Below are 861653 nucleotides of genomic sequence, written 5' to 3' on the forward strand. Positions count from 1 at the left end.
GAGGTGGGCAGATCACCTGAGGTCAGGAGTTTGAGACCTGCCTGGCCAACATGGTGAAACCTTATCTCTACTAAAAATAAAAAAATTAACCAGGTTTGGTGGCACATACCTGTAATCCCAGCTACTTGGGAGGCTGAGGCACAAGAATTGTTTGAACTCGGGAGGCAGAGGTTGCAGTGAGCTGAGATCACACCATTGCACTCCAGCCTGGACAACAGAGCAAGACTCTGTCTCAAAAAAAAAAAAAAAAGGTAAAAAAAGGAAGGAGGTTCTCACACACCATGCTACAACATCCTTAAACCTTGAGGACAGTATGCTAACTGAAATAAGCCATCATAAGAAGACAAGTATTGCATGATTCTACTTACATGAGGTGTCCAAAACAGGCAGGTTCATAGGTGCACAAATAGAAGGCTGGTGACCAGGGGCTGAGAGAGAGGGAATTGTTTAATGGGTAGAAGAGTTTCAGTTTTGCAAGATAAAAACTTCTAGGGATCTGTTGCACAACAATGTAAATATATTTATTAACAAACTATTAAAAATGGTTAAGATGGTAAATTTTATGTTTTTTTAACCACAATTAAATGACTTATGTACCATATAATTTCATTTATATGACAGTCTGAAAAAGATAAAGATATAGGGACAGGAATCCAATCCCAGGTTCCCATAGTGTATAGGGTGAAACATTTATTTCAAAGAATCAGGAGAGAATCTTTGGAGTAATGGAAAATCTCTATACTCACGTTGTGGTGGTATATATTTGTCAAAACTTAAAGAGTGGAACATCTAAAAAGCGTGAATGTTAATTTATGTATACTATACATCAATAAAACATACTTGGTGGTGAAAGGGAGGCCGCAGGGGAGATGAAGGAGGAGAGAGGAACTAGATGGAGGCTGGTGTGATGGAAGGCACTGGGGAAGATTGGAGGTCACTAATTCATTCTCCATTCATCATCTCTCTCATTTACAGTGGACTCACTGAGTCATGGATAGACTCTAGTTTCAGTTCATGAAGAGCAGATTATGATTCTGTAAAACACCCCCGAGAACACTTAAAAGTTAACATGCCATAGAGTGCCACAGGGAATATCTGGGATGTGCAACATGCCACAGCATTTTCTCTTCCCCTTTGGGACACCGGGTACAGAATGTGACTGCAGTGGGTCCGGCAAGAGAGGCTGTTTCCTGGCACCTGGTGCTCGGTGATAGAAAGAGTTGTCAGAAGGCCCCTTCCTGGCTCTGTGGATGTCTTGAGTTTATTTTGTGTCAAAATAAAAAGTTCAAAAGGATGAGCTCCTTTTATTTATTGTGGTATTCCCAAAATATAGCACACGCATATTAATAGCATATTATTCATATGCCATTAAAATGTAGCATATTAAGAAAATAAAATACAGAATTCAACATTTGAGCACTCTTTCCTTTTGCTTTTCTTTCACTGGAAACCATCGCAAGAGGTAAAGAGTGGTAATCATTTTGTTGCTACATTGATAATATTTTTTCAATAATATTTTATCATCAAGAAAATGCACTGGTTGGTTCTCCAATCCCTGATGTTATCGTGTGATTAAGTTCCACGTAGGCAAAAGAGACTTTGTGGGTGTAATTAACAATCAGCTGAAATGAATTCGGGAGATTATCCTGGATGATCCAGGCGAGTCTAACGTAATCAGGTGAGCTCTTAAAGCAGACAAAGAAGTTAGAGACACCGGGGAAGAGGAAGTCATGGCTTGGAGGGAAGAGGGGGATTTCACAGGCTGCTGCTGGCGCTGAAGAGGATAGGCAGGTGGAAATCATGAGAAGAAAAGGGGATTTGTCAGCCACCTAAATGATCGTGGAAGCAGATTCTCTCCCAAGCTTGCAGAGAAAAGCCCAGGCAGCTGATCCCGAGATTCGCACCTTGTGAGACCGTGAGCGGAGGACACAGCCAAGCACTGTGGGCTTCTGACCTATGGGGAGAAAATAAACAGGTGCTGTTGTAAGGCACTGAGTTCATGTAATGGTGGAGTCATGGGAAACTGATAAGTACAGGATCAAACTTAATGACAAATTGTTTAAACAGTTAAATAAAATAAGCTATAAATAACCCCAGCGAAGACACAAGGCTGATCCCAGGCATAACAATTGTTATCAGTTTGAGATGTATCCTCCTTTATACATTGATATCTCTATAAATACATGTCTATATATCTCTATATATAGATACATGTATGAAGATCTTATATATAGACAGATATAGATCTGTATCTTCATATCTATATCTAAATGTAGAGTTATAGAGACATAGATCTATATAGGTAGACATAGATACAAATACAGATAAATATGTAGACACACATATGTTTGTATAGATGGACATATACGTAGGTCTATTTGTATACATACATACACATATACATTATTATTATTATTATTTTGAGACAGAGTCTTGCTCTGTTGCCCGGGCTGGAGTGCAGTGTGGAGATCTCAGCTCACTGCAAGCTCCGCCTCCCGCGTTCACGCCATTCTCCTGCCTCAGCCTCCCGAGTAGCTGGGACTACAGGCGCCCGCCACCACGCCTGGCTTATTTTTTGTGTTTTTAGTAGAGGCGGGGTTTCACCGTGTTAGCCAGGATGGTCTGAATCTCCTGACCTCGTGATCCACCCGTCTCGACCTCCCAAAGTGTTGGGATTACAGGCATGAGCCACCGCGCCCGGCACACGTATACATTATTAAGGCATTTTGTCTTCCTTCAAAACTCATATAAATCTGTTCATGTTGGACTTGTTGGTATTGCTTCCCCCAGTCAGTGATGAGTGTGGAAGATGTTTTTATACCTCCTTCTCGGAAACACTGCATCCTATTTCCTGGTGCGTATGAATGAAGCATGTTACTGAATCGCTCCTGTTTACCCGGTACAGAGTCGCATGTGCTTGTCTGTCTCCTGCTGTGAAACGCACCAGGGAGTGTAGGTGGCTGAACACGCTGATGTGCGAACTTGCCGATTACTGGGTGGCTCTGACACATGTATTCCTGCTCCACCGTGATTGCACATTATTTCTATAGTTGGATAATTGCTAAATTGCCTTCGCCAACGACTGTAAAACCTAGTATCCCAACTAATGTGCGGCGCGGTTCTCCCGCCTTTCATTTTTTGATCTCTTTGCTCTTTCAGCGCATCAACTCGGGCATTGCGGGACCTGAGGAATCTGGGAAGCTCAGATTGGGGGGATGAGAGAGACGAGTTAACAACATGAGTTCTGTCTTTAACGGCGCTTCTCGCGCACACCCGCACATGAGTGGAAGACACAGGCCCAGACCTGCAGCCCTTAGGCCAACACTTCCCACAGCGCATGCGCTGCACGAGGTCCCGCCCAAAATCGCCCTGTCTGTAACCTACATGCATATACAAAAAAATGCTGTTCTAGAAATGCAGATAGCGCTGAAAGCACACTCATTCATTTTCCAATGTGCTTCTCCAGCCCGAGGAACTGAAGTGCTGACGAAATAGTCAATGCATGACTTTGGAGTCAAGAAATTTTTTAAAATAAGGGTTTCGAATTGGAGTGAAAAAGACAAAGTTTTTTAACATTTACTGCACACTGGATTATCACTCTAAATGCGTTTCACACATGAATGCATAAAATCACAAAACATTATCGACATCTATCTTTGCTTTTGCAGTAAGCCCACCACTTGGAATAAATGTTTTTTAAAACAGTAGTTTTTAAAAACTCAGGAATGAACATCAGAGGTAAAGAAAGGGGGTTCCGGCCGGGCGCGGTGGCTCAAGCCTGTAATCCCAGCACTTTGGGAGGCCGAGACGGGCGGATCACGAGGTCAGGAGATCGAGACCATCCTGGCTAACCCGGTGAAACCCCGTCTCTACCAAAAAATACAAAAAACTAGCCGGGCGAGGTGGCGGGCACCTGTAGTCCCAGTTACTCGGGAGGCTGAGGCAGGAGAATGGCCTGAACCCGGGAGACGGAGCTTGCAGTGAGCCGAGATCTCCACACTGCCCTCCAGCCTGGGCGACAGAGCGAGACTCTGTCTCAAAAAAAAAAAAAAAAAAAAGAAAAAAGAAAGGGGGTTCCAGTTCTAAAAACGTGCTGGTGTTGAGTTCGCAGCCGTGGCTGCACTGCCTCCAGCTCTGGGAATTCCAGCCCAAGGAGAAGACGGGTAAACAAGGATTCCAACCATGGTCGTGCACCCCCCACCCGCAGGAAATCGACAGGGTGCAAATCCACGCTGGGAAGCAGCCAGGAAGCCGCAGCTACCAACGCCCGGCAGGAGCGCTCTCTCCCGGAGCGGGAAGGAACCTCCTGGTCCCCGCAGGACTGCGCTCTCCGTGAAATGGGACTTGGTTAGAAATCCACTGAACTCGCCGGGCGCGGTGGCTCACGCCTGTAATCCCAGCACTTTAGGAGGCCGAGGCGGGCGGATCACGAGGTCAGGAGATCCGAGACCATCCTGGCTAACACAGTGAAACCCCGTCTCTACTAAATATACAAAAAAATTAGCCGGGCGTGGTGGCGGGTGCCTGTAGTCCCAGCTATTTGGGAGGCTGAGGCAGGAGAATGGCGTGAACCCGGGAGGAGGAGCTTGCAGTGAGCCGAGATCGCGCCACTGCTCTCCAGCCTGGGCGACAGAGCGAGACTCCGTCTCAAAAGAAGAAAGAGAGAGAGAGAGAGAGAGAGAGAGAGAGAGAGAGAGAGGAAAGAAAGAAAGAAAAAAAGAAAGAAGGAAGAAAGAGAGAGAGAAAAGAAAGAAGGAAAGAGAAAGAAAGAAAGAAAAAGAAAGAAAGAAAGAAAGAAAGAAAGAAAGAAAGAAAGAAAGAAAGAAAGAAAGAAAGAAAGAAAGAAAAGAAAGAAATCCACTGAACTCCTCATTTGCAAACTTCCCTTCCAGCGCCTGTGCAAGAAATTGCTGGGGACATCTAAGCAGACACGCCCTTCCAGAGCAGAGCTGACGGTGCTTTGCAGGCGGTAAGCGCAGAGGATCTGGGTGAGGCTTTTGAAGTCACTGACCCCGTGCAGTCCACGCCCACGTGGCTCAGTCCTGCCACGAGACGCCCCCAGCGCGCCCAGGCTGGAGAGCGCACCTAGGAACCCACTGTGTTGTGCTCCATGGCACTGCAGGATGGCTATCGCTAACAATAACGTAAGGTTTCCAGTAGCTAGAGGGAGGAGAGTGAATGTCCCCAACACACAGACATGAAGCAGGCTTGAGATGATGGACATGCTAATCGCCCTAATCTGATCATTACGCTAAACCTATTCTAAGGTCGCCACCTACCCTGTGAGTATGCACAAGAACTATTTGTCAATTAAAAATAAATTAAATATACACATAAGTAGTAGACACCTTGGAAACCTATTTGAATCTATTAAATATTTGCAATAAAAAACAATCCACTATAATTGGAAACATCTTTGCCTGCAAAAACACTTTTATCCGGTAATTGATAATGCTGAACATGAGATTTTATTTTTGCATGGGGTCCGACAATATGTAGTATATGATTGTGGGAGGAAGAACTGGGTAAAGAAATCAATAATATTTTATCGTTGAAAAGAATGCATGAGTATGCACTATTACTATTTGTCAATTTAAAAATAAATTAACTAAATATAAATAGTAGGCACCCCAAAACTTTTTGAATCTATTACACATTTGCAATAAAAAGAATGCATTATGATTGGAAACATCGCTTTCTAAGAAAAAACCTCTTTTTTCCATCATTGAAAGTACTTAACCTAAGATTTTATTTTTGCATGGGGTCAAAAAGAACATAGTATACACTTGAGGGTGGAGGAATTGGGTAGAGAAATAAGCTACAGGTAGTTTTTTCTTTTAAAAGGGTATGTGACTTTTTAAAACGTAAACTTAATTGACAAATAACAATTGTACATATTTACGGAGTACATTGTGATGCTTTGATAGATGTATATGTTGTGGAATTGTGAGGTCAATCAGTTTCACATATCCATTATTGACATAATTGTCACTTTTTTGTCAAGAACATTTGAAATTCACTCTCTTATTAATTGTGTAGGTTTATAGTATGCCTTATTACGAACTACGGTCATCATCTGGTGCCACAGATCTTAAAAAATTATTCCTCTTTTCTCACTGTGCATGAATTTTTAAGATAAACACAGGGGAGGTAAAAGGATTAATGCAAGAAAAGACGTTTCAGGGAAGAAGTTTTAGCAGTTCTGCTTCATAAAAGTGGTAATTTAACCTGTTTCAGTTTTCTGGATGATATGAGCCTTTGGATTTTTTGAAAGCAAGTGAATTTCTTATTGATGGCAAAAAAACAAACAAACAAAACCATGATGTTTTCAGAGAGAGAGAGAACACAGCAATTAACCCAGGACAGGACATTTACTGGAGAACATGCCATTCCTATCTCCTCATCCTTCTCTTGCTCTTCCTCATTCCCAGAGCATCTTCCTCAGATGAGATTATCTTGGAAAATCCCATGTGAATTTTGAGAATACGCCTTTTAACTTCATATTCCTTTCCCCACACCACCACTGCACCCACGGGCAGAAGGACCTTGAAATGTAGAAAGGGCGACCTCTTCTTCTGTCCTTTGTCACAGGAGAGGTTCAGGAAGCCTGTGGGTGAGAAACCCACCCGAATAGGACAGAGAGACCCACACGCTGATACCTCTGTGAGAATTCTTGGGAACACTCCTTTATTAGGCCCTTCCTTGCATTGCTATAGAGAAACACCTGAGGCTGGGTCATATATAAAGAAAAGAGAATAAGCTCATGGTTCTGGAGGCTGTATGGGAAGGTTCTGCAGGCTGCATGGGAAATATTGCAGCATCTTAGTCTAGGGAGGCCTCAGGGAGCTTTTACTCAAGGCAGAAGGCAAAGAGGGATTAGGCATTTCACATGGCAAAAGCAGGGACAAGAGAGTGGGGAGGCAGGTGCTGGACACTGTTAAATGCCCAGATCTCATGAGAACTCACTCACTCTGGCAAGGACACAACCACAGGGGAGGAGCCTAAACCATTCATGAGAAAAGCGTCCCCATGATCCAATCATCTCCCACCAGGCCCCAGGTCAAACACTGGGGATGACAGTTCCACAGGAGATTCGGGCGGGGACACACATCCAAACTATATCAACTCCCATCTCATCTCTGCAGAGAGGCGAGTCTACACTCCATCCCCAAACCCCAAGTATTGCCTAGACCTCAGGATCTTTAAATCCTGGTGAATTTCTGAGCTCCCGTCCACACCCTGGAGCCGTGCTTGCCTTCCTGCTCCCATCAGAGATTAAAAGCAAGAGCCACTGACTCTTTCCAGGAGCTGTCCCTGGCACTGACACTTGGCTTCTTGCAGTTCTCCCCGTCTGAGGTGGGCTTTTAAAAATTCCACGGATACATGGAGAGTTTGGGTGACCCATCCCCCACAGCCACATTGCATACTCTAGTCCATTCCCGGACTCACAGTGAGCCAGGCTGTTCTTAGACCTCACTTATCCTTGGCCCCACAGAGGCCAGAATCTCCAGTCCTGGTTTCCACTGAGCTCCCTGCCATGGGAGACTGAGCTGCCCATCCCCTTTAGAGACACAGAATGAGATAGCCTGGGCTTATGTATGAACATTTTAAACATGCAGAAAATAGTGTATGTTGTTCAAAATATATGGTTCTAGGTTAAAATTTAAAATGATGGGAAGGGCAAACAGCAAATTATGTTATTTGTTTTGGATGTACACGTGTGATAAAATGAAAGTGCTAGGAACAGAATAAGAAATGGAGAAAGAGGGAGAGGTAATTAGATGAGATGTGATTACGTCATGATTAGGTTAGCCAGGGGGAGTGACTGCGGGGCTCTGGGGCAGTATAAATGCCAGCAGGAGAATGGATCTTCCCCTCAGTGGTATTTGCTCCCTTCATCGTGGAAGCCCCACTGTGAGGAGTAGAGTTCGCCGAGGGTCCACTTACCCGAGTGGCTCCTGGAGGGAAGGAAGACAACAGGTTGTCCATTACTACTTTGGGCCTTGGTTTATTCCAACAGGAGAAATAGAAGAGTGAGAAACCTCTGTGGTGGGTGGTTTTAGATGTTGAGGTAAAGATTACTTAATTGCTTAATAGTATTTCTTAAGATGGAGCCTGATTCAAAAAACGTTTCAGAAATTGTAATGATCGAAAAAATATGTATTAAAAAAACAAAAAGAAGAGAAACAAAAAACAAAATAAAAAAATTAAAAACAAAATTTTAGTGATCATACGAAGGTCAACGATTGCAAGGAATGCTCACCCAGCACCCTGAATTGTGTGGGTGCCGGATGAGCAGTTATGGAGACTTGGTGCCTCGGACAGAGGGTTTTTAAATAAGAGATTTCTTCACTTGTCTTTTATATCAGTACACTCATTGGCCTTTGCTAGGAGCTGGTAAAAATTCAGGGCCCTGAGCCTCTGCCCATAGAGTAAGCCAAGCAAGACTTAGGCTGCGAGCACCCAATCTATAATGGTGGAATAAAGAATGGTTCTACTTAAATATGTAGTTAAAAATGTTTCTTTACCTCTCAATTTTGGTGATTTGGATTTTGAAGAGGAAAGCACATTTTATTCTAGATTTTCTAATGTGTTTGCCCCCAATGTAGCATTCCCTGATCACTTTTTTTGTTTTTTTGGTATTTTCATGGCAGTGTTGTCTTCTTTTTTTCCTAATATGATCTATGAAGATGAATTTTATTATCTTTCTGTGGTAACCCGTGGTAATGTATCCTACTACTGCTTTCAAATAAAGAGCACGTTTTCCTGTCGTATTCCATTTATTTTTTCATCTGCTCCAACTTATTGTTTGATTGACCATTTCCATCTTTTCACTTTTGTAATCTCAAGTTGTTCCGTCTCTATAGACCTGAGCACTTCCCCCAAATTTTATCTTTTTTCAATCATGTTGTGACCAAAAAAAAAAAAAAAAAGGCCCGATTGAGACCCCAGGAGAGGGCTCTTTGTATTCACACAGGAAGAAATTCCGTGCGAGTTGCAGAGAACAGTGAGAAGAGGGAGTTTACTGAAAGCTACTACATTACAGAGTAGGGCGACCTCAGAATGTGACCGGAAAATGCACCGTCTTTTTTTTTAAGTTGTTCTGATATAGAGGTCTTTTCCATGTGAAGATTTCACTAAGCCGTGTCTACATGCGGTGGGCTGACAGCATGACATCGTTTAGTATTCTGTTGATTTAAAGAAAACCCTCCTTGACATTGTAGCGTGTGAGTCAGGAAAGCATAGCTATCATTATCTTGAAGGCATCTAACTTTGAATATGGGGCATCTGGACATTTTGCTTTCATAGGAGTCTGTCTTGCAAGCATTGCTATGCTGCTTCCTCAGCCGCAAACGTCTTAGGACCTGGGTGGTGACTGGCCAGGACTGTGCCTTGCTAGTTTTCAGATGGAGTTGATTTATAAATGGTGTCGCCCTCACTCTCCTCTGCTTCTGTTGCCCTAGCACTGTGGTCATTTAGACAAAGACATTTCCCCTGAACCCAGGTTTTCCACTGCTCATCAGTTTGGACATGAAAGGGCTTTACCTGTATTTTCTTTACACTTTCTGATTTCCACTTGAATATCTTATTTGGTCTTAAGGACTTTGATTGCAGAAATTTCAGACAATGTGCTTCATAGTTTAAAACATCCTTATATAATATAAAATGTAGGTATATCTAATTTTGGCAAACGGACTACAGATTGATAAGATATCCAGTTTTCTAATATATTAAATTTTCTTTGAGGCCAATTCCATGATCAGTTTTTTCCAGATGTTTGATGGTATACCATGAGGGTCCCTAGAGGAGGGACCTGCCTTGCATGCATATCAAACATGCTAAGTCCAGCGAACAATTCTTTTAATAGATCACCTGCTTTTCTCATTCATATTGGTGTCACGTCACTGACAGAGGAAGGCTGCATCCGCGTAGTTTGAATGACAGAAGGTGTGAGTTTACTCCTAGGGACACGGTGGGCACAGCAGAGAGATGAGGCTGACTGCATCCTGCCCCTGGGAGATTCCAGGGGTAGGAAAGAATCAGCGTCTTGTTTTCTTCCCTCCACAGGGAAACAGAATCCCTCGGGCAGGACCAGCAGTGATGGACCCCAACACTCTCTCCATGGAACGGGGGAAGCAGTTCTTAAAGCAGTGTGGGATCCCACAAAGAGATGTGAGTGCGGGAGCTGCGGGGTCACTTGGGAGGCAGGTGGAATGCGGGGAGTCCAAGCCTAGGGGGACGGCTGAAGCAGGCTCCCCGCCCAGGATCGGGTCATAGTCAGGGTTTCACAACCTCCATACGCGGGCACTAACCCGTTAAAATCGATTTGCAATTCCTCTCAGGGACACGGGAAAATGCCAATGCCACCGCCCCTTAGTTCCCACCTGGGAACAGCAGCTCTTCCCGATACCCTGGGCTGTCACTCTCGGTGCCACTTGAAGGTCACCAGCAAACTCCTCACCGGCTCTGGAGTAAAGAACTGTGAGATGGCCTTGCATCCTCATAGCTTAGCTCCCGTGCATGTGTGAGAACATAAGGAGTTTGGTTTTGCATTCCTGACTTATTCACAGAGAATATAGTCTCCAATCCCATCCAGGTGGCTGCGAAAGCCTTTAATTTCTTCCTTTTATGGCTGAGTAGTATTCCATCGTGTGTGTATACACATCACAGTTCCTTTATCCACCAGTTGATTGATGGGTATTTGGGCTGGTTCCGTATTTTTGCAATTGCGAATTCTGCTGCTGTAAACACGCACGTACAAGTATCTTTTTCATATAATGACTTCTTAAAAAAAAGAAACCAAGAAATATGAGACTGTCTAGCATTCCCTTTAAAATCTGAGGAAGTTGGGAGTTCCTCCTCTCCTCTGCCAAGCCTTCCTCCTGTCTGCAGAGCTCAGGTTGCCTCTCCATTCTCCTTTCTCGGCATTAGATTGACTTGATGACAGAGAAATGGGTTGTTCTTGCCTCTGTGGAGGTTCTTCTGCGATTTCCTCTGAAGCCAGGAGAGGATCCGACCGTCCGCTGTGTCTCAAATGAAAAATGCCAGGCTTTAGTGGGCCGGCCCCCCACAATTTCACAAAGATGTGGATACCAAGAGGAGAGGTAAGACAAGTATTAGGGAGTAAGGATGGGACGGCCTGGGGGACTCCCCAAGCACAGTGTGGGCTCAAGGTTTCTGCTGAACATACCTAGAGGCTTCCATCTTGCATGTCCCCCCATGACATGGGCTGTGATGTGTGCGATGCCTGGCGTGAATATGCACATACGTGTCAGCGTCGCAGGATCCTCAGAGGGCTGGTCCTGGCTTGGCTTTGTGCCTGCCTCTGTGTGAAGAGTGGCGTGTGGTCACAGGGGTCTCATGTGAACGCCACGAGTGTCCATAGGTTGAATATGAAAGCTTTGCAAAGCTTTGAGCTTCTGGTTGGTTTTCTGAGTGAGAAGCTATTCTATGAAAATAGCGGGTTTTCTGGAACTAGCTGGAATAAAAATCACTAGTTGTTAGCTATTCATCTCTTGGCTTTGATTAATATTGTCAGAGGGTTTCAGCTTTGAGGCACTGACTGCACACAAATTCAGAGCCCAGAAAACTTTTATGCAAGGCTGCAAATCTCACTTCTCCCTCTAGAAATCAAGCAGCCTTTGGTTTATAAAATCTGTGTCCTGTTCTGGGAGTAGGCCAGGCTGGGAGAGAGTCACAAAATAGCACAACTGGCACCTGGGTTCAGAGAGGACCAAGTTACAGTGGGTGTGACTCAGTGGCCAGTGCGTCCCTCCATCCCCACTTGGGTAAATAAGGGTAGGAGGGACTTTTGTCTGGTGTCTGTGTAATGTTCACTCTCTTTCTTATGATTAGGAAATCCAACAATCAATTAATAAAGAGGACTGATCAGAAGCTCAAGGACCTGCCACAGATGGCAGGTCATCCTGTCCGTCACCAGGCTCAGAGGCCCCCCACAGCCAAGAACCCACAGAAGCAGCAGAGGAGACCCGTGGGGCAGAGGACACCAGCAGAGGAGGAGGAGTCCAGGGTCAGTGGGGGCTTGAAAATGTTGGTAACCAGTGGACACCAGAGTGTGGGCTTGAACACGGGAACCGTGTTTATGACTTGGGGGTTCCCATGGACTCGGGCCGACAGGTCAGTGCTCTCCTCCCTGGCAGACTGGCCCATTCGGAGTCTCTGAGGCGCAGCCTCATTCTCTGTCCAGTGTCACGTCCAGCCCGGTGTTTGCCGAGTCCTCAACACTGGTTCATTATCTTCACTCTCAGACACGCGCGTCCTTCCTCCTGGGATCCCTGTTAAATGGGCTCTGGGGAGGACGATAATATCTTGAGTTTCCTGGCAACCAACAGCCCGTGGGCCTATGTCCCCCTCCTAAAATAATCCATCTCCAACCCCCAGGTCATGCGTGAACCTTCGCAGGTGCCTGTGATTGCTGTTGACTGGCTGCTCTCTGTCCTCCTCCACCTGCAGGTGAAATGCAAGAACTGCGGGGCCTTTGGGCACTCAGCCAGGAGCAAGACGTGCCCCATTAAGACGTGGAGTGGGGCCCTTCCTCTGCAGCCCCTGGGCTCACACAAGGAGAAGGAGAACCTGCAACCAGCAAAGCCCCAGCTACCCCAGGCTCCAGGGCCCTTTATGAGGAATGACAGAAAAAAGGAGCAAGGTCCAAGGTAAGGATTTTGCAGGGTCAAGGACTAGCCATGAGGTCAGTGCCTCAGGAGCTGGTGTCTCCCCTACTCTTTCTGTGCAGCCTTCTCTAGGCACACACAGGAAAACTCCAAATGCAGGTGGGCAGGGGCCGCTGCCTCCCAGGGTCCACACTCCGAGCTTATTCCAGCGCTGAGAGTCTGCAGAGTGCAGGGGCTGTGGGAGACCTGGGGATGTTGCCCGTGGTAGGCAGAGCAGCACCAGGGTCTGAATGAACTTAGGGACCTGGGGCCATGGCCAGGCAAGTAGGGGGAGCTTCCTGTAAGCGGGGCTACCTCTGAGATGAGAGAAGGGGCTGTCCTGGCAAAGTTCATAGAGGCCTGAATGTCTCCTTCACCCAAAGCAAGGGCTGGGCTGGGTTCCGGGAGGGCGCTTGGTTCCCAGTCACTGGTGTGGGCAGGAGGATCAGGCGGGTCCGGACAGTGAACGTGATTTCTTCCACAGGCCCCAGCAGCAGCAGAGCAAAGCTCTGACGCAGACATTTCCCAGGAGTCCCCAAGAGAAAACAGAGGGAGCCTGGAAGGAGCCAGTGGAAGCCGGTTTCTTCCGGGTGAGCATTCCCCGGCCCCTCCTCTGTTTCTCCTCTGGCTCCCCTGATTCCTTCACTTCTGTGCCCCTCACGGGTGGGGATCATGTTTAAACCTGGGCTGCCCTGCAGGAGAACTGCGCTACCCAAGGACTTCGCATACTCCAGTTTCCAGCTTCTTCTTCTTCTTTTTTTTTTTTTTTTTTTTTTTTTGAGACGGAGTCTCACTCGGTCGCCCAGGCTGGAGTGCAGTGGCACCATCTCGGCTCACTGCAAGACTGCAAGTTCCACCTCCCGGGTTCACGCCATTCTGCTGCCTCAGTCTTCAAAGTAGCTGGGACTACAGGCATGAGCCACCACCCCCGGCTAATTTTTTGTATTTTTAGTAGAGACAGGGTTTCACCATGTTAGCCAGTATGGTCTCCATCTCCTGACCTTGTGATCCGCCCACCTCGGCCTCCCAAAGTGCTGGGATTACAGGCGTGAGCCACCGCACCCGGCCTCAGCTTCTTTGTTTGAAAGTTGGTTTCTGTGCCTTTATTTACAAGTTGGCCAGCAGATGCTGCTGGGCGCATTTCAGTGCCCGTGGGGAGTGACTGATCAGATGTTTTCGGGGTACGGGCTGCAGATAAGGTGTCTCCTTCATTTTTATACATGTTCTTACATCTGCTTTCAAAAGGAGCTGTGCCATTTCCAGTCTCCACGTTGTGTGGGGGAATTGATATTCCCTTGATATTAACAACAGACAACATAAAGATAGTTTTAATTTTCATATGTGATAGTCCCAGCAAACAGAATGGTAGGCCATCTTTCCCCAACACTATTCCTGAAGTGACAATTCTGCATATATTCAGTGACCATGTGTACATCCTTTTCTGTGACATTTAATTTCCTATGTCCTATCTCTTTTGTAGGGTCTTCCCTATATTTGATCCTGATTTAGATGCAATCCCAGTGCATGTTATTCTCCTCTGTTTCTCATGTCAGTCTGTCCTAGCTTGCTTCTCGTATTCACACAGCTTCTGTTGTGATGTGGTTGCACATGTGAGTTCCCTGCTTCAGAGAGTTTGGAAATTCTACTGCTGAGCTGTCTCATGTGGGGTGTTTTGTCCTGCAGCATCCTACAGTGCCTCTGCCTGTCCACGGCACCAAGAAGAGATCTGCCCTGGGCCCTGTGTCCACAGGTCCACCGCCTGTCTACATACCTGGGATGAGATTACTCTGCCCTTCGGGTCACAATGATCGAGCTGAACTGAGCACCTATGGACCCACCAAGGGACATGGCGGGGACATTACTGCCTCCCTGCTCCCTGTTCTGAAGAGCTCCCACCAGAACCGCACTCTCAGTGCCAGGCCGCCAGCCAACAGGGCTGACGTGTCCTCCCACGGTGCCCCCCAGCCTGCCATGAAGGCGTCCGCGCTGGGTCCCGGCCTTAAATCCCAGGCAGAAATCAAACGTCCCGATGCAGATGCAAAGCCCGGACCACAGCAAGTCAGACGTAAGTGTGGCCAGGACTCCAGAACCCAGACGCCAGGAAAGCAGCCTGCCGCCGTCCCCACCCAGACCGTCCAGAACCCCACAAAGAAAGCAAGACTCAGTTCCTTCCCAAGCCCCGCACTGAGAACTCAGTTCCCGGATGTGGGCACTGTGCGGACACTCCAGCCTCCCTTCACGGCAACTGGACTTGGATCCAGACAGGCACCCAAGCCGACCACAGAGACAGCAGCCACCAAGACAGCAACCCTGCAGCCCAGAGTCAACCTCCAGCCGCTACCCAGCTCACCTTTCCTGGGCCCAGCCCAGGGCTGCCCCGTCCTCCAGCCTGGACCACCCATTCACGTTCCAGGGAGGCCCGGCAGTGTCACCTTCATGAGAGGGCACGAGGGACAGGAGAGCCCCAGCTTCAGAACGCCTCCCACATCCCACCCTCCTGAGAACTCTGCTTCTGCTCAGAGCCCTAACGTCTCAAGGGAGCCTGAGGGGCGGTGTCCCCAGGTCTCAAGGAGTGTCCTCTATGAGGACCTTCGGGTCACTTCCTCCTCAGAGGACAGTGACAGTGACTGAGGCCCCCAAGACAAGAGACCCGGCTTCAAGCGCATGTGACTTGGAAGTGGCTGAAAGGCTGAGAAGCGGAGAGGCAGGAAGCAGCCCTGTGCGGGCTCAGCACTTCCCTGGCGGCAGTGCCTGTTCAAACATGGACCCCAGATACCATCGGGGATCAAGAAACCCTGCCTATTTACATTATGTAAATTTAACCTGTATTAAAATGGGGCTTATGAAAGTGTCCTATACTTTTCTTTTTCAATTATATATAATTATATGAGAAACTGAGTCAACATAAGCAAACAATGTTCCACTAGTGTCAATAGAAAGCTTTGAAACTCATCTGAGGGAGGGAGCCAACGACTGAAATTTGAGTAATTCTGGGCAAAGGGCCCTTCGACGGTAGTGGAAAACCTCAGTATCTACTGACTTAAGAATATTTGACTGTGAAGGAGAGTTGTAGTGAGAAACACTTAGCCTTGGAAAAATGGGGAATTTGTTTTTCTTGGAAGAATGTGGGTTTTTTTAACCAGTGAATTCAAACATTTAAGAAACTGTTCTTTTTTATACCATATACATTTTTCCAGGATATCAGACAAGAGAAATACTCCATTTGTTTTATGAAGCTACCTAGACTCTGATTTCCACTGTGATAGGGAGGGCATCTCAGCTAGCGCACGTGTGAAGTTGAGGTACCAATATTCTCAATGTTGGAGTGATTCAGTGGATTCAATAACTTATGCAAAGCATATCACGAGTGGCACATGATAAAATGTATCTTACTATTATTATTATTATGCCACAAGTAGTCAATAGAGTAACTTCAAGTTTTTAAATGAATTTCACTTCTAAGGATGTATTCTACTAGCCTTGGAACTTTTGTTATTAAAAGTCATTGTAAAATTCTGTTTGGTTAATTTCTTTCCATATGAATAAAATTCGTTGAACCATGACATGTCTTACAGGTGTTTTGAGTTTTCCTTTTCACCTCAGGCCAATTTCCTTGCATTTCAATCATCACGTTTCATTTACTTGAACAAAGAGGACTGGGTGCCCACAGACCTGTAGCTTCTGAGAAACACAGACCCTCAGGCACAGGCCGCCCCTGCTGAATCAGTATCTGCAGCTGAATAACAACCCCAGGTGTTTCACAGGTGGGTTAAAGTGGGATAAGCACGAAAATAAACTGACTCTCAATTTGGTTGCACATTGGAATCTCCTGGTGAGTTTCAACCACTGCTCCTGGCTGGGTCCCACCCTTGGAGAGAGTCATGCTCTAAGTCCCCTGTGAGGCTGGATATAGGGGTGGGCAGACCCTGTGTGGTTAAGTCAAACATGGTGTGGAGGTTAGGAAACACTGGAGGGAGAGGTGAAGGAGAGGGTGAAGACAATGCTTCCCTAACCCGCCTCCTCCCCTTTTCACCTTGGGAAGAAACCCTCCTGAATCCAGAAAGATCAGAAGGCTCTGAGGGTGGGATTTCAGTCTCAGGAGAGCGTCCCTGTCTCCCCAGGACCTGGTCCCTAAAACGCAGTGGGTGGAAGCCTCCAGGCTGCCTCGTGGATGGTGGCTGGAAGTCACGAAGATATAAAGAGTGATCTGGAAACTCAGGTTGAACTCCTCCAGCGTGCTTTAGTCTGGTGATTTTTAAATATACTTTACGTGAGAGCCACCTCTTCAAGTCCGGCCACCCAATTTGCTGTACAAACAGTTTCCCTGATACAGAAGTTACGCTCTAGCCGGCTGTACCGCATGATCCCAGGCAGCCTGAGGGAAATGCAGGGGTGTAGACGAGGCGAGCATGGGGGCTGCCAGGGGAGAGGAGGTTTTCTCTTTTGTTTCTTCACACTAAGTTCTGTGAAGCTTCCTTCTTCCGCTTGTACTTTCAGCATCCACATTGCTAATGGTCTCCTCCGTGAAGTCAAGCCTCAGACTATTTGTGCCCCGCCCACCTCCTCGCGTCCCTTCGCTGCCTCGCCCAGGCCCCGCCCACCTCTTCGCGGGACTAGCCCAAGTTTGGCTTCGGTCCTGCGCTGATTGGCACAGACCCGGAAGCGGATGGCGTGGTCTGAAGGTTGAACCATCGCGTCTGCGCTTCCCAGTTCTCTTGGCGCTGCTATACCCGCGACGTGGGGTCCCCACAGACCGACTCCTGTTTCTCAACCCAGAGCAAATTGAGACGTCCGGGTGAGAGTCGGTGAGTCGCCTCCTTTTGAGTTTAAAGTCGCCCTGAGGCTGGTCCCGTCCCCGGTCTTTCTGCAGTGGGGCTGTGCAGACACCTCCTGTCGCCAAACTTTCCTTTGCAAAACCGTTCCTGACTCGTCCTCCCGCCTCGCGCTGTTTCAAGTCCTCACCCGCGAGCTGGATTCTCGCCCTGCTCCAGAGCGCCCCGCAGTCTCGCTCTCCTCGGCCCCTGGAGCGCGGCGCTGCAGCCCCAGTGCCGGGGGTCAGGAAAGCACTCCACATGGTGGGAGTGGGCCCGAGCGAGCGTTTACAACGTTTTGGGGGATTAAAATATTTATTTTGAGGTCCCTATGGGCTACCCCTTATCTGGATGAAGGATCTGGCCCTTGGCCAATGAAATGCTGAGGTGAATTGGCCTGAGGCCAGAGCAGATGGGTGCCCTATGCAGATGGAGGGGTGGCCGTGCTTGGCCGTGGCCACTCCTGGGCTCTCTCGCTTTCCATCTGAGACGTGGTGGAAATGGGAGGGCTACAGGAGAGTAGCCTTTGTTCCTTTGTTACTCCGGGTGGGGAGACGGGTTTTTACCTTTGGTCTAGTTTTGCAAAGTTTACGGTAATTGGCCTTAGATTGCCAGAGCCAGGACCCAAGTGTTTCCTTTTCTTCTTTGTTATTGGAGATGGTCTCTGTGCCTACGTATCCAGTATGGTCCAGCGCGGGCCGTCCAGTCTCAGTGAAATTCTGGATGAGCCCAGGCAGTCTGTAATTTAGAAAATGTACTTAATGGGCCCTTTTCAGTACGGTTTAGGCCTCACCAAGTGACTGTCCTTGTTGTGCTGTTGTACAACTTCTGTCCTAGACAATTGAGCTTTCTTACAGGGGTGGTGAAGTTTTTTCTTTCCTTAGCTACATAGTACTGTCTAATAATTGAGGTTTATAGGACCTTGAAGTTGCTAGTTTGGGCTTTCTGAACTGGAATTGTGTCAGGAACTGGATCAGTGGGCACCAACTCTCCGGCTTCCTAAGGCCATCTGTCTCTGACAGTGGCTCCTCCACATACATAACAAGAAGTAACAGTGAGGGAATGAGCTACATTTTCTGCTAAGTACAGAAACAAGTTCCTTGCCTTTTTTTTTTGGAATCTCTGGTGCTGGCAGATTTGGCTCATTATAAAAGGCTTGAAACACTGGTTTGGGAGAGCGCATGTGGACCTCCCCTCGGACTAAAATGGCAGCTTGGGGGTTTAGCCTTGTCCTGTTGATCCTTAGGGTTACACGTTCTCTTGTTTTCTAATGGGAGTGTAGGAGGTTAGTGCTTATTAGTTCTAGTGGGTTACAGTGACCGGTAGCACAGGAGGGGTTGGCTTCTTTTTGAAGGTGAACCGGGTCTTTTTTGTCCTTTTCTAAGTACCCTAAATAACACATGGCCAATAGGCACAATTTTCACACACCTCTGCATCATGACAAACGTATTTATTTTCTACTGTGTAGCTCCTTTCTTAGTTAAGAGATCCACATCTTAATCTTAGCTTGTTACTATTAATGGCTGCACAAGCATCAAATTTAAAGTTTCTTGTTTGGGGATTCTTTTTTCTTCTGTTCTAGTTATTATTTTACTTGTATCACCTAGGAAAGGACCAGTTCTTAATCTTATTTGAAAAATGGTGGTTGCAGCGGGCTTGATGGGTTATAACACATATCAGGTTGGTCATTTCCTGGGCTACATACCTTGTACTGAGTGGCATTGTACAAATAAGTTCCTTTTAACATTCCTGTACATTCATAATAACTATAGAACAGAAAGATTGTTTTAATTTGCTGTCCTATCTGAGTGACTTGATGAATACACTGGGAACAGTCCTTAGTTTGAGGAAGGTCAGTTGAAGCCTTTACTGTACAAGTCTAAAATTTAAGAAAAATGAGTCCCGTGATGAGCCTCCTCATGCTCCGGCCGTGTGTAGACCGGTCAGCTTCCGGGTGTGACTGGAGCAGGGCTTGTCGTCGTCTTCAGAGTCACTTTCAGGGGTTATGTGGGCTTGGTCTTGCCTCCCAGGTTTCAGCTGTGGGTTTTACACAGCAGTGGTGGATCCAGGCTGGGATCCTTCTACCTTCATGGCAGTGGGTGTGGTCAGGATGACGGTCTGGGGTCTTTTCCACTGTGGGTGCAAAGGGGCTACATTGCAGTCCTTGATCCACACTCGATCACCTGGGGAAAAAGAGTGAACTGAGGAGAATAAGCTAACGGGGCATCTGTCATTTACCTAGGCTGAAATCATTTGTGTAATTTTTCCTAAGGCCTGTAACCATCTCTGTAACTCAATTTCACCTAACTCGGGGAGTGCCCGGGAGTCCCTGTAGTATGGGAGGGGGTCTATGATATAATATTTCATAAGGGGAATATCCTGTTCTCTTGGAGTACACCTAATCTTAATACCATAGGGAGAGCCTGTATCATTTTAATCCTGTTTCCTGACACACTTTCCTTAAGTTATCTTTGATAGTCCGATTTATCCGCTCCACCTTTCCAGAACTCTGAGGTTGGTAGGCGGCATGCAGTTTTCATGTGATCTTTAATACCTTTGCTGTCTTCTGTACTAAGTCAGCCACAAATGCCGGCCTGTTGTCTGAGCCAATTCATAAGGGCAGTCCAAATCTAGGAATAAAGTCTCGAAGAAGCACACGGGTTACTTCACAAGCTTTCTCAGTTTGTGTGGGAAAAGCCTCCACCTACCTAGAGTAGATACACACGAGAACTAGTAAATACTTGTTACTTCTACACTTTGGCATTTCTGGGAATTCCACCTGGAGATCTTCAAAGGGGGCTGCTTCATGAGCTTGTATGCCGGCAGAACGGCTGAACCCTGCCTCGCATTGTGCTGTCGGCAGGTAACACACTGCTGCGCCATGGTTTTGGCAAGGGCTGACAAATGCTAGATGTAGAAGTATCAGCCTAACAACTTTTCAAGTGACTCCTGACCTAGATGGGTGGTTTCATGCACCCCCAGTACAACTGCGGCTCCTAGCAGCTGTGGCACAGCTACTCTCCTATTTGGTAGCAGAATCCTTCCTTCTTCCACCTCGGTTACCTTAGTCATGCACTGCAGAGGACACCAGCAAGATGCCACCTCGGTTGCCTTAGGGAACTCCAGAGCTGACTCAGAAGCTCTAAAAGCAACAGCCACCCCCTACTGCGCACCAGTCACAGCCCCCCTGCTCCCTCAAGCACCTGACCTCGTACCTAGTTATTCTAAAGAAGAAAAAGACTTTCTCCAGGCAGAGGGAGGACAAGTCATGGAAGAAGGACTTCTTTTAAGGGCTTGCAACTCTAAGGGGTCCACGTGAAAGGGTCATGATAGATCAAGCAAGTGGGGTACATGACTAGGGACTACATGCATCAGCTAACAGAACAGAGCAGAACAGAAAGTTTTGCAGTGCTTCTTGATACAATGTCTGGAATTTACATATAACATAAGTAGTTTAGGTCAGGGGTTGATATTATTATTTTTATTTTTAACCACCAGGGCCGGGTGGTGGCGCCAAGGCCATCTGGCTATCTTCTGTTTCTAACTTTTTGCTTTCTCCCTTTTCTCCTGTCTTGTGAACTAGGCAAGGGGGAGGGAGGAGGGCAGCAGGAGAAGTAGTGGTCTTCCTACCTCAGCCTCCAGAGTAGCTGGGACCACAGCCACGCACCACCACACCATGCTGATTTTTGTGTTCTTGATAGAGATGGGCTTTCACCATGTTGCTCAGGCTGGTCTCCAACCCCAGGGCTCAAAGGATCCAGTCTTATCGGCCTCCCAAAGTGCTGGGATTTCAGGTATGCTGTTTTATCAAAGATTGCTGTTGTCATAGGATGGGACCCACACTCAATAATACTTACAGTGGCGCTGGTGGTCCTTGTCTGTGTCCAGCATTAAACATCAAGGCAGTTTCCTCCATGTTGAGAGCTGAGATCAGCCTGTGATCCATAGGGAGGTGAGGGGGCTGTGCTCTGTGTGGGGTTTGGTTAGGGCCAGATCTGTGCCCTGGAGATCTGTGCCCTGCTGCAGCGTGTGTGTATGTGTGGACTATTCCAGGAGGGGAGCAAGATCTGAAAACAGGTCAAAATTACCCTTGTAGGTCTTGCTGTGGGACGTTCTTATCTCTGCATGATCTCTGGTGCAGTGGGTAGCAGAAGACCATCTTTCTCCCGGGTGAGGTCTCCCCCGTGTGTGTGTTTTGTCACAGGAAAGGAGTGAATGGTTTCTAAACATTAAATCTCTGATGTTTTTTCACGCACAGGATTTCCAAAGACTCATGTTACATGAGGAAGCCACCAAGAAGAGCAAAGAAAAGGATCCAGGGATGGCTCTTCCTCAGGTGAGTGATATTCCTCGGTGGATTGTGCTGCCTCTTTCCTTTCTGAAATGCCAGGTATTGTGGTAGCCAGTCTGCTGTGAGTCTGAAGCGTCCTGCCTCACACGTTTGCTGGCACTCACCCATGCCTTTTCTCAGTCCTTGTCATCTTCACTTAAATTCCATCTCCTATAACCTAGTGAATGAGCTTGGGAAGAGGCTCCCCTGGGCATGGTCCTGGGAAGGGCTCACACCAGACATGGATGGAGATGGGCTGTGGACCCCGTGCTGTCAGTGATGTTGGGCGGCAGGGATTGTTCAGCGGCCACATCTGGGTGCACATTTAGCTCTTTCTGGACCAGATAAGAGAAGCTGTATATGAAAGTCATACATTAATGTGCGCTGGTATCTGGTAAATTCTGGAAAAGGAGACAAACTAGGGGAGATATTTTGTGTCTGATTTTGTAATGCATTTGAAGCTACACTAGTGAGTCAATATGTCTCTGACTCCAAACCTTTTGTTTTAGGAGACAGGGTGTCACTCTCGGGCCTAGTTTGGAGTGCAATGGCACAATTCTAGTTCACAGCAGCTTCGAATTCCTGGGCTCAAGTGATCCCCACATTAGACTCCCAAGGAGCTAGGATGACAGGCGTGCGCCACCATGCATGGCTAATTCTTTTATTTTCTATTATTTAGAGTTGGGGACTTGCTATGTTGTCCAGGCTGGAGTGCAGTGGCACAGTCATAGCTCACTGTAGCCTTGAACTCCTGGCCTCAAGTGATCCTCCCACCTGAGCCTCCCAAATTGCTGGGATTATAGGTGTGAGAAAGCCCAGCAGGACTCTGCACTTTCAATGGCTTGGAATAGAATCGAAAGTGGAGATAAATGTCAGTGACAGAGTTCGCTTTATTCCGTCATTGACTTCAAATTATAAAATCAATGTAAATATCTAAATGCAGGGGATTCTTTAAATCATTCTCAGCACTTTGACCCCACAGAGACTGTTTTTTTTGTTGTTGTTTTTTGTTTTTTGTGGGTTTTTTTGCACGGACTCTGATGAAGCAAGCATTTGAGGTAAAAATGATTATAAGTTTGCTGTGACATAAGAGCACAACTTATGTCGTTAGAGAGGATGGAGCCATTCTTTTTCTACCCATTATTATTAAATGATTCTTTTGTTTTAAACACCACACACTGTATATATGTGTTGTGTAGTAAAAGTCCAAAGAAAAGTGCACTTACGCATCCCCTATCCTGTCCAACCTTCCACCCGTCCCCATGGCTCAATGGGGAATCACTGTTGAAGGTTCTGTGACAAGTCAGTGCAATCCTTTATTGTATTCATACATCGTTATGAGACTTTAGAAAAAATTATTTGATGATTTTTTTTTTTTTTTTGCATGTTTTTTGAGACAAGGTCTCACTCTGTCATCCGCCTGGAGTACAGTGGCACATTGCAACCTCTGGCTCTCAGGTTCAAATGAGTCTTAGGCTTCAACCAACTGAGTAGCTGCAGTTACAGACACGTGCTACACTCCTGGCTAATTGCTGTATTATTAGTACAGGTGGGGTTTCCCCATGTTGGCCAGGCTGGTCTCGTACTCTTGGCCTCAATTAATCCTCCCGCCACGGCCTCCCAAAGTGCTGGGATTTCAGGTGTGAGTCCCGCTTCCAGCCTGATGAATGTTTTGTCATGGTATTTTGTCCTGCAAGTTCTGAAAATTTTCATGTTTCCAAGGTAGAAAACAAGATAGCTTGCCTTTTAAATCTTCCTTGGAACTTTCTCTGAATGAAGACACGTGAGTCCTTCACAGTTTTGTTTCGTTTCTTTTTGTTGTTGTTGTTGTTGTTTTTTTTTAGATGGAGTTTCATTCTTGTTGCCCAGGCTGGAGTGCAATGGCACGATTTCAGCTCACTGCAACTTCCACCTCCCAGGTTCAAGTGATCTTCCTGCCTCAGTCTCCCAAGTAGCTGGGATTATAGGCATGCGCCACCATTCCCAGCTAATTTTGTATTTTTACTAGAGACAGGATTTGTCCCTGTTGATCAGGCTGGTCTGGAACTCCCAACCTCAGGTTATCCACCCATTTCAGCCTTTCAAAATGCTGAGATTACAGCCATGAGCCACCGCACTCGGCCTTTTTAAAAAAAAAAAAATTATTATTTTTGAGTTGGTCTTGCTCTCATTTTTTTGAGATGGTCCAGCCCAGGCTGGAGTGCAGTGGCATGATCTCGGCTCACTGCAACCTCTGCCTTTCATGTTCAAGCGCTTCTCCTGCCTCAGCCTCCCGAATAGCTGGGACTACAGGCACGCGACCACGCCCAGCTAATTTTTGTATTTTTAGTAGAGACGAGATTTCACCATGTTGGCCAGAATGGTCTCTATTTCTTGACCTTATGATCCACCTGCCTCAGCCTTCCAAAGTGCTGGGATTACAGGCGTGACCTACCACGTGCGGCCAAGCCCAGGGCTTATGTAGAAAACATCATTTGCAATATATGTACTTTTTTTTTTTTGTTTAGAAAGAATCTCACACTGTTGCCCAGGCGGGATTGCAGTGGTGTGATCTTGGCTTAGGGTAACCTCCGCTTCCAGAGTTCAAGCAATTTTCTTTACTCAGCTTCCTGAATCGCTGGGATTACAGGCACCCCACCACCATTCCCAGCCAGTTTTTGAATTTTTAGTAGATACGGAGTTTCGTCGTGTTGGAGAGGTTGGTCTCGAACTCCTGACCTTGAGTGATCCATCCACCTTAGTCTCCCAAAGTGATGGGATTACAGGTGTGAGCCAACATGCCTGGATTTATTATATATATAGAGAGATACACATACACACATATCTATATGTGTATATATAGATGTGTGTGTGTGTATATATATATATATATATATATTTTTTTTTTTTTTTTTTTTTTTTGAGATGGAGTCTTACTCTGCAGCCCAAGCTGAAGTGCAGTGGCATGATCTTGGCTCACTGCAAACTTTGCCTCTGGTTATCAAGTTATTCTCCTGCCTCAGCCTCCCAAGTAACTGGGACTAGAGGTGTGCACCACCACACCTAGGTTTTGTTTTTTTTTTTTTTTGTTTTTTTTTTTTTTTTTTGTATTTTTAGTAGATACGGAGTTTCACCATGTTGCCCTGGGTGGTCTCAAACTCCTGAGCTCAGATGATCCACCTGCCTTGGCCTCCCAAAGTGCGGGGATTTTAGGTGTGAGCCACTGTGCCAGGCCATATATTTTTTATATTGTCCATAAAACTGAGACTTCCGCAGTGACTTAGGGGATTTTAAAATCTATCATGAAAAAGTACAATAAAACGCAACTATACAGAAAAATTTTTCAAAAATACCTTAATGTGGATTTGTCAGAACACAGTCTTGGATCAAATCAATACTCATTTTCTCTTTTCTCATTTCATGTGAAGGTGATAACTCAGTCCTCCATGTTTTGTGGAAATGTGTTTTTCATTTTAGGGACGCTTGACTTTCAGGGATGTGGCTATAGAATTCTCATTGGCAGAGTGGAAATGCCTGGACCCTGTGCAGAGGGCTTTATACACGGCCGTGATGTTGGAGAACTACAGGAATCTGGAGTTTGTGGGTGAGGAAAATGTCCCTCTAGACATGAGGAATCTGTCCTTGTCTCTCTTGGCTCTTCCTGGTTTTGTAGTCTCTTGTGATGTTGCCCCGTGCATGCTTTTGATGTACATGTCATTGTTTTCTGCAGTGATGACCCTCCTATCTGTCATGGGTAGCTTCTTAGAGCTGTCTGTTTTTACATAAAAACAGAAAATTCATGAACACTTTGACTAATACAATTGAACATCATCCTGCTGTAGGCAGAGATGTCCTTGGAAGCCCTGAGCAGAATTGTCAACGTGGTCCAGGATACGAGATAGAAAGCATGACACTGACTGACAAGTGTTTCCAGCTGTGGTTCTGGTTTTGTTTTCTTTTTCTTTGTTTGTTTTTAGATAGAGTCTCCCTCTGTTGAACAGGCTGGAGTGCAGTGTCATGATCTCAGCTTATTGCAACCTCTGCCTCCTGGGTTCAAGCAATTCTTGTACCTCAGTCTCTCAACCTAACTAGAGTTACAGGCACATGCCTTCATACCTGGCCGATTTTTGTATTTTTAGTAGACGTAGGGTATCACCATGTTGGCCAGTCTGGTCTTGAACTCCTGGCCTCAAGCAATTTGCCCGCCTCAGCCTCCAAGTGTTGGGATTACAGGCATGAGTCACCACATTTGGCCTTTCTTTCTGGTTTTTGAGAACCATCACAGAAGCGTCTCTCACTGGCACTGTGACAGTGATCATCACATAAACTAATGATCATTTTCTCTAAGCAGCAGTGACTGCTATAGAAAATTTCTCCTAGGTAGGACATCATTCAGGCTTACTGCCTCATACATATGAGGCTCTTGACTGAACTCTTTTTTTTTTTTTTTTTTTTTTGGACACAGAATTTTCTCTTGTTGCCCAGGCTGGAGTGCAATGTCATGATCTCCACTCACTGCCACCTCTGCCTCCTGGGTTCAAGCAATTCTGCTGCCTCAGCCTCCCGAGTAGATGGGATTACAGGCACCCACCACCACACCTGACTAATTTTTGTATTTTTAGTAGAGACAGGGTGTTTCTAAACTTTGAAGATCACATTTGGGAAGTTTAAGTATTGCTTTTTGTGTAATATTTACACACTTCAATATTAACTATTATTTACCCTCTGTACTTAATTGGAAACCTATTGGTCTTTATGTTTTTTAGATAGCTTTTTAAAATTCATGATGGAGTTCTCATCAACTGGGCACAGTAATACCAGAGAAGGGTTCCACACAGGGACATTGGAAAGACATAAAAGTCATCCCATTGGAGATTTTTGCTTCCCAGAAATCAAAAAAGATATTCATCACTCTGAGTTTCAGTGGCAAGAAGTTGAAAGAAATGGCCATGAAGCACCTATGACAGAAACCAGAGAGATGACGCGTAGTACAGACCGATATGATCATAGTCATGCTGGAAACAAGCCTATTAAAGATCAGCTTGGATCAAGCTTTCATTCACATCTACCTGAACTGCACATATTTCCGACCGAAGGGAAAATTAGTAACCAAGTGGACAAGTCTGTCAGTGGTGCTTCCTCAGCTTCAACATCCCAAAGAATTTCTTGTAGACTCAAAACCCATATTTCTAATAAGTATGGGAAGAATTTCCTCCATTCCTCATTATCCACACAAATACAGGAAGTACGCATGAGAGAAAAACCTTGCCGATATAATGAGTGTGGCAAAGCGTTTAATTATAGCTCACTCTTAAGGAGCCATCACATAACCCATTCAAGAGAGAAACAATATAAATGTGATGTATGTGGCAAGATCTTTAATCAGAAGCGATATCTTGCATGTCATCGTAGATGTCACACTGGTAAGAAAACTTACAAGTGTAATGAGTGTGGGAAGGTCTTCAGTCAAACATCATCTTTTACATGCCATTGTAGACTTCATAGTGGACAGAAACCTTACAAGTGTAATGAATGTGGCAAGACATTCAGTTGGAAGTCATCCCTTAGATGCCATCGTAGACTTCATACTGGAGAGAAACCTTACAAGTGTAATGAGTGTGGCAAGACCTTCCATCAGAAGACATCCCTTCAATGCCATCATACAGTTCACACTGGAGAGAAAGCTTACAAGTGTTATGAATGTGGCAAGACTTTCAGTCAGATGTCATCCCTTACATGCCATCGTAGGCTTCATACTGGAGAGAAACCTTACAAGTGTAATGAGTGCGGCAAGACCTTCAGTCGGAAGTCATCCCTTATATGCCATTGTAGACTTCATACTGGAGAGAAACCTTACAAGTGTAATGAGTGTGGCAAGACCTTCATTCGGAAGTCATCCCTTATATGCCATTGTAGACTCCATACTGGAGAGAAACCTTACAAGTGTAATGAGTGTGGCAAGACCTTCAGTCAGAAGACAACCCTTACATGCCATCGTAGACTTCATACTGGAGAGAAACCTTACAAGTGTAATGAGTGTGGCAAGACGTTCAGTGAGAAGTCATCCCTTAGATGCCATTGTAGACTTCATACTGGAGAGAAACCTTACAAGTGTAATGAATGTGGCAAGACCTTCCGTCGAAATTCAGGCCTTGTAATTCATAAGGCAGTTCATAGTGAAGAGAAACCTTACAAGTGTAATGAGTGTGGCAAGACCTTCCGTCAGAAGTCATACCTTCAGTGTCATCATAGACTTCATACTGGAGAGAAACTTTACACATGTAATGAATGTGGCAAGGTTTTTAGTAGAAGACAAAACTTTGCACATCATCATAGACTTCATACTGGAGAGAAACCTTACAAATGTGAGGAATGTGACAAAGTTTACATTCGCAGATCACAGCTTGAAACACATAGGATAATTCATACTGGAGAGAGATCATACAAATGTAAGGTTTGTGACAAGGCTTTCTGGAAAAAGTCATGCCTTGTACACCATAAGAGAGTTCATACTGGAGAGAAACCGTACAAGTGTAATAAATGTGGCAAGACCTTCAGTCAGAAGTCAAATCTTCAGTGTCATCATACACTTCATACTGGAGAGAAACCTTACACATGTAATGAATGTGGCAAGGTTTTTGGTAGAAAAGCACACCTTGCGCGTCATCATAGAATTCATACTGGAGAGAAACCTTACAAATGTGAAGAATGTGACAAAGTTTTCAGTCGCAAATCACACCTTGAAAGACATAAGAGAATTCATACTGGAGAAAAACCATACAAATGTAAGGTTTGTGACAAGGCTTTCCGGAGTGATTCATGCCTCGCACAACATCAGAGAGTTCATACTGGAGAGAAACCTTACAAGTGTAATGAATGTGGCAAGGTTTTTAATCAAAAAGCACACCTTGCACAACATCAGAGAGTTCATACTGGAGAGAAACCTTACAAGTGTAATGAGTGTGACAGAGCCTTTAGTGGGAAGTCAACACTTATTCACCATCAAGCCATCCATGGTGTAGGGAAACTTTACAAATGTAATGATTCTCACAAAGTCTTCAATAATGCTACAGTCATTGCAAATCATTAGAGAATCCATAAAGAAGAGAGATCTTGTGAAGGGGGCCACCTGTTCCACACCTGTGGGTGTTTCTTGTCAGGTGGGACGAGAGACTGAGAAAAATAAGACACAGAGACAAAGTATAGAGGAAGAAAAGTGGGCCAGGGGACTGGCGCTCAGTATACGGAGGACCCGTGCTGGCACCAGTCTCTGAGTTCCCTCAGTATTTATTGATCACTATCCTCTACCATCTCGGTGAGGGGGATGTGGCAGGACTATAGGGTAATGGTGGGGAGAGGGTCAGCAGGAAAACGTGAGCAAGGGACTCTGCGTCAGAAATAAGTTTAAGGAAAGGTGCTGTGCCTTGATGTGCACGTAGGCCAGATTTATGTTTGACTTTACACAAACATCTCAGTGCAGTAAAGAGCAGTACTGCCGCCAGCATGTCTCATCTCCAGCCATAAGGAGGTTTTATCCTATCTCAGTAAATAGAATGTACGATCGGGTTTTACACTGAGACATTCCATTCCCAGGAAGGAGCAGGAGACAGATGCATTTCTCTTATCTCCACTGCAAAGAGGCCTTCCTCTTTCACTAATCATCCTCAGCACAGACTGTTTATGGGTGTCGGGCTGGGGGACGGTCAGGTTTTTCCCTTCCCACGAGGCCGTATCTTAGGCTGTCTCAGTGTGGAGAAACCTTGGACAATACCCAGACTTTTTTGGGCAGAGGTCCCTGCAGCCTTCTGTAGTGCATTGTGTCCCTGGGTACTTGAGACTGGAGAATGGCGATTACTTTTACCAAGCATACTGCCTGCAAACACATTTTTAACAAAGCATATCCTGCACAGCCCTAAATCCATTAAACCTTGAGTCAATACAGCACATGTTTCTGTGAGCACAGGGTTGGGGCTAGGGTTACAGATTAACAGCATCTCAAGGCAGAAGAGTTTTTCTTAGTACAGATCAGAATGGAGTTTCTTATGTCTTCCTTCTTCTACATAGACACAGTAACAGTCTGATATATCTTTCACCCACAATCTGAAAAGTGGAATGTGGCAAATTTTTCAGACATCGTTCATAACTTATAGTTCATCAGCGAACTCATACTGGAGAGAAACCTTACAAATGTCATGACTGGCAAGGTCTTCAGTCAAGTTTCATCCTATGCATAACATAGAAGTCATTCAGGAGAGAAATCTCACAAGTGTGATGATTATGACAAAGCCTTTACTTCACATTCACAAATCATTAGGCATCAGAGAATCCATACTGGACAGAAATCTTACAAATGTCATAAGGGTGGCAAGGTCTTCAGTCTGGGTACTCCATGCAGAACATCAGAAAATTCATTTTTTGAGATAATTGTTTCAAATAAAATGAATATAGAAAATCATAAAGCTTTAATTGACATTAGAGTCAACTCCGCATTGACTTGAGTTTGAGTTGACTTAACATTGAGTTCAAGTATTAATTGACATGAAAAGTGTTAATGTTAAGAAGAATGGGCCAGGTGCAGTGGCTCATGCCTGTAATCCCAGCACTTTGGGAGGCCAAGGCAGGTAAATCACTCTAGGTCAGCAGCCTGGCCAGCAGCCTTGAGCCACTTTACCCAGCCTGGTTTCAATTTTTATTTTTTGAGATAGAGTCTTGCTCTTGTTGCCCAGGCTGTAGTGCAATGACATGATCTCAGCTCACTGAAACCTCTGCCTCCTGCATTCAAGCAATTATCCTGCCTCAGCCTCCTGAGTAACTGGGATTAGTGGTGTGCGCCAACAGCATGCTAATTTTTTTTTTTTTTTTTTTTTTTTGAGACGGAGTCTCGCTCTGTCACCCAGGCTGGAATGCAGTGGCCAGATCTCAGCTCACTGCAAGCTCCGCCTCCCGGGTTTACGCCATTCTCCTGCCTCAGCCTCCCAAGTAGCTGGGACTACATGAGCCCGCCACCTCGCCCGGCTAGTTTTTTTGTATTTTTTAGTAGAGACGGAGTTTCACCCTGTTAGCCAGGATGGTCTTGATCTCCTGACCTCATGATCCGCCCGTCTCGGCCTCCCAAAGTGCTGAGATTACAGGCTTGAGCCACGGCGCCAGGCCAATTTTTGTATTTTTATTTATTTTTATTTTATATTTTATTTTATCTTTGTTTTGAGATGGAGTCTCGCTCTTGTCACCCAGGCTGGAGTGGTGTGATCTCACTGCAACCTTTGCCTCCTGGGTTCAAGCAATTGTCCTGCCTCAGCCTCCTGAGTAGCTGGGATTATAGGTGCCTGCCACCACGCCTGGCTAATTTTTGTATTTTTAGTAGGGGGGTTTCTCTATATTGGTCAGGCTGGTCTCGAACCCCTGACCCCAGCTGATCCACCCACCTCGGCCTCCCAAAGTGGAAGGATTACAGGCATGAGCCACTGTGACTGACTTTTTTTTTTTTTTTTTTTTTGAGCCTGTTTTGCAGCCTTTACAAAAATCAGGGTTTTCCCACGAGATCACGAAGATTTTCACATAAGGGACTTCTGACCATTTGTGTTGGTGTTGCTGTTGGCAGTAAAGGTCAAGCGGGAATATGGTAATAGCATTCAAACTTCCCACCTTTGGCCACATTCCTGCCTTTCTAGTTGATAGAAAGGCCAAACTCAGTTACTTGGGAGGCTGAGGCAGGAGAATCACTTGAACCCAAGAGGCAGAGGTTGCAGTGAGCCGAGATTGCACCATTGTACTCCAGCCTGGGCAAAAAAAAGTCTTAAAAAAAAAAGTCATGCCTCTTCACCTCTTGTGGTGTGTGCTTGACTCGTCTTCTCGCCAGGTCTTCTCACAAGACTTTCAGGATTAAGCGAGTCCTGACCAAGAAACAAAAGCAAAATTGTCCCATTTCCTAGTGGATTCGCATGAAAACTGGTACTAAGGTCACAATTATGTTACCATATCAAGCTGAAAATGTCACCACTATCTGGAGAGTTGGATATGTTTTATTGGGAATATATTTTTTATCTCTGAATCTGTTATGAATGCATTTGTTGGCTGGGTTCAGTAATATGTGAAACATTTCATTTCAAAAAAATGTCAAGTGAAGTAATTCAATAGAGTACCTTACTCTTTGTTTTGTTTTTTTGAGATGGAGACTCCACTATGTTCAGTGGATCACACCTGTGGTCCATGCATCTTGGGAGACTGAGGTGGGAGGATTGCTTGAGACCGAGTCTCCTGGAAATCTTCTAGTCTCTTCTAACCCATTTCATGACAGACCCTTGGACTCTACTTTGTCATCTACCTGTGACCCCAATTCCAGTTATTCCACCTTTCCACACCGAACCAATATATGTCTTACATGTTTTGATTGATGTATTTTTTTTTTTTTTTTTTTTGAGACGGAGTCTCGCTGTGTCACCCAGGCTGGAGTGCAGTGGCCCGATCTCGGCTCACTGCAAGCTCCGCCTCCCGGGTTTACGCCATTCTCCTGCCTCAGCCTCTGAGTAGCTGGGACTACAGGCGCCCGCCACCACGCCCGGCTAGTTTTTTGTATTTTTAGTAGAGACGGGGTTTCACCATGTTAGCCAGGATGGTCTCGATCTCCTGACTTCGTGATCCACCCGCCTCGGCCTCCCAAAGTACTGGGATTACAGGCTTGAGCCACCGCGCCCGGCCTTGATTGATGTATTATGTCTCCCTAAAATGTGTAAAACCAAACTACAGGCTGAACACCTTGGGCACACGTCGTCAGGACCTCCTGAGGCTGTGCCCACGGGGGCATTTTTAACGGTGGCAAAATATATTTCTAAATTGATTGAGACCCAGTAGATACTTCACAAGTTCATGAACACAGAAAAAATCAAGAGAGAACAGAAAAAAAACTAGATGTAATGGAAAGCACAAAATCGGGTCCAAAATGTGAACATATTTATTCAACATAAGGAAATGCTCTTCAACTTTGTGTGGAAGATAGATTACTAATATTTGATTAAAATAAAAACCCATTCTATGTAATGTTAGCCAATTTAAAACTGCAAATAGTGATCAATTATATGTATGTTTGAAACTTCCTAATATTTCACTTGGTATTGCTATTACTACATTCTTGGAGTAGGAGCTCAGTCTGTCAGATACATTACAGGAGAGTGGTGTCTCTCCATAGTTGGGCTTAGGTCTCTGTTGCATGAGTGGATAAACTGTTAAGCAGGAACCTAGGAGAGCTAGAATGACAAAGTTCATGTCCATTAAAGCTAGCAAGACATATCCCTACTGCTCATGCATGAGTCACGGTTATAAGATGTTTACGGTTAAGGGAAGCATCTTAATGATACCTGTAAGGACAAACTCCTACAGAAACACGATGTCCAGACGACCCAATAGCCCATGACAATGTTTGCTTTTAAGATAGCAGGCTGGTCTCAGACTCCTGACCTCCGGTGATCCGCCTGCCTCGACCTTCCAAAGTGCTGGGATTACAGGCGTGAGCCACCACACCCGGCCAAAGATAGCTTCAAACCAACAAAGTAATAAGTTTTGTCACACTGTCAGCCCACCGGCAGGGAGACATACCTTAGCTTTTACTTAGGCCCCTATGTAAGAAAAACTTCATGAGGAGGCGTTCCCCCTGCTTTCTAAGGACGCCCTGCTGTGTAACTGGTAGCTTTCAATCAACTCTCCTCACTGCACTGGGACACTCGCCTTGAATTCTTTACTGCGCAAGATGCAAGAACTCTAACATGAGGTGTGGACTGTGACCCCGTTTTAGGCAACAAAATGACTGAACGTTATACAAAAACAGACAGTTGATCTAATTCTCATAAAAATAGGAATTTCGTAGTCCTCATCCACCATGCCAAGAAAAGATCGACACTGGAGTCACCGTTCATGATAACAAAGGGGCTGACAGCTGGGAAACATGGGTGGATAAGGATGAGGCGCTCAGCAGCCGCCAGCTGGTATTAATGAAAAGGGCAATAGGATCCTGAAAGGGGGAAGACATCTTGTAAAACGATGTAAAAGCTGCAGAGCCACTGGGCCTGCGAGTTTCCCATGGTGAACCTGGGACTCCCTGATAACTGCACAAACTCGCGTGGGGATTTCAACATTCCGAAGCACCCAGATTCCTGGTGTGGCTGGACTCGGGGCTAGGGTGCTGCGAAAGGCAGGTCTGAAGCAGAAAGACAAAAACAAAAACAAAAACCGTCACGTGAGTCAGCCCCGGGCGCTGCGTGCAGAAAAACCCTGGATGGGTCCTGAACCCTGTCTGGGCGGGGCCTGGACACTGGGCGGGGACAGGCGGGCGGGGGTAAGATCAAAGAGGGGGCGGGGCCTGAACAGGTGCTGGGTCAGGGCTAGAGGGTGGAGGCCGCTGTGGGTGCAGGGCCTGGAACGGGACTGGGGCGGGGCAAGAGGGAGGAGGCTGCCTGGGGCCGGGTCGGACAGCCTGCAGGAGCCGCGCCAGAGGGTTATCGTCGTCTAGGGGGCGGGCTCCCGAAGGTGTGTGATTCTAAAGAGCCAGGCCTGGAGGGGGCGGGTCCGGGCTCTCTCCTCAGCTGGGCCATGGATGTCGCCGGCTGTCATCCTCTCCCTCTAGGACTGGATCCTCCGGGTTCCGATTGGTGGATTGATTTTAATGTGCCGTGATGTTACCCCTAATATCACGTGGATGCTTCCTGCCCGTTTTAAGTTAATATTTCAAGCAATGGAAGGTAAAACAACTTACTGTAGTGGACCACCTGTGCTGAACGCTGAATAGTTTTTCCTCTTAAATTGAAAATGGCTTTAATGCAAAGCGCCTTTTTTGAGCAGGTGGAGTCGCGCGTCCTGCAGGCGGGGCGAGCTCCCCTCCGTCTGGGGCAGGGCCGGGGAGAGGGGCAGGGACCTCGGTAAAGGGGTGGAGTGGGGCGCTGGTTGCAGCGGGGACTGACAGTTAGAAAGTCTTATTAAACTAAGCAAGGTCCTGGGTTGTTTGAGTGGATAATGGAAACTGAAAGGTGACATGCAAAACTGCCTATGACACACAGGAGGTGGAGGATAATTTCATATTTCACGGAAGTAAAGTCAGGTCATGGAGCGGTGGCTCACACCTGTAATTTCAGCACTTTGAGAGGCTGAGGCGGGAGGATCGCTTGAGCCCAGGATTTTGAGATCAGCCTGGACAACATAGTGAGACGTCGTCTCTACTAAAAATCAAAAAATGAGTCAGGTGTGGTGGTGCACGCCTGTGGTCCCACCTGCTCGGGGCACTGAGGTCGGATCACTTGAGCCAGGGATTTTATGGTTGCAGTGAGCTCTAATCTCGCCACCACACTCCAGCCTCGGTGACAGAGCGAGACCCTGTCTCAAACAAACAAGCAAATAAATGAGAGGTATAATTCCTCCTTTGAAAATAAAAAAAGATTTTTTTTTCGTCTCTTTTCCTAGGACATTTATTTAGAAAATTTGTAAATGCATTTTCTCTGTCTCCTGAGGCTTTTCTTTGGACAGAGTTTTGCTCTTGTTGCCCACGCTGGAGTGCAATGGCGCGATCTCCGCTCACCGCAACTTCTGTCTCCCGGGTTCAAGCGATTCTCCTGCCTCAGCCACTTGAGTAGCTGGGATTACAGGCATGCACCAGCATGCCCGGCTAACCTTGTATTTATACTAGATATGGGGTTTCTCCATTTTGGTCAGACTGGTCTCGAACTCCCGACCTCAGGCGATCCGCCCGCCTCCGCCTCTTAAACCACTGGGATTACAGGTGTGAGCCACCGCGCCTGGCTTGAAGTGGTATTTTTTAGAAACAACGTAATCCTTTTTTCAGCTTAATAACCCAGGGATGTATTTCTGAAGGACTTGGGGTCTCTCTTTGAAAGGCAAGCAACAAGGGAGACAGTACCTGTATCTCGGTAGGAAGTTAAATATTTCAAACATCAAATAATTCCAATGTAAAAGTATGGACCTTTAAATACTGAGCTTTGAAAGGAATGTGGTCATGCAACCTGAGTCCAGTGGTATGCAGATGCAACTTCTAAGAGTTTTCCTGACCAGACGCGGTGGCTAACACTTGTAATCCCAACAGTTTGGGAGGAGGAGGCGGCTGGATCACTTGACGTCAGGAGTTCGAATCCAGCCTGGCCAACGTGATGAAACCCCGTCTCTACTAAAAATACAAAACAATTAGCCAGGCTTGGTGGCGCCCGTCTGTAATCCCAGCTAGTTGGGAGGCGGAGGCAAGAGAACTACTTTAACCCACGGGGTGAAGGTTGCAGTGAGCCGAGATCTCGCCACTGCACTCCAGCCTGGGTGACAGATAAATACTCTGTCTCAAAAAAGAAAAGAAAAGAAAAATGTAAATATAAGAATGAAAGTAATAGATCTCTTCCACAAATGTGCTAGGACAACTCACTGGATATTCACATGAAAAAGAATAATATTGGATCCCTATCTCACACAATCAAAAATTTTATTTAAAGAAATTTAAAAGAGAGAGAGAGAGAGACGAGGAAGGGAGCGCTGCAGGAGGAGGTGTTACTTTGTCGCCCAGGCTAACTTGGAGCCCCAGGTTCAGCGATCCTCCCGCCGCTCCTCTCTGAGTAGCTGGAACCTCAGGCTTTCGGCCCTGTGCCCGCATCTCTGCTGGGTTTAAGCAGCAGGTGGTGACCTCACTCCTTCCTGGCCTGAGCACTCGGTCCCGCATCCTAGGCGGTGGCCCTAGGAAAGTCTCTGAAGCTGAGCATAGGGTGGACTCTCCCTTCCCAGTGAACGGAGAATAGAAAGGGAGAGGATTTCTATTCTATTATTTGGGCCGTCAGCCTGAAATCGTTACGCTGCACCCAGGCAGGGCTTTGCATTTCACGTTCTAGTTTGCATCCCCGTTTCAGACAATTACAGGGCTTTTGAATCACGCCTCAGCCTTCCTGGCAGGTCCCGCCTCCAAAGCTCGAAAACCAGAGGCGCTGGGAGCTAGGATGAGAGGCGCACAGGTCCCGCCCGGGTCCCGCCCTCTGCTAATTCTGAAGGGCAAGGTCTCTCCGCCTCGCGCCCCGCCCCTACCTCGCCCAGGCCCGCCCACCTCCTCGTGGGTCCCGCCCAGGCCTGGCTTCTGTCCTGCCTGCGCAGATTTACGCAAACCCGGAAGCGGATCGCGTGGAGTGACGGTCCCACCGCAGCGGTGAGTTTTGCTCTGTGTTAAGTCTGCGTGTCGTAGGTCCCCGGCGCTTCTGTACCTGGGCCCTGGGGTCCCCATAGACCTGGAAATTGTCACCCGTCTTCATTCACCCACAGCAAATTTAGACGTCCCCGTGAGAGTCCAGGCGTTGCTTCCTTTTGGGTTTAAAGTCGCCCTGAGGATGGTCCCTTCGCGGGTCTTTCTCTTACAGGGCAGTGTATACACTTCCCATCGCGTAGTTTTCCTGCTCAAAACCTTTTTCTGACTCCTCCCGACCCGCACTTTTTCAAGTCCTGACGGCAAGGCGGATTCCCGCTCTTGGCGCCTCCCAGCCTTGTCTTAAGGCGCCGTCGCCCCCCACCTCCCTCCTCGTTCCGGGCCCTTATGCTCCCCAGGTCTCCCCACCGCAGTCACCGCTTACCCTGAGCCCGTAGGGGAGGTGCCCGGGGCTGTCCTATGACACCGGGTGTTCTTGCCTGCCCAGCCACTGGAAAATGCGCTTCTCCGGGATGCAGGCGTCTTACTGCAGAGCCCCCTGTGATTGTGTGGGCCAAAGGGATCAGGAGACTGAGAGAGAGCAGTAGAAAACCTGAGACAGAGAGAACAAGAATGAGAAAGACCATAACAGATGGCAAAGTAGAGGATGGCTGAGGGATTTGTGAAGAGAGCAAAAATGAAAAAAAAGAAAAGAAAAAAGAAAGCAGGAGGAGCAGATCCCAGGGAAAAAGAAAAGAAAACAAGAGCTAGAGCGAGAAGGGGAGAATGAGAGATATGTACAGAGTTAGGGAGGGAAGCACAGTAATGAAGACAGAGGACCTGGGCGCAGTGGCTCATGCCTGTAATCCCAGCAGTTTAGGAGACTGAGGCAAGGGGATTGCTTGAGTACAGGAGTTCGAGGCCAGCCTGGCCAACATAGTGAGAACCCCATCTCTGCCAAAAGAAAAAAAAAATTAACCGGGCGTGATGGTGCACACCTGTAATCCCAGCTACTCTGGAGGCTGAGGCAGGAGGATTACTTGAGCCCAGGAGGTCCAGGCTTCAGTGAACTGAGATCATGCCACTGCACTGCAGCCTGGTCAACAGAGCGGGACCCTGTCTCAAAAGATTAAAAGGGGTGGGGGACTTTGGGTTCAGATGAATGGGTGAGTTCATTGGATATGATTAGTTGTGACAGGTTGACTTCTCTGTATATAATCTAATAACTTAAAACTTGTTTAAATTATACAGATGATATTGAGAATTTTAAAATTCCTATCTCTAAGGCATGTACATTCTATAAATCTTGGCATCAGAGGTCAGCTTCCACTTGGAATCCCTATTCAGCCAGAGTGTAGTAACTTAATTCAATTGTGAGACACTCTCTTCCCTTTTCCCATGGTGGGGTACGGGCAGTGAAATGGGAGAATCACTTTCTGTTATTATGTAATAGTTTTAATTTAATTAATATATATTTTGAGACAGAGTCTGGCTCTGTCCCCCAGGCTGGAGTGCAGTGGTGTGATCTCTTCTAACTGCAGCCTCGACCTCCTAGACTCAAGCAATCCTCCTGCCTCAGCCTCCTGAGTAGCTGGGACCACAGGCATGAGCCACCAAACCCGGCTAGGTTTTGTTTTTTTTGTTTTTGTTTTTTTTGTTTTTGGCAGAAACGGGATTTCACTATGTTTCCCAGGCTGGTCTCAATTCTGGCCTCAAAGGATCATCTGGCCTTGGCCTCCCAAATTACTGGGATTACAGGTGGGATTACAGAGAGGAGCCACCGTGCCTGGCCTACGGAGTCGTTGTTTGTTTGTTTGAGACGGAATCTCACTCTTGTCCAGGATGGAGTGCAATGGCACAATCTGAGCTCACCGCAATTTCCACTTCCCAGGTTCAGACGATTCTCCTGCCTCAGCCTCCCGAGTAGCTGGGATTACAGGTATGAGCCACCACGTCCAGCAAATTTTGTGTTTTTAGTAGAGACAGGATTTCTTCATATTGGTCATGCTGGTCTCAAACTCCCAACCTCAGATGATCCACCCACCTTGGCCCCTCAAATGCTGGGATTGCAGGCATGAGCCACCACGCCTAGCCCATAGTACTTTTTAAAAGAGCAGTGGCTCATGCCTGTAATCCCAGCACTTTGGGAGGCCGAGGCGGGTGGATCACAAGGATCACAAGGTCAGGAGTTTGAGACCAGCCTGACCAACACGGTGAAATCCCTTTGCTCCTAAAAATTTAAAAATTAGTTGGGTGTGGTGGCACGTGCCTGTAATTCCAGCTACTTAGGAGGCTGAGGCAGGAGAATCACTTGAACCTGGGAGGCGGAGGTTGCAGTGAGCCAAGATTGTGCCACTGTACTCCATCCTGGGTGAGAGTGAGACTCCATCTCAAAAAAAAAAAAAAAAAAAGGGCCATCAAAGCTGGGCGTGGTGGCTCATGCTTATAATCACAGCACTGTGGGAGCCAATCACCGAAGGTCAGTAGTTCACGACCATTCTGGCCAACATGGTGAAACCCCGTCTCTAGTAAAAATACTAAAAAAGTAAGCCAGACGTGGTGGTGTGCACCTGTAGTTCCAGCTGCTCAGGAGGCTGAGGCATGAGAATCAGACTTGGGAGGTAGAGGTTACAGTGAATTGAAACGATACCACTGCCCTGCAGTCTGGGGGGCAGAGCGAGTCTTCATCTCAGAAAAACAAAGAAACAACAACAACAAAAAATGAAAGCAAAAGGGACATCGAAAGTGCTTTTGTTCTCATTGTGTAACATATTTTCTTTCTGGTTCCTCTTCATTTCTTTCTTTCCTTCTTTTTTTTTTTCTTTTTTTGCAGTTTTACTTTGAGATAAATCTTGATTTTAAATATTTCTTTTTTAATCCATAATCATTTCTGAAAGATGCCTTTGTGGCATCCTGTAACCAGCTCACATTATTCCTTTCTGTACCTGTATATGGTCTAGTTATTTTCCCATTGACATCTGAATTTGTTCGATTTTTTAAAAAACAATTTCAAAATAATTTCTGTTTGAAATTAGTTGTGTCTGTTTCAGATCGAGGTCTGCATGCTTTCTAGTCTTTATTATTTATTGGAAACCTTTAACATCAAAATGGAATTTAACCAGTTAGTCTATTTTTCAGTTTTCTTTCCTTATGTCATCTGTCAAAATCTTGAGCTGTGAGCTATTAAGTGCATGTTTCCCTCAAGGCACCTCTGGTCTATGTGGACAAACGTTGAAAGCCCAGCTCCTCACTGTGGCTCCACAGCCCTGTGTCCAGGGCCTCTGCCAGTGTCCAGCCTCCTCCTCGGAGCTTGCCTCCATCTCCTGACTCCCTCTGCCCCAGGCATATTGCTTGTCTCTTTTCCCAAACACTAAAACCCTTCCTGTCTCAGGTCGCTGTCCCTGCTCTTACCCTGTGTCCCTAAATGATCATGGCCCTGTCCCTATCTCCTCCTTCAGGTCTAGGCTGAGAGCTGTCTCCCATGCCCTCCCACCACCATCTGAAGTTCCCTCTGCCTGTCAGTCTCTATCATGTTACTCAGATTTTATTATCTCTGCATCAGTCACATCAGAAACACTCTTCTTATTTTATTTTTTTTGAGACAGTCTCACTCCATCGTGCAGGCTATGAGTGCAGTCTCGTGACCTTCTCTCCCTGCAACCTCTATCTCCTGGGGTCAAGCAATTCTTGTGCCTCACCCTTGCAAGCAGCTGAAATTAAATGTGTGTGCCACCACACCCGGCTCATTTTTGTATTTTAATTTTAATTTAATTTAATTTAATTTTACTTTTGAGTCTTAACCTATCTCCCAGGCTGGAGTGCAGTGGCGTAACCATGGTTCACTGCAAACTCCACCTCCCAAGTTAAAGCAGTTCTCCTGCCTCAGCCTCCTGAGTAGCCCGGATTTACAGACTCCCACCAAGCCCAGCTACTTTGTGTATTTTTAGTAGAGATGGAGTTTCACCATGTTGGTCAGGCTGGTCTCAAACTCCTGACCTCAAGTGATCCACCTGCCTTGGCCTCCCAGAGTGCTAGGGTTACAGGCATGAGCCACCACGCCCGCCCCAACTTTTGTGTTTTTAGTAGAGACAGGGTTTCACCATGTTGGCCAGGCTGGTCTCAAACTCATGACCTCAGGTGATCCATCTGCCTAGGCCTCCCAGAGTGCTGGGATTACAGGCAGAGCCGCCATGCCCGCCCGGAGATACCGTTCTGCTTGGATTATTTTGAGTGTTTTGTGTCTCCCTTTGTTGGAGGATGCACATTTCCCATCTTGGCCACAGGACAACTGCAGCACCTACTAAAAAAAAAAAAAGAAAAGAAAAGAAATGAGCCAGGCATGGCAGTGTGCATCAGTAATCCCAGCTACTTGGGAGACTGAGGCAGGAGAATGGCTTGAACCCGGGAGGCAGAGGTTGCAGTGAGCGGAGATCGCGCCATTGCACTTCAGTGCAGTGACAGAGCAAGACTCCATCTCTATAGAAATAAATAAATTTGCTATAATGAAAATGTGGAGCACAAATATGTTTTCCACAAAGAGGGGTCACTGGTTCCTGGGAAGGAAGTTTGAGGGTTACAGCCCTGGTCATGGCTGGAAGACTCAGGAACTGGAGGAAGGAAAAGCTGTATTTATCCTCACAGGATGCCTGTGTGCTCAGCAGTGGGTAAGACGGATGGGCTGAGCTATTGCAGTGACATTTAGAAAAGTTTTTCCCTCCACCCAGCACACACCGTCACCCACCCTATGCATACTCCCCCCTTTCCCATTGTCTTCTCAAGGATGGCAAAGTTGGTGCTTCCCCAGGTGGGTGTCTGAGGGAGGGGAGTGGTTTCTCTGCCTGTCCTTGACCCCCTCCCTCAAGTCTTCCACCTTCCTGTCCACTGGTCTATTCTGGCGCTCATTGCCTGCAATTCTATCAGTTTGCACCATCCCAAGACCCAACTAAGACCCGAGGATTTGTGTCTGGGAATATTTAAGCCAATGTCATTGCCAAGTGAGAAGTCTTAGACCCCAGGAATTTTTCTTCATTGAGAGTCTGGGCAGTAAGGAAGCTGCTCCTCTTTCTGCAGAGTTTAGGTCAACCAGGACCCTGACACAGAGACCCCAGAGAGGACATACTAGCATTGCTCAGTCATTCTCATTCACTCACTCACTCCGTAGCTATGGAGCTCTAGTGTACGCCAGGGGACACAAATAGAGGTGCTGTCTGTGCCAGAGATCAACATGGCAAACCAGCAGACTGTAATTTCCTGCTTTCTCCAGGTTATTTTTCGTTTTTATTTATTTGAGGCGGAGTCTCACTCTGTCACCCAGGCTGAAGTGCAGTGGCACGATCTCGGCTCACGGCAACCTCCGTCCTCTGGGTTCAAGCGATTCTCATGTGTCAGTCTCCCAGGTAGCTGGGACTACAGGCATGCACCACCATGCCTGGCTAATTTTTTATTCATTTATTTTGAGACAGAGTTTTGATATTGTATCCCAGGCTGGAGTGCAGTGCCATGATCTCGGCTCACCGCAACCTCCGCCTCCCGAGTTTAAGCGGTTCTCATGCCTCAGTCTCCTGAGCAGCAGGGATTACAGGCATGTGCCACCACGCCCAGCTAATTTTTGTATTTTTGGTAGAGACAGGATATCACCATGTTGGTCAGGCTGGTGTTGAACTCCTGACCTCGTGATACACCTGCCTCAGCTTCCCAAAGTGTTGGGATTACAGGCATGAGTCACTGCACCTGGCCTCATTTTTGTATTTTTAGTAGAGATAGGGTTTCACCGTGTTGGCCAGGCTGGTTTTGAACTTCTGACCTCAAGTGATCTGTCCACTTTGGCCTCCCAATGTGCTGGGATTACAGGTGTGAGTCACCGTGCCTGGCCTCATCTCATGGCTTTAAACTTTACCCCCATGGCCCCATGGCCCCTGCAGACCTCTCCCCTGAACGCTACAGTCCTGTGTCCAGTTGACTCCTTACCTCTCTGCTCGGAGGATGAACAGGCATCTCCACCTTCACGTGTCCAAAGGTGACCTCCCAAACTTCCGTAAACGCATTCCCCCGTGCTCCTGCCCTTCTCAGATGAGGTGACCATGTGCTTCCTAGGATATCACTAAAATCTCAGCATGCTTTTAAAACGTAAAGGATAATTACATTATTTGTAAGGGTTTTAATTTGTGATATAAGGAAAAAATTACATGTTTACTCAAAATGGGTGAAGAAATTCATCATTTTAAAAATTCTTTGGAGTTGGGGGAGGAAAATGTTAGAAGACCTTGTCCCTGCCGGATCTATGCCCCCAGGACCTCTCTGACCTCATCGCTTTCCTGTGTCCTCCTCCCTCCCTCTGCTTCAGCCACACAGCCGTCTTTCCTCTTCCTGGGCCGAGGTTGCTCCTGCCTCAAGGCCTTCATGGGGGCTGTCCCTCTGCTGGAACTCGCTGGCCCCTCAGCTGCAGGGTGCAAACACCCTTCCTTCCCCAGGTTTCTGTTCTGATATCACCCTCTCAGTGGGGACTTCTGTGACCCACCTCCCATTTAACACTCCAGCCGCACCCTCACCCCCTCCTCTGCTCCATATTGGCTGCTCTGCATGCTGCTTTTCGTTTTTGCACCTTCCACTGCCTGTAGCAGTTTATCGTCCCTGGTGCGGTGGGCAACAGAGGGGACCGTATGTTCTCAGGGTGAGGTGTCCTTTGTATGTGTTGTTGTGTTACAGGAAGGGGGATGTGTTGATTCTGAACAATAAACAACATATTTTTAACTTTCAGGATTGGCTTCTAAAGACTCTTGGTACATGAGGAAGAAACCCGGAAGAGGAAGAGGAAAGCAGAGGAGTCAGGGATGGCTCTTCCTCAGGTGAGATGATATTCTCGGTGGATTGTTCTGTCTCCTTCCTTTCAGAAACGCTGGGCCTTGGAGTTGGGAATCTTCTCTGAGTCTGAAGCGTCCTGCCTGACAGGTTTGCTCACCCTCACCCATGCCTTCCCTCAGTCCCTCCCATCTCACTTAGATTCCATCCCTCATGACCCAGTGACATGAACTTGGGAAGAGGCGGCCCTGGGCATGGGCCTGGGAAGGGCTCACACCAGACATGGACGGAGACGGGGTGAGGGTTCCGTGGTGTCAGTGCTGTTGGGCAGCAGGGATTGTTCAGGGGCCACATCTGGATGCACTGTCAGCTCTCTGTGGACCAGCATTAGAGCAGCTGCCAATGGAGGTCACCTATTAATGTGCACAACATACATGGTAAATTCTAGAAAAGGAGACCAATAATGGGAAATCTTTTCTCCCTGATTTTATACTACATTTTTAGGTAATCAAGTGAGTTACTGTGTTTCTGACTCCAAAAATCTTACTAATTAGAATGGAAAGTTCATATACAGAAATAAAAGATACAAGGTGTTTTATTCCAACGTTATTTTAAGAAAATGAAATCAACATAAATAATAGGAGATTCATTAATCCATTCGTAGCACATTAAGCTCATGGAGACTATGGTGTTACTGTGGAGAGGCTTGTGAAACAGGTGTTTTCAGTAAAAACGATTATAATTTTTCTCAAATATGGGAGCAGTACTTTTTTATCCTAGAGGATGGAGCCATATTCTCATTCCACCTATTATTATTATTATATTATTATAATATTTTAAATATACAAAGTCTTGCTCTGTTGCCCACGCTGAAGTGCAGTGGCATGATCGTGGCCCACAGCAACCTCCACTTCCCGGGTTCAAGAGATTCTCCTGCCTCAGCCTCCCGAGTTGCTGGAATTACAGGCACGCGCCACCACACCCGGCTAATTTTGTTGCATTTTTTATTAGTGACGGGGTATCACCATGTTGGCCAGGCTAGTCTCAAACTCCTGACTTCAGGTGATCTGCCCACCTCAGCCTCCCAGAGTGCTGGGATTACAGGCACGAGCCGTGCCCAGCCCCACCAATTATTATTAAATATATATTTTTATATTTAAACATCAAATGATGTATATATTTTTCTGGTAACACTCCAAGCAAAGCTGCAGCTCAGACCCTTTGCCATAAAGCATCTCCTCTCCCTGTCACGTCCTCCACCTTCCTTCCAGCCTCACTGTGGAGCCGCTACTGCCAGTTCTGTGCCATGTGTCAGAGCAAATCTCGTACACGTGTATTTCTGCATCGTTATTAGACTTTAGAAAAAATTCCGCGGTAAATTTAAAAAAAATTATTTTTATATTTATGGTTTTACTTTAGGTTTGGGGCTACGTGTGAAAGTTTGTTACATAGGTAATCTTGTGTCATTGGGGTTTGTTGTACAGATTATTTCGTCACTCTGGTGTTAAGCCCCGTATCCAGTAGGTTTTTTTTTTTTTTTTTTTTTTTTTTTTTTGAGACGGAGTCTCGCTCTGCCGCCCAGGCTGGAGTGCAGTGGCCGGATCTCAGCTCACTGCAAGCTCCGCCTCCCGGGTTCACGCCATTCTCCTGCCTCAGACTCCCCAGTAGCTGGGACTACAGGCGCCCGCCACCTCGCCCGGCTAGTTTTTTGTATTTTTTAGTAGAGACGGGGTTTCACCGTGTCAGCCAGGATGGTCTCGATCTCCTGACCTCGTGATCCGCCCGTCTCGGCCTCCCAAAGTGCTGGGATTACAGGCTTGAGCCACCGCGCCCGGCCCCAGTAGTTATTTTTTATTTATTTTTTTGAGACTGAGTTTTGCTCTTGTTTCCCAGGCTGGAGTATAATAGCATGATCTCGGCTCACTGCAACCTCTGCCTCCCAGGTTCAGGCAATTCTCCTGCCTTAGCCTCCTAAGTAGGTGAAATTACAGGTGTCTGCCACCACTCCTGGCTAGCTTTTGTATTTTTACTAGAGACAGGGTTTCACCATGTTGGCCAGGCTGGTCTTGAACTCCTGACCTCAGGTTTTCCACCCGCCTCGGCCTCCCAAAGTGCTGGGATTACAAGCATAATCCACTGCGCCCAGCCCCCAAGAGTTATTTTTTTCTGCTCCTCTTCTTCTTCCCGCCCTCCACCCTCAAGTAGACCTCAGTGTCTGTTGTTTTCTTCTTTATGTTCCAGGAAATATTTTAGTTTCATATTTGATTCTGCTGGTTGTGAAAATTTACATGTTGTCATGTTAGTAAACATGGCTAGCTTGCTCTTTGGCATCTGCATTGGAAACTGGCTCCTTTGCGATTTTTCTCTGTATAAAGAGTGCCATAGTGGCTGCCTCTGCGCACGCCTGCATTCCTACACATATCTGAACATTCCTCCAGGTCAGGCAGGTGAAAGGTGATTGCTTCCTCTAGGATGGGGCATTTCCTGTTTTCTTAGATCCCACAAGATTCCCCCTGCCCGCAACTGCCAGTGTATCCTCTTCTACCAAGATGTGATTCCTCTTAAGTTAAACAAAACTTGCTACTTTTTATATTTCTAAAATCTTTCTCTATATGCACATCCACCTACACAAGTATACACACACACACACATATATACATACATATATACACACAAAAATATATATTTTTTGAACATCTTTTATTTTTTGAAAATCTGGGGGAAATGGCAGATCCTTTGTATTAACATCTAGTTTCTTGTGAGTCTGTGTAGGTTTTAATATTTTGTGGACATATATATATAAAATGTATTTTCATACTTTGAGTAATTGAGTTTTCATGTGTTTTCTTCTATTTTGAGACTGGGTCTCACTGTGTTGCCCAGGCTGGAGCACAGTGGCACGATCTTAGCTCACTGCAACTTCCACTATCAGGCTCGAGCCATCCTTCTACCTCAGGCTCCCAAGTAGCTGGAACCACAGGTGCCTGCCACCATGCCCAGCTAATTTTTTTTTTTTTTTTTTAGATGAAGTCTCTGTTGCCCAGGCTGGAGTGCAGTGGCGTGTTTTCGGATCATTGCAACCTCTGCCTCCCAGGATCAAGCAATTCTCCTGCCTCAGCCTCCCTGGTAGCTGGGATAACAGGCATGTGCCACTGTGCCAGGCCGGATTTTAGCTTCTGATTCTGATCTTCCACTGTGGACGTTGTCATCTCTGAAGACATCACTCATACCCTGTCTCATCTAGATCCTGAATGTCACTTGCATTGTCAATAAACGTTTCTGGGCTGGGCACGGTGGATCACACCTGTAATCCTAGCACTTTGAGAGGCTGAGGCAGGCAGATCATGAAGTCAGGAGTTTGAGACCAAACTGGCCAATATGGTGAAACCCCATTTCTACTAAAAATACAAAAATTAGCTAAGAGTAGTGGTGCGCACCAGGAATCCCAGCTACTCAGGAGACTGAGGCAGGAGAATCACTTGATCCTGGGAGGTGGAGGTTGTGGTGAACTGAGATGGCACGTTTGCATTGCAGCCTGGGTAACAGAGCAAGACTCTGTCTCAAAAAGAAAAAAAAGTTTCTAACATTTCTATAAGGAGAAACCTGCATTGATTTTTATTTTATTATATATATATTTTTTCTTTTGAGATGGAGTTTCACTCTTGTTGCCCAGGCTGGAGTGCAGTGGCGCAATCTCGGCTCACCATAACCTCCACCTCCCTGCTTCAAGTGATTCTCCCTCCTCAGCCTCCCAAGTAGCTGGGATTACAGGCATGCACCACAACGCCTGGATACTTTTTGTATTTTTTCTTTTTTAGTAGTGACAGGGTTTCTCCATGTTGGTCAGGCAGGTCTTAAACTCCTGACCTCAAATGATCTGCCTGCCTCAGCCTCCGAAAATGCTGAAATTACAAGCATGAGCCACTGTGCCTGGCTCCTGTATTGATTTCTTTTGTATTATCCACAAACATCAGAAATTCATACTGAGAGGGTATTGTGACCTCTTTAAAAGGTATAATAAGGCCAGGTGTGGTGGCTCATGCCTCTAATCCCAGCACTTTGCAAGGCCGAGGCAGGTGGATCACGAGATCAGGAGTTCGAGATCAGCCTGATCAACATGATGAAACTACGTCTCTACTAAAAATACAAAAATTAGCCAGGTGTGGTGGCGCCTGCCTGTAATTCCAGCTACTCATGAGGCTGAGGCAAGAAAATTGCTTGAATCTGGGAGGCAGAGGTGGCTGTGAGCTGAGATTGTGCCACTGCACTCTGGCCTGGGCAACAGAGCAAGACTCCATCTCAGAAAAAAAAAAAGAAGTATAATAAAACACAACTCAGAAGACATCATGTGGTGAAACATCCCTTACTTGGATGTCAGAACTTTCTTTACAATTAAATCCATGCTTTCCCCTCTCTCCTCTTCTCATTTTCTGTAAAGGTAAGAACTCCTCCCATAACCATTTCCTTAAAATGTGTTTTCATTCCAGGGTCTACTGACATTCAGGGATGTGGCCATAGAATTCTCCCAGGAGGAGTGGAAATGCCTGGACCCTGCTCAGAGGACTCTATACAGGGACGTGATGCTGGAGAATTATAGGAACCTGGTCTCCCTGGGTGAGGATAACTTCCCTCCAGAAGTGGGGGTGTGCCCTTGTGTATCTTTGTATTTGCTCTTTTTTTTCGATACAGCGTCTTGCTCTGTTCCCCAGGGTGGAGTGTAATGGTGTGATCAGGGCTCGCTGCAGTCTTGAATTCCTGGGCTCAAGTGATTGTCCCACCCCAGCCTCCCCCAGTAGCTGGTACAAGTGCATGCCACCATGCTGGTCTACTTTTTTAGTTTTTTTTTTGTTTTGTAGTTGTTGTTTTTGTTTTTGTTTACAGACATGGTCTTGCTGTGTTGTTGAAGTTGGTCTTGATATCCTGGGCTCAACACATCCTCCTTGGCCTCCTGAGTCGCTGGGGTTACAGGCGCCAACCCCCATACCTAATTATTGGTTTTTATTTTTTAAATTTTAGCGTATGTGTGTCCTTAGGGCCAATATGAGTCTTCTGTGGACAACACGTAGTTGGTTCCTGTTGATTGAGCCAGTCTTTGCCTTCTGAGTGCAGAGTTAAATATTTACATTTGAAGTATTCCTGATGGAGAAGACCTTACCATTGCGTTTCTGTTACATATTATCTGTATTTCTTGTAGGTTTGTTTTTATTCTTCATTTCTCGTTTATTACTTTTTGTGTTTAATTGCTTTTTTATGTAGACATGTTTGACTCCCTTCTTATTGAACTTTGTTTGTTTGTTTATGATGGAGTCTCACTCTGTCGCCAAAGCGTCACTGCTGTGTGCGATGTTGGCTCACTGCAGCTGGCTTCACTTCTCGGGCTCAAAAAATTCTTGTGCCCCAGTGGCACAAGAGTGCCACTGTAATCCCAGCACTCTGGGAGGCCGAGGCGGGCAAATCACCTGAGGTCAGGAGTTCAAAACCAGTCTGGCTAGCATGGCGAAATTCCATCTCTACTAAAAATACAAAAATTACTCAGACACGATGGTGGGTGCCTGTAATCCCAGTTACTCAGGAGGCTGATGCAGGAGAGTCACTTGAACCCAGGAGGCGGAGGTTGCAGTGACCCAAGATCATGCTACTGCACTTCTGCCTGAGCGACAGAGTGAGACTCTGTCTCAAAAAAAAATTTTCATAACCTGTGAAAACTACTCTTTCTCCTCTAGAACTCTTTGTTATTTATGTTAGAATTTTGTGTATGTTGCATTTTCATTTTTTTTTTTTTTTTTTTTTTTTGGAGACGGAGTCTCACGCTGTTGCCCAGGCTGGAGTGCAGTGGCGCCATCTCGGCTCACTGCAAGCTCCGCCTCCTGGGTTCACGCCATTCTCCTGCCTCAGCCTCCTGAGTAGCTGGGACTACAGGCGCCCGCCACCGCGCCCGGCTAATTTTTTGTATTTTTAGTAGAGACGGGGTTTCACTGTGGTCTCGATCTCCTGACCTTGTGATCCGCCCGCCTCGGCCTCCCAAAGTGCTGGGATTACAGGCGTGAGCCACCGCGCCCGGCGTATGTTGCATTTTCAGTATCACATAGGTACAGTGTTTTCTCATGCTGTTTTCTTCTAAATAATAGAAAGTTGAATTATGAAGAGAAGGTACACTTATACAAGTTTCTGTATCTGTCCTTTTATTTGGTTATTTACTTATTTATTTATTTATGAGACGAAGTTTTGTTCTGTTGCCCAGGCTGGAGTGCAATGGCACAATCTCGGGTCACTGCAACCTCTGACTTCCGGGTTAAAGTGATTCTCCTGCCTCAGTTTTCTGAGTAGCTGGGATTACAGGCATGTGCCACCACGCCCGGCTAATTTTGTATTTTTAGTAGAGACAAGGTTTCTCCTTGTTGGTCAGACTGGTCTCGAACTTCCGCCCTCAGGTGGTGATCCACCTGCCTTGGCCTCCTAAAGTGCTGGGATTACAGATGTGAACCCCTGCATCCAGCCTATCTGTCTTTTTATTTACCTTTACTGGAGAACTTTATGTATATTTGTGGGTGGGAGTTACTCTTTAGACTTCTTTCATTTCTTTCTTTTTTCTTTTTTTTTTTTTTTTTTTTTGAGACTGAGTCTCTGTCTGTTGCCCAGGCTGGAGTGCAGTGGCTCGATCTTGGCTAACTCCACCCTCTGCCTCCCAGGTTCAAGTGATTCTGCTGCCTCAGTCTCCCAAGCAGCTGGGACTACGGGCACGTGCCACCACATCCGGCGAATTTTTTTTTTTTTTTTTCTGTAGAGATGGGGTTTCACCGTGTTAGCCAGGAAGGTGCCGAAAGGATGCTGCTGATCTCCTGACCTCGTGATCCTCCTGCCTCAGCCTCCCAAAGTGCTGGGATTACAGGCATGAGCCACCGTGCCTAGCCAGCCTCAAAGTTTTTAAAACATGTTATTGTTTTCAGATTGGCTTCATGTATTGCAAGATTTACAGTACAGACGCTAAAATTCCTTTGTTTAATCAGATTTGCCAGTCTTCGGTGATGTTGATGATGAGATGCTCCTTTTCTTGTCTCAGTCATTTCAGTGTCCTCTCAGAAATAGCTTAGACTGGCCAGCCGAGGTGGCTCATGCCTCTACTCCCAGCAGTTTGGGAGGCCTAGGTGAGTGGATCGCTAGAAGTCAGGAGTTTGAGACCAGTCTGACCAACATGGTGAAACATCAACTCTACTAAATACACAGTGGGGTGACTCACACCTGTAATCCCAGCTCTTTGGGATGCTGAGATGGGTGGATCACCTGAGTTCAGGAGTTTGAGACCAGCCTGGCCAACATGGTGAAACCCCGTCTTCACTAAAAATACAAACATTTTCTGGGCATGGTGGTGGGCACCTGTTATCCCAAGTACTTGGGAGGCTGAGGCAGGAGAATCACTTGAACCCGGGAGGTGGAGGTTGCAGTGAGCTGACATTGTGCCACTGCACGCCAGCCCGGGTGACATAGTGAGACTCCGGGCTGAGGCGGGAGAATCTCTTCAGGCAGGAGAATCCTGCCACTACACTCCAGCCTGGGTGATAGAGCGTGACTTGGTCTCAAAAGCAAACAAAAAAGGAAATAGCTTAAACTGGGAGGTTTACAGCATAGACATTTATTTCTCATGAGTTTGGAAAGTGGGAAATCCAGGAGCAAGGTGCCAGCCAGATTGGTTCCTGGTGACGGCCTTCTTCGTGGTTTAGTCCAGCCACCTTCCTGCTGTGTCCTGACATAGTGGAAAGAGGAACAGGGAATGAGCTCTTTAATATCTCTTTTTATTAAATCACTAGTCCTATTCATGAGTAGTCAACACCCAAGACCAAATTCTCTCAAAGGCCCCATCTGCAGGAACATCCTATTAGAGAATAAGAACTCTGAATGTGGCTTTTGTTCAATAAGAACATTCAAACCAGGGAGCCTGCATCATATTGTTTATGGTTTTATTGTGCAATTTGTTTTATACAATGTTTTCTCTGATCCCAGTTTATAAATTTTCCCAGTACACATTCTATGTTTTATATTTTGTGCATAGTGAACTAGATAACTAAGGTCAATGCATATATATAGAATTGCTGTATTGCTTGGCTGTTTCATAAATGTAGTTGTGGTATCATTGTTGCACCTTCTGACATTGTTAGTCAATTCTTTTTTTTTTTTTTTTTTGAGATGAAGTCTCACCCTCTCACCCAGGCTGGAGTGCAGTGGTGCAATCTCATCTCACTGCAACCTCTGCCTCCTGGGTTCAAACGATTCTCCTGCCTCAGCCTCCTGAGTAGCTGGGATTACAGGCTCCTGCCACCATGCCCAGCTAATTTTTTTGAATTTTTAGTAGAGTTAGGGTTTCACCATGTTGGCCAGGCTGCTGTTGAACTCCTGACCTCGTGATCCACCTGCCTTGGCCTCCCAAAGTGCTGGGATTACAGGCAAGAGCCACAGCGCCCAGCCAGTAGTCCCTTCTTATTCCTTATAATGCCGTGTATTTTTTTGATCTCATACATCAAAAGGTAGTGATCTTAACATGTATTTCAGTTCTTATGTTGTATGCTGCTGGTAAGTAGAAATTGTGGCTTTTGTTTTTTTTTGTTTGTTTGTTTTGTTTTGTTTTGTTTTTGTTTTGGGACAGAGTGGTGCGATCTCGGCTAACTGCAAGTTCCACCTCCTGGGTTGACGCCATTCTCCTGCCTCAGCCTCCCGAGTAGCTGGGACTACTGGCACCCGCCACCACACCTGGCTAATTTTTTTTTTTTTTTTTGTATTTTTAGTAGAGATGGGGTTTGACATTGTTAGCTAGGATGGTCTCGATTTCTTGACCTCATGATCTGCCTGCCTCAGCCTCCCAAAGTGTTGGGATTACAGGTGTGAACCCAGCCGTGGTTTTTTTCTTAACAGAGAATTGTTTAGAATTCTGCAGGCTGTATAAATGTACTTATTATTTGCTTGCGGATTTTATGTGTTACGTTACTTTACTAATTAATTTTTATGACTGTACATAAGGCTTTTTGGTACGTGTTATGCAATATAACTGACACACTCCACTCGTTAGTGTCACAAAGTGCCACCTGGCGCTGTGGCTCACGCCTGTAAAGGAGTTTGGGAGGCTCAGGTGGTGAATTGCTTGAGTCAAAAGTTCGAGGCCAGCCTGTCCAACATGGTGAAACCCCATCTCTACTAAAAATACAATAATTGGCCAAGCATGGTGGCGCATGCCTTTAATCCCAGGTACTCAGGAGGCTGAGGCAGGAGAATGGCTTGAGCCCAGTAGGCAGAGGTTGCAATGAGACGAGATTAGGCCATTGCACTCCAGCCTGTTGTGACAGAGTGAGACTTCATCTCCAAAATATAAAAATACAAACAATTTTTTTAAATGTCACAACATGCCTTTTCTGCATGAATAAAAGTAATTTTATAACAGTTGTTCAGAAAAATATTGTATTAGCTTTTTTTTTTTTTTTTTTTTTTGAGGTAGACTCTCACTTTGTCACCCAGGCTGAAGCACATTGGTGCGATCTCAGCTCACTGCAACCTCTGCCTCTTGGACTCAAGCAATTCTTGTGCCTCAGCCTCCTGAGTAGCTGGGACTACAGGCATGGGCCACCACACCTGGCTTAATTTTGTAATGTTTTCTTATCTTCTCAGTGCTATGACTATTTGACAATACAGAATTTTCATTGATTTTGGTTATCCTTATATGAGCTTGTTGTGGATTATTTTCCGATATAGTATATTGTGTGGTCCTTTAGCATTTATTTGTATATAGTAAATATGCTGTAAATATGAAGAATATATGCTTTTCTCTTCATTGATGTGACAGTGATATGTTTTTTGCAAACTCTTACACAGTTTAGGGTCACAGTGGAAAAATACTCCTTACTTTAGGCTTATACACGTTTGTGCCCTGTCAGCGTTTTGACATGATATTGGAAATAGACTTCCGTAGAAATGATTTCAAGCACATGTAATCGCCCTTTATTTATTTAAGAATCTTACCCTTTTGTGTTCCTAAACTTTCAAGATAATGTTTGGGAAGTTTAAAATAAGTATTGCTTTTTGTGTCCTATTTATACATTTCAGTATTATATACCATCTGTACTTAAGTGGAAACCTATTGGTGTTTATATTTTGTAGATATCTCTTCCAAATGCATGATGAAGGAGTTCTCATCAACAGCACAAGGCAATACAGAGGTGATCCACAGAGGGACAATACAAAGACATGAACGTCATCACATTGGAGATTTTTGCTTCCAGGAAATGGAGAAAGATATTCATGATTTTGAGTTTCAGTGGAAAGAAGATGAAAGAAATAGCCATGAAGCACCCATGACAAAAATCAAAGAGTTAACGAGTAGTACAAACCGACAGGATCAAACGCATGCTGGAAACAAACCTATTAAAGATCAGCTTGGATTAAGCTTTCATTCGCATCTGCCTGAACTGCATATATTTCAGCCTGAAGGGAAGATTGGTAATCAAGTTGAGAAGTCTATCAACGATGATTCCTCGGTTTCAACATCCCAAAGAATTGAGAAGTCTATCAACGATGCTTCCTCATTTTCGACAGCCCAAAGAATTTCTTGTAGGCCCAAAACCCATATATCTAATAACTGTGGGAATAACTTCCTGAATTCTTCATTACTCACACAAAAGCAGGAAGTACACATGAGAGAAAAATCTTTCCCATGTAATGAGAGTGGCAAAGCCTTTAATTATAGCTCACTCTTAAGGAAGCATCAGATAATCCCTTTAGGAGCGAAACAGTATAAATGTGATGTGTGTGGCAAGGTCTTTAATCAAAAGCGATACCTTGCATGTCATCGTAGATGTCACACTGGCGAGAAACCTTACAAGTGTAATGATTGTGGCAAGACCTTCAGTCAGGAATTAACCCTTACATGCCATCGTAGACTTCACACTGGAGAGAAACATTACAAGTGCAGTGAGTGTGGCAAGACCTTCAGTCGAAATTCAGCCCTTGTAATTCATAAGGCAGTTCATACTGGAGAGAAATCTTACAGGTGTAATGAATGTGGCAAGACCTTCAGTCAAACGTCATACCTTGTATACCATCGTAGACTTCATACTGGAGAGAAACCTTACAAATGTGAAGAATGTGACAAAGCTTTCAGTTTCAAATCAAACCTTGAAAGACATAGGAAAATTCATACTGGAGAGAAGCCGTACAAGTGTAATGAATGCAGCAGGACCTTTAGTCGGAAGTCATCCCTTACACGCCATCGTAGGCTTCATACTGGAGAGAAACCTTACAAGTGTAATGAGTGTGGCAAGACCTTCAGTCAGATGTCATCCCTTGTATACCACCGTAGACTTCATACTGGAGAGAAACCTTACAAATGTGAAGAATGTGATGAAGCTTTCAGTTTCAAATCAAACCTTGAAAGACATAAGAGAATTCATACTGGAGAGAAACCTTACAAGTGTAATGATTGTGGCAAGACCTTCAGTCAGACGTCATCCCTTGTATACCATCGTAGACTTCATACTGGACAGAAACCTTACAAATGTGAAGAATGTGATGAAGCTTTCAGTTTCAAATCAAACCTTGAAAGACATAGGATAATTCATACTGGAGAGAAACTTTACAAGTGTAATGAATGTGGCAAGACCTTTAGTCGGAAGTCATCCCTTACACGCCATCGTAGACTTCATACTGGAGAAAAACCTTACAAGTGTAATGAGTGTGGCAAAGCCTTTCGTGGGCAGTCAGCACTTATTTACCATCAAGCAATCCATGGTATAGGGAAACTTTACAAATGTAATGATTGTCACCAGGTCTTTAGTAATGCTAGAACTATTGCAAATCATTGGAGAATCCATAATGAAGAGAGATCTTACAAGTGTAATAGATGTGGCAAATTTTTCAGACATCGTTCATACCTTGCAGTTCATTGGCGAACTCATAGTGGAGAGAAACCTTACAAATGTGAAGAATGTGACGAAGCTTTTAGTTTCAAATCAAACCTTCAAAGACATAGGAGAATTCATACTGGAGAGAAACCTTACAGGTGTAATGAATGTGGCAAGACCTTTAGTCGGAAGTCATACCTTACATGCCATCGTAGACTTCATACTGGAGAGAAACCTTACAAGTGTAATGAGTGTGGCAAGACCTTCGGTCGAACTTCAGCCCTTGTAATTCATAAGGCAATTCATACTGGAGAGAAACCTTACAAGTGTAATGAGTGTGGCAAGTCCTTCAGTCAGAAGTCATCCCTTACCTGCCATCGTAGACTTCATACTGGAGAGAAACCTTACAAATGTGAAGAATGTGACAAAGTTTTCAGTCGCAAATCAAGCCTTGAAAAACACAGGAGAATTCATACTGGAGAGAAACCATACAAATGTAAGGTTTGTGACAAAGCTTTTGGGCGTGATTCACACCTGGCACAACATACTAGAATTCACACTGGAGAGAAACCTTACAAGTGTAATGAATGTGGCAAGACCTTCCGTCACAATTCAGCCCTTGTAATTCATAAGGCAATTCATAGTGGAGAGAAACCTTACAAGTGTAATGAATGTGGTAAGACCTTCCGTCACAATTCAGCCCTTGAAATTCATAAGGCAATTCACACTGGAGAGAAACCTTACAAGTGTAGTGAATGTGGCAAGGTTTTTAATCGAAAAGCAAACCTTGCACGTCATCATAGACTTCATACTGGAGAGAAACCTTACAAGTGTAATAAATGTGGTAAGGTTTTTAATCAACAAGCACACCTTGCATGTCATCATAGAATTCATACTGGAGAGAAACCTTACAAGTGTAATGAGTGTGGTAAAACCTTCCGTCACAATTCAGTCCTCGTAATTCATAAGACAATTCATACTGGAGAGAAACCTTACAAGTGTAATGAATGTGGCAAGGTTTTTAATCGAAAAGCAAAGCTTGCACGTCATCATAGAATTCATACTGGAGAGAAGCATTAGAAATGTGAAGCATGTGACAAAGTTTACAGTTGCAAATCAAGTCTCAAAAGACAGGAGAATTCATACTGGAGAGAAAGCTTACAAATGTAAGAGTTTGTGACAAGGATTTTGGGCATGATTCACAGCTGACACAACATACTAGAATTCACACTGGAGAGAAACCGTACAAGTGTAATGAGTGTGGCAAAGCTTTTGGTGGGTAGTCAACACTTACCATCAGGAAATCCATGGTGTAGGGAAACTTTACTAATGTAATGATTGTCACAAAGTCTTCAGTAACACTACAACCATTGCAAATCATTGGAGAATCCGTAATGAAGAGAGATTTTAAAAGTGTGATAAATGTGGCAGATTTTTCAGACATTGTTCATACCTTGCAGTTCATCGGCAAACTCATACAGTAGAGAAACCTTACAAATGTCATGATTGTGGCAAGGTCTTCAGTCAAGCTTCATCTTATGCAAAACAAGAATTCATACAGGAGAGAAACCTCACAAGTGTGATGATTGTGGCAAAGCCTTTCCTTCACGTTCACACCTCATTAGACATCAGAGAATCCATACGGGAGAGAGATCTTTACAAATGTCATAAGTGTGGCAAGGTCTTCAGTTCAAGGTCACTCCTTGAGGAACATCAGAAAATTCATTTTTGAGATGATTGTTCCAAATGCAGTGAGTATAGCAAACCATCATGCATTAATTGGCATTAGAGTCAATTCAGCATTGACTGGAGTTTGGGTTGACTTAACATTGAGTTCAAGCATTAATTGACATTGAAGTGTTTATGTTTAGAAGATTGGGCCAGGCAGGGTGGCTCACGCCTGTAATCCCAGCACTTTGGGAGGCCAAGGCAGATAGATCACTTGAGGTCAGCAGTTTGAGACCAGATTGGCCAACAGATGTGAGTCACTTTTCCCAGCCTGTTTTTTTGTTTCTTTAAGAAAAACTGATAGGGATTTTTGTCGGTATGTGTTGAAAATCACATTTGTTTGAATAATCATTTAACAATATTAATACTTCCAATCCATCAATATGGGTTATATGTCTATTTAGTTTTTTTGATCAATGTAGATTTCAAGGTACAAGCTTCTCACCTTAATTCAATTTATTTGTAAATATTTCTTGCTTTAAGTTTCATAGCAAATTGAAGTGTGTTCATAAGTTTCTTTTAACATTATTTATTGTTAATGTAAGGAAATTCAACTAATTTTGGGTGATGATTTTTTGTATTCTGCAAATACACTGAATGGGTTTATTAGTATCAGTAAAATCTTGGTTGAGTCTTTGTGATTTTCTTTCTTTCTTTTTTTTTTTTTTGAGACAGTCTTGCTCTGTTACCCAGGCTGGAGTGCGTTGGCATGATCTCGGCTCACTGCAATTGCTGCCTCCCTGAGTCAAGTGAATCTCCTACCTCAACCTCCTGAGTAGCTGGGACTACAGGCCCATGCCACCATGCCTGGCTAATTTTTGTATTTTTAGTAGAGATGCGGTTTCCCCATGTTGGCAAGGATGGTCTCAGTCTCCTGACCTCATGATCCACCCTCCTTGGCCTCCCAAATTGCTGAGATTACAGTCATGAGCCACCGTGCCCAGCATTTTTGTTTTGTTTTGTTTTTTTTTTTTGAGAGGAAGTGTCGCTTTTGTCACCCGGACTGGAGTGCAGATCTTGGCTCACTGCAACCTCCACCTTTCAGGTTTAAGTGATTCTCCTGCCTCAGCCTACCGACTAACTGAGATTACAGGTGCCTGCCACCATGCCCGCATAATTTTTTTGTATTTTTAGTAGAGACGGGGTTTCACCATGTTGACCTGGTTTGTCTTGAACTACTGAGACCTCAGGTGATCTACCCCCCTCAGCTTCCCAAAGTGCTGGTATTACAGGTGTGAGCCACTGCACCCAGCCAGTGATTTTCCATATAGAATATCATATCACCTACAAAGAAATAATTTTTTTTTTTTTTTTTTGAGACAGTGTCTCACTCTGTCACCAGGCTAGAGTGCTGTGGCATGATCTTTACTCACTGCAACCTCTGCCTCCCGCATCCAAGCAATTCTGTCTCAGCCTCCTGAGTAGCTGGGACTGCAGGCAAATGTCGCCACACCTGGCTAATTTATTTACTTTTTTATTTTAGTAGAGACAGGGTTTCACCATGTTGGCCCAAATGGTGGGCCAATATGGTGAGAACCTTGAAGAGAACTTGAAGAGAATCTCCTATGTTAGATCTCCTAACTTCATTATCCGCCTGCCTTGAACTCCCAAATTGCAGAGATTACAGGTGTGAGCCATGAGCCCGGCGCCAACAAATATAATTTTACTTTTTCTAATTTGGATGAGTTTTACTTCATTTGCTCTGTCTAGGACAGCCAGTATTTATTGAATATAAGGGATGAGAGCATTCTTGCATCATGTGAGATCCTACAGGAAAAGCATTCCATTTTCCTTTATTGGTTATTTCAGCTGTGGTCATTTCATGGATGGTCTTTACATTTTTGAGGTAAAACTCTACCTATATTGTTTAGGATTTTTACGAAGAATGAATATTGAATTTTGTGAAATGCTTTTTATCTGTCATTCTGTGCAAGTGTGTATCCCATTGATTTGAGTATGTTGAACCATCCTTGCATCCCATGAATAAGTAGCACTTGAATATTTACAATCCCTTTTTATATCCTCTTGAATACAGTTTGCTAATATAAGGGTCTTCAAGAAGTTCATGGAAAAATACATATGAAAAATTTGTGTGTGAATTTCACACTTTTTGCACCAAAATGAACTGATATAAACTTGTTACAACATGTCTGAACAGGCTCTAGTTTGAGGTACTCAGAAGGATAAGATGTGAGTTTGAAAAGAACCTCTATCAGAGCAATACAAATTCTATTAAAATTAAGAAGAAACATCAAATTTACAATAAGACCAGACGCAGTGGCTCAGGCCTATAATCCCAGCGGTTTTAGAGGCCAAGGCAGGTGGTTCAAGACCAGCCTGGGCAACATAGGGGGACCTCCTCTCTGCTAAAAGTAAAAAAAGTCAGCCAGGTGTGGTGGTGCACCCCTGTGGTCCCAGCTACTCTGGGCGCTGAAGTGGGAGGATCACTTGAACGAGGGATTTTGAGGCTGAAGTGAGCCTGATTTCCCCACTGCACTCCAGCCTGGGTGACAGAGCTAGACCCTGTCTCAAACAAGCAAATGAGAGGCATAATTCCTCCTTTGAGAATAAAGGAAAAGATTTTCCTTCCTTTTGTGTCTTTTCTCAGGACATTTATTTAGAAAATTTGTAAATGTACTTTCTCTGTCTTCAGAAGTGGTATTTTTAAGAAACAATAAAACTTGTTTTCATCTTAGTGGTGATCCAGGGGTATCTTTCTAAAGGACTTGGGAGTTCTGTCTTTGAAATGCAAACAACAAAAAAGATAGTACCTCTATCTCAGTAGTAAATTAAGTCATTCAAAATCAGGCTGGGTGTGGTGCCTCACTCACTCTGGGAGGGTGAGGCAGGTGGATCACCTGAAGTCAGGAGTTCGAGAGGAGTGTGACCAACATGGTAAAACCCCATCTCTGAGAGATACAATGGAGGTTGCAGTGAGCGGAGATTGTGCCACTGCACTCCAGCCTGGGCAATAAGAGTGAAACTCCGTCTCAAAAAAGAAAAAAGAAATCAAGTAATTCCAATTAAAAAAAATTTTTCTTTTTTGAGGTGGAGTCTCCCTCTGTATCCCAGGCTGGAGTGTGGTGGCCTAATGTCAGCTCACTGCAACCTCCACCTCCCGGGTTCAAGTGAATCTCCTGCCTCAGCCTCCTGAGTAGCTTGGTACTACTCCAGGCGCCACCACGCCCAACTAATTTCTGTATTTCTAGAAGAGACGGCATTTGCCATGTTGGTCAGGTTGGTCTCCAACTCCAGACCTCAAGAAAGTGATCCGCCCACCTCGGCCTCCCAAAGTGCTGGGATTACAGGCATGAGCCACTGCCTCCAGCCTCTTTTTTTTTTTTTTTTTTTTGAGATGAAGTTTCTCTGGTCGCCCAGGCTGAAGTGAAATGGCGCTATCTCACCTCACTGCAACTTTTGCTTCCCGGGTTCAAGCAATTACACTACCTCAGCCTAAACCTACCAAAATCAAAATGGCTAGGAGAGTGACCTCTGGTCGTCCTCACTGCTACACTCCCACCAGCTCCATTACAGTTTACAAATGCCATGGCAACATCAGGAAGCTACCCTACAAGGTCTAAAAAGGGGAAGCATGAATAATCCACCCCTTGTTTAGCAGACTTGAAGAAATAACCATAAAAATGCGCAGCTAGCAGCCCTCGGGGCCCCTCTGTCTATGGAGTAGCCATTCTTTAATTTTTTTTACTTTCTTAATAAACTTGCTTTCACTTTGCACTGTGTACTCGCCCTGAATTCTTTCTTGTGCAAGATCAAAGAACCTTCTCTTGCGATCTGGATCCAGACCCTTTCCTGTAACATATTTCTCTGTCCTGGAACATTAACATATTATGTTGTCAACAAAGTTTATCTTAGAAGTATTTGATTATATAGCAGGAAAGGCTAAAAAAAGTATTTGAGGCCGGGCGTGGTGGCTCACGCCTGTAATCCCAGCACTTTGGGAGGCCGAGGTGGGCGGATCACAAGGTCAGGAGATCGAGACCATGGTGAAACCCCGTCTCTACTAAAAATAGAAAAAAAATTAGCCGGGCGCAGGGGCGGGCGCCTGTAGTCCCAGCTACTCGGGAGGCTGAGGCAGGAGAATGGCGTGAACCCAGGAGGCGGAGCTTGCAGTGAGCCGAGATTGCGCCACTGCACTCCAGCCTGGGCGACAGAGCGAGACTCCGTCTCAAAAAAAAAAAAAAAAAAAAAAAAAAGTATTTGAGAATAACTCATTTATAGTGTGGCATAAAATTACACATGTAAGGGACACCTGGTTTATTTATATCCACTGTTTTAAAGTTAGTGCTTTTCTTAATCCGCCCCCCTCCGCTTTTTTTTTCAATTGAGACCAGGAAGGGAGCCCTGTGGGAGGGGGTCTTATTTTGCTGCCCATGCTGGCCTGGACCCCAGGTTCAGCGATCCTTACACCGCTGTTTCCTGAGTGACTGGGACCCCAGGCTCCCGCCCCCACGCCCGCATCCCTGTTGTGTTTAAGCAGCAGATGGTGACCTCACTCATCCCTGGCCTGCGCACTCCATCCCGCATCCCAGGCAGTGGCCCTAGGGAAGTCTGGAGCTGAGCACAGGGTGGACTGTCCCTCCCGAGTGAATGAGGAATAGAAAGGGAGTGCATTTCTACTCTGTTCTGTGGGCCGTCAGCGTAAAATTGCTCTTTCCACTGAAGCAGAGCTTTGCATTTTACATTCTAGTTTGCATCCCCGTTTCACACAATTCCAAGGCTTTTGAATTATGCTTCAGCATCCAAGGCGGGTCTCACCTCCAAAACCTGGAAAACACAGGCTGCGGAGGGAGGCGGAGCGAATTGTAGGCCCCGCCCCGCCCCCGGGATCCCTGCCCCGCAGGCCACTTATCCACTTCCGTGCCACGCCCCTTGCCCTTCGCGCCCCGCCCTGCCTCGCCCGGGCCCCGCCCACCTTATCGGGGTTCCTCCCAGGCCTGGCTTCTGTCCTGCGCAGATTCGCACAGACATGGAAGCGGGTCGCCTCAGTGAAGATCACACTGCAGCGCCTGAGTTTCGCTCTGTCTCTAGTTAAGTCGGTCCTTCGCAGGCCCCCGGCTCTGCTATACTTGGGAGGTGGGGTCCCCAGAGACCTGGAAATTCCCGCCCCCCTTCCTCCACAGAGAGCATATAGAGACTTCCCTGTGAGAGTCCGCGGGTCGCTTCCTTTTGGGTTTTCTTGTTTGTTGAGAAGGGGTCTCACTCTGCCGCCCAGGCTAGAGTGCAGTGGCCCGATCTCGGCTCACTATGACCTCTGCCAGCGTGATCTCGGCTCCCTATGACCTCTGCTGCCCGGGTTCAAGCGATTCTCCTGCCTCAGCCTCCTGAGTAGCCAGGATTACAGGCACCTGCCACCGTGCCCGGATAATTTTTGTAGCTGTTGGTATAGACAGGGTTTCACCATCTTGGCCAGGCAGGTCTTGAACTCCTTGTCAGACCTCTGAGCCCAAGCTAAGCCATCATATCACCTGTGACCTGCACGTATACATCCAGATGGCCTGAAGCAACTGAAGAGCCACAAAAGACGTGAAAACAGCCAGTTCCTGCCTTAAGTGATGACATTACCTTGTGACATTCCTTCTCCTGGACAATGAGTCTCAGAAGCTCCCCACTGAGCACCTTGTAACCCCAGCTCTTACCTGCAAGAGAACAACCGCCTTTAACAGTAATTTTCCGCTACCTACCCAAATCCTGTAAGACTGCCCTACCCCTACCTAGCTCCCTTTGCTGACTCCTTTTTCACACTCAGTCAGCCTGAACCCAGGTGATTAAAAAGCTTTATGGCTCACACAAAGCCTGTTTGGTGGTTTCTTCACGCGGACTCGCGTGACACTCCTGGCCTCCTGATCTGTCCGCCTAGGCCTCCCAAAGTGCTGGGATTGAGGCTAAGCCACCGCACCTGGCCTCCTTTTGGGTTTAAGGTCGGTCTGAGGCTGGTCCCGTCCCGGGTCTTTCTGCCATAGGGCCGTGTAGATGCCTTCTATCACGTAGTTCCTGCTCAAAACCGTTTCCTGACCCCTCCTCCCGCGTGCACTTTTTAAAGTCCTCACCCCAGAGGTAGATTCCCGCCCTTAGTGCCTCCCAGCCTCTCCCTCGCTGGTCCCTGGAGTGCAGCCCCACAGCCCCAGTCCCCCGGAGGCCACGTGCCTTGCCTGATCCTGGGAACCTGCAGACTCCACCCCTGCCCTAGGGCGCCTTGCCTCCCACCTCCCTCCTCCTCATGCCGTGCCCTGCTGCTCCCCAGTTCAACCCCTGGAATACATGCTCTCCGGTGAGGCAGCCATCTTACTCCATCCCCTTCCAGTGAGTATGTGGGCCAAGGAGATCAGGAGAAAGAGCGAGCGAGCGACTGAGAAAGGAGCAGAAAAACTGAGACAGTTCTGCTTGGTGCGGTGGCTCACGTCTGGAATCCTAGGACTTTGGGAGACAGGCGGTAGGGTTGTTTGAGCCCAGGAGTTTGAGACCAGCCTGGGCAACATGGCGAAACCTCATCTGTTGGTAGCAAGCCCTAAGCCTATCATAAACAGGCCTTAAAGAAACTGGCCATAAACAGGATTTCTGCAGCAATGTGACATGCTCATGATGGCTGTCACGCATACTGCTAAAAGTTGTGAGTTTGCTACAGCAGGGCAAGGAATACCTGGCCCCGTCTGGAGCAAAAAACTGCTCAAACCACAGACGATAGCAGGAGCGGCCTGGGCCTTGACAGCATGTTTTTGCTGCAGATAATCAGCCAGAGCCTGTTTCTCTGTTCCTGGCTGAGAATGCTTTGTTTCCCACAAGGAATGCTTTTAGCTAATGTATAATCTATAGAAGCAATGCTTATCACCGGCTTTCTGTCAATAAATGTGTGGGTCAAACTCTATTAGAGGCTCTCAGCTCTGAAGACTGTGAGACCCCTGATTTCCCACTCCACACGCTATATTTCTGTGTGTGTGTGTCTTTAATTCCTCTAGTGTCGCTGGGTTAGGGTCTCCACAACCGAGCTAGTCTTGGCACTCATCCTTACAAAAAGTTTTTTTTTTAGAAGTTACCCAGGTGTGGTGGCACACATCTATGGTCCCAGCTACTTGGGAGGCTGAGGTGGGAGGATTGCCTGAGCCCAGGAGGTTGAGGGTGAAGTGAGCTGTGCTCCCATCACTGCACTGGCACCTGGATGAGGGAGCAAGACCCTGTCTCCAAAGAAAAAGAAGAAAAAAAAAAAGGAAAAGGAAAAATGAAAAAGAAAAGAAAAACCCAATCTGAGACAGAAAAGAAGAATGAGGGCCTGGCGTGGTGACTGAAGCCTCCAATCTCAGCACTTTGAGAGGCCAAGGCAGGCGGATTTCCAAGCTTTGCATTTAAGTAAATTCTGTATTTAATCATATATTTGAAACTTTATTATTTACTGCTGACATCAATTTCTGTCGCATTGTAGGAGCCTCACTAGAGAGGGCACCTGTCGCCATGTTGTAAAACTCACACTTGTCAAAAAGACATGGGTTGTGGTTTCTCTCCCTCCCTCGCTCAGGATGAAGCTAGTTAGCTGACACAGATGGTCACCTCCATTACCAAGTAGAGCCGGGATGAACTATGTGTGACCAAAGGTGTTGTCAAGTCCTCTTCCCTGAGGACTGATTAGTGTTTATCTTGAAAACATGTACTTAATGGGTTTTATAGAACAGTGAAGTTTCTTTCTCTCTTTTAAACCTCTCAGCTGTTTGCCTCTATTGCCCATCACATTCTGGTCTAAAGCTTATGCATTAATAAAACGGTTTTATTTCTTTTATTTCTTTATCTATTATCTCTATACATCTATAGGTGTTTCGTCATTTGGGGGAAGACTTTTTTGTTTTGTTTTCAATTATATTTTCTCAACAATTAGAAAGTGAAGTAAAAAGTATTTGTTGGGCCAGGCACAGTGGCTCCCGCCTGTAATCCCAGCACTTTGGGAGGCCGAGGCAGGCGGATCACTTGAAGTCAAGAGTTTGAGACCAGGCTGGCCAACATGGTGAAACTCGTCTACAAAAACACAAAAATTAACAGGGCATGGTGGCACAGGCCTGTAATGGCAGGTACTCCGATAGCTGAGGCAGGGGAATAGCTGAAACCCAGGAGGCAGAGGCTGCAGTGAGCCGAGATCCCGTCACTGCCCTCTAGCCTGGGCAACAGAAATACTCTGCCTCAAAACAAAAGAAATAAGTAAATAAAGGAATAAATCTCTTCTACAAATGTGCTGAGACAACTAACTGGATATCCACATGGAAAAGAATAATGTTGGATCCCTATCTCACACAATCAAAATTTTATTTTAAAACGTTAAAAAAAAAAAAAAAAAAAGGAAAAAAAGGTGAGAGAGAGAGGAGGAAGGGAGCCCTGCGGGAGCGGGTGTTACTTTGTCTCCCAGGCTGGCCTGGACCCCAGGCTCAGCGATCCTCCCGCTGCTACTTCCTGAGTAGCTGGGTCCTCAGGCTCCCGCCCCCGCGCCAGCATCCCTGCTGTGTTTATCTAGCAGGTGGTGAGGTGACTCCGTCCCGCATCCCAGGTGGTGGCTTTAGGGAAGTCTCTGAAGCTGAGCACAGGATGGACCCTCCTTCCCAAGTGAATGGCAATAGAAAGGGAGAGGATTTCTATTCTGTTTTGTGGGCCGTCAGCATGAAATCGTACCTTCCGCCAGGCAGGGCCGTGCATTTCACATTCTAGTTTGCATCCACGTTCCAGACAATTCCAGGGCTTTTGAATCATGCCTCAGTCTTCTTAGCTGGTCTCGCCTCCAAGAGCCGAAAACAGAGGCCCTGGGAGCCAGGCTGAGACGCACAGGTCCCGCCGTGGCTCCTCCCTCCGTCTATTCTAAAGGGTAAAGTCTCTCTGCCTCGCGCCCGGCCGTACCTCGCCCAGGCCCCGCCCACCTCCTCGCGGGTCCCGCCCAGCCCTGGCTTCTTTCCTGCGCGCGCAGTTTCGCGCAAACCCGGAAGCGGACCTCGTGGAGTGACGGTCCCATCGTGGCGCGTGAGTTTCCCTCTGTGTTGTGTTAAGTCTGCGCTTCCCAGGTCCCTGGCGCTTCTGTACCTGGGTCGTGGGGTCCCCACAAACCTGGAAATTCTCAGCCGTCTTCCTTCACCCAGAGCAAATTGAAACGACCAGGTGAGAGTCCGGGGTTCGCTTCCTTTTGGGTTTAAGGTCGCCCTGAGGTTCCTCCCGTCCTGGGTCTTTCTGCTGTAGGGCAATGTATACATTTTCTATTATGTAGCTTTCCTGTTCTGAAACTTTTTCTGACTCCTCCCGCCCCGCGCTTTTTAAAGTCCTCCTATGAGAGGTGAATTCCCGCCCTGGGCGCCTCCCAGTCTCGACCTGGTCCGCCCCTGGAGCGCAGCGCCGCCGTCCCAGTCCCGAGGAGGCCGCGTCTTATGCCTGGTCCTGGGATCCTGCAGACCCTACCCTTGTCTTAAGGCGCCATTGCCCCGTCACCTCCCTCCTCCTGCGGGCCCTGCTACTTCCCAGGTTCCTCTCCGCAATCACCACTTTCCCTGAACTCGCGTTGGGGAGATGCCCGGGGCCTGCCCTGTGACATGGGTTGTTCTTGCCTGCCCATCTCCAGCCCCTGGAAAATGCGCTCCCCCGGGATGCAGGTGTTTTACTCCAAACCTTCCTGTGTCTTAGTCCAAAGCCTCCGGTGATTGTGTGGGCCAAAGGGATCAGGAGACAGACATAGAGCAGTAGAAAACCTGAGACAGAAAAAAGAATAAGAAAGGCTCATAACAGATGGCAAAGTAGAGGATGAGTGAGGGATTTGTCAAGAGACAGCAGATGTAGGAGGAAAAAAAAAAGCAGGAGGAGAAAAGCAACTGGAGAAATGTAGAGCAAAGCTAGATGTACAGAGAGATGAAGGACAGCAAGGTAGGGAGAGGAACAGCAAAGAGGGAGGCTCATCAGAGTGAGGGAGAGGAGAAGGGATTTGGAGCCAGGACAAACAGAGCAGAGTGGTGCTGGTGGCAAGGAGAACAGAGGGAGAACCACAGCAGGGAGGACACCTGGGGATCTGGGGTTCCACAGAGCGGGTAAAGGGGGGTATAACAGGGAAGAGAGAATTTAAGAGGGAGAGCAAAGGAGGCACAGAGATGGTATTGCGGGAAACTGAGGACTAGAGAGGCGGATATGCGGGAGACAGAGGATGTTTATTCAAGGTAGGCACTGGCTTAGTGGATTTGCATCTAAAAAGCTGAGCATTTCAACAAAGACAGAGTGGGCTTTTTATAAGCAGACTTACAGAAGCAAAATAAAAGCAGTTAATCATGTAATGATTGGTCACCTAATCTATACCATAGCATAACTTGTGACCTTGCATAGCTGGTGGTCTTGTAGCTGCAATGAAAGAAAAACAAGAACAGCTAAATACAGACTTTTTTTTTTCTCTTCACTCTTGTTCTAAAGTGGGGGTGTTCGACTTCACAAACTGTGTTATCTTTTTTATTTATTTATTTATTTATTTTTGAGGCAGAGTCTCGCCCTGTCACCCAGGCTGGAGTGCAGTGGCGCGATCTCAGCTCACTGCAAGCTCCACCTCCCGGGTTCATGCCATTTTCCTGCCTCAGCCTCCTGAGTACCTGGGACTACAGGTGCCCACCACTGCACCCGGCTAATTTTTTGTATTTTTAGTAGAGTCCGGTTTCACCGTGTTAGGCAGGATGGTTTCGATCTCCTGACCTCGTAATCCACCCGCCTCAGGCTCCCAAAGTGCTGGGATTACAGGCGTGAGCCACCACGCCTAGCCGGAAAACTACTACTCTTAAGATTTCTAACCACATTTACTTCCTTGATTAGTCCTCAAGCTTCAGCTGTGGGTAGATTTGTCAGCTTCCAGTGTGTGTCTAGAGCAGGGCTTGTCGTCCCCTCGAGCTTCAGCCATGCATAGACTGGTCAGCCTCTGGAGTGACCAGAACAGGGCTGTCGTCCTCAGCAGCAGCTTGGTCTCATCTCACGATCAGCCGAGTTGGATGATCTGGGTCTTGCTGGCTGGTCCACTTGTCCTGAGCTGCTGGTTTCAGCTGACTGTGGTGGATCTAAGGCATGATTCCTGCAAGTTTAACAGCAGTGGGTGTGGATGAGATTACAGTATAGGGCCCATCCTATATGGGTCCTAGAGAAGTTGGATTCTACTTTTTAACTTAAACAGAGTCTCCAGGTTTAAAGGGGTGTACTGGATCTGTCAGACTTAGAGGCATTCTTTCTCGTATTCAGTGATGGACTTCTTGCATGGCTATTCTTAAAGCCTGCATTTGCTTTCTTAAAGTTAATCCTCTAGTTCTTGGAGTTCACTTTTAATTTGACTTATGATTGGAGGAAGCTGACTGAACAAAGTCTCATAAGGTGAATACCTAGTTTGTTTGGTGCGGGTGCAACCATCTCCGAGGAGCACCGTAGGAAACACCTGATCTTATCTCAGATGAGTTTCTTGGCAAGATTTCTTCAGTAGCTGCTTGAGTGTCCAGTTCATGCATTTTATTTTCCTTGAACTTTGCGGCTGACAGTCTATGTGTAACTTCTATTTTATTTTTAGCAGTCTTGTAAAATCTTACACTATTTCAGCTACAGATGCCGGCCTATTGTCTGACTTTAAAGTCCAAAAGTCCAAACCTGGGGATAAGGTCTTTTATCAGTACTTTAGTCACGTCTTGTGCTTTTTCTGTTGTGGTGGAGAAAGCCTTAACTTATCCTGAAAAGGTACAACTAAGCACTAGCATATACCAGTAGCCTCTGGCATGGGGCAGTTCAGTAAAGTTTATAAGCAAGTTTTCACAAGGCCTGGCTCCTACTTCTTGAATTCTTGGGACTGAGTGGGCCCCTGTCGTGGGTTATTCTGAGCACAGGTTAAGTATTGTTCACAAACGGCTGGAGTGACAGCAGAGAGCCACAGCACATAAAAATGGCTCTTTCGTGGCCTGGTGCAGTGGCTCATGCCTGTAATCCCAGCACTTTGGGAGGCTAAGGCAGGCAGATTATGAGGTCCAGATTTCAAGACCAGTCTGACCAACATGGTGACAACCCATCTCTACTAAAAATACAAAAAAAAAATCCGATCGTGTTGATGGGCACCTGTAATCCCAGCTAGTAGGGAGGCTGAGGCAGAAGCATCTCTTGAACTCGGGAAGCAGAGGTTGCAGTGAGCCGAGATCGTGCCACTGTACTCCAGCCTGGGTGAGAGAGCAAGACTCCGTCTCAAAAACAAAAAAAAGGAAAGAAAGAAATGGCACTACATAACATTTCTAATGCTGTTTTTCTTATATGAGTTTCTTGATGAATTTGCTTCACAAACGTAGGAGCTAACATCTTTGGAATGCCTGGTCTGCTATAGAAGAACGTCTACCACTTTCTTTTAATATATTTTTCATCTTCTTGGGCACCCCAGGTTCTTTGATTTGGAGTATAACTTGGGTCCTCTTGGAGAGGAGGTTCTGGGAGGAGAGGCATAGCTAAGGCTTCCTCTTTAAAATGTGGCATAATCATTGCTGCCCGCGTTGCAACCTGAACAGGGGTTGCTCCTGGTTTTAATTCTACTACTGGTGCATGATTTACAGCTAACCCAGGTGGGTTGTCCTCAGCCTGTACTCCAGGAATTTCTTTAACTAAGTGAAATAATAATTTTTGTTCTTCTTGCATATGAGGCTGCATTGGTACCTGAAAAGGGGGCTGGGTGCTGTGGCTCACTCCTTAATCCTACCATTTTCAGAGACTGGGGCAGGGGATTGCTTGAGTACAGGAGTTCGAGACCAGCCTGGCAACATAGTGAAACTTTGTCTCGGCCAAAAATAAATAAATAAAATTAACCAGGCATGATGGTGCACACCTGTACTCCCTACTATTCTGGAGGCTGAGGCAGGAGGATCACTTGAGCCCAGGAAGTCCAGGCTACTGTCAGCCGAGATCATGCCACTGCACTCCAGCCTGGTCAACAGAGCGAGACCCTGTCTTAAAAGAATAAAAGGGGTAGGTGAGTTTGGGTTCAGATGAGTGGGTGAATTCATTGGATATGATTACCTGTGACATGTTGACTTCTGTGTATATACTCTAATAACTTAAAACTTGTTTAAATTACACAGCTGAGATTGAGAATTTTAAAATTCCTATCTATAAGACATGTACATCCTGCCAGGCGCGGTGGCTCACGCCTGTAATCCCAGCACTTTGGGAGGCCGAGGCGGGCGGATCACAAGGTCAGGAGATCGAGACCACAGTGAAACCCCGTCTCTATTAAAAATACAAAAAATTAGCCGGGCACGGTGGCGGGTGCCTGTAGTCCCAGCTGCTCAGGAGGCTGAGGCAGGAGAATGGCGTGAACCCGAGAAGCGGAGCTTGCAGCGAGCCGAGATCGTGCCACTGCACTCCAGCCTGGGCGACAGAGCGAGACTCTGTCTCAAAAAAAAAAAAAAAAAAAAAAAAAAAAAAGAAGACATGTACATCCTATAAATCTTGGCATAGAAGTCAGCTTCTACTTGGAATCCCTATTCAGCCAGAAGGCAGTGACTTATTCAGTTGTGAATTACTCTGTTCCCTTCCCAGAGGGTGGGGTAGGAAGTGGTGCAGTGAAGTGGGAAAAAAAAAATCAGTTTCTGTTATAACATAATACTTTTAATTAAGTTAATTAATAATTAATATTTTGTGACTGGGCCTGGCTCTGTCACCCAGGATGGAGTGCAGCATGATCTCTTCTAACTGCAGCCTCGACCTCCTGGACTCAAGCAATCCTCCTACCTCAGCTTCTTGAGTAGCTGGGATCACAGGCATGAGCCACCAAGTCAGGCAAGTTTTGTATTTTTTTTTAATAGAAACGGGTTTCACTATGTTTCCCAGGCTGGTCTCAAAATCCTGAGCTCAGAGGATCTTTCTGCCTTGGCCTTCCAAAATAGTGGGATTACAGAGATAAGCCACTACACCTTGCCTACATAGTACTTTTTACAAGGGACATCAAAATGTGGTGGCTCCAGCCAGTAACCCCAGCACTTTGGGAGACGGAGGTGAGTGGGTCACCTAAGGTGAGGAGTTCAAGACCAGCCTGGCCAACATGGTGAAACCTGGTCTCTACTAAAAGTACAAAGGTTAGCCAGGCGTGGTAGTATACACCTGTAGTCATAGCTAATGGGGAGGCTGAGGCATGAAAATCACTTAAACCTGGGATGTAGTGGTTGCAGTGAGCAAAAATCATGCCACTGCACTGTAGCCTGGGTGGGAGAGTGAGTCTCCATCTCACAAAAACAAGCAACAAAAAATAAAATGAAAAACAAAAGGGACATCAAAAGTGCTTTTGTGCTCATGTGTAATAGATTTACTTTATTTTCTTTCTGTTTCCTCTTCATTTCTTTCTTTATTCTTTTTTTTGGGGGGTGGGGGGCAGAATCTTACGCAGTCACCCAGGCTGGAGGGTAGTGGCGTGATCTCAGTTCACTGCAACCTCTGCCTCCTGATTTCAAGCGATTCTTTTGCCTCAAACTCTCAAATATGTGGGACTACAGGCCCGCACCCCCATGCCCAGCTAATTTTTGTACTCTTAGCAGAGATGGGTTTCACCCTGTTGGCCAGGCTGGCCTTGAACTCCTGACCTCAGGTGATCCACCCGCCTTGGCCTCCCAAAAGTGCTGGGATTATAGGCGAAAGCGACCATGCCCAGCGGAGATAAATCTTAGTTTTCAAAATTTCTTTTTTAATACCTAATCACAGAGAGGAGGCTGCAGTGCTAAGTGGAGGAAGCAGGAACTGGACCGTGAGTAGTAGCTGGGTGGGCACCATGGCTGGGGTCACCACCATCGACACAGTGAAGTGTGAGATCCAGGTTCTGCAGCAGCAGGCAGATGATGCAGAGGAGCGAGCTGAGCACCTCCAGCAAGGAGTTGAGGGAGAAAGGCGGGCCTGGGAACAGGCCGAGGCTGAGGCGGCCTCCTTGAACCATAGGACCCAGCTGGTTGAAGAGGAGCTGTACTGTGCTCAGGAGCGCCTGGCCACTGCCCTGCAAAAGCTGGGAGAAGTGGAAAAAGCTGCTGATGAGAGTGAGAGAGGTATAAAGGTTATTGAAAACCAGGCCTTCAAAGATGAAGAAAAGATGGAACTCCAGGAAATCCAACTCAAAGAAGCTAAGCACATTGCAGAAGAGGCAGAAAGTATGAAGAGGTGACTTGTAAGTCGGTGATCATTGAAGGAGACACGGAAGGCACAGAAGAACAAGCTGAGCTGGCAGAGTCGTGTTGGCGAGAGATGGAGGAGCAGATCAGACTGATGGACCAGAACCTGAAGTGTCTTGAGTGTAGCTGAAGAAAAGTACTCTCAAAAAGAAGACAAATGTGAGGAAGAGGTGATGATTCTTACTGATAATCTCAAGGAGGCAGAGACCCGTGCTGAGTTTGCTGAGAGATTGGTAGTCAAACTGGAAAAGACAATTGATGACTTGGAAGATAAAGTGAAATGCAGCAAAGAGGAACACCTCTGTACACCAAGGATGCGGGACCAGACTCTGCTTGACCTGAGTGAGATGTAGAATGCCCCAGTCCCCCCCTGCTGCTGCTCCTCCCTCTGACTCTGACTCCACCTGCGGCCAGCCTGCCCGAAGCTGACTCTTTTTTTTTTTTTGAGACAGAATCTCGCTCTGTTGCCCAGGCTGGAGTGCAATGGCGCGATTTCGGCTCGCTGCAAGCTCTGCCTCCCGAGTTCACGCCATTCTCCTGCCTCAGCTTCCCGAGTAGCTGGGGCTACAGGTGTCCGCCACCACACACGGCTAATTTTTTTGTCTTTTTTAGTAGAGACGGGATTTCACTGTGTTAGCCAAGATAGTCTCGATCTCCTGACCTCGTGATCCGCCCGCCTTGGCCTCCCGAAGTGCTGGGATTACAGGCATGAGCCACTACACCCAGTGTGAAGCTGACTCTTAACTGAGGGCTGGTCTTTAACTGGAAGGCTGCTTTCTCTTTTTGCCACCCCCTCCTCCCCTGCCTCTTTTTCACCAAACTGTCTCTGCCTCTCCCTGGAGATTCCAGCTGGGCTAGAGACTTGAGAACTTTTAAAACAACATTTAAGGGAATGTGAGCATAATGCATAATGTCTTCAATGCATGTTGTGATGTAAAAATAATAATCACTTCTGAAAGATGCCTTTGTCACATACTATAATCAGCTCACATCATTTTTTTTCTGTACAAGTATATTTTCCAGTTATTTTCCTGTTGACCCGAGAATTTGTTAGATTTTTTAGAAAACAATTTCAAAATAGTTTCTGTTTGAAACTAGTTGCGTCTGGTTCATGTCAAGGTCTGCATGCTTTCTAGTCTTTATTATTTGTTGGAAAACTTTGGTACCTAATACAGAAGATTGATTGTGTTAGTGTGTACCTGGTAAAGATATCAGTGACCTTTTACCTTTTTTTTTTTTTTTTTTTTTTTTTTTGAGATGGAGTCTGGCTCTGTCGCCCGGGCTAGAGTGCAGTGGCTGGATCTCAGCTCACTGCAAGCTCCGCCCCCCGGGTTTACGCCATTCTTCTGCCTCAGCCTCCCGAGTAGCTAGGACTACAGGCGCCCGCCGCCTCGCCCGGCTAGTTTTTTGTATTTTTTAGTAGAGACGGGGTTTCACCGTGTTCGCCAGGATGGTCTCGATCTCCTGACCTCGTGATCCGCCCGTCTCGGCCTCCCAAAGTGCTGGGATTACAGGCTTGAGCCACCGCGCCCGGCCGACCTTTTACCTTAACATCAAAATGTAGTTTAACCAGTTAGGCTAATTTTTAGTTTTCTTTTTTTCTGTCATCTGTGAAAATATGGAGCTGTGAGCTATTAAGTGCATGCTTCCCTCAAGGCCCTCTGGTCCCTTCTGGACTAATGTTGAAATATGGGATGGATTGGCATGAAACTGTTGCGGTGGCCACACCCAACACCAGGCTGTCGGGGCTATGAAGTCCGGTGGAGTCAAAGGAATGAGAAAAGACAAGTTAAGGATGCATAAGGTGGGTCCAGGGGGCCAATGCTAGTATGGAGGCTACAAAAGACCCGAACTCTGGAAGCCCACACTATTTATTGGTGGTCAAAGAAGCAGGTGGTGAGGCCATGGGGGTTGAAAGGAAGTGGTGCATCCAGCACATGATCTATAGGTGTGTGGTTTAGCATTTATATGGAACATGTTCTGCTACTTGAGATCATGGGGAACATGTTATTCTAGTTTAAGATACAACCGTTTTATGAGCCTGGAAGTGCTAGAAGCAAGGAACCAGCAAGTCTAGGCACATTCCAGAGGCCATGAGAGATTTTATTTCCTGAGCCCTGGATTCCATCCAAGCCATGAGGTGTTTGTGGGGGAAAGAATGAGAGATCAGACTGTGGCTGTGTCTATATAGAAAGAAGAAGACATAAGAAACTCCATTTTATTCTGTACTAAGAAAAATTCTTCTGCCTTGAGATGCTGTTAATCTGTAACCCTAGCCCCAACCCTGTGCTTGCAGAAACATATGCTGTGTTGACTAAAGGTTTAACAGATTTAGGGCTGTGCGGGATGTGCTTTGTTAAAAATGTGTTTGCAGGCAGTATGCCTGGTAAAAATCATCACCATTCTCCAGTCTCAAATACCCAGGGACACAATGCACTGCAGAAGGCCACATGGACATCTGCCCAAGAAAGCCTGGATATTGTCCAAGGTTTCTCCCTACTGAGGTAGCCTGAGATATGGCTTCATGGGAAGGGAAAGACCTGACCATCCCCCAGCCCAACACCCGTAAAGGGTCTTTGCTGAGGAGGATTAGTGAAAGAGGAAGGCCTCTTTGCAGTTGAGATACCCCAAAAATAAAATCAAATAAATTTTTTAAAAATGCAAAAGAATGGAAGAAACAGAGGTGTAGACTCAGACAGAGACAATCTTTGGGGCCTTTCTCTGTATTAGGATATCACAGCTAAATCTAAACCAGGTCATGTCCGTCCCTGGCAGGGAACCCTCCACCAGCTTCCTGTGTTCCCCAGGACAAAAGCCCAACTCCTCACTGTGGCTCCACAGCCCTGTGTCCAGGGCCCCTGCCAGTGTCCAGCCTCCTCCTGGGAGCTTGCCCTCCTCTCCTGATTCCCTCTGCTGCAGTCACATTTGCTTTTCTGTTTTCCCAGATATCAAAACCCTTCCTGTCTCAGGTCATTGTCCCTGCTCTTACCCTATGTCCCTAAATGATCACAGCACTGTCCCTTTTCTCCTCCTTCAGGTCTAGGCTCAGAGCTGTCTCTCATGCCCTCCCACCACTATCTGAAGTTCCCTCTGCCCTTCATTCTCTATCATGTTACTTAACGTTTTATTACCTCTGCATCAATCACATCAGAAATGCTTGCTTTTTTTTTTTTAAGATAGTCTCTATTACCCAGGCTGTGAGTGCAGTCTCATGATCTTGGCTCACTGCAACCTCCATTTCCTGGGTTCGAGTGATTCTTGTGCCTCAGCATCCCAAGTAGCTGAGATTACAAGTGTGTGCCAGCACACCCAGCTAATTATTGTATTTGTATTTTATTTTATTTTTGAGTCTCACACTGTCACTCAGGCTGAAGTGCAGTGGCATGATCTTAGCTCGGTGCAACTGCCACCTCCTGGGTTCAAGCAATTCTCTTACCTCTGCCTCTTGAGTAGCTGGGATTACAGACACCCACAAAGCCCAGTTACTTTTTAAATTTTTTGTAGAGAAGGGGTTTCACCGTGTTGACCAGGCTGGTCTCGAACTTCTGACCTCGAGTAATCCACCCTTCTCGGCCTTCCAGACTGCTAGTACTACAGACATGAGCCACTGTGCCTGGCTCAGTTTTTCTATTTTTAGTAGAGACAGGGTATCATCGTGTTGGCCAGGCTGGTCTCAAACTCCTGAGCTGAAGAGATTCTCACACCTCAGCCTTCTAAGTAGCTGGGACCACAGACACACAGACGTGCACAACCATGCCTGGCTAAGTTTTTGTGTGTTTGGTAGAAATGGGGTTTCACCATGTTGCCCAGGCTGCTCTCAAACTCCTGAGCTCAAGAGATCTACGTGCCTTGGCCTCCTAGAGTGCTGGGATGACAGGCATGAGCCACCACACCCAGCCTCTGCATGGGGTTTGGTCAGGGCTGGGTCTGTACCCTGAAGAGGAGCTCATTCCAGCCCAGGTTCCCACTGCTGCAGTGTGTATGTGGGCTCCTCCACGAGAGAAGTGGGAGTTTTCCTGTTAGAGTTTATCGTCCCTGGTGAAGTGGGCGGTAGAGGGGACCATATTTCCTAGGGTGAGGTCTCCTTTGTATGTTTCATTGTGTTACAGGGAGGGGGTGTGTGGATTTGAGCAATAAACAACATATTTCTAACTTTCAGGATTGACTGCTAAAGAATCTTCGTATGTGAGGAAGAAACCCAGAAGAGGAAGAGGAAAGCTCAGGAGTCAGGGATGGCTCTTCCTCAGGTGAGATGACATTTTCAGTGGATTTTTGTGTCTCCTTCCTATCAGAAATGCTGGGACCACCTCTGGATGCACTGTCAGCTCTCTGTAGACCAGGATTAGAGCAACTGCCAATGGAAGTCTATCGGGAACCTGGCACCCGATATTTCAGTGTGGGTTCTTTTCTATTTTCCTTAAGTGTTGGCCGGTCTGAGAAATAAAGAGAAAGAGTACAAAGAGAGAAATTTGAAAGCTGTGCATCTGGGGGAGACATCACATGTCGGCAGGTTCCGTGATGCCCCCCAAGCTGCAAAACCAAGTTTTTATTAGTGATTTTCAAAGGGGAGGGAGTATACGAATAGGATGTGGGTCACAGAGATCACGTGCTTCACAAGGTAGTAAAATGTTACAAGGCAACTGAGGCAGAACAAGATCACAGGACCAGGGTGAAATTAAAATTGCTATTGAAGTTTCAGGCCCGCATTGTCATTGATAACATCTTATCAGGAGACAGGGTTTGAGAGCAGACAACCAGTTTCACTAAAAATTTACTAGGCGGGAATTTCCTCGTCCTAATAGGCCTGGGAACGCTACAGGAGACTGGGGCTTATTTCATCCCTTATGTGCAACCGTAAAAGACAGACATTCCTGCAGCGGCCCTTTTAGAGGTCTACCCCTAGGAACGCATTCTCCTTCTCAGAGCTGTTCCTCGCTAAGAAAAAGAATTCAGCGATATTTCTCCTATTTGCTTTTGAAAGAAGAGAAATATGGCTTTGTTCTGCCCAGCTCTCAGGCAGTCAGACCTAATGGTTATCTCCCTTGCTCCCTGAACATCCTTGTTATCCTGTTTTCTTTTCAAGGTGCCCAGATTTCATGTTGTTTAAACACACAGGTTTTACGAACAATTTGTGTAGTTAACACAATCATCACAGGGTCCTAAGGTGACATACATCCTCAGTTTATGAAGACGATGGGATTAAGAGATTAAAGACAGGCATAGGAAATCTCAAGAGTATTGATTGGAGAAGTCTATCAATAAATGTCCATGAAATCTTCACAGTTTATGTTCAGAGATTGCAGTAAAGACAGGCGTAAGAAATTACAAAAGCATTAATTTGGGGAACTAATAAATGTTCATGAAATCTTCACAATTTATGTTCTTCTGCCATGGCTTCAGCCAGTCCCTCTGTTCAGGGTCCCTGACTTCCCGCAACAGAAGTCATGTATTAATATGCACACAGTACGTGGTAAATTCTAGAAAAGGCAACCAATATAGAGAAATGTTTCTGCCTGATTTTATACTACGTTTTTAGGTAATTCAGTGAGTTACTGTGTTTCTGACTCCAAAAATCTTGCTAATTAGAATGGAAAGTTATTACACAGACATGAACGATAGAAGATGTTTTATTCCATCATTATTTTAAGAATATGAAATCAACCTCAATAATAGCAGGAGATTCATTAAGCCATTTTTAGCACATTAGGCTCATGGAGACTGTGGTGTTTGTTACTGGGGAGAGACTTGTGAAACAGGTGTTTTCATTAAAAATGATTATAATTATTATAATATTATTTTACTTTAAATAAAGTATTGTTCTGTCACCCAGGCTGAAGTGCAGTGACATGATCTTGGCTCATGGCAACCTCCACCTTCTGGGTTGAAGGATTCTCCTGCCTCAGCCTCCCGAGTAGCTGGGATTATAGGCACGCATCACCATGCCCAGCTAATTTTGTTGTATTTTTATTAGTGACAGGTATCACTATGTTGGCCAGGCTGGTCTCAAACTACTGACCTCAGGTGATCTGCCCACCTCACCCTCCTCGAGGGCTGGGTTTACAGGTGCAAGCCACTGTGCCCAGCCCCAATGATTATTATTAAATGTATATTTTTATATTTAAACATCACATAATGAATATATTTGTTTTGTGATAAAACTCCAAGCAAAGCTGCAGCTTAGACCCTTGGCCATAAGGTATCTCCTTTCCCTGTCACATCCTCCACCCTCTTTCCAAACTCACTGGGGAGCTAGTTGTCAGAGCAAGTCTCATACACGTGTATTTCAGCATCATTATGAGACTTTAGAGAAAAGTCTGAGGTAAATTTAAAAACAAATAACTTTTTTACAAAAATTAGCTGGGTAGGCCGGGCACGGTGGCTCGAGCCTGTAATCCCAGCACTTTGGGAGGCCGAGACGGGCGGATCACAAGGTCAGGAGATCGAGACCATCCTGGCTAACATGGTGAAACCCCGTCTCTACTAAAAAATACAAAAAACTAGCCGGGCGAGGTGGCGGGCGCCTGTAGTCCCAGCTACTCGGGAGGCTGAGGCAGGAGAATGGTGTAAACCCGGGAGGCGGAGCTTGCAGTGAGCTGAGATCCGGCCATTGCACTCCAGCCTGGGCGACAGAGCGAGACTCTGTCTCAAAAACAAACAAACAAACAAACAAACAAAAAAAATTAGCTGGGTGTGGTGGCACATGCCTATAATCCCAGCTACTCAGGAAGCTGAGGCAGGAGAATCGCTTGAACCTTGGAGGCGGACATTGTCATGAGCTGAGATTGTGCCACTGCACTCCAACCTAGGCACAGAGCAAGACTCCGTCTCAAAAAAAAAAAATTATATTTGTGTTTTCACTTTAGGTTTGGGGCTACATGTGAAGGTTTTTTACACAGGTAAACTAGTGTCATCGGGATTTGTTGTACAGATTATTTCATCACTCTGGTGTTAAGCCCCATACTCAATAGCTATTTTAAATTTATTTACTTTTTTGAGACTGAGTTTTGCTCTTGTTGCCCAGGCTGGAGTATAATGGCATGATCTCAGCTCACTGCAACCTCCTCCTGCTGGGTTCAAGTGATTCCTCTGCCTCAGCCTCCTGAGTAGCTGAAATTACAGGGGCCTGCTATCATGCCTGGCTAATTTTTATATTTTTAGTAGAGACAGGGTTTCACCATGTTGGCCAGGCTGATCTTGAACTCCTGACTCATGATCCACCTGCCTCGGCCTCCCAAAGTGGTGGGATTACAGGCATGAGCCACCTTGTCGGGCCCCCAGTAGTTATTTTTTCTGCTCCTCTCCTTCCACCCTCCATCCTCAAGTAGACCACAGTGTCTGTTTTCTTCTTTATGTTCCAGTAAATATTTTACTTTGATATTTGATGCTGCTAATTGTGAAAATTTACATGTTCTCACGTTAGTAAATGTGGCTAGCTTGCTGTTTGCCATCTGCATTGGAAATTAGCTGAATGACAAGTGGGTGGGTCCTTTGCAATTTTTCTCTGTATAAGGAGTGCCATAGGGGCTGCCTCTATGCACGCCTGCATTCCTACAGATATCTGAACATTCCTCCAGGTCAGGCAGGTGAAAGCGTGATTGCTTCCTCTAAGATGGGGCATTTCCTGTTTTCTTAGATCTGACAAGATTTTCCCTCCCCCAACTGCCAATGTATCCTTTTCCAGCAAGATGGCATTCTTCTTCAGTTCAACATAACTTGCTACTTTTTATATTTTTAAAGTCTTTATATATATATACACCCACACACACAATATACACACACACATATACATATACATACATACACACACACAAATGTATATATTTTGAACAACTTTTCCATTTTGAAAATCTGGGGAAAATGACCACCCTTTATATTAACATGTAGTTTTATGTGAGTCCGTGTAGGTTTCATTATTTTGTTGACGTATATATGTATAATGGATTTTCATACTTTGAGTAATCTAGTTTTCATGTATTTTCTTTTATTTTGAGACTGGGTCTAACTGTGTTGCCCAGGCTGGAGCACAGTGGGACGATCTCAGCTCACTGCAAGCTCCACCCTCAGGCTCAAGCCATCCTCCTACCTCAGGCTCCCAAGTAGCAGGAACCACAGGTGGCTGCCACCATGCCTGGCTAATTTTTTTTTTTTTTGAGATGGAGTCTCCGTTGTCCAGGCTGGAGTGCAGTTGCATGATTTCAAATCATTGCAACCTCTGGCTCATGGGATCAAGCAGTTCTCCTGTGTCAGCCTCCCGGCTGACTGGGATTAACAGGCATGTGCCACCGTGCCCAGCCAGATTTTAGTTTCTGATGTTTCACTCTGGACGTTGTCATCGCTGAAGACATCACTCATACTCTGTCTCATCTAGATACTGAATGTCACTTGGTGTGTCAATAAAAGTTTCTGGGCCAGGCACGGTGGATCAGGCCTGTAATTCCAGCACTTTGAGAGGCTGAGTCAGAGAGATAACAAGGTTGGGAGTTTGAGACCAACCTAGCCAATATGGTGAAAGCCCGTTTCTGCTAAAAATACAAAAATTAACTGGTCATGGTGGTGCATGCCTGTAATTTCAACTACTCAGGAGGCTAAGGCAGGAGAATCGCTTGATCCTGGAAGGTGGAGGTTGCAGTGAGCAGAAACTGCACCTTTGCACTCCAGCCTGGGCAACAGAGCTAGACGCCATCTCAAAAAAAAAAAAAAAAAGTTTAGTAAAACACAACTGGCAAGACAAAATGTGGTGAGAAATCCCTCACTCAGATTTGCTAGAACATTCACTGCATTTCAATCCACACTTTCCCTTCTCTCCTCTTCTCATTTTCTGTAAAGATAAGAACTCCTCCCATAACCATTTCCTTAAAATGTGTTTTCATTTCAGGTTTTACTGACGTTCAGGGATGTGGCCATAGAATTCTCTCAGGAGGAGTGGAAATGCCTGGACCCTGCTCAGAGGACTCTATACAGAGACGTGATGTTGGAGAATTATAGGAACCTGGTTTCCCTGGGTGAGGATAACTTCCCTGCTGGGGATGTGCCCTTTGCGTATCTTTGTATTTTCTTTCTTTCTTTTTTTTTTTTTTTTTTTTTTTTGAGACGGAGTCTTGCTCTGTTGCCCAGGTTAGAGTGCCATGGCACAATCCTGGCTCGCTGCAAGCTCTGCCTTTCGGGTTCATGTGGTTCTCCTGCCTCAGCCTCCCAAGTAGCTGGGACTACAGGTGCCCACCAACATGCCCGGCTAATTTTTTGTATTATTTTTTAGTAGAGACAGGGTTTCACCGTGTTAACCAGGATGGTCTCAAATTTGAATTCCTGATGTCGTGATCACACACCTCGGCCTCCCAAAGTGCTGGGATTACAGGTGTGAGCCACTGTGCCTGGCCCATATTTTCTCTTTTTCTTAGATACAGTGTCTCTCTCTGTCACCCAGTGTGGAGTGCGATGGTGTGATCATGGCTCACTGCAATCTTGAATTCCTTGGCTCTAGTGATTGCCCCACCTCAGCCTCCCCCAGTAGCTGGTACAGGTGCATGCCACCATGTCAGGCAACTTTTTTAGTTTGTTTTTTTTCCAGACAGGGTCCTGCTGTGTTGTTGAAATTCGTCCTGATCTCTTGGGCTCAAGAGATCCTCCTCAGTCTCCCGAGTAGCTGGGATTACAGGCGCCAACCCCCATACCTAATCATTGGCTTTTATTTTTGAAATGTTTGCATATGTGCAGCCGGGCCTGGTGGCTCACGCCTGTAATCCCAGCACTTTGGGAAGCCAAACTGGGTGGATCACAATGTCAGGAGATCAAGACCAGCCTGGGCAACATGGTGAAACCCTGTCTCTTCTAAAAACACAAAAATCAGCTGGATGTGGTGGCACGTGCCTGTAATCCCAGCTACTTGAGAGGCTGAGGCAACAAAATCACACGAACCCGGGAGTCAGAGGTTGCGTTGAGCCAAGATCACCACTGTACTCCAGCCGGGCGACGGAGCGAGACTCCGTCTCAAAAAAAAAAAAAAAAAAAAAATTGCATGTGTGTGTTCTTAAGGCTGAGTCTATAAGTCTCTTGTAGACAACATGTAGTTGGTTCCTGTTGATTCAGCCAGTTTTTGCCTTCTGAATGCAGAGTTAAATACTTACAGTTCAAGTATTACTGATGGAGAAGAGCTTTCCTATGTGAATTTGTTACATATTGTCTGTATTTCTTGTAGTTTTTTTTTTGTTCTTCATTTCTCATTTCCTAATTTTTGGGTTTAATTCCATTTTTGTGTAGACATGCTTTGACTCCCTTCCTATTTACTTTTTTTCTTTCTTTGTTTATGCTGGAATCTCACTCTGTTGCCAAGGCTACAGTGCAGTGGTACGATCTTGGCTCACCACAGTGAGCTCCGCCTCTCAGGCTCAAATGATTCTTGTGCCCCAGTGGCTCATGCCTCTAATCCCAGCACTTTGGGAGGCCAAGGCAGGCAAATCACCTGAGGTCAGGAGTTCAAAACCAGCCTGGCTAACATGGCGAAACTCTGTCTCTACTAAAAATACAAAAATTAGCTGGACACCATGGTGGGCACGTGTAATCCTGCTGCTCAAGAGTCTAACCCAGGAGAGTTGCTTGAACCCAGGAGGTGGAAGTTGCAGTGAGCCAACATTACGCCACTGCACTCCAGCCTGGGTGACAGCATGAGACTCTGTCTCAAAAAAAAAAAAAGAAAAAAAAATCATAACCTGCAAAAGCTATTATTTATCCACTAGAACTCTTTATCTATGTCAGAATTATTTCTGTGTGTGTTGCATTTTCATTAACATATATGTACAGTGTTTTTTCATGCTTTTTTCTTCTAAATCACAGAAAAAAGTTGAATTATGGAGAAAAGGTACACTTATACCAGTTTCTGTATCTGTCCTTTTATTTGCCTATTCATGTATTTATTCATTTGTTGATGAGATGAAGTTTTGTTCTTGTCGCCCGTGCTGGAGTACAATGGCACAGTCTCGGGACACTCCAACCTCCAACTTGTGGGTTCAAGCGATTCTCCTGCCTCAGTGTCCCAAGTAGCTGGGATTACAGGCATGTGCCACCACGCCTGGCTAATTTTGTATTTTAATAGACACAGGGTTTCTCCTTTTTGGTCATGCTGGTCTTGAACCCCCATCCTCAAGTGATCCCTCAACCTTGGCCTCCTAAACTGCTGGGATTACAGATGTGAACCACCACGTCCAGCCTGTCTGTCATTTTATTTACCTTTACTGGAGAACTTTATATATGTTTGTGGGTTGGAATTACTCTTTAGAGTTTTTTCATTTCTTTCTTTTTTTTATTCTTAAGACAGAGTCTCAGTCTGTCACCCAGGCTGCAGTGTGGTGGTGCGATCTTGGCTAACTGCAACATCTGCCTCCCAGGTTCAAGTGATTCTTCTCCTTCAGTCTCCCAAGTAGCTGGGACTACAGGCACATGCCACCACACCTGGCTAATTTTTTCTTTTTTCTTTTTTTTCGGTAGAAACAGGGATTCACCCTGTTAGCCACGATGGTCTTGATCTCCATACCTCATGATCCTCCTGCCTCAGCCTCCCATAGTGCTGGAATTACAGGCATGAACCACCATGCCTGGCCAGCCTCGAAATTTTTAAAACACGTTATTGCTATAGATGGCTTCAAGTATTGCAAGATTTATAGAACAGGCTCTAAACTTCCTTTGTTTAATCAGATTTGTCAGCCTTTGGTGATGTTGATGATGAGATGCTCCTGTTCCTGACTCAATCATTTCACTGACAGAAGTAGCTTAGACTGGCCGGCCAGGGTGGCTCACACCTCTAATCCCAGTAGTTTGGGATGCCAAGGTGGGTGGATCACTTGAAGTCAGGAGTTTGAGACCAGTCTGGCCAACATGGTGAAACCTCAAATCTACTAAATACAAGAAATTGGCCAGGCGTGGTGGCTCAAGCCTGTAATTCCAGCACTTTGGGAGGCTGAGAGGGGCAGATCACCTGAGTTCAGGAGTTCAAGGCCAGCCTGGCCAACATGGTGAAACCCCGTCTCTACTAAAAATACAAAAATTAGCCAGGCGTGGTGGCACATGGCTGTTATCCCAAGTACTTGAGAGGCTGAGGCAGGAGAATCACTTGAACCGGGGAGGTGGAGGTTGTAGTGAGCCAAGATTGCCCCACTGCACTCCAGTCCAGGCGACAACGTAAGACTCTGCTAAGGCAAGAGAATCTCTTGAGGCAAGAGAATCGTGCCACTACACTCCAGCCTGGGTGACAGAGTGTGACTCGGTCCCAAAAACAAACAGCAAAAGAGATAGCTTGAACTGGGGAGGCTTCAGACATAGAAAATTATTTCTCATGAATTTGGAAAGGGGGAAATCCAAGAGCAAGGTGCCAGTCAAATTGTTCCTGGTGAGAGCCTTCTTCGTGGTTTAGCCCAGCCATCTTCCTGCCGTGTCCTGACATGGGGGAAAGACGAACAGGAAATGGGCTCCTTAATATCTCTTTTTATGAAAGCGCAAGACCTGTTCACCAGTATTCAACACCCATGACCAAATTCTCTCAAAGGCCCCATCTGCAGAACATCCTATTGGAGAATAAGAACTCTGAACACGGCTTTTTGACAATAGGAACATTCAGACCAGGGAGCCTGCATCATATTTTTTATGTTTTTATTGTGCAATTTGATTTATACAACGTTTTCTCTGATCTCAGTTTAAAAATTTTCCCAGTACACATTCTACGTTTTATAATTTGTGCATAGTGAACTAGATAATTAAGGCCAACAATGCATACATATATAGAATTGCTGTATTGCCTGGCTGTTTTATAAATGTAGTTGTGACATCATAATTGCACCCTCTGACACTATTAGTCAATTATTTATTTATTTATTTATTTTGAGATGAAGTCTCACCCTCTCACTCAGGCTGGAGTGCCATGGTGCAATCTCGGCTCACTGCAACCTCCACCTCCTGGGTTAAAACGATTCTCCTGCCTCAGCCTTCCAAGTAGCTGAGATTACAGGCACCTGCCACCATACCCAGCAAATTTTTTTGTATTTTTAGTAGAGTTGGGATTTCACCATGTTGGCCAAGCTACTCTTGAACTCCTGACCTCATAATCCTCTCGCCTCAGCCTCCCAAAGTGCTGGGATTATAGACCTGAGCCACCATGCCCGGCCGTTAGTCAATTCTTATTCCTTATAATGTTGTGTACTTTTTGACATCATAAATCAGAAGGTAGTGATCTTAACATGTATTTCCATTCTTATGTTGTGTGCTGGTGGTAAGTAGAAGTTTGGCGTTTTTTTAAACAGCGAATTGTTTAGAATTTTTCAGGTTGTATAAATGTACTTATTATTTGCTTGCTGGTTTTATGGGTTACAATGTTTTACTAATTAATTTTTATATCTGTACATAAGGCTTTTCAGCATGTGGTATGCACAGTCCACTAGTTAATGTCACAAAGTGCCACCAGATGCTGTGGCTCACACATGCCATCCCAGGACTTTGGGAGGCTAAGGCGAGTGGATCACTTGAGGTGAAAAGTTTGAGACCAGCCTGGCCAGATGTTGAAACCCTATCTCTACTGAAAATACAAAAATTAGCCAAGCATGGTGGTGTGTGCCTGTAATCCCAAGTACATAGGAGGCTGAGGCAGGAGAATGGCTTGAACTCAAAAGGCGGAGGTTGCAGTGAGCCGAGATTGGGCCATTGAATTCCAACTGGTTATGACAGAGTGAAACTTCATCTCAAAAATATAAAAATAAAGAATTTTTAAAAAAATATAACGTGCCTTTTCTGCAAGGACATAGGTAATTTCATGACAGTTATTCAGAAAAACATTGTATTAACTTTTGTTTTGTTTTGTTTTTTGAGATGGAGTCTCGCTTTGTCGCCCAGGCTGAAGTGCAGTGGTGCAATCTCGGCTCACTGCTACCTCTGCGTCTTGGGTTCAAATAATTCTTGTGCCTCAGCCTCCCGAGTAGGTGGGACTGCAGATGTGGGCCACCACGCCTGGCTAAATTTTGTAATCTTTTCTTATCTTCTCAGTGCTATGATTGTTTGACAATACAGAATTTCCATTGATTTTGGTTATCCTCACATGAGCTCGTTGTGGATTATTTACCAATATAGTATATCATGTGGTCCTGTAGCATTTATTTGTATACAGTAAATATGCTGTAAATATGAATAATATATACTTTACATTGATGTGACAGTGATATGTTTTTTACAAACTGTGAGACATTTTAGGGTCACAATGGAAAAATATTCCTTACTTTAGGCTACACGTTTGTGCCCTGTCATTGTTTTGTCACGATATTGGAAACCGGCTTCCGTAAAAGTAATTTGAAGCACATGTAACAGCTCTTTATTTGTTTTTTTTTTTTTTTTTTTTTTTTTTTTTTTGAGACGGAGTCATGCTCTGTCGCCCAGGCTGGAGTGCAGTGGCCGGATCTCAGCTCACTGCAAGCTCCGCCTCCCAGGTTCACGCCATTCTCCTGCCTCAGCCTCCCAAGTAGCTGGGACTACAGGCGCCCGCCACTTCGCCCGGCTAGTTTTTTGTAGTTTTTAGTAGAGACGGGGTTTCACCGTGTTAGCCAGGATGGTCTCGATCTCCTGACCTCGTGATCCACCCGTCTCGGCCTCCCAAAGTGCTGGGATTACAGGCTTGAGCCACCGCGCCCGGCCAACAGCTCTTTATTTGTTAAAGAATCTTATGCTTTTCTGTTCCTAAGCTTTGAGGGTCATGTTTGGAAAGTTTAAAATAAGTATTTTTGTGTGTGTCATATTTACACATTTCAGCATTATTTACCATCTGTACTTAATTTGAAACCATTTGGTGTTTATACTTTATAGATATCTCTTCCAAATGCACAATGAAGGAGGTCTTGTCAACAGCGCAAGGCAATAGAGAAGTGTTCCACACAGGGACATTGCAAAGACATGAAAGTCATCACATTGGAGATTTTTGTTTCCAGGATATTCATAAACATATTCATGATGTTGACTTTCAGTGGCAAGAAGATAAAAGAAATGACCATGAAGCACCCATGACAAAAATAAAAATGTTGACATGTAGTACAGACCGATATGATCAAAGTCATGCTGGAAACAAACCTATTAAAGATCAGTTTGGATTAAACTTTCATTCGCATCTGCCTGAACTGCACATATTCCACACCGAACAGAAAATTGATAATCAAGTTGAAAAGTCTATCAACGATGCTTCCTCAGTTTCATCTGCCCAAAGAATTTCTTGTAATCCCAAAACCCATATTTCTAATAACTATGGGAATAATTTCCTGAATTCTTCATTACTCACACAAAAACAGGAAGTACAAGTGAGAGAAAGATCTTTCCAATGCAGTAAGAGTGGGAAAGTCTATAATTATAGCTCACTCCTAAGGAAACATCAGATAATCCATTTAGGAGAGAAACAATTTAAATGTGATGTATGTGGCAAGGTCTTTAATCGGAAGCGAGACCTTGCATGCCATCATAGATGTCACACTGGTGAGAAACCTTACAAATGTGAAGAATGTGACAAAACTTTCCGTTTCAAATCAAGCCTTGAAAGACATAGGAGAATTCATGCTGGAGACAAACTGTACAAGTGTAATGAGTGTGGCAAGACCTTTAGTCTGAAGTCATACTTTATGTGCCATCGTAGACTTCATACTGGAGAGAAACTTTACAAATGTGAAGAATGTGACAAAGCTTACAGTTTCAAATCAAACCTTGGAATACATAAGAAAATTCATACTGAAGAGAATCCTTACAAGCATAATGAGTGTGGCAAGACTTTCAGCTGGATGTCATCCCTTACATGCCATCATAGACTTCCTACTGGAGAGAAACCTTACAAATGTGAAGAATGTGACAAAGCTTTCTGTTTGAAATTAGACCTTGAAGGACATAGCAGAATTCATACTGGAGGGAAACCATACAAGTGTAATGAGTGTGGCAAGACCTTTACTCAGAAGTCATCCCTTACATGCCATCGTAGACATCATACTGGAGAGAAACCTTACAAGTGTAATGACTGTGGCAAGACCTTTAGTCAGAAGTCATACCTTACATGCCATCGTAGACTTCATACTGGAGAGAAACCTTACAAGTGTAATGAGTGTGGCAAGACCTTTAGTCAGAAGTCATCCCTTACATACCATCGTAAACTCCATACTGGAGAGAAACCTTACAAGTGTAATGACTGTGGCAAGACCTTTAGTCAGAAGTCATACCTTACAGACCATCGTAGACTTCATACTGGAGAGAAACCTTACAAATGTGAAGAATGTGACAAAGCTTTCCGTTTCAAATCAAGCCGTGACAGACATAGGAGAATTCATGCTGGAGAGAAACTGTACAAGTGTAATGAGTGTGGCAAGACCTTTAGTCTGAAGTCATACCTTACATGCCATCATAGACTTCATACTGGAGAGAAACCTTGCAAATGTGAGGAATGTGACGAAGCTTACAGTTTCAAATCGAACCTTGGAATACATAAGAAAATTCATACTGAAGAGAATCCTTACAAGTGTAATGAGTGCAGCAAGATCTTCAGCTGGATGTCATCCCTTACGTGCCATAGTAGACTTCCTACTGGAGAGAAACCTTACAAGTGTAATGAGTGTGGCAAGACCTTTACTCGGAAGTCATCCCTTACGTGCCATCGTAGACTTCATACCGGAGAGAAACCTTACAAGTGTAACGAGTGTGGCAAGACCTTTAGTCATAAGTCATCGCTTACATGCCATCGTAGACTTCATACGGGAGAGAAACCTTACAAGTGTAATTACTGTGGCAAGACCTTTAGTCAGAAGTCACGCCTTACATACCATCATAGACTTCATACTGGAGAGAAACCTTACAAGTGTAATGACTGTGGCAAGACCTTTACTCAGAAGTCACACCTTACGTGCCATCATAGAATTCATACTGGAGAGAAACCTTACAAGTGTAATGACTGTGGCAAGACCTTTAGTCAGAAGTCACGCCTTACATGCCATCGTAGACTTCATACTGGAGAGAAACCTTACAAATGTGAGGAATGTGACAAAGCTTACAGTTTCAAATCAAACCTTGGAATACATCAGAAAATTCACACTGAAGAGAATCCTTACAAGTGTACTGAGTGTGGCAAGACCTTCAGCTGGATGTCATCCTTTACGTGCCATCATAGACTTCCTACTGGAGAGAAACCTTACAAATGTGAAGAATGTGACAAAGCTTTCCATTTGAAATTAGACCTTGAAGGACATAGGAGACATACTGGAGAGAAACCATACAAGTGTAATGAGTGTGGCAAGACCTTTACTCGGAAGTCATCCCTTACATGCCATCATAGACTTCATACCGGAGAGAAACCTTACAAGTGTAATGAGTGTGGCAAGACCTTTACTCATAAGTCAGCGCTTACATGCCATCGTAGACGTCATACGGGAGAGAAACCTTACAAGTGTAATGAGTGTGGCAAGACCTTTAGTCAGAAGACACCCCTTACATGCCATCGTAGACTTCATACTGGAGAGAAACCTTACAAGTGTAATGAGTGTGGCAAGACCTTTAGTCAGAAGTCATACCTTACATGCCATCATAGACTTCATAGTGGAGAGAAACCTTACAAGTGTAATGAATGTGGTAAGGTTTTTAATCACCAAGGACACCTTGCACGTCATCATAGAATTCATACTGGAGTGAAACCTTTGGAATGCAAACCATGTGACAAAGTTTACAGTCGCAAATCAAGCCTGGAATGACAGGAGAATTCATACTGGAGAGAAAGCTTACAAATATGAAGAATGTCAGAAAGTTTTCAGTCGCACATCAAACCTGGAAAGACACAGGAGAATTCATACTGGAGAGAAACCATAAAAATGTAAGTTTGTGACAAGGCTTTCAGGCATGATTCACACCTGGCACAATATCCTAGAATTAACACTGGAGATAAACCTTACAAGTGTAATCAGCGTGACAGTCTTTAGTGGGCAGTCAACACTTGTTTACCATCAGGCAATCCATGGTGTAAGAAAACTTTACTAATGCAATGATTGTCACAGAGTTTTCAGTAACCCTACCGACATTGTGAATCATTGGAGAATCCATAATGAAGATAGATCATACTAGTGTAATAAATTTGGCAAACTTTTCAGACATCGTTCATACCTTACGGTTCATCAGCAAACTCATGCTGGAGAGAAACTTACAAATGTCATGACTGTGGCAAGGTCTTCAGTCAAGCTTCATCTTATGCAAAACATAGGAGAATTCATACAAGAGAAAAACTTCACAAGTGTGATGTTTGTGGCAAAGCCTTCACTTCACACCTCATTAGACGTCAGAGAATGCATACTGGACAGAAATCTTAGAAATGTCATCAATATGCCAAGGTCTTCAGTCTGAGTTCTCTCCTTGCAGAATATCAGAAAATTCATGTTGGAGGTAGTTGTTCCAAATGCAATGAGTAGAGTAAACGATCAAGCATTAATTGACATTAGAGTCAATTCAGCATTGACTTGAGTTTGAGTTGACTTAACGTTGAGTTCAAGCATTAATTGACCTTAAAGTGTTTATCTTAAGAGGATTGGGCCAGGCACAGTGGCTCACATCTGTAATCCAAGTGCTTTGGGAGGCCAAGTTGGGTAGACCACTTGAGGTCAGGAGTTTGAGATCAGCCTGGCCAACAGATGTGAACCATCTTCCCAGCCTCTTTTTTGTGTCTTTAACAAAAACTGATAGGGATTTTTATGGGTATCGTGTTGAATCTAAATAACATTGGGTTATATAATCATTTAACAATATTAATTTTTCCAATCAATATGGGTTGTAGCTCTTACATTTTTAATCATTTCAATCAATGTTTATAGATTTCAAGGTACAAACTTCTGACTTTTTACGTTTATTTCTAAGTATTTCTTTTTTTTTTTTTTTTGAGGTGGAGTCTCACTCTGTTGCCTAGGCTGGAGTGCAGTGGCGCGATCTCGGCTCACTACAAGCTCCGCCTCCTGGGTTCACGCCATTCTCCTGCCTCAGCCTCCCAATTAGCTGGGACTACAGGTGCCCGCCACCATGCCCAGCTAATTTTTTGTATTTTTTAGTAGAGATGGGGTTTCACTGTGTTAGCCAGGATGGTCTCGATCTCCTGACCTCTTGATCCGCCTGCCTCGGCCTCCCAGAGTGCTGGGATTACAGGCGTCAGCCACTGCGCCCACCAGTATTTCTTTCCTTAAGTTCTCCAGCAAATGGAAGTGTCTTAAAATTTTCTTTTTTTTTTTTTTGAGACGGAGTCTCGCTCTGCCGCCCAGGCTGGAGTGCAGTGGCCGGATCTCAGCTCACTGCAAGCTCCGCCTCCCGGGTTTACGCCATTCTCCTGCCTCAGCCTCCCGAGTAGCTGGGACCACAGGCGCCTGCCACCTCGCCCGGCTAGTTTTTTGTATTTTTAGTAGAGACGGGGTTTCACCGTGTTAGCCAGGATGGTCTCGATCTCCTGACCTCGTGATCCGCCTGTCTCGGCCTCCCAAAGTGCTGGGATTACAGGCTTGAGCCACCGCGCCCGGCCAAAATTTTCTTTTAAAATTGTTTATTGTTAGAGTATGGAAATTCAACTAATTTTTGGTGCTGATAATGTATTGTGCAAATCTACTGAATATGTTACCTAGTTCCAGTAGTATTTTGGTTGACTCTTTGTGATTTTCTGCATAGAAGATCATGTCATCTACAAACAAATATTTTTACTTCTTTTGTTCCGATTTGGATGAGTTTTATTTCCTCTGCTATTTCACTGCTCTGGCTAGGACAGCCAGTATTGATTGAATAGAAGGGGTGAGAGAATTCTTGCATCATGTGAGATCCTACAGGAAAAGCATTCCATTTTCCCTGCTTGACTGTTTACTTATTGGTCATTTCACAGATGATCTTTCTATTGTTGAGTTAAATTTCCTTCTCTATCTATTTTGTTTAGGATTTCTATGATGACTGGATTTTGAATTATGTGAAATGCTTTTTATCCATCTATTGAGATGATGTGGTTTTCATCTTTCATTCTGTTCGAGTGATATATCACATTGATTTGCTTGAATATGTTGAACCATCCTTGCATCCCAGAAATAAGTGGCACTTGAATATCTACAGTTTTTAAATGTCCTCTTAAATACAGTTTTCTAGTACAAGGGATCTTGAAGATGTTCATGGAAAAATATGTATTATGAGAAAATTGTGCATGAATTTCAGTTTTTGCAACAAAATAACCTGGTACAAGTCTGTTATAACAAGTCTGAACACACTCTAGTTTATGGCACTCAGAAGGATAAGACATGAGTTTGAAAAGAGACTTTATCAAAGCAATATAAATTCTGCTAAAATTGAAACAAGAAGAAATATCAAATTTATGATGAGATCAGATGCAGTGTCTCAGGCCTGTAATCCCAGCACTTTCAGAGGCCAAGACAGGTGGGTCACGTGAGCCCACGTGTTCAAAACTAGCCTGGGCAACATGGTGAAACCACTTTGTCTAGAAAAAATACAAAAATTAGCTGGGCATGGTGGAATATGACTGCAGGGCCAGCTACTGTGGAGTCTGTGGTGGGAGGATGGCTTCAGCCTGGGAGGTTGAGGCTGCGGTGAGCTGTGGTCATGACACTGCACTCCAGCATGGGAGTTATTAAGGACATTTCCCTTTTGCCTGGAGAGCCACCAATCGCTGTTCCCACGGGTGTTTTTGGACCCTTGCTGCCTGACTCTGTTGGTTTATTGCTCAGTCCCTCAAGCTTAAATTTAAAAGGTGCTCAGGTACATACTGGTGTGATTGATTCTGATTACTCTGGGGAAATACACATTATTGTTAGTTCTACAGTTCCTTGGCAAGCTTCTGCAGGAGATCGAATTGCTCAACTTCTTCTTCTGCCATACATTCTACTCAGATCCAGTTCTCATAGAAGAATTGGAGGTTTTGTGAGTACAGATAATCAGGGTAAAGCGGTTTACTGGGCTAACAAAATTTCTGACACCCAACCTGTTTGTTCCATGCATATACAGGGAAAGAAATTCGAGAGCATGATTGACACGAGTGCTGTTGTTTCCATTATTGCTTTACATCAATGGCCTCATGACTGGCCCAAAGGATGCACATCCACCGGGTTCGTGGGAGTTGGTCAGGCCTCCGAGGCTTATGAAAGTTCCACTATTTTATGTTGTCATGGCCTGGAGGGACAGACTGGTACTATTCTGTAGGGAGACCCCCTGAAACTATTTCTATGGAATAAAAGATGAAATGCTCCTGATTATTGTAAATACAAAATTGCCTGCAGGATTGCATAAAGGCAATGCCAGGTTGGACTTCCAGAATGAGCCAAGGGCTTGTGATGTGCCTCCCCCTGCAGAGAGCCTATGAATGGACGTGCAGTCAGGGAGGTTTTACATCACCAAGATTCCTATCCCAGAAAAGCAGATGTTCATAGCTCTGGGAATGGAATGCGACCCTTGTGGAGAGCCTATAAACGGACACATGAGGGGTGCCTATGTGTCCATATGGATAAGATAGGGCTATAAATGCCCTCATCTTGCCACGGCCCTTCTAGACCTCTTTAGGGTTAAGGCATACTCCCTTATGAGAATTTGTGGTCTAACTGGTTGTCTAGCTTTATGTCCTGTTTCTATGGATTGTTTGTAACCAGCTTTTGCTGCAACTGTTATTGCTGATTAATATCTTGCTAGTCATAGGTTATGGAAAGACAGTGCTTCTGTTTTTAGGCTCTGTTAGAAATTACTGATGCACACATATTGTAAATTCTTACCTCTGTATACTGTACTTCTGCATACAGATGTTATGTTAAAGAATTACTTCATCCCCACATGACCATCTCACCTCATAATCAAATGACCCTAAATCCCTCACTAACCTACCCCCACCCTTACTAATCTTAATAATAAATGCTGGCATATCCAGTGCATTGGCAGCACCGCTGGACCAGAAGGCGGTGAGCCCCCTGGACCCAGCTTTCACTATCTTGTGTGTGTCTGTTATTTCTTTGATCTGCCTGGGAACAAAGAGGGAGCCCCGTTGCATTGCAGGCTACTGGCCAGATCCCGCAATACTATTCGACCTCTAATTACACCTATTCCAGTTAATCTCTGGGGAAGAGATCTTTTACAACAGTGGATGCACAAATTTCATTTCCACATGCTACTTACAGTGAGCAAAGTAAAAACATTATGAAAAAAATGGGATTTGTTCAAGGTACTGGTCTGGGGAAATCAGCCCGGGGTATTACTGAACCTATTCAACCTTCCTATAAATTTGACCCCAAAGGGCTTGGTTATTTTTAGAAGCAGTCACTATCAAGCCTCCAGATCTAGCCAGGCATGGTGGCTCACACCTGTAATCCCAGCACTTTGGGAGGCCGAGGCAGGTGGATCACCTGAGGTCGGGAGTTCAAGACCAGCCTGACCAACATGGAGAAACCCCTGTCTCTACTAAAAATACAAAATTAGCCAGGGTGGTGGCGCATGCCTGTAATCCCAGCTACTCGGGAGGCTGAGGCAGGAGGATCGCTTGAACCTGGGAGGCGGAGGTTGCGGTGAGCCGAGATCGCGCCATTGCACTCCAGCCTTGGCAAAAAGAGCGAAACTGTCTTGAAAAAAAAAAAAAGCCTCCAGATCCCATCCCTTTAACTTGGAAAACTCAGAAACTGGTTTGGGTGGATCAGTGGCCACTCCCAAAAAATAAGCCGGAGGTGCTCCATAATTTAGTCCTGGAACAGTTAGAATTGGGACACATTGAGGAATGTTTTTCTCCATGGAATTCACCTGTCTTTGCTATCCAAAAGAAACCTGGAAAATGGAGGACGCTCACTGATCTCAGGGCAGTTAATGCAGTACTTCAACTATGGGGATGTTGCAACCTGGTTTCCTCTCCCCCTCCATGCTCCCTGAGTATTGGCCTCTAATCATCATAGATCTTAAAGATTGCCTTTTTAACATTCCACTAGCCTCTCAGGACTTTGACAAATTTGCTTTTACGGTCCTTTCCCTCAACGATATCACTCCAGCTGCATGCCTCCATTGGAAAATCTTGCTACAGGGCATGCATAACAGTCCCACGATTTGTCAGTACTTTGTGGGGCACGTGCTTCACCCAGTTAGGGATCAGTTTTCCCAATGTTACTTCATTCGCTATATGAATGATATTCTCTGCGTGGCCCCCACGTACGCCATTTTGATTTCCTACTTTTCTGTGATTCTATAGGCCATTTCAGATGCAGGTTTGACTATTGCACAGAGAAAATTCGAACTTCTCCTTTTCAATATTGGGGCATGCAATTAGAAGACAAGGTGATTAAACCACAAAAGGTCCAGCTTAGGAGAGACTCCTTAAAAACTTTAAATGACTTTCAAAAATTACTTGGGCGGGGCGCAGTGGTTCACGCCTGTAGTCCCAGCACTTTGGGAGGCCGCGGTGGGTGGATCACGAGGTCAGGAGATTGAGACCATCCTGGCTAACACGGTGAAACCCTGTCTCTACTGAAAATACAAAAATTCGCTGGGGGTGGTGGCGGGCACCTGTAGTCCCAGCTACTTGGGAGGCTGAGGCAGGAGAATGGCATGAACCTGGACGCAGAGCTTGCAGTGAGCGGAGATCGTGCCACTGCACTCCAGCCTGGGCGACAGAGCGAGACTCCGTCTCAAAAAAAAAAAAAAAAAAAAAAATTACTTGGAGATATTAATTGGATTTGCCCTTCTTTGGGCATCCCTACATATGCTATGTCTAACCTGTTAACCACATTACAAGGGGATCCAGATTTGCACAGTAAAAGGTTCCTCACACGTGAAACTGAGTCTGAGTTATGATTGGTTGGACAAACAGTGCAATGGTCTCAGTTCACTAGATTCAATCCCAAATTACCTTTTACTATTTTAATTTTTCCCACTGAACATTCTCCAACAGGAATTATTACTCAAGAACAGGATTTAATTGAATGGTGTTTTCTTCCCCATAACTCTCTAAGGACACTTACTATTTACCTTGACCAAATTTCTAACCTTATTGGACAAGCCTGCTCCCATCTTTTTATTACTTTCGGGACAGAAATCTCGAAAAAATTATTGTTCCATTAAACCGTCAACAAGTTTGACAAGCTTTTACAAACTGTTGCTTGGCAAGTAAATCTGGCCAGGTTCCCTGGTATAATTGACAATCATTACCCTAATGTAATATTGTTCCAGTTCCTAAAACTCGCTTCCTGGATTTTACCTAACATTACTAAAAGTACTCCACTAACTGGAGCTGTTACTCTTTTTACTGACGCTTCCTCTCATGGCTGTGCTGCATACACAGGGCCACAAGAATGCGTTCTTAACACAGGATCTATTTCTCTACAGCGAGCTGAAATTATCGCTGTTATGGCTGTCCTTGAGGATTTTCTCAACCTGTCAACATTGTTTCCAATTCTGCATACGTCGTGCATGTTATGCACAACATAGAAACGGCGCTAATTACGTTTTCCCTGATGAAAGTTTACTTTCACTTTTTCAAAGGTTTCAGGCAATTCTCAGAGCGCACTCTGCTCCCTTTTACATTACTTATATTCGAGCTCATACATCTCTTCCAGGACCTCTTTTGGCAGCCAATGCCAGAATTGACGCTTTAGTTGCACCCATTTTTACCGCCGTGCAAAATTTTTATGCCCTAACTCATGCCAATGCTGCAGGACTCTGAAGCAAGTTCCTCCTCTCATGGAAACAGGCAAAAACTATTGTTTTTGCCTGTTAACAAGTGTTAATTTTACAGCCGCTTCCCTCGGGAGTTAATCCTCGAGAACTTTCCCCCAACGCCGTCTGGCAAATGGACATAACCCACTTTCCAGCTTTTGGGAGATTTTCTTTCCTGCATGTTAACAGTGGACACATTTTCCCTCTTCCTCGGGGCTATGTGCCAAACAGGAGAAAGTACTACTCATGTTAAACGACATGTGCTTTCCTGTTTCTCAGTTTTTTTTTTTTTTTTTTTTTTTTTTTTTTTTGAGACGGAGTCTCCCTCTGTCGCCCAGGCTGGAGTGCAGTGGCGCGATCTCGGCTCACTGCAAGCTCCGCCTCCCGGGTTCACGCCATTCTCCTGCCTCAGCCTCCTGAGTAGCTGGGACTACAGGCGCCCACAACCGCGCCCGGCTAATTTTTTGTATTTTTAGTAGAGACGGGGTTTCACCGTGGTCTCGATCTCCTGACCTTGTGATCCGCCCGCCTCGGCCTCCCAAAGTGCTGGGATTACAGGCGTGAGCCACCGCGCCCGGCTCCTGTTTCTCAGTTATGGGCTGCCCCACCAAGCTTAAAGCTGATAATGGTCCCAGCTATACCAGCATTGCCTTTAAGAAGTTCACTCAAGCATGGGACATTAATCACACTACTGGAATTCCCTATAATTCTCAAGGACAGGTGCTGGTGGAATGAGCTAATAAATCTCTCAAAGACCAGCTTTGCAAGCAAGATAACAAAAAGAAAGGGGATGCCAGTGCTCCCCATGCTCAGATAAATTTAGCTCTGTTCACATTAAATTTTTAAAATTTGGCTAAGAACCAACCTTTCACAGCAGCAGAACGACACTTTACTGGTAACAAATTTGACCCACAAAAAGGCAAGAGAGTATGGTGGAAGGACACAAAAACTAATAAATGGGAATTAAGCACTGTAATAACATGGCATAGGGGTTTTGCTTGTGTCTCCCCAGGAAAGGACCAACAAACTGTTTGGGTTCCCTCCCGTCAGCTGAAATTGTACCATGACTCCAGTCTTGAAGAACCATCAGAAACAAAAGGCGAACAGCCTCCGGAAATCGAAACTCAAGGCTCATCACCTGACTAATAAAATTTGTAATCTTAACTTCACTTCACAGCCTTGCCCTACAACTCCCAATACAAAAAATTCCACCTCGCTGACATGGGGTCAGATAAAAGTAATGTTCGAAGAGGCTGAGAGACACCTACAGGACAAAGGGATTCCAAAAACTACAGGTAATATTATCTTGGCTGCCTTTCTGGTAGTTACTGTAGTGTTAAGTATACCTGGGGCTACAGCAACTCACAATTACACCTACTGGGCATATGTCCTGTTTCTCCCTCTTATTCGATCTGTTTCATGGATGGATTCCTCAGTGGAGGTTTGTACTAATGACAGTGCATTCATGCTGGTCCCTAATGATGACAGATTTCAGGTTCAACCAGATGAAGCACGAATGCCTTTTAATGTGTCCATGGGATATAGATTTCCACCATTGTGCATAGGAATTGCACCTGGCTGTTTGGCATTCTCTAATCAAAATTGAATGTGGACTGTACCGGCCTCCAGTAATGATTCTTATCAGGTGCATAATGTTTTGAGTAGTAATTCTTTTCAGGATCTGACCGTTAAAATAAATTCATTTGAGGAACCGAGAATTCCTGTCACAGTAAAACACAATAAAACACAAGGATTGTCAGACTCTTTAAAAGACACTATAAAGGCAGCTTTAGTAATTGGAAACATCCTATGGAGTGACTGCAACGCCCCAACACCGGCAGTGCCACGGAGTCCTGTCACAGGGACTGTCATTGACTGGGCCCCAAAAGGGTATATTGGCGAGATTGCTCTGAGCAAAATACCCAAAGTTCAGAGTTTAACTACTTAATCGATTATGAAGAAGAAGGCTGGCAGTCCTAAAAAAAGAAGAAATGGGTGTCTCCTTACCCGTTCAAATGGTTGGACAAGGGCATTGTTCCTCCTAGGCCAAAAATGATTCATCCTATACTTACCCCAGAACATCCTGAATTGTGGAAGTTGGCTGAAGCCTTATCCGGAATCAGATTATGGAATGTAGCTTATCAAAAAATTCTTACAAATACCAAAACAAACATGTATAAGGTCACTTTTTTCTGATGCGGTGGTACCCATGAGGAGCTGTGTTAAACCACTATATATGTTATTGGTTGGAAACATAATTATCATCCCTGATACCCAAACTGTTGAATGCAATAATTGCAAATTGTTTATGTGTATTGATGCTACATTTGACCCAAAAACAAGTGTTCTCCTGGTCAGAGCCAGGGAATGGGTATGGATACCAGTTTCTTTACACCGCCCCTGGGAATCTTCTCCTTCTATTCATATAGTCAATGAAGTCCTTAAAGGGATCCTTAAAAGAACTAGGAGATTCATTTTTACACTCATTGCTGTGATTGCAGGTTTAATTGCTGTTACAACAGTGGCTACTGCTGGAGTAGCCATTCCTAACTCGGTCCAGACTGCCCATTATGTGGAAACATGGCAAAAGAAGTCCACCGACTTTGGAATTCTCAGGCTGAGACTGATCAAAAACTGGCCAATCAAATTAATGACCTCCACCAGAGTGTAATCTGGTTGGGAGACAGAATGATGAATTTAGCACACTGAATGCAACTACAATGTGATTGGAATACACTGATTTTTGCATAACACCTTATGCTTACAGAGAAGATCAACATAGTTGGGAAAAGGTCCAAAGGCATCTAAAAGCCTGGGATGATCATTTAACCTTAGATATTTCAACACTTAAGGAACAAATTTTTGAGGCTTCCCAGGCTCACTTAACTACCATTCCTGGTTCTGACATATTTGAAACAATTACAAAAGGACTACCTGATATAAATCTTTTCAAGTGGATCAAGCCCATTGGAGGTTCACTTTTGTTATTGGCATTACTAATACTGGTGTGTTTATGTCGTTTGCTTTTAGTCTGCAAGTGTCTCCACGGAGTCTGATGAAAAGCTCGAAGCCAGCGACAAGCAATGATGGCAATGACAATCCTAATCAATAAAAAGGGGAGAGATGTGGGTGAAAGATTACCTAGGTGCCAAGGCAAGAGACTGAAGGCACGAACTGTGTCAGAATTTAATAAAGAAAATAGTTAGAATAAGAATAGTCATAATACAAATTAGATATAGAGATGATCATGGACAATTATCAATCACTATTATAAACATTATTAATCACTAGCTTTTAATATTACTCTATATTGCATTGCTAAGATAACATAGGAATAACCAGTGGGTAGAGGGTCAGGAGCTGAAAGGACATTGTGAGAAGTGACCTAGAAAGCAAGAGGTGAGCCTTCTGTCATGCCCGCATAAGGGCCACTTGAGGGCTCCTTGGTGAAGCAGTAACGCCAGTGTCTGGGAAGGCCCCCGTTACTGAGCAGACCCCGAAAGGGAGTCTCCTTTCCTTGGAGGAGTCAGGGAACGCTCTGCTCCACCAGCTTCTTGTGGAAGGCTGGATATTATCCAGGCCTGCCCGCAGTCGTCCGGAGGCCTAAACCCCGCCGTGTGGTGCTGTGCTTCAGTGGTCACGCTCCTTGTCCGCTTTCATGTTCCTCCCGTACTCCTGGTTCCTCTTTGAAGTTCGTAGTAAACAGCGGTAGCAGAAATAGTGAGAGTCTTAAAATCTTTGATCTTTCTTGTAAGTGCATAGAAGAAAACGCTGATGTATGCTGCCTGCTCTCTCTGCTTTGGCTACCTAAAAGTGTAGGGCCCCCTGTCCTATGATCACGTGACTTGCTTCACCTTATCAATCATTTAGATTCACCCTCCTTACCCTGCCCCCTTGTCTTGTATGCAATAAATATCAGTGCGCCCAGCCGTTAGGGGCCACTACCGGTCTCTACATCTTTTTTTTTTTTCTGAGATGGAGTTTCACTCTTGTTGCCCAGGCTGGAGTGCAATGGCACGATCTCGGCTCACCGCAACCTCCACCTCCCAGGTTCAAGTGATTCTCCTGCCTCAACCTCCCTAGTAGCTGGGATTATAGGCATGTGCCACCACACCCTGCTAATTTTGTATTTTCAGTAGAGACTAGTTTCTCCATGTTGGTCAGGCTGGTCTTGAACTCCCAACCTCAGGTGATCTGCCCGCCTAGACCTCCCAAAGTGCTGGGATTACAGGCGTGAGCCATCGCGCCCAGCCCAGTCTCCGCGTCTTGATGGAAGTGGTCCTGTGGGCCCAGCTGTTTTCTCTTTATCTGTTTGTCTTGTGTCTTTATTTATTACAGTCTCTCGTCTCTGCACACGGGGAGAACACCAGCTAAGCCCCGTAGGGCTGGACCCTACACAGACTAAACAAAAGGTATTTAAATATTCAAAGTGAAAAAATTGCAACATGGAAACCAGGTACTTACAAAGATGTGGCAGGCTACTTTTACATTTAAAATGCTCATAAAAATATGTATTTGTCAGGCAGGGTGCGATGGCTCATGCCTGTAATCCCAGCACTTTCGGAGGCTGAAGCGGTTGGATCACAAGGTCAGGAGTTCAAGACCAGCTGGGCCAACATGGTGAAACCCCGTCTCTACAAAAAATAAAAAAATTAGCTGGGCATGGTCGTGCACTCCTGTAATCCCAGCTACTCGGGAGGGTGAGGCAGGAGAATCACTTGAACCTGGGAGACAGAGGTTGCAGCGAGCAGCTGAGATCATGTCACTGCACTCCAGCCTAGGCAACACCACGAGACTCTGTCTCAAAGAACAAAATGAAAACAAAATTAGCTAGGCGTGGTGGTGTCTGCCTGTAATCCCAGCTACTTGGGAAGGTGAGGCAGGAGAACTGCTTGAATCCGAGAGGTGTAGTTTGCAGTGAGCCGAGATCGCACCACTGCACTCCAGTCTGGGTGAGAGAGCAAGACTTCATCTTAAAAAAAAAAAAAAAAAAAAGAATTTTTCTGTAAATAGAAAGACTAAGCAGCCCCAGAGCTAAGACCTCCTTGGATCATTGCCCCTTTATATCAAGTGATAAAGTAACCTTCCTTGAAGTATATCAATCCATCACCAATCAACCTGCTGCACCCTATCCTACCCACTGGTCTTGAATGGAAAATGTGGTGATTCTGCTAAAGCTTCTCTGTCTTTCTCTGTGTGTGAAAACTTAACATCTCTACTTAGGAACGCTCATCCCATTCATTTGGAGTTGATGTTTCCAGGTGGCTATCCTCACGCTTTGTGTTCAAATAAACTCTATATTTAATCATATATTCTAAATTTTATTTTATTTTATTTTTTTTTGAGACGGAGTCTCGCTCTGTCGCCCAGGCTGGAGTGCAGTGGCCGGATCTCAGCTCACTGCAAGCTCCGCCTCCCGGGTTTACGCCATTCTCCCGCCTCAGCCTCCCGAGTAGCTGGGACTACAGGCGCCCGCCACCTCGCCCGGCTAGTTTTTTGTATTTTTTAGTAGAGACGGAGTTTCACCATGTTAGCCAGGATGGTCTCGATCTTCTGACCTTGCGATCCGCCCGTCTCGGCCTCCCAAAGTGCTGAGATTACAGGCTTGAGCCACCGTGCCCGGCCTCTAAATTTTATTATTTACTACTGACATCAGTTTCTGTCAGACTGTAGGAGCCTCACCAGAGAGGGCAACTGTCACCATGGTGCAAAATTCACACTTGTCAAAAAGACCTGGGTTAGGGTTTCTCCCCCTCCCTCAGAATGAAGCTAATTAGCTGAGACAGATGGTCACCTCCTATGGGCAAAAGATTGCCTAGATGCTGAGGCAAGAGACTGAAGGCACAAACTGTCTCAGTATAATATAATAAAGAAAATAGTTAATAGTCAAATATAAGTTAGATATAGAGATGATCACGGACAATTATCAATCATTATTGTAAACATTATTAATCATTAGCTTTTAATATTACTCTTTGTTGCATTACCAATACAACCTAGGAATAACCAGCAGGTGTAGGGTGAGGTCATGAAGGGACATTGTGAGAAGTGACCTAGAAGGCAAGAGGTGAACCTTTTGTCAGGCCCGCATAAGGCCGCTTGAGGGCTCCTTGGTCAAGCAGTAATGCCAGTGTCTGGGAAGACACCCATTACTTAGCAGACCGCAAAAGGGAGTCTCCTTTCCTTGGAGGAGTCAGGGAACAGTCTGCTCCACCAGCTTCTTGTGGAAGGCTGGATATTATCCAGGCCTGCCCGCAGTCACCCGGAGGCCTAAATCCCTCCCTGTGGTGCTGTGTTTCAATGGTCACGCTTCTCATCCAGTTTTATGTTCCTCCCATACTGCTGGTTCCTCTTTGAAGTCTGTAGTGGACAGCAGTAGAAAAAATAGTGAAAGTCTTAAAGTCTTTGGTCTTTCTCATAAATGCATAGAAGAAACACTGATGTATGCTGCCTTCTCTCTCTCTGCTTCAGTTACCTAAAATGGAAGGATCCCCTGTCCTGTGATCACGTGAGTTGCTTCACTTTGTCAATCACTTAGAAGATTCACCCTCCTTACCCTGCCCCCTTGTCTGGTATGCAATAAATATCAGTGGCCCCAGTCCTTACGGGCCACTACCGGTCTCCACGTGTAGATGGCAGTGGTCCCCTGGGCCCAGCTGTTTCCTCTTTATCTCTTTGTCTTTTGTCTTTATTTATTACAATCTCTCGTCTCTGCACACGGGGAGAACACCCGCTAAGCTCGGTAGGGCTGGACCCTACAACCTTCATTACCAAGTAGAGGCAGGATGAACTATGTATGACCAACCGTGTTGTCAACTCCTCTTCCCTGAGACCTGATTAGTGTTTAACTTGAAAACATAAACTTGGCCGGGCGCGGTGGCTCAAGCCTGTAATCCCAGCACTTTGGGAGGCTGAGACGGGCGGATCACGAGGTCAGGAGATCGAGACCAGCCTGGCTAACACGGTGAAACCCCGTCTCTACTAAAAATACAAAAAACTAGCCGGGCGAGGTGGCGGGCGCCTGTAGTCCCAGCTATTTGGGAGGCTGAGGCAGGAGAATGGCGTAAACCTGGGAGGCAGAGCTTGTAGTGAGCTGAGATCCGGCCACTGCACTCCAGCCTGGGTGACAGAGCGAGACTCTGTCTCAAAAAAAAAAAAAAAAAAAAAAAAAACATAAACTTAATTGTTGTATAGAAAAGTGAAATTTCTTTCTCTTTTTTCAGCCTCTTGGCTGTTTGCCTCTATTTCCCATCACAATCGGGTCTAAGGCTTATTTATTAATGAAATGATTTTTATTTTTCTCTATTATTGTCATGCAGATGATTTGTCATTTGGGGGAAGACTTTTTTGTTTTGTTTTCTGAAGGGGTGGCCTGCCCCTCCACACCTGTGGGTTTCCCGACAGGTGGGACGAGAGACTTGAGAAAAGAAAGACACACAGAGGCACAGTATAGAGAAAGAAAAAGTGGGCCCAGGGGACCAGCGCTCAGCATACGGAGGACCCACGCTGGCACCCATCTCTGAGTTCCCTCAATATTTATTGATCATTATCTTTACCATCTCAGAGAGGGGGAAGTGGCAGGACAATACGGTAATAGTAGGGAGGGGGTCAGCAGGAAGCCTTTTGAATAAAGATCTCTGTGTCATGAGTAAGTTTAAGGAAAAGTGCTGTGCTTTGATGTGCATATATGCAAACATCTCCATAAACATCTTCCATGCATAAAGATCAGCATTACCCCTAGCACGTCTCACCTCCAGCCCTAAGGCGGTTTTCTCCTATCTCAGTAAATAGAACATACAATCAGGTTTCACACCCAGACATTCCATTGCCCAGGGACGGGCAGAAGACAGATGGCTTTCTCTTTCTCAACTGCCAAGAGGCCTTCTTTCCTCTTTTACTAATCCTCCTCAGCACAAACCATTTACGGGTGTTGGGCTGGGGAACGATCAGGTCTTTCCCTTCCCACAAGGCCATATTTCAGACTATCATATGGGGAGAAACCTTGGACAATACCTGGCTTTCCTAGGCAGAGGTCCCCGCGGCCTTCCGCAGTGTTTGTGTCCCTGGGTACTTGAGATTAGAGAATGGCGATGACTTTTACCAAGCATACTGCCTTCAGGCACTTGTTTAACAAAGCACATCCTGCATAGCCCTAAATCCATTAAACCTTGAGTCAACACAGCACAAGTCTCTGCAAGCACAGGGTTGGGGCTAGGGTTACAGATTAACAGCATCTCAAGGCAGAAGAATTTTTCTTATTACAGAACAAAATGGAGTCTCTTATGTCTACTTCTTTCTACATAGACACAGTAACAGTCTGATCTCTCTTTCTTTTACCCATAGCTTTCGATTAAATTTTCTCAACAATTAGAAAGTCAAGTAAACAGCATTTGTTGGGCCAGGCGCGGTGGCTCACGCCTGTACCCTCAGCACTTTCCGAGGCAGAGGCAAGTGGATCACTTGAAGTCAGGAGTTTGAGACCAGCCTGGCCAATATGGTGAACCCACGTACAAATATATAAAAATTAGACGGGCATGGTGGCACGCACATGTAATAGCAGCTACTCCGGAGGCTCAGGCAGGGGAATTGCTTGAACCCAGGAGGCAGAGGCTGCAGTGACCCCAGATCCCGCCACTGCACTCCAGCCTGGGTGACAGACAAATATTCTGTCTCAAAACAAAAGAAAAGAAATAAGTACATAAATAAGTAAAAGAAAGTAATAGATCTCTTCCACAAATGTGCTGGGACAACTAACTGGATATCCACATGGAATACTGTTGGATCTGTATGTCACACCACCAACATTGTATTTTAAAACGTTAAAAGAAAACGAAGGAAAAAAAAAAGAGAGACGAGGAAGGGGGCCCTGCCGGAGGGAGTGTTACTTTGTCGCCCAGGCTGGCCTGGATGCCCAGACTCAGTGATCCTCCCACCGCTGCTTCCTGAGTAGCTGGGACCTCAGGCTCCCGCCCCCGCCCCAGCATCCTTGCTGTGTTTATCCAGCAAGCTGTAACCTCTCACCTCTCTGGCCTGAGCACTCCGTCCTGCATCCCAAGCGGTGGCTTTAGGGAAATCTCTGAAGCTGAGCACAGGATGGACTCTCCCTCCCGAGTGAATGGAGAATAGAAAGGGAGAGGATTTCTATTCTGTTCTATGGGCCCTCAGCATGAAATCCTACCTTCCGCCCAGGCCGGGCCTTGCATTTTACATTGTAGTTTGTATCCCCGTTCCAGACAATTCCAGGGCTTTTGAATCATGCCTCAGCCTTCCCGGCCGGTCTCGCCTCCAAAACCCGGAAACAGAGGTGCTGGGAACAAGGCTGAGAGGCGCACAGGTCCCGCCCCGGCCCTGCCCCGCCCGCTGCGGGTTCTAAAGCACAAAGTCTCTCCGCCTCGCGCCCCGCCCCTACTTCGCCCAGGCCCCGCCCACCTCCTCGCGGGTCCCGCCCAGGCCTGGCTTCTGTCCTGCGCGCGCAGATTCGCGCAGACCAGGAAGCGGATCTCGTGGAGTGACGGTTCCAACGCGGCGCGTGAGTTTCGTCCTGACTTCTATTGTCTGCGTTTCCCAGGTCCCCGGCGCTTCCGCAGCTGGGACCTGGGATCCCCACAAACCTGGAAATTCTCAGCCGTCGTCCTTCACCCAGAGCAAATTGAGACATCCCCGTGAGAGGCCGGGGGTCGCTTCCTTTTGGGTTTTAGGTCGCCCTGAGGCTGGTCCCGTCCCGCGTCTTTCTGCTATAGGGCAACGTATACACTTTCTACGCTTAGTTTTCCTGCTCTAAACCTTTTTCTGACTCCTCCCGCCCCGCGCTTTTTAAAGTCCTCACCGGAGTGGTGGATTCTCGCCCTCGTAGGCCCCTGGAGCGCAGCGCCGCTGCCCCAGTCCCGGGAAGGCCGCGTCCTCTGCCTTGTCCTGGGATCCTGCAGACCCCACCCCACAACTGTCTTAAGGCGCCATCGCCGCTTCACCCCCGTCCTCGTGCGGGGCCCTGCTGCTCCACAGGTCTCCGCTCCACAGTCACCGCTTCCCCGAGCCCGCGTTGGGGAGGTGCCCGGGGCCTGTCCTGTGACACGGGGTGTTCTTGCCTGTCCACCTCCAGCCCCTGGAAAATGCGCTCCACCGGGATGCAGGCGTCTTACTCCAAACCCTCCTGTGATTGTGTGGGCCAAAGGGATCAGGAGACGGAGAGAGAGCAGTAGAAAACCTGAGACAGAAAAGAAGAATGAGAAAGACCCACAACAGATGGCAAAGTAGAGGATGGGTGAGGGATTTGCCGAGAGGCAGCAAAAGTGAAAAGAAAACGGTAAGAAAGCAGGAGGAGAAAAGCAACTGGAGAAATGTAGAGAAAAGCTAGATGTACAGAGAGATGAAGGACAGCAAGGTAGGGAGAGGGGCAGCAAAGAGGGAGGCTCATCAGAGTGAGGGAGAGGAGGAAGCACTTGGAGCCGGGGCAGACAGAGTGGTGCTGGTGGCAAAGAGAACAGAAGGAGAACCACAGCAGGGAGGACACCTGGGGATCTAGGCTGCTAGAACCTAGGGTCAGGGCGGTATAACAGGGAAGAGAGAATGTAATGGAGAGATCAGAGAAGGCGCAGAGATGGTGTTGTGGGAAACTGAGAAGAGACTGATATGGGGGAGACAGGATGATGTTTATTTAAGGTACGCACAGGCTCCGTGGGTTTACATCAAAAAAGCTGAGCATTTCAACAAACACAGAGTGGGGTTTTTTGCTTTCAGAAGCTGAATAAAAAGAGTTAATCATATATTGATAGGTCAGGTAATCTATAGCATAGCGTAACTTGTGTCCTTCCATCGCTGGTGGCCTTGTAGCTGCGTTGAAAGAAAAACAAGAACAGCTAAATACACAAATTTGTCCTTTTTTTTTTTTTATTTCACCCTTGTTCTGAGAAGGTGGGGGGCTGTCTGGAGCCTGTTCCTTTGCCTTCGACTTCGCAAACAGTGTTATAACTGTTCTTGAAGTGAGCTTGCTAGGCAGAGGAAAACTGGTTCTTCTTTTCTTTTTAACCTTTGCCTTGCCCGTTACTTTTCTTGGAGTGAATGAATGCATATTGATTTTTAAAATTTCTACCTCAGTTTCCTCCCTTAGATGCTTGTTATAAACAAGATTTTAATAGAAAGCATCACTGTTACTGGGTTCTTCATGAAAGAGCAGGTTTTCTTCTTTAGGCACAGGCTGATATTTATATAGAGCTATTAGCTGAGTGGTAGTCTGCCTGGTTACAAGTGCTTCTATCGTTGATTGAATGTTCTTAACAAGGAGAGGTAAGAGGCAAGGGAGTATTAAACAAATTCTTAGTATGGCTGGAACTACTCCTATTAAGGTTTTGAATATACTGAAGGAGGAAAACCAGCCTCTAAAGAGGGACTCAGGAGCCTACTTTTTCTAAGTGTGGACTGGAACTTGGGCTAATTTTTTCATTCTGGCAGTTCTTTCTCTTTTTTTTTTTTTGTGAGACGGAGTCTCACTCTGTGGTCCAGGCTGGAGTGCAGTGGCCGGATCTCAGCTCACTGCAAGCTCCGCCTCCCGGCTTTACACCATTCTCCTGCCTCAGCCTCCAGAGTAGCTGGGACTATAGGTGCCCGCCACCTCGCCCGGCTAGTTTTTTTTGTATTTTTTAGTAGAGACGGGGTTTCACCGTGTTAGCTAGGATGGTCTCGATCTCCTGACCTCGTGATCCACCCGACTCGGCCTCCCAAAGTGCTGGGATTACAGGCTTGAGCCACCGCGCCCGGCCTCTGGCAGTTATTTCTATAATAGCCTTCCTATTGTCATGGATTTCTAGGCAGCAATTAGTTAGATTAAACTTTCTACATACTAGTCTAAAGTTAATCTATTTTGGTAGATGGCATTGCTCATTTTCGTGGCTTGCTGGGCCGGTAAGTCGAATGCATTTTCTGTTTCATTAGTGATGATTTCAGGTGCTGCTTGCAACTTTAGGATACGGTGAAGCGTGTAAATTGGGGTGTGGAAGGCTGCTTTCTCTTTTCACCACCCTGTCCTCCCCTGCGTCTTTTTTCTCAAACTCTCTCTGCCTCTTCCTGGAGATTCCAGCTGGGCTAGAGGCTGAGCAGCTTTGGAAACAATATTTAAGGGAATGTGAGCTTAGTGCATAATGCCTTTAAAAAGCATGTTGTGCTTTTTAAAAGGCACTGTCCGTTTTCTCCTCGTTCAGGTCTAGGCTCAGAGCTGTCTCCCATGCCCTCCCACCACTATCTGAAGTTCTCTCTGCCCATCAGTCTCTATCACGTTACTCAGGTTTTATTATCCCTGCATCAATCACATCAGAAACTTTTTTTTTTTTTTTTTTGAGACAGAGTCTCTGTTGTCCAGGCTGTGAGTGCAGTCTGATGATCTTGGCTCACTGCAACCTCTGTTTCCTGGGTTCAAATGATTCTTGTGCCTCAGCAACCCATATAGCTGAGATTGCAGGTGTGTGCCACCACACCCAGCTAATTATTGTAGTTTTATTTTTATTTTATTTTATTTTATTTTTGAGTCTCACACTGTCACCTAGGCTGAAGTTCAGTGGCATGATCTTGGTTCAGTGCAACTGCCACCTCCTGGGTTCAAGCAATTCTCCTGCCTCTGCCTTCTGAGTAGCTGGGATTACAGACACCCACCAAGCCCACTAGTAGAGTAGAGAGACACCCACCAAGCCCATTTACTTTTTTTATATTTCACCATGTTGGCCAGGCTGGTCTTGAACTTCTGACCTCAAGTAATCCACCCTCCTCGGCCTTCCAGAGTGCTAGTACTACAGACATGAGCCACCATGCCTGCTCAGTTTTTCTATTTTTAGTAGAGACAGTATATCACCGTGTTGGCCAGACTGGTCTTGGACTCCTGAGCCCAAGTGATCCTCAGGGTCTGGGCTGAGGATTGGTCAGGGCTGGGTCTGTACCCTGAAGGGGAGCTCATTCCAGCCCAGCTCCCCACTGCAGGAGCGTGTGTGTGGGCTCCTCCAGGAGAGAAGTGGGAGTTTTCCTATAGGAGTTTATTGTCCCTTCTGCAGTGGGCAGTAGAGGGGACCATATTTCCTCAGGGTGAGGTCTCCTTTGTATGTTTCATTGTGTTACAGGGAGGGGATGTGTTGATTCTGAGCAATAAACAACGTATTTTTAACTTTCAGGATTGACTTCTAAACACTCTTGATACATGAGGAAGAAACCCGGAAGAGGAAGAGGAAAGCAAAGGAGTCAGGGATGGCTCTTCCTCAGGTGAGATGATATTCTCGGTGGATTGTTCTGTCTCCTTCCCTTCAGAAATGCTGCTGGGCCTTGGAGTTGGGAATCTTCTCTGAGTCTGAAGCGTCCTGTCTGACAGGTTTGCTGACACTCACCCATGCCTTCCCTCAGTCACTCTCATCGCGCTTAGATTTTATCTCTTGTGACCCAGTGACATGAACTTGGGAAGAGGCGGCACTGGGCATGGGCCTGGGAAGGGCTCACACCAGACATGGATGGAGACGGGGTGAGGGTCCCGTGGTGTCAGTGCTGTTGGGCAGCAGGGATTGTTCAGGGGCCACATCTGGATGCTCTGTCACCTCTCTGTGGACCAGGATTAGAGCAACTGCTGATGGAAGTCTATCAGGGGAACCTGGCCCCCGATATTTCAACATGGGTTCTTTTCTCTTTTCCTTAAGTGTCGGCCAGTCTGAGAAATAAAGGGAAAGAGTACAAAGAGAGAAATTTTAAAGCTGTGTGTCTGGGAGACACATCACATGTCGGCAGGTTCTGTGATGCCCCCCAAGCTGCAAAACCAGCAAGTTTTTATTAGTGATTTTCAAAGGGGAGGGAGTGTACGAATAGGATATGCGTCACAGAGATCAAATGCTTCACAAGGTAATCAAATATTACAAGGCAAATGGAGGCAGGGTGAGATCACAGGACCAGGGTGAAATTAAAATTGCTATTGAAGTTTCAGGCATGCATTGTCATTGATAACATCTTATCAGGAGACAGGGTTTGAGAGCAGACAACCACTTTCACTAAAAATTTACTAGGTGAGAATTTCCTCATCCTGATAGACCTGGGAGCACGATGGGTGACCGGGGTTTACTTCATCCCTTATCTGCAACCGTAAAAGACAGACATTCCTACAGCGGCCATTTTAGAGGCCTACCCCTCGGAACGCATTCTCTTTCTCAGAGCTGTTCCTTGCTGAGCAAAAGAATTCAGCGATAGTTCTCCTATTTGCTTTTGAAAGAAGAGAAATATGGCTGTGTTCCACCCGGCTCTCAGGCATTCAGACCTAATGGTTATCTCCCTTGTTCCCTGAACATCGCTATTATCCTGTTTTCAAGGTGCCCAGATTTTATATTGTTTAAACACACATGGTTTAGGAACAATTAGTGTAGTTAACTCAATCATCACAGGGTCCTGAAGCAACATACATCCTCAGATTATGAAGATGACGAGATTAAAGAGATTAAAGTAAAGACAGGCATAGGAAATCACAAGAGTATTGACTGGGGAAGTGACAAATGTCCATGAAATCTTCACAGTTTATGTTCAGAGATTGCAGTAAAGACAGGTGTAAGAAATTATAAAAGTATTAATTTGGGGAACTAATAAATGTCCATGAAATCTTCACAATTCATGTTCTTCTGCCGCAGCTTCAGCCGGTCCCTCCATTCGGGATCCCTAACTTCTCGCAACAGAATTCATGTATTAATATGCACAAAGTATGTGGTAAATTCTAGAAAAGGCGACCAATATGGAGAAATGTTTCTGCCTGATTTTATACTACATTTTTAGGTAATTGAGTGAGTTGCTGTGTTTCTGACTCCAAAAATCTTACTAATTAGAATGGAAAGTTCATACATAGACATGAATGATAGATGATGTTTTATTTCATCATTATTTTAAGAATATGAAATCAACCTAAAAGCAGGAGATTCATTAAACCATTCTTAGCACATTAAGCTCATGGAGACTGTGGTGTTACTGTGGAGAGGCTTGTAAAACAGGTGTTTTCAGTAAAAATGGTAATAATTTTTATTATCATTATTATTATATTATGATAATATTATATTTCAAATATATGAAGTCTTGCTCTGTTGCCCAGGCTGAAGTGCAGTGGCATGATCTTGGCTCAAGGCAACCTCCATCTTCCGGGTCCAAGTAATTCTCATGCCTCAGCCTCCCATGTAGCTGGGATTACAGGCACGTGTCACCATGCCCAGCTAATTTTGTTATATTTTTATTAGTGACGGCTATCACCATGTTGGCCAGGCTGGTCTCCAACTACTCACCTCAGGTGATCTGCCCACCTCAGCCTCCTGGAGTGCTGGGTTTACAGGTGCAAGCCACTGTGCCCAGCCCCAATAATATTATTAAATATATATTTTTATATTTAAACATCACATGGTGAATGTATTTATTTTGTGGTAAAACACCAAGCAAAGCTGAAGCTTAGACCCTTGGCCATAAGGCATCTCCGTTCCCTGTCACATCCTCCACCCTCCTTCCAGCCTCACTGGGGAGTCGCTACTGTCAGTTCCGTGTCAGCTGTCAGAGCAAGTCTCGTACTTGTGTATTTCTGCATCGTTATGAGACTTTAGAAAAAGGTCTGCAGTAAATTAAAAAAAGAAAAATCTTTTTACAAAAATTAGCTGGGTGTGATGGCATATGCCTGTAATCCAAGCTACTCAGGAAGCTGAGGCAAGAGAATCCCTTGAACCTGGGAGGCGGAGGTTGCAGTGATCTGAGATTGTGTAACTGCACTGCATCCTGGGCACAGAGCAAGACTCATCTCAAAAAAATAAAAAAGTTTTTATATTTCTGTTTTCACTTTAGATTTGGGGCTACATGTGAAGGTTTGTTACACAGGTAAACGAGTGTCATCAGGGTTTGTTGTACAGATTATTTCATCACTCTGGTGTTAAGCCCCTTACCCAATAGTTATTTTTTTTTGTTTTTTTTTTTGTTTTTTTTTTTGAGGCGGAGTCTCACTATGTCGCCCAGGCTGGAGTGCAGTGGCGCGATCTCGGCTCACTGCAAGCTCCGCCTCCTGGGTTCCCGCCATTCTCCTGCCTCAGCCTCCCGAGTAGCTGGGACTACAGGTGCCGCCACCACGCCCGGCTAATTTTTTTTTTTTTGTATTTTTAGTGGAGACAGGGTTTCATTGTGTTAGCCAGGATGGTCTCGATCTCCTGACCTCGTGATCCGCCCGTCTTGGCCTCCCAAAGTGCTGGGATTACAGGCTTGAGCCACCGCGCCCGGCCCCAATAGTTATTTTTTATCTATTTATTTGTTTGAGACTGAGTTTTGCTCTTGTTGCCCAGGCTGGAGTATAATGGCATGATGTGAACTCGCTGCAACCTCTGCCTCCCAGGTCCAAGCAATTCTTCTGCCTCAGCTTCCCGAGTAGCTGAAATTACAGAGGCCTGCTACCATGCCTTGCTAATTTTTGTAGTTTCAGTAGAGACAGGGTTTCACCATGTTGGCCAGGCTGATCTTGAACCCCTGACAGGTGATCCACCTGCCTCGGCCTCCCAAAGTGGTGGGATTACAGGCGTGAGCCACCGCGTCTGGCCCCCTATAATTATTATTTCTGCTCATCTCCTTCCTCCCACCCTCCACCCTCAAGTAGACCCCAGTGTCTTGTTTTCTTCTTTGTGTTCCAGGAAATATTTTACTTTGAGACTTGATCCTGCTGGTTGTGAACATTTACATGTTGTCTTGTTAGTAAACGTGGAGAGCTTACTCTTTGCCATCTGCATTGGAAATTGGCTGAATGATAAGTGGGTTCTTTGCAATTTTTCTCTGTATAAAGAGTGCCATAGTGGCTGCCTCTGCGCACGCCTGCATTCCTACAGATGTCTGAGGATTCCTCCAGGTCAGGCAGTTGAAAGGGTGATTGCTTCCTCTAGGATGAGGCATTTCCTGTTTTCTTAGATCCCACAAGATTCCCCCCTGCCCCCAACTGCCAAAGTGTCCTTTTCCAGCAAGATGAGATTCCTCTTCAGGTCAACAAAACTTGCTACTTTTTATATTTTTAAAGCCTTTATATATATAAACACCCACACACACAATATACACACACACATATACATATACATACATATGTACACACACAAATGTATATATTTTGAACAGCTTTTCCATTTTGAAAATCTGGGGAAAATGACAAATCTTTGTATTAACATCTGGTTTTTTGTGTGTGTAGGTTTCATTATTTTGTTGACATACATATATATATGTATATATATGATTTTCATACTTTGAGTAATCTAGTTTTCATGCATTTTATTTTATTTTGAGACTAGGTCTCACTGTTTTGCCCAGGCTGGAGCACAGTGGCGCAATGTTAGCTCACTGCAACTTCTACTCTCAGTCTCAAGCCATCCTCCTACCTCAGGCTGCCTGCCACCGTGCCCGGCTAATATATAAAAAAAAAGATTATTTATAAAAAAAATATAAATAATATGTTATATATTTATATATATGTGTGTGTGTATATATATGTAATTTTTTTTTTTTTTTTTTTTTTTTTTTTTTTTGAGATGGGGTCTCTGTTGCCCAGGCTGGATTGGTGTGATTTCAGATCATTGCAACCTCTACCTCCCAGGATCAAGCAATTCTCCTTTGTCAGCCTCCCAGGTCGCTGGGATAACAGGCATGTGCCACTGCACCCAGCCACATATTAGTTTCTGATCTTTCACTCTGAACGTTGTCATCTCTGAAGACATCACTCATACTCTGTCATATCTAGATACTGAATGTCACTTGGTGTGTCAATAAAAGTTTCTGGGCTGGGCACAGTGGATCATGCATGTAATTCCAGAACTTGGAGAGGCTGAGGCAGGCGAATCAGGAGGTCAGGGGTTTGAGACCAACCTGGTGAATACGGTGAAAACCCATTTCTGCTAAAAATACAAAATTAACCGGTCCTGGTGGCACATGCCTGTAATTTCAGCTGCTCAGGAAGCTAAGGCAGGAGAATCGCTTGATCCTGGGAGGTGGAGATCCAGAGAGTGGAGACTGTGCCTTTGCACTCCACCCTGGGCAACAGAGTGAGACTCCACCTCAGGAAAAAAAAAAAAAAAGTTTGGTAAAACACAACTGGGAAGACAAAATGTGGTGAGAAATCCCTTACTCAGATTTGCTAGAATATTCACTGCATTTAAATCCATGCTTTCACCTCTCTTTCTTCTCATTTTCTGTAAAGATAAGAATTCCGCCCATAACCATTTGGTTAAAATGTGTTTTCATTTCAGGGTCTGTTGACATTCAGGGATGTGGCCATAGAATTCTCTCAGGAGGAGTGGAAATGCCTGGACCCTGCTCAGAGGACTCTATACAGGGCTGTGATGTTGGAGAATTATAGGAACCTGGTCTCCCTGGGTGAGGATAACTTCCCTCCTGGGGATGTGCCCTTGCATATCTTTTTATTTGCTCTTCTTTTTTAGATACAGTGTCTCTCTCTGTCACCCAGGGTGGAGTGAAGTGGTGGGATCATGGTTCACTGCAGTCTTGAATTCCTGGGCTGATGTGATTGTCCCACCTCAGCCTCCCCTGGTAGCTGGTACAGGCGCATGCCAGCATGTCGGGCAACTTTTTTAGTTTGGTTTTTTTTCCAGACAGGGTCTTGCTGTGTTGTTGAAATTCATCTTGATCTCCTGTGCTCAAAAGATCTTCCACAGTCTCCTGAGCAACTGGGATTACAGGCGCCAACCCCATACCTAATTATTGGCTTTTATTTTTAAAATTTTTGCGTATGTGTGGCTGGGCATGGTGGCTTACGCCTGTAATCCCAGCACTTTGGGAGGCTGAGGTGGGTGGATCACAAGGTCAGGAGATCGAGACCAGTTTGGCCTACATGGTGAAACCCCGTCTCTACAAAAAATACAAAAATTAGCAGGGTTTGATGGCACATGCCTATAATCCCAGCTACTCCAGAGGCTGAGGCAGGAAAATCACATAAACCCAGGAATCAGAGGTTGCAGTGAGCCAAGATCACCACTGCACTCCAGCCTGGCAACACAGCAAGACTCCGTCTCAAAAACAAACAAACAAAAAACAAAAAACAAACAAACAAAAAACTTTGCATATGTGTGTCCTTTAGGCTAATATGAGTCTATGAGTCTCTTGTAGATAACATATAGTTGGTTTTTGTTGATTCAGCCAGTCTTTGCCTTCTGAGTGCAGAGTTAAATACTTACAGCTGAAGTATTACTGATGGACAAGACCTTACCTTTGTGATTTTTTTACATATTATCTGTATTTCTTGTAGGTTTTTTTGGTTCTTCATTTCTCATTTCCTACTTTTTGTGTTTAATTGCTTTTTTGTGTAGACATGCTTTGACCCCCTTATTTCCTTTTTTGTTTGTTTGTTTGTTTATGATGGAGTCTCACTCTGCCACCAAGGCTACAGTGCAGTGGGGATATTTGGCTCACCACAGCCAACTCCGCCTCTTGGGCTCAAATGATTCTTGTGACCCATGCCTGTAATTCCAGAACTATGAGAGCCAAGGCAGGCAAATCACCTGAGGTCAGGAGTTCAAAACCAGCCTGGCTAACATGGCGAAACTCCATCTCTACTAAAAATACAAAAATTAGCTGGACACCATGGTGGGCGCTTGTAGTCCTGCTACTCAAGAGGCTAATGCAGGAGAGTCGCTTGAACCTGGGAGGTGGAGGTTGCAGTGAGCTGAGATTGCACCACTGCACTCCAGCCTGGGTGGCACATGAGACTGCCTGAAAAAAAAAAAATTCATAACCTGCAGAAACTACTCTTTCTCCACTGGAATTCTTTATTTATGTCAGAATTATTTCTGTGTATGTTGCATTTTCATAAACATTTATGTACAATGTTTTTTCATGCTTTTTTCTTCTAAATAACAGAAAAAAAGTTGATTTATGGAGAAAATGTACACTAAACCAGTTTCTGTATCAGTCCTCTTATTTACCTATTCATGTATGTATTTATTTATTTGTTGATGAGATGAAGTTTTGTTCTTGTCACCCATGCTGGAGTGCAATGGCACAATCTCGGGATACTCCAACCTCCAACGCCCGGGTTTAAGCGATTCTCCTGCCTCAGTGTCCCGAGTAGCTGGGATTATAGGCATGTGCCACCACGCCTGGCTAATTTCGTATTTTAATAGACACAGGGTTTCTCCTTTTTGGTCAGGCTGGTCTTGAACCCCTGCGCTCTAGTGATCCACCAACCTCGGCCTTCTAAACTTCTGTGATTACAGGTGTGAACCACCAGACAGACCCAGCCTGTCTGTCTTTTTAGATACCTTTACTGGAGAACTTTATATATATTTGTGGGTTGGAATTACTCTTTAGACTTCTTTCTTTTTTCTTTCTTTTCTTTCTTTTTTTTTTTTTAATACAGAGTCTCCTTTCTCTCACCCAGGCTGGAGTGCGGTGGTGCGATCCTGGCTCACTGCAACCTCTACCTCCCAGGTTCAAGTGATTTTCCTGCTTCAGTTTCCCAAGCAGCTGGGACTACAGGCACATGCCACTGCACCCAGCTAATTTTTTTTTTTTTTTTTTTTTTTGGTAGAAACAGGTTTCACCCTGTTAGCCAGGATGGTCTCGATCTCCTGACCTTGTGTTCCTCCTGCCTCAGCCTCCCAAAGTGCTGGGATTACAGGCGTGAACCACCATGCCTGGCCACCTTTAAAATTTTTAAAACATGTTATTGCTCTAGATGGCTTCAAGTATTGTGAGATTTATAGTACAGTCTCTAAACTTCCTTTGTTTAATCAGATCTGTCAGCCTTTGGTGATGTTGATAATGAGGTGCTCCTTTTCCTGTCTCAGTCATTTCACTGACAGAAGTAGCTTAGACTGGCCGGCCGAGGTGGCTCACGCCTCTAATCTCAGCAGTTTGGGATGCCAAGGTGGGCGGATCACTTGAAGTCAGGAGTTTGAGACCAGTCTGGCCAACATGGTGAAACCTCAAATCTACTAAATACAAGAAATTGACCAGGCGTGGTGGCTCAAGCCTATAATCCCAGCACTTTGGGAGGCCAAGAGGGGCAGATCACCTGAGTTCAGGAGTTCAAGGCCAGCCAGGCCAACATGGTGAAACCCTGTCTCTACTAACAATACAAAAATTAGCTGGACGTGGTGGCACACGGTTGTTATCCCAAGTACTTGAGAGGCTGAGGCAGGAGAATCACTTGAACATGGGAGGTGAAGGTTGCAGTGAGCCAAGATTGCCCCACTGCACTCCAGTCCAGGTGACAAAGTGAGACTCCGGGCTGAGGTAGGAGAATCTCTTGAGGCAGGAGAATCCTGCCACTACACTCCAGCCTGGGTGATAGAGCTTGAATTGGTCTCAAAAACAAACAAAAAAAGAAATAGCTTAAAGTGGGAGGCTTCAGACACAGACATTTATTTCTCATGAATTTGGAAAGTGGGAAACCCAAGAGCAAGATGCCAGCCAAATTGGTTCCTAGTGAGAGCCTTCTTTAGGGTTTAGCCCAGCCATCTTACTGCTGTGTCCTGACATGGGAGAAAAAGGAACAGGAAATGAGTCTTTTGTATCTCTTTTTATGAAAGCACAAGCCCTATTCATGAGTAGTCAACACCCATGACCAAATTCTCTCAAAGGCCCCATCCGCAGGAACATCCCGTTGGAGAATAAAAACTCTGAACGTGGCTTTTGGCCAATAAGAACATTCACACCAGGGAGGCTGCATCATATTGTTTATGTTTTTATTGTGCAATTTGAATGATAAAATGTTTTCTCTGATCTCAGTTTAAACATTTTCCCAGTACACATTCTGTGTTTTGTATTTTGTGCATAGTGAACTAGATATTTAAGGCCAACAATGCATATGTATCTATAGAATTGCTGTATTGCCTGGCTGTTTCATAAATGTAGTTGTGACATCATAATTGCACCCTCTGGCACTGTTAGTCAATTCTTTTTTTTTTTTTTTTTTTTTCGAGATGAAGTCTCACCCTCTCAATCAGGTTGGAGTGCAGTGGTGCGATCTCAGCTCACTACAACCTCCACCTCCCAGGTTGAAATGATTCTCCTGCCTCAGCCTTCCAAGTAGCTGAGATTACAGGCACCCACCACCATACCCAGTTGATTTTTTTTTATTTTTAGTAGAGTTGGGATTTCACCATGTTGGCCAGGCTACTCTCGAACTCCTGACCTCATGATCCACCCGCCTCAGCCTCCCAAAGTGCTGGGATTACACACCTGAGCCACCGTGCCTGGCCTTTAGTCAATTCTTATTCCTTATAATGCTGTGTACATTTTTGACTTCATAAATCAGAAGGTAGTGATCTTAACATGTATTTCCTTTCTTACATTGTGCGCTGGTGGTAAGTAAAAGTTGTGGAGTTTTTCTTAGCAGCGAATTGTTTAGAATTTTGCAGGTTGTATAAAGGTACTTATTTGCGTCCTGGTTTTATGCGTTACAATATTTTACTAATTAATTTTTATGATTGTACATAAGGCTTTTCGGTATGTATGCAGTATGCAGTATAACTGACACAGTCCACTAGTTAATGTCACAAAGTGCCACCGGATGCTGTGGCTCATGCATGCCATCCCAGGACTTTGGGAGGCTGAAGCAGGTAGAACACTTGAAGTCAACAGTTTAAGGCCAGCCTGGCCAACATGTTGAAACCCTGTCTCTACTAAAAATACAAAAATTAGCCAAGCATGGTGACGTGTGCCGTGCCTGTAATCCCAGGTACTCAGGAGGCTGAGGCAGGAGAATCAGTTGAACCCAAAAGGCGGAGGTTGCAGTGAGCCGAGATCAGGCCATTTAATTCCAGCTGGTTGCGAGAGAGTGAAACTTAGCCTCAAAAATGTAAAAATAAAAAAATTATTTAAAATGTCACGAAGTGCCTTTTCTGCATGGATATAGGTAATTTTATGACAGTTATTTAGAAAAGCATTGTATTAACTTTTTTTGTTTTTTGAGATGGAGTCTCACTTTGTCGCCCAGGCTAAAGTATAGTGCAATCTTGGCTCACTGCTACCTCTGCCTCTCGGGTTCAAATGATTCTTGTGACTCACCCTCCCAAGTAGCTGGGACTACAGATGTGGGCCACCACGCCTGGCTAAATTTTGTAGTCTTTTCTTATCTTCTCAGTGCTGTGATTGACAATACAGAATTTCCATTGATTTTGGTTATCTTTACATAAGCTTGTTGTGGATTATTTACCAATATAGTATTTCCTGTGATCCTTTAGCATTTATTTCTATACAGCAAATATGAAGAATATATACTTTTCATTGATGTGACAGTGATATTTTTGGGAAACTGTTAGACACTTTAGGGTCCCAGTGGAAAACTATTCCTTACTTTAGGTGACACACGTTTGTGCCCTGTCATTGTTTTGTCACAGTATTGGAAATAGGCTTCTGTAAAAGTAATTTGAAGCACATGTAATAGCCCATTATTTGTTAAAGAATCTTACGCTTTTCTGTTCCTAAGCTTTGAGGGTCATGTTTGGAAAGTTTAAAATAAGTATTGTTTTTTGTGTCATAGTTACACATTTCAGCATTGTTTACCATCTGTACTTAACTTGAAAATTTTGGTGTTTATATTTTGTAGCTATTTCTTCCAAATGCATGATGAAGGAGTTCTCATCAACAGCGCAAGGCAATAGAGAAGTGCTCCACACAGGGACTTTGCAAAGACATGAAAGTCATCACATTGGAGATTTTTGCTTCCACGATATTGATAAAGATATTCATAACTTTGAGTTTCAGTGGCAAGAAGATGAAAGAAATGGCCATGAAGCACCCATTACAAAAATCAACAACTTGACAGGTAGTACAGACCGATATGATCATAGTCATGCTGGAAACAAGCCTATTAAAGATCAGCTTGGATTAAGCTTTCATTCACATCTGCCTGAACTGCACCTATTTCACACCAAAGGGAAAATTGATAATCAAGTTGAGAAGTCTATCAACGATGCTTCCTCATTTTCAACAGCCCAAAGAATTTCTTGTAGGCCCAAAACCCATATATCTAATAACTATGGGAATGATTTCCGGAATTCTTCATTACTCACAGAAAAACAGGAAGTACACATGAGAGAAAAATCTTTCCCATGTAATGAGAGTGGCAAAGCCTTTAATTATAGCTCACTCTTAAGGAAACGTCAGATAATCTATTTGGGACAGAAACAATATAAATGTGATGTGTGTGGCAAGGTCTTTAATCAGAAGCAATACCTTGCAGGCCATCATAGATGTCACACTGGTGAGAAACCTTACAGGTGTAATGAGTGCGGCAAGACTTTCAGTCAGATGTCATCCCTTACATGCCATCGTAGATTTCATACTGTTGAGAAACCTTACAAATGTGAGGAATGTGACAAAGCTTTCAGTTTCAAATCAATCCTTGAAAGACATACGAGAATTCATAGTGCAGAGAAACCATACAAGTGTAATGAGTGTGGCAAGACCTTCAGTCAGGAGTTAACCCTTACATACCATCGTAGACTTCATACTGGAGAGAAACTTTACAAATGTGAAGAATGTCACAAAGCTTTCTGTTTCAAATCAAACTTTGAAACACATAGGAGAATTCATACTGGAGAGAAACCGTACAAGTGTAATGAGTGTGACAAGACCTTCAGTTCGAAGTCATACCTTACATGCCATCGTAGACTTCATACTGGAGAGAAACCTTACAAGTGTAATGAGTGTGGCAAGACCTTTAGTCAGAAGTCATCCCTTACATGGCATCGTAGACGTCATACTGGAGAGAAACTTTACAAGTGCAATGAGTGTGGCAAGACCTTCAGTCAGCAGTTAACCCTTAAATGCCATCGTAGACTTCATAGTAGAGAGAAACCTTACAAATGTGAAGAATGTGACAAAGCTTACAGTTTCAAATCAAACCTTGAAATACATCGGAAAATTCACACTGAAGAGAATCTTTACAAGTGTACTGAGTGTGGCAAGACCTTCAGCCGGATATCATCCCTTACGTGGCATCGTAGACTTCATACTGGAGAGAAACCTTACAAATGTGAAGAATGTGACAAAGCTTTCAGTTTGAAATCAAACCTTGAAAGACATAGGAGAATTCATACTGGAGAGAAACTGTACAAGTGTAAGGAGTGTGGCAAGATCTTTAGTCAGAAGTCATCGCTTACATGCCATCGTAGACTTCATCCTGAAAAGAAACCTTACAAATGTGAAGGATGTGACAAAGCTTTCAGTTTCAAATCAAAGCTTGAAAGACACAGGAGAATTCACACTGGAGAGAAACCGTACAAGTGTAATGAGTGTGGCAAGACGTTTAGTCGGAAGTCATCCCTTACATACCATCGTAGACTTCACACTGGAGAGAAACCTTACAAATGTGAAGAATGTGACAAAGCTTTCGGTAGGAAATCAAACCTTGAAAGACATAGGAGAATTCATACTGGACAGAAACCATACAACTGTAATGAATGTGGCAAGACCTTTATTCAGAAGTCATCCCTTATATGCCATCGTACACTTCATACTGGAGAGAAACCTTACAAGTGTAATGAGTGTGACAAGACCTTCCGTCACAAGTCATCCCTCACATGCCATCGTAGACTTCATACTGGAGAGAAACCTTGCAAGTGTAATGAGGGTGGCAAGAACTTCAATCAACAGTTAACCCTTAAATGCCATTGTAGACTTCATACTGGAGAGAAACCTTACAAATGTGAAGAATGTGACAAAGCTTACAGTTTCAAATCAAACCTTGAAATACATCGGAAAAGTCATACTGGAGAGAATCTTTGCAAGTGTAATGAGTGTGGCAAGACCTTTAGCCGGACATCATCCCTTACATACCATCGTAGAGTTCATACTGGAGAGAAACCTTACAAATGTGAAGAATGTGACAAAGCTTTCCGTTTCAAGTCAAGCCTTGTAATACATAGGGGAATTCATACTGGAGAGAAACTGTACAAGTGTAATGAGTGTGGCAAGACCTTTAGTCAGAAGTCGTACCTTAGACGCCATCATAGTCTTCATACTGGAGAGAAACCTTACAAGTGTAATGAGTGTGGCAAAACGTTTAATCAGAAGTCATACCTTGCATACCATCGTAGACTTCATACTGGAGAGAAACCTTACAAGTGTAATGACTGTGGCAAGACCTTTGGTCAGAAGTCACACCTTACATGCCATCGTAGACTTCATACTGGAGAGAAACCTTACAAGTGTAATGAGTGTGGTAAGATGTTTAGTCGGAAGTCATACCTTACACGCCATCGTAGACTTCATACTGGAGAGAAACCTTACAAATGTAATGAGTGTGGCAAAGCCTTTCATGGGCAGTCAGCACTTCACAAATGTAGTGATTGTCACCATGTCTTCAGTAATGCTACAACTATTGCAAATCATTGGAGAATCCATAATGAAGAGAGATCTTAGAAGTGTGATAAAACCGGCAAATTTTTCAGACATCATTCATACCTTGAACTCATACTAGAGAGAAACCTTATAAATGTGAAGAATGTGATGAAGCTTTCAGATTCAAATCAAACCTTGGTAGTCCTAGAAATCATATTAGAAAGAAACCTTACAAGTGTAGTGATTGTGAAAGGGTTTTGAATCGAAAAGCAAAGCTTGCACGTCATCATACAATTTATCCTGGAGATAAACCTTAGAAATGTAAATCATGAAAAAAGTTTAGTCACAAATCAAGCCTTGAAAGACAAGAAAATTCATATTGGAGAGAAACCTTACAAGTGTAATGAATATGGTGTGGTTTTTAATCAACAGGCACACCATGCACGTCATCACAGAATTCATACTGGAGAGAAACCTTAGAAATGTGAAGCACGTGACAAAGTTTACAGTTGCCAATCAAGCCTCGAGAGACAGGAGAATTCATACTGGAGAGAAAGCTTACAAATGTGAAGAATGTCACAAAGTTTTCAGTTGCACATCAAACCTTGAAAGACCTAGGTGAATTCATACTAGAGATAAACCATAAAAATGTAAGTTTGTGACAAGGCTTTCAGGTATGATTCGCACCTGGCACAACATCCTAGAATTCACACTGGAGAGAAACCTTACGAGTGTAACGAGTGTGACAGAGTCTTTAGTGGGCAGTCAACACTTGTTTACCATCAGGCAATTCATGTTGTAGGGAAACTTTACTGATGTAATGTTTGTCACAAAGTCTTCAGTAATGCTACAACCATTGCAAATCATTGGAGAATCCATAATGAAGAGAGATCATACTAGTGTAATAAATTTGGGAGAGTTTTCAGACATCATTCATACCTTGCAGTTCATTGGTGAACTCATGCTGGAGAGAAACCTTACAAATGTCATGATTGTGGCAAGGTCTTCAGTCAAGTTTCATTCTATGCGAAACATAGGAGAGAAACCTCACAAGTGTGATGATCGTGGCAAAGCCTTTACTTCACGTTCACACGTCATTAGGCGTCAGAGAATGCATACTGGACAGAAATCTTACAAATGTCATCAATGTGCCAAGGTCTTCAGTCTGAGTTCACTCCTTGAAGAACATCAGAACATTCATTTTGGAGGTAGTTGTTCCAAATGCAATGAGTAGAGCAAACCGTTAAGCATTAATTAACATTAGAGTCAATTCAGCATTTAGTTGAGTTGATTTAACATTGAGTTCAAGCATTAATTGAAATTAAAGTGTTTATGTTAAAAGGATTGGGCTGGGCACTGGCTCCTGCCTGTAATCTCAGCATTTTGTGAGGCCAAGGGAGGTATATCACTTGAGGTCAGGAATTTGAGATCAACCTGGCCAACAGACGTGAGCCATTTTCCCAGCCTGTTTTCTCTTTCTTTAAAAAAAAAAACTGATAGGGATTTTTATGGGTATTGTGTTGAATCTAAATCACATTGGGTTATATAATCATTTAACAATATTTTTCCAAAACATCAATATGGGTTGTAGCTCTGTTTTTAATCATTTTGAGCAATGTTTGTAGATTTCAAGGTACGAACTTCTGAGCTTTTTAAGTTTATTTCTAAGTATTTCTTACTTTACATTCTCCAGCAAATGGAAGTGTTTAAAATTTTTAAAAATTTTTATTGTTAAAGTATGGAAATTCAACTAATTTTTGGTGCTGATACTGTATTGTGCAAATCCACTGAATATGTTACTTAGTTCCAGTAGTATTTTGGTTGACTCTTTGTGATCTTCTACACAGAAGATCATGTCATCTATAAACAAATATAATTTTACTTCTTTCTTTCTGATTTGGGTGAGTTTTATTTCTTCTGCTATTTCACTGCTCTGGCTAGGACAGCCAGTATTGATTGAATAGAAGGGGTGAGAGCATTCTTGCATCATGTGAGATCCTACAGGAAAAGCATTCCATTTTCCCTGCTTGACTATTTACTCATTGGTCATTTCACAGATGGTCTTTCTATTGTTGAGGTACATTTCCTTTTCTATCTATTTTGTTTAGGATTTCTATGATGACTGGATTTTGAATTTTCTGAAATGCTTTTTCTCCATCTATTAAGATGATGTGGTTTTCATCTTTCTTTCTGTTCAAGTGGCATATCACATTGATTTGCTTGAATATGTTGAACCTTCCTTGCATCCCAGAAATAAGTGTCACGTGAACATCTACATTTTTTTTAATGTCCTCTTGAATAGTGTTCTAGTGCAAGCAGTCTTGGAGAAATTCATGGAAAAATAAGTATTTTGAGAAAATTGTGCATGAATTTCACAGTTTTTGCACCAAAATAAACTGGTACAAATCTGTTATAACATGTCTGAACAGGTTCTAGTTTAAGGCACTCAGAAGGATAAGACATGAGTTTGAAAAGAGATTCTATCAAAGTAATATAAATTCTGCTAAAATTGAAACAAGAAGAAACATCAAATTTATGATGAGATCAGATGCAGTGTCTCAGGCGGTTAATCCCAGCACTTTCAGAGGCCAAGACAGGTGGGTCACGTGAGCCCAGGTATTTAAGACCAGCCTGGGCAACATGGTGAAACCACCTTGTCTACAAAAAATACAAAAATTTGCTGGGCATGGTGGCATATGACTGCAGGGCCAGCTACTGTGGAGTCTGTGGTGGGAGGATGGCTTCAGCCTGGGAGGTTGAGGCTGCAGGGAGCTGTGGTCATGCCACTGCACTCCAGCATGGGTGACGGAGCAAGATACTGTCTCAATAAAAGAATAATTATGGGAAAGTTTGGGAAGAGGAATAATATAATCATTGATGCTTTATGAAAAGGTTATGGAGATGATGCCCAAAAGAAATAAACAGTTTGTAAATGGATAACTCATTTGAATCGGGACAAGACAGTGTTGAAGGTGATGCAAGGAGCAGCAGGCACACCATCCACATCAGTTTTTTGTTTTCTTTTGTTTCCTTGTTTTGAGACAGTGTCTTGATCTGTTGACCAGGCTGGGGTGCAGTGGTGTGATCTCGGCTCACTGCAACCTCTGCTTCCTGGATTGAAGTGATTCTCCTGTCTCTACCTCCCTGGTGGGTTCACACCACCACACACGGCTAATTTTTGTGTTTTTAGTAGAGATGGGGTTTCACCATATTGGCCAGATTGATCTTGAACTCCTGACCTTGTGATCCACCCACCTTGGCCTCCCAAAGTGCTGGGATTACAGGCATGAGCCACCACATCTGGCCCACATCAGTTTAAAAAAAAAAAAATTAAGCTTGTGTGTGCCACAATGAAGAGGACTGACAGGTAACGGCAGAAATAGTATTCAGGAGTTCAAGAACAGGCTGGTTAAAATGGTGAAACCCCGTCTCTACTAAAAATACAAAAATTAGCTGGGTATGGTGGCAGGTGCCAGTAATCCCAGTTACTCAGCAGGCTGAGGCTGGAGAATCGCTGGAACCCGGGTGGCGGAGGTTGCAGTGAGCTGAGATGGCACCATTGCACTCCAGCCTGGGCAACAAGAGCGAAATTTTGTCTCAAAAAGAAAAAAAAAAAAGATATCAAGCCCCTTCTCTTCCTCTCTCCTCTCGTGGTGTGTGTACTTGACTCTGCTTCTCACCAGATCTTCTTGTAAGACTTTCAGGATTAAGCGATTCCTGACCAAGAAACAAAAGCAAAATCGTTCCATGCCCCAGTGGATTCAGATCAAAACTGGTAAGAAAACAGGTACAACTTTAAAAGGAGACATTGGAGAAGAACCAAGCTAGGTCTATAAGGAATTGCATATGAGATGGCACACATATTTATGCTGTCTGAGTGTCTCAATCACGTTACCATATGAAGCTGAAAATGTCACCACCATCTGGAGAGTTGGACATGTTTTATTGGGAATATATTTTTTCTCTCTGAATCTGTTATGAACCCATTGTTTGGCTGGGGTCAGTAATGAATATATGAGACTTCATTTCAAAAAAAAGTCAAATGATGTAATTCCATAGAGTACCTTAATTTGTGTGTTGCTTTTTTTTTTTTTTTTTTTTTTTTTAAAAACTCCACTGGGTTCAGTGGATCACACCTGTGGTCCTCGCACTTTGGGAGGCTGAGGTGGGAGGATTGGTTGAGACCAGGAGTCTCCTGGGAATCTTCTCGTCTCCCATAACCCAGTTCATGACAGACCCTTGGACTTTACTAGTTTGGAAAAATCTACATAAAACAATATCTGTGTCAGAGCATTATGTCAGTCACAAGCACGTGAAAGCAAAATAAAAATTACTAAGCCAAAGAGAAAAGTCAAGCTGGGCACTGTGTCAGAAATACCTGCCTTCCATTTTATTCCTAAATGAGATAGCTACAAGGATTTTTACAAAGCTACATAGAGGCCGGGCGCTGCGGCTCACGCCTCTAATCCCAGCGCTTTGGGAGGCTGAGGTGGGCGAATCACCTGAGGTTGGGACTTTGAGACCAGGCTGACTAACGCAGAGATGTCCCATCTTTACTAAAAATACAAAACTTAACAAGGCACGGTGGCGCACGCCTGCAATCCCAGCTGCTCCTGAGGCCGAGGCAGGAGAATCGCTTGAGCCCGAGAGGTGGAAGTTGCAGTGAGCCGAGATCGCGCTACTGCACTCCATCCTGGGGGACAGAGTGAGACTCCGTCTCAAAAAAAAAAAACCAAAAAACTTCCAGCAAACATCATATTTTATAATAATCCTTTGCCACAGGAGAGAATCAGGTATGAGAAGTTCCTACATGGAGAACAAAATGTGAGTTTCTACTCTGTCTTCAGGTGCCTTCCCAGAGATGCCCCCAGATTTTCCTACAGCAGTGGGGATATAGGGTGTACTGACCCTCCCCAACACACACCCCCCTAACCACCCCATACCACCCCAACCCCGCAAAAAACCCAAATAAATCCGTTCCCATTTCCTGCCACAAACTGTGGGCTCCCAGTGAAAACTACCATAGATTTTCTTGTAAATCCCGTTCTTTTCGGGCCTTCTACGGGATGACAGGGGCCTAGAGGAGGCAGTACTGGGTGGAGTTACCTGGGTGCGCATTTGTTGGAATGTGACATTTTATGGCTACTCGCAAGGTCTGTTATCAGTTGTCTGTCTTGGGGAGAATGTGCAGTCACCATGGTGCAATAATAATCTATCCAAGGACCACACAGGTCACCACAGGTGCTCAGTCAGCGTGATCAACATGCTGTGATGTGTGCTCTGGCAGGACACAGACGGACACACTCAGCTCTGTCGATGTGTGAACAAGGAGTGTTGCAATGCCATGGTTTATTCACAATCACCATGGAATCTGATGTGGCATTTTAAAAAATGCACAGATCTATTGCAACTGGTATGAAAACATCACTGATTGGCCAGACATGGTGGCTCACACCTGTAATCCCAGCACTTTGGGAGGTCGAGGCAGGCAGATCACCTGAGGTCGGGAGTTGGAGACCAGCCTGACCAACATTGTGAAACTCCATCTCTACTAAAACTACAAAAGTAGCCGGGTGTGGTGGCGCATGCCTGTAATCCCACCTTCTCCAGAGGCTGAGGCGGGAGAATCGCTTGAAGCCAGTTGGCAGAAGTTGAGGTGAGTTGAAATCACGCCACTGGACTCCAGCCTGGACAAGAAGAATGAAACTCCATCTCAAAAAGAAAAAGAAAAGAAAAAACATCACTGGTTGGTGAAAACTATTGAATTAGACAGAAATGTAAATCTGCAAATATATATTTAAATATTGAATAATGAACAGAATATCTGAATGGTGTGTATATTCATACATATTTTGTATATGATTTCAGAAGCAATTTTAGATATTCTATGAAATTGTATAGGAAGGCTACACCTCAAACTGGTGAATTTATGTTTAGATATAAATGACTACTTTTTATTTTAGTGTTTAAATATTTTATTACATTGTTCAGGTGTGCATTAATTTTGTGTTTATGAATTGCCATGGTATAGCCAGATGTTTACTACAGCACCCATTTATTTTCTCACAGTTCATAGATGAGAAATGTGTCAGGTTTTTGTGGGTACTCTGTCTGGTCTCACAAGGCCAAAATCAAGGTCAAAGCCATGGGATCGAGTCTTGAGGCTGTGGGGGCAGAATGTCCTTCTGAGCTCATTCAGAATGTTGTCAGAATTCATTATTTTCTCCTGGTTCCCATATATTCAAAATCCAGTACATGAAATCACCCTCGTGCTCCTGGGTCCTAACTTCCTCCGCTGTTGCATCTCTCTGACATACACTTCTGCTTCAAGGACACTTAGGACCCACCCAGATAATCCAGGATAACTTTCTTTTCTTTTCTTTACTTTTTTGAGACTGAGTCTTGCTCTGTCGACCAGTCTGGAGTGCAGTGGTGCAATCTCTGCTCACTGCAACCTCCACTTCTAGGGTTAAAGTGGTTCTCCTGCCTCAGCCTTCCAAGTAGCTGGGATTACAGGCACGGACCACCACGCTGGCTGATTTTTGTATTTTTAGTAGAGATGGGGTTTCACCATGTTAGCCAGGTTGGTCTTGAACTCCTGACCACAAGTCATCCACCCACCTTGGCCTTTCAAAATGCTGGGATTACACACAGTTTTCTCTTTCAAAGCTGAATGAGGCTAGGCATGGTGGCGGGTGCCTATAATCCCAGCTACTCAGGAGACTGAGGTAGGAGGATCACTTGAACCAGAGAGGCGGAGGATGCAGTGAGCCGAGATCGCGCCACTGCACTGCAGCCTGGTCAACAGAGCGAAACTCGGTCTCAAAAAAAAAAAAAAAATCAAATGACTAGTAACCTTCATTCATTAGGAAATTACCAGCCAAATTCCTTTTGGTAACATAACATAAACACAGGAGTAGCACCAGGAGTTGGAGACCTGCCTACAACATCATAGGACCAGTAAACTTTTTTGCACTGAGAAAAAAATTTGTCAGTCTAGCTAGAAAATTATTACCATTTGGGATATTTCTGTTAATTGAAATTGGTATGCTATATATTGATAAACTATATTTGTAATACTATATTTTATATAGTTATATAACTATACATCAATATAATTAAGTATACATCAGTATAATTATATAGTAATATATATGTAAATATTGGTAAACTATACGTTTCTATGACATTTCTATATTATTTGGTATTCAGTTATGCTCACAAGTCCATTGCTTTCTTTCCTTTTTTTTTTTTTTCTGAGACCAAATCTTGTTCTGTAGCCCAGATCTGGGGAGCAGTCTTGCGATTTCCGCTCACTGCAACCTCTGCCTCCCAGGTTCAAGCAATTCTCCTCTCTCAGCCTTCCAAGTAGCTGAGATTACAGGCGCGCACAACCATGCCCAGCTAATTTTTGTATTTTTAGTAGAGACGAGGTTTCACCATGTTGGCCAGGCCGGCCTCGAACTCCTGACCTCAGGTGATCTGCCTGCCTAGGCCTCTCAAAGTGCTAGGATTACAGGCGTGAGCCACCGCGCCGGGCCATGATAATTTAATTTCTACCCTACTTTATTTGATCATCCTCTAGTGTTTTACGTCAGGTAGAACATGATATCAGAGTGTCCATTAATGCCTGTGGTAGGTGCCATTGTACTTTCTTTCCTGGCATAAAAAGAAGTGAGTCTCTGTGTAGCTGTCCTGATAGGGGGTCAATTGTTTAAATCTAATTTAGTCATGAGGCAGATTCCTGTAATTTTATACTCCAATCAGGGTATCTACATTTAATCAAGGTCTTTAAAGATTTATTCATAACTGGTATCAGCCTCTGGGGTAATATTTGACACATCAGTGGAAACCGGTCAAAAACAAAATTATGGGCCGGGCGCGGTGGCTCAAGCCTGTAATCCCAGCACTTTGGGAGGCCGAGACGGGCGGATCACGAGGTCAGGAGATCGAGACCATCCTGGCTGACACTGTGAAACCCCGTCTCTACTAAAAACTACAAAAAACTAGCCGGGCGAGGTGGCGGGCGCCTGTAGTCCCAGCTACTCGGGAGGCTGAGGCAGGAGAATGGCGTGAACCCGGGAGGCGGAGCTTGCAGTGAGCTGAGATCCGGCCACTGCACTCCAGCCTGGGTGGCAGAGCGAGACTCCGTCTAAAAAAAAAAAAAAAAAAAAAAAAAAATTATGAAATTAAATGGGCCGGGCACGGTGGCTCAAGCCTGTAATCCCAGCACTTTGGGAGGCCGAGACGGGCGGATCACGAGGTCAGGAGATCCAGACCATCCTGGCTAACAGTGAAACCCCGTCTCTACTAAAAAATACAAAAAACTAGCCAGGCGAGGTGGTGGGCGCCTGTAGTCCCAGCTACTTGGGAGGCTGAGGCAGGAGAATGGCATAAACCCGGGACGCGGAGCTTGCAGTGAGCTGAGATCCGGCCACCGCACTCCAGCCTGGGTGACAGAGCAAGACTCTGTCTCAAAAAAAAAAAAAAAAAGAAAAAGAAATTAAATGTACCTGTGTAAAATATAGAGACAAGGTATAAAATAAAAATTAAATATGTATCTTCATTATTGGAAGAACTCTGCTAACTAGCTTTGGCAACAGAGCATGGTGGTTAATGTACTCTGAAATCAGCCCAGACAAGATCAGTCCCCATTCCACCCCAAACACGGTGTGAATTTACACAAATCATGTCATCTCTCTGTGCTTGAGTCCTCTTGGTCTTTATAATGGTGGTGCCTGGCTCAAGGGAACCTCCCATCTCAGCCCCCCACCCACTACCAGCTGCCTTTTAAATCTCGCTCATGCATCACGTTCCCTGCAGGATCTTGTGTGTCTGAAGACAAGTAGCAGCCTTTGGGAACTGACAGAACGGCTGCTGGGATGGGGCAATGGGAATGATGTTCTTATCGCAGACTACACTTAGAATCCTGGAGAATTTCTCTCTTATTTACCATTATCTGTTATTTTACATCACTGGGTGCAGGTTAAGGTCCACAGATTTGATTATCAGACACCTAATTGTAGCCAACACCTTATTCCTCCTCCCTAGAGGAGTCCCACAGACAATGGCAGCTTTTGGGTTTAGACATTTCCTGAATGATTCTGGAGGTAAATTTCTTTTTTGTGTCCACATAGTGGGCAGGGGAGTGTCCATTGGCTGCAGTGAGCCCAGATGGGATCTATCGGGCCACTGCCCTCTAGCCTGGGCGACAGAGAAATACTCTTTCAAACCAAAGAAAAGAAATAGTAAATAAATAAAGTAACAGATCTCTTCCACAAATGTGCTGGGACAACTAACTGGATAACCACAAGGAAAAGAATAATGTTGGATCCCTATCTCACACCATCAAAATTTTATTTTAAAATGTTAAAAGAAAATGAAGAAAAAAAGAGAGAGAGAGAGACGAAAGGAGCCCTGCGGGAGGGGGTGTTACTTTGTCGCCCAGGCTGGCCTGGATCCCCAGGCTCAGCAATCCTCCCGCCGCTGCTTCCTGAGTAGCTGGGACCTCAGGCTCCCGCCCCCGCGCCCGCATCTTTGCTGTGTTTATCCAGCAGGTCCTCCCTAGCTGACCTGAGCAGTCCGTCCTGCATCCCAGGCGATGGTCCTAGGGAAGTCTCTGAAGCTGAGCACAGGGTGGACTCTCCCTCCCGAGTGAATGGAGAATAGAAAGGGAGAGAATTTCTGTTCCGTTTTGTGGGCGGTCAGCATGAAATCGTACTTTCCGCCCAGGCCGGGCCTTGAATTTTACATTCTAGTTTGCATCCCCGTTTCAGACAATTCCAGGGCTTTTTAATCATGCCTCAGCCTTCCTGGCGGGTCTCGCCTCCAAAACCCGGAAACAGAGGTGCTGGGAACAAGGCTGAGAGGCGCACAGGTCCCGCCCCGGCCCCGCCCGCTGCGGGTTCTAAAGCGCAAGGTCTCTCCGCCTCGCGCCCCGCCCCTACCTCGCCCAGGCCCCGCCCACCTCCTCGCGGGTCCCGCCCAGGCCTGGCTTCTGTCCTGCGCGCGCAGATTAGCGCAGACCAGGAAGCGGATCTCGTGGAGTGACTCTCCCGCCGCGGCGCGTGAGTTTCGCCCTGTCTTGTATTAAGTCTGCATTTCCCAGGTTTCCGGCTCTTCTGTACCTGGGACTTGGGATCCCCACAAACCTGGAAATTCTCGCCCATCCTCCTTCACCCAGAGCAAATTGAGACATCCCCGTGTGAGGCCGGGGGTCGCTTCCTTTGGGTTTTAGGTCTCCCTGAGGCTGGTGCCGTCCCGGGTCTTTCTGCTATAGGGCAATGTATACACTTTCTAACGCGTAGTTTTCCTGCTTTAAACCTTTTTCTGACTCCTCCCGCCCCGCGCTTTTTAAAGTCCTCACCCGATAGGTGGATTCTCGCCCTCGTAGGCCCCTGGAGCGCAGCGCCGCTGCCCCAGTCCCGGGAAGGCCGCGTCCTCTGCCTTGTCCTGGGATCCTGTAGAACCCACCCTTGTCTTAAGGCGCCATCGCCGCTTCACCCCCGTCCTCGTGCGGGGCCCTGCTGCTCCACAGGTCTCCCCACCACAGTCACCGCTTCTCCTGAGCCCGCGTTGAGGAGGTGCCCGGGGCCTGTCCTGTGACACGGGGTGTTCTTGCCTGCCCAGCTCCAGCCCCTGGAAAATGTGCTCCACCGGGATGCAGGAGTCTTACTCCAAACCCTTCTGTGATTGTGTGGGCCAAAGGGATCAGGAGACAGAGAGAGCAATAGAAAACCTGAGACAGAAAAATGAGAAAGACCCACAACAGATGGCAAAGTAGAGGATGCTGAGGGATTTGCCAAGAGACAGCAAAAGTGAAAAGAAAACGATAGGAAAGCAGGAGGAGAAAAGCAACTGGAGAAATGTAGAGAAAAGCTAGATGTACAGAGAGATGAAGGACAGTAAGGTAGGGAGAGGGGCAGCAAAGAGGGAGGCTCATCAGGGTGAGGGAGAGGAGGAGGCATTTGGAGCCAGGGCAGACAGAGCAGAGTGGTGCTGGTGGCAAGGAGAACAGAAGGAGAACCACAGCAGGGAGGACACCTGGGGATCGAGGCTGCCAGAGAGTGGGGTCAGGGCGGTATAACAGGGAAGAGGGAATTTAATGGAGAGAGCAGAGGAGGCGCAGAGATTGTGTTCTGGGAAACTCAGGACTAGAGGGACTGATATGGGGGAGACAGAAGGGTGTTTATTTAAGGTAGGCACTGGCTCAGTGGATTTACATCTAAAAAGCTGAGCATTTCAACAAACACAGAGTGGGGTTTTTTGGTTTCAAAACTGCAGAATAAAAGCAGTTAATCATACATTGATAGGTCACGTAATCTATAGCATAGCGTAACTTGTGTCCTTCCATCGCTGGTGGCCTTGTAGCTGCATTGAAAGAAAAACAAAAACAGCTAAATACATATATTTGTCCTTTTTTTTTCTTCACTCTTGTTCTGGGAAGGTGGGGGGCTGTCTGGAGCTCGTTCCTTTGGCTTCGACTTTGCAAACAGCGTTATCTTATAACTGTCCTTGAAGTGAGCTTGCTAGGCAGAGGAGAACTGGTTCTTCTTTTCTTTTTAACCCTTGCCTTGCCCATTACTTTTCTTGGAGTGAATGAATGCATATTTATTTTTTAATTGTCTGCCTCAGTTTCCTCCCTTAGATGCTTGTTATAAATAAGATTTTAATAGAAAGCATCACTGTTACTGGGTTCTTCATGAAAGAGCAGGTTTTCTTCTTTAGGCACAGGCTGATATTCACATAGAGCTATTAGTTGAGTTGTAGTCTGCCTGGTTGCAATTGCTTCTATCGTTGATTGAATGTTCTTAACAAGGAGAGGTAAGAGGCAAGGGAGTATTAAACAAATTCTTAGTATGGCTAGAACCATTTCTATTAAGGTTTTGAATCTACTGAAGGAGGAAAACCAGCCTCTAAAGAGGGACTCAGAAGTCTACTTTGTCTAAGTGTGGACTGAAACATGGGCTAATTTTTAAATTCTGTCAGTTATTTCTATAAAAGCTTTCCTATTGTCATGGATTTCTAGGCAGCAATTAGTTAGATTAAACTTTCTACATACTCCTTCCTGGGCTAGGAGGTAGTCTAAAGCTAATCTATGTTGGTAGATGGCATTTCTCATTTTTGTGGCTTGCTGGGCCAGTAAGTCGATGCATTTGCTGTTTCATTAGTGATGATTTCACGTACTGCTTGCAACTTTGTGATGCAATTAGAATGTAAATTGGGATGCGGTAGCTTTATGACTTACCTTGTGCCCAGGTAGCTGGCCTAGAGTACTGAATTAGTCTTTCGGGGGCCAATTTGTGTCTTTCTAATCTTCTATTTTTATGTCTTCTCTTATGTCTATACCTCTTTTGTTTTTTTCTTTAATGTTATTGTAGACAGGATACCTTCAAGGTTCTCCCTGTTGCAGTGGGAGTGAGAAGAAACATGGTCTAATGGTTTCCAGTACACAAGCCCTTGTACACTTTCCTGGCAACTGTCCATAGTCGCGAGGCCCACAGATCTAATAGAGACTGGAGGGTGCTTGCCAGGTATTTGGAGCTTCAAGCTGATACTAGATGCGGTTTAGAGAAGAGAAACAGGAGAATGGATTTGGATGAGGTGATCTGGAGTCATCCTTGCCTTGCCACAAAGTTTTCTTTAGTGTTTTATTATAATACTGCTGTCTTAAACAAGTTAATTCTTCTACTGAGTCTTAAAAGCTTTTCTTTAGCGAACAGCACAGTATCTCCTGATAATGGAAGTTTTTAAGAGTGAGGCGCTTGAACATGTCAGCATTGGTTCGGGGGAAGAGTCAGAGTTAAATTATCTTGTGACATTAACTCTTTTGCTTCTTAAGGCCACTGGTCTCCTATGTTAGTCCTTCTACAAACAACGTGAGGAAATGCTTAAGCTGCTAGCAATGTTTTCAGCTACCCGAGCAAACAGGTTTTTAGCTAAAAGAGGAGACTGTGGTAACTTCTGGTCTACGTGCTTATGGAATGATTTGAAGACTCGGAATCATTGGTGTGTAGAGATATGTATGGGGTAACCTGCAGTCCACATCGGTAAGTCTGGCTTTAGAATGGTGCAGTTTACAGGACGACAGGTTTTTGTTTCACAATCTGGTTTTGCCGGCATTTCGGTAAGCATAATTGGCTTTTGTTGTGTGCTGGGGTGCCACGATATGCAATACTCACCATCTTTTTCTGGTGTCCCAGGGGAACAAGGTGGCATGCATATGTATTTATAGTCATTTCTCTAGTATCTCTGTACAGGTGGGTTACCACAGATGGGTGAGTCTAGGTCTGCTGCTGGACAAGCATCAAAATACAGAGAAATAGGCCCTCGGTAAAAGGGAGGGACCTTGGTTTGGTTTAAGAGGGGACTTTCTTTTGACCTTGCATGAATTTTAAACTATTCACCAGGTGAAAACTTGAGGTTGTAACATACATCAGGTTGGTTATTTCCTGGTCACAAATTGAGTAATTGAGTGGGTGGTCTGGTTATAAGTAAAAGTCTTTTTTTTTTTTTTTTTTTAAAGATGGAGTTTTGCTCTTGCCTGACTTGGTGGCTCATCCCTGTGATCCCAGCTACTCAGGAAGCTGAGGTAGGAGGATCGCTTGAGCCCAGGAGCTATAAGGTATTAAGTGCATGCTTCCCTCAAGGCCCTCTGGTCCCTTCTGGACTAATGTTGAAAGATGGGATGGATTGGCATGGAACTGTTGGGGTGGCCAGACCCAACACCAGGCCGCAGGGGCTACGAAGTCCGGTGGAGTCAAAGGAATGAGAAAAGACAAGTTAAGGATGCATAAGGTGGGTCCAGGGGGCCAACGCTAGTATGGAGGCTACAAAAGACCCGAACTCTGGAAGCCCACACTATTTATTCGTGGTCAAACAAAGAAGCAGGTGGTACGACTGTGGGGGTTGAAAGGAAGTGGTGCATCCAGCACATGATCTACAGGTGTGTGGTTTAGCATTTATATGGAACATGTTCTGCTACTTGAGATCATGGGGAACATGTTATTCTAGTTTAAGATACAACCGTTTTCTGAGCCTGGAAGTGCTAAAAGCAAGGAACCAGCAAGTCTAGGCACATTCCAGAGGCCATGAGGCATTTTATTTCCTGAGCCCTGGATTCCATCCAAGCCATGAGGGGTTTGTGGGGAAAAGAATGAGAGATCAGACTGTGGCTGTGTCTATGTAGAAAGAAGAAGACATAAGAAACTCCATTTTTTTCTGTGCTAAGAAAAATTCTTCTGCCTTGAGATGCCATTAATCTGTAACCGTAGCCCCAACCCTGTGCTCACAGAAACATGTGCTGTGTTGACTCAAGGTTTAATGGATTTAGGGCTGTGCAGGATGTGCTTTGTTAAAAATGTGTTTGCAAGTAGTATGCTTGGTAAAAGTCATCGCCATTCTCCAGTCTCAAATACCCAGGGACGCAATGCACTGCAGAAGGCTGCAGGCACCTCTGCCCAAGAAAGCCTGTGTATTGTCCAAGGTTTCCCCCCACTGAGACAGCCTGAGATATGGCCTCATGGGAAGGGAAAGACCTGACCGTCCCCCAGCCCGACACCCATAAAGGTTCTTTGCTGAGGAGGATTAGTGAAAGAGGGAGGTCTCTTTGCAGTTGAGATAAGAGGAAGGCATCTATCTCCTGGTCGTCCTGGAATGGAATGTCTCAGTGTAAAACCCAATGGTACATTCCATTTTCTGAGATGGGAGAAAACCACCTTATGGCTGGAGGTGAGACATGCTGGCGGCAATACTGCTCTTTACTGCATGGAGATGTTTGTGTAAAGTCAAACACAAATCTAGCCCACGTGCACATTAAGGCACAGCACTTTCCTTAAATTTATTTATGACACATAGACCTTTGTTCACGTTTTCCTGCTGACCCTCTCCCCACCATTACCCTGTAGTCCTGCCACATCCCCCTCCCTGAGATAGTAGAGATAGTGATGAGTAAATACTGAGGGAACTCAGAGACCAGTGCTGGCGCAGCTCCTCCGAACGCTGAGTGCCGGTCCCCTGGGCCCCCTGTTCTTTCTTTTTACTTTGTCTCTGTGTCTTATTTCTTTTCTCAGTCTCTCATCCCACCAGATGAGAAATACCCACAGGTGTGGAGGGGCCGGCCCCCTTCAGGGTTTTCTGCCTTGGGCTTAGATTGTAATGCGGAGGGCAGCCTTCCACCCTTTGGCACAGAGCTTGGAGTTCCAAAGGCCACAGGGGGTTTTAGACCCTGGACTCCTTCATGTTCCAAGACTCTTTTTATATTATGTCAGACTAGCAAGCCCTGCCTCAGCTTTTCTCCAACACTCAGCTTTTCCCCAACATGGAACGCTATTGTAAAAGCACCCATGTATTCTTTTTTCTTTTCTTTTCTTTTTCTTTTTTTTTCAGCTGGAGTTTCCTTCTTCTTGCACAGGGTGGAGTGCAATGGTGTGATCTCGGCTCACATGGAACCTGGCCACCCATGTATTCTTGGTTGAAAAAATTTGCTTATGCCGGGCGCGGTGGCTCAAGCCTGTAATCCCAGCACTTTGGGAGGCCGAGACGGGCGGATCACGAGGTCGGGAGATCGAGACCATCCTGGTTAACACGGTGAAACCCCGTCTCTACTAAAAAATACAAAAAACTAGCCGGGCGAGGTGGTGGGCGCCTGTAGTCCCAGCTACTCGGGAGGCTGAGGCAGGAGAATGGCGTGAACCCGGGAGGCGGAGCTTGCAGTGAGCTGAGATCCGGCCACTGCACTCCAGCCTGGACCACAGAGCGAGACTCCGTCTCAAAAAAAAAAAAAAAAAAGAAAAAATTTGCTTATGTCTTAGTTCCACAGATGACCCTCTTTCCCTGTTTTCAAGGTCAATAGCTGTGTATTCGCACTTCTGCATTTTATAAACGTTACTGTGCTTTTCTTGTAAGGCAAAATTAAATGTTGGGAATCAGTGGCATCAGAACCTTGTAAAGAAGTTTCTTTGGCCCAGGCATGTGAAAGATGCTTCTCTAATTTTCAAAGATGGGGTGATAAAGACCAACCCTTCCCATTCGCCCTTCCAGGCCCCATGTAAGAATTCAGGCACACCTCACTCATCTATCACATGAGAAACGTGTTTTTTTTTTTTTTTTTTTTTTTTGAGACAGAGTCTCTGTTATCTAGGCTGTGAGTGCAGTCTGATGATCTAGGCTCACTGCAACCTCTGTTTCCTGGGTTCAAGTGATTTTTGTGCCTCAGCATCCCAAGTAGCTGAGATTACAGGAGTGTGCCACCACACCCGGCTAATTATTATATTTTTGTTTTATTTTGTTTTTGAGTCTTACATTGTCACCCTAGACTGAAGTGCAGTGGCATGATCTCGGCTCAGTGCAACTGCCACCTCCTGGGTTCAAGCGATTCTCCTGCCCCTGCCTCCTGAGTAGCTGGGATTACAGACACCCACCAAGCCCACTTACTTTTTTTAGTTTTAGTAGAGATGGGGTTTCACCATGTTGGCCAGACTGGTCTCAAACTTCTTTTTTTTGAGACAGAGTCTCGCTCTGTTGCCCAGGCTGGAGTGCAGTGGCCGGATCTCAGCTCACTGCAAGCTCCGCCTCCCAGGCTTACGCCATTCTTCTGCCTCAGCCTCCCGAGTAGCTGTGACTACAGGCGCCTGCCACCTCGCCTGGCTAGTTTTTTGTATTTTTTTTTAGTAGAGACGGGGTTTCAACATGTTACCAGGATGGTCTCGATCTCCTGACCTCGTGATCCGCCCATCACGGCCTCCCAAAGTGCTGGGATTACAGGCTTGAGCCACCGCGCCCGGCCTGGTCTCAAACTTCTGACCTCAAGTAATCCACCCTCCTTGACCTTCCAGAGTGCTAGTATTACAGACATGAGCCACCGTGCCTGGCTCAGTTTTTATTTTTAGTAGAGACAGGGTGTCACTGTGTTGGCCAGGCTGGTCTTGAACTCCTGAGCCCAAGTGATCCTCACACCTCTGCCTCCTAAGTAGCTGGGACCACGGACACACATGTGCACAACCATGCCTGGCTAAGTTTTTGTATTTTTGATAGCGATGGGGTTTCACCATGTTACCCAGGTTGGTCTCAAACTCCTGAGTTCAAAAGATCTATCTGCCTCAGCCTCCCAGAGTACTGGGATGACAGGCATGAGTTACCACACCTAGCATCTGCATGGGGTTTGGTCAGGGCTGGGTCTGGGGACCCAGGGCTGGGTCAGGCAGCAGAGCTCATTCCAGCCCAGCTCCCCACTGCTGCAGCATATGTGGGGGCTCCTTCAGGAGAGAAGCGGGAGTTTTCCTGTAGGAGTTTATCATCCCTGGTGCGGTGGGCAGCACAGGGGACCATATTTCCCAGGGTGAGGTCTCCTTTGTATGTTTCATTGCGTTACAGGGAGGGGGTTTCTTGATTCTGAGCAATAAACAACATGTTTCTAACATTCAGGATTGACTTCTAAACACTCTTGGTATGTGAGGAAGAAACCTGGAAGAGGAAGAGGAAAGCAAAGGAGTCAGGGATGGCTCTTCCTCAGGTGAGATGATATTTCGGTGGATTGTTCTGTCTCCTTTCAGAAACGCTGGGCCTTGGAGTTGGGAATCTTCTCTGAGTCTGAAGCGTCCTGCCTGACAGGTTTGCTCACCCTCACCCATGCCTTCCCTCAGTCTCTCTCATCTCACTTAGATTCCGTCTCTTGTGACCCAGTGACATGAACTTGGGAAGAGGCGGCACTGGGCATGGGCCTGGGAAGGGCTCACACCAGACATGGATGGAGACGGGGTGAGGGTCCCGTGGTGTTAGTGCTGTTGGGCAGCAGGGATTGTTCAGGGGCCACATCTGGATGCACTGTCAGGTCTCTGTGGACCAGGATTAGAGCAGCTGCCACTGGAAGTCACGTATTCATGTGCACAACATACATGGTAAATTCTAGAAAAGGAGATCAATACAGAGAAATGTTTTCTGCCTGATTTTTTACTACACTTTTAGGTAATTGAGTGAGTTACTGTGTTTCTGACTCCAAAAATCTTACTAATTAGAATGAAAAGTTTGTACACAGACACGAATGATACAAGGTGTTTTATTCCATCATTATTTTAAGAATATGAAGTCAACCTAAATAATAGGAGATTCATTAAACCATTCTTAGCACATTAAGCTCATGGAGACTGTGATGTTACTATGGAGAGGCTTGTGAAACAGGTGTTTTCAGTAAAAATGGTTACAATTTTTATTATCATTATTATTATTATATTATGATAATGTTATTATATTATGATAATGTTATTATATTTCAAATATACGTCGTCTTGCTCTATCGCCCAGGCTGAAGTGCAGTGACATGATTTTGGCTCACGGCCACCTCCACCTTCGAGGTTCGAGCAGTTCTCCTGCCTCAACCTCCCGAGTAGCTGGGATTATAAGCACACGTCACCATGCCCAGCTAATTTTGTTGTATTTTTATTAGTGATGGGTATCACTATGTTGGCCAGGCTGGTCTCAAACTGCTGACCTCAGGTGATCTGCCCACCTCAGCCTCCTGGAGTGCTGGGATTACAGGTGCAAGCCACAGTGCCCAGCCCCAACAATTATTATTAAATATATATTTTTTCTATTTAAACATCACATGATGAGTATATTTTTTTTGTGGTAAAACTCCAAGCAAAGCTGCAGCTTAGACCCTTGGCCATAAGGCATCTCTGTTCCCAGTCACGTCCTCCACCCTCCTTCCAGCCTCACTGGGGAGCCACTACTGTCAGTTTTGTGCCAGGCATCAGAGCAAGTCTTGTACACGTGTATTTCTGCATCATTATGAGACTTTAGAAAAAATTCTACAATAAATTTTTTAAAAAAAGTTTTTTACAAAGATTAGCTGGGCATGGCGGCACGTGCCTATAATCCAAGCTACTCAGGAAGCTGAGGCAGGAGAATCGCTTGAACCTGGGAGGTGCACGTTGCAGTAGACATTGCAGTAGGACATTGCAGAGATTGTGCTACTGCACTCCAGCCTGGGCACAGAGCAAGACTCCGTCTCAAAAAAAAAAAGAAAAAAAGTTTTTATATTTCTGTTTTCACTTTCGATTTGGGGCTACATGTGAAGGTCTGTTACACAGGTAAACTAGTGTCATCGGGGTTTGTTGTACAGATTATTTCTTCACTCTGGTGTTAAGCCCCATACCCAAAAGTTATTTTTAATTAATTTATTTTTTTGAGACTGAGTTTTGCTCTTGTTGCCCAGGCTGGAGTATAATGGCATGATCTCAACTCGCTGCAACCTCTGCCTCCCAGGTTCAAGCAATTCATCTGCCTCAGCTTCCCCAGTAGCTGAGATTACAGAGGCCTTCTACCATGCCTTGCTAATTTTTGTATTTTTAGTAGAGACAGGTTTCACCATGTTGGGCCAGGCTGATCTTGAACTCCTGACAGGTGATCCACCTGCCTCGGCCTCCCAAAGTGGTGGGATTACAGGCATGAGCCGCCGCGTCTGGCCCCCAATAGTTATTTTTTCTGCCGCCTCCTTCCTCTCCACCCTCCACCCTCAAGTAGACCCCAGAGTCTGTTGTTTTCTTCTTTGTGTTTTAGTAAATATTGTACTTTGATATTTGATTCTGCTGGTTGTGAATTCACATGTTGTCCTGTTAGTAAACATGGCTAGCTTGCTCTTTGCCATCTGCATTGGAAACTGGCTGAACGAAAACATGTGGGTCCTTTGCGATTTTTCCCTGTATAAAGAGTGCCATAGTGGCTGCCTCTGCACACGCCTGCATTCCTACAGATATCTGAACATTCCTCCAGGTCAGGCAGGTGAAAGGATGATTGCTTCCTCTAGGATGGGGCATTTTCTGTTTTCTTAGATCCCACAAGATTCCCCCCCCCGCCGCCCCCAATTGCCGAAGTGTCCTTTTCCAGCAAGATGAGATTCCTCTTCAGTTAAACAAAACTTGCTACTTTTTATATTTTTAAAGCCTTTATATATATAAACACACACACACGTACACATATACATATACACACGCAAATGTATATATTTTGAACAACTTTTACAGTTTGAAAATCTGGGGAAAGTGACAACCCTTAGTATTAACATCTAGTTTTTTGTGAGTCTGTGTAGGCTTCATTATTTTGTTTTATATATATATAACCTATATTATACATATATAACATATTATATATAATGGATATTTATATATTTGTTATATATGACAAATATTTATATTTGTTATGTATATATAATATACATTATATCTAACAAATATATTATTTATATATTTGTTATATATACATATATATTATATATATTATATACATATATAAAATGAATTTTCATACTTTGAGTAATCTAGTTTTCATGTATTTTATTTTGAGACTGGGTCTCACTGTGTTGCCCAGGCTGGAGCACAGTGGCATGATCTTAGCTCACTGCAACTTCCACCCTCAGGCTCAAACCACCTTCCTACCTCAGGCTCCCCAGTAGCTGGAACTACAGGTGCCTGCCACCATGCCTGGCTGATTTTTTTTTTTTTTTTTTTTGAGATGGAGTCTCTGTTCCCCAAGCTGGAGTGCAGTGGTGTGATTTTGGATCATTGCAACATCTACCTCCCAGGATCAAGCAATTCTGCTGTGTCAGCCTCCCAGGGAGCTGGGATAACAGGCATGTGCCACTGTGCCCAGCCAGATACTAGTTTCTGATCTTTCATTGTGAATGTTGTCATCTCTGAAGACATCACCCATACTCTGTCTCATCTAGATACTGAATGTCACTTGGTGTGTCAATAAAAGTTTCTTGGCCGGGCACGGTGGATCACGCCTGTAATTCCAGCACTTTGAGAGGCGGAGTCAGGTGGATCACGAGGTCAGGGATTTGAGACCAACCTGGCCAATGTGGTGAAACCCCATTTCTGCTAAAAATACAAAAGTTAACTGGTCCTGGTGGCGTGTGCCTGTAATTTCAGCTACTCAGGAGGCTAAGGCAGGAGAATCGTTTGATCCTGGGAGGTGGAGGTTGCAGTGAGAGGAGACTGCACCATTGCACTCCAGCCTGAGTGACAGACCGAGACTCCACCTCAAAAAAAAAATAAAAGTTTAGTAAAACACAACTGGGAGGACAAAGTGTGGTGAGAAATCCCTTACGCAGATTTGTTAGAATATTCACTGCATTTAAATCCATGCTTTCACCTTTCTTTCTTCTCATTTTCTGTAAAGATAAGAATTCCGCCCATAACCATTTGGTTAAAATTTGTTTTCCTTTCAGGGTCTATTGACATTCAGGGACGTGGCCATAGAATTCTCTCAAGAGGAGTGGAAATGCCTGGACCCTGCTCAGAGGACTCTGTACAGGGACGTGATGGTGGAGAATTATAGGAACCTGGTCTCCCTGGGTGAGGATAATTTCCTTCCAGAAGTGGGGATGTCCCCTTGCGTATCTTTGTATTTTGTCTTTTTTTTAGATACAAAGTCTTGCTCTGTCCCCCCAGGGTGGAGTGAAGTGGTGGGATCATAGCTCACTGCAGTCTTGAATTCCTGGGCTCAGGTGATTGTCCCACCTCAGCCTTCACCAGTAGCTGGTACAGGTGTATGCCACCATGTTGGGCAAACTTTTAGTTGTTTTTTTTCCAGACGGGGTCTTCCTGTGTTGTTGAAATCCGTCTTGATCTCCTGAGCTCAAGAAATCCTCAGTCTCCCGAGTAGCTGGGATTACAGGCGCCAAACCCCATACCTAATTATGGGCTTTTATTTTTAAGATTTTTGCATACGTGCAGCCGGGTGTGGTGGCTCATGCCTGTAATCTCAGCATTTTGGGAGGCCGAGGTGGGCGGATCACGAGGTCAGGAGATCAAGACCAGCTTGGCCAACATGGTAAAACCTGGTCTCTACTAAAAATACAAAAATTAGCCGTGTGTGGTGGCACTGGCCTGTAAAGCCAGCTACTTAGGAGGCTGAGGCAGGAGAATTGCATGAACCTAGGAATCAGTTTGCAGTGAGCCAAGATCTCCAGTGCACTGCAGCCTGGCGACAAGTGAGACTCCGTCTCAAAAAAATAAATAAAATAAAATAAAATATTTGCATATGTGTGTCCTTAAGGCTAATATGAGTCTATGAGTTTCTTGTAGACAACACATAGTTGGTTCCTGTTCATTGAGCCAGACTTTGCCTCCTGAGTGCAGAGTTAAATACTTACAGCTGAAGTATTACTGATGGAGAAGACCTTACCTTTGTGATTTTGTTACATATTATCTGTATTTCTTGTAGGTTTTTTTGGTTCTTCATTTCTCATTTCCTACTTTTTGTGTTTAATTGCTTTTTTGTGTAGACTTGCTTTGACTCCCTTCTTATTTCCTTTTTGTTTGTTTATTTATGATGGAGTCTCACTCTGTCACCAAGGCTACAGTTCAGCGGTACGGTCTTGGCTCACCACAGTGAGCTCCGCCTCTCGGGCTCAAACGATCCTTGTGCCCCAGTGACTCACCCCTATAATCCCAGCACTTTGGGAGGCCGAGACGGGCGGATCACAAGGTCAGGAGATCGAGACCATCCTGGCTAACACGGTGAAACTCCGTCTCTACTAAAAAATACAAAAAACTAGCCGGACGAGGTGGCGGGCGCCTGTAGTCCCAGCTACTTGGGAGGCTGAGGCAGGAGAATGGCGTAAACCCGGGAGGCGGAGCTTGCAGTGAGCTGAGATCCGGCCACTGCACTCCAGCCTGGGCGACAAAGCGAGACTCTGTCTCAAAAAAAAAACCAGCCTGGCTAACATGGCGAAACTCCGTCTCTACTAAAATACAAAAATTGGCTGGACACTGTGGTGGGCGCCTATAATCCTGCTACTCAAGAGTCTAACCCAGGAGAGTAACTTGAACCCGGGAGGTAGAGGTTGCAGTGAGCCGAGATTGCGCCACTGCACTCCAGCCTGGATGACAGCACGAGCCTCTGTCTCAAAGAAGAAAAAAAAAAAAATCCATAACCTGCAAAAACTACTTTTTCTCTACTAGACCTATGTTTATGTCAGAATTATTTCTGTGTATGTTGCATTTTCATTAACATATATGTACCGTGTTTTTTCATGCTTTTTTCTTCTAAACAACAGAAAAAAAGTTGAATTATGAAGAAAAGGTATACTTACACCAGTTTGTGTATCTGTCCTTTTATTTTCCTATTCATTTATTTATTTGTTGATGAGATGAAGTTTTGTTCTTATCGCCCAGGCTGGGGTGTAATGGCACAATCTCGGGTCACTCCAACCTCCAACTCCTGGGTTCAGGTGATTCTCCTGCCTCAGTATCCCATGTAGCTGGCATTACAGGCGTGTGCCACCATGCCTGGCTAATTTTGTTTTTTTTTTTTGAGACGGAGTCTTGCTCTGTCGACCAGGCTGGATCGCAGTGGCGCGATCTCAGCTCCACGCCATTCTCCTGCCTTAGCCTCCCAAGTAGCTGGGACTACAGGCACCCGCCACTACACCCGGCTAATTTTTTGTATTTTTAGTGGAGACGAGGTTTTGCCGTGTTAACCAGAATGGTCTCGATCTCCTGACCACATGATCCACCCGCCTTGGCCTCCCAAAGTGCTGGGATTACAGGCATGAACCACCGCGCCCAGCCATAATTTTGTATTTTAATAGACACAGGGTTTCTCCTTTTTGGTCAGGCTGGTCTGGAGCCCCCGCCCTCGAGTGATCCACCAACCTCGGCCTCCTAAACTGCTGGGATTACAGGTGTGAACCACCGTGCCTGGCCTCTCTGTCTTTTTATTTACCTTTACTGGAAAACTTTATATATGTTTGTGGGTTGGAGTTGCTCTTTGGACTTCTTTCATTTCTTTCTTTCTTTTTTTTTTTTTTTAAGACAGAGTCTTGGTCTGTCACCCAGGCCGGAGTGTGGTGGTACGATCTTGGCCAACTGCAACCTCTGCCTCTCGGGTTCAAGTGATTCTGCTGCTTCAGTCTCCCAAGTAGCTGGGACTACAGGCACATGACACCACACCCGGCTAATTTTTTCTTTTTTACTTTTTTGTAGAAATGGGGTTTCACTGTGTGAGCCAGGATGGTCTCAATCTCCTGACCTCCTGATCCTCCTGTGTCAGCCTCCCAAAATGCTGGGATTACAGGTGTGAACCACCATGCCTGGCCAGCCTCAAAGTTTTTTTTTTTTTTTTTTTTTTTTTTTTTTTTTTTTTTTTTTTTGAGACGGAGTCTCGCTCTGCCGCCCAGGCTGGAGTGCAGTGGCCGGATCTCAGCTCACTGCAAGCTCCGCCTCCCGGGTTTACGCCATTCTCCTGCCTCAGCCTCCCCAGTAGCTAGGACTACAGGCGCCCGCCACCTCGCCCGGCTAGTTTTTTTTTTTGTATTTTTTAGTAGAGACGGGGTTTCACCATGTTAGCCAGGATGGTCTCGATCTCCCGACCTCGTGATCCGCCCGTCTCGGCCTCCCAAAGTGCTGGGATTACAGGCTTGAGCCACCGCGCCCGGCCGCCTCAAAGTTTTTAAAACATGTTATTGCTATAGATGCCTTCAAGCATTGGAAGATTTATAGTACAGGCTCTAAACTTCCTTTGTTTAATCAGATTTGTCAGTCTTCGGTGATATTGATGATGAGATGCTCCTGTTCCTGTCTCAGTCATTTCACTGTCCTGTCACAAGTAGCTTAGACTGGCCAGCCGAGGTGACTCATGCCTCTAATCCCAGCAGTTCGGGGTGTCAAGGTGGGCGGATCACTGGAAATCACGAGTTTGAGACCAGTCTGGCCAACATGATCAAACCTCGAATCTACTAAATACAAGAAATTGGCCGGGTGCGGTGGCTCAAACCTGTAATCCCAGCACTTTGGGAGGCTGAGAGGGGCAGATCACCTGAGTTTAGGGGTTCGAGGCCAGCCTGGCCAACATGGTGAAACCCCGTTGCTACCAAAAATACAAAAATTAGCTGGGCATGGTGGCGCATGGCTGTTATCCCAAGTACTTGAGAGGCTGAGGCAGGAGAATCACTTGAACCCGGGAGGTGGAGGTTGCAGTGAGCCAAGATTGCCCCACTGCACTCCAGTCCAGGTGACAAAGTGAGACTCCGGGCTGAGGTGGGAGAATCTCTTGAGGCAGGAGAATCCTGCCACTACACTCCAGGCTGGGTGACAGAGCATGACTCGGTCTCAAAAACAAACAGGAAAAGAAACAGCTTAAACTAGGAGGCTTCAGACATAGAAATTTATTTCTCATGAATTTGGAAAGTGAAAAATCCAAGAGCAAGGTGCCAGCCAAATTGGTTGCTGGTGAGAGCCTTCTTCATGGTTTAGTCCAGCCATCTTCCTGCCGTGTCCTGACACGGGGGAAAGAGGAACAGAAAACGAGCTCTTTAATATCTCTTCTTATAAAAGCACAAGTCCTATTCATGAGTAGTCAACACCCATGACGAAATTCTCTCAAAGGCCCCATCTGCTGGAAAATCCTATTGGAGAATAAGAACTCTGAAAATGGCTTTTGGCCAAGAAGAACATTAATACCAGGGAGCCTGCATCATATTTTTTATGTTTTTATTGTGCAATTTGATTTATAAAATGTTTTCTCTGATCTCAGTTTAAACATTTTCCCAGCACACATTCTATGTTTTATATTTTGTGCATAGTGAACTAGATAATTAAGGCCAACAATGCATATATATATAGAATTGCTGTATTGCCTGGCTGTTTCATAAATATAGTTGTGACATGGTAATTGCACCCTCTGACAGTGTTAGTCATTCTTTTTTTTTTTTTTTTTTTTTGAGATGAAGTCTCACCCTGTCACTCAGGCTGGAGTGCAATGGTGCGATCTCGGCTCACTACAACCTCCACTTCCCGTGTTCAAATGATTCTCCTGCCTCAGCCTCCCAAGTAGCTGAGATTACAGGCACCCACCACCACGACCAGCTAATTTTTTTGTATTTTTAGTAGAGTTGGGATTTCACCATGTTAGCCAGGCTACTCTCGAACTCCTGACTTCATGATCTGCCCGCCTCAGCCTCCCAAAGTGCTGGCATTACAGACCTGAGCCACCGTGCCCGACCGTTAGTCAATTGTTATTCCTTATAATGCTGTGTAGTTTTTTGACCTCATAAATCAGAAGGTAGTGATCTTAACATGTATTTCAGTTCTTATATTGTGTGCTCATTGTAAGTAGAAGTTTGGCATTTTTCTTAACAGGGAATTGTTTAGAATTTTGCAGTTTGTATAAATCTACTTATTATTTGCTTGCTGGTTTTATGGATTACAATATTTTACTAATTAAATTTTATGACCGTACATAAGGCTTTTCAGTATCGGTATACAATATAACTGATACAGTCCACTAGTTAATGTCACAAAGTGCCACTGGACACTGTGGCTCACGCATACCATCCCAGGACTTTGGGAGGCTGAGGCAGGTGGATCACTTGAGGTCAAAAGTTCGAGGCCAGCCTGGCCAAATGTTGAAACCTTATGTCCACTAAAAATACAAAAATTAGCCAAGCATGGTGGTGTGTGCCTTGAACCTAAAAGGTGGAGGTTGCAGTGAGCCAAGATCAGGCAGCATTGAACTCCAGCCCATTGTGACACAGCAAACATTTGTCTCAAAAATATAAAAACTAAAAAAAAATTTCAAATGTCACGACATGCATTTTCTGCATGGATTTAGGTAATTTTATGACAGTTATTCAGAAAAACATTGTATTTTTTTTTTTTTTTTTTTTTTGAGACGGAGTCTTGCTCTGTCGCCCAGGCTGGAGTGCAGTGGCCGGATCTCAGCTCACTGCAAGCTCCATCTCCCGGGTTTACGCCATTCTCCTGCCTCAGCCTCCCGAGTAGCCGGGACTACAGAAAAACATTGTATTAACTTTTTTTTTGAGACGGAGTCTCACTTTGTCTCCCAGACTGAAGTACAGTGGTGCAATCTCAGCTCACTGCAACCTCTACCTCTTGGGTTCAAACGATTCTTGTGCCTCAGCCTCCCAAGTAGCTGGGACTACAGACGTGGGCCATCACACCTGGCGAAATTTTGTAATCTTTTCTTATCTTCTCAGTGCTATGATTGTTTGACAACATAGAATTGCCATTGATTTTGGTTATCCTTATATGAGGTTGTTGTGGATTATTTACCAATATAGTATATCATGTGGTCCTTTAGCATTTTTTTGTATACAGTAAATATGCCGTAAATATGAAGAATATATACTTTTCATTGATGTGACAGTGATGTGTTTTGCAAACTGTTAGACACTTTAGGGTCACAATGGAAAAATATTTCTTACTTTAGGCTACACATGTTTGTGCCCTGTCAGTGTTTTGTCATGATATTGGAAATAGGCTTCCGTAAAAATAATCTGAAGCACATGTAATTGCCCTTTATTTGTTAAAAAATCATACGCTTTTCTGTTCCTAAACTTTGAGGGTCATGTTTGGAAAGTTTAAAATAAGTATTGTTTTTTGTGTCGTATTTACACATTTCAGCATTATTTGCCATCTGTACTTAATTTGAAACCTTTTGGTGTTTGTGTTTTGTAGATATCTCTTCCAAATGCAAGATGAAGGAGTTCTTGTCAACAGCGCAAAGCAATAGAGAAGTGTTCCACACAGGGACATTGCAAAGACATGAAAGTCATCAAATTGGAGATTATTGCTTCCAGGATGTTGATAAAGATATTCATGACTTAGAGTTTCAGTGGCAAGAAGATGAAAGAAATGGCCATGAAGCACCCATGACAAAAATAAAAAAGTTGACAGGTAGTACAGACCGATATGATCAAAGACATGCTGGAAACAAGCCTATTAAAGATCAGCTTGGATTAAGCTTTCATTCACATTTGCCTGAACTACATATATTTCACACCGAAGAGAAAATTGATAATCAACTTGAGAGGTCTGTCAATGATGCTTCCTCAGTTTCAACAACCCAAAGAAATTGTTGTAGGCCCAAAACCCATATATCTAATAACTATGGGAATAATTTCCAGAATTCTTCATTATTTACACAGAAACAGGAAGTACATATGAGAGAAAAATCTTTCCAATGTGATGAGAGTGGCAAAGCCTTTAGTAATAGATCACTCTTAAGGAAACATCAGATAATCCATTTAGGAGAGAAACAATATAAATGTGATATATGTGGCAAGCTCTTTAATCAGAAACAATACCTTGTAGACCATCGTAGATGTCACACTGGTGAGAAACGTTACAGTTGTAATGAGTGTGACAAGACCTTCAGTCAGACGTCATCCCTTACATACCATCGTAGACTTCATACTGGAGAGAAACCTTACAATTGTGAAGAATGTGACAAAGCTTTCCATTTCAAATCAAACCTTGAAAGACATAGGAGAATTCATACTGAAGAGAAACCATATGAGTGTAATGAGTGTGGCAAGACATTTAGGCAGAAGTCAATCCTTACATGCCATCGTAGACTTCATACTAAAGAGAAACCATACAAGTGTAATGAGTGTGGCAAGACATTTAGGCAGAAGTCATCCCTTACATGCCATCATAGACTTCATACTGGAGAGAAACCTTATAAGTGTAATGAGTGTGGCAAGAACTTTAGGCACAAGTCATCTCTTACATGCCATCGTAGACTTCATACTGGAGAGAAACCTTACAAATGTGAAGAATGTGACAGAGCTTACAGTTTCAAATCAAACCTTGAAATACATCAGAAACTTCATACTGAAGACAATCCTTACAAGTGTAATGAGTGTGGCAAGACCTTTAGCCGAACGTCATCCCTTACATGCCATCGTAGACGTCATACTGGAGAGAAACCTTACAAATGTGAAGAATGTGACAAAGCATTCCGTTTCAAATCAAATCTTGAAAGACATAGGAGAATTCATACTGGAGAGAAACCATACAAGTGTAATGAGTGTGGCAAGACCTTTAGTCGGAAGTCATACCTTACATGCCATCGTAGACTTCATACTGGAGAGAAACCCTACAAGTGTAATGAGTGTGGCAAGACATTTAGTCACAAGTCATCCCTCACATGCCATCGTAGACTTCATTCTGCAGAGAAACCTTACAAGTGTAATGAGTGCGGCAAGACCTTCAATCAGCAGTTAACCCTTAGACACCATCGTAGACTTCATACTGGAGAGAAACCTTACAAATGTGAAGAATGTGACAAAGCTTACAGTTTCAAATCAAACCTTGAAATCCAACAGAAAATTCATACTGAAGAGAATCCTTACAAGTGTAATGAATGTGGCAAGACCTTCAGCCGGACGTCATCCCTTACATGCCATCGTAGACTTCATACTGGAGAGAAACCTTACAAATGTGAAGAATGTGACAAAGCTTTCCGTGTGAAATCAAACCTTGAAGGACATAGGAGAATTCATACTGGAGAGAAACCATACAAGTGTAATGAGTGTGGCAAGACTTTTAGTCGGAAGTCATATTTTACATGCCATCATAGACTTCATACTGGAGAGAAACCTTACAAGTGTAACGAATGTGACAAGAGCTTTAGTCAGAAGTCATCCCTTATATGCCATCGTAGACTTCATACTGGAGAGAAACCTTACAAGTGTAATGAATGTGACAAGACCTTTAGTCAGAAGTCAAACCTTACTTGCCATCGTAGACTTCATACTGGAGAGAAACCTTACAAATGTAATGAGTGTGGCAAGAACTTTAGTCAGAAATCATACCTTACATGCCATCGTAGACTTCATACTGGAGAAAAACCTTACAAGTGTAATGAATGTGGTGAGGTTTTTAATCAACAAGCACACCTTGCAGGTCATCATAGAATTCACACTGGAGAGAAGACTTAGAAATGTGAAGCATGTGACAAAGTTTACAGTCGCAAATCAAGCCTTGAAAGACAGGAGAATTCATACTGTAGAGAAAGCTTACAAATGTGAAGAATGTCACAAAGTTTTCAGTCGCACATCAAACCTTGAAAGACGTAGGAGAGGCCGGGCGCGGTGGCTCAAGCCTGTAATCCCAGCACTTTGGGAGGCCGAGGCGGGCGGATCACAAGGTCAGGAGATCGAGACCACAGTGAAACCCCGTCTCTACTAAAAATACAAAAAATGTGGCGGGCGCCTGTAGTCCCAGCTACTCAGGAGGCTGAGGCAGGAGAATGGCGGGAACCCGGGAGGCGGAGCTTGCAGTGAGCCGAGATCGCGCCACTGCACTCCAGCCTGGGCAACAGCGTGAGACTCCGTCTCAAAAAAAAAAAAAAAAAAAAAAAAGAAAGACGTAGGATAATTCCTACTGGAGAAAAACCATAAATATGTAAGAGTTTGTGGCAAGGCTTTCAGGCATGATTCGCACCTGGCACAGCATCCTAGAATTCACACTGGAGAGAAGCCTTACAAGTGTAATGAGTGTGACAGAGTCTTTAGTGGGCAGTCAACACTTGTTTACCATCAGGCACTTCATGGTGTAGGTAAACTTTACTGATGTAATGATTGTCACAAAGTCTTCAGTAATGCTACAACCATTGTGAATCATTGGAGAATCCATAATGAAGAGAGATCATACTAGTGTAATAAATTTGGCAGATTTTTCAGATGTTGTTCATACCTTGCAGTTCATCGGTGAACTCATGCTGGAGAGAAACCTTACAAATGTCATGATTGTGGCAACGTCTTCAGTCAAGCTTCATCCTATGCAAAACATAGGATAATTCATACAGGAGAGAAACCTCACAAGTGTGATGATTGTGGCAAAGCCTTTACTTCACACCTCATTAGACATCAGAGAATGCATACTGGACAGAAATCTTACAAATGTCATCACGGTGCCAAGGTCTTCAGTCTGAGTTCACTTCTTGCAGAATATCAGAAAATTCATTTTGGAGGTAGTTGTTCCAAATGCAATGAATAGAGCAAACAATCAAGCATTAATTGACATTAGAGTCAATTCAGCGTTGACTTGAGTTTGAGTTGACTTAACGTTGAGGTCAAGCATTAATTGACATTGAAGTGTTTATGTTAAGAGGATTGGGCCAGGCACAGTGGCTCACACCTGTAATCCGAGCGCTTTGGGAGGCCAAGGTGGGTACATCACTTGAGGTCAGGAGTTTGAGATCAGCCTGGCCAACAGATGTGAGCCATTTTCCCTGCGTGTTTTTCATTTCTTTAACAAAAACTGATAGGGATTTTTATGGGTATTGTGTTGAATCTAAATCACATTGGGTTATATAATCATTTAACAATATTAATTTTTCCAAACCATCAATATGGATTGTAGCTCTATGTTTTTAATCATTTCAATCAATGTTTGTAGATGTCAAGGTACAAATTTCTGACCTTTTTATGTTTGTTTCTTTTTTTTTTTTTTTTTTTTTTTTGAGATGGAGTCTTGCTCTGTCACCCGGGCTGGAGTGCAGTGGCCGGATCTCAGCTCACTGCAAGCTCCACCTCCTGGGTTCATGCCGTTGTCCTGCCTCAGCCTCCCGAGTAGCTAGGACTATAGGCGCCGGCCACCTTGCCCGGCTAGTTTTTTGTATTTTTTTTTTTTAGTGGAGTCGGGGTTTCACCATGTTAGCCAGGATGGTCTTGATCTCCTGACCTCGTGATCCACCCGTCTCGGCCTCCCAAAGTGCTGGGATTACAGGCTTGAGCCACCGCGCCCGGCCGTTTATTTCTAAGTATTTCTTAATTTAAGTTCTCCAGCAAATGGAAGTGTTTTAAAATTTCCTTTTAAAATTGTTTATTGTTAGACTGTGGAAATTCAACTAATTTTTTGGTGCTAATACAGTATTGTGCAAATCCACTGAATATGTTACTTAGTTCCAGTAGTATTTTGGTTGACTCTGTGATTTTCTACACAGAAGATCATGTCATCTACAAACAAATATAATTTTACTTCTTTCTTTCTGACTTGGATGAGTTTTATTTCCTCTGCTATTTAATTGCTCTGTCTAGGACAGCCAGTATTGATTGAATAGAAGGGGTGAGCGCATTCTAGCATCATGTGAGGTCCTACAGGAAGAGCATTCCATTTTCCCTGCTTGGTTATTTATTCATTTGTCATTTCATGGATGGTCTTTCTATTGTTGAGGCAAATTTCCTTTTCTATCTATTTTGTTTAGGATTTCTATGATGACTGGATTTTGAATTTTGTGAAATACTTTTTTCCATCTATTAAGATGATGTGGTTTTCATCTTTCATTCTGTTCAAGTGGTATATCACATTGATTTGCTTGAATATGTTGAACCATCCTTGCATTCCAGAAATAAGTGGCACTCGAATATCTACATTTTTTAAATGTCCTCTTGAATACAGTTTTCTAGTACAAGGGATCTTGAAGAAGTTCATGGAAAAATACATATTATGAGAAAATTGTGCATGAATTTCACAGTTTTTGCACCAAAATAACCTGGTGCATGCCTGTAATCTCAGCTTCTCTGGAGGCTGAGGCAGGAGAATCACTTGAAGCCATTTGGCAGAGATTGAGGTGAGTTGAAATCACGCCATTGGACTCCAGCCTGGGCAACAAGAGTGAAACTCCATCTCAAAAAAAAAAAAATAGAAAAAGAAATAGAAAACATCACTGATTGGTGAAAGCTATTGAATTAGACAGAAATGTAACTCTGAAAATATATATTTAGGCCGGGCGCGGTGGCTCAAGCCTGTAATCCCAGCACTTTGGGAGGCCGAGACGGGCGGATCACGAGGTCAGGAGATCGAGACCATCCTGGCTAACACGGTGAAACCCCGTCTCTACTAAAAAATACAAAAAACTAGCCGGGCGAGGTGGCGGGCACCTGTAGTCCCAGCTACTTGGGAGGCTGAGGCAGGAGAATGGCATAAACCCGGGAGGCGGGGCTTGCAGTGAGCTGAGATCCGGCCACTGTACTCCAGCCTGGGCGACAGAGCGAGACTCCGTCTCAAAAAAAAAAGAAAAAGAAAATATATATTTAAATATTGAATAATGAGCATTTCTGAATGGTGTGTATATACATATATATTTTGTATGTGATTTCAGATGCAATTTTAGATATTGTATGAAATTGTATAGGCAGAAGGATACAGCACAAACTGGTAAAAATTATGTCTAGATATAAATGACTACTTTTTATTTTAGTGTTTAAATATTTTATTACATTTGTTCAGGTGAGTGTTAATTTTCTATTTATGCATTGCCACAGTATAGCCAGCAGTTTACTACAACACTCATTTATTTTCTCACAGTTCATAGATGAAAAATGTGTCAGGTTTTTGTGGGTACTCTGGTTTCACAAGGCCAAAATCAAGGTCAAAGCCATGGGATCGAGTCTGAGATTGTGGGGGCAGAATTTCCTTCTAAGCCCATTCAGATTGTTGTCAGAATTCATTTCTTTCTCCTGGTCCCCATATATTCAAAATCCAGCACGTGAAATCACCCTCACGCTCCTGGGTCCTAACTTCCTCTGCTTTTGCATCTCTCTGACATACATTTCTGCTTCAAGGACACATAGGACCTACCCAGATAATCCAGGATAACTATTTATTTTTTTTCTTTTTTTGTTTTTCTTTTTTTTTTTTTTTGTGAGACTGAGTCTTGCTCTGTTGACCAGTCTGAAGTGCAGTGGTGCAATCTCTGCTCACTGCAACCAGTGCCTCCCGGGTTAAAGCGATTCTCCTGCCTCAGCCTCCCGAGTAGCTGGGATTACAGGCACACACCGCCGTGCTGGCTAATTTTTGTATTTTTAGTAGAGATGGGGTTTCACCATGTTAGCCAGGCTGGTCTTGAACTCTTGACCTCAAGTGATCCACCCACCTCGGCCTTTCAAAATGCTGGGATTACACACAGTTTTCTCTTTCAAAGTCAGATGAGGTCAGGCATGGTGGGGGGTGCCTATAATCCCAGCTACTCAGGAGACTGAGGAAGGAGGATCGCTTGAACCAGAGCGGCGAGGATGCGGTGAGCCAAGATCGCGCCACTGCACTCCAGCCTGGTTGACAGAGCAAAACTGAGTCTCAAAAAAAAAAAAAAATTCAAATGACTAGTAACCTTCATTAATTAGGAAATTACCAGCCAAATTCCTTTTGGTAGGTAGCATAACATAAACACAGGAGTAGCACCAGGAGTTGGAGACCTGCCTGCAACATCATAGGACCAGTAAACTTTTTTGCACTAAGAAAAAAATTAGTCTAGCTAGAAAATTATTAACATTTGGAATATTTCTGTAAAGAGAAATTGGTATACTATGTATTGATAAACTACATTTGTAATACTATAGTTTACATAGTAAAATATTACATAGTAAAATATATTTTATTTATTTCATATATTTATATTAATTATATTTATATAAAATATAGTATTTTATAGTAAAGTATGGTATTTTACAATACTGTATTTTACATGATCTCGTACCATTTTATGGCTGCATAGGCCATGATGTATGGGTACCACAATAACTATACATCAATATAATTAACTATACATCAATATAATTGTATAGTAATATATATTTAAATATTGGTAAACTATATGTTTCTACGAAATTTCTATATTATTTGGTATTCAGTTGTGCTCATGAGTCGATTTATTTCTTTTTTTTTTTTCTGAGACCAGATCTTGTTCTGTAGCCCAGATCTGGGGAGCAGTATTGCAATCTCGGCTCACTGCAACCTCTGCCTCCCAGGTTCAAGCAATTCTCCTCTCTCAGCCTTCCAAGTAGTTGGGATTACAGGCGTGCACAACCATGCCCAGCTAATTTTTGTATTTTTAGTAGAGACGAGGTTTCACCATGTTGGCCAGGCCGGTCTCGAACTCCTAACCTCAGGTGATCTGCCTGCCTAGGCCTCTCAAAGTGCTAGGATTACAGGCATGAGCCACCGTGCCGGACCAGGTTTCTTTCATTTTTAAAAGACTTTTAAGTTCAAACAGGTGCAGGTTTGTTACATAGGTAAACATGTGTCATGGAGTTTGTTGTACAGATCACTTCGTCATCAGGGTATAAATTCTAGAGCCCACTAATCATATTTCCTGATCCTCTTCCTTCTCCCACCCTTCGCCCTCCAATAGGCCCCAGTGTGTGTTGTTCCCCTCTATGTATCTGTCTTCTCATCATTTACCTCTGTCTTATAAGTGGGAACATGTGGCATTTGGGTTTGTGTTCCTGTGTGAGTTTGCTAAGGAAAATGGCCTCCAGCTCCATCCATGTCCCTGCAAAGGACATGGTCTCGTTCTTTTTTATGGCTGCATAGTCCGTGAGGTATAGGTACCACATTTTCTTTATCCAGTCCACCAGTGATGGGCATTTAAATTTCTTCATGTTTGCTGTCGTGAATACGGCTGCAGAGAACATATATGCACATGCGTCTTTATGATAGAACAATTTATATTCCTTTAGGCATGTATCCAGTAATGAGATTGCTCGGTCAAATGATATATCTGTCTTTAGGTCTATTTTGTGGAAGGCAGAGTGACAAGTTCAAAAATTTTTAATTTAAACTAATGGCTTTATGTTCTTCCTTTCACTTCCTTTCATGTCTTTCAAAATCCATCTTAAGCACTTTGCCTGATTCCAATCATCTGCATATAGCTTAAACTATCAAAGATCTAAATATTATAAGAAAATCTACTTTGGGTGGAAAGACTTCTCTGGGAGGCAGAGAATCCACTGAGACATACGTAGCGTGTGTTAGGTGCCTGACATACCAGACCTCAGTATTTCCTGCTTCCTTCTTGTGAGACCCTCTCTGCCTCCAGGGATCAAAGAGAAGAATCTCCCCAGACACTCTAAAATCCCTTTGGAGATGCTACCTAGGAATTAGTAAATGTTTTGTTCGTAATTACAACAGGGAAATAAAGTTTTAAAAATATAATAGCGTCCTAGGACTGCACTGTTACCCGTGACAGGTAAAATGATCATTGCAGTTGTGAGAGCAGGTCAGTACACAGAACCACAAGCCCATATCTAGCAGCCTGGCTGCTGCCCTCTAATATAATACTGACTGGCATGACCAGGTCACTGAGCTCACCATCCAGACAGAAGGATGGGTCAGGTGAGTGTTTTATGCTTCAGTTTGACAGGTAGAGTCTGGAATAGAAGGAGGTATATAAGAAGTCCAGATATGGCCGGGCGTGGTGGCTCACGCCTGTAATCCTAGCACTTTGGGAGGCCAAGGGGGGAGTGGATTGCCTGAGGTCAGGAGTTCGAGACCAGCCTGGCCAACATGGCTAAACCCATCTCTACTAAAAATACAAAAATTACCGGGCTTGGTGGCGAGCACCTATAATCCCAACTACTCTGGAGGCTGAGGCAGGAGAATCGCTTCAACCTGGGGAGCGGAGGTTATCATGAGCCGAGATCATGCTGCTTCACTCCATCCTGGGTGTAGGAGCGAAACTCCATCTTGGGAGAAAAAAAAAAGGTCCAGATAAGTGATCACATCAAGAAAAGGGAATCTTAGGGGTTTGAAACTAGTCTAATGTCAAAGCCACACAGGAAGGAGGAATAATTCCTGGAGCATGAGCTGAGCGAGGAAGGAGAGTTGGGGACTGTAGACCCTATCCCAGTCCTTGATGGCTCCTAATGTAGTTTAGTTTAATCCTTCCATAATAATGATTTTTTGGTATTTAATCCACATGATGATGAAACCTGGGTTTTAAGGTCCTTGAAGACTGGAACTCTAAAATCTATCTGTGGTTCAGCCACTTTACACAAATCATAGAAAGACTATTAAGGATAATTAGAAGTATGCCCTTATGACCCTAATGCTGGAAATCATTGGGATAAATCTACAAGAATTATCTAATACTGTGCGGAATCCGCGCCCTCAAGTGGCAGTTGCTGGCATAGAAATGTTATCTCAAAGTTCTCTGAAGGGCTAAATGGAGAGTCATTGTTTCTCTGTTGAAAACATAAGGAGTCTGTTGATTATGGTGAGACTGTTTTCAGTCTTGAAGTTAGGAAGGCAACGTTTAGGGAACAGAAAAGTTTCTAATAATCAGTTTTAGATAGCAGTTGTCAGTCTTGGAATATCTTGTAATGCTGTTGTCTGGCTTAGAAGAAACTCTAATATCCAGTTCTCATCACAATACAGTAAGTTGGTGAGGTGATGCATATGTTAATTAGCTTGATTGAATCTTTCTACAATGTATACATAGATCTAAACATCCCATTATATCCCCTAAATAGACACAATTATTGGCCAGTTAAAAATAAATAAATGTGACGGGGCGCAGTGGCTCACACCTGTAATCCCAGCATTTTGGGAGGCCGAGGCAGGTGGATCACTTGAGGTCAAGAATTCAAGACCAGCCTGGCCAACATGGCGAAACCCCATCTCTACTAAAAATACAAAAGATTACCTGGGCGTGGTGGCAGGCACCTGTAATCCCAGCTACTTGGAAGGATGAGGCAGGGAGAATTTCTTGAATCCAGGAGGTGGAGGTTGTGGTGAGCCAAGACCGCGCCACTGCACTCCAGCCTGGGCAACAGAGTGAGGCTCGGTCTCAAAAATAATAAATAAATAAATAAATAAATAGGGCCATGTGCAGTGGCTCACACCTGTAATCCCAGCACTTTGGGAGACCGAGGTGGGCGGATCACGAAGTCAGGAGATCGAGACCATCCTGGCCAACATGGTGAATCCCCATCTCTACTAAAAATACAAAAATTAGCTGGGCGTGGTGGCGCATGCCTGTAATCCCAGCTACTCAGGAGGCTGAGGCAGGAGAAATGCTTAAACCAGGGAGTCAGAGGTTGCAGTGAGCCAAGATCGCACCACTGCACTCCAGCCTGGCGACAGAGTGAGTATCCATCTCAAAAAATAAAATAAAAAAATAAATCCAAATCTACCACTTCAATTTATCAAATGCACAAGATTCCATGCCTTACAGATTTAATTTTTGTATATGTTCTATATTCACAGCTTTTACAAATCTCACCTCAACACTTACTGTTTTACTCATTGTATGTATTCATTAATTCATGAGTATATAGAGAGATCAGACTGTTACTGTGTCTATGTAGAAAGAAGTAGACATAAGAGACTCCATTTTGTTCTGTACTAAGAGAAATTCCTCTGCCTTGAGATGCTGTTAATCTGTAACCCTAGCCCCAACCCTGTGCTTGCAGAGACATGTGCTGTGTTGACTCAAGGTTTAATGGATTTAGGGCTGTGCAGGATGTGCTTTGTTAAACAAGTGCTTGAAGGCAGTATGCTTGGTAAAAGTCATCGCCATTCTCTATCTCGAGTACCCAGGGACACAATACACTGTTGAAGGCCACAGGGACCTCTGCCCAGGAAAGCCAGGTATTGTCCAAGCTTTCTTCCCATGTGATAGCCTGAGATATGGCCTCATGGGAAGGGAAAGACCTGACCATCCCCCAGCCCGACATCCAGAAAGGGTCTGTGCTGAGGAGGATGAGTGAAAGAGGAAGGCCTCTTTGCAGCTGAGATAAGAGGAAGGCATCTGTCTCTTGCTCATCCCTGGGAATAGAATGTCTCCGTGTAAAACCTGATAGTATGTTCTATTTACTGAGATAGGCGAAAATCACCTTAGGGCTGGAGGTGAGACATGCTGGCGGCAATACTGCCTTTTAATGCACCGAGATGTCTGTGTACGTGCACATCAAAGCACAGCACCTTTCCTTAAACTTATTTATGACACAGAGTCCTTTACTCACATGTTTTCCTGCTGACCCTCTCCCCACCATTACCCTATAGTCCTGCCACATCCCCCTTTCCAAGAAGGTAGAGATAGTGTTCCATAAATGCTGAGGGAACTCAGCGACCAGTGCCGATGTGGGTCCTCCGTATACTGAGTGCGGGTCCCCTGGGTCCACTGTTCTTTCTCTACGCTTTGTCTCTGTCTCTCATTTCTTTTCTCAGTCCCTCATCCCAACTGACAAGAAACACCCACAGATGTGGGGGGGCTGGCCCCCTTCGGAAAATAGAGACAGTTTTTTTTTTTTTGAAATGATTTTGCTCTTATTACCCAGGCTGGAGTGCAGTGGCACTATCTCAGTTCACTGCTACATCTGCCTTCCAGTTTCAAGCAATTCTCCTGCCTCAGCCTCCCTAGTAGCTGTGATTACAGGCGCCCACCACTATTCCCGGCTAAGTTTTGTATTTTAGTAGAGATGGGGTGTCTCCATGTTGGTCAGGCTGCTCTCAAACTCCCAACCTCAAGTGATCCGCCCACCTCGGCCTCCCAACGTGCTAGAATTACAGGCATCAGCCACCGCATTGGGCCATTATAATTTAATTTCTACCCTACTTTATTTTATGATCCTCTAGTGTTTCATGTCATGTAGGACATGATATCAGAATGTCCATGTAGTTAGGACATGATATCAGAATGTCCATTAATGCCTGTGGTAGGTGCCACCGTACTTTCTTTCCTGGTATAAAAGGAAGTGAGTCTCTCTGTAGCTATCCTGATATGGGGCCAATCTTTTAAATCTAATTTAGTCATGAGGCAGATTCTGTAATTTTATACTCCAATCAGTGGATCTACATTTTATCAAAGTCTTTAAAGATTTATTCAAAATTGGTATCAGCTTCTGGGGTAATATTTTACACATCAATGGAAACCGGTCGAAAACAAAATTATGAAATTAAACGTCACCTGTGTAAAATATACAGACAAGATATAAAATAAAAATTAAATATGTATCTTCATTATTGGAAGAACTCTGCTAACTGGCTTTGACAGTAGAGCATGGTGGTTAACGCACTCTGAAATCAGCCCAGACAAGATCAGTCCCCATTCCACCCCAAACACGGTGTGAATTTACACAAATCATGTCATCTCTCTGTGCTTGAGTCCTCTTGGTCTTTATAATGGTGGTGCCTGGCTCATAGATTATGAAGACTATGGAGGTGAATACACGTCTGTTCTTCATAGCAAAGAGCAATTCATTGCAAATACACTTAAAATGAGACACATCCAAAGATGGCAAACTCTTCATAATAGAAAGTAACTTTATGAAGTATTTCTATTTATTTTTTGAGACAGGGTGTCACTTTGTCACCTAGGCTGGTGAAAATAACCAATCAACTTGCTGCACTCTATGCACTGGTCTTGAATGGAAAATGTGGTGATTCTGCTAAAGCTTCTTTGTCTTTCCCCGTGTGTGAAACCTAACCATCTCTACTTGGGTACGCTCATCCCATTCATTTAGAGTTGATGTTTCCAGGTGGCTATCCTCACGCTTTGTGTTCACATAAACTCTATACTTAATCATATATTCTAAATTTTATTATTTACTATTGACATCAGTTTCTATCGGATTCTAGGAGCCTCACCAGAGAGGGCACCTGTCGCCATGTTGTAAAACTCACACTTGTCAAGAAGACATGGGTTAGGGTTTCTCCGCCTCCCTCAGGATGAAGCTAATTAGCTGACACAGATGGTCACCTCCACTACCATGTAGAGCCAGGATGAACTACGTGTGACCAAGAGTGTTAAGTCCTCTTCCCTGAGGACTGATTAGTGTTTATCTTGAAAACATGTACTTAATGGGTTGTATAGAAGAGTGAAGTTTCTTTCTCTCTTTTCAACCTCTCAGCTGTTTGCCTGTATTTCGCATCACAATCTGGTCTAAGGTTTATCTATCAGTGAAATGGTTTTTATTTCTTTCTCTATTATCGTCGTGGAGATGATTTGTCATTTGGGGGAAGACTTTTTGTTTTCAATTATATTTTCTCAACAATTAGTAAAGTAAAAAGTAAAGTAAAAAGTATTTTTGGGGGGCCAGGCGCGGTGGCTCATGCCTGTAATCCCAGCACTTTGGGAGGCCGAGGCAGGTGGATCACTTGAAGTCAGGAGTTTGAGAGCAGCCTGGCCAACATGGTGAACCCGCCTACAAAAATACAAAAATAAGCCGGGCATGGCGGCACGCGCATGTAATGGCAGGTACTCTGGAGGCTGAGGCAGGGAAATCGCTTGAACCCAGGAGGCAGAGGCTGCAGTGAGCCCAGATCCCGCCACTGCACTCCAGCCTGGGCGACAGAGAAATACTCTGTCTCAAACCAAAGAAAAGAAATAAAAGAAAGCAACAGATCTCTTCCACAAATGTGCTGGGACAACTAACTGGTTATCTACATGGAAAAGAATAATGTTGTATCCCTATCTCGCACCATCAAAATTTTATTTTAAAGCGTTAAAACAAAATGAAGAAAAAAAAAAAGAGAGAGAGAGACAAGGAAGGGAGCCCTGCAGGACGGGGTGTTACTTTGTCGCCCAGGCTGGCCTGGACCCCCGGGCCCAGCAATCCTCCCGCTGCTGCTTTTCAGTAGCTGGGACTTCAGGCTCCCGCCCCCGCGCCCGCATCTTTGCTGTGTTTATCCAGCAGATCGTCCCTAGCTGGCCCGAGCAGTCTGTCCTGCATCCCAAGTGGTGGCTTTAGGGAAATCTCTGAAGCTGAACACAGGGTGCACTCTCCCTCCCGAGTGAATGGAAAATAGAAAGGGAGAGAATTTCTTTTCTGTTTTGTGGGCGGTCAGCATGAAATCGTACGTTCCGCCCAGGCCGGGCCTTGCGTTTTACATTCTAGTTTGCATCCCCGTTCCAGACAATTTCAGGGCTTTTGAATCATGCCTCAGCCTTCCTGGCTGGTCTCGCCGCCAAAACCTGAAAACAGGTGCTGGGAACAAGGCTGAGAGGCGCACAGGTCCTGCCCCGGCCCCGCCCGCTGCGGGTTCTAAAGCGCAAGGTCTCTCCGCCTCGCGCCCCGCCCCTACCTCGCCCAGGCCCCGCCCACCTCCTCGCGGGTCCCGCCCAGGCCTGGCTTCTGTCCTGCGCGCGCAGATTCGCGTAGACCAGGAAACGGATCTCGTGGAGTGACGGTCCCACCACGGCGCGTGAGTTTCGCCCTGTCTTGTATTAACTCTGCGCTTCCCAGATGCCCAGCGCTTCTGAAACTGGGACTTGGGATCCCCCAAAACCTGGATATTCGCAGCCGTCGTCCTTCACCCAGAGCAAATTGAGACATCCCCGTGAGAGGCCGGGGGTCGCTTCCTTTTGGGTTTTAGGTCGCCCTGAGGCTGGTCCCGTCCCGCGTCTTTCTGCTGTAGGGCAATGTATACACTTTCTATCGCGTAGTTTTCCTGCTCTAAACCTTTTTCTGACTCCTCCAGCCCCGCGCTTTTTAAAGTCTTCACCCGATAGGTGGATTCTCGCCCTCGTAGGCCCCTGGAGCGCAGCGCCGCTGCCCCAGTCCCGGGAAGGCCGCGTCCTCTGCCTTGTCCTGGGATCCTGCAGACCCCACCCTTGTCTTAACGCGCCCACGCCCCTTCACCTCCCTCCTTGTGCCGGGCCCTGCAGTTCCCCAGGTGTCCCCTGCACAGTCACCGCTTCCCCGAGCCCTCGTTGGGGAGGTGCCCGGGGTCTGTCCTGTGACACGGGGTGTTCTTGCCTGCCCAGCTCCAGCCCCTGGAAAACGTGCTCCGCCGGGATGCAGGCGTCTTACTGCAAACCCTCCTGTGATTGTGTGGGCCAAAGGGATCAGGAGACAGAGAGCAGTAGAAAACCAGAGAGAGAGAAAAGAAGAATGAGAAAGACCCACAACAGATGGCAAAGTAGAGGATGCTGAGGGATTTGCCGAGAGGCAGCAAAAGTGAAAAGAAAACGATAAGAAAGCAGGAGGAGAAAAGCAACTGGAGAAATGCAGAGAAAATCTAGATGTACAGAGAGATGAAGGACAGCAATGTAGGGAGAGGGGCAGCAAAGAGGGAGGCTCATCAGGGTGAGGGAGAGGAGGAGGGATTTGGAGCCGGAGCAGACAGAGCACAGTGGTGCTAGTGGCAAAGAGAACAGAAGGAGAACCACAGCAGGGAGGACACCTGAAGATCTAGGCTGCCAGAGGGTGGGGGGACAAGGAGGTGTAACAGGGAAGAGAGAATTTAATGGGGAGAGCAGAGGAGGCGTAGAGAGATGGTGTTGCACCGGCTCAGTGGATTTACATCTAAAAAGCTGAGCATTTCAACTAAGACAGAGTGGGGTTTTTTGCTTTCAGAAGCAGAATAAAAGCAGTTAATCATATAATGATAGGTCACGTAATCTATAGCATAGCGTAACTTGTTTCCTTCCATAGCTGGTGGCCTTGTAGCTGCATTGAAAGGAAAACAAAAACAGCTAAATACACACATTTGTCCTTTTTTTTTTTTTTTTTCTTCACTCTTGTTCTGGAAAGGGTGGGAGGGTGGGGGGAGCTGTCTGGAGCCCGTTCCTTTGGCTTCGACTTCGCAAACAGCGTTATCTTATAACTGTCCTTGAAGTGAGCTTGCTAGGCAGAGGAGAACTGGTTCTTCTTTTCTTTTTAACCCTTGCCTTGCCCATTACTTTTCTTGGAGTGAAAGAATGCATATTTATTTTTTTAATTTCTGCCTCAGTTTCCTCCCTTAGATGCTTGTTATAAACAAGATTTTAATAGAAAGCATCACTGTTACTGGATTCTTCATGAAAGAGCAGGTTTTCTTCTTTAGGCACAGGCTGATATTCACATAGAGCTATTAGCTGAGTTGTAGTCTGCCTGGTTGCAATTGCTTCTGTAGTTGATTGAATGTTCTTAACAAGAAGAGGTCAGAGGCAAGGGAGTATTAAACAAATTCTTAGTATGGCTGGAACTACTCCTATTAAGGTTTTGAACCTACTGAAGGAGGAAAACCAGCCTCTAAAGAGGGACTCAGGAGCCTACTTTTTCTAAGTGTGGACTGGAACTTGGGCTAATTTTTTCATTCTGGCAGTTATTTCTGTAATAGCCTTCCTATTGTCATGGATTTCTAGGCAGCAATTGGTTAGATTAAATTTTCTACGTACTCTTCCTTCCTGGGCTAGGAGGTAGTCTAAAGTTAATCTATTTTGGTAGATGGCATTTCTCATTTTCGTGGCTTGCTGGGCCAGTAAGTTGAATGCATTTGCTGTTTCATTAGTGATGATTTTACGTACTGCTTGCAACTTTAGGATGTGGTTAAGTGTGTAAATTGGGGTGCAGTAGCTTTATGACTTACCTTGTGCCCAGGTAGCCGGCCTAGAGTACTGAATTAGTCTTTCGGGGGCCAATCTGTGTCTTTCTAATCTTCTATTTTTATGTCTTATGTCTATATCCCTTTTGTTTTTTTCTTTAATGTTATTGTAGACAGGATACCTTCAAGGCTCTCCCTGTTGCAGTGGGAGTAAGAAGAAAGATGGTCTAATTGTTTCAAGTACACAAACCCTTGTCCACTTTCCTGGCGACTGTCGGTAGGCCCGTGGCCCACAAATCTGATAGAGATCGGAGGGTGCTTGCCAGGTATTTGGAGCTTCAAGCTGATACTAGATGTGGTTTAGAGAAATGGAAGAATGGATTTGGATGAGGTGATCTGGAGTCATCTTTGCCTTGCCACAAAGTTTTCTTTAGTGTTTTATTATAATATTGCTGTCTTAAACAAGTTAATTCTTCTAGTGAGTCTGTAAAAGCTTTTCCTTAGTGAACAGCACAGTATCTCCTGATAATGGAAGTTTTTAAGAGCTAGACGCTTGAACTTGTGGGCATCGGTTTGGGGGAAGAGTCAGTTAGGGTTAAATTATCTTGTGACATTAACTCTTTTGCTTCTTAAGGCCATTGGTCTCGTATGATGAGGAAACGCTTAAGCTGCTAGCAATGTTTTCAGCTACCCGAGTGAACAGGTTTTTAGCTAAAGGAGGAGGCTCTGGTAACTTCTGGTCTACGCGCTTATGGAATGATTTAAAGACTCGGAATTGTTGCTGGTCCGGGTTCCTTTCTGATAACGTATAGGTAGGTTGCTGGGTAGGTGTGTGGAGACATGTATGGGGTAACCCACAGTCCGCATGGGTAGGTCTGGCTTTAGAATGGTGAAATTTACAGGATGACAGGTTTTTGTTTCACAATCTGGTTTTGCCGGCATTTCGGTAAGCATGATTGGCCTTTGTTGTGTGCTGGGGTGCCACGATATGCAATACTCACCATCTTTTTCTGGGTCCCAGGGGGACAAGGTGGCATGCATAGGTATTTGTAGTCATTTCTATAGTATCTCTGTACAGGTAGGTTACCACAGACGGATGAGTCTAGGTCTGCTGCTGGACGAGCATCAAAATACAGAGAAATAGGCCATCGATAAAAGGGAGGGACCTTGGTTTTGTTTAAGAGGGGACTTTCTTTTGACCTTGCACGAATTTTAAACTCTTCACCAGGTGAAAACTTCGGGTTATAACATACATAAGGTTGGTTATTTCCAGGGTCACAAATGGAGTAGGTGGTCTGATTATAAGTACAAGTTCTTCAGCAAGTCCTTATACACTCATAACAAGTATGGTTCAATAGAGTCTTAGTTATCCTCTTCCCTGACCAGGTAGTATGTGTACAGTGGGGACACGTTTCTATAGGGGCTTCTTCTAACATGGTTAAGGTGGGTAACAACAGCAAAACAATGGACAGCATATTCATATCCAGCAAGGTCAGAAGAGGGCCTTGCCTGGGGGAGGAGGTTGGTCAGAACGACAGAACAGTAGAGAAACAGTTAGTATTACAAGGAAAACTACTAGTCTTAAGATTACTAACTACATTTACTTGCTTGACGTGTCCTCAAGCTTCGGCTGTGCATAGTCTAGTCGGCTTCCGGTATGTGACTAGAGCAGGGCTTGCTGTTTCTTTTTTTTTTTTTTTTTTGAGACGGAGTCTCACGCTGTTGCCCAGGCTGGAGTGCAGTGGCGCGATCTCGGCTCACTGCAAGCTCCGCCTCCCGGGTTCCCGCCATTCTCCTGCCTCAGCCTCCTGAGTAGCTGGGACTACAGGCGCCCGCCACCGCGCCCGGCTAATTTTTGTATTTTTTTTTTAGTAGAGACGGGGTTTCACTGTGGTCTCCATCTCCTGACCTTGTGATCCGCCCGCCTCGGCCTCCCAAAGTGCTGGGATTACAGGCTTGAGCCACCGCGCCCGGCCACTTGCTGTTTCTTCAAGCTTCAGCCATGTGTAGACTGGTCAGCCTCAGAAAGTGACCAGAGCAGGGCTGTCATCCTCAGCAGCAGCTTGGTCTCGTCACAGGACCAGCCGAGTTGGATCATCTGGGTCTTGCTGGCCGGTCCACTTGTCCTGAGCTGCCGGTTTCGGCTGGCTGTGGTGGATCTAAGGCACAATTTGTCCACTCCCACTGCTGTTTAACTCACAGGAATTGTGCATGCTGGGTATGCAGTGGTAACATTAGACTCAGTAGTAGAGGCTCAGCCTCTGCCTACTGGAACATCAATCAATTAATTAATATTTTGGGACAGGGCCTGGCTGTATTGCCAAGGATGGAGTGCAGTGGCGTGATCTCCTCTAACTGCAGCCTCGACCTGCTGGGCTCCAGCAATCCTCCTACCTTGGCCTCCCGAGTAGCTGGGACCACAGCCGTGAGCCACCAATCCCAGCTACTTTTTCTTTTTGTTTTGTTTTTTGTGGAAATGGGGTTTCACTATGTTTCCCAGGCCAGTCTCAAAATCCTGGGCTCAAAGGATCTTTCTGCGTAGGCCCCTCAAAGTACTAGGATTACAGGGATGAGCCACCGCACCTGGCCTACATAGTACTTTTTAAAAGGGACATCAAAGCGTGGTGGCTCACACCAGTAATCCCAGCACTTTGGGAGACTGAGGTGAGTGAGTCACCTAACGTCAGGAGTTCAAGACCAGCCTGGCCAACGTGGTGAAACCCGGTCTCTACTAAAAATATGAAAGTTAGCCAGGTATGGTGGTGTGCACCTGTAGTCACAGCTACTCAGGAGGCCGAGGCACGAGAATCACATGAACCTGGGAGGCAGAGGTTGCAGTGAGCCAAAATTGTGCCCCTGCACTGCAGCCTGGGTGGCAGAGTGAGTGTCCATCTCACAAAAACAAACAAAAAATAAAATAAAAAACAAAAAGAGACATCAAAAGTACTTGTGTTCTCATGTGTAATACGTTTACTTTATTTTCTTTCTGTTTCCTCTTCATTTCTTTCTTTTTTTTTTTTTTCCAATTTGAGTTTGAGATAAATCTTAGTTTTGTTTTTGTTTTTGTTTTTTGTTTTTTTTTGGCAGAATCTCACTCAGTCACCCAGGCTGGAGTGCAGTGGCATGATCTCAGCTCACTGCAACCTCCGCCTCCTGGGTTCAAGCGATTCTTTTGCCTCAACCTCCCGAGTAGGCGGGACTACAGGCGTGCACCAACATGCCCAGCTAATTTTTGTACTTTTAGTAGACATGGGGTTTCACCATGTTGGCCATTGTCAGGCTGGCCTTGAACTCCTGACCTCAGGTGATCCGCCCACCTCGGCTTCCCAAAATGCTGGGATTACAGGCATGAGCAACCACGCCTAGCGGAGATAAATCTTAGTTTTCAGAATTTCTTTGTTAATACATAAGCAGTTCTGAAAGATGCCTTTGTTACATCCGATAATCAGCTGACATCATTTTTTTCTGTACGTGTATGTTTTCCGGTTATTTTCCCCTTGACCCCAGAATTTGTTAGAGTTTTTTTAAAAACAATTTCAAAATAGTTTCTTTTTGAAATCAGTTGCGTCCAGTTCAGATCGAGGTCTGCATGCTTTCTAGTCTTTATTATTTGTTGAAAACCTTTGGAACCTAATACAGAAGTTTGATTGTTTCCGTGTGTACCTGGTAATGATGTCAGTGACCTTTTATCTTAACATCAAAGTGTAGTTCAACCAGTTAGTCTGTTTTTCAGTTTTCTTTCCTTCTATTATTTGTTAAAATCTTGAGCTGTGAGCTATTAAGTGTATGTTTCCCTCAAGGCACCTCTGGTCCATTCTGGACTGATGTTGAAAGATGGGCTGGATTGGCATGAAACTCTGTTCCGAAAGCTCCCGTGTATTCTTTTTTTTTTTTTTTTTTTTTTTCTGAGATGGAGTTTCGCTCTTGTCGCCCAGACTGGAGTGCAATGGTGCAATCTCAGCTCACTGCAACCTCTGCCTCCCGGGTTCAAGCTATTATCCTGCCTTAGCCTCCCAGGTCGATGGGATTACAGGTGCCTGCCTCCACGGCTGGCTAATTTTTTGTATTTTTAGTAGAGATGGGTTTCACCATGTTGGGGAGGCTGGTTTCAAACTCCAGACCTCAGGTGATCCACCCACCTTGACCTCCCAAAGTGCTGGGATTGTGGGTGTGATCCATTGTGCCTGGCCACCCATGTATTCTTGTTTGAAAAAATTTGCTTATGTCTTACTTCTACAGCTGACCTTCTTTTCACCGTTTTCAAGGTCAATAGCTGTGTGTTCACACTTCTGCATTTTATAACTGTAAGTGTGATTTTCTTGTAAGGAAGAATTAAATGTCGGGAATCAATGGCATCAGGACCTTACAAAAGAAGTTTCTTTAGCCCAGGTGTGTGAAAGATGCTTCTCTAAGTTTCAAGGATAGGGTGATAAAGACCAACCCTCCCATTAGCCCTTCCAGGCCCCCATGTAAGAATTCAGACACACGTTTTCACTCATCTCAGACCTTCTCAGGGTAACATGGTGAAAATGTTCCCGCTCTGAGCCCAGTGAGCCTCCCTGCAACTTGGAAATGAGGGGCTAGACCAGAAAAGCTCAACCTGAGTGACCCTGGCCCCTGAAATGATTGGCAAAATAGAGTGTGTATCTGGGTGTGGCTTTTCTTCTGGGAGAGGGGAGTGTCCAGTTGTAATTAGAATTTTAAATGGGATGCAGTACCCCAAAAATGAAAAAAAAAAAAAAAGCAGAAGAATGGAAGAAACTGGTGTAGACTCAGACACAGAGACCATCTTCGGGGCCTTTCTCTGTATGAGGATATCACAGTGAAATCTAAAGCAGTCATGTCAGTCCGTGGCAGGGAACCCTCCACCAGCTTCCCGTGTTCCCCAGGACAAAAGCCCAGCTCCTCACTGTGGCTCCACAGCCCTGTGTCCAGGGCCCCTGCCAGTGTCCAGCCTCCTCCTGGGAGCTTGCCCTCATCTCCCGACTCCCTCTGCCCCGGTCACATTTGCTTTTCTCTTTTCCCAAACATCAAAACCCTTCCTGTCTCAGGTCGCTGTCCCTGCTCTTACCCTATGTCCCTAAATGATCACAGCACTGTCCCTTTTCTCCTCGTTCAGGTCTAGGCTCAGAGCTGTCTCCCACGCCTTCCCACCCCCATCTGAAGTTCCCTCTGCCCATCAGTATCACTTTACTCAGGTTTTATTATTTCTGCATCAATCATATCAGAAATGCTTTTTTTTCTTTTTTCTGTATAGTCTCGCTCCATCGCCCAGGCTGTGAGTGCAGTCTCATGATCTTGGCTCACCGTGACCTCTGTCTCTGGGGTTCAAGTGATTCTTATGCCTCACCCTCCCAAGTAGCTGAGATTGCAGGTGTGTGCCACCACACCCAGCTAATTATTGTATTTTTATTTTTATTTTATTTTATTTTTGAGTCTCACACTGTCACCCAGGCTGGAGTGCAGTGGCATAATCTCGGCTCACTGCAACCACCACCTCCCGGGTTCAAGCGATTCTCCTGACTCAGCCTCCTGAGTAGCTGGGACAGACACCCACCAAGCCCAGTTACTTTTTATATTTTTAATAGAGACAGGGTTTCACCATGTTGGCCAGGCTGGTCTGGAACTCCTGACGTCAAGTAGTTAACCCACCTTGGCTTTCCAGAGTGCTAGTATTAGAAGCACGAGCCACCGCGCCTGGCCCAATTTTTTTATTTTTAGTAAAGACAGAGCTTCACCATGTTGGCCAGGCTGATCTCAAACTCCTGAGCTCAAGCGATCCTCCCACCTCAGCCTCTTAAGTAGCTGGGACCACAGACACACAGATGTGCGCTATCATGCCTCGCTAAGTTTTTGTATTTGTGGTACAGATGGGGTTTCACCACATTGCCCAGGCCGGTCTCAAACTCCTGAGCTCAAGGGATCTACCCACCTTAGCCTCCTACAGTGCTGAGATGACAGGCATGAGTCACCTCACCCAGCCTCTGCATGGGATTTGGTCAGGTCTGGGTCTCTTCCCTGAAGGGGAGCTCATCCCAGCCCAGCTCCCCACTGCTGCAGCGTGTGTGGGGGCTTCTCAGGAGGGGAGCGGGAGTTTTCCTGTAGGAGTTTATCGTCCCTGGTGCGGTGGTCAGCAGAGGGGACCGTATTTCCTCAGGGTGAGGTGTCCTTCGTATGTGTTGTTGTGTTACAGGGATGGGGTGTGTTGATTCTGAGCAATAAACATCATATTTTTAACATTCAGGATTGACTTCTGAAGACTCTTGGTCCATGAGGAAGAAACCCGGAAGAGGAAGAGGAAAGCAGAGGAGTCAGGGATGGCTCCTCCTCAGGTGAGATGATATTCTCGGTGGATTGTTCTGTCTCCTTCCTTTCAGAAACGCTGGGCCTTGGAGTTGGGAATCTTCTCTGAGTCTGAAGCGTCCTGCCTGACAGGTTTGCTCGCCCTCACCCATGCCTTCCCTCAGTCCCTCTCATCTCGCTTAGATTCCATCTCTCGTGACCCAGTGACATGAACTTGGGAAGAGGCGGCACTGGGCATGGGCCTGGGAAGGGCTCACACCAGACATGGATGGAGACGGGGTGAGGGTCCCGTGGTGTCAGTGCTGTTGGGCAGCAGGGATTGTTCAGGGGCCACATCTGGATGCACTGTCAGGTCTCTGTGGACCAGGATCAGAGCAACTGCCAGTGGAAGTCACCTTCCAACTGCCAATGGAAGTGCACAAAGTACATGGTAAATTCTAGAAAAGGAGCCCAGTATGAGGAAATGTTTTCTGCCTGATTTTATACATTTTATGTAATTGAGTGAGTTACTGTGTTTCTGACTCCAAAAATTTTACTAATTAGCATAGAAAGTTTATACGCAGGCATGAATGATAGAAGACGTTTTATTCCATCATTATTTTAAGAATATGAAATTGGCCAGGCGTGGTGGCTCACGCAGGTAATCCCAGTACTTTGGGAGGCCGAGGTGGGTGGATCACGAGGTCAAGAGTTCAAGACCAGCCTGGCCAAGACGGTGAAACCCTATCTCTCCTAAAACTACAAAAATTAGCCAGGCACAGTAGCATGTGCCTGTAATCCCAACTACTTGGGAGGCTAAGGGAGAAGAAGCACTTAAACCCGGGAGATGCAGGTTGCAGTAAGCTGAGATCATGCCACTGCGCTCCAGCCTGGGTAACAGAGCGAGACTCTGTCTCAAAAAAAAAAAAAAATTAGCCAGGCGTGGTGGCGTGCCATCTGTAACCCCAGCTACGCAGGAGGCTGAGGCAGGAGAATCACTTGAGCCTGGGAGGCGGAAGTTGCAGTGAGCTGAGATTGCACCACTGCACTCCACCCTGGGTGTCAGAGCAAGACTCCGTCTTAAAAAAAATAAATTTATATTTATGTTTTTACTTTAGGTTTGGGGCACATGTGAAGGTTTGTTACACAGGTAAACTAGTGCCATCGGGGTCTGTTGTACAGATTATTTCATCGCTCTGGTATTAAGCCCTGTACCCAATAGTTATGTTTTATTTATTTATTTTTTCGAGACTAAGTTTTGCTCTTGTTGCCCAGGCTAGAGTATATTGGCATGATCTCAGCTCACTGCAATAATACTGCCAAAGTATCATTTTCCAGCAAGATGAGATTCCTCTTCAGGTCAACAAAACTTGCCACTTTTGATATTTTTAGAAACTTCATATATGTAAACACCCACACACACAATATACACACACACATATACATATACATACATATGCACACACACAAATGTATATATTTTGAACAACTTTTACAGTTTGAAAATCTGGGGAAAATGACAACCCTTTGTATTAACATCTAGTTTTTTGTGAGTCTGTGTAGGCTTCATTATTTTGTTTTATATATATATATTTATATATATATATAAAATGAATTTTCATACTCTGAGTAATCTACTTTTCATGTATTTTCTTTTATTTTGAGACTGGGTCTCACTGTGTTGCCCAGGCTGGAGCACAGTGGCACGATCTTAGCTCACTGCAACTTCCACCCTCAGGCTTAAGCCATCCTCCTGCCTCAGGCTCCCAGGTAGCTGGAACCACAGGTGCCTGCCACCATGCCCGGCTAATTTTTTTTTTTTTTTGAGATGGAGTTTCTGTTGTCCAGGCTGGAGTGCAGTGGCACGATTTCGGATCACTGCCACCTCTGCCTCCCAGGATCAAGCAATTCTGCTGCGTCAGCCTCCCGGGTAGCTGGGATAACAGGCATGTGCCACCGTGCCCAGCCGGATTTTAGTTTCGGATCTTTCACTGTGGACGTTGTCATCTCTGAAGACATCACTCATACTCTGTCTCATCTAGATACTGAGTGTCACTTGATGTGTCAATAAAAGTTTCTGGGCCGGGCATGGTGGATCACGCCTGTAATTCCAGCACTTTGAGAGGCTGCGGCAGGTGGATCACAAGGTCCAGAGTTTGAGGCCAATATGGTGAAACCCTGTTTCTACTAAAAATACAAAAATTAACTGGTCATGGGGGCACACACCTGTAATTTCAGCTATTCAGGAGGCTAAGGCAAGAGAATTGCTTGATCCTGTGAGGTGGAGGTTGCAGGGCACCGAGAACACGCCACTGCACTCCAGCCTGGGCACTCAGTGAGACTCCACCTCAAAAAAAAAGTATAATAAAACACAACTGGGAAGACAAAACGTGGTGGAAAATCCCTCACTCAGATTTGTCAGAACATTCACTGCAATTAAATCCACGCTTTCCCCTCTCTCCTCTTCTCATTTTCTGTAAAGATAAGAACTTCTCCCATAACCATTTGGTTAAAATGTGTTTTCATTTCAGGGTCTGTTGACATTCAGGGATGTGGCCATAGAATTCTCTCAGGAGGAGTGGAAATGTCTGGACCCTGCTCAGAGGACTCTATACAGAGACGTGATGTTGGAGAATTATAGGAACCTGGTCTCCCTGGGTGAGGATACCTTCCCTCCAGAAGTGGGGATGTGCCCTTGTGTATCTTTGTATTTTCTTTTTTTTTTTTTTTTTTCAGATACAGTGTCTCTCTCTGTCCCCCAGGGTGGAGTGCAATGGTGGGATCAGGGCTCGCTGCAATCTTGAATTCCTGGGCTCAAGTGATTGTCCCACCTCAGCCTCCCCCAGTAGCTGGTACAGGTGCATGCCGCCATGCCGGGCTACTTTTTTAGTTTTATTTTTTTTTAGAGACAGATTCTTCCCATGTTGTTGAAGTTGGTCTTGATCTCCTGGGCTCAAGACATCCTCCATGGTCTCCCAAGGAGCTGGGCTTACAGGCCCCAATCCCCATACCTAACTATTGGCTTTTATTTTTTTAATTTTTGCATATGTGTGTCTTTACAGCTAATATGAGTTTTCTGTGGACAACACGTAATTGATTCCTGTTGATTCAGCCAGTCTTTACCTTCTGAGTGCAGAGTTAAATATTTACATTAGAAGCATTACTGATGGAAAAGACCTTACCGTTGCGTTTTTGTTACATATTATCTGTATTTCTTGTAGGTTTTTTTTTCTTCTTCATTTCTCATTTCCTACTTTTTGTGTTTAATAGGTTTTTTGTGTAGACATACTTTGACTCCCTTCTTAATTACTTTTGTTTTGTTTTGTTTTTTATGATGGAGTCTCACTCTGTTGTCCAGGCTACAGTGCAGTGGTGCGATCTTGGCTCACCGCAGCCAGCTACGCCTCTCGGGCTCAAACGATTCTTGTGCCCCAGGGGCTCAAGTCTGTAATCCTAGCACTTTGGGAGGCCGAGGCAGGCAAATCACCTGAGGTCAGGAGTTCAAAACCAGCCTGGCTAACATAGCGAAACTCTGTCTCTACTGAAAGTACAAAAATTAGTTGGGCATGGTGGTACACAGCTGTTATCCCAAGTAATCAAGAGGCTGAGGCAGGACAATCACTTGAACCCAGGAGGTGGAGGCTGTAGTGAGCCAAAATGTCCCACTGCACTCCAGTCTGGGTGACAAAGTGAGACTCTGGGCTGAGGCGGGAGAATCTCTTGAGGCAGGAGAATCGTGCCACTACACTCCAGGCTGAGTGATAGGCGTGACTCAGTCTCAAAAACAAACAAAAAATGAAATAGCTTAAACTGGGGGGCTTCAGACACAGAAATTTATTTCTCATGAATTTGGAAAGTGGGAAATCCAAGAGCAAGATGCCAGCCAAATTGGTTCCTCATGAGAGCCTTCTTCATGGTTTAGCCCAGCCATCTTCCTGCCGTATTCTGACACGGTGGAAAGAGGAACAGGCAGTGAGCTCTTTACTGTCTCTTTTTATAAAAGCACGAATCCTATTCACGAGTAGTCAACATCCATGACCAAATTCTCTCAAAGGCCCCATCTGCAAGAACATCCTATTGGAGAATAAGAAATCCGAACATGGCTTTTGGTCAATATGAACATTCAGACCAGGGAGCCTGCATCATATATTTTTTTTTATTGTGCAATTTGTTTTATACAATGTTTTCTCTGATCTCAGTTTATATATTTTCCCAGTACACATTCTATGTTTTATATTTTATGCATCGTGAACTAGGTAACTAAGGGAAATGCATATATATAGAATTGCTGTATTGCCTGTTCCATAAATGTAGTTGTGACATCATAATTGCACCCTCCGATACTGTTAGTCAATTTTTTTTTTTTTTTTTTTGAGACGAAGTCGCCCAGGCTGGAGTGCAATGGCTCGATCTCGGCTCACTACAACCTCCGCCTCCCGGGTTCAAACAATTCTCCTGCCTCAGCCTTTTGAGTAGACGGGATTACAGGTGCCCGCCACCACGGCCAGCTAATTTTTTTGTATTTTTAGTAGAGTTGGGGTTTCACCATGTTGGCCAGGCTACTCTTAAACTCTGGCCTCATGATCCACCCGCCTCTAAAAGTGCTGGGATTACAGGCCGTTAGTCACTTCTTATTCCTTATAATGCTGTGTATTTTTTTGACCTCATAAATCAGAAGGTAGTGATCTTAACAGGTATTTCAGTTCATATATTGTGTGCTGGTGGTAAGTAGAAGCTGTGGCTTTTTTCTTAACAGGGAATTGTTTAGAATTCTGCAGGTTGTATAAATGTACCTGTTATTTGCTTGCTAGTTTTATGGGTTACAATATTTTACTAATTTTTATGATTGTACATTAGGCTTTTTGGTATGTGGTATGCAATATAACTGACATGAGTCTACTAGTTAATGTCACAAAGTGCCACCAGGCACTGTGGCTTACGCCTGCAATCCCAGGACTTTTGGGAGGCTGAGGCAGGTGGAGCACTTAAGGTCAAAAGTTCAAGGCCAGCCTGGCCAACATGTTGAAACTTTATCTCTACTAAAAATTCAAAAATTAGCCAAGCATGGTGGTGTGTGCCTGTAATCCCAGGTACTCAGGAGGCTGAGGCAGGAGAATGGCTTGAACCCAAAAGGCGGAGGTTGCCGTGAGCCAAGATCGGGCCATTGCACTCCAGCCTGTTGCGACAGAGCGAGACTTCACCTCAAAAATATAAAAATACTAAAAATACTAAATTTTTTTTCTTAATGTCACAACTTGCTTTTTCTGCATGGATATAGGTAATTTTATGACAGTTATTCAGAAAAACATTGTATTAACTTTTTTTTTTTTTTTTTTTGAGATGGAGCCTCACTTTGTCGCCCAGGCTGAAGTACAGTGGTGCAATCTTGGCTCACTGCAACCTCTACCTCTTGGGTTCAAACGGTTCTTGTGCCTCAGCCTCCCGAGCAGCTGAGACTACAGCTGTGGGCCACCACGCCTGGCTAAATTTTGTAATCTTTTCTTATCTTCTCAGTGCTATGATTGTTTGACAATACAGAATTTCCATTGATTTTGATTATTCTTACATGAGCTTGTTGTGGATTATTTATGAATATAGTATATTGTGTGGTCCTTTAGCATTTATTTGTATACAGTAAATATGCTGTAAATATGAAGAATATGTACTTTTCATTGATGTGACAGTGATATGTTTATTGCAAACTGTTGGACACTTTAGGGTCACAGTGGAAAAATACTCCTTACTTTAGGCTTACACATGTTTGTGCCCTGTCAGTGTTTTGTTATGATATTGGAAATACACTTCCGTAAAAATAATTTGAAGCACATATAATCACCCTTTATTTATTAAAGAATCTTACGCTTTTGTGTTCCTAACTTTGAAGATCTTGTTTGGGAAGTTTAAAATAAGTATTTTTGTGTGTGTCATATTTACACATTTCAGTATGATTTACCGTCTGTACTTAATTGGAAACCTATTGGTGTTTATATTTTGTAGATATCTCTTCCAAATGCACGATGAAGGATTTCTCGTCAACAGTGCAAGGCAATACAGAAGTGATCCACACAAGGACATTGGAAAGACATCACATTGGAGATTTTTGCTTCCAGGAAATTAGTAAAGATATTCATAACTTTGAGTTTCAGTGGCAAGAAGATGAAAGAACTGTCCATGAAGCACCCATGACAAAAATAAAAAAGTTGACGGTTAGTACAGACCGATATGATCAAAGGCATGCTGGAAACAAGCCTATTAAAGATCAGCTTGGATCAAGCTTTCATTCGCATCTGCCTGAACTGCACATATTTCAGACGGAAGAGAAAATTGATAATCAAGTTGAGAAGTCTATCAATGATGCTTCCTCAGTTTCAACAGCCCAACGAATTTCTTGTAGACCCCAAACTCATATCTCTAATAACTATAGGAATAATTTCCGGAATTCTTCATTACTCACACAGAAACAGGAAGTACACATGAGGGAAAAATCTTTCCAATGTAATGAGAGTAGCAAAGCCTTTAATTATAGCTCACTCTTAAAGAAACATCAGATAATCCATTTAGGAGAGAAACAATATAAATGTGATGTATGTGGCAAAGTCTTTAATAGGAAACAATATCTTGCATGCCATCGTAGATGTCACACTGGTGAGAAACCTTACAAGTGTAATGAGTGTGGCAAGACTTTCAGTCAGACATCATACCTTACATGCCATCGTAGACTTCATACTGGAGAGAAACCTTACAAATGTGAAGAATGTGATGAAGCTTTCCGTTTCAAATCAAACCTTGAAAGACATAGGAGAATACATACTGGAGAGAAACCGTACAAGTGTAATGAATGTGAGAAGACTTTTAGTCGGACGTCATCCCTCACATGCCATCATAGACTTCATTCTGGAGAGAAACCTTACAAATGTAAAGAGTGTGGCAAGACCTTTAGTCAGGAGTTAACCCTTACATGCCATCGTAGACTTCATAGTGGAGAGAAACCTTACAAATGTGAAGAATGTGACAAAACTTACAGTTTCAAATCAAACCTTGAAAGACATCGGAAAATTCATACTGGAGAGAAACCTTACAAGTGTAATGATTGTGGCAAGACCTTTAGTCAGGAGTTAACCCTTACATGCCATCGTAGACTTCATAGTGGAGAAAAACCTTACAAATGTGAAGATTGTGATGAAACTTTCACTTTCAAATCAAACCTTGAAAGACATAGGAGAATTCACACCGGAGAGAAACCATACAACTGTAATGAATGTGGCAAGACCTTTAGTCGGAAGTCATACCTTACACGCCATCATAGACTTCATACTGGAGAGAAACCTTACAAGTGTAATGAGTGTGGCAAGACCTTCAGTCAGCAGTTATCCCTTACGCGCCATCGTAGACTCCATACTGGAGAGAAACCTTACAAGTGTAATGAATGTGGCAAGACCTTCAGTAAGGAGTTAACCCTTACATGCCATCGTAGACGTCATACTGGAGAGAAACCTTACAAGTGTAATGACTGTGGCAAGACCTTCAGTCAGGAGTTATCCCTTACATGCCATCGTAGACTTCATACTGGAGAGAAACCTTACAAGTGTAAAGAGTGTGGCAAAGCCTTTTGTGGGCAGTCAGCACTTATTTACCATCAAGCAATCCATGGTCTAGGGAAACTTTACAAATGTAACAATTGTCACCAAGTCTTCAGTAAGGCTACAACCATTGCAAATCATTGGAGAATCCATAATGAAGAGAGATCTTACAAGTGTAATAAATGTGGCAAATTTTTCAGACATCATTCATACCTTGCAGTTCATGGGCGAACTCATACTAGAGAGAAACCTTACAAATGTGAAGAATGTGATGAAGCTTTCAGATTCAAATCAAACCTTGAAAGTCATAGGAGAATTCATACTGGAGAGAAATTGTACAAATGTAATGAATGTGGCAAGGTTTTTAATAAAAAAGGAAACCTTACACGTCATCATAGACTTCATACTGGAGAGAAACCTTACAAGTGTAATGAATGTGGCAAGAAGTTTAGTCGAAATTCAGCTCTTGTAATTCATAAGGCAGTTCATACTGGAGAGAAACATTACAAGTGTAATGAGTGTGGCAAGACGTTTGGTCGAAATTCAGTCCTTGTAATTCATAAGGCAATTCATACTGGAGAGAAACCTTACAAGTGTAATGAGTGTGGCAAGACCTTCTGTCAAAATGCAGCCCTTGTAATTCATAAGGCAATTCATACTGGAGAGAAACCTTACAAGTGTAATGAATGTGGCAAGGCTTTTAATCGAAAAGCAAACCTTGCACGTCATCATAGGCTTCATACTGGAGAGAAACCTTACAAGTGTAATAAATGTGGCAAGGTTTTTAATCAACAAGCACACCTTGCACGTCATCATAGAATTCATACTGGAGAGAAACCTTACAAGTGTAATGAGTGTGGCAAGGTTTTTAATCGAAAAGCAAAGCTTGCACGTCATCATAGAATTCATACTGGAAAGATACCTTAGAAATGTGAAGCATGTGACAAAGTTTACAGTCGCAAATCAAGCCTCAAAAGACAGGAGAATTCATACTGGAGAGAAACCATACAAATGTAAGAGTTTGTGACAAGGCTTTCAGGCATGACTCACACTGGCACAACATACTAGAATTCACACTGGAGAGAAACAAGTGTAATGAGTGTAGCAAAGCCTTTAGTGGGCAGTCAACATTATTCCTCATCAGGCAATCCATGGTATAGAGAAACTTTACTAATGTAATGATTGTCACAGAGTCTTCAGTAATGCTACAACCATTGCAAATCACTGGAGAATCCATAATGGAGATCTTACATGTGTAATAATTGCGGGAAATTTTTCAGACATCATTCATACTTTGCAGTTCATTGGCAAACTCATGTTGGAGAGAAACCTTACAAATGTGATTGTGCCAAGGTCTTCAGTCAAGCTTCATCCTATGCAAAACAGGAGAATTCGTACAGGAGAGAAACCTCACAAGTGTGATGATTGTGGCAGAGCCTTTACTTCATGTTCACACCTCATTAGACATCAGAGAATGCATACTGGACAGAAATCTTACAGATGTCATGAGTGTGGCAAGGTCTTCAGTCTGATTTCACTCCTTGTAGAATATCAGAAAATTCATTTTTGAGGTGATTGTTCCAAGTGCAATGAGTATAGCAAACCATCAAGCATTAATTGACATTAAAGTGTTTATGTTAAGAGGATTGGGCCGGGCGTGGTGGCTCACGCCTGTAATCCCAGCAGGTTGGTAGGCCAAGGTGGGTACATCACTTGAGGCCAGGAGTTTGAGATCAGCCTGACCAACAGACAGGAGCCATTTTCCCAGCCTGTTTTTTGCTTCTTTAATGAAAACTGATAGGGATTTTTCTGGGTATTGTGTTGAATCTAAATCACATTGGGTTATATAATTATTTAACAATCTTACTTTTTCCAAACCAGCAATATGGGTTTTATATATATATGTTTTTAATCATTTTGATGTATGTTTTTAGATTGCAAGGTACAGATTTCTCACCTTTTTACAGTTATTCCTATTTCTTTAAGTTCTCTAGCAAATGGAAGTGTTTTAAATTTTCTTTTAAAATTGTTCATCGTTAATGTATGGAAATTCATCTAATTTTTGGTGCTGATATTGTATTGTGTGGATACATTGAATGTGTTTGTTAGCTCCAGTAGTATTTTGATTGACTCTTTGTGATTTTCTACACAGAAGATCGTGTCATCTACAAACAAATATAATTTTACTTATTTCTGATTTGGATGAGTTTTATTTCTTTTACTACTTAATTGCTCTGGCTAGGACAACCAGTATCTATTGAATAGAAGGGGTGAGTGCATTCTTGCATCATGTGAGATCCAACAGGAAAGCATTCCATTTTCCCAGCTTGGTTATTTACTCGTTGGTCATTTCATGGATGGTCTTTCTATTGTTGAGGTAAATTTCCTTCTCTACCTATTTTGTTTAGGATTTCTGTGATTATTAGATTTTGAATTTTCTGAAATGCTTTTTTTCCATCTATTGAGATGATGTGGTTTTCATCTTTCGTTCTGTTCAAGTCGTATTTCACATTGATTTGCTTGAATATGTTGAACCATCCTTGCATCCCAGAAATAAGTGGCACTTGAATATCTACAATCCTTTTTATAGCCTCTTGAATACAGTTTTCTAGTACAAGAAGTCTTCAAGAAGTTCATGGAAAAATATGTAGTATGTGTCTTATGAGAAAATTTTACATAAATTTCACAGTTTTTGCAACAAAATAAACTGGTACAAATCTGTTATGTCAGAATAGGCTCTAGTTTAAGGCACTCAGAAGGATAAGACGTGAGTTTGAAAACAGACTCTGTCAAGCAATATAAATTCTGCTAAAATTGAAACAAGAAGAAACATCAAATTTACAATGAGACCAGATGCAGTGGCCCAGTCCTGTAATCTCAGCACTTTCAGAGGCCAAGACAGGTGGGTCACGTGAGCCCAGGTATTCAAGACCAGCGTGGGCAACATGGTGAAACATCCTTCTCTACAAAAAATGCAAAAATTAGCTGGGAGTGGTGGGACATGTCTGCAGTATTTTTAGGAGAGACGGGGTTTCACCACATTGGCCAGGCTGGTCTTGAACTCCTGACCTCGTGATCTGCCTGCCTCAGCCTCCCAAAGTGCGGGGATTACAGGAGTGTGCCACTGCGCCCACCCCATATCAGTTTTACAGAAAAAAAAAAAAAAAAAAATCTTGTTTGTGCCGCAATGAAGAGGACTGACACCTAACAGCAGAAACAGTATTCAGGAGTTCAAGAACAGGCTGGTTAACATGGTGAAACCACGTCTTTACTAAAAATACAAAAATTAGCTGGGTATGGTGGTGGACGCCTGTAATCCCAGTTACTCAGGAGGCTGAGGCTGGACAATCGCTTGAACCCCAGAGGCGGACATTGCAGTGAGCTGAGGTGGCGCCATTGTACTCCAGATCACGTGAGGTCAGGAGTTTACCAGCCTGGCCAACATGGTGAAACCCCCTCTCTACTAAAAATACAAAACAAAAGGCCGGGCATGGTGGCTCACACCTGTAATCCCAGCACTTTGGAAGGCTGAAGCAGATGGATCACAAGGTCAGGAGTTTGACACCACCCTGCCCAACATGGTGAAACCCCATCTCTACTAAAAACACAAAAGTTAGCTAGGCTCCCAGCTACTTGAGAGACTAAGCCAGGAGAATCGCTTGAACCCGGGAGGCGGAGGTTGCAGTAAGCAGTTGAGATCGTGTCACTGCACTCCAGCCTAGGCAACAGAGCGAGACTGTCTCAAACAAACAAACAATGGTAGCATGCACCTGTAATCCCAGCTACTTGGGAGGCTGAGGCAGGAGAACTGCTTGAATCTGAGAGGTAGAGGTTGCAGTGAGCCGAGATCGCCCCACAGCACCCCAACCTGGGTGAGTCTTGCTCTTATTTACAGGAAAAGAATTTTCCTGTAAATAATTAGGAAGACTAAGCAGCCCCAAAGATAAGACCTCCTGGGATCATTGTCCCTTCTTATGGAGTGATAAAATAACCTTCCTTGAAGTGTATCAATCCGTCACCAATCAACTTGCTGTAACCTATGCACTGGTCTTGAATGGAAAATATGGTGCTTCTGCTAAAGCTTCTGTCTTTCCCTGTGTGTGAAACGTTAATGTCTCCACTTTGGAACGCTGATCCCATTCATTAGGAGTTGATGTTTCCAGGTGGCTATCCTCATGCTTTGTGTTCAGATAAGTTGTATACTTAATCATAAATTCTGAATTTTATTATTTACTGCTGACATCAGTTTCTGTCGAATTTTAGGAGCCTCACTAGAGATGGCACCTGTCTCCATGTTGTAAAACTCACACTCGTCAAAGAAACATGGGTTAGGGTTTCTTCCCCTCCTCAGCATGAAGCTAATTAGCTGACAGAAATGGTCACCTCCATTACCCAGTAGAGCCAGGATGAACTATGTGTGACCAAGGGTGTTGTCAAGTCCTCTTCCCTGAGGACTGATTAGTGTTTATCTTGAAAACATGTACTTAATGGGTTGTATAGAACAGGGAAGTTTCTTTCTCTTTTTTCAACCTCTCAGCTGTTTGCTTCTATTTCCCATCACATTCTGGTCTAAGGCTTATTTATTAATAACTTTTTAAATTTCTTTCTCTATTATCGTCGTGCAGATGTTTTGTCATTTGGGGGAAGATTTTGTTTTGCTTTGTTTTCAATTATATTTTCTCAACAATTAGAAAGTGAAGTAAAAGGTATTTGTTGGATCAGGCGCAGTGGCTCACGCCTGTAATCCCAGCACTTTGGGAGGCCGAGGCAGGCGGATCACTTGAAGTCAAGAGTTTGAGACCAGCCTGGCCAACATGGTGAAACTCGTCTACGAAAATTAGCCGGGCATGGTGGCACGCGCCTGTAATGGCAGGTACACCGCAGCTGAGGCAGGGGAATCGCCTGAAACTAGGAGGCAGAGGCTGCAGTGAGCCGAGATCCCCTCACTGCCCTCTAGCCTGGGCTACAGAGAAATACTCTCATTCAAAACAAAAGAAATAAGTAAATAAAGTAATAAATCTCTTCCACAAATGTGCTGAGAAAACTAACTGGATATCCACATGGAAAAGAATAATGTTGGATCCCTATCTCATGCAATCAAAATTGTATTTTTGTTATTAAAAAAAAAAAAGGAAAAAAGAGAGAGAGAGGAGGAAGGGAGCCCTGCGGGAGCGGGTGTTACTTTGTCGCCCAGGCTGGCCTGGACCCCAGGCTCAGCGATCCTCCCGCCGCTGCTTCCTGAGTAGCTGGGTCCTCAGTCTCCCTCCCCTGCGCCTCTGCTGTATTTATCCAGCAGGTGGTCACCTCACTCCTCGCTTTCCTGAGCATTGCGTCCCGCATCCCAGGCGGTGGCTTTAGGGAAGTCTCTGAAGCTGAGCACAGGGTGGATTTTCCCCCCACCCGGTGAATGGAGAATAGAAACGGAGAGAATTTCTATTCTGTTCTGTGGGCCGTCAGCATGAAATTGTACCTTCGGCCCAGGCAGGGCTTTGCATTTCACATTCTAGTTTACATGCCCATTCCAGACAATTCCAGAGCTTTTGAATCAGGCCTCAGCCTTTCTGGCGGGTCTGGACTCCAAAACCCTAAAACAGGCGCCGGAGGGAGGGTGAGGAACTCACAGGTCCCGCCCCGGCCCCGCCCCTGCCCCGCCCCTGCCCCGCCCTCTGCCGGTTCTAAAGAGCAAAATCTCTCCGCCTCGCGCCCCGCCCCTACCTCGCCTAGGCCCCGCCCACCTCCTCGCGGGTCCCACCCAGGCCTGGCTTTTGTCCTGCGCGCAGATTCGCGAAAACCCGGAAGCGGATCGCGTGGAGTGACGGTCCCATCGCGGCGCGTGAGTTTCGTTCTGTGTTGTATTAAGTCTGCGCTTCCCAGGTCCCTGGCGCTTCTGTTCCTGGGGTGTGGGGTCCCCACAAACCTGGAAATTTTCAGCCATCTTCCTTCACCTAGAGCAAATTGAGACGACCCTGTGAGAGTCCGGGGGTCGCTTCCTTAGGGGTTTAAGGTCGCCCTGAGGCTAGCCCCGTCCCGGGTCTTTCTGCTGTAGGGCAGTGTGTACACTTTCTATCGCGTAGTTTTCCTGCTCTAAACCTTTTTCTGACTCCTCCCGCCCCGCGCTTTTTAAAGTCCTCATCGGAGAGGTGGATTCTCGCCCTCTTCCGCCCATGGAACGTAGAACCGCGGCCCCAGTCCCAGGAAGGCCGCCTCCTCTGTCTGGTCCTGGGATCCTGCAGACCCCACCCTTGTCTTAAGGCGCCCTCGCCCCCGGACCTCCCTCCTCCTGCTGGGCCCTGCTGCTCCCTAGGTCTCCCCTCCGCAGTCACGGCTTCCCCTGAGCCTACGTTGGGGAGGTGGCTGGGGCCTGTCCTGTTAAAGGGGGCCAGCCCTTCCACACCTGTGGGTATTTCTCGTCAGGTGGGACTAGAGCCTGAGAAAAGAAGGAAGACACAGAGACAAAGTATAGAGAAAGAACAGTGGGCCCAGGGGGTGCTCAGTATAGGGAGGACCCGCACCGGTCCCAGCCTCTGAGTTCCCTGAGTATTTAGTGATCATTATTTTTACTATCTTAGCTAGGGGCGTGTATCAGGGCAACAGGTGGGGAGAAGGTCAGCAGGGAAACGTGTGAGCAAAGGAATCTGTATCATGAATAAGTTCAAGGAAAATAAGTACTGTGCCCGGATGTGCACGCAGGCTAGCTTTATGTTTCTCTTTACCCAAACATCTCAGTGTAGCAAAGAGTAACAGAGCAGTATTGCTGCCAGCATATCTCACCCCCAGCCACAGGGCGGTTTTCTGCTATCTGAAAATAGAAAGAATGGGAATGGTCGGCTTTGCACCAAGACATTCCAATCCCAAGGATGAGCAAGAGACAGCCTTCCTCTTATCTCAGTTGCAAAGAGGCTCCCTCTTTTACTAATCCTCCTCAGCAAAGACCCTTTATGGGTGTCAGGCTGGGGGATGGTAAGGTCTTTCCTTTCCCATGAGGCCATATCTCAGGCTGTCTCAGTGGGGGCAAACCTTGGACAATACCAGGCTTTCTTGGGCAGAGGCTTTCCGCAGTGCATTGTGTTCCTGGTTAATCGAGAATGGAGAATGGCGATGACTTTTACCAAGCATACTGCATGTAAACATATTGTTAACAAGGCAAGTCCTGCACAGCCCTAAATCCCTTAAACTTTGATTCCTTACAGCACATGTTTCTGTGAGCACAGGGTTGGGTCTAAAGTTACAGGTTAACAGCATCTGAAAGCAGAAACAATTTTTCTTAGTACAGATCAAAATGGAGTTTCTTATGTCTTCCTTTTCTACATGGACACAGTAACAATCTGACCTCTATTTCTTTTCCCCACATCCTGTGACACAGGCTGTTCTTCCCTGCCCAGCTCCAGCCCCTTTAAAATGCGCTCCCCTGGTATGCAGGCATCTTACTCCAAACTCTCCTGTGATTGTGTGGGCCAAAGGGATCAGGAGACAGACAGAGACCAGTAGAAAACCTGAGACAGAAAAGAATGACAAAGACTCATAACAGATGGCAAAGTAGAGAATGGGGTAGGGATTTGCCAAGAGATAGCAAAAGTGAAAAAAATAATAATAATAAAGCAGGAGGAGAAAAGCAACTGAAGAAATGCAGAGAAAAGCTAGAAGGACCGACAGATGGCCAGGCGTAGTGGCTCACGCCTGTAATCCCAGCACTTTGGAGGGCTGAGGCAGGCGGATCACTTGAGGTCAGGAGTTCGAGACCAACCTGGGCAACATGGTGAAACCCTGTCTCTACTAAAAATACAAAAATTAGCCAGATGTGGTGGCAGGCGCCTGTAATCCCAGCTACTTGGGGAGGCTGAGGCAGGAGAATTGCTTGAACCCAGGAGGCAGAGGTTGCAGTGAACCTAGAGCATGCCACTGCACTCCAGCCTGGGTGACAGAGCGAGACTCTGTCTCAAAAAAAAAAAAAAAAAAAAAAAGAAGAAGGACAGACAGATGAAGGACAGCAAGGTAGGGAGAGGGACAGCAAAGAGGGAGGCTCATCAGAGTGAGGGAGAGGGGGAGGGATTTGGAGCCGGGGCAGACAGAGCAGAGTGGTGCTGGTGGCAAGGAAAACAGAGGGAGAACCACAGCAGGGAGGACACCTGGGGATCTAGGCTGCCAGAGAGTGGGGACAAGGGGTATAAAGGGAAGAGATAATTTAACAGGGAGAGCAGAGGAGGCACAGAGATGGTGGTGTGGCAAACTGAGGACTAGAGAGACTGATATGGGGGAGAAAGGAGGATGTTTATTTAAGGTACTCACCGGCTCAGTGGATTTACATCTAAAAAGCTGAGCATTTCAACAAAGACAGAGTGGAGTTTTATAAGCAGACTCACAGACGCAAAATAAAAGCAGTTAGTCATATAGTGATAGGTCATGTAATCTATACCATAGCATAACTTGTAACCTTGCATAGCTGGTGGCCTTGTAGCTGCATTGAAAGAAAAACAAGAACAGCTAAATACACACATTTCCTCCCTCCCTCCCTCCCTCCCTCCCTCCCTCCCTCTCCTTCCTTCCTTCCTTCCTTCCTTCCTTCCTTCCTTCCTTCCTTCCTTCCTTCCTTCCTTCCTTCCTTCCTTCCTTCCTTCCTTCCTTCTTTCTTTCTTCATTCTTCTTCTAAAGGGGAGGTGTCTGGAGCCCGTTCCTTTGGCTTAGACTTCTCAAACAGGGTTATGATATAACTGTCCTTGAAGTGAGCTTGCTAGGCAGAGGAAAACTGGTTCTTTTCTTTTTAACCCTTGCCTTGCCTGTTACTTTTCCTAGAGTGAATGAATGCATATTTATTTTTTAAATTTCTGCCTCAGTTTTCTCCCTTTGGTGCTAGTTATAAACAAGATTTTAATAGAAAGCATCATTGTTACTGGATTCTTCATGAAAGAGCAGGTTTTCTTCTTTAGGCACAGGCTGATACTCACATAGAGCTATTAGCTGAGTGGTAGTCTGCCTGGTTACAATTGTTTCTATCATTGATTGAATGTTCTTAACAAGGAGAGGTAAGAGGCAAGGGAGTATTAAACAAATTCTTAGTGTGGCTGGAACTACTCCTATTGAGGTTTTGAACCTACTGAAGGAGGAAAACCAGCCTCTAAAGAGGGACTCAGGAGCCTACTTCTTCTAAGTCTGGACTGGAAAATGGGCTAATTTTTTCATTCTGGCAGTTATTTCTGTAATAGCCTTCCTATTGCCATTGATTTCCAGGCAGCAATTGGTTAGATTAAATTTTCTACGTACTCCTCCTTCCTGGGCTAGGAGGTAGTCTAAAGTTAATCTATTTTGGTAGATGGCATTTCTCATTTTTGTGGCTTGCTGGGCCAGTAAGTCGAATGCATTTGCTGTTTCATTAGTGATGATTTCAAGTGCTGCTTGCAACTTTAGGATGCGGTTAAGCGTGTAAATTGGGGTGCGGTAGCTTTATGACTTATCTTGTGCCCAGGTAGCTGGCCTAAAGTACTGAATTAGTCTTTCAGGGGCCGATCTGTGTCTTTCTAATCTTCTATTTTATGTATTTTCTTATGTCCATATCTCTTTTGTTTTTTTCTTTGATTTTTTTGTAGACAGGATACCATCAAGGTTCTCCCTGTTGCAGTGGGAGTAAGGAGAAAGATGGTCTAATTGTTTCAAGTACACAAGCCCTTGTCCACTTTCCTGGCAACTGTCCGTAGTCGCGAGGCCCACAGATCTAATAGAGACGGGAGGGTGCTTGCCAGGTATATGGAGCTTCAAGCTGTTACTAGATGCGGTAACGGGAGAAGAGAAACGGGAGAATGGATTTGGATGAGGTGATCTGGAGTCATCCTTGCCTTGCCTTTCCACGAAGTTTTCTTTAGTGGTTTATGATAATACTGCTGTCTTAAACAAGTTAATTCTTCTACTGAGTCCGTAAAAGCTTTTCCTTAGCGAGCAACACAGTATCTCCTGATAATGGAAGTTTTTAAGAGCGAGGCGCTTGAACTTGTGGGCATCGGTTCGGGAGAAGAGTCAGTTAGAGTTAAATTATCTTGTGACATTAACGCTTTTGCTTCTTAAGGCCATTGGTCTCCTATATTAGTCCTTCTACAAACGTAACATGAGAAAATGCTTAAGCTGCTAGCAATGTTTTCAGCAACCCGAGTGAACAGGTTTTTAGCTAAAGGAGGAGGCTCTGGTAACTTCTGGTCTACGTGCGTATGGAATGATTTAAAGACTCAGAATTGTTGCTGGTCCAGGTTCCTTTTTGATAACGTATAGGTAGGTTGCTGGGTAGGTGTGTGGAGACATGTATGGGGTAACCCACAGTCCGCATGGGTAGGTCTGGCTTTAGAATGGTGAAATTTACAGGATGACAGGTTTTTGTTTCACAATCTGGTTTTGCCGGCATTTCGGTAAGCATGATTGGCCTTTGTTGTGTGCTGGGGTGCCGCAATGTGCAATACTCACCATCTTTTTCTGGGTCCCAGGGGAACAAGGTGGCATGCATAGGTATTTGTAGTCGTTTCCATAGTATCTCTGTACAGGTGGGTTACCACAGACGGATGAGTCTAGGTCTGCTGCTGGACCAGCATCAAAATACAGAGAAATAGGCCCTCGGTAAAAGGGAGGGACCTTGGTTTGGTTTAAGAGGGGACTTTCTTTTGACCTTGCATGAATTTTAAAGTATTCGCCAAGTGAAAATTTGGGGTTATAACATACATAAGGTTGGTTATTTCCTGGGTCACAAATTGAGTAGATGGTCTGATTATATGTACAAGTCTTTTTTTTTTTTTTTTGAGATGAAGTTTCACTCTTGTTGCCCAGGCTGGAGTGCAATGGCATGATCATGGCTCACCACAACCTCCACCTCCTGCGTTCAAGCGATTCTCCTGCCTCATCCTCCTGAATAGCTGTGATTACAGGCATGCACCACCATGCCTGGTTAATTTTGTCTTTTTATTCGAGATGGGGTTTCTCCATGTTACTGAGGCTGGTCTCAAACTCCCAACCTCAGGTGATCCACCCGCCTCAGCCTCCCAAAGTGCTGGAATTACAGGCATGATCCCCCGTGCCTGGCCTTTATAATATTTTTTATACACTTTATACACTCCTAATAACTATGGAACAATAGCGTCTTAGTTATGCTGTTCCCTGACCAGGTAGTATGTGTACAGTGGGGACACAGTTCTATAGGGGCTTCTTCTAACATGGTTAGGGGGAGTAACAACAGCAAAACAATGGACAGCATATTCATATCCAGCAAGGTCAGAAGAGGGCCTTGCCTGGGGGAGGAGGTTGAGTACAATGACAGAACAATAATAAAACAGTTAGTATTACAAGGAAAACTACTAGTCTTAAGATTTCTAACCACATTTACTTGCATGATGAGTCCTCAAGCTTTGGCTGTGTGTAGAAGACTAGTCAGCTTCCCATGTGTGACTAGAGCAGGGCTTGTCGTCCCCTCCAGCTTCAGCTGTGCATAGACTGGTCAGCCTCCGGAGTGACCAGAACAGGGCTGTCGTCCTCAGCAGCAGCTTGGTCTCATCTCAGGATCAGCCGAGTTGGATGATCTGGGTCTTGCTGGCTGGTCCACTTGTCCTGAGCTGCCGGTTTCAGTTGACTGTGGTGGATCTAAGGCATGATTCCTGCAAGTTTAACAGCAGTGGGTGTGGACAAGATTATAGTATAGGGCCCATCCTATATGGGTCCTAGAGAAGCTGGATTCTACTTTTTAACATAAACAGAGTCTCCAGGTTTAAAGGGGTGTACTGGATCTGTCAGACTTATGGGCATTCTTTTTTGTATTCAGTTATGGATTTTTTGCATGGCTATTCTTAAAGCCTGCGTTTGCTTTCTTAAAGTTAATTCCTCTAGTTCTTGAAGATCACTTTTAATTTGACTTATAATTTGACTTATGGTTGGACTGAACAGACTTTCATAGGGTGAATACCTAGTTTGTTTGGTGAGGATGCACTTGACTCAGAGGACGACCGTAGGAAACACCTGACGAGTTTCTTGGCAGTATTTCTTCAGTATTTCTTCAGCTTAGTGTCCAATTCATGCATCTTACTTTTCTTGAACTTTCCGGCCAATAGGCTAGGCATAACTACTATTTTATTTTTAGCAGTCTTGTTAAATCTTGCACTATTTCAGCTACAAATGCCAGCCCATTGTCTGACTTTAAAGTTAGAGGCAGTCCAAGCCTGGGGATAATGTCTTTTATCAGTACTTTAGTCACTTCTGCTTTTTCTGTCCTGGTGGGGAAAGCCTTAACCTATCTTGAAAAGGTGCAAATAAACACTAGCCTATGCCCCTAGCCTCTGGCATGGTGCAGTTCGGTAAAGTTTATAACCAAGTTTTCACAAGGCATGGCTCCTGCTTCTTGAATTCTTGGGGGCCGAGTGGGCCCCTGTCACAGGTTATTCTGAGCACGGGTTAAGCATTGTTTACAAACGGCTCAAATGACAGCACAGAGCCACGGCACATAGAAATGGCACTTTCGTGGCCAGGCGCGGTGGCTTACGCCTGTAATCCTACCACTTTGGGAGGCCAGGGTGGGCAGATCACGAGGTCTGGAGTTCAAGGCCAGTGTGACCAACATGTTAACACCCGGTCTCTACTGAAAAAAACAAAAAAAATTGCCGGTTGTGGTGGCAGGCGCCTGTAATACCAGCTACTACGGAGGCTGAGGCAGAAGAAATGCTTGAACCCGGGAAGCAGAGGTTGCAGTGAGTCAAGATCGCGCCACTGCACTCCAGCCTGGGTGACGGAGTGAGACTCCGTCTCAAAAAACAAAAAAAGAAAAGAAATGGCACTTTCATAACGTTACAAATGCTGTTTTTCTTATATGAGTTTCTGATGAATTGGCTTCACAAACTTAGGCGCTAACGTCTTTGAAATGGCTGGTCTCCTATCAAAGATAATTTACTACCTTCTTTTAACATATTTTTTGTCTTCTTGGGCACACCAGGCTCTTTGATTTGCAGTATAACTTGGGCCCTCTTGCAGAGGAGGTCTGGGAGGAGAGGCATAGCTAAGGCTTCCTCTTTAAAATGTGGCGTGAGCAGGCCGGGCGCGGTGGCTCAAGCCTGTAATCCCAGCACTTTGGGAGGCCGAGACGGGTGGATCACGAGGTCAGAAGATCGAGACTATCCTGGCTAACACGGTGAAACCCCGTCTCTACTAAAAAAATACAAAAAACTAGCAGGGCGAGGTGGCGGGCGCCTGTAGTCCCACCTACTCGGGAGGCTGAGGCAGGAGAATGGCGTGAACCCGGGAGGCGGAGCTTGCAGTGAGCTGAGATCCGGCCACTGCACTCCAGCCTGGGCGATAGAGCGAGACTCCGTCTCAAAAAAAAAAAAAAAAAAAAAATGTGGCGTGAGCATTGCTGCGTGCTTTGCCTCTCTGTCTGCCTTTCTGTTTCCTTTGGCTTCTGGCATTCCTTGCCTTTTGGTGCCCTCTGCAGTGCATTGTAGCTACTTTTTCTGCAGCCTATACAGCCTCTAAGAACCGTAGAATCTCTTCTTTGTACTTTATTTCTTTTCTCTAGCTGTTAGTTAATCCTCTAGCTGTTTGCTCTCTCTCTTAATATATAGTTCCATGTCCATGCAATGTAGTAAAAGCATACTGAGAATTAGTATAAACTTGACTTTCTTGTCTTTTCTAGCAACAGTGCTCTTGTCAGGGCTATTAATTCTGCTTTTTGAGCTGATGTTCCAGTGGACAGAGGCTGAGCCTCTACTACTGAGTCTAACGTTACCACTGCATACCTGGCACGTCGAACCTCTTCTAGCACCGAACTGCTTCCACCTGTGAAGTACTTGACATCTGGGTCTCCAAGAGGTCTGTCTGTAAGATCTTTCTCACTGGGGAATATCCCATCTACTGTTTCGACACAGTCATAGGGGGAGCTCCCGGTTTGACTGGGAGCAGAGTAGCTGGGTTTAGGGTGTTTACTGTTCTAAAGTTGTGTAAGGGTTTTCACATAGAAGCCCTTGGTACCGAGTCATCCTTGGGTTTGATAACTAATGATGCCTTCTTTGATCCATCACAGTTATGACTGAATGTGGCACCCGGATGGTTAGTTGCCGTCCTAAAGTTAATTTGCTATCTTCTTGTGTTAACAAGATGGTGGCAGCTAATGCCTTAAGGCAAAGAGGCCATCTTAACACCACAGAGTCTAGTTGTTTGGATAAATATGCCACTGGGTGATGCCCTGATCCTATAAGTTGAGTCAGAGCCCCTATAGCCATTCTTTTTCATTCATGAACATATAGAAAGAAAAGCTTACTTATGTCTGGTAGTGTTAAGGCTGGGGCCTTAGTTAAAGCTTCCTTGATCTGTTTGAAGGCTATTTCTTGATTAGTTTTTCAAAGGAAGGGCTCCTTTTCTCCTCCTTTTGTGGCTTCATATTAACGATCATATTAGCCATCAGTGGGAACTTTGGAATCCAGATGCGGCAGAATCTTGCTGTCTCTACAAATTCCTATTTGATGTAGGGTGGTCAGGGCCGGAAGCGCACAAACGGCTTGCTTCCACTCATAGCCAAGCCAGTGTTCCTCGTGGCTCACTATGACACCTAGATATGTAACCTCTTCATGGCAAATTTGGGCTTTACTTTTTGACATTTTGTAACTTACTTTCTATAGGAGATGGAGGAGATCCTGGGTTCCCCGATAACAGCCCTCTGAGGTTGGGGCCGGCAAAAGAAGCTCATCTACAGACTGTAGCAAGGTGCAGTTGTTATTCAGTGGGGTATAGGCCATGAGGTCTGAGGCCAATATTTCTCTAAAGATTGTGGGAGAGAACCGGGCGTGGTGGCTCGCACCGGTCATCCCAACACTTTGGGCGGCCGAGGCGGGTGGATCACGAGGTCAGGAGTCCAAGACCAGACTGGCCAAGATGGAGAAACCCCGTCTCTACTAAAAATACAATAACTGGCCTGGTGCGGTGGCTGGCACCTGCAATCCTAGCTACTCGAGAGGCTGAGGCAGGAGAATTGCTTGAACCTGGGGGCAGAGGTTGCAGTGAGCTGAGATTGCACCACTGCACTCCAGCCTGGGTGACACAGCAAGACTCCATCTCAAAAAAAAAAAAAAAAAAAGATTGTGGGAAAGTGTTTAAACCTTCGTGGGAGTCTAGTCCAGGTGAACTGTGATGCTTCTTTGTATTATGAAATGCAAACATCAGCTGACTAACTGCTGCCAGACAGATACAAAAGAAAGCATCTTTTAAGTCTAAGACTGTAAACTAGCTCTTGCTGGAATAAGTCCAGTCAAAGTGTACGGATTAGGTACCACTGGATGGATAGTTACCGTGGCCTGGTTTACAACATGCAAATCTTGCACCGGCCTATATTCATTAGACCCTGGCCCTGGCAATGGCTTCTGAACTGGCAAAAGTGGGGTGTTCTAAGGCGACTGGCATTGGACTAGAATCTTATGTTTATAGAGCCGTTCTAAATGTTTGCAGGTGCCCTGTATGGACTTTTGAGGAACTGGGTACTGATGAACCCGAACAGGAGTTGCTCCTGGCTTTAATTCTACTACTGGTGCATGATTTACAGCTAACCCAGGTGGGTTGTCCTCAGCCTATACTCCAGGAATTTCTTTAACTAACTGAAATAATAACTTTTCTTCTTCTTGAGTGTGAGGTTGCATTGGTGCCTGAAAAAGGGGCTGGGTGCAGTGGCTCATTCCTGTAATCCCACCATTTTCAAAGACTGGGGCAAGGGGATTGCTTGAGTCCAGGAGTTCGAGACCAGCCTGGGCGACATAGTGAGACCCCCGTCTCGGCCAAAAATAAATAAACAAATAAATTTAACCAGGCATGATGGTGCACCCTATACTCCCAACTACTCTGGAGGCCGAGGCAGGAGGATCACTTGAGCCTAGGAAGTCCAGGCTGCTGTCAGCCGAGATCATGCCACTGCACTCCAGCCTGGTCAACAGAGCGAGACCCTGTCTCAAAAGAATAAAGGGGTAGGTGACTTTGGGTTCAGATGAGTGGGTGAGTTCATTGGATATGATTACCTGTGACATGTTGACTTCTGTGTATATACTCTAATAACTTAAAATTTGTTTAAATTATACAGATGAGATTGAGAATTTTAAAATTCCTATCTATAAGGCATGTACATCCTATAAATCTTGGCATAGAGGTCAGCTTCCACTTGGAATCCCTATTCAGCCAGAGGACAGTGACTTATTCAGTTGTGAATTACTCTATTCCCTTTTTGCAGGGTGGGGTAGGAAGTGGTGCAGTGATGTGAGGGAAAAAAATCCGTTTCTGTTATTACATAATACAATTATGATGTAATAATTACATAATACAATTATGATGTGATAATTACATAATACAATTATGATGTGATAATTACATAATACAATTATGATGTGATAATTACATAATACAATTATGTGATAATTACATAATACAATTATGATGTAATAATTACATAATACAATTATGTGATAATTACATAATACAATTATGATGTGATTACATAATACAATTATGATGTGATAATGACATAATACAGTTATGATGTGATAATTACATAATACAATTATGATGTAATAATTACGCAATTAATTAATATTAAATTAATTAATAATTAATATTTTGGGACAGGGCCTGGCTCTAACGCCCAGGATGGAGTGCAGCGTGATCTCTTCTAACTGCAGCCTCGACCTCCTGGGCTCAAGCGATCCTCCTACCTCAGCTTCCTGAGTAGCTGGGACCACAGACATGAGCCACCAAGTCGGGCAAGTTTTCAATGTTTTTTTTTTTGTAGAAATGGGTTTCACTGTGTTTCCCAGGCTGGTCTCAAAATCCTGAGCTCAAAGGATCTTCCTGCCTTCACCTCCCAAAGCACTGGGATTACAGACCTGAGCCACCGCACCTGGCCTACATAGAACTTTTTACAAGGGACATCAAAACGTGGTGGCTACTGCCAGTAACCCCAGCACTTTGGGAGACAGAGGCGAGTGGATCACCTAAGGTCAGGGGTTCAAGACAAGCCTGGCCAACATGGTGAAACCCGGTCTCTACTAAAAATACAAAAGTTAGCCAGGCGTGGTGGTGTGCACCTGTAGTCACAGTTACTGGGGAGGCTGAGGCACAAGAATTGCTTAAACCTGGGAGGTAGAGGCTGCAATGAGCCGAAATTGTGCTAGTGCACGGCAGCCTGGGTGGCAGAGCAAGTCTCCATCTCACAAAAGCAAACAAGCAAACAAAAAATAAAAAACAAAAGGGACATCAAAAGTGCGTTTGTTCTCATGTAATAGATTTACTTTATTTTCTTGTTTCCTCTTCATTTCTTTCTTTACTCTTTTTTTTTGGCAGAATCTCGCGCAGTCACCCAGGCTGGAGTGTAGTGGCATGATCTCAGTTCACTGCAAACTCCGCCTCCTGGCTTCAAGCGATTCTTTTGCCTCAACCTCCCGAGTGTGTGGGTCTACAGGCCCGTGCCACCATGACCAGCTAATTTTTGTACTTTTAGCAGAGATGAGGTTTCACCATGTTGGCCAGGCTGGCCTCGAACTCCTGACCTCAGGTGATCCACTCACCTCGGCTCCCCCAAAGTGCTGGGATTACAGACATGAGCGACCACACACAGCTAAGATAAATCTTAGTTTTCAAAATTTCTCTTTTAATACATAATCATGGGAGAGGAGGCTGCAATGCCAAATGGAGGAGGCAGCAACCGGAGCACACGCGTAGCTGGGTGGGCACCATGACTGGGATCTCCACCATTGAGGCAGTGAAGCGCAAGATCCAGGTTCTGCAGCAGCAGGCAGATGTTGCAGAGGAGCGAGCCGAGCACCTCCAGCGAGAAGCTAAGGGAGAAATGTGGGCCCAGGAACAGGCTGAGGCTGAGGTGGCCTCCTTGAATGGTAGGATCCAGCTTGTTGAAGAGGAGCTGGACTGTGCTGAGGAGCGCCTGGCCTCAGCACTGCAAGAGCTGGAAGAAGCGGAAAAAACTGCTGAGGAGAGTGAGAGAGGTATAAAGGTTATTGAAAACTGGACTTTACAAATTGAAGAAAAGATGGAACTCCAGGAAATCCAACTCAAAGAAGCTAAGCACATTGCAGAAGAGGCAGATAGGAAGTATGGAGGTGACTCATAAGTTGGTGATCATTGAAGGAGACATGGAAGGCACAGAAGAACGAGCTGAGCTGGCAGAGTCGCGTTGCCTGGAGATGGATGAGCAGATCAGACTGACACACCAGAACCTGAAGTGTCTTGAGTGCAGCTGAAGAAAAGTACTCTCAAAAAGAAGACAAATGTGAGGAAGAGGTGAAGATTCTTACTGATAATCTCAAGGAGGCAGAGACCCGTGCCGAGTTTGCTAAGAGATCAGTAGCCAAACTCAAAAAGACAATTGATGACTTGGAAGATAAAGTGAAATGCACCAAAGAGGAACACAAAGGATGCGGGACCAGACTCTGCTTGACCTGAATGAGATGTAGAATGCCCCAGTCCCCCCTGCTGCTGCTCCATCCTCTGACCCTGACTCTGCCTGAGGCCAGCCTGCCCGAAGCTGACCTTTACCTGAGGGCTGATCTTTGACTGGAAGGCTGCTTTCTCTTTGCACTGCCCCCTCCTCTCCTGCCTCTTTTTCACCAAACTTTCTCTGCCTTTTCCCGGAGATTCTAGCTAGGCTAGAGGCTGAGCACCTTTGGAAACAACATTTAAGGGAATGTAAGCATAATGCATAATGTCTGTAAAAAGCATGTTGTGATTAAAAAAAAATACATAATCACTTCTGAAAGATGCCTTTGTCACATCCTATAATCAGCTGACATCATTTTTTTTCTGTACATTCTCTAGTTATTTTCCTGTTGACCTCAGAATTTGTTAGATTTTTTAAAAAACAATTTCAAAATAGTTTCTGTTTGAAACTAGTTGCGTCCGGTTGAGATCGAGGTCTGTATGCTTTCCAGTCTTTATTATTTATTGGAAACCTTTGGTACCTAATATAGAAGGTTGATTGTGTCAGTGTGTACCTTTTACCTTAACATCAAAATGTAGTTTAACCAGTTAGTCTGTTTTTCAGTTTTCTTTCCTTATGTCATCTGTGAACATCTTGAGCTGTGATCTATTAAGTGCATGCTTCCCTCTGGGCCCTCTGGTCCCTTCTGGACTAATGTTGAAAGATGGGATGGATTGGCATGGAACTGTGGCCACACCCAACACCAGGCTGTCAGGGCTACGAAGTCCGGCGGAGTCAAAGGAATGAGAAAAGACAAGTTAAGGATTCATAAGGTGGGTCCAGGGGGCCAACGCTAGTATGGAGGCTGCAAAAGACCTGAGCTCTGGAAGCCCACACTATTTATTGGTGGTCAAACAAAGAAGCAGGTGGTGTGACTGTGGGGGTTGAAAGGAAGTGGTGCATCCAGCACATGATCTACAGGTGTGTGGTTTAGCATTTATATGGAACACGTTCTGTACTTGAGATCACGGGGAACATGTTCTTCTAGTTTAAGATATAATCATTTAATGAGCCTGGGAGTGGTAGAAGCAAGGAACCAGCAAGTGTGGGCACATTCCAGAAGCCACAAGGGGTTTTATGCCCTGAGCCCTGGATTCCATCCAAGCCATGAGGCATTTTATGCCCTGGGCTTAGATTATGGTGCAGCAGGGCAACCTTCCACCCTTTGGCACAGAGCTTGGTGTTCCAAAGGCCACAAGGGGTTTTAACCCTGGACCCCAGCATGTTCCAAGACTCTTTTTATATTATATCAGACTAGCAAGCCCTGTCTCAGGTTTTCCCCAACACGGAATGCTATTCTAAAAGTGCCCATGTATTTTTTTTTTTTTTGACATGGTGTTTCACTCTTGTTGTTCAGGCTAGAGTGCAATGATGCGATCTAGGCTCACTACAACCTCTGCCGCCTGGGTTCAAGTGATTCTCCTGCCTCAGCCTCCTGAGTACCTGGAATTACAGGCACCCGCCACCACACCTGGCTAAATTTTTGGATTTTTAGTAGAGACGGGGTTTCACCATGTTGGCCAGGCTCGTCTCAAACTCCTGACCTTGGGTGATCTACCTGCCTCTACCTCCCACAGTGCTGAGATTACAGGCATGATCCATTGCACCTGGTCACCCATGTATTCTTGATTGAAAAAATTTGCTTATGTCTTAGTTCTACAGCTGACCTTCTTTTCACCGTTTTCAAGGTCAATAGCTGTGTGTTCACACTTCTGCATTTTATAACTGTAAGTGTGATTTTCTTGTAAGGAAGAATTAAATGTCGGGAATCAGTGGCATCAGAACCTTGCAAAAGAAGTTTCTTTAGCCCAGGCATGTGAAAGATGCTTCTCTAACTTTCAAGGATAGGGGTGTTAAAGACCAACCCTCCCATTAGCCCTTCCAGGCCCCCATGTAAGAATTCAGGCACACCTTCTCACTCATCTCAGACCTTCTCAGGGTAACTTAGTGAAAATTTCTCTTTCTCTGAGCCCCAATGAGCCTCCCTGCAACTTGGAGATGAAGGGCTAGACCAGAAACGCTCAATTCGAGTGACCCTGGCCCCTGAAATGATTGGCAAAATAGAGTGTGTGCCTGGGCGTGGCTTTTCTTCTGGGAGAGGGGAGTGACCAGTTGTAATTAGAATTTTAAATGGGATGCAGTACCCTAAAAATGACAAATAAATAAAACACAAAAGAATGGAAGAAACAGAGGTATAGACTCAGACACAGAGATCATCTTCAGGGCCTTTCTCTGTATGAGGATATCACAGCGAAATCTAAAGCAGTCATGTCAGTCCCTGGCAGGGAACCCTCCACCGGCTTCCCGTGTTCCCCAGGACAAAAGCCCAATTCCTCACTGTGGCTCCACAGCCCTGTGTCCAGGGCCCCTGCCAGTGTCCAGCCTCCTCCTGGGAGCTTGCCCCTGTCTCCTGAATCCCTCTGCCCCAGTCACATTTGCTTTCTTTTTTCCCAAACATCAAAACCCTTCCTGTCTCAGGTCATTGTCCCTGCTCTTACCCTACGTCCCTAAATGATCACGACACTGTCCCTTTCCTCCTCGTTCAGGTCTAGGTTCAGAGCTGTCTCTCATGCCCTCCCACCCCCATCTGGAGTTCCCTTTGCCCATCAGTCTCTCTTTTTTTTTTTCTTTTGAGACGGAGTCTGGCTCTGTCACCCAGGCTGAAGTGCAGTGGCCAGATCTCAGCTCACTGCAAGCTCTGCCTCCCGGGTTTACGCCATTCTCCTGCCTCAGCCTCCCGAGTAGCTGGGACTACAGGCGCCCGCCACCTCACCCGGCTAGTTTTTTGTATTTTTTTTTTTCAGTAGAGACAGGGTTTCACCGTGTTAGCCAGGATGGTCTTGATCTCCTGACCTTGTGATCTGCCCGTCTCGGCCTCCCAAAGTGCTGGGATTACAGGCTTGAGCCACCACGCCCGGCCTGCCCTTCAGTCTCTATCACGTTACTCAGGTTTTTTTTATCTCTGCATCAGTCACATCAGAAACGCTTTTTTTTTTTCTTTCTTTCTTTTTTTTTTTTTGAGACAGAGTCTCACTCTATTGCCCAGGCTGTGAGTGCAGTCTGATGATCTTGGCTCACTGTGACCTCTGTTTCCTGGGTTCAAGTGATTCTTGTGCCTCAGCAACCCATGTAGCTGAGATTGCAGGTGTGCGCCACCACACCCAGCTAATTATTGTATTTTTATTTTTATTTTATTTTTGAGTCTCACACTGTCACCCAGGCTGAAGTGCAGTGGCATGATCTTGGCTCACTGCAACCACCACCTCCTGAGTTGAAGCAATTCCCCTGCCTCAGCCTCCTGAGTAGCTGGGAGTACAGACACCCACCAAGCCCAGTTACTTTTTGTATTTTTAGTACAGATGGGGTTTCACCACGTTGACCAGGCTGATCTCTGACTTCTGATCTCAAGTAATCCACCTTCCTTGGCCTTCCAGAGTGCTAGTATTACAGGCATAAGCCACCGTGCCTGGCTCAATTTTTGTGTTTTTAGTAGAGACAGGGTTTCATCGTGTTGGCCAGAGTGGTCTCGAACTCCTGAGCTCAAGCGATCCTCACACCTCAGCCTCCTAAATAGCTGGGACCACAGACACAGACGAGCACAACCATGCCTGGCTAAATTTTAGTATTTTTGGTAGAGATGGGGTTTCACCACGTTGCCCAGGTTGGTCTCAAACTCCTGAGCTCAAGAGATCTACGCACTTTGGCCTCCCAGAGTGCTGGGATGACAGGCGTGAGCCACCGCACCCAGCACCTGCATGGGGTTTGGTCAGGTCTGGTCTGTGCCCTGAAGGGGAGCTCATTCCAGCCCAGGTTCCCACTGCTGCAGCGTGTGTGGGGGCTTCTCCAGGAGGGGAGCGGGAGTTTTCCTGTAGGAGTTTATCGTCCCTGGTGCGGTGGGCAGCAGAGGGGACCGTATTTCCTCAGGGTGAGGTGTCCTTCGTATGTGTTGTTGTGTTACAGGGAGGGGGTATGTTGATTCTGAGCAATAAACAACATATTTTTAACATTCAGGATTGATTTCTAAAGACTCTTGGTCCATGAGGAAGAAACCCGGAAGAGGAAGAGGAAAGCAGAGGAGTCAGGGATGGCTCCTCCTCAGGTGAGATGATATTTCGGTGGATTGTTCTGTCTCCTTCCTTTCAGAAACGCTGGGCCTTGGAGTTGGGAATCTTCTCTGAGTCTGAAGCGTCCTGCCTGACAGGTTTGCTCACACTCACCCGTGCCTTCCCTCAGTCCCTCTCATCTCGCTTAGATTCCATCTCTCGTGACCCAGTGACATGAACTTGGGAAGAGGCGGCACTGGGCATGGGCCTGGGAAGGGCTCACACCAGACATGGATGGAGACGGGGTGAGGGTCCCGTGGTGTCAGTGCTGCTGAGCAGCCTGGATTGTTCAGGGGCCACATCTGGATGCACTGTCAGCTCTCTGTGGACCAGGATTAGAGCAGCTGCCAATGGAAGTCATGTATTCACGTGCACAAAGTACCTGGTACATTCTAGAAAAGGTGCCCATTATGGGGAAATCTTTTCTCCCTGATTTTATACTACATTTTTAGGTAATTGAGTGAGTTACTGCGTTTCTGATTCCAAAAAAATCTTAATAATTAGAATGGAAAGTTCATACACAGACATGAATGATACAAGGTGTTTTACTCCATCATTAAGAATAGGAAATCTACCTAAATAATAGCAGGCGATTCATTAAACCATTCTTAGTGCATTAAGCTCATGGAGTCTGTGGTTTCATTAAACATGGTTATAACTTGTATTATCATTATTATTATATTGTGATAATATTATATTTTAAATATATGTAGTCTTGCTCTGTCACCCAGGCTGAAGTGCAGCGGCATGATCTTGGCTCACGGCAACCTCCACCTTCCAGGTTCAAGTGATTCTCTTGCCTCAGCCTCCCAATTAGCTGGGATTATAAGCACGCATCACCATGCCCAGCTAGTTTTCTGGTATTTTTATTAGTGACGAATATCACCATGTTGGCCAGGCTGGTCTCAAACTCCTAACCTCAGGTGATCTGCCCGCCTCAGCCTCCCAGAGTGCTGAGATTACAGGCACGAGCCACTGTTCCCAGCCCCACCAATTATTATTAAATACATATTTTTATATTTAAACATCACATGATGAATATATTTGTTTTGTGGTAAAACTCCAAGCAAAGCTGCAGCTTAGACCTTTGGCCATAAAGCATCTCCGTTCCCAGTCACGTCCTCCATCCTCCTTCCAGCTTCACTGGGGAGCCGCTACTGTCAGTTCTGTGCCAGGTGTCAGAGCTAGTCTCGTACTCGTGTATTTCTGCATCGTTACGAGACTTAGAAAAAAATTCTGCAGTAAATTAAAAAAAAAACAATACTTTTTTACAAAAATTAGCCGGGCGTGGTGGCACATGCCTGTAATCCTAGCTACTCAGGAAGCTGAGGCAGAAGAATCACTTGAACCTGGGAGGCAGAAGTTGCAGTGAGCTGAGACTGTGGCACTGCACTCCAGCCTGGGCACAGAGCAAGACTCTGTCTCAAAAAAAAAAAAAAAAAGTTTTTATGTTTATGTTTTCACTTTAGGTTTGGGGCACGCGTGAAGGTTTGTTACACAGGTAAACTAGTGTCATCGGGGTTTGTTGTACAGATTATTTCATCACTCTGGTGTTAAGCCCCGTACCCAATAGTTATTTTTTATTTATTTATTTTTTTGAGACTGAGTTTTGCTCTTGTTGCCCAGGCTGGAGTATAATGACATGATCTCAGCTCACTGTGACCTCCGCCTCCCAGGTTCAAGCAATTCTCCTGCCTCAGCCTCCCAAGTAGCTGAAATTACAGGAGCCTGCTACCACGCCTTGCTAGTTTTTGTATTTTTAGTAGAGACAGGGCTTCACCATGTTGGCCAGGCTGATCTTAAACTCCTGACCTCAAGTGATCCACCCGCCTTGGCCTCCCAAAGTGCTGGGATTACAGGCATGAGCCTCTGCATCCAACCCTAGTATTTATTTTTTCTGCTTCCCACCCTCCACTCTCAAGTAGACCCCAGTGTCTTGTTTTCTTCTTTGTGTTCCAGTAAATATTTTACTTTGATATTTGTTCCTGCTGGTTGTGAATTTACATGTTGTCATGTTAGTAAACATGGCTAGCTTGCTGTTTGGCATCTGCAGTGGAAATGGACTGAATGACAACATGTGGGTCCTTTGCGATTTTTCCCTGTATAAAGAGTGCCATAGTGGTTCCTTCTGTGCACGCCTGCATTCCTACAGATATCTGAACATTCCTCCAGGTTGGGCAGTTGAAAGGTTGATTGCTTCCTCTAGGATGGGGCATTTCCTGTTTTCTTACATCCAACAAGATCCCCCCTGCCCGCAGCTGCCAAAGTGTCCTTTTCCAGCAAGATGAGATTCCTCTTCAGTTAAACACAACTTGCTACTTTTTATATTTTTAAACACTTTATATATATACACACACCCACACACATAACACACACACACATATACATACATACACACACACAAATGTATATATTTTGAACAACTTTTACAATTTGAAAATCTGGGAAAAATGACAACCCTTTGTATTAACATCTAGTTTTTTGTGTGTGTAGGTTTCATTATTTTGTTGATATATATATGTATATATATAATGGATTTTCATCCTTTGAGTAATCTAGTTTTCATGTATTTTCTTTTATTTTGAGACTGGGTCTCACTGTGTTGCCCAGGCTGGAGCACAGTGGCACGATCTTAGCTCACTGCAACTTCCACCCTCAGGCTCAAGCCATCCTCCTGCCTCAGGCTCCCAGGTAGCTGGAACCACAGGTGCCTGCCACCATGCCCGGCTAATTTTTTTTTTTTTTTTTGAGATGGAGTCTCTGTTCCCCAGGCTGGAGTGCAGTGGCACTATTTCGGATCACTGCCACCTCTGCCTCCCAGGATCAAGCAATTCTGCTGCGTCAGCCTCCCGGGTAGCTGGGATAACAGGCATGTGCCACCGTGCCCAGACAGATTTTAGTTTCTGATCTTTCACTATGGACGTTGTCATCTCTGAAGACATCACTCATACTCTGTCTCATCTAGATACTGAATGTCACTTGATGTGTCAATAAAAGTTTCTGGGCCGGGCATGGTGGATCGCGCCTGTAATTCCAGCACTTTGAGAGTCTGCGGCAGGCGGATCACAAGGCCAGGAGTTTGAGGCCAATATGGTGAAACCCCGTTTCTACTAAAAATAGAAAAATTAACTGGTCATAGTGGTGCACACCTGTAATTTCAGCTACTCAGGAGGCTAAGGCAAGAGAATCGCTTGATCCTGGGAGGTGGAGGTGGCAGTGCACCGAGAACATGCCACTGCACTCCAGCCTGGGCACTCAGTGAGACTCCACCTGAAAAAAAAAAAAGTATAATAAAACACAACTGAGAAGACAAAACGTGGTGGAAAATCCCTCACTCAGATTTGTCAGAACATTCACTGCAATTAATCCCTGCTTTCCCCATCTCTCCTCTTCTCATTTTCTGTAAAGATAAGAACTCCTCCCATAACCATTTGCTTAAAATGTGTTTTCATTCCAGGGTCTATTGACATTCAGGGATGTGGCCATAGAATTCTCTCAGGAGGAGTGGAAATGTCTGGACCCTGCTCAGAGGACTCTGTACAGAGAGGTGATGGTGGAGAATTATAGGAACCTGGTCTCCCTGGGTGAGGATAACTTCCCTGCTGGGGGTGTGCCCTTGTGTATCTTTGTATTTTCTCTTTTTTTTAGATACAGCGTCTTGCTCTGTCCCCCAGGGTGGAGTGCAATGGTGGGATCAGGGCTTGCTGCAGTCTTGAATTCCTGGGCTCAAGTGATTGTCCCACCTCAGCCTCCCCCAGTAGCTGGTATAGGTGCATGCCACCATGCCGGGCTACTTTTTTAGTTTAGTTTTTTGTGTTTTTTTGTTTTTTGTTTTTGTTTTTGTTTTTGTTTTTACAGACAGGTGCTTGCTGTATTGTTGAAGTTGGTCTTGATCTCCTGGGCTCAAGAGATCTTTCTCGGCCTCCCTAGTAGCTGGGATTACAGGCGCCAACCCCCATAACTAATTATTGGCTTTTATTTTTTAAATTTTTGCATATGTGTGTCCTTAAGGCCAATATGAGTCTTCTGCAGAGAACACGTAGTTGGTTCCTGTTGATTGAGCCAGTCTTTGCCTTCTGAGTGCAGAGTTAAATATTTGCATTTGAAGTATTCCTGATGGAGAAGACCTTACCATTGCCTTTCTGTTACTTATTATCTGTATTTCTTGTAGGTTTTTTTTTTTTGTTCTTCATTTCTCATTTACTACTTTTTGTGTTTAATTGCTTTTTTGTGTAGACATGTTTGGCTCCCTTCTTATTTACCTTTTTGTTTGTTTGTTTATGACGGAGTCTCACTCTATCGCCCAGGCTACAGGGCAGTGGCGTCATCTTGGGTCACTGCAACTGGCTCCGCCTCTCCAGCTCAACCGATCCTTGTGCCCCAGTGGCTCACGCCTGTAATCCCAGCACTTTGGGAGGCTGAGGCGGGGAAATCACCTGAGGTCAGGAGTTCAAAACCAGCCTGGCTAACATGGCAAAACTCCGTCTCTACTAAAAATACAAAAATTAGCTGGACACGGTGGTGGGCGCCTGTAATCCTGCTACTCAAGAGGCTGACGCAGGAGAATCGCTTGAACCTGGGAGGCGGAGGTTGCAGTGAGCTGAGATTGTGCCACTGCACTCCAACCTGGGCGACAGAACAAGACTGTGTCTCAAAAAAAAAAAAAAAAAATTGCATAACCTGCAAAAACTAATTTTTCTCCACCAGAACTCTTTGTTTATGTCAGAATTATTTCTGTGTATGTTGCGTTTTCATCAACATATACGTATATTGTGTTTTCATGTTTTCTTCTAAATAACAGGAAAAAAAGTTGAATTATGAAGAAAAGGTGTACTTATAACAGTTTCTGTATCTGTCCTTTTATTTGCCTATTAATTGATTGATTGATTGATTGATGAGACGAAGTTTTGTTCTTTTCGCCCATGCTGCAGTGCAATGACACAATCTTGGGTCACTCCAACCTCCAACTCCCAGGTTTAAGTGATTCTCCTGCCTCAGTCCCCCAAGTAGATGGGACTACAGGCACGTGTCACCACACCCGGCTATTTTTTTTTTTTTTTGTAGAGGCGGAGTCGGGGTTTCACTGTGTTAGCCAGGATGGTCTTGATCTCCTGACCTCGTGATCCTCCTGCCTCAGCCTCCCAAAGTGCTGGGATTACAGACGTAAATCACTGTGCCCAGCTGGCCTCAAAGTTTTTAAAACATGTTATTGCTATTAGATGGCTTCAAGTATTGCAAGATTTATAGTACAGGCTCTAAACTTCCTTTGCTTAATAAGATTTGTCAACCTTCGGTGATGTTGATGATGAGATGCTTCCTTTCGTGTCCCAGTCATTTCACTGTCCTCTCAGAAATGCCTTCGACTGACCAGCCAAGGTGGGTCATGCCTCTAATCCCAGCAGTTTGGAATGCCGAGGTGGGCAAATCACTTGAAGTCAGGAGTTTGAGACCAGTCTGGCCAACATGGTGAAATCTCAAATCTACTAAATACGAAAAATTGGCCAGGTATAGTGGTTCACGCCTGTAATCCCAGCAGTTTGGGAGGCCAAGATGGGCAGATCACCTGAGTTCAGGAGTTTGAGACCAGCCTGGCCAACATGGTGAAACCCCGTCTCTACTAAAAGTACAAAAATTAGCTGGGCGTGGTGGCACCCAGCCCTTATCCCAAGTACTGGAGAGGCTGAGGCAGGAGAATTACTTGAATCCGGCAGGTGAAGGGTTGCAGTGAGCCAAGATTCCCCCACTGCACTCCAGTCCAGGCGACAAAGACAGACTCTGGGCTAAGGCGGGAGAATCTCTACATTCCAGCCTGGGTGATAGAGTGTGACTCGGTCTCAAAAACAAACAAAAAAAGAAATAAACTGGGAGGCTTCAGACACAGAAAATTATTTCTCATGAATTTGGAAAGGGGGAAATCCAAGAGCAAGGTGCCAGCCACATTGTTCCTGGTGATGGCCTTCTTCATGGTTTACCCCAGCCATCTTCCTGCCGTGTCCTGACCTGGTGGAAAGAAGAACAGGAAATGAGCTCTTTAATATGTCTTTTTATAAAAGCACTGGTCCTGCTCACGGTAGTCAACACCCATGACCAAATTCTCTCAGAGGCCCCATCTGCAGGAACATCCTATTGGAGAATAAGAAATCCAAACATGGCTTTTGGCCAAGAAGAACATTCATGAAAAGCATCATATTGTTTTTACTGTGCATCTTGTCATATACAATGTTTTTGCTGATCTCAGTTTATAAATTTTCCCAGTGCACATTCTATGTTTTATATTTTATGCTAGTGAACTAGATAACTAAGGGCAATGCATGTATTTAGAATTGCTGTATTTCCTGGCTGTTTCATAATTGTAGCTGTGACATCATAATTGCACCCTCTGACACTGTTAGTCAATTCTTTTTTTTTTTTTGAGACGAAGTCTCACCCTTTCACTCAGGCTGGAGGGCAATGGTGCGATCTTGGCTCACTACAACCTTGGCCTACTAGGTTCAAACGGTGCTCCTGCCTTAGCCTCCCAAGTAGCTGAGATTACAGGTGCATGCCACCATGCCCAGCTAATTTTTTTGTATTTTTAGTAAAGTTAGGGATTCACCATGTTGGCCAGGCTACTCTTGAAATCCTGACCTCATGATCTGCCCGCCTCGATCTCACAAAGTGCTGGGATTACAGGCATGAGCCACCGCGCCCTGCCGTTAGTTAATTCCTATTCCTTATAATGCTGTGTATTTTTTTAACCTCATACATCAGAAGGTAGTGATCTTAACATGTATTTCAGTTCTTTTTCTTTGAGACGGAGTCTCGCTCTGTCGCCCAGGCTGGAGTGCAGTGGCCGGATCTCAGCTCACTGCAAGCTCCGCCTCCCAGGTTTACGCCATTCTCCTGCCTCAGCCTCCCCAGTAGCTGGGACTACAGGCGCCCACCACCTCGCCTGGCTAGTTTTTTGTATTTTTTAGTAGAGACGGGGTTTCACCATGTTAGCCAGGATGGTCTCGATCTCCTGACCTCGTGATCCGCCCGTCTCGGCCTCCCAAAGTGCTGGGATTACAGGCTTGAGCCACCACGCCTGGCTGTATTTCGGTTCTTATATTGTGTGCTGGTGGTAAATAGAAGTTGTGGCTTTTTTGTTAACAGGGAATTGTTTAGAATTCTGCAGGTTGTATAAATGTACTTGTTATTTGCTTGCTAGTTTTATGGGTTACAATATTTTACTAACTAATTTTTATGATTGTACATAAGGCTTTTCGGTATGTGGTATGCAACATAACTGACACAGTCCACTAGGTAATGTCACTTTTTTTTTTTTTTTTTTTTTGAGATGGAGTTTCACTCTTTTGCCCAGGCCTGAGTGCAATGGCGTGATCTTGGCTCGCTGCAACCTCTGCCTCCTGCGTTCAAGTGATTCTTCTGCCTCAGCCTTCCCGAGTAGCGGGGATTACAGGCATGAGCCACCACACCCAGCTAATTTTGTATTCTTAGTAGAGATGGAGTTTCTCCATGTTTGTCAGGCTGGTCTCAAAGTCCTGACCTCAGGTGATCCACCTGCCTCGGCCTCCCAAAGTGCTAGGATTACAGGTGTGAGCCACCACGCCTGGCATTAATGTCACATTAACTAGGGCACTGTGGCTCATGCCTGCAATCCCAGGACTTTGGGAAGCAGAGGCGCGTGGATCATTGAGGTCAAAAGTTCGAGGCCAGCCTGGCCAAAATGGTGAAACCCTGTATCTACTAAAATTACAAAAATTAGCCAAGCATGCTGGCACATCCCTGTAATCCCAGGTACTCAGGAGGCTGAGGCAAGAGAATGGCTTCAACCCAAAAGGTGGAGGTTGCAGTGAGCCGAGATCAGGCCATGGCACTCCAGCCCGTTGTGACAAAGTGAAACTTCATCTCAAAAATATAAAAATACAAATTTTTTTTTTAAAAAAAAGTCGCAATATGCCTTTTCTGCATAGATATAGGTAATTTTATGACAGTTATTCAGGAAAATATTGTATTAACTTTTTTTTTTTTTTTTGAGATAAAGTCTCACTTTTTTACCCAGGCTGAAGTACAGTGTTGCAATCTCAGCTCAGTGCAACCTCTGCCTCTTGGGTTCAAGCCATTCTTGTGCCTCAGCCTCCTGAGTAGCTGGGACTACAGACGTAGGCCACCACGCCTGGCTAAATTTTGTAATATTTTCTTATCTTTTCAGTGCTATGATTGTTTGACAATATAGAATTTCCATTGATTTTGGTTATCTTTACATGAGCTTGTTGTGGATTGTTTACCAATATCGTATATCCTGTGGTCCTTTAGCATTTATTTGTATACAGTAAATATGCTGTAAATATGAAGAATATATACTTTTTATTGATTGACAGTGATATGTTTTTTGCAAACTGTTAGACATTTTAGGGTCACAGTGGAAAAATACTTCTTACTTTAGGCTTTCACACATTTGTGCCCTGTCAGTGTTTTGTCGTGATACTAGGAAATAGGCTTCCGTAGAAATTATTTGAAGCACATGTAATAGCCCTTTATTTATTAAAGAATCTTACTCCTTTTGTGTTCTTAAACTTTGAAGATCATGTTTGGGAAGTTTAAAATAAGTATTGTTTTTTGTGTCATATTTACACATTTTAGTATGCCTTATCGTCTGTACACCTACTGGTGTTTATATTTTGTAGATATCTCTTCCAAATGCATGATGGAGTTCTTGTCAACTGCACAAAGCAATAGAGAAGTGCTCCACACAGGAACATTGGAAAGACATGAAAGTCATCACATTGGAGACTTTTGCTTTCAGGAAATTGAGAAAGATATTCATAACTTCGAGTTTCAGTGGCAAGAAGATGAAAGAAATAGCCATGAAGCACCCATGACAAAAATCAAAAAGTTGACAGGTAGTACAGACCGATATGATCAAAGGCATGCTGGAAACAAGCCTATTAAAGATCAGCTTGGATCAAGCTTTCATTCACATCTGCCTGAACTGCACGTATTTCAGACTGAAGGGAAAATTGATAATCAAGTCGAGAAGTCTATCAACGATGCTTCCTCAGTTTCAACATCTCAAATAATTTCTTGTAGACCCAAAACCTATGTTTCTAATAACTATGGGAATAATTTCCTGAATTCTTCATTACTCACACAAAAACAGGAGGTACACATGAGAGAAAAGTCTTTCCAATGTAATGAGAGTGGCAAAGCCTTTAATTGTAGCTCACTCTTAAGGAAACATCAGATAATCCATTTAGGAGAGATACAATATAAATGTGATATATGTGGCAAGGTCTTTAATCGGAAGCGAAACCTTACATGCCATCGTAGATGTCACACTGGTGAGAAACCTCACAGGTGTAATGAGTGTGGCAAGTCCTTCAGCCAGACGTATTCCCTTACTTGCCATCGTAGACTTCATACTGGAGAGAAACCTTACAAATGTGAAGAATGTGACAAAGCTTTCAGTTTCAAATCAAACCTTAAAAGACATAGGAGAATTCATGCTGGAGAGAAACCATACAAGTGTAATGAATGTGGCAAGAACTTTAGTCAGACGTCATCCCTTACATGCCATCGTAGACTTCATACTGGAGAGAAACCTTACAAGTGTAATGAGTGTGGCAAGACCTTTAGTCGAAAGTCATCCCTTACATGCCATCATAGACTCCATACTGGAGAGAAACCTTACAAGTGTAATGAGTGTGGTAAGACCTTCAGTCAGGAGTTAACCCTTAAATGCCATCGTAGACTTCATACTGGAGAGAAACCTTACAAGTGTAATGAATGTGGCAAAGTTTTTAATAAAAAAGCGAACCTTGCACGTCATCATAGACTTCATACTGGAGAGAAACCCTACAAGTGTACTGAGTGTGTCAAGACATTCAGTCGAAATTCAGCCCTCGTAATTCATAAGGCTATTCATATTGGAGAGAAAGGTTACAAATGTAATGAATGTGGCAAGACGTTCAGTCGAATTTCAGCCCTTGTAATTCATACAGCAGTTCATACTGGAGAGAAACCTTACAAGTGTAATGAATGTGGTAAGGGTTTTAATCGAAAAGCACACCTTGTATGCCATCATAGACTTCATACTGGAGAGAAACCCTACAAGTGTAATGAATGTGGCAAGGTTTTTAATCGAAAAACACACCTTGCACATCATCATAGGCTTCATACTGGAGATAAACCTTACAAGTGTAATGAATGTGGCAAGGTTTTTAATCAAAAAGCACACCTTGCACGTCATCATAGACTTCATACGGGAGAGAAACCTTACAAGTGTAATGAATGTGGCAAGGTTTTTAATCAAAAAGCAAACCTTGCACGTCATCATAGACTTCATACTGGAGAGAAACCTTACAAGTTTAATGAGTATGGCAAAGTTTTTAATTGAAAAACAAAGCTTGCACATCATAATACAATTCATACTGGAAAGAAACCTTACAAGTGCAGTGAGTGTGGCAAGACCTTCCGTCACAATTCAGTCCTTGTAATTCATAATTCATACTGGAGAGAAACCTTACAAGTGTAATGAATGTTGCAAAATTTTTAATCAAAAAGCAAATCTTGCATGTCATCATAAACTTCATAGTGGAGAGAAACCTTAGAAATGTGAAGCATGTGACCAAGTTTACAGTAGCAAATCAAGCCTCGAAAGACAGGAGAATTCATACTGGAGAGAAAGCTTACAAAGGTGAAGAATGTGACAAAGTTTTCAGTCACAAGTCAAACTATGAAAGACATAAAAGAATTCATACTGGAGAGAAACCATAAAATTGTAAGAGTTTGTGTCAAGGCTTTCGGGCGTGATTCACACCTGGTACAACATACTAGAATTTATACTGGAGAGAAACCTTACAAGCGTAATAAGACTGGCAGAGCCTTGATGAGCAGTCAACACTTATTCACCATCAGGCAATCCATGATGAAGGAGACTTTACTAATGTAATGATTGTCACCAAGGCTTCAGTAAGGCTACAACCACTGCAAATCGTTGGAGAACCCATAATGAAGAGAGATCATACAAGTGTAATAATTGGCAAATTTTTCAGATATCGTCCATACCTTGCAATTCATTGGCAAACACATACTGGAGAGAAACCTTACAAATGTCATGATTGAGGTAGGGTCTTCAGTCACGCTTCATCATATGCAAAACATAGGAGAATTCATATAGGAGAGAAACCTCACAAGTGTGATGATTGTGGCAAAGCCTTTATTTCACGTTCACACCTCATTACACATCAGAGAATCCATACTGGACAGAAATCTTACAAATGGCATCAGTGTGGCAAGGTTTTCAGGCAGACTTCACTCCTTGCAGAACATCAGAAAATTCATTTTTGAGGTAATTGTTCCAAATGCAACGAGTATAGCAAACCATCAAGCATTAATTGACATTAAAGTGTTTATGTTAAGAGGACTGGGCCAGCCGCAGTGTCTCACGCCTGTAATCCCAGCATTTTGGGAGGCCAAGGCAGGTAGATCACTTGAGGTCAGGAGTTTCAGATCAGTCTGGCCAACAGACATGAGCCACTTTTCCCAGTTTGCTTTTTGTTCTTTAACAAAAACTGATAGGGATTTTTTTTTTTTTTTTTTTTTTTTTTTGAGACGGAGTCTCGCTCTGCCGCCCAGGCTGGAGTGCAGTGGCCGGATCTCAGCTCACTGCAAGCTCCGCCTCCCGGGTTCACGCCATTCTCCTGCCTCAGCCTCCCCAGTAGCTGGGACTACAGGCGCCCGCCACCTCGCCCGGCTAGTTTTTTGTATTTTTTTTAGTAGAGACGGTGTTTCACCGTGTCAGCCAGGATGGTCTCGATCTCCTGACCTCGTGATCCGCCCGCCTCGGCCTCCCAAAGTGCTGGGATTACAGGCTTGAGCCACCGCGCCCGGCCACTGATAGGGATTTTTATGGATATTGTGTTGAATCTAAATCACATTGGGTTATATAATTATTTAACAACATTAATTTTTCCAAACCATCAATATGGGTTATATCTCTGTATATGTTTTTAATCATGTTGATCTATGTTTGTAGATATCAAGGTACAAACTTCTCACCTTTTTACTTTTATTCCTAAGTATTTCTTACTTTAAGTTCTCTAGCAAATGGAAGTGTTTTTCAATTTTGTTTTAAAATTGTTTATTGTTAATGTATGGAAATTCAACTAATTTTTGGTGCTGATATTGTGTTGTGCAGATACACTGAATGTGTTTGTTAGTTCCAGTAGTATTTTGACTGACTCTTTGTGATTTTCTACACAGAAGATCGTGTCGTGTCATCTACAAACAAATATAATTTGACTTCTTTCTTTCTGATTTGGATGGGTTTGATTTCTTTTGCTATTTCATTGCTCTGGCTAGGACAGCCAGTATTGATTGAATAGAAGGGGTGAGAGCATTCTTGCATCATGTGAGATCCTAAAGGAAAAGCATTCCATGTTCCTTGCTTTGTTATCTACTCATTGGTCATTTCCTGGATGGTCTTTCTATTGTTGAAGTAAATTTTCTTTTCTATCTATTTTGTTTAGGATTTCCATGATTAGTGGATGTTGAATTTTGTGAAATACTTTTTCTCCATCTATTGAGATGATGTGGTTTTCATCTTTCATTTTGTTCAAGTGAAATATCACATTGATTTGCTTGAATATGTTGAACCATCCTTGCATTCCAGAAATAAGTGGCACTTGAATATCTACAATCCTTTCTATATCCTCTTGAATACAGTTTGCTAGTACAAGGGGTCTTCAAGAAGTTCATGGAAAAATACGTATTTTGCATATTATGAGAAAAATCATGTGTGAATTTCCCAGTTTTTGCACCAAAATAAACTGGTACAAATCTGTTATGTCTGAAGAGGATCTAGTTTGAGGCACTCAGAAAGATAAGACATGAGTTTGAAAAGAGACTCTATCTGCTGGACACAGTGGCTCACGCCTGTAATCCCAGCACTTTGGGAGGCTGAGGCAGGCAGATCACCTGAGATCCAGAGTTTGAGACCAGCCTTGCCAACACGGAGAAACACCGTCTCTACTAAAAATACAAAATTAGCCAGGTGTGGTGGCGCACGCCTGTAGTCCCAGCTACTCTGGAGGCTGAGGCAGGAGAATGGCTTGAACCCGGGAGGCAGAGATTGCTGTGAGCCAAGGTTGCGCCATTGCACTCCAGCCTGGTCAACAAGAGCAAAACTCCGTCTCCAAAAAAAAAAGAAACTCTATCAAAGCAATATAAATCCTGCTAAAATTAAAACAAAAAGAAGCATCAAATTTACAATGAGACCAGATGCAGTGGCTCAGGCCTGTAATCCCAGCACTTTCAGAGGCCGAGACAGGTGGGTCACATGAGCCCAGGTATTCAAGACCAGCCTGGGCAACATGGTGAAATCCCCTTGTCTACAAAAAATACAAACATTAGCTGGGCATGGTGGCATACGCATGCAGGGCCAGCTGCTGTTGAGTCTGCGGTGGGAGGATGGCTCTAGCCTGGGAGGTCAAGGCTGCAGTGAGCTGTGATCATGCCACTGCACTGTAGCATGGGTGATGGAGCAAGATACTGGCTCAAAAAAAGAATATTTATGGTAAGGTTTGGGTAGAGGAATAATGAAATCATTGATGCTTTATGAAAAGTTTATGGAGACAATGTGTAAAATAAATCAACAGTTTGTAAATGGATAACTTATTTTGAGTTGGGACAAGACAATGTTGAAGGTGATGCATGGAGTGGCAGGCACAGCATCCACATCAGTTTTTTTGTTTGTTTTTGTTTTGTTTTGTTTTGTTTTTGAGATGGTGTCTCGCTCTCTCTCCCAGGCTGGAATGCAGTGGCGCGATCTCGGCTCACTGCAACCTCTGCCTCCCAAGTTCAAGTGATTCTCCTGTCTCTGCCTCCTTAGTAGCTGGAACTACAGGCGCCCGCCACCACATCAGCTAATTTTTGTATTTTTAGTAAGGGTTTCACCATATTGGCAAGGCTGGTCTTGAACTCTTGACCTCGCGATCCGCCCGCCTTAGCCTCCCAAAGTGCGGGAATTACAGGTGTGAGCCACCGTGCCCCCTCCACATCAGTTTAAAAAAAAAAAAAAATCTTGTTTGTGCCACAATGAAGAGGACTGACAGGTAACAGCAGAAACAATAATCAGGAGTTCAAGAACAGGCTGATTAACATGGTGAAAACCCATCTCTACTAAAAATGCAAAAATTAGCTGGGTGTGGTGGCAGGTGCCTATAATCCCAGTTACTTAGAAGGCTGAGGCCAGAGAATCACTTGAACCCGGGAGGCGGAGGTTGCAGTGAGCCAAGATGGTGTCATTGCACTCCAGCCTGGGCTACAAGAGCAAAACTTTGTCTCAAAAAAAAAAAAAACATGTCAAGCCCCTTCTCTTCCTGTCCCCTCTCATGGTGTGTACTTGACCCCGCTTCTCGCCAGATCTTCTCACAGGACTTTCAGGATTAAGCGATTCCTGGCCAAGAAACAAAAGCAAAATTGTTCCATTCCCCAGTGGATTCAGAGGAAAACTGATAAGAAAATCCGGTACAACTTTAAAAGAAGACACTGAAGAAGAGCCAAGCTGGGTTTATAAGGAATTGCACATGAGATGACACACATATTTATGCTGTCTGAGCATCACTATCACGTTACCATATCAAGCTGAAAATGTCACCACTGTCTGGAGAGTTGGACATGTTTTATTGGGAATATATTTTTTCTCTCTGAATCTGTTATGAATCCATTGGTTGGCTGGGTTCAGTAATAAATATGTGAGACTTTTCATTTCAAAATAAAAAAGGGAAACTATGTAATTCCATAGAGTACCTTAATTTCTGTATTGCCTTTTTTTTTTTTTTTTTTTTGAGATCGAGACTCCACTGGGTTCAGTGGATCACACCTGTGGTCCTGGCACTTTGGGAGGCTGAGGTGGGAAGATTGCTTGAGACCAGGAGTCTCCTGGGAATCTTCTCATCTCCTAACCCAATTCATGACAGACCCTTGGACTTTACTGTTATGGAAAATCTATATAAAGCAGTATCAGTGTGTCAAAGCATTAGGTCTGTCACAAGCTCGTGAAAGGAAAATAAAAATTACTAAGCCAAAGAGAAAGGTCAGCCTGAGAACTGCATCAGAAAAACCTGCCTCCCATTTTATTCCTAAATGAGATAGCTACAAAGATGAAAATAAAGCTACATAGAGGCCGGGCGAGGTGGCTCACACCTGTAATCCCAGCACTTTTGGAAGCTGAAGCGGGTGGATCACTTGAGGTTGGGACTTTGAGACCAGCCTAACTAACATGGAGATACCCTGTCTCCACTAAAAATACAAAAATTAGCGGGGTGCGGTGGTGTGCGCCTGTAATCCCAGCTACTTGGGAGGCTGAGGCAAGAGAATTGCTTGAGCCCAGGAGGCAGAGCTTGCAGTGAGCCGAGATCACACCACTGCACTCCAGCCTGGATGACAGAGTGAGACTCCATCTAAAAAAAAAAAAAAAAAAAAAAAATTCCAGCAAATATCATATGTTATAATAATTCTTTGCCACAGAAGAGAATCAGTTATGGTAAGTTCCTACCTGGAAATCAAAATGTGAGTTTTTTTTTTTTTTTTTGAGACGGAGTCTCGCTCTGTCGCCCAGGCTGGAGTGCAGTGGCCGGATCTCAGCTCACTGCAAGCTCTGCCTCCCGGGTTCACACCATTCTCCTGCCTCAGCCTCCCGAGTAGCTGGGACCACAGGCGCCGCCACCTCGCCCGGCTAATTTTTTGTGTTTTTAGTGAGACGGGGTTTCGCCGTGTTAGCCAGGATGGTCTCGATCTCCTGACCTTGTGATCCGCCCGTCTCGGCCTCCCAAAGTGCTGGGATTACAGGCTTGAGCCACCGCGCCCGGCCCAAAATGTGAGTTTCTACTCTGTCTTCAGGTGCCTTCCCAGAGATGCCCCCAAATTTTCATACAGCAGTTGGGATATGGGATGGACTGACCCCTGCGAAAAGCCCATATAAAGCAGTTCCCATTTCCCTCCACAAACTGCTGGCTGCCAGTGAAAACTACCTTAGATTTTCGTGCAAATCCCATTATTTTCTGGCCTTCTACAGGATGACAGGGGCCTAGAGGAGGCAGTACTGGGTGGAGTTACCTGGGTGCGCATTTGTTGGAATGTGACATTTTATGGCTACTCGAAAGGTCTGTTATCAGTTGTCTGTCTTGGGGAGAATGTGCAGTCACCATGGTGCAATAATCCTCTATCCAAGGACCACACAGGTCACCACAGGTGCTCAGTCAGCGTGATCCACATGCTGTGATGCGTGCTCTGCCAGGACACAGACGGACCCACTCAGCTCTGTCGATGTGTAAACAGGGAGTGTTGCAATGACGTGGTTTATTCATAATCACCATGGAATCTGATGTGGCGTTTTAAAAAATGCATAGATCTATTGCAGCTGGTATGAAAACATCACTGATTGGCCAGGCATGGTAGCTCACGCCTGTAATCCCAGCACTTTGGGAGGTTGAGGCAGGCAGATCACCTGAGGTCGGGAGTTGGAGACCAGCCTGACCAGCATGGTGAAACCCCATCTCTACTAAAAGTACAAAAGTAGCTGGGCGTGGTTGTGAATGCCTGTAATCCCAGCTATTAGGGAGGCTGAGGCGGGAGAATCACTTGAACCCGAGAGGCAGAGGTTGCGGTGAGCTGAGATTGCGCCGTTGCACTCCCGCTGGGCAACAAGAGTGAAACTCCATCTTAAAAACAAAACAGAACAAAACAAACCCATCACTGATTGGTGAAAGCTACTGAATTAGACAGACACGTAACTCTGTAAATTTATATTTAAATATTGAATCATGAACAATATCTGAATGGTGTGTATATACATATATATTTTGTATGTGATTTCAGATGCAGTTTTAGATATTCTATGAAATTATATAGGCGTAAGGATACACCTCAAACTGATGAAAATTATTGTGTCGATATAAATGGTTACTTTTTATTTTAGTGTTTAAATGTTTTATCGTTACATTTGTTCAGGTGTGTATTAATTTTCTATTTATGCATTGCCACGGTTTACCAGCCATTTACTACAGCACTCATTTATTTTCTCACAGCTCATAGATGAGAAATGTGTCGGGTTTTTCTGGGTACTCTGGTCTCACAAGGCCAAAATCAAAGTCAGAGCCATGGGCTGTATTCTGGAGACTATGGGGGCAGAATTTCCTTCTAAGCCCATTCAGATTGTTGTCAGAATTCATTTCTTTCTCCTGGTTCCCATATATTCAAAATCCAGCACGTGAAATCAGCCTCATGCTCCTGGGTCCTAACTTCCTCCTCTACTGCATCTCTCTGACATACATTTCTGCTTCAAGGCCACATAGGACCCACCCAGATAATCCAAGATAACTTTATTTTCTTTTTCTTCTTCTTCTTCTTCTTTTTTTTTTTTTTTTGAGACTGAGTCTTGCTCTGTCAACGAGGCTGGAGTGCGGTGGCACGATCTCTGCTCATTGCTACATCCACCTCCAGGTTCAAGCGATTCTCCTCCCTCAGCCTCCAGAGTAGCTGGGATTACAGGCGCTCATCACCACTCCCAGCTAATTTTTGTATTTTTAGTAGAGACGGGGTTTCACCATGTCGGCCAGACTAGTCTTGAACTCCTGACCTCAAGTGATCTGCCCGCCTTGGCCTCCCAAAATGCTGGGATTACACACAGGTTTTCTCTTTCAAAGTCAAATGAAGCCAGGCATGGTGGGGGGTGCCTATAATATCAGCTACTGAGGAGGCTGGCGTAGGAGGAACGCTTGAACCCGAGAGGTGGAGGATGCTGTGAGCCAAGATCATGCCACTACACTACAGCCTGGTTGAAGAGCCAGACTCAGTCTCAAAAAAAAAAAAAAAAAAAAATCAAATGACTGGTAACCTTCATTAATCAGTAAATTACCAGCCAATTTCCTTTTGGCAGGTAACAGCATAAACGCAGGAGTAGCACCAGGAGTTGGAGACCTGGCTACATCATTATAGGACCAGTAAACTAATTTTGCACTGAGAAGGTAATTTGTCAACCTAGCTAGAGAATTATTACCATTTGGGATATTTCTGTTAAGAGAAATTGGTATACTATATATTGCTGAACTATATTGGCGATACTATATTTAACATAGTTATATTACTAAACATCAATATAATTATATAGTAATATGTATTTCAATATTGGTGAACTATATGTTTCTATGAAATTTCTATATAATTTGGTATTCAGTTGTACTCACAAGTTTATTGATTTTATTTATTTATTTATTTCATTTTTTTTTTTTTCTTGAGACCAAGTCTTGCTCTGTAGCCCAGGCTGGGGAGCAGTGTTGCGATCTCGGCTCACTGCAACTTCTGCCTTCCGGGTTCAAGCAATTCTCCTCTCTCAACCTTCCAAGTAGCTGGGATTACAGGCACATGCCAGCACGCCCAACTAATTTTTATATTTTTAGTAGAGATGGGATTTCATCATCTTGGCCAGGCTGTTCTCGAACTCCTGACCTCAGGTGATCTGCCTACCTAGGCCTCCCAAAGTGCTAGGATTACAGGCGTGAGCCACCACACCTGGCCATATCTGGACTTCTTATATACCTCCTTCTACTGCGGACTCTACCTGTCAAACTGAAATATAAAATACTCACGTGACCCATCCTTCTGTCTGGATGGTGAGTTCAAAGTGTGCTGGTCATGCCAGTCAGTATTATATGAGAGGGCAGCAGCCAGGCTGCTAGATATGGGCTTGTGGTTCTGTGACCTCACCTGCTCTCACAACTGCAATGATCATTTTACCTGTCACAGCTATGACAGTGCAGTCCTAGGACGCTATTCTTTTTTTTTAAACTTTTTCCCCATTGTAATTACCAAGAAAACATTTACTGATTCCTAGATAGCATCTCCAAAGGGATTTTGGAGTGTCTTCTCCTTGATTCCTGGAGGCAGAGAGGGTCTCACAAGAAGGAAGCAGGAAATACTGAGCTCTGGTATGTCAGGGACTGAACACACACCTGGTATGTCTCAGTGGATTCTCTAAATCCCAGAGAAATCTTTCCACCCAAAGTAGGCTTCCTTACAATATTCAGACCTTTGATGGTTTAGGTTATATGCAGATAAATGGAATCAGGCAACGTAGCTAAGAAGGATTTTGAGAGATTAAAAAAAAAAAAAAGTAAAAGGAAGAACATGAAGCCGTTAGTTCACATTAGAAATTTTGGAAGTCGCTGCTCTGTCTTCCAGAAAATAGACCTAAAGACAGTTATACCATTCAACCCAGCAATCCCGTTACTGGATATATGCCTAAAGGAATATAAATTGTTCTATTATAAAGACACATGCATGTGTATGTTCGTTGCAGCACTATTGACAATAGCAAACATGAAGTCAACCAAAATGTCCATCACTGGTGGACTGGATAAAGAAAATGTGGTACCTGTCCACCATGGAATACTATGCAGTCATAAAAAAAGAATGAGATCATGTCCTTTGCAGGGACATGGATGGAGCTAGAGGTCATTTTCCTTAGCAAACTAACCCAGGAACACAAACCCAAATGCCACATGTTCTCATTTGTAAGTGGGAGGTAAATGACGAGAAGACAGATACATAGAGGGGAACAACACACACTGGGACCTATTGGAGGGTGCAGGGCGAAAGAAGGGAGAGGATCAGGAAATATGACTAATGGGTACTAGAATTAATACCTGGGTGATGAAATGATCTGTACAACAAACTCCCATGACGCACGTTTACCTGTGTAACAAACCTGCTCATGTACCCCTGAACTTCAAAGTCTTTTAAAAACAAAGGAAATCTCGACTCTATCTCTCAGAACCTGGACTAGAGATTCATCTTAACTTCCAATGGATCTCCCATTGACAGTCATAATGAAGTAAGAAGAAGAAGACAGGGAAGAGGCAGTGTAAAACCATGGCAGAAATTTACCAAGGATAAGCTGACTGTACTTCAGCAGTCATTTGCACAGAATCCTTATCCTGATTTTACAACCAGGGAAGAACTGGCTGGACAGTCTCTTGTCCCGTGTTTGTAATTGATAACTGGTTTCAAAATAAAAGAGCCAGACTGCCACCTAGAGAGAGACACAGAATGTTCGCTGCCGGGAAACTGCACGATTCCTTTGCCGAAGGCCGCCCGTTTACAAGAATCCAGGGAAACCAGGTGGAATCTCAGGTGGATGACCCTGAGCAGAACTTCTTGTACCCGGGAAGTTCTACTGCGTGGAACTGGCCACTCTTCCGTGGAGACACAGGGGATTCCCAATTAACATGATGGCTCAAATAACTCTAGCCTTATGAATTAAAAGGAAACTAAGCTGTGATTTGGAGTATCCAGGTGACACAGAAAATGGCCCTTCTCGATTTAGCTCAGCATTATTTCCTCCTCTTTCTGCATCTCCTCCTCAGTATTCTGACAGGGACAAGCCTGAGATGGGGGGAAGCCAGCATGCAAGGCCCTCCCGTTTGCTGTGTGTTCATGGTATGCAGGGAGACAGGCAGCTTAAAAAAAAACGAGAGCTTAAAAAAAAAAGAAAAGCCTAGACCTGTGTAATTTGTATGAGTGTTCTGGGACATACTGTTTATAAAAAATCAAGTTATTGAATAGTTTGATAATACGATAATCATGGAAATAAAGGACAAAGCAGCAAGTAATGATTAAAAAAAAAAAAGAAGAAGGAAATCTAATCTCCAAATCTGCTATTTCAATTTATCAAATGCACAAGATCCCATGCCTTACAGATTTAATTTTCCATATATGTTCTATATTAACACCTTTTACAAAACTCGCCTCAACACTTATTGTTTTAGTTAATGTATGTCCTCATTAATTGATGAGTATATGAACTGAAAATCATGATAATTTAATTTCTACCCGACTATTTTATGATCCTCTAGTGTTTCATTTTACGTAGTTGGGATGTGATATCAGAGTGTCCATTAATGCCTGTGGTAGGTGCCATTGTACTTTCTTTCCTGGTATAAAAGGAAGTGAGTCTCTGTGTAGCTGTCCTGATATGGGGCCAATCATTTAAATCTAATTTAGTCATGAGGCAGATTCTGTAATTTTATACTCCAAGCAGTGTATCTACATTTTATCAAGGTCTTTAAAGATTTATTCATAATTGCTATCAGTCTGTGGGGTAATATTGTACACATCAATGGAAACTGGTCAAAACCAAAATTATAAAATTAAATGTCACCTGCGTAAACTATACAGACAAGGTATTAAATAGAAATTAAATATGTATGTTCATTATTGGAAGAACTCCGCTAACTGGCTTTGACAGTACAGCATGGTGGTTAATGCACTCTGAAATCAGCCCAGACAAGATCAGTCCCCATTCCACCCCAAACACGGTGTGAATTTACACAAATCATGTCATCTCTCTGTGCTTGAGTCCTCTTGGTCTTTATAATGGTGGTGCCTGGCTCATAGATTATGAAGACTATGGAGGTGAATACACGTCTGTTCTTCAAAGCAAAGAGCAATTCATTGCAAATACACTTAAAATGGGACACATCCAAAGATGGCAGACTCTTCATAATAGAAAGGAACTTTATGAAGTATTTCTATTGCATTTCAGCTGACTTTATTATTTATTTATTTATTTACTTATTTATTTTGGGACAGGGTCTCACTTTGTCACCCAGGCTGGTGGGCAGTGGTGTGATCTTGGCTTACTGCAGCCTCAACCTTCTGGGTTCAAGGGATCCTCCCATCTCAGCCCCCACCAAGTACCAGCTGCCTTTTAAATGTCGCTCATGCATCACGTTCCCTGCAGGATCCTGTGTCTCTGAAGGTGAGTAGCAGCCTGTGGGAACTGACAGAACGGCTGCTGGGATGGGGCAATGGGAATGATGTTCTTATCGCAGACTACAGTTAGAATCCTGGGGAATTTCTTATTTACCATTATCTGTTCTTTATCAATGGGTGCAGGTTAAGGTCCACAGATTTGATTACTAAACACCTAATTGTAGCCAACACCTTATTCCTCCTCCCTAGAGGGATGCCATAGACAGTGGCAGCTTTTGGGTTTAGACATTTCCTGAATTATTCTGGATGTAAATTTCTTTTTTATGTCCACAGAGTGGGCAGGGGAGTGTCCATTGGCAGCACCTGCCTCCTGAGTGTCTTCCAGGCCATCACCGTCAGCCCCGGGAGCTCAGGTGGGCAAAGTTTAAAGGGAAAGCCCCCAAGCACGCTGGCTCCTGTTTGTTCCTCAGCTGGCTCCCCACATGCTGGTGAATAGCATTGTTCTCATGCACGTGACTGGCAAGTGGCGTAGCAAAAATACCACAAAGTCCAAAGGTCTGGGATACTGTTCTGCTGCTCATCACGAGGACACCAGAGAGTCGCTGCACGCGGCACTGCTGTCCTTCCCTGATGTGATCTGTCTGGGGCTCGTGCTCTGGGGCAGCAGCTCCCTCGTTTGCATCCTGCACAGGCACAAGCAGTGGGTCCCCCACATCCTCCCCTGAGTCCAGAGCTACCAAAACCATCCTCCTGGTGAGCACTTTTGTGTCCTTTTACACTCTCTCTTCACCTTTCAAGTTTGTTTGGGTCTTTTGAATAATCCCAGTCAGTTGGTGGTGAACATCTCTGCAATGATCAATGCAAGTTTCCCAAATGTCAGCCCCTTTATTCTCATCAGTGGAGACTCCGGTGTATCCAAGCTTTGCTCTGCTTGGCTGAGCACCACGAAACCCCCTGATCTTATCAGAAACATGTGAATTGTACATGTTTGTACAATGTTTATGTTTCTTCGTTGATCTCTATAGACCCATAAACAGGGTTGTGAAATGAGGCTTGTTAGTGCTGTGCTGGCCAGCAGGGGTCACTGTTTCCTTCTGTACCTCCTGATCCCTCCCTCCACCCACACCACACTGGAGCAGCTCTGTGGAAAAAGTGGGATCAGCTTAGAGGTTTTTGGGAGGAAGACACTGAAACGTAAACGTTATAAGAAAGTAACAGTGTACAAGCACACATGCCTCATCCCTGTGTCCCTTGGAGTAGACGGGGAAATGTGTGCAGATGCGAAGTTCTTGCTGCCATTTTCTTGATGAATAATAAAACACATATTTTCTCATATCCAGAAATCACATGCCCTCAGCCAACATCCATAAACTGACAATCTTACTTGTTGACTTGCAAGTAAGGTTAAAATATAAAACCTTTTGCAATTTCTGATAGTTCTGGTGATGCTGAGACAGGTATGACTTTGTGTAAGAGGAAGGTAGAAAGATTCAGTCGGGCGCGGTGGCTCACGCCTGTAATCCCAGCACTTTGGGAGGCCGAGGCGGGCGGATCACAAGGTCAGGAGATCGAGACCACGGTGAAACCCCGTCTCTACTAAAAATACAAAAAATTAGCCGGGCGCGGTTGTGGGCGCCTGTAGTCCCAGCTACTCGGGAGGCTGAGGCAGGAGAATGGCGTGAACCCGGGAGGCGGAGCTTGCAGTGAGCCGAGATCGCGCCACTGCACTCCAGCCTGGGCGACAGAGCGAGACTCCGTCTCAAAAAAAAAAAAAAAAAAAAAAAAAGAAAGATTCTTCACCGGCGTGGTTAAGAGAAAACGGCTCTCTGGAACAAGCAGCAAATTCTCTCACCCAAACCGGAGTGAAATGAGAGTAAGATTCCTCCACTCTCTAACCCTTAAATGGGGCTGTTGTGTGAGGGGGAGGATTGAAATGAGCTGTCCGAATGTGATTTATCTGTGGCTCATTCTCCTCCTGGCAGGAGGAGGAAAGGACAAGGAGTCCCCGAAGCTGACGCTGAGTTCATGGGGTTGAGCTGACAGCGGTCAACAGGCTGTGGTCAACTCTAATGAAACGAGGCCTGTTAGTGCTGCGCTTGCCAGCAGGGGTCACTGTTTCCTTCTGTACCCCCGATCCCTCCCTCCACCCACACCGCACTGCAGCAGCTCTGTGGATAAAGTGGAATCAGCTTAGAGGTTTTTGGGAGGAAGACACTGAAACTCCGTTTTTTCGTTTTGTTTTGTTTTCGTTTTTGTTTTTAGATGGAATCTCACTCTGTCACCCAGGTTGGAGTGCAATGGTGCCATCTTGGCCCATTGCAACCTTCCTGACCCGGGCTCCAGCAATCCTCCCGTCTCAGCCTCGTGCCATGTTTCCCAGGCTGATCTCGAACTCCTGGACTTAAGTGATCTGTCCGCTTGGGCCTCCCAAAATGCTGGGATTACAGACGTGAGCCACCGTACCTGGCCTGAAACACTTTTAGTCCTGTTGCAGGCAAGGATTTAAGTCACCGACCTAAGTGGATTCCAGGAAGAAGAGTCAGTAGGTGCAGGAGTCGGAAAAGGTGCTAGGGATGGTGGGGTGAAGTGTGGCTGCAAACCGGCAGAAAGAGACAAGCTTCTGACCCTGAATAGTCACCAAATGCTGGATGGTGCAATGCTAAGAATGCAGCACAGGCCGGGTGCGGTGGCTCACGCCTGTAATCCCAGCACTTTGGGAGGCTAAGGTGGGCGGGTCATGAGGTCAAGAGATTGAGACCATCTTGGCCAACGTGGTGAAACCCCATTGCTACTAAAAATACAAAAATTAGCTGGGTGTGGTGGCAGGCGCCCATAGTCCCAGCTACTCAGGAGGTGGAGGCAGGAGAATCACTTAAACCTGGGAGGTGGAGGTTGCAGTGAGCCAAGATGGTGCCACTGCACTCCAGCCTGATGACAGATCAAGACTCCATCTCAAAAAAAAAAGAAAGAAAGAAAGAAAAGAAATGCCACACGACCATGCTCTGAAAAGCTAAAAAAGAATCACACCTCCCCATTGTCCTGGCCCCTGCCACACACACACACACACACACACACACACAGACACTCTCACACACTCCTATCCTAGCTTCCTCTGGTCTACTGAACCCTCGCAGTCCCTTACCCATGCCATTGTATAGCGTATACTTATTAGTCTGTGTTTCCATAGAGAAAAATACAAAACACAAAAACAAGAACCAAACTCAACAGAGAGGGTTTGTGCTAATTCAATGTCCTGTTCTGTTTCTGCATCAGAATCAACAGCAGGAATTGATGGGTTGCGTGTTTTTGGGCTTCCTGTCCCTATGTACCAGAGGAAATTATTAATCTGGGTGGGGTGCAGGCAGGGACGTGTGAGACTAACTCTCCTGCCATTTGCCACTAGTTGGGGGCAAGTCATTAGGATTCCTATGAGTGCCTCTAGCCTCTGTTGTCCCAAATCCTCACTATGCAGATTATGTTCTGTGTCTCGGCAGGTGAGAGGAGTTGCTCTCAGTCTTCCTGTGTGGGGTGTGATCCCCGCTCTGCCAGCAGAGGTAACTGACAGAACCCAAAGAAATGCAACCTTCTGTTTTCCCGGGAAGGTTTATTGAAATTATGTGAGCTGACTTACATTGCTCAGTGATTCCAGTGGTGGACAACAGTTGTAGCTGATGATTTTGTCATCTGCAGCCTCTGGAAAAGGGAGATAGCCTCCACCTAGAGGTGCCCGTGGGGTCCTAGTTACCCTGACACAATAATAGTCACACTGATTTTGATAATTATCTGTCAGCTTGCTAGTGAGCTCTTGTCCTCACCAAATCCTGACCCACAGACAGCTTGAGGCTCCCCAACTTGATATTCCAATTTTGAAACGGAACTCTACAAAAACCCCCGAAAGCCTTGCTTATTATACAGACATGGTATATTCTGGAAGGAAAATGGACCAGTCCAGGAACATCTGAGCGCTAAAGGAAAAATCAAGATCTATTGTCGGTGAAAATGTTATGTCCTTCTCCACTGTCGGAAGCAAAGCTGTGGCATTATGGGGTCCCAAATTTAGCACGTATCCCCTAAATGTCTGGTCCACGTTCACTGGTGGGTCAGAGAAGTAGATTCCTCATGGTGTCCACAACAGAGACTGTTCAGGCTCAGTGCCAGCCACGTGGAACCTGAAGCAGGGGCGGCCTCTCCGCTCAATGATCAGACTCAGGGCCGGGCGTGGGGGCTCCAGCCTGTAATTCCAGTCGTTTGGAAGGTTGAGGTGGGTGGATCTCTTCAGGCCAGGAGTTTGAGACCAGCCTGGCCAACATAGCGAAATGCCATCTATACCAAAAATACAAAAAATTGGCCGGGCGCGGTGGCTCAAGCCTGTAATCCCAGCACTTTGGGAGGCCGAGACGGGCGGATCACAAGGTCAGGAGTTCAAGACCATCCAGGCTAACACGGTGAAACCCCGTCTCTACTAAAAATACAAAAAATTAGCCGGGTGAGGTGGCGGGCGCCTGTAGTCCCAGCTACTTGGGAGGCTGAGGCAGGAGAATGGCGTGAACCCGGGAGGCGGAGCTTGCAGTGAGCTGAGATCCGGCCACTGCACTCCAGCCTGGGTGACAGAGCGAGACTCCGTCTCAAAAAAAAAAAAAAAATACAAAAAAGTAGCTGGACATGGTGGCAGGCACCTGTGATCCCAGCTACTTCGGAGCCTGAGATGGGAGAATTGCTTGAACATGGAGGTTATAAAAAAAAAAATTGTCAAAACTCAGGGTTTTGGCTACTGCCCACATTTTACCCATTCATTCATCCCCGTTCAAACCAGAGACTGTCTGATGAAGCACACCCTCTTTGAGGGTGCAAACTGGAAACAGTCTCAGCTGCTGATCTGACAGTCGCATGCGTCATTTAGGAGTCCATGGGAATGGACTGTGTTCTGCGGCACCTGCCCATAATCAAGCTCTGGACAGAGCCTGACTGTGTCTCATGCAGAGCTTGTCGCTGCAGGCCAGGCTTGTGGTTCTTGGGGAAAGTCGATCTGTTTACCCTGCGGTTGGGGACGCCCCTGACCATTCCCGGCAGAACGAGTGCATTGGACTTCTGACCCACTTCTGGAGGTTTCAATCATGTCTCACCACTGTCGCCACCATCAGCGTCACGCCAGCTGACTCCAGCCACACCACCTGTCCCTTGAAACTCATTCTTGCCAGCTTTTAGACTTTTGGGACCATTTTCACTCTGACATACTGAGACTTTAATCACCAAATCTACTGAAAATGGGCCAACTGTCTGATTTTACTTCCTTGTTTCCCCTCTTAATCCATCAGTGTTGTTTAGGTAATTTGTTGACTGAATGTGGCTGTCTCCAAAAGAAACAATCTCTTCTTGACAGCCTCCAGGATCACATGAAATCACTGGGGGCTATGAATCTATTTCCAAAGTGTGAGATTTCTCCCTCTGACCATTGTGGGCACAATATGTCATTCTTTCTCTGAACAGCAGCCCCAGCCCAGTCTACTTTGCCCACGATGAGTGGCAGCCCAGCTAAAAGCGAGTTTATGGGACTCGAAGTCAGTTACAGTTAAGGTTTATACAAAAATCTTTATCCCTGTTTTACCTTGCTCTTAGGGACAAGTGTCTTGGAGACAGTAGGGGATGATGAGAATAAAAGTGAAATTCTAGGTACCGGAATGGGACTGACTGACTCTGTGGAGGGAGAGGGAGAGTGACAACCTGAAACCTGGAGAGCAATCAGCTTAGGTCCTACGAGCTCTGAAGAATGGAGGGACATTCATTGCCTTTTGTCTCCCGTAATCACTTCCATGAGTCCCGGAAAGAGTCTCGCTGGAAATCATGTTGCACCAGGACTGTGTTAGTTACAGTTAAGCCAGATGGCAGGGCAGGTGCTGGGGGTTCCTGTGCGTTTGGTCTCCACGTCACCCAGAAGAGTCCTTTGGGACTGTTCCCTCCTTCTGGGATGTAGACGTGGGATTCACACAGTGAGGAGTGTGCTCTTTCGGTGCCCACCTGTCCTCCTTGCTCTGTGAGCTGCGTTTCCTCCTGTTTTTGTCCCACATAGAGACGAATGTACGTTTATTCCTATTTGGATAAATCAGAGAAACAAATCAAGTAAAGGAACTGTAGACCCAGCCCCCAGCATAGCCTGATTCTTTTCTGTTCCTTTTCCCAGTGAACTAATTTCATTATGTCGGTGCAGAGAGATTCCCTGAGATGGGGTCTCTCAGAACAGATGGCAACACCATACATCTTGAGAAGGTGGTTGGAGACGGCAGGAGTCCTAGCGAGAATCAAAACTTGTGCCTGATGTATTACAGGTGTATCTACAGCAGGTAGATGGATCCAGGAAAGATCCTAGAGCCCTGGAAGAGACTGTTTAGAGCGGGCAGGATCCCTGCAGGAGAGCAGATAGCAGGACACAGGCTCAGCAGCCACTTCGGAAGTCAGACGCTCACAGCTAAGCCTCTGTGGTAGGGCTGATCTGCAGAGCAATGCAGAGCCTGGGAAAGCTCTGATCACACGTGGAAGATGAAACTCTGGGCTTCTATTGGTCCATTTTCCCACTGCTACAAAGAACTATCTCAGTGGGCAATTTGTACAGAAAAGAGACTTAAGTGACTCACAGTTCCACATAGATGGGGAGGCCTCAGGAAACTTACGATCATGGCAGAAGGGGAAGCAATGTATGTCTTACCATTGTGAAAAGCAGAGACAGAGAGAGTGAAGAAAAGCACATGCTTTTAAACAATCAGATCTCGTGAGAACGCACTCACTATCAGCAGAACAGCAAGGGGGAAATCCGCCCCCATGATACAGTCACCTGCCACCGGGACCCTCCCCTGATACGTGGGGATTACAATTAGACATGAGATTTGGGTGGGGACACAGAGCAAACCATGTTAGAGCTCATGGAGAAGTATCCTATGTGATGGCACATCCTGCTTCTGTGGGCATGACAGTCTGGGCTCTTTCTTGCCAGAGAAGCACTGACAATAATCATTTGAGGAGCATGTATAGATAGGCTTTCTTTATTCTGAGTTTCTTGAAAAAGGATTCAGAGGAAACATGTTACTTCCAATTCGAGTGATAGTGGGGAGTGACTTCAGCAAAAAGGACAGATTAGGGAACTCGGGGCGGGAGTGGGAGCTGTCCATCCACAGAAATCTCAGAAGGCCCAGCACAACCTGCCAGAATTAACCTGATCAAAACTTGTACTTTTTTTTTTTTTTTTTTGCCATATAGCTTTATTTTTAATCAGAGTTTTACTGTGCTATATTTTGTAAAGAATCTATTTGTCACTTTGTAATGTGTCTTATGCACTACAGTCTATTTCTGAGTTTTGAGCTCCACCCATCTATCAGTCTGGCCATCAACCAACATGTCTTGCAGGGGTAGCTACTCTCATTTTGTTCTTTTCCAGAGTTTTCTTGGTTATTCTCATTTGTGTTTTCATCTATGAGATTCTTGCAATAACATCTATAATTCCTAACTGAATGTATCTATATTTGGATCAAATTAAATTTATAAATGAGTTTATGAACAAATGATTTTTATAATATTGATTTTTTTAACCCAAGTCCATGCTGTAACTTCTTATGTGTATGTTCATGTATTTCAGAAATTTTCTACTTATTTCTTATATACATTTCACATATTTGTTAAAATTATTCCAAAGTATATTTTATTTTATTATCATTTTGTAATTTCATTCCCCACCCCAAATCTAACTTGCAAATTATTATTTCATATATATGTAAGTACCTGCTGTGTGTAATTTAAGGCCATGTCATGGGTTCAAACCGATTTGTAACATAAACCCCTCAATTTTCCCCATTCACTGGAATGACTACTATTCCATATCCACAACAAGCGCTGTTGGGTTGAGGGAAATCAGGGTGGAGATGAAGCAAAAGTGAAGAGAAAACATTATGTAACCCACACTTGCGGCAAAACGACCTCCCTATGGATCAATAGGTAATTATCTAAAGTATAAAATACTTAGAAAATATTAACATTTATCTCATACTATACAATATGGAAATTATAAGGAAAAGACAAAACAATACCCAATTACTTTTATATTCCCTACATCAAAATATATACATTTATGTGGTAAAAGATTGCATGATCACCGTGTAAAATGAAAATAGGAAAATACATAAAACATAACAATATGTAAAGCAAGTGACAATATGGATGTTCGATTTAACACCCTATAGTAAAACAGGCTAAATTAAAACTATAAAATAGAAGAAAGTTTAAATCCAAGCAAATAATATGAGTCAACCAAAAACTAAATAAATATAATCAATAAGCATTTAATACATCTTGACTCAGTTTATATATAAAACAAATAAAAATCAAACAATGAGATGGTTTTGCCATGATATCATCAAGTGTAAAAAGATAAACTTTTCTCAATAAAGATGCATTTCAGGTTTGTGGGTGTGAGTCGTGCATGACCTGCAGGTCAGAGACTGAAGACACAGTCTTTTCTGAATTAAAGTAGAAGTATACAAATATAGATATTAATTTTTGCTGTACTTTATAATATACAAACACATATGGATGATTACACCGTAATATTTGTTGTGATTCTACAGAAATGCGTGACTCTCAGGAGACATCCAAAAGACAGCAAATATCTCACATGAAACTGAATAGTAACGTTCATCCTCAATGAAACACAGAGTTCACCATTCTGAGTATATCGTTCAAGTTATTTTCCTATTTTCTTTCCCCAGGATCTAACATATATTAACACCGTGTGTCTAAAGTCGTCCCTGCTGGGCATCTGGAGGAATCTGAGAAGGGGCAGGTCTTTGTTGTGACTCTCAGAGCAGCACCTACTGCTGGACAGGGCGGGACACCCCATCTCAAGCCCAATCTCATCCACCGACAAGGTCCGTTATCTCCTGTCCGGGGAAGAGGCGGGCCTGTCTCCGTCCTGGGAGGAGCTCTGGGCTTCTCCTTCATCCAGAGATGTGCCCCAGGGACCAGCCAGTGGGGCTGGGAGGAGCCCCCCTCAGCAGAGAAGACACAGGTGCCTGGGTGGCCGAGGCCTAGAAGGTCTGCACCATGGTGCACGGAGGCCCCGGAGCTGGGTGAGCCCAGAAAGCTGCCCTGGGGTCCGCGGGGACTGTGCCTGCTGAATCTGCACCTGAGCTACGTCTTCACAAATGGCCTCAGACCTAGAGTGCAGGGAGATCCCCTGGCTTTTCTGAAGTGGTGGCCGGTGGTCCCCTGGGGAGCAGAACCTGGGCTGCTTACTGCCCTCACCCAGTGAGGGCCCGCGGGGAGCTCTTAAGGCGGGAATCATGGGTCTGCCTGATGTGACTGCTGTGCCCACATCAGAGGGTTTTTCTTTCTTTTCCGAAGTCAAGCTGCACTAATCCAGACCAGGGATCCCACCCCTGGGCTGCGGACCGGTCCCTGTGGGTGGCCTGTTGGGAACTGGACCGCACAGCCAGAGGTGAGCAGTGGGTGAGAGCGCCTGACCACCTGAGCTCGCCTCCTGTGAGATCAGCAGCGCCACTGCATCCCAGAGGAGTGGGAACCCTACTGTGCACGGCGCATGCGAGGCATCTGCGTGGCATCCTCTTTATGAGAATCGATGATCTCAGGCGGAACAGGTTAATCCTGAAACCATTCCCCTGTCTGTGAAAAAACTGCCCTCCACGAAACCAGTCCCTGGTGCCAAAAACGCTGGGAACCGCTGATCTAGACAGTTCTCTGCTAAGGAAGCACGTGGTTGAGAAACATCAGACTCGTTCCCATGGACCCTGCGCTGGAGTCTCAGCAGGCGCCTGGAGGTGAGCCCCACTGACCTCTCCTTTTCCCTCCGGACCTCCTCAGCTTTGGTAATGAAAAGCTGCATCCTCTTCGGTCCCCAATTCCTCTCTGGGTGTCAGGAGCTCTAAAACCCTCTCAGCCGCTGAGAAATCTGTCTGTCTGTCTCACAGCGTCTTCATCCGTGCATCATGAAGGACACTCACATGGTGACGTGCCTTAGCTCATGTGAGTAACACTGCAGCAAGCGTGGGGGTGCAGATATCTCTTGGAAACACTCATTTCCTTCAGATACACACTCAGAGGTGGGATTGCTGGATTGTATGGCCATTTTGATTTTTTAAATTAAAAAGAATTTTAATTCTCATATTGTTTTGAGTAAAGTTAGATTATAACTTGTGAGGCAACTCGATGCTTTTTATAATTGTTTAAGAAATAATTGCTCTGCCAACTGACTGTCCCAACAACAGTGTACAGGGGTATTTTTTTTTTTCCTCCACATCCTCATTTCTTTTGTCTTTTTAATACCAGCAATCCTCAGACATGGGAAGTGATACCTCACTGCGATTTTCATTCGCATTTCCTGATGATTAGTCTATTCAGGCGCCCCCCCCACCTCTTTTTTTTTTTTTTTTTTTGAGATGTACTCTCACTCTCTCACTCTGTTGCCCAGGCTGGAGTGCAATGGCACGATCTCGGCCTAGTGCAACCTCCACCTCCCAGGGAGATGTGATTAGCCACCACACCCAGCTAATTTTTGTATTTCAGTAGAGATGAGATTTCACCATGTTGGCCAGGCTGGTCTCAAACTCCCAACCTCAGGTGATCCACTTTGCTCGGCCTCCCAAAGTGCTGGGATTACAGGCGTGAGCCACCAGGCCCAGCCCCTTTGCTCATTTTTAATAGGGTTACTACTATGACCATATTTGCTTTTGAGTTGTGGGTGTTCGTTATATATTTTGGATATAAACTCCTAATCACAGGTAGGGTATACATGGTTTAACATATTTTCTCCCATTATCATGCCCCAATATCACTAAGTTATATTTCACAGCTCCCTTCTGAACACCTTAAAAAACTTCCTGGCCGGGCGCGGTGGCTCACACCTGTAATCCCAGCACTTTGGGAGGCCGAGATGGGCGGATCACGAGGTCAGGAGATCGAGACCATCCTGACTATCACGGTGAAACCCCGTCTCTACTAAAAATACAAAAATTAGCTGGGTGCGGTGGCGGGCGCCTGTAGTCCCAGCCACACGGGAGGTTGAGGCAGGAGAATGGCGTGAACCCGGGAGGCGGAGCTTGCAGTGAGTGGAGATTGCGCCACCGCACTCCAGCCCGGGCGACAGAGTGAGACTCCGTCTCAAAAAAAAAAAAAAACTTCCTAACATATTTCCATGTGTCTGTATCCAGGTTATTGTGATTTTTGCCTGAAAACACATTTATATATGCTGATATTCTCCAATAACTAATATATTTTTTCTCTTTTTTTTTTTTTTTTTGAGAACGGGAGTCCTGCTCTGTTGTCCCAGGCTGCAGTGCAGTGGTGTGATCTCAGCTCACTACAACCTCTGCCTCCCAGGTTCAAGGGATTCTGCTGCGTCAGCCTCCCGAGTTGCTGGGATTACAGAAACACACTACCACACCCGGCAAATTTTTTTGTATTTTTGTAGAGATGGGGTTTCACCATATCGGTCAGGCTGGTCTTGAACTCCTGACCTCAGGTGATCTACCCGCCTTGGCCTCCCAAAGTACTGGGATTACAGGTGTAAGCCACCACACCCAGCCCTAACTAATGTATTTTAAATAACTTTTTGCTCTTGGCACATGGACTAAAACCACATCACCAGGCCTTCAATGATGTCCAATGTCCGCCATCTTATTTCCACGCCAGCTCCGCCCCAGGCATAGTTGTTTTTCTTTTTTTTGAAGCCATCTCCTTTTTTTTTTTTTTTTTTTTTTCTTGAGACGGAGTCTCGCTCTGTCGCCCAGGCTGGAGTGCAGTCGTGTGATCTCAGCTCACTGCAAGCTGCGCCTCCCGGGTTCATGCCATGCTCCTGCCTCAGCCTCCTGAGTAGCTGGGAATACAGGTGCCCACCACCATGCCCGGCTAATTTTTTGTATTTTTTTAGTAGAGACAGGGTTTCACCGTGTTAGCCAGGATGGTCTCGATCTCCTGACCTCATGATCCGCCTGCCTTGGCCTCCCAAAGTGCTAGGATTACAGGCGGGAGCCACCGCGCCCAGCCAAAGCCTTCTCCTTGCCAAGTTAATTAAAGAGAATGTTTTATTCATCAAATTAGAAATTACATCCTCAGAGAAGCTTTCCAGTATTTGTAGTTCTTACAGGCCACATTTATTACAAGTTTATAGACTCCAAACTTCCCACTGAACAGTTCATAACAAGGACACAGGCTTATTGTAAAATAATTCATTTAGTGCCTGCCATTCTGTCTACATTAGAAATTTAGTTCTCCTGCTCAACGTTCTGTTATGTGACTGTTCAATGCATTACTTAAAACTGCAAGATTGAATAGAGAGATCAGCTTCTGACATTGATGAATGCAAACCACAAGAAACCAAGTCTCCTCGGCAAAATGATGAAAATACTAGCAAAGTCACTAAAATCAATCATTTTAGACTTCTGAAATTTACCAAAGCCACAGAACAAAGTGAAAATTATCTATCCCACAGAAAGTACCAAACTTCAGTAAGACAGCAGCATTTGAGTCATATTAACATGGGGGCATTTCCATCACCCTCCATCCTTCGTTCAGTGTAGAGCACTGACTTTTTTTTTTTTTTTTTTTTTTTTTTTAGATGGAGTTTTGTTCTTGTTGCCAAGGCTGGAATGCAATGGCGCGATCTCGGCTCATTGCAACCTCCACCTTCCGAGTTCAAGCAATTCTCCTGTCTCAGCCTCCTGAGTAGCTGGGATTACAAGCATGCGCCACCACATTCAGCTAATTTTGTATTTTTAGTACAGACGGGGCTTCTCTGTGTTGGTCAGGCTGGTCTCGAACTCCCGACCTCAGGTGATCCGCCTGCCTCGGCCTCCCAAAGTGCTGGGATTACAGGCATGAGCCGCTGCGCCTGGCTGCACTGACTTCTTTTGAAGCTCCTTTTAAACCCCTTCTATATCCACCTTCATGTTCACCGCAGTATTATTCACCATGACCAAGACATGGAAACAACCTAAATTTCCTTCAAAGGACAAAAGGGTAAAGAAAATGTGATATATACACATTAAAATATTATTCAGCCATGAAAACACAGAAATCCTGCCATTTGTGACAACAGGAAAAAAGCTGGTAGATGTCATGCCAAGAGAAATAAGGAAGACACCGAAAGAGAAATATTGCATGATATTCATTTCTTCATTTCTGAGGAGGCTTCAGAATCCAGGTCCTTACTAAGATGTGGCAGGCTAGTTTTGCATTTTAGACTGCTCATTAAAATATATATTTATTGGGCCAGGCGTGGTGGCTCACACCCATAACCCCAGCACTTTGGGAGGCCGAGGTGGGCGGATCACCTGAGGTCAGGAGTTCGAGACCAGCCTGGCCAACATGGTGAAACCCTGCCTCTACTAAAAATACAAAAATTAGCTGGGTGTGGTGATGCATGCCTGTAATCCCAGCTACTCAGGAGGCTGAGGCAGGAGAATCATTTGAATCCGGCAGGCAGAGATTGCAGTGAGCCGAGATTGCGCCACTGCACTCTGGCCTGGACAACAGAATGAGACTCCATCTCAAAAAAAAAAAAAAAGTATTAATTGCCTATGGTTTTAAAAAAAAGCAAGTAGTTTCTGAAGGATACACTGAAGACTCTTAAACATAATACTTATGTTTTCTGAGTCAACCTTTGTTGTTCAGAGAATGAAAAGATCAAGATGCCTCACCTAACATCCAGGAGGGTCCCTGACTTCCTGATTCTAGGCCCTAAACCTATGTCCAAGAGGAAAGTTAAATGCGTAGCCCAGAGCTTTTTAAACCTAGTTATCCAGGCCCCTAAACGGCACAGGAAAATGGAAGCTAACTCCTTACAATTTGCGAAAGAGACAAAGCAGCTGCTGCTTTTTTGTTGCTTATGTCGGATTAAAGTGACATCTTTTTTATCTTCTTTCTTATTTAAAGATTAAAAAACAGGTTGTGTTGACTTACACACTTCTCCATAAAAATACAATATATTGATTCAACATGAAATCTCTACTTTAGTGCCAGATAAATTGAGAATTTGTATGCCAAATTGTAACAAATTTGATGTTCTCAAAAGAAACAGCATTATTCACTTTATTTCAGATGAGACCGGGCTTATGTTCACAACGACACACTCACAGAGATATAATTCCACAGGCACACGTGGTAGAGTGGGCTAAGATCATCACAGACAGTAATGACTTGCAATGCCATTGGACAAATCCTCCAACAGAGCTCTATAAAACCACTAGAAAATGCGCACAATACACAACCATCAAAATGAAAACAGTTGTTGTATAGATTTGTATAATAGTTGTAGAGCTGTTAGTAGTTGTACGGAGCATCCTTGACATAAGTAACTCCATCTTAGAAAAAGACTCCATCTTACATTTCATGGGTCACTTTGCCAACAGGGACAAGATGTTTTGCTTAGTAAATAAATAAGAAGGCCTGCATCCAAGCAGATAAGGACATAAACAAGCACATTCTTCCACTATCAGTCCTCCCCAGAGGACTCTGGCCATAAAAGAAGCTGGGCTTCAGCAGCTCAAAATGGCCATCTTAACTGCCAACCGTCCTGCTGTCATTTGTCATAAGCACTTGACATCTGCTGCCAACGTTTCTACCCACATCAAAGATTCTTCCTTGCAAGATCAACAGATGACTCAGCCCAGACCAGGAGACTGTTTATGTCCTCACTCTCCCTAAGCAGGTTCAAATCTGCTGAGATTTGGTTTATCTCTAATTTTTTAGGGAGAATTTGCTCACACAATCACAAGGCAAAGTCCCATGATAACCCATCTGCAAGCTGAGGAAGAAAGAAGCCAGTGGTGGCTTGGTCCGAGTCCAAAAGCCTCAGAAGCAAGGAAGCCAACAGTGCAGCCTTCAGCCTGTGGCCAAAGGCCTGAGCCCCCAGCAAACCACCAATGGTCCAGAGATAACCAGGTCCATACACATTTGTATCTTTCCACAGTGTCAGGCTTTGATTGATGCTATTTCAATCACAAAAGCCATGAGCTGCCTGGAGTTCCCAAAGAGGCATGTGATGGTTAATATTAAGTGGAAACTTGCTTGGATTGAAGGAAGCCTAGGCAGCTGGTAAAGGTTTCTGGGTGTGTCTGTGCGGGTGTTGCCAGAGGAGACTGACGCTTGAGTCAGTGGATGGAGAGAGGAAGACCCACCCTTGATGTTGGTGGACACCATCCAATTGGCTGCCAGCTCGGGTAGAACATAGAAGGCAGAAGAAGGTGGGATACCTTTGCTTGCTGAGTCTTCTGGCTTTCATCTTTCTCCTGTGCTGGATGCTTCCTTCCACTTCTCCTGCCCTTGGACATCAGATTCCAGGTTCTTTGGTCTTTGGACTCTTAGACTTACAATGATGGTTTGCCGGGGGCTGTGTGGCCTCTGGCCACAGGCCAAAGGCTGCACAGTTGGCTCTCTTGCTTCTGAGGCTTTTGGACTTGGACTGAGCCACTACTGGCTTCTTTTTTCTTCAGCTTGCAGATGGCCTGTCATGGGACTTGGCCTTGTGATCATGTAAGCCAATTCTCCCTAATAAACTCCCTTTCGTATAGACACATATCCTATTAGTTCTGTCTCTCTGGAGAACCCTGACGAGCAATTCTTTTTGGTACTGCCCCTTCACTTGCTAGTCAGAGCCGTAAGCACACAGGTTCAAGACACTTCACGAGTCAGTCAATATTGCAAACCATACATAGTAGTGTACTTAATCAATATATATAAATGTTATAGATTAAACATTTCACAATAAACAAAGTAATGTTTAACACCAAGAGAAAAGAGATAGGAGAAAGGGTTAACAAGTCAATCTAGGGAGAGGAACAAAGACAAAAAGAATCTCTTGGTCAGGGCTGGGCAGGCCCATTGGTTTCACAAGGAGAAGTCTTTGAGGCTTCAGCAGCAGATGCCAAGTGCTCATCACAAATGACAGCAGGATGGTTGTCAGTTAAGATGATTATTTCAAGCCACTCCTCCTTTTATGGCCACAGAGTCCTCTGGGGAGGACAGATGGTGGAAGAATGTGCTTGTTTATGCCCTTATCTGATTGGATGCAGTCTTCATTATTTATTTATTAATCAAAACATCTTGTCCTTGTTGGCAAAGTGCCCTGTGGAATACAAGATGGAGTCTTTTTCTAAGATGGAGTTACTTATGTCAAGGGTGACTTATACAGTAGTCTTACCCACACATTCATAGAAACATACAATCTCATCCATGTCATAATCATGGCCAAAAACCTCACAGGCGCCCTCCCTTTCCTCAACTCCAGGAGGCTCCCTGATGAGTCCACACAATCACAAATCCAGTCACACCCACCAATGGTTCTCTCCCAACAACAGCATATATTTTTGAGGACAAAGCACCTCCCACCCCAGTGTTAGTCTAAATTGCACCATTTTGTAAGCCTCCTGCTCTTTCACAGACCTTGGTCAAAGTGAAACATTTCACAGGGGTTCGGGCAGTGAGAAACATCCTGCCTATCGACCTGACTACAAGGCGGACAAAGACCCAATTAAAGAAATATTCTCATCATATCCTACCAGGAAAAGGACCAACTAAAAAACCATCTCTATCATATCTTTCTGGGCAAAGGTCCAAGGAACACCCTGATGACATCCCACCGGAAAAAGGGCCAAACCGCCTGATCCTAAGAACATCTTGTCAATATCCTACCGGGCAGCAAGCCATACAGCCCAGGCCCCTCCCGCCCATACCAAGATAACACTCACAGAGACATTCCAAGAGCCAGGCGGTGCTCTCAAGCCTGGGAGAACATCAGAAAAAACGCAAAGTCCTGCCCTTACAGAGACAGCCTTGACACAGATCCGGTCAGGACTGGGTCACTCCCGTGGGACCTACTCAAGGTCCCTACACACGCGCCTGGAGCTCCCCAATCTACTTGGGGGGGGAAGGGCAGTGCTGAAACGTCCCCAAAATCTCACGCGTGAATACCCTACCTAACACTTTCTAGAGGCATTTCCAGCTTGTGGCTCTATTTCCAAGAACCCTCTGGAGGCACAGCTCTTTGAAGGAGGGCCGTGTTGCTTGCTGGGAAATTTTTGAACTTTTCCCAAATCAGAGCTTTTAAGCTTTCTGGGTGTATTATTACTATTTTGAGACAGAGTTTTGCTCTTGTCGCCCAGGCTGGAGTGCAGTGGCGCGATCTCGGCTCACTGCAACCTCTGCCTCCCAGGTTCAAGCTATCTCCCTCAGACTCCCAAGTAGCTGGGATTACAGGCACACACCACCATGCCTGGCTAATTTTTGCATTTTTAGTAGCGATGGGATTTCACTATGTTGGGCAGGAGGGTCTCGAACTCCTGACCTCAGGTGATATACCTGCCTCAGCCTCCCAAAGCGCTGTTACAGGCGTGATTTCTGGTCGTTTCAGACTACATTTCCTTCCCAGCAGGACGCGGGGACACGTCTTCCCTGTGGACGGATCCCAAATGCAAGTTGTAAGCAATTAGAACTGTAGTCTCCCAGAGCCTGAACCACTTTTCCCAGGAATTTTTTGTGGTGCGCCTTAGGACAAGCAAAATTTCAGGGGGAGAGAAGGCCGACAGGGCTTCCAGCATTTGAAGATTCTCCCAATCTGAAATACTCTTCCCCAGAAGTCTATGGGGAGCAGCTGCTCTAACAGTGGAAGGAAACACCGACGAAGTGCATTCTGAGAGCAGCGCTTCAAGCGCTGAGGATTCCAGGGCAGTGGGCATTTCCCAGAGGTCTCTGGGGCATGGCTCCATTAGGGCCGTGTGCAGTTGCATGCTGGGAAACACTGATGGGCGCCTTTCCAGATACGTCGATTCCCGGGTTATGGGCTACATCTCCCAGAAGCCCTCAAGGCACGCCGTCCTTAGGGCCGCGTAGAGTTGCATGCTGGGAAACCCTGACGGCTGCTTCCAACTCTGTGGATTCCCGGGTTACGGACTACATTTCCCCGAGGCCTCTGGGTCACGTCTCTATTAGGACCGTGTAGAGTTGTATGCTGGGAAACACTGACGGGCGCCCTTCCAGCTACGTCGAAGCTTCTCTGGTTACGGACCACATTTCCCAGAGGGCCTTGGGGCACAGTCCAAAGAGGAGCGAGCCAGGTGGCCGGCTGAGGCGTGCTTCATGCTCGCGGGATATTTAAAAATGGTTTTGGGCCAGGCGCGGTGGCTCACGCCTGTAATCCCAGCACTTTGGGAGGCCGAGGCAGGCGGATCACGAGGTCAGGAGATCGAGACCATCCTGGCTAACCCGGTGAAACCCCGTCTCTACTAAAAAAGACAAAACATTAACCGGGCGCGGTGGCGGGCGCCTGTAGTCCCAGCTGCTCGGGAGGCTGAGGCACGAGAATGGCGTGAACCCGGAGGGCGGAGCTTGCAGTGAGCTGAGGTCGCACCACTGCACTCCAGCCTGGGTGACAGAGCCTGACTCCGTCTCAAAAAAAAAAAAAAAAAAAAAAAAAGAAAAGAAAAATGGTTTTGCTAGGACCATATCCCACCTGCGCCTGAGACTTTGTTTCACCTCCTGATGCCCTGGGTGTGGTTAGGCCTCGAGCCGGGAGCTATTTGCCTCCCAGGAGGAAGCCAGGGCAGGGTTCCGCGGGGAATGGCGGTGAGGGAGCCACTCGGGACGAGGAGGCCCTAAAATGAAAAAGCTTCAGCCTGAGGCTTCGGGAGCGGCGGGCAGGGAAGTGGGAGTGTGTGTGTATGTGTGTGTGAATGAGTGAGAGGCTGCCTGGCGGGGGCCCCGCCGTGGCCCAGTGACTGAGATAATTGTCTTCATCTGTGGGGGTAATGCGAACAAGCCCCTTTCCCGTAGCTGTGATGCATGCAGGGTTGACGCGGCTGGGCTCTGTCCCCTTAAACTGTGACACAGGTGTGTGTGGACGTCTATGAGGGCCATAGCGCCGGGCTGTAAGGGCATCTGTAGGGGTGACGCAGCCGGGCTGTGTCTCTGCACCTCCGCTCAGTGCAAGGTCAATGCTGGTGGGCTCTGCAGGGGTGACACGGCCAGGACGGGTCTCCGTGTCTCTGAAATGTGCCTTTGCACTTCCGTCGGGTTGACCGGGTCAGGCAGTGTCCCTCTGGTGTGAGCGTTCGTGGGTGTGAAAGGACCAGCGAGTGTGTAGCTGTGACGGGTTGGGATCGGGCCTGGATGCATAGCCTTTTGAGTGAGCACAGGTGTGTGCGACCGTGTCTTTCTAGTGTCTCCGTGGCTTCCTGTGCCTTTGCCTTCCAGCCACGTGGTACCTGCTAGGGAGCAGTGGTTGCAAAGTGACGTGAGATCCTCGACGCTGTTGTGAAAATGACCAAGAAGAAGGCTTCACAAGTAGTCACGAGATGACAATTTTGGAGCCAGAAGTGCTCTCCATGCACCCTACCTGGACGACAAGAGGAAGTAACCTCGGGAATAGAATTCCTTTTGGGGAAGATAGAGGTACCTGACATGGGAGGCGGTGAGAGGGGCAGCTCCGTGTTTCAGAACCCCAATTCCTAGAGTTTTCCAGCATTTCTCTGAAAAACTCAGATGCCTGTGCTCTCTTATTTCTGATTGATTTTAACTGTGGTCTGGGGACAGGTGTGCCCTGTTTTCTTTCTTTCTTTCTTTCTTTTTTTTTTTTTTGAGACATAGTCTTGCTCTGTGGCCCAGGCTGGAGTGCAGTGGTGCGATCTTGGCTCCCAGATTCAAGCGATTCTCCTGCCTCAGCCTCCCAAGTAGCTGGGACCACAGGCGCAGGCCACCACACCCAGCTAATTTCCGTATTTTTAGTAGAGACGGGGTTTCACCATGTTGGCAAGGATGGTCTCCATCTCTTGACCTCATTATCCGCGCCCCCTCGGCCTCCCAAAGTTCTGGGATTATAGGCGTGAGCCACCGCGCCCGGACGTGTTCGCTATTTTCTAAGGTAGCTTGTGATCCAGAAAGGTCCTGGTGTCTCATTCTTATCTTCCTTTTCCCCTCGGGCCAACTGGCCTTCAGGAAAAGCATCCCGGAGGAGGAAGACGAACTGTATCCGTCCTAAAGTCAAGTTTCAGGTGAGTTACCTTTTTGTTCATTCAGTGATTTGTGTTTATACAACTTAAGACTATTTACTTTCCCTGGGCCCTTATCTTCCCAAATAGCCATTTATCCCACTAATTCTTCCCCAAGGGAGGGACAGGGCTGTGGAGGTCATTCCTCCGTGTATTCTCCATTGACCCACCCTCTTCTAAAGTGTCTACAAATTGTCTAAGAATCTGATGGTATAGAAGAGATTAATTCTAGCACTTTATATTCCAGTGTGGTTTGGTCAGGAAGGGATTTATTTTTGGGTGGAAGGAAACACCGGATATCTTTGGTCTTTTGTTTATTTTTTATTATTGTAGTATTTATTTTTTTGACATGTTTTTTAAAATTTTTATATAATTGGCAAATACAAATTGTATTTATTGTGTACACGTTTCGATATTTGTATATATTATGAGATGATTAAATCAGGCTGATGAACGTATCCATCCCCTCAGTAATTATTTCTGTCATGAGAACATGTAAACTCTATTCTCTTAGCAATTTTCAAATATACTCTATATATATATATATTTTTTTCTTCTTCTTCTTCTTTTGGGATGGAGTTTTGCCCTTGACCCCCAGGCTGGAGTGCAATGGCATGATCTCAGCTCACTGGAACCTCTACCTCCCAAGTTCCAGCTATTCTCCTGCCTCAGCCTCCCAAGTAGTTGGGATTATAGGCACCCGCCACCATGCCCGGCTAATTTTTGTATTTTTAGTAGAGATGGGGTTTCATCATGTTGGCCAGGCTGGTCTCGAACTCCTGACTTCAAGTTATCTTCCCATCTCAGCCTCCCAAAGTCCTGGGATTACAGGTGTGAGCCACCATGCCCTGCCTTTGTCCCAATTTTTAATCACATTTTTTTTCACACTCTTGAGTTGTGTGAGTTTCTTATATATCGTGAATATTAACTGCTTATCAGATGTATGGTTTGCAAATATTTCCTTCTAATCCATGGGTTCTCTCTTCACTCTGTTGATTGCTCTGCTGTGCAGAAGTTTTTTAATTTGATGCAATTCATTTGTCTATTAGCCACCATGCCCAGCCTCGATTTCTTTTTCAAATAGTTGTTAGTGTATAGGGATACTATTGATTTTTTTTTTATATACTTTAAGTTCTAGGGTACATGTGCGCAACATGCAGGTTTGATACATAGGTATACATGTGCCATGTTAGTTTGCTGCACCCATCAACTCATCATTTACGTTAAGTATTTCTCTTAATGCTATCCCTCCCTCAGCCCCCACTGTCCAAAAGGAGGGTGTGTGATATTCCCCGCCCTGTGTCCAATGATCTCATTGTTCAATTCCCACCTATGAGTGAGAACATGCGGTATTTGGTTTTCTGTCCTTGTGATAGTTTGCTCAGAATGATGGTTTCTGAGGGACAGCTTCATCCATGTCCCCGGAAAGGGCATGAACTCGTCCTTTTTTATGGCTGCGTAGTATTCCATGGTGTATATGTGCTACATTTTCTTAATCTAGTCTATCATTGATGGACATTTGGGTTGGTTCTAAGTCTTTGTTATTGTGAATAGTGCCGCAGTAAACATACGTGTGAATGTGTCTTTGTATTAGCATGATTTATAATCTTTTGGGTATATACCCAGTAATGGGATTGCTGGGTCAAATGGTATTTCTAGTTCTAGATCCTTGAGGAATCGCCACACTGTCTTCCACAATGGTTGAACTAATTTACACTCCCACCAACAGTGTAAAAGCATTCCTATTTCTCCACATCCTCTCCAGCATCTGTGTTTCCTGACTTTTTAATGATTGCCATTCTAACTGGCATGCAATGGTATCTCATTGTGGTTTTGATTTGCATTTCTCCAATGACCAGCAATGATGAGCATTTTTTCATGTGTCTGTTGGCTGCATAGATGTCTTCTTTTGAGAAGTGTCTGTTCATATCCTTGGCACACTTTTTGATGGGGTTGTTTTTTTCTTGTAAATTGTTTGAGTTCTTTGTAGATTCTGGCTATTAGCCCTTTGTCAGATGGGTAGATTGCAAAATTTTTCTCCCATTCTGTAGGTTGCCTGTTCCCTCTGATGGTAGTTTCTTTTGCTGTGCAGAAGCTCTTTAGTTTAATTAGATCCCATTTGTCTATTTTGGCTTTTGTTGCCATTGCTTTTTGTGTTTTAGTCCTGAAGTCCTTGCCCATGCCTATGTCCTGAATGGTATTGCCTAGGTTTTCTTCTAGGGTTTTTATGGTTTTAGGTCTAACATTTAAGTCTTTAATCCATCTTGAATTAATTTTTGTATAAGGTGTAAGGAAGGGATCCAGTTTCAGCTTTCTACTTATGGCTAGTCAGTTTTCCCAGCACCATATATTAAATAGGGAATCCTTTCCCCATTTCTTGTTTTTCTCAGGTTTGTCAAAGATCAGATGGCTGTAGATGTGTAATGTTATTTCTGAGGCCTCTGTTCTGTTCCATTGGTCTATATCTCTGTTTTGGTACCAGTACCATGCTGTTTTGGTTACAATAGCCTTGGAGTATAGTTTGAAGTCAGGTAGTGTGATGCCTCCAGCTTTGTTCTTTTGCCTAGGATAGTCTTGGCAATGCGGGCTCTTTTTTGGTTCCATATGAACTTGAAAGTAGTTTTTTCCAATTCTATGAAGAAAGTCATTGGTAGCTTGATGGGGAGGGCATTGAATCTATAAATTACCATGGGCAGTATGGCCATTTTCATGATATTGATTCTCCTGTCCATGAGCATGGAACGTTCTTCCATTTGTTTGTGCCCTCTTTTATTTCATTGAGTGGTGGTTTGTAGTTCTCCTTGAAGAGGTCCTTCACATCCCTTGTAAGTTGGATTCCTAGGTATTTTATTCTCTATGTAGCAATTGTGAATGGGAGTTTACTCATGATTTGGCTCTCTGTTATTGGTGTATAGGAATGCTTGTGATTTTTGCACATTGATTTTGTAAGGGATACTATTGATTTTTTTAATGTTGATGTTGCGTACTACTACTTTACTGAATTCATTTATTATTTCTAATCATTTTTTGGTGGAGCTTTTAGGGTTTTCTATATGAATAAGATCATGTCATCTACAAACAGGAACAGTTTAACTTCTTCACTTCCTATTTGATTGGCTTTTATTTCTTTTTCTTTCCTAATTGCTCTGCCTAAGGCTTCTAGTACTACATTGATTAGAAGTGGTAAGAGTGGGAATCTTCGTCTTGTTCCTGATATTTCAACTTTTCACCATTGATTATGATGTTAGCTATGTGCTTGTGTTATATCACATTTATTATATTGAGGTACATTCCTCAATACCTAGTCTGTTGAGAGTTTTTATTAGGAAAGGCTGTTGAATTTTTTCAGATGCTTTTTCTGCATCTATTGTGATGATCATATGGATTTTATCCTTCATTCTGTTAATGTGCTATATCAGATTTATAGATATGTATATGTTGAACCATACTTGCATTCCTGGGATAAATCTCACTTGATCATGGTGAATGATCCTTTTTATATGCTACTGAGTTCAGTTTGCTAGTATTTTGCCGAGGATTTTTGCTTTTATGTTTATCAAAGGTATTGGCCAGTGATTTTTCTTGTCTTGCAGTGTCCTTGTTTGGTTTGGTCATGCTGGTCTTATAAAATGAGCTTGGAGATAATCCCTTCTCCTGAATTTTCTGGAAGAGTTTGAGAAGCATTGTATTAGGTTTTCGAATGTTTGGTAGAATTCACCAGTGAGGGCATCAGGTTCTGGTCTTTCATGGGAGATATTTTATTGCTTATTCAACCTCCTTACCTGTTGTTAGTGTGTTCAGATTTTGTATTTCTTCATCATTCAATCTTGGTAGATTGTATATTACTAGGAATTTATTCATTTATTCTACATTATTCAATTTTTTGGCTTAGAAATTTTCATAGTAATCTCTTGTGGTCCTGTGTTTTTCTGTGGTATGAATGGTAATGTCTCTTATTTCCAATATTTTTATTTGAACATTCTCTCATTCTTTCACTGTTAGTCTAGTTAAACATTTGTGAATTGTTTATATTTTCAAAAATCCACTCTTGGCCGGGCGCGGTGGCTCAAGCCTGTAATCCCAGCACTTTGGGAGGCCGAGACGGGCGGATCACGAGGTCAGGAGATCGAGACCATCCTGGCTAACACGGTGAAACCCCGTCTCTACTAAAAAATACAAAAAACTAGCCGGGCGAGGTGGCGGGCGCCTGTAGTCCCAGCTACTCGGGAGGCTGAGGCAGGAGAATGGCGTGAACCCAGGAGGCGGAGCTTGCAGTGAGCTGAGATCCCGCCACTGCACTCCAGCATGGGCAAGAGAGCCAGACTCCGCCTCAAAAAAAAAAAAAAAAAATCCACTCTTAGTTGCATTGATGTTTTTCTATTTTTATCCTACTCTTATTTCTGCTTTTACCTTAATTATTAACTTTGTTCTTTTTTAGGCTTAGTTTGATCTTCTTTTACTAGTTCCTTTCGGTGTGATGTTAGGGTGTTTGAGGTCTTTCTTTTTTAATGTAGATGTTTACTCCTTTAAACTTCCCTTTTAGAACTGCTTCTGCCTCATTCCATAAGGATTGCCAAGACACAGTGAAAGGACGTTCACAATCAGGGAGGTGACATTTGCATCAATCACTTTGTTTTTCCAGTATTAGGCTTACCGTAAGTTTCTTTCTGCTGCTGTAACAATTAAACCATCACAGATTTAGTAGTTGAAAACAGCAAAATTTATCTTAAGCCATCAGAAGTCAAGTAGGTCTCACAGGGCTAAAACCGAGATGTAGCCGGGCACGGTGGCTCAAGCCTGTAATCCCAGCACTTTGGGAGGCCGAGACGGGCGGATCACGAGGTCAGGAGATCGAGACCATCCTGGCTAACACAGTGAAACCCCGTCTCTACTAAAAAATACAAAAAACTAGCCGGGCAAGGTGGCGGGCGTCTGTAGTCCCAGCTACTCGGGAGGCTGAGGCAGGAGAATGGCGTAAACCTGGGAGGCAGAGGTTGCAGTGAGCTGAGATCCGGCCACTGCACTCCAGCCTGGACGACAGAGCGAGACTCCGTCTCAAAAAAAAAACAAAAAAAAAAAACAAAAAAAAAAAACCGAGATGTAAAGGCTGTTTTGCTTTTTGGAGACTCTAGGAGGCATTTTCTTTCCTTCCTTTCCTGGCTTTTAGAGGCTGGCACTCCTTGGCTTCCAACCCAACTCTGCATCACCAAAGCCAGCAAGGACAAGTCATTCTCACATCACCTCACTTCATCTCTGCCTCTGTCCTCACCTCTTTCTCTTCTTCTGACCCCCCTCATCTACTTCTAATACCCTGTGGTTACATTGGGCCCACTGGCACAATTCAGGATAATCTCCCTGTCTTACCGTTAGCTGATTAGCAACTTCAGTCCAGCTGCAACTGAAATTTCCCTTGTCGTGCCACACCACATATTCCCGCATTCATGAATTAGGGTGCGGACATTTATGAGATACACTTATTCTGCTTACCACAAGCCTATCCATTCAAACATTTATTAATAACTGCAAAGTACCAGTACCTTCATAACTCTGATTTTTTTTACCTTGAGTAATCATTTTTTTTAATTTAGAACTTCCTTAAGTTATATTTCTTTTTTTTTTTTTTCCAGATGGCATCTCACTCTGTCACTCAGGCTGGAGTGCAGTGGCACAATCTTGGCTCTCACTGCAACCTCCACCTCCTGGGTTCAAGTGATTCTCCTGCCCCAGCCTCCTGAGTAGCTGGGATTACAGGCACATGCCACCACATCTGGCTAATTTTTGTATTTTTACCAGAGACAGGGTTTCACCATGTTGGTCAGGCTGGTCTCAAACTCCTGACCTCACGATCTGCCTGCCTTGGCCTCCCAAAGTGCTGGGATTACAGGCATGAGCCACTGCGCCCAGCAAGTTATATTTCTTATAATGCAATTAATGCAGGCCTGGTATAAAAAAATTAGTCCTCTAGGAGCTCATAAAGAAGACACTCAAAACTACTCCTAACTGTACCATCCAGATATACTTACTGTTAACATTTTCTAGGTATGTGTCCTGTCTCCCACTCCCCCACTAAACACGTGTGTGTGTGTGTGTTTCTGGAGCATTAAATCCTGCTAATTGATCATGTAAATGAGTTAAAGACACTTTAAATCTTAGTTTGTGAAAGAAATCCAACTCAGCCATGGGTCACATTACATTTGTGTACATGTGGGGAAGAGAGAGGCAGACCAGTTATCTTTCTCTTGCTTTGAAAAGCCTCACATATTTACACCTTATAGGATTAGAGATACACCATTTCAAACTAATCCCATGACAGCAGATTATAAAGAAAGAGGCCGGGTGCGGTGGCTCACACATGTAATCCCAGTATTTTGGGAGGCCGAGGCGGGCGGATCACAAGGTCAGGAGATCGAGACCATCCTGGCAAACACGGTGAAACCCCGTTTCTACTAAAAATACAAAAAATTAGCCGGGCATAGTGGCGGGCGCCTGTAGTCCCAGCTACTCGAGAGGCTGAGGCAGGAGAATGGTGTGAACCTGGGAGACAGAGGTTGCAGTGAGCCGAGATCGCGCCACTGCAGTCCAGCCTGGGCAACAGAGCCAGACTTTGTCTCAAAAAAATAAAAAATAAAAAAAGAAAGAAAGAGAGCCTTTGAGAATTAGATTTTCAATGATTTTAATGTTTCTTTGACAGAGAATGATAATCAGTGACGTCTAATGCCTTCCAAATATATACTATTACAAGTAACATTTCCATGATTATGTACAAGTAACAAATCCAAGATATATGAAATCCAAATACATGAAATGACTAAGATGGCAATAATTTGAAATAATTACATAAGTCTCCCATATGACGTAGAACACATGATTCAGTCTTTTGCTAATATTCTCAATTTGGTATCTCTTCTCAGATTAGATTCTTTAAACTTGATTTCTGATGCAGAATCATGTCTCTATTTCCCTAGTTGCTGGGAAAGAGGGAACATTTTCTTCTTATGTGTCTTAGAATTGTTTTTGCTAATTTTGCTGATTAAAATAAATTCATGCTTAACATCAGGCTTGGAAAGTTATTTTTAGTTAGCATTCATGATTACAGGCTCATGCCTGTAATCGCAGCACTTTGGGAGGCCGAGGCGGGCGGATCACGAGGTCAGGAGATCGAGACCATCCTGGCTAACACGGTGAAACCCCGTCTCTACTAAAAATACAAAAATTAGCCAGGCGAGGTGGCGGGCGCCAGTAGTCCCAGCTACTCGGGAGGCTGAGGCAGGAGAATGGCGTGAACCTGGGAGGCGGAGCTTGAAGTGAGCCGAGCATGCCACTGCACTCCAGCCTGGGCAACAGAGCGAGACTCTGTCTAAAAAAAAAAAAAAACAAATCTGACAGTAGAGGACAGAGTAAATTTTTAAAAAAATGATTCTCTGGAGAAGTGGAATAATATCAATTGATTGCATCAGTGACAGTGTCCTAGTTGTGGTATCATACTGTAGTTCAGCCATCACTGGTGTGAATCAGGTAAAAGGTAAACAGGATCTCTATCACTGTATCATCTCTTACAACTGCGTGTGAATCTTTATCTCTATTCTAAAGAAAATTCACAGATAAAAATTTCCTGAATATTCTTGCACAAACACTTGTGAATGACTGTAGTTGTGTCCTTCAGATAAATTTTGAAGACCAGACTTTTGAGTCAAAATCAGACTTTTTAAGTGTCTGCAGTACACCAAACTCTGATATTAGCACAAAAAATGAGAGAATAACTAAAAGGACACAGCTGCTACCTGTATGTTGTTTATAACCCAGCCGGGGGGGAAACTGAATAGAAGCAGCTCAGGGCAGCCTGTGATCAGGGATTGTGGAGAATTCCAGGTGCTATGCCCTGAGAGGTGCTAGGAAGGGAACATCATTCTGACAGCACCCACTCGGGTGGGCCATTCTTACATTGCTATCAAGAAATCCCTGAGACTGGGTCATTTATAAAGATTATATTGGCTCGTGGTTCTGAAGACTGATAAGGAAGCATCAACATCTGGCATCCGCTTGGCTTCTAGGGAGGCCTCAGGAGCTTTTACTCCACTTTACTTGGAAGGTGAAGTGGGAGCAGGCATGTCCCACATAGCGAAAGGAGGGGTAAGGTTGGGACACAGCGGTGGCGGGAGGTGCAGGGGGGTACCATGTACTTTTAAATGACCAGATTTTGCAAGAACTCACTCACCATGGCCAAGACAGCACCAAGCCATGAGGGATCTGCCTCCATGACCCAAACACCTCCCACCAGGCCCCACCTCCAGCACTGGGGGTGACCGCTCAACTTGAGATTTAGACGGGGCAAATATCCAAGCCCACGGATGTTGAGTTACAACCAATTAATTCTGAATTCACAGGTTCCATGTGTGGGTAAATACAATTTGTTTTATGACTTGTTATTTTTCCAAGAATGTTTGATGCAAAGGGAAGACCAATAGGGTAAGGTGAATTAATGCTTCTCTGCTGGGCCATCATGGCTTGAAGGACAAGTTCAGAAGTAAAATTCACACTCCCCTCAGACGTAAAAGGAAGCAACCTCAAAACAACTGTCGGTATGTACAAGCATCACTTGGCATTTTGGCCATTTTTGCCAGTCAGTGCTCCAGCACATGTGGAAATACGTGTCTATGTGTACATGTGCGTTGACATCAGCAGAGGTACCCCGGGGCCTGATGTGTGAGTAGAAGACGCACTTGCATGGGCGTGTGTGAGATTGATGTGCCTGCTCTGTCCCCATAGTTGTGACAGGTGTGCAAGTATCTTGGCGGCAATGGGACCCATGCAGGGTGACCATCCATATACAGGGAGGACAGCTACACAATCTACAACCTGTTAATACAGTGTAGACCCCAGGAATCTCTGAAACACTTTCTCCCAGTGCCCTCTGACTTCTGATTGTTATAGATATGGCCTGAGGGCAGGTGTGCCTTATGAGGTATTTTCTAATGTAGGCTGTGCACCTAGAAAGACCCTAGCTTCTCCTTCTTATCCTCCTCTTTCCCCTAAACCAACATCCTTCCGAAAAAGCACCCCTTGAGAGGAAGAATCATTTACCCATCTTAAAATCAAGGTTCAAGTGAGTTAAGCGATTAGTGTTTATAAGCCACGACTACTTTCCTTGCCCCTAAATATTCTCGCTATAACAACTTATCCCAGTCATCCTTTCCAAAGAGCTGTGGGGGTTTCATACAGGGATATCCCTCAATGTACTCCCCATTGACCAAGTCTCTCTTCTGAATGTTATTCACGTGCCCCTTTGGCAAACTGTGTAGCTCTTTCTGTGTGCCCTGCTCTTCTAAGAATCTGATGATATAGAAAAGTACCTCCGGGAGCTTAACATTAGTGCTTGATATTAGAATGTGGTTTGCCGAGGAAAGGATTCTTTTTTTTTTTTTTGAGACGGAGTCTCGCTCTGTCGCCCAGGCTGGAGTGCAGTGGCCCGATCTCGGCTCACTGCAAGCTCCGCCTCCCAGGTTCACGCCATTCTCCTGCCTCAGCCTCCTGAGTAGCTGGGACTACAGGCACCCGCCACCGCGCCCGGCTAATTTTTTGTATTTTTAGTAGAGACGGGGTTTCACCGTGGTCTCGATCTCCTGACCTTGTGATCCGCCCGCCTCGGCCTCCCAAAGTGCTGGAATTACAGGCGTGAGCCACCGCGCCCGGCTAAGGATTCATTTTTTAAGTGGAATCAAACACCACCTATCTTTAGTCTTTTCCCTAGGCCTGATTTTCATATCACAGCCAGAAAGTAGACGGTTTGACTATGTGACAAGGTTGTCAGCTTTGTGAGGCTTGTAAGAGTGGAGTTTGAGCAAACTTCTGTGTCATCAAAGGTATAAATGTTTTCCAAGTAATCAATACATTGAAATTTGTTCTGTGTACTAGGTTTTCTTTGAAGCCGACAGCTTCAGAGTTTTTTTTTTTCCCCACTTGTTTTGCGTGCACAGTGAGAAGCAATGTGGTTTGATTTTGAATATGAGTTCTGGATCTAGGACGGAGTTGGCAAATTTTTTCTGTAAAAGGTTTGGCATTAAATATTGTGATTTATGGGCCACATATAGTTCTGTATTTTTCCTTTTATTTATTTGGATTATTGTTGTTTTGTTTATTAAAATGACATCCTTTTTTATTTTTATTCAATAGATAACAAATTATGTGCTTATTATGTACAGCATTATGTTTTGATACGTGTTTGCATTATGGAGTGATGAAACCAAAGTGAATAACACATCCTTCACCTTACTAGTTATTTTTGCGATTAGAACATTTAACATCTCTCAGCAATTTTCAAATACACATTGTTATTCATTATAGTCACCAGGTTATAAAATAGATATGCAGAATTTATTCCACCTCTCTAGCCTTTGTAGCCGTTCATCTCCCTGTTCCCACCCCTGTCCAGCCTCTGGTGACCATCATTCCACTCTTCACTTATATGAGTTGAGCTTTTTGACACTTAAATAGGTGAGATAATGCAGGTGGACCTTTCTATGCCTGGCTTATTTCACTTAATATAATGTCCTCTAGGTTCACCCATGTTATCACAAATGAGTGGATTTTCTTGGTTTTTAAGACTGAATAGTATTTAATTGTGATATATACCACATTTGCTTTACCTATTCCTCTACTGATTAACATGTAGGTTGATTCTTTTTTTTGTTTTCCCCTTGGGTATTGTGAATAATACTGCAGCAAATGGGGAGTATTCCTTCCTCTATAACTTTTTGGAAGAGTTTCAGAAGTGGCATTTTGTGAATATTTGGTAGAATACAGCAATGAAGCCATCATCAAGTCCTAGGCTGTTCTTTGATCAGAGATTCTGTATTACTTATTCAATCTTTTTACTCATTACTGATCAGATTTTTCTGTTTCTTCATGATTCCATCTTGGTAGGTCGTGTGTTTCTAGGAATTAATCTTCTAGGTTATCCAATTTTTTTGGCATCTAATTGTTCATTGTAGTCTCATGATTCTTCGTATTTCTGTGGTATGAGCTGTCTCCATTTTCATTTCTGGTTTCATTGATTTCGAGTCTTCCCTTTTTTGTCTTTCAAAGTCTCATGGTTTTTTCAATGTTGTTTATCTTTTCAAAAAATCAACTCTTAGTTTAGTTAATCTTCCCATATTGTTTCTCTAGTCTCCATTTATTTTTACTCCAACTTTTATTCTTCTTTTCATTAACTATGAGCTTCATTTGTTCTTTTTCAGGTTCTTGAGAAGTAATGTTTGTTTAAGGTCTTTCTCCTTTCTTAATGTAGGTGTTTATTGCTATAAACTTCCCTCTTAGAACTGCTTTTCCTGTGTTTCTCAAGATTTGGGATGTTGTTTCCTTTTGCATTTATTTCAAAATATTTTTAAATTAAACTTTTAATTTCTTCCTTGACCTACTGGTACTTATTATCATGTTGTTTAATTTCCACATATTTGTGAATTTACCTAAATTCCTCCTGTTATTGATTTCTAGCTTAATACCACTTGATTGAAAAAGATGCTCGATAGGATTTCAGTTGCCTTAAATTTCTTAAGGCCTGTTATTTGGCCTAATATGTTATCTGTCTTGGAGAATGTTTCATGTGTGCTGGAGAAGAATGGAGAAGAATATGTATTCTGCTGCTGTTGGGTGCGATGCTCTGTATACATCTGATAGGTCCGTTTGGTCTAAAGTAAAATTCAATTCCAGTGTTTCCTTATTGATTTTCTGCTGAATAAGTTGTCCTTTGTTGAAAGTAGGATTTGAAGTCCCCTTCTGTTATTGTATTGCAGTCTATTTGTCCCTTCAGATCTTGTAATGTGTGCTTTATATATTTACCTGATCCGATGTTGGGTACATACGTATTTACAATTGATACATTTTCTTCATTAATTGATCCCTTTATAATTCTATAATGACTTTCTTTGGCTTTTCTTATAGCTTTTGACTGAAATTCTATTTTGTCTGATATACGTACAGTTGACCCTTGAACAACATGGAGCTGGGGCAACAACCCACCATGCAGTCAAAACTCCACGTTTAACTTTTGACTCCCTAAATATTTACTAGCCTACTGTTGAATGGAAGCCTTATTGATTACATAAAGTCGATTAACACATATAAAGAATGGTATATGTGTTATATGCAATACTCCTACAATAAAGTAAGCTAGAGAAAAGAAAATGTTATTAGGAAAATATGCCGGGCGCAGTGGCTCATGCCTGTAATAGCAGCTATTATAGCAGCCAAAACGGACTAAGACAACTGTATTGCTGAGACACAGTGAAAGGTCATTCAACATCAGGGGGTGGCATCTTAAGTCCTAGAAGTCAGAAGTCTAAAGTGGGTCTCACTGGGCTAAAACCAACAAGTTGAAGACTATGTTGCTTTTTGGAGGCTCTAGGAGGAATTCTCTTTCAGGCTTTTCCCAGCTTTTAGAGGCTGCCCAGACTCCTTAGCTCCTGACCCCATCCTGCTTTTTTTTTTTTTCTTTTTTTTGATACAGAGTCTCACTCACTCTGTTGCCCAGGCTGAAGTGCAGTGGCACCATCTCAGCTCACTGCAACCTCCACCTCCCAGATTCAAGCAATTCTTCTGCCTCAGCATCCTGAGTAGCTGGGATTATAGGCGTGCACCACCATGCTCGGCTAATTTTTGTATTTTTTTAGCAGATGGGGTTTCATCATGTTTACCAGGCTGGTCTCGAACTCTTGACCTCAAGTGATCCACCCGCCTCGGCCTCCCAAATGCTGGGATTACAGGTGTGAACCACTGCGCCCAGCCCCATCCTACACCTTTAAACCCAGAAAAGACAAATCAGGTTCTTCTTCTATCACCTCAGTCCCCACCTGTTTCTGTCATCACATGTTTCTCTTCTTCGGAACTCCCTCATCTACTTTTAAGGAACTTTGTAATTGCACCAGGCCCACCTGGATAATTCAGGGTACTCTCCCTGTCTGAGGGGTGGCTGGTTAGCACCCTTTTAAGTCCATCTGCAACCTTATTTATCTTGCCTTGTAACATAACATATTCCCAGCTTCCAGATGTAGGATGTGGATATATTCTGCCGGTAACAGGCCTGTCCATCAAACTTTCCTGAATAACTAGAATGTACCCACTCCCCTACAACAATGGTCCTTTTTCCTTGCTAATCTTTTTTTAAATTTGGGGCTCCCTATAATTATGTACTTTATAATGGGATTAATGAAAGCCTGTATCAAAAAAAAAAAATTATTCCCCTGAAAGCACACAAAGAGGAAACTAAAAATTACCCTTATTTATTTATTTATTTATTTATTTATTTATTTATTGAGACAGAGTCTTGCTTTTATCACCCAGGCTGGAGTGCAATGGCGCAAGCTCAGCTCACTGCAACCTCTGCCTCCTGGGTTCAAGTGATCTCCTGCCTCAGCCTCCTGAGTAGCTGGGATTACAGGTGTCTGCCACCACATTCAGCTAATTTTTGTGTTTTTAGTAGAGATGGGGTTTCGCCATGTTGGCCAAGGCTGGTCTCGAACTCCTGACCTCAAGTGATCTACCCGCCTTAGCCTCTCAAAGTACTGGGATTACAGGTGTGAGCCACTGTCCGGCTGTAATTACCCATATTTATAGCATCCAAAGATAATTCCTGTTAACACTTAGTATGTATGTTTATTGTCTTCCCCTCCACCTCTAAGAATGTGTGTGTTTTGTTTCTGGAACATTGAATCCTATTAATCATGTAAATGAGGCAAAAACTCTCCAAATCATAGTTTGTAAAAGAAATCCAGCCCAGCCATGGGTCACATTATGTCTGTGTGCATGTGGAGAGAGGAGAGATGCCAGTCATGTTTCCTTGCTTTGAAAAATTAATCATTGATGAATATGAAAATACTCACTGGATACCTTACAAATATGGACTTTGGAAACATTCCCAAGGTTATATGTGCAAGTGACAAATATTGACTGTAACATTTCAAAGGTATATGAAATAAAATTAGATAGCAGTAGTTTAAAATGTTCTTTTTTTTTTTTTTTTTTTTTTTTTGAGACAGAGTCTTACTCTGTCACCCAGGCTGGAGTGCAGTGGCACAATCTTGGCTCACTACAACCTCTGCCTCCCAGGTTCAAGCGATTCTCCTGACTCAGCCTCCTGAGAAACTGGGATTACAGGGACCCATCACCATGCCCGGCTAACTTTTGTATTTTCAGTAGAGACAAGGGTTCACTATGTTGCCCAGGTTGGTCTTGAACTCCCGACCTCAAGTGATCTGCCCACCTCAGCTTCCCAAAGTGCTGGGATCACAGACCTGAGCCACTGCGCCCAGCTGATAAGAATCTTTAAACTAGATTTTTAAAGGAACTATCATGTCTCTGTCTCCCTAATTAAAAGGAAATAGCAGACTTGTTACTTTTATGAAAATGGATTGAGATACGTTGTTGATTTTTGATAATAACAGCTACCTTATCTTAATTGTTATATATGACTGTGTGTTTCATGTAGATGATGCTATTCAAACAATCATACATTGTACTATCTTTCTTGCAGTTTTACCAGTGAGGAAATTTTACCACACTGTGAAGTTAATAACTATCAGAGCTCAGATTAATACCCTCAAATCAGACCACAGAGCCTGTGTTAATTTCACCAAACCATCTCTGCTCAAATTATATGTACCTTTCTAACCTACCCTTTTCACTTGTTGATTCATCAGAACTTTTCTCAATTAATGTCAGTATTATTAGGAAATGTAGTATATGTGTCATTGTATAACAGACCATGATTTAATCTGATTTTCCTTTACCCTCCACTGCAAGATTTTCATTTTTAAAAATTATTCTCTACCGGGTGCGGTGGCTCACGCCTGTAATCCCAGCACTTTGTGAGGCCGAGGTGGGCGGATCACCTGAGATCGGGAGTTCGGGACCAGCCTGACCAACATGGAGAAACCCTGTCTCTTAAAAATACAAAAAAAAAAAAAAATTAGCCGGGCGTGGTGGCGCATGCCTATCATCCCAGCTACTAGGGAGGTTGAGGCAGGAGAATCGCTTGAACCCGGGAGGCGGAGGTTGCGGTGAGCCAAGATGGCACCATTGACTTGAGCCTGGGCAACAAGAACGAAACTCCTTCTCAAAACAAACAAACAAAACATTATTCTCTAGAAATTCTGGGTAACGTCAGTGGATTACATCAATGTTAACCTTCCGGTTGTGGTATTATATACTACAATCACCAGCCGGGGTAACCAGGTGAAAGATACACAAGATCTCTCAATTTTATTTCTTGTAACTACATATGAATCTAAAGTCTATCTAATTAAAAGAGAAAAACATTTTCAGAAAAAAAGTATTTTGTGAATATACTTCAACATTGTGTACGACTATAGCTACTTCCTTGGCATAAATACCAAAAAGTGGGATTTTGAGTCAAAATGAGGCTGTGGTTAAGTACCTGTAACATCCTGTAGACCCTGTGACATTAGTACTTGGAATGAGAGCGTGACTAACCGGGCATAACTGTGGCCTGCACATTGTTTACAATCCAGCAAGCAAGAGACACCGAAAAGCAGCTCGGGCAGCCTGTGCTAGCTGGTGGCCTGCAGAGAATTCCAGGTGATGCTCCAGAGGGCCTAGGAGAGGATACCCTTCCGAGGACAGCCATGGCTCGCCCGGCATCACCCCACTCAGAGGCCAGACGGGGTCCCAGCTGGGGTGACACAGCCCGTCTCCCAGTCGGGAAGGGGCGTCTGCAGGGAGCAAGATGGACTCAGTGTGAGGCTGCCTGCCTGGAACGCGCCCCGAGGCCCTTGCCTGGGACCGTCCCGGACTACGTTTCCCAGAGATCATCCAGGAGTACGCCGTGCTGCATGCTGGGACATGGGGCCTGGGGCTCTGGTCCCGCGTCCTCCTCTAGCCTCACCCCCCGCCCCAAGACCCCAGCAATGGGGGACCACTGGGTGCGTCTGCTGCTTTGGGAGAGGCGGAGGAGGGAAAGAGATGGGAGGGGTGCACACACACGTCTCAGTGTGTCCGCGTGTCAGAGTCTGTGCACGCGCACATGTGTGTCGGGCTCTGTTGTGCCTGCACATGCGTGTCGGGCTCCATGCACACATGCGTGTCGGCGTCTGTGCATGCGCACACGCCTGTCAGGGTCTGTGTGCCCGCACAGGCACCGCAACGGCTGAGCACACTATGTATCGGGGGTCTGTCGTCGCTCACATACGTGTAGGGGTCTGTGCACACATGCGTGTCCGGCTCTGCTGCTGCTTGCGCGCTCCGGCAGCTCAAAGCGCGAGGCCCCGCCTGGGTCCGGGGTGCGCATGCGCGCTGGCCTCCATGGGTGGCGGGACCCAGTGTGTGACGCACTTGCGTGGGAGTACGAGGCTGACGCTGCGGCCCTGTCCCCGTAACTGTGACACGGGTGCACGCGAGCGTCATTGGGGGCAATGGGGGGCGTGCTCGGTGCGTGTTTGCACCAGTGACGCAACCGCTGCATCTCCGCTAGTCCGCGCAGGTGAGATTGGCGCCCATGGCTCCCAGGGGAGACGGGCACTGAGCTTCTGACGGTGACGCACTTGCTGGAGAGTGTGGGGTGACACAGCCGGGCTCGCCCCATAACTGGTGACCGGGGGTGCCCCAGAGGCTTTGGGTCGACGGAGCCCACACCTGTGAACCTCGGCAGTGCGTCCCGGGGACTCTGCTCTGTGAGGTGCACTCTGGGGGTTGTGTGGGGCGGCGGTCAGGACGGGTCTCCGTGGCCCACGGATGCACCTTTGCACTGTGTGGGGTGGCGGGGCCCACAGCGTGGCTCTGCTGGGCGTTAGTGTGTATGAGGGGCGCAGATGTGTCTCGGGATAGCGTGTGCTGTGGTGAGGCTGAGCCGTCCGTGCAGGCTTGTGCTGGGATGGGTGATCGGGCCTTCTGGGTGACGCAGGTGTGTGTGACAGCGCAACCTGTGGCTCCAGCGCCTCTACTGCTTCACCTCCTAACCAAGTGGTACCTGCCTGAGAACAAGGGCCGCAGAGGGACGTGAGTGCCTGAGCCTCGCCGGGAAATTCACCAACAACAAGGCAGAAACAGCCATGAGGTGACGCTTTCAGAGCCAGAAGTGCTCTCCATGCAGGCCTCATGAGTGACGAGATGGTGGCCTCAGGAGTAGAATTCCTCCTATAGAGGAACACGTGCCTGATGTGGGAGACAAGGGGAGGGGCAGCTCCACGCTTCATCATCTCAGTCATCTCAGCTTGCTCTTCAGGAATCTCCCAGAAACTCCATCTCGGGGCCTTGTATTTCTCTTTGGTTTTATTAGATATGGCAGGTGTTACCCTTCTGGTTCTGTTTCCCCCAGGCCAGCATCCTTCAGGAAAAGCATCCCCGAGGAGGAAGACAAATCATTAAACATCTTAAAGGGTCAGGTGAGTATCCTTTTTTTTTTTTTTAATTAAATGATATGTGTTTATAAGACTTAAGACCAAACATTAAATGTAGATGACCAAGATCTGAGTCCTGTTTCTGCCTGTTAGCTTTTTGAGCCTTCTGAAGATAGGCTTGTGAGGAGGGTGAAATGCGTTAACATGTGTAGAACCATAGACCCGCACGCTGGAGTGTGAGTGCGCAGTGAGTGCTGCTGTTATGTGATGTCTGTACATGAGGAGCAACGTACATATGAAGGTAACTGAGATGGGTGTTTGCAAGTTCACAAAATGAACCACAGCCTCAAATGGTCTAGAACTATTCTCCTTAAACTGAGGGCCTTCCATCAAGTGAACCACAACCTCAAATGACCTAAAACTGTTATCCTTAACCTGAGGGCCTTCCTTTAACTCCACTTACAACTTTCCAAGGGACGTTGTGTATATATTTACTATATGTGTTTATCAGTGTTAGTGTATTGGTCCCCCACCACCACCACCCTAGGGAGATACTCTGTAATTTCATGGCATTAAGAAGAATGTACCTGCCCCAAAGACATTTAGACCCATTGGTCTAGAATTGAAGACTGTGTACCTTGACCACAGTTATTGTTCAGGATGGTGGAAATGGTTAAGTAATTATACCACATTCATTTCATGGAATACTCTGCAGCTACAAAGAAGTAACTTTAGTTATAGCCATAAGAAAGAAGAATGCACCTGACATAATATTAAACACCACTAATAGTTATTAACAACAGTAAATGAAGGAAATCCTTCGATTGCCTAGAAATTCCATTGAATGAGATTTTTGTAAATACCTTATCCAACATGACATTTTAATATATTATTTAGGATTATTCATGAGTCCTTCAGAAGAGAGGAGCCTGGCCACATTTATTGAGCACATGTTTGTACCATAGTCTCTTGTGTTTTGCACACACTCCTTAATTTATTCTTACGTTAGTCTGTTTCAGTTGCTATAACAAAGTACCATAGACTGGTGGCTGAAACAACAAACATTTATTGCTCACAGTTCTGGAGGCTGAAAGTCTGAGAAGAGCGTGGTCAAGTTCTGTTGAGGGCCCTCTTCCAGGTTGGAGACCTTCACCATCTTGCTGTGTCCTCTCATGGAGGAAAGAGATGCGAGCTCTCTGGGGTCTTTTTCATAAGGCACTAATTCCATTCCTGAGGGTTCCACCCTCATGACCTAATCACCTCCCAGAGGCCCCACCTCCTAATAGTATCGCATTGAGGGATAGGATTTTAATGTAAGAATTTGGCGGGGAGGGGACAAAATGCTCAGTTAATTAAGATGCCTACAGAGGCAATTTAGCTACATTATTGTGTTGAGGGTCTGATTGTATTACTGAAACCGAGCGAAAGCATGTTTTAGAACAGGAAGGTTGTACCTGTTTCAGTGACACTTTTTTCAATACTAAGCCTTATATCAGTTTATTTTTCCTGCTTTAACAAATTACCACAGATTTATTAATACAACACAAATATATTATCTTGCTATCCTAGAGGTCAGAAGTCTGAAGTGGGTCTCACTGGGCCAAAACCAAGATGTTGGCAGGGATCTAGGAGGTGTTTGTGCTTGGAGGCTCTAGGAGATAGTCTTTTTTTATTTTTATTTTTTTTAATTGAGATGGAGTCTTGCTCTGTTGCCCATGCTGGAGTGCAGTGGCACAATCTTGGCTCACTGCAACCTCCACCTCCCAGATTCAAGTGATTCTCCCACCTCAACTTCCCGAGTAGCTGGGATTACAGGGTACGCGCCACTATCCGCAGCTAATTTTTGTATTTTTAGTAGAAACGGGGTTTCTCCATGTTGATCAGGCTGGTCTTGAACTCCTGACCTCAGGTGATTCATTAGCCCACCTCAGCCTCCCAAAGTGTTGGGATTACAGGCGTGAGCCACCACCAAGCCCGCCCTGTAGGAGGTGTTTTATGTCCTTGCTTTTGCTGGCTTCTAGACGCTGCCCACACTCCTTGGCTCATGACCCCTTCTTCCATCATCAAAGCTGCAAAGACACGTCAAGTCCATTTTCCATCACATTACTCTGACCCTACTTCTTTCTGTTCATCTGACCCTCTTCTAATTTTGAGGACCCTGGTGATTACATTAGGCCCACTGAGGTAACTCAGGATAATCTTCACTATCTTAGTGTCAGCCCATTAGCAGTTTTAGTCCATCTGCAACATTGATTCCCCTTTGCCATGTAAGGTAATATAATCATAGGTGCCAGCATTACCATATTGACATATTTGAGAGGCAGTGATTTTGCCTCTCATAGGCCAATCCATTCAGAGTTTCCTTCATGACAACAATGTACTAGCTCCCCCATAACCATAGTCCTTTTTTTTTTTTAATGTGGTATAATCATAATCATGTCCTTTTTTTTTTTTTTTGAGATGGAGTTTCGCTCTGCCCAGGCTGGAGTGCAGTGGCGTGATCTCGGCTCACCGTAACCTCTGCCTCCTGGGTTCAAGCAATTCTCCTGCCTCAGCCTCCTGAGTAGCTGGGATTGCAGGCATGCGCCACCACACCCAGCTAATTTTGTATTTTTAGTAGAGACAGAGTTTCTTCATGTTGGTCAGGCTGATCTCGAGCTCCCGACCTCAGGTGCTCTGCCTGCCTTGGCCTCCCAAAATGCTGGGATTACAGGCGTGAGCCACCGGGACGCCTGGCCTACATTTCTTTTTTTATATGTTTTTGTTTTGTTTTGTTTTGTTTTTTCCTTATAGACAGGTTGTGTTCTGTTGCCCATGCTGGAGTGCGGGGTTTGATAATAGTTCACAGCAGCCTCAATCTCCGGAGTTAAAGTGATCTTCCCACCTCGGCCTCTCAAGTCCTTGGGATTACAGGCACAAGCCACTGTACCCTGCTCCTATCTTGTTATATTTCTTATAATAGGATTAATGCAGGCCTGCTGGAGGCAAAAAAAAAAAAAAAAGTCCCTAAGGAGCCCTTAAAGAAGAATCTCCAAATTACCTATAATTGTACCCTCCAGAGATAATCACTGATTAACATGTTAAATGGCCAGCACTTTGGGAGGCCAAAGCGGGATGATGATCACTTGAGGTCAGGAGTTTGAGACCAGCCTGGGCAACAGTGAGACTCCATCTCTACTAAAATAAAAAATTGAAAAAAATTAGCCAGGCATGGTGGTGCATACCTATAGTTTTAGCTACTCAGAAGGCTGAGGTGGGAGGATCACTTGAACTTAGGGGTTCCAGGCTGCAGTGAGCCATGATTATGCCACTGTACTCTAGCTTGGGTGACAAAGGGAGACAATGTCTCAAAAAACAAAACAAAACAAAACAAAAAACAACAAAAAAAAAACATTTGAAACGGTATTTATGTTTCTAGTCCTCTCCTTTGCCTCTAAGCATGTGCGTGTTTTGTTTTTAGAGTATTGAATCTTGCTAATTAATCATAAGTGAGCCAAAGACTCCAAATCTTCATTTATAAAAGGAATCCAACCCAGCCATGAATCTCATTACACCCATGTGTGTGTTGGGAGGGGAAGGGCTATGCCAGTGATCTTTGCCTTGGTTTGAAATATCTCTCACATATTTCTACCATATAGGATTAGAAATACATCATCTGAATCTAACCTATGGCAACAACTGTTCAACAAAGACAGCCTTTTAGAATTAGATTACAGAATGTTAATGTTCCTTTCCCAGGACATCACAATAATCATTGATGAACACTAATCACGGGGTGCCTTGCAGATACGGACTTTTCATGTAACATTAGCAAGATTATTTGTACAAGTAACGAATATGGGCTGTATAAGTAACATTTCCAAGATAGAAAAAGAATTAGATGACAGTATCTCATATGTATCTCCCTTATCCTGTGGAACACAAGATTCAGCCTCCTGCTAATGTTCTCAAATTGGCATCTTCTCAGATTAGAGTCGTTAAATTAGATGTTTTTTATGCAGAACAGTGTCTCTGTCCCCCAGCTGCTGATGGAACATTTCCTCTTTATATTTCTTAGAATCTCTTTTGCTAATGTATTCGTTTTGTTAAATGAAATGAGTTTCATTCATAACATCAGACTCTGAATGTTATTTTTGGTTAATATTGATTACGCAGACAGCGGGTTCAAGGAAGGCACTTTTGTTTTTTTTGAGATGGAGTTTCGCTCTTGTTGCCCAGGTTGGAGTGCAATGGCAAAAAAAAAAAAAAAAAAAAAAAAGTCAATATTATTAGTATTCCTTGCCATCACATAGCAGACAATAATTTAATCTATACTGTGAGATATTTCTGTTTTTTCATTGCTGAAACAATAGTCTCTGGAAATCATAGATAAGATCAAGGATGGAATCTATGTCAGTATCCTGGCTGTGATACTGTACTGTAGTTTTGTTTTTTTCTTGTTTGTTTTTCTTTGTTTTTTGAGATGGAGTCTCTCTCTGTCACCCAGGCTGGAGTGCAGTGGCGCAATCTCAGCTCACTGCAACCTCCACCTCCCGGGTTCAAGCAATTCTCCTGCCTCAGCCTCCTGAGTAGCTGGGATTACAGGCTCCCAACACCATGGCCAGCTAATTTTTGTATTTTTAGTAGAGACAGGGTTTCACTATGTTGGCCAGGCTGGTCTCAAATTTGTGATCTGCCTACCTTGGCCTCCCAAAGTGCTGGGATTACAGGCATGAGCCACCGCACCTGGCCTGTGCTGTAGTTTTATAAGCTATCACTACTGGTGTAAGTCAGGTTAAGGGCATACCAGATCTGTCTCTATTATTATTTACAACTACATGTGAATCTACAGTTATCTCAGTTTTTTAGAAAAAGAAATAACTTTCCTAGAAAAACATTTTTCTTGATCACTCTGTCACATACATTTGTGTACTTCTGTTTTCTTGTCTTTCTAACTGTTTCCTCCTCCTGGACCCATAAATTCCAAATGTGGAATTTTGAGTCAAAATTAGATGTTTGTGAGGGGCCCGCACTATACCACACCCTGTGACGTTAGTACTTGGAATGAGAGCGTGACTAACCGGGCATAACTGCTGCCTGCACATTGTTTACAATCCAGCAAGCAAGGGACACGGAAAAGCAGCTGGGGCAGCCTGTGCTGGCTGGCGGCCCGCAGAGAATTCCAGGTGACGCTCCAGAGGGCCTAGGAGAGGATACCCTTCTGAGGACAGCCATGGCTCGCCCGGCATCACCCTACCAGAGACTAGACAGGGTCCCAGATGGGGTGACACAGCCCCTGTCGCATCCACGACACAATAGGCCACGCTCCCAATCACCTAGCCACAGTCGTAGACCAGTCACTGACTCACAGTCTGCCACTTGTATTTCCATTGTCTCTGGGCTTCCTCTGCCTTCACCTTCCAACCGTGTGGTACCTGCCTGAGAGCAGCAGCCCCTAGTGGGACATGAGAGCCAGGACCCTGTCATTAACTGAACCAGCACAGAGGGCACAGCCATCGCCATAGATAACAGTGTTCAAGCCAGACGTGTTCTCCATACAGGCTCCTGTGTTGCAGTAACAGGAAGCCTCGGGAGTGGGAATCCTTGTGGAGGGAGAGGTGACTAACTTGGTAGGTCAGTGTTGGGAGAACGACATGTTCTAGAATCCAGTAAATACAGGTTAGTCCCCAAGAACTCTGAAACTCACAAATGCCAGTGTCCTCTCAGTTCAGATCGGTTTCGGCCATGGCCTGGGGGCAGGCGTGCCCTGGAGGGCATTTGTTCATGCAGCCAGTGCTCCAGAAAGACCCTAGGGTCTGGTTCTTCCTTTCCCCTAGGCTGGCATCCTGCAGAAACAGCATCCTGAGGGGGAAAAATTATTATTTAGGTTGGTGCAAAAGTAATTGGGGTTTTTGCCATTACCTTTAACGTCAATTACGTTTGCACTGACCTAATATATTACATGTCTTCAAGTCAACTCTCCACATGAGGTACCTTTTTTGTTCATTAAATGATTTGTGTTTATATGACTTAGGACTGTTTACTCTTTATGGCCCCAGATACCTTCCCTAATAGCGGCGTATCCCAGTAATTCCTTCCCAGGGGGTGTGGCAAGAACCAGGCAGGTATATTCCTCCCCGTACCCCTGGTTGACCAGCCCTCTCCTCTGAGTATCCACAAACCCATTTGTCAAACTGTTGACGTCCTGCTGCATGCTCTGGTTTTCTAAGATCTGATGCTACAGAAAAATCCCTCCTAGAGGTTCATGTTAGCACTTTATTTTACGGCGTGCTTGGGTAAGGAAGGGATTCGTTTTTAGGTGGAGTCAAACACAGATATCTTTGGTCTTTTCCATGGGGCTGATTTTTAGAGCACAAGAAAAGAGAAAGTTAGCTTGTTTACTCTGTACCTGGCAAAGTTGTCAGTTTTGTAAGACTTTTAAGAGTGGGGTTTGAGCAAATTTCTTTGTCACCAAAGGGAGGGATGTTTTTCAATATGCAGTAAATCGAAATTTGTTCTATTGACTTGGACTTCTTTGGGCGGACAGCTGCTGTGTTTTTTTCAGTTCCCCCTTTGTGTGAGCTGTGAGAACCATATGGTTTAATGTTGAGTATGAGTTGCCGAGGTTGGCACATGTCTTCAGTGACAATTTATGTATGTTTATGGTCTACAGAGGCTTTGATCTGTGTATACACTGCGGATTAAATCAAGCTGACTCACATATCCCTCAACTCACTGATAATCATACTTGCAATGAGAACATTTAAATCTACTCTCTTGGCATAAAGTACACAATACTACTCATTATATTGAGTCACCATGCTAGACAATAAATCTCCAGAAATTATTCCCACTCCTTTAATCTTCTCATTCCCCATCACCCTCCCAGCCCCTGACAACCACCTCTCTTCTTCTGGAAGTTTGATTTTTTTTTTTTTACCATGTAAATGACATCATGCATTTGTCTGTGTCTAGCTTATTTCACTGAGTACAATGCCCTCCAAATTTATCCATGTTGCCACAATAACAGGATTTCCCTCTTTGTAAAAGCTGGATAGCATTGCATTGTGTTGTCTTTACCACACTTTCTTTATTCATTCCTGATGAGCATGTAGGTTGATTCCTTATCTTGACTACTGTGAATAATGCTACTGCAGTGAACATGGGAGCACAGGTATCGCCATGACATACTAATTTCATTTTCTTTGGATATATACCCAGAGTGGGATTGCTGCGTCATCTGATAGTTTTAGTTTTTTGAGGCATCTCCATAGTGTTTTCCATACTGGCTATACTAATTTACATTCTGACCAACAGTGTACAAGGATCCTCTTTTCCTCATAGCCTCGCCAACATGTTATTTTTGTTTGTTTGTTTTTTAATAAAAGCCATTCTTACACGTATGAGGTGATATCTCATTGTGGTTTAACTTTGTGTGGCCCTGAATAATAGTAGTGATCTTGAGCAATTTTTCACAGACTTACAGCAATTTGTATGTGTTCTATCAAGAAATAGCTGTTCAACTTTTCTGCCCATTTATTATCAGGGTTATTTGGTTTTTTGCTGTTGAGTTGTTTGAGTTCTATGTTTTGTTGTTTTTGTTTGTTTGTTTGTTTTCTAGACAGGGTCTTGCTCTGTCATCCAGGCTGGAGTGCAGTGGTCACAGCTCACTGCAGCCTCTACCTCCTGGACCCAAGTAATCCTACCTCAGCCTCCTGAGTTAACGGGACTACAGGCACATGCCATCATGCCCCGCTAATTTTTCTTTTCTTCTCTACTCTTTTTTTGAGATAGAGTCTCTCTCTGTCACCCAGGCTGGAGTGCAGTGGCACAATCTCGGCTCACTGCAACCTCCGCCTCCTAGGTTCAAGTGATTCTCCTGCCTTAGCCTCCGAGTAGCTGGGACTACAGGCGCATGCCACCACGCCCAACTAATTTTTTTTTTTTTTTTTTTTTGTATTTTTAGTAGAGACAGAGTTTCACTGTGTTAGCCAGGATGATCTCGATCTCCTGACCTCGTGATCTGCTCGCCTCGGCCTCCCAAAGTGCTGGGATTATAGGTGTAAGCCACCACGCCCAGCCCATGCCCAGCTAATTTTTCAATTTTTTGTAGATATGGGGTCTCACCATGTTGCCTAGGCTGATCTTAAACTCCTGGGCTTAAGCGATCCTCCCACCTCGGCCTTCCAAAGTTCTGGGATTCCAGGTGTAAGCCACCATGCCCAGCCCTATTTTGGATATTAACCCCTTATCAGATATATGGTTTGCAAACAGTCTCTCCCAGTCTGTAGGCTACCTTTTCATTTTATTGTTTCCTTTGCTGTGCGGGACATTTTTAGTGTGACGCAGTCCCATTTACTTATTTTTGCTTTCGTAGGATGATCTTCTGGTGCGATAGCCAAAAACTCATTGCCAAGGGCGATGCGAAGAATTTTCCCTATGTATTCTCCCAGTAGTTTTACAGCTTCTGGTCATACTTTTATGTCTTTAATCCATTTTAACTTCATTTTTCTTTTTTTCTTTTTTACTTTTTTGAGACCGAGTCTCACTCTGTCACCCAGGCTGGGTGTGGCACCATCTCGGCTCACTGCAACCTCCACCTCCCAGGTTCAAGTGATTCTCCTCCCTCAGCCTCCTGAGTAGCTGAGACTACAGGCTCCCGCCACCACACCTGGCTAATTTTTGTATTTTTAGTAGAGACGGAGTTTCCCCATGTTGGCCAGGCTGGTCTTAAACTCCTGACGGGTGAGCCACCACGCCTGGCCTCATTTTACTATATGAAGTAAAAGAAGGGTCCAGTTGCTTTCTTCTGCCTGCAAGTGTCCAGTTTCCCAACACCATGTATTTAAGAGATCGTCCTTTCCCCGTTGTGTGATTTTGGCACCCTTGTCAGAGATCATTTGACCATGAGTTTGGATTTCTTTCTGGGCTCTATTCTTCCATTGTGTGTTTTCGTGCCAATGTTATAACCGTAGTAGGTCTGTTGCCCCGTGAGCGCGGCATGTCTATACAGCAGGTTGCAGCAAAGAAAGAAGGTTTACTGTCAGGCTGCAGAATAAGGAGGTGGGATGAAAATGAAATCCGTCTTCCCAAGGAGTTTGGAGCTGGGGTTTTTAAGGGTTTTAAAGTGTGGAAGTCACTGGTTGAAGAGTGCAGGGTGCAATCATGAGAAAGGAAGATGAAGAAACTATTCTCATGCTGATTCTGTTGCTCTGTGGATGTCTTCAGACTGCTTGGCATCAGCTATTTCGCTGGAATTTGGGACCTGAGAAACATCTTACGCAATTCTTTAAAGCCTAATGATTCCAACATTAGAAATTCTGTCTATGGGAACAGTGGGAACTCTGTCTCAAAAAAAAAAAAAAACCTTAAAAATCTTTTCATATTGTTTTCCAGTCTGTATTTTACTTATTTTTTGCTCTAATCTTTATTATTTCCTTCCTTCCTACCGTTGGACTCCATTTGTTCATTTTCTGGTTCCTTGAAATGTTTGTTTGAGATCTTCCTTCTTTCGTGATATAAGTATTTATTGCTATAAACTTCCGGCTTAGAACTGCCTCTCTTGCATTCTTCAAGATTTGAGAATGCTGTGTTTACATTTACGTTTGTCTGAAAATATTTTTACAGTTTCTTCCCCGGCCCATGGGTTGTTTAGCAGCACGTTGCTTAATACCCACATATTTTTTAATTTACCTAAATTTCTCCCGTTATTGATTTCTAGCTTTATGCCCTTGTGGTTGGAAAAGATCATTCATATGATTTCAGTCATTGTAAATTTCTTAAGATTTGTATCATGACCTAGCGTGATCTGTCCTGGAGAATGTTTCATGTGTGCTTGAGAAGAATGTAATGCTGCTGCTGTTAGAGAGATGGTGCAGAATACAGCCATTAGGCGTATCTGGTCTAAAGTGTAATTCAAGTCCAGTGTTTCCTTGTTGATTTTCTGTCTGAATGATCTTTCCTTTGTTGAAAGTAGGATCTGAAGTTCTCTTCTATCACTGTATTAAAATCTAACCCTCCCTTGAGATTTCTTAATGTTTGCTTTATGTATTTAAGAGCTCCAGTGCTGGATGCATACATATCTATAATTAATGTATCATCTTGACTGATGGACTGATTTTATTATATAATGACATTCTTTGCCTCTCTTTACAGTTTTTGATTTAAAGTCTATTTTGTCTTTTTTTTTTTTTTTGAGATGGAGTCTCGCTGTGTCACCCATGCTGGAGTGCAGTGGCCTGATCTTGACTCACTGCAACCTTTGACTCCCAAGTTCAAGCGATTCTCCTGTCTCAGCCTCCTGAGTAGCTGGGATTACAGGCGTCCCCCACCAAGCCCGGCTAAGTTTTGTATTTTTAGTAGAGATGGGGTTTTGCCATGTTGGCCATGCTGGTCTCAAACTCCTGACCTCAAGTGAGCTGCCCACCTCAGCCTCCCAAAGTGCTGAGATTACAGGCGTGAGCCACCATGCCTGGCCGTTAATCTTTTTTTTTTTATTTTCTTTTTTTGAGACAGAGTCTTGCTCTGTCGCCCAGCCTGGAGTGCAATGGTGCAATCTCGGCCCAACCTCCGCCTCCCAGGTTCAAGCACTTCTCCTACCTTAGCCTCCGGAGTAGCGTGTACCACTATGCCTGGCTAATTGTTGTCTTTTTTAGTAGAGATGGGGTTTCACTATGTTGGTCAGGCTGGTCTCAAACTCCTGACCTCATGATCCACCCACCTTGGCCTCCCAAAGTGCTGGGATTATAGGCTTGAGCCACCGCGCCTGGCCAATCATTTTTAAAAATTAGGACTCCCTTAACTTTCATTTCTTGTAATGGGATTAATGCAGGCCAACTGCAAAAAAATTCAGTCCTTTAAGGAGTTCATAAAAAAGAATCTCAGAATTAATTACCCATAATTCCATCTAGAGATAATTACTGTTAATCATATTTTGGTATATATGTTTGTAGTCCTCCACTTCCCATCTAAACATGTATGTGCTTTTGTTTCTGGAACATTAAGTCCTTCTAATTGATAAAGTAAATGAATCAAAGACTTTCCAAGTGGTGGTTTGTAAAAAGCATCCAGCCCAGCCACGGGTCACATTAGACCTGTGAGCGTGTGGGGACGGGAGGGACGTGCCAGTGATCTTTGTCTTGTTTTGGAAAACCTCTCATATGTTTACACCTTACAGGATTAGAGACACATCATCTGAAACTAATCCCATGGCAACAAATTATTAAAAAATATAGTGCACCCTTGGAATGAGTTCTGTATCTGTGGATTCAACCACAGATGGAAAATATCCTTGGCCAAAAAAATAGGATGTTTGCATCCTATTTTACAGACGCAAACATCTGTATTGAACGTGTACAGACTTTTCTTCTCATTATTCTAAACAATACAGTATGAAAATTATTAGCATTAGATATTTATAAAGAATCTAGAGATGATCTAAAATGTACAGGAGGATGTGGATAGGTTATGTGCAGATACTACACCACTTTGTCTAAGGGTCTTAAGCATTCAAGGATTTTGATATCCAGGGGGGTTCTGGAGCAAATCTGGTTCTGGAACAAATGGCTCTACAGCCTTTCAGAATTAAATTTTCTATGATTTTAATGGTTCTTTCAAAGACCATGACAGTAATCACTGATGCCTGTTATCTTACAAATATGCTTGTACAAGTAACGTTTCCGTGATTATATGTACAAGTAAAAAATACCCACTAGACAAATAACAAATCCAAGATAAGTGAAACTGAGTACGATGGCAATTAAAGTGGTTTGCGTGAATGTCCTGTAACACATAGAACACATGATTCATCCTCTTGCTAATGTTCCCAGTTTGGCATCTTCTAAGATCATATTATTTGAGCACAATTTTTGATGCAGAATCATCTCTCTTTTCCCCTGCTTGCTTGTCAGAGGGAACATTTCCTCCTTATGTGTCCTAGAATCTTTTCACCTAATGTGCTTAAACAAGACAAATTTCATTCTTAACATCAGGCTCTGAAAGTTCTTTTTGGTTAGCATTCACTATATTGACAGCTGGTTTGGCAAGTACATGTTTTAGTATAAGGAAGAAACAGCAGGCCAGGTGCAGTGGCCCTTGTTTGTAATCCCAGCACTTTGGGAGGCCAAGGAGGCAGATTGCTTGAGCTCAGGAGTTCAAGGCCAGCCTGGGCAGCATAGTGAGACCCCGTCTCTACAAAAAAAAAAAAAGAAAAAAATTACAAAAACTAGCCAGAGGTGGTGGTGTGCACCTGTAGTCCCAGCTCTTGGGAGGCTAAGGTGAGAGGATGACTTGAGCCTAGGAGGCAGAGGTTGGAGCCTAGGAGCCTAGGATCAGTGTTCGAGATCGTGCCACTGCTCTCCAGCCTGGGTGACAAAGCGAGACCCTGTTTCAAAAAAGTTAAAATAAAAACTGCAGATGAGTTTCTTTTTTAAAACTGGATTCAGGATCAGTGTAATGTTACTGATCTTCAATAGTAACCGCAAACTTAAAAAATCTTTACATATTACTGTATGTATTAGATAGTCTGATAATTAATAGTTGAGACAGTCATACCTTACAGTATTATTATCCCAATTTTATTAGTGAGGAAACCAGCAGTTAATAACTGTTAGGGCTCAGATTCACATTCTGAAAGTTATACTATAGAGCCTGTGTTCTTAGTTTCACCAAAATATCTCCTCCCAAATTATACATACCCTTTCAAACCTACCTTCCTCTCAGTAATTAATGATACATTCTTTCAATTTACATGAATCAGTATCACTATTAGTAAATGTATTTTATGCCATTATATAGCAGACTAATTCATTCTGTACTCTACTGTGATATTTTCCTCTATCTTCTGCAAGATTTTCATTTTTAAAAATTACCGTCTTGGCTGGGTGCAGTGACTCATGCCTGTAATCCTGGCCTGGGCAACAAGAGCGAAACTCCGTCTCAAAAAAAAAAAAATTACCGTCTTGAAATTTGCATAACATCTATGGATGGTGTGAATGTCCTGGAAGTGATGTTATACTGTATACTGCAATCACCAAATGGGGGTAACCAAGTGAAAGTTACATAGGCTTTCTCAGTATTATATGAACAACTACCTAAGACTCTACAGTTGCATCAATTTCAAAGAAAAACTTCCAACACACAAGATAATCTCCAAACATATTGGGCATACATGTGTGTACTACTATAGCTGTTTCCTTGGGATAAATTCTAAAAAGTGGGATTTTGAGTCAAAATGAGGCTGTGGTTAAGTACCTGCAACATCCTGTAGACCCTGCGACATTACTACTTGGAATGAGAGCGTGACTAACAGGGCATAACTGTGGCCTGCACATTGTTTACAATCCAGCAAGCAAGGGACACTGAAAAGCAGCTCGGGCAGCCTGTGCTGGCCGGTGGCCTGCAGAGAATTCCAGGTGACGCTTCAGAGGGCCTAGGAGAGGATACCCTTCTGAGGACAGCCATGGCTCGCCCGGCATCACCCCACTCAGAGGCCAGACGGGGTCCCAGCTGGGGTGACACAGCCCGTCTCCCAGTCGGGAAGGGGCGTCTGCAGGGAGCAAGATGGACTCAGTGTGGGGCTGCCTGCCTGGAACGCGCCCTGAGGCCCCTGCCTGGGACCGTCCCGGACTACGTTTCCCAGAGGCCCCCAGGAACTTAAGGCGCTGCATGCTGGGACACGGGGCTTGGGGCTCTGGTTTCCCCAGACATGGTCCGGCGTACTCCTCAAGCCTCTCATCCCTTCCTGAAGCCTCTGTGTGTTTGGGCCTGAGTAGGGCATTCGCTTCCTGGGAGGAACCCAGGGGTACATGCCAAGCACTGGGGTAGGGGGACCGCCGAGTGCGCCCGCGGCTTCGGGAGAGGCCAAGGAAGGAAGGAATGGGAAGAGTGCGCGCACGCGTGTCAGTGTGTTCATGTGTCAGCGTCTGTGCACGCGCACATGTGTGTCGGGGTCTGGTTGCACATGCGTGTCAAGGTCTGGCCACACACATGCGTTGGGGGTCTGTGTGCACGCACACATGCGTTTCGGGGTCTGGGTGTACATTTGTGTCGGGATCTGTGTGCACGCACATGCGTGTCGGGCTCTGCTGCTGCTTGCGCGCGCTCGCAGCTAGGTGCTCGAGGCCTCTCCCGGGTCCGGGGTGCGCATGCGCGCTGGCCTCCATGGGTGGCGGGACCGAGTGTATGACGCACTTGCGTGGGAGTACGAGGCTGATGCGGCGGCCCTGTCCCCGTAACTGTGACACGGGTGCACGCGAGCGTCATTGGGGGCGATGGGGGGCGTGCTGGGTGCGCTTCTGCACTGGTGACGCAACCGCTGTGTCTCCGCCAGTCCGCGCAGGTGAGATTGGCGCCCATGGCTCCCAGGGGAGACGGGCACTGAGCTTCTGACGGTGACGCACTTGCTGGAGAGTGTGGGGTGACACAGCCGGGCTCGCACCATAACTGGTGACCGGGGGTGCTCCCGAGGCTTTGGGTCGACGGAGCCTACACCTGTGAACCTCGGCGGTGCGTCCCGGGGACTCTGCTCTGTGAGGTGCACTCTGGGGGTTGTGTGGGGTGGCGGTCAGGACGGGTCTCCGTGGCCCACGGATGCACCTTTGCATTGTGTGGGGTGGCGGGGCCCACAGCGTGGCCGTGCTGGGCGTTAGTGTGTATGAGGGGCGCAGATGTGTCTCAGGACAGCCTGTGCTGTGGTGAGGCTGAGCCGTCCGTGCAGGCTTGTGCTGGGATGGGTGATCGGGCCTTCAGGGTGATGCAGGTGTGTGTGACAGCACAACCTGTGGCTCCAACAGCGCAACCTGTGGCTCCAGCGTCTCTGTGCTGGGGTAGGTGATCTGGCCTTCTGGGTGACGCAGGTGTGTGTGACAGCTGCAACTTGTGGTTCCAGCCTCTCTACTGCTTCCCCTGCCTTCACCTCTTAACCAAGCGTTACCTGCCTGAGAACAAGGGCCACGGAGGGACATGAGCCCCTGAGCCCAGCCGGGAAATTCACCAACAACAAGGCAGAAACAGCCATGGCTTTCAGAGCCAGAAGTGCTCTCCACTCAGGCCGCCTGAGTGACAGGAGACAGTGGCCTCAGGAGTAGAATTCCTCCTATAGAGGGGCACGTGCCTGATGTGGGAGACAAGGGGAGGGGCAGCTCCACGCTTCATCATCTCAGTCATCTCAGCTTGCTCTTCAGGAATCTCCCAGAAACTCCATCTCGGGGCCTTGTATTTCTCTTTGGTTTTATTAGATATGGCAGGTGTTACCCTTCTGGTTCTGTTTCCCCCAGGCCAGCATCCTTCAGGAATAGCATCCCCAAGGAGGAAGACAAATCATTAAACATCTTAAAAGGTCAGGTGAGTATCCTTTTTTTTTTTTAATTAAATGATATGTGTTTATAAGACTTAAGACCAAACATTAAATGTAGATGACCAAGATCTGAGTCCTGTTTCTGCCTGTTAGCTTTTTGAGCCTTCTGAAGATAGGCTTGTGAGGAGGGCGAAATGCGTTAACATGTGTAGAACCATAGACCCGCACGCTGGAGTGTGAGTGCGCAGTGAGTGCTGCTGTTATGTGATGTCTGTACATGAGGAGCAACGTACATATGAAGGTAACTGGGATGTGTGTTTGCAAGTTCACAAAATGAACCACAGCCTCAAATGGTCTAGAACTATTCTCCTTAACCTGAGGGCCTTCCATAAAGTAATTCACAGCCTCAAATGGTCTAGAATTGAAATCCTTAACCTGAGGTCCTATTTTTTTGTTGTTGTTTGTTTTCATTTTGTTTTGTGGGATTGTTTTTGGAGACAGGGTCTCACTCTGTTGCCCAGGCTGGAGTCCAGTGGTACAATCACAGTTCATTGCAGCCTTAACCTCCCAGCCTCAAGTGATCCTCCCACCTCAACCTCCCAAGTAGCTGGGACCAATTTTTGTATTTTTTGTAGAGATGGGATTTCACTATATTGCCGAGGCTTATCTCGAATTCCTGAGCTCAAGCAACCTGCCCACCTCAGTCTCCCAAAGTGCCAGGATTAGAGGCATCAGCCACCATGCCCAAGCTGTTTTGTGTGTGTGTGTGTGTTTTTTTTTTTTTTTTTTTTTTTTAAAGAGATGGGGTCTCACTTTGTCACCCAGGCTGGAGTACAGTAGTGCAATCACAGCTCACCATAGCCTTGAATTCCGGGGCCTAAGGGATTTTTTTCTCCTTTCCCACCTGAGTAGCTGGGGACTATAGACGTGTGCCTACAGGTCCAGCTGATTTTTTTTTTTTTTTTTTTTTTTTGAGACGACGTTTTGCTCTTCTTGCCCAGGCTGAGCTGGAGTACAATGGCATAGTCTCAGCTCATTGCAACCTCTGCCACCCGAGTTCAAGCGATTCTCCTGTCTCAGCCTCCCAAGTAGCTGGGATTACAGGCACCCACCACCACACCCAGCTAATTTTTGTATTTTCAGTAGAGACAGGGTTTCACCATGTGGGCCAGGCTTGTCTCGAACTCCTGACCTCAGGTGATCCTCTCACCTGGGCCTCCCAAAGGGCTGAGATTACAGGCATGAATCACTGTGCCCTGCAAGGTCTAGCTGATTTTTAACTCCATTTATAATTTTCCAAGGAATATTGTATATACACTTACTGTGTATGTTTATCAATGTCCTTTTTTCCCCCCCCGAGGAGATACTCTGTAATTTTGTGGCATTAAGGAGGCCATGAAAGACATTTAGACTTTTTACCTGTCCCAAAGACATTTAGACCATTGCTATAGAATCAAGGACATTTAGACCACTGCTACAGAATCAAGGACTGTGTTACCTTGACCACAATTACTGTTCGGGATGATTCAAATGATTAAGTAATTATACCACATTCATTTCGTAGGATACACTGCAGCTACAAAGAAGTAAATTTAGAGATAGCCATAAGAAAGAAGAATGCATACTGCATAATATTAAGCACTGCTAATAATTATAAACAACAGTATGTGTCAAAATTACCTAGAAATCCCATTGAATTAGACATTGGAAATATCCAACATGACAATTGATTATTCAGTGAAGGAAGAGAGGAGCCTGGTCACATTTATTAAGCACATCTCTGTACTCAACTGTCTTTTGTCTATTTTGCACACACTTCTTAATTCTTGTCTTGGTTGATTCAGTCTGTTATAACAAAGTACCACAGACTGTATGACTAAAAGGGCAAACTTTTTTTTTTTTTTCTTAAGAGACAGGGTCTCACTATGTTGCCCAGGCTGGTCTTGATCTCATGAGCACAAGCTCTCCTCCCACCTTGGCCTCACAAAGTGCCTGGATTACAGGTGTGAGCTACCGCGTTGGGCCTTTTTTGTTGTTTTTGTTTTGTTTTGTTTTGTTTTGTTTTGAGACAAGGTCTCACTCTGTCATCCAGGCTGGAGTGCGGTGGCGTGATCATAGCTCACTGCAATCTCAGCCTCCTGGGCTCAAGCAGTCTTCCCACGTCAGCCTCCCAAGTAGCTGGGGCTACTGGTGTGTGCCACCACACGTGGCTGTATATTTTTATTTTTATTTTGAGGCGGGATCTCGCTTTGTCATCCAGGCTAGAGTGCAGTGGCACGATCTCGGCTCACTTCAGCCTCTGTTTTCTGGGCTCAAGCAATCCTCCCACCTCAGCCTTCTGAGTAGCTGGGATTATAGGTGTGAGGCACCAAGTCTGGCCTTTTTTTTTTTTTTTTTTTTTTTTTTGGTAGATACGGTGTTTCACCATGTTGCCCAGGCTGGTCGTGAACTCCTGAGCTCAAGCAATCTGCCTACCTCGGCCTCCCAAAGTGCTGGAATTATAGGCGTGAGGTGCCACACCCAGCCAATTTTTAAATATTTTATAGAGACAGGGTCTTGCCCTGTTGCCCAGGCTAGTATCAAACTCCTGAGCTCAAGCAGTCCTTCCATTTCTACCTCCCAAAGTGCTGGGATTACAGGCATCACCCACCATGTCCCGCCACAACAAGCATTTATTTCCCACAGTTCTGGAGTCTGGAAGTCTGATACCAGGGTGCCAGTGCAAGCAGATTCCGGTGAGGCCCTCTTGCAGGTTGCAGGCGACCCCCCCTCGTGCTATGTCCACACATGGTGAAAGGGAGCCAAGAGCTCTCTGGGATCCTTTTTATAAGGCACTAATCCTATTCCTGAGCACTCCTCCCTCATGTGCTAATCACTTTCCAAAGGCCTCATGTCTTAATACCATCACACTGGGGTACAGAATTTCAATATAGGAATCTGGGGAGGAATAAAATACTTAGTTTATCTGGTATCTTCAGAGGCTATTTAGGTACAGTATTGTGCTCAGGGTCAGTGTGTATAAAACCAACTCATTTTTCTTCTCTCATGCCACAACAATAATCAACACAGAAAACTCCGTGACTTGGCCAGGCGCGGTGGCCCACTGCCCACCCCTGTAATCCTAGGACTTTAGGAGGCCGAGCTGGGTAGATCACTTGAGGCCAGGAGTTCAAAACCAGCCTGGCCAACATGGCGTAACCCTGTCTCTACTAAAAATACAAAAATTAGCTGGGTGTGGTGGCGCATGCCTGTAATCCCTGCTCCTCAGGAGGCTGAGGCAGGAGAATCGCTTGAACCTGAGAGGCTGTGAACCTGTGATGAGCTGAGATCACGCCACCACACTCCAGCCTGGGTGACAGAGCAAGACTTTGTCTCAAAACAAAACAAACAAACAAAAAAAAAACGCTTTGTGACTAAATGTGTGGGGGAGAAGCAAGCTGTAGTGGGCATCAGCTGGTGTCCTGCAGTTCAACTCTGACACCGTCTACCTGGATGTGGCATCAGATTCCACAGGTTGTGAGCAAGACTGTCCCACTCTGCCGCACTAGCCACAAGACCAGGCCTCTGGGACATCTTGCCAACCCTCTGCAGGTTGGGGTTCTTATAACATACTCTTTGGCTTCTATTAATGTATTTGATTGACTCATAATTCAGGGAAACACATATACCAGTTTATTACAAAGGATATTTTAAAGGATACTAATGAACAGCCAGATGAAGAGATATGTCGGGCTAGGGTTGGAAGAGTCCCAAGCACAGGAGCTTCTGTTCCCGTGGAATTGGGGTGTGGATGAGTTCTTTTGTACCTTCCTATCAGACGCCTCTTGTTCAGCTGTCCAGAAGGTCTCCTCACCCTGTCTTCTCAGGCCGTTTATGGAGACTTCATTGGATCGTTGTGACTGAAGCATGCACGAATGTGTTGAAATGTGATTGGACAAATAGAGTTGATCTAATGCTAATAGACTGAGGGGGGAAACTCAAGGCCCATCTATTCAGATTCTTCTTGGCCTCTCAGTGCAGCGTTCCTTCCTACAGGTATAGGGCAGGACCCTCTCTGGAGTGAGAGTCCTGTTTTGGGCAGGTGAAAGGAGGGCAAGAGAAGATGAGAGAGAGAGACAGAGATTCTGCTTCCTGAGGCTTGCTTCTGAGGCTGAAAGTGCCCTAACATTAAGATTGTACGAAGGGTTATGGGATTATGAGCCAGGAACCATGGACAAGAACATACACACACACATATACCCCATATATACACACCTACATATATATACATCATACACACATATACACACCTACATATAACATATACACCCCATATACACACACATACACACCTACATATATAGACACACATACACACCACACACACCCCATATATACACTACATATATACACACATATATACACATCATACACACCATATATGTACATATACACACCTATGTATATATACACCATACACACATGTACACACACCCTATATACACACATACACATACTCCATATGTGCATATACACACCTATATATATACACACATATACACGCCATTCACACATACATACCCCATATACACACACACCCCATATACACACATACACATCCCATATATGCACCTATACACACCTACATATATACACATATGATATAAAAACCATACACACACATATACACACACCCCATATATACACAAATATACACACCTACATATACACACACACCCCATATATACATATACACACATATATACACACATATACACACGCATGCATATACACACACCATAACGCACATATACATATACACACTATACACACATGAGCATATACACACACATGCCATACACACACATACATACACACCATACACACACCATACACACACCATACACACACCATACACATATATACACCATATATATACACACATACACATACCCCATACACACGCATACCTCATATATACAAACATATACACACCTACATATACCCACACACACACCATACACATGCATATATACACACATCTATATACCCACACCATACACACATATATACACACCATATATATATGCACATATACGCACATCCACACTGTACACACACATACACACACCATATATACACACATATGTATATACCATACATACATATACATATACACCATACACACACCATATATACGCCCATACCATATACACCATATACACACACATACATATCATACACTATATATACACACACCATATGTATGCACACATATATGCACACCCACAGATAGACACACATATACACAAACATACACACAATTATATCACAAGGTCTGATTGTATTACTGAGACACAGTGAAAGGGTATTCCATAACAGGAAGGTTATGCCTGTTTCAGTACACTGCTTTTTCAATATTAGGCCTTATATCAGTTTAGTTTTGCTGTTTTAACAAATTACTGTAGATTATTAGCTTAATACAGCACAAATGTATTATCTTACTGTCATAGAGGTCAGAAGTCTGAAGTGGGTCTCACTGGGCTAAAAGTCTGAAGTGGGTCTCACTGGGTGTTGGAGGCTCTAGGGGGTATTCTATGTCCTTGCTTTTGCTAGTTTCTAGATGCTACCCATACTCCTTAGTTCATTACCCCTTCTTCCATCACCAAAGCCTACAAAGACAGGTCCTTTTTCCTTCACATCACTCTGACCCTCCTCTTCCAAGTTTAAAGACTCTGGTTGTTACATTGCGCTTGCTTCTTCTTCTTTTTTTTTTTTTTTTTTGAGACGGAGTCTCGCTCTATTGCCCAGGCTGGAGTGCAGTGGCGTGATCTCGGCTCACTGCAAGCTCCACCTTCCAGGTTCACGCCATTCTCCTGCCTCAGCCTCCCGAGTAGCTGGGACTACAGGCGCCCGCCACCATGCCCAGCTAATTTTTTGTATTTTTAGTAGAGACGGGGTTTCACCATGTTAGCCAGGACGGTCTCGATCTCCTGACCTCGTGATCCACCCATCTCGGCCTCCCAGAGTGTTGGGATTACAGGTGTGAACCACTGCGCCCAGCCTGCGCTTGCTTCTAATAAGAGAATCTTCCGTATCTTGGAGCCAGCTGATTAGCAATTTTAAGTCCATTTGCAACCTTAATTTTCCTTTGCCATGCAAGGTAACATATTTGAAAGTACTGGAATTACCATAGAGACACTTGAGAGGTGGATAAAATGGCAAGATCCCATCTCTACAAAAATACAAAAGTTAGCCAGCCATGGTAATGCGCAACTGTGGTCCCAGCTACTAGGGAGGCTGAGGTGGGAGGATCTCTTGAACCCAGGAGGTCGAAGCTGCAGTAAGCTGTGTTCACGCCACTGTACTCCAGTGGCAAGAGCGTGAGACCCTGTCTCAAAACATATGTACACACATACACCCATTTGAGAGGTAGGCCTATCCTTTCAGAGTTTCCTAAATGACTACAGTGTACCTGCTCCCCCATAACTATGTTTGTGTTTGGTATTTTGTTTTAATTTGGGACTATCTCGTTCAATTTCCTTTTTTTTTTTTTTGAGACGGAGTCTCGCTCTGTGGCACAGGCTGGAGTACAGTGGCGCGATCTCAGCTCACTGCAAGCTCCGCCTCCCGGGTTCACGCCATTCTCCTGCCTCAGCCTCCCAAGTAGCTGGGACTATAGGCGCCCGCCACCTCGCCCGGCTAGTTTTTTGTATCTTTTAATAGAGACAGGGTTTCACCATGTTAGCCAGGATGGTCTCAATCTCCTGACCTCGTGATCCGCCCGTCTTGGCCTCCCAAAGTGCTGCAATTACAGGCGTGAGCCACTGCGCCTGGCCTTGTTCAGTCTATTATAATGGGATTAATGCAGGCCTGCTCGCTGGGGAAAAAAAAAAAATTGGTCCCTGAGGAGCTTTTAGAGAACACTCTCTAAATTACCCATAATTGTATAATCCAGAGGTAATTACTGTTTCTAGTCCTCGTTTTTGTAATTAGTGTTTGTAGTCCTCCTTTTTGCCTTTAAGCATGGATGTGTTTTCTTTCTGGAGCATGGAATTTTGCTAATTAATCATGTGAATACACCAGAGACTCTTTAAATCTAGTTTTAAATCTAATCTATAGCAGCAAATTATCAAGAAAGACAGCCTTTAAAATTAGATTCTAAGGCAGAATGATTGCTTGAGGCCAGGAGTTTGAGACCAACCTGAGCAACATAGTGAGACCTCATCTCTCCAAACATTTAAAAAACAAGCCAGGCATGGTGGGGTGTGCCTGTGGTCCTAGCTACTTAAGAAGCTGAAGTGGGAGGATCCCTTCAGCCCAGGAGGTTAAGGCTGCAATGAGCCATGATCCCACCACTGCCCTCCAGCCTGGGTGAAAGAGTGAGACCATCTCAAAGAAAAAAAAAAACAAAAACTAGAAGGCCAGGTGCAGTGGCTTACACCTGTAATCCCAGCACTTTGGGAGGCCGAGGTGGGTAGATCACTTGAGGTCAGGAATTCAAAACCAGCCTGGCCAACATGGTGAAACCCCGTCTCTACAAAAAATACAAAAATTCGGCAGGCATGGTGGCGCACACCTGTAATCCCAGGTACTTGGGTGGCTGAGGCAGGAGAATCGCTTGAACCTGGGAGGTGGAGGTTGCAGTGAGCCTAGATTGTGCCACTGCACTCCAGCCTAGGTGACAGAACAAGCCTCTGTCTCAAGAAATAAAATAACTGGAGATTCTAGAATTTTAATGTTTCTTTCCCAGAACATGACAGTAATCACTGATAAATTCTAAGTAATCATCGGGTGCCTTACAAAATATGGACTTTCCAGATGACATTAACAAGGTTATAGATACAAGTAACAAAAACTGTATAAGTAACATTTGCAAGATAAAAGAATAAGGTGATAAGATGACAATAGTTAAAAATGTTGACATGTGCCGGGCACGGTGGCTCAAGCCTGTAATCCCAGCACTTTGGGAGGCCAAGACGGGCGGATCACGAGGTCAGGAGATCGAGACCATCCTGGCTAACACGGTGAAACCCCGTCTGTACTAAAAATACAAAAAAAACCTAGCCGGGCGAGATGGCGGGCGCCTGTAGTCCCAGCTACTTGGGAGGCTGAGGCAGGAGAATGGCGTGAACCCGGGAGGCGGAGCTTGCAGTGAGCTGAGATCCGGCCACTGCACTCCAGCCTGGGCTACAGAGCGAGACTCCGTCTCAAAAAAAAAAAAAAAAAAAAAAAAAAAGTTCACATGTATCTTCCATTTCACATAGAACACAAGATTCACGCTTGGCGCAGTGGCTCACGCCTGTAATCCCAGCACTTTGGGAGGCCAAGGCGAGTGGATCACTTGAGGTCAGGAGTTCCAAGACCAGCCTGGCCAACATGGCAAAACCCCGTCTCTACTAAAAATACAAAATTAGCCGGGCATGGTGGCACATGCCTGTAATCCCAGCTTCTTGGGAGGCTGAGCAGGAGAATCGCTGGGACTCGGGAGGTGGAGACTGCAGTGAGCTGAGATCGCGCCACTGTACTCCAGCCTTGGCAAGAGAGCAAGACTCCATCTCAAAAAATAAAATAAAATAAAAATAAATAAATAAAATAAAACAAGGTACATATAATGTGGAAAGAGATGTTTTGGTGAAATTAAGAACACAGGCTTGGATGAACCAGCCCAGGTCAGAAATAGAGGAGGTCAAAACTCCTGTGCTGATCAGTAGTGGGATGGTACCTGTGAACAGTCACTGTCACTGTACTGCAGCCTGGGCAACAGTCAGACCCTGTCTCAGAAAAAAAAGAAAAAAGAAAAAAAAATGTAGGCTCTGTGGGTTTTTTTTTTTTTTTTTTTTTTTTTTTGAGATGAAATCTTGCTATGTCACCAGGCTGGAGTACAATGGCGGGACCTCGGCTTACTGCAACCTCCACCTCCCGGGTTCAAGCAGTTCTCCTGCCTCAGCCTCCCGAGTAGCTGGGACTACAGGTGCATGCCACCGTGCCCAGCTCATTTTTGTATTTGTAGTAGAGATGGAGTTTCACTATGTTGGCCAGGATGGTCTCGATCTCTTGACCTCGTGATTCGCCCGCCTCGGGATTACAGGCGTGAGCTACCATGTGAGCCACTGCGCTCGGACTATACATAATTTTTTAAATCTACCTTCTTCCCTTGGTATTTCATCATAAATTTTTTCTCAATTAATGTGCATCAATATCATTAGTAAATGTATTCCGTATCATTATATAACATTATTTATGTATGTGTTCTCTACCATGAGATATTTCAATTGTTTTCCTTTTTAAACATTATCTGCTGGAAAATCTGGAGAAGATCCATGGGTTATCATTGTCCTGGTTGTGATATTTTACTGTTGTTCTGCAGGGTGTCACAGTTGGTGTAAATCAGGTCAAGGGTACAAAAGACCACTCTCTATTATTTCTTATAACTACGTGTGTCTACATTTATCTCAGTTTAAAAGACAGTCTTTCCTAGAAAAAAGCTTATTTTTTTTAACATTCTTAGGCATGCGTTCATATACTACTATAGCTATTTCCTTGTCATAAGTTCTAGAATGTGGAATTTTGAGTCAAAATTAGACATTTGTTCAGTGCCTGCGATAAGCCACATGCTGTGGCTGGTAGTACTTGGAATGAGAGTCTGATTCAGTGGACTCAGCTGCTGCCTGTACAGCGTTGATAATCCAGCAAGGGAAACCAAATAGAAAAAGCTCAAGGCAGCCTGCGGTCAAGGCCGGCGGAGAATTCCAGGTCACTCAGAGAGGTGCCAGGAAGAGGACATCATTCTGAGGACAGCCCCTGATAATTCACGACCAGATAATTCTGAATATACTGACTCTTTGTTGGGATAAATGGAATTTGTTTTCTAGGCTTTATACTTTATGTCATTTTTTTCCTTCTTTAATTTTTTGTAGAGATGAGGTCTTGCTGTGTTGCCTAGGCTGGTCTCAGACTCCTGGCTTCCAGCAGTCCTCCCACCTTGGCCCCACAAAGTGCAGTGTTGGCATTACAAGCGTGAACCCCTACGTCTGGCCTTTTTTTGTCCTTTATCCTTTTTTATTTTTATTTTTATTTTTATTTCTGAGACAGAGTCTCACTCTGTTACCCAGGCCAGAGTACAGTGGCGTGATCTGGGCTCACTGCAAACCCCACCTCCTAGATTCAAGCAATTCTTGCGCCTCAGCTTCCTGAGTAGCTGGAATTACAGGCACGCACCACCACACCCAGCTAATGTTTGCATTTTTCTCGTAGAGATGGGGTTTCGCCATGTTGGCCAGGCTGGTCTCAAACTCCTGACCTCAAGTAATCCGTCCGCCTCAGCCTCCCAAAGTGCTGGGATTACAGGCCACCGTGCCTGGCTAGGAGTAGACTTTTTTTTTTTTTTTTTTTTTTTTTTTGAGACGGAGTCTCGCTCTGTCGCCCAGGCTGGAGTGCAGTGGCGCGATCTCGGCTCATTGCAAGCTCCGCCTCCCGGGTTCACGCCATTCTCCTGCCTCAGCCTCCCGAGTAGCTGGGACTACAGGCGCCCACAACCGCGCCCGGCTAATTTTTTGTATTTTTAGTAGAGACGGGGTTTCACCGTGGTCTCGATCTCCTGACCTTGTGATCCGCCCGCCTCAGCCTCCCAAAGCGCTGGGATTACAGGCGTGAGCCACCGCGCCCGGCCGAGGAGTAGACTTTCTAAGAAAAAAAAGAAACCTTCTTTGTCTTTTGAGAGTCTAATCGCCTCTGACTGCATTTCAAATCAATACACATTTGTGTATGATAAGGGAATGCATGCCTGTTGTTGCAACACATAGGTGCACTTAAGAAACTCAGGATCTCACGGTGTGTCAGGAGTTGTCAAGACCACCACCAGGTTCCTTGTTTCTCTAGATGGACTCACAGGACCCACCATCTAGATCTACTCGTGGCTGATTTATTCCAGCGAAGGGATACAAAGCAAAATCAGCTGAGGGAGAGGTTGCCTAGGACAGGTTAGCAGGAAACCAGGCTCCCCCTTCCTCAGTCCTCTCCCAGGGACATCACACCGGATGTGCCTGGCTCATCCAGCATCGCATTGTGACAACACCTGTTCCATGTTGTCAACCAGGGAAGCGCACCAGAGTCCGTTGGTGCAAGGTTTGGTTTGGTTTGATTTGGTTTTGAGTCGGAGTTTTGCTCCTTCGCCCAGGCTGGAGTGAAGTGGCGTGATCTCGGCTCACTGCAACCTCTGCCCCCTGGGTCCAAGTGATTCTCCTGCCTCGGCCTCCCAAGTAGCTGGGATTATAGGCGCCCGCCACCATGCCCAGCTAATTTTTGTATGGTAGCGAAAGGTTTTGATCAAGGTTCATGCACACACTGCCTCGCACAATCTGAATCTTCTGGACTCCTGGAGGAAACCAGGGGTTCCGTGTAAACCACTTCGTCGTCTATACTGATTTATTCCACTGAAGGGATACAAAGCAAAATCAGCAGAGGGAGAGGTTGCACAGGACAGGTTAGCAGGAAACCAGGCTCAGTTTAGGTGCAGCGAGCCACTCTTACACGTGAAAGAAGAGCGCGAACACTCAGATCTGGTTTTCAGACGCCACGGACCAGTGTTGTGAGCAGGCCGAACGATGGCAGTTTCCAGTTCACTCTGTTAACTGTTCTGCATTGGGGTCGTAGAACTTCCCAGCTTTTCCTTTCTGTTTCTCTGCTTTCTATTTCTCTGTTTTTATATCTCTATTTTTTATATTTTTCTACTGATATCTTACGGTTGGTTTGTCAGCGTGTATGTGTCTGCATTCCCTCCTTCCCTCTCTCTTCCTCTCCCTCTCCATATATATACATGTGTGCATATGTGTATATATAGACAGATGCGTGTGTGTGTTTTTATATATGGCATTTTACAAATGTTATTGTGTCATTCTGTTTTGGTAACCTAACTTTTCTACTAAGAGTATGTCTGAAATATCTCTCATGTCTTTAAATAGTTTTTCTAACTTAACATTCAGTAACCATTTACTATTTTACTTGGATATTCTGTGTGTAATTACGCTGTCAGCTTTTCTGGACCCAGAAGTGCTCTCAGATATCACCTCTGGTATACAAAAAAAAAAAAAAAAGTTGGGTATATTGCCTGAGCAGTTCCTTGTCCACCTGCCATGTTTTGAGTAACATCACCCAATCTAGAGGCCAGAAGAGGTCCAAGTTTGGAGAATACAGCCCCTCTTCACCCTGGAAGCTTGTCTGGAGGGACCAGGGTGGGCTCAGAATGAGACTAAATACTCTTAAACACCCACTCTCAGATCCTAGAGCACAATCCCCCCGTCCAGTGTTAGCTGATCGATGAGGCTCATGGGCACAGCCTGATAGAAAACCACCGTCACTTCTGACACCACTGCGAGGTTGGGGAGATTCCCCAAACCACCCTCAGGTTGAACAGTTCACTAGAGCCAGGCATGGTGGCTCATGCCTATAATCCCAGCACCTTGGGAAGCTAAGGTGGGAAGATCACTTGAGGCCAGGAGTTCAAGACCCGCCTGGGAAATACAGTGAGACCCAATCTCTACAAAAAAAAAAAAGCAAACAAAATTAGCCAAGTGCAGTGGTGCGGTGCAACCTGTAATCCCAGCTGCTCGGGAGGCTGAGGTGGGAGGATTGCTTGAACCCAGGAAGTCAAGGCTGCAGTGAGCTGAGATGGTACCACTGCTCTCTAGCCTGGGTGAGAGTGAGACCCTGTCTTAAAAAAAAAAAAAAAATTCTCTAAAAGTACCCACAGAATTCACTGAAAGATGTTATGCTTATGGTTACAGTTTATTACAAGGAAAGGATACAGATTGTCATCACTCAAGGAAAGAAGTACGTGGCCAGGCGCGGTGGCTCACGCCTGTAATCCCAACACTTTGGGAGGCCAAGGCGGGCAGATCACAAGGTCAAGAGTTCAAGACCATCCTGGCCAACACGGTGAAACCCCGTCTCTACTAAAAATACAAAAAATAGCTGGGCATGGTGGCGTGTGCCTGTAGTCCCAGCTACTCAGGAGGCTGAGGCAGGAGAATCACTTGAACCCGGGAGGCAGAGGTTGTGGTGGGCCGAGATCATGGCACTGCACTCCAGCCTGGGCAACAAAGCAAGATCCGTTCAAAAAAAAAGAAGTACAAGGCCAAGACGGGCGGATCATGAGGTCAGGAGATCGAGACCATCCTGGCTAACACGGTGAAACCCCGTCTCTACTAAAAAATACAAAAAACTAGCCGGGCGCGGTGGCGGGCGTCTGTAGTCCCAGCTACTCGGGAGGCTGAGGCAGGAGAATGGCCTAAACCCGGGAGGTGGAGCTTGCAGTGAGCTGAGATCTGGCCACTGCACTCCAGCCTGGGCGACAGAGCGAGACTCCGTCTCAAAAAAAAAAAAGAAGTACATAAGTTGAAGTCCAGGAGAGTTCCAGACACAGAGCTTCTGGTGTCCTTTCCCTGTGGAGTCAGGACTCATTACTCTGCTGTCTTTGGTGTGTGACAACAGGCGCCAACTATCGCCAACTAGAGAAGCTCACCTAAGCTCTGATGTTGGAAGTTTTTATTGGGCTTCAGCATGTAGACATGATTGACTGGTTGGTTGATTGATTGTCTACATGGTTAATGTCAGTTTCCAGGTCAGCTGGTACCGCATGACCGAAAGCTCCTACCCTGAATCACTTGATTAGTATTTCTGGCGTAGCAAGCCCCCATGAGAAACAAAGACATTCCTCTTAGATGTAATATTGATTAACTTTCAGCACCAGAGGGCAAAGGCCAGACTACTTTTTGGGCAAGTCCACATTCTTTACTACATCCCACCCATCAGTCCCCAATAGGGAGCTGGCCAGAAATGAAGTCCTCCTGTTAAATTGTCTGGGCCTGTCTTTGAGGGGAAAAAAAAAAAAAAAAAAAAAGTAAAGCCTCTTCTGCTGTGTGCAGCTAGGTTTCCTGAGGTTTCATTGAGAGCTTGGTTTAGGTTTGATCCATGATGCTCTTTTTTTTTTTTTTTTTTTTGAGACGGAGTCTCGCTCTGTCGCCCAGGCTGGAGTGCACTGGCCGGATCTCAGCTCACTGCAAGCTCCGCCTCCCGGGTTTACGCCATTCTCCTGCCTCAGCCTCCCGAGTAGCTGGGACTACAGGCGCCCGCCACCTCGCCCAGCTAAGTTTTTTGTTTGTTTGTTTTTTGTTTTTTTTTTGAGACGGAGTCTCGCTCTGTCGCCCAGGCTGGAGTGCAGTGGCGCGATCTCGGCTCACTGCAAGCTCCGCCTCCCGGGTTCACGCCATTCTCCTGCCTCAGCCTCCCGAGTAGCTGGGACTACAGGCGCCCACAACCGCGCCCGGCTAATTTTTTGTATTTTTAGTAGAGACGGGGTTTCACCATGGTCTCGATCTCCTGACCTTGTGATCCGCCTGCCTCGGCCTCCCAAAGTGCTGGGATTACAGGCGTGAGCCACCGCGCCCGGCCAGTTTTTGTATTTTTTTTAGTAGAGACGGGGTTTCACCGTGTCAGCCAGGATGGTCTCGATCTCCTGACCTCGTGATCCGCCCGTCTGGGCCTCCCAAAGTGCTGGGATTACAGGCTTGAGCCACCGCGCCCGGCCTTTTTTTTTTTTTTTTTTTTTGAGACAGAGTCTTGCTCTGTCGCCAGGCTGGAGTGCAGTGGCGCAATCTCAGCTCACTGCAACCTCCGCCTCCCGGGTTCAAGCTATTCCCCTGCCTCAGCCTCCCAAGTAGTTGGGACTACAGGTGTGTGCCACCACATCTGGCTAATTTTTTGTATTTTTAGTAGAGACAGGGTTTCACCGTGTTAGCCAGGATGGTCTCCATCTCCTGACCTCGTGATCCGCCCACCTCAGCCTCCCAAAGTGCTAGGATTACAGGCGTGAGCCACCGCGCCCAGCCTGATCATGATACTCTTAACCTTTCCCAGATATGTCACGGTTATGTGTTTGTTTTGGGAAGCCAAGACAGGAGCCAGAAGGTCATATTACATATTACATCCCTGGGGAATATGGGGACCCCGGGTGCACCTGGTTTTAATCTCTCTTTTTCCGCCCCTAGCTCTAGCCTCTCAGAGTTTGTGTCTTCTTCAGTGGAAACCCCAAGAAGACTGATCAGTTCTTCAATTCTAAAACAATGGCCCAGGTAAGTGTGTATTTCTCTTTCCTTCTTGAGCTGTGAGATTTGCGTTTGGTGTATCTGCTTGTGAATTATCTGAAGCCTTTTATCTAGTCAAGCTCTTCATAATTACCTATTTCCCAGTTCTTTCTATTCCAGTGAATGATAATGCCATATAACTCCGCATTGCCTTTTGGGGAAATCACAGAGCACGTGATTCAGTATCTCCTATTTGCTCCCTTTTGGGGCCAGGGTAATGTTGGAGCAGTGAAGTAGCAAAGTCCATTGAGGGACATATTTAAGTCAAGTCCGTGGTTCAATGAGTTAGATATGTTGGTCCCATTTGACCACGTGAGAAACGAATCCTACACTGAGCATGCTTTCTGCGTAGATAAGTGGGGACGCTCATATTCACTGGTCTGTCTTAGTATGTGCTCAGATCCCAAGCTTGATGGGACTTTTGGAAGGAGTTGGGGCTGTGATTAGGACCTTTGAACAGAGGTCGTGTTCCTGCCGGGGAAGCTGGGGGGTAAATTTTATTATTGAATGGATCTCTCAGACTGCAAGATGATTCTAAATCATCTGACATCCTTATCCTCTAATTCAGGAACAGGGGGCCAGGCGTGGTGGCTCACGCCTGTAATCCCAGCACTTTGGGAGGCTGAGGCAGGCGGATCACAGGGTCAGGAGTTCGAGACCATCCTGGCTAACATGGTGAAACCCCATCTCTACTAAAAATACAAAAAAAAGTCTTTCCCAGGGGAAAGACTGGGTTGGGGATGGTAAGAAACATGAAGATCTTCCAGTATGGAAGTAGGAGATGATTGCGTACCCCAGAATTGGAGAAAGCCTTAGGTGTTTTGGTCAACCTAAGTGAATAACTATAATGAACAGTCTGACTTAACCTGTGTGGGAATTTTTTTAAATGCTTAAAAGGAAGACTGCTTAAAATGTAGTTTGGCATGATGAACCTGAGGCTTGAAAACATTCAAACATGCGAACCCTATTTTCTTTTTCTTTTATTGGGATAGAGTTTCGCTCTTGTCGCCCAGGCTGGAGTGCAGTGGCACAATCTCGGCTCACCGCAACCTCCGCCTCCCGGGTTCAAGCAATTCTCCTGCCTCAGCCTCCTGAGTAGCTGGGATTACAGGCACTCACTGCCACGCCTGGCTAATTTTGTATTTTTAGTAGAGATGAGGTTTCTCCATGTTGGTCAGGCTAGTCTCGAACCCCCGACCTCAGGTGATCCACCTGCCCCAGCCTCCCAATGTGCTGGGATTACAGGCGTGAGCCACCACACCCGGCAAACCCTATTTTCTAAAATAAAAGATCTTAAACAAAAATCTTGATTTTTCTTCCCCCTTAGAAGAAAAAATGCTGTAGGAATCCACACTTGTTGAGAACTTATAAGGCAGACATATAGCAGACACTGCTTGTCAACAAGAAGAAAGCTTGGATTGTTTTATCCACTTCCTGGCCGGTTTGACTAATTGAGGATTCTGCACAGTACAAGCCATTTTCTCTGCAGCAGCAGAGCTCTTCAGTGACATGCAGGCATTCTGCTTCCGTCACAGTTACGCTGATGTCCTTACCGCCCCCTGCCCATGTCACAGGTGTTCACCCTACCCAGAGGGGGCCTCTTGTCTCCTTCATCTGGAAGCTGTTTCCTTTCATTTCATCATGCATATGTGGGTTTCTGTTTCAGGGTTTGGTGACATTCGCCGACGTAGCCATAGACTTTTCTCAGGAGGAGTGGGCCTGCCTGAACTCCGCTCAGAGGGACCTGTACTGGGATGTGATGCTGGAGAACTACAGTAACTTGGTCTCACTGGGTGAGTTGCACACCTCAGATAACTTAGACTGCCTCCTGGAATATCCGCTCTCCACTGTGAATTTCAGGACCATCTTTCAAGAAACTAGTTGAATTTCTTCTTCCTGTTCCCAAGGAATGTATTGAGCCATACTGGTATGGCCATGAGCATCAGACACCTTCCCCTCCCATCCATTGGTTACCTTCCCCCCTTCATCGACTCCCCCTGTAATCATCTCTCTTCCTTAATGTCCGTGGAATGCGTTGGAATTCTGGGATGTTTATTTCATGACCATCTTCAAAGGAACCAGTTTGTCCTATGAGGTTATGTTTATACCCAAATTGCTATTGGTGGTCTGTGGTACTCTAGGGACCCACATCTAGGGAAAACATGTGGACACAGTGCCTATATGTTTGAAGTAGAGTAGATTAGACAAACAGAATTTGTATAAAACCAAAGTGGGCGTATTTCATGTCTTACGTATCATACCCGAAGTGAGGTTGAAAGTTACAATCCCTGAACTTTGAGTTAAACATTGAATGACAATATCTTGTATACATCTCTGGAAACTTATTTTTCTTCTAGCAAAATAACAACAATGATACTGATAGCTAAGCCGTCTATGGTGACACTGCCTGTAATCCCAGCTACTCAGAAGACTGAGGCAGGAGGATCACTTGAGCCCAGGAGTTAAAGGCTATAGTCATACCACTGTACTCCAGGCTGGGTAACAGATCAAGACCCCATGGCTAAAACAATAAATAAACAAATAGGAATTTATATATGTTTTATATATATACAGAGACACACATATATACACATTTTTTATATATATATATGCTTACTGTGTGCCATGTACTGTTCTAAGCACTGTGTGTGTAAGTACATTTCATTTGATTCTCACAAGCAGATGAGACAGGCACAATCATTGTCTATTTTGGAGATGAGGATACTGAGGCACAAAGTGGTGTGGTCAGACAGAGGGAGCAGGAGCTAGAATCAAATCTAACAATTTTGGTCCCCAGGTTCCATCCTGCCAGCTGCCATGTCCCGCTTGCCTCCAGGCATAATGCCTACAGAAACTTAAAATAGGACTTTTTCTTGGCCAGGCACGGTGGCTCACGCCTGTAATCCCCAGCACTTTGGGAGGCTGAGGTGGGTGGATCACTTGAGGTCAGGAGTTAGAGACCAGCCTGGCCAACATGGTAAAACTCTGTCTCTACTAAAAATATAAAAATTAGCCAGGCATGGTGGCACATGTCTGTAATCTCAGCTTCTCCAGAGCCTGGTGCAGAAGAATCATTTGGACCTGGGAAGCAAAGGTTGCAGTGAGCCAAGATCGCGCTATTGTGCTGCAGCCTGGGCAACAGAACGAGACTCTGTCTCAAAAATAGTGAAAAATAAGGCCGGGTGCAGTGACTCACTCCTGTAATCACAACACTTTGGGAGGCCAAGGCGGACGGATCATAAGGATAGGAGTTCAAGACCAGCCTGGCCAACATGATGAAACCCCACCTCTACTGAAAATACAAAAATTTACCAGGTGTGGTGGCACATGCCTGTATTTCCAGCTACTTGGGAGGCTGAGGCAGGAGAATCACTTGAACCCGGGAGGTAGAAATTGCAGTGAGCTGAGATCACGCCACTGCACTCCATCCTGGGCGACAGAGCAAGAATCTGTCTCAGAAAAATACATAACTAAATAAATAAATAAAATATGACCTTTTCCCTACCTATCTAGTTTCCTGTTTGTTCTTTATTCCTTTCTCTTTATAAAGTCTTTATTAATAGCGTTTCCTTTCCTTTTTTTTTTTTTTTTTTTTTAAGATGAGATTTTTTTTTTCACTCTGTCACTCAGGCTGGAGTGCAGTGGCGCCATCATGACTAACTGCAGCCTCAACCTCCTGGGCTCAAGTGATCCTCCCGCCTCATCTCCCTGAGTAGCAGGGACCACAGGTGCACACCACGACACCCGGCTAATTATTGTGTTTTTTTGTAGAGATGGGATTTCGCCATGTTGCCCAAGCCGATCTTGAACTCCTAGGCTAAAGCAACTCACCCACCTCAGCCTCCCAAAGAGGGTGGATTACAGGCATGAGCCACTGCACCCGGCTCAATAGCATTTTGACTTCTGGTTGTTATAAATTTGATTAATAATCAAAAACTGTTTAAGGCCAGGCATGGTGGCTCACGCCTGTAATCCCAACACTTTGGGAGTCCGAGGTGGGCGGATCACCTGAAGTCAGGACTTCAAGACCATGGCCAACATGGTGAAAACCCATCTCTACTAAAAATACAAAAATTAGCCGGTGTGGTGCTGTGCGCCTGTAATCCCAGCTACCCAGGAGGCTGAGGCAGGAGAATCACTGGGACCTGGGAGGCAGAGGCTGCAGTGAGCCAAGATCATGCCACTGCAGTCCAGCCTGGGCAACAGAGCAAGTCTCAAAAAGCTGGGCATGGTGGCCGTGCCTGTAATCCCAGCTGCTTGGGAGGCTGAGGCAGGAGAACTGCTTGAACCCTGGAGGTGGAGGTTGCAATGAACTGAGATCACACCACTGCACTCCAGCCTGGGTAACAGAGCAAGACTCCCTCTCAAAAAATAAAAATAAAAATAATTTTTAAAGAATTTTTAAAGTTTTGAGCTTGAAATTTTTCCTCAAGTTCTATGTCCTCTAGCATTTTGTTTTTTTAAAGGAGGGCATATCATTTCTAAGCCAGATGTACTGTCTTACAGAATTAAGGGAAAGAGCCTTGATGGTTGTGAGGGAAAAGACAAGACAACAATAGCGAGGAAAGTGAGAGCCAGTTAGCCACCCGTACAAAGGGCATCCCCGCTGGGCAGGGAACAGGCACACCCTGAGGTGTTGGAGAAGCTTTCTCCAAAGGTTCAGGCCCAAAGCCTCTAGGAAAGAAAGATCTTAGCCAGGCGTGGTGGCTCATGTCTGTAATCCCAGCACTTTGGGAGGCCGAGGTGGGCGGATCACGAGGTCAGGAGATTGAGACCATCCTGGCTAACACGGTGAAACCCCGTCTCTACTAAAAATACAAAAAATTAGCCGGGCATGGTGGTGGGCGCCTGTAGTCCCAGCTACTCAGGAGGCTGAGGCAGGAGAATGGTGTGAACCCGGGAGGCGGAGCTTGCAGTGAGCCGAGATCGCACCACTGCACTCCAGCCTGGGTGACAGAGCGAGACTCCGTCTCCAAAAAAAAAAAAAAAAAAAAACTTACCACGAACTTGATCTTCACCCCATTTCCCTGTCACCTTGTTTTTCCTGTCATATTTAACCCCATTTGATGTGCTGCTGGTGCTGCGGGTCTGTGGGCCACGCCTTTAGTAGCAGGGGTAGAGGTGACGTGATCCTCTGCCCTTCATCATTCCTGAAAGTGTGTTAGCCCCGCTTTAAGCACCCGTTTTCTTTTTCTTTTATCTAGGTGTTGGCAATACCGCTTCCTGGGTGCTGGTCATGTACCTCCACCATGAGGCACCTAGTATCTGGTTGTAGCTCTTTGCCGTTGGCGGTCATTGGCAGTGCTCACATTCATTACACTGGGGCTCAAATGCTGCGCGCCTATCACTGCCCCTTCATTTATTAGCCTGTAATTTAAAGAGAAACTTTGTTTCATCTGCTAATTGCTCATGCAGTGGCACTGTTCATATTGGATAACGAGGATAAAAACTTTGTTCTTTTCCTTTGTTGGTTTTTACGTTGTTTTTGTTTTTTGTTTTTTGTTTTTTTGAGACAGGGTCTTACTCTGTCACCCAGGCTGGAGTGCAGTAGTGCAGTCTGGGCTCACTGCAGCCTTAACTTCCCAGGCTCAAGCCATCCTCCCACCTCAGCCTCCCGAGGAGCTGGGATTGTAGGTGCACACCACCACGCCTGGCTAATTTTTATATATTTTTTTTTTGTAGAGACAGGGTTTTGCTGCTTCCCAGGGTTTTGCTGTTTCCCAGACTGGTTTTGAACTCCTGAGCTCAAGTAATCCACCCGCCTTGGTCTCCCAAAGTGCTGGAATTACAGGCGTGAGCCACCGCACTTAGCCAATTGTCAGTTTTTATAATAGAGGATTGGTTTCCTAGCATGCTCCAAAGCTGGCCGTTTAACATTTTGTAGTATCCTTATGAACTCATAGATTTAAACGTTTGCTGTTTCTCAGTCCTTTGCAGTTAGCCTCCTTCTTGATGCTCAAGTTCTAAACTTTTTCTTATTATTGTTCTAAACTTTTTCACATTTTTAATTAAATGTAGTCTTGTAGATTATCTTTTTTGTTGCTTTTGAATGTTGTATTCTTTTACCCAGTTGCTTTTTTTTTTTTTTTTTTTTTTTGAGACAGTCTCTCTCTTGGCTCACTGCAACCTCCACCTCCCGGGTTCAAGCAATTCTCCTGCCTCAGCCTCCCAAGTAGCTGGGATTATAGGCACATACCACCATGCCTGGCTGATTTTTGTATTTTTAGTAGAGATGGGGTTTGTTTGTTTGTTGTTTTTTCTTTTGAGACGGAGTCTAGCTCTGTCACCCAGGCTGGAGTGCAGTGGCACAATCTCGGCTCACTACAACCTCCACCTCCCGGGTTCAAGCGACTCTCCTGCCTTACCCTTCCGAGTAGCTGGGATTACAGTCTCCCACCACCACGCCCAGCTAATTTTTGTATTTTTAGTAGAGACAAGGTTTCACCATGTTGGCCAGGCTGGTCTCGAACTCCTGACTTCATGATATGCCCACCTCAGCCTCCCAAAGTGCTGGGATGACAGGCATGAGCCACTGCGCCCAGCCTGTTTTTTGTTTTTTTTGGTTTTTTTTGAGACAGAGTTTCATGCTTGTTGCCCAGGCTAGAGTGCAATAGCGTGATCTCAGCTCACCGCAACCTCTGCTTCCCAGGTTCAAGCAATTTTTCTGCCTCAGCCTCCCAGGTAGCTGGGATTGCAGTCATGTGCCACCACACCTGGCTAATTTTGTACTTTTAGTAGAGACAAGGTTTCTCCATGTTGGTCAGGCTGGTCTCGGACTCCCAACCTCAGGCGATCCGCCTGCCTTGGCCTCCCAAAGTGCTGGGATTACAGGCGTGAGCCACCACTCCCAGCCCTTTACCCAGTTACTTTTAGTAATACTGCTGACATATATGTGTATCAGTTTCAGAATGCTTTACACACAGCTATCCAACTGCATATTGTTTTGTTACAGTACTTCTATATTTGATTTTCTTTGATTTTCCAAGTATACCATCACATCATCTACAAATACTTGTTTTCATCTTCAAAATAGGAAATAATAGGACTAATTGTGGGGACCTTTTTCATGTTTGACTTTAAAACAGATGTCTCCTCCCAGCACTTTGGGAGGCCGAGGCGGGCGGATCACAAGGTCAGGAGATCGAGACCACAGTGAAACCCCGTCTCTACTAAAAATACAAAAAATTAGCCGGGCGCGGTGGCGGGCGCCTGTAGTCCCAGCTACTCAGGAGGCTGAGGCAGGAGAATGGCGGGAACCTGGGAGGCGGAGCTTGCAGTGAGCCGAGATCGCGCCACTGCACTCCAGCCTGGGCAACAGCGTGAGACTCCGTCTCAAAAAAAAAAAAAAAAAAAAAAAAAAAAAAAAAAAAAACAGATGTCTCCAAGGAATTCTCATTAAGTATTGTGCCAGAAATAGAATCTACATTTTAACAAGAGCCCTGGGTGATTCACATTTATTCTACTGGATAATTTTTATTACTATTAGACAAGTTTTTGGTTTGTGGTTAGGTTTGTTTGTACTTGTGTCCCTCTAAAGGAAACAAACTATGTTCTTTTTTCCCAGATTTGGAGTCAGCATATGAGAATAAGAGTTTACCTACAGGAAAAAACATTCATGAAATAAGGGCTTCCAAAAGGAATTCAGATAGAAGAAGTAAATCCCTTGGCCGTAACTGGATATGCGAAGGTACGCTTGAAAGACCGCAGCGCTCGAGAGGGAGGTATGTCAATCAAATGATCATCAATTATGTAAAAAGGCCTGCTACTAGAGAAGGTACCCCTCCTCGACCACATCAGAGACATCATAAGGAGAATTCCTTTGAATGTAAGGAGTGTGGGAAGGCCTTTAGTCGTGGCTATCAACTTAGTCAACATCAGAAAATCCATACTGGCGAGAAACCTTACGAATGTAAAGAATGTAAGAAGGCCTTCCGTTGGGGCAATCAGCTTACTCAACATCAAAAAATTCATACTGGGGAGAAGCCGTACGAGTGTAAAGACTGTGGGAAGGCTTTTCGATGGGGTTCAAGCCTCGTTATTCATAAGAGAATTCATACTGGTGAAAAACCCTATGAATGTAAAGACTGTGGAAAGGCCTTTCGGCGTGGTGATGAGCTCACTCAGCACCAGAGATTCCACACTGGGGAGAAAGACTACGAATGCAAAGACTGTGGGAAGACCTTCAGCCGTGTGTATAAACTTATTCAGCACAAGAGAATTCATAGTGGGGAGAAGCCTTACGAGTGTAAAGACTGTGGGAAGGCCTTTATTTGTGGTTCAAGCCTCATTCAGCATAAAAGAATTCACACAGGTGAGAAACCCTACGAATGTCAAGAGTGCGGGAAGGCCTTCACTCGAGTCAATTACCTCACTCAGCATCAGAAGATCCACACCGGTGAGAAGCCTCACGAGTGTAAGGAATGCGGGAAGGCCTTTCGCTGGGGTTCGAGCCTCGTGAAGCACGAGAGGATACACACGGGCGAGAAGCCGTACAAATGCACAGAGTGCGGGAAGGCCTTCAACTGCGGCTACCACCTCACTCAGCACGAGAGAATCCACACGGGCGAGACCCCATACAAATGTAAGGAGTGTGGGAAGGCTTTCATTTATGGGTCCAGCCTTGTGAAACACGAGAGAATTCATACCGGGGTGAAACCCTACGGGTGTACAGAATGTGGGAAGAGCTTTAGTCACGGCCATCAGCTTACACAACATCAGAAAACGCACAGTGGGCCGAAATCCTACGAATGTAAGGAATGCGGGAAGGCATGTACCCACCCAAACCATCTCCGAGAACATCAGAGGATCCACAACAGTTGAAGAGCCTCTTGAACACCGTAGCCCGCTCGTATCTGTGGTTTCGCTTTCCACAGTTGGTTATCTGCAGTCCACTGCAGTTCAAAAATATTAAATGGAAAATTCCAGAAATAACGAATGCGTAAGTCTCAAATGGTGTGCCCTTCCGAGTAGCGTGATGAAATCTCTCTGTCCGGCTCTAACCGGCCAGGGCTGTGAATCGTCCCTTGGTCCAGCACAATCACGCTGTCTACGCTACCCACCCTGCTCGTCACTTAGTAGCCGTCTTGGTGATCAGACTGACTGTCATAGCATCACAGTGCTTGTGCTCAAGCAGTCCCTGCTTTGCTTAACAGCGGCCCCAGAGCAAGAGTAGTGATGCCAGTGATTCGGATATGCCAAAGAGAAGCCACAAAGTGCTTCCTTTTAAGTGAAATGTTGAAAGTTCTCAATAAGGAAAAAGAAAAAAAATCATATACTGAGGTTGCTAAGATCTACATGACAATAAGATATTTTGGGAGAGAGAGATACCTACGTTCATGTAATTTTATGACAGCATATTGTTACAATTGTTCTATTTTGTTAGGTACTGTTGGTAATCTCTTACTGTGCCTAATTTATAAATCAAACTTTAGATACGTATGTACAGGAAAAAATGTAGTATATAGTATCGTATATATGTACAAGAAAAAAACAGAGTACTATCTGTGGTTTCAGGTATCCACTGGGGGTCTTGGAACGTATTCCCCTCAGGTGAGAGGGGACTGTTGTACAAAGAATGTAGGAAGGCCTCTAGACTACATCCATTCCTTCCTCAACACGAGGAAAAATCATGGTACAGTTTAACATAAGAAAGCCTTCACTGATCACTGTTTTCTTATTTTATGTTTTTTTTTGGAGACAGAGTCTCCCTCTTGCCCCGGCTGGAGTGCACCACCACGCCTGGCTAATTTTTGTATTTTCAGTAGAGACAGGTTTCACCATGTTGTCCAGGCTGGTCTTGAACTCCTGACCTCAGGTGATCCACCTGCCTTGCCCTCCCAAAGTGCTAGGATTACAGGCGTGAGCCACTGCATCCAGCCCACTGATCACTCTTCTGCTTACAGAATATCAGAAGTCATTCTAGAGGCAAATTTGAATTGTGGAAAAATCACTTTTTCTTAATGATTGTGTTTTTGGTGTAGACGTTTTTATTGTGTAGGTTAGTTTAATGAATACATAAAGACTACCAATACCATTCTGTCTTTATTCCGTGGCATCTGTGGAATAACCCTGCTAATGTAACATGTGAAAAAGCCTTTAGTCATGGCACCCACTCTCTCAGTTGTCCCCACCATCCCCCGCCCTCCTCCCTGTGAGACACTGGGCCAAAGGCTCACTACCCTTGTGTGTTGTCTGGCACACAGACACTATTGTGCATTATTTGTACATAATGATAGTCACATCTACCTGAGACTGCTATTGTGGAAATTAAATGTTTGGTACATGTAAAGTCTTTGAAAGTGTAACTGGAATATTGTATAAGTTCAATAAATATTAACTGTTGTTTTTATGATCATTACTACCATTTGTGTTGCCATTCGTGAATTTTTACAAGAAAACTCCCTGTGGGTGCAATGAGTCTGGAAAAGACCATTGAGCCTTCTAGAAGAAAACATTAAGAGATTATTGTCACAACCGTGGGTTATGCAATGATTTCTTAGTACACAAAACACAGCAAACATAAAAAGTCGTTACACTTCATCAAAAGTACAAAGTTCTGTTCGTCAAATGATGCTGTTAAGATAGGGGAAAGACAAGAAACAGGACTGGAAGAAGATATTTGCTCTACAGTACACCTGACAAAGGAACTCTCATAGAAAATATAAAGAATCCCTCAAGTTGGAAAAAAAAAAATCAAATTAAAGGGGAGAAAACTTAAGCACGTCTCAACAGAAAATCACCAAATGGCCAACAAGTAAGTGAAAGTGTATTCAATGTCATTGCTCCTCAAGGAACTGTAGAGTAAAACTACAATGTGCCGTCACTGTAGACAGTCACCAGGATGATCAGATTAAAATCACAGTAACAAGGTCGGTTTCTGATGTCTCGCCACAAAGAAGGAGGATAAGGGAGTGAGGTGATGGATGTTAATTAGCTTGATTTAATCATTCCACATTGTATACATGTATCGGAACGTCACCTTGTACTCCATCAATATAATGCAATTATTATTTGTCAACTATTAATAAAGAAAATCAAAGATGAGCAGGTCTCTTGGTTGGATATTGAAACACGACCTATTCAAGAAGGAACCCCGCCAGCAGACTGCACCTCTGCCAAATCCTGGCGGTGCCCCACAGCAGGGACAGGGCAGGAGGGAGGTGAGCGGACTGGTCCTGGGGAAGGGGTAAGGGCCCGGAGTAGAGTTGTTACAGGAAAGGGGTGCCAGTCCAGGCCCCAGGAGACAGTTCTTGGATCTCACACAAGAAAGAATTCAGCAGCCGGGCGCAGTGGCTCACGCCTGTAATCCCAGCACTTTGGGAGGCCAAGGCAGGCAGATCACAAGGTCAGGAGATCGAGACCATCCTGGCTAACATGGTGAAACCCCATCTCTACTAAAAATACAAAAAAATTAGCCGGGCGCGGTGGCGGGCGCCTGTAGTCCCAGCTACTCCAGAGGCTGAGGCAGGAGAATGGCGTGAACCCAGGAAGCGGAGCTTGCAGTGAGCCGAGATCGTGCCACTGCACTCCAGCCTGTGGGACAGAGCCAGACTCCGTCTCAAAAAAAAAAAAAAAAGAATTCAGGACAAGTCCTCAGTGTAAGGCAAAAGCAAGTTTATTAAGAAAGTAGCCGGGCGCGGTGGCTCACGCCTGTAATCCCAGCACTTTGGGAGGCCGAGGCGGGCGGATCACAAGGTCAGGAGATCGAGACCACGGTGAAACCCCGTCTCTACTAAAAATACAAAAAAAAAAAATTAGCCGGGCGCGGTTGTGGGCGCCTATAGTCCCAGCTACTCAGGAGGCTGAGGCAGGAGAATGGCGTAAACCCAGGAGGCGGAGCTTGCAGTGAGCCAAGATCGCGCCACTGCACTCCAGCCTGGGCGACAGAGCGAGACTCCGTCTCAAAAAAAAAAAAAAAAAGAAAGTAAAGTGGTAGGGCCAGGTGCGGTGGCTCACGCCTGTAATCCCAGCACTTTGGGAGGCCGAGGCGGGTAGATCACCTGAAGTCACCAGCCTGGCCAACATGGCCAAACCCCATCTCTACTATAAATACAAAATTAGCCAGGTGTGTTGCCTCACACCTGTAGTCTCAGCTACTCGGGAGGCTGAGGCAGGAGAATCACTTGAACCTGGAAGGCAGAGGTTGCAGTGAGCTGAGATCACGCCACTGCACTCCAGCCTGGGTGACAGAGGGAGACTCCATCTCAAAAACAGAAAAGAAAAAGTAGTGAAAGAACAGCTGCTCCATAGACAGTGTAGGACACTCCTGAAATTGGGAGGAACATATCCACCCTAGGTCCAATGCGCACATATATGGGGAGATGTGCTCTGCTACGAGGGTTTGTGATAAAGGATTCCTTTTTTTTTTTTCATTATTTTGCAAGAATTGATATTATCTTTAAAGCAAAACTAGGAATGCCTTTGTTCTCCAGAGATCAGGATATCTGAACACGCCCACATCTGGGTCTGTTCAGTAACCATTATTAATTTGTCCCTTAACTGTAAACATCCAGAGGCTCAGAATGCAGCCCAGCAAGTCTCAGCCTCATTTTCCCAACCCACACTCAAAATGGAGTCACTCTGGTTCAAACACCTCTGACAGAGTCCTGGGGGAGGTGAGGACACAGACTCAGGGGAGAGACCTGAACTATCTTAAGATGGTCCTAGGTTGAGGGTAGGATTATCTTAGGGAAAGGACCAGAGCCCATAGTAGGAATCGGAGAATATAGGCTGGGGAGGACTCTAGACCCCATAGGAGTGAGTTTGAGGGGGCAGAGGAGTGGCTAATGGGCATGGGAGGGCCTGGTGCGTGGGAAGGGACGGTTAGAGCTCGGGGATGAATTCTGGGAGAGAGGGATAGAGTCCTGGAGAGAGGCCTTAGGACTAGGAGAGGACTGGAGTGCTCCTGAGTGCAGCTGCGGAGATGGAGGGCAGATGCTACCTCCTGCAGGAGAACCTTAGGCACGGGGGATGGTGGTGTGGTTAGAGCTCAGGGGTGTCCTATAAAGGTTGGCAAATATAGGGTTAAAGTCCTGCTTGTTTGATTTACCTCAGGGGTAGGGTTACATTTCAATCAAAGCTGCTTAGTTCTCGGATTCCAAATACCTCAGCATTAGGTTAAGGATTCAGATGCTCCAGGGGTGGTGGGGAAGTGAGGGAGCTTCCAGACCCAGGTTTCAGAGCTGGGTATCTTTCTGGTCTAGGCTTCAGTACCCTTAGGAATCAACCTCATACGCAGCATCATCCTGCTTAGTGCCCCTTTCCCCTGTGGACCCTACGCCAACATGAGCAGAAGGGGCCCAGGGTCCCCTCCTCGCCACCAAGAGCAACACGGGTGGTGGGGTCACTGCCCTTCCCGGCATTCCCGTGTAAACAGAGGAGGAGCTGGGTGGGGTAGGAAGAGAAGAGCAAGGGACGGAGTGTGAAGAGGAGAAGCAGGTGGAAGATAGTGACAGGAAGCTGGAGGGATGTGGGGGTGGGGGTGGGGAGAATACTGAGAAACAAGGAGACTGTGCAGAAAGGCAGCACTGGCCTGGCCATAGGGGACGCAGCCAAGGCACAGGAAGACAGCCTGGGAGGACACGGTTAGTTCACAGAAGGAAACGTGGGAAGAATGTGTGTCAGGCAGGACTCTTGGTTCAAGGAGCAAAATCCAAAGTCTACATAAAAAGCCCAGAGGTGGGCCGACGCGGTGCCTCACGCCTGTAATCCCAGCACTTTGGGAGGCCGAGGGGAGTGGATCACTTGAGGTCCGGAGTTTGAGACCAGCCTGACCAACATAGTGAAAATCTGTCTCTACTAAAAATGCAAAAATCAGCCTGGCACGATGGTGCACGCCTGCAACCTCAGCTACTCAGGAAGCTGAGGCAGGACAATTGCTTGAACTGGGGAGGCGGAAGTTGCAGTGAGCTGAGATCAAGCCAGTGCACTTTTCTGAGACAAAGCAAGACTCTGTCTCCAAAAAAAAAGCCCAGAGGTGGCCAGGCGCAGTGGCCCATGCCTGTAATGCCAGCACTTTGGGAGGCCTATGCAGGCAGATCGACTGAGGTCAGTAGTTAAAGACCAGCCTGGTCAACTTAGTGAAACCTTGTCTCTACTAAAATACAAAAAGTAGCCGGGTGTAGTGGCCCATGCCTGTAATCCCAGCTACTCAGCAGGCTGAAGCAGGAGAATCACTTGAAATCAGGAGGCAGAGGTTACGGTGAGCTGAGAGTGAACCACTTCACTCCAGCCTGGGTGACAGAGCAAGACTCTCTCTCAAAAAAACAAACAAACAAACGAAAAACTACAAAAAGCAGTAAGAGCCATGGGGCAAGGGGTGACCATGAAGTCAAAGAGCTTTACTAAAGTAAGTCATTATTAAGCCAGGTGTGGTGGCTCACACCTGTAATCCCAGCACTTTGGGAGGCCGAGGCGGGTGGATCACCTGAGATCAGGAGTTCAAGATCAGCCAGACCAACATGGGGAAACCCCATCTCTATTAAAAATACAAAATTCGGGCCGGGCGCGGTGGCTCAAGCCTGTAATCCCAGCACTTTGGGAGGCCGAGACGGGCGGATCACGAGGTCAGGAGATCGAGACCATCCTGGGTAACACGGTGAAACCCCGTCTCTACTAAAAATACAAAAACTTAGCCAGGCGAGGTGGCAGGCGCCTGTAGTCCCAGCTACTCGGGAGGCTGAGGCAGGAGAATGGCGTGAACCCGGGAGGCGGAGCTTGCAGTGAGCTGAGATCCGGCCACTGCACTCCAGCCTGGGTGACAGAGCGAGACTCCGTCTCAAAAAAAAAAAAAAAAAAAAAAAAAAAAAAAAAAAAATACAAAATTCGCTGGGTGTGGTGGCAGATGCCTGTAATCCCAGCTATTCAGGAGGCTGAGGCAGGAGAATCGCTTGAACCCAGGAGGTGGAAGTTTCAATGAGCCGAGATCGTGCCACTGCAGTCCAGCCTGTGCAAGAGTGAGTGTCTCCAAAACAATTTTTTAAATTTAAAAAAAAATTACATATATATTATATATATAATATCTAAAAAACAAAATACAAAAGTAGCCTGATGTGGTGGCACCCACCTGCAGTCCCAGCTACTCAGGAGGCTGAGGTGGGAGGATCACCTGAGCCCATGAGCCCAGGAGGTCGAGGCTGCAGTGAGCTGTGATTGCGCCACTGCACTCCAGCCTGGGCAACAGAAGGAGACCCTGTCTCTAAATAAATAAATAGAAGCTAGAAGGGTTTTGAATGTTCGCAATACAAATAATAAATGTTTGAGGTAATGGATATGCTAATTACTCTGATTTAATCATTACGCATTGTGTACAGAAATCAAATTATCACTCTGTATCCCATAAACACATGTCATTATTATGTGTAAAATAAAAAATAAAGAATTTATGAGAAAGTATTTACTGCAGAGCAGACATCATTTTCTAGAGAGGCAGTAATTACATAGTTACGGAAGCCAAAGGGCAATGGGGAAGGTTCGGAGCTCTTTTAGGCACATGTGGCTGAGTGAAACTCATCACCCAAAGCCGCCCCATCTGAACACATGCACACAGCAAGACCAACAGAATAACTGCACGCATTCCACTTGCTCTTTGGACAAATGTATGGGGTGACCTCACCTGAGTTTGCACTAAACCTGGAGTCATTTATTTCACAAGTTTTCACAGCACCAAGGGTCAGCAAACTGTCTGTTAAGGGCCGGTTAGTAAATCTTTCACTAGACACGTATTTTGCAGGGCGCATGTGTTCTCTGTCACGTATTCCTCTTTATTTTTACAAGCTTTAAAAAATGCGAAAACTGGCGGGGCATGGTGACTCACGCTTGTAATCCCAGCATTTCCGGAGACCAAGGCGGGAACTCAAGAGACTAGCCTGGATGGCATTGAGAGACCTCGTCTCTACAAAAAATGGAAAACTTAGAAGGGGGTGATGGCGCTCACCCGTAGTCTCAGCTACTCAAGAGGCTGAGGTGGGAGGATCCCCTGAGCCTGAGAGGTCAAGGCTGTGGTGAGCTGTGATTGCAGAACTGCACTCTAGCCTGGGAGTCAGAGTAAGACCATGTCTAAGAAAAAAAAAAAGAAAAGAAAAAAAAAAATGTGAAAACCGCTCTTATCCCCTACAATGTACAAAAAGATCCTGGAACAGTGGTACACACCTGTAATCCCAGCACTTCAGAAGGCAAGGCAGGAGAATCACTAGAAGACAGGAGTTTGAGACCAGCCTGGGCAACAGAGCAAGACTCTGGGCCGGGTGCAGTGGCTCATGCCTTTAATCCCAGCACTTTGGGAGGCCTGGGCAGGCAGATCATCTGAGGTCAGGAGTTTGAGACCAGCCTGACCAACATCACGAAACCCTATTAAAAATTAAAAATATAAAAACTATTAAAAATATAAAAACTAGCCGGTTGTGGTGGCAGGTGCCTGTAATCCCAGGTACTCAGGAGGCTGGGGAAGGAGAATTGCTTGAACCAAAGAGGTGGAGGTTGCAGTGAGCCGAGATTGCACCACTGCACTCCAGCCTGGGAGACAGAGCGAGACTCCCAGCTACCAGGGAGGCTGAAGCAGGAGAATCGCTCGAACCTGAGAAGCACAGGTTGCAGTGAACTGAAATAGGAAAGAAAAACAAAAAAGATGGGGGCTTGTTATGTTTCCCAGGCTGCTCTTGGACTCCTGGGCTCAAGCCATTCTCCCACATTGGCCTCCTGACCTCAGGTGATCCGCCCACCTTGGCCTCCCAGAGTGTTGGGATTACAGGCTTGAGCCACTGCGCCCAGCCCACTCCAGGATTTTTATAGTTTGATATCTCACATTTAAATCTTTAGTCTTGAGTCAATTTTTCAATATGGTGAAAGGCAGGAGTCCAGTTTCATTCTTTTTTGTTTGTTTGTTTTTTAGAAAATCCTAGGCCGGGCACAGTGGCTCACACCTGTAATCCCAGCACTTTGGGAGGCTGAGCTGGGTGGATCACTTGAGGTCAGGAGTTTGAGACCAGGCTGGCCAACATGGTAAAACCCCATCTCTACTAAAAACACAAAAATTAGTCGGTTGTGGTGATGGGCACCTGTAATGCCAGCTACTCAGGAGGCTGAGGCAGGAGAATTGCTTGAATCCAGGAGGCGGAGGCTGCAGTGAGCTGACATTGCGCCACTGCCCTCCAACCTCGGTGACAGAGCGAGACCCTGTCTCAAAAAAAAAAAAAAAAAAAAAAGAAAAGAAAATCCCATTAATTGTTCTACCAAAAAGACATGTGTACTCATATGTTGATTGCAGCACTAAGAGTGCTGTCAGTCTCATTCTGTCATCCAGGCTGAAGTACAGTAGCGTGATCTTGGCTCACTGCAGCCTCTGCCCACCAGACTCAAGCAATCCTCCCACCTCAGCCTTCCGAGTAGCTGAGACTGCAAACATGCACCACCATTCCCAGTTAATTTTTCTTTAATTTTTGCAGAGACGGGATCTGGCCATGTTGCCCAGGTTGGTTTTGAACTCTTGGACTCAAGCTATCTCATCTTGCCCTCCGAAAGTGCTGGGATTACAGACATGAGCCGCACTACACCCTGCCCAGTGTCAGCCTTCTGCGTGTGGCTAGCCAGTTATTCCAGCACCATTTATTGAATAGGAAGTCCTTTCCCCTTTTCTTGTTTTTGTCAGCTTTGTCCATCATCAGAAGGTTGTAGGTGTGTGACTTTATTTCTGGGTTCTCCATTCTGTTCCATTACTATATGTGCCTTTTTTTTTTTTTTTTTTTTGACAGAGTCTCACCCTGTCACCCAGGCTGGAGTACAGTGGCACAATATCAGCTCACTGCAACCTCTGCCCCCAGGTTCAAGCAATTCTCCTGCCTCAACCTGCCGGATAGCTGGGATTACAGGCACGCACGATCACGCCCAGGTAATTTTTGTACATTTAGTAGAGATGGGGTTTCACCATGTTGGCCAGGCTGGTCTCAAACTCCTGATCTCAAATGATCTGCCTGCCTCTGCCTCCCAAAGTGCTGCGATTACAGGCGTGAGTCACTGCGCCTAGCCTATGTGTCTATTTTTGTACCAGTAACATGGTGTTTTGGTTACTGTATACTTTTTTTGTTTTACATTTACTGGCTTATTAAAAGGACATTACAAATGACACAGATGAAAAGATGCATAGCACGAGGTATGGGAGAAGGGGTGAAGAGTTTCTGCGCCCTCCCTTGGCACACTACTCTCCAGGAGCCTACAAGTCCTCAGCTATCAGGAAGCTCCTAGTTACTGTATCCTTGTACAGTTTGAAGCTGGAACGTCATGCCTCCAGCTTTGTTCTTTTGCCTTAAGATCACTTTGGCTATTGGGCTCATTTTAGGCTCTATATGACTTTTACAATGGTTTTTTTTTTTGAAACAGAGTCTCACTCTGTCACCCAGGCTGGAGTGCAGTGGCGTAATGTCAGTTTACTGCGACCTCTGCCTCCCGGGTTCAGGCAGTTCTCCTGCCTTAGGCTCCCGAGTAGCTGAGATTACAAGCACGTACCACCACACCTGGCTAATTTTTGTATTTTTAGTGGAGACGGGGTTTCGCCATATTGGCTACGCTGGTCTCAAACTCCTGGCCTAAGGTGATCTGCCCACCTTGGCCTCCCAAAGTGCTGGTATTACAGGCATGAGCCACCTTGCCCGGCCTACAGTCGTTTTTTATAATTCTGTGAAAAATAATATTGGTAGTTTGATGATTCTAGATTGCTTTGGGTAAATGGCCATTTTAAAATTATTTTAATTATTAAAATTGGGGGTACATAGTAGGTGTACGTATTTATGGGTTACATGAAATATTCTGAAACAGGTACACAATGTACAATAATCACATCAGTGTAAATGGGATATTCATCACCTCAAGCATTTATCCTAAAATGGCCTTTTGTTTTTCAGATGGAGTCTCTCTCTGTCGCCCGGGCTGGAGTGCAGGGGCACAATCTTGGCTCACCGCAACCTCCGCCTCCCAGGTTCAAGCAATTCTCAGGTCTCAGCCTCCAAGTAACTGGGATTACAGGCGCCCGCCACCACGCCTGGCTAATTTTTGTATTTTTAGTAGAGACAATATTTCACCATGTTGGTCAGGCTTGTCTCTAACTCCTGACCTCATGATCCCCTGGCCTCGGCCTCCCAAAGTGCTGGGATTACAGGCGTGAGCCACCTCGCCTGGCAATGTGGTCTTTTTAATAATATTGATTCTGCTAACCCATGAGCAAGGAAAGTTTTTTCATTTGTTTGTGTCAACGATTTCTTTCAGCAGTGTTTGGTTTGTTTTTTGAGACAGAGTCTCACTATGTCACCCAGGCTGGAGTGCAGTGGTACAACCTCAGTTCACTGCAACCCCCACCTCACGGGTTCAAGCGATTCTTCTGCCTCAGCTTCCTGAGTAGCTGGGACTACAGGTGCACAGCACCACGCCCAGCTAATTTTTGTATTTTTAGTAGAGACGGGATTTCACCATATTGGCCAGGCTGGTCTCGAACTCCTGACCTCAAGTGATCCACCTGCCTCAGCCTCCCAAAGTCCTGGGGTTACAGGCATGAGCCACTGCACCTGGCCCCTTTCAGCAGTGTTTTGTAGTTCTCCTTGTTGAGACCTTCCAGTTCCTTGGTTAGATATGTTCCTAGGGGTGTGTGTGTGTGTGTGTGTGTGTCTATTGTAAATGCGATTGCGTTCTTGATTTCACTCTCAGCTTGAACATTATTGGTGTATAGAAATGCTACTGATTTTCGTACACTGATTTCATATCCTGAAATTTTACTGAAGTTGTTGATCAGTTCTAGGAGCCATTTGGCAGAGTAGAGTTTTCTCGGTATAGAATTATATCATCCGTGAAGAGAGATGACTTGACTTCTTCATTCCATTCCCTTTGGGGATGCCTTTTCTTTCTTTCTCTTGCCTGATTGCTCCGACTAGGGCTTCCAGTACTATGGTGAACAAAAGTGGTGGGAGTGGCGGCTTTGTCTTTTTCCTGTTCTTAAGGAAAATGCTTCCAGCTTTTGCCCATTCAGTACAATGTTGGCTGTATGTTCGCCATAGACAGCTCTTATTATTTTGAGGTATGTTCCTTCAATGCCAAGTTTGTTGAGGGTTTTTATCATAAAGGGATGTTGGATTTTTATTTTTATTTTTATTTTTTAAGATGTAGTCTTGCTCTGTTGCCCAGACTGTGGCACAATCTCAGCTCATTGCAACTTTCGCCTCCCAGATTCAAGCAATTCTCCTGCCTCAGCCTCCCAAGTAGCTGGGATTACAGGCACACGCCACCATGCCCGGCTTATTTTTGTATTTTTAGTAGAGACAGGGTTTCACCATGTTGGCCAGGCTGGTCTCAAACTCCTGACCTCAGGTGATCCACTCGCCTCGGCCTCCCAAAGTGCTGGGATTATGGGAGTGAGCCACCGCACCCAGCCAGGTGCCAGAATTCTTAACACTGGTTCCTTTTCATCTGGAAACGCTGGCACTTCTGATTTTTGTAATTATTTTCATGCAGATAGAACTTTTTCTTTTTGTTTCCCTATACTATTATTGTCCCCCTCCCCTTTCCCCTACTCCCTAGGGAGTGTGATTGTAGAGAACGTTGGGTAGGGTTTTTGGCCTTGTTTCTATAGCCCTATGCACTTTTTTTGGCAGGTTCTATTTATTTATTTAGAGATGGAGTCTTGCTCCCGCCACACAGGCTGGAGTGCAATGGTGCCATCTCAGCTCACTGCAACCTCCACATCCCGGGTTCAAGCGTTTCTCCTGCCTCAGCCTCCTGAATGACTGGGATTATAGACGCATGCCACCACACATGGCTAATTTTTGTATTTTTAGTAGAGGCAGGGTTTCACCATGTTGGCCAGGCTGGTCTCAAACTCCTGATCTCAGGCAATCCACCCGCCTTGGCCTCCCAAAAGTGCTGGGATTACAGGCGTGAGCCACCGTGCCCAGCCTTTGGCAGGTTTATATTGGGCTGTGCAGTTCAACCTACAGGCCAGGAGATGGCACTTCAGGTTGAATGTTGCCTGCGACAGAAGCAGGTGGGCTTGTACCTGATCTTGGTTTTCTGGGAAGTACTGTCTGTTGTTTCAGGTGCTGGGCTGGAGCATGGAGTGCCTGGTGCCATGAGCTTCCTGTTCCCTGGGGTGGGGGACACAGCTGGGCAGAGCTGGAGCCCATAGCTTGCAGAGGAATACCCCAATGATGAGGGCAGGCACCAGGCCTATGAGGGTGGCTAAGAGGAACTCCAGGTGAAATGTGCTGAGGCCTATGTGTAGGGCTGAGGGGTGGGGGGTGAGGACATTGCACCAGCTTCTCATCTAGACTGGCAGGAACATGAATCGTGTCCCGTCACACCCCTATCATGGGGTTCATGGCTCCTAGTTCAGATGCACACTGTACTCCTTTCTTTCTTCTTTTTTTTTTGTGAGACAGTCTTTTTAGTAGAGATGGGGTTTCACCATATTGGCCAGGCTGGTCTCGAACTTCTGACCTCAAGTGATCCACCCGCCTTGGCCTCCCAAAGTGCTGGGATTACAGGCATGGGCCACATCACCCAGCCAGCACACTGCACTCTTTCCCAGGACCACAGTGTGGTGGAGAGCCTCGGGAAATGCCTGTTTCACGGCTCTCTGTGGAGTGGTTTTGGAGCTGCACATGGTCACTCAGCCTGGTCCAGGGAGATTGAGGGCACACCTGGCCTCTCATGCACTGGCACTGCAGCTTCATGTAAAAGGGGCACCACCTCTGGAGCTGTGCAGGTGTGTGTTGTGGTGGTGGCCAGCTGGCTGGGCCTGACCTCAGGCCCTGAGGGAAGTGGTCAGGCACCAGCAGTGTTGGAAGGGGGTGGGCAGTTCCCCAGTTCCCTGAGCTCCATGGCCCACTGGAATGCATGTATGAGTCCCAGTGGGGCTGGAATGGAGGTGGGGCTGGCGCAGCATTCAGGTGCTGACTCTGATGGAGAGGGGCGGGCTGGTCCCCGGCTCACTGGCCAACTCTCCAGCGGGTGCAGGCAGGGCACTCTGGCAATAGGAGCCTGGGGGATGATCCCAGGCTTGTTGGATAGGGTTGGCAGATGGGCACTCTCTGGGTCACAGCTGAAATGCCTGGGGGGTGTGGGGGTGAGCACTGGAAGCCAGTAGGTAGTGAGCCCCTCTGGGCAGGGAGCCTGCGGTAGACAGTCAGGAGCCACAGGAAAGTTGAGGCCCCAGCCTGAGGGCAGCAGGGGCAGGACCCCAGTGGCAGCCACCACGGAGGGCCTGTCAGTTACCTCTGGGAGTTCCCTGCCAGCGGAATGTGGAGAGGCCACCGACCAGGGTGCTGAGGCTGGGACGGGGCAGCAGTGCTGGGGGCCTAAGCCGGTCAGCCTGGCCTGGCAAGGAGCAGCGGAGGCAGGGCCTACAGCCCATCCATCCTGTCCTCAGCATGATCCTAGCATAACTTCACCACGGGTTCTTTCCGCCCTCTGCATAAAGACAGACCAGGGCATGGCAGGAGAGAAAGAGTTTGATAGACACGAGGCCGGTCATGACACGTGGGAGATGGAGTTCATACTCAAACCATCCAAGGCTCACAGGTTAGGTTTTCAAAGGCAGTTTTGAGGAAGTAAAATCAAAGGCAACTTGGAAGGGGTGGGGGTCCGCAGGTTACAGATGCTTGCTACTGATTAGTTGGGGCAGAGGTGAAATCCTAGGCCTCCTGGGGGCTAATTCGCTCCTAAGTGGGGACACAGGAGCGGGGCTGTTGGTCCAGGTGCAGCCAAGGGTGTCAGACATGCAAAAAAAAAAAAAAAAAAAAAAAACTGGAAAGGTATCTCAAAAGACCAACTGGGGAAGCTGTTTATCTTCCAACCTCTGGAATGTCAGCGCCTTAGCAGGATTCCGGTTCTTCCCCCTGCCTCAGCCTGATGGGCTCCTATTAGCTTTACAAAAGCAGTCGAGTTCAGAGTAAAGCCTATGGTCATTTAAACTGTAGCCTAAATGTCTTCAAAAATTAGCTTGGCCCAACAGCCCAGGATTAATGGAGGGTGAGTTAGCTTAGCTTACTGTTCGCATTTTCCCACTGACAGACAGAACTTTCGCACAGGCGGCTTCACTAGCAGGGGGACAAAGGGCCTGGCCTTCCTTGTTGCTGGGGCTGTGGCAGCTGACACCAGGGTGCTCACGGGGCATCCAGGGGTCCAAGGCCTGTGGGGTTCCACACGGGCTTGAATGCTGCTCTGCAGACACTCCAGGCTGCCTCCAGCTTGCTCTGGAAGCTCAGGGGGTCCGGGGGGCTCTTCTCTGCCCAGGATTGCAAAAGACTGTGTCAGAAGTGTGGGTCCCTGGCCGGGCATGGTGGCTCACGTCTGTAATCCCAGCACTTTAGGAGGCCATGGCGGGTGGATCACCTGAGGTCAGGAGTTCAAGACCAACATGGAGAAACTCCCTCTACTAAAAATACAAAAAAAAAATTAGCCGGGCATGGTGGCGAGCGCCTGTAATCTCCGCTACCTGGGAGACTGAGGCAGGAGAATCGCTTGAACCCGGGTAGCAGAGGCTGCTGTGAGCCGAGATCACACCAAAGGAAAAAAAAAAAAAGAAATGTGGGAACCCCAGGGGCTCTCACTCTCACCCTTTCTCTGCATCAGGGAGCTTCCCCCCGCTCCGCTCCAATCCCAGGAGGGCAGCTGCCCAACCTCGCCTGTTCTCCAAGTCCCACCACAGCCCTGGTGAATCCCAGTGTGGGGTCCTGGTCTATGCCCTTGAAGACCGGGCAGTTACCCTGTTTCCTCTCCATGAGAGCAGCATACACTAGCTGTGTCCATCAGCCATCATGAACTGCAACCCACAGTCACATCTGTTAATAGTAAAATATTTTCATACTTTATTTATTTGTATATTTTATATTGATCATGTTAATATTTTATTTTTATATTGATTATATATTAATGCTTTCTGTTGATTAATGTTAACATTTTGGGTATTAGAATTTAGGTATTTTGGGTTAGAATTTCAAGTTATTTTTGCTTTTTTTTTTTCGAGACTGTCTCACTCTGTCACCCAGGCTGGAGTGCAGTGGCGTGATCTCGGCTCACTGCAAGCTCCACCTCCCGGGTTCATGCCATTCTCCCGCCTCAGCCTCTGGAGTAGCTGGGGCTACAGGCGCCTGCCACCACACCTGGCTAATTTTGTTTTTGTATTTTAGTTTCACCGCACCCGGCCTATCTTTGCTTTTTTAATGTGGCTACTAGAAATATTGAAATTACATACTTGGCCAGGCGCGGTGGCTCAGGCCTCTAATCCCAGCACTTTGGGAAGCTGAGGAGGGTGGGTTGCCAGAGGTCAGGAGTTTGAGACCAGCCTGGCCAACATGTTGAAACTAAAAAATACAAAAATTGCCGGGCGTGGTGGTGCATGCCTGTAATTCCAGCTATTCGGGAGGCTGAGTCAAAAGACTCCTTTGAGCCCATGAGGCAGAGGTTGCAATGAGCCAAGATTGCGCCACTGCATTCCAGCCTGAGCAAGGCTTGCTCTGGGCAAGAGCAAGACTGTCTCAAAAAAAAAAAAAAAGAAAAAAAAGAAATTACATACTTGATTCTCATCGTATTTGTTTGAACAGCACCAGTTCTAGATAAAAATGTGGCAGTATTTTTCAAAATCTTTTATTTTGAGACAGTCTCACTCTGTCGCCCAAGCTGTAGTACAGTGGTACAATCTTGGCTCAGTGCAACCTCTACCTCCTGGGTTTAAGCGATAATCCTGTCTCAGCCTCCTGAGTAGCTGGGATTACAGGCATGCACCACCATGCCCAACTAATTTATGTGATTTTAGTAGAGATGAATTTTCACCATGTTGGCCAGGCTGGTCTCCAGTGCTGGAATTACAGACGTAAGCCACCATGCCAGGCCAAAAATCTCCTCCTGTCTATTCCTTTGAGTCAACATTTCCACTTATTACACTTTTTTTTTTTTGAGATGGATTCTAGCTCTGTCACCCAGGCTGGAGTGCAGTGGTGCAATCTCAGCTCGCTGCAGCTCAACCTTCACCTCCTGGGTTCAAGCAATTCTCTGCCTCAGCCTCCCGAGTAGCTGGGATTACAGGCGCTTGCCATCCTGCCAGACTAATTTTTGTATTTTTAGTACAGACGGGGTTTCACCATCTTAGCCAGGCTGGTCTTGCACTCCTGACCTCCTGATCCACCCACCTTGGTTTCCCAAAGTGCTGGGATTACAGGCGTGAGCCACTGCGCCCAGCCACACCATTTTTATAGCATTAATTTAACTTTCTTCCATGACACAGATACATGGACATTGTCATTTACTCAAGGAACTTCCTGTTATATCCTCAGGATCTCCTTTGTAAAAATTACATTGATCACTGACTTTCTGTGCAGTATGTGGCAAAACCCATGAGGATATTGGAGGAACAATCTACCTTCTCTCTTTTGCCAGACTGGACTCACAGTTATTCAGCTATAATGTAACAAATGAACTAGACAACTGAAACTTTAAATAAGGACACAAAATGAGAGAGTAAGTGTTTTGACAAAAGTCTCAGGTGAAATCAGGCCAGCTGCCTGCAGGCAGGGACCTTATTGGCAAGACACATCCTGAGTAAACAGGTGGAATGTCGTTGTGCTTCAAGCCATGCCGGGAAACAGAGGAGAAGCCGAGGACAGGAAAGAATGAGGGCATCTGTGGAATTTGCAATTTTACTCAGGATGTCAGGTTAAGTCTTGCTGAGAATGTGACTTTCAGTAAAGATCAGATACAAGTCTCTTAGAAGATGCCAGAGAAAATCTGTTTAAAGTAAACATGATGGCCAGGCACGCTGGCTCACGCCTGGAATCTCAGCACTTTGGGAGGCGGAGGCAGGAGGATGGCTTGAGCTCAGGAGTTTGAGACCAGCCTGGGCAACATGGTGAAACTCCATCTCTACTATAAATACAAAAATTACCCTGGTGCGGTGCTGCATGCCTGTATTCCCAGCTACTCGGGAGGCTGAGACAGGAGGATCACTTGAGGCCAGGAGTTCCAGACCACACCCGGCTATTTTTTTTTTTTTTTTGAGATGAGTTTCATTTTTGTTGCCCAAGCTGGAGTGCAATGGCACGATCTCAGCTCACTGCAACCTTCGCTTCTGGGTTCAAGCAATTCTCCTGCCTCAGCCTCCCAAGTAGCTGGGATTACAGGCACCTGCCACTGCACCCCAGTTAATTGTCTGTATCTTTAGTAGAGACAGGGTTTCACCACGTTGGCCAGGCCTGACCTCAGATGGTCCACCCACCCTGGCCTCCTAAAGTGCTGGGATTACAGGCATGAGCCATCACACTTGGCCATTTTCAATGTTTTCACCACAAAAAAAATGGTATGTAAGGTAATGAATATGTTAATCAACCTGATTTAGCAATTCCACAATGTATACATATTTCCAAGTATCATGTACAGCATAAACATAGACAATTTTAATACATACAATATATGCAATTGTACATCATAAACATACACAATTTTTATTTGTCAATTTTTTTTAAAATGTAAGTTTTTAAAGTTATTTTGGCTAGGCACAGTGGCTCAGGCCTGTAATCTCAGCACTTTGGGAGGCTGAGGCAGGTGGATCACTTGAGATCAGGAGTTCAAGACCAGTTGGCCAACATGGTGAAACCCCGTGTCTACTAATAACAATTAGCCGGGCACAGTGGCACGTGCCTGTAATCCCAGCTACTCTGGAGGCTGACGCAGGAGAATCACTTGAACCCAGGAGGCGGAGATCGCAGTGGGCCAAGATCACACCACTGCACCCCAGCCTGGGCGACAGAGCGAGACTGTCTCAAAAAGAAAAAATAATAATAATAATAATAAAGTTACTTTGTTAAGCTGGGCATAATGAGGTGCCTGTAGTCCCAGCTACTCGGAAGACTGAGGCAGGAGGATCACTTGAGCCCAGGAGTTCAAGTTCCGCCTGGGCAACAGAGCAAGTCCTCATCTCTATAACAAACAAACAAACAAAAAACAAAATAAAGTTTTTAAAAAAGCATTTGCTCACTGGCAATGCACATGGGGCTTTAAATGCATCCCACCTTCACACTCGGCAGAGCTTCACTCTCCCTTCATACAGAGGACACCTCCAGTGGACTGGCCCATCCCTTTTCTGTGGTGAAACTAGTTCAGCGAGGCACTAGGGATGTTTTCATGAGGAGTCTGGAGCTTGACGCAGGTGGCTGTTGATCGTTCTCCAAGCTGTGTCGGATCCCATATCCAAAATATACAGCAAATCCTAACAGGGAAATGAGACAATGACAGGAAATGTAGTCACCCCTTCCCTTATAAATGCCCTATAGCGATTATACTGTGGTCTGTTTATTTGGAGGTTTTCTTGTTTCTTTTATTTAGAGATAGAGCTTCGCTCTGTTGCCCAGGCTGGAGTGCAGTGGCATGATCATGGCTCACTGCAGCCTCGATCTCCCGGGTTCAAGCAATCCTCCCACTTCCACCTTCAGAATAGATAATGACTACAGGCGGGTGCCAACTGTGCCCGGCTAATTTTTTTTTTTTTTTTTTTTTTTTGAGACAGAATCTTACTCTGTCACCCAGGCTGGAGTGCAGTGGCACAATCTGGGCTCCTGTCACCTGGGCTGGAGTGCAATGGCATGATCTTGACTCACTGCAACCTCCGCCTCCCAGGTTCAAGTGATTCTCATGTCTCAGCCTCCTAAGTAGGTGGGATTACAGGAACCTGCCACCACACCCGGCTACTTTTTTGTATTTTTAGTAGAGAGGAGGTTTCACCATGTTGGCCAGACTGTTCTTGAACTCCTGATCTTAGGTGATCCACCTGCCTCGGCCCCCTGAAGTGCAGGGATTATAGGCGCGAGCCACTGCGTGCGGCCAGTTTTTAATTTTGGTAGAGATGGAGTCTCGCCATGTTGCCCAGGCTGGTCTGGAGCTCCTGGTCTCAAGCAATGCTCCTGCCTTCATCTCCTGAGTAGCTGGGACTACAGGCACAGCCCACACTGTCAGCCTGAGACAGAGGTAGGGAAAGGTCGCGGGAAGAGTGTTGGACACCCAATACGCCTCTTTTTTTCCAGGAAGCCACTCACCAATCAACATCCAGACTCCAAACTGGGCCCAGGTCTCAGTGGTCATCTGCATCATCAGATCAACATTCACAGAGATGCTGACCAACCGGAGGACAGGCAACAGGGGGACCTGCAGGCAAAGAGTTAACACTGAGCACACCACAAATGTCTGCAAGGGACCCTTAGCCCAAGGGGCAGGAAGACCACAGCTCTGTTCCAGTTGCATATTCAATGCCTATTCTTTTTTTTGTTTGTTTTTTTGTGTGTTTTTTGTTTTTGAGACAGAGTCTCGCTCTATCACCCAGGCTGGAGTGCAGTGGCATGATCTTGGCTGAATGCAATCTCCACCTCCTGGGTTCAAGTGATTCTCCTGCTTCAGCCTCCTGAGTAGCTGGGATTACAGGCACGCACCACCATGCCTGGCTAATTTTTGTTTTTTTTTTTTTTTTTTGAGACAGAGTCTCGCTCTGTCACCCAGGCTGGAGTGCAGTGGCGCGATCTCGGCTCACTGCAAGCTCCGCCTCCCGGGTTTACACCATTCTCCGGCCTCAGCCTCCCGAGTAGCTGGGACTACAGGCGCCCGCCACCTCGCCCGGCTAGTTTTTTTTTGTATTTTTTAGTTGAGACGGGGTTTCACCGGGTTAGCCAAGGTGGTCTCGATCTCCTGACCTTGTGATCCACCCGTCTCGGCCTCCCAAAGTGCTGGGATTACAGGCTTGAGCCACCGTGCCCGGCTCAAGACTCCTTTCAACTACCAAAGCCACACACTCCCTACCCGGCCCCCTGCCCCTTCCTATCAGGTTCAAAACACCCCGCAGAGAAACCCCACTGCTCACCAAGCAGAAAGGCACATCCATAGACGGTGCGGCCAGATCTCGGGGTGGGGATGGCGCTGACAGGGCTCCACAGACTCGTCGGAGTGCTGGACACTTCAGGAACATGTTCTGGGCATTTCGCTTTGGGTACAGAATTCATCTCAACTACTTCCTCCTTCGGCTTCTCATTCTTGCTGAAATTCTGGTCTGGCTGGTACCTGAATCAGAGAGAGGAGGGCAAGACTAACCCATGTCCCTGTTCATCCAACATCAGAGAGCCTAATACACCCACGGTAGCTCCCACGTATCCGAGTTTCATCTACCCGTGTCCACTACAGCCCAAAAATAATACATGGAAAAGTCCAGCAGTAATTCGTAAGTTTTCTTTTCTTTTTTATTCACTCTGTCACCCAGGCTGGAGTGCAGTGGCACAATCTCGGCTCCCTGCAACCACCTCCGCCTCCCAGGTTCAAGCAATCTCCTGCCTCAGCCTCCTGAGTAGCTGGGATTACAGGAGACCACCACCACGCCCAGCTAATTTTTGTATTTTTAGTAGATACCAGGTTTCACCATGTTGGCCAAGCTGGTCTCAAACTCCTGACCTCAAGTGAGCCACCTGTCTCGGCCTCCCAAAGTTCAGGGATTACAGGCGTGAGCCATCGCGCCCCACCGTAATTCGTAAGTTTTCAATTGTGTGCAGCTTCAAGTAGCAGCATTCCACGCTCCCCACGCCCAGGATGTAAATCATCCTTTTGTCCAGTGTGTCCCTGCTGTGAACGCTACCGGCCGTGTTAAATCACTTTAGACATCTGAGTTATGGATGGGAAAATGATCATATATAGGGACTGGTACTATCCGCGGTTTCGGGCACGGGCTGAGGGTCTTGGAACGTGTCCTCCGTGGATAAGCAGGGGCTACTGTACTCCTCCCACTCCTGTATGTGTAGCAATGCACGGAGGGCCAGGAGGCAGGCAGAGGAGGGCTGGGAACCCCATCAATCTTCACGTGTCTAGGACCCCAGTCTCACCTGAGGACAAGAACAGAAAAGGCCACCAAGGAGTAAGCAAGCATAGTCCCGATGGACGAGAGGTTCACAAGGTCACTGAGCTCAAACAGGAAAGCCATGATTGCTACAGTCAGGGCACAAAACCCGGTAAGTTCCAATGTTCTACAACATTAGAGGGTGACTGTCGTTAACAACTTATAAGAGCTGGAAAAGCACTTTGGGAGGCTGAAGCAGGCAGATCACCTGAGGTCAGGAGTTCAAGACCATCCTGGCCAACATGGTGAAACCTCATCTCTAATACAAAAATTAGCCGGGCGTGGTAGCACGTGCCTGTAATCCCAGCTACTCCAGAGGCTCAGGCAGGAGAATTGCATGGACCTGGGAGACGGAGGTTGCAGTGAGCTGAGATCGTGCCACTGCACTACAGCCTGGGCTACAGAGCGAGATTCTGTCTCCAAAAAAAAAAAAAAGAAAATGAGAGATGGAAAAATAGGTTTTCAGTGTTCCCAATGCAAGGAAATAATCAATGTTTGAAGTGATGGTTGTGGTATTACCTTGATTTGATTATTACATCTTGTATACATGTATGGAAATATCATACTGTACCCCATGAATATGTACAATTATTGTGTTAATCAATACTAGGAATGTGGCCAGGTGCGGGGGCTCATGCCTGTAATCTCAGCACTTAGGGAGGCCCAGGCGGGGGAACTGCTTGAGCCCAGAGCTTCCACATCAGCCTGGGCAACATAGTGAGACCCCCACCTCTACAAAATTTAAATATTAGCTGAGTGTGGTGCCACTGTACACTGGCATGGTGAGAGTGAGATCTTGTCTCAACAACAACAAAAGTTAGATTATGTACATTTTCCTTAAATTTTTTTTTCTTTCTTTTTTTTTTTTTTTTTTTTGAGACGGAGTCTCGCTCTGTTGCCCAGGCTGGAGTGCAGTGGCCGGATCTCAGCTCACTGCAAGCTCCACCTCCTGGGTTCACGCCATTCTCCTGCCTCAGCCTCCTGAGTAGCTGGGACTACAGGTGCCCGCCACCTCGCCCGGCTAGTTTTTTTTTTGTATTTTTTAGTAGAGACGGAGTTTCACCGTGTTTGCCAGGATGGTCTCGATCTCCTGACCTCATGATCCACCTGTCTGGGCCTCCCAAAGTGCTGGGATTACAGGCGTGAGCCACCGCGCCTGGCCCTTTCTTTTCTTTAAAAACAGGAATCATCGTACCTCACTGCAGCCCTAACCTGCTGCGCTCAAGCCATCCTCCCACCTCAGCCTCCCGAGTAGCTGGGACTACAGGTGTACCACCACACCCAGCTAATTTTTTGTTTGTTTGTTTGTTTGAGATGGAGTCTCGCTCTGTTGCCCAGGCTGGAGTGCAGTGGCATGATCTCAGCTCACAGCAAGCTCCGCCTCCCACAGCCAGCTAATGGTTAAAAGTTTTTTTGCAGAGACAAAAAATGATCTCAGGGTCTGGCTCTGTTGCCCAGGCTGGTCTCAAACTCCTGGGCTCAAGTGATTCTGCCTTGGCCTCCCAAAGTACGGGCGTTACAGGCATCAGCCACTGCACCCTGCCTTTATTTTATTTTATTTTTTATTTTATTTTATTTTATCTTATCTTATGTTATCTTATTTTATTTTATTTTATTTTATTTTATTTTGAGATAGGGTCTTGCTTTGTCACCCAGGCTGGAGTGCAGTGGCGTGACCTCGGCTCACTGCAGCCTCAACCTCCTGGGCTCAAGTGATCCTCCCACCTCAGCCTCCCAAAGTGCTGGGATTATAAGCATGAGCCACTGAGCCCAGTCCCATTTTCCTGTTAAACTTTTTATTAAATAAACTTTTGTAATAGACAAAATTTTTTTTTTAATTAATGAATAATAATAAAAGTGAAAATGGATGGGCTGTAGGAGAGGATGAGGAACTAACGCATAGAAAACGGATGAAAGAAAGCCTGAATTCTGGGCCTTTACCTGCAACAGTCCCGGAAACAACAGTGGCCACCACAGGGGTGTTGGTGCGGGTGTGGATCTGGGCGAGTCCACGGAAAAGGAGCCCATCCTCGGCCATCGAGTAGAGCACGCGAGGCACGGGGAACATGACACCCAGGAGGCTGCATGCAGGAGAAAATGGGAACACGCATGGGGACTCAGGAAGCAAGAGGGACTGGGGCTTCCGCTCCATCACCTCTGTGGGTGAAGCGTCTCCTCCCTTTACACAAGGCCCAGGACACCCGAGAACCAGACAGCAGACAGGGAGACAGCGTCCAGCATTGACCTGGAGGACAGGGCACAGAGGGTGCCGACGGCCACAGCATATCTGATGGGGGCCCATCCAATGTGGACAAAAGCCTCCGGCAAGGGGTTCTCGGGACATATCAGGTAGTAGGGCACCATGAGGGTGAGCGCCGCTGAGACACCAAAATAGGCCAAGAAGCAGATGAAGATCGAGGTCACGATGCCCAGGGGGATGGAGCGGTGAGGGTGGAGGGCTTCTTCTCCTGCAGGACAGGGCCAGGAAAACGCACAGAAGCGAGGGTGCGAAACCCTCTTCCCTGTTCCCCATCCGAGAGAAGGGTAGCCTTTAATGAAACCTGTGCCCAGCGGCAGCCCAAACTGTGCCCAACCCCCGATGAGACAGAACGACCGTGTTACCTGTGGTGGCGATGCCATCAAAACCCACAAACGCAAAGAAACACGTAGCTGCTCTGTGGAGAATCCCGCCAAAGCCAAAAGGCACAAACCCGCCAGAGCCCAGTGAGCCCAAGCTGCGGGGAGAGAAGGAACAAGAAACATTGGTAAGGTGTGCAGCTGTCTTTCTGGGACGACTCAGTTAACTCCAACTGCTCAGTTAATTCCACAAGCCCTGGACCTCCACTGCCTTCCCCACGCCCCGTCATTCGGCTCCGTCAGCCCAGATTCCCCCTGTTCCCATAATAGTCCAGGTTCTGCACCCCAGCCCCCACTCCTGTGTCCAAGAGGGCACCTCTGGCCAGTTGCAATGGCTCACGCCTACAATCCCAGCACTTTGGGAGGCTGAGTCAGGTGGATCTTGAGCCCAGAGGCTGAGACCAGCCTGGGCAACATGGCAAAACCCCATCTCTACAAAAAATTAAAAACTTAGCTAGGTGCGGTGGTGCACACCTATAGTCCTAGCTGATCGCTTGAGCCTGGGAGGCAGAGGCTGCAGTGAGCCATGATCATGCTAAAGCACTCCAGCCTGAGGGACAGAGCAAGACCCTGTTTCAAAAAATAAAAATAAATTTTAGGCTAGGAGCAGTGAGTGGTTCACACCTGTAATCCCAGCACTTTGAGAGGCTAAGGTGGGCAGATCACCTGAGGTCAGGAGTTTGAGACCAGCCTGGCCAACATGGCGAAACCCCATCTCTACTAAAAAAAAAAACAAAAAAAACAAAAAAAACAAATTGGCCAGGTGTGGTGGCAGGCACCTGTAATCCCAGATACTCAGGAGGCTGAAGCAGGAGAATTGCTTGAACCCGGGAGGTAGAGGTTGCAGTGAGCCAAGATTGTGCCACTGAACTTTAGCCTGGGCAACAGAGCGAGACTCTGTCTCAAAAAATAAAAATAAAAATAAATTTTAAAATAAAAAAACAGGCCAGGCACAGTGGCTCACACCTGAAATCCTAGCACTTTGGGAGGCAGAGGTGGGCAGATCACTTGAGGTCAGGAGTTCGAGACCAGCCTGGCCAACATGGTAAAACCCCATCTCTTATTAAAAATACAAAAATTAGCCGAGCGTGGTGGCAAGTGCCTGTAATCCTAGCTACTCGGAGGCTGAGGCAGGAGAATTGCTTGAACCCGGGAGGCAGAGGTTGCAGTGAGCCGAGATCGTGCCACTGCACTCCAGCCTGGGTGATAAGAGCGAGACTCCATTTTAAAAAAATAAATAAAATAATAAAATTTAAAAAAAATTTTTTTTTTTTTTTGAGATGGAGTCTCACTCTGTCAGTGGTGCGACCTCGGCTCACTGCAACCTCTGCCCCCCAGTTAAAGCAATTCTCCTGCCTCAGCCTCCCAAGTAGCTGGGACTACAGGCATGTCTCAAATAAATAAATAAATAAATAAGTATAAAATAAATAAATATAAAATAAATATAAATAAATATAAGTAAATATAAATTAAAATAAAAATTAAAAAAATAATTAAAAAAAAAACACACACAGTGTGCCCTCACCTGTGGGTGTCGTTGGACCCCAGCCCGGCCCGTTTGTAGTCGGCGTCTGTGAGCTGCCAGTCGTGCAGATCTCCCTTGATGAAGCCAGAGACGACGACGCAGCTCAGAACCAAGAGGTTCACACCTGTGAAGACTTTGGAAACCCAGGCTGACTCCCGAGCTCCCAGAGCCAGCACTCCTGTAGCGAACATGGAACATCCGGAATAAGTAAGCTCACGGAGACAGAAGGCAGATCCGTGGTCGCCAGGGGCCAAAGGGAATGAGGAACGACTGCCTAAGGGGTGCAGGGTTTCCCGTAGGGGTGACGAAAACCTTTCCCAACTAGGTGGAAGTAGCGGCTGCACAATGTTATGAATGTACTAAATCCCACTGAACTGCAGGTTTCAAAATGCATTTTCATTTCAGGCCGGGCACGGTGGCTCACACCTGTCATCCCAGCACTTTGGGAGGCCGAGGCGGGCGGATCCCGAGGTCAGGAGATCGAGACCATCCTGGCTAACACGGTGAAACCCCGTCTCTACTAAAAATACAAAAAATTAGCTGGGCTTGGTGGCGCGCACCTGTTGTCCCAGCTACTCAGGAGGCTGAGGCACGAGAATCACTTGAACCCAGGAGGTGGAGGTTGCAGTGAGCTGAGACTGCACCACTGCACTCCAGCCTGGGCAACAGAGCAAGACTCAGTCTCGGGAAAAAAAAAAAAACTAAACTAAAAACTAAACTAAAAATTAAAAATGAAATAAAATGATTGATTTTAGTGTGGAGTCCCAGCTACCTGGGAGGCTGAGATGGGAGGATCACTTGAGCTCACTTGAGCCCAGGAGTCCGAGGCTGCAGTGAGCCATGATTGTGTCAGTGCATTTCAACCTGGGAAACAGAGAGACTCTGCCTTAAAAAAAAAAAAAAAAAAAAAAAAAAAAAAAAAAAAACTGTTCTAAGTAGAGAGGAAGAAACTTCTCTAAGTCAGTGGTTCTCAGCTTCTGATTGTCCTAATTTGGGGCTGGGTACCCCTGGCATCCCATGGGTAGAGGTCAGGGATGCTGCTCAATGCCCTGTAATGCACAGGGTGGCCCCCGTGACAAAGAATCACGTGCCCCAGGATGTTAATGCCAACGTGTGGAAACAGTGGTCCCAGTCTTACCTGCCTGTGATTCCCATCATAGGTTCTTCCTTCTGGTTTTCTAATACCCACCACCATTGCCTCCTCCCCCAAGCCTTTCCCACCCCCTTCCTCCTCCATGCCCCCTCACCCCATCTATCTCTGACCCCCGCCTCACCAGTGAGGACCAACACCAGGCCCAGCGCAAAAAAGTCTGGATACTTGGCCAGAACTTGAGGCACGTGCAGAGAAATGCCCTGCAGGGCAGGGGAGATGCGATTCCCGATCAGGCTGTCAAATGCAAAACTCCAGGCCTTGGCCACGCTGGCGGCACCTGCAGCGGCAGAAGGAGGAATGTGCATTTATGAACATGTGCTGAACCCTGACCATGTGCCATGCGCGATCTCGGCTCACTGCAACCTCCACCTCCCGGGTTCAAGTGATTCTCCTGCCTCAGCCTCCCAAGTAGCTGGGATTACAGGCACTTGCCACCACGCCCAACTAATTTTTGTATTTTTAGTACAGATGGGGTTTCATCATGTTGGCCACTCTGGTCTCGAACTCCTGACCTCAAGTAATCCACCCACTTCGGCCTCCCAAAGTGCTGCAATTACAGACGTGAGTCACTGCGCCCAGCCAGGGATAAATCATTTTTAAAAGAAAAAGGGAAAAGAAAAATACCTAATCTCAAAAAAAGTCTTTTGTTGGGATGGGGAGGAGTAGCAGAAAAAGAAAAAGAAGAATAAAATAGGCCAAGCGTGCTGGCTCATGCCTGTGAGAGGCCGAGGCAGACGGATCACCTGAGGTCAGGATTTCGAGACCAACCTGGCCAACATGGCAAAACCCCGCCTCTACTAAAAATACAAAAATTAGCTGGGCTTAGTGGTGCATGCCTGTAATCCCAGCTACTTGGAAGGCTGAGGCAGGAGAATCGCTTGAACCTGGGAGGTGGGGGTTGCAGTGAGCTGAGATCACGCCACTGCACTCTAGCCCGAGTGACAGAGTAAGCCTCCGTCTCAAAAAAAAAAAAAAAAAAAAAAAAATGGTGGGGGAATGAGTTTGTGGCACGCATCTCCCCCAAATCTACAAGAACCCTATCCCGTACATCCCACAGTTCCCATCTCCTCTTATTGTTCAATCCCGGAAGGGAAGCAGAATGAGACTGCGTAAAGGGCATCTGGGCCTTTTCCTGCCACCATTAGCCACCCTCCCTCCCACAAGGTGGATAAACAAAGCGAGTCTGAAGGCCACCATGGCTCCCCCAGCGCCCCCCTCCCTATGCAGATCCTAATTCCTTTGTGTTTCCCACACCTCCCTCCGTGCCCCATCATCTCACCGATGACGTAGGAGAGTAAGAGGTTCCAGCCAGTAATGAAAACCACCAGTTGACCCACTGTGACGTAAGTGTAGAGATAGGCGGAACCGGAGCATGGCACCCGGGCCCCAAACTCCGCATAGCAGAGTCCAGACAACATAGAAGTCAGGGCCGCCACCAAGAAGCAGATGACGATGGCCGGTCCAGCTTTCTCTTTGGCCACTTCTCCGGCTAGGACATACACGCCGGCTCCCAGGGTGCTGCCCACACCCAAGGCCACCAGATCCAGGGTCTTCAGACAACGAGACAAGCGATGCTCAGAGACCCCCTGGCCCAGCTGCAGGGGCCGGCTACGAATCAGCTTCCCACCAAATTGGCGAATATTCTGCCAGACCATCTGAGATGGAGTTGAGGAGGGCGCTAAGATCTGCAGAGAACACAAGACAGAAGGCCACTCAGAGAGAAAGCCACGAAGACTATTTGTACCACTTTGGCCCTGGGAATCAGGTTTAGAACCAGCTCCTCTGAACAGTGCAGTTCTGGGAAGAGCAGGTAGTGAAAAACATTCTGGGCAAATCATCCATCTCTGAACCTCGCGGCCTTCAAATGTAAACAGGAACTTTAATACTTTTCAAAGTTACATGGCTGGGCGGGATGGCTCACGCCTGTAAATCCCAGCACTTTGGGAGCCCGAGGTGGGAGGATTGCTTGAGCCAAGGAGTTCGACACCAGCCTGGGCAACATAGTGAGACCCCCATCTCAAGGAAAAAAAAAAACTAAAAGTTACTGGAAGAGTTTCTTCTTTAAAGAGATGCAAACAAAAGCTTCCAGTATGGTGCCAGCACACAAGACATAGGAGCTGTGTAATTGATATAATTGGAGTTAATTGGCCGGGCGCAGTAGCTCACGCCTGTAATCTCAGCACTTTGGGAGGCTGAGGCGAGTGGATCACTTGAGGTCAGGAGTTTGAGAACAGCCTGACCAACATGGTGAAACTCCGTCTCTACTAAAAATACAAAAATTAGCCAGGCACAGTGGCACGCGACTGTAATTCCAGCTACTCAGGAGGCTGAGACAGGAGAATTGCTTGAACCCGGGAGGCGGAGGTTGTGGTGAGCCGAGACCATGCCACCGCACTTCAGCCTGGGTGACAGAGTGAGATTCTGCTTCAAAAAAAGAAAAAAAAAAAAAAAAAGAGAGGAGACGGGGTGAGGGAAGGGAAGGGGAGAAAGGGAGTGAGCGAGAGAGAGAAAGAGAGAAAGAGAGAAAGAAAGAGAGAAAGAAAGAAAGAAAGAAAGAAAAGAAAGAAAGAAAGAAAGAAAGAAAGAAAGAAAGAAAGAAAGAAAGAAAGAAAGAAAGAAAGAAAGAAAAGAAAGAAAGAAGAAAGAAAGAAAGAGAGAGAAAAGGAAAGGAAGAAAGAAAGAAAAGCAAGCCACAAGAAGACAAATACTGTATGATTCTACTTGCATGAGGAATCTGGAGTAGTGAAACTCAGAGACACAAAGCTGGCTACCAAGGGCTGGCGTAGAGGGATGGAACAGAGGGATGTTTAATGGACATAGTTTTCAGTTTTGCAACATGAAAAACTTCTGGATTTTGCTGCAAACTTAAAACTGCTCTGAAAACAATAGTTGCAGACTGGGTGTAGCGACTCATGCCAGTAATCCCAGCACTGTGGGAGGCTGAGGTGGGTGGATCACTTGAGATCAGGAGTTTGATACCAGCCTGAGTAACGTAGTGAGACCCTGTCTCTACAAAAATAAGTAATTTTTAAAATTAGCCGGGCGTGGTGGTGCATGCCTGTAGTTCCAGCGACTGGGGAGGCTGAGGCAAGAGGATTTCTTGAACCAAGGGGGTGGAGGCCGCATTGGGTAGTGATAGCACCACTGCATTCCAGCATAGGCAGCAGGGCAAGGCCTTCTCTCAGAAAATAAATGAACAAAGAAAATACAAAGTCAGGCCGGGCGCGGTGGCTCAAGCCTGTAATCCCAGCACTTTGGGAGGCCGAGACGGGTGGATCACGAGGTCAGGAGATCGAGACCATCCTGGATAACACGGTGAAACCTCGTCTCTACTAAGAAATACAAAAAACTAGCCGGGCGAGGTGGCGGGCGCCTGTAGTCCCAGCTACTCGGGAGGCTGAGGCCGGAGAATGGCGTGAACCCGGGAGGCGGAGCTTGCAGTGAGCTGAGATCCGGCCACTGCACTCCAGCCTGGGCTACAGAGCGAGACTCCGTCTCAAAAAAAAAAAAAGAAAATACAAAGTCAAGATGGCTAAGCCAGGCACAGTGATGACCCTGCACTCCCGGCTATTCAGGAGCCTGAGGTGGGAGGATGGATAGGGCCCAGGAGTTTGTGGTCAGCTTAGGCAAGACCTTATCTCAAATAAATAAATAAATAAATAAATAAATAAAAATAAAATAATCAAATAAAATAAAAAATAAAGAAAAAATGGAAAAGGTGGTAAATTTTTTTTTTTTAGACGGAGTCTCCTCTGTTGCCCAGGCCGGAGTGCAGTAGCACAGTCTCGGGTCACTGCAACCTCCGCGTCCTGGGTTCAAGCAACTCTCCTGCCTCCCGATTATTTTTATATTATGTATTTTCTACCACAATTTTTTAAATGCTGCCGATAATACAGCCGGCCTCAGAGAATTTCTGGGTGGTCGTACAGAAATCACCGATGGAAGGCTGAAAGCACTCTCGCATCCCGCAGAGCCCCTGCGTAAGGCTGAACCCAGGAAACGGGTCTCAAGTCTCTGGACACGCATGCAAGCCCAGCGCAATCCCTGCTCACATCCACAGCTCCAAGCTCCTTGGATTCTCATCTGAAAAGTGGGTATCTCCGCAGTCCGCCCAGGGGGCCAGGCTGATGCAACAGCGCGCGCGCATTGCAGAGGCCTCCTTCCGGGACCCCGAACCGTACGGCCCGCGGTCGACAGAGGAGGGGGACACCCAAGACTTTTACCAGACTACTTGCGACGACCGAGGAGCCCTGGATCCGAGGCAACGAGGCTCACTGCAAGCAGACGTGAGCTGGAGCTGCGGGATCTTTAAAATGGCAGCGGGAAACGCTGAGACCCTATGAAGTCCTGCGCCTGCAGGGTGGGACTGACAGGGCCGGCCGGGTGGGCGTATCTGTAGTGATGCAATCAGGCGTTACTTTTTTTTTTTTTTGGGTAGGGGGAGACAGGGTCTCTCTGTCGGCCAGGCTGGGGATGCAGTGGTACAAACACGGTTCATTGCAACCTCTACCTTCTGGGCTCAAGCTATCCTCCCACCTCACCACCTCAGCCTCTGGGACCACAGGTGCGCCCACACGCACAGATAATTTTTTTACTTTTTGTAGAGATGGGGGGTCTTCATATGTTGCCCAGGCTGATCTCAAACTTTCTGGCCACCAGCAGTCCTCCCGCCTTGGCCTCCCAAAGTGATGGCATTACAAGCGTGAGCCACCATGCCCCGCTGACTTTGACGTTTCTGTAGTTCCCAGCAAGGGGTGATTCTAAGATGTTTGTTTATTTATTTTTACTATTATTATTATTATTATTTTTTTTTTTTTTTTTTTTTTTTTTGAGAGGGAGTCTGGCTCTGTCGCCCAGGCTGGAGTGCAGTGGCCGGATCTCAGCTCACTGCAAGCTCTGCCTCCCGGGTTTACGCCACATTCTCCTGCCTCAGCCTCCCGAGTAGCTGGGACTACAGGCGCCCGCCACCTCGCCCGGCTAGTTTTTTTTTGTATTTTTTAGTAGAGATGGGGTTTCACCGTGTTAGCCAGGATGGTCTTGATCTCCTGACCTCGTGATCCGCCCGTCTCGGCCTCCCAAAGTGCTGGGATTACAGGCTTGAGCCACCGCGCCCGGCTATTATTTTATTTTTTGAGACAGAGTTTCACTCTTGTCGCCCAGGCTGGGATGCGGTGACACAATCTCAGCCTCCAGGTTCAAGCGATTCTCCTGCCTCAGCCTCCCAAGTATCTTTGATTATAGGCACCCACCACCACACCCAGCTAATTTTTGTATTTTCAGTAGAGATGGGGTTTCACCATGTTGGTCAGGCTGGTCTCAAACTTCTGACCTCAGGTGATGCACCTGCCTCAGCCTCCCAAAGTGCTGGGATTACAGGCATGAGCCACCACGCCTGGCCATTTTAACCATTTTTACATGTAGTGTTTGGTGGCATTAAGTACATTCACATTGTTGTACGACCATCACCACCATCCACCTCCCAGGCTGGTTTCATCTGGCAAAACTGAAACTCTACTCACTGACTCCCTTTTCTCCTCTCCCTGCAGTCCCTGGCAACCACCGTTCAACTTTCTGTCTGTATGAATTCGACAACTCTAGGCTTTTCATATAAGTAGAATCATACAATATTTGTGACTGGATTGTTTCACTTAGCGTGATGCCCTCAGAGTTCATCCGTGTGGTGGCATGTGTCAGAACTGCCTTCCCTTTTAAGGCTGAATTATATTCCATTGTCTGTACATGCCACGTTTTCCTTATCAGTTCACCCACGGATGGACATCTGGGTTGTCTTCACTTTAGGGCCATTAAATAATGCTGCTATCAACATGAGTATCCAAGTATCTTTCAATGCCCTGCTTTCTTTTTTTTTTTTTGAGATGGAGTCTCACTCTGTCGCCCAGGCTGGAGTGCAGTAGCTGATCTCGGCTCACTGCAACCTCTGCCTCCTGGGTTCACACCAGTCTCCTGCCTCAGCCTCCCGAGTAGCTGGGACTACAGGCACCCGCCACCACACCCGGCTAATTTTTTGTACTTTTAGTAGAGACGGGGTTTCACCATATTATCCAGGATGGTCTCAATCTCCTGACCTCACGATCCACCGCCTCAGCCTCCCAAAGTGCTGGGATTACAGGCGTGAGCCACCACACCCGGCCTTCAATGCCCTGCTTTCTCGGTATATACCGAGAAGTGGCATTGCTGTGTCATACAGTTTTAAGATTTTTTTAAGTGTTTGACTCCATTGATCATTAAGGACCCTATGAAGTAGAGGTTGATCCCATAACATGGGATCCCACTCACACTCCTACTCTCTCTTAGTCTTACCCACATCAGCTTTCCACAGTCTACCCAGACACTCAAGTGTCAGGGACCCCCAAACCAAGCTAGTCACAAACTGGAAAAGGGGGAGCTAACGATTGCTGATATTTGTAAATTCACACAAGAAAAACATGTAACAGGCTGGGAGTGGCAGCTCATGCCTATAATCCCAGCATTTTGGGAAGCCAAGGCATGCAGATCACTTGAAGTCAGAAGTTGGAAGCCAGCATGGCCAACACGGTGAAACCCTACCTCTACTAAAAAAAAAGAAAAAAAATTAGGTGGGCGTGGTGGCAGGCACCTGTAATCACAGCTGTTCTGGAGACTGAGGCAGGAGAACTGCTTGAACCTGGGAGGTGGAGGCTGCAGTGAGCCAAGATTTTACCATTGCACTCCAGCCTGGGTGACAGAGCAAGACTCCATCTCAAAGAAAAAAAAAAAGCATTTAGTAAGCATCCTACACACATGTAGCCCTGTGCATAAGGACCTTAGAAGATAAAGGTGAGTGAAACTTGGTCCCATCTTACAAGAAGCTCTGTTTGCCAAGAGAGCTGAGCATGCAGGCAGAGAGGTGCAACATAGGTAAGAAGTACTACTGTTCATAGAAGTCAGAACATGGGAAGGAGAAGGAGAACCTGATTCCCAGATAGAAAAAAACCCAGGGCCGGGTTCGGTGGCTTACACCTGTAATCCCAGCACTTTGGAAGGCTGAGGCAGGCGGATAACGAGGTCAGGAGTTCAACACCAGCCGAACCAAAATGGTGAAACACCATCTCTACTAAAAATACAAAAATTAGCTGGTGTGGTGGCACACACCTGTTAATCCCCGTTAGGAGGCTGAGGCAGGAGAATGGCTTGAACCTGGGAGGCGGAGGTTGCAGTGAGCCAAGATTGTGCCACTGCACTCCAACCTAGGTGACAGAGCAAGGCTCCATCTCAGAAAAAAAAAAAGAAAGAAAGAAAGAAAAAAGAACCCTGCAATCAATCTACCAGGAGTTGTAGGTATGTAGTCTCTAGGTAGCACGTGCCACCACGCCTGGCTAATTTTTGTATTTTTAGTAGAGACAGGATTTCACCATGTTGGCCAGGCTGGTCTTGAACTCCTGACCTCAAGTGATCCACCAGCCTTGGACTCCCAAAGTGCTATGACAACAGGCACGAGCCATAGTTCCTGGCCAATAAAATTGAAAACTGATATGATGATCATTACCTACTCCATGCATGTATCAAAATATCAAGTGCCCCATAAATATGTAAAATTATTATCTATCAATTAAGAAAAAAAGTTCCACCAGGCATGGTGGCTCACGCCTGTAATCCCAGCACTTTGGGAGGCTGAGGTGGGCGGATCACCAGGTCAGGAGATGGAGACTATCCTGGCTAACACGGTAAAACCCCGTCTGTACTAAAAGCACAAAAAATTAGCCGGGCGTGGTGACGGGCGCCTATAGTCCCAGCTACTCAGGAGGCTGAGGCAGGAGAATGGGGTGAACCCGAGAGGCAGAGCTTACAGTGAACCGAGATTGAGCCACTGCACTCCAGCCTGGGCAACAGAGCGAGACTCCGTCTCAAAAAAAAAAAAAAAAGAAAAAGAAAAAAAGTTCCCTTCATTGGCTGTTTTAATTTTATACCACCCTGAGTGAAATCTTGCCGCCTAGAAAGTTTAGCTGCGGAGTTTAGATTATAGTGAAAAAGCACAGCGGAGGCAGGAGCTCGGCCAGGGGGAGGGTGCGGGGTTGATGTGGAGTCCCAGCCTGTCCAACCAGCGGCCCGCGGGCTGCCTGCCACTCAGGATGGCTTTGAATGCGGCCCCATACCAATTCATAAACTTTCTTAAAACATGATGAGTTTGTTTGCGATTTGGGGTTTTTTCAGCCCATCAGCCATCCTTAGTGTATTTTTTTTTTTTTTTTTTTTTTGAGACGGAGTCTCGCTCTGTCACCCAGGCTGGAGAGCAGTGGCCGGATCTCAGCTCACTGCAAGCTCCGCCTCCCGGGTTCACGCCATTCTCCTGCCTCAGCCTCCCGAGTAGCTGGGACTACAGGCGCCCGCCACCTCGCCCGGCTAAGTTTTTGTATTTTTAGTAGAGACGGGGTTTCACTGTGTTATCCAGGATGGTCTCGATCTCCTGACCTCGTGATCCGCCCGTCTCGGCCTCCCAAAGTGCTGGGATTACAGGCTTGAGCCACCGCGCCCGGCCTAATATTTGTATTTTTAGTAGAGACAAGTTTTCACCATGTTGGCCAGGTTGGTCTCGAACTCCTGACATCAGGTGATCCACCTGCCTCAGCCTCCCAAAGTACTGGGATTACAGGCATGAGCCACCGAGCCCAGTCACAAAGTGACCTTCAAAAAAAAAAAAAAAAAAAAATTCCTTTTTGCAAGACAAAAAGTGCTCTTATGATAATTTCTTTAATTTTTAATTTTTTTTTTTTTTTTGAGACATAGTCTCGCTCTGTCACTCAGGCTGGAGTGCAGCAGGCTCAGGCCATCCTCCCACCTGAGCCTCCCGAGTAGCTGGGACTACAGTCACACGTCACCACACCCAGATAATTTTTGTATCTTTGGTAGAGATGGGGTTTTGCCATGTTGCCCACGTTGGTCTTGAACTCCTGGGCTGAAGTGATCCACCCGCCTCAGCCTCCTGAAGTGCTGGGATTACAGGCATGAGTCTCTGCGCCTGGCCCTATTATTTATGGTGGAGATAAGGAGATGATTACGGTATGATTTCATGCCTTCCACAGTTTATTGACATAAAAAGGGATTTAAAACAAACAAAAAAAAACATTGACAGTGCTTAAGGAGGAGAAGAAGAACACGAACACGCTTCATGGAATGCACTCCGTAGGCGAAGTACATTAAGCGAATAGTGAGTGAGTTCCAAATTGTTAAAGTCCTGATGCTCACAGGATGGAGAAGGACTATGTGAAAAGTAAAATCTAGTTCAAATTTGAGGTGAACCAGCCGGGTGCAGTGGTTCACGCCTGGAATCCCAGCACTTTGGGAGGGCGAGGCAGGTAGATCACCTGAGGTCAGGAGTTCGAGACCAGCCTGACCAACATGGTGAAACCCCGTCTCTATTAAAAATACAAAAATTAATGGCCAGGTGCGGTGGCTCACGCCTGTAATCCCAGCACTTTGGGAGGCCAAGGCGGGCAGATCACCTGAGGTCAGGAATTTGAGAACAGCCTGACCAGCATGGAGAAACCCTATCTCTACTAAAACTACAAAAAAATTAGCCAGGTGTGGTGGCACATGCCTGTAATCCCAGCTATTCAGGAGGCTGAGGCAGGAGAATCGCTTGAACCCGGGAGGCGGAGGTTGCAGTGAGCCGAGATCATGCCGTTGTACTCCAGCCTGGGCAACAAGAGTGAAACTCTGTCTCAAAAAAAAAAAAAAAAAAAAATTAGCTGGACATGGTTGTGGGCACCTGTAATCCCAGCTACTCAGGAGGCTGAGACAGGAGAATTACTTGAACCCAGGAGGTGGAGGTTGCAGTGAGCCAAGATCATACCACTGCACTCCAGCCTGGGTGACAAAGTGAGACTCCACCTCAAAAAAAAAGTAGGCTGGGTGGTGCAGTGGCTCACGCCTGTAATGCCAACACATTGGGAGGCCAAGGCAGGAGAGTCACTTGAGCCCAGGAATTCAAGACCAGCCTGAGAAACATAGGAAGACCCCGTCTCTACAAAAAATTTAAAAATGAGTGGGCGTGGTGGCATACACCTGTAGTCCCAGCTAGTTGGGAGGCTGAGACAGGAGGATGGCTGAGCCCAGGAGGTTGAGGCTGCAGTGAGCTATGATCCTATCACTGCCTGGACAACAGAGTGAAACCGGTCTCAAAAACAAAACACAAAAAAACAGACAGCAGCATAGAAATGGAATTGGACATGGCCAGGTGCGGTGGCTCATGCCTATAATCCCAGCTGTTTGGGAGGCCGAGGCGGGTGGATCACTTGAGGTCAGGCGTTTGAGACCAGCCTGGCCAACATGGTGAAACCTCGTCTCTACGAAAAATACAAAAATTAGCCGGGCGTGCTGGCAGGCGCCTGTAATCCTAACTAATTGGGAGGCTGAGGCAGGAGAATGGCTTGAACCCGGGAGGCGGAGGTTGCAGTGAACTGAGATTGCGCCATTGCACTCTAGCCTGGGCAACTGAGTGAGACTCAGTCTCAAAAATAAAAAAAGAAAAGAGAAAAGAAAAGAAAAGACCCCTCTCTATGTTAAAGAATATAAGAAAGGAAGGAAGGAAGGGAGGAAGGGAGGAAGGGAGGGAGGGAGGGACGGAGGGAGGAAAGGAAAGAAAAAAGAGAGAAGGAAGGAAAAAAAGAAAGAAAAAGAAAGAAAGAAGGAAGGAAAGAAAGAAAGAAAGAAAGAAAGAAAGAAAGAAAGAGAGAGAGAGAGAGAGAGAGAGAGAGAGAAAGAAGGAAGGAAGGAAGGAAGGAAGGAAGGAAGGAAGGAAGGAAGGAAGGAAGGAAGGAAGGAAGGAAAGAAAGAAAGAAAGAAAGAAAGAAAGAAAGAAAGAAAGAAAGAAAGAAAGAAAGAAAGAAAGAAAGAAAGAAAGAAAGAAAGAAAGAAAAGGAAAGAAAAGAAATAGGAGTGGACAAAACGGGTCAGACCTAAAGGTCACACACTGCAAGGGGCGGGCGGATGGGGAACCCGGCAAACCGGTCTCTCTGGATTCCTCCTGGCCTTTCTGAGCAGCCTTCCCTCCTGCTGGGCAGAGGACAGAAGCCTCCCTGGAATGAGAGCCATAGACTTAAAACCAAACAAGATAGGACAGGAATTCTTTACGGTCAGTGTTTACAGGGAAAGAGGGAGGGAAATTAGTCAGAGATTTTAGGTTTTATGGCGGGATTTGGGGAAAAGGGATTCTGGTGTCTACGGCTCACTTTGGGAAAGACTGTTTCTCGTTTCTATGGCCAGCCTTGGGGAGAGAATGAGGGTCAGGAAGAAACTTGCGCTTCTGAAGCTGCTTCGGAAGCCTTCGTTTTGAGGTTTCCGTTTCTGAGCCCCAATATGAGCCTGCCACAGTCTAAGCTTTCAAAGCGTCTGTCAAACTCTTGTGTATCTATCCTTTTTAAAGTCCAGAATCAACAACTCACATGTAGGGTCCAAGAGGAAACGGGAGAACGTGCGAGATCGTTGTTGTTGTTGTTGAGATGGAAGCTCGCTCTGTCGCCCAGGCTGGAGTACAGTGGCACCATCTCAGCTCACTGTAACCTTCACCTCCCAGGTTCTAGCAATTCTCCGGCCTCAGCCTCCTGAGTATCTGGAATTACAGGCACACGCCACGACACCCGGCTTTTATTTTATTTTTTTATTATTATTTTTGTATTTTTAGTAGAGACAGGGTTTCACCATGTTGGCCAGGCTGGTCTCAAACTCCTGACCTCAACCGATCTGCCCACCTCAGCCTCCCAAAGTGCTGGGATGACAAGCATGAGCCACCGCGCCCGGCCTCATGTGTGAGATCTGATAAGAAGTCACGGACCAGAAGGAAGGGAAGAGTGTACTGCACGACCCCAAATGCTGTGTTTGGAATCATTTCAAACCTACATAACAAGAGTTTCCTAGGGAATTGGGACAGAAGATGGCCCCTAATAAGCCCCCCTAAATAATTCTCAAGTACCACTTCTCTAATGACTAAGGAGATTGAGGATTTTTTTCCCCTATGTTTGTTGGCCACGTGGATATTTTGCCCTTGTAAAATATGTGTCCAAGACTTTTGCCCATTTCTCCATTTGGTAGTATTTCCTTTGGTTTTTTTGTTTTTTGGGGTTTTTTTTTGAGACAAAGTTTCACTCTGTTGCCCAGGCTGGAATGTGGTGGCCTCATCTCGGCTCACTGCAACCTCCGCCTCCTGGGTTCAAGCAATGCTCCTGCCTCAGCCTCCGAAGTAGCTGGGACTACAGGTGCGCACCATCACACCTGGTTAATTTTTGTACTTTTAGTAGAGACAGGGTTTCACCATGTTGGCCAGGCTGGTCTCAAACTCCTGACCTCAGGTGATCCACCCACCTCGACCTCCCAAAGTGTTGGGATTACAGGCATGAGCCACCGCACCCGGCTCATTGGTTAGTATTTCTTTCTCTGGCTCCATTCCTCCCTCCCTCCTTCCCTTCCTTGCTTCCTTCCCTCTTTCTCTCTCTTCTTTTCTTTTTTCTATAGAAGTTATTTCTCTCTCTTTTTTTTTTTTTCTTTTGAGACAGGGTTTCGCTCTGCTGCCCAGGCTGGAGTGCACTGGTGCAATCTCAGCTAACTGCAATCTCTACCTCCTGGGTTCAAGCGATTCTCCTGCCTCAGCCTCCCAAGTTGCTGGGACCACAGGCATGTACCACTGTGCCTGGATAATTTTTATATTTTTAGTAAAGACAGGATTTCACCACATTGGCCAGGCTAGTCTTGAACTCCTGACTCAGGTGATCTGCGTGTCTCGGCCTCCCAAAGTTCTGGGATTGCAGGCGTGAGCCACCGTGCCCGGAATTACATTTTAGATACAATTCCTTGGTTGCATGTCTTTTCCCACTCTGTGGATTGCTTTTTCAATTTCTTAATAATGTCCTTTTAAAACCAAAAGCTGGCTGGGTGTGGTGGCTCATGCCTATAATCCCAGCACTTTGGGAGGCCAAGGCAAGCGGATCACGAGGGCAGGCATTCAAGACCAGCTGGCCAACATGGTGAAACCCTGACTCTACTAAAAATACAAAAATTAGCTGGGTGTGCTGGCGCATGCCTGTTAGTCCAGCTACTGAGGACATTGAAGCAGGAGAACCACTTGAATCTGGGAGGCAGAGGTTGCAGTGAGCCGAGATTGTGCCACCGCACTCCAGCCTGGGCGACAGAGCGAGATGCCATCTCAAAAACAAACAAAAATACAGAAGTCCTAGAAAAAAATAAAAAATAGCCGGGCGCGGTGGCTCACGCCTGTAATCCCAGCACTTTGGGAGGCCGAGGCGGGCGGATCACAAGGTCAGGAGATCGAGACCACGGTGAAACCCCGTCTCTACTAAAAATACAAAAAATTAGCCAGGCGCGGTTGTGGGCGCCTGTAGTCCCAGCTACTCGGGAGGCTGAGGCAGGAGAATGGCGTGAACCCGGGAGGCGGAGCTTGCAGTGAGCCGAGATCGCGCCACTGCACTCCAGCCTGGGCGACAGAGCGAGACTCCGTCTCAAAAAAAAAAAAAAAAAAAAAAAATAATAATAATAATAAAAACAGAAGTCCTGGCTGGGCTTAGTGACTCACACCTGTAATCCCAGCACTTTTGGATGCTGAGGAGGAAGGACGGATAGAGGCCAGGAGTTCCACAGAAGTCTGAGCCACAGAGGGAGACACTATCCCTAAAACAATCTTTATTTTTAATTAATTAATTAATTTTGTGTTTGAGACAGAGTTTCACTCTTGTTGCCCAGGCTGGAATGCAATGGCGTGATCTCAGCTCACCGCAACCTCCACCTCCTGGGTCCCGGTTCAAGCAGTTCTCCTGCCTCAGCCTCCTGAGTAGCTGGGATTATAGGCATGCGCCACCACACCCAGCTAATTTTTGTATTTTTAATAGAGACAGGGTTTCACCATGTTGGCCAGGCTGGTCTCGAACTCCTGACCTCGTGGTCCGTCCACCTTGGCCTCCCAAAGTGCTGGGATGACAGGCGTGAGCCTCCGCACCTGGCCTAAAAGAATCTTTAAATTGTCCATGACAGGTGGTGCGTGCCTGTGGTCCCAGCCACTCAGAGGCTGAGGAGGTAGGATCCCTTGAACCTGGGAGTTTGCAGCAGCAATGAGCTATGCTCTTACCACTGCACTCCAGCCTGGGTGAAAAAGTAAGACCCTTAACAGGTGGACCACGGTGGCTCACACCTGTAATCTCAATACTTTCAGAGGCCTAGGCGGGAGGATTGCTAGAAACCAGGAGTTCAAGACCAACCTAGGCAACATAGCGAGACTTTCATCTCTATCAAAAATTTGAAAGAGAAAAAGAAAATTTTTTTTAATGAAACGAAAGTCCTTAATTTTATTTTGTTTTCTAAGACATCTTGCTATAGCAAGAAGTCCTTAATTTTAATATAGTCTAATTTATATATTTTCTTCATTGTAAACATTTTTGGGGCCTATTTAGTAAATCTTAGCTTACCTCTATATAATAGACATTCTTCTATGTTGTCTTCTATTTTTTTTTTTTTTTTTTTTTTTGAGACGGAGTCTCGCTGTGTCACCCAGGCTGGAGTGCAGTGGCGTGATCTCGGCTCACTGCAAGCTCCGCCTCCCGGGTTTACGCCATTCTCCTGCCTCAGCCTCCGAGTAGCTGGGACTACAGGCGCCCGCCACCACGCCCGGCTAGTTTTTTGTATTTTTAGTAGAGACGGGGTTTCACCATGTTAGCCAGGATGGTCTTGATCTCCTGACTTCGTGATCCACCCGCCTCGGCCTCCCAAAGTACTGGGATTACAGGCTTGAGCCACTGCGCCCGGCCTTATGTTGTCTTCTAAAAGAAAACATTGTTTTACTTTCTGATTTTAGGTCTGCGGTTCATTTTTATTTGATTTTTTGTGTCTGGGATTAGGTAGGGTTAAGATCATTTGTGGGCCGAGCGCTGTCGCTCACGCCTGTAATCCCAGCACTTTGGGAGGCCAAGGCGGGTGGATCACCTGAGGTCAGGAGTTAGAGACCAACCTGGCCAACATAGTGAAACCCCGTCTCTACTAAAAATACAAAAAAAATTAGCCGGGCATGGTGGCGTGTGCCTGTAATCCCTGCTACTCGGGAGGCTGAGGCAGAAGAATCACTTGAACCTGGGAGGCGGAGGTTGCAGTGAGCCGAGATTGCACCACTGCACTACAGCCTGGGCAACGAAAGCAAAACTGTCTCAAAAAAAAAAAAAAAAAAAAAAAGATCACTTGTGGTCAGACATGGTGGCTCAGGCCTGTAATCCTAGCACTTTGGAAGGCCGAGGCAGGAGGATCTCTTGAGCCCAGGAGTTTCAGACCAGCCTGGGGGACATAGGAAGACCCTGTCTCTCTACTTTTTTTTTTTTAATTAAATATATACTTTTTAAAAGATCATTTGTGGTGCTATAGTTGTGGGCGTTTAATTTGTAATTTACTTTGCTCTGTTGATCTGTCTATAATTTTTTTTTTAGACGGATTCTTCCTCTGTCACCCAGGCTGGAGTGCTTCAGCCTCCCAATGCCATCATGCCCGGCTAATTTTTTGTACTTTTAGTAATGACAGGGTATTACCATACTGGCCAGGCTGCTCTCCAACTCCTGGCCTTAGGTGATCTGCCCGCCTCAGCCTCCCAAAATGCTGGGATTATGGGCACGAGCTACTGTGCCCAGCCAGATCTAATTTTTTTTTTCCTTTGAGACGCAGTCTTGCTCTGTCACCCAGGTTGGAGTGCAGTGGCATGATCTTGGCTCACTGTAACCTCTGCCTCCCAGGTTCAAATGATTCTCCTGCCTCAGCCTCCCGAGTAGCTGGAATTACAGGTGTGCACCACCACACCCAGCTAATGTTTGTATTTTTAGTAGAGATGGGGTTTTGTCATGTTGACCAGGCTGGTTTCGAACTCCTGACCTCCAATGATCTGCCCGCCTTGGCCTCCCAAAATGCTGGGATTACAGGCGCAAGCCACCGTGCCCGGCCCAGATCTGTCTAATTTTAAAGAATGTATGAAGATTCAGATTTAGATTCCTGCCGGGCGCGGTGGCTCAAGCCTGTAATCCCAGCACTTTGGGAGGCCGAGACGGGCGGATCACGAGGTCGGGAGATCGAGACCATCCTGGCTAACACGGTGAAACCCCGTCTCTACTAAAAAATACAAAAAACTAGCCGGGCAAGGTGGCGGGCGCCTGTAGTCCCAGCTACTCGGGAGGCTGAGGCAGGAGAATGGCTTGAACCTGGGAGGCGGAGCTTGCAGTGAGCTGAGATCCGGCCACTGCACTCCAGCCTGGGCGACAGAGCGAGACTCCGTCTCAAAAAAAAAAACAAAACAGATTTAGATTCCTGCTATTATGTTATGGGAAATCTTTTCCTAGCTTCTTCTGATTAATGTAAACCCTTACTTTTATTTTTATTTGTTTTTTTACTACAGTCCTCTCTCATTTATTACTTTTTATTTTTCTTAATTTTAATATAATGAAATGTCCAATTTTTCCTGTTATGGTTAGCATTTTTTTCTTCTGTTTAAGAGGTGTTTCCTGGCTGGGTGTGGTGGCTCACACCTGTAATCCTAGCACTTTGGGAGGCTAAGGTGGGAGGATCACTTGAACCCAGGAGTTTGAGACCAGCTTGGGCAACAGAGTGAGACCCTTGTCTCTGTTTTTTAAAAATTAAAAAAAGAGGTGTTTCCCTAGCATGAAGACATGAAGCTCTTCTGTAAACTGTATTGTTCTGCCTTTAACATTTCAATCTACAACCCACTAGAATTATCTTCTGTGTAAATAGCACGGGGTGGAGGTCAAACACCTTTTTTCCATATGGATGTTCAGCTGTCCCAGTGCCATTTATTTAAAAGACTGTCATGGACCAGGCGCGGTGGCTCACGCCTATAATCCCAGCACTTTGGGAGGCCGAGGCGGGTGCATCACCTGAGGTCAGGAGTTCAAGACCAGCCTAACCAACATGGCAAAACCCCATCTCTGCTAAAAATACAAAATTAGCCGGGTTTGGTGGCGCATGCCTGTAATCCCGGCTACTTGGAAGGCTGAGGCAGGAGAATTGCTTGAACCTCAGAGGCAGAGGTTGCAATGAGCCGAGATCACACCATTGCACTCCAGCCTGGGCAACAAGAGCGAAACTCTGTCTCAAAACATAAGAAAAAATAGAGGCCGAGAACGGCCCTTGCTGCCGCCAGCATGGGAACTTTGTACCGTGTCCCGTTCTTAGTGCTTGAATGTCCCAACCTGAAGCTGAAGAAGCTGCTCTGGCTGCACACGCCGTTGGCCATGACTGTGTATGCTCTGGTGGTGGTGTCTTACTTCCTCATCACCAGAGGAATCGTGTATGATGTGATCGTTGAACCGCCAGGTGTTGACTTTATGACTGATGAACAAAGGCATCAGAGGCCAGTAGCTTTCTTGGCCTGCAGAGAAGGTGGACAACATATTACGGAAGGACTTGCATCCAGCTTCCTGTTTACAATGGGAGGTTCAGGTCTCATAATCCTGGATCAATCGAATACACCAAATATCCCAAAACTCAATAGATTTATTCTTCTATTCATTGGATTTGTCTGTGTCCTATTGAGTTTTTTTTTGTTTTGTTTTTTTTGTTTTTTTCTTGAGACGGAGTCTCGCTGTGTGGCCCAGGCTGGAGTGCAGTGGCCCGATCTCGGCTCACTGCAAACTCCACCTCCTGGGTTCGCCATTCTCCCGCCTCAGCCTCCGAGTAGCTGGGACTACAGGCGCCCGCCACCACGCCCGGCTAGTTTTTTGTATTTTTAGTAGAGACGGGGTTTCACCATGTTAGCCAGGATGGTCTCGATCTCCTGACCTCGTGATCCACCCGCCTCGGCCTCCCAAAGTGCTGGGATTACAGGCTTGAGCCACCGCGCCCGGCCCCTATTGAGTTTTTTCACGGCTGGAGTATTCGTGAGAATGCAACTGCCGGGCTATTTGATGGGTTAGAGTGCCTTTGAGAAGAAATCAGTGGATCCTGGATTTGCTCCTGTCAATGACGTGTTAAAGGCTGTCCAATCCTCTAATATGAAATGTAGAAAAGAAGGAACAGCAGCAGTAAAAGAAATATCTAGTGAGAACACAGGAAGTGTATTGAAGTTTGGACGAGAATTTCTTCTTGGTATTAAAGAGACAAGTTTATCACAGTATTTTTTTTTCCTGCTGAGCATATTGCTATACCAACAATGATGAGTGGCATGTTGTTCTTAGTTTTTCATGTCTTTAAGAAACTATAGGCCGGGTGCGGTGGCTCAAGCCTGTAATCCTAGCCCTTTGGGAGGATCACGAGGTCAGGAGATCGAGACCATCCTGGCTAACCCGGTGAAACCCCGTCTCTACTAAAAAAAAAATACAAAAAACTAGCCGGGCGAGGTGGTGGGCGCCTGTAGTCCCAGCTATTCCGGAGGCTGAGGCAGGAGAATGGCGTGAACCCGGGAGGCAGAGCTTGCAGTGAGCTGAGATCCGGCCACCGCACTCCAGCCTGGGCGACAGAGCGAGACTCCGTCTCAAAAAAATAAAAGAAACTATAGATGGCCTGGTGCAGTGGCTCAGGCCTGTAATCCCAGCGCTATGGGAGGCCGAGCCAGGCGGATCACTAGGTCAGGAGATCGAGACCATCCTGGCTAACACGGTGAAACCCCATCTCTACTAAAATTACAAAAAAAAAAAAAAATTAGCCGGGGATGGTGGTGGGCACCTGTAGTCCCAGCTACTCGGGAAGCTGAGGCAGGAGAATGGTGTGAACCCGGGAGGCAGAGCTTGCAGTGAGCCAAGATTGGGCCACTGCACTCCAGCCTGGGCAACAGAGCAAGACTCCGTCTCAAAAAAAAAAAAAAAGAAAGAAAATATAGGCCGGGCACAGTGGCTCATGCCTGTAGTCCCAGCACCTTGGGAGGCCAAGGTGGGCAGATCACGAGGTCAGGAGTTCCAGAGCAGCCTGGCCACCATGGTGAAACCCCGTTTCTACTAAAAATACAAAAATAAGCTGGGCGTGGTGGTGTGTGCCTGTAATCCCAGCTACTTGGGAGGCTGAGGCAGGAGAATCACGTGAACCTGGGAGGCGGAGGTTTCCTGAGCCTAGATCATGCCACTGCACTCCAGCCTGGGTGACAGAGTGAGACTCTGTTTCAAAAAAAAAGAAAAGAAAAGAAAATATACTCCATACCTACAACTATAATAGCAAATAAAGTGATTATTTTTTACAACCCCCTTAACATTTTTTGGAGGTGACGTTTCTGATTTTCAGAAATTAACATAAAGTCAAGAAGCAAGATTCCATGAGCTGAGAACACTGGACAGCTGGTCAGCTTTGCCTATGGTGCTTTGGCTTTAACTAGTGTGTGTGATGGTGGATTATTTCAGATAGGTGTGTAAGACTGTTTCCTGAACAATAACATGTATGAAAGGAGCAGAAATAAATACTTTTTCTAATTAAAAAACAAAATAAGAAAAAACAGGCCGGGCGTGGTGGCTCACGCCTGTAATCCCAGCACTTTGGGAGGCCGAGGCGGGTGGATCACAAGGTCAGGAGATCGAGACCATGGTGAAACCCCGTTTCTACTAAAAATAGAAAAAATTAGCTGGGCGCAGTGGCGGGCGCCTGTAGTCCCAGCTACTCGGGAGGCTGAGGCAGGAGAATGGCGTGAACCCGGGAGGCGGAGCTTGCAGTGAGCCGAGATTGCGCCACTGCACTCCAGCTTGGGCGACAGAGCAAGACTCCGTCTCAAAAAAAAAAAAAAAAAAAAAAAATACTACTGTGGTCATGGTAGCTCATGCCTGTAATCCTAGCACTTTGGGATGCCAAGGTGGGTGGATTGCTTGAATCAAGGAGTTGAAGGAGTTGGAGACCAGTCTGGGCAACATAGCAAGACCCCATCTCAAAAAAAAAAAAAAAAAAAGAGTACTACAGACTCAGAGATAGAAAAATGGAAATTATTCATATTGCCTCCAGATTTTTTTTTTTTTTTAACAGAGTCTTGCTCTGTCACCCAGGCTGGAGTGCAGCGGCACGATCTTGGCTCACTGCAGCCTCCACCTCCCAGGTTCAAGCGATTCTCCTGCCTCAGTCTCCTGAGTAGCTGGGATTACAGTCATGCGCCACCAAACCCAGATAATTTTGTATTTTTAGCAGAGACGGAGTTTTGCCATGTTGATCAGGCTGGTCTTGAACTCCTGACCTCAGGTGATCCACCTGCCTCGGCCTCCCAAAGTGCTGGGATTACAGGCATGAGCCACCGCGCCTGGCCAGTAGTCTTTTATCCTTGTAACAGATTCATCTTTTCTAGGGAAAGGGAGACCTTTCACTTTCATGTCCTTTTTATGTCCCCATTGATTGCATCTCTGCCTCCATTCTGTTGATCAGAATGACACTGACTTAATTTGGGTTATTTAAAGCAGACATTGATACAAAGTCTTGAGTTCCAGAGGTTTATTTAGAATGTGATCCTAAACCAAGAGGGAGGTAGCAGGGAGTGTAAGACAGGGAAGGATGAGGAGCCAACACCTTATCTAAGGACATGTTGAGGCCGGGCGCAGTGGCTCACGCCTGTAATCCCAGCACTTTGGGAATTCGAGGCGGGCAGATCACAAGGTCAGGAGTTCGAGACCAGCCTGGCCAACATGGAGAAACTCTGTGTCTACTAAAAATACAGAAAAAAGGCTGGGCGCAGTGGCTCACGCCTGTAATCCTAGCACTTTGTGAGGCCACGATGGGCAGATCACCTGCGGTCAGGAGACCAGCCTGACCAACATGGAGAAACCCCGTCTCTACTAAAAATACAAAAATTAGCCGGGCGTGGTGGCACATGCCTGTAATCCCAGCTACTCGGGTGGCTGAGGCAGGGGAATCACTTGAACCCAGGAGGCGTAGTTTGCGGTGAGCCAAGATCACACCATTGCACTCCACACTCCAGTCTGGGTGACAAGAGTGAAACTTCATCTCAAAAAAAAAAAAAAAAAAAAAAAAAAAACCCAGAAAAAATTAGCTAGGCCTGGTGACAGATGCTTGTGGTCCTAGCTACTCAGCAGGCAAAGGCAGGAGAACTGCTTGAACCTGGGAGGCGGGGGTTGCAGTGAGCTGAGATCACGCCACCGCACTCCAGCCTGGGTGACAGAGTGAAACTCTATCTCAAAAAAAAAAAAAAAAAAAAAAAAAAAAGGATAAGTTGCTGATGCCTGTGAAGAGGGCAATGAGGGCTTGATTCCTTTGAAGCCTGTTGAAGACTGTTTACGCTACCTCATATCATCCCTTGCCTCATCCCCTGCCACAGAGATGAAAGGCTGGGACATTTAAGTGCTTAATTTCATCCCACATTGCCTGAGGGTTTCCCTGAGACATGCTGACTTCCTGCCATTCAAAGCTGTTTTCTTCTTTAGACAGGGTCTCACTCTGTCCCCCAGGCTGGAGTGCAGTGGCGTGATCTCGGCTCACTGTGAGCTCCGCCTCCCGGGTTCCCGCCATTCTCCTGCCTCAGCCTCCCTAGCTGGGACTACAGGCCCCCGCCACCACGCCCGGCTAATTTTTCATATTTTTAGTAGAGACGGGGTTTCACCGTGTTAGCCAGGATGGTCTTGATCTCCTGACCTTGTGATCCACCCGCCTCGGCCTCCCAAAGTGCTGGGATTACAGGCATGAGCCACCGTGCCTGGCCTATTTTCTTCTTTAGACAGGGTCTCGCTCTGTCCCCCAGGCTGTAGTGCAGTGGTGCGATCTTGGCTCACTGCTACCTCTGCCTCCTGGGTTCAAGAGATTCTCCTGCCTCAGCCTCTTGAGTTGCTAGGATTACAGACATGTGCCACTACGCCCGGCTAATTTTTTGCATTTTTGGGTAGAGATGGGGTTTCACCATGTTGGTCAGGCTGGTCTCGGACTCCTGGCCTCAAGTGATCTGTCTGCCTTGGCCTCCCAAAGTGCTGAGATTACAAGTGTGAGCCACCCCACCCGGCCAAAGCTATTTTCCATTTTTAATTTTTTGTTATGGTTGTTGTGAGACCAAGTCTCACTCTGTTGTCCAGGCTGGAGTGCAGTGGCACGATCTCTAAATTTTGTGTTTTTCATAGAGATGGAGTTTCACCTTGTTGCCCAGGCTGGTCTCGAACTCCTGACCTCAGGTGATCCACTCACCTCAGCCACCCAAAGCGCTCGGATTACAGGCGTGGGCCACCATGCCCGGCCTGCCAAAGCTATTTTCTATGGGATAAATGACATCAGAAAGGACCCCAGAGCAGAATACTAAAAGATGTATGGCACGTGTGTGAGGTGAGAGTATGGTAGAATCAAGTGAGTCTGCTTTCATGAGACTGAACAGCGAGGCTCAGGTTAAAATTAGAGGTGTACAAGAGAGTATAATATGGACATCTACTACTGCGCAATCCTTGTGCTTCTTGAAAATGCTCATTTCCCTATTTTTTTAATTTTTCATTTATTTTCAGATACAAAGTCTCACTGTGTCACCTAGGCTGGAGTGCAGGGGCACAATCAAGGTTCACTAAAGTCTCAACCCCCTAGGTTCAAGCAATCCTCCTGCCTCAGCCTCTGGAGTAGCTGGGACTACAGTTGCGTGCCACAGTACCCCGCTAATTTTTTTATTTTTTGTAGAGGCAAGGGCTTGCTATGTTGCTCAGATTGGTCTTGAACTCCTGGTCTCAAATAATCCTCCCACCTGTGCCTCCCAAAGTGCTGGGATTACAGGCATGAGCCACTGCACCCAGCCCCATTTCTATATGTAAGTTCATTTAGCCATTAAGCCTTTAAGGAAAGATTCAGCCATGATCTATATAAAATTTTCAATACAGGCCAGGCACGGTGGCTCACGTCTATAATCCTGGCACTTTTGGGAGGCCGAGGCGGGCTGATCACTTGAGGTCAGAAGTTCCAGACCAGCCTGGCCAACATGGTGAAACGCTGTCTAATAAAATAATTAGCTGGGCATGGTCAGCACCTGTAATCCCAGCTGCTGGGAGGGGTTGAGGCAGGAGAATCGGTTGAACCTGGAGGTAGAGGTTGCAGTGAGCCAAGATCACGCCACTGCACTCCACCCTGGGAAACAGAGCGAGACTCTGTTCCAAAAAATATATAAAAGGCAATCTTTCCTCGAAAAAAATTATTTTCTGAACATTCTTGGGCATGCATTTGTATGCTGCTATAGCTATTTAAAATTTTCAATACAATATGTTTACCAGAGCAAACTACAATCCTCATTGTTATGTGGCCCCCAAACCATTACTGATACTCATCTGTTTCCCACACGTCTTCTACATTTCCTCATGTTGGGCCAGTACTTCATTTTTTGTAACTCATTTGTCTGCTGGGGTGACGCAGGCCTTTGTTTCTGAAAAATCTGAGTCCCGGGTTGCTAGGAAGGAAAAGGTTAACTAGTCTATAATCCATTCTTTCTCCCAACCTGGTGATGTCTGAGGAGACATCCCTTGGTCAAACTTCTTTGTAAACATGCTAATCAGATCTCATGGTATTTATTAGAGGAAAGCAACCAGAGATTCTTATCCGTGAGATGCTTTCAGCAGGATACACTTGTTCTTTCTTGATGTCTTGCAGTAAACAAGGAGTTTAGGGGTTTATGAGCATGAGCTGCTGGAAAATGTCAGTGTCACATACTTAGTTATCAGAGAGAGAGAGAGAGAGAGGGCTGGGCATGGTGGCTCATGCCTATAATCCCAGCATTTTGGGAGGTTGGGGCAGGAAGATCACCTGAGCCTAGAAGTGTAAGATCAGCCTAGGTAACATAGTGAGACTTCGTCTTATTAAGAGTCTTATTTCACCATCCCTTGGTTTTATCTCAGTTACTGTACTGTTCCTGGGCTGTGGTTGTGCAATTTCCTGTTGGTCATAGGGAATTCTCTGAGTTCCAGACAAGAACCTTCCTGCCCCAATATGCAGCAGCAACCCAGGCTCTTCATAATGCTCGTGGTTCATTCTCCATGCCAGCCAGCTACCTCGTTTCTCTGCCCAGTGCTTAATCAGCCTGTAGAGCCCAAAGTCACCAGGCAGAAAATCTTACCATGTTTCTCGGTGGAAGTGTTCCCCCTTCCAAAATGAAGACATCGTGCCAGATAAGGTTTGAGGACAAGAAGCACAATTTCTTCAAGTGGGTCCCTAGACAGGGTATTGCTAAATGCCCATTCTATTTCACTCCCTGGGAGCTACACCTGTGTATTCTAACTACTAGGGTCACAGCCCCTTATACTGACTGTTGGTCATAAGCAGATACAGCATCTTAGAGGACAGCACCCCAACCCCATGGGACGTTATACCTGAGATGACACTTCAGTTGAGTCTTTAAAAAAGCCATTCCTGGGCTGGGCGTGCTGGCTCACGCCTGTAATCCCAGCACTTTGGGAGGCCGAGGTGGGCAGATCATGAGGTCAGGAGATTGAGACCATCCTGGCTAACATGGTGAAACCCTGTCTCTACTAAAAATACAAAAAATTAGCTGGATGTGGTGGCGGGCGCCTGTAGTCCCAGTTACTCAGGAAGCTGAGGCAGGAGAATGGCATGAACCCGGGAGGCAGAGATTGCAATGAGTCAAGATCACACCACTGCACTCCAGCCTGGGCAACAGAGCGAGACTCGGTCTCAAAAATAAATAAATAAATAAATAAATAAATAGAAAGCCATTCCTGGCTGGGCGAAGTGGCTCACGCTTGTAATCCCCACACATTGGGATTACACTTGCCAAGTTAAGTGAATTACCTGAGGTCAGGAGTTTGAGACCAGCCTGGCCAACATGGTGAGACCCTATCTCTACTAAAAATACAAAATTAGCTGGGTGTGATGGCAGGCACCTGTAAGCCCAGCTACAGGAGGCCAAGGAGGGCGGGTGATCACCTGAGTTTGGGAGTTCAAGACCAGCCTGACCAACATGGAGAAACCCCATTTCTACTAAAAATACAAAATTATCCTGGCGTGGTGGCACATGCCTGTAATCCCAGCTACTTGGGAAGCTGAGGCAGGAGAATCGCTTGAATCTGGGAAGCAGAGGTTGCAGTGAGCAGGGACCGCACCATTGCACTCCAGCCTGGGCAACAAGAGTGAAATGCCATCTCAAAAAAAAAAAAAAAAAAAAAGCCATTCCTGACCCGGCACAGTGGTTCACACCTGTAATCCCAACTCTTTGGGATTACACTTGTCAAGGTAAGTGAATTACCTGAGGTCAGGAGTTTGAGACCAGCCTGGCCAACATGGTGAAACCCCGTCTCTACTGAAAATACAAAATTAGCTGGGTGTGATGGCAGGCACCTGTAATCCCAGCTACCCAGGAGGCTGAGGAAGGAGAATCTCTTGAACCCAGGAGGTGGAGGTTGCTGTGAGCCAAGATTGCGCCATTGCACTCCAGCCTGTGTGACAAGAGTGAAACTCCATCTCAAAAAATAAATAAATACATAAAAATAAAAACCATTATGTTATCCCATGATGGCAGCTATTTCTGTGTAAGATAATAAATATGTGATGTAAAGAGTGTATTTCATACTAATGCACTGATTGTTGTACTTTTTTTTTTTGAGACAGAGTCTTCCTCTGTCGCCCAGGCTGGAGTGCAGTGGCGCAATCTCGACTCACTGCAACCTCTGCCCCCCGGGTTCAAGTGATTCTTCTGCCTCAGCCTCCTGAGTAGCTGGGACCACAGGCGCCCACCACCACGCCCAGCTAATTTTGGTACTTTTTCAGTAGAGATGGGGTTTTGCCATGTTGCCCAGGCTGGTCGCGAACTCCTGGCCTCAGGTGATCCGCCCTCCTTGGCCTCCCAAAGGGCTGGGATTACAGGCACAGGGAGCCACCATGCCCAGCTGTATTTTTGTTTTGTTTTTGTTTTTTTGAGACAGAGTCTCACCCTGTTGCCCAGGCTAGAGTGCAGTGGCTTGATCTTGGCTCACTGCAACCTCGGTTCACTAAAGCCTCCCAGTTTCAAGCCATTCTTTTACCTTAGCCTTCCGAGTAGCTGGGATTACAGGCGTGAGCCACCGCGCCTGGCTTGTGTTTTGTATTTTTAGTAGAGACAGAGTTTCACCATGTTGGCCAGGTTGGTCTTGAACTCCTGGCCACAAGTGATCCGCCTGCCTTGGCCTCCCAAAGTGCTGGGATTACAAGGATGTTAGAAAATGTCTGGGCCTGGTGGCTTACACCTACTCAGTAGGCTGAGGCAGGAGAATCGCTTGAACCCGGGAGGGTGACATTGCAGTGAGCTGAGATCAGGCCATTGCTCTCCAGCCTGGGCGACAGTCACAAAAAAAAAAAAAAAAAAAGAGAGAGAGAAAGAAAACACATCAATTCCAGGAAGTACAAATCAGATGAGATTGGGCGTGTTCCCGGTGGCATGGCCACAGAAACAGGAAGCACAAATCAATCACCTCCACCACTGCCCTTTCCAGGGAAAAGGATCGAACGTAATCAACTTACCACTAACTAGTCAGTCATTCCTCTCAAAGGGCAATAGCATATCAAGGTCTCATCATGGACCTTTTTTTTTTTTTTTTTTTTTTTTTGAGACAGAGTCTCGCTGTGTCTCCCAGGCTGGAGTGCAGTGGCGTGATCTCGGCTCACTGCAAGCTCCGCCTCCTGGGTTCACGCCATTCTCCCGCCTCAGCCTCCCAAGTAGCTGAGACTACAGGCGCCCGCCACCACGCCCGGCTAGTTTTTTGTATTTTTAGTAGAGACGGGGTTTCACCATGTTAGCCAGGATAGTCTCGATCTCCTGACCTCGTGATCCACCCGCCTCGGCCTCCCAAAGTGCTGGGATTACAGGCTTGAGCCACCGTGCCCGGCCCTTTTTTTTTTTTTTTGAGACAGGGTCTTGCTCTGTCACCCAGCCTAGAGTGCAGTGGCACCACCATAGCTCAACCTTCTGGGCTCAAGCGATCCTCCTGCCTCAGACTCCCGAGCAGCTGGGGCTACAAGTGCGTGCCACCATGCCCGGCTAATTTTTGTATTTTTAGTAGAGATGGGGTTTCACCATGTTGGCCAGGCTGGTCTGGAACTCCTGACCTCAGGTGATCCACCCGCCTCAGCCTCCTGTAGTGCTGGGATTACAGCGTGAGCCACTGCACCCCATCCAAAAAAAACTTTTTAATTAGCTGTGCATGGTGGCAGGCACCCTAGTCCCAGCTACCTACTTAGGAGGCTGATCGCTTGCGCCCAGGAGGTCAAGGCTGCAGTGAGCTGAGATCACGCCACTGCACTTCAGCCTGGGAGACAGAGGGAGACCCTATCTCCAAAAAGAAAAAAGGATTAGAGGTTGTGCCCCAGGCACAGATCATATTAATCCCAGTGATGTTTTGGGCGTGGTGGCCAGGCTTCTTCCCAGAACTGGTCTTCCGGTTTGGCAGTGAGTCTTAGTCAAGGCATGAGGCTCTCATGGGCTGTCTCAAGCACTCTGTTCGACATCTTTTTACCCAGTCTCCCATGCTGGGGTGCAGGGACACCCCATCTTGGCTTACTGCAGCCTCTACCTCCAGGGCTCAAGCAATTCTGGTGCCTCAGCCTCCCGAGTAGCTGGGATTATAGGCGCCTGCCACCATGCCCGGCTAATTTTTTTTGTATTTCTAGTAGAGTCAGGGTTTCACTATGTTGCCCAGGTTGGTCTTGAACTCCCGACCTCAGGTGATCTGCCTGCCTCGACCTCCCAGAGTGTTGGGGTTGACTGCTCCTGGCCCCACTGTTGCACATCTTGACTTCTCAGCCTCCAAGGTGACTCCTTAGGACACCAATTTAATCCCTCTAAACATGGCAACAGAGCCAGCGGCTTCCAGCCCTATTTGCGCAGTAGAAGGATTATTTACAAATCCTCATACTTAGACTCCACCCGCAGAGATTCAAGTGGACTCAGCCTGGAGTGAAGCCGCGGGCATTTTCTTATAATCCTGAGAATGATAATATACAGCTGTGATTGAAAACCACCACTAAGATTTGTAAATTTTGTTCATTCAAGTCTTCTTTTCTCTCCTTAAAAACAGGCTTATTCTTGAGGTGTGCTTTTTCAGACTCCAGTGAGCATGACTGAGAACATTTAATGAATATACTGAGGCCTCTCACAAGAGGAAAGGTGGAAGAACTCCCGGAGAAGGACTTGGAAGGGGGAGATGTTTTTCTTTCTTCTTTTTTTTTTTGGAGACAGAGTTTGACTCTTATTGCCCAGGCTGGAGTGCAATGGTGTGATCTCAGCTCACTGCAACCTCTGCCTCCTGGGTTCAAGCAATTCTCCTGCCTCAGCCTCACCAGTAGCTGGGATCACAGGTGCCCACCACCACGCCCGGCTAAATTTTGTACTTTTTTTAGTAGAGATGGAGTTTCGCCATGTTGGCCAGGTTGGTCTCAAACTCCTGACTGCAAGGGATCTCCCCGCCTCGGCCTCCCAAAGTGCTGGGAGTACAGATGTGAGCCACTGTGCCCGGCCAAGATGGTTTTTCTTTAACACAAAAAGTTTTTGGCAGTCAGGAGTCTGCAGTCAGGAGTTCAACACCAATCTGGTCAACATGGCAAATACAAAAATTACCTGGGCATGGTGGTGCATGCCTGTAATCCCAGCTATTCAGGAGGCTGAGGCAGGAGAATTGCTTGAATCCGGGAGGCAGAGGTTGCAGTGAGCTGAGATCAAGCCACTGAACTCCAGCCTGGGCAACAGAGTAAGACTCCATCTCAAAAATAAAAAAAAAAGAACATTTCTAAAGCAAGCACTTGGGCTGTTCTGATGTCAACATACAGTAGCTGGCCCTACCTTTAACCCAGAATAAGGGGTTAAGATACACGTAAGTGAACTTGCTGGGTGCAGTGGCCCACGCCTGTAATCCCAGTGATTTGGGAGGCTGAGGTGGGAGGATTACTTGATCCCAGAGGTTGAGACCAGCCTGGGCAACACAGTGAGACCCTGTCTCTGAAACCTAAAATAAGCCGGGCGCGGTGGCTCAAGCCTGTAATCCCAGCACTTTGGGAGGCTGAGACGGGCGGATCACAAGGTCAGGAGATCGAGACCATCCTGGCTAACACGGTGAAACCCCGTCTCTACTAAAAAATACAAAAAGCTAGCCGGGCGAGGTGGCGGGCGCCTGTAGTCCCAGCTACTCAGGAGGCTGAGGCAGGAGAATGGCGTGAACCCGGGAAGCGGAGCTTGCAGTGAGCTGAGATCCGGCCACTGCACTCCAGCCCGGGTGACAGAGCGAGACTCCGTCTCAAAAAAAAAAAAAAAAGAAAGAAACCTAAAATAAAATAAAATGAAATGAAATAAAACGTCACTGTACTCTAGCCTAGGCAACAGAGCAAGACCCTGTCTCAAAAATAATAAAAATAAAAAAATAAGCAGTCTGTAGGTTTAGCATCTTTGGACTAATGGTACCAGCATGAGGGAAAGCAGGTGTTTGTAGCTCCAATAACTGAACTTTGACGCTTCTTAGTGTTCTTTTTCTAATTGTGGTGACATACGAATAACATATAATTAACCATTTAAAAATAAGCGGTTTGGTGGCATTTAGTAATCACAAGGTTGTGCAACCACCACTTCTAGGTAGTTACAAAACTTTTTTTTTTTTGAGACAGAGTTTCACTCTTGTTGCCCGGGCAGGAGTGCAATGGAACGATCTCCGTTCACCGTCACCTCTGCCTCCTGGGTTCAAGCGATTCTCCTGCCTCAGCTTCCCGAGTAGCTGGGATGACAGGCATGTGCCACCACGCACGGCTCATTTTGTATTTTTAGTAGAGATGAGGTTTCTCCATGTTGGGTCAGGCTGGTCTCAAATTCCTGACCTCAGGTGAGCCACTTGCCTCGGCCTCTCAATGTGCTGGGATTACAGATGTGAGCCACCGTGCCTGGCCCCAAAACATTTTCCTAACTCCAAAATAAAGTCCCATAAGCAGGTATTCCCCGCTCCCTCCTCCTCCCAGCCTGTCCATCCACAAATGAATGGATTAAACAGATTGGTTTATTTATACAATGGAAAATAATTCAGCTGTAAAAAGGGGCCCAGTGCGGTGGCTCAAACCAGTAATCTCAGCACTTTGGGAGGCCCAGGCAGATAGATCACTTGAGGCCAGGAGTTTGAGACCAGCCTGGCCAACATGGTGAAACCAGGTCTCTACTAAAAATATAAAATTTAGCCAGGTGTGTTAGTGCACGCCTGTAATCTCAGCAACTCAGGAGACTAAGGCATGAGAATCACTTGAATCTGGGAGGCAGAGAGGTTGCAGTGAGTTGAGATCCGGCCACTGCACTCCTGCCTGGGCAACAGAGCAAGACTCTGTCTCAAAAAAAAAAAAAAAAAAGAGGAATGAGATACTGACACATTATACCATGAGGATGAACCTGGAAAACAACACGCTCAGTAAAAGAAGACAGCACACAAAAGGTCACATATTGTACAATGTCATTTTATTTTAGTTTTTGAAAAGCTGGTCTCCTGGGCTCAAGCGATCCTCCTTTCTTCTCCCCCAAACTGCTGGGATTACAGGTGTGAGCCACTGCGTCCAGCCTATAATTATTTTTTAATGAAATACCTGGAAAAGACAAATCCAGAGAAACAGATGGCAGATTACTGACTCTTTCTAAATTGGTTTCTGACACTATCACAAGATAAAAATGTGGCTTAAAATTGTTGTTTGGTATGTCTTATTCACCTCTAAAGATATACTGTTTATCAGGCCGGGTGCGGTGGCTCACGCCTATAATCCCAGCACTTCAGGAGGCTGAGGCTGGTAGATCACGTGAGGTCAGGATTTCGAGACCAGCCTGGCCAACATGGTGAAACCCCATCTCTTTTAAAAATACAAAAATTAGCAGAGTGTGGTGGCAGGTGCCTGTAATCCCAGCTACTCGGGAGGCTGAGGCAGGAGAATGGCTTGAACCCGGGAGGCAGAGGTTGCAGTGAGCTGAGATTATGCCATCGCACTCCAGCCTGAGGGACAAGAGTGAGACTTCGTCTAAAAAAAAAAGATGTACTGTTCATTATTGGCAGACATCTTATTTTTTGTGCAGATTAATGGTGTACCCAAGGAGAATGGCGTTTTGTGGCGTGATGATGATGATGATGATTTTAGGCTAGTCAAGCAAAGCGGTGGAGTGGGGAAGGAATGCTGAAATTTGTAAGTGGTTGTGATCAATTATTTGTAAACACCACTGCACTTGGACCAGCCATTATTATTTGTTTACAGCCGAAACATTAGTTGAAGTGGTGGGATGACTAAACCCAAGATAAAAAGTAGGCAAAAATGTAGGCAGAAGTGAACTTTCTAGAAGTACTATTTCTAAAGTATTTTCACTCTTTTTCCAGCTGGAACCCTGCAGAGCACTGATGAGAAGAAAAAAGGCAAGGAGGGCCATGTCCGGCGACTTGGGAGACTGAGGCGGGAGGATGGCTTGAGCCCAGGAGTTCTAGGCTGTAATGTGCTCTGCCAACTGGGCGTCCACACTAAGTTCGGCATCAACATGGTGACTTCCCATCAGGTTGCCTAAGAAGTGGGGAAGTGGTCTAGGTTGAAAATGGAGCAGGTCAAAACTTCCATGCTGGCTAGGCATAGTGGCTCATGCCTGTAATCCCAGCACTTTGGGGGGCCGAGGCGGGCGGATCACCTGAGGTCAGGAGTTCAAGACCAGTCTTGCCAACATGGTGAAACCCTGTCTCTACTAAAAATACCAAAAAAAAAAAAAAAAAAAATTAGCTGGGCGTGGTGGTGTGCGCCTGTAATCCCAGCTATTCGGGAGGCTGAGGCAGGAGAATTGCTTGAACCCAGGAGGTGGAGGTTGCAGTGAGCCGAGATCATGCCACTGTGCTCCAGCCTGGGCCACAGAGTGAGACTCCATCTCAAAAAAATAAAAACAGTTTTGTGCTGATCAGTAGTGAAATCAGCTTGTGAATAACCACTGCCCTCCAGCCTGAGCAACACAGGAAGTCCTGTCTCTTATTAATCCCAGCACTTTGGGAGGCTGAGATGGGAGGATGGCTTGAGCCTAAGACTTTGAGACTAGCCTAGCCAAAATCCCAACTCTACAAAAATATGAAAATTAGCTGGGTATGGTGGTGTGCACCTGCAGTCCCAGTTACTCAGGAGGCTTAGGTGAGAGGCTCACTTAGGCCCAGGAGGTTAAGGCTGCACTGAGCTATGATTTTGCCACTGCACTCCAGCCTAGGCCTGGGTCTTTGTCGTCACAGCTACTTGGGAGGCTAATGTAGGAGGATCACTTGAGCCCGGGAGGTCGAGGCTGCAGTCAGCTGTGTTTTTTGAGACCTAGCAAGACCCTGTCTCAAAAAGAAAAGAAAAGAAAAAAAATAGCTACAAACTCATTTATGCAAAGGCTAACCACTATCACAAGTAGAGATGTGCAGAACTGAGATTCCAATGGATTGAAATGGCAAGAAAAGCTGCCACTTCTGTGAACCTGAACTCAAACTGCCCTTGTCATCAAGATAAGAGGTATACATGGTATGAGCCTGGGCATCTGAAAGGTGTTGCAGCTTTTTCTTTTTTTATTTTTTTGAGATGGAGTCTCACTCCTGTCGCCCAGGCTGGAGTGCAGTGGTGCGATCTCAGCTCACTGCAACCTCCGCCTCCTGGGTTCAAGCAATTCTCCTGCCTCAGCCTCCCAAGTAGCTGAGATTACAGGCGCTTGCCACCACACCCAACTATTTTTTGTACTTTTAGTAGAGATGGGGTTTCGCCATGTTGGCCAGGCTGGTCTCGAACTCCTGACCTCAGGTGACCTGCCTGCCTTGGCCTCCCAAAGTGCTGGGATTACAGGTGTGAGCCATCTGTAATTAGCTGGGCTTGGTGGTGGGCGCCTGTAATCCCAGCTTCTGGGGAGGCTGAGGCAGGAGAATTGCTTGAACCCGGGAGGCGGAGGTTGCAGTGAGCCGAGATCGTGCCACTGCACTCCAGCCAGGGTGACAGAGTGAGACTCCATCTCAAAATAAATAAGTAAATAAGTTTAAAAAATGAGATGATTTCTGAGTGAATTAACTAAATCAGGATATGCAGGACAATGCCAAGCATATATCAGCCACTAAAGAATATGTAAGTTGCCTGAAAGCCCCTGAAGGGTTTAAACCTGGACTTTATTATTCACAATCACATTCCCGGTCCCCATTACGGAGCCTGGTCACCTGGGCACTTGTTAGGTATGGAAATCATGAGATCCCACCTCAGACTAACCGATCAGAAACGTCGAGGGCAGGAGTTCAAGACCAGCCTGGCCAACATGGCGGAAACCCCATCTCCACTAAAAATACAAAAGTTAGTCAGGCATGGTGGCACAGGCCTGTGATCCCAGCTATTCGGGAGGCTGAGACATGAGAATCCTTTGAACCCGGGAGGCAGAGGCTACAGTGAGCCAAGATGGTGCCATTGCACTCTAGCCTGGGTGACAGAGCAGGACTTTGTCTCAAAAAAAAAAAAAAAAAAGAAAAGAAAAGAAAAAATTGCAGCCTCTGCTCAGGAGGTCTGGAGTGGGCCAAGAGTCTGCATTTTAACAACTCCCAGGAGTGTTAGTGGGGCTTGTTTGCGGACTTGCCTTTGAGTCGCTCAATCAATATTAGATAAATGACGGTATTGGGAGAACTCCAGGGGGCTCTGGAGGACCGAGGGATCATATTGGAGGCAGACAGGGCAGAGAGGTGGAGGAGGTGGGAGTCGGGTGTGGCTGTTGGAGGAAGCTATTTAAGTCCGGATTTGATCTTTGCTGGTTCTTATCCCTGGACCTGAACCCAGGCGCACATCTGGATCGAAACATGCCAGGCTCAGAAGATCTTCGTAAAGGTAAGAGAACCGAAGCCAAGACACGTGAAGAAGTGGAAAGCAGCTGGTGGCGGGAAAAGGCAGAGGGACCAGGTGGCTGAAGCCAGTGCTTCATCCACGTGGGTGGCGGGGACTTCCCACAGAGGCTGTCATCGTTTTTCTTGTTTTTTTTTTTTTTTTTTTTGAGATGGACTGTCACTCAGGCTGGAGTGCAGTGGCGTGATCTTGGCTCACTGCAACCTCCACCTCCCAGGTTCAAGCAATTCTCCTGCCCCAACCTCCCGGGTAGCTGGGATTACAGGCACGCACCACCACACCTGGCTAATTTTTTTTGGTACTTTTAGTAGAGACGGGGTTTCTTTCTTTTTTTTTTTTTTTTTTTTTTTTGAGACGGAGTCTCGCTCTGTCGCCCAGGCTGGAGTGCAGTGGCCGGATCTCAGCTCACTACAAGCTCCGCCTCCCGGGTTTACACTATTCTCCTCCCTCAGCCTCCCAAGTAGCTGGGACTACAGGCGCCCGCCACCTCGCCCGGCTAGTTTTTTGTATTTTTTAGTAGAGACGGGGTTTCACCGGGTTAGCCAGGATGGTCTCGATCTCCTGACCTCGTGATCTGCCCGTCTCGGCCTCCCAAAGTGCTGGGATTACAGGCTTGAGCCACCGCGCCCGGCCAAGAGACGGGGTTTCACCATATTGACCAGGCTGGTCTCAAACTCCTGACCTTGTGATCCGCCTGCCTCAGCCTCCCAAAGTGCTGGGATGACAAGCGTGAGCCACTGTGCCTGGCCCAATTTTTGCATCTTTAAACAGAGGGGGTTTCACCACGTTGGCCAGGCTGGTCTCAAACCCCTGACCTCATGTGATCCACCTGCCTCGGCCTCCCAAAGTGGTGGGATGACCGGCATGAGCCACAGTGCCTGGCCGCGGCTGTCATCCGACAGCACAGGCAAACGCAGGGAAGCCCGTTTCTGCCTTCGAATCCCAAACATTCTCCCTTGTTGTTGTGTCTTAATTCCTCCCACCCCGATGCTTGTTCTTGAGCTCAGGGGAATCTGATTCCTATGAGGCTGATTAGCTCCTAGATAGAATATAGGCTCAGCCAAGCTGGAAATCTCATGTTCATGGGCACTTACTAGATTCTGGGGTTGCTGCCAAACCATTTTCAGGCATGATCTGATTCAGATCTTTTAGAGTCAGGCATGCGGTGGCTCGTGCCTGTAATCCCAGCACTTTGGGAGGCCAAGGCGGGCAGATCGCTTGAGCCCAGGAGTTCAAGACCAGCCTGGGCAACAAAACAAGACATCGTCTCTACAAAAAATACAAAAGCCAGGCATGGCAGTGTCCTGTAGTTCCAGCTACTCGGGAGGCTGAGGTGAGAAGATCGCTTGAGCCTGGGGAGGTTGAGGCCGAAGTGAGCCGTGATCATGCCACTGGGCAACACAGCAGTACGCTGTCTCCAGAAAAAGAAAGTAAAAGGTGACATCCATTTTAAAAGAGAAAAGTGATGTTATTTTTCTGCTGATTTCCTTGCTATATTCCTAAGAGAATCTACTTAATAAACATTGAATAAATGATAAGGATAAAACCATGTCCATCCATTTCACCTTGGATTGAGTTGCCAATTTCTACACAAAGAAAATAGAACCCAAGAGGTAAGGCACAAGCGATCCCTGATTTATTTATTTATTTATTATTATTTTTTTGAGACAGTGTCTCCCTCTGTCCCAGGCTGGAGTGCAGTGGCGTAATCTCGGCTCACCGCAGTCTCTGCCACCAGGGTTCGGGTGACTCTTCTTCCTCAGCCTCCTGAGTAGCTGGGATTGCAGGCATGCGCCACCGCGCCCGGCTAATTTTTGTATTTTTAATAGATATGGGGTTTCACCATGCTAGCCAGGCTGGTCTGGAACTCATGACCTGATGTGATCAGCCTGACCTGGCCTCCCAAAGTGCTGGGATTACAGGCGTGAGCCACCGCACCTGGCAAGGGATCCCATATTTAAATGATAACAGAAAAAAAGGATGGAGGAACCGAGGGGGAAAGGAACAACCCTTTCCTATGAAAATGACAAACGAGGCTTGGAAAAACAAGGACAAAAGACAGATCCTCCTGATTCAGCCTCCCACAGTACTGGGACTGCAGCCTGAGGCACCCCCCAGGCCGGCGGTGTCTCAATATCTAAGAACCTCAGTCATGGCCGGGCACGGTGGCTCACCTGAAGTCAGGAGTTCAAGACCAGCCTGACCAACATGGTGAAACCCTGTCTCTACTAAAAATACAAAAATTATCCGGGTGTGGTGGTAGGTGCCTGTAGTCCCAGCTACTCGGGAGGCTGAGGCAGGAGAATCGCTTGAACTCAGGAGGTGGAGGTTGCAGTGAGCTGAGACTGTGCCCCTGCACTCCAGCCTGGGCGACAGAGCCTCAGTCACTTGATCCTCACGGTGTACCTCAGTGGAAAGGAAAGGAAAGTTCAGGCTTTTGAGAATGGAGTTGTTAGCAGTTCCCATTTGTGTCTCTTTCCCTTTCTTTCAAGGCAAGGACCAGACGCGTTCACACAGGAAACGAACCATGTTCACTAAGAAGCAACTGGAAGATCTGAACACCTTGTTCAATGAGAACCCATACCCAAACCCCAGCCTTCAGAAAGAAATGGCCTCGAAAATAGACATACATCCAACAGTACTGCAGGTTGGAAAATGATCCCTCTTCTCACTAAACTGCCTTCCTGATCTAATCTAAATTCAAAGTCCCTCTAGGATAATTCCTGAGGTCTCATTCCAATCGCCAATATTTCTCAAACCCACACTCTCCTACCCGCATCCCCGTAAACCTTTCTTCAAACCCCTAGAGCAGGAATGGGAAAATTTTTCCAGTAAAGGACCGGTAGTAAATAATTGAGGCTTTGTGGGCCGTACTGCCTCTCTAGCAACTATTTTAACTATGCCACCACAGCGCAAAGGCAGCCACAGACAACGTAAACAAGAGGCCCATCTGTGTTCCCAGAAACTCTTTTGCTCAGGTTGGAGCGCGGTGGTGCAATCACAGCTTATTGCAGTCTCGACCTCCTGGGCTCAAGCAATCCTTCCACCTCAGCCTCCCAGAGTCCTGGGATTATAGGCATGAGCCACTGTGCCTGGCCAGTAGTATTCTTTTATTTTCTCTCTTTTTTCTTTCAGTCCCAACACACCTACAACACAAAACAGTATTCTTATTGTGTTTGTTTTTTCTCAACCATTTTAAAATGTGAAGCCTATTCTTAGCACATGGGTGATACCAAGGCAGGGGATGGTCAGATTTGACCACGAGCCTCAGCTGGCTGGCCTGAGCCCCAGAGCAGCCCCTGCAACTCATCCCCTTGCTCTCCTATCCCCTGCTCTGGGTTTTCTGACCTCTGTCCCATTTCTGTCCCCAGAATCTCTCATTTCTGCTCCTTCCTGGGAGCAGATTGAGAAGGGTTCCACAAAGAGGATATAAGTGGCCAAGCTGTGGCACTAGCTGTTCTCAGCTAGAAGTACTCATATTCTCCACTAAAATGGTGGCTGGGTATGGTGGCTCACGCCTGTAATCCCAGCACTTTGGGAGGCCGAGGCGGGTGGATCATGAGGTCAGGAGTTCGAGACCAGCCCATATGGTGAAACCGTGTCTCTACTACAAATACAAAATTTAGCCAGGCGTAGTGGTGTGAACCTGTAATCCCTGCTACTCAGGAGGCTGAGGCAGAAGAATCACTTGAATCCAAGAGGCGGAGGTTCCAGTGAGCCAAGACCATGCCACTGAACTCCAGCCTAGGCAACAAAGTGAGACTCCATCTAAAAAAATAACAATAATAAATAAATAAATATTTGGATAGGACAGTTTAAGGGCCAAAAAAAAAAAAAAAAAGAAAAGTTAAAAACTTAAAGGTTAAAAAGAGAATATAAATAAACAAAATATGTTTAACAAAATAAAAATTAAAAAGTAAAACTTTTTAAAAAATAGAATGACAAGTCTTCTGAATTCCACCCCATTCTCAACCCCTGGCTCTTCTCTCTCTTCCCTTCAGGTCTGGTTCAAGAATCACAGAGCAAAACTCAAGAAAGCCAAAAGCAAGCATATCCATCAAAAACAAGAAACTCCACAACCGCCACTACCAGAGGGTGGTGAGGTTACCACCAGAGTCAGCCTGAGAAACGCAGACACACTACCCAGATTGCCCAGTGCTGCTCACCCGATCGGCCTGGTGTACACGGGTCAACGAGTCCCCTCATTCCAGCTCATCCTGTACCCCAGCCTCAAGGTCCCTGCCGATGACTTCGTTGGTCACAGAATAGTCCATTTTGGCTGCTGCCAAGATCCTAACATATATTGCCTCTACCCCATTGTGGAATCCCAAGTTTGCGCTCCAAACTTCCATGCTGGGCCTTCTGCCTGTTCATCTCTCCAAAGTCGAGAGAGATGATAAATACAAAAAAAAAGAGATGATAATTACAACACGTTGTAATGGTGTGTGTGTGATACTGTGACATTTGTAGTTGGTCTTCACGCCTGTTTCCTGGAAAGGAGCTCCAGAATTCCATGGAGGCTCCAAAGTGCCGTCTTTTTGTATTTTGTATGCTAATATTGACCGATAGCTTTAGGATGGGGACTGGTCTCTGGAAAGACCCCAGTAGGATTAGAGGACAAACTTCTGGGAGGGGAAGGAAGCTGAGGGTGAGGCTTCCTCCAGTAGGATCACTACTGGCCAATGGTTTCATCAGTCATGTCTGGGTAAGGAATCATCCATCAAAACGCAGGAGGGCAGGGTTTGAAGAGGTCCCTGACAGCTAAGCATGGGGATGTACCTGGAGGGTGGCATATCTGGGGAGGGCATGAACGTGCCGGGCCCCTCCTCATATGCCTTATCCTGGCAGGCTGCAGTGACTCACACCTCTAATCCCAGCACTTTGGGAGGCCAAGGCAGGTGGATCACCTGAGGTCAGGAGTTTGGGACCAGCCTGGCCAACATGGCGAAGCCCATCTCTACTAAAAGTACTAAAAGTAGCTGGGAGTGGTGGTGGGCGCCTGTAATCCCAGCTACTCGGGAGGCTGAGGCAGGAGGATGGCGTGAACTTGGGAGGCGGAGGTTGCAGTGAGCCGAGGGGATCGTGCCACCGCACTCTAGCCTGGGCGACAGGCAAGACTCTATCTCAAAAAAAAAAAAAGTTAAAAAAAAAACTAAATAAAAATAGAAAGCACAGAGGACCAGCTGGAATATTTGGAAGACCAGAAAATGTACTTAAAATTCAAACTGCCTAGGCAGATAGTTCAGGTCCACCTAGCCTTTTGAATCAACACAAACCCTTCTTCCTCAAGTCCTGGAGGTTGGCAACACAAAAACACCCTGTGGAGAACCTGAAGCGTTCCCTCCCTGAGAGTTGAGTCAGTTGGATTCCAACCCCAAGATTCCTAAACATCTCAAGTTCCTAGAAAATTCTCAGAAAAAGCAAGCTGTCCTAAACCTCCCTGGCTGTACTCCCATGAGATTTCACAACCACCAGAGAATCTCCATCCCCTTGAACCTCGGTCCTCTGCCAATGTTCCTCACATCTGTTGTCCCAGCACTTTGGGAGGCTGAAGCAGGCAGAATGGCTTGAGCCCAGGAGTTTGAGACCAGCCTGGCCAACGTGGTAAAACCTCGTCTCTAAACACATAAAAGTTAGCCAGTCTCCTATACCGGTCTCAAAATAAATAAATAGATTGACATTTAAACATAAAATAAACATGAGTGTGTTAGAAAGAACCTACTGGCCGGGCGTGGTGGCTCACGCCTGTAATCCCAACACTTTGGGAGGCAGAGGTGGGCGGATCACCTGAGGTTGGGAGTTCCAGACCAGCCTGACCAACACGGAGAAACCCCATTTCTATTAAAAATACAAAATTAGCCGGGCATGGTGGCACATGCCTGTAATCCCAGCTACTGGGGAGGCTGAGACAGGAGAATCGCTTGAATCTGGGACGGGGAGGTTGTGGTGAGCTGAGATTGTGCCACTGCACTCCAAGCCTGGGCAACAAGAGAGAAACTCCATCTTAAAAAAAAAAAAACCTACTGTAGGATTTGGAGTTGAGCAATATCAGGCAGAGTCAAAGGAAGAGAAACTTCTGGATTGGGTGGTGCCAGCGGCAGATTCTATGAATAAGTATCTCAATACATCTTATCTACAGGACGGCTGACTAGAGAGAGGACAAAGCTGCAATAGATAAATGGGTGGCAGCCATTGCTTAGCCAGAGGGGAATATTTGGTGGGTTGGGGCTCAGGAGAAATGTTAAAAACAATCTTAATAACAGCATGCCGGCTCGGCGGCCCACACCTGTAATCCTAGGGGATTCCGGAGGTGGAGGGGGAGGCGGGAGGATTGCTCAGGCCCAGGAGGTGGAGGCCGCAGTGAGCTGTGATTCCAGCCTGGGTGACAGAGCGAGACCCTGTATTAAACATTATTGAGAAAAATTATTAAATGAATAACAAAAACAGGCCGGGCACGGTGGCTCACGCCTGTAATCCAAGCACTTTGGGAGACTGAGGTAGGTTGATCACTTCAGCTCAGGAGTTCAAGACCAGCCTAGGCCACATGGCAAAACCCTGTCCCTACAAAAACACAAAAATTAGTCAGGCGTGGTGGCTCGCGCCTGTAGTCTCAGCTACTTGGAAGGCTGAGGCAGGAGGATCACTTGAGCCTGGGAGGTGGAGGTTGCAGTGAGCAGAGATCACGCCACTGTACTCCAGCCTGGGCAACAATGGGAGACCCTGTCTCAAAAAATAATAACAAAAACAGAATTCCTTGGTATAACCCAGTGGTTCTCAACCAGGGTTGATTTGGGTCAACAGCTGACATTTGGCCATGTGTGCGGAAAACGTTTGGTTATCAGGACTCAAGGGGATGTCTCCGGTATCTAGGAGGTTAAGAGTATGGATAGTATGAAACATCCTTCAACACACAGGCTCTCCCCCGCAACAAAGAATTATCTATCCCAACATGTCAACTGCTCCAGGTGGAGAAAACCTGAAATAGCCTGAAAGATTGAATATATGAAGGCCAGTGGCCAGATCATCTAGGAAAATAGGGCCCTGGCCGAGTGCATTGGCGCATGCCTGTAATCCCAGCACTTTGGGAGGCATAGGCAGGAGGATCGCCTGAACCCAGGAGTTTGAGACCAGCCTGGGCAACATAGTAAGACCCATCTCTACAACTAATTTATTTATTTATTTTTTCTTTTGAGAGGGAGTCTCGCTTTGTCACCCAGGCTGGAGTACAGTGGTGTGATCTCGGCTCGCTGCAACCTCCACCTCCTGGGTTCAAGTGATTTTCCTGCCTCAGCCTCCCAAGTAGCTGGGACTACAGGTACGCACCATCACACCAGGCTAATTTTTGTATTTTTAGTAGAGATGGGGTTTCATCATGTTGGCCAGGCTGGTCTCAAACTCCTGACCTCAGGTGATCCACCTGCTTCAGCCTCCCCAAGTGCTGGAATTACAGGCTTGAGCCACCAAGCCCGGCCTCTACAATTAATTAAAAAAGAACCATGACCCCAAAATTTCTACAACCACCAGTCCAGGAAACCAAGTCACAATTTCTACAGCAATCAGACCCAAATGGCCAGGGCTTGATCCATCACTCATAGCTTCCCTAATTTTTGTGCCCACCCCTCAACCTTGATTTCAATTAGGACCAACCAGAGAAAGCCAATGTTTGCCTAAACAATCCCACAGGATCCTACTTCTGGTTTGCTCCCTGGCAGCCTCCCAGCGCCTTTGATCAGGACATATCTGAAGCCTTGGGTTTTTTTCTGCTATAAAGCTTTCTTCCTTTTCTTTTCTTTTTTTTTTTTTTTTTTTTTTTTTTTCTGAGGTGGAGTAGAACTCTCTCTCCCAGGCTGGAATGTAGTGCCGTGATCTTGGCTCACTGCAACCTCCGCCTTCCGGGTTCAAGCGATTCTCACACCTCAGCCTCCTGAGTAGCTGAGATTACAGGCATGCACCACCACACCTGGCTAATTTTTTGTTTTTGTTTTTGTTTTTTTGTAGAGATGGGGTTTCACCATATTGCCGAGGCTGGTCTCGAACTCCTAACCTCAAATGATCTACCCACTTTGGCCTCCCAAAGTGCTGGGATTACAGGCGTGAGCCACTGCGCCCAGCCATGGAACCTCACTCTTTAATGTGTGCAGGGACCCCAGTCATTCCCCCACTGTGTCGCAGTTCCCATCACAGTGCCTGTCACCAAGTATATTTTCAAAATACATTTTTGGAAGAGAGAGAGAGAAACAGAAGGGAAGGAGGTAGGAAGAGAAATGGGAGGAGAGGAAAGTGAGAGAGGGAGACAGGAAGGGAGAGGGAAGGGAGACACAAGATGGAGACAGTGGGAAAGAGACAGAGTCTGGGCGCAGCGGCTCACACCTGTAATCCCAGCACTTTGGGGGGCCGAGGCGGGCGGATCGCCTGAGGTCAGGAGTTCGAGACCAGCCTGGCCAACATGGTGAAACAAATGCCCGTCTCTACTGAAAATACAAAAATTAGCTGGGAGTGATGGTGTGTGCCTGTAATCCCAGCTACTCGGGAGGCTGAGGCAAGAGAATCACTTGAACCTGGGAGGTGGAGGTTGTACTGAGCCGAGACTGCACCATTGCACTCCATCCTGGGCAACAGAATGAGACTCTATCTCGATAAAAAAAAGAACCACTTCCTAGCATCGTTGGAGAAGGGCCTCACATCAAATCCTGTCTTCCTCCCTCTCATCACCTTCTAGCCCAGTATTTCCCCACTGTAAGAATAATAAGAATCACCTGGGAGCTGTTAAAACCCAAACTCCGAGACCAGACAGGGGCATGGTTCCCAGGTGTGGGCCTGATTTTTCCCTGGGGTTGCATTTAACAAAGTTCAAAACCCAGGAGGTACAATCAAACCCTGAGCCGTCCGGAGACTCAAGACTTCTCAGGGAAGATGAAAAAGAGAGTCCGGCCGGGCGCAGTGGCTCTTGCCCGTAATCCCAGCACTTTGGGAGTCCAAGGCAGGAGGATCTCTTGAGCCCAGGTGTTGGAGACCAGCCTGGCCAACGTGGTAAGACTCTCACCTCTACCAAAAAAAAAAAAAAAAGAGAGAGAGAGAGGAGAAGTTTCCAGAGAAAGTTCCCAGAGGAAACAGGAGGGGAAAGGCTGAGGGCCGTACCCGAGGGCCGCACCCAGCCAGCTAGGGTGTGAGTCTGTGACCCACAGTCTGGGGGGCTGAGTGTGAATCCCCAGTCCAGGGGGTATGAATATGTAGAGACGCCAGCGCTGGCCCTGCACCCAGCCTCCTTCTTGGGCAAACCATTGACTGAAGCCACCCCTTGGGTCCCCACTGTTCCTGGTCCCGACTTCCTCACCTGATGAATGGATCAGGAGGGTAATTCCCCTGCGGTGGGGCTTTTCTCACTCTGTTGTTACGTGTTCTTATAAAATGTGCTCTCCGATGTCATCTGTCATCTGTATCTCCCTAGAAGGAATCATTAGTTTATGTTTTTTTTTGTTTTGGTTTTGGTTTTTGAGACAGGGTTTCACTCTGGTCTCCCAGGCTGGAGTGCAGTGGTGCGATCTCGGCTCACTGTAACCTCTACCACTTGGGTTCAAGCGATTCTCCCACCTCAGTCTCCCAAGGCCGGGCGCGGTGGCTCACGCCTGTAATCCCAGCACTTTGGGAGGCCGAGGTGGGCAGATCACTTGGGGTCAGGAGTTTAAGACCAGCCTGGCCAACATGGTGAAACCCCCGTCTTTACTAACAATACAAAAATTGGCCACGTGTGGTGGCAGGCGCGTGTAATCCCAGCTACTCGGGAGGCTACTGAGTGAGGAGAATCGCTTGAACTCAGAAGGCGGAGGTTGCAGTGAGCCGAGATCGCGCCACTGCACTCCAGCCTGGGGACAGAGTGAAACTGTGTCTCAAAAATAAATAAATAAATAAATAAAAAATAAGAAATAAAAGAATGAGCCACAATGTCCCTTTGTTCTACAGGCCACTGTTGTGGCCTCCGCAGTTGCTAAAACCTCCACCTGCCTTGTCTATGGACGCCCATCGCGGTGATGCCATGAACACCTTCGATCCTATGGACACCAGGGTGGATTTAGCATCCAAGTCCTTGAATTCTTCCCGTGAGTATAAGCTGCCCTGGCTCAGCCCCCTTCTTTGCCAGGAACCCAATCCTTCAAACCTCCCTGAAAGACTGGGTACTTTTCGCGTGACTGCTCTAGAGACTTCATGGTGGGGTTCGAAGTTTAACCTCCAGGGTCAGCAACGTGTTAAAAAAAAAGCCACAGAGTAAATATTTTAAACATTCTCTTACACTGACACTCAGCTGAACTGGCAAAGCAGAATATCTGTGTGTCAGTGTACGTTTTATTCGGCCGTTGTTTGGGTGAGGGTCTGTGGGCAGCCCCCCGCAGCTAATGCCCTCCTGTGAGGAACAATACCTCACCGTCAAGCACAGTCTATCATGTATTCCTTTCCTTTCCTTTCTTTTTTCCTGTCCTTTCCTTCCCTTCTTTTTCCTTCCCTTCTCCTTTTTTTTTCTTTCTTTCTCTTTCTCTTTCTTTCTGTCTCTCTCTCTTTCTCTTTTCGTTTCTTTCTTTCTGTCTCTCTTCTTTCTTTCTTTTGGCACAATCTCTGCTCACTGCAACCTCCACTTTCTTTCTCTCTCTCTCTCCCTCCCTCCCTCCCTCCCTTTCTTCCTTCCTTCCTTCCTTCCTTCCTTCCTTCCTTCCGTCCTTTCTCTTTCTTTCTTTTCTTTCCCTTCCTTCCTTCCTTCCCTCCCTCCCTCTTCCTCCTCCTCCTCCTCTTTTCTTTTCTTTCGACAGGGTCTTCCTGTGTCACCCAGGCTGAAATGCCAAGATGCAGTCATAGCTCAGTGCAGCCTAGATAAATTTCCCCAGGCTCAGGTGATCCTCCCACCTCACCCTTCGAAGTAGCTAGGACCAACAGGCACATGCCACCATGCACGGCTAATTTTTATTTTTATTTTTTGAGACTGGTCTTGCTCTGTCACCCAGGCTGGAATGCAGTGGCACGATCACAGCTCACTGCAGCCTCGACAACGCAGCCCCTCTGAGCGGTCTCCCACCTCACCCTCCAGAGTAGCTGGGACCACAGGCATGTACCACCATGCCCCGCTAATTTTTTATTATTTGTAGAGGCGGAGTCTCCCTATGTTGTCCAGGGTGGTCTCCAACACCTGGCCTCAAGCAATTCTCCTGCCTTGGCTGCCCAAAATGCTGGGATCATGGGCATGAGCCACTGTGCCTGGTCTGGTCTTCCTACTTTCATCCTCCTAGTCCTTGACCTGTCCCTCTTCTAGAGTCCTCCCTCTTCATGACCCTCTCCCCCTTGTTGGGGCTCAGAAACTGATACCCCTAAATATAGCACGTTAAAGGAGCTTCAAGGGCGGGGCGCGGTGGCTCATGCCTGTAATCCCAGCACTTTGGGAGGCCGAGGCAGGCAGATCACTCGAGGTCAGGAGTTTGAGGCCAGACTGACCAACATGCAAAACTCTGTCTCTACTAAAAATACAGAAAAAGAAAATTAGTCGGGCGTTGTGACACACGCCTATAATCCCAGCTACTCGGGAGGCTGAGGCAGAAGAATCTGGGAGGCGGAGGTTGCAGTGAGCCGAGATCACACCACTGCACTCCAGCCTGGGTAACAGAGCGAGACTCCATCTCAAAAAATAATAAATAAATAAATAAATGAGCCTCAAGGTCTCTGACCTCCCCACATCATCTCTCCCAAAGCACAGGCCTTTATCTGTGTAAGAGCCAGACCTGCTAAGGGGAATAATTGTCTTTTCTTCTCCTCCCTGCGAGACAAAGAATATAACCACACCTGAACAGATCCCATCACTGTCAATGAGAACGATTTCCAGGACCCATTCATGCTCTCTAGTAATCCTTGATTGCCCTCAACGGAATTCCTCTAGCCCCCTCCCATAATCAGTTTGCCAGGAGAACATATAAGCTTCTGAACCCCTTAGGGGGTGGGTGATCACTGTGGCTCTCCCCATGCTCAGGTTAAATACATTTGTAAGTCTTTTCTCCTGCTAATCTGCCTCCTATCAGTTCTTTTCAGCCAACCTTCAGAGAGCCAAAAGCAACCTTCACCTTGACCTCAACACCCTCCCTGCCTCCTGCTTCTCCCCCTCCCCCACAACACATTCCTTACTCCTTGGGTCCCCCACTTCCAAGCATCCCACCCTCCCTGCTATATGTCAACCTCCTCATTCTCTGTTTCTATAACCCTTTTAAAATTACAGGCCCAGCCAGGTGCAGTGAAGCATGCCTGTAATCCCAGTACTTTGGGAGGCTGAGGCAAGCGGATCACTTGAGCTCAGGAGTCCTACACCAGCTGGGGCAACATGGTGAGACCCCCATCTGTACCAAATTACAAATATTAGCCGGGTGTGGGGGCACGCACCTGTATGCGCAGCTACTCGGGAGGCTGGGGTAGGAGAATGGTTTCACTCCAGGAGTTGGCAGCTGTAGTGAGCCAAGATCATGACACTGCACTCCAGCCTGGGCAATAGAGCAAGATCCAGTCTAAAAAAAAAAATTAGGTCAGGTGCTGTGGCTCACACCTGTAATCCCAGCACTTTGGGACGCCGAGGCAGGTGGATCACCTGAGGTCAGGAGTTTGAGATCAGCCCGGCCAACATGGCGCAACCGCATCTCTACTAAAAATACAAAATAATTAGCTGGGTGTGGGGTGGCGGGTGTCTGTAATCCCAGCTACTTGGGAGGCTGAGGCAGGAGAATTGCTTGAACCTGGGAGGAGGAAGTTGCAGTGAGCCGAGATCACATCATTGCACTCCAGCCTGGGTGACACAGCAAGACTCTATCTCCAATAAATAAATAAATAAATATCAATTTTTAAAAAAATGCCCGCTACTACACTTTTCCTCCCTCCCTTCCTTTTTCTTTTTTTTTTTTTTGAGACAGTTTCACTCTTGTCGCCCAGGCTGGAGTACAATGGCACAATCTCTGCTCATTGCAACCTCCACCTCCCGGGTTCAAGCAATTCTCCTGCCTCAGCCTCCGGAATAGCCAGGATTATAGGAGCTCCCCACCACACCCAGCTAATTTTTTGTAGTTTTAGTAGAGATGAGGTTTCACCATGTTGGCTAGGCTAGTGTCGAACTCCTGACCTCAGGTGATCCACCTGCCTCTGCCTCCCAAAGTCCTGGGATTACAGGCGTGAGCCACCATGCCCGGCCCTTTCTTTTTTTTAAAATAATATTCCTCTTTCACCCAGGCTGGAGTGCAATGGCGTGAGGATCTTGGCTCGCTGCAACCTCCACCTCCTACGCTCAAATGATCCTTTCGCTTTAGCCTCCTCAGTAGCTGGGATTACAGGCACGAGCCACCAATCCTAATTTTTGTATTTTTTGTAGAAACAGGGTTTTGCCATGTTCTCCAGGCTGGTCTCAAAGCAAATGGTGGTATTACAGGCGTGAGCCCATCATGGCCAGGCTCATTTTTTAAATTTGAATTGTAGGAAAACTGAGGCTAGATCGATTGGTCCTGGACATGCCCTGGAACAAACAACATTTAGCTGTGCAATGCACAGTGTCAGTGTCTGGAATTGGGGTGCCCCAGTCCCAAGTCCCAAGAAAAAGGCAAGGCAGACCGTGAATTTTGTGTGGCTCCAACTCAGTTTTCTTCATCTGTTGCTTCACTTGCAGTGCCAGACCAGAACCTCTTTGACCTAAAACTAGCTAGGATAATTAACGTTCAGTACAACTCAATACCTAACAAATTCAAAATGTAAGGAACTATCTTTAGAACTTGTTCTATATAACCATGTTATTAAGGTCTGCTGAGGCTGTTCTATCCAGCTCTTTTGTTTTTTTTTTTCTTGAGATGGGATCTCATTTTATCGCCCAGGCTGGAGTGCAGTCGCACGATCACAGCTCACTGCAGCTTCACCCTCCTGGGCTCAAGCAATCCTCCCACCTCAGCCTCCCAAAGTGCTGGGACTACAGGCGTGCACCCCTGCACCCAACTAATTTTTGTATTTTTGGTAGAGATGGAGTGTCACTGTGTTGCCCAGGCTGGTCTCCAACTACTGGCCTCAAGCCATCTGCCAACTCGGTCTCCCAAGTGCTGGGATTACAGGCGGAAGCCACTGCTCCCAGTCCCAGATTTTTATTCTCATTTATATTTCCGCAAACCTCCAAAAAAACCCCAAAGGTCCCTAGGTCAGTCAATTCCCACTAGTAAATAAGTCAGCATCTTTGCAAAGATCAAAGCAAAAGCAATTTTCCTTACCAGAGAGCCTCTTACAGGAAAGAGAGCTCTGATTTTCCATATGTTCCCCAACCACGCTAGGGTGTTCCTATGCCCTGATGGCATTTTTACTAACCCATTGTTCCATCCCTTTCCAGCCCTCCTTCCTGTAACACAAGCGCAGGTGGGAGTTGGGGACTGGTCCGCTAACTGGGTATAGAGAAAACAGATGGGTATGCTATTCTTGGTAAGGGAGCGTCTGTCCTGGGGAAAATGTGGCCTCTCCTAAGGAACCCTATCCCATTTCAAGCACCCTGATTCACTTTTTTTTTTTGAGATGGAGTCTCGCTCTGTTGCCTAGGCTGGAGTGCAGTGGTGTGATCTCAGCCTACTGCAACCTCTGTCTCCCAGGTTCAAGTGATTCTCCTGCCTCAGTCTCCCGAGTAGCTGGGACTGTAGGCATACACCACCATGCCTGGCTAATTTTTTTTTTTTTTTTTTTTTTGAGACGGAGTCTCACTCTGTGTCAGGCTGGAGTGTAGTGGCATGATCTCAGCTCACTGGCTCACTGTAACCTCTGCCTCCCAGGTTCAAGAGATTTTCCTGCCTCAGTCTCTCAAGTAGCTGGGACTACAGGCGCCTACCACCACGCCCAGATAATTTTTGTATTTTTAGTAGAAACGGGGTTTCACCATGTTGGCCAGGATGGTCTCAATCTCTTGACCTCGTGATCCACCCGCCTCAGCCTCCCAAAGTGTTGGGATTACAGGTGTGAGCCACAGTGCCTGGCCCTAATTTTTGTGTTTTTGGTAGAGATGGGGTTTTGCCACATTGGCTAGGCTGGTCTCAAACTCCTGGCCTCAAGTGATCCGTTCACATTGGTCTCCCAAAGTGTTGGGATTACAGGTAAGAGCCACTGTGCCTAGCCTCTCACATTTTCTCTCTTCCCAGATTTGGTTCAAGAATTTAAGAGCTAGGCCATGTGCAGTGGCTCACGCCTGTAATCCTAGCACTTTGAGAGGCCAAGGCAGGCAGATCACTTGAACTCAAGAGTTCCAGACCACCCTGGGCAACATGGTGAGATCCCTGACTACAAAAATTCGCCAGGTGTGGTGGCACGTGTCTGTAGTCCCTGCTATTCAGGAAGTTGAGGCAGGAAAATCACTTGAGCCTGAAAGGTTAAGACTGCAGTGAGCTGAGATGGAGACACAGCACTCCAGCCTGAGCGACAGAGCCAGACCGTGCCTCAAGAAAACAAAACAAAACGATAAACTGGAGAGCCAGAGCAGGAACCAGTCTCCTCTCCAGTCTCCAAACCTGAGACATCAGTCACACTGGCGGCTTTGCCTGCCTGCGATCTCTCTATGTGTGTTGATTCTTGCGGAACAAGGCGCTTCGAGCATCTCCTCTGCCCTATGCCCGTGACCCGGTCCCTCTTCTTGTCTCCACTGCCCCCCAAGCGGGTACATTCGCCCACCTTCTCACCTGGGACACTCTGGGCGTGGATCTCCTCACCTGCAGCGCTAGGTGTGCTCTCGGGGTCTCCACACCCCTCCACGTCCCTAACCCCTGCAAGGCTGGCCTCTTTACCTGCAAAGCCCCCGCCGCGGCCTCCTCCCTCCACCATACCCCGATGCCAGGCTTGCTTCCTGCCGCCTGCCTGGGACGCGGCAGCTTGCACATCCCCCATGCCCTCTGAAGCCCCCCCGGCGCATTCCACGCCCTCTTGCCTGACCCCTGCTTCCGCCGCCGGCATTTCCACACCCCTTCGACGCCGCCACGCCCTGGACGGAGGACTCTAGAACTGCGCGCCGGCTGCACGTCCCACAGGAGTTTCCGTGCGCCACGAGGCGCTGGCGCTCGACTCCGGGTCCATCTACCCCGGACTCGGCGACACCTTTCTTTGCCACCTGGAACCAATATCTTGGTTCCCTTTTGAGGGATCAGAACTTGTTTAATTGGAATACGGCACAATTTTGATTTTTTCTGCCGTCTCTATTCCAACTTCAAAGTTCTGCTGTCCCGCCCTGCGACAATCTTCCGGTGCCAACGCGGCAGGTCGGTATGTATATCCCATGATGTCCCCCGGGCCATGGGCCCCTAGCTAACGGGTTTCCCTTTCGCCCGCTGCCTGGAAGTATCGCCACCTCCCCCGCACCCCATCCCCCGAAAGCTCTGCAGTCACAGCCCTTCATCCAACCAGAAAGTCCAGGGCCCATCTGGCCTGCTAGACCTTGGGAAACCGCGGCTTTAGAGCACCCATTAAGAGGGGCCCAGGCCGGGCGCAGTGGTTCCCATCAGGGCACCCATTAAGAGGAGTCCAGGCCGGGCGCGGTGGTTCCCATCAGGGCACCCATTAAGAGGGGTCCAGGCCGGGCGCGGTGGTTCCCATCAGGGCACCCATTAAGAGGGGTCCAGGCCGGGCGCGGTGGTTCCCATCAGGGCACCCATTAAGAGGGGTCCAGGCCGGGCGCGGTGGTTCCCATCAGGGCACCCATTAAGAGGGGTCCAGGCCGGGCGCGGTGGTTCCCATCAGGGCACCCATTAAGAGGGGTCCAGGCCGGGCGCGGTGGTTCCCATCACGGCACCCATTAAGAGGGGTCCAGGCCGGGCGCGGTGGTTCGCATCAGAGCACTCGTTAAGAGGGGTCCAGGCCGGGCGCGGTGGTTCGCATCAGAGCACTCGTTAAGAGGGGTCCAGGCCGGGCGTGGTGGTTCGCATCAGAGCACCCATTAAGAGGGGTCTAGGCCGGGCGCGGTGGTTCGCATCCAAGCACCCATTAAGAGGGGTCCAGGCCAGGAGCGGTGGTTCGCATCAGGGCACCCATTAAGAGGGGTCCAGGCTGGGCGTGGTAGTTGGTATCGGAGCACCAGTTAAGAGGGGTCCAGGCCAGGCACTGTGGCTCACGCCTGTAATCCCAGCACTCTGGGAGGCTGAGGTGGGTGGATCACCCGGGGTGAGGAGTTTGAGACGAGCCTGGTCAACATGGCGAATCCCCGTCTCTACGGAAAAATACTAAATTTAGCAGGGTGTGGTGACGGGCACCTGTAATCCTAGGTATTCGGGAGATTGAGGTGGGAGAATTGGTGAACCCGGGAGGCGGAGGTTGCAGTGAGCCGAGATTGTGCCGCTGCACTCCAGCCTGGGCAGCAGAGTGGGACTCTGTCTTGGGGGGAATAAAAAAGGGTAGGCCAGGCCTGGCATGGTGCCTCAGGCTTGCAATTCCAGCACTGTAGGAGGCCGCGGCAGGAAGATCGCTTGAGACCAGGAGTTAAGAGACCAGCCTGGGCAATATAGTGAGACCCCTGTGTTTGTTTGTTTGTTGAGACTTTTGTGTTAAAGCAAACTAAATATGGCCTGAGAAGGACTCCGTAATTCTATGTTTGAGTCCTTGTGGATGAGCTGCAACCTAACTTAATAGGTACAAAAGATTGAAAACCTAAGTTAGGCCGGGCGCAGTGGCTCACGCCTGTAATCCCAGCACTTTGGGAGGCCGAGGCGCGCGGATCACCTGAGGTTGGGACTTTGAGACTAGCCTGACCAACATGGAGAAACCCCGTCTCTTCTAAAAATACAAAATTAGCCGGGCGTGGTGGCTCATGCCTGTAGGAGAATAGCTTGAACTCGGGAGGCGGAGGTTGCGGTGAGCCGAGATTGCGCCATTGCACACTCTAGCCTGGTTAACAAGAGCGAAACTCCATATCAAAAAAAAAAAAAAAAAAATTGCCTAACTTACGTTTCATGTGCCTGTAACCGCCACTGAGTGTTGGCCAATCCCAGCAGCCCAGCAGCTGTACTCATCCACTCACAGGCTGCTGAGCATTCAAACTGTGTTCAAATAAGGCAAACGCTGAGCGGTAACCAATCCAGCTCTTTCTGTACCTCACTTCCGATTTCTGTATGTCACTTTCCTTTTCTTGTCCATAAATTTGTTCTGACCACGAGGCACCCCTGGAGTTCGTCTGAATCTGCCGTGACTCTTGGAGCTGCCCGACTTGCGAGTGGTTCATTGTTCAGTTAAATGCCTTTAAATTTATTTATTTTATGTATTTTATTTTATTTGATTTCTTTATTTTTACTTTATTTTATTTTATTTGTATTTATTTTATTTTATTATTTTTATTTATTTTATTTTATTTTATTATTTTTATTTATTTTATTTTATTTTATTTTTATTTTTATTTTTATTTTTATTTTTTTGAGACGGAGTCTCACTCTGTCCCCCAGGCTGGAGTGCAGTGGCACCATCTCTGCTCATTGCAACCTCCGCCTCCTGATTCAAGTGATTCTCCTGTCTCAGCCTTCCGAGTAGCTGGTATCACAGGCGCCCACCACCACGCCTGGCTAATTTTTTCTGTTTTTAGTAGAGACGGGGTTTCACGACGTTGGCCAGGCTGGTCTTGAATTCCTGACCTCAAGTGATCTGCCCACCTCAGCCTCCCAAAGTGCTGGGATTACAGGTGTGAGCCACTGTACCTGGCCCCCTTTAAATTTAATTCTGCTGAAGTTTTTCTTTTAACAGATGGTGTCAGAAGCGGAGTCCAAAGTAGAGCTTCTAGGGACCTTCAGGAGCGCCGAGTGAACACGCAAGATGCCTGCGGAACCCTCTTGTGTCCATTGACCTCTCGGAGTGGCTGGGGATTGTGGGTAAGTTCCCTCTCGGATTTCAGAGCTCCGCAGATTTGTGTTTTGAGCTCTCCGAGTTTCATTGAGCAAATATCTGATCCAAACTGGATTTGGAAGCTATGACAGAAACTGGACTGGTTCCGGGAACGGATCTGATCTGGTAATTAACTGGCTTGGATCCAGGTAGAGCCCTCTTACCTATGACTGGGTCAGAAAGAAACTTGGTAGCAAATGGTAATATTGCAGGAGATGTAAAATTTGGCTTTTAAAAATTAACGGGGATGTTTGTGTTCTACCCCTTTGTTTCATTTTTCTTGTGCACTTAGGTAGTAAAAAAAATTCCTGGGTGAGTTAATCAAGGGAAGCTGAGAGTAACGCGAATATTTTAGGTAAAAATGGGATCCTTAAATTTCTGAAAAACTGAGTTCCTTCCGCATATACATTAGGCACAGGAAGGAGCAAAGAGTTACAGAAATGGCAAAATCTGGCTGAGCGTGGTGGCTCATGCCTGTAATCCCAGCACTTTGGGAGGCTGAGGTGGGTGGATCACCTGAGCTCAGGAGTTGGAAAACAACCTGGCCAACATGGTGAAACCCATCTCTACTAAAAAGACAAAAATTAGTGGGGCGTGGTAGCTTGCGCCTGTAGTCCCAGCTACTTATGAGGCTGAGGCACCAGAATTGCTTGAACCCAGGAGGCGGAGGTTGCAGTGAGTGGAGATTGCACCACTGTACTCCAGCCTGGGTGACAGAGTGAGACTCTCTCAAAAAATAAAAATGGCTGGGCACAGTGGCTCACGCCTGTAATCCCAGCGCTTTGGAAAGCCAAGGCAGATGGATCACCTGAGGTCAGGCGTTTGAGACCAACCTGGTCAACATGGTGAAACTCTGTCTCTACTAAAAATACAAAAAATTAGCCAGGTGTGGTGGCATGCACCTGTAATCCCAGCTGCTTGGGAGGCTGAGGCGGAAGTTGAACCCAGGAGGCTGAGGTTGCAGCGAGCTGACGTTGCTCTGTTGCACTCCAGCCCGGGCAACAAGAGCAAAAGACCGTCTCAAAAACAAATAAATAAATACAAATTAAAAAATTAAAATGAGGGCTCCCGAAAGTTAAATCTGCTCATCTTTCAGCTTAGTTCCTATCTTGATCCAAAGGAAGCAGACCGCAGCACCCGTTGGCTGACTTTGGATAAGTAATGGGGTCCATTTTACCTGAGTAAAGAATGGGATGGGGTTAAAGGCCCTCCCCTCAGTAAAGTCCCCCTTGGTTAAAAATGGGTTCAAGATGACAGGGCCCAACTGGGAGCAAGTTTGAGCCTTGCAAGTTCAATATTGGTTGCTAAACAGAGTGGCCAGTGTCTGATTTGTCACGTATTTTGCTTTGGCGCCAGAATGAAAAATGTTAATTGGCTTACCCCATGCAACCCCTTGGGTGACAACTTGCAAAACTAAGAGGTTTTTGCCTGAGGTTCCATAAAACAGAAAAGAATTTCTTCTATGATGCGGCAGGCTTGGCCCTCAGGACTATAGTGTGGCAAGCAGGGTCACTAGAGCCACCTGGGCAAAGGGAACCCAGAAACCTGGCACGCTGGCAAAAGGTAAAGTATTTCTTACCAATCAGACTCTGGCCTCTCTGGCTCTGTGCAGACTGGTTAAATGAACGGTAAAAATCACTGTTTATCTCCCATAATGCTTTGATTAATACAAGAAAGAATTCTGAGGCTGGTCTTAAGCTATAATACATCTGGTGTGCTTTGTGTCTTTCTGTATTCTGTCACAAAGAGGGGTACCTTGGGATAAAATGGCGTGCCTAGGGCCCCATAAGCCCCTGTTCAAGATGGCCCAGTAAACTGGTCAATCATGTCCTTGGAAGCTTAACCTCCTAACCATGTGGCCGTGCTTTCTCTTTTCACAAAGGCGGGCCAGGTTCCATTCCCGGCTTACTCAACAAGTACTTTCTGGTGTGACCTTTACCATGTGTTGATTCTCTTCCCTCTCCATTATAGAACACAGAAATATTGGCTGTTTGGCCTAGCCAAGGTTGGGTAATAAAAGATTTGAAAGGACTTTTTTAAACAAACGCTATAGTTAAAACTCAAGTACATTAAAAGTGGATATTTGGCCGGGCGTCGTGGCCCATGCCTATAATCCCAGCACTTGGGGAGGCTGAGGCAGGCCTCACTTCAGGTCAGGAATTCAAGACAAGCCTGGGCAGCATGGCAAAACTGTCTCTACTTAAAAAAAAAAAAAAAATTAGCTGGACATGTTGGCGCACGCCTGTAATCCCAGCTATTCAGGAAGGCAGGAAAATTGCTTGAACCTAGGAGGCGGAGCTTGCAGTGAGCCCAGATTACGCCACTGCGCTCCGACCTGGGTGATAGAGCAAGACTCTGTCTCAAAAAATAATAATAATAATAATTTAATTTAATTAAATTAAAGATAAAAAATAAAATAAAAGTGTAGTGCTCGCTTCAGCGGCACATATATTAAAATTGGAACGATACAGAGAAGATTAGCATGGCCCCTGCACAAGGATGACATGCAAATTCATGAAGCATTCCATATTTTGTGCACCCTGGCAAGATCATTTCTGTATCTGCAAACTAGCACTAAGGAAGTCATGTGAATCTAAGCAAAAATGGGTGGCACCCAATAACGAAATTGTGGTTTTCATTAAAAATATATATATATAAATATGTATAATATATAAATAAAAAATATAATATATATATACACATATATATGTGTGTGTGTATATATTCTTTTTTTTTTTTTTTTTTTTGAGATGGAGTTTCACGCTTGTCACCCAGGCTGGAGTGCATTGGCGCCATCTCGGCTCGCTGCAACCTCACCTCCCGGGTTCAAGTGATTCTCCTGTCTCAGCCTCCCGAGTTGTTGGGATTACAGGCACCCGCCACCACGCCCAGCTAATTTTTGTATTTTTAGTAGAGACAGGGTCTCACCATGTTGGCCAGGCTGGTCTTGAACTCCTGACCTGATCCACCCGCCTCGGCCTCCCAAAGTGCTGGGATTACAGGTGTGAGCTACCGTGCCCGGCAATGTGTATATTCAAATTCTAACTGCCTGGGACTCCTTGGGAAAAACAGGAGGCATCAGAGATGCCATTTTGGAAAAAAAACCTGTTTTCCTCATGGAACCACAGGAATTTGAAATCAATAGATTCCCCTTCAGAAATCTAAGGCTCTGTTCTTTTTGGGATTTGGGATCTGGTATAAAAACGGGACCCTTAATTTTTGAAGATCTGTTTTGCCTTTCTTCTGTGCCCACTTATTATATTGGGCCCTAGAAATGGCATGCTTTCCTGGTCCTGTTCGTCCAGGGACTCCACCCTAAAGCCAGTAATCTCAAATAAATAAACAAATACCTAAATCAAATATTTTGAAAGAACAATAAAAACTAATGCCTTTTAGTTCACATAACTTTAGTAATCTTTGGGAAATAAAAAGTTTTAAAGATGATTGGGGAAAATGAAGACATTTAGTCTAAATCAGGCAGGTCAGATATTAGGTTTGTTCAATGCTTTAAGGTCATCAACTGCTTCTTAGGCTTTTGAAAATTGTTCAGTTTACCTACTTTGGAGCATTAGATTCTAGATAAGGCCTGGGAACATGTGGAATTAGCCATGCACTCTATCTATGCAAAGATTATAAAGAAAAGAGATTTTTTTTTTAATTAAAAAAAACCACAGGTGCTTGTGCTCCACCTACCCAGCGCAGCAGGTGAGTTGGTGCACCCTCCGTGGAATGAAGAGGCCACAGGATCCCACCTCAGCTGGATCGCATGCTGACCTTCACCTTCATTGCACCATGGCAGCTTTCATGTGAGCCACTGACTTGTGTATATGTTAGACTCCTTGGTCTATAAGAAAGCATCTTGTATGGTAAATTGTCGTTCTAAAGTAAAGTAACTGGTTGGTTCAAAAGGGAGGTGTTAAGGACAAGTCAGAAAGTCAAAGCATGTTGTAGATGGTCTGGGAAAGTCGGGAAAGGACTGTGAAAGGAAATTTAAGCCACCAAAAGTAAAAGTTGCTCATTACTGTTATAACATGTGATTGAAACTACTGAAAAAATAGTTTTACGTGGAAAGTGTGTGAGAAGAGTGAAACATGTTTTTGGTAAAAGATTTTTAAAAGGCAGGAGAATGTAACTTTTTGCCTAGTTTAGAAGGTTATGTGATTTTTAAATTAGATAAGAATAAGCTCACGGTTTGAACAAGTTGTGGAAGGTTTGTAAAAATTAATCTTGCAAAAAAAACTCTGTGTGGGAACATGCTGACTAAATTTAAAGGGGTATTTTCTAGTTTTCCATAAATTAAACATTGAAATAAAAGGACAAACAGGGTTTTTTTTTTGTTTTTTTGTTGCCTAGGCTATGGGCAACTATGCAGCTAGGCATGTTGGTGCATGCCTGTAATCCCAGCTACTCAGGAAGCTGAGGCGGGAAAATTGCTTGAACCCGGGAGGCAGAGGTTGCAGTGAGCCAAGATTGCACCACTGCATTCCAGCCTGAGTGACAAAGCAAGACCCTATCTCGAAAGAAAGAAAAAAGAAAAGCAATAGCTCCCTGGGTGTCAGGTGTCAGTGAGAATGGGAAGTCAGGTCTCCTCTGACTCCTAGGTCATTCCTCTCTCTGTCTTTGGGGGTCGAATTCCTTGTTAGAACTCCATCTTGTTAAAGTGGCCTCACACCTGCCCTTGCCTTCTGCAGCAACCCCCCTTAATCCTCTCCAAACTTCCATCTCCAGACCACCCAGATTCTCCTCACGAGTGCCCTGGGTGGACATTGGTGAAAGGTCACTGCCTTCAGGACACACCATAGGTACAGTCACCAAGGTAACCCAGTTCAAAGAAGAGCAGGATGTTGGGTATTTACAAAGGAGATCTAGCAATTGGTCCAAACCAGTCAGTGCTGGCATGCACCATTCATCTTGCCATCAGCGGCAAGATGGAGATCTGGCAGTGCATGGGCTCACAGTAAGATACACGCCCTGTGCCATTCCACCCTATCATTGGAGAAGGAATCTTCTTTTCTTCTTTTTCTTTCTCTCTTTTTTTTTTTTTTTGGAGACAGGTTCTCACTTTGTTGCCCAGGCTGTAGTGTAATGGTGCAATCTTGGCTCACTGCAGCCACTGCCTCCTGGGGTCATGTGATCCTCTCCCCTCAGCCCCCTGAGTGGCTGAGATCACAGATGCCAGCCACCACAATTTTTTTTGTTTTTGTTTTTGTTTTCGTTTTTTGAGACTGAGTCTTGCTCTGTTGCGCAGGCTGGAGTGCAATGGGTGCAATCTTGGCTCACCGTAACCTCCACCTCCCAGGTTCAAGCAATTCTCCTGTCTCAGCCTCTCAAGTAGCTGGGATTACAGGCACCCACCACTACGCCCAGCAAATTTTTGTATTTTTAGTAGAGACAGGGTTTCGCCATGTCGGCCAGGCTGGTCTCGAACTCCTGACCTCAAATGATCTGTCCGCCTCGGCCTCCCAAAGTGCTGGGATTACAGGTGTAAGCCACTGCACCCAGCTAATTTTTTTTTTTTTTTTTAAATAGAGACAGGGTTTTGCCGTGTTGCCCAGGCTTGTCTCGAACTCCTGATCTCAGGCCACCTTCCTCAGCCTCCCAAAGTGTTGGGATTACAGGCAGGAGCCACCGCGTCCAGCTGCTTTTTCTTTTTTTAATTACTTTTTTTTTTTTTGACGTAACACACCACTACTCTCTCTCTTTTATTTTTTTATAGAGACGGAGTCTCACTATGTTGACCTGGCTGGTCTTTTTAAATTTTATTTTTTTGAGATGGAGTCTCACTCTGTCACCCAGGCTAGAGTGTAGTGGTGGGATCTTGGCTCACTGCAACGTCTGCACCCCAGGTTCAAGCGATTCTCCTGCATCAGCCTCCCAAGTAGCTGGGATTACAGGCTCATGCCACGTCGCTGGCTAATTTTTTTTTTTTTTTTTTTTTTGTATGTTTAAAAAAATTTTTTTAAGTAGAGACAGGGTTTCACCACGTTGGCCAGGCTGGTCTTGAAATCCTGACATCAGGTGTCCACCCGCCTCGACCTCCCAGAGTGCTGGGATTACACGCATGAGCCACCATACCCAGCCTTCTAGGCATTTTTGAAGTACCTGCACCAGGCTGGTTTCTCTGGGTGAGGAGAGTGGTCAGGCAGAGGCAGGCCCCGTCATGGTAAGCAGCTAGGAGACGCTGTCAATCTCCATAGTCATAGATCAAGCAATATTACTGCAGAAATGGCAGGAGCAGATTTTGCAGCATGGTAGATCCAAAGAAACTTCCCTTGTAAATTAGTAACTTTGAGGGCTTCAATACCACACAGAGTTGGTCTGGATGATGGCTGGCCATCCAGGCATGATAACCTGGGGAACAATTCCAGGATGGAGGTTATGTTGCTAGACTTGTTTGTCCGGGAAAGTGGTAGACAGGAAGTTCCTGTCTGCACGCATGTCTCCTGGTTCCAGCCCTTTCCCGTGTCCATCTGTCCTACAGACTCCGCCTCAGGCATATTGTCTTGTAGGACGTGCAGAAAGGCAGCTGTGCACTTCTAGATTTCGATGCCATCTTAGAGTCACTAGTCACCAGGTCTGGGTCAAAGGGGAGTCTCTGGCTGTCAAGACTGTACTGGGAGGAATCACATCGCTTCTTCACCATCAGCTTTATCTGCTTTGCCTTTTCCGACTTCAGCTTTCTCTGCAGGACATATCAGCAGGGTTGACAAAGGTTGATATCTTTTTATTATCCTCATCCCAAATCTTGCCACTGACATTCTTCAGTACCTAGGCGATGCTGGCATTCTCCACAAAGATGTGGGCCTGCGTTTTCTCATAGCGAAACGGAATCAGGAGGAAGGGGCGTTGCATTCATTGACTCTGAATCAAAGTCAGCAGCCACTTCTCATCTTATTTTATGCAGATCTTGAACCAGCAGCTCCCTAAGGTCCCACCTGGCCCATTTCCCTCTGTTATTTTCTCTGGAGGTTTTTGGCGCTTTCTCAATGTTAACATGGGTTTGGTCTTGTTTATGGAAACTCTCTCTCCATGGCAAGGTGCGGTGGCTCACGCCTGTAATCCCAGCACTTTGGGAGGCCAAGGCGGGCTGATCACCAGAGGTCAGGGGTTCGAGACCAGCCTGACCAACATGGTAAAACCCCATCTCTACTAAAAACACAAAAATTAGCCAGGCATGGTGGCGGGCGCCTGTGGTCCCAGCTACTCAGGAGGCTAAGGCAGGAGAATCGCTTGAACCCAGGAGGCGGAGTTTGCAGTGAGCCGAAATTGGGCCATCGCACTCCAGCCTGGGTGACAGAGTGCGACTCCATTTCAAATAAATAAATAAATAAAGGTAGATATTATGTAGCCATGTTATGTAGTGATCTTTTAATTTCTTGGTCACAGCAGCTTTGCATAGCCTCTCTCTGTCTTTTTTTTTTTTTTTTTTTTTTTTTTTTTTTTGAGACGGAGTCTCACGCTGTTGCCCAGGCTGGAGTGCAGTGGCGCGATCTCGGCTCACTGCAAGCTCCGCCTCCTGGGTTCACGCCATTCTCCTGCCTCAGCCTCCTGAGTAGCTAGGACTACAGGCGCCCACCACCGCGCCCAGCTAATTTTTTGTATTTTTAGTAGAGACGGGGTTTCACTGTGGTCTCGATCTCCTGACCTTGTGATCCGCCCGCCTCGGCCTCCCAAAGTGCTGGGATTACAGGCTTGAGCCACCGCGCCCGGCCGCCTCTCTCTGTCTTATACCTGTAAGAGACAATTGCCAGCGCATAGCCTGGAATCAGAATTGAAGAGAAAGTGAGAACTGTTGGGCATAGCAACCTAAAAAGGGATCCCTCTGGTGTGGAAAGATTGTTCCAATGCAAAACGGACTGAGAACCAGAGATGGCAGTTGTTTGAGATCTGGAATCTTGAGAAGAGGTAGATCAGACTTGCTCAGGGGAAAATGGGTCCTACCATCACGGCAGGTACACATGGGGCTACAAGGTGAGAGAGGTTGGATAGGAGAGTAAGGAAAAAAAGGTGGAAAGCACCAAAGGACAGTCCGTGAGACTCCAGAGAATGCATTAAACCTGATGAATTTCTGAACAGCGACGTCTGATACTCAGGCTTCCGTTGTTTCTTTCTGTGCTGTAATTCTCCGTGTTTTCTCTGCACACAGCTCGATAAAGCTCTACTCACCGGTTAACCTAGAGTCTGTCTTGAGATAAGCAGGGAGGGCTGTGATGGCTGCACGAGGGCAGAGTGGTTTGTAGACCTGAAAAAGGAAATTGTAAGAGCTGGCAGATCTTAACCAGGAGAGGGAGCCCCTTGCCACAGCCTAGAAGCTTCTGAACTCATTTAAAGGGAACTGAATTATATGAAGTCAAACACCAGTTGGGGAAACTTTATTTTATTATTTATTTATTTATTTTTAAGTGTGTGTGTGTGTGTGTATATATATATATATTTTAGTTATGATCTCCATGATAGTACCAAATCAAACTTTAAATTTTTTTTTTTTGAGACAGAGTCTTGCTCTGTCACCCAGGCTAGAGTGCAGTGGTGTGATCTTGGCTCACTGTAACCTCCACGTCCCAGGCTCAAATGACTTTCCTGCAGTGAGTAGCTGGGATTACAGGCGCCTGCCACCACGCCCTGCTAACTTTTTTTTTTTTTTTTTTGAAACAGAGTCTGGCTCTGTCGCCCAGGGTGGAGTGCAGTGGCCGGATCTCAGCTCACTGCAAGCTCCGCCTCCCGGCTTATGCCATTCTCCTGCCTCAGCCTCCCGAGTAGCTGGGACTACAGGCGCCTGCCACGTCGCCTGGCTAGTTTTTTGTATTTTTTTTAGTAGAGACGGGGTTTCAACGTGTTAGCCAGGGTGGTCTCGATCTCCTGATCTCGTGATCCGCCCATCTTGGCCTCCCAAAGTGCTGGGATTACAGGCTTGAGCCACCGCGCCCGGCCTTTTTTTTTTTTCAGTAGAGATGGGGTTTCACCATGTTGGCCAGGCTGGTCTCGAACTCCTGACCTTGTGATCTGCCCACCTCAGCCTCTCAAAGTACTGGGATTATAGGCATGAGCCACCGCCCCCAGCAGATAATTCTGTAGTTCTGTGTTTAACTTTCTCCCCCCTAAACTTAACTGAAGTGATATTTAACTTTGAGGAATCACCAAATCGAAGGTGACTTTTGAGGCACACACAGGAAGTGGAGGTGCTTTTCCTCATGTAGATAAAGACGTTCTAAACCTAGAACTGAAAACACACATGGAATCCTTTTAAGTAGCTGGATGCCTTGGTGGACAAAATGGATACATCCAACTTCTCAAAGAGCTTAATATTCAGTATTAAAGCTGAGGTGAGCTGAGGTGGTTCACACCTGTAATCCCAACGTTTTGGGAGGCCGAGGCAGGCGGATCACTTGAGCCCAGGAGTTCAAGGCCAGCCTGGGCAACATAGTGAACCTCCACCTCCGTCTCTACAAAAAAATTAAAAAATTACCAATGCATGGTGTAGGCCCAGCTACTTGGCAGTAAAAGGTAGGAGGATTGCTTGAACCCAGGAGCGGGTTGAAGCTGCAGTGAGCCTTGATTGTACCACTGAACTTTAGCTAGGGAGGCAGTGAGACCCTGTCTCAAAACAAAAAAGAGGAAGAATTTCTCTGTCCCAACTTCCCTTGGTTTTGCCTTGCCCCAGGCTAAAAAGTGATTGGGGACTTTAAAAAAATTCCCTGCTCTCCACAGAATGGGATTATAGCCCCGAGATGATCCAGAAAAGGTTTTCAGAAAGAATGAAGAGTTTAGGGAGTGAATAATGTATAAGAAAGGTTCTAAAACAGTAAATAGAGTGTCACAAAGAAATCCATTCATCTCTTTGAAGGTTGAGTATTTGGAAGAAGAGAGAAAGAAAACTTCATTCAGAGAGCACGGGCCAGTATTTAGGAGTGTTTGGAGAGGGTGGGGCGACCATGGAATTAGAGTAAAGTTGAATTGAATTGAATTGAGTAAAGTTCAGTGTCTTGCAAATCAGGCCTGTAATAGCCCTGATCCCTGCAGGCCTCTCATGTTTCCCACACCCCCCACCAGCTTCCAAATTTATATTAAAAAGCTTTCGGCTTGTTCATTCTGTTCTTTCTTTTTTTCTTTTTTTCTTTTTTTTTTTTGAGTCTGGCACTGTCCCCCAGGCTGGAGTGCAGTGGCACGATCTTGGCTCACTGCAACCTCCGCCTCCCGGGTTCAAGCGATTCTCCTGCCTCAGCTTCCTGAGTAGCTGGGATTACAGGCGCCCACCACCACACCCGACTTACTTTTTTAATTTTTAGTAGAGATTGGGTTTCTCCATGTTGGCCAGGCTAGTCTCGAACTTCTGACCTCATGATCCACCTGCCTCACAAAGTGCTGGGATTACAGGCGGGAGCCACCGCACCCAGCCTTCTTCCTTTTTTTTTTTTTTTTTTTTTTTGAGACACAGTCTCACTCTGTCGCCTGGGCTGGAGTACACTGGCACCATCTTGGCTTACTGCAACTTCCACCTCCTGGGTTCCAGTGATTCTAGTGCCTCAGCCTCCCAAGCCACTGAGACTACAGGCACGTGCCACTACGCCCGGCTAATTTTTTGTATTTTTAGTAGAGACGGGGTTTTGCCATGTTGGCCGGGCTGGTCTCCAACTCCTGGTCTCAAGTGACCACCCACCTCGGCCTCCCAAAGTGCTGGGATTACAGGCGTGAGCCACTGTGCCAGGCCCTCATTCTGTTACTTTTTTCTTTCATTTTTCATTAATTTAAAGTTCTGGGTGCAGGATGTGCAGGTTTGCTACATAGGTAAATGCATGCCATGGTGATTTGCTGAACCTATCTACCTAGGTATTAAGCCCCGCAGCCATTAGCTATTTGTCCTGATGCTCTTCCACCTCCCGCCCATTCTTTGTTATTTCTTCGTATTCCAATTAATGTTCATTTTGAGGACCTGGCTCTGGCCAGGCAAGGTTCCAGTCTGGAGTCAAACTGAGGAAAGTATTACCTTTCACAGACACTTAGACCATGTTGGGAGGGGAAAATCATTGTTCTCCACATGCATATAGGTGTGTTAATAACCCCAGGGAGGTAAATACTAAGCAAAGGCGTGCACAGATACTTACTGCAACTGATGATTCCACGTCAATTGTACTGTACCGTGAGCAGATTTATAGGCTACTGTGACAGGGGCCATCACCTGGGTATGAGGGTGCTGGCTTCCTCTTGAAGAGGTGGCTTTAAATTGTGAATTGAATAGATGAAAGGATATTGGCCAAGTGGAGAAACTTTGAGTGGAGGGGGTAGGGTATACTGGTTGGGAGGATATTACATACAGAAATTAGGGAGTGGTGACAACATTGACTCTTCTAGTAATTGTCTGGGTGTGGTAACTCAGGACTGTAATCCCATCACTTTGGGAGGCTGAGATGGGAGGATTGCTTGAGCTCTGGAGTTCCACATCAGCTTGGGTAACACAGGGAGATCTGAAACTAAAAAAAATTTAGCTGGGTGTGGCGGCTCTTTCCTGGTAATCCCAACAATTTGACTCAGGAGGCTGAAGTGGGAGGATCCCTTAAGATCAGGAGCTTGAGGCTGAAGTAAGCTAGCACTTTGTTTGGGAGGCCAAGGTGCATGAATTACTTGAAGCCAGGAGTTCAAGACCAGCCTGGCTAACATGGTGAAACGCCATCTCTACTAAAAATTAAAAAATTAGCCGGGCATGGTGGTGTGTGCCTGTAATCCCAGTGAGTCAGGAGGCTGAGACAGGTGAATCACTTGACCCTGGGAAGGCGGAGGCTGCAGTGAGCCAAGATCACAGCACTGCACTCCAGCCTGGGCAATAAGAGTGAAACACCATCTCAAAAAAACAATAATTTTTAAAAAATTTTTAAAAATAAATTAACAAATGACTTGCCTATCTGGGGTGCAGTGAGACGAGGCTGGCGGCAAGCTCTGTCACCCATAGTTAGGGTTAATTAAGCTCAGCTTTAAAGGCTGTATCTTAGCCTCCCGGGTTTTAATTTTGACTTCTCCACTTCTCCGCCATGTTTTGTGTTTTGTTTGCTTGAGGAGGAACAAATCAGGCCAGCATTGAGCTTGTTTCCCCCATGTGTCAACTGGGATTGAGAATTACAAGATTAAATGATGTTTGTCTGTGATATTAACCTCTGTTCAGCCCGTCATTCATTTCAAGAGTATTGACTGGGCTTCCGAGTGGGTTCCCTGTTAGTACTGGGGACGCCATGGTGGGAGGGAGACTGGGTCTCCACCCTTCTAGAGTTATAGTCCAGGCCTGCAGTTAAGCAGATTTTTGTGCAGGAATCAAACCCACTACACTACCTGTCAGAAATCAAGCCCTGTTCTGGGCACTGGGAAAGCCAGAATTTAAAGGGGGTGTACCAGGTCTCTGTCTTTGCAGAGCATTATTGGTCAGTAGGAGAGAGAAAATGAACATGCAAACACCTGAGACAATTGTAATAGCAATAAGGTGATATCAATAGAATGAAACAGAGCAACAGAAATAGGGTAGATGGTCATAGACATGACCAGGAATCCCAATGAGAGATTCTACCTGGGACAAAATGGAAAAATGGGAAATCATAATAAGTTCTGGAATTCGGACAATGGTATTGTGTATTTCCTAGTTGTGGCGAGTCTAATGTAAAACGTGGACATTCAAGGAAACTGGGTGGAGAACATAGAGAACTTTGTGTACCTTTTGCAACTTTTCTGTAAGTCTAAATTTATTCGAAGGCTGGGTGCGGTGGCTCATGCCTGTAATCCTAGAACTTTAAGAGGCTGAAGCAGGCAGATCGCTTGAGCTCGGTAGTTTGAGACCAGCCTGGGCAAAAAAGTGAGACTTCATCTCTACTAAAAATTTTAAAAATTAGTTGGCTTTGCTGGTGAGCGCCTGTACCAGACTGGTTAGCCTGCGCGGCATAGTGAGACCCTGTTTCTGTAAATAAGATAAAAATCAGCTGGGGGCCGGTCGTGATGGCTCATGTCTGTAATCCCAGCACTTTGGGAGGCCGAGGTGGGCGGATCACCTGAGGTCGGGAGTTTTTGAGACCAGCCTGACCAACGTGGAGAAACCCCGTCTCTACCGAAAATACAAAATTAGCCGGGCGTGGTGGCGCACGACTGTAATCCCAGCTTCTAGGGAGGCTGAGGCAGGAGAATTGCTTGAACCCCGGAGGCAGAGGTTGCAGTGAGCTGAGATCACTCAAAAAAAAAAAAAAAAGATTAGCTGGGTGGGGTGTTGCATGCCTGTAATCCCAGCTACTCTGGAGGCTGAGGCAGGAGAATCACTTGAACCCAGGGCACAGAGGTCACAGTGAGGCAAGATCATGCTATTCCAGCCTGGGTGACAGAGCCAGACGTCCTCTCAAAAAAAAAGAAAAAGAAAAGAAAACAAAAATGCATTTACAGAAGCTAGGAAAATCAAATTCAGGGAGGAGGCTGGAGGGCAAAGAGTGGGTGTGGCCAGACTCTAATCCATTCTCCATCTATGGGTGGCCCCTGGGGTACAAAACAGCTCCAGGGCCCCTGCCCTGCCCTTCATCCTCAGGATGGGAAGTCCTCATAGAGTTCACTAAGTATTGTCTTCCCATGTTCACTTCCCCGTGGTCACAGGAGCCTCACATTTAGGTTGTGAGACTGCCCTAAAATCTCCAACACTGAGTCCTCTCTATTTGTAGTCATGACTCCCACACCTTGATTCTCTGCCCCTAATACCCTTTTTTTTTTTTTTTTTTTTTTTGAGACCAGAGTTTCGCTCTTGTGGCCCAGGCTGGAGTGCAGTGGTGTGATCTTGGCTCTCTGCAACCTCCGCCTTCCAGACTCAAGTGATCCACCTCCGTCTCCAGAGTAGCTGGGACTATAGGTGTACACAACCACACCCAGCTACTTTTTAAATCTTTTGTAGAGAAATGGGCCTCAGTATGTTTCCCAGGCTGGTTTCAAAGTCCTGTGCTCGAGCAATCTTCCTGCCTTGGCCTCCCAAACTGCTAGGATTATGGGCGAGCCATCACACCAGGCCTGTCCACGTAATTTAAAAGGTGATGGACGTGCTCGGTGGCTCGTGTCTGGAATCCCAGCACTTTGGGAGGCTGAGGTGGGCGGATCACGAAGTCAGGAGTTGGAGACCAGCCTGGCTAAGAGACCAGCCTGGCCAATATGGTGAAACCCTGTCTCTACTAAAAATACAGAAATTAGCCAGGCGTGGTGGCGGGCGCCTGGAATCCCAGCTACTCGGGAGGCTGAGGCAGGAGAATTGCTCGAACCCAGGAGGCAGAGGCTGCAGTGAGCTGAAGATTGCGCCATTGCACTCCAGCCTGGGCCACAGAGCGACACTAAGCAAAAAAAAAAAAAAAGAAGAAGAAGAAAAGAAAAAAGAAAGTAATTTAAAAGGTGTTATTCAGGAAGGTGTTACTCAGGCTGGGGACTCCCAAAGCGCTGGGATTGCAGGCATGAGCCTCCGGGCAGGCCTAGGATTTGCATTACAAGGATCTGCATTGTTCCTAAGAACTGGAGAGAGGGCTTACTCTGCCTTTCACTATTGAGCAATATTCAGAAGTCAGTTTTAAATCTCTTATCTTCTGCATAGAGGATGTGCTTGCAGTTTCCAGGTACTGGACAATACAGGGAGGGTACTTCTCACTCTGTGGCACTCAGCCTCGGGGGCACTTTCTGGTGTCAGAATGAAAGTGCCGTCATTGCTGAGATCCAATGACTGAGGCGAGCACCGAAAAAACACCATGACCATGGGGGGAGCAGGGGGCTCCAGGAGCCACTGCAGGTAAAAGCTAAAAACCGTGGTGCTTGTTCTGTGCCATAAACTGGACTTCAGTCCAGCTTTAAGGAAATGACCAGGGTCATTTGAGTTGTGAGGCTGGGTTACGTAGCAGCTGTAATGCTTGGATTCAGGGATAGCCCAGTCACACCATTGCCAGAAAAGAGGCACCCAATCCAGACCCCAAAAGCGGGTTCTTGGATCTCTTGCTGGAAAGAATTTTGAGGCAAGTCACAGAACACAGTGAAAGAAGCAAGTTGAGGCCGGGCGTGGTGGCTCACACCTGTAATCCCAGGACTTTGGGAGGCCTAGGCAGGTGGATCACAAGGTCAGGAGTTAGAGACCAGCCTGGCCAACATGGTGAAACCCCATCTCTACTAAAAATACAAAAAATTAGCTTGGCATGATGGCACACGCCTGTAGTTCTAGCTACTCGGTACACTGAGGCAGGAGAATTGCTTGAACCTGGCAGGTGGAGGTTGGAGTGAGCCAAGATCGCACCACTGAACTCCAGCCTGGGCAACAGAGCAAGACTCTTGTCTTATTAAAAAAAAAAGAGAGAGAGAGAAAGAACTACTTGTTATCTGTAAGCCATGCTAGTTTAGCCAAAATGCTACAGTTGTGTATGACCAGGGAGGTTGAGGCTGCAGTGAGCCGATGATTGTGCCACAGTTCTCCAGCCTGGGAGACAGAGCAAGAACCTGTCTCAAAAAAACAAAAAGTTAGTGAGACAGACATGCCGTTCTGTTACTTTTTTTTTTTTTTTTGAGACGGGGTCTCGCTCTGTCACCCAGGCTGGAGTGCAGTGGCCGGATCTCAGCTCACTGCAAGCTCTGCCTCCCGGGTTCACGCCATTCTCCTGCCTCAGCCTCCCGAGTAGCTGGGACTACAGGCGCCCGCCACCTCGCCCGGCTAGTTTTTTGTCTTTTTTAGTAGAGACGGGGTTTCACCGTGTTAGCCAGGATGGTCTCGATCTCCTGACCTTGTGATCCACCCGTCTCGGCCTCCCAAAGTGCTGGGATTACAGGCTTGAGCCACCGCGCCCGGCCAAAAAACTGTTACTTTTCTCTTTGCTGGCTCAAAGCTAGGTAGTTGCCAATTAAATGTAATCTTGTAGAGAAAAAATATTTTTCATTTTTTGAGATAGGATCTCACTCTATTGCCCAGCCTGGAGTGCAGTGGTGGGAGCTCACAGCAACCTCCACCTCCCGGGTTTAAGCAATTCTCCCGTCAGTCTCTGGAGTAGCTGAGACTACACCTGTGCCCGGCTTATTTTTTGTATTTTTAGTAGAGATGGGGTGCCACCATGTTGGCCAGGCTGGTCTCGAACTCCTGACCTCAAGTGATCCTTCCACCTTGGTCTCCCAAAGTGCTAGTATTACAGGCATGAGCCTCCATGTTCGGACTGCATTATTGGTTTATTTTTATTTATTTATTTATTTATTTTTTATTTTTGAGACAGAGTCTCACTCTGTCACCCAGGCTGGAGTGCAGTGGCCCAATCTCGGCTCACTGCAAGCTCTGCCTCCTGGGTTCACGCCATTCTTCTGCCTCAGCCTCCCCAGTAGCGGGTACTACAGGCGCCCACCACCATGACCGGCTAATTTTTTGTATTTTTAGTAGAGATGGGGTTTCACTATGTCAGCCAGGATGGTATCGATCTCCTGACCTCGTGATCCGCCTATCTCGGCCTCCCAAAGTGCTGGGATTACAGGCGTGAGCCACTGCACCTGTTTTTTATTTAGCTACCCACAAAGGCAGATTTTTTTTTTAAAAAAAGACAGAGTCTCACTGTGTTGCCCAGGGTGGAGTGCAGTGGCCAGATCTTGGCTCTCTGCAACCTCTGCCTTCCAGATTCAAGTGATCCACCTCCACCTCCCCAGTAGCTGGGACTATAGGTGCGCACCACTACACCCAACTAATTTTTACATTTTTTGTAGATAAGGGACCTCAGTATGTTTCCCAGGCTGGTTTCGAAGTCCTGTGCTCAAGCAATCCTCCTGCCTTGGCCTCCCAAACTGCTAGGATTACAGGCGAGCCACCATACCGGGCCTGTCCACCTAATGTAAAAGGTGTTATTCAGGAAGGTGTTATTCAGGCTGGGGACTCCCAAAGCGCTGGGATTGCAGGCATGAGCCTCCGGGCAGGCCTAGGATTTGCATTACAAGGATCTGCATTGTTCTTAAGAACTGGAGAGAGGGCTTACTCTACTTTTCACTATTAAGCGATATTCAGAAGTCAGTTTTAAATCTCTTATCTTCTGCATAGAGGATGTGCTTGCAGTTTCCAGGTACTGGACAATACAGGGAGGGTACTTCTCACTCTGTGGCACTCAGCCTCGGGGGCACTTTCTGGTGTCAGAATGAAAGTGCTGTCATTGCTGAGATCCAATGACTGAGGCGAGCACCGAAAAAACACCATGACCATGGGGGGAGCAGGGGGCTCCAGGAGCCACTGCAGGTAAAAGCTAAACTGTGGTGCTTGTTGTGTGCCATAAACTGGACTTTAGTCCAGCTTTAAGGAAATGACCAGGGTCATTTGAGTTGTGAGGCTGGGTTACGTAGCAGCTGTAATGCTTGGATTCAGGGATAGCCCAGTCACACCATTGCCAGACCCCAAAAGCGGGTTCTTGGATCTCTTGCTGGAAAGAATTTTGAGGCAAGTCACAGAACACAGTGAAAGAAGCAAGTTGAGGCCGGGCGTGGTGGCTCACGCCTGTAATCCCAGCACTTTGGGAGGCTAAGATGGTGGATCAACTGAGATGACTATTTTTTTTTTTTTTTTGAGACAGGATCTCACTCTGTTGCCCAGGCTGGAGTGTAGTGCAGTGATCTCAGCTCACTGCAACCTCTGTCTCCTGGGTTCAAGCAATTCTCCTGCCTCAGTCGCCCAAGTAGCTGAGATTACAGCTGTGCCTGGCTTAGTTTTTGTAGTTAGTGGAGATGGGGTGCCACCATGTTGGCCAGGCTGGTCTCGAACTCCTGACCTCCCGTGATCCTCCCACCTCCGTCTCCAAAAGTCCTGGGATTACAGGTGTGAGCCACCGCGCCCAGCAAGCATAAGATTTTTTGACACGTGGAGGATCACTTGCTGGATGTGTGCTGAGAAGCGATGTGCCCATTTCCCAGCCACACTCTCCCAAAGGCTTTTACAGTCGCTGTCTCCCGTGAGGTGGTAGAACAGAATGTCAGAATTCAACACATTCCAACACTGTCTTCTGTTGGACTGTAGGAGGATTGCCTGTGGAGATAGGGGTTCTATGCTGCCTTGCAAGTTTTCCCAGGGGCTTGTGATAATTGTCCACTTGGTGACATGCAGTCTGGGAGTGCTTTTTGGAGTCTGATAAGAACATACTGGCACATTGCCTGTGACGTGTGGGACCCAGGCATTTTGAGTGCTGGTTACTGAAAACTAGGAATTTCTTGCCTTACAGTAAAATTGCAAAGAAGAGTAGTAGAAGAGGTAGGTCAGAAGACTACAGAATAGGTTAACAAATGAATGCCTAGATGAGGATGCCAAACTTGGATTTGCATCAAGAGGGCAGGTATTGGCTGGGCGCGGTGGCTCACGCCTGTAATCCCAGCACTTTGGGAGGCTGAGGTGGGTGCATCACGAATTCAGGAGATTGAGACCATCCTGGCTAACACGGTGAAACCCCGTCTCTACTAAAAAAATACAAAAAAATTAGCCGGGCGTGGTGGCGGGCGCCGCAGGAGAATGGTGTGAACCCAGAAGGCGGAGCTTGCAGTAAGCCGAGATCGCGCCACTGCACTCCAGCCTGGACGACAGAGCAAGACTCCATCTCAAAAAAAAAAAAAAGGACAGGTATTAGGATAGTTTTGAAGCCCGCGTGCTCCTATCATGGCATCGAACCATCAGTTTGCTGCCAATCACTCATTCTTCTGTGTTCATAGACAGAACTGTGGGAATATACACTTGGATTCTTTCACAGGTAATATTGAGAAATTTAAAACCAAAAACAGCCGGGCGCTGTGGCTCCCACCTGTAATGCTCACGCTTTGGGAGGCAGATCACAAGGTCAGGAGTTCAAGACCAGCCTGGCCCACATGGTGAAACCCCATCTCTGAAAATAGAAGTGTATGATTAGAGTAAATGATTGGTTCTGATCAGATGTGTAACATGTACATAGCCTTCTCAGAAATCAAAGGTTTTTATGTGAAACCTACCACTAGTGATGTAACTTGAGTTTGTGTAAATGCTGGTGTGTCTGCCTTTTTCTAGCAACTCTCTGGGCAGCCTGAGGATTCTTTTTTTTTTTTTTTTTAATTTTTTTATTTTTTGAGACGGAGTCTGGCTCTGTCGCCTGGGCTGGAGTGCAGTGGCCGGATCTCAGCTCACTGCAAGCTCCGCCCCCCAGGTTTACGCCATTCTCCTGCCTCAGCCTCCCGAGTAGCTGGGACTACAGGCGCCCGCCACCTCGCCCGGCTAATTTTTTGTATTTTTTAGTAGAGACGGGGTTTCACCGTGTTCGCCAGGATGGTCTCGATCTCCTGACCTCGTGATCCGCCCGTCTCGGCCTCCCAAAGTGCTGGGATTACAGGCTTGAGCCACCGCGCCCGGCCTGAGGATTCTTTAAGGTTATTTTTTTTTCAAGATCTGGCTGGGAGCTTCTGCAAGAGTGCTGTGTGAACGTCCTCCATCTGCAGTTGTGAGGACAGTGAACCCTAGTGTGAGTTAACCATGTAGGAAGAGTTTGAGGTCAGACATGACATTCAGACTGATGTCCTCAAAACTGAGGGGCATTTTCTGTGATTTGAAAGGAAAGTGCACCCAGTTTTGGGGATGTCAATTGTGAATACTCATCATAACCCATTCCCCAGTCCCCCATCGCATTGCACCACATGGATGCATGTAGTGGACTGGCCTTTGCTTTTCTATTGTTTCTTTTTCTCTCCGCTGCAATCAGCTTTCTCACTTTGATTGCATTCCATTTTCTAAGCTCTCTCCTAGGCAAAAATCCCTCCAGTGCAAAGCAAAAATGTCTGTTATGCCACCTTGTTCTGAGACCCCAGGAATTGCAGTTAACTTAGCTCCTTAATATGCGCTACCTAAGGCAGGTGGGGGCGCTCATACCTGTAACCCCAGCACTTTGGGAGGCCGAGATGGGCGGGGCACTTGAAACCCTGTCTCTACTAAAAATACAAAAATTAGCTGGATGTGGTTGCATGTGCCTGTAATCACAGCTACTTGGGAGGTGCAGACAGGAGAATCGCTTGAACCCAGGAGGCAGAGGTTGCAATGAGCCAAGATAATGCCACTGCACTGCAACCTGGGTGACAGAGTGAGGCTCACAAAAAAAAAAAGTGCTTCCTATGAAGGTTTCCTTTCCCTCCTGGCCCCGAGACGGGTCCAGCTATTTAGTAGATGTCCTAGTTTCCACCCAGGATATCATGGACCACGGGTTCTGTCACCGAGCCTCGAGTGCAGTGGTGTGACTGTAGCTCACTGCAGTCTCAGCCTGCTGGGCTCAAGTGATCATCCCGCCTCAGCCTCCAAGTAGCTGGTATTACAGGCGCACGTGCCCCCTGCCCGGAGGCTCTTAATTTTATGACAGAAACCTGGAAGCCTGGCTGAAGCAGCGTGCTGGGCCCACCCACAGATTTTGTTTGCTGCCACAGACCTGGGTTGGGATCTAAAGTTAGAAAGTCCAGGGAGCCATTTTTCTTGGTCTGAGTGTAAATGTCTAAGCATGTTCCTTTCTTCTTTTTTTTTTTTTGAGACAGAGTTTCATTCTTGTTGCCCAATGGCACAATATTGGCTCACTGCAACCTCCGCCTCCCGGGTTCAAGCGATTCTTCAGCCTTAGCCTCCCTAGTAGCTGGGATTACAGGTGCACACCACCATCCTGGCTAGTTTTTTGTTTTTTGTTTTGTTTTGTTTTTTGAGATGGAGTCTCTTTCTGTCACCCAGGCTGGACTGCAGTGGCACGATCACGGCTCACTGCAAGCTCCGCCTCCTGGGTTCAAACAATTCTCCTGCCTCAGCCTCCTGAGTAGCTGGGACTACAGGCGCCCGCCACCACACCCGGCTAATTTTTGTATTTTGTTTAGTAGAGACGGGGTTTCACCGTGTTAGCCAGGATGGTCTCAATCTCCTGACCCCGTGATCTACCCACCTCAGCCTCCCAAAGTGCTGGGATAACAGGCATGAGCCACCGTGCCTGTCCTCAACAGTGATTTCTAATTTCATTTCATGGTGGTGATTGAACATAATGTACTTCAATCCTTCTCCATTGTACGCCTCCCGTATTATGTGTCTCATAACGTCTATCCCGTCCTGTGCTACATGTGCACTCGAATGTTGGGAAGGGTTCAGTATGTTGAGTTGGTTTACAAAGTCACTTGAAACTTCTACCTACTTCTGCCTAATTCTGCTTATTACTGAGAGAGGACTGCCGTGGGATGCCTTTTGTTCGTACTCTGATTTCAGATGGACCGGGATGCCACCTTGAGAATGCTCAAGCCCCAAATCCTCCTTGGGAAGTGAAGCTCAGGCTGTGATTTCAAGCCAGGGGGCGTTTTTCTGTGACTGGATGAAAAGCACCTCCGGGGCTTGAAGCTCACAGTTTGAGAGCAATCATCTAAGGAAGTTGATGGCAGTGTTAATAGTTTTGTAAACAAGCGTAAAATCAGATTCCTGTGTTTTACTTCTGGATGCTGTTGATCCAAGAAATATACTTAGAAAATTCGTTTTAATGGAAATACTCATAAGCATCCTGGTAATTTCATGAAGCTACAGTGAGTCAATTGTCTGAGAATTTCCCTGCATGAAAGATCTTCAGGAGTGTAAATTTTTTATTTTTTATTTTTTATTTTTTGAGACGGAGTCTCGCTCTGTCGCCCAGGCTGGAGTGCGGTGGCGCGATCTCGGCTCACTGCAAGCTCCGCCTCCCGGGTTCAGGCGATTCTCCTGCCTCAGCCTCCCAAGTAGCTGGGACTACAGGCGCCCGCCACCACGCCCGGCTAGTTTTTGTGTTTTTAGTAGAGATGAGGTTTCACCGTGTTAGCCAGGATGGTCTCGATCTCCTGACCTTGTGATCCGCCCGCCTTGGCCTCCCAAAGTGCTGGGATTACAGGCGTGAGCCACTGCACCCAGCCTCGATTTAAGTTTTAAATTGTAGAGATGGGCGTCTCTCTATGCCACCCAGACTAAACTGGGCTGTGCCCCTGTGCACTCCCTAGTAGCCGGCACTTCAGGCAAATGTTAACCCATAAACAGGCAAGAAGAAAGGAAGGACTATTCTTTGGCTCTGTCTGACTTTTTGAGACAGTCTGTGACCTCCCCTCACTGCAAACTCTGCCTCCTGGGTTCAAGCAATTCTCTTTGTTCAATCAGTCTCTCTGCTCCTAGGCTGGAGTCCAGTGGCAGGATCTTGGCTCACTGCAATCCCAGCCTCGTGAGTAGCTGGGATTACAGGTGCATGCCACCACGCCCATCTAATTTGTGTATGTTTGTAGATACTGAGTTTTACCACGTTGGCCAGGATCCACCCACCACGGCCTGCCAAAGTGTCAGGATTGCAGGTGTGAGCCTCCGTGCCCAGCCCTATCTCTGACCTTTCTGAACTGAGGAAATGTTCTTTTGAAATAGACTCTGAAATCTGAATGTTTAACATATTTGCAACGACCACCGCTCTAGTTTTAGAAGATTTTCATCGCTCCAGTCTTATTCCCATTTGCAGTCAGTTCCCACCCCACTCATCTACCCAGACTCTGGCCACCGCTCCCCATCTCTCTAGCTCTGGATCTGCCTCTTGTGGGCATGTGACATAGATCAGTTTTGAATGGGTGGCCTGTTGTGACCACTTATTGAGGATAATGGGTTGGTTCTGGTTGTCTGCAGTGTGAATCTTACCACTGAAGGGTGGTCCCTGGATGGAAGCAGGAGGCTGGGAGAACATCCTTTGGGAATGGAGTGGGATGGGCAGACCCTGATGTCTAGGAAGCTCACGAGGGTGGAAGACCCCATGTTCCTCCCTGAGAACTGCAAGGTGACCCTCCTGGGACACTGGAAGGAGTGAAGGCATCCGGACTGGGAACACCAGGGCACTGCACCACTGCAGGCAGGACAGCCGAGGGGAAAGGAGAGCCAGGCATCACTGGCTGGGGCCATTGTGGGTTTGATCTGGATGGAGCAGGTGTCTTCTGGGAGAGAGAGCCCCTGGGATTTTCGCTCTGCTCCCTGGCTATCTTTTAGTCCAAGAATCTGATGACGACAAAAGTCCTGCCCAGGGCCATTTCATTTGGTTTCTGGAGCCCCGTGGTCCTTCCTGCCTGGACTTGGGATCTTTTGGGGAAGTTTGGGATCTGGCAGGGCGTCTGCATAATCCATAGAAATCCCTGAGAGTCCCTTCCCTTGACTGACATCTCCATGTTCCTACCCATTACCTTCCTAAGAAGACCCTTATCTGAATTACTAAAGGGGGCTTCCCAGATCAGGGAAACCCCGTTAACTTTGTATCTCAGATCAACAGCATACTTGAGATGTACTTGAACTAGAAATGATTGGTTGTTTAGATGTGGGCATTTGTTTTACCTAACTGGGTCTCCAAGAAAAAACAAAAAATTATTGAGGTTTTACAGCCTAGCCTGTGGTCTTTCCTGAAGAATGTTTGTGTGTGTGACAATGTACATTTTTTTTTCTCTGCTCTGTCAAATATTACTGAGGAGCTTTTATGACCTCGCCTGTTGTCTATCCTGGAGGGTATTTGTGTGTGCAACAATGTATATTCTTAAGCATTATTTTAGATTCCATTTTGAATGCTCCCATCAGGACTGTGTGTCCCTGTGCTGGAACTCAAGTGAACACTGGCTCAAAATCCCTAGAAATGCAGCCCAATTCTCTTGGTTAAAGATAAGGCATGCATAGTAGGCATTGCTTTTTCTCTTTGGAGACAAAATTCAGGAGGATTGCCCCTTGATGAACAAGGCTAACCTGCTGAGCCTTTGAAGCAAGGAACTGGACATGGTCCTTTAAGGGGTTTATGTTCTGGATTCCATAAAACATGCAGACAGGGGCAATGAGTGGATCTTTTTTATTTTTCTTTTCTTTTATTTTGAGATGGAGTTTTACTCTGTCTCCAGTCTGGAGTGCAGTGGCACGATCTCGGCTCACTGCAACTTCTGCCTCCTGGTTCAAGCAGTTCCCCTGCCTCAGCCTCCCGAGTAGCTGGGACTACAGGCACCCACCGCCACGCCCGGCTAATTGTATTTTTAGTAGAGATGGGGTTTCACCACGTTGGCCAGGATGGTCTTGATCTCTTGACCTCGTGATCCGCCTGCCTAAGCCTCCCAAAGTGTTGGGATTACAGGCGTGAGCCACTGCACCCGGCCAATGAATGCATCTTTATTTTTGTGTTCATTTTAACCTGGTAAGGAAAATTACAACAAAAAACCGAGTTTTGGAGCGAGAAGATCTCATGCAGTCATTCTCCAATAGGAAGCACCATCTGTGGTCTGAAAGCAAGCAGAGGGCCTCCTTTTGGAGCGTTACTGTTTGAGAAAAACTACGTTGAAGTTGCTGCTGATCCAGTAATACATTTGCAGAGCATGCTTCTTATCATCAGGCTTGCATGATATTGGGGTTCTGTTTTCTTTAGGTTTTTTTGCAACACAGGGTCTCTGTTGCCCAGGCTGGAGTGCAGTGGCACTTCCAACCTAGACCTCTTGGGCTCAGTTGATCCCCCCTCCTCCCTTATTTTTCTCTTGAGACAGTCTTGCTCTGTGGCCCAGATGCAGTGGTACGTTCTCTGCTCACTGCAACCTCTGCCTCCTGAGTAGCTGGGATTACAGGCACCTGCCACCACGCCTGGCTAATTTCTGTGTTTTTAGCAGAGATGGAGTTTCATCATATTGGCCAGGTTAGTCTTGAACTCCTGACCTCAGGTGATCTGCCCGCCTTGGCCTCCCAAAGTGCTGGGATTACAGGCATGAGCCACTGTGCCCAGCCGACAAAGTATGTTCTTAAATATCATCTTAGATTCCATTTTGGATGCTCCCATCGGGACTGTGTGTCCCTGTCCTGGAACTCAAGTGAACACTTGGCTCAAAATCCATTGCTGTTCTCTAGAAATCGAGCCCAGTTCTCTTGGTTAAACATAAGGTATGTGTAGTGGGCTTTGGTTTTTCTGTTTTGAGACAAAACTCAGGAGGATTGTCCCTTGATGAACAAGGCTAACCTGCTGAGCCTTTGAAGCAAGGAACTGGAGATGGTCCTTTTCAGGGTTTATGTTCTGGATTCCGGAAAACATGCGGATGGGGCCAATAAATGCGTCTTTATTTCTGTGTCCCTTTTTTTTTTTTTTTTTTTTTTTTGAGACGGAGTCTCGCTCTGTCACCCAGGCTGGAGTGCAGTGGCTGGATCTCAGCTCACTGCAAGCTCCGCCTCCCGGGTTCACACCATTCTCCTGCCTCAGCCTCCGGAGTAGCTGGGACTACAGGCATCCACCACCTCGCCCGGCTAGTTTTTTGTATTTTTAGTAGAGACGGGGTTTCACCGTGTTAGCCAGGATGGTCTCGATCTCCTGACCTCATGATCCGCCCGTCTCGGCCTCCCACAGTGCTGGGATTACAGGCTTGAGCCACCGCGCCTGGCCTTCTGTGTCCATTTTAACCTATTAAGGAAAATTATAGCAAAAAACCCAGAGTTTTGGAGCGAGAAGATCTCATGCAGTCATTCTCCAATGGGAAGCACCTTCTGTGGTCTGAAAGCAAGCAGAGGGCCTCCTTTTGGAGCATTACTGTTTGAGAGAAACCACGTCAAAGTTGATGCTGATCTCAGTAGTACATTTGCAGTGCATGCTTCTTATCATCAGGATTGCGTGATGTTGGGGTTCTGTTTTTGTTTAGTTGTTTTTTGCAACACAGGGTCTCTGTTGCCCAGGCTGGAGTGCAGTGGCACTTCCAACCTGGGCTTCTTGGGCTCAATTGATCCCCCCTCCTCCCTTATTTTTCTCTTGAGACAGTCTTGCTCTGTGGCCCAGATGCAGTGGTACGTTCTCTGCTCACTGCAACCTCTGCCTCCTGAGTAGCTGGGATTACAGGCACCTGCCACCACGCCTGGCTAATTTCTGTGTTTTTAGCAGAGATGGAGTTCCATCATATTGGCCAGGTTAGTCTTGAACTCCTGACCTCAGGTGATCTGCCCGCCTTGGCCTCCCAAAGTGCTGGGATTACAGGCATGAGCCACTGTGCCCAGCCGACAAAGTATGTTCTTAAATATCATCTTAGATTCCATTTTGGATGCTCCCATCGGGACTGTGTGTCCCTGTCCTGGAACTCAAGTGAACACTTGGCTCAAAATCCATTGCTGTTCTCTAGAAATCCAGGCCAATTCTCTTGGTTAAACATAAGGTATGTGTAGTGGGCTTTGGTTTTTCTGTTTTGAGACAAAACTCAGGAGGGTTGTCCCTTGATGAACAAGGCTAACCTGCTGAGCCTTTGAAGCAAGGAACTGGAGATGGTCCTTTTCAGGGTTTATGTTCTGGATTCCGGAAATCGTGCGGATGGGGCCAATAAATGCAGCTTTATTTCTGTGTTCATTTTAACCTGGTAAGGAAAATTACAGCAAAAAACCCAGAGTTTTGGAGCGAGAAGATCTCATGCAGTCATTCTCCAATGGGAAGCACCTTCTGTGGTCTGAAAGCAAGCAGAGGGCCTCCTTTTGGAGCATTACTGTTTGAGAGAAACCACGTTGAAGTTGATGCTGATCTCAGTAACATGCTTCTTATTTGCAGAGCATGCTTCTTATCATTAGGCTTGGCATTTTCTGTTTCTGTTTAGTTCTGTTCCGTTTTTGTTTAGTTGTTTTGCAACACAGGGTCTCTGCTGTCCAGGCTGGAGTGCGGTGGCGCTTCCAACCTAGTTCTCTTGGACTCAATTGGTCCCCCCGGCTTTTTTTTGTTTTCTCTTGCGACAGAGTCTCACTATTTGGCCCAGGCTGGCAGGCAGTGACACATTCTCTGCTCACTGCAACCTCTACCTCCCGAGTAGCTGGTATTACAGGCACGTGCCACCATGCCTGGCCAAATTTTGTATTTTTAGCAGAGATGGAGTTTCACCATATTGGCCAGGTTAGTCTTGAACTCCTGACCTATCTGCCCGTCTCGGCCTCCCAAAGCGCTGGGATTACAGGCATGAGCCACCATGCCTGGTCAGGAGTTATTTTTAATGTGAGCATACAGTATATTATTTTTTTTCTCAGGGTCTCAAAAATACATGATGTATATTTAATCATATAGTCTTATGTATATAATATAGTCATATGTATACCAAACTCTGTTCTACACACAGAGAATATTCTTATATCACTTTTGGTATTTATTTATTTGTTTCTTTCTGTGTTTTTCTTGTTTGTTTGTTTTGTTTTGAGACAAGGTCTGGCTTTAGCACCCGGGCTGGAGTGTGGTGGTACCATCTCGGCTCACTGCAACATGCAGCTGCCACCTCAGCCTCCTGAGTTCCTGCCTACAGGTGCGCACCACCACACCCAGCTAACTTGTATTTTTTGTACACACAAGATTTCACCATGTTGCCCATGCTGGTCTCGAACTCCTGAGCTCAAGTGATCCTCCTGCCTTGGCCTCCTTAAGTGCTGGGTTTAGTGGTGTGAGCCACCACGCCCCACCCATACTTGTGTATTTCTGTATTTACTGAGGAGCTTTTACAGTGTACCCTGTGGTCTATCCTGGAGGATGTGTGTGTGTGAGACAGTGTATGTTCTTGAACATCGTAGATTCCATTTTGGAAGCTCCCATGGGGACTGTGTGTCCCTGGGCTGGAACTCAAGTGAACACTTGGCTCAAAATCCATTGCTGTTCTCTAGAAATGGAGCCCAGTTCTCTTGGTTAAATGTAAGGTATGAGTAGTAGGCATTGCGTTTTCTCTTTGGAGACAAAACTCAGGAGGATTGTCCCTTGATGAACAAGGCTAACCTGCTGAGCCTTTGAAGCAAGGAACTGGAGATGGTCCTTTTCAGGGTTTATGTTCTAGATTCCGGAAAACATGCGGATGGGGCCAATAAATGCGGCTTTATTTCTGTGTCCATTTTAACCTGGTAAGGAAAATTACAGCAAAAAACCCAGAATTTTGGAGCGAGAAGATCTCATGCAGTCATTCTCCAATGGGAAGCACCTTCTGTGGTCTGAAAGCAAGCAGAGGGCCTCCTTTTGGAGCATTACTGTTTGAGAGTAACCACGTCGAAGTTGATGCTGATCTCAGTAATACATTTGCAGTGCATGCTTCTTATCATCAGGCTTGCGTGATGTTGGGGTTCTGTTTTTGTTTAGTTTTTTTTTGCAACACAGGGTCTCTGTTGCTCAGGCTGGAGTGTGGTGTCTCTTCCAACCTGGATCTCTTGGGCTCAAGCAGTCCCAGGCTTTTTTTTCTTTTTCTTTATTTTTTTCTTGAGGCAGTTTCTCTCTGTGGCCCAGGCTTGAGTGCAATGGCGTGTTGTCTGCTCACTGTAAGCTCTGCTTCCCGAGTAGATGGTGCACGTGCTACCATCCCTGGCTAATATTTGCATTTTTAGCAGAGATGGAGTTTCACTACGTTGGCCAGGTTTGTCTCCAACTCCTGACCTCAGGTTATCCACCTGCCTCAGCCTCCCAAAATGCTGGGATTATAGGCTTGAGCCACCCCACCTGGCCTCCATTTTTTTTTTTTTAATGTATGCTGTCAATGCAAGCACATATGTGTAGGAATTATTTTTCATGTGAGCATACAGTATATGGAACTTTATTTTTATTGATAGAGAGTCTCAAAAATATATGTATTTTATCATATTCTTTTCTTTTTTTTTTTTTTTGAGATGGAGTCTTGCTCTGTCGCCCAGGCTGGAGTGCAGTGGCGCGATCTCCTCCGCTCACTGCAAGCTCCACCTCCCGGGTTCACACTATTCTCCTGCCTCAGCCTCCCGAGTAGCTGGGACTACAGGTGCCCGTCACCACACCTGGCTAATTTTTTGGTTTTTTTGTATTTTTAGTAGAGACGGGGTTTCCCTATGTTAGCCAGGATGGTCTCGATCTCCTGACCTCGTGATCCACCTGCCTCGGCCTCCCAAAGTGCTGGGATTACAGCCACCGCGCCCGGCCTCATATTCTTATTATACATGTAATATAGTCATATACACACGAATAGTCATATATACACAAAACATTCTTCTACACACAGAATACTCTCGTATCACTTTGGGTAATTTTTCGTTTGTGTGTGTATATATATTTTTTCTTTTTTAGATAAAGTCTGGATCTGTCACCCAGGCTAGAGTGCAGTGGTGCCATCTTGGCTCATTGCAACCTCCACCTGCCACCTCAACCTTTTGAGTAGTTGTCTACAGGCGCACACCACCACACCCGGCTAACTTTTCTGTTTTCTCTGCACACAAGGTATCACCATGTTGCCCAGGCTGGTCTCAAACTCCTGAACTCAAGCGATCCCCCTGCCTCAGCCTCCTAAAGTGCTGGGTTTAGAGGTGTGAGCCTCACCTGCAGCTGTGTATTTCCGCTCATTTTATTGAGGAGCTTTTACTGCCTGGGCTGTGGTCTATCCTGGAGGATGTTTGTGTGTGTGATAATATATATTCTTCAACATCTTACATTCCATTTTGGATGCCCCCATCGGGACTATGTGTCCCTGTCCTGGAACTCAAGTGAACACTTGGCTCGAAATCCATGGCTGTTCTCTAGAAATCCAGCCCAATTCTCATGATTAAATATAAGGTATATATAGCAGGCATTGCTTTTTGAAACAAGGAACTGGAGATGGTACTTACAGGGGTTTATGTTCTGGATTGCAGCAATCATGCAAACAGAGCCAATACATGTATCGTTATTTTTGTGTCCATTCTAACCTGGCCAAGGAAAATTCCCACAAAAAATCCACAGTGCCAGAGCAAAAAGATCTCAGTCTGTGACCCTCTAGAAGGAAGCACTTTCTGTTGTTTGAAAGAAAAGAAAGTGCATCATTTTAGAGGATTACAGTTTGAGAAAAGCAACAGTGAAGTTGATGCTGATCTTGGTAATACATTGGCAGAGTATGCTTATCATCAGACGTGGATGATGGTGGGGTTTTGTTCCTGTTTTTTTTTTTTTTTTTTGAGAGAAGTCTCGCTCTGTTGCCCAGGCTGGAGTGCAGGGGCCGGATCTTAGCTCACTGCAAGCTCCACCCGCTGGGTTTACGCCATTCTCCTGCCTCAGCCTCCTGAGTAGCTGGGACTACAGGCGCCCGCCACCTCGCCTGGCTAATTTTTGTATTTTTTTAGTAGAGACGGGGTTTCACCGGGTTAGCCAGGATGGTCTCGATCTCCTGACCTCGTCACCCACCCATCTCGGCCTCCCAAAGTGCTGGGATTACAGGCTTGAGCCACCGCGCCCGGCCCTGTTTTGTTTTCTAAGACTGGGTCTCTGTTGCCCAGGCTGGAGGGCAGTGGCACTTCCAACCTAGCTTTCTTGGGCTCACGTGGTCCTCTTTGCAGGGTCACGATCTCCGCTCACTACAATCTCCCCTTCCCAGGTTGGAGCGGTTCTCCCGCCTCAGTCTCCTGTGTAGCTGGGAGTACAGGTGCGCGACACCACACCCTGCTAGTTTTTGTATTTTTAGCAGAGACGGGGTTTCACCGTGTTGGCCAGGCTGGTCTCAGCTCCTGACCTCAGGTGATCCACCTGCCTCGGCCTCCTAAGTCTTTGGGACTACATGGGGCGTGCCACCACACTTGGCTACGTTTTTTATTTTTGGTCTGTTGCTCAGGACGGTCTCAACTCTGGAACGCAAGCCATTCTACAGCTGTGAGCCACCTTGTCCTGAGGACCATTTCAAAGATAGTTGACGTGGCCAGGCATCGTGGGCCACACAGTCCCAGCTGCTACAGAGGCCGGTGTGGGAGGCTTCTTTGATTTCAAGGCTCTACCATGCACTAAGCTACTGCACTCCAGCCTGAGCCAACATAGCAAGATCCCATCTTTTTTTTTTTTTTTTTTTTAGACAGAGTCTTGCTTTTATGCCCAGGCTGGAGTGCAATGGTGTCATCTTAGCTCGCTGCGGTCTCCACCTCCAGGGTTCAAGTGATTCTCCTGCCTCAGCCTCCCCAGTAGCTGGGATTACAGGCATGCGCCAGCACGCCTGGCTAATTTTTGTATTTTTAGTAGAGATGGAGATTCACCATGTTGGCCAGGATGGTCTCCATCTCCTGACCTCATGATCCCCCCTGCCTCGGCCTCCCAAAGTGCTGGGATTACAGTCATGAACCACTGCACCCACCCTTTGATCCAAATTTTGAATATGGAACCCATCATAAATTTGGGTGTCACCTCTGTGCAGGGGCCATGGTGATCTCTGTCACTCCATTCATTTCTTATGTGTGCTGCCAAGGCAAACATTTATGTGTAGGAAAAATTCTTTATATGAGCATACAGTATATGGAACTTTCTTTTTTTTTGAGATAGGGTCTGAAAAATAAATGATGTACAGCCGGGCACATGAGTATACGAGCGGTTTTTTGTGTGTATGTGAGCAGTGGCTCATGCCTGCAATATCAACACTTTGGCAGGTTGAGGCAAGTGGGTCACTTGAGGTCAGGAGTTTGAGACCAGCCTGGCCAACATGGTGAAACCCTGTCTCTACTAAAAATACAAAAAATTAGCCGGGTGTGGTGGTGCACGCCTGTATTCCCACCTACTGGGGAAGTTGAGGGAGGAGAATCACTTGAACCAGACGGAGGTTGCGGTGAGCCAAGATCACACCACCACACTCCAGCCTGGGCGAGAGAATAAGACTATGTCTCAAAAAAATATATATATGTGCGTGTGTGTGTGTGTGTGTGTGTGTATATATACGTGTGTGTGTATATATATGTATACATATATGGGTGTGTGTGAGTGTATACATATATATGTATATGTCATGTATATTTCATCATATAACCATATATATATAAAGTTATATACACAAAAAATGCTCTTTTACACACAGAGATGACTCATGTCACTTTGGGGTTGTTTTTGCTTATGTGTTTTAAAAAATGTTTTTTTGCGACAAGATCTGGCTCAATCACCCAGGTTGGAGTACAGTGTTGCAATCTTGGCTCACTGCAACCTCCACCTCCCACCTCAGCATCCTGAATTAGTATCTACAGGCATGCACCACCACACCCGGCCTACATTTGTATTTTTTGTACGGACAGGGTTTCACCATGTTGTACAGGCTGGTCTTGAGCTCCTGAGCTCAAGTGAGCCTCCTGCCTTGGCCTCCTGAAGTGCTGGAATTAGAGGTGTGAGCCACCACAGCCAGCTGGTACTTGTGTATTCCTACTCAAATTTTATTGAGGAGCTTTTACCACCTAGCCTGTGGTCTATCCTGGAAGGTGTTTGTGTGTGCGACAATGTTTATTCTTCAACACCTTAGATTCCATTTTGGACGTTTCCATCGGGACTGTGTGTCTCCACACTGCAACTCAGGTGAACACTTGGCTCAGAATCCATTTGCTGTTCTCTGGAAATCCAGTCTAATTCTCTTGGGTAAGTATAAGGTATGTATGTCTAGCAGGCACTGCTTTTTCTCTTTGGGAACAAAACTCAGGAGGATTGTCCCTTGATGAACAAGGCTAACCTGCTGAGCCTTTGAAGCAAAGAACTGGAGATGGTCCTTTTCGGGGGTTTTATTCTGGATTCCAGAAAACATGCAAACAGGGCCGCTAAATGCACCTTTATTTTTCTGTCCATTTAAACATGATCAAAGGAAATTCCACGAAACCCAGAGTGCTGGAGCAAGAACATCCCAGGCTGTGACTCTACAAAGGAAAGCACTTTCTGTTGTCGAAAGAAAAGAAAGCGCTTCCCTTTTGAGAATTACGGTTTGAGAAAAGCAGTGTTGAAGTTGAGGTTTATCTTGGTAATACATTTGCAGAGCATATTTATCATCAGGCTTGGACATGGTGGGGTTCTATTTTGGTTTTGGGTTTTTCTAAGACAGGGTCTCTGTTGCCCGGGCTGGAGTGCGGTGGCACTTCCAGCGTCCATGTCACAAGTAGCTGGGATTACAAATGCTCACCACCATGACCTGCCAGTTTTTGTATTTTTAGCACAGTTTGCGGGGCTGGTCTCAACTCCCAACCTCAGGTGATCCGCCCAACTTGGCCTCCCAAAATGCTGGGATTACAGGCCTGAGCCACTGTGCCTGGCCTTTTTTTTTTTTTCCTAATTTTGAATCTGAAACTCGTCATGAATTTGGGTGTCACTTTTATGCAGGGGCCATGGTAATCTCTGTCATTCCTTTTTTTTTTTTTTTTTTTTTTGAGATGGAGTCTTGCTCTGTCACCCAGGCTGGAGTGCAGTGGCCGGATCTCAGCTCACTGCAAGCTCCGCCTCCCGGGTTTACGCCATTCTCCTGCCTCAGCCTCCCGAGTAGCTGGGACTACAGGCGCCCGCCACCTCGCCCGGCTAGTTTTTTTTTTTTTGTATTTTTTAGTAGAGACGGGGTTTCACCGTGTTAGCCGGGATGGTCTCTCGATCTCCTGACCTCGTGATCCGCCCGTCTCGGCCTCCCAAAGTGCTGGGATTACAGGCTTGAGCCACCGCGCCCGGCCCCATTTATTTTTTATGTGTGCTGACAAAGCAAGGACTTATATGTAGGAATTATTCTGTGAGCATATAGTATATAGAACTTTCTTTTGAGACAGGGTCTCAAAAATATATGACGTATGGCCAGGTGCTGTGGATTGCGCTTGTAATCCCAGCAGTTTGCGAGGCCGAGGCGGGTGGATCACCTGAGGTCAGGAGGACGAGACCAGACTGGCCAACATGGTGAAACCATGTCTCTACTAAAAATATAAAAAATTAGCCGAGCGTGGTGGCGCACACCTGTAGTCTCAGCTACTCTGGAGGGTGAGGCAGGAGAATATCACTTGGAGGTTGTATATGTGTGTGTGTGTGTGTGTGTGTGTGTGTGTGTGTGTTTTCTAATTCTTTCGAGACACAGCCTGGCTATATTGCCAAGGCTGGAGTGTAGTGGTGCGATCTCGGCTCACTGAAACCTCCACCTACCAACGCAGCCTCCTGGATTAGTGTCTACAGGCATGCACCACCACACCAGGCTAACTTTTGCATTTTTTGTACAGACGAAGTTTCACCGCGTAGCCCAGGCTTGTCTTGAACTCTTGAGCTCAAATGATCCTACACCACTTTGGCATCCTGAAGTGCTGGGATTAGAGATGTGAGCCACTGCACCCAATCGGTACTTGCGTATTTTTTTAATCGAGGAGCTTTTACAGCATCGCCTGTGGTCTGTCCTGGAAGAGGTTTGTGTGTATAACAATGTATATTCTTCCACATCTTAGATTCCATTTTGGGTGCCCCCGTGGGAACTATGTGTGCCTGTGCTGGAACTCAAGTGTCACTTGGCTGAAAATCCATTGCTGTTCTCTAGAAATCCTGCCCAATTCTCTTGGTTAAAGATAAGGTATGTCTAGCGGGCACTGCTTTTTCTCTTTGGGAACAAAACTCAGGAGGATTGTCCCTTGATGAACAAGGCTAACCTGCTGAGTCTTTGAAGCAAGAAGCTGGAGATGGTCCTTCTAGTGGGGTTTTATTCTGGATTCCAGAAAACATGCAAACAGGGCCAGTAAATGCGTCTTTATTTTTGTGTCCATTTAAAACTGGTCAAGGAAAATTCCAACAAGAAACCCAGGGTGCTGGAGCCAGAAGATCTCAGGCTGTGACCCTCCAGAGGGAAGTATTTTCTGTTGTCTGAAGGAAAAGAAAGTGCTTCCCTTTGGACTGTTTCGGTTTGAGAAAAGCAACATTGCAGTTGATGCTGATCTTGCAGAGCATGCTTATCAGACTCGGATGACGGTGGGCTTCTGATTTTGTTCTTTTTTTTTTTTTTCCAAGACAGGGTCTCTGTTGCCCAGGCTGGAGTGCGGTGGCAGTTCCAACCGTGCTCTCTTGGGCCCAAGTGATCCTCTATTCATTCATTCATTCATTCATTCATTCATTCATTCATTCAGAGATGGAATCTGGCTCTGTGACCCAGGCTGGAGTGCGGTGGCAGTTCCAACCGTGCTCTCTTGGGCCCAAGTGATCCTCTATTCATTCATTCATTCATTCATTCATTCATTCATTCAGAGATGGAATCTGGCTCTGTGACCCAGGCTGGAGTGCAGTAGGACGGTCTCCACTCACTGCAACCTCCACCTCCCAGGTTCCAGTGGTTCTGCCACTTCAGCCTCCCAAGTAGCTGGGATTACAGGCACCTATCACCATGTCGTGCTAATTTTTGTATTTTTAGCAGAGATGGGGTTGCACTATGTTTGTTGGGCTGGTCTCAACTCCTGACCTCAAGTGATCTGCCTCCCTGGCTTCCCAAAGTGCTGGGATTACAGGCTTGAGCCACCGTGCCCAGCCTCAAGTGGTCTTCTTGAGTCAGTCTCCCAAGTAGTTGAGATTACATGGGGCCTGCCACCACACTTGGCTCAGGAGTTAATTTTTGGTAGAGGACGGTCTCAACTCCTGAGCTCAAGCGATCCTACAGGTGTGAGCCACCTTGTCCTGATGATCCATTTCAAAGATAGTTGACTTGGCCAACTATCACACCTTTGAATAGCCACTGCACTCCGGCCTGGGCCAACATAGCAAGATCCCATTTCTTTTAAAACATAGATTACATGACACCTGGTCCCACAGACTTAATTTGAGTTGGTCATGTCATACAATGTCCTCCCATCATTTTAGTGTAATCAATCCAAACCATGTTTCCTTCATTAAGAGAGTGAGTAATCCTCCAAGTGTCTCCAGTCTATTCCGCAATCCACAATGGATGTCCGTATTGGTACAATTTCTTTTTGTTCCTGTTCACTCATGTCTTTTTAGTTTAATCTGCTTGTCCGTAACACTGAAATTTGTTTTTCCCCAACAACTTGCCATCATTTCTCGGAATAGACTCTCTGCAGGAAGGGTGTAGTCGATTCAACCCTCACCCACTAATGCCAACCCCAGTGAGTTCTTGGACTGCAGCTGCCCTGTTCACCCTGTTTTCTTTGGGTGACGATTCCGAGGTACCATCCAATGGGCTAAACCTTGCATCGAAATGCCAGTTACTTGGTAAGATGTCCAATGTTTGCTGTGGCTAATATAAGAAACTGTTGGCTGGGCGTGGTGGCTCACGTCTGTAATCCCAGCACTTTGGGAGGCCGAGATGGGTGGATCACCTGAGGTCAGGAGTTCGAGACCAGCCTGGCCAACATGGTTGAAACCCCATCTCTACAAAAGTACAAAAAAAATTAGCTGGGCATGATGGCGGGTGCCTGTAATCCCAGCTAGTTGGGAGACTGAGGCAGAAGAATCACTTGAACCTGGGAGGCGGAGGTTGCAGTGAGCTGAGATCATGCCACTGCACTCCAGCCTGGGTGAGAGAGCGAGACTCTGTCTCAAAAAAAAAAAAAAAAAAGAAAGAAAGAAAAAAGAAACTGTTGTAGGCAAGACGAATCTCAGTCATGGTGATAAATGTAGCATGCGACAAAACCACAGTTATTTTCACAAAAATCTTGAGGACCCTAGAAGGGGCTCCCTAGTAACAGGTGGAATGTTCAGCAGCTCTTCTTGTTGCCATAGTGAGCGATGCGTGTTCTTCCAGCCCTCAACACCTTTTATTTATTTATTTATTTACTTTTTGAGACAGAGTCTCATTCTGTCGCCCAGGCTGGAGTGCAGTAGTGTGATCTCAGCTCACTGCAACCACTGCCTCCCGGGTTCAAGTGATTCTCCTGCCTCAGCCTCCCGTGACTACAACAGTGCGCCACCATGCCCGGCTAATTTTTGTATTTTTAATAGAGACAGGGTTTCGCCATGCTGGCCAGGTTGGTCTGGAACTCCTGACCTCAATTGGTCCATCTGCCTCAGCCTCCCAAAGTGCTAGGTGTGAGCCCTCACGCCTGGCTGTCAACGACTTTTCCTACATGGAAATTATTCGGGCACTGGTTTATAGACTCTCACGTGGGGTCGGGTAGAGTTGAAGGGGACCTCAGTGTCCCTTACAGATGGGATGTGCACTGCTTAGCAGGAGTACAGAGGTGGAGTGCATGAGTTTGAGTTTTCATTGGGGAAATGAAGCTGAAATCTTGGGTGCATGACCAGGTCATCTATGCAACGAGACGGGGGTCTCACTATGCCACCCAGGCTAAAATGGGCTTAGATCCTCCTGCCTCTGCCCCTCCCCAGTCCTTAGTAGCTGGGACTACATGTGAATATTAACCCATGCACAGACAAGAAGAAAGTAAGGAATGTTATTTGATTCACACCCGGCCCCCAGTTAAATTTGTATTTTAGATAAACAATGTATTTGAGATGTACTTGGACGTTGCTGTTTAAATGTGGGCATCTTTTGCTTTTTCCTAATTTTAAATATGGGACTAGTCTGGGTATGGTGACTTCCGCCAGTAATTCCAGCACTTTGGGAGGCTGAGACAGGAGGATCACCTGAGGTCAGTTGTTCGAGACCAGTCGGGCCAGCATGGTGAAACCCCGTTAGTACTAAACATACAAAAATTACCCGGGCGTGGTGGTGCCCACCTGTAATCCCAGCTACTATGGAGGCTGAGGCATGAAAATTGCCTGAACCCAGGAGTGACAGAGCGAGATTCAGTCTCATAATTAAAAATAAATATAGGCCGGGCGTGATGGCTCATGCCTGTAATCCCAGCACTTTGGGAGGCCAAGGCGGGCGGATCATGAGGTCAGCAATTCAAGACCAGGTTGGCCAACATAGTGAAACCCCGTCTCTACTAGAAATACACAAAATAGCCGGGTGTGGTGGCACGCACCTGTAATCCCAGCTACTCAGGAGGCTGAGGCAGGAGAATTCACTTGAACCTGGGAGGTGGAGGTTATAGTGAGCAGAGATCGCACCATTACATTCCAGCCTGGGCAACAGTGCGAGACTCTGTCCAAAATAACTAACTAAATAAATATAAATAAATAGATGAATATGAGACCATCATGGACTTGGGTGTCGCCTTTGTGCAGGGACCAGGGTATTCTGTGTCATTTAAATGTTTTTATGTGTACTGCCAAAGCAAGCACTTACATGTAGGAATTATTCCTCCTATAAGCATACAATATTTGGAACAGGGTCTCAAAAATACATGATGTATATTTCACTTTATATTCTTATATATATATAAAATATACACACAAAATACTCTTCTAAACAGAGAGAATACTCTGATATCACTCTGGGGGTGTGTGTGTGTATGTGTGGTTTTTTTTGAGACAGTGTCTGCCTCTGTCACCCAAGATGGAGTATAGTGGTGCGATCTTGGCTTACTGCACCCCCCACCTCCCACGTAAACCTGCTGAATTAGTGTCTACAGGCATGCACCACCACACTTGGTAACTTCTGTAATTTTTGTACACATGGGTTTCACCATGTTGTCGGCACAGGTCTCGAGCTCCTGAAGCAGGTGATCCTCCCGCCTGGGCCTTCTAAAGTTTGAGGAATTAGACGTCTGAGCCATCGGGCCCCATTTGTACTTGTGTATTTCTGTTCAAATTTTATTGAGGAGTTTTTGCGTCCTAGCCTGTGGTCTACCCTGGAGCGTGTTTGGGCATACGACAGTGTATATTCTTCAACATCGTAGACTCCATTTCAGATGCTCCCTTCGTGACTGTGTGTCCCTGTTATGTCAAGAACATAACCTTGTATGTTCTTGAACATTGTAGATTCTACTTTGGATGCTGCCATCGGGACTGTGTGTCCCTGTGCTGGAACTCAAGTGACACTTGGCTGAAAATCCATTGATCTCTAAAAATCCAGCCCAGTTGTCTTGGCTAAATACAAGGTACGTATAGTAGGCATTGCGTTTTCTCTTTGGGGACAAAACTCAGGAGGATTGCCCCCTTGAACAAGGCTAACCTGCTGAACCTTTGAAGCAAGGAACTGGAGACGGTCCTTATAGAGGTTTATATTCTGGGTTCCAGAAAACATGCAAACAGGGTCAATAAATGCATCTTTTATTTTTGTGTTTGTTTTAACCTGGTCAAAGAAAATTCCAAGAAAAAATCCACGGCGTTGGAGCAAGAAGATTTCAGGCTGTGACCCTCTTGAGGGAAGCACTTTCTGTTGTCTGAATAAAAAGAAAGTGCTTCCTTTTAGAGGCTTACGGTCTGAGAAAAGCAACGGTGAAGTTGATGCTGATTTTCGTAATATCTTTGCAGAGCATGCTTATTATCAGACTTGGATGATGTTGGGGTTTTGTTTTTCTTTTGTTTTTTATCTAAGACAGGGTCTCTGTTGCCCAGGCTGGAGTGCAGCAGGACGATCTTGGCTCACTGCAACCTCCGCCTCCTGGGTTCAAGTGATTCTTCTGCCTCAGCCTCCCACATAGCTGGGATTATAGGACTGCGCCACCATGTCTGGCTAGTTTTGTATTTTTAGTAGAGACATGGTTTCTTTAGGAGCTTTTAAGGCCTCGCCTGTTGTCTATCCTGGAGGATGTTCATGTGTGCAACAATGTATATTCTTCAACATTGTAGATTCCATTTTGACTGCTCAGATCAGGACTGTGGGTCCCTGTGCTGGAACTCAGGTGAACACTTGGCTGAAATCCATTGCTGTTCTCTAGAATTCCAGCCCAGTTCTCATGGTTAAATATAAGGTATGTGTAGTAGGCATTGCTTTTTCTTTCTATAGACAAAACTCAGGAGGATTGACCCTTGATGAACAAGGCTAACCTGCTGATTCTTTGAAGCAAGGAACTGGAGATGGTCCTTTTGGGGTTTATGTTCTGGATTCCAGAAAACATGCAAACAGGGGCAATAAATGAATATTTTTGTCTCTATTTTAACCTGGTCCTGGAAAATTCCAACCAGAAATCCACAGTGCTGGAGCAAGAAGATCTCAGGCTCTAACCCTCTAGAGGGAAGCGCTTTCTGTCGTCTGAGAGAGAAGAAAGTGCATCCTTTTAGAGGATTACGGTTTGAGAAAAGCAATGGTGAAGTTGATGCTAATCTTGGTAATACATTTGCAGAGCATGCTTACCATCAGACTTGGATGATGGTGGGTTTCTGTTTTTGTTTTGGCTTTTTTCTATGACAGGGTCTCTCTTGCCCAGGCTGGAGTGGGGTGGCACTTCCAACGAAGATCTTTTAGGCTCAAATGGTCCTCTTTTTTTGAGGTGGAGGCTTGCTCTGTGACCCAGACTAGAGTGCACTGGTGTGATCTCACTGCAAGCTCATCTCCCGGGTTCAAGCAATTCTTCTGCCTCAGCCTCCCAAGTACCTGGGACTACAGGTGCCTGCCACCACACCCAGCTAATTTTTGTATTTTTAGTAGAGACAGGGTTTCACCATGTTGGCCAGGCTGGTTTCAAACTCCTGACCTCATGATCCACCTGCCTCGGCCTCCTAAAGTGCTGGGATTACAGGCGTAAGCCACTGCACCCGGCAGTCCTCTTTTTTGAGATGGAGTCTTGCTCTGTGACCCAGGCTGGAGTGTGCAGTGGCAGGAACTTTCCTCCCCACACCCTCCACCTCCCGGATTCAAGCCATTCTCCTGAGTCAGCCTCCCCAGTAGCTGAGATCGCAGATGTGAGCCACCACGCCTGGCTAATTTTTGTATTTTTATTATTTATTTATTTATTCATTGATTTTTGAGACCGAGTCTTGCTCTGTCCATCAGGCTGGAGGGCAGTGGCACAATCCCACGTTCAAGCAATTCTCCTGCCTCATCCTCCTGAGTAGCTGGGATTACAGGTGCACACTACCACACCCAGCTAATTTTTGTGTTTTTTAGTTTTTTTGTTTTGTTTGTTTTGTAGATACAGGGTTTCAACATGTTGGCCAGCCTGGTCTCCAACTCCTGACCTTAAGCGAGCCCATGCACAATCAAGAAGAGGGCAAGGCCTATTCTTTTTTTCTGTCTTTGACTATTTGAGACAGTCTTGCTCTGTCACCCGAGATGGAGTGCAGTAGTGTGATCTTGGCTCACTGCAACCTGCCTCCTGGGCTCAAGAAATACTCTTTTTTTTTTTGGAGACAGAGTCTCACTGTGTGTCCCAGGCTGGACTGCAGAGGTGCAATCTCAGCTCACTGCAACCTCAGCCTTCCAAGTAGCTGGGATTGCAGACACGTACCCCCATACCAGTGATTTATATGTATGTATTTTTAGACACAGTTTCACCATGTTAACCAGGCTGTTCTTGAATCCTCAGGTGATTCACCGACCTAGGCCTCCCGAAGTGCTGGGATTACAGGTATGAGCCACTATACTTGGGCCTTTCTTCCTAATTTTGAATATGGGACCCATCATGGCTTTGGGTGTCACCTCTTTGCGGGGGCTGTGGTAATCTCTGTCATTTCATTCATTTTTTTATGTGTGCTGTCAAAGCACCAATATGTAGGGATTATTCTTTATGTGAGCATATAGTATATGGAACTTCATTTTTTTTTTGTTTTGATACAGGGTCTCAAAACTATATGATATACATTTCATCATATAATGTTCTATATATAATTATACACACAAAATAGTCTTCTACACACAGAGAACACTCATATCACTTTGGAGTTGTTTTTACTTGTGTATTTTGTTCTGCTTTTTATGAGACGGGGCCTGGCTATATCGCCGAGGCTGGAGTGCAGTGGTGAGATCTCGGCTCACTGCAACCTCCACCTGCCACCTCAGCCTCCTGGATTAGTGTCTACAGGCAGGCACCACCACCTGGCTAAGTTTTGTGTTTTTGGTACTGATGAGGTTTCACCATGTTCCCCAGGCTGGACTCTAACTCCTGAGCTCTAGTGAGCCTCCTAAAGTGCTGGGGTTAGAGGTGTGAGCCACCCTGCCCCACCTGTACTTGTGTATTTCTGTTCAGATTTTACTGAGGAGTTTTTATGGCCTCGCCTGTGGTCTATCCTGGAGTGTCCCTGTCCTGGAACTCAAGTGAACACTTGGCTTAAAATCCATTGCTGTTCTCTAGAAATCTAGCCCAATTCTTTTGGTTAAATATAAAGTATGCATACTAGGCATTGCTTTCTCTTTCTGGAGATGAAACTCAGGAGGATCGTCCCTCAATGAACAAGAATAACCTGCTGAGCCTTTCAAGCAAGGAACCGGAGATGGTTGTTTTAGGGGTTTATGCTCTGGGTTCCAGAAAACATGTAAATAGGCCCAATAAATGCATCTTTATTTTTCTGTCCATTTTAACCCAGCGAAGGAAGATTTAAACCAAAAACCCACGGTGCTGGAGCACGAAGGTCTCAGGCTGTGACTCTCCAGAGGGATGCACTTTCCTTTATGTGAAAAAAAAAGAAGGCGCATCCCTTTGGAGCGTTACGGTTTGGGTAAAGCAACGTTGAAGTTGATGCTGATGTTGGTAATATGTTTGCAGAGCATGCTTATCACATTTGGATGATGGCGGGTTTCTGTTTTGTGTTTTGTTTTAAATCGGAGTCTCACTCTGTCGCCCAGGCTGGAGTGCAGTGGCACAATCTTGGCTCACTTCAACTTCCCCTCCTGGGTTCTTCCCCCTCCTGCCTCAGCCTCCCAAGTAGCTGGGATTACAGACATGCACCACCATGCCCGGCTCAGTTTTTTTATTTGGTAGAGACGGGGTTTCACCATGTTGGTCAGGCTGGTCTTGAACTCCTGATCTCAGGTGATCCACCTGCCTCAGCCTCCCAAAGCATTGGGATTACAGGCGTGAGCCACCATGTCAGGCCTCTTCAACATCTTAGATTTCATTTTGGATGCTCCTGTGGGGACTGTGTGTCCCTGGGCTGGAACTCCAGTGAACACTTGGTTCAAAATCCATTGCTGTTCTCTAGGAATCCAGCCAAATTCTATTGGTGAAATATAAGATATGTGTAGTAGGTATTGCTTTTTCTCTTTGGAGGCAAAACTCAAGAGGATTGGCCCTTGATGAACAAGGCTAACCTGCTGAGCCTTTGAAACAAAGAACTGCAGATGGTCCTTTTAGGGGTTTATGTTCTGGATTCCAGAAAACAGGCAAACAGGGCCAATACATTCATCTTTATTTCTGTGTTCATTTTAACCTGGTCAAGGAAAATTTCTACAAAAAACCCAGGGTGCTGGAGCAAGAAGATCTCAGGCTGTGACCCTCTAGAGGGAAGCACTTTCTGTTGTCTGGAAGAAAAGAATGCGCTTCCCTTTAGAGGGTTACTCTCTGAGAAAAGCAATGTTGAAGTTGATGCAGATCTTGGTAATATATTTGCAGAGCATGCTTATCATCAGACTCAGATGAAGGTGGAGTTCTGTTTTTTGTTTTTTGTTTTTTTTCTAAGACGGTATCTCTGTTGCCCAGGCTGGAATGTGGTGGATGTGGTGGCACTTCCTTTTTTTTTTTTTTTTTGAGATGGAGTCGTGCTCTGTCACCCAGGCTGGAGTGCAGTGGCGCGATCTCGGCTCACTGCAAACTCCACCTCCCGGGTTCATGCCATTCTCCTGCCTCAGCCTCCCAAGTAGCTGGGACTACAGGCGCCGCCACCTCGCCCAGCTCATTTTTTGTATTTTTAGTAGAGACAAGGTTTCGCCGTGTTAGCCAGGATGGTCTCGATCTCCTGTCCTCGTGATCTGCCCGTCTTGGCCTCCCAAAGTGCTGGGATTACAGGCATGAGTCACCGCGCTCGGCGGCACTTCCAACGTAGCTCTCTTGGGCTCAAATGGTCCTCTCTTTTGGGATAGAGCCTTAGTCTGTGACCCAGGCTGGAGTGCAGTGACATTATTTCAACTCACTGCAACCTCCACCTCCCAGTTTCAAGCATTTCTCCTGCCTCAGATTCCTGACTGTCTGGCATTCTAGGCACCTGACACCATGCCTGGCTAATGTTGGCATTTTTCTTTTTTCTTTTTTTTTTTTCTTTCTTTTTTTTTTTTTTTTTTCTGAGATGGAGTTTTGCTATGTTGCCACGCTGTAGTGCACTGGTGCGATCTCGGCTCACTGCAAGCTCCGCCTCCCGGGTTCAAGTGATTCTCCTGCCTCCGCCGCCCGAGTAGCTGGGATTTCAGGCATGTGTCACCACGCCTGGATAATTTTTTGTATTTTTAGTACAGACAGGGTTTCACCATGTTGGTCAGGCTGGTCTTGAACTCCCGACCTCGGGTGATCTGCCTGCCTCAGCCTCCCAAAGTGCTAGGATTGCAGGTGTGAGCCACCGTGCCTGGCCGTTATATATTCTTATCATGTATATGATATCATATACATGCAAAATACTCTTCTACACACAGAGAATACTCACATCACTTTGGGCATTTTTTTGTTTGTTTGCATGTGTGTGTGTGAGTGTTGTTAGTTTATTTGTTTGTGAGACAAGCTCTGGCTGTGTCACCCAGTGTAGAATGCAGTTGTGTAATCTCGGCTTACTGCGACTGCCACCTCCCTCCTAAGCCTGCTGAATTAGTGTCTCCAGGCGTGCACCACCACACCTGGCTCACTTTTGTATTTTTTGTACACATGGGGTTACACCATGTTGCCGGGGCTGGTCTCAAACTCTTGAGCTCAGGTGATCCTCCCGTCGTGGCCTCCTAAAGTGCTGTGATTAGAGGTGTGAGGCACCATGCCTCACTTGTAGTTGTGTATTTCTGTTCAAATTGTATTGAGGAGTTTTTATGACCAAGCCTGTGGTCTATCCTGGAGGATGTTTGTGTGTACAACTTGTGTGTACAACAATGTATATTCTTTAACATCATAGATTCCATTTTGGAGGCTCCCACTGGGACTGTGTGCTCCTGTCCTGGAACTCAAGTGAACACTTGGCTCTCCATCCATTGCTGTTCTCTAGAAATCCAGCCCGGGTCTCTTGGTAAAGATAAGGTATGTGTATTGGGCATTGCTTTTTCTCTTTGGAGACAAAACTCAGGAGGATTGCCCCTTGATGAGCAAGGCTAACCTGCTGAGCCTTTGAAGCAAGGAACTGGAGATGGTCCTTTTAGGAGTATATGTTCTGGAGTCCAGAAAACAGGCAAAGAGGGCCAATAAATGCATCTTTATTTTTGTATCCATTTTAACCCAGTGAAGGAAAATTCCAACAAAAAATCCAGAGTGCTGGAGCAAGAAGATCTCAGGCTGTGACCCTCTAGAGGGAAGCACTTTATCTTGTGTGAAAGGAAAGAAAGCGCTTCCCTTCAGAGGATTACTCTTTGAGAAAAGCAACGTTGAAGTTGATGCTGATCTTGGTAATAGATTTGCAGAGAATGCTTATCATCAGACATGGATGATGGTGGGGTTTTATGTTTGTTTTGTTTTCTAAGACAGGGTGTCTGTTGCCCAGGCTGGAGTGTGGTGGCCTCTCAAACCTAGATCTCTTGGGTTCAAGGGGCCCTCTTTTTGGGTCAGAGTCTTGCTCTGTGGCCCTGGCTGGAGTGCAGTGTCAGGAACTCTGCTCACTGCAGCCTCTGCCTCCTGGTTTCAAACGATTCTCTTGCCTCAGCCTCCTGAGCAACTGGGATTACAGTCATGTGCCTATAATTTTTGTAGTTTTATTTATTTATTTTTGAGACAGAGTCTTGCTCTTTTGCCCAGGCTGGAGTGCAGTGGTGCAATCTCGGCTCACTGCAACCTCCAACTCCCACCTCGGCCTCCTGAATAGCTGTCTACAGGCGTGCACCACCACATCTGGCTAACTTTTGTATTTTTTGTACAGACATAGTTTCACCATGTTGCCCGGGATGGTGTTGAACTCCTGAACTCAAGTGATCCTCCCACCTCGGCCTCCTGAAGTGCTGTGATTAGAGGTATGAGCCACCGTGTCCCACCTGTGCTTGTGTATTTCTGCACAAATTTTATTGGGGAGCTTTTATGGTATAGCCTGTAGTCCCTCTGGAGGTTCTTTGTGCCTATGACAATGTATATTCTTCAATATGTTACATTCCATTTTGGATGCCTCCATGGGGACCGTGTGTCCCTGTCCTGGAACTCAAGTGAACACTTGGCTCAAAATCCATTGCTATTCTCTAGAAATCCAGCCCAATTCTCTTGGTTAAAGATAGGTACGTCTAGCAGGTACTGCTTTTTCTCTTGGAGACAAAACTCAGGAGGATTGCTCCTCGATGAACAAGGCTAACCTGCTGATTCTTTGAAGGAAGGAACTGGAGATGGTCCTTTTAGGGGTTTATATTCTGGATTCCAGAAAACAGGCAAACAGGGCAAATAAGTGCATCTTTATTTTTGTGTCCATTTTAACCTGGTCAAGGAAGATCCCAACAAAAAATCCACGGTGCTGGAGGTAGAAGATCTCAGGCTGTGACCCTCTAGAGGGAAGCGCTTTCTGTGGTCTGAAAGAAAAGAAAGTGCTTCCTTTTAGAGGGTTACCGTTTGAGAAAAGCCACGTTGCACTTGATGCTGATCTTGGTAATACATTTGCAGGGCATGCTTGCTTGGTTGATGGTGCGGTTCTGTTTTTTTTTCTAACACAGGGTGTCTGTCGCCCAGGCTGGAGTATGGTGGCACTTTTAACCTAGATCTCTTGGGCTTAAGTGGTCCTCTTTTTTGGGACAGTCTCACTCTGTGACACAGTCTGGAGTACAGTGGCAGGAACACTGCTCATTGCACCCTTTGCCTCCCAGGTTCAAGCCATTCTTTTGACCCAGCCTCCCGAGCAGCTGGGATTACAGGCGTGAGCCACCACACCGGCTAATTTTTGTATTTTTTTTTTTTTTTGAGACGGAGTCTGGCTCTGTCGCCCAGGCTGGAGTGCAGTGGCCGGATCTCAGCTCACTGCAAGCTCCGCCCCCCGGGTTCCCGCCATTCTCCTGACTCAGCCTCCCGAGTAGCTGGGACTACAGGCGCCGCCACCACGCCCGGCTAGTTTTTTGTATTTTTTTTTTTAGTAGAGACGGGGTTTCACCGTGTTTGCCAGGATGGTCTCGATCTCCTAACCTCGTGATCCGCCCGTCTCGGCCTCCCAAAGTGCTGGGATTACAGGCTTGAGCCACCGCGCCCGGCCAATTTTTGTATTTTTAATAGAGATGGGGTTTCACCATGTTGGCCAGGCTGGTCTCCAATGACTGACCTTAAGTGAATCCAGGTACCATCAACAAGAGAGCAAAGCCTGTTCTTTGTTTCTGTCTTTGACTCATTGAGACAATCTCATTCTGTCTCCCCGGCTGGAGTGCAGTAGTGTGATCTCGGTTCACTGCAACCTCCACCCCGTGGGTTCAAGCAATTCTCTTTTTCTTTTGGAGTCAGAGTTTCGACGTGTTTCCCAGGCTGGGATTGCAGAGGTGTACACCCATACTGGTTATTTTGTCTTCTATGTTTTTAGAGACGGTTTTACCATGTTGGCCAGGCTGTTCTCAAACTCCAGACCTCAGGTGAATCGCCTGCTTGGGCCTCCTAAAGACCTTAGTGTGGGTCTTTTTTGCTAATTTTGAATATGGGACCCATCATGAATTTGGGTGTCACCTCTGGGCCGGGGCCGTGGTCATCTCTGTCACTCCATTCATTTTTTATGTGTGCTGTCAAAGCAAGTACTTAGGTGTAGGAATTATTCTTTATGTGAGAATACAGTATATGGAACTTCCTTTTTATGAGACAGGGTCTAATTTCATATAATCCTCTGTATATAATTATATACACACAAAATAGTCTTCTACACACAGAGAGTACTTTTTTTTTTTTTTTTTTTTTTTTTTTTTTTTTTTAATTGAGACAGAGTCTCGCTTTGTCGCCCAGGCTGGAGTGCAGTAGTGAGATCTTGACTCACCGCAAGCTTCGCCTCCCGGGTTCAAGTGATTCTCGTGTCTCAGCCTCCCAAATAGCTGGGATTACAGGCGCCCATGCCTACGCTCAGCTAATTTTTGTATTTTTAGTAGAGATGGGGTTTCACCATCTTGGCCAGGCTGGTCTCGAACTCCTGACCTTGTGATCCACCCGCCTCGGCCTCCCAAAGTGCTGGGATTACAGGCGTGAGCTGCTGCACCTGGCCAACACAGAGAATACTCATATTACTTCGGGGTTGTCTTTTGTTTGTGTATTTTTAAAAATTTTTTTGAGACACAATCTGGCTCTATTACCTAGGCTGGAGTGCAGTGTTGTGACGTGACGTCGGCTCATAGCGACCTCTACCTCCCACCTCAGCCTCCTGAATTAGTCTCTACAGGCATTAACCACCACACGCGGTAACCTTTGTATTTTTGGACAGATGAGGTTTCACCATGTTACCCAGGCTAGTCTTGAACTCCTGAGCTCAAGTGATCCTCCCACCTCCAACTCCTAAAGTGCTGGGATTACAGGTGTGAGCCACTGCACCCCACCTGTACCTGCGTATTTCTTTTCAAATTTTATTGAGGAGCTTTTACAGCCTCGGCAGTGGTCTATCCTGGAGAATGTGTGTATGACAATGTATATTCTTTTCTTTTCTTTTTTTTTTCTGAGATAGAGTCTCACTCTGTCACCAAGACTGGAGTGCAATGGCATGATCTTGGTTCACTGCAACCTCTGCCTCCTGGGTTCAAGCAGTCCTCCTGCCTCAGGTTGCTGAGTAGCTGGGATTACAGGCGTGCGCCACCATGCCCGGCTAATTTAGATTCCATTTTGGATGCTCCCATTGGGACTGTGTGCCCCTAGGCTGGAACTCAAGTGAACACTTGGCTCAAAATCCGTTGCTGTTCTCTAGACATCCAGCCCAATTCTCTTAGTTAAAGATAAGGTATATGTAGTAGGCATTGCTTTTTTTCTCTTTAGGGACAAAACTCAGGAGGATTGTCCGTTGATAAACAAGGCTAAGCCTTTGCTTCAAAGGCTGCTGAGCCTTTGAAGCAAAGAACTGGAGATGGTCCTTTTAGGGGTTTACGTTCTGGATTTCGGGAAATATGCAAACAGGGCCAATAACTGCATCTTTATTTTTGTGTCCATTTTGACCTGGTCAAAAAAATTCCAACAACAACAAAAAACCAGTGTTGAAGCAAGAGTATGTCAGGCTGTGACCCTCCAGAGGGAAGCACTTTCTGTTGTCTGAAAGAAAGCAAAGCGCTCCCCTTTAGAGGATTACGGTTTGAGTAAAGCAGCATTGAAGTTGGTGCTGATCTTGGTAATACATTTGCAGAGCATGCTTACCATCAGACTTGGAGGATGGTGGGCTTCTGTTTTTGTTGTGTTTTTTTCTAAGACAGGGTCTCTGTTGCCCAGACTGGAGTGCGGTGGCGCTTCCAACCTAGATCTCTTGGGCTCAAGTGATCTTTTATTTTATTATTTTTTGAGACGGAGTCTCACTCTGTCGCCCAGGCTGGAGTACGGGGGCAGGATCGCTTGCCGCAACTACAGGCTCCCAGGTTCCAGACATTCTCCCACCTCAACCTCGCAAGTAGCTAGGATTATGAGCACCCACCATCACGCCCTGCTTTTTGTATTTTTAGACAAGGAAGGTTTCACCATGTTGGCCAGGCTGGTCTCAACTCTTGACCTTAAGTGGTCCTCCTCCCTGGCCTCCCAAAGTGCTGGGATTACAGGCCTGAGCCACCGCGCCCGGCCTCTAGTGGCCCTCTTGAGTCAGCCTCCCAAGTAGTGCGTGCCACCACACTTGGCTCAGTTTTAAATGTTCGGTAGAGTTGGGGTGTCTTTTGCCCAGGATCGTCTCATCTCTGCAGCTTATGAGATCCTACACGTGTGAGCCACCTCGTCCTGATGACCCATTTCAAAGATAGTTGACATGGCCAGGCATCACGCCGCTGCAGATGCCGGGGTCGGAGGGTCGTTTGATTTCCAGGCTATACCATGCACAGATCACACCTTTGAATAGCCACAGCACTCCAGCCTGGGCCAGCATAGCAAGACCCCATCTCTTTAAAAACATAGATTACATGGTACCTGGTTCCGGAGGCCCCATCTGGGTTCGTTATTTGAAATTGGCCTCCCATCAATTTAGTGTAATCAATCCAAATCATTTCCTTCACTAAGAGAGTAAGTAGCCGGGGCATGGTGCCTCATGCCTGTAACCCCAGCACTGTGGGAGGCCGAGGCAGGCAGATCGCCTTAGGTCAGGAGTTCAAGACCAGCCTGGCCAAGATGGTGAAACCGCGTCACTACTAACAATACAAAAATTAGCCGGGCGTGGTGGCGGGCACCTGTAACCCCAGCTGCTCTGGAGGCAGGAGAACGGCTTGAACCTGAGAGGCAGAGGTTGCAGTGAGCTGAGATTGTGCCACTGCCCTCCATCCTGGGCAACTGAGCTGGACTCTGACTTTAAAAAAAAAAAAAAAAAAAAAAGGTAAGTAAGCCTTCAAGTCTATCCGGTCTTAATTTGTAATCTCAAATGGATGCCCATATTAACAATTTTCTTGTTTTCCTGTTTGTGTCTTTTTAGTTTAATCTGCTTGTCCTTGACACTGAAATATTTTTCTCTCCAACGACTTCCCACGGTTTCTCGGAATAGACCTGCTTTCTCTGCAGGAATGGTATAGTGGATTCAACCATCACCCACTAAGGCCAACCCCCGTGACTTCTTTGACTGCAGCTGCCCTGTTTATACTATTTTCTTCAGCTAATGATTCCAAAGTACCATTTCAACAGGCGACACCTCGCATCTAAATGCCAGTTGCCTGGTAAGCTGTGAAATGTTTGCTGTGGCTATTATAAGAAATAAACTATTGTAGACAAGATGAGTCTTAGTGGCAGTGATAAACATCACATGGGACAAAACCACAGATACGTCCGCAAAAACCTTGAGAACCGTAGAAGAGGCTCCCCAGTAACAGGTGGGATGCATGGGCAGCTCTTCTTCTTACCATTCACCCAAATTCTTTCTTTCTTTCTTTTTATTTTTGAGTCTTGCCCTGTCACCCAGGCTCACTGCAACCTCTGCCTCCCGGGTTAAAGAGATTCTCCTGCCTCAGCTTCCTGAGTACTTGGGATACAGACACCCACCAGCACAACCAGCTAAGTTTTGTATTTTTAGTAGAGACAGAGTTTTGCCATGTTGGCCAGGCCTGGTCTTGAATTCCTGACCTCAGGTGATCCACCCGCCTCGGCCTCCCAAAGTGCTGGCATTACAGGCGTGAGCCACCATGCCCGGCCTCCTCAACATCTTAGATTCCATTTTGGATGCTCGCATGAGGACTGTGTGTCCCTGTGCTGGAACTCAGGTGAACACTTGGCTCTCCACCCATTGCTGTTCTCTAGAAATCCAGCCCGGTTCTCTTGGTTAATAAGGTATGTGTATTGGGCATTGCTTTTTGTCTTTGGGGACAAAATTCAGGAGGGTTGTCCCTTGATGAACAAGGCTAACCTGCTGAGCCTTTGAAGCAAAGAACTGGAGATGGTCGTTTTAGGGGTTTATGTTCTGGATTCCAGAAAACAGGCAAACAGGGGCAATACATGCATCTTTATGTTTTGTGTCCAGTTAAACTGGTCAGGGAAAATTTTAACAAAAATCCCAGAGTGTAGGAGCAAGACGATCTCAGGCTGTGACTCTCCAAAGGGAAGAATTTTCTGTTGCCTAAAAGAAAACGCACTTCCCTTTCGAGTGTTACCGTTTTGAGAAAAGCAACGCTGAAGTTGATGCTGATCTTGGTAATAACTGCAGAGACGGCTTATAATCAGACATGGAGGATGGTGGGGTCCTGTTTGGTTGTTATTGTTGTTTTTCTAAGACTGGGTCTCTGTTGCCCAGGCTGTAGTGTGGTGGCACTTCCAACCTAGGTCTCTTGGGCTCAGATGGTCCTCTTTTTTCAGACAGTCTTGCTCTGTGACCCAGGCTGGAGTATAGTGATGCGATCTCGGCTCACTGCAACCTCTGCCTCCCAGTTTCAAGCGATTCTTCTGCTTCACATTCCTGAGTAGCTGGGATTATAGGTGCCTCACACCACACCTGGCTAATAGTTGCATGTTATTTATTCATGTATTTATTTGTTTTGAGACGGAGTGTCACTGTCACTCAGGCTGGAGGACAGTGGCAGGACCCTTGGCTCACTCAAACCTTTGCCTCTTGGGTTCAAGCAAGTCTCCTGCCTCAGCCTCCTGAGTAACTGGAATCACAGGCACCCGTCACCATGCCCGGCTACTTTTATTTTATTTTTTTGTAGAGAATGGGTTTCACCATGTTGGCCAGGCTGGTCTCAAACCCCTGACCTCAAGTGAGCCACCCAAAGTGCTGGGATTACAGGCGTGAGCCACTGCGCTCGGCCAACAATGTATATTCTTCAACATCGTAGATTCCGTTTTGGATGTTCCCATCAGGACTGTGTGCCCCGTCCTGGAACTCAAGTGAACACTTGGCTCAAAATCCATTGCTGTTCTCTAGACATCCAACCTAATTCTCATGGTTAAACGTAAGGTATGTGTTGTAGGCATTGCTTTTTCTGTAGACAGAACTCAGGAGGATCGTCCCTTGATGAACAAGGCTAACCTGCTGAGCCTTTGAAGCAAGGAACTGGAGATGGTCCTTTTAGGGGTTTATGTTCTGGATTCCAGAAATCACGCAAACAGGGCCAATACATGCGTCCTCATTTTTGTGTCCATTTTAACCTGGTGAAGGGAAAATTCCAACAAAAAACCCACAGTGCTGGAGCAAGAAGAGCTCAGGCTGTGACCGTCTAGAGGGAAGCACTTTCTGTTGCTTGAAAGAAGGGAAAGCGCTTCCTTTTAGAGGATTACTCTTTGAGAAAAGCCATGTTGAGGTTCACACTGATCTTAGAGAGCATGCTTATAATCAGACTTGGATGTTGGGGTTTTGTGGGGTTTGTTTTTTTTTTTTTTCTAAGACAGGGTGTCTGTTGCCCAGGCTGGAGTGTGGTGACCCCTCCAACCTAGATCTCTTGGGTTCAAGTGGCCCTCTTTTTTAGAACAGAGTCTTGCTCTGTGGCCCTGGCTGGAGTGCAGTGTCAGGAACTTCACTCACTGCAACCTCTGCCTCCTGAGTTCAAGCGATTCTCCTGCCTCAGCCTCCCGAGCAGCTGGGATTACAGGCATGTGCCACCACACCCGGCTAATTTTTATATATCATTATTATTATTATTTTATTCATTTGAGAGACAGAGTCTCCCTCTGTCGCCCAGGCTGGCGTGCACTGGTGCGATCTCGGCTCACTGCAACCTCCAGCTCCCACCACCGCCTCTGCAGTCATGCACCACCACACCTGGCCTTTTTTTTTTTTTTTTTTAACGGATGTGGTTTCACCATGTTGCCCAGGTTGGTCTTGAACGCCTTAGCTCAGGTGATCCTTCCGCTGTGGCCTCCTAAAGTGCTGGGATTAGTGGTGTGAGCCATCGTGCCCCACCAGTACTTGTGTGTTTCTGCTTAGATTTTACTGAAGAGCTTTTACGGGGGGTATCCTGTGGTCTGCCCTGCAGGATGTTTGTGCCCACAACAATGTATATTCTTCCACATCTTAGATTCCATTTTGGATGCCTCCATGGGGACTGTGTGCTCCTGTCTTGGAACTCAAGCGAACAGTTGGCTCAAAATCCCTTGCTGTTCTCTAGAAATCCAGCCCAGTTCTCTTGGTTAAAGATAAGGTATGTGTAGTCAGCATTGCTTTTCCTCTTTGGGAACAAAACTCGGGAGGATTGCCCCTTGATGAACAAGGCTAACCTGCTGATTCTTTGAAGGAAGGAACTGGAGATGGTCCTTTTAGGGGTTTATGTTCTGGAGTCCAGAAAATGTGCAAACAGGGCAAATACATGCATCTTAATATTTGTGTCCATTTTAACCCGGGCAAGGAAGAGTCCAACAAAAAATCCACGGTGCTGGAGGTAGAAGGTCTCAGGCTGTGACCCTCTAGAGGGAAGCGCTTTCTGTGGTCTGAAAGAAAAGAAAGTGCTTCCTTTTAGAGGGTTACCGTTTGGGAAAGCCACGTTGCAGTTGGTGCTGATCTTGGTCATGCATTTGCAGAGCAATGCTTGTCATCAGACTCGGATGATGGTGGGCGTCTGTTTTTCGTTTTTTGGTTTTTTTTTCTTTTTTCTTTTTCTTGAGATGGAGTTTCATTCTTGTTGCCCAGGCTGGAGTGCAGTGACGCAATCTCGGCTCACCACAACCTCCGCCAACCGGGCTCAAGCAATTCTCCTGCCTCAACCTGCTAAGTAGCTGGGATTATAGGCATCTCCTTCCACACCCAGCTGATTTTGTATTTTTAGTAGAGGTGGGATTTCTCAATGTTGGTCAGGCTGGTCTCGAACTCCTGACCTCAGGTGATCCACCCACCTCGGCCTCCCAAAGTCCTGGGACTACAGGTGTGAGCCACAGTACCCGGCTGTTTTGATTTTTTCTAAGACGAGGTCTCTATTGCCCAGGCTGGAGTGTGGTGGCACTTTTAACCTAGATCTCTTGGGCTCGAGTGGTCCTCTTTTTTGGGACAGTCTCGCTCTGTGACCCAGGCTGGACTACATTGGCAGTAACACTGCTCACTGCACCTTTTGCCTCCCAGGTTCAAGCCATTCTCCTGACCCAGCCTCCCAAGCAGCTGGGATGACAGGCATGAGCCAGCACGCCCGGCTATTTTCTGTATTTATTTATTTATTGTTGAGATAGAATCTCGCTCTTGCCCAGGTGCAGTGGCACAGTCTCTGCTCACGGCCACCTCCTCCTCTCAGGTTCAAGTGATCCTCCTGTCTCAGCCTCCCAAGTACCTGGGATTATCGATGCCCACCAACACGTCCGGCTAATTTCTGTATTTTTTCAGTAGAGACAGGGTTTCCACATGTTGGCTAGCCTAGTCTCCTTAAGTGAGCCCATGCACAGGCAAGAAGAAAGCAAGTCCCATTCTTTGTTTCTGTCTTTGACTTGTTGAGACACTCCTGCCCTGTCACCCAGTTTGGAGTGCAGTAGCATGATCTCGGCTCGCTGCAATCTCTGCCTCTTGGGTTCAAACAATTCTCTCTTTTTTTTTTGGAGTCAGAATCTCACTGTGTCTCCAAGGCTGGACTGCAGTGGTACGATCTCAGCTCACTGCAACATCAGCCTTCCAAGTAGCTGGCATTGCAGACGCCTATCTGCACGCCAGTTATTTTGTCTTCTGTATGTTTTTTTTAGAGACAGTTTCTCTATGTTGGCCAGGCTGTGTTCTGAAACTCCTGTCCTCAGGTGATTTGCTGACGTAGGCCTCCCGAAGTGCTGGGATTACAGGCATGAGCCACTACACTTGGCCTTTTTTCCTAATTTTGAATATGGGACCCGTCATGAATTTGGGCGTCACCTCCGTGCAGGGGCCGTGGTAATCTCTGTCGCTCCATTCATTTTTTATGTGTGCTGTCAAAGCAAGCACTAATATGTGGGAATTATTCTTTATGTGAGCATATAGTATATGGAACTTTGTTTTTCTTGAGACAGGGTCTCCAAAATATATACATGGCATCATATAATCTTCTGTGTATAATTCGTACACACAAAGTAGTCTTCTACACACAGAGAATACTCTTTATCACTTTGGAGTTTTTGTTTGTGTATTTTTTTTTTGAGACACAATCTGGCTCTGTTGCCCAGGCTGGAGTGCAGTCTTGTGACCTCAACTCACTGCAGCCTCTACTGCCCACCTCAGCCTCCTGAATTCGTGTCTACAGGCATGAACCACTAGACCTGGCTATCTTTTGTATTTTTGCAGATGAGGTTTTGCCCTGTTGGGCGGGCTGGTTTTGAACTCTTGAGCTCATGTAATTTTCCCGCCTTCGACTCCTAAAGTGCTGGGATTAGAGGTGTGAGCCACTGCACCCCACCCGTACTTCTGTATCAAATGTTATTGAGGAGCTTTTACAGCCTAGGCAGTGCTCTATCCTGGAGAATGTTTGTGTGTACGACAATGTATATTCTTTTTTTTTTTTTTCTGAGAGTCTCGCTCTGTCGCCCAGGCTGGAGTGCAGTAGCATGAACTCATCTCACTGCAACTTCCGCCTCCCGGGTTCAAGCAATTCTCCTGCCTCAGCCTCCTGAGTAGCTGGCATTACAGGTGAGTACCACCACGCTCGGCAAATTTAGATTCCATTTTGGATGCTCCCATCATGACTGTGTATCCCTGTGCTGGAACTCAAGTGACCATGACTCAAAATCCATTGCTGTTCTCTAGAAATCCAGCTCAATTCTCTGGGTTAAAGATAAGGTATGTGTAGTGGGCATTGCTTTTTCTCCTTGGAGACAAAACTCAGGAGGATTCCCCTTGATGAGCAAGGCTAACCTGCTGAGCCTGGAGATTGTCCTTTATGTGCTGGATTCCGGAAAATAGGCAAACAGGGCTAATGAATGCATCTGTATTTTTGTGTCCATCTTAACCTGGTCAAGGAAAATTTCAACAAAAATCCCTGAGTGCTGGAGCGAGAAGATTTCATGCTGTGACTCTCTGGAGGGAAGCGCTTTCTGTTGTCTGAAAGAAAACAAAGCGCTTCTCTTTAGAGAGTTACGGTTTGAGAAAAGCAACGTTGAAGTTGATGCTGATCTTGGTAATGCATTTGCAGAGCATGCTTATCAGACTTGGACGATGATGGGGTTCTGTTTTGGTTTTGTTTTTTTCCAAGACCAGTCTCTGTTGCCCAGGCTGGAGAGGGATAGCACTCCAACCTAGATCTCTTGGGGCCAAGTTTTGCTCTATTATTTTATTTTATTTTATTTTGTTTCGTTTTGTTTTATTTATTTTATTTTATTTGAGATGGAGTTTCGCTCTTGTTGGCCAGGCTGAAGTGCAATGGCGCGATCTCGGCTCACCGCAACCTGCACCTCCCAGGTTCAAGTGATTCTCCTGCCTTGGCCCCCTAGTGGCTGGGGTTACAGGCATGTGCCACCACGCCCGGCTAATTTTGTATTTTTAGTAGAGACGGGGTTTCTCCATGTTGGTCAGGCTGGTCTCGAACTCCCGACCTCATGGAGCGTGCCACCAGACTGGGCTCAGGTTTTAATTTTTGGTAGAGATGGGGTCTCTTTTGCCCGGGATGGTCTCAACTGCACTTAAGTGATTCTCAATGTGTAAGCCACCTTTTCCTGATGACCCATTTCAAAGACAGGGGACACAGCCAGGCATCCTGGGGCACACAGAGTCCCAGTTACTGCAAAGGCTAGGGTGGAAGGGTCCTTTCTTTGATTTCCAGGCTATAACATGCACTGATCACACCTTTGAATAACCACTGCACTCCAGCCTGGGCCACATAGCATGATCCCATCTCTTTAAAGACACAGATTACATGGCACCTGGTTCCAGAGGCTCCATTTGGGTTGGTCACTTCAAACACAGACGTCTCATCAGTTTAGTTTAATTAATCCAAACCATGTTTCCTTCATTAGGAGAGTAAGGGCTGGGCGTGGTGGCTGACACCTTTAATCCAAGCACTTTGGGAGGCCGAGGCAGGCTGATCATGAGGTCAGGAGTTCGAGACCAGCCTGACCAACATGGTGAACCCCCATCTCTACTAAAAATACAAAAATTAGGTGGGCGTGGTGGTGCGTGCTTGTAATCCCAGCTACTCAGGAGGCTGAGGCAACAGAATCGCTTCAACCCAGGAGGCAGAGCTTGCGGTAAGCCAAGATTGCACAGGTGCACTCCAGCCTGGGCGACAGAGCGAGACTCCATCTCAAAACAAAAAAAACAAAACAACAAAAAAATGTAGGCCTCCACATCTATGCAGTCTATTCTGTAATCCCCAATGGATGTCAATATTAATACAATTTTCGTATTTTTTCTATTTATTTGTGTCTTTTTAATTGAATCTCCTTGTCCCTGACACTAAATATTTTTTATTTTTATTTATTTTTATTTTTTTGAGATAGTCTTGCTCTGTCGCCCCGGCTGCAATGCAGTAGCGCAATCTCAGCTTACTGCAGCCTCTGTCTCCCGGGTTCCAGTGATTCTCCTTCCCTGCCTCCAGGGTAACTGGGATTTTCAGACACACACCACCACGCTCAGCTAATTTTTGTGTATTTTTAGTAGAGACGGGGTTTCACCATGTTGGGCAGGCTGGTCTTGAACTCTTGAACTAAGGTGATCCGCCCCCCTCGGTCTCCCAAAGTGCTGAGATTAGGGATAAGGCTAACCTCCTTATTCTTTGAAGCAAGGAACTGGAGATAGTCTTTATATAGGGGTTTATGTTCTGGATTCTAGAAAACATGCAAACAGGGCAAATAAATACATCTTTATTTTTGTGTCCATTTTAACCTGGGCAAGGAAAATTCCAACAAAAAACCCAGAGTGCTGGAGCAAGAAGATTTCATGCTGTGACCCTACAAAGGCAAGCACTTTCTCTTGTCTAAAAGAAAAGAAGGTGCTTCCCTTTGCAGTGTTACGGTTTGAGAAAAGCAACGTTGAAGTTGATGCTGATCTTGGTAATACATTTGCAGAGCATGCTTATCATCAGACTTGGATGATTAAGGGGGTCTGTTTTGGTTTTGCTTTTTTATTCTAAGACAGGGTCTCTGTTGCCCAGGCTGGACTGCAGTGCCACATCCAACCTAGGTCTCTTGGATTCAAATGGTTTTTTTAGGGGGCAGAGTCTCTTTCTATCACCCAGGCTGAAGTGCAGTGATGTGATCACTGCAACCTCCGCCTCCCGGGTTCAAGCAATTCTTCTGCCTCAGCCTCCTGTGTAGCTGGAATTACGGGAGCCCAATACCGCACCTGGCTACTTTTTGTATTTTTTTTTTTTTTTTTAGTAGAGATGGAATTTCACCATGTTGGCTAGACTGGTCTCAAACCCCTGACCGCAAGGGAGCCACCTGCCTCTGCCTCCCAAAGTGCTAGGATTACAAGTATGAGCCACCACGCCTGGCCTAATTTTTATATTTTCAGCAGAGACGGGGTTTCACCATGTTGTCCAGGCTAGTCTCAGCTCCTGACCTTAGGTGATCCACCAGTCTCTGCCTCCCAAAGTGCTGAGAATACAGGCATGAGCCACTGCACCTGGCCATCAACACCTTTTACTCCGTGGAAATTATTTTGGCACTTGTTTACAGAATCTCACGTGGGGTCAGGTAGAGTTGAAGGGGACCCCAATGTCCCTGCAGATGGGATGTGCACTGCTTAGCAGGAGCACGGAGGTGGAGTGTGTGGGGTTTGAGTTTTCATTGGGGAAATGAAGCTGAACTCCTGGGTGCATGACCAGGTCATCTATGCAACAAGACGGGGTCTCACTATGCTGCCCAGGCTAAAGTGGGCTCAGATCCTCCTGCCTCTGCCCCTGCCCAGTCCTTAGTAGCAGGGACTATATGTGACTATTATTAACCCATGCACAGGAAGAGGAAAGTACGGACTGTTCTTTGAGTCACGCCCCACCCCCAGTTACATTTGTATTTCAGATAAACAATGTATTTGAGATGTACTTGAACAACAAATGATTTGCTATTTAGGTGTGGGCATCTTTTTTTTTCCCCCTGTAATTTTCAATATCGGAAAAGGCTGGGTATGGCAACTCTCACACCTGTAATTCCATCATTTTGGGAGGCCAAGGCAGGTGGATCACCTGAGGTTAGTTGTTCGAGACCAGCCTGGCCATCATGGAGAAACCCCATCTCTACTAAAAATACAAAAATTAGCTCGGAATGGTGGTAGTTCACACCTTTAATCCCAGCTACTCAGGAGGCTGAGGCAGGAGAATCCCTTGAAGCCGGGAGGCTGAGCTTTCAGTGAACTGCGATCGTGCTACTGAACTCCAGCCTGGGTAACAGAATGAGACTCCGTCTCAAAAAAAAAAAAAAAAAAAAAACAAAATAAAAATTAAAAAATTAAATAGATAAATATGGGACCATCATGAATTTGGTTGTCACGTTTGTGCAGGGGCCATGTTAATCTCTGTCATTCCAATTTTTTTTTATGTGCCCTGCCAAAGCAAGCACTGACGTGTAGGAATTACTGTTCCTATGAACATACAATATATGGTGCTTTCTTTGAGATATGGTCTCAAAAATGTATGATGTAGCCAGGCGCGGTGGCTCACGACTGTAATCTGAGCACCGTGGGAAGCCCACGTGGGTAGATCATCTGAGGTCAGGAGTTCAAGACCAGTCTGACCAACATGGCGAAAATCCATCTCTACTAAAAATACAACCAAAAAACAAACAAAAAAATTAGCCAGGTGTGGTGGTGGGTGCCTCTAATCCCAGCTACTCAGGAGACTGAGGCGGGAGAATCGCTTGAACCCAGGAGGCAGAAGTTGGTGTGAGCCGAGATAGCACCACCGCATCCAGCCTGGGCGACAGAGTGAGATTCCGTGTCAAAATAAAAGAAGAACTCATGCAGTGACCCTCTAGATGGAAGCACTGTCTGTGGTCTAAAAGAAAAGATCGTGCATCCTTTTAGAGTGTTACCGTTTGAGAGGAGCAACGGTGGAGTCGATGCTGATCACGGTAATACTTTTGCAGAGCGTGTTTATCGTCAGACTTGGGTGCTGGTGGGGTTCTGGGTTCTGTTTTTGATTTGAAATTTTTCCAGGACAGGCTTTCTGTTGCCCAGGCAGGAGTGGGTGGCACCTCCAACCGAGGTCTCTTGGGCTGAAGTGGTCTTTTGATTTTTTGATTTTTTGAGACGCGCTCTCGTTTGGTTGGGAGTGTAGTGGTAGCAGGATCTCTGCTCACCAGAAACTCTGCCTCCCAGCTTCCAGTGATTCTCCCATATCAGCCTGCCAAATCCTTGGGAGTTAGGAGCCCGCCATCATGTCCTGCACTCTTGTTGCCCATCCTGGAGAGCACTGGCACGATCCAGGCTCACTGCAACCTCTGCCTCCCAGGTTCCAGTGATTCTCCTGCCTCAGCCTCCCAGGTAGCTGGAATTACAGGCGCCTACTGCCCCACCCAGCTAATTTTTATGTTTTTAGTAGAGACCGGGTTTTACCATGTTGGCCAGGCTGGTATCCTGCTTTCAGGTGATCACTAGCGTTGGCCTCCCAAAGTACTGGGATTACAGGCGTGAGCCACCGCCTCTAATCTCAAGTGGTCCTTTTAAGTCAGCCTAGCCTGTGATCTATCCTGGAGGATGTTTGTGTGTGCAACAATGTATATTCTTCAACATTGTAGATTCCATTTTGGATGCTCCCATCGGGACTGTGTGTCCCTGGGCTGGAACTCCAGTGAACACTTGACTCAAACATCCATTGCTGTTCTCTAGAAATTCAGTGCAATTCTCTTGGTTGAAGATAAGGTATGTGTATTGGGCATTGCTTTTTCTCTTTGGGAACAAAACTCGGGAGGATCGTCCCTTGATGAGCAAGGCTAACCTGCTGAGCCTTTGAAGCAAGGAACTGGAGATGGTCCTTTTAGGGGTTTATGTTCTGGATACAGAAAACAGGCAAACAGGAGCAATAAATGCATCTTTATTGTTGTGTCCATTTTAACCTGGTCAAGGAAGATTTCAACAAAAAACCCAGAGTGCTGGAGCGAGATCCCAAGCTGTGACCCTCCAAAGGGAAGCACTTTCTGTTTGTTGTCTGAGAGAAAACAAAGTGCTTCCTTTTAGAGTGTGACCGCTTGGGAAAAGCAGCGTTCAGGATGGTGCTGATCTTGGTCATGCATTTGCAGAGCATGCTTGTCATCAGACTTGGATGATGGTGGGAGTCTGTTTCTGTTTTGCTTTCCTTTTTTTGTTTTTTATTTGTTTGTTTTTTTCTACGACAAGGTCTCTGTTGCCCAGGAGAGACTACAAAGGCACTTTTAACATAGGTCTCTTGGGCTCAGATGGTCCTTTTATGGGACACAGTCTTGCTCTGTGACCCAGGCTGGAGTACAGTGGTGCAATCTCAGCTCACTGCAACCTCCACCTCCTGGGTTCAAGCGATTCTCCTGCCTCAGCTTCCTGAGTAGCTGGGATTACGGGCGCCTGACATCACACTCGGCTAATATTTGTATTTTTCTTTTTTATTCATTCATTTATTTATTTTTGAGATGGAGTCTCGCTGTCACCCAGCCTGGAGGGCAGTGGCATGAACCTGACCTCTGCCTCTCGGGTTCAAGCAATTCTCCTGCCTCAATCTCCTGAGTAGCTGGAATTACAGGCACCTGCCACTACACCCGACTACTATTTGAATTTTTTTTTCTTTTTTTTTTTTTTTTTAAGTAAACTTGGGGTTTTACCATGTTGGCCAGGCTGGTCTCAAACCCCTGACCTCAAGTGACCCGCTGGCCTCGACCTCCCAAAGTGCTGAGAATACAGGCGTGAGCCACGGTGCATGGCCATCAACACCTTTTACTTTATGGAAATTATCTGGCACTGGGATAGAACCTCATGTGGGGTCAGGTGGAGTTGAAGGGACCTCAGCGTCCATTACAGATGGGACGTGCACTGCTTAGCAAGAGTACAGAGGTGGAGTGTGTGGGGTTTGAGTTTTCATTGGGGAAATGAAGCTGAAATCTTGGGTGCATGACCAGGTCATCTATGCAATGAGACGGGGTCTCACTATGCCGCCCAGGCTAAAGTGAGCTTGGATCCTCCTGCCTCTGCCCCTCCCCAGTCCTTGGTAGATGGGACTGCATGTGACTATTAACCCATGCACAGGCAAGAAGAAAGTAAGGACTATTCTTTGATTCACACCCGGCCCCCAGTTAAACTTGTATTTTAGATAAACGATGTATTTGAGATGTACTTGAACTACAAATGATTTACTGGTTAGGTGTGGATATCTGTTTGTTGGTTTATTTTTCCTAATTTTAAATATGAGACTAGTCTCCATGTGGTGGCTCTTGTCTGTAATTCCTGCACTTTGTGAGGCTGAGACAGGAGGATCACCTAAGGTCAGTTGTTTGAGACCAGCCTGGCCAACATGGTGAAACCCTGTCTGTTTCCATAGAAAAATCAGCCAGGCGTGGTTGTGCACACCTGTAATCCCGGCTACTCTGGAGGCTGCTCCTGAAGCCAGGAGGCTGAGCTTTCAGTGAGCTAAGATTGCGCCACTGCACTCCAGCCTGGGCAACAGAGGGAGATTCAGTCTCAAGAAAGTAAAAAATAGGCCGGGCACGGTGGCACATGCCTGTAATCCCAGCACTTTGGGAGGCCGAGACAGGAGGATCACCTGAGGTCGAGAGTTCAAGACCAACAGGGCCAACACGGCAAAGCCTCTTCTCTACTAAAAATACAAAAATTACCTAGGTGCAGTGGTACAGATCTGTGATTCCGGCTACTCGGAGGCTGAGAATCACTTGAACCCAGGAGGAGGAGATTTCAGTAAGCTGAAATCATGCCATTGCATTCCAGCCTGAGCCACAGAGTGAGATGCCATCTCAAAAATAAATAAATAAGTAAATAAATAAATAATAGAAATAAAATTAAATAAATAAAAATAAGTAGGTAGATATGGGACCATCATGAATTTGGGTGTCATGTTTATGCAACAGCCGGTGTAGTCTCTGTCATTCCAATTTTTTTATGTGCCCTGCCAAAGCAAGCACTTATGTGTAGGAATTATTTTTCCTGTGAGAATACAATATATGGAACTTTCTTTGACACAGGATCTCAGAAATATACATATATATAATATAATATATATATAATATAATCATACACAAAATACTGTTTAAATACAGGGAATACTCTGATATCACCTTGGGTATTTTTTTTGTTTCTTCGTGTGTGTGTTTTTTATTTGTTTGGTTGTTTTTGTTTGTTTGTTTGATTGCAGTGGCGCAATCTCGGCTCACTGCAAGCTCCGCCTCACAGGTTCACGCCATTCTCTTGCCTCAGCCTCCCGAGTAGCTGGGACCACAGGCGCCCACCACCACGCCCAGCTAATTTTTTTTTTTTTTTGTATTTTTAGTAGAGACGGGGTTTTGCCGTGTTAGCCAGGATGGTCTCGATCTCCTGACCTCATGATCCGCCCGCCTCGGCCTCCCAAAGTGCTGGGATTACAGGCATCAGCCACTGCACCCAGCCGATTGGTTATTTTTGAGACAAGGTCTGGCTCTGTCGCCCAGGATGGAGTGTAGTGGTGCGATCTCAGCTCACTGTAACCTCCACCTCCCACCTAAACCTGCTGAATGAGTGTCTACAGACACGCACCAGCACATCTGGCTAACTTTTGTGTTTTTCATACACATGGGGTTACACCATGTTGCTGGGGCTGGTCTCAAACTCCTGAGCTCATGTGATCCTCCCGTCTTGGCCCCCTGATGTGCTGGGATGAGAGGTGGGAGCCAGCCCGCGCCCCACGTACTTATGTATTTCTGTTCAGATTTTATTGAGTTTGTATGACCAAGCCTGTGGTCTATCCTGGAGGATGTTTGTGTGTGTGACAACGCATATTCTTCAACATCGTAGACTCCATTTTGGGTGTTCCCATCGGGACTATGTGTCCCTGGACTGGAACTCCAGGAACACTTGGCTCATAATCTATTCTGTAGGAATCTTGACCTATTCTCCTGGTTAAATATAAGCTATGTGTAATAGGCATTGCTTTTTCTTAGCAGACACAGAACTCAGGAGGATTGTCCTATGTTAAACAAGGCTAACCTGCTGATTCTTTGAAGCAAGGAACTGGAGATGGTCCTTTCAGCACCGCCACCACGCGCTGCTCCTTTTGTTTTTTGTTTTTTGTTTTTTTTTGTAGTAGAAAATGGGTTTCATCATGTTTGCCAGGCTAGTCTCAAATCCCTGACCTCAAGTGATCCGCCCGCCTCAGCCTCCCAAAGTGCTAAAAATACAGGCGTGAGCCACTGCGCTGAGCCATCAACACGTTTTACTCCATGGAAATGATACTGGCGCTGATTGACAGAACCTCACTTGGGGTCAGGTAGAGTTAAAAGGGACCTCAGGCCGGGCACAGTGGCTCACGCCTGTAATCCCAGCACTTTGGGAGGCTGAGGTGGGTGGATCACCTGAGGTCAGGAGTTCAAGACCAGCCTAACCAAAATGCAGAAACCTCGTCTCTACTAAATTAGCCGGACATGGTGACACATGCCTGTAGTCCCAGCTACTGGGGAGGCAGAGGCAGGAGAATCGATTGAACCCCGGGGGGCGGAGGTCGCGGTGAGCCAAGATTGTGCCATTGTATTCCAGCCTGGACAACAAGAGCAAAACTCCATCTCTAAATAAATAAAACGATATTAAATAAACATTAAACATTAAAAAATAAAAATAAATAGATAAATATGAGATCATCATGAATTTGGGTGAAACCTTTGCGCAGGGACCAGGGTAATTTTTGTCATTCCAGTTTTTTTACGCATGCCGCCAAAGCAAGCACTTACGTGTAGGGAGCACTCTTCCTGTGGGCATACAATATATGGAAGTTTCTTTTTTTCTTTTTTCTTTTATTGAGACTGAGTTTTGCTGTTGTTGCACAGGCTGAAGTGCAATGGTGTGATCTCGGCGCCCCGCAATGTCCGCCTCCTGGGTTAAAGCCATTCTCCTACCTCAGCCTCCTGAGTAACTGGGTTATACGCATACACCACCAGGGCTAGCTAATTTGTTGTATTTTCAGTAGAGACGGGATTTCTCCATGTTGGTCAGGCTGGTCTCGAACTCCCGAGTTCAGGTGATCCGCCCACTTTGGCTTTCCAGCACCACAGCTGGCCTTCATATATTCTTACATATATAATATCATACACACACAAAATACTACACACAGAATACTCATATCACTTTGGGCATTTTGTTGTTTGTGTGTGTGCATTGTTTGTTTTTGAGACAAGATCTGGCTCTGTCACCTATGCTGGAGTGCAGTGGTGTGATCTCGGCTTCCTGCAACCTCCACCTCCCACCTCAGCCTCCTGAATTAGTGTCTACAGGCATGCACCACGACACCTGGCTCACTGTTGTATTTTTACAGATGAGGTTTTATGATGTTTCCCAGGCTGGTGTCTGAGCTCAAGTGATCCTCCAGCCTTGGCCTACTTAAGTGCTGCAGTTAGAGGTGTGAGCCACTGTGCCCCACCTGTCCTTGTGTGTCTCTGTTCAAATGTTATTGAGGAGCTTTTACAGCATAACGTGGTCTATGCTGGAGAATGTTAGTGTGTGAGACAATGTCTGTTCTTCAACATCTTAGATTCCATTTTACATGCTCCCATTGGGACTGTGTGTCCCTGTCCTGGAACTCAAGTGAACACTTGGCTCAAAATCCATTGCTGTTCTCTAGAAATCCTGCCTAATTCTCTTTGTAAAATATAAGGTATATGTAGTAAGCGTTGCTTTTTCTCTTTGAAGGCAGAACTCAGGAAGATTGCCCCTTGATGAACAAGGCTAACCTGCTGAATGTTCGAAGCAAGGAAGTGGAGATGGTCTTTGTATCGGTTTATGTTCTGGATTCCAGAAAACGTGAAAACGGGACCAATAAACGCATCTTTATTTTTGTGTCCATTTTGACCAGGTCGAGGAAAATTTCCAGAAGAAACCCAGAGTGCTGGAGCGAGAAGATCTCATGCTGTGACCCTACAAAGGGAAGCCCTTTCTGTTGTCTAAACGAAAAGAAAGTGCTTCTCTTTGCTGGGTTACGGTTTGAGAAAAGCAACGTTGAAGTCGATGCTGATCTTGGTAATACATTTGCAGTGCATGCTTATCACGCTTGAACCATGGTGGGGTTGTGTTTTGGTTTTGCTTTTTTATTCTAAGGCTTTGTGCTACGCATGCTGCAGTGCGGTGACATGTCTGATATATCTCTTGGATTCAAATGGTCAGCCTGGGTGACACAGTGAAATTCCGTCTCAAAAAATAAACAAATGAATAAACATACAAAATAAAGCCGGGCGTGGTGGCTCATGCCTGTAATCCCAGCACTTTGGGAGGCTGATGCGGGTAGATTATCTCAGGTCAGGAGTTTGAGACCAGTCTGACCAACATGGTGAAAATCCGTCTCTACTAAAAATACAACAACAAAAAAAAATTAGCCCAGTGTGGTGGTGGGCACCTGTAATCTCAGCTACTCGGGAGGCTGAGGCAGGAGAATCGCTTGAACCCGGGAGGCAGAGGTTGCAGTGAGCCAAGATTGTGCCACTGCACTCCAACCTGGGTGACAGAGTGAGACTCCATCTCAAAAAAAAACAAAACAAAAAAAAAGCCAGGCGCGGTGACTCACACCTGTAATCCCAGCACTTTGAGAGTCCGAGGTGGGCGGATCACGAGGTCAGGAGATGGAGACCATGCTGGCTAACACAGTGAAACCCCGTCTCTATTTAAAAATACAAAAAATTAGCCAGGCGTGGTGGCGGGCACCTGTAGTCCCAGCTACTCGGGAGGCTGAGGCGTGAGAATGACTTGAACCTAGGAAGTGGAGCTTGCAGTGAGCCGAGATGGTGCCATTGAACTCCAGCCTCGGCGACAGAGCAAGACTCCGTCTCGAAAAAAAAAAAAAACCCAGAGTAGTGAAGCAAGAAGATCTCCTCATGCTGTGACACTCTAAATGGAAGCACTGTCTGTGTTCTAAGAAAAGATCGTGCAGCCCTTTAGAGTGTTACTGTGTGAGAAAAGCAACGGTGAAGATGCTGCTGACCTTGGTGGTACATTTGCAGAGTGTGTTTATCGTTAGACTTGCATGATCCTGGGGTTCTGTTTGTTTGTTTTTTTCCAAGACAGGCTTTCGGTTGCCCAGGCGGGAGTGGGTGGCACCTTCAACCGAGATCTCTTGGGCTGAAGTGGTGCTCTTTTTATTTTTTGATTTTTTTTGAGATGCATTCTCACTCTGTTGTCCAGGCTGGAGTGCAGTAGGAGGATCTCTGTTGACCGGAAACTCCGTCTCCCAGGTTCCAGCGGTTCTCCCACCTCAGCCTGCTGAATAGTTGGGAACACAGATGCCTGCCATCGTGTCCTACTAGTTATTATTATTTTGTTGTTGTTGTTGAGATGGAGTTTCACTCTTGAGGTCCAGGCTGGAGTGCAGTGGTGCAATCTAGGCTCACTTCAACCTCCGCCTCCTGGGTTCAAGCAATTGTCCTACTGCAGCCTCCCAGGTAGCTGGGATTACAGGTGCCTACCGCCCCTCCCAGCCAATTTTTTTTTTTGTTTTTAGTAGATACGGGATTTCACCATGTTGGTCAGGCTGGTCTCAAACTTCTGACCTTAGGTGATCCAACAGCCTTGGCCTCCCAAAGAGCTGGGCATGAGCCACCGCCCCTAATCTCAAGCGGTCCTCTACAGTCAGCCTAGACTGTGATCTATCCTGGAAAGTGTTTGCGTGTGTGACAATGTATATTCTTCAACATCAGCCCAATTCTCTTGGTTAAATGTAAGGTATGAGTAGTAGGTATTCCTTTTTCTCTTTAGGGACAAAACTCAGGAGGATTGCCTCTTGATGAACAAAGCTAACCTGCTGAGCCTTTGAAGCAAAGAACTGGAGATGGTCCTTTTAGGGGTTTATGTTCTGGATTCCAGAAGATATGCAAACAGGGCCAATAAATGCATCTTTATTTTGTGTCTCTTTTAACCCGGTCCAGGAAAATTCCAACAAGGAACGCAGAGTGCTGGAGTGGGAAGATCCCATGCTGTGGCCCTCTAGAGAAAGCACTTTCTGTTTGTTGTCTGAGGAAAAACAAAGTGCTTCCCTTCAGAGTGTGGCTGTTTGGGAAATGCCACGTTCAAGATGGTGCTGATCTTGGTCATGCATTTGCAGAGCATGCTTGTCATCAGACTTGGAGGATGTTGGGAGTCTGTTTTGTTTTTGAGGGTCTCTGTGGCCCAGGCTGGAGTACAGAGGCACTTCCAACCTAGGTTTCTTGGGCTCAGATGGCCTTCCTTTTTGGGACAGTCTTGCTCTGTGACCCAGGCTGGCGTGCAGTGGTGCGGTCTTGGCTCACTGCAACCTCCACCTCCTGGGTTCAAGCGATTCTCCTGCCTCAGCTTCTGAATAGCTGGGATTACAGGCGCCCGACATCACACTCGGCTAATATTTGTATTTTTCTTTTTTATTCATTCATTTATTTTTGAAATAGAGTCTTGTTGTTACCCCAGCTGGAGGGCGGTGGCATGATCCTGGCTGACTCCAGCTTCTGCCTCTCAGGTTCATGCAGTTCTGCCTCAGTCTCCTGAGTAGATGGAACTACAGGTGCCTGCCACCACGCCTGGCTACGTTTGAATTTTTTTTTTTTTTTTTAGAAGAAACGGGTTTTGCCAGGTTGGCCAGGCTGGTCTCAACCCCTGACCTCAAGTAAGCCCCTCATCTTGGCCTCTGAAAATGCTGAGAATACAAGCATGAGACACCACGCGGCCATCACCACCTTTTACTTTATGGAAATTTTTCTGGCACTGGGATAGAACCTCACGTGGGGTCAGGTGGAGTTGAAGGGACCTCAGTGTCCCCTGCAGATGGGATGTGCATGGCTCAGCAGGAGCACGGAGGCGGAGTGCATGGGGCTTCAGTGTTTATTGGGGAAATGAAGCTGAACTCTTGGATGCATGACCAGGAGATAAATGCATGAGACGGGGGGTCTCACTATGCTGTCCAGGCTAAAGTGGGCTTAGATCCTCCTGCCTCTGCCCCTCCCCAGTCCTTGGTAGGTGGGACTACATGTAAATATTAACCCATGCACAGGCAGGAAGAAAATTAAGGACCATTTTTTGGTTCACCCCAGCCCTCAGTTAAACTTGCATTTTAGATAAACAATGTGTTTGAAATGTACTTGAACAACAAATGATTTGCTGTTAAGGTGTGGACATCTTTTTTTTTCTTTTTTCTTATTTTAAATATGGGACTAGTCCAGGTATGGTGGCTCCCACCTGTAATTCCAGCGCTTTAGGAGGCCAAGACAGGAGGGTCATCTGAGGTCAGTTGTTCAAAACCACACTGGCCAACATGGTGAAACCCTGTCCATACTTAAAATACAAAAATCAGCCAGGCGTGGTCACGCACACGTATAATCCCAGCTACTCTGGAGGCTGAGTCGGAAGTCTCTCTTGAAGCCAGGAAGCTGAGCTTTCAGTGAGCTGAGATTGCGCCACTGCACTTTAGTCTGGGCAACTGAGTCTCGGTCTCAACAAAGTAAAACATAGTCCAGGCGTGGTGGCACACACCTGTAATCCCAGCACTTTGGGAGGCCGAGATGGGAGAATCACCTGAGGTCAGGAGTTCAAGACCCAACGGGGCCAACATGGCAAAGCCTCGTCTCTACTAAAAATACAAAAATGAGCTGGGTGCAGTGGTGCACATCTGTGATTTCAGCTACTCAGGAGGCTGAGGCAGGAGAATTCACTTGAACCCAAGAGAGATTTCAGTGAGCTGAAATCACGCCATTGTATTCCAGCCTGGGCCACAGAGCAAGATTCTGTCTCACAACTATACAAAATAAATAATAAAATTTTAAAAATAAAAACGGATAGTTAAAGACGGGACCATCATGAATTTGAGTGTCACTTTTGTGCAGGGGCCAGGGTAATCTCTGTCATTCCAATTTTTTTTATGTGCATTGCCAAAGCAAGAATTCGTGTAGGTGGCCGGGCGCGGTGGCTCACACCTGTAATCCCAGCACTTTGGGAGGCCAAGGCGGGCGGATCACGAGGTCAAGACCGTCCTGGCTAACACGGTGAAACCCCGTCTCTACTACAAATACAAAAAATTAGCCGGGCATGGTGGTGGGCGCCTGTAGTCCCAGCTACTCGGGAGGCTGAGGCAGGAAAATGGCGTGAACCCGGGAGGAGGAGCTTGCAGTGAGCGGAGATTGCACCATTGCACTCCAGCCTGGGTGACAGAGCGAGACTCCGTCTCAAAAAAAAAAAAAGAATTCGTGTAGGAATCATTCTTCCTGTGGGCATACAATGTATGGAACTTTCTGTGAGACAGGGTCTCAAAAATATGTATATTTTATCATATTCTTCCATATAATACCATGTACACATAAAATTCTGTTCTAAATATAGAGAATATTCTGATATCACCTTGGGTATTTTTTGTTTCTTTGTGTGTGTGTGTTTTATTTGATTGGTTGGTTATTTCTGAGACAAGGTCTGGCTCTATTGCCCAGGCTAGAGTGTAGTGTGGTGCCATCTCAGCTCACTGCAACCTCCACCTCCCACCTCAGCCTTCTGAATTCCTGTCTACAGGCACACACCACACACCACCATATCTGGCGAACTTTTGTATTTTTTGTATGGATGAGGTTTCACTGTGTTGTCCAGGCTGGTCTTGAACTCCTGAGCTCAAGTGATCCTCCCACCTCGGCCTCCTAAAGTGCGACTAGTAGTGTGAGCCACCATGTCTCACCCCTACTTGTGTGTTTCTGCTTAAATTTTATTGAGGCACTTTTACAGTATAGCCTGTGGTCTATCCTGGGGAATGTTTGTGTGTGTGACAATGTATATTCTTCGACATCTTAGATTCCATTTAGGATGCTCCCATTGGGACTCTGTGTTCCTGTATAGGAACTCAAGTGAACACCTGGCTTAAAATCCATTGCTCTTTAGAGATTTAGCCCAGTTATCTTGGTTAAAGATAAGGTATGTCTAGTCGGCACTGGTTTTTCTTTCTGGAGAAAAATCTTAGGAGACATTCCTCTTGATGAACAAGGCTAACTGCTGAGCCTTTGAGGCATGGGACCTGGAGATGATCCTGTTAGGGGTTTATGTTTTGGATTCAGGAAACACGCAAACAGGACACAAAAATGCATCTTTATTTTTGTGTCTGTTTTAACCAGGCCAGGGAGGATTCCAACACCATGTCCATGGTGCTGACGCAAGAAGATCTCGTGCTGTGACCCTTTAGAGGGAAGCACTTTCTGTTGTCTGAAAACAAAGAATGTGCATCCTTTCAGAGGGTTACTCTTTGAGAAGAGCAACGTTTAAATTGATGTTGATCTTGGTAATACATTTGCAGAGCACGCTTATCATCAGACTTGGCCGATGGTGGTGTTCTCTTTTTGTTTTTGTTTTCTACAACAGGATGTCTGTTGCCCAGGCTAGAGTGCGGTGGCACTTCCAACCTAGATCTCTTGGGTTTGAATGGTCCTCTCCTTTGGGGCAGAGTCTTGCTCTGTGACCCAGGCTGGAGTGCAATGGCAGGAATTCTGCTCACTGCAAGCTCCGCCTCCCGGGCTCAAGTGATTCTCCTGCCTCAGTTTTCTGAGAAGCTGGGATTACAGGCGCTCACCACTACCCCCAGCTAATATTTGTAGTTTTCTTTATTATTCTTTTTTTATTTTCATTTTTGAGACGAAGTCTCACTGTTGCCTAGGGTGTACTGCAGTGGCGCAATCTGGGCTCACTACAACCTTCGCCTCCCAGGTTCAAGCAATTCTCCTGCCTCAGCCTCCCGAGTAGCTGGAATTACAGAAACACGCTGCCATGCCCAGCTACTTTTTGGATTTTTTTTTAGTAGAGAAGGAGTTTCGCCATGTTGGCCAGACTGGTCTCAAACTGCTGACCTCATGTGAGCCGCCTACCTCAGCCTCCCAAAGTGCTGGGATTACAGCCATGAGCCACTGCACCCGACCATCATATACTCTTATATATAATATCATATACACACAAAATACTCTTCTACACACACAGAATACTCTTATATCACTTTGGGTATTTTTTTGTTTGTATATGTGTGTGTGTTTTCTGTTTGTTTGTTTGTTTATGAGATAAGGTCTGCCTGTGTCACCCAGTCTGGAGTGCAGTTGTGCGATCTCAGCTCACTGCAACCTCCGCCTCCCACCTAATCCTGCTGAATTAGTGTCAACAGGCGTGCACCACCACACCTGGCTCACTTTTGTATTTTTTGTACACATGGGGTACCATGTTGCCGGGGCTGGTCTCAAACTCTTGAGCTCAGGTGATCCTCCCGTCGTGGCCTCCTAAAGTGCTGTGATTAGAGGTGTGAGCCACCGTGCCACACCTGTACTTATGTATTTAGGTTCAAACTGTATTGAGGAGTTTTTACAGCCTAACCTGTGATCTACCCTGCAGGATGTTTGTGTGTGAAACAATGTATGTTCTTGAACATCGTAGATTCCATTTTGGATGCTCCCTTCGTGACTGTGTGTCCCTGTCCTGGAACTCAAGTGAACACTTGGCTCTCCATCCTTTGCTGTTCTCTAGAAATCCAGCTCAATTCTCTTGGTTAAAGATAAGGTATGTGTACTGGGCATTGCTTTTTCTTTCTAGAGACGAAACTCAAGAGGATTGGCCCTTGATGAACAAGGCTAACCTGCTGATTCTTTGAAGCAAGAAACTGGAGGTGGTCCTTTTAGGGGTTTATGTTCTGGATTTCAGAAAACATGCAAACAGGGCCAATAAATGCATTTTTATTTTTGTGTCCATTTTAACCCGGTGAAGAAAGATTCCAACAAAAAACCCACAGGTCTGGAGCAAGAAGATCTCATGATGTGACTCTCTAGAGGAAAGCGCTTACTGTTGGCTAAAAAAATAGGAAGCGCTTCTCTTTAGAGTGTTACGCTTTGAGAAAAGCAACGCGGATCTTGGTAATACATTTGCAGAGTGAGCCGCCTACCTCGGCCTCCCAAAGTGCTGAGATTACAAGCGTGAACCACCTCACCCATCCTCAAGTGGTCCTCTTGACTCAGCCTCCCACGTAGTTGGGACTACATGGGACGTGCCACCACACTTGGCTGAGTTTTTAATTTTTCATCCAGATGTGGTCTCTGTTGCTCAGGAAGGTCCCAACTCCTGAGCTCAAGCGATGCCACCAGTGTGAGCCACGTTCTGCTGCTGACCCATTTCAAAGATAGTTGACGTGGCCAGGCAATATGGGGCACAGAGTCCCAGCTACTGCAGATGCCGCGGTGGGAGGCTCCTTTGATTTCCAGACTATACCATGCACTGATCACACCTTGTTTCGTTTGTTTGTTTGTTTGTTTGTTGTTTGTTTGTTTGACAGAGTCTCAGTTTGTTGCCCTGGCTGAAGTGCAATGGTGTGATCTTGGCTCACTGCCACCTCTGCCTCCAAGGTTCACGTGATTCTCCTGCCTCACCCTCCAAAGTAGCTGCGATTACGGGCGTGCGCCAGCACACCCAGCTCCGTTTTTGCATTTGGTAGAGACACGTTTTCACCATGTTGGTCAGGCTGGTCTCGAACTCCTGATCTCAGGTGATCTACCTGCCTCGGCCCCCCAGAGAGCTGGGATTATAGGCGTGAGCCACTGCGCCCGGCCTGTATTTCCTAATTTTAAATCTGGGACCCATGATGAATTTGGATGTCATTTTGTTCAGGGGACATGGAAATCTCTGTCATTCCAATGTTTTTAATGCTGTTCTGTGTAGGAATTATTCTTCCTGTGAGCAAACAACATAGAGACCTTTCTTTTTTTGATACTGGGTCTCAAAACTATATAATATACATTTTATTATATTGTCTGATATTGATCATATAATCATATACACAGAAAATACTCTTGTATACACAGAGAATATTCATATCACTTTGGAGTTTTTTTGTGTGTGTGCATTTTGGGGATTTTGGGGTTTGTTTGTTCTGTTTTGTTTTGAGACAACATCTGGCTCTGTTGCCCATGCTGGAGTGCAGTGGTGCAATCCGGCTCCCTGTAACCTCCACCTCCCACCTCAGCCTCCTAAAGAACTGAATACAGGCGTGGACCACCACACCTGACTAACTTTTGTATTTTTTGTACACACAGGGTTTATCGTGTTTCCCAGGCTGGACTGGAACTCCTGAGCTCCAGTGATCCTCCCGACTTGGCAAGTGCTGGGGTTAGAGGTATGAGCCGCTGTGACCCACCGTACTTGAATTTTTTGTATCCAGATGTTATCGAGGAGCTTTTATGGCCTAAACTGTGGTCTATCCTAGAGGATGTTTGTGTGTATGACAATATATAGTCTTCATTTTTTTTTTCTTTTTTTGAGAGGGAGTTTCGCTCCTCTCGCCTAGGCTGGAGTGTAATGACGTGATCTCGGTTCACTGCAACCTTCCGCCTCCTGGGTTCAAGCCATTCTCCTGCCTCAGCCTCCTGAGTAGCTGGGATTACAGGTACCCGCCACCATGCCCAGCTAAGTTTGTATTTTTAGTAGAGACAGGAGTCTCCGTGTTGGCCAGGCTGGTCTCAGACTCCCGACCTCCGGTGATCCACTCACCTTGGCCTCCCAAGGTGCGGGATAACAGCCATGAGCCACTGCGCCCGACCATCATATATTCTAATCATATGTATAATATCATATACACACAAAATACTCTTCTACACACACAGAATACTCTTATATCACTTTGGGTATTTTTTTGTTTGTGTGTTTTTTGTTTGTTTGTTTATGAGATAAGGTCTGCCTGTGTCACCCAGTCTGGAGTGCAGTTGTGCGATCTCAGCTCACTGCAACCTCCGCCTCCCACCTAATCCTGCTGAGTTAGTGTCTACATGCATGCACCACCACACCTGGCTCACTTTTGTATTTTTTGTACACATAGGGCTACACCACGTTGCCGGGGCTGGTCTCAAACTCGAGCTCAGGTGATCCTCCCGTCATGGCCTCCTAAAGTGCTGTGATTAGAGGTGTGAGCCACCGTGCCACACCTGTACTTGTGTATTTAGGTTCACACTGTATTGAGGAGTTTTACGGCCTAACTTGTGGTCTACCCTGCAGGATGTGTGTGTGTGAGACAATGTATGTTCTTGAACATCGTAGATTCCATTTTGGATGCTCCCTTCGTGACTGTGTTTCCCTGTCCTGGAACTCAAGTGAACACTTGGCTCTCCATCCATTGCTGTTCTCTAGAAATCCAGCTCAATTCTCTTGGTTAAAGATAAGGTATGTGTACTGGGCATTGCTTCTTCTTTCTAGAGACAAAAACTCAGGAGGATTGTCCCTTGATGAACTAGGCTAACCTGCTGATTCTTTGAAGCAAGAAACTGGAGGTGGTCCTTTTAGGAGTTTATGTTCTGGATTTCAGAAAACATGCAAACAGGGCCAATAAATGCATTTTTATTTTTGTGTCCATTTTAACCCGGTGAAGGAAAATTCCAACAAAAAACCCACAGGTCTGGAGCAAGAAGATCTCATGATGTGACTCTCTAGAGGAAAGCGCTTTCTGTTGGCCAAAAGAATAGGAAGCACTTCCCTTTAGAGTGTTACGCTTTGAGAAAAGCAACGCGGATCTTGGTAATACATTTGCAGAGTGAGCCGCCTACCTCGGCCTCCCAAAGTGCTGAGATTACAAGCGTGAACCACCTCACCCATCCTCAAGTGGTCCTCTTGACTCAGCCTCCCACGTAGTTGGGACTACATGGGACGGGCCACCACACTTGGCTAAGTTTTTAATTTTTCATCCAGATGTGGTCTCTGTTGCTCAGGAAGGTCCCAACTCCTGAGCTCAAGCAATGCCACTGGTGTGAGCCACGTTCTGCTGCTGACCCATTTCAAAGATAGTTGACGTGGCCAGGCAATGTGGGGCACAGAGTCCCAGCTACTGCAGATACCGGGGTGGGAGGCTCCTTTGATTTCCAGACTATACCATGCACTGATCACACCTCGTTTAGACTTTTTGTTTGTTTGTTTGTTTGTTTGTTTGTTTAACAGAGTCTCAGTTTGTTGCCCTGGCTGAAGTGCAATGGTGTGATCTTGGCTCACTGCCACCTCTGCCTCCAAGGTTCACGTGATTCTCCTGCCTCACCCTCCAAAGTAGCTGTGATTACGGGCGTGCGCCAGCACACCCAGCTCAGTTTTGGTGTTTGGTAGAGGCACGTTTTCACCATGTTGGTCGGGCTGGTCTTGAACTCCTGATCTCAGGTGATCTACCTGCCTCGGCCTCCCAGAGAGCTGGGATTATAGGCGTGAGCCACCACGCCCGGCCTGTATTTCCTAATTTTAAATCTGGGACCCATGATGAATTTGGATGTCACTTTGTTCCGGGGACATGGGAATCTCTGTCATTCCAATGTTTTTAATGCTGTTCTGTGTAGGAATTATTCTTCCTGTGAGCAAACAACATAGAGACCTTTCTTTTTTTGATAATGGGTCTCAAAACTATATAATATACATTTTATTATATTGTCTGATATTGATCATATAATCATATACACAGAAAATACTCTTCAATACACAGAGAATACTCATCACTTTGGGGTTTTTTTGTTTGTGTGCCTTTTGGGGATTTTGGGGTTTTTTTTTTTTGCATGTTTGTTTGGTTTTGAGACAACATCTGGCTCTGTTGCCCATGCTGGGGTGCAGTGGTGCGATCCGGCTCCCTGTAACCTCCACCTCCCACCTCAGCCTCCTAAAGAAATGAATACAGGCGTGGACCACCACACCGGACTAACTTTTGTATTTTTTGTACACACAGGGTTTACCGTGTTTCCCAGGCTGGACTGGAACTCCTGAGCTCAAGTGATCCTCCCGACTTGACAAGTGCTGGGGTTAGAGGTATGAGCCGCCATGACCCACCGTACTTGAATTTTTTGTATCCAGATGTTATCGAGGAGCTTTTATGGCCTAAACTGTGGACTATCCTGGAGGATGTTTGTGTGTGAGACAATGTATGTTCTCGAACATCATAGATTCCATTTTGGATGCTCCCTTCGTGACTGTGTGCTCCTGTCCTGGAACTCAAGTGAACACTTGGCTCTCCATCCATTGCTGTTCTCTAGAAATCCAGCTCAATTCTCTTGGTTAAAGATAAGGTATGTGTACTGGGCATTGCTTTTTCTTTCTAGAGACGAAACTCATGAGGATTGCCCCTTCATGAACAAGGCTAACCTGCTGATTCTTTGAAGCAAGAAACTGGAGGTGGTCCTTTTAGGGGTTTATATTCTGGGTTTCAGAAAACATGCAAACAGGGCCAATAAATGCATTTTTATTTTTGTGTCCATTTTAACCCGGTGAAGGAAGATTCCAACAAAAAACCCACAGGTCTGGAGCAAGAAGATCTCATGATGTGACCCTCTAGAGGAAAGCGCTTACTGTTGGCTAAAAAAATAGGAAGCGCTTCTCTTTAGAGTGTTACGCTTTGAGAAAAGCAACGCGGATCTTGGTAATACATTTGCAGAGTGAGCCGCCTACCTCGGCCTCCCAAAGTGCTGAGATTACAAGCGTGAACCACTTCACCCATCCTCAAGTGGTCCTCTTGACTCAGCCTCCCACATAGTTGGGACTACATGGGACGTGCCACCACACTTGGCTGAGTTTTTAATTTTTCATCCAGATGTGGTCTCTGTTGCTCAGGAAGGTCCCAACTCCTGAGCTCAAGCGATGCCACCGGTGTGAGCCACGTTCTGCTGCTGACCCATTTCAAAGATAGTTGACGTGGCCAGGCAATATGGGGCACAGAGTCCCAGCTACTGCAGATGCCGCGGTGGGAGGCTCCTTTGATTTCCAGACTATACCATGCACTGATCACACCTTGTTTCGTTTGTTTGTTTGTTGTTTGTTTGTTTGACAGAGTCTCAGTTTGTTGCCCTGGCTGAAGTGCAATGGTGTGATCTTGGCTCACTGTCACCTCTGCCTCCAAGGTTCACGTGATTCTCTTGCCTCACCCTACAAAGTAGCTGTGATTCCGGGTGTGCGCCAGCACACACAGCTCAGTTTTGGTGTTTGGTAGAGACAGGTTTTCACCATGTTGGTCGGGCTGGTCTTGAACTCCTGATCTCAGGTGATCTACCTGCCTCGGCCTCCCAGAGAGCTGGGATTATAGGCGTGAGCCCCTGCGCCCGGCCTGTATTTCCTAATTTTAAATCTGGGACTCACGATGAATTTGGATGTCACTTTGTTCGGGGGACATGGGAATCTCTGTCATTCCAATGTTCCTGTGAGCAAACAACATAGAGACCTTTCTTTTTTTGATACTGGGCCTCAAAACTATATAATATACATTTTATTATATTGTCTGATATTGATCATATAATCATATACACAGAAAATACTCTTCTATACACAGAGAATACTCATATCACTTTGAGGTTTCTGTGTGTGTGTGCATTTTGGGGATTTTGGGGGTGTTTTGTTTTGAGACAACATCTGGCTCTGTTGCCCATGCTGGGGTGCAGTGGTATAGTCCGGCTCCCTGTAACCTCCACCTCCCACCTCAGCCTCCTAAAGAACTGAATACAGGCGTGGACCACCACACCTGACTAACTTTTGTATTTTTTGTACACACAGGGTTTACCGTGTTTCCCAGGCTGGACTGGAACTCCTGAGCTCCAGTGATCCTCCCGACTTGGCAAGTGCTGGGGTTAGAGGTATGAGCCGCCGTGACCCACCGTACTTGTATTTTTCTATCCACATGTTATCGAGGAGCTTTTATGGCCTAAACTGTGATCTATCCTGGAGGATGTTTGTGCATATGACAATATATAGTCTTCATTTTTTCTTTTTTCTTTTTTTGAGAGGGAGTTTTGCTCCTGTAGCCTAGGCTGGAGAGTAATGACGTGATCTCGGTTCACTGCAACCTCCGCCTCCTGGGTTCAAGCGATTCTCCTGCCTCAGCCTCCTGAGTAGCTGGGATTACAGGCACCCGCCACCACACCCAGCTAAGTTTGTATTTTTAGTAGAGACGGGCGTCTCCATGTTGGCCAGGCTGGTCTCAGACTCCCGACCTCCGGTGATCCACCCTCTTTGGCCTCCCAAAGTGTTGGGATTACAGCCGTGAGCCACTGCGCCCGACCTTCATATATTCTTATCATATATATAATATCATATACACACAAAATACTCTTCTACACACACAGAGTGCCCTTATATCACTTTGGGTATTTTTTTGTTTGTATTGTGTGTGTGTTTTTTGTTTGTTTGTTTATGAGATAAGGTCTGGCTGTGTCACCCAGTCTGGAGTGCACTTGTGCGATCTCGGCTCACCTCCCACCTAATCCTGCTGAATTAGTGTCTCCAGGCCTGCACCACCACACCTGGCTCACTCACCTGGTTCACATGGGGTTACACCATGTTGCCGGGGCTGGTCTCAAAGTCTTGAGCTCAGGTGATCCTCCCGTCGTGGCCTCCTAAAGTGCTGTGATTAGCGGTGTGAGCCACCGTGCCACACCTGTACTTGTGTATTTAGGTTCAAATTGTATTGAGGAGTTTTTACAGCCTAACCTGTGGTCTACCCTGCAGGATGTTTGTGTGTGAAACAATGTATGTTCTTGAACATCGTAGATTCCATTTTGGATGCTCCCTTCGTGACTGTGTGTCCCTGTCCTGGAACTCAAGTGAACACTTGGCTCTCCATCCATTGCTGTTCTCTAGAAATCCAGCTCAATTCTCTTGGTTAAAGATAAGGTATGTGTAGTGGGCATTGCTTCTCCTTTCTAGAGACAAAACTCAGGAGGATTGTCCCTTGATGAACAAGGCTAACCTGCTGATTGTTTGAAGCAAGGAACTGGCGATGGTCCTTTTAGGGGTTTATGTTCTGGATTTCAGAAAACATGCAAACAGGGCCAATAAATGTATGTTTATTTTTGTGTCCATTTTAACCCAGTGAAGGAAGATTCCAACAAAAAACCCAGAGTGCTGGAGCAAGAAGATCTCATGATGTGACCCTCTAGAGCGAAGCGCTTTCTGTTGGCTAGAAAAGAATAGGAAGCGCTTCCCTTTAGAGTGTTACGCTTTGAGAAAAGCAACGCGGATCTTGGTAATACACTTGCAGAGCGTGCTTATAATCAAACGTGGAATATGGTGGGGTTTTGTGTTTGTTTTGTTTTGTTTTCTAAGACAGGGTGTCTGTTGCCCAGGCTGGAGTGTGGTGGCCTCTCCAACCTAGATCTCTTGGGTTCAAGGGGCCCTCTTTTTTGGGACAGCGTCTTGCTCTGTGACCCTGGCTGGATGCCCTGTCAGGAACTTCACTCACTGCAACCTCTGCCTCCTAGGTTCAAGCGATTCTCCTGCCTCAGCCTCCCGAGCAGCAGGGATTACAGGTATGTGCCACCATGCCTGGCTAATTTTTGTATTTTTATTATTTATTTGTTTTTTTTTTTTTTCATTCATTCATTTATTTATTTATTTTTGAGACAGAGTCTCACTCTGTCGTCCATGCTGGAGTGCAGTGGTGCAATCTCGGTTCACTGCAAACTCCACCTCCCACCACAGCCTCCTGAATTAGTGTCTACAGGCGTGCACCACCACACTTGGCTCACTTTTGTATTTTTACAGATGAGGTTTTACCATGTTTCCCGGGCTGGTGTCTGACTCCTGAGCCCAAGTGTTCCTCCTGCCTTGGCCTACGTAAGTGCTGCAGTTGGAGGTGAGAGCCACCGCACCCCACCTGTTCTTGTGTATCTCTGTTCAGATGTTACTGAGGAACATTTCCGGGGTAACCTATGGTCTGTCCTGGAGAATGATTGTGTGTGAGACAATGTGTATTCTTCAACATCCTAGATTCCATTTTGGACGCTCCCATCGGGAATGCGTGCTCATTTCCTGGAACTCCAGTGAACACTTGGCTCTCCATCCATTTGCTGTTCTCTAGACATCCAGCCCACTTCTCTGGTTAAATATAAGGTATGTGTATTGGGCATTGCTTTTTCTCTTTGGAGACAAAACTCAGGAGGATTGCCCCTTGATGAGCAAGGCTAACCTGCTGAGCCTTTGAAGCAAAGAACTGGAGATGGTCCTTTCCAGGGTTTTTATTCTGGATTCCAGAAAACATGCAAACAGAGGCAGAAATTGCATCTTTGTTTTTGTGTGCATTTTGACCTGGTCAAGGAAAATTTCAACAGGAAACCCGGAGTCCTGGAGCAAGAAGATCTCATGCTGTGACCCTCCAAAGGGAAACACTTTCTGTTGTCTAAAAGAAAAGAAGGCGCGTCCCTTTGGAGTGTTACAGTTTGAGGAAAGCAACATTGAAGTTGATGCTGATCTTGGTAATACATTTGCAGAGCATGCTTCTTATCTTCAGACTTCCATGATTATGGGGTTCTGTTTTGGTTTTGCTTTTTTATTCTAAGACAGGATCTCTGTTGCCCAGGCTAGAGTGCAGTGGCCCATCCAGCCTAGGTCTCTTGGATTCAAATGGTCCTTTTTGGGGAGCAGAGTCTTTCTCTGTCACCCAGGCTGATGTGCAGTGGCATGATCTCAGCTCACTGCAACCTCTGCCTCCCAGGTTCAAGCCATTCTCCTGCCTCAGCTTCCCAAGCAGCTGAGATTACAGGCATTCATCACCACGCCTGGATAATGTTTGTATTTTTTTTTAATTAATTAATTAATTTATTTATTTATTTATTTTTGAGACGGAGTCTCCCTGTCACCCAGGCTGGAGTGCAGTGGCATGATCTCGGTTCACTGCAACCTCTGCCTCCCAGGTTCAAGCAATTCTTCTGCCTCAGCCTCCTGAGTAGCTGGAATTACAGGAGCCCAACCCCGCACCTGGCTACGTTTCGTATTTTTTTTTTTAGTAGAGATGAGATTTCATCATGTTGGTTAGGCTGGTCTCAAATTCCTGACCTCAAGTGATTCGCCCACCTCTGCCTCCCAAATTTCTGGGATTACAGGCATGCGCCCCCACGCCTGGCCTAATTTTTGTATTTTTAGCAGAGATGTGGTTTCACCATGTTGGCCAGGCTGGTCTCAGCTCCTGACCTTAGGTGATCTGCCTGCCTCGGCCTCCCAAAGTGCGGAGAATACAGGCATAAACCAACGCACCTGGCCATTAACACTTTTTAGTCCGTGGAAATTATTCGGGCACTGGTTTATAGAACCTCACATGGGGTCAGGTAGAGTTGAAGGGGGACCCCAATGTCCTTGCAGATGGGATGTGCACTGCTTCGCAAGAGCACGGAGGTAGAGTGTATGGGGTTTGAGTTTTCATTGGGGAAATAAAGCCGAAATCTTGGGTGCATGACCAGGTCATATATGCAACGAGACGGGGTCTCACTATGCTGCCCAGGCTAAAGTGGGCTTAGATCCTCCTGCGTCTGCCCCTCGCCAGTCCTTAGTAGCTGGGACTGCATGTGAATATTATTAACCTATGCATAGGAAGAGGAAAGTACGGACTGTTCTTCATTCATGCCCCACCCCCAGTTACATTTGTATTTTAGATGAACCATGTGTTTGAGATGCACTTGAAGAACAAATGATTTGCTGTTTAGATGTGAGCATCCTTTTTTGCTCCTGATTTTAAATACAGGACAAGGCCGGGTACGGTGGTTCACACCTGTAATCTCATTATTTGGGTAGGCAGAGACAGGAGGATCACCTGAGGTCAATTGCTTGAGACCAGCCTGGCCAACACGGTGAAACCCCATCTGTACTAAAAATACAAAATTTAGCCATTCTAAATTTGTGCTGTTGTTGTGCTGCACGCCTGTAATCCCAGCTACTCCGGCCACCGCACCCCAGCCTGGGTGACAGAGCGAGACTCCGTCTCAAAAAAAAAAAAAGGCACCCACCAGCACACGCAGCTAATTTTTGTGTTTGTAGTAGAGACAGGGTTTTACCATGTTGGCCAGGCTGGTCTCGAACTCCCAACCTCAGGTAATCCGCTTGCCTCGGCCTCCCAAACTGCTGGGATTACAGGCATGAGCCACCGCGCCTAGCTTCAAGTGGTCCTCTTTTTTTTTTTTTTTTTTTGAGACGGAGTCTTGCTCTGTCACCCAGGCTGGAGTGCAGTGGCGCGATCTCGGCTCACTGCAAGCTCCGCCTCCCGGGTTCACGCCATTCTCCTGCCTCAGCCTCCCGAGTAGCTGGGACTACAGGTGCCCACAACCGCGCCTGGCTAATTTTTTGTATTTTTAGTAGAGACGGGGTTTCACCGTGGTCTCGATCTCCTGACCTTGTGATCCGCCCGCCTCGGCCTCCCAAAGTGCTGGAATTACAGGCGTGAGCCACCGCGCCCGGCCAAGTGGTCCTCTTAAGTCAGTCTAGACTGTGGTCTATCCTGGAGGATGCTTGTGTGTGTGACAATGTATGTTCTTCAACATCTTAGATTCCATTTTGGAGGCTCCCAAGGGAACTGTGTGTCCCTGTGCTGGAACTCAAGTGAACACTTGGCTCTCCATCCATTGCTGTTCTCTAGAAATCCAGCCCGATTCTCTTGGTTAAAAATAAGGTATGAGTAGTAGGCATTGCTTTTTCTCTTTGGGGACAAAACTCAGGAGGATCGTCCCTTGATGAACAAGGCTAACCTGCTGAGCCTTTGAAGCAAGGAACTGGAGATGGTCCTTTTAGGGGTTTATGTTCTGGATTCCAGAAAACAGGCAAACAGGGCTAATAAATGCATTTTTATTTTTGTATCCATTTTAAACTGGTCAAGGAAAATTCCAACAAAAAACCCAGAGTGCTGGAAGAAGAAGATCTCAGGCTGTGACCCTCTAAAGGGAAGTGCTTTCTGTTGTGTGAAAGAAAACGAAATCGCTTCCCTTTGGAGCGTTACAGTTTGAGAAGCTCAACGCCGAAGCTGATATGGATTTTGGTAATACATTTGCAGAGCATGCTTATTATCAGATGATGATGTGGTTCTGTGCCTTTTTTTTTTTTTTTCCCCCTAAGACAAAATCTGTGTTTTCCAGGCTGAAGTCCGTAAGCACTTCCAACCTAGGTCTCTTGTGCTCCAATGGTCCTCCTTTTTGGGACAGAATCCTGCTCTGTGACCCAGGCTAGAGTGCAGTGGCGCGATCTCGGCTCACGGCAACCTCCGCCTCCCGGGTTCAAGCAATTCTCCTGCCTCAGCTTCGTGAGTAGCTGGGATTACAGGCACCCAAATCATGTTTGGCTAACATTTGTGTTTTTCTTTTTTATTCATTTATTTATTTACTTTTCAGATGGAGTCTCGCTGTCAACCAGGCTGGAGGGCAGTGGCGTGATCCGGCTGACTCCAACCTCTGCCTGTCGTGGTCAAGCAATTCTCCTGCCTCAGCCTCCGGAGTAGCTGGAATGACAGGAACACACCACCATGCCCAGCTACTTTTTGTATTGTTTTTTTCATTTTTCATTTTTTTTTTTTTAAGTAAACAGGGGGTTTCACCATGTTGTCCAGGCTAGTCCGAAACCCCTGACCTTAAGTGAGCCACCGTGTGTGGCCGTCACCACCTTTCACTTTATGGAAATTTTTCTGAACCTCACGTGGGGTCAGGTGGAGTTGAAGGGACCTCAGTGTCCCCTGCAGATGGGATGTGCACGGCTCAGCAGGAGCACGGGGGTGGAGTGCATGGGGCTTCAGTGTTTATTGGGGAAATGAAGCTGAAATCTTGGGTGCATGACCAGGAGATAAATGCATGAGACGGGGTCTCACTATGCTGCCCAGGCTAAAGTGGGCTTAGATCCTCCTGCGTCTGCCCCTCGCCAGTCCTTAGTAGCAGGAACTACATGTGAATATTATTAACCTATGCATAGGAAGAGGAAAGTACGGACTATTCTTCGATTCATGCCCCACCCCCAGTTACATTTGTATTTTAGATGAACCATGTGTTTGAGATGCACTTGAAGAACAAATGATTTGCTGTTTAGATGTGAGCATCCTTTTTTGCTCCTGATTTTAAATACAGGACAAGGCCGGGTACGGTGGTTCACGCCTGTAATCCCATCATTTGGGTAGGCAGAGACAGGAGGATCACCTGAGGTCAATTGCTTGAGACCAGCCTGGCCAACACGGTGAAACCCCATCTGTACTAAAAATACAAAATTTAGCCATTCTAAATTTGTGCTGTTGTTGTGCTGCACGCCTGTAATCCCAGCTACTCAGGAGGATGAGGCAGGAGAATCGCTTGAAGCTGTGAGGCAGAGGTTACGGTGAGCTGAGATCGCACAAGTGAACTCCAGCCTGGGCAAAAGAATAAGATTCAATCTCAAAAAAAATGAAAAACAGACCGGGCGCGGTGGCGCACGCCTGTAATCCCAGCACTTTGGGAGGTTGAGACGGGCGGATCACCTCAGGTCTGCCGCGGCATCGTGGCAAAACCTCATCTCTACTAAAAATACAAAAATTAGCCAGGTGCGATGACAGGTGCCTGTAATGCCAGCTACTCAGGAGGGCCAAGGCAGGAGAATCACTGGAACTGGGCGGCAGAGGTTGCAGTGAGCCAAGATCGTACCACTGCACTCCAGCCTGTCGACAGAATAAGACTTGGTCTAAAAAAAAAAAATACTTTTTTTAATTAAGAAAAAACAAGATAAATATGGGACCATCATGAATTTGGTTGTCACCTTTGTGCAGGGGTCATGGTAATCTCTGTCATTCTAATTTTTTTTACGTGCCCTGCCAAAGCAAATACTTATGTGTAGGTATTCTTCTTCCTGTGAGAACACAATATATAGAATTTTATTTTCTTTGAGACATGGTCTCAAAAATGTCTGATATGGCTGGGCACAGTGGCTCAAGCCTATAATCCCAGCACTTTGGGAGACCGAGGCGTGTGGATCACCTGAGGTCTGGAGTTCAAGACCAGCCTGGCCAACATGGCAAAAATCCATTTCTACTAAAAAACAAATAAACAAACAAACAAACAAAATATATATATATATATATAAAAGCCGGGCATGGTGGCAGGCACGGGTAATCCCAGCTACTTGGGAGCCTGAGGCAGGAGAATAGCTTGAACCTGGGAGGTGGAGGTTATTCTTTATCACTTTGAGTTTGTTTTTTGTTTTTGTGTGTGTGGTTGTTTGTTTTAGAGACAAGGCCTGGCTGTGTCACCCAGGCAAAAGTGCAGTAATGTGATCTTGGCTCACTGTAACCTCCACCCCCCACCTACGCCTCCTGAATTAGTGTCTACAGGCATGCACCACCACACCTGGCTCACTTTTTTTTTTTTTTTTTTTTTTTTTTTGAGGGAATTTTGCTCTTATTGCCCAGGCTGGAGTACAATGGCAAGATTTCAGATCACTGCAACCTCCACCTTTCAGGTTCAAGTCATTCTCCTGCCTCAGCCTCCCAAGTAGCTGCAATTACAGGCGCCCACCACCACACTCAGCTAATTTTGTATTTTTAGTAGAGACAGGTTTCCCCATGTTTGTCAGGCTGGTCTCCAACTTTTGACCTCTAGTGACCCACCCGCCGCAGACTCCTAAATTGCTGAGATTACAGGCAGGAGCCACCACACCTGGCCACCTGGCTAAAATTGTAGTTTTTGTACAGACAGGGTTTCACCATTTTACCTGAGCTGGTCTCCAACACCTGAGCTGAAGTGATCCTCCTGCCTTGGCCTCCTAAAGTGTTGGGATTAGAGGTTGGAGCCACTGTGCCTCATACTTGTGTATTTCTTTATTTTTATGTACGTATGTATGTATGTATGTATGTATTTTGAGACAGAGTTTCGCTCTTGTTGCCCAGGCTGGAGTGCAGTGGTACAATCTTGGCTCAACGCAACCTCCGCCTCTTAGGTTGAAGCGATTTTCCTGCCTCAGCTTCCTGGGTAGCTGGGATTAAAGGCACCCACCAGCACACCCAGCTAATTTTTGTGTTTGTAGTAGAGACAGGGTTTTACCATGTTGGCCAGGCTGGTCTCGAACTCCCAACCTCAGGTAATCCGCCTGCTTCGGCCTCCCAAACTGCTGGGATTACAGGCATGAGCCACCGCGCCTAGCTTCAAGTGGTCCTCTTAAGTCAGTCGAGACTGTGGTCTATCCTGGAGGATGCTTGTGTGTGTGACAATGTATGTTCTTCAACATCTTAGATTCCATTTTGGAGGCTCCCAAGGGAGCTGTGTGTCCCTGTGCTGGAACTCAAGTGAACACTTGGCTCTCCATCCATTGCTGTTCTCTCGAAATCTAGCCTGGTTCTCTTGGTTAAAGATAAGGTATGAGTAGTAGGCATTGCTTTTTCTCTTTGGGGACAAAACTCAGGAGGATCGTCCCTTGATGAACAAGGCTAACCTGCTGAACCTTTGAAGCAAGGAACTGGAGATGGTCCTTTTAGGGGTTTATGTTCTGGATTCCAGAAAACAGGCAAACAGGGCCAATAAATGCATTTTTATTTTTGTATCCATTTTAACCTGGTCAAAGAAAATTCCAACAAAAAACCCAGAGTACTGGAGGAAGAAGATCTCGGGCTGTGACCCTCTAAAGGGAAGCGCTTTCTGTTGTGTGAAAGAAAACGAAGCGCTTCTCTTTGGAGCGTTACGGTTTGAGAAGCTCAACGCCGAAGCTGATGCGGATTTTGGTAATACATTTGCAGAGCATGCTTATTATCAGATGATGATGTGGGTCTGTGCTTTTTTTTTTCCCCCCCTAAAACAAAATCTGTGTTTTCCAGGCTGAAGTCCGTAAGCACTTCCAACCTAGGTCTCTTGTGCTCCAATGGTCCTCCTTTTTGGGACAGAGTCTTGTTCTGTGACCCAGGCTAGAGTGCAGTGGTGCGATCTCAGCTCACGGCAACCTCCGCCTCCCGGGTTCAAGCAATTCTCCTGCCTCAGCTTCGTGAGTAGCTGGGATTACAGGCACCCAACATCATGCTTGGCTAACATTTGTGTTTTTCTTTTTTATTCATTTATTTATTTACTTTTCAGATGGAGTCTCGCTGTCAACCAGGCTGGAGGGCAGTGGCGTGATCCCGGCTGACTCCAACCTCTGCCTGTCGTGGTCAAGCAATTCTCCTGCCTCAGCCTCCGGAGTAGCTGGAATGACAGGAACACACCACCATGCCCAGCTACTTTTTGTATTTTTTTTTTAATTTTTAATTTTTTTTTTTAAGTAAACAGGGGGTTTCACCATGTTGTCCAGGCTAGTCCCAAACCCCTGACCTTAAGTGAGCCACCGTGTGTAGCCATCACTACCTTTTACTTTATGGAAATTTTTCTGGTACTGGGATAGAACCTCACGTGGGGTCAGGTGGAGTTGAAGGGACCTCAGTGTCCCTTGCAGATGGGATGTGCATGGCTCAGCAGGAGCACGGAGGTGGAGTGCATGGGGCTTCAGTGTTTATTGGGGAAATGAAGCTGAAATCTTGGGTGCATGACCAGGAGATAAATGCATGAGACGGGGTCTCACTATGCTGCCCAGGCTAAAGTGGGCTTAGATCCTCCTGCGTCTGCCCCTCCCCAGTCCTTGGTCGCTGGGGCTGCATGTGAATATTAACCCATGCATAGGCAAGAAGAAGGTAAGGACTGTTATTTTGTTCACACCCAGCCCCCAGTTAAATTTATCATATATATAATATATCATATATATAACATAATTATATACACACAAAATGCTGATTTGAATACAGAGAATACTCTGACATCACCTTGGGTATTTTTTGTTTCTTGTGTGTGTGTGTGTTTTGTTTCGTTAGTTATTTCTGAGACAAGATCTGGCTCTATTGCCCAGGCTGGAGTGTAGTGGTGCGATCTCAGCTCACTGCAACCTCCACCTCCCACCTAAGCCTGCTGAGTTAGTGTCTCCAGGCATGCACCACCACACCTGGCTCACTTTTGTATTTTTTGTACACATGGGGTTACACCATGTTGCCGGGGCTGGTCTCAAACTCTTGAGCTCAGGTGATCCTCCCGTCGTGGCCTCCTAAAGTGCTGTGATTAGAGGTATGAGCCACTGTGCCCCACCTGTACTTGTGTATTTCTGTTCAAATTGTATTGAGGAGTTTTTACGGCCTAACCTGTGGTCTACCCTGCAGGATGTTTGTGTGTGAGACAATGTATGTTCTCGAACATCATAGATTCCATTTTGGATGCTCCCTTCGTGACTGTGGGTCCCTGTCCTGGAACTCAAGTGAACACTTGGCTCTCCATCCATTGCTGTTCTCTAGAAATCCAGCTCAATTCTCTTGGTTAAAGATAAGGTATGTGTACTGGGCATTGCTTCTTCTTTCTAGAGACAAAACTCAGGAGGATTGGCCCTTGATGAACAAGGCTAACCTGCTGATTCTTTGAAGCAAGAAACTGGAGATGGTCCTTTTAGGGGTTTATGTACTGGATTCCAGGAAACATGCAAACAGGGCCAATAAATGCATCTTTTTGTTTTTGTCCCTTTCAACCTGGTCAAAAAACATTCCAACAAAAAAATCCACCATGCACCAAGCAAGAAGATCTCAGGCTGTGACCATCTGGAGGTAAGAAGCACTTTCTGTTTTGTGAAAGAAAAGAAAGTGCTTCCTTTCAGAGGGTTACTCTTTGAGAAAAGCAACGTTGAAGGTTGAAATTGATGCTGATCTTGGTAATACATTTGGAGAGCATGCTTATCCTCAGACGTGGATGATGGTGGGGTTTGGTTTTTGTTTTATTTTTTATCTTAGACAGGGTCTCTGTTGCCCAGGCTGGAGTGTGGTGGCACTTCCAACCTAGATCTCTTGGTCTCAAATGGTCCTCTTTTTGGGGGCGGAGTCTCACTCTGTCCCAGGCTGGAGTGCAATGGCAGGAACTCAGCTCACTGCAATCTCTGCCTCCCAGGTTCAAGTGATTCTCCTGCCTCAGTTTTCCGAGTCGCTGGGATTACAGGCGCACTCCACCACACCTGGCTAATATTTGTAGTTTTCTTTATCATTCATTTATTTATTTGTTTTTGAGGAGGCATCTCGCTCGTTGCCCAGGGTTGAGTGCAGTGGCACAATCTCGCCTCACTGCAACCTCCACCCCCTCGGGTTCCAGCAATTCTCCTACCTCAGCCTCCCAAGTAGCTGGAATTATAGAAACACACCACCACACCTGGCTACTTTTGGTATTTTTTTTTCAGTAGAGACAGACCCTAGAAGAGGCTCCCCAGTGACAGGTGGGATGAGGGCAGCCCTTCTTATTGCCATAGTGAGCGATGCCTGTTCGTCCAGCCCTCAACACCTTTTACTCCTTGGAAGTTATGCCTGCACTGCTTTATAGAACCCCATTTGGGTTGAGGTAGAGTTGAAGGGGACCTCACTGTGCCTTGTAAATGGGATGTTCACTACATAGCAAGAGCATGGAGGTGGAGTGCATGGGGTTTGAGTTTTTATTGGGTAAATGAAGCTGAAATGTAAGGTGCATGACCATGTCATCAATGCACATTTGATTTAATTATTGTATTTTAGAGACGGGGGTCTCACTATGCCACTCAGGCTAAACTGGGCTCTGTTCCTCCCGACTCCATGGTAGCTGGGACTACAGGTGAAAGTTTTAATTCATGCACAGGTAAGAAGAGGGCAAGGAGGGTTCTCTGGTTCTGTCTTTGACTTTTTGAGGCAGTGTCGCTCTGTTACCCAAGCTGGAGTGCAGTAACGCAATCTCGGCTCACTGCAACCTCTGCCTCCTGGGTTCAATCAATTTTTTTTTTTTTTTTGAGTCAGAGTCTCACTCTGTCCCCCAGGCTGGAGTGCAGTGACCCAATCTCAGCTCACTGCAACTTCTGCCACTGGAGTAGCTGGGATTTCAGGTGCGTGCCACCACGCTTGGCTAATTTTGTGTGTGTGTATTTTTAGACCCGGGGTTTTCCCATGTTGGCCAGGTTGGTCTGGAACTCCTGACCTCAGGTGACCCGTGCACCTCGGCCTCTCAAAGTGCTGGGATTCCAGGCATATGCCACCGCACCGGCCCTGTCTCTGACTTTTGTGAACTGAGGAAGTAACCTTTCGAAATTTACTCTGAAATGTGAATTATTTTAGCATATTTTCGACCACCAACATTCTAGTTTGGGAGATTTTCATCACCCCAAAGAGGCTTATTCCCATTTGCAGTCAGTTCCCACCCCACTCTTCCCCCTAGACTGTGGCAACCACTCCATGTCTCTCCAGTTCTGGATCTGCCTCGTGGGCATGTCATATAGAACAACCTTGAATGGGAGGTCTGTTTTGACCCCCGTAATTGAGGATAACAGGTTGGACCTGGTTGTCTGCAGTGTGAATCTTATCACTGAAGGGTGGTCCCTGGATGGAAGCAGGAGGCTGGGAGAACTGGGCAGAACATCCTTTGGGAATGGAGTGGGGTGGGCAGACCCTGGTGTCTGGGAAGCTCACGAGGGTGGAAGACCCCACGTTCCTCCCTGAGAACTGCAAGGTGACCCTCCTGGGACACTGAAAGGAGTGAAGGCATCCGGACTGGGAACACCAGGGCACTGCACCACTGCAGGCAGGACAGCCGAGGGGAAAGGAGTGCCAGGCATCACTGGCTGGGGACATTTTGGGTTTGATCTGGATGGAGCAGGTGTCTTCTGGGAGAGAGAGCCCCTGGGATTTTCGCTCTGCTCCCTGGCTGTCTTTCAGTCCAAGAATCTGATGACGACAAAGGTCCTGCCCAGGGCCACTTCATTTGGTTTCTGGAGCCCCTTGGTCCTTCCTGCCTGGACTTGGGATCTTTTGGGGAAGTTTGGGATCTGGCAGGACGTCTGCATAATCCACAGAAATCCCTGAGAGTCCCTTCCCTTGGCCGACATCTCCGTGTTCCTACCTATTAGCTTCCAAAGGAGACCCTTATCTGAATTACCAAAGGCGGCTTCCCAGGCCAGGGATACCCAGTTAAATTTGTATTTCAGATCAACAGTATATTTGAGATGTATTTGAACAAGAAATGATCTGATGTTTAGGTGTGGGCATTTTATTTCCCAATTTTTTTTTTTTTTTTTGACAGAGTTTCGCTCTTCTCGCCCAGGCTGGAGTGCAATGTCACGATCTCGACTCACTGCAACCTCCACCTCCCGGGTTCAAGCGATTCTCCTGCCTCGGCCTCCCGAGTAGCTGGGATTACAGGCATGCACCACAACAGCAGCTCAGTTTTTGCATTTAGTGGAGATGGGGGTTCACCATGTTGGCCAGGCTGGTCTCAAACTCCTGACCTCAGGTAATTCCCCTCCCTTGGCCTTCCAAAGTGCTGGGATTATAGGCATGAGCCTCCACGCCTGGCCTCAAGTGGCCCTCTTGAGTTAACCTAGATTATGGTCTATGCTAGAGAATGTTCATGTGTATGACAGTGTATGTTCTTGAACATCATAGATGCCACTTTGGATGCTGCCATCGGGACTGTGTGCTCCTGGGCTGGAACTCAAGTGACACTTGGCTGAAAATCCATTGCTGTTCTCTAGAAATCCTGCCCAATTCTCTTGGTTAAAGATAAGGTATGTCTAGCGGGCACTGCTTTTTCTCTTTGGGAACAAAACTCAGGAGAATTGTCCCTTGATGAACAAGGTTAACCTGCTGAGCCTTTGAAGCAAGGAACTGGAGATGGTTTTAGGGGTTTATATTCTGGATTCCAGAAAACATGCAAATAGGGCCAATAAATGCATCTTTATTTTTATGTCCATTTTGACCTGGTTAAGGGAAATTTCCACAAGAAACCCAGAGTGCTGGAGCCAGAAGATCTCAGGCTGTGACCCTACAAAGGGAAGCCCTTTCTGTTGTCTAAACGAAAAGAAAGTGCTTCTCTTTGCTGGGTTACGGTTTGAGAAAAGCAGCATTGAAGTTGGTGCTGATCTTGGTAACATATTTGCAGTGCATGCTTATCACACTTGAACGATGGTGGGGTTCTGCTTCGGTTTTGCTTTTTTCATTCTAAGAAAGGGTTTCTGTTGCCCAGGCTGGAGTGCGGTGGCAGTGACATGTCCAACCTAGGTGTCTTGGATTCAAATGGTCCTTTTTTGGAAGCAAAGTCTCTGTCTGGCACCCAGGCTGGAGTGCAGTGATACAATCTTGGATCACTGCAACTTCTGCCTCCTGGGTGCAAGCGATTCTCCTGCTTCAGCTTCCCAGGTAGCTGAGATTACAGGTGCCCATCACCACACCTGGATAATGTTTTCATTTTTTAAAATTCATTTATTTATTTATCAGACAGAGTCTTGCTGTCACCCAGGCTGGAGTGCAGTGGCACAATCTTGGCTCACGGCAACCTCTGACTCCTGGGTTCAAGCAATTCTTCTGCCTCAGCCTCCTGAGTAGCTGGAATTACAGGAGTCCAACCCCGCACCTGGCTACTTTTTGTATTTTTTTTTTTTTTTTAGTAGAGATGGGATTTCACCATGTTGGTTAGGCTGGTCTCAAACCCTTGACCTCAAGTGATCCGCCCACCTCTGCCTCTCAAATTTCTGGGATGACAGGCATGCGCCCCCACGCCTGGCCTAATTTTTGTATTTTTAGGAGACATGGGGTTTCACCATGTTGGCCAGGCTGGTCTCAGCTCCTGACCTTAGGCGATCTGCCTGCCTCTGCCTCCCAAAGTGCTGAGAATATGGGCGTGAACCACCATGCCTGGCCATTAACACCTTTTACTCCATGAAAATTATTCTGGCACTGGTTTATAGAACCTCGCTTGGGGTCAGGTAGAGTTGAAGGGGACCCCAATGTCCCTGCAGATGGAATGTTCACTGCTTAGCAGGAGCACGGAGGTGGAGTGTGTGGGGTTTGAGTTTTCATTGGGGAAATGAAGCTGAACTCTTGGGTGCATGACCAGGTCATCTGTGCAACAAGACGGGGTCTCACTATGCTGCCCAGGCTAAAGTGGGCTCAGATCCTCCTGCCTCTGCCCCTGCCCAGTCCTTAGTAGCTGGGACTGCATGTGACTATTATTAACCCATGCACAGGAAGAGGAAAGTATGGACTGTTCTTTGATTCACGCCCCACCCCCAGTTAAATTTGTTTTCAGATAAACAATGTGTTAACAACAAATGATTTGCTCTTCAGGTGTAGGCCACATTTTTTGCTCCTGATTTTAAATATAGGACAAGGCTGGGTACCGCGGCTCACACCAGTAATTCCATCATTTTGGGAGGTCGAGACAGGAGGATCACCTGAGGTCAGTTGTTCAAGACCAGCCTGACCAACATGGCGAATCCCCATGTCTACTAAAAATACAAAAATTAGCCCGGTGTGGTCGTGGTTCACACCTTTAATCCTAGCTACTCAGGAGGCTGAGGCAGGGGAATCACTTGAAGCCGGGAGGCTGAGCTCTCAGTGAGCTGAGATGACACCACTGAACTCCAGCCTAGGCAACAGTGAGACTCAATCTCAAAAAAAAAATATAAAATAGGCCGGGTGCGGTGGCACACGCTTGTAATCCCAGCACTTGGGAGGTGGAGATGGGGGGATCACCTCAGGTCAGGAGTTTAAGAGCAGCCCCGCCATCATGGCGAAACTTTGTCTCTACTAAAAATGCAAAATATAGCTAGGCGTGGTGGTGCACACCTGTAGTCTCAGCCATCTGGGAGGGTGCAGCAGGAGAATCTCTTGAACCCGTGAGAAGGAGATTGCAGGGAGCCGAGATCACACCATTGCACTCCAGCCTGGGCGACTCCATCTCAAAAAAAAAAAAAACAAAACCGGAGTATTGGAGCGAGAAGATCTCCTCATGCAGTGACACTCTAAATGGCAGCACTGTCTGTGGTCTAAAACAAGATCGTGCAGCCTTTTAGAGTGTTACTGTGTGAGAAAAGCAACGGTGAAGATGCTGCTGACCTTGGTAATGTATTTGCAGAGCATGCTTATCATCCGATCGCATGATGCTGAGGTTCTGTTTGTTCTGTTTGTTTTGTTTTGTTTTCCAAAACAGGTTTTCTGTTGCCCAGGAGGGAGTGGGTGGCACCTTCAACCGAGTTCTCTTGGGCTCAAGTGGTCCCCTTTTTATTGTTTGATTTTTTTGAGACGCGTTCTCATTCCATTGGGAGTGCAGTAGCAGGATCTCTGTTCACTGGAAACTCCGCCTCTCAGGTTCCAGTGATTCTCTCACCTCAGCCTGCCGAATTGTTGGGAATTCAGGTGCCTGCCATCATGTCTTACTAACTATTATTATTATTATTTTTTTTTTTTTAGGTGGAGTTTCACTCTTGTTGCCCAGGCTGGAGTGCAATAGTGTGATCTCGGCTCACCGCAACCTCCGCCTCCCGGGTTCAAGTGATTCTCCTGCCTCAGCCTCCTGGGTAGCTGAGATTACAGGTACCTGCCACCACACCCAGCTAATTTTTGTATTTTCAGTAGAGATAGGGTTTCACCATGTTGGCCAGGCTGGTCTCAAACTCCCGACCTCAGGTGATCCACCAGCCTTGGCCTCCCAAAGTATTGGGAGTACAGGCGTGAGCCACCACCCCTAATCTCAAGTGGTCCTCTAGAGTCAGCCTAGACTGTGGTCTATCCTGGAGGATGTTTGTGTGTGAGACAATGTATATTCTTCAACATTGTAGATTCCATTTTGGATGCTCCCATCGGGACTGCGTGTCCCTGTCCTGGAACTCCAGTGAACACTTGGCTCAAAATCCATGGCTGTTCTCTAGAAATCCAGCTCAATTCTCTTGGTTAAATATAAGGTATGTGGTAAGTGTTGCTTTTTCTCTTTGGGGACAAAACTCAGGAGGATTGCCCCTTGATGAACAAGGCTAACCTGCTGAGCCTTTGAAGCAAAGAACTAGAGATGGTCCTTTTAGGGGTTTATGTTCTGGGATCCAGAAAATATGCAAACAGGGCCAATAAATGCATCTTTATTTTGTGTCTCTTTTAACCCGGTCCAGGAAAATTCCAACAAGGAACGCAGAGTGCTGGAGTGGGAAGATGCCATGCTGTGGCCCTCTAGAGAAAGCACTTTCTGTTTGTTGTCTGAGGAAAAACAAAGTGCTTCCCTTCAGAGTGTGACCATTTGGGAAATGCCACGTTCAAGATGGTGCTGATCTTGGTCATGCATTTGCAGAGCATGCTTGTCATCAGACTTGGAGGATGTTGGGAGTCTGTTTTGTTTTTGTTTTCTAAGACGGGGTCTCTGTGGCCCAGGCTGGAGTACAGAGGCACTTCCGATCTAGGTCTCTTGGGCTCAAATGGTCCTCTTTTTTGGGACAGAGTCTTGTTCTGTGACTCAGGCTGGAGTGCAGTGGTGCAATCTCGGCTCACTGCACCCTCCATTTCTTCGGTTCGAGCAACTCTCCTGCCTCTGCTTCCTGAGTAGCTGGGATTACAGGCACCTGACATCATGCCCCAGCTAATATTTGTATTTTTCCTTTTTATTCATTCATTTATTTATTTCTGAGATGGAGTCTTGCTGTTGCCAAGTCTGGAGGGCCGTGGCATGATCCCGGCTGACTCCAACCTCTGCCTCTCAGGTTCAAGCAATTCTCCTGCCTCAGCCTCCTGAGTAGCTGGAATTATAGGTGCCCGCCACCACGCCTGGCTACTTTTTGAGTGTGTGTGTGTGTGTGTGTGTGTGTGTGTGTGTGAGAGAGAGAGAGAGAGAAAGAGAGAGAGAGAGATGGAGGTTCACTCTTGTTGCCCAGGCTGGAGTACAGTGACATGATCTCAGCCCATGCAACCTCTGCCTCCCGGGTTCAAGTGATTCTCCTGCCTCAGCCTCCTGAGTAGCTGGGATTACAGGCACGTGCCAACACTCCTGGCTAATTTTGTATTTTTAGCAGATATGGGGTTTCTCCATGTTGGTCAGGCTGGTCTCGAACTCCTGATGTCAAATGATTCACCCGCCTCAGCCTCCCAAAGTGCTGCGATTACAGACATGAGCCAACGTGCCTGGCCTGAATTTTTTTTTTTTTTTTTTTTTTTTAAGTAAAGACAGGATTTTACCATGTTGGCCAGGCTGGTCTCAAACCTCTGACCTCAAGTGAGCCACTAGCCTCGGCCTCCCAAAGTGCTGAGAATACAGGCGTGAGCCACTGTGCGAGGCCATCACCACCTTTTACTTCATGGAAATTTTTCTGGCCCTGGGATAGAACTTCATGTGGGGTCAGGTGGAGTTGAAGGGACCTCAGTGTCCCCTGCAGATGGGATGTGCACGGCTCAGCAGGAGCACGGAGGTGGAGTGCGTGGGGCTTCAGTGTTTATTGGGGAAATGAAGCTGAACTCTTGGGTGCATGACCAGGAGATAAATGCATGAGACGGGGTCTCACTATGCTGCCCAGGCTAAAGTGGGCTTAGATCCTCCTGCCTCTGCCCCTCCCCAGTCCTTGGTCGCTGGGACTACATGTGAATATTAACCCATGCACAGGCAAGAAGAAAGTAAGGACCATTATTTGGTTTGTACCCGGCCCTCAGTTAAACTTGTATTTTAGATAAACAATGTATTTGAGATGTACTTCAACAATAAATGATTTGCTCTTTAGGTGTGGGCATCTTTGTTTTTCCTAATTTTAATGATGGGACTATTCTGGGTATGGTGGCTCACGCCTGTCATTCCAACACTTTGGGAGGCTGAGACAGGAGGGTCACCTGAGGTCAATTGTTCCAGACCAGCCTGGCCAACTTGATGAAACCTCGTCTGTACTAAAAATACAAATATTAGCAAGACATGGTGGTGGTGCATGCCTGCAATCCCAGCTACTCGGGAGACTGAGGCAGGAGAATGGCTTGAAGCCAGGAGGCTGAGCTTTCAGTGAGCTGAGATTGCACCACTGCACTCCAGCCTGGGCAACAGAGTGAGACTCAGTCTGAAAAAAGTAAAAAAGTAAGCCAGGTGTGGTGGTGCACACCTGTAATCCCAGCATTTCGGGAGGCCAAGACAGGAGGATCACCTGAGGTCAGGAGTCCAAGACCAATGGGGCCAACATGGCAAAACCTTGTCTCTACCAAAAATTCAAAAATTAGCTGGGTGTGGTGGTGCACATCTGTAATTCCAGCTACTCGGAAGTCTGAGGCAAGAGAATTGCTTGAACCCAGGAGGAGGAGATTTCAGTGAGCTGAAATCACGCCATTGCATTTCAGCCTCAGCCACAGAGCAAGATAAATAATATATAATAAAAATAAATAAATAAATAATAAAAATAACATGAAATCAATCAATAAAAATAAATACATAAACACAGGAACATCATGAATTTGGTTGTCACCTTTGTGCAGGGGCCAGGGTAATCTCTGTCATTCCAAATTTTTTTTTATGTGCACTGCCAAAGCTAGCACTCATGTAGGAATGATTCTTCCTGTGACCATATATGGAACTTTCTTTGAGACAGGGTCTCAAAAATATATGATGTATATTTCATCATATATATAATATAATCATTTACACACAAAATACTGTTCTAAATACAGAGAATACCCTGATATCACCTTGGGTATTTTTGTTTCTTTCTGTGTGTGTGTGTTTTATTTGTTTGGTTGGTTATTTCTTTTTTTTTTTTTTTTTTTTTGAGACCGAGTCTTGCTGTGTCGTCCAGGCTGGAGTGCAGTGGCCAGATCTCAGCTCACTGCAAGCTCCGCCTCCCGGGTTTACGCCATTCTCCTGCCTCAGCCTCCCGAGCAGCTGGGACTACAGGCGCAGCCACCTCGCCTGGCTAGTTTTTTTTTTTTTTTTTTGTATTTTTTAGTAGAGACGGAGTTTCACCGGGTTAGCCAGGATGGTCTCGATCTCCTGACCTCGTGATCCGCCCGCCTCGGCCTCCCAAAGTGCTGGGATTACAGGCTTGAGCCACCGCGCCCGGCCTGTTTGGTTGGTTATTTCTGAGACAAGGTCTGGCTCTATCGACCAGGCTGGAGTGCAGTTGTGCGATCTCAGCTCACTGCAACCTCCGCCTCCCACCTAAACCTGCTGCATTCGTGTCTACAGGTGTGCAGCACCACACCTGGCTCACTTTTGTATTTTTTGTACATGTGGGGTTACACCGTGTTGCCGGGGCTGGCCTCTAACTCCTGAGCTCATGTGATCCTCCCATCTCGGCCCCTAAAGTGCTGGGATTAAAGGAGTGAGCCATTGCACCCCAGCTGTACTTGTGTATTTGTGTTCAAATTTTATTGAGGAGTTTTTACCGCCTAGCCTGTGGTCTATCCTGGAGAATGTTTGTGTGTGAGACAATGTATATTCTTCAACATTGTATATTCCATTTTGGACGCTCCCATCGGGACTGTGTGTCCCTGTGCTGGAACTCCAGTGAACACTTGGTTCAAAATCCACTGCTGTTCTCTAGAGATCTGTAGGGTCCAGCCCTACTGGACCTGTGGGTTTTTCTCTTCGTGTGCAGAGACAAGAAATTGTAGAAATAAAGACACAAGACAGAAAAAAAGACAGCTGGGCCCGGGGCACCACTACCACCAAGGCGCGGAGACCGGTAGTGGCCCTGAATGCCTGGCCGCACTGTTATTTATTGTATACAAGGCAAGAGGGAAGGGTAAGGAGTGTGAGTCACCTCTAATGATAGGTAAGATGACGTGAGTCACGTGTCCACCGGACGGGGGCCCTTCCCTATTTGGTAGCTTAGATGGAGAGAGAGAGGGGACAGGTTACGTCATTATTTCTTCTATGTATTTCTCGGAGAGTTCAAAGACTTTAGTACTCTCACGAATTCTGCTACTGCTATCTAGAAGGCCGAGCCAGGTGTGCAGGGTGGAGCATGAAAGTGGACCAGGAGCATGACTGCTGAAGCACAGCATCACAGGGAGACGTTTAGGCCTCCGGATGACTGCAGGTGGGCTTGACTGATGTCACGGCTTCCACAAGAGGTGGTGGAGCAGAGTCTTCTCTAACTCCCGTGGGGAAAGGGAGACTCGCTTTCCTGGTCTGCTAAGGGGTGCCTTCCCAGGCACTGGCGCTACGGCTAGACCAAGGTCTGCTAAGTAAATGGCGCCTTCCCACTGGCGTTACCACTAGACCAGGGAGCCCTCTAGTGGCATAACAGAGGGCTCCCACTCTTGCGGTCACTTCTCACCGTGTCCCTTCAGCTCCTATCTGTATGGCCTGGTTTTTCCTAGGTTATAATTGTAGAACACAGATTATTATAATATTGGAATAAAGAGTCATGCTACAAACTAATGATTAATAATATTCATACAAAATCATACCTGTAATCTATTTCTAGTATAACTATTCTTATTGTATATATTTTCTTTATTATACTGGACTGGCTTGTGCCAAGTTTCTTTATTATACTGGAATGACTTGTGCCTTCGGTCTCCTGCCCAAGTCACCCACAGAAATCCTGCCGATTTCTCTTGGTTAAATATGATGTATTTCTAGTTGGCTTTTTTTTTTTTTTTTTTTTCTTTTTTTTGAGACAGAGTCTGGCTCTGTCGCCCAGGCTGGAGTGCAGTGGCGCAATCTCCACTCACTGCAAGCTCCGCCTCCCGGGTTCATGCCATTCTTCTGCCTCAGCCTCCCGAGTAGCTGGGACTACAGGCGCCCGCCACCGCGCCCAGCTAGTTTTTTGAATTTTTTAGTAGAGACGGGGTTTCACTGTGTTAGCCAGGACGGTCTCAATCTCCTGACCTCGTGATCCGCCCACCTCAGCCTCCCAGAGTGCTGGGATTACAGGCGTGAGCCACCGCGCCCAGCGGCATTGCTTCTTCTTTCCAGAGACAAAACTCAGGAGGATTGTCCTGTGATGAACAAGGCTAACCTGCTGATTCTTTGAAGCAAGGAACTGGAGATGGTCCTTCTAGGAGTTTATATTCTGGATTCTAGGAAACATGCAAACAGGACCAATACATGCATCTTTATTTTTGTGTCCATTTTGACCTGGTCGAGAGAATTCCAACAAAAAATCCACGGTGTTGGAGCAAGAAGATCTCAGGCTGTGACTATCTGGAGGTAAGAAGTGCTTACTGTTGTCTTAAAGAAAAAAGTGCTTTCTTTCCGAGGGTTACGGTTTGAGAAAAGCGCGTTGAAGTTGATGCTGATCTTGGTAACACATTTGCAGAGCATGCTTATGATCAGACGTGGATGATGGTGGGGTTTGGTTTGGTTTGGTTTTTTATCTAAGACAGGGTGTCTCTGTTGCCCAGGCTGGAGTGCGGTGGCCCTTCCAACCTAGATCTCTTGGGCTCAAGTGATCCTCTTTTTGAAATAGAGTCTCGCTCTCTCTGTTACCCTGACTGGAGTGCAGTGGCAGGAACTTGGCTCACTGCAATCTCTGTCTCCTGGGTTCAAGCAATTCTCCGGCCTCAGCCTCCCAAGCAGGGTTACAGGCATATGCTACCACGCCCGGCTCATTTTTGCATTTTTAAAATTGATTTATTTGTTTGTTTTTGAGACAGAGTCTCACTCTGTCGCCCAGGCTATAGTGCAGTGGTGTGATCTCAGCTCACTGCAAGCTCTACCTCCCATGTCAGCCTCCTGAATAGCTGCCTCCAGGCATGCACCCCCACACCTGGCTAACTTTTGTATTTTTTGTACAGATGAGGTTTCACCACGTTGCCCAGGCTGGTCTCGAACCCCTGAGCTCAAGTGGTCCTCCTGCCTGGGCCTCCTAAACTGCTGTGATTAATGGTATCAGCCAGCGTGCCCCACCCTTACTTGTTTGTTTCTGCTCAAATTTTATTGAGGAGCTTTTACGTCCTAGCCTGTGGTCTATCCTGGAGGATGTTTGTGTGTATAACAATGTACATTCTTCAACATTGTAGATTCCATTTTGGATGCTCCCATTGGAACTGTGTGTCCCTGGGCTGGAACTCGAGTGAACACTTGGCTCAAAATCCATTGCTGTTCCCTAGGAATCCTGCCCAATTCTCTTGGTTAAATATAAGGTATGTCTAGTCGGCATTGATTTTTCTTTCTGGAGACAAAACTCAGGAGGATTGCTCCTTGATGAACAAGGCTAACCTGCTGATTCTTTGAAGGAAGGAACTGGAGATGGTCCTTTTAGGGTTTATATTCTGGATTCCAGAAAACATGCAAACAGGGCCAATAAATGCATCTTTATTTTTCTGTCCATTTTAACCTGGTCAAGGAAGATTCCAACAAAATATCCACGGTGCTGGAGCAAGAAGATCCCATGCTGTGACCCTCTGGAGGGAAGCGCTTTCTGTTGTCTGAAAGAAAAGAACGTGCATCCCTTTAGAGGGTTACTCTTTGAGAAGAGCAACGTTTAATTTGATGTTGATCTGGGTAAAACATTTGCAGAACATGCTTATAATCAGACTTTGCTGATAGTGGTATTGTGTTTTTTTGTGTTTTGTTTTTCCTAAGACAGGGTGTCTGTTGCCCAGGCTAGAGTGCAGTGGCACTTCCAACTTAGATCTCTTGTGTTCATAGGGTCCTCTTGTTTGGGCCAGAGTCTTGCTCTGTGACTCAGGCTGGAGTGCAATGGCAGGAACTCCGCTCACTGCAACCTCTGCCTCCCGGGTGGAAGCAGTTCTCCTTTTCTTTATTATTCATTTACTATTTTTGTTTTTGAGACGGAGTTTCGCTGTTGCCCAGGGTGGAGTGCAGTCATGTGATCTGGGCTCTCTCCAGCCTCCGCCTCTCAGGTTCAGGCCATTCTCCTGCCTCAGCCTCCCGAGTAGCTGAAATTACAAGAACACACCCATGCTTGGCTACTTCTTTTCTTTTTTTTTTCTTTTTCTTTTTTTTTTCCATGACGGAATCTCGCTCTGTCGCCCCGGCTGGAATGCGGTGGCGCGATCTCGGCTCACTGCAAGTTCCGCCTCCCCGGTTCACGCCATTCTCCTGCCTCAGTCTCCCGAGTAGCTGGGACTACAGGCGTGAGCCACCGCGCCCGGCTATATTTTTTTTTTTTTTTTGAGACGGAGTCTCACTCTGTCGCCCAGGCTGGAGTGCAGTGGCCGGATCTCAGCTCACTGCAAGCTCCGCCTCCCGGGTCTACGCCATTCTCCTGCCTCAGCCTCCCGAGTAGTTGGGACTACAGGCGCCTGCCACCTCGCCCGGCTAGTTTTTTGTATTTTTTTAGTAGAGACGGGGTTTCACAGTGTTAGCCAGGCTGGTCTCGATCTCCTGACCTCGTGATCCGCCCGTCTCGGCCTCCCAAAGTGCTGGGATTACAGGCTTGAGCCACCGCGCCCGGCCAACCGGCTATATTTTTAGTAGAGACGGGGTTTCACCGTGTTAGCCAGGATGGTCTTGATCTCCTGACCTCGTGATCCGCCCACCTCGGCCTCCCAAAGTGCTGGGATTACAGGTGTGAGCCACTGCGCCCGACCAGAATTTTTTTTTTTTTTTTAGTAGAGACAGGGTTTCACCATGTTGGCCAGGCTGGTCTCAAACTCCTGACCTCATGTGAGCCGCCCGCCTTGGCCTCCCAAAGTGCTGGGATTACAGGCATGAGCCATGACGTCTGGCCTAGTTTTTGTATTTTTAGAAGAGACAGGATTCCACCACGTTGGCCAGGCTGGTTTCAGCTCCTGACCTCAGGTGATCCACCCCCTCGGCCTCCCAAAGTGCTGGGATTACAGGCGTGAACCACCTCACCCATCCTCAAGTGGTCCTCTTGACTCAGCCTCCCACGTAGTTGGGACTACATGGGACGTGCCACCACACTTGGCTGAGTTTTTAATTTTTCATCCAGATGTGGTCTCTGTTGCTCAGGAAGGTCCCAACTCCTGAGCTCAAGCGATGCCACCGGTGTGAGCCACGTTCTGCTGCTGACCCATTTCAAAGATAGTTGACGTGGCCAGGCAATGTGGGGCACAGAGTCCCAGCTACTGCAGATGCCGCAGTGGGAGGCTCCTTTGATTTCCAGACTATACCATGCACTGATCACACCTCATTTAGTTTTGTTTTTTGTTTCTGTTTTCTGTTTGGTTTTTTTTGACAGAGTCTCACTTTGTTGCCCAGGCTGGAGTACAATGGCATGAACTCGGCTCACTGCAGTCTCTGCCTCCAAAGTTCAAGCAATTCTCCTGCCTCACCCTCCCTAGCAGCTGCGATCGTAGGCGTGCACCACCACGCTTAGCTCGGCTTTTGTATTTGGTAGAAATGGGCTTTCACCATGTTGATCAGGCTAGTTGCAAACTCTTGATCTCAGGTGACCCACCTGCCTCAGCCTCCCAAAGAACTGGTATTACAGGCGTGAGGCATTGCGCCCGGCCTGTATTTCCTAATTTCAAATCTGGAACCCATGATGAATTTCTATGTCACTTTGTGCAGCGGACATGGGAATCTCTGTCATTCTGATTTTTTTTTTTTTTTAATTGTTTTGAGATGGAGTTTTGTTCTTGTCGCCCCGGCTGGAGTGCAGTGGTGCCACCTCGGCTCACTGCAATCTCTGCCTTCCGGGTTTAAGTGATTCCCCTGCCTCACTCAGCCTCCGGAGTAGCTGGGATTACAGGCGCTCACCACCATGCCCAGCTAATTTTTCGTACCAATTTTGTTTTAATGCATGCTGTTCTGTGTAGGAATTATTCTTCCTGTAAGCATACAACGTATAGAGCTTTCCTTTTCTGACACAGGGGCTCAAACGTATGTAACATACATTTTATTATATTGTCTGATATTGATAATATAATAACCAGCACGAGCCACCGGGCTGTCCTCTTCAACATCTTAGATTCCATTTCGGACACCCCCATCAGGACCGTGTGTCCCTGTCCTGGAACTCAAGTGAACACTTGGCTCAAAATCCATTGCTGTTCCCTAGAAATCCAGCTCAGTTCTCTTGTTTAAATATAAGGCATGTGTAGTAGGCATTGCTTTTTCTCTTTGGTGACAAAACTCAGGAGGATTGTCCCTTGATGAACAAGGCTAACATGCTGAGCGTTTGAAGCAAGGAACTGGAGATGGTCGTTTTAGGGTTTATATTCTGGATTCCAGAAAATATGCGAACAGAGCCAATACATGCATCTTTACTTTTCTGTCCATTTTAACCTGGTCAACAAAAATCCGAGAGTGCTGGAGCAAGAAGATCTCATGCTGTGACCCTCCAAAGGGAAGTACTTTCTGTTGTCTAAAAGAAAAGAACGCACTTCCCTTTGGAGTGTTACCGTTTGAGAAAAGCAACGTTGAAGTTGATGCTGATCTTGGTAATAACTGCAGAGCATGCTTATCATCAGACATGGACGACGGTGTAGTTCTGTTTTGGTTTTGGGGTTTTTTTGTTTTGTTTTGTTTTGTTTTGCTTTTGAGATGGAGTCTCACTCTGTCGCCCAGGCTGGATGCAGTAGCGCAATCTTGGCTCACTGCAAGCTCCGCCTCCCAGGTTCACACCATTCTCCTGCCTCAGCCCGGCTAATTTTTTGTTGTTTTAGTAGAGACAGAGTTTCACTGTGTCAGCCAGGATGGTCTCGATCTCCTGACCTCGTGATCCGTCCGCCTCGGCCTCCCAGAGTGCTGGGATTACAGGCGTGAGCCACCGCGCCCGGCCGAGACAGTGTCTCTGTTGCCCAGCCTGAAGTGTGGCGGCACTTCCAACCTAGGTCTCCTTGGTCAGATGGTCCTCTTTTTAGGGATAGAGTCTTGCTCTATGACCCAGGCTGGAGTGCAGTGGTGCGATCTTGGCTCACTGCAACCTCCACCTCCCAGTTGCAAGCGATTCTCCTGCCTCACATTCCCGAATAGCTGGGATTATAGGCGTTTGACACCATGGCTGACTAATATTTGCATTTTTAAAAATTCATTTATTTATTTTTGAGATGGAGTCTCACTGTTGCTCAGCCTAGAGGGCAGTGGCAGGATCTCGGCTCCCTCCAACCTTTGCCTCTCAGCCACCGCCCCGGGCCAGTTGGTTATTTTTGAGACAAGGTCTGGCTCCATCACCCAGTCTGGGGTGTAGTGGGGCGATATCAGCTCACTGCAACCTCCACCTCCCATCTGAGCCTACTGAATTAGTGGCTACCGGCATGAACCACCACACCTGGCTCACTTTTGTATTTTTTTGTACACGTAGGGTTTCACGATGTTGCCGGGGCTGGTCTTGACCTCCTGAGCTCAGGTGATCCTCCCGTCGCTGCCTCCTAAAGTGCTAGAATTAGAGGTAAGAGCCACCGCGCCCCACCTGTCCTTGTGTATCTCTGTTCAAATGTTACTGAGGAGCATTTACAGTGTAACCTGTGGTCTATCCTGGAGAATGTTTGTGTATGAGACAATATATATTCTTCAACATCTTAGATTCCATTTTGGACGCTCCCATCTGGACTGTGTGTCCCTGTGCTGGAACTCAAGTCAACACTTGGCTCTCCGTCCATTGCTGTTCTCTAGAAATCCTGCCCGATTCTCTTGGTTAAATATGAGGTATGTGTAGTCAGCATTGCTTTTTCTTTCTGGAGACAAAGCTCATGAGGATTCCTTCTTGATAAACAAGGCTGACCTGCTGATTCTTTGAAGCAAGGAACTGGAGATGGTCCTTTTAGGGTTTTATATTCTGGATTCCAGAAAACAGGCAAACGGGGCCAATAAATGCATCTTTATTTTTGTGTCCATTTTAACCTGGTCAAGGAAAATTACAACAAAATATCCATGGTGCTGGAGCAAGAAGGTCTCAGGCTGTGACCCTCTAGAGGGAAGCGATTTCTGTGATCTGAAAGAAAAGAAAATGGTTCCCTTTAGAGTGTTACTGTTTGAGAAAAGCAGCGCTGATCTTGGTAATACATTTGCAGAGAATGCTTATAATCAGACGTGGATGATGTTGGGGTATTGTGGGGTTTTTTTGTTTTTTTTTTTTTTTTCGTAGACAGGGTGTCTGTTGCCCAGACTGGAGTGTGGTGGCACTTCCAACCTAGTTCTCTTGGGTTCAGGTGGCCCTCTATTTTGGGACAGAGTCTTGCTCTGTGGCCCTGGCTGGAATGCAGTGTCAGGAACTCTGCTCACTGCAACCTCTGCCTCCTGGGTTCAAGAGATTCTCTTGCTTCAGCCTCCTGAGCAGCTGGGATTACAGGCATGTGCCACCACACCTGGTTAATTTTTATATTTTATTTATTTATTTATTTATTTATTTATTTTTGAGACAGAGTCTCACTCCGTCGCCCAGGCTGAAGTGCAGTGGTGCAATCTTGGCTCACCGCAACCTCTACCCCCAACCTCAGCCTCCTGAATAGCTGTCTCCAGGCATGCACCACCATACCTGGCTAACTTCTGTATTTGTTTTACAGACATGGTTTCACCATGTTGCCCAGGCTCATGTTGAACTCCTGAGCTCAAGTGACCCTCCCGTCTCAGCCTTCTAAAGTGCTGGGATTAGTGGTGTGAGCCACCGTGCCCCACCTGTACTTGTGTATTTCTGCTCAAATTCTATTGAGGAGCTTTTACAGCATAGCCTGTGGTCTCTCCGGGAGAACGTTTTTGCTTACGACAATGTGTATTCTTCATCGTAGATTCCATTTTGGATGCCCCCATCGGAACTGTGTGTCCCTGTCCTGGAACTCAAGTGAACACTTGGCTCAAAATCCGTGGCTGTTCTCTAGAAATTCAGCCCAATTCTCGTGGTGAAATATAAGGTACGTCTAGTAGACATTGCTTTTTCTCTTTGGGAACAAAACTCAGGAGGATTGCCCCTTGATGAACAAGGCTAACCTGCTGCTTCTTTGAAGGAAGGAACTGGAGATGGTCCTTTTAGGGGTTTATATTCTAGATTCCAGAAAACAGGCAAACAGGACAAATACATGCATCTTTATTTTTGTGTCGATTTTAACCTGGTCAAGGAAAATTCCAACAAGAAATCCACAGCGCCGGAGCAAGAAGATCTCAGGCTGTGACCCTCTACAGGGAGGCACTTTCTGTGGTCAGAAAAAGAAAGTGCACCCTTTTAGAGGATTACTGTTTGAGAAAAGGAACGTCAAAGCTGATGCTGATCTTGGTAATACATTTGCAGAGCAGGCTTACCATCAGACTTGGATGATGGTGGGCTTCTGGGGTGTTTGTTTGTTTGTTTGTTTTTTGAGACACAGTCTTGCTCTGTGACCCAGGCTGGAATGCAGTGGCATGATCTCGGCTCAATGCAACCTCTGTCTCCCAGGCTCAAGCAGTTCTCCTGCCTCAGCCTCCTGAGTAGCTGGGATTACAGGCCTGTGCCACCATGCCCAGCTAATTATTTGTATTTTTAGCAGAGACGGGTTTCACCATGTTGGCCAGGCTGGTCTCAAACTCCTGACCTCAGGTAATCTGCCCACCTCATCCTCCCAAAGTGCTGAGATGACAAGCGTGAGCCACCACACCGAGCCTGTTTTTCTCTGTGACACGGTGTCTGCTGCCCAGGCTGGAGTGTGGTGGCTCTTTTAACAGATCTCTTGGGCTCAAGCGGTCCTTTTTTTTGGTTCAGTCTCACTTTGTGACCCAGGCTGGAGGGCAGTGGCAGAAACTCTGCTCACTGCAACCTCTGCCTCCTAGGTTCAAGCCATTCTCCTGACTCAGCCTCCTGAGCAGCTGGGATTACAGGCATGAGCCACCACACCCAGCTAATTTTTGTTTATTTAATTAATTAATTATTTATTTATTATTGTTGAGACAGTCTTGCTCTATCTCCCAGGCTAGAGTGCAGTGCTACGATCTCCACTTACTGCAACCTCCTCTTCCTGGGTTCAACCAATTCTCCTGCCTCAGCCTCCTGAGAAGCTAGGATTACAGGCATGCGCCACCATGCCTGGCTAATTTAGATTCCATTTTGGATGCTTCCGTCGGGACTGTGTCCCTGTACTGGAACACAAGTGAACACTTGGCTCAAAATCCATTGTTGTTCTCTAGACATCCAGCCCAGTTCTCTTGGTAAAGATAAGGTATGTGTAGTAGGCATTGCTTTTTCTCTTTAGAGACAAAACTCAGGAGGATTGCCCCTTGATGAACAAGGCTAACCTGCTGATTCTTTGAAGGAAGGAACTGGAGATGGTCCTTTTAGTGGTTTATGTTCTGGATTCCAGAAAACATGCAAACAGGGCTAATAAATGCATCTTTATTTTTGTGTCCATTTTGACCTGGTTAAGGAAAATTTCCACAAGAAATGCAGAGTACTGGAGCAAGAAGATTTCATGCTGTGACCCTACAAAGGGAAGCCCTTTCTGTTGTCTAAACTAAAAGAAAGTGCTTCTCTTTGCTGGGTTACGGTTTGAGAAAAGCAACGTTGAAGTCAATGCTGATCTTGGTAATACATTTGCAGCTCATGCTTATCACACTTGAACGATGGTGGGGTTCCGTTTTGGTTTTGCCTTTTTATTCTAAGGCAGGGTCTGTGTTGCCCGTGCTGGAGTGCGACGGCATATCCAACCTAGGTCTCTTGGATTTAAATGGTCCTTTTTGGGGGGCAGAGACTCTCTCTGTCACCGAGGCTGAAGTGCAGTGACGCCATCTTGGCTCACTACAACCTCCGCCTCCTGGGTTCAAGCGATTCTCCTGCTTCAGCTTCCCAAGTAGCTGAGATTTACAGGTGCCCATCACCACACCTGGATAATATTTGTTTTTTTGTTTGTTCGTTTTGTTTTTTTAATTAATTAATTTATTATTATTATTTTTTTTTTTTTTTTGAGACAGAGTCTTGCTCTGTCGCCCAGGCTGGAGTGCAGTGGCACGATCTCCACTCACTGCAAGCTCCGTCTCCCGGGTTCACACCATTCTCCTGCCTCAGCCTCCCAAGTAGCTGGGACTACAGGCGCCCGCCACCTCGCCCGGCTAGTTTTTTGTATTTTTTGGTAGAGACGGGGTTTCACCATGTTAGCCAGGACGGTCTCGATCTCCTGACCTCGTGATCCGCCCGCCTCGGCCTCCCAAAGTGGTGGGATTACAGGTGTGAGCCATGGCACCCGGCCCTTTTTTTTTTTTTTTTTTTTTGAGATGGGGTCTCACTCTGTCACCCAGGCTGGATCTCAGCTCACTGCAACCTCCCTCCCGGATTCAGACGATTCTCTTGCCTTAGCCTCCCAAGTAGCTGGGATTACAGGCGCCCATCACTGCGCCTGGCTAATTTTTTGTATTTTTTGTACAGATGGGATTTTGCCATGGTGGCCAGGCTGGTCTCAAACTCCTGACTTCATGATCCACCGGCTTTGGCCTCCCAAAGTGCTGGGATTACAGGTGTGAGCCACCTTGCCTGGCCTTCTGTATTTCCGTTCAAATTTTATTGAGAAGTGTTTACGTCCTCGCCTGTGGTCTACCCTGGAGGATGTTTGTGTGTGAGACAATGTATATTCTTCAACTTCTTAGATTCCATTTTGGTTGCTTCCATAGAGACTGCGTGTCCCTGTGCTGGAACTCCGGTGAACACCTGGCTCAGTATCCATCGCTCTTCTCTAGAAATCCAGCCCAATTCTCTTGGTTAAATATAAGGTATGTATGTCTACAAGGCATTGCTTTTTCTCTTTGGGAACAAAACTTGGGGGGATTGTCCCTTGATGAACAAGGCTAACATGCGGAGCCTTTGAAGCAAAGAACTGGAGATGGTCCTTTTAGGGGTTTATGTTCTGGATTCCAGAAAACATGCAAATGGGGCCAATACATGCATCTTTATTTCTGTGTCCATTTTAACCTGGTCAAGGAAAATTCCAACAAAAAATCCACGGTGCTGGAGCAAGAAGATCTCAGGCTGTGACCGTCTCGAGGAAAGAAGCACTTTCTGTTGTCTAAAGAAAAGGAAGTGTTTCCTTCCCGAGGGTTACGGTTTGAGAAAAGCAACGTTGAAGCTGATGCTGATCTTGGTAACACATTTGCAGAGCATGCTTATTGTCAGACGTGGATGACGGTGGGGTTTTATGTCTACTTTGTTTTTTATCTAGGACAGGGTGTCTGTTCCCCAGGCTGGAGTGCGGTGGCCCTTCCAGCCTAGATCTCTTGGGTTCAAGTGGTCCTCTTTTTGGGACAGAGTCTCGCTCTGTGGCCCTGGCTGGAGTGCAGTGGCAGTAACTCAGCTCACTGCAGTCTCTGCCTCCTGGGTTCAAGCAGTTCTCCTGCCTCAGCCTCCCGAGCAGCTGGGGTTACAGGCATGTGCCACCACGCCCAGCTAATTTTTGCATTTTTATTATTGATTGATTGATTGATTTTTGAGACAGAGTCTGGCTCTGTCACCCAGGCTGTAGGGCAGTGGTGCGATCTCGACTCACTACAACCTCCACCTCCCACCTCAGCCTCCTGAATAGCTGTCTCCAGGCATGCACCATCACACCTGGCTAACTTTTGTATTTTTTGTACAGATGAGGTTTCACCATGTTGCCTGGGCTGGTCTCGGACCGCTGAGCTCAATTGATCCTCCCGCCTCGTCCTCCTAAGCTGCTGAGATGAATGGTGTGAGCCACCGTGCCCCAGCCTTACTTGTGTGTTTCTGCTCACATTTTATTGAGGAACTTTTACATCCTAGCCTGTGGTCTATCCTGGAGGATGTTTGTGTGTGTGACAAGGTATATTCTTCAACCTCTTAGGATCCATTTTGAATGCTCCCATCGGGACTATGTGTCCCTGTCCTGGAACTCAAGTGAACACTTGGCTCAATGTCCATTTCTGGTCTCATGAATTCCAGGCCAATTATCTTGGTTAAAAATAAGTTATGTGGGCTGGGCGCAGGGGCTCACGCCTATAATCCCAGCACTTTGGGAGGCCGAGGTGGTCAGACCACTTGAAGTCAGGAGTTCAAGACCAGATTAACCTGCATGGTGAAACCATGTCTCTACTAAAAATACAAAAATTAGACCGGGCGTGTGGCTTACAGCTGTAATCCCAGCACTTTGGGAGACCACGGTGGGAGAATCACAAAGTCAGGAGTTCGAGACAATCCTGACCAACACGGTGAAATCCATCTCTACTAAATATACAAAAATTAGCCAAGCGTGGTGGCCTGCACCAGTAATCTCAGCTACTTGGGAGGCTGAGGCAGGAGAATTGCTTGAACCCAGGAAGCGGAGGCTGCAGTTAGTTGAGATCACGCCACTGCACTCCAGCCTGGGTGACAGAGCGAGACTTCATCTCAAAAAATAAAAAGGTATGTCTAATAGTCACTGCTTTTTCTCTTTGGAAACAAAACTCAGGAGGATTGCCCCATGATGAACAAAGCTAACCTGCTGAGCCTTTGAAGCAAAGAACTGGAGATGGTCCTTTCAGAGGGTTATGTTCTGGATTCCGGAAAACACGCAAACAGGGCCAATAAATGCATCTTTATTTTTGTGTCCATTTTAACCTGGTGTAGGGAAATTTCATCAAAAAATCCGGATTGCTGGAGCAAGAAGATCTCATGCTGTGACTCTCTGGACAGAAGCGGTTTCTGTTGTCTGAAAGAAAACAAATCGCTTCTGTCTAGAGTGTTTCGGTTTGAGAAAAGCGACGTTGAAGTTGGTGCTGATCTTGGTAATGCATTTGCAGAGCATGCTTATCAGACTTGGATGATGGTGGGCTTCTGATTTTGGTGGTTGTTGTTTCTCTAAGATAAGGTCTCTGTTGCCCAGGCTGGAGTGGGGGGGCACTTCCAACCTTGGTCTCTTGGGCTCAAATGGTCCTCTCTTTTGAAATAGAATCTTGCTCTGTGACCCAGGCTGGAGTGCAGTGGTGCAATCTTGGCTCACTGCAACCACCGCCTCTCAGGTTCAAGCAATTCTCCTGCTTCAGTCTCCTGAGTAGCTGGAATTACGGGAGCCCAATACCGCACCTGGCTACTTTTTGTATTTTTTTTTTAGTAGAGATGGAATTTCACCATGTTGGCTAGACTGGTCTCAAACCCCTGACCTCAAGTGCGCCACTCGCCTCAGCCTTCCAAAGTGCTGAGAATACAGGCGTGAGCCACCACGGGGCCATCACCACCTTTTACTTTAGGGAAATTATCTGGCACTGGGATAGAACCTCACGTGGGATCAGGTGGAGTTGAAGGGACCTCAGTGTCCCCTGCAGATGGGATGTGCACGGCTCAGCAGGAGCACGGGGGTGGAGTGCATGGGGCTTCAGTGTTTATTGGGGAAATGAAGCTGAAATCTTGGGTGCATGACCAGGAGGTAAATGCATGAGACGGGGGTCTCACTATGCTGTCCAGGCTAAAGTGGGCTTAGATCCTCCTGCCTCTGCCCCTCTGCAGACCTTGGTAGATGGGACTGCATGTGAATATTAACCCATGCACAGGCAAGAAGAAAGTAAGGAATGTTATTTGGTTCACGCCCGGCCCCCTGTTAAACACGTATTTTAGATAAACGATGTATTTGAGATGTACTTGAACAACAAATGATTTGCTGGTTAGTTGTGGGCATCTTTTTTTTTTCCTAATTTTAAATATGGGACTAGTCCAGATACGGTGGCTCAAGCCTGTCATTCCAGCGCTTTGGGAGGCCGAGACAGGAGGATCACCTGAGGTTAGTTGTTCGAGACCAGCCTGACCAACACGGTGAAAGCTCGTCTGTACTAAAAATAAAAAAATTAGCGAGACGTGGTCTTGATGCACGCCCGTAATCCCAGCTACTCGGGTGGATGAGGCAGGAGAATTGCTTGAGGCTGGGAGGCTGAACTTTCAGTGAGCTGAGATCGAGCCTCTTGCAGCCTGGGCAACAGAGTGAGACTCAGTCTCAAAAAAAGTAAAAACTCAGCCGGGTGTGGTGGCACACACTTGTAATCCCAGCACTTTGGGAGGCCGAGACGGGAGGATCACCTGAGGTCATGTTCAAGACCAACAGGGTCAAAATGGCAAAACCTCGTCTCTACTAAAACTATAAAAATTAGCGGGTGCGGTGGTGCACATCTGTAATTCCAGCTACTCGGAGGCCGAGGCAGGAGAATCGCTTGAACCCAGGAGGAAGAGATTTCAGTGAGCTGAAATCACGCCATTGCATTCCAGCCTGAGCCACAGAGCAAGATTGCATCTGAAAAATAAAATAAATAATAAAATGAAATGAAATAGATAAAAATAAATAGATAAATACGAGACCATCATGAATTTGGATGTCACCTTTGTGCAGGGGCCAGGGTAACTCTGTCCTCTGTCATTCCAATTTTCTTTTTTTTTTTTTTTGAAAAGGAGTTTCACTCTTATTGCCCAGGCTGGAGTGCAATGGCACGATCTTGGCTCACCACAACCTCCGCCTCCCAGGTTCAAGCAATTCTCCTGCCTTAGCCTCCCTAGTAGCTGGGATTACAGGCACGCGCCACTACGCCCAGATAATTTTGTATTTTCAGTAGAGACAGGGTTTCACCATGTTGGTCAGGCTGGTCTCGAACTCCCGACTTCAGGTGATCCGCCCGCCTTGGCCTCCCAAAGTGCTGGGATTACAGGCGTGAGCCACCGCGCCCGGCCCCAGTTTTTTTTATGTGCCCTGCCAAAGCAAACACTTATGTGCAGGAATGATTGTTCCTGAGGGCATACAATGTATGGAACTTTGAGACAGGGTCTCAGAAATATATGATGTATATTTTATCATATATTCTTTATATACAATATATACACACAAAATACTGTTCTAAATACAGAGAATACTCTGATATCACCTTGGGTATTTTTTTGTTTCTTTGTGTGTGTGTGTGTGTGTTTTATTTGTTTGGTTGGTTATTTTTGAGACAAGGTCTGGCTCTATCGCCTGGCTGGAGTGTAGTGGTGCGATCTCGGCTCACTGCAACCTCCACCTCCCACCTAAGCCCTGCTGAATTAGTGTTTCCAGGCATGCACCACCACACCTGGCTCACTTTTGTATTTTTTATACACACGGGGTTACACCATGTTGCTGGGGCTGGTCTCGAACTCCTGAGCTCAGGTGATTCTCCCGTCTTGGCCTCCTAAATGCTAGGATTAGAGGTGTGAGCCACCGTGCCTCACCGGTACTTGTGTATTTAGGTTCAAATTTTGACGGGTTTTTATGACCACGCCTGTGGTCTATCCTGGAGAATGTTTGTGTGTGACAATGTATAGTCTTGAACATTGTAAACTTGATTTTGGGTGCTCCCCTCGGGACTGTGGGTCCCTGTCCTGGAACTCAAGTGAACACTTGGGTCAAAATCCATTGCTGTTCTCTAGAAATCCAGCTCAATTCTCTCGGTTAAACATAAGGTATGTGTCGTAGGCATTGCTTTTTCTTCCAGAGACAAAACTCAGGAGGATCGTCCCTTGATGAGCAAGGCTAACCTGCTGAGCCTTTGAAGCAAAGAACTGGAGATGGTCCTTTTTGGGGTTTATGTTCTGGATTCCAGAAAACAGGCAAACAGGGGCAATACATGCATCTTTATTTCTGTGTCCATTTTAACCTGGTCAAGGAAAATTCCAACAACAAATCCACGGTGCTGGAGCAAGAAGATCTCAGGCTGTGACCGTCTCGAGGAAAGAAGCACTTTCTGTTGTCTAAAGAAAAGGAAGTGTTTCCTTCCCGAGGGTTACGGTTTGAGAAAAGCAACGTTGAAGTTGACGCTGATCTTGGTAACACATTTGCAGAGCATGCTTATCGTCAGACGTGGATGACGGTGGGGTTTTATGTTTGCTTTGTTTTTTATCTAGGACGGGATGTCTGTTCCCCAGGCTGGAGTGCGGTGGCCCTTCCAGCCTAGATCTCTTGGGTTCAAGTGGTCCTCTTTTTGGGACAGAGTCTCGCTCTGTGGCCCTGGCTGGAGTGCAGTGGCAGGAACTGGGCTCACTGCAATCTCTGCCTCCTGGATTCAAGCAATTCTCCTGCCTCAGCCTCCCGAGCAGCTGGGGTTACAGGCATGTGCCACCACGCCAGCTAATTTTTGCATTTTTATTATTGATTTTTGAGATAGGGTCTGGCTCTGTCACCCAGGCTGTAGGGCAGTGGTGCGATCTCGACTCACTACAACCTCCACCTCCCACCTCAGCCTCCTGAATAGCTGTCTCCAGGCATGCACCATCACACCTGACTAACTTTTGTATTTTTTGTACAGATGAGGTTTCACCATGTTGCCTGGGCTGGTCTCGGACCGCTGAGCTCAATTGATCCTCCCGCCTCGGCCTCCTGAACTGCTGAAATGAATGGTATGAGCCACCGTGCCCCAGCCTTACTTGTGTGTTTCTGCTCACATTTTATTGAGGAACTTTTACATCCTAGCCTGTGGTCTATCCTGGAGGATGTTTGTGTGTGTGACAAGGTATAGTCTTCAACCTCTTAGATTCCATTTTGGATGCCTCCATGGGGACTGTATGCCTCTGTCCTGGAACTCAAGTGAACACTTGGCTCAGAATCCATTTGCTGTTCTCTAGACATCCAGCCTAATTCTCTTGGGCAAATATAATATATCTAGTAGGCATTGCTTTTTCTTTTTTTTTTTTTTTTTTTTTTTGAGACGGAGTCTCGCTCTGTCGCCCAGGCTGGAGTGCAGTGGCGCGATCTTGGCTCACTGCAAGCTCAGGTGATCCTGCAGGTGATCCTCCCGGGTTCACGCCATTCTCCTGCCTCAACCTCCCCAGTAGCTGGGACCACAGGCACCCGCCACCATGCCTGGCTAGTTTTTTGTATTTTTAGTAGAGACGGGGTTTCACTGTGTTAGCCAGGATGGTCTCGATCTCCTGACCTCGTGATCCGCCTGCCTCGGCCTCCCAAAGTGCTGGGATTACAGGTGTGAGCCACCGCGCCCGGCTGCTTTTTCCTTCTGGAGACAAAACTCAAGAGAATTGCCCCTTGATGAACAGGACTAACCTGCTGATTGTTTGAAGCAAGGAACTGGAGACGGTCCTTTTAGGGATTTATGCTCTGGATTCCAGAAAACACACAAACAGGGCCAATAAATGCATCTTTATTTCTGTGTCCATTTTGACCTGGTTAAGGAAGATTCCAACAGAAAATCCACAGTGCTGGAGCAAGAAGATCTCAGGCTGTGACCGTCTACAGGGAGGCACTTTCTATGGTCAGAAAAAGAAAGTGCATCCTTTTAGAGTGTTACTATTTGAGAAAAGCAACATTGAAGCCGATGTTGATCTTGGTAATACATTTGCAGAGCATGCTTACCATCAGACTTGCATGATGGTGGGCTTCTGTTTTTGCTTTGTTTTTTTTTCCAAGACAGGGTCTCTGTTGCCCAGGCTGGAGTGCGGTGGCACTTCCAACCTAGATCCCTTAGGCTCGAGCAGTCTCTTTTTTCTTTCTTTCTCTCTCTCTCTCTCTCTCTCTCTCTCTCTCTCTCTCTCTCTCTCTCTCAGCCCAGGCTGGAGTGCAGTGGGGCAATCTCGGCTCGCTGCAGCCTCCACCTCCTGGGTTCAAGCGATTCTCCTGCCTCGGCCTCCCGAGTAGCTGGGATTACAGGTGCGGACCATCATGCCCGGCTAATTTTTGTATTTTTAGCAGAGACAGGGTTTCACCATGTTGGCCAGGCTGGTCTCAACTCCTGTCCTCAAGCGATCCACCTCCCTTTCCTCCCAAAGTGCTGGGATTACAGGTGTGAGCCACCGTGCCTGGCCTCAAGTGGTCCTTTTGACTCAGCCTCCCAAGTTTTGGGACTACATGGGGCGTGCCACCACACTTGGCTAAGTTTTTGATTTTTGATAGAAAGGGGGTCTGTCTTGCCCAGGATGGTCTCAACTCCTGAGCTCACAGGATCCTAAAGGTGTGACCCACCTTGTCCTGATGACCCATTTCAAACATAGCTGACATGGCCAGGCATTGTGGGCACACAGTCCCAGCTACTGCAGAGGCTGGGGTGGGAGGTTCCTTTGATTTCCAGGCTATACCATGCACTGATCACACCTTTGATCCCAAGTAGCTGGGATTACAGGCGGCCACCACCACACAGGCTAATTTTTTTTTGTTTTTGTTTTTGGAGACAGAATTTCCCTCTTGTTGCCCAGATTGGACTGCAATGGCGCGATCTCGGATCACTGCAACCTCCACCTCCCTGGTTCAAGCGACTCTCCTGCCTCAGCCTCCCGAGCAGCTGGGATTACAGACAGGCATTACCACGCCCGGCTAATTTTTTGTATTTTTAGTAGAGATGGGGCTTCTCCATGTTGGTCAGGCTGGTCTCAAACTCCCAACCTTAGGTGATCCACCCACCTCGGCCTTCCAAAGTGCTGGGATTACAGGTGTGAGCCATTGCACCCAGCTCATTTCATTTATTTTTATGTGTGCTGCCGAAGCAAGCACTTATGTGTAGGAATTGCTCTTCTTGTGAGCATATGTTGGCCAGCCTGGACCACATCGCAATATCCCATCTCTTTAAAAACACAGATTACATGGCACCTGGCACCTGGTTCCAGAGACTTCATTTGGGGTTGGTCATTTGAAACTCTACCCTCCTATCAATTTAGTGTAATCAATCCAAATCATGTTTCCTTCATTAAGAGACTGAGAAAGCCTCCACGTCTATCCAGTCTATTTTGTAATCCCCCACGGATGTCAATATTAATAAAATTTCTTTTTTTTTCCTGTTCATTTGTGTCTTTAGTTTTTCTTCCCCGACAACTTGCCATCATTTCTCAGAATAGACCTGCTTTCTCTGCAGGAAAGGTGTAGCTGATTCAACCCTCACCCACTCATGCCAACCCCAGTCAGTTCTTTTGACTGCAGCTGCCCTGTTTATCCTATCTTCTGTGGGTAACGATTCCAAGGTACCATTCCACCGGGCAAAACCTCGCATCTAAATGCCAGCTGCTTGGTAAGATGTGAAATGTTTGCTGTGACTAATATAAGAAACAAACTGTTGTAGACAAGATGAATCTCAGTGACAGTGAGAAATGTCACATGGGACAAAACCACAGATACTTCCACAAAAACCTTGAGGACCCTAAAAGGGGCTCCCTAGTAACAGGTGGGACGCACAGCCGCTCTTGTTGTTGCCATAGTGAGCGATGCCTGTTTGTCCAGCCCTCAGCACCTTTTCCTCCGTGGTAGTTAAGCCTGCACTGCTTCACAGAACCTCCCTTGACTTGGGTTGAGGTAGAGTCGAAGGGGACCTCAGTGTCCCTTGCAGATGGGATGTGCACTGCTTAGCAAGAGCATGGAGGTGGAGTGCATGGGCTTTGAGTTTTTCTTGGGTAAATGAAGCTGAAATGTAGGGTGCATGACCACGTCATCAATGCACACTTGATTTAATTTTTATATTTTATTTTTATTTATTTATTTTGAGATGGAGCCTTGCTCTGTGGCCCAGGCTGGAGTACGTTGGCCTGATATCAGCTCACTGCAACCTCCGCCTCCCGGGTTCAAGCAATTATTGTGCCTCAGCCTCCCAAGTAGCTGGGATTACAGGCGTGCACCAGCATGCCTGCCCAATTTTTGTATTTTTAGTAGAGACAGGGTTTCACCATGTTGGCCAGGCTGGTTTCAAACTCCTGACCTCAAGCGATCTGCCCACCTCGGCCTCTCAAAGTCCTGAGATTACAGGCATGAGCCACCGTGGCCAGCCTAATTTTTCTATTTTAGAGACATGGTCTAGCTATGCCACCCAAGCTAAACTAGGCTTTAGAGATCTTCCTGCCTCTGCCCCTCCACAGTCTCTGGGAGTTTGGACTATGAATGGACATTAGCATATTTGCAACCACCACCACCCTAGTTTGGAAGATTTTCATCACCCCAAAGAGGCTTATACCCATTTGCCTTCAGTACCCACCCCCGTCTTCCACTCAGACCCTGGCAACTACTCTGCCTCTCTCTAGCTCTGGATTTGCCTCTTGTGGGCATTTCATAAAAACCAGTCTTGAATGGGTGGCCTGTTGTGACCACTTTTAGTATAATGGGTTGGTTCTGGTTGTCTGCTGTGTGAATCTTACCACTGAAGGGTGGTCCCTGAATGGAAGCAGGAGGCTGGGAGAACTGGGAGATCATCGTTTGGGAATGGAGTGGGGCGGGCAGACCCTGATGTCTGGGAAGCTCACGAGGGTGGAAGACCCCATGTTCCTCCCTGAGAACTGCAAGGTGACCCTCCTGGGGCGCTGGAAGGAGTGAAGGCATCCGGACTGGGAACACCAGGGCACTGCACCACTGCAGGCAGGACAGCCGAGGGGAAAGGAGTGCCAGGCATCACTGGCTGGGGCCATTGTGGGTTTGATCTGGATGGAGCAGGTGTCTTCTGGGAGAGAGAGCCCCTGGGATTTTCGCTCTGCTCCCTGGTTGTCTTTTAGTCATGGAATCCGATGATAAAGGCTCCCACCCTGGGCCAAGTCATTTGGTTTCTGGAACCCAGTGGTTCTTCCTGCCTGGACTTGGGATCTTTTGGGGAAGTTTGGGATCTGGCAGGGCGTCTGCATAATCCATAGAAATCCCTGAGAGTCCCTTCCCTTGGCTGACATCTCCGTGTTCCTACCCATTACCTTCCAAAAAAGACCCTTATACGAATTGCCAAAAGGGGCTTCCCAGAGCAGGGAAACCCGGTTAAATCTGTATTTCAGATCAACAGCATATCTAGAATCTACCTGAACAAGAAATAGTTTGCTGTTTAAGTGTGAGAAATTTTTTTTCCCTAATTTTAAATATGGAACCCATCACGAATTTGGCTGTCCCCTTTGCACAGGGGCCATGGGACTCTATCATTCCATTGTTTAATGTGTGCTGCCAAAGCGAGCACTTACGTGTGGGAATTATTCTTCAGATGAGAATACACTATATGGAACTTTATTGCTTTTTTCTTTCATAATTGAGATTTTATTGAAGATCGGTACATTTCAATTTGTACACAATTCTTTTTTTTTTTTTTTTTTTTTTTTTTTTTGAGACAGAGTCTCGCTCTGTCACCCAGGCTGGAGTGCAGTGGCCGGATCTCAGCTCACTACAAGCTCTGCCTCCCAGGTTTACGCCATTCTCCTGCCTCAGCCTCCCAAATAGCTGGGACTACAGGCGCCTGCCACCTCGCCCGGCTAGTTTTTTGTATTTTTAGTAGAGTCGGGGTTTCACCGTGTTAGCCAGGCTGGTCTCGATCTCCTGACCTCATGATCCGCCCGTCTCGGCCTCCCAAAGTGCTGGGATTACAGGCTTGAGCCACCATGCCCGGCCCACAATTCTTAATATGTATTGTAATTCATTTTGTTTTGTTTTTTTGAGGCAGAGTTTCACTCTTGTTGCCCAGGCTGAAGTGCAATGACGCCATCTCGGCTCACCGCAACCTCCGCCTCCCGGGTTCAAGCAATTCTCCTGCCTCAGCCTCCCAAGTAGCTGGGATTACAGGCACCCACCACCATGCCCGGCTAATTTTTTGTATATCATCTGACCTCAGGTGATCCCCCGCCTCAGCCTCCCAAAGTGCTGGGATTACAAGCGTGAGCCACCGCACCCGGCCTCGCTTCCACTTTTGCAGGAGCAGGTTTAGCTGACAACCGTGCGACCTCCTTGTGGGCTCTTCCTTGGTGGCCCCTTCGGCGGAGCCAACCTTCCTCTTGGGCATCCTGGCGTCAGAGAGGGCACGTGCCGGGTGCCTTCGGGCTGCAGCTGCCTGGCCACTGCAGCTCCTCCTGCTGCCCGAGCTGCTGAGACCACAGCGGGGGCGGTGGGAGAACCAAATGGAACCCGGAACTTTCTTATTTTGAGACAGAATCTGGCTCTGTCACCCAGGCTGCAGTGCAGTGGCGTGATCTCGGCTCACTGCAACGCCCGCCTCAGGTGATCCTTCCACCTCAACCTCTGGAGTGGCTGAGATTACAGGCGCACATGTCACTATGCCTGGCCAATGTTTGTACTTTTTGTAGAGATGGGGGTCTCGCTGTGTTGCCTAGGCTGGCCTTGAACTCCTGGGCTCAAATGATCCTCCTGGCCTGGCTTCCCAAAGTACTGGTTGTAATGCTAGCAGTTTGGGAGGCCACAGTTGGCCGGATGGATTAGCTAGCAACCAACATTCCAGGCAGAGAATGGTGCTCTCTCAACTCTCAGTGAGCAAGGGGCTAGTACATATCGAAGGGGCTCAGGGCATGTCACCCCAAAGGACATCGCGTCAGCATATGGATTATTTTGACCTGGAAGCCCGTGGGGAAAAGCAGATGCATCTGACCTCCCCCTTCCTACCTAAAAGTAGATCGTGGCCGGGCGCGGTGGCTCAAACCTGTAATCCCAGCACTTTGGGAGGCCGAGACAGGCGGATCACGAGGTCAGGAGATCGAGACCATCCTGGCTAACATGGTGAAACCCCGTCTCTACTAAAAATACAAAAAATTAGCCCGGCGTGGTGGTGGGCGCCTGTAGTCCCAGCTACTCAGGAGGCTGAGGCAGGAGAATGGTGTGAACCCGGGGGGGGGGGGGGGGGGCGGAGCTTGCAGTGAGCCGAGATGGCGCCACTCACTCCAGCCTGGGGCACAGAGCAAGACTCCGTCTCAAAAAAAAAAAAAAAAAAAAAAAAAAAAAAAGTAGATGGTAAAATTTCTCATGAGAAAAACGCCCTTCCTGCGCCTGGAAGAGAAGAACGTTCCTATCAGTGGAGGCTAGGAGTCCATACGCTAAACAACTCAGCTATTGACCCTTATCTTCCTTCAGTTCCCCACTGTTTCCTGGTCACTTCCCCTAGCCCAAGCCCCTGTGTCTTGTCACATCCCCACTAAACCTGCTCCTGCAAAAGTGGAAGCCAGGCCGGGCGCAGTGGCTCACCCCTGTAATCCCAGCACTTTGGGAGGCCAAGGCAGGCAGATCACGAGGTCAAGAGATCGAGGCCATCCTGGCCAACATCGTGAAACCCCGTCTCTAATAAAAACACAAAAATTAGCCAGGCGTGGAGGTGTGCACCTGTAGTCCCAGCTACTAGGGAGGCTGAGGCAGGAGAATTGCCTGAATCCGGGAGGCGGAGGTTGCAGTGAGCCGAGATAGCACCACTGCACTCCAGCCTGCCAATAGAGTGAGACTCCATCTCAAAAAATAATAAATAAATGAATACGCTGGGCACAGTGGCTCACGCCTGGAATCCCAGCACTTTGGGAGGCCAAGGGGTACGAATCACCTAAGGTCAGCAGTTCAAGACCAGCATGGCTACAATGGTGAAACTCGTCTCTACTAAAAATACAAAAATTAGCCAGGCGTGGTGGCGTGCACGCTACTTGGGAGGCTGAGGTACGAAAATAGCTTGTATCCGGGAGGTGCAGGTTGCAGTGAGCCAAGACCGCGCCATTGCACTCCAGCCTGGGTGACAGAGCGAGACCCTGTCTCAAAAAATAAATAAATGAATTATTATTATTATTATTATTATTATTGAGATGGAGTTTCGCTCTTGCTGCCCAGGCTGGAGTGCAATGACCCCACCTTGGCTCACTGCAACCTCTGCCTCCCAGGTTCAAACAATTCTCCTGCCTCAGCCTCCCGAGTAGCTGGGATTGCAGGCGTGCACCACCACGCCCGGCTAATTTTGTGTTTTTAGCAGAGACCAGGTTTTTCCATGTTGGTCAGGCTGGTCTCGAACTCCTGACCTCAAGTGATTCACCTGCCTCGGCTTCCCAAAGTGCTGCGATTACAGGCGTGAGCTACCGCACCCAGCCAAATAATTATTTTATAGGGAGATTTTCTTTATATAAACAGCTACAAATCAATAAAATAACAATCCAACAGAAAAAAACACCAAAAGCAAGAAAATATAAAATAGCTTTTTCAAGCATATGAAATCCTAAATATATTTAAACCTTAGTTCATAAGAGAAATGCAAATTGAAACTCCCAAGAGATACCATTTCTAACTGTAAGGTCATATATATAATTTAAATATATAAATTAAACACTCAGTATATGAGAGAAGGACTCAAATAGACTTTGGGTGGTAGAGAAGACGGACGACTCCTGCAGCAAGTGTGTATGCAATGGGTATTGTAGGATATAATAAATTCCTCTTCAAAGGTTTCAGCCTGTAAATTGTTAAGTACAATGAGTTCTGAGATCCTCTCCAAAGGACCAGTGGATCAGTATGTTCAGCTCCCCTGTTCTTTGTGCAAGGCTCTTGGATTGGTTCCAACCCTGAGAGCACGTCAACAGACAACAGGAGGCTGTGTGGAGTAACAGGCTGTTTTAACGACAGCCTGGGCGCAGGAAACCTCAGGCCTAAAATGGCGTCAGGCCCAAGTGAGGATGGGGCAGCGGTTTTATAGTCTCCTGTAAACAGGAAGTGTCCTAGTCTGAGGTAACTGCTACGTGATACCCGGATGGCCTCTTTCTCCATCTTCGGGGTACCTGTCTTCCGGCCAAGGTAGGTGTCTTCCGGTCAGGGTAGGCGTCTTCCTGCGGGTCTCCTCCTGCTTCTGCTATCTTGCTGAGGCCCGCTGCTGGTGCAAGTGGCCTTGCCTGGGCCTTGGGACGGGGCCTGAGAAGGGAGGAGTTACTCATCCCTTCAAGCTTTCAGGCCGCAGGGAGAATCTATCACTTTATTCTTCATTTTAAAGTTTAACTTCCTCGTTCTCTTCGTCTCCTTGCCCCTAGTTTTGGTAAACAACCCTCTCCTAGCCTCTATCACCTGCTCCATTCTGAGTCACCCCTGGTCACCTGCTCCATCCTGAGTCATCCCTGGTCACCTGCTCTGCCCCGAGTCATTCTGAGTCACCTGTTCTGTAACATACTTCCTGCCAAACTCACTCCGCCACTCCGGCTCAAGCCCCTGCTCTCTTTAAAATAGCCCATAGGGTTGGCCAGGCGCAGTGACTCACGCCTGTAATCCCAGCACTTTGGGAGGCCCAGGCGGGCGGATCACGAGGTCAGGAGTTCAAGACCAGCCTGGCCAACATGGTGAAACCCCATCTCTACTAAAAACACAAAATACAAAAAGTAGCAGGGTGTGGTGGCGCATGCCTGTAATCCCAGCTACTTGGGAGGCTGAGGCAGGAGAATCGCTTGAACCCAGGAGGCGGAAGTTGCAGTCAGCCAAGACCGCACCACTGCACTCCAGCCTGACAACAGAGCTAGATTCTGTCTCCAAAAAAAACAGCCAGTTAGGCTGGTCCCAGTGGCTCACGTCTGTAATCCCAGCACTTTGGGAGGCTGAGGCAGGTGGATCACGAGGTCAGGAGTTCAAGACCAACCTGGCCAGGATGGTGAAACCCCGTGTCTACTAAAAATACAAAAAAATTAGCCAGGTGTGGTGGCAGGTGCCTGTAATCCCAGCTACTTGGGAGGCTGAGGCGGAGAACTGCTTAAACAGGCGGGAGGCAGAGGTTGCAGTGAGCCAAGATTATGCCACTGCACTCCAGCCTGGCAACAGAGCAAGACTCTGCCTCAAAAAAAAAAAAAAAAAAAAAAAAAAATTGCCATTCGGAATTAGCTTAGACTGTGCGGTCCAACCCCAGCCAATAGGGGAACGACACAGCGGTAGCGGGTACCTGCGTCAGGTATAAGAAGCCCTTCCCCTCCCATGTTCAGGTATCCTCTCGCCATTGCTCCATCTGTGATTTGCACCCTCCTATAGAAGTAAACTGCCTTGCTAAGAAAATTTATGCTTGAGTGGTATTTCCTTTGTGGCACCGAAAGTTTATTTCTAACAGATATAATAGATGCAGGTCAGTACACCAAATTTGACCTAAATCCAAATTGAATTTCAAAATGGAATCTAGGGTCTTGCATGGTGGCTTAGGCCTGTAATCCCAGCACTTTGGGAGGCAGAGGTGGGTGGATCACCTGAGGTCAGAAGTTCGAGACCAGCCTGGCCAACATGGTGAAAACCCGTGTCTACTAAAAATACAAAAATTAGCCTGGCATGGTGGCATCCCTCTAATGCCAACTACTTGGGAGGCCCAGCCACAAGAATAGCTTGAACCCAGGAGGCAGAGTTTGCAGTAAACCGAGATCACACCATTGCACTCTAGCCTGTGCAACAGAGAACGATTGTGTTTCAACAACAACAACAACAAAACAAACAAAAAAATGGAATCTAAACTGCAAGCTTCCAAAATTCAGAAAATAGCAGCTCGAGATGCGCTTTTCCATTGCGGCCACCAGAGGGCGCGCCATAGAGGCCCTCTCAGGCACAACTGGGGCTCCTCTCCGACAAGCATTTCCTCTTCTGGCCAGTAGGGGGCAGGGATGAACAACCCCAGAGTTGCCAGCGCTCTACCATTTGGTAGGTGAGAAAGTGTTTAGCGCCAGGGTCCTGAGTTCAAACGTGGACTCCACCAGTTGCCAGCGAGAGGACGCCCTTAACAGCAATCTCTAAGCTTCGTTTTCTCCTTTTCTACAATAGGGCCAATAAAACACTTGTCCCAGCAGCGTCAATGTTAACATTTTGATATTATAACGTCAATGACCCTAAAACAGCCTCATATCCTGGCCCCAAAGGGACTGGATGACCCTAGGTTCCAGGAACCTACTTTTCCCAAGCTGATGTCTGTCGGATGTGGAATGGCCTTCCAGGAAGATGGAAACAAAAATGCTCCTGGGCCGGGCGTGGTGGCTCACGCCTGTAATCCCAGCACTTTGGGAGGCCAAGGCAGGCAGATCACCTGAGGTCAGGAGCTCGAGACCAGCCTGGCCAACATGACGAAACTCTACTAAAAGTACAAAAAAAAAAAAAAAAAAAAAATTAGCCGGGCAGGGTGGCGAGTGCCTGTAATCCCAGCTACTCAGGAGGCTGAGGGAGGAGAAGCTTGAACCCAGGAGGCGGAGGTTGCAGTGAGCCAAGATCACGCCACTGCACTCCGACAAGAGTGAGACTCCATCTCAGAAAAAAAAAGAAAAAGAAAAGAAAAAAATGATGGTGCTGGAAGGAGTGAGGCCTTTAGGTGGCCTGCACGTGTGGTCCCACCTACTCGGGAGGAATCTGTAAAATGCAGAATCAAATGGCTTTCTTTTTTTTAATTTTCCCTCCTCAGAGCCTATAGGACACTGTAGGGGAGTGAGAGGTCACCTCCAAACCCCCCTTATCGTTTATGTGGACTCTTTGGCTGGATCTAAAAACCAAATTGACTCAAGGCAGCTTAATAACAGAAAAGCATACACGTTTGATCAGTTTTTCGTGTATTCATACATTACACGGGGATCTTCACGAGAGAGTGATCTGAAGAAGTGACCAAAACAAAATGCTTTTTTGTTTGTTTGGTTTTTGAGACAGAGTTTCCGGTGGCTCTGATGGAGTCGACCAGGCTAGAGTGCAGTGGCACGATCTCAGCTCACTGCAACCTCCGCCTCCCAGGTTCAAGCGATTCTCCTGCCTCAGCCTCCCGAGTAGCTGGGATTACAGGTGTGTGCCACCACGCCCAGCTAATTTTTGTATTTTGTATTTTTGGTAGAGATGGGGTTTCACTATGTTGGCCAGGCTGGTCTCGAACTCCTGACCTTGTGATCTGTCCACCTCAGACTCCCAAAGTGCTGGGATTACCAGCATGAGGCACCCGCCCAGCCTAGTTGCTTGGTTTAAGGTTATTTGTTGATGATATGCTTAAAAAAAAAAAAAAAAAAAGGCAGGGGGTGGATTATTCATGCCTCTCCTTCTTAGACCTTATAGCGTAACTTCCCGACATTACCATGGCATGTGTAAACTGTCATAGGGCTGCTGGGGGTGTAGCAGTGAGGATGACCAGAGGTCACTCTTGTGGCCATATTGGTTTTGGTGGGATTTGGCGGCTTCTTTACTGCAGCTTGTTTTATCAGTAAGGTCTTTATGACCTGTATCTTGTGCCGACCTCCTATCTCATCCTGTGACTTAGAATGCCTTCACTGTTTGGAAAAGCAGCGCAGTAGGCCTCAGCCTCATTTTACCCAGTCCCTATTCCAGATGGAGTTCTCTGGTTCACATGCTTCTTGACAAAAGTACTGGGATTACAGGCAGGAGCCACATGCCCAGCCGGATGCTTTTATACAAAGGGGATAGATTTCTAGGGGAGTCGCCAGGAGGTGCATGGGGGTGGGGAAAACGAGTGGGAGATAAGGGCTATCTCGTTACCGTATTTACTCCGGTCCATTGCAGCCTCTAATCCCCAGTCTCTGGTGATGAGGGCTGCCTTCTCTTCCTGGTATGGGGGTGCCCCTCCCGGAGGAATGTCTGGTTTGCTGCCTGCAGGAAGAGTTAAGTCAGCTAAGCCCTTCGGAAACTACAATTTCTCCAGTGTTTCCAACTCGAAACAGGCTACCAATTCAGGATCTTTTGGGATGGCACGTCCTTCATTCCTTGCACACTAAGACGCAGCACAGTGAATTTTCAAGAAGGAGAATGCAGGAGCCAGCATTCCCCTCATTTTTCTTATAGCTTCCTTTTTAAGAAATTAGTGGATATATGTGATTAAATTCGCTTGGTTTCAACATTTCACAGGAGTTTAAAAAAAAAAAAAAAAAAAACATAAAAATTGGCCAGCCGGGTGCGGTGGCTCATGCCTGTGATCCCAGCACTTTGGGAGGCCGAGGCAGGCGGATCACGAGGTCAGGAGTTCGAGACCAGCCTGACCAACATGGTGAAAACCCCTGTATCTACTAAAAATACCAAATTAGTCAGGTGTGGTGGCAGGAGCCTGTAGTCCCAGCTACTCAGGAGGCTGAAGCAGGAGAATCGCTTGAACCCGGGAGGCAGAGACTGTAGTGAGCCGAGACTGTGCCACTGCACTCCAGTCTGGGCAACAGAGCGAGACTCTGTCTCAAAAAAAGAAAAGAAAAAGAAATGCAGGATGCTTGCGAAGTACGTGGGATGCTGCTTAGCAAATAGTCAATGCCCAATCAATGTGAGCCATCATTCACCAAGCTACCTGATAGATCTGCTGACTCACAGATTCTCCCCCAAACCTGCCTCATCAGGGGTCATCAGCTCACTCATCCATCCGTATGACAGGCTTCCTGCGTGCCAGCAACTAAGCTCTGTCACACCAGAGAAGTGGCTGATCATGCCTTGCCCTGGAGGAGCTCCCAGTCTGATGGGGAAGGTGGCCACGGCCACCGTGCCCCCAGCAATGGAATCTGGCTGGTGAGCTCACTGCAAAAGGAGCTCCTAATTGCAGACATTTGCTTCCCGGGGATTTGCACCTCTTTCTTATAGTCAGTTTATTTCTAGCCTATTTGTTCCCTTTTCTTGCTTCTCCACATTCTTGCGAAATGTGCTTCCCAGTCCAGTTAGCCAGGGTGAGAGCTGGGGCTGCAGACTCTAGAGATTACGTCCCCTCAGGGTTTCAGTGTTCCCATCAGTGAAATGGGTCAGTGATAAGAGACTTTGGGGTTGCTCTCCAACCTAAATACTCCCCATTAGCCAAGATTATTAAAAAATCAAGTCTTGGGCAGGCACGGTGGTTCACACTTCTAATCCCGGTACTCTGGGAGGCCAAGGCCAGCAGGTCACCTGAGATCAGGAGTTCAAGACCAGCCTGGCCAATATGGTGAAACCCCATCTCTACTAAAAATACAAAAATTAGCTGGGAGTGGTGGCTCACGCCTGCCCTCTCAGCTACTTGGGATGCTGAGGCAGGAGAATCACTTGAAACTAGGAGGCAGAGGTTGCAGTGAGCTGAGATCATGCCATAGCACTCACTCCAGCATGTGCAACAGAGCAAGACTCCCTCTCAAAAACACATCTAGGCTCAGGCTGGGCGCAGTGGCTCACGCCTGTAATCCCAGCACTTTGGGAGGCTGAGGCAGGTGGATCACCTGAGGTCGGGAGTTCGAGACCAGCCTGATCAACATAGAGTAAACCTCATCTCTACTAAAGATACAAAATTAGCCTGGCGTGGTGGCACATGCCTGTAATCCCAGCTGTCTCACGTGTCCATGTGAAGAGACCCCCAAACAGGCTTTGTGTGAGCAACGAGGCTGTTTATTTCGCCTGGGTGCAGGCGGGCTGAGTCCAAAAAGAGAGTCAGCAAAGGGTGATGGGATTATCCTTAGTTTTTACAGGGTTTTGAGATAGGCGGTGGAGTTAGGAGCAATGTTTTGGGGGCAGGGGGTGGGTCTCACAAAGTACCTTCTCAACAGTGGGGAGAATTACAAAGAACCTTCTTAAGGGTGGGGAAGATGATAAAGAACCTTCTTAAGGGTGGGGGAGATTACAAAGTACATCCATCTGTTAGGGTGGGGCAGAAACAAATCACCATGGTGGAATGTCATGAGTTGAGCTATTTTCACTTTTGTGGATCTTCAGTTGCTTCAGGCCATCTGAATGTCTACGTGCAGCTCACAGGGGATATGATGGCTCAGCTTGGGCTCAGAGGCCTGACACCAGCTACTTGGGAGGCTGAGGCAGGAGGATTGCTTGAATCCAGGATTACAGGCATGACCCCCGTGCCTGGCTACTTCTGGGCAACCTTTTTAAGAGAATTTATCCCAGCACTTTGGGAGGCTGAGGCGGAAGGATCATGAGGTCAGGAGATGGAGACCATCCCGGCTAACACGGTGAAACCCTGTCTCTACTGAAGGTACAAAAAAATTAGGCCGGGCGCGGTGGCTCACGCCTGTAATCCCAGCACTTTGGGAGGCCGAGACAGGTGGATCATGAGGTCAGGAGATCAAGACCATCCTGGCTACCACGGTGAAACCCCATCTCTACTAAAAATACATTTTAAAAAATTAGCCAGGCGCGGTGGCGGACGCCTTTAGTCCAGCTACTCGGGAGGCTGAGGCAGGACAATGGTGTGAACCCAGGAGGAGGAGCTTGCAGTGAGCTGAGATGGTGCCACTGCACTCCAGCCTGGGCGACAGAGCGAGACTCCCGTCTCAAAAAACAACAACAGCCGGGCGCGGTGGCTCAAGCCTGTAATCCCAGCACTTTGGGAGGCCGAGACGGGCGGATCACGAGGTCAGGAGATCGAGACCATCCTGGCTAACACGGTGAAACCCCGTCTCTACTAAAAAATACAAAAAACTAGCCGGGCGAGGTGGCGGGCGCCTGTAGTCCCAGCTACTCCGGAGGCTGAGGCAGGAGAATGGCGTGAACCCGGGAGGCGGAGCTTGCAGTGAGCTGAGATCCGGCCACTGCACTCCAGCCCGGGCGACAGAGCGAGACTCCGTCTCAAAAAAAACAACAACAACAACAACAAAAAAGAGACCTTGTCTCCTCAAAAAACAAGAGCAAAAATTAGCCGGGCGTAGACTAGGGTAGGATAGATTGCGCCCCGGAAATCACAGCTAGGGTGAGCTGAGACAGCACCACAGCACTCCTACTTGGGCAACGGAGCGAGAGACCCTGTCTGGGGGGCGGGGCGTGGTGAGGGAGAATTCACCAGTAAAGAAGACACAGCAGCCCGCCATTAGCATTAGAACCCCAATAGACCCTCCTTCATTTTCCCATAGAAGGCCAAAAAACGCCCTTGTTTGTTACGTTGATATATGTAAACCTTTTCTCCAGGCTGTTCCCTGAGGTTTCCATGACTAGGAACTTCAAGCATGTGTAAATAAACCTTTTCACCTGTAGATCTGTCTACTTTCAGTTAATTTGCAGACCACCAACTATAGCACCCAAGTTGAAAGAAGTTTCTCTTCCCAGCACTTTCTGCAGGATGCTTTTCATGCTTCCCACCTGGAGGCCTCACCCCTCCACCCACCTGCCCTAGTCCTCAGCTGCCTCCAGTTCTGTCCACTTCCATACAGACTCCCGGTAATAGAGAACTCTGTTTTTATTATTATTTTTATGTATGTATTTATTTTTTTGACACAGGGTCTCACTCTTGTCACCCAGGCTGGAGAGCAGTGGCGCAATCTTGGCTCACTGCAGCCTCTGCCTCCAGGGTTCCAGCGATTCTCCTGCCTCAGCCTCCTGAGTAGCTGGGATTACAGACACCCGCCACCACACCTGGCTAATTGTTGTATTTTTAGTAGAGACGGCGGGGGGCGGGGGGAGTTCACCATGTTGGCCAGGCTGGTCTTGAACTCCTAACCTCAGGTGATGCTCCTACCTCAGCCTCCCAAAGTGCTGGGATTACAGGCGAGAGCCAATGTGTACACAGCCCAGGTATTAAGGAATTCAATCTCTATTTCTCACCAATGAATTAGGCTCTGGAAGTTAGTAGATTTTAACGAATACTTGTTAAACTAAGTTCTTCTAAAAGGTTTTAGGAATATTCAGTAAAAGAGGACTCTGTAAACTAAAAACCAGTTCTGTGCCAGTAAATCCTCAACAGATGGAGAAAATGAGACTATGCCTCACCCCTTCCCCTTAGGGCCTTAGAGGAGGAATTATCCTTTTAATGACTGACTGAGCTATCACTGCTCTCTGTCAGTAAAAACAGCAGCAAAAAAAATTTCTCGGCCAGGCGCCGTGGCTCATGCCTATGATCCTAGCACTTTGGGAGGCCCAGGCCAGCAGATCGCTTGAGGTCAGGAGTTCGAAACCACTCTGGCCAACATGGTGAAACCCTGTCTCTACTAAAAATATCAAAAAGTTAGCTAGGCATGGTGGCGGACACCTGTAATCCCAGGTCCTCTTGCCCAGAGGTTGAGGCAAGAGAATCGCTGGCACCCGGCGGGTGGAGGATGCAGTGACCACAGATGGCGCCACTGCCCTCCAGCCTGGGCAACAGAGTGAGACTCTAACAAAAAAAAAAAGAAAAAGAAAATTCTGGCATCAAGCTCATTGAAATGTATTCTTTGCATCTGGCATAGTGTGCTCAGTGCGTGTGATCCCAGCTATGCAGGAGGATCATTTGAGCCCAGGAGTTCGAGTCCAGCCTGGGTAACAGGTAGAACCCCTTCTCTGGAAAGAAAAAAAATTTTTTAAAAGGCATTTTTTATGTATTATTGTTTTGAAACAAGGTCTCCCTCGATATCCCAGAGTGGAGTGCCTTGGCATGATCATAGCTTACTACAGCCTTGACTTCCCGGGCCCAAGCAGTCCTCCCACCTCAGTCTCCGGAGTAGCTGGGACCACAGGTATGCACCACCATGCCCGGCTAATTTTTTTTTCTTTTCTTTTCTTTTTTTTTTTTTTTTGAGATGGAGTTCTGCTCTTGTTGCCCAGGCTGGAGTGTTGTGGCGCGATCTTGGCTCACTGCAACCTCCGCCCCCTCGGTTCAAGCGATTCTCCTGCCTCAGCCTCCCGAGTAGCTGGGATTACAGGCGCCTGCCGCTGCACCCAGCTAATTTTTGTATTTTTAGTAGAGACAGGGTCTCACTATGTTGGCCAGAATGGTCTCGAACTCCTGACCTCGTGATCCGCCTGCCTCGGCCTCCCAAAGTGCTGGGATTACAGGCGTGAGCCACCGCGCCCGGCCCGTCCAACAGAACTTTATGAAAGGATGCACGTGTTCTGTGCCTGCACTGTTCAGTGTAGTCCTGATGTGGGCTGGGTGCGGTGGCATGTGCCTGTAATCCCAGCAATTTGAGAGGCCGAGCTGGGCAGATCACTTGAGCCCAGGAGTTTGAGACCAGCCTGGGCAATATGGCAAAACCCCATCTCTATGGAAAATACAAAAATTATCTGGGCATGATGGTGGGGTTGTGTAGTCCCAGTTATTCAGGAGGCTGGAAGTGGGAGGATCTCTTGAGCCCACGAGGTCAAAACTGCTGTGAGCCCTGATAGTGACACTGCATTCCAACCTGGGTGACAGAGTGAGACCCTGTTTTTTTTTTTTAAATATATATTTATATATATTTGTTATATGTAGTATAATAATATATATATTTATCCTAACCTCCCAAAGTGCTGGGATTACAGTCATGAGCCCCCAATTTTATTTATTTATTTATTTATTTATTTATTTATTTATTTATTGAGACAGAGTGTTGCTCTACTGCCCAAGCTAGAGTGTAATGGCACCATCTCGGCTCATTGGAACCTCCACCTCCCAGGTTCAAGCAATTATCCTGCCTCAGCCTCCCAAGTAGCTGGGGTTACAGGCACCTGCCACCACGCCCAGCTAATTTTTGTATTTCTACTAGAGATGAGGTTCTACCATGTTGTCCAGGCTGGTCTCCAACTCCTGCCCTCAAGTGATCCTCCCCTCTCTGCCTCCCAAAGTGCTGGGATTACAGGCATGAACCACTGCACCCGACCTATTGATTTATTTATTTAGGCTAGAGTGCAGTGGCTTGATCTCTGCTCACTACAACCTCTGCCTCCCAAGGTCAAGCGATTCTCATTCCTCAGCCTCCCCAGTAGCTGGGATTACAGGCTCCTGCCACCATGTCTGGCTAATTTTTGTATTTTTAGTAGGGGGGTTTCACCATGTTGGTCAGGGTGGTCTTCAACTGCTGACCTCAAGTGATCCGTCTGCCTTGGCTTCCCAAAGTCCTGGGATTACAGGTGTGAGCCACTGGGCCTGGCCTTTTTTTTTTTTTTTTTCTTTTTTCAGATAGAGTCTCACTTGGTTGTCCGGGCTGGAGTGCAATGGCCCGATCTCTGCTCACTGCAACCTCTGCCTCCTGGGTTCAAGCGATTCTCCTGCCTCAGCCTCCCAAGTAGCTGGGATTACAGGTGCCTGCCACCACGTCCAGCTAATTTTTTTTTTTTTTTTTTTTTTTTGAGACGGAGTCTCACTCTGTCGCCCAGGCTGGAGTGCAGTGGTGCGATCTCGGCTCACTGCAAGCTCCGCCTCCCGGGTTCACGCCATTCTCCTGCCTCAGCCTCCCGAGTAGCTGGGACTACAGGCGCCCACAACCGCGCCCGGCTAATTTTTTTATTTTTAGTAGAGACGGGGTTTCACCGTGGTCTCGATCTCCTGACCTTGTGATCCGCCCGCCTCGGCCTCTCAAAGTGCTGGGATTACAGGCGTGAGCCACCGCGCCCGGCCCCAGCTAATTTTTTTTTTGTATTTTTAGTAGAAACAGGGTTTCACCATATTGACCAGGCTGGTCTCAAACTCCTGTCCTCAAATGATCTGCCCGCTTCAAACTCCAAATGTGCTGGGATTACAAGTGTGAGCCACCGTGCCCAGCCCTGTCCACATTTTCTAACAAGCACTCTATTAGCCAAATAACTCTCGAGCATGGAACCCAAATATAAATTGTATGGCTCAGAGTGCCTGGCAAGGCAGGTTCTAGAACAAGGCAGCTGGAAGATGGTGTCCCTGACCACTGCAGGGTTCAGCCGCTTTAGAGATAATCGATAGTTCCAGCCGGGTGCGGTGGCTCATGCCTGCAATCCCAGCACTTTGGGAGGCCGAGGCGGGCGGATCACCTGAGGTCAGGAGTTCGAGACCAGCCTGACCCACATGAAGAAACCCCGTCTCTACAAACAATACAAAATTGGCCTGGCGTGGTGGCGCATGTCTGTAATCCCAGCTACTTGGGAGGCTGAGGCAGGAGAATCGCTTGAACCCGGGAGGCGGAGATTGCGGTGAGCCGAGATCACACCATTGCACTCCAGCCTGAGCAAGAGAGAGAAACTCTGTCTCGACAAAAAAAAAAAAGAAAGAAAGAAAAAAGAAACAGATTTTGAGCATATACCTTGACAAACTCCCCGCCTTGACCAAACTTTAGGCAGGCTCTCCTGAGCCCTCCTGACTAGGCCTGGACGTTGGCTGCTATCTTATCTTTGACCTGCCCAGCCCACTCTTAGCAGGGATTCCTGCTGAGTCATCTCCTGGCTCTTCCCATCTAATTGCCCCTGATATCTGATGAAGTGCCTCATCACCACCTTTGATGTACAAGGCCTCGGCCCACCTTTAGCAAGAATCCCATTAGGCCAGTTTAGGCAGAAACACTCTGTCCTGGGCGCCTCCTCCTGTAATTTTCCATCCATGAACCCGTCTCGCTGTTCTTTGGCTAAATCCCATTTTTGCTTCTTTTTTTTTTTTTTTTTTTTGAGACAGGCTGGGGTGCAATGGTACGATCTCAGCTGACTGCAACTTTCGCCTCCCAGGTTCAAGCGATTCTCCTGCCTCAGCCTCCCGAATAGCTGGGATTACAGGTGCCTGCCATCACGCCTGGCTAAATTTTGTATTTTTTGTAGAGATGGGGCTTCGCCATGTTGGCCACGCTGGTCTTGAACTCCTAATCTCAGGTGAACTGCCCACCTCGGCCTCCTAAAGTGCTGGGATTACAGGCATGAGCCACCGCACCAGGCCTTTGTCCACTCCTTACCTCGATGTTGAGGTCAGCAAACATTTTCTCTAAAGAGCTAGATAGTAAATGGTTTAGGTTTTGAGGGTCACATGGTCTCTGTCACACTTTCTCAATTCTGCAATTAATATAGCAAGAAAGTGGCCACAGGGCCAGGCTCTGGCTCACTCCTGCGATTCCCACGCTTTGGGAGGCCCAGGCACGAGGATCACTTGAACCCAGGAGTTTGAGACCAGCCTCAGTAACATGGCAAAAACCCATATCTACTACAATTGCAAACAGTTAGCCAAGTGTGGTGGCGCGTGCCTGTAGTCCCAGCTACTAGGGAGCCTGAGGCAGGGGGTTACTGGAGCCCAGAAGTTCAAGGTTACAGTGAACCATGATCCTGCCACTGCACTCCAGCCTAGACTACAGAGTAAAACTCTGGCTCTTTTGAAATAAACATGAATAAATATGGTGGGGGGCTAGGGGAGGGAAAACATTAGGAGAAAAACCTAATGTAGGTGACGGGTTGATGGGTGCAGCAAACCACCAGAGCACGCGTATACCTACGTAACGAAACTGCACATGTAACGCAGAACTTAAAGTATAATAAAAATAAAAAATGAATACATAAATAAACAGACCACAGAGGTTCTTTTTTTTTTTTTTTTTTTGAGACGGAGTTTCTCTCGTGTTGTCCAGGGTGGAGTGCAATGGCACATTCTCAGCTCAGAGCCTCTTCCCTTTCATCCCATAGACTCAGGAGGCTGACACAGGAGGGATATTTGAGACCAGGAGTTTGAGAACAGCCTGAGCAACATAGCCAAGACCCTATCTCTAATTCTTTAAAAATGCTCCCATGCCTGGCTAGTATGTATATATAGTATTTCTTGTAGAGACGGGGTTTCAGTATGTTGCCCAGGCTGGCCTCAAACTCCTGAGCTCAGGCAATCTGCCACCCTTCACCTCCCAAACGCTGGGATTACAGGCTTGGGCCGCCACACCTGGTCTAATCTTTCTTATACTATGTCCCCCCGACACCCCAGAATCGAGGTGATGTGTATCACATCGTGGAGGTGTTAAGAACACAGGCAAACAAAATAGGCAGCCATGAACTGGGGAAGGGTTTAATCTAGTCTGGCAAGAATCCTTCTCCTTCCTGAACTCATCCCATAGCAGAAAAGGTGGATGAAATGGTAATTTCCCCTCAATGCCATAAGGAGGTTTATCACTCACCCACCCAAAGGCTGTAGATAAACAGTGACTGAGAGAAAAATGGGATGACAGGAATGAATAGTGCACATAAAAGGATTTCTCCAACTGTTAGACTGTTTACAAAAAAAAAAAAAAAAGCTACTCTCATTGTTCTGGGGAGCTGGGGCAGATAATGGGAAGGGCTGGGTTTCAGGGTGGGGACACAGGGCGATTATCATGACAAGGAGGTCTGCTGGTTTGCAAACGACGACCTTTCAGCTCAGCAGGAAGAACTTCTGATTAGGCAAAGTTTCCCCTATCTATCCCCTCCTCCCAAGAAGCACCGGCTGTGAAATCTCATTTCCTAAATATTTGGGATTTCTGATTTGTTCTGTTATTTTATTTTTTATTTTTGAAACAGAGTCTCGCTCTTGTTGCCCAGGCTGGAGTGCAGTGGCATCATCTGGGCTCACTGCAACCTCCGTCTCCTGGGTTCAAGCGATTCTCCTGCCTCAGCCTCCCAAGTAGCTGGAATTACAGGGGTGCGTCACCACACCCAGCTAATTTTGTATTTTAGTAGAGACGGGGTTTCGCCATGTTGGCCAGGATGGTTTTGGAACCCCTGACCTCAGGTGATCCACCCGCCTCAGCCTCCCAAAGTGCTGGGATTACAGGCGTGAGCTACCACGCCCGTCTGTCTTTTTTTTTTTCCCCAAAGAGCTCATTTAAGAGTAAAGATAAATTGACTTGTAAAGTTAACGAACAGTTGATACAATTATTACAATTTGAGGCTTTAAGTTAAATATGCGTGTTGAATTACCACAATAATAAAAGACCAGATCCACTATACTTGTCAAGTCAGAATGAAACTCTAAGAAGCACATCTTTAATTTTAAATTTTTTTAATTTGATTTTTCTCGTCACGCCTGGTTGTCGGGGGGGAAGGGTCAAGTCTTATACTGGTCTCACCAGCAATGTCATGAATTGTCCAAAAAATGTCAAATTGGGCCAGGTGTGATGGCTTATGCCTGTAATCCCAGCACTTTGGGGGGCCAAGGTGAGAGGATCGCTTGAGCCCAGGAGTTTGAGACCACCCTGGGCAACAAAGCAAGACTCCCATCTCTCTCTTTCTCTGTCATTTATTTTTTTGAGACAGAGTCTTGCTCAGTCACCCAGGATAAAGTGTAATGGTGTGATTTTGGCTCACTGCAACCTCTGCCTCCCAGGTTCAAGCATTTCTCCCTGCCTTAGCCTCCTGAGTAGCTGGGATTACAGGCGCCCACCCCCACACCCAGCTAATTTTTATATTTTTTAGTAGAGACGTGGTTTTGTTAATGTTGGCCAGGCTGGTCTTGAACTCCTGAACTCAAGTGATCCACCCGCTTCAGCCTCCCTAAGTGCTGGGATTACAGGCCTGAGCCACTATGCCCAGCCCATCTCTATATTTTTAAACAAATTATACAACAAAAAAAGTAAAATACCATATTGGATCTTTTTTCCTTTCTTTTTTTTTTTTTTTGAGAAGGGATTTTGCTCTTGTTGCCCAGGCTGGAGTATAATGTCGTGATCTCGGCTCACCGCAACCTCTGCCTCCCGGGTTCAAGCGATTCTCCTGCCTCAGCCTCCAGAGTAGCTGGGATTACAAGTATGCGCCACCACCCCAGTTAATTTTGTATTTTTAGTAGCGATGGGGTTTCTCCATGTTGGCCAGGCTGGGCTTGAACTCCTAACCTCAGGTGATCTGCCCACCTCAGCCTCCCAAAGTGTTGGGATTACAGGCATGAGCCACCGCGCCAGGCCAGATCTTTTTTCTTTACATGTTTTTTTTTTTTTTTTTTCCAGGGATGGGGTCTTGCTCTGTCCACCAGGCTGGAGTACAGTGGCAGGATCAGGCCTCACTGCAGCCTGGGCTCAAGAGATCCTCCCACCTCAGCCTTCCAAATTGCTGAGATTACAGGCTTCAGCCACTGCCTGCAGGCCTCTTTTAAATGCACTTAAAAATCATCTTTGACTATACTCTTCGTTGAATGTTGATTAAATTCAATTGCACTAGTAACATTTTTTTTTTTTTTTTTTTTTTTTTTTTTTTTGAGACAGAGTCTCGCTTAGTCGCCCAGGCTGGAGTGCAATGGCGCAATCTCGGCTCACTGCAAGCTCCGCCTCCCGGGTTCACGCCATTCTCCTGCCTCAGCCTCCCGAGTAGCTGGGACTACAGGCGCCCGCCGCCTCGCCCGGCTAATTTTTTGCATTTTTAGTAGAGACGAGGTTTCACCGAGTTAGCCAGGATGGTCTCGATCTCCTGACCTCGTGATCCGCCCGCCTCGGCCTCCCAAAGTGCTGGGATTACAGGCGTGAGCCACCGCGCCCGGCCAACTAGTAACATTTTTTATATTCAAAAATACAAATGTTGACCGGGTCTGGTGGCTCATGCCTGTAATCCCAGTGCTTTGGGAGGCTGAGGCAGGCTGATCACCTAAGGTCAGGAGTTCAAGACCAGCCTGGCCGACATGGTAAAACCCTGTCTCTACTAAAAATACAGGTCAGGTGTGGTGGCTCATGCCTGTAATCCCAGCACTTTGGGAGGCTGAGGTGGGTGGATCATGAGGTCAGGAGTTCATGAGCAGCCTGGCCAAGATGGTGAAACCGTGTCTCTACTAAAAATACAAAAATATGGGCTGGGATTATGGCTCACGCCTGTAATCCCAGCACTTTGGGAGGCCGAGGTGGGCAGATCACCTGATACCGGGAGTTCAAGACCAGCCTGACCAACATGGAGAAACCCCGTCTCTACTAAAAATACAAAACTAGCCGGGCGTGGTGGCACATGCCTGTAATCCCAGCTATTCGGAAGGCTGAGGCAGGAGAATCTCTTCAACCTGGGAGGTGGAGGTTGTGGTGAGCGGAGATCGAGCCTCTGCACTCCAGCCTGGGTGGCTCAGGGAGACTCCATCTTAAAAAAAAAAAAAAAAAAAAAAGTCAGCAATGAGCTGGATGTGCTGGCCCAAGGGCAGGAGAAGAAAGCCGCCCTGAAAGGAGAAATTTTCAAAGACAAAATGAGGTGATGAGAAAAAGCTGAGTTCTAGTAAATACCAGAGATCGTCCAGGTGGTTCCCAAATAGCAGCCAATCCAGGTGCAGTGTGAGAGGAGTGAGTAGGTTAGATAGGAATCTGGATGGCTGAGCAGCAGCCAGGACGAATGCACTGACCTCCCGCAACCTTGACAAAGACCAAAGCAAAAAAAAAAATTTTTTTTTTTTAAATTTTGAGATGGAGTCTGGCTCTATCATCCAGGCTGGAGTGCAGTGGCGCGATCTCCGCTCACTGCAACCTCTGCCTCCCGGGTTCTAGCGATTCTCCCCAAACAGGCTATTTACTGTCTCATTTCTTTTTTTTTTTTTTTTTTTTTTGAGACAGAGTCTCGCTCTGCCGCCCAGGCTGGAGTGCAGTGGCGTGATCTTGGCTCACTGCAAGCTCCGCCTCCCGGGTTCACGCCATTCTCCTGCCTCAGCCTCCCGAGTAGCTGGGACTACAGGCGCCCACAACCGCGCCCGGCTAATTTTTTTGTATTTTTTAGTAGAGACGGGGTTTCACCGTGTTAGCCGGGATCGTCTCTCGATCTCCTGACCTCGTGATCCGCCCGTCTCGGCCTCCCAAAGTGCTGGGATTACAGGCTTGAGCCACCGCGCCCGGCCTTACTGTCTCATTTCTATCTCTCGCCATCCTTTGCAGCAAATGCTGTACCTTTTTCATTGATGAAGGAACTAGGTTTAACCAGAAAGGTTGAGCACATACTTCCACAGCTGGCTAGGATTACAAATGGGAAGGAAACCTCGGCCTCCTGGGGCCCCAAGTCTTCCCTCTTCCTTGAGTCATTCATTATTTTGATCACTTGCCATTTTCAAGCCCCTGCTTACCTCTCCACCCCCCACCGCTTTGAGTTTCTCTCTATGCCTCAAGGTCAAAGGAGCTCTAGGGGTTTCAAGAAATAAAATCAGAAATGTTTCCTCTCTTTTATCAAAGTTGCTCTCAAAAATGTTCACTGCCACACTGTTTTTTTAAATTTTCTCTTTTTTTTTTTTTTTTTTTGAGACGAAGTCTCACTCTGTCGCCCAGACTGGAGTGCAGTGGTGCGATCTCGGCTCCCTTGCAATCCTACCTCCATGGTTCATCTCCCACCTCAGCCCCCTAAGTAGCTGGGATTATAGGTATGAGCCACTGCGCCCAGGTTTTTCTTTTTTTTTTTTTTTTTTGAGACAGAGTCTCACTCTGTTACCCAGGCTGGAGTGCAATGGTGTGATCTCGGCTCACTGCAACCTCTGCCTCCCGGGTTCACGCCATTCTCCTGCCTCAGCCTCCGACTGGCTGGGACTACAGGCACCCGCCACCATGCCCAGCTAATTTTTGTATTTTTAGTAGAGACGGGGTTTCACCATGTTGGCCAGGATGGTTTCGATTTCTTGACCTTGTGATCCCCTTGCCTTGGCCTCCTAAAGTTTTGGGATTACAGGCATGAGCCACCGCGCCCAGCCTATTTATTTATTTTTTGAGACAGGGTCTCACTCTGTCCCCAGGATGGAGTGCAGTGGCACAATCTTGGCTCACCACAACCTCCGCCTCGCGGGTTCAAGCGATTCTCTTTCCTTAGCCTCCCAAGTAGCTGGGATTACAGGTGTGAACCACCACGCCCGGCTAATTTTTGTATTTTTTGGTAGAAATGGGGGTTCACCATGTTGCCCACGCTAGTCTCGAACTCCCGGCCTCAAGTGATCATCCGCCTCGGCCTCCCCAAGTGCTGGGATTACAGGCATGAGCCACCGCGCTCGGCCAAAATATTATATTTAAATATTTGTTCAGTGGATGACTGAACCCCCAGATGGTGAAATGAATTTTGGCGTTAATAGTAATAGGGATTACCTAATTTCTATTTGAATCAGTGTTTGAAAAACTTTATGAAGGTGTGTCTGACTAAGGCAAGCTAGGATCAAAGGGAGCAGGGTGGCTTGGGGCGGAGACCAGGAGGAATGAGAGGGTGGGAAGGGGTGGGCTTTAATCCTATGAAAGTTGAATAGGCCCTCGGCCTATATAAGAACCCAGCAGTAGTGTCCTGGTCTTTCTGGAAGAGCTGAGGTGTGGTCCTGTCGTTGGTCTCTGTGAGTATTGCCATGGTCTTTTATTTTATTTTTTTTAGGGTCTGGATCTCAGTGACGCCCAGGAAGAAGTGCAGAGGTAGGATGATGGCGCCTTGCAGCCTCGACCTCCTGGGATTCGCCCTTTTAGCCTCCCCAGTAGCTGCGACCACAGGCGCGCACCACCATTTCTATGTGGGTTTTTTTGCCTTTTTTTTTTTTTTTTTTTTTTTGGTAGAGATGGGGTTTTGCTATCATAGTCCAAGCTGGTCTCGAACTCCTGAACTCAATCGAAATCCTACCACCGCAGCCTCCCGAGTAGCTGGGACTACAGGCGTGAACCACTCCGCCCAGCCGGGCTGTGCTTTTGTTCTATTTCTGTGACTTTTTTCAGTCTTCAGGACGAAGTCCCCACTGCCCCTCACACGTGTTCTTCCTACCTACTTGCAATGTACTCAGTCCTCATGGCTTGGATCTGGAGGCTATGGGCGGGGGAGTGCTTTGAATATCTACGCGTGGAAAGCCTTGTTTTAGCTTCTTTTTAAGGGTAGTTTAACTTGTGTTTTGCAGACCTTCAACAGTTCATCAAGGGCTACTCTCTACCTCCTTGCTTAAAAGCCTCTTCTGATGGGTAAGTGCTTCCACTTGCGATCGCCGCCTTGCCGCATCCCCTCAGCCTGTGGCACTCAAACTGTGGGGGCACTTTCTGCTCTCTGGTGAAAAAAGTGCCGCCATGTTTTGAGTGTTACCGATTGAGAAAACCCGCCATTTTGGTAGTGGCGGAGGGGGGCGGGGTTTAGCATGATGGCCCTAGTCCGTGTCTACGGCCGTTTCCTCGTAATTTTAAATCTCTTGGCCAGGGCTCTTGCAGGTAGAGCTGCTCACCCTGTGATCCTCAAATGTGGAGCACTATTCTGATGTCCAAGTGGAAAGTGCTGCGACATTTGAGCGTCACCGGTGACGCCCATACCAACGGATGCCGTGGAGTTCGGTCTTCTGCAGGAACTAAATAACCTGTGGTTTTGGTTCCCAGCCGGAAGTGTCTTGGGTAAAAGGTCCCGTACAGCGTCTGGGTGTAATCCAGGGAAGCGGGGGGACTCTCCTGGGCTTTCACCTGGTCACTTGGCACAGTTAAGGGAATCTGGGTTAGATGGTGAAGAGAACGTTCAAAGAGCAGATGTGCGCCGGACGCAGTGGCTCGTGCCTGTAATCCCAGCACTTTGGAAGGCTGAGGCGGGCAGATCACGGGGTTCGAGACCAGCCTGACCAACATGGTGAAACCTCGTCTCTACAAAAGTTAGCCGGGTGTGGTGGTGGCGGGCGCCTGTAATCCCAGCTACTCGGGAGTCTGAGGCAGGAGAATCACTTGAACCCGGGAGGCCATTGCACTCCAGCCTGGGCAGCAGAGCAAGAAGGGCTGGATGCACAAAGAAAGACATACTTTTTGCTGTTGGTGTTGATATGTAACTTTCCTCTTTCCGCCCATAGCAAGCAAATTTGTTGCTGACATTTAACATGTGCTTGGATGATTGGAGGCCAAACATCTCTTGTAGGCAAGAAAGTCGCAGTGATGGCAGATCCTTGCGAGCAGCTCATACTGGGATACCCAAAATGGGAGCACTTTCCCTTTTGTCTGTGCTGGGAAGTGCTTCGATTTTGGGGTGTCCCTGTTTGAGTAGGGCATCACGAACCATCCTGCTTCAAGGGAGCCTGCGGGTCTGGCTGCAGCTTCGGCTCCGGCCTGGAGTTCCGGGCCTTCTGCTCTGCGGGGTACCAGTCTGTATGTTCCTTTTTACATAATAAAAATTGGTGTATTCTGGGGTGGCAGGATCCAGGGTTCACCTGCAGATGAGCAGGGCAGGAAAAGCTTGATGGGTTGTCGGGAATCTGGTAGTTGGCCTTAAAGGGGGAGTTAATTTGGGGCCCTGTTCCTGGATTTGGTAGGCAGCCTGGATGTAAGGCTGAAGTGCGTTTGGCCAGAGCATGGGCTGGAGTGCTTTCACCCTGCTATACGGACAATGCCAGTCTCACTTTTCCTAACTTTTAAGAATAAAATGAATAAACTTTTATGAATAAACTTAATAAACTTTTAAGAACAACACCACGTTATGTTTCTGGTCTGTTGGGCTCAAGTATTCCTCCGCCACACAAGTTGCTGGGATTACAGGCATGAGCCTGAAGCTGGCTTGAAGCCTAAAGCTTACTCTACCACCCCCAAGTACATTGCATAAAAATATTTGTCAGGATTTTGTGCTTCCCTTCTACCCCTGCTAGAACTTGGAGTTATGTTCTTTGAACTTAAAAAAATAACTACCCAGGCTGGAGTGCAGTGGCACCATCACAGCTCCCTGCACCCCCGAGCTCCCTGGATCAAAAGATCTCCCGTATAAGCCACCCCCTCACCCCACCCTTAGCAGCTGGCACCAGGAGTGTGCCCCCATGCTCCACCATTTAGTAGAGTCTTGGGGTTTCATACATTTGCCAGCTTGGTCTGAAACTTGTGGGGAATCAAGACATACCTCCTTTAGTAGAGATGGGGCTTTACCGTCTTTCCCTGGGTGGCCTGTGTGAGCCACAGTGCCAGGCCTAAGTTCATTTTTGGAAGGTTTTTTTTGTTTGAGACAGCCTACTTCTCTCACTCAGGCTGGAGTGCAGTGGTGCAATCTTGGCTCACTGCAACCTGCCTCAGCCTCCTGATTAGCTGGGATTACAGGCATGAGCCACCATGCCCGGCTAATTTTTTCAATTTTTTTAGTAGAGACAGGGTTTCTCCATGTTGGCCAGGCTGGTCTTGAACTCCTGACACCAGATGATCCACTCGCCTCGGCTCCCAAAGTACTGGGATTACAGGTTTGAGCCGCCGCACCCAGCATTTATTTGAGTTTCTTAAGCTTGTTGAGGGTTTGGACTGTACAGCCAGTGCGGGGGTAGGTGGGGGTGGTTTGTAAGCAGGGCTGTTTGCTTCAGAAGCAGCTGTGGAAACAGGACTGAATTCAGGCATACAAAGAATATTGGGTAAATAACTTTTTTTTTTTTTTTTTTGAGACGGAGTCTCGCTCTGTAGCCCAGGCTGGAGTGCAGTGGCCGGATCTCAGCTCACTGCAAGCTCCGCCTCCCGGGTTCACGCCATTCTCCGGCCTCAGCCTCCCGAGTAGCTGGGACTACAGGCGCCCGCCACCTCGCCCGGCTAGTTTTTTTTGTATTTCTTTTTTTTTTTTTTTTTGAGACAGAGTCTCGCTGTGTCACCCAGGCTGGAGTGCAGTGGCCCGATCTCGGCTCACTGCAAGCTCCGCCTCCCGGGTTTAAGCCATTCTCCTGCCTCAGCCTCTGAGTAGCTGGGACTACAGGCGCCCGCCACCTCGCCCGGCTAGTTTTTTGTATTTTTAGTAGAGACGGGGTTTCACCATGTTAGCCAGGATGGTCTCGATCTCCTGACTTCGTGATCCACCCGCCTCGGCCTCCCAAAGTACTGGGATTACAGGCTTGAGCCACCGCGCCCGGCCGGGTAAATAACTTTTTTAAAACTTTTTTTGAAATTTAGAGAGAGGATCCCACTATGTTGCCCAATCTGGTCTTGAAGCCTAAACAGTCTCTTACCCTAAAGCGCTGGGATTGCAGAAAGAGCTTAAGGCACAGTTTTACGTGGTAATGATGGGCCATTTGTAGTTTTTTTCATCCAGGCTGGAATGTAGTGGTTCCGTCGAGCTAGGTGTAGCCTCCACTCCCCGGACTCCGGCATTCCTCTTTCCTCAGCTCCAGTAGCTGGGTGTCCGCGTGAATACCCCTTCTGGGCTAATTTTTTTGTGTTCAGGCGGCACCTTACTAGGTTCCCCAGGTTGCTGTAGAAATTCTTGGGCTTGTAAAGAGCTGGAATTACAGACGTGAGCTGTTGCACCTGGCCAGTGGGACAATCGTCCACAGGACTGAGTATCTGATCTCCGGAGCTGTAAGGTCACCTTTTCTGAAATCGCCTACATTTCTGGTCTGTAGCTCTCGCGCGTGGGCTGAGCACGGCATGGCGACGTGATTTCCCACCAGGCACTGACATAGTTTCAAGTTTCTTAGTTTGAATTCCCAGTAATGGGAATATAGATTTCTGTGTGTTTAAATGGGAATATGGATTTCTTTTTTGTGTTTTTTAGATGGAGTCTTGCTCTGTCACCAGGCTGGAGTGCTGTGCCACAATCTCAGTTCACTGCAGCCTCGGCCTCCCAGTTCAAGTGATTCCCCTGCCTCAGCTTCCAGAGTGGCTGGGACTACAGGCGCCCTCTACCATGCCCTGCTAATTTTTTGTGTTTTAGTAGAGATGGGGTTTCACTATGAGATTCACCAGGAGATTCTTGATCTCCTGACCTTGTGATTCACCCGCCTTGGCCCCCCAAAGTGCTGAGATTACAAGCATAAGCCACCTGCACCTGGCCAAGGGAATATGGATTTATTTTTCTTTTCTTTTGCTTTTTTTTTGAGACAGTGTCTCGCTCTGTCGCCCAGGCTGGAGTGCAATGGCGTGATCTCTGCTCACTGCAACCTCCGCCTCCCGGGTTCAAGCGATTCTTCTGCCTCAGCCTCAACCACCAGGCCTAGCTAATTTTTATATTTATAATAGAGACGGGGCTTCACCGTATTGGCTAGGATGGTCTTGATCTCTTGACCTCGTGATCCGCCTGCCTCGGGCTCCCAAAGTGCTGGAATTACCGGCATGAGCCACCGCGCCCAGCCAGGAATATGGATTTCTATAGAATAAAATAGGGAGGTTATTTCTCCCCCCCCCTTTTTTTTTCCCGAGATGGGGTCTCACTATGTTGTCCAGGCTGGTCTCAACTCCTGGGCTTGAGATACTCCTGCCTCAGCCTCCCAAAATGCTGGGATTACAGGCAGAAAATCTGTTTCACTAGTAGGTTGGTTGGGTGTGTGTGTGTATATATGTGTGTGTGTATATATATATATGTGTATATATATATTCATGCCTTTTATTAACTCATACACAATTTTATTCTGGTTTGTTGAAACAGTAAGTCAGATAACATTGCCACAATGTTGAAATGGTTTGCCATGAACACTCCCAGCGCCTTCATCTGAAGGCAAGTCATTTTGCCATTGTCATTCACCTGGTAGTATTTCAGGACGGCCAGCCTGACTCTCTTGTTGTTTTTGGGAGTGGTGAAAAACTTCTGCCTTTTCTTAGCACCACCACAAAGTCTCAAGCGGAGACTGTTTCTGAATGTTGTCGTCAGTCTTTGCTGATCAGTAAGAATTCCTTCCTTATCCTGGATCTTGTCCTTTATAACCTCAAGGGCGATGGTCTTCCCTGTAAGGGTTTTCACGAAAATCTGCATTTTGGTGGTGGCGCCACCACTGCAGACAGAGGATAGAAACGGAAGAGCACCCTGCCAGCCCATGGGCTTTCTCCGGTTCTGTGTTTTTTTTGTTGTTGGTTTTTTTTTTTGAGATGGAGTCTGGCTGTGTTGCCCAGGCTGGAGTGCAGTGGCACGATCTCAGCTCACTGCAACCTCTGCATCTCGGGTTCAAATGATTCTCCTGCTTCAGCCTCCTGAGTAACTGGGACTACAGGCGCCCACCACCACGCCCAGCTATTTTTTTTGAGACAAGGTCTTGCTCTGTCACCTAGTCTGGAGTGCAGTGACACGATCTCGGCTCACGGCAACCTCCACTTCCTGGGTTCAAGCAATTCTCCTACCTCAGTCTCCCAAGTAACTGGGATTACAGGCATGCGCCATCACGCCCAGCTAATTCTATATTTTTAGTAGAGATGAGGTTTCTCCATGTTGGTCAGGCTGGTCTTGAACTCCCAACCTCAGGTGATCTGCCCTCCTTGGCCTCCCAAAGTGCTGGGATTACAGGCATGAGCCACCGCACCTGGCATTTTTTTTTTTTTTTTTTTCTGAGACAGTCTCACTCTGCCACCCAGGCTGGAGTTCAGTGGCGTGATCTCGGTTCACTGCAACCTCTGCCTCCCAGGTGCAAGCGATTCTCCTGCCTCAGCCTCCCCAACAGCTGGGACTACAGGTGCATACCACCACACCCAGCTCATTTTTTGTATTTTTATTAGAGATGGGGTTTCACCGTGTTAGCCAGGATGGCATTGATCTCTTGACCTTGTGATCCGCCCACCTTGGCCTCCCAAAGTGCTGGAATTACAGACATGAGCCACTGCGCCCGGCCTAATTTCAGTATCTTTAGTAGGTTTCACCATGTTGGCCAGGCTGGTCTCGAACTCCTGACCTCAGCTGATCTGCCTGCCTCAGCCTCCGAAAGTGTTTGGATTACAGGCGTGAGCCACCGCACCTGGTGGGCTCTGTATTTTTGTTGAAAGCACAGTGTGTAATAGGTTACGGCTAGCCTACACGTGGCCTTGTAGGTGTCAGATTTTGGCAGGGCCCAGTGAATTCCAGGCAGGGGGCCATCCTGACATGCCTGCCACGTTAAGATTTCCGGAATTATCCCCTCCAGCAAGGGAGGGTCAGGGCTGTTGGCATAACAAGCATTCTGAGGGTTAGCTTGCATAGGAGTCTCTTCCCAAATGCTGAGTGCCCCATGTATCCTGTGACATTTGAGAATAGGCTTTCCTCAACTTGGCACAATATGCCTTTGGACTAAGTGCTTTGTCCTGTGCGTTCCTTACTGCATGTTGGCATGCATTTCTATTGTCGTCCACTAGATGGCAGTGGCACCCACCCCAGAGCTCAAATATTACTATGTCCTGATGCAGCCAGGGCTTGGCAGGGCTGGTGGCCCTCTGAGGGCCCCTACTGGCCATTTTTCCCGGGCACCTTCTGTTGCCCAGGCTGGGGCGCAGTGGTGCAGTTAGAGCTCACTGCAGCCTCGACCTCCTGGGCTCAAGCAATCCTCCCACCTCAGTCCCCGGAGTAGCTGGGACTACAGGCATGTGCTGCTACTCCTGGGTAAATTAATTGTACTAATTAATAGTAGTTGGCTAATTAGTAATAGTGGAGTCTTGCTATGTTGCTTAGGCTGGTCTCGAACTCCTGGACTTAAGCAGCCATCTTGACTCCGCCTTCGAAAGTATAGGGGTTACAGGCATGAACCACCGCACCTGGCCCCCTGCTGGGCTTTTACCCCCTCCTGTTGGGGCCATCAAACCTCTCATAGTTGGTCATCCCTTAAAGCTCCGTCAAAATTTTCTCTTTTTTTGAGATGGAGTCCCACTGTCACCCAGGCTGGAGTGCAGTGGCACGATCTCGGTTCACTGTAACCTCCACCTCCCAGGTTCAAGCGATTCTCCTGCCTCAGCCTCCCGAGTAGCTGGGACTACAGGCGCCCGCCACCACACCTGGCTAATTTCTTTTACTTTTAGTAGAGATGGGGTTTCACCATCTTGGCCAGGCTGATCTTGAACTCCTGACCTCATGATCCCCCCGCCTTGGCCTCCCAAAGTGCTGGGTGCTGGGATTACAGACATGAGCCACTACGTCCGGCCAGCTCCGTCAAACATTAATTTGATCCCAAGCAGAGGGACTTTTGACTTTTTTTTTTTTTTTTTTTTTTTGAGACGGAGTCTCGCTTTGTCACCCAGGCTGGAGTGTAGTGGCACGATCTCAGCTCACTGCAAGCTCTGCCTCCCGGGTCCATGCCATTCTCCTGCCTCAGCCTCCCTAGTAGTTGGGACTACAGGCGTGCGCCACCACGCCTGGCTAATTTTTTGTATTTTTTTTTTTTTTTTTTTTTTTGAGACGGAGTCTCGCTCTGTCACCCAGACTGGAGTGCAGTGGCCGGATCTCAGCTCACTGCAAGCTCCGCCTCCCGGGTTTACGCTATTCTCCTGCCTCAGCCTCCCGAGTAGCTGGGACTACAGGCGCCAGCCACCTCGCCCGGCTAATTTTTTGTATTTTTTAGTAGAGACGGGGTTTCACCGTGTTAGCCAGGATGGTCTCGATCTCCTGACCTCGTGATCCGCCCGTCTCGGCCTCCCAAAGTGCTGGGATTACAGGTTTGAGCCACCGCGCCCGGCCAATTTTTTGTATTTTTTAGGAGAGATGGGGTTTCACCGTATTAGCCAGGATGGTCTCGATCTCCTGACCTCGTGATCCGCCCACCTTGGCCTCCCAAAGTGCTGGGATTACAGACATGAGCCACCGCACCCAGCCAGCTCCGTCAAACATTAATTTGATCTCAGGCAGAGGGACTTTTGATCTTAATCTGCATGAGTCTGTCTCTAGGAAGGAGCCTGATCATTATGCTGTGGGGGGTGACGAACACCCTCCCATCTTCATCTGTCCAGATCTCAGGGGGAGAGCCAGCAGACAGGACCATTCAGCAGCCAATGTCCAAATAAGGTTTTGTGACTCGAAGCGCTGCCAACCTACTGTGGGTCATTTTATTCAGGTCCATCCCAAATAACCTGTGGACACAAGAGTTGATATTATTCCAGCCCCACAACTGTGGCATTCAGTTAATAAGCCTTAAGTATCTATTGTGCAGTGTCGTGGTAAGACCATTCCATGATCCTCCAGAAATTCCACCCAACGCTGCTGGAAAGTAGGCTTATCGCGTGCTACACACAAGTCCCCAAGCTGTGTTAACTTGCATAATTTTTTTTTTTTTAAGATTTTTTTTTTTTTTTTTGGAGACAGAGTCTCTCTCCGTTGCCCAGGCTGGAGTGCCTTGGCACCATTTCGGCTCCCTGCAAGTTTCGCCTCCTTATTTCACGCCATTCTCCTGCCTCAGCCTCCCCAGTAGCTGGGACTACAGGCTCCCACCACCACTCCCGGCTAATTTTTTGTATTTTTAGTAGAGACGGGGTTTCACCGTGTTAGCCAGGAAGGTCTTGATCTCCTGACCTTGTGATCTGCCCGCCTCGGCCTCCCAAAGTGCTGGGATTACAGGCGTGAGCCACTGCACCCGTCCATAATTTTTTTTTTTTTTTTTTTTCAAGACTGAGTCTTGCTGTGTCACCCAGGCTGGAGTGGGGTGGTGCGATCTCGGCTCACTGCAACCTCTACCTCCCATGTTCAAGGGATCCTCCCACCTCAGCCTCCCTAGTAGCTGGGACTACAGGTGCGTGCTACCATGCCCAGCTAATTTTTGTATTTTTAGCAGAGACAGGGATTCACCACGTTGGCCAGGCTGGTCTGGAACTCCTGACCTCAAGTGATCTGCTTATCTTGGCCTCCCAAAGTGCTGGATTACAGGTGTGAGCCACCACACCTGGCCAACTCAAAATTTATCATAGCCTTATGAAGATGCAACTATGGTCTCCATTTTTGTCTCCATTTCTTTTTTCTTTCTCAAAGATGGAGTCTTGCTCTGTTGCTCAGGCTGGAGTGCAGTGGCATGATCTCGGCTCACTGCAACCTCCACCTCCCAGCTTCAAGCGATTATCCTGCCTCAGCCTCCCAAGTAGCTGGGATTACAGGCACGTGCCACCATGCCCGGGTAATTTTTGTATACAGCCACCCTCTCCCAGCCGTAAGTTTTTGTATTTATAGTAAAGATGTGGTTTCACTATGTTGGCCAGGCTGGTCTTGAACTCCTGGCCTCAAGTGATTTGCCTGCCTTGGCCTTTTTTTTCTTGTTTTCTTTCTTTCTTTTTTTTTTTTTGAGACAGAGTCGCACTCTGTCGTCAGGCCAGAGTGCAGTAGCACGATCTCGGCTCACTGCAACCTCTGCCTCCCGGGTTCAAGCGATTCTCCTGTCTCAGCCTCCTGAGTAGCTGGGATTACAGGCACACACCACCATGCCCAGCTACTTTTTGTATTTTTAGTAGATGGGGTTTCACCATGTTAGCCAGGATGGTCTCGATCGATTGACCTCATGATCCTCCCGCCTCAGCCTCTCAAAGTGCTGGGATTATAGGCATGAACCACCGCGCCCGGCCAACCTATATTTTCTTGAGACAAGTTCTTGCCTGGTCACCCAGGCTGGAGTGCAGTGGCGTAATCATGGCTCGCTGCAGCCTCGAACTCCTGGGCTCAAACAGTCCTCCCACCTCAGCCCCCTGAGTAACTGGGACTAGAGGTGTGTGCCTCCACACCTGGTGTTTTTGTGTGTGTGTGTGTGTGTGTGTGTATGTGTGTAGAGATGGGATTTTGCCATGTTGCCCAGGCTGGTCTCAAATTCCTGAGCTCAGGCAATTTTCCCACATCAGCCTGTCAAAGTGCTGGGATTACAGGCGCCATCCCCTTTACCCAGCCTAAACTTTGATTGCATCACTGCACTCCGGCCTGGGCGACAGCAGGATCCCATCTAAAAAAAAAAAAAAAAAGCAATTGGAATTTGAACCCAGGCAGAGTAATTCTAGATTCTCACTGGAATTACAGTGACCTCCAGTGCAATCGGCAAGCCACGATGGTCCCCTTCGACAGACAAGGAAATCATCCAAGGTCACACAGCCGGTAGACGACATAGGTCATATTTGGCCTCATCTGTGTGCCCCCTAATTGCACATACCAGTGCAGAAAGTATTTGTCCATCCAGCTTATCTACCCTCATGCACCCAGCCCAATGTCCAGCCTCCTCCAGAAAGAACTGGTCATCATCCCTCACCAGAGAACTCGGAGCTTGCAGCCAGGATGGTTCAGCCGCTTGCAAAGCAGTCGGACACCTGTGTCCCCTAGGGCGTTGTTGGTCAGATAAAGCTCGGTCAAGGTCTGGTTGATCCCCAGGGTGAAGTAAAGATTCTTACAAGCCTTGGCCGTGAGGCCACAGCTATCCAGCCTGGTGAAGATAAGGAGTCGGTTAAGGTAAACATCAGGTGCTACTTATGTTATTTGGAGTCGCCCAGGCTGGAGTACAGTGGTAAGATTTCAGCTCACTGCAACCTCCGCCTCCCAGGTTCAAGTGATTCTCCTGCCTCAGCCTCCCGAGTACCTGGGATTACAGGCGTGCACCACCACGCCTGGCTAATTTTTGTATCCTTTTATTTTGTTTTGTTTGAGACAGAGGCTCACTCCGTTGCCCAGGCTGGAATGCAGTGGCGCGATCTCAGCTCACTGCAACTTCCACCTCCTGGATTCAAGCTATTCCACCCACCTTGGCTTTCCAAAGTGCTGGGATTATAGGCATGAGCCACCACGCCCAGCCTCGGTAACATTTTAAAAAATTATCTGAGCTAGATGGTGTACCTCTGTAATTCCAGCTACTCGGGAGGCTGAGGCAGGAGAATTGCTTGAACCTGGGAGGTGGAGATTGCAGTGAGCCGAGATCGTGCCAGTACACTCCAGGGTGACAGTGAGACCCTGTTTTTATTTATTTATTTATTTTTTTTTAAAAAACAAACCCCAAATAAACTAGATGATGCCTCATCCATTCTTTTTTTTTTTTTTTTTTTTTTGAGACGGAGTCTCGCTCTGTCGCCCAGCCTGGAGTGCAGTGGCCGGATCTCAGCTCACTGCAAGCTCCGCCTCCCGGGTTCACGCCATTCTCCTGCCTCAGCCTCCCGAGTAGCTGGGACTACAGGCGCCCGTCATAGCGCCCGGCTAGGTTTTTGTATTTTTTAGTAGAGACGGGGTTTCACCGGGTTAGCCGGCATGGTCTCGATCTCCTGACCTCGTGATCCACCCGTCTCGGCCTCCCAAAGTGCTGTGATTACAGGCTTGAGCCACCGCACCCAGCGCCTCATCCCATTCTTAATCCTTCAGATTAGGGCTACAGCTGGCCTGGCAGAAAGGTGAGGGCGAAAGTCACAACATTTGATTGGAATTTACAGAGTACCAGATTGAATTATTATTTTTTATTTATTTTTTGGAGACAGAGTCTTGCTCTGTCGCCCAGGCTGGAGTGCAGTGGCGCAATCTCCGCTCACTGCAAGCTCTGCCTCCCGGGTTCACGCCATTCTCCTGCCTCAGCCTCCCAAGTAGCTGGGACTACAGGTGCCTGCCACCACGCCCGGCTAATTTTTTTGTATTTTTTAGTAGAGACGGGCTTTCACCATGTTAGCCAGGATGTTCTCGATCTCCTGACATTGTGATCGGCCCGCCTCGGCCTCCCAAAGTGCTGGGATTACAGGCGTGAGTCACCGCGCCCGGCTGATTATTTTTTTTCTCAAGACAGAGTCTTGCTCTGTTGCCCAGGCTGGAGTACGATGGTGTGATCTCGGCTCACCGCAACCTCCACCTCCTGGGTTCAAGCGATTCTCCTGCCTCAGCCTCCTGAGTAGCTGGGATTACAGGTGCCCACCACCACACCAGGCTAATCTCTGTATTTTTAATAAAGATGGCCATGTTGGCCAGGTGGTCTCGAACTCCTGACGTCATGATCCACCCACCTCAGACTCCCAGAGTGCTGGGATTACAGGCATGAGCCACCGCGCCTGGCCTGAATTATTATTTTTGAGACAGAGTATTGCTCTCTCTCCCAGGCTGGAGTGCAGTGGTGCGATCTTGGCTTACTGTAATCTCGCCTCCTGGGTTCAAGTCATTGTCCTGCCTCAGCCTCCTGAGTAGCTGGGATTACAGGCATGTGGCACCATGCCCAGTGAATTTTTGTATTTTTGTAGAGATGGTGTTTCACCGTGTTGGCCAGGCTGCTGTTGAACTCCTGACCTCAGTTGATCCACCCGCCTGGGCCTCCCAAAGTGCTGGGATTACAGGCATTAAACTACCGTGCCCGGTCTCTTTTTTTTTAATTTTTGAATTTAAACTTTTTTTTTTTTTTTTTTTTTTGAGACAGAGTTTCACTCTTGTTGCCCAGGCTGGAGTGCGATGGCATGATCTCTGCTCACTGCAACCTCTACCTCCCAGGTACAAGCGATTCTCCTGTCTCAGCCTCCCAAGTAGCTTGGATTACAGGCGTGCGCCACCAGGCCTGGCTATTTTTTTTTGTATTTAGTAGAGACAGGGTTTCACCATGTTAGGCTGGTCTCGAACTCCTGACCTCAGGTGATCCACCCACTCCGGCTTCCCAAAGTGCTGGGATTACAGGCGTGCGCCACCACTCCCAGCCTTAAATTTTTACAGTTTTAAGTCTGGCAGCATCCCCACATCAGAATAAGTTCAGAGAAACTTCCTGTCTTTTCATTCCACCTCTCTTCTTGCTACCTGAATCTTTCGTAGTGAAGCAGGATAGTTCATAAATAGAAAAAGGAAGGATGAGAAAGTGCTTCCACCGTCCAAATGTGACCACCGTCACCCGGTCCCTCCCCAGGGCTCACCACAGTTTCTGGAGTCTGCAGGTGGGATGTTGCAGCCCCTCAGCCAGCAACCACAGGCCCCAGTCTCCCAGGTCGTTGAAACTCAAGTCCAGCTCCCGAAGGTGGTGGTTGACCTGGAGCACCGCAGAAAGACCCTCACAGGCGGCAGAGCCCAGCCGGCAGATGCACAACCTGCAAAGACAGGATGCTAGGGCAGAGGGGAGGCGTTCCTCCTGCAAACATCTGCTGGGAGGACCCTGTGTCAAGCCCTGTGCTGGTTGCAGACAGAGGGACAGACTCAGTCTCTACCCTTGAGAGACGAAAAAGAAGACAGAAGTAGGAAGATGAGAGGAAGAGAGGAATAAAAGGACAGAAGGAAGCAACTAAGAATCAGGCCAAGCCGGGCGCGGTGGCTCACGCCTGTAATCCCAGCACTTTGGGAGGCCGAGGCGGGCGGATCACGAGGTCAGGAGATTGAGATCACAGTGAAACCCCGTCTCTACTAAAAATACAAAAAATTAGCCGGGCGCGGTGGTGGGCGCCTGTAGTCCCAGCTACTCGGGAGGTTGAGCCAGGAGAATGGCGTGAACCCGGGAGGTGGAGCTTGCAGTGAGCCGAGATCGCGCCACTGCACTCCAGCCTGGGCAACAGAACTAGACTCTGTCTTAAAAAAAAAAAAAAAAAAAAAAGAATCAGGCCAGGTGCCCTGGCTCATGCCTGTCATCCCAGCATCTTGGGAGGCTGAGGCTGGAGGATTATTTGAGGTCAGGAGTTTGTGACCAGTCTGGACAACCAACAACTTGTTTGTACAAAAAAAGTTTTTTTTCTTTTGGCGATAGAGTTTCCCTCTTGTTGCCCAGGCTGGAGTGTAATGGTGCAATCTCGGCTCACTGCAACCTCTACCTCCCTAGCTTAAGCGATTCTCCTGTCTCAGTCTCCCAGGTAGATGGGATTACAGGCATGTGGCAACATGCCCGGCTAATTTTTGTATTTTTGGTAGAAGCGGGGTTTCACCATGTTGGTCAGGCTGGTTTCAAACTCCTGACCTCAGGTGATCCACCCGCCGCAGCCTCCCATCTACAATTTTTTTTTTTTTTTTTTGAGACAGAGTCTCGCAATATCGCCCAGGCTGGAGTGCAGTGGCACGATCTCGGCTCACTGCAACCTCCGCCTCCTGTGTTCTAGTGATTCTCCTGCCTCAGCCTTCTGAGTAGCTGCGACTACAGGCGCATACCACCATGCCCAGCTAATTTTTGTATTTTTAGTAGAGATGGGGTTTCACCATGTTGGCCAGGATGGTCTCAATCGCTTGACCTCATGATCCGCCCTCTTCAGCCTCCCAAAGTGCTGGGATTACAGGCATGAGCCACCGTGCCCAGCCGCATGTGTGATTTTTTTTTTGTTTTTTGCTAGTGCCTTGATAAAAAAAAAATACACAAAATGTGTATTTTTGAGCATCTCTACCCACGTCTTGTACTAGTCACTAGGAGATACAGTGGGCATAGCTCCTACGCTTGTGGATGCCACCACACACACATATACACGAATGACAATTTTTTTTCTTTGAGATGGAGTCTCACTCTTGTCATCCAGGCTGGAGTGCGGTGGCACAATCTCAGCTCACTGCAACCTCCGGCTTCCAGGTTCAAGCAATTCTTCTGCCTCAGCCTCCTGTGTACCTGGACATCAGGCATCTGCCACCATGCCCGGCTAATTTTTATATGTTTAGTAGAGACGGGGTTTCACCATGTTGGCCAGGCTAGTCTTGAACTCCTGACCTCAGGTCATCCTCCCACCTTGGCCTCCCAAAGTGCTGGGATTACAGGCATCAGCCGCGTGTGTGATTTTTTGTTGTTGTTTTTTGCTGGTGCCTTGATAAAAAAATACACAAAATGTGTATTTTTTAGCACCTCTACCCACGTCTTGTACTAGTCACTGGGAGATACAGTGGGCATAGCTCCTACACTTGTGGAATGCCACCACACACACATACACGAATTACAAATTTTTTTTTTTTGAGATGGAGTCTCTCTCTGCCGCCCAGGCTGGAGTGCAGTGGCACAATCTCAGCTCACTGCAACCTCTGGCTCCCGGATTCAAGCAATTCTTCTGCCTAAGCCTGCTGGGTACCTGGACGTCAGGCGTCCGCCACCACGTCTGGCTAATTTTTATATTTATAGTAGAGACGGGGTTTCACCATGTTGGCCAGGCTAGTCTTGAACTCCTGACCTCAGGCCATCCTCCCACCTTGGCCTCCCAATGTGCTGAGATTACAGGCAGGAGCCACCTCACCCAGCCTTCAAATTTCAATAAATGATGCTGAGGGGAAGTATGAGGTCATGTAGGATCATCAATCTAGGAAGCCAGATCTTAGCTAGGGATTAGAAAAGGTGTCCAGTTGGGTGTAATGGGTCACATCTGTAATCCCAGCACTTTGGGAGGCCAAGGCCAGAGGATCTCTTAAGGCCAGGAGTTTGACACCAGCCTAGGCAACAAATAGAGACCTTGTCCCTACAAAAAATAAGTAAAAATTGGCCAGGTACGGTAGCTCACACCTGTAATCCCAGCACTTTGGGAGGCCGAGATGGGCAGATCACGAGGTCAGGAGATCGAGACCATCCTGGCTAACATGGTGAAACCCCATCTACTAAAAATACAAAAATTAGCCGGACGTGGTGGCGAGCACCTGTAGTCCCAGTTACTCGAGAGGCTGAGGCAGGAGAATGGCGTGAACCCGGGAGTTGGAGCTTGCAGTGAGCCGAGATGGCGCCACTGCACTCCAGCCCAGGCGACAGAGCAAGACTCCGTCTCAAAAAAAAAAAAAAAAAGGAAACATTGGCCAGGTGTGGTGGCGTGTGCCTGCAGTCCCAGCTACTCAGGAGCCTGAGATGGGAGGATGGCTTCAGCCCAGGAGGTCGAGGGTACAGTGAAATATGATCACACCTCTGCACTCCAGTACTGGCGACAGAGCAAGACCCTGTCTCAAAGAAATACAAAGTAAAGAGTGTTCAGAAGAAAAATTGAACTTCTCTGGGCAAAGAGGGGACAGAGAGCAGAAGGCATGCCAGGGAACAAGAATTGCTTGTGCAAAGGGCCGTGTGTCAGAAAAATCCCTTTTTTTTTTTTTTTTTTTTTGAGGTGGAATTTTGCTCTTGTTGCCCAGGCTGGAGTGCAATGACGCGATCTCAGCTCACCACAACCTCCACCTCCTGGGTTCAAGTGATTCTCCTGCCTCAGCCTCCTGAGTAGCTGGGATTATAGGCATGCACCACAATGCCTGGCTAATTTTCTCTTTTTAGTAGAGACAGGCTCTTTCACCATGTTGGTCAGGCTGGTCTCGAACTCCTGACCTCAGGTGATCCTCCCGCCTTGGCCTTCCAAAGTGCTGGAATTAACAGGTGTCAGCCACTGTGCCTGGCCAGAAAAATCCTTTTAAAAAAACTAAGGTAGGCTGGGTGCAGTGGCTCATGCCTGTAATCCCAGCACTTTGGGAGGCCAAGGCGGGCAGATCATGAGGTCAGGAGATCGAGACCATCCTGGCTAACACGATGAAACCACATCTTTACTAAAAATACAAAAAACTAGCTGGGCATGGGGGCGGGCACCTGTAATCTCAGGTACTTGGGAGGCCGAGGCAGGAGAATTGCTTGAACCTGGGAGGTGGAGGTTGCAATGAGCCGAGATCGCGCCATTGCACTCCAGCCTGGGTGACAAAGTGGAACTCTGTCTCAAAAAAAAAAAAAAAAAAGGCTGATGTAGTAGCTAGAGTTTAGGAGCAGAGGCAACCTGGCTTCGGTGATCCCAGGTGAGAGGGCTGCGTTCATGGTTTGGGACTCCTAGCGTGGTGAGCAAAACGGGACTCACCGGAGGGTCTGGAGCTTGCACGTGGGATGCCTGAGGCTCTCACACAGCAGCAGCACCCCGGGGTCCCCCAGCTCATTCAGGCTCAGGTCCAGCTCTCTCAGGCTGTGGTTCACACTGAGAGTTGAGGCCAGCTCTTCACAGGCGGCAGCAGTGAGGTGGCAGATCTTCAGCCTGCACAAAGTCCAATTCAACAAGCATTATGGAGGCTTGCTTGCTCTTTTTTTTTTGAGACAGAGTCTCACTCTGTTGCCCAGGCTGGAGTGCAGTGGTGCAATGTCAGCTCACTGCAACCTCCACCTCCCGTGTTCAAGCGATTCTCCTGCCTCAGCCTCCCAAATAGCTGGGACTACAGGAGTGTGGCATCACGCCTGGCTAGGTTTTGGACTTTTAGTAGAGACAGGGTTTCTCGCCATGTTGGCCAGGGTGGTCTCGAACTCCTGATCTTGGGTGACACGCCTGCCTCAGCCTCTCAAAGGACTGGGATTACAGGCGTGAACCACTGTGTCCAAGCCCCCGGTCTTAGCAGTAATGCATTTTCAGACAACCCAATTTAAAAATGGGCAAAAGGGCCGGGCGTGGTGGCTCACACATATAATCCCAGCACTTTGAGAGGCTGAGGCGGGCAGATCACCTGAGGTCGGGAGTTCAAGACCAGCCTGAGCAACATGGAAAAACCCCATCTCTACTAAAAATACAAAATTAGACTGGGCACAGTGGCTCATGCCTGTAATCCCAGCACTTTGGGAGGCCGAGGCAGGTGGATCACCTGAGGTTGGGAGATCGAGACCATTCTGGCTAACACGGTGAAACCCAGTCTCTACTAAAAATACAAAAAATTAGCTGGGCGTGGTGGCACATGCCTGTCATCCCAGCTACTCGGGAGGCTGAGGCAGGAGAATCACTCGAACCTGGTAGGCAGAGGTTGCCGTGAGCTAAGATCGTGCCATTGCACTCCAGCCTGGGCAACAAAAGTGAAACTCCATCTCAAAAATAAATAAATAAAAATAAATGAGCAAAAGGCTTGAATACACATTTCTTCAAGGAAGGTGTTCAAATGGCCAACAAGCACCTGAAAAGATGCTCAATCTCAGTAATCACTGGGGAAATACAAATCAAAACCGCGAGATAGCATCTCATACCCATTAGGATGCCTACTATTAAAAATAAATAGACTCCAGTCGGGCGTGGTGGCTCACACTTGTAATCCCAGCACTTTGGGAGGCGGGCAGATCATGAGGTCAGGAGATTGAGACCATCCTGGCTAACACGGTGAAACCCCGTCTCTACTAAAAATACAAAAAAAAGAAATTAGCCAGGCATGGTGGTGGGTGCCTGTAGTCCCAGCTACTCTGGAGGCTGAGGCAGGAGAATGACGTGAACCCAGGAGGCAGAGGTTGCAGCAAGCTGAGATCACGCCACAGCACTCCAGCCTGGGCGACACAGCAAGACTCCGTCTCAAAAAAAAAAAAAAAAAAGCAACTAAAAATAAATAGAAACCTGTAATCCTAGCACTTTGGGCGGCCGAGGCGGGCGGATCACCTGAGGTCAGGAGTTTGAGACAGCCTGGCCAACATGGTGAAACCCTATCTCTACTAAAAATGCAAAAAAACTAGCTGGACGTGGTGGTGGGTGCCTGTAATCCCAGCTACTTGGGAGGCTGAGGCAGGAGAATTGCTTGAACCTGGGAGGTGAAGGTTGCAGTGAGCTGAGATTGCGCCATTGCACTCCAGCCTAGCCTGGGTGACAGAGCGACTTTTTCTTTTTTTTTGAGACGGAGTCTCGCTCTGTCGCCCAGCCCAGGCTGGAGTGCAGTGGCGCGATCTCGGCTCACTGCAAGCTCCGCCTCCCGGGTTCACGCCATTCTCCTGCCTCAGCCTCCCGAGTAGCTGGGACTACAGGCGCCCACAACCGCGCCCGGCTAATTTTTTGTATTTTTAGTAGAGACGGGGTTTCACCGTGGTCTCGATCTCCTGACCTTGTGATCTGCCCGCCTTGGCCTCCCAAAGTGCTGGGATTACAGGCGTGAGCCACCGCGCCCGGCGTGACTTTTTCTTAAAGAGAAAAAAAAAAAAAAGAAAAGGGAGAAAATAGGCCGGCCACAGTGGGTCATGACTATAATCCCAGCACTTTGGGAGGTCGAGGTGGGCGAATCACCTGAGGTCAGAAGTTCAAGAGCAGTCTGACCAACATGGTGAAGCCCTGTCTCTACTGAAAATACAACAATTGGCTGGCGTGGTGACAGGCATCTGTAATCCTAGCTACTCGGGAGGCTGAGGCACAAGAATCGTTGAACCTGGGAGGTGGAGATTGCAGTGAGCTGAGATGGAGTGCCACTGTACTCCAGCCTGGGCCACGGGGCGAGACTCTGTCTCAAAAAAAAAAAAAAAAAAGGCCGGGCGCGGTGGCTCAAGCCTGTAATCCCAGCACTTTGGGAGGCCGAGGCGGGTGGATCATGAGGTCAGGAGATCGAGACCATCCTGGATAACATGGTGAAACCCCGTCTCTACTAAAAATACAAAAAACTAGCCGGGCGTGGTGGCGGGCGCCTGTAGTCCCAGCTACTCGGAGGCTGAGGCAGGAGAATGGCGTGAACCTGGGAGGCGGAGCTTGCAGTGAGCCGAGATCGTGCCACTGCACTCCAGCCTGGGTGACACAGCGCGAGACTCCGTCTCAAAAAAAAAAAAAGGGGTAATAAATAATAAGTGCTAGCTGGGTGCCATGGCGGTGGCTCACACTTGTAATCCCAGCACTTTGGGAGGCTGAGGCGAGAGGACTGGTTGATCCCAGGAGTTCCAGACCAGCCTGGTCAACATGGCCAACATGGTGAAACCCTGTCTCTATTTAAAAAATAAAAGGAAACAAAAAGAAAAATTAGATTGGCGTGGTAGCATGCACCTGTAGTCCCAGCTACTTGGGAGGCTGAGGCAGGAGGATTGCTTGAGCCCCAGAGGTCGAGGCTTCAGAAAGTTGATATCACACCACTGCACTCAAGCTTTTGTGAGTCAATGAGACCCTGTCTCAAAAAAAAAAAAAAGTTCAAGATGGTTCCTGCAAATCAGACTGGGACAGAACAAGAAACAAAACTGGGGAAGATGGTACATTTTATGTTGCATGTATTTGACCACAATTACATTTACTTTTTATTTTATTATATATTTTTTGAGACAGGGTCTCACCCTGTCACCCAGGCTGGGGTACAGTGGCTTGATCACAGCTCACTGCAGCCTTGGCCTCCAAGGCTCCTGAATACCTGGGACTCCAGGCACATACCACCCACCCCAGCTAATTATGTTTATTTTTTTGTAGAGATGAAGTCTCACTGGTTCCCAGGCTGCTCCTGAGCTCCTGTGCTCAAGTCATTCCAGAGGGTTGTGATTACAGGCGTGAGCCACTGCGCCCGGCCCTTCTGAGTAGTTTTGATCCACAGTTGATGAAATTCACGAATGCAGAACCCATGGACACAGAGGGCTGACTGTGCCTCATTGGCATGAAGTACTTTCGTGGTATCGGGCAACCATCATTGCCATCCATCTCTGGAACTTTTTCTTTCTTTTTTTTTTGAGACGGAGTTTCGCTTTTTTTTTTTTTTTCCGAGACAGAGTCTCGCTCTGTCACCCAGGCTGGAGTGCAGTGGTCGGATCTTGGCTCACTGCAAGCTCCGCCTCCCGCGTTTACGCCATTCTCCTGCCTCAGCCTCCCGAGTAGCTGGGACTACAGGCGCCCGCCACCACTCCCGGCTAGTTTTTTTTGTATTTTTTAGTAGAGACGGGGTTTCACCGTGTTAGCCAGGATGGTCTCGATCTCCCGACCTTGTGATCCGCCCGTCTCGGCCTCCCAAAGTGCTGGGATTACAGGCTTGAGCCACCGCGCCCAGCCGGAGTTTCGCTTTTGTTGCCCAGACTGGAGTGCAATGGCACGATGTTGGCTCACCGCAACCTCCACCTCCCAGGTTCAAGCGATTCTCCTGCCTCAGCCTCCCGAGTAGCTGGGATTACAGGCATGCACCACCACGCCCAGCTAATTTTGTATTTTTAGTAGAGACGGGGCTTCTCTGTGTTGGTCAAGCTGGTCTCAAACTCCAGACCTCAGGTGATTCGCCCGCCTCGGCCTCCCAAAGTGCTGGGATTACAGGTGTGAGCCACCACACCCGGCCCATCTCTGGAACTTCTTCATCTTCCTAAGTGGAACCTCTGTTCCTGTTAAATGGTAACTCCCCATTTCCTCCTCTTCTAGGCCCTGGCAGCTACCATTCTATTTTGTTTTTTGAGATGGAGTCTCATTCTGTCACCATGGCTGGAGTGCAGTGGTGTGATCTTGGCTCACTGCAACTTCTGCCTCCCAGCTTCAAGTGATTCTCTTGCCTCAGCCCCCTGAGTAGCTGTGATTACAGGCATGTGCCATCACACCTGGCTAATTTTTATATCTTTAGTAGAGACGGGGTTTCGCCATGTTGGCCAGGCTGGTCTCAAACTCCTGACCTCAGATGATCTGCCCTCTTCGGCCTCCCAAAGTGCTGGGATGACAGGTGTGAGCTGCTGCACCCGACCTGTGGATGCATTTTTATACCATCATTCAATATGAAGAGATTTTCCATTTTATTATAGTTGACCCCAGGAAGAACTCACCACAAAGTCCGTAGTCTGCAGACTGGGTGCCTCAGTCCCTGGCACAGTAACCTCAGGCCCAAATCCTCCAGTGCATTTCCTGTCAGGTCCAACTCAACCAGATGTGGGTTGGTGCTGAGCACAGAAGCCAACTCTTGACAAGCCCCGGACTCCAGCTGACACTTCCTCAACCTTGGGAGGAAAGAGGTTGAAGGGGGTGCCATCTTTTCTGTGTCCTGATCACTCATGCCCCAGCCTGTTTATCTTATTATTTAGGAAAAGGTTCTTGCTCTGTCACCCAGGGTGAAGTTCAGCAGCGTGATATCAACTCAGTGAAGCCTCGACCTCCGGGCTCATGTGATCCTCCTGCCTCAGCCTCCTGAGTAACTGGAATACATGTGTGCACCACCATACCTGCCTAATTTTTTTTTTTTTTTTTTTTTTTTTTTGAGGTGGAGTCTCGCTCTGTCACCCAGGCTGGAGTACAGTGGCGTGATCTTTTCTCACTGCAACCTCCACCTCCTGGGTTCAAGTGATTCTCATACCTCAGTCTCTCGAGTAGCTGGGATTACAGGCTGGACTACAGGTGCCCGCCACCACACCCAGCTAATTTTTGCATTTTTAGTAGAGATGGGGTTTCACCATGTTGGCCAGGCTGGTCTCGAACTCCTTACCTCAGGTGATCTGCCCACCTTGGCCTCCCAAAGTGCTGGGATTACAGGCGTGAACCACTGCTCCTGGCCTATACCTGGCTGATTAAAAAAAAAAAAATTGTAGGTCGGGTGCAGTGGCTCACGCCTGTAATTCCAGCACTTTGGGAAGCTAAGATTGGTGGATCATTTGAGGTCAGGAGTTCAAGACCAGCCTGGTCAACATGGGGAAACCCCATCTCTACTAAAAGTACAAAAATGTTAGCTGGGTATGGTGGTGGGTGCCTGTAATCTCAGCTACTTGGGAGGCTGAGGCAGGAGAATCACTTGAACCCAGGAGGTGGAGGTTGCAGTGAGCTGAGATCACGCCACTGCACTCCAGCCTGGGTGACATAGCAAGACCCCGTCTCCGGGGAGAAAAAGAAAAGGTGGGGGATGGCCCCAGGGACTCTTCCTCATGTGGAATCCATAGTCAGAGGAGGGCAGAAGGAGGTCCTCTAAAGAGCCTAGAGTCTAGGGCCAGGGTCTTAGGTCATGGGGTTAAGGGCCAGCCCTGATTTAAAGGTGGAGATTTGAGGATTACCAGCATTGTGTGGTATTTCATGCCCCAGGAGACAATGAGCTTAAGAAGTTGCTCCCGGGGATAGAGACTCACTGAATCATCTGCAGCCTGCACTGGGGATGCCGCAGGCCCTCACAAAGCAGCATCATGCCTGGGAATCCAACACCATTGCCACTGAGATCCATCCTTGTTAAATTCTTATTGGCTATGAGAGCTGCAGAGAGGTCCTCACAGGCTGAGCTGGAGATGCGGCACCTCTTCAGCCTGGGGTGGAAAAGAGAAGAAAGGAGCTGGTCATGTCCTTTGCACCAGTTTTGTGGATTATTTTCTTTTGTTTTTTTTTTTTTTTCCTGAGACAGAGTCTCTCTGCCACCCAGGCTGGAGTGCAGTGGCTCAATCTCGGCTCATCATAACCTCTGCCTTCTGGGTTGAAGCGATTTTCCTGCCTTGGCCTCTTGAGTAGCTGGGATTACAGTCGTGTGCCACCACGCCTGGCTAATTTTTGTATTTTTAGTAGAGATGGGGTTTCACCATGTTGGCCAGGCAGGTCTTGAACTCCCGACCTCAGGTGATCCACCCGCCTCGACCTCCCAAAGTACTGGGATTACAGGTGTGAGCCACCGTGTGCGATGGCATTTTACTCTGTTTTCTAGGCTGGAGTGCAGTGGCGCCATCATGACTCACTGGGGCCTAAACCTTCTGGGCTCAAGCAACCTCCCACGTCAGTGTCCTGAGTAGCTAGGACAACAGGTGCACACCACCACGTCCAGCTATTTTTTTTTAAGAGTTTATCGCCAGGCGTGGTGCCTCACGCCTGTAATCCCAGCATTTTGGGAGGCTGAACAGGGTGGATCACCTGAGGTCAGGAGTTCAAGACCAGCCTGGCCAACATGGCAAAACCCTGTCTCTACGAAAGAAATACAAAAAATTAGTCGAGTGTGGTGGCGGGCACCTATAATTCCAGCTACTCAGGAGGCTGAGGCAGGAGAATCGCTTGAACCTGGGAGGCGGATGTTGCAGTGAGCTGAGATCGTGCCATTGCACTCCAGCCTGAGAAACAAGAGCAAGACACTGTCTCCAAAAAAAAAAAAAAAAGAAAAAAATATTTATCTTTTAGCTGAGAGAGTTTATTTTTAATATATTTTTTATATATTTTTTGAGGCAGAGTCTCGCTCTTGTTGCCCAGACTGGAGTGCAGTGGTGTGATCTTAGCTCACTGCAATCTCCACCTCCTGGGTTCAAGCAATTCTCCTGCCTCTGCCTCCCAAGAAACTGGGATTACAGGTGCCCAGCACCATGCCTGACTAATTTTTGTATTTTTTAGTAGAGATGGGATGGGGTTTCTCCATGTTGGCCAGGCTGGTCTTGAACTCTTGGACTCAAGTGATCCTCCCACCTCGGCCTCCCAAAGTGCTGGCAGAGTGCTGGGAAAGTGTGAGCCATCATACCTGGCCAATATGTTTGTTTCAAAATATATTGTATATGATAAATTTTACCTGTCATGGAAAGCAACAAGAATAATACGAAATGTTTTGTTACTTTGCAGTCAAATACACTCACAAAGTTTGCCCTTAAAGAAATTCAAGGTCGGCTGGGCGCGGTGGCTCAAGCCTGTAATCCCAGCACTTTGGGAGGCCGAGACGGGCGGATCACGAGGTCAGGAGATCAAGACCATCCTGGCTAACACGGTGAAACCCCCTCTCTACTAAAAAAATACAAAAAACTAGCCAGGCGAGGTGGCAGGCGCCTGTAGTCCCAGCTACTCGGGAGGCTGAGGCAGGAGAATGGCGTGAACCCGGGAGGCGGAGCTTGCAGTGAGCGGAGATCCGGTCACTGCACTCCAGCCTGGGCGACACAGTGAGACTCCGTCTCAAAAAAAAAAAAAAAAAAAAGAAATTCAAGGTCGTGTGCGGTGGCTCAAGCCTGTAATCCCAGCACTTTGGGAGGCCGAGGTGGGTAGACTACCTGAGGTCAGGAGTTTATGACCAGCCTGGCCAATGCAGTGAAATCCTATCTCTACTAAAAACACTAAAATTAGCTGGGTGTGGTGGTGCACCCCTGTAGTCCCAGCTACTCGGGAGACTGAGGCAGGAGAATTGCTTGAACCCAGGAAGCGGAGGTTGCAGTGAGTCGAGATCGTGTCACTGCACTCCAGCCCAGGCTACAGAGGAAGACTATCTCAAAAAATAAAAAATAAAAAAAAATTTGGCTAGGCACAGTGACTCACACCTGTAATCTCAACAGTTAAGGAGGCTGAGGAGGGAGGAACACTTGAGGCCAGGAGTTTGAGACCAGTGTGGGCAACATGGTGAAACCCCATCCCTCCAAAAAAATATAAAAATTAGCTGGGTGTGGTTGCACACGCTTGTTTTCCCAGCTACTCGTGATGCTGGGGCAAGAGGATCACTTGAGTCCAAAATTTTGGGGTTGCAGTGAGCCATGATTGTGCCACTGCACTCCAGCCTGGGTGACAGAGCATATCAGTGTCTCAAAAATTAAAAAAAAAAAAAGTAAAAAAAAAAAAAAAAAGTGGTGACCCACACAGCAGGATGACCACATGAAAACAGAAGGCAGTGATCTGCAGACCCAGGACAGAGGCCTCAGAAGAACTTAACCTGCCCACAGCTTGGTCTTGGACTTCCAGCACCCCCACAACCTGCCTTGAGAAAATACATTTATGGGGTGAAGCCACCCAGTCTTTGGCACCTTTTTTTTTTTCTTCCCCTGAGACGGGGTCTCACCATATCACCCAGGCTGGAATGCAGTGGCACGATCCCGGCTCACTGCAACCTCTGCCTCCCAGGTTCAAGCGATTCTCCCGCCTCAGCCTCCCAAGCAGCTGGGATGACAGCCCTCCTAATTTTTGTATTTTTCGTAGAGATGGCATTTTGCCATGTTGGCCAGGCTGGTCTCAAACTCCTGACTTCAAGTGATCTGCCCACCTTGACTTATCAATATGCTAAGATTACAGGCGTGAACCACCGCACCCAGCTTTATGGTACTTTTTTATGGCAGCCGTAGCCAATGAATACACCATCCCGTGATAGAACCTTTGTGACCAAGCCCCATGAGAGGCCACGGTGGGGACCACCTGAAACCCCCAGACCAGCCTGCACTCACCTCAGGTTCTGAAGTTTGCAGCTGGGGTGTCTGAGTCCTTGACAGAGAAGCTTCACCCCCCGGCTGCCCAGGGCATTCCGGTACAGAGACAGCTCTACCAGGTTTGGATTGGTGCATAGGGCCGCTGCCAGATGTTCACTGTAGGCGTCCAGCAGAATGGTCCTCTCTGGTCTGCTTGAAGGAAAGACAGGCCACTTTCTGGTGTTACTGGGTGCTTGACAACGATGGCCTTTGCATGTCATTTTACCATTTATGAAGCATGCTATCTTTTTTTTTTTTTTTTTTTTGAGACAGAGTTTTGCTCTTGTTGGCCAGGCTGGAGTGCAATGGTGCCATCTCAGCTCACCGCAACCTCCACCTCCTGGGTTCAAGCGATTCTCCTGCCTCAGCCTCCAGAGTAGCTGGGATTACAGGCATGAGCCACCACGCCCAGGTAATTTTGTATTTTTAGTAGAGATGGGGTTTCACTGTCTTGGCCAGGCTGATCTCGTATTCCTGACCTCAGGTGATCCGCCCGCCTCCCAAAGTGCTGGGATTAGGGGCGTGAGCCACCATGTCCGGCCAAAGCATGCTATCTTTTAACTTTTTTTTTTTTTTTTTTTTTTTGAGGGCCTTGCCCTGTTGTCTAGGCTGGAGTGCATGGTGAGATCATGGTTCACTGCAGGCTCGACCTCCCGGACTTAAGCAATCCTCCCGCCTCAGCCTCCTGAGAAGCTGGGGCTACAGGTGTACACCATCATGCCCAGCTAATTTATTTTATATTTTTGGAGACGGGGATCTCATTATGTTGTCCAGGCTGCACCCGACTCTGTCTGAAACTCCTAATCATTAATTAGTTGGTTTACTTGTTTCTTTATTATCTGTCTCCGTTCTCATTGGGATGCGTGCTCTCTTGGGAGCATTGGCTTATTCACATAGTCTTCTGTCTACAGAACAGTGTTGGGTCCACAGATAAAAGGGACATAGAGGCTGGGTGTGGTGGCTCACACCTATAATCCCAGCATTTTGGGAGGCTGAGGCCAAGAATTCAAGACCAGCCTGGCCAACATGGTGATACCCCGTCTCTACTAAAAAATACGAAAATTAGCTGGGTGTGGTGGCACACTCCTGTGGTCCCGGCTACTTGGGAGGCTGAGACACGCAAGGGGGAGGTTGCAGTGAGCTGAGATCGTGCCACTGCAGTTCAGCCTTGGTGACAGAGCCAGACTCTCTCAAGAAAAAGGGACTTAGTAATATTTGTTGATTGAATAAATTCTCCCGGACATCAACCTCAATTTAGTCCCAGTGGGTGGTGTTTAGTCTCAGCTGTGGCACTATTGACACTTCGGGGCCAGAGGGACCGTCCTGTGTACTGCAGGATGTTTGCAGCATTCCTGGCCTTTACCCACTAGATGTCAGTAGTGTTACTTGCTTCCCAGTTGTGGGAAGTGTTACTTGCTTCCCACTTGTGACCACCAGAAAACATGTCTCCAGACATGGCCAAATGTCAGAGCAAAATCACCCCTAGCTGAGAGGCACTGGTTAAGAGCATGAACCTCAAGACCAAGGCGGGTGGATCACTTGAGGTCAGGAGTTCAAGACCAGCCTGGCTAACATGGTGAAACCCCGTCTCCACTAAAAATACAAAAATTATGCCGGCATGGTGATGAGCACCTGTAACCCCAGCTACTCAGGAGGCTGAGGCAGGAGAATCGCTTGAACCCGGAAGGCAGAGGCTGCAGTGAGCCGAGATCGCGCCACTGCACTCCAGCCTAGGACACTGGGAGAGACTTCGTTTAAAAAAAAAAAAAAAAAAGCGTGGGCCGGGTGCCGTGGCTCATGCCTGTAATCCCAGCACTTTAGGAGGCCAAGGCGGGCAGATCATGAGGTCAAGAGATCAAGACCACCCTGGCCAACATGGTGAAACCCTGTCTCTACTAAAAATACAAAAATTAGCCAGGCATGGTGGCACCTGTAGTCCCAGCTACTTGGGAGGCTGAGACGGAGAATCTCTTGAACCCGGGAGGCGGAGGTTGCAGTGAGCTGAGGTCACGCCAGTGCACTCCAGCCCGGGCAACAGAGGAAAAAAAAAAAAAAAAAGGCATGAATCTGAGCAGCCCCAGGGATACTTACAGCTGCACCAGCAGCGTGTGTGCTCCTGCAGAGCACCTCGCGCGGTCTTCCCCGTCAGCGCTGTAGGTGGCGCCATACAAGTGCAGCACCTGGGCGCTCCTGCAGTTCTTCACACAGAAGGAGCAGACCATGTGCTCCATCTTGGAGGCGATGTTGCTGACCACGATTACCTGGAAGTGGCTCAGGGCCTGCTGGATAAACTCCTCCTCCTGGATCTCGTACAAGCAGCTGAAGAACTCCAAGGAGCCCTGCTGCAGGGTGGAGCCGTCGCTCTGAGCTTTGCTTCGGATCCACTGCAACAGTTCCCTCTTGATGTGCGGTGATACCTTCCAGCATAGACTGTTCTCCAGATAGCTCCTGGTCTCCTCGTTCAGGAGTCCAAACAGGAAGCGGATGGTGAGTGCCAGGAAGCTCCTTTCAGAAAACCCATACTCGGTCAACAGCCTGATCACGTCCTGGTCTGGGCCTGCCCCACGCTCCCCGTCATCCAGGATATAGTACATAGCTGCAAAGAATTCCTGGAAACTCAAGTGGATGAAGCTGTAGTACCTCTCACAGTTAATGTCCTTCTGGAAGATGTTCATGTTGAGGAAGGCAGAGACATCCGCCCCATCTAGGCCATGCTTCCGAAGGTCCTGCTCCTCAAATAGGATTTTCTGGTTCCAGAGCCCATCTGCCGCCAAGGAGCACAACCCTCTCTGGTTGGGTGGGGGCTGGAGGCGTGCGGTCCTGAGCTTGGGTTGCATCAGACTGAGCAGGTAGAGCATGTACACCGCAGTGGTGGTCCTGGATGTCTGTTTCAACAGCCCCCCACCCTCCAGCTGCTGCTGGAGGCAGGTACACACCACCCAGCACACCAGGGGGACGAAGCACATGGTGAAGAGAGGCTCGTTGTCCCTCACATAATTGAAGACTTGGCCCGCCTGCTCTGTGTCGTGGAAATACTTGTAGAAGTACTCCTTCCTTTCTGCCTCAGAGAAGCCCAGGATCTCCACGTGCCTGGGGTGCTCCAGCAGACGGTGGAGCTTCTCCAAAGCCGTGGGCCGCGTGGTGACCAGCAAAGATAGCTCAGGGAGCAGCTTCTTCCGAATTAAGCTGTTAAGAAGCAGCTCCGTGGGCCGTTTCTCCGCCCAGCAGAGGCACCAGGGTCCCTGAGGATCGTGGAAAGAAGGCTTGAGCTCATCGAAGCCGTCGATGATGAAAAGGAGGCGCTCAGGAACTCGGACGAGCTCCTGGAGAGGCGCGCTGGGCTCGGGCCAGCAGCTGGAGATGAGGTCTTGCATGCTGCATTCCGTGTCACTCTGGTTCATCTCCCTGCAGTTGATGTAGAAGAGATAATCAAATCTGCCTTGGAAGAGCTTCCCGTCCGCCCAGTCCAGCATCACCTTGTGTGCCAGCATGGACTTGCCTATCCCTGCCACGCCTTGCATGACCACAGCGCGTGGTGGCTCGGGGCGCTCCTCGTCTGGTTCAAAGAGGGTCTCTATTTTGATGGGGCTGGCCTGGTGTCCCACAGTCCTCGTGTGTCCCCGGCCTATGTCCAGAAGCTGCTGCTGGGCCTGCATGGGGTTTGAGTGCTCCTTCACCAGCAGGAGCCGGGTGTACCGATGGCTGAGGTTGACACATTCCCCTAGGCGTGCATTGCGGTCTTCCATGAGCCGGAATTTCCTGCGGACATAGTCTCTGTAGGCTTCCTGGGGATCTAGGGGAGAGGAATGAAAGTTTTGTGGAGGACTCATCAGCAACCTCTGATGAGTTCATGAGGTAAAGCGCTCCTCATCTGGCTCAAAGGTGTGTGCCTGTAGTCCCAGCTACTTGGGAGGCTGAGACGGGAGAATTGCTTGAACCTAGGAGGTGGAGGTTGCAGTGAGCCGAGATCGCACCACTGCATTCCAGCCTGGGCAATGGAGCGAGACTTTCACCTTCAACTTGACCTGCAACCTCCACCTTCCAGGTTCAAGTGATTCTCCTGCCTCACCCTCTGAATAGCTGGGACTACAGATGTGCTCCACCACACCTGGCTAATTTTGTATTTTTAGTAGAGACAGGGTTTTGTCACGTTTTCCAGGCTGGTCTTGAACTCCTGACCTCAGGTGATCCGCCTGCCTTGGCCTCCCAAAGTGCTTGGGTTACAGGCGTGAGCCACCATACCTGGCCTTTTAGGCCTCCCTTGTTGCCCTTGCTTGTATGAGATGGTTTGGTAGCCATCTTTCAGCCATGAGGTGACAAGTGTCAGGACAAAATGTGGACATGGAAAGGTTGATGAGTTGAAACATAGGAGGAAACTGTCCCTTTGATGGTGTCATTAATCCACCCCACGAGTTCCTCAATCATGCATTTGTGCCTGGCCTACACTCCGTGGGGTCTTCTCCTCTGTGTAGACAAATACATGTAGGTACATGGCTTGAGGCTCACCTTTTCTTGGAGAGACTTCAGGAAGGCATGTTGACTGGTTCCCAAGTGAGGACGGGCCACCAGGTGGGGTATCTGGAAAAGAAATTGTGCAAGATGAACTAGTACGCATCTGGCTAGCAGCACTGCGTCATATTAGCTGCGATTACGTCAAAATGCCTGCATAACTCCCTGCTCATCCACACCCCAGAATGTTCTGTAGTCACTGCAAAGGCTGTGTGTGGGAAACAGCTCATCCCTTGTTCCTTGTAGCCCACCCTCCTTCCTGGGTCCCCCTCATGGTCATTGGCACCTCCATCCATCCAATCAGTCTTTTTTTTTTTTTTTTTTTTTGAGACAGAGTCTTGCTCTGTTGCCCAGGCTGGAGTGCAGTGGTACGATCTCGGCTCACCACAACCTCCACCTCCCGGATTCAAGCAATTCTCCTGCCTCAGCCTCCCGAGTAACTGGCGTTACAGTTGTGCGCCACAATGCCTGGCTAATTTTTGTATTTTTTATTTTATTTTATTTTATTTTTTGAGATGGAGTCTTGCTCTGTCGCCCAGGCTGGAGTGCAGTGGCGCCATCTCGGCTCACGGCCTCCCGGGTTCACGCCATTCTCCTGCCTCAGGCTCCTGAGTAGCTGGGACTACAGGCGTCCACCACCACGCCTGGCTAATTTTTTGTATTTTTAGTAGAGATAGAGTTTCACCGTGTTAGCCAGGATGGTCTCGATCTGCTGACCTCATGATCCGCCCACCTCGGCCTCCCAAAGTGCTGGGATTACAGGTGTGAGCCACTGCGCCCGGCCTGATTTTTGTATTTTTAGTAGAGATGGGGTTTCACTATGTTGGCCAGGCTGGTCTTGAACTCCTGACCTCATGATCCACCTGCCTTGGCTTCCCAAAGTGCTGGGATTACAGGCGTGAGCCACTGCACCTGGGCCCAATCAATCTTTTTGATTGGGAAGTTCTGAGTCAGTCTGGACTCCTCCCTTGTCAGCTCTAGGCCACATCTCATCCATTATCTTTTTTTTTTTTCAAGACAGAGTCTAGCTCTGTTACCCAGGCTGGAGTGTAGTGGCGTGATCTTGGCTCACCGCAACTTCTGCCTCCTGGGTTCAAGTGGTTCTCCTGCCTCAGCCTCCTGAGCAGCTGGGACTACAGGCATGCATCACCATGCCTGGATAATTTATTTTGTATTTTTTTGTATTTTTAGTAGAGACGGGGTTTCACCATGTGGGTCAGGCTGGTCTCGAGCTCCTGACCCCGTGATCCGCCCACCTCGGCCTCCCAAAGTGCTGGGATTATGTGTGAGCCACTGCACCCGGCGACTCTGTCTCTTAAAAATATTTTAATTTTTTTTTTTTTTTGGTAGAGATTAGGTCTCAGTATGTTACCCAGGCTGGTCTGGAACTCCTGGCCTCAAGCAGTCCTTCAACCTTGGCCTCTCAAAGTGTTGGAAATACTGGTGTGGGCCATCGTGCCCAGCCCCAAAGAGGTCTTTGTCTGGATACGTCATAAGATTCTACACGTCGAGTCCTTCCTTGGCATCTTTGGTCCTCAGAAGGCCCTCAAAGTCCTAAGGGTGAGTTCCTACGCTCTCACCTGGTATATTCCCTACTCCATGAGAAAGACTTCCCCCAGCGAGTTCTCCCATCAGCTGAGCCAGCGGCACCCCATCTGGTCCTCACTCTGACAAGTTTTCACCTCCCTGCTGGTTGCTAGTCCATGAAATGATTCATGAAAGCAAAGAACATCCTCTTGAAGGAGCCAGGAGGCACCCCACCCTCCTGTTACTACACAGCCCGCCCCCCACAGTCCCTGTAGCTTCATAATGTTCCCAAGTACAATACCCTGTGTGACCCTCCTGGCATACAGGGACACCTTCCCTGTGAGTCTGTGTGACTAATAAACTGTTGTCTTTTTTTTTTTTTTTTTTTTTTTTTGAGACGGAGTCTCTCGCTTTGTCACCCGGGCTGGAGTGCAGTGGCCGGATCTCAGCTCACTGCAAGCTCCGCCTCCCGGGTTTACGCCATTCTCCTGCCTCAGCCTCCCGAGTAGCTGGGACAACAGGCGCCCGCCACCTCGCCCGGCTAGTTTTTTTTGTATTTTTTAGTAGAGACGGGGTTTCACCAGGTTAGCCAGGATGGTCTCGATCTCCTGACCTCGTGATCCACCCGTCTCGGCCTCCCAAAGTGCTGGGATTACAGGCTTGAGCCACCGCGCCCGGCCTTTTTTTTTTTTTTTTTTGAGGCAGAGTCTTGCTCTGTCACCCAGGCCGGAATGCAGCAGCGTGACCTCAACTCACTGCAAGCTCCGCCTCCCGGGTTCAAGCAATTCTCCTGCTTCAGCCTCCTGAGTAGCTGGGATTACAGGCGCCCGCCACTGCACCCAGCTAATTTTTGTATTTTTTAGTAGAGACGGAGTTTCACCATGTTGGCCAGGCTGGTCTTGAACTCCTGACCTCATGATCCACCTGCCTTGGTCTCCCAAAGTGCTGGGATTACAAGCGTGAGCCACCGTGCCTGGCCTAAACTGTTGTCTTTCATCTGTTCAGTGCTGGCTCTGGTATATTCAGTCATCTCGCACTATTTATTTTATTTTATTTTATTATTTTATTTTATTTTATTTATTTTATTATTTTATTTATTTTATGTTATTTATTTTTGAGACAGAGTCTCGCTCTGTTGCCCAGGCTGGAGTGCAATGGTGTGATCTCAGCTCACTACAATCTTCACCTCCCAGGTTCAAGTGATTCTCCTGCCTCAGTCTCCTGAGTAACTGGGATTACAGGCGTGGGCCACCATGCCCGGCTAATTTTTGTATTTTTGGTAGAGATGGGGTTTTACCATGTTGGCCAGGCTGGTCTCAAACTCCTGACCTCAGGTGATCCGCCCACCTTGGCCTCCCAAAGTGCTGGGATTACAGGCATGAGCCAACGCACCTGGCCACTCAAAAATGTTTAATTAAAGAAGGTTATCATTGAGAGGAAAGGGGAAAATAGGGAATTGTTTAATGGGTATCCAGTTTGTTTTGCAAGATGCAGAGTTCTGAAGATTGAAGGCACATCAGTGTAAATGTACTATCCTCAGCAGCACACTTAAAAATGGTTAAGAGGAGGCCGGGCGCAGTGGCTCACGCCTGTATTCCCAGCACTTTAGGAGGCCAAGGCAGGTGGATCACCTGATGTCAGGAGTTCAAGACCAGCCTTACCAATGTGGTGAAACCTTGTCTCTATTAAAAATACAAAAATGAAGGCTGGGTGCGGTGGCTCACACCTGTAATCCCAGCACTGTGGGAGGCCGATGTGGGCGGATCACGAGGTCAGGAGATCTAGATCATCCTGGCTAATACGGTGAAATCCCGTGTCTACTAAAAGTGCAAACAATTAGCTGGGCATGGTGGTGGCGGGCGCCTGTAGTCGCAGCTACTCAGGAGGCTCAGGCAGGAGAATGGCGTGAACCTGGGAGGCTGAGCTTGCAGTGAGCCCAGAACGTGTCACTGCACTCCAGCCTGCGAGACAGAGCAAGACTCCGTCTCAAAAAAACAAAACAAAACAAAACAAAAAATACAAAAATGAGCCAGGCGTGGTGGCACATGCCTGTAATCCCAGCTACTCGGGAGGCTGAGGCAGGAGAATCACTTGAACCAGGGAGTCAGAGGTTGTAGTGAGCTGAGATCGCACCATTGCACTCCAGCCTAGTGACAGAGCAGGACTCCATCTCAAGGAAAAAAAAAAAACGGTTAAGAGGAGGCTGGGTGTGGTGGCTCACGCCTGTAATCCCTGCACTTTGGGAGGCCAAGGCGGATGGATTACCTGAAGTCAGGAGTTTAAGACCAGTCTGACCAACATGGAGAAACCCCATCTCTACTAAAAATACAAAAATTAGCTGGGCATGGTGGCAGATGCCTATAATCCCAGCTACTTGGGAGGCTGAGACAGGATAATTGCTTGAACCCAGGAGGCAGAGGTTGCAGTGAGCTGAGATCATGCCACTGCACTCCAGCCTAGGCAACAAGAATTAAATTCCATCTCAAAAAAAAAAAAAAAAAAAAAGGTTAAGAGGGCAAATTTCATGTTTTGTGTATTTTAGCACTATTTATTTATTCATTTATGAGACAGAGTCTCACTGTGTCGCCCAGGCTGGTGTGATCTTGGCTCACTGCAACCTCTGCCTCCCGGGTTCAAGTGATTCTCCTGCCTCAGCCTCTGGAGTAGCTGGGATTACAGGCATGTACCACCACGACCAGCTAATTTTTGTATTTTTAGTAGAGATAAGACAAGGTTTCACCATGTTGGCCAGGCTGTTGTCGAATTCCTGGCCTCAAGTGATTCGCCTGCCTCAGCTCCAACGTGCTGGGATTACAGGCGTGAGCCACTGCAGCTGGTTGACAATACATATATATATATATATATATATATATATATATATATATATATATTTTTTTTTTTGAGAGAGAGAGGGTCTTGCTGTGTTCCTCAGGCTAGAGTCGAGTGGCATGATCTTGGCTCATTGCAGCCTTCACCTCCTGGGCTTAAGTGATCCTCCCATCTCAGCCTCCCAGGTAGCTGGGTCTGCAGGCATGTGCCACTGTACCTGCCCAGTTTTGTAGAGACGGGGTTTTTGCCATGTTGCCCAGACCGGTCTCAAACTTCTAGGCTCAAGTCATCTGCCTACCTTAGCCTCCCAAAGTGCTGGGATTATAGGTGTGGCCATAGTTTTTTTTTTTTTTTTTTTAAAGGCAATCCAGGCTGGTATGGTGGTTCACGCCTGTAATCCTAGCATTTTGGGAGGCTGAGGTGGGTGGATCATGAGGTCAGGAGATCGAGACCATCCTGGCTAACACGGTGAAACCCCATCTCTACTATAAATACAAAACTAGCCGGGTGTGATGGCGGGCGCCTGTAGTCCCAGGTACTCGGGAGGCTGAGGCAGGTGAATCACTTGAACCCAGGAGGTGGAGGTTGCAGTGAGCCAAGATCGTGCCACTGCACTCCAGCCTGGGTGACAGAGTGAGACTCCATTTCAAAAAAATAAATAAAAATAAAAAAGGTAATTCTTGAAAATCGTAGCTGAGAAAGGCCTCAGAGATGTTCTCCTTCAGTGTTTCCTAGGCATGCCGCGAGAACCACCCACATCAAAATGCAGATTCCTGGTGCCTGAGACCTGCTGATTCAGAATCTCTAGGGTTGGGGCGTCTTGGATTCCCCATTGGCCACAAGGGTCTTGAGAGACTCTTATGCACATTCACATGCGAACTGCCAATCTTGTCGGATGCCCTTGTTTTACAGATGGAGACGGAAGCCCAGAGGGGCACATCGATTCTCCAGCATCACACAGACAGAAAGAGCAAAGCTAGACATCTGTCTCCTTGGGAACGCTGAGCTGCCTCTTAGTAGACTAAACGGATGCAGTCCGGAGAAGAACACTCGGCAAATGGTTACGCATTGTCAATGCTGGGAGAGATTCAGGCGGAAGAGGGAGAAAAGTGGGACTTTACTTTTGATTCTATATTTGTACATTATTTCCATTTCTTAAAATAACTATGTAACACTTACATTTAGATATAATTATACAAAATGACAAGTAAGTACATTGATACTTTTTTCTTTTCTTTTTTTTTTTTTTGAGATAGAGTCTCGCTCTTGTCGTCCAGGCTGGAGTGCAGTGGTGCGATCTCGGCTCACTGCAACCTCCGCCTCCCGGGTTCAAGTGATTCTCCTGCCTCAGCCTCCCGAGTAGCTGGGATTACAGGCGTGCGCCACCACACCTGGCTAATATATATATAATATACATATATATATTATATATGTGTGTATGTGTATGTATATTAAGACGGAGTTTTGCTCTTGTTGTCCAGGCTGGAGTGCAGTGGCGGGATCTTGGCTCACCACAACCTCCGTCTCTTGGGTGATGGAGAAAAGAGAAAGAGAAAAAGAAAGACAGAGAAAAGAGAAGAGAGAGGAGAGAGAGAAAAAAGAAGAATAAAGAAAAGAAAGGAAGAGGGAAGGGAACGGAAGGGAGAAAAAGGAAGGAAGGAAAGGAAGGAAGGAGGGAGGGAGGGAGGGAGGGACGGAAGGAAGGAAGGAAGGAAGGAAGGAAGGAAGGAAGGAAGGAAAGAAGGAAAGGAAGGCAGGCAGGCTACAAACAAGTGCATTTGGTTTTTTCAGAGTCATTAAAGACTTTGTTTTTCACAGAGATGTTTCCCAGCACACTGCTACCGTCACACCTCATTAATGATGAGTCACTGAGCTTTGCAGAAGTGACTGTGTATAACCCGTTATTGGCAGGACTTGCTTACTCATTCAGCAAATGTTCACCAAAGTTTACTCGGTTCCTAGCCCTAGCCAGACACTTTAGTCTCAGAGAATCACACACGGGAGTCCAGACTCTTTCTGCCTTTCAGGCATCCAGTTCCCAGTAGAGAAAACAGGTGAAAAATGACATTAAAAACTACAGCTTAAGCAGGGTGCAGTGGCTCACGCCTGTAATTCCAGCACTTTGGGAGGCGAGGTGGGCGGATCACCTGAGGTCAGGAGTTCAAGACCAACTGGACTAACATGGTGAAACCCCGTCTTTACTAAAAATACAAAAATTAGTCGGGCGTGGTGGCATGTGCCTGTAATCCTAGCTACTCAGGAGGCTGAGGCAGGAGAATCGCTGGAACTCGGGATACAGAGCTTGCAGTGAGTCAAGATTGCGCCACTGCACTCCAGCCTGGGCGACAGAGTGAGACTCTGTCTCAAAAACAAAACAAAGCAAAAAAACCACAGCTCCAACAGGGCTCTGTGGTGCGCACCTGTAGTTTCAGCTATTCAAGAGCCTGAGGCAGGGGGATCACTTCAGCCCAGGAGTTTGAGTCTAGCCTGGGCAACATGGTGAGACCCCATCTCTAAAAAATAAAAATGTTTTTAAAAAACCAATTCCACAGCTCAAGTCCCATCTCTGCCACTTCGGCAATGAGCAATGGGCCACATGTGCCGAGCCTTTACTACCTGCTCCGAATTGTGTCAAGCACTTTGCACGTATTATCTCTTGAGCTTGTGTCTGAATATAAATCATATATATATGTATTTTTTTGAGACAGTGTCTCACTCTGTCACCCAGGCTGGAGTGCAGTGGCTTGATCTTTGCTCACTGCAACCTTCACCTCCTGGGTTCAAGTGATTCTCCTGTCTCAGCCTCTAGATTAGCTGGGATTACTGGCGCCCGCCACCACCCCGTGTAATTTTTTTTGTATTTTTAGTAGAGACGGGGTTTCGCCATGTTGGCCAGGCTGGTCTCGAACTCCTGAGCTCAGGTGATCCGCCCACCTCAGTTTCCCAAAGTGCTGGGATTACAGGCTTGAGCCACCGCGCCCGGCCCATTGTGATTATTTTATGAGATAGAAGATATAATAAAAGAAATCCAAGAGTGCTAAGGAGGCACAGAAGTGGGGTTTCTGAGGCAGTCAGAGTGGTGGGAGTGAGGAATCAGAAGGTGGGGGAAGAGGAGTAAATTCTTTAGAGAAGGTAATGGCCTCAAGTTTTCAGTAAGTAATACTTTTCCAGGCAAAGAAGATGGAGAAAATTCCAGACAGAACACAGCATGAACAAAGACCAAAGGGATGAAATTAGAATTCTGTACACAGTCATAAAAAAGAACAAAATCATGTCCTTTGCAGTAACATGGATGCAGCTGGAGTCCATTATCCTAAGCAAACTAATGCAGGAATAGAAAACCAAAGACTGCATGTTCTCACTTCTAAGTGGAAGATAAACACTGGGTTCTCGTGGACAAAGATGGGAAGACACTGGGGACTCATGGCAGGGGGGAAAACTCACGATTGGGTACTATGTTCAAGTACCTGGGTGATAGGATCAATCTTACCCTGAATCTCAGCATCGCTCAATACACCCATGTAACAAACCTGCACATGTACCCCTTGAATCTAAAATAAAAATTGAAAAAATTTTTTTCTTTTGAGATGGAGTATTGCTCTGTCGCCCAGGCTGGAGTGCAGTGACGTGATCTCAGCTCACTGCAAGCTCTGTCCCCCGGGTTCACACCATTCTCCTGCCTCAGCCTCCCGAATAGCTGGAACTACAGGCGCCCGCCACCATGCCCGGCTAAGTTTTTTTTTGTAGTTTTTAGTAGAGATGGGGTTTCACCGTGTTAGCCAGGATGGTCTCGATCTCCTGACCTTGTGATCCACTCGCCTCGGCCTCCCAAAGTGCTGGGATTACAGGCGTGAGCCACTGTACCCGGCAAAAGTTGAAATTTTTGTGTAGATATAGATGTGTGCGTGTGTAAGTTAGAATTCCCGATCTCCCAGGCTCAGGGATTAGTATGAAAGAAAAGGGAATTGGTGGCCAAGCAGTGATCATTCATGCCTGTAATCCCAGTGCTTTGGGAGGCTAAGGTGGGAGCTTGCTTGAGCCCAGGAGTTCAAGACCAGCCTGGGCAACATAAGGATACCTCATCTTGGCTGGGCACAGTGGCTCACGCCTGTAATCCCAGCACTTTGGGAGGCTGAGGCAGGTGGATCACGAGGTCAGGAGTTCAAGAGCAGCCTGGCCAAGATAATGAAACCCCGTCTCTACAAAAAATATAAATACAAAAAATTAGCCAGGCATGGTGGCAGGTGCCTGTAATCCCAGCTACTCAGAAGGCTGAGGCAGAAAATTGCTTGAACCCAGGAGGCGGAGGTTGCAGTGAGCGGAGATTGTGCCACTGCACTCCAGCCTGGGCAACAGAGCGAGACTCCGTCTCAAAAAGAAAAGGATACCTCATCTCTTTTTAAATTTTTTTTTGAGATGGAGTTTCACTCTGTTGGCCAGCCTGGAGTACAGTGGTGCGATTTCAGCTCACTGAAATCTCCACCTCTCAGGTTCAAGCGATTCTCCTGCCTCAGCCCCCCAAGTAGCTGGGACTATAGGCGTGTGCCACCACACCTGGCTAATTTTTGTATTTTTAGTAGAGACAGAGTTTCACTATGCTGGCCAGACTGATCTCGAATTCCTGACCTCAGATGACCCACCCGCCTTGGCCTCCCAAAGTGCTGGGATTATAGGTGTGAGCCACTGCACCTGGCCACCTCATCTCTTAAAAAAAATTTATATATATATATATATACACACACACACACACACATATATACACACACACATATATATATATTCCAGATCTCCCAGGCTCAGGGATTATATATATATATATATATATATTTTTTTTTTAATATTTGAGGCAAGGTCTTACTCTGTCAGCCAGGCTGGGGTGCAGTGGCAGGATCATAGCTCACTGCAGCCTCGACCTTCTGGTCTCAAGTGATCCTCCCACCTCAGCCTCCTGAGAAGCTGGGATCACAGACATGCACCACCACACCTGGCTAATTTTTTTGATTTTTGGTAGAGACACAGCCTCACTATGTTGTCTAGGCTGGTCTTGAACTCCTCACCTCAAGTGATCTGCCCTCTTCAGCCTCCCAAAGCGCTGAGATTACAGGCAAGAGTCACCACACGCCGCTGGGGTTCTAGCCTTGCCTGTCCCGCCACCTCCTTACCCCTCACCAGGTCCTCTCTCTGTCCTCTCTCCCACAGGTCCTTCCTGTTCATCCGTTCAAAGGTGCTGAGAGCCAACCTCCAAGCCTCCTCTGTCCCGAAGTGGGTGATGAGCAGCTGGGCCATTTCCAGGGGACCGGCCATCTCCATGCGTCCCCAGGGGATCTTGTCTTCTCCCAGCTCTGTCGCAGTCCCCAGGTATAACTTGAACTTCTTCAGCTCCACAGCCTCGAGTTCTTCCAAGTAGGCGGACAGGCGACAGAGGCCGTCCCTGCCTGCGGTTCGTAGCATGGGGGTGCCGTGAGCCCGGAAGGAGAGGACCTGGAGGCTGAGATGTTCCTATGCACGGGACACGGGGCGACCGCAGCACACCTTCCATTGCATCGTTCACAGGTGGTGGGCGGAGAGGCTGAGCCAGCGGTTCGAGGACTGAGAGAGGGAGGAAAAACCTTTTGCTGAAATAATGGCTTTCTCACTCTTCAGCTCCCTCCTGCCCCGCCCCAGTCACCAATGGGTGTTCTGGGTGGAGAACAGGAAGTCAGGGGGAGATTAAGAAATCCTAGGAGCCACTTGGCTGATGAAAATGAGCTTCACTTCTGCTGTCTCTTCCCGGCTCTCTTGACACAACAGTCGCTGTCTTTCCGCCTTCCTCTTGTTTTCCTTGTTTCACTAGTGTGTGTGGCAGAGGGTATCATCAAAACTGTGACTGCGGCTGGGGGCGGTGGCTCAAGCCTGTAATCCCAGCACTTTGGGAGGCCGAGACGGGCGGATCACGAGGTCAGGAGATCGAGACCATCCTGGCTAACCTGGTGAAACCCCGTCTCTACTAAAAAAAATACAAACAAACAAACAAACAAACAAAAAACTGTGACTGCGCCTCTTCCAGGGAGAATTTGTTGTTTTTTGAGACAGAGTCTCGCTCTGTGGCCCAGAGCGATGCAATCTTGGCTCACTGTAACCTCTACCTCCCAGGTTCAAGCGATTCTCCCACCTCAGCCTCCCGAGTAGCGGATTTCAGGCACCCGACACCACACCCGGCTAATTTTTGTGGTTTTAGTAGAGACAGGGTTTCACTATGTTGGCCAGGCTGGTCTGGATCTCCTGACCTCAGGTGATCCACCTGCCTCGGCCTCCCAAAGTGCTGGGATTACAGGTGTGAGCCACCATGTCTGGCTTTTTTTTTTTTTTTCCCCTTTGAGACAAGAGTCTCACTCTGTCACCCAGGCGGGAGTTCACTGGCGTGATCTCAGCTCACTGCAACCTCCCGGGTTCCAGCGATTCTCCCACCTCAGCCTCACAAGTAGCTGGGACCACAGACGTGCGCCACCATGTCCAGCTAAGTTTTTATAGTTTGGGTACAGATGAGGTCTCCTTATGTTGTCCAGGCTGGTCTCGAACTCCTGAGCTCAATCTGCCCACCTCAGCCTTCCAAAGTGCTGGGATTACAGGTGTGAGCCACTGAGCCCAGCCTCAGGGAGAAGTATTAAGGACCTCACATAGGGCCGCTATTTTTTCTTTTCTCTCAGTCACAACAGTGGCATAAGAGGGACTCTGTGGTAGGCAGGATAATAGTCCCCAGAGATATTCATGTCCTAATGCCCAGAACCTGTGACATTTCACCCTACATAGCAAAAGGGACTTAGCAGATGTAACCAAATGAGGGCACTTCAGATGGGGACGTTATCCTGGGTTATCTGGGCAGGACCCGTGGAATCACAAGAGTCTTTCTTTTTTTTTTTTTGAGACGGAGTCTCGCTCTGTCACCCAGGCTGGAGTGCAGTGGCGAGATCTCGGCTCACTGCAAGCTCCACCTCCCGGATTCACGCCATTCTCCTGCCTCAGCCTCCCGTGTAGCTGGGACTACAGGTGCCCGCCACCATGCCTGGCTAATTTTTTTTTTTTTTAATTTTTAGTAGAGATGGGGTTTCACCATGTTAGCCAGGATGGTCTTGATCTCCTGATCTTGTGATCCACCTGCCTCAGCATCCCAAAGTGCTGGGATTACAGGCGTGAGCCACCGAGCCTGGCCACAAGAGTCTTTATAAGAGGAAGACAGGAGGGTTAGTGTAAGAGGGAGATGTGACTGAGTGCAATGGCTCACGCCTGTAATCCTAGCACTTGGGGAGGCCAAGGCAGGTAGATCGCCTGAGGCCAGGAGTTTCAGACCAGCCTGGCCAACATAGCGAGGCCCCATCTCTACAAAATATATGTTAGCAGAATTTATGAATTCTGATGGAGGAGCAAGTTTATGATTCCCTCTGTCTCCTGCATCATGCCAACTCTGTTTCATGCTTCTGATCAATTCAGACCTCTCAGACACACACACACACACAAGTCTTCATAGCCAGGCGCAGTGGCTCACGCCTATAATCCCAGCACTTTGGGAGACTGAGGTGGGCAGATCACCTGAGGTCAGGAGTTCGAGACCAGCCTAGCCAACATGATGAAACACCATGTCTAAATTTTGTAAAAATACAAAAATTAGCCAGGCTTGGTGGCAGTCGTCTGTAATCCCAGCTACTTGGGAGGCTGAGGCAGGAGAATTGCTTGAACCGGGAAGCAGAGGTTGCAGTGAGCTGAGATTGCGCCACTGCACTCCAGCCTGGGCAACAGGGCGAGACTCCATCTCAAAAAAAAAGAAAAAAAAAATTAGCTGGGTTTGGTGGCGGGTGCCCGTAGTCTCAGCTACTCAGGAGGCTGGGGCAGGAGAATCACTTGAACTCAGAAAGCAGAGGTTGCAGTGAGCCAAGATTGCACCACTGCACTCCAGCCTGGGCAACAGAGTAAGACTCCATCTCAAAACAAAACAAAACAAAACAACAACAACAACAGAAACCTTCACAGCTTTTTATGAGACATTCTCCCATGTCAAGTCCTTTCCAGGACTAATGTTCTGTTGCATGGCATGGAGCGGTTTTGAGCAGGGGAGGGATGGAGTCAGATCTGGGTTAAGGAAGATTCCTCACAGCCCCTGTGGAAGGCGGACCACACGGAGGAGGCCTGGACTGGGAGAGCGAGAAACTGAAGCCATCATGTTTCCGGAGATGGAGACAACGCCTGACTGAGGGCGGGTGGTGGGTGCGTCCTGGGAGTAAGGGGATGGCAGTGATCATTGGAGGGGAGGAGAAAGGTGTGGCTCACCTGAATTCCCTACAGATCTGATTTGAGCGTCCTCAAGTGGCTCACGACCCAGGCTCCTTCCACGCCACTGCCGCAGGGGGCGGAAAAACTAATTTCTAGGAATTCGGAAGCGAGGGTTGGGAGAAGCTGAATCCACATCTGTCTACTTCATGCTTCCACTTTCAAGATAGTCCTTTCTCATGGGGAAAGAGGAGAATTGGCAACTTCTATAGCTGCTTCTGGGCTCAGTGCCATTTCTGGAAACACAAGAATGAATCTAAAGACAAGGAATGCAATTTTCCTTTTTTTTTTTTTTTTTTTTTTAGTAGATGGGATTTCACCATGTCGCCCAGCATGGCCTTGAACTCCTGAGCTCAAGCAATCCTCCCGCCTTGGCCTCCCAAAGTGCTGGGATTACAGGCATGAGACACCACACCCAGCCCAATTTTCCTTTTTTTTTTTTTTTTTTGAGGCGGAGTCTCGCTCTGTCGCCCAGGCTGGAGTGCAGTGGCGCGATCTCGGCTCACTGCAAGCTCCGCCTCCCGGGTTCCCGCCATTCTCCTGCCTCAGCCTCCCGAGTAGCTGGGACTACAGGCGCCGCCACCACGCCCGGCTAATTTTTTTTGTATTTTTAGTGGAGACGGGGTTTCATTGTGTTAGCCAGGATGGTCTCGATCTCCTGACCTCGTGATCCGCCCGTCTTGGCCTCCCAAAGTGCTGGGATTACAGGCTTGAGCCACCGCGCCCGGCCCCTTTTTTTTTTTTTTATTTTTTGCTAGGCGCGGTGGCTCATGCCTGAAATCCCAGCACTTTGGGAGGCTGAGGCGGGTGGATCATTTGAGGTCAGGAGTTTGAGACCAGCCCGGCCAACATGGCGAAACCCCGTCTCTACTAAAAACACAAAAATTAGCCGGGTGTCGCGCACCTGTAATTCCAGCTACTCAGGAGGCCGAGGCGTGAGAATCGCTTGAACCTGGGAGGTGGAGGTTGCAGTGAGCCGAGATCCTGCCACTGCACTCCAGCCTGGGTGACTGAGTGAGACTCTGTCTCAACAACAACAAAAACTTAAAAATAAAATAAATAAAAATACAAAAGTCAGCCAGGCATAGTGGCGAGTGCCTGTAATCCCAGCTACTCAGGAGGCTGTGGCAGGAGAATCTCCTGAACCTGGGAGGCGGTTGCAGTGAGCCGAGATCGCACCACTGCACTCCAGCCTGGGCCACAGAGTGAGACTCCGTCTCAAAAAAAAAAAAAAAAAATTACATATAGATGAAATATTTTATATAAGTTATAATAAGATGTATAACTATATAAATATAATATGTATATGAGATTGGCCCTCCCTAGACTTCCTGAATCAGAACCTTGGTAGGGCAGGGGCCATCAAACATATGTTTCTTTTTTCTTTTTTTCTTTTATTAGTGTTCTGAATAGAGATGACATCTCCTTATGTTGCCCAAGCTGGTCTGGACCCCCTGAGCTCAAGCGATCCTCCCACCTCAGCCTCCCAAAGTGCTGGGATTACAAGTGTGAACCACCGCGCCTGGCTAAATGCATGTTTTTATAATATAAAGCTCCCCAAGCGATTCTGCTGAGAAACATTTCTCTGTATCAGTACTATAAAGGCACAGAGAAATGCTTGTTTTTCTGTCAGCAGAATTTCCCTTTTGCCGTTCCGGAAGAGACCTGTTTCCTTTGAGGGAATACTTTGAAAAGTCACTTGAGTATGAAACCTGTTAACTGGCCGGGCGCGGTGGCTCAAGCCTGTAATCCCAGCACTTTGGGAGGCCGAGGCGGGCGGATCACAAGGTCAGGAGATCGAGACCACAGTGAAACCCCGTCTCTACTAAAAATACAAAAAATTAGCCGGGCGCGGTGGCGGGCGCCTGTAGTCCCAGCTACTCAGGAGGCTGAGGCAGGAGAATGGCGGGAACCTGGGAGGCGGAGCTTGCAGTGAGCCGAGATCGCGCCACTGCACTCCAGCCTGGGCAACAGCGTGAGACTCCGTCTCAAAAAAAAAAAAAAAAACCTGTTAACTGGAGAAATTTTGCAGTATGGTGTTTGCTTGTTTGCAGGTATAACTAAATCATTCAGGATAAAAAGGCGTTTTAGAAGCCACGTGGGGAAAGGCAGAAGGAAAGGAAATAGGAGGTGTCAGGTGCCTGGGAAGAACATTTGGTGGGTTTATGGAGATGACTAATAGGAATTTAAATTGCTTTACTAGATGGTGTATGATGAAAACTGTCTTCTATCCCAACCAAACCCATCATCAGTGAAATCTATGCTACTCGCTAACGTGTTGCAAACATGGATTTGCTGGTTTGTTTTTGTTTTTGTTTTTGTTTTGAGATGGGGTTTCACTCTTGTTGCCCAGGCTGGAGTGCAAGGGTACCATCTTGGCTCACTGCAACCTCCGCCTCTCGGGTTCAAACAATTCTCGTGCCTCAGCCTCCGAGTAGCTGGGATTACAGGCGCCTGCCAGCACGCCCAGCTAATTTTTATATTTTTAGTAGAGATGGGGTTTCACCATGTTGGTCAGGCTGGTCTCAAACTCCTGACCTCAGGTGATCCACCCACCTCAGCCTGCCAAAGTGCTGGGATTACAGGTGTGAGCTACCCCGCCTGGCTTGGATTTGCTTTTACAGGCAATGTGACAAAATACTGTCTCTCACTGGCATTGACTGTCCCTTGGGAGGCCACATCTGAAGTTTCCGTTCCTCTTTGTTGTCACGTAGAGGGGACACCAAGTGCTACCCACCGTTCCCATCACCACCACCGGCATCACTAGCTCACCGCCAACCGGCTAGAAAAGGAAACCATCATGCTCCACGTACGAATGGGGAAACAGAGACTGAGAGGGAAGTTCTGACTGTGTGGCTTACACAGCAGCGCTGGGAAATGATGGAGATGACTCTGAAATCCAGGTCTGGCTCCAAACTTCAAGCAGCCAAAACCTTCATCAGCTTGTACGATGAGGCCAGCCCTCCAATTTGAAAGAGGGATAGGTTGAGGTCCAAAGTAGCAAAGTAGCAAAGTCACCTGCAGACTGTCACATAGCACTCAAAAGCTGCCCAGGGGCTACTCGGATGCAGTCTTTCTATTTTTTATTTTATTTTATTATTTTTTTTTAATGAGACGGAGTCTCACTCTGTTGCCAGGCTGGAGTACAGTGATGTGATCTCAGCTCACTGCAACCTCCACCTCCCGGGTTCAAGCGATTCTTCTGCCTCAGCCTCCCGAGTAGCTGGGATTACAGGCACCCGCCACCTACACCCAGCTAATTTTTGTATTTTTAGTAGAGATGGGTTTCACCATGTTAGCCAGGATGGTCTCCATCTCCTGGCCTCGTGATCCACCCGCCTCAGCCTCCCAAAGTGCTGGGATTACAGGCGTGAGGCACTGCGCCCGGCCACAGTCACTTTCATCAAGGCCCTAGTGTAGGGGTTGTGAAACTTCCTGTGAGCCACGTCCTCACTTTTACCACAGACCTGGGCAGGAAATTCATCCTGGCTGTGACCTTCCCTATGGGTTTTAGGAACAGTTGCACAGGTTCCAGCCCCACCACAGGCTCCACTATCCTTGTCCGGATCTATTGGAACGATTCAGCCACGGCTGATGATACTAAAACCTTTTTTTTTTTTTTTTTTTTTTTTTTTTTGAGGTAGAATCCCACTCTGTTGCTCAGGCTGGAGTGCAGTGGTGCCATCTTGGCTCACTGCAACCTCCACCTCCCAGGTCCAAGTGATTCTCATGTCTCAGCCTCCCTGGTAGCTGGGATTGCAGGCACCTACCACCATGCCTGGCTAATTTTTGTGTTTTTAGTAGAGATGAGGTTTCACCATGTTGGCCAGGCTGGTCTCGAACTCCTGACCTCAAGTGATCCACACCCCTTGGCTTCCCAAACTGCTGAAATTACAGGTGTGAGCCATCTCGCCCGGCCAAATGATACTAAAACTTAGCATCAGGGAGAAGTAGGTGGCACTTAAAGAAAATGTATTATGTTCCTTCCTTTTCAGACCAATAATCTCCCTCTGTATTTGCTAAGTTTCCTCAGAGAAACAGAATCAATGGAAGGGAGACATACACACACACAGCGTTAGAAAGAAAGGGATTTATTATGGGGACCGGTTCACAGGCTTGCTGAGCCCTAGGAGTTGCACCATCTGCCATCGGCCAGCTGTAGAACCAGGAAAGCCGGTGTGGAATTCACTCCAGGACCGAAGGCATGGGAACCAGGCGCTCTGATGTCCTAGGACAAGAGATGGACGTTCCAGTTCAAAAAGAGAGGGCAGGTTGGACGCGGCAGCTCACGCCTGTAATCCCAGCACTTTGGGAGGCTGAGGTGGGCGGATTACCTGAGGTCGGGAGTTCGAGCTCAGCCTGACCAACATGGAGAAACCCCATCTCTACTAAAAATACAAAATTAGCTGGGTGTGGTGGCACATGCCTGTAGTCCCAGCTACTCGGGAGGCTGAGGCAGGAAAATCGCTTGAACTCAGGAAGCGGAGGTTGCAGTGAGCCGAGATTGCACCATTGTACTCCAGCCTGGGCAATAAAAGGGCGGGCCAGGCACGGTGTCTCAAACCTGTAATCCATTTTGGGAGGATGAGCCGAGAGGATAGCTTGAGCCCAGGAGTTTGAGACTAGCCTGGACCACATGGCAAAACCCCGTCTCTACAAAACATACAAAATTAGTTGAGCGTGGCGGCGCCTGCCTGTAATCCCAGCTACTTGTGAGGCTGAGGTGGGAGGATCACCTGAGCCCAGTAAGTCAAGGATGCAGTGAGCTGTGATCGCACCACTGTACTTCAGCCTTGGCAACAGAGTGAGACCGTGTCTAAACAAAACAAAAAAAAACCACCCCAAAACAAAAAAGGCAAATTTGCCCTTGTTCACTTGGCCAAGGTCACTCAGCCACAAGGTACGGGGGCAGACACTGGACTTGGGTCACACTGTAATCACAGCCGTCACCCCTATTCTGTCACATACAGGTGTCTGTCTAAAAATAAAATAAAATTACAATTACAATTACAAAAATAAAATAGGGCCGGGTGCGGTGGCTCACGTCTGTAACCATGAAGTTACTTTGGGAGGCCAAGGCGGGTGGATCACAAGGTCAGGAGTTCAAGACCACCCTGGCCAATATGGTAAAGCCCCATCTCTACTAAAAATACAAAAAAATTAGCTGGGCGTGGTGGCGCATGCCTGTAGTCCCAGTTACTCAGGAGGCTGAGGCAGGAGAATCACTTGAACCTGGGAGGCGGAGGTTGCAGTGAGCCGAGATCGCACCATTGCACTCCAGCCTGAGCAACAAGAGCAAAACTCTGTCTCAAAAAAAAAAAAAAAAAAAAAAATTAATTAAGACTGGGCACAGTGGCTCACGCCTGTAATCCCAGGACTTTGAGAGGCCAAGGTGGGCCGATCACCTGAGGTCAGGAGTTTGAGACCAGCCTGGCCAACATGGTGAAACCCCGTCCCTACTAAAAATATAAAAATTATCTGGGCTTGGTGGTGCATGCCTGTAATCCCAGCTACTCAGAGGGCTGAGGCAGGAAAATCTCTTTAACCCGGGAGGCAGAGGTTGTAGTGAGCCGAGATTGTGCCACTGCACTCCAGCCTGGACGACAGAGCGACACTCCATCTCAAAAAAAAAAAAAAAAAAAGAAAAAAAAAAAAGAAAAAAAAACCAAAATAGTACTATGTTTTGTTTTTATTTTTTTTATTCTTTTTTTTTTTTTTTGAGACATGATTTCACTCTGTCACCCAGGCTGGAGTACAGTGGTGCAATCATGAGTCACTGAAACCTCAAAACACCTGGGCTCAAGCCATCTTCCTGCCTCGGTCTCCTGAGTAGTTGGGGTTTCAGGCATGTACCACCATATCTGGCTAATTTCTTTTTTTAATTTTTAGTAGAGATGAGATCTCACTATGTTGCCCAGGCTGGTCTCAAACTTCTGGGCTCAAGCGATCCTTCCTCCTCGGCCTCCCAAAGTGCTGGGATTACAGGCGTGAGCCACCGTGCCTGGTCCAAGACGGTATTATGTTTTTGATCCAGGCTTCCTATAGTTTTATTGCCAAGAAGAGATATAATTTCTATAAAACAACTCTCCTATCTAGCTGGTTTTAGGAACACTCCTACTGGTCAAAGTTAGTCTATAAAACTACGGGGACCAGAGTTAGCTGTAACTACCTTAGGCTCCACACATGCAGGTACTTAAGAAAATTAACGAACACTTCTTGTAAGGTAGAATGCATCTTTTACACCTGAGCAAATTGAGGCTTGGGTTACACAGCTCTGCCTGGGACACGTGATTTATTTTCTCTCCCTTTTTGTTTTTAAGACCTAATCTTGCTCTGTTGCCCAGGCTGGAATGCAGTGGCACGATCTCGGCTTACTGCAACCTCTGCCTCCCAGATTCAAGCAATTCTCCTGCCTCAGCCTCCCGAGTAGCTGGGACTACAGGCGCCCACCACCACGCCTGGCTAATTTTTTTGTATTTTTAGTAGAGACAGGTTTCCGCCATGTTGGCTAGGCTGATCTTGAACTCCTGACCTCAGTTGATTCCCCACCCTCCACGACCCTCGGCCTCCCAAAGTGCTGGGGTTACAGGCATGAGCCACCGCACCCGACCTGGGTAAGTGATTTCTTTTTGGGTAAGTGATTTCTTTCTGCCTGTCTAATCATTAACCGGTAACTGAAACTCAGAAACAATTTTAATCTGATGACCAATTTACCCAGCAGTCAATTCATGCAAGATACATTTTTTTTTAAATTGAGGCTTCCGTGGATGGTGATAATCAAAATTGGAATGATTTTCATATGGGACAATGAAGAGCACCCCTTTTTGAGTTTTCTTTCTTTTTTTTTTTTTTTTTTGAGACAGAGTCTCGCTCTGTTGCCCAGGCTGGAGTGCAGTGGCCGCATCTCAGCTCACTGCAAGCTCCGCCTCCCGGGTTCACGCCATTCTCCTGCCTCAGCCTCCCGAGTAGCTGGGACTACAGGCGCCCGCCACCTCGCCCGGCTAGTTTTTTGTATTTTTTTTTTTAGTAGAGACGGGGTTTCACCGTATTAGCCAGGCTGGTCTCGATCTCCTGACCTTGTGATCCGCCCGTCTCGGCCTCCCAAAGTGCTGGGATTACAGGCTTGAGCCACCGCGCCTGGCCGCTTTTTGAGTTTTCTAGACTGACCTCTGACCTCTGTTTCGGAGGGCCTGGCAAGGCCTAGCCTGGGACTGCAGAGAATTTTGTTTTATTTCCTGCGGACTAAATTATGATAGGATTTTAGGCACCAGTAGAGGGCGCTGAGACACAGGTGGGCGAGCAGAAGGCAGGCTGTTCAAGGGGAAGTAAAGCTAATCGCGTTCCCTTTAAACTTTGAAATGACTCACCACTGAGTAAACTTGAGGAAGTGAAAGTTGATAGGAATAGTCTCAGTGAACAATGCCATAAATTGCCATGCAGCCAAGTGCCAAGCTCTGATAACAAATCAGTAAAAAATGCAAGTTAATGGATGCCATTGTTCCCTTAGCGGGGAATAAAAATATCTTCTTTGTTGAAGCCATTGATTACCAGCAGAGGGTAAGGCCTGTTCAGAAGGTCAGCCGGCAGTTTTGGAAATTAATATGGTCTCATGCATGAAAATTCTTAGGGTGATTCAACTCTGACAAAAGTCGCAGAGATGTTTTCTACTATTTATTTACCTTTTTGAGACGAAGTCTCGCTCTGTCGCCCAGGCTGGAGTGCAGTGGCAAAATCTGGGCTCACTGCAACATCTGCCTCCCGGGTTCCAGCGATTCTCCTGCCTCAGCCTCCCTAGCAGCTGGGATTACAGGCGCCTGCCACAGCGCCCAGCTAATTTTTGTGTTTTTAGTAGAGACACGGTTTCACCATGTTGGCCAGGTTGGTCTTGAACCGCTGACCTCAGGTGATCTGCCTGCTTCGGCCTCCTACAGTGCTGGGATTACAGGCAATAGCCACCGTGTCCAGTCACAAACTGTCTTATCAATGGCAACTGTCTCCTGATCTGTTGGCCTCATAATAACTGAATAATAAAACCTGTATCTTGCCAGGCTCAGTGGCTCATGCTTGTAATCCCAGCACTCTGGGAGGCCGAGGCAGGAGTATCACCTGAAGTGAGGAGTTTGAGATCAGCCTGACCAACATGATGAAACCCTGACTCTGCTAAAAATATAAAAATCAGGCGGGTGTGGTGGCAGGTGCCTGTAATCCCAGCTATACGGAAGGCCGAGGCAGGAGAATTGCTTGAACCCGGGAGGTAGAGGTTGCAGTGAGCTGAGATCGCGCCACTGTACTCCAGCCTGGGCGACAGAGCTAGACCCTGTCTCAAAAAAAACAAAACAAAACAAAACAAAACATAAAACCCCACCTCCCAAAAAACCCTACATCTTAAAACAAGAGGCAAAATTGCCCTCCATTGAGAACCACCTTTCTAGACTTAATCTGTTAGAGTCATTTATTTATTTTATGCAAAGAATAACTTTGCAAAGAGGAATGACTTTATATTTGTTCCAGATTATAAAATAATGTATGCAGTCTTCTGTGCAGGTTGAGATACTTAAAACTCTATCGGCAAAGGCCAGGTGCGGTGGCTCACACTTGTAATCCCAGCACTTTGGGAGGCTGAGGCAGGCGGATCACGAGGTCAGGAGATCGAGACCATCCTGACTAACATGGTGAAACCCTGTCTCCACTAAAAATACAAAAATTAGCCGGGCGTGGTGGTGGGTGCTTGTAGTCCCAGCTACTCGGGAGGCTGAGGCAGGAGAATGGCGTGAACTTGGGAGGCAGAGCTTGCAGTGAGCCGAGGTCATGCCACTACACTCCAGCCTGGGGGACAGAGTGAGACTCTGTCTCAAAAAACAAAACAAAACAAAAAAACGGCGAAGTCACAGCCATGGCTAATTATCGTAAGTTTGTTCGGCAAACTCACCTTCTTTTTGCAAACATAATTTACACCGTTTAATCAGGAGAATTTTTCACAAAAAAGATTCTAGCAAACATAGCTGTCCATAACCGTCATGGTTTCCAGGTTGCAAGTTCATAATCATTTGAATTATTCAAATGAGTCTCTAAATGCTACAAAAATATTGTCTTCTACAGTGGGAAGTTATGGTATAAATATATAGTTGATCCTAATTTCAGGACACTTGGTATGTAAATATTTGCTAACGTTTTTCTTTGTTACCTGCACAAAGACGAATGAGTAACCCAGTGCTCACTTACATCATAGCTGCTCTTTTTTTTTTTTTTTTTTTTTGCTTTTTTATTTTTCTTTGAGACGGAATCTTGCTCTTGTTGCCCAGGCTGGAGTGCAGTGGCGTGATCTCGGCTCACTGCAAGCTCTGACTTCCAGGTTCAAGCAATTCTCCTGCCTCAGCCTCCTGAGTAGCTGGGATTACAGATGCCCACCACCACACCCGGCTAATTTTTTGTGTTTTTAGTAGTGACACTGAGTGACAGCTGTCAACTCATGTGCCCCATGTCTCGGGTATTCATGGAGAGCCCAGCTGGGCTCCATAACCCAGTCCTTGGGGATCTGTTTCCCAAATGTCTCTCTCCAAACGCTGCCGGCTGCCAGAGCTCATGTTTTACTCCTCTTCCCCTTGTTCACTCTCCTCCAGCACAGCGTTCATTTTACTCTTTTTAGAACAGGCAAAACACACTCCCACCTCCAGGCATCCGGATCTGCTCTTCCCTCCACCAGAGACGCTCTCCTTGGAGGCATTCGGGCCCCAGATCAAGCACTGTCTCTGGAGAGGCTTTCTGTCGTCGCCTCTCCTAGAATTGCATTGGTTACTCCCGCTCTCATGCCCAGCTTTTTTTCTTTATCAAGCACGTCACTGTCTGACATAGTGTGACATGTCTGTGTGTTCCTGTGGGTAATTATCGGTCTTCCCTTATAGTGCAGGAACGCTATGAGGACAGGCACTTTTTTGTTTTTAAGACAGGGTCTGGCTCTGTCACCCAGGCTGGAGGGCAGTGATGTGATCACGGCTCACTGCGGCTTCAACTTCCCTGGGTTCAAGCAATCCTTTCGCCTCAACTTCCTGAGTAGCTGGGACCACAGGCACATGCCACCATGCCCAGCTAATGTTTATAATATTTTTGTAGAGACAGAGTCTTGTCACGTTGACCAGGCTGGTTTCGAACTTCTGGCTTCAGATGAACTGCCACCTCGGCCTCCCAAAGTGCTGGGATTACAGGCATGAGCCACCGTGCCTGGCTAAGGGGACTTTGTTCTTCTTCTTCTTCTTCTTCTTCTTTTTTTTTTTTTTTTTTTTTTTGGAGACAGTCTCGCTCTGTCACCCAGGTTGGAGTGTGCAGTGGTGTGATCTCGGCTCACTGCAACCCTCTGCCTTCTGGGTTCAAGCAATTCTCCTGCTTCAGCCTCCTGAGTAGCTGGGACTATAGGCGCGTGCCACCGCGCTCAGCTAATTTTTTGTATTTTTAGTAGAGACGGGGGTTTTGCCATGTTGCCCAGGCTGGTCTTGAACACCTGGGCTCAAGTGATCCTCCCACCTCAGCCTCCCAAAATGCTGGGATTACAGGCATGAGCCACTGCACCCGGCCAAGAGGACTTTATTTTCTTCATGGCCCTATCTGCAGTGCCCGTCTGTACCAGGGCACAATACACTCTAGGATACTTGCCGAGTGAGGGAATTTCCCCAGTTAGCTAGTATAGTTTCATCTCTCCTGCTACCACCCAGGCAAGACCACCAGCGTCTTTCCCAAGGACCCCTGTCTTCTGTCCCCTTTTCACTTGACATCTTCACGAAATTGGTATCTTTCCTCCACCCAGCAAGATTCTTTTAAAAACAGAAACCGGACTGTGTCATTTCCAATCCTAACAGCCCCTAATTGCTTCCTTTTCCACTTTGAACAAAAGCCAGATTCTTTACGTTTAACAGGAGCCATGATCTGGCTCCTGTTAGCCTTGGCTGCTTTCCTTCCTACCTCCAGGTTCCTCAGCCCTCCCTCTCTGATCCACCCCATTAGCCGCTGCGCTGTTTTTCATACACCGGAAAGGACGCCTTTACGCCGGGCTCTTAGGCTAACCCTTCCCTGTGTTGTAACATCCAGGCTTCCTTAGGATCTTCAGGTTGCCCCTCCTCCTCATTCTGCAGTTCTCAGCTTAGAGGTTACCACCGCAGCTTCCTCAAAAAATTAAAAATAGAAACACCGTATGATCCAGCGATCCCACTGCTGGGTAGTTTCCAGAGGAAATGAAATCAGTATGTGGAAGAGACATGTGGAATCCACCTAGGCTTCCATCAATGGATGAACTCACCAAGAAAACGGGGTGTGTACGCACAATGGAATACTAGCAGCCTTAAAAAAGAAGGAAATCCTGGCTGGGCTCGCTGGCTCATGCTTGTAATCCCAGCACTTTGGGAGGCCGAGGCGGGCGGGTCATGAAGTCAAGAGTTCGAGACCAGCCTGGTCAACATAGTGAAACCCTGTCTCTACGAAAAATACAAAAATTAGCCGGGCGTGGTGGCGCACGCCTGTAATCCCAGCTACTCAGGAGGCTGAGGCAGGAGAATCGCTTGAACCCAGGAGGCGGAGGTTGTGGTGAGCTGAGATGACGCCACTACCCCCTGGCCTGGGTGACAGAGCTAGGCTCCGTCTACAAAAAAAAAAAAAAAAAAGAAAATCTTGTCATTTGGAACAGCATGGATGAACCTGGAGGACACATAGTAAGTAAAGTCAGTCAAACACAGAAAAACAAATACTGCAGGATGGCACTCATATGTGAAAACGTGGCACTCATAGAAGTAGAGTAGACTGGAGGTTCCCAGGGGCTGGAGGGAGTCTGGGGGTGGAGGGGAAGAGAGAGAATGGGAAGTTCTTTTTTGAGACAGAGTTGGCCATGCTGGTCTTGAACTCTTGACTTCATGACCCGCCCGCCTCAGCCTCCGAAAGTGCTGAGATTACAAGCGTGAGCCACCGAGCCCAGCCAGGATTTCCTTCTTGTTGCCCAGGCTGGAGTGCAATGGCACGATCTCGGCTCACTGCAACCTCCGTCTCCCGGGTTCAAGCGATTCACCTGCCTCAGTCTCCCGAGTAGCTGGGATTACAGGCATGCACCACCATGCCCAGCTAATTTTTATATTTTTAGTCGAGTTTCACCATGTTGGCTGGGCTGGTTTCGAACTCCCAACCTCAGGAGATCCGCTTACCTCAGCCTCCCAAAGTGCTGGGATTACAGGTGTTAGCCACTGAGCCAAGCCAGGGAATACAAAGGTCTTAGTCAGAGAATACAATGTTTCAGGCGAGGCACAGTGGCTCACACCTGTAATCCCAGCACTTTGGGAGGTCAAGGTGGGAGGATTGCTTGAGCTCAGGAGTTTGAGATCTGCCTGGCCAACATGGTGAAACTCCGTCTCTACTAAAAATATAAAAATTAGCCAGGTGTGATGGCCGGCACCTGTAGTCCCAGCTACTTGGGAGGCTGAGGCAGGAGAATCGCTTGCACCCAGGAAGCAGAGGCTGGCAGTGAGCTGAGATCATGCCACTGCACTCCAGCCTGGGCAACAGGGTGAGACTCTGTCTCAAAAAAAAAAAAAAAAAAAGAAAAGAAAAAAAGAAATCCTTGCCAATCCTGATATCCCAGAGATGTTTCCCAATGCCTTGCTCTTGAATATTTATAGTTTTATCTTTCACAGTTAGACACGTGAACCATCTAGAAATGTATTTGGGGTATGGCATAAGGTCGGGGTCATGGACCGAACACAGCTCCACAAAAATGTCTGTTCTCGACTGCAAAAAAAGCAATGTGACTTTGTGCACAGATCGAGCGCATCTGTTTCTGAAATCTGTAGTATTCTGTGTCATCAGCCTGCATTTCCATGGTTGTGACAATACCACATTATCTGCCTCATTTCCTACCACAGCTTCTCAATCACTCTGAATTCAGTGGCACTAGCCTCATTGCTCTCGGATGAGCACACGTATTGTGTACCACTCAGGGCGCCTGTGTCTGGACCGGCAGCCTTTCTTAGATGCTTTGGGTGGTGGTTCTGTCTTATCCTTCAGCCGGCAGCTCAGAGTCCTGCCCTCAAAAGGCCTTTCCCTGACCGCTCCATCTAAAGTAGCTCACCCCAGTCCCCTATATCTTATTTTTTTTTAATAATGCACCAGAGAAGGTGATACAGGTACATTGACAGGCCTTCTTTTATTAGCTTGAGCCATTATTATTATTATTATTCTTTGAGATTATTATAATAATTATAATTATAACTTAATTAAATTATAATAATTATTATTATACACCCAGGCTGGAGTGCAGTGGCATGATCTCAGCTCACTGCAACCTCTGCCTCCCAGGTTCATGCCATTCTCCTGCCTCAGCCTCCTGAGTAGCTGGGATTACAGGCCCGACTAATTTTTGTAGTTTTAGTAGAGATGGGGCTTCACCATGTTGGTCAGACTGGTCTCTAACTCCTGACCTTGTTATCTGCCCGCCTTGGCCTCCCTAAGTGCTAGGATTACAGGCGTGAGCCACCGTGCCCAGCCTTATTATTATTATTATTATTATTGATTTGAAATGAAGTTTCTACCTGTCGCCCAGGCTGTATTACAGTAGGGCGATCTTGGCTCACTGCAACCTCCACCTCCCAGGTTCAAGCAATTCCCCTGCCTTAGCCTCCTGAGTAGCTGGGACTTTTGTATTTTTTAGTAGAGACGGGGTTTCGCCATGTCGCCCAGGCTGGTCTCAACTCCTGACCTCAGGTGATCCACCTGCCTCAGCCTCCCACAGTGCTGAGATGACAGGCATTAGCCACTACGCCTGGCCACCAGTCCCCTATATCTTTTTATGTTCTGGTACATTTTGCTATACAAAAACAACTTATGTGCGTGTTTGCTGACTCATTGTCTCTCTTGCATGTGTGAACAGAGCAGCAGCAATACTGTTTGCATGTTTTGTTCACTGGCCATGTCCCCTGGGCATAACCTACAGTAGGGAATTTGCTTTGGATGAAGAAAAATGACCCTCTTACACCCATTTAGGATGAATGCATTCTACCCTCAGAGTCCTCTAGGGGGCACCCTCACACGAATGCGCCCCTGCAGGGCACAGCTCTTGAGTTGCTTTTGTTTAACTGGCCTGCACCTGTTATTTTGTGTGTGTGTTTTGGTTTCTTCTTCTTCTTTTTCTTCTTCTTTTTTTTTTTTTTTTGTGATGGAGTTTCGCTCTTGTTGCTCAGGCTGGGGTGCAATGGTGCGATCTTAGCTCACTGCAACCTCTGCCTCCTGGGTTCAAGCAATTCTCCTGCCTCAGCCTCCTGAGTAGCTGGGATTACAGGCGCGCGCCACCACGCCCAGCTAATTCTGTATTTTTAGTAGAGATGAGGTTTCTCCATGTTGGTCAGGCTGGTCTCGAACTCCCGACCTCAGGTGATCCACCCACCTTGGCCTCCCAAAGTAATGGGATTACAGGCGTCAGCCACTGCGCCCAGTCTTTTTTTTTTTTTTTTTTAAAGATGGGGATCTTGCTCAATTTGCCCAGGCTGGAGTGCAGTGGTGCAGTCACAGCTCACTGCAGCCTCGCACTCCTGGGCTCAAGTGATCCTCCTGCCTCAGCCTCCTGAGTAGCTGGGACTATAGGCACAACCACCTTGCCTGGCTAATTGAAAAAAATTTTTTAATTTTTTTTTTTTAGAGGCAGGGTCTTGCTATATTGGCAAAGCTGGTCTCAAACTCCTGACCTCAAGTGATTCTCCCACCTCAGCCTCCCAAAGTGTTGGGATTCCAGGCATGAGCCACCATGCACCAGGTCTGGCCTGCAGCTTTTAACTACACATTTAGAAAGAGAAACCACAAGTGGTAAAAGCCTGGGTTCTGCCCTAGATTACCTGAAATGAGCTATTTTTATAGAAGCCTCCTGTGTGCAGGGGCCCATGCTAGGCCCCAAGGGCAGGCAGAGGTTGTTTTTTGGTTTTTTGTTTGTTTGTTTGTTTTCTTTTTCAGACAGGGTCTCACTCTGTCACCCAGGCTGGATACAGTGGTGCAATATCAGACCTGCAACCTCTGTCTCCCAGGTTCAAGGGATTCTCCTGCCGTGGCCTCCGGAGTAGCTGGGACTACGGGCGCGCACCACCACGCCCAGCTAATTTTTGTATTTTTAGTAGAGACGGGGTTTCACCATGTTGGCCAGGATGGTTTTGAACTCCTGACCTCAGATGATCTGCCCGCCATAGCCTCCCAAAGCGTTGGGATTACAGGCGTGAGCCACTGCACCTGGCCTAAGGCAGACGTTGCTGACTGGTCTAAGTTGCTGCCTGGAAGGGCCCCAGTCTCCTGCAGGGAGGGAGGGAGGATCCCACCGTGGCTCCCAGAATTTTGCTTCCCAGCAAGAGGCACTAAATCAATCCCATGCTTTAGGATGGTGGGCCCTGGGAGAAATCAATCTTGGCCTCCAAGTGTTCAGACTGTGTGGGGGACGCCTGCTATTTACATCTGTGAAATGGGGCTGGAGACCTTGGCCCAGGGATGGGCTCCATCTCATCTCCTCCTCGAAGCTTGACGGAGAAAAGCATCTACAGCCATTTGTTATCACTGGGCTCCTTGCCCGAAAGAGTATAAATACCTCATTTAAATACATACATACATAGTGATGTGTTTTGACTTGGTAATATATTTCAGGGTAGACGCAAGCCTCCTCAGCCACCCCTGTTTTCCAGTTGCCCACTGTTCCTCCCTTTCTGTTTTTACTGATTTCTTCTGTATCTTTCTGGAAATATCCATTGCATATATACACACACACAGATATATATATATATATATGCACATATAAATGTGTGTGTGTATATACATATATATGTGTGTGTGTGCTGATATAAGACATTGTTTTAAGTATTTCACATGCATTGAGTCATGTAATATAAATATAATTTTATATTGCTAATATATTAATATGTCTAAAATGAGAAAATTACACAGGCCAGGTGCAGTAGCTCACACCTATAATACCAGAGCTTTGAGAGGTCGAGGCAGGAGGATCACTTGAGGCCAGGAGTTCGAGACCAGCTTGAACAACATAGGGAGACCCCTGTCTCTACAATGTATAAAATAAAATATAAAAAAATAAAACCCGGCTAGGCGTGGTGGCTTGCGCCTGTAATTCCAGCACTTTGGGAGGCCGAGGCGGGCGGATCACAAGGTCAGTAGTCCAAGACCAGCCCGGCCAACATAGTGAAACCCTGTCTCTACTAAAAATACAAAAAAAAAAAAAAAAAAAAAAAAAAAATTAGCTGAGCGTGGCGGCAGGCATCTGTAATCCCAGCTACTTGGGAGGCTGAGGCAAAGAGAATGGCCTGAACCTGGGAGGCGGAGGTTGCAGTGAGCCGAGATCATGCCACTGCACTCCAGCCTGGGCGACAGTGCGAGACTCTGTCTCAAAAAAATAAAAATAAAATAAATAAATAAAACCTGCCAGGCATGGTGGCTCATGCCTGTAATCCCAGCACTTTAGGAGGCCAAGGTGGGCAGATCACAAGGTCAGGAGTTCGAGACCAGCCTGGCCAACATAGTGAAACCCTGTTTCTGCTAAAAATACAAAAAAATTAGCTGGGCATGGCAGCGTGCACCTGTAGTCCAAGCTTCTCAGGAGGCTGAGGCAGGAGAATTGCTTGAACCTGGGAGGCGGAGGTTGCAGTGAGCCAAGATTGTGCCACTGCACTCCAGTCTGGGTGACAGAGCGAGACTCTGTCTCTAAAAAATAAGTAAGTAAGTAAGTAAGTAAGTAAATAAATAAATAAAACCCTAGCCAGGGGAAACAGCTGTGGTCCCAGCTACTCAGGAAGCTAAGGTAGGAGGATCTCTTGGACTTAAGAGGTCAAGGCTGCAGTGAGCTGTGATCATACCACTGCACTCTAGCCTGGCAACAGGGTGAGACCCTGTAATAAAATACATCAACAGTGATGTGTTTTGACTTGGTAATATATTTCTGGGCAGACTGTAAGCTTCTCATCCATCCCAGTTTTCCCATTTCCCAGCGTTCCTCCCCTTCTGTTCTTATTGATATCTTCTGTATCTTTTTGGAATATCCATGGCATATATATATATACGCACACATATAAATGTGTGAATATATACGTACTGATATAAGGCATTATTCTAAGAATTTTACTTTTATTTTTTTGAGACAGAGTCTCACCGTGTTGCCCAGGCTGGACTGCAGCAGCTGAGGCTCACTGCAACCTCCGTCTCCCAGGTTCAAGAAATTCTTGTGCCTCAGACTCCCAAGTAGCTGGGATTACAGGTGCCCACCACCACGCCTGGCTAAATTTTGTATTTTTAGTAGAGAAGGGATTTCACTATGTTGGCCAGGCTGGTCTTGAACTCCTGACCTCAGGTGGTCCACCCGCCTCAGCCTCCCAAAGTGCTGGGATTACAGGCGTGAGCCACCACGCCCGGCCTATTCTAAGAATTTTACATGCATTGAATCATGTAATATAGATATTATTATTATTTTTTTTTTTTGAGATTGAGTTTCGTTTTTTGTCCAGGCTGCAATGCAATGGCATGATCTCAGCTCACTGCAACCTCTGCCTCCCCAGTTCAAGCAATTCTCCTGCCTCAGCCTCCCAAGTAGCTGGGATTACAGGCGCCTCCACCATGCCCAGCTAATTTATTGTATTTTCAGTAGAGATGGGGTTTCACCATGTTGGCCAGGCTGGTCTCAAACTGCTGACCTCAGGTGATCCCCTGCCTTGGCCTCCCAAAGTGCTGAGATTACAGGTGTGAGCCACCACGCCCAGCCTGATATAATTTTATACAGCTAATACATTAATATGTTTATTTTATTTTATTTTTTTTTTGAGATGGAGTTTTGCTCTTGTTGCCCAGGCTGGAGTGCAATGGCGCAATCTCGGCTCACCACAACCTCCGCCTCCCGGGTTCAAGAGATTCTCCTGCCTCAGCCTCCTGAGTAGCTGGAATTACAGGCATGCGCCACCATGCCCTGCTAATTTTGTATTTTTAGCAGAGATAGGGTTTCTCTGTGTTGGTCAGGCCGGTCTCGAACTCCCGACCTCAGATGATCCGCCCACCTCAGCCTCCCAAAGTGCTGGGATTACAGGCGTGAGCCCCTGCACCCAACCAATATGTCTAAAATAGAAAAATTGTACAGGTCAGGTGCCAATTTTTTTTGTAGCGACAGGGTCTTGCTATGTTGCCCAGGGTGGTCTTGAACTATTGGCTTCAAGTAATCCTCCTGCTTTGGCTTCCCAAAGTGCTGGGATTACAGGCATGAGCTGTCCCGTCCTGCAGGCTCATTTTAACAATCAGCTCTCATGGGAACGAATAGAGCAAGAATTCACTCATTACCCTGAGAAAAGCGCCAAGCTCTTCATGCAGGATGGGCTCCCATGATACAAACACCTCCCACAAGGCCACAGGCCTCCAACATTCTGAATAAATTTTCTTTTTTCTTGAGACAGATTCTCACTCTGTTGCCCAGGCTGCAGTGCAGTGGCGCAATCTCGGCTCACTGCAACCTCCGCCTCCCAAGCTCAAGCGATTCTCTTGCCTCAGCCTCCTGAGTACCTGGGATTACAGGTGCTCGCCACCAAACCTGGCTAATTTTTGTATTTTTGGTAGAAAGGGGATTTCGCCATGTTGGCCAGGCTGGTCTCGAACCCCTGACCACAGGTGATCCACCCACCTTGGCCTCCCAAAGTGCTGAGATTACAGGTGTGAGCCACCGTGCCCAGCCCAGGATCAATTTTCTACATGAGATTTGGAGGGGACAAATAGGCAAACCATATATATATCCTTATTTTTGTGTTTTCTCACCTGTAAGATTGCATCCCCATGCATCATTTTGCATCTTGCCTTTTTCACTTAGGACTCCCTCCTAGAAAGCTTTTCATTTAGGTAAACAGATCTTCCTCATCCTTTTAAAAAGATACAGACACGGTTGCATTATCGAATCTGCCATCGTTCATCTCACCAGTCCCCTATAAGATGGAGTCTTGATCTATTTCCAGTCTGAGAAGTACATTCAGCAGGGGAGTTTTACAAATCAAATAGATTTCCTTCCTCGTTCCCCCCAAAAATGCAGCCTACGTCTTCAAAACAGAAGACTTCAGTCTATTTTGCTTAAGGATGACAAAAGTCACCATCTGTTAATCCAATCTGCATCACGAGGAAAATGCAAATCGTTTCATGAGCATGAAACCTCCTCTTGGGCTACATGAAGGGGAATTCCTGAGGGTCTCTTGCCATGCAGCAGGGAGAGCCTCTGGCTGTGGTGGCTCTTGTTTGCAGACCACAGACATCTCTGGATCCAAGAAGCAGAGGAGGAATGTGTTGAAGGACTTTGAGTAAAAGCAAAATAACCGAGTGCGGTGGTTCATGCCTATAATCCCAGCACTCTTGGGAGGCTGGGGAGGGTGGATCATCCGAGGTCAGGAGTTTGAGACCAGCCTGGCCAACATGGTAAAACTCCATCTCTACTAAAAATACAAAAAAAATTTAGCCGGGCATGGTGGTGCATGCCTGTAACCCCAGCTACTCGGGAGGCTGAGGCAGGAGAATTGCTTGAACCCAGGAGGTAGAGGTTGCAGTGAGCTGAGATCGTGCCATTGCACTCCAGCCTGGGTGACAGAGCGAGACTCTGTCTAAAAAAAAAAAAAAAAAAAAAAAAAAACCCACAAAGGATGCATGGAAAGGCTACGGAATCAGGCTCAGGAATGTGGCAGGAAGCCAAGAATAGACAGCAGCAAGAATGTTCCTAACGTCAGATGAGGCCACACCCCAGTGGAGAAGCCACCATTGCCACCGCCACCACTGGGCACTGCCCTCCTGACATTGACCAGTGACACCTTTGCCCTTGCAACTGTACTTTAATTTTTCTTTCTTTTTTTAAGACAGAGTCTCACCCCGTTGCCCAGGCTTGAGTGCAGTGGTGCAATCATAGCTCATGGCAGAATCGAACCCATGGGCTAAAGAGATCCTCCTACCTCAGCCTCCCAAGTAGCTGGGACCACAGGTGTACATGACCATGTCCAACTATTCAGTGTTTTTCTAAAAAAAAATTCACAGGGCCAGCTGAGGTGGCTCATGCCTGTAATCTCAGCCCTTTGGGAGGCCGAGGCAGGTGGATCACAAGGTCAGGAGTTTGAGACCAGCCTGGCCAATATGGTGAAACCCTGTCTCTACTAAAAATACAAAAAATTTAGCTAGGGCCGGGCACGGTGGCTCATGCCTGTAATCCCAGCACTTTGGGAGGCCGAGGCAGGCGGATCATGAGGTCAGGAGATTGAGACCATCCTGACTAACACAGAGAAACCCCGTCTCTACTAAAAATACAAAAAATTAGCCGGGCGTGGTGGCGGGCGCCTGTAGTCCCAGTTGCTCAGGAGGCTGAGGCAGGAGAATGGCTTTAACCTGGGAGGCAGAGCTTGCAGTGAGCCGAGATCACACCACTGCACTCCAGCCTGGGCGACACAGCGAGACTCCATCTCAAAAAAAAAAAAAAAAAAGAAAAAAAATTTAGCTGGGCATGATGGCCAGTGCCTGTAATCCCAGCTACTCAGGAGGCTGAGACAGGAGAATCGCTTGAATTTGGGAGGCGTAGGATGCAGTGAACCAAGATCACGCCATTGCACTCCAGCCTGGGTGACAGAGCAAGACTCTGTCTCAAAAAAAAAAACCAAAAACCAAAAAACATCAATACTAAATTTTGTCAAACACTCTTTTAGCACGTATAAGATGATCGTGCTGATTTTTTTTTTTACTTTGCTAATATGATAAAGGTGCATTAATTTTTTTTAATATTAACCATTCTGGGCTGGGTGCACTGGCTTATGCCCTTATCCCAGCATTTTGGGAAACTGAGGCAGGAAAATTGCTTGAGCCCGGGAGTTCAAGACCAGCCTGGGTAACATGGCAAAACCTTGTCTCTACAAAAAAACACCATGCTGGGCATGGTGGTACACACTTGTAGTCCCCACTACTCAGGAGGCTATGGAGGGAGGATCGCTTGAGGCTGGGAGGTTGAAGCTGTAGTGAGCTGTGATCACACCACTGCACTCCAGCCTAGGAGACCCAGAGAGACTCTGTCTCAAAAAAACAAAAACAAAAACAAAAATCCCATTTTGGCATTTCTAGAATAAACCCCAGCTGTTCACGCTGTATTATTTTTTACTCTACTGCTGGAGTCTGAATGCTAATACAGGCTGGCACACTCCAAAACACAGAGCTCTATTCTGAGCCTAAGGAGGCCACACAAAATGAAGGCTGTGCTACCCGCGCCATAGCCACAAAGAGCACTTGAAACCTGGCTAGTGAGACTGAGAAACCGAATTTTAAATTTTATTATTATTATTATTATCTTGAGACAGTTTCTCTCTTGTTGCCCAGACTGGAGTGCAATGGCGTGATCTCGGCTCACTGACACCTCTGCCTCCTGGGTTCAAGCGATTCTCCCGCCTCAGCCTCCTGAGTAGCTGGGATTACAGGCAGGAGCCACCACGCTCAGCTAATTTTGTATTTTTGGTAGAGACGCGGTTTCTCCATGTTGGTCAGGCTGGCCTCAAACTCCCGACCTCAGGTGATCTGCCCTGCACTACTCCAGCCTGGGCAACAGAGTGAGACCCTGTTGAAAAAAGAAAAAGAAAAAGGAAGCAGAGATGCATTCACAGGCTTTGCTGCTAGGTGGTTATTATTTTTTGTTTGTTTGTTTTTTTGTTTTTTGAGACAGAGTGTCAGGCACTCTGTCGCCCAGGCTGGAATGAAGTGGCGTGATCTCAGGTCACTGGAAACTCTGCCTCCCAGGTTCCAGTAATTCTTCTGCCTCAGCCTCCCGAGTAGCTGGGATTACAGGCGCACACCACCATGCCTGGCTAATTTTTGTATTTTTAGTAGAGACAGGGTTTCACCATGTTGGCCAGGCTGGTCTTGAACTCCTGGCCTCAAGTGGTCCGCCTGCCTCAACCTCACAAAGTGCTGGGATAACAGGCCTGAATCACTGCACCTGGCCAATCACTACTTTATGTCTCCAGAAAATTTTCTTCCTCCCAAAAAGAAACGTTCTACACTTGTATCAACCCCATCCCTTGAGTGTGGGAGGAATGTGTTACTTTCTTCTAACCAATACGGCATGGCAAAGGTGGTGCTTATATGTTGTAGAAGATTTCTTGCTAGCTGACACACCCTAGAGTCTCTCATCGCTGACTTTGAAGGAGCACGCACTGATGAGTTGATGAGTGTTTTAATTTTAATTTTTATTTTTTTGAGACAGAGTCTCGCTCTGTCGCCCAGCCTGGAGTGCAGTGGCACAATCTTGGCTCACTGCAAGCTCCGCCTCGCGGGTTCACGCCATTCTCCTGCAGCCTCTCGAGTAGCTACGACTACAGGTGCCGGCCACCACGCCCGGCTAATTTTTTGTATTTTTAATAGAGATGGGGTTTCACCGTGTTAGCCAGGATGGTCTTGATCTCCTGATCTCGTGATCCGCCCGTCTGGGCCTCCCAAAGTACTGGGATTACAGGCGTAAGCCACCGCGCCCGGCTGAATTCCTTTTTTTTTTTTTTTTGAGACAGAGTTTCACTCTGTCATCCAGGGGCTGGAGTGCAGTTGCGCGATCTCAGCTCACTCCAACCTCTGCTTCCCAGGCTCAAGCGATTCTCCAGTCTCAGTCTCCCCAGTAGCTGGGACTGCAGGTATGTACCACTAACACCTGGCTAATTTTTGTATTTTTATAGAGACGTGGTTTTGCCATGTTGCCAAGGCTGGTCTCCTGAGCTCAAAACGATCTGCCCGCTTTGGCCTTCCAAACTGCTGGGGTTACGGGTATGAGCCACTCTGCCCAGCCCCTGATGAGTTCTAAAGTCACAAGGAAATAAATTCTGCAGCAAGCTGAGTCAATTTGGAAGCAGATCCTTTCCCAGTTGAGCCTCCAGATCAAAACTCAGTGCTGGGTCAGGCGTGGTGGCTCACGCCTATAATCCCAGCACTTTGGGAAGCCAAGGTGTGCAGATCACTTGAGGTCAGGAGTTCAAGACCAGCCTGACCAATGTGGTGAAACCCTGTCTCTACTAAAAATATAAAAATTAGCCAGTTGTGGTGGCATGCACCTGTGATCCCAGCTACTCAGGAGGATGAGGCAGGACAATCGCTTGAACCCGTCAGGCAGAGGTTGCAGTGAGCTATCGGGCTACCGCACTCCAACCTGGGCGACAAGGTGAGACTCCATCTCAAAAAAAAAAAAAAAAACCCAAAACTCAGTCCTGGCCAATACCTTGATTACAGCCTCACAGAGAACCCAGCTAAACTGTGCCAAGTTCCACAGAAACAGTGAGATAATAAATGCACACACATATAGATATGCATATATATGATATGTGTGTGTGTGTATTTTAAATCCAACGAAATATTCTTTGAGTGGGAACACTGACTATCAAAAAGAGAAGAAGAATTGTAATAGCAACAGTAAGGTTATGAGAAGAACATCTTTAGAGATGAAAAAGAGGAAAAGAAGAATTGACAGCCGGGCACGGTGGCTTACTCTTGTAATCCCAGCACTTTGGGAGGCTGAGGCAGGCGGATCACCTGAGGTCAGGAGTTCGAGACCAGCCTGGCTAACATGGTGAAACCCTATCTCTACCAAAAATATGAAATTAGCTGGGCGTGGTGGCCCATGACTGTAATCCCAGCTGCTCGGGAGGCTGAGGCAGGAGAATCACTTGAACCCAGGAGGCAGAGGTTGCAGTGAACAGAGATCGCACCACTGCACTCCAGCCTGGGTGACAGAGTGAGACTCCATCTAAAAAAAAAAAAAAGAAGAATTGACATGAGATTAAAAACAAAACAAAACAAAACAAAACCAACCTCTCTGTTGTTAGAGGACAGTCCTAGAAATGTAGCCAGGTGGCCGGGCGCAGTGGCTCATGCCTGTAATCCCAGCAGTTTGGGAGGCTGAGGTGGGCGCATCACCTGAGGTCAGGAGTTCAAGACCAGCTTGACCAACATGGTGAAACCCCACCTCTACTAAAAATACAAAAACAAAAACAAAAAAAAAAAAAACAAAAAAAAAAAAACCAGGCGTGGTGGCGGGCACCTATAATCCCAGCTACTCCGGAGGCTGAGGCAGGAGAATCGCTTCAACCTGGGAGGCAGAAGTTGCAATGAGCCAAGATCACATCATTGCACTCCAGCCTGGATGACAAAAGCGAGACTCCATCTCAAAAAAAAGAAAAGAAAAAACGCACACATTGGTGGTGTCAGACGTGTTGGGAGTGGAAACCAGTTCGTAATCTTTATCCCAAGGGAACTCTCCCCCTAAAACCTCTATTACAGAGAATGCTATGATGCCATGTGGTAGATCGGATGGCCACTCTGTGGCTCTGGATCAGCCTCTTTCCCTGGCGTCCTCAGGGCTTGCTCCATGAGCTCAGGAACAAAGTGGCCGAGGTGGACGACAACAGCTACGTCACCGATGAATGCCTACCTAGCTGGCAGTAGCAAGTGCTGAGCCCCCAGTGTGGTAGTTTCCAAGGAAGATCAAAGAGCCAAATACCTGGGCGTGTGAGGATTACACTGGGGCCCTTTCATCCTGGACTGGGCAGTGAGTTTCCTCCCTCGAATAAACAACTCTGGGCTTGTTATTTGCTTTTCTTGCCCTTTGCACTTCTGCCAACAGCAGCATCTGTGTCTGCACTGAATGGCCCTATTCACCCTCCTGTTACCCCGCACAGTATTGCTTCTGGTCAAGGAGCTCCACATATTAGGAAGTCAGTGGGGGGCAGCGCATGTAGCCCGTTACCCCAAAGCAGCCAGCCTCATGGAACAGAGGCACAGCCTGTTTGAGACTGGGTTACAGGGCCAGTTTGGAGTCATCATCTTTGGGGTCAGGGGTGCTGCTTACGGCACGGGTAACCACTCTGAACCAGGGGCACATCCCAGATGATCCCAGATTACAGAGACCTGGGAACTCAAGAGTGCCTTTCTTTTACTTTTCTTTCTTTCTTTCTTTCTTTTTCTTTTCTTTTTTCTTTTTTTTTTTGAGACAGAGTTTCACTCTTGTTGCCCAGGCTGAAGGGCAATGGTGTGATCTCTGCTCACCACAACCTCTGCCTCCTGGGTTCAAGCGATTCTCCTGCCTCAGCCTCCCAAGTAGCTGGGATTACAGGCACCTGCCACCACGTCCGGCTAATTTTTTGTATTTTTAGTAGAGACAGGATTTCACCATGTTGGAGAGGCTGGTCTCGAACTCCTGACTTCAGGTGATCCACCCACCTGGGCCTCCCAATGTGCTGGAATCAGAGACATGAGCTGCTGCATCAGCCAAGAGTGCCATTTCTTAGGACCACACCCGATGACTCACTCTTCAAATTTTTGTTTTGTTGTTATTTTTTGCGTTGAGACAGTTTCGCTCAGTCACCCATGGTGGAGTGCAGTGGCACAATCTTGGCTCACTGCAACCTCCACCTCCCGGGTTCAAGCCATTCTCCTGCCTCAGCCTCCTGAGTAGCTGGGACTACAGGAGGCGCCATCAGGCTTCATTTTTTTGTATTTGTAATGGAGATGGGGTTTCATCATGTTGGCCACGCTGGTCTCAAACTCCCCACCTCAGGGGTGATCTGCCGGCCTTGGCCTCCCAAAGTGCTTAGGATGACAGAGGTGAGCCACTGCGACCGACCTTCACTCTTCAAATGTTTGCTTCCTGTTCCTGCTACCCTGAACCCCGACGTTGAGGGGCCCTAGTGTCTACAGGGGAACCGCTGCCACCACAAGGAATAATACAGTAAGTTGTGTAAGTGGAGACCACCTCTGGGCCGTTTGGGGTACCTCGAGTGTGTCACTATGGGGTCAGGCAGTGACTGATTTAGGCAGGAAGGGAGAAAGATTTACTGCTACACTTGGGGCCAAGGAGGCCTGTGAGTGGAACCTAGAGGCGTCCCAGGGGAGTCTCCAGCTAACACCATGTCCCGACTCCCTATCCGTCCATAGCCCTCCCTCCTGGGACAAGGCCTGATCTGGACGCATTGAGACCTCCCTCCCCTGTGCAGGGCCCAGAATGACAGAGAGGGTCTGCGCCCCCTTCCCTTTGCAGAGGCACAGAGTGCGCACACAGGCTTTACCTTCCTCTGCCCAACCCCCTCTCCACTCCTGCAGACCCCCCCCCTTCCTGCAGTTCCCCCTCCGGCCCCTCCCCGCTCCGTAGGACATGTAGACCCGGATCCTCAGCTCCCGGACCCCTTCCTACTGCTCCCTTCGCCACTCGCGCGGCTTCCACTCCTGGTCTCGGCCTCAAAGCCTCTTCAGCTGTCGGCCCTGGAAGGTGCCCAGCGGCGGCAGCGCCAGACGCGCCCCGTTAGCTCAGCGTCGCTGAGCAGCCGCAGCCGCAGCCGCCACCAGGCCCCGCCCAGTGGCCGCCGCCAGCCAGGCCGCGCCCGGGACAACTGCAGAGCGCGGTGAGTGAGCGCGGCCAGAGGGAGGGACTCAGGCGTCCCGGGTCCCCGCCCTGCCCCTCCCCGGGGGCCCGACATCCCGACTCTCAGCTCCCTCTTTTTCTTTTGGCTCCGGCAGTGCGTTTTAGGGCCGCAGAGTCGCCTTTTAAAAACGCACCCGGCAGCCATTCCCTGCCCCGGGGACTTCGGGCCCACCAGCCCCTTGGATCCCTTCCCCTCTTGCAGGATCCAGGAATCCAGAGCCCCCAGCCCCAGCTCCAGCCCCATCCTCATTAAAATTCTGAGTCCCTCCCTCCAACCAGGAGTCAGGAATGTAGGCCAAAAATATATCTGCCTTCCAGACCCAGGCGGCTAGGCTTGCAACACCTGCTCTGAAAATCCAAGAGTCTGAGCTTTAATGGTTCTATTATTATTATTATTTACTTATTTTTAATAGAGCAGGGTCTCCCCCATGTTGCCCAGGCTGGTCTTGAACTCCTGGGCTCAAGGGATCCTCCCTCCTCAGCCTCCCGAAGTGCTGGGATTACAGGCGTGACCCACAGCGCCGGGGCCTGATTGTTCTTTTGAGTCAAGAATCTCGGCCTCAACCTAGGCATCCTGTGGAGCCCAGGAATCCGGGCCCCCAACTCCTACCGCGCTAGCTCCCGGGAATTTTGCCCCCAACACACCCCACCCCTATCCACTGTGATATCTGAGACCCGCGTCCAGCCGAGTCCCTTACCCTGCGGCGCCCGGTGCCAATGGGTACTAGGGGAGCATTTTGCTACCCCTTCAAGATCCTTAAATACAGGAATCTAGCCTCTGTTTCTTGGGGAGACCCAGCAGTCAGGGATCGTAGCCCAGAACCACCTAAGGCCCAGGAATACTGCTCTCAATTCTGCTGTCCCTCAGGGCTCCAAGAGACAGAGATCCTAGCCCACAAACCCCATTAAACTGAGGGGCCTGGTCCCCCAATCCGCTGCGACCCAGGTGTCTAAGCTTTCATCCAGCAAGGCAGGGGTGGGGGCGGAATAGACCAGGAAGGAGGGGGCAGGAAGGGAGCGGGAGAAAGGAGTGGGGTGAGACGGGGGTGGGGACCTGAGCTGGGGGGCTCTGTACTAAACAAACCCTAAACATGCGGGTTTCTATGGTAACGGTGTTCCCTGGCCTACCCTGGAGACTCCTCTAGGGCTGTGTCGAGGAGGGCAGCCCCCAGGAGTCTCCACGCCGCCAGCTGTTGTGTCTTCCTGTTTTGTCACCACGGCAACGGTGACCTCAGCTCTCCACCCTGCTCACTGGGGTGGGGCCGGAGCGCCGCGTTACTTTTTACCCGGGGGGCGTGGTCCGCTCTTGGCCCCGCCTCAGGGCGGAGCTGGGATAGCCCAGGCTCGGGGAAGTCCCGGTCCACCGCCCTAGCCTGAGCTGCGCCCCGCCCCGGCCCCGCCCCCGTCCCGCCCGCCCTGGCTCCCCAGCCCGCCAACCCCACCCAGCCCTCAGACCCTTCCAGCTGCAGCTGTCGTCTTTGCTTCAGCCTCAGCCGCCACTGGTTGCCTGAGGTGAGGTTGTGGGGACCCCAGAGGGCGTGAGCAACAGTCTAGGGTCCTTATGGCCAGAGGGAGGAATGGACTGTCTCAGAATATCTGGGTCCCTAGAAAGACTAGGGCTGGGCCAGGATTTTTGGGGTTCTGCAGAGGAGAGGGCTGAGGACCCGGACTGTGGAGGTCATATGTCTGGAAGAGTGGGGAAGGGGACCTGGACTCCTGGGTCTGAGGGAGGAAGGGCTGGGGGTCTGGACTCCTGGGTCTGAGGGAGGAGGGGCTGGGGGTCTGGACTCCTGGGTCTGAGGGAGGAGGGGCTGGGGGTCTGGACTCCTGGGTCTGAGGGAGGAGGGGCTGGGGGTCTGGACTCCTGGGTCAGAGGGAGGAGGGGCTGGGGGTCTGGACTCCTGGGTCTGAGGGAGGAGGGGCTGGGGGTCTGGACTCCTGGGTCAGAGGGAGGAGGGGCTGGGGGTCTGGACTCCTGGGTCCGAGGGAGGAAGGGCTGGGGGCCTGGACTCCTGGGATGAGGGAGGAGGGGCTGGGGGCCTGGACTCCTGGGTCTGAGGGAGGAGGGGCTGGGGGCCTGGATTCCTGGGTCTGAGAGAGGAGGGGCTGGGGATCTGGACTCCTGGGATGAGGGAGGAGGGGCTGGGGATCTGGACTCCTAGGTCTGAGGGAGGAGGGGCTGGGGATCTGGACTTCTGGGTCTGAGGGAGGAGGGGCTGGGGGCCTGGACTCCTGGGATGAGGGAGGAGGGGCTGGGTCTGCGGGAGTAGAGAGATGGGGACTCGTAGGTGCCCTAGTTGGAGGCTGGAATCTGGTACGTGGAGGTCCTTTAGGAAGGGAACAGCTTGGGTTTAGGAGTCCTGGGTTTGGGAATGAGAATGGAAGGAATTCAGAATTACTGACCCCTCCCCATCCAGGGGACAGACAGAATCGGAACTTTGGGCTCCTGAAAGGCCGAGGGAGGGGTGTTAAGATCCAGCCCCGTGCTCCCAAAGTGCAGAAGGAGCTGGGAAAGGAGGAGAGGACAGGGCTGCGTCCCGCATCTCTGGGTGCCGAGAGCCGAGGCTGGGGTTCTGGGGCCCGATTCTGAGCGTGAGCGATAGGTGTGGCGTCTGAAGTGGACGAGGGAGGACACTGAGGGGCTGGGTGTGGCCCGGGGAGTCCGGTGCTCTGCAAGGAATCCCGGAGGCCTGTTTCCACACCCTCCAGGCTCTGGCTGCGCATTCCTGAGCTCTGATCTCGGACGACTGCTGGAGGCCCTAAGGGCGGGGTGGACCCCTCTCCTCCCCTCCCCTCGGCGCGCCCCCTCCGCGGCTAGCCCACCTTCCGCGGGAGACTGAATGAGTGACGCCCTCGCTCGTCCTCCTCTCCTGCTTGGGACGGGGCAGTAGCCCGCCTTCTAGAGCACGGGACGCTGGGCCAGTCCCGATTTCCTTCTCCTTCCCGGGTCCTGGGGGGTCGTGAGGGCGAGGAGGTGCTCCCGCAAGCCCCGAAGCCCCCGCAAGCCCCGAATGCTCCCAGGTGCTCCCGCAAGCCCCGAATGGCGATCAGGGAGACCGTGGGAGGCGTGTCTGGGCCTCGGGCCTGACTCCAGCACCGCGTGCAGTTTCCAGCCCGGAGCCTGAGTCCCGGGTCCCTGCCCACTCCGGTCTTAGAGATGCTCTCGGAGGGCTCTCAGCCCATGTTTATAGGGATCCAGAAATACGGGCCTCCACTCCTCTCCTACTAGGGCCTGGGAGTCGGGGTCCCCACCCCCCGGAAATCCGGGAGAGGGCGGGCAGCCCCGGAGGCGGGCGGGGGTCTGGGCACCGCCTCCTGGTCCCTGACACATTCCAGATGGCTGGGCCGACTCGAAGCCCTTATAAGGCGCGGAGACTCCGGCTCTGGCTGGGCCTTCCGCCCCCGCAGCCGCCGCCCAGGGTTCTCTAACCACCGCCGCCTGCACCCCAGTCCCCCCGCCCCCGCGGGGTTAAGATCACACGCGCGCCCACGCCGGCCCGCGGGGCGTGCACTTTCGCTGGCTTCCATCGGCCGCAGCCCAGTTTACTGAACGGGAGGGGAAGGGGGCGGGGCTCGCCCGGGGTCACAGCCAGGCCCCTGCTGGGCTCCACGCCACGTTCCTGTCCCCGCGGGGCAGCGGATCTCGGGAGGGAGGAGCCTGTCCAAACGGACGCTAACGGCCTCCCTCCTCCTCAGGTGCTCTTACAGCCTGTTCCAGGTGTGGCTTAATCCGTCTCCACCACCAGATCTTTCTCCGTGGGTTCCTCTGCTAAGACCGCTGGTGAGTGGGCAGTGGGCTTGGACTCCTGGGTCTGAGGGAGGAAGGATTGGGTTCTGGACTCCTAGATCCTGGGAGAAAGACCAGGAAGCTTGGGCTCCAAGGAATAGGGCCCCAGACACTGAGATATCTGAGGAAGAAGCATGGCCAGGCCCTGGCTCCCTTGTCTCCGGGAGCTGCTGTGCTGGGACTGCCGGGAAGAGGTTAAGACCTGTGCTACTGCCCTGCAATGTGCCTGAATCTGAAAGGAGGAAGTTACTTTCCTGTGGGCTAGGAGAGGTCAACTTGGGTTTAGTGGTGTGGCTGCAATGAGACAGTTTACACCCTGAGGAAAGAACTGGGCACCTGGTTTCTAAGAGGACTGGCACTTGATTCTTGGGGGCCGTTAGGACAAGGAGGTGAAAGCTGTAGATTTTGCAAGGACAAAAGAAGCAAGTTGGTTTTCTGGAGTCTGGGGCATCTGGGATCCTTCAGGCTCAGGGCCCAGGGCCAGAGGTCTGACCCCTTATGACAGGACTGTGATGGCCAGGCGCAGTGGCTCATGCCTGTAATCCCATCACTTTGGGAGGCCAAGGCGGGCGGATCACTTGAGGTCAGGAGTTTGAGACCAGCTTGGCCAACATGGCGAAACCCCTTCTCTACTAAAAATACAAAAATTAGCCGGGCTTGGTGGCGGAAGCCTGTAATCCCAGCTACTCAGGAGGCTGAGGCAGGAGAATCGCTTGAATCAGGAGGCGGAGGTTGCAGTGAGTCCAGATTGCACCATTGCACTGCATCCTGGGTGACAGAGCGACTCCGTTTAAAAAAAAAAAAAGTAAAACAAACAAACAGGATTGTGAGGCCTAAAGAGTTCAGTGGAAGGGCCTGGGGTTCCTACTGGACAGTTGGAAATCTGGGGAGCTGAATTTCCCAGAAGCTGGGGGACCAGCTGGCTGGGTTTTGGGGAGAGAAGGTGGAGGCGGATGGACTCAGTGTGCGGGAGTGGGGAGGGGGAGGCTGAAACCAAACTTTTTGGGTTACAGTACTCCAGTCCTAAATTCCGGGTGGGAGTTAGACTGAGAGTGAAGGTCTTAATCTCCAAGGTTGGGGGTGGGGAGAGGAGGGGGCCACTGAGAGTTTAGGCTCCTTGCCAGAAGGGAGGGGAAATCTCTTGGTTTTCCGCGGCTGGGATCTCTATGAGAAGATATCCTTTATTGGGAGGTCGGAGCTCTTATTAGATGTGGGTCCCTGAGAATGGAAGCCTGGGGAGGTTGGGCCGTTTAGAGGCTGGAAATGTCGAGGTCACCGTTCGATAGAAGAAGGAAGTCTGCTCACAGGGTCTGGGGTGCAGAGCTCTGAATACTGAAAGAAAAGGAAGTTGAGAGATGGGGCTTTCAGAGTTCGTGGAAGACAAGCGTTTTGTCCTGACTCTTGGGTTGTGGCAGGAGGCAGAAGGAGGACGCTTTATTATTATTATTATTATTTTAATTTATTTTTATTATTTTATTTTATTTTTTTGAGATGGAGTTTCACTCATGTCGCCCGGGCTGGAGTGCAGTGGTGCGATCTCGGCTCACTGCAACCTCCGCCTCCCGGGTTCAAGTGATTCTCCTGCCTCAGTCTCCCGAGTAACTGGGATTGCAGGTGCATGCCACCATGCCCAGATTATTTTTGCATTTTTGGTAGAGACCGAGTGTCACCATGTTGGCCAGGCTGGTCTCCAACTCCTGACCTCAAGTGATCCACCTACCTTGGCCTCCCAAAGTGCTGGGATTACAGGCATGAGCAACCACACCCAGCCTATTTGTAATTTTAATTTTTTTTTTTTTTTTTTTTGAGTCGGGGTTGTTCCCGGCTGCACTGCCCAGGCTGGAGTGCAGTGGTGCAGTCTCGGCTCACTGCAACCTCCACCTCCCGGGTTCAAGTAATTCTCCTGCCTCAGTCTCCCAAGTAGCTGGGATTGCAGGTGCCCACCACCACACCCAGCTCATTTTTGTATTTTTAGTACAGGATTTCACCACATTGGCCAGGCTGGTCTTGAACTCCTGGCCTTAAGTGATCCACCTACCTTGGCCTCCCAAAGTGCTGGGATTACAGGCATGAGCCACCGCACCATATTATTATTTCTTTTTTTAAGGCAGAGTCTGGCTCTGTTCCCCAGGCTGTTCCCCAGGTTGGAGTGCAGTGGTGCGATCTCGGCTCACTGCAACCTCCGCCTCCCGGGTTCAAGTGATTCTCCTGCCTCAGTCTCCCGAGTAACTGGGATTGCAGGTGCATGCCACCATGCCCAGATAATTTTTGCATTTTTGGTAGAGACTGAGTGTCACTATGTTGGCCAGGCTGGTCTCCAACTCCTGACCTCAAGTAATTCACCTCCCTTGGCCTCCCAAAGTGCTGGGATTACAGGCATGAGCAACCACACCCAGCCTATTTGTAATTTTAATTTTTTTTTTTTTTTTTGAGACGGAGTCTCGCTGTATCACCCAGGCTGGAGTGCAGTGGCGCAATCTCGGCTCACTGCAAGCTCCACCTCCCGGGTTTACACCATTCTCCCGCCTCAGCCTCCGAGTAGCGGGGACTACAGGCGCCCGCCACCTCGCCCGGCTAGTTTTTTGTATTTTTAGTAGAGACGGGGTTTCACCATGTTAGCCAGGATGGTCTCGATCTCCTGACCTCGTGATCCGCCTGCCTCGGCCTCCCAAAGTGCTGGGATTACAGGCTTGAGCCACCGTGCCCGGCAATTTTTTTTTTTTTGAGTCAGGGTCTCACTGTCCCCGGCTGCACTGCCCAGGCTGGAGTGCAGTGGTGCATTACAGCTCACTGCAGCCTCGACCTCCCAGGCTCAAGCACTCCTCCCACCTCAGCATCCCGAGTAGCTGGGACCACATGTACACACCACCACACCCAGCTAATTTTTAATTTTTTTTTTGTTTTGGTAAATGAGGTCTCCTTAGGTTGCCCAGGCTGGTCTCCAACACCTGGGCTCAAGCAATCCTCCTGCCTCAGCCTCCTGGAGTGCTGGGATTACAGGCATGAGCCACTCCCACGCCTGGCCAGAGGGATGGTGCTGTAGAGTACAGAGTGCTAAATGGCTGAGTTACTGAGTCCCTGGGGGAAGAAGGGAAAGAGGGAAGCCTGGTATCTGGAGTGGGAAGCAAACAGTGTAGTTGTACAGTAGTTAGGTCTCGAAAGAGAGAAGAATCTCTTGGGAAGGAGGAAAATAGGTGCCTGGACTCCTGCGTTCTGATACGGGTAGGGGAGGAGTGAGTCTAGAGCTGGAGGGGACAGGCTTATCCCTGTATGCGGAGGACAGTCCCCATTTGAAAACCCAAGGCTGGGCGCAGTGGCTCATGCCTGTAATCCCAGCACTTTGGGAGGCCAAGGCCAACGGATCACCTGTGGTCAGGAGTTCGAGACCAGCCTGGCCAACAGGGCAAAACCCTGTCTCTACTAAAAATAAAAATTAGCTGGGCGTGGTGGCACGCATCTGTAATCTCAGCTACTCGGGAGGCTGAGTCGGGAGAATCACTTGAACCTGAGTAGCGGAGGTTGTAGTGAGCCGAGATTGTGCCACTGCACTCCAGCCTGGGCCACAGAGCAAGACTCTGTCTCAAAAGAAAAAAGAAGAGAAAGGGAAACAAGAAAGAAAACCCGAAGCCCCACATCTTGGGAACTCCCTAACTAGAGCTCATATTCATTTGTCCCTGCGGTAGGCAATGGCTAAGGGACCTGGATTCCTATGTTTGTGACCTTGTAAGGACACTGTCTTTCCCCTTTTTGCAGCCATGCCAGTGACGGTCACCCGCACCACCATCACGACCACCACGACGTCGTCCTCGGGCCTGGGGTCCCCCACGATCGTGGGGTCCCCTCGGGCCCTGACACAGCCCCTGGGTCTCCTTCGCCTGCTGCAGCTGGTGTCTACCTGCGTGGCCTTCTCACTGGTGGCTAGCGTTGGCGCCTGGACGGGGTCCATGGGCAACTGGTCTATGTTCACCTGGTGCTTCTGCTTCTCCGTGACCCTGATCATCCTCATCGTGGAGCTGTGCGGGCTCCAGGCCCGCTTCCCCCTGTCTTGGCGCAACTTCCCCATCACCTTCGCCTGCTACGCGGCCCTCTTCTGCCTCTCCGCCTCCATCATCTACCCCACCACCTACGTCCAGTTCCTGTCCCACGGCCGTTCCCGGGACCACGCCATCGCCGCCACCTTCTTCTCCTGCATCGCTTGTGTGGCTTATGCCACCGAAGTGGCCTGGACCCGGGCCCGGCCCGGCGAGATCACTGGCTACATGGCCACCGTGCCCGGGCTGCTGAAGGTGCTGGAGACCTTCGTGGCCTGCATCATCTTCGCGTTCATCAGTGACATCAACCTGTACCAGCACCAGCCGGCCCTGGAGTGGTGCGTGGCGGTGTACGCCATCTGCTTCATCCTAGCGGCCATCGCCATCCTGCTGAACCTGGGGGAGTGCACCAATGTACTGCCCATCCCCTTCCCCAGCTTCCTGTCGGGGCTGGCCTTGCTGTCTGTCCTCCTCTATGCCACTGCCCTTGTTCTCTGGCCCCTCTACCAGTTCGATGAGAAGTATGGCGGCCAGCCTCGGCGCTCAAGAGATGTAAGCTGCAGCCACAGCCATACCTACTATGTGTGTGGCTGGGACCGCCGACTGGCTGTGGCCATCTTGACAGCCATCAACCTACTGGCGTATGTGGCTGACCTGGTGCACTCTGCCCGCCTGGTTTTTGTTAAGGTCTAAGACTCTCCCAAGAGGCTCCCATTCCCTCTCCAACCTCTTCATTCTTCTTGCCCGAGTTTTCTTTATGGAGTACTTCTTGCCTCTGCCTTTCCTATGTTTTCCTCTTCCTGTCTCCCCTCCCACCTTTTTCTTTCCTTCCCAGTTCCTTGCACTCTAGTTCTTGGATGCATCTTCTTCCTTCCCTTTCCTCTTGCTGTTTCCTTCCTGTGTTGTTCTGTTGCCCACATCCTGTTTTCACCCCTGAGCTGTTTCTCTTTTTCTTTTCTTTTTTTTAAGACAGAGTCTCACTCTGTGGCCCAGGCTGGAGTGCAGTGGTTGAATCTTGGCTCACTGCAACCCCCGCCTCCCGGGTTCAAGCAATTCTCCTGCCTCAGCCTCCCAAGTAGCTGGCAGGACAGGTGTGAGCTGCTGCACCCAGCCTGTTTCTCTTTTTCCACTCTGTTTTTTTTTTAATCTCTTTTCTGGGTTTCCTGTTGGCTTTCTTAACTGCCTGTTTCCCAACCACCTTCTCCTATGTCCTTGGGAGCCCTGAGACTTCTTTCTCTTCCTGCCTCCACCCACCTCCAAAGGTGCTGAGCTCACACATCCACACCCCTTGCAGCCGTCCATGCCACAGCTCCCCAAGGGGCCCCATTGCCAAAGCATGCCTGCCCGCCCTCGCTGTGCCTTAGTCAGTGTGTACGCGTGTGTGTGTGTGTGTGTGTTTGGGGGGTGAGGGGTGGGTAGCTGGTGATTGGGTCCCCTTTCTCCCAGTGGAGGAAGATGTGCAGTGACTTCCCCTTTAAGTTAAAAATATATATATATACATATATATGTGTGTATATATATATTTTATATATATATATATTTGGAGGTCAGTAATTTCCAATGGGCAGGAGGCTTTAAGCACAGACCCTGGGTCCCTAGGCCCTGCCTGGCACTCAGTCTTGCCAGAGATCGGCTCCAGAATTTTTGCCAGGCTTACAGAACACCCACTGCCTAGAGGCCGCCTTAAAGGAAGCAGGGGCTGGATGCCTTTCATCCCAACTATTCTCTGTGGTATCAAAAAAAAAAAATTCAGGGCCGGGCGTGGTAGCTCACGCCTGTAATCCCAGCACTTTGGGAGGCCAAGGCAGGCAATCACCTGAGGTCAGGAGTTCAAGACCAGCCTGGCCAATATGGTGAAACCACGTCTCTGCTAAAAATACAAAAATTAGCCAGGTGTGGTGGCGCGCGCCTGTAATCCCAGCTACTTGGGGGACCGAGACAGGAGAATCCCTTCAATCCGGGAGGTGGAGGTTGCCGTAAGTCTAAGATGGCGCCACTGCGCTCCAGCCTGGGCGACAGAGCGAGACTCCATCTCAAAAAAAAAAATTAAAAAAAAGGAGTCGGACAAAGAACCACAGGATGTTGAAGACAACTGTCTGAAGTATTTGTGAGGGACAGGGATGTGGCCCTCTGTGTTAAAAATAACGTGTCCTGCTTTGGCAAAGAGAAGAACACGGCCACTGCCCGCTTTCAAGGCAAGATCAGCCTTTTTTGTTTTGTTTTTCTTTCTTTTTCCTGGTCATGAGGATGAAAATTACTGAGTGGCCCTTAAAGAGGGAAGTTTCTTTTCAGCTGTTCTCTTTTGCCTGTAGGTGGGAGGGTGCGGATTGCTGCCGTCCTAGCTAGAGGAATGGCTTTGCTTGAATGTGTAGCGCACACGCATGGGTGTTTCTGTGTGCTAGTTGCTTCTTGCTGCTGCTTCCTGCTTGTCTGGGACTCACATGCATAACGTGAGATATATATATATATAAATGTATAAATATATATTTTATTATTTTTTAATTCCCTGGAGCTTTTGGTTCCAATCAGTTCCTGTTGTTAGTCATAGAAGCCTTGTCCCTTCCCCCATTCCCGTATCCATCATGTTCTTTTTCCTTTAACTATCAATATAAAGATAAAAGAAGGACTTGTACTTTATTAATGGAGAGGGCGGCCAAGCACGGTGGCTCATGCCTGTAATCCCAGCACTTTGGGAGCCCAAGGCGGGCGGATTACTTGAGGTCAGGAGTTTGAGACCAGCCTGGCCAACATGGTGAAATCCTGTCTCTACAAAAAAAAAAAAAAAAAAAAAAAAAATGGGGAGGGCTCTCGGAGAAGGGCAAGGGTCAGATTCTTGGGCCTAGTGGGAGAATGGGGTTGGGGGCCAAGACAACCTTGGCCTCATCAGAAGATACTAGCTGAGTCAGGGTCTTCTAAATGACTTCCTCAAACCAGGAGGGCTGGGTGGGATAGAAATGAACCAGACTTCACTCTCCTCAGAGTCCGTCCCCTGAGCACCTCACAAATACAATGTCCCAATTTGAGTGAAGGAGCTTTCCTCCCAAATCACCTCTTCCTCCCAGGCTCCCCATTTCAGTAATAGCCTCTCAGAGCTGAGAACCCAAGCATATGGTAGTACCTTCCCCCCTCTCCTCAGTCAGTCCCTCATCAAACACTGTCTGTTTCTTCCTCCTAAATACCATTTCCACCGCCCTCTTCTCCAGGTTCCTGGCCCAGCTCAAGTTCCACTTTGTTTCACCTGAGCTACTGTCCCAGCCTCGTCCTCCACCATCCCACCCTGGATCCAGAGGGATTCTTCCCTCATGGAGATCTGATCCTGCCCTTCCCTGCTGAAGTTCCGTAGCCCATGCCATATTGCCTATAGGCACTATCAAAGCCCCTGGGTCTGGCCTTCATGATCTGATCCCACCTACATTCCCACTATCAGCTCCCTTCTTACCCTCCAGTCTAAGCCTCTGAATATACCTGGTCAACAGAAGACCTTCATAAAGATCAAATGAACTACTGCAACCAATCTCTGCCCCACAGAAGGCCATCTTGTCCATTTCTGTAGGGGCCAGCCCTACGGGGCTTAGCGGGTGTTCTCCCCGTGTGCGGAGATGAGAGGTTGTCATAAATGAAGGCACTAGACAAAGAGATAAAGAGAAAGCAGCTGGGCGCAGGGGACCACTACCATCAAGACGCGGAGACCGGTAGTGGCCCCGAACGGCTGGGCGCGCTGATATTTATTGCATACAAGACAAGGGGGCGGGGTAAGGAGGGTGAGTCTTCTAAGTGGTTCACAAGGTGAAGCAAGTCATGTGATTACAGGATGGGGGCCTCCCCTTTTAGGTAGCCTGTAGTTCCAGCTACTCATGAGGCTGAGGCAGGAGAATCGCTTGAACCTGGGAGGCGGAGGTTGTAATGAGCCGAGATCATGCCACACTGCACTCCAGTCTGGGAGACAGAGCGAGACTCCATCTGAAAAAAAAAAAAAAATTCCATGATCAGCCGCCGCGGAGGCTCACGCTTGTAGTCCCAACCCTGGGAGGATAAGGCGGGAGGATCGCTTAAGCCCAGGAGTTCAAGACCAGCCTGGGCAACACAACAAGACTTCGTCTCTATTAAAAACAAACAAACAAACAAAAAAAGTTTTAAAGAAAATTCGATGATCGCACAACCCCCTATCTGCATCTACATCCGCAAAAGCAATTGGGGAGAGACACCGAAAGGGAGGGAAGGGTTCCCGTGGAAGGGGAGAAGGAAGGGCCAGCTGGGGCACACACTCTCGTTGGATGAGGAAAGGCCTCCTTTTCATTTCTGCAGCGTCCACTTTTGAGCTCCAGCCCACTCCATCGCTGTCTTCTTCTTTTTCTTTTTTTTTTTTTTTTGAGACGGAGTCTTGCTCTGTCGCCCAGGCTGGATTGGAGTGCAGTGGCGCGATCTCGGCTCACTGCAAGCTCCGCCTCCCGGGTTCACGCCATTCTCCTGCCTCAGCCTCCCGAGTAGCTGGGACTACAGGCGCCCGCCGCCACGCCCGGCTAATTTTTTGCATTTTTAGTAGAGACGGGGTTTCACCGTGTTAGCCAGGATGGTCTCGATCTCCTGACCTCATGATCCACCCGCCTCGGCCTCCCAAAGTGCTGGGATTACAGGCGTGAGCTACCGTGCCCGGCCCATCTCTGTCTTCGTAAAGGACTCCTCGCCCACCCTTCTCTCCCATCCCATGCCTGAATCCCTTCTGGAAAGCACCCGAGAGAATAGCTATAGAACTCTGGGGTGATACGTTGGTTAACTCGGGAAAGAACCCAAGGGCACTGGACTAGAACGTGGTGGGATTCCTAGGTCAGTTTCGGGGCCATTCCCGCCGCCTATCCTTCGCCCTAGGTCACCTGGAGGTGGCTGGAAGGTCAGTGGTCTCCACATTTAGGGAGAGTGGTTACGAGAGGACTCGGATTCTCCCACCTTCCCTTCGGCTTTGGGAATCCCAGGAAACCCGCCCCGAACCCCTAAAAAGTCCCAGAGAAGGTGTGCTGGACGTCCAGAGTCCCTCCCAGGCGCCGCCGCACCGTCCCGCCCAGCCTCGCGGGGCACGCCGGGAGACGGAGTTCTCGGCCACGTCCCGAGAGTGGCTGGTCCGCAGACTCGGACTACCAGTCCCAGAAAGCACTGCGCCCACAGCCCGGGGCGGGCCGTGGTTGCCCCTGGCAACAGAGCCGGTCTCCCCGGAGCGGGGACTGGGAAGCGCTCCCGAGCCGGGGAGGCGCAGAGCCAGACCAGAGAGAGGCGGGGACGCGGGTAGAGCGACCAAGAGGTGGGGAAGCCGGAAGAGACTGACCGCGCCGGCCCTCGGAGAGACCCCCTTCCTGAGAGGGGGCGCACAGAGAGGATGCCGGAGCCAGCGAGATCTAGAGAGAGGAAGACAGGGATTGAATCACAGAGACACTCAGGGGGAGGGAGAGCCCTCAGAGACAGAGAGATTCACAGGGCCGGAGAGACACGAAGAGTGGGTCAGAGAAGAGGGCAGAGGACAGAGGCATAGAAAAGAAAGGACGGAGAGAGACGGAATCACAGATACGCAGGGAGCGAGGGAGAGACCTCAGAGATGGAGAGAGACTCACAGGGCCAGATCGACACATGGAGTGGGTCAGAGAAGGGGACAGAGAGAAACAGAGACACAGACACAGAAGAGGGAAGAGGGAGAGAGACTGAATCACAGAGAGACAGAGAGGGAAGTCTCTAGAGCCCCTCAAGAGAGATTCAGAGAGCCAGAGACACGGAGAGATCATAGAGACATAGAGAGAGATTCAGAGAGCCAGAGACAGAGATTCAGAGAGCCAGAGACACGGAGAGATCATAGAGACATAGAGATTCAGAGAGCCTGAATTACGATTCACAGAGCCAAAGAGACAAACAGAGGATTCATAGAGCCACAGACACAGAGAGATTCGGAGAGTCAGAGACATCGAAAAAGCTTCATAGAGCCAGAGACACAGAGAGATTCAGAGTCACAGAGACATAGAGAGACATTCATAGAGACAGAGACACAGAGAGATTCAGAGTTAGAGAGACATGGAGAGACATTCATAGAGACAGAGACACAGAGAGATTCAGAGTCAGAGAGACATAGAGAGACATTCATAGAGACAGAGACACAGAGAGATTCAGAGTTAGAGAGACATGGAGAGACATTCAGAGACAGAGACGCAGAGAGATTCAGAGTTAGAGAGACATGGAGAGACATTCATAGAGACAGAGACATAGAGAGATTCAGAGTTAGAGAGACATAGAGAGACATTCATAGAGACAGAGACACAGAGATTCAGAATTAGAGAGACATTCATAGAGCGAGAGACACAGAGTCAGAGAGACATTCAGAGACAGAGACGCAGAGAGATTCAGAGTCACAGAGACATAGAGAGACATTCATAGAGCCAGAGACACAGAGAGATTCAGAGTTAGAGAGACATAGAGAGACATTCATAGAGCCAGAGACACAGAGAGATTCAGAGAATCAGAGAGACAAATAGATTCAGAGAGCCAGAGACACAGAGAGAGTGAATCACAGACACAGAGGGACGGGGAGATCCCCAGAAACAGAAGGAGATTCACAGAGCCAGAGAGACAAACAGAGATTGGGTCAGAGAGAAAGGGACAGAGACAGAGAAGAGAGGAGGGAGAGAGACCCCCCTAGCGTCAGAGAGAGAGAGATCAACAGAGCCAGAGAGGGGCAGGCACAGAGAAACAGATGGAACCAGAGAGATATGGGAAGAGACAAACAAAAACAGAGACGAGTTGCAGAGCCGGAGGACGGGAGAGAGACAGAGACAAAGGCATTTCTAAAGACAGGGGTGGAGGTGAGGAGAGAGAGGGAGAGACAGGGGCAAGCATTTAGAGAGTGACCCCCAGAGAGGAAGACAGAGATGAACTCCCAAAGAGATCAAGTCGCAGAGGGAGGGAGAGACAGAGTCGCAGCCTTAGAGAGAAGAGAGATTTACAGAGCCAGAGAGACAAATAAAGACAGGGAAAGGAACAGACTCAGGGAGACAGGGGTGGAAGAATTTATCAGACATAGAGGGAGAAACAGAGGGAGACTGACTCACAGTCAGACAGACCAAGACCCCGAGAAGGACCACAACACCAAGACCCAGAGATGGCGACAGATACAGATGGAGACACACAGCCGAGGAAAGAGAGACATAGAAAGAAATAGAAACAGCATTTCTCGGAGACAGGGAAAAGAAAACAGATCCACTGAGAGGCAGAAAGAGAGACACGTCGAGAAAGGTCGCTCCAGGAATAGAGGGAGAGGGACAGAGGTCACAAGAAAGATACTCGCGGGCAGAGAGAGCCACACAAATAATGGAGAAGCCAAGGGGAGAAATAAAGACTCAGCCGGCATCAGAGAAGGCGAGAACCCCAGCAGCCTCCCTGTCCACTGCTGGACCCCTAGCGTGGAGCATAAAGTTTGTTGAAGGAAGGAGAGGGGCAGGGTCAGACACAGGGACCCCAGGGCGCCCACAGGACACACGAGGCACCCTAGTGGGGGAGGAACACGGGGCAGGATGACAGATTGCAGGGTAGTGGGGGGGAGCCAGGCTCAGAGGATGCCCCTCCCTCCAGCCAGCCCCCGGAGTGGGTGTGTGCACGTGTAGGGGGCAGGGAGGGAGGACATTTGTCCCGTGTCTCCGGGAGGGGAGCGCCTTTAAGCTGAAACCCCGCCCTCTCTGTCGTCCTGGCAACGCCTCCCCCTACCCGGGGCTCCCACATTTCAGCAGGTGCCGGAGCTGGAGCTCCCACCGCCGCCGCCCGTGCCTCCGGCTCCCGGCGCCGTGCCTTTGGCTCTTCCTCCCCACTCGCCCGCTCCCCCTGGCGGAGCCGGCGCACCCGGGGGTGCCGCTCCCTGCCTGGCGCGCTCCGCACCTGGAGGTGCCTTGCCCCTCTCCTACCCACCTCGGAATTTCCCTGTGGCTCCTTTGATCCTTCGAGTCTCCGGCTCCTTTCCCTTCCACCTGTTTCCCCCAAGAAAGGCAGGATCCTGGTCCCTGCTACGTGTCTGGGGCCATGGCTGGTCTGGGCCCCGGCGGAGGCGATTCAGAGGGGGGACCCCGGCCCCTGTTTTGCAGAAAGGGGGCTCTGAGGCAGAAGGTGGTCCACGAAGTCAAGAGCCACAAGTTCACCGCTCGCTTCTTCAAGCAGCCCACCTTCTGCAGCCACTGCACCGACTTCATCTGGTGAGGGAAGGGGGCTAGGGGACTGGGGGAGGAGGGGACTAGGGGTGCAGACCCCTGTCACGCCGACCCCTGTGGAAGGAAGAAGGAGGGGGCTGTAGCCCCGACTCCCAGGTTCTAGGATGGCCGGGGAACGCTGGGAGCCTCGACTCCTGGGTTTGAGGGAGGAGGAGGCTGGTTCCTGGAGTCCTGGGTCTGAGGGAGGAGGAGGCTGGAGGACGGAGGTCCTGGAGTCTTGGGTATGAGGGAGGAAGGGGCTGGGGGGCTGGGAGCCTGGATTCCTGGGTCTGAAGGAGGAAGAAACCGGGGGCTGAACTCCGGTCTAAGGGAAGAAGGGCTGGGGGCCGAAATTCCTGGGTTCTAGAAAGAGGAGGCGGCCGGGGCTTGGACACCTGGGCCCTGTGGGAGGAGGGTCAGAGGCCGCAGGCCCCCTGTGGCTCGCAGAGGTTGGGGGTCCAGGTACCCCTTTCTGCACTGACCTAGGATCCCTGACTTTTCCAGGGGTATCGGAAAGCAAGGCCTGCAATGTCAAGGTAAGAACTGGGGACCAGGGCTCCTGGGACCCTCAGGCGGGTGGAGGCTGGGCCCTCACAGCTGAGGCTGCTTGACACACGTGTTCTCCGGTCCCCAGAGAGGCGCGGGGGAGCCCGGGGCGGGGGGTGTGGCAGACACACAGCCTGTGGCGGGGAGGGAGCTCTGATGGTGGGGCCACCGCGGAGGTGGTGCTGGGGGCCCCTCCCTCGGCCGGCTCCAGGTGGGGACAGATATTTGGAGAATCTGTTGCCATGGGAACAGGGAGATTTGGAAAAGGGGAGCTGAAGGGGGGAAGGGGGAGGGGGCTGGAGATGCAAAGTCAGAGCCCCCCCCCCACCCCAGACTGCTGTCGCCATGACAACACCAGCCGTCCTAGGCAGGGGCAGGCCGGGTGGGGTCACCGATGGGCGAGTGGGGGCCGGGCGGGGCCGGCAGTTCTGGGGGGCGGGAGAGGGGGGCGAGTCCTTGAGCACCAGCTGCCACTGCTGAGAACAGAGTGAGTCAGGGTGGGGGGCGGGCCGGCACAGCGCCCCCAGACTCACTTCTGCCCAAGTTGCTGCTTCCTGGGCTGCGTCTGAAGATATTTCGGTTTTTGCTCTTTGAATCTGTCTGCCTCTCTCCTCGCTTTCTGATCTCGGTCCGTGGGCCTGTGTCTGTTTGTCAATGGGATCTTATTTTCTTTCTCTCTTTTTCCATCTCCCTTCCCTGGGCTCTGTGCTCTGTGTCTCTCTGTGAGTCTCTGCGTCTCTGTTTCTGCCTCTGAACCTATCTCTTGGGTTTCTGTCTCCTGCTTCTCTCTCTGGCCTCCGATTTTCTCTCTGTTGGACTCTCTGTGTTGAGATCCCTCTTTCTGGTTTTCTCTGTTTCCGAGTTCTGCTCTCTCTTTCCAATTTTCTGTCCGCTGGGGTCTCCCTCTGGATCGATCCATGCCTCCATCTGTGTCTCTATGATTTTCACCTTTAGTCTGCAGCTTTGTGGTTCATCGACGATGCCACGAATTTGTGACCTTCGAGTGTCCAGGCGCTGGGAAGGGCCCCCAGACGGACGTGAGTGCCCGGACACCTGGTTCTCCTCCTTGGGCCGCGCCCCCGCCCTCACCCCCTCGGCGTCCGTCCCAATTTCTCCTGCTATTTTTATGGCTGGGAGGGGAGGGGGGCTGGAGAGATAGGGGGAGCTATTTGGCCCAGATTCCTTGCCCTTGGCCTGGAAAGGGGGAATGCGAGGGGGACTGACAGGCTGGGGACACAGGTGGGGGACAGAGAGGAGGCCGGGGTGAGGAGACTGAAGATGGGTACTGCTGGGGGTGGGCTGTGATCCAGGGATGAAGGGATTTAAAAATTGAGAGCTGAGGAGCACACAGAGAAAAATACCAATGCAGGTGCGGAGATCCCAACATAAGACAGAGGCAGTCTCAGGAAGAGGAACAGAGTCACAGAAAAAGACAGAGACCCAGGAGAGATTGAAGATGAGGCAGAGAGAGACACGGAGCAGAGAAAGAACCAGGGAGAAAGAGGGGAATTCGGAGGCACCAAAAGATGGACAGAGAAAATCCAAGAGAGGGAGACAAAGACACCTGGAGAGAGAGACTAAAATAGAAAACGGTGGATACAGACAACAGCTTAGGAGATGCTAAGAGACCCAGGGAAGTCCCACAGTACACTCGCACACACGTGCGTGCATGTACAGATGCCCGTCATCACAGATGTGCAGCACGCGGAGACACACAGCCTCTCCCCAAACCCTCTCTCTCCATCAGAGGCTCACAAGACCAGTCAACCCTGAGTGCCCATCCCCGTTCTCTTTTCTGCTTTATCTCTGAGCCTCAGTTTCCTCCCCTATAAAATGGGGCTGATGATCTAGCATTGACCAACAGAACTGTCTACAGTGACGGAAGCATTCTGTACATGCACTGTCCAATAGGCAGCCACCAGCTCCATGTAGCCAGTGAGCACTTGAAACAGGGCGACTCTGGCTGAGGAACAGAAATTCCATTTCATGTCATTTGAATTGACTTACGTTTATTTTTTTTTTTAATGTTTATTTTTTGAGATGGAGTCTTGCTCTGTTGCCCAAGCTGGAGTGCAGTGGCGCAGTCTCGACTCAATGCCACCTCCGTTCCCTGGGTTCAAGCGATTCTCCTGCCTCAGCCTCCTGAGTAGCTGGGACTACAGGCACGCGCCGCCACGCCCGGCAAATTTTTTTGTTTTTTTATTTTTTTATTTTTATTTATTTATTTATTTATTTTGAGACGGAGTCTTGCTCTGTAGCCCGGGCTGGAGTGCAGTGGCCGGATCTCAGCTCACTGCAAGCTCCGCCTCCCGGGTTTGCGCCATTCTCCTGCCTCAGCCTCCTGAGTAGCTGGGACTACAGGCGCCCGCCACCTCACCCGGCTAGTTTTTTGTATTTTTAGTAGAGACGGGGTTTCACCGTGTTAGCCAGGATGGTCTCGATCTCCTGACCTCGTGATCCGCCCGTCTCGGCCTCCCAAAGTGCTGGGATTACAGGCTTGAGCCACCGCGCCCGGCCTTTTTTGTTTTTTTAGTAGAGATGGGGTTTCACCATGTTGGCCAGGCTGGTCTCGAATTCCTAACCTCATGATCCACCCACCTCAGCCTCCCAAAGGGCTGGGATTATAGGCGTGAGCCACCGCGCCTGGCCACATTGACTTAAATTTAAACAGCCACATGTAGTTAGTGGCCACCGAGTGGGACAGCACACATCTGGACATTTCCTGGCTTATTTTGAAGTCGGGTGGGTTCAGAGTTTCGCCCAGGGTTTGACACAAGATTGGAGACAGTTTTATGATGTACAGATGGAGAGGCAGAGAGAGAGAGAGATCCACAGAAGTCCATGAGGCGTTTTACCAGCTTATCAGCCGAAAATAACAGAAGTCTACATAGAAGATGTGACTTCATAGAACATATATTGAACACCACTGTCTACCAGCACGTGTATGTGATTGATGACCCGCCTCATTCACTCACCTCCGCCACCAACACCAGACTAAGTCTGATGTATCCAATCCTCGTTGGGTACACTCATCAAGATTTTTCTGGTTTTTCGCCTGTAATCCCAGCTACTCAGAGGCTGAGGCAGAATTGCTTGAACCTGAGTGGCGGAGGTTGCAGTGAGCCAAGATCACGCCACTGCACTCCAGCCTGGGCAACAGAGCGAGACTTTGTCTCAGAAAAAAGAAAAAAGATTTTTTTGTTTTTGTTTTTTGTTTGCTTTTGGGGTATTTTTTAGATGGAGTCTCACTCTGTTGCCCAGGCTGGGGTGCACTGGTGCGATCTCGGCTCACTGAAACCTCCACCTCCCAGGTTCAAGCGAGTCTCATGCCTCAGTTTCCCGAGGAGCTAGGACTAGAACAGGCATGTGCCACCATGCCCGGCTCATTTTTATATTTTCAGTAGAGACAGGGTTTCACCATGTTGGCCAAGCTGGTCTTGAACTCCTGACCTCAGGTGATCCACCCACCTTGGCCTCCCAAACTGCTGCGATTACAGGCATGAGCCACTGCACCCAGCTGATTTTTGTGTTTTTTTGAGACAGGGTCCTGCTCTGTCACCTAGACTGGAGTACAGTGATGGGATCATAGCTCACTGCAGCCTTGAATTCTCCAGGCTCAAGTTCTCCTCCTGCCCCAGCTTCCCAAGTCGCTGGGACTACAGGCACAAACCACAATGCCTAGCTAATTTAAAAAAATGTTTTTGTAGAGATGGAGTCTCACTTACTATATTGCCCAGGCTGGTCTTCAACTCCTGGTCTTACTCGATCCTCCTGCCTCAGCCTCCCAAAATGATGGGATTACAGGCATGAGCCACTGCACCTGGCCTCAAGTATTTTATATACAGTATAGGATTGGATCCACACAACAGCTCATGTGGTTAAGTTAGATATTTTTCCTGTCCCTATCTGGTTTGAATCCCAGCTCCACCACTTTTGGTTCTGTGACATTTCCTGAGTTAATTTACCTCTCTGCACTTCTTGAATCCCTTGTCTGTAAAGTGGAGATAATAATTATGCTCACTATGGATTGGTTTGAAGATTTAGTGAGTCAGACATTTGGGATGGTCTCTGACACATAGCAAGAGCCAAAATATTATCTTTTGTTATTGTTAAAATTATTATTATGACCAATGAGGAAATAAGTGAATAGTGAGGAGGAGATCTTTCCTCTGCAGCACTTGGTTTTTTTGTTTGTTTTGTTGTTTTACTATTGAGACAGGGTCTCACTCTGTTGCCCAGGCTGGAGTGCAATGTGCGATCACTGCTCACTGCAGCCTTGACCTCCGGGGTTCAAGTGATTCATTGCCAGCAGTTGATCTTCTTAAAAGTAACATGCAGGCCACGCGCAGTGGCTCATGCCTGTAATCCCAGCACTTTGGGAGGTCGAGGTGGGCGGATTACCTGAGGTCGAGAGGTCGAGTTCAGCCTGACCAACACGGAGAAACCCCGTCTCTACTAAAAATACAAAATTAGCTGGGCGTGGTGGTGCTCACCTGTAATCCCAGCTACTCAGGAGGCTGACGCATGAGAATCACTTGAACCCAGGAGGCGGAGGTTGCGGTGAGCTGAGATTGTGCCACTGCACTCCAGCCTGGGCAGCAAGAGCAAAAGTCTGTCTCAAAAAAAACAACAAAAAAAAAACAAAGCAAGGTAACATGCCTCGGCCAGGCACGGTGGCTCACACCTGTCATCCCAACTCTTTGGGAGGCTGAGGCAGGTGGATCATGAGGTCAGGAGATTGAGACCATCCTGGCTGACATGGTGAAACCCCGTCTCTACTAAAAATACAAAACATTAGCCGGGCTTGGTGGCATAAGCCTGTAGTCCCAGCTACTTGGGAGGCTGAGGCAGGAGTATCGCTTGAACCTGGGAGGCAGAGGTTGCAGTAAGCGGCGATCACACCACTGCACTCCAGTCTGGGTGACAGAGTGAGACTCCATCTCAAAAAAAAAAAGAACATGGATCAAGAGCTTAAGATGTGCTAAGGGTTTGGCAAGTATGATTTCATTTAGTCCTCAGGGAGGGCACATGGCCCCACTTTTCAGACGGTAAACCTGAGGCTTTGAAAAGGGGCAGGCATGGTGAGGCCACCTAGCTGGGTAGGGGGTAGAGGCAAGATTTGAACTCTGATGTATGTAACCAGGGCCTCCGTGCTGTCTCCTTTTTAACAGTGACGTTCACTTTTGAGAATAAGAACAGCAGCCTCTGTCTGTGGATGGCTTGTGTGTCAGGCACCCTGCTGAGAGCCTTCATACACAGCATCTTATTTAGTGCGGCAGGAACGCTTTGAGTTAGGGTCAGTGGAAGACATTTAGAAGCTCAGCACATTGAAAGGGATCCTGGAAACTGCCAACACCCTCCTCTACCCAAATATATATTCAAACTAGAAACCCCGCTAACATAAATGAAAATCCAAGAATGGCCTAAATTTTCACCCTGTGATAATCCTTTTAATGGATTCTTAGAATCAAGTTATTTAACAAGCAGATATTGTCCCAGGGGTAGAGGGTGGCAGGGGAGAAGGAGAAGCTTCACTGATGTCCTGCATTCGTGTTTAAGGGACTCTGGAAATTTAGCATTGCTTCAAAATATAGATTATTTATTTCCACTTGACAGAGGAGGATGCTGAGGCTCAAAATTAGGAAAGAACTTGCCCCAAATCACACAACTGAGAAGTGGCCTAGCTCTTACTTAAATTCAGGGCTATGTAGGAACTGCAATAAAATCCCTAATAATAACCACAGGAAGAGTAATAGTATTGGGAGCGTCTAACATGGTAGGCACAGCTGTGTTTTATACACCAATTATTTTATTTAGGCCTGCTGGGTTCCTGTTATAACTGAGGGGTCATGTTCTCCATTCCACCTGGAGCTCAGAGAAAGCATACCATGTGGACACTGGCAGAAGCTGCCAGTGAATGAGCTGGGGTTCAGGGTGGCCCACAAGTCCTCAAATACTAACTTGTGGGAGTTGGGGGGATGGGAACTATGGGATGTTGGAAGCTCCTGCCTCCTTCACATTCTGCCCGGATACCATTTTGTCAGCGAGGCCTCCCCACCACACACTGTTTGTTTTGTTTTGGTTTGGTTTTTTGAGCCAGAATCTTGCTCTGTCGCCCAGGCTGGAGTGCAGTGGCACAATCTTGGCTCACTGCAACCTCGGCCTCCTGGATTCAAGCGATTCTCATGCCACAGCCTCCTGAGTAGCTGGGATTACAGGCGTGCACCACCATGTCCGCCAAATTTTTGTATTTTTAGTAGAGACAGGGTTTTGCCATGTTGCCCAGCCTGGTCCCGAACTCCTGAGCTCAAGGCAATCCGCCCACCTCAGCCTCCCAAAGTGCTGGGATTACAGGCATGAGCCACCACGCCCGGCCAGGACCACCGTATTTAAAATTTCAATCCCCCAACTTCTGGTGGTCCCCATCCCTGTCTCATTTTTCTCCAGAGCACCCATTACCAACCATCAAACTATATGTTTTATTTATTTACCATGTTTACATTCTGTCTCCCTCCACTAGGAAGTAAACTCCATGTGACAAAGAGGTTTTTTTTCATTTGTTTAATGCTGGGTCCCCACACCAAGAACGGTTCCTGGCACACAGCAGGTGTTCAATTATTGGTACATGGAGAGAAAAAGATGGAGTCTCAGGATGACCTAGAGAGTAAGACAGGAGGAAAAGATAAAAGGGCCCCTCCCCTGGGGTTTTAGGACCCTCCCAACGCCCCCTAAGCCAGTCTTCTCTGCTCCCAGGACCCCCGGAACAAGCACAAGTTCCGCCTGCATAGCTACAGCAGCCCTACCTTCTGCGACCACTGTGGCTCCCTCCTGTACGGGCTTGTGCACCAGGGCATGAAATGCTCCTGTGAGTGAACTGGGCGTTGCCAGGGCCCTTCCAAAGCGCCTGGGAAATGCCCGGGATGGGGTGGGGGGTGGAGGCTTGGCTTGGGGGCGGGGCCTGAGGTGCTACCCGCAGCTTTCTCCCGCAGGCTGCGAGATGAACGTGCACCGGCGCTGTGTGCGTAGCGTGCCCTCCCTGTGCGGTGTGGACCACACCGAGCGCCGCGGGCGCCTGCAGCTGGAGATCCGGGCTCCCACTGCAGATGAGATCCACATAACGGGTGAGGTCCCGCCCCCTCGCCTTGCCCCGCCCCTTCCCCAAGTGTGAAGCGAGGCTGACCCAAGGCACTTGTGCTGGCCCAGCCCCACCCCAAAGATGGGGCCACGCCTCTCTCGATAGTCACGCCCACACTTCCGACCCCACCCCAAAGGCCCTGCACACCCCACCACGCCCCTTTTGGCTCAAAGCTCCGCCACCAGCCTGGCCTCTTGCAATTTTCAGCGCCTGTTAATGACTTTGACTTTCTTTGTTTTTTTTGAGGAGGGCAGAGTTTCGCTCTTGTTGCCCAAGCTGGAGCAGCGATCTCAGCTCACTGCAACCTCCGCCTCCCGGGTTCAAGCGATTCTCCTGCCTCAGCCTCCCAAGTAGCTGGGATTGCAGGCGCCTGCCACCATGCCCTGCTAAGTTTTTGTATTTTTAGTAGAAACGGGGTTTCACCATGTTAGCCAGGCTGGTCTCGAACTCCTGACTTCAGGTGATCTGCTCGCCTCGGCCTCCCAAAGTGCTGGGATTACAGGCGTGAGCCACCGCATCTGGCCAATGGCTTTCTTTCTTGTTTTTGTTTTATGTTTATTAAGATGGAATCTTGCTCTGTCGTCCAGGCTGGAGTGCAGTGGTGCAATCTTGGCTCACTGCAACCTCTGCCTCCCGGGTTCAAGGGATTCTCCTGCCTCAACCTACAGAGTAACTGGGATTACAGGTGCCCGCCACCACATCTGGCTATTTTGTTGTTGTTGTTGTTTTTTGAGATGGGATCTCACTCTGTTGCCCAGGCTGGAGTGCAGTAGGGCGATCTCAGCTCACTGCAGCCTCCGCCTCTCAGATTCAAGCAATTCTCCTGCCTCAGCCTCCTGAGTAGCTGGGACTACTGGTGTGTGTCACTGTGCCCAGCTAATTTTTGTATTTTTAGTAGAGACGGGGTTTCACCATGCTGGCCAGGCTGGTCTCGAACTCCTGACCTGAGGTGATCTGTCTGCCTCGGCCTCCCAAAGTGCTGGGATTACAGGTGTGAGACACTGCGCCCAGCAATGGCTTTCTGGGTATAAGCATCTTGAGAAGGGTGAGTACCTGGTTCTGAGGTAGGCTGAGGTTCAGTATTGGTGACATGGCCAGGGTCCAAACTCTGGTTCCTAATGGAGAGAAGGGCTCTGGTCTGATTTCGGGGTCACTGTTTGGGGAAAGGGCTCTATGCCCTGTCTTCTGGGTACTGGAGAGGTAAGAAGTCATGAGAAATGAGACTGAGAGCTTGGAACTCTTGACTGCTGACTGGAGGAGGGCTGGGAGCCCCTTCCTGGATCTCTAACCCATCACGCCCTTCCTCACTTCCCATTTAGTTGGCGAGGCCCGTAACCTTATTCCTATGGACCCCAATGGTCTCTCTGATCCCTATGTGAAACTGAAGCTCATCCCAGACCCTCGGAACCTGACGAAACAGAAAACCCGAACGGTGAAAGCCACGCTAAATCCTGTGTGGAATGAGACCTTTGTGTTGTGAGTCTGGGGTGCAGGGAAGGCAATGATAGCTGACAGAGAATGATCTGAGGGTCCTAGTGGTCCCCAGAGAGCAGCTGATGGGAGGGGTTAGGATAGAGGGAACCCAGAAAAGGGCAGAAGATGATGGTGGGAAAAAGGAATAGAGCGATTGAGGGAGTGGAATGGAGATACAGAAACAGAGACAGCCAAACCACTGTATAATTAGTCTCCATTGAAGCCCCCCAACTTTAGAGTTAGACAGAGATGAGAGAGAGAAGAGAGAGCCTCAGACGAGGCAGAAACCCAAAGAGAGACACAGAGGGAGAGGGAGGGGAGAAGACGAGGGATGGCAGGGAGACAGAGGTCAGCTGACAGAAAGACAGTGACGGAGACCCAGAGAGGAGAGAAAGGTGCAGAGACTCAGAGAGAGAGATCTCGAGAGACAAGAGACAGGGATGGGAAGGGCGGAGAATGCAGGAAGAAGGGAGGGAAGAGCTCTCCGGGTTTACTTCAGGCCCCAAAGCCCTAGCTGGGGAGAGAGCCCCACTGGGAAGGTCAGAGGTCGGAGACAGACAAAGCAGGAGAGGAACCCCAGCTGGCTGGGTTTGCCCCCACCTGTAGCACCAAGGATGGGGAACCGAAGGGAGCCATGAGCTTGGCCCCGCACCCCATTCACCCCACCTTCCTGCAGCAACCTGAAGCCTGGGGATGTGGAGCGCCGGCTCAGCGTGGAGGTGTGGGACTGGGACCGGACCTCCCGCAACGACTTCATGGGTGCCATGTCCTTTGGCGTCTCAGAGCTGCTCAAGGCGCCAGTGGATGGCTGGTGAGGAGCAGGGCTGGGGCCTGGGGATGGAGCGCAATATTACCATCTCCATCTGTGTGTGGTCTCTCTCCTCCAGGCCACTGTCCTTCCCTACACCTCCCAGCACACACACACACACACACACACACACACACCCACACACCTCTCTCTCTCTCTCTCTGTATCTCTTCTTCTCTCCTTCTCACCTCCCTTTCTCCCTCTCCCTCTCTTTTTATCTCACTCTTTCTCTCTTCCATCTCTGTGTCCGTCTCTCTGTGTCTCTTTCCTCCCTTCCAATGTCTTTGCCTCTCCCATGGGTGCCCTGTCCCCGCTGTCCGCCTCTGGTCTCCGTCTGTATGTCAGGTACAAGTTACTGAACCAGGAGGAGGGCGAGTATTACAATGTGCCGGTGGCCGATGCTGACAACTGCAGCCTCCTCCAGAAGTTTGAGGTACCCAGACCCCGGCTTCCTCAGGGGAGCCCAGCCCAGCCTCCCATAGTTCAGAGCTGGCCTTTCCTTCCACCCCTGAGTGCCTGCTGGTCCTGGGACTACAGTTCCCAGAAGACCCTAGGACTCCCTCCTCTGCTCTTCTAGGGGACTCGAGCCCCAGGGTCTGTTGGGAATTATAGTTCCTATCCATTGCCATGGCTTGAGGGTACTAGGGGCCACCAGCCCCTGCTCTAGGGCGATCCCTTGCCTCTCTTGGGACCCTGACTCTCTCTTTCTTTTCTCCCAGGCTTGTAACTATCCCCTGGAATTGTATGAGGTGAGTAGAACAACCAAGGCATTGAATGGAGGCAGTTTCAGCCTGCGTGTCTGATTTCTTATCCCTCCTCTGACTTCTGTCTTCAATTCTACACACACGAGTTGAGCACACATTTGCGCTAGGTCTGTCTTGTGCTTGCTGAATAATCCAGGATCCAGAGGTGAATCTGACCCTCAAGCAAGTCCCCAAGGTAGGGACACAGTCACAGATACTTAAAATACAGGAAGATGTGCTAAATTAGAGGTAGCCCAGGGCACTGAAGAGGCCTAGAGGAGGCATTAACGCAGCCTCGGGGAGGGTGGTCAGGGAGAACTTCCCTGAGGAGGTGACACCTGAGTTGATATTCTCGAGGTGTTTTTCTTTTTTGGAGTCAGAGTCCTGCTCTATTGCCCAGGCTGGAGTGCAATGGTGCAATCTCGGCTCACTGCAACCTCCACCTCCCAGGTTCAAGCAACTCCCTTGCCTCAGCCTCCTGAGTAGCTGGGATTACAGGTGACCGCCACCACACCCGGCTAAGTTTTTTGTATTTTTAGTAGAGACGGGATTTCACCATGTTGGCCAGGCTGACCTCAAACTCCTGACCTCAGGTGATCTGCCTGCCTTGGCCTCCCAAAGTGCTGGGATTACAGGCGTGAGCCATGCCCAGCCGATTCTTGAGTTTTAAAAAAATCTATCAAGCATGATGACCTTAATCTCTCCATTCATTCATTCACTCATCGAATACCTTTTTTTTTTTTTTTTTTTTTTTGAGACAGAGTCTCGCTTCATCACCCAGGCTGAAGTGCAGTAGTGCAGTCTCGGCTCACTGCAACATCCGCCCCCCAGATTCAAGTGATTCTCCTGCCTCAGCCTCCTGAGTAACTGGGATTTCAGGAGCGTACCACCACACCTGGCTAATTTTTGTATTTTTAGCAGAGATGGGGTTTCAACAGGTTGACCAGGCTGGTCTCGAACTCCTGACCTCAAGTGATCCGCCCACCTTGGCCTCCCAAAGTGCTGAGATTAGAGGCGTGAGCAACCACACCCAGACGAATACCCATTTTCTTTCTTTCTTTTTTTTTTTTTTTTTTTTGAGACAGAGTCTCGCTCTGTTGCCCAGGCTGGAGTGTAGTGGCCGGATCTCAGCTCACTGCAAGCTCCACCTCCCGGGTTCACGCCATTCTCCTGCCTCAGCCTCCCGAGTAGCTGGGACTACAGGCGCCCGCCACCTCGCCCGGCTAGTTTTTTGTATTTTTCAGTAGAGACGGGTTTTCACCGTGTTAGCCAGGATGGTCTCAATCTCCTGACCTCGTGATCCACCCGTCTCGGTCTCCCAAAGTGCTGAGATTACAGGCTTGAGCCTCCGCGCCCAGTCACGAATACCCATTTTCTAGGGTGTCATAAGCCAGACCCTGTTCTGGGAATAGAATCAGGCCATTCCCTGGGGGAGCTCTTCTTCTAGTGGAGGACAAAGTTACAAACCCAGACATTCACAACGAGGAGCAATGCTGCTGTAATGGAGATAGCCTCAGGCACTGGGGCGTCCCTGGCACAGCCTGAGTCAGAGAAAGCTTCCCAGAGAGGTGAGACCTGGTGGAAGGGCGGGATTTCCCAAAGGAGAGACCAGATTTTCAGGCAGAAGGAAGTAATGCTCTCTCCCTCATTTACCCTTTCAAAAAATACTTTACAGAGCGTCTCTATGTGCAAGGCGTGGCTCTACTCACTGGGGATATAGAGAGAGCAGGGAAAGAACTAACAAAAAAAAAAGTTCCTTTCCTCATGGGATTTACACCAGGAGGAAGACATCAAACAAAATATATAAGCATATGATAGGCCGGGCGCCGTGGCTCATGTCTGTGATCCCAGCACTTTGGGAGGCCAAGGCAGGCAGATTACTGAGGTCAGGAGTTTGAGACCAGCCTGGCCAACATGGCAAAACCCCATCTCTACTAAAAATACAAAAATTAGCCGGGTGTGGTGGTAGGTGCCTGTAATTCCAGCCACTCGGGAGGCAGGAGAATTGCTGGATTCCGGGAAGCGGAGGTTGCAGTGAGCCAAGATTGCTCCACTGCAGTCCAGCCTGGGTGATAGAGGGAGACACTGTCCCCCCCCCAAAAAAAAAAAAAAAAAAAAGAAAGACAAGAATCTTCAAGATTCAACAACAGCAACTACATGCTATAGTCTTCCCTGGACTCTTACAGAAACTTCCCCCCGAGTTTTAAATGTTCCGTGTAGGGGTTCATCTGCATCAGAATTCCTAGAGTGCTTGCTTTTAAAAGCATATTCCCCGGCCTTTCTGCAGACCCACTGAGTGAGGGTCTCTCTGAAGCCTCAAATGTCTGCATACGAAATTAATTCCTCAGGTGATCCTTTTGCAAAGTTAAGTTGGAGAACAGGCTCTGCAGGAGACAAGGGTACCAGCGGGAGGAAATTCTGAGCCAAAGAGGTAGAGTCTTTTGAGATCAGCGGGGATGATCCTCCCATGCAAACCCAAGAAACCCAGCAGGGCAGACGGTGGGCAAAGGCCTAGAGGCAGGGAGTGTGTGCCTGTTGTGGTTCACAGTGCTCTCCCACAGTTCAGCAGGCACCACTTAATATTACCAGTGAACACCAACTATGTGCCAGACCTTGAGCTAGGTACGGGGCTAACAACACAGCAAACAGAAACAGCCATTATTATTATTATTATTATTATTATTATTATTATTATTATTCTGTATTTATTTATTTGAGACAGAGTCTCGCTGTGTTGCCCAGTCTGGAATGCAGTAGTGCGATCTCGGCTCACTGCAACCTCCGCCTCCTGGGTTCAAGCGATTCTCCTGCCTCGGCCTCCCAAGTAGCTGGGACTACAGGCATGTGTCACCATGTCCTACTAATTTTTATATTTCTAGTAGAGATGGGGCTTCGCCATGTTGGCCAGGCTGGTCTTGAACTCCTGACCTCAGGTGATCTGCCCACCTCAGCCTCCCAAAGTGCTGGGATTACAGGCGTGAGCCACCGCACCTGGCCCTCAACAAATATTTATGTAGCCTCAATGATGTAGGCAGAGTTACTGTGTCTTAGCGAACAAAGCAGACCCCTGCTTAGGGAGCTCACAGGCAGAAAGCAGATAGTCACACAGATAGATGTAAATTACTAAGAATAAAAGTGCCAGGAAGGTGCTGTCCATGGTGACCAAGGGGTGGTAAGAGAGGCATCTGACCCAGTTTAAAAAGTCAGGCATGGCCTCTATGAAGTGATGCTTGAGTCAAGGTCTAAAGGGTGTTTGGGAGGCAACTAGGAGGGAAGGGGAGGGGAAAGCTTTACAGAAAGACCTGACAGCATATCCAGAGGCCCCGAGGAGGGAGGGAGGACAGCGTGTGTCAGGCCAGGGTGGCTAGATCATGGAGCCCCCAGGAGAGAGAAGAACAACCTGCAGGGTCAGTCACAGCCTGGCTCTGCAAGTCACATGGAACAAAATCTTAACACAGACAGAGCAGTTAAAGGGTTTACAAGCATAGGGGAGACATGACCTGGTTTATTTATTTTTAAATTGGCTCCTGTGCCTGCTGAGTAGAGAATGCATTCGAAAGGGCAGCCGTCCATGTGGAGGGACAAGTGTGGAAGCTGTGACAGCAGCTTAGTCGTGGGCCCCCTCCCTGGGGGGCCAAGGCAGGAAAAGGTAGAGAAGGGACCTTAGCTGAAAGCCAGGAGTGCTCCCTGGACTGGCAGCACCCATGTCACCCAGAAGCTTTTTACGGATACCAATTCTCACGTCCCATCCCAGATTTATAGAGTTAGAAAATCTGGCACTGGGACCGAGCAATCTGTTTTACCAAACCCTCTAGGCGATTCCGGCTTAGAGGCTAAGAGCAACCAGACTCTAGAGCTGAACTGCTTGGGTTTCGTTTCTAGCTCTGCTCTTTACCTGCTGTGTGACTTGGGGCAAGTTACTTAACGTCTCTGTGCTAATTTCCTCTTCTGTAAAATGGAAACGATAGCAGGGTTTTCTGGAGATAGCATATAAGCATCTACTAAAAAAAAAAAAAAAAAAAAAAAAAAAAAAAAAAAGAGAGACAGAGAGATCTAAGTGTTTGTTAAATAAACCCTCCAGGCTATGGGAGTCAGGGAAAATTAAGCCAAGGATGGAATAGGAGGGTGGCCATTTTCCTCTCTCTAGCTAGTCTCATCCTTTTCTTTCTTGGGTGCTGTCTCTCTCGGGGGGCATCTCTTTATCACTGTATAAGGTCTAACTGCCTCTGGCACTTTCTTTCTCCTTTCCACAGCGGGTGCGGATGGGCCCCTCTTCCTCTCCCATCCCCTCCCCTTCCCCTAGTCCCACCGACCCCAAGCGCTGCTTCTTCGGGGCAAGCCCAGGACGTCTGCACATCTCCGACTTCAGCTTCCTCATGGTTCTAGGAAAAGGCAGTTTTGGGAAGGTTGGATTCCTGGGGTTCCGGGGGAAAGGGAGGATGTCTGCGGGGAGGTCAGATTTCTGGTTCTTAGGGAGGAAGTAGGGGTGGGAAGACACTGGGCTCCTGCATCTTCAAATATGGTTAGGCTGGGCCGTTCAGGTTCCTGGAGAGGAGAGGTTTAGAGATGCGGACACTCTCCCTGAGGGGGCAGGCGGCAAGTCAGGGCTGTCAGTCCCTTAAGAGATGGAGGGAGGACCTGGGATCCCATTTCCCTGCGTCCCTGAAAGGAAGGGGGCAGGTCCTGTACCACTGGGTTCCCAACATGGACTGGCCCTTTTGGAACTGTGTGCATAGGTGATGCTGGCCGAGCGCAGAGGCTCTGATGAGCTCTACGCCATCAAAATCCTGAAAAAGGACGTGATTGTCCAGGATGACGACGTGGACTGCACGCTGGTGGAGAAACGCGTGCTGGCGCTGGGGGGCCGGGGTCCTGGCGGTCGGCCCCACTTCCTCACCCAACTCCACTCCACCTTCCAGACCCCGGTAAGGATGGAGGGGGCGGAGGCTGGCCTCGGGGCCCTGCCTCATCCAGTTCTGGACAGATCCGGCATCTGCGTTGGGATTCTGAGTTTAGGGCGAGGCAACAGAACCTTGTACTCTCTGAGTGGGCGAGGCCAGGAGGATGGGCTCCTCAGGGGGCGTGGCCAGGGAGAGGGGCTCCTCGGGGGCCAGGCGGAAGGGCCCCTCGAGGGGCGTGGCCAGGTGGAGGGGTCCTCGTTGGGCGTGGTCAGGCGGAGGGACTCATCGGGGGCGTGGCCAGGAGGAGGGGCTCCTCGCGGGGCGTGGTCAGGCGAATGAAATCTTTCGGGAGTTTGGAGGGCGGACTTTGTCAGGCGATGCATCATTAATAGGCGTGACCAGGCAGATTGGCTCCTTGAGGGCGTGGCCAGGCAGATGACATTATGAATGAGCGTATCCAGGCAGGTAGATTTTTCGGGGGGCGTGGCCGGGCGGATGAGCTCCTAGGGGGCGTGGCCAGGCGGTGAGTTCCTCGGGGGCGTGGCCAGGTGGATGGATCCTGCGAAGGTGAAGCGGTTGAGCTCCTTGGGGGCGTGGCCAGCTGGATGGGCTCCTGGGGGGAGTGGCCAGATGCCTGTTTCCCTGGGGAGCTTGGTCTTAATTGGGTGTAGCCAGTGCCCTGGAATTTTGAGCAAAGGAGCACAGTGGAGGAAAGTGCGTTCCTAGTGGGCCTGCCCAGAATTGGGCTCCGAGTGACGGGGTCATCACTTTTGGATTCTGACTGAAGGACACATCAGAAACAGGGCACTTCCCTAGGATTGCGACGTAGGGGCAGAGAGTCAGAACCTGCAGGATTTTGAGAGGGCGTGACTTCACTTCCAGGGACTCTGAGTGAACGTGGCTAGCTACCTGGATTAAAATTTATATGTGAGCAACTTTGATTCCTTTTTTTTTTTTTTTTCCCGAGACGTATTTTCGCTCTTGTTCCCCAGGCTGGAGTGCAATGGCGCGATCTTGGCTCACTGCAACCTCCACCTCCCGGATTTAAGCAATTCTGTCGATTACAGGCATCCGCCACTGCGCCCGGCTAATTTTTGGTATTTTTAGTAGAGACCGGGTTTCACCAGGTTGGTCAAGCTGGTCTCGAACTCCTGACCTCAGGTGATCCACACGCTTCGGCCTCCCAAAGTGCTAGGATTACAGGTGTGAACCACCACACCCGGCCGCAACTCTGAGTCTTGGTATGAAGCCAGAATTGCATATGTGTGTGAGTGGCTGTGGAAAGAGATTTTGGTGTCCCCAGATTTCGAGCGAAAGGTGGGCTTCAGTCTTCATTCTGAGAAGGCGGGGCCAGAACAGGTGGTCTGATAGCTGGGAGTGGTCTGGCGGGTGGAGATTCTGAGGTAGCAGGGTTAGCACCTTAGGGCCCTTCCAGGGATGTGGCTAGGTGCTCTGATTTCTGGTTGGGTGCATCCAGAACCTTCCACATCTGTCCTGAGTGATCAGGAAAGAACTTCTCCTACCCCGGGTAGATGAGTCCCGCCTCTAAGCCCATGCACTCCTCCGCAGGACCGCCTGTATTTCGTGATGGAGTACGTCACCGGGGGAGACTTGATGTACCACATTCAACAGCTGGGCAAGTTTAAGGAGCCCCATGCAGCGTGAGTCTCGGTCAACAGAGAAGGGACGGGGTGGCGGAAGGGGGCAGGGTCCAGCCACTGACCCTCTGACGTCCTCACCCACCCCGTCCTCCAGGTTCTACGCAGCAGAAATCGCCATCGGCCTCTTCTTCCTTCACAATCAGGGCATCATCTACAGGTGAGCAGCCTCAGGACTTTCCACGGAGGAAATCACGCCCCTGGAAGGGAAGGGATTTGAATATGCGGCTCCAGACTGCTGAACTCAACCCTTCTTGCAATTCCTACCCTACCCGCCCCGCTTCGTCCAGGGACCTGAAGCTGGACAATGTGATGCTGGATGCTGAGGGACACATCAAGATCACTGACTTCGGCATGTGTAAGGAGAACGTCTTCCCCGGGACGACAACCCGCACCTTCTGCGGGACCCCGGACTACATAGCCCCGGAGGTAACCCCAACCCTGCTGGTCTGGCCACGCTTTGAGATCCCTTAGAGGGTGTGGCTGATGGTCCAGTATTCATCGCGGGGGGAGGCCTGACCCTCGGGCCTTGTTGTGCGTTGTGGCCTTCTTACCCAGCCAGGTGTTCCTCCAGCCTCCAGCACAGGTGAGCTTGTGCACTGAGCCTGCCAGGTGGGCCCAGCTGGGTCTCTAAATAGGTAAGGTGGGCGGCACCGGTGGGTGAACATTCCAGGAGAGTGGGACCAGCTTGTAGGAATTCCGAGTAGGGCCTGATCCTGGACCCTTCTGACAAGGTGCAAGCGATTTCTAGTGTACTCTGAGTGGGTGTGGCCTGTCCCCTGCCAACACTGAACATGTCTGGACTATGTCCTGAATACTCTTAACTGGGCAGGGCTCTCCCTGGAGTATTCCGTTGGATGGAAGCTTATTTCCTAAGTGTTGTACGTGGTTCTCTGATCTAAGTGGGTTGGACTTCTGTGCTGCATTTTTTAAGAGGGCAGGATTAGTCAGGCGCGATGGCTCACACCTGTAATCCCAGCACTTTGGGAGGCTGAGGCGGGTGGATCACTTGAGGTCAGGAGTTTGAGACAAGCCTGACTAATATGGTGAAACACCGTCTCTACTAAAAATACAAAAATTAGCCAGGCGTGGTGGTGAGTGCCTGTAAACCCAGCTGCTTGGGAGGCTGAGGCAGGAGAATTGATTGAACTCGGGAGGTGGAGGTTGCAGTGAGCTGAGATCACACCACTGCACTCCAGTCTGGGCAACAGAGTGAGACCCTGTCTCAAAAAAAAAAAAAAAAAAAAAAAAAAAAAAAAAAAAAAACACACACACACACACAAAAGAAAAAGGGCAGGGTGAGATCCCTAAGGTTCTGGGACAGCAAATGCTGTCCTATGAGTATTTTAATTTTAAGTGGGTGGGGTATTACCTGACTTTGTTAAAGGGGAGGGGCTGATGTTCTGAACGTACATATAGATGGATAAAGCACATGCCTGTAGTCCCAGCTACTTGGGAGGACGTGCCTGACTTGTGCCCAAATAATCAACGTCAGTGATCACAAAACCTGGCTGGCAATCAGAATCATCTGTAGAAAATTTGAAAACTGAGGCCAGGCATGGTGGCTCATGCCTGTAATCCCAGCACTTTGGGAAGCTGAGGTAGGCGGATCAGTTGAGGTCAGGAGTTCAAGACCAGCGTAGCCAACATGGTGAAACTCTGTCTCTACTAAAAATACAAAAATTAGCTGGATGTGGTGATGTGTGCCTGTCATCCCAGCTACTCAGGAGGCTGAAGCAGGAGAATCACTTGAACCCAGGAGGTGGAGGTTGCAGTGAGCCAAGATTGCACCACTGCACTGCAGCCTGGGCTACAGAGTGAGACTCCATCTCAAAAAGGAGAAAAGAAAAGAAAATTTGAAAACTACACACATAGCCGGGCGTGATGGCTAACGCCTATAATCCCAGCACTTTGGGAGGCTGAGGCGGGTGGATCATGAGGTCAGGAGTTCAAGACCAGACTGGCCAACATGGTGAAACCCTGTCTCTACTAAATACAAAAATTAGCGGGGCGTGGTGGCGGATGCCTGTAATCCCAGCTATTCAGGAAGCTGAGGCAGGAGAATTCCTTGAAACCAGGAGGCAGAGGTTGCAGCGAGCTGAGATCCTGCCACTGCACTCCAGCCTGGGTGACAGAGCAAGACTCTGTCTCAAAGAAAATAAGAAAAAGAAAAAAACAAAAACAAAAACTACACACATATTCCTGACTCTGACACAAATATTCTAGGTGGTTGCAACTAGTGACTTGGACCTTAGGTAGTGTTTCTATTTGAGGCCAAATGAATGTTTGAAGTAGGTATGCTTTGTTTCCAGAATATTCCAAAAGGTAGATCCCTGGCCAGAATATTCAGAGTGGAGGCTGGGCGTGGTGGCTCACTCCTATAATCTCAGCACTTTGGGAGGCTGAGGCAGACAGATTGCTTGAGTCCAGGAGTTGAGACCACCTAGGTAATATAGTGAGGTCCTCTCTCCACTAAAAGTGCAAAAATTAGCCAGGTGTGGTGGTGCACACCTGTAGCCCACCTACTTGGGAGGCTGAGGTAGAAGAATTACCTGAGTCTGGGAAGTTGAGGCTGCAGTGAGCTGTGATCACACCACTGCACTCTAGCCTGGGCAACAGAGTGAGATCCTGTTGAAAAAACAAAATGAAACAAAAAATCACCTGACCAGCCGGGCGCGGTGGCTCACACCTGTAATCCCAGCACGTTGGGAGGCTGAGGCGGGCAGATCACGACGTCAGGAGATTGAGACCATCCTGGCTAACACGGTGAAACCCCATCTCTACTAAAAGTACAAAAAAATTAGCTGGGAGTGGTGGCAGGCGCCTGTAGTCCCAGCTACTGGGGAGGCTGAGGCAGGAGAATCGCTTGAACCTGGGAGGCAGAGCTTGCAGTGAGCTGAGATCGCGCCACTGAACTCCAGCCTGGGCGACAGAGCGAGACTTCATCTCAAAAAAAAAAAAAAAAAAAAAAAAACCATCCGACGAAATAATATTCAGAGTGGGAAGAGCTTGTGCTGAAAGCACTTAAAGTGGGTAGCGCTCCCAGGGGTTGAGGCCAGAGGGGTCCTAGGCTTCTTAAAGAATGGATCGTGATTACCTGCCTTCCACCTCCCCCAGATCATTGCCTACCAGCCCTATGGGAAGTCTGTCGATTGGTGGTCCTTTGGAGTTCTGCTGTATGAGATGTTGGCAGGACAGGTAAGGGAAGGTGGGGAGAAGCTGGCTTGGCTAAAAGAGGCAGAGTGGGGCACCTGTATCTCAGGAGGAGCCGGTTAGAAAGGAGCCTGGAAGGTTGTGCCCGAATAGCGCTGTCCATGGTTCTGAAGTGTTGTCTTACTGTAGACCAGGTTTTTTGTTTTGTTTTGTTTGTACCATGGATTCTTTCTCCCTAGATGCTAAAGTAGCAGTCTGGTTAAGCCTATGGATCCCTTCTCAGAAGAATCTTTTTCAGTGCACAAAATAGAATAATACATACACAGAAAACCAACGTTCAAATCCTCACTTTGCCACTTACTGGCTGTGTGAGCTTAGACAATTACATACATTCTAAATCAGCTTGATTGGATTCCTGGACTGCTGAGTGTACTAAAGCTAAAAAAGATTGGGTGCCACCCTCTTGATCATCTTCTTAGCTGGCTATGGTAGTGGGCACCTATAGTCCCAGTTACTGCGGAGGCTGAGGCAGAAGGGTCACTTGACCCCAAGAATTCGAGGTTACATTAAACTATGACTATGCCACTGTGTTCCAGACCAGGTGACAGAGCAAGACCCCATCTCAAAAGAACAAACAAACAAAAAAAAGAAATCAATTATTTTGAAAGATAGTCACCAAAACTTTTAAAATTTAATTGAATCTAACAACCAACTAAATTAAATGTATACAGTTGTCTAAATGTTTTAAATTGGAATATGGACATATGTGCAATTTCTTATTCATTAAGTAGTAGGTTCTAATGGTAATAAAGTGAAAAGGAGCTCTCACAGTAATTTTGAAGTAGCAATGGCTAATAATTTGAAATATCTGCAACTCTCATGTGATGAGAAAATACCTGTGATTTCTATTGATAATGAAGCCACAAGCACTGCTGCTGCCTGCGTTCATAACTGAAGGGAATGCTAAATTTTAGTTAGAAGTTAAAAAAAATTTGGCTGGGCATGGTGGCTCACACCTGTAATCCCAGCTCTTTGGGAGGCTGAAGTGGGCAGAACACTTGAGGTCAGGAGTTTGAGACCAGCCTGGCCAATATGGTGAAACCTAGTCTCTACTTAAAAAAAACAAACAAAAAAAAAAAAAAAAGGAAAGAAAAAAAATAATGCCTGGTATCATTTTTTTGTAACCTCAGAAGACTGTGAACCACTCATCCAACCAGGAGAACGCTTTTAGAGTGTTTCCTGCAGTTTTTCCTCTCTTCTATTTAACGGACATGTTGTGTAATTAACACCCTGCCGACTTACATAGCAGATAAAAAGAGGCAGAATAGTACAGAGATGCACAGAGCTGAGGCATCTGAGATAGGAAATGAGAGAACCTGAGAAGGAGAGAGATCAAGCTTTGGTGGTTTGGTTCGGTCTTTCCTGAGGGTGTGGTCGGGTGTGTATGTGGGGGTGTGATGGGTCAGGTATGTTCACGGTGGGGTGAGGAGGGTGTGGAAGGTTTGGGGAAAGGCAGTTGGGCAAGTCTCTGACTCTCTATCCCCTCCACTTTCATAGCCTCCCTTCGATGGGGAGGACGAAGAGGAGCTGTTTCAGGCCATCATGGAACAAACTGTCACCTACCCCAAGTCGCTTTCCCGGGAAGCCGTGGCCATCTGCAAGGGGGTGAGAGCCCCCTGACTCCCAGCTTCTCCAGGCTCACAATCCACACACCCCATTGCTGTCTCTGTGCCTATTAGAAAAAGGCTCTCATTCCTGAAGTCACTTTATTTCCATCTGTTGGAAAAGTTGATATAATACACAGGTTTTTGTTAGAACAGTGGTTTCTGGCCCTCTTGCCACCAGGCCTGGAGATGGCCTCTGTCCCATCCTTGTCTGTGACACCCACTCCCCAGCTCCCTGCTTGCAGGAAGTGCTGAAAGTCCAGGGTCTGTCTTTCCGGAACTGGGTGGGTCAGGTAAACCCAACTTCTGCAGCTTTTCTTCCTGTGGGATCTTGGGTGACTCACCAAAACTTTGTGAGCTTCACTCTCTTCAGGGGTTATGGAGTTGACACAGAAGAAAGCATCTGGCCCATAGCAGATTTTCAGCCCATGTCAGCACCTTCTGCGTCTAGCTGCTCTCTCTGCATCTCCCTGACGGTCTCTCTGGTTTCTGCCTCATACCTCCCCTCCATCTGCATACGACGGGGCTCTCTGTGTTTCTTCCTTTTCTCTTTGTCTCCTTCTGTATCTCCATCTACACTTTTGGGCCTTTGTCCAACCCCCCCCCCCACCCCCGTCTCTGTTCCCTCCTGTGTCTGCTCTCATACACACACTGCATCTCACCGTCCTCTCCTGCTGGCTTTCTGTCCTCCCCTTGCTCTGGGTCTCTGTCCCCATATTTGGTCTTTATTCCTCCCTCTGGGTGTGTGTTTCCTGGGTCTCTATCCTTCTCTCTCTCTGAATCTCTGTCCCCTGGGTCTCCTCTGTCTCCTCCCTTCTCTGGGTTTCTGTCTTCTCACCTGGGGTGTCTGTACCACCCTCTGAATTTCTATTTCCCCCTTTCTCTGAGTCTGCAACCTCTTTTCCCCATTCCTTTCCTCTTCCCCTTGTCTCCTCTCCCCTTCCCTCCCTCCCCCTACCCATTTCCCTCTCTCCTTCACTCTTCCCCTTCCCTCCCTCCCCCTACCCCTCTCTCTCCTCTTCCTTCTCCTCTTCCCTCTCTCCCCCTACCCCCTTTCCCTCTCCCCTTTGCCATCTCCTTCATTCTCTTCCTTTCCCTCTCCCTCTGGGATCCTTCCCATATCTTTCCTCTTTCTTGGGTTCTCTGTCCCTCACAACCTCACACCCTGATTTGTTCTGTTTCTGTGTCCCTGGGTCTCTGGGTATGAATTTCGTCTACTCCCATTGTCATGTATCCTCCCTCTTCCTCTTTCTCTCTCTCTCTCTCTCTGTCTCGCTCTCTCTCGCTCTCGCCTTCTCTGTCTCTCTTTTCCTCTCTCTCTCTGTCCCTCTTCCTCTCTTCTCTCGTCTCTCTCTGCATCTATCTCTCTGTCTCTCTTTGTCTTGTTTGTCGTCTTCTTCTCTCTCTCTGCCTCTCTTTCTCTCCCCTTTCTTTTCCCTTCTTCCCTCCCTCTGCCTGTTTCCCCTGGCTGTTCTTATCTCTCTGGGTCTCATGCCTGTGTCTCTTGGTTCCTCCATCTGCTTGCCTCTGTCTATTTCTTCCTCGTTCTCTGGGTCTCCCTGTCCGGGACTCTGTCTGTCTGTCTGTCTGTCTGTCTGTCTATCTGTCTCTCTCTGTGTTTCCCACAGTTCCTGACCAAGCACCCAGGGAAGCGCCTGGGCTCAGGGCCTGATGGGGAACCTACCATCCGTGCACATGGCTTTTTCCGCTGGATTGACTGGGAACGGCTGGAACGATTGGAGATCCCGCCTCCTTTCAGACCCCGCCCGGTCAGTCACCCTCCAGGCAACAAAAACTTGGTCCCTAATGGGGTGGGGTTCCCGTGGGTCTCAATATACCTGTATGTGGGGGTGGGGCTCCCTCTGCAGAGCCCTGCCGCCCCCTACAAAAGGAGGTGCAGAGACCGTGAAGCATGCATAGAGATTCTGCACGAGACAGGAGATGAGACCGGGGTACACAGGGGCACGCGAGGAACCCTTGGAGCTGCTTAACTTTCCCTCCCCCACGTCTCCCACAGTGTGGCCGCAGCGGCGAGAACTTTGACAAGTTCTTCACGCGGGCGGCGCCAGCGCTGACCCCTCCAGACCGCCTAGTCCTGGCCAGCATCGACCAGGCCGATTTCCAGGGCTTTACCTACGTGAACCCCGACTTCGTGCATCCGGATGCCCGCAGCCCCACCAGCCCAGTGCCTGTGCCCGTCATGTAATCTCACCCGCCGCCACTAGGTGTCTCCAACGCCCCCTCCGCCGCGCTGGCGGCAGCCCCCACTTCACCCCCCACTTCAACACCTCCTGCCCCATTCTAGATCCTGCACCCCAGCATTCCGGCTCTGCCCGCGCGGGTTCGAGACGCCCCTCCCGAGCGTTCCTGGCCTTCTAAACTCCATACAGCCTCTACAGCCGTCCCGCGTTCAAGACTTGAGCGGAGCCCGATATTCTCCCCGACCTTAGCATTCTGGACTCTGCCCCAATCGGGTCCAGAGACACCACCACACCACTAACCATCCCCAACTCCATGGGGTTCGAGACTCCATCTTGGTAGTTCTATGCCTCCCCCCAGACCCCGCCCCTGGGGAAATAGCCTCACGGGGTTGGCTGTTCCAGACTCAGGTTCCAGAACAACCCTCAGCCTCCGAGGCCCGCCACCCACCGCCTCCACTCCAGTTCTAGATGAGTGGGAGGCATGCCCCCCTCCTCCAGTACGTCCCGCTGCTGTGCTCTGGGGATTTCTGGGATATATGGAGGATTCTTCCCCCAGCGGCTCCCAATCAGCTTTTGTTCTAGACTTCCCCATCCCGAAGCCATCACTGCTCCCCGCAGCCTGCCTGCCGTGCATGGCTCCTGTCTGGCTCGGACCCACCCCAACCCTCCCCAGTGCCTGCCACTCTCTGGGACTCTCCTCCTCCCCTCCTCTTCCCTTAGCCTCTCCCACCCCGCCACAGCTGCTGGAGAATAAATTTGGGATGCTGATGCTGAAGTGTTTGGATATTTTCTTGTAAGCTTGGAGAATGAAGGGGGTGTGGAGGCGGGACAGTGACTGTCCATAGAAACAAACAGAGACGGAAAGCATGGAGACCTACAAACTGAGAGGGGAGACACCCACAGCAAGGGAGCAAGCAGAGAAAAGCGCACACACACAGGCAGGAGACCCGGACAGACAGGAAGAGAAAATATCACAGAGGGCACCAACGTCGACAGTGCACAGTGAGAGAGGGGCACGGAGATCACTGGGAGTGCCAGGTGGCGACCCCGGCGCAGAGACCCAGCTCGTCCGTGTTCACCACAGCAGCCACGCAAGCTCACATGCACATCCAGGCTCAGACACTGGGGAGAAGTCCTTCCCAAGAGGGGAGATCACAGTCTCGCCTCCTCTTGAGAGACCTAGAGACCCGATCAGAGGAAGAGATCCCCTCGTCAGAGCAACCAAAACCGGCCAGAACCCGTGAGCCTAGGGATCGGTGACGGAGGCACACGGCAGCCAGACGCGCCTTCTGGGCCTCTTTCCCTTGACCCACTTGCAAGTCTGGGGAGTGCCGGGGACGGTGCAGATGCACTACATTTCCCAGCAGGCCCCGCGGCAGACCCTTCCCCCAAGTGCGGCTCCTCGCTGCCAGGGCTGATGGGAAATGTAGTCTCCGGACAGGGCCAGACCAGCGGAGCGGAGTGCCTTGTCTGTGTGTTTGGAGGGGACTGAGCCCCAAAGCTTCGCAGGCTTCCTTGCGGACCCGGGCACTTCTTCTTCCCTGCAGGCTCCTGGGTTTCTATGTCCCGGTCCAGCTGGATGCTGGGGCTTCCCCTCTCTCCCCCATCACCGCCGCGACACCCCCATCCCGTGCCCGCAGGCCCCAGCCCCCGCTCCGACCCTCGGCGGGCGGCCTGCCCCTTTAAGAGTGGCCCCGCTGACATCACGGCGGGGGGGGGGGGGTGGGCTGGCCCGGCTCCCGGCTCCGCGGCGGCTGCAGGACCCGACTCCGCTCTGCGCCCGCCCGCTGCTGTAGGGACCCCGGCCCGGGACGCCCCCTCCCGCTTCCTGCAGTCGTCCAGACCCCAGGCTCCGCCCCAGGCCTGGCTAGAGCCCCAGTCCTCGTCAGGGGACCCCCAGGATTGTCCCTGCTGTCTCTCCTTCTCAGAGTCTCTCTCTCTCTCTCTCTCTGTCTCTCTCCGCCTCTGTCTCTTCTCCAAGCTCAAGGTCTCTGGGTCTCAGCATCTCTCAGCCCCAGGCCTCTGGGCGTCCCCCTGTCTCTTTCTGTCTCTTTCTGGTCTCCGACCTCTCCACTTCCCGGGCCTCGGAATCTCTGCGCCTAGGTGGTGAGGGGTGGTCCTAAACTCTGTCTCTCTCCCTCCTTGTCTCTCTCTGTCTCCGTGTCTCCTTCAGTCTCCAGACCTGAGTCCCTGGACTTCTCGGCCTCAAGGTCTCGGCGTGACTTTCTCTCTCTGCCCTGTCTCTCTTTGTGCCTCTGCCCCTCTCGGGCTCTCTGCCTCTGTTTCTATTCTCTCTCCCTCTCTGCCTCCCCCATCCTCAAGGCCCATCTCCCTCCCTCGCTGCATCCTTCCCCCCTTCCCTCCCCGCCCCTCCCCTCCTCCGCAGTAGCCAATGAGCGGCCGCCGGTTCCTGCTCCCGGCTCCGTCCGCCGAGTGAGGCCGCGGGCGCGGGGGGTGGGGGGTGGGAGGCCGGGAGGGGGCCGGGACGCCGGGCTCCGGGGCGGGGGCGGGGGGCGCGGGCACCGGCGACCCCGGTGGCGGCGGCGGCGGCCGGGGGAAGCCGCGGGGCCGGTCATGCGGCTGCGGGGCCCGCGGCCCGGAGCGTCCGCCCAGCCCTGAGCGAGGTGAGCGCTAGAGGAGGGTCCTGGGAGGAAGAAGGGGCGCCCCTCGAGGTGTCTGCGAGCCGGGTTTGGGGCGACAAAGGACCCGAGGGGCTCCAGGGGTGGTGGGATCCTGGCAGTCGGGACGCCCGAATTCGGGCGGCTATGGGGGATGCAGGGACACCTGGGCCTGGCGATCCTGGAGGACGGGGTCCGAGGGTCCCGGAGTGGGAAACTGCACGCTTCATGTCCGAGTCGCAGCGACCGTGGGCTGGGGAGGGCAGAGGCCGGGTCCTTGAGGAAGGCGGTACGGGGCGAGGGCGGAGGACCCAGGCCGGCCAGAGCAGGGTGTGGGTCTGGGAAGGGGTCCCCAGAAAGGCGGAGTTACAGTCTCCCGAGAGATGGAAGGGAGATGGAGTTTGGGCTTAGGACTTGCAGAATGGGACCCCAGAGATTCAAATGCCTGAATCCGCGAAAGGGTGGGAGAAAGAGGGAGAAGAGGAGGCTCCAGGCCTGGGGGGAGGGTCCCAAAGGAGGAAAGGTTGGAGGAATAAGGAGATCTGGGCTGGCCAGTGAGAGTGAGGAGGAATTGGAGCAAGATTGGGTTTTAAAACGGGGTGCAAGAATGTGGAGGAGAGACGAGGTCCCAGCTGGGAGTCAGAGGGGCGAAAGGGGAAAGCTGAGATCGGCTACCTGGGACGGAGGCAACCAGGGTGGCCGGGGTAATGGTGCCCGTTTCCGGGCCCACAGGGCTGCCAGAGGACCAGGCAGCTCGCGGTCAAACCCCGGAGCCGCCGGGCGGGGGATGGGAGGAAAAGCTGGCCAGAGCCTTCCCAGACTCTGGATCTCGGAGGCCTCCAAGAGGCTGGGGGGGAAGGAGGGGGGATCTGGAGGCTGGGAGTGCGGGGTGGAGCGGGGAGGAGAGAAGGTTGTCTCAGACTCCAGAGTCTTTATTCAGGTGGAGCAGAATTGCAAGGCTAGAAGAATTCTGGTTAGGGAAAGTGGAGTTTTATGTCTTGATTACTTTGTTGGGGAGAGTGTTTAGGGGACTCAAGCTTCACAGTTAAAAATATCCCGGGTATTCAGGCATGTAGCCGTCTCTGGTTGATACAGGCTGAGGGTCCCAAGTAGAGACCCCCAAATCATGGGATTGTGTGGCTTGGGGAAAACTCTTGCAGGGGTCGGGGAGAATCGTGGGTAAGGAATTGCAAGTCCTTGAGCTCTGGGTTGAGGAGCTCCCTCGTTGGAATCTCTAGGTTCCTAAGTGGAATTGGGGAGGCCACCGATATGAACTGGGGATCTCCTGTTTGGAGTCTAGTGTATGAAATCGGGGCTCCATGCTGGATGTTGAAGAGGATCTGTGATTGGAAGTCCCAGCATGGGAAACCGAGGTCCAGAACCTCTGGTGGGAAGTGTTAGGGGAGGCGGTTTTGGGACTCCTGCTTGGGATTTTAGAGTTCAGGGCACTGAATCCTAGTTGGAAGGATGAGAGTCCGATGTTTGACTGGGGTGCTCTGATTAGGATGCTGGATTGGTGGTGGTGGTGGGTTCCCAGCTCATTCATGATTTTTTTTTCTTTCTTTTGAGATGGACTTTCACTCTGTCACCCAGGCTGAAGTGCAGTGGCGCGATCTCGGCTCACTGCAACCTCGCCCCCTGGGTTCAAGCTATTCTCCTGCCTCAGCCTCCCAAGTAGCTGGAATTATAGATGTGAGCCACTGTGCCCAGCTAATTTTTGCATTTTTAGTAAAGACAAGGTTTCACCATGTTGGCCAGGCTGGTCTCAAACTCCTGACCTCAAGTGATCCACCCACCTCAGCCTCCCAAAGTGCTGGAATTACAGGTGTGAGCCACCTCACCCAGCCCCATCTCCTGATTTTGACATTCTGGAATCTCTAATCGAGATTCTGGTTCTATGTCTCTGGGTTCCAATGTTCTGGGACTCAGCAGCCTGTGAAGATGTTCCAGCATTCCAGGTCCAGGGGCCTGCCTAGATGTGGGAGGTTAGAATTACCGTTCTGGCGCTAGGATCTGGGTTGTGAGATGTCATCTCAGATTGGGGTATCAAATGAGGTCAAGGCACAGGATCAGAGTTAGAAGGTCATGAGTCAAGTTCTTGGTGTTAGAATTGGGTGTTAGGCTCAAGATACAAATCCAAGAGGCTAAACTTAAGTGGGGGCCTCTGCTCAAAGTCTTAGGGCAGAGGTCAAGGGTGTGAAGCCCCGGTATGGGGTTAGAGATCCTTGGTTAGTGACCCACTTTGGGGATTTCTGGGTGCAGTTCAGAGACAGGGTGCAAGAAAATGTATCAGGGTATCAGATTAGGGCAGGGAGTTAAGACTGGGTAGCCTGGGTTAGAGTTTCTGGCCAGCTCAAGTTGTAGAGCATCCAGGGTTCAAGCCCAATGCCCTGTGCTCTGGGATCTAAGTCCTGGCTCAGAGTTCAGGTTATTGATTCTTGTTGGAGTCTGATGTTCACAACTGGGGGCTTCGATCGGCGCACAGAGACAGGGCTGTGGGATGCCAGGTCCTAGAGGTAAAATCATTGATTGGCCTAATAGTTTCCGACTCACTGACCCACACTCAAGGTTAGGGACTCTGGTGGCATCTGATTTCTAAGTTAGGGTCTCAGGTCAGCAGGTGAGGTTAGGTTTAGGCAGGGAGACCTTGTTCTGGGGTTCAGAATCTCAAATTAGAATTTCTGCTCAGAGTCACAATATTTGGGACCCAAGTCCAAACACGGTTGGAGCCAAGATTCAATCTCTGGGCCTGGGCTGAAAGTTAGGATCAGAAATCTAATTCTGGGGTTGGGATCAGGATCTGGAGCCAGAGCACAGGCAGCAGGTTTGGGGAGCTCAGTCCTGAGGCTGAGGCTCAACAGTTGGTGTCTCTGGTCAGAGTCTAGGGTTGGGGTCATGGGTCAGGCCAGGGAGGTCAGATCTGAGAGAGTTCCATTTGGGAGTCGGTGTCTCTGGCTAGGACCCAGCATCCCGGGTTGCTGCATGGGGTCAAGCACTCTGGTCGGTCCCGTGGAGCTCTGCACTGCAGCTTCCCTCTCACAGGCCCCGCAGGGCGCCCCCTGCCTCTGAGGATGAGTCACTGCAGCAGCCGCGCCCTGACCCTGTTGAGCAGCGTGTTTGGTGCGTGTGGCCTGCTCCTGGTGGGCATCGCGGTCAGCACTGACTACTGGCTGTACATGGAAGAGGGCACAGTGCTACCACAGAACCAGACCACCGAGGTCAAGATGGCCCTGCACGCCGGCCTCTGGAGAGTCTGCTTCTTTGCAGGTACAGCCCTCACCTGTCTTCCACTCAACAGTTTCTGCCTTGCCTGGGGTCTGAGAGTCTTAGCCATAGTTCCATCCATTGGGTTCCAGAAATCCAGAAATGGATCCTGATTCTCTCCCGGAAGTTCAAATTTCTACATGGAGTCCCAATGACTAGCCCTTTATTCCTGGATCTAGGAGCCCCAGTGCTGCAGGTCTGTAACCCCTAAGGAATTATGGAGTCCTTCCTTAAAGTTTGTAGTCTAGGTTTAGAACTTGTCCACTGCACAATTTCAGTGCTGAATGGGCAAGATTAAAAAAAAAAAAAAATGCATGGGACGGGCGCGGTGGCTCACGCCTGTAATCCCAGCACTTTGGGAGGCCAAGGCGGGGAGGTCCCTTGAGCTCAGGAGTTTGAGACCAGCCTGGCCAACATGGTGAAACCCCATCTCTACTAAAAATACAAAAATTAGCTGTACGTGGTGGCGCACCTCTGTAATGCCAGTTACTTGGGAGGCTGAGGCAGGAGAATCGCTTGAATCCGGGAGGTGGAGGTTGCAGTGAGCCGAGATCACGCCCCTGCCACTGCACTCCAGCCTAGGTGACAGAGTGAGACTCCATCTCACTCTGCCTAGCTCTGACTGGTGGCGTGCACCTGTAGTTCCAGTTATTCAGGAGGCTGAGGCGGGAGGATTGCTTATGTCCAGGAGTTCGAGGCTGCAGTGAGCTATGATAGTGCTGCTGCACTCTAGCCTGGGTGACAGAGCAAAACCCTGTCTCTAAAGAAAACAAAAAACAAAAAAAGAAACAAACAAAAAAAATATGCCTCCCAGGGACCACAAAGACCCATTCATTGTAAGAATCCTGGCTCCCCAGACCTCGTCCCCTTTAGGGACCATGAGTTCTGATCTACAGATCTTTCGTTGTTTAGGACCTAGAATTCCAGCCTTGTCCTCCTCCAATCAGGAATCTCTAGGGCAGCCAGAAAGAGGAGTCCCAGGCCAGGCGCAGTGGCTCACGCCTGTAATCCCAGCACTTTGGGGGGCCAGGACGGGCAGATCAAAGGTCAGGAGTTTGAGACTAGCCTGGCCAACATAGTGAAACCCCGTCTCTACTAAAAATACAAAAATTAGCTGGGCATATTGGCATGTGCCTGTAGTCCCAGCTACTCAGGAGGCTGAGGCAGGAGAATCACTTGAACCCAGGAGGCAGAGGTTGTGGTGAGCCAAGATCGTGCCACTGCACTCCAGCCTGGGCAACAGAGCGAGACTCCATTTCAAAAAAAAAAAAAAGAAAAGAAAAGAAGAGAAAAGAAAGAGGAATCCCAGACAGACATCCACCTACCCCCTTTCCCAACACCCCTGGAGTGGTACAGCTTGTAACCCTTGGGCTAGGCCTTGCACCCCCAACCTGGGGTCTCCCCTCTATCCATCCTGCCCCCACCCCCACCCCCACAGCCTCTCTAGAGCTTAGGAGCCTCTCATCCAGGCCCGTCTGTTTCTCTTCCCCCCAGGTCGGGAGAAAGGTCGCTGTGTGGCCTCAGAATATTTTCTTGAACCAGAGATCAACTTGGTGACGGAAAACACGGAGAATATTTTGAGTGAGGGGATGTGGGGGTGCCAAGGCACAAGAGAGCAAGATCACAGTCAAGTCCTGGAGTCCTGGGAGGGGGCAGGACTAGGGAAATGGTGGGGTCCAAGGGAAGGAGGGGAGGCTTGAAAGAAGGCAGAGTGGGTCAGGCGTGGTGGTTCACACCTGTAATCCTAGCACTTTGGGAGGTTGAGGTGGGTGGATCACCTGAGTTCAGGAGTTCGAGACCAGCCTGGCCAACATGGTGAAACCTTGTCTCTACTAAAAATACAAAAATTAGCTGGGTGTGGTGGCACGCGCCTGTAGTCCCAGCTACTCAGGAGGCTGAGGCAGAAGAATTGCTTGAATCTGGGAGATGGAGCTTGCAGTGAGCCGAGATTTCGCCACTGTACTCCAGCCTGGACAACAGAGTGAGACTCTGTCTAAAAAAAAAAAAAAAAAAAAGGAAGAAAGAAAGACAAGAAAGAAAGAAGGCAAGGCAGAGTGGTTAGGTAAGGAGAAAAGGCAAGGTTGAAAGGGTGAGGTCCGGTTGGTGAGGAGCAGTTAATCAGAAAGGGGGCGGAGTTAAGCCCAAGGGGGTGTGGCCTATGTGAGGGGGCGTGGCAGGCTTGTGTCCACGGAGGAAATATCAGGGGAAGGGGAGGAGTCAGTGGGGAAAGGGAGGAGCCAAACAAAAATGCAGAGGTGGCGACAGCAGAGGTCAAGGAATGGGGAAGTGACCCACTGGAGATTCCCTCCTCACTCCTGTCTCTCCCCATCCCCTCCCCAGAGACAGTGCGCACGGCCACCCCCTTCCCCATGGTCAGCCTCTTTCTCGTGTTCACGGCCTTCGTCATCAGCAACATCGGCCACATCCGCCCGCAGAGGACCATTCTGGCTTTCGTCTCTGGCATCTTCTTCATACTATCGGGTGAGCCTAAGGACTTGTGGGCTGGGGGACCATTTCCAGTTCCAGGGACCTGTGGTTCCTTTTCCACTTAGCCACTTCTTTGCTGTGTGGCCTGGGAGGAGTTGCAGACCCTCTCTGAGCACCACTTTCCTTCTATGTGCAATGGAAATAGCAGTGCCCATTGCAAAGCGTCCTTTAGAGGACCACATTATAGCGAGGGCTAACTGGGTGCTAATTAGGTACCAGGCTCTGTTCTGATACTCACAACAACCTTGTGAGGTAAATCCTATTAATAGCCCATTTTACAGATACGGAAACAGACACTCAGAGGGATGAAGTCATTTGCTCAGGGCCATACAACTAGTGAGAGGCAGAGCTGGGAGTGAAACTCACGCAATTCGCCTCCGGAGGCTGTATTTTTAACCACTGCTGATAAACTGCAATTAACAGTTTAAAGGACTCCTTATTTTCTGTGCAATATTTTGTTCTAAATTTTTTCAAATAAATGGAAAAGTCCAAAGAATTTTATAGCGAACACCCATGTAGCCACCACTTAGAGTCAAACATTAACAGATCACTAGACTTGCATGATCTTGCGTCTGTCCATCTGTCTATATGTCCAACCATCCATCAATCTACCTTATTGTCTAGATGCATTTCAGAGTAAGTTTCAAGCATCAGTACACTTCACCCTACTTACATCATCATACATGTGATTAGCTAGAGTTCAATATTTGTTTACGGTTATTTTTTTTTTCTTCTTTTGAGGCACAAGCCTCTTTTGCATATATGAAATCACACCCATCTCCTAACATCACTACCTAGGAGTTATTATTAGCACTCACTTGATAAAATGGGGGTTCCAATGCCCAGAATTGCAGAGAGTTGCCCAAGATACCAACATAAACTATTTCCAGAGGACTTGAGTGTCCAGAGTTCCAGTAAAGCCTTTTTTCTTTCTTTTTTTTTTTTTTTTTTTGAGACGGAGTTTCGCTCTTGTTGCCCAGGCTGGAGTGCAGTGGCATGATCTCAGCTCACCACAACCTCTGCCTCCTGGGTTCAAGCAATTCTCCTGCCTCAGCCTCCCAAGTAGCTGGGATTACAGGCATGCACCACCACACCCGGCTAATTTTCTATTTTTTTTAGTAGAGATGGGGTTTCTTCATGTTGGTCAGGCTGTCTCAAACTCCCGACTGCAGATGATCTGCTCGCCTCGGCCTCCCAAAGTGCTGGGATTACAGGCGTGAGCCACTGTAACTGGCCTTTCTTTCTTTCTTTTTTTTTTATTTGAGACGGAGTCTCCCTCTGTTGCCCAGGCTGGAGCCCAGTGGCGTGATCTCGGCCCATTGCAACCTCTGCCTCCCAGGTTCAAGCGATTCTCCTGTCTCAGCTTCCCGAATAGCTGGGATTACAGGTGTGCACCACCACGCCCAGCTAATTTTTGTATTTTTAGTAGAGATGGGGTTTTGCCATGTTGGTCAGGCTGGTCTTGAACTCCAGGCCTCAAGTGATCCTCCTGCCTTAGCCTCCCAAAGTGCTGGAATTACAGGCATAAGCCACCATGCCTGGCCTAAAACCTTTTTCTTGAGTGTTAATCTCCTCCAGATTTCAGCTGAGTCCAATCCAATTCAGTCCAATTCAGCTAAAATCAGCCCAAATCAACTCAGCTCGAGTACATTTAACTCCATCCATCCAACCCAGCTAACCCCAATTCATTCTGACTCAATTCTTCAGTTCAATTCAAATGAATTCAACATAATTTAGTTAAACTCAAATCAGATCCTTGTAATTCAGTTGATGGTTTATGAACAAACCCCACTGCATGTCCTGTCTCCATTCTGTCCCCTGGGGCCAGCACTCAGCTCCCTCTTTTCAGTGGCTGTGCAAATAGTTGAAAAGGGATTCTCCAACTAAGCAACTGAGATCCAAAGTGCCTGATCCAGGATCCCCTCCTCCAGTCTCTGCTCCTCACCCGGCCTCCTCTGGGTTTAACCTCCCCCATGCCTTCAACCTAACCTGAAGAGACCTTTCCCAGGGAAGGCAGGGTGCAAGCTCCGTGCAAACTTGAATCACAGCGTGTGGAGCCAGACACTGAGCTAAAATAAGACGTGGAGAATATCACGATCCTAGAGTGTCAGAGCGGAAAGGTCTCATCATTTTTCAAATGGAAAAATAGTGGCCTAGAGAGAAAAAGTGGGGCAAGAGTAGATAGCATGGGGATTTTTATTCAACCCGTCAAAATCATTATAAGGAAAGTCCCATTGTTTGCGGTTCACAGGAACAGAAACAGGGGCTTGCAGAGGCGACATAGCTCGTCAGTGGCAGAACTGGGATTGAAATCTAGGGTATTCTGATTCCTAAATCCATGCTTATACCACCCACTGCACCAGGAACTGACTGCCCAAGGTCACGCTGAGGATCAGTGGTGCAGGCAGGCTGGAAGTCACGTCTCTAGGGTAACAATAGAGTAATTTGGAAGAGATTGAATCCAACTGCCTGAATTCCTTCCTAGCATTCATTTCACCTATGCACTCCACCCCAAGGTATCCAGGCATGTGCTGCCAAGCTTGTGGGGTGTAGTGGCTGAAGGCCACATGTTGTGAACCTAGAAAGAACTGGGTTCAAATCTTGCCTCTATCACTTACTCATGGTTTAAACCAAAGCCTTCTTTTGTGGAGTTATTGAGGGGACAAATCTTGGTCAGCGGTTGGCAAGCTTTTTCTGCTTAGGGCCAGATAGCAAATATTTTAGGCTACGTGAGCCATAGGTTCTCCAATGCAAAACTATTCAACTCTGCTGGGAGGCAATTGGCCACTGTAGTGCAAAAGCTGCCAGGTTAAGCAAATGGGAGTGGCTATGTTCCAGTGACTACTCGTGGACTCTGAAATTTGAGTTCAATGTAATTTTCTTTTTTTTTTTTTTTTTTTTTTTTTTTTTTTTTTTGAGACGGAGTCTCGCTCTGTAGCCCAGGCTGGAGTGCAGTGGCCGGATCTCAGCTCACTGCAAGCTCCGCCTCCCGGGTTCACGCCATTCTCCGGCCTCAGCCTCCCGAGTAGCTGGGACTACAGGCGCCCACCACCTCGCCCGGCTAGTTTTTTTTTTTTATTTCTTAGTAGAGACGGGGTTTCACCGTGTTATCCAGGATGGTCTCGATCTCCTGACCTCGTGATCCACCCGTCTCGGCCTCCCAAAGTGCTGGGATTACAGGCTTGAGCCACCGCGCCCGGCCTCAATGTAATTTTCATGTGCATGAAATAGTCTTCTTCTTTTGATTTTTTAAGTCAAATTTTTAAATTTAATTTATTTAAATTTTTGTTTTTTTAAATCAAAAGAAGAATAATAGGTAAAAATCATGCTTAGCTCGCAAACCATACAAAAGCAGACAGTGGGCCAGGTCGTCATTTGCCAACCCCCGATTTAGATCATGAGTGTAAAGCATCTGACCCAGCGCCTGACTGTAACAATAAGTGCTCAACACTTGTTGTTTTAAGTAAATAAATAAACATAGTAATAATAGTGGTAGTACTAGCGGTGGTGGTGGTGGTGATAGTAGTAATAGTACTAGCAGTAACAACCAACTTTTTAATTTTTTTTTTTTTTTTTTTTGAGACAGAGTCTTGCTCTGTCACCCAGGCTGGAGTGCAGTGGCCCGATCTCAGCTCACTGCAAGCTCCGCTCCTGGGTTTACGCCATTCTCCTGCCTCAGCCTCCCGAGTAGCTGGGACTACAGGCGCCCGCCACCTCGCCGGGCTAGTTTTTTGTATTTTTTAGTAGAGACGGGATTTCACCATGTTAGCCAGGATGGTCTCGATCTCCTGACCTTGTAATCCGCCACCTCAGCCTCCCAAAGTGCTGGGATTACAGGCGTGAGCCACCGTGCCCGGCCTAACTTTTTAATTTTTATTTTACTTTTTTATTTTTTATTTTTTTGAGATGGAGTTTTGCTCTTGTTGCCCAGGTTGGAGTGCAATGGTGCAATCTCAGCTCATTGCAACCTCTGCATCCCAGGTTCAAGCGATTCTCCTGCCTCAGCCTCCCGAGTGGCTGGGATTACAGGCATGTGCCACCACACCCAGCTAATTTTTTGTGTTTTTAGTAGAGACGGGGTTTCACTGTGTTAGCCAGGATAGTCTCGAACTCCTGACCTCAGGTCGCCCTCGGCCTCCCAAAGTGCTGGAACTGCAGGCGTGAGCCACCGCACCTTGCCCTTATTTTTATTTTTTAATTTTTTCCCCTTCTGGCCAAATTTCAGCTCACAACAACCAACTTTTTTGGGGGTCCAGACAGTTCTAGGGGCTTTATACATATTAAGGTATTTATTTTTATCCACCCTGTAAGGCAGGTGCCATTAACATCCCCATTTTACCATTGGGAAAACAGAAACATGCAGAGGTTACGTTGTTCCATAAGGGAAGCAAGATTCCAACCCAGGCTCCTCACCATGGCATTATGCTGCCCCACTAAGGTTAAAGCATAAAAAAGGAGGAGATTTAAAATGAGAGGTTAAGGACAGAAATAGTACCAATGCCTTGGGACTTGGAATGGAATAGCCTGGTGTGACTGCCTCCTGTTCCCAATGAGGAAACCAGGGCTCAGAGAGAGAAAGACAGGGATTGCCTCAGGCCTGGTCATTGGTGGAGTTGTCCTCAGGCCTGGTCATTGGTGGAGTTGTCCTCAGGCCTGGTCATTGGTGAAGTTGCCCCAGGTCTGGTCATTGGTGGAGTTGCTCCAGGCTGGTCATTGGTGGAGTTGCCTGAGTCTGGTCATTGATGGAGTTGTGCCAGGCTGGTCATTGGTGGAGTTGCCTGAGTCTGGTCATTGATGGAGTTGTGCCAGGCTGGCCATTGGTGGAGTTGCTCCAGGCTGGTCATTGGTGGAGTTGCCTGAGTCTGGTCATTGGTGCAGTTTCCCCAGGTCTGGTCATTTGTGGAGTTGCCCTAGTCTGATCATTGGTGGAGTTGTCCGAGGTCTGGTCATTGGTGGAGTTGTCTGAGGTCTGGTCATTGGTGGGGTTGTCCCAGGATGGTCATTGGTGGAGTTGTCTGAGGTCTGGTCATTAGTGGAGTTGCCCCCGGTCTGGTCATTGGTGGAGTTGCCCCAGGCTGGTCATTGGTGGAGCTGCCCTGGGCTGGTCATTGGTGGAGCTGCCCTGGGCTGGTCATTGGTGGAGCTGCCCGAGTCTGTTCATTGGTGGAGTTGCCCCAGGCCTGGTCATTGGTGCAGTTGCCCGAGTCTGGTCATTGGTGGAGTTGCCCGAGTCTGGTCATTGGTGGAGCTGCCCCAGGCCTGGTCATTGGTGGAGCTGCCCCAGGTCTGGTCATTGGTGGAGCTGCCCTGGGCTGGTCATTGGTGAAGTTGCCCGAGTCTGGTCATTGGTGGAGCTGCCCCAGGTCTGGTCATTGGTGGAGTTGCCCTGGGCTGGTCATTGGTGAAGTTGCCCGAGTCTGGTCACTGGTGGAGCTGCCCCAGGTCTGGTCATTGGTGGAGCTGCCCTGGGCTGGTCATTGGTGAAGTTGCCCGAGTCTGGTCATTGGTGGAGCTGCCCCAGGTCTGGTCATTGGTGGAGTTGCCCCAGGCTGGTCATTGGTGGAGCTGCCCCAGGGCTGGTCATTGGTGCAGTTGCCCGAGTCTGGTCATTGGTGGAGCTGCCCAAATCTGGTCATTGGTGGAGCTGCCCTGGGCTGGTCATTGGTGGAGCTGCCCAAATCTGGTCATTGGTGGAGTTGCCCCAAGTCTGGTCATTGGTGGAGCTGCCCTGGGCTGGTCATTGGTGAAGTTGCCCGAGTCTGGTCATTGGTGGAGCTGCCCCAGGTCTGGTCATTGGTGGAGTTGCCCCAGGTCTGGTCATTGGTGGAGTTGCCCCAGGCTGGTCATTGGTGCAGTTGCCCGAGTCTGATCATTGGTGCAGTTGCCCGAGTCTGGTCATTGGTGGAGTTGCCCCAGGCTGGTCATTGGTGGAGTTGCCCCAGGCTGGTCATTGGTGGAGCTGCCCCAGGTCTGGTCATTGGTGGAGTTGCCCGCGTCTTGTCATTGGTGCAGTTGCCCCAGCTCTGGTCATTGGTGGAGCTGGCATTCAAGTCTAGAGAAACCAGTGGAAGGACTAGGGCAGGAGGGATAGGGTCACAGCTGGGCATTAAATGTCTCACAGGGACCTGTGCTGGAGATGGACTAGAGGGAAAGAGACTGGAAATGTACAAACTGAGGAGGCTTGTTTAGTGGCCCAGGCCATAGCAGACAAGGTCTGTGCTGGGGCTGGAGATGTGAGGAAAAGGCAATTGGATGGCCATGTGAGAGAGGGATATTGATGGAAGAATCAATAGAATCAGATGACTGACTGGATGTGGTTGGTGGGAGAAGTGGGAGGAAGCTAGACAGGCATTGATTTTTTTCCAGGTCATAAGAGGCTTGCGCATGCATGTCCCACATTAGCCCCTGATCATTAAACATGATCTGTGCATATGTTAATTCATTCAGTCTTCAGATATCCTGTATACCAGGCCCTGTCCTTGGCACAGAAGACACAATTAAATCCTCATGTATAACTCAGATGCACTCACTCACAGAACAGCTCTTGACTACCTGTCAGTCAAAACTTTTCACACTTTTTCTTAAATTCCTTCAATAGATTCCCATCGCACTTAGAATATACCCAAATGCCTCAGTCTGGCCTCCAAGGTCTTCTATGATTTGGCTACCGCTCAGATCTCTGACCTCATCTCCTCAGCCACTAGCACTCTCCGCATTGCTTATAAGTTCAGCCTACACTGGCCTCATTCTTCTCCTTGAAAATGCGAATCACAGCCTCACCTCAGGACTTGGTACACTCATTATTCTTCCCTGCTTGGAAGTCCCTTCCCCACCTCCAACTCCATCCGGCCCTGATTCTCAGAAGCCTCAAACTTTTTTCTCTTCAGAGTTGCTTTCTCTGACAACAGTACCTAGTATTCCCTTACCCCTGCTGTACTATCACATGCTTTGTTTTATATTTTTTAATAGCATTTATTGCTACTGTTGTGATATTTGTTTTCTGTCTTTTTGTACCAGAATGTAATCTTCAAAAGGGCTGAGACAGGCCAGGCATGGTGGCTCATGCCTGTAATCCCAGCACTTTGGGAGGCCAAGGTGGGTGGATCACTTGAGGTCAGGAGTTTGAGACCAGCCTGGCCAACATGATGAAACCCTATCTCTACTAAAAATACAAAAATTGGCTGGGCGTGGTGGTGGGCCCCTGAAGTCCCAGCTACTTGGGAGGCTGAGGCAGGAGAATCACTTGAACCTGGAAGATGAAGGCTGGAGTGAGCAGAAATCATGCTGCTGCACTCTAGTTTGGTCTACAGAGCAAGACTCTGTCTCAGAAAAAAGAAGAGTGAGGAGGATGCTGAGACCTTTTCTTTCCTTTCTTTTTCTTTTCTTTTCTATTCTTTTCTTTTCTTTTCTTTTTGAGACAGAGTCTCGCTTTTTTACCCGGGCTGGAGTACAGTGGCGCAATCTCCTGCCTTAGCCTCCCGTGTAGCTGGGATTACAGGAGCCCGCCGCCACGCCTGGCTAATTTTTGTATATTTAGTAGAGACGGGGTGTCGCCATGTTGGCCAGGCTGGTCTCGAATTCCTGACCTCAAGTGATCCACCCACCTCAGCCTCCCAAAGTTCTGGGATTACAGGCATGAGCCACTGCGGCCCAGCGGGCTGAGACCTTTTCAAACATGTTCTTGTTTGTGTCTTAGAGCCTAGAAGTGTTGTTTGTATGAAGTGCAAACTGAACTATTTCCAGAATGAGTGAGGGCAGAATGGATGAGTGACAGTCCTGGGTATTCTGAGAAAAGGGATGATGCATTAACCTGACATAGTAGGGTGCTGTGGGGAGGGTGAGAGAGACCAGGGAGGGCTTCCAAGAAAAGGTGACAGCTAAGTTGATGCCGAAAGGGTCAGGGGGAAATTTTCAAGTCCAGAAAGAAAGGAACTGGTTTGGAGATGGAATTCACAGCATGCGATAAGGCCCTAGAGAGGAGCTAGGACAGGCCAGGCACAGTGGCTCATCCCTGTAATCCCAGAACACTAGGAGGCTGAGGCAGGCAGGTCACCTGAGGTTAGGAGTTCGAGACCAGCCTGGTCAACATGGTGAAATCCCGTCTCTACTAAAAACACAAAAATTAGCCAGGCATGGTGGCAGGCGCCTGTAATCCCAGCTACTTGGGAGACTGAGACAGGAGAATCGCTTGAACCTGGGAAGCGGAGGTTGCCGTGAGCCGAGATTGTACCATTGCACTCCAGCCTGGAAAAACAAACGAACAGGTTGCCGTGAGCCGAGATTGTACCATTGCCCCTGGAAAAACAAACGAACACACACACACACACACACACACACACACACACACACACACACACACACACACACACACACACACACACACACACACACACACACACACACACACACACACACACACACACACACACACACACACACACACGAAAGAAAGCAAGCAGGCAGCTAAGACAGAGGTCGACGCCAGTGCACCTGTCCATGGTCCTGAAACCCAGTTGCTTTCAAGCCAGGATGGTTCTATTCAGCTTGGAATGTAGGTGACTCTTGCCTACTGTGCTTTAAGAATTACAAAGCAGATGAAGTTGAGGGGGTGGGAAGAGAGTAAGAGAGTTGGATTGCAGAGAGAGAAAGGGGGAAGGGAGGGAGAAAAAGAGAAAGGAAAAAGACATTATTTTTGGAGAACCAGGGCTAATGCAAAATGGCCAGAAAGAAAAAGGGATGATAAGAATGACTTATTACAAAGAAAAAAGAAAAAAAAAATATTTTCCTCAGTGGAAATATTTCTTTCTTTCCCATCAGACCCTGGTCCTGACTCTGCTTATAGAGACTGGTATTTATTTATTTATTTATTTATTTATTTATTTATTGAGGCAGGGGAAATCTGCCTCTTGGTCTGTTGCCCAGGCTGGAGTGCAGTGGCGCAATGTTGGCTCACTGCTACCTTCACCTCTTGGGTTCAAGCAATTCTCATGCCTCAGCCTCCCGAGTAGTTGGGATTACAGGTGTGCACCACCACACCTGGCTAATTTTTTTCGTATTTTTGTAGAGATGGGGTTTCACCATGTTGGCCAGGCTGGTCTTAAACTCCTGACCTCAAGTGATCTGCCCACCTCAGCCTCCCAAAGTGCTGAGATTACAGGCATGAGTCACCACACCTGGCAGAATGTTTGTTATTTAGAGCTGTAACGTGAAACTTGGGCCTTAAGTCTGGGGTTGGAGTGAACTGTGAGGCAGGTGTTGTCAGCAGGAACAAGATCACAGACAGCCTGGAACGACAGGCTGAATTGTTTCTCCTGTGGACAATGTGGAACCAAGGAAGGGTTCTGAGCCTGGAGGGATAGAGTCTGCTTTGGGTTTCAGAAAGGGAGATGAAGACTTTGGAACAATGGTACAAACATGCAGAATAAGGCCTGAAGGCCGGGCACGGTGCTCACGCCTGTAATCCCAGCACTTTGGGAGGCCGAGGTTGGTGGATCACAAAGTCAGGGGTTCAAAACTAGCCTGGCCAACATGGTGAAACCCCATCTCCACTAAAAATACAAAAATTAGCCGGGTGTGGTGGCACATGTCTGTAATCTCAGCTACTCAGGAGGCTGAGGCAGGAGAATCACTTGAACCCAAGAGGCAGAGGTTGCAGTGAGCTGAGATGGCACCATTACACCAACTCCAGACACAGAGAGACTCCATCTCAAAAAAAAAAAAAAAAAAAAAAAAAGAGAGAGAGAATAAGGCCTGATCTGGGGCAAGGGACTTGGGGAAGCAAAAAGGGGGTTATATTTATGAGAAATTCAGGAAGTAAAACAGACACAATTTGATTGTCCTTCGGTGACCATCCCTGATGGATGAGAGAGAGAAAGAGGGAGAGAGAGAGAGAGGAAAAGAGGAATGAAGCTGATTCCCCTGCATTTGCGTTAGGCACTGCAGTGAGTGCGATTTCTGGGCTTCCTTCAATCTTCCTTTCCTATAAACCTGCTCATATTTCAAGACCAATCTCGGTGTGTTTTCACCATGTAATGCTTCATGATCACTTTCTTTCTTTTTTTTTTTTTTTTGTTTCTATTTTTTGAGGTGGAGTCTCGCTCTGTCACCCAGGCTGGAGTGCAGCAGCATAATCTCAGCTCACTGCAACCTCCACCTCCCAGCTTCAAGCAATTCTCCTGCCTCAGCCTCCCGAGTAGCTGGGATTACAGGAGCCCGCCACCACGCCTGGCTAATTTTTGTATTTTTAGTAGAGACAGGGTTTCACCATGTTGGCCAGGCTGGTCTCAAGTGATCCGCCCTCCTTGGCCTCCCAAAGTGCTGGGATTCCAGGCCTGAACCACCACATCTGGCCTATAATCACTCGCTTACTGCGTCTCAACATTGTGGAATACTAGAAGTTGAAAGTGTTATGGAAGTTCAGAGCAAGGAAAAGTTAATTCTTGGAAGGGATAGAGGAATGGTAGGATTTAGAGTGAATGAGCTTTTCTAGTCATTCTAGCTGCATGGCAAGTATATGCATTCATTCAAACAGTATTGACTAGTTGCTGGAGAATAATAAAGAACAAGGTGGACTCGTTTCTAGTATCATGGAGTTCCTAGCATCCAACTGGGGATGGAGGAGATGTCTAATAAAAAAGTAACAAATAGATAACATAATGTTAGATGGTGCTACATGCTACAAAAAAATAAATAAATAAAAATAAAAAATAAAAAAAAAGCAGGTTAGGAGAAGGAGAGTGATGGGGAGGGGTTATTATATTATCCCACCCACCTGAATGTTTTTCTCTCTCTCTCTATCTTTCCCTCCTACCTCACCTTTTTTTTTTTTTTTTTTTTTTTTTTGAGACAGAGTCTCACTCTGTCACCCAGGCTGGAGTGCAATGGCGCCATCTCTGCTCACTGCAACCTCTGCCTCCTGGGTTCAAGTGATTCTCCTGCCTCAACCTCCCAAGTACCTAGGACTACAGGCGGGCACCACCATGCCTGGCTAATTTTTTTTTTTTTTGAGACGGAGTCTCACTCTGTTGTCCAGGCTGGAGTGCAGTGGCTCAATCTCAACTCACTGCAACCTCCACCTCCAAGGTGCACAAGATATTTCCTACCTCAGCCTCCCGAGTAGCTGGGATTACAGGTGCCCGCCACCACGCCCCACTAATTTTTTGTATTTTTAGTAGAGACGGGGTTTCATTGTGTTAGCCAGGATGGTCTCGAACTCCTGACCTCGTGATCTGCCTACCTAGGCCTCCCAAAGTGTTGGGATTACAGGCCTGAGCCACCACACCCGGCCAATTTTTGTATTTTTAGTAGAAATGGGGTTTCACCGTGTTGACCAGGCTGGTCTTGAACTCCTGACCTCAGGTGATCTTCCCTTCTCAGCCTCCCAAAGTGCTGGGATTACAGGTATGAGCCACTGTGCCTGGTACCACCTCACTTTTTAAACACACCACACACAGATTTTTTTGGCTTTAGCATTTGAAAGTAAATTGCAGACATGTTGATAGTTCATCTCTAAAATTAAGTGTTAGTATGTGTCCTTTAAGGATAAGGGTCGGGTGGTGTGGCCTCACTTTGGGAGGCCGAGGTGGGCAGATCCCTTGAGCTCAGGAGTTCAAAACCAGCCTGGGTGACGTGGCAAAATCCCGTCTCTCCAAAAAATACAAAAGTCAGCCGGGCATGGGGCATGCGCCTGCAGTCCCAGCTACTCGGGAGGGTGAGCTGGGAGGATGGCTTGAGCCCAGGAGGCAGAGGTTGCCATAAGCTGAGATCATGCCACTACACTCCAGCCTGGGCAACAGAGCCAGATCTTGTCTCTAAATAAATAGAAGAATAATGACATTCTTCTACGTAACTACAACAACATTATCAGACCTAGAAATTTTATAATTCCATAATATAATTTAATACATTTTTAAACTGTCTGGCTATTTCAAGAATGTCTTTTATAACTGTTTCCCCAGAACCAGGATTCAATCTAGGTCCATGCGTGACATTTAGTTAATAAGTCTCTTTTTTGGCTGGGTGCAGTGGCTCATGCCTATAATCCCAGCACTTTGGGAGGCCGAGCTGGGCGGATCATTTGAGGTCAGGTGTTTGAAACCAGTCTGACCAACGTGGTGAAACCCTATCTCTATTAAAATACAAAAAAGTTAGCTGGGCGTGGTGGTGGGTGCCTGTAATCCCGGCTACTCAGGAAGCTGAGGCAGGAGAATAGCTTGAACTCGGGAGGCGGAGGTTGCAAGTGAGCTAAGATCGCGCCACTGCATCCAGCCTAAGTGACACAGTAAAACTCTGTCAAAAACAAAACAAAATAAAACAAAACCTAATTCCACTACTATTTGTTTTCACAACACTGACTTTTTTTTTTGAGACGGAGTCTCGCTCTGTCGCCCAGGCTGGAGCGCAGTGGCTCGACCTCGGCTCACTGCAAGCTCCGCCTCCCGGGTTCACGCCATTCTCCTGCCTCAGCCTCCTGAATAGCTGGGACTACAGGCGCCGGCCACTACGCCCGGCTAATTTTTTTTTTTTTTTTTTTTGTATTTTTAGTAGAGACGGGGTTTCACCGTGTTAGCCAGGATGGTCTGGATCTCCTGACCTCCTGATCCGCCCGCCTGGGACTCCCGAAGTGCTGGGATTACAGGTGTAAGCCACCGCGCCCGGCCAACACTGACGTTGTAAATATTTCTCATTATTAAAATATAAAAAAAAGCCAAGCACAGTGGCTCGAGCCTGTAGTATTAGCTCCTCTGGAGGCTGAGGTGGAAGAATCATTTTGAACCCTGGAGATGGAGGCTACGCTGAGCTGTGATGGTGCCACTGCACTCCAGCCTGGGCAACAGAATAAGACCCTGTCTGAAAAAAATAAATAAATAAAAATTGAAATAAAATAGAGAAAGAATAGTATAATGAAATTCATGGATCCTGTACTCAGTTTCAACAATTACCAACATATGGCAAATCTGTTTTTAGTCATATTGCCATGTCCTCTTCTGCATTTCACTACATTATTTTAAAGCCAGTCTCAGACATCATTTTATTCACAGACATTTCAGTATATCTCTGAGTTATAAGTAGTCTTTTATTTACTATAACCACAATGCCATGATCAAGCCGAAGCAAATAAGAATATTCACTTCCTATTATATCTAGTTAATGCTCACTCTTCCCCACTGGCCTCATAAATGCCTTTTCATAGTTCATTTGTTGCAAATCAGATCCAAGTTCCACATATACATTGAGTTGATAGATCTCTGAAGCCTCTTTCAACCGAAAACGGTCCCTCTCCTATTTTTTTCTCGCCATTTATTTTTTTGAGAAATTTGGATTTTTGTTGTATGGAATTCCCACATTGCAGAGCTTTCCAATGGAATCCTCTGTTGTGGTTTAATATGTTCATCTCTTCCAGTGTTTTATTTCTTTTCTCTCTCTCTCTCTTTTTTTTTTTTTTGAGACAGAGTTCCGATCTTGTCGCCCAGGCTGAAATGCAATGGTGCAATCTCGGATCACTACAACCTCCGCCTCCCAGGTTAAAGCGATTCTCTGGCCTCAGCCTCCCAAGTAGCTGGGATTACAGGCACCTGCCATCACACCCGGCTAATTTTTGTACTTTTAGTAGGGACGGGGTTTCGCCACGTTGGCCAGGCTGATCTCAAACTCCTGACCTCAGGTGATCCACCCACCTCAGCCTCCCAAAGTGCTGGGATTACAGGCGTGAGTCACTGAGCCCGGCCTTTTCTTTTTTTGAGACGGTCTCACTCTGTCGCCCAGGCTGGAGTGCAGCGGCACAACCTTGGCTCACTGTAACCTCTACCTCCCAGGTTCAAGTGATTCTCCAGCCTCAGCCTCCTGAGTAGCTGGGATTACAGGTGCCCACCCCCACGCCTGGCTAATTTTTTTTTTTTTGAGATGGACTGTCACTCTGTTGCCAGGCTGGAGTGCAGTGGTGAGGTCTCAGCTCACTGCAACCTCTGCCTCCCAGGTTCATGCAATTCTCCTGCCTTAGCCTCCCGAGTAGCTGGGACTATAGGTGCCCAGCACCACACCTAACTAATTTTTGTATTTTTAATAGAGAGGGGGGTTCATCATGTTTTGGACAGGCTGGTCTCAAACTCCTCAGGTGATCTGCCCGCCTCAGCCTCCCAAAGTGCTGAGATTACAGGTGTGAGCCAATGCACTGGCCTATTCCTGTATTTTCTTGTAAGCCAAGATCTAAAGGAAGCTTAGATGGATGCAGGTTTGATTTTTTTTTTTTTGGCAAGAACACTTTACAGATAGGTGGTGCTATTCACATCCTGTTGTGTCTATTACATCAGGAGACACGGAATGTCTGATTGTCTCTCTTTTTGAGATATTAGAGTTGATCGCTGGTTTGAGTGTCATTAGCTTGGTCCATGTCATCGTTTTTCTGAAGACTGAGGGACAGGGTATCCTGGTGAATGTCCTGCATCTTGGATTTATTGTTTAATTCATTTTTATTTTTATATTTATTTATTTATTTTTTATTATTAATTTTTTTTGAGACGGAGTCTTGCTCTGTCACCCAGGCTGGAGTGCAGTAGCCGGATCTCAGCTCACTGCAAGCTCCGCCTCCCCGGGTTCAAGCAATTCTTGTGCCTCAGCCTCCCGAGTAGCTGGGATTACAGGCCTGCACCACCATGCCCAGCTAATTTTGTATTTTTAGTAGAGGTGGGGTTTCTCCATGTTAGTCAGGCTGGTCTTAAAGTCCCGACCTCAGGTGATTCACCCGCCTCGGACTCCCAAAGTGCTGGGATGACAGTCGTCAGCCACTGCTCCCAGCCGCATCTTGAATTTATTTGGTTCTTCTTCGTAACATTTCATTTGTTCCTCTTTCCTTGTATTTTCTGTAACCTGGAAGTTCTGTATAGACTAGAGGCTCGATATCATTCACGTTAAACATCATGGGCAAGAAAAGCCAGAGGTGCCGCCATGTACTTTGTATCCCATTACTCCAGGGAGCAAATAATGTCAGGTTGTCCTACTATGAGTGGTACCAGCTCGAACCCTTGGTAAAGGTGGTGTCCATCAGAGCTCCCAGGGGAAAAGGTAGGTTTTTCTTTTTACAGTGAAAAAGCAAGGCCAGGCACAGTGGCTCACGCCTGCAATCCTAGCACTTTGGGATTCCGAGGCGAGAGGATTGCTTGAGCCTAAAAGAGTTTGAGACCAGGCTGGTCAACATATTGAGACCCTGTCTCTCCAAAAACAAAAAAAGCAAAACAAAACAAAAAAGTTAGCCAGGTGTGGTGGTGCATACCTGTTGTCCCAGCTACTCCAGAGGCTGAGGCAGGAGGATCGCTTGAGCCCAGGAGTTTGAGGCTGCAGTGAGCCATGATCATGCCATTGCACTCTAGCCTGGGCCATACAGCGAGACCCCATCTCAATAAATAAATAATGAAATGAAATACTAGTGTGCAGGTAATACTTTAGCACTTTGAAAAAAAAAATCTCTGGTTTGGGATACTCATATTTTAAACTTTTTATTTTGGAAAAATTTTAACACTGCAGGATGCTTGCAAAAATAATACAATGAACTCTCATATCCTTCACCTAGCCCAGTTTTTCAACATTTTACCACGTGTGCCTTTCTGTCTGTCTCTCGCTCCATATACACATATGATCTATATACACATATATGTATACACATGTTACATATACATATATACATATGTATACACATGTTATATATATACACACAAATATATACATATGTGTGCACAAAAAATATATATATACACACATTGATGCAACCACTTGAATATAAGTTGCAAACACTTCACTAGTTCAGCAAGTATTCCCTAAGAACAAGGGCATTCTCTTACCTAACCACAGTACAATAATCAAATTCAGGAAGTTTAAGGTCTATAAAATACTATAGCTAATACCTAGTCCTATATTTAAATTTCACCGATGCAAATTTTTTTTTTTTTTTTTTTTGAGACAGTCTTGCTTTGTCACCCAGGCTGGAGTGCAGTGGCTCAATCTTGGTTCACTGCAACCTCTGCCTTCTGCCTCAGCCTCCTGAATGGCTGGAACTACAGGCTCATGTCACCAAGCCTGGCTAATTTTTGTGTTTTTAGTAGAGACAGGGTTTCACCATGTGGGTCAGGCTGGTCTCAAACTCCTGAGCTCAAGCGATCCACTCACCTTGGCCTCCCAAAATGCTGGGATTATAGGCGTGAGCCACCGCCCCCACCCTCCAATATTGTCTTTTTTTTTTTTTGAATTGGAGTTTCACTCTTGTCATCCAGACTGGAGTGCAATGGCGCAATCTTGGCTCACTGCAACCTCGGCACTTCCTGGGTTCAAGTGATTCTCCTGCTTCAGCCTCCCGAGTAGCCGGGATTACAGGCACCCACCACCACGCCCAGCTAATTTTTTTGTATCTCTAGTAGAGACGGGATTTCACCATGTTGGTCAGGCTGGTCTCGAACTCCTGACCTCAGGTGATCCATCTGCCTTGGCCTCCCAAAGTGCTGGGATTACATGTGTGAGCCACCGCGCCTGGCCTTTTTCTTTTTTGTTTTATTTTGTTTTGTTTTTGAGACAGTCTTGCTCTGTCACCCAGGCTGGACTGCAGTGTGCAATCTTGACTCATTGCAACCTCCACCTCCTGGGTTCAAGCGATTCTCCTGCCTCAGTCTCTCAAGTAGCTGGGACTACAGGCACGCGCCATCACACCTGGCTAATTTTTGTACTTTTAGTAGAGACAGGGTTTCACCCTGTTGGCCAGGCTGATCTCGAACTCCTGACCTTGAGTGATCCACCCACCTTGGCCTCCCAAAGTGCTGGGATTATAGGCGTGAACCACCACGCCCGGCCCAATGCTATCTTTTTTACTGTCACTTTTTCCTGATTCAGGATCCGATCTAAGATCACTCTTTGCATTTCCCTATTGTGTCTCTTTAGTCTCCTTTCATTTTTTTTTTTTTTTTTTTTAGTACGTGGAGGATACCATGTGAACCTTTCATTTTTTATGGAGCTCTGCTGCCTTTTTTTTTTTCTCTTTTTCAATCTTTCATGTTGACGTTTTTGAAGAGTGCAGCCAGTTGGGCTGTAGAGTGTCCCACTGTCCTCATGAGTGGATTCAGGTTACACATTCTCAGCAGGAACACGACACAAAGGAGGTAGTGGCTTGCTCAGCTCTCTTCTCCGGAGGCCCGTGGTGTCGGTCTGCCCTGTTGCTGGTGATGTTAACTTCGATCGCTTGGTTAAGGCGGCATCTGCCATGTGCTTTCAGCGTAAAGGAAGCTTTTTCTCTCTGTAATAATTAATAGATCTGTGGGGAGTTTCTGTCATCCAGCGATGGAGCATCCTCTTGTGACTCTTGCCTGAATCTGACATTACTACTAGGATTGCAGGATGGTGTTTTCTTCTAACTCTGTTATTCCACCTACATGGATAAATTGGTGTGCTACTGAAAAGAACTTTCTCTTTTTTCTTATTTTAAATATATCAGTGTGGACTCATGTATTTTATCTTATTTTGTTTGTAATTTAGTTGTTTTTTTTTTTTTTTTTTGGAGACAGTCTCACTCTGTCACCCAGGCTGGAGTGTGGTGGTGCGATCTCGGCTCGCTGCAAGCTCCGCCTCCCGGGTTCAAGCAATTCTTGTGCCTCAGCCTCCCGAGTAGCTGGGATTCCAGGCATCCACCACCACGCCTGGCTAATTTTTGTATTTTTAGTAGAGACCAGGTTTCACCATGTTGGCCAGGCTGGTCTCAAACTCCTGACCTGAAGTGATCCGCCCACCTTGGCCTCCCAAAATGCTGAGATTATAGGCGTGAGCCACCGTGCCCGGCCTAACTTAGTTTTTTGAGACAGTCTCGCTCTGTCACCCAGGCTGGAGTGCAGTGGCGCAATCATAGCTCACTGCAGCGAACTCCTAGGCTGAAGGGATCCTCCTTCCTGAGCCTCCCAAGTAGCTAAGACAACAGGAACTATTTATTTTTAGTAGAGATGGGGTCTCACTATGTTGTCCAGGCTAGTCTTGAGCTGCTGACCTCAAGTGATCTGCCCACCTCGGCCTCCCAAAGTACTGAGATTCCAGGTGTGAGCCACTGTGCCCAGCCTCCATTCTTTTTCTTTTCCTTTTCTTTTTTTTTTTTTTTTGAGACAGAGTCTTGCTCTCTCCCAGGCTGGAATGCAGTGGCGCAATCTCAGCTCACTGCAAGCTCCACTTCCCAGGTTCACGCCATTCTCCTGCCTCAGCTTCCCGAGTAGCTGGGACTACAGGCGCCCGCCACCTCGCCCGGCTAATTTTCCGTATTTTTAGAGAAAATTAGAGTAGAGACGGGGTTTCACCGTGTTAGCCAGGACGATCTTGATCTCCCGACCTCGTGATCCGCCCGCCTCGGCCTCCCAAAGTGCTGGGATTACAGGCGTGAGCCACCGCACCTGGCCTCCGTGTGTGATTTTGTTAGATGCTACTAAATCCCTTTTCACGTGGCGGCACCATTTGGCATTCCCACCAGCAATGCAGAAGAATGTCCATTCTCTCAGCCTCCCCAAAAAAGTGTACTGTGAAGCTTTTAAACTTCTGACTACTGGTTGATGAGAAGTGGTAGCTCGTCATATTTTTCATCTGCATTTCTCAAATTTTGAGTGAGGGAAATATACTTTTTTCAACAAGGAGATCATAAAAGACCCCTCCCCTCCCTCCCTCCCTCCTTCCCTCCTTCCCTCCCTCCTTCCTTCCTTCCTTGACAGAGTTTTGCTCTTGTTGCCCAGGCTGGAGTACAGTGGCACGATCTTGACTCACTGCAACCTCTGCTTCCCAGGTTCAAGCAATCCTCCTGCCTCAGCCTCCCCAGTAGCTGGGATTACAGGTGTGTGCCATTGCACCCGGCTAATTTTTGTATTTTTGGTAGAGACGAGGTTTCACCATGGTGGCCAGGCTGGTCTCAAACCCCTGGCCTCAAGTGATCCTTTCGCCTGGGCCTCCCAAAATGCTGGGATTACAGGTGTAAGCCACTGCGTCTGGTCTATAGAAGGTCTTTCTAAAGAGGCAACAAGTGAAGAGAGATCTAAGTGACAGAGACAGACATGGGGAAATCTGTGGGAAGAGCATTTGGGGTAGAAGGAACAGCAAGACCAAAGGCCCTGAGGCAGAAGTGAGCTTGAGGAGTGCAAAGAAGAAAAAGAAAGTTAGGTGTTCTAGGCTGAGTGTGGTGGCTCATGTTTGTAATCCCAGCACTTTGGGAGGCCAAGGTGGAAGAACTGCTTGAGCCCAGGAGTTCGAGACCAGCCTGGGCAACATGGGGAGACCCTGTCTCTACAAAAAAATATAAAAGTTAGCCAGGCATGGTGGTGCATGCCTGTTGTTCCAGCTACTCATGAGGCTGAGGTGTGAGGATCGCTTGAGCCAGGGAGGTGGAGGCTGCAGTGAGCTATGATCACACCAGTGCACTCCTGCCTGGACAACAGAGCAAGGCCCTGTCTCAAAAAGAAAAAAATAATAAAGTAAAGAAACTTTGGTGGTCTAAGAAGAAGAAACAAGGAGAAACTGATCAGAGATGGTGTGGGCCAATACCAGATTGTTTATGTACTGTAGTCTGAAAGGTCAGCGAAGTTTTCTGTAAAAAGCCAAATAATAAATATCTTCAGCTTTATTGGCCACCCAGTCTCTCTTGCAACTGCTCAGCCTTGTGAGATGTGAGGCCAGGCACAGTGGCTCACGCCTGTAATCCCAGCACTCTGGGAGATGAGGTAGGCAGATCACTTGAGATCAGGAGTTCAAGATCAGCCTGGGGAACATGGCAAAACCCTGTCTCTGCAAAAACTACAGAAAATTAGCCGGGCATGGTGGTGTGCACCTATGGTCCCAGCTACTAGGGAGGCTGAGGTGGGAGGATCACTTGAGCCTGGGAGGTGAAGGCTGCAGTGAGCCATGATTGCCCCAGTGCTCTCCAGCCTGGGCAACAAAGCAAGACCCTGTCTTCAAAACAAAACAAAACAAAAAAGGCTGGGCATGGTGGCTCACACCTGTAATCCCAGCACTTTGAGAGGCCAAGGTGGGCAGATCACTTGAGGTCAGGAGTTTGAGACCAGCCTAGTCCACATTGTGAAGCCCTGTCTCTACTAAAAATACAAAAATTAGCCAGGCATGTTGGCAGGTGTCTGTAATTCCAGCTACTCAGGAGACTGAGGCAGGAGCATCGCTTGAGTCCAGGAGGCGGAGGTTGCAGTGAGCCGAGATTACACCACTGCACTCCAGCCTGGGTGACAAAGCAAGACTCCGTTTCAAACCCCCCCTTTCCCCCCCAAAAATTGAGATGTAATTCACATACTATAAATTTCATATAATTCAGTGATTTTTAGTACATTCACAAGGTTGTGCAACCATCTCCATGAGCTAATTTCACAACATTTTCATTATTCTCAAAAGAAACCTCACATACCTTAGCAGCCAGACACAATTTCCCCCTCCATCCTATTCCCTGGCAACCACTAATCTACTTTCCATCTCTGTGGATTTGCCTATTCTGGACATTGCATATAAATGGAATCACACAATATGTGATATTTTGCATCTGGCTTCTTTTACTTAGCTTGCTTTCTAGGTTCATCCCTATGGTAGCATGAATCAGTACATCGTTCCCTTTTTTGGCTGAATAGTATTCCTGTATATGGATATACCACATTTTGTTTATCCATTCATCAGCTGATGGGCATTTGGGCTGTTTCCGCTTTTTGGCTATTACGCATAACACTGTTACAAACATCCGTGTATGAGTTTTTGTATGAACATATGTTTCCACTTCTCCTGGGTACATACCTAGGAGTGGAATTGCTGGGTCATATGATAATTCTATCTTTAACTTTTTGAGGCACTGCCAAATGAAATTCATATACTTTTTATGTGCCACAAAATACCAGTCTTGTTTTGATTTTTAACATCATTTACTTATGTGAAAGCCATTCTTAGCTGGTGGGCCATACAAAATGAGGGGGTGAGCTGGGTTTTGTCCATGGACCATGGTTTGCCGACCGCTGGTGTAGACAATGGAAGGAATTTGGGCTTATTCTGTGTGTGCTGCACACAGAATGTTTATTTGTAGGATTCTAGGGGAAGAGGTTGATAGGGATTAGTTAGATACATTTAAGGCAGGGAACTTTGTAGCCTCCTTAAGCCACTCTTGGCATGGTTACTGTTTAGAGGAAATTTCATCTGGAGAAAATTATAATCGCCTCTTAGAAATTCTCAGATCGGACCTCTCCTCTGCACACTGTCCATATGCTGTATTTCCTCAATTGTAAATGGTGTTAAAAATGTACCTCCTTCAAAGAGGTGTTGTGAAGTTTGAATGAATTTATATATATTCAACACCGAGAACAGTGCCTGGCACAGACCAAGACCTATATAAGTCGTTGCTATTATTATTGCTATTGTTGCAATTATTATCCACACAGCCTCAGCTCAGGCCTCATCCTCTTCCCCCTGGAATATGTCTCCCTCCAGTCTGTTCCCAGCACCAACCAGCCCCCAAGCGTTCTTCTAACACTGGGATCTGGCCCTGTCCTTCCTCTGCTACAAACTTTGTGTAGCTCCCTAGTACCCTTGGTGTCAATGCTCAGCTCCTGGGCCGGGCATTCGAGGCTTACCATGGCTATACCTTCCCCTTTCTCTAACCTCATTTCTTGTGGCTACAGCTCATGTTACAGCTACATGGGTGGACCAGCTCTATCTTCCCTCCTTCTCAAACCTTTGCCCATGCTGTGCACTCTGCCAGTATGCCCTTATTCTTCCCTGGGCCTCATCCTTAAGACTTGAACAGGCCAGGCACGGTGGCTCATGCCTGTAATCTTAGCATTTGGGAGGCCGAGGGGGGCGGATCACCTGAGGTCAGGAGTTCGAGACCAGCCTGGCCAACATGGTGAAACCCCGTCTCTACTAAAAATACAAAAAAAAATTAGTTGGGCATGGTAGCGGGCACCTGTAATCCCAGTTACTTGGGAGGCTGAGGCAAGAGAATCACTTGAACCCGGGAGGTTGAAGGCTGCAGTGCACCGAGATTGGGCCACTGCACTCCAGCCAGGGCCACAGAGTGAGACTCCGTTTCAAAAAAAAAAAGAAAAAAGAAAATAAGACTTGAACAAAGTAATCTTTCCTTCATTTCTCTTGCCCCTGCGCCAGGTGGGTTTGGCTCCCCTTCCAGAGTCCCACAGAGCTCCGTGCTACTTCCTTGTAGCACCTATCACCTTATATGTGACTTGATCAGTGTGTTCCAATTTTCCTTCTCCAATTGCATTGTGAGCTCCTGGATGGCAGATTTAGGGGGGTAAAGGGGGAGGTGGTTGTTGATTCATCTCTGGGTTCCCTGCACCCAACCAAGGCCCAGCACACAAGGGGCTTCCGCGAAGTTAGTCCAGGACAGAATGGGGAGGAGGGGAAGACAGTGAGGTGGGGCTGGGACTGGGAAAAGGGGCCCACTTCTAATGGACGAGGGCACCCCCTCTACTCCCCTAGGCCTCTCCTTGGTGGTGGGCTTGGTTCTTTACATCTCCAGCATCAACGACGAGGTCATGAACAGGCCCAGCAGCTCTGAGCAGTATTTTCATTATCGCTACGGGTGGTCTTTTGCCTTCGCCGCTTCCTCCTTCCTACTCAAAGAGGTGATGTCCCTGGGACCTAGACTCTAGAGTTCTGAATGGACAGAGGTCTTGGGGGCCTGGTTCCTGAGTCCAGGAGGAAGGAGAGGCTGGAGATGCAGACTCTGGCGTCAGAGGGAGGTGGTAGCTGAGGGTCTAACCCCTGGGTCCTGGAGGAAGAGGGGTCTGAGAGCTCCAACTTTTGGGATCCTGGGGGAGGAGGGGTCTGGAGACTGGGACTCCTGGGTCTTGAGGGAGGGGCCAACCCGAGGGCTTGGACTCCTGAGGTCCTGGGGAAAGAGAGGGTTGGAGTCCTGATCCTGGGTCCTGGGATAGGAAGGGGCTTGGGGTGGGGACTCTGAGTCCTGGAGCGAGAGGAGATGAGTCGGGGTCCGGGGATGCGCGGGGGGGCGCCCCTGGGACTCTGACCTTGCCTTGCTGCAGGGGGCCGGCGTGATGTCCGTGTACCTGTTCACCAAGCGCTACGCAGAGGAGGAGATGTACCGTCCACACCCGGCCTTCTACCGCCCGCGTCTCAGCGACTGTTCCGACTACTCGGGCCAGTTCCTGCAGCCCGAGGCGTGGCGCCGCGGTCGGAGCCCCTCCGACATCTCCAGCGACGTGTCCATCCAAATGACGCAGAACTACCCTCCCGCCATCAAGTACCCGGACCACCTGCACATCTCCACCTCGCCCTGCTGAGGCCCGCCCCTCGGAGCGCCCCGTGCCTCCTCTTCCTCCTCGTCCTCGGGGGTCTCCCTGCAATGCAGCGCCCCCTTCGGTCCTCGGGACTCCTAGCTCCCACCCGGAGGAGGCTGCGCCAGCTTTAGGCCCCGCCCTCTCCCCATGGCTCCGCCCACACCCTCCCCTATTTCAATAGCCGCGCCCCCTTTTCCCGACCTCTCCTTTTCATTGGTCCCTCTCCCTCACAAATGACTCCTCCCCTTCGTTGCCCCGCCCCTTTCATCTGGCCCCACCTCTCCAAGAAAATTAGCTCCTCGCTCTTTCTCCACCAGCTGTGCGCTGGGAGCAGCCTGGGGGAGTGCAGGCGCCCAGCTGCCAGGAGCTCCCCAGCCTCCGACCTCACTGCAGGGGCTCTGAGCTGGAGAACAGGTTCGGGCGGCCGCTGGGAATGCCGACCATCCTCTTCTCCCTTCTGCCCTGGGCTTCCTTTTTCCCTGCCTAATCTCACCTCCTGACCTGCTGGGTCCTCCGGTGCAGTGGGAGGGCCGGCTGGCTCCACCCGCAGCCCCGGGGTGGCGTAGGGTTCCCTCCCCATCTCCCCGACTTCCCTGGAAGGTCCCATTCTTTCTCACCGGCTGGGCTCTTTTCTGCTTCCTGAAGGTTACCTGCCTTTTAGGGGGCTCTTGTCTAAAGGATCTTCTTGCTTTCTCAGCTATTCTTGGTTTCTTTTTCGTCTTCCTCCTCCTTTAACTTTCTCTCCTTTCCTCCTTCCACCTGCTCGTCCCAAGCCGCTGGGTGCATCCCGCCCTAGGCGCACACCAGACGGCCAGAATGGGGACCCTAGGGTGGAGGGAATTCCCACACGCCATCTCCACACCTGTGCCCGCCTCTCCCCCCTCGAGGCCCCGTCGAGGGAGGGAGGGGCAGTAGCGGGGGTCGACACCCCCCCCAAAACGTCTAAGTCTTCCATTTTCTGGCTCTCCTCCTCATTGACGTCCCTCTTCCCCCCTCAGAACCCCAACTCTGGCCTCTTTCAAGGGCCCGTCCGCCCCGTTGGACAGATTTTGGGGGGAGAGGAGGTCACCAGGAACTCGCCCACCCCCCCTTATTAGGGAAAGAGGGGCGAGGTAGCACAGTGCTGTACACGGAACCGGAATGGCCCCCGGGGTGGGGGGAGGGGGGCAGGGGAGGGACGGGGGCTTTTAGTTTGCATCGGAGGGGGGAGGGGGGAGGGGGACCCGCCGCAGTTAACCTGACTTTACGCAGCGATTTTTAACGAGGCTGGGGGGAGGGGGGCACTGGGGGTGGGGACAGGGTGGGGTGGGGGGCCTGGCTCTGTTATTTACCGTGTATCATATGTAAATATCGACAGAAACTTCAATAAACTTTATTTCAAACACGTCTCCGCCTGCCCAGAGGGAAGGGATTGGATACAGGGGCCTTAGTCCAGGTCTCTGCTTTTAGGGTTGCAGGCCTAAAGTACTGCAGAATAACATTAGATGGGTCGTTGTTAAATGACTTATAATTATCAACGACAGCGCTTTATACTTCAGTCCGTGTAAAGCATGCAGGACCGTAAATGATACTGGTCAGGATCAATAAACACATTTTCCTGATATTCTTATGACCCCGCAGAGTACTGTTGCTATGACTCGCCTTCTTTAGACATGCATTGCTTGTTTTAACTTTCCTCCCAAACGTGCACTGTCAATTTATTGGCCTCATTTTGCAGATAGGTCCAGAGAGGTGAAGTGACCTAGCCAAGATCACGCAGGTGGAACTTGGCAGAGCCATTTGCTAAAACCAAGTTTAGGCCAGGTGCGGTGACTTACGCTTGTAATCCCAGCACTTTGGGAGGTCAAGCCGGGCGGATTGCTTGAGGTCAGGAGTTCGAGATCAGCCTGGCCAACATGGCGAAACGCCGTCTCTACTTAAAAACACAAAAAAATTAGCTGGGCGCGGTGGCTCACGCCTGTAATCCCAGTTACTCGGGAGGCTGAAGCAGAGAATCGCTTGAACCTGGGAGGTGGAGGCTGCAGTGAGCCAAGATCTCGCCACTGCACTCCAGCCTGGGCGACAGAATGAGACTCCATCTCAAAATAATAATCATAATAAAACCAAGTATCTGGTTCTGAAGCTCAGGCTTCCTCCCCCTTGCACCAGGCAGTGGTGGGTTTTCCCAACGCTTGGCTCAGTCCCTCTGTTGAGAAATGACTGCTACCATTTACTGCACACCTACCGTGAGCCAGACGCCTTCCTTCCGTGATCTCATTAGACATTCACAGCAGCCCTGTTATGTAGGAATTATCACCCCGTTTTTGCAGGTGAAGGAGGCAGGCTCAGAAAGTGGGTGCTGCGATCTGCAGTCTCACCCACTATACTGAGAGACTGAGAACAGCCTAAATGTTTGATAAGCTTATTCTTGCAGCATATTGTAAAGGAAACACCGTGCCAGATTTTCCCTTCTTTGCCTTGTCTAGATTTGGCCTCTTAAGGATCCATCAGAACTATTTTTGCTATTACAGTCACAACTGTTAACAACCATAGACACATTTATCAGGTCATCATTAGGGTATCAGACACTGCACTAAGCACATAAAAAAAAAAAAATAGACAGGATCTCCTTGTGTTGCCCAGGTTGGTCTTGAACTCCTGGGCTCAAGGGCTCCTCCTGCCTTGGCCTCCCAAAGTGCTAGAATTACAGGCATGAGCCTCCCTACCCGGCCTGCACTAAGCACCTTCGATTTATTAGCTGACTGAATCCTTCCAACCATCCTGTGAATCAGGCATTCCAATTAGCCCCATTTTATAGATGAAGTAACCGAAGCTCGGGGAAGTGAGGCCACCCACCAGGTAAGATGCGGAGGAGAATTCATGCCCGGTCTCTCTGACCTCAGAGCCCACACTCTTAGCTGCTATAATTTACTGCTATGGATTTGGTGCAAACTCATTCTGTGACCTTGAGCAAATCTTTTAATCTCTGGGGCTTTCCGTTTTTGTTTTTGTTTTTGTTTTTTTCTGTAAAAAATAAAAATAAAAAATACCGAGGGCAGTGGTTGGTTTAGAAGGATTCCAAATCCCTCTGAATAGGGAGGTTGGTGGGGGTAAGTTAGCGGGAAAGAGTTCTCAATCAGCAGGACTGGACTCCCGGAGGGAACTATTCTGAGTCATTTTCAATAATTTCACAAATTTCTGGAGGTCTTGCTTGAGATTTGGGATTGCAAATCATGCTTCAGCTTCGTTGTCAAAACTAAGCGATTCGTACTGGTTGCTTGGAGCCCAGTATTAGAAGGATTCTGAGCATCTGCTCGGTGGGAAAGAGTGTCGCCATTGATTGGTGCTGTCTGCCGTGCTGCTCAATTGGTGCTGTCTGCCTTGCCTGCAGGATGGGCTGCGGTGATGCAAATGCTAGATACTTGCTAACACTATGGGAAAGTTAACAACCTAAAATCCTAAGGTTTGTGGTTTTTTTTTTTTTTTTTTTTTTTTTTTTTTTTTTTTTTTTTTTTTTTTTTTGAGACGGAGTCTCTGCCGCCCGGGCTGGAGTGTAGTGGCCGGATCTCAGCTCACTGCAAGCTCCGCCTCCCTGGTTCACGCCATTCTCCTGCCTCAGCCTCCCGAGTAGCTGGGACTACAGGCGCCCGCCACCTCGCCCGGCTAGTTTTTTGTATTTTTTAGTAGAGACGGGGTTTCACTGTGTTAGCCAGGATGGTCTTGAGCTCCTGACCTCGTGATCCGCCCGTCTCGGCCTCCCAAAGTGCTGGGATTACAGGCTTGAGCCACCGCGCCCGGCCTAGGTTTGTGTTCTTTTAAAAAGTCAAGCTAGTTCTTTTGTTTATTAAACTTTGAAAATGGAATGCAATCCCACAGTTCAGGATTGGTGAGTTTTTTTGTTTTGTTTTAAAGAAATGCTGTGAAAAGTTCCACCTTTATTTATCCAAAGTGAGTCAGGATGTCCTAACATTCTGAAATCCTCCTCCCCCTGAGGTATTATTAGTTTTTAATTTCAGGAATACTCTATGCATATTCAAGCATATATGCATGTGTTTAAATCCACATATGGATGAGTATGTGGTATACACATTTTTATTGTATACATTTATCATGTAATGCACATAGTTCGGTGCCTTCTAGTTTCAAATGAGAATGCATGATGGGGCTCATTTAGTATGTTATATAACTCTACTGTTTTCCAAGCCTGCTTAATAACAATTGTTTGCATAAATTAATTGCATAATTTATTGAGTGCTTACATGCCAGCCATTGTGTGTTTCAGTCCTAAGCCTTTTACATTCTATAACCCCAGGAGGTTTGGTACTCTTAGAATCATTCTCATTTTATAAATGAGATCTTGAGACACAGAGAGGGTAATTAGCTTTCTCCTGGTCACGCAGCTGGTAAGTGGTCAAGCTAAAATTTGAATCCTGAGAGTCTCCTGTGTCTCCAATACTTACCCACTAAGCTTTGTGTGTGTGTGTGTATATATACTGCCTTCCTTGGCCTCCCAAAGTGCTGGGATTACAGGCATGAGCCACCGTGCCCAGCTTTTTTTGTTTTGTTTTGTTTTTAACAAATTTTGCTCTGTTGCCCAGGCAGAGAGCAGTGGCATGATCTCGGCTCACTGCAACCTCCACCTCCTGTGTTAAAGCGATTCTCCTGCCTCAGCCCCCAGAGTAACTGGGATTACAGGTACACGCCACCACTCCTGGCTAATTTTGTATTTTTAGTAGAGACAGGGTTTCGCCATGTTGGCCAGGCTGGTCTCAAACTCCTGACCTCAAGTGATCTGCCCTCCGTGGCCTCCCAGTGTGCTGGGATTACAGGTGTGGGCCACCATGCCCAGCCCTCTGTGTATATTGAAGCCTACTGGTTCCATTTATTTATCAAGGACCTATATCTCCCTATTGCCCTTAGGAGCAAATCTAAGCTCCTCACCTGTGTCCTTTTGCTAAGAGCACCCGTCTCATCGTATGCCGCCCCCATTGCTGCCTCCAGCAGACTGAGGTTGTCTTCCCTACCATTCCCAGCTCCTTCCTGTGCTGAGGGCTTCCTGGGTGGTTTCCTTCCATGGAATCCCCTTCCATCTCTCAGCCATATGGCAAACTCCCTATCCACTCTTTTTTTTCTTTCTGAGACAGGGTCTTGCTCTGTTACCCAGGCTGGAGTGCAGTGGTGCAATCTTGGTTCCCTGTAGCCTTGACTTCCCAGGTTCAAGTCATCCTCCCACCTCAGCCTCCCCAGTAGCTGAGACCACAGGCAAGCACCACCACCCCCAGCTATTTTTTTTTTTTTTTTGTATTTTTGGTAGAGACGGGGTCTCGTCATGTTGCCCAGGCTGGTCTCAAACTCCTGAGCTTGAGCGATCCACTGACCTGAGCCTCCCAAAATGCTGGGATTGCAGGCATGAGCCACCGTGCCGGGTTCTGTCCACTCTTGAGATTCAACTTACATGTTCCTTCCACCAGGAAGCCTTCCCTGAGCTTTAAGCCTGCATCAGGGTTTACCTAAGTGCTTCCACCCTACCCTATATTGCCCCCCTTAGACCACAGTGATTTACAGGACGATACTACATACCAGTGTTTCTCAAAGTGTGTCCCAGGGAGCCGGGACGTTCCTGAGACCCATTTAGGAAGTTCACAAGGTCAAAGGCATTTTTGTCGTAATACTAAGATATTTTCCTTTTTTTTGTTCTTATTCTCTCATGAGTGTATACAGTCTGGAGGTTTCACAAGAAATAAGAGCACAATTGAACGCAGAAGCAGACATGAGACTGACTTTCTTCTGTTGAGTCGAATGTTAAATCGATTTTAAAAAATATAAACCAATACCATTACGTAATTTTTTTTTATTTTGGAAACTATAGTTATTTTTATTAAAATAAGTTGCTTATGTAAACATACAATAAGTTGATTATTTTACTTAAATACATATTTTGGATTTTTTTTTATCAGTTTGAATTGCAAATATGCAAAATATCAATAGACATAGCACAAATGTAAAAAGCTCTTCGGGGTCCCCTACAATTTTCTTTTTCTTTTTATTTTTAGAGACAAGGTCTTGCTCTGTTGCCCGAGCTGAAGTGCAGTGGTGCTATCATAGCTCACCGCAACCTTGAACTCTCAGGTTCAAGAAATCCTCCCATCTCAGCCTCCTGAGTAGCAAAGACCACAGGTGCGCACCACCATGCCCAGCTAGTATTTTAATTTTTTTTTTTTTGTAAAGACGGAGTCTCAAACTCACGGCCTCAAATGACTGTCTCACCTTGGTCTCCCGAAGTGTTGGGATTACAAGTGTGAGCCACCAGCTCTTTACAATTAAGTGTATGGAGGGATCCTGCATTCAAAGGTTTAAATGCCGATGCTGTATGTCACAGAGTTAGTAAGATTTACCTAATTCCTCTAATGACTATGTAGTGGTCCATTGTAGAGAGGTAATTTATTTGAACAATACACTCATTTTAATTATGAATTTATTTATTTATGTATTCTTAATTTTTAATTTTTTTCTATCTCAAAAATTTTTTCTATTTCTATAATAAATTGATTAGTTTACTTGAGATGGAGTTTCACTCTTGTCACCCAGGCTAGAGTGCAATGGCACGATCTCTGCTCACTGCAACCTCCACCTCCCAGGTTTGAGTGATTCTCCTGTCTCAGCCTCCAGAGTAGCTGGGATTACAGGCGTGTGCTACCATGCCCGGCTCATTTTTATATTTTTAGTAGAGATGGGGTTTTGCCAAGTTGGCCAGGTTGGTCTCAAACTCCTGACCTCAGGTGATCTGCCCGCCTTGGCCTCCCAAAGTGCTGGGGTTACAGGAGTAACCACGCCTAGCCCTGAAATTTAATACTCAGTCATGATTTAAAAGTTTCAGCATCAGAGAAGGGTATAAAGAAAGTAGCTTTTGGCTGGGCATGGTGGCTCACGTCTGTAATCCCAGCACTTTGGGAGGCCAAGGCAGGTGGATCATGAGGTCAGGAGTTTGAGATCAGCCTGACCAACATGGTGAAACCCTGTCTCTACTAAAAACACACACAAAAAATTAGCTGGGCATGGTGGCGGGCGCCTGTAACCCCAGCTACTTAGGAGGCTGTGGCAGGGAGTTGGAGGTTGCAGTGAGCCAAGATCATGCCATTGTACTCCAGTCTGGGCAACAGGTCTAAAAAAACAAAACAAAAAAAAAACAAAGCAAAAAAAAACAGGTATTTCCTTTTTTTTTTCTTTTTTGCCTTAATTTTTATGGACACAAATGAGATTTTCCTAAATTGATTCATAAGCTATAATTCTTTTTTAAATTTTTATTTTGAGACAGGGTCTCTCTCTGTCTCTTGGGCTGGATAGGGTACAGTGGCACAGCCTTGACTCACTGCAGCCTCAACCTCCTGAGCTCAAGGCGTCCTCCCACCTCAGCTTCCTGAGGAACTAGGACTACGCTCCTGGTTAATTTTTTAAGAATTATTTTTTGGCCGGGCATGGTGGCTCATGCCTGTAATCGTAGCACTTTGGGAGGCCGAGGCAGGTGGATCACCTGAGGTCAGGAGTTCGAGACCGGCCTGGCCAACATGGTGAAACCCGGTCTCTACTAAAAATACAAAAAATTAGCCAGATATGGTGGCGGACGCCTGTAATCCCAGCTACTCAGGAACCTGAGACAGGAGAATCACTTGAATCCGGGAGGCAGAGGCTGCAGTGAGCTGAGACCGCACTCCAGCCTGGGCAATAAGAGCGAAACTCCGTCTCAAAAAAAAAAAAAAAAAATTATTTTTTGTAGAGTCAGGGGTCTCACTATGTTGCCCAGGCTGGGCTCAAGCAATCCTCATGCCTCAGCTTCTCGAAGTGCTGGGATTACAGGCATGAGCCACCGCGCTCTGCCAGCTATGATAATTTGCAGGAGAATAGGGACCTCTTTGAGAGACAGATAAAAGCTACGGACCCCCAGAAAAAAAATACTCATACTCACACTATTTTGTACATAATTTCAGGGGCTTCACTGACATCCCGTTAGCTCTTCCAGAATGCCTTGGATTTGTGATTTGGAATCACAATCTCAACAATAGAGAGATCACTAACTGTGTCCCTCTTCCCCTTCTACAGATGAGAGAATGAGAGAAGGAAGGTGCAGAGAGAACCAAGGTTTGGCTCCGGGTTCCTTGGGGAGGCAAAGAAGAGCCGGAGCTGGAACTCGGGCCACCTGGCTCCCCAGCGTTGGAATATTTCCACTTCACCCTGAATGAGGACGTTTAAGAAACGCTGATCGACGCTTCCTGGTACAGCAGGAAGACATGCCACCACCACTCTGTTCCTCTTGAGGAAACACAAAGGCCCCAGCTGTTGTTGATGAGAAACACTCGAGCACCTGGGAAAAACCACACACTCAGGATATGAGGCAAGGAGAAGGGTTGGATAGGGACAAGAGGTTGGAACTGGCTGCATAGAGGGTGGAGACCCTAGAATATGTATCCACTCATTCTGTGACTCATTCATTTATTTGTTTATTCGTTCATTCGTTCGTTCATTCATTCATTTGTTCAGCAACCCTGGACCGAGGACTCCTGTCCATCAGAGCTAAGCTGGGATCTAGGGGACACGGAAGTAAATCAGACCCGTGCCTGTCCTTGAACAGCTCCTGCACTAGTGCGGAGAAGGCCGACCGCGTGTCAATCACAAAGTAGCGTTGCTGTGGCTTAAGGGAGCCAGTGCAAGCAGGGTGGAAGCACTGATGTAGACCCTGATGCAGGCTTGGGACGTCAGAGAGGGCTTCCTGGAGGAAGGAGTGTGTAAGTTGAATCTCAAGAGTGGATAGTGCCAGATGCAGTGGCTCTGTAATCCCAGCACTTTGGGAGGCTGAGGTGGGAGGATCACTTGAGCTCAGGAGTTTGAGACCAGCCTGGGCAACATGATGAGACCCCGTCTCTACCAAAAATGCAAAAAAAATAGCCGGGCATGGTGGGGCTTGCCTGTGGTCTCAGCTACTGGGGAGACTGAGGTGGGAGGATGGCTTGAGCCTGGGAAGTCAAGGCTGCAGTGAGTCAAGATTTTGGTGCTACTGTCCAGCCTGGGTGACAGAGCAAGACCCTGTCTCAGAAAAAAAGAGTGGATAGAGGGTTTGCCCTATGACTGAGAGATGGAAGGGAATTCAATGGAAGGAGACCCAGGAAACCCTCAGAACAGGAAGGAGCTGGGAATGGTAGGGAAGAAAACTTCAGTCTGCCGGAGGCAGCAATGGGGGTGGCATACGATGAGACTGGTGCTCTTAGCAAAAGGACATAGGTGAGGAGCTTAGATTTGCTCCCAAGGGCAATAGGGAGACATAGGAGAATTTTATTTTATTTTATTATTATTTTTTGGGAGATAGAGTCTTGCTCTGTTGCCCAGGCTGGAATACAGTGGCACAATCCCGGCTCACTGCAACCTCCACCTCCCAGGTTTAAGTGATTCTTCTGCCTTAGCCTCCCAGGGAGCTGGGATTACAGGTGTGCGGCACCACGCCAGGCTAATTTTTGTATTTTTAGTAGAGACGGGGTTTCACCATGTTGACCAGGCTGGTCTCGAACCCCTGACCTCAAGTGATCCGCCTGCCTTGGCCTCCCAAAGTGGTGGGATTACAGGCATGAGTCACTGCACCTGGTGAGCTCTGGGTCTCACAAGGCTGAATTTAAGATGCCGGCTGGCTGTGTCCTCTGCCGGGGATTTGGCTAGGGAGAGAACCACTTCTAACCTCCCACAGGTTGAGCAGAATTCCCTGTAGTTGTTTGACTGACGTCTCTGTTTTCTAGTTAGCAGTAGCCACTTACTCTCAGGTCTTTGCCATGATAAGACAGTTTGCTTCCTCAAGGTTCTCAGGAGAATCTCCTTTGCTTTGGTTCTTTCTGATGTCTTGATCCTTTCCTAAGAGATCACCTGATTAGGTCAGGTCCACCTGGGATAATTTCTTTATTAATTAAGTCAACTGATTAGGGACCTTAATTATATTTACAAAATCCCCATACCTTGCCATATAATGTCACATAATCACGGGAACAGCATCACCTCCTAGCGGCAGGTCTTGTCTACGCTCAAGGGAAGGAGATTCTCTCAGGGCTGTACGCCAGGGGGTGGGAATCTTGGAGATTATTTTAAAATTCTGCCAATCACAGTTGGAAGTGAGGACTGAGGACCTTCTCAAGGGAAGGGATTAGCAAACCTATCTCTAAGTCTGCAGGCTCTAGGTCTCTGGGTCAAGCCCAGCAGAGGCCTTGGCTAATGTAAAATGAATACATGAGCAAATGTAGAAATGAGATATTATAAAAGCTCACAACCTGCTTCTTTTGTGACACCCCTTCTGAAGAGGCCTTCCATGAGGTGAAGGAGTGATCAGTGGGTTCAATACTCCCGTCTTCTCTTTTCCTTTCTTTTTCTTTCTTTTTTTTTTTTGAGACAGAATTTCACTCTTGTTGCCCAGGCTAGAGTGCAGTGGTATGATCTTGGCTCACTACAACCTCTGCCTCCCAGGTTCAAGCGATTCTCCTGCCTCAGCCTCCCACATAGCTGGAATTACAGGCAGGCACCACCGTGCCCAGCTAATTTTTACATTTTTTTTTTTTTTTTTTTTTTTGAGGCGGAGTCTCGCTCTGTCGCCCAGGCTGGAGTGCAGTGGCGCGATCTCGGCTCACTGCAAGCTCCGCCTCCCGGGTTCCCGCCATTCTCCTGCCTCAGTCTCCCGAGTAGCTGGGACTACAGGCGCCCGCCACCGCGCCCGGCTAATTTTTTTGTATTTTTAGTGGAGACGGGGTTTCATTGTGTTAGCCAGGATGGTCTCGATCTCCTGACCTCGTGATCCGCCCGTCTCGGCCTCCCAAAGTGCTGGGATTACAGGCTTGAGCCACCGCGCCCGGCCTAATTTTTACATTTTTAGTAGAAACAGGGTTTCACCATGTTGGCCAGCCCGGTCTCGAACTTGCAACCTCAGGTGATCCGCCTGCCTTGGCCTCCCAAAGTGCTGTGATTACAGGCGTGAGCCACCGCACCCAGCAATACTCCCATCTTTCAAAATGAAATCAAGAGATACTATCTCATTCCTTAAACTCATTCCACAAGTTCACTGCTAGGTATGTGCCCAAGAGATATGAAAACATATGTCCACACAAAAATGTGCACACAAATGTGCACAGTAGCATTATTCATAGTAGCCAAAATGTGGAAAAATCTCAAATGTTCATTCACGAATGGATTCATAAAATGTGATATCTCCCTCTATACCATGGAATATTATTCTGCCATAAAATGGAATGAAGTACTGACTCATGCTACAACATGGATGAACCTTGAAGACATTACTTACTTAGCCTGAAAGCAGCCAGACACAAAGAACCATAGGTTGTATGATTCAATTTCTATGAAATGTCTAGAATAGGAAAATCTATACTGACAGAAAGTACATTAGTGATTGCCTAGAGCTGGGGTGTGGGTGCTTAGATTGGGGGCGAAGGCTAAGGAGTACGCAGTATCTCCTTGGACTAATGAAGATGTTCTAAAAGTGATCTGAAGTTGATGATTGCACAGCTCTGTACAACTAAAAGTCATTGAATTGTACACTTGAAGTGGGTGAATTGCATGATATGTGAATTCGATCTCATTAAAGCTGTGAAAAAAAGATATACTCTTTAGTTGTTGAAATAAATCATGATTTAATCATGCATGACTTAGTGTCACAAAATTACCAATAGAAGAACAAACACTTGGCCGGGCGTGGGGCTCACGCCTGTAATCCCAGCACTATGGGAGGCCGAGGTGGGCAGATCACAAGGTCAGGAGATCGAGACCATCCTAGCTAACACGGTAAAACCCCATCTCTACTAAAAATACAAAAAAATTAGCCAGGCGTGGTGGTGGGCGCCTGTGGTCCCAGTTACTTGGGAGGCTGAGGCAGGAGAATGGCGTGGACCCGGGAGGCGGAGCTTGCAGTGAGCTGAGATGGTGCCACTGCGTTCCAGCCTGGGCGACAGAGCGAGACTCTGTCTCAAAAAAAAAAAAAAAAAAAAAAAAAGAAGAAGAAGAAGAACTAACACTTGAGGAAGAAGGGAAGGAAAAGTGAGGGCTGCATGAATCAATTTGTTATCTATTACAGAAAAAATATCTGTACATAATGTATAATTTTGATACATCCAAAAGAAAATCATTATTTAGGGATGTCAAGGCAAATAAGATAAGAAATAGCTAAGAGTGTTAATAGACAACCGGGCACGGTGGCTCATGCCTGTAATCCCAACACTTTGGGAGGCCGAGGCTGGCGGATCACGAGGTCAGGAGTTCAAGACCATCCTGGCCAACATGGTGAAACCCCGTCTCTACTAAAAATGTAAAAATTAGCTGGGCATGTTGCTGCATGCCTGTAATCCCAGCTACTCGGTAGGCTGAGGCACAAGAATTGCTTGAACCCAGGAGGCAGAGGTTGCAGTGAGCCGAGATTGCGCCATTGCACTCCAGCCTGGTAACAGAGTGAGACTCCGTCTCAAAAAACAAAAACAAAAACAAGAATGTTAATAGATTTTCCAATAAGGAACAGGATTTGAGGTGGAACAGGCTACATTATTTTTATTATAGTCCCTTGTGTACCATTTGATTTTTTTCTTTTTTCTTTTTTAAACCATGAGCCTATATTGATTTGACTAGGAAATATATTTTCATTTAAAATAAAATAAAGAAGTTCCCCCCCCGTTGCTAATTCGTATAATTTAATAGTTCTCAACCAGGGGAGATTTTGTTCCCCAAGGGACATTGAGCAACGTTTGGAGACATTTTTGGTTGTCCCCAAATGCTATTTTTAGGGTGCTATTTGGAGGTGCTATTGGCATCTAGTGGATAGAGGCGAGGAGTACTGCTCAACGTTCCACAATGCACAGGACAGCCTCCACCACACAAAATTATCCATCCCAAATGTCGAGAATGTTGAGGTTGGGAAACCCTGGCTTTAAAAAATTATCTTCATAGTCATTCTTACCAGTGCAGTTATATCAGCACAGGCTCTGGAATTTGATGTTCTGACCAATTTCCTCCAATACAACTGACCTCCCAACCTCAGTTTTCACATTTTTAAAGTGGGGGCTGCTAAGAGAACCCACTTCTTTTGAAGATGGATACCAATGCCCTCAGGCTCCTTGGAGTATGTAATATTAAATGTCCAGTTTATTTATTTTTTATTTTTATTTTTTTTGAGACAGAGTTTCACTCTTGTTGCTCAGGCTGGAGTGTAAGGGTTCGATCTCAGCTCACCGCAACCTCCAACCCCCCTCCGCCTTGGTTCAAGCGATTCTCCTGCCTCAGCCTCCCAAGTAGCTGGGATTACAGGCGTGCACCACCTTTCCCGGCTAATTTTGTACTTTTAGTAGAGGCGGGGTTTCACCATGTTGGTCAGGCTGGTCTTGAACTCCCGACCTCAGGTGATCCACCCGCCTTGGCCTCCCAAAGTGCTGGGATTACAGGCATGAGCCACTGCACCTGGCCTAAATGTCCAGTTTATATTGGTTATCACCATTGTTTGCTGATGTATCTCCCCCTCCCACTCTCCAGCAAAAGAGCAGAAAATAAACAACTTTCCTCAAACGAATTTCATTCCAGGCCTCTTCCCTTGGGGGCTGTTTCTTTGCTTCTAAACCAGGAGTGTTGGAATGCATGTCTAAACTTTCTCCCATGGGCGGGGTGAGAATTAAGTGAAATGACCTAAAGAAATTTCAGTAGGAATGTGAGATGCTGGGTACTGAAAGATATCACCCCTCCAAAGATATCACCCCTCCAGCAGGAGCAAACACTAGGTAAATAGATGTAGGGAATTTTTGTTTCTGCCAGCCCAGGAGGGTGCCGTAAATGTGTGTTGGGTTACATGACTATGAATTTCACCTATTGTTGGCTGCCCTCCTCCCCCATAACCCCCTATTGTCTCAGAGCCTCAGGTTACTCATGGATCATATAGGAACATTGGTGTCCACACTGCAAAGATTCTGTAGGAATTCTGTAAGACAGTGAAGCTTGCCAACAGCCTCCAATCAGCCATGGGGCTAGTTCTTAGTTTCTGATAACATTTGTATGAAGATCGGTTCTTGAGTAAACGGCTTGCCTAGAGCCACATACAAGCCCACTTCCCTTCCGCGGTCATACTTGATTGGAGGCAGCTTCTGTGCCCTTTATAACCAAGAGCAACTGAGTTTAGAGGAGAAGAAGTGTTTTGTCCAAGGTCACACGATGCCTAGGGGGCATCCGTGAAATGTGGACCCAAGACCAAACTTTCAGACTCTCATCTCAGACTCTCCACCTCCAATTGTTCCACTCCCCCAACCTACTAGCTAGTTCTAGAACGGACAGATCCATGCTTCTCAAAACTGTTGCATAGACCCCTACCCAGTCCCAGATGGGTTTCTTTAAGACATATTTGCACCCAAGCTTCTCGCATTCTACTCTCCTTCCCAGCCCCAGCCCCATCTCGGGGGCATCTGACTTCACCCCTTCTTCCCCATCAGGTTTGAACTAGGGGAGGGGAGGGGGATGAGAAGAGAAAAGAAAAAAAAAATTGTTGGTGAAAGTCAAAAGGCTTGTTAACGTTGTAAGTTTAATATTGTTTTATTTGGGGTGGTGGCGGGGAATCTTTGCCCTTGCCACTTGGAGGACGAGCGGTGGGAAGACCCCGGGAAGTTGTGCTTTCCCTTGGATTTTGGGAAAGGGGAGCATTCCTGGGGTCCTTTTGAAAAGGCCCTCCCCTCATTTCCGGCCGCCGCTGCCAGCCTTGGCTGGGCGCCTGGATCCTGTTGCTATGACGACAGGAAGAGGCGGTGGCGGCGGCAAGCGATGCTGAAGAGAGATGGAGGCTAGTGGGGGTGGGGGTGGTGGCATTGGAATGGGGGAGGGGGCAGGGATCCGGGGCTGGGGACGCGGGAGGGGGCGGGGGCAGGGGTATCCTTCATCTCTGACCTCCTCGGGGCATCTCAGCCTGACCCCTCTTCCGTTATTTTTTCCGGGCTTCCTTCGGGTGCCTCCCCAGTCCCTGTGTCTGCCTCTGTTTCTCTGGGTCTCTCTCTCTTCCTGTCTCAGTCCCTCTCCGGCTGTCTCTCTCTGGGTCTCCCTCTTCTTTTCCTGCACCTGCCTTTCTTTCCCCAGGTACCTTCTGCCATCCAGGCCTTTCTACCCTAAATTTCTTTCATTTACTATCTTGCTCCCCCGCTCCCTCTCCGCACCTTCTTCTCTCTTTAAAGCTTCCTTCTCTCTAGCAAGACCTTGCCCCTATCCCCAATTTCTCTCCCTCCCCGCTCTCCATTTCGTTCCCTCTCCCCCCCCCCCCCGCTCTCCCCCATCCTCTCGGTCTCTCTCTTTCTGTCTGTCTCTCCCCATCTGTCCCTCCTCCCTCCTCTCTGGATGACTCTCTCCCTCTCTCTTCTTTCCTTCTGTTTCCCAGATCCTGACCCCCCCACCCACCAACTTACCCCAGCCCTCCCCCAGCCCCTCCCCCCAGCCCCTGGGTTTCTCTCTCTGGGTCTCTGTCCCTGTCCCCTTCTCTCTCTGGATATTTCTCTGTGTGTATCTCTCCAACTTCCTTCGGCGCCCAGCCGCTGCCTCCCCCAAATTTCTCCCTCCCCCATTTCTGTTTCGCGGTCTCTGTCTCTCTCTCTTTCTGTTTCTCCTCGTCTCTCTCTGTCTCTCTCCCTCCCTCTCTGGATCTCTCTCTTCTTCTCCGGCTTCCTTCTGCCGCTCGACCCTGCCCCCCCTCTTTCCCTTCCCCCATCCATCTCCTCTCCGAGGCTCCCCATCCCTCAGCATCTCCCCTCCCCCTCCCTCCCTACTCCCTCCCTCTCGTCCTCCAGCTCCGCACTTTACCCAGCGACACGAGAACCAAATTGTCTCCTCACCTTTTTTTTTTTTTTAAATATATATATATATATATATATCCCGACCCTCACTCCCTTGGGGCCCAGGCTCAGAGCTGCCCCTCAGCCCCAGCCTGGCCTCAGCACCCCCATTCCCCGTACGCCTCCTCATCTCCACCCCCCCCAACCAGGTCGGACGCCTGGGTCCCTCACTGCTGGGGGAGGGGGAAGCAGCGAGAATTGGGAGCCAAAAGGTTTTTCTGGGGGGGGTGCCAACAGAGGGGGCTCGACGTCCCCTCCTCCGTGCATCGGAGAGTTGACCTGTCGTTAACAGAGGTGAGACAGATCTTTTTATTAATCGGAGGTGGGTGGAGGTAGAATTAATGTTCTGTGACCCCCCCCCCCCACGAATTCTGGAGAAAAGAGCTGGTCCCCTTCCTAAGAAGAAAGGACAGTGACCCCCTCATACCCGGAAGCTTTAGAATTGGGGGTCCCCTGCTTTCTTCTCCCTGGCAGCTGCTGAGCGATGGACTAACAGTCCCTAAAACCAGACTGTCCCCCAAATTGACAAAATGAAAAGATCTTCAAATCTTTTTTTTTTTTTTTTTTTGGACGGAAGGAGAATTTCCCTCCTTTCCCTCCTCTTCCCTTCCCCTCTTATCCCAGGCTGTTAGGGGACTGGGGTCACGGGCTTACCCTCACTGAAAGCAGAAATCTGTTAAGACAGGGTAGGTGGCCGTGCTGGTGGTGAGGGGGCACCAATTCAGGGAGAAGAGGCCAAGAGATCAAGAAGAGAGGAAACTCGGCATGCGGACAGAAAAGAGAGGAAGGGGCCGGTGCCCAGGCCGGGAGGCTGGGGGATGCCCCGTCCAGTGAGCTGCTGAACTGTGGCCTGAGGAAGGGCTGTGTGTGTGGGCAGACGGGAGTTGAGGTGGGGGAGGGAACACAACGTGTGGGGCACTAGGCCCAGTTGCCATGGAGACACCCCCCATAGACAACCTTTTCCACAGCCCCTTCTCGGAGCAGCCCCAGTCTGAGGCCAGCTGGTGGGGGGCAGTGGAGACCGGGAAGCAACCAGGAGACCAAGGTCACCCTGTCCTGGTACCTAGGTTCTGGTTTTTGTTTTGTTTTTTTTAATCCCCCCTTCGTCTAAGGTTTCCAGACTCTTAACTCTAGTGGGTTTGGGGGAAGAAGTTGAAGCAGCAGTGGTGGAAGCAAGTAAGGAGTACATCCCCCGGAGGACAGTTGGGGTCGGGGGAGACAGGCAGGGCTGGGGGCATGGTGGTCGGTGGAGAATGTGGAAGAGAGAAATGAAGGAGCCACGGGGCAGCGGGTGCAGGCTGGAAAAGTATTCCCAATTGAAAAGAGAGTTGCAGTCTTGTGGGTCACATTTTTCGGAGGGACACAGTCTACTGGGGGGCTCTTTCTGCATGTGGAAGAAGATGAGGGGCTCCAGTGTGTGTTCCTGTACAGGTGAAATCCTAGAGGGGAGTACTGGGGGGCGTTCCCAAGAAGGGAAGCCTGTGGGGGCCTGCGGAGGGGATTTTCCTGGGCAGAGGAGAACTAGGAGTTCTACTGGTGGAGCAGGAGGAAGTGAGTCAAGGGAATTCTATATGATGGGAGAGAAGTTGGGGAGAATGCTTCCTGGTAGGTTGAAGAGAGAGTGGGGTTCAATGTGAGTTGAGGGGGATCTCGAGTTGGGGGAAACTGTCGGAAGACCCTCTGTGGTGGTGAAGGGCTACCAGGAGGGGATCTGGAGGCAGTGGGAGCTGCTGTGAGTGCAGAGGGGCGGGTGGGTGGATGCTGGGCAGAGTGGGGGTACACTGTGCTCCCTGCTATGGGAACACAGGGCAGAGATTGCGGTGCTCCTGAACGGAGAGACATTTGGGGTCTAGAGGAAGCCATTCTTGTGAGTAGAAAATGCCGTGAAACTCATGGAGGAAATTTTTCTTAATGGAGGAGAAAACGACGGTTATGACATGAGTTCGTTTAAGTTGTAGGGGGGAGGGTGGCGGGGGGGAAGATTTGGAAGACTCTTCTAAAGCAAAAGAGAGAGTGGGGGTTTTCCTGGAGTAAACGCATAGTATGGGGTGGGGGGTAAGTGGCTTGTGGGGAAACAGTGGAGGCTGTGAGAGGGAATGGGTTGGAGATGGGGGGCCCTCTTGCAAACCAGTGGGTCTAATGTTGGGTGCATTAGCATTCCCCAGGGAGCTTTTATAAACTTAGATGCCCAGGCCACACTGCAGACCAATCATGTCGGACTTTCTCAGGTGGGACTCAAACATCCGAATTTCTAAGGTCCTCGGGTGATTTCGAGGTGTGCTGGAGGCTGCTGGAGTCAGGAAGGGGGCTTCCAGTGAGAGGAGACTGACTGAGGGTGGCTGCTTATTCTGAGTTGCACAAACTGTGAGGGTCAGCTGGGATTTTCTTTGTCTTTTTCTTCTTCTCCTTTAAATTTTTCCTTTTTAGTTGAAGACAGATTGAGAGATGTATTTTTCCTAAGGAGAGGAAATTGTGGGGGACCATTTGGAGTGATGGCATGACAAAAGCCAGACCGGAGGGGGCTTGCGGAGGTTATTCCCACGGAAGTGGTGCTACTCGGGCTTCTTAAGTTGTGGAGACGCTCAGGGAAAAGTTGGGGAGACAGGGAAGGGTTCTAGCAGATGGAGAGGTGGGGCTGCAGGGGAAGAGTGGGGAGAACTGGTGGGAACCGAATGGTGATGGGGCGGGGGTCTCTAAGGAAGGAGGAACGCGACAGGGGCTCCTGGGGAGGAGGAGAGGTGGGGCTTGGCATCATGGGGGGCTGGTGGCTTCCCATGCGATGAGGACCGTGGAGCCCACTGGGGCGGAGCCAACGGGGGCTGGGGGCGAGGGCTGCGAGTGTGAGCGGTGGGGGGGATTCCTCTGAGTGGGGTTAGTGGGATGGTGGGATGACTTTCTTGGGCAGAAGACAAGAGTGGAGAGAGTTTTTTTTGGGTTTTTTTTTTTTTTTTTTTTTTTTTTTTTGAGAAAGGGGAGCAGTGGAGACCCAAGTGGAAGGAGTTTCTGGAGCTGAGGCAGGGATTTTAGGGGGGGCGGGGACTGGGGGAGGTACCTGTGCCTTCTCCTCTAATCCGAGATCTCGCTCCTTGCCCTCCACCAGCCGCCGACCATGGCCGCGCTCTGACCCCCTCCCCGGCCGCAGCCTCCTCCTCGCCGCCCCCTCCCCAGCCCCGCCGGCCCCGGGCCCCCCGCTTCTGCCTGCGCTGTGACCCCCCCCAGCCGCCGGCACGGCCCCGCCCCCGCTGCCCCGGTGGTGGCCCACGGCCCCCCGGCTGCCCGTGGTCAAACTGGAGTCACTGAAGCGCTGGAACGAAGAGCGGGGCCTCTGGTGCGAGAAGGGGGTGCAGGTGCTGCTGACGACGGTGGGCGCCTTCGCCGCCTTCGGCCTCATGACCATCGCCATCAGCACCGACTACTGGCTCTACACGCGCGCCCTCATCTGCAACACCACCAACCTCACGGCCGGCGGCGACGACGGGACCCCCCACCGCGGGGGCGGCGGCGCCTCGGAGAAGAAGGACCCCGGCGGCCTCACGCACTCGGGCCTCTGGAGGATCTGCTGCCTGGAAGGTAGGGTGCGGGCGGCCCTCCCCGCAGCCCCCGCCGCTCCCCTCCGAGAGACCCTGAGCCTCCTGGGGTTGCCTCTCCCTGATCCTGGGGCCCCCATGGGCACCCCTCGTCCTCTGCCAGAGGCGCTTCTGTGGCTTCCCACTCGCGCCCCTGACCCCCTCTCCCTTCCTTCCCACTCCTCCCTGCGTCCTGGCACCCTGCGGAATTCCTCTGCCTGGTCCCTCTGCAGCCCCTTTGCCTTTACACTGAACCCCCTTATCCTATCTTCCCCTCGGCCGTGTCTCCTGCCCTGCCCCATCACACCCCTCCCTCTTCCCTCAAGCACCTGGGCTCCTCCTGTTTCATTTCTTCCACACTCTGCCCTGTGCCTTTTCTCCTTCCTTTTTTTTTTTTTTTTTTTTTTTTGACAAGGTCTCACTCTGTCGCCCAGGCTGGAGTACAGTGTACAATCACAGCTCACTGCAGCCTCCACCGCCTGGGCTCAAGCCATCCTCCCACCTCTGCCTCCTGAGTAGCTGGTACCACAGGCATGAGCTACTGTGCCCAGCTAATTTTTTTCATTATTTGTAGAGATAGGGTCCCCCTTGTTGTTCAGGCTGGTCTCAAGCTCCTGAGCTCAAGAGATCCTCCTGCCTTAGCTTCCAAAGTGCTGGGATGACAGGGGTGAGCCTCTGCACCCAGCAGCCTCTTTCTCCCTCTTTCCCCTCAGTTCATCTTGACCCTGCTCCTCCTCTCCACCTGCCCCTTCATTTCCTCTCCCTCGGGCCGCGTGGCATCTTCTCTCTCCCGACATTCCCCCCAGGTCATCTGAATTCCCCTGCCTCTCCCGCCCCCACTCATGGCCCAGGTTTCCAGTCTCCATCTCTTTCCCCTTCTCTTTGGCTGCTGCTCCCCTGAAACTTCTGCCTTAACTCGCCCTCACTCATGACCTTCTCTCTTTTCTGCCTTGTGCTTCTCCTCCTATACATCTTTCCCCATCAGTGCCCCCTCCCACGTCTCTCCCACCAGGATGCCCTCCAACCTCCCATCCTGGTCCTTTCCTCCTTTTTCCTTTAGTGGGCTCCACTTCCTCTTCCTCCACTCATGCCTTCTTTGACGTCTTCCTGACCCGACGCCTCATGCCTTCACATTAAGGCTGCTCGCTCCTGCCCCTGCTACCTCCTCAGATCTTTGTCTTGGTTCTTTTCCTCTGTCCCGTTCTCCCTCTCACAGCTTCTCTCCTAGCTTGACTCCCTGGCTCTTGACTCCCCTACTTCTCCAAGACTCCTGCCCTCTGCTGCGCGGACCCCTTCTCTCTCCCACTTTTAGCATCAGTATTTCTTTCCTGAGTATCACCGAGCTGTGGGGCTGGGAAGCAGGAGTCCTGGGTGCCAGTCCTGCTGAGTATCTGCCCCGCTGTGTGACCACTATCTTCCCCCCTGCACCGCAGCCTCACAGCCCTTGTCTGCAACGTGAAGGAGCGGAACCAGCCATTCTGATGCCCCCTTCCGCCAAAAGATTGAAATCTCTTGCTTCTCTTTTTCATCCTCCTCTATTTCTTCTGCCCCTTCTTCCTCTGTTTTGCTGAGTGCTCACGACAAGCCAGGAACATTATCTTGTTTAATCCTATGAGGTGGGCACCACCTCCCTGTTGGGGATGGGTAAACTGAGGCTCAGAGAAGTGAAGTCACTTGCCCAAGGTCACCCAGCTAAGAAAGGGGCAGAGCCAAGCGCAGAACTCGAATCCCATGGATAGGATGCGCAGATGCGCTCTGTCTAGTGTACGAAGTGTTTAAAACTGAAAGCAAAATCTGAATCCATTGCCAACAGTTAAAAATAGGGAGGCTTCCCATTGTAGTTCTGATTTCCGGCTTCTTCTGAGCTAGCGGAAGATCTAACACAAGCCTGTGTTCTACCCTGACCATGATGGGCCGGATCTGAGCAGCAGCTGGCAGGGGGTCTCCATTTCCCCACAGTCACCTCCATCCGTCCCGTATCGCCTCCCATTCCTCCCACGGCTTTCGTGATGTTCTTTTCCTCTCTTGTGGAAGTTTGAGTTCATGTCCATTCACCGGTCTGACCAAGTACCAGGCATAGAGCCAAGTGTGAGGGCTCACATCATGAAACCCCTAGGACAGCATGTGGCATCTAGTAGGGACGTCATTCATTCATTCATTCATTCAACGTCCCATTTTTATTGAGTTTATATTATGTGCCAGGCATTGTTCTGGATTCTGAGGCTGCAGCAGTGGAAAACAGACAAAACCTCCTCTCGTTATATATCTCATATTCTAAGGTAGAGACAGATAATGATGGAGGTAAATAAAGTCAGCATTTAGGGTGTTAGATAGAACTGAGTGCTAAGGAGGACAAGGAGTTGGGGGGCGGGTGGGAGGTGTCAGGAATCCCCGTGGGAAGTAGATAAGGAATCTAGGAAAAGCTTCCCCCAGCAGGTGACATTTGAGTGCAGGTCTGAAGGAAGTAAGAGATGGAGGAAAGTGCTTCAGCCTGTAGGAACAGCAGGTGCAGAGGCCCTGAGGTGAGAGTGTGGCTGTGTGTTGATCAAGCCAGTAGGAGGTCAGCATGGCTGGGGCAGAGTGAGTGGCAGGGAATGTAGTAGAAGGAGGTGCAGTTGTAGGGTTATCAGGGTCCCCATCCCACAGGTTCTGGTTTTTTAAAAAAATTATTTTATTTATTTACTTATTTATTTTTTATGTATTTATTTTTTTGAGATGGAGTCTCCCTCTGTCGCCCAGGCTGGAGTGCAGTGGCACAATCTCACTGCAAGCTCCGCCTCCCGGTTTCACGCCATTCTCCTGCCTCAGCCTCCGGAGTAGCTGGGACTACGGGTGCCTACCACCACACCCAGCTGACTTTTTTGTATTTTTTAGTAGATACAGGGGTTTTCACCATGTTAGCCAGGATGGTCTGGATCTCCTGACCTGATCTGCCCACTTTGGCCTCCCAAAGTGCTGGGATTACAGGCGTGAGCCACCGCACCCGGCCTTATTTATTTATTGAAACAGAGTCTTGCTTTGTCACCCAAGCTGTACTGCAGTGGTGTGATCTCGGCTTACTGCAACTTTGGCCTCCTAGGTTCAAGCGATTCTCATACCTCAGACTCCCGAGTAGCTGGAATCGCAGGTGTGCGCCACCACGCCTGGCTAATTTTTGTATTTTTAGTAGAGACGGGGTTTTACCATGTTGGCCACGTTGGTCTCGAACTTCTGACCTCAAGTGATTGGCCTGCCTAGGCCTCCCAAAGTGCTGGGATTAGAGATGTGAGCCACCATGTCTATGTCTGGCCAGGTTCTGTTGTGTGTTTTTTTTTTTAAGCAGGGTTTTGCTCTGTCACCCAGGCTGGCATGCAGTGGTAAGACCATAGCTCACTGAAACCTTGAACTCCTGAACCCAAGCCGTCCTCTTGCCTCAGCCTCCCAAATAGCTAGAACTCAGGCACATGCCACCATTTTTTGTAGACACAGGGTCTCACTATATTGCCAAGGCTGGTCTCAAACTCCTGAGCTCAAGCAGTCCTCCTGCCTCAGCCTCCCGATGTGTTGGGATTACAGGTGTGAGCCACTGCACCCGGCCTCATAGCTTCTTATACATCCCAGAAAGCACTTTGCTTTAGATTCGGAGACGGGAGCCGCTGAAGGTTCTTGAGCAGAGGAGTCACATGAGCTGACTTACATTTCTGCAGTATGGCTCTTGCTGCTGTGTTGACAAGTGACCAAAGGGAAGGCAAAAGAGACGATGAGAAGCTCATCTAGGGTGAGGGCCGTAGTGTTTGGGAAGTTGTTTGAATTCTTAGTATATTCTGGAGCTACCGTGGGCAGGAATTGCTGATGGAGCAGTTGTAGGATATGAGAGAGAAGAGCCAGGGGCGCCTCCAAAGCAGGGTTTTTCCACCGCAGCACGGTTGATATTTTGGGGTGGATAATTCTGTGTGGAGGGGGCCGTCCTGTGCATTGTAGGATGCTGAGCAACAGCCTTGATCTCTCCCACTAGATGCCAGCAGCGCCCTTCCCAGTCGTGACAACCAAAATTGTAAATTGTGTCTAAACATTGTCGACTGTCTCCTGGGGGATAAAAATCGCCCTGAGTTGAGAATCACCGCTCTAACGCTTTGGCCTGAGCTCCTGAGAATAGGGGAGCCATTCCTAAGATGAAACAGCAGCTATTTTATTTATTTTCTCTTATCAAATTTATTATGAAGGAGAGGGAGCAGGGGCTCAGTTCTGGGCATGTTAAACTTACAGTGCCCATTCACAGACAACATCTGGACAGAGGCCAGCACAGTGAAGGTCCTATAAAGTGCCATATAGGAAAGATTGCAGGCTTTGTGGAACAGTCTCTATCACAACAACTTGTGAAAACGACCGAGACAGTCTGTAAGTGAGTGTGGCTGTGTTCCAATGAGACTTCATTTATGGACACTAAAATTTGAATTTCGCCGGGGGCAGTGGCTCACGCCTGTAATCCCAGCACTTTGGGAGGCCAAAGCAGGCGGATCACCTGAGGTCAGGAGTTCGAAACCAGCCTGGCCAACATGGTGAAAACCTGTCTCTACTAAAAATACAAAAATTAGCCAGGCGTGGTGGCAGGTGCCTGTAATCCCAGCTACTCAGGAGGCTGAGGCAGGAGAATCGCTTGAACCTGGGAGGCGGAGGTTGCAGTGAGCCGAGATCACGTCACCATACTCCAGCCTGGGCAACAGAGAGAGATTCTAAGAAAAAAAAAAGTTTTTTTTTGGAATTCCATGTCATTTTCACATGCCACAAAAATCGTCTTCTTCTTTGATATTTTCTCAATCATTAAAAACACATAAAACCCGTCTTAGCTGGATTTGGCCTGTGAGCCGTAGTTTGCTGATCACTGATTTAAATTGTTAAAGATACGGTATATGAGGCCAGAGACTGGGCTGGAGATATCAGTTTGAGGGGCATCATCATATAGATGAATTAGATGGACGGAGTCAGTTAGAGAAGAGACAGCTGGGCACAGTGGCGCACACCTGTAATCCCAGCATTTTGGGAGGCCAAGGCAAGAAGATCGCTTGAGCCCAGGAGTTCGAGACCAGCCTGGGCAAAATAGCGAGACTTCGTCTCTACAAATAATTTAAAAATTAGCTGAAAGTGCTGGTGTGTGCCTGTGGTCCCAGCTACTCAGGAGGCTTAGGTGGGAGGATTGTTTACGCCCAGGAAGTCGAGGCTAAAGTGAGCCATGATTGTACCACTGCATTCCAGTCTGGGCGACAGGGCAAGATCCCATCTCAAAAAAAAAAAAAAAAAAGAGAGAGAGAGAAGAGATCAGAACAAATGATAAAATTTCATTAAAGGCTTAAGCCTTCAGCCAGTCCACTATTAAAATGTGAGGGAGATGTCGGGCGTGGTGGCTTACGCCTGTAATCCCAGCACTTTGGGAGGCTGGGACAGGCGGATCACGAGGTCAGGAGCTCGAGACCAGCCTGACCGACATGGGGAAACCCTGTCTCTACTAAAAATACAAAAATTAGCTGGGCTTGGTGGCGTGTACCTGTAATCCCAGCTACTCAGGAGGCTGAGGCAGGAGAAGCCCTTGAACCCGGGTGGCGGAGGTTGCAGTGAGCTGAGATCGTGCCACTGCACTCCGGCTTGGGCAACAGAGTGAGACTCCGTCCAAAAAAAAAAAAAAAAAGGGAGGGAGATGAGAAGTCATCAAAGGAGTGGAGAAAGGAGTGAGGCTACAGGTTTGGGGAAAAATGGATGTCCTGGAAGCCAACGGAAGTTAGTGTTTCAAGGAGAGGAGGAATGAAGGCTGACTCTATTGTTCTTGTAATTGTCATTCATTTGTCACTGGATGCACACAATAACCTTGCTAAGTAGGTACTTTATTTATTTATTTTTATTAATTTTTTTTTGAGACAGATTCTTGCTCTGTTGCCCAGGCTGGAGTGCAAAGGCACAATCTCAACCCACTGCAACCTCCACCTCCCAGGTTCAAGCAATTCTCCCGCCTCAGCCTCCTGAGTAGCTGGGATTACAGGTGCCCATCATCACACCCAGCTAATTTTTGTACTTTTAGTAGAGACGGGGTTTCACCATGTTGACCAGGTTGATCTCGAACTCCGGCCTCAGGTGATCTGCCTGCCTCAGTCTCCCAAAGTGCTGGGATTACAGGTATGAGCCACTGCGCCCGGCTGGTACTTTTATTATTCCCGTTCTAAAAGAAGAAGTGAAGGCCCAGAGAGGTGAAGTGAGTTGCCCAAGGTCACACAGTTAATATGCAGTAGGGTCTGGATTTGTTTTTGTTTCTGATTTGTTTGCTTGTTGTTGTTTTTGTTTTTTTTTTTTTTTTTTTTTTTTTTTTTTTTTTTAGAGATGGGGTGTCCCCACATTGCCCAGCCTGGTCTAGAACTCCTGGGCTCAAGCAATTCTCTCACCCCCGGCCTCTCAAAGTATTGGGATAACAGGTGTGAACCACCATGCCAGGCCCAGCATCTGGATTTGAATCCAGGTGTGTCTGGTTTTGTAGGAGAACAAAGCAACAAATCCACTTGCTTTCAGCCCACCAGGGCTGTAGAAACTGGGCCCCCCCAAGTCATTGCCTCCTGCAGTCACTGTGCCCTGGGAACGCTCAGGCTCAATCCCCATCTCCCTTTGGAGTGTGTCTGAGAGATGCAGTAGAATGTAATGATTAAAACAAGCTCAGAGGCTGCTCTGCCTAGGGACCGGCCATTCTTTATTCCTTTATTGTCTTTAATAAACTTGATTTCAGCTGGGTGTGATGGCTCACACCTGTAATCCCAGCACTTTCTGAAGCCGAGGCAGGTGGATCACCTAAGGCCAGGAGTTCAAGACCAGCCTGGCCAACATGGTGAAACCCCATCTCTACTCAATATACAAAAAAGTTAGCCAGGGGTGGTGGCAAGCGCGTGTAACCCCGGCTACTCGGGAGGCTGAGGCATGAGAATTTCTTGAACCTAGGCAGCAGAGGTTGCAGTGAGCCGAGATCGTGACACTCTACTCTAGCCTGGGCGACAGAGCAAGACTCCATCTCAATTGAAAAAACAAACAAACAAAAAAACTTGCTTTCACTTTCTCTCTCTTTTTTTTTTTTTTTTTTTTTTTGAGCTGGAGTCTCTCTCTATCACCCAACCTGGAGTGCAGTGGCATGATCTTGGCTCACTGCAGCAGCACGATCTTGGTTCACTGCAGCCTCCGCCTCCCGGGTTCAAGTGATTCTCCTGCCTCAGCCTCCCAAGTAGGTGGGGTTACAGGTGCCCACAATCATGCCTGGCTAATTTGTATGTTTGTGGTAGAGACGGGGTTTCACCATGTTGGCCAGGCTAGTCTCGAACTCCTGACCTCGAAAGATCTGCCTGCCTTGGCCCACTTTACTCTTTTTTTTTTTTTTTTAATTTCTTTTTGAGACGAAGTCTTGTTCTGTTGCCCAGGCTGGAGTGCAGTGGCACGATCTCAGCTCACTGAAACCTCCGCCTCCCAGGTTCAAGCAATTCTCATGCCTCAGCCTCCTGAGTAGCTGGTACTACAGGCATGTGCCACCACACCCGGTTAATTTTTTGTATTTTTAGTAGAGATGGGGTTTCGCCATGTTGGCCAGGCTGGTCTTGAACTCCTGACCTCAAATGATCTGCCCGCTTCAGCCTCCTAAAGTGCTGGGATGACAGGCATAAGCCACCATGCCTGGCCCCACTTTACTCTTAAAGAAAAAGAAAAAGAAACGAACTCTGAGAAATAAGACTCATTGGGTTTATCTCCTGTCTGCCACGTCCAGCCTCGTGACCTTGGCTGTATATTTAACCTTGCTGTGCCTCTATTCCATCAACGGGGAAATGAGAATCCTAATAGTCCCTAACTCACAGGGCCAAGGAGGGATTCAATGAGCTAATATAAGAAAAGCATTTCAAAGACGAGCAGGCACAGAGGAAGAACTAGATCATAGCGTTGCATTTTGTTGTTGTTGCTCAGCTGTTCTTCTCATTATTATTAGGAATTCTAATATGACCAAGCCCTGATCCCCTCCACCCTGATAACCCAGGAATTCTAGCACTTCCTAATAGGAAGCACTTCCCAATCGGCCAGTGGCTCATGCCTTGTAATCCCAGCACTTTGGGAGGCCAAGGTGGATGGATCACTTGAGGTCAGGAGTTCGAGTCCAGCCTGGCCTATATGGTGAAACCCTGTCTCTATTAAAACTACAAAAATTAGTCAGGCATAGTAGTGGGTGCCTGTAGTCCCAGTTACTTGGGAGGCTGAGGCAGGAGAATCGCTTGAACCCAGGAGGCAGAGGTTGCAGTGAGCTGAGATGGCGCCACTGCACTCCAGCCTGGGCAACAGAGTGAGACTCCATCTCAAATAAATAAATTAATTAATTTTAAAAAAAAGAAAGGAAAAAGAAATATAACAAAAGAATGGGCCAGTGGCTCACCCCTGTAATCCCAGCATTTTGGGAGGCCAAGGTGAGAGGATCGCTTGAGTCCAGGAGTTCAAGACCAGCCTGGGCAATATAGGGAGACCCCACCTCCGTAAAAACTTAAAAATTAGTTGGGCATGGTGGTACATGCCTCTAGTCCTCACTACTAGGGAGGCTGAGGTAGAAGGATTGCTTGAGTCCAGGAGGTCGAGGCTGCAGTGAGCTGTGATTGTGCCACTGCATTCCAACCTGGGTGATAGAGCAAGACTCTATTAAAAAAAAAAAAAAAAAGCAAGCAAGCAAGAAAGAAATATAACACGGGTGACCATATATAGTTAAAATTTTTAAGCTGGGCACGGTGGCTCACGCCTATAATCCCAGCACTTTGGGAGGCTGAGGCAGGTGGATCACCTGAGGTCGGGAGTTGGAGACCAGCCTGGCCAACATGGTGAAACCCCATCTCTACTGAAAAAACAAAATTTAGCCAGGTGTGGTGGTGGGCAACCATAATTCTAGCTACTCGGGAGGCTGAGTCAGGAGAATTGCTTGAACTCGGGAGGTGGAGGTTGCTGTGAGCCGAGATTGTGCCACTGCACTCCAGTCTAGGCAACAGAGCGAGGCCCTGTCAAAAGAGAAAAGAAAAGAAAAGAAAATTAAAATAGCTACATTAAAATAAATAAAAAGGAACAGGTACCCAGCATAGCCAAGATATTATCACTTGAATATGTAATCAACATAAAAATTATTAATGAAATATTATGCATTCTCTCTCTCTCTTTTTTCCCCACGCTGAGTCTGAAACCCAGTACATATTTTACCCTCACAGAACCTCTCCATTGCCACATTTCAAGTGTTGGGAGCTGGAGGAGTCTGCATGGGACAGCCCAGCTTGTGCCCCCTCCTCAGGGATTTCAGTCACACCCCCAAGTCTTCTCTCAGGACTCAAGAGTCTGGGCCCACAGCCCTATTTATTAGTGCTGACCACACGAAGGCCCTGTGCTAAAACTTTGCCTGGCTTATTATCTTACTGAGCCCTCGCCATTTTGCCAGGGGAATGTATTATTAGTAGGAATCTGATGGCCAGAAAGGGGAAGTGACTCAGCCTGGACCACCCAGCATGAGGGGTAGAGCAGGTTGGATCCCAGTTCTCCACGTGTCTGCACTGCAAGAAAGCTGCCTCTTAACCCTCACCTGCCCAGGTCTGCACTCGGCAGCCCCGGGGAGGAGACTCAGGGCCACGACATCACGACATCACGATCCATGCACAAGAAAAACTCCCAGGTTGATTGGTGGCGTTAGGCATAACTACTGTGTATTCTGTGCCTAGCTTTCTTTTTTCTCAGAAGGAGTCTTGCTCTGTCTCCCAGGCTGGAGTGACCCGGCGTGATCTCCGTTCACTGCAAACTCCACTGCCTGGGTTCAAGCAATTCTCTTGCCTCAGCCTCCTAAGTAGCTGGGATTACAGGTGCCCATCACCACGCTGGGCTACTTTTTGTATTTTTTAGTAGAGACAGGGTTTCACCATGTTGGCCAGGATGGTCTTGAACTCCTGACCTCAGGTAATCCGCCCACCTCAGCCTGGCAAAGTGCTAGGATTACAGCTGTGAGCCACTGCACCTGCTTTTCTGTGCCTGCCTGCCTGCCTGCCTTCCTTCCTTCCTTCCTTCCTTCCTTCCTTCCTTCCTTCCTTCCTTCCTCCTTTCCTTTCCTTTCCTTTTTCTTTCTTTCTTTTCTTTTTTTTTTGAGACAGAGTTTTGCTCTTGTCGTACAGGCTGGAGTGCAGTGGTGTGATCTCTGTTCATTGCAACCTCCGCCACCTGGGTTCAAGCGATTATCTTGCCTCAGCCTCCCAAGTAGTTGGGATTATAGGTGCCTGCCACCATGCCTGGCTAATTTTTGTATTTTTAGTAGAGACGGGGTTTCACCACATTGGCCACGCTGGTCTCGAACTCCTGACCTTGTGATCCACCCGCTTTGGCCTCCCAATGTGCTGGGATTACAGGCATGAGCCACCACGCCCGGCCTTCTGTGTCTAACTTTCATTGAAATCTCACTGAAGCCCTCTAAAGTCACACTACCATCCTCAATTTCCCTGTGAGAGAGTAGAGGCCCAGGGATGATCCGGTTCCAAAACCACGCAGCTGGGAAGTGGTGCATTGGGATGTGTGTCCGGAGAGTTGGATTCCAGAGCCCATGATCAATAACCCCCGTAGCCACCAGACTCTACTGTCTTAAATATGCCAACCTCCCAAACTGAGCTGTGTTGGAAGGAAACTCCTCCCCATCACTCACCCGCAACGGGACTTTGGGGAACTTCTTCAACTCCCTATGCCTCCGTTTCCTCATTTGTAAAGCAAGGATGCTGTCGCCACCTACCTCCGAGGGTTTGTCCGAGGGACTGAGCGAGTTATTAACCACCTGTCAAATGCTTGGAGCAGTACCTAGTGCATGGTTAGTGCTCAGTCAGAGCTAGTTATTATTACTGTCACCACTAACCTGTTCAGCAATCCAGTGTGCCATGTGGTTTACATGCTCAGTCTCATTTAATCGTCACAAATGTTTTGAGAGAATTACTATGATCCCATTCAAGAAAGGAGGAACCAGGCCGGGTGCGGTGGCTCACACCTGTAATCCCAGCACTTTGGGAAGCTGAAGTGGGTGGATCACCTGAGGCCAGGAGTTCGAGACCAGACTGGCCAACATGGTGAAACCCCATCTCTACTAAACATACAAAAATTAGCCAGGTGTGGTGGCGGGTGCCCGTAATCCCAGGTACTTGGGAGGCTGAGGCAGGAGAATCATTTGAACCTGGGAGGGGGAGGTTGCAGCGAGCCGAGATGGTGCCACTGCACTCCAGCCTGAGCAGCAGAGTGAGACTCCATCTCTAAAAAAAGAAAAAGAAAAAGTGGGCTGGGCGTGGTGGCTCAAGCCTGTAATCCCAGCACTTTGGGAGGCCGAGACGGGCGGATCACGAGGTCAGGAGATTGAGACCATCCTGGCTAACCCTGTGAAACCCCATCTCTACTAAAAAAATACAAAAAACTAGCTAGCCGGGCAAGGTGGCAGGCGCCTGTGGTCCCAGTTGCTTGGGAGGCTGAGGCAGTAGAATGGCGTGGACCCGGGAGGCGGAGCTTGCAGTGAGCTGAGATCCGGCCACTGCACTTCATCCAGCCTGGGCGACAGAGCGAGACTCCGTCTCAAAAAAAAAGAAAAGAAAAGAAAAAGAAAAAGAAAGAAAGAAAAAAGAAAAAAGAGGAAAAAAAAAGCTGGACAAGGTGGCTCACCCCTGTACTTCCAGCAGTTTGGAAGTCCAAGGCAGGAGGATCACCTGAGGTCGGGAGATCGAGACCATCCTGGCTAACACAGTGAAACCCCGTCTCTACCAAAAATACAAATATTAGCTGGGCATGGTGGCACACTCCTGTAACCCCAGCTACTCAGGAGGCTGAGGCAAGAGAATGGCTTGAAACCAGGAGGTGGAAGTTGCAGTGAGCCGATATCAAGCCATTGCACTCCAACCTGGGCAACAGAATGAGACTCTGTCTCAAAAAAAATAAAAGAGAGAGAGAGAGAAGAGAGAGAGAGAGAGAGAAAGAGAGAGAGAAAGGGAGGGAGGGAGGGAGGGAGGAAGGAACATTGAGCTTGTCATCTTACCTACCACACCACGGTGGAGGTGCTGACGGGTAAGAGTTTGTATGTGGGAGTTGTATATTCATTCACTCACTCATTCATTCATTCATTCATTCATTTTGAAAATTGTAGTAAATTATATATAACATAAATTTACCATTTTCATCATTTGTAAGTATGCATTTCAGTAGTGGTAAGTGCACCCACATTGTTGTGCAACCAATCTCCAGAACTCTTTTCATCTTGCAAAACGGAAACTCAGTACCCGTTAAATAACTCCACATCCTCCCACCCTCCAGCCCTGGCAACTACCATGATACTTTGTCTCTATGAATTTGATTATTCCAGGTATTTCATATAAGTAGAATGGTACAGTATTTGTCTTTTTGTTACTGGCTTATTTCACTGAGTATAATGTCTTCACGGTTTATCTATGTTTATAGCATGTATCATAATTGGCTTCCTTTTAAAGGCTGAATAATATTCCATTGTATGTATAGAGCACATGTTCCTCCATTCATCTGTCAACGGGCACTGGGGTGTTTCCACTTTTTGGCTATTGTGAACGATGCTACTATGAACACGAGTGTATGAATATCTATTTGAGTCCCTGCTTTTAATTCTTTTGGGTCTATCCCCAGTACTGACATTGCTGGATCATATGATGATTCTATTTTTAGTTTTTGAGGAACCTTGATAGTGTTTTCCATAGCCACTGCACCATTTTACATTTCTACCAGCAGTGCACAAGGGTTCGAATTTCTCCACATCCTTCACAACAGGTGTTATTTATTTATTTTATTTATTTATTTTTGAGACAGAGTCTCGCTCTGTCTCCCAGGCTGGAGTGCAGTGACACGATCTCGGCTCACTGCAACCTCCACCTCCTGGGTTCAAGCGATTCTCCTGCCTCAGCCTCCCAAGTAGCTGGGACTACAGGCATATACCATCATGCCCAGCTAATTTTTGTATTTTTAGTAGAGACAGGATTTCACCATGTTGGCCAGGATGGTCTCGATCTCTTGACCTCATGATCCACCTGCCTTGGTCTCCAAAAGTGCTGGGATTACAGACGTGAGCTACCGTGCCCGGCCCATTTTTTGTTTATTTATTTATTTATTTATTTATTTATTTATTTATTTAGAGATGGAGTCTTGCTCTGTCGCCAGGCTGGAGTGCAGTGGTGTGATCTTGGCTCACGGCAACCTCTGCCTCCCGGGTTTAAGCCATTCTCCTGCCTCAGCCTCCCGAGTAGCTGGGACTACAGGCGCACACCACCATGCCCAGCTAATTTTTGTGTTTTTAGTAGAGACGGGGTTTCACCATGTTGGCCAGGATGGTCTCGATCTCTTGACCTTGTGATCCGCCCGTCTCAGCTTCCCAAAGTGCTGGGATTACAGGCTTGAGCCACCGCGCCCGGCCTTGTGGACCCATTCAATCATTCTTTTTTTTTCTTTTTTGAGACTGAGTCTCGCTCTCTCACCCAGGCTGGAATGCAATGGCAAGATCTCAGCTCACTGCAACCTCTGCCTCCCAGATTCAAGCAATTCACCTGCCTCAGCCTCCCAAGTAGCTGGGACTACAAGCGTATGCCACCACAACCAGCTAACTTTTGTATTTTTAGTAGTGATGGAGTTTTAGCATGTTGGCCAGGCTGGTCTCAAACTCCTGACCTCAGGTGATCCACCCACCTTGGTCTCCCAAATTGCCAGGATTATAGATGTGAGCCACCACACCTGGCCCATTCAATCATTCTTTCATTAAAAATACTTATTAAGCACTCAGTATGCACTAGGCGCTGTTCTAGATGCTGGTAATACAGTGTTGAACAGCCCAGATGCTCACATACGTGATGTGTGTTTGACTTTTGTTGCCACCATCAGCTGTGAAATGATGACCCCTTTCTGTGCCTCAGTTTCCACGTTTGGGTAATGGGTGCCATATATCAGCTGCTATCAACTGAGCACTTAATTGTGTTCAAGGCAAAGTGCTAAATCTCCACCTAGACACAATCCCTCATATCAGTCCCATGAGGTAGGTCCTGTTCTCTTCATTTTATAGCTGGGGAAACTGAAGCAAGTTGGCCTATGTAACACCAGCAAGGACACAGAATAAGGAAGTGGTGGAGGCCAGCGCAGTGTCTCACGCCTGTAGTCCCAGCACTTTTGGAGGCTGAGGCAGGCAGATCACTTGAAATCAGGAGTTCAAGACCAGCCTGGGCAAAATGGGCAACATGGAGAAACTCTGTCTCTACAAAAAATGCAAGAATTACCTGGGCATGGTGGCGCAAGCCTGTAGTCCCAGCTACTCAGGAGGCTGAGGCAGGAGGATCACTTGAGTCCAGGAGGCAGAGGTTGCAGTGAGCTGAGATTGTGCCACTGCACTCCAAACTTGGGCAAGAGAGGGAGACCCTGTCTCAAAAAATAAAAAATAAAAAATGAAAAAGATGGAGACACTCCAATACCTAACATTTGGCCACTGCAGGACACAAACCACATGATCTATTTCACAGGACTCTTAGGAGCATCAGATGAGTTGGCCCACCTAGGAAGCACCCAACGCACATTAGCTCTTGGCAGTATTACTCACTCCCTTATATTAATTCTTCCCAGTTCCTCCTCTGTCCCTATTCTTTCCCCTACTTTCCTTTGCTGGTCATGGTCTGCCTCTGATCTCACCTTCTGCTATGCGTATATTCATTCATTCATTCATTCATTCATTCATTCTTCATTCAACCCTCATTTCTTTCACTTTTTTTTTTCTTTTGAGACAGAGTCTTACTCTGTCACCCAGGCTGGAGTGTAATGGCATGGCCTTGGCTCACTGCAACCTCCACCTCCTGAGTTCAAGCAATTCTCCTGCCTCAGCCTCCCCAGTAGCTGCGATTACAGGCACCCGCCAACAAACCCAGCTATTTTTTATATTTTTAGTAGAGACAGGTTTTCACCATGTTGGCCAGGCTGGTCTTGAACTCGCGACCTCAAGTGATCCACCCGCCTTGGCCTCCCGAAGTGCAGGAATTACAGGTGTGAGTCACTGTGCCCGGCCTCAACCCTCATTTCTTGAGGTCTGCCGTGTTCCAGGCCTAGTGCCAAGAAATGCTGGGACACACAGAGGAATTGGACTCCCACGCCCTATCCCCTCCAGGAACTCCCAGCTTGCCGAGGACGAAGATCATCTATCAACAAATGCGTGTCCTACGGGGCACCTCAGAGCAGGAAACTGACCCAAGTTTGGTGGGAGGAATGAGTGTGCATATGTGTCTGTGTCTAGGGAAAGCTTCCTCAAGAAGGTGCCCCCTGAGCTGCCCGCTGCAGGTAAAGTACTACATCAGCAAAGAATGTGAGCGAAATGTTCCACAGCATGGGCACAGGCCTGCAGAACTGGACAGAACTGAGCAGCTGAGGAAACTACATTATTTATATTTATATTTTTAATTTTTTCTCCAGCTATGTGCTAGAGGTAGTAAAATATTAACTGTTCCCAAAGGATGAGAAAATAGCTGAGGATGAGCATCTTAGGAGGGGAAGGAGATGAGGATGCATGACCCCTAGAGGCATACTCCACCCCTCACACACCTCTGCTTGCTTCAACCACTCCATCTCTCTCCAGAAGGTTCCAGGTTCCCTGCAGAAAGAGACTGGAAGCGCTCTCCCTCTCTCTCCCCTCCACCCCTACAGGACTGGAGACTACAACTCCCATGATCCACTGCGACTGCTCTTCTCACAACTGGACTCCAGACTTCACGGGGTCTCATGGGAAATGTAGTCCTCACCGGCTTCTGCATCCCTTTCCTTGTTTTTTTTTTTTTTCCCCCCCACGCATTTCCAGACTTTTCAACCAATTGAGAGGTGGGAAGCGCCCTGCTATTATTGAAGCCAACAACACCCTCTTTCTTATAGAGGTGGGAGCAGGAAATCCAGAGTGCTGGAGCAACTTAGCCCAGCTTACAGGGCCAAGGTCCCATGGCCTTGCAGTGAGTGCTGGATGTTAGACTTTGGTTTTTTTTCTTGCTTTTCTTCTTTTCTTTAACAGGCGGGGAAACGGAGACCACAGAAGTTCCAAGTTTGTCCCATATCACGAGTCGGGCTCAGGAGCCGGGACTTGCTGTCTCCCAAGCTGCCCAGAGACAGAAGGGATTTGGGGAAGGGCAGGGTCGGTTGTCAGTGGGGTTGCCCCGCCCCCAACCCTGAAGTATCCACCCCCACCACTGCCCTCCCCGCTCCTCCAGGGTTGAAAAGAGGCGTCTGCGTGAAGATCAATCATTTCCCGGAGGACACGGACTACGACCACGACAGCGCGGAGTATCTACTCCGTACGTGGGGGTCCGGGACAGAAGTGGGGAGTGGGTCAAATCGCGGGGCCTGAGGGCGTCGGGGTGGGCGCCGGGAGAAGGCACTTGGATCGACACGCCGAGGTTAGCCTCCCAGCCAATCCGAGTCCAGATAGTGAGATCCTCTGGTCCCCGATTGGCTGAGTGATCTCGCTCCCGCCCCCTCCTCTCACCTTGGGGCGGGCTGAGGGAGGATCCTGAGCGCTCATTGGCCGCCTTGCTCTCTCTAGCCCTCGCGGCGACTCTGCGCCGTGACTGGTTGTGGAATCCCGGGCTGGGATTGGCCACCGCGCCGCAGGGCTACGGGGCAATCTGCGGTGGGGACGGGCCACTCCCTGGAGCCGGTTGGGAAAGCCTGTGTTTCCATTGGTAGCTACCCCGAGAACGCGGCAAATCCTAAATGATGATTGGCTGCGGCCTCAGCCAGGCTCCGAAATCGCAAAATCTGGTTGCCTGGGGTTTTAAGAGTGGGTGGAAAGAAAGGACTGCAGAGAAAGAGACAAGGGGGGCGGAGCGGGAGGAGGGGAGAGAGAGAAGGGGAAGAAGGGAGGGAGGAAAAGAGAAAGACTCAGATAGATGAAGTCAGGCCTAAAAGGGGGTGGGGAGGGAGGGAAGGAGTAAGGGAGAGGAAGGGAGTGGAGAGAAAAAGAAACCTGGAAGATTGAGGAAGCCAGGCATTAAAGGAGGGGAGAGATCCAGGAGGCCAGAGGAGGCCAGGCGAAAAAAGGGGCGGGGTGAAGTGGGGAGAGACCTAGGAAGACAGATGAGGTCAGGCAGAAAAAAAAGACGGGGGAGAGACCTAGGAAGATAGGCGAAGCCAGACAGAAAAAGTTGGGGGCGGGGACTAGGAAGACAGATGAGGCCAGGCAGAAAAACCGGGGTGTTGGGGGGAAACCTATGAAGACATATGAGGCCCAGAAGATAAAGAGGAGAGAGGGGAGACAGACCCAGAAAGATAGATGAAGCCAGGCAATAAAAAGAGGGGGGTGGGGCGCGAGGAGAAGAAGGGAAGAGAAACTCAGAAGTAGATTCAGCCTGGCAGAAAAGGGAGGAGGAGGAGGGAGGAAGGAATGTAGAGAGAGAGAGAGAGAGAAACTCAGATGAAGCGAGGCAGAAAATGGGAGGGGTGTGGAGAGAGGTAGTAAGTGATTTGCGGGATATGGAGAAAGAAATTCGCAGACGAGAGGAAGGGAGGGATGAGAAAGAGAGAAAGGGAGAGGATCCATGGAGAAGTTGGGAGAAAAACAGGGAGAGTGATTTCGATAAACAAAGAGGGGAAAAGATATTCCGGGAGAGAGAAAAATAGTCCGAGGAAGAAAGAAAAGGACAAAGAAAAAGAGGGAGAGGGAATCAGACCGAGAAACAGAGAAATTTTAAAAACAGGAGAGAGAATGAGGCAACAGTAAAATAAACCAGAACACAGCCGGAGAGGAAGAATCACATAACTGGTGGGAGGCGCCGCGAGATGGGGGGCCGGGAGGGGGGCGCAGGGGGCCGCGTCTGACCGCCCTCGCTCTCCCTTCTTTTCCTTTCCTTCCTCCCCCGCAGGAGTTGTCCGGGCCTCCAGCATCTTCCCCATCCTTAGCGCCATCCTGCTGCTGCTTGGGGGCGTGTGCGTGGCGGCCTCCCGCGTCTACAAGTCCAAGAGGAACATCATTCTGGGCGCAGGAATCCTGTTCGTGGCAGCAGGTGAGAGGCAGAGGGAGGGGGCGACCGGGGCGGCCCACCTGCGCGCGCGAGTGCGTGTGTGCGCGCGCGCGTGTGTGTGAGTGCATGTGCGCGTGTGTGTGTCTGCAAAGCCACCTTGCCCCGAGCACCCCCGGGGGTCCGGAGCCTTCCTAGGCCGTCCCCAAGCTCCATCGCCACCCGCTGGGTAAGGTGGGTGTAGTCTTCGCTACGCCTTCGGAGGAGTGAAGCGGCAGAGACAGGTGTCTAGCGCTTAAGACGCCGAGCGCTTAGGATCCTTAGCCCGCCGTCCTGGAGACGGAAGGGGAGGAGCTGGGGGAGGGGGTGGGATCTTGAGACACAACTGGGCTCTTGAGGATAGAGAGGCGGGGCTGGGCCTTGGAGGGCGGGCCCAGGAGAGGTAGAAAGTGATCTGGGCGCGGATGAGGAGCCTGTTTTAAGGGGCTGGTCTTTGGAGACCTTGGTGGATCCAAGAGGGGGCTAGTCCTGGGAAACCGTCCAGGGCCGTGAAGTGGAAACTAAAGGGGCTGGTCGAGGGAGACTGAATCGGCCCTTGCCCGTTACCATTTGGAGAAGGAGAGGCTAGAAAAGACAGGGTGATGCCTGGAAAAGCCAAAGGGGGAGGGGTTATGTCCTTAAGGACACAAAGAGTCAACTTGGCTGATTGAAGCAAGAGGCCGACAAAAGCCAGTCAGTACCTCGGATTGGCCGTCTCAAGAGCTAGGGCCTAGAGGAGCAGAGAGCTAGGACAGGAACACTTAAGAGGCACGTAATTAAGGGGTAAGACCCCCTTTCTACCCCATATGAGTAGCATTGGGAAATTCCAGGGGGCAGAGCTTTTTTGGAGTAGAATACAGAGAAGAGGGAGGGCTTTGCATATTTGAAGAGCAGGGTGTGCTTTGGGGGTGGGTCTAGATCTGCAAAGGGTGGGGCTTGGAGGACCTGAAAATCCGGAGTAGCTGGACCTGGGACCGGGGAGGACCCTGGCCAAGATCCGCACGGGGCGGGGTTTGGTAAGCTGGAGGTGGGGCCTAGAGTAGAAGGCGGGGCCTGCTTTATTAAGGGCAAATTTTTGACCAGCAGGGGAGGGCCTAGAATGGATACTCCGCCAGGAATTACATGAAGAAGAGAGGGTTTACATAAGTGATAGGGCCTGGTCACAGCAGGATGACATCATTAACAGAGTTCAAAGGAGCAGAGGGACGGGGCTTGGGAAAAACCCAGGTTTATAACGTTAAGGGTGGAGTTAGACTAACCAGGGCAGGGGCTGTAAACTCATCAAAGGTGGGTTTTAGACCAATCAGGGCAGGGCCTGGACTAGCTAGGGGTGGGGCTTAGGCCACCTAGGGGTGGGGCCTGGACCACTTGGGGTGGAGTTACCACCAGAGAGCTTGGGGTTTAGACCAGCAGAGGTGGGACCTTAGCTAGAGGAGTGGGGTTTATGCCATGTGGGGGCAGCCCAGACCATCTAGGGGTGGGTGTTAGACCACGTAGGGCCGAGTTCAGACCAGCCAGGGCTGGATTAGACCAGCAGAGGTGGAGCTTGGGTTATCCGGGGGCAGAACCTGGGCCATCCAGGGCCCTGTCTTGTACATTCAGGGCAGGGCCTGGACCACCTGGGGGTGGGGTTTAGACCATCTGAGATGGGACTTGAACCATCCAGGGCGAGGACCATCTAGGGTGTTGCCTGGACCAGTTGGGGTCCTAGACCACCTAGGGGTGGAGTTTAGTCAGGGCTGGGTTAGACCAGCAGAGGTGGGCCCTGGGCTATTCGGGGGCAGGACCCGGACCAGCCAGGGCCGTGTCCGGACCATTCAGGGCAGGGCCTGGACCACCTTGGGGTGGAGTTTAGACTGTCTGAGGGGGTACTTGAGCCTGCAGGGCTAGGACCACGCATGATGCAGTTGGACCATTGGCGGCCCTGCACCACCAGGGGGATGGAGTTTAGGTCAGCCGGGGCTGGGTTAGACCAGCGGAGATGAGGCCTGGGCTAGCTAGGAGTGGGCCTGAGCCCTCTGGGTTGGAGCTTAGACCAGCAGGGCCACGCCTAGAGTATCGGGCGGGGAGTTGTGTTCACTTCCGGCAGGACTTGGGTCAGCCAGATCCAGGATGGGGGTCTAGCCCACTCGGGGGTCTAGCCTGGGGGTGGCGCCTAGGCCCGCTGGCGCAGAGGGGCCGGGGCCGGGGACCGGGGAGGGGCCGGGGGTGGCCTCGAGGCTCCCGTCTGACCGTCCCCGCCCAGGCCTGAGCAACATCATCGGCGTGATCGTGTACATCTCGGCCAACGCCGGCGAGCCGGGCCCGAAGCGGGACGAGGAGAAGAAAAACCACTACTCGTACGGCTGGTCCTTCTACTTCGGCGGGCTGTCGTTCATCCTGGCCGAGGTGATCGGCGTGCTGGCCGTCAACATCTACATCGAGCGCAGCCGCGAGGCGCACTGCCAGTCTCGCTCGGACCTGCTCAAGGCCGGCGGGGGCGCGGGCGGCAGTGGCGGGAGCGGCCCCTCGGCCATCCTCCGTCTGCCCAGTTACCGCTTCCGCTACCGCCGCCGCTCCCGCTCTAGCTCCCGCTCCAGCGAGCCGTCGCCGTCGCGGGACGCGTCTCCCGGCGGCCCCGGGGGCCCGGGCTTCGCCTCCACGGACATCTCCATGTACACGCTCAGCCGCGACCCCTCCAAGGGCAGCGTGGCCGCGGGGCTGGCGGGGGCCGGCGGCGGCGGCGGCGCCGCCGTGGGGGCGTTCGGCGGCGCGGCCGGGGGCGGCGGCGGAGGCGGCGGCGGGGCGGGCGCCGAGCGGGACCGCGGGGGGGCGTCCGGCTTCCTCACGCTGCACAACGCCTTCCCCAAGGAGGCGGGCGGCGGCGTCACGGTCACGGTCACCGGGCCGCCCGCCGCGCCCGCGCCCGCGCCACCCGCGCCCGCTGCACCCGCCCCCGGGACCCTGGCCAAGGAGGCCGCCGCCTCCAACACCAACACGCTCAACAGGAAAACCACGCCTGTGTAGGGCGCGGCGGGGGAGCCGAGGGGCGTGTCCGGGGCGCGTGCGCGGGCGCGCGTGCATCGAGGCTGCCGGGGTCGGGGGCGCCCCCGCTTTCCCCCGTGAGCGCGCTGGAGACTGCTGGGCCCGCCCCCCGCCCACCCTCCCCGCCCTCCTCCCCCTCCGAAGCAGGGACCCCGAGGGAGGGGGCAGGGGAGGGAGGGGGCTGCTGTGAGGGAGCGTCGTGTTTTATTTTTTTGTGGGCTCTATGGGGAGGGGGGAGGGCCATGGTGTTTTTTGCAGTTTCGAGATGTTTTCTTTTTCACGTTTTGCTGTGTGCATGGGGTGGCGGGGCGCGGGGAGGGGAGGGAGGGACTCCCAGCCCAGCCCAGCCCAACTCCTGGAGAGGAGCCCATAATACACAAATACATAGTTACACCCACAAACTATATATATGCCCTATATAAAGAGACACAGCTAAGGGACGCAGAAAGGCAGAAAGAAGGGTTGGACGCGGGCATTCATTCATTTTTTTCATTCATTATTCCACAAAGGCTTATTAAGCACCTACTGTGTACCAGGCACAGGTATGTAAGAAGGCATTGGAGCAGGGGACACGAACGAGGCACAGAAAGGGCCTCCTCGTTCATTCATTACCGGCAATTTATTTGTGCGCCTTAAAAAACTAGGCATTGTGCTCCGTGCTCAGCGTGCAGGAGGCAGGAAAACAGCCAGGGGTCCCGACATCTCATAGAGTAAACATCTTGTGCATGAGACAGGCATTAATCGATCATGTACATACACAATAAATTACAGTTAGGCTATAGGAGAAATGAGATGCTATGAAATGCTCTATCAACGGAGTCTAACCCAGTTGTGAGGAAGAGATTTCAGTGGACAGTGAAAGGATGAGAAGAAGCCAGCAGGGCGGAGCTGGGGTGGAGTGTGGCAGGCAGAGCAGCACTTGCAAAGGCCCGGGGGCAGGAAGGAGCTTGCAGCGAGGGCTGAAGGGTAGTGAGGCAGGTGAGCAGGGACCAAGGTGAGGCTGGAGACACAGACAGGGCCAGATTGTGCAGGTACTCATAGGCCAGGAGTTTAGATTTTATTCTAGGGATGGTGAGGGCCATGGAATGGGTTTAAGCAGGACCCTAACGTGAATGGCGTACAAAGGGAAGACAGGAACTCGGAGACAAGAGTAAGAGGTGGAGATATGCTGAAATACAGCATAAAACATGGGCACTGGCCCTTGGAGCTCACACTCTTGTGGGAGGAAGCACATAATTACACAAATAGTGAAGCATAGACATGGTGTCTGGTGTGCAGGAGAAGCCCTGGGGCTTACAGACTCATGTGTCTGTCACTCATTCATTCAGCCACTCGCCCGTTGCCATTTTTGGCCATCTGCTAAGGTACTGGGAAGTGTTAGGATCCAGGTACCCAGGGGTGAAACAGACTCTAGCCCTGCTCTCAAGCAGTTTATTGTCATCAAACACCGCCATCCAGGCAGGGCAATTGGTGCTGGAATGGGAACCACAGTGGGTACCGTGGCACACAGTGGACAGAGTGACCAACTGCCAGGAGTGGGCAGCACTCGGAGGAGGCTTTGTGGAAAATATGATGCCCATTCTGGGTCTTAAAGAGATGAGTGGGCATCTTCCGGGTGATGAAGGGCGTGAAAAAGGCTTGTGGGGCCAAAGAACAACTTGGGTAAAAACCGGGGGAAGCGAACAAGCATGACGTATTGGGGTCAGTGCTGATAGTTCTGGGATGCTGATGTACAAGGTGGGGCTGGGAGATGAGGCCGGGAAAGTAGCCACAAGCCAGAGTGTAAAGGTACCAGTGTGGCCGGGTACGGTGGCTCATGCCAAAATCCCAGCACTTTGGGAGGCTGAGGCTGGAGTATCACTTGAGCCCAGGAGTTTGAGACCAGCCTGGGCAACATGGCAAAACCCTGTCTCTACAAAACATTAAAAAAAAAAAAAAATAGCCGGGCGTGGTGGAGCACACCTGGGGTCACAGCTACTCGGGAGGCTGAGGGAGGAGGATCACTTGAATCCAAGAGTTCGAGGCTGCAGTGAGCTAGGATTGTGGCACTACACTCCAGCCTGAGCAACAGAGTGAGACCCTGTCTCAGAACAAAAGAGAAAAAGGTGCCTGAGTTCCAGGCAGAGGGATTGAGGCTTTATTCTAAGGATGGTGAGAGAGGATGATAGTTGAGCTGGGGCAAGGACTGGGGGGTGGAGAGGAGGGGATGAGTTTGAAGTTCACTGAGAAGGCAGAGGGGACAGGGCTCAGTGGGCTTCCCTTCCATATTTGCTCAGCAAGTACTTCCTGAGGACTCCCCTGAGGCCTTGTGCTGGGCGGTGCTGGGAGTGTCGAGGTGATTTGTATCTTGCCCTGCTCTCAAGGGGCTCCCAGTCTGGTGGGAAAACAGGCACCGACACAGCATGAGGAGGGCATGGCAGCAGTGGTGCCGTGCTGCCAGGGGCTCTGCGTGCCCTTATCTTGAGCATATAGGGCTGCGGAAGGGTACAGATCACAGCTGAGTGTTCAGAATTTCTCTCCGAGGCCTGTGTGGAAGGACCAGGAAGAGACACTGAAGGTCAAGGTCTCTAGGAAGAATTCTGCCAAGGCGGTTTCAGGAAGAGATGCTGGGAAACGTAGGAAAAGGAATACAAATTAGTGAGACGGAGAAGTGCTGAGTGAGAGAGAAGGATAGGTGGAGAGAAGAGGGATGCCGGAGCGGGTGTTAAAAGGGACAGATCTGGCTGGGTGCAGTGGCTCCTAATCCCAGCACTTTGGGAGGCTGAGGCAGGTGGATGAGGCAGGTGGATTAAGCTCAGGAGTTCCAGACCAGCCAACATATTGAGATCTTGTCTCCATAAAAATTAGCCGAGTGTAGTGGTGCATGCCTGTAGTCCCGGCTACTCAGGAGGCTGAGGCGAAAGGATTTCACTTGGGCCTGGGAGGGTGAGACTGCAGTGACCCGTGATGGCACCACTGTACTCCAGCCTGGGCGAAAGAGCAAGACTCTGTCTCAAAAAAAAGAAAAGAAAAAAGAGACAGCAAATATTTGCTGGAAGAGGGAGACAGAATGAACTGGTTAGGGGAGAGTGGGTTCTAGAGTCCGAAGGCCAAACAAAACGAGAATGAGGTGGAGGGTGGGCACGAGGAAGAGCAAGATGGGGAGGGAGGGGGAGGGAAGGAGAGACCAAAACTAGTAGTCACAGACAGAGAAAAAGTCAAAGCCAGGAAGGTGATACAGAGAAGAGAGAAGAGGAGAGAGACTGACAGGTGCACAAATCAGAAAAGTCCCAGAGGTGACAAAAACACGACCACAGAGATGGTGATGGAGATGGAGAGGTAAGCCGGAGACAGAGATTCGCACGAAAAGCAACGTGGAGACTCAGAAGCAAGCACAGCGTCAAGGAATGCTCCATTTCTGGTGTGTTGTTTTCCCAGTATTCAACAAATACTTGAGTGCCAACCTGTTCTAGACCCAATCTAGGCCCAGGGGATGTGGTGACAAATAGACGGACAAGGGCCTGCTCTCCTGATACTCACCGGAGAGATAAACAATAAATAATATCATTTCAGTAACCAAAAAGTGCTTTAAAAATTAAGCACAAGGCCGGGTGCAGCGGCTCATGCCTGTAATCCCAGCACTTTGGGAGGCCGAGGCTGGTGGATCACTTGAGGTCAGGAGTTCGAGACCAGCCTGGTCGACATGGTGAAACTCCATCTCTACTAGAAAATAAATAAATAAATAAATTAGCTGGGTGTGGTGGTGTGCCTGTAGTCCCAGCTACTTGGGAGGCTGAGAAAGAAGAATCACTTGAACCCGCAAGGCAGATGTTTCAGTAAGCCGAGATCGCGCCACTGCACTCCAGCCTGGGCGACAGTGAGTGGTAACAGAATGACAGAGCAAGGACGACTTTAGATGAGGTACTTGGAGAAGACCTTGTGGCAGAGGTCACAGAGGCATGGATTGTGAGAAGGAAAGAGAGGTAAGAAAGTCTGGGGTCCAGGCATTCTGTCCACCGGAAGCAGCCCCAAAGCCCGGAAGAGTAGCAGGTCTTCAAGGGGGCCAGCGTGGTGAGCAGATCCGTGATAGGAGAGAGGCCCAGGGTAGGGGCTGATCAGTTAGGGCCTTGGATGCCTGGGAAGAAATCTGAATTTTATTCTAGAGCTGATGGGAAGTCCTTGGAGGGTGTTGAGCACAGGCATGCCATGATCATATTTTTATTTATTTATTTATATTTATTTTGAAAAAGAGTCTTGCTCTGTCTCAGGCTGGAGTCCAGTGGGCCGATCTCGGCTCACTGCCAACCTCCGCCTCCCGAGTTCAAGTGATTCTCCTGCCTCAGCCTCCTGAGTGGCTGGGATTACAGGCATGTGCCACCACGCCCGGCTAATGTTTTTGTATTTTTAGTAGAGACGGGATTTCACCATGTTGGCCAGGCCAATCTCAAATTTCCGGCTTCAAAGGATCCACCTGCCTCGGCCTCCCAAAATGCTGGGATTATAGGCGTGAGCCACTGCGCCTGGCCTCATATTTTTATTGAAACAAGAACAGCAGAGTTACATTGCTGGGCTGAGCATACGTAGACTTCAGGAGTCAAAGTGGAAGGAAGGAGGTAGCCGGCTGTTGCTTTCCTCTGGTTAAGGCTGCTGGAGGCCTGGACCAAGGTGCAGTTAGTGGGACAGAGGAGGTGGAAGAAGGCATGGGATTTTGGAGGCAGAGCCTGCAGTGGTGGTGAACTGGATGTCATAGAGGAGGGAAGGAGAAGGAACCAGGAAGAAAAGAACTCCTGGAATTGGGCATGCGCATCTCTGATGGGCGCCGATGAGGATTGTTACCAGGAACGGGGAGACTGGGATCAGGAAAGCGGCTTTGGGAGGGAGAAACCAAGGCTTCTCTTTTGGATGTGTCAAGATAAGAGATGCCTTTGAGAAATCCGAGTTGGGGTATCAAATAGCCGGTTGGATATGTGAGACTGGAGTCTGGGGGAAAGAGAGGCTCAAAAATGTAAGTTTTGGAAACGTCAACATATAGGGGACATTTAAAGCCACAGGACTGGGTGATGTGGCCTAGCAGGTGGGTGGGGACAGAGAAATGACCCTGGCCAGAGCCTTGGGGACATCTACATCTTGAGGAGAAGGGGATGTAGCAAAGCAAGCTTAGGAGTGATCTCAAGGTGGGCTGAAACCAGGAGGGTCACAGAGGGCAAATGCACCTTTGTGTTTCAAGAAGGGAAGAAGACAGCCGGCTGTGCCAAGGGCTGCTGAGAATCGGAGAAGGATCTAGAAAGCGGAGTGACCATGAGGTTTGATGACATGGATGGGGTTGGTGATCTTGACAAGATGTCAGTTCAGTGCAGTGGTGGGGATGGAAGCCCTGCTGGAGTGGAGGGGAGAGAGAATTTGGGGGGAAGACAGAAGGAACGGGAATTCAGGCAATTTTGTGTTTGTGTGTGTGTGTAACTGACACAAAGGCCAGGTGCGATGGCTCACGTGTGTAATCCCAGCACTTTGGGAGGCCGAAGTGGGTGGATCACTTGAGGTCAGGAGTTCGAGACCAGCCTGGTCAATATGGTGAAACCCGGTCTCTACTAAAAATACAGAAATTAACCAGGCGCGGTGGTGCACACCTGTAATTCCAGCTACTTGAGAGGCCGAAGCAGGAGAATCGCTTGGGCCTGGGAGGTAGAGGTTGCAGTGAGCCAAGATCACACCACTGTACTCTAGCCTGGGTGACAGAGCAAGACTCTGTCTCAAAAAAAGAAAAAGAGCAAAAAAAAAAAAAAAAAAAAAAAAAGACACTGAAAGGAAATAGGGAGACATGCAGACAGGGAGATGGCAGGCAGAAAAATGCACCCTGCAATTAGCTGTCGTAGCAGGCAGGAGCAAGATAGATGGGGAGGCCCAGGGTCAGGAGGGGAAGATGAATTCAGGGGGCAGGGAAGAGGGGATGCTGTCAGCTAGCCTCTGGCAGATTCCCTAGCCAGGGCTGCTCTGCCCGGCTCCTGTCTCTTGCTGCTGTCAGCGCCGGGCACGCTCTGGGATTCCCCCTGTAGACCCGGTCAAGACCTAGCGAGCTGAAGGGGAAGAACAGGCTTTCATCATTCATTTTCAGAAACATTCATTCAGTTCTTGGAAATACTTCCTGGCGAGGCATGGTGGCTCATGCCTGTCATGCCAGCACTTTGGGAGGCCAAGACAGGAGGATTGCTTGAGGCTTGGCGTTTGAGACCAGCCTGGGCAATATAGTGAGGCCCCATCTCTACAAAAATAAAAAAATAGCTGCAGTGTGGTAGCTCACGCCTGTAGTCCCAGATACTCGGGAGGCTGAGGCAGGAGGATTGCTTGAGCCCAGGAGTTTAAGGTTGCAGTGAGCTATGATTGCACCATTGCACTTCAGGCTGGGCCACAGAGCAAGACCCTGTCTCAGAAAAAAAAAAAAAAAAAGAGGAAGGAAGGAAGAAGGAGTCAAAGAAAGTCAAAGACGAGAAGGTGATACAGAGAAGAGAGAAAAGGAGGAGGAGAAAGACTGACAGGTACACAAATCAGAGAAGTGTCAGAGGTAACAAAACACAATCACAGAGGCAGGGAGAGGTAAGCTGGAGAAAGACTCAGAGATTCGCACAAAAAGCAACGTGGAGACTCAGAAGCATACACAGTGTCAAGGGATGATCAATAAAAAGAAAAAAAATATTTCCTGAGGACTTCCAAGTACCAGGCCCTGCGATCTCAGAGCCACTTCTGTCCCATCTCTGCCCTTGGAGGGGGAATAGGTAGTCCAGACAATTAGAGGACAGAGGGGGCTGTGTTCTGACGGGGCCACGCAGGCATTGAGGAAACACAGCGGGCCCCTCCCCTGGCTGGGATGGGGATGTCTGTGTGCCATCATCTCACTCCATCTGCTCATTCCTTTGCTCATTCATCTATCCATTCATTCGAGTCACCTCATGCACATTTTCCAAGGCTGCCTGTGGCCTGGCCCTGTGCCGGGTAGAGCTGAGGATGCCAAGGTGAAGGTGAATTCCTCCTGTGCCTGGCCCCGGCCCCAGTCTGCTGGAAGAACCAGACACAGACAATCACATTGCGGGGAAACGCGTGCTCCATCAGAAACGTCCAGAGAGGCCCAGCGTGCACCAGGGCCTTGCTCAGGTCGGCACCAGGCCTGCCTGGAGCAGCCAACTGTGGGAGAAGGAGTTGGTGAAAGATGGGCCCCACCTGGGCCATGCACAGAAGGGCTGAGGGGTAGGGGGCGAGGGGTTGAAGATCAGGCCCTGCCACCATGCCACACGGCTGTCCTCTGTCCCTGCCCCTGGGGGAGCTGAAACTGCATGGAAGGTCCTCCAGGGGTGCCCCGTCTAATAAACTCGATGAAGAGGAGTGCCGCCGTCATTCTGTGTCCCTGACAGCCGGTCCCCGCTGAGGCCTGTGCTTTCTCCAACATGGGAATCAGTCCTTCTATCCTTCAAGACCCAGGGTTCTGGCCTCAGTCTCCTCCTCCAGGTCCAGGAGTCTGGGTCTGCCAACCCCTTGACCAGAAGTCGAGGCTCCCGGCCTCCTCCTCCCTCAGACCCAGGAGTCCAGGCCCCAGCCCCTCCTCCCTCAGACTCAGGAATCCAGGCCCCCAGACCCTCCTCCCTCTGACCCAGGAGTCCAGGCCCCCAGACCCTCCTCCCTCAGACTCAGGAATCCAGGCCCCCAGACCCTCCTCCCTCAGACCCAGGAGTCCAGGCCCCAGACCCTCCTCCCTCAGACTCAGGAGTCCAGACCCCCAGCCCCTCCTCCCTCAGACCCAGGAGTCCAGGCCCCAGACCCTCCTCCCTCAGACTCAGGAATCCAGGCCCCCAGCCCCTCCTCCCTCAGACCCAGGAGCCCAGGACCCAGGAGACCAGGTTCCTCTCCTCTCAGATCCAGGATTCTGGGTACTCAGGCCCCCTTCCTCTGCCACTCAGAAGTTAGAGTACCGAGGCTTCTTCTCCCTCAGAGACCCAAGACTCCTGGCCTCAGTCCCTCCTCCCTGAAACCCGGGGTCCTGCCTCCACCTCTCCTCCCCGTAACCCCAGTCAGGCCTGCTGCCCCGTCCGTCTCCTGCTGCCCGGGAGATTGGGGAGCTGGGACTCAGCGCCGCTCTTGCCCCTTAGTGAAATGAAAGTCCCATCAGGTTCGTCCCCTTCCTCCCCGGGCGGCTTCCCTCCCCCCTTCCTCGTCCCCTTAAAATACCCGGGATCCCTATGGCAACAGGCGCCGGGCGACAGGTGCGGGTGTTATTTACGGGTCAAGCCCGAAATAGCCCTGAGGGTGGAGGGTAGAGGGTGCAGAGTGGGGGGTGGGCGGGTGGGGACGAGGCTGGGCGCGGGCGGAGGCCAGGCCGGTGGCGGTGGCGGGCACAGCCGGACGCTTCGGAGGCAGCGCGGAGCTGGGGTCGGCGCGGGGCCGAGGCAGGAGAGCGACAGGGGCCCCTGCTCGGGAGTCGGGGGTGGGAGCCCCGAGGGGGAGCCCTAGCCTGGAGCTGAGCCTGGCGCGGACCCGACCGGGAAGGCCGTGGGAGCCCGGGGGAGGGAGGCGGACTGATCCCGAACGGGCGCAGCGTCTCTTTCGGGTCACGGTTGGCCTTTGGACCCTGCGGGGACACAGTCCTGGTTTTCTGAGCCGCGGTGCGGACCACAGCCCCTTAGTGTGAGCCCCAGGGGGGACCCCGGGTCCCCTTCGCCCCAGTCCTCTTGGAGGCCCAGCAGCCTCCGTCTCTGGACTCCACTCTGTCTTCCAGCCACCGGCCCCTTTCCCAGGCTCGGTAGAGACCTCTAATCTTTTCTGAATGGCAGGGGACACCCCCATCCCCTTTTCCTGAATTCCAGCGGGGCCCAGTCCTCCTCTGAGCTCCAGCCGGGGCTCTGCTCTTCTCCTTCTGTGGATGCCGGGGTCCCACCGCCTCTCTGAGACCAGGAGGGAATTCCGACCTCCCCTTAGGAGCTTCCCGGGACCCCAGGTCTTCCTTTTCCGAATCCCAGAGGGTCCCCAAGTCCTCTCTTCTCAAACTCTGAGCCCAGGGGTACCCCGGCCACATCTCCTCCAAACACACAGAGGACTCCAGGTCCCTTCCTGAGTACCCCAAACTCTTAGCCCTACTGGGGTGCTCCGATCTCTCAGGAAAACCGGTTTCCCTTTTGTCAGCCCCCCAGCGGGGACGCCAAAGCAGCGCCTCGGAGCTGCAGGGAGCTTCAGCGGACACCAGTTCTCATTCCTCTGGAGTTCTTGGGGGGGACCTCCTCCTGGGAACCCAGATTCTATCTCTAAGCCTCGGGGTGGGGGCCTTGCTTTTCCTCTGGGCCCCATCCTCTTTGCCAAGTTCTTGAGGGCAACCTAGACCCTCCTCTGAACCCCAGAGGCTTCCCCAGCCCCGGGGATCTTTTTTTCTCTTCTGAACCCCAGAAGCAATCTCAACTTTCCCATTTGAGGTTCCAGAGAGGACCCCCTCTTTCATACCCAGGGGAAACTGAGTCCCTCACCCCCTTCGAGACCCCAGGCCGCTCCTCGCTTCCGCCCCTCGAGGCCCCTCCTCGGCTCTGCCTCCTCCCTCTTCTCCACCCCACCGGCCATAAGATGATGATGTGGTCCAACTTCTTCCTGCAAGAGGAGAACCGGCGGCGGGGGGCCGCGGGCCGGCGGCGGGCGCACGGGCGGTGCAGGTCGGGGCTGACGCCTGAGCGCGAGGGGAAGGTGAAGCTGGCGCTGCTGCTGGCCGCCATGGGCGCCACGCTGGCGGTGCTGTCAGTGGGCACCGAGTTCTGGGTGGAGCTCAACACCTACAAGGCCAACGGCAGCGCCGTGTGCGAAGCGGCCCACCTGGGGCTGTGGAAGGTGTGCACCAAGCGGCTGTGGCAGGCGGACGTGCCCACGGACAGGGACACCTGCGGCCCCGCGGAGCTGCCCGGAGGTGAGCAGCCGCCGCCCCGAGCCCAGGGCTTGCGTCCCGTGGACAGGGAGGGAGAGGGGCCCGTGTCCGTGGAGAAAACCCGCCCCAGGGACGAAAGCCTGAGCCCGGAGGAGAGAGCTTGTATCCCTGTGAGCGCCAGTGCCCACATCGTCCTCTGCTCCCGGAAACTGCTGAGAGAGATCCCCCAGACATGGCCTAGGTCCCTCACTGGCCTACCCCCAGAGAACCTGTGCCTTAGAGCTTGCTTTCCTGCTACAGACTGTACCCCAAGACCAGAATGTACCTCCAAAGAGTCTATGCCCCCAGGCCATCCTGTACCCCCAGACCAGGCTGTGACCTGAGACCCCCCAGATGAGACTGTACCCCTATTCTACGCCTCTAAAGAGAGCCTGTGTCCCCACCTACAGCCTGTGCCCCAAGACCATCCTGTACCCCGACTATCCTATACCCCCAGATCAGCCTGGGTCTCCAGCTACAGTTTCCACCCCCAGACTAACATGCACCCCTAGACCAGTCTATACCCCGAGACCAGCCTGCATCCTTACACCAGCCTGTGCCCTCAGATCAGCCTGCACCTCCACACCAGGCTATGGTCCCAGATCATTCTATGACCCCCAAAGCCCCTGACCCCGCACAGCCAATGTTCTTAGGCATTGCTGGGTCCCCCCAGACCAGCCTATAGGTCCAGAGAGAGCCTGTGTCCCTAGAAAAACCTTGCCTGTGTCCCCAGACCCAGCCTGTGATTCCAGACACAGCTGGTGTCCTCAGACAGCCTGTGCCCACCCCAGCCTGCACCCTCTGCAAATGCCTGCGCCCTGGAGACAGCCTGTGCCCACTCTGCATTGCCCACAGACAGCCTGTGCCCATGGAGAGACAGCCTGGGTTTCTGGTGTCAGCTTCCTCTTCCCAGCCTGGAGACAGCTTGCGCTCCCATCCTATGAGCCCTGGGGAGACAGACGCCCACCCCAAAGCAGGATCTATGCCTGTTCCCCACCTACTGCTTCCACCAAACCAAGCTCTCACCAGACACCTCCCAACACCCAAGGGCAGACCTTGTTCCTTCCCGGCAATGTTCTTCACTTCCTGTCCTCTCGCCTCCAAATGCCCAGACTGTACATTTCAGTGTTTCTCATTTTCTCCGAGAGACACTCCCATACTCCCTCTTTTCCCAAAGCATGGCTGTTTTATCCCTGGACATGGCAGGGAGCTGCCCCATACCTTCCTGACACGACAGGCCACGGCTTGTACTTATACCAGGGGGACATTCTATATCCCTGGGGAACTGGATGAAATCTTGTTCTACCTCCACTGACCCGTGGAAAATACCTGGCGCTCCTCAGAGTCTGTTTGGGCTGTCATATATTTGATCACCCATATGAGATCTCCAACACTCTTCAGTCTCCAAAGAAGGTGCTGTCATCCCAGTGCCCCTCAAAGAATATGGCCTATTTTTCTGCGCGCCATTTGAGAGTTCCCTTGTCCCTTACTTCTCCAGATGTGATACCTTATATGTGTAGAGTGCAAAATAGGATGTCCCAAGTCCTCGATAGGACATGGGGATGCCTGTCTGAGCTACCCACGTGGTGTCCAGATGGGCTACCCTTAATCATTTTATTTCTGCAGATGGGCTATCCCTGGCCCCTGGGGGTCTCATAAAGGATGATCCCAAACTTTTGCAAAATGGGAGGCCCCAGTAATAAGAATATTAGATGCTGATGTAATGCCTGGTTCTGATCTCAGTGTTTTATGTACATTAACTCATTAAGCATCATAGCTAGCCTATGAGTCGTTATTAGCACTTCTATTCTAGGGAAGAGAAAAATGAGGAGCCAGAAATCTCGGTGGCTCGGTCTATGCACCCAGGCTAGTCAGATGGAATTTGAAGCTCGGCTGCCTCTCTTCTCAACAACTGCATTATATCACATCTCACTAGTCCAGCAAGAGATCCCAGAGGTCATGGGGCAATGGAGGGGGTGACCCATCCCTTCTCACCACACTGTCTGGGGTTCCTCACATCCCTCGCCGTCCCCTCCATTGATCAGAAAGGACGTCAGTCTTCTAACAGGGCCATTAACATCATCTCATAAACCCAACCCCTCAGAGGACATCTCACAATCTTCATTATCTCAGAGAAATATCTCACACTCACCACTGCCCATCAAAAGCCATCCCCAGCTCTGCTGGCTGCAAGTACAGAATGTGGGGGCGACCCTCCCCTGTGCTTTTCCAGATGGTATATGTCATAGTTTGGGGTAGTCAAGAGTCGGGATGTTCTAAACTATTTGTAGCCAAAAGAGGATGCCAGGCACCCTACATTGTCCCAGAAGGGCCATCGCACTTCCCTTGTGGATGAAGACCACCGTGTTCCCTGCAATGACTGCTTCAAAGAGCGCCTGCACCCTTTGCTCAGTGACGTGAAGCATCCTTTACCTTTTTTTTTTTTTTTTTTTTTTTTGAGATGGAGTTTTGCTCTTGTTGCCCCGGCTGGAGTGCAATGGCACAATCTTGGCTCACTGCAACCTCTGCCTCCCAGGTTCAAGCAATTCTCCTGCCTCCGTCTGCCAAGTAGCTGAGATTACAGGCATGCACCACAACATCTGGCTAATTTTTGTATTTTTAGTAGAGACGGGGTTTCACCGTGTTGACCAGGCTGGTCTTGAACTCCTGACCTCAGGTGATCCGCCTGCCTCAGCCTCCCAAAGTGCTGGGATTACAGGCGTGAGCCACCACGCCCAGCCCGGCATCCTTTACCTCGTGTTGCTACATAAGAACTCACACATCCCACTCCTCCTAGCCGGACATCTCACCCCTTCTCCTCCCCTCAGGGTACTTGGGGAGCTCCCACACCACCTCACCTGATGCAGGAATTGATTTCTTGTCCCTTCATATCCTTGTTCAAATTGAAAAGTTCATTTTTTCACATTCACAGACTGCCTGGTCCCTCTTCTATGGCCTTTACTCCTGTTATTCTCGACCTCTCTTCTCCCTTTCTGTGCCTCAGTTTCCCCATCTGTAGAATAAGAGAGTAGGTCAGACTAGGTGAATTCTGAGGGAATTTCTAGGTCTAAAATGCACTTTAGAAAGTGCTCCCCTCCCTTCCTTTCTTCATTTCTCCTTTCTTCTCTCCCTTTCTTCCTTTTTCTGTCTTTTTTAACTTAAAATTTCTCTCTTTTCTTTTTGGAGATACAGTCTTGCTCTGTCACCCACGCTGGATTGCAGTGGTGCCATCTCGGCTCACTACAACCTCCGCCTCCCAGGTTCAAGTGATTCTTCTGCCTCAATCTCCTGAGTAGCTGGGATTACAGGTGCACGCCACCACGCCCGGCTAATTTTTGTACTGTTAGTAGAGATGGGGTTTCACCATGTTGACCAGGCTGGTCTCGAACTCCTGACCTCAAGAGATCTGCCTGTCTTGGCCTCCCAATGCGTTGGTATTGCAGGCATGAACCATCGCGCCCGGCCCTGTGCTTTGTTTTATATTATTTTTTTCCTCATTGTTTTCCAGCTCATCTCTTTAATGTGTGTGATATACACTCATAGATATGTATTTTGATTTGGGAAATATATAGTATTAGCTTATATGTGTGTTTTCCATAAATGAGATCATGCTATTGATTTTGTCTGATCTTTGGGATTTTTTTTTTTTTTTTAGATGGGATCTCACTCTATCACCCAGACTGGAGTGCAGTGGTACAGTCTTGGCTCACTGCAACCTCTGCCTCCCAGGCTGAAGAGATCCTCCTACCTCAGCCTCCCGAGTAGCTGGGATTACAGGTGTGTGCTGCCACACCGAGCCAATTTTTTTTATTTTTGGTACTGATGGGGTTTCACCGTGTTGGCCAGGCTGGTCTTGAACTCCTGAGCTCAAGTGATTCTCCTGCCTTGGCCTCCCAAAGTCCAGGGATTACAGGTGTGAGCCACCTCGCCTGGCCTCAATTTTTGCATTTTTAAATTAAATTATTAGTATTAATTATTATTGTTGTTTTGGTCAACACTGTTTCTCAAATCTCCCCAATTTGCTTTAGGTTGTTCTAGTTCGTGGCTATGTGTACTGGAGAGATTTTCACAAGGAACATTTACTTGTCTGTTCCCCTATTCGATGGTCACCTGGCTTGATTCTGACTCCATGTTACTTATAAACAGTGCTGCTGTAAACATCTGCATATATGTTCCTGTCTGTCTGGTTTTTTTTTTCCTCGAGGTATATCCTGCAATGAGATTGTTGAGCCACAGGCTATGAACATTCTTCATTTCATAAAGTACCTCAGAGTGCCTTCCCAAAAGACTAGGAGTACCCATTTATACACGGTGTTTCCTCTTATCTTTTCAAATGCTTGATACGACCCTTTTAATGTTGGCCAATCTAATTGACGGAAAGTGGTGGCTCCCTGCTGATTCCAGCTGCCTCGCTCTGATCCCTGGTGAAGTGAGGCATCTCTTCACGGACTTGTGAGTTACCCAGGCTTCCTCTTCGGTGAATTACTATTCATACCCTCGGACCATTGGTCAATTGGGTTCTCTCTCTCTTCTTGCTAATCCGTGGGAGCCCTTTGTGTGTTCTAGGTAGGAATCCTTCCTGAAACAGGAATCCTTTCTGAGTCTGTTAGCCTTCTGCTACTTGTATCTCGGTATCCTTTGTTGAATTAAGTAATTATTCATATGTAATCCCACTTGACCCTCAACAAACCCATACGAAGGGGCCAGGAAAGAGATTATTATCTCGTTTTAAAGAGGAAGAACTAGAGGCCCAGAGAGGCTAATGGCGCCCTCGGGGACACAGGTCTGGGGCTCAGAGCCCTGGGTAGGAGTCCCAGCTCCTGGATGGCACTGTGGTCGCAGGTGGCTTGCACACCTCTGGGCGTCATTTTTCTCCTCTGTGTATCAGGGATGCTGACGTCCAAGTTTTAGGCTCCTGTGGGCTGTGTGAAGTGTCCAGCCCTGAGTTTACACAAAGGACCTCACATCCTCATGTCTTTTTTCTCTCTCCTGCTTCCACAGAAGCAAACTGCACCTATTTTAAATTCTTCACCACGGGGGAGAATGCACGCATCTTTCAGAGAACCACAAAGAAAGGTGAGAACTTTTCATCCCCTGGTGGGTGACAGGTGGGGGAAATGCTGAGCATGCTGGAGGAGGTCTAGATAGAATTATCCCCTCCTCTGCTTTACCCTAGGGCGGGCCTTGTATCTATAATCTGTGGCTGTCTCCTGGGGAGTGCTGGCGGGAGAGTTAATGATGGGGACATGGTGCTCTAAAGAATCTAGAGAACTCTTTTTTTTTTTTTTTTTTGTGAGATGATGTCTTGCTCTGTTGCCCAGGCTGGAGTGCAGTGGCACAATCTTGGCTCACTGCAACCTCTGCCTCCCGGGTTCAAGTGATTCTCCTACCTCAGCCTCCCAAGTAGCTGGGACTACAGGTGCACGCCACCACGCCAGGCTAATTTTTGTATTTTTTTTTTTTTTTTTTTGAGACGGAGTTTCGCTCTGTCGCCCAGGCTGGAGTGCAGTGGCGCGATCTCAGCTCACTGCAAGCTCCGCCTCCCGGGTTCCCGCCATTCTCCTGCCTCAGCCTCCCGAGTAGCTGGGACTACAGGCGCCGCCACCACGCCCGGCTAGTTTTTTGTATTTTTAGTAGAGACGGGGTTTCACCGTGTTAGCCAGGATGGTCTCGATCTCCTGACCTCGTGATCCGCCCGTCTCGGCCTCCCAAAGTGCTGGGATTATAGGCGTGAGCCACCGCGCCCGGCCTTATTTTTGTATTTTTAGTAGAGACAGGGTTTCACCATGTTGACCAGGCTGGTCTTGAACTCCTGACTTCAGGTAATCCCTCTCCTCAGCCTCCCAAAGTGCTGGGATTACAGGTGTGAGCCACCGCACCCGGCCATGCCTAGAGCTCTTACCCCATCTCTGGCTATGCCACATGCTGTGTCACCCTGGGCAAGTCACAGTCCCTCTCTGTGGGTAGCACTTGGACGTCTCACAAACGTGCATGCATCACGTGCTAACCACAGTGCTGGGCACTCCATCCGTAAGATCTCCAGTCCTCGCAGTAGCCCTGGAGGGCAGGGGGCTTTATCCTCCATCCTCCGGAAGTCCAGGAATGGCTACAATTATGTTTCCCAGGAAGTGGTAGAGGCGGAATCAGGATTCAGACCCAAATAATTCTGACTCTCAGGGAGCATGCTACTAAAGAATCTTCTGAGGAAAGGTGCGGTGGCTCATGCTGGTAATCCCAGCACTGTGGAGGCGGGCAGATCACTGATGGTCAGGAGTTCGAGACCAGCCCGGCCAACATGGTGAAACCCTGTCTCTACTAAAAATACAAAAATTAGGTCGGGCACAGTGCCTCATGCCTGTAATCCCAGCACTTTGGGAGGCCGAGGCAGGCAGATCACGAGGTCAGGAGATCGAGACCATCCTGGCTAACACGGTGAAACCTCTGCTCTACTAAAAATACAAAAAATTAGCTGGGCATAGTGGCAGGCGCCTATAGTCCCAGCTACTCAGGAGGCTGAGGCAGGAGAATGGTGTGAACCCGGGAGGTGGAGCTTGCAGTGAGCCGAGATCGCACCACTGCACTCCAGCCTGGGTGACAGAGCAAGACTCCGTCTCAAAAAAAAAAAAAAAAAAAAAATTACCTGGGCATGGTGGCAGGCGCCTATAATCCCAGCTACATGGGAGGCTGAGGCAGGAGAATCGCTTGAATGTGGGGAAGCAGAGGTCGCAGTGAGCTGAGATTGTGCCACTGCACTCCAGCCTGGGCCACAGAGCAAGACTCATCTCAAAAAGAAAAAAAAAAAAAAAGAATCTTCTGACAAGACGGAAATGATGGAAATACTCTGTTTCTGTGCTGACCCATATGGTGGCCATGGCCCCATGTGACTCCAGCATGCTTGGAATGTTGCTGGTGTGACGCAGAACTGAGTTTCTAATTGTGTTTAATTTAAATTGATTTAGCATGGAGGCCACATCTGGCTAGCAGTGAATATACTGGACAGTGTTGCTCTAAACACTGCGCCCTTTCTTTTTATTCATTTGTATTTGTATTTGTATTTATTTATTTCTTTATTTTAGTTTAGTTTAGTTTAGTTTTGAGATGGAGTCTCGGTCTTTCACCCAGGCTGGAATGCAGTGGCGTGATCTCAGCTCACTGCAACCTCCACCTCCTAGGTTCAAGCAATTCTCCTGCCTCAGCCTCGCTAGTAGCTAGGATTACAGGTGCGCACCACCACACCGGGCTAATTTTTCTATTTTTTAGTAGAGACAGGTTTCACCATGTTGGCCAGGCTGGTCTTGAACTCTCCTGACCTCAAGAGATTCACCCACCTTCGCCTCCCAAAGTGCTGGGATTATAGGTGTGAGCCACTGCACCTGGTCCACAGGAGGAAATTTAGGCTGAGAAGGGTTCAGCCTAAATTCCCACTGGAATCTGGAAAATTCTAGCAGAATCTTCCATGTAGGAAGTAGTTAGGGAGATTTCCATCCTGGATCATTCCACTGTAGCATGCTGCCTTTGCTATCGTCTCCCACACACCCGACTACCTCAGCTTCCTCACCTATAAACCTATAAATCAGTAATAATTGGTAATTCTCAACTCTTTCGAATCCTGGCCCTCTCCTCCCCTTGCTTGGTGACTTGAGAGAACTAACTGACTCTTTCTGAGTCTTAATTCCTTCAACAGTGTAAGTAAAATGTTGGGCTGGATGACATTCTACTTGAAAATTCTTCTCTTGTCCTGAATCTTACATCTTCCTGGTTCTGGGTTCCTACAGGTGAATCCTCTTCATTCCCTACATCCCATGTTCTCTGCTTCTTTCCTCTCTCCTCCCGGCAGAGGTGAATCTGGCAGCTGCGGTGATAGCAGTGCTGGGCCTGGTAGTCATGGCCTTGGGGTGCCTCTGTATCATCATGGTGCTCACTAAAGGTGCAGAGTTCCTGCTCCGAGTTGGAGCCGTCTGCTTTGGCCTCTCAGGTGAGGGTTCAGAGCCTGGACGCTGAGGACATTGCATGCTGGGAGGATCTCCAGGCACTGTTGCATGCTGGGAGATGGGCTCTCTATGCACTGTTGCATGCTGGGAGGTGGGATCTCTAAGCCCTGTTGCACGCCTGGAGTTGAGGGGAAGCCCAAGGGCTATAGTAGGTTCAAAGATGGGAGAACCCCAACAGCCGGGCTAAGGATTGGAGGGTGTCCAAACATTGTTTTAGATTTGGACCTAGGATCTCCAAGAATTGTTGCATGCTGGGAGATGGGATTTCCAATCACTGTTGCATGCTAGGAGTTGGAGAAAGCTCAAGGACTATAGAAGTCTCAAAAATTGGAGAGTTCTAAGCCCTTTTGTTAGCTGGGAATTGGAAGCTATCCAAATACTTTTTAAGGTTTGGACATGGCGTCCCTAAACACTGTTTCATGCTGAGATGTTTTGAGCATTATAGCCTGTTGAGAGGTCAGGGAACCCCAGGGGCTGTAGTAGGCTCAAAGGTGGAAGAGTTCCAAGCCCTATTGTTGACTCAGAATTTGATGGTCTCTAAATGCTCTTTTAGATTTGAGATGTGAGGTCTGCAAGGACTGTTGCATTCTTGGAGCTGAAGGTCTAAATAAAATGCTGCATCTTATGAAATGTAGCCCTCAGTAATGAACAACAATTCAGTTTATTGTACTTCCAGTTCAAATCCTTACAACAGCTCTATTAGGCAGGGCTTACTATCCCCCATTTTATTTATTTATTTATTTATTTTTGAGACAGAGTCTCCCTCTGTCGCCCAGGCTGGAATGCAATGGCATGATCTTGGCTCACTGCAACCTCCGCCTGCTGGGTTCAAGTGATTCTTCTGCCTCAGTTTCCCAAGTAGCTGGGATTACAAGCAGGCACCACCACACCTGGCTAATTTTTGTATTTTTCAGTAGAGACGGGGTTTCGCCATATCAGCCAGGCTGGTCTCGAACTCCTGACCTCAAGTGATCTGCCCATCTTGGCCTCCCAAAGTGCTGGGATTATAGGCATGAGCCACCACACCCAGCCTCCCCCATTTTATAGATGGGGAAATTGAGGCTCAGAGAAGTCGGATGAATTACTCATGGCCACACCATCAATGATGGCATGATGGCAGAGGTGGGATTTTAAACTTGGCTTGCTTTCTTTCTTTTTTGAGATGGTCTCACTTTGTCGCCCAGGCTGGAGTGTGGTGGCACGATTTCAGCTCACTGCAACCTCTGCCTCTAGGTTCCAGCCCAAGTTGTGCCCTGAATCACTGTGTGACCTTGGAAGGTTCATTTTATTTTCTGGGCCTTGGTTTTCTTATTGGATCAAATGTTGGCTTTGCTTTGCTTTTCTTTCTTTCTTTTCTTTCTTTTCTTTTCCTTTCTTTCTTTCTTTCTTTTCTTCCTTCCTTCCTTCCTTCTTTCCTTCTTTTCTTTCTTTTCTTTCCTTTCTTTCCTTTCTTTCCTTTCTTCCTTTCTTCCTTTCTCTCTCTCTCTCTCTCTCTCTCTCTCTCTCTCTCTCTCTCTCTCTCAGGCTGGAGTGCAGTGGTGCAATCTCAGCTCACTGCAACCTCCACTCCTCAGGTTCAAGCGATTCTCCTGCCTCAGCCTCCCAAGTAGCTAGGATTACAGGTGTGTGCCACCACACCTGGCTAATTTTTGTATTTTTAGTAGAGACGGGGTTTCACCATGTTGGTCAGGCTGGTCTTGAAGTCCTGACCTCAAGTGATCCACCCGCTTCAGCCTCCCAAAATGCTGGGATTACAGGTGTGAGCCACCGTGCCCAGCTAAGACTTTCATAAAATACTTTTATGTCAGCACCTTCCCGTGAACCCCCATGGGTAATGCAGGTGTGAGTTTAACCATAACACCAGCACCAAATTCCTACTGAGCTACGCATTCCATGAAAACAGGCATCATCTTGATCTTTTTCATCGTTCAGTCCTCAGGGAGTTAGAGGGGGCCTCTCTGGGGAGGTGACATTGACGATGTCAAAGTATGGACAGACAAGCTGGGAGAGTTTGCTGCATTGCAGATCTTGAAAGAAAGCCAGTGTGACAGAAGTGTGGACAGAGATAGGGAGACTGGTGCAAAAGGTGTCACTGCATTAATGTGAGATAAATGTCACTGGCCCTGTGACATTAACAGGGAATCAAGAAGATCTAGATTGGAGTCCCAACTTCTTAACAGCTGTGTAATTGGGGCAAACCTTTTTCTATCTCTGAGCTTAAATCTCCTTATAGCCACGAACTCACTCATCCAGGTATCTGTTGATATTGTGTCCATCCTATCCATCCATCCATTTATCCTTCCATTGATGGATCAGTTTCCTCCTTGTCTCCCCTTCCTTCCTTTCTCTCTCTTTCCCTCTCTCTCTCTCTCCTTTTTTTTTTTTTTTTTGTTTTGTTTTGTTTTGTTTTGTTTTGTTTTTGAGACCGGGTCTCGCTCTCTCATCCAGGCTGGGGTGCAGTGGCACGATCTCATCTCACTGCAACCTCAGCTTCCAGGGCTCAGGTGATTGTCTTCCTACCTTTCAGCCTCCTGAGTAGCTGGAAATACAGGCGCACGCCGCCATGCCCGGCTAATTTTTGTATTTTTTTTTTTTTTTTGTAGAGATAGGGTTTCGCTATGTTGCCCAGGCTCGTCTCCAACTCCTGAGCTCAAGTGATCTGCCCACCTCGGCCTCCCAAAAGTGCTGGGATTATAGGTGTGAGCCACCATACCTGGCCCCTCTCTCTTTTCTTTCTTTTCTACCCACTTTCCCTTCCTGTCTCCCTTCAGTCATCTATTTCTCCATTTTTTTTTTTTTTTTTTTTTTTTTAGACAGAGTCTTGCTCTGTCGCCCAGGCTGGGGTGCAGTGGCCGGATCTCAGCTCACTGCAAGCTCTGCCTCCCGGGTTTAGACCATTCTCCTGCCTCAGCCTCCCGAGTAGCTGGGACTACAGGCGCCCGCCACCTCGCCCGGCTAGTTTTTTGTATTTTTTTAGTAGAGACGGGGTTTCACCGTGTTAGCCAGGATGGTCTCGATCTCCTGACCTCGTGATCCGCCCGTCTCGGCCTCCCAAAGTGCTGGGATTACAGGCTTGAGCCACCGCGCCCGGCCAATATTTCTCCATTTTTTTTTTCATTTGTCCATTCATTTAACAAGTATTTCTTTAATATCCAGTGAGTCCTAGATGCTGTGCTAGGAGCTGCTGAGGATGCAACGATGAATAAGATAAAGATGATGTTTGGGCCGGGCGTGGTGGATCACTCCTGTAATCCCAGCACTCTGGGAGGCTGAGGCGGGCGTATCACGAGGTCAGGAGATCGAGACTATCCTGGCTAACACAGTGAAACTCTGTCTCTACTAAAAATACAGAAAAAATTAGCCGGGCATGGTGGTGAGTGCCTGTAGTCCCAGCTACCCGGGAGGCTGAGGCAGGAGAATGGCGGGAACCCGGGAGACGGAGCTTGCAGTGAGCCGAGATTGCACCACTGCACTCCAACCTGGGCGACAGAGTGAGACTCCGTCTCAAAAAACAAACAAAAAAAAACAAAACAAAAGATGATGTTTGTTCTCACAGAATTTGTAGCTTGGTAGGAATTCGGTGCTGGCGTTATTATTGAACTCACACCTGCATTACTCCTGGGGGTGCACAGGAAGCTGTTGATACAAAAGTGTTTTATGAAAGTCTTGGGCACAAAAGTGCTCTGCAGATTGTACCACCAACTGAAAGTGAAGGAGGATTTGATGTGGTAATTACTGTGGTTAGATTGGGTGTCAGGGACTGGGGTGGGTTGAGATTTTGAGGTCTCCCTAGATAAAGGGACATGTTCAGGTTGTCTTGTTTCTTTCCTTATATATGTATCAGCTGTTGTTCTATGTTTTAGAGGTATGACACAGAGAAGTCCGCTGCCCTCGTGGACTTACAGTGCAGTGGGAGAGACAAATGAGATAAAGAGACATTGCTCATATAAATCAATATATATTCATAACTACCAACTGTGATGAATGCTATAGATAAAAAGTACAGAGTATGAGAAAAGTATACGACAAGAGACCCACTGTAGATTTAGGTGGCAGTGGTTAGTGAAGGCGTCCCTTCGAAACATGTAATTCATACAGAGATGTGAAGAATAAGGACATCTAAGGCAGGCTCAGGGAGGGGGAAGCGGAAAATTACTCCAAGCAGTATAAAGGTCTTCAAGCCTGAACAAATCTGGTGCATTGAAAGTCCTGCTCCAAGCTGCGAGAGCGTGGGAGGAGCAGCTTGAGAGGAGGCTGGAGAAGCCGCAGGAGCCAGACCCGTGTACCTCTTTATTTAATGTATTTTTTTTATTTTTGAGACAGAGTTGTGCTCTGTTGCCCAGGCTGGAGTGCAGCAGTGTGATCTCGGCTCACTGCAACCTCAGTCTCCTGGGTTCCAGCGATTCTCTTGCCTCAGCCTCTGGAGTAGCTGGGATTACAGGCGTCCGCTGCCACACCCGGCTAATTTTTGTATTTTTCGTAGAGACAGGGTTTCCCCATGTTGGCCAGGCTGGTCTCGAACTCCTGACCTCAGGTGATCTGACCATCTCGGCCTCCCAAAGTGCTGGGATTACAGGCGTGAGCCACTGTGCCTGGCCATCCACCAGCAAATTCTATTGGCACTGCCTCCAAAACGTATTTTGAATGCAAACTCATACCTCCATTTCACCATGACACTAACCCAAGCCATGGCTATATTTCCCCGAGATAATTTCTATGGCCTCCTCACTGTTCTCTATGCTTCTCCTTTTAACCTCCTCAAGCCCATTCTCCACAGAGCAGCTAGAATGATACTTCTACTTTTTAAATTTTAATTTTTTTAAGACAGGGTCTGGCTCTGTAGCCCAGGCTGAAGTACAGTGGCACTATCTCAGCTCACTGCAGCCTCAACCTCCTGGGCTCAAGCAATTCTCCCACCTCAGCCTCCCGAGTAGCTGGGACCACAGGCACACACACCACGCTGGGTTAATTTTTAACATTATTTATGGAGACAAGGTTTCACTGTGTTGCCCAGACTGATCTTGAATTCCTGGGCTCAAGCAATCCTCTCCCTTCAGCATCCCGAAGTGTTGGGATGACAGGCGCAAGCCAAATGATAGTTTTTTCTTTCTTTCTTTTTTTTTTTTTTAGATGGAGTTTTGCTCTTGTTGCCCAGGCTGGAGTGCCACGGCACGATCTGGGCTCACCGCAACCTGACTCCCAGGTTCAAGCAATTCTCCTGCCTCAGCCTCCTGAGTAGCTGGGATTACAGGCACCCGCCACCATGCCTGGTTAGTTTTCTATTTCTAGTAGAAACGGGGTTTCTCCATGTTGGCCAGGCTGTTCTCGAACTCCTGATCTCAGGTGATCTGCCCACCTCGGCCTCCCAAAGTGTTGGGATTACAGGTGTGAGCCACCACGCCTGGCCCCCAAGTGATACTTTTATATCAGAAGTCAGATCATGGATCCTCCCCAGAATAAAAGCCACCTAAATTCCTACTACCAGAATAACATGGTGGCAAGGCCTCGTGTGGGCTGACTGCTGGCGCCCTGTGACTCCATCTCCTGCCGTCTGCTCTCCCTGCTCCAGCCACCCTGGCCTCTGCTGTTCCCTAGACGCTCTAAGCTCATTCCCCCCTCAGCGTGCTTTGCCTGGCTGCCTCCTCAGCCTGGAACATTCTTCCACCGGCGCTTCAAATGTCTCATTTCCTCATATTATTTAAGTCTCTGGTCAAATATCACCATCTCAGAGAGAACAGCACTGACCATCGTGTCTAAAGCGGACTCATTTGGTATCCAAGAAAATGTTAAAAAAAAATAATAATAATAATAAAAGAGCTGGGCGCGGTGGCTCACGCCTGTAATCCCAGCATTTTGGGAGGCTGAGGCAGGTGGATCACAAGGTCAGGAGTTTGAGACCAGCCTGGCCAACATGGTGAAACCCCGACTCTACTAACAATACAAAAATTAGCCGGGTGTGGTGGCGGGCGTCTGTGGTCCCAGCTACGCAGGAGTCTGAGGCAGGAGAATCGCTTGAACCCAGGAGGCGGAGGTTGCAGTGAGCCGGTTCTTGCCACTGCACTCCAGCCTGGGCAACACAGCGAGACTGTGTCTCAAAATAAATAAATAAATAAATAAATAAAAATAAATAATAATAAAAGATAAAGAGGGCGTGTAAGAGAAACTGGGTGTGGGGGCTCACGCCTGTAATCTCAGTACTTTGGAAGGCCAAGGTAGGTGATGTCTTGAGCCCAGGAGTTCGAGACCAGCCTGGGCAACATAGTGAAACCCCATCTCTACCAAAAATAAAAAATCTAGCTAGTCTCATAACCTGATCTCAAAAAAATAAATAGATAAAAATTTAAAAATAAAATAAACTGGCCAGGTGTAGTGGCTCACGCCTGTAATCCCAGCACTTTGGGAGGCCGAGGTGGGCAGATCACAAGGTCAGGAGTTTGAGGCCAGCCTGGCCAACATGGTAAAACCCCGTCTTTACTAAAATATAAAAAATTAGCTGGGCATGGTGGTGCGCGCCTGTAGTCCCAGCTGCTCGGGAGGCTGAGGCAGGGAAATTGCTTGAACCTAAGAGGCGGAGAGTGCAGTGAGCCAAGATCACGCCATGGCACTCCAGCCTGGGCGACAGAGTGAGACTCCATCATGAAATGCAATGCAATGCAATGAAATACCAGTCGCGGTAGCTCACTCCTGTAATCCCAGAACTTTGGGAGCCGAGGCTGACAGATCACTTAAGACCAGGAGTTCAAGACCAGCCTGACCAACATGGTAAAACCCTGTCTCTACTAAAAATACAAAAATTAGCTGGGCGTGGTGGCAGGTGCCTGTAATCCCGGCAACTCGGGAGGCTGAGTGGGGAGGATCATTTGAACCTGGGAGGTGGAGGTAGAAGTGAGCTGAGATCCCACCACTACACTCCACCCTGGGTGACAGAGCAAGACTGTAGTCTCATAAATAAATAAATAAATAAATAAATAAATAAATAAATAAATAAATGAAATAAGAAAGAAAGAAGACTCATGTCCAGCTGGGACTTTATCTGCCTTATTTTTCTTCACAGAATTGATCACTACCTGACATTCTCTATTTATTCATGCCCATATTCATTTGCCAGGGTCCCCATAAGAAAGTACCGCAGCCTGCGTGGCTGTGGTGCAACAGAGATTGATTTCCTCGCCGTTCTGGAGGCTGGAAGTCTGAGACCAAGGTGTCGGCAGGGACGGTTTTCTCCAAGGCTTCTCTTCTTGTCTTGTAAATGGCCAACTTATCCATGTATCTTCACATGGTCTTCCCTCTGTACCTGTCTGTGTCCACAGTTCCTTTTTTCTTTCTTTCTTTTTTTTTTTTTTTTTTTGTTGTTGAGTCAGAGTCTGGCTCTGTCACCCAGGTTGGAGTGCAGTGGTGTGATCTCCGATCACTGCAACCTCCCCCTCCCAGGTTCACGTGATTCTTCTGCTTCAGCCTCCCGAGTAGCTGGCATTACAGGTGCCCGTCACGACATCCAGCTAATTTTTGTATGTTTTAGTAGAGACGGGGTTTCTCTATGTTGGCCAGGCTGGTCTCAAACTCTTGACCTCAGGTGATCCACCCTCTCTGCCTCCCAGAGTGTTGGGATTACAGCCGTGACCCACTGCGCCTGGCCTTCTTTTTTTCTTTTTTTGTTGAGACAGGGTCTCACTATGTTGCCCAGGCTGATCTTGAATTCCTGGCCTCAAGAGATCCTACTGCCAGAAACTTTTTATCTCATAAGGACACCAGTCGCATTGGATTAGGGTTCCTTCTGAGGACTTTGCTTTAACTTAATTATCTGTTTTTTGTTTGTTTGTTTTGTTTTGTTTTTTGAGACAGAGTCTCACTCTGCTGCCCATGCTGGGGTGCAGTGGCTCGATCTCAGCTTGCTGCAGACTCTGCCTCCAGGATTCAAGCGATTCTCCTGCCTCAGCCTCCCGAGTAGCTGGGATCACAGGCGTGCACTACCACACCCGGCTAATTTTGTATTTTTAGTAGAGACGGGCTTTCTCCATGTTGGCCAAGCTGGTCTCAAACTCCTGAGATCCACTTGCCTTGGCCTCCCAAAGTGCTAAGATGACAGGCATGAGCCACTGCACTCGGCCTTAATTATGTCTTTAAGGACTCTATGTCCAAATACAGTCACATTCTGAGGTACTTGGGGTCAGGACCCCAAAACCTGAACTTTTTGTGGAGGACACAATTCAGCCCTCAACAATGCATTTAACTGATTATTGCCCATCTCTCCTTCTTGGATGAAACTCTAGAAGGTCAGGGACTTACAGTATCATTTATGTATTATATTTTATGTATTTTGTAATAAGAGCTCAATGAACATCTGTTCAATGAATCAAAGAATGCGTGAATCAAGTCTGCTGTGGTGGTTCACACCTGGAATCCCAACATTTTGGGAGGCTGAGGCGGGAGGATTGTTTGAGGCCGGGAGTTTGAGACCAGCCCGGGCAATGTAGAAAGATCCTGTCTCTACAAAATAAATGAAATAATTAGCTATGGTGGCTTGCAGCCGTAGTCCCAGCTACTCAGGAGGTTGAGGAGGGAGGAGGGCTTGGGCCTGGGAGGTCAAGTTTGCAGTGAGCTGTGATCGCGCCACTGCACTCCAGCCTGGGTGGCTGAGACCTTGTCACTAAAAAAGGAGGAAAAAAAAAAAAAAGGAATGAATTAGGAGAGGAATGAAGGGGAGTTCTTGTCTCAATGCTTTCCCACCTCCCGTTCTATAATGTTGGGCTGCATGGAGCAAAGAAGGGGCTTTTAAATCACAGCATCTGGGCCGCATTCTCCAGCCCCTAATCAAAATCACAGTGAATGGCCGGACGCGGGGGCTCAGGCTTATAATCCCAGCACTTTGGGAGGTCAGGAGTTCCAGACCAGCCTGGCCAACATGGTGAATGCCCATCTCTACTCAAAATACAAACATTAGCCGGGCGTGGTGGCACGAGCCTGTAGTCCCAGCTATTTGGGAGGCTGAGGCAGGAGAGTCTCTTGAACCCGGGAGACAGAGGCTGTAGTGAGCCGAGATTGCACCATTGCACTCCAGCCTGGATGACAGAGTGAGAGTCTTGTCTCAAAACAAACCAAAAACAGTAAACAAACAAACAGAAAATAAACCACCAGAGTGGGCTGGGGTACAGGGAGGAAGCAGGGTCAGGAACTGGGGTTGGGGCAGGACTCCAGGGTCTGGAGAGAAGGCGACTGGGATCCATGACTCATGCGTGACTCTCAGACGGTCCTGCATGACCAGGGCCCTGCCTGCCTCTGCAATCCCATTAACACCTCTCTCCCCAACCCCAACTCTCCTTGCTCCGACCACACTCAGCTTTTCTCTTTTCTCCAAACACTCTGTGCTGCGTCCTACACAGGGCCTTCGCGTCAACCCCTCCTTCTGCTCAAAACAGCTGTTATTTCGTTTTGAGCATGACTGACTTCTTTTCATGCTTCAGGTCCCAGCTCAAATGGCTTTTCTCGACATCATCCAAAGTCCCTGCTCCACCCCTGGGTGCCACTCTCTCTGTTTCTATTTCCTTCCTCTCATGCATCACCCTCTGAGATTATCTTGCCTCCTCATTTGTTTATTTTGGACATTGCAACCTGGAAGCCTGCAAGCCCTCGACGGCCAGGGGATGTGCTTTGTTTGCCAGGCAGTGTGTAAAGATTTCTCGGAGTTTATGTTTAAAGGTTGGAGGAATTCCCATAAAAATAATAATCATTTAAGCAGTTATAGGCCTGGTGCGGTGGTTCACCCCGGTAATCCCAGCACTATGGGAGGCCGAGGTGAGTGGATCACTTGATGTCAGGAGTTCTAGACCAGCCTGGCCAACATGGTGAAACCATGACTGCTAAAAATACAAAAATTGCCGGGCGCGGTGGCTCAGTCCTGTAATCCCAGCACTTTGGGAGGCCGAGGCAGGTGGATCACAAGGTCAGGAGTTCGAGACCAGCCTGATCAACATGGTGAAACCCCGTCTCTACTAAAAACACAAAAATTAGCCAAGCGTGGTGGCGTGTGCCTGTAATCCCAGCTACTCAGAACGCTGAGGCACGAGAATCGCTTGAACCGGGCAGGTAGAGGTTGCAGTGAGCCGAGATCACGTCACTGCACTCTAGCCTGGGCAACAGAGCAAGACTCCATCTCAAAAAAAAAAAAAAAAATTAGCCAGGCGTAGTGGAGGATGCCTGTAGTCCCAGGCACTCAGGAGGCTGAGGCATGAGAATCGCTTGAACATGGGAGGCGGAAGCTGCAGTGAGCTGAGATCATGCTGTTAAAGGGCTGCAGCTGGCTTCTGCCATCATTTCCACCCTACTTTCTGCCCTGTGTGCTTACACTTTCTCATGCCCCCTGCAGGCATTTGAGCTTTGCAAACTTTGGTTTATTTGCTTACTGTCTATCTCCAAGTAATACATAAGCTCCACAAGGGTAGGATCTTTCTCTATCATGTTCTTTCTTTTTCACTCTTTTTTTTAAAAAAAATCAGCCTGCAATCCCAGCTACTCAGATATTTATATGTGTATATATATAATACTCATATATTTATATGTGTGTATATATACACACACACACACTAGCCAGGCGTGGTGGCACACGTCTGTAATCCCAGCTACTTGGGAGACTGAGGCAGGAGAATCGGGAGGCAGAGTTTGCAATGAGCTGAGATTGCAACACTGCACTCCAGCCTGGGCAACAGAGCAAGACTCCGTCTCAAAAAAAAAAAAAATCTAATGAACCATATTCACCCTACAGTGCTGCGAACACCAGAATGCCTTTCTACCCGTCTAGCTGTGATTCTATATCCGCCTTTTAATCATTTTCCAGCATACAGTTCTGTGGCATCAATTCCGTTCACGTTGTTATGCAACTATCACCCCCATCCACCTTCAGAACGATTTTCATCTTCCCCGGCTGAAATTCTATACCCATTAAACAGCAACTGCCCTTTTTCCTCTTCCCTCCGGCCCTTGGCAACCACCCTTCTACTTTCTGTCTCTACGACTTTGTGTCTTTTTTTTTTTTCTTTATTTCCAGCTTCCCAATTGCGCCTGCTATATAGTAGGTGTTTAGTAAGTATTTGTTGAGTGCATGTGTGGGAAGGTGCCAGGGTGGGCGGGAGGGCTGGGAGAGGATGGCAGAGATGTTCAGACACAGCTGGGGTCCCAGGGGCCTGATGGCGTGCTGTCCTCTGTCCCGCAGGCCTGCTGCTCTTGGTGAGCCTGGAGGTGTTCCGGCATTCCGTGAGGGCCCTGCTGCAGGGAGTCAGCCCGGAGCCTCCCCCGGCCCCACGCCTCACCTACGAGTACTCCTGGTCCCTGGGCTGCGGCGTGGGGGCCGGCCTGATCCTGCTGTTGGGGGCCGGCTGCTTTCTGCTGCTCACACTGCCTTCCTGGCCCTGGGGGTCCCTCTGTCCCAAGCGAGGGCACCGGGCCACCTAGAGCCATGCCTGAGACTTCTCTAAGCAACCACCAAGCCCTTTGACCTTCTCCATTGTACCCCCAAGATCTTTTTGCTCCATCTCCTGAGGAAACTGTGTTCTCCCTGCTCGGGGGCCCATGTTTTTTTACACGCCTGCGTCCTGTCCCCTTACCCTTTCTCTGTAAATACGCTTCTCTCGGTGGCTGTATGTGGTTTGCTTGGGGTTGGGATGGGAAGAGGCTCTGCAAACGAGGGTCCCCAGGGAAGACTGGCGGGGACCTGATGGGGTAGCTGGGGTGTGGGGCGGGGGGATGAGGTCAGGGGTCTTGGATGGGAGTTGGGGGCCCCTTCATTTCCCAGGTGTGGATCAATTCACTTGCCCGGAGAGACTTTTTACAACTCATCTGCAGCTCAGGGTGGGGGTGGGGGGAGATAGGGAAGGGTCTGACCTGGCTGTGATCTGATTTGGGATTAAAGGTTTGGAAATTTAACAGCTTTGGTTTGGAGTCTATTTGTGACGTGATTGTGCATTAGGGGGTAAAGAAAAGAGACCCCGTATACCGTCCAGAAACGTGCCGCTCATAAGCCCAGAAGTCACGTGGAAATGAACCCATGTACAATGGTTCAGAGTGTGGAAAGCACAATATACTTTTTATTTTTATTTTTGAGATGGAGTCTTGCTGTGTCTCCCAGGTTGGAGTGTAGTGGCACAACCTTGGCTCACCGAAACTTCCGCCTCCTGGGTTCAAGTGATTCTCCTGCCTCAGCCTCCAAAGTAGCTGAGATTACAGGCACGAGCCACCATGCCCAACTAACTTTTGTATTTCTTTATTTTGAAGAGACGGAGTTTTACCATGTTAACCAGGCTGGTCTTGAACTCTTGATCTCAAGTGATCCACCCGCCTCAGCCTCCCAAAGTGCTGGGATTACAGGCGTGAGTCACCGTGCCCCACCCAGATTTCCCCTTTACACATGACTCCTATCATACTTGATTAGGATTTACCCCAGTGACCTCATTTTAACTTGATTACCTCTGTAAAGACCCGATCTCCAAATGAGGTCACATTCTGAGGTACTGGAGGTTGGGGCCAACATATATACACACACACATATATATGTGTGTGTGTGTGTGTGTGTGTGTATATATATATATTTTGTGTGTGTGGGGGGGAGAACATTCAACCTTTAACAATGCGTATATTTAAATTATGTTTTCTGGTCAGGTGTGGTAGCTCACGCCTGTAATCCCAGCACCTTGGGAAATGCCTGTTCTAATTTAGGTCCATGGGCACAGGCCCCAGGGTGGAGCCCTCACCAGAGACCCCGCCCTTTTCTACCCAGCAGTTCTCTGCCCCCCTCCCCTATCAAAATGCTTTTTCTGCATCTATTGAGACGATCATGTGATTTTATTTTTATTTGTTATTTTACAGTCTCAACTCTGTCGCCCAGGCTGGAGTGCAGCAGTACGATCTCAGCTCACTGCAACCTCCGCCTCCCGGGTTCAAGCAATTCTTGTGCCTCAGCCTCCCCAGTACCTGGGATTGATTACAGGTGTGCGCCACTAGACCCAGCTAATTGTTGTATTTTTAGTAGAGATGGGGTGTCACCATGTTGGCCAGGCTGGCCTTGAACGCCTGACCTCAAGTGATCCACCCACCTCGGCCTCCCAAAATGCTGGGGTTACAGGCGTGAGCCACTGCACCTGGCTGATTATGCGATTTTTGTTTCTAATTCTGCATTCCTCCATTCAACAAGTAGAAGTGTCCTGCAGTGCCTGGCCATCTGGGAGCCAGGCTGGTGTGAAACCCCAGCTCCCCGACTTACAGCTGGAGCAACAGCTTCACCTCTTTCTGTCTTGGTTTCTTCATTCCTAAAGACGGTGCATGAGCTCAACCCTGCACCTGCTCCCAGGAGTCACCATCGGGAGTAAATGCCATCATAAGCCCTGTAAAGCTCCCAGGAGACCGCCTGGCGTGTGGTCGCAGCTTGATCTGCCTTTGCTGTTATTTTTCATCAAGTGGCACTTAGAGAGTAAACAGGGACCCCTGGCGAGCTGACAGCCTGCTGCTGGAAGCAGATACTAATCATATCACTGAAGTAATGAGCGTGCAATTAGAAACCAAGGTAAGCGCCAGGAGACAAGATAGTCCGCAATTCTTTTTTGTTGTAGTTGTTTGACTTTGTTCCCAGCCAGGTCAGGGAAGCCTCAAGAGACGTCTGCCATGGGGGTGGTGGGGATGGTTGGTCTTGGGGGAATGGCTCTTTTTCCTTTCTTTCCTTCCTTTCTTTCCTTTCCTTTCTTTCCTTTCCTTTTCTTCCTTTCCTTCCTTTCTTCCTTTCTTTCTTTCTTTCTTCTTTCCTCCCTCCCTCCCTCCCTCTCTTTCTTTCTTTCTTTCTTGAGATGGAGTCTCACTTGGTCCCCCAGGCTGGAGTGCAATGGCACAATCACGGCTCACTGCAGCCTCGACTTCCCAGGTTCAAGCGTTTCTCGTGCCTCAGCCCCAAAAATACCTGGGACCACCGGCACACACAGCCACACCTGGCTAACTTTTTGTATTTTTTTGTAGAGATGGGGATCTCCCAGGTTGCCCAGGTTGGTCTTGAACTTCTGGTCTCAAGCAATCCACTCACCCTGGCCTCCCAAAATGCTGGGATTACAGGCATGAGCTACCATACCTGGCCACTCTTTATTAAAAAAAAATAAATAAATAGAGACGGGGTCTCACTGTGTTGCCCAGGCTGGTCTCAAACACCAGGGCTCATATGATCCTCCTGCCTGGGGTTCCCAGGTGCATGAACCACCGCACCTGGCAGGAATGGCTCTTTGTCCAGTGGGGTCTTCATTCTGAAAACTCTTACCTGGGGTCAGGGCAGGGAAGGTTCAAAGCCAGAGACTCAAGAGAAAAGGGAGCTGGCAATTGTCCCCTAAACCCTCCCTGACCACACTCCGAGTGGTCCCCCCACAGCCAGTTCCGGCTTCAGTTCTGGGTGGGGAGAGACTGGAGAGAGGAAAAGGCAGAGATATAACGTAGACTTATCAGAAGTGGGAGAAGGAAGTACAGACCCCGCAAAGACAGATGACTGGAATCACATCATCCTATGAAACAATGCATTGTTGGGGCTCAGAAAACAATACTCCCGAAATAAGTATGACGTTTGTCAGGTGGAGTATTTGAACTAAAGGAGATTAGAAGGTCTCAGAGGAGGCCGGGCATGGTGGCTCACGCCTGTAATCCCAGCACTTTGGGAGGCCAAGGAGGGTGGATCACATGAGTTCTGGAGTTCAAGACCAGCCTGGCCATCGTCTCTACAAAAAATACAAAAAACTAGCTGGGTATGGTGGTATGTGCCTGTAATCCCAGTTACTCGGGAGGCTGAGGCAGGAGAATCACTTGAACCCAGGAGGTGCAGTTTGCAGTGAGCCGAGATCATGCCACTGCACTCCAGCCTGGGCGACAGAGTCAGACTCTGTCTCAAAAAAAAAAAAAAAAAAAAAAAAAAAAAAAAAAAAAAATTAGCCGCTGCTGATTCGGATGCACAGTGCTAAGTATGAGTGTTCAAACAGCAAGCTATTTTAATTAAATTAATTAACTTTTTTGAGACAGGGTCTCACTCTTTCACCCAGGCTGGAGTTCAGTGGTATGATCTCCGCTCACTGCAACCTCTGCTTCCCAGAATCAAGTGATTCTCCTGCCTCAGCCTCCTGAGTAACTGGGATTACAGACACATACCACCACACCAGGCTAATTTTAAATTTTTTTATAGAGATGAGATTATACCATGTTGCCCAAGCTAGTCTTGAACTCCCGAGCTCAAGCGATCTGCCCACCTCGACCTCCCAAAGTGCTGCAATTACAGACATGAGCCACCACATCCAGCCTATTTTAATTTTATAACCTCTCATGACATCTCTCCTTCCTCAATTTGTCTTCTGAGGGTTCTGACTTTAGCCAGAATTGGAAAGAGGCCCAATGCTTCATGAAGGTTGACAGCTGGAGAAGTAGTAGAAGGTTGCCTGGCAACAGTGGTGTTAGGGCAGACAGGAGCAAGTCCCTGGGTGGTTTCCTAGCAGAAGGAATGTGGGCAGGGCTGAGCCTAGGAGGCAAGATAGGAGATGACAAGGGTGCCCAGATTGTCGGCTTCTGAGGAATTTCTCATCCCTGCTCCCCAGAGCCACTGGACACAGCCCATCTCTCTCTCTCTCTCTCTCTCTCTCTCTCGTCTCTCTCTCTCTCTTTTTCTCCCCTCCCTTCTGTTTCTCATCTTTTCCTCCTCTTTTTTCTTTTTTCGCTTTCCCTCTCATCCTTCTCTCCTCCTCCTTTTACTTCTCATTCTTCCTTTTCTTCTTCCTCTTCCTCCTTCTCCTATTACTATTACTACTGATAATAACAACAGCGAACATTTGTTAAATGCCTCATCTGAGAGATTTTCTTTTGGAGTGATTAAAAATTTCTGACACTAGACCAAGCGCTGGGGCTCACACGTGTAATCCCAGCACTTTGGGAGGCCAAGGTAGGCAGATCACTTGAGCTCAGGAGTTCAAGACCAGCCTGGACAACATGGTGAAAGCCAGTTCCCTAAAAAAAAAAAAAAAAAAATTAACTAGGCATGGTGGTGCATGCCTGTGGTCTCAGCTACTTGGGAGGCTGAGGTGGGAGGATCATTTGAGCCCAGAAGGTCAAGGCTGCAGTGAGCTGTGATTGCAGTCCAGCCTGGGAGACAGAGTGAGACCCTGTCTCAAACAAACAAACAAAAAAAAGCCAGGCGCGGTGACTCACACCTGTAATACCAGCACTTTGGAAGGCTGAGGCAGGCGGATCACAAGGTCAGGAGATCAAGACCATCCTGGCTAACATGGTGAAACTCCATCTCTACTAAAAAAAAGTACAAAACATTAGCCGAGCATGGTGGTGGGCGCCTGTAGTCCCAGCTGCTCTGGAGGCTGAGGCAGGAGAATGGTGTGAAGCCAGGAGGCGGAGGTTGCAGTGAGCCAAGATCGTGCCACTGCACTCCAGCCTGGGCAACAGTGCAAGACTCCATCTCAAAAAAATTTTTTTTCTTTTCTAATACTAGATAGTGGTAATGCTTACACAACATTGTGGATGTACTTATGTACTTAGTATCAGCAAGTATTGTATATTTTTAAAATAGTTAGAATGGTAAAATTTTGCTTTATGTAATGGTAAAATTTTACCACAGTAAAAATAAAGTCTAGGCATGGGTAAAGAATAGTTTAGGACCACTACAAAATGAAGAGAAGTCAGCATGAGGAGGTTCTCAAATGGGTATCACTCCCTGATAAGAAGATAGAAGGAGGCCAGGTGCAGTGGCTCACGCCTGTAGCCCCAATACTTTGGGAAGCTGAAGTGGGTGGATCACGAGGTCAGGAGTTCAAGACCAGCCTGGCCAATATGGTGAAACCCCATCTCTACTAAAAATACAAAAATTAGCTGGGCATGTTGGCGGGTGCCTATAAGTTCAGCTACTTGGGAGGCTGAGGCAGGAGAATCGCTTGAACCTGGGAGGCGGAGCGAGATTGCACCACTGCACTCCAGCCCGGGCAACAGAGAGAGACCCCGTCTTCAAAAACAAAACAAGGAAGATAGAAGGGGAGAAGGGAGCTGTTGAGCTGTTGCCTCATCCTTGAGCATTGTCTGGACAGGACACGATGAGTGGAGCTGCCCCGGGTCATCGGTGACCAGGAGGCAACAGGCCAAACATTGAAGACATGAGTGGGAAAACAGAAAGGGCTTGGCTCTTAACAACATGCTCAAGTTTTTGCACGAAATCTTCCTGTTATGCAAGGTAACTAAATATCTTTTTTGTTTGGTAATCAGTTCTTCAAAACTGAGCCCATCTTGATAAGTTACTCCACCAAGGGGTGGAGTACAGTAAAGAACTGACTTGTGGTTATAGATGAAGCAATGTCTTTGAGAAAGGCCCTTCTTTGCCACAGTCACTTTTTTCTTTTTCTTTTGAGACAGGGTCTCACTGTCACCCAGGCTGGAGCGCAGTGGCGTGATCTTGGCTCACTGCAACCTCTGCCTCCCTGGTTCAAGCGATTCTCCTGCCTTAGCCTCCTGAGAAGCTGTGATTACAGGCGTGCACCACCATGCCCGGCTAATTTTTGTATTTTTAGTAGAGATGGGATTTCGCCATGTTGGCCAGGCTGGTCTTGAACTCCTGACCTCAGGTGATCTGCCTGCCTCGGCCTCCCAAAGTGCTGGGATTACAGGCCTATATAAACCATTTTAACTGGAGTGAGAGGATAGATATTTCATTGCAGTTTAGCCAGGCATCGTGGTGCACACCTGTAGTCCCGGCTACTCAGGAGGCTGAGATGGGAGGATGACTTGAGCCTAGAGGCTGCAGTGAGCCATGATCGCACCCCTGCATTCCAGCCTGGGCAACAGACCCTGCCTCAAAAAAAAATAAATAAAAATTAAACTAAAATAAGTCTAAGTACGGCCCCCAAACTGCAGGAGATATACTTATATTCAAATTTTTATTTTGTTTATCTAAAACTTTACATTTAACTGGGCATCCTGTATTTTAATTTCCCAAGTCTAGCAATTCTATTTTAAAAGAATCCCTCTGTCTGCTACGTTGAGAGCAGATGGTCAAGGCGGGAAATGAAGGTAGAAGCAGGGAAATGGTTTAGGACGCTATTGTGATCATCTAGGTGAGAAACAATGAGTCGGACCAGAGGGTGCCAGTGAGCCTGAGGACCCACCCTGTTCCCAGCCCCTCCCCTCCTGTTGCTCTTAACTGATGTGACACAGTCCTTGTGAGGTTGTGGACCGAGTAGGGGAACTGCACAGAATCTGACAATATCAACCTAAAAATTATTCACTGCCTACTCATTTGCCTTGCAAGGACAAACAAGAGCGTTGAAATGTGAGGCTTGCAAAGCCACAAGATAGGCAGGGCTTAATCCCTTATCAGTGTTAGGAAGGCATTTTCCACCTTGCACTTCCTTTTCCATTTGGATAAAAATTCAAACTTTTAGGCCAGGTGCGGTGGCTCACCCCTGTAATCCCAGCACTTTGGGAGGCCAAGGCAGACCGATCACTTGAGGTCAGCAGTTGGAGACCAGCATGGCCAACATGGTGAAACCCTGTCTCTATTAAAAATACAAAAATTAGCTGGGCGTGGTGGTGCATGACTGTTATCACAGCTACTCTGGAGGCTGAGGCTGGAGAATCGCTTGAACCCAGGAGGCGGGGGTTGCAGTGAGTTGAGAGCGTGCCACTACACTCCAGCCTGGGCGATAGAGTGAGACTCAGTCTCAAAAAAAAAAAAAAAAAAAAAAAAAACCAACCCACACACACACTCAAACTTCTTTTATTTTTTTTGAGACAGAGTTTCGCTCTTGCTGCCCAGGCTGGAGTACAATGGCATGACCTTGGTTCACCGCAACCTCCGCCTCTCAGATTCGTGTCTGCAGCCTCTCTCGGGGGCTTCATGGACTCGAGCAAAAGGCTTGAGGCTGGAAACGAGGGTATGAGTGTGTGGAGAGGTAGGGTGAGGTTGGGTTTCTGCAAGGAAATAATAATCGTCGTGCTTGACTGATGTACTAGGCACCAGGCTGAAGGCCAAGGCAGCTGGCAAGGCTGGGAGAGAAATTAACTTCCCCTCTTGCTGCCCCGCCTTTGGCTGGAAACAGTCATGAGCCGCCACCTAGCGGCGAAAATGACAGCAGCAACTTGGACCTAGAGCTGGGGCCACAGAACAAAGGCGTCATCCCTTTAAATTAAGACAATTGCCCTCTGCCAAGGCAGCTTCTCTGTTCTGGTTACCTACTGACTTATAGCCAGTCACCCCAAACTTAGTGGCAAAAAACAACTGCTATTTATAATTTCCTTCTTTCTTGCTTGCTTGCTTTTTTTTTTTTTTTTTTTTTTGAGGCAGAGTCTCACTTTGTCGTCCAGGCTCAAGCGGGATCCTCCTGCCTCAGCCTCCTGGCTAGCTAGGATTACGGGCACGCACCACCACGCCCAGCTCATTTTTGTATTTTTGGTAGAGATGGGGTTTCACCTTGTTGGCCAGACTGGTCTCAAATTCCTGACCTCAATGACCCACCTGCCTTGGCCTCCTAAAGTGCTGGGATTACAGGTGTGAGCCACCATGCCCAACTATAGTTTATTTATATTTGTAGATTCTAGCAGTCAGGAATTTGGACAGAGTACAGCAGGAGTGGTTTTATCTGCAGCCTCAGCTGGGAAGACTGGAATGGAGGGTGCCTGAATTATCTGGAAGATCTGGGAGCTTCTTCATTCACAGGTTCGGTGTCTGGGCTGGATGACTCCAAGACTGTTTGTTCGCAGCTGGAGGACAGCTGACCCGAGTGCCCACACGTGGCCTCTCTATGTGACTTGGGCTTCCTCACAGCATGGCGGCCTCAGGACAGGCAGACTTCCTGCATGATGTTTGGTTCAGCAAAGAAGGCAGAAGGCGAATCACCTTTTATGATCTAGACTCATAAGTTGCCTCTAGGCTGGAGTGCCGTGGTGTGCTTATAGCTCACTGCAGCCTTGACCTCCTGGACTCAAGAGATCCTCCTGCCCCTGCCTCCCAAATAGTTGGGACTACAGGCACATGCCACCATGCCCAGATGATTTTTATTTTTACTTTTAATGTAGAGACGGTGTCTATTCTGACTCTATCAGTCGAAGCAGTCAGGGACTCACCAATATTTGAGAGGAAGGAGCTATGGACTGCACCTGGAGAAGGGAGAATGTCAGCCGGGTGCGGTGGCTCACGCCTGTAATCCCAGCTGTTTCGGAGGCCGAGGCAGGTGGATCACCTGAGGTCAGGAGTTTGAGACCAGCCTGGCTAACATGGTGAAACCCTGTTTCTACTAAAAATACAAAAAAAAAAAAAAAGTTAGCCAGGCATGGTGGCGCGTACCTGTAATCTCAGCTACTCTGGAGGCTGAGTCAGAAGAATCGCCTGAACCTGGGAGGTAGAGGTTGCAGTGAGCCGAGATCGCGCCATTGCACTCCAGCGTGGACAACAGGAGCAAAACTCCATCTCAAAAAAAAAAAAAAAAAAAAAAAAAAAGGGCCGGGCGCGGTGGCTCAAGCCTGTAATCCCAGCACTTTGGGAGGCCGAGACGGGCGGATCACAAGGTCAGGAGATCGAGACCATCCTGGCTAACATGGTGAAACCCCGTCTCTACTAAAAAATACAAAAACCTAGCCGGGCGAGGTGGCGGGCGCCTGTAGTCCCAGCTACTCAGGAGGCTGAGGCAGGAGAATGGCGTGAACCCGGGAGGCGGAGCTTGCAGTGAGCTGAGATCCGGCCACTGCACTCCAGGCTGGGCGACAAAGCAAGACTCTGTCTCAACAAAAAAAAAAAAAAAAAAAAAAAAAAAAAAAGAAGGGAGAATGTCTAACAACTTGCAGCCAGGTTTTAAAACTGGATGTTCTCCCTGAGGATTTGAATATAAAGCTTTGTCAGTTGCTTGGTGTGGTGAAGCAATGAGAGGTTTTTTTTCGGGGGGAGGAGGTGTCAGATAGATCAAGAATTTATAATAAGCATCAGAAATGTACTTCTCAAAAAAGCCAGCCTGGGCAACATAGCGAGATTCCCATTTCTACCAAAAAAAAATTAGCCCAGCGTGGTGGTGCACACATGTGGCCCCAGCTACTTGGGAGGCTGAGGCAGGAGGATTGCTTGAGCCTGGGAGGTTAAGGTTGCAGTGAGCTATGATTGCGCCACTGCACTCCAGTCTGGGTGACAGTGCAAGACCCTGTCTCAAAAAATAAAAAGAAAATAAACATACTAAAAAAGATAAGGACACATGTTAGCAATGTGAAACAAAACAATTATCCATAAAGCAAGGGGCTTATGGAAATAAAAAGTATAAAAAATATGATGGTAAAATATATATAACAGTATCCTCTGATAGAATAGGCAGTAGGGTGGGTGCCGTGGCTCACGCCTGTAATCCCAGCACTTTGAGAGGCTGAGGTGGGACGATCCCTTGAGACCAGGAATTTGAGACCAGTCTGGGCAACATGGTGAGACTGTGTCTCTTTAAAAAAAAAAAAAAAAAGGGCAGTAGAATTGATACAGCTGAAGAAAAATGAACAAGTAAGAAGATGTGGTGGAGGAACTTTTCCAGGAAGCTGATATAATTATATTAATATCAGAAAGAATAGGAGAAAAGCCATCGTAAGATATAAGGGACAGCTGTGTCTGAAAATCCAAACTCTTCTCTGCTAAGAGAATCCTGATTTTGTTTTTGTTTTTGTTTCTTGAGATGCAGTCTTGCTCTGTCACCCAGGCTGGAGTGCAGTGGTACAATCTCGACTCATGGCAACCTTCACCTCCCAGATTCAAGCGATTCTCCTGCCTCAGCCTCCCAAGTACCTGGGATTATAGGCGCTCGCAACCACACCCAGGTAATTTTTGAATTTTTAGTACAGACGGGGTTTCACCATATTGGTCAGGCTGGTCTCAAACTCCTGACCTTGTGATTCGCCCACCTCAGCTTCCCAATGTGCTGAGATTACTGGCATGAGCCACCACGCCTGGCCGAGAACCCTGATTTTGTTCAGGTGTCAACTGGCCACCCTTGTTCCTTGGAGACTTGGCCCTTTTCTAGTTTCAGGTATGAATCTTGATTAGTCTAAGGCTTAGTGACGTGCTGGTTCTGAAAGTGTGGTCCCTGAACCAGCAGCGTCAGCATTACCCGGGAGCTCATCAGGCAAATTCTTGAGCCCCACCCACGCCAGCCCTACTGAATCAGAAACTCTGAAGGCGAGCTTTTCCTTTTTCCTCCTCTCCAACCTATAGTTTGACAAGTCCTCCAGGTGATTCTGATGCACGCTAAAGTTTAAACACCGTTAGCCCAGTTAGGTAACCTGACACCCAGTGCTAGTGATCACTTAAGGAAGGGGCTGGATGCAAGTGTGTTTCTTGAGATGTGAGTGGAAATCTCATGGGAGGCTTCCTCATGTTAGAAAGGGACGCCTTGGAAAGGCTATGCCCATCGTCTGCTTTTTATCTCATCCTTTCCAAAAAATTAACTTTTTATGTATTTATTTTTTTGAGATGAAGTCTTGCTGTGCTGCCCAGGCTAGAGTGCAGTGGCGCGATCTTGGCTCACTGCAACCTCCACCTCCTGGGTTCCAGCAATTCTTCTGCCTCAACCTCCCGAGTAGCTGGGACTACGGGCACCTGCTACTATGCCCAGCTAATTTTTGTATTTTTAGTAGAGACAGGGCTTCACCATGTTGCCCAGGCTGGTCTCAAACCCCTGACCTCAAGTGATCTGCCCACCTGTGCCTCCCAAAGTGCTGGCATTACAGGAGCAAGCTACCTCACCTGGCTTAACTTTTTATTTTAAAACCATTCTGGAGGCCAGGTGTGGCGGCTCATGCCTATAATCCCAGCTCTTTGGGAGTCTGAGGCAGAAGGATCACTGAGCCCAGGTATTCAAGACCAACCTGGGCAACATGGCAAAATCCCATCTCTACAAAAAATTTTTAAAAAATTAGCATTCGCCTGTACATCCAGCTACTTTGGAAGCTGAGGCGGGAGGATCACTTGAGCCTGGGAGGTCAAGGCTGCAGTGAGACACCATGCTGGGAATACAGGCATGAGACACCACTCCAGGTCTGGGGGTTCTTTTTTTTTTTTTTGAGACAGTCTCCCTCTTTCGCCCAAGCTGGAGTGAAGTGGCGTGACCTCGGCTCACTGCAACCTCCGCCCCACAGATTCAAGTGATTCTCCTGCCTCAGCCTCCTGAGCAGCTAGGATTATAGGCGCCCGCCACCAAGCCTGGCTAATTTTTATATTTTAGAGACGCGGTTTTGCCACGTTGGCCAGGCTGGCCTCAAACTCAAACTCCTGACCTCAAATGATCCGCCCGCCTCTGCCTCTGAAAGTGCTGGGATTACAGGCATGAGCCACCGTGCCCCGACGGTTCTGTTTTTGTAATCAGCGCACAGGTTCATTTTTCTGTGTAAGTATCACCTTAAACTTTCCTGTTTTCGATTTGTTTGTGGAAAGTTTCTTTGTGGAGGGAACTTCAAGTTCCTGGTTGTTAATCTTTCTCTGCTAGAAGTTTAGGGCAACCTGATTTCATTAGACAGGTTAGAATTAGGACAGGGGTGAGAGAGAGAGGAGAGAGAGCGCCCGGGCGTGGTGACTCACACCTGTGAGTCCACCTGAAGGTAGGAGTGTTGCAATTAGAAGATTTTTTTTTCCATAGGTTATTGAGATACAGGTGGTGTTTGGTTGCATGAGTAAGTTCTTTAGTGTGAGATTTTGGTGCACCCATCACCCAAGCAGTATACACTGCACCTTATTTGTAGTCTTTTATCCCTCGCCCCCCTTCCACCTTTTACCCCAAGTCCCCAAAGTCCATTGTATCATTCTTATGCCTTTGCGTCCTCATAGTTTAGCTCCCACTTATCAGTGAGAACATACGATGTTTGGTTTTCCATTCCTGAGTTACTTCACTTAGAATAATAGTCTCCAGAGATTAGAAGCGTTTTTGTTTTGGTTTGTTTCTGTGTGTTTCTTTACATAAGCTGTTGGTGTGCTGTGAGTCCCATCCTCTGGCCACCACAGGTGTGTGATGGAGGATGACAGTCTCTTCAACTGGACGATTCAGAGTAGTTATGTGGGGTGAGGGGCGGGCCCAGAGAGGAATAGGGTCTGATATGGTTTGGCTTTGTGTCCCCATCCAAATCTCATCTTGAATTGTAATCCCCAGGTGTTGGGGGAGGAACCTGGTGGGAGGTGATTGGATCATGGAGGTGGCGTCCACCATGCTGTTCTCGTGATAGCAGGTGAGTTCTCAGGAGATCTGATGGTTTTATAAGTGTTTGGCTAGCTCCTCCTTTGCTTGCTCTTCTCTCTCTCCTGTTGCCTTGTGAAGAAGATATTTGCTTCTCCTTCCCCTTCTGCCATGATTGTAAGTTTCCTGAGGCCTCCCCAGCCATGCAGAACTGTGAGTCAATTAAACCTCTTTTTTTTTGTTTTTTGTTTTGTTTTGTTTTGTTTTTTGAGACTGAGCCTCACTGTCATGCAGGCTGGAGTGCAGTGGTGCAATCTCAGTTCACTGCAACCTCCACCTCCCGGGTTCAAGCGATTCTTCTGCCTCAGCCTACTGAGTAGCTGGGACAACAGGCATGCGCCAACACCAGGCTAATTTTGTATTTTTAGTAGAGATGGAGTTTCACCATGTTGACCAGGCTAGTCTCGAACTCCTGACCTCAAGAGATCCGCCCACCTCAGCCTCCCAAAGTGCTCAGATTACAGGCGCAAGCTACCACACTCGGCCTCGGATATTTATAGCAGTGCGAGAAGGGACTAACACAGGGTCTTTCCTCATTGGAGAGAGAAGGGAGGAGGGGAGAGAGAGAGGGTGGGAGGGAAGAGAGGAGAGAGAGGAGAGAGAGGGGAGAGAAGGGAGAGAGGGGAGAGAAGGGAGAGAGGGGAGAGAGAGAGGGTGGGACAGAAGAGAGGGAAGAGAGGAGAGAGAGGGGAGAGAAGGGAGACAGAGAAGAGACCGGAGTGGGGGAGAGAGAGGGAGAGAGGGGAGTGGGGGAGAGAGGGGAGTAGGGGAGTGGGGGAGAGAGGGGAGTGGGGGAGAGGGGAGAGAGGGTAGTGGGAGAGAGAGAGGGAGAGAAAGGGAGGGAAAGAGAGGGAGAGAGAGGGAGAGACAGGGAGAGAGAGGGAGAGAGAGGGAGAGAGAAAGGGAGGGAGGGAGAGAAGGGAGAAAGGATAGTGGGGGAGAAAGAGGGAGAGACAGGGAGAGAGAGAGGGACAGAGAGGGAGAGAGGGAGAGAGAGGGAGAGAAGGGGAGAGGGAGAGACAGGGAGAGAGAGAGGGAGAGACAGGGAGGGAGAGAGGGAGGGAGAGAGAGGGAGAGACGGGGGAGAGAGAGGGAGGAGGGGGGAGAGAGAGGGAGAGGGGGGGAAAGAGAGGGAGAGAGGGGGGAGAGAGAGGGAGAGACAGGGAGAGAGAGAGGGAGAGACAGGGAGAGAGAGGGGGGGAGAGGGAGAGAGAGGGAGAAGGAGAGGGAGGGAGGGAGAGGGAGGGAGAGAGAGGGAGAGAGGGAGGGAGGGAGCGAGGGAGAGGGGAGAGGGGAGAGGGGACAGAGGACAGAGAATGAATGTACCAGGAGCTGTCTTTTCTCCTTTGCAGGAGCGCCACCTGGAGGTAGGAGGTGAAGTCTGCAGAGAGAAGCTGGAAATGTACTGATGGATCCCCAAGGATTCAGTAATGTGACCAAGCAGAGGAGCTGCGTTTACAGGCATCAGGGGAACCGCAGGTGAGAGATCTGCAGCCTTGCAAGAGAGTGGGGGAAGGGGGAGAAGCTCCACATGTGGAGATAAAGGAAAAGCTGACCACACTCCCTCCACGTTGCAGGCAACCTGCCAAAAGGATTTTAATTACTGAGCTGACACTATATTTTTTTCTTGTATGTGACTTTTTTAAGAAGCAGCTGGAAAGTCTTTATGACCTAAGATGACTATAAAAATTATGAGAAGGCCAGGCGCAGTGGCTCACGCCTATAATCCCAGCACTTTGGGAGGCCAAGGTGGGCGGATCACTTAAGGTCAGGAGTTCGAGACCAGCCTGGCCAACATGACAAAACCCTGTCTCTGCTAAAAATACAAAAATTAGCTGGGTGTGGTAGCACATGCCTGTAATCCCAGCTGCTCGGGAGACTGAGGCAGGAGAATCACTTGAACCTGGGAAGCAGAGTGAGCCATGACTGCACCACTGCATTGCAGCCTGGGTGACAGAGCAAGACTGTCTCAAAAAAAAAACAAAAACAGAAAAAAAAAAAAAAAGGAAAAGAAAAAAGAAAATTTGAGACTTGCTTTAGATGTCGCCCAAGGGCACAGGTAAAGAATTAGATCTAGGAGTTGGGTGTGATAGGGCAATGGGGGAAAAGAAAAACATTGTTTACTGAAATCAAGGGAATAATCACACCTGCATCTTTACAACTCATGTGCTTACAACTAGGGCAACCAAATTGTTCTGGTTTGCCCAGGATTTTCTCTGGTTTAGCCCTGAAATGTCTGTGTCCTGGGAAATTCCTCATTTCTATTTTAAAACCGAAAGTCCCACATCCTAAGACACACACACACGCCCCTGCACACACCAATCCTGGTAAAGCAGAGACAGTTGGTCATACTATCCACAACAACCCTATTCGAGATCTGTGTCTCCACCATGAGGAAAGGCATGGGAGTTCTGGAGATTTTAACACATGTTCCCAAGGTCATACCACCTGCCCTTGTATCCAAAACGGAAAGCAGACGACTCTCCTCTTTCCACGATTCTAAGCCTCTTCCCCCAGCATGTCCCATGTGGAAGATGAAAGTTAAGAAAATGAAACTGGCCAAAACTTGCTACTGCATTTGTGATTTTAGAAAGTGAATGATCAGACAGTATTAACATTATCAATGCAAAAAGAAAGTGAGACTGAACGGATTGTTTACCTTAACATGATCAAGTTAAACTTGTATAGGGCTTAAATATAATGCTGCTTAAAAGCTCAAGTTTATGGGGGGCAGTTTTGGTGGAAGAAACTCAGGCAGTCCCTCTGGTGGTCGTTACGGATGTGGCAGTGGAAGTAATGGATACGGCTACAGTTCTTAGCAGGAGAGACAGTGAGGAGTTGTGAGGAAAGTTGCAGGTTACTTGGAGACAGTCGTCCCAAATGCATTAGAGGAACTGTAAAAATCTGCCACAGAAGGAATGATGATCCATAGTCAGAAAAGTTACTGCCGCTGAAGCAGGAAACCCTTCTTGTGCAGGACTGTCATAGCCACAGTTTGCAAAAAGTGTAGCTGTTGATTAATGTGATGTAGTGTCAATTAGATGTACATCCCTGAGGTCTTAAAAAACAAAAACAACAACAACAAAAAAAACCTCATCCAGGCACGGTGGCTCACGCCTGTAATCCCAGCGCTTTGGGAGGCCGAGGGGGGCAGATCACCTGAGGCGGGGAGTTGGAGACCAGCCTCGCTAACATGGTGAAACCCTGTCTCTACTAAAAATACAAAAATTAGTCGGGCGTGGTGGCGGGCACCTGAAATCCCAGCTAGCTACTCAGGAGACTGAGGCAGGAGAATTGCTTGAACCCAGGAGGTGGAGGTTTCAGTGAGCCGAGATCGTGCCACTGCACTCTGGCATGGATGACAAGAGTGAAACTCCATCTCAAAAAATAAATTAAATAAATAAAGATTTAGCCGGCCATGGTGGCAGGCACCTGTAATCCCAGCTACCCGGGAAGCTGAAGCAGGAGAATCACTTGAGCCCAGGAGGCGGAGGTTGAAGTGACCTGAGATCGTGCCACTGAACTCCAGCCTGGGCAACAGAGCAAGACTCTGTCTCAAAAAAACAAAAACAAAAGCAAAAAACGGCTCAAGTTTATGAATGAACTGTTCATATCAGGTACTCTTTCAAAATAATGACCGTTTTTTTGTACCAACTATTGTGCTCACGTGATTGGTTGAACGGTGCTTCCAAAGAATTTGAAACAATAAGTCAAAGAAACCTAATGTCCATAACAGAAAAAAACAATAGATGTATAGCACTAGAAATTTTTTTTTTTTTTTTTTTTTGAGACAGGGTCTTACTCTGTCACCCAGGCTGGAGTGCAGTGAGTGGTGCAATGATGGCTCACTGCAGCCTCCACCTCCTGGGCTCCAGCGATCCTCCTGCCTCAGCCTCTAGAGTAGCCCAGACTACAAGCGTGCACCACCACGCCCAGCTAATTTTTGTATTTTTAGTAGAGACAGGGTTTTGCCATTTTCCCCAGGCTGGTCTCGAACTCCTAGGCTCAAGCAATCTACCTGCCTCAGTCTCCCAAAGTGCTGGGATTACAGGCATGAACCACTGCGCCTGGTGTGGTACTAGAAATTTTTTTTTTTTTTTAACTTTTAAGTTCAGGGGTACATGTGCAGGATGTGCAGGTTTGTTACACAGGTAAACGTGTGTCATGGGGGTTTGTTGTACAGATTATTTCTTTTTTTTTTCTAGTGTAGTTACTACTTCCTGATATACAGATTATTTTATCACCCAGGTATTAAGCCTAGTACCCACTAGTTATTTTTCCTGACCCTCTCTCTCCTACCACCCTCCACCCTCTGACAGGCCCCAGTGTGTGTGAAAAATTTTTACAGTCTTCTAGAAAGTAAAATAGGTAGCCTTTGGAACATAGGGTATTATATAGAGAAGCTGTAGAAAATATATTTCTTTGAATTTTTTTTTTTTAACAAATGATCACTATTATGTTTATTTTTATTTTTATTTTTTTGAGACGGAGTCTCGCTCTGTCACCCAGGCTGGAGTGCATTGGCGTGATCTCGGCTCACTGCAACCTCTGCCTCCCAGGTTCACGCCATTCTCCTGCCTCAGCCTCCCGAGCAGCTGGGACTACAGGCGCACGCCACCACGCCTGGCTTTCTTTTTTTTTTTTCTTGTATTTTTAGTAGAGACGGGGTTTCACCATGTTAGGCAAGATGGTCTCGATCTCCTGACCTCATGATCCCCCCGCCTCGGCCTCCCAAAGTGCTGGGATTACAGGCGTGAGCCACCGTGCACAGCCTCACTATTACGTTTAAAATATGTTTACCACCTGCAGTAGTGTGCTAGGGAAGCCATAACAAAATACCCCCCACGGGGGGGCTTATGGTACAAAAATGGATTTTCTCACAGTTCTGCAGGCTGGAAATCCAAGATGGAGGTGCCAGTAGGGTCAGTTTCTCCTGAGGCCTCTCTGCTTTGTATGCAGATGGCCGCCTTCTTGCTGTGTCTCCACATGGTCTTTCCTCTGGATGTACACAACCTAGTGTGTCTTTTTTTTTTTTTTTTTTTGAGATGGAATCTTGCTCTGTTGCCCAGGCTAGAGTACAATGGCATGATCTCAGCTCACTGCAGCCTCCGCCTCCTGAGTTCAAGCGATTCTCCTGCCTCAGCCTCTCGAGTAGCCAGGATTACAGGCGCACACCACCACGCCCGGTTCATTTTTGTATTTTTAGTAGAGATGGGGCTTGGCCATGTTGGCCAGGCTGGTCTCGAATTCCTGACCTCAGGAGATCCGCCCACCTGGGCTTCTCAAAGTGCTGAGATCACAGGCGTGAGCCACCGCACGTAGCCCCTAGTGTCTTTTTTATGTCCAAATTTCCTTTTTTCACAAGGGCCTCTTGTCTCCAAATACAGTCACATTCTGAGTTACTGGGTGTTAGGATTCAGCACACGAATTTTGAGATGTAATTCAGCCCATAATTAAGCTCTATCCTCGTCAGACTGATGATCTGTACTTTCTCTGAACTAACGGGGATTTATATATTCCTTTTTGATAGCAAAGAACTCAGGTTCTCCATGGCCCTTTTATGAAGTTGCTCCTGCTGGTACATGACCCTCAGTTAGTTTCCTGAAGTCACTTACAAAGCCACCTCCACATGTGTTGAGCCTCTTGAGTTTACTTTCAAATCCTGGGCCTGTGCTGCATGGCTGTGCTTCCCACAGATTCACATGTTAGATCTTTTCTATTTTTTTTGAGATGGAGTTTTGCTCTGTCGCCCAGGCTGGAGTGCAATGGCATGATCTTGGCTCGCTGCAACCTCCGCCTCCTGGGTTCAAGCGATTCTCCTACCTCAGTCTCCTGAGTAGCTGGAATTACAGATGAGCGCTACCACGCCCAGCTAATTTTTGTATATTTAGTAGAGACAGCTTTTCACCATATTGGCCAGGATGGTCTCGATCTCTTGACCTCATGATCCTCCCGCTTCAACCTCCTGAAGTGTTGGGATTACAGGTGTGAGCCACCGCGCCCGGCCATGTTAAATCTTTTTCTTTTTCTTTTTTTTTTTTTTTTGAGACGGAGTCTTGCTCTGTCACCCTAACTGGAGTGCAATGAGGGATCTGGGCTCACTGCAAGCTCCGCCTCCCAGGTTCACGCCATTCTCCTGGCTCAGCCTCCTGAGTAGCTGGGACTACAGGCGCCCGCCACCACGTCCGGCTAATTTTTTGTATTTGTAGTAGAGACAGGGTTTCACCATGTTAGCCAGGATGATCTCGATTCCCTGACCTCGTGATCCACCTGCCTCGGCCTCCCAAAGTGCTGGGATGACAGGAATGACCCACCGCGCCCGGCCACATGTTAAATCTTAACACCCAATGTGATCGTAGAGGTTGGGCCTTTGGTGATGGCAGCAGCCACTCCAGATGGCTTGGCGCTGCCAAGACGCCAACTGCCACAGGGAGGCCCGGCTGGGACTATACACTCAATGGAGCCACAGGGAGTCCTGCCCCTTCCGAGTTGGGGCGGGAGCTCCCAGGGTGCTGCTTCAGCTGTGCAAACCCCAGCTGTGGATCCGAGCCTCCCTGTGCTCTTGGGGCTCTGGAAGCAGGCCGAAGCCCTACCCTCCTGGGTGCAGCTGCAGCCACCCAGACCGCGACTCATTCTCCATGGAGCAGGCACAAGCTCCACCCCCTGGCAGCTGCAGCCACCCAGACCGCGACTCATTCTCCATGGAGCAGGCACAAGCTCCACCCCCTGGCAGCTGCAGCCACCCAGACCGCGACTCATTCTCCATGGAGGCCCAGGCCTCCTGCTCCATGGAGCAGGCAAAAGCTCCCTGGCAGCTGTAGCTGCCCAGACCACATCTTCAGACTCAGGCATCCGTGCACTCTTAGGAGCCTGGGAAGGCTCGTGAAGGCTGGGAAGTTCCTCCTCCTGCTGCCTGGCTTCTACCTGTTGTTTGGTCACTGCTCCTCTCTCAAAGAAGTTAGGGCCTGAGCCTGGGCACCATTAATGGCAACAGGAGGCAGACAGGTTCCTGGGCAGAAGGGGGTGGGTTCCCAATAAGGCCCCACCTTCAGGCCAGGGAGGGCCTGAAGACTGGGGGCCGGGCTGCCGGTTCCAGTTCCGCAGACCTGGAGTAGGGACTTGTGGTGCCTTTTCTGGGACCACCTATGGCTGCCCATAGCTACTTAGGAGGTGAGGCAGGAGAATCACTTGAACCCGGGAGGTGGAGGTTGCAGTGAGTCAAGATCTTAACATCGCACTCCAGCCTGGGCAACAAGAGTGAAACTCCATCTCAAAAAAAAAGAAAAAAATCCAAAACAATGACAAAAGAGTAAAGCAGCCCAAGGGAAAAAGACAGATAACATTCAAAGAAATAGCAGTTATATAGAGCAGGGTTACTTGTCCCTGGCCTATTAGAAACCAGGCTGCACAGCAGGAGGTGAGTAGGGGGGTGAGTGAGCGAAGCTTCATCTGTCTTTACAGCCACTCCCCATTGCTCACATTACCACCTGAGCTCTGCCTCCTGTCAGATCAGTGGAGGCATTAGATTCTCATAGGAGCGTGAACCCTACTGTGAACTGCACATGCAAGGGATCTAGTTTGTGCACTCCTTATGAGACTCTGATGCCTGATGATCTGAGATGGAACAGTTTTATCCCTAAAACATCCATGCACCCCTCCACGTCTTCCACAAAATCAGCCCCTGGTGCCAAAAAGTTTGGGGACCACGGATCTAGAGCATCAAAATAACCACCAAAAATAGTAAACAGGCTGGGCGCGGTGGCTCAAGCCTGTAATCCCAGCACTTTGGGAGGCCGAGGTGGGTGGATCACGAGGTCAGGAGATCGAGACTATCCTGGCTAACATGGTGAAACCCCGTCTCTACTAAAAATACAAAAAACTAGCAGGGCGTGGTGGCGGGCACCTGTAATCCCAGCTACTTGGGAGGCTGAGGCGGGAGAATGGCGTGAACCCGGGAGGTGGAGCTTGCAGTGAGCCGAGATCACGCCACTGCACTCCAGCCTGGGAGACACAGCGAGACTCCGTCTCAAAAAAAAAAAAAAAAAAAAAAAATAGTAAACAGTGTATTATGGCCTGGCGCGGTGGCTCACGCCTGTAATCCCAGCACTTTGGGAGGCCGAGACGGGCGGATCACAAGGTCAGGAGATCGAGACCACGGTGAAACTCCGTCTCTACTAAAAATAAAAAAATTAGCTGGGCGCGGTGGCGGGCGCCTGCAGTCCCAGCTACTCAGGAGGCTGAGGCAGGAGAATGGCGTGAACCCGGGAGGCGGAGCTTGCAGTGAGCCGAGATCGCGCCACTGCACTCCAGCCCGGGCGACAGAGCGAGACTCTGTCTCAAAAACAACAACAACAACAAAAAACAGTGTATTATGGCTTCGATATACGGAAAGGAAACAACTTCCCAATCTAGAATGTTGTACTCGTTGAAAATAACAAATATTATATGTGAATGAACTAAAGGATCAGGTTAGAAGAAAATGTTTGGTTGAACTAAAAAAATTAACGTTTTGTTTCCAAGAGACACAAAGGCGTGGAAAGGTTGAAAGTAAATGAATAGGCAGGGCGTGGTGGCTTACGCTTGTAATCCCAGCACTTTGGGAGGCTGAGGCAGGTGGATCGCTTGAGGTCAGGAGTTTGAGACCAGCCTCGCCAACATGGTAAAACCCCATCTCTACTAAAAATACAAAAATTAGCTGGGCATGGTGGTGCATGCCTGTAATCCCAGCTACTCAGGAGACTGAGGCAGGAGAATTGCTTGAACCTGGAAGGCAGAGGTTGCAGTGAGCTGTGATCATGCCACTGTACTCCAGCCTGGGCAACAGAGTGAGGCTCTATCTCAAAAAAAAAAAAAAAAAAAAGAAAGAAAAGAAAAAGAAAGAAAATGAACACAGAAAAGATACATAATGCAAATACTAACCAAAAGAAAACAATCACATATCAAGACTTACTCTTGTCGACAAGAAGAATCAAACTCTATAAAATATTTGAAGAGATTTATTCTGAGCCAAATATGATAATGAACGTGGCCTGTGACACAGCCCTCAGGAGGTCCTGAGAACATGTACCCAAGGTGGTCCGGGGGCATCTTGGTTTTATACATTTTAGGGAGGCATGAGACATCAATCAAACACATTTGAGAAATACATTGGTTTGGTCCAGAAAGCCTGGACAATTTGAAGGAGGCAGGGGCCTCCAGGCTTTAGGTAAATTAAAACATTGTCTGGTTGACAATTGGTTGAGTTTGTCTAAAGACCTGGGATTAATAGACAGGAAATATTCAAGGTAAGATAAAAGACTGTGGAGACCAAGGTTCTGTTGAAGTCTTGTAGCGGCTGCCCTTAGACAATAGATGACAAATGTTTCCTACTCAGACCTTCCAAAGGTGCTAGATTCTCAGTTAATCTCCTCAGGATTGGGAGGTCCTGGAGGAAAAAGATCTAGCTAGGTTAACAGAGATCCTTTACATATGCAAATGTTCTCCCCAACAAAGGACAGCTTTGTAGGGTCATTTAAAAATATGGCAAAGAAACATGGTTTGGGGTAAAATATTTTTATTTTCTTCTTTGTTAGGTAATGTTATGCCAGAGTCAGATTGGAAAGCACGTCGCGATATATAGGGCTAAATAAAACCCATCTGATGAGAATTTATGGTTTGTAGGGCATGAGTCCCCAGACCCCTTAGAGAAGAATCTGGGCGAGATTAAAAAAAAAAAAAAAAATCAGAGCTGAGTCCTCACTATGGTAATTCAATGAGTGTGACTCCCAGCATAGATGTCCATAAAGGATATCCATTAGGGTCACCCATTTTAATACTGTTTGCCAGGACTCTTCAATCAAAACAAAATCCATTCTCAGAATAGCTGAGAATCAAAGGAGGACTTTTTGGTTTTCTGTTTTTTTTTTTTTTTTTGGTTCAAGAATGATTGAGCAAGAACACTGCAGGGAGTGAAGGAATGCTGAGCTTTGGAAGCAATTAGAACCAAGAAAACAAAAGCTGAAAGCCTTGTTACTCACTCCCGCTTCCCGGATGCTCCCTGAATCATCTTTGTGTTTCTCCATAAAGACTGGCTTCCTCCACATGGTGAGACAGATGGTCACCAAGAACTCCCAAGCTTTAAAAAGAATGACTCTCTATGGCAAGAAAACAGAGAGACACTCCTCCCCCACCTTGCTACTCCCCATGTGGCTTCCACACGGCAACCTGGGGCTGTGTAGTGAGGGGAGGGGAGCAAAGAGGTTTGCATTAGTGCGTTTTCACACCGCTGATAAAGACATACCTGAGACTGGATAATTTATTTTTTTAAAAAAGGTATAATGGACTCACAGTTCCACATGGCTGGGGAGGCCTCACAATCATGGTGGAAGGTAAAAGGCACATCTTACTTACATGGTGGCAGACGAGAGAGAAACGAGAGAGCCACGCAAAAGGGGAAACCCCTTAGAGAGATGTCAGCTCTTGTGAGACTTGTTCACTACCGCGAGAATAGCATGGGGGAATCTGTGGGCGGAGGGTGGCCCAGGTGCCCAGGCAAGAGACTGAAGGCACAAACTGTTTCAGTATAATAAAGAAAATAGTTAGAATAAGAATAGTCATAATACAAATTAGATATAGAGGTGATCGTGGACATTATCAATCATTATTATAAACATTATTAATCATTAGCTTTTAATATTACTCTTTGTTGCGTTACTAATATAACCTAGGAATAACGGGTGGGTATAGGGTCAGATGCTGAAGGGACATTGTGAGAAGTGACCTAGAAGGCAAGAGGTGAGCCCTCTGTCACACCTGCATAAGGGCCATTTGAGGGCTCCTTGGTGAAGCGATACCGCCAGTGTCTGGGAAGGCACCTGTTACTTAGCAGACCCCGAAAGGGAGTCTCCTTTCCTTGGAGGAGTCAGGGAACGCTCTGCTCCACCAGCTTCTTGTGGAAGGCTGGATATTATCCAGGCCTGCCCGTAGTCATCCGGAGGCCTAAACCCCTCCGTGTGGTGCTGTGCTTCAGTGGTCACGCTCCTTGTCCGCTTTCATGTTCCTCCCGTACTCCTGGTTCCTCTTTGAAGTTCGTAGTAGATAGCGGTAGAAGAAATAGTGAGAGTCTTAAAGTCTTTGATCTTATAAGTGCATAGAAGAAAATATTGACGTATGCTGCCTACTGTCTCTGCTTCGGCTACCTGTAAGGGAAGGGCCCCCTGTCCCATGATCACGTGATTTGCTTCACCTTATCAATCACCTGGACAACTCACCCTCCTTACCCTGCCCCCTTGTCTTGTATGCAATAAATATCAGCACGTCCAGCCGTTCGGGGCCACTACCAGTCTCCGCGTCTTGGTGGTAGTGGTCCCCAAGGCCCAGCTGCTTTCTCTTTATCTCTTTGTCTTGTGTCTTTATTTCTTACAATCTCTGGTCTCCGCACATGGGGAGAACACCTGCAAAGCCCCGTAGGGCTGGACCCTACAGGAATCCACCCCCATGATTGAATTATCTCCCACTGGGTCCATCCCACAAAACATGGGAATTATGGGAGCTACCATTGAAGATGAGATTTGGGTGGGGACGCAGACACAAGCCTTATCAAAGTTGTTCCTTCAGATGCAATATTCCTGGGAGCTTCTGGTTAGGACAAGATACAAGCGGAGACAGCTTCACGGGTATTGTAAATTCAATGTTTGTGTCCTGACAAAATTCAGCTGTTGGAACTTAACCCCAAGGTGATGGTATTTGTAATACGGGAGCTAAAAAGAAATGCTTTAGGCAGACAGTGAGGGTAAGAGAGTCCTCCGTAAGGTTTCCTGTGAATAAAGAGCAGTCCCCAAATCATTTCTTTTCTAACAGAAAGCAGCCCGAAACATCAAGGTGCAGGCCTAGACAAGCAGGCTAAAAGCTTGCATAGGTAAATGCTGGCAGCTGTGCCAATAGAAAAGGGATGGCTGGAGGCCGGGTATATTCAACATGGAGGTTCCCTCTTCCCTTTTGTTTGTCCCCACATGTGCAGTAAAAAAACAGGCAACGTGGCCCCAGCCAAGCAGAGACCCCACCTACGTAATAAAACATTAGGGTGGGATAGCCAGCTTCTTCGTGGGTTATGCAAACGTCACACCTGGTCCGGCTAATCTCTCAGGCCCTATGTAAATCCGACACCACCTGCTCAAGCTTGCCTATTAAACCCCATGCATTTCACCACGAAACCAGGCATCCCACTCGGGAGCCCCTCTCTATCTGTACGAGAGAGAGAGCTATTCTCTTTTCTCTTTATTTTGTTTATTAAGCCTTCACTTTTTTTTAATTTTATTTTTGAGCAGGAGTCTCTGTCATTCAGGCTGGAACTCCTGACCTCAGTTGATCCTCCCCGCCTCGACCTCCCAAATTGCTGAGATTACAGGCGTGAGCCACTGCGCCCTGCCCAGTCTCTTTCACTACGTGAGGATACAGCAAGAAGGTGCCAGCTATGAACCAGGAAAAAGCCCTCAGCAGACTGAATCTACCAGTGCTTTGGTCTTGGACTTGAAGCCTTCAGAACGGTGAGAAATAACTATGTGTTGTCTGGAAGCTGCCTGGTCTTTGGTAGATTGATAGCAGCCTGGATGGACTGAGACGCTCCTTCCTCCCTCTCATGCCCTGGACCCTCATCAGGGCCAGAAGTGGTTGGGGTGATGGCCCAAGCAGACTTTTAAAAGCACTGACCTCGCACAAGGGTTGGAACACTACAGCCCACAGCTTGTTTTTGAAAACAAAATGTTTTGTTTTTAAAACAACTTTCTGGGCTGGGCGCAGTGGCTCACGCCTGTAATCCCAGCTCTTTGGGAGGCTGAGGTGGGTGGATCACTTGAGGTCAGGAGCTCGAGACCAGCCTGGCCAACATGGTGAAACCCCATCTCTACTAAAAATACAAAAAAATTAGCTGGGCGTGGTGGCGGACGCCTGTAATCCCAGCTACTCGGAAGGCTGAGACAGGAGAATCATTTGAACCTGCCGGGGGAGGTTGCAGCGAGCTGAGATCACGCCACCGCACTCTGGCGCCTGGGCAACAGAGCAAGACTCCATCTAAAAAAAAAAAAAATCTTTCTATAGATACATAATATTTATGCATATTTATGACATACATGTGACAGTTTGATACATGTACAGAATGTATAATACTCAAATCAGGGTATTTAGGATATTCTGCTACCTCAAACATTTATCTTTCTTTTTTTTCCTTTCGAGACAGAGTCTCTGTTGCCCAGGTTGGAGTGCAGTGGTGTGATTTTGGCTCACTGCAACCTCTACCTCCTGGGTTCAAGTGATTCTTGTGCCTCAGTCTCCCAAGTAGCTGGGATTACAGGCATGCACCACCACACCCAATTAATTTTTGTATTTTTAGTAGAGACGGGGTTTCACCATGTTGGCCAGGCTGGTCTTAAACTCCTGACCTCAGGTGATCCACCTGTCTTGGCCTCCCAAAGTGTTGGGATTACAGGAGTGAGCCACTGCACCTGGCTCATTTATCATTTGTGTTGGGAAAGTTTCAAATCTTCTCTTCTAGCTATTTTGAAATATACAATGTACTGTTGTTAACTATAGTCACCCTTCTGTGCTGTTGAACACTTGAACTTTTTCCTTCTGTTTAACTGTGTTTGTGCCCGTTAACTAACCCACCCCTTCTAGCCTGTGATAACTCTCTCTCTCTTTTTTTTTTTTTTTTTTTTTTTGAGACGGAATCTTGCTCAGTCACCCAGGCTGGAGTGCAGTGGCCGGATCTCAGCTCACTGCAAGCTCCGCCTCCCGGGTTCTCGCCATTCTCCTGCCTCAGCCTCCCAAGTAGCTGGGACTACAGGCGCCCGCCACTACGCCCGGCTAGTTTTTTTTTTTTTTTTTTTTGTATTTTTTAGTAGAGATGGGGTTTCACCGTGTTAGACAGGATGGTCTCGATCTCCCGACCTCGTGATCCGCCCGTCTCGGCCTCCCAAAGTGCTGGGATTACAGGCTTGAGCCACCGCGCCCGGCCTAACTCTCTCTCTTTACCTTCATAAGAGCCACTTTTTTAGCTCCCACATGAATGAGAACATGAGGTTGTAAATAAAGTTTTATTCGAACACCGCCACATCTACTTGTTTACATATCAACGATGGCTGCTTTCATGGTACAACAGCAGAATGGGGTAGTCTCAGCAGAGATCCTACAGCCCACAAAGCTGGGAATGTTACTCTCTGGTCCTTTTATTTTCTGTCCTCTGGTCTAGGAGTTTGCAGGTCTGGGCGTGTTTGTTTTTTGAGATGGATCTCACTCTGTTGCCCAGGTTGGAGTGCAATGGTGTCATCTCAGCTCACTGCAACCTCTGCCTCCTGGGTTCAAGCGATTCTCTTGCCTCAGCCTCCCAAGTAGCTGGGATTACGGGCGCCCACCACCATGTCCCGCTAATTTTGTATTTTTAGTAGAGATGGGATTTCACCATGTTGGTCAGGCTGGTCATGAACTCTGACCTCAGATGATCCACCCGCCTCGGCCTCCCAAAGTGCCGGGATGACAGGCATGAGCCTGGCCATTTTCTTTTTCGCTTGTTGTGCTTCCAGGAGATGCTCCATAATTCTTACATTCTTTGCTGGATAGCTGATCAATAATTATTTATTATTTCCTTGAATTGTTCTAGGAGGAAATGCGGGGTAGAAAGAGTATGGTGGGGTCCTTGGGCATGAATAATCCATAAATAAGTCAGATTTCTTTTTAAGATGAGAAACTTAATTTTATTGATACGGATGAGGAGCAAGGGACACAGAGTCATCCGCATCTCCACGTTTCTGATAACCTTGGCCAGCACGATCCCCCCTCCTTTAGTGGCCCGGGCTGTCTTCTTGCTACACTTTCACTGCCGCATATTCATGAGATTCTGGGGGCTCCTGGGTGGTGTCAGAAGCTGCCTCAGACAGGGCATTGATGTTTAGCTCAGCATACGTCACTCCTTGGGGGTCTGCCGTCTTTGGAGAAAATAGATGAATATTAGAACTGAGTGGTCAATATGGCAGCCACTAGCTACACGTGGCTATTGACATTTAAATTAATTACAATTAAATTCAAAATCCAGGTCCTCGGTCACACCACATGCATTTCTTTTTCTTTTCTGTTTTTATAGCCCTTTATGTGTGTGACATCAATGGATTGGCGTAAGACTTTTATTTTTTTTATTTTTTATTTTTTTATTTATTTGAGACAGAATCTCGCTCTGTTGCCCAGGCTGGAGTGCAGTGCCGTGATCTCGGCTCACTGTAACCTCCGCCTCCCGGGTTCAAGTCATTTTCCTGGCTCGGAATCCAAGCAGCTGGGATTACAGGCGCCCGCCACCACGCCCAGCTAATTTTTTGTATCTTTAGTAGAGATGAGGTTTCACTGTGTTAGCCAGGGTGGTCTCGATCTCCTGACCTTGTGATCTGCCTGCCTCGGCCTCCCAAAGTGCTGGGATTACAGGCGTGAGCCACCGCACCCGGCCCGGTGCATATGCCTTTTAAATAGAGATTTTGGTTCCCCTTTGGGGAGTTATCTAAGACCACACGGGTGATAAATAGTAGACGTTTCTGTATGGGCTTAACCAGGAGGCAGACACGACCAGCCCGTTGTGGTGAGGGAGCTCTTGTGGGACTCCTAAGCGGGAGGACTCACCGAGACAGATACCCTTTCCATCCTGGATAAATCTGCCTCTGAGTGAGAGAGAAAAAAAAGAAAATCAGTTTTCAGCTGTAGGAGTCAGAACTTAGTCTTTCTATCCGGTGATTCCCTTACATTTTCCCTGTCCCTTACCAGCAGCCACCTGCTCCGAAAGTTTGGAATGGCTGATTCTGAGAGAGAGAGAGACACGTGAAAGGATGGGATGTGAAGATTTCGGGGAGAGGGTGAGGGCAGTGGAGGGGAGAGGAGGGGAGTGGAGGGAGGTCACAGAATGGGCTGGGGTGGGAGCTCAGGGTACCAATCCCGAATGTGCCAATGGGTTCCCTGGAGAATGACATGGGAATTAAGGGGAGCATGAGCTATGCCAAGCATCTACCTTTTGGTGGATTCTTCAGGTGACGAACCTACAAAAAATGCAGGAGGAATTTACCTACTGAGAAAATCCTTCACTCCCCCTCCCTCCCTTTGCGTTCTCTGAGCTCACCGTGCTGGCTGCATCTGTAGATGATGAAGACTGAGAGGAAGAGAAGAAGGATGGAGATGCAGCTGAAGATGGCGACAAAGATGGTTCTGGTGTCTGGAGGGGGAAGAGCAGGTCAGGGAATCAGCCTGGCTCCTGAAATCCACCGATAGGGGTGAGCAGAAAAGCTAAGAGGAGCCAGACAGACGGCCCGGCTTCCAAGCCTGGATCTCCCACCTTGGAGCTGAAACTTCCTATTGCTTTGGGGAATTTCCTTAATCTTCTCCAAGCTTCTGTTTCCCCATCTGTAAAGTGAGTGTAGCAGCAGTACCTATTTTGTTGGCTGGTGGGTCAGTACCTATAGAGAGGGCTGGAACACTGCTTGGCGCATAGGAAATTCCCAGGGAATGTTCGGTGCATAGCAATGAAATTGATCATTTATTGTGAGCCAGTGCTTTACATACGTGTGTATGTGTGTGTGTGTGTGTATGTGTGTGTGTATATATATATATATATTTTTTTTTTTTTTTTTTTTTTTTTTTTGAGACGGAGCCGCGCTCTGTCACCCAGGCTGGAGTGTAATCTTGGCTCACTGCAACCTCCACCTCTCTGGTTCAAACAATTCTCCTGACTCAGTCTCCTGAGTAGCTGGGATTACGGGTGTGCACCATCATGCCCAGCTAATTTTTGTATATTTAGTGGAGACGGGGTTTCACTACATTGGCCAGGTTGGTTTCAAACTCCTGACTTCAAGTGATCCTCCCGCCTTGGCCTCCCAAAGTGCTGGGATTACAGGTGTGAGCCACCACGTCTGTCCGTGTAATCACTGTTTGAAATGCACTGATAGGGGTGAGCAGAAATGCTAAGAGGAGCCAGACAGACAGCCTGGCTTCCAAGCCTGGATCTCCCGCCTTGGAGCTGGACATTTCAACCAATAGACTTTGAGTAAAGCAGATGACACACTGTCATATGGGTGGGCCTCATCCAATCAGTTGAAGGCTTTAAGAGAAAAGACTGAGGTACCCCAAGGTGGAAGGAATTCGGCCTCCAGACTCAGGCTGCAATATCAAGTCTCCCCTGGATCTCCTGCCTGCCTTGCAGGTTTCAGACTTACCAGCCCCCGACAATCACATGAACCAATCCATTAAAATAAATCTCTCTCTCTCTCTCTCTCTCTCTATATATATATATATATATATACACACACGTGTATGTGGGTTTTTTTGTTTGTTTGTTTTTTGAGACAAAGTTTCACTCTTGTCGTCCAGGCTGGAGTGCAGTGGTGCAATCTTGGCTCGCTGCAAGCTCCGCCTCCCGGGTTCAAGCAATTCTCCTGCCTCAGCCTCCTGAGTAGCTGGGATTACAGATGCCCACCACCACGCCCGACTGATTTTTGTATTTTTAGTAGAGACGGGGTTTCGCCATGTTGACCAGGCTGGTCTTGAACTCCTGACCTCAGGTAATCCACCCACGTCGACCTCCCAAAGTGCTGGGATTACAGGCGTAAACCACCACACCCAGCTTATATATATATATTCTATTGGTTCTGTTTTTTCTGGAAAACCCTGGCTAACACAGACATGATCTCAGCTCTTCACTTCAAACACATTTCTTTTTCTTTTTTTTTTTTTTAAAGAGACAGAGTCTCACTCTGTTGCCCAGGCTGGAGTGCAGTGGTGCAATCATACTCGAATTCCTGGGCTCAAGTGGTCCTCCTCACTCGGCCTCCAGGGTAGCTGGGAGTACAGATCACCGTGCCCAGCCAACTTCAAACACACTCCAATGAGCTCGTTGACGCCAGGTAACGAACAGCAGTGACATGGGCATGGAAGGCGTTTAGAGTGGGGAGGGGTGGGGCTCTCTGAAGGAGATATGATTCTCCGAGACACCAGAACGACAGGGATCTGTAGATGATAGATCTACATCTATGTATTTTATCTACTATATCTAGTTATCTATCATCTAGCTAGCTAGCTAATCATCTGTATCTACCTACCTACTTACCTATTATCTATTTATCTATCTACCTACTTACCTATCACCTGTCTCTCTAATCCATCTATCATATCTAGCTACCTACCTATCATCTATGTATCTATCTTATCTATCATGTCTAGTTGTCTATGTATCTACCTACTTACCTATCATCTGTCTATCATATCTAATTATCTATTTATCCCCCTTCCTGAAATAAGGCTCTTTCTGAGCTGATCATCAGGGAGCAGCAAAAGGAGTGGAGAGTTTGAAACAAGACAAACTTGAGTTCTAGTAGTAGGTCTCCCATCTCCTGACTTTGTAAATGTTCCCTTCCCTTTCTGGAATACATTATTTTTTGGTTAAATATAAGGAGGGGGGCCGGGCGCGGTGGCTCAAGCCTGTAATCCCAGCACTTTGGGAGGCCGAGACGGGCGGATCACGAGGTCAGGAGATCGAGACCATCCTGGCTAACACGGTGAAACCCCGTCTCTACTAAAAAATACAAAAAACTAGCCGGGCGAGGTGGCTGGCGCCTGTAGTCCCAGCTACTCGGGAGGCTGAGGCAGGAGAATAGCGTAAACCCGGGAGGCGGAGCTTGCAGTGAGCTGAGATCCGGCCACTGCACTCCAGTCTGGGGGACAGAGCGAGACTCCGTCTCAAAAAAAAAAAAAAAAAAAAAAAAAAAAATATATATATATATATATAAGGAGGGGGCAGAGAGCCAATAATACCTAACTTGAAGAGTTAGGTAATGATGAAAAATCCTGGCTTTAAAGCACTCAGTCTAGAAACTGACTCATTGTGTAGGATAATGGGATTGTAGGTATAATGATGATTTTTTTTCACCCAATATTCCACCCACGTCCATCTCTGTAACAGATTCTGTCAATGTTCCTCAACCCATGTTCCCCAGATCCCTTTCCCATTTTTATGCATTCTAGATTGTGGCTTCTTTCCCTTTCCAAAGTGAACATTTGCATCTCTTCTTTGGGGGACTGCCGGGGAGAGCTCCAAATGCCTTGGAATTTACATGCCCGGAACAAACTGCCACTGACTGCTGTGAAGACCCCAGCTCCCTAGCCTCTGGTGTTTGACCTTCCCTGTCTCCGCTGCTTTTCTGCAGGATTGAGCCAAAGATACCATCTGAGGGACACGGATATCCCACTCTTGTTTAATCTCTTTTCCTCCCGGCCCTTCTTCCCCACTCCCTAAAATGTCATTTTCACGCCGGGCGTGGTGGCTCACTCCTGTAATCTCAGCACTGTGGGAGGCCAAGGTGGGCAGATCACCTGAGGTCGGGAGTTCGAGACCAGCCTGACCAACACAGAGAAACCCCATCTCTACTAAAAATACAAAATTAGCCAGGCGTGGTGGTGCACGCCTGTAATCCCAGCTACTCGGGAGGCTGAGGCAGGAGAATCGCTTGAACCCGGGAGGCGGAGGTTGCAGTGAGCCAAGATCATGCCACTGCACTCCAGCCTGGGCAACAAGAGCGAAATTCTGTCTCAAAAATAAATAAATAATAAAATAAAATAAAATGTCACTTTCACACTAATGCTTTCTAAGGGCCTGCTTCTGGTGGAGCTGAATCAGAGGACCCCTCAAAAGCAACAATTCTTTATTTTTTTTTTTTTTGAGACAGAGTCTTACTCTGTCACCCTGGCTGGAGTGCAGTGGCTCAATCTTGGCGCACACCACCATGCCTGGCTAATTTTTGTATTTTTTGTAGAGATGGGATCTCACTAGGTTGCCCTGGCTGGTCTTGAACCCCTGGGCTCAAGTGATCCTCCTGCCTCATCTTCCTGAAGTCCTGGGATTACAGACGTGAGCCACTGCACCCGGCAAAGATATTTTATTCTGTTTAGAATTGTGGTGATACAAATTTGAACTCAAAAAATAAATTTTAAGAAATTATATAATACCCACTGGGATGGCTATAATTTAAAAAAAGAAAAGTAAGTGTTGACAAGGATGTGGAGATATTGGAACCCACATAGATTACTGGAAGGAATATAACATGAGACAGCCATAATGGAAAATGATTTGGCAGTTCCTCAAAAAGTTGAACATAATAGTCACCATATGTCCTAGCAAATCCACTTCTAGGTACATACCCAAGATAATTTACAGCAGGGAGGCAAACAGATACTCCTACCACAATGTTCAAGCACCATTACTCACTTTAGCCAAGAGGTGCAGACAACACAAATGTCCATCAAAAGAAGAATGAGGCCAGGCGCAGTAGCTCAAGTCTGTAATCCCAGCACTTTGGGAAGCCAAGGCAAGTGGATCACTTGAGGTCAGGAGTTTGAGACCAGTCTGACCAACATGGTGAAACCCCTTCTCTACTAAAATACAAAAATTAGTTGGGCATGGTGGCGGGCGCCTGTAGTTCCAGCTACTCAGGAGGATGAGGCAGAAGAATCATTTGAACCTAGGAGGCGGAGGTTGCAGTGAGCTGAGATCATGCCACTGCACTCCAGCCTGGGCGACAGAGCAAGACTCCATCTCAAAGAAAAAAAAAAAGGAATGGATAAGCAAAATGTGGTCTGTCCATACAGTATGATGCTTTTCACCATGACAAGAAATGAAACATTGATACATGCTATAGTATGGATAAACTTTGAAAACATCACGCTAAAGTGAAAGGAGGTAGTCACAAAGGACCACATAGTATATGAATCCATTTACACAAAATGTCCAGAATAGACGAAATCATAGACACAAAGAAGCATATGAATGGTTGGCAGGGCCTGGTGGGAGAGTGGGAAATGAGGAGTGACTGCTTAATGGGTACAAGATTTTCTTTCAGGGTGATGAGAATGGTCTGGAATTATGTAGTGGTGATGGTTATACTACCTTGTGAATATACAAAATGCCAGTGAATTGCACACTTTACAAGGGTGAATTTTTGGAATGTGAATTATATATCAATAAAAAAAGAAGGAAAATAAATGACACAAGAGCTCAAAATAGAAAAGTTTCTCTTCCTCCTCCCCCTCACACCTCACTAGATCTCCCACCTCCTTTCTGATACTTGTGTGTTCCTCTCTCCCATTAGATTTCATATCTTTCTTAGAAAACATTCCTGACGTGATTGTGTTCACAGTCCTAGGGTAGCAGTCATTTCCCAAGCCTAGTATCATGGAATAAAAACATTTCAAATAGTTATCTTGCAAGAACACTTTGGAAGATACCTTTTCAAAAACCGATTATACCAGCACAGACTGCTAGCAACAACTTTCAGCAACTTTGGCTCTTTGGAGTAGGTTGCAGGAAGATTGTGACTTGCTGAAAGGAAGGATGATTAAGCATCTAGATGCCAATTTATATTCTGAATTTGGCCCTTAAAGTCTGGATGAGCTTCTGTTTCAGCCGAATGCTGCCAAAAGCTCTAACTTTTAATTTTTTTTTTTTTTTTAGACAGAGTCTCACTCGGCTCACTGCAACCTCTACCTCCCAGGTTCAAGCAATTCTCCTGCTTCAGTCACTTGAGTAGCTGGGAATACAGGCGCCCACCACAATGCCTGGCAAATTTTTGTATTTTTAGTAGAGACAGGGTTTCACCATGTTGGCCAGGCTGGTCTCGAACTCCTGACCTCAGGTGATCTGCCCACCTCGGCCTCCCAAAGTGCTGGGATTATAGGCGTGAGCCACCGCACCTCGGGAGCTCTAATTTTTATGAGAACCTCTGAGGACAGAATCTTAGTCAATTGTTAATGAATAAGCAACATTAGGGGGAAAAATTCAATATTCACCTATGGTTGAGAATTTTAGAGTTATAACAAACTCTTGATTATACATATTCCTGAAGTACCTACTCTGCGTAGGTCCTGGTCCTACTCCCCAAATGGGTCACCCAAAAATTCACCCCCATTATTCCCCAAATCCCACCCTAGTTTTTCATCACGTAATATGGCAAACAACGCACTCTGCTGTTTTACACACCAACTTCTTCAGAAACTGGAAGCACTTGAGAGGTTATCTCCCCTCATGCCCCACCCCCGAAAACACAGCAGTTTCCCCAATAACATTGAGAAAATGGCCATTAAAGTTCTTCTTGTAGGCCGGGTGCGGTGGCTCACACCTGTAATCCCAACATTTTGAGAGGCCAAGGCAGGGGAATTGCTTGAGGTCAGGAGTTTGATACCAGCCTGGCCAACATGGTGAAACTCCATCTCTACTAAAAAAAAAAAAAAAAAAAAAGAGCTGGGTTTAGTGGTGGGTGCCTGTAATCCCAGTTATTCAGGAGGAATATCTCTACTAAAAATACAAAAATTAGCTGGGCATGGTGGTGTGTGCCTGTAGTCCCAGCTACTCGGGAGGCTAAGGCAGGAGACGCGCCTGAACCCGGGAGGCAAAGGTTGCAGTGAGCTGAGACTGCACCACTGCACTCCAGCCTGGGTGACAGAGCGAGTCTCCATCTCAAAAAATAAATAAATAAATAAATAAATAATAAAAATAAAGTTCTCCTGTGCACTTTAAGCAAAGGTGATCCAGCGTCTTATGAAGCAGATCTAATTGGAAAAAAATCTCCTTTCTAATTATCTTACCTGTTTTCATTGAGGGAGCTTCAAGTTCATCGTGTTTATCTGGAAAATAGGAGGGAAGAAAAGGAATTATGCTAATCACATAGGAACCTTGGGGGCAGGAGTCCTCTCGTCCTACTTATAGACTTCCTGTCTTCTTTGGGAAGCAGAAAAGAGAATGGCTTCTCCATTCCCTAGGTGCTTCCTGAGTCCTCAGAGCATGGACAGAGCCTCAGATTACTCTTCCTAATACTCATGGAGTTTGCTAGTATTTATGAATGACACTGCTAACGCCCCCTCCAGTATGATTCCTTGCCAGTCGTCTTTATCTTGACAAAGAACGCCATTCACCCAAATTCTTTATTTCTTTCTTTCTTTTTTTTTTTTTTTTTGAGTCTTGCATTGTCACCCAGGCTGGAGTACAGTGACATGATCTCAGCCCACAGCAACCTCCGCCTCCTGGGTTTAAGAGATTCTCCTGCCTCAGCCTTCCAAGTAGCTGGGATTACAGGCACCTGCCACCACACCCTGCTAATTTTTGTATTTTTAGTAGAGACAGAGTTTCACCATGTTGGCCAGGCTGGTCTCAAACTCCTGGCCTCAAGTGATCAACCTGCCTTGGCCACTCAAAATGCTGGGATTCCAGGCATGAGCCACTGCACTCGGCCTATATTTCTATCTCCCCAGTGGCACCATTTAGTCTAAGTTAAAATATCACCTACTCAGCCAGGTACGGTGGCTCAGGCCTGTAATCCCAGCACTTTGGGAGGCCGAGGCAGGCAGATCACGAGGTAAAGAGATTGAGACCATCCTGGATAACATGGTAAAACCCTGTCTCTACTAAAAATACAAAAATTAGCCGGGCATGGTGGCGGGCGCCTGTAGTCCCAGCTACTTGGGAGGCTGAGGCAGGAGAATGGTGTGAACCTGGGAGGCCGAGCTTGCAGTGAGCTGAGATCGCACCACTACACTCCAGCCTGGGTGACAGAGCGAGACTCCGTCTCAAAATAAATAAATAAATAAAAATAAATAAAGTATCACCTACTCACCAGTCCCTGGCAACCACCAGTAGACTCTCTGCTTCTGTGAGTTTGGCTTTTTCAGGCCACACATGTGAGTGAGATCATGCAGAATTTGTCTTTCTGAGTCTGGCTTATTTTGTTTAACATAATGTATGGGGAGATGTTGATGAAAGGTATAAATTTCCAGTTCTTTTTTTTTTTTTTTTTTTTGAGACAGAGTCTGGCTGTGTCGCCCAGGCTGGAGTGTAGTGGCTCGATCTTGGCTCACTGCAAGCTCCGCCTCCCGGGTTCACGCCATTCTCCTGCCTCAGCCTCCTGAGTAGCTGTGACTATAGGCGCCCGCCACCACGCCCGGGTAATTTTTTGTATTTTTAGTAGAGACAGGGTTTCACCATGTTAGCCAGGATGGTCTTGATCTCCTGACCTCGTGATCCACCTGCCTCGGCCCCCCAAAGTGCTGGGATTACAGGCGTGAGCCACCATGACCAGCCCTAAAGTTCCAGTTCTAAGATGAAGAAGTTCAGGTGCACAGCATGGTGGCAATGGATGTGCTAATTAATCTGACTGTGATCATCATTACATAATGTACAGATGGATCAAATCATCAGATTGTATATCTTGAATATATACAATCTTCATTTGTCAATTTGATTTTTTAAATTTAAAAAGTCATATTGCCTGAAATGCACCAACTCTTACCACATCTGATCCCTTATTTTCCAAAAGCAGCCAGAGGCCAGGCATGATGGCATGTGCCTGTAATCTCAGCTGCTTGGGAGGCTGAGGTGGGAGGATTACCTGGGCCTGGGAGGTCAATGCTGCAGTGAGCTGTGATTGCACCATTGCACTCCAGCCTGGGCAACAGAGTGAGCTGTCTCGAAAAAAAAAAAAAAAAGCAGCCAGTGACCCTTCAAGCATATAAATAAAATCATGCCATTCTCCAGTTCAACTTCATCAGTGGGTTCCTGTTTTTTCAAAGCAGACTCTAGGACAAGTTCAAACACCCACAAGACCCTAGATGCTCTAGGCCCTGTCTTCTATCCACACCTTTTATTCTGCTGTTCTTTTCTCTGTCCTCCTTTCTGTGTCTCAATCATTCCAGGAACACTCACACTTCTGGGACTTTGCTTTTGCTGCTCTCTCTCCCTGAAGGGCTCTTCTCCAGATATCGATGTGGTTGGGTCATTCTCATATTTCATGCCTGTGACAGATAGACCTTAAGGGGGCACTCAGGAGACTCAGGAGCCCTGCTTTCTGGTGTTCATGCCCTTGTCTAATCCCCTCACCTTGAGTGTGGAGACCTGTGACTTTCTTCTCACCAATAGATATGGCAAAGGTGATGGGATGTTATGCTCTTGATTATGCTACATTACATAAAACTCTGTTTGCTAGGGCATTTGCTCTCTCTCTCTCTCCTCTCTCAATCTCTCTTCTTGCAAGTGCTGCAGAATCAGTCTAACATGAATCCTACAGCTGCAAAGAACCAGATATTGCTAGCAACCACAGGAGTGGAGAAATGGACCCTTCCCCAATCAAGCCTCCAGATGAGAACCCAGCCCTGGATGACAACTTGATTGCATCCTTATGAGAACCAAAGCAGAGGACTCAGCTAAGCTGTGCCTGGACTCCTGACCCACATCAACTGTGAGGTAATAAATAGGTGTTTCAGGCGGCTAAATTAGTGGTAATTAGTTATGCAGCCATAGATCACTAATACAATGCCTCTCACAGTTATTCTCCATCTATAATGTGTTTTTTAATTACTCTGATATCTTTCTGTTATTTCTTTCTTCCAAAGAAGAATGTGAGCTCCTGTTGGCCAGAGACCTGGTCTGTCTCAGTTCCTACAATATGCTCAGGATCTACCAAAGTATCTGAATTTGTAGGCTGAATGGGCAGCTATTTTTGTGCCAGGTATTTTGCATTAAATTTTTTTTGTAATAGAAGCATTTATATGCCCATTTTGTAATAAGTAAAAAGTAGTATAATCAAGTGATTTGTAAAGCAGCAAACAGATTGTATATGGAAGGCTGACCTGGAAAATCAACCACTTTAAATTGATACTATAGCCTGTCTTGTGATATAATGGTATAGCTGCGATAGAGGTGAAGAAATCAGGAAATAGTAGATGATCTGCCAGAGAACATAATTGGGAAATGGCAAATAATCGCCAGGCTTTTAGGGCTAAAGTGTGGGAATGAAAATTCTTAAGACTACAAGAAAAAGTTATTGGGAATACAATTGAAATCAACATCAAAGTGATGAGAACCTTGTTGGAGCATCACTGATCAAGAGCCTCAGAAAGAGGGTAAATCAGAGGTGAAACATTAAGTACTCAGTTACTCATCATGCCCCAAGCCCAGGCTAAGTCATTGGTGTGGACCCATGGCTACTTCTGCACTACATTGATGAGTGTAAGGTCTCTCCAGGGATTTCCCATGATATGGCCAGATTGACCTACTGGAAGCAACTGTAGTCAATTGAGAGATATTGTTGAGTGACTAATAAATGAATAGATGGATGGATGGATGGATGAATGGATGGATGGATGGATGGATGGATATATGGATAGGTGGGTGGGGGGTGAATGAATGGGTGAAAGAGTGGATGAGTGGATGAGTGGGTGGAAGGATGGACAAATGAGTGGCTGGGTAAATAGATGGGTAGGTGGGTAGATAGATGGATGAAGGGGTGGGTAGACGAATGAATGGAAGGGTTGGTGGTTGGATGGATTAATGGATAGATGAATGGATGGATGGGTGGTAGGGTGAATGAATGGACAAAGGGGTGAATGAATGGATGGATGGAAGGGTGGGTGGAAAGTTGGATGGGTGGGTATGAGAATGGATGAAGGTGTGGGTGGATGGAAGGATGGAAGGATGGATGGGTGGATGGAAGGATAGATGGATAGATGGATGGATGGAAGGATGGATGGATGGATGGATGGATGGATGGATGGATGGATGGATGGATGGGTGAGTTGATGGATAGATGGATAAGTGAGTGGATGGATGGGTGAATGAGTGGGTGGGAGGGTAGATGGGTTGGTAGGTGGGTAGATGGGTGGGTGGGTTGATAGATGGGTAGGTGGATGGATAGATGGATGGGTGGGTAGATAAACGGGTAGATGAAAGTGATGCAAAATTATTCTTTATCCCTCTTCCTTGGGATCTCAAGTCACTTATGTTACAATCCTCCCATGTGCATCCTCTCACTGTGGTCCTCATCATTTTTTAATTTCAGTTGCCTGCACCATGCCTGCCATATTTTCCCACACAATGGGATCTCTTAGCCCCATCCTCCATTATTTGCCATTCCTACATCCCTCATTGAGCACTGGACACTCTTTCTGGCTTTTCTTCTGTGGCATAAAGAAATATAAATTTTCATTTATGTCTGAACAGCAACTGTGAAGCTCATTGTCTTTGTGACATCGGGGAGGTCACCTAGTCTCTATAAGCAAAATTAGTAACACAACCACCCTCACAGGAAGTGAAGACTGAATGAGTTAGTGGAGGCAAGTTACCTGTCGTGGAGAGAGGAACATAGAAAATGCTGGATACATGTCAAATGCCAGTGTTATCACTCTATGCTCACCTGTCACCCAGATCTCCAACTTGTTGCTGGGGAAGGAGGCCAAGTGTGATGAGTCACTCAGGTAATACACACAGCTGTAGTTTCCATTGCCATTACTTGTCACATTCCAGAGCATGAAATCTGTCTGTTTTTTTCTTACTTGCCTGACTTGTAATGGTTCTGGGATCCCCATTTTCAGCAGAGCAATTACAATACATTCAGTTCCATTGTATGGAGTTAGACATCAAAATGTCCTGAGACCTGGAGTCATCCCAGGGTCTACATTGACTGAGAGCAAAAGTTCTGGGAGTGACCCTGAAGAGAACAAGGCAATGGAGGTAAAGAGAAGGGCTAGGACTTTTCCATTTTCTTTCCTCTTTCTTTCTCTCTCTCTCTCTTTTTTTTTTTTTTTTTTTTTGACGGAGTCTCGCTCTGTCGCCCAGGCTGGACTGCAGTGGCGCGATCTTGGCTCACTGCAAGCTCCGCCTCCCGGGTTCACGCCATTCTCCTGCCTCAGCCTCCTGAGTAGCTGGGACTACAGGCGCCCGCCACCATGCCCGGCTAATTTTTTACATATTTTTAATAGAGGCGGGGTTTCACCATGTTAGCCAGGATGGTCTCGATCTCCTGACCTTGTGATCTGCCCACCTTGGCCTCCCAAAGTGCTGGGATTACAGGTGTGAGCCACCGTGTCGGGCCCGCTTTTCCATTTTCTACTGCACTTGGGGACTATCTCATCCATCTCTCTGTATTAACCACCATGTCTTTCATTTTCTGCATTTGATGCTTTGACATCTTGGGGCCTTGCTGCCCTTGGTGGGACCACCCCTCCCAGGGTTAGTTAATTTCTAGAGTCAGTAAACCACTTGTCCTCAATATGTCCCTCAAATGCAAGCCAATAGATCCAGAGCCCTCACTCCCAACCACCTTCATTATGAGGCTCTCACACTCAAGGTGAAAGTTGTCCTCTCCTAATCACCCCAGGTCCAAGAACTAGACAACCAGGGACAGTCTCTATACCCCAAAGCCAATTCTTTTTTTGTTCTTTTTTTTTTTTTTTTTTTGAGACAGGTTCTCATTCTATTACCCAGGCTTGAATGCAGTGGCACGATCTTGGCTCACCGCAGCCTCTGCCTCCCGGGTTCAAGCAATTCTCGTGCCTCAGTCTCCCAAGTAGCTGAAAGCACAAGTGCACACCACCACACCCAGGTAATTATTATATTTTTGTAGAGATGGAGTTTCGCCTTGTTACCCAGGCTGATGTCACACTCCTGACCTCAGGTGATCCGCCCTCCTCGGCTTCCCAAAGTGCTAGGATTACAGGCATGAACCACCACACCTGGCCAACTCTAATCTTGTTCTCCCCACAAAATACAATCAAAGCTCTGGCCCACAGTTCCTCCTTCCTCTGCCCCTGATTGACCCTGGTGCTTCCCCCATACCCCCACCCCCATAGTATAGCCTTCCCCCTCCTCTTGGGAACTGTAACAGACCATCTTTTCCATGGCAATCATCGCTTGGTTTGTCAGTCTTACCGTACCCTAATTTTCTATTAACTGACCATATTCTACACCACCCTCCCACATCCACATCATTGGGACCCTCTCAGAATCCCTGTCCCTGATGAGAATCTTGCCCCACGTTCGGGTTCCCATTTCCACACTGAAGGTATTGCATCTATCCTTTTTTTTTTTTTTTTTGAGACGGAGTCTTGCTCTTTCATCCAGGCTGGAGTGCAGTGACACAATCTCGGCTCATTACAACCTCTGCCTACTGGGTTCAAGTGATTCTCCTCCTGCCTCAGCCTCCCTAGTAGCTGGGATTACAGGTGCCCACCACCACACCCAGCTAATTTTTGTATTTTTAGTAGAGTTGAGGTTTCACCATGTTGGCCAGACTGGTCTCGAACTCCTGACCTCAAGTGATCCGCCCACCTCTGCCTCCCAAAGTGCTGGGATTACAGGCGTGAGCCACCGCGCTGTGCCCGGCCTGCATCTATCTTTTTGTCTCCTGGGTTCCTTCTTCCCCAGCCACGTCCCACAACAGGAAAAGAAATACGTGCATCAGGCAGGCTTTGGTGACTCACGCCTGTAATCCCAGCACTTTGGGAGGCCAAGGCAGGAGGATCACCTGAGCTCAGGAGTTCAAGACTAGCCTGGGCAACATAGATCCTGTCTCAACAAATACTTTAAAAATTAGCCAGGCGTGGTGGTGCTTGCCTGTACTCCCAGCTACTTGGGAGGCTGATGTGGGAAAATTGCTTGAGCCTGGGAGGTCGAGGCTGCAGTGAATTGTGTGCATGCCACTGCACTCCTGCCTGGGCGACAGAGCGAGATTCTGTCAAAAAAAAAAACAAAAAAAAAAAACAAAACCGCCAAGCGCAGTGACTCCCAGCACTTTGGGAGGCTGAGATGGGCAGATCACTTGAGGTCAGCAGTTCGAGATCAGTCTGACCAACATGGTAAAACCCTGTCTCTACTAAAATACAAAAATTAGCCCGGTGTGGTGGTGCACCCCTGTAGTTTCAGCTACTCGGGAGGCTGAGGCAGGTGAATTACATGAACCCAGGAGGCGGAGATTGCAGTGAGCTGAGATCATGCCACTGCACTCTAGCCTAGGCGACAGAGCAAGACTGCCTCTCAAAAAAAAAAAAAAAAAAATGCCGAGCACGGTGGTTCACGTTTGTAATCCCAGCCCTTTGGGAGGCCAAGGCAGATGGATCACCTGAGATCAGGAGTTTGAGATCAACCTCACCAGTATGGTACAACCACGTCTTTATTAAAAATACAAAAATTAGGCCAGGCTCGGTGGCTCACACCTATAATCCCAGCACTTTGGGAGGCCGAGGTGGGCGGATCACGAGGTTAGGAGATGGAGACCATCCTGGCTAACACGGTGAAACCCCATCTCTACTAAAAACACAAAAAGTAGCCGGGCGTGGTGGCGGGAGCCTGTAGTCCCAGCTACTCGGGAGGCTGGGGAGGAAGAATTGCTTGAACCCAGGAGGCAGAGGTTGCAGTGAGCCGAGATTGTGCCACTGCACTCCAGCCCAGGCGACAGAGCAAGACTCTGTCTTGAAAAAAAAAAAAAGGAAAAAAAAGCAAAGCAAAACCGAAGAAATGTGTGCATCAAGTAGCACATCTGAGGCTACCTTCTCACCTGTGATCACCAGCTCCAAGTGTTCACTGCTTTCTGACCCCTCACAGGAGGCTGTTGTCTTATAGGCACAAAAGTAGCTCCCAGCATCCTCAAGCTTCAGGTCCGTGAAGTGGAATTCAGCTTCGTCTTCTGTCAAGAACTGTTCCTGCTTGTACCCAGAGTCATTCACCTTGAGCAGAATGAATGTCACATTCTTGGAAGGAGCCTGACACTTCAGGGTCACGTTGCTCCGGGCTTCAACCACCGAGCTAGGCCAGGCGTGGAGGGAGGGCTTGGGCAGTTTCTCTGGAAAGAATTCAGAGTTAATTTGAGTCTAGAATTCAGACGATTAAAGGAAAAGGTCATGAAGTGTGGGATGCAGGAATAAATAAAGTTTAAGTGGGAGAAAACTCACCATTCTTTTTCTCATCTTCGTAGCCCAGACACAGTCCTGGAAGAGAAATCTCAATGAGAGAAAAATTATGTGCTTGTCTTTGAGTACAAATCCAGCAGAGAACAATGACTAGCTCATTATAGGTCTAATATATATATATGTATTATGTATATATGTATTATACATAATACATATATTAACTATGTACACATATTACATATAATACATATATAAATATATCTATTAAATGTATGTATTACATGTATGTATATATTTTTGGCAGCTATCTCCCCAGACTTACCTCTTACTTTTGTTCCATTGTTTGTCATTCAGAAGCTATGTGTATATAGAAAATTCCAGCAAATTTTTTTTTTTTCTTTTTGAGATGTAGTCTTACTCTGTTGCCCAGGCTGGAGTGCAATGGCACGATCTCAGTTCACTGCAACCTCCGCCTCCCAGGTTTAAGTGATTCTCCTGCCTTAGCCTCCCCAGTAGCTGGGACTACAGGCGCCCACCACCATGCCTGGCTAATTTTTGTATTTTTAGTAGAGACAAGAGTCTCACCATATTGGCCAGGCTGATCTTGAACTCCTGGCCTCAGGTGATCCGCCTGCCTCGGACTCCCAAAGTTCTGGGACTACAGGTACGAGCTACCGCACCTGGCCTGATGTATTGAATTGCTTTCACGAGTAATCATTCTTTCACCATCTAGAAATTGTTCAACATTCACCTATGCTTTTTTCTTGTATTTTCTGTGATTGCAGTATTTTGTTTGCTTTGTTTCGTTTTGAGACAGAGTCTCGCTGTGTCACCCAGGCTGGAGTGTGGTGGTGCAATCTCAGCTCACTGCAACCTCCTACACCCCCTGGGTTCAAGTGATTCTTGTACCTCAGTCTCCAGAGTAGCTGGGACTACAGGTGTGCACCACGATGCCCAACTAATTGTTGTTGTTGTTGTTGTTGAGATGGGGTTTCACCATATTGCCCAGGCTGGTCTCAAACTCCTGACCTCAAGTGATCCGTCTGCCTCAGCCTCCCAAAGTGCTGAGATTACAGGCATGAGCCACCGTGCCCGACCTGATTGCAGTTTTTACCCTTGCCACTTAAATAATGCAAACGTTATTTTCCCGTGGAAAGGGGAGGGTTTTCTTGCTCAATTCCAATAGAGAGAATCTGCTCCCCCTTCCCCGTGTCTTCTGGTTCCAAGTACTCCCCTCACTTTAGCTTTGGTTTCCACTTACATCATCCCCTTTCTCTTCTATGTTCTGTTCTCTATATTCCCTGCGGGGAAGGGAGCGTCATAAACTTGCGTGGAAAATGGGACGTCAGTCATGGGGCTTGTTTCAGGGTGAAGTTAGGTAGAATTGAGGTAGAATTTCTCTAGAGCCAGTCTCAGGACATTGGTTCCTTGTTGACGCAGGTACCGACGCAGAACGTGACCCCACACCAAGCTTCACCGCAAAGGAATGAGGTGGAGCCTCACGATGGACCGAGGCTGCGTTGGCAGCGAGATTGACTGGGATTGGCAGGTAGGAAACAGCCTCTGAATGGCAGGGCATCCCAGGACTCAGGCTCTCTTTTGAGACCCTCCCCAAATCCCGCTTTTAGACTCATGTCATCTCATCTCTGCTATCCATCCATCGTCTGTTCAAACAGTGATTCCTATATTCTTTTTCTTTTTGAGATAGGATCTCACTCTGTGGCCCAGGCTGGAGTGCTGGAGTGCAGTCACAGCTCGCTGCAGCCTCGACCTCCTGGGCTCAAGTGATCTGCCTGTCTCAGCCTCCCAAATAACTGGGACTACAGGCATGTGCCACCAGGCCCGGCTAATTTTTAATTTTTTTTTTTTTTTTTTGTAGAGATGAGGACTCACTGTGTTGCCCAGGCTGGTCTGGAACACCTGAGCTCAAGCGATTCTCCCACCTCGGCCTCCCAACATGCTGGGATTACAGGCATGAGCTACCTGCAACCAGCCCAATTCCCATATTCTTTTTCTTTTTTTGACATGGAATCTCCCTCTGTCACCCATGCTGGAGTGCTGTGGTGTTCTCTCAGCTCACTGTAACCTCTGCCTCTCAGGTTCCAGCGATTTTCCTGCCTCAGCCTCCCGAGTAGCTGGGATTACAGGCACCTGCCACCATGCCCAGCTGATTTTTTGTATTTTTAGTAGAGATGGGGTTTCGCCATGTTGGCCAGGCTGATCTCAAACTCCTGACCTCGAGAGATCTGCCCACCTGGGCCTCCCAAAGTCCTGAGATTACAAGTGTGAGCCACCACACCCAGCTGATTTGCGTTTCTTGAAAAGAGAAGCTCAAGTTGTAACTCCCAGGACCTCTGAATGTGACCTTATTTGGAAATACCATTATCTGATCTTTGCAGATGTAATTAGTTAAGCTAAGATGAGGTCATACTGGAGTAGGCGGGGCATCTAGTCCAATATAACTTACGAGAAGAGAAAGAGAGAGAGAGACACGCAGAAAGAAGGTGGCCATGCAAAGACAGAGGCAGAGAGGCCAAGCTGCAATCACAGTGCTTTGGGAGGCCGAGATAGGAGAATTGCTTGAGCTCACGACTTGGAGACTAGCCTGGGCAATATAAAAGACCCCATCTCTGCAAAAAAAAAATATATATATATTTTAATTAGCCCAATGTGGTGGTGTGCACCTGTAGTTGTAGCTGCTCAGAAGGCTAACGGGGAGGATTGCTTGAGCCCAGGAGCTGAAGACTAGCCTGGGCAATATAGCAAGACCCCATCTCTAAAAAAGAAATTATTTTACTTAGCCCAAGATGGTGGTGCACACTTGTAGTTCTAGCTACTCAGAAGGCTAGTGGGGAGGATTGCTCGAGTCCAGGAATTGGAGACTAGCCTGGGCAATCTAGCAAGACCCCATCTCTAAAACAGAAATTACTTTAATTAGTCCAACATGGTGGTGTGCACCTGTAGTTCTAGCAGCTCAGAAGGCTGTGGGGAGGATTGCTTGAGCTCAGGAGGTTGAGGCTGTAGTGAGCTATGGTGGTACCACTGCACTCCAGCCTGGTGACTGAGTGAGACCCTGTCTAAAAAGAAAAAAAAAAAAAAAAAAAGACAGCCAGCAATTTGAGTGATGCATCTACAAGTTAAAGAATGCCAAGAGGGCAGGCACGGTGGCTCAAGCCTGCAATCTCAACACTTTGGGAGGCTGGGGGGAGGGGGTGGATCACCTGAGGTCAGGAGTTCGAGACCAGCCTGGCCAACAGGGTGAAACCCCGTCTCTACTAAAAATACAAAAATTAGCCAGGCGTGGTGGCCCATGCCTGTAATCCAGGCTACTCGGGAGGCTAAGGCAGGAGAATTGCTTGAACCTGGGAGGTGGAGGTTGCAGTGAGCCGAGATCATGCCACTGCACTCTAGCCTGGGTGACAGACAGAGACTCTGCCTCAAAAAAAAAAAAAACAGAATGCTAAGAATTGTCAGCCACCACTAGAAGAGGGGCATAGAACAGATTCTCCCTCATAGCCCTCAGAAGGAATCAACATTGCCAACACTTTGGTTTCAGACTTCTCATCTCCCCAACTGCGAGAGAGTGCATTTTAGTTGCTTTAAGCCATCAGGCTTGTAGTACTTTGGTATGGCAGCCACTGGGGGATGAGGTCAGCCTCCTGGTTGCCCAGCTTACTGTGCTCAGCAGCTGGAGGTTTGGGTATGAGCCCGATGGTCATCTCTAAGGCACAAATAGCCGGGTGTAGTGGCTCACGCCTGTAATCCCAACACTTTAGGAGGTTGAAGTGGGTGGATCACCTGAGGTCAGGAGTTTGAGACCAGCCTGGCCAACATGGTGAAACCCTGTCTCTACTAAAAATACAAAAAATTAGCCAGGCGTGGTGGTGCGCACCTGTAATCCCAGCTTCTCGGGAGGCTGAGGTGGGAGAATCGCTTGAACCCAGGAGGTGGAGGTTGCAGTGAGCCGAGATCACACCATTGCACTCCAGCCTGGGAGACAAAGCAAGACTCTGTCTCAAAAAAAAAAAAAAAAAAAGCAAAAAAAAAAAGCTCATCTAAGGTGCAAATGTGTGTGCGAGAGGAGCATTACCCCACAGGGAAGGGCTGCACCCAGAAAAGGGGGAAGGAACTGAGGCAAATGAAGCACATTGATGACCACCACACCCCCCATGCACCAGGAGGAACTGGGGCCTTAGGGAGGTGGAGCTCTGCTGGGTCAAGCCTAGAGCTCCTAGGTAGTGAAGCCCACACTGTAACCCAGGTCTTCCTTTTCACAGTCTGAGCTCTGTCTGAATACATCAGGTTCAATTCGAGGATGGTTGAAATCAGCCTAAGAATCGGACTGGTCAGAAAATTGTTCTCTTGGGGCCAGGCGTGGTGGCTTATGCCTGTAATCCCAGCACGCTGGGAGGCTGAAGCAGGCGGATCACCTGAGTTCAGGGGCTTGAGAGCAGCATGACCAACATGGTGAAACCCTGTCTCTACTTAAAATAGAAAAGTTAGCCGGGTGTGGTGGCATGCACCTGTAGTCCCAGCTACTCAGGAGGCTGAGGCAGGAGAATCGCTTGAACCTGGGAGGTGGAGGTTGCAGTGAGCTGAGATCACGCCATTGCACTCCAGCCTGGGCCATAGAGTGAGACTCTGTCTCATAAATAAATAAATACAGAGAGAGAGAGAGAGAGAGAGAGAGAGAGAGAGAGAGAGGGAGGGAGGGAGGGAGGGAGGGAGGGAGGGAGGGAGGGAGGGAGGGAGGGAAGGAAGGAAGGAAGGAAGGAAGGAAAGGAGGGAGGGAGGGAGGAAGGAAGGAAGGAAGGAAGGAAGGAAGGAAGGAAGGAAGGAAAGGAGGGAGGGAGGGAGGGAAAGAAGAAAAGAAGGAAGGAAAGGAAATTGTCTTTTTGCCCACAGCCTTGCACCCTGTAGATCCTTAAGCCCAGCCCTCCTCTATTCCGACGGAGGATGCCTGGCAATACTGCGGTATTTAGCGAGTGCAGACTTGGAGACCCCACCGGAGTTCTGCATTTCCCAGCGGAGTAAGCAAGGCCTCCCCGTGTCTGCAGCGCGGCCTCCTGGTCGCTTGCATGTGGGCGGCAGAACGCATGCAGGGGACGCCCCCAGCCCAGACCCACCCACCGCAGGTGTGCAACGCGTGGAAGTCATTACTTCCACACACCGCGTTTCCACCCGGACTTCCACTCCCCCATGAGTTTTTCGCACCAGCCCAAGCCCATTCGTCCCAGTCCTGGAGACTCACCGAGGCAAAGCAGGGAGAGGAATTCTGTGGTCATAGCGTCCCTTGGGCCAGAACCAAGGCCCCGCCTTGGGTTTTACCACTTCAAAGGCGGAGCCGGACTGGGGCGGCCGCAGCTCTCTGGCTGCCCGGTTCCTCCCCAGGATGTGCAGATGGAGGTTTTGCCCTGACGCTCTGGTTCTCTGCCCCACTCTTGCAGTTTCCTTCTCAAACCGACTCAGGAAACAAGAAGCCGTCGATGACAACTTCTTCCTCATGAATCCTGTGCGTGGCCCCACCCGCCTGAGCTCTGTCCTACCTTATCTGAAGTTCTGCCAAGACTTCTGCAAATGTAATGTTTTATTTTAAAGCATTAATACCTATGGCTTCCTGTGTACCCACTAGCCAGCTCCCCACAAGGTTAATCTCTTTCTCTCTCTCTCTCTTTTTTTTTTTTTTTTTTTTTTTTGAGACAGAGTCTTGCTCTGTCCCCCGGGCTGGAGTGCAGTGGCATGATCTCAGCTCACTGCAAGCTCCGCCTCCCGGGTTCACGCCATTCTCCTGCCTCAGCCTCCCGAGTAGCTGGGACTACAGGCGCCCGCACCACACCCGGCTAATTTTTTGTATTTTTAGTAGAGAGGGGGTTTCACCGTGTTAGCCAGGAAGGTCTCGATCTCCTGACCTCATGATCTGCCTGCCTCGGCCTCCCAAAGTGCTGGGATTACAGGCGTGAGCCACCGCGCCAGGCCAGTAGTGGCTTTTTTTCTTGTTTCACAATAATTGGGTCTTCAACAGGTGTTCAATGGGAAAGGAAGTATTAGCAATGTCGAGTTATGTGTTCCTATAATGGACAAGACAGTCTCACATGGTGAAGAACTATTGCACTTTAAACACGATTTGTGGTCAGGCGCAGTGGCGCATGCCTGTAATCCCAGCACTTTGGGAGGCTGAGGCAGGTGGATCACTTGAGGCCAGGAGGTCGAGACCAGCCTGGCCAATGCGGCGAAACTCCGTCTCTACTAAAAATACAAAAAAATGGCTGAATGGTGGCAGGTGCCTGTAGTTGCAGCTACTCAGGAGGCTGAGGCAGGAGAATCACTTGAACCCAGGAGGCGGAGGTTGCAATGAGCCGAGATCGTGCCACTGCACTCTGGCCTGGGCGACAGAGCGAGAGTCTGTCTCAAAACAAACAAACAAACAAACAAAAAATACCATTTGTGCCCATGTGGAGAAATGTGTGAAGTCCCCATGGTAGAGTCTGATGTTTAAAGAACCCCATATGGATTGAATGCACAGCAAGGGCGGATACAGTTCACAAGGCTGCACTGGGTAATTACAATTTGCTAAGAAGGTGGATCCTAAACAGAAAGGTCCATAAGCTAGATTGAGATAATCACGTTACAATTAGTGAAATTTCTTCCTTGGTACACAATTAATTACTTCATTAGTAGGAAAGTTCCCAGAGGTGGATCTTAAACAGAAAGGTCCATTAGCTACATTGTGATAATCATGTCAAATTAGTGAAATTTCTTCCTTGGTGCAAAATAAATTATTTAGTAGGAAAGGTCCCAGAAGGTGGATCTGAAAGAGAAAAGTCCATTAGTTACATTGTGATAATCACATCACAATTAGTGAAATTTCTTCCTTGGCACACAATAAATTACTTAGTAGGAGGGTTCCCCACTTGTAGGTTTATGGGGGTATAATTGACAAATCAAAATGGAATATATAAAAACATCACGTTGTACACAAATATAATTCCATTTTTATTTGTCGATTAGATCTCAATACATCTAGAGCAGAAGAGAATTCCCTATCTCTACAGCAGCCCATGAAAGAGAGAGGGGCTCCGTGTTTTAACTTGGATCTGTTATTGGAAAGGGGTCCCAGTCCAGACCCCAAGAGAGGGTTCTCGGATCTCAGACAAGAAAGAACTCAGGGCGAGTCCACGGAGTGAAATGAAAGCAAGTTTATTAAGAAAGTCAAGGACTAAGGCCGGGCGCAGTGGCTCACGCCTGTAATCCCAGCACTTTGGGAGGCCGAGACGGGCGGATCACGAGGTCAGGAGATCGAGACCATCCTGGCTAACACGGTGAAACCCCATCTCTACTAAAAAATACAAAAAACTAGCCGGGCGAGGTGGCGGGCGCCTATAGTCCCAGCTACTCGGGAGGCTGAGGCAGGAGAATGGCGTGAACCTGGGAGGCGGAGCTTGCAGTGAGCCGAGATCCGGCCACTGCACTCCAGCCTGGGTGACAGAGCGAGACTCCGTCTCAAAAAAAAAAAAAAAAAAGAAAGAAAGTCAAGGACTATGGCTGCTCCACAGGCAGAGCAGTCCAGAGGGCTGTCGGTCGGCTATTTTTGTGGTTATTTCTCGATCATATGCTAAACAAGGGGTGGACTGTTCATGAGTTTTCCAGGAAAGGGCAGGGGATTTCCCTGGAACTGAGAGTTCCTCCCTTTTTTTAGCTTCTAGAAGTTGCTATGGCATCTGTAAGCCGCCTTGGTGGTGGTGGGAGTGTCTTTTAGCATGCAAAGGCATTATAATTAGCAAATAATGTGCAGTGAGGACAACCAGAAGTCACTATTGTTGCCATCTTGGTTTTGGCAGGTTTTGGCTGGCTTCTTTATTGCATCTCTCTTTTTTTTTTTTAATCAGCGGGGTCTTTGTGATCTGTATGTTGTAACCTGTCTCATCCTGTGACTTAGAAAGTCTTAACCCCCTGGGAATGCAGTCCAGCAGGTAGCAGCCTCAGTTTACCCAGCCCCGGTTCAAGATGGAGTCACTCTCGTTTGAAGGCCTCTGACAGATCCACCCGGAGACACCTTTCGGCTGTGCCAGGCCTCCACCAGGAAAGCTCCCATGATAATCAAAATTATGGCAGCCAGACCCAGTCGTATGAAGTTACCCAGGGTGTAGTTGCTTGACGTGGTACCTGGGGGAACTGAAAGAGAGAAGGGGATCAGCACTGACCCTCAGAGTGTATCCCTCCTTCTCAAATGGCCCCGTCAAATCTGACTGTCATCACCCACTTAATGTTTTTGGTTTTGGGGTTTTTTTGAGACAGAATTTTGCTCTTGTTGCCCAGGCTGGAGTGCAATGGTGCAATCTCGGCTCACCGCAACCTCCACCTCCCGGGTTCAAGCAATTCTCCTGCTTCAGCCTCCCAAGTAGCTGGGATTACAGGCATGTGCCACCAAGCCCAGCTAATTTTATATTTTTAGTAGAGACGGGGTTTTGCCATGTTGGTCAGGCTGGTCTCAAACTCCCAACCTCAGGTGATCCGCCCGCCTCAGCCTCCCAAAGTGCTGGGATTACAGGTGTGAGCCACCATACCCGGCCACCCACTTAATGTTTTCTAGCCAGTCGTCCACTGTACTTTAAAGTTTTAATTGAACTTTGTTTTTTCTTGAGATGGAGTTTTGCTCTTGTTGCCCAGACTAGAGTGCGGTGGCACAATCTCAGCTCACTGCAACCTCTGCCTCCCGGGTTCAAGCGATTCTCCTGCCTCAACCTCCCGAGTAGCTGGGATTACAGGCATGAGCCACCATGCCCGACTAATTTCTGTATTTTTAGTAGAGAGGGGGGTTTCTCCATGTTGGTTGGGCTGGTCTTGAACTCCTGACCTCAGGTGATCTGCCCACCCTGGCCTCCCAAAGTGCATAAGCCACCATGCCCAGCCATAATTGAACTCTTTAAAATTTTAATCCCTGAAAACAAAAGATGGAATCTTTGTTGTTGTTGTTTTTGAGACCAAGTCTCGCTCTGTTGCTCAGGCTGGAGTGCAGTGGCACAATCTTGGCTTACTGCAACCTCCACCTCCCGGGTTCAAGCAATTCTCCTGCCTCAGCCTCCTGAATAGCTGGGATTACAGGCACCTGTCACCACGCCTGGCTAATTTTGGTATTTTTAGTAGAGATGGGTTTTCTTCATGTTGGCCAAACTGATTTCGAACTCCTGGCCTTAAGTGATTCGCCGGCCTTGGCCTCCCAAAGTGCTGGGATGACAGGCATGAGCCACCGCACCTGGCCAAAACATGGAATCCTAATGAGTTGTAGTGGGAGTTCCTTTATCTTCCTTCCTTGACATTCACTCCACCTTAGCTCTCTTCCTTCGTTTATTTGCTCTTTATCCCATTTCCACCTTCCCACATTGCCTTTTCTCCTTCCCCATCCTTATATTAAGGAATAGTCTTGGGGGCAGCACATGAGACAGAAGGAGCTCCACAGAGCCCCGAATTCCGTGGCTGGATCAGCATCCTTGCAGCACACACTGCTGTGCAGGCAGAGCACTTGAGAAAGTTTGAGTTGAGGCCGGGCACAGTGGCTCACACCTGTAATCCCAGCACTGTGGGAGGCTGAAGTGGGAGGATTGCTTGAGGCCAGGAGTTCGAGAGCAGCCTGGGTAACATAGCAAAACCCCATGTCTACTAAAAATACAAAATACGTAGCCAGGTGTGGTGGCGGGTGCCTGTAATCCCAGCTACTCCGGAGGCTGAGGCAGGAGAATCACTTGACCCGGGCCTGGGGTTGGGAGTTGGAGGCTGCAGTGAGCCCAGATTGTGCCACTACACTCCAGCTCAGGTGATAGAATGAGACTCCATCTCAAAGAAAAACAAACAAAACCCTAGCCTGCAGATTTTCAGGGAGGCTGATTTGAGTAATAATAAAACTCTGATTGGCCAGGTCCGGTGGCTCACACCTGTAATCCCAGCACTTTGGGAGGCCGAGGAGGGCAGATCACGAGGTCAGGAGTCGGAGACCAGCCTGGCCAATATGGTAAAACCCCATCTCTACTAAAAACATAAAAATTAGCTGGGCATGGTGGCGCGCATGTAGTCCCAGCTACTCGGGAGGCTGAGGCAGAAGAATCGCTTGAACCTGGGAGGCAGAGGTTTCAGTGAGCCGAGATCACGCCACTGCACTCCAGCCTGGGCGACAGAGTGAGACTCCATCTCAAAAAACAAAACAAAACAAAACAAAACTCTGGTCTCCCGCTTACCGGACTCAATGTGTGTTGAACTCCTTCTTGCAATTCCTCTGTCCTGATGAATGGGCTTCATCCAGGCAGCCAGCAAGAGGAACTCGTTACAACAGTTACAATAGATGAAAAATAATTTAGAGTTGAGGAAGCAGAGTGCTAGCACCCAGTAAGGCAGAACTCTGGCAGGAAACAAGATACTTTCAGAAGAATTCTAGCAGTCGGTGTTAAAAGACATGGGTAGACCTCGCATCCATGGCACAGAAGCAGGAGGCTGTGCAAACACCATGTTCTGAGGATGAGAAAATTTTTTTAATTTGAAACTGGGTCTCACTATGTTGCCAAGGCTGGTCTCAAACTCCTGGGCTCAAGCAATCCTCCAGCCTCAGCCTTCCAAAGTGCTGGGATTACAGGCCTGAGCCACCACGCATGACTGAGAAAGAATTACTGAGAGTGAAATCATTAACACGAAGAAAAAAAAAAGAAAAAAGAAAAACACGCCAGGCACAGTGGTTCACACCTGCAATCCCAGCACTTTGGGAGGCCAAGGTGAGCGAATCACCTGAGGCCAGGGGTTCGAGACCAGCCTGGTCAACGTGGTGAGAACCCCATCTCTACTAAAAATACAAAAATTAGCTGGGCATGGTAATCCCAGCTACTCAGGAGGCTGAGGCAGGAGAATTGCTTAAACTCGGGAGGCAGAGGTTGCAGTGAGCTGAGATCGCACCACTGCACTCCAGCCTGGGCAACAGAGCGAGACTCTGTCTCAAAAACAAAATGAAACAAAGCAAAAAACCAAAACGCTAAGAGATGCAAAGAATGGTAGAAGGAATCTGGTGCTGGTGGATTCATAATTTTCAAAAACAGCCTAGAAATTATCCAAGGATGTAGTACAACAAAAAGGCAAAGGAGGGCCGGGCATGGTGGCTCACGCCTGTAATCCCAGCACTTTGGGAGGCCGAGGTGGGTAGATCATGATGTCAGGAGTTCAAGACCAGCCTGGTCAACATGGCAAAACATTCATCTCTACTAAAAATAGAAAAATAAGCCAGATGGGTCGTGCAGGCCTGTAATCCTAGCTACTCGGGAGGTTGAGGTAAGAGAATCACTTGAACCAGGAGGTGGAGGTGGCAGTGAGTCGAGATCGCACCATTGCACTCCATCCTGGCAACAGAGTGAGACGCCATTTCAAAAAAAAAAAAAAAGGCAAAGGAGTAGAAATTGTAAAAGGGAAGTTTGTTTTTTTTTTTTTTTTGAGACAGAGCGTCACTCTATCACCCAGGTTGGAGTGCAGTGGCGCGATCTTGGCTCACTGCAACCTCCGCCTCCCATGTTCAAGCAATTCTCCTGCCTCAGCCTCCCAAGGAGCTGGGCCTACAGGTTCATCCCGCCATACCTGGCTAATTTTTTATTTTTAGTAGAGACGGGGTTTCACCATGTTGGCCAGGCTGGTCTCGAATTCTTGACCTCAGGTGGTCCGCCTGCCTCGGCCTCCCAAAGCACCGGGATTACAGGCGTGAGCCACCGCGCCGGGCCAGAAAGGGAAGATTTTTTTAAGAGCGATGATATTGCGAGTAATGAGGAAATGAGATTCACAGAAGAACAAAACAACCTCTGATTAAAAACAACACACACAGTTCTTCAAAATCATACACATCCTTACCTGTCACCAATATCTCAAGCCAATCACTGCGTTCTGAGGCCCAGAAGGGAGACTTTGCCTGGTAGTACACGCAGCTGTAGTTCCCAGCGTCGCCGGCTGTCACGTCCTCCAGGGAGAAGTCCGTCTCCTTCCCCGCTGGACTCCGCAGCTGGATGGCAGATGACGTCCCTGCCTTCAGTAGAGCAAACATGATAGGCAGAAACAGTTGGTCTGGCTGCCGGCACTGCAGAGTCACCCTTCCACCTGCGGTCACCGTACCCCTTTGGTGGGTTTGGAGGAAAGGTTTAGATAAATGTCCTGTAAGAGAAGTCAGGCTCTGAGGTCCTGGGGAGAAGTCTGGAATCCCCTACTCGCCCCTGTTCTCCTGGCCGGAGGCTCTCATGGAGTGTGGGAAATCAGAGACTTCTGATCTCTTCCACCTTCCTCCACTTTCTTTTTTTTTTTTTTTTTTTTTTTTTTTTTTTTTTTTTGAGACGGAGTCTCGCTCTGTCGCCCAGGCTGGAGTGCAGTGGCGCGATCTCGGCTCACTGCAAGCTCCGCCTCCCGGGTTCCCGCCATTCTCCTGCCTCAGCCTCCTGAGTAGCTGGGACTACAGGCGCCGCCACCGCGCCCGGCTAGTTTTTTGTATTTTTAGTAGAGACGGGGTTTCACTGTGGTCTCGATCTCCTGACCTTGTGATCCACCTGCCTCGGCCTCCCAAAGTGCTGGGATTACAGGCTTGAGCCACCGCGCCCGGCCACCTTCCTCCACTTTCTACTCCGACCCCAGGACAGAGATTCTCCCTCCTGCAAGACCTGTATAAGGCCGGGCGTGGTGGCTCACACCTGTAATCCCAGCACTGAGGTCGGGAGTTTGAGACCAGCCTGGCCAACATGGTGAAACCCTGTCTCTACTAAAAATACAAAAATTAGCTGGGCATGGTGGCACACACCTGTAATCCCAGCTACTCAGGAGGCTGAGGCAGGAGAATCAGTTGAGCCCAGGAGGCAGAGGTTGCAGTGAGTCAAGATGGCACCACTGCACTCCGGCCTGGGTGACAGAGTATAAAACCAAGGTATGCAATTTCATTCCTGTCTCTCTCCCTCTCCCACCACCCCCAGCTACCCTGGAGGTGGGACCCCTTTTCTCCCTCTGCCCTCTGCTTCCTCCCTCATCCCCTGCCCCCCGTATGTCATCGGCAGGCACCCTATCCACACCTGTCACCAACAGCAGAAGGACGTCACTGCGCTGTGAAGGGATGTGGGGGAACGCTTTTCTGTAGTATTCGCAGGTGTACTCTCCAGCATTTCTGATTTTTAGATTATTGAGGTGAAATTTGGCCGGGCCCTCTGTCGAATCAAGGGGCTTCGGAGACTCCAGAATAATTCCTCCCTTCCTGAGAACAAAGCTCACGCCTCTCGTAGGCGTCCAGCATCGCAGCGTCACATTGCTGTTGGCAGGGACCACCGAGCTGGGCCAGGCACTGAGGGACGGCTTGGGCAGTGACCCTGGAAGGAAGCAGAGCCCAGTGCTGGGCCTGACGCCCTTCCCTGCTCTCAGAAAGCCCTTTTTAAACTTTATTATTATTATTAGTTATTATTATTATTATTTCCTGCGCCCAACCAGGAAGCCTATTTTAAGAAGGGAAACGGGCCAGGCGCGGTGGCTCACGCCTGTAATCCCAACACTTTGGGAGGCCGAGGCGGGAAGATCACGAGGTCGTAAGATCGAGACCATCCTGGCCAACATGGTGAAACTCTGTATCTACTACAAATACAAAAATTAGCCGGGCGCGGTGGCGGGCGCCTGTAGTCCCAGCTACTCGGGAGGCTGAGGCAGGAGAATGGCGTGAACCCGGGAGGCGGAGCTTGCTGTAAGCTGAGATCGCACCACCACACTCCAGCCTGGCGAAAGAGTGAGACTCCGTCAAAAAAAAAAAAAAAAGAAGGGGAAGGGAACGGGAGGCAATTTGGGACGACGGGCCAAGGAGGGTGTGATTGAAGAAACACTCACCATCTCCCCTTGTGTCTCCTTGGCCCATGCACAATCCTGAAAGGCAATCCTCTGTGAGACAGAAGCCCCTGCCTGGAGCCACATCACCCCTACCCTGACCCCTGGAGACAGGTCCCAGAGTCTTCTGCTGAGTGCAGACCCTTGGAGGTCATGCGCTCAGGAGTTTTCATTCTCCCCACACTGGACTGTGGCTTCCGCTTGACTTCCAGCTCCCCCGTCGTTTCCCAGAGATTCTCCTTGACTGTCCTGTGCGGCTCTCACCTCCCCCTGTTCCAGGCCTTTCCTGGTTCCACATAATCCACACATCCTTCTATTCTCATCTTCTGTTTCAATACGGCACTCATTCTTACCATTTCTTACTTACTTTCTTTTTTTTTTTTCCCCCGAGATAGAGTCTCGCTCTGTTGTCCAGGCTGGAGTAGAGTGACGCAATCTCGGCTCACTGCAACCTCCGCCTCTCCGGTTCAAGTGATTCTCCTGCCTCAGCCTCCCAAACAGCTGGGATCACAGGCATGTGTCACCACACCCGGCTGAGTTTTGTGTTATTAGTAGAGATGGGGTTTCACCATGTTAGCCCAGACTGGTCTCAAACTCCTGACCTCAGGTGATCCGCCCACCTCAGCCTCCCAAAGTGCTGGGACTACAGGCATGAGCCTTGCACCTGGCCTCTTCTTTTTATTTTTTAATTTTTTATTTTATTATTGTGTTTTGAGACAGGGTCTCTCTCTGTTGCCCAGGTTGGAGTACAGTGGCTCCATCATGGCTCACTGTAGCCTCCTGGGCTCAAGTGATCCTCCCACCTCAGCCTCCCGAGTAGCTGGAATCACAGGTGTGCGCCACCACACCTGGCTGATTTTTTAGTCTTTTGCAGAGACAGAGTCTCCCTATGTTGCCCAGGCTCATGATCTCTTTTCATCCCTTCATGACTCCAAACAGGACAAAATTTATTGTTTGGTGTCCTGTAACAAGCTTCAAAACATCCAAATGGTCATTCCAGAGAGGAGAAAGCATGCATTCATCCCTGTTCCACACACAGCTGCCTTTATTCTTCTTCCTTTGTAATTTTTTTTTTTTTATAGAGACAGGGCCAGGCTGGTTAAGAACTCTTGACCATGCCAGGCGCGGTGGCTCACGCCTGTAATCCCAGCACTTTGGGAGACCCAGATGGGCGGGTCACCCCAGGTCAGGAGTTCGAGACCAGCCTGGCCAACATGGTGAAACACCATCTCTACTAAAAATACAAAACATTAGCCAGGTGTGGTGGCACAAACCTGTGATCCCAGCTACTCGGGAGGCTGAGGCAGGAGAATCGCTTGAACCCAGGAGGCAGAGGCTGCAGTGAGCCGAGATTGTGCCACTGCACTCCAGCCTGAGTGACAGAGTAGGACTTCATCTCAAAAAAAAAAAAAACAAAAAAACTCCTGACTTCAGGTGACCCACCCACCTCGGCCTCCCAAAGTTCTAGGATTATAGGCGTGAGCCAGGACACCCAGCCTGAACTCAGTTGTTCTTAATCTTGGCTATGCCCTGGGCTCCCCTGGAGAGCTGGTAAAAGTTCAGTTCACAGAGCCAAGCACTGAAGCACTGAGTCAGAATGGCTTGCCACGGGGCTCCGGTGTCATTCCTTTTCAGAGTTCTAATACGAGAATGCGGCCAAGGTGGAGGACCACTGCTCTGAGTGAGCCCGGGCAAACATTTCTCAAGGCTACAACACAGATATTCAAAGTCAACTGGCGCTGGGCACGGTGGCTCATGCCTGTAATCCCAGCACTTTGGGAGGCTGAGGCGGGGGTGGATCACCTGAGGTCAGGAGTTTGAGAGCAGCCTGACCAACAAGGTGAAACCCCATCTCCACCAAAAATACAGAAATTAGCTGGGTGTGGTGGTGCACACCTGTAATCCCAGCTACTCAGGAGGCTGAGGCAGGAGAATTGCTTGAACCCTGGAGGTGGAGGTTGCAGTGAGCCGAGATCGCGCCATTGCACTCCAGCCTTGGTGACAGAGGTAGACTCTGTCTAAAAAAAAAAAAAAATCAATTGTCTTAATAATCCAGCAGTCCCACCACTGGGTGTACACCCAAAACAAAGGAAGTCAGTATATGGATGAGATCTGTGCACTTCCTGTGTATTGCGGCCCTGTTCACAACAGCCAGGATTTGGAAGCAACCTAAGGGTCCATCAATAGAAGAATGGATGAAGAGAAAGTGGCACATATACACAATGGAGTACTATTCAGCCCTAAAAAAGAATGCACTTCTAGGCTAGGCGCAGTGGCTCACACCTGTAATCCCAGCACTTTGGGAGGCCCAGGCGAGCAGCTCCTGAGGTCAGAAGTTTGAGATTAGCCTGGCCAATATGGTGAAACCCCATCTCTACAAAAAATACAAAAAATTAGCCAGGCGTGGTGAAGCACACCTGTAATCCCCACTACCTGGGAGGCTGAGGTGAAAGGATTGCTTGAGCCCAGGAGGTGAAGGTTGCAGTGATCTATGATCACGTCACTGCACTCCAGCCTGGGCGACAGAACAAGACTCTGGCTCAAAAAGAAAAGAAACCTGGGGTGCAGTGGCTCACACCTATAATCCCAGCACTCTGGGAGGCCGAGGCAGGTGGATCACAAGGTCAGGAATTCAAGACAAGCCTGGCCAACAGGGTGAAACCCTGTCTCTACTAAAAATACGAAAATTGGCCAGGTGTGGTGCCGGGCGCCTGTAGTTCCAGCTACTCGGGAGGCTGAAGCAGAGAATCACTTGAACCTGGGAGGCAGAGGTTGCAGTGAGCCAAGATCATGCCAGTGCACTCTAGCCTGGCAACACAGCGAGACTCAGTCTCAGAAAGAAAAAAAAAAAAGAAGAGAAAAAACATAATATCAAGCCTGTTTATGGACATTATCATAATAATGACATTGCTCTAACTCAAAGAAAGTTAGTTAGGCCTGTGTCTCTGAGAGATTTCCTCTTTTTCCCCTGTATGAACAGTTTTATGTCTCAGTAGGAAGAAGGGGGAAGTTACCAGGCGTTTGTGCTACTATTGCATCCATGAGCCAATGCATAAACTGACATTTCAAGTTTTGCAAAAGGAAATTGTGAACGCTCAAAAGGTTCAAACATAAGTGTCCATCCATGGCATGATGGACAAACACAGTGTGCTCCATATATTCAACGGGATTTTTTCTTTTCTTTTTTTTTTTCTGAGACAGAGTTTCGCTCTTGTTGTCCAGGCTGGAGTGCAATGGCGCGATCTTGGCTCACTGCAACCTCCGCCTCGCGGGTTCAAGTGATTCTCCTGCCTCAGCCTCCTGAGTAGCTGGGATTACAGGCGTGCGCCACCACAGCCAGCTAATTTTGTGGGTTTTTTTGGTTTTTTTTGTTTTTTTGTTTTTTTTGAGACAGAGTCTTGCTCTCTCACCCAGGCTGGAGTGCAGTGGCATGATCTCCGCTCACTGCAAACTCCACCACCTTCTGGGTTCACACCATTCTCCTGCCCCAGCCTCCCTAGAAACTGGGACTACAGGCGCCCACCACCACACCTGGCTAATTTTTTGGTGTGTTTTTAGTAGAGACGGGGTTTCACCGTTTTTGCCAGGATGGTCTCGATCTCCTGACCTCGTGATCCACCCGCCTTGGCCTCCCAAAGTGCTGGGATTACAGGCGTGAGCCACCGCACGCGGCCTAATTTTGTATTTTTTAGTAGAGACAGGGTTTCACCATGTTGGTCAGGCTGGTCTCGAACTCCCCACCTCAGGTGATCAGCCCACCTCGGCCTCCCAAAGTGCTGGGATTACAGCTGTGAGCCACCGCGCCTGGCCTTTTTTCTTTTTCTTTTCTTTCTTTCTTTTTATTTTTGAGACAGGGTTTCACTCTGCTGCCCAGGCTGGAGTGCAATGATGTGATCCTAGTTCACTCCAGCCTCAACTCCCTGGGCTCAAGTGATCCTTCCACCTCAGCCTCCTGATTAGCTGGGACGACAGGTGCACACCACCATGCCCAGCTCATTTTTTTGTTTGTTTGTTTTTAATATTTATTTATTTAGAGATGGAGTTTCACTCTTGTTGCCCAGGCTGGAGAGCAATGGCACGATCTCGGCTCACTGCAACCTCTGCCTCCCACATTCAAGCGATTCTCCTGCCTCAGCCTTCCGAGTAGCTGGGATTACAGGCGCCTGCCACCACGCCTGGCTAATTTTTGTATTTTTAGTAGAGATGGGGTTTCACCCTACAGGCTGGTCTCAAACTCCTTACATCAGGTCATTGCAAAAAGTGCTGGGATTACAGGCGTGAGTCACCATGCCCAGTCTCATTTTTGTATTTTTTGTAGAGACAGGGTTTTGCCATGTTTCCCAGACTAGTCTCGAGCTCCCGGGCTCAGGCGATCTGCCTGCCTCAGCCTCTCAATGTGCTGGGATTACAGGTGTGAGACACTGTGCCCGGCTTACAATGGGATTTTAGCCATAAAAAAGAAAGGAAATCTGACATATCCTACAATATAGATGTAACTCAAGGATATTATGCTGAGTAAAATAAGCCAGGCACAAAAGAACAAGTATTATATGATTCCACTCATACATCCTAGAATAAGCAAATTCATAGAGATAAAAATTAGAATGGGCTGGACACGATGGCTCACGCCTATTACTTTGGGAGGCCGAGGCAGGCAGATCACAAGGTCAGGAGTTTGAGACCAGCCTGGCCAACATGGTGAAACCCTGTCTCTACTTAAAAAAAAAAAACTTAGCCAGGCGTGGTGGTGAGTGCTAGTGATCCCAGCTACTCGGGAGGCTGAGGTAGGAGAATTGCTTGAACCCAGGAGGCAGAGCTCGCAGTGTGCTGAGATTAGGCCACTCTACTCCAGCCTGGGTGACAAACCAAGACTCCATCTCGGGAAAAAAAAAAAAGAAAGAAAGAAAGAAAGAAATGAGAATGGAGGTAAACAGGGGCTGGGAGGACAGCGGCATTATTGGTTAGAGGGTGCAGAGTTCATGTCAGGAATGGTGATTGTTAATTTTACTTATCAGCTAGACCGGGCCACAGGATGCTGGGATATCTGGTGACACATTATTTTTGGTGTGTCTGTGAGGGTGATTTTAGAGAGACCAGCATTTGAATCTAACGCTGAGTCGGGCAGGTTGCCTTCCTAATGGAGGTGGGCGTTCTGCTGAGGGCCAGGATGGGAGAAAAAGGTGGAAGTGCTAGCATGGTGGCTCATGCCTGTAATCCCAGCACTTTGGGAGGCCAAGGCAGAAGGGTTGCTTGAGGCCAGGATTTGGAGACCAGTCTGAGTAACATAATGAGATCCCATCTCTACACAAAATTTTAAAATTGCACGGGGCACTGTGGCTCACGCCTGTAATCCCAGCACTTTGGGAGGCCAAGGCAGAAGGATTGCTTGAGGCCAGGATTTGGAGACCAGTCTGAGTAACATAATGAGATCCCATCTCTACACAAAATTTTAAAATTGCATGGGGCACTGTGGCTCACGCCTGTAATCCCAGCACTTTGGGAGGCCAAGGCAGAAGGGTTGCTTGAGGCCAGGATTTGGAGACCAGTCTGAGTAACATAATGAGATCCCATCTCTACACAAAATTTTAAAATTGCACGGGGCACTGTGGCTCACGCCTGTAATCCCAGCACTTTGGGAGGCCAAGGCAGAAGGATTGCTTGAGGCCAGGATTTGGAGACCAGTCTGAGTAACATAATAAGATCCCATCTCTATAAAAAAAATTTAAAAATTGCACAGAGCAGTGTGGCTCTCGCCTGTAATCCCAGCACTTTGGGAGGCCGAGGCAGGCAGATCACCTGAGGTTGGAAGCCCGAGACCAGCCTGGCCAACATGATGGCCGGGTCTCTACTAAAAAGTACAAAACATCAGCCAGGTGTGTGGTGGGCACCTGTAATCCCAGCTACCCAGGAGGCTGAGGCAGGAGAATCGCTTGAACCCGGGAGGTGGAGGCTGCAGTGAGCCGAGATCACGCCATTGCACTCCAGTCTGGGTAACAAGAGTGAAACTCCGTATCATTTTGTTTGTTTACAAAAAAGTTTACATTAGCTGGGTGTAGTGGTGCACACCTGTAGCCCCAGCTATTTAGGAGGCTGAGGTGGGACAACTGCTTGAGCCAGGTAGGTGGACGCTGCAGTGAGCCAAGATCACGCCACTGCACTCCCAGCCTGGGCGACAGAGCAAGATCCTGTCTCGAAAAAAAAAAAAAATGTTTTTTTAAAGATAGAAGAAGGTTGAATTGTCTATCTCTGCCTAATTGTCTGAGCTGACATATTGGTCTTCTGCCCTTGAACTGGAATTTATAACCACTGGCTTTCCTGGGTCTCCTGCTTACAGACGGCAGAATCTGGGTTTTCAACCTCTGTAACTGTGTGAGCCAATTCCTTAGAACAAATTTCATTTCAGATCTAGATCTATATCTGCATTTATATATCTGTATCTATCACATATGTATACAGAGATGCATGTTGTATTGGTTCTGTCTCTCTGGACAATTGTAACTAATAGTGGGTGAAGAAAAATGTTTTGGTGGGGCATGGGGGACCTGTAATCCCAGCACTTTGAGAGGCAGAGGCAGGTGGATCACTTAAGCCCAGGAGTTTGAGTCTAGCCTGGGCAACATAGCAAGACCCTGTCTCTACAAAGAAAAAAATACCAAACTTAGCCAGGCATGGTAGCATGTGCTTATAACCCCACCTACTTAGCAGGGACTGAGGCAGAGGATTGCCTGAGCCCGGGGGAGTGAAGGCTGCAGTGAGCTGTGGTCATGCCACTGCATTCCAGCCTGGGTGACAGAGTGAGACCTTGTCTCAAGAAAAGGAAAGGGAAGGAAGAAAGGAAGGAAGGAGAGAGAGAGAGAGAAAAGAAAGAAAGAGAAAAAGAGAAAGAGAGAGAGATGAAGGAAGGAGAAAGAGAGAGAGAGAGAGAAAGAAAAAGAAAGAAAAGAAAGAAAGAAAAAGAAAGAAAAAGAAAGAAAGAAAGAGAGAAAGAAAGAAAGAAAGAAAAAGAAAGGGAAAGAAAGAAAGAAAGAAAAAAAGGTTTTAGTATAGATAGTGGTGATGGTTACACAACAACCTCAATTTACTTTATAGTTATCTATTTGGCACTAAATTTTTATTTATGGTGTTAGGGTTTCTGGGCCAGGCACAGTGGCTCACGCCTGTAATCCCAGTACTTTGGGAGGCTGAGGCTGGCAGATCACCTGAGGTCAGGAGTTCGAGACCAGACTGGCCAACATGGTGAAACCCCATCTCTACTAAAAATACAAAAATTAACCAGGCGTGGTGGTGCACCCCTTTAATCCAGTTACTCAGGAGGCTGAAGCAGGAGAATCTCTTGAACCCAGGAGGCAGGGGTTGCAGTGAGTTGAGATCACGCCACTGCACTCCAACCTGGGCAAGAAGAGTGAAACCCTGCCTCAAAAAAAAAAAAAAAAAAAAAAAAAAAAGATAAGGTTTCTATTCTGAATACTTTTACTTACACACAAAAAGTCAGAGTTTATCCTGAGAAAAGGGGTAACCAATGAAGCCAGGTGGTGGAGGCATTCAGCAAAGCTCACGAAGTTGAAACCAGAGGAGTTGAAGCTTGCAGAGCGCTTGTTTCCAGGGAGTGTCTGCAGTGCACTCAGCAGGACGTCTCACTCCTCCCGTGTTCTCAGTAAGCCAAAGTTGATGTTATTTTTTCCATCCCCAGCCCAACTATCCCACCAGTTCCATGATATTCTGCATTCCCAGTGGATAGCCCTGTGTGACTTACTGAAACAGAGGAGGGAAAGCAGCTTAGAGATCATGATGACTTCTCAGCCCTCCCAGGGTCCGTCTTGGGTTCTGCAGTCCGCAGATGGGAGAAGAGCTGGAGTCGTCGCTGCCTCTCTCCCACCCCGGAGTGGAAGCAGTAACAGCCTTGCCCTAGCCTTTCAGTTCCCCTCCCATATCCACATTCAGGAAACGTGTTGGCGTTGCTGATTGCAACATGCTCCTTACACACACCAGCGTTTGAGTATTTGACTCACAGGAAATGCTCCTCTGTCTCAGGCAGATTTCAGGCATCAAACAGGTAACCCCGAAAATGCTTCAGACTTGGCCCTGAAGGGTTCGTATTGAAGAGATGAAAGCACTTCACTCTTTTTTTTTTTTTTTTTTTTTTGAGATGGAATCTGATTCTGTCACCTGGACTGGAGTCCAGTGGCGCAATCTCGGTTCATTGCAACTTCAGCCTCCTGTGTTCAAGTGATTCTCCTGCCTCAGCCTCCCAAGGAGCTGGGATTACAGGCTCATGCCACTACACCCGGCTGTTTGTATTTTTAGTTAAGATGAGGTTTCACCAAGTTGGCCAGGCTGGTCTCTAACTCCTGGCCTCAAGTGATCCACTTGCCTCAGCCTCCCCAACTGCTGGGATTACAGGTGTGAGCCACCGCACCAGGCCTTCATCACCACTTTTTTTTTTTTTTTTGAGATGGAGTTCCACTCTTTTGCCCAGGCTGGAGTGAAGTGGCATAATCTCAGCTCACTGCAACCTCTACCCACCAGGTTCAAGTAATTCTCCTGCCTCAGCCTCCCGAGTAGCTGGGATTACAGGTGCCCTCCAACATGCCCAGTTAATTTATTATCATTATTATTATTATACTTTAAGCCAGTTCATTTTTGTATTTTTTTTTTAGTAGAGACGAGGTTTCACCATGTTGGCCAGGGTGGTCTCGAACTCCTGACCTCAAGTGATCCACCCGCCTCAGCCTCCCAAAGTGTTGCGATTACAGGCGTGAGCCACTGTGCCCAGCCAGTCATGAGCTCATTTTTTTAAGTTCAGAATATTTCAGTACATATATATCTTTATCAAATAAGAACCATTTTAAAAATAATATAAACACCATAGCACTGTCACATCAGGAAAATGAAGGGTACTTCCTTGATACCAGCTAATACCCATTCAGTATTCAAATTTCCCTGATTGTCTCAAAAATGTCATTTCTATCAGGCTTTTAAAAAATAAATCAGAATCCAATTAAAGTCTGCAGATTGAATTTGATAATTATGTTAATTTAGCCTGGCGCAGTGGCTCATGCCTGTAATCCCAACACTTTGGGAGACCGAAGCAGGTAGATCAGCTAAGGTCAGGAGTTCAAGACCAGCCTGGCCAACATGGTGAAACCTCGTCTCTACTAAAAATACAAAAATTAGCTGGGCGTGGTGGTGCACACCTGTAATCCCAGCTAGTCGTGAGGGTGAGGCAGAAGAACTGCTTGAACCTGGGAGGCGAAGGTTGCAGTGAGCTGAGATCGCACCATTGCACTCCAGCCTAGGCAACAGAGAGAGACTCTGTCTCAAAAAAAAAAAAAAAAAAAAAAAAAGATTTGTTAATTTAAATCAGACAAAATTTTTGATTCGTTTGTTAAAATAAGAAATCAAGCAAGTTGGTTTTTAACCATGTTTTTTTCATCATGCATTTGGAAGAAGAGCAAAATGACCCCAAGGCTTGTTTTGGTTTTCGGATTTTTTGTCTTGATAGCACCTACTCTTCTTACTGTTTTGGAACATAGAAAAGTCAACAAGGCGGCCGGGCGCGGTGGCTCAAGCCTGTAATCCCAGCACTTTGGGAGGCCGAGGCGGGCGGATCACAAGGTCAGGAGATCGAGACCATCCTGGCTGACACGGTGAAACCCCGTCTCTACTAAAAAATACAAAAAACTAGCCGGGCGAGGTGGCGGGCGCCTGTAGTCCCAGCTACTGGGGAGGCTGAGGCAGAAGAATGGCGGGAACCCGGGAGGCGGAGCTTGCAGTGAGCTGAGATCCGGCCACTGCACTCCAGCCTGGGCGGCAGAGCGAGACTCCGTCTCAAAAAAATAAAAAAAAAAAAAAAAGAAAAGTCAACAAGGCAACAAATTATAAGGAATAAAACCAACTATAATTACAGATGTTTCTTTGAAAGTTATTTTCACAAGATGTGGCAATGATTTTTAAAGGCTTGGGACTCTTAGAAGACCCTTTTGTTCAAATAACAGTTTTGTGTATGAATTTATTTCAACAGAGAACAATTTAGTAACAGTTATGAATATTCATTTAATTCTCCATATTGTACCAGAAAACAAGATTGATATCCTTGGGAATCTTCTCAATTCAACACTTTATCAAATCAGATTCCTTAAATTAGTGTTGTGACTCAGAAAAAATCTTTCTCCTTATGCAGTATCAGGAAAAAGAGGATATCTCCTATATCTCTTCTTAACATCTCTTTTGCTAACAATGAAGATGCATATTTGAAAACTAGGCTCTGGAATTTTATCAGTCAACAGGAAAAATCTGGTAAAGTTCTATTTCACCTAGAAATGAAGAAAGGAGACCCTGATTCAAAAAACAAAAAAAGAAAGAATAACGAATAGCTTAGGGCCAGGTAAAGTGGATCACACCTGTAATCCTAACATTTTGGGAGGTGAGGTAGGTGTATGGCTTGATCCCAGGAGTTCAACACTAGCCTGGGCAACATGGCCTAACCCCATCTCTACAAAAAATACAAAAATTAGCCAGGCATGGTGGTGCAAACCTGTAATCCCAGCTACTCAGGAGGCTGAGGTGGGAGAATTGCTTGAACCTGGGATGTAGAGGTTGCAGTGAGCCGAGATTGCACCGTTGCACTCCAGCCTGGGCAACAAGAGTGAAACTCCATCTCAAAAAATAATAGTAATAAATAAATAGTCATTCACTTTGTTAGGTGTTTATCACACCTAACCTTAAGAATATCTTACTAGACCATCCTGGCTAACACGGTGAAACCCTGCCTCTACTAAAAAACACACACAAAAAAACTAGACAGGCGAGGTGGCGGGCGCCTGTAGTCCCAGCTACTCGGGAGGCTGAGGCAGGAGAATGGCGTAAACCCAGGAGGCGGAGCTTGCAGTGAGCTGAGATCCGGCCACTGCACTCCAGCCTGGGCGGCAGAGCGAGACTCCGTCTCAAAAAAAAAAAAAAAAGAATATCTTACCAAAATAAAAAGTCTTGTAGATGAAATCATATTATATCTGAGGTTTACTCTAAAATACTCCAGCAGAAAATTTAAAATAGACTTGGGGGAGGGGACTTACCTGTAGTTATCTGCACATAATCTACATGATTACCTCAAAGCCATCCTTTTGCTGTTGAGAATTCTGATTTTTAGCTGGGCCCATTGCTACCCAGGTAAAAAAGCTACTTTCTTCAATGTCACTTACAGATAGATGTAGCTGTAAGTCTTCATCTAGGACAATGATATATAAGCATAAATGTAGACAGCTTCCAAAAGATTCTTTAATGAAGTACACTTTCCTTCCTTCACTTAACTGCCTAAAATGTGGATGTGATGACTGATACTCTAGCATGATCTTGGACCATGAAGATGAGGTTCAAGATGGTGGAGGGTGAGCCACAAGTAACTTAGGTCCATAATGCTTTTTAGAGTCATTGTGCCAGCCCTGGACCGCTAGATTTATTCTACATAGGGGAGAAATCAATTGGTATTGGTTTTAAGTCATCATTATTTAATTCTCTCTTGGGTATAGATTACCAATTACTGTGTAACAAACCACCCCAAAACTGAGTGACTTAGGGTAACAATCTTTTTTTTTTTTTTTTTAATCATTCCTGATCTGGTGAGATGACTGGGCTCAGTTGAGCAGTTCTTCGGCTCAATGTGATATCTTCCTGGGCTTCAGTCATCAGTGGGGCTCAACTGAGCTGGAATCTCCAAGATGGCTGGCTGTTGATGCTGGATGTTGGTTGAGAGCTCAACTAGGACTGTTGAATGATGTACCTGCACATGGCCTCTCCATTTGATTCAGACTTCTTGGAGGGTAGCATCTGGGTTTCAAGAGGGGATGTCACAAGAGAGCTTTCTAAAATAGAGAAGGCAGCTGGGCACAGTGGCTCACGCCTGTAATCCCAGCACTTTGGGAGGCCAAGGTGGGTGGATCACTTGAGGTCAGGAGTTCAACATCAGCCTGGCCAACATGAGGAAACATCATCTCTACTAAAAAAAAAAAAAAATTAGCCAGGCGGAACCCTGTCTCTACTAAAATTAAAAATAAAAATTAGCCGGGCATGTTGGTGCACACCTGTAATCCCAGCTACTCGGGAGGCCGAGGCAGGAGTATTGCTTAAACCTGGGAGGCAGAGGTTGCAGTGAGCCGAGATAACACCAGTGCACTCCAGCCTGGGCAACAGAAAGAGACTCTGTCTGGAAAAAAAAAAAAAAAAGAGAGAGAGAGAAGGCAAAAGTTGTTTGTCCCTTTAAAGACTAAGCCTGGAACTGACACAGTGTCTCTTCTTCTACAGTCTTAAGGAAAGGCCAGATTCAAGGGGAGGGAAAATAAACTCTACCTCTCTATAGGGACAGTGACAAAGAATTGGGGGCCATCTTTAGTCTGCCATGTGTTACGGTCAATGGAAATAGATATATGTATATTTACTGAGTGCCTGAGTCTACCCCCAGAGATTTTAAATTTTTTTTTTTTGGAGACGGAGTCTCGCTCTGTCACCCAGGCTAGAGTGCAGTGGCCGGATCTCAGCTCACTGCAAGCTCCGCCTCCTGGGTTCACGCCATTCTCCTGCCTCAGCCTCCCGAGTAGCTGGGACTACAGGCGCCCGCCACCATGCCCGGCTCATTTTTTGTGTTTTTAGTAGAGACGGGGTTTCACCGTGTTAGCCAGGATGGTCTCGATCTCCTGACCTCGTGATCCGCCCATCATGGCCTCCCAAAGTGCTGGGATTACAGGCTTTTTTTTTTTTAGATGGAGTTTTGCTCTTGTTGCCCAGGCTGGAGTGCAATGGCATAATCTCGGCTCACCACAACATCCACCTCCCAGGTTCAAGCGATTTTCCTGCCTCAGCCTCCCGAGTAGCTGGGATTACAGGCGTGCGCCACCGCGCCCGGCTAATGTTGTATTTTTTAGTAGAGATGGGGTTTCTCCATGTTGGTCAGGCTGGTCTTGAACTCCTGACCTCAGGTGATCCGCCTGTGTTGGCCTCCCAAAGTGCTGGGATTACAGGTGTGAGCCACCGTGCCCAGCTGATTTTAATTTTTATAATGGGTACAGGATGAGGCCTAGGTGTCTCATTCTGTGTTTTAAATGTTCCTGGGAGATTCTCATGTGCCGTCAAATTTGAGAACCACTCGGTTGGAACACATAACCTCCTTCCCATCTCAGTCCCTGAAACAATGCTATTTCCTGTATCTGGAGTTTTTCCCCCATTTTTGCTTGGCTAACTTGGACTCTTCCCTCAGAAACCAGCTTCAGAATCCTTTCTTTAGCAAAGACTTCCCTGCATGTTCTTTAACAGCACTTATCTCAGCTACAACAAAATCATCAGTTGTGTAATTGTGTCTTTTTAACGTCTTTTCCCCCTTTCTTCATAATAGTCAAAGTGAAGGATGGCTCTTATCTCAGTCAGAACTATTAATAGATATTGTAATGGAAATGAAACAAGACCTTCAGACTCTTCTTAAAGTAAGAAGTCTAGCAGAGTCTCGGGCTTTAAATTTTTTCTTTTTCCGATCATAAATGTGGGATAAAGATAATTTAAACTGCTGCTAAGGTTTGAATATTTGTTCCCTTGAAAACTCATGTTGAACCAGCCTGGGCAACATCAGGAGACCTGTCTCTATAAATAATTTAAAAATTAGCCAGGTGAGGTGGCACATGCCTGTGATCTCAGCTACTCAGGAGGCTGAAGTGGGAGGATCACCTGAGCCCAGAAAGCTGACAATGCAGTGAGCCGTGACTGCACCACTGAACTCCAGCCTGTGCAACAGAGTGAGACCCTGTCTCAAAAAATAAATAGATAAATAAGCTGAGTGCGGTGGCTCACACCTGTAATCTCAGCACTTTGGGAGGCCAAGGTGGGCAGATCACATGAGGTCAGGAGTTTGAGACCAACCGGCCAACATGATGGAACCCCGTCTCTACTAAAAATACAAAAATTACCCAGGCATGGTGGCACGTGCCTGTAATACGAACTACTCAGGAGGCTGAGGCAGGAAAATCACCTGAACCTGGGAGGTGGAGGTTACAGTGAGCTGAGATCATGCCACTGCTCTCCAGCCTGGGTGACATAGCAAGACGTTGTCTCAAAAAATACATAAATAAAAACTTATGGTGAAATTGAATCCCCAATGTGGCAGTATTGAGAGGTGGGGACTTTAAGAGGTGATTGGGTCATGAGGACTCTTTTCTCATGAATGAACTAATACATTCATGGATTAATGGATTCATGGGTTACCCTGGGAGTGAGACTGGTGGCTTTATCAGAAGAGGAAGAGAGACTTGAGTAGCACGCTCAGCTCCTTTGCCCTGTGATGCCTTGTGCCACCTCAGGACCCTCCAGAGAGTCCCGAGTCTTCTTGCCCCAACAGCAAGAAGGCCCTCACCAGATGCAGCCCCTCCACCTTGGACTTCCCAACCTCCACAACTACAGGAAATAAATTCCTTTTCTTTACAACGTTTCAAGTATTCTGTTCTAAGCAACGGAATACGGACTAAGACACACACACCAATGCACAGCTTCTCATTTAACAGAATCGGTTTTACAAGCATTTATTCTGCTTGGAAATTCAGATGTCAGTCATAAGATTGTTACTAGGGCAACAAAATATTAAGTAAGACCACCAAATGGCACCAAGGTTTCTCCTTCATAATAATGATTGCAATACTGGCAATAATTTCTAATGTCTTCGGACTCCTACAAGGTTATTTTGTGCAAATTACACTTCAAAGGACAGATTTATGCAACCAGAGAATGGAACACTGGCTGCTGTAATAAATATCCATAGATCTCCATACTACACAAGACTATAAAACAGATTTAGAGCCTTTTGAATATTCTCAGTTTGTTACCTTATCAAACCACATTCTGTTTGTTTTACTTTAAGTTCTAGTGTACATGTGTACAAGGTGCAGGTTTGATATATGTGCCATGCTGGTTTGCTGCATCCATCAACTTATCATTTACATTAGGTATTCTCCTAATGCTATCCCTTCCCCAGCCCCCCGCCCCCCACTGTGTGTGTGTGTGTGTGTTTTTTTTTTTAAGACGATCTCACTCTGTCACCCAGGCTGGAGTGCAGTGGTGTGATCTCAACTCACTGCAACCTCTGTCTCCTGGGTTCAAGTGATTCTCCTGCCCCAGCCCCCTCAAGTACCTGAAATTACAGGGTTGTGCCACCATGCCTGGTTAATTTTTGTATTTTTAGTAGAGACAACATTTCACCATGTTGGCCAGGCTGGTCGCAAACTTCTGAGCTCAAGTGATCCACCCACCTCAGCCTCCCAAATTTCTGGGATTACAGGTGTGAACCACCATGCCTGGCCTAAACTACATTCTTGAATTAGTTTTACGGCATGGAATATCTTTTTCTCCTCTCTCAATCCTCTCTCTCTCTCTAGCTCCCTTTCTTCCCTTACAGCTGCAAAGAAGAGATCTTCTTAATCCATTTCTTAAACTTCTTTTGATTAATTATAAAGAATTTTTTTTTTTTTTTTTAGATAGAGTCTCCCTCTGTCACCCAGGCTGGAGTGCAACGGCAAAATCTCAGCTCACTGCAACCTCTGCCTCCCGGGTTCAAGTGATTCTCCTGCCTCAGCCTCCCGAGTAGCTGGGACTACAGATGTGTGCCACTACACCTGGCTTTTTTTGTTTGTTTCTTTGTATTTTCAGTAGCGATGGGGTTTCTCACCATGTTAGCCAGGATGGTCTTGATCTCCTGACCTCATGATCTGCCTGCCTCAGCCTCCCAAAGTGCTGGTATTACAGGCGTGAGCCACCGCACCTGGCCAATTATAAATAATTTTTAAGGCTAAACTCTGGAATTTTGCTAGTTAGCCTTAAAAGCACAAAGCAGGCCTATAAAGTTCAATTTTACTGGTAGAAAGCAAGAAATGGATGAATAGGATGTTAGCTGACAACCATGCAATTGAAACCTCCTTTGCAAAAACTATGAGAGTGAGAAAACAATGGCAGTGAAGGAGATCGGATCTGGCCAGCCCCTACCTTGCCTTTGACCCTCAAGCTGCCTGTAGTTATTCCTGGGTTTAGGCTAATCTGACTTGTCTCTTTGGGAGATATTTTATTTTATTTTATTTTATTTTATTTATTTTATTTTATATTTTATTTTATATTTTTTAAATTTTATTTTATTTTATTTATTTTATATTTTATTTTATATTTTTTAAATTTTATTTTATTTTATATTTTATTTTATATTTTTAAAATTTTATTTTATTTTATTTTACATTTTTTAAATTTAATTTAATTTTATTTTATTTTATTTATTTTTCCTTGAGATGGAGCCTCACTCTGTAGCCCAGGCTGGAGTGCAGTGGTGCAATCTCAGTTCACCGCAACCTCTGCCTCCTAGTTCAAGCGATTCTCCTGCCTCAGCCTCCAGAGTAGCTGGAACTACAGGTGCCTGCCACCATGCCCGACTAATTTTTGTATTTTTAGTAGAGACGAGGTTTCACCATGTTGGCCAGACTGGTCTGAAACTCCTGACCTCAAGTGATCTGCCCACCTTGGCCTCCCAAAGTGCTGGGATTAGAGGAAAGAAGGAAAGGAAGGTAAGAAAAGGAAAAGAAAGGAAAGGAAAGGGAGGGGGAGGGGAGGGGAAGGGAGAGAAAGGAAAGGAAAGGGAGAGAAAGGGAATAGTGAGAGAAAGAAGAAAAGAGAGAAAGAAAGAGAAAGAAAGAAAGAAAGAAAGAAAGAAAGAAAGAAAGAAAGAAAGAAAGAAAGAAAGAAAGAAAGAAAGAGAGAGAGAAAGAAAGAAAGAGAGAAAGAGAGAGAGAGAAAGAGAGGAAGGAAGGAAAGGAAAGGAAAGGAAAGGAAAGGAGGAAGGAAGGAAGGAGGGAAGGAAGGGAGAAAAGAGGTTCCTTATAAATAACAAAAGACACCCTTCTCACCAAGGGTTTTTGGAAATTCCAGAGTGATGGGGTGAGAAGGGTGTCTTTGGAACCAGAGCTGAAGACCAAATACATATTTCTTACTATATCACGATATCACAGGAGGTAAAAGGGAGGTGCCCTTGAAGCAGCTCCTCCCCAGCCCCCAATCCTCTTGTGTGCCCGGAGGATCAGAAGAGGTCCCGCCAAGACTCAGCTTAGCTGTGGTTCAAGCCTCTGATTGCGTGGATAAATACCAGGTTTCCAGAGTGCCAGGGCAGGGCTGCCCCCTTGCGGTGGCATTAACTTTCCATGGCTATTTAAAATCAGCAGAGGACACACGATCTTCAGATAGGTCCTGTTTCAACTGAACATTTTACTTCCATATTTTCCCCTGGAGAGAAGAAAAATCATTAAACGTTTCTTTTTGGGTTTTTTTAGACAGAGTCTCACTCTGTCGCCCAGGCTGGAGTGCAATGGCGCAATATCAGCTCACTGCAACCTCTGCCTCCTGGGTTCAAGTGATTCTCCTGCCTTAGCCTCCCGAGTAGCTGGGATTACAGGCGCCCACTACCATGCCCAGCAAATTTTTGCATTTTTAGTAGAGTCAGGGTTTCACTATATTGGCCAGGCTGGTCTCCAACTCCTGACCTCAGGTGATCTGCCTGCCTTAGCCTCCCAAAGTGCTGGGATTATAGGCATGAGCCACCGGGCCTGGCCTATTTTTGTTTTTGTTTTTAATAGAGAAGGGAGTCTCAAACTCCTGGCCTCAAGCTATCCTCCTCCCTCAGCCTCCCAAAGTGCTGGGATTGTTAAGAGTGAGCCACTGCACCTATCCCACCCCCTCCCACCCTCATTTTTAGAAGGGCACAGGCTAGAGACCATATTTCCATAGTGGCTAGGCCTGGCCATGAGACTAAGTTCCACCACAATTACTTTTGCACCAGCCTAATGAATTTCCTAATCTTTATATAAGATCTGAGTTAGGGCCGGGCGCAGTGGCTCACGCCTGTAATCCTAGCACTTTGGGAGGCCGAGGCGGGTGGATCACCTGAGGTCGGGAGTTCAAGACCAGCCTGATCAACATGGAGAAACCCTGTCTGTACTACAAATACAAAATTAGCTGGGCATGGTGGCCCATGCCTGTAATCCTAGCTACTCGGGAGGCTGAGGCAGAAGAATCACTTGAACCCAGGAGGCAGAGGTTGCAGTGAGCCGAGATCGTGCCATTGCACTCCAGCCTGGGCAACGAGAGCAAAACTCTGTCTCAAAAAAAAAAAAAAAAGATCTGAGTTAGTTTAGTCTCTGAAACAAAAGAGCACACCAACAAATACTGCTTATTCCTCCCCAAATCATTTACATGTGTTAGGCAGCAAGGTCATTAAATCAATGAAGTGAGTCAAGACAAGCATTTTTTTTTTTTTTTTTTTTTGAGACAGAGTCTCGCTCTGCCGCCCAGGCTGGAGTGCAGTGGCCGGATCTCAGCTCACTGCAAGCTCCGCCTCCTGGGTTTATGCCATTCTCCTGCCTCAGCCTCCCGAGTAGCTGGGACTACAGGCGCCCGCCACGTCGCCCAGCTAATTTTTTGTATTTTTTAGTAGAGACGGGGTTTCACTGTGTTAGCCAGGATGGTCTCGATCTCCTGACCTCGTAATCCGCCCGTCTCGGCCTCCCAAAGTGCTGGGATTACAGGCTTGAGCCACCACGCCCGGCCAAGACAAGCATTTTTAATAAGATAAAATATATCAATGTGCATCCACATAGAAGTGAATATTGCTTCAGGCCAGGCGCGGTGGCTCACACCTGTAGTCTCAGCACTTTGGGAGGCAGAGGCGGGCAGATCACTTGAGATTAGGAGTTCCAGACCAGCCTGGCCCGCATGGTGAAACCCCATCTCTACTAAAAATACAAAAAATTAGCCAGGGGTGGTGGCAGGTGCCTGTAATCCCAGCTGCTTGGGGAGGCTGAGGCAGGAGAATCCTTGAACCCAGGAGGCAGAGGTTGCAGTGAGCCAAGATCGTGCCACTGCACTCCAACCTGGGAGAAAGAGGGAAACTCTATCTCAAAAATAACAAAAACCAAAAAGGGGTTGGGGTCAGAGGAGTTATAGCCGCTGATCTAAGGTTTTCTTATTTTTCTTCCTGTGTTGGGGACAAGTTGCTTGGTTCCTCTCTAGAACGGACAAGGTAGATATTTGTGGTGTTCCCTTTCTTGGATGGAAACTCAGAAGGGTCTGTACACTGCTCCAGTTTGCCCAGCATGGTACAGCTGGGCTGTCCAAGCATTAGAAGTCACTGTCTTCTCCATAAAGTGGGAAAAGGGGAAGGCAAAGTTGAAAAACAATACAAATAGAAGAAGGTGTGTGCTCCACCAAAATGGGGGCACAAGTCAAGAAAAGGGGAAATGAACCTGTCTGGATGGCTCATGCCTATAATCCCCACACTTCAGGAGGCAGAGGCAGGAGGATCATTTGACCTCAGGAGTTGGAAATCAGCCTGGCCAACATAGAGAGACCTCTACTGCTGCTGCTACTACTACTAATAATAATAAATCAGCCAGGTATCGTGGCCTGCACCTGTGGTTCTAGCTACTTGGGAGGCTGAGGTGGGGAGACCACTTAAGCCTGGGAGGTCGATGCAGCAGTGAGCCTTGATCATGCCACTGCAATCTAGCCTGGGCAAAAGAGTAAGGCCCAGTCAAGGCAAGGAAAGGCAAAGTGAAGGAGCGCGGTGGCTCAGGCCTGTAATCCCAGCACTTGGGGAGGCCGAGGCCGGTGGATCACTTGAGGTCAGGAGTTTGAGACCACCCTGGCCAATATGGCTAAACTCCATCTCTATTAAAAATACAAAACTTAGGCCGGGCGCAGTGGCTCAAGCCTGTAATCCCAGCACTTTGGGAGGCCGAGACGGGTGGATCACGAGGTTAGGAGATGGAGACCATCCTGGCGAACACGGTGAAACCCCGTCTCTACTAAAAAATACAAAAAAATAGCCGGGCGAGGTGGCGGGCGCCTGTAGTCCCAGCTACTCGGGAGGCTGAGCCAGGAGAATGGCGTGAACCCGGGAGGCGGAGCTTGCAGTGAGCCGAGATCCGGCCACTGCACTCCAGCCTGGGCGACAGAGCAAGACTCCGTCTCAAAAAAAAAAAAAAAAAAATACAAAACTTAGCTGGGCGTGGTGGTGTACACCTGTAATCCCAGCTACTCAGGAGGCTGAGGCACGAGAATCACTTGAACCCAGGAGGCGGAGGTTGCAGTGAACCGAGATCGTGCCACTGCCCTCCAGCCTGGGTGATAGAGTGAGATCTTCTCTCCAAAAAAAAAAAAAAAAGTTGTGCTTGATTATGCTTGATGGAAAAAAGGTGAGACCTTCTTTTCGGCAATGAGTCTGGTAGAAATCGGTGTAATAGGGTAGCTCACATTCATTGAGCACTTACTACGGGCCAGTTACTGTTTTAAATGTTTTATATGTATTACCCACTGAATCCTACAACAATCCTATGAAATGGCTTTTATCAGTGCATCCATTTCACCGTCCAGGCGAGAGAGAGTTGGGAAGGGCGCTTTCTCAATGCTGCCACCGCGTCCGGAGTTGGTTCCTTCCAGTGGGTTTGTGGTCTAGCTGACTTCAAGAATGCAGCCCCAGACCTTCGCGGTGAGTGTCACAGCTCTTAAAGATGGCATGGACCCAAGAATGAGCAGCAGCAAAATTTATTGTGAAGAGCAAGAGAACACAGCTTTCACAGCCTGGAAGGGGACCCGAGCAGGGTGCCAATGCTGGCTAGCTTTTATTCCCTTATTTGTCCCCGCCCATGTCCTGCTGATTGGTCCATTTTACAATCCTCTTGTAAGACAGAAAAGTTCTCCAAGCCTCCACTCGACCCAGGAGGTCCAGCTGGCTTCCCCTCTCACTGCTACCTCTCTGTAGCTGCTACTACTACCACAGTGAGTAGACGGCAGCACTGGGATTCGAACCCTCTGTCTTCTGGCTTGGAAGTCTTAACCACTGATCGCGTCTTCCACTCAGCTACTCGTTGGGAAAGGCCCGGAAAGAAGCCACAGCACAGGGCACAGGGGTGTCCGAAGGGCAGTTCCTCGGGGCTCAGCCAGCAGGGCTGCGGGGCTGCAGGAAAGGACGATCCAGCCCAGGGTCCCAGCCTCTCCATCACTCAGGTTGGAAGTCTTCTCGCGTTGCAGTGCCCCTGGGGCTCAAGGGCGGACACCAGCAGGAGCACGGCTCTGGCTGCGCCAGTCAAAAGTGACCAGTGCGCCCAGGGAGATGAGGACCAGACCGGCCAGCCCCAGGCGGACAAGGTTCCCCCGAGTGTAGTCGGAGGAGCTAGAGTCTGCGGGCGGGGCCGGGAGAGACGGGTCGTCAGCTCCCGGATTCCGAAGTCTGGGCCCTGAACTCCAGGTTTCCAGCCCTGGGGTGGACTTGGGGACCTGACTCCTCAGTCTCAAAGTTGAGGGGGAGTCGATGGAGGTTTCAACTCCCGGGTCTGAGGGAGGAGGGTCTGGGGCCTGGACTCCCGGGTCTGAGGGAGGAGGGGCTGGGGGTGTGGACTCCCGGGTCTGAGGGAGGAGGGGCTGGGGGCCTGGACTCCCGGGTCTGAGGGAGGAGGGGCTGGGTCTGGACTCCCGGGTCTGAGGGAGGAGGGGCCGGGGGCCTGGACTCCCGGGTCTGAGGGAGGAGGGGCCGGGGGCCTGGACTCCCGGGTCTGAGGGAGGAGGGGCCGGGGGCCTGGACTCCCGGGTCTGAGGGAGGAGGGATTGGGGGTCTGGACTCCGGAGTCTGAGGGAGGAGGGGCCGGGGGTCTGGACTCCCGGGTCTGAGGGAGGAGGGATTGGGGGTCTGGACTCCCGGGTCTGAGGGAGGAGGGATTGGGGGTCTGGACTCCCGGGTCTGAGGGAGGAGGGATTGGGGGTCTGGACTCCGGAGTCTGAGGGAGGAGGGGCTGGGGGTCTGGACTCCGGAGTCTGAGGGAGGAGGGATTGGGGGTCTGGACTCCGGGGTCTGAGGGAGGAGGGGCTGGGGGCCTGGACTCCCGGGTCTGAGGGAGGAGGGGCTGGGGGTCTGGACTCCCGGGTCTGAGGGAGGAGGGATTGGGGGTCTGGACTCCGGAGTCTGAGGGAGGAGGGGCCGGGGGTCTGGACTCCCGGGTCTGAGGGAGGAGGGATTGGGGGTCTGGACTCCGGAGTCTGAGGGAGGAGGGGCCGGGGGTCTGGACTCCCGGGTCTGAGGGAGGAGGGATTGGGGGTCTGGACTCCCGGGTCTGAGGGAGGAGGGATTGGGGGTCTGGACTCCCGGGTCTGAGGGAGGAGGGATTGGGGGTCTGGACTCCGGAGTCTGAGGGAGGAGGGGCTGGGGGTCTGGACTCCGGAGTCTGAGGGAGGAGGGATTGGGGGTCTGGACTCCCGGGTCTGAGGGAGGAGGGGCCGGGGGTCTGGGCTCCCGGGTCTGAGGGAGGAGGGGCCGGGGGTCTGGACTCCTGGGTCTGAGGGAGGAGGGGCTGGGACCTGTATTCCTGGGGCTGGGGAGGAGGGGCTGGGACCTGTATTCCTGGGGCTGGGGAGACGGGCCGGCGGCAGGACCCTCACCTTCCCAGCTGATGACCAGCGCCTCGCTGCGCTGCGACAGCACGTAGGGCGCGGAGGGCGTGTGGTAGTAGCAGCTGTAGGTGCCGGGAGCGCGGGCGCCCAGCAGCGGGAAGTCAGCCCAGGGCCGCGCGGAGTCGCGGTACTGCAGCGGGGCCGCCACGCCCTCGCGGTACAGCACGAAGCTCATGTTCCGCAGGCGGCCGGCGCAGCGCAGGCTTACGTTGGCGCCGGGAGCCACCACCGGCCCGGGCAGCGCCACCAGCGACGGCCGCGGCAGCTGCTCTGCGGAGACCGGGTGAGAGTCGGGGGCCGCGTGAGCGCCTTCCGCTCGCTCGCTCTCTTTCTCTTTCTGCCTCTGTGTCCCTCTCTGCCTGTCTCTCTCTTTCTCTCTGCCTGTCTCTCTCTTTCTCTCTGCCTGTCTCTCTTTCTCTCTGCCTGTCTCTTTCTCTCTGCCTGTCTCTTTCTCTCTGCCTGTCTCTCTTTCTCTCTGCCTGTCTCTTTCTCTCTGCCTGTCTCTCTTTCTCTCTGCCTGTCTCTTTCTTCCTCTCTCTGCCTGTCTCTCTCTTTCTCTCTGCCTGTCTCCCTTTTTCTCTCTGCCTGTCTCTCTCTTTCTCTCTGCCTGTCTCTCTTTCTCTCTGCCTGTCTCTCTCTCTCTGTCTCTCTTCCTCTCTGCCTGTCTCTCTCTGCCTGTCTCTCTTTCTCTCTGCCTGTCTCTTTCTTCCTCTCTCTGCCTGTCTCTTTCTCTCTGCCTGTCTCTCTCTCTGCCTGTCTCTTTCTTCCTCTCTCTGCCTGTCTCTCTTTCTCTCTGCCTGTCTCTCTCTCTCTCTGCCTGTCTCTCTCTTCCTCTCTGCTTGTCTCTCTCTTCCTCTCTGCCTCTCTCTCTCTCTCTCTGCCTGTCTCTCTCTCTCTCTGCCTGTCTCTCTTTCTCTCTGCCTGTCTCTCTCTTTCTCTCTGCCTGTCTCTCTCTTTCTCTCTGCCTGTCTCTTTCTTCCTCTCTCTGCCTGTCTCTCTCTCTCTCTGCCTGTCTCTCTTCCTCTCTGCCTGTCTCTCTCTTCCTCTCTGCCTGTCTCTCTCTCTCTGCGCCTGTCTCTCTCTTTCTCTCTGCGCCTGTCTCTCTGTTTCTCTCTGCCTGTCTCTTTCTCTCTGCCTGTCTCTTCCTCTCTCTGCCTGTCTCTCTTTCTCTCTGCCTGTCTCTTTCTCTCTGCCTGTCTCTCTCTCTCTCTGCCTGTCTCTCTCTTCCTCTGCCCATCTCTCTCTTCCTCTCTGCCTGTCTCTTTCTCTCTGACTGTCTCTCTCTCTCTCTGCCTGTCTCTCTCTCTCTCTCTGCCTGTCTCTCTCTCTCTCTGCCTGTCTCTCTCTTTCTCTCTGCCTGTCTCTCTTTCTCTCTGCCTGTCTCTCTCTTTCTCTCTGCCTGTCTCTCTTTCTCTGCCTGTCTCTCTCTTTCTCTCTGCCTGTCTCTCTTTCTCTGCCTGTCTCTCTCTTTCTCTCTGCCTGTCTCTTTCTTTCTCTCTGCCTGTCTCTCTCTCTCTGCCTGTCTCCCTCTTTCTCTCTGCCTGTCTCTCTCTTTCTCTTTGCCTGTCTCTCTCTTTCTCTCTGCCTGTCTCTCTTTCTCTGCCTGTCTCTCTTTCTCTGCCTGTCTCTCTCTTTCTCTCTGCCTGTCTCTTTCTTTCTCTCTGCCTGTCTCTCTCTCTCTGCCTGTCTCTCTCTCTCTGCCTGTCTCCCTCTTTCTCTCTGCCTGTCTCTCTCTTTCTCTTTGCCTGTCTCTCTCTTTCTCTCTGCCTGTCTCTCTTTCTCTCTGCCTGTCTCTCTCTCTCTCTGTCTCTCTTCCTCTCTGCCTGTCTCTTTCTCTGCCTGTCTCTCTCTTTCTCTCTGCCTCTCTCTCTCTGCCTGTCTCTTTCTCTCTGCCTGTCTCTCTCTCTCTGCCTGTCTCTCTCTCTCTGCCTGTCTCTCTCTTTCTCTCTGCCTGTCTCTTCCTCTCTGCCTGTCTCTCTCTTTCTCTCTGCCTGTCTCTCTCTCTCTCTGCCTGTCTCTCTCTTTCTCTCTGCCTGTCTCTCTCTTACTCTCTCTGCCTCTGTCTCTTTCTCTTTGTCTCTCTCTCTGCCTCGGTCTCTCTTTCTCTCTGCCTCTCTTTCTCCTTCTGCCTCTGTCTCTTTCTCTCTCCCCTCACTCTACCTCTCTCTCTCTTTCTGTCTGCCCCGCCCCCTCTCTCCCCCAGTATCTCTGTGTCTTTCTTCTTGTGTCTGTGAATCTGTCAGTTTGCCTGCCTCGCTCTCTCTTTACCTGTATCTCTCTGTCCCTCCCCCACCTCCCTTGTTCCACCCGCTTCTCCTCCCTGACCCCAGGACCTCACCTGTCACCAGCAGTTCCAGGGGATCGCTGGGCTGGGACCAGACACCCGGCCTCCAGTCTGGCCTCCGGTAGCAGCAGTGGTAACTTCCCCCTTGGGCTGGAGTCACCTCCTCCAGAAAGAATTCTGCCAGCTCGGAGGACACATCCCGGAAGAGAGGGGGACCAATCTCTCCAAGCTTGAAAAGTCCAAATCTCCAGGCGGGTTGGGGTGCCCGGCACCTCAAGGTCACATTGACCCCAGGGGTCACAACTGTAGCCGGCTGAGCTCCCAGCCATGGCTTGGGGTATAAAGCTGGGGGGACTGAATAAACGGGGCTGCCTGGGTCCTCGGGCCTCCTGGGAGCCCCAGAAGATGACAGGGAAGTTGGGGAAGGAGGAAAATCACCTTGAACGATTACTGCCTCTTTCTCAGTCTCAGTTTCCTGTTTGTAAAATCAGGGAGAGACTGGACTACAATCACGGCTTGTTAAAACCAGGTGCAAATCAGAGGGGCAGGACAGAAACTTCTGAGCTTTACTCCACAGTTTGTAAACACAGTAGTCAGGTCCCAGAACTCTGTAATTTTTTTTTTTTTTTTTTTTTTTTAAGTAATGAGATGGGGATGTCTCCCTATGTTGCCCAGGCTGGTCTTAAACTACCAGCCTCAAGCAATCCTCTCACCTTGGCCTCCCAAAGTTCTGGGATTACGGGTGTGAGCCACCACACCCAGCCAGAACTCTAATTTTAAATAATTTTCCAGAATATTTGCAATATAGTATTTCAAGAGTTGCCAAAACTTACTATTTGGAAGAAAAAAAAAAGTTGGATCCCTACCTCACACCATTTCCCAAAACAACTTTCAGATTAATTAAAGACCTACCTGTGTTTCATTTTTTTAACTATAAAATTATTCAAAAAACTATAGGAAAATATATTTGTCTTGGGGCAAGGAAGGCTTCTTAAAATATAAAATAAGAAGTTCTATGGAAGATTAATTAATTTGACCACTTCAAATTTCTTAAGTTGTGTATGCTAAAAGACAAAACTGGAGGACAAATGACAGTACTGGCAGACATCACTTATTCACAAATCACACAAGAGTATAGGAAGGGTGCCAGGTGTGGTAGCTTATGGCTGTAATCCCAGCGCTTTGGGAGGCCAAGGTGGGTGGATCACCTGAGGTCAGGAGTTCAAGACCAGCCTGGCCAGCATGGTGAAATCCTGTCTCAACTAAAAACACAAAAATTAGTCAGGTGTGGTGGTGCTAGCTTGTAGTCCCAGCTGTTTGGGAGGCTGAGCAGGAGAATTGCTTGAACCCTAGAGGCGGAGGTTGCAGTTAGCCAAGATCATGCCACTGCACTGCAGCCTGAGCAGCAGAGTGAGAACTCCATGATGACGTGCACTTTGGGAGGCTGAGGCTGGAGGATTGCCTGAGCCCAGGAGTTCGAAGCTGCAATGAACTATGATAGAGCCACTGCACTCCAGCCTGGGTGACAGAATGAAGCGTCTTTAAAAATAAATAAATAAAAATAAGGGTCAGGTGAGGGGGCTCATGTTTGTAATCCCAGCACTTTGGGAGGCCAAGGCAGAGGGATCACCTGAGGTCAGGAGTTCCAGACCAGCCTGGCCAACATGGTGAAACCCTGTCTCTACTAAAAATACAAAAATTATCTGGGCACTGTGGTGCATGCCTGTAGTCCCAGCTACTCGGGAGGCTGAGGCAGGAGAATCCCTTGAACCCAGGAGGTGTTTGCAGTGAGCTGAGATCGTACCACTGCACTCCAACCTGGGCGACAGAGACTCATCTCAAAATAAATAAATAAAATAAAATAAAATAAAATAAAATAAAAAGGTAGAAATAGCTATAGTGACATTGAAATATCTCCAAGAGGTTTTTGTTTGTTTTTTTGTTTTTGAGACGGAGTCTCGCCCTGTCACCCAGGCTGGAGTGCAGTGGCGCGATCTCGGCTCACTGCAACCTCCGCCTCCCAGGTTCAAGCGATTCTCCTGCCTCAGCCTCCTGAGTAACTGGGATTACAGACACGTCCCACCATGTCCGGCTAATTTTTTTTTAAATTTTTTTAATTTTTTTTTTATTTTTAGTAGAGATGGGGTTTCACCGTGTTAGCCGGGATGGTCTCGATCTGACTTCATGATCCGCCCGCCTCGGCCTCCCAAAGTGCTGGGATTACAGACATGAGCTACTGTGCCCGGTCCAAGATCCTATTTCTTAAGCCCTGCACTGTGCCAGGCTCAGGGTTTTGCACATATGATTTGATAAAATTTCACAGCGGCCCATTTTACAGAGAAGGAAATGGAGTCTTAGCAAGCTGTGGCTTGTTCAAAGTCGTATAAATGAATACGATGGTGAAACTGAGGCCTCTGCCTCAGAAGTTCCTGCTCTTCAGTACTCACCTATAATGACCACTAAGGGGAATGAGAAAAGAAGGAAGGAATGGAGGGAGGGAGGGAGGAAAATAAGGACTTCTGGGATGGGATTGGGCACCAAAATAAAATCTGAGTAGTTGGAAAAGGGGTGTCAGCGACATAAAGGAGAGTGGATGGGGCAGCTACTCACCAGATGGAGTAATGTCCGTGTGACACAGAGGCCCTGTAGAAGGTTGAGGGACTAGTTCCTTTTTTTTTTTTTTTTGTCTGAGACAGAGTCTTGCTCTGTTGCTCAGGCTGGAGTGTAGTGGTGCGATCTCAGCTCACTGCAACCTCTGCCTCCCAGGTTCAAGCGATTCTTCTGCCTCAGCCTCCCTAGTAGCCAGGACTACAGGTGCCCGCCACCACACTAGGCTAATTTTTGTATTTTTAGTAGAGACAGAGTTTTGCCATGTTGGTCAGGCTGTTCTTGAAGTCCTGTCCTCAGGTGATCCGCCCGCCTCAGCCTCCCAAAGTGCTGGGATTACAGGCGTGAGCCACTGTGCCTGACAGCGAGTTCCTTTCAAAGCCCTTTGTGGCCAGCCCCATCTCACTGGTAGCCCCAGAATCTGAGTCCCCAGCTCCTCTCTCCTCTGGGAAATGAGAATCTTATCCCTCCCTCCTCCTGTCTCCGTAGACAGAAATTCGGACTTCCATTGCCCACCTACTGAAGAAGTCTGAACGCGGACCCCTCTGGCCTGGGCACCCAAGAGTTCAGGCCCTTGAACTCCACCTTTCCAGGGGGCAGAGCTTCTCCTCTCCTGGGTTCAGGAATCTGGGTCCCCATTTCCGTCTTCTCTCAGGAGCTAAGAGCCCTGTTCCCAGCCCCCTTTTCCCAGGGAATCAGGAGTCCTGGCTTCCATCCCCCTCCCATATGAGAATCTAGGCGTCCTCCCTGTCCCCTATCCTCTTCCTGCCTCAAGATCCAGAGATACCTGTCCCCGCCTCCTTCCTCTTTCGAGACTCTGTGTTCCCTTGCTTTAGGACCCAGGGGTCTGGGCCCCAGTCCTGTTCTTTATTTGAACCTAGAATCCCAAAGCTCCAGCTAGTGCTGCCTGGTCCCCCTGCAGGGTGTCTAGGTCTCCATTCTCTCTCTCTTTCTGCCCCCCACCCCATCCAGGAACCCAGGGAGAAGGAAGGGGCGGCTCACAGAGGGTCAGCAGCTGGAGGATCAGCACCAGGGCCATGGTAGGCAGATATCTGCTGGAGCTGGAATCAGGGCTTGGTTGCATCCTCTCCCCTCCCAGGAAATGAGGAAACATCAGAAAGCCAGACCCAGATCGTCGTTTAGGGAAGAGAGGATCGAGGTGGGGGCCTGTGGGTGACTGTGTCATAGCCCTATAGCGCTGTGGAAAAGGTTAGCAGGGGGGTCAGTCATAACCTGTGGTGTTCATTAATTTAACTCTAGAAACAAATACTAGTCGGGAGGCGGAGGCAGGAGTATCGCTTGAGCCCAAGAGTTCAAGAGCAGCTTGGGCGAGACCCTGTCTAAAAAATAAATAAATTGTGCCACCACACTCCAGCCTGGGTGATAGAGTGAGACCATGTCTTCAAATACAGACAGACAGACAGAAAGATATCTGTTTTTTAAAAAAAGAACCTATTATGTGCCAGACTCTTGCTGTGATTGATTGATAGAAAAAAATTAGCACCTATTATGTGCCAGACCCTTGCTGTGATTGAAAGAAAGAAAAAAAGAGAAAAAAAATTAGCATCTATTATGTGCCAGGCCCTTGCTGAGATAGATAGATAGATAGATAGATAGATAGATAGATAGATAAAAATTAGCATCTATTATGTGCCAGGCCCTTGCTGTGATAGATAGACAGATAGATAAAAATTAGCATCTATTATGTGCCAGGCCTTTGCTGTGATAGATAGATAGATAAAAATTAGCACCTGTTAAGTGCCAGGCCCTTGTGTGATTGATTGATAGATAAAAATTAACACCAATTACGTGCCAGGCCCTTGCTGTGATTAATTGATCGATAGATTGGTTGACAGATAAAAATTAGCACCTATTATGTGCCAGGCTCTTGCTGTGATACTGTGATTGATTGATTGATTGATTAAAATTAGCACCTATAGGCCGGGCTCGGTGGCTCACGCCTGTAATCCCAGCACTTTGGGAGGCCAAGGCGGGCGGATCACCTGAGGTCGGGAAGTTGGAGACCAGCCTGACCAACATGGAGAAACCCCGTCTTTACTAAAAATAGAAAAATTAGCCTGGTGTGGAGGCGCGCGCCTGTAATCCCAGCTACTCAGGAGGCTGAGGCAGGAGAATCGCTTGAACCCCGGAGGCGGAGGTTGCTGTGAGCCGAGATCGTGCCAGTGCACTCCAGCCTGGGCGACTCAGTCTCAGGAAAAAAAAAAAAAGATTAGCACCTATTACGTGGCAGACCCTCGCTGTGCGATGTTGGCAGGCACAGAGGGCACTCAGACTCCATTACTGCTCTCAAGCAGCTGCTACCAGTCCGACTGACAGACCCAGACCAGGTCAGTTTCTTCAGTGATCTGAGCTATACTGGCGGTAACAGGGCACTGTGAGAGCCCGCAGAAAGCTCCTAACCCATCTGGGATGAGACCTAGCGCTTCCAGGACGAGCTGATGTTGAGCTGAGACCTCGAAGGAAAGGTTAGTCATTCACCTTCTCCCGGGCTCAGTTTCTTCATCTGTAAAATGGGCTTTCATACATAAACTATAAAATGAGGATTATTTTGTTCCGCCTTAGGTGGTCTCAGTAGGAGGACTAGTCACCCCGGAGCGACTTCTAGGCAGAGACTAAGGAGATTCCACGCAGGTCCGCAAAGTCAGGCTTGCGCTTGCTCTTGGCACTACTTCCTTTACCTCTGCTGCTCCATCTTTGTTCTGCGCTAGTGCGCACGCGCAGACTCCGAAAGCGGTACCTTGCACGGAGGGACCACAACTCCCAGAGTGCTCCGCGTCCCGGCTTTTTCCTCCACTTCTGCTCCAGGGCGCAAGCGCAACCCGGGGGGGGGGGGGGTTTCTCGCGCGTAGGGACCACAACTCCCAGAGTGCTCCGCGTCCTCGCCGGTGTCGCCGCCGAGACCAAGATGGCTGCGAGTAAGTGCCGGTGGCGCGCGGGGCTCGGTGGTACCGGGAACCTCCGGGCGGTCCTGGGACTGAGGTGCGGCAGGGCAGTGGTGGAGGCGATGGGGTCCGTGCTGGAGGGGGACGCAGAAGTCACGAGGGGGCTCCTCCAGGGTAGGGGTGGCACGAGAGGGTTAGAGGTCACGGGGGGCAGCCACTTGCAGGGGTGACCCTCCTCGCCACCCCTTCAGGACTCGGCGCCTTCCTCAAGAATGCCTGGGACAAGGAGCCAGTGCTGGTCGCGTCCTTCGTCATCGGAGGCCTCGGTGCGTGAGTGCTTCAGGCGCAAACTTGCATCGTCCACCCCCGTCCCCCTACATCCCTTCATCTTGTACCTCTAAAGCCCTGTCGCCTCCCTCGGCTCCCCTCCAGTGTGTCTGCACCCCCGCGACATCCCCTTGTCTATCCCCATACCCATTATAACGCCTCCACCGCCCCCCGCATTCCTCTCCCCCTACCCAATACGCTCTTAACCCCTCTAAATGAGACGTTCTCAACCCTGCTTATACATTAGCAACACCTGAGCACCAAAAATAAAGTCCAGATCCTCCTCCTCCCTTTCATCTCCCCTCTCCCACATTCTGAATTGAGTTGGTTTGGTTGGTGGTGGGGCTGGGAAATCTGTGTCTTGTGAAAATCCCCCTATGATCCTAATGTGTCGTCTTGCTGATTGAAAACCTCAGCCCTCTGCCCTGGAACTGTGCTGCTTACACCTTAATTAGCACCGCAGTCCCTGCACGGATGGGGCCTTTTTGTTTGTTTGGTTTTTTTTTGGAGACGGAGTCTCGCCCTGTCACCCAGGCTGATGTGCAGTGAGGCGATCCCAGCTCACTGCAAACTCAGCCTCCCGGGTTCAAGGGATTCCCCTGCCTCAGCCTCTCGAGTAGCTGGGACTACAGGCGCCCACCACCACGCCCTGCTAATTCTTTTGTATTTTTAGAAGAGACAGACAGGGTTTCGCCATGTTAGCCAGGATGTTCTCAATCTCCTGACCTCGTGATCCGCCCTCCTCGGCTTCCCAAAGTGCTGGGTGAGCCACTGCTCACCCCTGGGATTACAGGGATGGCAAGTACCACCACGCCTGGCTAATTTTTGTGTTTTTAGTAGAGATGAAGTTTCACCATGTTGTTCAGGCTGGTCTTGAACTCCTGACCGCAAGTGATCCGCTTTCCCAAAGTACTGGGATTACTGGAGTGAGCCACTGCGCCCGGCCAAACTGTGGGTTCTCGATTCTGTAGGTCTGGGATGGGGCATGGGATTCTGCATTTTTGAAGAGTTGCCAGGTCTTGTCAGTACTGTTGGTCCACCAGCCAGGCACTAGGTAAGGTTCTGAACACTTGTTCGATCTGGCAGCCACCAGCCACACCTGGCCACTGAGCACTTGAAATGAGGCTGGTATGCATTGAGGTGGTATAAGACATACTGGATTTCAAACACTTAGTATAACTAAGTATGTAAACTACCAATCGTCTTTTGTTGATTACATGTTGAAGTGATGTTTGGATATACCATGGTTTTTTTTGGTCTGTTTTTGTTTTTTTGAGACGGAGTTTTACTTTCGTCTAGGCTGGAGTGCAATGGCCTGATCTCAACTCACTGCAACCTCTGCCTCCCGGGGTCAAGCGATTCTCCTGTCTCAGCCTCCTGGGTAGCTGGGATTACAGGTGCACGCCACTACACCAGCTAATTTTTTGTATTTTTAGTAGAGACAGGGTTTCATCACATTGGTCAGGCTGGTCTCGAACTCCTGACCTCAGGTGATCCACCCGCCTCAGCCTCCTAAAATCCTGGGATTACAGGCGTTAGCCACCTCACCCAGCCAAGTATGTTTCTTAAAATTTGTTTCATTTTTACTGTGGCTACTAAAAGATATAAAATTATATACCTGGGTCTTACCATCTGTCAGACAGTGCTGGCCTAGAACATTCTTCTTATGCACTGTACCCCATCCCCCGGGACTCCTGGCTCCCACCCTAGATGGACTGTGACTTGTCAGTGACTGTTGTTTGTCCAAACCTTTCTTCTCCAGTTTGTAACAGTTTTTTTTTTTTTTTTTTTTTTGCGACAGAGTCTCTGTTGCCCAGGCTGGAGTGCAGTGGCACAATGTGGGCTCACTGCAACCTCTGCCTCCCAGGCTCAAGGGATTCTCCTGCCTCAGCCTGCTGAGGAGCTGAGATTACAGGCTCCTGCCGCCATGCCTGGCTAATTTTTGTATCTTTAGTAGAGATGGGGATTCATCATGTTGTCCAGGCTGGTCGTGTACTCCTGACCTCAGGTGATCTGCCCACCTTTGCCTCCCAAAGTGCTGCGATTACAGGCATGAGCCACTGTGCCTGGCCAAATGTGTAACAGTCTTAATTTCTCCAGAATAGTCCCATGACACTACCCACAGGATGCTCCATGATGACCCCTACACTCAAAACGTACTCATTCCACGACCAACCCCAGTGCTTCCTCCTCTAGGCCCCATGTATCTGTGAGTGTTAGACTCCCACCCCTACCTCCACTTAACCCCCTGAAAGAGTTTTAAGCCCTCCTGTCTATAAGTAGGGATCTCAGGGTACCAAGGATCCTCCTGGAGGCCCTCCCCGCTGCCCTCCCGCTTTGCAGTTTATCTTTGCCAAGGCTCAGATTCTCTTTCCCTCTCCTCAGAGCCACCTTCCCCTGGGGCTCACCCCTGTGTCTCTCCACAGCTATAATTATGCCCACATTCAGCCCCTACGTCAAGTACTCCATCATGATCAACGAGGCCACGCCCTACAACTACCCAGGTGAGTAGGGGCCCGGCAGGGATCCCTGGGATGGGCCCAGCCTCCCTGTGCTGGGGTAGGGGCAGTTACGGGCAGCTGTTTCCTGAGCAGGCATCAGAGATTCAGCAGTGGTGCCTGGATTCCCCCCGTTCCATTTTTTAAGAATTGAGATATAATTCGTATCCTATTCTGTGTTTGTGCTTCGAGTTTCTATTACCTTTCTGGGTTCCCATCTGTGTTGTTTTCTGTCTCCATCTTTTCAGGTTTCTGTCCTGTTTCCCCATCTCTTTCGACCCTAGCTCGCTCTCGCTCTCTCTCTCGCTCTCTGGTTTTCCATGTCTCTCAGTCTCTGTATTTCCTGCCTCTTTCTGCATCACTGATTCTCTGACCCTTCCCCTCCTCTCAGCCCTGGGGTCCCCCTTCCCTCTCTGAACATAAAGCGACAGACCAGCTCTTCTCTCCGGGACTCTGGAGACATGCTGGTCTCAGTGGCCCACCTCCTGTCCCACAGTGCCCGTCCGTGATGATGGGAACATGCCGGACGTGCCCAGCCACCCCCAGGACCCTCAGGGCCCCAGCCTGGAGTGGCTTAAGAAACTGTGAGCACCTTCACTGACAGAGGCGGCCCCTCCCACGGCTCCCAATAAAAATGTGAACACCAACCCCAGAGCGTGGCATGTGTGTGATCAGAGGTGGGAACAAGTAGACGGTGGCCAGGGTGAGTGTGGGGTCAGTTTATTGGGCATGGGTCAGTCAGAGGCTGGGCTGGCCAGAGTTGGGTAGGGCAGCAGTTTATCTGGACCCCGAGAAACCCAGCTGGAATCCAGGGCCTCATCTGCTTCAAAGCCAAAGTCTTCCTCGACCTTAATCTGCAGGAGAGAAGGAACAAGGTGTTAATAGGCCTGAGAATCCAGAAAATCCCATCAGCTTCACCATTTTTGTTTTTGTTTTGTTTTGATTTTTAAAGAGACAGGGTCTGGAGTGCAGTGGTGCCATCACAGTTCACTGCAGCCTCTGCCTCCCAGGCTCAAGTGACCCTCCCACCTCAGCTTCCCAAGCAGCTGGGACTACAGGCACATGCCAATCATGCCTAACATGTTTTTTTCTTTTTGGTAGAGATGGGAGTCACAGTATGTTGCTCAGGCTAGTCTCAAACTCCTGGCATCAAGTGATCCCCCATGTAGGCCTCCCAAAGTGCTGGGATTACAGACATGGGCCACTGCACCCAGCCAGCCTCACCGTTCTTGTCTTCCTAGGCCAGTCACCTTCCTCCTCACACCTCAGAGCAATCCCAGTGTTCCTGGGTCCAGATGTTCTTCCGGCTTTCCTCCCCGCACTGGGCCTTCCCTTCCACCCCATCTTCTCTGATCCTTCCTTTGATCCTTCCTTCTTCTCTACTCCTAGCCTTGTCTAGCTATTTTTCCTTCTCCAGGTCTTCCTCCTTCCCTTTCCAACTTTGCCTCCTTTCACCCAAGCCTTTGCCCCACTTTTTCCAAATACTTCCCTGCCTGATCCTAGGCCTCCAACACATCCTGGTTACCTCCTTTCTTCAACTTTCCCCAGCCCTGGACCCCTCAGGGTGCAGAACCAAAACCCAAGAGCCCTGAACCTGACTCAGCCCAGCCCTGGCCCTAGCCCCTCCCCTTGAGTCCCCCCCTCCTCACCTGCACCGGAGCCAGCTCTGGGGCCCCGGTCGCTCCCCTTGAGTCCCCCCACTTCCTCACCTGCACTGAAGCCAGCTCTGGAGTCAGTGCAGTTCCCACTCGGCGTCCATCCCGCGGCACTCGCCGCCTCTTCCGCCCACTGGGCCCCTCGCCGGGCGCTGGGCTGCCAGGTTCCGGGGGTGCAGGAGTCCTTCTGGGCGGGGACAGTGCCTCTTTCTCTGGAGGCTCATTCTCAGCATTGCCTGGGGTGGGAGCATCCGTGCCCTGGCTGCCCTCATCCTGGCGGGGAGGAGGGGGAGGTAGGTGATGGCTGCATCCTGGGCTCCCAGTTCCTGACCCTCCTGGAGACCCAACACTCACCTCTAGCACAATGGTGAACTGGCTGGCCCGGTAGTCATCCCCATAGGAGTCCAGCACCCTCATGAGGAACCTGCTCAGGGGGAGAAGCCACCAATGGACTCAGTTACCTCCTAGCAGCTGGGAAAAGGGCCACAAGATAGAGCTCAGCTCTCACCCCACTCAACACCAAAGCTGTCCTGGACCCAGACGGTCCTGAGCTCTGGCATTGGAGGCCTGGGAGCCACGCCCTTGACCCGCCTTGAGACCTCAAGCAAGACAAGACGACCATTCTGAGGCTGAGTTTCCTGCTCTGCAACGACGTGAAACCCTCACCTGGGCTGGATGTTGCAGTGGTGACACCGAAGTAGTGACACCAGACGATTTCTGTACTTGCTGTGATATCGGCACTCAGTAAACATTGATATGTGAGTTATCATTTTTATTGATCACTGAAGAGGGGAGTGCAGAACGCTCCTAATGACCTCACCTCTTATCAACACCCCCTTCTCTTCTTTCCCCAGCCCCTGCCTCCAGAGATCCTTAGTTTTTTTTTTTTTGTTTTTTTTTTTTTTGAGACAGAGTCTCGCTCTGTCGCCCAGGCTGGAGTGCAGTGGCCGGATCTCAGCTCACTGCAAGCTCCGCCTCCCGGGTTCATGCCATTCTCCTGCCTCAGCCTCCCGAGTAGCTGGGACTACAGGTGCCCGCCACCTCACCCGGCTAGTTTTTTGTATTTTTTTTAGTAGAGACGGGGTTTCACTGTGTTAGCCAGGATGCTCTCGATCTCCTGACCTCGTGATCCGCCTGTCTCGGCCTCCCAAAGTGCTGGGATTACAGGCTTGAGCCACCGCGCCCGGCAGATCCTTAGTTTTAAAGCTCTAATTGATGGGATGCTTCCCCCGCACCAGCGCCTGGGCAGGTTTGTTGTTTTGAGGTGGAATCTCATTCTGTTGCCCAGGCTGGAGTGCAGTGGTGTGATCTCGGCTCACCACAACCTCCACCTCCCGGGTTCAAGTGATTCTCCTGCGTCAGCCTCCCAAGTAGCTGGGATTACAAGCACCTGCAACCATGCCCAGCTAATTTTTGTATTTTTAGTAGAGACAGGGTTTCACCGTGTTGGCCAGGCTGGTCTTGAACTCCTGACCTCAGGTGATCCGCCTGCCTCGGCCTCCCAAAGTGCTGGGATTACAGGCATGAGCCACCGCGCCCGGCCAGGATGTTTTTCACACAGACCTCATTGGTTCCACATGCACCGAGCGCCCACTCTGCCCTGTGTGCTGTTCCAGCGGCTGTGCCAAGGACACATCGGGTAACAAAGGTGCCTGTGCTTACAGAGTCAGGGTTGCAGGGGAGACAGACAATAAGCAAACCAGCCCAACACAACAGGTCAGAAGGTGGGAAGAAGGCAGGTGATACCGGGCTTGGAACTTCAAAAGGATGGTGGCGGACACCTCACCAAGCAGGCGAGGGAGCCGCGGAAGGAGCGGCAGAAGGAGCGGCAGGTGGAGACGCCCTGACGTGGGGGCCGAGTACACGCGCCTGGTTTCCAGTGAAGGCAGGCGGGCGGGCGTAAGCGGCCCTCTGAGGCAGGGCCTGGTCGGCTGCTGCGGGACGTTCGCCTTTACTCCGAGTCAGCGGAGAGCCACCGCAGAGGAGGGGCCTGGTCTGTCTCACATGTTAGAAGGACTAGTCCCACGTTTCAGATACAGCAGGCCTGGCGGGGCCTGAGAACTTGCATTTGCACCAAGTTCCCAGGTGGCACTGATGCTGCCAGTCCAGGGGCCACACTTGAGAGCCACGGGGCTGGGCTCCGGGCCAACAGTGCGGAAAGCCTGATTCTCACTTAGCTGTCCTCAATTATTCAGGGAGGTTTTGCATACACAGATGCTTCCTTAACTCTCGCATGTTTTAACCTGAAAGGACGCTGATCCCTTTCATAAACTCTCCTGATCTTAAAAATCTTGGCTACAGGTCTGTAGTCCCAGCTACTCAGGAGGCTGAGGCAGGAGAATGGCGAGAACCCGGGAGGCGGAGCTTGCAGTGAGCCCACATCGCGCCACTGCACTCCAGCCTGGGTGACAGTGAGACTCAGTCTCAAAAAAAAAAAAATTGACTAAAGGTACAAACAGGGAAAGGTGGGGCTCACCCAGGCTGTTTTAAAAGGAGACTTGGGGCCAAAAGAGAGGCAGGGAGGCCAGAGAGGAGTAATCCAAGCCAGAGGCTGTGTCCCCAGGCCCAGGTTGGTGGCAGAGGAGGAGTGAGAAGAGGCGGGGTTCTGGATGTATTCTAGGAGTAGAGGTGACGGGTTGTGATGGATGGATGTGGGGCTGAGAGAAACAAGCAAAGTGCTCCAGGCAGTGGGAGGTGGAGTTATTATTCCCTGACATGGGGTAAATGTGGGGGAAGGTCAGGGTTAACTTCAGATGCACAGTGGATAAGCAGGACGGCTGTGCGGCAGGCGGCGGACAAATGAACACAGGACTCAGAAAGCTGTGGATGGAACTCAGAAGTCGGCTGCATTTAGGTGACTTTTTTTTTTATTTTTTTTTGAGACGGAGTCTTGCTGTGTCACCCAGGCTGAAGTGCAGTGCTGCAATCTCGGCTCACTGCAAGCTCTGCCTCCCAGGTTCAAGGGATTCTCCTGCCTCAGCCTCCCGAGTACCCAAGTAACTGGGACTACAGGTGTGTGCCACCTATTTTTTTTTTTTTTTAGTTTTAGTAGAGACAGGGTTTCACTGTGTTGGCCAGGCTGGTCTCGAACTCCTGACCTCGTGATCCACCCGCCTTGGCCTCCCAAAGTGCTGGGATTACAAGTGTGAGCTGCTGTGCCCGGCCTAGGTGGCCTTTAACGTGGTTGACCCGCATGACCCAGCTGCGCTTCCCAGAGGATGGGCGTGTTCTGATCTGCTGTCCAAGTCGGCAGCCAGTGGCTGCCCATGGCTGTTCCTAAGCACTTGGTGTGTGGCAAGAGTGACAGAGTTCTTATTTCAACTTAAGTGAAAATCTCACCCGTGGCCAGCGGCTACCGTGCTGGACAGCACAGGTGCGGACAGAGGAACCCTGGGAGCCGCAGGTTTCAGCTTTGGGGAAAGGAGGATGAACTAGCAAAGGCGGCCAGGAAGGAACAGCCTGAAAGGCAGGAGACCCCAGGCTGCCGGGTGACCAGGATGGCAAGAATGGGCTCCAGGGAAGAGCACATAGCCCTGGGTCACTGCGCCGAGCCTGAGCCGAGGACCGAGATGAGAACCGTGGTTGACTCAGCAAGGTGGAGCCCTTCCTACCAAGCTTGCTCCCATTTTGCTGGGACAGGGACACTGTGAGTGGCAGGGGCAGCAGGCACCGGGGCAGGTTTTGTGGAGATGCACAGTGGGAAGCTCCGGCCTAACCCCGCCACAACCTCATGATACTGGCACTGCCCTTAGTTGATAGGAAACAGCTCAGAGAAGGGACACTGCTTGCTTAGAGTCACACCACAAAAAAAAAAAAAAAAAAAAAAAAAAAAAAAAACTTGCATTTTGTGCCTTCCATCGTGCTGTTCCCTCCCTTCAGGAGAAGCAGCCCCCTCCAGCCAGCCCTCCCTCAGTCCCAGCGCGCAGCCCCCTGCACCCGGCCCTCCCTCAGTCCCAGCGCGCAGCCCCCTCCAGCCGGTCCTCGGCCCTCCCTCGGTCCTGGGCCCTCCCTCAGTCCTGGCGCGCAGTCCCCTGGACCCGGCCCTCCCTCAGTCTTAGTGCTCAGCTCTCTCCTCCAAGACCGAACGCACTCTTCCTCCGTTTGCCTCAGGCCCCGGCCCTCATCTCCTGCCTCTCCTCCTTGTGGCTTGTGAGGGTTGGGCGGACGTGGGAGTGGGGAGAGACCAGAGGGACTGGGGGTGTCTGGGAGCCGGGGCTTAGGGGCCCAGAGGGGACGGAGAAGGGGTTACCTCCGCTCCTGCTGCAGCCTCCGAGTTATCCTCTGCACCTGATGGAGCCTGTTCAGGACCCGCTCGTTCACCTGTGGGGTGGGAACTCCCATCAGCTGGATCCCACGGCTCCCGTTCATTTGTTCAACGGATGTTTAATGGGGTATGTACTAGGCTCCGGGGAGACTGGTCAAAGACCATCGTGTGGGCTGAGGTCCTTCCACCTTCCCCTCCCTCCGGCTCCCCTCTCACCATGCCACAGTCCTGAGTGCCCTCCCGTGGGGGCCTCCCGCATGCTGTTCCTCTACCTGGACCCTCTCCCCAGCCGTCCATACGGCTCACTCCCCACTCCAAGTCTTAAGTCAACTGTTACCTGCTCAGAGACCCCGAACCTCCCATTAAGTCGAAACACACCAGGCCAGGCGCGGTGGCTAATGCCTTGGGAGGCCGAGGCGGACAGATTACTCAAGGTCAGGAGTTCGAGACCAGCCTGGCCAACATGGTGAAACCCCATCTTTACTAAAGATACAAAAATTACCCGGATGTTGTGGCGCATGCCTGTAATCTCAGCTACTCGAGAGGCTGAGGTCAGGAGTTCCAGACCAGCCCAGTCAACATGATGAAACCCCGTCTCTACTAAAAAAAAAAAAAAAAGAAAACTACAAAATTAGCCAGGTGTGGTGGCGCATGCCTGTAATCCCAGCTACTCGGGAGGCTGAGGCAGAAGAATCGCTTGAACCCAGAAGGTGGAGGTTGCGGTGAGCCGAGATCACACCATTGCACTCCAGCCTGGGCAACAAGAGCGAAACTCCCATCTGAAAAAAAAAAAGAAAGAAAAAGACCGGAGTTCAAGTCTCAGCTCTGGCCTGGCACAGTGGCTCATGCCTATAATCCCAGCACTTTGAGAGGCCAAGACAGGAGGATCACTCAAGTTTGACACCAGCCTGGGCAACAGAGTGAGACCCCAACACTACAAAAAAAAAAATCATCTGGCCTTGGTGGCTGTAGTCCCAGTTCCTTTGGAGGCTGAGATTGCTAGAGCCCAGGATGTTGAGGCTGCAGTGAGCCACAGTCATGCCACTGCACTCCAGCCTGGGCAACAGAGCAAGACCCTGTCTCAAAAAAAAATCTCAGATCTGCCACTGCTGAACTCTGAGCTTGGGTGCATTACTTAACCTCTCTGAGCCTTTATTTTCTACGCTAGTAAAATAGGAATAATCTATTCCTGGGGGTGGATTAAGAGCAGAGGCTCCAATTGAGTCCATTTGGGCCTTGGTGTCCATCTGTTAAGCAGGGTTTGGAATATGCCCCTGGCCTCTAGCCTCCCTCCTTACAGAACTTCCCAACACTGTCATCAAGAGTTGAGGCCAGGTGTGGTGGCTCATGCCTGTAATCCTAGCATTTTGGGAAGCCAAGGTGAGTGGATCACTTGAGGTCAGGAGTTCAAGACCAGCCTCACTCCCAGGACACACCCGCCGCCCGCCCTCACTCAGGCGTTGTTTCCATCTCCGGAAACATGATGGCTTCAGTTTCTCACTCTCCCAGTCCAGGCCTCCTCCGTGTGGTCCGCCTTCCACAGGGGGCGTGAGGAATCTTCCTTAACCCAGATCTGACTCCATCCCTCCCCTGCTCAAAACCGCTCCATGCCATGCAACAGAACATTAGTCCTGGAAAGGACTTGGTGTGGGAGAATATCTCATAAAAAGCTGTGAAGGTTTTTGTTGTTGTTTTGTTTTGTTTTGAGACGGAGTCTTACTCTGTTGCCCAGGCTGGAGTGCAGTGGTGCGATCTTGGCTCACTGCAACCTCTGCCTCCTGGGTTCAAGCGATTCTCCTGCCTTAGCCTCCCAAGTAGCTGGGATTACAGGCACATACCACCACATCCGGCTAATTTTTTATATTTTAGTAGAGACGGGGTTTCACCATGTTGGCCAGGCTGGTCTTGAACTCCTAACCTTGGGTGATCTGCCTGCCTCAGCCTCCCACAGTGCTGGGGTTACAGGCATGAGCCACCGTGCCTGGCCCACCCTCGTTCTCAGCAAGGAGGCTGATGCAGTCATTCAGCCTAGACAGCTGGAGTTGGAGTTTGGCAGCCGTGGGGATGGAGGGAAGGAGAAGGGTCCAGAGACATGCCAGAGGCAGAATGAATGAGTCGAGAGGAGTGAATCCTGGCAGGGGTATGGGAGATGTGAAGAGCCTGGGCTTTTTACCTGTGAGCGGTGCCACACATTGAGAGGCCCCCAGGAGACATCGGAGGACCCATCTGGGTTGTCAGGGAAGCTCCACGGGAGATGGCCCTTCCAGGGCCTTGGCATAGGGCCAGACACATAATGCATGCTAAATGAGTGAATATACATATAAGTGGAGGATTCCTTCAGCAAGCCAAGAAAGGCTGGGCGTGTGGAAAGGCAGAGATTGCGGGGGGCGGTAGTTTACGCCAGGGGACCCCAAAACGGGGGGATCCGCACTCACCTACCTGCTCGATCTCCCGGCAGCGCCGACCTAATGCCTGGTACTTTCTGCGATTTAATTCCCGCTGGCGCCGCCGCCGACCCCGGGCTGCCTCTTCCTCTTCATCTCGCTCCCGGAGCCCTGAGCCCCCCAGACCCCCTGACACAAACTCCACTTCCGTCTCCAGCTCGCTCTCCAGGATGTGGCCCCCAAATAGGGGAGGCAGCGCCAACTCCGAGCCCGGCGGCGCTGAGAACTCCTCAAAGCCCACGGCTGCCATGGTCCTGAGGGGCAGGGAAAGGGTCAGGGGCCCTGGATCCTGGACTCCCAGTCCCTTCTCCCACTGAACCAGGAGCCCAAACCCCAGCCCCTTTTCCCTAAGACCTGGGAGTCCAGGCCCCCAGCTCCTAATCCCTCAGACCCTAGAATCCAGGCCCCCAGCCCCTCCTCCCTCAGACCCAGGGATCCAGGCCCCCAGCCCTTCCTCCCTCAGACCGTAGAATCCAGGCCCCCAGCTCTCCTCCCTCAGACCCAGGAGACCAGGTCCCCAACCCCTCCTTCGTAGCACCCACAGGGTTCAAGCCCTGACCCCCTCCTCCCAGGATCCAAGAGTCCAGACCTCCAGACTTTTTCTCTCCAAGGACCCAGGGAGTCCAAGCCCCAACCCTCAACCAGACGCAAGAGTCCTGGCTTCCAACCTCCTCGTCTCTCAGATCCAGCAGTCCAAACCCCTAGCCTTCTCCTCCCTCAGGATGCACCAGTCCAGACCCCAGTCCATAAAAGGGTTCTAAGGTAAAGCAGTTGCATGAACTACAACCCCCATCAGACCTCAGTGTAAAAGGTCATATGGTTGCACACAATGCAGCTGCTGTTTTCTGGGATTCGCAGTTTTTCACAAGGGCTCAGCCACTTACCCTTCTCTCTGCTCCAATTCCATCTCCGCGACCTCCGGAAGCCCCGGGCCTCTTAGCTTCCAACCTCTTAAATCTCTAGATTAAGCCGTTCACAAAACTACTTGTCCCATCAGGCTCAGGGGCCGAGGACGGCGGGACGTGGCCCTAGGCCTTGTGGGAGTTGTAGTTTCCTGTTTCCGGCTTCGCTTTGGCCCACCCCGACGTCCAACCCGAATCCCTGCTTAAAGGCCTTGCTTTCTTGTCTAACGTCGCAACCAGTCCTCTGAGTTGCCAACGTCTTTCTTCTTGTCTCGACGCCCCGTCATCTGGCCACAGCAATTCTCCGCTTAGCAGGATTGGTCCACAGCGCGCCGTGAGTTCGATTAGCCCCTTTCCTCCTCGCTGCTTACCGCCTCTCTCCGCCTAGTGCCAGGTGCTAATAAAGTTGTTGTTTCAAACGCGGCCAGGAACATCGCGAGCGGGGACCAATCAGAGCGTAGCTTTACCTCTATAACGGCGCGAGCATGAGACGTCATCGGTGAGCGACGAACGCTGTGGGAAAGCTTATTTCCTAGAAACAGTGGTGCGCGGAGAGGAGAGGTGAGTGTGATGGAGACGAGCGGGGAGCGGGAGGCCGGACTCCTGGGTCTGGGAGAAGAAGTGTGTGAGGAGGAAGGCGGGCCTTTACAGCTTGGTTTTTTTGTTGTTGTTGTTTGTTTGTTTTGAGACGGAGTCTCGGTCTGTTGCCTAGGTTGGAGTGCAGTGGCGCGATCTCGGCTCACTGCAACCTCCGTCTCCAGGGTTCAAACGATTCTCCTGCCTCAGCCTCCAGAATGGCTGGGATTACAGGCGCGCGCCACCACGCCCGGCTAATTTTTGTATTTTTAGTAGGGACGAGGTTTCCCCATGTTGGTCAGGCTGGTCTCGAACTCCTGATCTCTTGATCCGCCCGCCTCGGCGTCCCAAAGTGCTGTGATTACAGGCGTGACCCGCCGCGCCTGGCAAGTTTGTTTGTTTGTTTGTTTGTTTTGTTTGAGACGAAGTTTCACTGTTGTTGCCCAGAATGGAGTTCAATGGCGCGATCTCGGTTCACTGCAACCTCCGCCTCCCAGGTTCAAGCGATTCTCCTGCCTCAGCCTCCCGAGTAGCTGGGATTACAGGCGCCCGCCACCACACCCGGCTAATTTTTTGTATTTTTAGTAGAGACAGGGTTTCACCATGTTGGCCAGACTGGTCTCGAACTCCTCACCTCAGGTGATCTACCCGGCTGGGCTTCCCAAAGTGCTGGAATTACAGGCATGAGCCACCGTGCCCGGCCTTTTACAGCTTGTTTACCTAAAAGTCTTAATATGCTCCTACCATGGTGTGGCCCTGGGGATGTGGCAGGAGCAAAAATTGTTCCCTGCCCTCTAAGAGCTTTGGTTGATGCCTGGCAGACAGGCTTTATCAAATAATTACTTCATTAATCACAAATGTGTGAAGTGCCTTACTGTAGACACGCAGAGCCTGCGGGACACGTATCACAAAGCAACCTCCTCTAGTCTAAAGGGGGCCCGTGGGTCAGGGAGGTGGAATGTGAGCGCTGAAAGCTGAAGAGATGCTGGGCTGCTAAGGAGTGAGGAGAGCCAGACGCGGGGGGTCACTCCTGTAATCCCAGCACTTTGGGTGGCCCAGGCGAAAGGATCGCTTGAGCCCAGGAGTTTGAGACCAGCCTGAGCAACACAGTGAGACCCCGTCTCTACAGAAAAATTTAAAAATTAGCCGGGTGTACTGGTGTGCCTGTCATCTCAGCTATCGGGAGGCTGAGGTGGGAGAACCGCTTGAGCCCAGGTGGTCGAGGCTGCAGGGAGCTATGATGGCGCCACAGCACTGCAGCCTAGGTAACAGAGCAAGACATTGTCTCAAAAAAAAAAAAAAAAAAGAAAGAAAAGAAAAAACAAAGCGAAGGAAAGAGCCACCGTAGTTACAAGGGACTCCTTGTACAAAGATCTGGAGGTGGGAAGAAATTGATAATGTAACCAACTCAAGTTTCTGCTACTCAGAGGCTAGAATAGGAGAAGTGAGGGGTGGTGAAAGTAAAGCTTTATTAATCAAATGGTCGCAGATGAGAAATGGCCAAGCTAATGTCTTTAAAAGACCGTTTCAAACTGTAGGCTGGGGAGAGGGGCTTAAAAAGGGGAACTCTGAATCGGAGGCATACAGGAATGGTGCTGTGTACAGGGTATGTGTGTCTTTCTCTGAAGGCTGTCTTGAGTCATGGGCCACCTGGAGCATGGGCTGGAATCATGTCAATAATGGCCAGGTTTTAGATTGATCGCCTTGAGGTAATCTCTGAAGTTTTGCAGCTGGGTTTCCATACGTAGTTTGTTTCGTGATTAGCCCCTGCGGCCAGGCGCGGTGGCTCACGCCTGTAATCCCAATGGTTTGGGAGGCCAAGGTGGGTCCCTCACTTGAGGTCAAGAGTTCAAGACCAGCCTGGCTTACATGGTGAAACTTTGACTCTACAAAAAAAAAAAAAATAGCTGGGCGTGGTGGCAGGTGCCTGTAATCCCAGCTACCCAGGAGGCTGAGGCAGGAGAATTGCTTGAACCCAGGAGGTGGAGGTTGTAGTGAGCCAAGATTGTGCCACTGTGCTCCAACTTGGGTGACAGAGCCAGACTCCATCTTTAAAAAAAATAAATAAAGATTAGCCCCTGGAACTTCTAAGTAAGCACATGGATAAGCCATCACTGCAAGACAGTGTCTAGTGGGAAAGGCGGGAAACAAAGAATTTCAGAGTATGTTTTCAAGGCTAAAGGCAAGAAAGGAAAAAAAAAGTTTGCAAATGCATTTGGAATCTACACCACTTGGTTCCGGTAAGTCTTAGCAAGGTGGCGGTCGTAGGGGTGTGCTGTGTCTTACACAGGTCGGAGCTGGAGACTCGCCAGTGAACAAAACAAACTAAAGCACCTGTCGTCGTGGAGCCTGCACGCTACTGGGGTTCATAAAGAAGGACCAGGGTTTTCTGGGGGAGAATCATCGCCAGTAATAAGGAGGGACTTGGTCAGGGCAAGTTTTTAGGGAACCTGCTCTCCCTCCCCACAGGCCTCGGGATGTCCCTGGCAGACGAGCTCTTAGCTGATCTCGAAGAGGCAGCAGAAGAGGAGGAAGGAGGAAGCTATGGGGAGGAAGAGGAGGAGCCAGCCATCGAGGATGTGCAGGAGGAGACACAGCTGGATCTTTCCGGGGATTCGGTCAAGACCATCGCCAAGCTATGGGACAGTAAGATGGTAAGAGGACAAGAGGCGTTAGCCAGGGGGCTCTAGACAGAATCTCCCAGAAGGGGGTGACACAGGCTTCTTTGGGAAGAGTCCTGGATTCTGACTCTCCCCTCCTTTCCTGCAGTTTGCTGAGATTATGATGAAGATTGAGGAGTATATCAGCAAGCAAGCCAAAGCTTCAGAAGGTGCTTCCTCCCACTCTGTGCCCTTCCCTATCTGCTGTGTCTCCTGCCAGGCCCCTAGGCTCCCTGGCTGCTTGCGGCTGGGTGTATCTCCCCCGCAGCCTTTTCCAGAGCCTTCTTTCTTGTTTGTTTGTTTGTTTCTCCCCAACCCCTTCCCTTTTCCACTAAACATATACTGCATTGCGAAGCTCATGCTTCTTACGTCCTTTCTGTGTGCTGAGCCTGGTCATGCTGGGACTTAGCTTGAGGGTTCCCAGACTTCACTGATGCACATGACCAGTTACAGGGTTTTTGCCACATCTATAAGCCACTTGTCCTATTATTTGCTTAACATATTCTTTGAGTCTGGGACTTTTTCTCTTAAATTTATCTAAGAAGGAAGCAAATTGCTACCATGAATGGAAAACTGGTATCATTTGCAAAGACAAAGTCACCGTATAAAAATAGATATATAATTATTAAAGAATCACCTAAAACCTTTTCTTACTTCCAAATTGAGAGAATACTAGCTTATCTCGTGAGTGCTCAGACTCACTCTTAGGAGGGCAGTCCTGTTACCATTCCTATTCTTTTTTTTTTTCCGTTTTCCTTGAGACGGAGTCTCCCTCTGTTGCCCAGGCTGGAGTGCAGTGATGTGATCTTGGCTCACTGCAACCTCTGCCTCCCGGGTTCAAGTGAGTCTCCTCCCTCAGCCACCTGAGTAGCTGAGATGACAGGTGTGCACCACCATGCCTGGCTATTTTGTATTTTTTAGTAGAGACGGGGTTTCATCATGTTGGCCAGGCTGGTCTCGAACTCCTGACCTCAAGTGATCCGCCCACCTCGGCCTCCCAAAGTGCTGGGATTACAGGCGTGAGCCACCGTGCCCGGCCTTCCCATTCTTCTTGAATGTAATTTGTTGACAACAGGAAGCCATGGGAGGTTTCTGGGGGAAGAAGTGTAGTGGGAGGGCAGAGTTTTGGGAGACTCACTGCTTACTTGCTTTAAAGTTTACCTGGGCACCCAGTTGAATTGCCCGGGTCTTTGCGCTCAACGTGCTCAAGGTCTAGTGGAAGAGGCAGGCCGGGTTCCAGACAGCTGTCGGCGGGTGGTACCAGGCTGGGGACGCTGGAGTCACAGGAGGGACTGGCTGACCCTGCCCCAGGTGCCAGGGAAGAATCGATAGCTGAATTGGACTCTAGAGCGTGAATGCATGTGCCAGGCAAAGAAAGGGAGAAGGGGACCCAGACAGCGGCGGCCCGGGGCCTCAGGCATCTGGAGAGAGGGCAGGCTCTGGAGCGCACCAGATCCTGCAAAGTTCCAGAGGCCAGGCCGAGGAATTTCTCCATCCAGAGAGTTATGGGACACAGAAAGTGACATTTCCTGATGTCAGGCCAGGCTCAGGGATGGAGTCAGACCCTGTCACACCTGGTGTCTGGTGGGGGAGGAAGACGTGAAACACCTCACAGGCAGGTGGCAGTCCCCGTTTACTGGAGGTGCACGAGTGCTGCGGGCACACGGAGGACGCGTCTGATCAGTCCCCGTTTACTGGAGGTGCACGAGTGCTGCGGGCACACGGAGGACGCGTCTGATCAGTCCCCGTTTACTGGAGGTGCACGAGTGCTGCGGGCACACGGAGGACGCGTCTGATCAGTCCCCGTTTACTGGAGGTGCACGAGTGCTGCGGGCACACGGAGGACGCGTCTGATCAGTCCCCGTTTACTGGAGGTGCACGAGTGCTGCGGGCACACGGAGGACGCGTCTGATCAGTCCCCGTTTACTGGAGGTGCACGAGTGCTGCGGGCACACGGAGGAGGCGTCTGATCCTCCCAGACAGGGAGGGAAGGATTCTGAGTCACTGCTGGAGTCTTAAGGACTTAAAGAGCCTTTTGAGCATCAGGGTTAGGAACACATTCTGAAGCCACCCTGCTTGGGGTAAGGTCTGAGCTCTGCTGTCTACTGGCGGTGACATCAGACAGTTAGTATTTGTATGACATTTAAACACAACATCTTTTTGTTTGTTTTTTGAGACAGGGTCTCACTCTGTCACCCAGGCCAGAATGCAGTGGCACGATCGCAGCTCACTGCAGCCTTGACCTTCTGGGCTCAGGTGTTCCTGCCTCAGCCTCCCAGGCAGTTAGGACCACAGGCATACACCACCATGCCTGGCTAATTATTTTTTCTTTAATTATTTGTAGAGATGGGGTCTCCCTATGTTGCCCAGGTTGCTCTTGAACTCCTGGGCTCAAGCAGTTCTCCTGCCTCAGCCTCCCAAAGTGCTGGGATTACAGGTGTGAGCCACTGTGCCTGGCCTCTTATTACTGAAGCACAAAGAAGGGTTTTCCAGAAACAGACATGGGGTAAGGGATGCTCTGGGGAGAGGGAACAGCATATGCAAAGGCCAAGAGGGGCCTTGCATGGTGGCTCATGCCTGTCGTCCCAGCACTGGGTGGCCAAGGCTGGTGGATCACCTGAGGTCGGGAGTTCGAGATCAGCCTGCCCAACATGGTGAAACCCCATCTCTACTAAAAATACAAAACAAGTTAGCGGGGCATGGTGGCGGGCGCCTGTAATCCCAACTACTTGGGAGGCTGAGGCAGGAGAATCACTTGAACCCAGGAGGCGGAGGTTGCAGTGAGCTGAGATCGTGCCACTACACTCTAGCCTGGGCAACAAGAGTGATACTCCATCTCAAAAAAAAAAGGCCAGGAGGAGTGGGTGTCTGGGGCACTGTGACCAGTCCTTTATGGCTGGATGAGAGGATGGGGTGGGAAGGGTGGGAGGCCAGACCGCAGAGTTGCTGAGTCAGCAGAGAGGAACTGGGCAGCTCCCTGTGTGCCAGGTGCTGTCCTGAGTACTCGGGTGTGGGTGTAGATAACGCAGGCACAGCACTGGTCCCTGCAGAGCTTCTGGAGTTGGGCAGGCCTTGAATGTCAGTCTAGGGACTTGGTCATTAGCCTTGGGGCTATGGGGAGCCATAGGAGGTTTCAGACGGACGGTCAGTTCCAGGGCAGGTAGGGTCAAGTCTAGACTGGTGTGGAGGGAGAGGGATTGGAGGCAGGAACACAAGTTCAGGGATGTCTGCAGATGTCAGCCTGTCGCCTGCTTTACTCTTCAACCCCTCCTTCCTGACCCCCTCCAGCCTCGTCCTCCGCCTCCTCCAGCTGCAGGATCTGGGAGGCAGACGTCAGCCTGTCCCTGGTTTACTCTTCAGCCCCTCCTTCCTGACCCTTCCCAGCCTCATCCTCCGTCTCCCCCAGCTGTGGGACCTGAGAAGGGGTAGGGATTTATATCCTCACACCCATGCCACTCCGTGTCCTCACAGTGATGGGACCGGTGGAGGCAGCGCCTGAATACCGCGTCATCGTGGATGCCAACAACCTGACCGTGGAGATCGAAAACGAGCTGAGTGAGTGCTGGGGGCAGGCGGAGACAGCCCCCTGTGACGCCCCTCATGCCCCCTCCCTTCCCCACGGGCCTTTCCCAGGGTCCTGCCGCTGAGCCCAAGCTCAGATCGAGGTTCACCTGCTGTAACGGAGTGGTGTAAGTAAGAAGGAAGTGTGTTCTCCCTCACGTATGAGTCTGAGCGAGCACTCGGGGACGGCGTGGCTCCCTCGCGTATGAGTCTGAGCGAGCACTCGGGGACGGCGTGGCCGCTTGGCTGCCCGTAAGGCCCCAGCCCTTTCCATCTTGTTGGTCGGCCACCTGCCTCGTGGTGCGAGGGGACTGCCCCACGTCCAGCCGTCGCCTCTGCATTCCCACCAGCAAGGCACTTCTTTTTTTTAAGAACATGTCACTGCAGCTCACATTTTACAGACCAGAACTAATTCCCCTGGTCACACCTAGCGGTAAGGGCGGCTGAAAAATGGAGCCTGTATGCTGGTGCCCGTATGCCAGGCTACAAGCCAGGGCTTCAGTTACTAAAGGAAGAAGGGGACGTGGGTGTTAGGGCCAACCAGCAGAGTCTGCCTCCCGTCTCACCTGACACCCGCCTGTCCCGTTTACCCTAGACATCATCCATAAGTTCATCCGGGATAAGTACTCGAAGAGATTCCCTGAACTGGAGTCCTTGGTCCCCAATGCACTGGATTACATCCGCACGGTCAAGGTGAGAGCAGAGGAGGAGCGGTGCTTCTGCTGGTGTGAAGGTGCAGGCAGGGCTCACTCTTGGACCCGCCCCCAGAGGCCTCGGGGTCTGGAGGTGAAGGAGAGGAGTGGACGGAGGCTCAGTGGCCTGCTCTGCCCAGGGTGAGAGGGACGGAGCCTGGATGGGACTTTCTCAGGGCTCCCCTCGTACCCCAGTCTCCCGAGAGGGCTTCCCCGCTGGCCTGACCCGCGCTGCTTCCGCTGTGGTCGGAGCCGGTGGCATTGGAGTTGACATCCGAAGGTCGTCACAGGGCAGGCACGCGGAGATTTGGGGGAGAGAGATGTGTTAAGTATGGAGAGCCGGAGAGGGAACAAGCGGGGAGGAAGTGAGGCGGGGAAGGAGGGGACGCGGAAGAGGTCGGATCACACTGAGCCTTTGGGTCTTATGAGAAAGCCAAGGAAGGGTTTCGGAAAAGAGGGGCGGATGCAGGTGAGGGCAGGGAGAGGAGGCGGTCCCCACGTGTGTCCGGGAAAGGATCAGGATGGTGGTGGGGGAAGCCCCCGCAGGGAAGCGAGGCCGCGGGTTTGTGCTCCGACTCGACACAGGCAGAGGCTTGTGAGGCCGCGGTCTTCCCAGACGCTGCTCTGCCCAGGTTCCGTTTCCAAAGCAGAGCAGACGGTGTGGATGCTTCAGGCGGTGGAGGCAGGAGAGGCCCCCAGTGTAGAGACCCTGACTTTCCCAGTGTCCCCGAGAAGAGACCCGAGTAGGTGCAGGGCCAGAGAGGCTCTCAAGCCTTCCTGAGTTCCTGAGCCTCCCCTGTCTTCTCTGCTCGCGCCCAGGAGCTGGGCAACAGCCTGGACAAGTGCAAGAACAATGAGAACCTGCAGCAGATCCTCACCAACGCCACCATCATGGTCGTCAGCGTCACCGCCTCCACCACCCAGGGGTATGTCCGCTGGAGGGAGGCGCCGGGCCCGGGCCAGTGGGACTGGGGATTAGGCTGAAGCTACCCACGCAGGTGGGCATACACACACACGCACACACACACACACACACACACGTGCACACACACACAACTGAGAGGGTGGGTGCTGGGCACCAAGCAGGCGGGAGACCCAGGAGGCTGGGCCCACCCGCCCCTGCAGGCAGCAGCTGTCGGAGGAGGAGCTGGAGCGGCTGGAGGAGGCCTGTGACATGGCGCTGGAGCTGAACGCCTCCAAGCACCGCATCTACGAGTACGTGGAGTCCCGGATGTCCTTCATCGCGCCCAACCTCTCCATCATTATTGGGGCGTCCACGGCCGCCAAGATCATGGGTGAGGCCCTGGGCTGGGTCCCATGGAGCGGGACTCTGCTGACACTGTGATCTGGGGGAAGCTGCTTCCCTTTTCTGTAGAATGGGGACTTTGGCACCTGGGCCTCAACACCCCGTCTCCCTGGACGTGACAGAGGTCAGCCAGCCTGGCACACAGCAAAGCCTCGTCTGGGAGAAACACTCACCCACAGCTCCTCCTCCCTCCCCTGTGCCGGAAAGCCAGAGATGACCACACCCAGGCCCTGTTGTCAGGGGGCTCCTGGTTTGGTGAAAATGGTTCCAAAACACAGACATCCCTGGAATGGGGGTAGTGTGGCTTAGCACAAACGTGGTGGTCAGTTGCCTGTTGGGGGCCTCCTCCCTGCACCCCAGGCCAGCTGCCCTCCCTCTCTGAGCCTCCTTTGCGTCTGCCCCTCGCGGAATGGGCCAGGTCGCCCGCCTGGCAGGGCCACCGAGGAATCCAGCCAGAACCTCACGTAAAGGTGCTTGGCACATGTCGAGCCCCCAGGCAGATGTGCGCACCCCCGCCTCCCCCGCTTTCTTCTGACCGCCCCTGTCCTCCTCCCACCGCAGGCGTGGCCGGCGGCCTGACCAACCTCTCCAAGATGCCCGCCTGCAACATCATGCTGCTCGGGGCCCAGCGCAAGACGCTGTCGGGCTTCTCGTCTACCTCAGTGCTGCCCCACACCGGCTACATCTACCACAGTGACATTGTGCAGTCCCTGCCCCCGGTGAGCCCACCGCGTCACAGCCCCTCCCCCGGCTCCCCTGGAGCCTTCCGCCTGCCCAGACGGCCTGAGCAGCCACCCCCACCATCTGGCCCAGCTGACAGTAGCACTCAGGAGCCGGGGACAGGGTAGCATGGGATGTGAGAGCCAGGGTTCTGCAGCACACCTGTCGGGTGACTGTGGGCAAGAGGCGTGAGTGCCCTGTGCCTCAGTCTCCTCCCCTCGAAAATGGGAGCACAGCGCCTGCTTCACGAGTTGGGGCGAGGGCTCCATGTAGACGAGGCCCTCACAAGGCAGGCCTAGCTCACGACAAGCAGCGTCGGGTTAGCAGCTGCTCCGAAGGCCACCGTCACTGGAAAGACACGGAACCCCTGAGGGCTGCTGTGCTGGGGACTGTATAACAGATTAACATTAGCCACAGGGAGAGACACACAGGAGGAGCAGGAGAGGTCACCAACCTCGGAGGGCGATGTGTCCTCTCCCCGCAGTCAGGACACATCACCCTCCCGGCATCGATGCCTGACAGCACACACAGGGCCGCCAGCCTCACACCCGTAATCCCAGCACTTTGCGAGGCCGAGGCGGGAGCATCACTTGAGGCCAGAAGTTGAAGACTAACCTGGGCAACATAGTGAGACCCCGACTCTTTTTTTTGTCTTGATTCCAATGGGATTGGAAACACCCTGTCTCTACAAGAATAAAAAACCCGGTGTGGCAGCGCTTGCCTGTCATCCCAGCTACTTGGGAGGCTGAGATGGGAGGATACTTTGCGCCCGGGAGGCGGAGGTTGCAGCGAGCCAAGATTGCACCACTGCACTTAAGCCTGGGCCAGGGACGCTTGCCTGGGCCGTGGTGTTCAGTCTTTATTGTGGCTCTGCTGTGTAGACACGACTGTGTTGCCGTGTGGCTGGTCTGTCTCCAGGTCAGGTGATGCCCCATAACTCAGAGCCCCCACGCTGAACCACGTGGTTGGGCTTTCCTGCGTGGCCAGCCCCAGGCACCCTAAACCACACTGTGGCTACCCCAGGGCCCCAGCCAGCAAGGACCGCCACCCAGGACCCCCGGGCAAAGGCCAAACCTCTTCCTGGGCAAGGCGAAATTCTCTGCCACGCGGAGCCGCTGCCAGTGTTATTCCTGTGACTGTCATCTTCAGTATCATTTGATTCTGTGGCAGCGAGTTTCACATCATCCTCCTGATGTCTCCTAGAACACAGGTCATCTCCCTTCAGTGGCACAGACCATGAATTTCAGTGACACAAAGACGGTGGTTTTTATTTTAATCACTGCATACTTATTTTTATTGAATAATCTCCCATTCGTGGTAATGAAATTAAGCTGTCTAAACAGGTTTGCAGTTTTTAAAAGCAGACTAAAAGAAAACATTGACGACTGGTTATCATCAGAAGGCATTTTAGTCATAGCAGTGGTGGGAAAACGCGCAACAAGCAGAGCTGGCTGTGAGTGGAGCTTTGGAAACATTTGGTGATCTCATTGAGTCCTCACAACTCTCTCTTTTTTTTTTTTTTTTTTTTTTGAGACGGAGTCTCGCTCTGTCGCCCAGGCTGGAGTGCAGTGGCACGATCTCGGCTCACGGCAAGCTCTGCCTCCCGGGTTCACGCCATTCTCCTGACTCAGCCTCCGAGTAGCTGGGACTACAGGTGCGCACCACTACGCCCGGCTAATTTTTTGTATTGTTAGTAGAGACGGAGTTTCACTGTGTTAGCCAGGATGGTCTCGATCTCCTGACCTCATGATCCGCCCGCCTCGGCCTCCCAAAGTGCTGGGATGACAGGCTTGAGCCACCGCGCCCGGCGAGTCCTCACAACTCTCTTTTTTTTTTTTTTTTTTGAGACGGAGTCTCGCTCTGCCGCCCAGGCTGGAGTGCAGTGGCCGGATCTCAGCTCACTGCAAGCTCCGCCTCCCGGGTTGCCACCATTCTCCTGCCTCAGCCTCCCGAGTAGCTGGGACTACAGGCGCCCGCCACCTCGCCCGGCTAATTTCTTTGCATTTTTTAGTAGAGACGGGGTTTCACTGTGTTAGCCAGGATGGTCTCGATCTCCTGACCTCGTGATCCGCCCGTCTCGGCCTCCCAAAGTGCTGGGATTACAGGCGTGAGCCACCGCGCCCGGCCGAGTCCTCACAACTCTCTAAGGGAGATCCTGTCCCTCCTCTGCCCTTCGCCACCCATTTCACAGATGAGGGAACCGAGGCACCGAAAGTCAGACTTGTCTGAGACCCCGCAGGCGGTGGAGCTGGTCTGAGTCTGGACAGTCCGAGACCCCGCAGGCGGTGGAGCTGGTCTGAGTCTGGACAGTCCGGCCCAGAGCCAGGGTCCCTCCCCTCGGGGTTGCTCCCAGCATCCTCCACCTCCCGTCTCAGGCGCGTCTCACGCTGCTGTTGTGAGGGTCACAAGTGGGGGCCTAGAACACAACCAGGAGGCGGGAGTGGTGGCTCTCGCCTGTCACCCCAGCACTTTGGGAGGCCAAGGCGGGCAGATCATCTGAGGTCAGGAGATCGAGACCATCCTGGCTAACACGGTGAAACCCCATCTCTACTAAAAATACAAAAAAATGAGCCAGGTATGGTGGCGCACACTTACAATTCCAGCTACTTGGGAGGCTGAGGCAGGAGAATCGCTTGAACCCAGGAGATGGAAGTTGCAGGAGCCAAGATCACACCACTGCCCTCTAGTCTGGGCGACAGAGTGAGACTCTGTCTCAAAAAAAGAAAAAGAAAAAAACAGAAACATAAGCAAGACAGGCTCTGGGACAGACAGGCCTGGGTTCAGGCCTGGGTCCAGACCCTGCTGTGTCCGACTGTGGCAAGTGACCTCAGGCTCATGGCCCTGTGCCCTGCCCGGCCTCCCCCAGGGATGGGGAGAACAATAGCACTGATGGACAAGGCCAGGTGGTTGTTTCCTGGCCCCACCCCCCAGGCCTGTGTAGGTTTTTTTTTTTTTTTTTTTTTGGTTTTTTCTGTGACTCTTTAGGTCAGGCACTGCTACTGGAACACACCCAGGGAGGCTGGCAGGTCGCCCCATCCTGGGAGGAGGGAGAGCGGGCGATAGAACCCAGGACTGTGGGCCTGGGGCTCGGGGCTCCAGCCGCCTCACTGCACTCCTGCCATCGCCACCGCCTCACAGCCCTAGGCATGTGGGTTAAACCTGCCCCAGGGAGCCTGGTGTCTTGTCACCAGGCCTCTGCCTCCTCATTTGCCCATCTCACATCAGTCCAGGCACAGGCCATAGACATCACAGGCCTGTAAGGGAGGCCAGGGCTGGCCATCGCTGCACTGCGGCTGACAGCTGGGCTCTGTTTGCAGTCTGGATTGGAACCCTGGCTCCATCACCTGCTGGCTGTCTTCCCGGCCACATGACTTGAAGCCTTGGTTTCCACATCTGAAAAGGGGGTGCAATGATCACACCAGCCTGATATTTGCATATTTGATGAGATGATCCGAGGGGCATACTTAGCACGGGGCTGGCATCCAGGCTGAGCCCACTCCCCCACCACCAGTGTCTCCACAGTCACCACTGTCCTCGTCGTCAGCGTGTCTTACTGTCATCCTTACCTGACTCTGCCACTTACCAGCTGGGACGTGGCTCTGTGCCCTGCCCTCATCCCCTCTTCCTGTGAAGTGGGAGCTAGGAGCACACGCCTCGAGAGCCCACGAGTGGACAGCCCCCTTCCGGGACCCAGGGTAGAGCTGGAGGAGAAGTGCCCGTGGTTGCTTTGCTATTACCTCTATCTGTCTGTCTCACACAGATTCCACCCCCGTTTTCCATTGCTCCAGGATCTCCGGCGGAAAGCGGCCCGGCTGGTGGCTGCCAAGTGCACGTTGGCAGCCCGTGTGGACAGTTTCCACGAGAGCACGGAGGGGAAGGTGAGGAGGGGAAGGTGAGGGGGGGAAGGTGAGGAGGGGAAGGTGAGGGGGGGAAGGTGAGGGGCGGCCGGGCGTCTTTTCCTCTGGGCCTGGAGTGTCTCTGCAGGGAGAGTCCTCAGCAGGGAGCCCACCCCAGCAAGCACTGTCCACCAAGGCAGAGGCAGTGCTTCTGCCCACCCTCCCTGGGGCAGGCGCCCTTTTCCCAGTGGGTTCGTTTCCTAGGGCTGCTGTTGGAAAGTAGCACAAACCTACTGGCGTAAAACAGTGCAGGTTTGGCCGGGCGCGGTGGCTCTCGCCTGTAATCCCAGCACTTTGGGAGGCCGAGGTGGGCGGATCATAAGGTCAGGAGTTTGAGACCAGCCTGGCCAACATGGTGAAACCCCATCTCTACCAAAATTAGCCAGATGTGGTGGCACGTACCTGTAATCCCAGTTACTCAGGAGGCTGAGGCAGGAGAATCGCTTGAACCAGCGAGGCAGAGGTTACAGTGAACTGAGATTGCACCACTGCACTCCAGTCTGGGTGACAGAGCGGGACTCCATCTAAAAGAAAAAAACAAAACAAAACAAAATAAAAAAACAGTGCAGGTTTATTATCTGTGGTCCTGTAGGTCAGGAGTCTAAAATAAGTTTCACTAAGTTGAAGTCAGGGTGTCAGCCCGGAGGGTTCCTTCTAGGGGAGTCAAGGGATAATCCATTCCCTTGTCTTTCCAGCTTCTAGGGGTCACTGGCACCCCTTAGCTCGTGGCCCTCCCTCTGTGTGCGGAGCCAGCTGCATAGCACCCTCAGAGCTCTCTCTGACCCTGCTTCTGTCTCATATCTGGCCTCTGTTTTTGTTCCCCCCTCTATGTTAAGGGCCCTTGTGGCTATACTGAGCCTACTCAGATGGTCCAGGATAGTCTTCCCAGCTCACAATCCTTAATATCCTTCTTAATCTCTTCACGTCCCTTTTGCCCTGTGAGGTGACATTCAGAGGTTCTGGGAATTAGAACATGGACCTCCTTGGGCATGTGTGTGTTGGTGGGGGTATAATTTGTCTTCCGCACCAGGATCTGTCCCCGCTGCAACAGGGGATGTTATTCAAGTAATTATTCAGTTACTTTCTGTCTTCCTTGGTAGACGTACTCGGGAGAGGAGACACATTTTCTGTCTTGTGAACTGTCGTTTGCCAAGCACCCAGCCTGGCATGGCGTTCAAGTGTTCCGTGTCCCCCTCTTCTCCTTTCCCTCTCCCCATCTCACCCCTGGTCTGGGTGTGGGGGTGCAGCTGTGAGTAGCACAGACAGGAGCCCTGCCCCGTGGCAGGGACATTCTTGTTGGGGCCGGGTCGAGGAGACAGTCAACAGGTGAAATCTGTCCTGCGTCTAGCGGTGCTAAGTCAACACTAAGAAGAAAAAGAAAGGGGGTTGGGGTGGGGGCGACATTAGGTGCTGATTTACCTGGGATGTCAGGGAGGACTTAGAGCCCTGAGGAGGTGAGGGTTTAACTGGGATATCAGGGAAGACCCAGGGCTCTGAGGAGGTGAGGGTTTAACTGGGACGTCAGGGAAGACCCAGGGCTCTGAGGAGGTGAGGGTTTAACTGGGACGTCAGGGAAGACCCAGGGCTCTGAGGAGGTGAGGGTTTAACTGGGACGTCAGGGAAGACTCAGGGCTCTGAGGAGGTGAGGGTTTAACTGGGACGTCAGGGAAGACTCAGGGCTCTGAGGAGGTGAGGGTTTAACTGGGACGTCAGGGAAGACCCAGGGCTCTGAGGAGGTGAGGGTTTAACTGGGACGTCAGGGAAGACTCAGGGCTCTGAGGAGGTGAGGGTTTAACTGGGACGTCAGGGAAGACCCAGGGCTCTGAGGAGGTGAGGGTTTAACCCAGACCTGAGTGAAGCCAAGGAGCAAGGCACATGGATACTCGGGAGAAGAGTCTTCCAAGCAGGGGGAATGACCGATGCAAAGGCCCTGAGGCTAGAGCGCAGCGAGCCCTGGAGGAGAGAGGGGAGGCCCTGGCGGAATCCAGGGGCAGGCAGCATGGAGGCTGCGCATCCCGGGGCGAACGTTGGCTGCAGTGGAGGGGCTGAAGGGGGCCAATTTGGTATTGGTTCTGAAGGAGTCGTCCCCGGGGACCTGCGGCGTGGGAGAGAAACAGTGGAGTCAGCTGCCCGGCTCTCGGGCATTGCCGTTTGCTTGTACCGGGAGAAGGAAGGCAGATGGTGGAAGGCTGGGGAGGAGGACCAGAAATTCTGTTTAGCCCTGTTATACCTTTGAAGGGCCTGTTAACGATCCCAATGTCCAGGAGACAGTTGTTTACAGGGTACAGAACCCAGAGGAAGGCTGGGCATGGTGGCTCACGCCTGTAATCCCAGCACTTTGGGAGGCCGAAGCGGGCAGATCACGAGGTCAGGAGTTAGAGACCAGCCTGGCCAACATGGTAAAATCCCGTCTCTACTGAAAATACAAAAAATTAGCCGGGCATGGTGGTGGGTGCCTGTAGTCCCAGCTACTCGAGAGGCTGAGGCAGGAGAATCGCTCGAACCCAGGAGGCGGAGCTTGCAGTGAGCGGAGACCATGCCACTGCACTCCAGCCTGGGCGACAGAACGAGACTGTATCTTAAAAAAAAAAAAATCCCAGAGGAGAGGTGTGAGCCGAGATGAGGCCATCCGGTTGTTGACAGAACTGAAAACCCAGAGCCCCGGAGCAGGGACGGAGCCCTGGCGTGGGCGGTCTGTCTGCCCCGGAGCGGGGAGGGAGCACTGGCGTGGGCGGTCTGTCTGCTCGGGGGACAGGCGGACGGGGGACAGGCGGACGGCGGACAGAGGAGCCCTGGCGTGGGCAGTCTGTCTGCTCGGTGGACAGGCGGACGGCTGACAGAGGAGGTCTGGGTGGGCGGCGCACGTGAGCAGCTGCAGGACCTCCCCCTCGCCCTCCCCAGGTGGGCTACGAACTGAAGGATGAGATCGAGCGCAAATTCGACAAGTGGCAGGAGCCCCCCCCGGTGAAGCAGGTGAAGCCACTGCCTGCGCCCCTGGATGGGCAGCGGAAGAAGCGAGGCGGCCGCAGGTGAGAGGCCCGGGGGTCCGGTAGGCGTGGGGGTCATGGAGAGGAGAGGCCAGCGTCCTCCTCCCAGCTGACTCCCTGGCACCGCCCGCCCATCCGTCCCCAGGTACCGCAAGATGAAGGAGCGGCTGGGGCTGACAGAGATCCGGAAGCAGGCCAACCGGATGAGTTTCGGAGAGGTCAGACTCCCCCAGCGCCCTCCTCACCCCCACAGGCAGCCAGCCGCCACCGCCCTCTGCCTCCTGCCACCGTCCCTCCTCTCGTCCTGTGGCCCTGGCTCATGTCTAGGGTGCTGTACCAGCCTCTTCCCTCATCCCCCAGCCTCTACTCTCATTGCCATCCATTCAGCCCCAAAGTGACCCTTGTAACCCTGGGAGCCTGTGTCTCCCGCGCTTAGAGCCCTGCAGCTTCCCATCGCCCCGGGCTCCTTGGCTGGTTCCTCCCTGCCCAGAGGCTCCGCAGTGCCCTGCTGCACCGCCGCCCGTTCCCGGGCCCCGCCAGTCTCCCCTGTTATCCCAACGTCATCCCCTTGGTCCTGCAAGACCCAACTCAGAGGCCACCTCATCCTATGAAACCTGTTCTGGTTCCTGACACCCCCCAATCCACACGAGGAAGGAAGGAATGGCCTCTCGACTCAGCTCACAGAGCAGTGCTAGGACCCAGCCCCTCTCAGGCTCCCCAGCATCCCCCGCTTGTGGGGGCCCTCAGGCCTCAGCCGGGCCAAGTGGGTACCTGAGCAGGTGCCCGTGGGACCAGCCGGCTGGTGACTGCTAGGCTTCCAGCTGGTCGAGGGGGTGCCTCAGTGGCTGGAGGGCAGGGCCTGGTCACTGAATTGCAGGGTGCCTCCCCTTCCTCCTAGATTGAGGAGGACGCCTACCAGGAGGACCTGGGATTCAGCCTGGGCCACCTGGGCAAGTCGGGCAGTGGGCGCGTGCGGCAGACGCAGGTCAACGAGGCCACCAAGGCGAGGATCTCCAAGACGCTGCAGGTATGGGCCAGACCTGGGTGGGGCTGGGGACCGAGACACAGGGTGGGGGGAGCCCAGATCGCAGCCTCCCTGTCCTCCCCACAGCGGACCCTGCAGAAGCAGAGCGTTGTGTACGGCGGGAAGTCCACCATCCGCGACCGCTCCTCGGGCACGGCCTCCAGCGTGGCCTTCACCCCACTCCAGGTACCTGCCCTGGGCCGGCTCTGTCCCCAGCCCCAACACCTTGGCAAGGCCCCTTGCCCTCTGCCCCTGTGAAGCCGGCCAGGATGAGTCCCCTCACGGGGCTGTCGTGGAGGGCGTGGTGACGAGGTATTCAGAGGACGTAGACAGCTCCTGGCACACAGGAAGAAGTTAGCAGAGACGAGAGGCCAGTGCTGAGCAGTCCTCATGAGCACGGACCGCTTTAGAACCAGGCCCACAGCTGTGTCCAGGGCATCCAGTTCCTCTCTGTGGGGCTGTGAGCTGGTTACACTGCTCAGCCTCCAGGCCTTCCAGTTGAAAATGGCCAGGGCGGTTAAGGTAACCTCAGGACCCCACTTGAGAAAGTTCCCGGCTAGGTGAGCTTGGATGTCACGTGTGGGTCCAGGCCCCAGCCAGTCAGCAGTGAGTGGCGTGGAGCATGGCAGTCACCGCATCGTCGGAGCCTCGGTTTACCATCCACAGAGCAGGGCGAGCCTGCACGTGGGGCCGAGACAGCAGCGAGCTCATTTGCTCAGTCCGCGGATGTCTGTGGAGCACCTACTGAGTTCCATCGGTGTTCCCAGCTCTGGGGATGAAGCGATGAATGAGAGAGACAAGTCTTACCTTCAGGGAGCCAGTGGGTGGCCGGGCACAGACAGCTCAGTAGGATGTCTAATGTAGTAGAAGGCGGAAATGCCAGGGAGGGGAGGAGGTGGGAGGTAGGAGGTGGGACGGGGGACTCTCGTTTTGGAGCAGCCAGGGAGGGCCTCTTTGAGAAGATGAGGCCAGTGGCCGTGCCTTTCCAAGCCTCCCCTCCTCCGCCATGAGGTGCTCGGGACTGAAAAGAATGCACAGGAAGCACTTGGCACTAGGCTCACCACTGGAGCCCGATGACTGGGTCCTGTTATTTTTTTTTTAGAGACAGGGGCTCGCTCTGTTGCCTTGAAAATATTTAGGAAGTGCCAGCCAGGTGTTGGCGCCCATCGCTGGCCACTGTGATCGTCGGTGGTGTTGGTGTGATTTGTGCTGGGACCTCGGGCCAGCCACGTCCCCCAGGGACTCAGTTTCCTCATGCAGAAACTGGGCAGGATTGGCTGTTCTCAAGCGTCGGTTGTTTTTAGCACCCCTGAGGAACTTCATACAAATCTAGGTGCCCTGGTTCCTCCCCAGCCTCTTCCCCGAGACCCACTGAGTCAGAACCTCCCAAGACAGGGCAACTCCAGGGACAGGCAAACTGTCTCATGCCCACCCAAGGCCTGAGTACCATGGGGAAGGGCCTGGGGGGCTCTGATGGGTCACAGTTGGGGCCTTCTCCTCACCCAGCCCACCATCCTGTCTCCCTCACCTGCCCAGGGCCTGGAGATTGTGAACCCACAGGCGGCAGAGAAGAAGGTGGCTGAGGCCAACCAGAAGTATTTCTCCAGCATGGCTGAGTTCCTCAAGGTCAAGGGCGAGAAGAGTGGCCTCATGTCCACCTGAATGACTGCGTGTGTCCAAGGTGGCTTCCCACTGAAGGGACACAGAGGCCCAGTCCTTCTGAAGGGCTGGGATTGGGGCTGGCGGTTCTGGCAGGGAGAACCTGCCCTGCCACCGGCCCCAGTGCTGGGCTCCCCAGGGAGGAGGCCTTGGAAGAGCCCGGCCTGGCCTCCCCCAGGACCGAGGTCACTGCCTGGTGTGGGCTAGAGCCGGTCTTCATCATGCCTTGTCTGTTTTATTTTAACTGAGAAAGGAGATGTTTTTTGAAAAGAGTACAATTAAAAGGACATTATCAAGATCTGTCCTTGGGGAGTGATCATTTTTCAAACAGCTGGGGCAACTAGAAGAGTCAGAGCTATGGAGTTTTGAGAAAAGAGCTTTCCCTCGGCTCCAGGCGGTGTCTAGGCGCGCTCCCTTCCCCGTTACTTTCTCGTCATGGGATCCCAGAAGGAAAAACCCTCTCCAGTGTCCTGGACAACCTCAGTCACTTCGATAGCAAACGATGTGGCTGCCGACAGCCGCAGAGCTCAGCGCAGGCCAGCCGGGATTGCTCTGGCACCTCAGGCCAGCCACCTCGCCTTTCCAAGCCTCCACACCTACGCCCAGGGGCCCAGGACTGGAAAAAATGCACAGAAAGCACTTAGCATGGCCATCAGCGCCCAATAACCAGGTCCTGTTGTTACTGGTTTTCTCCAGAGACGGGGTCTCTGTTGCCCAGGTTGGAGTACGGTGATGCGGTCATAGCTCACTACAGCCTCAAACTGGGCTGGGATTACAGGCATGAAGCTCCACAGCTGGCCTCCTGGTTAATGTAACATTTTTTGTGTGTTTGGTTTTTTTCTGAGGTGGAGTCTCGCTCTGTCGCCCAGGCTAGAGTGCAGTGGTACAATCTTGGCTCACTGCAACCTCCACCTCCCAGGTTCAAGCGATTCTCTTGCCTCAGTCTCCCAAGTTGCTGGGATTACAGGCATGCGCCACCACACCTGGCTAATTTTTATAGTTTTTAGTAGAAACGGGGTTTCACCATGTTGGTCAGGCTGATCTTTGTCCGGAGCTGCACGCCCCGGCCATAGCGAATAATAATTGAGGATTAAACGCCTGAGCTATATTCATTTCCACCCCACACCTTCTCCCTATCTTTGCCTTTTTTCCCCTGTACTAATACCTCATTAAAGATGGCGCTCTTCCTGCTTCTTCACTCACTTTTCCGGCGCCCGGGAAAATTGTTACTTAATAGCGCAAGCGCAACATGACGTTGGACCGGAGAAACCGAAACTAACCTGGCCACGCCCTCGGCAATGAGATCATTTCCGCCTTAGCCCAACCCCTTCCCTTCCAAGTGTATATAAGGCAGTGCATTACTGCCATTAAACGAGACTTGATCAGAGCACTGTCTTGTCTCCATTTCTCCTGTGTCTTGTTCCCCAAATTCCCACCCCCCTCCTCCAGGGCCTGCTCTGACTATCCCGCGGGCCGGGATAGATCTTGAACTCCTCACCTCATGATCTGCCCACCTCAGCCTCCCAAAGTGCCGAGATGACAGGTGTGAGCCACCACCCTGGCCCCATTTTTAAATTGTTTATAGACAGGGTTGGGCTGTATTGCCCAGGCTGGGCTTGAACTCCTGCGCCCAAGTGACCCTTCCACCTCAGCCTCCCTAAGTGTTGACATTACAGGCTTGAGCCTCTGTGTCTGGCCTCTTATTATTTTTTATTTATTTATTTTTTGAGACAGAGTCTTACTCTGTTGCCCAGGCTGGAGTGCAGTGGTGTGATCCCAGCTGACAGCAACCTCTACCTCCGGGTCCAGTTGATTGTCCTGCCTCAGTCTCCTGAATAGCTGGGATTACAAGCGCCCACCACCAAACCTTTGGGTTTTTCTTCTTTTTTGAGACGGAGTCTTGCTCCGTCACCCAGGCTGGAGTGCAGTGGCGTGGTCTTGGCTCACCGCAAGCTCCGCCTCCCGGGTTCACGCCATTCTCCTGCCTCAGCCTCCCAAATAGCTGGGACTGCAGGCGCCTGCCACCACGCATGGCTAATTTTGTATTTTTATCAGAGACGGGGTTTTACCATGTTGCCCAGGCTGATCTCCAACTGCTGACTTCATGATCCACCCGCCTCGGCCTCCCAAAGTGCTGGGATTACAGGTGTGAGCCACAGTGCCCGGCCGAGATGGGGTTTTACCATGTTGGCCAGGCTGGTCTCCAACTCCTGACCTCAAAGAATCTGCCTGCTTCGCCTCGCAAAGTGCTGGGATCACGCTGTGCCCGGCCCAGTCTCTTATTTATAACCAGTTTTGAGGGGCTGCGTGGAGTCCGGGCACGGGTGAAGCAGGCAGGCTGCCTGCTCTGATAGGACCTGGTTGCTCTGAAAGTTCCTGCCAGGTGAGCAGAAGGAGCACACGTCCCCTCCCCTGACCTCCAGTCGTTGAATCTTGGGAACTGGGGCTTGGCCAGGGGCACCTTTACTTGGGTTGAGGGGAATGTGGCCTGCAGACAGTCGGGAGAATTTCCAGGTGAGGGGACGGCAGGGGCTGTCCTATCGGGCAGCATGAAACCGTCTCCCTGGAGAGGTTAAGAGCAACTCCAGGGGTTCCATTTACTCCGTGCTCCAGAGCTGGGCTTCACAGTGGTACTGAGGAGGCAGCGCTAGTCACCTGACCTACGAGGTCGGCTTCGTTAGTTACCTAAGACATGTTACCAGGACAAGCAGCAGCCTGGTGGGAAGACGATGCCTCCTTCTCCACCTTCCCTCCCTCTCCCTCCCTCCTTCTCCACCTCCCCTCTCCCTCCCTCTCCACCTCCCCTCTGTCACCCTCCATCTCTCCACCTCCCCTCTCTCTCCCTCCCTCTCCACCTCCCCTCTGTCACCCTCCATCTCTCCACCTCCCCTCTCTCCCTCCCTCTCCACCTCCCCTCTCCCTCCCTCTCCACCTCCCCTCTCCCTCCCTCTCTCCACCTCCCCTCTCTCTCCCTCCATCTCTCCACCTCCCCTCTCTCTCCCTCCCTCTCCACCTCCCCTCTCCCTCCCTCTCCACCTCCCCTCTCCCTCCCTCTCTTCACCTCCCCTCTCTCTCCCTCCATCTCTCCACCTCCCCTCTCTCTCCCTCCCTCTCCACCTCCCCTCTCCCTCCCTCTCTCCACCTCCCCTCTCTCTCCCTCCATCTCTCCACCTCCCCTCTCTCTCCCTCCCTCTCTCCACCTCCCCTCTCTCACCCTCCATCTCTCCACCTCCCCTCTCTCCCTCCCTCTCCACCTCCCCTCTCCCTCCCTCTCTCCACCTCCCCTCTCTCACCCTCCATCTCTCCACCTCCCCTCTCTCACCCTCCATCTCTCCACCTCCCCTCTCTCACCCTCCATCTCTCCACCTCCCCTCTCCCTCCCTCTCTCCACCTCCCCTCTCTCACCCTCCATCTCTCCACCTCCCCTCTCTCACCCTCCATCTCTCCACCTCCCCTCTCTCCCTCCCTCTCTCCACCTCCCCTCTCTCACCCTCCATCTCTCCACCTCCCCTCTCTCCCTCCCTCTCTCCACCTCCCCTCTCTCTCCCTCCCTCTCTCCACCTCCCCTCTCTCACCCTCCATCTCTCCACCTCCCCTCTCTCCCTCCCTCTCCACCTCCCCTCTCCTTCCCTCTCTCCACCTCCCCTCTCTCACCCTCCATCTCTCCACCTCCCCTCTCTCCCTCCCTCTCCACCTCCCCTCTCTCACCCTCCATCTCTCCACCTCCCCTCTCTCACCCTCCATCTCTCCACCTCCCCTCTCTCACCCTCCCTCTCCACCTCCCCTCTCTCACCCTCCATCTCTCCACCTCCCCTCTCTCACCCTCCATCTCTCCACCTCCCCTCTCTCACCCTCCATCTCTCCACCTCCCCTCTCTCACCCTCCATCTCTCCACCTCCCCTCTCTCACCCTCCATCTCTCCACCTCCCCTCTCATTCCCTCCCTCTCTCCACCTCCCCTCCCTCTCCCTCCCTCTCTCCACCTCCCCTCTGTCACCCTCCCTCCCTCTCCACCTCCCCTCTCTCCCTCCCTCTCTCCACCTCCCCTCTCTCACCCTCCATCTCTCCACCTCCCCTCTCTCCCTCCCTCTCCACCTCCCCTCTCTCACCCTCCATCTCTCCACCTCCCCTCTCTCACCCTCCATCTCTCCACCTCCCCTCTCTCCCTCCCTCTCCACCTCCCCTCTCCCTCCCTCTCTCCACCTCCCCTCTCTCCCTCCCTCTCTCCACCTCCCCTCTCTCCCTCCATCTCTCCACCTCCCCTCTCCCTCCCTCTCCACCTCCCCTCTCTCCCTCTCTCTCTCCACCTCCCCTCTCTCCCTCTCTCTCTCCACCTCCCCTCTCTCCCTCCCTCTCCACCTCCCCTCTCTCACCCTCCATCTCTCCACCTCCCCTCTCTCTCCCTCCCTCTCTCCACCTCCCCTCTGTCACCCTCCCTCCCTCTCCACCTCCCCTCTCTCCCTCCCTCTCTCCACCTCCCCTCTCTCACCCTCCATCCCTCCACCTCCCCTCTCTCCCTCCCTCTCCACCTCCCCTCTCCCTCCCTCTCTCCACCTCCCCTCTCTCCCTCCCTCTCTCCACCTCCCCTCTCTCCCTCCCTCCCTCTCCACCTCCCCTCTCTCACCCTCCCTCCCTCTCCACCTCCCCTCTCTCACCCTCCATCTCTCCACCTCCCCTCTCTCACCCTCCATCTCTCCACCTCCCCTCTCTCACCCTCCATCTCTCCACCTCCCCTCTCCCTCCCCCTCCATCTCTCCACCTCCCCTCTCTCACCCTCCATCTCTCCACCTCCCCTCTCTCACCCTCCATCTCTCCACCTCCCCTCTCTCACCCTCCCTCTCTCCACCTCCCCTCTCTCACCCTCCATCTCTCCACCTCCCCTCTCTCCCTCCCTCTCTCCACCTCCCCTCTCTCACCCTCCATCTCTCCACCTCCCCTCTCTCACCCTCCATCTCTCCACCTCCCCTCTCTCACCCTCCCTCTCTCCACCTCCCCTCTCTCCCTCCCTCTCTTCACCTCCCCTCTCTCACCCTCCCTCCCTCTCCACCTCCCCTCTCTCACCCTCCATCTCTCCACCTCCCCTCTCTCCCTCCATCTCTCCACCTCCCCTCCCTCCCTCTCTCCACCTCCCCTCCCCCTCTCCACCTCCCCTCTCTCTCCCTTCATCTCTCCACCTCCCCTCTCTCCCTCCATCTCTCCACCTCCCCTCTCTCCCTCCATCTCTCCACCTCCCCTCTCTCTCCCTCCCTCTCTCCACCTCCCCTCTCTCCCTCCCTCTCTTCACCTTCCCTCTCCCTCTCTCCACCTTCCCTCTCTCCCTCCCTCTCTCCACCTCCCCTCTCTCCCTCCCTCTCTCCACCTTCCCTCTCTCCCTCCCTCTCTCCACCTCCCCTCTCCCCACCTCCCCTCACCCTCCCTCTCTCCACCTCCCCTCTCTCCCTCCCTCTCTCCACCTCCCCTCTCCCCACCTCCCCTCACCCTCCCTCTCTCCACCTCCCCTCTCTCTCCCTCCCTGTCTCCACCTTCCCTCTCTCCACCTCCCCTCACTCTCTCCCTCCCTCTTTCCAGCTTATGCTATCTGGGTCTCCCTCTGACTTTTTAGGTCCTGTCTGAGATTTTGCTCTTTTTGTTGCCCTCTCTGGGCCTCCCCGTCACCACTCTCTGTATCTCTGGATCCCTGTCCTTCATCCCAGAGCTCTGTCCCAGGACCTCAGTGGCAATCTCTGAATCTCTCTCCTCCCACAAGTCAAAAAGTCGACACACCTGGGAGCTTCCTTTGGCCAAACTACCCCAGGTTGCCTAAGTCAAGTCTCTTTCCTCCATTTCATCCCTGACCCTTTGGGTCAACCCTGTTTGAAAATGACAGCCTTTGCTGATCTCTACATACTGTTCTGCCAGGGAAGGACCTGTGGTCCCCAGCTGTGTTCAGAATCTCTCATCTCCCTTGGCCAAAATATCTGGCATCTACCAATGGGGCTGTGGCACGAGGGTGTGAGTCTCAGGAAAGGAATCTGAGTCACCTGGGCCTGCAGCCCTGGTACTCAGAACAGAGGTTCTCCAAATTTAATACGCTTCAGAATCACACCGAGGGCTTGTTAAAACACAGTTGCTGGGCCCAGAGTTTCTGATTCAGTCTAGGGTGGGGCTCAAAGATGTGCATTTCAAACAAGTTCCCAGGTGATAGGTATGCGCCTGATCCAAGGCCGCATTGGAGAAGCCCTGCTCTAGAAAAGGCTCTGTAAGTGGCTCTCACGCTGTCGCGGTGGCTCACGCATGTAGTCCCAGCTCCTTGGGAGGCTGAGGTAGGAGAATCACTTGAATCTGGGAGGCGGAGGTTGCAGTGAGCCGAGATGCGCCACTGCTCTCTAGCCTGGGAGACAGAGAGACTCTCACACACACACACACACAAATTTCTCATGTCTGGCTCCCACCTTGAGATTGTTTTAGTTGGTCTAGTGCAAGCCTGGCTATCTGGACTTCTTTTTTTTTTTTTTTTTTTGAGACGTAGTCTTGCTCTGTCACCCAGGCTGGAGTGCAGTGGCACGATCTCGGCTCATGGCAACCTCCACCTCTCGAGTTCAAGCGATTCTCATGCCTCAGGTTCCCGAGTAACTGGGATTACAAGCGTGCGCCATCACGCCCGGCTAATTTTTGTATTTTTAGTAGACACGGGGTTTCGCCATGTTGGCCAGGCTGGTCTCGAACTCCTAGCCTCAGGTGATCCGCCTGCCTTGGCTTCCCAAAGTGCTGGGATTACAGGCGCGAGCCACTGCTCCCGGCCTACCTGAGGAACTTTTTTAAAAAATTGCAAGCCGGGCCGGGCACAGTGGCTCACACCTGTAATCCCAGCACTTTGGGAGGCCGAGGTAGGCGGATCACCTGAGGCCAGGAGTTCGAGACCAGCCTGGTCAATATGGTGAAACCCCCACTCTACTAAAAATACAAAAATTAGTCGGGCGTGGTGGCAGGCGCCTGTAATCCCAGCTACTCGGGAGGCGGGAGGCTGAGGCAGGAGAATAACTTGAACCCGGGAGGCGGAGCTTGCAGTCAGCCTAGATTGTGTCATTGCACTCCAGCCTGGGGGACAAGAGCAAGACTTCGTCTCAACACCACCACCACCACCAACAATAACAAAAAGTTCCTCAGGTGACTGTGATGTGCAGCCAAGTTTGAAAGTCATCACTCTGGATCATTGGTGGGCAAAGTGTGAACTGTGGACCATGTGCATCACTGGGGCACTTGTTAGAAAAGCAGAATTTGCATTTTAACACATTCCTAGGTGATTCCGGAGGAGTCTGAGAAGCACTACTTTGTGCAGGGGCCACAATTTGAATAGCAAAGCTCTAGAACAATAACTCTAGGCTTCATTCCCGTTGTCTGCATGTGAGCCTAAGAATATGGACTTTTGCAAGCGTTCCTCCCTCTCTTGCCTCAGGCCATTCTGATGTGCTGACCGACTCCATACTTGTTCACGTTCACTTCTCTCTGGGATTTATCTTACTTTCCACCACCTAGACAGGAAGGGGAGGATCTGGCTTCCCATCTCGGTTGTGTGACCCTGGGCAAATGCCTCCGGGTTCGTGGAAGCCTCAGTGTCTAGTAAGTTTTCAATCACAAGTCATTCCTCACATTCATTCATCTATTCCTTTGACAAATGGTTACCGACTACTTCCTGCGTGCTAAGTGCTGGAGATGCAAAATCCAGACAGGGAAACCGAATAATTACGAAAATGACGGTAGACGTGCAAAAATAAATTCTAACGAACAAGGCGCACAGGAGCGCTCCGCCCGGGAGGTCAGGGAAGTTTTCTCCCCAAGAAGATGACAGAGCTGAGACCTGAAACGAGCAGGAATTAGGGAGCCACCCGTCTCCTCTGTACCTTCGGCGGCGTCCTCAACACGCTAAGGAAGCGGAGATGCAGAGGAGAATGACTCTCCCACCATCTGGTCGCCTAACCAGGCAGGGGCAGGACAAAAACTCCACGCCTCACGTTTCCCAACCAATTCTGCTATGCACGGTGCTAGTGACTTAAAGCACTGTCTCTGGTCCCTTCCTTCTTTCACTCAGCAAATAATTTCAGAGATGTGCCAACACGGAGGCACTTGGGGAAAGAAGAGGCAGCTGAGAGACAGGGAAGGAGCCTACCTGGCCAGGACGCAAGGGTTGCGCCCAAGTTCCACTTCTGCCAGTTACATACACCCTCTTTCACACGCTCTACGAGCAGCTACCGCCCACTCGCCACGCTATTGGTCAAACTAGCATGAATGATAACCGTTAGGGCCAACGAAGAGAAAGGGGTGGACTTTCTTGCCCAGCTCCTCCCCCTTGGCCCAGTGGCTGTTTTGATTGGCAGATGACTTCGGCTCGGCCCCCGCTTTGAAGGCACCTGTCTGTCTCCCATTAGGTACGCGGCCTCTAACGCCCACACTCCATGCCTTCCTCCGCTTT

At 48.0% G+C, this 861653-nt stretch overlaps 25 protein-coding genes, 14 long non-coding RNA genes, 37 other non-coding genes and 4 pseudogenes across 278 annotated transcripts; 61 read left to right on the top strand and 19 right to left on the bottom strand.

The window, feature by feature from the left end:
* Window positions 1–11914: 11914 nt before the first annotated feature.
* On the top strand, window positions 11915–15302 carry LOC720402 (protein FAM90A27P-like). Its single transcript, XM_015124530.3, has 4 exons — window positions 11915–12031; window positions 12475–12674; window positions 13156–13261; window positions 14355–15302. Exons 1-4 carry the CDS (start codon window positions 11915–11917, stop codon window positions 15300–15302), a joined length of 1371 nt encoding a protein of 456 aa, XP_014980016.3.
* Window positions 15303–17379: 2077 nt separating this feature from the next.
* LOC720413 (uncharacterized) lies at window positions 17380–31930 on the top strand. 5 transcript variants are annotated; one of them, XR_013410168.1, is made up of 6 exons: window positions 17380–17476; window positions 21184–21276; window positions 21741–21818; window positions 25269–25395; window positions 26558–29755; window positions 31532–31930. XR_013410168.1 is itself a non-coding variant. In XM_077981223.1 (6 exons), exons 4-6 carry the CDS (start codon window positions 21756–21758, stop codon window positions 28879–28881), a joined length of 2514 nt encoding a protein of 837 aa, XP_077837349.1. In that variant the 5' UTR covers window positions 17380–17476; window positions 21184–21276; window positions 21579–21657; window positions 21741–21755; the 3' UTR covers window positions 28882–30250. The 5 variants fall into 5 exon arrangements, 4 of the variants coding, with proteins under 4 accessions (XP_077837349.1, XP_028695208.2, XP_077837348.1 ...); XM_077981223.1 differs by lacking the exon at window positions 31532–31930 and adding an exon at window positions 21579–21657 and having other exon boundaries at window positions 26558–30250; XM_028839375.2 differs by lacking the exon at window positions 31532–31930 and adding an exon at window positions 21579–21652 and having other exon boundaries at window positions 26558–30250.
* LOC144337324 (uncharacterized) lies at window positions 30354–36213 on the bottom strand. The gene is made up of 3 exons (XR_013410298.1): window positions 35543–36213; window positions 32306–32455; window positions 30354–31479 (listed from the first exon to the last, which is right to left on the bottom strand). It is a non-coding gene; the product is annotated as an uncharacterized LOC144337324 (long non-coding RNA).
* Window positions 36214–36922: 709 nt separating this feature from the next.
* LOC114674074 (uncharacterized) lies at window positions 36923–61077 on the top strand. 7 transcript variants are annotated; one of them, XM_077981209.1, is made up of 6 exons: window positions 36923–36966; window positions 38831–38878; window positions 43697–43784; window positions 48225–48351; window positions 53878–56129; window positions 60639–61077. In XM_077981209.1, the coding sequence occupies exons 3-6, from the start codon at window positions 43770–43772 to the stop codon at window positions 60696–60698; spliced, it is 2454 nt and encodes an 817-aa protein (XP_077837335.1). In that variant the 5' UTR covers window positions 36923–36966; window positions 38831–38878; window positions 43697–43769; the 3' UTR covers window positions 60699–61077. The 7 variants fall into 7 exon arrangements, 6 of the variants coding, with proteins under 6 accessions (XP_077837335.1, XP_077837333.1, XP_077837334.1 ...); XM_077981210.1 differs by lacking the exons at window positions 36923–36966; window positions 38831–38878; window positions 43697–43784 and having other exon boundaries at window positions 48234–48351; window positions 53878–54598; window positions 54767–55048; ... (1 more) ...; window positions 55718–55901; window positions 55974–61077; XR_013410167.1 differs by lacking the exon at window positions 38831–38878 and having other exon boundaries at window positions 53878–58364; window positions 60443–61077.
* LOC144337298 (uncharacterized) lies at window positions 48170–66200 on the bottom strand. The gene is made up of 3 exons (XR_013410271.1): window positions 66009–66200; window positions 52922–57318; window positions 48170–49250 (listed from the first exon to the last, which is right to left on the bottom strand). It is a non-coding gene; the product is annotated as an uncharacterized LOC144337298 (long non-coding RNA).
* Window positions 66201–66345: 145 nt separating this feature from the next.
* Window positions 66346–91745, top strand: LOC106994856 (uncharacterized). Of its 3 annotated transcripts, XM_077981198.1 has the most exons (7): window positions 72058–72066; window positions 76717–76758; window positions 81387–81513; window positions 87344–88018; window positions 88424–88959; window positions 89044–89482; window positions 89900–91745. In XM_077981198.1, the coding sequence occupies exons 2-7, from the start codon at window positions 76744–76746 to the stop codon at window positions 90244–90246; spliced, it is 2139 nt and encodes a 712-aa protein (XP_077837324.1). In that variant the 5' UTR covers window positions 72058–72066; window positions 76717–76743; the 3' UTR covers window positions 90247–91745. The 3 variants fall into 3 exon arrangements, with proteins under 3 accessions (XP_014980295.3, XP_077837324.1, XP_077837323.1); XM_015124809.3 differs by lacking the exon at window positions 72058–72066 and adding an exon at window positions 66346–66485 and having other exon boundaries at window positions 76671–76758; window positions 87344–91745; XM_077981197.1 differs by lacking the exon at window positions 72058–72066 and having other exon boundaries at window positions 76686–76758; window positions 87344–88247; window positions 88332–91745.
* LOC144337281 (tropomyosin-like) lies at window positions 69981–74795 on the top strand (annotated as a pseudogene). Its single transcript, XR_013410241.1, has 2 exons — window positions 69981–73238; window positions 73727–74795. The product of XR_013410241.1 is annotated as a tropomyosin-like (transcript).
* Window positions 91746–100466: 8721 nt separating the features above from the next.
* On the bottom strand, window positions 100467–106550 carry LOC114674076 (uncharacterized). Its single transcript, XR_013410260.1, has 3 exons — window positions 106371–106550; window positions 101657–101826; window positions 100467–100876 (listed from the first exon to the last, which is right to left on the bottom strand). It is a non-coding gene; the product is annotated as an uncharacterized LOC114674076 (long non-coding RNA).
* On the top strand, window positions 100875–103862 carry LOC144337299 (uncharacterized). Its single transcript, XR_013410272.1, has 2 exons — window positions 100875–101604; window positions 103664–103862. It is a non-coding gene; the product is annotated as an uncharacterized LOC144337299 (long non-coding RNA).
* Window positions 106551–106676: 126 nt separating the features above from the next.
* Window positions 106677–125389, top strand: LOC720207 (uncharacterized). Of its 4 annotated transcripts, XM_028839425.2 has the most exons (5): window positions 106677–106721; window positions 107292–107495; window positions 110344–110431; window positions 115435–115561; window positions 120756–125389. In XM_028839425.2, exons 3-5 carry the CDS (start codon window positions 110417–110419, stop codon window positions 123572–123574), a joined length of 2961 nt encoding a protein of 986 aa, XP_028695258.1. In that variant the 5' UTR covers window positions 106677–106721; window positions 107292–107495; window positions 110344–110416; the 3' UTR covers window positions 123575–125389. The 4 variants fall into 4 exon arrangements, with proteins under 4 accessions (XP_028695258.1, XP_077837331.1, XP_028695259.1 ...); XM_077981205.1 differs by lacking the exon at window positions 115435–115561; XM_028839426.2 differs by lacking the exon at window positions 107292–107495.
* Window positions 125390–133508, bottom strand: LOC144337296 (uncharacterized). Its single transcript, XR_013410269.1, has 2 exons — window positions 131712–133508; window positions 125390–127953 (listed from the first exon to the last, which is right to left on the bottom strand). It is a non-coding gene; the product is annotated as an uncharacterized LOC144337296 (long non-coding RNA).
* MACMULV1R-PS1044 (vomeronasal 1 receptor macMulV1R-ps1044 pseudogene) lies at window positions 132384–132629 on the top strand (annotated as a pseudogene).
* A 7-nt stretch (window positions 133509–133515) lies between the features above and the next one.
* Window positions 133516–161204, top strand: LOC720214 (uncharacterized). Of its 15 annotated transcripts, XM_077981287.1 has the most exons (7): window positions 133516–133560; window positions 137019–137084; window positions 140918–141005; window positions 141155–141250; window positions 144720–144846; window positions 150973–152679; window positions 157052–161204. In XM_077981287.1, exons 4-7 carry the CDS (start codon window positions 141236–141238, stop codon window positions 157096–157098), a joined length of 1896 nt encoding a protein of 631 aa, XP_077837413.1. In that variant the 5' UTR covers window positions 133516–133560; window positions 137019–137084; window positions 140918–141005; window positions 141155–141235; the 3' UTR covers window positions 157099–161204. The 15 variants fall into 15 exon arrangements, with proteins under 15 accessions (XP_077837413.1, XP_077837401.1, XP_077837400.1 ...); XM_077981275.1 differs by lacking the exons at window positions 141155–141250; window positions 157052–161204 and adding an exon at window positions 155018–155297 and having other exon boundaries at window positions 137019–137117; window positions 150973–153373; XM_077981274.1 differs by lacking the exons at window positions 141155–141250; window positions 157052–161204 and adding an exon at window positions 155032–155297 and having other exon boundaries at window positions 137019–137117; window positions 150973–153373.
* A 3979-nt stretch (window positions 161205–165183) lies between these two features.
* Window positions 165184–182497, top strand: LOC720438 (uncharacterized). 5 transcript variants are annotated; one of them, XM_077981225.1, is made up of 5 exons: window positions 165184–165410; window positions 173576–173663; window positions 176145–176271; window positions 179611–181089; window positions 181678–182493. In XM_077981225.1, the coding sequence occupies exons 2-5, from the start codon at window positions 173649–173651 to the stop codon at window positions 182118–182120; spliced, it is 2064 nt and encodes a 687-aa protein (XP_077837351.1). In that variant the 5' UTR covers window positions 165184–165410; window positions 173576–173648; the 3' UTR covers window positions 182121–182493. The 5 variants fall into 5 exon arrangements, with proteins under 5 accessions (XP_077837351.1, XP_077837350.1, XP_028695263.2 ...); XM_077981227.1 differs by lacking the exon at window positions 165184–165410 and adding an exon at window positions 181657–181661 and having other exon boundaries at window positions 173623–173663; window positions 179611–181063; window positions 181825–182497; XM_077981224.1 differs by having other exon boundaries at window positions 179611–182490.
* Window positions 166581–170285, bottom strand: LOC144337310 (uncharacterized). Its single transcript, XR_013410282.1, has 2 exons — window positions 169310–170285; window positions 166581–169009 (listed from the first exon to the last, which is right to left on the bottom strand). It is a non-coding gene; the product is annotated as an uncharacterized LOC144337310 (long non-coding RNA).
* A 4482-nt stretch (window positions 182498–186979) lies between the features above and the next one.
* LOC144337330 (uncharacterized) lies at window positions 186980–194531 on the bottom strand. The gene is made up of 2 exons (XR_013410304.1): window positions 192193–194531; window positions 186980–188863 (listed from the first exon to the last, which is right to left on the bottom strand). It is a non-coding gene; the product is annotated as an uncharacterized LOC144337330 (long non-coding RNA).
* Window positions 186981–199944, top strand: LOC144337282 (uncharacterized; annotated as a pseudogene). The gene is made up of 5 exons (XR_013410242.1): window positions 186981–187026; window positions 194836–195011; window positions 195818–195902; window positions 196641–196743; window positions 197802–199944. The product of XR_013410242.1 is annotated as an uncharacterized LOC144337282 (transcript).
* On the top strand, window positions 186981–218545 carry LOC100427312 (uncharacterized). The gene is made up of 9 exons (XM_077981537.1): window positions 186981–187026; window positions 194836–195011; window positions 195818–195902; window positions 196641–196743; window positions 197802–197935; window positions 203677–203764; window positions 207226–207352; window positions 212438–215202; window positions 217760–218545. Exons 6-8 carry the CDS (start codon window positions 203750–203752, stop codon window positions 214144–214146), a joined length of 1851 nt encoding a protein of 616 aa, XP_077837663.1. The 5' UTR covers window positions 186981–187026; window positions 194836–195011; window positions 195818–195902; window positions 196641–196743; window positions 197802–197935; window positions 203677–203749; the 3' UTR covers window positions 214147–215202; window positions 217760–218545.
* Window positions 218033–224402, bottom strand: LOC144337318 (uncharacterized). Its single transcript, XR_013410292.1, has 2 exons — window positions 222279–224402; window positions 218033–218906 (listed from the first exon to the last, which is right to left on the bottom strand). It is a non-coding gene; the product is annotated as an uncharacterized LOC144337318 (long non-coding RNA).
* Window positions 225629–226501, top strand: MACMULV1R-PS1045 (vomeronasal 1 receptor macMulV1R-ps1045 pseudogene; annotated as a pseudogene).
* On the top strand, window positions 261888–304344 carry ZNF331 (zinc finger protein 331). 39 transcript variants are annotated; one of them, XM_077981696.1, is made up of 8 exons: window positions 261888–262049; window positions 262884–264770; window positions 265372–277222; window positions 278160–280287; window positions 284891–290993; window positions 293025–293289; window positions 294968–295094; window positions 300866–304344. In XM_077981696.1, the coding sequence occupies exons 6-8, from the start codon at window positions 293281–293283 to the stop codon at window positions 302119–302121; spliced, it is 1392 nt and encodes a 463-aa protein (XP_077837822.1). In that variant the 5' UTR covers window positions 261888–262049; window positions 262884–264770; window positions 265372–277222; window positions 278160–280287; window positions 284891–290993; window positions 293025–293280; the 3' UTR covers window positions 302122–304344. The 39 variants fall into 39 exon arrangements, with proteins under 39 accessions (XP_077837822.1, XP_028695267.1, XP_077837823.1 ...); XM_028839434.2 differs by lacking the exons at window positions 265372–277222; window positions 284891–290993 and adding an exon at window positions 262470–262622 and having other exon boundaries at window positions 262884–262950; window positions 278160–278226; window positions 293206–293289; XM_077981697.1 differs by lacking the exons at window positions 265372–277222; window positions 284891–290993 and adding an exon at window positions 262470–262622 and having other exon boundaries at window positions 262884–262950; window positions 278160–278221; window positions 293206–293289.
* Window positions 278256–284898, bottom strand: LOC144337315 (uncharacterized). The gene is made up of 2 exons (XR_013410289.1): window positions 281428–284898; window positions 278256–281292 (listed from the first exon to the last, which is right to left on the bottom strand). It is a non-coding gene; the product is annotated as an uncharacterized LOC144337315 (long non-coding RNA).
* A 6708-nt stretch (window positions 304345–311052) lies between the features above and the next one.
* On the top strand, window positions 311053–317100 carry LOC144337297 (uncharacterized). Its single transcript, XR_013410270.1, has 3 exons — window positions 311053–311185; window positions 312195–313613; window positions 314004–317100. It is a non-coding gene; the product is annotated as an uncharacterized LOC144337297 (long non-coding RNA).
* A 4979-nt stretch (window positions 317101–322079) lies between these two features.
* LOC720465 (cationic amino acid transporter 3) lies at window positions 322080–330742 on the bottom strand. The gene is made up of 8 exons (XM_077981601.1): window positions 329789–330742; window positions 328631–328786; window positions 327357–327534; window positions 325817–325929; window positions 325440–325662; window positions 325136–325275; window positions 323181–323283; window positions 322080–322371 (listed from the first exon to the last, which is right to left on the bottom strand). The coding sequence occupies exons 1-8, from the start codon at window positions 330345–330347 to the stop codon at window positions 322110–322112; spliced, it is 1734 nt and encodes a 577-aa protein (XP_077837727.1). The 5' UTR covers window positions 330348–330742; the 3' UTR covers window positions 322080–322109.
* An 8747-nt stretch (window positions 330743–339489) lies between these two features.
* DPRX (divergent-paired related homeobox) lies at window positions 339490–366706 on the top strand. 4 transcript variants are annotated; one of them, XM_077981742.1, is made up of 5 exons: window positions 339490–339619; window positions 359769–359941; window positions 362200–362247; window positions 364755–364909; window positions 366264–366706. In XM_077981742.1, exons 3-5 carry the CDS (start codon window positions 362220–362222, stop codon window positions 366657–366659), a joined length of 579 nt encoding a protein of 192 aa, XP_077837868.1. In that variant the 5' UTR covers window positions 339490–339619; window positions 359769–359941; window positions 362200–362219; the 3' UTR covers window positions 366660–366706. The 4 variants fall into 4 exon arrangements, with proteins under 4 accessions (XP_077837868.1, XP_077837869.1, XP_077837867.1 ...); XM_077981743.1 differs by having other exon boundaries at window positions 359769–359926; XM_077981741.1 differs by having other exon boundaries at window positions 339496–339619; window positions 359769–359804.
* On the top strand, window positions 345647–377043 carry LOC720477 (oligosaccharyltransferase complex subunit OSTC-like). 2 transcript variants are annotated; one of them, XM_077981738.1, is made up of 3 exons: window positions 345647–346078; window positions 374780–374809; window positions 376816–377043. In XM_077981738.1, the coding sequence occupies exons 1-3, from the start codon at window positions 345678–345680 to the stop codon at window positions 377018–377020; spliced, it is 636 nt and encodes a 211-aa protein (XP_077837864.1). In that variant the 5' UTR covers window positions 345647–345677; the 3' UTR covers window positions 377021–377043. The 2 variants fall into 2 exon arrangements, with proteins under 2 accessions (XP_077837864.1, XP_077837866.1); XM_077981740.1 differs by lacking the exons at window positions 374780–374809; window positions 376816–377043 and adding an exon at window positions 346391–354969.
* Window positions 377044–383565: 6522 nt separating this feature from the next.
* LOC114674231 (U6 spliceosomal RNA) lies at window positions 383566–383672 on the top strand. Its single transcript, XR_003725248.1, has one exon. It is a non-coding gene; the product is annotated as a U6 spliceosomal RNA (small nuclear RNA).
* Window positions 383673–398224: 14552 nt separating this feature from the next.
* MIR512 (microRNA mir-512) lies at window positions 398225–398308 on the top strand. The gene has a single exon (NR_032560.1). It is a non-coding gene; the product is annotated as a microRNA mir-512 (primary transcript).
* Window positions 398309–398346: 38 nt separating this feature from the next.
* NDUFA3 (NADH:ubiquinone oxidoreductase subunit A3) lies at window positions 398347–825506 on the top strand. Of its 50 annotated transcripts, none has more exons than XM_077981753.1 (5): window positions 398347–398350; window positions 822046–822067; window positions 822286–822360; window positions 824788–824865; window positions 825356–825506. In XM_077981753.1, exons 2-5 carry the CDS (start codon window positions 822058–822060, stop codon window positions 825445–825447), a joined length of 255 nt encoding a protein of 84 aa, XP_077837879.1. In that variant the 5' UTR covers window positions 398347–398350; window positions 822046–822057; the 3' UTR covers window positions 825448–825506. The 50 variants fall into 50 exon arrangements, with proteins under 50 accessions (XP_077837879.1, XP_077837917.1, XP_077837898.1 ...); XM_077981791.1 differs by lacking the exon at window positions 398347–398350 and adding an exon at window positions 439207–439210; XM_077981772.1 differs by lacking the exon at window positions 398347–398350 and adding an exon at window positions 445764–445767.
* Window positions 400636–400743, top strand: MIR1323 (microRNA mir-1323). The gene has a single exon (NR_128309.1). It is a non-coding gene; the product is annotated as a microRNA mir-1323 (primary transcript).
* Window positions 402397–402520, top strand: MIR498 (microRNA mir-498). The gene has a single exon (NR_032550.1). It is a non-coding gene; the product is annotated as a microRNA mir-498 (primary transcript).
* Window positions 409022–409131, top strand: MIR519E (microRNA mir-519e). Its single transcript, NR_128316.1, has one exon. It is a non-coding gene; the product is annotated as a microRNA mir-519e (primary transcript).
* On the top strand, window positions 410827–410913 carry MIR519C (microRNA mir-519c). The gene has a single exon (NR_032575.1). It is a non-coding gene; the product is annotated as a microRNA mir-519c (primary transcript).
* MIR1283 (microRNA mir-1283) lies at window positions 413691–413800 on the top strand. The gene has a single exon (NR_128315.1). It is a non-coding gene; the product is annotated as a microRNA mir-1283 (primary transcript).
* Window positions 415625–415709, top strand: MIR520A (microRNA mir-520a). The gene has a single exon (NR_032577.1). It is a non-coding gene; the product is annotated as a microRNA mir-520a (primary transcript).
* Window positions 419999–420081, top strand: MIR526B (microRNA mir-526b). Its single transcript, NR_032716.1, has one exon. It is a non-coding gene; the product is annotated as a microRNA mir-526b (primary transcript).
* MIR519A-2 (microRNA mir-519a-2) lies at window positions 420792–420910 on the top strand. Its single transcript, NR_128401.1, has one exon. It is a non-coding gene; the product is annotated as a microRNA mir-519a-2 (primary transcript).
* On the top strand, window positions 423167–423252 carry MIR525 (microRNA mir-525). Its single transcript, NR_032591.1, is given in 1 exon segment — window positions 423167–423252. It is a non-coding gene; the product is annotated as a microRNA mir-525 (primary transcript).
* On the top strand, window positions 424013–424099 carry MIR523A (microRNA mir-523a). Its single transcript, NR_032587.1, has one exon. It is a non-coding gene; the product is annotated as a microRNA mir-523a (primary transcript).
* On the top strand, window positions 425986–426072 carry MIR518F (microRNA mir-518f). Its single transcript, NR_032572.1, has one exon. It is a non-coding gene; the product is annotated as a microRNA mir-518f (primary transcript).
* Window positions 427161–427245, top strand: MIR519A (microRNA mir-519a). Its single transcript, NR_032573.1, has one exon. It is a non-coding gene; the product is annotated as a microRNA mir-519a (primary transcript).
* On the top strand, window positions 429842–429924 carry MIR518B (microRNA mir-518b). Its single transcript, NR_032568.1, has one exon. It is a non-coding gene; the product is annotated as a microRNA mir-518b (primary transcript).
* Window positions 437164–437264, top strand: MIR518C (microRNA mir-518c). The gene is given in 1 exon segment (NR_032569.2): window positions 437164–437264. It is a non-coding gene; the product is annotated as a microRNA mir-518c (primary transcript).
* MIR524 (microRNA mir-524) lies at window positions 439045–439129 on the top strand. The gene has a single exon (NR_032717.1). It is a non-coding gene; the product is annotated as a microRNA mir-524 (primary transcript).
* LOC114674241 (U6 spliceosomal RNA) lies at window positions 440563–440665 on the bottom strand. The gene has a single exon (XR_003725257.1). It is a non-coding gene; the product is annotated as a U6 spliceosomal RNA (small nuclear RNA).
* On the top strand, window positions 441060–441145 carry MIR517A (microRNA mir-517a). Its single transcript, NR_032565.1, has one exon. It is a non-coding gene; the product is annotated as a microRNA mir-517a (primary transcript).
* On the top strand, window positions 442207–442297 carry MIR519D (microRNA mir-519d). Its single transcript, NR_032576.1, has one exon. It is a non-coding gene; the product is annotated as a microRNA mir-519d (primary transcript).
* MIR518A-1 (microRNA mir-518a-1) lies at window positions 447165–447251 on the top strand. The gene has a single exon (NR_032567.1). It is a non-coding gene; the product is annotated as a microRNA mir-518a-1 (primary transcript).
* On the top strand, window positions 449218–449307 carry MIR520G (microRNA mir-520g). The gene has a single exon (NR_032583.1). It is a non-coding gene; the product is annotated as a microRNA mir-520g (primary transcript).
* Window positions 454026–454135, top strand: MIR518D-1 (microRNA mir-518d-1). The gene has a single exon (NR_128318.1). It is a non-coding gene; the product is annotated as a microRNA mir-518d-1 (primary transcript).
* MIR518G (microRNA mir-518g) lies at window positions 456690–456748 on the top strand. The gene has a single exon (NR_128355.1). It is a non-coding gene; the product is annotated as a microRNA mir-518g (primary transcript).
* Window positions 461132–461220, top strand: MIR523B (microRNA mir-523b). Its single transcript, NR_032588.1, has one exon. It is a non-coding gene; the product is annotated as a microRNA mir-523b (primary transcript).
* MIR516B (microRNA mir-516b) lies at window positions 470561–470650 on the top strand. Its single transcript, NR_032718.1, has one exon. It is a non-coding gene; the product is annotated as a microRNA mir-516b (primary transcript).
* MIR518A-3 (microRNA mir-518a-3) lies at window positions 473775–473893 on the top strand. The gene is given in 1 exon segment (NR_128402.1): window positions 473775–473893. It is a non-coding gene; the product is annotated as a microRNA mir-518a-3 (primary transcript).
* MIR517C (microRNA mir-517c) lies at window positions 475746–475856 on the top strand. Its single transcript, NR_128314.1, has one exon. It is a non-coding gene; the product is annotated as a microRNA mir-517c (primary transcript).
* Window positions 483107–483187, top strand: MIR519B (microRNA mir-519b). Its single transcript, NR_032574.1, has one exon. It is a non-coding gene; the product is annotated as a microRNA mir-519b (primary transcript).
* Window positions 485974–486060, top strand: MIR521 (microRNA mir-521). The gene has a single exon (NR_032585.1). It is a non-coding gene; the product is annotated as a microRNA mir-521 (primary transcript).
* On the top strand, window positions 487543–487629 carry MIR518E (microRNA mir-518e). Its single transcript, NR_032571.1, has one exon. It is a non-coding gene; the product is annotated as a microRNA mir-518e (primary transcript).
* MIR518A-2 (microRNA mir-518a-2) lies at window positions 490035–490093 on the top strand. Its single transcript, NR_128356.1, has one exon. It is a non-coding gene; the product is annotated as a microRNA mir-518a-2 (primary transcript).
* Window positions 491564–491652, top strand: MIR516A-1 (microRNA mir-516a-1). Its single transcript, NR_032563.1, has one exon. It is a non-coding gene; the product is annotated as a microRNA mir-516a-1 (primary transcript).
* Window positions 496234–496322, top strand: MIR516A-2 (microRNA mir-516a-2). The gene has a single exon (NR_032564.1). It is a non-coding gene; the product is annotated as a microRNA mir-516a-2 (primary transcript).
* MIR517B (microRNA mir-517b) lies at window positions 497739–497850 on the top strand. Its single transcript, NR_128404.1, is given in 1 exon segment — window positions 497739–497850. It is a non-coding gene; the product is annotated as a microRNA mir-517b (primary transcript).
* On the top strand, window positions 523913–523979 carry MIR372 (microRNA mir-372). The gene has a single exon (NR_032494.1). It is a non-coding gene; the product is annotated as a microRNA mir-372 (primary transcript).
* On the top strand, window positions 524624–524692 carry MIR373 (microRNA mir-373). The gene has a single exon (NR_032495.1). It is a non-coding gene; the product is annotated as a microRNA mir-373 (primary transcript).
* NLRP12 (NLR family pyrin domain containing 12) lies at window positions 527993–563524 on the bottom strand. Of its 50 annotated transcripts, none has more exons than XM_015124834.3 (10): window positions 562981–563524; window positions 553460–553531; window positions 551045–552746; window positions 548933–549106; window positions 545906–546076; window positions 544622–544792; window positions 539997–540167; window positions 536154–536324; window positions 533549–533719; window positions 531153–531404 (listed from the first exon to the last, which is right to left on the bottom strand). In XM_015124834.3, the coding sequence occupies exons 1-10, from the start codon at window positions 563267–563269 to the stop codon at window positions 531317–531319; spliced, it is 3180 nt and encodes a 1059-aa protein (XP_014980320.3). In that variant the 5' UTR covers window positions 563270–563524; the 3' UTR covers window positions 531153–531316. The 50 variants fall into 50 exon arrangements, 38 of the variants coding, with proteins under 38 accessions (XP_014980320.3, XP_077837311.1, XP_077837308.1 ...); XM_077981185.1 differs by having other exon boundaries at window positions 536157–536324; window positions 548933–549103; window positions 562988–563510; XM_077981182.1 differs by having other exon boundaries at window positions 548933–549103; window positions 562988–563510.
* LOC144337316 (uncharacterized) lies at window positions 590898–595775 on the bottom strand. The gene is made up of 3 exons (XR_013410290.1): window positions 594683–595775; window positions 591557–592592; window positions 590898–591205 (listed from the first exon to the last, which is right to left on the bottom strand). It is a non-coding gene; the product is annotated as an uncharacterized LOC144337316 (long non-coding RNA).
* MYADM (myeloid associated differentiation marker) lies at window positions 591771–603003 on the top strand. Of its 9 annotated transcripts, none has more exons than XM_077981719.1 (3): window positions 591771–591872; window positions 596259–596343; window positions 600103–603003. In XM_077981719.1, the coding sequence occupies exon 3, from the start codon at window positions 600105–600107 to the stop codon at window positions 601071–601073; it is 969 nt and encodes a 322-aa protein (XP_077837845.1). In that variant the 5' UTR covers window positions 591771–591872; window positions 596259–596343; window positions 600103–600104; the 3' UTR covers window positions 601074–603003. The 9 variants fall into 9 exon arrangements, with proteins under 9 accessions (XP_077837845.1, XP_014980323.1, XP_077837842.1 ...); XM_015124837.3 differs by lacking the exon at window positions 591771–591872 and adding an exon at window positions 592496–592542; XM_077981716.1 differs by lacking the exon at window positions 591771–591872 and adding an exon at window positions 594014–596103.
* LOC144337293 (uncharacterized) lies at window positions 604019–605418 on the bottom strand. The gene is made up of 2 exons (XR_013410266.1): window positions 605252–605418; window positions 604019–604340 (listed from the first exon to the last, which is right to left on the bottom strand). It is a non-coding gene; the product is annotated as an uncharacterized LOC144337293 (long non-coding RNA).
* PRKCG (protein kinase C gamma) lies at window positions 608126–633644 on the top strand. Its single transcript, XM_077981297.1, has 19 exons — window positions 608126–608593; window positions 609092–609123; window positions 610088–610170; window positions 615887–615998; window positions 616123–616254; window positions 617588–617744; window positions 618418–618552; window positions 618895–618982; window positions 619269–619298; window positions 623546–623698; window positions 624029–624217; window positions 625763–625854; window positions 625949–626011; window positions 626142–626280; window positions 628969–629049; window positions 630562–630669; window positions 632297–632437; window positions 632686–632870; window positions 632974–633644. Exons 1-19 carry the CDS (start codon window positions 608424–608426, stop codon window positions 633116–633118), a joined length of 2235 nt encoding a protein of 744 aa, XP_077837423.1. The 5' UTR covers window positions 608126–608423; the 3' UTR covers window positions 633119–633644.
* CACNG7 (calcium voltage-gated channel auxiliary subunit gamma 7) lies at window positions 634599–665924 on the top strand. Of its 2 annotated transcripts, XM_002808208.4 has the most exons (6): window positions 634599–635493; window positions 638530–638754; window positions 640246–640332; window positions 641092–641232; window positions 663718–663863; window positions 664284–665924. In XM_002808208.4, the coding sequence occupies exons 2-6, from the start codon at window positions 638559–638561 to the stop codon at window positions 664539–664541; spliced, it is 828 nt and encodes a 275-aa protein (XP_002808254.2). In that variant the 5' UTR covers window positions 634599–635493; window positions 638530–638558; the 3' UTR covers window positions 664542–665924. The 2 variants fall into 2 exon arrangements, with proteins under 2 accessions (XP_002808254.2, XP_014980327.1); XM_015124841.3 differs by lacking the exon at window positions 663718–663863.
* On the bottom strand, window positions 644115–659896 carry LOC144337327 (uncharacterized). The gene is made up of 2 exons (XR_013410301.1): window positions 657736–659896; window positions 644115–644935 (listed from the first exon to the last, which is right to left on the bottom strand). It is a non-coding gene; the product is annotated as an uncharacterized LOC144337327 (long non-coding RNA).
* On the top strand, window positions 683477–712382 carry CACNG8 (calcium voltage-gated channel auxiliary subunit gamma 8). The gene is given in 4 exon segments (NM_001435912.1): window positions 683477–683962; window positions 700221–700304; window positions 701871–702011; window positions 704251–712382. Coding segments are annotated over 4 exon segments (1269 nt in total). The 5' UTR covers window positions 683477–683679; the 3' UTR covers window positions 705012–712382.
* On the top strand, window positions 710307–712382 carry LOC100428139 (uncharacterized). Its single transcript, XM_077979922.1, has 2 exons — window positions 710307–710330; window positions 711779–712382. Exons 1-2 carry the CDS (start codon window positions 710307–710309, stop codon window positions 712325–712327), a joined length of 573 nt encoding a protein of 190 aa, XP_077836048.1. The 3' UTR covers window positions 712328–712382.
* On the top strand, window positions 713293–734840 carry CACNG6 (calcium voltage-gated channel auxiliary subunit gamma 6). 4 transcript variants are annotated; one of them, XM_015124842.3, is made up of 4 exons: window positions 713293–714936; window positions 719935–720009; window positions 722771–722908; window positions 734131–734840. In XM_015124842.3, exons 1-4 carry the CDS (start codon window positions 714603–714605, stop codon window positions 734367–734369), a joined length of 786 nt encoding a protein of 261 aa, XP_014980328.2. In that variant the 5' UTR covers window positions 713293–714602; the 3' UTR covers window positions 734370–734840. The 4 variants fall into 4 exon arrangements, 3 of the variants coding, with proteins under 3 accessions (XP_014980328.2, XP_077837857.1, XP_077837858.1); XM_077981731.1 differs by lacking the exon at window positions 722771–722908 and having other exon boundaries at window positions 713335–714936; XR_013410240.1 differs by lacking the exons at window positions 719935–720009; window positions 722771–722908; window positions 734131–734840 and adding an exon at window positions 732884–733090 and having other exon boundaries at window positions 713345–715489.
* VSTM1 (V-set and transmembrane domain containing 1) lies at window positions 761219–783504 on the bottom strand. 3 transcript variants are annotated; one of them, XM_015124843.3, is made up of 9 exons: window positions 783132–783504; window positions 777923–777958; window positions 777529–777813; window positions 769796–769834; window positions 763290–763382; window positions 763182–763209; window positions 762938–762975; window positions 762800–762837; window positions 761219–762120 (listed from the first exon to the last, which is right to left on the bottom strand). In XM_015124843.3, exons 1-9 carry the CDS (start codon window positions 783163–783165, stop codon window positions 762001–762003), a joined length of 711 nt encoding a protein of 236 aa, XP_014980329.3. In that variant the 5' UTR covers window positions 783166–783504; the 3' UTR covers window positions 761219–762000. The 3 variants fall into 3 exon arrangements, with proteins under 3 accessions (XP_014980329.3, XP_077837860.1, XP_077837861.1); XM_077981734.1 differs by lacking the exon at window positions 763290–763382; XM_077981735.1 differs by lacking the exons at window positions 769796–769834; window positions 777529–777813; window positions 777923–777958.
* Window positions 785891–799633, bottom strand: TARM1 (T cell-interacting, activating receptor on myeloid cells 1). Its single transcript, XM_077981730.1, is given in 6 exon segments — window positions 785891–785914; window positions 785916–786052; window positions 789752–790048; window positions 790948–791238; window positions 791744–791779; window positions 799494–799633. Coding segments are annotated over 6 exon segments (819 nt in total). The 5' UTR covers window positions 799528–799633.
* Window positions 812326–820246, bottom strand: OSCAR (osteoclast associated Ig-like receptor). Of its 6 annotated transcripts, XM_077981724.1 has the most exons (7): window positions 820134–820239; window positions 819135–819167; window positions 818972–818983; window positions 816579–816878; window positions 814207–814510; window positions 814081–814175; window positions 812326–813265 (listed from the first exon to the last, which is right to left on the bottom strand). In XM_077981724.1, exons 1-7 carry the CDS (start codon window positions 820213–820215, stop codon window positions 813117–813119), a joined length of 975 nt encoding a protein of 324 aa, XP_077837850.1. In that variant the 5' UTR covers window positions 820216–820239; the 3' UTR covers window positions 812326–813116. The 6 variants fall into 6 exon arrangements, with proteins under 6 accessions (XP_077837850.1, XP_077837849.1, XP_028695129.2 ...); XM_077981723.1 differs by lacking the exon at window positions 818972–818983 and having other exon boundaries at window positions 820134–820246; XM_028839296.2 differs by lacking the exon at window positions 814081–814175 and having other exon boundaries at window positions 812326–812976; window positions 814229–814510; window positions 820134–820230.
* On the bottom strand, window positions 825354–834526 carry TFPT (TCF3 fusion partner). Of its 6 annotated transcripts, none has more exons than XM_077976996.1 (7): window positions 834107–834526; window positions 833214–833476; window positions 831281–831378; window positions 830764–830834; window positions 826869–826938; window positions 826575–826787; window positions 825564–825713 (listed from the first exon to the last, which is right to left on the bottom strand). In XM_077976996.1, exons 1-7 carry the CDS (start codon window positions 834127–834129, stop codon window positions 825594–825596), a joined length of 858 nt encoding a protein of 285 aa, XP_077833122.1. In that variant the 5' UTR covers window positions 834130–834526; the 3' UTR covers window positions 825564–825593.
* A 54-nt stretch (window positions 834527–834580) lies between these two features.
* On the top strand, window positions 834581–853501 carry PRPF31 (pre-mRNA processing factor 31). Of its 3 annotated transcripts, none has more exon segments than NM_001266103.2 (14): window positions 834581–834685; window positions 837170–837354; window positions 837470–837530; window positions 840832–840915; window positions 841517–841614; window positions 842433–842539; window positions 842739–842908; window positions 843481–843638; window positions 847428–847517; window positions 850437–850564; window positions 850668–850740; window positions 851421–851549; window positions 851634–851732; window positions 853083–853493. In NM_001266103.2, coding segments are annotated over 13 exon segments (1500 nt in total). In that variant the 5' UTR covers window positions 834581–834685; window positions 837170–837177; the 3' UTR covers window positions 853209–853493.
* On the bottom strand, window positions 841512–853076 carry LOC114674055 (uncharacterized). 2 transcript variants are annotated; one of them, XR_013410258.1, is made up of 10 exons: window positions 851737–853076; window positions 849766–851572; window positions 849385–849630; window positions 848642–848899; window positions 847938–848059; window positions 846235–847340; window positions 844714–844838; window positions 843802–844254; window positions 841804–843203; window positions 841512–841701 (listed from the first exon to the last, which is right to left on the bottom strand). It is a non-coding gene; the product is annotated as an uncharacterized LOC114674055 (long non-coding RNA). The 2 variants fall into 2 exon arrangements; XR_013410257.1 differs by lacking the exon at window positions 851737–853076 and having other exon boundaries at window positions 849385–850164.
* Window positions 853502–861653: the final 8152 nt, after the last annotated feature.

The sequence above is a fragment of the Macaca mulatta genome, chromosome 19 (genome assembly GCF_049350105.2).
Source record: "Macaca mulatta isolate MMU2019108-1 chromosome 19, T2T-MMU8v2.0, whole genome shotgun sequence".
NCBI classification, from domain to species: Eukaryota; Metazoa; Chordata; class Mammalia; order Primates; family Cercopithecidae; genus Macaca; species Macaca mulatta.

Bases quoted from the DNA above. Each gene is read 5' to 3' on its own strand.
- LOC720402 (XM_015124530.3), top strand. From the start codon at position 11,915: ATGGCAGGTCATCCTGTCCGTCACCAGGCTCAGAGGCCCCCCACAGCC. The intron at 12,032-12,474 runs GTCAGTGGGGGC...CTCCACCTGCAG, and splicing joins CAGAGGAGGAGGAGTCCAGG to GTGAAATGCAAGAACTGCGG. The intron at 12,675-13,155 runs GTAAGGATTTTG...TTTCTTCCACAG, and splicing joins AAAAAGGAGCAAGGTCCAAG to GCCCCAGCAGCAGCAGAGCA.
- LOC720413 (XM_028839375.2), top strand. From the start codon at position 21,186: ATGGGCTTTCACCATGTTGCTCAGGCTGGTCTCCAACCCCAGGGCTCA. The intron at 21,819-25,268 runs GTGAGTGATATT...TTTTCATTTTAG, and splicing joins CAGGGATGGCTCTTCCTCAG to GGACGCTTGACTTTCAGGGA. The intron at 25,396-26,557 runs GTGAGGAAAATG...TATGTTTTTTAG, and splicing joins CAGGAATCTGGAGTTTGTGG to ATAGCTTTTTAAAATTCATG.
- LOC114674074 (XM_077981207.1), top strand. The intron at 48,352-53,877 runs GTGAGGATAACT...TATATTTTGTAG, and splicing joins TAGGAACCTGGTCTCCCTGG to ATATCTCTTCCAAATGCATG.
- LOC106994856 (XM_015124809.3), top strand. The intron at 81,514-87,343 runs GTGAGGATAACT...TATACTTTATAG, and splicing joins TAGGAACCTGGTTTCCCTGG to ATATCTCTTCCAAATGCACA.
- LOC720207 (XM_028839425.2), top strand. The intron at 115,562-120,755 runs GTGAGGATAACT...TATATTTTGTAG, and splicing joins TAGGAACCTGGTCTCCCTGG to CTATTTCTTCCAAATGCATG.
- LOC720214 (XM_077981275.1), top strand. The intron at 144,847-150,972 runs GTGAGGATAATT...TGTGTTTTGTAG, and splicing joins TAGGAACCTGGTCTCCCTGG to ATATCTCTTCCAAATGCAAG.
- LOC720438 (XM_077981224.1), top strand. The intron at 176,272-179,610 runs GTGAGGATACCT...TATATTTTGTAG, and splicing joins TAGGAACCTGGTCTCCCTGG to ATATCTCTTCCAAATGCACG.
- LOC100427312 (XM_077981537.1), top strand. The intron at 207,353-212,437 runs GTGAGGATAACT...TATATTTTGTAG, and splicing joins TAGGAACCTGGTCTCCCTGG to ATATCTCTTCCAAATGCATG.
- ZNF331 (XM_077981668.1), top strand. The intron at 295,095-300,865 runs GTGAGTTGCACA...CTTTTTTCCCAG, and splicing joins CAGTAACTTGGTCTCACTGG to ATTTGGAGTCAGCATATGAG.
- LOC720465 (XM_077981601.1), bottom strand. From the start codon at position 330,347: ATGATTTGCCCAGAATGTTTTTCACTACCTGCTCTTCCCAGAACTGCA. The intron at 328,787-329,788 runs GTGAGATGATGG...CTGCCGCTGCAG, and splicing joins CTTACTCTCCTACGTCATCG to GTGCCGCCAGCGTGGCCAAG. The intron at 327,535-328,630 runs GTGAGGCGGGGG...TGTTCGCTACAG, and splicing joins CCTGGTGTTGGTCCTCACTG to GAGTGCTGGCTCTGGGAGCT.
- LOC720477 (XM_077981738.1), top strand. From the start codon at position 345,678: ATGGGAACTTTGTACCGTGTCCCGTTCTTAGTGCTTGAATGTCCCAAC. The intron at 346,079-374,779 runs GTTTTGTTTTTT...CCTGGGCAATAG, and splicing joins GTCCTATTGAGTTTTTTTTT to AGCAAGATCCAGTCTAAAAA. The intron at 374,810-376,815 runs GTCAGGTGCTGT...TTTTTTTTTGAG, and splicing joins AGTCTAAAAAAAAAAATTAG to ATGGAGTCTCGCTCTGTTGC.
- DPRX (XM_077981742.1), top strand. From the start codon at position 362,220: ATGCCAGGCTCAGAAGATCTTCGTAAAG. The intron at 362,248-364,754 runs GTAAGAGAACCG...CTTTCTTTCAAG, and splicing joins CTCAGAAGATCTTCGTAAAG to GCAAGGACCAGACGCGTTCA. The intron at 364,910-366,263 runs GTTGGAAAATGA...TCTTCCCTTCAG, and splicing joins TACATCCAACAGTACTGCAG to GTCTGGTTCAAGAATCACAG.
- NLRP12 (XM_015124834.3), bottom strand. From the start codon at position 563,269: ATGCTACGAACCGCAGGCAGGGACGGCCTCTGTCGCCTGTCCGCCTAC. The intron at 552,747-553,459 runs GTGAGCCTCAAG...CCTCTCCCCTAG, and splicing joins TGAAGTCTCTCCAAGAAAAG to ATCCCCAGGAAGCCTACAGA. The intron at 549,107-551,044 runs GTAAGTATCCCT...CTTTCCTTCAAG, and splicing joins CACACGCTGCTGGTGCAGCT to CAGACCAGAGAGGACCATTC.
- MYADM (XM_077981719.1), top strand. From the start codon at position 600,105: ATGCCAGTGACGGTCACCCGCACCACCATCACGACCACCACGACGTCG.
- PRKCG (XM_077981297.1), top strand. From the start codon at position 608,424: ATGGCTGGTCTGGGCCCCGGCGGAGGCGATTCAGAGGGGGGACCCCGG. The intron at 609,124-610,087 runs GTAAGAACTGGG...TTTCACCTTTAG, and splicing joins GCAAGGCCTGCAATGTCAAG to TCTGCAGCTTTGTGGTTCAT. The intron at 618,983-619,268 runs GTACCCAGACCC...CTTTTCTCCCAG, and splicing joins GCCTCCTCCAGAAGTTTGAG to GCTTGTAACTATCCCCTGGA.
- CACNG7 (XM_002808208.4), top strand. From the start codon at position 638,559: ATGAGTCACTGCAGCAGCCGCGCCCTGACCCTGTTGAGCAGCGTGTTT. The intron at 638,755-640,245 runs GTACAGCCCTCA...TCTTCCCCCCAG, and splicing joins GAGAGTCTGCTTCTTTGCAG to GTCGGGAGAAAGGTCGCTGT. The intron at 641,233-663,717 runs GTGAGCCTAAGG...CTACTCCCCTAG, and splicing joins CATCTTCTTCATACTATCGG to GCCTCTCCTTGGTGGTGGGC.
- LOC100428139 (XM_077979922.1), top strand. From the start codon at position 710,307: ATGAGGTTTGATGACATGGATGGG. The intron at 710,331-711,778 runs GTTGGTGATCTT...GAGGGGGAATAG, and splicing joins GGTTTGATGACATGGATGGG to GTAGTCCAGACAATTAGAGG.
- CACNG6 (XM_015124842.3), top strand. From the start codon at position 714,603: ATGATGATGTGGTCCAACTTCTTCCTGCAAGAGGAGAACCGGCGGCGG. The intron at 720,010-722,770 runs GTGAGAACTTTT...TCCTCCCGGCAG, and splicing joins TCAGAGAACCACAAAGAAAG to AGGTGAATCTGGCAGCTGCG. The intron at 722,909-734,130 runs GTGAGGGTTCAG...TCTGTCCCGCAG, and splicing joins CGTCTGCTTTGGCCTCTCAG to GCCTGCTGCTCTTGGTGAGC.
- VSTM1 (XM_015124843.3), bottom strand. From the start codon at position 783,165: ATGACCACAGAATTCCTCTCCCTGCTTTGCCTCG. The intron at 777,959-783,131 runs GTGAGTCTCCAG...TTTCTCTTCCAG, and splicing joins CCTCTCCCTGCTTTGCCTCG to GACTGTGTCTGGGCTACGAA. The intron at 769,835-777,528 runs GTGAGAAGGTAG...CCTATTTTCCAG, and splicing joins CTTGGAGCTGGTGATCACAG to ATAAACACGATGAACTTGAA.
- OSCAR (XM_077981723.1), bottom strand. From the start codon at position 820,245: ATGTTTCCTCATTTCCTGGGAGGGGAGAGGATGCAACCAAGCCCTGAT. The intron at 816,879-819,134 runs GTGAGTAGCTGC...CCGTTTATTCAG, and splicing joins CACGGACATTACTCCATCTG to TCCCCCCAGCTTTATACCCC. The intron at 813,266-814,080 runs GCCCAGACCCCC...CAGACCCGGGAG, and splicing joins CTCCTCCCTCAGACCCGGGA to TCCAGACCCAGCCCCTCCTC.
- NDUFA3 (XM_028839289.2), top strand. From the start codon at position 822,058: ATGGCTGCGAGTAAGTGCCGGTGGCGCGCGGGGCTCGGTGGTACCGGG. The intron at 822,132-822,285 runs GTGCGGCAGGGC...CCACCCCTTCAG, and splicing joins CGGGCGGTCCTGGGACTGAG to GACTCGGCGCCTTCCTCAAG. The intron at 824,866-825,355 runs GTGAGTAGGGGC...CCTGTCCCACAG, and splicing joins CACGCCCTACAACTACCCAG to TGCCCGTCCGTGATGATGGG.
- TFPT (XM_077976995.1), bottom strand. From the start codon at position 834,129: ATGGAATTGGAGCAGAGAGAAGG. The intron at 833,477-834,106 runs GTAAGTGGCTGA...CCTGCCCCTCAG, and splicing joins GAATTGGAGCAGAGAGAAGG to GACCATGGCAGCCGTGGGCT. The intron at 831,379-833,213 runs GTGAGTGCGGAT...TTTTTTTTTTAG, and splicing joins CCGGGAGATCGAGCAGGTAG to TAGAGACGGGGTTTCATCAT.
- PRPF31 (XM_077977044.1), top strand. From the start codon at position 837,178: ATGTCCCTGGCAGACGAGCTCTTAGCTGATCTCGAAGAGGCAGCAGAA. The intron at 837,355-837,469 runs GTAAGAGGACAA...CCTTTCCTGCAG, and splicing joins AGCTATGGGACAGTAAGATG to TTTGCTGAGATTATGATGAA. The intron at 843,639-847,427 runs GTGAGCCCACCG...CCATTGCTCCAG, and splicing joins TTGTGCAGTCCCTGCCCCCG to GATCTCCGGCGGAAAGCGGC.